This window comes from Oryctolagus cuniculus, chromosome 13, assembly GCF_964237555.1.
Source record: "Oryctolagus cuniculus chromosome 13, mOryCun1.1, whole genome shotgun sequence".
Lineage (NCBI taxonomy): Eukaryota > Metazoa > Chordata > Mammalia > Lagomorpha > Leporidae > Oryctolagus > Oryctolagus cuniculus.
The window spans coordinates 68,316,531-69,469,963 of NC_091444.1; the positions used below are offsets into that span (position 1 = coordinate 68,316,531).

A 1,153,433-nucleotide genomic window follows, 5' to 3' on the forward strand; every position below is an offset into this window, starting at 1 on the left:
CCTAGAAACCTTGAATTCAGTGTATGAATATTTTTGTTCTGCATAATGTCTTCAAATGAACATCTCTTCATTGTTCCTGTTTGTTACATGTTTTAGTCACTGGAAAGCCATCTCCTTAAAACTTTGATACCGTGTGTTTAAATTACAAAAGGATTAAACAACACTCTGGCCTCAGAGTCAGCCCTTAAGGCATTTGGATCTGGCTAAAAAGCCCATGAGAATTTCTCAGGCATGGAAAGCAAAGACACTGTGGCAAAAAATTACCTAAATTAAAGATCTCTGTGAGTGAGATCCCAGTGGAAAGAAGGGGCCATCAAAGGAGGTACCTTTCTCTGAAGGGAGGAGAGAACTTCCACTTTGATTATGGCCTCTTCTAATTCAGAGCAGAGTTGAAGTCAGGAGGCTTCCATAGCCTTGACAGCTCATGACAAGAGCCTCGGGTGATTACGGACGTCATAAATAAGAGTGTCAATTGTTAAATCAACAACAGATGTCACTGTGCACTTACTCCCCATGTAGGAACTATGTCCTTAATGTGTTGTACTATGCAAATTAACAGTAAAACTAGTATTCAAACAGTACTTTATACTTTGTGTATCTGTGTGGGTGCAGTCTGTTGAAATCTTTACTTAGTATATACTAAGTTGATCTTCTGTATATAAATATAATTAAAAATGAATCTTAATGAAGAATGGGATGGGAGAGGGAGTAGGAGATGGGATGGTTTGTGGGTGGGAGGGATTATGCTATAATCCAAAAGCTGTACTTTGGAAATTTATATTTATTAAACAAAAGTTTTCTTTAAAAAAAAAAAACAGAGAAATAATCTCTAAAAAGATAAATAAATTACGATAGGATTGTAGAGTGGTTGAGAGCATGGGCTGTCATGCCAAATTGTCAGAATTTATTCTGCCTCTGTCACCTACCAGCTGTGTGACCTCAGATAAATTATTTATTCCCAACAAAGTCCCAATTTGCCCATCTTAAATGAGGAAACTCACAGGCCGTCCTTCGCAGCTGTGTTGAGAGGATCAGTTGATAGAATGAAGAGCAGTTAGCACAGTGCCTGATGTTTAATAACTGCCCAGTCACTACCAGCTGCTAGTCCGTGGAGGATGCCCATTTTTGACGATCTCTAAGTGCATTTCAAACCTAGACTTACAAGCATACATAGATCTCCTGCCAAAAGTCAAGTCAGTAAGTCATATCATCCTGTCTGTTAACCAGTGCAAAGAAGTGAGCTTGTATTTCCTACAAAGCACGAACATACATAGAGCCCAGTTCTACTTGTATTCCAGGATCAAAGATAATACGTGTGCAAGGACCTTTTCGGCTGTTCAGAGATTTTTTAAAGGAAACACGGTGTTACTTCCTTTTCCTTGTTTCATCTAAATGCTAACAGGCAGGCCTCATAGCACTCCTGCTTCCCTCCTGCACTTTTACTACCACCCACCTTCTGACTCCATCGGGTTACAGAAACATCGCTGGAAGGAAGGGACACCCATCACCCTTAAAGATTTATGTATTTATTTGAAAGATTTACAGAGAGATTTTTCCATTCACTGCCTCACTTCCCAAATGGCTGCAAATATTGGAGCTCGTCCAGTTTGGAGCTGGTCCAGGAATTCCATCTGGCTCTCCCATTGGGTGGCAGGGGTCAAGTACTTGGGCTGTCTTCTGCTTCCTTCCCCGACACTTAGCAGGGAGCTGGATCAGAAGTGGAACAGCCCTGACTCAAACCAACACTCACATGGGATGCCAGCATTGCAGGTGGTGGTTCAACCTGCTGCTCCAAAACACTGGCCCCAGAAAAGGCTCTTTTCCCACTTAGTGCCATCATGACCAGACACTAAATTCTCCAACCCTCGCCCTCCTAGACTGGCACAATCAATAGGGAAGTGGACTCTTTGGAGACTTGCCCTCTATATTATAGAAAGAGTGAGGTGATAACAAAGTACCCAACACAGAATTACATGGCTGCCCCTGAATGGACGTATCTCAGAGCTGACATGCAGGGCCCATGAATGGTTCTGTTAGGAGATGCACGTTGGCTTCTGCACCCATAACCCTGGATGTAGAGAAACTACATCATGAAGACTTTGAGTTGTGGTGTTACATAGCCTGTATTCAAATTCCTATCCTGCTATGTCCTTTGTATGTGAATTTGGGCAAGTTATTTAGTCTCCTCTGCAAGTGGGGATGACAATATTGACCTCACTTAGGAGATGGGGTCACAGGTACTAAGGCATGTGCTTGGTGTCATATCTAGTCCGTATTAAAAACAAGATCTGGGGCTGGCTCTGTGGTGCAGCAGGTTAAAGCCCCAGCCTGCAGTGCCAGCATCCCATATGGGTGCCGGTTCGAGTCCCAGCTGCTCCTCTTCCTATCCAGCCCACTGCTATGGCCTGAGAATGCAGTAGAAGATGGCCAAAGTCCTTGGGCCCCTGCACCCACGTGAGAGACCTGGAGGGAACTCCTGACTCCTGGCTTCGGATCAGCTCAGCTCTGGCTGTTGCAGTCATTTGCGGAGTGAGCCAGTGGGTAGACCACTCATTCTCTGGCTTTGCCTCTCTCTAACTCTGTTTTTCAAATAAATAAAATAATTCTTTTAAAAAATTGGTCAATGTTTGCTGATTGGACTAGGTGATGTCTTTCAAAAACAATTAAAGTTTCCCTTCTGTAAGGGTTCCCCTGAGTACTTTACCCCCATTTTACTCTTAGCTTTAACTCAGTTGTCTCTTTATATGTGCAAGTTGTGTTTCTCCCCAGCTAGATTATGTGTTCTATAGCTTCATTCGTTCCCCTTTTAATAATCTCAACACTCCCCTAAAAGCCTAGGGTAGCATCTGAATCAGTTGGCGCTTTTTCTTTTTTCAGTGTAACAAACCAGCTTAAAACTTCCTGAGTTAAAATAACTATTTAGCTCATCATTTTATAGGCTGGCAATTTGGGCTTGACTTGATTGGACAGTTCTCTCTAGGTGACCTCAGCTGGGCTGACTTACGTGTCTCTGTTCTGCTGGAGAGCAAGCTGCGGAGGGCTGGTTTGCCACAGCCTCATTGCACAGATGGGGCCTCTTGCCATGCTGTCTGCTGACCCCAGAAGCTTGCCTGGACTCGTAACGTGCTGCTTGTAGATTCCAAGGACACCAAGACAGGGCAAGTTCTGAGGGGCAAGCACTCTTCAAGTCCCTGCTTCTGTCACATTTTTCTGTTGTCTTCATTCCCTGAGCAGGTCGCATGGCCAAGCCTAGTGCCAATGTGGGAAGGGGTTTCTGAAGGCAAGGATTAAGGTGATACGAGCAAATTAGAGGCCACTGCTACAGTAGTCTACCATAGCATCTTGTCTTAATCCATTTTGTGGTGTTCTCACTAACTACTTGAAGCTCAGTGCTTTGCGAATAAAAGAGGTGAAATTTGGCTGGTAGTTCTGGGGATCTAAGTGCATGGCACTGGTGCCCTGCTGAGACTCTCCCTGGCTGCACCATAACATGGCAGGAAAGTGGAAAGGGGAATGGTGGTGTGCAGAATGGCCCAATGTGTGTGGGTCTGGCTTTATCACAGCCCACTCTCATGAGAACTAACTCACTCTGTGCAGCCAGTATTACTCCCTGCCAAGAGCGGTGCCCTATGAGCTGATCATGTTCCATCAGGTCTCATTTCTTAAAGGTTCCGCAACCTCAGTACCAACGTGCTGGGGACCAAGCTCCGAGCACATGAACCCTTACGCGCTAACACCACGTCCAAACCATAGCACAACTTACAGTAGAGTTTTCACGACTGTTTACAGTTGAGCACTTTGAATTTGGCCTCCTTGTAAGCTGGGGAGCTGGCAAAAGCCACGGAATCTCCATGTCCTTCTGTGAGGCCAGAGTCAGTCATCCGTGTTCAGCAACGCCGACTCCGCGTGGGCAACTGGATGTGAAGCATCTGTGCCTGTTGTTGGCTCCACAGAGGAGAAGATAGAAGGCGTGTCCCTCTCCCCTCATGGATACATCCAGGAATCCATGTTCTAAAAATTCAGGGATACCATTCACTTAACTGTTTGTGGAAATGCATCCCTTAACTGTGCAGAACACAGCCCGTGCAACCATAATTGCCAGTGCTGAAGCCTTAAGCAGAGTGCCGCGTGGATGTGAAGAGTTCCCAGCCTTTCTGGGGAGCTGATTGACTGTTGAAGCAAGAGAGAAAAGAGAGAGTTTGCAAAGCCACAAATTCTTAGGTTTTAGGAGAGAACTGGTCTTGAGGACTCCTCTTCATTACCTAGAAACTTCGCAACTTGCACCAGAGATTCACAAGTTGGTTTCATTCCAGTTCTACCCTTCTCACCTGTTCACAAACCATACAACACCAATTAATACCACTGTAGTCGAGGAGAAGCAATGGGAAGGGAACTGGAGTTGAGCTAAGGCTGGAGAGGTCACAGGCCTGTTCTACAGGTTACCTCCTTTAATCCTCACACCGGAAGCTCTGAGGGATGCGTATGATTAGCCCAAGCTGTGCACTTCCCCTCGGCTGTATTAATGCAGCGCCTAGGTGAATAGCAGGCAACTTGTCTGTAACACTGTCCCCCGTATTCTGACCATATCGTGGCTGTCCACAGGGAACAGCAGTCGACGTCGTCACACCTGAGAATGTGCGCCTTGGTGAGTGACAAGGCCCTCCAGCACTGATCAGCAAGGCTATGGGGCATGTCACTGGCTGAATGCCAGCTCTCTTTGGGGAAAATCAGCTGTTTACTGGAGATAATAAAACAGGAAATATTTCAGCATTACGGTATATGAGTTTTGGCAGGGAAAGACTTGATGACTTAATGATGAGCTTGGAGGCTAATTTGAAAACAGTAGATATGTCCATTGGTACCTAAAATAGTAGGCTGAGCTATTAAAATGGAGTGCACAGAAAAGCCTAGAGACAGTATTATTTAAATTGGATAGGACACAGATGCTCTGTGCCAGGTTATTACTTTTATTTCTAGTTAGGATTACTGATGTGGTGCCAGGCTTGTTCAGCTCCATGCTCTGGCTGTGTGGATGGCACCTACCGAATGCCTTGCTGAACTGCTCTTTTGCCTTCAGAAAGGGACACAGGAGAAGCTGACATGATCAATAGCTCCATGGGATCTTGCATCTGAGTGCCCCATTTCCTAAACTGCCTCTGGAATCCTCCACTCTCAGTTACCTGGATTGAAGGAGAGAGCTTGGCCAATCTGCAGATAATTTGCTGTTGCAGCCAGCACCTCGGATGCACCTGGCTGGACGTGGTGCAGGGGGAGGGGGCAGAGGCAGGGGCAGGGGGTGTTAGGAAGAGGTAAGCGCCTTCTTGACCCTGGCTCCTCCTACAGTGTGGTCTATCAGAGGGAGGTGAACAGACAACTTCAGTGTGACAAGGTAAGTGGTTGGCTAGGGCCACACGTGGGGAGCTGTAGACAGGATGGCAGTGGAAACATAGATCATGCTTTCAGGCACCTTTCAGAGGTGCACAGGTGGAGGTGATACTGGCGGGCCCTGGCTTGCAGCTATTGGTCACATCCTTGGGAGCTGCCAGGGGCAGCTGGCATTTGCCTACCAGAAGCTAGAATTACCTGCAGGGTAGTCACCATACAGCCCGCTTGGACTGAGGCAGTCAGAAGAGGGGAGGGAGCCTGGGTGGTGAAGTGGGGAACTCTGTCCTGACCACACAGGGTAGGCATGCAATGTTGTGGATCATCTCACCTCAGTGCAACTGGACCTTGGGCGTAGGCTCAGCATTACCAGGGAAGAGCACCTGGCCCACACGGGGCACTGGGCAGGCATCCTGGGAGAGAGCACACAGGTGAGGTGAGCATTCCAGGAGAAACTGGGTTGTACAGCACCAAGAACTGGGTGGGACGTATGACTCCTGTGGATGTGGAGTGGGTCACAAGGGTGGGAGTATAGCCAGGCAGCTTTGAATCCCAAGGTAAGGAATTTGAGATATCTTGATTTGTGGATGGTGTGCTATGTGAGGCTTTGAAGTAGCCAATTACAATCTTTTTAACAAATATTTATTCATTCATTTGAAAGGCAGCATTAGGGAGATGGGAGATGAGAGAGAGAGAGAGAGAGAGATCTCTTCCATTCTCTGATTCTCTCCTCAAAACGCCACACCAGTCAGGGTTGGCCATCCTGAAGCCAGGAGCCAGGAGCTCCATCTGGGTCTCCCACAGAGGTGGCAGGGGATGAAGCACTAGGGTAATCGTGGACTGGTTTCCCAGGTCCATTAGCAGGAGCTGAATTGGAAGCAGAGCAGCTGGGACTGGGATGCTGGGGTCACAAGTAGTGGCTTAGCCCACTGCTCCTCCATGTTGTGCCTCCCGTGACAACTTTAATAGTAACCAATAATGCTGATGTGCAGTTCACCAAATAATTTAACAATCTACTTAATTCTGGAAGGAGCCTTAGAGTTAAGAATTACTATTCTCCATTTTACAAAGGAGAAATCAATGTGCCACTAAGTGAAACTCTCTATAGGTTCTGTAGCTAGTGCTTATGCTTATACAAGCAGAATGCTTATATCCATACACTTAGCCAGTTTCCTGTACTCCATCAGGTAGAAGAGGGCTTAGGCTGGAAACTTCTGCTTGCAATGTGAATGGGGAATTTAAAGGGGGCAAGACTGGTGGCTTTTGTCTGCTGAGCCTTGTGCTTGGCATACAGGAGATAATCATGAGGTGTTCCTCCAGGAAAGAAGTGATAGGGATGGGAGGCCAGTTTGGGGGCTGCTATATTAATTCATGTGAGTGAAGAAGTCCTGGATATGGGAATAAACTCAGGCCTTTGGATTTGATTTGAAAGATGTTAAAGAGGTCACATTTTCCACGTCCTGATGACTGAGTGGTTTAGGAGGGCTTTGGTCACAATCATATGTCAGTTGGGCCCACCCAGGGAGAACCACGTGACAGTTATTGGCTACCAAAGTCAGAAGTTCACCAGGAGATTGATGCTGCACATAGAGACTTGGAGATATCAGATACAGTGTGAAAACACAGTGAGTGGCTACAAAGAATATCTAAAGAAAAAGACCAGAAGGGTGGGAGGTGTGGCAGGAGGGTGGCTACTAGGAGGGAGGATATTTCTAGAGGGTGTGGAGGCCAACTGTGGCTACTAGAGAGAAGGTTTCCAATTTGCTGTGATCATAGTGTGCCAAAGTGCACACAGGCTGCTGGGCCCTCCTGGGAGCCCAGGTAGGTTCTTGGTAGCCACTTGGTACTGTAGGCAAAGCAAGTTTTTAGGAACTATGCATAACTGATTTTTTGGAATCCCTATGTGGGTAAATTGGATATATATACATATGCAGTTTCCATGAGCCTCACGGACAGATCTGATTTGCTCATTTAGGCGTGGTGTGACCACATCTAAGGTTTTCTGCAGTTGGAGAATCCTAAGATTTACATGGAACACAGGCTTTGGGGGAGGAGGCAGATCTGAGCGTCTGTCATACTGACTTAGTTACAGCTGAGTGGGGGCTGTAATTTACTCTTGGAAGGAGCCTCTCTAAAGAGCATCCCACGTTAGCTCCATTCTCGTCTTCACACTTGTGCTCTGTCAGAGATAAAGAGCAGGACTGAAAACCTGTAGTGTGCCTTGTGCAGAAGATTTGAGTTCAACTCTTGGTTGGCACTTCTGTTACAACCCTCCACAAATTGTTTAACCTCTCAATCTCAATTTCTTCACCTATAACATAAGTATTATAATGTTACCTAGTATTTCTATATAGAAAGCCCTAGGAGTGAATTCTGTGGTGAGTCTTCCCTACAGTCCAGGAACTTTGATTGTCCCTCATCAGCAGTGTCAGCTCTGTCTGAACAGGGTCTATCAGTGTCACTTGATGTTCTGCCCATTTGGATCACTGTAATACAATGCCACAGACTGACTTACAAACAACAGAGATGTATTCTCAAAGTTCTGGAGGCTGGAACAGGGTGTTTGCTTGACTGGGTTCTACTGAGAGCCCTCTTCTTGGCTGCCTATGACTTTTTGTTTTTGATAAGATTTTATTTATTTCAGAGGTAGAATTACAGACAGTGAGAAGGAGAGAGACAGGGAGAAAGGTCTTCTAGTCACTGGTTCACTCCCCAAATGGCTGCAATGGCTAGAGCTGGGTCAATCTGAAGTCAGGAGCCAAGAGCTTCTTCCGGTCTCCCACATGGGGCAAAGGGCTCAAGCACTTCAAAGAGGAGCAGCTGGGACTAGAACCAATGCCCATATGGAATGCCAGCCTAGATGACTTGTCTTGTATTATCACATGGCAGAAAGCAAGAGAGCTCACTGGAGTCCATTTTAAAAAGGACTCATTCAGGCCGGCGATGCGGCTCACTAGGCTAATCCTCTGCCTGCAGCGCTGGTACTCCGGGTTCTAGTCCCGGTTGGGGCGCCGGATTCTGTCCTGGTTGCTCCTCTTCCAGTCCAGCTCTCTGCTGTGGCCTGGGAAGGCAGTGGAGGATGGCCCAAGTGCTTGGGCCCTGCACCCACATGGGAGACCAGGAGAAGCACCTGGCTCCTGGCTTCGGATCGGCGCAGCACCAGTCATAGCAGCTATTTGGAGGGTGAACCAACGGAAGGAAGACCTTTCTCTCTGTCTTTCTCTCTCACTGTCTAACTCTGCCTGTCAAAAAATAAAAAAAATTTTAAAAAGACTCATTCATAAAGGATCCACCTTCATGGCATAATCCAGAACTCACTTCCTAATCTGAGTACCTGGAGGGTCAGATTCCAATGTATGGCTTTTGAGGATGTAATGTGCACCTGCAACTACACCTGGCCCACATTGAGCTCTCAATACACATTTTCCCATTGAAAGAATAAATGAAAGAAATGTAAGGCAGAGAGAGAGGTAGGTGCACGGCTAGGAAGTGGTGACCTGCATTTTGAGCCAAGGCTGAGTGAAATTTTAACAACTCCCAATAGCTATATAGAGTTGTAACTACACCTTTATTGGCTAGTTTCAGGGAATTTGAAAGGTCAAAACTATCCTGTTCAGTAATACTAAGGTGTATTTGCTTTTTTCATTCTCATTCTCCCACAAGTGTCTGGTGGAATTTTCCAGAGGTTATTTGATATACGATATCTCAACCAATTGAATGTTGACGCAAATGGGAGAATCCAGCTGTTTCCTGCTGGATACTTAGGCATTTTTGCAAAAATTTAAACCTATACTAAAATATTTTTGGATTGAAAAATATATCTATTTGGGCAATGTAAAGGTTTTGTTATTATGTTAACTTAGTAAGTAACTCTAAAATGTCTCACCTTTAATATCTGTGATGGAAAATCCTGAGATGAAATAGTATGGAAATGTGGCCTCACACCATAACTTTTAAATGAGGCATGTTTGTGATATCTATTGTCCAGGGTGTGGCAGGTATGTGAATGGCAGATAGCCTCTTCTTGGCTATGGTGGCGGAAAAAGAAGCAGCAGCAAATAGGAAATAGAAGGAAATAAAAGTTGCAGTCTTGCAACCAGGCTTCTGGCAAGTCTCAGCCTGGGTGAGACCCAACCAAGGCCAGTGGAGGAGGAACAAGCCATTGATGAAAGCAAGGCAGTCAGCAGGCATTGACTGGGACACTGTAGGTCCTTAACCATTTGCCTGCTATTTGGCATGGTGAGAGCAGAAGAATGACAAAAGAAAGAAGTCACAACTCCCTGACTGTACGAAGCTTGGTCAGGTTTCATTAGATCTTGGATTAAAAGGAGGAATGTCTTTGTTGTTCACATAGAGAGTATGTTGATATTCCGTTAACAACCAGTGTACTTTGATACTACAGAGCCCGGATGTAGGTAGGAGATGGGGAGCTGCTTTGTCAGTAGTGAAGAGTCATGGTGCCTTGTGCCAACTGGGAGTGGTACAGAAAGTGAAGATTAGGAATGTGCAACAGGTGATGTTGACATCTGTCAGAATTCAGACTGCACCAGTACTGGTGAGCGCCTGTGAGATCCAGATGACCTTGAACCCAGCCTACCGGTGGTAAATCCATCTACCCTTTGAGAATGAACATGCTATTTGAAAAGTAACTACAGCCTAAATCGCAGAGGGAAACAGTGCTAACAGCATGCTTGTGGTGAACCCCATTTGGAAACAATCCTTTTTGGAAACTGCATATTTCAAGTTCTAAGTCCCATTCTATTGCTCACTGCCCTAGTATATAGCAGTGGCACTGTAGAAAGGTTTCATTCATTCTTTGCAAGTGATTTCAGAAAGTTGGGTTTTGCGGGGCTGGCTCTGTGGTGTAAAGGGTGGAGCTGCCCCCTGCAGTGCCAGCATCCCATGTGGGCACCAGTTTGAGTCCTGGCTGCTCCACTTCTGATCCAGCTCTCTACTATGATCTGGGAAAGCAGTGGAGGATGACCCTAGTCCTTGGGCCCCTGCACTCATGTGGGAGACCCAGAGGAAGCTCCTGGTTCCTGGCTTTGGATCGGCACAGCTCTGGCCATTGCATCCAGTAGGGGAGTGAATCAGTGGATGGAAGACCTCTCTCTCTCTCTCTCTCTCTCTCTCTCTGCCTCTCCTCTGCGTAACTCTGAATTTTAAATAAATAAATAAATCCTAAAAAAAAAGTTGGGTTTTAAAACACCTGTTCTAAGCTGGAGATAGACATAGCAAGTTGGAACATGTTCATTTATTCAGCTTCTAATAACCTCTTGGTAAAGACTGCAATAAAGACAAATCCAATTAGGCTGGCCCAGAAGGGTGGCTCATCTCTCAGATGCAGTCATGCTGAGTAGCTCAGAGCACTTCTTGTTCTTGGAGTTGGGACTGGGGAGGCGAGGGAAGCTCTGCTAATAAACCAACCCTGTGATCCTAATGGGGGCAGCCAGGTTTCCTGTAGACATGCATTGCAACATTTTGGGGCCTCTGACTTTCGTTCCTCTTCTCACCCTCGGCTCTCATTTCCAGGTAGCCCAGAAGGTGGATCTCAAGCCAAGGCGCTAGTTTAGGCCCTTTTATTCAGAGCTCTCCGCCTGGTGTATACAGGGTTTTGGCACATAGGAGATTTGGTTGCACACAAACAGTAAGGTGTTGTAAGGACTCATTCAAGGGGAGCTTAAGTCAGTAAACAGAGGAGTTGATGAAATGGAAAAGGGACATTATCCATTCCTATGCGTTAAGAAGAAATTTGGCTCCTGAAGAAAATAATTGTCCTAACTCAGGGGCCCATTCCTATTTCTACAATAGACCAGGGCTCCCAAAAGACAGACCAGGTCTTTGTCACGCTTACATCCCTAAGTGTTGGTACACAGTAAGTTCTCATATGAGTGTTTTCTGAACTTCAGTGGGGCTTTAAAAAATATTGTATTTGGTGATAATTTCAAATTTACAGAATGGATGCTAAGAAAGATAATGGGAACTCTTGTGTACACACTGTTCAGCTTCACTAATGGTTAAGATTCGCTTCCTCGTGTGCCTCCCCCTTCTCATTCTCTAATCTTTTTCTGATTCACATGAGAATATGTTGCAATTATGATGTCTGTTTATTCTTAAATACTTCAGTGTATGTTTACTAAGATAAAAATAGTCTCTATAAAACTGTGCAGTTAACCATAAAAAAATTAACATTGATACAGTACTTTGTCCACTCTAACATTTGTATTCCAGTTGTCTCAATGATTCCAAAACATACTTTGTAAATTCTTTTTCTTGTATAGAAGCCAGAGTAGGGTCAGATACTGTACTTTTTGTTTTATCTCCTTACTCTAAGTCTAGAACATTTTCATAGCCTTTGTTTATCTTTTATGACATTGACATATTTTTTAAAAGATTTATTTATTTTTATTAGAAAGGCAGAGTAACCAAGAGAATGAGAAAGAGAGAGAGATCTTTGATTTATTGGTTTGCTACCCAGATGGTTGCAACAGCCAGAGCTGGGCCAGTCCTATTATATATAGGGGCCATATAATAATCCCGGGGCCAGCAATTATATGTAGGTCTCCCATGTGGATGGCAAGAACTCAAGTACTTGGACTCCATCCATTGCCTCCCAGGCACATTAGCAGGAAATTGGGTCAGAAGTATAGGGTAGCTAACACTTAAACTTGGCATTCTGATATGGGATGCTGTTGTCCCAAGTGGCAGCTTTACCTGCTGCACCCCATGGCTGACCCCAACATTGACATTTTTGATGAGTATAGTCACCAGTTCTTCTGTACTACAATAGGTAAACAGCCAGTCCTGTGTATCCATGGATTAGGGAATATGTCTTAGACCATTTATGCTGCTATAACAAAATACCTGAAAATAGGTAATTCATTAAGAATGGAATCCTTTCTCAGAGTTCTGGAGACTGCAAAATACAAAGTCATAGTGCTGGTATTTGACATCGGTGAGAGCCTTCTTACTGTATCCTCACATGGCAGAGGGTGAAAGGGGTTGGGATGAATACTGTGTCTTCTTGTGGCATAAGAGTGAAACAGAGTCAACCCACTCCCAGAAGTCCTCTTGTTTTTTTGTTGTTTGTTTGTTTTAAATAAGGGCCCTATTCCATTTGTGACAAGTTATATCCTAATCACCTTCTCCAAATGCCCCATCTGTAATACCTCCATAGTAGGAATTAAGTTTCAACATGAATTTGGAGGGAACACTGTGATTCAAACTAGAGCAAAAAGGTAGGTCTGGTACCACGGAGATTCCCTGGGAAGCCCTTGGTGCTTCCAAATAATTTATTACTGAAAATCAACATTGCAACAACCATAGCCTGACAGGGCTTACCTCAGTGGGACAAAGGGGTGGGTTACCCACCACAAAAGAAACCTGGAGGGAACCAATGCTGTGGCTTAACTGCTAAAGCCACTGCCTGCAGTGCTGGAATCCCATATGGATGCCAGTTCGAGTCCTGACTGCTCCTCTTTCAATCCAGCTCCGTGCTGATGTGCCTGGGAAAGTAACAGAGGATGGCCCAAGTACTTGGGCCCATGCACCCATGTGGGAGACCTGGAAGAAGCTCCTGGCTCCTGGCTTCAGATGGGCCCAACCCTGACGGTTATAGTCATTTGGGGAGTGAACCAGTGGATGGAAGATATCTCTCTCTGTCTATTTCTTTGTCTCTCTCTCTGTAACTCTACCTTTCCAAATAAATAAATAAATCTTTAAGGGAAAAAAAAGAAACCTGAAGCAACAGAATGCTTGTTAAGGAATCTACAGTAGATCTTGAATCTTCAGTGGTAGAGGAGAAAGTTGATTATAAATTAGCTTTGAGACCAGCTGTGGGAACGACACTGTAGTCTGTCCCACTAACACTCCCACTGCAAACCTTTTTCATTTTAAATTTCAGGTGGCCACCACCCTGAAGGAGATAATGGCCTTAATGTGCAGGATCGTATAGATTTCAGTTGGTGCCATACTTAGACCCCAGGCATTCCTATATACACCAAACGCTGCTTACTGTGGACAAGTGTGAAGCTCTGTCTGCAGACTTCTTTCTGGTCTGGGAGCACGCTCTGCCTGCTTTCAGAGCAAGCAGAGGTGCCGGGGATTTAATGTCCCTGGGAACTGTTGTTGAGTTCATCAGAGATGAAGAGCAGGCAGGGAAACAGCTTTCTGTTCGCTTCACCTTCAGTTGCCCTCAGTGGCAGTTGTCTTGTTTGTGGAGCTTTCTTCTCGCCCTTCTCTGTCTCACTTTCCTATTTTTGTATTTATTATTTCTTGAATTCTCTTCCCAAATATTCCTGTCTATTTCTGAGGACACAGAAACTGTGACACTTGGAGTTAATTTTAGATTCCAAAGTCCTTGTGAGCATCCAGGTAGGTCCTCCTAGTTGCTATTATTTAGGAATATCCTATGTAACTATAAAAGAAAAATAATAAAGCAAACTTCTTGGAGGTAATATTCATAATGAAGAATACACATAGGAAGTTATATAGCTCAAGAATTTTCATGTGGTGAACATGTATACCAAGGTAGAATTAACTAGCATGCTAGAAATGTTTGCATATGTTCGTCTTAAGTAGATACCATGAAATGATTTTCCATAACACTTGTACCAGTTGACATCCTCTTCAGTAGCAGGTATGGTTTTGACTTATTCCAAATCCTTGCTGATACTTGATTGTGATGTGTGTAATGGTAATCATGCTGAATCTTTTTTAAAATTTTGTTTAAACATTTATTTATTTATTTGAAAGGCACAGTTAGAGGAGAAACAGAGTGAGAGAGAGAGAGAGAGAGAGAGAGAGAGAGAGAGAGAGATATCCATCTCCCATCCACTGGTTCGTTCCCTAGATGGTTGTAATGGCTAGGGTTGGACCAGACCAAAGACTGGAGGAGCCAGGTCCAGGTCTCCCACGTGAGTGGCAGGGGCCCAAGCACTTGGCCCATCCTCTGCTGCCTTTCCCAGGCCCTTAGCAGAGGGCTGGATCAGAAGTGGAGCAGCTGGGACATGAACCAGTGTCCATATAGGATGCCAGCGTTGCTGGCAGCAGCTTTACCCACTACTCTGCAGTTCCAGCCCCTTCTCATTGAATATTTGATTTGCATTTCCCTGATGACCCATGATTAACTTTTTTAAAAACAAATTTATTTATTGTATTTGAAAGGCAGAGTTACAGAGAGGCAGAGAGAGGGGGGCAGGTGTTCTCTACACTGGTTCACTCCCCAGATAGTTGCAATGGCCAGAGCTGTGCAGATCCAAAGCCAGGAACCAGGAGCTTCTTCCAGGTCTCCCACACGGGTGCAGGGGCCAAAGGGCCTGGGCCATCTTCTACTGCTTTCCCAGGCCATAGCAGAGAGCTGGATCAGAAGTGGAGCAGCCGGGACTCAAACTGGTGCCCATATGGGATGCTGGCACTGTAGGCGGCAGCTTTACCTGCTACACCAGCACGCCAACCCCGTGATGAACATTTTTAATGTTTACTAATGATGGTTGGAAATCTTATTATATGAGGTGTTTATTTCATTCTTCTGCAATTTTATTTTAATTGTTATTTTTATAATTATGTTCTTACTGATTAATTGGAATTCTTGCTATACTGTAATGTGTCATTTGTCAGATTGCTGCAAATACCTTTTCCCACTCTGTGAATTGTCTTTTCATTCTCTTAATGGTAACTTCTGATGAAGAGAATTTTTAAATTTTAATATAGTGCAATTTGGCAAATATTCCTTTAAATTCAATTGTTTTGTGTCCTATGTAAGACAAAGTCATAAGGATTTTGTCATGTACTAAATAAGTAAAGCTTTTTCTGAATTTTTTCTTTTTTTTTTTTTTTTTTTTGACAGGCAGAGTGGACAGTGAGAGAGAGAGAGACAGAGAGAAAGGTCTTCCTTTGCCGTTGGTTCACCCTCCAATGGCCGCCGCGGCCGGCGCGCTGCGGCCGGCGCACCGCGCTGATCCGATGGCAAGAGCCAGGAGCCAGGTGCTTATCCTGGTCTCCCTTGGGGTGCAGGGCCCAAGCACCTGGGCCATCCTCCACTGCACTCCCTGGCCACAGCAGAGGGCTGGCCTGGAAGAGGGGCAACCGGGACAGAATCCGGCGCCCCGACCGGGACTAGAACCCGGTGTGTCGGCGCCGCTAGGCGGAGGATTAGCCTAGTGAGCCGCGGCGCCGGCCCCTGAATTTTTTCTATGCCATTGGTCAGTTAGCCAATGAAGTAGCCAATTCTTATGTCTATTCTGTTCCTATATTATATTGGTAACACATGTATCTGTTACCATAGCTTTTTACTAGGTCTTGAGATCTGGAGATGGAAGGAAGTTCTCTAGCTTTGTCTGTCTTTTCCAGAATTACCTTTCCTCCTCTTGATCCTAAATTTCCAAAAACATTTTATGAACAGCCAGTTTCTAAATCTAAAGAAAGCCTATGTGTTTTTGAGTTTTGCATTAAATCTATAGACTCATTAGAGGAAAAATTGATACATTCGTAATATCATGTCTTTCAGCCTATAAGGGTGGTATACACCTTGATTCACTTACTTTCTCTTGTTTTTTTTTTTTTCTCAAGAAAGTATTTTGAGTTTTCAAGGTAGAATTCCTGGGTACCCTGAAGCTCTGAGTTCTTTCTAAGGCATTAAAAGTGTCTGTTAGAAACTGGACACTGTGTGTGAAAGTTGGAATGTTAGGTTAATGTTAGCCAACTACACAGCTGTAACTACAGTAAGTCTCTGGAGTGAACTTGTGAGAAAGGATTGTGATGGGTTGAACTGGTGCTCCAGAAAGATATGTTGACATCCATACCTTGTTAACCTGGGTATGTGGCCCTTGTAGGTGACAAGTTGAAGAAATACTGGAGGAGAGGGGCTCCTGATCCAATGTGGTTTTGGCCTTGAGGAGACAGACATGCAGACAGGAAGAATGCCATATGACACTGGAGGCACAAAGGCTGGAGTTGGACTGCCCCAGGCCAAGACGTGTCAAGGCTTGCTGGCAGGGGAGCCCTCTCGAGCTCGGAGGGAGGCATGGGCTGCTTTTTCCTTGAGAGCTTCCAGAAGGAGCCAAACTGTGGACCCCTTGATATCACATTTCCAACGTCCTGAACCGTGAGAATGAAATTCTGTTGCTTTAAGCTGCCCAGTCTGTAGTTCTCCGTTGCAGAAACTAATACAAAAACCATCTGTATGCCCCGGAGCTCTTGAGCCTTTTCTCATCTCCCATTTCTTTTTTGGTCCTATGCTAATTTCCATGCAGCTCTGACAGAAGGCTTCCTTTCGTGACTCAGGAAAATGTCCTGAGGAAAAGTCTCAATTTCTTTGTTGAGTTGCTTGGGGAGATTTTTAAAGTACATACATTTTCATCTCCAAACTTTTGCACTTCCTAGGTATAGGGGCATATTTTTTATTGAGAAACTTTGGCAGGTATAAAAAAGTGCAGAAGTCTTTTCTGGATCAGTCTTCACCTGGCCATTTCATTTTTTTTTAAGATTTTATTTATTTCTTTAAGAGGCAGAGTTACAAGAGAAAGAGAGAGACAGAGAGAAAGATCTTCCATCCACTGGCTCACCCCCCAAATGGCCCCAGTGACTGGAGCTGGATTCAAAGCCAGGAGCCAGGAGCCTCTTCTGGGGCTATTATGAGGGTGCAGGAGCCCAATTGCTTGGGTCGTCTTCCACTGCTTTCCCAGGCCATAGCAGAGAGCTGGATTGGAAGAGGAGCAACCAGGACTAGAATCGGCACCCATATGAGATGCCAGCACTACAGGCAGAGGATTAGCCACAGTGCCGGCCCCATGGCCATTTCTTTACCTTTTACTTGTCGCTCCCCCTCTTCGTGGAGGAACGACACAGGACCCTGCGCTGTTCTTTCGTCTGCTCGGCCCTCCCCGGGTTTGCTGCTGGTTCTTCCCGGGTTGGCTACTATCCCTTCCACCTCCGTGGAAGGGCAGTTCCCCCTGGCCACATTCCCCACTTCCGCAGGGGAGCGGCACACCGCCGGCCGGTTCTCTCGGGGGCTGCACGGGTTCCCTTAGATGTTCCCCATAGATGTTCCTGGTGCATGCCGTCTCTCTCCTCCTTTATAGTCCTCCTCCGCCAATCCTAACTCGGCTGCCCACACGCCGAGTACGCTGCTCTCCAATCAGGAGCAAGTCCTACAATTTATTAGTTGAACTGGAGGCAGCTGTGCGGAAGCTGTTTACTTCTCTCCCAGCGCCATATTGTGGGAGAGCAGATGCATAGAATAAGTCTTAATTCGAGTAACTTAGTCTAGTCCGGATTGCTCCCCACAGATCCCCCTTTCTTTTTATTTTTTAGCGTTGATACGCGCCTGTCTTCGGTGTCCCGCGGCACACACTCTGCTCTACTTGCTAGAGTTGCCACAGGCTCTTACAAGTCCTATCAGGCAAACCGAATCCGGGTCCTCTCTTCGCCATGTTGTGAGGAGGTTTTTAGGCGCTGATGCGTGCCTGTGTTCGGTGCCCTGCAGCGCATGCTCTGCTCTGCTAGAACTGCGTGCAGGTGCTTACAAAACCTATCAGGCAAACCGAATCCAAGCCTTCTCATTGCCTTATTGTGGGGGAGACTTATTAGTGTTGGTTCGTGCCTATCTTCGGTGACCTGCAGCTCATACTCTGGTCGAGCTGCTTGCTGGCGCTTACCGCCTTAAATCAGGCAGACCGAATCCAAGCCTCCTAATTGTTGCATTGTGGGGAAGCTTTACTGATGTTAATTCGTGCCTGTCTTCGGTGACCTGCGGCGCATAAGCTGCTAGCCACCGCAGGTGCTCATCGTGCTCATCGCCTCACTTAATCAGGCAGACCGAATCCAAGCTCTCACATTGCAGTGCTGTAGGGAGGCCTTTCTATTTCTCTATTTCTCTATCTCCGGGCATTCCTATTTCTCCCATTTTACTTCTATCTTCCAGCATTCCTATTTCTCTCACTTTGCTTCTAAATTTCTATTTCTCTTATCCCCGCGGCTTCCCGGCACCTCGCCCCGCCGGCGGGTTCCCGGCTCTGCGCGGCTTCAGCCCGCGCGCCTCTCTCATCTGCGCAGCTCGGCTTTGCGCGGCTTGGCTTCGCGCGCTCCGCGGTCTCGCACTTAACCCTTTCGCGTCTGAACCACGGCCTCGCCAGCCCCGTTCCCTATCTATTCACGCCCCGTGCTCTCTCTGCACGCGGCGGCTTCCGCGAGTAACACAGCGTAGCTTACGTGTCCGCCACTAGCATTCAATCTAAGTTCCCCGGGCTAGCCTGGCGAATTCAACCCAGCGTACGTCTCCGCCCCACGGTTTGGCTTCCCGTCCTTTGCTCCCCGGGCTAATCAGATGGATCCCAACCAGGCTCACGTTTCAGCTTCTGGTTTCAACTTTTCGCCCCCTATTCCCGGGCTAACTTGAGAACCCCAAAGTGGCTTTCGTATCAGCCTCGGCCTGCACTCGCGGCTTCATTTTCCCTAACATTTTTCTCTACCCGGTATGTTTCCCCAAACTTTCCTCCAACGATATTCCTCCCTCATTTCTCCTGGCCTCTCCCCACAGTCCGCGTCCGAGTCTGTTTGTTCTAGCTTTCACTTTCGCTTTCGACCTTAGAGATTTCTCCCAGCTTCCCCCCGTAGTCCGTATCTGAGTCTATGCCTAGGCTTTCAACAGCTTCCTCCGGCACCTCTTTCGTCCGGCTTTTCCCTAGGCTGTTTGCTAGTCTCTCTCTCTGGTATTTTCCCAGTTCTTCCCGTTTCTTCCCTCTTAAGTTTGCTATCCGACCTAGGTTTCCTAATCCGAGTCATTTCTTCCCTCCTAAGTTTCCTATCCGCCCTAGGTTTCCTATCCGAGCTAGGTTTCCTATCCGAGCTAGGTTTCCTATCCGAGTCACGGCACCATTATGTCGCTCCCCCTCTTCGTGGAGGAACGACACTAAGCCCTGCCTAGGCTTCATATCCGAGTCACGGCACCATTATGTCGCTCCCCCTCTTCGTGGAGGAACGACACAGGACCCTGCGCTGTTCTTTCGTCTGCTCGGCCCTCCCCGGGTTTGCTGCTGGTTCTTCCCGGGTTGGCTACTATCCCTTCCACCTCCGTGGAAGGGCAGTTCCCCCTGGCCACATTCCCCACTTCCGCAGGGGAGCGGCACACCGCCGGCCGGTTCTCCCGGGGGCTGCACGGGTTCCCTTAGATGTTCCCCATAGATGTTCCTGGTGCATGCCGTCTCTCTCCTCCTTTATAGTCCTCCTCCGCCAATCCTAACTCGGCTGCCCACACGCCGAGTACGCTGCTCTCCAATCAGGAGCAAGTCCTACAATTTATTAGTTGAACTGGAGGCAGCTGTGCGGAAGCTGTTTACTTCTCTCCCAGCGCCATATTGTGGGAGAGCAGATGCATAGAATAAGTCTTAATTCGAGTAACTTAGTCTAGTCCGGATTGCTCCCCACATTTACTACAAACACAATTCTACTTTATGATGACATGTAAGAATTTTCCTCTTAATGCAATGTCTTCAAACATCCTGAAACCCTCATATACTCCTCTGTCCCTCTGTATTTCTCCCTGCCTCTCTCTCAGCAAAAAGGTTTATATGTACCAAGGAAGTTCAGAAAGTTCATAGAAAAATGCATGTTATGAAAAAATTATACATAGGTTTCCATCTCCTTGTGTGTCCAAATAAGCTTATCGTTTAATTTCATTCATCCTGGAACTCTTTGAAGTACCCTTGTTAGTACTAACAAGGGTGAGATTTAGTGAATAATGTATCGGTTACAGTATATCAGGGCTCAGTTGCAGGAAACAGATTTGTTCCACCTGTTTTAGAAGAAATAAATTTGCTATCACATGGGTTACAAAACATACTTGGGAGGGTTAGACCCTAGGCAAGCCCCCAGGTCACACAGCCTCTGCAGAGTAGGGGTGGGCACTGCTCTGTCACTGGATGAATTTGAAGCAGGAGGCTCCTGACTATGGAGCCATCCCACCTTTGCCGTGGTCTACACCAGCGAGATAGCTGCGCTGCACCCTACCATTCTCCTTGTAACTAGATCTGCGTTTGTGACTGGGTTGAACGCTCTGGACTGAATGAATCTGAATCGCACCTGGGAATGCGAATGCAGGAGAGTCTTGAGAAACTGTGTAGTTGTTGCCATTTGAGTCTCTGCAGTGGAGGAAGGCACGTGAAGAAGCCGTCATGGATGTGCAGTGAGCTGACTTGCAGCATTTGCCAAAGGTGGGAGGACATTTTGTCACTGCCTTGGCTTTTGTCAAGAACTGAAAACCTTCCAGGTGAATTCAGAGAGGGGTCCTACCGTCTCCAAACTCCTCCGTAGTTTCTTCTCTTGGCTTACAGTTAAGTTCTGCCTACCTTTCATTCCCTGACATCTGGAAGTGTCTTGGAGTTTGAGATTTAACTCTTTCAAGCATGCCTTTCTTGAGAGGGTTATCATCAGCATTCTGGTGATTCATAGTAGCTTTTTTCTAAACCGTAGAAAAACTACCAGATCGTTGAATGGTCTGTCTTCTTCTCTACGTGTTAGAAGCAGCAAACAATGCCTAACCCTCCACGCACCACATCCCTCCACTACAGCTTTTGTTCTCACGGTTCTATTCCGGGGACAAGCTGCAGCCCTGTCTCATGCTGGCAGCACCACATGGCATTCTGCCTCCAGTCTACCTCTGATCAGTTCTACATTTTCTCCCCTGAGTGCAGCTGACTGTCGGGTGTTTATGAAATAGGACCAACACCACATGCTGCTAATTGGCATCCTCACACACTCACACATACGTAATATGTGTGGTCTACATCCTCTTCCACTATGACAACTGGGCACAAACCTTCCACGACAGCCCTAGCACAGCCCTTGGAAAGGCCAGTGGAGTGAGGGTGGGTTCTGGCAATGGCCCATGTGATCTGGTGGGAAACACCAAACCCAGCACCCGTCTCCCTGTTTCTCTTTGTCGCTCCCCGTCTTCGTGGGGGAACGACACAGGACCCTGCGCTGTTCTTTCGTCTGCTCGGCCCTCCCCGGGTTTGCTGCTGGTTCTTCCCGGGTTGGCTACTATCCCTTCCACCTCCGTGGAAGGGCAGTTCCCCCTGGCCACATTCCCCACTTCCGCAGGGGAGCGGCACACCGCCGGCCGGCTCTTCTCGGGGGCTGCACAGGTGTTCCTTCAGCTAGATGTTCCCCTTAGATGTTCCTGGTGCATGCCGTCTCTCTCCTCCTTTATAGTCCTCCTCCGCCAATCCTAACTCGGCTGCCCACACGCCGAGTACGCTGCTCTCCTCCAATCAATAGCAAGTCCTACAGTTTATTAGTTGAACTGGAGGCAGCTGTGCGGAAGCTGTTTACTTCTCTCCCAGCGCCATATTGTGGGAGAGCAGATGCATAGAATAAGTCTTAATTCCAGTAACTCAGTCCAGTCCGGATGCTCCCCACAGATCCCCCTTTCTTTTTATTTTTTGGCGTTGATACGCGCCTGTCTTCGGTGTCCCGCGGCACACACTCTGCTCTACTTGCTAGAGTTGCCACAGGTTCTTACACGTCCTATCAGGCAAACCGAATCCGGGTCCTCTCTTCGCCATGTTGTAAGGAGGTTTTTAGGCGCTGATGCGTGCCTGTGTTCGGTGCCCTGCAGCGCATGCTCTGCTCTGCCTGCAGGGGCTTACAAGCCCTAACAATCAGGCAAACCGAATCCAAGCCTTCTCATTGCCGTATTGTGGGGGAGACTTATTAGTGTTGGTTCGTGCCTATCTTCGGTGACCTGCAGCTCATACTCTGGTCGAGCTGCTTGCTGGTGCTTACCGCCTTAATTAGGCAGACCGAATCCAAGCTTTCTAATTGCAGTATTGTGGGGAGGCCTTACTGATGTTAATTCGTGCCTGTCTTCGGTGACCTGCGGCGCGTAAGCTGCTAGCCGCCCAGGTGCTCATCGCCTCGCTCTTAATCAGGCAGACCGAATCCAAGCTCTCACATTGCAGTGCTGTAGGGAGGCCTTTCTATTTCTCTATTTCTCTATCTCCGGGCATTCCTATTTCTCCCATTTTACTTCTATCTTCCAGCATTCCTATTTCTCTTTTACTTCTAAACTTCTGTTTCTCTTATCCCTGCGGCTTCCCGGTGCCTCGCCCTGCCGGCAGCTTCACGGCTCCGCGTGGCTTCCCGGCGCCTCGCCCCGCCGGCGCCCGCCCCGCGGCGGCTTCACAGCTCTGCGCGGCTTCCCGGCGCCTCGCGCCGCCGGCGGGTTCCCGGCTCTGCGCGCACGCTCCGCGGTCTCCACGCACTTCGCGCCCGCACCACGGCCTCGCGCCAGCCCTGCGTTCTCTATCTATTCACGCCCCATGCTCTCTCTGCACGCGGCGGCTTCCGCGAATGTTTCCGCCACCACCGGCATTCAGTCCAAGTTCCCCGGACTAACCTGGCGAATTTCAACCTGGCGGCCCACGTCTCTGCCTCTGGTTCCAGATCTTCGCCTCTTGCTCCCCGGGGTGACTTGAAGAATTCCAAGGTGGCTTATATCTCCGCCTTGGCCTGCACTCGCGGCTTCATCCTCCCTAACGTTTTTCTCTACCCGGTATGTTTCCTTAAGTTTTCTTCCAACAATATTCTTCTCATTTCTCCTGGCTTCTCCCCACAGTCCGTATCCGAGTCCAAGCCTCCTCCAGGTTTCACTTTCGCTTTCAGTCTCCTAGCTTCCCCGCCATAGTCCGCATCCGAGTCTATGAAAGCTTTCACTTTCGCTTTCAATCCTAACTTCTTTCCCACAGTCCATATCCAAGTCTATGCCTAGGCTTTCAATAGCTTCTTCCGGCACCTTTCTTGTCCGGCTTTCCCCTAGGCTCTTCGCTAGTCTCTCTCTCCGGTATTTTCCTGCTTCTTCCCGTTTCTTCCCTCCTAGGTTTCCTATCCGAGTCACGGCACCACTGTGTCGCTCCCCGTCTTCGTGGGGGAACGACACAGGACCCTGCGCTGTTCTTTCGTCTGCTCGGCCCTCCCCGGGTTTGCTGCTGGTTCTTCCCGGGTTGGCTACTATCCCTTCCACCTCCGTGGAAGGGCAGTTCCCCCTGGCCACATTCCCCACTTCCGCAGGGGAGCGGCACACCGCCGGCCGGCTCTTCTCGGGGGCTGCACAGGTGTTCCTTCAGCTAGATGTTCCCCTTAGATGTTCCTGGTGCATGCCGTCTCTCTCCTCCTTTATAGTCCTCCTCCGCCAATCCTAACTCGGCTGCCCACACGCCGAGTACGCTGCTCTCCTCCAATCAATAGCAAGTCCTACAGTTTATTAGTTGAACTGGAGGCAGCTGTGCGGAAGCTGTTTACTTCTCTCCCAGCGCCATATTGTGGGAGAGCAGATGCATAGAATAAGTCCAGTAACTCAGTCCAGTCCGGATGCTCCCCACACTCTTCAAATGTAAAAACGGCAGGTGAGCTGAATTGACCCTGTTTTTGCATGGCTCTGGCAGGAGCTTAGGAGCGTGGAGGTTTTCATGGACCTTTGTGCTTTTCAGCTCTGGGTCCTCCTGAAGAGCAAAGTGCAGTGAGAAGTGCTCCCTGGCCTTCCTAAGCTCTTTGCCAGACTCACTGCTGCTGCAGTGCCTCAAGTCACATGTTATCCCAGAAAAAGGGGGACAAGCACATGTGTGAGACAACAGGGTCTGATTGGTTGAGTCCTGCTGGCCGTTGTTTTTCTGATTCTTCAACCTTTTTTTTTTTTTCTTTGCATATCAGTCAGAGTCTCTGAAGCAAATAGATGGAACATTCCAATGGGGTAATTGGATGGAGTTAATTAAACGGACTGGACTTATTTTTATTGTGGTGAAGAAGAATTTACTCATATCAACGGATCCTAGTTATAATGGATTTTTATAGTAGGGGAGAAAAACAGAATCCAGCTCCAAATCCAATAAGCGGAGATTTATAGTCAAGGATCAGGATGGGGGTCAGTGGATGGAAAATTGCTAAAATGAAACCTCAGTCCTAGGAGGATTCTTGCTAGACCAGGTCAATGGGGTTCTTTCTGAAGGCCAGGCTGAGTGATCAGACAACAAGGGTGGAAGATTAAGAATTTCATGAGATTTCAAGAGTGGGATTTTTGGTAAATTAACCCAGCAGGATTCTTGCTAACACTGGACTAAACAGGCAAAGGATGGAGCCCAAGTTTGGGGACCTTGAAGGCTTAGAGGAACGTAATTAAGAAAAGGTAATCTGTCATCCCTCTTCCTGTCCAGGCAAAGAACTGTTATTTCCTTTAGCAGTGTGAGTCTCTTTTCTTGTTTCTTTATTTCAAAGCTTTATATATTTGAAAGGCAAAAATACAAAGAAGGAGAGAACAAGAGAGAGATCTTCAATCCACTGGCTCACTCCCTAAATGTCTGCAACAGCCAGGACTGGGCCAGACTGAAGCCAGGAGTTTCATCCAGGTCCCCCATGTGGGTGCAGTGGTCCAAGTACTCAGACCATCTTCCACTGCTCTCCCTGGCGCATTAACAGGGAGCTGCATGGGGACAGAGGGCAGGCCCCTACCATGTGTGGCATGCACTACCCTTTTCTCTTCTTCCTGTGGTGAGGAATCTCTGCCATCTCCTTAGTGGAGCAGTTCCTTTTCTGCCAGACCTTAGAGCACCGTCTTTCTGCCTTAGGATCTCTCTCCCCTAGTAGCCCACCATTTTGAAGGCAGAATCTGTTAATGCCTTCCAAGGAAGAAAAGTCTTGATTTCTATGGCTCAGAAGCCTTATACTGCCTTCTTAAATGACAGGGCTTTGTCATAATGATGTTATGAGGAAGCTTCAGTGGAACAGAGTCAAACAAACCCAAAACATAGTAATTTCTTAGATTATCCTGTAACGTGAGTTTCTATATCTTTTTGTTAGAAGGGATCTAAAACTATACATAAGAATATCTGTGAGATGCGTCTGCCTGTCTGTCTCTGTATATACACAAAAATAACATTCATAGTGTATATATATATATATACATATATATATATAGTGTGTGTGTGTACATCATGAATGTAATTTATTACTAAGCTATAAGGAGATTTTTGTATGCTAATAAGTATTTGTCCATAATCGAATACATGTCATTGAATATTAAGAAATTTCTTAAGTGCTGGAAAAATGAATGAAATAACGTTTATAATAAACGGATACCTAGTGATTCACCAGCATCACTCTTTAATGATCTTGGTAAACGTAATTAAATGAGAATACTTCAGACCACTAGCTGCTGGGTTGCTCTGCCTTCCCTCCTTGTGCCTGGCTGTCGTCTACCACCTGGCTACACAGCACATCCAGTTCTTCCTGGAGGGGGCAGGGAATGCTCCCAGGACTTAGGGCGAGAAGATCCTTCCTCTGCTTTCTGTAAGCTGGCGGCCCAGGAACGCCAGTGTGTGATTCAGTTCAGGCCCTCAGGGTGGAGAACCAGGATCTGGAACGTCCAAGGGCAGGGGAAGATGGGTTTCCCAGCACAAACAGAGAGAGTATTCACCCTCCCTCTGCCTTTTGTCCTTTCTGGCCCTCAGCAGATTGAATGCTTCCACTCATGTTGTCTTCTGGAGACACCTTCACACAAACACCCATAAATAATGCTTTACCCGTCTATCTTGGGCCTCCCACATAAAAGTAACCATCCCACTGTGTTTACAAAATGAGGATGGGCTAGGAGCTGGTGAACACATGCCCTGACGTTCTACAGTTGCTTTCTCAGGAGGACCCTAGTGGAACCTCACTGGTGTTTTTGTGCCTGGAGTCCAGAAGCGGGGGCTCTCGGCAGGTACTCGGACTTGGTAAGTTGGGAGCTTGTTCCACTGAGTCCCTCCTGCTCTGAGCCCTGCTCCTTCTTTTAGGAGCATTTTTTTTTTAATTTTTTTTTTTTTTTGACAGGCAGAGTGGACAGTGAGAGAGAGAGACAGAGAGAAAGGTCTTCCTTTGCTGTTGGTTCACCCTCCAATGGCCGCCGCGGCCGGCGCTCTGCGGCCGGCGCACCACGCTGATCTGATGGCAGGAGCCAGGAGCCAAGTGCTTTTTCCTGGTCTCCCATGGGGTGCAGGGCCCAAGCACCTGGGCCATCCTCCACTGCACTCCCTGGCCACAGCAGAGAGCTGGCCTGGAAGAGGGGCAACCGGGACAGAATCCGGCGCCCCGACCAGGACTAGAACCCGGTGTGCCGGCGCCGCTAGGCGGAGGATTAGCCTAGTGAGCCGCGGCGCTGGCCCTTAGGAGTATTTTTGAATTCACTTTGGAAAGCCCCTCTTGCTGACCCTGCCTCTAGGTTTGTCTCCCCACTCTAAGATGTCACTGAACTGACCAGGTGAGACGGTTAAACAGCATTGCAGATAGCTTTCGTTCCAGTGCATCGTTCCAACCCCACTTACAGATAAGCTAGCTATTTTCTCCTTTCCTCCAGTATGTTTTTCCCTTAGAACTTTCCTGTCACAGCAGAAATCTGTCCCAGAAAGGTGGGGATGAGGGAGCAAATAAAAAGGAAAAAGTTCAATTACATTCCTTATAAGCTCATTGCTAGTTGTCCACCAGGGCACAGAAAACTTTCAAATCCTGGGCCTTGGGCCAGTGTTTCTTTCTTTATTTGGGTTAAGGAATCTGCATCCCAGTACTGGTGGTTGTAGCAGTGAAAATGATGCTGCCTAAATTTCTTTCTTTTTTTAAGTATATTTTAGGCCTTAATTTTTTTAAAGAATTATTTTATTTATTTCAAAGACAGAGTTACAGAGTGAGGTAGAGCCAGAGAGAGATCCTCCACTCTGATGGTTCATTCCCCAAATGACCACAACAGCCAGAGCTGCGCCGATCTGAAGCCAGGAGCCAGGAGCCTCCCCCGGGTCTCCCACGTGGGTGCAGGGGCCCAAGGACTTGGGCCATCTTCTACTGCTTTCCCAGGCCATAACAGAGAGCTGGCTTGGAAGAGGAGCAGCCGGGACTCGAACCGGCGCCTATGTGGGAAGCCAGAGCTGCAGGCTAGCCCACAGCTCTGGCCTCCATGCTGCCTGAATTTCTACATGACTGGCCAGGACTGATGATTGTGTGCAACCCCACTCCCATGCATAGATTCAGTTGGTCCTCTATTCCTTCAGGGTTAAAGTTCATGAAACCGGCCAGCGCCGCGGCTCACTAGGCTAACCCCCGCCTTGCGGCGCCAGCACACCGGGTTCTAGTCCCGGTCAGGGCACCGGATTCTGTCCCGGTTGTCCCTCTTCCAGGCCAGCTCTCTGCTGTGGCCCGGGAGTGCAGTGGAGGATGGCCCAAGTGCTTGGGCCCTGCACCCCAAGGGAGACCAGGATAAGCACCTGGCTCCTGCCTTTGGATCAGCGCGGTGCGCCGGCCGCGGCAGCCATTGGAGGGTGAACCAACGGCAAAGGAAGACCTTTCTCTCTGTCTCTCTCTCTCTCTCACTGTCCACTCTGCCTGTCAAAAAATTAAAAAAAAAAGTTAATGAAACCACTGTTGACTCTGCTGGCTGTCTTGAGGCCTGCCTCCCATTCAGGGCTCTACCAGGTGATTTGTCCTGGGCAGTGAGCCAGCGCTCCACCTGACTGGTGGGCAGTGAGGGCTTTCCTATTCTCTCCCATGGTATGGCTGTAATGTCCCTAGGAAGAAGCAATAGCTTGTTCCAGTGTGTAAATGAAGACGTCAGAGTGGACTTGGGAGACTTGATGATAGTGCCCCCTTTGCATTTCCTAAAAGGAGAGCCAGTGTTACTTATAAAATTAATTAGAAAATGTATGGAGATTTTATGAGTGGGTAATCAGGATGTAATGAGACCTTTTTGGTCACTGCTGGAAAAAATTAGAGGGCTGGGTAAATACAATATAAAGTCAATGTTTGCCTAAATCATATTCTATTTGTAATCCTCAATAGCTGTTATAAACTCAATTGACAAAACTTTGGCATACTAGTTAAAGCCTACAGCATTTGGGTATTTCCTCTCATTCTATGTGAACAAATAGTATATGGGGACATTAATATTTAACATGACAGTATTTTAAGATTTTCACAATAAATGCACAGAGGTGGCGAAGTTACCATCTAGTTATTGACATTTTGAGCTTTTGGTCTTACATTTGAGAGTCTCTGCATTTCTTTTCAGGATCTAATTAGGCTGCATTTATGTTTCCATTTGGGGAATATAATTGGGATAGGGAATGCAGAATTCACCTTTGGACATTCTGTAATTCTTTCTTTGGTCTTACGCTATCAGATATAGGGAGTGAAGATGTGTCCTTTGTTTTCCTGGTCTCTCCTCAGCTGACCTTTTTTCTTTCCCTGGTAAGGTCAGTGTTTCCCTAGGCCCTTGTTAAGCAGTCAAAAGAAGGAGTGAGGTGCTTGCCATCAGCAGCTGGTTTAACAATTTCTCACGTAGAAATGCAATATTTAAATTCCACGTGAATGCTAGACCTGCCATTGGCAGCCCTGGAAGAGATCATTGCTAAGAATGGGAATTACTGGATAAAACAACAAGTCACAAGCACGGAAATAAAGTGCTCTTGGCCATATTTCATGAGATGGTGTGATAGTATCCAGGAGAGGATAGAGAGAGGTACACTTTCTTTTTCCTCTTAGATTCACTTATATACTCTTCTTATTTCTGTACTACATGACTTAATTTTTGAAAAAACATTTTAGAATGGAAAAATTGCCTAAATTATATATAGTTCATTTTTAAACTAGTTTTAGTATTCATACGTATTTATTTCTTTTTGAGAACTTTAAGAAGCATATCATGTTTAGGCTCTTACAATACAGTGCTCATGTTTCTATCATCTTGCATTAGTGAAAATCATAAATATTTTAAAAACATTTTTAAGAAATAGCAAGCTAATGGTGGATTTGCTTGTGGTCTTATGAGAAGCTGGACCTTTGAAAACAAAGGCTGAGATGCATTCTCATATCCTCCGTGCACCCTCTTTTATATTAAAGCACATTGCTGCGGGATGCATGGTCTTCATGCTCCTGTGAGGGAGAAGTTAGAGGCACACCCTGCAAGATAAATGCACAGATTGTCACAATTGGGAGATTTGGTTGCCCAACTTTATAGCAATGCCAACTATAAAGCCCAATTTTTGTTTCCCTCCCTCCCCGCCCCAGCTCTTTGCTTGACCTGTCTGTGTTGACAGTAGTTGGCAATTGTAAATAAACAAACTAACTTCATGTTTGGGATCACTTGTGTTTGGCTTGTTGCCCTGATAAGGCCCAACTCCTACAGCTCCTGTAGGATAATGATGGATTTATCATCTATTGTTGAATGCAGGAAGTTCTCCTCCTGGGATATAAATATATCAAGAACTGTCCAATCTTTGTGGTTGCTATCTGGCTGGCTAACATTTGTTTTCTAGAGTGATCTCTGGTTTGACACAAATGGATAAAGTCTGTAGTTTTCTTTTTATAGAGACATGCATTGCTTAGAGTAGACATTGAGTACAAAAATCAAGATTTACAAAGGGAAATATCCAAGAGTTATATATTTACAAAGAAATTCTCAGGTTTCAAATAATATTTTGGTAGTATTTTTTTAAAGTAAGATCCATTTCTGGAGCCTGGCACTGTGGCTCAATGGGTTAAAGCACTAGCCTGTAGTGTCAGCATCCCATATGGGCACCAGTTTGAGTCCCAGCTGCTCTACTTCCAATCCAGCTCCCTGCTAATGTGCCAGGGAAAGTAGCAGAGGATGGCCCAAGTCCTTGGGACCCTGCCACATGCATGGGAGATCCAGAAAAGGCTCTTGGTTCCTGACTTTGCATCAGCGCAGCTCTGGCCATTGTGGCCATTTGGGGAGTGAACCAGTCGATGGAAGACCTCTCTCTCTGTCTCTGTTTCTATCTCTCTGTAATTCTTTCAAATAAATAAAATAAATCTTAAAAAAGGATTCATTTCTGTTCTTATTTACTATTTCATTTTATAAGTTAAAAAAACAGCTCTCTTGCTTGTTTGCATTTGCTGTCTTACTTTTTCTAATTTTATGAAGATAGATTGATTTCACAAATCTAAGCAACATAGACTATTACAATAGTAGTTCAACCCCAAAATTATTTTGAAACATTCAAAAACTTGGAAGAAAAGTATACCTGAATCTGTATTATTACTTAACTGTAACATACCTAATTCAGTATTCACATACATCTTGGGGGCCTTTATTCATCATCAATTATGAAAACAAAATCACAATAAGAATGAAAGAGCTTTGGCCAAGTTTCAGAAATGCTAACAATTCTTTTTTTAAAAAATTTGTTTTAGAACAGTTTAAAATTTACAGAACAATTGGAAAGATAATACAGAAAGCTCCTGTACAGATATCCTATATATCATGTCCCCTATAATATCTTACATCTTATGATATAGTTGTCACAATTAATTAACCAATAATCATGATTATTGAAACTCTATACTTCATTCAAATTTCCTTAGTTTTTCTCTCATGTCCTTTTTTCTATTCCAGGATTCCAGCCAAGATACCATGTTATAATTAATTTTGATTTTCTCTGAAATGCAGAGAGACAGATTGTCCATCCACTTATTTGCTCCCCAAATTGTGGCAATAGCTGGGACTGGACCAGGCCAAAGCTAGGAACCCAGAACTCAGTCCTGATCTCCCACACGAGTGGCAGAGACTTGAACAGTTGAGCCACTGTCTGCTGCCTCCAAGGTACATAAGAGCAGGAACATAGAATCAGAAGCAGAGCCAGGACTCAAACCTAGAGGCCCAAGGATATGGGATATGGATGTCCCACATGGTGTCTTAGCCACTGTGCCAAACACCCACCCCACATCATAGTACTTATTAGGCTTGGGATCCTCGTGGGTCTGACAGTTTCTCAGACTTTTGTTATGTTTGATGACTTTGGAAATTTTGAAGTGTACTGGTCAGGTGTTTTTGTAGACTGTGCCTCCATTGCGATATATCTAATATTTTCCTCATGTGTAGACTGAAGTTACAGGTTTGTGAAGGAAGCCCAGAGAGGTGGAGTATGGTTTTCATTATAATGTATCAAGGGTGCATACTCACACTACCAACCTGGCTTGACACTGTTGATGTTCATCGCCTGGCTGAGGTCCTGGTTATCAGGCATGAGATTTTTTTTTAAATAACAATTTTCCATTGCCCATTTTAAAGATAAGAAATAAATGTGCTACCTATCAGGAACACAACTTTTACAGGATTATAATCATACTGTTAATACTGCGTAGTAACAAATTGCATAAAGTTGAACCAAAGTTATCTACAACTAACAAAATGTTTGTTTTTTTAACCAGGTTAAAATTTCAGTCAGTCTTTTAGTACTGAAAATATAAAAGTTCCACAAAACTGTTTCTAAGTATTTGGAATCATATTAATGTTATAAACATCTAACTTTTTCCACTGAAAGACAAAGGCTAACATAATTCATGAAAATATTTGAACTTTTCCATGTTGTAATCACATGTACTATATATTAAAACCGTTAAGTTTGCCTTTTACTTCCTACCTGTATGCCTATTATTTGTGGGAAATAATGGGGAATAGGTAAACTTCCAGATGTTAGTGAAATACTCATGTAATCCAGGAGGTTAAAGGAAATTATAACTCATGGACTGTGCAATATTACCATGAAACATTGTTCACGAACAAGTAATTGTTAACCGGGACTCCCATCAGCTGATCCAGATGTAGTCATCAATCAGTGTTATACACACAAATAAAAATATGACACTCACAGGAGTCAATTTGAAATATGTCAGCAAAGCATTTTCTCTTCATCTTGCTTATTTTTCATGCTGACTAAATCATTAGAATTTCCTCTTTGCTCTCCAGAGTTTCAGCTGTTGGCTTGTGTCCACAAAAAGGCAATAAACCCAGTTAAACAATATATCCAGCATTTTTAGGGCTATCCCTGGAGATTCACTTTATTTAATAATTGAAGGAAGGTATTCTGTAATGAAATATATTAACCCTCTGTAGGATGACACAGTACGTATAATTACATCTGCCTGATGAAGTGTTTAATAAAATTCAGTCCCAATTTCTTATAGAACCCATGAAGAGTAGGAATATAGAAACTGTTCCTTAATATGATTAAAAGCGCATTCAGTATCATAGATAAAAACCATATTGACTTCAGATATTTCCAAGTGACTCACCCATGACCTGATAAAAAATGTAGGTGTGTTTTCCATTCAATATACTTATTTATTGAGCATCTGTTTTGTTTTGTTTTTTAATGCTGAGAACATAAAAATGAGAAAAACAGGGAGAAATTGTTGCTCTTTGAAATGTATATTTCAGTTTGGTCAAGTATGTGTGGGAGAAGATAGGAGATGAGAAATAAAGACATACAATGTCAGATGGTAAGAGTTGCAATGAAGATAAATGGAACAAGCAAGGAGCATAGAAAAGGAAGATGCAAATTTAAATAGGTGACCAGGAAATGCCTCACTGGGAATCAGGTAGCTGATCAAATACCTGGGTGAAGTGAATGAGTAAGCTGATCAATCACCAGGGAAAGATTTGCCAGGTAGAGGAAGAGGCAAGTGCAAATGCCCTGGGCAGACAAGGCAAGAATATGTTCATGGAAGAACAAGGAGTCTCTTGTGGGTGCATTAAGTGAGGGAGGGCCGAGTAGTGGGAGATGAAGTTAAGTAGGTGGAGGAGGCAGAACATAGGGCACTTTGCAAAGGACTGTAAGGACTTGATGGGGACTTGAGCAGAAGCGTGTTGGTACTCAAGTTCTCAAAGGTCACTCTGGCTGCTCTTTCACATTGTGATTAGGAGGCCATCACAGTAATCCACAGAAGTAAGAGTGGATGGGGTGATGGAGTGGGGATGGTGAGAAAGGGTGGGATTCTGGAGCTGTTTGGAAGGAAGAACTGGTAGGTTTCGCTGACAGATCAAATTTCTGGTGTAAGTTTTTTTTTGCCACAGGCCACAGCAATGATGGAAGACTTTCTCAATAACTATTTTACAGAAATTTCTGTTTTCTTGTCTATATAAGAAGTCGGGTATAAAAGGAAAGCTGTTAGGAGACTATATGATTATACAACTAGAAAGCTAAAGCTACTTATACAACGAGAAAGCCAAAGCTACTTAGAAAGCTAAAGCTACTTATACAACTAGAAAGCCAAAAAGCTACTGGAGGTAATAGGACAGTAAAGAAAAACTGCTGGTCAAGAGATAGAATAACACAAATCAGTACGATGCGCAAATACCTTTATTAACCAGTTAAAACATAATAACAGAAGGTTCCCAATTTATGATAGCTACAGAATTGAATTATGTGTTAATTAAACTTATGTAAGGATATAAGATATCCATCAAAAAATTCTAAAAGTAATAAAGAAAAATACTTGGGAAGATCAAATGCAAGTAGCAGTTATTTATGGTTTAATTTGTAGTTTTAATATAACTTCAGTTAAAATACCAATGTGCTGCTCATCACGGGGCAGCAGGTCCGACAGAGCTCCTCAGGGCCAGCCTGGGGAGCTCAGGGGCTGAGCGGGATGATGAGTGTCGGCGGCAAAGGAACCACACCAGAGCCGGGAGATCAGTCAATGACCAGGGTGCAGCCGGGTTCTCAACTTTATTGGGAGGGGGAAAAGCTTTTATAGACACAGAAAAGGGGCTGTCCAGAACACAAGGGAACCGAGCCAACCAGCTGCAAGGTCAGGCAGGACACAAGCCGGGCATACCCTCAAGGGCCTATCATAGCTGAGGACACATACTGTTCATGAGTATGGAAGTCTCCTGTCAGGCTAGGTACCTCCCCCGGGGGCCATCTTGGGTTGTTGGAAATGCTGAGTCACCGGAATGCGGAAGTGTGGCAAACTCAAAGGCTTTAGCGGCCTTGTTTCCTTTTCAATTGGAGCCCCCCACCCCACCCCGCACCAGTGTATCATGGAATTTTACGGAATTCTAAGTAGTTGATCCAACAGTGCAGACTAGAATATTAGAGGGCTAGCAAAGGAATATTTATCTTAAAATACAGACTTTTCAGAACAACAACACTGACCTAACAAGTTTAACAGGTTAGGAGGAGGAATATATACCATTGAAATAAAATAGAGCACACATTAATACTTTGAAGCATGTAGGAAAATGTATGGCAAATGAGCACAATAAAATTATAAAGAATAATTATTTTGTCGACTGGAATAACTATTTCAACATGGCAAAGACAAATGTACCACAAAGAGTTACAATAGAAACAGGTGAATCCGGTGCACATTTCACCTGGTGGTTAAGACGCTGGTTAAGAAGTCTGCATTCCACATCAGAGTATCTGTTTGATTTTCAGTTCCAGCTCTTGATTCCAGCTTCCCACTAACACAGGCCCTGGAAGCAGTGGTGATGCCTCAGGTGCTTGGGTCCTTGCCACCTGTGTGGTAGACGTGGATTGAGTTTTCAGCAGCTGGCTTTTGCCAGGCCTGGCTCTTGCAGGTATTTGGGTAGTAAGCCAGCAGATGGGAGTGAAGCTCGTTCACACTCTCCCTTTCCCTCCCTCTCAAATAAATAAATAAAAATTTAAAATAAAAAATCGTATGCAAGGGGACAGTTTATTTGTTTAACCAAATAGGGAAATTGATTTTAGGTTATTGAAGAAGTAATGATGACAGGTAAAGGTGTTTAAATAAAATTAAAATATCTGTACAATTAGGCCGGCACCGCGGCTCACTAGGCTAATCCTCCGCCTAGCGGCACCGGCACACCAGGTTCTAGTCCCGGTCAGGGCGCCGGATTCTGTCCCGGTTGCCCCTCTTCCAGGCCAGCTCTCTGCTGTGGCCCGGGAGTGCAGTGGAGGATGGCCCAGGTGCTTGGGCCCTGCACCCCATGGGAGACCAGGAAAAGCACCTGGCTCCTGGCTCCTGCCATCGGATCGGCGCGGTGCGCCGGCCGCAGCGCGCCGGCCGCGGCGGCCATTGGAGAGTGAACCAACGGCAAAGGAAGACCTTTCTCTCTGTCTCTCTCTCTCTCTCTCTCTCACTGTCCACTCTGCCTGTCAAAAAAAAAAAAAAAGAAAAGAAAAAAAAATCTGTACAATTAAAATTTAGATAATATAGTAGCAAATTATTTAAGTAACTCAAGAAATCTGCATTTCATTTGGGCAGTGATACTAAATTTTCTTTAGAGTTTCTTTTATTTTTCCAAATATATTCTGCTATGTATTTCTAAAATAATAGATATTTAATAAGCAAAAAATATAGAGCTTATAAAATCTCTGAAGATACTACCAAGTCTCTAATAGACACACATACATTTTTTTAAAAAACTTAGTATCATTTATAAAGAAAGAAATAGAAATTAAATTAGCTTTGAAATAAATTACGTATCTTTCAACAGAGCCCAAGCCTGGGGGAAATGTTGATGAATCTTAAAGGAAAGGTGCCTCAGGCAATGGAAATGGCATTAAAGACACGATTAATCAATCCTTCAATATTGATTAGTTGGGCATTATTTTAGGCAACATTAAAATGTATGTAGCTTTATTCTTGCAAACACATTGTGGGAAGGTTTTTGGCTGACAATAATTTTTGAAAAGATAAATCTTACCTGTCCAAATATATGATATAGTAGCATTACCTGTAAGAGTAATAACAAGAGCTGGAAACCAAATGAATGTTCACAATCAGAGAATGATGAAGTAACCTCTAGTTCAGTAATCTGATGCATGAATTCAATCCACTTTCACTTTTCATTTGAGGTGGGAAATTAGGAAAATATTTATCACACAAGTATTATAGGGGAAAAATAGTAAAATACAAGATTTTTACCTTGATGCAAATATAGGAAAACATTCTTCTATGAATAAAGGTGGACTGTTTCATTGAGAAAATTGGTTGGGTAGAAGTGAAGAATTTTGCAGTATAATTGTGTAAAATTTTGAAAGTGACCATTAAAAATTCAATAAACATCTAGGGAGTGTGCATTTAGCTCTGCAGTTAAGATCTTTGCATCTCCCAATGGAGTGCCTAGGTTCGATTTCTGGCTGTGGTTCTTGGCTTCAGGTTTCCACTAATGCAGGTCCAGTGAGGCAGCAGTGGTGGCTCAAAGAGTTGGGTTCCTGCCACCCATGTGGGAGATAAAGATTGCAATTCCTGGCTCCCAGCTTTGGCCTTGGCCCAACCTGGCCATTGTGGCATTTGAAGGTTATCTAGTGGATCGAGTGCTCTCTCTTTCTGTTTTTAAGTTTCAACCTCTCAAATAAATAATTAAAACATAGGGAAAATCTACATATATTAATGTATTAGTTGGAGATGTTCAACTGTTACAAGACATATTGGTTTTCCCATTTTCTGTGCTTTGACTTCCTTAAACAATACTGCTCATTTTATTTGGGCACAGGGATGGGCATAAGAATAAAGAATGTTTGACACCTTTACCCTGAGGGTCCTTGGAGCTGGGGAGTCACAGTGATGAGTGGGTCTGGGGAAGTTTACTGAGACCGTGTGCTAGTAGGAGGTATTTGAGCTGCAGGACCTTAGGTCTTGAGGGAGCTATCAAGCTGAGCTTGACCTATCAGTGATACTACCTGAAGGCAGGTTGTTGACTGTTAGGATAATGGTCAGCGCCTGGGGGTCAGGTGAAGAGAACTGGATTGGAAGAGGAAGCAGCCTGTTGGAAGAGGCAAGAGTTACATAGAGCTTCTGAACCACAGCCATATACCCAAGAGTGTATGGACAAGGTCGAAGTCTGATGGAACAGGGGTATCTGACAGACCCCAAAGGCAGAAAGCAGCTATGTGGATCCACCTGCACTACCAAGGATATGGCAGGTGAAGGATGCAAGTACCAGGTCCCTTGAAACAATATAGGACACCAGTGGACCCACTGGTCTCATTTTAGACTGACTGAGCTGAGAAGGGCTCATTCCGCTGGCAGCGGGCATCTGTCTGTTACCCTCATCTGAGTCTCTGCAGGGGCCAAGGTGAGGCTACCATGGACAGTTCTTCCTCAGCACAAGCAGATGCCTGGTGTTTGAGCCTGGGGCTGGACTACGGCCAGACTGGGTCAGGCTCTGGACTGTAGGATCTGAAACAGCAATAGGGATTGCCAGAGAATCTTGGCACAATCCAGGGCTTGAACAGTGAGGCTGTGTCTTCCTTAGCTTCCTCTGGGCCCCCAGGGCTCTGGGTGTGTAGGGCAGGTTCCAACCCCCAGCTCTACGATTCTATTAGGCAGCAGCTGTGAATGAGGGTTGGGCCACAAAGCAGGAGTCTGGCAAGTATGAACTGTCTGGGACCAGAGGCTACCAGGGCATTTAGTTACCATGGTGAGGGGAAAAGAGAGGGAGCAGAGGTATGTGGAACTAGTGATGAGATGGCGACCCTGATCTGAAGGTACCATAGAGTTCTTCCTTACCAGGGTAACGAATCTCTGTGTCTCTGTCTACATCTTCTCAGTTTTTCTCTAAGCTCTGCTTTGCTTTGTTTCGCTTATGTCCTTCTTCCCTAGGAAAAATAACCCCTCTGCTCAGGGTTCTGTTCCCCCTTGCCTCCTTCAGGACATACAGAACCTTTCTCTTCTCATCTGCTAGAGTCGTACAGTGTCTTAAGGTACAGTCAGGGTGCTCCTGCCTTCAGTGGTGACAGCAACAACATGAGTTTCCTTTGACTCCACTAGCTCCTGCAGCTCTCCTTTCTTGTTGAAGCAGTAAACTATTCCTAAGATCATTATTGTAATTATTAAAAATAATAACAAGTTAAAAATTTGAAATGAAAAATATCTCACTGAACCTGTTGTTCAAAAAGAACTAATTTTTGGAATTTTCACACTGTTCATATCCCTTAGAAAAACCCACTTCCTAGGATAGAATTGGTATCCAGTGATCTACATGTATTGAAAGTGCATGGTTTGGTAAGTTTTGGCTCACACCACAGTCAAGACAGGGAACATGCCCATTATCCCCAGATATGTCCCTTTGTAATTTCTCCTCCTTCATGTATGTGCTCTCCTTCTCCATTCTTCCCCAGACAATCACTGTTCTTCAGTTGTCACTATACATTAGTTTGAATTATCTAGAATTTTGTATAAATGGAGCCACATACTACATATTCATTTTTGGCTTCCTTCAGTCAGTTTAATTATTTTGAGAGTCATCCATATGGTCGTCTATATCATAATTCATTTTCATTTAAAAATTCCTAATTTTTCAAACTATTTTAAAATGACAATTTATTTTTCAATGTATATATAAAGCAGAGAGATGGGGGTGGGGGAGAATCTCTCCCATCTGCTGGCTCACTCCCAAATGCCAACAATAGCCACTGTTAGCCCAGGCCAACCCCTAGAGAAATCCAGATAGCAGGAACTCAAGGTACTTGGGCCAACACGTGCTGCTTGCCAGGGTGCACAGTAGCAGGAAGCTGGATCAGAAATGGAGGAACTGGGACCTAAACCAGGCACTCCAATATGCAAACCAGGATCCCAAGCAGCATCCTAAACACTTTACCAAATGCCCATTCCAAAACCCATCATTGTAAAGGTATATCTTAAATATAAAATTCATCCACTGTAAAGTAAAATTCAATTACTTATAGTAAATTTTCAGATCCTGCAACCATCACCACCATGCAGGTTAGCATACTCCTGCCATCTCCCAAAGACCGTTTGTGCCCTTTTGCTGTCTCCCTGTTCTCTCTTCTAGATTCAGGCAATCATTGTCTGTCTCCATTGGTATGCTTTAAAAAAAAAAAAAAAGTAAACAAGTTGATTAAGCAAGATGTATTTTTTTGTATTTAGTTTCATCACTTAGCATAATATTCCTGAGATTATCTATGTCATAACATCATGATATGAGTCCCTCATGCCTTTTAATTGCTAAGTAGAATTTCATTAAATGGATATACAATTTAATACATTCACCCTTTGATTGACATTGGCTATTGTTTCCATATTTTGACTATTGCAAATAAAACTTATATATGAATATTAAGTTTTCATTTCGCTTGGAATAGCTGGATTGTATAACATTGGTGTCTGTTTACCTTTTCAAGAAATTATGAGGAGGTAGGTAAAGATTCTTTCACTCAGTATAATTAGATTGAGATTCATCCATGGTTTTGGCTATGTTGTAATTCCCACCAGATCTCTACATGCTGCTTAAGGATTGATGGTATAGTCAGTTGTTTTTTTTTTTAAGTAGCTGTCTAATGGGTGTATTGCAGTATCCCATTATAATTTTAATTTTACCAATGATACAGATATTGAACACCTTTTTGTGTGCTAACTTGCTCTATATATTTGTATATTCTTTAATGAAGTGTTTAAGTCTTGTACATTTTTACTATTGAGTATTATCAAGAATTATTTATGTTCTAGCTATAATATTTATATATATACATATGTATGTATATATGTATTTGCTACTATTTTTGGATTGTGTTTTTATTCTTTTAGCAATATTTTCCAAAGAGAAGTTTAATTTTTATTCTTTTGTGGATCATGACATTTTAGACGTTTTTGCTTTATTCAGTCATAAAGATTCTCTCCTCTGTGTTTTCAACTTCAACTTCTAAAGTTTAATGTTTTACAGTTAGTCTATGCTATAGCTTGAGTACAGTTTTGTGTGTGTATATATATATATATATTTTTTTTTTTGGACAGGCAGAGTTAAACAGTGAGAGAGAGAGAGACAGAGAGAAAGGTCTTCCTTCCATTGGTTCACTCCCAAAATGGCCGCTAAGGCTGGCACACTGCAGCCAGCATGCTACGCCTATCCGAAGCCAGGAGCCAGGTGCTTCCTCCTGGTCTCCCATGTATGTATGTAGAACCCCAGATTCTACTCCCGGTTGGGGCACCGGGTTCTAGTCCCAGTTGCTCCTCTTCTAGTCCAGTTCTCTGCTGTGGCCCGGGAGGGCAGTGGAGGATGGCCCATGTGCTTGGGCCCTGCACCCTCATGGGAGACCAGGAAGAGGCACCCGGCTCCTGGCTTCGAATCGGCATAGCACCAGCCATAGCGGCCATTTGGGGCGTGAATCAATGGAAGGAAACCCTTTCTCTCTGTCTCTCTCTCTCTCACTGTCTATAACTCTCTCTCTGTCTCTCTCTCTCACTGTCTAACTCTGCCTGGCAAAAAAAAAAAAAAAGAAAGAAAAAGAAAAAAGAGATTAGGGTTAGTCTTCCAGTTGTGTTTTTCTTTTCCAAAGTTCTGTAGATTGTTCTATGTTTCCTTCATTTCCATATGAATTTAAAATCATATTGTTAATTTCTATGCTCTGCGAGGACGCCAAAGATGGCGGCGGTGGTGGCGTCTGCTCGCTGGCTGGGAGTCCGCAGCGGGCTCGGCCTACCACTGAGCGGTCGGCGGGTAGCGCTGTGTGAAAAGGCACCCGGTTGCAGACTTTACTCTGGAAGTGCAACTCTTTCAAAGATTGAAGAAACTGATACAACAGGGATTGAAGAAGTGGTCATTCCCAAAAAGAAAATTTGGTATAAAGTGGCTGTTCTTCAGGCGCTTGCATCCACGGTAAACAGGGACCCTACAGCTGTCCCTTATTCATTTCAAGATGATCCTTACCTCATACCAACATCCTCTTTGGAAGGACGTTCATTTTTATTGGCAAAGAAGTCTGGAGAAAGTGCAGCAAAATTTATTATTAATTCATATCCCAAGTATTTTCAGAAGGACATAGCTGAACCTCATATACCGTGTTTAATGCCTGAGTATTTTGAACCTCAAATTGAAGATGTAAGTGAAGCTGCTCTTAAGGAAAGAATCAAGCTCAGGAAAGTCAAAGCTTCTGTGGACATGTTTGACCAACTCTTACAAGCAGGAACCACTGTGTCTCTTGAAACAACTAATAGTCTTTTGGATTTATTATGTTATTATGGTGACCAAGAACCCTCAGTTGATTTTCATTTTCAACAAAGAGAACAGTCAGAAGAATTGGAAGAGACTACAAACAAAAATGCTGAGAAGCCTAGGAAGAAGTTTGGAGTTATTTGGAGAGTAAAAAACAATGCTGAGAGAATCTTTGCTCTAATGCCAGAGAAAAATGCACATTCCTACTGTACAATGATCCGAGGAATGGTGAAGTACCGAGCACATAAGCAGGCATTAAACTTGTACACAGAGTTATTAAACAACAGACTCCATGCTGATGTGTACACTTTCAATGCTTTGATCGAAGCAACAGCATTGGTGGCAAATGAAAAATTTGAGGACAAATGGAATAATATATTGGAGCTGCTGAAACAAATGGTTGCACAGAATGTGAAACCCAATCTGCAGACTTTCAACACCATTCTGAAATCTCTAACACCATTCTGAAATCTCTAACACCATTCTGAAATCTCTAACACCATTCTGAAATCTCTCCGAAGATTCTGTGCAGTTGGAAGAATGCTGGGCTTACAAACTTTACGTGAAATGAAAGCTATCGGAATCGAACCGTCACTTGCAAGATATCACCATGTTATTCAGCTGTTTTATCAACATGACTCCTCAAAAGAATCATCTTTCATCATCTATGACATAATGAATGAATTAACAGGAAAGAGATTTTCTCCAAAGGACCCGGATGATGATTTGTTTTTTCAGTCAGCCATGAGAGTTTGCTCATTGCTCAGAGATCTAGAACTTGCTTACAAAATACATGGCCTTTTGAACACTGGAGACAACCGGAAATTCCTTGGACCCGATTATCGGCGTAATTTCTATTATTCCAAGTTTTTCAGTTTGCTTTGTCTAATGGAACAAATCGATGTCACCTTGAAGTGGTACAAGGACCTGATACCTTCTGTTTTCTTTCCCAGCTCTCAGACATTGATAGATCTTCCCCAAGCATTGGATGTGGCCAATCGACTAGAAGTGATTCCTCAAATTTGGAAAGATAGTAAAGAATATGGTCACACTTTCCGCAAAGACCTGAGAGAAGAGATCTTGGAGCTCATGGCAAGAGATAAGCACCCACCAGAGCTTCAGGTGGCGTTTGCTGACTGTGCCGCGGATATCAAATCCACGTATGAAAGCCAGGATGCCAGACAGAATGCTCCCAATTGGCCAGCCAGTCCTCTCAACTGTATAGCTATTCTGTATTTAAGGGCTGGAAGAACTCAGGAAGCCTGGAACATGTTTGGAATTTTCAAGAAGCATAATAAGATCCCTAGAAATGACTTGCTGACTGAGTTCATGGACAGTGCAAAAGCCTCCAGCAGCCCCGCCCAGGCCACTGAGGTGGTGAAGCTGGCGTCTGCCTTCAGCTTACCTGTGTGTGAGGCCCTCACCCAGAGAGTAACGACTGAATTTACAATCACCCAGGAACAGAAGGAAGCCCTGGGCAACCTAACTGCACAGAGCAGTGACAGTGAGAGTGACAGCAATAGTGACAACAGTGAAGGCAAAGGACGGTAGGAGTCTGCCTGGCCACAGTGGTAACCAAGAGGGGAGGATACAGAGCTTGTGAACTTGATACGTGAAGTAAACTTGCAGCAGTCTGTCAGCTCTTCACGTGCCACTATAATTAAGCAGCAACACTACCACTTTCATTGTTACCAAGACACGAGGGGAGGTGCGTGGCTCATGGAGAAGCCCTGCACCCCTTTGGGGCTGGGAGTGGCTTCCATCAGCGTGCTGTTCCCTTTCTCTGGCTTCAGCCATGGTTGGCCTCATGTGCTGCATGTCCTTCCTTGCTGTTAGAGATGATGAACAGTTTCCATGAGACTGCCTTGTAGTAGTAGCCCAACTGGGGGAATATTTAGATGTGAGTGTTCATCTTGGGATCGAATGAACAGAATACTGGCATTTCACTTACAGAACTAAAGCTTCTAAATGAAGTCTGTAAATAAATACTGTAACTCAAAAAAAATAAAATAAAATCATATTGTTAATTTCTACAAAAAAAATCTGAATGGTTTATTGATTGGGATTCAATTACATCCATAGGTCAATTTGGTAAGTGCTGACATCTTAGTAATGTTTTTTCCAACACATTAGCCCATTCTGCTATTAGGTCTTTAATTTTTCTCAGCAATGCTTTATAGTTGTTGGTGTACAAATCCATCACATTTTTGTTCCATTTTTCCATATTTCATATTGTCTGATATTATAAATTACATACTTTAAATTTAATTTACATTTACTATTATATCGATAGAAAAAATAGTCAGTTTTTATGTATTGATATTATATCCTACAACTTGATTCACTAGATTTAATTAGTTTTTTTTTTTTTTTTTTTTGACAGGCAGAGTGGACAGTGAGAGAGAGAGAGACAGAGAGAAAGGTATTCTTTTTCCATTGATTCACCCCCCAATGGCCGCTGCAGCCGGCACACCACACTGATCCAAAGCTAGGAGCCAGGTGCTTCTCCTGGTCTCCCATGCGGGTGCAGGGCCCAAGCACTTGGGCCATCCTCCACTGCACTCCCAGGCCACAGCAGAGAGCTGGCCTGGAAGAGGAGTGACTGGGACAGGATCTGGCGCCCCGATGGGGTCTAGAACCTGTGATGCTGGCGCTGCAGGTGAGGATTAGCCTATTGAGCTGCAGTGCTGGCCGATTTCATTAGTTTTGTATGATTTTTCTATATGAAGGAATCATGTTGGCTGTGACGAAAAGCAGTTTTCCTTTTCCAATCTGAACGATTTTATTTCCTTTTCTGGCCATACTGCATTGTCTAGAATCTCTAGTATAATACTGAAAAGAGATACAGAGAGTGGACATCCTTGCCTGTTTCTGATTTAGGGGGAAGCATTCAGTCTTTCACATTAAGTGTGATGATAGTTCTACATTTTGTAGATGCTCTTGATTAGATTGAGGAATTTACCTTATATTTCTGGTTTGCTGAAAAAACTTTTTTATATTAAAGATTAAATGTTACATTTTGTTAAATGCTCTTTATGCATTCTTCAATGCTGGCCATGTCGTTTCTTTCTTTTTCAGTTTGTTAATATGGTGAATTACACTGTTTTCAGAATGATAAACTAACCGTGCAGTCTTAGGATAAGGCCTAATTGGTCACAATGCACTGACTTTTTAATATATAGTGAATTCTGTTTGCTGTCATTTTGTTTATGACTTTTACATTGTTCTTTAGGAAAAATGAGCCGTGGCTTTCTTCTCTTACATTGACTTTGATTTTGATATCAGGTTAATGGTGACTTTATAAGATTAGTTCTATTTCTTAAATATTTGATAGAAATTCACCAATGAACCTTTCTGGGCCTGCAGTTTTCTCTGTGGAAAATTCTACTTTCTTTGCCTTTTCTTTCTTTTACTTTGAAAAGCCTTTATTTGACTTTATGTTGTGAGGGATATTTCTGTAGGATGTATAACCCTATACTGATGGTTTTTCATTAAACTTATTAAAGGATGTTGCTCTCGCTGTGTTTTTGGTTGTGTGTTTGCGATTGTCATCCTTACCTTTGTTCCTCTACGTGGCATTTATCTTCAAATGATTGCTTTTGGACATTTTCTTGACCACTGATCTTGAGTAATTTGATTAAGATGTGTCTTGGTGTATGTTTCTTCATGCTTTTTATGCTTAGAGTTTATCCTGCATAGGGTGTAGGGAAATTTGAATATTGTTTCTTCAAACTTATTTTCTGTGTCTTCCTTTCTAAATGGATACAAATTATGTGTGTATTAGGCAGTTTGAAGTTGCCCCACAGTACATGAATACTCATTTTGTGTTGTTTTCAAAATATATTTATCTTTTCCATATTCCTGCTTGTCTCTCTGAACATATTGACTACAATTAGAATAACTGTCTTTTCTGTGCCCTCTCCCATCTGTGTGATTTCTGGGTAATTTTGATTGCTTTCTATTAATCATCATATTTTCTTACCTGGTAAGTTCTCCCATCTCCTGGTTTACTCCTTTAATGACCACAGTGGCCGAGGCGGGGCCAGACCAAATCCAGGAGCTAGGTACTCCATCTGAAGCTCCCACAGGGATGACAAGGACCCATCTCCTACTGCTTTCCCAGGAGCATTAGCAGGGAGCTGGATCAGAAGCAGAGCAGCCAGGACTCCAGCCAGCACTCATATGGGAGCCGGCAGTTTCAGGCTGCGGCTTGAACTGCTGTGCCGCAGTGCAAGGACCTTCCGAAGCCTGTGCTGCTGCGTTGTGAGCTGCGCAGTTCTGTCTGGAGGATGTGAACACTCCTGTGGCCCTGTGTGACCGCTGCTCTCCATTCCTTCTCATCCTTTCACGTGCTTCTTTTTCCAGCCTCAAGTGCTTTCCTCGCCTTCTTGTGGTGATCAGTACCTCCACTGGGTGCTCAAGGAGACCCTTTGAGGAAATCTGACGTTTCCTCTCCCTGCCTTTGTCCTCTGGAGTGCTCTGCCCTGTGCACTAAAGGGGTGGGGAATGTCCAGCCCGTGGGCCGTACTAAGCCCACAAAACCATTTAGTGTGGCCCTGCCAAGGCAAACACAGGCAGAACTCTAAATTCAATACATCGATAGCAGACTAATTTTCAAGTTGCTAATTTTGTATGGCCGGCAAATAATGTTATAAATAACCAGATGGCCCTTGGCAGAGAAAAGGTTTCTCATCCCTGCCAGCTCTGTCTTAGTGAGATCGCTTGATCTCAAGTTGAGAACAATTATAAAACCTGCCTCCATTGTTTATTATCTTTAAAAGATCAAATGTCTTTGGTTGCTTTGATACCCAGTGAAAAGCTTTGTCCTTATATTTTGTACGTTTTTTGCTTATTTCATTTAGGAGGGTGAATTTGGTCCCTGTTGTTACATTTTGGCTAGAAGTAGAAATTCCTTTATATCTCCTTAAAATACAAATATTTACATGGCTACAGTTAGAGAATATGTAGCATTTTATGGTCAAATGAACATTATATCTGAGAAATTTGCCATATTTCTGAATAGCTTTATGATTGCCATTTTTATTAGCTGTAAAATATTTCATTGTGTGTCAATTTGAGAGCAGTTTATACGTTAAAGAATGGCATGTGTCCCATATCTGCAAAACATAATTTAAGATGGCTTACTGACAGAAAGGCCTACTAAATAAGAGTTTCACAGTATGAATTAAAAGGAAAAACAAGATCGAAAAAGACGAAGGAAGTAGTAATGCCAACTATGATAATATCTGCTGTAATTGAAAGTGAAATGAGGCCTTGGGCATTCTGGCTGTCAGATGTGCCAACTGTGATTAGTTATATTTTCTCATTATCAGATTGAAAAGGAGACTAATAAGGAGCTAACAGTTATCTAATGCCTACTATGTGCTGCTTAACCAAAGGTACTATTTTCTTTGAGTTTGAACTCGCCCTCATGATACTTGCTTTGGATCAGAGAGCACAAGACAGAATAGCATTGAGGTTTCCAAGAGCATCTCGGGTTTCCAAGCACACAGAAGTTAAGAAGACAGTAACATCGGTCACATAGGCTACTGCAGGAGGGAGAGACATTCTCCTTATACTGAATTCCAAGAGAGTCTCCCACATGGGGTAATGGGGTAATTTCTACAGGTTGGGAATTAGTGATGTGATTTATGTCTTTTTTTTTTTTTTTTTTTTTTTTTTGACAGGCAGAGTGGACAGTGAGAGAGAGACAGAGAGAAAGGTCTTCCTTTGCCGTTGGTTCACCCTCCAATGGCCGCCGCGGCTGGCACACCGTGCTGATCCAGAGCTGGGAGCCGGGTGCTTCTCCTGGTCTTCCATGCGGGTGCAGGGCCCAAGCACTTGGGCCATCCTCCACTGCACTCCCAGGCCACAGCAGAGAGCTGGCCTGGAAGAGGAGCGACTGGGACAGGATCTGGCGCCCCGACCAGGACTAGAACCCGGTGTGCCGGCGCTGCAAGGCGGAGGATTAGCCTAGTGAGCCGCAGCGCTGGCCCTGTGATCTATGTCTTAATAGTTCATGCTAAATGCAAAAGAGTTTGGGGTTTAAAACTTTTCTTCTAATTGGCACCAAAAAATGGAGTGTTTTTTTAAGGGCGAGTTTTTGTAATGGCTTTTGATGGGTGTAAAATTGACCCACTATTCATTTGAGTAGCTTAGGGAAGAGCTACATTGAAACGGATTATTCGTGTAGCTTTCTTGGGATGTAGCTTTAGAAGGGTGGAACTTGGTTACTTAGAGGAAAGTTGCTGACCTCCACACCTTCTGCCTCCTATGATCTTAGTTGCTATTGGAGCTTTTCTCAGAACTTAGATGGCTCATACTCCGCTGCTATTGGGTGAGGCTGTGTTGGATGTGACTGAACTCTCCTTCCTCACAAACTGCTCAACAGTCCCTGGCTGTTTTTTTTTTTTTTTCTATGTCTGTGCCTCTGCTAAAGCAACCCCCTGGGCGTCTTTGTGATATGATCGTTGCCACTTGAATTCCAGAACTCTCTTCCTCCTCCTCTGTTCAACCTGTTACCTTTCCTCACAAGCTCCCGTGCTTACCCACTCCTCTGGGTGTTGTCACTGTCCCTTCCCCTTTGGACTTACGGTTTTAACTCCCAGTCAGTTCCCCGCTTAATGTTGTTGAGCATCTCTGAGCACTGCGGGAGTAACAAGGAAGAATGGTAGATTCCTAATTCTGACCGCAGGAGAATAATAGAGAACAACGAATAACTCATTTCTTAAAAGTTGTTCACACCAAGCAAACACGAATGCCCGAATAGAACAACCTGGCAGTGGTTCGTGGCGTGCATAACTTTTGATCTTGAAAGTTGTGGGAGCACCAGGTTCGGTTTTCTTTGGTTTCTCTTACTCCCAGCTATCGCCACTGTTCTTTCAGCTCCTCGTGCTCCTGACCAGCATGGCCTTGCCTGGTCCAGGCTCTGACATTCTGTCACATGCACTGAGTCCTGTCTGCCTGACTCAAAGGCCGTGTCTTCTCCTACTGTGCTTTCCACCAGTCCCCCAGGGGCTGCTGACACAGCCCTGAACTGCAAGGGAGTTAATGGTGTACTGAGTCAGGATGACCAGCTGGGCTGTTAGCTCCCTCTCCCTTCCTCTCCTTGGGGGGCTTTCCCAGGAAGTAGAGGTCCCATGGCCATCTGGAAGCCCTTTCTCACAACTGAGTAGTGGTATCACGCAGCCCAGGGGATACCTCCGGTAGTGGCTCTTGCCTTCTCACACCCTTCTTCTTGGTGCCCTGAGATTGCTCTTCCCAATACAGTCTTTATATGAGTCGGTTGCCATGGGCTCTGTTTTCAAAGGAATCTGAACTACAATTGGAGCAGGCCTGGGGTGAGGCTTTCCAAGCAAAAGAAATCACAAGCAGAGTATCAGAAGAGGAAGGCAGATTAGCTGAGGGCCAGCATTGAGCTTGACCCTAAATCTCCCTGGGTAGCTCTTTAACCTCAGCATGTCCTGGACTGCCCCATCCGCACCCCCGAAACACCTGAAGCTCTTCCGTCCTGTCTCCCTGTGGGGTATTCCCTCTTTACACCCCCATCCACCAGTCACAATAGCTGTGATATTAACTGTTTTCCTTGTACTTCCTATTTTCTAACACGTGGTCAATGTGTAATCAGAAAACAGAAGTCATCAAAAAGGTGTCTAGCCATTCCTTAGGTTCCTGAAACCAAGAGGAAACTCCTTCTCTGCCTGTCTTCTCTGTGCTGTCCAAACTCCCCCCCCCCTTTTTTTTTAGACAGGCAGAGTGGACAGTGAGAAAGAGAGACAGAGAGAAAGGGCTTCCTTTTCCATTGGTTCACCTCCCAATGGCCAGTATGGCTGGCGCACCGCACTGATCCGAAGCCAGGAGCCAGGTACTTCATGGGGTGCAGGGCCCAAGCACTTGGGCCATCCTCCACTGCATTCCCGGGCCATAGCAGAGAGCTGGACTGGAAGAGGAGCAACCGGGACAGAATCCGGCGCCCTAACCGAGACTAGAACCCGGGGTGCTGGTGCCACAGGCGGAGGATTAGCCTAGTGAGCTGCGGTGCTGGCCCCAAACTACCTGTTTTTAAGCCACCCAGCAGTGTTTGTCACATCTCATCCTGCACTATAAATGGTCCTTGTACTGTCATGCCTTGGTATCATTGGGGGATTGGTTCCAGGCCCCCTCATGGGTACCAAAATCTATGAATGCTCAAGTTCCTTATATAAAATGGTGTAGTATTTTTGCATAACCTCTGCATATCCTTCTGTGTACTTTAAATCATTCCTTGATTGCTTATAATACCTAATATGAATTAAATGTTAGTAAACAGTGGTTATACTATGTTATTTAAGGAATAATGACAAAAAGATCTGAACATGTTCAGTACAATGCAAAGTTTTCCAAATATTTAAAAACACTTTTATTTATTGGAAAGGCAGAGAGACAGAGACAGACAGAGGTATCTCCCATCTGCTGGCTCACTCCCCAAATGCCCACAATAGCTGGGTCTGGCCCAGGCCAATACTGGGAGCTGGGAATTCCCACACTGTGCTAGGAACCACATGGGTGGTAGGGACCCAACTACCTGAGCCTTGCATGCTGCCTCCCGGGGTGCGAATCAACAGGAAGCTGGAATTGGAAGCAGAATCAGGGCTCAAACCCAGGCACCCCAACACGCGATGCAGGTATCCCAAGCAGTGTCCTAACTGCTGCACCAAATGCCTGAGCCTTCCAAATGTTTTGTATCTGCGCTAGGTTCAATCTTCAAGTGCAGAACCCATAAATTTGGAGGGCTAAATAAATGTCTCATCATGTCTACTATGTGAACAGTTCCTCGAAGGGCCAGCATTGTGGCACAGCACGTTAAGCCTCTACTGAGACACTGGCAACCCATATGAGAGCACCAGTTCGAGTCCCAGCTTCTCTGCTTCCAATCCAGTTCCCTGCTACGGTGCCTAGGAAAGCAGTGGATGATGGCCCAAGGACGTGGGCCTCTGCCACCCATGTGGATAGAGCCCAGGCCTCTGCCTTCAGCCTGGCCCAGCCCCAGCTGTTGCAGCCACTTCAGAACTGAGCACACAGATGGAAGACCTCTCTCTCTTTCTCTGTCACTCTGCCCTTCAAATAAGCAAAATAAATCTTTTCAGGAAAAAAAATTTCCTTGAGGCCAGAGATACAATGTAGGTGTCTCACAAGCAGCAGCTGAAAATACTGAGAAATCTACCTGCAAGGATAAATTAGAATTAGCTTCCTTAAATCATTAGCATAGGTTGTTTAAATCATTATGTTTTGAATACCAATATTAGCATTATGTTTGAATATCATTATACATGACACCCAGGAGCGTGTCCAGAATCTTCTGACACTCCGTGTAAGGCTTTTGCTTGGAAAGCCTTGCCCCAGGTCTGCTCCCATTGTAGTCCTGATGTGCTCAGACCATGTTTCAGATCTCCAGGCGCCCGAGAGCAGAGGGCAGTTCCCTCAGAGGTCAACTGGCCTTGGGATGCAGTCAGGTAACATGGGAATAATGTTTAAGCTCACTGGGGCCACCAGAGGAGAGAGGGATCTTTTCATTCATTCAGTGAACATTATTTAGCATTTACTTAGTGCTGAGCTCAGTGATAATCAAATAAACCCTTTTTAAAAGTATATAGAGACAACAGCTACATTTGTGCATAGGAGCATTTAAAGGCTTTTAAATGTTTCCCCTCGGTCTTTCATACAGGAGGATGGTTTCAGTGTGCCTACTGCTCACACAGTCCAGTTAATTTCATGGAATTTTTGGAGTCATTAGGGGAAGTGGGCGAAGGAAGAAATCTGAAAAGGACATGGAAAGCCGTAACCGTAAGTGTTCGTAATGAGCATTTCTGGCTGACTATGTGGACTCTATATGAAGACACATCAGCTTAACAGTGCTCTTTTTAGATGCTTTAATTTCCTTAAATCTTCAACTCTGGGAAGCCTTTGAGCCACTTGTTATGTAACAAGACTGAGCAGGCTTTTCTTCCTCTCCCCTTGATATCTAGCACGAGAAATGCTGCATGCTATGATTTTCAAGGTTAATTCGCCGTTTTTGTCTTGAGCATTGTCCTGCCTCCAAATTAGGCTCCTATGCCTCCCTGAGCTAGGGAGGCTCCTTCAAAATTCCTAACAGGCAGCCCTGTGGAGAGATGGGAGAGGAGGGGAGGAAGGGAGGGAGGGCGGGAGAAAGGGAGAAAGGGAGGGAGGCAGAGGTAGAGGGTGTCTATGCTGCGTACATGTGGTACAGGCAGGGAGCTCAGAACGCTAACAGAACAGGCAGTGCGATTGCATGTTCCTTGTAAGTATGCTAGCCCTACGGGGACCCGAGCCTGCCAGCCTACTTGGAGAGAAGTAGACCTGGGGAGGGTAGAAGGGGTCAGTCTGACAGTGACTTCTTCCCTGGGTAGCATAAGGGCATCTGCTGGTCTCCAGTTGCTGCCTGGTGCTCTCCCACTCCCAGACATTTGATTTTGCAAAAGGGACACACCTATCTGCCGGCAAGAAGATACTGACCAGATTGCAAGCGGTAGGTTGTGACATTCTGCATGTTATGCAGCAGAATTGCTGAGAGATGCAGAGAGGGGGTTGGCTCGGGCTGCATGATTTATCTGCAGTAGGGAATGTTTTATTTTTATTGTTGGTAAAGGAAGAGCTGCTGCTTAGGCTAAGGTAGCAGTTAGCAATTCTGTGTTCTGTGCTTTTTCGTGTCTGTGTGATGTGGCTCCTATGTTTGTGCCGCCTAGCAAAGCAAGGGAGGGCTCACCTTTAAATAACCTGCAGCTTGCTATTTTTCTTCCCAAGCAGTTTCCACCCTGCCTTTCCAACCTCCCTGCCCCCCACCCCACGGGAAAGGTGGCCTGTCCTCACCTTGAGCCTCTTGCACCCTAAGTCTGGATCCCCCCGCTGCTTTGCCCTAGGTGTCTGTGGATGGTGTGTAGCCCCCCGGGGCCCAGGCAGACTGACTCAGCAGGAGTGTTTGTGCATGGGAATTGGAATTGGAGACCATGGCAGTGCAGCTGGTGCCGGACTCTGCTCTCAGCCTGCTGATGGTGAGTGTGCCGGGGAGGAGGTGGGGCCGGGCTGCTCCGCTCCAGTCTTCCAGCCCCCGCGGGCTGGCGCTGCCTCTGCTACTGCCGCAGTGGCTGCAGACATGTTAAACATTGCTCTGCTTGATCCTGCAGGCTCTTTTGCGATGATTTCTTGGGTCAGAGCATCAGCATGACTAAGCATTACAGGGGAAAGAAGCCATAAATTTGCCATTTTAGAAACTTGTTGCTGAATTCTATTTGGAGAGATGTGCTTGCAAACAGGTGCTAAGAGCCCCTGGAAATAGATCAGTAGGATGCCTCCCCCGGGCGCTCCACAGCCTCTCTCTCTGATCTCCTGAATCTAAGTAGAGGGAATTGCGTTTGTGTTTTTGTCTTCTCCTGGCAACTGAGGAATTTTTTTTTTTTTTTTTTTTGTCGCACCAGGGTGATTGGTAGGGTCTTTTCTAGGTGACCCCACAGAAGCAGCTAAGGAGGCTCACTGTGGCCCTTGTGACACTCGGAGTATTGAGTTAGAGAAGGCTCCTTCCCCTCCCACTGGCAGGACACGCACAGGCGCGGGTGTGCGTCTGAACTGCTGACCCACTTTAAGCTTCTCTGGGACTTCGCGTTACAAAGGCCCTGGCTTGCAGTGTATTGCAGCAAAGCATAGTGGCCCCTTCTTATTTTAACTTCATTGACCTTTATCACCTGATGCTGGGTTCAGGGCTGGCATTTGCTGTCCCCTCCCTCCTCCACCAGGCAGCCCACAGCCAGGGCAGTATTGTGGCCGGAAGTAGCCTGTGTGAGGTTTGGCGTGGGAGCGCTTGTAACATCCACATGGGAGGTTTTATGAAGAAAGCCTAAGTGCTTCTGCTGTGTCTATCGATCTGTGTTCCCTGACTGAGGAGGGGAAATGCAACCTGGCCGGGCTGATGAGTTCATTAAGGCAACTTGGAAGAGGCGCCAGTGTGGAGCCCGCCTCCCAGGTGGTGAGTGAGGCCAAGTTCAGAGGGACAGATATCTTGGTTCTTTGTTACCCAAAATGCCATTTGGTCCACAGGTTCATTTGAATTGCTTGGGCCTCTGCTAATTTCCCCAGTTCACAAGGGGAGAAGGATTAGAAGGAATGAAAGTAGTTTTCTGGACAAATTCCACTTTCCTACGCTCCCTCACGAATGTTCTTATCTGATGATACTTGATCTGCACTTGTGTACCTTTGGGCAAGGAAGTGGACGGTAAAAGCCCCGAGTGTTTGTGATGGTGGCTGGCACTGAAATGCAGTATCTGTAAGGACTGGGAGACACTGGGAAGCTGACGTCAGGGTTACATGCACAAAAATGCAGGCGTCTGCTCTCAGGTGCTTGCATGCACATTGCTATTATCTCTTATAGCTTAACAGAAGCAAGTCTTACATTATGGTAATGTGGAGGAAAAAATAGTTTTCTTGAAAAATAGTTTCGGGGAAAGTTAGGCCTGCTTGTCTCCCTTATGCTTAGGGATATGTCTGTTTTATTCCAAGGTCCTAAAGATAAATCCTTGGTAGCCATGCAGAATGCAGCTTAGCGTATGCTGCAGCTGTTTCTCCCCCCCCCCCCCATTTCTGGGGCACATAAGCTTTATGGGTGCTGTCTGGTAGCCTCTGTAGCTGGGACTTTACCTTCTTATGTAAGTAGCCTCTCTCTTGAGTTCTGTCTCTAGCTCTCCCCTCCTGCGCAGATTAAAGAATCTTAGTTTCCTCTCTCTCGGAAGCTGTGGGCCATGAGAGGAGAGCCCTGAAGCCCCATGCGTTATCGGAGTCAGTGCACATTTTCAAGTTCACGTTTGGTTCAGGAAAATTTGCTTCCATGGACCTGGCGCTTCTTTCCTTTTATAAGGGCAAACCCCAAAGTAATTGTTTCGCTGGCATGTTGTGTGATGAGTCTCAGAATTTACAATCAGTTCCAGGAGGAAAGAGAAGAGAAGAGGCCATTTGGCAGCGTTGCTTTGGCCACGAATTCAGGAAGGAAGCTGTAAAGATGGTAATTTATTAGCTCATCAGACAGCCAATCACTTTTCAGTATTTATCGAGTGCCTGCACACTGAGGAAAGTAGTGTGATGTAATAGCAACAGCCAAAGTTCATAAACCGTGTGCGGAGAGGCAGAGAGCAGATTGATCAAGTACAGTTCTGGTTTAGTGCTGTGGAGTCACTGGGCTGCAGGACAGCTGCAGAGGTCGTTTGGCCATGCCCCTTGCCTCTGGGTAAGAAGGCAGCCGAAAGTTATGTTCAGTTGAGATGCTAAATCATTCCGGCAGGAAGTGTTCATTTGGTTCTGGAAGCAACGGAATTCAGAAGGTTGGAGAGTCCTATGCTCCGTTCCCAGCTCTGCCCCTCCTTGTGTGATCTTGAATAGGTCACCTCTTCTCTCTGAGCCTTAGTTACACCATTTTCTAACTGAGAGGGTTATACTAATCTCTAGTAGCCCTTTTAGCTCTGCTGTGCACAAGGCCTCTAAGAGTGGTATCCTGAACAGAGCTCCTAGATGAACAGCTGAGATAATTTATTTAGCATCGTGTTCTTATTTGCATTGTAGCACATGAACAGTGTCGCTTTTACAATGGGAGAATGTGTTCCCACCACAAGACTTTAATGTCATAGCAAGTGTGTTGTCATATTACTTGAAATGGATCGTCATTAGGGTTTGTTCGCCCTCTGCCATCAGAAGTCCTACACCATGGGAGCTCAATTTATCTATTGGACAAAGATGGGTGACCTCTGGACAGTGACTAAGGGATCTTTCCCTTCTCTGCTGGGTTTTGGTCATCTGAGGAGGATCCAGGGCCATAACCATCTTGGGGTGGGAAGACATCACTGATTCTTTGAATGGAGAGTTAGCCATGGGGAATGATGGCCATCCATGCAAGACGGAGCCCTGAAAATGATCAAGGAAAGGTGGCACTCTGGGAAAAGACAGATGCTGCTGGTGCAGGTAGCCTCACAAACTACTGTAAAGCCCACTTTCCCCATCTTATCAGGATTCTCAGAAAGCAAAAGTAGCTACTGCTGTGTTCACCACACTGTTGGGAATCTTCACCTTGATATGACTGTTTGTAGAGCAGGAAGCTCTTGACTGTGTGTCAGTTATTGGATCTACTTGAGTTTGTGGAAAACTCCAAGGGCTGGCACATGCTAGAGCCAGGGATTTAACAGGCTCTCCTTTAAGGCTAATGTGGTGGTGCTTCACCTTTGGTTGGATGACAGTGGTGGTAGGCTATGGAGACCATTTTGGTTCTTCGCTTAGATTCTTTCAGAATCATTATCATAGATTGTGACAGTTCAGCTGTTTGGGACAGCAAAATTAAAATAGTTTGTAATATAACTTAGCTGACTAGGTAATAAATAATGCAAATTATGCTTTTCTGTTAAAAAGACTTTACAGATATTATCTGATTTAACCCTTTCTACAGTCCTATTTTTTAAGACAAAAACTCTGATCATCAAAATTGGTAAACCTATCACTTGTCACACGATGGAAGTTAATGGTACAAACTCTCAAAATCTAGGTCCTTTGAGTCCCAAGCCAGTTCTCTCTCTGATAACGTATCAAAGCTTAAGAATTTGATTGCTAGCACCTTCTAACACTTTGGATGGGCCCCAAGGGAGCCTCACCCCTGGGACATTCTGTGTTTTCCATGTTTGGATAGATAATCCTGTCTTCTTGTTTGTTATCTATTGTTTTCCATGTTGAAATATAAAATTAAAAAATGATATCACAAGTCTGGCTCAAGAAGTGTGGTGAGTTCCATCAAGAAGCAATACTTTTACATTCATAAAATATTTCCATGTCTCCAAGTTTCCGTTCTCTTGAATTTTGTTTTTAAGAAATTGTCAAGATTCATGCTTTACAAATGGAAAATTTTAGTGTGAAAAATCTCTGATTTACAGGTCAGAGAAATTAGTGATTGATTATTCACAATGAATGAAGGATGAGAATTAGATTATCTTGAAGGTTCTTTCCATTGCAAAAATTTAATTTTGTATTTTGGGGTTTCTTTTAAATAGACCAGCTCCCTGGTCTGTTTTGAATAGATTCTAATTGATATGAGCTGTTTTATAACTTTGTCTCATTTCATTGCATTTTAAATTCTTGGTCATATTCTTCATTTGGAGTATCTACCTGTACAAGAATTGCTGCCTAGTGGGAGAGGCATTTCTGACTAAGCAGGTTGGCTTCTGCATCTGGACGTTTGGGGAGGAAAATGATGGGTCAGTTGGCTGACTGAATCACATGGAGTGAGGCGGGCAGCTCCCAAAAAGGCAAAGCTAGCAAGGAGAGAACAGTAGATTTCCATTGCAATGATCTTTGCATCTTGTCAACCTTTATAGGACTCCTACAGAACTAGTCATGGAAGTAAAGCATCAGTGGATCCTAAATTATGGATTCAGTTCTCCTCAAAATAAACATAAATGTAGAAGCCCAATGCTAGGTTAAACAACTTGCACTATCTATAAAATGGGATGACAATGACCACAGCATAAGATTTGAGATAATTCATTGAGATATGCATATGAAATGTTTAGCACTAGTCTTGGCACAAAGCAAATGCGCAGAAAGTAGTAGTAATTTTTGCTTGCTTCATCTTTTAATGGTATGAAATAGCCATCTATCTGAACCCATCTCATTTGGACTCTTGGGTGAACCAAACTCAATCTAAAAAATGGTACCAGATAGACTCTTTCTGCATCCTATTGTCTGGACAAGTGACCACCTCTGGATGGCCAGCCAGTGATTTTAGAAAAACAGATGGTTCCAGGGTCATGTGAACCACTCCAGTCATGAGCAGATTTAAATTTGCATTCCTGTCTTGAATAACTAACAAAATTTTCTCATTCTCTAAAGGGAGATGACTAAAATATGGGCTGAAATATGTTCTCTCTGGCAAATGCACAGTGCCTCCCTTTCAGTCCTGCTACACATGATGAGGCAGCTATTAGTGCATCTCTGCTGAAAATTAATTGTGTGGCTGCTTTGCAAAGCTCAGTGGTGGTTTGGAGAGCATATGTTCCTGGTGCAGGTAGCAATTTCTCAGTGAATTCTGTGCCAGAATATGAAGTCTAATGGAACATATGGTATTTAGGCTGGTTGTAATCTAAGGTCCTGGAAGCATGCTCAACTAAGACCATGTGGAACCCATCAAATAAGGAGACTAAATTCCAGTGTCAAGGTAACATTGGCCTGCAACTCATGTTGCATTATAACGAATGCTCTTTATAACCTTGGATATTGAAATCTGAGTCTTAAGAACTAGTCCTGGAGATACAGTTTCCTAAGTTGTAGATCCAGTTCATTTCCCAAGCCATGTCATGCACACTCATGGTTTTAACTGTCATCTGTATACTAATGACTCTCAAATCATGTCTTTGGCTCAGGGCTTGCCGCCAAGCTCCTGATGACTGAAAATCCAAACACTTACTAGGTTTAGCCTCCTGCTTTTCCTATAGGTGTCTCCAATTCAGATCACCCCAGAGAAGACTTACTACTTTGTCCCTTGTGTATGTGCCTCACATTAGTTGGTGTCTACAGACCTAGGATTTACTTATGATTCCTTGTTCTTCCTCATCTACCTTGTCCAGTTAATTGCAAGCCATACTGGTTCTACTTATTCAGTTTCTTTCTAATGTGTATGTCTACCTAGTCCTCTCCCTCACATTAGTGCACCTAGAATCTCTCCTACCTAAGTTACCTGCAGAGCCTCTTACCTGGACTTCTCACTTTCAGTCTCTTTTCAATACTGTCTTTCCTCTGTGCCTTTTCCAGAGAGATATTTATAAAATAAAGGTCTAAGTACATAATATTCTCAAGTTACTAACCTCTGATTATATGTGGGAAAAGACTCACGATATGACCTCTGTCTATGCATCCAGCTTCTTGTCCCATTGTTCCCCCCTCCAATCTTTAAATTCATCTTCTAGCGGTGTTGAACTGTTTTCATTCCCCACAAATGCCACACTGACTCAATAGGCTCTGTCTAGTGTCTGGAATGTTTATCTCTTTCTTCTCCACCATCCCCCCCCCACTACGTTCATAGAAAGTGGAAGTAAATGATGTTTATTTTGGTGCAAAAGACATGCATATTGAACAGTTTTCAAAAAGTTTATGGAAATGCATGTTATAGAAAACTAAGCATGAACTTCATTTTTTGCACCAAAATAAGCTTATATTTTAACTATATATTTCCTAAAACCTTTTGAATTATTTTGGGATATATCTGTGTAATTTAATTTTACTTATTACCATATAACGTATGACATTTGGATCTATTTTTCTCTAATAGATTGTAAATGCTTCATGAGACAGCATTTGCCATCCACTCATTCAACACATTTATTAAGTACCTATTATCTTCTGAACACTGTTTTAATGTCATAGATTCAGTGGTAAACAAAAGAAACAAACCTTCTGCTATTGTCAATCTGCATTCTGGGAAAGGCAAAACTATAGACCTTGAAGATAAATTGGACTGTGAGGTAGTGATAAGTAACCTATAGTCAATTAAAAACAATGATTGCAGACAGAGCTTGGATGACAATTTTAAAGTAGGTGGTGGAAGAAGCCTTCTCTGAGGAGATGACCTTTAGCTGAAGAATGAATGACAAGGAGAACTCAATAGTGGAAAGTCATAAGCAGGGAATTCCAAATGAAACTCCTTCCTGGGATGAGTTTGGCAGATCCCAGCACCTTATAATCTACATAATACATTTTTAAAAATTCAGTCATTGAAAAAAAAATTCAGTCATTGATTGATCATTTCCTGACAGTTTTGTACCAGTCCAGGCTTTGAGAAGAACTTCAAATCTTACATCTCTTTAGAGAAAAAAGAACAGAAGACATTTAGGTAAAAACAGATAAAACATGGTCTGTCATGAAGGCTATGGAACTGTCAGTGGGTAGGAAGGAATCCAGATGAATAAGGAGTAAAGGTCAGGGACAAAGGAAATAGATCAAGAGATCCATTCAAGACAGAAGTAGTAGGAAAAAATGACATTGAGCCATTTTTGAAGAGCGCATACAGTTTGGGTTGGAGAAGAAAGAGTGTTTTCACAGCAGGAACAGAATCATCTGGGAAATGTAGGAGGAAGTGGTGATGAATTGCCAGTAGCCGGAATGGGGTGAGGACACAGAGGTAAGAGTGTGGAGGAAAGGATTGGTTGAAAGGAGATTAGGCTAACTGAAGGAAGGGATCTGTCCTGGAATTAGAAGGAATGCTCTTTCAGGCATGGAGAGCCAAGACACTGGCAAAAAATGTCCTACATGAGACCTCAGAGGAAAAAGTGGCCACCAAAGAAGGATGTACTTTACTCTGAAAGGAGGAGAGAACTTACATTTTGCTCATGACCTTGTCAAGCTAGTGGATCCAAAAGGCTTCCGTAGCTGAAGCAGCTCAAGTCAAGAGCCTTGGGTGATCACTGATGTCATATGTAAGAGTGCTATTTGTTAAATAAACAACAGGAGTCACTGTGCACTAACTTCTCATGTAGGACCTCTGTCCCAAAAGAGTTGTATCATGAGACTTGATAGTAAAACTTGTTCTCAAGAATCACTTCCTTTTAGTGTATTAAATGGAAGATATTATTATATCTCATAAGTTACAGTTCTGTCTAAGAGCTTGCAAAAGATGTATCCTCCTTGGCCGGCACCGCGGCTCACTAGGCTAATCCTCCGCCTGCAGCGCTGGCACCCCGGGTTCTAGTCCTAGTTCGGGCGCTGGATTCTGTCCTGGTTGCCCATCTTCCAGGCCAGCTCTCTGCTATGGCCCGGAAGTGCAGTGGAGGATGGCCCAAGTGCTTGGGTCCTGCACCCGTATGGGAGACCAGGAAAAGCACCTGGCTCCTGGCTTCGGATCAGCACGATGCGCCAGCCGCAGCATGCCAGCCGTGGCGGCCATTGGAGGGTGAACCAACGGTAAAGGAAGACCTTTCTCTCTGTCTCTCTGTCCACTCTGCCTGTCAAAAAAAAAAAAAAAAGTGTATCATCCTTGGGTTCGTCTTTAAAGACAACTAAGTTTCTAAAAGGAAAGAAGGGGGAGAAAGGAAGGGAAAAGAGGAAGGCAGGAAGAGGGTGAAATCACCTTCAAGAAGCAGTAACATGGATCAGCCCTTGTCTAGAACAGGTTTCTGAGTTTTGGGTTTTTTTTAAATTCCATTCTTTCTTTCATTTTTGTTTTTCTTTCTTGGACTTAACAGGAGAAGGAGGAGGAAGGGCCGGGGAGAGTGGGTGGGAGGGTGGGTACAGTAGGAAGAATTACTGTGTTCTTAATGTTGTGTTTATGAGATGCATACAAATAAAAAATTTTAAAAATAAAAGGACAACTTGAAAAAGGAATGCTCACTTATAAGTTGGGACTGGGTAAAGGAGGATGTTTTGAATTCGTTGTAATGACCTGGATTGGAAACTCTGTGTTGTTGAATGGGACAGATTTAATGAATGTGGGGCTTGGAAAGTTTGATCTACTGGCAAATTCAGGGTACGCTGGGGAAATTGGAGAGAGAAGACCAGTTTAGGATCAGTCACATAAATTTGGGTTGAAAGTAAAGAGGCACTGGGGGAGTAGCAGTGAGCTAAGAGAAAAGGAGATGGATTTAAGAAATATTCTCTTTTGAAAAATGTCTGTTGAGGTCCTTGGCCCATCTCTTAAGTGGGTTCTTTGTTTTGTTGTTGTGGAGTTTCTTGATTTCATCATAGATTCTGGTTATTAATCCTTTATCTGTAGCATAGTTTGCAAATATTTTTTCCCATTCTGTCAGTTGCCTCTTCACTCGCCTGACTGTTTCTTTTGCAGTACAGAAACTTCTCAATTTGATGCAATCCCAATAGTTAATTTTGGCTTTGACTGCCTGTGCCTCCTGGGTTTTTCCAGGAAGTCTTTGCCGGTGCCTATATCTTGCGGGGTTTCTCCAATGTTCTCTAATAATTTGATGGTGTCGTGTTGTACATTTAGGTCTTTAATCCATGCTGACTGGATTTTCTCAGCTGTGACATTGCCTGTGTATACAAAGGCCGTTGATTTTTGTGCATTGATTTTATATCCTGCTACTTTGCCAAACTCTTCTATGAGTTCCAATAGTCTCTTAGTAGAGTTCTTTAGATCCCCTAAATAAAGAATCATATCGTCTGCAAAGAGGGATAGTTTGAATTCTTCCTTCCAAATTTGTATCCCTTTAATTTCTTTTTCTTGCCTAATGGCTCTGGCTAAGACTTCCAGAACTATGTTGAATAGCAGTGGTGAGAGTGCGCATCCCTGTCTGGTACCAGATCTCAGTGGAAATGCTTCCAACTTTTCCCCATTCAATAGGATGCTGGCCATGGGTTTTTCATAAATTGCTTTGATTATATTGAGGAATGTTCCTTCTATACCCAATTTGCTTAGAGTTTTCCTCATGAAAGGGTGTTGTATTTTATCAAATGCTTTCTCTGCATCTATTGAGATAATCATATGGTTTTTCTTCTGCAATCTGTTAATGTGGTGTATCACATTGATTGATTTGCACACATTGAACCATCCCTGCATACCAGGGATAAATCCCACTTGGTCTGGGTGGATGATTTTCCCGATGTGTTGTTGTATTCTATTGGCGAGAATTTTTTTGAGGACTTTTGCGTCTATGTTCATCAGGGATATTGGTCTGTAATTTTCTTTCAATGCTGCATCTTTTTCCAGCTTAGGGATTAAGGTGATTCTGGCTTCATAGAAAGAATTTGAGAGGAAATCCAAATGGCCAACAGGCACATGAAAAAATGTTCAAGATCACTAGCAATCAGGGAAATGCAAATCAAAACCACAATGAAGTTTCACCTCACCTGGTGAGAATGGCTCACATTCAGAAATCTACCAACAACAGATGCTGGTGAGGATGTGGAAAAAGGGACACTAATCCACTGTTGGTGGGAATGTAAACTGGTAAAGCCACTATGGGAGTCAGTCTGGAGATTCCTCAGAAATCTGAATATAACCCTACCATTCAACCCAGCCATCCCACTCCTTGGAATTTACCCAAAGGAAATTAAATTAGCAAACAAAAAAGTGGTCTGCACCTTAATGTTTATTGCAGCTCAATTCACAATAGCTAAGACCTGGAATCAACCTAAATGCCCATCAACAGTAGACTGGATAAAAAAATTATGGGACATGTACTCTATAGAATACTATACAGCAGTCAAAAACAACGAAACCCAATCATTTGCAACAAGATGGAGGAATTTGGAAAACATCATGCTGAGTGAATTAAGCCAGTCCCAAAGGGACAAATATCATATGTTCTCCCTGATCAGTGACAACTAACCAAGCACCAAAAAGGAAAGCGGTTGAAGTGAAATGGACACTATGAGAAACGGTGACTTGATCAGCCCTTGCCCTGACTGTTGATGAACAACTCAATACTTTATCCCTCCTAGTATTCTTTTTGTTTGTTCTACTTAATACTATTGGTTGAATTATGTAATTAATACACAGTTATTCTTAAGTGTTGATACTTAACTGAAAAAAATGATCCCTGTTAAATATAAGAGTGGGAATAAGAGAGGGAAGAGATGTACAATTTGGGACATGCTCAAGCTGACTTGCCCCAAACGGTAGAATTAGAAACATACCAGGGGATTCCAATTCAATCCCATCAAAGTTGGCATGTACCAATGCTATCTCACTAGTCCAAGTGATCAATTTCTGTTCACAATTGATCATAATGATAGGACTAAGAGCCAAAGGGATCACATAAACAAGACTAGTGCCTGAAAATACTAACCGATAGAATAAAAAAGGGAGAGAATGATCCAACATGGGAAGCGGATTCACAGCAGACTCATAGAATGGCGGCTGTCCTAAACAGCACTCTGGCCTCAGAATCAGCCCTAAAGGCATTTGGATCCAGCGGAAAAGCCCATGAGAGTATTTCAGGCATGGAAAGCCAAGACACTCTGGCAAAAAAAAAAAAAAAAATGACCTAAATGAAAGATCTCCACAAGTGAGATCCCAGTGGAAAGAACAGGTCATCAAAGAAGGAGGTACCTTTCTCTGAAGGGAAGAGAGAACTTCCACTTTGACTATGACCTTGTCTAAATATGATCAGAGTCGGTGAACTCAAAAGGCTTCCATAGCCTTGTCAACTCATGACAATAGCCTCGGGTAATTACTGATGCCATAAACAAGAATGTCAATTTGTTAAGTCAACAACAGGAGTCACTGTGCACTTGCTCCTCATGTAGGATCTCTGTCCTTCATGTGTTGTTCAAAGTGAATTAATGCTATAACTAGTACTCAAACAGTATTTTTCACTTTGTGTTTCTATGTGGATGCAAACTGTTGAAAGCTTTACTTAATATATACTAAACTGATCTTCTGTATATAAAGAGAATTGAAAATGAATCTAGGCCAGCGCCACGGCTCACTAGGCTAATCCTCCACCATGCAGCGCCGGCACACCGGGTTCTAGTCCCTGTCGGGGCGCCGGATTCTGCCCCGGTTGCCTCTCTTCCAGGCCAGCTCTCTGCTGTGGCCAGGGAGTGCACTGGAGGATGGCCCAAGTCCTTGGGCCCTGCACCCATCCGCATGGAAGACCAGGAGAAGCACCTGGTTCCTGGCTTCGGATCAGCGCAGTGCGCTGGCCGCAGCGGCCACTGGAGGGTGAACCAACGGTAAAGGAAGACCTTTCTCTCTGTCTCTCTCTGTCTCTCACTGTCCACTCTGCCTGTCAAAAAATTAAAAAAGAAAAGAAAAGAAAATGAATCTTGATGTGAATGGAAGGGGAGAGGGAGTGGGAAAGGGGAGGGTTTTGGGTGGGAGGGAAGTTATGGGGGGGGAGCCATTGTAATCCATAAGCTGTACTTTGGAAATTTATATTCATTAAATAAAAGTTAAAAAAAAAGAAACATTCTGAAGGGAGAATCACGAGGACTGTAAGAATTCATGATAGAGGACCACACATAAGGAGGAGCCAGTGTGACTACAGAGTGCCAGCTGTTGCAGCTGCGGGGAGTATGACACATGAGCAACTTTGGGGCAGGAAATCCAATTTGAAGAATAGGTTGTGATTAACTTAGAACCACTGAATTGAAGGTGCTGGGGTAATAATGGCATTTGCCAACAAAGATGGTTGATGGGCAGTTGAGTTACAAGCTGAGCCAGGTCAGTGATTAGGTTTGTGTGGAGAGAGAGATCTAGTAGTGACACTAGCTTCACAGGAATCCTGAGGAAAGACTAGACTGGAAAGAACAGAGCGCCGAGTCTAAGGGGCATTCTAATAGCAGTGATTGGAAAGAGTTCGTCTTGCCGCATAGTACAGATCAGCATTTGTACCAGATCAATGGTGCCTTGACTTTGGAATTAATTTTCCCCACATTAAATGCACATTTTGGCCTAACTGAAGCAGTTTTGGAGCTTTTTTTTTTTTTTTGCTAGATCCAGGTTAAATGCAGTTCCATTACATGCCTGTGCTTTCTCACAGATTTCTGTAGAGTGTGACTGAGCTGGGAGCATTTATGTTCAAATACTGCTGAACACGGAGCAGCTACGTTTATGTCTGTAATCCAGTTGCTACTGCTGCAAAGCAAACTACCCTACCCATTGTAACTTCAACCATTTTGTTTTGCTCACTGATACTGTGGGTCAGGAGTTCCAACCAGGCACACAGTGGGGATGGCTCGTCTCTTCACCCTGGAGAGTCAACTGGGAAGCTTTGGTAGCTGGGATGACTGTACAGTGGGAGTGGGGAACCAATCGGAAGCTCACACATTGGGCAGTGGATGCTGCTGTCTGCTGCACCCCAGCTAGTGGACCGTAGCACTTACTGGGGCCTCTCCACATGACCTGGGCTTGTTTATGACATGGCTGCTTCAGTGTGTTTGCATTTATATAGTGGCCCAAGGTTCAAACCCACGTGTCTGAGCTGCATGGTCTTTCATGACCATGCCTCAGAAGTCACACAGACCTGCTTTTGCTGCCTTTTCCTGACTGCAAACTTGTAACTAAGGCAAAATTTCAAGAAGAGAGCGTGTAGACCACTTCATGGTGATGTGGGGTCAGTATGAGGGTTCTTCGAAAAATTCATGGCAAATGGAATTACAAAGTAATGCGTATTTTCTGTGCACTTTTTGAAGGTCCCTTGTATAGTTGAGGGCATGTTTAAAACCAGCACAGGGTGTGTGTTCTGTGCAGCTGGATTCCATGTTCCTTGAGGGATTTTACTTTTTAATTTACTCACAGCTTATCTATGGGACTTTATGCATTCCATTGATTGCATTCTTATTGACTAAATTACTGATCCATTGATATCTCAAGAGGTCAGTTTCTTTTCTTTTTTTTTTTTTTTTTTTTTTTTTTTTGCCTAGTGGCAAAGAATTGCCTTTTGAGTTTTCAGATTTTCATCCACATTGCAATCATCTGAAGAGTGATGTGTTTAATGCTATGTTGTGCCTACAGAGAACACCCAGAGTGTGTATAAATCATGAGGAATGACCTGATTTTCCTGCTTCGTGACCTCTACGGTGTTACTAATGATTGGGAGCTGATAAGGGAAAGGCACTACTTCCTTTACATGCTTGGCATTTGGACTAATAACTTGTTTTGTGTCTTTATTGCCCGTGTGTCAAAGTAAAAGAAAGAACATAGCTTGGTATTGAGACTGAAGTGCTTTATTGTTTGCCTTCCGAGGAGGGTGAGCTTAATTGAGCTGTAATGAACATGGTTGAGGTCATTTCCTGGGGATTAATGAGCAGGAGAATGTGTTCATGGCCTGAGGCTGACTCTGTGGTCATTAGCCTTGTTGGTCGTTAATATTGTCCAGGAGTGCTTTCTATGAGACCATTACAACGAGTGCCATGTGTTGCTACAACTGGGGAACATGAACATTACCTGTGTCAACAACCATTCGTTCTCTCTCCATTCTCCATGATTACTGAGGAAAGCAGCCTTTTTAATGCGTATCCCAAAGGCTTGAAGTACCAAGGATTGGGCAAGTTAGAAGCTAAGGGCCTTGGTGGTATACATTCTCTTGGGTGTTTTAACAAAATTGTTGGCAAAGAATGCTTTACAATTCAGACTCTGTATCTGGACGGGGCATATTGCTATTTGGGCTTTTTCAAAGTAGAAACTGTGACTATTTTCTGGACTGTTTTAGCCGCCCTCTTTTTCTCCTCAAGGAGTGTGTGCTGGCTTTATTCTTTTTCCATTGCTTTCTCTTGTATTTCTGTCTCTGTTACTCTCCCCTCCCTTCCCTTTCTAAGAACATTTGTGGAGGGTCTCAATCAGAGACCTTGTGGTGAGTACTGAGAACATGCAGAGAAGTGTGTGTGTGTGTGTGTGTGTATATAAATACCACGTGGTTCCTGCTCTCAAGAAGTTTTAGATTTTAATTGGAAAGGCCAACAACAAATGAACAAAACTACAACATAGTGAGATAAATGTTAAGGAAGAGAAATAGTCAAAGTGCTACAGAGCACAGGAGTATAGTTTAGGGCCCTCTGAGTTTCTGGTGAGCCACATGAGTTGTGGTGAGCTCAGGGCTGGATGTGGTGGGTGATGATAGTGGGCAGCTGCAGGTAGAGGGCATTGCACGTGTAAATGCAAGTGAGCGTTCCATGCCCCAGCAACTGTTTGATACTCTGGTATGGGGAAAGCAACAGGAAAGGGAGATGAGAGATCAAAATCCTAGTTGGAGGCAGACATAAAATGGTTTGTAAATACACAGTAAGGAATTGGAACTTTATCTTGAATTCTATAGTCACTTTAAGCAAGGAGTGGTGTGTTGAGAGTTGAACTGTAGAAGTATCTTCTGGAAGTAAGATGGAGAATGAGTTGGAAGAGCCTGAGGGGAGGGAATTGGGTAAGAAGATAATGAGGTTATACCGTTGAGCCATAAAGTAGACTTCAGCTGATGCCAGGCCAGTGAGCATGAAGGAAAGAGCACGGATGCATGATCTCCATGTGGGAGACACAAGTGCAAGAAAGAGGCTTTGTATTGACTTTGTATGGGTTTGCATTGATTCCTCCTAATAAGTGAAAGAAATACCTGCTCAAACTGACTTTAAAATAGGGAAATCCTTGGGCTGTTGCTGTGGCGCAGTAGGTTAAGCCCCCACCTGAGGCACCAGCATCCCATATGGGTGATGGTTTGAGTCCTGGCTGCTCCACTTCCAATCTAGCTCTCTGCTGATGGTCTGGGAAAGCAGTAGGAGATGGTCCAGGTACGTGGGCCCCTGCACAAGCTGAAACCCTCATGATCTAATCACCTCTTAAACCACCTCTTGGAACTGGCGCAATGGCAATGAAAAAATTTTAAAGATGTATATATTTCTTTGAAAGGCAGAGTTGGAAGGTGAGATAACCTCCATCCACTGGTTCGCTCCCCAGATGGCCTCAACAGCTAGAGCTGGGCTGGTCTGAAGCCAGGAACCTGGGGCTTTTGGGTCTCCCACGTGGGTGCAGGGGCCAAGCAGCTGGGCCATTTTCTGCTACTTTCCAGGCATATTAGCAGGGATCTGGATTGGAAGTGGGGTAGCTGGCACCCATACGGGATGCCAGCACCACAGGCAGTGTCTTAACCCTCATATGTGATACTGCTGGCCCTGGCAATGACATTAGTTTGGAGGGGAATACCATTCAAGCCACAGCATCTGGGCTACTCATGTGATCACTAGCCAGGAGGCATGGATTACCGTGATTAGCTTAGATGCATCAGTAACTACTGCTGAAGCCTGGAATGTGGTCACTTCCCATTGTCTGTCTCACATACAGGAGAAGGAGGAAGGTGGTGGTTGCCATACAGGCAACTAACAGTATGTACAACCGGAGCACAGAGGAGGATGCTCAGTCCAGCCAGGAGGATTGGAGGAAGAGGGAGATTAGTGTGTGGATTGTGAATTTTTTAAGAACAGGGATATGTCTCACCATAATTCTCTTTTGGTCCTTTATCTCCTACCAGTGTTTGGCACCTAGAAAGAACTCAGTAAGCATTTGTTAAGTAAAGGAATATAGGAGGAAGTGGTATCTTAACTTGAAGTAAAGGGAACATATCAGGCCTGGTTAAGGCTACAGAATCATACAGTTGCATGGTGTATTTGATTTATTTTTTTGTTTTGTTTTGTTTTCTGTTTTTTTTTTTTTTTTTTTTTTTTGACAGGCAGAGTGGACAGTGAGAGAGAGAGGCAGAAAGAAAGGTCTTCCTTTTGCCGTTGGTTCACCCTCAAATGGCCGCCACGGCCAGTGCACTGTGGCCAGCACACCATGCTGATCCAAAGCCAGGAGCCAGGTGCTTCTCTTGGTCTCCCATGGGGTGCGGGACCCAAGCACCTGGGCCATCCTCCACTGCACTCCCGGGCCACAGCAGAGAGCTGGCCTGGAAGAGGGGCAACCGGGACAGAATCCAGCGCCCCAACCGGGACTAGAACCCAGTGTGCTGGCGCCACAGGCAGAGGATTAGCCTAGTGAGCCGTGGCACCGGCCTGCATGGTGTATTTTAGAACAGTTAGGGACTTTAGAGTTATTGGATAAAAAAATCCAGTACAGGAAGTCAGAGGCTGAAACTCAAGAGATGATATTCTATTGAAGAGCTTCATCTCTTTCCTGTAAATGTGGGAAATATTTGAAAAGTTTTGAGCAAACTAATGAAGCAGTCATATTTGCATTTTGACTAGGTCACTGGCAGTGATGTATAGAAAACTCCTTCAGGAACACAGTTAACAAAGGATTAGATGGCCAGCGCTGTGGCTCAATAGGCTGATCCTCCGCCTGCAGCACCGGCACACTGGGTTCTAGTCCCGGTCGGGGCGCCGGATTCTGTCCCAGTTGCCCCTCTTCCAGGCCAGCTCTCTGCTGTGGCCAGGGAGTGCAGTGGAGGATGGCCCAAGTGCTTGGGCCCTGCACCCCATGGGAGACCAAGAGAAGCACCTGGCTCCTGCCATCGGATCAGCGCGGTGCGCCGGCCATAGCGTGCTGGCCACGGTGGCCATTGGAGGGTGAACCAACGGCAAAGGAAGACCTTTCTTTCTGTCTCTCTCTCTCACTGTCCACTCTGCCTGTCAAAAAATAAAATAAAAAAAATTTAAAAAAAAAGAAAGGATTAGGTGAAATCAGCAGTTGATTAGCTCTTGATTGTGTATGGAAGGTAGAGGGGCAGTTAGTGAGGACCTCAGATCGGTATTTTGGGTGAGAAAGTGGGTAAAGACACAAGAGGAGCAGCTTTCAGAGGACTAAATGCTGCCTGCATTTTGGATATGTTCATCTCAAGGGCCTGTGAGACACTGTAATGGAGCTGTTTCGCGGTGGTGAGGTATATGGGTGTAAAACTGGGGAAGATTTCATGTCTCAGGGTCATCAGTATTCAGAGGACAGCTAGAAAAACAAGAAAGGATGAAAAATGCCTGGGCGGTGTACAGCTGGAGGAGCCCTGACCGTGGATGAGGCATTGCAGGGGAGGTCAGGGCGGAGGTGCCCATAAAGAGGCAAAGAAACAGTAGTAGTAGAAGGAAATGTGCTAGGGTATACTGAGATTAAAAGAGAGTAGAGAGTGTCAACAAAAGACAAAAATGGGGTTGTCAGGACTGAAGTATAGCAGAGAGATTGAGGAAAATAAACTGAAAAATACTTGGATTTGCCAATCAGGATGGCGTTGTAAGCCTATGGTGAGATGCTTCATAGGTGTGATAAATTCAGGAGCAAGTGACAAGTGAATAAAGAGAGGCAAGGAGAAGGTGAATGAATAAACACGAAGAACAGGCAATCCTAAATTTTTTTTTTACTTTTTATTATTTGAGAGGCAAAGAGGCCCAGAGAGGAAAAGGAGAAAGGGGAGAAAGAAACCATGGGAGAGAAGGGGGGAGGAAAAAGCAGACAGACACCCAGAGCCGCCTACCCACAATGACTGGGGCAGAGCCAGGTCAAAATTGGCAATGGAGAACCCAGTCCGAATCCCCTTACACTGGTGGCAGGAACCCAACTACTTGAGCTATCACTGCTGCCTCCCAGAAGCGCTGGAATCAGGAGTCAGAGCCAGGTAGGTACTCAAACCCAGGTACCAGGATATGGGATGCATGCATCTTAACCACTGTCTTAACTGCTAGGTCTAATACCCACCCCAGGTAGACCTTCTGGGAGATAGGGGAGACCAGATGGCAGCTTCAGGAGTGTGAAGAAGCCAGGGAAGGATTTTGGAGATGGAAAAGTTGTGAGCATTGATATTGACTCAAGGAGAAAAACTCAAGAGAGAGTGAAAGAACGAAAAATGGAGCTGGGGAGAGTGTTGGAAATACTTGCTTCCCATCATGGGAAGGATGATGGCAGCAGCTCCAAGCATCATGCCCTTGGCAATTGTGTTCAAAAATAGAAAGAAGATAAAAAAGTAAAAAGAACTTTCCTGCAACATTTTATTGTTATCGAGGAGGAAAATATCTCCCCAAATCTCTGCAGAACATGTCCCCTCATTTTTCATTGTACCAAGCAGGGCCATGTTAGAGGTTGCTCCCACAGACCCCTGACACAACTCTTCTTCAGAATGTTTTCCCAAGTTAGAGAGGCTGGGGATCTAAAAAATGCATTTCTTAGCCTCCCTTGCAGTCAGAGTTCTGCCTGTGATCCAGCCTCCACCAAGCAACTTCACTAGTGCCAGACTTCCAGAGGTGAAGTGAAGTGAGCAAATTATAGCAGCTGCCTGTGGGGTTTCTCACAAATACAGTTGCAAAACTATTAGGTTGCTTCGGACCAACTCATGTGCAAATGCTAGTGTTGGGTCTCTAGTGTCAGGAGCAGTGACAAAAGTGACTTCTCTGCTGGAACAGTCCTGGGCTGTGGTTGGGCGTTTATTTAAGCTCTGTGACAAATGAGCTTGGTAGCCCATATGTTCTGATACCTGGTAATAAATCCCTTTCTGCTTGAACTAATTAAGGTGGATTTTGTTGTCCGGAACTAATAACCCTGAACAGTACATGAGGCCACTGTGGCTATAAAGAGGCTGGCAAGAGAGTGGCTGGCATATTAGGCTCTTCCAGCAGTGAAGAAGGTGCAGGGTCATAGCTTTAGTGCAGGCAACCATAGGGATCCTCTAGCCAAAAGTATGGGCATAAAGAGTTCTGTAAGTAGACCAGATTAGGCAAGTGATTTTATTTGGTGTTTGAGAATTTCAGGGGAACATCAAAGTGTTTAAAATAGAACCATCACTCTGAGGAAGTGGTCTACATAAAGAACTGTTAGTGTTTCATCCTTATTGTCACCATTGATACCTGCCTCTGAAATACCAGACCTCCTGTCCATTCTGAGAGATGACAGAAAATGATTGGAGTCTGAGTAACACAAAGAAACACAGTCTCTGCTTGATAAGTATTGTAATCTCATTATGATCGTGCAATTAGGCATCATGAAGACATTTTTGAAACTCATAGATATTTTGCCATTTCAATCTTGAATCTAAATCTTTGTAAATAATACTATGTTTGGAAAATTAAATTATTAGTTTGTAAAAACATTTTAACACAGTGAAAAACAAAATACAGAGGAGTTTTAGTGAAAAAGGGGCTGCATCCCTCCCCAGGCTCTTAATTCTTCTCTGTCTCATGTGGCCTGCGAGAAATTCTCCAAGCATATGCAACATCTTCTCCTGTGTGTCACCTCAACCTTTTTAATGGCTCCACAGAATTATGTTGTGTGAATGGTGCATAATTTATTTGATCAGTCCCTGCTTAACAGTTAGGTGAGTTTTAGTCTCTTGTAATTGTCCAGTGGACTTTTGTAAGTGTCCAGTCCCTTCTTAACAGTTAGGTGAGTTTTAGTCTCTTGTAGTTGCCAGTGACCTTTGATGTGTATATATCTCTGTGCAGATGGCTTGAGTAAGCTGAAGGACAAATTCTTCAGTAGAGAATGTTGGATCAAAGGTATATCATTTACAATTTTTATAGATATTGTCAAATTACTGTCTTCAAAAAGGCACCATGCAAATTTTCTTTTTAATTCTACTTTCAAAGCTCCAGGGGAAAAAAAAAAAAAACAATTTTCATCTGCTGGTAGGGAGTATAGGGACTATAGGCAAAGCAAGCTATTCTCCAAAGGGTGTTTAGAATCTTACTGTATAAACAATTACAGCATTAAATGTCTGCAAGATTCAAGTGGCAAATGAGCAGTGAATTACAATTACACATCTGCTGCATCTCAAAGGCAGATGGCCTTTTAATTTTATATCCCAAGAATTATATCTAAATTTCATTCCCTTCCTCAGATTGCTCCCTTCACTTTTTACTTTTGCTGAGAAAATAGATTATTACACTTTCCAAATACCAAATTAATTTTAACCTCAAGCACAAAGAAACTATCTTTCACATTTTACTAAGCAGATATCTTGGATTAAGGTTTAATCTACTAATACATATTGAGTCCTGATAATTGTTTAACACCAGGAAGTTCCATGGAAGAAAACTTTTAAGACATGGTCCCTACTTTCAATGCCCTTACAGTCTAGGTTGAGAAATTGACATAAAAAACTTAAGCGAAAAGAAATATCGAAGTGCTAAGCTGTTTAATTTAACTAATCATGCTTAGAAATGCAAAGAAGGAACAAACTGCCATGTGAGCTGTCAAGGACTTAGAGGAAGCAGATGGGTATTGGCTCGGTTTGGGGGGCCCAGAGGAAGAAGATGGAGCAGCCTTTAGGTGAGCACAGTGTGGCTGCATTGAGCAATTAGAACTGAATGAAGCATGTATTGGAGGATAAGTTGTGTTGTGAGGGTGGAGGGAGTGTGTGTGCGTGTGTGTGTGTGGTAACTAAGTTTGAATCGGTGCAGTAGGAAGATGTAAGGAAAAGTTAGCGTTAGTAGGAATCATCTAGGAAATCACATAGAATGGGTACGGCATGCTGGAAAGGGTGTTTGGGGAAAGGGAGATTTGTAGTATGTGTAGAGTCCTGGAGAGTCAAAATGCCTCATATTCTGGACTCTCACACTAAGCAGTTTGAATTGGAATTAGGATTTTCTTGGTCTCCCACATGCAAAATGTGATCTTTCTTAAGTCCCAAAACTCTGTGCAGTTATCTAACTCATTAAGCCTATAGAGATTGAAATATCAGTTTTCCAGGACCTGGGTGGGTGCTCAAGAAACATTTTTTTTTTTTCAGCTAAAGACTAGGGGATGATGATGCTGAGAGGAGCCGGAAGTTAAGAAGCTGGGTGGGGAGGCTTGTGGAGGACTCCAGGTCTAGAGCTTCAAAGGACTTTGTTTTTGGTCCACCAGTGGAGGGGAACGCTGCAGAAGAGTCAACAGTAATTTCCAAGCCAGAAGCCACATAAGTGACACATGAAGAATATGAGAGTAGAGTTTATGAATTATGTATTAATTGAGGATCCATTGTGATAAATCCTGTGTTAGGTGCTCAGCGGAGTTAAAGCTGACCAAGAGAGGTTCATTTAGAGAGATAGAATGCAGGCAAGCTGAGTGCATCAAGAAAGGAATGAAAAGACCAAATGAAAGATTTACTTATTTATTTGAAAGTCAGAGTTAAAAGAGAGAGAGAAGAGGCAGAGAGAGAGAGAAAGAGGTCTTCTATCTGCTGGTTCACTCCCCAATTGGCCGCAACAGCCAGAGCTGTGCTGATCCAAAGCCAGGAGCCAGGAGCTTCTTCTGGTTCTCCCATGTGGGTTCAGGGGCCCAACAGGTTGGGCCATCTTCTACTGCTTTCCCAGGCTGTAGCAGAGAGCTGGGTCGGAAGTGGAGCAGCCGGGTCTTGCTGGCGCCCATATGGGATGCTGGCACTTCAGGCCAGGGTGTTAACCCACTGCGCCACAGCGCTGGCCCCTGTAATTCTTTTTTTCTTTAAGTACTTCAGATAATTCTGTGGCAGGTGTCCTAGTACCAAATGTGAAGAAAGTCTGTGTCCTTAAATTTCTTTATCTGTAAACTCACTGTGGTTTGGATGGAGGCTTACAACAAAACTCACTTTTTTCCCCCTCCAAAGGAAGAATGGGTTAGAAAGAAAGGCAAGTGTCAGAGAGGAAATACTGCTGAATCCTTGAGTAACCCTTCACATACTTAAAAAGGTGTGTATTTACTGAAAGAATTTCCACAGTTCTTCCCAGTATTGGCTGCGGCCCTCAGACAGTATAACATAGGATGACTAACCAACGGGCTATTTAAGTCACATTTTTAATTTATGTGAAACCAATATAATTGGTTTCTTTGTTGCAACCTGATTTTGTCAGAACCCTGTGACTGACTGTGGGGTGGTGGTCTTTGGCCTGCTTCTACAGGGAAGACCCCAGGGTATTAGTATGCTGTCTGTTAAAATACAGTAACGATGACCATGAACACACTTTTCCCTCAATGCTTGGACCTTTATGAAAAATACACTTGTCATTAAACCCAAAAATATTCTTAAAAGAGGTCCAGTAACTACTTGGAGATGAAAGATGTGCAGGAGGAGAGAATTCTTTGAATTTAAAAAGGAGTGAGCTTTTTCATATGAAAGCAGGGCTGCATTCTCCCCTCAATCTGTTCCTGCATAATTTTAGTCTATTTTTCTAATTATGGTAACAGAACAAGAAAAATCCAGACCGCTGTTCACATTCTCACTACTTTCCTCAAGGAAAAACACACACACACACACACACACACAAACTGGTAGTCAGTGTCTGTGCCAGAGAAAATGAAACAAAGACTGCTGTAAATCCTCGTTGGCGAGTTATCTTTGGCGCATTTCTCTCCCTTTTCTTCCCCAAGTCAATTTAAAAGAGCGTCATTCAAGACTAATTAAAGAGATTTGGATGAGAAGCTTAAAAGTTTACAGTTGGTATCAGTTTGGCCATCAGTAGACTTGGGATGCTCTTCAAAAATGGCTGCATTGAACCGTAGCTGAGACATCAGAAATTAGACTTCCCCGAGCAAGTCCTCCTTTGTTTGAAAGACTGAGCTTCAGAGGCCAGAAGATCGTCCTTGCCCTTCAGCATTTGCGAGAGGTTGCCCATGTGGTGAAGAGAACCCACGGCTGATGCGCCTTGGATACTTTGCCACGCAGATTTTGCCCCTGACTTTGAGACCTGTGGAGAAGGGAAGGGGATGGGGAGCTCAGCAAACAAAAGATCTCACGTTCAGGACTGGTCAGAATGTTCTCTCTGAGCCTACTTCAAAAAGTTGGTGGAAAATGGAACTAAAATATAAAGTTTATTTTGGTACAAAACAGTTTGAAACAAGGGAGTTTGGCACTATGGTTAAGATGCCCCTTGGGATGCCTGCTTATTAAATTCTGTTGCCTGAGTTCAAGTCCTGGCTCCACTACTAATTCCAGCTTCTTGCTAATATACACCCTGGGAAATAATAGGTGGTGGATGACTCAAACATTTGGGTCCCTGACACCCATGTGTGAAAACTCCATTGAGTTTCTAGAACCTGGCTTTGGCCTGGCCCAGTCTCAGCTGCTGTGGGCATTTGGGGAGTGAACCAGCAGATAGAAGATCTCTCCTTGTCTGCCTATCTCTGTCTCACTGCCTTTCAGTAAATAACAAATAAAATTGAAAAAATTGTGAAATCTATACATATGTCACATCTTCAAAATGTTGATGGAAAATGCATATTACTGAAAAACTATGAGTGGCTTCAAGTTTTTGCACGCAAATAAGCTTATCTTTTAATTCTTTTTTTTTTTTCCCTAGTGTCACTCCCCCTCTTCGTGGAGGAACGACACTAAACCCTGCCTAGGTTTCCTATCCGAGTCACGGCACCATTATGTCGCTCCCCCTCTTCGTGGAGGAACGACACAGGACCCTGCGCTGTTCTTTCGTCTGCTCAGCCCTCCCCGGGTTTGCTGCTGGTTCTTCCCGGGTTGGCTACCGACCCTTCCACCTCCGTGGAAGGGCGGTTCCCCCTGCCACTTTCCCCACTTCCGCGGGGAGCAGCACACCGCCGGCCAGCTCTCTCGGGGGCTGCTCAGATGTTCCTCAGGTGTTCCTGGTGCATGTTGTCTCTCTCCTCCTTTATAGTCCTCTTCCACCAATCCCAACTCTGCTAGCCACACGCCGAGTACGCTGCTCTCCTCCAATCAGGAGCAGGTCCTATAGTTTATTGGTTGAACTGGAGGCAGCTGTGTAGAAGCTGTTTACTCCTCTCCTAGCGCCATATTGTGGGAGAGCAGATGCATAGAATAAGTCTTAATTCCAGTAACTTAGTCTAGTCCGAGTTGCTCCCCACACCCTAGGAACTCTCTGAAGTATCCTTATGTGAAGATGTTTTTTTTGTCATAAGAGAAATGTGGGTTCCAATATAAGTCCCCAGTATAACAACAGTGTAACATACATTAACAGGAAACCATGCAAAAACATTTACGTAGATACCTAATCTCGGCAATTTCCTGTGGCCTGCTGCCTTGATACACTTTGTAATTAGAGGTGTGAGGGGAGGCACAGAGATCTCCTTGAGGCACATGCATGTTGGAGGAAATATTGACAGTGGAATATGGAAAGTAGGTCAGGGAAAAGCCCAGACTCTCCTGACCATGTCTACAGACCTAAAATCTTTCACTTTATTTCACACCAACCAAGAGTCGGCACGTGCTAGTAACAAGTGTCAAAGGAAAGAAGCAACCCCCAAGACAAAGGTTGCAGGCAAGCTTGTTTATTTAGGAGGAAGCACTTACAGCGGAAGTGGGGAGGGGATGCAGGGAGAAAAAGAAGCCAGAAAGGCAGGAGTTAGCAAGCCAGTTTGTTCTGGGAGCCCCTGAGAGAGGCAGCCAGGTGCTCATCCAGCCTCTCCTCCTGAGCTGGGTGAGAGCTGCTTTAGGATGGATCATTTTACACTTTGGTTTTGCACTTGTCACATGCGCTGTGGGGAGAGGGGATTCTCAACACTGCTGGGAAGCAGAGCCTGCAAGCAGACGGTCATTAGCGTGATGGTGGAGCAGGTCTGGCGGGATACAGACAGATAGGCCTCACCGTGATATTCATGAGTCGGACAGTCACCGCGGTTGGCCAAACTCTGAAGCAGTGATAGAGCGATGGCGTATCTTCTTGAGTCAAGCCTGATGGTAAACTAAAGCCAATATTTGTGAAGGGCTTTGGCAAATAGCACACGAGAGTGTGCAGTGAAGTAGTAGATCGTAAGAAGCAGCCTGCATGTGCCAAGAATGAGCTTTTGCCATCTTTACCAAAGGGAGTGCTCTCACCGTCAATAAGCAGGAGGGAAATACAAGTCGGGGTTAAAATGACCTACCTTGTCATACCTGTTAGGATGGCTGTGATCAAAAGTCAGCACAGCAAGTTGCAAGTATTGTTGAGGATGTGGATAAATTGGAACATTGTGTGCTCTTTTGGTGGGAGTGTGGAATGGTACAGCTATTATGGCAAATAGTATGGTAGGTTAGTAAAAAAAAATTAAAAATAGAATTAGTATATGATCCAGAAATTCTGGGTATGTGCCTCAAAGAATTGAAAGCAGGGTCTTAAAGAGATGTTTTTACACTTGTAGTCACAGCAGCATTGTTCACAGTAGCCACAAGGTGGAAGTCACCTAAGTCCATTGACGGCTGAATGGATAAGCAAAATATGGAAAACAGAAAAGCATATACAATGGAATGTGATCCCGCTTGCAAAGGAAAGGAGTTTCTGATACGTGCTACAGTATGGACGACCCTTCAGGATGTTATATAGAAGACAAATATCATGTGATTCTATTTAAATGAGTGCTATAGTTTGACAGGATTTTGACATGAACTCATGCAGAACTTTAAATCTCAAAATCCTAAGTTAATGGCACAAAGAGGGTGGAAGCTTAATCCACTTTTGCTGTGAGGAGGGTGGGCCTGGAGCGAGGTCCTTGGGGCTTTGCCCACTGAAGGTAGTCCTAGTGAGAGGGTATAAAAGCCTGAATTGGTCTCAGCTACTCTGTCTGCTTTCTGTATCTCCATGTGATCCTTCCTCCACCTCTGCTCCACACTCCATCATTGCTGCTCTCATCGGAAGCTAACCCAATTGGTTGAACTTCCAAACTTATGAGGCCAAATAAACCCTCTTTCTTTCCTTCATAAGTATCTTTCTCGGGTATTTCATTGCAGTAATGTAAAAATAAAAAGAGGTGCTTACGTAATAAAAATCATAGGCAGATGCAGAGTGAATTATTGTTTCCAGGGTCTGGGATTTGTGGGAATGGGGTGGGGGGGACAGACACTGCTTTCTGCACACCTGTTTGCTGTACCTCTTTTTACTTATAAATCCTAGATCTCTTCGTTCCAGCCACAAATGCTTCTCGAATGTCATGCTGCCCTAGTGCTACAGAGATGAATTTACTGACTGCTCTTGTACACAGCCTTAGGTCCTCCCCAGGGTCCTGCCCATCCTGAGAAGGACGTGGTGGACTTCTGTTCTTTTCCTTCTTGTTCAGTAGGGCCTTGGATTGAGGCACATTTACCAGCCCAAAGACCTAGTCGCCAAGTTGCAATTACCAAGCACCCACTTCAGGCTTCACTCCCAGTGCTGCCCAGGCTGCCAGACTCCAAAGTCCACTGTGCACTGACCACTGGCAGCAGCACCTAGGAGCTTGTTAGAAATGCAGTCTTGAGTCCTGCGCTCACTGGCTGAATCAGCATCTGCATTTTACCCAGAATGCCTGGTGATTCCTGTGTGCTGCACCTGAGTGGACTGGAAAGCAGAGGCTTTCCACATTGGAATCAGAGTGGGTAAGGGGCTGGAGGAAGCTTTTTAAAAATTGCCAATAGTCTGCTTCTGATTGTGTTGCCTTGAGGTGGAACATGGGCACAGGCATTTCTGGAAATCTCTGCAGAGGATTCTGCTGTGTAGGCAAGGCCAGCATCTACCAGGGCAGGGTAAGCTTGGGCACTTTGGGTTGACTCTGTTTGAAGAATAGCTTGGCTGGCGCTGCGGCTCACTAGGCTAATCCTCCGCCTTGCGGCGCTGGCACACCGGGTTCTAGTCCCGGTTGGGGCGCCGGATTCTGTCACAGTTGCCCCTCTTCCAGGTCAGCTCTCTGCTGTGGCCAGGGAGTGCAGTGGAGGATGGCCCAAGTCCTTGGGCCCTGCACCCCATGGGAAACCAGGATAAGCACCTGGCTCCTGCCATCGGATCAGCATGGTGCGCTGGCCGCGGCGGCCATTGGAGGGTGAACCAATGGCAAAGGAAGACCTTTCTCTCTGTCTCTCTCTCTCACTGTCCACTCTGCCTGTCAAAAAAAACCAAACAAACAAACAACAACAACAACAACAACAAAACAAAAAACAGCTCATGCTTGGGGCATCCTTCTTTGGAATGTCTGGTTTCCTTGTCCTCTGCTCCAGGATCAAAGTCATTTTTCTGAAGGGTCCTGCTGTCAAGTGTTGCTTTCAGGGTCCCTCTCTGGAGCTGGAGCCTTGGAATAGATCTTACTCCTGAGCAAGTTCTATCTCTGTGGCAGTGTCCTGCAATGGTGATCACCTGACCACTAGCAGTCAGAATTCACACGTATTCTGCTCCTGCCTCCTGAGAACATATCCTAACATTAACCGCTTCTGGAAATAGGATTTAAACAGTTCTACCATATTGGAACACAAGACAGAATGACTCCGGCTTCTGGATTTGGCGGCTGGATACCTGATGGTGCTTTTGTCCTACCATTCTCCTTTCTCCTAATATTATATTTTGAGAAATAATTTTGTGTAAAACAGTGTGGAAAAATGTCCTTATATGCGACCTGATTTAGAGCCTCACAAAACCCATATAAAGTTGGCCTTGCTATTATCTATCTCCACGATGCCCTGGGGAAGCTAAAGTACATAGAAGTCACAGCTGGCCCATGGCAGAGCTGGAGTCTCAAGTCTGACTCTAGACCCATGCTCTCTTAACCATAATATTCTGTTTGGACAATGTTCCTTTAGTACAAAGTAAGAAGACCTCAGTCAGTGCATTATATGGAGACAGCAGCTTTTCCTGTGTTGCTCTTTTGTGAATTTGGCATGATTCTGTTACATATATGTTAAGCTTGCTTCTTAACATTCAAGATAGAGTTCTTAGCAGAGTTTCTTATGTGTGAAAATATGCACAGTGTTGCCCAGCAGGAAGCCCACTTGAGTTAGGAGCATCCAGACTTCAGGCATACACTTCCCACATGGCTGATACGTGGTGTCCACCCCTCCTGGAGGTTGTACAATGAATACAACGGGGCCCAAAGCTCCCATAGTAAATCCTGTTACTTGACTGTTTTGTGGTCGAAGCCCTCGGGCAGGCAAAGAGGCTTACCAAGCCTGACATTCTAGGGGCCCTACGATCAGCTTCCAGTGGCTAGGGGGAGAGGTGAAATCCCTCTTTCCTTCCATGTTAATTCTTCACTACACTCCTATTTAACATCCAGGCCTTACTTTCTCTGTCCTTTCTGTCCTGTTGCAGCAGATGGAGATGTCCCCAGTTTGACAGCATCATAAACACCACATTTCTTTTTTCCTTCATGGTATTTCCCACCTGTGTGTGCATCATGTTAATGTAGGTCTTCCCCATTGCATTAAATGTCCCAGGATGACAGGCACCAAATCTGCTTTGGTCACCACTGTGGGAAACACTTTTATCCCATGCTTGGCTTACAAAATTACCTTAAGAACAAGTAAATATGAAGCTGGCCTGGAGTCAAAGTATACTTGTGTATTGGCTGATCCTGTATGTGACCTTGGCTGAATGAATAAAGGATGGACGTTTATGTAATGTGTGGTGTCAGGCCTTGCGCACTTGGTACTCAGGTGAGCCTGACACACCTCCAAGCCTGCTGTCTCTTGGATAATTTATAGTTGACTCTCTTGGTTCAGCCGGTTGAATTCCAGGTGTGAAGGATACAGGGAAGACCACAAGCCTGGAGCGATGTGGCCAGGACCTTGAATTTAATATTTTGCAAAGGAAATGCATTGCACTTAAAAAGAGAAAATACAGAACTATTGGGCTTTTATACTTTCACTTACGGTGTCTGGACCAAGCTCCCCTTTAGATTCTGAGCAAATTTTTTTCCTTGAGAGATCATCCTTGAGCCTTCCCTTTCTTATGACTTCCTCTTGCTTCTTTGGTAGCAAGTGGAAAACCCACCTATTCAGAGATGAATTCAGTCTCCTGCATGTGCCCACCCCCAGCCGCCTCCTCCCTTGGTCTCAGCTTAGCCAACCTACATGTATTGAATTCTTCTAATCTTTCATGACAGATCAATCCTTCTAGGCCCTCAATTATTCATACGGTTCTCCTCTGAATTCCCTCCAGGCTGGGGGCTCCCTCCTGCATGTGCATGTATCTGATCTGAGGAAACTTTCTTAGTTCCCAGTAGGTGGACATTGGTGTTTGTGGCCAGGGGCTTTAAGAGGGCAGATGAGTTGATAGCTGTGGAGCTGGGAGAAGTTAAGGCAGCTGCGGGGGCGGGGCGGGGGGGGGTATGATGACTCTGTTTAAAGTCTGGCTCCCACACTCTGTAGCCTAACACTGGCCAAGTTACTCAGTTTCTTTAGTTACCTCACTTGCAAAATGGGGTAAACATACTTTCTTCTTTTTTAAAAAGATTTATTTATTTATTTGAAAGTCAGAATTACACAGAGAGAGGAGAGGCAGAGAAAGAGAGGTCTTCCATCCGATGGTTCACTCCCCAAATGACCACAACAGCCAGAGATGAGCCGATCCGAAGCCAGGAGCCAGGAGCCTCCCCTGGGTCTCCCACACGGGTGCAGGAGCCCAAGGACTTGGGCCATCTTCCGCTGCTTTCCCAGGCCATAGCAGAGAGCTGGATCAGAAGTGGAGCAACTGGGACTCGAACCGGTGACCATATGGGATGCTGGTGCTTCAGGCCAGGGCATTAGCCTGCTGTGCCACAGCGCCCGCCCCAAACATGCTTTCATTATAAGAGTTGTTATAAAGAGAAACATTCAGTTATAGCAGCAAGTTCTCCTTCTTTGGGAGCCTTTATTAGTATTAGACTCTTTCTGGATGTTCTTTAAATTGTTTTCCTTTCTTAAAAAGTCAGGAAGATATTTGTGTATATATATGAAAGAATATGCACATCACCCAGGCTGCCATTTTAGGAAATCATCCCTAAAGGTGATGGGGTAGTCCTTCCAAGGCACGTGACTGCTGAGTTATTGTAGGCTACTAGGGGGAAAGGCACCTATGGCTTGCTTTGCTAAATCCCATTACTTCTGCCTTCTTCCTTATTCCTACAGCTCCAGCTGTGTCCAGCGAGGCAGGGTAAACTGGGAGAGAGGCTTACCAGGTGTGAAAGCAGATCATGGCCACTGGAGTGACGGGGCAGAGGTGGACCATGTAGAAAGTATGGATGGCTCTTGGGTCTTAGAGTGAATAATCCAGGAAACTTATTTGCAGTGTGGACAACCATTGTCTTCACTGCCTGCCATGTCTCTTGATTTCACTGGAACCTATTCCAGGTGTCCTGTGTCCCCCTAACTTGACCCCACCCCCACTCCCAAGTTCTACGTGTTCTTAATAAGCATCTACTCTATGTAAAATGCTTTTGGGGAAGTACTGTGGGAAAATACAAAAAGCGTAGAAGACAGAGTAACATGTATGTGACTGTGCTTAAGTGCTGGGGTGAATTGTCCAAGGATGAGATTCATGGAGACTGGACTTCAGACATCAGTGATTGGTAACATTGTTTATACTGGGCTTTAGGGTATTGAAAGTTGAGGTCATAGCATTAGTTCTGCCATAAACTAGCACCTGATATTATCTGGGTGTTCTTATTGGTAAAGTGAGGGGGATAAATAAACTGGATCAGAAATTTGGATGGCCTAGGGGCCAAATCCAACCCAACACATGTTTTTGCAAATTAAATTTTCTTGGAGCACATCATGTCCACTCATGAATCCAGGATTGCTTTCACTTTATCAAGAAAGAGTTGAATAGTGCACTGCAACTTCATGTCTGACAAAGCTGTATGTATTTATTCTCTGGTGCTGTACAGGAAAAGTTTCCCAGTGTCTCTGCTACATCCTCACTCCTGAATTCAAATGCTTACATGAACCTGAAAAGTGATATACATCAGTGAAGCAGGACAGTTATAAGGAAAACCAGTGGATCCTCTTGGTCTCAGTTGGTCTTCTCAGTTTGGATAGAAGTAGGAATAGAAAGGGCCGTTCTCTACTGAAAGAAAAGCACCATGAACAATGCAGCTGGCCCTCAGTGTCTTTGTGGGAAGGCATCTGTGAGCAGATTTGCTTTGATACTAAGTGCTTGATCTCTCTTTTTCTCATCACATCTGGTTCATGTTTTTTTTTATTTTTATTTTTTTTTTTATTTTTTTGACAGGCAGAGTGGACAGTGAGAGAGAGAGACAGAGAGAAAGGTCTTCCTTTGCCGTTGGTTCACCCTCCAATGGCTGCCGCGGCCGGCGCGCTGCGGCCGGCGCACCGCGCTGATCCGATGGCAGGAGCCAGGAGCCAGGTGCTTTTCCTGGTCTCCCATGGGGTGCAGGGCCCAAGCACCTGGGCCATCCTCCACTGCACTCCCTGGCCACAGCAGAGGGCTGGCCTGGAAGAGGGGCAACCGGGACAGAATCCGGCGCCCCGACCGGGACTAGAACCCGGTGTGCCAGCGCCGCTAGGCAGAGGATTAGCCTAGTGAGCCGCGGCGCCGGCCGGTTCATGTTTTTTTTAAAAAAAGATTTATTTATTTATTTTATTTGAAAGGCAAATACAGAGAGATGGGGGAGAGAGAGAGAGGGCTTCTATCCGCTTGTTCACTCCCCAAATGGCTTCAACAGCCAGAACTGGGCCAAGCCAGAGCCAGGAGCCAGGAGCTGCTTCTGGGTCTGCCACTCGGGTGCAGGGGCCCAGCACTTGGGACATCCTCTGCTGCTTTCCCAGGCCGTAGCAGGGAGCTGGATCAGAAATGGAGCAATCAAAACTTGAACTGGCGTTGATATGGGATGTCAGCCCTGCAGGTGGAGGCTTACCCTTCTATACCACAGCACTGGCTTCACCTTTTTATGTTAATAAGGAAACAGAGGTACCAACTGCTTACATTGACATATCTGGGATCATTTGAGTAATACAGGCATTATAAGAAGATGGACTTAATGGTGATTTAAAGAAAACTGCGAAAGGTTTTCTTAGTCTCTTTTGTGTGACGATAACCGGAAACCTCTGGTGAGGTCAATTATAAGGAAAAGAAAACTGTTTCTTGCAGTTCTGCGGTCTGCAAATTCCCAGGTTGCAGGGCTACACTGAGTGTAGGCATTTGTGTTGACTCATAATGTAGTGGAGGGCACCACATGGGATGGGAAGTGTGCTAGCTTGGGTCTCGTCTTCTTAAAAGCCACCAATGTCATGGGGCCCCCTCCCTTGTGTCTAACCTAATCCTGATTATCTCCCCAGGGCCTTACCCCCAGATATCAGCCACATAGGCACTTGGGAGTTAAGTTTCCAACACAGAAATTTTGAAGGGACGCATTCAAACCATAGCAAAAAGCACAGAGATCAGAAAGGGGATGTCTAGAAAGCTAGAGCCATGAGCTTGACAGAAGCTAGGACAGGATGGCCTTTCCAGGGAGACAGCCAGGGGGCCGAGGGGCAGCAGGGAGGCCCTCCTGCTGGTCAAAGGGGTTTGCACGCCTCATCTTGGAGCAGCGGGCTGAGAACTGGCTGGTGCTGTTGAGCTCCAGGCTTGGGTTCTCATCTGCATGTTCCTGCTTGTGAGTAGCTTTGTTGGGTCAAGCCAAAATTTTATTGCTTTGGCTGAAGGCCTTTACAGGAAATACACTCATCCAGCAAAGTGTTTATGACTTGGCGTGCATCACACAGTGCCTCTTGGCTCCGTTTTCCTTCCGGTGGGTGTAGGCGGTGAGCTGTGACTGCAGTAGGTCCCCTGCCGGGCCAGGTGATTCATGTTTGCACTTCTCTTATAGCCAGGCAGACTCCTCTTGTTAAGTAATTAAAAAGGTGGAAATAGTAATAAACGTGTTCCTAAGAAAGTGCTGAGGCAGAGAGAGCTAGAACCTTCCACTGCTCTTCCCAGGTTACTGCCCTTGCTTATTTTGACCCAATATGAACTGTTGCATACCATTTTCAGAAATTGCTTTCCAAATAATACAGCTATTTTGAAGGCGTATTATATTGAGTTTATGTGCCTATTAGTATGCAAGGTTTTTGTTCTCATTAAGATGGAATTTTTATTCTTTACAATGTGAATTAAACAAAATATTTCTGTATTCTTGTCTGTTCTTCTCTCCCAAACTCCTTCTAAGAGACAGCCAGCATTCTCCAGCCCCTGCCATAGCCAGATGAGGTATGCAAATGCCTTCCACAGTGCCTGTCACTCTGGCTCCAGTGGATAAAGGTGAGCCCTTTGACAAAGGACTCTGTCCTGTTACAAAATATAAGCCAAGTATAGTAGATTCTCTTGGTCTAGAACTGGGAATCATACAACATGGAAACTGAACTGCAAAGTTCAAGAAGACATGGGGAAGAGTAATGAAAACGAGCCTCCTCTTTGCATCCAAAAAGAACAAAACAGTCAAATCAGCCTGTGTTCTTTCTTTTCTTTTTTTTTTTTTTTATTTGACAGATAGAGTTAGACAGTGAGAGAGACAGAGAGAAAGGTCTTCCTTACGTTGGTTCACTCCCCAAATGGCTGCTACAGCCAGCGCTGCGCTGATCCGAAGCCAGAAGCCAGGTGCGTCTTCCTGGTCTCCCATGCCGGTGCAGGGCCCACGCACTTGGGCCATCCTCCACTGCCTTCCCGGGCCACAGCAGAGAGCTGGACTGGAAGAGGAGCAATTGGGACTAGAACGGGCACCCATATGGGATGCCGGTGCCGAAGGCGGAGGATTAACCAAGCGAGCGTTGGTGCCGGCCCCTGAGCGATGGTGCCAGCCCCTGTGTTTTTTCTTCACTTGCAGGTTCTTTTAAAGATACATTTTATTTGAAAGATATTTTAAAGATACATTTTATTTGGAGAGAGAGAGAGAGAGAGATCTCCCATCTGCTGCTTCACTCCCCAAATGGCCGCAACAGCTGGGGCTGGCAGGGCTGAAGACGGGAGTCGGTAGCTTTTTCTGGGTCTCTCGTATTGGTGGCAGGGGCCTAAGTACTTCAGCCATCCTCAGCTGCTTTCCCAGGCACGTTAGCAGGAAGCCAGATCAAAAGTGGAGCATCAGGGACTCGATCTGGCACCCACATGGGATGTTGGTGTTGCAGGTGGTGGCTTAACCCACTGTGCTACGACATGAGCCTCTTGGTTTACAGTTTTGTCATCACTTCACTTTTTATCAAATCAGAGGGAATTGGACCTTCAGTAAAAGTTCAGCATCCCAGCAGCTCCTGGCCGCCGCACAGAGGGGCTGAGAAATCCTAGGACCGCTTTCCTCGTGCCACCCTAAGGGACTCACTCCCGCAGGTAATCAGGAAGGTTTTGTTTGTATGGGGAGCCCCCTCATTTCTTCCACTTCCACGTTAATGTGTCAAGGCCAGAGTTAATGGAAGCTGGGATGGCACCTTTAAAGAAATGGAAATTAATCTCATCACAGAAAATTCTTTGTGTCTGACTTAAGCTATTCATTTACAAAGAAGCAGGGATTCCTGGCTTGCCTGCTCCCTGTGTTGCCAGGGTAGATCAGAGACTAATGTGGGCCAGCAGAGGAGAATGCGCTGAGTGATTCAGAGGGCAGATGCTATGCAAATGAAAGACACAATAATAGCCATGCTTGGCGCACCTGAGCCCACCCTAACCTCTGGACGGCTGTCTTGGAAATTAGATGAGAGCTGATATTTAATAAAGCGTGTGTTTTTGAGAAGATCATGGTAGGGAATCTCACTGAGTGGATTTAGGCTTTAGTGACCTTTCTATGCCATTACAAATCGTGTCAGCAGGTTAACGCGATGCAGAACGTGCTCCGTGTTGTGGAGAAAAAACCTCTACATCTTCATTAGGCCCTTTGTTGTTGAGGCTACTAAAGGCGTTCATTTCACTGGCTCATCTATTTGAATCTGCCGGAGTTGGGGACCAGGTTCTGCTGTGCGTGACTGGAGTGTGATAATCATCCCTGTATCTAGGGTCAGTGAACTATGGGTTGCAATACCTTGCAGAGATATTGCACTGGCTGCAAAACCACGGGCCTGGCCTTATTATTTTGTCTGCCCCCAGCCATGTGGACAGAGAGGATGCTTAATGCATTTGTTTACTTGTCTTTATTTTATGACTCCACACTAGACTGTCTGGACACTCTGGCCCTCACTTTTAGCATTACTGATGGGTTCAAGCAGAACATGCCTGTTTCTTTTATTAAACGGGAGGAACTACATCATATACACAAAATGAGATATTAAACCTATGCGCAGTGTAAGAAGAAGAGAAATGTCAGTGTACTTATTAGATTGGTTAGAAGACAACGTTAGCAGCCTAAAGAATCCCCTGGTGCCCCTGCCTGACTGTACCTCCCTGGAGGTGGCAGCCAGTCTGTGTTCCATGTTAATCATTTCATTGCTTTTCTTGGTAACTGTACTCTGTTGCTATTTCCACAAAAATTATATTAAATATATTTAGTTTTGCCTATTTTTGAACTTTATGTAAATGGAATCATCCTCTATGTATTCCTCTCTTTCTTTAACTTATATTATCTTTGAGGTTTCTTCACATTGATGTAGCATTTAACTGTGAATATACAGCAAGGTATTCATTCATTCTACTGTTGGTGAACATCTGGGTTATGTCCAGATTTTTGGTAGTATGACAATGTGGTTTGTGGGCAGTCTGGAATTCTAATTCCAATAAATTGCAAATTTCTCCAGGATTTATATCAAAGAGTGGAATTGCTGGATCTTAGGAAAACACAACTTGAGTTAAGCCAAATGTTGCAGAAGAGACTGTAGTAATCTAATCTCTAACCAGCACTGAACAAGGATCACTTGATGATTTTTTTTTCTTTTTATCTGTATCTTCATCAGAACTTAGAAACTGCTGATAGAGTGTAACATGATTAATGTATGTGTGAAATGATTTTTGTTTTCTTTTTTCTTTTTTTTTTTTTTTTTTTTTTTTTTTTTTTGACAGGCAGAGTGGACAATGAGAGAGACAGAGAGAAAGGTCTTCCTTTTGCCATTGGTTCACCCTCCAATGGCCACCATGGCCGGTGCACCACGCTGATCCGAAGCCAGGAGCCAGGTGCTTCTCCTGGTCTCCCATGCAGGTGCAGGGCCCAAGCACTTGGGCCATCCTCCACTGCACTCCCGGGCCACAGCAGAGAGGTGGCCTGGAAGAGGGGCAACCAGGACAGAATCCGGCGCCCCAACCCAGACTAGAACCCGGTGTGCCGGCAGAGGATTAGCCTATTGAGCCACAGCGCCGGCCTCTTTCTTTTTTTAAAGATTGATTTATTTGTTTGAAAGTCAGAGCAATGGAGGGAGGGAAGGATGAGGGAGGAAGGAAGAGAGAGAGAGAGAGAAAGAGAGAGATCTTCTGTGCACTGATTCACTTCCTAATGGCTCCAATAGCCAGAGCTGGGCCAGGCCAAAGCCAGAAACCTGGAACTCCATCCAGGTCTCCCAAGCACTTGGGCCATTTTCTGTGCTGCTTTGCTAGGAACATTATCAGGGAGCTGGACTCAAAGTAGAACAGCCAGGGCTTGAACCAGAGCCCATGTGGGATGCTGGCATTTCTGGAGGTGACTTAACCCATGGCACCATAAAATTAGCCCCTATTTTTGTTATTTTCCAACTTATCATTGAAGCAGGACACTTTTGGTCCTTGGACATTTGCATTTTTCTGTTAGTTGTTTGTCTATAGTGACTTATCCTTTGTTGGTTAAAAATGTACTATTTCCTTTTAGGAGCTTAAATTTTCATTCTTAATATAATTATTTTTTGGTGAACAGAAATTCTTCGTTGTAATGTAGTCAAACTTATAAATTCTCTCTTTCGGGATTCTATATTGTGTGGTGTTCAGGGAATTCTACCTGAAGGCTGTTAGGAAGAATTCCTATTTATTCTAAAACTTTCTCTCACTGTCTTAACTACTGTAGCTTCATAAAAAATGTATCTGCCAAACAAGTTCTCTTCCCAGGTTGTTCTTCAGGAGCAACTTAGATTTTCTTGCACTTTATGTGTCCATCCATAGAGATTGTATACTTAATTCATCGGTTTTATAGAACATCCCTTTGGGGATTTTCAGTGGTATTGCATTGAATGTCTGGATCACTTTAAGGAAGATTAACATTTTTACTGTTCGAGTCTTCTTATCCATGAATTGTTGAGGTATCCATTTATTTAGGTGTCTGAGTCTTCTAGGTTTTTTCTCATTTTCTTCATAAAGCACCTATATGTACTAAGATTTATTCCTAAGAATAACTATTGCAGTGGTAGTTTTATCATATAACATGTAAAAATCTTTAATTGTTTAACCTTTTTAAGCTCATCTGTTACTTCATCCTTTGATTCTTTGGAGTTTTACATCAGTGGTAAATGATGACAGTTTTTTTTTTTAATTTTAATTCCTATATACATATGACAGTGCTACAAAAAGCTCATGGAAAATGTAAATGATGATACACAAATATGCATGCAGTCTCTACCAATTTCTTTTCTTTTTTTTTTTTTTTTTTTTTTGGCCAGGCAGAGTTAGACAGTGAGAGAGAAAGGCAGAGAGAGAGTTATAGCCAGTGAGAGACAGAGAGAGAGGTCTTCCTCCGTTGGTTCACTCCCCTAATGGCCACCACAGCCAGCACTGCACCGATCCAAAGCCAGGAGCCGGGTACTTCCTCCAGGTCTGCCATGCAGGTGCAGGGACCCTAGCCCTTGGGCCATCCTCCGCTGCCCTTCCTGGCCACAGCAGAGAGCTGGACTGGATGAGGAGCAACTGGGACTAGAACCCGGTGCCCCAACCGGGACTAGAGCCCGGGGTGCCGGCACCGCAGGCGGAGGATTAGCCAAGTGAGCCACGACACCGGCCCTCTGCCTATTTATTTCTAGCAATAGAATGCTTAGTGGTGATCAGAGTAGACATTCCGTCCTGGGGCTGGTGTTGTGGTGCAGTGGGGTCAAGCTACCACTTGTGATGCTGGATCCCATGTTGGAGTACCAGTGCAAGTCCTGGCTGCCCTGCTGCCCATCTAGCTCCCTGCTAATACACCCGGGAAGGCAGCAGTAGATGGCTCACGTTCTTGGGTCCTGCTACCCACATGGCAGACCTGGATGGAGTTGCAGGCTCTTGGCTTCAGCCTGGCCCAGCCCCAGCTGTTGTGGCCATTTTGGGAGTGAAACAGCGGATGGAGGCTCCCTTTCTGTCTCTGCCTTTCCTTCCCTCTGTCACTTTGCCTTTCAACTAAAAAAAATATGTCTTTAAAAAAAGAGAACATTCCATCCTACTGTCGAATTACTAAGCCTTTATGCATACAAATAAACATATCTTGATTTTTTTCATAAACTTTTTGAAGTACCCTCGTATATACATATTATCTTACTGTGCTCACTAGTATCTCCAACTGAAGTAGTGACAAGGGAAATTCTTAGATTGTTCCTGCTCTTACATATAGTGTTTTAACATTTCACCATTAGAAGTATTATTTTCTAAAGGTTTTTATAATGAGTATAGCTATCCTTTATTAAGCTGTTAGGAACATGGCATTCCTTTCTGTTCCTAATTTGCTAAGATTATTTTTTTTTATCATGAATAGATACTAATTTTGTTGAATTATTATTATTTTGCATGTACAGAGGTGATCAGATGTTATTTACCCTTTAAGCTGTTAATGATATGAATTATATTACTGTGTTAAGCCAGTTTTGCATTCCTGCCAGAAAACCAAGAAAACATAGACTACAGCCATTTTTATACATTACAGTGTAGTAGAAAGATCTGGACCCTTAATAGGAATATTGATATTTAAGTCTCCTTCCTGCTTACTCTTTTCATAATCAAAACCTTATGTTGTCAGGTCACCAGGTTTTAATTGAATAAACTCTGATTGTCATCTCATTTATACCCTCTTGTTTTTCTCTTTCCACATCTGTAAAAAATTTTGAAAGTCATTAAAATTTGAGGTGATATTACACATGCATGATGTTATATTGTTATTATTTGCATTATTCTGGGTATAGTTCCAGGGAAAAGCTCATATTCTTCATTCCTCTTACGTTGATACAAGTTGAAAATGTCAAGAAAAATCACCAATTTAGCTTGACTCTTCCCTGTGTCCATGGTGTCACTCTCAAGAAGGTAATGGTTGAGTGAAAAACATAGCAGTTTTGGTTTTCTCCCATATTTTTAAACTATACGTATGAAAGACAACATTTCAAAGATACAGGGAAAGACAGAGAAGGAGAGATCTTCCATCCTCTGGTTCACTCCCCAAATGGCTGCAGTGGCCAGGAATTGGGCCAAGCCGAAGCCAGGAGCCGGGAACTCCTTTCCTGGTCTTCCAGTTGGTAGCAGGGGCCCAAGCCCTGGTGCCATTTTCTGCTCTTTTCCCAGGTACATTAGCAGGCAGCTGGCTAGGAAGCAGAGCCACCTGGACTCAAACTGGCTCTCTGATAAGGGCTTCTGGTGTCACAGGCTGCAACTTCACCCACTAGGGACAGCGCTAACCCCTTCTCCTGTTTCTCTTCATTGGTATGGCTAATCAGGTGTGCCTAATCCCTACTAAATCCTGTGTTCCTACCCATTGAAATTAGTCCCAGCCAAAAATGACTGAGTGAAAAAGAAGTTCACTAATAATAATGAGTGCCTTTTGTTGAGTTCCTTTTGCCAGACATTGTTTATATGTTTTCATTATTTTGAACTGAAGACCCTGGGAGGGTAGGTACTGTTATTTCCATTTTGTAGATGAGTAGACTGGATTCAAAGGAGGTTGGGTGGCCTTTGCTGTGAATCTTTTTAACTTCATGGGATTCCATTATTCTCATTTGCTTTCGTGGCTTAGTTAATAGATCACTGCCAAGCCCAGTGTCATGAAACTCCCCTCTCTGTTTTCTTCTAGAAGTTTCACAGTCCCAGGACTCATTTAAAATCTTTAATTCAATTTGACTTGATGCTTCTGTCTGTGGTGTAAGCAAGGGTTCCAGTTTTGTCCTTTCGTATTTGCATACTCACTTTTCCCAAAACTAATTTTTGGAGACATTTTTCTTTCCCTTGTGTGTGTGTGTGTTTGTGTGTGTGTGTATATATATTTACAAGCAGAGTGGACAGTGAGAGAGAGAGAGAGAGAAAGGTCTTCCTTTGCCGTTGGTTCACCCTCCAGTGGCCGCCGCGGCCAGCACGCTGCAGCCGGTGCACCACGCTGATCCAAAGGCAGGAGCCAGGTGCTTCTCCTGGTCTCCCATGGGGTGCAGGGCCCAAGGACTTGGGCCATCCTCCACTGCACTCCCGGGCCACAGCAGAGAGCTGGCCTGGAAGAGGGGCAACCAGGACAGAATCCGGCACCCCGACCGGGACTAGAACCCGGTGTGCCAGCGCCGCTAGGCGGAGGATTAGCCTAGTGAGTTGCAGCGCCGGCCCATACTGTTTTAATTACTATAGTTTTGTAATACATTTTTAAAAAAGGATGAATGATGCGCAGTTTGTTTTTTTCTCAAGATCACTATTTCTATAAAAATTTCCAGTGGAGTTTTAAATATGCTACATCATATTGTAGACCACTTTAGATAGTATGAACATTTTAACAATATTAAATCTGTTGTGAATTGGGCTGCCCACCCATTTCTTTGTGTCTTTTTTTTTTTCAGTGATTTATAGTTTTCAGTGTACAAGTCTTCATTTCCTTGGTTAAGTTTATTCCCAACTACTTTATTCGTTTTTGATGCATTTATAAATGAGAATATTTCTTAATTTCCTTTCATGTTGTTTGTTGTTAGTATACAGAGATCCAGTTTTTTTTTTTTTTGTATGTTGATTTTGTATCTTCCAACTTTATTCATTTATTGTTGTGAGTTTTTGGTGAAGTGATAGTAATAGTAATAGTAATAAATAGTAATAATCATCCAGTTTGAAAAAGAACAAAGAACATGAATGGCCATTTCTCTAAACTGGGCATACAAATAAATGGCAAGCGGTTATATGAAAACATACTCAATATTACTAATTATTACCAAAGAGCAAATAAAAACCATAATGAAATAGCACTGCATACCTGCCAGGATGGTTATTCCTCCCCAGCCCTCGACAAAGGTAGCAAGTCTTGGTGATGATGTGGAGAGACTGGAACTCTGTACTTAAATGGTAGGAATATAAAATGGTACAGCCACTGGGGCTGGCACTGTGGTGCAACAGGTTGAAGCCCTGACCTGAAGCACTGGCATCCATATGGGCACCAGTTCTAGTCCCAGCTGCTCCACTTCTGATCCAGCTCTCTGCTATGGCCTGGGAAAGCAGTAGAAGATGGCCCAAGTCCGTGGGCCCCTGCACCCATGTGGGAGACCTGGAAGAAGCTCCTTGCTTCGGATCGGTGCAGCTCCGACCATTGCAGCCATCTGGGGAGTGACCAGCGGATGGAAGAATTCTCTCTATAACTCTGTCTTTCAAATAAATAAAATCAATCTTTTAAAAAAAAATAAAAATGGTACAGCCACTGTGAAAAAAATGTCTGGTGTTCAAAAAATCAAAAATAGAAATGCTCTGTGACCCAGCAGTACCACTTCTGTCCAAAAGAATTGAAATCAAGATCTTGAGCAAATGGATGCATCCCCTTGTTCTTTACAGCAGTATTCACCATGGTCAAGATACAGAAACTGCCTATATTTCCATGAAAAGATAAATTAATAAAGAAAAATATATATGCACTGGAATAGTATTCAGCCTTAAAAAGGGAAACAAATATTGCCATAATCTGAACAGGGAAACATTATGTTTTGTGACATAAGCCTTCCGTGGCACAGAAGGGCAGATACTGCTTGATTACATTTATATGAGAAATCTAAAATAGTCAAACTCATAGAAGCAGAGAGCAGAGTAGTAGTTGCCAGAGGCTTAAAGGATGATGGTATACTAAGAAGTCACTTTTCTTGGGTAGAAAGTTCCAGTTATGCAGGAATAAGTTCTTTTTTTTTTTTTTTTTTGACAGGCAGAGTGGACAGTGAGAGAGAGACAGAGACAGAGAGAAAGGTCTTCCTTTGCCGTTGGTTCACCCTCCAATGGCCGCCGCGGCCAGTGCGCTGTGGCCGGTGCAACGCACTGATCCGATGGCAGGAGCCAGGTGCTTATCCTGGTCTCCCATGGGGTGCAAGGCCCAAGCACTTGGGCCATCCTCCACTGCACTCCCGGGCCACAGCAGAGAGCTGGCCTGGAAGAGGGGCAACCGGGACAGAATCCGGCGCCCTGACCGGGACTAGAACCCTGTGTGCCGGCGCCGCAAGGCAGAGGATTAGCCTAGTGAGCCGCGGCGCCGGCCAGGAATAAGTTTTTAAGATCTGTTGTACAACCTTGTGCCTATAGCTAACAACAGCTCCATTGTTAACACTTCAGTATGTCCTGCACATAAAAATGTGTTGAGAAGATAGATCTCATGTTAAGTGCTTATGTTACCTATTTTGTGTTACTATAATGAAACACATGAGACAGGGCCGTTCTCCAAAAAGAGGTGTATTCTGCTCACAGGTTTGGAGGAAGAAAATGCAGACAGCATGGCAGACGATCTTGCAGGTCTTCTCCTCTCCTTGCCCCTCCCTAGCTGCATCTCCTCAAGGCAATTGGCAATGGAGAGAAAGAATGTGGGAGCAAGTATTCACATCACCACACCAGAAGCCAGAGGCTGGGTGGGGCCAGCAGGCTTGAGTAACAACCTTCTCTGAAGAGCCCTTAAGTGGTCCTATGAGCTCCACCTTAATCCTTTCTGAGGATGCTCCCACTGACTAAAGGCCTTCATGTCACACTGCCCTCCCCAACTACTTAATGATCCTAACACCACAACTCTGGGGACCAGTACTCCAACGTGTAAACCTCTGGAGGAACTAGCGACATCCAAATAATAGCAGTGTTCTTAGAATAAAATTGTTGAAAATCAATCTTTTTTTAAAAAACAGAGGTTGAATAACACTTAAAAATCTTAGAAGATGAAGCTATGCAAGACCATTATTCTTCCACACGGTGATGCTGCTTCCCTGTCTACTGGGGGTATTCTCAATATGTGAAGCGTGTCTTGCTTAGACTATGGAAATTCTACATTTTCAACACAAAACTGTCTATATTCCCTCTTGCATGCTGGATTGCAACCTAATTTAATCAAATCTATCTCCCCTCTTTCCAGGCAAACCACATTAGTGCATTCAGAGAAGATTAGAGGCTCACTAGAAGGCAAGATTTTTCATTTTGGGGAGCACTGGAGAATCCTGCTTCCCCACTGACAAGTTGGAGTGTGAGCTCTGTTCTGTATCCTCTTGTTCATTCTTCCTAGTTTAAACACTCTAGTCCATACTCATATTTCTTGGAAAAAGTAATGGTGAAGATGAAAAGGTGGATGAAGGGAGAATGGGTTGGCCATAAGTCTTCTCAGGTCAGTAGGTTTTCAGCTCCACTTCTTTACTCCACTGTAGAAAGTCATTTCATTTAGAGAATCCATCAGTTCCCCACGGTGTCCAGGAAGAATTCACGTAGGAGTTCATAAGGTACTTTGAGCCTCTTGGATAAGAGTTGTTTTTTTTTTATTTTTTAATAAATGTGAATTTACAAAGTGCAACTTTTGTATTGTTGTGGCTCCCCCCCCAAACCTCCCTCCCTCCTGCGGCCCTCCCCTCTCCCTCTCCCTCTCCCTCTCTCTCTCCCATCCTGCCCTTCATTGAGTTTCATTTTCTTTTCTTTTCTATTTTTTTTTTTTTTTGACAGGCAGAGTGGACAGTGAGAGAGAGAGAGACAGAGAGAAAGGTCTTCCTTTGCCGTTGGTTCACCTTCCAATGGCCGCCGCGGCCAGCGCGCTGCAGCCGGCGCACCGTGCTGATCCGAAGGCAGGAGCCAGGTGCTTCTCCTGGTCTCCCATGGGGTGCAGGGCCCAAGCACTTGGACCATCCTCCACTGCACTCCTGGGCCACAGCAGAGAGCTGGCCTGGAAGAGGGGCAACCGGGACAGAATCCGGTGCCCCGACTGGGACTAGAACCCAGTGAGCCGCGGCGCCGGCCGAGTTTCATTTTCAATTACCTTCATATACAGAAGATCAACTTAGTATACACTAAGCAAGGATTTCAACAGGCTGCGCTCACACAACCGCACAAGGTATAGGGTATTGTTCGACTAGTAGTGTTTTTAAGTTTCATAGTAAAACACATTAAGGACAGAGATCCTACATGGGGAGCATGTACCCAGTGACTCCCGTTGTTGATTTGGCACTCTTATTTATGACGTCAGCAATCACCCGAGACTCTTGCTATGAGCTGTCTAGGCTATGGAAGCCCCTTGAGTTCACCGACTCTGAACTTGTTTAGTCAAGGCCGTATCAGAGTGGAGGTTCCTTCCTCCCTTCAGAGAAAGGCGCCTCTCTCCTTGATGGCCTGTTCCTTCCGCTGGGGTCTTGTTCACCAGGGTCTTTTATTTAGGTTGTTTTTGCCACTGTGTCATGGCTTTCCATGCCTGTGAGACTTGGATAAGAGTTGTTTTGTCACTTCTGTGTTTTGTCACTTCTAATGTTAAAGAATTACTGTCTTAAACCAATTCTTTAAAACCTGGAATTTATCCCTCTTTCTGTTGACCAGATCTTTGCAAAAATGACTTCAAGAACGATCAGAGAGTCTTAAGGAGGTCAGACATAGAGCTTCGATGGGGTGGTGAGTGATTAGAAGTGGCCCTGGGGCAGTATTGCATAGAGGCTGTATTTCTTTACCCCTAAGAGGACAGATACTTTCATTGGGAACAGTCCTAATCATACGAGTTGGTGGTGGCTGCAATATGATTTGGTCTAAGAAAGGTTTTGGGTGGGATCTCCTGTGTGCCCCTGCCTCCCACCCTGTGTCTGACATCTCACTGCGTGGTTCCTAAAAGTATTCCTATAAGTGCTTTGTCATTTTCTTTTATAAAATATATATATCAGAGAAGTAATATGTTGAAGGTGTTACCAATTAATATATTGATCAATTTATTTAATTAATTTAAAAAAATTTCCAGCAATTACTAAGTGTCAAAATCAATGCTAAGTAGGGGATGTCAAAAGGACAGAAATAGAGCCTTCTCTCTTAAGGATCTTGTGAGCTGGTACAGTACAGTGAGGACACAGTACAGTACAGGCTGGTACAGTACAGTAAGGACACAGTACAGTACAGGCTGGTACAGTACAGTGAGGACACAGTACAGTACAGGCTGGTACAGTACAGTAAGGACACAGTACAGGCTGGTACAGTACAGTGAGGACACAGTACAGTACAGGCTGGTAGAGTGCAGTGAGGACACAGTACAGTACAGGCTGGTACAGTACAGTGAGGACACAGTACAGTACAGGCTGGTACAGTACAGTGAGGACACAGTACAGTACAGGCTGGTACAGTACAGTGAGGACACAGTACAGTACAGGCTGGTACAGTACAGTGAGGACACAGTACAGTACAGGCTGGTACAGTACAGTAAGGACACAGTACAGTGCAGGCTGGTACAGTACAGTGAGGACACAGTACAGTACAGGCTGGTACAGTACAGTGAGGACACAGTACAGTACAGGCTGGTAGAGTGCAGTGAGGGCACAGTACAGTACAGGCTGGTACAGTACAGTGAGGACACAGTACAGTACAGGCTGGTACAGTACAGTAAGGACACAGTACAGGCTGGTACAGTACAGTAAGGACACAGTACAGTACAGGCTGGTACAGTACAGTAAGCGCACACACACACACACCAAAGAGGAAAAGCAATATGGTCAGCCTACACATCAGCAGGTCCACATTTAATGACTACCTCTCAAGGAACAAAACAGCAGCAATAAGAAGTATTGGAGCACTGGTGGGTAAAGCTAGAAGACTGAAATTCACCTGCTTTGCAACTTTATTAAGTGATTGACCCAAACAGTACAGAATTCTGAGAGCAACATGAAATGCACTCTTTGTGAGAATGCAAATGTTCTGTAGTTGAACAGTTGTGGCCTCTGTCTTTCCAGTCTTGTGGTCACCTTAACCAGTGTGGGCTATCAGATTCCTGTTCTTCCTCCTCCTTTTTTCCCCCCAAAAGATAGATTTATTTATTTATTTATTTGTTTATTTATTTATTTATTTATTTGAAAGTCAGAGTTAAAGAGAGGGAGAGACAACGAGAGAAATCTTTGGTATCTGTTGGGTCACTCCTCAAGTGGCTGCAGTGGCCAGAGCTGAGCCAAACCGAAGCCAGGAGCTTCATCCAGGTCTCCCACATGGGTGGCAGGAGCCCAAACACTTGGACCATCTTTCACTACTTTTTCCAGTAAATTAGCAGGGAGCTGGATAGGAATTGGAGCAGCTGGGGCCTGAACTGGTGCCCATATGGGATGCTGGCACTGCACCACAGCACCGGCCCCTCCTGTTCTTCCTTGGCTTACCAGAGCAAACATTGCGCCTCCAACCAAATTGTTATTTTGAAGAGTGAATTTTAAGGCTTACTTTACATCAGGAAGATTAACAATTTTCCATGGTCACCTTGCTGGGGAAAGATTTTGGCCTCCAATGGACTCATTTGCAATAGTGCAAATGACTTCGGGCTTCTGAGAGTAGACAAGGAAAACACAGCTGGACAAAACAGCTGTTTGACTTCCAGGGTGTTTTTAGATACACAGGCTTACTGAGGAGTGAGTTTTGTTTTGCTTTTCTCTTCATTCAGTTCCTTTTCTCTGATAAAAATTTTGCTTTTCCTGGCACGTGTTTCTCAAGCCATTACTTAAGAAAGAACAGCGTGAATATGAATAATGCAATTTGATCAAAAACTTGTAAAAGCAAGAGACCAGAATACTGAGGCTCAATCAGCCTGGAGGTTTGGCGCTATTGCTGAGGAAGACACGAGGGTTTTTATCTTTCCCATGCTTTGATTTAAGAGACAATCTTAAAAAATAGTTGAGTGAGGGTAGACTCAACATTTGTAATATCCTTTCTCTTTTTGACTGAATTTCTCAAGGTTGAGAGGATGAGAAAAGAAATATGTACTGAGTATTTGCAATTCCTTTCTCAGCCAAATACGAGTCCATTTACTGAGTCCAAGAAGAACTAGAGCTTAAATGAGAATGCCAAGGCTTTGGAAATCAAAATATGTAAGGGCAATTTCTGATCTTAAATTAGCACCAGAAGACATGGACAGAGAATTTTAATGGCTCACATCATGTTGTATTGTACAACTATATTTCAGGAATTTAGATTCTTTCACGGGTATGCCATTTTGTGTTTTTTGCTAGATATGTAGGAAATTAGTATTTCCCAATCCTACTTGTGATGATCAAATTATCATCACCATCATTTGGTTACTTTATTGGGCCTTGAGGCAAATTTAAAATCTGATCAGCTGGCACTGATCCCTGATCTTGAACCATGAGATGAGTTGATTTATTATTAGCGAGAAAGTTGGTATTAGGAGGAAGGGAAGAACGAGGGAGTTAATAGTTACTAATGTTGACATTAATCAATGCTATTTACATGCTTAACATGTACATGTTATTTACATGTTACTTAATGTTATTTTCATGTTAACATGAGTTAACACAGAGCATACTCAGCGTTAGGTCCTAGGTGGGTACTTTCTATAACTGTCAACACCCTTTAGATGTATCATCATGCTCATGTTACTGCTGGTAACGCATGCTGACTCACTGGCTAGTGGTCTCACGGGTAGCAAGTGGTGGAACGAGAGGATGGAGCAGTATCATTTTGAAGCTGCCTTCTTTCACTACCCCACCTAAGACAGATGGGAGCAGCAGGCTTCCAGGGTTCTGCTTCTCAAGTGCCACCGTGGTGGGCGCTGTCCCATTGGTGAAGCTTTGTAACTTCATTCAAGATAAGGGCGAGCCCCGCTCTAAGCGTCCAGTGGTGCCCCGATGGAACCTTGCCATTCAGACTCATGTTTTCTCATGCCTAGACAAGTAAAGCTGGCATGTGCTGCTTACGACCCCAGCGCAACCCTGAACTGCAGAGAGGGCTTTGTGAACTAGAACTGCTGGGCTTAGAAGGAAGATGAATATGGAAAGAACAAGGTGAGCTGGGCGAGCCCAGCTGATGTATTCACTTTGGGGTTTTCTAGTATGCTGTCCTTGTCACTCCAGGTCTGACCCTCCTTCTTGTACTGTGATGTGGTATCGTGTGCTCTAATACAGAAAGTCTAATGAATGTAGATGGACTTTACGATATGTATTTATTGAACCTTACTTTACACTGCCACAGATATTTAGAGTATTAAGAATTCAAGGCCGGCACCGCGGCTCACTAGGCTAATCCTCCACCTAGCGGCGCTGGCACACAGGGTTCTAGTCCCGGCCAGGGCACCAGATTCTGTCATGGTTGCCCCTCTTCCAGGCCAGCTCTCTGCTGTGGCCCGAGAGTGCAGTGGAGGATGGCCCAAGTGCTTGGGCCCTGCACCCGCAGGGGAGACCAGGAGAAGCACCTGGCTCCTGGCCTTGCATCAGAATACGGTTATGAGTTAAGCACATCAGGATTTCTACGTAGAGATACAAGTGTGGTTGACAGTCAGAATTACTTGGTGCTATGTGGCCTTGTGGAGTACCTATGTTTCTACATGACTGTAATGTATCTTTAGTCCTTATTCCTGCTTCCCCCTCCTGGAGGACTCCTATTCATCCTTGAAGGCCCTGCTTAAATGTCTTTCCCTCTGGGGAACCTTGTGTCACACCCACAGAGGCAGGGAGCTGCCCTGCCCTCTATACTACTACAGAACCACCCTAGATGACAACTGAGCAGAAACCATATCTCAGGAAACATCTGACACTCAGATACAAACCGGGACCCAATATAAAAAAAAGTGCACAGTAACTATTTATTCAATGAAGGAACATTTGCAATGTGCTGATTTTGAATTCCTTTTTTTTTTTTTTAATTTTTCACAGGCAGAGTGGACACTGAGATAGAGACAGATAGAAAGGTCTTCCTTTGCCGTTGGTTCACCCTCCAATGGCCGCCGCGGCCGGTGCACCGCGCTGATCCGATGGTAGGAGCCAGGTGCTTCTCCTGGTCTCCCATGGGGTGCAGGGCCCAAGTACTTGGGCCATCCTCCACTGCACTCCCGGGCCACAGCAGAGAGCTGGCCTGGAAGAGGGGCAACCGGGACAGAATCCGGCGCCCCGACCGGGACTAGAACCCGGTGTGCCGGCGCCACAAGGCGGAGATTAGCCTAGTGAGCTGCGGCGCCGGACGCCTTCTGTCTTTTCAATACTCAATTTTTCAATCATTGCCAGTTTGAACTCTGCTGTTTTCACAGTTACAGTCTCTGGTGGAAGTCGTTCTGGTTTGTAACCATTTTAATACTAAAATCTCACTAAGTTAATGGTAGCTCCTGGTAGAAATGAAGATCTGAGGTTATGGTTGGAGGAGACGTTTGTGAATGACATTTAGTCGGTGCTGCTCTCTGTTGATGCTGCCATTTGATAAGCTGTAAAATTTGTGAGTTTGAACTTCAGCCTCATGCTTGGGTCTTGTGCGTGACTCTGATGTCCTTTGAAGACAAAGTCTTTAAGTGCCCAGTGGCAGTGTTATTTGGACCCTAGCTTTCTCACCCCTTTCTGGAGGGATGCACTTTGATTTATGTCAAACCCTAAGAGCCTGCTTTTTGCTGTTGCTGTTGTTGTAGCTAAGACTTAAGCAGTGTCTCCAGGCTCAGCAATTTAAGAAAGGGGAGGATGGAAAAATCTGCCCGTCTGGGTAATAGTGTGTATCAGGGAACAGCACACAGAAGGAAGGAGGTTGTTTATATTAATTTTTGTTTGGAGAACCATGATTTCCAAATCTTACACAATTAAATGACTACACAGTGAGCAAAACTTGTACCACCCAGGAGCAGGTGTTTAGCTCCGCAGTTAAGATGACCACACCCCACATCAGAGTGGCTGGGTTCAGTCCTGACTCCAGCTCTGACTCATTTCTCACGGATGTAGACCCCGAGAGACAGCAGTAATGGCTCAAGTAACTGAGTCCCTGCCGTTCAAATGGAAGACCTGGATTGAGTTTCCGGCTTCCAGCTTTGGCTTTGGGCTACATCCAGCCATTGTGGACATTTGGAAAGTGAACTAGCCAGTGAGATTGTTCTCTCGCACTGCACATGCTCTCCGTCTCCCTCCCTCCCTCCAGCTCTGTGCCTCTGAAATAAATAAAAACTTTAAAAATGTGTACAGCTGCATTTTTAGATATTTCCCCCTCAAACCTGTATCATTCCGGTTACAAAGCTCATCTATGACCTGCAGTCTGAGCTTGGGTCATTTCTTTATTTCTTCATACAGTTTATTTTGCTTTCTCTCCTGGAAGTTTCCCATGCCTTTTTGGATTGTGGTTGGCTCCAGTTAGCCTCGGAGGTGAGTAAAGAGAATCTTTTTGGCAGCTTGCGACAGGGCTGTATGAGAATGTATTAGTTTCCCATGTCTCCTACTTTTGTTTAATCTACTGAACTGTTGCTGCTTCCCCATGGCCAAAGCAGAGGTGATCACTCATTTCATGGAGACTGCTTTCCTGGAGACTGCATAGCCTTCTGGAAGAACAGGTGAATCACGGTTCCTAGTTTATCTTGTCTACATGCAGCAGAGTTGATCTAGTGGCTCTGAGCTTCTGGCTCTGGACTAGAGTCGAGATCAAACCACAGCGTCTGCAGAAAGAGCCATGTTCCAGCCTCCAGTTCATATCCTCACACACAGCTCCATTAAATTATTGATGAGCTTATTCCTACAGGCCCTGTATGGGTCTGCCTTTTCTGAATTTCAATCAAGTGAGATGGGATTGTGTTGGCTCAGACTGACGGTTGCATTGCATATGACTAGGAGTGGAATAGAATGAGAAGTTAACATTTCATGTGTATGAGACTTAGTTCTGGAAATGGTTGGTGGCAATGTCTGTACACCAGTTAAATGTATTTAATGTCACTAAACTGCACACTTAGATAGTTGAAATGGGGGCCACTGTTGTAGCACAACACCTTAATCTGCTGCTTGGGATACTGGCGTTCCATGTCGGAGCCTCAGTTCAAGTCCTGGCTGCTCCACTTGCAGTCCAGTTTCCTGTTAATGCACTTGGGATAGAAGCAGAAGATGGTGCAAGTGCTTAGGCCCCTGCCACCCACATAAGAGACTACAATGGAGTTCCAAGTTCCTGACTTTTGCCTGCTTGTTGTGGCTATTTGGGGAGTGAGCCAATGGATGAAACATCTCTTTCTCACTGTCTCTCCCTCTCTCTCTGTCTTTGTGCCTTTCAGATAAATAAATATGCTTTTTAAACTTGATTAAAATAGCAACTTTTACGTTACATATATTTTGCCAGGACTGTCATAATAAAGTAGCTTAGAGCCGGCACCACGGCTCAATAGGCTAATCCTCCACCTAGTGGCGCCAGCACACCGGGTTCTAGTCCCGGTCAGGGCGCAGGATTCTGTCCCGGTTGCCCCTCTTCCGGGCCAGCTCTCTGCTGTGGCCCGGGAGTGCAGTGGAGGATGGCCCAAGTGCTTGGGCCCTGCACCCCATGGGAGACCAAGAGAAGCACCTGGCTCCTGCCTTAGGATAGGCGTGGTGCGCCGGCCACAGCGCGCCGGCAGCAGCGGCCACTGGAGGGTGAACCAATGGCAAAAGGAAGACCTTTCTCTCTGTCTCTCTCTCTCACTATCCACTCTCCTGTCAAAAATAAATAAATAAATGAAGTACCTTAGACTGGATGGCGTAGACAGTAGAAACTCGTTTTCTCACATTTCTTGAGGCTAAAAATGCAATCTGTAAGTGTTGACAATGTTGTTTTCTTCCAAACTTTCCCTCATGGGTTGTAGATGACAATCTTCTCTCTGTACCTGTCTGTGTTCAAATTTCCTCTTCTTAAAATCAAATCAGGCAGGGGCTGGGGCTGTGGCGAAACAGGGAAAGCCACCGCCTGCAGTGCCAGCATCCCATATGGATGCTGGTTCAAGTCCAGGCTGCTCCACTTCCAATCCAGCTCTCTGCTATGGCCTAGTAAAGCAGTAGAAGGGGGCCCAAGTCCTTAGGCCCCTGCACGCCCACAGGAGACCTGGAAGAAGCTCCTGGCTCCTGGCTTCGGATCGGCACAGCTGCAGCCAGTTGGGGAGTGAACTAGCAGATGGAAGACCTCTCTCTCTGCACCTCTCCTTCTCTATTTAACTCTGACTTTAAAATAAATCAGTAAGTCTTTAAAAAATAAAATCAGGCAGATTGGATTCAAGCCATCTGTATCATTCTATTTGAATTTCTTCAGCCCTGTCTGTAAGTACAGTTATTCATAGGAATAAAGGGGCTAGGGCTAACACAGAGATTTTGCAGGAACACAGAATACTCCTAATGACAGCAGCAGCAAGAGTGGATTGGACTTGGTTATCATGAGAAGTCAGAAACTTCCAACTCTTAACTCAGTGAGTCTCAAATGAAGCATGAAAATTGCTTGTCAACTTTTCCAAAATGCACATACCCAGGGATTTTAGGGTCTTGATATGTGTTCTCTGGGAGCAAATCTGGCAGGACAGGAAGCTTGAGTGGACCTGGTCACTTTTATAGCTAACACTTGCATGAACAATCAGTAGATTCAGTTTGGAAATGATGATTGTGTTTAATTTTTTAAAATTGATTTGTATAAATGTAGATTATATTGTTTATACATACAGATTGTTCACATGGTGGCCTAGCTACTGCTAAATCTTTTATTTTATTTGAAAGTCAGAGTTACACACGGAGAGAAGGAGAAGCAGAGACAGAGAGAGAGGTCTTCCATCCACTGCTTTACTCCTCAGATGGCCGCAATGGCAGAAGCTGTGCCAAACTGAAGTCAGGAGCCAGGAGCCTCCTTCTCCAGGTGTCCCACGTGGGTTCAGGGGCCCAAGGACTTGAGCCATACTCCACCGCTCCCCCAGGCCATAGCAGAAAGCTGGATTGGAAGTAGAGCAGCAGGGACTTGAACCTGTGCCCATATGGAATGCCTGCACTGCAGGCAGCGGCTTTACCCACTATGCCACAGTGCCCACCCGGCTAAGTCTTTTAGATAAAAGTATTTTATAATGAGAATGGCCAAGGTCAGAGTGAAACAAAGACTGCACACCTAGAAGAAGCACCTACATGCTGTTTCGTCAAGTTGAGCGTACAGGGAGATGCTCCCCCCTTGCCCCATCTGCTCTGCAACATTGCTCCTCCATGTACTACCCTACCCCAGCCAACATCCAGAAGTCACAAACGAGCAGTTCTGTGCTACATGAGTCAAATTCTACTCCAGGTGGGTCAGGAGTCGCTCTTTACCACAGTGTCTCATCTCTTACCACCTCCTGCACTATGACGTAGTGAAACAAGCATGCAAGGGTATGCACAGCCCTGGGTTGGTCTACTCTCCTGCTAACAGTAATTAACAGAATGCTATTGCTCCGTCTTGTCTCTCTGGGCCTCAGTTTTCCTCCTCTGTAAAATGTAGGACATGCACTAGATGGCAATAGAGTGTAATGGTTTGCATCGTGGGCTTGAGCCAACATACGTGTAAGCTAGAAAAACAGGGATAGAGTCGAAAAAGACATCCAGGAGTACAGAGTACTGAGCTCTAGAGTACTGAGCTCTCAGCTGCTAAGTTCCTGTAAATGCAGCTTCCAGGAAGGGCTACTCCCTGTGCTGTTACTGAGTGACCTGGGAATGGGGACCCAATAGGGTAGAGCTCTGCCGGAGGCTCGGTAGGCGATTTAATTCCGCACTCACAGGGGCGCCCAGCTGATTGGGAAGTAGAACTTCAGTGAGCTTATGACAGGGATCAGTTAGCCTGTGAGAGTGACCGACCCTGTGCAGGAGGGCCCTGCCACGCGGAGCAGGCCGGGTGAGGTGCTGGGAGTGGAGCATGTATTAGAGTAGCTGGATGCCATTCAGAAAATGGAAAGCCATGGCCTGCTGTGTGTGTTCACCAAAACCACAGTGTTCAGAAGAGGCATCTCAGTCCACTGGGAGGATACGACCTCGGGAAGTCAGGAGATGCCTGAACTCCACCATCACGTGGCTCTGCTGGGCTTTCAAAGAACCTGGTCAGGACTGAGTGTCCTCCTTGGCAACTCGGTAGGATGGGGAGGGAGGCTAGAAGAGGGATGAGAGAGAGAGAGTAGAGAAACCCTGTAGGGAGAGCCTGCCTCCTGCCTTGCTGAGGTGCTTCCTTGCAGGCCCCAAAGCTAGCTTCTTTGTCTTAGTCCATCTGGGCTGCTAAAACAAAATTCCCCATGGGGTGGCTTAAACAACAAGCGTTCCTTTCCCATAGTTCTGGAGGCTGGAGAGTCCAAGATCAAGGCACTGGAAGATTTTGTGTGTGGTGAGGACCTGTTTCCTGGTTGAGAGGTAGCACTTTATGTAGTAGAAGGGACAAGGGAGCGAACTGCAGCCCGCTGCATTAGGGCACGGATCCCACCCATGAGGGCTCCTCCCTCATGACCTAATCACCTCACAAAGGGGAGGGCCTCCTAACACTACCACCTTGGGGCTTGGGATTCCAACACATGGATCTGGGGGGTTCACAGCTGTTCAGACCATAGCATCTTCCACCATTCTTGGTTCTCAGCTCCACGTTTGGATCTTTGTCCCTCACAGCCTCCCCCCTGACACCAGTGAGGGCTTCTCCCTGGAATCTCAAGTGCTTGGGGGAGCCAGGCGTAAAACCGTGAGGTGTGGAGAATGGAAGAGGACAGGCTCTGCTGGGCGTGTCAGGAAGGAAGGTCGGAGTGCAGCACAAAGAAGCGGAGCAAGACCCAGAACAGGGAGCCTTTGCTGGCTCTGCGGAGGGGACGATTCTCTCAGCTTCTCCTGCTGTCGTGGGGACCCATGCCATGGGAGCCAGCCTTTCTCACACGATTCCATTCAACTTCAGGCATCCCTGGGCCGGCAGAGGGCCAGCATGGAAAATTCTACCTCGAAATGGGGACACGGCGTTCCTGAAGTCCGGGGCCCTCTCGTTAAGAGATTCAGAAGCAGGCTCTCCTTCTGAATAGGTTTCCCGAGAGGCAGGAAGAAAGCAAAAGACAAGCAGCAGAGCCTGCGCCAAGTGGCTTTTGTGGCGGTTTTGGGAGCCTCTTAGAGGAAGTCTCCATGTTGAGTTGAAGCCGCAGCCGATTGGGAAGCTGCTCACACGTAGCTGCGTCTCAGCTTACTTGGCCAGCTCCCATAAGCTCCAGTGCCCTCAGATGGCCAGTGTCACAGGCAGCATTTGACAGTCCCGACAGGCCTGAGTGTAGAGCTGAACGGGTCCTTCCAGGTTAACCAGTAGAAAATTACTGTGTTCTGGTGGGGAAAAAATATCCCCCAGAGGTCACGTGATTTGGCCAGACACCGGCAAAGCCCAGAGTGGACCAGCGGCCCTCTGATCCCCTCTAAAGGCTTTAACACTTTACCATTATTCAGAGATAGGCGCATATAATGGCCCTTATTATCATCTACTGGCAGTCTGGTTGTACCTAAGAAAAGGCAAAAAAATAAAAACCAGCAACTTCAGAAATAGCATTTGGAATGTCAGTTGGTGTGATCTGCTTTGGGGGTCATCTTCCGGATCCTTCTCTCCTCCCTCTATTTGCACTGCCTGACATACTTGCGTGGACTCCAAGTAGTCAGGTGGCCCCCGGCCACTTAGTCGCTTAGGGAATTCTGAGGTTACTTCAGAAAGTTTGGGGAAAAGTTGAAATAAAAAGGTCCTGCTCGGGCAAGGCTGAGGTTGAGGATACCACTGTTTCTCTGTTTTGGTTAATCTGATTATGGCCTGATGGTAAGCCTTGGGAGGTCAGTGTCCCCTGGCAGCTCCCCTGACAGTCTCCCCTAAGCCTTGGATGGAGCAGAGAGCCTGGCACCCAGGAGGGCTCAGAACCTCCCTCAAGACACGGGCTGGAGCAGACTGGCACCTGCCAGAACTGGGGCTTAGAAGGGTTGAGCAGGGCTGGAAGCATCCTGCCAGAGACTGTTGAGAATAGGGCTGACCTGCTAGAGGGCTGCACCCAAGCCTGGCGGGAAAGATAGAAATGCAACTGGAAACTGAAATTTCAAGACCAAGACTGGAGGGCAGGGGTAAGAGCTGGTTCAGGGTTAGGAGAAGGGAGAGGACCTGGAAAAGGCACAGTCAGGTAACTCCCGGGGACAGGCTGGTGCACCCCTGGTCGGCTGACCCATGGGGTCTCCTGGTGCCAAATGATGTGGCGTTGGACTGAACAGGAAGCATTTTAAAACACATGCTGGCATAGGTGTATTAGTACATTTCTAAAATGCAGAAGAGGATCCTCCTCCTTGGTCACTCCTTTTCCTAATATCCTCCTTGTAGCTCCCCTGGTTGACACCAGCCTGTCCAGAATGCTGGTTCCTGGAGAAACTTTTCATGACAGCAGCCCTAACAGCTTCCCAAGTGACTGGCTGGGCTCTCTGGTCTCCCTTCTCTAAGCTTCAGGGTCTTCTGTGGAGCTCTTCTCTCCTCAGAGTGAACCACACACACCTCTCTCAGAGTGAAATGGCAGGGTGGCTAAGAGTGAGGGGCCAGGCACCAGACAGTCTGGTGCGAGACATGCTCTACTGCTGTGGGACCCGGGACAAGGGACCCTGCCCTTCTGTGCTCCCGTGTTCTTATTTGTAAAATGCATTTGTGTGTGTGACGTGTTTAGAGCTGATAACTCACAAAGGGGAGGGGCAGATGAGAGGTCCCCAAGTTCCGCCATCCCTCCAGGAGTTGCCAGTGTGTACCGTTGTCTGGACCTGCGCTGGCACCTGCTCCTCTGTTTGGTGATGCACAACCTGGCCTGCAGTGGCCTGTGTGATTCTCCCCTTGACTTTGTGCTTAGAGCAGGACACCAGCCCCTGGTTGGTTCAGGCCACCATGTAAGAGATGGTCCCTGTTTATGCACACTTACTTTGACTTTTTCTTCATTGCTCTCTGTTTATTTTCTCCATGGCATTCGACATTATCCATAATTTTCTTTTTGAAGTTCATTTCTTCCCCCCACTGTCATATTTTCACCAGACCCTAACCTTCAAAGGTCAGGGATTGTGTCTTCCTTGTTGTATAACAGATTCTAGCACCATGGCTGGCACCAGTAAGGGCGCAAAGTGCTTATTGACTGAATGAATATATTATAGCTTCTCCATGAGACAGCCAGCATCTTAATGCCCATCGGTCTTATCAAGGACCTGAATTTTCCACCTTACTGTTCCCAGAGGATGTGTAACCCTGTTGCACACAAGAACCCAGGAGCCTACCCTGACTACCCAGAACCCTGAGCTGCAGGTATAATGATAAGCTCCAATCAAAGCTCTTGCTGCATCTGTGTCAGGTGTCTCAGCCTTCAAGGGTCTATGAAAAGGTTAGAATTCACTTCTACCTTGGTCATGGTTATATTTTAATTTGAAAAGATGAGCAGAGAAGTGTGCTAATTTCATTCACTGAAAAAAATATATCACCAGCTTACATGAGTTTATACATTTCTTTTTTAAGAATTATTGATTTGTGGCCTGCGCCGAGGCTCACTTGGCTAATCCTCCACCTGCGGCGCTGGCACACCGAGTTCTAGTCCCGGTCGGGGCACCGGATTCTATCCTGGTTGCTCCTCTTCCAGTCCAGCTCTCTGCAGTGGCCCGGGAGTGCAGTGGAGGATGGCCCAAGTCCTTGGGCCCTGCACCCGCATGGGAGACCAGGAGGAGAAGCACCTGGCTCCTGGCTTCAGATCAGCACGGTGCGCCAGCTGCAGCAGCCACTGGGGGGGTGAACCAATGGAAAAAGGAAGACCTTTCTCTCTGTCTCTCTTTCTCACTGTCCACTCTGCCTGTCCAAAAAAAAAAAAAAAAAAAAAAAAGAATTATTGATTTGAAAGTCAGAATTACAGAGAGAGGGAGGGAAAGACAGAGAGAGGTCTTCCATCTACTGGTTCACTTCCTAGATGGCTACAATGGCCAGAGCTGGGCTGATCTGAAGCCAGGAGCTTCTTCCAGGTCTCCTGCATGAGTGCAGTGGCCCAAGCACTTGGGCCATCTTCCACTGCCTTCCCAGGCCATAACCAGAGTGGTGGATTGGAAGAGGAGCAGCCTGGACATGAACTGGTGCCCATGTGGGATGCTGGTGCTACAGGTGGAGACTTAGTCTATTATATCACAGCACTGATTCTGAATTTATACATTTCTATAGCTAATATTTCATTTATAAAAGTTGTCTTGTGGAATTTGGTAGGAAGGAACTGTTAGTGCTAAGAGGTCAAAGTCGAATATTTGAACACAGATCAATTTCTATCCAGGTCTTTAACCTGAAGAAATGGCCTTTCTTCTGGCAGTGACTAGATCACCACAACTCTCAGGTGCCAGAATTGGTCATTTCATTGATTGCTTCCATGAAAAAGATATATTAAACAAAGAAACAAAAAAAACCACCACCAAGGTGGCTTTAATGGAAATTACTTGTACTAGGTGACCTTAAGAGACTTGGGCTTAGAGAAAATGACCCTACCTTAAGAAGTGTTAGGATGGAGGGTGTCTTTGTTGGTTTATACACAGATCACATTCATTTCTCCTCTGTTTGCTCATCTTTCACAGTAAGAAACTCAAGAAAGTCAGTGAAAAGAATGAAGGTGATGGTGGCAAAGACCAATAGCCCTTGTCAAATGACCCATGTGTCCCCCTATACAACCTAGCCTCCTGTAAGCTCCAGTTATGAGCATGTAGCTATTTCTAGCCAATGGCTCTAGGGGGAAATGATGGGTCACTTTCTAGCTGATATAGTTAGGAGGTGGTGAGCACTTTCCACCTCCTTTCTCCCGACCACAACAACCTTGGCAATCACAATTTTCTGGTGGCATAGCTGCAGGATGGGGCAGGGTGACCTGAGCTGCACTGGGCTTTGCATGAGAAGAAAATAAAAGCTATATTAGTTTTTGAGATACTAGGATTTGTTGCTGCAACATAGGGTATCTTAACCTGATAACTGTAATCGCTTCTCTCTGATTTTCTTGTCAAGGTGATTGGATAAAGAAGCAAAAAAAAAAAAAAATTAGTTTACTAATTGTAAATGTACCAAGTAAGCTAATTACCATCAGAGTTACATTGATAAAACCATGACTCTCATGGGTTTGATCACTCTGCAGTTATCAAAAGCATTACAAGTTAATTTTACTTAGTCAACCACTTGCACTGTGTATTTTTTTAAACAATGCAGATCATACCACAAAACATCAAGAAAATGCCTTATAACCTTCTGAATTAGCCTTCAGTCTTTATAGCTATTGATCATTAATTAAGATATTTAATACAGTTATCCATAATTCAGTGTTGTAAGAGAATGTTGTTCTTAATGAAGAAGAAGGTAGGGGCCGGCGCTGTGGCACAGCGGGTTGATGCCCTGGCCTGGAGCACTGGCATTCCATATGGGCACCAGTTCAAGTCCCAGCTGCTCCACTTCTGATCCAGCTCTCTGCTATGGCCTGGGAAAGCAGTGGAAGATGGCCCAAGTCTTTGGGACCCTGCCCCCATGTGAGAGACCGCAAAGAAGCTCCTGGCTTTGGATTGGCATAGCTCTGGCCATTGCGGTCAACTGGGGAGTGAACCCGCGGATGGAAGATCTCTCTCTTTCTCTGCTTCTTCTCTCTTTGTGTAACTCTGACTTTCAAATAAATAAATAAATCTTTTTTTAAAAGTGAAAAAGAAGGTAATCTTAGAACATGCCTATACTCTCACAGTTGTCATAATGTCATGTGCCAGGAGGGTCTTTGGGAGTTTGCTATATAGATGATTAATAATACTACTACTAATAATAAATTCTTAGGGTTCATGTGCCGCAGGCAGAATTCCTTCTGCAGATAGGATCTGAGTCTCCAGCTGGCTCACTCCAGTGAGTGGGAGGAGTTTCCCATTAGTGTGGGTAAAGGATTTGGGAATCTTCAGATCAAGGATGATGTGGTATACAGCATAAAGATCTCCCCAAAATCTAAACTCTAGAATTTATGAATATGTCGCCTCACATGACAGAAAAGGCTGTTTTAGTCAGGGTTTTCTAGGGTTGCAGTACCAATGGGATATACATATACATAGAAGATGAGATTTGTTAGGGGAGTTGGCCAAGTCCCATGGTAGGCCATCTGCAAGGTGGAGAAGCAGGGAAGCCAGGATAACACATCTCAGCTGCAGTCCAAAGGCCTCAGAATCTGGGAAGCTAGAGGTGTAACTCTCAGTCCAAGCCCAGAGGCCCAAGAGCCGGAGAGGGGATGTGTGGTGGTCCAAGACCTAGATTTTGAATGCCAGAGACATGAGTTCTGATAGCCAAGGGCAGGAGGAGAAGGGTGGCCTGGCTCCAGAGGGGAGTGCAGGTTCACCCTTGCACCAGGTTTTTGTTCTCTCTGGTTCCCCAGCTGATTGGAAAGTGCCCACCCCCACTGAGAGCAGATCCTCGCATTCAGGCCGTACGGACCGCCAATCTCCTCTGAAAACACCCCACAAACCCTAGAACAGCCCAGTCAGTCTAATCAGATGCCATACCACTGGGGCTTTCCCGCTGAAGAGAGACCAGATCAGTACCTACTAAAGCATTGAAACTAATGCACTGACTGAAAGTAAATAATTTCCTTAAATATTAATTATTATCTCTTAATGAAGTCAAATTATCATCCAAAATAAATCCTCAACCAATATCCCACCAGTGGCATCCCAGAGCTATTGCAATATAACTTCACAATTCCACACGTAATCACCTAATACAGAGAGAAATAGAAATACAAGGGTATTTAAAAGAGATCATGGAAAATGTGTATGATGGAAGAAACTGAATGAGCTTCAGATTTTTTCACACCAAAATAAACTTATCTTTAATTCCAATTTTCTGCAAACTTTTCGAAGTTTTCTCTTGTATCTAAGGTTTCCCATTTCTGCCCCCTAATTAAATTAGCCAAGTCTCAGAAAGTTTTGTCAGTGGTATCCTCTCATTGGCTTTTATCTCAAAGGGACATGTATGATAAAAAACTATAACTCAATAATTACTTCATATATGGAACTATTTTTAAGCATTTTTATTTATGTATTTTATTTGAAAGGCAGAGAGAGAGAGAGCGAGAGAGAGAAAGCAAGCGAGCGTGCTAGCACTTGAATCCACTAATTCTCTCTAAATTCCCTCTTCAACCAGGCTGGGTCAGGTTGAAGCCTGGAACAGGAACTCAATCCATATGGCTTGGCAGGGACCCCAACTACATGAATCCTCACTGCTGTCTCCCAAGGTCTGCAGCAGCAGAAAGCTGGAATCAGGAATCAGGAGTGGAGCTGGAACTTGAACCCGACTTCAACCCCTCCACTCCAATATGGAGTACCCAGCATCCCAGCTGGCAGCTTTACCATGGTGTTGAACACCCATCCATGGGGCTATTTTTTAGTAATGCAATTGCCATTTGATACAGAGCATTTGAAGCAAATTTAGAAATTTAGAAAAAAGCACACAATATGTAGAAACTTTAGAAAATTAGCTTCAGCTCCCTGGATGGCTTGCCGTCTGGGAAATGCTGTCTTAATTGTATTGGCTATCAGCTTAGCTCAGGCAGAACATTGCCTCTGACTGTCTCATGTAGGCACATGAATTGCAAATGAAGACAGTAAGCTTTGAATTTCCATAGGGACAGCACGCCTATTTCATAGTGCATCAAATAATTCAGGCTTGAAGTAGCTTTCTCCAATATTAGTTAGCGTTTACTAGTTTGTTGGAACCCCTGACAGGTGGGTAGCCTGTGAAGCATTACAGCTATATATATGTAAAGATGAATGAAAAATTAGTTAATTGAGGAATTCTTAGAATATATTACATTTTCAGTGTTCGGGCCTCCTTGCAGAAAAAAATAAATAGATCTATGGATGAAACAATATGTATGAATGGTATGAATGGAATCTAAGGTATTTATTGATTAGACTGAACACACTTACAAAAGTAATGCCCAGTGATCTGTCAAGGTTATTGTTGTGGGCAGCACTAATGCCTACAACCTTGGGAGAAACTACCCTTCACTACATGGCATTATAACTGAAAAAATATTATTTGTTTTCTCAGTGTAAAGCTATACTATGAGTTGACAGTTTTATTTTAGACTTAAAGGAAAAAACAAGATACATACTTCACAAATTTTATGGAAAATAGAATTAAAAGGGAGAGAAGGGGAGGGTGGAAGGGAGAAAGGGAATATCATTATATTCTCAGAACTGTACCTCAGAACTGCACTGAACCTGCTAAAAACTAACAAAAAATTAGAAGATGTTTATTTGGGGGCAAAAAGTTTTTGAAATTCATGCATAGGTTTTTTTTTATAAAATGCACTTTCTATGAACTTTTTTTAAAGTTTTTTTTTTTTTAAATTTTGAAAGGCAGAGTACAGAGAGGGAGGGAGAAAAGGAATCTTCCATTCACTGATTCATTCCGCAAATGGCAGGAGCTTCTTCTGGGTCTCCCACGTGGCTACAGGAGCCCAAGTCCTTGGGCCATCTTTCGATGCTTTCCCAGGCACATTAGCAGGGAGACAGAACTGGAACAGCTAGGACTTGAACTGATGCCCATATGGGATGCTGGCACCATGGGTAGTGGCTTTACCTGCTATACCACATCGCTACCCCCTCCATGAACTTTTTGAAGACCTCTCTTATACAGTGCATACAGTATTTAAAATTTCCTTTTATTAGCTGAGAAGCAGATACACACACACACATTTAATTCATAACACCTTCCTGATCATACAGAATCCAGAATGCATTATCTCCTATAAAGTAGACCCATATAGTAATTAAGTATCCCGGCAAAGTCAGATAAGTCTATGTCACAATAATGGTGTTTGAGTCTCTCCTTGCCCCCCACCCCCAAGCTAAGTGGTATTCTTCAGGACACATAGCTGGTAAATAGAGCTGCCAGTTTTTAAATATAAAATCCAGAAACATACTCCTCTACTTATACTGATGCCTAGGAGATTGATAAGTGAGATAAATTTATAGTTTTAATAAAGGTTGATAACCTAAATGAGCTCCTAATTAGCTGAATTGAGGATATTGAAAGAAAATGAATAATGTAGTCAGGTCTCTGTATTTAAAAAATATATATTCTGGCCAAAGAGGTTACCATTAATTGGCTTAATCATCAGAGAAGGGCTTTGAAATTGACAGACCTGTTTCAGCTGTGGCATCTCCTCATTTGACATTAGACAGGTTGTTCACTGGGCCTCTGGTCTCCTCATCTTTAAAATGGGGCAGTAACATCTACTTCCCAGAGATGTTAAAAGATTAGGTGAGATGCCATATGAAGATCCACTTTTGAATTATATTTTTTCCTTGCTGCTTATTGTCCTCTTAAACCTCAAGATGTGTGTTCAGAAGAACACGGGGCATACACAGCCTTGTTTGTCTGAAACAGATGTGGGGTTTATAAAATAAGGCACAAAGAAGACAAATAACACATGTCCTTATCCATTTGTAGAAGCTATGGAAGTTGATCTTGTAAAAGTACAAAGTAAAATAGTGGTCATTAGAAACTGGAAAAGAGGCCTGGCGCTGAGGCACAGCAGGTTATCCTACGGCTTGCATGCCAGCATCCCATATCAGAGCGCCAGAGTGCCAGCTGCTCCACTTCCAATCCAGCTCCCTGCTAAGGTGCCTGGGAAAGCAGCAGAGAATGGCCCAAGTGCTTGGGCTCCTGCCACTTATGTGGGAGACCCAGATGAAGCTCCAGGGTCCTGGTTTCAGCCTGGCCCAACCACAGCTGTTGTGGCCATTTGGGGAGTGAACTGGCACTCTCCCTCCCTTTCTCTCTGTCACTCTGCATTTCAAATAAAATTTAAACAAAGAGAAATTGAGGTGGGGGTGGGTGGGGCGGGGGGGGGGGGGACCTCTGGGGTGGATCAAATGAGATTTGATAAAAGGTACCAAAACACAGCTAAAAGGAATTAGTTCTAGAGTTCTGTAGCACAATATTGTAACTATGCAAATGTACTTCAGAAAGTTCATGGATAAATAAAATTACAACTATGAGTTTATTTTGGTACAAAGACACATTTGAATGTACTTGCTTTTTTCATAAAATACGTTTTTCACCTGTAATGAGCTATGTTTTTTGCACCAAAAAGCTTTTCTTTGCAACAAAATATACTCAAACTTTTAATTCCATTTTTCCCATGAAGTTTTTTAAATGCTCTCATAGACTACAATATTTATTATATTTTTTCAAAATAATTGAAAGAGAAGAATGTGAAGGTTCCCAACACACAGACATGGTACATGCTGGAGAAGATGGATGTGCTGGTGACTTGGACTTGATCTCAAGTCACCTGGGTACATGTGTATGTACAGGTGATAATCATCACACTGGACCCATATGTACAAATACTGTTTGCCGACTACAAGTTTACAAATAATAATACATTGCCCCCCAAAAGAGCTTCAAAAAACCCCAAGGTCTTGACCTCATACTTTTTAAAGGTTCCCTTTTCTCCTCAGCTGAAGACTTTATTTGTTGAATTTGAGCCTATTATGTCGTCTTTGTATGCTTTTGTTCTCACTTAACTGTGTCTATCTGCCTGTCCCAGGAATGGAGTATTTCCAGTAAAAATGTTGTCAATACACAGACTAGCAACACTGAAGTGCTTCTTAGGAATTCCAAAGAAGAAATAGTTCTGTTCCTCATTATTTCCATGACACAGTGTGAGAATTCACTCTGTTTATGCTAGCTCAATGATATAAATTGTATATTGACTACAACGTAGATTTTTATACACATCTATTCACGCTCAAATTCCAAGTGTTCCCCAGAGAGTGATAAAAGGATATAATTCATAACAGTATAATTAACTTTTGACTGTATTTGCAGTTACATTTCTTGGAGTCTGTGCATGGTAAGAAAGAAAATACAGGCAGTTAAATGAATATGTGCTCTGAAATATGAAAATGTTTTTTCCTCCATTTTTATCTCTTATGAATGTATCCTATTTATCATTGATCTTGGGGGCATTGTTTTTCTGCATGTTTGTGACAAACAACTTACAAAGCTTCCCCACCCCACCCCCACAGAACTCACGCATACACAGAACACAACACACACTAGAATTTCCAAGTATCAAATAAAACAAAAATGAAATCATTTAATTCAGTAACTGAATGGCATTTTGTAGAAAATATTTATGAGTGTACTTCAAAACATTTGTGGAAAAGTGGAATTAAAGGGTAGTTTTATTTTGGGGTAAAAGAAATTCAAATCCATGCATTGTTTTTCCATAATATACATTTTCCATAAACTTTTGTGAAAACCCCTTGTTAAATAATCTTAGGATACCGTCCCAAACTTTATCTGATTTTGAGAAAAATGTGTGGTTCTCAGCTGGGGGCTATTTTGTACACCACACCCCAGGACATTTCTCAGTATCTAGAGAGATTTTGGGAGTTGTCACAGTTGGGAAGAGCTGCCAGATCTAGTTGATTGAGAACAGGGACGCTGATGAACATCCTACAGTGCACAGAACAGCCTCCCAAATGAAGAATTAATCAGTCCCAAATGTCGATAATGAGAAGGTGAAAAACCTGCTGAAAACCTGTGAGTGGTTCAGCTCACGTGTTCCAGTGGTCCCACCTTGATTATTCTGGATCTCTTAGGTTTATTTTCCTCACTTCCAGCACTTGAGACTTGTGGAGTGGGGAATGTTGAGCTGGTCTGCATACTTTGTATTTTCTCTCTTTTTTTTTTATTTTTTTATTTTTTGACAGGCAGAGTGGACAGTGAGAGAGAGAGAGAGAGAGAAAGGTCTTCCTTTTGCCGCTGGTTCACCCTCCAATGGCTGTCGCCGGGGTACCACACTGATCTGATGGCAGGAGCCAGGTACTTATCCTGGTCTCCCATGGGGTGCAGGGCCCAAGGACTTGGGCCATCCTCCACTGCACTCCCGGGCCACAGCAGAGAGCTGGCCTGGAAGAGGGGCAACCAGGACAGAATCCAGCGCCCCAACCGGGACTAGAACCCGGTGTGCCAGCACCGCAAGGCGGAGGATTAGCCTAGTGAGCCGCGGTGCCGGCCTCTCTTTTTTTTTAAGACTTATGTATTTATTTATTTGAAAGTCAGAGTCACACAGAGAGAGGAGAGGTAGAGAGAGGCAGAGAGAGAGGTCTTCCATCCGATGGTTCACTCCCCAATTGGCCGCAACAGCCGGAGCCGCCCCGACCCGAATGTCATAGCCTCCCCTCCACCTGTCCCTCCCCCAGACTTCTGCTGTTGTCCTGGTCCACACCTTGGTCACTCATTCTCAGTGATTATAGGTTATGGGACTGATTAGTCATCCAAGGCTGAGTAAGTACTCCTGTCGGCATAACAGGGACGTTCATAGCACACTTCACAAGCCTTGTTATCTTGGCTTTTGGGCAGGTAAACTTGTGCTACTTTGGCCAACATGAGAGGTGTGGGGTAGGGCAGCAGGCAGGCAGGATTTGCTAGGCAAGTGCCCCTCTCTCCTCCTGGCTGCACTGGCAACTAACAGTACACTCCCAACTTATCTGGAGGGACTGATTTGAGGATTTAATAGGCAGGTCTGAAATATCTCTACCCCAAAGCTATGTCAACACATTTAGAAATATCCCTCTATTTTCATGCTAATCATGTGTCACTCCATTTAAATCCTGGTGGGATTATCACAAATGGGTATATAAATGAACAGTTTTGCCATTCCGCTCTCAGAATGCACTACATTTTTTTAAAAAATCTGTATTTTTGTTCTTGCTGCCCTCTACACACTTGGGTTTATGGATCCTTGCTCCAAAATTTATGATTTACTTTTAGATTTTTTTTTTTCATTTGATAGGTAGAGTTATAGACAGTGAGAGATGGAGAGACAGAGAGAAAGGTCTTCCTTCCGTTGGTTCACTCCCTAAATGGCCGCTATGGCAGGAGCTGCACTGATCTGAAGCCAGGAGCCAAGTGCTTCCTGGTCTCCCATGCAGGTTCAGGGGCTTAAGCACTTGGGCCATCCTCCACTGCCCTCCCAGGTCACAGCAGAGAGCTGGACTGGAAGAGGAGCAACCAAGACTAGAACCTGGTGCCCATATGGGATGCCAGCGCCACAGGCAGAGGATTAAACAAGTGAGCCACGGCGCTGGCCCCTAGATTTTTTTTTAATAAAAGAAGTAATGGGTTTCTGAATATAGCTTAAATCCAAAAGTATCTGCCAAATCCATGTGGGAACTTTTGAGTTAAAAAACTAATTAAAACAAAAATATTATGATCCCAGAGTTACAGCCAAGGATAAAGCACCATGTACTCATTGTTAGAAGACATATCCTTAATCCATGAATGTTGAATGAGACTTTTCTAAAAAAGCCATGATAATATTGAAAATAAGCATTTTTATCATTAGGTTTCATTTAAAAAATTTAAAATCGTAGAGGTTTACATTTATTTGTGAGTCTTATTAACCAGGCATAGAAAGCATTTTATTGGATTATTTCATTTAATCCTCACCAACATCTCAAGAAACACAATTTAATCTGATTAGGAGGTGAAGAAATGAGGTGCCTGGAGATGGAAGTGTCTCTCCAGGGAATGCCTACCTCATGGAGCCAGGAGAGCACCAGACCTGTGTGTCTTCATCATGTGCTTGCATAGGCACTGTCACCCTGGATTAGGAAGGCAGAGCATCAGGAATGGCCATTTTGTTCCACAAAACACAGCTAGATGGGCGCCCCTCATTGCATCTCTTGTCTTCCTGAGATGTGCTTTCTACCTCTGCTACCCAGAGACTTGACACCTGTGCTTGTTACAGGGCAGTGTATCTACGCCTGTTGGTACTTTTCACCTAAGGATCACGAAATCAAACACTGAGTCCTTCCAGCCCTGGCTTCAGCCATCCCCAAATTAGGGAAAATATATAGTAATTGAGACCCACACCACCCTCAAGCTGTATCCTCTAAGCTGCTCGTGGCTGGCTGCCAGCTGAAGGGGGGCCCTGAGTTATCTGGTTCCTTAAGGTGTGCGCTTGAGCTTACTCTACAATATGGCACTGCTTGTTTTATTAGAAAATTAACATCTGAGATCAGTTACCAAGTAACTTTTTAAAAAAAGATTTATCTGTTCACTTGAAAGAGTGTCAGACAGGGAGGATGGGAGGATGGGGGGGGGGGGTGAGAGAGAGATCTTCCATCCTCTGCTTCATTCTCCAGATGGCTACAACAGCCAGCGCTGGGCCAGACTGAAGCTGGGAGCCAGGATCTCCATCAAGGTCTCCCTCACGAGTGGCAGGGGCCTAAGCACTTGGAGCATCAGCAGAAAGCTGGACCAGAAGCAAAAAAGTTGCATTTATGAAATGTGTGAAGTTTGTATTCCTTAAATAAAAGGGTTCTGGGAAAAAAAGAAATCAAGCCAGCACTTCATGGGGGCTGACGGCATCACAAGCAGCAGCTTAACTGCACCGATCCCCTTACCAGATGACTTAACCTTTACCTCCCACATCTTTGACAGCGCCAGCACCTTAGGAACTTACAGAATGGCTTTGGCTTTCTTGCCGTCTTGGAACAATGCTCTACTTGGATGCCAAGGTGAGAAACACCTGCTTGTTCCAGAAGTTAGTGTTCGTGGCTATGGAAAAAGTTTGGCGCCGTTCATGGACAAAGGGCTCCTTTCTCTCTCAAGACCTAGATGTTGTTGGTTAATTGACTGGTTCTTTTCTTATGTCAAGAAAATCTAGAGGAAGCAAAAGTTGGAGTGAGGGAGCACATGAACCAATAAGTATTTTGTTTAAATATTCTGTAAAATTCCTTATATTCAGGTTAAATAATATTCCAAAAAATTAAAGGGGCTTCCACGTTATTTTTTTTTACCCTGTTAGTAGTGTGTTCAGTGCTTGGTATAATGTTTGAAATATGAGAAGTATTTGGTAAATATCTGCTTATTGAATTAAATCATTGTTTTTAGATATGGATGGTCATCAGCTAGAGTCATTAAACAGTATCTCTCTTTTTAGTAATGACTGCATCAAAGAGGAATTATTCAGTAATTATGTGGCACGATGATCCAGCCCATCTAGTCTCTCCACTCTTCAGTGACAGGAGAGACAGAAACGAAGCAGCTCAGAGACTCGTGCCCTGCCTTGCAGAACGAGCAGGGCTGCGACATGCCCAGGGATTCCCAGAAGTCGCTTCATCTCTGATCCATCTCCGAACTGGGCATAATAGTAATTACCGACTTCACAGGAGGGCAAGTAGATTAATGAGCTAATCTAGTAAAGTGCTTGGCAGGTGGAAAGTTCCTGAGTGATGCCGTGATTGCGTTCATTAGTTTCCGTCGACACTCTGGGAGTGAATCTTAGCAAGGAGACGTGTAATTAATGCATCCTCTCTCTCTGCTTGGTGCAGTACCTGCTTGTGGGAGAAGAGTCTGCTACTGCTTTGACCGTTTGCTTCTCTTTGATTCCCACTGACTGCAGATTCCCCCCAACTCCAGTCTTTCCCACATGCCTTCTCCGTGTTACCTTCACTGACAAATGAGCTGGCTGCCGGAATGTCTTAATTAGTTTTGCCATTGGCTTACCAAAACTAGGCACAGTTTGTAAAGAAAATGAATCACCTCATAGCTCTCCTGGTGCCTCCAGGAGCCTCCTTGAATACTGTCCCCACTCTGCCAGTGCCCTAACTCCACAATACCAAGGAGCTTAAGGGACCCAGATATCCCATTCTTGACCATGCCACCACTATTCCAGTTCCAGCAGCATTGTCCTGGGGCAGTGGGCAGTTATAGAACAGATTCAGGACACTGACGGTTAGGGACAAGGATGACTCTCTGGTGATGGGTAAAGGTGATTTATAATGAGCAGCCTCGATATTTTAAGGCTCCAAAGCATGCAGAATGTGTGTGCTTCTTATTTTTTTTTTAAGTTGGTGTAACAAAGGAAGGCTATGGAAATTGAGGGCAATTCTTAGCAGCGAGCGTGGCTGGCAGCTTTGCAAGTGATTTCTGTGGCCTGCCCTCTTCCCTCTCCTGCACTGGCTGAAGTCAAGGCCATATGCCCTGTTTCTGTCAAGGGACCAAGCAGGAGCTTCACTCAGGGCTGGCAGGGAGGGGACCAAGCTGGGCCACTGATCTGTCGTGCCAGCTCTTAAAAGCTGGCATTAGTTTCCTGCGTTCTCCAATCAAGTCATTCCAAAGCTTTATCGCTGCTATCCAAAACTAGCGCATAGGTCCCCTCGACAGGTCGCTTGTCCTGAAAGAACATTTCTGAGGGACGATGGGAAAGGCTCCGGGCCAGGGGAGCACTGTGCTGGTTTATTTACCCATCTCGCCTGCTCTGACAGACAGAATGAGAGCAGCAGGGACTGGACTTGCAGTTAGCTGCTTTGATGGCTTGCCCTCCAGTTTTCCTGATGAATCGGAGCACTGTTCAGTGGGCTGACTGGTTTAATTTACTTGTAAAGGAAAGTGTTCTTGAAGACGGGTGTGCTGCTCGCCACAACGCTTAGCACCCGAGGCCCGGACGACCACACGTGGCTGTGATGCTCTGTGTTTCTCCCCATCACTGGAGCTGTATCGTCTGTCTCACAAGCTCTCCAAGAAAGAGAGGAGGTTCGTTATGAATTCCTTCTGCTCCTCACCGCGCAGGATCCTTTGTGTATCTTTAAATCATGAGCTCTGGCAAGGATCTGAGCCTGGAGGAGGTGAAGGCAAAGCTGAGCTCAAGCCTTGGTGCCTGTCTGTGCTGCAAGAACCACATGTACTCACATTCTGGAGCTTTCTAGACAGGCGGCATCAACAAAAGAGGTTATGAATATCCTTACTAACATACGCCTCTAAGAATGAACAAGAGTTTATAGAGTAGCAAGGACTAAAGTTTGAAACCGCCGCAGATTGAAATAGGACATCTGTGTATAGTTTGTGTTTTTGCCACTTGAAGATGGGGTTACCCCAAAAATTTTCATGCTTGTGAATCAAAGATTGGTCTTGAAATTTTGGAATTGTGTAAGAGGGAGAGGAAGTATGCTGAGGAAAGAGAAAAAGAAATAGAAAGATATAGAGGTGGGAGGGAACTGGAGAGAGAGAAAGAGGGAGAGGGAGGGAACTGGAGAGAGAGAAAGAGGGAGAGGGAGGGAAATGGAGAGAGATGCTGAGGAAGGAATACAGATATCTCCGTCCCAGCAGCACCTGGTTGGTTAATAACCCACCTTGAGAAAAAGGGCTGGGGTAGAGCATCTCTGTTACTGTGCTTTGGAAGCAAAAGGGCACCACAGAACCCAGAGTGTATTAAAAGATCTTTATAGACCCTCCATTAGTGTTGAAAAGCAAGTTCCGGGCCAGCGCTGTGGCTCACTTGGTTAATCCTCCACCTGTGGCGCCGGCATCCCATATGGGCACCGGGTTCTAGTCCCGGTTGCTCCTCTTCCAGTCCAGCTCTCTGCTGTGGCCCGGGAAGGCAGTGGAGGATGGCCCAAGTCCTTGGGCCCTGCACCCACATGGGAAACCAGGAAGAAGCATCTGGCTCCTGGCTTTGGATGGGCGCAGCATGCCGGCAGTAGCGGCCATTTGGAGAGTGAACCAACGGAGGAAGACCTTTCTCTCTGTCTCTCTCTCACACTGTCTAACTCTATCTGTCAAAAGAAAGAAAGAGAGAAAGAGAGAAAGAAAGAGAGAAAAGAAAAAAAAAAAGCATACAAAGGCGACATCTGCTGTGGCCCGGTAGGGCAGTGGAGGATGGCCCAAGTGCTTGGGCACCTGCACCCTCATGGGGGACCAGGAAGAAGCACCTGGCTCCTGGCTTCGGATCAGCGCAGTGCCAGCTGTAGCGACCATTTAGGGAGTGAACCAACGAAAGCAAGACCTTTCTTTCTGTCTCTCTCTCCCTCACTGTCTATGGCTTTACCTGTAAAATTAAAAAGAAAAGAGAGGAAGAGAGGAAGAGAGGAAGAAAAGAAAAGAAAAGAAAAGAAAAGAAAAGAAAAGAAAAGAAAAGAAAAGAAAAGAAAAGCAAAGCAAAGCAAAGCAACTTCCTCCTGGCTGTCCCGTTTAGGTTTTAGATAAAGAGGCTAAGGTCCAGAGAAGTTAAGTGGCTGTCAAGACCATACAAGTGACCCTCAACAGAGCTGGAATGAGAATCCAGGTCTTCTACAAGCTAATGCTTGCTGCACATGGTACCTGCTCGCCCCCTCCCGGGGGCCAGAGATCACTAGTTTGGAATGAGACAGGGCAGTATTCCAAAGGCATCCTCCCTGGAAAGGCAGATTTTTGGGAAAGACAGCTCTTGGAAAACTGCTACTCTGACAGCTCTGCCCGTCATGGAAGCGGCAGCTGTGGTTTGCGCCCTTGGAAGGGAAGAAGCTGCCATTCAGACTGGTGGGGTGGAGATCATTTTGCAGTCCAGGACCACCTGGATGGGGAGATAAGAAGGGCACAGTCTGATACAATCAGTTTTGTGGGAAAATTCACTCTTGGCAGACACCCTAGCACCGTCTAATCACTTTCCGGACCAGTGATAGGACAAAGTAATCCCTGAACAAGGATTTGTTCTGAAGGAACCGGGAATTGGGCGTGTTAGACCAGCACTGGCTGGGGCCTTCGGGGATGTCTGTTTTCTTTGAGCCCCCAGGCACTTTGGTTTCTTTTTATTTTCCTTCTTCCTCTAAAACAGGCCTTAACTGGTGGACAGACATACTTAAAGAGAAATACTACCACCCCACCCCACCCCCAAGATAAAGGATTCCATGGTATCATGGTTAAAGACATGGACTTGAAGCCAGGATACGTAGTTTGAATCCTTGCTTTCATTCTATGTGGAACCCATATTTAAGCTTTAAACTTGTTTACCTCTGTTTTCTTATCTGTAAAACATGGGCTGTAATAGTATCTACCTCGCTGTAATGTTCATAAAGATTAAGTAATTTTCCATTCATATAACATTACAATCAGTAACTTTTGACATAGCATTAGAATTGTAGATGTATTTGCTTAATTTTTTTTTAAATGAAGAACTCCAAGCCAAGTAGAAATATAGAGATGTTGCTAGAAGTCAAGTATAGTGAAAAGATCTCATATGTGTGACATGCTCTCAGTGTGACCTGTGTGTTGGAACGTGGTACAACATGTGCTATATGTCCCTGCTGCCTAAAATAAATTCATCCCTGGCCAGCGCCGCGGCTCACTAGGCTAATCCTCCGCCTTGTGGCGCCGGCACACCAGGTTCTAGTCCCGGTCGGGGCACCAGATTCTGTCCCAGTTGCCCCTCTTCCAGGCCAGCTCTCTACTGTGGCCAGGGAGGGCAGTGGAGGATGGCCCAAGTGCTTGGGCCCTGCACCCGCATGGGAGACCAGGAGAAGCACCTGGCTCCTGCCATCGGATCAGCGTGGTGCGCCGGCTGCAGCGCGCCGACCGCGGCGGCCATTGGAGGGTGAACCAACGGCAAAAGGAAGACCTTTCTCTCTGTCTCTCTCTCTCTCTCTCACTGTCCACTCTGCCTGTAAAAAAAAAAAAAAAAAAAAAAAAAAAAAAAAAAAAAAAAGTAAATTCATCCCTTTACAGCTTTGAATGGATGACCTCAAAAACAGGGACTTAGGAGCTTGTGAATTAGAAGGCTAAGGTCATGTCTCTTTGATACTCACATTGTGAATGGATAAACTCCCACCAGCTTGGTTGCTAGAATCAACTCCATTCCTAATTATTCCTAGGAGTCCCCCAAAGGGTCCCTCACATGTTCTCACAAACCAGTTACCCCTCATTGCTCCCACATGCCCATGGCTGCTGATGACAAAACTACTTGGAGGGGCCGGCACTGTGGCATAGTGGATAAAGCCACCGTCTGCAGTGCCGGCATCCTGTATGGGCGCTGGTTCAAGACCCGGCTGCTCCACTTCCCATCCAGCTCTCTGCTATGGCCTGGGAAAGCAGTAGAAGATGGCCCAAGTCCTTGGGCCCCTGAACCCACGTGGAAGACCCGGAACAAGCTCCTGGCTCCCAGCTTTGGATCAGTGCAGCTCCGGCCATTGCGGCCAACTTGGGAGTGAACCAGTAGATGGAAGACCTCTCTTTCTCTCTCTCTTTGCTTCTCATTCTCACTCTGTAATTCTTTCAAATAAATAAAAAAATCTTAAAACACACACACGCACACACACACACAACTACTTTGAGCAGCCTGAGCCCTGTTCCTTCCCTTCATGGGAAGGTCAACATTGTTATCAAAGGTGAAGCTAAAATCATTCAGGTCATATACCTAAAATTAGGCCTGGTATGCAGTAAGTGCTCCATAAATGTACATTATTACAAATACTAAAATTATCTATGGATGCTTCCCAACAGTGATGATTAATTTTATCTGTCAGCTTGCCTGGGTCACAGGATGCCCATTTTTCATCAAGCATTATTCTGGGTGTGTCTGTGAGGGTGTTTTTGGATAAGTGACATTTAAGTCAATAAACTGAGTGAAAGAGATTGCCCTCCCTAATGTGGGTGGCCTACCAGAATGAAGTGACTCTGAAACACGGGCTCTTCCTGGTCTCGAGCCTGCTGACCTTTGGACTAGAAACTACACAACCAGTCCTCCTGGGTGTTTAGCTGGCCACCTGCACATCCTGGGGCTTGTCAGCCTCCACAATGGTGTGAGCCACTTTCTTTCTTTCTTTCTTTCTTTCTTTCTTTCTTTCTTTCTTTCTTTCTTTCTTTCTTTCTTTCTTTCTTTTTTAATTTTTTTATTTAGTAAATATACATTTCCAAAGTACAGTTTATGGATTACAATGGCTCTCCCCCCCCATAACTTCTCTCCCACTTGCACCCCTCCCATCTCCCGCTCCCTCTCCCTTTCCATTCACATCAAGATTCATTTTCAATTATCTTTATATACAGAAGATCGATTTAGTATATATTAAGTAAAGATTTCATCAGTTTGCACCCACACAGAAGCACAAAGTGTAAAATACTGTTTGAGTACTAGTTATAGCATTAATTCACATTGTACAACACATTAAGGACAGAGATCCCACATGAGAAGTAAGTACACAGTGACTCCTGTTGTTGACTTAACAATTTGACACTCTTGTTTATGGCATCAGTAATCTCCCTAGGCTCTAGTCATGAGTTGCCAAGGCTATGGAAGCCTTTTGAGTTCACCGACTTCGATCTTATTCCGACAGGGTCATAGTCAAAGTGGAAGTTCTCTCCTCCCTTCAGAGAAAGGTACCTCCTTCTTTGATGGCCCCATTCTTTCCACTGGGATCTCACTCGCAGAGATCTTCCATTTAGGTCTTATTTTTTTTTCTTCCAGGGTGTCTTGGCTTTCCACGCCTAAAATACTCTCATGGCATCGATGAGCCACTTTCTTACAACACACCCACCCACACACATACCCACATACACCCACACACGTGTGTGTGTGCTGGAAGACCCTGATATAACAAACTTGCACTTCTCGGGCACTACACCATGGTTAGCTTTTCTGCAGAAAAGGAGTGGATGCTTCCTACTCAGAACCCATGTATTTCATGGGTGCTACTGTGCCTAGGATTTCATAATTTCCATTAAATAGTTGCTCCAGTTTGTGGCTCAGACCCTCCTCCCTTATCCCACTCTACCCCTTGTTTCTTTCCTACCTTGCCCAACATTACCAGAATTCCTTCTTCACTTCCCAGTTCCAATATGAATCTTTCCCTGTACTCTGAGGTTGCTGCACACATTTACAGGGATGCGTTGAGGCAGAGAAGTTGGTTGCTCAGCTCACCAGCCAAACTATCCTTACAGAGGGGCTGGTATCAAGAAGGAAGCACAATTCAACAGTGATCCAAGTGGTGGAGCTCTTAACCCCCGGACCCAGATCTCTGCCCATTGCCCCATAGGTTTCACTCCGTTCAATCAGTCACGCTGTCATAGTGCTTCCTGGATAATCACTCTGCTGCACATCTCAGATGTAATTGCAACTGAAAATACCGTCTTCACTGTTTTCTATCTGTCCTTGCACTTAGTGGTTTCTGCTGATACCCAAATAGACAGGAGCAGTCTGGTTGGCTACACTGAAATGTGGCCCACAAGAGCTGATGTCCTGGTGCAGCAGGTTAAGATGCCTCTTGATCCCACATGAGATCATGTGGCAGTGCTGGTTTGAGTCCCAGCTGCTCTGCTTCTGATCTAGCTCCTTGCTACTATACCTGGAAAAGCAGCAGAAGATGGCCTGAGAACTCGGCTCCTTGCCAACCACGCAGGAGAGAGACAGAGATGGAGTTCCTGGCTCCTAGTTTCAGCTTGTTCCAGAACTGGCTGTTGCTGACATTTGGAGAGTGAAGCAGCAGATGGAAGAGACCTCTCTCTCTCCCTCTCTCTCTCCCTCTCTTCTGTCCCTCTCTCCCTCTCTTGCTTTGTGTTTCAAATAAATAATAAGTCTTTAAAAATATAGCCCACAGAATTCTTCATACTTTGTTTATTTACTCAGTCCCCAAATATATATTTAATCCCTTGATTGTAAGACATCCATAGTCAAGCATATGGGCAAATGCAGGGATGATGATATTTGCGAGTGTCTACCAGTAGATGTTTTTGTTTTTGTTTTTTGATGACCTCTTGAATTCCCTGCAGCCTCTGCCACCAAGACTCCATCATGAGGTACACTGCCCTAAGGAAGGAAAGATGGAGAATTTTCTGGAACAGAAAGATTGTGGGTCGCTTTGTAGCTTAAAGTCCCTCTGTTCCACGTGTGAATTGACCATATCCCATCTTGTATTTGAAGTCTCCCTGGCTGGTCAGGCACAAAGTTTATCGAGACGACTTCTACACACTGATTTTACCACTGGGAAAGCTGAGACCCACAGAGGTGAGTGACAGACCCAGGAGAGGTAGTGGTGGAGCCAGAACGGACCCCAGGGTTCTTCTCAGAACCCAACATTTTATACTCTCTGTCTTTGTTTCTCAGAGAAGTATCCAGATTTTCCCTCATATTTCCATTTTATTAATGTAGTTTTATGGTCAAGGAAGTGGCTTGCCTTAACAAAATTCATGTTTTGTTATTATCATGTGTTTCTTTTAAGAATACAAGGTAAAGTGCAGTGGAGGATGGCCCAAGTCCTTGGGCCCTGCACCCCATGGGAGATCAGGAGAAGCACCTGGCTCCTGCCATCGGATCAGCGCGGTGCGCCGGCCACAGCGGCCATTGGAGGGTGAACCAATGGCAAAGGAAGACCTTTCTCTCTGTCTCTCTCTCTCACTGTCCACTCTGCCTGTCAAAAAAAAAGAATACAAGGTTAAGGGGCTAGCACTGTGGCACAGTGGGTTAAAGTGCTGTCTGCGATGCTGGCTTCCCTTATCAGAGTACAAGTTCAAGTTTCTGCTGATTTACTTCCAGTACAGCTCCCTGCTAATGGGAAGACAGCAGAAGAGGGCCCACATTCTTGGGCCCCTGCATCCATGTGGGAGACCCAGGTGGAATTCCTGACTCCTAGCTTTGGTCTGGCCCAACCCTGGCTGTTACGGCCATTTGAATAGTAAACCAGTGTGTGGAAGATCTCTTTGTCTCTCTGCCTCTCCCTCTCTGTGCCACTCTGCTTTATAAATAAACAGATAAATATTTTCTTCAACAACGAAAGGTGGAGCCTGTTAGCATAACTGAAATTTCATCTGTCCTGCCACTTACTGGGAGGTAGCCAGGGGAGACCAGAATGTGCCTGGAATAGTGACCATTCTGGCTTGTGAAGGACTCGATACTGTCCTGGAAGTGCCAAGCCGTGAAAGAAAGCGCTTTGCTGGTACTTGAGGAGTACTTAGGACAGCTGATAAGCCTCTGTTTGGATCAGTGCATGAGCTCAGACCCGTGCTGTTGCCGCTGTTCTGCCAGTTAACCCATGGACACAGTCGCCGTTTGGTGGCAGTATTTGCAGACTGGACAATCTTGCTCTTCTAGATGGTTTAGCTAAATCTTCTTTATTAGTCTGTCAGGGATAAATAGGCTGTGTGTAAAGCTCTGATAACTCTCAAAGGAGATGAGAAATTACATGGCATGGATAGGAGAGAGAGCGAGGGCAGTGAATGGAAGCTTGGTCATAATGCCCTGGAATCTGTCACTTCCCCTTCTACGCATCAAGTGGTAATCGTCCCCTTATGCCTGGGTTAGCTGCCAGCAAAGGGAGAGGGGTGGGATTTTTGGCCACTTATGGGTCCGATCTCTGACAACAGGCATCCTCAGAGATTTTGTATTTCTTGAGAAGTTAGTTTTTTGTTTTTTTGTTTTTTTGTTTTTTTTTGTTTGTTTGTTTTTTGTTTTGACAGGCAGAGTTAGACAGTGAGAGAGAGACAGCGAGAAAGGTCTTCCTCCATTGGTTCACTCCCCTAATGGCCTCTATGGCCGGCCCGCTGCGCCGATCTGAAGCCAGGAGCCAGGTGCTTCCTCCTGGTCTCCCATGCGGGTGCGGGGCCCAAGCACTTGGGCCATCCTCCACTGCCCTCCTGGGCCACAGCAGAGAGCTGGACTGGAAGAAGAGCAACCAGGACAGAATCTGGCACCCCAACCGGAACTAGAACCCGGGGTGCCGGCGCCACAGGCTTTGAAGACATGAGGGCCCTGCCCCGAGTCTGAGTGGTGTGAGGCAGAAGTGGAGGCGTGGGTGAGAGAATGGGCTGGGACCGTGTAGCTGGGTGCTGCTCACAGGACACTGTGGTGTCCATCATATGCGCCATGGAGAAGAGGATTCCCTAATAGCAGGGAGCCCTCCCATTTCCCAGTGGGTAGGGGGGAGATCTGGCTGCCACAGCCTACTCTTTATGAAAAATCAGGATAATTCAGGTGTTTTCCAGTTAGAGAATATGGCTGATATTTAAACTGTAAATATCAGAATCTTTTTTTTTTTTTTATTTTTGATAGGCAGAGTGGACAGTGAGAGAGAGAGACAGAGAGAGAAAGGTCTTCCTTTGCCGTTGGTTCACCCTCCAATGGCCGCCGCTGCAGCCGGCGCACCGCGCTGATCCGATGGCAGGAGCCAGGATCCAGGTGCTTTTCCTGGTCTCCCATGGGGTGCAGGGCCCAAGCACCTGGGCCATCCTCCACTGCACTCCCTGGCCATAGCAGAGAGCTGGCCTGGAAGAGGGGCAACCGGGACAGAATCCGGTGCCCCGACCGGGACTAGAACCCGGTGTGCCGGCGCCGCAAGGTGGAGGATTAGCCTATTGAGCCACGGCGCCGGCCTATATCAGAATCTTATAAAGGGGAAAATTAAATGACTCCTTATCGTAGTACTGAGTTGTGAAAATTTTGATGATATTGGCAAATGGTTCCTGTGAAGTGTTTTGAACTATATTACTATTTCAGGACCATGAATGCCAATCCCACTGCATCGGTAGGAGCATTAATTATTAAAGAAGAAAAATGCCATTTTCATAAATGAGAACTGGCAAAAAATCATTGGTTTCAATTATGTTATTAATATAATTATTGAAAGTTTATTTTCAGTTGCAAACAGTTTAAACTTTTGACTATTTTTTGAGATGTACTCTTGTTGATGTATAAGGCCATTTTATATGTTTGGTACAATAACAGTTTTATGTCATTGTTAGCAAAAAAACATTTCCTCTTATAGTTTGCCTTTTACTTTCTTTATGATTCTATCCTTTTTTTAAAAGATTTATTTATTTGCAAGTCAGAGTTACACAGAGAGAGGAGAGGCAGAGAGAGAGATATATATATCTCCCATCTGATGGTTCTCCCACTCAGGTGCAGAAGCCCAAGGACTCAGGCCATCTTCTACTGCTTTCCCAGGCCATAGCAGGGAGCTGGATCAGAAGTGGAGCAGCTGGGTCTCGTACCAGTGCCCATATGGGATGCCGCCACTTCAGGGCAGGGCATTAACCCGCTGCCTCACAGTACTGGCTGGATTCTATTCTTTTTCTAACTTTATGTATTTGAGATGCAGGAAGAGATAATGAGAGAGAAAGAGAGAGACCCTTCCTCTGGTTCACTCCCAGAAGTTCACAGATGACTGGGGCTGGGTGAGGGCCAGAGCCAGGAGACAGGAACAGTATCCAAGTCACCCACAGCAGTGGTAGCAACCTAATTAGTTGAACTGGCACTGCTGCCTCCCAGGGTCTGCATCTGTGGGAAACTGAAGTCAGGAGCCAGAGCTGAGAATTGAACGGAGGTACTCTGCTGAGGGGTGCAGGCTTCTAGGTGAAGCACTCACCCCCATTCTTTGTGTTTTACAAGCCTACTGAGGAACAATGAAAATATACACTGAACACATTAAAAGTGTATAACTTGTACATATAACCATAAAACCATCACCATAATCAGAATGATGAACATACCCATTCCTTTTGCCACCTTGCTCATCTGCTGTTCACACCCCTCCCCTTCCCAGTGACCCCTGAGCTGTGTCCCTGAGCATTCGTTTGCAATACCTAGACATTTTAATAAATGGATTCCTGTATTGTGTAGCACTTTAGGACTTCTTTCACTCGCCATGAAAATTATTTCATATATCAGTATCCAGTTTCCTTTCATTGCTGAGTGGCATTTCATTGTAGGATTGTGCTATAATTTATCTGTTCACCTATTGATGGAAATTTGGTTGTTTCATGCTCTTTAATATTTCAAAAAAAGCACCTATGACCGTTTAAATTCACATCTTTTTCAAAATGTATGCTTTTATTGCTCTTAAGTAAATACCGAGGTGTGGAGTGATTGAGTCCTTTAGCGGATATAGGGATAACTTTCTAAGAAAATGCCAAACTGTATTCTAAAGTGATTTTACTGTTTTATGTTCACGTCAGCAGTGTATGAGGGTTGCAATTCCTCCACATCATCACCAACACTTGGTGTTGGTATGGTCAGTTTTTCACATCTTAGCAAGTAAAAATGTGTATGTAGCAGTATGTCATAGTGACTTTAATTTGCTTTTTTTCTAGCAATTAATGATATTGAGCCTCTTTTCATGTATTTTTTTGGCATTCTGATATGTTCTTTGGTGAAATTTCTGTTAAAATAATTTGCCCTTTTTCAGTTTGGACCATTTATAGTGTTATTGAGAGTTCTGTATGTATTTTAGATAAAGTCCCTTTGATATATATATATATATATATATATATATATATATGTTGTACAAATATTTTTGAGGTATGTGGGTTGCCTTTCATTATATGATTTTATTTATTTATTTATTTATTTATTTATTTATTTTGACAGGCAGAGTGGACAGTGAGAGAGAGAGAGACAGAAAGGTCTTTCTTCTGTTGGTTCACCCCTCAACTGGCCACTATGGCCGGCACGCTACGCTGATCCAAAGCCAGGAGCCAGGTGCTTCCTCCTTGTCTCCCATCGTGTGCGGGGCCCAAGGACCTGGGCCATCCTCCACTGCACTCCCTGGCCACAGCAGAGAGCTGGACTTGAAGAGGGGCAACCGGGACAGAATCCAGTGCCCCAACCGGGACTAGAACCCGGGGTGCCAGCACCACAGGCGGAGGATTAGCCTAGTGAGCCGCAGCGCCAGCCTCCTTATATGATTTTTGAAGAGCACAAATTTTAAATTTTGGTGAAGTCAGACTTATTGATTTCTTTTTATATTGTCTCTGCTCTTTGTGTCCTGTTTTAGAGATCTTGTCCAAGCCCAAAAGAATCCATATAGGATATGTATACTTTTATGCCTTCTTTTGCTCATCATAAAAAGATCACTAAGATTTTCATCTGTTTTATTGTAAAGGTGTCAGAATGTGGTCCATTTTAATTTCTGTATGTAGTATCAAGTAAGGGTAAAGTTTTATTTAGTTTTCCATATGGTTATCTAAGATGTATATGTGTTGAAAAATTTCATTTCCCCATTTCCTAGGGCTGTTGTGCCAAATTACCACAAACTGGGTGACTTGTCAGGAGAGAAACTGATCTTGCTACACGTCTAGAAGCTACAGATCTGAGGTTGAATTTTGGCAGGGCTAGGTCTTCTTGGAAGGCTCCAAGGATGGCGCCTTCCTTCTTTCCGGCTTCTGGTGGTTCTCCCCAAACTTTACAGTCTTTGGCTTGCGGCTGCATCACTTCAGTTTCTGCTTCCATCTTCACATGTTATACTTTCCTCAGTGTGTGTGTGTGTGTGTGTGTGTGTGTGTGTGTGTGTCTGTTTTCTCTTACGTGGACAACAGACATTGAATTAGGGTGCATACTAATACATTATGTTTTCCTTTTAACTAGTTATAACTGCCAGCTCTGTATTTTCAAATAAGGTCAGTTTCCAAGGGTCCAGGTAGACAGGACATTAGGGGAGATACTATTCAATCTAGTAGAAATTACTTGGGCGCCTTTGCTGAAATTTAATTGTCCTTATATGTAACTTATACTCTGTGATTTGATTTGTTGTTTTTTTTTTTTTTTTTTTTTTTTTGACAGGCAGAGTGGACAGTGAGAGAGAGACAGAGAGAAAGGTCTTCCTTTGCCGTTGGTTCACCCTCCAATGGCCGCCGCTGCAGCCGGCGCACCGCGCTGATCCGATGGCAGGAGCCAGGATCCAGGTGCTTTTCCTGGTCTCCCATGGGGTGCAGGGCCCAAGCACCTGGGCCATCCTCCACTGCACTCCCTGGCCATAGCAGAGAGCTGGCCTGGAAGAGGGGCAACCGGGACAGAATCCGGCGCCCCGACCGGGACTAGAACCCGGTGTGCCAGCGCCGCAAAGTGGAGGATTAGCCTATTGAACCACGGCGCCGGCTCTGATTTGTTGTTTTTATGCTCCAAATTCCTTGCTCATGCTAAGATCACATTAAATATTAACTGCTCTTATTCTAATTTATTAATTTTTATAAATATAAATTTTGGAGCATAGTATATGGTTACACTGTAAGTTTCCTGCTACCTGCAAAAAAATAAACAAAAAACCCACTTGTTTTTCTTTCCCCAGTACCTAGAATTTATTTTACATTTTAAATTTCTCTAAGGATATATGCATGTTTATAATTATACATAAATGCCTCTATACTATCATATATACTTTCTTAAAATAACCATTTTCTTTTTATAGAATAATTAATCCCTTACCCATAATAGAGTAAGTTCTTTAAAAAACACTTTGAGTTTATTTTATTTGAAAAGCAGAGTGACAGAGAGATGTTCCATGTCTTTGCTTATTCCTCAAATGCTCATAACCATCACGACTGGGCCAGACCAAAGCTAGGAGCCTGGAACACAGTTCAGCTATACCATGTGGGCGACAGGGACTCGGGTACTTAGGACATCATTTGCTGCCTCTTAGAGAGTGCATTACCAGGAAGCTGCATCATCTGAGTAGCTGGGACTTGAACCTAGGAACTCTGAGACAAGATGCAGTTATCCCAGATGGCAGCTTAACTATTGTGGCAAATGCCTGCCCCTGATACAACCTTATATATGTGTATTAGGGCCAAATTAATGGCCATTTTATTCTATTACTCTTGTTGAGATTTGTAATACACTCTTAGATTCATCATAACTTGATAGTTGGCATTAGTGGTAATTGAGAAAAATCTCCCATTACATTCATTTTTTCCTGCTTATCTTCAAGATGAACTCTAAAATAAGTAGATGAAATAATTAGATTACCTTGTAATTTATAGTGCAGTAGTACCAGTGCATGAACTGGGGGGAGAGATGTCATTTTTAAAATTTTAGTTATGCCGTAGAGAAATCTGTACATGCTTTCTCTGATGTAAGTCTTTTGTCTTTCATTGAAGCTTTATAGTTTTCCTCGTATGGGTTTCTGTTATACATTTTCTATTAGTAATGCATTCCTAAATATTTTCCACTCCTATTAGAAATGAAATCTTTGTTTTTCAATTACATTTTTAAAAATCAGATGGACGGCCGGCGCCGTGGCTCAATAGGCTAATCCTCCACCTTGCGGCGCCGGCACACCGGGTTCTAGTCCCGGTTGGGGCGCCGGATTCTGTCCCGGTTGCCCCTCTTCCAGGCCAGCTCTCTGCTATGGCCAGGGAGTGCAGTGGAGGATGGCCCAGGTGCTTGGGCCCTGCACCCCATGGGAGACCAGGAAAAGCACCTGGATCCTGGCTCCTGCCATCGGATCAGCGCGGTGCGCCGGCTGCAGCGGCGGCCATTGGAGGGTGAATCAACGGCAAAGGAAGACCTTTCTCTCTCTGTCTCTCTCTCTCACTGTCCACTCTGCCTATCAAAAAAAAAAAAATCAGATGGAAACCTACATGTTGGTGATATATGCTGTGGTTTAGATGTAGTCTGAGTGTCCCCCACGACTTCTTGTGTTGAAGTTTAGTCCCCATGGGGAGATACTAAAAGGGTGGAAACTGGTAAAGGGCTTTAGGGTTGGAATCTTTTGGAAGTGAATAGGATTAGCCAAGGTCATTAGAGTGGAGCCCCCGACTTAATCCCAGTGAGTTTATGAGAAAACGAGAGAGAGAACAGACAGACCCAGATGTGAGTCTTGTGATGCCCTGTGCCACCTCCACCTCTGCAGCCAAGCATCAGATGAGACCCCGAGACTAGGCACCTCCAGAACAGTGAGCAAAAATATAGCTCTTTTCCATATAGACATAGCATGTCTCAGTGTTTTAGGATAGTAACACAAAAGTAACATAGTGTTTTTTCTTGAGCCATTGACTGTCACTGAAGCCAACAGAGGAGACTCCTATCGGGTGAGTGATGGAAGATTATTGAAGAAATGCATTGTCTGAGCAAGGGACTAACTGCAAGCTCGGAGTGTCTAGAAATGGACGATCTCTCCCTAACCCATTATGCATGCAGGAGAGAATTACTGCCCCACCAAAGACACATGACTCATACTGTTTACCCTGCTTCCCTGCTCTGTACCCCAGCCTACCCTTGGTTCTGGAGGGACCAAACATGAAACAGTGTGTAGAGAGATAAGGAAAAGAACAAGATCCAACAAGAGTGAAATAGACCATGTTCTCTCTCTCTTTGATGTCTGCCCTCCCTCGCACTCCACAGCAGGTCTGGGAAATCGAAGTGGGGAATCCATGCTCAGGAAAGGGAATTCATTCCTATTGGAGCTGGACTTTTGGTTGCCTCTTAATGAGGTTCTTCTCCTTCTGGGACTGGTAAAGCTATAGCATCTGTCCAGGGCTGGGGAAGACAGATTGGACAGAGTGTATTTAAATTATACTATTTTTTCAAGGTTAATTTCACATTCTTGGATTCTGTCGATTCAGTCCACCTGCTCTACTAATAGCATCCGCAGGAGAATCTATATAAAAAGATTGTGATGGTGGAAATCTTGGTGAAACTGCTGATAAAATATTGGGGAAAAGCCATTTTTTGTAAGTTGTTAGGAGAGATGCTCACTATTTATCTTGAACGTTTCCTGCTGTCATGTTCAGCAGGAATGATTAATAATGATGCCAGCCTGGTGTCTCAGTCCTAAGTGGTACTAACCTTGACCGGAGCATAGACAAAAACAAAGAACTGTTCTAACCTGAGTAAAATTTCTACCCTAATGAACAGAACCGTATGTATGTCTTCTGGAAGGACTATATCTACTTGGTCAACTCATGTTGTCAAAAGAATCTATTGACTCAGAGCTATTTCTCTTAGGTTTAAATGTAATTATGGATAGTAAAGAATTATAATTTCTTGAATAAAGTGAGAATCCACGTTGATATTAACAGGATGAATGAATAAATAAAAGGTAAGAAAAAAGTTTTCCTTCTAGTAGAAAGTCAATTAACAAATGTAGAGTGAATGATGGGAATTATAAAAACACCATTTTTGAACCGATGGGGCCAGCGCTGTGGCGCAATGGGTTAACACCCTGGCCTGAAATGCCGGCATCCCATATGGGCACCAGTTCTAGTCCCAGCTGCTCCTTTTCCAATCCAGCTCTTTGCTATGGCCTGGGAAAGCAGTAGAAGATGGCCCCAAGTTCTTGGGTCCCTGTACCCACGTGGGAGACCCGTAAAAAGCTCCTAGCCCCTGGCTTCTGTCTTTGGATCGGCGCAGCTCCGGCTGTTGCGGCCATCTGGGGAGTGAACCAGCGGATTGAAGACCTCTCTCTCTGTCTCTACCTCTCTCTGTAACTCTGTCTTTCAAATAAATAAAATAAATATTTTAAAAAATACCATTTTTTAACCAGATGACAATAATTGATTTTAATCTTTGTGGATCAGAGTTTCAGAAATAGAAGGATGATCTCAAAGTGCATCCTCACAAACTACCTTTTATTGCAAAGGGTAAAAAGTGACATTACAGGAGAGATGCATGGCACATGCCACTTCAACCAATGATCGAGTTAGCACTACCAGAAATGGCACTGATTAATTCCTGGTGGTGCCTGGTCCGGGACACTGCAGATAACTCAGCATCCCTGCTGTGGCATTACCAAACCTGACGAACTGTTGGACAAGCTACGTTGGAGGAATATTCTTGAAAGTAACTGACCTGGACCCTTCAAAAGTATATTTACATATAAAAGACAAACCCACAAATCAAAAACTGTTTAGAGAGACTAAAGAGACACGACAACCGAATGTTGTTGGATATTCTTTGGCTAGAAAGGACATGATTAGGACAACTGACAGAGATCCCAATAAAATCCATAGATTAGGTGATAATTTCACTTCAGGGTTTATCTCCATGATGACTTCCTGAGGCACCACAAAAACATCTGTAATTTTTAGAAAGACACACTGGAATGTTCATGGATGCATTTTTTTCTTTAAATCAATATGAAAATAAAATAAAGATTTTTTTTTTAAAAAAAAAAGGCCAAAGCAAATGTGATATGTTGACATTCGAGGAATCTAAGATATGGACTTTGGTGATTATTTTTCTATTCTTGAAACTTTTCTATAAATCTGAATGTTTTTCTAATAAAATTTAGGAAATAATAATACTAAATATGTAGAGTCTCCTGTTCTATGACCATTTTTTTTAAAAAAAAAGAATTATTTATTATCTGAAAGGCAGAGTGACACAAAGGGAGAGAGAGCGAGAGCCAGAGATATAGCGCTTCCATCTGCTGCTTCACTCCCTGGAAGGCTATAATGGTCAGGGGTAGGCCAGGCCTAAATCAGGGGCCTGGAACTCAATCTGGGTCTCCCACATGAGTCGCAAGAGGCCCAAGTCCTTGAGCTATTTTTCTACTGCCTCCCCAGGCATATTAGCAGGGAACTGGATTGCAAGTGGAGCAGCCAGGGCTCCGATGTGGGATGCCAGCATTGCAAGAGGCAGCTTAATCTGTTGTGCCGCAATGTCAGCCCCTCCATTAGGTTTTAGTAGTCATTATAATAAGCACATGTAGAACATTTATTCTTTACTGGGTTCTGTTTTAAGTTATTGTTACACACATACATGCTCACACAAACACACTTGTGTGTGCACACATACACATAGTCTTTAGGATTATATAACAGGATTTTAAAAAACATTTTTATAAGCAGTTTATCAGGATATAGCCTCATCACAAGTAAAGGTGCATCTAAACTTAGAATGGCTTAATTTAAGATTTTTCAAGTTTATGAAGAGTTTATTGGGGAAATAAATGCATTTTTAATTAATAACTGCATTATAAGTAGAAGAAGATTTTTACTCTCTTGATTTTTTTTTAACTTTTATTTAATGAATATAAATTTCCAAAGTACGACTTATGGATTACAATGGCTTCCCCCCCATACCGTCCCTCCCACCCACAACCCTCCCCTTTCCCACTCCCTCTCCCCTTCCATTCTCATCAAGATTCATTTTCGATTATCTTAATATACAGAAGATCAGTTTAGTATACATTAAGTATGGATTTCAACAGTTTGCTCCCACACAGAAACATAAAGTGAAAAATAATAGATGATTTTCTTTAAATGATGATGAAATCAGATCAGACCTATTGTCATGTTTAATCCCAGTGAGAGTCAAGTTGGGAATTGATAATTTCTTTCTTTCTTTTTTTTTTTTTTACAGAAGATCAGTTTAGTATGCATTAAGTGAAGATTTCAACAGTTTGCACCCCCATAGAAACACAAAGTGAAATATATTGTTTGAGTACTCGTTATAGCATTAAATCTCAATGCACAGCACATTGAGGACAGAGATCCTACATGAGGAGTAAGTGCACAGTGACTCCTGTTGTTGACTTTACCAATTGACACTCCTGTTTATGGCATCAGTAATCTCCCTATGCTCCAGTCATGAGTTTCCAAGGCTATGGAAGCCCTCTGAGTTCTCTGACTCTTATCTTGTTTCAGGCATGGAAAGCCAAGACACTCTGGCAAAAGATCTCTGTGAGTGAGATCCCAGTGGAAAGAACAGGTCTTCAAAGAAGGAGGTACCTTTCTCTGAAGGGAGGAGAGAACCTCCACTTTGACTACTCTCTTGATCTTCATCCTGTAAACTATCTGCTACATCATTCCCATTTTCAGACCAGAAAATGGAGGGACATAAAGGTTAGGTAATTTGCCTTTAGTTTCATGCTAGGCAGCGCTGCAGCTGGGATGTGGGCTCCCAGGAGTCCAGATCCAGAGTGCGTGTAAGGACGGAGTGAGTCAAGGAGGCTTCTTATTTCAAAACTCTTTAGTACTATTTGCCACCTCTTAGTGAATATTTTATTTGGGGTCTATATGAGTTACCTGTTTCTGAATAACATTAGCCCCAAAGCATAGTGCCAAAAATAGACATGGGTGTCTCACACACTTCTAGATCAGAATTTGGACGTAGCTCAGCCAGACGCCCTTGGTTCGGGATCTCCTGTAAGGTTGCATTGAAGCAGTTGGCTGGGGATGTGGTCTCATTTGAAGGCTCGATGGAGGGATAGATGGATAGTCACTCCCATGCTCACCCACGTGATCCTTGGTAGCCCTAGCTCTCTCACTCGTGGGTCTCCCATAGATCTGCCTCATGATGTAGCTGCTGGCTTCTCCCATGTTAGCCAAGCAAGAGAGAGAGAACACACCCAAGACGGAAGCCGAAATCCTTAAAATGGCACCCCAGATGTGACAACCTATCAGTTCTGTTGCAGTCTGTTTATTAGAAACAAATCAAGAAGACCACCATATCCTGAAGGAGTGGGGGGGGGAGTACACTCAAAAGTGAATACCAGGAAGCAGGGACCGCAGGAGCTCATTTGGAGAATGCCTGCTATAGTTGAAGCACTAGCTGGGTACATATTTTTATCTGTATTTGCTGAGCTCTGTGATCTCTTGAACGTGGTGTGTTTTTGAGTGCAGCTAAGCACCCTGTGAGTGGCTGTGGGATGCTTCCTTTCTAAGAGGCAGCTTTGTCTTTTTCTGGCAATGAATACACACTGGCCTGCTAGTACTTTATTCAACCCAAGGTCTTAGCCCTCTAGGTGCTGGACACTTCTCCCAGCGACCAGCAAGTAACCGGCTGTGACTGCCGGTCTCCTCCTGTGAGTGCCCATTCTCTTGCTGCTCATTGTCTTCATGTCTTTATCAACGTAGCTCTGCTGGCCCCTTGGACTTCCTGAGGGGAGGAAATGTGTCGTTTTTTGCTAAATCTGTTACTTCCCACCCCAGCACCAGCCTGAAGCCAGGAACTGGGTTAAAGAGAACTAGCTAATTCTCTGGGAGAGTTTGCTTGATTTTTGGCCCCGGCAGAGGATCTGACATATGGCTGAGTGGCTTACACACCTTGTTGGTTCTATAAGACAAGCTATTATAGCTGGACAGTTGTAACAGAGACCTAACGGACTGTGAATTTGGTAACTTCCCAGAATTACAACCTTAATCTTTTCTGTTAATTGGAAAATCCTTTTGCGAGCAACACCTTTGTAAAATAAAATAAAATAAAATAAAAGTAGAGTAAGATACAACTTAAAAATAAGATACCATTTCCATTACATATTTCTCCTACCATCCTATACTTCCCCTTTCCTTGCTCCTAAATTCTCACTGTTGGATTTATTTCTTTGGAATAGGCATAGTTTCTTTGAGGGAGTGGAGATACAGAAAAAATAAAAATAAGAGAATAATAATTTAATTCCATCACCTGGAGATCAAATTCATGTTATTGTGTTTCCCTGTAGTCTTTTTGATATTATAACTTCCATTAAAAATAAAATGGAATTGGAAGCCTATTGCACAGTCTCTGATTTTTTGCTCTTACTGTTTCATGAATGTTAAGCATAAATGCTTACTTAGTATTCCATTGTGTGTGTGTGTGGCTTAGTTTGATATATCTCCCCTTGTGGGCGCTGAGTTTGTTTCTGAGTTTTTGCCCTGAAAAATAGTGCTATCATGAATATTGTTTTGTTTTGTACGTCTCTAATGATTTCTTCAGAGAAATTCTTGTAAAAGAAGTGCATGGATCAGGGGCTTTGCTGTGAGGCGGAGAGCAGAAGGAACATTCTGAGGGCTGGCAGCAAGAGTGGGCCGGAGGTGAGGCCACACTGGGAGGGTGTGGGCAGTTCTGGGGCCTTGTACCGGGGGCGAGAATAGGACAGTCCAGCCTTGAGTCAGAGCTGCGTTTCTCTCGAACACTAGCTCTTTGATTTTAGGAATGTTCCTCCACTCTGAACCTCCGTTTCATCTGCAGAATGGGGTTAACCATCTCATGTAAGTTAGAGTTCTAAGGGATTCTACCAAAATCATCCCTTAGAAAGCAATGCATTTAGAAGCCTTACCAAGGTGTCTCAGTTTTGGGGGTGCTCTCTCACTTACTTTAACTTGGAAAACGTGGAGTTGTTTAGAGGAAACACATTCGCCTAAAAAGGGCCTCAACCAGTGCTTTTTTGGGGTTCTTACTGAGGTTTCCCAGTAGAATCAGCAAATAGAAAGGAGGAGCCGAATTGAACACAGATCTAACAATTATTCCTAGGAGTATATCTTCATGAATGCAATGATTGCATGCCATTGTAAACACACCTACTGAAGATTCCTTTAAAAGGCACTAAATGATTATATTGTAGAGCTTATACATATATCCCTGTAGCTCATAAACATATCTGTAGCTTCAATAAATAAAATGGCAGGCAGGGGTTGCATTGTGGCTTTGAGGCATTGCAGGTTAGGGCACCACTTGCATGCTGGCACCCCAATGCCAGAGTGCTGGTGGAGTCCTGGCTGCTCTGCTTCTGATCCAGCTCCCTGCTAATGCACCTGGGAGGGCACTGGAAGATGACCCAAGTACTTGGGCCTTTACACCCACGTGGGAGAGCTGGATGGAGTTCCAGGCTCCTAACTTTGCCCTGGCCCAGCCCCAGCCATTGTAGCCATTTGGGCATTGAATCAGTGGATGGTCTCTGTCTCTGTCTGTCTCTTTGTCTCTCTGCCTCTCTCTCTCCCTCCTTCTCTCTATCGCCCTGCATCCCAACTAAGTAAAATAACTGCCCAGTGTTTCATTAATGCCTGTTCATTCATGGCTTGGGAGTGAATTTCCAGTGACTGTGTGCTGTGTCTCAAACAACTGAGATGGAAGTGAAGATGATTTATCCTAGAACAAAATGAATGACTCAAACAATGTTTTAGAGATAATGAACATATTGATGAGTAAAATTATATAATGATAGGAGAGACTGGAAAAGAGCAATATTTTTACATTAATGTAAAAATAAGTAGTATGTGGTTTTAACTATGCATGTGCAACCAAATTAGTAAATTAAATGTTCTCATTTGTATTCTTAAGCAGTTAGATAGTCAAATAGATTTTTAAAAGTGTTTTGAGGAGAATCTTCTCATTGGGTAAGATGGATCTCCTTATATCTGGGCAGGTGATTAGTTGTCTAACTCATAACATTCGTGGGAACTAAAATGTGGTGTTTATAAGTGTGCCTAGCACACAGCAAGTGCTCAATTAATGCTAACTGATGTTACATGGGGAGTCAGACAGCAGTTGGACCCGGGTTGGGGTCCGCAGGGAGGTTTTAGAGCAGAGAACTCTTGCTCAGGACTGGCAGTGTAGTGTTTGGCCATGTACGGTGATCTGTTCCACTCTCCCCTCCACCAGCTTTTTTAACTCATGAAAATGCTGTTTTGTGAGAAGGTCCAGTAGAGCTCTCTGATCTTTACACAATGCTTGGAAGCATTTAAAAAATTACAACTAAGATGTTTTTTCCCCTCGCAAACACTATAAGCAGGGGGTGGAAGCTGGGCCACAGTCCAAGGCGGAGACTTGCAACCTTCGGAGTGGGCCCCTTGCCCTGTAAGACTTTTGCTCTCCCAGCTGTCTTGATTTGAACTTTCCTAAATAGCGCTGATTTCCCATTTTGAAAGGAAGAGAATAAATGTGTTTTCTGTGCCGGCTTCCCCTCCCAGGTCGTGACATAGGGACCTTTCAGGGCACACTCTAGAAAATGGCCTGTGGAATGGTGACGTGAGGGGAGGGGAAGGGTGCCTAGCTGCATGTCAACCTCCCTGCTTTAGCAGAAAAAAGAAAGGGCAGGAATCGCAATGTGCCAGGTGCTAGGAGCTGCATTTTCAATGCAGCATCCTTCTGGGTGCCGTGTAAATAGTGATGTCTGGGGCCCGAGGTCACAATACAGTTCTTGAGCTGTAGAGCTTAGAGCAGGGACCACTCAGGATGTACCAAGCGTCTCTCAGAAGCTCCCTCTAGCAATGCAGGTTAGATGCAGTGACTTCTCCCAGGATAGAGGCGTGGCCATCCCTGTACCCCTCTTGGCTGTGGGATACCCGACCCTCCACGCGGCCAGCACATTACGTATGTGGGGTCCAGTGGGGATTGGCCAGGTTGGACTGGGCAGGATGCTTATTGGTGCTCAGCCCACATTGGTGCACACGCCACAGGAGCTTGCATGCCCCACCCATGCACACAGTGATGTGGAGCACTATCTGTCTGTCTAAGGAGAAAGTGTTTCTAGGACTGCGTATAATTCCGAAAGGCTGTTCAGTCTCTTGAACTGTGTTTGTGCTACTCCAACACAGCTTTCCTGCTCTCTCTCCAGGTTACAACCGGCCGACCACAGCCTCTTCCCTTTCCTGTCTCAGGACCTGAGCGTCCCTCCCTCCCTGCCTTCACCTTCCCCCCTGACCACTGGAAGCACAGTCTCTCTCTAAGTTTTCAGTCCCTCACTGTCTCTACATTTTGTCCCTTCTCTATTTTTCTCGAGGAGGGTCCTTAGCTCCCTCTCCTGCTGTCTGGCCCCATCACTTCCTCTGGGAATGGTGTTACATACTTTGGCCCCAGTGGGCTTGGTATTTTGCCAAATACCTTCGTTACTTACAGCTCATTGTGTCAGTGGGGAGAAGGCTCTATGTGTCACACAAGGTGGGAGTGTGTGGGTGTGTGTATGTGTGTGTGGGTGTATAGTTTATGTCTTTTCCTATGGGTGTGTGTATGTGTGTACAGATACATAGTTTATGCCTTATTTGTTTCTTTTTATATTTTTTCCTTTTTTTTTTTTTTTTTTTTTGACAGGCAGAGTGGACAGTGAGAGAGAGAGAGAGACAGAGAGAAAGGTCTTCTTTTTGCCATTGGTTCACCCTCCAATGGCCACCGCGGCCGGCGCATCACCCTGATCCGAAGCCAGGAGCCAGGTGCTTCTCCTGGTCTCCCATGCGGGTGCAGGGCCCAAGCACTTGGGCCATCCTCCACTGCACTCCCTGGCCCCAGCAGAGAGCTGGCCTGGAAGAGGGGCAACCGGGACAGAATCCAGCGCCCTGACCGGGACTAGAACCCGGTGTGCCAGCACCGCAGGTGGAGGATTAGCCTATTGAGCCGTGGCACCGGCCTTATTTATTTCTAAACCAGAACTACTTAGGCTGTCATTCTGAACCAGCATTTGAAAACTATTCTCCTGATGCCCCTATAATGTTAGATTTTTTTGTTAGTTGTGATATATAAAAAAAAAAAACTTCTTCTGGATACATTGATTTTGCCTCCATCTCTCTGTAACATTCCCAGACTGAAAACCTAGCCCTGAAATCAGACTTAAGAAATCTTCAGTGATTCAGCAGGCAAGCAAGCAAGCGCTGGCCAGGAGTTCCTCTAGCAGATCACTGCTGAACCGAGGCCACCTCCGTCCTCGGGGAGTGTGGAACCCCTTGCAGTCCATAAGGACTCCTTTGCCTCAGTTTGCAAGAATACCATAGCAAAGGCAGAGGACAGAGGGAGGCTCACCTTGGCTAGTGTGCTGTGGTGTCCTACTTCCAGCCACGTGGCGAAGGTGGCCGAGTTGGCTGGTCCAAGTCTCTGAGGAAGGGTTTCAGAGTTTCTCTGGCTGTTGGCAACCAGGAGTTTGTATTAGTTTGCGCAGGCTGCCGTCACAAGGACCATGGACTAGGAAGCTTAGACAATAGAAATGTGTTTTACCATGGTTTTGGAGACCAAAAGTCTAAGATCAGAATGTCCACAGGGCTGGTTCCTTCTGAGACCCCTCTCCTTAACGTGTAGATACCCGTGTTGTCCGTCACGTGTTCTCTCTTTGTCTGTGTCCAAATTGCCTCTTTGCATAAGGACATCAGTCATGATGGATTAGGGACCCCCCCCCCCCCCCGCCATGACCTCACTGAACTTAATCACCCATTGAAAGCCCTGTCTCCAAATACAATCACATCTGAGGAACTTGGAGTTAGGGCTTCAACGTAGGGATTGGTTGGAGGAGATTCAGATCACAGCAGGGCTCGGGCAGCTTCTGGAAAGCACTTCCCTCTCTTCTGATGCCGTAAATGCAGACTAGCGGTTCCTCTCTAACTTACGTCCAGGGTGGTTTACACGTAGGAGCTAATTTCTTCCGCACATGGCTATCTTGGGGGAGGTGCTGCATCCTCATTTAACTTGAGAAGAAACCAGAGGTCAGCCAGCTAGCTGCCTGTGCCTCAGAGCTGGCGCTTGCTCAGTGACCTCAGGGACCCGCCTCCGGATCCCACACCCTTCTGCGCTGGTCTGCCTGAGTGTGAGAGCATCGCCTCCTCCTCCAGCTCTCATCCGGACCCTGAGTGAGGGTAAGGCGCGTGCTCTCGCTGCCCCTCAGGACGCATGCGCGGTTGCTGGCCGTGTCGTGTCTGTGGGCAGGCCTGTGATGAGAACGAGCATTACTGCTAGCAGGACTCCCCACTTTACCACTTGGATATTGGGAGACTGGGACTGTTGTACAAGATTCTGCATTGAAAAAAAAAAGAAAGAAAGAAAAAAAGGCCGGCGCCGCGGCTCACTAGGCTAATCCTCCACCTGCGGCGCTGGCACACCGGGTTCCAGTCCCTGTCGGGGCGCCGGAGTCTGTCCCGGTTGCTCCTCTTCTAGTCCAGCTCTCTGCTGTGGCCCGGGAGTGCAGTGGAGGATGGCCCAAGTGCTTGGGCCCTGCACCCACATGGGAGACCAGAAGGAGGCACCTGGCTCGTGGCTTCGAATTGGTGCAGCGCGCCAGCCGTAGGGGCCATTTCGGGGTGAACCAACGGAAGGAAGACCTTTTTCTCTCTCTGTCTCTCTCTCTCACTGTCTAACTCTGCCTGTTAGACAAACAAACAAACAAGCCAAAAAAAAAAGCAAAAAACCACATTCTGCATTGAGGGGTACCAGGTTTCAGAAGGTCTCTGCTCAACAAAGAGGATTGGTTTTCCAGATGGATGTGCCTATCCCAGGGCTCACAAAATGAGGCAGAGAAACAATCTTTTGTTTTTTTTAGGGAGAAAGAATACCACAGCTCTTTAGAGATGACCGAAAATGACACATGGGGCAGAATTTGGCCCATATTGGAGGACCTGGGCTTGATAACCAACTCTGACTCCTGACTCCAAGCCCTGAGAGGAAGCAGGTGATGGATCTGGTAACAGCTCTTGCCACCCCCGTGGGATACCTGGATTGAGTTCCCAGCTCCCAATTTCATCTTCAACCACAGCCCAACCATTGTGGGCATTTAAGGAATGAACCAGTGAGTGGGAACTCATTCTCCGTGTGTGTCTCTCTCTGCCTCTCAAATAAATGAATTTTTGAACGATGGTTCCTCTTATGGGATACTGGAGTTGTAGGTGGTTGCTTGACTCACTGTGCCACAACGCTGACCCCCATCCTAGTGTTTTTAACTGCAAATATGAGGTCAGCATGTGGCATGCCAGCCAACGCTGCCTCCTGCAGTGCCAGCATTCCACATGGGTGCTGGTTTGAGACCCAGCTGCTCCACCTCTGATCCAGCCCCCTGCTAATGCACCTGGGAAAGCAGCAGAGGGTGGCTCCATTGCTTGGGCCCCTGCAGCCATGTGGGAGATCTGGGAAAGCTCCAGGCTCCTGGCTTTGACCAGGCCCAGCTCTGGCAGTTGCGGCCATTTAGGGAGTGAGTCATGAGATGAAAAACCTCTCTCTTTCTGTCTCACTCTCGCTCTCTCTGTAGCTCTGCCTTTCAAATAAATAAATAAGTAGATAAATATTGACAACTGCACACATTTCCGTCTCATAAAGTGTGTACCCCCGACTCCTCACTCTGCTAGAAGAGCCCCGTCTTGAGCGCTGTGAATCACCAGAGATCGCCAGAGGATCTTGCACCAGCAATGAAATACTTCAGCTTGGGGCTGATGCCAGTCTTTTCTGCTTACTGCTCGTTGGTCACATCTAGTCCCTGGGCTCCGCCGGACCACAAGGAAGCAGGAAATGCAGATAGCCCAGCAGCTGCAAGGTGGAAGTCGAGTGTTACTGGTGAACAGCAGTGAGGACCTGACCAAGGACAGTGTAAGTGGTCAGCAAATGGTAACAAGATCATTGGAACTCTCTGTGCCTTTCCTTAAAAAGCACTTGTCTTCTGTCCCATTTGTTCTCTTTCAAACAAGACTGAATTAATACTAATTAAGTGAACCAATTGATTTAGTCACATACTCTCTCGGCCCTTCACCCTTGGGGAAAATTATCTGCAAATATCCCAAAGCCAATTGTTATTCTCGGAGCTCTGCAGCGGCGCTGTTAGACTGATCAATGAGGAGAGGGCGTTTGACCACAGGTTGAAAAGAAGACTTTATGCACGTGTGTCGTGTCTCAGGCGGAGAATGAAATTGAGAGACGGCCTCTTTGCTGTAGGACATACAGCTGAGGGCCACACTGCCTGTTCAGCGCTGACCTGAGTATAATTAGATGGTAGTTTCAATGCTGACCTCTGCCTTTTGTTTTTATTTATACTATATATACAGATAAAATTATCATTTTAAACATTTGAAGTGTGCTCAGTTTAGTGATATTAAATACATTCACATTTTTGCAACCATTGCCACCTTCAATCTCCAGAACTTCATTTTCCAAAACTGAAACTCTGCACCCATGAAAATAATAATAATAGGGCCGGCACTGCGGCTCAATAGGCTAATCCTCCCCCTTGCGGCGCCGGCACACCAGGTTCCAGTCCCTGTCAGGGCGCCGGATTCTGTCCCGGTTGCCCCTCTTCCAGGCCAGCTCTCTGCTGTGGCCTGGGAGTGCAGTGGAGGATGGCCCAAGTACTTGGGCCCTGCACCCCATGGGAGACCAGGAGAAGTACCTGGCTCCTGCCATCCGGCGGCCATTGGAGGGTGAACCAATGGCAAAAGGAAGACCTTTCTCTTTCTCTCTCTCACTGTCCACTCTGCCTGTCAAAAAAAAAATAATAATAATAATGATAATTCTTTGTTTCCCCTTCCTGAGTCCCTGCAACCAGATCCTACAGCCTCTCTCTAGTTTTGACCAGTCTAGGGACCTTGTATATGTGGCATTGCTCAGAATTTCCTTCCTTTATAAGGCTGGTTAATACCTCGTAGGTAAATACCTCGTTTTGTTTATTCATCCATCAGCGGGTACATGGGTTGCTTCCATGTTTTAGCTACTAAGGACAGTGCTGTTGGAGGCATGGGAGTCTCAGAACAGCTGTTCGGGATCTTGCTTTCACTTCTTTGGGTTGTATGGCCGGAAGTGGGATGGCTAGATCGTGTTTGTGGGTTTTCGAGGACTCGCCACACTGTTCCGCAGCACTGCACCGTGCTGCCCTCAGCAGCAGCCTCCCTTCCTGACCTCCCGTGAAGAGCCCGAGAGGATTCGTTGCTTTGCTTCCCATTATTTGTACAAAGGACGGGGTCCCTCTTGCAGCCCATGTGTCATGGCTTAATTTGGCATTTATTGCCTCCTTATCCTTGTTTTACTTTGTAATTTTGTTCAGAGGTCGTGTGCTAGAGGCATAGGTGATACTTTAAATCCTTACAAAGACCATGTGAATGCCAAAGTTATCCTTTGTGGACCCTTATTGGACTTTTGTCATTTTTTATTACTGTTAATATACTACCTATACCTGTGGGCTATCCATCACGGGATTTCTCCAGCCTCCTTAGCAACGACGTGTAAGAAATGTCTGCGGAATCGAATATAGAAATGCAGGCCCTCAGAGATTTGTGAGAATCAGATTAGCTCAAGGAATGCTCGTGACTTTAGTTAGTATCTGACTTGCAGGTACTCTAAATCTACCTGATGCCACACTACTATATTGGAAAAGAACACTTGGGGATGAGTGTAACCCTTGGAAGTTCTCCTTCCCCTCCATACCCTTCTTATGACTCCTGGTGGTAATAAATATTCTATCAGTGGAATCTAACTTCATTTTCTCAGCATCATCTATCCACTTGGACTTTTGAAATGATGACTTTTACTGTATTTCTTAGGTCCCAAGGCTAAAAGAGTTTTAATTTTTTCTAAGATTGTGTGCTTAGCCTACAACAGCAGGCACAGGTAGCCTTGAGCACTGGGTGTGGAGATAACAGCAACAAGTTATCCTTTAATCTGATACCCACAGTGCAGTGAGGCTGGTCTCCATCTGCACTGTCTGAGCAGACAGTGGTCCCAACCTACCTGTGTGCTTAGCACTCCAAGCATGTCAGCCTGATGGCAGTCCAGGCTTAGGAAAACAGAAGATAGCCAAAGAATTGCCTTGCTCTTCCTAAGGCTCCCTGGAAATCACAGCATGTGTGGCCTTGGGGTCTTCAGAAAGGCACTCTTCCCTGCTTCCAGGCAGAGAGGTACATGCAAACAGCTTGAAGTTCTTTTGTTCTTATTTTGTTTTTGTAATTCCTGCACCCGGCAATACTTCTGTTTAATTCTCAGCTGGATTTTTTTATATTTGGAAATGATTTTTTATTTGAGAGACAGAGTGAGACCTATAGAAAGGGAAAAAGGGAGAGAATGAGCTCTCGTGCCCTGGTTTAGTCTCTAAATACCAGCCTGTGGACGGGCCAGAGCTAGGAGCTGGGAACGCAGTCCAGGTCTCCCACGTGGACAGCAGGCACCCAACTACTGGAGCCATCACCACTACCTCCTGGGTTCTGCATTAGCAGGAAGCTGGAGTCAGGAGCCCATAGTGGCTGTGGACACAGGCACTCTGATGTGGGATGTGGCAGCTAGGCTAAATGCCCACCCCCAGTAGGCTTTTTTAGATGGAGAAATAGATCCTCTCCAGTAATTGTAGTAGGGGATTAGAATCTTTGTGAAGCTCTGTGTTGGCTAATAAAATAATTTTAATATAAATTACATCAACTCAGAAGGCAAGTATCTCAACTCAGGGGGTCCTTCAAGCCATTGTACTTCCACCTTCCAAAATAGAAGGGGATCTTTTTAAACCATGGATTAAAAATAAACTCATCATTGAAATATCTTACACGAAATAGAAATCTTGATTATTGGTGGGTAATCAGGCTTGCATGATTATGAGGTTGTCCTAAAAATGCTGACAAGGGCACAGAAGTTCTAGTCGCTGTTCCAAATAACAGGCTCAGGTAGTTCCAACTGAGTTCCTAGTGAGCTGTTTACGTGAAGAGCTCAGACCAAAACCGATCTTACTTGGCATACATGCTGTTTTATCTGAATAGGGACTGAACGGCCATTTTATAAATATGGTGACATGAAATTAAATTTCACATTAGCTGGGCTGTTTCATCACAAGCTCTTTCTATAGGCTATTTTATTACACACCTTGAAAGCACTGCATTTTGGTAGAAGATATTCCACTCTCATTAAACCAGCAAAATCCTATGTAGGCTGAATTAATAGTCAACAGAAAGGAGGTAACTGCTTCCTCATTTGCAAAATGCTGAGCCATTAAGAGGATCAATCAGTAGGGGGTGGTGTAAGCCAGGAACACAGGTTTTCAGCAATTCTGTTGATGCATCTGAATGCTAAATTGTCCAGGATTTTTTTTTTCCAAGTGCATTAAAGAGAATAGTATCCCAGCGGGGGGCTTAATAAAGGATCTTCTCCTCCTGTTTTTACTTTTTATTTTTGTACCAGACTTCATAGTTTGGAAACCATTTTGAAGTCAATGTCGTGAATATTAAGTAGGCAAGGGAATGAGGCCAAGCTGTTAGACCTCAAAATAAAAATCCGATACTAACCCTTTCCACTTCCTGTGTGGAGCCGGTGATAGCTTCAGGATGGTAATTTTGATCTTGTTAAATGAACATACTTGGTAATAATGAAGAAACTTTATGCAGGTGCAAGGGAGGTTATGACTGGTGTGGATTTGTGAGGGGGCTCTGCTCTCTAGGGCATAAACTTGAACCTCCATCAGGAGGCTGAAGATGTCCTGTTGCCACTGAATTTAACTAAACATGCTAGTGTTGCCCGTAACAACAGTTGCTAGGCGACCTGTGCTGGCGTGTGGAGGGGTAGGGCTCACTGCAGATCATGGCACTATGTATCATCATACACCAACCATCTTGTTTAGGGAGAGGCCTGATGCACACGTGCAGTGTGCCCACATGATAGAAGTGTGCTACACACACCTGGAAAGAAAAGCATCCGGGGAAGGCCTGAGAAATCACACACGGTTGTCATGCAGGGGCCCCTGGGACTTAGGAGAGAAACTTCCAGCACAGAGTTTCAGTGGCACGGCGGCATTAGGTTTACTGTGTGGCCGTACCGCCTTTTTGGGGGAAGGCTTAGAGAGGAAGGGAATGGAGGGAGCGTGGACGAGAAATAACGACGAGGCCATTGCTATGTCAGCATTGGGACTGCGATTCTGACAGCAGTCACCGCCGTCTCAGAGCTGTCTGCACACAGCCCACGTAAGCACACGTTTAGGCCATTGTCTGAATCAACACACGATTGATTTACAGATCACCGCCTGTCACTAGGATGTCATTCCCATGTGCAGTCTCTTCCTGCTGGCTCCAGGATACCATTGCTGTGACGTGATTCACTTTCTCAGGAGCAGAGGACCGTACAGAAAACGTCAGCGCCGCTCACTGAGCAGATTGGCTGGTGGGAATCAGAGCCGACGTGGGTGTTTGCAGAAAATCACACCACTCTGAAATAGGCATGTGCTCCAGGCAGCCTCTTTTCTTTGTTTTTTTTTTTTTTTTTTCCTTCTTTTTTCCCCTTGCTTCCTCCTCTTCCCTGTGCCACTTGGCCAATTGGTACAGTCTCACAGGTGGCCTAGGATCCCTGGGACTTCAGGAGTTAGACTGTTGATCTATAGCAACTGGCCAGACCCCACCCTGCCATTGCCAGACTCAAGAGAACGATTCTCAACAAGACTTATTTTTCTAACCAATGAAGAAGCCAGTTTTACTTAGAGCGAACTAAGGAGGTTCATGAATTTATTAACCCCGCTGAGTGTTATACGACTCAAGGAGCATTCTTGTTCCAGGGACTTCAATGCTTCAGTTACCCAGCACTATCACCACAAAAGAAAAGAAAAAGACAGCACCTCCAGGATAGTTTTCTATGAATGTGCCAGATAATTAAAACGACAGTAGCTCCAGGGTGAAATGCCATGCCTACCTTTGTGTTCTCAGTATTAGAATTTCATTTATAGGGGGCAGGCATTGTGGCGCAGCAGATCAAGCGCCACCTGCGACACTGACAGGGGCATCCCAGGTGAGCACTGCTTTGAGTCCTGCCTGCTCCACTTCTAATCCAGATCCCTGCAAATATGCCTGGGAAGGCAGTGGAGGATGGTATAAGTTCTTGGGCCCCTAACACCCACTTGGGAGACCCAGATGAAGTTCCAGGCTCCTGGCTTCCAGCTCACCCAGCTCCAGTTGTAGCAGCTATTTGGAAAGTGAACCAGAAGAGGGAGTAACTGTCTGTCTCTCTCTCTCTCTCTCTCAATGTGTGTGTGTGTGTCTCCCTGTAACTCTTTCAAGTGAATTTTGAAGAAAACTGTTGTGTTGATAGCATACTTACAGATCACAAAGGAGTGAAAAATAGAAATAAATTGATGAAAAAAATAGTGTATCTTGATAAGAAAAGAAGGGATCATAAATAGGCATTTAAAATGTTCTTTGAAGAAGTGATAGGACATTTTTCTTAAGGAAGATGTGAAGTGGGTATGATTCAGTTTCTTGATGGAATAGCTCTCACTGGTTAAGACTTGGGCTCTAGGAATGGCCTGGACTGTGTGTTGTTGCCACCCCTGGTTGCTGAGCCGCTTTATGCAAATGACTTAATCTCGATAAGCATCCGTTTCTCCTGTAAATGTGGGAATGTAATTATATCTACGTTGCAGGAGGATTGGAAGGATCAGAGATACCCAGACTACAAGGCACCTAGTATAGTGCCTGGCGCATGGTAAGCTGGCAACAGGTGTTAGAGAAGTGTCGTGTCATCGATGCCTTCTTGTTGCTGCTGGATTGCTGGGAAAGAGGTTCTTGGGCAGGGTGCCAGGAGGGAGCAGTCAGTGGACTTGAGTGTGGGGAGTGGGGCTTGCTGCCCGTGCCTGCCCAGAGGCAGGTTGGAAGGGTCCTGTCAGTGTGGCAGACGTACGGTTTGTCCTTGGAATGATGAGTGGAGTAGGGAGGGAATGCTACCACCAGCCGCTGAGAACCCAAGGCTACGTGTGCCCTGCTGCTAAGAAGCTGTCAGAAGGAAGACTTAGCAACCTTCTCAGAGTATGCAGTGCTTGGGGGCCCAGCGTGAATAATCTATTCTCAGGGGGACCCTAAGTGGCCCACATAATGAATAGCAAATAGCATTTGCCTAACGCTTGGTAGTTTCCCACATTATTCTGTTGGGTCCTAGCAATAGCTGCACACCATCAGTAGGACTGGCATTCCTCCTCTCTCTCCCCACCCCCCTTTCACACCTTCCCTCCCTTTTCCTCTCCCTCCCATCTCTTCCCCTCTTTTGAAAAATTTCTATCTATTTGAAAGGTGCCAACAGACACAGAAAAGAAGCACTCACCTACCAGTTCACTCCCCACGTGCCGCAACAGGCAGTGCAGGGCCAGGCTGAAGCCTGGAGGCCAAAACTCAATCTGGGGCTCCCATTTGGGTGGCAGGGACCCAAGTACCTGAGCCATCACCTGGTGCCTTGCAGCGTGTATATTAGCTGGAAGCAGGAATTGGGAATGGAGCTGGTACTCAAACCCAGGCACTCAGATGTGAGGGGCAGTGTCCCAGGTGACGGCTCAATCGCCATTCCACACACCCACCCCTTCGCGTTCTCTTTTTGAAAAGAAGACAGCTGATGCTCAGAATATGTGACTAGCCCATGATAGAATGGTGCAAGCTAAGAAGTAGAAGAAACAAGAGCCTGCACTTGTCCTCTGACCCCAGAATGCACAGTAGTCATGGCTCCGCATGACAGTGCCAGTTGTGCCCAGGCCGTGTCTCCTTGTCACGCTTGGCTCTGGTACAGCTGTGAGCAGTGGCAGCCCACGTGTGGCCTGAAGCTCACCACAGCTGCCCCATGCCTTCCTTTCTGTTTTCAGCCTCTAGGGCTTCCTTAGGAGCTTCTCCGACCCAGTGGAAGAAAGTTAGCATTATTGTGGCAGCCCTCAACCCAGGGCAATGGCAGGCAAGGGATAAATGGGCAGCTTCTGCTTCAAAGGGACAGTTTCAGGTTCTGTTCTACAAGGCTCCTTGGAGGGCCCCAGGAGCAGCCAGCTTGGTAATGGCCCTTTGTGGCTCTCTTCATCCCCCCCTGCCCCCCACCTGCCCTCTCGCTGCCAGTGCTTGAGCTTTCTGTTCAGATAAGCTACCCACACTCTGCACTCAGGGGAACCCAACTAAGATGGTTTTGTAAACCTGGAACAAGCAAACTCTGAACAGAACTTCTGTAGTCAAAAAGGACAAGAGCTGGGGCTGGCACTGTGGCGTAGCGGGTAGAGCCGCCACCTGCAATGCCGGCATCCCAAATGGGCTCCAGTTCGAGTCCTAGCTGTTCCACTTCCCATCCAGCTCTCTGCTATGGCCTGGGAAAGCAGTAGAAGATGGCCCAAGTCCTTGGGCCCCTGTACACATGGGAGACCTGGAAGAAGCTCCTGGCTTCTGATCGGTGCAGCTCCGGCCATTGTAGCCATCTGGGGAATGAACCAGCAGATAGAAGACCTCTCTCTCTCTCTCTGTCTCTCTCTCTCTCTCTCTCTCCAGCTCTGCCTTTCAAATAAATAAAATAAAATCTTAAAAGGACAAGAGCTAATTAGTACTCAGCTCATTTTGTAGCTTTTATAAAAGTAGGGCTAATAAACGTGTTCCATTGGCATCTGAAATTCAGCAGTGTGAAAGGAAGGCTTGTCTTTTTGCAGCAGGTCAATCAATGGCTGTGCCTTCTGTGGAGCCAAGGGCTCTGGTGTTCTTACGGAGGTGCCGTCCCTGCACTGCAGTCCTGCCTGAGCACTGCATGGCGTGGGCACAGCCCAGAGCCCCTTTCTGGTCCCATGAAGTCCGTTTCTTTGGCTGCATTTGCACGGAAATGGAAAGGGAAGTCCTTTTCTCTCTGCCCTGGGAACTCTCCCGCGGAGTTTTGTATGGAGAGTTAGCGAGTGCTGTGGCTGGATCAGGCTGAGCCCAGCTCCGCGTCATTATCTGGTAAAACGGAGGCTAGAGCGAGAACTCCTTGGCTTACATTCACACGCTTGCCCTGGCCACTGTGCGGACATAGAGAAGTGTGCTCTCTGGGCCTTAGATCCTCATTTGCAGAAGAGGAGTTGTGATACTAAAACTCTATACCCTACTGGGGCGCGGTGGTAGGTGGGAACATAGATGAAAGTGCTTGGGAAACCAGATGAAATGAACACAGTATTGGTTTAATTGAGAAGTTAAGGGTAGGCTTTGGAAAAAGAGCAGGAGGAACGAAGGTAACAAGACTGCAGCTGAGTAAATTCTGTGCACTAAGAAAGCTGCTGCCTGTGCCTCCGCACTCACATCTCCACTCCACCTGTAGTCCCCTCCTTGCCTAGCTCACTCTTCTCTTCCTTCGGATCTCAGCTTACAGACCACCTCCAGGACGCCTGCCCTGACCACCCTCCTCTAAGTCTGTGGCAGTCATCTCTATTGTAAGGCCGCCGCAACACACACCAAGTACTGGCATTAGAGGAAAGGTTTATTGTCTGGTGGAGGAAACCCAACAGGCCGGGGGAGAGGGTAAGGGAGTAAGAGAGAGGAGGAGAGCATAAGTGAAAGAGAGAGAGAGAGAGAGAGAGAGAGAGAGAGAGAGAGAGAGAGAGATTGAGAGAGATGGAGACGCAAGTTCAGGAACAGGTCCTGGTAAACTTTTGCTGGGGGGAGGGCAGGGAAATAGGAGCAGTGAATCCCATTAGGGTGGGGGTGGAGCTGACACTGGTGGTTGGGCCATGTGGCCACCTGACTTCCAGCAATGGCGGCAGGGGCTAGAGCCCAAGATAGTGTCAGGGCATAGATCACACCTTAGATAAGACTGGGCCATTTTGGCTGGCGCCGAGGCTCAATAGGCTAATCCTTCTCCTGCGGCCCCAGCACACCGAGTTCTAGTCCCGGTCGGGGTGCCAGATTCTGTCCCAGTTGCTCCTCTTCCAGTCCATCTCTCTGCTGTGGCCCTGGAAGGCAGTGGAGGATGGCCCAAGTGCTTGGGCCCTGCACCTGCATGGGAGACCGGGAGAAGCACCTGGCTCCTGGCTTCGGATCAGCGCAGCACGCCAGCTGAAGCAGCCATTGTGGGGTGAACCAACGGCAAAAGCAAGACCTTTCTCTCTGTCTCTCTCTCTCTCACTGTCCACTCTGCCTGTTTAAAAAAAAAAAAAAAAAGACTGCGTAATTTTACTCCCCTCTTTTGTTTTATTATTATTATTATTATTTTTTGACAGGCAAAGTGGACAGTGAGAGAGAGAGAGACAGAGAAAGGTCTTCCTTTGCCGTTGGTTCACCCTCCTATGGCCACCACAGCCAGTGCGCTGCGGCCGGCACAACCGCGCTGATCTGATGGCAGGAGCCAGGTGCTTTTCCTGGTCTCCCATGGGGTGCAGGGCCCAAGCACCTGGGCCATCCTCCACTGCACTCCCTGGCCACAGCAGAGAGCTGGCCTGGAAGAGGGGCAACCGGGACAGAATCCGGCGCCCTGACCGGGACTAAAACCCGATGTGCCGGTGCTGCAAGGGGGAGGATTAGCCTAGTGAGCCGCGGCGCCGGCCCCTCTTTTGTTTTTTATAAAGCAAAAGTTGTATGGGATTACATCAGCCCCAAAAGTCCAGGAGGGGTGGAGGGGTGATGATCTGTCTTTAGAGCTACTTCCCGCTGACATGGGGCGATGTCTCAAGCTGCTGTCTCCTGGGTGGGGAGCCGAGTATATCCCTGTAGCAGCATTTGGTTGACTGCCTGGTTGGTGAAGGCCTTGGTTCGTTCCGTTCTCACCTCCTGTAAACACTTACACAGACACTGTAGTATAAAAGACAGGGTGAGAATAGCAACCAGTGATCCTAAGAGTGGTATTTCTCTGTAGAGAAATTCTGACAAAATTAAGTGGGGGAGAAGACCTCAATACACAGGTCTGGAGTACAGCCATTGATGTAAAAGTAGAGGAATGAGGCCCCAAGTGGGCTAGACAGCGTATAGAACAAAGGACAAAGTCATTATTGGAGGATCTAAGAAAGGTGCTGGCTAAAACACAACTCATTGAGAGGCCAATAGAAAGTGACAGAAGGGCCTGATAATAATATGGTGGGCTTCAAGGCCTTGCCAGTTCTGAGGCCCAGACCCGTCTGTCTCTTCCCATGGGGTACATCCTAAGGGAGGTGTGAACCTCTTGGGGAAGGCACCCTGTTGACTTCCATTGCCTAGCGGGCCTGGGAGGAGAGCTGGCTGCCTGACTTGTCCTTCCTGCCGCAGTGAGCTAGACTTGCCTTTGCTTTATATGCATTCTCTACAGGAAAGGAAGACAATGCCCCAGCCCCTATCAGTGTCTGGCTGTGCTTAGCCCACAGTGGAACTTCCAGACTAGCTGATGAATGACTGACATGGGTATGGAAGTGGCTACATTCCTTAAATCGCTCTGTAGTTGAAAATTTTGAAACTTATTCTGAGATTTCTTAACCTTATATAGTTTGCAAAGTGCCAGGAGGCACAAGACACTGGGTAGAGTGTCTTTCTGGCAGTGGAGCACACTGGTTATGTATGCATGCTACAGAGTTCAAGTTCAGAGGAGGAGTCCCAGCTTATCCTGGAGGCTAGGGGAGCCCAAAGTACTGCACTCCTGGAGATTTGAACTTTTGTGTAAGCTCTGCCTACTAAAACCATGTCAATATACAGAACAAATGCATTAATAGAGTCTCACATCAATATACTATATCAGAAACTTTAAAAATTAGGGGCTGTTGTGTTTTGGCAGGGCAAGCTGCCAGTATTCCATATGGGTACCGAATCGTGTCCACTTCTGATCCAGCTCACCTTGCAAAAGTGGTGGAAGACAGATTAGTACTTGGGCCCCTACCACCAATGTAGGAAACATGGATGACACTCCTGGATTCGACCTGGCCCAGCCCCACCATTGCAGCCATCTCGGGAGTGAACCAGCAGATAGAAGATCTGTTTCTCTCTCTCTCTATCTCTCTCTCTCGATGATTTATTTATTTACTTGAAAGAATTACACACAGAGAGAAGGAGAGGCAGAGAAAGAGAGTCTTCCATCCACTGGTTCACTCCCCAACTGGAGCTGTGCCCATCCGAAGCCAGGAGCTTCTTCCTGGTCTCCCACGCGGGTGCAGGGGCCCAAGGACTTGGGCCATCTTCCACTGCTTTCCCAGGCCATAGCAGAGAGCTGGGTCAGAAGTGGAGGAGCTGGGACTCGAACTGGCACCCATATGGGTTGCCTGGCAATGAAGGTGGCTGCTTTACCCTTTACGCCACAGCGCCAGCTCCCTCTCTCTGACCTTCAAATAAATAAATCTTAAATTTTTTTTTTTAATTCTGGGTCTGGTGACGTGGTACAGCAGATAAAGCTGCCAACTGTGATGCCAGCATTCCATATCAGAGCCCCGATTTGAGTCAGAGCTACTCCACTTTCGAATCCAGCTTCTTGTCAATATGCCTGGGAAAGCAGCAAATGATGGCTGAAGTGCTTGGGCCCCTGCCACCCATGTGGGAGACCTGGCTGGGGTTCTAGGCTGCTGGCTTCAGCCTGGTTCAACCCTTGCCTTTGTGGCCATTTGGTGAATGAACCAGCAGAAGAAGATATTTCTCTCCCTCTGTCTCTCTGCCTTTCAGATAAATTTTTAAAAAATTAAGTTCTCACTCCATTGAATTTTACTTATTTGGAGAAATACTTATCTTTATTAATAGCTGAAATAACAATAAACATAACAAAGAAGGAGATGAGATCTTGAGAAATTTCTGTGTTTATATAATATACATCTTTCTAAATAACTTGACGTTCAAGTGCAGAAATTTTATTACTCTGTGGTTACTGTCTAAATTTATGCCTCCGATTTTCTTTCAAGAAAATCCCACTCAGTGAAGTTGTAGTCCAGTCACCAGTCTGTGCCGTGATTTCACACCCAAGGCTGTCCTCTGGAGCTTTCGCACTTGTAGCTCATCTTAGCTGTGACAAGTGTGAGAAATCTATGGCTAATAATGCAATGATAGCTATTGGTCTTTGCCACCAAATTAAGTGACAACGAATGTGGAGGAGTGAGGCAATTCTTTAATGCAGTTGATGTCAAATTACCAGCAATGTTATCAAGAAAGCTTGTGAGAACTCCAGGTCCTAAAAGAGGCACAGCCCACCTAAGCAAAATTACCTTAAAAACAACAAGAAAAATAGGAAACTCCCTTATGGGAGGGCTCCAGGTAGGTAGAGTGTTTTGTTACTATTTGGGATTTGTAATTCCTGTGGCCATTCTTCAGTTTCCTTAACAAGACCAAGAGCAGGTTTAGAAGAATGAAGGAGCGTGTCAGTTGGTTTAAGCTGAGCATTAGACATGCAGGCGGCGACAGTGCAGACTGTTGGATGTACGTGTTTGGCGATGAGGAGAGAGGTCTAGGATGGAAGGTAAACCCAGGCAACACCCACATGCCTGTGCCTATCAGCGCCATGGGCTGAGGGATCTCAGTGAGGCCCTGCCGTGTTCAGCCGGAAACCAGGTGCCCCTGATGCAGGCCACTCTGCCAGGTGTGCTAAGGAGGAGAGACCCCGTTGGGAATATGGGGCTCCGCTTCACTGTGGCAGGGGTGTCTGGCCCAGGGCCAGCAGGTGCAGCACATAAGGCCGACACGCTAGCCAGCATCACGACTGTCTGCTAAGTTCCCCTGGGCCCAGCAGAGGTGGTGCTCCCTCCCTCTTCCCCTGCACCTGCTCCAGGACACGGGCGTCTCTGAAGCACTCCAGAAAATGTTGTGGGAAATCCACTCAGTCTCAGCCAAACTGGGACTCATGGTCACTTTAACTGGAAGGAAACCCAGAAAGTGACCTCTGCCATCCTCTAAGTAATTCTTGGGTACGTACATCCCTGGCCAGGACGTAAGCCGCAGACGCCACAGTCTGCTCCTTACTCCTCAAGAGTCTGAAACTCCTCCGTGGCCTCTCTATTCAATAGCAGATTGGCTCAGCATTGGGAAGTCTGCTGAGGCAGTCTGTCCCTCTTTCCTGTGCCCAGGGCTGTCCTGTCTCTTCCTTCCCTTCCCCTCCCGTCTTCTCGTCTTCTCCCTCCTCCACTCCACTCACTCCTCTCCCTCTCTCTCCTCTCTGCTCTCTCTTGACTCAATGGCATCTCTCTACTATGGCTTAACTATGCCAGAAACCTTGGCTAAGGGCCCCTAGTCCCTTCTGTCTTCTTTGCTGCCCAGTTGTGCCTTTCTGTAGCACTTGCCACCTTTCTGCGTCTTCAGAGTGTGTGACTTGTACTTCTAAGTCCAGCCGAGAAAACAAGCAAGCCAGCAGGTGTTGCCCCTTTTCTTACCACTGCTCTCTTTGGTGAAGGCATTTTTCATGTTGGAATAACAATAGGAAATCATTATTGACCTGTTTGCATTCCTTCTCTGGGCACTTCAGGACAGTATCTCTAAATGTCACAGCAACTCCTAAAACAGAGATTTTGTTTATCAGTGCTTAACAGATGTGTAGCCCAGGATCCAAAACACAAAGTTATTTGACCAAGGTCACACAGGATGAAGGGGTGTTTTTCTGAAAACCTTGGTTGTCCTTTTGCTTAAATATCACCCGTTCTGGGTGTTTGCCGGTGGGCTGCTTGTTCATATATTTGTTGTCAGACCGTCCTCTGCATCCTTTGCTGATTTAAGGGCCTCTCCCACCCAGTATGTCAGGCAGGGTCCCACTGCCCAGCACAGAATCTGAACAGGGGGGCCGGCGCTGTGGCTCACTTGGTTAATCCTCCACCTTGTGGTGCCAGCACCCCATGTGGGCACCGGGTTCTAGTCCTGGTTGCTCCTCTTCCAGTCCAGCTCTCTGCTGTGGCCGGGGAGGGCAGTGGAGGATGGCCCAAGTGCTTGGGCACCTGCACCCACATGGGAGACCAGGAGGAAGCACCTGGCTCCTGGCTTCGGTCGGCGCAGCGCTGGCCCTAGCAGCCATTTGGGGGGTGAACCAACGGAAGGAAGGCTTTTCTTTCTGTCTCACTGTCTATAACTCTACCTGTAAAATTAAAAAAATTAAAAAAAAAAAAAGAATCTGAACAGGGCCGATGTCCCCTTTCTTGCCACTGGCAGCTGGGCTTAGGTTTGTGGTTCAGAACCAGCCAGTTGGATGTTGAATGACCCTGTCTTGTTTTCAGCATCTCCTGAAGCAGGCAGTGCACCGCCACAGGAAGCTTAGAGATTAGTAGGAGTGGCCCAGCATCAGCATCCTGTGACTGGGAGCTTCACCTGCCCCCTCAGCCACCTGTGTTCGCAGATTTTGTTCACCCTCAGGCCCTGGTTCTTTGTTCTTCCCTCTCAGTTCATGACGTCCCCCAGATACTTCTATTCGGCCTGAATCAACCAGAGCTGCTCTCTTGGATTACGACCAGGAACTCTTCATCTGTGCTGCTAAGAACTCCAGCCAGCCGTCTACTGATGGGCCACTCTGTAGGGCTAAAGGTCTAGAAAGAGGGAGGGGCTGAGAACGTAGTGAGACTGAGGAAGAGGGGTTTGACTTGGTTCTTCCTTACCATCGAACTGGTGGCAAATACAGCAAGAAGAGCATCCCTGTGAGAAAGTCCTCCATAATAGGAAGGGCTCAGAGACTCCACGGAGGAGACCCAGGCCGGCAGCTCAGTGGGGATCTTTGTGTTTCACCTCCTCCCTGGCCCTGCCCCAGCTTTGCTGTGGGGTTTGCTGTGACTTGGGTATTTTTCCCCTCCAGCCTAGGCTGTGGCATCTTTATATGGCAAAGGTTGGGTGCTGCAGCTGATTCTTAGAAGAATCACGGGTGAGGAGAGTCCACCGTGGGGAGGAAGGATCTGTGCTGATTCTGTGTAGTTCCTAGAACGTCACAACAGCTCAGTCCCAATTATTCCCTTCGTGCGCCAGATGGCAAAACTAGTAAATATTCTCAAGGACAGAGATGCTCTGCTCTGCTCTGGGATTCTCTGTTCATTGCTGGGAATGGCGCGATAGCACAGCTTCCTTGGGTCAGCTGGGGAAATACTGAGTTTGTGGCAGTGGCTGTTCATGTAATACACACGTTAACAGGTAAAAAACAAGTATCCAGTAACAGCAACACCCCATCAGAGCAACAGATGAGCAATGGTTACCATTGACCTGGAAGATGTCTTACAGTATAATATAGGAATAAACATAAAGTGTAGCATTTCTAGCAATGCAGAGATGGGTGTCTGTGGATATATGGGGTGCTGTCAAAGGCACATTAGGTTACACATAAGAATCCCCATTGACACAGCGCAGACCCAGAAAACATGTTGGGCAAGCACAAGCAACTGTAGGTGGGATAGTCACTGAACTTACAGCCAGCTACTCCTTCCGCTTCTGCATGTATTATGTGGTAGTCAGAAAGAGAGGTATCAGGAGCTACAGATGTACAGTTGATAAAGATAAATGCTTTAAAGTCGGAGCTTGAAGCAATTTTAGTACAGTGGCACTAAAAATTCTCTGTAATCCTTGGATCCTGCATGCAACACAGAAATGGCTGACGTAACATTGAGCCACAGGGGCTGTTAGCAAATGTGGGACCAGGAAGGCTTGGTATCTGAGCATGATCTTGAAAGGAGAAGATCTGAGTACCCGACGTACAGACATTTCCCCGGCTGCTCCTGGCTAACGATGTCAGCCATCTTAATAAGGAAGAATTTGTGTTCAATATTGAGCTCACCCTGGAGTACCAAGTTCTGTTTCTAGATCAAGGCCAGAGCTCTTCTGATCGTGGCCCACATTACAACCTCACCTTCCATAGCCATCCATGCAAGACCTGCTTTGGCATTGCAGGTGCCTGGAGAACACCAATCCTAGCCCACAGTGGCTCCATGGGGGGGCAGTAAGTCTGAGCCCCACCCCACCCCCACCAACACCCCTGTGTAAGGTTGGTTGGTTGCTGCCTGTGAGGAATTCTCTCCAGTGTAATTTCACATCAACCCTGAGATCCCCCTGAGGGGTCCTATACTGGAGTAGTGGAAGAGGGAGGAGGAGGGGAAGTGGCTGATAAGAACATTATACAAGCACAAGGGTGCAAGAGAGCCAACACTTCATATTTTGATCAGTGGGATGGACTGAGAATTAGCAGGCATTTCACTGGGGACTGTCACAAACCAATCCAGAAACAAGGTTGCATGGTTGATGGGTGCCCTGCTGTACTTTCCCCTGATTCCCTGAAGTCCTGGTGAATAGGAAGTCAGTACACTGGATACTTACCTTCAGAGATGTGATACCAAGGGTTCAGACAAGAAAGATGCGTTTCGTTTATCTGCTTGTCCGCTGTTAAGCCCAGTGAGAGCGTGCAGTGTTCTGTGTTAGTCTCGGGAGGGAATGCGCTTGTTTTCTATGCCATTAGCTTGGGAGTTCCTCTCTAGCTTTTTATCTAAGCACAGCAGCAAAAAAAAGAAGTTTGAATTTTCAGCAGTGGCAGGATGGTGCCTGCTTAGTCTTTTCTCTGCATCACATTGATTCATTATTGTGGATTCACTTTTTAAAACATCTACCTGTCCAGCCCTTTAAACGCCGAATTAAAACCTCAAGCAGATTTGGACTGTGACTTCAGCTCTCCGGCAGCAAGTCAATCAGCCACACAGCTGTGCAGCCTAATTGCAGCTGCTGCGGCTTCTTCCTGCCTCCCAGCTGTGCCGAGCGCATCCTTTTGGAGGGAGGCAAAGCCAGTTGCTGTTCTTCTCACCTCTTCCAGCCCACCTGCTTTTACTGTATTCTAGTCTCTTCTTATCCTCGGGAATTTGCAAAGCTCTTACATCCCATACTGACCAGGACCCTGGATGATTAAGTTTTGTGTAAGGGGATTCCTTGAGATCAGATGTCTATGAGGATTCATGAAGGCAGAAGAACTAATAACATCAACAGCAGCCATTTAATGGCTGATTACTCTGTCCCGGGTACCACTGCATCTTTACCTCTGGTTCACAATAATCCTGGAGAGGAGATGGTTTCCCATTTTACAGATACGGAAATGGAGTCTCGGAGGGTGTAAGAAAATGCCGGAGAGTCATGCACCTTGGTTGCGATACAGACCTGTTTGATCATAAAATGTATATTTTTTCTATGATACTCTATTTGTAAAACTAAAAACATTGTCTGGCTTTAGGAGAATCAGTGATAGCCCTTTTGTGAGGCAATGACAACAGCCACAACAAATCCAAAGAACAGGGGCCAGCGCTGTGGCTCACTTGGTTAATCCTCCGCCTGCAGTGGCAGCATCCTGTATGGGTGTCGGCTTCTAGTCCCGATTGCTCCTCTTCCAGTCCAGCTCTCTGCTGTGGCCCGGGAAGGCAGTAGAGGATGCCAAGTGCTTGGGCCCTGCACCCGCATGGGAGACCAGGAGGAAGCACCTGGCTCCTGGCTTTGGATCAGCGCAGTGCCGGCAGTGCCGGCCATTTGGGGAGTGAACCAACGCAAGGAAGACCTTTCTCTCTGTCTCTCTCTCTCACTAACTCTGTCAAATAAAAAATTCAAATAATAGTCATAACAAGAAATATTTACTGAGCACTTAGCAGCAGCCAGAACCTTTGCATATTATCCCCACAATCCTTACAACAGTTTGGTGACTTAGAGACTATTTTTATTCCTATTTTATTAGCAAAAGGACAGAGACCTGGAAAAGCTAAAGAAATCTGCCCAGGACACACCACTAGTAGTTGACAGAGATGAACTTTAGACCCAGACCTGCTGTGTGCACACCCCAAGTTCTTAACCATTCCTCAGTGGTGACAACAACCCACCAGAAAAGTGCCCCTCTGCTAGATGATTTTGTCACATGATTCCCCGGGGAAGATGGGCCCGTGTTTCGACCTTGGGAAACAAGCAAGTGCAGGAAGCTGTAGATTGTAAGGAAGAGGTGCACACCTCTGCTGCTGTTTGGTGCACACGTGTGCACGCGATGCTGTCATCAGGAGGCTGAGCAGGCAACTGTGTTTATGAGAAGCTCCCTGAGCTACTGAGATTTGAAACCTCTCCCACAATTAGATCAGCTGCCTCTGTACACAGCGATGGAATGAACCAAATTGAATTTTCCACCAATTCACAAAGGGCATGAACTCAACTTTTATAGTTCATAGGACAATTCAAGTTTTGATTCGGTGCTGAATGACCCCATGTAGAGAGGACAGGCTAGCTAGATCGAGTAAGCTCTCAGTTTTATTTCAGTGTGGTAGATGTGGGGAGTCAGTTTTAGTCTTATGATTTGATAGAATTTGTTCTTGGTAAATTGCTTACTTTTTGAAATAAAAATGTGTGTGAGATATATTAGAGAAGCTGTGTGTAATTGGCCTTAAAACAACATAATATTCAAGAAAATTTTAAGATTTGTTTTTATTTATTTGAAAGGCAGAGAGAGAGAGAGAGGAAGAGACAGAGAAAATTATTTTCCATTCAGTGGTTCATTCCCCAGTGGCTGCAAGAGCTGGGGCTGGGCCAGGCCAAAGCCAAGAGCCTTGAACTCTATGGCACTTGGGCCATTCTCCACTGTTTTCCCAGACACATTAGCAGGGCACCAGTTTGGAAGTAGAGAAGCCCACTTAAATCAGTGTTCCAATATGGAACGCCAGTGTTTCAGGCACTCACTAAATCCACTGCACCACAATGTCAGCCCCCAATTTCTTTTTATAAGTGTATTATTCTTTTATCTGTTGCTATAACAAAATCCCCATAGACTGGGTAATTCAAAAAATAAGTTCTTGGCTCATAGTTCCAGGGGCCAGGAAGTCTAAGAGCATGGGGCCAGCATCTGTTCAGCATCTGGCAGGTGCATTCTTGCTGCATCGCACACAGCAGAGGACATCACACGGTGAGACCGAGCAAGCGTGCTGGCTCTCAGGTCTCTAAGTCTTCTAAGGTGCTAATGCTGTTAGGACGCCCCACCCTCATGATCTCATCTAATCCTAATTATCTCCCAAAGGCCTCAAGTACAAATACAATTAATGTGAATTTGGGGATTAAGTTTGCAATAAGAGTACATATGTTTCTCTGGCTGGGGCGTGTGTTGTGGCACAGCAGAGTAAGCTACTGCCTGTGATGTTGGCATTCTGTAGGGCCATCAGTTCACATCCCAGTTGCTCCACTTCTTTTTTTTTTTTTTTTAAGATTTTATTTATTTATTTGAGAGGTAGAGTTACAGACAGTGAGAGGGAGAGACACAGAGAGAGGTCTTCCTTCTGTTGGTTCACTCCCCAAAGGGCCACAATGGCCGGAGCTGTGCAGATCCGAAGCCAGGAGCCAGGCGCTTCTTCCTGGTCTCCCATGTGGGTACAGGGGCCTAAGGACTTGGGCAATCCTCCACTGCTCTCCCAGGCCATAGCAGAGAGCTGGATGGGAAGTGGAGCAACCAGGTCTAGAACCAGCGCCCAGTTGGGATGCTGGTGCTGCAGGCAGAGGATTAACCTTCTGCGCCATGGTGCCAGCCCCAGAATGCTCCACTTCTGATCCAGCTCCCTGCTGATATGCCTGGGAAGGCAGCAGAGGATGGCTGTGGTGCTTGGGCCCCTGCCACCATGTGGGAGATATGGATGAAGTTCTAAGCTCCTGGCTTCCAGCTGGCCTAGCCCTGGCCATTGTGGTCATTTGGGGAGTGAACCAGTGGATGCAAGATCTCTCTCTCCTCTCTCTTTCTGTCTCTTTCTCTCTCGCTGTAACTCTGCCTTTCAAGTGAATAAATCAATCTTTAAAAAAAAAAACTGTCTGGCTACCATATTTCCATACCTGATTTTAGTTGTAAGGGCTGGGCCACTGGGGAAGTGGGATATTTTGGGTAGCACAGGTTTAAATGATAGTATAGACATGTGTGTGTCCGTGTAACTCATAGACATGCGTGTGTCCGTGTAACTCAGATACTCATCCCTGCAACCAACTTGGCTTTAAGTAATGGATTTAAATCCTGTGTTGTTGTTCATGTAGTGAGTTTTCATTTAATTTTAAAATTTGAACTTCCTTAGTCATCAGATAAGAAAGTAATCATATCCTAGGAATGAATCCTGGTGTTCTTCCCCTCCCATCATTCAAAAGTCCACTGTTAGTATCATAAAAATATTCCTCCCAACACTGGAGCTGGTGGAAGAGGACAAAGGCAAGGGAAATGCACGTGAATAGATAATTCCAGCAGTGCTTATACTAGACTGCAGAGTGTATTTTCATGCTTCTATTATACCAGCTGATGTTCTGGGAATACTCAGCACTTCAAAGTAAGATAACAAAGCAGCTTTGAGCCATCTGATTTAGGAAAAATTCACCTGCATCTCATTCTGGCTTTCTGCTTTTGAGCAGTGAAGGCTTGATAAGAATTTTCTTAATGTAAGAAATTAATTGAGTGTGTTTTTCAATTACTAAAAAAAGAACCAGTAGAAATTGATGATTTATATTAATCCAGAATTTAATCTGCTTTACCTCAGTTACTCCAGAATCATGAATTCCCTGTTGGGTTGATCATATGTTGAGTCAATTCATCATTTGTTGCTTGCTTTATGTCAAAAAGTTGGCATCTTATAAACCTTAGCTACTATTACTGTCTTGTTTATAAACTCATCTTCTCAAATATATTTTATTTTGGACCTTCTACTTCTGAACATCTAGCAAAATACCCATTGTCACCTATAAATTAAACATTTGTAACTTGGCTTATGAATAGATAACCATGTAATTAATCCCCTGAACCAGAGCACATGTGAATGTCAGCAGGTGTATTATTAATAATTGTACTCAGACCATAGGCTTAAACTGGATGGTCCTAATCAAATGGGACATTCACTGACCTTGTATGAATATATTGTCATTGTATATTAAGAATATATAAGTAAGGATTTGAATTCCTAGTCCATGAGTTTTGCAACAACAACAACAAAAAAGAAAATAATGATAAAAGTCTTCCAATGTTCCTGGCAACTCAGAATCTAAATTGATATGATTAAAATTTTACTTGATCAAAATTTCTGGTCAGAAAGCTTTGTTGGAAACATAATTATGGGGCTAGCCAAGTGGTGCGGTGGTTAAACTGTGGCTTGGGACTCTGGCATCCCATATCTGAGTGTTGGTTGGAGTCCAGCTGCTCTGCTTCCAATTCAGCTTGTTGCTAATGTGCCTGGGAAGGCAGTGAATGATGCCCCAAGTACTTGGGCCCCTGCTGTCTGTGGGAGACCCAGATGGAATTACTGATTCCTGATTTCAGCCTGGCATAGACCTGGCTTTTGTGGCCATCTGGGGAGTGAAACAGTAAATGAAGATCTCTCTCCCTGTCACTCTTTCAAATAAATAAATAAAACTTTTTAAGAAAAATAATTATGAAGTTACTACTTTCAACAATGCCTACTACAAGCCAGGAACCTGTACTAGGCGCTAGGGATCCAGTTGTACAGCTAATTGCCACTGTGTAATTCATCACGAAGTTTCTAATCCAGAGCAAAGTGCAGATGAATAGATGGATCATTTCAGTATTCTGTGATGCGTAGAAGATGGCATGATAAAATGGAAATAATACTTCATGTAGCCTTGGTGAAAAGTGACACCAAACATGAGAACTTAAGATGGGTAGCATTAAAGGGTGAAGAGACAAGGCAGGAAGTTCCAAGGTGAGGTAAGGCCAGGTTCAAGGGCTGGGTGCAGGAGAACATTTGGTACCTTCAGGAGCCTGGAAGCAGGTCAGTCTTGCTGGAATGTGAAGCTCTTGGCGGGCAGTGGTTAGGCAATGAGACTCAGTAGGTGGGCACTACACCTAGAAAGGCCTTACAAATGGATAAGGAATTTTGACTTTATACTAAGGGCAATGAAAGTACTTTAAAGGCAATGTAAATGCTTTAGCAAACAGACATCTCAGTCTAGGTGTGAAGAGTACATTGGGGTCTTGGGATGAGGGGGACAGGAAAAGAATAAAGTAAACCAGTAGACAAGCCAGGAAGAAATGGTGGAAGCCTCGAAGAGGGTCATGGCAGTAATTGAGAGATACTTGGCAGTTGGAGTCAACAGGCTTGATGGATTTGGCCTAGCAGCCGACGGAGCCGGGCATTCAGGATGATACTGTGGGTTGAATTGTGTTCCTCAAAATTCGCATGTGGCCGTCCTCACCCCTAGTGTCCTTAGAACAAGGGGAAATCCGGATGCAGACATGGACAGGAGAAAGATGTGAATTCACAGGGTGAAGATGGTCATGCACCAGAGAAACAGACCTGGGACGTACCCTCTCCTTACGTCTCTCAGGGGGAGCAAACCCTGCAGATACTTTCATCTTGGACTTCTGCCTGCCGCAACTTCTGTTGTATAAGTCTGTGGAGCAGAAGCCCATGGGGTGGGTGATGCTAATGCAACTTTAAACATGTTGGTTTCAAGGCACCTGTCATCACATGTTAGGGCCAGTTGCCCATTGGCTAATCGAGACTTGGGAGAGAGAGAGCTGGAGGTGCAGTTAGTGGTTCCGCAGTGCCACCATGGGAGTGGACCTCAGGGAGAACGTGCAGGTGAGAAGGAAACTGAGACAGCCTTAATATCGCTTTGTACTGCTCATTTTCTTCACCTAACAAATACCTGGTGTGTTACAATATTTATGTATTGTAATTAGTAAGAAAGGGGTATATCACGAGACTGGGATATCAACAGAAAGACTGGAGAGGCCAGCCTGAGATAGTCCCAGAACACTCTCAGAGATTCGGACTCACACAAAGCCTACAAGACACAGTATTTGGAACCCAACGCTAAGTTATTCATCTGTAACGAGAAATGGAACTGGCAGGTGGAACAGATACACGTGTCTGTCTACCGGCTTCTTCTATCGCTTACCGAGAGGCTACAGAGAGAAACAATCATCAGAAGCTTATTTGGTGCACATGGAATCAGAACAAGGGCGCTCATTCAATGACTGGAATCTGTAATGAGATCAGGCGCCAACAGCCTGATGCAGTGCTCCCCGCCCGTGATTGGGAGGTGATTACCAAGCCCGCTGTGCACCCATCCATCCCCGCCAGCTTTCAGCTGACTGCCCTCTGTCCTGGGCGGTGCCCGGGAGGCGTTGCCACCTTTCATTTCGGTGACTTTCCTTTCATTCTGCCTCCTTAGATGACCCGTTCCCTTTAAATGAAGGCATGGCTTGTCTGGGGAATATTAATATCTTCGATCAGATTAAAGACTTGTGTTGCTGCCCTAGGACCATTTCACTTTCTTTGAAATAATTGTCCGTCTCTCTCTGCTCTCATCCATCATGTGGTGATTTTAAAGTTCCCTTTCCCTCAATTCCACATTCTTGGCCACGGTGTTGCAGCTGGGGATTGAGGATGAGAGCTCCGGCTTATTTAAAATTCTCCAAATGGATATAAACTTAGTATTTTCAAGGCCGTGATTTTAACAGTTATTTTAGGCTAAATTTTTTTAAAGATTTATTTTTTTTATTTGAAAGAGTTACAGAGAGAGGCAGAGAGAGAGAGAGAGGTCTTCTATCCACTGGTTCACTCCCCAGGTGGTCACAACAGTCGGAGCTGTGCCTATCCAAAACCAGGAGCCAGGAGCTTCTTCTGGGTCTCCCATGTGGGTGCAGGGGCCCAAGGACTTGGGCCGTCTTCTACTGCTTTTCCAGGCCATAGCAGAGGGCCAGATTGGAAGTGGCGCAGCCAGGACTTGAACTGGAGCCCATATGGGATGCTGGCACTTCAGGCCAGGGCGTTAACCCATTGCACCATAGCACCAGCCCCTAGCCTAAATTTTTTTAAAAAAGATTTATTTATTTGAAAAAGCTAGAGAGAGATGGAGAAACACCTTTCATCTACTGGTTCACTCCCTGAATGGTCTCAACAGCCAGAGCTGGTCTAAATTGAAGCCAGGTGCTTCTTCCAGGTCTTCCTCATGGGTGCAGGGGCCCAATGACTTGGACCATCCTCGGCTGCTTTCCCAGGCATGCTAGCAGGGAGCTGGATCAGGATTGGAGCAGCTGGGACTTGAACCAGCACCCCTGTGGGATGCCACAGCGCCAGCCCCAGGCTGAATGTTTTTTACAGTGGTTTTCTAAAGGTGTTAATTAGTAAAACATTATTAACTTAATCCTATGTGCTTTATATTTACTCTTTCTTACTTCCTGCTGATTCTAATAAGAATGCTGGGTTTCTTTACTGTTCGGTGACTCTCCTACTGGCAGGACACTTTCAATTGTAGCACCCTTTAGAATTCATAGGATGAGGAATGATGCCGGGAAAGGCAATGTGCATTTATTGAAAATTTTCCATTCCATTCATTTGGAACTTCTTGAATATGTTCCCTTTATGTTGAGTGGGTGAATAGTGGTTCCCTTTGGGGTCAGTTCTTCATCAGCTCCAAGTTGAAGCACCCAAAAAAATTTGGCAAAAACTTAAGGCTTCTGGCCTCAGAACCTCAGGCCAGTGGAAATAAATGAATCAAATGTCTCCTCTCCACAGTCTATCATCAAAATTCATATGCTCTGAGGAGATAAACAGAAGTAAGTCTTAAGCTTCCACTCTTATCTCATAGCTTCAGGATTGGGTTGTGGGTGGGCCCCTGAATGGTTGAATCTTAAGTTGGAATTTTATCCACATAGGCTGGCTGGCTGGCTTGCAAGATGCTCATACATTGGAGGTCTTTGCAGGGGGGAAAAAAAAGAAAAGTGTTTCAAAATTTAATCAAGATACAAACAATTTTCACAGTCAGTAGTGCTTCCCTGGCAAACATATTAATTGGTGGTTGAATCAGCTAGAACTGAAAGTCTGTCTTCCTGGTCAGGGTAGGGGTGGAGTGAGGAGGAAAATGCAGAATGAAGCACAGTGCAGCTGCGCTGACTTAGGACCCCAGCTGATGGGGAGATGGGCACACCTGCAAGTGTCTTGAGAAAGCCCCAAAGGCAGCGCAGGAGTAGGGGGGTGTGGGGAAACCCGTCTGCACGGTGTAGCTGGATCTGCATGGCAGCAGCGCCTTTGGGAACAGGGACCCTGAAACTTGAGACATTTTCAGCTATAGGGCTGCTCCTGTGCGGCTGGGGTTTTGCACACTTTTGGGGGGAGGGGGTTGGGATTTGGGAGAGAGGAGTTAGTTCTTCCCCTCAGCCTGAGCAGAGCGGCTGTGTCCTGTGAGATGGACCAGACCTTCTTCTCTGAGCAGCAGGCAGGTGAGGGGCCCCCGTGGGACTAAGCTAGCTTGTCCCAGGGAATCATTTTTTGAGGAAACACAGGACACAGCTCTCTGCTGCAGATTATTAATTTTCGAGAGGGATCCCCTAAAATCTTCCCAACTAGCCCCTTAGTGGGAGGGAGTTAATGGAGAGTCCATGCCATGTTGAAAAGCAAAGTTCTGCCACAAGGAGGTAGGGGTTTGCCAAGATGTCTCCTTCTGGTCTCAGCCACCTCTGCCCCATATAGTGCATTGGTCTTTCCTAAGCCAAGACTCCCACAGAAAATGCACGAAAGCCAGTAGGCATTGTCCTTGCTTGCCTTCTGGAGAACAGCTTCCAAGAGGTGAGGATGGCTTGGGCCCCCAGACCTGGCCTGCAAGGGGAGAAAGGAGGCAGCCTGTCCTGGGCCCCCATGGTGGGGAAGCAGGATGGAGGGAAGCTCCTATCGGGAGAGGGCACCAGGCTGAACTTGCCGAACAGCTCCATCCTGCTGTGCCCGCTCCATCCTGAGATGGGACCGTAGAGGTCTTCACCCCAGGGCACAGGAGCATCGCTAGACCAGTGGCTCCTGCTAGTTGATACCAGAGCCCAGTGCAGTCACAAACAGCCCCAAGTGGCTGGCGAAGTCAGGAAGCAAACAGTCAGGTGCTTTTCCTGTAGTCATCTCCTGAACTCACGGACTTCAGTTCCATGGTCTAATGCAGCAGGGGGTTTGAAGGGTGTCCGTAGCACAAGTTGAAGAGGAGGGTCATATATAATGAGATAGGTTGATGCTATGAATATATAAGAAGTAGCTTCTGAGTATCTTTTCCTACTCTCAATTTAGTATATCCGCTGTTCCAGATGGCTTAGTTTCTGTGTCTCGCTCTTTCTTCCTGTCTCTCCCTTCCTCCCTCCCTGTAATCAAATCAGTTCTCATGTCTTCTGCCCTCCAAAGATGATTCTGATCCTTCTGCCCCTGGATAGCCATCATTTACTTTTCTTTTTAGGTATTCCCAGTGGTGGGCACAAGCTCAGGTACATAGTTTGCATGCCAGGAAGCACCTCTGCATCCAAAGCTACGTTCACATTGAATAATGAGACCTTTTGCTAAGTGAGGCTTACTGAGGTTTGTTGATAATTATTCTGCACTACCGATAAAGAACCCAAACACACAGGAGTTTCAAATGATTTCACAGCTGATTTGTATGCACAAAGAATAATTAGCATCATGTAATTTTCCTTGCCAAATTGAGTCTCATTTGAATATTGAAAGATATGTCATTTTAAAATAATTCCACACTTCACTGATGAACTAAAATTGAGACATGGAACCCATGTGGCACGTATGTGTTAGTGGGCAAGCAGGCAGTCATTCTCTTTGATGAAGGCAGGGACAGCAAAACCTGCAAGAAGTCATTACCTACCTTTCAGACAAGTTCATGATCACTTTTATACCTGTTATCTAGAAAAATCAACCCAGGCACCAGGACTCACTCAATACCTGACTGCTGTCCCTCCAATAACACAGATTCAAAAACAAAATTATTGACATGAAAACTTCACAGATTAAAAAATAATAATAATATAGGTATAGTCAGAGTTTTCCTTTACCTTAATAGTAATGATGTTAGGGTTGTAGCAAGCCAGTTTGGTTTTGAAGGAAAATTGTTGAGATTCCTGTGTCCAGATCACAGATCAGCCCATCGGGGTTGGCCCTGGGATTAAGAGCCAGTCCCCGGCCTCTGCCCCACAGGATGCTTCCTTCAAGGCCCCCCTGATTAGACAAAGCACAGTCAGCAGGAAACACTGGCTTGGGAGATGTCTTCGTTACTGTGTTTCTGTTTCTTTTTGCAACATGGTTTGAGAGATAGTCATCTGGCTTCTGCCTCACCCTGGCCTGCCTCTCACTTTTCTGTTTTCCTGACTGCATTTCTTACTCTCCACATCATTACATCATCAGCGACTCCATGGCTAAAGTGCCTCATAGTAACAGCCCAGTGACCTACCACTTCTGAATCCCATAGGGTGATGTGAGATTTTGTGTGCAAAAGAAATTTATAAACTGTAAAATCTTCGACAGTTACAAGGGATTTTGATACTAATGGTAGGAACGGGACTTGTAATTATGAGTGAGATTAATCCAAAAAACTGATCCTTCAGCAGTTTTGAGTTCTAATCTGGGGCAGTTAATGAGCAGTTAAGCAACTATGCCTACTAGGTGACAAGAAATTAGTCCAACTAGTCAATTAAAATCTCTGCTGGTGTGAATGGGCATGTGGAGTTGAAGGAAATCAGTGTGTGGTCTCCGTGAAAATGTTCAACCCTACCAGTATTTCACACCATTTTCAACAAACTGAATCAGCATGGAATTGGGAAATGTTTGGATGTACATTGCAAAAGAAAAGAGAGAGAGAGAAATGATCATTCATTATCTTGGAGGAGTCCCTGCTACCCTATACAGCACTTGTGAAGACTTGTAAAAGGTGATCATTCCTCTGGGTGGGAAGAGCCCTGTTCCAGGGGAGAGGGCCTGGATTGCAGACCATGGCTGGACTTCGGCCTCAGTGTCGCTCCGACAATATCCCTTGTGCACGCCACCACCCAACCAACTGCTTGGTGGTTGGTCCAGTGTGGAAACCATGGGATCCTCTCTGTGGGTCAGTATGTGGGACTCTTTCATTTAACATCTTTCTCTTTCTGTTCTTTTTAAAAAGATTCAATCGTTTATTTGACAAGCAGAGTTACAGAGAAGGAGAGACGTAGAGGGAGGGAAGGAGGAAGGGAGGGGGTTCTTCTATGTGCTTTCATCAGTCCGCACATGGCCTCAAGAACCAGGGTTGCACCAGGGAGAAGTAAGGTGCCTAAAACTCCATCCAGGTCTCCCACATGGCTGATAGGGACTGAAGCCCTTAGGCCACTGTTTGCTGCTTTCCCAGGCCCATTAGCAGGGAGTGGGATCAGAAGTGGAGCAGCTGGGACTTGAACTGGTGGCCATATGGGATGCTGGCATGACAGGCCACAGCTTACCTTGCTGTACCATAACACTGGCCTCTACCACACTAAGGAGAAGGACTTGATGGTAAATAGGTGGGTAGTTTAAGACAGACTTTTTTGCTTCCTCTTTTGAAGAGTGCCATTATCTTCTGCCAGAATCCAAAGAGGCTTAAGACAGAAGTCAACAGTCTCTTCTACTTTTGAGCAAACCAAGCTACTGTACCTGCTTGGAATTTCAAGGGTGATTGCTGGTAGCTTACTCCAAAATAGTGATGAAACCAAAAAGCAGCCCAAAAATGGGGTGGATAAGACTTACTCAGCAAATCTCAGAGCACTGGAGGGGGAACCGCATTTGGCGTGAAGCTTGAGGATTTTAAGACACCCAGTTACAGAGTCCACCAGCAGCGGTGGGGGGTGGCCTCGGTGTCACCGTGAGAAAGCGACGTAGCGCTTCTTGGCCCAGTATGGCTGCAGTCAGGTCACGGGGTATGAAGAAGAGAAAACAGTGCCGAACTTCGGGATGCAGGCAGCTAAGCCAGGAAGCCGGGATTGCTGCAGCTGAGACACCCATGACCATGTTCTTAAAAAGTGCGGAACGGTCCATTGCACAGTAGGCTGTTCCAGTTCTTTGGTAAACCTTGGTAAACTTACTGATTGGCTGCTGACTCACATGGTTGTGCCTTTTTTTTTTTTTTTTTTTTTTTTTTGATAGGCAGAGTTAGACAGTGAGAGAGAGAGAGACAGAGAGAAAGGTCTTCCTTCCATTGGTTCACCCCCCCAAATAGCCACTACATCCGGTGCGCTGAGCCGATCGGAAGCCAGGAGCCAGGTGCCTCCTCCTGGTCTCCCTTGTGGGTGCAGGGCCCAAGCACTTGGGCCATCCTCCACTGCACTCCCTGGCCACAGCAGAGAGCTGGACTGGAAGAGGAGCAACTGGGACAGAATCTGGCGCCCGACCAGGACTAGAACCTGGGGTGCCGGCACCGCAGGGGGAGGATTAGCCTAGTGAGCCGTGGCGCTGGCCTGTGCTGTTCTTTAAAGCTTTTCAAGTAGAAGCTTTGGGAAAAGCTTTCCACATGACTGGGAGAAGGAGCTGCACATTTTTCTGTAGTATTCTGCAGGGAATTGTGTGATTATTCTCAATTTTATTAAATTTGGGTTTTTTTTTCCACCTCAGTTACTTAATGTTTTTTTTCTCTCAAAGAGGGAAAGACTGAAAAGTGTAAAATTTCTTCTGCTACTTTTAGTTTATTAAGTTAAAAAAATTACAGTAAAAAAAAAGAAAGTCATTCTTTAATGCTTTGGCAAAGATTAGGCATTCTGTAGTCCTCATAATTATATTCTGGTGTTAAATTAACTTTTTAACAATCCCTTGGAATTCAAGTGGCAGACGGTAAAGAAACCAAATTGCACACCTTATTTCATTTTTTATGAGTAAGAAATATTGGGTCCTTTCAAACCCGAGTGGTACATATTGATGGCTTTCATTATTTTAGGACCTGGCTTGTTTTTCACTTAAGCATACACATGGAATTTAAAATAACTTTTGAGGCCCCGGAGTGTATTTGTTTTCCATGGCTTTTCCATTAATGTCAACACCATGGCTTCCAGAGTGGAAGGCGTCTACCTTTCCCTACTTAACTGACTGCCATCACGCCATTGCAACAGTCCGACCGCTGACATTTTAAAATTTCACATTTTATCTTAAATGTGATCTGATTAATTGACCCAGTTCAGCGTGCTTGCAGTTATTCAGCCTCAATAATAAATTGCAAAAAATTGGGTTAATACAGGGGTGTTTTTCTTTGTTGGTACACACATGCCTGTTAGCTTTATTGGTATAATTCATTTTTATAGATGATGATGTTGAAGTGTAAATTAGGAAACCATTACTTAGGTAGCTCTTTGTTTCCACTGAGGCACAACATGAAGCACATTGAGAAATTACAGTTGGTTTCCTTCTTTCCTGTTTTTCTCAGGATGCTCCCATTTTTGTTCAGTTTATGTGTTACCATGATGGTAGACAGCTAGACACATGGAAAACATGTCAAATACAAGGTTCTCTGTGGACAGTGGACCCTGGGTATCAAAAATTCAACAAGTATTGAGGATCTGCAGTTCCTGCCTTTAAAAAAGCACAATCTATAGAAAAAAAGTTACAACTAGAGTTATGTGGAAATAATAATGCTAGTCATGATAATATATATTAAATTCTAAGGTATGCATGGATTGAGTCCAGATGAGACAAGTTACAGAATTTTAGAGCTCACAGGACATTTAGACTCACCTAGTTCTATCCTGTTATTGTCCATAGAGAAGACTGAGGTTCAGAGAAGTTAAGTGCTTTGTCTACGCCTCTGCGTAGCAGAGTTGAGACCTGACCCTGTGGCTGACCTACTGGATCCTAGTGCTTCAAGCTCTGTGGCTGCGCAGACCTGGAATTTGCATTAGGCTTTGAGGGTCTGCATCCAGGGCTTCCGCATAGAGTTGTGCAGGTTGGGCACCGCACAGCTCCAGGAGGTGCCATTCCCCTGACTGGATGACTTTCTTTCCTGGGCAGGAAGACACCAACTGAAGGTAGGCTTTCTGTGGACAGAGCACGTGAGATGCTGATGTGTTGCAGCGCCGTAACTCTTTCCTGGGGGTGGTTTTCTGTAGATAGATCACCTTAGCTCAGGGCAACCCTAGGGTGATCTAGTCATTATGAGGACTATCACTTTAAGAATCCTGGGTGTTGCCAAAAGTTTGACAAAGTCTTGAATACCACTTGCTCCACTGCTTACTGCTCTCTGTGTTGTGTTAGACAAGCCCCTAACCCTTCCTGAGATAAGATTAGCACCTACCTCACAGGGTTCTTGTGAAAATTAAATGGGATCACGCTTGTAGATAGCCGGTCTAGAGCACATGTGAAATAGTGTTCACTATTATAACCATGGGATTTTGATCTATCCTAGATGTGTGATCCCAACCACTGGTTTGTCTGACCAATTCCTCTGAGGCTATTGTAGAGAAAGAAGACATAGTGAACATGTACCTGGACCACAAGGAGAAGTCCAAGAAAAAAAAGATCATATATTTTATATACATATATATCCTAAAAGTGTATGAGGATGTCTTAAAACCAGAGGAAGAGATAGGAGAATGACTCTTGGGGACTTTTGTGATGGGTACTTGGTGGCCATAAGGCACTAAGCAGTCCATTCCAGGGGCATCAGACAGCTACAGTTTTCAGACTGTGATTAACCTCTACAATCAACTCACCACGTTGTGCACTCAAGTACCAGTCACAGAACTGCCAGGCGTCCTCTCCTGGCTTCCTCTCTAGTTTCAAGAAGTCTTCATATCCCTTAAGGATATATACCTTGTCCCTGGTATTCAGTGTCTAAAGAAACAGAGCTGAGCCTGTGGCTGGCATCACACGGACTAAATGGTTTTCAGTATCAGGGGTGTAGATCCATTTTTCCATTAAGGGGAAATAAGATCGCTGGATGCTAGGAGCTCAGCCAACATCTGATCCTGCCTGTCCTGTTCTTCTCTGATAAGGGGTATGTGGTGGGGGAGGGGAGGGTGGAGGTCAGGCAGATGAAGCTGGAAGGACAAGGAGAGCTGTCCTGTCTTTCACTAGAAGCGAAAGGTCTGCAGGAGCAAAGGGTAATGAGGTGCGGTCTCTTCCAATTAACATGCTCCCCTCCCCATGCTGCCTGAGAGCCTGGAGTCCCGGCGTGAAGGCTGCCGAGCAGCCCCCTAGTTAGTGAAGATCTCACTGGGAGGTGGGGAGATGGGGCCGAGAACAGGGCTCCGCCCCCTTTCTCCTTCTGGCAGAGGACAGCCAATTTGGAGCAATCCTAGGGCACTTTTTCTTTGGCCAAACAAAGACCGATCGTTTTGAAGCATCTAGGGGGATGTCTGTTCATACCCCAGGCATCATTTTGGGGCTTGATGTGGCTTCATTATGCCACACAGGTTTCCACTAAAGAGAGATGAGAAAAACCCCACAGCCCATTTTGCTGTTCTATGGCAACCTTGCATTAGAATGGGGCTGTTAAGTCTTTCACATTTTAATCTCTCTCTAGGCAGCCCCTGTATAACTTCCATTAGGAAATTGGGTTATAATGTGTTCTAATGGACGACAGTTTTTCAAGTCACATAACTGGACTCCTTCTTGGAAGTCTGAACTGTTCGATCCCAGCCTCAAACGGATCAACACTGATAGGATCCAGCCAGGCCAGGAGTACACACTTAATTGTCATTCGCTGTCTGGGAGAGTGGCGAAAGCTTCAGGGAGACCCAAGACAAGTAAAAGACAATCCTTGCCCCCCCCCCCCAACTTATCTTGCGAGGAGAGAAGAGGAGGTGATTGAAGACAAATAGTAACCTTCTCTTTACAAACAACATGCATAATTGGGTTGAACCTTGGTTTCTTTGTCCATGTGGGTTTATAACAATCTCCGCCTCACAGGGTTGTGGAAGTACAGATGTAAGCTACCTGAAAATATTAGCCATAAATCGTCACCCTCTAAAGAAAAAGTTTATGCAAGAATGTCAGAGGATTGTAACCCAGGATGGCCTCCCAGGAGGTGGGGCAGGGGAAAGCTTTTAAAGACAAAAGAGAAGCATGCATGTCAATTGGTTTGAAGGCGAGGGAGCCTCGGTTCTAGGAGCTTTGGAACTGACATCAGCTCTTTGGGAGCCAGCATTAAGCAAGTGCTCCGTTCTGGAGGCAGCCGGCCCTGCGGGATTCGCAAGCTGCAGAATGAGGAAACTGCCCTGTGTTCTGTGGTGGTGAGTGCCCCTGCTCCATGGCCTTCTCTAGCGTGAGAGGTGAGTGACTAAAGATTCCATTCCCTTTTCCCTACTAAAACACAAACAGCCGTGGTGTACGATCCAACATGAGTGCTAACGTGCTGTTGGAGACATAGAAATTTCTTAGGATTGAGGACCCTGGCTCAGCCTTCTGGGGATCCTTAGCACCTAGCACAGAGCCTGGGTGCTCAGTGAATGGCAGAAGCACAAGCAGAGGTAAGGAGGCGGATACCCTAGGGCATGTTGAAGAACCTAATTCCAGGGAGCCTCTCCTTAGGGGCTGTGCTCGTTGGCTAGGGCGGTGCTGCTGGTTGAGGATGTGTGGCGGGGTAGATGACTCAGGGCATCTTCCTCTTAGGCTATGCTTAGCCCACGATGTGTTTGTGGGGACACGGTCACACTGTAAGCCGAGGGGCCTGCATGTTCATTTGCTCCCGTGTGCATTCGTTTCAGTCTTCATGAAGAATTGGGTGAAGTCCTACTGTAGAAATGTTAGCACAGAAAGTACAAATGGTGGCCGGTGGCATGGAGACAGCAAGACGGAGCCTCTGATTGGCTTTGCACTCGTGGCCTTGTCAGGTAGTGACGGAGGGGTCTCAGATCATCTACTCTTGGAAGAGGAAAAACAAGAACCAATGGTTTGACATTTCATAGGGTGTTTTTCTCTGCCAAAGAGATTTATCCGCAGCCCCGAGTTACTTATTTTTATCTTCTTTTTTTCCCTCCTTTATGAAGATTTAGATTTTTTTAACATTAAGGGACCAAGGGACATATGGTGGTTGTCCCTATTTCTAGAGGCAGCGACTGAAGCACAGAAGTATTGACTTAAACAGTCAGCGCCAACCCTCTAGCTGGCCCTGACTCTTGGTGTGTTTCTGAGTGGGGATCCAGCCACCAGCACAGGCCCGGCCCCAGCTCAACTCTGAAGCTGCTGGTGCACACCCAGGGCCCCACGGGGGTGGGGGGGGCACGGGGGTGGGGGGTGGGGGATGCCCAGAGCAGCAGCTCTTTTCTGTCCACCCAGGAGATATTTCAGTATTTTTTTTTTGACAGGCAGAGTGGACAGTGAGAGAGACAGAGAGAGACAGAGAGAGAAAGGTCTTCCTTTTGCCGTTGGTTCACCCTCCAGTGGCTGCTGCGGCCGGCGCGCCACGCTGATCCGATGGCAGGAGCCAGGTGCTTCTCCTGGTCTCCCATGGGGTGCAGGGCCCAAGCACTTGGGCCATCCTCCACTGCACTCCCGGGCCACAGCAGAGAGCTGGCCTGGAAGAGGGGCAACCGGGACAGAATCCGGCGCCCCGACTGGGACTAGAACCCGGTGTGCTGGCACCACAAGGCAAAGGATTAGCCTAGAGAGCTGCGGCGCTGGCCGATATTTCAGTATTTTGCCAACTGTTCCACACTGTCCTCCCGTCCTAGCTCTACGGCCCCCTCCCCCACTCCAGGCGTCAGTTTACCTCCTTGTAAAGGGAAAGCTCTGGATTTGGGGATGACTGGAGGGTGGCTCAGCCTTGCCACTCCCAGCCTGTGGGGAGAGTGACTAGGAACACAGAAGGGCAGATCGGGGAGAGGCCACGGAGTAAGCAACCATGAAGAGCTTAGGAGAGGCACCCTCCTGCCTCCCCTGAGGTAGGAGTAAGCGCGCTGAGCTCTAAGCTGTAGGGTTCTTAGGGCTAACTAGAGAAACCATTCCTCCCCGCAGCATTCATGAGGTGGATGAATTGGCCCTGTGTGCGTGTGAATCGGGAATTCTCTATTTAGGTGACGGTATCCCTCCCTGAAGACCTGGGGAGAGCTGACAGCGGTGGGCAGCCTAAAGACAATGAGAACCTAAACCCTGGTCCATGACTGGTTTCTAAGCAGTAATTTCATGTTATTCTATTAAGGTATTATACTGCTTTCTTCTGATTATGAAAGCAATGTGTGCTCATTGTATAACACTGAAAATTCAGACGGTAAAAGGTGGGAAATTTAAAAAGAAGTAAATCAGTGTCACTGGTACGCGCACTGCCTGCTGGTGAGTTGTGTGTTACTCATTGTTACTGTCTCCCTCTGTGTGTGTGTAGGTGTGCGTGTGCACGTGTGTGCTATGACATTTGATATTACCTGACATTTATGGCTCTCCTGCCCCTGTTAAGCATTGTACTGTACCATTTATAGGTTTTATATCATTGGGTCCATAAAGAAAACCTTGAGGGGGAAAGGGTAGTGTGATTAACAGCTTTTTACAGTGGAAAAGACTGGAGCCTGACTTGAGGTCAGATGTTATATACAGGTTCATATTGTACTGTTGACACAACATAATAACATGGGTTTCTTTCATAATATTATTGGTTCCTTGAAAATATGAACATTAATGGTTGTGTAAAATGCCAAAATATAAATATATTATTTATCTAACCATGTAAATAATACTGTGATGAACATCTTGTGTATGAATCTTCCCAGGCCAACTCCCTAGAAGTAGAGGTCTTAGGTCAAAGATTTGCAATAATTTTAAAATCATTGATTGACAGGATGAAATGGCTTTCTAGAGATGTTGTGGTGCTTTGCTTTCCTATCAGTGGGGCATGAGTATTTTATGCAGTTTTTAAAAAGTATGTTCTTCTGGGGCCATTTCTGTGGCATAGTGGGTAAAGACGCCACCTGCTGGGCCAGCGTCCCATGTGGGCGCTGATTTGAGTCCCGGCTGCTCCCATTCCAATCCAGCTCTCTGCTATGGCCTGGGAAGGCAGTAGAAGATGGCCCAAGTTCCTGGGCCCCTGTACCTGCATAGGAGACCTGGAAGAAGCTCCTGGCTTCGGATTGGCATAGCTCTGGCTGCTATAATCTGGGGAGTGAATCTTTGGATGGAAGACCTTTCTCTCTGCCTCTACCTCTCTGTAACTCTGCCTTTCAGATACATAAATAAATCTTAAAAAAAAGTACATTCTCCTTTTAAAGATTGCGTTTTCAAATAGCTGTTTAATATGAAATGCTTGGATGTGGAAATAAATGACAGTGAAAAGAAAAGAGGACTACAGGGGCAACAGAGCAGAAAGTGGATAAACATATATTAAAATTCAAAACACAGGCCTCTAGTGGGCAGGAGACAGCTGCAGCCTTTTTTTTTTTTTTTTCCTATAACCTGTAGGTGGTAGATTCTTCTTTTAATTACTTTTTTTTTCCACAGTTTAAAGTTCTGGCTGACAGTTTGTTGCTGGGATGGAAGAAGAAATGTGAACTTTTGTGTCAGGAAGGTTATGAGAACCTTGTGGTTCTGTGGGTGTCTGTTGTTGAGCTTTGAACTAACCTAACAGCCAATCAGTCACTGGGCTTGCATTAGCAGAGGCTGGACTTGTAGCACAGTAGGTGGAGAGGCAGGTCAGTCACTGACAAGAAGGCCGGCCCCTGGGAAAATCCGCGGACAGCCAGCTTTTCCATCTGAATCCACTCCCTCCAGCATACACTGTCAATCGCAGGAGAAAGCAAAGTCTTAGGAAATGACACATTCAGGGTTATTCATTGTTATTGAATAAGCTTGCAGCTGATTCCAGCAGCTCAGTCAAGACCAGACCAGACGGAGTCCCCTCCTGTCCAACTGGGAACCAAGCAGGAGGTTTGGCTGTAGAAAGAGTCTCAGCTCATGTTTTTTTTTTTTTTTTTTTTACAGGCAGAGTGGACAGTGAGAGAGAGAGAGACAGAGAGAAAGGTCTTCCTTTTGCCGTTCGTTTACCCTCCAATGGCTGTCACGGACAGCGGGCAGTTGCCGGCGCACCACGCTGATCCGATGGCAGGAGCCAGGTGCTTCTCCTGGTCTCCCATGGGGTGCAGGGCCCAAGCACTTGGGCCATCCTCCACTGCACTCCCTGGCCACAGCAGAGAGCTGGCCTGGAAGAGGGGCAACCAGGACAGAATCCGGCGCCCCGACCGGGACTAGAACCCGGTGTGCCGGGGCCGCAAGGCGGAGGATTAGCCTAGTGAGCCATGGCGCCGGCCAGCTCATTTATTCTTATGTCTATTTATGGGCATTGTCTTTGCTACATTAAGGGCTAGAAATGTGAAGCCACCTTCAAGACAGGAGCTGGTGCCTGTGCCGAAGCAGGAGGCATCTACACATCACGTCCAGCAAGCCCAGGCTGCCGAGTAGGTGGCTGGGGTAACCTAGTGCAGCATCCACGCAATCCCACTCTTCCATGAAGAGAAGGGGATCTTGGGAGGCTGCCTTAAGGATCGGGCAGAGAATTCTCCTTTTGTATCATCATGCTGATCCCTCCATAAACTTATCGAAGTCCACTTTTGACAACAAATTTGCACAGGTGGAAGCTGAGTTCTGTAATCCTTTCTTGGCCTGGAGAACTTTCGGTAGTGATGGATGTGTTGTACATCAGTACTGGCCAGTACAGTAGCCATCAGCCACATGTCGTGGGTAAAATGTGACTGGTGCAACTGAGCCATTGAATTTTTAATTTTACTTTATTCAGATTAATTTTAAGTATTTAAATAGTCCCTTGCAGCTCTTGGCTGCCGCATTGGGATAGCACAAAAAACGAAAAGCTTTTTTTTTCTTTCATTTCAGTGACTAACATTGCTAAAAGCCCAAATGTAAGCTTTTGATTTATACAGACTCTAAGAAGTAAAGCATTGCTGTTTATTCAAAAAGGAAGCATGAGCAAGCAGAACTTTGGGAAAGCTGGGGTTGAGGCAGACGCGCGGAACTCAAGGTGGGGATGACAGCAAAGTGTGTGTTTGAAATGCAGCCGAAGCGTGTGCTGTCCTCTGGGCTCCGATGGGGAGCTGATTCCTCTCTTCCTGGGCCACAGCGGCTATTTTGGTGGCTCAATGCCTTCGTGTTCAATAGGCTTGATTTTGCACACAGCTGGGGGATCTCGGGGATGAAAACTCTATGCTCAGTCTTCTCAGTTTCTCCCCGCTCGTTCCAGCTGCACAGATATGAGCATGATGCCTTCCTCTCTCTCTGGGTGCTGATCAAGTATGACAGTTTCTATCATGCGCCCACAGAGAGAAATAAATAAATTGCAGCTTTATAATAAATTGCAGCTTTATGAAGAAAAAAAGAGGACTCGGCCAGAGGCATCTAGTGGCCTCAAATGCTGTTTGTCTTCCTTATTACGTGGCGATGGGGGTCCTTGTCTATTCATTTTACAATCATCGCCAAAGGTACTAACCCTGACTCTGGCAACGCATCTTGATGAAAGATTTTTTTTTAAAGAAACCATTTATTTATTTGAAAGGAAGCATCACAGAGAGAGGAGGAGAGAGAGAATGAGAGAGAAAGCACTAGGACTAGGACAGACCAACGCCTGGGACTTGGAACACCATCCAGTCGCCCAAGTGGGTATCAGGGGCCCAAGGACTTGGGCCGTCTTCTGCTGCTTTCCCAGGTGTATTAACAGGGAGCTGGATCAGAAGTAATCAGCAGCCAGTAATCAAACTGGCACTCATGGAATGCCAGCATCTCAGGCAGCAGCTTAACCTGCTGTGCCACAACAGTGGCCCCAGTGTAAGATATTTTAGTTTGTTTTAAATTTCTACTCCTATGTGAGACTTACTTGTCCAATTAATTTTTAAAAGGTTTATTTGAATGGTAGAGTGATCGAGAAAGACAGAGGGAAGAGATCTTCCATCTGCAGGTTCATTCCTCAGATGGCCACAAGGGCTGGACCTGGGCCACCTAAGCCAGGAGCCTAGAACTCCACCCAGGTCTCCCACATGGGTGCAGACTTGGACCAACTTCCGCCACTTTCCTTGGCACATTAGCAGGGAGCTGGATGAGAAGCAGTACTCTGATGTGGGGTGAGAGGGTCACAAGCAGCAGTTTAAGCAACTGTACCACAATGCCAGGATCCCCAATTAATAATTCTTTATGGACAGATGCAGTAATATCTTTAAGTGAATCTTTTCAGTAAATTTTCAAAGCAACAAATACCTAATTAAGTAGGAAAATTGACCAGTGTTCCTAACACCCGCTAAAGAAGTAAGAACTGAAGAACTATAGAAAGTTGAGGAAGGGGCCGGCACCATGGCTCTCTTGGTTAATCCTCCGCCTGCGGTGCCTGCATCTCATATGTGTGCCGGGTTCTAGTCCCGGTTGCTCCTCTTCCAGTCCCGCTCTCTGCTGTGGCCCGGGAGGGCAGTGGAGGATGGCCCAGGTCCTTGGGCCCCGCACCTGCATGGGAGACGAGGAGGAAGCACCTGGCTCCTGGCTTTGGATCAGCACAGCGCCAGCCATGGTGGCCATTGGAGGGGTGAAGCAAGGGAAGGAAGACCTTTCTCCCTGTTTCTCTTTCTCACTGTCTATATCTCTGTCAAATAAAAAAAAGAAAGCTGAAGAAGTCTTCCATCCATTTCTGCGATTTCAGTGTAGGCCCTTCCAGTGTCACTGAGAAATGTGGGCACTGAGATCACAATACCTTACACAAATCTGAGTAGCTCCTGATCAAGAGGAAGAAAGGTTTGGCAGCTCTAAAAACCACATCAGCCTGGCTCTAATGTATCTAGCAGCTCTAAAAACTTGAGACACAAACAGAAGGAATACTTGCCAAGGAGGGGACATTTTAGGTTTTTATTTGCTTTTAATTTAATTTTATTTGAGGCTACAAGGAGACACACGGTGGGGGGGTGGTTGTGGATGCATCTGCTGGTTTGTTTTCCAAATGCCTGCAGTGGCCTGAGGCTGGACCAAACCATAGCCTCGTTGGCTATGACCCAATTACTTGAGTAATCACCACTGGTTTCCTGGGTCTGCATTAGCAGGAAAACTGGAATCAGAAGCCAAAGGCGGGTACCAAACCCAGGCTTTTTGTTGTGGGGCTCCCGTGTCTTAATTGCGTTCCTAACCACTAGACCAAATGCTTGCCAAAAGGGAGCATTTTTAAAATAGAGGGAGCCTCTCACCTAGTGACAAGTCAGGAAAGGGAATTCCCATCTGGATAATTCTACTCCCAAATGAATGCAGAAATGGGGGAAAAGGAAAATTGCACTGGTTTCTCAGGATGGTGGAACAGGGCCAAGTGATAAGATGACAAAGTGACCTCCCTGGAAGTGTCTACTGTTTCAAAAGCCCGGTGATGAGAAGTCTAGGAAGATGAGAATGCATTTAGCTGAGTTACTATCGGTTCTTTCTTAGAGAACATCAAAAGCCACTTGACATTGTTATTGCTATGAACATCACTGCCTGCTTTGTAGTTTCTGGATATTTTCTAGAATCTAGGATTATGTGGAGTCAGGGTTTAAGGGATGCTTCCTGTCTTGTTTGTGATACTGCAGAAACATTTTACAATAACTGAAAGAAAGTGGTCTTGGTAATATAGTTGGGCTCACCTTAGGAAAGCCTTTTGTTACCAAATATTGAGTTGGAAAATGAAACATTAATGATGTCAGTTGTCAATTTCTTCTACATTTTGTCAGCCATTCAATGAGATAATCATTTTATTATTTTTTAAGTGTGTACCTACTGCAAGAATATTTTACATTACATTAAGAAATGGAAGAAACTATGGCCAGATAGAAGTAAGAGAGGCACCCAGTTAATGTTTAGTGTAGCATATTTTTCTGCATGCCATGGAAGTTTTGGACATCAACCTGACTCTAAAATATCTAGCAGCCTCTGTAGAGAAAACATCTAGTCCTAAGATACATGGTGACCATAAAGTTGGAAGTAGCCAGGTGCTTGGCATGAGGACAGCTATCCCATTCTGATGCTTTAGAGAGCCTAGCCTGTGTCTCGTACGTGAGAGGACATCACCAACTACTGCTTCCTCCCCAACACTGGGCCTGGGCACAGACAGGAAGGCTTGTGCTTGGGTGGACGGTCCTGCCTACCCTGTGTTGCAACATACAGTTGACTTGGTGTGCCAGAGTCCAGTGGCTCCACGTGGATTTTGAAATCATGGCAGTCCTCAGGAAATGGCTAATACGGTAGCAGTACATTGCCATAAAGCAGAGTGCCTCTGGTCTGGAGGGATTCACGGCTCTGGGTCATAGCCCACGGGTCTGCTTGGCTTCCCAGAGCAAGGAGTATTGAGGAGTGGGTTTAGCAGCAACTGAAGGCCAGAACAGAAGTTTCCTCAGTTCCATGCAGGAGTCCTCTCCTACCACACTCCATCTTTTGCTGCACATTATAAAAAATAAATTAGAAGGAAGCCGAAACTAACGAGATGGATGGAAGAAGGCCTGTGGTCTTAGAAGAGGCCTGTGTTACCTTCCCCAAAGCTAACCCTAAAGCTGTATTCAGAAGTTCCTTGCATTCTCTCAGAAGAAAATGCACTTTTCAGGCATCTGTGTGTGTCTCAGTCAGGGTCCAGGAAGGCAGTGGAACCCATGCTCATTATTTTCAACAGGGAGCATTTGATATAAAGAATTGTTAACAAGGGGATTGATTCAGAAGGTGCAGGGAGAACACCAGGGAATCCAAGAGCAGCTTCTGCAGGAAGCAGCTGCCCTTGCAGGGCTGGGAGGATGGAGGGAAGAGGCCAGAGCTGTGAAGGTGAGAAACTTGGAGGAAGAGCCCCAGCGAGCTGACGCTCAGGCCTCTGAGCACTGCTGGTCTGGTGGGCTGTCTCGTGCTGAGGAAATAGGTTTGTGGGGTGGGGTCCTGAGCTCTGAGCAGGGGTTTCTGCCCACCAGAGCTGGTGTCCGAGGGCGAGCAATGAAGCTGGCCCTGCCTGTGCTGGAAGAACTACAGACTAGAGTCAGCTGTTCTTCCTGTTGCAGGAGCGAAATACCCCTGGTGGGTGGGAGAGCCAGGCGGGGTCAGTGGAGATGGAGACAAGAACAGGAGGCAGACGGGAAGAAAGCAGCCATGCAGCTTTGCAAACCTCTCTCCAGTGCCCCCTGTTGGCAGTGTCTAAAAGAGAATCTAGAGCCAAGATTGTAGTATAAGAAGGGCCTCGAAGGTTGAATTGGAAACTCAGAAAGTGGGCTTACTTACTGGCATGGTGAATCATTCAGATTTTACTGGTGGTTCTGTAGAGGAGACTGACTTTTTACATTGCAAAAGTAGCATTCTGTGATTCCCCTCGCACTCCAAATTGCTGTATTAAACAGCTCTTCCTTAGTGCCTTTGCACCAGATCCCTTTCTACAGCTCTCTTCCCTTTTTAAAATGAAGCCAATTACATGCTCCCAGCACCCTGGCAGGAAAATGATCCGTGTCATCTTAGCTGGTAGAGGAAAACTATAAAATATACGTTTATGGCCAAACTAGCATTTTTTTCTTCACATCAGTGTAAAAAGAGAATAGAAGGTTAAGATTAAAAAAAAAAAAACATTGTAATGAGATAAAAGGAAATTATAAAGGATTAGAATAGAGAACTGTTCAAAGTACTATACATAGATGGGGAGGGGAGAATTGGGAGCAGCAACTGTAAAATTCAAGGATCCCGGGAACTAACAAAGTCCCCAGTAACGTAGGTGTCGTCCCTAGAGTCTGTCTTCCCTGGCATGCCTCTCCTGGTCACCAAGAGCCTTGCTCATTGTCTCTGCCATTTGTCAAAAACATGAAACGGCCTAGGGCCATTCAATAGGCCTTGCTTCACCTTGCCTGACCAAGAGCCCAGTGCGCTGCATAACAGTAATCACACGGCGGTTTCCTCGACTTCCCGGACCTCCCTGGCCTGTCCATCCAAGTGAGGCCATGCTACCATCAGTGCCCACATCTCTCTCTTCAAGACTTTTTAACCTGTGCTCACGCAAGCAATTCAGTCCTTACAGAGCTCTGTTCCTTTGTTACCCCCGAGAAGCCCGAGGACACGATCGCATGTGTGTCCACACGGTAGTGGAATCTGTTTCACGGGTATCTGCTGCTTTCAGCTGCGTCGCCGTGTCGGCTCTTGGGCTCTGGGAGAGGAGACTGAGAAGCCTGGGCATCCAGCAGGCACATTCCTAGGAGTTGTGCTTTGCTGGAAGGAGGGTGAGCCTCGGAAAGCACCAGATCGGTGGGGTCTGGCCTACAGCTGCCAACTCAGCAAAGACCCAGAGGAGAAACATCTGAGCCAGTGTGATGTGTGGTGGGAATGGATAAGAAAGACTTTTCCGTCGTTTTAGAGTGCTTTGGGGATATTTGCTGCTCAGGGGTTGCGTGGATGATATGCTCATTTTCTAGGGATTTAATAAGCTGTGGACAAACTCTTGGGCATTAGCATGAAGTTGCCATTTTGTGCACTGAAGTTTAGTTATGTGTGCATATAGTACAACTTCCAGGCAATATGATATAAAATAGGAATAATAACAATGTGGATTTGCTCTGGTAGTTAAGATTTGCCCTGGTAGTATGGACACCTGCATACCATATTAGAGTACCTGGGTTTGAGTCCTGACTCTGCTCCCAGTTATAGCCTCCTGCTTACGGGAACCCTGGGAGGCAGCAGGTGATGGGTCAACTACTGGGATTCCACACATGTGGGAGATCCAGACTGAGTTACCAGCTCCTGGGTGAGCCTGATCCTTCCCTAACTCTTCATGCCTGGCTATTGTGGGCATCTGGGGAGTGAACAGGCAAATAGACATGCCTTCTCTCTCTCTCTCTCTCTCTCTCTCTCTCCCTCTCACCCTTCAACTCCCTTTCAAATATATAATCTAAATAAAAAAATTTTTTAAATATCAATATAGTAAGCTTGTTATAACCAGGATGAATATGTGTCCTGTTTTCCCTGGATAATTTTGTTTTATTTTATATGAGTGCATAATGTCCCCTTTACCTTAAGAGTTCTCATGTGGTCACTCAGCCATAGCACATTGAGTTCCTAACTTGTCAGCTGTGAGGATGTTAAACTGAGTAACGCCCAGACCCGACAGCTTCTGGAGTGGGCTGCTGGTCTGGACTTACTGTGTCACCGCCTGGTGGCAGCTTTCTGAATAGACAAATATCCATAGGGTCGATTCTGGGTCTCTGCCTGGCAAGCACTTTGAGTACTGTGGTCGTAATTCTGGGATTCTCCCAGTTTGTTGGTTTCCAATTCATGGGGATTGGATTGGGACACTACTGAGATCTCACAGAGCCATCAAAGACAGGATTGCCTGCTTTCTCCCACCTGGCTTTGGCCATCCTTCCCATCATTCTCTCCTAATATCAGACTTTGGCCCCACTCATGTAGGGGAGTACGGCTGCATGCAGGAAACTCTATTGGAACTCAGGTTAGCATCAGTAACCACAATTACAGTTAACATTTTCTGAGAGATTTCTTTAAGCTAGCAATTTTTATTGAGAAAGGTATTTCTGATCAGACCCCAAATAACTACAGAGTACACTGTAGACTCTATTGTGATGTGCTTGCTACAATCACACAGAGGTCAATGTCCATCCGTATCTAAGAGTTACAGAGGAAATAATATGTTGGTTCAGATTTTTTTTCTTTAAAAAAAGAATGAGACCTTCAAGAGTGAGTATTTGGCCTAGCAATTAAAATGCCTTTGTCCCTTATTGGAATGCCTGAATGTGATGCCCTGCTCTGGCTCCTGACTCTGGTTTCCCGCTAATGTGGACCCTAGGAGGCAACAGTGATGGCTCAGTAACTGGGTTTCTGCCACTCACGTGGGAAACTTGGATTGAGTTCCCAAGTCCTTGTTTCAGCCCCCAGCCCAGCCCAGCCCATTTCCTAGCCATTGCAGGCACTGGAGGATTGATCTAGCAGCAGGAACACTCACTGGCTGGTGCTCGCTCACTCCCCACCCCCCAACAAACGGAAAAAAAATGTTTAAAATAAATAAGTAAAACCTTCAGATTTTTCATTTAAATTGAATTTTAATCTTTTATTTGAATCATTTATGTTCTTCATGTTCCCCCAAAGTTATTTGATAACAAGTGCATTTTCATGTCTCACAACCTATCAAGAGCTCTTGCTGCTTGGTCTGTTAGATCCATGGATGAAGACCAGCCTGGCCAGAAACTCTGGCATCAGTCTCCTTGGAGAGTGGTTGAAATAGCTCAAGGTTGAGTTGCTCTTACTCAGCCTCAGGTATTCCTGTATTAATGGGATTCCTAGTCATACTTCCATGGCTAGGCATTTGCCAGGGTGTGTGTGTGTGTGTGTGTGTGAAAGAGAGAAAGAGAGAATGAATGTGAAAGTACTTCAAAATGTTCATGGGAATTGATACCAAAAATCAAGCTTACTTTGATGCAAATTGTTGAATCCATGCAGTTTTTTCATAACACGTTTTCCACGGACTTTTTGAAGACCCCTCCTGTGTGTGTGTGTATGTGTGTGTATGTGCACGCTCACCCATTCACACACACACACACACATGCATACTTAAGGTAGTGCTGAAGAGTTTTAGCACAGAACTGAGAGTTTGTGTTGCTGTTCCAGGCCATCTTTTTTTATTTATTTATTTTTTTTTAATTTTTTTGACAGGCAGAGTGGACAGTGAGAGAGAGAGACAGAGAGAAAGGTCTTCCTTTGCCGTTGGTTCACCCTCCAATGGCCGCCGCGGCCGGTGCGCTGCGACCGGCGCACCACGCTGATCCGATGGCAGGAGCCAGGAGCCAGGTGCTTTTCCTGGTCTCCCATGGGGTGCAGGGCCCAAGCACCTGGGCCATCCTCCACTGCACTCCCTGGCCACAGCAGAGGGCTGGCCTGGAAGAGGGGCAACCGGGACAGAATCCGGCACCCCGACCGGGACTAGAACCCGGTGTGCCGGCGCCGCTAGGCGGAGGATTAGCCTAGTGAGCCGCGGCGCCGGCCATCCAGGCCATCTTAACTGACTTGTCTTTCCAGGGAAAGTCTTTGTTGGTGCTCTGTCTCTACTGATTTTTCACCATAAGAAGATACAGTTCTCAGTTAAGACAGATGCTCAACAACTTGGATCCCAATAAACTCATTATGAATTGAAAATATTTTAAGTTGAAGGTACATTTAATACACCCCTCCCCACCTGAACATCGTAGCTTAACCTAGCCTATCTTAAATGTCCTCAGAGCACTTATATTAGCCTACAGGTAGGCAAGATCATCCAACACAAAACCTGTTTTATCATAAAATAGTGAGCAACTCATGTAGTTTATTGAATCCTGTACTGAAAGTAAAAAACAGAATGGTTATGTGTGTGTGTGTGTGTGTGTGCTTTTGCAACCATGGATCATAGAGTCAAAAAAAAAAAATCCCAAGTGGAAGCATCGTAAGTTAGGGACCATGTAGTAAGCTGAGTAAAAAATTTCAGAGCATCGCAAAGTAGGAAAGACTGGATTGGATTCTTAATTTGCCAGTGTGTGCTTGAGGCCTATGGCAGTGCGTGCAACAGCCATGTTCTGTATAGCCTTTGGTGGGGCTCTCTGCATGCAGGAAGCTAATCTGAGCAGTCACTACTATCAATTTTTTTTAAAGATTTATTTTATTTATTTGAAAGAGCTACAGAGAGAGGTAGAGACAGAGAGAAAGGTCTTCCATCCCCTGGTTCACTCCCCAAATGGCCGCAATGGCCAGAGCTGCACCAGTCCGAAGCCAGGAACCAGGAGCTCTTAAGTGGGTGCAGGGGCCCAAGGACTTGAGCCATCTTCTACTGCTTCCCCAGGCCACAGCAGAGAGCTAGGTTGGAAGAGGAGCAGCCGGGACTAGAACCGGCGCCCATATGGGATGCCGGCGCTTCAGGCCAGGGCTTTTCCCCACTGCCCACAGTGCAAGCCCCACTACTATTAATTTTATAATGGTTCAGATGCTCAGAAAAGCAGCAGCCTCCATCCTGGTCTTTTCAACAGCAAATATTACCTCTTTGGTGCTGACAGTCATGGAAGGGATTGATTGGTCCCTGCTTGACTCCTGGTGCAAACAGAGAACACCTAGAGTCTCACCGCATGAAGAGTTAGTCTCCGTGTTCAAAACTGAGCAAGCTTGTTTGTTATCCAAAGAGAGAATGCAATAAATGTGGGAACCTTGGGGAAATGAATTTTACAGGTAGTTTTCAGCCTCTAACTGCAACCCAAGTCTCTTTCCTATTTCCTGAATGCAGCTACTTTTTTATTCAAGGAAACACAAGAGAGACATTTATTTTTGTCAGCAAGATTTACTATCTTGCGCAGATATGATTCCCTCTCAGGCTTGTTTTTATTTTAAAAATTTACTGAAATCCTGAGCCAGATTTGATTTCTGGCTCTTGCTCTATTTCTAATACTGGATTAGAACAGGTAATATGCTTAACCCCTCTGGACTTGTTTCCATTCAAACAAAAATAAGAATTAGGACATCTAGCCTACATCAGAATGAACACTAAGGGAATAGGGTAGATTATTTTTGATTCTATAGAAGGAAGAAATAGCATATGCTACTAATAATTCTCATTGTTCTGTTTAAACCTGTCTTAAGAATAAGAATCACTATTTAACTTTTAAGGAATAAAGGAAAAATACAAATGTGCAGAAAAGCCGATTATTTAGTTCTTTGATCAACCGAGTAAAGTAGGGCCATTTCTTCTCCAAAACCTGGGTGTCATTCATAGTTTTCAGCTAACAGGATCTGAAAAATCAAGTATTTTTCAAAGGATATTTGAAATATAAATAGTATATATTTTTTAAAGATTTATTTATTTATTTGAAAGAGTTACACAAAGAGAGAAGAGGCAAAAAGAGAGAGAGAGAGAGAGAGAGAGAGAGAGAGGGGTCTTCCATCCGATGGTTCACTCCCCAGATAGCCGCAATAGCCAGAGCTGCGCTGATCCGAAGCCAGGAGCCAGCAGCTTTTTCTAGGTCTCCCATGTAAGTTCAGGGACCCAAGGACTTGGACCATCTTCTGCTTCCCCAAGCCATAGCAGAGAGCTGGATTGGAAGTGGAGCAGCCAGGACTTGAACCGGTGCCCATATGGGATGCCGGCGCTTCAGGCTGGGGCGTTAACTCGCTGCGCCACAGTGCCGGCCCCAATAGTATATTTTTAAATTAAAAAGAGTTCTTAAATTTTAATTTAAGGAGATAAGAGAAAATTATAGGCCGGCGCCGTGGCTCACTTGGCTAATTCTCCGCCTGCGGCACCGGCACACCAGGTTCTAGTCCCGGTAGGGGTGCCGGATTCTGTCCCAGTTGCCCCTCTTCCAGTCCAGCTCTCTGCTGTGGCCCAGGAGTGCAGTGGAGGATAGCCCAAGTGCCTGGGCCCTGCACCCGCCTGGGAGACGAGGAGGAAGCACCCGGCTCCTGGCTTCGGATCGGCGCAGCGCCGGCCATAGTGGCCATTGGTGGGGTGAACCAGTGGAAGGAAGACCTTTCTCTCTCTCTCTCTCTCTCTCTCACTGTCTAACTCTGGCAAAAAATTTAAAAAAGAGGAAATTATAAAATACAAGGTTTCAGTACAAAATTAAAATTGAAATCACAGAGGATCCCACTTAAGTATTTTGTTATGATTACTCTGTTTTTTGGTGCATGCAGATACACACACACACACACACACACACACACACACGGATGTTTGTGTATAACTATAACAGCATCTTTATTACTTCACATAATATAAATATAGTTTTGGTGACTTCTCCATGTCATACTCTGTGACCATTTTCTCAGGTAAAATATCATCAGAATATGATTGGATGTACATTGACATAATTCAGTTTCCTTTAAGAATGCGGACACTTGAGTTTGCACTATTAAATTAATTCTGTAACGCTTGCCTTGTACACAAGCTTCAGGCTGTCTTAGATGATTCCCATAGAGTATTTCCCAAGCGTAGGAGGGAAGGCCGTCCTCTGAGCTCTTGCTTTCCCGCGTGTCCATCAACTCTTGGTTGCTCCTCTTGCCAGTTCGTGCCCTCTGCCTATGTGTGCGTGTCCATCGAGGACGGCAGCTGGCCTCTCCTGTCCAGAGGCATGCACAGCCGGCTTTCTCCCCTAGTCGCCTCACAAAGGATAGGGCAGGGAGGAAGGAGCTTTTCGAAGCGAAGGAAGAAAGGTTTACTGGGCTCTCCGTATTTTCCAGCTTAAATCTAGATGTTGGTACTGCAGTTTGTCGCCCCTCAACAAGTTCAGCGTAGTTTGCATGTGATCCGGCAATTCTGCAGTTAGGTGTATACACTTCAGGTTGAATACAGGTACTTAAATAGACATACATATGCGTGGTCACAGCAGCAGTATTCACAATAGCCAAATGGTGGTGACAGCCCTTACGTCTCTCAGTCGATGAATGATAAAAATAGATGGGATGTACATAGAATAGATATTATTCAGACATTAAAAGGAATGAAGTACTGATGCATGAATGAACTTGAAGACGTGCTGAGTGAAAGAAGCAAACAACAAAAGGTCACGTACCACAGGATTCCATCCACATGAAATGCCAAAGCAGATGGATCCGTAGAGACGGAATGCAAATTGTGGTTGCTGGGGGCTAAGAGGAGCGGGGAGCAGGGAGCCACTGTTTAGTGGGTGTGGGATTTCCTTTGGGATGATGGACATGACTTGGTATTAAATTAGAGGTGGTAGTTGCACAATGTTTTGAATGTACTAAATACCACTGAATTCTTCACTTTAAAATGGTTAATTTTGTATTCTATGAATTCACTTCAGATTTTTTTTAAAAAAGGAAAAATCCAGACATTTATGTGAAACTCAAATTCACAGAAAGAGAGCTGAAGTGGTACAGGTGTTACGGTGCAGTGGTTAAGCTGCAGTCTGGGTTTCCACATTCCATATTGGCATGCCTGGATTCTAGTCCTAGCTACTCTACTTCCAATTCACCTTCCTGCTAATGTGCCAGGTTGGCAGCAGCTAATGGCTCAAGTACTTGGGTCCCTGCCACCCACATGTGAAACCAGGACGGAGTTCCTGTCTTCTGGCATTGGAATAGCTTAAATGGGGCTATGGTAGCTATTTGGGGAGTAAACCAGCAGACAGAAGATTCTCTCTCTCTCTCTCTCTCTCTCTCTCTGTCACTCACTCACTCACTCACTCACTCACTCTGTAACTCTACCTCAAATAAACAAACAGGGACCAGTGTTGTATTGCAAAAGTTAAGTTACTAACTTTGTCTCTAACATCCCATATGAATGTCAAGTTCTGGCTGCTCTTTCAGACCTAACTCCCTGCTAATGTGCTTCAGAAAGTAGCAGAGATGGCTCAAGTGCTTGGGCCCCTGCGACCCACACGGGAGACCCGGATAGGGTTCCAGGTTCCTGACTTCAGTCGGCCCAGACCTGACTGTTGCAGGCATCTGGGGAGTGAACCAGCATGTGGAAGATCTCTTTCTCTCACTCTCATTCTTGCTCTCGCTGTCACTCTCAGTCTTGGTCTCCCTTTCAGATAAAAATTAAGAAGCCTTTTAATAAAGAGAGCTGCGGTAAAGCATGCAACTTGTACCTAAGTGAGCGCAATAGATTTGGGCAGCTGGAGGGTGTGAAGAAGCTGCACAGGGGTCCCTGAATAAAGGCAGGCAAGGGGCAGAAACAGTTCCTCTGTGAATAATGAAGGGCTGGCTTGTATCCTGGGTTAGTTCTGTCCCCAGGAAAGTACAGAATGAATCTTCAGTGCTCACCTCACCCTGCCCCCACACACCCATGCCCACCCACCTCTGCGGACAAGAGAGAGCAGTAGGCAGCCCAGGTATCAGCTGGCAGCCCTGGCAGCAGGTGGGTTTACAGGATATTATACAAGGGCATGGCAGGAAGCTCCCTTGGGTCTTCATTTGCAAGACGGTACCTTCCTCAGTGTATACAGCTAATTATATATGGCTAGCTCATAAAATTCGATTTCTTGGGTCAGATATTTGGCATAGCTGACAAGATGCCCCTAGGGATGCCCACATCCCGTATGTCTGGGTTCAACCTCCAACTCCACTCCCCGTTCCTGCTCCCCGTCAGTGTGCATGATGGGTGGCAGCAGGCGATGGCTCAAGTAGTTAGGTCCCTTTCACCCATGTAGGAGAGCTGAATGGGGTTCCAGCATCCTGGCTTTGACTTGGACCAGCCCTGGCTGTTGCAGGCATTTGGGGAAATGGATTAGTGTTTGGAAGCAAGTGTGTGTGTGTGTGTGTGTGTGTGTGTGTGTGTGTGTTAAATCCTAATCTGTGAGGAATTACAGAAAGAATGAGAATGCCCCTAGTGTGTGTGTATTAACCTAGATATGGGAAATATTTCATGGAAGCACAGGACAGGAGCAGGAGATTGGTATTCCGGTTAAATGAAGGAACCAAGAAGTCTTGAAAAGGAGTGACACATCTCCCTCTGCCTCAGCAACCCAAGAAGTCTACCAGTGTCTTAGTAACAGGAGTCTGGACTTGATATTAGAATTTCATAGCAGTATTTTCTAAGCATACCTGCTTGTCCTAAAGATCTAGAAGAGCATGCATACTGTAACTATGGTAGCACACACACACACACACACACGTATGTCTATACAAGGGGACTTCAAAAAGTTAATGGAAAAGGTTTATTATGATAAAACTGCATGAATTTTCAAAATTGGCCTCAAAATAGGCTTCTCTCTCAATTTCATTTTTCCAAGAACTTGTAAAGTATCCATATATATATGTAGTAATAATTATAGTTATTTTTCGTTTCTTGCTAATGTGCTTATGCTTAACATTACTGACAAGCAGTATCTACTTTGTTCCATGGTGTTGCTTTTTCCTATGAATCTTTTCCTTTCTAAAAGCTCAGGCTTGAAAAGCCCCTTTAATGATTGTTGAAGAGGCAGATTAGAAACAGAGAAATCCAAGTGACAATTTTGGAAAAGCGACGCCCCTGTGCAGTGGAGCCTGGGGACCATTATAGCTGTGAGTGCATCTGCTGTTTCTCTTGCCGATCCTTAGACATCATCTGTTCTGTCTTTCACTGTTCTGTCTCCGCCACCAGAATTTCCACATTCTGCTTATTTTGGAAAATCCAGCCCACGGCACCCAGCCTGATGGGGTCTTCCCCGGTGATCCCCCCTCTCACCGGCCTCTGCGTTGTCTGCACACCCACAGCAGTGCCGGCTTCACTAGCCCCTCTTGCAGCAGGCCCTAGGCCAGAGCTTAGTATTCATGAACCATGTCTGGGCTCTTTTCTACCTGACTAACCTGGACGTTCCTTGAAGACTGATCTGAGTGTTGCTCCGCATTCACTCCTGTGGTGTTCCGCTCACTCCACAAGTTTCCATTGCACACTCAGTGTGTGATAAGACACTGTGAGGATTAGAGAGCAAAGCAGTGTGACGTTTCTGTTTTGTGGGAGGCTTGTCTCTGGTTGGTAAGACAAGGTCTGCTGACCTGAGACAAGTACAAACGTGAGCCGAGACTCAGCCATGCCTCCACAGCGCAGCTCACAACGGGAGGCTCACTGCTTGGTGCATTAGTTTTGGGTACAAATTGTTGAAATTTGTACTTAGTATAGAGTTTATATACAGAAGACCTTCTGTATATAAAGATAATTAAAAGTGAATCTTAATGAAGAATGGGATGGGAGAGGGAGAGGGAGCTAGGACAGGGGTGGGAGGTGGGAGGGTGGGTATGGGGGAAAGAACCACTATATTCCTAAAGCTATACCTATGACATTTCTATTCATTAAATAAAAGCTTTCTAAAAAAATAAACAAAAAAAGAGGCAACCTATCAGGAAAAAAGAAAGGTAAAATACTGTTCATTGGCTTACCAATAGTCAAAATGTCTTATGTATCACCCATGGGAGGAATATGTTCTTCCCCTAACCCTGATTACCAGGAATCTTATTCAAACAAAAAACAAAATTAGCCATGGTTGTCCCACAGTGGAATTTCTGCAAACAGTATTCAACTTGACCTAGATATTGACAAGGATAACAATGTAGTCCTTGATGTTAGAGTCAGCAAATACAGGCTGTTATTCTTTTCTTTCTTTTTGTGGTATTATTGTCTCTGCAAATATATTTAGTTCACATTGCTATGTACACAGCACTGACAACTACAGCCTATCACAGTGATCATAAATGTAATGGTGAAAACATAAATTCTCCTTTGGTGACCCTGGAAGAAAGATGCGATTCAAAAATGCTTGCAGCATCTTTCAAGGCATTCACTATATTTTTAAATGCAGTAACCAAGAGGGGAAGGAGAGCTGTTACTTCCGAGACACTCACAGAGGAGAAGTCACACCTCGGTAATGCCATAACTGGTGTACTCGAGCTTGTTGTCTGATACTGCGGACAGGACAAGAAGGCTCTTGTTTAGAGAGATTTAGAGAGGAAAAGAAAACAAATAAGCCCAGGAGATCTGGAAGCACTATTAAAGAGAGGATGCCTCTTAAATTCACCAAGAGATCTGAAGAGGCTGATGGTGGGTGGAAACAAAGCAAGTACAGGGCTGGTGTTCAACACAGCTGTGAAGTCACCCCTTGGGAGGGCCACATCCCATATCAGGGTGCCTAGTGTGAGTTCAGACTTCTCCACCTCTCAGCCAGCTTCCTGCTACTGTGCAACCTGGGTTCCTTCCATCCATGTGGGAGACCCCAGTGGAGTTCCAGACTTTGCGCCCCTGGCTTCAATACGGCACCACTCACAGTTGTTGCAGGCTTTGGGGGAGTCAACTAGCTATGGAAGATACCTCTCTCTGCCTTTCAAATACATTGAAAATAATTTTTTTTAAAAAATCAGGTGGTGTAAACTTATCACCCAACAGTATACAAACTTAGCAGGTTTCTTTCAGCAAAGCTTTGTTATGTGAATTTTATTTTCTATGCTTTTATAGTTTCCCTTTTTTTTTCCTTATATGTTATCTAGTTATAAGAGTTGTTATTTTTAATGAACTTATCAGGCTCCTTTAACATCTGTAAAATAAGATAAACAGCATATTTGTGACACACTCATGTTCAGAATGGTGGTATATGTAGAGCTAAACAGAATCCTATTAGCAGTTCCTTTTTTTTTTTTTTTTGACAGGCAGAGTGGACAGTGAGAGAGAGAGACAGAGAGAAAGGCCTTCCTTTGCTGTTGGTTCACCCTCCAATGGCCGCCGCGGCCGGCGCGCTGTGGCCGGCGCACCGCGCTGATCCGATGGCAGGAGCCAGGAGCCAGGAGCCAGGTGCTTTTCCTGGTCTCCCATGGAGTGCAGGGCCCAAGCACCTGGGCCATCCTCCACTGCACTCCCTGGCCACAGCAGAGAGCTGGCCTGGAAGAGGGGCAACCGGGACAGAATCCGGCACCCCGACCTGGACTAGAACCCGGTGTGCTGGCGCCGCTAGGCGGAGGATTAGCCTAGTGAGCCGCGGCGCCGGCCCTTATTAGCAGTTCTTACTATGTTGAAGTGGCAAGTGGCACACCTATTTTTGCAGATCCAAAAGCGTGATTTTGTACAAAGCCTGGAAAAGTCAGTAAACTGAAGCACATTGGATAATAAGGGAATGGTAACTTCAGAGATAATGAACCACTGGGGAAGCAGCCATGCACCTTTGATAGAAGCTCAGAACTGGTGATTATTAGCAACTAAGGCTAAAGTGCCATCAGTTAAGAGCAATGGAGTCTAAGACCTGGATGAACTTTTAACTTGGATGTGAAAGGGCAGCCTGATGGAAGTGGAGTTAGGTAGCTAGTGAGAACATAATCTGAACTGTAAAGAGAAAGTGGGAAATAAGCATTGAAACGTCATCCAGGAAATAACGAGACTATAGAAAGAATTTGAATCACTCCTAAGGAGTTGGAGCATTTATGAGCAGAAAAAAGAACCAGCCAGTTGAGCTGAGAAATCCCATCTAACTATGAAAGCAGGGAATGTATTCTGTAGCTGGAAATATTCATCAATGTGTTAAATGTCACACATTCTAAAAATATGACATAGATCTCAGCAGCCCTATAGTTAAGGACTGATGATTGGGATTTTGCTTTCATGATGCCACAGCCATTCGGATGGTTCTTAAGTTTCCATAGCAACAGCGCGACACTACTTTTTGTTCTTCTGTGTAGTCACAAGATGCCTGATGCACAGCATGGGAAGCATAGAGAAGCAGTGTCTCCCAATTAGTGACACAGAGACCAGGGGGCACCATGGAGCACTTTTCCTAGGATTGGACCTGGGCCTTATAAACTAGAGGTGGCCCTTGATGAGCTTTGTCCTGGGAGCTGGTGCTCCTGTTGGATATTAACCTTTGTCTTGATTAGCCACTGCCCTCCACCATATTGTTTTATGAAGTGTATATTCATTTAGATAAAACATCCCCAAGCAGCAGTTCCCTTCTAGGGAGGTGCATTTGTCTTACAAGTCGGCACCACTGGGGCCAGCATTGTGGCACAGCAGTTCAAGTTGTTGTCTGTGACACTGGCATCCCATAAGAGCACCAGTTGAGTCCCAGTTGTTCCACTTCCAAGCCAGCCCCCTGCTAATGTGCCTGGAAAGGCAGCAGAGGATGGCCCAAGTGCTTGAGCCGCTTGGCACCCATGTGGGAGACCTGGATGGAGTTCTAGCCCAGTTCTGGCCAGTGCAGCCATCTGGGGAGTGAACTAGCAGATGTAAGTTCTCTCCCTGTGTCTCTCTCTGAAATTCTGCCTTTCAAATAAGTAAATAAATCTTTTTTAAAGAAATAAGTTGCCACCAATAAAAGAGTGGTGATCATTAACTGTGAAGAGTCTGCCATTTTCAGTTGAGGATGAGCGGCAGACTAATCTGCCATTGTGGATCACGTTGTTGTGTGATAAACATGAAATAACTCACTAATGATATCTGTTCCTCAGGCTGTCTATGAAATGAGAGTGATAACTAAAGCCTTTTCTTACAGGGTAATGTCTATAAAACATTCAGTTATGTTTTGTCAAGTTTATTTTGGAAGGTATGGAGAAAACCCATTTGCCTTTGGTTTATGTTTGGAGATACCAAAATCTTGACCTTGAGTGAGGGAGAACACCATGAAGCCTACAGACATGAATAAGAAAGGAATCTCCTGAGCTCTCATTAAAGGTACAAGTGAAGGACATTTCCTTACTGAGGTAGACTCTAGCTTCCAACACTTTCAGCGTCATTTTCATTCATTTGTGCCAGGCTGAGTTAAGATCCATGTAAGCTTATCTTGACCTTGGCTGTTTTTCAGTGGGACTCAGATGTCTGTGGGCCCTTGTCTGAGTCAGTTCACTCATTTTCTCTTTATATGCGATGACCTTTATTTAACAGAAAAATGTTACCTTGTATATAGAAGGCAGTCAATAAATATTCTTTTCTCTTCCTCTTCTTGGCACTTTCTTCACATAAAATTCTTATATTTCTAGTGTTTTTCTATGGGGGTTTAAAAGGTGAGCTGATGATGTACGCATGTATGAAACTCCAGATAACATTTCAGCAGTGTTCCAGCATCACCAAGTTATTAAGCTCTTCTTATCTTCGGGAGACCATATATAGAGATGGAAGTACTAAGAGTTATGACACCTCATGCTAGAGGGTTAAAATACAGTTGAAGTTAACAGAAGTTAACCTAAACTAAATGTCAAATAGGTAGTATAGATAAACAAATGAGCTGGGTAGCTCTAGGAAATGTTCCTGGAAGAAGGAGGGGTTGCTGTGGTCTTTGAAGAGTATCTGTTGAGTGTCTAGCAAGTGAAGGACATTGGTCATTCCATTGTAACAGCATAGTTCTTTCATTTACAATGAACATGCAGAGCAGATGGTGTGATGGAGGAGAAACAACATCAGAATAGGAGAGCTGAGGACTACTGTCACCTTATTATATTCTTAGGGAAGTCACCGAAGTCACTAGGACTCAGTTTATTTTGCTGAAAAGCAAGTGGTTGGACTAGGATGATAGATAATTTGACACTAATCTCTTGTTTTTTTGTCATTAGGTTTATAACACCTTCAAGAAGGAGCATCATTGAATCTTTAGAAAGGAAGCTGTTTCTTATTGTAAATAAGGCTATCGTTTAAGAGTTTAACTTGCGTCCAATCAAAGGCCACAGTCTCCTTTGCTGGATTCCCTGGCCAAAAATCCTGGGACTCAGTGGGGCAGTTGTATTCCCAAAGGCTAAATAACCCTCTCCTTTCATGAGGATGTATTAGTGTAGGTAAGAAGGAAGAAGTGGCTATTCTTGTGGGTCACACCTGGGTGAGGCTGAACAAAAGAGTCACAGGGTCCCCAGACCCTGAACCCACAGTAGACTTGGCCTTGGACAACTGACTTCTGAAGCTGCTCTTTCCATAACTCTTTGCAGATTGATTCTGCTCTGACTGCATTCTTGCCCACTGCATTCTTTGGATCTCTTGCTAAGTCAATCTCTGCCCTACTGCTGTTAGCATTCTGTTCCCACCCTTTGTGGAACCTGGCCACTGTGTCCTCTGCTGGGTCCTACCCAGCTAAGCCCCTCTTCTTCAAGACTAATCTGGATTCTGCTTCCCTGTTGTTTAGGTGGGTATCAGCCTTTTCTACTATTGGCACCATTACTTCCCTTTAGAATTGCTGAGACATGCCACTCCCTGATGCTGCTGCTTGTGTTGTGTTGTTGCTGGAGATACTACACAAGGCTCCCAGCAACCGCTCTTTGTTACCCAGGCTTCAGCTCTGCTCACGTACTACTACCTCTTTTGTGCAGAGCCTCACTGATAGACACTGTAATATCAAGGCCATGGCTGCTGCAGTGAACTGCATCTGTACAACTAATGGCTCTCCCTAGACTTTCTTACCCATGAGGTACATTCTGCACTTGTGTTTTTGGTTTTACTACCAAAATGTCTCTGCATTTTCAGAATCTAAATCTGAATTCTATGGACTTAGACAAATTATCCAGAGGTCAACTTGAAAGCTGTGTAAAGGGAGGACTTGTCAGGCTCTTGAGGCCTGCCTCTATCACAGGACTCTTATCTTCAGTGCCCCTTTCACTTGGAGGGGTTCCTTCTTCCCCAAGAACACTCCGTAGATGCTGGAGTCAGTCACATATCTCCCTCCCGTAGATGTCTAGGACTAAATGAAAAAGAAGTATCCATTTCTGAACTCTTCTTGGTTCTCTTGGAAGCAACAGCCTTGTGTAAATGGGCCTTCAAAACCTCTTTTTTTTTTTTTTAAGTCAATTCATATTTTTTTAAGAATTATTTATTTAAGAGGTAGAGTTACAGACAGAGAAGGGGGAGTTCACTTCCCAGTTGGCCTCAATGGCCAGAGCTGAGCAAATCCGAAGCTAGGAGCCAGGAGCTTCCTCCAGGTCTACCAAGCAGGTGCGGGGGCCCCCAAGCACTTGGGCCATCTTCCACTGTTTTCCCAGGCCATCCACAGGGATATGGATCAGAAGTAGAGTAGCTGGGAATAGAACTGGCACCCATATGGGATGCTAGAGCAGCAAGCAGAGGGCTTAACCTCCTAAGCCACAGTGCGTTTAAGACCTCAGACCTTTTTAAAAGAGGCACGCAGTTTAGACCTCACAATAGCTTTGGGCTACACCTTGTTATAACACATAATAGGAAAAACCAGGATGAAAGGTTATTGCTGAGCTATTTGCTAGAGAAAAACTTGTCCAGGCACAGGTGCTGGCGAAGGATGATCTATCTATGGAATGGCCTTGGGTGGGCTGCACAGAGAAGGGAGCAAAATCTGGGCCCAGGGACCAAGATTCAAAGCATTCCTTTCTCCTGGGCATTGTTTGCTTTCACTCCAAGCTCTCTGCTCAAGTAACTGTCTAAACATATTCAGACACGAAAGGGAAACACCCTGAATTGCTTTAGTGGTCATGTTTGTTTATGCTTCATTGTACCCGCATGGTTGCATCTTGGCAATCGTGGTATAAGAATGTGGTAAGGAAATCCAGCATTTAATTTCCTTAAAAAAAAAAGAAAGAAATTGAGCCTTTATTTCCCTAACTTCTCTCCTTTCATTTCTGATCCAGGGCCCGTGTGCCACACATCTGGATTCTTGAAAGGAAGTTTCAGGAGATTTGTTTCGCTCAGAGGTGAAAGAGAAATCCCACTTTGCCCAGGCTGGGCATTGCATCCACCATGGGCACAGTGCCTTGTAAGAATACCTCAATTTCAGATTAACCTTAACTTGGCAAAAATACCTTTCCAACATTTGAGAAGCAGTAATTTTCCTGTTTTTGAAATATAGAGCAAAATAGGGCCAGTGTTTTAGTGTAGCGGGTTAAGCTGCTGCCTGCAGTGCCGGCATCCCCTAAAGGTGCTGGTTTGAGTCCTGGCTGCTTCACTTTTGATCCCACTCCCTGCTAATGTGCCTGGGTAAGCAACAGAGGATGGCCTAAGTGCTTGGGCCCCTACACCCTTGTGGGAGACCCAAAAGAAGCTCCAGGCTCCTGGCTTTGGCCTGGCCCAGCCCCAGCCATTGCACCATCTGGGGAGTAAACCAGCAAATGGAAGGCCTCTTTCTCTGTCTCTCCCTTTCTCTGTGTAACTCTGCCTTTCAAACAAACGAAAAAAATTATATATATATGTATATATATATATATATAGAGAGAGAGAGAGAGAGAAATAGACTTATTACAGAAGCAGGGTAAATAACTGACATCATTCAACAAGCTAGATACAGAAAATGGGTCCAGGTATAGAGCTTGGTTGTGTGGTTTTAGGAGGTTAACCCCTTTTCTCAAACCATAACTGGGTAAAACATACTTGAAAACCCTAGCAAAGTTTTAAAAAATAAAGCTGTTTTTCTGCAGCTCTGTTTCACATCTCATAATTTCTCTCAGTTCTTATGATTAATTGCCATTACACTTAAAGTCAATATTATTCACAGAGTTTAGTTTCCCTGGTTCAAGCTGAAGTTGAATCAGAAAAACCATATCTTACTGAGGCAGAAATATTTTTCATGTGTCATCTACATGCCAACTGACTCTATGACCTAAGGCATTAATGTCTCCTTTTCTGTTTATAAAGGAAAAAAAAAAAGATGAAAGTTTTCACTTTTAAGGAACATACTTGAATACCAAGATTAAGATAATAGTTTGCAAAACAGAGTCCATTTCCAGGTTTTGGGATAAAACATGTCCATCAATATCTGTCATTAATTTCATTATTTTTGACACAGTAAGAAATTGAACGCACCAATTATTTTTCTTTGTGCCTCAGGTTAGAACTGGCCAAGGAAATTTAAGATACGGGATTGATTTTTAAAACTCCTCAGAGCTATGGAAATTATGCACATTGAAGTATATTTATTATTTGAAAGGTCACATTCTAAACATAATTAGGTGATCCTACTCCTGTTAATTAAAGGGACCATCTAGCATTACACAGATATGACCAGTTCCAACTTAAAAAATTAACTTAGATGAGTGTGCTCTCATGACATAAAAGAATTGCCTGCATATTTTTAAGTAAATTAATTCTGAGCTTCCCAAGAGCCCACTAAAGGTGTAGAGTGAACTATGCCTGTGTATTACTCCATTCACGCGTACATATGGATGTTTTTAAATGGAGTAAGGTATAAAGTTTTACACTGAGAAAAATAGAGTCTGAGACCACGTAACCTGGAGATCACTTACCAATCCCAGGCTTCTTTCTTTTGTCCTCCAGTATCCAAATATTTTCTTACCCTGTACTTCCTCTGTACATGTTGTTCTCCCTGCCTGAAACCCTCTCTCAGGTCCAGCATTCCTCTACCCCTATCCTACCATGAGAGCTCTGTACCTGAGCAGAGTCCACCCCTCTCTGTGGCCGTGAACCGCGAGAGCAGTTCCCTCTAAGGAGCCTTCTGATTGAGTGACTGTCAGCTGCAGCCCTAGGAGCTCTTCATGGCAGCCTCAGGCAGAGTCTCTGGCTGGGCCTGATGCACAGTAGGTTAGCAACATGAAAGTGTGACTTGCTGCAGTCCCACAATATCCAGTAACAAGTCTGATGACCTCAGAGGTTGGTGAGATGCTTGTAGGGTGGAACAAGGGAGTCTCAGAGTCCAAGATGGGCCCTCTGGAGAAAATAAATGTTGTCCTAATTGTGCAGCTTGAAGGTGCAAGAAGTCTCAGAAACTGAAACCATGTAGATTGCCATCTCCATTGATCACTATCATTTTCATCTCCTCTCTATGCAAGTTTCGAAAAATAATTATGGGGCAATTTGGTAATGGTGTTGAGTTTACTTTTTACATGTAAAAAAAGTCTGAATGAGCTAAGAGAACATTTTAAAGTAATTTGTCTTAGACTTGATAATTCATAAACATTTTGGGAGAAATATCATTAAAAAATGTTTCCGTGTTAGTCATTTTATAATGCATATGTATATTGAAATATCATGTTTCATGCCCCAAATATATACAAGTGTACCTTTTTTTTTAACAGGCAGAGTTAGTGAGAGAGAGACAGAGAGAAAGGTCTTCCTTTTCCGTTGGTTCACCCCCCAAATGGCCATTGCAGCCAGTGCACTGCGCTGATCCGAAGCCAGGATCCAGGTGCTTCCTCCTAGTCTCCCTTGTGGGTGCAGGGCCCAAGGACCTGGATGAACCTCCACTGCACTCTCAGACCACAGCAGAGAGCTGGACTGGAAGAGGAGCAACCAGGACAGAATCCAGCGCCCCAACCGGGACTAGAACCCGGGTTGCTGGCGCCGCAGGGGGAGGATTAGCCTAGTGAGCTGCAGCGCCGGCCATAAGTGTACTTTTAAAAATTCATGGGAAAATGGCATTAAAAGATCTGTTTAATTTGGTGCAAAAAATTTCAAAACTGTGTATATGAGGGATATTCAAAAAGTTCATGGAAAATGTGTGAATAAAAATCAGGCATTGATATAAAAAAAATTTGTATCAAAATTCACCTATCTTTAGATTGCTTTTTTCCATGGATTTTTCAAAGTACCCTCCTTCAATTTTTATTTGTTAAATAATAAAATGTTTTCCTACTTAATTTCCTTCGGTACAATTCCTGGTTTGGATACTTGGAAATGACTACCCCAGCCGAGGCAGGAGGCCTCAAAGACGCTGCCTGCACCTCTCGTGCCAGCTTCGCAGGGAGGCGAGAGCAGGCAACCTGAACGGAGCACCTGGCTGCTTCCCTCTCTCTGGGCACTCCCTCTACCCACGCCATCCTGGCGTTTGCTCTCTGCGCTCTCAGGCATCTATCTGAGCAAGCACTGGAGCAGTGATGTGGGGCAGCAGCAGCTGCTAGTTTTCTCCCTCATGACAAAATCACGTAAACCAAAATCCTGAAAGAAAGAAGCCCTTCTCTTCAAAACACTGTGAAAACACTGTCACTCCGTTCTTTGTTTGTTTTCAGAAAGCACAGGGGTAGGTAGAGATGCATTTTCACCTGAAGTTTTCCTGATAATGAAAAAAAGGCAGTTTTATTGTTCCCACTGTGTGGCAGTTTTTCAGAAAGACAGGAACTGCTGAAGGAAGGAGTCTCCCAGGGCTATGTTCCAATTAACTTCTGTACGGATTGTTGATGACTGTATGCAGTCACTGTTCTTTAGAAAATGGGCCAGAGGATCTAAAAGATCATAAAGACAAGTTGACTGATCAACCAAGACGTTGCCTCAGTCTGCCACAATTTTAGAGGCTTGTGAATAAAATACTAAGTCCTACACTTGACACTCAGAACCACAGAGGTGCTACTGTGTGTGTCTTGGAGCTCAGACTTGGATCTGGAAGTCGGGAAAATAGTTAACCACAGAGCATGGCACCTGCACACTGAGTATTAGAGCAATGGTTGAAGAGGAAGAACTTGAAATTTGGAGGACTTCCAGATCTGACTACCATTTAGGAACTCTGTGTTGTTGGATCGGTTATTGCATCCATTAGCGTGACAATCACAGGACTTAGCGCCACCTAGTAGACATTGAGAAGTTTCCAGTCTTGTAGATCGAGGCTGGGGTCCGCTGATCGTGGCTGATCTTGCTCTTGCTCCTCTGTGACCCCCTTGCTTCCCCATCAGTCACTGTTGAGTGTTCCCCTACCTTCAGCCGACTAACCGAGGGAATATCTTGCCCATGGCCATTTTCAGGCTTCTGTTTGCAATGCATATGTTTGTATTTCATTGGCTGAAACAACTCACATGGCCATATCCAGAGACACTGGGAGGGTAGCAAGACTGTGTGGGAAATCGCAAGGGTAGCAAAGGCATGAGTGACTGGGACCAAATGATGTCCTTACCAGTATACTTCATTCTCTCAAGCTCAAGTCATTTTTTAAGTGAAAATGATAATACACAATTAAAAATTTAATGAGATGGCACTTAAAGGTACCTCACCCAAGCCCTGGAACAAAAGTGATGCTCATCAAATGTTACCTTCTCTCTATTCACCTCTCCAACCTTGTAAAATTGAAAATGGTACCTACTACACCTAATGATATTATTGTATGGGCTTTTTTTTTTTTTTGTAAAGTGACACATGTGAACTTCTTGAAAGAATGCCAATTGCTTTATAATTTTATTGCAATAACTTCCAATTATCCTTGTGTAGATACCAATAAGTTCACATGGATATTAAATCACAATCTTCATTTTCAGCACTGCAGTTTAGCATGTAGTAACTGGAGATGCTCTTTGTGGTAGGTTCTGGTATTTAATCATAAGACAAAGCAAATATGTGTTGCTTGGGAGGAGGGTCAGGGCCAGAGAGGTTATGGGGGCTGGAGATGTGTAGTGTGAGTTAAGGAACTCTCAGTGTTCCCCAAGATATCTGTGACTGATCCAGGGGGAAGGTCTTCTCTACCCTTTATCACCCTAAAGCCCAAGCCATAATGAGGATGTTTTCGAATAAGAAGAGTGACTGGCAGGCACAGAGGATAAAACCTAAACGGTCATCAGATAGCAATCCTCTTACTGTAATAACTCGAACACTGTTTCTGAATCAGGATAATACAATCCTCAGATAATGAACTTCTTGTGCCTCTAGCAGTGATCCCTAGAGACCCCAAGAGGCTTAAAGAAATTAACCTTGAAAATGGCCCGGGGAGGTGGGAAACCTGAACCTCTGACCATGGTGTACCTAACGGCCTTTGGGACATTTACATGTATTCCTGGTCTAGAGAAGTTTATTGTGAAGTTATCATGTCTTTACCTTTTTTTAAACATCAAAAATTGGAAAGAAGAATGGCTGCAAGAACAGGGCATTTGCAAAGAGAGGATCCTGGCTGCTGGAACATTCCCTCCGTGGGTCAGCAGCCCCCCACCTCATGTGCAAATTCCTGTAGCGAGGTTTCAGCTCAGACTCCCTCTCACGGTCTCACGAACTTAATTGACATTTTACTGGTTTCTACGCATTTGGTATTCATTGTCTTTTTCTTCTAAGGCTTAGTTCATCTCAGACTGGAAGCCCTGCCCTTACAGAACCTAAAGGAATCCTTCCAGAACATGAGGTTGCAAACAGAGCGTGTCCCCAACTCAGTGAAATCTGGGATGGAAAATGTGAATTGTTCCCACTTCTGAATATTTTGGCCACATTGTTCATTGTCAAGAGTGTCAGGATGCCTACAGATAGGTTGGTTATGCTTTGCTGTCATCACACGTCTCTTTCCCCTGCTTAGAGCATTTCCTGACCCCACCACCACTCCTACCCGTCCTTCAGCCCCCTCACTTCCTCTGAAAAACCTGACTTTATGTATGCACACATGAACCGTGATCATGGATGTTTAAGTGGCTTGGAAATGGTAGGTAATAGGTCGCCCATGGTCTTCTATTTTATAAACAACTATTTATCATTGATAAATACAAAACTTTTTGCTTGATAAATGCTTCACACAGTACTTAGTTTAAGATGGATAGTTAATGAATATATATGTATATTATTTTTAAGCAAAATGTTAATGCTAAGCGAAATAGGAAAGCATGGTATGTCAATAAAAAGCAGGACATACTACAAGATACAAAGTGGGTAGCATTCAAAAATAAATCACGCAAAGCATTCATGCGGGTTAAAAATTGTTTCTCACATATAGATACTGAAAGTTAATATAACAGCCTAAAAGAATACTGTTCCAAGTGCTTATTTTGAAGCCCCCAACTAATAAAGGAAAGAAACTTCCATGTACTTCTTCAACCCCTTATATATCTTAAGTTGGTGGGAGATTATTTTTAATCAGATAAAATGAACTGGAAATAGTGCATTTATAGCGGCCTCATTGATGGAAATGTAGGTCAGTCATATGAGGAGATTTTTTAACCAAATCTTTTGCAAAGTAGCAATAAGAATAGTACCTCCCTTTTAGGGTTGCCAAGGAGATTGTATGAACTAATATGTGGCACAAATAAAATGTTGAATAGCATCATCGTCTTCATCGTTATCATCAGCATCATCTCAAGAACTAAGGAATAGGTTGGGGATCCTGTTGAGACCCAGGGATCTGATTTAGTCAGAGACCTCTAAGATGACTATGAAAACATGTTGAACACCCCCAGAGTCCAGGGTGCTGGAGGGCAAACAATCAGAAAAGTCACCTTTTTCTTCAGTGGTGTAATTATACAAGGTATTAAATTCTTCCCTAAAATCCCATTTTCTGTTTTAGAAAGACTGTTCTGGACTTTGGCAAAAAACCAATGAGCCTTAAACATATAATCAATCTGATTTTCTTTTAAGCTTGACTTACTCCCCTACTCTGTTCTGCCCACTGTAAAGGAACTCTTTGGAAGATTTAGGGACAGAAAGACTACCAGGAGGCAGGGCGCTGTTGTGTCAAAGAGAAAAACAGGTCAAGAAGTAGACATGACTAGAAATTCTGGTGAGAAGGTTCTGGGATTGGAAAGGGAATGAATGCTTCCAAACAGGGCTGTCAAAAGTCAGAAAGCAGGGCCAGCGCCGTGGCTCACTTGATTAGTCCTCCGCCTGTGGTGCCAGCATGCCATATGTGTGCCGGGTTCTAGTCCCTGCTCCTCTTCCAGTCCAGCTCTCTGCTGTGGCCTGGGAGTGCAGTGGAGGATGGCCCAAGTGCTTGGGCCCTGCACACGCATGGGAGACCGGGAAGAAGCACCTGGCTCCTGGCTTCGGATCGGCGCAGCGCCGGCAGTAGCGGCCATTTGGGGAGTGAACAATAGAAGGAAGACCTTTCTCTCTGTCTCTCACTGTCTAACTCTGCCTGTCAAATAAATAAATAATAAATAAAAAAAGAAAGCAAGCAAATCATGTGTGTAGCTTGTTCTGGCTGCTGGGGAATTGAACAGGAAGAGGGCTAAATATTGGATGTAGTGGAATGACTGATGTCTGCAGCAAGCAGGTGGGAAACCAGTTCTGACATTCCAGGGCCAGAGCCTGGCGAAGGTGTGTGGCATCTCTGTCTTGAATCAATAAGAGTGATTTCCTTCCCAAATAAAGCCTTCCATGGGGATGAGGAAGGGTTTGGGGAAGAGGAGAGGGAATAGGATTCAAGTTGGTGGTGAAGAAAGGAAACTCTTAGACAAATTTTTAGTGTCTTCAGAGAAAGTGATAATGAATATCCAGGTAGAAAGAGAGTCACAGAGATAGTAGAGCTAGGGTGGAAATGGGAATCACCCGAGGGTTGGTTTCTACAGAGAAACCCAGTAACATGGGCAGGGGTTAATATAAATAATGACATGGCAGTTGGAAGACTGTGATGGGCTGGTTGAGTTTTTGTCCACCTCACCACAGGGTCATGGGAGCAAGGGCTTTGTCTACCTACACTGTTCTCCACTTATCATCAGAAACTAGAAAATGTACCTGGTTGTGCCTTAAATTTGTTTGTTGAATGAATGAATGTACAAACAAACGATTACAGAACCCTAGACAATAGATGCTGAATAAGTAAAAGTCATATTTAAGATAATATCAAAGGAAATAAGGTCCAGAGGCCCCCAAAATGGAAAGAATGTTTCAGGTACGGACAGGGTGTTGTGTGTAGGAAGTTGGTGCTACTGAGGTTTGCCAAGGTGTTAAGGCTCTGATCAAAGGGTCTAAGTAACTGGTTAAGTGGGAATGAGGGTGCAGCCACGCACCTAAGGTAAAGTAGAGCAAGGTTATAAGGATAGACAACTGGAGGTTAGTCAAGGAGGTGAATGGGTGGGTGATAGAGTTGGTGTCATTTCTGAAGTTCTTTAGAACACAGTTATATGAACTGGGGGGGAGGGGAGTGAATTAATCACGGGTTAAAATCATCCATTAGTGGTTGTGTTTGGAAGACAGCATGTGGATCACCCCCCCTTGGAGATGTATTAGGCATCAGACACAAGAGCCACAGAGAGCAAGAAGGGAAAGTCACATTTCAAGGATATCAGCTTTGAATATCATTGAGGGGCTCACATACGGGAGGGGGCGGTGTGTGTATGTCCCATGAACAACATGGATGTGTCCTCTTGCCCTTGCCTCTTGCGGAGATGTTCAGGCTCCTGTTAAGGAGTCACCGATGGAAACAGAGATGTTAAAAGACTTCCACTTAAAGAATTCCTCAGGCATAAGGAAATTTGAGAAACATTTCATCTTTGCAACTTCACTATTCCCTGACCCAGGTCATTGCCATTTTTCTTTCATTGTCAACTTTTTCCAAGTGACCAGCAATGCTGAATGAAACAGTCAATCATGATTTATTTGGAGTCCTGGACAACACACACACACACTTATTATTTAATGCTCAGCTGTTCAGGAATGGAGTCCATAAATCTGTGTTTGAAACTTTCCAGAAGAAGAGGCTATGCTTATATGCTTCTAACCGTTTGGTCAAGCTACAGAAATTTCATTTAACTCTACAGATGTTATAGCCACACGGGGCTAAATAAATGGATATTTAGAAACACTCAAGGGGTAGATTTTTTCCCCAGCTTTCTACACACAAACCAGAAAACCAGCTGAGTGGAGATAGTAATTTGGATCCATTCCTGTGAGGGTCCCATTTCTTAAAAGAAGAAAGAATGAATGGGTGGATGGATGGATGGATGGATACAGAGATACCAGCTCTAGAGAGAATGAGCTGCAGAGCTGAAGCTGGGAGGTGGCAGGATGCTCAGGCCCCCTCCTCTCCTGTCCCGGGTGATCTGTCCTGTGGGTTGCTTCAGAGCACTTTTCTTGCCTCAAATGCGTTACCTAAGACAGGGATCATTTGTCAAATGAGCGCGGCATGCCGAGAGCTGTAGACAGATTGTGGAAAGACAGAGGGAGGAGAAAGAGGGAGGAGATAGAGCGCGGGAGAGGAGAAAGAGAGAGGGGGAAGAGGGCGAGGAGCAGGCACAGCGCTTTTCAGGCACTGGGGATTCAAGTTAGATCGGGTGGCGGTTCAGCGATTCCGCGGCGCCACCCGGGAGAAGGGAGCCAGCTCCCGACATGGCTCTTTTCATGTGGGATGCTTAAGGAGGGCTCGCAGAGAGAGTAACTTGCGGAAGAGAGCAAGTGGAGTGAGGATTCCACCAAAATGGAAGGGCTCCTGTCTCCGATGAGGACGAAGGTAAGGAGAGTGCATCTCGCTTTCTTTTGATTCTGCCTGGAGGCACCGGAGGAGAAGGCTCTATGAATGGGAGGCTGGCTGAGCTTTTGTTTTATTTCAGAACTAGGCTGGCGACTGCAACTGGATCTCTCAAAGAATAGGCTTGCCTGCGAGGCAGAGGGGAGAGAGCCATCTGTCAGTGTGGACAATGGGAATCTTAGTAAATGAGTTCGCCCCTCCGTTGACTTGACAGCCATATTTTAGCAGGATTTCCAGCACTCTTGCTCTGGGGCCGTGCGACCCTCGGAGCTGTTCGTTCGCAGGAAGTACCGATTTCTCAGGCTGCACTGCTGTTCAGTGGGACGGGTAACACGTTTAAGGCAAAGAGCATGCCCAGCTTCCTCTTGAATGCGCTCTTTCCTCCTCCTCTTCTTCAGAGTCAGGGGATCCTCTCCGAGGAAAGTAGGTTAATGCATTCTGGAAACTGGTGTGTTCCCTGGGAACTAGCAGACCCGCAGGAAAGATCGCAGAGCACTGCTCTGATCTTGAACTTGGTCCCGTAACGCTTAGAAATGCTCTTGGGGAACTGCTGGGTCTCCCCAGGACTCTGAGCACTTGTTCCTCTTGGCTGCAGTTTGCTTTTTCACTTGAGAAAGGGATGCTTTAAGATGGGGTTTTCCATTAAAAGCTCAGCTGGTGAGGGGGGCTATTCGATCTCTGCTGTATCCATATAGAACTAAAATGAATGGGTCAGACGTTTTAAATAATGCTAGAAATGATTACTTTTTCTTAATCATAAATTAAGAAAGATTTTCAGAGGTCAAATAGTTCTGTAAAGCCACAGCAGAGTTAAAGCCAATAGACTAAGGCTTTGATTGACCTCATCTCTTTGATGCTGCGTTTGAGTGTTTCAGGCACAAATAGACTCTTTGGTCATTGAACAGTTTTTTTTCCCTGCTAGTTAATGAGCATGATCAGGATGTGTTCAGAGAATGTTACAGGTAGGCTCCTATGTGTGAATATGCCCCATCCTTCGGAGGAAGTCCCTATCTTTCTGCCATGTTCACCAGTCATCAGATAGTCATGGCAAGGACAGCCTCAAGTGGGAATTTGTTGCAAGGGTTCTGAGTCCAGCCTCTCAGCTGGCTGGCTGAGGGACCTCCTCAGAGACTCTCTTGGTGACCTGTTTGTTCTCGCCTAATGTTTAGGTGAACTTGCGCTGCCTCCAGGCAAGGCACTTCAATCCCCGGTGCTGTGGAGACAGCATGTACTGTTTCATTTTGCCCCTGTGACAGTCAAGAAAATGGCAAATGCTACCAGCTTCTTGGTCCCCTTTATCGACAGGATGAGATTTGACTGCTTTAGGGAATGGACTTAGAAACTGTTCATTTGGTCAGGTTTTGAGATTACTTCCTCAAACAAATCATCCCGGTATTGCATGCTCTCCGGCACCTACCCTTTAGATCTGTGGATCTAAGCTCGGAACCTTAAGCAAGTGCAATGCTCAGTACTACACTTTGAGGGAGTTCCCTATGCTAATGCATGAGGACCCAGGCCCTGTGGAAATCGCACTGTGAGCCGATTAAAATGGCAAGCTGTGACAGCGGGGGAGAATGCGTGTCAGTGGGTCAGACTGCTCGCATGTTACGTTTACTAGCTGAATTCACATCGTGGCCTGTTTCTCGTCTGTCGTGTCCTCTAAGGAACAGTGAACCCGCAAGTAGTTTGGGTCTTCCCAAAGTTCTAACGTGAAATCTCTACCGAGCCAACTGACTCTCCGAGCTCTTCCAGTTTCAGGTTTCAAGGGATCTGTAGGTGTGTGTTTTAAATTGCTGCGTCTCGAATCCTTCTTTAATCTCTTTATGTCTGATGCCAAAGTTGATATTTCCATGTTGAAAATTCAAATCACATTGGAGTTTAGTAACCTACAGTATCATCATGACGCCAGGAACAAGACCCGGCTGTGTAAGAAGAGAATCAGGTAGAGGAGACTCGACTTCAGTTCCTAAATTGCTGTCTCCTGTGTTGTTCCAGTTACCCAGTGATTTCTTAAAAAACATTATCAAAAGACTTCTATCAGTGACAATGTGTTGCCTTTCTTAAACTTTGATCATATTATGCCTCGTTAAGTCTATTCTGGAATATGGACCCCCTGTGGTGAGGATTTAGCTTGAAGTTCCTGATCCCCTGGCATCGTGATGGGTCAGACAAAGGAAGCCTCCTTGAGCTAAAATTTGGTGTGTTATGGTTATTTAGTAACTTAGTGACAGTTTAAAGAAAGTGTTGAGGTAAATTGGACATCATGCAGTAATTTCATTATGCCATGTAATAGACTTAACCAGTCTAAATCATGGGTGCTTAATGCATTTTTATCTTGGGATTTGCATAATTGGCACATAAATATGCATACGATTAACTGGAAGTGGCAAAAATGGGGTGGGCAGAATGTTCCTGCAGGAGGAAATGAAGGCAGTTGCAGAGAGCACACCTGAACACACGCTGTCTCCCGGGTGGGTGGCCGCCCGTGACATACCTGGAAGGAAGCAGGCAGGGCAGCAGCTGGCCTCCCTTCACCGCTGTCAGTGCTTTGTCAGTGATGCACGGCCTTCGTGGACTTCGCTTGTGGCCAGATTCACTTGGGCACACTGCTTATTCTTCCTGTTTTATGTAATGCAGACTCGAAAGAGTCCCCCAGCTGATGGATGCACTTCTGGTTGGCCTCCTGACAGGCCGTGACATGCAGGCCTGGGGATTCTAACCATAAGAAATGATGTTTGCAGAGGTGGGTTTGCAGAGGTGGGGGGAGGGGGAGAGGGGGTAAGAGGAAGTGATGGAGTCGTTTCTGCTATGAGGGTAAAGGAAGTCATTTTACAATTAATCATCTTTGTGTACTCTTTAAAGTATATATCCTTTCTTTTTTTTTATTTATTTATTTTTTTATTTTTTTTATTTTTTGACAGGCAGAGTGGACAGTGAGAGAGAGACAGAGAGAAAGGTCTTCCTTTGCCGTTGGTTCACCCTCCAATGGCCGCCGCGGCCTGCGCGCTGCGGCCGGCGCACCGCGCTGATCCGATGGCAGGAGCCAGGAGCCAGGTGCTTTTCCTGGTCTCCCATGGGGTGCAGGGCCCAAGCACCTGGGCCATCCTCCACTGCACTCCCTGGCCACAGCAGAGGGCTGGCCTGGAAGAGGGGCAACCGGGACAGAATCCGGCGCCCCGACCGGGACTAGAACCCGGTGTGCCGGCGCCGCTAGGCGGAGGATTAGCCTAGTGAGCCGCGGCGCCGGCCTATCCTTTCTTTAATTTGATTCTTAATCCTCCAAGTTTAGTAATTCTCCTTAATCCTATGCACACTCTATTCATATGAATGAGGTTGGCCAAAGATTCCTTTCCTGTTCAGCTTCTTGGGACTTCTATTAAGCAACACCTGCTGCAGAGTTTGCAGTGAGCCCCTGAGTCAGGCCATGTGCAACTGGGCCAACTCTTTACTTTTTGTGGCTATGAGAGGTGTGTTCTAAAGAAACCGCCGCCTGGAAAGATGGTGGGGAAGAGGGGAGGGGGAAGGGAGGAGGGGGAAGGGAGGGGAGATGCATTGATTGGAGATCCATCTTTTATATCCCCACAGGATTGCAACTAGGTTTTACCAAATGTTGGCCAACAAATAGATCCCGTTGAAATTAACTTCTCTCAAAAGGATAGAGTATCAACTTTTTAAAAGTTTAATGGCTATTTTGTGTGCTAATTAGGGTTGTTAGACTCCTCCAGTACTGTAGCCTTTTGTGTCTGCCTTCAGCGACCTAACTCCCCAGGGATGGTGCATTTTTGTATGTCTGAACCCGTCTTCTATCTGCCACAAAGACAGTGCGTCATTTACTGCACTCAAGTACTTTTTCAAAGGAATGGCTTCTGATTTGTGGCATAAAGTAATGTCTTAAAGGATCGGGGTCATTTTATAAATGGGGTACTTAAAGGGAAATGGAAGCTGAGCTTGTAAAGAATGAGCCTTTGAAATTAGCACAAGAATTGCGTCCTGCGAGCCGCTGGTGTTGTACCCAGAGATCACTGCACGCGTAGCCAGAGTTATTTCGAGAGTCGTCCTTTTAGTGCCACTCTGCAATTTTGGAAATGTGTTAGATACAGATGTGAGATGTCAGAATTCTAAAATGACAGCAAATATGGACATTATGGAAGCAAAAATGTGCAAAGGCTCTGTGGCTCCTTAGATCCGTTATCTGTATGAAGCCCTAGAAGTCACTTAGAATTGTGCTGCATCTGCTTGAAACTTTACCAGGATTCCATGGACAATAATGCCTGAAATGTTCCATTGCGTTCCATGTACTTGACACGTGGATTAGGATAAAATATTGGAACCTCTCATTTAAAGAATTCTGTGAACCAGAAATCACCAAGGGCTAAGGAGTGGTTTATCCTGAGGAAGGAAAACTGAGGGGCGCTTGACAGTGACTTGCAAATACACTGACTATCACTAAACCCAAGATTATGCACAAGCTAATGACAGCTTGCATTTTATCTTAATGGAGACTTCAATAAGAGGAGACTAGCTGGAGCTGAAAAATGACAGATTAAAATCAAGGAGCTGTTTCTTGGTAGCAAAATGTTTTCCTAGGAAAAAGTGAGACAGTCTGTGACCTAGCAGCCTCCGAGACAGGTAAGGTGTCATCAATCCTACCCGAGAAGGTATGTTCCTACCAGAGACGCCAGGAGGAGCTGATGCAAACATCCCATGTTTTTATGGTGCTGTAAAAAACTTTTACCATAAAGTCAATAAAACCAGAAATAGGTTTGTGAGTGAAGCACACATCAAGAATGCCTTACAGAGGGCTACTGTAACTGCATTTATTGAACTGCTCAATTCGATTGGGTGCAAGCAACTTTATTTTATTTTTTTACAGAACAGTTCCTTTTGGGGCATGTGTAAATTGTGGGAAGGAAGCTGTGTGGCTATAGGACAATGTATTTGATTAATGTCAAGGAGATGTGCAACCACAGCTTATCGCAGACCACCTGGGTTCAAATTCTGGCTCTGTCACTGACGAGGGTGTGAATTTGCTGAGCTTCAGTATCTCACATAGGAAACATCTTAGGTCATTGTGAGAAGTAAATAATAATTGATGCCTGTAAGGTCTCGGTGATATGGGGAAACGAGGCAGGGAGTAAGATAGAAGGTGAGCTGGAACTTTTGTCTGCCCTGCGCTGTAACTGTATCACTTTGTCAGCTTCAGATGCCTACCTCCTGGGATGCACCTGCGTCTCATCTGGGACCAGGAAGGAGACACCATCATGGCAGCATAGAAGTCCAGTTCCACATAGAGGCATCCTAAAAACCCCAGAAAGCTTCTGGGTTGTTAAGACCCCACCCTGTTTGTTTTATTCAATTAAGGCACCACCCCCCACCTCATAAAAAGACTGATAGTGGGGATGGGGCCCGTTTTTGCCCCTGACCATGCTTGGGGAATCCCTCTCTGGCCTTCACTCCCTTTCCTTCCTTATAGGCAACTCTGTGGACCACTCGAGATGGGCCACGTGGGGTGGCCTATGCTCATGGGTCAATATGTGTTTGCTCTTTCACTCTTCAGCAGATCCTGCCCTCACTTCTGCTTTACACACGGATGCCTCCACTTGAATCCTTGTCTCCATTCAGATACCTAGGCCCGTATTATTGGCACACCATAATAAATGTTGACTATTACTAGCATGGATGTATGAACAGATACATGTGGAAATGCGAATCTCACAATCAATGTTGGGACCAAAGTGCCCTCACTGTGAATACGAATAGGAAATAGCAGGTGATGCATCTTCTGGGTGATGCTGTAGCTGAAACCCAGAAGGAAACTTCCTGCTGCCTGCAAGATGCAGGCAGGCTGGGTCCTCTCCTGTCACCTGCCAAGGTGCAGCCTGAAGAGCTGCGAATGAAACCAATGACTTTGTAGAGTAAATCAGCTCTCACTATGATAAGTGAAAGTTATGATTGGTGAATTTTTTAGAAAGCATGTAGATTCACCATAAGTTGTTCTATGGAGAACATACTTTACGTGTTATGAAATTGGATATGTATTATCTCATGAAATCTTCACTCTAGTAGTTACAACCTAGAAATCCGCAAACTATGGTCAACACCACACCTCCAGCCCAGAGCCGGTTGTTAATCATTTAGCAGCACACCACTGCCTGTGACCCTCCAGAGAAAACCCAGGTGCCTCACTAGACCTCAAGGCTCTTCACAACCTGGCCCCCACCAAATTACTCTGCCTCGTGTCTCTTCCTTCTCCTCCCTGACAGTCGACACTGACTATTTAGGCTTCCATCTAGCCTGTGGATCAGCCGAGACTGTGTCTACACGTGCAGAATGTCAAGCCCCTCTTCCAGAAGTCTTGATTCACGATCTGGGGAGGAGGGGAGACCCTGCGTTCTGTCAGAAGGCTGGTGCTCTCTGATGTGGGTGATCCCTTTACCACATGTTGAAGAGACATGGGGCTACCCTTGTTCTAGCCACAGGGAACCTTGCTGCTCCCTGAGCGTGCTGTGCTTTCTCACCTCCGGATTCAAGGGTGTGCTGTGGTCCCTCACTGAGTCATTGTCTTCCCCAGCCAGCCCTGTCTGTCTACCTCACTGATGACTTCAAGTTGAAGGTGGAAATCTTTGAAGTCCCACGACCAGTGGGTGCCCTTTGAATGCCCTGTTTACCTGTTCCATATACTCTGAGTAATAACATATTTGCTTGGTGACCTCTGCAGTGGGCTGTGAGCCTCTTGAAAGCAGACTTTGCTGGATCTCATTCACCCTTTTAGGCTATGGACATGGCATGGGTCAGGGAAGCCGTAAGCCCTTGCTGCGTGTTTATTGACCATATGCATCAATACAGCACCTGTAGGTAAGGGCTCATGGCGGAGCTGATGAGTGCTGGACACTTAGCCAGCGTCGTGATGGTTAGAGCCAGTGTAAAGCTATCTCCGGAACACAGGACAGGCAGGTTCCACAGTGTGAGACCACTAAGGCAGAATTTTCACAGAGGAGTCAGTAGGGTTGTCCTTGTTTTCCTTTTTCCATCTTGCCCTTTGGAATTGTTAATAATAACACTTTCCGAGAGTTTTAATAGGTGCCAGGGTTACAAGAGTCCCTGGTGGGCCGGCGCTGCGGCTCAATAGACTAATCCTCAGCCTGCGGCGCCGGCACCCCAGGTTCTAGTCCCGGTCAGGGCGCCGGATTCTGTCCTGGTCGCTCCTCTTCCTGTCCAGCTCTCTGCTATGGCCCGGGAGTGCAGTAGAGGATGGCCCAAGTGCTTGGGCCCTGCACCCGCATGGGAGAGCAGGAGGAAGCACCTGGCTCCTGGCTTCAGATCAGCGCAGCGCCCTGGCCACAGTGGCCATTGGGGGGTGAACCAACAGTAAAGGAAGACCTTTCTCCCTGTCTCTCTCTCTCACTGTCCACTCTGCCTGTCAAAAAAAAAAAAAAAAAAAAAAAGAAAGAAACTGACAAAAAAAAAAAAAAAAAGAGGGTCCCTGGTGGAAAAGCTGTAAGTGAAGACTAGCCTTGACTTTAGTCTGGGTTCATTGTTACCCCTGACTTGTATGAATGCACATCAGGACATGTGTGAAAACATGCAATCAAAAGTTTGAAATCCATGCATAGTTTTTTTTTTATTATTAATTTATTTGACAGGTAGAGTTACAGAGAGAGAGAGAGAGAGAGTGAGAGAGAGGTCTTCCTTCCATTGGTTCACTCTCCAAATGGCCGCTACGGCCAGAGGTACTCCAAATGGCCATGCAGGTGCAGGGCCCAAGCACTTGGGCCACAGCAGAGAGCTGGACTGGAAGAGGAGCAACCTGGACTAGAACCTGGCGCCCATATGGGATGCTGGCGCCACAGGTGGAGGATTAACCTAGTGCACCACCATGCTGGCCCCATGCATAGTTTTTTTTAATGATACATGTTCTCCATGAATTTTTTGAATTACCCTTATACTTGGAACTTTAAACTCCAAAATGTCTTAAGGATTTTACTTTTCTCAAAAAAAATTTTGACTATTTTCTGCTTAAAACAAGGCAGTGCTTACCCTAAGCAAGTGGGAGAAAAATGCCAGCTTTATTTTCTTTGACTTTTACCAATATATACCAATAAGGAAAACAAGCTGGCTGAAATGCATAAGAGAAATTAATTTCCTGACTTATTAGAAAACAATATTAATCAATACTTTGGAGCAACTGGGTATTCATATTAATATATTAGCTTGGCAGATAATTATTATAATATAGGTCTAATATAGCAGTATTTAATATATGGTAATATGATTTAGTATATATTAATGTATTGATACATTTTATTTATACAAAATTAACATTTATCTTATATGGTATAGTAACAAAGGGCTATAAATAATAAAATATTAATTTAATGTTGATAAAATATTAATATTTAAAATATTTTAATAGTTATAACTATTGATTGTATTTATTGAACATTTACTAAAAGGACTATTTAATTTTTTGCACCTGTCATCCTCATAAGAATTTTAGAAGGCAGATATTTTAAACCTCGTTTTATGGATACCAAGGTGCGAAGTTTCTTAGATCTATGGAAATGACAAACGCAGCAGTCAGGGATTTGAAGCCAAAGTTCTCCAGCTCTATCTTCTTTCCAATACTGTTCACTTCCTGTGCACCACTTAGGACTGAAAAATAAGGAGTGAAATAAGCTCAGTTCTCCATCAGCTTGCTTCAAATGGGAGTAACGGGAGGGGAAGGTATATAGTGTTAATATGATGTATCATTGACCTGCTCATGTATTTTAACCACATGCATCCTGAAACAGCTTGATACCTAAGCAAACTTGAAGTAAACTGCAGAGACTGATTTCAGGATTCCCTGAGGTGTAGACCCTGGGGCTCATGGCCTGCTGCATACAAGGAGAGCACAGGGACTAGGCCCAGGCCCAGGCCCAGAGACACCTTGCTCAGTCTCAGACATGCCAACCAGAGTGTATGTGATTCAAGAGCGCAGCGTTTGCTGCTTGAAGACCAAGCCTGGGCAAATCCAGGCTGCAACGCTTGCTTCTTGCCCCAGGAGGGAGACAGAAGAGCCAGCAACAGCCCACAAATGCCAGCCTGGTAGTTGTTTAGCTTCCATAGTTGCTTTACAGCCTTTTCTATCACATGCCAATAACATTGGCCCAGAAAATTTATTATAAAGTTTCTGGAGAAGTCTTCTGGAGGCTCCCATCGAATGAGAAAACACACGAGGCCATTGGCCTCATCAGAGGAGATCCCAGGGCCCAGGTACACTCCCAGGGGCTGGTAGAAGAATGAGCTGCACTTAAGAGGGAGAAACTCAACTGGGGCAAAGAAGGAGGTAGGAGGCCCCAAGCCGTTGACCTCACCTGTAGAATGAAACTGGACTATGAGTGCAGCAGGTAACATGGATGGATCTGAAAAAGGAGGGAGGGTGGGGTGAGGACTTCTGGGGATGTCTAATGTATCAAAAATTTGGGAAGTTGAATTATTTGTAATAATTCTGCTCAGACCTGCTTACTCCAAGCAGGGGAGTAGCAGCGAAACTGCTGAAAAGGAAAAAGTAATCTGGCAGTTCTTCTATCTCACTTACTTATTCATCCAACAAGGATTTATTGAGTGCTCATAGCTAGTGTCAGGCAGCAGATTTATTTCCTTCTGTCAGAATTATACAAACAAAGGGAACGTGTTAACAGAGAGGCCACACACAAGACAAAGCAACTGAATCACTTTCTCTGGAAAGCAAAGTGGAACACAAACTCTGGAAGTTAAAAGCAGAAGATAGGTTTTCCAAAGCTCCCGTTACTTTCCACTATTCATGAGGATTTCAGTGCAAGTGGATGATAGCAATGGGGTAAATTAACTCTGCATTGCTATTCAAGGGGAATTAGGGTAATAGTAATAACTCAGTGGCTTCAAAGGAGTAAAAATGCCTTCAGGAGAATCCCATTAAGCTCAGAAGGTCTCCTTTATCTCACACAAAGAGCATGAACTTGGCCATATGTTATTCAAGGGAAAACTTAAACTTAGTCGGTTCACCTGAGACTTCAAAGTTGCACACTCTATTTAACACTAGGGAAGCCAGTTTAGAGTGAAACTTCACCAAGATTAAAGTGCTTATTTTAAAACATTAGCTTTGGGGACAGAATAACCCCTATTGCCTACGGGGAATTTATGTTATTCTTTGGTCTCCATAGGTTTTTGACTGGATGTTCATAGGTAGTCTGTGTGTGTTTAGCTGTCATTTACTTTCAAAAATTAACGCTTATGAAAGTGATACTGATAGTGTATAAGGTAAGACTTGAGTAGGGTTGGCATGTTACCTCAAAGGCTCTTAAACAACTGTAGCTTACAGGTTGAGTACGTCATGGATAGTTCTTGGGTAGGTTCTTGGGCAGTCTTTCCTGGATAGATTGGAAAGACAATAAGATTTACTCTGAGGTGAACGTATTTCTACCTAGTGCACTGGTTCCTGTAGCAACTAACCAAAAAAAATGCAAACAGACATGCCATGAAGTAAAAGAAGATCTTTGAGTGGCATTAAAAAAAGAAGATCTTTGAGTGGCATCAAAAAAAAAAAAAAAAAGAAAGAAAGAAAAAAAGAAAAAGAAAAGAAAAATCACTGAAGACTAATATTAAATTGGGTGACAGGAAAGTGTGGTAATCGACCAAGTTACCCCATTCATCCTATTAAGTTCTGTGCTTCACTCGTCCCCTTCAGTCTGATCCCATGTCCTTCCTTAACACGTGGGAGTCTTAGGCTGATTCATTCTTTGTGAATAACTGTCAGCTTTCACTGTAGAGGTCAAGCCCTCTGGGCTTTCATCCCACCAAATGTGCTTGCACCAGAGGTCCCAGGCTGGGCCAAAATCCCAATTACAACATTGCACTGGGGAACAACTACATTGTCAAAATAAGCCATTCGGGCAGCACTTGTAATTTACCTGTATTAGAGAAATACCAGCTTGATGGCCTCTGCAGTCAGACCAATAAATCAGTTAGAGCTGTTGTGACTAGTTTGGTGGCCACCAACCCCATGTGACTACTGAGCACTTGAAATATAGCCGGTCTGAATCGAGATCTGCCACAAGCAGAAAATGCACACTTGGTTTTGAAGCTTACCATATCAGTACTCTATCAAATATATCATTCATAATTATATTGATTACATAGTGAAATGTGAATATGTTGACTAAGTTTGGCTAAACAAAATATGCTTTGAGAGTTAATTTTACCTGTATCTTACTTTACTTTTTTTATGTGGCTATTGGGAAGTTTAAAATTATAAATAAATGTGCCTTGTATTGTAGCTTGAATTATATGTTTCCATTGTGCAGCCCTAAGCTAGAGAACATTTACTTTCTGATGCTTCATGGTTATATACTGAAGTGGTTTGTTTTTTTTTTTTTTTTTTTTTTTCTCAGCAACCTCTTTATGTCCAAGAGACAGTTTTCACCTAATAAAGTATAACCTCCTCATTTGCTTCCTCCAGCCAGCTCTTGCTTTGTCTCATTGAATGGCAGCCTGCTCCATCCAGGAACGCACAAAGACCTGTGTCTCACATACTCCTCATCCCCTTACTCTTCATAACCACTCAGTTGCCAGATACTGCTGTTTTCTCTTCAGTGTCCGTATATCTCTCCCTTTTTCTTCATCCAAATGGTTGTGGTTTGGAAAAAGTAACTGTCTTTATTTGTTTGAGAACAGAGAGACAGAAACACAGAAAGAGACAGATTTCCCGTTCACTGTTTCATTCTCCAAATGCCTGCAACAAGCAGGGCTGGGCAATGGAAATCTGGAAGCCAGGAGCCAGGAACAGGCTAGTTCTCCCATGTGCTAGCAGGGACCCAACTACTTGAGCCATTACCTGTTGCTCCCAGGGTCTCCATTAGCAGGAAGCTGGATTTAGTAATGGAGCCAGGATTTAAAATCAGGCCCTCTGATATTGGGATGTGGGTATTCCAAGTGGCATCTTAACTGTTATGCCTAACACCTCTTTCCAGTGGCTGTCTTCCACTGAATTCTCACCAGTCTTCTGGTTGGAATTCTTGTCTCCAAGGCTCGCTCTCTCTAATCTTTTGCCAGTTTTTTTTTTTTTTTTTTCTTAAAATTTTTTTCTAGCTGAGGTTGACATTGTGGAGCAGTGGGTTGAACTTCCACAACCCATGTAAGTGCTGGTTTGAGTCTTGGCTGCTCCGCTTCTGGTCCAGCTTCCTGCTGATGCACTTGGAAGGCAGAAGATGATGACTTGGGCCCCTGACACCCATGTTTGAGCCCCAGATGGAGTTGCTGGCCCCTGGCTTTGGCTTGGTCCAATCTCTTATGACCATTTGGGGAGTGAGCCAGCAGATAGATGATCTCCCTTTCTCTCTTTCTGCCACTCTGCTTTTCAAATTTATAAAAAAAATTTTTTGACAGGCAGAGTGGACAGTGAGAGAGAGACAGAGAGAAAGGTCTTCCTTTGCCGTTGGTTCACCCTCCAATGGCCGCCGTGGCTGGCGCACCGCGCTGATCCAATGGCAGGAGCCAGGTACTTATCCTGGTCTCCCATGGGGTGCAGGGCCGAAGGACCTGGGCCATCCTCCACTGCACTCCCTGGCCACAGCAGAGAGCTGGCCTGGAAGAGGGACAGCCGGGACAGAATCCAGCGCCCCGACCGGGACTAGAACCCGGTGTGCCGGCGCCACAAGGCGGAGGATTAGCCCGTTGAGCCGCGGCACCAGCCTAAAAAAAAAATTTAAAAAGAAGAAAAAAGAAAATACCTATACACGTTCTTGTAAAGTTTGTTTTCCTTTACTAGCTAATGTTTTCAAGAAAACAATCTTACTAGAATAATAATAGAAGGATAGTGATAAAGAAGCTTCTTTGATGGAGAAACCTAATGAAATCATCCAGCAAAGATTGCTCTTAGGTTTACAAACTGTGTTCCAAGAACATTTAGGTACCTTCAAAAGCATCAAGGTTTCTATTGAAATGTTTTTGCAGTTGCATTAAGTTTTATGTAAAATTATTTATTTTTAAATGCTTATTTTAAAATTTACTTTCATCTACTTGAAAGAGAGAAAAAGAGACAGACACATACACAGAGACACGGGGGTGGGGTGGATCTTGCATCTGCTTGTTCATTCCCCAAGTACCCGCAATATCTAGCACTGGGCCAGCTGGAAGTCAGGAGCCTGGAACTCCAGCTGTATCTCCCACGTAAGCGGCAGGGCCCCAAGCACTTGAGCCATCCTTTGCTGCTTCCCAAGATGCATTAGGAAGAGGGTGAATTGGATGCAGGATGTCCAGGACTTGAGCTGGCACTCCAGTGTGATGTGGGCATTGCAGATTGCAGCTCAACCCATTGTACCACATGCCCACCCCTGATTTTACTTATTGTGATTTACTTCATGTATGCAAAAGCACATAGGGTGTATACCAACATAGATATCATCACCCTGCTTAAGAAATACAGTATTGCGGGTGGAGTAGAAGCCCCTATGTACTTTCCTTTATTACATGTCTCCTCCCTTCCCACTGCCAACTGCTCTCCTGAATTATTGCCCCTTACCGTTATTGATCTTTTATTGCAAATCTTAATAGTGAAAATAAATAACAAGTACCATGAAATAGTATCTAAGAGCATATATGCTAAGCCTATGAGTCTTTTGCAACTTGTTCATTTCACTTGAAGGTGAATGTGTGAGAGTTGCCAGTGTTGATGTGTCTAGTTGAAGTTCATTCGTTTTCCCTGCTGAGCAGATTGCTTGAGTACATCATTGTGTGAATATACCACAAATCAGATACCTGTTGTCTTCCATCTACTGCTTTACTCCCCAAATGCTTGCAACAGCCAGGGCTGGGCCAGGCTAAAACCAGGAACCTGGGACTCAGCTTAAGGCTCCCTAGTGGGTGGTAGGGACCTCACTACCTGGCCCATCATCTCCTGCCTCAAAGGGTGCACATTAGCAGGAAGCTGGATGGGAGGCGGAGTAGCCAGGATTCAAACCAGGTACTCCAATATGAGATGCAGGCATCCCAAGTGACTACTTTATCTGTACACCAGGGCTTACCCTTACCTCTGTTTTTACTGACTATTGCCAACAATCCTGTTACAGCCATTCTTATCTACATCACCTTGAGCTCATGGACAAGCACTCTCCATTGTTGACTGAAAGCGTTAGCCTGTATTACTTAAGATTTTGTAGAAGTTTGGTCAGAAACGAAATCGATAGAATTGACTCCTCATGTAGCACTTGAAAGATCTCACAGAATAGGAGTGAGAAAGGGGGTCATGCCGAAAGCGGAACCTTGATTTCAACTGAAAAATGTAAGCTCCAGGTTAAATCACCATTAATTTGGATATTACTGATGCCATACTTTGAAATGTAATTTAAACTTTTGTTTGGCTTTATACTTGTAAGAACTCGAAGCATAAAGGTTTTTTATGTATATTATATATATATTTACTTATATATACTTACATATATACTTATATATATATAAGAAAAATATGTCATCAGTATTAGGGGTCTGAGAGTAGGCTGTTCTTAAAAGGTATCCATACAAGAGTACTTCAAAAAGGTCATGGAAAGGGGGAACTAAAAGATACATTTATTTTGGTGACAAAAATTTGAAATCTATGCACAGCTTTTAACATAATACGCCCTTTTTCATGAACTTGTAAAGACCCCTCAATATGCATGGATCTCAAGGATTTTTTATACCAAAATAAGCTCACCTTTTACTTCCATCTTCCGTGAATTTGTTTTCAACCCCCTTGTGGGTTCCTGAAGCGAAATCAAACCTTGCTGCAGACAGATTGGCTGGAGCGTGGAAGTAGGCTCTCCACAGTCTCAGTGGTATGAGAAAGGGACACAGACAGACTGGCCATGATCACGTGATTGCACAGGGCAGTTCACCCATCTTCAGCTTCAAGTCCTTGGCCAGAGACCCTCTGTCGTCATGCCCCAGCAGCTCCTTCAAAACTGATAGAGGATTTCAAAATCCATATCCTAGAGGTTAAAGTCAAGAAATAGAACCTCACCGTTCGGCCTCTCTGAACAACCTCTCTAAATAACTTTCCTGTCCCATATTTCAAACACAAGCCATTTAAGACAGTGAATCAGTTACCCCAAGGTTTGGAAGAGCTTAGAGGCCAGACAGGGGATGTTGAAGTGACGACAGGAAGTTACGGTCTCCGTTAGGGTTGCAGGGTCACAGCCAGGCTGTGAGGCCACCAGAACATAGAAGCCAAAGCCATTGGACAGGAATTGGAATTACAGCAGGGAGTGTTCGGCAGGAACTAAGCCTGAGAGGAGGTGCAATGCTGTTGGACGCAAAGAGAAAAGGCTCTCCCGTCTCCTGCTCGCCAACGTTCTGTCAGCACTTGCAGTGAACAAGGAAGCCAGTTGGCATGAGAGCTTGGGAAATCCACTTCCCTGTGATGAAGAGAAGGAGGGGCGAGGAACAGGCACAGCAAGACAGATCCTCCCCAAGTCTGTTTTCTTGTCTGTTACCTTCTCTCAGAAAGCTCACACTGCGCATGGCCACTTATGGAGGACTCCACATCCCACACACTGGTACGGCCCCACACTATGGCAGGAAAGGTAAACTGGATTCCCTGTCTCGTGCCCATTCTGATTGTTTGCTGCGGCTGGTGGGAGCCCTGAGAGTTCCTCTGACTCCATCTGAGCATGTGTAGTTAGGCAAGAATGACAGGTTGTTAACCATGTCGCCATGAGTGCAGATGGGAGTATCCACACTCATCTGAAGGGAGCTCAAAACTTGATGGACAAATGGGATTAAGAGATAACATGCAATTGCCATGAATATATTGAAGGTCCTTTGTGTTTGGTATACATCATCCATGTCTTCTGGCTTCAGAAGAAAAATTCAAGTGGCAGCATAAAAGTCTACTTCTTTTTTTAAAAAAAAACAGTTTCTTTTTTAAAAAAAAGGTTTATTTTATTTATTTGAAAGACAAAGTTACAGAGAGAGAGAGAGATGAAGAGAGAGGTCTTCCATCTGCTGGTTCACTCTCCAGATGGCTGCAATGGCCGGAGCTACACCAGTTTGAAGCCAGGAACTTCCTCTGGGTCTCCCATGTGGGTGCAGGGGCCCAAGGACTTGGGCCATCTTCTACTGCTTTCCCAGGCCATAGCAGAGTGCTGGATCAGAAGTGGAGCAGCCAGGACTAGAACCGGTGCTCATATGTGGTGCCAGCACTGCAGGCAAAGGCTTTAACCCACTGCGCCATAGCACTGCCCCCCCCCCCCAAAGTCTACTTCTGTATACAGCAGGTACATATCTTCATCTGTCCAGTAATTCACATATGCAAGAATGTCCATTTCCTTGTCATGTAAAAGTGAATTACTTTGAATCCAAGTCCTCATGCCTCTGGATGGGTAGGGATTCCAGTTTTGCCACTCTTCGCACATGAGGGTACTTAAAAATGTTTGTGGGAAATGGAATTAAAGAAATATTTAAGGGGCCGATGTTGTGCCACTGCAGGCTAAGCTACCACTTTTGATGCTGAAATCCCATGTTGGAGAACCACTTTGATTTCCTCCCATTCAGGTTCTACTTCCAATCCAGCTTCCTGCTAACATGCCTGGACAGATGCCCCAGGTACTTGGGTCCCTACCGCCCATGTGGGAAACCAGGATGGAGTTTCTGACTCTGGGCTTCAGTTTGGCCCAGACCTTGCAGTTGCAGTGATCTGGGGAGTGACCCAGGGGATGGATGACCTCTGTTTCTCTATTTGTCTCTCCCTCATTCTCTGTAACTCTACCTTTCCAATAAATAAATAAATAAATATTTATAAGATACATTTATTTAGAAACCAAAAAACTGAAATCCGTGCATAATTTTTCATAATATGCATTTCCCATGAGGTTTTTGAAGACTCCTTATATGCATGGATTTCAATTTTTTGGCACCAAAATAAACTTATCTTTTAATTCCATTTTCCACAAACTCTTTGAAGTATGCTCATATGGTGCATGGAAAATGGAAAAAGCACTGCGCACTGCAGTTCATCCAGGTCGCTGATGATGGCTTGTTGTCAAGCACTCAGGATGCCAGTCAGGTAGCTCTCCACCTCTCTGCTTTGTGTAGGGGCCCAATCATCATTGCAAGGCCCAGGCCCCTAGTGCTTACGATCCAGCATTCCCAAGAGCACTGTGCTGCCATCTTCCCTTGATTCTTTCCTCTTTTCTTGGCATCAGCCAGAGAAGAGGTTACAGGTTGCTGCTGCTGGTGGACACCACCTTCCCCAGCTGTCTTCTCTCCGCTCTGAGATGCAGGGGCTCCACAAAGGCATGTCAGGAGGACATTAGTGCCCCAGTGTTTCTTTGGTCAATGCACTGTTTATTTAAATTTTTAAAATTTTATTTTTTCAGAGGCAAAAATTGCATGATCTCATTTTTAAATGGGATTTTTAAAAATTTGAACTCAACAGAAGCAGAGAGTAGAATGATGGTTCCTGGAAACAGGGAGATGTTGGCCAAGCCAGTATTTTAACTTCAATATAACTAAGTTCCTATCTTTAGATGTTTCCAGTGGAAGTGTGAGAATATATTCTGGATTGGCTGCATATGGAGTTATCTTCCTACAAACTCCAGGGTATTGAGAGACAAAGTAAAGGCATTGTCCCCAAGAATGAACCTTGTTCTCCCCTATCCCCCGACCCCCAGGAAACCGGGCAACTTCTGAGCCTGGTTTTTGGAAACTAGGAGCTTGAGTAGGAAGTGAGCAATTTGTGATTTAGGCTACAGTAGAAACTTTCCCTAGTGCAGGGGCAGAGGGGACTGATAGTTTTTGTTTGTTTGTTTTTTTGTTTTTGGTAAAACAGGGAAAAGAAAAAGATAGGGAGAAAAGAAATTAATTCAACATCTCCAAAAATTAACCTACAGCATTTTCAGTGAACAATGCCTGGGAATGGGAAGGAGGTAGGCTGCTGTCCCTGCTGAAGATTCTAATCTTTCAACAAGATGTTCACTTGCCTACGATTTACAGACACTGTTCCAGGCTCAGGAGGTGCCAGAAGATAGCAGCCACCACAGCCTCCTCCCAGAGTTTGGGATCAGGAAGGCAGGGAATTTAATACTCTCAGTTTTAGCCTTGAGGCAGTGTGTACAGTTCCCAGGTGTGTGATGAATCCAATACCCCCGATGGTGGGTGTGATTCTAAACTTGGATTTTCTAGAAAAAGCTCATAGTCTGCAAATTACATGCTCTTCCCATGAATGAGATTGAATTTGGTAACTTGCCTTTGTGGAGTAATTGCTAAAAGTGCTGATGTATCTTCACCTTGTTTCATTAGCTAATATTCATTGGGAAGGGAGGGGGAGCAACAGGGAGATGTGTGGTTCAGGGTCCCTGGCTGAGCGTGTTTCCTAGGAAACCACCTGTGATGGAGTAAGGCAGGCTCTCTGCGGTGTGGAGGAGGGAGAAATAGGAAAGCGAGTGTGCACAGGGAGAGGAAAAAATGAATCACTGGCTGACTCCCTAGGTCTTTAATTAATAAAGAAAATATTCCAAGTGAAACCTGGTGGAGCTGTTGTTGAGGTAAGGGTAGGGTGGGACAATGCAACCAGGTACATGGGCTAGACAGGAGTACAGTGTGGGACAGCCCCATTAATATACCAAAAATCAAGCACTGTCCATAATAATGACCTTATCTCTACTTCCGCTCTGTTGTAGTAGAAATGAAACTCCCAATCTCATTTTCCCAGAAGGAGGCTGATAGTACATACGTGGAGTCACAGGTCACAGGCTTCGGTTCATTTTACCAACAGAGGCCCTACATTAAGTGTGCGTGGTTCTATTGGAGCTCTTTGAACTCTTTGCTTCAGGGGTCAACAGTGTATACTTAGAGCCCAGAAGAAGAGAGCTGGCTGAGATGGGGGAAGAAGTGCACTCAAGTAGCTGTTTCTGTACATTTATGGTCATCATAGCTCCTCTTTCCCTCTTATTGAGGGTAGCATTTAGTTGATGAACTAGAGGAGCCCAAAACTGTGTGCTTAGGGTGTTGGGGCCCAATATATTCAGACTCCATATGATATCTTCATCAAGGGTGGACCTTATGCATGGCCATAGTTCCATAGGCCATAGCAGCTGGCAACATCATAGCCATCTTAGTTTGTGTAAGTTCATGCTATGGTGTTCCTATGGCGACAAGATCACCTGATGATGCTTTGCTCTGAATGTGTCCCTGTCGTTATGTGTGACTGTGTTTACAAGGCATTTTCATCAAACCAATAAATATGTCTACATCTCCAATATGGCTAATATTAAAACAGATATTTCTTGCCTTACTGTGGGGTTTCATCTTGGTATGCTCATCACAGTTGAAAACTCATTGAGTCTACCTAACTTACCAGCCATCATAGCTAAGCAGTGTGGCGTACAGTGGAATATGAGTTGCTTCCCCCTGTGATAACACCAGCTTGGGGAAAGATTAAAATTTAAAACTAGGGCCATGGTTTCTACTACATGTGTATTGCTTTTTGTGTTGTTGTAAAAAATTTTTTTCAAGCAAGTCATCATAAAGTTGAGTATCTAGTTGCCCAAAATATTGCTGTAATTTCTTTTTCAATTGAAATATTTACATGAAAAGAGTGATCTCTGGGAGCCATGGTCCCTGAAAGTGTGCACTTGAACCGTAAACAGATACAACTCAGCAAATTTAAAGAACTTGGAGTTTGCCTTGCACCTGATGTTTATGAGTTGCTGGAATCATCCTTATCGATGTTTTGTGGTTTCTATGCTTTGATGGCTTAGTTTATTTTCAGTGATGTGTATATAATTACATATTATAGCTCATTTGTAATTGCAAGTACGCAGGCATTCATATGTCTGGGTATCTAAGCAGGAAGTAAAATCTTAGTATAAACCTCTAATAACCTACAAATTATACTGACAGTATAAAGTCTTGCTTCAAATCTCAATGTTAAGTGTCTCTGTATGCATAGGTCCTCACAAAACAGGAGTGAAGAAAATGATGTTCATTGTTTTCTTAAACAAAAAAAATTTTCTCCTGATCCTTGATTGTTAAAGTTTTCTCTTGATTGATTCTTGGTCTCTTGGAGAGGGTCTTCTGTGTTCATGCATTGTTTGCAAAGGTGTGTTCTTGACTGAGAACATAACGGGCTTATTTTAGTCAACAGTGTTGAAAGATGAAATAGTAGTTTCTGTAAAAGAGATGAGAAGACTACAACAGTCGTGACATAGGCTCCCCAGAGCTCATGAACCTGGAAACTGAAGAAAGATAATTAGAGCACTTTGTTTCCTTTCAACATCTGACTACATTTCACAGATTGGAGAATGGAACAGGGCATGGGTGCACATCAAATGCTGCTTGGTGGGGCTGAGCTTTTTCCAGCATCTTCCATCTTCCATGTGATGTTGTAGCAATGGCATAATACATATTTGCATAGGGTGTTCCTCTTCAGGAAATAAGAGCCAAGTTTATTGTCTTGCTTCAAGTAGAGATAAAATAATATTAACTGATTTGATTATCCTCAAACATCTTTAGATAGTAATGATTTAGCTCATTCACTCCTTTATAGGCAAGGAAACAGAGGCACAGAAATATTGAGTAACTGTCCCAAGATCACATAGTGAGTGGAAGAGACAGGATTTGAATGAAGGCAGTGTGGATTCAAAGTCCACACGCTGGGTGACACTCTGGAATATCTGGCCTGGAGTACCATCCAAAGCTACTGCACCACCATACATGAACATAATGAACACCCCTGAGAACTGGCCCTGGACAGGCAGACTGCCTGCCTGACCCGTGGTCTCTCACCTCATTTGGCGCACAAGCTATTCTTTGGCAGCAGATTGATATAAAGTGAGGAAAATTTGTGTGCATTCCAAAAGATACTTTGTCCTAGGGCTGTGGAAACTGCAAAATCAGGCCATCTCAGTGAAACTCCCCATCTGGCATTGGTTCATTGATTTTTCATTTATACCGGGAATCCAGAAAGGAGTTGGTGAAACTTATAATACAGACATGTATACCTAGGTTTATTAAAACAAAAATAGAAAATTATAAATGCAAAAAGGAAGTAAAGCAAGTAGATGATTATGTTGACTGTAATTAAGCATGACATTTGGTCGTATTGCTCTGTCATTTGCCTGAACTGATTATGTACAGAACTACACTGTCAACGGATTCACGTGCCTAGCAAGAGCCACGTACCCTGGATTAGACGAAGCCGTGGGTGTCCCTGTCCCCCAGGAGCTGACATCTAGCCTTTGGGAATCTGACACATGGGAGCCCATAGCTGAGAACTCAGTGCATGTTGGGTCATTAGCATGGTAAGGAATGGTTGTGAAAAGTGAGAAATCAGGCAGTGCTGACAGAGCTCATCCCTGGGCTGTCAGGATTCTGAGAGGTATCAGTTATCTCATCCGCTGTTGCTAGCAGCCAAGATAGCGGTCAACACCTGCAGGGTGAGTAGAGAGCTGATCGGAATCCGAGAGCGTGTTTTGCTATGTATTGCATTATATTGTGTTGCATATCGTATTCTATTGTAATGTTACTAGACTCACAGGTATTAGGAGGAAGTAGACTCCAAATAGTCCCAACTATTTTCCACACTACGTCTATAACGTTCCCACCACACAATCCAGCTGCTACATTCAGTGCAGTAGAGGAATGATGACAAATTTTATAGCCAATGTTTATTGAATACTTACCCTGAGCCATCTTTTAGGCAAATCCAATGCATCGACTCACTTCATCCTTGTCATAGCTCTGTGAGGTAGATCCTGTTAATATCTCCCTTACAGAGATGAGGAATTCAAGGCACAGAGATGTGAAGTCATTGGCTCAAGGTCATGTAATGAGCAGATGGCCAACTTCTTAACCATTAAGCTTTTGAGATGATTCTTTGATTTCTAGATTGTACTGCTAGGAAAATGTTCTAAGTTTCATCTGAAATCTGCCTTCAAATGCCTGAGAGCCACTGATTGTATTTTATTCCCATCTCAGGACTCTTCCTCCAAATGAAAATGCTCTCAATCCTATGTCAGAAACCTGATTCTTGCTTCAGAAGACTGTGAACAACCCCCAACTTGGGGGTGGGGTCAGTTTCAAACTCAGTGAGTATAGTCAAAGATAAAGATTGCCTGTCTTCTGGGTCTGGGCAGTGCAAGTTCAAATCCCAGTCCTGCTTTGTGTTGCTGGACGTGGCACTTAACTTCTCTATGTCTCTGTTTCCTCGTAAGTAATAGGATATGTACTTTTGTCATTTTGTCAGATATTGTTACTAAATTCTAATAGTATTGCCAAATAGTCATGTCACAATGTTTAATTCATTAGTGTATATAAAACAAAGGCTGGAACAATGCAGGTAGGTGTGGTGTTACTGCTGACCATTCCCCTAGCCCAGAACCTTCCTCTGGTTGTATGGCCATGGGTCATTGTCCATGACCCTCTAAAAGAGCAGACCTGAGAAATGGATCTGAGACCCTGAATCTCCCTATGGCCTAAGTCTAGAACTCATTTTTTAAAATCTATGAGTATTGATTAATTGTGTATATTACCTCAATCTACAGAAGTGAATGATGAGTTTGATCTGGGAGAGGTTATTTTTCAATTACATATATAAAGTGAACAAATTTCATGGATTTAATATATACAGGTTTAAGAGTATAGTATTACTTCCCACCCTCCCTCTTCCTTCCTTTCTTAATTTTTTTTTTTTATTTTTTACATTGACATACTTCCACTTCATAAATCACAGGCTTATCCCTCCACCAAATAAAAAACAGTGACTCTTCTAAAGTTACTCAGTAAATCATCAGTAGATTTGGAATTAGAATTTTTGTCTCTTGTGACTTTCTTACTTACCAATTCTGTTTGCTTTTGGATGCTAGGCCAGACTGAAGCCTCGAGCCAGGTGCTTCTTCCAGGTTTCCCACGTGGATGCAGGGGTCCAAGACCTTGGACCATCTTCTGTTGCTTTCCCAGGCGCATTAGCAAGGAATCTGAAGTGGAGTAGCCGGGACTCAGAACTGCTGCCCATATGGGATGCCAGTGTTGCAGGTGGCAGCTTTACTGGCTGTGCCACTATGTACTCCCCCCACCCCCAGCTCCCTGCTTTCAGTTCTGTGGAGTACATTTCCTGAAGTGGAGTTACTCAGTCATATGGAAGATATATTTTTATTTTTTTAAGGTTTATATTATTTATTTGAAAGGTAGTTAGAGAGAGAGGGGAGCGTGGTGGGGGGTGTCTTCCATTTGCTGGCTCCCATCCCAAATGGCTGCAAATGACCCAGGCTAGGCCAGGCCAAAGCCAGGAGCCAGGAGCCAGGAGCCAGGGGCTAGGAGCCAGGAGCTTCTTCTGGGTCTCCCACATAGGTGCAGTGGTCCATCGTGCACTGCTTTCCCAGACACATTAGCATGGAGCAGCCATGATGCAAACCAGCTACCATATCGGATGCTGGCATCGCAGTAGGTAGCTTTGCCCACTATACCACAACACCAGACCCTATTTTTAATTTTTAATTTTTTGAGGAAATTCCATTTGCTCCATTTGCTTTCCAGAACAGCTACACTATTTTACATTCCTACTGACAGTGCACAAGGGTTCCAGTTTCTCCGCATCTTGTTCACCCTTGTTGTTTTTAGTTTTCTTTTTTTTTGCTTTTAAACATAGCCATCCTAATGATTCTAAGTGGAACCTGCTTATGGTTTTGATTTTCGTTTCCCTGATGATTAGTGATCCTGAGCTTCTTTTTATATGTTTATATATTTATTATTGGTCATGTGTGTATCCTCCTTAATGAAATGCCTGTTCTCATCCTTTTCCCACTTCTTAATTGGCCTCCATTTTTGTTGTATAAACATTACCTAGGCAGCCAGGTTTTGTGAGAAGACCCAAATTCAGATATTCTAGGAAGTTTGGATTACCTGTTAAATTACCATCTGGTCTCAGTACCTGTCTTCAGCCATCTGGGCTCAGTTTCTCTCACCTGTAAAAGAGGGCACTGGATTATATAATCTCCCAAAGTCTCTTCCAGATGGTAGCACCCTAGATGATGGCAATGACTCAGACGCTGGCTTTTGTATGCTTATTATATGCAAACTCCTCAAATCAGTGGCCTGCAGCTGGGTTTCCAATTAAGGTTGCATAGCTCAGTGCTTCTGTTTCTCTTAATTCTCTTAGGGTGTTTGATGGATTTTTGACAGTATTTATATTCTGAGGAGCAGTCACCGTGAGATTACAGCTTGTGAGCGGTCAGCATTTTACTGGGTTAGATTTTCTGCTTAAATTGCTTGACACTTTCCCTTAATAGCAGAACAGTACACTTTGCTTAGAAAACCTGTGCTCCACAGTTTTAAATTGTCACCAGCCCATGTATATAAATGATGCCCACATCCTGAGGAACCATTATTTTATGAACATGAGAAATAAAGTGTACTTAAGGGGTTAAAGATGAGAAAGCTGAAATTTGGGGGGGAAAATCTTTCTAGTTTGTAGCACCTTTGTTTAAAACAAAAATTTTTTTTTAATTTACTTTATTTGAAAGGTAGAGTTAGAGAGATTTTTTTATAGAAGCTTTTATTTAATAAATATAAATGTCATAGGTACAGCTTTTGAATTATAGCAATTATTCCCCCCCACCCACCTTCCCAAACCCAAACCGTCCCACCACCTACTCTCATTCTTCATTAAGATTCATTTTAAATTATCTTTATATGCAGAAGATTAACTCTATACTAAGTAAAGATTTCAAGAGATTGCACCCACACAAAGTATAAAGTACTGTTTGAAGACTAGTTTTACCGTTAATTCTCATAGTACAACTCATTAAGGACAGAGATCATCCTTGGGGAGCAAGTGCACAGTGACTCCTGTTGTTGATTTTTATGATGACAGTGATCACCTGAGCTGCCAAGGCTATGGAAGCCTCTTGAGCCCACAAACTCTGACATTATTTAGACAGGGCCATAATCAAAGTGGAAGTTCTCTCCTCCCTTCAAAGAAAGGTACCTCCTTCTTTGATGGCCCCTTGAGAGAGATCTTCTATCTGCTGGTTCACTCCCCCACATAGCTGCAACAACTGGGTCTGGGCTCGGCTGAATCCAGGAGTTTGTTCCAGGTCTCCCACACGGGTTCAGGGGCCCAAAGACTTTCTGCTGCTTTCCCAGGTGTATTAGCAGGGAACTGGATCAGAAGTGGAGCCACTTGGACTTGAACTGGCACCCACATGGGATGCAGGTGCTGCAGGACGGGGCTTTAACCCACTACACCACAGTGCCAGCCCCTAAAACAAAATGTTTTCCATTCTTGTAATGTCATAATATAACAGAGCTTTTGTTAAATATTATTGCTTCTAATAAAAACTGGCCCTGCAAACCTTACTTTTTTAACAGAGTTCCTTTGTGATGATATAGGCTGTTGGAACAAATATACATAGTGTGATGCTTAAAGAGAAAGGACATTTCAGTCAACCCGCTGTGCCAGATATCAGAGGACCCTAACATGGAAGAGTAATGTGGGTGAAGCATACACATCCTTAACCGTAAACCAGAAAGACCATGTGGTGAGAAGTATTGCAGAGAATCAGCAGGAGCAGCTGTGATGAGCTAGTGTGGCGGCAGGAAGTGGTTAATGTCGCCTGTGAGTGGAGATGAAGCGGGGAGGGGGCTGGACCCTAATAAAGGAGGCTTCTAGGAGAAGTCACCTCCGACCTCGCTGGGTGCAGGGTTGGGGTGGAGGTGTGGGCAGAAGCACTGAAGCTCAGCTTGTCAGAAGGCGGTACTGGGAGTGAGTGCATCCTATGACCAGCAGGGCATGGTGGGAGATCTGCCTGATAGATGGCCACGGGGCAGATGGGGAGGATTGTGTGCCCTGCCCCCCGAGCCTTGTGTTCTTACTTGAGAAATGGTGACAAAATTGCCTACCCCGCAGTTGTTGCGAGACATGGATGCCACACCTACAGTGGCTGGTGCAGTGTCGGCACGCCCTAGCTGCTCCCAGTAAGCATGCGTACTTTCCTGTGTGTCTTCCATGGAGGCTTCCAAAGGTTCTTTCTGCTCATTGCCAGGTACAGGCTCCTGACTGCCATGGTCTCTTAAGGACAAAGAACTTGCCCAGTCTCCTCCCATCTTCCTGTTGAAATCCCTGCGTGTGTCCTCTACACATGGTCTCCCAGGCCAGCCCCTCCAGACAGGTGCCCCTGTGGAGCAGGCCAGCTTTGCCTTTCTGCCTGCGGCCAAGTCTCTCTGTCCTTGGGCGGTCACCTGCCGTTTTGTCTGATCCAGGCCCCCAAGGAGACCATCCCCCAAACCAGAACTCAGTGCCCTTGGCCCCCACTTTGTCTGGGAGGGGCAGTCACAACTGCCCAGAGAAATTCAGACCCTATTATATAAAAACTCAGAAACTGTTAAGGCAGGGTGAAGTAGTGAGCCTTCCCTTCCCATATGCATAAGTGTTTGAGTTATGAACATGTAGAGGGAAGATGAATCCATAGAAAGCAGAGTCCAAGGAGAAAACACTCTGGAAAACCAGCATTTCGGGAAACCAGTAATAGTGCTGAGTAAGAGATGTGAAGAAGGAGGTTTGAGGAGAAGGTATTGGTACCTTAAGCATAAAGGAAATGTAGTATTTAATATCTCAGCCCATCAAAGTCCTCCCACATGATAGGAGGGAATATAACAGCCGTCTCAGCAGGTTGTAGTCTTCAATAATACATACAAAACACTCAGGACAGTCCTGGACGTAGGGCAGAGAATTAAATCCTTGCTTAAAATATATTCTCCTCTTGCTGTCCTGGAGCCTTGCATTTATGTACCATTTAAAACGTACAGACACATCGTTTAAAATGAATATTATGGAGGCTAATGCATTTTTTGAAGTCTGTCTTTCAGTCATAGTGTTTCTACGTTATTTAGCAGTACGTGAACATAACACCAGAGGTGAAGAAAGAAAAATAGAATACATGTGGAAAATTCACAGACTTTAATATTTGAGAGGGTTCCCAAAGGAAAAGTTAACAGTAACACCAGGAAGCCAAGGGTAGCACCATATCTTCTGAAAAACATGTTTTTGATACTTTTTTGAACTTGTTTGGTCAGTAGAGTTAAAAACGTTCCTTAGTACATTACTTCAGTAACATGTGGTATGATCCTTTTAAGACACAGAATGAGGAGTGAGCATTTGGCCTAGCAGTTAAGATGCCTGCATCACACATCAGCATTTCCGGCTTCAAGTTCCGGCTCTGATTCCCAACTCCAGGTTCCTACAAATGCATATTCTGAGAGGCAGTGGTGATGGCTCAAGTAGGTCTATTCTTGCCACCCACATGGAAGGCCTGGGTTGAATTCCTGGCTCCCAGCTTCAGTCTTGGCTTAGCCCCAGTTGTTGCAGGAATTTGGGATATAAAACAGTAGATAGGAGCTTTCTCTCTCTCTGTCTCTGTCTCTCTCTCTCTCTGATCCCTCCTCCTCCCCCACTCTCAGATAAATAGCTAAAAGGTTTTTTTTAATGGACTGATGTAATTGACTCATACAGATATCATGAAATTAGTTATACTCTTAAGATGCTATTCAATCAATAGTCATTGTATCTCTGATTTCCTACCGTTGTTAACAGTTGTTTGACTGCCACATTCCAAACAACCATTGATTTTTTTTAACCATGCCCATTTTTTCTTTATTTTGCTATGTGAGTGTAGTAACAATAAAAGGGATGATTATAAAAATGTTAGCAAAACAATAGGGCACAGATACTATTAAGATGGGCACTGTTCTTAGCATTGGAGCAAAGTTTTGGAGATTCCTAGCTATGCAGGATCATTTGGAAGTTCAGCGGTCCCAGAGAAAGGGCTTGGGTAGCTTGTTCAAGCACTGGGGTCAAGGACATTCATGAGACTCAAGAACAGTGTCTGTCTATGAACCAATAGGGAGGTGTTTCAGTATTTTAGCAACATGTCTGCAGTGGTGTTACTAGCTGGATATCTCAGATGCTAGTAGATAGGTTAAAATTATCCAGCCTCAAATTTTCTGTTGTTAATTGTCTCAGTGGAATCAAGGAGATTAAAGAGCTGGTTGAATGAATTTAGTTGGCTAAAGGACTTTTGCCATCCTCCTCTGCACTCCCAGGCCACAGCAGAGAGCTGGACTGGAAGAGGAGCAACTGGGACAGATTCCGGTGCCCCAACTGGGACTAGAACCTGGTGTGCCAGCGCCGCAAGGCAGAGGATTAGCCTATTGAGCCACGGCACTGGCCACCTATGGGATTCTGAGGGTGGTCTTTGTATCTGACGACTGGCTTCCTACTGTGAGGAAAATATACATGCTTGCTTCCTGACAGATTGAGTGCAGGGCAGCCCTGTTCAAAGAATTCTGGGATGCCCAGCCCCAAAATGCTTCCCAAAGAAAAAGCACTCGGGGCTTAACAGTCCCATCTCATGAGAATAAAAGAGAACATGAGAATAAAAAGGGAAAGGAAAGAGGCAAGAATGAAAATATATTCAGTTAGGATGAAAATTAATGGAGAATGGAGAACAAATGTCCTTGTGTAGTCAGAGGTGGAAAAAAATATATGTGCAACTGATGACTAATGAAAAGAGAGATGATGAAGGGGAGGAACAAGAGAAAGATTGACACGCAGGAAGCTGGAGATGGGCAGGGGAAGCCACACCTTGGAGGTGTTTCTGTTCGGTGAGAACAGCTTTCTCTGGGCTACGTAGCATGAATTTTTATCCTGCCTCTCTACTGATCTCTTCTCAACTTCAATCATTTCATTCACATTAGGCAAACAATTTCTTGATGTTGAAATCAGTATGTGCTGATAGCTCTTGAGCTGCAAGGCGAAATCCAAAGGGTGGGAGTCTCAGTGGGAAATCAAAAAAAGAGAGGAAGACGCCAGACCAACTCAAAGCTTCTGTTCAGTTGAACGCAACACCGTTTTGTCTGTCTTCATGACTTCAGAACACGCACGTTCCCTGGCAGAATTCTGTACCTAGCTCCCGTAGCTCTGTAAGCTTGCCAGTAGATGGCAAATCTTGTTTTGGAGTGAGAATGCATCCTTCCATGGGGGATGGGGGACTTATTCCCACAAAAGGTGATGATTTTTAATGAATACAGGTCCAAGTTATATTCATTCCATTGCACTTGAAGGGAAACAACAAATGAGGGCTCCCTGGGGAAGTGACCTTCTGAACACGTGTCCATGTGTGCTAGCTTACCAGAGATAAGAATAACAAGACCCACGGCTGCAGCTAATGGCCTGGCTCTTGTTGAGTCCGGGTAATCAGCATGTGTCAATAATTGAAGGGGAGCGGTAAATGATATTAATCACGAGGCAGTTCCCTGGCAATGAGGTGGACAAAATACGTGCATCCACATAGTGTTCACTGCTGTGCGGCTTTGCCTCACTACCAGTGCCTGAATTTCTCTTGCTGTGTTAAATCCTAATGCTGATTACGAACACTGTACATCTACTGGTGCCTAGGGACTCTAACAACAACAGGATGATAGGAAAACCTTCAACAGCCTGGCGAGGTGGGGCAGTGTGAGGTCCGGGGCCAGCCTTTATGATGAACGGCAGTCAGTGCTTGGGAGGAACCAGCGTGTGTTCAACATAAGTCGAGCACTTATTATTCATCTCTTAGTCCCATACCTCTGAGAACCTGAGAGAGTGAATCAGAAAGCTGAATTATTGGACCTGGTGTTGTGGCACAGTGGTTAAGCCACAGCTTGTGACAAGCAGCATCCCGTAGGTGAGTACCTGTTCAAGTCCTGGCTGCTCTGCTTCCAATCCACCTTCCTGCCTTATGCACCCGAGAAAGCAGCAGAAGATGGCCACGTACTTGGATAGCTGCCACCCATGTGGGAGATAGAAATGGAGTTCCAGGCTCCTGGCTTCGACCTGGGCCAACCCCAGCCATCGTGGCCATTTGGAAAGTGAACCAGCAGATGGAAAATGTCTTTCTGTTTCTCCTTCTCTCTGTCACTCTGCCTTTCAAATAACAAAAGTAAATCTTAAAAAAGAAAGCTGGATTGTCTGTTCAATACCAGATGCTTTTTTTTATTATTTAAAAAAAATATTCTCCCATGAAAATATTATGGAAAGAGAATGGTGGATTACCTGTTTAGCCTCTAGTCCTAAAAAGTACCAATCCTTCAAAATCTGTTAGATTTTTCCTTCTATAAAATTGAAAAAAAGGCATTGTATTCTGAGCCGTCATATGAAAATCTATGATCCTGTTTTTGTTTTTAATTTATTTGACAGATAGACAGTAAGGGAGAGAGAGAGAGAAAGGTCTTCCTTCCATTGGTTCACCCCCCAAATGGCCGCTATGGCCAGCACTGCGCCGATCCGAAGCCAGGAGCCAGGTGCTTCTTCCTGGTCTCCCATGTGGGTACAGGGGCCCAAGCACTTGGGCCATCCTCTACTGCCTTCCTGGGAAACAGCAGAGAGCTGGACTGGAAGAGGAGCAACTGGGACTAGAATCTGGTGCCCATATGGGATGCCGGTGCCACAGGCAGAGGATTAACCTAGTGAGCCACGGCGCCGGCCCCGTTCCTGTGTTTTTAACCCAAGTTGAGTCTCATCCTTTGTAATGCTTCTATTTCTCTTTGTCCCCCTTGTTAACAGCCAGAGAGTGGTGCTTTCCACACTTTCCCTCACTCCCTAAATCACCACGTCTACCACATCTACCTCATTTATTGTGCTTTCTCCATGTTGTCCATCCATTTATCCTTTCCAACTCTCCTTCCAAAAGATACATCTTCTATTTATGTATTTATGTATTTATTTATTTGAAAGGCAGAGCCACAGAGAGGCAGAGGCCGAGAGAGAGAGGTCCTCCATCTCCTGGTTCACTTCCCAGATGGCCTCAATGGCTGGAGCTATGCCGATCCAAAGCCAGGAGCCAGGAGCTTCTTCTGGGTCTCCCATGCGGGTTCAGGGGCCCAAGTACTTGGGCCATCCTCCACTGCTTTCCCAGGGCATAGCAGAGAGCTGGATTGGATGTTCAAAGACTCGGACTCGAACCGGCACCCATAAGAGATTCTGGCACTGCAGGTGGCGCCCTTACCCACTATGCTACAGCCCCGACCCCTGTTAAATACCTTAAAAAATATTCTGTGCAACAGAATAGAAATAAATACAAAGGGGAAATGGTCAAACAGAGCCCAAGATAAAGCTAGTTCACAAGAATAGCTACCAAATCTCTTGTAGAACTCACTTTTAATTCCAGAGTTGGACTGAGAGGTAGGCCCTTTGTCCTCTAAATGGTGGGTTTTTATTCAGAGTACACAGACCCACCAGATAAGGGCCTAGAGAAATCTTGCTTTAATGCCACCTCCCATTCTCCAGGACATAGTAGAGAAGAAAGGAGCCTGTCCTAAATAAAGAGGGGAGGACAGGTTTATACCATGTGGGATGTAGCACTCGGGGAAGTGTAGAGAACAGGGAGGGGTTCCCCAAGTGAGCAAGGTCAGTTCTTCCAGGCCAGAGAAGGACCAGAACATCTATAGCCACTGATGGACGTGTTGAGGTCCTGCTGATGGTGGCTCTATGCAGCCGTGGTCCTCGGGCCCTCCCTATATGGACCAGCTGGAGATGGTCCTTTGACTGGTTCAGATGCCCAACAACCTAAACATGGAGCTGCCCCAGCATGAGGGACCCATGAGTGCTTTAATATATGGCCCAACTCCATGCTCAGCTTTACAATCTCAGACATTGGATTGGTGCCTAAAATTGTTATCGACTCAATTTGCAGATGCCCTCTTTTTATGTTAATCTAACTGAGTTTAAGGAAGGTTTATTTACTTAGAGGCCCCAGGCCCAAGACTGCAGTGTCAGTGTCTCAAGGACTCCTTGCAAGACACCCGTTTCCCACTGATTCGCCCTCCGCCGCCCCTGTTGTCTGCTAAATGGAAATTACGTTTGTCAACAATGCACTTCCTTCCACTGCCACATTTTTGCTTATTTTCTCTCCATCTTATCCCAATCTTACAAAGGAGGGCATGAGTATAAAAAATAACTAGTTCTTCATAAAACAGAGTCCGATTTTTTTTACCTTTAGAATGCTTATTGTTCAATAAAAGATTATTGACTTTACTTAATACCATGATAAGAAGGCCAGAGGTGTGTATCAGATTAAACTAGCACCTGTGACGCTGACATTCCATATCAAGGCACTGGTTTGTGTCCTGGCTGCTCCACTTCTGGTCCAGTTCCCTTCTAATGCACCTGGGAAAGCAACAGATTATGGCCCAAGTACTTGGGCTGTTGCCACCCACATGGAGACCTGGATGAAGCTCCTTGCTCAGCCCTGGCTGTTGGAGCCATTTGGGGAGTGAACCAGTGGATGAAAAGTCGATTTCTCTCTCTCTCTTACTATCACTCTGTCTTTCAAATAGACAAATAAATCTTTTTTAAAAAGATAGGACTCCTATTGAATACGTCTCGGTGACCATGCGTGAGGCAGGGTAAAACTAGTCTCCCTTCATCCATTGTATGACTCAAAGAGGGCAGGGCTGGAGTAGGTAGTGACATGTCATTCTTGGGGCTTGCATGAGTAAGCCTGCATCTGGCCCTGTAATGGCCGTGGAAACTCCCCAGACAGCAGCTCCCCTGCTTGCCTGCAAGTGCAAGTAAAATCCCCAACATCGAATGATGGAGTTTAGAAGGGTAATGGGAGCAGTGGGTATCTTAGTCTATTAACTGTTGCCAGAACAGAATATCTCAGACTGGGTAATTTTAAAGGCAGCAGGTTCATTTTGGTTGTCTGTTCTGGGAAGTCCAAGGGCATGACATTAGCGTCTTCTTGACTTCTGCTGTAGGCCTTGTGTTGCTTCAACTCATAGAGGATTTGGAAGGAGAAGAAGGCAGGTGCATAAGAGACAAAAGGGGCTAAACTCTTGCAATAGCTAACCCATTTCTAGCAGAAAGGTATTAATCCACCCATGAGAGCATACACGTACCACTAGGCCCCACCTCTCAACACTACTTACAGGGGACCAAGCCTTAGCATGAGTTTTGGTGGGAGAAAACCACATTCAAACCAACACAGTTGAAAATACTCAAAACCTGCCATCTCCCCTTCTTCCTCCCTCCCTGATGAGAGCCTCACCAGTTTCCCAGCTGCTCACAGGAGGCTCAAAGCGAATTAGATCCAGCAGGGTTGGCGGCAGCCTGTGCAGAGTCAGTGATATGCAGAGGGGAGCACTGCCTGCCGTCTGCTCCTCTGGAGCCCTTGGTGGCCTCCGCAGCACGACTGCTTAGCTCCCCCTTCGGTGGACAAGTTGGGAAGGAAAGTTCAGCTCGTGGGGAGCTCCTGCCTCATTGTGTGTCTGAGTGTTATGCCCCTTTGGTCTAGTATAAGTTGGAAATTGCATGTATAACGGTATATCAAAGGGTAACCACAAACAAAATAGGGGTCTTCCATTGGGGTTATGGGGGTAGGGTGTATGGGACAGGAGTGAAGAGGTTATTGTAGTGCTTAAAAGGCTATAGGTGAGTGATTCAGCAGCCCAGCCAGGACAGCTCCTTGCAAACACTGCAGGAAAAGAAGGGGTGGTGTCTAGGGTCTGTGAAAGGCAGAAAATGGCACCAACCACCTGGTGGTACAGTATCCTGTCTACCTATGTCTCCTGAACCAGAATTTTTTTTTACAATTTATTTACTTATTTGAAAGGCAGTTATATATAGAGAGAAAAGTCTTCCATCCACTGGTTCACTCTCCAAATAACCACAACATTGAGGGCTGTGCCAGGCTGAAGCCAGGAGCCAGGAACTCTATCCGGGTCTTCCCCATGCACCCAGGGGCCCAAAGACTTGGGCCGTCTTCCTCTGCCTTCCCAGATGCAGTGGCAGGGAGCCAGATCCGACGTGGGGCAGCTGGGATTCACACTGGTGCTCACACGGGATGCTGGTGCCACAGCTGATGGCTTAACCAGGCCCCTGAGCCAGACTTTCTCAACGTGCTTCTGTCCATGCCCAGCTGTCTCATCATAGGCTCACCAGTGGGTCAGAAGCTTCGGGAGGGAGCCCAGACACACGTAGTAGACACTGCAGTCCTTGTGGAGCTGAACCGAAGCTCTTACCTCAGAGATGCTGTTTGGGGCCCATGTCTTTTCCAGACGTCTCCAAACCAGTCACATTTGGCTGGAGTTCAAGGCCAAGTGTTCAACCAAGGTGACCCAGGGAGACACAAAAGAGAGAAGATGGCAGAGTGTTTGTGCCAGGTAGTGAAAGCAGCCACAGATCGCCATCCTTCTGCTGCTGTCCCACTCCCGTCAGCTCCGGAGATCCGCCCCCCAGCCATGGAGACCTCCCTCCCTTCCCCAGGCTGTGGATGTGTCATAATTCGAGGCCAGACACAAACGCTGCAATTTCTTGTTTCCTTTGTTCCAGCAAGAGTGTAATTTGGGGACTCGCGAGGCTTAATTCCATAGTACAAGTGCTGCAGTTAGGACCTTATGGTGTACTGGAGCCAATTATAGGAGAAGGTGGACGTGTTGCATGAGAAGTTAACATCTCCCACTGCTGCGAGCCTCCTGAAGAAACAGCCTGCGTTGCCCCTTCCGGTGCCAGGCACACAAGCCAATGTATCCAAAGTTCCTGCCACAGTGCATTAAACTCTCACTGAAACTTGAGCTCTGACTTGGACAAGTTCAATCTCACATTGCCGGCACTGCGGCTCACTAGGCTAATCCTCCGCCTTGCGGCGCCGGCACACCGGGTTCTAGTCCCGGTCAGGGCACTGGATTCTGTCCCGGTTGCCCCTCTTCCAGGCCAGCTCTCTGCTGTGGTCAGGGAGTGCAGTGGAGGATGGCCCAGGTGCTTGGGCCCTGCACCCCATGGGAGACCAGGAAAAGCACCTGGCTCCTGCCTTCAGATCAGTGTGGTACCCCGGCGACGGCCATTGGAGGGTGAACCAGCGGCAAAAGGAAGACCTTTCTCTCTGTCTCTCTCTCTCACTGTCCACTCTGCCTGTCAAAAAAAAAAAAAAAAAAAAAAAAAAAAAAAAGGAGGCTGATCTTCTGAGCTAGGAAGTGGCACACACCACCGAGTCTCTCTCCACAACCCCGGGCCTTCCATCCTTGCACCCAGAACTTTCTCCGTTCCCTGTCTGATCTGCCTCCGCAACCCAGTGCTATGGGATGTGAGGCAGATAGACTGGAGTTAAAGGAGGGCTGAGCCCCGCCCCTTCCCAGAGTTGGTGTCAAATCTGACAGCAGTGATGATGACCGAATTGTTGATGGTGCTGATGGTGGTACTTGCTGTATTTTACATTCAACAAAGTATTACCACATCCGTTTTCTCATTAGAAACTAGCAAACTGTCTGCAGTGACGTGGGCCCCTGAGTGGAGAGGCAGAAAGCTTTCCATCTCAGATTTTCTCAGCTGTGACAAACAGAGCCACGTACAAACACGTTTATTTTACCTACCAACATGAGCATCAGATTTGAGCCTCCAGGACTCGTGGGATACGATGGCTATGCAAACTGAGCTTGCCCTCAAAGTAGGTTGGGAATTCATACGTACTTCTACGCATATGTAGCAAGAAAGCAAGTAACAGTGACAAGAAAAGTGGCCCAAGGTGTACAGATGGCTTAGGGGTAACTGAGAAGGCTTTGTGATGATGGGATTTGAGCTGGTTTTCGGAGGATAGGTTAGATTTCAATAGAAGATGGACCAAAAATATTCTAGGAACAGAAAACATGACCCTTTGAAAGGAATAAAGAGTGGCCTGACTAGGATATAGCGGAAGACACACGGAGAGGGTTCTGAGTGAAGACTGAAAAGGTGGTCAGTCCAGTAGTGAAGAGCCTTGGAGGCAGAGGCGGGTCCTGTCATCGCTTTGATTTTTCAGCTGGGAAAACCAAGGCACCAGGAAGCCAAGGTCCAATAGGCAGGCAGTGAATCTGGGCAGACTGGCCTCTTCCCTGGGGACCCTGAAACCCTTCTCCATCCTCCGCTCCCCCAAGGGTGGCAGAGTCCCCCAGCAGCCTCACAGGGTGGCGGGCTCAGCGGCAGTTATTTTTCTTTTGGGTATGAGTTAGATATTCCATCTGAAATGAAAGCAGGGAATTTACAACCTCATTCAACAAGAAGTGCACAGGTTGGGTGCGGGGCCAGGGCAGAAGTGCAGAGCCAGGGCTGGTAAATTCAGCCATCCAGAGCTAAGGTCAGGAACCAGGGCTTGCTTTGCCCCTCTCCTGTCCAGCATCTTCATGGGGCAGCTTCCACCTCTGCCTGCATGCTCGCCCTTTGCCCTGTGACCATCCTCCCTGAATCTCTCATGGGGCCAAGTCCACTCCCAAGGATGTGGTCGCACAGGGCGGGCTCCCCGTGCCTGCAGCACAGCTGCACTTTCCTTAGGACGTGACCTTGGATGAATTCACACTCCCCTTTGGACTCCATTCTCTAGGAGGGAAGGAGCTCCATCTGTTTTTGCTCACTATTGCATCTCTAGTGCCTGCTTCTCCAATATGTATTCGCTGAGTGAATGAGTAAAAGAGAGCTCTGCACAGGGCCCATCAGCATAAGAACTACCACAAATATGGAATAACACCAAGTTGCTAATTGTGACTTATTCTCCTCGGATGCCTTTACTCTGGGGCAAATTACTGCACTCCCTTCTTTCTCCTCTCTATGAGACCCGCATGTTGTTTTTTGGTTAGCCTACAATCCTCCGTTCCAGGAGACACTGATTACTCTACCTCCCTGGCATTTCTATGGCAGCCGGCGCTGTTAGCCCAGGAGTGACCGATGATCCACGCTGGCCCCAGCAGACTAAGGGGAGCGCTTATTCTCTGCAGATGGGGGAGGCCGCCGGGAGACAAACAGGACTGCTGTGGCCGGAGCTGCTGCTGGAGGCCATCCTGTGGTCAAGGTCTCCTCCACACAGAGGGAGGGCGGAAGGAATGGAGAGCGGCTCAGTAGGCGAAGAGCACAGGGCTTTGTGATGTTTGGGTATGTGAGGGACGAGTGAGAAGGTGTCAGGAAAATCTCTGAGTTTCCTGGTTCAGACCTCTGTGTGGAGGGATGGAGGTTCCCATCATTGCTCTCTAGAACATACTGAAAAAATGAGAGTCATCCAGACGAGCCCTTCTCGCGATATTCCACACTCAGGTCCTCGAACTAGAGTGAGTCTGAGTTCCCTCTGCATGTTTGCTTCCATGAAACTGCTGGAGCCTCTGGCTGTCCTACTTATCACAGTTCTGCTTGTAGCAGACATGTTTACGCATGTTTGTTCTTCCTCTTGTCTGGTCTGCAAGCTCTGCGATAGTGGGAGGTGTGTGTGTGTGTGTGTGTGAGGGAGAGAGGGGTGGGAGAGAAGGATTGCATTCACTCTGGCCGTTGATTTTGTCCATGGTAACTGCTGGATCAATATTTGCTGGCTCTTCATTGGGCCATAGCATCGTGAGGGTCAGCTGGCCACACTTCGATGGCCAAGTTGCATTCTTTTTTTTTTTTTTTTTTTTTTTGACAGGCAGAGTTAGACAGTGAGAGAGAGACAGAGACAGAGAGAAAGGTCTTCCTTCCATTTGTTCACCCCCCAAATGGCTGCTACGGCCAGTGCGCTGTGCTGATCCAAAGCCAGGAGCCAGGTGCTTCCTGCTGGTCTCCCGTGTGGGTGCAGGGCCCAAGCACTTTGGGCCATCCTCCACTGCACTCCCGGGCCACAGCAGAGAGCTGGACTGAAAGATGAGCAACGGGGACAGAATCTGGTGCCCCAACTGGGACTAGAACCCGGAGTGCCAGCACCACAGGCAGAGGATTAGCCAAGTGAGCCGCGGCGCTGGCCGCCAAGTTGCATTCTAACCCTGGCACAGACGAAACTTGCACCTCATCAGCTCCTCTCACTCTGTCTGACTCTGCTTTTTATTTTAGTACTTGCTTATGTAAAGAGTTCATCCAGCAAGCTTCTTAGAAATGAGGTTGGGCCGGGTCCTAGGGTGGATGCGCTATTCAGGAAGGTGGGGGACATGCTCCCCCTTTCCTTGTTAATAGGTTTGCAATTATTTCGGCAGATCTAAATATGTCAGAGGCAGTGGAGAAGCAGCCGGGGGACGTTCCTGGTGATTGTTTAATATTGTTATCACATTGGCTTACAAGAAAGGAGCGAAACCCGCCATCCATCAAAGAAGGGAATATTCCTAGACTGCGACGGCGGTGCCTGATCTGGAATGTCATGGCAACCGTCTCCCAACCCCAGCTTGATTACCTCTGCCGCGTTCCTGGTCATAGCTGAGTTGCTTCATTAACTTTACTTTCTGCCACCTCATTTGTGAAGAGGAAACTGGAAAGCAGCCCCCTCCGCAAGGCTTTGTGTCTCTCTCTCTGAAACACTGATGTTATCAGAGACAGCACTGTGTCCTCTGGCTGCATCCCTCCTCACGTGCAGTCGCTGATCGTATTCAGAGGCTCGCATACTGTGGCCCGCTGAGGCGATGGCAGGGAACTCCACGCCATCTGGCTCTGTCTTCTTACAGGGGAGAAAATGAGACCAGGAAAGGCCAGGGCCTTGTGGTGAATGGAATGCTATGAGATGATCAGGCTTCCCTGGGCTCTAACTCTGGATGTATCTCTCATTTCTAATTAAGCCACTTAACACCCTCTGAGTCTCAGTTTGCTCGTCTGTGAAATGGGCATAATAGCAGCTACCTGGTAGGCTACTGTGAGAATTCTGGCTCAGGCAGTGATCTTGGTGCCTGGCAGGGAGCAGGTGTTCAGTCCCTGGGGGCTGTAATTATTAGATGGCTACCAACGCAAAAGGAGTCTGATGGGAAGCCGGCACCCAAATGTGTGTCCCCTGACTCTGATCCCATTCAGCACACTGCTCTGGCTGAGTAAAGTGGCCCAGGAGTCTCTCAGACGAGGGCATTGGTAGCAAACAGTTTCATTTATTTTGTACCCGAAGTCTGATGAACACGGTACAGGTTGCAGGGGGGTAGGAGCGTGAGCTGGGTGGGCTCTTGGTGAAGTGTGTTCCCTAAAGCCAGGTCTCCCTAGCATTTTATAGAACCCACCGCATCCCCTAGAGGGACATTGGGGGAGCAAGTGGGTTGTACTGTGAGTTGCTCATAAAATGGCCAGTCTAGAAGACTCGGGGTATTGCTCAAATGAAGACGTTTGCACGACGTACGTACGAGCAAGCCTGAGTGACCACTGGCCACACCAGGCAAGATAGCGTGCTACGTAAAAGTAAGTGATGCATGTTTGAACTTGAACTTCAGCTCCAAAACAGCTCAGTGGCCTCTATCCAGAGGGCTAGAGTTAATCCACATCAGGATTCTGGAGGACTCTGAAAGGTAGATGGGATTTCTAGTATACAAAAAAACTTTTATTAAAATAAAATCAGTGGTTTTTTTAATGACATTTATTTATTTGAAAGGCAGATTTACAGAGATAGAGAGGGAAAGACACACAGTGAGAGATCTTCCATCTGCTGGTTCACTCCTCAAATGGCTGCAATGGGCAAAGCTGGGCTGGTCCAAAGCCAAGAGCTGGAAGCCTCTTCTGGGTCTCCCACGTGGGTGCAGGCGACCAAGTACTTGAGCCATATTCTGCTGCTTTCCCAGGCACATTAGCAAGGAGCTGGATCGGAAGTGGAGCAGCCGGGATTCAAACTGGCACCCATATGGAAAGCTGGTACTGCAGGTGGCAGCTTTACCCACTACACCACAGTGCAGGCCCCTCCAGGAAAACTTTTCCACTGAAGAAGGGCTCAACCGAGTAGCCCTAGTGACTTGCCGAGGAGCCTTAGCCTTCTGGAAAAACCCAGTTTTCCTATATGAGCAGAGGACTGAGCGTTCTCTGGCTTGGGTTTGGGCTTCGCTTTCACAAAGCTGCGCCTTCCAGCTGGTCAGTGAGAAACCCAAGGATACTGGTGCATAGGACAACAGGGGCCGATCTAGAACAATGGGGCGAGCGTGTGCTTGCAGGGGCCCTGCACACAGGGCTGGCCTGAACCCATTGCTCACAGCAGATTCGGGAGCTGGAGCAAGGTAGCTTCAGCTGATAGCTGCCTCAGCAGCTTCCCAGGGTCTTGTATCCTCGGTGACTTTTTCAGGCAGGCCAAGAACATGTGGAAGTCTGCCGGAAGTGAGACCCCTGATTGCTGACTGTAGCAGCGGCTACCTTTGGAGTCGTGTGATACGACCTGTGCATTTTCTCATTCAGTTCCTACAACATCCTAATGAAGTGAGGGCTGTGGTTCCCATTGAACAGAGACCCTGAAGCTGAGAGAGGTTAAGCAGTTTGCGCTGGGACAGATCTGTTAGGGAACGCGCTAGGTTAGAACCCAAGTCTCTGTTCCACTAACATCCCCGTGCACACATTCCAACCGTGACAGCTCATCCTGGAGAGAAGCACGCGGAGCTGGGCGCCTACTTCTCACACTCTAACAAAACCTCACAGCAGCCTGCTAAGGTGGCCAGCACACTAGCATCATCTCCACGTCGTGGATGGGGAAACCAAGGCACCTGGAGGTTAAGTTGTCCGAGTGTAGGTAGTTGTGTGTGGCAAGGTTGAAGTTCAAAGCCGGGATGGCTCCCAGGTGCATGCTTTTAGCCTGAAGCCAGTGGTTCTCCGCATGTGGCTCCTGGCACCTTAGACTCATTAGAAAAGCATGTTTCTGGGCTCTGTGGCAGACTGAAACTCAAGTGCAGGGGAGGAGCGAGTGGCCGCGCTCCGTGCCTCTGAGGCCTTCTACAGTGAGCACGCCTGTAGGTGCTGTCTCTCCAGCTAACGGTAAGAGTAGCTGGTAGCCTGTTCTTTACCTCTTACTCCTCAAAGTGCAGTCTTTGAATAAGCCACATGGACATCACCTGGGGGCTTGTTAGGAATGCAGAATCGCAGGCCCAACCCCCGAATCTGTGTTCAGCAAGATCCCCAAGGGCTCAGTGGGGGAGTGGGGGTGGGCGTGCATCAAAGGCTGAGACATGGATGAAGGCTGTGGGAAAGTGAGGTCGCTTCAAGGATAGGCGCCCTTAGATTCCACCGCTCGCGGGGGAGAGCGACGTCGCTCCCCGAAAGGCAGCGCCTCGCCTCCTGCCACCCATGGGGCCACAAGCCTAAGGATGCACTGTGTGCTACTGTCACAAGGAAACCCATCCGTCTCCAACTCCACAAAACCAACACTATTTCTCACTCTTGTAAAATCAGAGTGGAGAGGGCTCTGCCCCCCACCAAACAGTGACCCCCAATACCTCCCTTCATGCTCAAGAGCCACCTCTAACCCAATGGGAGGGGAGAATGTGCTCAGGGAGCAGCCAACACCCCCTGCCTACACTCCCTGGAAATGGCTAGCTCTCAGTTGCTCACTTATTCAGTCAATTAATAAATTACTGAATAATACGACTTGTTAATCCACACGTTCAGTTATTCATTCAACAAATACCGATTCATTGTTGATGTACAGAAGAATTTGAATATTTTTAGAATTTATTTATTCAAGAGACTGAACTCCTGTCTGTTGGTTCATTCCCCACATGCCTGCAGAGGCCAGAGCTAGACCTAAGGCCGGAGCCTTTAGCCAGAAACTCCATCCACAGATCTCCCATGTGGCAGTAGGGCCTGGACTTTGTGAGCCATCACCTGTTGCTTCCCAGGTACTGCATGCACAGGAAGCTGGAATAAGGAACCAGGAGTCAAACCCGAGTACTCTGATGTCAGATGGGGCATTTTAACCGTGAGAGCAAAGACCCACTCCCCAGAGGAACTTGAAACAAGGAACACAGCCTCTAGAGGGAAGCACAGAGTGGTTACCAATAAGCAAGAACACTCTGGGAACACTGGAGAGAGTGTTGGCATCAGGGAGGGCTTCCTGGAGGAGGTGACGCTTAACTGGATTCAGGTAAAGGAACAGAGTAGGGCCAGAGCAATGTGTGAAGATGCACAGCTTCAGAAAATCAGCCATGTGTAGGTAGGGGAGGGAGTCAGCTTGGGAAACTGAGAGGCAGGCAGGTGGAATGGTGGTGTCAGGAAAGGGTGTGGAACGTAAAGGAATAACATTCAAAGGCGACTGCTTTGCCTGTTTCCTGGGAGATGGAGGGCAGTGGACCTGTGGGCTGCCCCCCTGGGCAGGAAAAGATGCAAACAGTTTTGTCCACACCCTTGCGTGTTGCCCTCGTTGGCCAGGAGAAACCTCAGTGATCTTGTGCTTCGTCAGTTCAGTGCCCTTTGTAAATCTGCAGGACCGAAAGTGCAGGCTCCCTTACGCCCACCACATTTCACAGCCTTGGACCGGATGGCACCTGCCTTGCCCTGGCGAACTCAGTGCTCAGCTGTTGAAGATACACATTCCAAATGCTCCTTGCTCTGGGCTCACCCTCGGCTTTCCAAATGGCTGGGAGAAAGCCACACCACCAAGCCATCACCCCTCAGCTCTGTCCTTGGGAGACTCTGTGCTCTGTGACCAGGATGCAAACTGCGGTCCTTAATTAGGTAGAGAGTAACTGTCCCAGCAGAGCAGGCAGCAGCAGCCCAGGCACTGGCTCCTCCTCTCATGTGTGGGCTGTGGGCCCCTGACAGGTGAACATCCAGGAAGGGGGGAGGCTATGTCTGTTTGGGAATCTCCCGCCATCCCACCTCCCCCTCCTTGGGCTCTGAAAGCTGCACCCTTGCAAACGCATAGGCGAAGAGAAGTCAGGTGCTCTGCTTCCCCGCTGAGCTGGGATGCTGCCTCCTGCCAGCGAGCTCAGGTTCTTGCACTGCAGGTGCAGTTATGAGGCTTTGACAGAATCGTCTCCCCCCTCTGGCCCCACCTCTCTCTCCTAATGGTGCTGCTGCCATGCAACCTGGTTCCCAGAAGTCTGTGGCCCGGGTGTCAGCAGGCATGAGGCTGTGTTGTCTGTCTCCCCTCTGAACTGGGACTCATGGGCTTGCCCTGGCTGTTAGCAGGTGACTTCTGTGTTGTTTAGCTCTGCTCACGGCCACCTGAACTACCCCAACAAAAGACAACCCTGGCAGCTGGAGTTCTCCCCTCCCTCTAGAACATCGCTGATTGGCAAGGCAGGAAACAGACTTGTTACGAGAGAGCTCACTTGGGAAGCCACCGAATTGCCCTTGGGGCCAGAGAGTCACTGGGATTCAGGGTTACGTGGCCAGAAAGATGCCCCAAATGCCATCAGTGATGGGCACACCTGTGCCTCCTCACCTGCCCCAGAGCTGCTACCCTGGATGCCCCACATGCGCTGTGGGTTGTCCACCACTGCTGGCTGGAAGCCACATGCTTCTGCACCTGCTGCAGCTGCCGCCAAGATGCCCCCTAGCCCTCAGTACTCCTCCACCTGGCTCTGGCTCCAGGTCCGCAGCAGATGCATCTGGCTGGGGGGATCCAGGTCTGGTGCCCCCACCACCACCAGCAGGAGTTGGAGGAGGTGATGAGTAGCAAAGCTGATCCACTCACATGGTGTGGTGTAGCTCTGCCTCCCCAAGACCCTCAGAGTGGTTATGTCCCCAGCAGGTGGTGGGTTAGTGGCTGCCCTACTTCTGTTTTCTGCCTCTGTGGGGTGAAATACTTTGTAAATTCACTGGATGGCTTGGAACTTTCTTTAAAAGAAGTAGACAAAGCTCTAAGATCCAAGTAATAGCCACAGTCCTTTCTTTTGCAGCTTCTCCTAAATTTCCATTTCTGTCTGTCTGCCACCTCCATAGCAGCCGTGGTTTCAGCTTTGATACTCTAAGCATCTGGGGGGAGAAAGGGCCTGGGAGTTCTGAGTCGATCTGGCCAGTGATTGACGTTCTTTAAGTTCTTTTAGTTAAGTTTCTATCTTTAGCCTTCCTACATCTTCAGTTTTCCATCTGTAGTATCTTCAGCTCTGGCCATTTCAATGACGTTCAGAACCAAGAATCTCTTGGATGCTTGTCAAAATTCAGATTCCTGGGCCTTAGCTCCAGAGACTGTGGTTTGGTAAGTGTCGAGGTTTGCGGTTTCGTCATTTGACAGTTTCACAGTCCCTGCACATATCAGCAGGTGGCAGGTGCTTCGCTTGCACCTGCTTGGATACTTAGCGCATCTCTGCCTCCCACTAAGCTCTAGCCAAATCACACGTCGAGAGCCAAGGAAAGAGAGCCTGGCCACCCTAGGCTTCCAGGGACTGTAACTGCTCCCATCAGTCACGGGCTTGTCTCCTGCGGGTAAATCAAGACCTCCTGCATGTCAGTAGATACCTGTGGTGCTCTTGTTGAGCTAGGAACCAATTCTTCCAGCCGTGCTACTCTCTCTTTCCACCCTCTGTTCTTCCTGTCTTGCTTCTAATTAACATCCACCTTTTCCTGGCAATGTTGGCATCCAAAGGAGCCTCCTTTTCCTGGTCCCATTTAGGTGGAAAGGTAGCGCTCCTTCCCTGATGCCTTAAGGGCCCTGAGCTACTAAATTCTGAGTCTTGGTGACCCAGAGTCGCCGTGGCCCCTGTGGCGTGAGAGAACCTCCTCCCACCCTTTAAGAAAGGGGGCTCCTGCTTGCTCAGGAATGGGAGGCAGTGGCTCCAGTGACAATGAGTCAACAGACTGCTAAGCGTGCACAGTTTCACACAAAGGTTTGTCCTCATAGCTAGGGCCACCTCACTAGCTTTTTAAGCATCTGTCCCTCATTCAGCAGATACTGTTTGTGTACCTCTTGGATGCTAGACCCCATTCAGGCCCTGCCTTTTGATGAACCACACACCCTCTTCTAAGTCCACGGAAAGGAGTCCGTGTGCGTCTGTGTCCTCCAAGAAGGAGACAGCAAGACGGGTTTCCCAGGCAAGGATTCGGTTAGGGGAAATGCCTGCATGGAAGGAAGCAGCGCAGAGCTGTTGAAAGGTGGCAGAGCTCTCAGAAAGCAGTGAGATTGACCTTGAATGAACGGATCTGACCTTGAATGAATAGAGGAGAGAAGGTTGGGTGGGAGCATCCTAAACTGCCGTGCCCAAAGCGGCTGTCGGATGAGGCCAGTGTGTCTCAGGAGTGGGCTCCCCAAGGTGTCCGTCCGGCGCCGGGGCCACTCTTCAGTGCAAGCAGAGTGATGGATTTCAGCGCCTCTGCTGCCCGAGGTCCGGCAGGGGCATCTCCCTGGTTCCCGCAGACCCATGCTTAAACCAAAACCAGCTGGAGAAAGAGAACGCAAGTGCGTTTTGACACGAAGGGCGATCCTGCAGAACAAGACACTGCGTCACGTCCAGCTTCCTGGGATGGCAGAGGCTTGCTTGCCCAATGGCCATTTCTTCTCTTACAAAAGCAAAGGGTAACGTAAGGCAGGTGCTGAAACATTAGGCCAGGTGCTGGTGTGCGTTCACGGCGTTATTTGTGTGGGCGCCGTGGACTGGGTAGATATTTTTAGGAGAGGGTACTTGTTGCCTGTCTGTTAGTAATGGTGCTGTCACTGGGGGCTGTCCGTGGTGAGCAAGCTGAGGTCCAGGCTCCACCCTGACTCCTTTGAGCCTCAGGTTCCTGTGAGCAGAAGCCCTCCTTCGTCCCTTGTGACATCTCTGATGCCAGGGCTTCCCCCGACAAGCAAGCTCTGGACTAATTCTCAGTATCTGCTTTCAGCTGCAGGAGAAAACACAAAGAGACCTAAGAGTTGATGAAGTCTCTTAAGCCTGCCCATTGCAAGGGATCCAGTTTGTTCTTAACAGAGGAATGAACATGCAAAAAACCACCCACCAGCACCTTCTCTGCCTGAATCCGAGGTGGAAAGCAAGCTGTCGTGGCGGTTCTTGGGTTTGCCTAGCAGATGCTACCCACATTTGGGGAGTGAGACAGGTCCCTGTTTTACTGTCAGCTCTGGTTCCTAATAGCACAGGGCGATGAGGCAGGGTATGAAATGTTCATAACCACCCCCTCAACTGACATGCATGAAAGCTAGCCCGAGGAGGGAAGCAGCGAAGGCACACCAGATCTGGAGTGTTGCGGGATATCAGTGCTGTTTTCCAGATGCTTTGAAATCGACGCACGTGGATGGCGTTTTACAAACTATTTCTTGAGCCACTCATTCAGAACTATTGACTGAGTGCCTATTATGGGCAATCCTTTTTTTTTTTTTTTTTCTCAAGAAAACAGAACTGTGGAGGATGCTATACACAAGAGGTGTGATATGGAGGAGACAAATGGAGTTTTCCATTTGATGTCCATGAGTAAGGAGAAGAGAGAGGACGCTTCCGAAAGCTCGTGGGAAATGGAATTAAAAGATAAATTTGCTGTAAAAACATGGTGAAATCCATGCAGACAGTGGTCTTCAAAAAAGGCTGTGGAAAATACATATTATGAAAAACGATGTGTGGAAACAATGACTTAGTTTGCGACAAGAAGACTGTGAGGCTAACCACAGAATAGTTAAACTAGGTAAAAGAGTCCTTAGTTATCATTTTTCCGGCGTAGTCTGTGATTTCCTGAGTGCCATGAGATAAACTCCGAATGGCCTGACTGCAAGTGGGTTGGAACCCTTACAGTAGTAATCATCGAGAATTAGCCAGCTGCCCCTAGACTGGCACTGTGCAGTGCAATAGCCACCAGGACGTGTGGCTGTTGTACACGAATCAGCAACGTGGCTACTAGGAACAGAATAGTGTGCTGCTTATCTAACATTCTTGCTTTTGAAAACAGGCTGTTCCAGGCTTGTTCAGGTAGAAGCTCTCATATCATGCTTAGGACACAGCACACTTTCTGGAATATACTGGGCAGGCTAGATGGATGGGTGAGTGGGCGAGCTTAGCACACATCCTAGCTATTAGCAGTGGGCAGGCAATCACTTACACACCACTCGGTACTTGCCGTCACTCTACTGTTCATCCCCTGCAACACTGCAGAGCCTTCTGCCCAGTCCCCTCGGAACTTGCCCTATGGCGTCCGATGTGCGGACGGCCAGCATGGATCCTGTGCCCAATGCCTCAGCAGGTGCTAATCCTGGAGGCTTAGCCAGGGGTTTTGTAGGCTGAGACGCCTACCAACAGATCCTAAAACACTCTGAAAGGAGCTTAACTCTACATACTCACATTTCCTTCCCTGCTTTTCACCTCTCAAATTGCCAAAAAAAAAAAAAAAAAAAATCAGTTGCCCCACCAGAGGTATTTGGCCACGATTCTCGCTTTTATGGGACACCCGAGGATTAACAGAGTGGTTCTAAGGCCACCATTTTCACGTTAAATCACCCTTCCCGTGGCACTGTCCTGGTAGGGTGGTGCAGTGGTGGTCATCTCTCTCGGCTCCTCTTGGGTCTATCTTGAACTTCAAGCTGTGAGTGGATCAGAGCTGAAGTCACAGGGCTTAATAGAACTACATCTGAAAGTTAGAATAAGTCTGTTCCAAGGGAGGACTTGTGTGGTCACCCTAAAGTGATGGCCCTGGATCGTGGGGCTCTGGAGCACGGGTTTGAGCCATTCCTGGAACCTGTACTGATTGCTGCTCCCTGCTTGCAGTCTGATACTACTAATGGCAGTGAGTTCTGAAGAAGGAGGTGAAACTGTGTCTGTGCGGTATTTGGAGAGTTACTGGCAGTTGAGCTGATGTTAAGATGGTATTTGTCGGCCGGCGCCGCGGCTCACTAGGCTAATCCTCCGCCTAGCGGCGCCGGCACACCGGGTTCTAGTCCCGGTCGGGGCGCCGGATTCTGTCCCGGTTGCCCCTCTTCCAGGCCAGCCCTCTGCTGTGGCCAGGGAGTGCAGTGGAGGATGGCCCAGGTGCTTGGGCCCTGCACCCCATGGGAGACCAGGAAAAGCACCTGGCTCCTGGCTCCTGCCATCGGATCAGTGCGGTGCGCCGGCCGCAGCGCGCCGGCCGCGGCGGCCATTGGAGGGTGAACCAACGGCAAAGGAAGACCTTTCTCTCTGTCTCTCTCTCTCACTGTCCACTCTGCCTGTCAAAAAAAAAAAAAAAAAAAAAAAAAAAAGATGGTATTTGTCCAGGGCCGGCGCTGTGGCACGTTGGGTTAAAGCCCCGCCTGCAGTGCTGGCATCCCATATGGGTGCCAGTTTGAGTCCTGGCTGCTCCTCTTCCAATCCAGCTCCCTGCTATGGCTTGGGGAAGCAGTAAGACAGACTGCAGAAAAGAACAAAATGGAATTGGGAACTCAACTACCTAAGTCTGGGGGATGCTTGCCCAAGCCCTCATCCCTGAACCTGTACTGGGACATATAGTGGGCAATGGGCAGGCATGCCCTTCCCAGGAGGCTTGAGGAACAGACAGAACTTCCCAAAGAGGCCGTCCTCATATGAGTGTTCATTTCAGCCTTGGAAAGCACCATTCACTGGGACTAGCGCCCAGCCCAGTGCACTGGAGGGTAGTCTCCCAAAGTAGCTCCTAGCATCCTTGGCATCAGGGGTTGAGCTGGGGGTGGTATGGGATGCAGAGCAACAGAGCTGGGGCTCCCGTACACCACAGGCTGGTGGGTGTGAGCCCCAGGTTATTCTGCTGGGAATAAGGGAGTGCCCTGCAATAAAAAGAACCTGTTGAAAAGCAGTAATGTCATAGCCATATAGAAATAGAGATTTCCAGTTAAGGCTTTCCTAATAGTCTTTGACTTGGGTAACTTGAAGAAACAGGCAACAGGTATTTTCTGGAAAAAGTTTTTACTGCAAATGCACCTTACTAAAGGAATGTTTTATACAATGAATATGAGAAATGAAAGGAAAATCTATACACTGGACAGGATTCTTGGAGGTGCTTTCCCCTTAAGTATGCAGAGTGTAAGTCTGCCACCGTTAAAACGGACTCGAGGGGGACCAGCGTTGTGGTGCAGTGGCTTAAGCTGAGGCTTGGGACGCCTGCATCCCACATTGGACTGCCGGCTTGAGTCCTGGCTGCTCTTCCGCCCAGTCCAGCCCAGCTTCCTGCTAATGCACTTGGGAAGGCAGCAGGGCTTGGGCTCCTGCCACCCAAATGGAAGAGCTGGATGGAGTTCTGTGTTCCTGATTCCAGCCCTGGCTGTTGCAGCCATCTGAGGCTTGAACCATTGGTTGGAAGATAGATCTCTTCCTCTCTCCCTCTCCTTCTCCCTCCCTGCCTCCCTCCCTCCCTCGCTCCCTCCCTCCTGTCCTGTTCAAATCTCTTCTTTAAAGGGGGGATGTGAGGAATCTGCATTACATGTGAGAGCTCCTGACTCCCCAGCTCCCCTTCTCAGGTCATTCAGAGCTGCCCTCTTGGGGAATATTTCACGATTAGCAGCCACTTACTCAGAGCTGCTACTTAATAACCTATTTGTCTCCATAATTGTAATAATTGCATTTATTGAGTGAAGAGGAAGATGGAAGCACAAAATGGGATGTCCTTTTGAATTTGGTAAGAAATAAAGTTGAATCACTTCCTTACTATCAGCTGAACTTAGCGTGAGGATGGCCGAGGGCCCGGTAGAGCTGCTGTTACTCTTAAGGACAACTCCATTCCTTTGAAATCGACTGGGAGCAAATGCAGACGCCGTCACGTCTTAGACCATGGCAAACTGCTCTTTCCTCTTTCACCTTCTTCTCAGCATTAACCCATCGCACGTACCTGCCAGATTAATTCTCCTAAGATGCCATATTAATCAGATTACTCCTGCTCACCGGTCTTCATAGGACCTAATTACGTAGAGGATGAAGAAGAGACACTGATTCCACTGCTCCAGGCCACCCTGCCAGACTGTGTTCCCATGGCTGACCATCGTGTTGGCGTCCTGCTACACCTGTGTCCTTCCCTCCCACCACCGCGTCTGTTTGTCATTTCTCAGATAAGTTGCAAATCTTCCCGACACCAGGAACTTGCTCACATTATTCCCTGCAGCAAAAACCTCTGATGGTTCTCTTTGCAGGTTCTATCTTCCTTCCTTCCTTTCCTCTGCTAATTACGGAGCACCCACAGGGGGTGAGGGGTCAAGGGGGAATCCTATTCACTCCTCCAGCGCCCTGCAGGAAGGTGCCCCTCTCCAGAGCACACACCACTTAATGTTTTCTCATCAGCTTCTCAGTTACAGAATCCTGCAACAACCTCTCATGCCATTCATTTTTGTGAAAACCATATTTACTTCTTAGTAGGATTTCAGGTTTCTCAGGGCCTTTTTTTTTTTTTTTTTTTTTAACTTTCCTGGTACACAAGAGAGTGCTTTGCCTGTGATAAGCTTGCCCGCAGAAAAGCATTTCCGGTATGGAAAGAACATTTCTTCTTTGGATAATTAACGAATGGACTGTTTTATTAAATTTATTAAATTTTAGCGATGGTACACTCTGACCTCTCCCAGCAACCGTGCTATTTCAAGCCTAGCTTTCCCTCTGCGGAGAACAGGGCTGTGTGAGGTAGAGAGAGCAGTCCCTGAGCTTCGACAGCTGGGCATTGTAGAACTATCCAATGGCAACAGAAGAAGACTGAACCCAAGGGCTTGGAATGTGATCTCATCTTTCTCAGAGAATCCATGACATGAGGCTGAATAAATAAGAGTTAAAATATTTCCTGTGCACCAGAGGACATTGTGCTAAGTAAAAGGAGCCGGTCACAAAAAGACAAATACCATATGATTCCCCTCCTCTGAGTTTCCTTCAATAGTCAAATAGAGATGGCTGTTGCCAGGGGCCGAAGAAAGGAGGACGGGGAGTTATTTAACGGTTATAGAATTTCAGCTTTGCCACATGGAAAAGTTCTCGAAACTAGTTGTACAGCAACATGGATGTACTTAGTGTGACCAAACTGAACACTTAAAAATAGTGAAGATTGGGAAAAGTCATGCTCTATGTATTTTACCCCAGTCTTTTTATATTTAAAACAATTTTCAAAGAAAAATTATGACCATATTCTGAGAAGTATGGTTGACAATTAAAATGAATTCAATAATGGCAAAAAATAACTGCTTATGCTGTGATTTTTACTATAGCACAGGGACTCACATATGTTTAAAAATAAGTGAGATGTTCACTCGCATACAGTTCAGGCTGCTAGATGATCCTTCTGTGGGATCGTCTTCAATCTTTCCCTTTTTCCACATCCACTCAGTTGTCCAGAATGTTTATTTCTGCGTTGACATCTTGAGTCAACGTTACACTACATAAAATCCCTCATGTTTGCTGTTTTCAAAGACAAAAATGTCCTCAGAGTCCATTCCCATGTTTGATCATAGACAAGAAATACATTTTTCTTTCAAGTGATTTTTTTCACATTATTTTTATGAACTGGTTTTTCTCTATTTGATTTTCTAACCTAAGCACAAGTTCCTGGTGGCCTTTTCATAAACAGTTTCTTACAGTGACTCAGGAATAAAACACTTAGGAATAGAGGAGAGACCAATTATAAGAAGCGAAATAGTGAAAATTTTCAGGCAGTTCTCATACTTTACACCAGTTGTTGATGACTTTTTTTTTTTTCTGACAGAGTTAGACAGTGACAGAGAGAGACAGAGAGAGAGTTATAGACAGTGAGAGAGAGACAGAGAGAAAAGTCTTCCCTCTGTTGGTTCACTACCCCAATGGCCAGCGCACGGGCGCACCGCACTGATCTGAAGCCAGGAGCCAGGTGCTTCCTCCTGGTCTTCCATGGGGTGCAGGGCCCAAGCACCTGGGCCATCCTCCACTGCCTTCCCGGGCCACAGCAGAGAGCTGGCCTGGAAGAGGAGCAACCGGGACAAGTACCTGGCACCCCAACCGGGACTAGAACCTGGGGTACCAGCGCCACAGGTGGAGAATTAGCCTAGTGAGCCACTGCTCCGGCCATTGTTAATGACTTTTGCTCTAACTTTTCTGGCATCTTAGAACCAAATGTAAACACCTTAGATTGTATGTTTTGCTTCCCAGCAATACTTTCAAATTACATGAAGACTGTAATTAGGAAACCCTCTACTTTTACCTCCTTTAGAAGAATAAGCGTACCTTCTCTGTTCACCTCGCCTTTCAGCACCAGCTTTCCACCCTGCTGCTGTTTCTTCTGGTTCCTTGAAGAACTTTCACTTTCTTTGTAACACTCATCACATAAGCACCTGGCTCCTGCCTTTGGATTAGCGTGGTGCGCCAGACGCAGCAAGCCGGCCACTGCGGCCGTTGGAGGGTGAACCAATGGCAAAGGAAGACCTTTCTCTCTGTCTCTCTCTCTCACTGTCCACTCTGCCTGTCAAAAAACAAAACAAAAAAAAATGATAATAGTAACACTCATCACAGAGAATCAGCCCAGACCTTAGCTCTACTGGGGAGCGGACGGTGGGGAATTAGTGAATGATGCCTTCTCAGCCTCTGCACGCCACAGCTTCTCACCCATGGCTTTGCCAGAGACGTGGGTCTGAGGTTTGTGCTAAGATGTTTTCATTCCGTCCACACCTCCTTAGTCCATATTTGTTGCTGAATCCAGCAAGTGTGTGTGAATGCTGCTGTTCTGGAAGCTGAGGGACTTGAAATTTCTCAGCGTATTCAAACCTTGCAGAGCCTTCTAGCTACAATGGAGGCAGCAAACTCCTACAGGAATCCAAATAAAGAGCGATACATGACAAGATGAGCAGTAAGGTGCTAAATTGGATATAATCATGAAAGTGCCCAAATAGCAAACCGTATCAAAAAATCTGAAAGATGTGAAAAATTACGTGGGTTGCAAAGATCGGAGGCATGGTTGCAGCTTGGGACTTTGGGACTGCAGGAGTGTGTAGAAATTTTGCTCCTGCCTCTTCCGGTTTGCTCAGTGGACTTGGTTTCTATAGAGCAGTTTTCTTCTGTCAGTTGTTTTTCAATTTGTCCCTGTTCTTCACGTAGCATTCTGTTTAATTTCTTCAGCAAATTTGAGGGGGCATACTTAGAATTCTTCAGTTCCCCAGCTCGTCAGTTATCTGTGGAGACCCACTTGTGAGTCTGTTCCTTCTCTAAGCCCTGTCACACAAGCATCTCTCCAATCCTCCTTTTTGCTAAGCAGGACTGTCTCATTTGGTTACGTTCTTGATGAAGACAAGTATAGTGTCTGTTGCGACAGATTCTCATGAGAATAAATAGCGAAGCTCTACATGGGTGTTCACGAAGGCGACATTCCGGCTTAGACATGTTTTCCATCGTTTGACCCAGATATGCCAAAGGGTTTGAGCTTCAGAGAGCGCAGCTCCCTTTGAGTGTACAATTCCCAAAAAGAAGGGACTTCCCGAGCCCTCAGATGCCATCTGTATTCAGAGTAACCCAAGAACTGAGTAGCCAGCCGGGACGCACTTCCATACCGCAAACTACAACCCACCAATGAGAGCTAGATAATAATACAGCACTGCAGATGTGTTTGAAAGCGCTCTTACCTGAAAATAAAGCTGAAAGCTAGGAGAGATGTCAGCCTCACTCCTAATGAGCGAGATGATAGGAAAGCTGCACTGAAATATCATGTTTTAACTAGCAGAGGGACAAAAATCCAAAAGTTTGGCAATGAACCCTATGGGTGAGACTGTGAAGAATCAGGCACTTCCAAATATTGCTGATGGGAATGCAGAAGGGTACGGCCCCATTGGAGAGAGATTTGACAACATTCATAGCAAAATAACATACGCATTTATTCTCTGGCCCACCTCTAGAGATCTGTCCCTAACATAGTTGGGCAAAAATACAAAAACGCATATCTCTAAGGCTACTCATTGCATCATTATTTATAATAGAAAGAAAGACAAATCAACTTGAACTAACCCAAATGTTTATTGATACATGTCTGTGTAAATAAACTGTGATCTAACCACATGAAGGAAGGTTTTGTAGCTCTGTTAAGCAATGGATAACTTCCTTTTAAGTGATTACAGAGTGATTTCCAGTATATGTTGAAATATGAAAAAGTGAAATGAGAATGTGTACTATTTTCCAGGGAAAGAAAGATTGCGTATATACACATGTGTTTTTATATTTTAAAAATTAAGCAATTTAATTTATTCACCAATTACACACAGAATGGAAACTTATAGGAAAAATTGGAATAAGATAATTGAGACAGTGATAGAATCTATGGCTCTTAACTATACCTTGTTCTATAAATTTAGACTTATACATACAATACCTAATTATTAAAAATGAATTTTAAATAATCAACCCCTAAATACTCAAAAATAAAATAAAATCAACCTCAATGTGTATGTAATTGATTGCCTAGACAGAGGAAATATTTAAGGTATGTTTTATTTTTAACGATTTATTTATTTACTTATTTGAAAGGCAAAGTTATAGAGAGGCAGAGGCAGAGAGAGAGTGGGGCCTTCTATCTGCTGGTTCACTCCGCTAATGGCCATGCAGCCAGAGCTGGGCCGATCTGAAGCCAGGAGCCAGGAGACTCTTCTGGGTCTCCTACATGGGTGCAGGGGCCTAAGGACTTGGGCCATCTCCCACTGCTTTCCCAAGCCACAGCAGAGAGTGGGACCGGAAGTGGAGCAGCCGAGATTCGAACCGGCACCCATATGGGATGCTGGCTTTACCCGCTACTCCACAGCACTGGCCCCGAAGGCATCTTTTAATTCACAGTAGCCTCATTATACAACCCTAAGTACAAAGTTACTTTAAAAAAAAAAAAGGTCTAATGTTATTATCAGTCACTGGTGTTGACAGTGGTGATTTTATTATTCCGAAGCTATTGTGTGAATTGTGTGGTTATACCAAATGAGTAATGGTGTTGGTTCAGGTTTTTGGCAATGCAAATGTTGATGAGATTAAGTGAAGCTATCTAGTTTTCACAGTGAATTAGAAATTCAAATTTATGACATATCAATTGTTAATCAACAACAGGAGTCACTGTGCATTTACTCCCCAAGTAGGTTCTCTATGCTTTATGTGTTGTGCTATGTGAATTAATGCTATAACTAGTACTCAAACAGTACTTTACACTTTGTGTTTCTGTGTGGGTGCAAACTGTTGAAATCTTTTCTTAGTATATACTAAGTTGATCTTCTGTGTATAAAGATAATTGAAAATGAATCTTGATGACGAATGGGTTGGGAGAGGTAGTGGGAGATGGCATGGTTGCGGGTGGGAGGGAGGTTATGAGGGGAAAAGCCGCTATAATCCAAAAGTTGTACTTCGGAAATTTAAATTTATTAAATAAAAGTTAAAAAAAATTTATGACTTATTTTGAACTTAAATGAAAATAAAAATATCCCAGTTATGCCCCTTGCAAAATTTTAGAAACATGTACTCCTGCAGTAATCAGTGTTTCTCCTTCCCACTTTGCAGTATCTAAATACCACATCCCACTAAAAGGAAGCCAACTCATTAATGATGGTCACTCCAGGAAGCGAGGAAGCTACGAGGACTGAAGGTGTCAGGCAGGTTTAGGAGCCCAGTACATGTTTTGCTTCCATTGCCAGACAATTAGATAACCAATTAGGATCATAACTATAATGGATGGATTGAAACACGTCAGATCCATTCAGATCTGTGAATTAATAATGATACTTTAGGTAAACTCATTGGTTTCCTTTGGAGGGTACTGCAGAACAATTTCAGAAGTGAGTGAATCAAGGGGGGATTTCCCATTATAGATGCATTCCAACTAATAAGCGATGAAGGAATGATACAAGAGGAATGACAACATTTACAACCCCTAAAGAATTAACAGGCAAAGATCATCAATAGGTGATCTTAATTATCATTACCATCCTTATTATTATTCTTTATAAACCACAAGAAGATAAGAAACCAGACATAACTCTGGGTGGAAGCAGACATCACTACTGATGAAGTAGACTTGTCAAATATACAGGAAACTTGGGGCACCGAGGACCTTGTTAAGTAGCGCCACAGGGAGCCATTCATTAAATCCAAGCTGCAGGAAACTGTGAAGGCAGATGATCCAGGGTGTTCAATAAGATTTGGCATTTGCAAGGAAAAGAAAGGGAGCTGGGGGACTCTCTAGACTGAAAAAGAGACACAAAAGCCAATGGCCGTTTATGGACCTTATTCAAATTCTGCTTTCCGCAAACATACTTTAAAACACATATACGGCCGGCCGCGCTGTGGCTCACTAGCATAATCCTCCGCCTGCGGCGCTGGCACACTGGGTTCTAGTCACGCTCAGGGCGCCGGATTCTGTCCCGGCTGCTCCTCTTCCAGGCCAGCTCTCTGCTGTGGCCAGGGAGTGCAGTGGAGGATGGCCCAGGTCCTTGGGCCCTGTACTCGCATGGGAGACCAGGAGAAGCACCTGGCTCCTGCCATCGGATCAGCGCGGTGCGCCGGCCGCAGCAGCCATTGGAGGGTGAACCAACAGCAAAGGAAGACCTTCCTCTCTGTCTCTCTCTCTCGCTGTCCACTCTGCCTGTCAAAACAAAAACAAAAACAAAAAAACCCCCCCATATATACATAGTTGAAAAAGTGTAAGTACTACTTGATAAGAACTGAGACATTATTATTTAATGCCAGAATGCCATTATGGTTTTCTTTAAATCTGTATCTTTCACAGGTACAAGCCATAATGTTACACTTGATAATCTATTAATTTATATAATATTCCACCAAAAGTATTTAGAGCAGTTCTGTTACAATAATTTTATATAGAGACAGTATGGAAATGCTTAACCAACAAACTTTATTTTGTTGCTTAAACTTACTGTGTTCAAGCTTCTGAACAACAATAAATTTCTTGAGTGTCAGGAGGCCCAAAGACAAGTGACCGTGAAAACGCGTTTATCGCTTTGTATGATCCATTCCTTATGGGCCAGGGGCAGTAGCAGAGCGCAGCGTGGTTACATGGAGACTGGAGCTGGGGTTGTGAGGATATCCATCGTGTGAAGTTCTGGAATGGTGGGAGAGGGACCCGTTCTCAGAAGTCCTGCTTGAGTGGGAAAGAGTTTGGTGTAACAGAAACTACAGATCCCTTAAATACTGCCCAGAGCCTTTGAAGCTGTCTTGGCACACAGATCTCAGCTCTGCTCCGACGCATGCTCAACTGAGAACGCTTTAAAGACTGCCGGTATAGGGGCTGGCGCTGTGGCGTAGCGGGTAAAGCTGTCTCCTGCAGTGCTGGCATCGCATGTGGGTGACAATTCGTGACCCAGCTGCTCCACTTCCAATCCAGCTCTCTGCAAAGCAGTAGAAGATGACCCAAGTGCATGAGCACCTGCACCCGTGTGGGAGGCCCAGAGGAAGCTCCTGGCTCCTGGCTTCAGATTCAGTGCAGCTCTGGTCATTGTGGCCAGTTGGGGAGTGAACCAGTGGATGGAAGACCTCTCTCTCTCTCTCTCTCTGCTTCTCCTTCTCTCTCTGTGTAACTCTTTCAAACAAATAAATAAATCCTTTTTTTAAACTTTTATTTGGTAAATATAAATTTTCAAAGTATAGTTTATGGATTACAATGGCTTTTTCCCCCATAACCTCCCTCCCACCTGCAACCCTCCCATCTCCCACTCCCTCTCCCTCTCCCATTCCATTCACATCAAGATTCATTTTCAATTATCTTTATATACAGAAGATAAGTTTAGTATATATTAAGTAAAGATTTCATCAGTTTGCACCCACACAAAAACACAAAGTGTAAAATACTGTTTCAGTACTAGTTATAGCATTAATTCACATTGAAAAACACATTAAGGACAGAAATCCTACATGAGGAGTAAGTGCACAGTGACTCCTGTTGTTGACTTAACAATTTGACACTCTTGTTTATGGCGTCAGTAATCTCCCTAGGCTCTAGTCATGAGTTGCCAAGGCTATGGAAGCCTTGTGAGTTCACCAACTCCGATCTTCTTTAGACAAGGTCATAGTCAAAGTGGAAGTTCTCTCCTCCCTTCAGAGAAAGGTACCTCCTTCTTTGATGGCCCGTTCTTTCTACTGGGATCTCACTCACAGAGATCTTTCATTTAGGTCCCTTTGACTCTTAGACCTATCAGTGTTGTCAATTGTGAACAGAAATCGATCACTTGGACTAGTGAGATGGCATTGGTACATGCCACCTTGATGGGATTGAATTGGAATCCCCTGGCACGATTCTAACTCTACCATTTGGGGCAAGTCAGCTTGAGCATGTCCCAAATTGTACCTCTCCTCCCTCTCTTATTCCCACTCTTATATTTAACAGGGATCACTTTTCAGTTAAATTTAAACACCTAAGAATAATTGTGTGTTAATCACAGAGTTCAACCAACAGTATTAAGTAGAACAAAAAAATACTAAAAGGGATAAAGTATTAAGTTGCTCATCAACAGTCAGGACAAGGGCTGATCAAGTCAGTATTTCTCATAGTGTCCATTTCACTTCAACAGGTTTCCTCTCTGGTGCTCGTTAGGGTGTCTTTTGAAAGACAGCCCTTTTGACTATGAGGCTTACATTCGGCTGCACATAATAGAAAAACTAAGGTTTATTGGAGTTACTAATTGTGGCCTAAACAAGATAGACATTTGTCTTCTGTGAAAAAGCAGTCCTGGGACGGACAATTTAGGGCTGTCATGGAGGCTCTTTTGTCACCACAGCCTCTGGTGTTTGACTTCTCTGCCATCCTCCGTGTATCTCCTCCTGGCCCCAAGTAGCTACTGGAGTCCCCGGTATCACATCCGTGTTCCAGGCTGCAGTGAAGAGTAGGGGAGAGAGCGCTGCACCCCTCCTGTTTCCGGGGCCTTTCAGTTAACATCCCCCGTGTGTGTGAGGTGCATTTGCACTGTGTTTTCGAGAACGGCACGCTGTGGATCTGATTCCTATACATGCAGAAGAGGATGAAGAGTATGGGGGCTGACACTGTCGTTCCGTGTCACTTCCGCAGTGGTACCTGCTGTGGCGGAGACCCTTGTATAAAGGTGAAAGCAGGCATGAGTGACGCCCAACCGAATAACAAGTAAATCTTTTCGTTGTCTTTGACTTTTTTTTTTAGATGCTTCCGATCTTTCCTAGGCTGGGTTTTGAATTCCCGAAAAGAAAGCTTCGGGAAGTGGCTGTGACAAGTTGTCCTGCATGAGGCCTCCTGCGCACATAATCACCATACTGGATGTAATTGGGAGCTAATTTCATATTTCCTGCGTATCATATTGGAAAATTGAGCTGTCAGATTTATTTAAGGGCTACATGCCAATAGGAGACACCCAAGCCCTGCTCTTTTCAATACGTTTCAGGATTTCCTTTCTTCTCCCTAGCTCCAAGCCTCCATAATGCTATAGCAGAAGCCAAATACCTCAAATTGAGCAAGCTGTGGAAGTTCAGATATTTTCTGTGTATGAAATTTAGGAATTTACAGGGAACAATCACGCTGAGGGAAGGCTTCTCAGAGGTATTCTTTCATGTAAAAATTGGCTGACTACCCAAAGCTTTTACACTGTGAATTGTAATAGAGGCCAATGTCTCCTGCATTAGGGGAGTGTCAATTGGGTCTTGATCGTCCGTGGTCAGGGTGCCCCGACATACCTGTGTAATCAAAAGCTTGGTTAATAAGAAATGAGCAGGGCATTATTCAGTCTGTCTCTGGAGAGAGATTAAGCTACATGCTATGAATGCATATTCCGGGACAGTTACTGCCGGTGTGGGAACGCGAGGGCCTGTCACTTAAGAAAGCACCTTGCAATCTGTGAACGACTCCAATGGTGTTCTTTTCCCATGGCTTTGTCAGAGCTCCTTTGCAGCTCCTGTTTGCTCTAAAGGCGCTTAACTCGGAAGGAATTTGCCTCTTCTATTCTCTCAAAGCATGTCGGCCTGTGAGTTTGACTTAAATCCGATAAAAGCAGCTAGATGCTCTCACTTAGGTTCTAGGGAGAGCTCAGCTTGATGGTCATCAACATATGAAGGAACATTGCTTGACATCAGGTGAGATGACCTTGACAGAAAGTACCAGAAGGAAGCGGAAGGGAGGAGGAAGAGGCTGTACCTCTGTGATTTGTTCTGTGAAGAGTTTGTAGGCTTTGTTCCTCAGGAGGGAGTGCTGTACTGTGTTGTCTTGGGCTGTGTTGTGTTAGAGGGCAGTGGTCCTTGAAGGCAGAAGTTCACAAGTTTAGGGGTGGTGACCATTCACACGGCACCACATAGGAGTATAATGCTCATGGGTTTCCTCTTCATCTCCTTTCTGTACCATTTTTTTGTCTTTTAGCTGATACCTTTTCTCCCTTGGTTCCCAGTGCCATCTCCCCCGCTTCTCTCCACCTATCTCAGAAGTTCTGTGAAAACTGATTCCTACCTACGCTGTAATAAATGGGTGCGAGTGGAATTTCAGTCACTGGTGAGCATCTGCGGAAGGATCTTTGGAGGAGCAGGCCACATAGACCTGATGTACCCGCTCATATAACAAATCCTGCAGCAAGAAACTCTTTAGAAAAAGTCTGGAAAGCATAGTTAACTCCTGCAGATTAGTTTGCCTGGTTTCCTTGTCCCAAGAAAGATGGCTATAAGATGTTCTAGAAGATCCTACAGTCTTCTTGAGACATGGTGCACTCGTGCGTCTCATAACAGTGGCGATGTGTCCTGAGAAATGCACAGTTAGCACTTACCCGAACCTAGGCGATGTGGCTCAGTCACTCCACGTGGCTTCTGAATGACATCGAGAGACAAGGTAAACATGAGAGCTCTGTGGCTGCTGAGTGTCTTACAGTCACCCTCTGTTTTTGTAAGTAGGACTGCATTTTAAAATAACAATTAAAGCTTTAGCATTGTAACTACGTAAACCATGGCGTAATTGTCCGCTACCATTATCGAGTATTGTACATAATTGTACGTCTTGCACGTAATTGTATGTGCCACACTTTCCTACAGCTGGCAGCACAGTAGGTTTGTGTACACCAGCATCACCACAAACACGTGCGGAATGCATTGCACCATGCAATGCCGACCGTGTCTCTAGGCAATAGGAATGTTTCAGCTTGATTACAATTTTATGGAATCACAGTCCATTACCATTGTTGACCAGAAATTCCTAATGAGGTGCGTGACTCTTTGGACCAAAGCATTAGGAAATCACTGGTGAGAAGGGAGCTAGCTAGTACCTCGCCCAGAGGTTTTCAGACTTTTTTTTGTTGTTATAAATGAAATATTTTAAAATATAAATAACTGGGAGATTTTTTTTGAAGAGATTATTTATTTGAAAGCAGAGTTACAGAGAGAGGGAGAGACAGATCTTCCATCCACTGCTTTGTTCCCCAAATGATCACAACGGCCATGACTGGGCCAGGTCAAAGCCAGGAGCCAGGAACACCATCTAGGTTTCCCATGTGAGTGGCAGGAGCCTAAGCACTTGGACCACCTCTTCTGCTTTTCCAGGCACATGAGCAGGGAACTGGATGGGAAGCGGACCAGCCAGGACTCAATCCAGCCCTCTAGTGTGGGAGCTGGCATTGGAAGTAGTGGCTTAACCTATTGTGCTATGATGCCAGCCCCTATGTGGGGGATTCTTAAAATGTACAATACATAACAGATAAAGCAGACTGTGTGAATAGAAAGGCAGGGTGGGCAGGTGGTGTGGAGGACCTTGGAATGTCAGAAGTTCTTGTGGGAATGCCTGAAATTGGGAGGCTAGAATCTAAATACACATCTCCATCCCGCCCATAAACCTGGGCCATGTGAGGGTGCCAGACTTGCCCAAAGTGACACAGCCAGGAAGGACGGAGGGAAAATTGGATCTAACACTTCAAACTTCTTGTTCAGAGTTTTCCCACTTAAGCGAACAAATGATCCATTTTTCCTTAAACGTTTATTTTCTCTGATCATTGGAAAACCTAGGAAATGTGAGGAAGTGTGGCATGGGTGGGTTGGTACTGAAATCTCCCGAAAATCCCATCAAGTAGGAAAAAAATCACATGCTTCGTTTCTAGCATGAAATAATCTTGAACAGACTTGATTTTTCTCAGACTGCCTTGATTGTGTGGTTGCTCCCTGAGACTCAGGGGGTATTTAAAATCACACATCCTGGAGTCTAGATTGCACATAGAAAGGCTGCTCTCTGTCATTTAGTCATGATTTTAGGAGGAGGAAATGCAGAGAGCTAAAGTCTCTTGGAAATAGCATTTCCAAGAACCCACCCCACTCCCACCCCACCCCCACCCTTGCAGACAGGAAGAGAATAATTTGAAAATATTCATGACAGGGAGTCTATCTGCACTCTCCCCTATAGCCAAATGTTTCTAATGAATTTTTTTTAAGTTCCAGCCTCGATGTTTCTTCATATAAAATGGCAACAGAAAATGAAAAACATTTCTTTCACCACATGTTTCCATTCCAAACTGTTACCTGATTCCAAATTCATACGTTCAGCTGAGTCAAAGAAGGGCAGAAATGCAGCTAACTTAAATGCTAGGGAGACTGGCACAGTGGCTGGCTCTGCTGAGCTGACTGTAAAACAAGAAGTATGTGAACCCCCAAAGTCAGGCACCCTGGGAATGATAACCAGAGATCTGTGATCTATTCAAGAGTTTGCACAGATGACAGGGACAGGGAATTCAGGGGGAGGTCAAAAGATTGAAGTGGAAGGAAAAGGCGCGTACTTAGAACCCAGGCCCTAAAGCTAAATTTAGACCATGGTCCTAATCAAGCTCTGTTACTTCGAAGTTAATATTTATTTAATTAGAAAGACAGAGAGACAGCAGAGAGAGAGAGAGAGAGAGATAGAGAGAATGAATATCTTTGTCCAGAACAGCCAGGAGTGGCCCAGGCTGGAGCCAGCAGCTAGGAACTCAATCTGTGTCTCCCACATAAATACATAGGTGACTGAGGTGCAAATGACTAGAGCCATCACCTGCTGCCTCCCAGGTAGTACATTAGCAGGAAGTCAGAATCAGTAGCTGAGCCAGGACTGATACCCCCACACACTCGATATGGGATGGGAGCATTCCAAGCAGCATCTCCTAGGCCGGACGCTTGCCACACTTAGAAATTACTCATTCTTGGATCAGCGCTATGGCACAGCAGGTTAAAGTCCCAGTCTGTGTCGCCGGCATCCCATTTGGGCGCTGGTTCTAGTCCTGGTTGCTCCTCTTCCCATCCAGCTCTCTGCTATGGCCTGGGAAGGCAGTGGAAGATGGCCCAAGTCCTTGGGCCCCTGCACCCATGTGGGAGACCTGGAAGATGCTTTGGGCTTTTGGCTTCAGATTGGCATAGCTCCAGCCATCTGGGGAATCAACGGATGGAAGACCTCTCTCTCTCTGTATCTCCCTCTCTCTCTCTGCCTCTCTGTAACTCTATCTTTCAAACAAATAAATAAATATTTGTTTAAAAAAGAAATTATAAATACTAAGCATTAACATCTCCACCTGTAAAAGGGGGGACAGTAGAAATCATAGCACCGTTTTAGGATTTAATAAGTAAATACACATAAATCATGTAAAGCTGGATTTAACACATAGTGTTTGATGAGTAGTATTTTGATCATAATTACATTCTTTGTGCTTTCTAATTTTTCCTTCTTCTACCTTTCATCTTTTTTCCTGGCTGTGCCCTGTATATTTAGACCATAATAACTGCTTTAGTGGATACATCTGAAAGAGGCAATTAGGTTACATAAGCACTAGGACTAAGAGGAAAGTTGAACCATAAGTATGGGTTTGGAGATTAAGCCCAAAATCAGGCAAGAACTTTACATTAGGGGAATCTGAGGCTCAGCTGAGATATATCCAAGTCTCCATGCCTGAGTGTGGCTGAAACACAGATCTAAGAAAAGGGCAGAATTCCTTAAGGTGAATAAAAAGTTTCTCTTTCCTAAATACCATGTGCCCGGAGCTATGCTAAGTGAATGCATCTGGGGTTTCTGTGGATGCTCTCAACAGTGCATGTAGTCAGATGAACAAAACTAGTTGCATAACTAGTCCAAGGTTCCCCTAGTCCAGGCCTACTTGACAGCAAAGCTCATGTTTGCACCCACTGCACAATGTGGCCTGAGCAAGGCAAAACAAGGGAGGGCTGCGGTGTGAACTGGGGTCTCGGACCTTTTGAATCTGTGGGGAGCAACCTGGACTGGACTGAGTTACTGGAATTAAGACTTATTCTATGCATCTGCTCTCCTCTGTGGGGAGCAGCTCGGACTAGACTGTTACTGGAATTAAGACTTATTCTATGCATCTGCTCTCCTACAATATGGCGCTGGGAGAGGAGAAAACAGCTTCTACCCAGCTGCCTCCAGTTCAACCAATAAACTGTAGGACTTGCTCCTGATTGGAGAGCAGCGTACTCGGCGTGTGGGCAGCCGAGTTAGGATTGGCGGAGGAGGACTGTAAAGGAGGAGAGAGACGACATGCACCAGGAACATCTACGAGGAACATCTATGAGGAACATCTAAGGGGAACATCTAGCTGGAGGAACACCTGTGCAGCCCCCGAGAGAGCCGGCCGGCCGGCGGTGTGCCGCTCCCCTGCGGAAGTGGGGAATGTGGCCAGGGGGAACTGCCCTTCCACGGAGGTGGAAGGGATAGTAGCCAACCCGGGAAGAACCAGCAGCAAACCCGGGGAGGGCCGAGCAGACGAAAGAACAGCGCAGGGTCCTGTGTCGTTCCTCCATGAAGAGGGGGAGCGACATAATGGTGCCGTGACTCGGATATGAAGCCTAGGCAGGGCTTAGTGTTGCTCCTCCACGAAGAGGGGGAGCGACATAATGGTGCCGTGACTCGGATTAGGAAACCTAGCTCGGATAGGAAACCTAGGACGGATAGGAAACCTAGGAGGGAAGAAGCAGGAAAATACCGGAGAGAGAGACTAGCAAAGAGCCTAGGTGCCGGAAGAAGCTATTGAAAGCCTAGGCAGAGACTCGGATATGGACTGTGGGAAAGAAGTTAGGATTGAAAGCGAAAGTGAAAGCTTTCATAGACTCGGATGCGGACTATGGCGGGGAAGCTAGGAGATTGAAAGCGAAAGTGAAACCTGGAGGAGGCTTGGACTCGGATACGGACTGTGGGGAGTAGCCAGGAGAAATGAGAGGAATATTGTTGGAAGAAAACTTAAGGAAACATACCTTGTAGAGAAAAATGTTAGGGAGGATGAAGCCGCGAGTGCAGGCCGAGGTGGAGACATAAGCCACCTTGGAATTCTTCAAGTCACCCCGGGGAGCAAGAGGCGAAGATCTGGAACCAGAGGCAGAGACGTGGGCCACCAGGATTCGCCAGGTTAGTCCGGGGAACTTGGACTGAATGCCGGTGGTGGCAGAAACATTCGCGGAAGCCGCCGCGTGCAGAGAGAGCACGGGGCGTGAATAGATAGGGAACACGGGGCTGGCGCGCGAGGCCGTGGTGCGGGCGCGAAGTGCGTGGAGACCGCGGAGCGTGCGCGCAGAGCCGGGAACCCGCCGGCGGGGCGAGGCGCCGGGAAGCCGCGGGGATAAGAGAAACAGAAGTTTAGAAGTAAAGTGAGAGAAATAGGAATGCTGGAAGATAGAAGTGGAATGGGAGAAATAGGAATGCCCGGAGATAGAGAAATAGAGAAGTAAGGCCTCCCCACAGCATGGCAATGAGAGAGCTTGGATTCGGTCTGCCTGATTTAAGGTGGTAAGCACCAGCAAGCAGCTCGACCAAAGCATGAGCTGCAGGTCACCGAAGATAGGCACAAACCAACACTAATAAGTCTCCCCCACAATACGGCAATGAGAAGGCTTGGATTCGGTTTGCCTGATAGGTTTTGTAAGCACCTGCAGGCAGTTCTAGCAGAGCAGAGCATGCGCTGCAGGGCACCGAACACAGGCACGCATCAGCGCCTAAAAACCTCCTCACAACATGGCGAAGAGAGGACCCGGATTCGGTTTGCCTGATAGGACTTGTAAGAGCCTGTGGCAACTCTAGCAAGTAAAGCAGAGTGTGTGCCACGGGGCACCGAAGACAGGCGCGTATCAACGCCAAAAATAAAAAGAAAGGGGGATCTGTGGGGAGCAACCTGGACTGGACTGAGTTACTGGAATTAAGACTTATTCTATGCATCTGCTCTCCTCTGTGGGGAGCAGCTCGGACTAGACTGTTACTGGAATTAAGACTTATTCTATGCATCTGCTCTCCTACAATATGGCGCTGGGAGAGGAGAAAACAGCTTCTACCCAGCTGCCTCCAGTTCAACCAATAAACTGTAGGACTTGCTCCTGATTGGAGAGCAGCGTACTCGGCGTGTGGGCAGCCGAGTTAGGATTGGCGGAGGAGGACTATAAAGGAGGAGAGAGACGACATGCACCAGGAACATCTACGAGGAACATCTATGAGGAACATCTAAGGGGAACATCTAGCTGGAGGAACACCTGTGCAGCCCCCGAGAGAGCCGGCCGGCCGGCGGTGTGCCGCTCCCCTGCGGAAGTGGGGAATGTGGCCAGGGGGAACTGCCCTTCCACGGAGGTGGAAGGGATAGTAGCCAACCCGGGAAGAACCAGCAGCAAACCCGGGGAGGGCCGAGCAGACGAAAGAACAGCGCAGGGTCCTGTGTCGTTCCTCCATGAAGAGGGGGAGCGACATAATGGTGCCGTGACTCGGATATGAAGCCTAGGCAGGGCTTAGTGTTGCTCCTCCACGAAGAGGGGGAGCGACAGAATCCTAGTCAGAGATGTCCAAATGGGTGCTAGGAGGGCAACAGGATACCAGGTTCCTGGAGCCTCATCCTGTTCAGAAATGTTTATGTTAGCAGTCGAGTGGAAGGAGCCATTGAGAATTTGGAGATATTTGAGAGAGCAGAGTTGGGTTTTAAGTCTAATTCTGTAGTGGCAATTTACGGGGATGGATTTGTTGGAACACGAAGGTTTCAGGGTCACCTTTTGAAGGCTATCGCAGCAATCTAATGAGAGAAAATGGGAATAGAAAGGAAATTATATACACAACAAACCCCCTAAGATGGTAATACACCCATAACGATAACCAAAAACACTCAATCTACATTCCGAAATTTCAATCTTAGTTCCGACATAGATTAGCAGTTTGACCTTGAACATTCCACTCCCTCCTTTGTAAGAGAGAAAACGGTCCAGCGCCGCGGCTCACTAGGCTAATCCTCCACCTTGCGGCGCCGGCACACCGAGTTCTAGTCCCGGTCGGGGCGCCGGTTCTGTCCCAGTTGCCGCTCTTCCAGGCCAGCTCTCGGCTATGGCCCGGGAGTGCAGTGGAGGATGGCCCAAGTGCTTGGGCCCTGCACCCACACGGGAGACCAGGAGAAGCACCTGGCTCCTGGCTCCTGCCATCGGATCAGTGCGGTGCGCCGGCCGCGGCAGCCATTGGAGGGTGAACCAACGGAAAAGGAAGACCTTTCTCTCTGTCTCCGTCTCTCTCTCACTGTGCATTCTGCCTATAAAAAAAAAAAAAAGAGAGAGAGAGATAATGATGGTATCTTAAACAGTACTGTGAAAATTAAAAGATAGTTCATTGGATGGGCGTTTAGCCTAGTGGTTAAGATGCTACACACCCTATTGGAGCTCTTGGGTTTACCTGCTACCATGCACCCTGGGAGGCAGCAGGTGACAGCTCAAGTCGTTGGGTCCATGATGCCCATGTTGGAGACCCTTATTGACTTCCTGGCTTCCATCTTCATTCCCCTGACTCTGGCCAGCTGTTGTGGGCACTGGGAAGTGAACCAACAATGGGAGCCCTTGCTCACTGTCTCTCTAACAAATTGATTAATTAAAAGAAAAACATGAATCACTTAAAAGTGTTTATGATATTTCCCTAGCACATAGCTAGTGCTTAGCAAATACTGCTTTATTATTATCATAATAATTGATTTTATTTTTGTTCTATTTTATTTTGAATAGTGGAGAAAGAGGGAGAAAAGAGAGAGAGATCTTTGGTGAATCCACTGATTCACAAATGCCTGCAATAGCTTGGGCTGAGCTGCGCTGAAGCCAGGAGCCCAAACTCAGTCCATGTCTTCCACAAGGGTGGCAGGGACCCCGGGACTTGAGCCATCACCTGCTGTCTACCGGGGTGTACATTAGCAAGAAGCTGGATCAGAAGTGCATCCAGGACTTGAACCCAGATGCTCTGGTAAGAGATGTATGTGTCCCAAGCAGCGTCCTAACCACTGCACCAAATGCTCACTCCATCATAATTAATAATATTCCTACTGTTTTAGTCCTTCTCGTCAACTGGAGGACAAAGTCTTCAGAGAACCATAATTAACTCAGATCCTGGTCGCTCTCTCTGTATAGTGGAATTTGGAGATCAGAGAGTCTCTGTACACATTTGCTGCCAGGGAAAGGAACTCAGCTAATCCATTAATCCGTTCAGGTTGCTATAACAAAATACCTTAGACTGGGTAACTTCAAACAACGGAATTTATCGCTCACAGTTGTGGAGGCTGGGAAGTGCAAGCTGAAGCCAGCAGCAGATTCGGTGTCTGGTGAGGGCCCATTCCCCGTGAGTGGTATCTTCTCTGTGCTGGAGGATAAAGGAGCTGCCTCAGGACTCAGGCAAAGGTGCTAATCCCATTCTGCAGGGCCAATCCGGTCCTGATCACCTCCCACAGGCCCCACCTCTTAATATCGATAAATGGGGGATTGGATCTCAACCTAGGAACTTTGCAGATACTGACACCATAGCAGAAAGCTTGCTGCTTTTTCCCTCAAGAATAGAAGGGTGAGGGTGTGGGTGTTATGGTGCAGCAGCTAAAGTTGCCACTTTGGGACACCTACATCCCATATCAAGTCCCACCTCTGCTTCCAAGCCAGCTTCTTGTTATTGTTCATCCTGGGACGCAGTATATGATGACTCAAGTATTTGAGTCCCTGCCACCCATGTGGAAAACCTAGATGGAGTTCCTGATGCCTGGCTTTGACCTAGCGCAGCCTTGACTATTGTGTGTACTGGGGAGTGAACCAGTGGATGGGAGATCAATCTGTCTCTCCCTCTCTCTTCCTCTCTCTGACTCTTTCAAATCAATAAAAGTAAATAAATAAACTTAAAAAGAACAGGGTGGCTAGGGTTATTTTTAAAGCCTGTTTAAATCAGATACATGTGATCCATATTCAGAGCATCCCCTTATGTCTACTTGTTCTTTCTGTCTCACTGATTCCTGGCAAGCAGGCGCTCTGGTCATTTCCCATTTGATGTACTTTGGGCTTTCCCTGGGATAGGACCACCAGTGTCTGAAAGAGACTCTGCATGAGTTAGACTTTGGAAAGCATGTTAGCTTTCCTGAAGTCTGTGTCACAAATGTACACATGTGGGCTTTGCTCCTTGGCTTCATCTTGAATAAGGATTTGATCCCATGAAAGGGTTAGAAGCCTTGAGTGGCACCACCCCACAGGCTACAAAGTGCTAAGTTTGGGAGTGCACAGAGAAGTGCAAGTGTAAAATCATTCAGCTTCAACAAGAGTGATCCCCCACAATGTGCCTAGTCTCTTGTGCATTGCTCTGGTGATAGCTCGTGCCTCTGTGGGTGGTTCAGGCATCCCAGTGCAATTGACAGCTGTAAATTACAATACAAATGGCCCCAATCAGTGAGTGGCCAAGTGCCAAATGATATCATTGTTTTGTGCAATGGGGCAAATCTGTTCCAAGTGTGATGGTGGTGACTACTAGGAGGCCCTTGATCCGTTCCATGCAGAATCTTTTAAAACCAGAACTAGTTCCAGGGGAAAAAAACATTAGGTAATGGTCTCCTGAGTGAAAAAAATAAACCTTGGCGTTTCATTTGGGTCTCCTTTAGTTATTAAAGTCATTGTGTTCTTTGCTTGTCTTGGTTTCGGAGGCAGATAGCCTTACCATACCCTTAGTCATCACAACCATTAAAATCCACGTTTCAGTAATGACTCAGTGGCATGAGCCCTTGGTGTTCACACACATGTAGACACACACATGAATGTGCACTTGGGCATATGTCCATTCTTGTGAATAGACAAACAGATACACATGCATACACATGTTAGCATGCACACACACACACACACACACACACACACTTTCCTGATGATCTTCAGTATTTCCCATCAGGGGCTACGCAGGTATTCCTCCTCCAACCTGTGCAATGCACTTCTCTAGCACATGCGCAGATACCGGGCAGCACGGAGCCACCAATGACCATTCTGGCAAACTTCATACCCCCCATGGAGAGGCAAGGTGGATTCTGCAGCAGGTTCGATTGTTCCAGTAGAGCCAGACTGAACCACATAGGGCTCTCTGAGCCAGCATCCGTGCCCACAGCTTGTGCAGTTGTGTGTGTGTGAGTGACAGAGGAACAGCAACCTTCCAGGCTGGGTGGCCCCGAGCATAGATAGGCCTGCTCTCCATTTGGGGGATTGCAGTCTTTTGTTCACAAGGAGGCCAGACTGGCTCAAGACACAATTGGGGAAGAGATGGCTGCACATAGCTTTACTTCCATTCTAATCCCCCCCACTTTCTGCATCGCAGGGATGGACCTCCCTCCCCAGGGAGCCTCATTAACATGGTTTAGATGCCTCACAGCTGTACTGGAACTTCTTCCACGTGGGCTTCATCATTTGTTACACCATCCTCTGTACCAAGCCCTCCACATCTGCATGGGCTGGGCAGTGCACCACATTGTGTGGAGTCAGCTCAGGAGGAACAGAAGGGAAAAGACTTGAATTCCACTGAACCAGAAGCCATGTGTTGCCTGAAACGCTCACCTGTAACTGCTCCTTCCAGAAGCCCGCACTGGACAGTGGCTTTTACGTGTTTGGGTTGAGTTCCGTTATGTTCACCACGACTCCTGCAATACGAACCTCCGCTCTCTTGCTCCATTATAATTTCACAGTGCAAGTCACTGGCTAAAGCCATTGTCTTTTAAAAGGCAATTCCTTTCCCGCTGTAGATTCTTTCCCAAATAAATTCACTAGGTGGCAGTGACTAGTGAGGAAAAGAGGGCTGCTTTTAAAAGGAAATTCAGAGACAAGTGGAGTTACACGTTCGAAGATATCTAATCGTGAATTTTAAATAGCCTTCCAGGAATGTTCTTAGACTCACGCTGCTCATGAAAGACAAACTGCAGGTTTAAGGGGGACATCTAGTCTTTATTAAATGATGAAATGCCAAGATTTGTTATCACATCTCCACCTAACGCACTGCTGATGGTTTCTGATCTGCCTGGAGTCTTGGTGTAGTTGAAATCAAAGACATTTATTTATTGCCCATAAACTCATTTCCTGCATGTATAGAACAGCCGGTTCTATACATGCAGCCAGCAGTTGTGTTGTGTATGCATGGGGGGGAGTGGGCATGAGTGGCATGTGTTTACTTTAAAAGGCAGTGGAGCCTTATGACTATAGCAAGGAGCTAAGGGCCACTGTTGCTTGGTTAATTTCTCCTTAGAGACATCATCTCCCTTTCTCAACCAAGAGGGGCCTTCATTTTGTCTTATGAAGTTCAATGTTACAAGTTTTCCCAGCAGATGAAACCTAGAATCTTATATTTTGGGAAAACTAGGAAACTTCCAACTTTCTGAAGGGCATACAAATCTTAGTATGTATACTTTCAATTAATTTATTTGTAGGCTGCCTGTTTTATTTTTTAAAGATTTATTTATTTTTTTGAAAGGCAGAGTTACAGAGAGGCAGAGACAGAAAGAGAGATATCATCCATCCACTGGTTTACTCGCCAGACCCAACGGCTGGAGCTGGACCCATCCAAAGCCAGGAGCTTCCTCCAGGTTTCCCACGTGGTTGCAGGGGCCTAAGCACTTTGGCCATCTTCTTACTGCTTTCCCAGGCCATAACTGAGAGCTGGAGCAGAAGTGGAGTGGCCGGGTCTCGAACCAGCATCCTTACGGAATGCCATCCTTGCAGGCAGCAGATTTACCCACTAGGCCACAGCACCAGCCCCAGCTGTCTGGTTTTTAACCTGAACATCCTTCGTTGGGAGGGGAAGAGAACAGTTGTTAATCAACTGCAAATGTGGTTTCCGGAAACTCCGGAGCCTGGCCAGTGGCCTCAGAGGCCGGCCTGACCGGGACAGGGAACCTTGGGCTTCATTCCCTTCCCTCCTGCTCTCCAGCTTTAACCCCCACCCCCACCCTCCACGCTGCCTCTGGCCCTGAGACCTCACCAGAAATTTGCCCAGAGCTCTATTTCCAGCCAACTGTTCTTGCACACAGGCCATCCTTGCATCGATCATGTGGCTCCGCCCTGACCTGCCTTAGTCTCCAGTTCTCATAACTGAAGTTCTCACCATTGCTGGCTCTTCCCTTACGCGCAGGTCTCTACGATTTCCTAGCCCTCAGTCCTATCTGGGCAACCCGTGGAGCCTGCCTTGCCATGTACCCCACAAAGTCCTACTTTTGTATGCCAGACTGGTCCCAGGACCCCATTCTCCAGGGACAGTCCCCCCCTTCCCCCCCCCGCCATGCCAACCACATACTTCTGGAGGGCTGGCTCTTGCTAATCGCCTAGTCCCTGTTCGTATCCTCCACTCAGCTCTTTGGACACCTCATAATTCCACAACCCCAGCTTTGACGTATGTGTGCACTCAACAAACATTCGTCTAGGATATACCGTGTGCTAGACTGTGAGCTGGGTGCTGGAAATGTAGCGGAAGTGAGACACAGTCCTCACCGTCAGACATTAGAGCCCACGCGCACATCCATGTTCCCTCAGGCCGGCAGTAGAGTCTGTTCCATCCCCCCCTCCCCTGGGCTGGAAGCTCTCAGTGAGCCCAGTCCTAATGCAGCCAGCCAGGCAGTGCCTGGCTGTGTCTGAGAACATCAGAATGTGCAGCTCAGTTGTCAGGGACTCTCAATAGCTGTCACCAGGCAGGTTGGTGCTGCCTTTATTTAACAGGAGAAGGGATCTTGCATCATCGTCTTCAGGATCTAAGGTCATCTCTCCCAGCAGTGGGCCAACGTGCGGGCAGACATGGGGTCCCTGCCTGGCATGAGGTGTGAGACGCTCCAGCTCTGCCCAGCTATTAACGAGTCAGAAGCAGAAGGTGACCCTGCCTTAGTCTCAGTGACGTAGGTCTTGAGCTCTTGAGACAAGTTGGAGGAGAACACAATCTCTCCCTTGCAAAGAAGATAAAATAACCCAAGGCCAAGTATCTATAGGAAGTGGACAGTTGTATTTTCCAGGACAACCATGTGGGGGCTACTGTGTTAATTATCTGGAAAGTGTACAGCATGGGTTGTTTGGAACATCGACGATTCCAATTGTGAACTTAAATATACACATAATAAATCTTATGGATACATTAGCTGGAAAGCAAATAAATAAATGCCAGGCTCCTTGCTTCCCACCGAAGGCAGGCATGGAGAAATATCCCAAAAGGAAGATTAAGTTTTTGGAAACCCAGTTCAGGAGAGATACTTCGCAGAAAACAATATGGCAGTGTACATGGTGCAGTTGTTATGATCATATTTTGAGGTTTTTTTTTTTAAAGATTGATTTTTTTTTCTATTTGAAAGGCTGAGCAGCATAGAGAGGGAAAAACAGTGAGAAAGAGTTTTTCCTTCTACTGGCTCACTCCCCAAATGGCACAGTGGCCAGGTTGCGCCAGGCCAGAGCCGGGAGCCTGGAACTCCATCTGGGTCTTCCACTTGAGTGACAGGGGCCCAAGTACCTGGGCCATCATCCACTGCTTTCCCAGGCCATCAGCAGTGGAGCTGGATCTGAAGTAGAGCAGTTCCTCTGATATGAGATACCAGCAATGCAGGCAGGGGCTTAACCTGCTATGCCACAGCGCTGGCCCCGTGGAAAGTTTTTTTAATGCTGTATGGGAGGTACTTCTATTATACACATGTGCATGCTCTCACACACATACACACACACACACCATATTTTTTACTACTTTTAGAAGATAAAGCATCTCAAGAAATAAAATAAACTCTGCAGATGGGAGGAGCATCCTTTTTAAGAAGACTTGAGAATCTAAATGTCTTTTGTTAAAATCCATTCGTGCCTCCCAGTTGAAGCAGGTTTGGTGTCACTTGGTATTTTGACGGTCTGAGCTGTCACAGCCCCAGGAGAGTGACTTCAGTGTGAGTTAGGGTGTCTAATTTGGGTTCTTGTCTATCATGAAACCTGAAGCTCAGGAGATTACACCGATGATGAAAAGATGTAGTGCAAAGTACTGGGCCCATACTGTGTAGTATGTAATCTAAGTGGTTCATAAAGTGACAGAAACATGAAAAATCACTGGTAGGACCCAGGCCTGATTGCAGTGTTGGCTATGCACCCTCACCCACTGGGCAATTGGGGAAGGCTTTAGCACAGAGTAGCTGGGGTGGGCAATAAACCCTGCTTCTCACCCCAGTCCCACTCTCCTTGACCCTGTTCTACGTTTCCTGCCCGGGTCCCTGCAAAGCCCCATTGTGGCTGGCAGCAGAATCAGGCCTCACTCTGCCATGGTGCTGTGTGCAAGGCCTGCCTTATCTCTCAAAAATTCACTAATTAACTCCTACTCGCCTTGCTGTTTCTGTTTCTATTTCTGATCCCTGTCTCTCAAATGTATGTGGCACAGTGCTATGGGAGGTAGGATTTTGCATTCTGTGAGTACCCCTACTATTCCCTCCTGTGTGGTGGGAGAGGGACCCTCAGGGAGCTCAGGCAGGAGTAAGAATCCCCCCGAGACTGGGCGATACCTGAAGATTCTTCCCCCAAAGGGCTTTCCTTTGCAGTTATTTCCAGACCTTGCTATAAATATTCTCCCAGCAGCCATCTGGCCCACGGTGGAGCCTTTTGTATTTCATGCCTACTGTTCACATAGCACCACCACAGCCCTGCCATCCCCTCCAGGGCCACTGCAACTGCTCCACCATTCCCGGAGAACGGCACCCCTCTCTGCCAGGACAGAGCGAGATTTATGTGGTTTTCATGAAAAATATGTGCAATATACACTGAGCAATCAGGAACTCGTAGGCCTGTGAGGATTAATCTGTGGGCTTATGAGGAGGCTGGAGGAAACAAAACAAGGTCTGGCAACTACCTGAACATCTGGTCTCTGAGCCCTGCTCTGTGGAGCCGAGCCAGTCCCACCCCATAAATCCACAGCGTTGCTGATGGCATCTCTCAGGAGGCCAGAGAGGCATTTTCCCACAAGTGAACATTTTCCATTCAGACCAGAGCCTTGCTTTTTGAATGCCTGGAACGGTGAACTTCTTTGGATCCAGAATACATAAGGTGTTTCGAGGCCAGGACCCTAATGAGATAATCACCGCAAATGCCGCCACCGAAACCAGCGTGTTTGAAAACTTATTGAAGACATCGAACAGAGCTGGCCCTGTTCCCAGCCTGCAGGGGTGGAGGCTGGCGGGGAGAGGGCTTTGTTTTCCTGGAGCAGGTGACAGTGCAGAGTTGGCTCAGCCCATCCTCCCTGGGAACCTGGCTGATAAGTGACTTTGCATTGAGTGCAGGGCTGGCTGGCGGGGCCTGATGGGGAAACAATAAATAATGGGCAGGAAGCCGGCCAACTGCAGTCCCACTGTACACACTTCCCTCCCCAGGGGAGAGGGCCAGCACCAGGAGCCGATGGGAAAGTAGGTGGTGTCAGACACAGGCTAGGATCCACTGGGGAAGCAAAGGGACTTGCAGCGCTGGGGACATTCCAAGAAAGAGGCCTTGAGGTGGTGGTGACCAGAGCTTGGCCGAGCAGTACCCCTGGCTTCCCGCTCAATGAGGACTCACTTGCAGGCCCTTTTTCCTAACACCTTGTGACCAACCTGGCCCCTGCCCTTGCCGTTGCCCTTGCCCTTGCCAAGCATGTCAGCCTTGGGCTCCTTATTAGAGTGGCTTTCAGTAGTGACAAGAGCCCAGCCACCTGCCACATTTCTCCTTCCGGCCTGCTCCTCCCTGCACTGGGCCTGTCCCTTGGACAGTGCCTTACCTCTGCCCCTCGTGTGGGAAACCAGGTGTCTTAGTGCTTCCAGAAGCAGACCCTGAACCAAGGATTTGAGGGGAAGTGAAACTGCTTCCAGGAAAACTATAAGGGAGTAGGGTAAGCAGGATTGATGTGGGAAGAAGCCAAGTAGTGGTAAGAGTGTAGGCCCAGTTCTTGCTTCTCCCTGATGCCATGAGAGGTCTGGGGTGTACACTGCGGCTCAGAGTCTGTTCCCTCTTCAGAAAAGTGATCCTGGCCTCTCTACGCTCTCAGTAGTCAAATCGTGCAAGAGTGGGGAGGTGGACTTAAACTCTGTTGCACTTCTGGCTTCCTCTCTTTGAACAAAACAACCAACCCTACAAGCCCACTGACATCCTCTGAGGAAGGCAGCAGCAGGTGGAGCTGTTAGCAGCAAAACCCATAAACAGATGGGCTTGCTGACCCTTGACAATCACTGGATCACTGTGGCGCATGGCAGGAAGCTGCAGGGAGGCAGGAGTCTGCATTGTGGGGTGGGAAGGTGCATGGGAGGGATCTAGAAGTGTGTGCAGTATGCACATTTCATGGCATTGGCCTGACGATTGTGTGAGTGGAGACCTACACACTAGCCATCTAGAATGATCCACATAGTATATTTTCAGTAGGTGTTTCCAGTTTTGCCCAGTGCGGGCCATGTCCGTTATCTCCCCCACCTCTTAGCCAGCATGTTGGGGGGAGTACCATCCCCCATTCTTTGTTTTCAGACATTCTGGCTTCAGTGGCCGCTTCCAACGAGATTCCCTCACTGCTAGGCTCACTCCTCCGTTGGGTGAATCTGTGGGACAGATGACACAATGACAGCAATGGGGAATTGGCCGCTGACAGCATGAGCTTCTCAAAGGATTGCAACAGGCTGGAAAAGTGGAATGAGCACGAGCAGGGGGCGATAGCCAACCCTGGGTGTGCGGTCAGCTGTGTGGAGCAGGCATGGCGGCTTTTGCTAACAGTAACCACCATGTGAGTCACCACACAGTGGAAATCTTCAAAATGATAATGGCGACTTGGGCTCTGTTCTTGGACCTATCGTGTTTTGAGCACTGGGAGCAGAAAGTCCTGTCCAACTGGAAGCACACCCAGCCCCCTCTGGAGTCTGAGGAGCAGCTGCTGTCACCGCCCTCGGGAGCAGGGACAATGCGGAATATCGTATTTGCAGGAAAAACCTGACAGCAATTGAGAAGGGCTCACGGGACTTCCGGCAAGAAAGGTCTTGGCAATCATGACTGTCTTCAGATATGTTTGCATGAAAAATAAGGTGAGAAGCTAAGAGGATGCCCTGCTGGGAGGAAATTGCATGGAAGTTCTTGAACTGTCATATCATAAAAACGGCCCAGAGATCACTGGATTCCTGGAGCCTGGCAAGACAGGGTCTTGCTCACTGCCCAGTGTTCACTGCACATACTGACGAGCAGTAGCGGGAACTCCCACATGCACTTGAGACTCCCTCCTTTCTGCAGCTTCTAAGAACCATGGTGGGCCGGCGCCGCAGCTCACTAGGCTAATCCTCTGCCTGTGGCGCCAGCACACCGGGTTCTAGTGCCGGTCGGGGCGCCAGATTCTGTCCCGGTTGCTTCTCTTCCAGTCCAGGTCTCTGCTGTGCCCTGGGAGTGCAGTGGAGGATGGCCCAAGTGTTTGGGCCCTGCACCGGCGTGGGAGACCAGGAGGAAGCAATTGGCTCCTGGCTTCGGATCGGCACAGCACGCTGGCCACAGTGCCCTGGCCGTAGCGGTCATTTGGGGTTGAACCAACGGAAAAAGGCAGACCTTTCTCTCTGTCTGTCTCTCTCACTATCTAAATCTGCGTGTCAAAAACAAAACAAAACAAAACAACAAAACAAAAAAAAAAACCATGGTGATTGTCAGGGGTCAGCGAGGGGGGAGAGATAAATAGATGATTGGTCATCAGACAGAGGCAGATGGCAGATTGATAGATGGGTGATAGGCTGACGGACGGACAGACATCTGGATGCATACGGGATGTAGGGTCCAGTGGAAATAGATACATAAAAGCCTCTATAACTAGTCTCAGCTATAGCCTGGATTGAGTGTAGGACTATTCACGACGCACTTTGCAGAGCCGACAGATGCGAGCCCTGAGCTCAGAGATGTGTGAGCCCATGAGCGGAGTCTTCCGGAACGCTCCGGCTGTGTTTGGTTGGCAGTTTTTGATTCTCTTGTTTCAGTTTTCTCTGCCAGCTCTCACAGTGGCTCTGTTCTCCTTTCCTTTCCTTACAGATAAGGATATTCATGCGAGAAACAGTCCAATGCACTAGCACCTAGACTGCTAAGCAGCCCCTGACAGCTTCCGCTCCCTCTCCAATTTCAAGGTGACTTTATAACCATGCAGGAAGCCATTTCCCCTCTTGTCAGTGACAGTCTCCAGCTATCATTTGCTGTTTAGTAACCAGGAGAAGCCACTGCAAAAGAGCCTTCACATCGAATTCTCTGAGACTCATTTCTGTTTCCTTCTGTTGCTTTAATAAGGTGATGTGTGTAGCACCGTGGTTTAGATAAATTATTGATGGTGAGTTTCTTTGAAATCTGTGCCCCAGACGGGCTGCTTAAATCCTGGCCATCCTTTAAGATCGGCCTTATAGCACCCTCGGAAACAGACTTTCTCATGCCATGCCTATTTCTCACAGAGGTAAACTGAGGTAGCAGTGTCAGATCCGAGGTTTGTTCGCTGCAGCCCTTCAATTCAGGAAGCTTGTTTTCCACTCTGGACTCCACTGGGAGCCCTGACGCTGATGAAGTCATGCCACCTTTCAGAGTCTAAGTGCTTTAGCCCCACACACAGAATTGCTGAGAATATGAGATGAACATTGAGGAAACCCTGAGAAACACAGCAGTGATCACAGTAGCTAACGTGGGGTTAGTGCTTATGTGCCAGGTAGCATGGGAAGTACTTGACCTGTATAATCTCATTTGTATCCTTTGGAGTTAGCAATAACATATCCTATAATTCAGAGCCACACATCCTCCCACCCCCCGCCCGCTAGGATAGCCAACGTGTGTCCCAGTTTGCCATGAGTTTTCCCAGCATTTACACTGAAATTCCCAAATTCTGGGAATTCTCCTTCAATTCCAAGATGATCGCAGTGATTGGTCATTCTCTCTCTCTCTCTCTCTCTCTCTCTCTCTCTCACACACACACACACACACACACACACCCCACTAGCATAAGACACCACGTAATCTCAGAATTTAGTGGCTAAGGAGTGCCTCTAACCCACCCAATAAATCAGATAGTTGAGCTCAAGAGCAGTGAAATCACTGGTCCAATTTCCACTGGTCAGTGGCAGAAGCAGAGTTGTGGAGCTCCTGGACTCAGACTACCAACCAAAAATAAGTCCACTCGGTGATGATCACCCGATCACACACCATTCTAAGCAAATATGCGCTGTATGAGTAAATTCACACAGGGAATTGATGCCTAAGAGCTTTTCTTTTTAAAAGTTTTATTAATATAAAGAGAACAGATTGAATGCACTTTGTATCTAAGAAGATAACCTTACTTCACTCCTTCCCTCCCTCAATCCCCTCTCCTGCATTTCTTATTTTCTTTCCTTTAATTTTTGCTATAGTATACTTTAAATTTACTTGATAATCACAGGCTTAATGTACCACTAACTATAATGTTCAACAAGTGAAAATTAGAAAGACTATTGTTCACAGAAATATAGACAAGGGATGTAAACAATAATCAAATTATAAGATGTCAGTTTCATTCGTATATATTTTTTGTGTTCTGTAGTAACTACCACATGTCAGAGAAGACACGTGTTATTTGTATTTTGGAACTTGTTTATTTCACTAAGCATAATGTTCTCCAGCTGTATCCATTTTGTTTCCAAAGGCAGGATTTAATTCTTTTTTATGGCTATGTGGTATTCCATCGTGTATATATGCCATATGTTCTTTATTTAGTCATTGGTTGATAGACATCTGGTTTGATTCCATGTCTTAGCTATTGTGAATTTAGCTGCTATAAACAAGGAAGTACAAATATCTCTTTCCTATGCTAATTTCATTTCTTTTGGGGCCATTCCCATGAATGCAATGGCTGGGTCATATGGTAGATCTATTTGCAGATTTCTGAGGAATCTCTGTACTGTCTTTTATAATGGTTGTACTAGTCTGCATTCCCACCAATGGTGTAGCAGGGTGGCTTTTCTCCACATCCTCACTAACATTTATTATTTTTTTATTTTTGGGCAATAGCCATTTTAACTTGGGTGTGGTGAACCTCACTGTGGTTTTTATTCTTTTTATTCTCATTTCTGTGATTGCTAATGATCCTCAATGTTTCCTTGTGTGTCAGTTGACCATTTGTATTTCATCCTTTGTAAAATTCCTGTTTCTCAGTTTTGTTGTGTTGAGTTTCTTGAGTTCCTTACACTGTCTGGTTATTAGCACTTTATCAGATGCATAGTTTGCAAATATTTTCTCCTATTCCTCAGTTGCCTCTTTGTTGAGTGTTTCCTTTGTTACGCAGAAACTTCTTAGCTTGCTCTAATCCCATTTGTCTGTTTTTGCTTTTATTGCCTGTGCTGCTGTAGTCTTACCCAAGAAGTCTTTGCCTATTCCATTGTCTTGCAGATTTCCCCCTAATGTTGCCCTCTAGTAGTCTGATGGCATCAGGTAATAGATTTAGATCCTTGCTCCATTGTGAGTTGAGCTTTGTGTAAGGCTAAAGCAGAGGGTTCTATTTAATGCAGGAGCATGCAGAGATCCCGTTTCCCCAACACCATTTGCTGAGGAGACCTTCCTTTCTCCGGGGAGTGATTTTAACTTGATTGTCAAAGATTAGGTGGTTGTAGATGTGTGGATTGATTTTGAGAGTTTCTGTTTCTTTGCAAATATACTAACAGCCTGGTTAAGGAGGGCCACAGAATGACCCTGAAAGACTGGTAAAGACACTCAGTCAGCACTGGAAATAGTCAGTTCCCTTTGAGCTAAAGTTAAGGAGAGTTCATGATATAATACTTTTTAACCAAACTCGATCATTCAAAATTCTTTTAGTGGCAAATACGCCCATTTTCCAGTTGTAAGGAGGGAGCTACAAATCAGCTTTTAACAATAAACCATAAAAATAAGGATTTTTCCTAACATTTGGTGAGAATACATAAAAATTCATTCAAATCTTTTTTTTAATCAACACAAGTGGTGTTCCTATCAGCGAATCTGACTCACTGTTAGAAGCTGAGTTATCAAAATTGATCACAGGTACAGTCTACAAAGGCAGAGAAATGGGCTGGTGCATTTGAAAGATTTATTTTGTTACTAGAATAAAAACTATAATGGACTTTCTGTTTATCCTTTAGATAGATAATTAAACTTAGCACCTCCTGCCCCCAGTTTGCCTGATTATTTTTATTTCTTTGAAGATAAACAGAAAAACACACTTCTTTCATTTCTTTTATCCTTATGTTAAATGTGTACGTTTGCTAGAAAAATGCATGTCCAGTATGAAAGTGTATGTCTTTACATACGATGAAGGGTTGTGAAAAGATGTAGCTACAAAATGCTAGTTTCCAATTATTGAATTATTGAATTATTAAAATTGAAGGCACAGGGTTTTGCAAAAAGGCAAAAATCAGATGCAGTGCTAATCAAAATGCAAGAGCCAGTGCATGCCTGCTGGCAGTCCAAAAAAAGTGCAGATTCCCAAGGCTGTGAAATGAATTGATAATTGCTCCTGCTGCAGTGAACAGTTAATGCAAATCCCTCCAAGTTCATGAATCACATTTGGGACTAGGCAGATGGTCCATCCCCCAAACAGTGACTCCACCAATTTCCCAAGGAGGTTTTCACAGGACACTGAGCACAAATGAAGGGATGGGAAGATAACTCTAGTTCACTGTCTGTTCCTGGGGCTGGTGTACATGGTGTGCCTGGTGTGTGAGGCGGTCACTTTGCCCAGCACACCCATGGGCATCGAGTTCTTCCCTCTGTGTCTAGAATGCAATGATAATTATAGAACGTGCATCTATGGTTGGTTGAGAGGTTTTTATAACTATGACATGGACAGGTTAAGGGTTCAAAACAATTCATTCAAATGACCTCTAGAGTATTTTTCCAAGTGTGGCCAGTAGTCCAATGGCACCAGAATTACTTGAGGTACTTGTGGCAAAGATTGCAGTTGTTGTTTCAGCAGATTGAGATCTTAGTATCTATCTTGATCAACAATTATGTATCAGCACATATTATATATGAAAGACTCTGCTAGGTGCTGGGGATATACTAATGAACATTCTTAGAAAGTTAATTTGTTAGGATCCTTGTCATACCTTTTCAAGGTACTACAGATAATTTACAATCAAACCCACCCCTTTTAATCGACCACATTTCATGGTCATTGGAAAGTCTGAAAATGCCGTGGGAGAGATGATTTGTAGGTTCAGCATATGGGTTGCAGAGCCACTCACATTTTCATAGTCCCTGTGACTGTCAGCTACTCAGATTCTGTGGGGTTTCAGGTGCCTTTGTTATCTAGCTGCAGCTCTAGGGCCTCAACTCCATCTCACTATAGCTCGGGTGGAAGGGACATGGCGCAACTGTCGGTCCTGTTCATACCTCCCATTCGAAGGGGTTGCATAGCATGGGGAAAGAGAAAAGCAGTTCCCAGGATCCCCATTGTCAACTCCCCACCTTCTATGTCTGCAGGGCTACTAGCTATTATTAAGAAAGCAAGGTTAGGTTCTACATGAAGCTCCTTGTGTTCATTGTCAGTAGACATTGCACGTACAAGCCTGGAGTGTTAATCAAAATACCTAAGGTTGCATCTGTATTTTGAGCAATTGGCAGAATAGCCATTGAGCAGTGTGGTTTGAATCAAGATAGATATAACTTCAAAAAATTTTGTGTTGAGTCGTCTAGGGCAGTGTAAGACTGTGGGACTTGGAGCCAAGGGCCCAGCACCAGACGTGTGAATTTGCATAGGAAGCAGTCACCTGTCTTCTTGGGGCCTGAGGGTGGGAGCTTGCCCTCTAAGAAGGCTATGGGGATCAAAACCAATCAAGAACGTCTACTGCTTGGTACTTTTACAATAAAATACATTCAGAACATCATACACAGCTCTTTGTCTTCAGCATCAGCATCTTCATTATACTCTTACATTTTCTTGTACGAGTGAACTTGCTACTGCAACTCATGTATTTCACAACTTCCATGTGGTAGGAGTGCCTTCCTGGCTGTGCCTCGGTTCCACCAGTTCTACCACTGCCCGGAAGCTGCCGCTTCGCAGGATCCCAGTTGGTGGCTTTCCTGATTGTGCTGCCGTCTGACCTATGCATCCATCCATCTGGGTGCTAGACTCCCGGTGCCTGTAGGCAGATAAACCCAGGGAGGGACACACTGGCCTTAACCCAGTTGCCTAATATATTCAGTAAACAAATGCCTCATGGTCTTGTTTTGTTTTACTCTTAGTCCTTTTGCCCACATTGCACACATAGACAGAAAGAAGCCAATATCAGAAATGCACTTCCGCATGACTAAAAATTGACCAACATTGTTTTATAAGTCATGGAGAGTTTATTAAAAACTGATTTGGTAGCTGAAAAGGACTCTGGGAGAAGCCCATAAACTTCACGGCATTTATTCATTTATGGGCCATTATTGCTATATGAGTAATCTTTCTATAAAAGCCAAGAGGATGCTGTGATTTAGTTAGGACGATGCTCAGTGTCTCCACAACAGTGTTGACAACCGCCCTTCCACGTCTTGGCCAGGCATAGGCCCTTGGGCAGCCCTCCCACTGAAACCCAGAGTGCTTTTCTTTTTGCAAAGCCTCTCTCTGACCTGCCACATTTGTCTCGTTGAGATCTGTCCCTCCCTGTGGTGATAGAAGCCTGACAAATGGAATGGAAGGCAGGCCAATGGGGTTTCATGATTCCCAGCTGGGCATTGACCACCCAGATTCTTCTCCCAATTCAGACTTTAAACTCAAGCTGCACATCCCCTCCTCTCATGTCTCAGCTCCCTCCTCTGGAAATTGGGGGCGCTGGATCAGTGGCTGTGAATGTCCGTTGTGTAAGTGTCCCTCACCCAAGGCCCAGAGGGCTGTCTGATTCACCTAACTGTTGGCACACACTCCCCAACCCAGGAAGGGCTCAATCATCTTGGCTGGGGCACCAGTGTGACCTGAGCAAAGAGCCAGATGCCAACAAATAAACACTCGCTGCTTGTCCCAATTGCTGCTCCCCAGGAATTGGATGAAGTGCACCATCGTAGGCTGAATTAAGTCCTTCCTAGACTAATCCCTGGCTAAGAAGCCAGCTCTGATGGCTGCAGGCTGCAAAAAGAATATGGAAGAAAGACGAGGGGATGCTAGAACAGTACTGACGTCTTCAGTTGACTCATAATAAAGAACAAAGAATGGGAAAGGAGCAGGGAGTAGATTGTTGGGAAATGCCTTGTGATAGACACTCCAGGGGCGGGGTGGGAGAGCTGAGCCAAGGGTGTCTGGTACCCAAGGATACCCAGAATCCAATCAACACAACCTGTTCATTCCTGGCCACGGAACATGTGTTGCCCAGAAGCCCTGCATATTGCAAGCCTTTCATTACATACCTTTACTGTGGTGGTCATCTGAAAATTGGCATTGGTTTCAAAAAAATGGAATCAGTGGGGGCCAGCAGCGTGGTGCAGTGACACCAGCATCCCGTATAGAAATGCCAGTTCAAGTCATGTCCACGTCTAATGCAGTTTCATTCTCATGTGCCTAGGAGGGCAGTAGAAGGTGACCCAGTTGCCTGAGCCCCTGTCACCCACCTGGGGGACCTGAATGGAGTTCAGCCTGGTCCAGACCTGGCTGTTGCAGCTTAAGAATCAACATTTTTTCTCTGCAGGCATCTTTCTTTAACTGCTTTATGGAGTCTGTAGACTGTGAACTAATTCTGGGCAATTTCCTCTCCTTACTTGCAGCACTTGTTGGATTACAAGTGTCGTTAGTATTTAGAGTAAACCTTCGAAGAGTGAGTTCCTTAAAGTGGAGACCTGAAGGCTTTTCTCCTGCACGGTCTCCCTTCTCCAGTTGCCATGTGGTCCAGCGTGGCTGCCCAGTGTCATCTTTTCTCTCCCTCCCTTCCTTCCTTCCTCCTTCCTTTCGTCTCTCCCTCCACTTCCTCCCTTCCTTCCTTGTCTTATCCCCTAGGACACTTTTTAAAAGATGATTTATTTGAATGAGTTACAGAGAAAGAGAGGAAGAGACAGAGAAAGAGGGAGAGAGAAAGTGATCTCCCATCTGCTGGATCACTCCCTAAATGGCTACAACAGCTGGGTTTGGGCCAGGCTGAAGCCAGGAGCCCAGAAATTCCATCAGGGACTCATACATGGATGACAGGGCCCACACTTGGACCATCCTCTGCTGGCTTCCCAGACACATTAGCAGGAAGGTTGATTGGAGAACGAGCCCTGGTACTTGAACTGGGCTCTTAGGGGATGCCAGCCTTGGCTGCTTCACAACAATGCTGACCCCCAATGTCATCTTCTTATCCCCTGCTGCCCTGTGAGTCTCCCCAGCACACGCAGCTCCATGCCGGTTTTGTGTAACCGTATATTTAGTCAGCTCATTCCAGAACATTTTCTGGAATCTGTAGGGACCCAGAACATTGTTCAGAAGGAGGAGCTAGTTCCACCACCAAATGTGCGTGCAGATCAAATCAGTGCTGTGCTGAATGAGACACTTGCTCTTCTGCGTGTTCATTAGACACGAACTCTGAAAGCATTAATCCCCATGAGTGTTCTGCCAGGACACAAAAACCCTGCTGCTCTGCACAGCAGTCTGTAGCAATCGCCATGGCAGGGATGTCATTTTGACTGTTTATTTCGATTGCTGTTGCTTTTATCATCTGTGTGTATCCAACCTTTCATCTGTGAAATAGCTGATAATTCATCTTGTTGAAAACTGAGGTCTTGAGCATTTGCACCGCTCGAATCGAAAGCCCATCCAGGTCAAAGGAGCTGACACAACCTTGAGGGTCTTCTTCCCCTCACTGCTTCCTGATTCACTCTGGCAGAGATTCCATTCTATAACCTGCACTCATATAACTCACCTTGACCCCCCTCGTACACACCGCCTATGGACTTGGTCGGCATCATGGTCCTTCCCAGCCAAATTTTAAAAGGAACTCTTGATGACCACATTTATGGGGGGCAGTTTCCAATCTCCCAAAATTTAACTTAATAGGATTTCAGCTTGAATGCTGGGTGATGCCAATAGGATCCCCACAGTGATGAAAAAGGCCTCTGATCTGCTGCTCACCCCATCTCCTCATCCTACAGCGGTTCCTGGGCGAGACAAGATACCACCAACCACAGCAGCCATCATTCCTGAGATCTTTCCCCTCATACCAGCCTCATAATAGCTGATCTCAGCCTTAGTTATCTTTGGCTTTGGATGGTATTTTTACAGTCCTGTGTGTCTCGTTTCAACCTCGCGACCACAGAAACCATCAACAGAGTTGATGAGGAAATTAGGTTGATCAAACAGGAACTTCAGGACTTAAAACATTTCTTATAGACCACCCGATGGTTCTAGCTCTTCCCATACATAACATCTCTTTTCATACCTAAGATGTTTCTTGTAGGTCTCCTCACAGCCCTGCCCTCAGCTCCATCAACAAACCATCATCCAGCTCACCCTCAATCCCACCCTCTTTCTAGCCTACTAAAGGGACTGCAGGACTATGCCAATCAGCCTTAGCCCCAGACAGGGCATTTGAATAAAAGACACTGCTTGGCACCAATGTCTGACCCAAGAACTGGGGGTACCCTTGGTTGCCTGGGCAGCTGGTAAGGGTTCAGGTTACAGAATGTCCTCATAGAGCAAGTCTTATTCATGTTTCTTTTTCTCTGATGCTGTCTTAGTTTTTTTTTTTTTTAATCCCTTTTGGACTTTCTCTCTTTTCCTTTATGTAAATTATAAGCATATGGATGTATTTTTCTAGTAATCACTATCCCTCGATATGCTTCACCAAGGCTTTCACTGAGGAAACAAACTTTGTAAGTGTGAGGTGCAGGGTTGCGGAAATATGGAAAAGCTATTTTCCAAAAGCGTGTTTTGTTACATTTGTGTCGTAGATATCTCCGTCTCACCTCATTTTCCCTTAAAGCTAAATGTATAACAAACTGAGACAAACTGATGTGGCATCTCAGTGGGGGAGTAAGTACAGACAAAAGCTTAATAGTGTGATTTCCTCTCTTCTAAAAAAAAATCCTCCACTCACTTTCCCAAAATAACTGATAAATGATCCTTTGTGGTGATAGCTGCGCTGCTTCAACTCCGTCTAGTGCTTGCTTTACATCTTGCTGGGAATTAGGAAGTGCACTGCAGTCCAGACAGCCACTCTGCCCGTCCACACAGTGAGATAACACCACGGAGGCTTTTTGAGAAGCTCTGGGCTTCAGAAAGACAAGGTGACTCCAACTCATGGAGTTCTAATCTTGGGATATCCTCGATTTTTACAAATTAGAAGAGTGAGAGGCACAGGGGACATGAATCCTACTTTGGCCCAAATTGCACAACCACAGTTATTGTGTTTGGCTTATTCTTCCTGCTGTCCCCTTCACTTGGCATGTTGAAGACATCATTCCAGAGAAGCAAAAAATTCTGACTTCCTAAGACCTCATTAGAGCCTGAACTCAGCCCGGCACCTCCACGACCCTAAGCTGCCTTGTGTCTTCTTATCCACTTGGCCATCAGACTCTCATTGTTCAGCTGATCTTAGTTAGATACCCAGAAGAAAGCAGTCTTACTAAACATTCATTTTAAAGAATGAATGGCCCATTGACTTGAACCTTCCCAAGAGGGTTTGTGTGTTGAGGAGGAAGTTGTTAGCATGAATCCATGTCTCATGGATGGAATTTCAGGTATTAACATCAACATCTATTGAAAGCATATTAAATGTTACAGTCCTTTATACTTTATGGCAAAGTCACAAAGTAAGAGAAGCAACCTTGCAATACAGAAGTCTTTCCTAATAACCTCTTTCTGTCATTTTCCCTCTTGCCCCTAAAAACTAGCTCCTTCCTACTTCATCCACAGGCCCACACTTACCCAATGTTCTCATTAGGGCTTATTCTACATTTAATGCTTGGGGAAGATGTCCACTAAGTGAATGTTTTTCTACACATGTGTCTCATCCTCTCTGCTCTGTCTCCACCCTGACTCTAGCCACCATGAGCTCGCAAGTCCTAGTCCACCGCTTCCTAGGAACCAGGGTTAGGAGCTGCAATAATTTGGGTATAAGCTTCTTTGTCCCATCCCTTCTTCACTGCTTCCTTTCCTCAAAATGTTTTTAAATTCAGAGTCGGTCTTTCCTTTGTCCCCAGATTCTTCCTTTATGTAAGTATTTTCAAGTGATGGAAAATTAATGTTAGTTACAAAGCTGTTTCCATTTTCAGTTTTTAAATGGGATTCATCCTAATCCTCAGTGTTCTTATTTGTTCTGATAACACAGGCAGGGGATATGAAAGGTGTATTTACATTTCAGCTGAAAAAGCAGGATTTACACAGTGGTCAGAGTTAATACGGGGTCGTCTACACTCAACACACTTGCTCCCCAGCAGATCCAAGATGTCAGCCTGATTTAACTTTGATCGCTTGGAGAACTGATTTCCTTTCTGAACGTGTCATGCAGTTTCAGAGGGACCTGTGTCAGACTCAAATTTACGTCTGCTCTTGACCTGCTTCCAAGAAACGGAGGTCCCAAAGCCCTCATGCAGAGAATGGCCGCAGGGGGCAGCTAAAAGTCAGAGCAAGAAAGTGAGGAGGGTACACGTATCCAGGGACCCATGATTTTTTTTTCTAGGTAAGGGATGTTTGCCTTTGTACATCATTGACCTCATTGTAAGCCTTCTCCCAGAGAATAATTACTGAAGATTTATGGTCATGGGTCGCAAGAATTCTTAACATTCCCTTTGATTGGAAACATCAATCTTGTCCTTAAACTCTTTGAATCTTTCCAAAGTAAAGGAAGTTTCCTTGGGCAGTGTCTCAACCCCGTGTATCTGAAACCCAGTTATCCCCACGTCCGAGCATTCAGAATCAGTATCAACTGCCCTATGTTTGCAGATGCCATGTCTGATTTGCTCAGCGTGGGCCCCCTAATGCCTAGGACAGAGAGAACAGTCAGCATTCAGTAAATACTTGGTGAATAAGCAAAGGAAGCATGACGTAACAGAGTCGCGCTACAACATGGGACCGTCTGGAGGAGCGCCAGAACCCTATCGGAGTGCTCCGAAACCCAAAAACAGGCCACGATCAGGTCCCTTTTCCGTGAGCAAGTGCTCTCGGCTATTTAGGAAATGAACTATTGGATGGAAGGTGTCATCTGTTTCTCCCCCTCTCTCTGTCCCTCTCTCTCTCTGCAACTATGCCTTTCAAAGAAATACATCTTTAAAAAACAAAAAGAAAACCTGTAACTCAGACATTCTCAGTTTCTTACACCACGGAAATAGAGATTTTGAACCCAACTTTAAAATTGGCCGAAGGAAAGCAGTGGGGCAGGGGAGGGGATGCTAACAGCATTAACCCTGTCATAATCCTAGTCAACTTACACACCCCCAAATTGGAAACTAAAGTGCAGGCTGTAAAGTTGAGTGCATTTAGTTTCTTGGAAAATGCCTTGGAATTGTTCTTACTTTTCACATGCCCTCGTGGACCAGTGAAAAATCTTCATGGGTCCCTAGACCACTGTTTGGCAACTGATGTCCCCTAGGCTCTGGGGGCCCTATGAATGCTGGTGAAATTTATGAACCCTCTCTCTAAAAGATAAGCACACATTCTTCGGCAGAGTTCCAGGAAGTTTGTCTCTCAGACAACCACCTGTGACATTGGTATAGACAGGTCATTTGAATCAACATACTTTGGCCATCTTAGTTTTTGTTTTTATTTCCATGTATATAAAGGCATTGCAGTTCAATAACATAGTCTATCTCTGCATGAATTAGTGGGCAGACCAAGGAAGAAAATTCACATGACCTAAATTCAACATTGACTTAGCCATGCTGCTTCATGCCCTGAGAATATAAGATTTAGGGCAAATGACATCTCACAGACAGTACAAAACATCCATTTTCTCCCTACCCTGAAGGCAGGAGTGAAGACTGGGGGTGGGGGTGGAGTATTGGAAGCAGTGCCACTAGGGAGAGAGAACAAAAGCCATGCACTTGGACATGAGAGAATATAAAACTCCCACATATCATTCAAAACATTTTTAAGAGAGAGAGAGGGAGAAAGAACTGACTAAAGAAGACAGCTTCCTTTCTTCATCTCACTTAGCCTGGAGGGGGAAAAACACTGGAAAGTACTGCAATTAACCCTAATACGATTAATGTCCTAATATGTCAATATCTTTGGTTTAGCTACTACATAAAAAGTAGTCTAAGACAATATATGTGTGAGAATTTTGAACTCACATGTATGTGAGTGGTATTGAATGCAAAGGATTATTGTTTCTGTACAGTTTGATTAATTTCAGCGAGAAGGGGAGAAAGAGTTTCCTCCATATCCCATAACCGTTGTCAGATCCCAAGACTAAAATCTCTGAATACAGCTACTTAGCACAGTCCAAAGTAAAGTTTAAATCCAAATGTGATGAATGAAATACAGAAATAGTAGCATGTAAATTTACTAAGCTTCAAGTATTCAAAGCTTTATTGAATGGAAATTTTTTACCACACTTGGATGGTAATATACTCAAATCAGGAGCTGGCATTGTGGTGCAGCTGCTTAAGTCTTTGCATGCTGTGCTGGCATCTCATATCTTAGCACCAGTTCTAGTTCTGGCTGCTCCACTTCTGATCCAGCTCTCTGCTAATGCACCTGGAAAGGTAGTAGAAAATGGCCCAAGTACTTGGGCCCCTGAAACCCACGTGGGAGACACGGAGTTCCATGCTCCTGGCTTAGGCCTGGACCAGCCCTGGCCATAGGGGCCATTTAGAGAGTGAGCCAATATATAGAAGGTCAATCTCTCTCTCGTTTACTCTCTCCCTCTCCCTTGCTCCCTCCCTCCCTCCAATGTCAATCTGCCTTCATAAATAGATCATTCTTTTAAAAAAATACACAAATCACTGGAAGCCAAATAAAATAGGGATCTGATAAATATCATGAGTTCTTGAGCATAACCAGTTCATTCTCTCAAACATTCCCCTCAGATGTATGGGGTAATCACATCTCAGGAAGCCATCATTGAAATGGCACACAGTGTTCCCTGTTGATACCAACTGAGCCTCTGCTTCTTTGCCAGGACCTAGACCTGGAAAAAATGGACTTTCTATACAGTTCGTGAGTGTTGTTAAGGTGTTAATGACTGTCCCTTCAGCCATATTGATACTCCAAAAGATGATCCTAGAAAGCACCTTATATAATGTTAAAATGATCTAATAGTGGAGTCACTGAGGCGTACATCTGTTCATACATCCTTATGATAGTTAACATTTTCCCTATTGTTAATGTAGCTTCTCTTTTTCAATCATTCAGAAGCTGAAAGATATTTGCTTAAGTCTTATAACAATAGAATTTTGTTTCTCTGAATTCCTCTATATTTGTAATAGTTTTGTCCTTGCATATTTTTACGCTAGGTTATTTGTTACATAGTTTCCTAACATTTTGCCTTAGTTGATTCTGTATCCTTTTCCAATGTATTTTGACCTTCTTTGTCCTTCATGAACCTTTAAGTTGTCATGAATTCAGTGTACAGCACACAGATGAGGGCTATAGGTCTGAATCTTTCAGATGTTACATGATCTCTATTGCTTGTTCTTTTTTATGCATTTTCTATAGTCCTCTCTCTACTTGCCATACATATACATACCTTTCATCTTTGCTACTCCCTCTCTGTATGTAAGCTCAAAGCATTAGTTTGTTTATTCAACAAATACCAAGTGCTTACCTAAGCCACAATCAGCTTGGCCCTTGATCTTAAGGCACTGAGCCAATGAAACAGACATGAACACACATACATACCCTGTGCACACAACCAGGTGCCCTGAATCACCATTGTTATAAGAGGCTTTGGCTCAGTCTCAGGGCAAAGCACATAGCTTCCCACCAATTCGTAATGCAGTCAATACCCTACCAGGGTGGATCCCCTTCTTCTTGGTTGCCCAGGTTTCTGCAACACCAAATCAGTGAAGTATTTCAGAGTGTTTGACTCTGCTTCTGTGCAGCTACCAGCCTCTGCATGTTACATTTCACATCCACGAGGCATATTTGTACCTCCCATGAGGCACTGTTCTTCCCATCTCAATTCCTAACCAACACACACACACACACACATACACACGCACACACATGTGCACACACAGATTACTTCACACTTCCTTTTCTATTTTTTTCTGGTAGTTTATAGCAGTATAATGACATTAGCATGGCTAATTGTGTTCTAGGATTCTGGTTACCTCTAAATCATTGTAAGTAGAAAATAGTGGTAAGACCTCCTTTCCTGGTTTATTCAGACCCTGGATGAGTGAGCCAGGGCTCACACACAGGAGGGACAGATGTGTTCCTGTCTTTGTTCATGGATGTAGAATTTCTTTGCTTCATAACATCAGGCATGATTAGATCACTGCTTATTTAACTTTAGTCCCTGATGGTAGAAATTTCTCCCAGATTCTTTTCCTTGATATTGTAGCTTTAGGGGCTTCGGTAAATTCTTTACAATATCCGTGTCTTAGGTATTTCATGGGGAATTGGAAGGAGCTAAAAATAAGGCCAGGACTCAGACACCTACCTCAAAGGAGAACTAGGTATGACATTTAACTGCAACCCACAGGGCTACCTTTCTCCATCAGGCTCAGCCCATTCCTGGTGAAATAAGACATCAGTGATGGACATGAATGAATACCCCATGAATCCCCTGCATGCAGGTAGCCTTCCCTACCATTCAAACTAGATAATAGGCATGACAACACTTAACAACGGTGTGGCAGTCCCTACATGTGTGGTGCCATTGTCATGGTAGACTGTTACCACTGCAGCTGTGGACTCCAGTTTTTCCTCTGCTGCTGTTTCCGTGAAGGATCCATCTCTGCATTGTCAAAAATAAGCTGATTGCTGAAGCCCAGCAGGAGGATTATGGGAACAGGAACTATTAAAAAGTGCCTTTAAAAGTTCCTGTAGAGGTAGGCATTTGCCGTAGTGGTTAAGATGTCATTTACCCAGGTTCATGTCCCAACTCCACTCCTGATTCCTGCTTCCTGCTAATGCATACTCTGGGAGGTAGCAGGTGATGCTCCAGTACTTGGGTCCCTGTTACCCACAGAGCATTCCTGGCTCCTAGATTCAGCCTGCTCCAACCCTAGCTCTTGCAGGCATTTGGGAGAGCTTGCGCTCTCTCTCTCTCTCTCTCTCTCTCTGTGTCTCTCTCTCTTTCTCTTTCTCTGCCTCACAAATAAATAAAGTAACAATTCATGCATAACATATCATAAACTCTCAAGAAAAAGTGTTTAGTACCTTCCAAAAGTCTTTGCTACAGGTAGTCATGGCAGTGCAGATTAGAGGAATTCGGTGGAAATTTTCACAGGGCCTTGTTTTACAAGGAGAAATATTTTAAGACTCTGGAAGTGGCCATAGCAGCATGTAATTTAAAAGCACTGTAGAAGCAAAAGTGGAACTGTGAACATATGCATTCTTTCAGAGAGGCCGTAGTTAGGGAAAACACCAGTGTAAAAATAACCTATTTTTAGGACCTCAGTATCTCAGCTCCATGAATGCTTCTGAGTCATATTTTACAAGAGCAACACACTTGGCTACTGTGGGGCTGCAGCCTCCATCCAGCTGCAGAGAGGAGGGGTGGGATTAAGTGGAGTTCTGTTGGTGAGCACTGCCCAGCAAAATTGCTAGTGAGCTTCTGATTGCAAAATCTTTACCCTTGATATTGACTTAAGTAGCAGGAAGAACATACCTTGGTTTTCCAAATCCCTGGTTGATAGAATGCTGCTCTTAAGCTTTTGAACCGTTCAGCTGGGCTCAAAAGTCTCAGCGAAGCTGTAAAATTTCTATTTTCAGATTCTTAATTTTTAGTGTGCTCAAAACTCCTGGGGCGATTTTTTAATGGCACATATATAACAAGTAGACTTACTTCTTATGTTTTGACTGCAGTGCCTTTTTCACTGAGGCTGATAGGAAATCCTAAGGACTTTAGAATGCCCTGGCAGGAGAATGCATACCAGATGGGAGTTAGTTAAATCCACATACAAGATTGTGAGGTTTAAAATGGTGATCCCCAGTCTATCCTTGTTTGATTGGCTAATAGCCAGATAGTTATTAAGAGAAAACCACGTGCCCAACGTTCAGTTGAACACTGAAATAAAGAAATGACAAAGAATGTGTCTTTAAGGCTATGCAATTAAAGCATTTGAGATACCATAGGTAGATGTGTGTTTCCAACGAGGAAAGGAGCAGAGTGGAAATAGCTTTGGCTTTCATCATGCTTGCAGACTATTTAGTCTGGGGCATAGTCTTTGAACCCATCTCGGAGCTTCAATCTCTGTATCTGTGAAATATCCAGAGACAACGAAACCAACTTCATAGTGTTATTGAGAGAATGATAGAATAATAACAAAATAAGTGCAAATGGCATAGCAAATGTCTGGCTCATTTTGATGAGGCAAATCAGGGAGGAATTTAGAAGAAGTCTCCGCATCGTGCCTGTGTCCTAAAGAGTCCGCGGTTGACTCTCATCAGTGTCTGGGACTTAGTCAACTGGGAACAGGACCCATGCTCCTCATGGCACCCAGGAGACTGAACTGGGCACGAATATTCTGTTGATTTTGAAATGGAAATAAAGCAGATGTATTCCTTAGAATGGAAATACTCAAGTCTGAGAATTACCACTCCCCTAGGTGTAAAGTTCTTAAAATCATATCTGTCCCATATTAGTTGCTTCAGAAATCACAACGAAGAAAAAAGTTGTATAATTGAAGAGTTTCCATGAGAAGCACTTTCAAAGAAACTGGAGACACGCAGTGCCAGTGTGATCGTCATATTGTGTGTCTCCATAGAGAAGTCTGTTGGCAATTCTAACTGGATCAGTGTAATGCAATAGAGGATGCTGCAACTCACCCATCTTCTCCCTTTGTTCCCATTTCCTTGCTAGGTGGCCACCACTTGGGTAACACCAACCAACTTCTGGGTCCGGAGATGCAGGCCAGGGCAGCCTCATTCTCACAAGCAGTCAGTTTCTATCTAACAGTGGGGATGTGGCCAGTGAGATAGGCAGCAAGTCTACCAGAAGAGAGCCACAGCGTGGAATGGCCTCTCTTCGTGCTCTGCTCAGTGTCTGGGTTGGATTGGATACCTAGACCTCTTATTACCAACCCGATGTTGAAACCAGTGCCAAAGATGGCGGAGTGGAGACGTGAAAAGGACCGCGTCTCTGAGAAATCAGTGGCACCTGAGTCAGGCATACCTGAAGTCCACTTCAAGGCAGGACTTAACAGTTATGAGATGATTTCCTCACTCCTTAAAATTGAAGTTCTGTAACTTTCAACTAAAGGCATCCAAACAGAAACAAATGGCCCATACGAGAGGAACTCTTGCCAGTGAGACCAAAAATACTTGAAGCTCCCTGGCTACAATGTCTTATTTTTACCCCAGTCTTTTTTTACTATTATTATTATTTTTAATTTATTTGAAAGACAGAGTCACAGAGAGAGGTAAAGACAGAGAGAGAGGGGCCTTCCATCTGCTGGTACACTCCCAAGATGGCTGTAACAGCCAGAGCTGTACCCGCCAGAGCTGTACCCATCCAAAGCCAGGAGCCAGGAGCTTCTTCTGGGTCTCCCACATGGGTGTAGGGGTCCAAAGACTTGGGCCATCTTCTACTGCTTTCCCAGGCCCCAGCAGAGAGAGCTGTATCAGAAATGGAGCAACCGGGACTAGAACTGGCACCCATATGGGATGGTGGCGCTTCAGGCCAGTGCTTTAACCTGCTGCACCACAGTGCCAGCCACACCCCTACCTTACTAACAACTTTGCCGTTGGTGTACAAACACTTGAAGCCCAATGACTAAGACTCCTTTCCCATTAACACTGGCCAGTACAGGCTTCGTCTATGTTTGTCTCTGGGAGTCTCCTTTGCATGTCATCCATAGGTAATCAACCCCACCCCAACTCTCAATTTGGTGAATTTAATTCTATGAGTCTTTGATCAAATGCACATAAATTTACATGAGTGAAATCCTACCTATATATTACTCTTTTGTAGTCCACATTTTCCGCATGAATAACATGTCTTGAATGACATTTTTGGGAGGTCTGGGAATATTGTTCTGCAATATTTTATTGGATCTGTAAAAGTGAACCGTGTGTTTAATCAGATTCTCCTTGAAAGACATTTAAGTCATTTGCAAGTTTTTCAGCTATAAATAGGGTATTGTATGTTGACTTGTCTGAATACTTCCTTGAGATAAAGCTCTGGAAATTATATTTTGGGTTCAAAACTTATGTACATTTTAGTTGTAATTCATTTTGTCAGGGTTCTTTGAATTACAAAGAGCAGGCAATCCAAGGAATTGATTTATTGTATAAAAAATTTGAAAATTGAGGCTTTCCAGGGTTAAGTCAGAAAGTCAGTAATGTCACCAAATAAGGTCTTTTTCCGTCTTACTCATCTGGTGTCTTCAGTGTATTGGCTTGGTCCTCGTCAACACACAATGGCACCACAGTTCCAGGCATCATGTGATAACACCAGTGTGGAAAAGTAGGGCTGTTTCCTCCTGTGTATCTCTTTTTACCAAAGGGACAATACTTGCATTTCCCAGAAGCTCCCAGAAAATTCCCCCTTGTGTCACGTAGCCAGGATGGGCCAGACACCAGAGTGAAATCAGTGACCTCTTAGCTGGACAAATCTCTGAAATAGGGAGGATATTGACAAGCTAGTCTCCGAAAGACTGTCCCCATTTGTATTTTCATCACTGGCTCCTGTTTTTCTACCCTGTGTCAATTTAATAATGTATAAAAATGATCCATGATACATGGATCTTTGTTTATTGAATACTTTTTCAAATATTCATTGTCTGTTTGGCTCTTATAAAAATGCTTGATTGTATCTTTGTCATTTGTTTAATTTCTTTTTCCTTATTGCTATGTAACAGCTCCAATATATTTGAAAAAATATATCTTGTGTATTAGGATCATAAATGTTGCTAGTTTTTACACTAGTTGGCCAATCTATTAACATTATTTATTGATGGATTTTACCTATGGAATTTTAAATTTCTACATAGTCAAGCTTATTAATTTTTCCTATGTGATTTTTTGGCTTTGCTCTCTGGTTTTGATGGCTATGGGAACCCAAATAATAAGAAAACCTTTACCTATGTGTTCTTCTTATAGTTCTTGTAAAGTAGCTAGCTGTTTGTCCCAGAAAACATGAATCAAATAACCCATCTTTTCCCCTCGTTTCTTGGAGAATGCCATCTCCATTGCATACAAAGTGCTCCTATTTGGAAATGATTTGTGTACGCCAACTGAAAAAGTGAGACATTCAACAAACAGTATTGAAAGTATCTTGCTTGAAGTTGAGATAGCAACAGAGATGAATTAGATATAGTGCTTATCTTCAATCATTTGTAAGGCTTGGTTAAAGAAGGCAGGTTCTGGGCTAAGAGTGACCAGCTGGATTCCTAAGGAGCCTGCTGTGAAAGCCATGACCTTGGATGTGACCTGAAGCGAGTGACTTAGCTACTCTGTGCTTCAGTTTTCTCTTATGCAAAATGGGTTCATGATAATAGTGCCTATCTGATAGAGTCAATGTAGTAGCTACGTAAGTGAATTCACGTGAAACACCTAGAATCTGGCCCAAAGGAGGGGTCCAGTCAATGCTAACTGTTGCTTTAACTTGGAGGGAGGGCATCAGAGGGGTTAAAGGTACTGACGCCATGACCAGACCACAGGAGTTGGAATCCTACTCCCAACATGTATTAGCTGAGTAACCTTGCGTTAACTGCTTAACCTCACCACATCCCAATTCCCTTATCTATAAAATGTGCATAGAAAAAAATAGGGTCTACTCCATAGAATTTTTGTGATTATTAAATAAACTGGTACTTACATAAATAGCTATTTCTGTTATCCAAGGGATATCATCACCCTGAGTCTATACAGTTACCAAATCCTGACCATATACTAGAGGAAGACAGGCTGTGATGTTGAGGTATTCCTGGGAAACTCCGTTTACTGAATCACCCAATGAATAGACAGAGGAATGATACTTTAGTCTGCTCATGAGGGCTGTCCATGGACTAAGCGGCTGAAGCAACAGACAGAAATTTACTGTTCATGGTTCTGGAGATTGGGATGTTGAAGGTCAAGTTTCCTGCTGACATGGTTCCTGGTAAGGGCTTGGTGTTTCCTGGCTTGTGAATCTGTGTCCTCACACAGCCTTTCCTCAGTGCATGAAAGGGCAGAGAGAGGGAGAGAGAACAAGACCCCATAGCCTATCAGGGCCCCAGCCTTATGTTCTCATTTACACTTTCTTAACTTCCTTAAAGATCCCATCTCCAAATACAGCCACACTGGGCGTCAAGGCTTCAATATATGAATTTTTCAGAGAACAGTTCAGCATCCAAGAAAGTCTGTGTCTAGCTTCTGCGTTAGTCTTTGTTTGTAGGGTAACAGCCCTGAGACTGCTGAAGCAGTCTGGTCTGCAGTGGCTGTGTGAGTTCATCTTCATGCAGACACTGGACTGCACAGTGACATTCACAGGACAGAATGCAATTTGGACCAGGCTGGCTCTGTCGTTCAGTCCTATGATTTAAAATAAGCTCTTTGCTTTTATTGGGTAAATGAGAGAGCTTGCATTTTATATTTTGTTTTCTCCTCAATTATATCCATATCCATCATAATTACTGTTATTAGTTCCCTGGCCAAACCAAACACCATTTCTCTCCCCTGATCCTCCCTACCTGCTGAACCAAGGGTAGACATTATGCATGATTGTGGTAGCCAGAAACTGCACGTATGGCCTCTGCATGCTGGACACTGTGTTTGGACCGTGGTGTAGCTGGTCGGTGTATGTAATTATGCACGGCCTATCTTTTCTCCACAGTCCCTGCAAACACAGGACTGCTGGCACACGTTCCTTCACCAGCGGGCTTCGTCTGCTCTCAGACACTGCCATGTTGGGATGTCCACCAGTTTCCTCCCAGCCAGTCCCCTTTGGGCATATGAGGAGTAGGGAAAGAACCACGAGAATCCAGTGTGTGCTGCCCTCGACTCACTCAACAGCCAGTTTCTGTATTTTTCCTTTTTTATAAAATGTAGTCCTTTGTCCCCCCAATTTTTACTACACCTAGAAAATCAAAGTCCTGGATATGAACAGTAACACAGTTTTAAAAATCTCTCTCTCTCTTTTTTTTTTTTTTTTTTTGGACAGGCAGAGTTAGACAGAGAGAGAGACAGAGGGAAAGGTTTTCCTTTTTCCATTGGGTCACACCCCCCCCCCCCCAAGTGGCCAGGAGCCAGGTGCTTCTCCTGGTCTCCCATGCGGGTGCAGGGCCCAAGGACCTGGACCATCCTCAGCTGCCTTCCCGGGCCACAGCAGAGAGCTGGCCTGGAAGAGGGGCAACCGGGACAGAATCCGGTGCCCCAACAGGGACTAGAACCCAGGGTGCTGGTGCTGCAGGCAGAGGATTAGCCTAGTGAGTCGTGGCGCCGGCCAGAAATCTCTTTTTAAAAGCAGCTTTACTGAGATACAATTCAGATATTATATACTCCACCCATGTAACATGTGCAATCCAGTGGTTTCCCCAGTATCATCCAGAGTTGTGCAATCCTCAGTCATAAAACATTTTCATTACAGTAAAAAAATAAAGAAGAATTTGCATAACCATTAGTAGTCCTTCTCTATTTTCACCCAGCCAAGGCTGTAGACAATCACTTGTTTACTTTCTCTCCATATGGTCTTTGCCTATTCTGGCCACATATTGAATTGGGAATTATAGAGAAATCAAAAGCTACCTTCAACATTTCTTCTTCCTCAGACTCTCCCATCCTCTGCCAGTAGGTTGTAGAGCTAGGATAGGCGATGTGCCTAGAAGATAAATGGGAAGAAGATTCTATTAAAAAAAAGGCTTTGAAAGTAAAAGGATGCCTCTCCAACTCCATATAACAGCAATTTGTCTTTGAAAAAAGTAAGAGGTATGTGAGCTCAAATTCAGATTGACCCTACATCAATGAATTTCTTGTGAGGATGAATTCAGTATGAAAATAGCCCAAATTCCCTCTCTGTCTCATTTCTACAGGCTTGGGAAAAGGAAAAGGAGTGAAAACTGGCACATGGGGAGTTGGAATGTTTGCTCAGAGGAGCTTGCCTCACTCTCCCTCTCCTCCTGCCAGAATGCCTGGGCTTTTCCATCTTTTCTCTGCAGTTCTCTCATGGCAGGAACCAGAAAACACGTTCATCTATCCCGGGGTCAGTGCCAGGCCCAGGTGAGGGTTAATGGGTAGTTTCATTTGTGCCTATCTAGGTATTATTTCCTTAACAAAGCTATTTTATTTCTGAGAAAGTTTATTATTGTTATTATTTTAAATCTGCACAATACCCCAGACAGGCCAACTGATTTTGGTTCCCAGAGAAACTGACACATTAGAATAAAAATTAGAAATACAGGGACCAGCTTTGGGGTACAGCAGTTTTTAAGCCACCACCATCAACACCAGCATCGCGTATCAGTATGCTGATTTCAGTCCTGGCTGCTCCATTTCCAATCCAGCTCCCTGTTAATGCACCTGGGAAAGCAGTAGAAGATGGCCCAAGTACTTGGGCCCCTGCCCTCCGTGTAGGAGACCTAGATGGAGTCCCAGCCTCCTGGCTTCAGCCTGGCCCAGCCCTGGCTGTTGTGGCTACTTGGGGAGTGAGCTAGAGAATAGAAGTTTCATGCATTCATTCTTTCTCTCTCTGCCTTTCAAATACAGAAATAAATCTTTTTTTGAAAACAGTATAAATCCAGGTGATAAGAAGGGACCCTTTGGTTTCAAAATTGGTTGCAGGATGCACTGTCTTTTTTCTGCCTCCATTGAAGACCTCTTTCCCTTGAAAGGCAATGAGTTGACCCAGTCATGCAAAATGGCTGTAGAGCTTGGTGTTTATTATCTTCTTATATTTGTCAGCATGACACATTCTCATAAACCCAGCTCTAGGGTGAAGACAGTGTATGAAGATATTATATTCAGAACGTGCCAGGGGGAGGGGGAGGCTCTTTTTTATTGCTTTCACTTCATTAAGAGTGGTGCGGATTCAATGGGATTTGACAAGTCAGGTGGCTTTGTGTTCTCTTCTTATGTTGTCACAACCAGGGGGGAAATAATTGAAAATCTAGAAACTACATTGACAACAATACATTCTGTAACTTCCACTGACTCAGAATCAAAATGCGCTAATTGCAAAACTCCTTGAGGCCTCATCCCCTAAGACTGACTGAAGGAGACTCTTGCATTCTTTATTGTCTGCTGTGGCTTAATTATGGCAAAGCCAAATGAGATACAGAATGTGTCAATCCCCTGACTAAAGCTTCAAGGTTTTATGTCAAACAGCCTGCCAGACCTAGCAAGGCGAAATAGAGGCATAGAAACCTCACTTGCTACTTGGGGAGATGCCAGGAACAATGGTTTTTTTTTTCCCCCAGACTACCCACAGGCAGCACCTTTTTTCATTGTTTTGTCAGTTTATGAGGTACACACAGCAAGATCTCTCTCAAAGTCTTCCCTCTGGAAACAAAGCAGTGGCAAAGAGCTTAGCAGAACCTTTGAAATGCCTGATGATTTGCACGTGAATGAACCTTGCCAGATGGAGGGGCGGTCTCCCGTGGGCTGTGGGTTTGGATAGGACAGAAGAAGAGTGAGCAGCAGGTTTGAAAGCCAATGGTAAGTAAATGATGTCACTCAGCCAAGAGGACTACAAGGGAGTAGTGACTTGGCTAGAGGCTGCTACTGGAGAAATATTGGGGGGGGGGGGAATCCTTATTGTTTCTCATCTTTCAATGTAAAAAGGGAAATGAAGTTGGCATTTTAAAATAGAAAAGAACAAATATCTGTAAAATGAAGGTAGGCATTATTGATACTTTTTGAATCCTTTAGTACTTGTTTCAGAAGCTTCGTGAGAAAACAGACAAGACTGGAGATCGTGCAGTGCCTGCTGGGGGTGTGCAGTTCACCACTTTAGGCCTTGCGTGTGTGCATGCGTGTGCACATGTGCATGTGCACACATGTGTGTCCCTGAAACAGCACAGGCAGGAGGTTGTGGGGAGTCAGGAGGAAGCCAGTGTAAGCCCTGCTCCTGTTACTGAGGATCTGACCGCGGCTGTGGGCACACAGATCCTGCAGCCATGAACAGGAGGGTGGCCTCTGCAAAGGCAGAGCCACCAATGCATTGTCATGCAGGGTTGCTGGACTGAATGCCCTTGCTGCAGACCGTCCAGATACCAGGTGGGACGCTGGAAGTGCAGTAGATTCTAGGAAGGACCCACACTTCTAGAACAGTTTTCATTTCTCTGTGTGCTGTTGTTCAGTCTCCAGTAGCGCCTGAGAAAAAGTCTCAGCAGGGTGGGCATTTGGCCAAGTAATGTTCCCATCTCATATCAGAGTGCATGGTTCAAGTCCCGGCTTGACTCCCAATGCCAGCTACCCACTAATGTGCACCACAGAAAGCACAGGCCATGGCTTGCGTCAATGACATCGGAGGGACCTGGGTGGAGTTCCTGACTCCTGTTCAGCCCGGTCCAGCCTCAGCCATTGTGCGCATTTAGGGAGTGAACCAATAGATAAGTGCATGCTCTCCCTCTCTCGCTCACTATTCCTCTCTTTCTCTGCCTGTTCTTCTCAACTAACTAAATAAAACCTTTTGAAGATAATGTTTATATATTTTAAAGATTTATTTATTTATTTGAAAGGCAGTGTTACAGAGAAAGAAGGAGAGAGATGGATCTTTCATCTGCCAGTTCACTCCCTAAATGGCTTCAATGATCGGTGCTGGGTCAGGCCAAAGCCAGAAGCCAGGAGCTTTCTCTGGGTTGGCAGAGGCTTAGGTACTTGGGCCATCATCTGCTGCTTTCCCAGGCACATTGGTAGGTAACCAGATTGGAAGTGGAGCATCTGGGACTTGAACCAGTGCCCATATGGGATATTGGTGCTGCAGGAGGCAGCATAACACACTGTCATGGCACTGGACCCAAGATAAAATATATTATAAAAAGAATTTCATCCTGGTCTCCGCTGGGCTTGAGAAATTAGGGCGAGGCTATGTCTGCGGGAAGTAAGGAGAATTTTCTATGTTGAATCTAGAGCTGTGCTGGAACAGGCAATCTCCCCAAGGTCACCAAGCATGAGGAGAGATGGCCAAGCCATAGCAGTGAGATAACAAGGTCAGAGCCAAAGAGACTGAACAGTTTATTCCTGAGCACGCTGAAGATAGGAAGTGCTGAGAAATCACAGGGGTCTTTTTTTGATGGAGGTGGACAGATGCCATAACCGTCTAGCTACAAAATGTAGGCATGACCTTGCTTAGGGTTCCAAGATACGTGACTCCTAGGCCATCAAAGTAACCAATAAATAAGTAAAGGCTAGTACTCAAGAAAATAGAAAGAGCTACCTGAGTTGGGAAAAGACAGTGAACCAAGGGATTGTGGGAAAGGTAAACTTGAGGGCAAGCCCTGGGGAAATCAGGGACATGACAGAGAGAGCATCCCAGCCTCCAGCTGGGGGCCATGGACAGTCAGCCTTTGCTGACAACAGAGCCCTCGGATGTGCACGATTTTCACGCTGTCCAAGGTGCTTCCTGCCACCCTGGACTCTTGACCTTCTAGTCGTCTGGAAGCAGAATGCCCCGTGGTGACCGGCACCTCCTTTGGCACAGTCAGCCAGCCTTGCTCAGCCATCAAGGATCTGTGGCCCTGGGCGTCTGCAGATATTCCACTGTGTGGAGTGTCATAGCTGTGTGACCTCCTTTCCAGCTAGTAGTAGCAGGAAAGAGGAAAAAACAGTCACCAAGTAGTATTTAAGGGGTCCTGGCCCCTCCATCGATCCAGAACCCCTGCAAGATCCTTCTCCACGTCCCTGGGAATGCTTGGGAAGAAGGCTAGGGTGTGTGTGTTGGTTTCCTGCAGCTGCCCACACAAACTGCCACAGACAGAAGTTTACTCATAATTCTGGGGGGAGGGGCAGAAGTGCAAAATTAAGGTATCAGCATGGGTGGTTTATTCTGGCTTCCCCAAGGGGACCGTTGTTGCACGCCTCGGTCCTAGTTCTGGTGGCTGCCAGCAATCCTGGCTTGTAGATGCATGCTGTGCTTTCACTGTATCCCTCAAAAGTTCACGTGTTGGAAACTTTGTCCCTAAATGCAAATGCTGGTAGCACCTGTAACTGGTGCATTTGGGAGGGAAATAGGATTAGATGAGATCATGAAGGTAGCCCCCCGCCCCGTGATGGCATGAATGGCTTCATAAAAGGAGAAGAGAGTCAAGCTTGCACGCTGGCTCTGACTTCCACAGTGATGCCCTCTGCTGTGTTGTGACACAGGAGGAAGGCCCTCACCAGATGCCAACCACGTACTGGCACCGTGCTCTTGGGTTTCCCAACCTCCAGAACCATGAGCCAAATTAACTTCTATTCTTTTTTTTTTTTTTTAGGATGTATTTATTTGTTTGAAAGACAGAGTTGCAGAGAGGCATGGGCAGAGAGAGTGAGGTCTTCCATCTGCTGGTTCACTTCCCAAATGCCTACAAAGGACAGAGCTGGGCTGGTCCGAAGCCAGGAGCCAGGAGCTTCTTCCAGGTCTCCCACGTGGGTGCAGGGGCCCAAGTTCTTGGGCCATCTTCTACTGCTTTCCCAGGCCATAGACATGAGTTGTAGGTGGGAGGAGTAACAAGATTCACTCCATCTATTGTGAAAGTGGTTTTCTAGGCGACTCTCCAGCATTGCTCTGCTCAAGGTCCTCTCATATAGAGATGCTTAGTGTTTAGGCCACTGATTCTCCCCTGAAGCTGTGATACACACACACACACACACACACACACACACGTGCATGTGACAGAGTCTGCCCCTGCTGCACCCAGGCTGCCAATTCTGCCCATTGTCAACCATGGAGGGTGGAGGAACCTGCTCCTTACTGCACTGTTTCATTCCTGGGTCCCCTTCCTGGGATCTGAGTGGGAGGCCTTGGGAGCGAGAGCAGAGAACGAGGTGACCAACAGACCTGCCGAGCTCGCAGTCCACCCTCCTGCCTCCTTGGTTTGCTCTTGCAGAACTTGTTCTCTCCCGCTGGAGAAAGACTTTCAGGACACCTGGCAGGGCCATGCCACGCATTGTTCTAAACATGCTCAGAGTGGACTATGTTATAGGATGACCCTCTGAGATAGGGGCTGGGCTGACACAGCTCCTGGGCAGGTACCCACCACCTGCTAGCATGACTACAGAGATAGGGCTGGGCTTGTGGCACTCAGTAAGGAGAAGCTGCTCCAAGGAGGAAAAAAAAAAAGTTTCCATTTAAAAAGAACGATCCAATGGACTCTAGAAACAAGGTATTTTGGTCAGACTCCAAATATTGTGCTGCCCACTGGAGGTCCAATGGTTGAACTCAATGCTGACCCTAATTACCTGGAGTTGGTGTCACACTCACCAATCAAAGGCTCAATTCCCAAGACTGTCCTCAAATCCAGATCCCAGCTGTAAGTCCAAGCCTTCCGTAGTTCTTTTAAATAATACTTGAATATTTTCATTTGCCTGAGAGGCAGAGAGAGAGAGAGAAATACCTTCCATCTGATCATTCACTCCCTACATGCCTGCAACATCCAGTACTTTCCTAGGCCAAAAACAGGGGCTGGGAACTCCATCTGTGTCTCCCACACAGGTGCCAGGACCACAGGCACTTGGGGTATCATCCGTTGTCTCCCAGGATGCATCAGCATGAAGCTACTTTGGCAGCAGATAGGACTCAGACTGGCACTCTGACATGAGGGGGTGCTTGGGCCCCTTGAGCAAGTGGCTTAATCTACTGTGCCACATGCCTGCCTCAACCCTCCCTTCCTTCTGACCACCCAGCTGTAGCTCGGGGGTTCCCTAAACTTATTCCTCAATTGACATGATTTGCTAGAACAACTCACATGCCGGACGCTCGCCAGCGAGAGTCCAGCACAGTAAAGACACGATCGCTGCTTACTCGGTTCTCATGGAACTTTATTCATCCAGATGTAAGGCGAAAGAAAAGCAGCCAAGCCCCCTCGCTCCCTGCACAATACTATCCCCATTATATACCCAAGGTTCCCCTAGCAGGACGCTCCCAGCCAATGGCAAGTCTGTTCACACGCAGTCCATGCAGGCACAGTCCAATCAAGTCGAAGGGCACATAGTGCCTCAGGACGAAAGTTCATCTTGCTCCATCGGGGTTGTTTGTGTCTTCAGGACATCCTGTGGTTAGCACTTCCTTGACTTGTTTTGCTCGGCAGCCAGCACTTCCTTAACTTGTTTTGCACAAGTTGTTACAACAGGCCATGCAAACAGCAAAGTGAGGAAGTTCCCACAGGTGGCCAGCCTGCGGTTCCCCACATCTCCCCCTTTTTTCTTTATTAGTAGTATGGCATGGAGTCGTGCCTGTCTTAGGTTCCCGGAGACGCGTCACCTGCTTACCCGTCATTGAGACATTGGGGAGCGTGCCCCATGCTCTGTCTTAGGTTGCTAGGTACGCTCTCACCCGTCATTGACTACCGCTCCATCATGCTGAGCCATACTTCCTTATGAGGGTCGGAGTGATACATTGCGAGCATGTCCTGACGTACAACCAAGTTGCTGCCTTGCTGGCGCTGAACAACGGCTGCAATAGCCCTGCTAATCACAATGAACCCTAAAAGTAACAGCACAAAGAAACCTCCTATGGCTGCCCATTCTTTAATGGTTGACCATGTGCCAGAGATCCATCTTCCTATTACAGAAAAGGTTGACCAAACTTCTATCTGGGCTTGGGTAGGGCTCTAAGCAGGCCCCAATACACTCCATAATCCTGGCCCCTAACAATATTGCTAAATATCACAAAGCAAAATACTCTAAACAGCATTATTGGTTCTATCATTAATAGTCGCAAATATCAGCAATGCATAACCAATTATCACTCCAAAAATACCACCAATACAAACTAAAAGCAAGACTATTAAAAGCACAAGTAGCAGTCTCTTCATAATTTTCACTCGCTCTCTGTTAGAAGTTGGCCTTGGGCCGCATTCACTGGTTCCTCCCGTTGGTAGTCCTCTGTTTCCGGATGATCCAAGGCATTGTCCTCCAGTGGTTATGTGGGCTCCTGCTTGTCGTGGCCTTTTGCGAGAAGCCGGATCCTCCTTTCTGGTGTCCAAATAGGTTGCGTGGCTCCCTGTGGAAAGAAACAAACACCGCCCCCCCGCCCTTCTCAATAAAGGGAAGGGCCCTTTCCATTTGTTATCTTGTAATTCCTTCCACATAATCCATTGCGCTGGCCGCGGTGGCCATTGGAGGGTGAACCAACAGCAAAGGAAGACCTTTCTCTCTGTCTCTCTCTCACTGTCCACTCTGCCTGTCAAAAAAAAAAAAAAAAAAACTTCATTAGGGCACCTTGCCTGTTGGTGTTCATCATTGAATGCTCCTTCCCCACTGAGCATGTCCTCATTCCAGGGAGCTCGGCCGTTTCTAACATTCTCCGCTGCTTGCTTTCTGGCCAGTTCTCTATAGGCTGCCAGCCAGAGCAGAAAGTCTCCTCCACCGAGCACGGCCTTAGCTATATTTTTCCAGTCCTCTGGGACCAACTCCTGAGTCCCTATATTGTCCAGAACTGCTTTTGTGAAATTTGCATGTGGCCCGTACAATTGTACAGCCTGCTGCAGCTCCTTTAAGAGCTTATGATCCACAGGGGTCCATCCCCGATTACCCTGACCATCCAAAATGGCAGGAAAGACTTGTCCTACCTGATGATATTCCTCCCAATTCTGGGGGGCGCCACGTGTTCCCCTCGCAGCTGTCCTCTCATTATAGCAGGACCTCTGTGTATAGGCCCATCCTCGAGTAAGGAATCGTGCTCACCAGCCATAGATTTACTCGATGTGAGAGGTCGCCAGGCTGATGCATTTTCTATTGATAAGTTAGCAAATCTGCACTGGCAACCGGGCTTATCTTGATAGTGCAAGGGTCCCAAGCCCGGATACGGAGGTGCGGATGGAAGGGGCTCGGTATCCCCCGCCCTCACATCTCCTTCCTCACTAGAAGCCTCTTCGTTCTCCTCACAACGGTTTCCGCTTATGGACTCCGTTTGGACCTCTTCTAGCCTTTCAGACCCCTCATCCAGGAGGCGCGCTATCTGTTCCGAGTCTGCTCGCAGTGCCTGATCCTTGACAGGCGTCCCTGCCATTTTTAATAAGCGGCTCAGCAGCAGACACAGTTCCGTCATGGACAGAGTGTTACCCATTACTGCTAAAGACAACTTCCGCCTTGAATCCGGCGTTCATTCACAACTCCCGCCCTGTTACCAGGGTTCCTTCACAACTCCCGCCCTGTTACCAGCATTCATGCATAACTCCCGCCTATTACCGGCGTTCATTCACTACTCCTGCCTATTACCGGCGTTAATTCACAACTCCCGCCCTGTTAGCGGCGTTCTAGTCCCCGCCTATTAGGGGTCTCTTATTGCCTGCTTTGGCGGCTATATATTTTCTTTTTTCCGTCTTCACCGACGGTATCGCGGTATAGTCCTGGGCTTTATTCTACCCACCTAGATTCCCATGTATGCACGCTTTTAGTTCTCTTACCTTCTTCCAGCGACCGCTCCCGAGTGGCGGCACCACACTTGAGGACGCTCGCCAGCGAGAGTCCAGCGTAGTAAAGACACGATCGCTGCTTACTCGGTTCTCACGGAACTTTATTCATCCAGATGCAAGGCGAAAGAAAAGCAGCCAAGCCCCCTCGCTCCCTGCACAATACTATCCCCATTATATACCCAAGGTTCCCCTAGCAGGACGCTCCCAGCCAATGGCAAGTCTGTTCACATGCAGTCCATGCAGGCACAGTCCAATCAAGTCGAAGGGCACATAGTGCCTCAGGACGAAAGTTCATCTTGCTCCATCGGGGTTGTTTGTGTGTCTTCAGGACATCCTGTGGTTAGCACTTCCTTGACTTGTTTTGCTCGGCAGCCAGCACTTCCTTAACTTGTTTTGCACAAGTTGTTACAACAGGCCATGCAAACAGCAAAGTGAGGAAGTTCCCACAGGTGGCCAGCATGCGGTTCCCCACACTCACAGAACTGAAGAAAACACTTAAAACTGGGGGATATGCACAGGGCCAGGTACAGGGGAGGGGCACAGAGCTTCTGTCCCCTCCTTGGGTGCACCAGCTTCTCAGCCCCTGCACCTGTTCGCCAGTCCAGAAGTGCACCATGGCCTGTGGAGTCACCCCCAGGTTTGGTAGAAGGTTCGTGATTGACTGAATGATTGGTGAGTGATGTCTAACTCAATCTCTGGCCTCTCTCTACTCAGAGGAGGGGAGTGTGGCCAGAAGTCCTAGCCCCTCATCCCGGCTTGTTCTTTTGGGTGATGAGCCCCCAGCGTGAAGCTGCCTTGCCCCCCTCCTGTTTTCTTGGGCTGATTTCATTAGCAAATAAATGAAAGGCCATTTCAAAGGTTTAAGCACCTGTGTGCCTGGAACTAGACACAAAACCAAATACTTGCTGTGTATTAGAGCACAGCAATAATTTGTATTTTCTTTCATTCTTGACTGCTCTTTATCGATTTTGCTGATTTTTACCATTACTAGAACATTATTTAACCTCTCTAATCCCCTCAGTTCCACTATCTTCAACATGGGGTAATCCAGTACCTACCACACAGAACCCTTGAGGGAAATGAGTCAATTCATGCCACGTTCTCAGAGCAGCAGAAACCAGGAGCATGGGAACAGGTGCAGTACCGGAGGGCAGCCAATGCTTAATATGCTTTTGCTTCATACCAGACACTGCCCTGAGTTGTGCACATGTATTCATTCAGGTAATCTTCATAACAACTCTGAAACTAATCCTGTTAGTCCCATTCTACAGATGATTAAAGCGAGGCACAGAGAAGTTAAAGAACTGGCAAACACCAAGCAATTCATAAATGATGGAGCCATAGCCGACACTCAGCATGGACTCTTGGGAGAAGTTGGTCAGCCCAGCAGTTGAGGCACCTCCTTCCCACATCAGAGTGCCTGGGTTCTGTTCTGGGCTCCAATTCTTGACTCCAGCTTCCCACCAGTGCAGAACCTGGGAGGTGGTGGTAGCGATGGCTCAAGTGATGGGGTTCCTGCTGCCCAGGTGGGAGATCTGCATTGAGTGCCTGGTTCCTGGTTTCACCCTCAGCCCTGCCCCCACCGTCATAGGCATCCGGGTAGTGAACCAGCAGATGAGCGCTCTGTGTTTTTCTCTGTTTCTTTGTCTCTCTTGACCTCTCTGTATTTCAGATAAATAAAAATCAGATTGATGTTGTTGCCTTCCCATTGACAGGGTCAGTGAATACTTGTTGATGGGTCGCATGGAGGGGTGATAAGAAGAGAAAGTCATATCATAAAAGCAGACAAGCGGCGCTGTGGCTCCCTAGGCTAATCCTCTGCCTGTGGCGCTGGCATCCTGGGTTCTAGTCCCGGTTGGGGCACCAGGTACTAGTCCCGGTTGCTCCTCTTGCAGTCCAGCTCTCTGTTGTGGTCAAGGAGGGCAATGGAGGATGGCCCAAGTGCTTAGTCCCTGCACTCGCATGGGAGACCAGGAGGAAGCACCTGGCTCCGGGCTTCAGATTGGCGCAGCGCCGGCCATGGCGGCCATTAGGGGATTGAGCCAACGGAAGGAAGACCTTTCTCTCTGTATTTCTCTCACTTTCTATAACTCTACCTGTCAAATAAAAAAAAATAAATAAAAGCAGAGATTATCCTCATTCTGAATCAAATCCTTTAGGTAAAAAAAGATAAAGCCCATATTCCCTTAAGGAAACTTGAGAGAAAATAGCTTGACTTCAGGCTCCGTTTCGTCAGACATGGAAACACACTTTTGTCTGGTGCACCAACAACCACACAGGGCAGATTCCAGTTTCATGTTGGAGTCCATCTTTCACGGCAATGCTGGCCAGCACACTGCTCCTGTTTCCTGCACTCAAGGTGTTTTGAAGACCCCATCTACTGAGAAACTACACCTCACCGTTAATTACTTACTTCTGCTAACAGCCACAGCCTGGCTTCCCAAATTCCCCTTGCACACTTGTAATTTTAATTGCTTTAATTGCTCTGTTTACTGTCGTTAAACTTCGTTAGTTGGAAGAGGTACGAGAAAGACTCAAGCACCTCCTCCTTTATCTTGGATCTTGCTGATGAACAAAACAGAAATCATGCCTGTTACTTGTTGAGTGGTTTTGTGCTAGGCTGTGTGCCGAACACGTCATGCTTTGCTATTCTCTGGTCAGCCCTGATCTGCGGTGTGGGTTCTGTTGTCCCATTTTGTGTGTAGGAAGCTGAGCCCTCACTTTACTAGTCTGCCCCAGATACCACAGTGAGGAAGCAACAGTGCCACAATTCTGACCGTGCTCTGTGTAATTCCAAAAGCTCTTTCTATTCCATGTCACTACCTTGCCCCTCATGGTTATAAAAAGTTGGAAGAGTATTATTCTCCCAAACTTCCTGTACATGGAAATTCCTCAAAACAAAAAAGATACATTTAAGGGGCAAGCATTTAGCCTAGCAGGGAAGGCCCCGGGTAATATGCTGGCTTTGATTCATAATGCCTGAGTTTGATCCCCATCTCCTGCTTTTGAATCTAGCTTTGTGCTAATGTGGACCCAGGGAGACAAGAGATGATAGCTTAAGTAGTTGGGCTCCTGCCACTTATTGGGAGACCTGGATTGACTTCTTGGCTTCTGGCTTTGGCCCTTGGCTGATTTATAGGCATTTGGAGAGAACCTATGAATGGAAGATCTTTCTCTCTCTCTCTCTCTCTCTCTCTCTCTCAAATAAATAAATAAATAAATAAACAAATAAAAATTTGAGGAAGAAACATTTCCAAAAGGGAAATTTTCACCCTCAAGTTACTTTTCACCCTAAAGTTTCACTTTTGATGTTACCATCACTTTTGCTTTCTGGACAATTAATGATTAATACAGTGGGGTTTTTCTTTGGGGTTTTCAAAACACATCAGAGAGAGAAATTTACAGAACTGTTTGAATTACCTCCCCCCATCAACTGATAATCAGCTGGTGACTGTGTATTATAGATTGAGTTAAAGACTATGTCCAGTTTCCATGCATCCCCCATTACCCTCTGACATCTAAATGCTTGAAAATGAATGAAAATTCTACTCCAGTATGAAAGCCTGTGGATTCTAGTTCTTCTTTCCTACTTACCTTCCCTTCTGCTTAATTTTCCTGTTTGCTTTGCTGTTGCTGCTGTTTAAATGATGTTGCCTTTTGGATATCGTGGTCCCTGTTGATGAGGTGCTAAGAGTTATGGGCTCTCTAACCAGATCCACGCACAGAAGTTCATTACCCACATTGTGTTCATGGTCTTTGGGGCTTCCCAGTCCCCTGAAGCTGAAAGTCTCAAGGTTAGAATCTCTGTAAACAATGTCAGCAGTGAATCCACTTTTAAAAGGAGGCACCCAAAACAATCACTTGGTCAAGCTGAGGCCGAAACGCTATGATGGGACTTTAGGTAGAAGGCTCTCTTCTTCCTCTCCCAGTTATTTGCATAAGTAGCACCAAGCTAGTCACTTCAGAGTTGAATTCTAGAAGCTCCAAATCAACAACTAGAGGCAACCTGTGTCTCTGTCCTGAGCAGATAGGGAGATCTAGCTGGGGCCCTCTTCCAGTATGGTTTGCAGTGTTCAGAGCTGCGACCTTCCTCCTCTTTCTACCTCCAAACTCATGCCTCCAACACTCTAGAAATCTGTGCAAAGGCTAATTCCTCTAGAGTTCCTTACAAGTAAACATTCCCATCTGCAGACAAGAGGCGAGAACAGAGAACGTGTATGGAATACATATTGGGAGTTAGACATACGAAGAACTTCTTGCCATGCCCTGGAGCCCGGACCACAGCGACCGTGTTGTTGTCTGGGGAACTCACTGTGCGATGCTGCTCTCCTACACCTGGAGCACGTCGGAATCTATGGCCAGTCTTCACATCAGAGCTACTAATGAGCTGTTCTTTATGTATTTTCTACTGAACAAGGATATCAAGTAAAGCTAAAGTTTAAGGGATAGAGAAGTTTAAAAAAAAAAAAGCAGTTTTCTCTGGTGGTTTCCACAGCAAACAGCTTATTCTTTATTCAGTGAGTGAATTTCATAGAACTGCTCTTTTGACACAAGAGCCATCAAAACTCCACTCAGATCAGGATGTCACTGGTCACCCCTGCACGTCTGAGAGCAGTGCTGGGGATGGAAGCCCAACTTCTGAGAAATGAGGAGGAAAAGAGGGACAAGGCTGTAACTCCACAACTTACAGACTCTTCCCTTTGTCTTGTCCAGGTAGTCTCCACTGAGCAGCCTTGATAAACATGGCTTGCATAACAGCAATTACAGTTTGGTGGGAATTTTATATTCTCATATTTAATCAATCTGAATTCTCCCCATCATAGCAGCCACAAAACCATCCCCTTAACCAATCTTCAGGGTGCTCCCGGCAAAGCTAAATCTTTGTTGCATCAAAGGAGAGCCAGGAGCACCAGTATGAAGAGCAAAGGTTTGGTCATCACCTTGGCCAAACAGAAATGATTTCTTCTGTTAAGGAACCAGAAACGCTGGAACCAAAGGAAGATCACCTTAGAAAAAATAGAGTTGAAAATGACTTCCACCTTTCAGTAATATACATTGAAATAATTGTGCCTCTGATTTTCTTAAAATTTCATCAGATTAGACCCTTCGGGCTTTGTTAGTCCTGAAATTACTTTAATAAAAGTATGAAACAGCTTTACATGTTAACTATATGTCTTATAATATTATAAAACATTTCTTTAGCATAATATAGCAGAGAAAAGTAGTGTCCCCTCTCATTTTCTTAACAGGCTTTCACTTCAGGGTTCAATAAATAGAAGAGCCTCCACATGCTAATCACTACAGCCATACACATCCTCCCGTGTACAGTAAGTCAGCTTCAGTTCAGCTATGTGGCTCACACCTACTGTAATGTAAGTGCTGTGCAAATAGTTGTTAGAATCTATCGTGTAAGTAATTGTGACAAGGAGAAATGTCTGCATGTGTTCCCTACAGGCTCAATCATCACTGGCCTACCTACATTCTCTTTGCGTCCTTGGTTGAACGCACAGATGTGAAACTTGAGGCTAGGGAAGGCCAACTGTATATGGATTTTTGTTATGAAGACGGCACAGGTTGCTTTTCTTATTCTGTACTAGGTGTCGCTCCCTCATCTCGCGGAGGAACGACATTAAACCCTGCGCTGTTCTTTTGTCTGCTCGGCCCTTCCCGGGTTTGCTGCTGGTCCTTCCTGGGTTGGCTGCCGACCCCTCAACCTCCGTGGAGGGGTGGCACCCTCTGCCACTTTCCCCGCTTCCGTGGAGGAGCAGCACACCGCCGGCCGGCTCTCTCGGGGGCCGCACAGGTGTTCCTTCAGATGTTCCTGGTGCATGTTGTCTCTCTCCTCCTTTATAGTCCTCTTCCACCAATCCCAACTCTGCTACCCACACGCCGAGTACGCTGCTCTCCTCCAATCAGGAGCAGGATCAGCTCCTGCAGCTTATCACTCAAGTTGGCGAGAGGCAGCTGTGTAGAAGTTTACTCCTCCCCAGTGCCATATTGTGGGAGAGCAGATGCATAGAATAAGTCTTAATTCCAGTAACTTAGTCTAGTCCGAGTTGCTCCCCACACTAGGGAGGAGTCAGTGCTTGTTTTGTTGCTGAGTAAATTTCTCATTGACGTACAACCTGTAGTCAGGACAGAGCACAAGTCACACCGTGTCACTTCCTGTGTCAAGAAACAGCATTTCCAGCAGCCTGCAAGTTCCCTGGCTTGCTCCCCAGCCAGCGTCTGGCTTCCTCCACAGACAGCTACAGCCCCTGTTCTGACTTACACGCGCATAATTTAGTTTCCTCTGCGTGTGAGCTTTGTGTAAATGTAACTGCACAATGCCTACCTTTATGCATCTAGTCCCTTTCACTCAAAAATATAAGATTGATCCATGCTGTTGAGCACAACAGTGGTCCATTCATTTCCATTGCTATAGGAGGCTACTTCAATAAGTGCATGGAATGTGGAATGAAAAGATAAGTTCAGTTTAGTGCAAAAAATTTTGAAATCTTTGCTTTTAAAGGGTCTTCAGGGGGTCAAGGAAAATGTGTCTTACGAAAAACACGGCATGAGTTTTGAAATTGTGATGCGCCAAAAGAAGCACCTTCCATTTTCATTGTCCGTGAGCTTTTTGAAGGCCCCTTGTATTTGATCCTGTTTTGCGTTATCCAGTATGAATCTACCGCATATGTATGTGTCCCGCCTCTGATGAGTGTACCCGTTGTTTGCGTCTTGGGCGCTATTATGAGTGGCGCTGCTGTGAAGATCAACGGTCACATCCTTTGATGCTCAAACAGATTCACTTCTCGTGAGTGTATGCCTAAACATAGAACTTATTGGTAAATAGTTCCTCATTGTCACTTTTCTTTAACAAGTAGGAAGATCATAATGTGTTTCCTGTTTGGTGCGGAAAACTAATTTGTAAGCAGGCAGAAGGATAATGGTGAAAATGTTCCTGGCAGAAAATTCATCTGTGCACTCAGATGTGGGGATACTGCAAGCACTACAACAAAAAAGGCTTTCGAAGACCATCCTAAGAAAGGCTTTTTGAAAACAGTTAGAAGGAACCAAGCGAAGCCTCCCTAACAGCAGCTCTGACGGGTCTGAAGGGCAGAATGAGCTCGGTTGTGCTTGGAGAAAGCAGAAGTATTCTCCATTTGTTCTGATTGCCCAATTTCAGCAGGCGACGCACAAAACAAAAAAGAAGACATGAGCAGAACTCCGTCTGCTCCACGACTTGTTCAAAGTAATGCAAGTTGCTGCTTTAAAAGCTTCGTTATGAAAAACTAAGTCATTTCACTTCCTCACAAGGGAGTCATATAATTCCTTTAATTAAGAGCAACTAGAATAGTTATTCCACTCTGAAGGCTTGGCGTGTGCTAACTTTGCAGCCCCGGGAAATACATTTCTCTAGGCCTGTGGGTAATAGTCATCTTGCCTGCCTTCTCATTGCCTCTCTATTTCCTTCCCAGCCTTTTCCCCTCGACACCTCATTAAGCAGAACAGCTCTGCGGGAATGGTGACACCACAGGATCCCTGTAGGACTAAGCTCCTGTCTCGTCCGACCCGATCCCTGTGGAGAATAATCTTGCAGACTGGGCAGATGATGCACCTCAGTTGGTTGTGGCTGAGGAGGAGCCCCCAGTTCTTCTGCTGGGGAGTAAAATAAGAAAGAGTTCTCTACCTGGAGTTGTGAAGTCTGGATTCTGGTCGCTGGCTCCATGCGTGGCCTTTAACGAAGAAGTCAAATGAGGCCAAGGTCCCTGAGGCCTGTTCCCTAATCTCCAAAATGCGGTTATAGTCTCAACTGAATGTTACACTCCTCCCAAATTCAAGTATTGCATAATTCTGTGTTTTTCGCTCCAATATTAACTTCAACTGAATTCCTTTAGTGCCATTATTGAATGTCTCCATTACACAATGGAGATGCTATTGAGATTATCTTGTAAATGAATACCAAACATTATTCAGTAACCACCCCCCAGCTCCCTGCCACACACCCCTTTTCACCAGCTTTGCTGCCCCACAAGAACTCTCTGTCTTGTTCAACAGAAGAATGATTTTCCCTCAGTGACAGGGAGCAGGCGATTGTTCATGAAAACTAGAATGTTGTACACAAGCCCAGTGTCATGGTTGTATCAGTGACTGGAAGCCGGAGTGTTGGGTGCCTTTGGAGGTTCTGCCATCTGACTGGTTGTGTGACTCTGAACAAGTGACTTAACCTCTCTGCTTCTGAATTTTCCCATGTGGAAAAAAGAGGACAGTAGAAAGGATAACCACTATATGGTCCTTTCTTATTGTTTTAATTATTTTATTGAATTTTATCAAAGAACAGAGAGAAAAAGAGATTGAGAGACAGATTTCTCATCTTCTGGTTCACGCCCCAAATGCCCCCAACATCCAAGCCAAAGCTGAGGGCCAGGAACTGAAGCCAGGTCTCCCACTTGAGCAGCAGGGACCCAGCTACTGGAGGCATCACCCGCTGTTACCTGGGGTGCACATATTGGCAGGAAGCTGGAATCAGGAGCAGAACCAGCACTCACACTCCCAGACCTTCTGATAGGGGATGTGGGTGTCTCAAACGCCTGCCCCGGATAAGCTCCTATCTCTAAGGCATTTAGGACTGTACCTGACACAGAGTAAAGATTAGTTGAGATGGTAGGTCTTGTGAGAAAGCAGTAAGTTCTGACTGAGAAGTTGGAAAGCAAATTCTTAAATGCAGAAGATCTGCTTCTGGCGTAACATATGCAATGCCCTATTGTGAACAAAAGGAATCTTACTGAGTAACAATACAAGTTGTTCAGTAATGACCAGGCGAAGTACCAGTCACATTCTGTAACGCAGCCTTCTGACAATGTATGACCTTCAGCATGTCCAGCCACAGGATTAAGATCTTACAGCACATGAAAAAATTGCTACCATCTCAGCATAAACCCGGTAGAAATCCACAAGCTCAGGAAATAGTGTGTTTAATTATGGCAGACTGACTAAATGCGTTTGTTGGATGCTCTTCTGCAATTTTTTTTTAGCTTGATGGGGAAATTAATGATGTCTACACTGTCCCTTTCAAAAATGCTCAAGAATTGATGTTCTGAAAGTTGATATTATTATGGCTTGGTCTAGACGTGGCCAGTGACCTACACAGATTTGCAACAGAACAAGGTAGGTGCCAATCATAAATTTAGTGAGACATTGTGGTCAGCTTGAATGATCCAAGTTGGAGTCCTGGCTCCACCAAGTCACAGGGGACTCTGCAGCCTTGCCCAGAGTTCTTTTATCTCTCACGTACTTCAGCACACAATGAAAATTCGGAGGGCCTTTATTGCCTACACCACTGATCATTCATGAGATCCGTTTCTGAGCGTGGTGGAGTTGAGCTTTTGTAGCTGACAACTGTTATCAATTTTATACACTCCACATCTGATGCAGTGTCATAGTCCAGAGTCTTTCAAGATTCAACCCTTTCATGGCTTGGCTATCTTTTTGCAAGACCAAAGGAAGGGTTTACTAAAGCGGATGTTTGGCTGAATGACCCTTCATTCTTGCTCAGTGTGGTTTTGATTTTCATTCACCTAACAGGTGTCCTTTGGTTGCATCACACACAAATGCATAAGGGACCCATTAATAAAGATTCTCCTAAATTGCCTGTAAATATAGACTTCAGTGGGTAGATGGTTCTAACATCTTTCTGTTAATCGTTAGCTTATGCCCATTATTGGAATGTTTATGGGACACAGCTGGGGCCATGTGAATGAATGAAACCTTGATTTAAAAAAAAGAGAGTTCAGGAGCAGATGTTAGCCTAGTGGTTCAGATGCCCACATCCTATATCAGAATGCGTGTGCTTAATGCGTGGTTCCTAACTCCAGCTTCCTGCCCGTGCAGACCCTGAAATGCAGTTGTGATGGCTCAAATGATTGGGTTCCGTGCACCCATATGGAATTCCTGGGTTGAGTTCCTCATTTCAGCCCTGGGCCCAGGGCCATTTTAAAGTGAGCCAGTGGATGGGAGTGCTGTCTCTCTCTCAGATTTTTTTTAAAAGAATAGTTCCTGGCACACAGGAGGTACACAGTAATTTTAAAAATTAAAAAGAGAATTCACTTTAGGGAAATATTGAGAGCAAGGATTTTGGCTTATGAAAGGTTATTCAATTAAAAGTCAATGTGAAATGCCATTTTCGCCTATCACAATTGCTCAAGGTTCAGTAGTTTTGCTGTTGCTCTGTATGGCCAACTTCATGATGTAGGGAGGGAGTCAGGCACTCTGTACCATGGGCCTATAACTCAGTACAGCCTCCATGGAGAGCAGAATTGACAGTATCTAATTGTTTTTGAATGTCCATGGCCTTTGAATCAACACTTCTAGAAGTCTGCCTTTGACACATATACAAAGTTAACGTTTGTTTTGTGTTGTATTATTTGCAATACCTATCAGTTAGAGACCAGTTTAATGAAATACTCCAGACAATGAAGGAGAATTTACAGATGTAAACACAGTATGTTATCATTTGTGTATGTGTACACAAATAATCATGAAGAATAATATTTTATGTCTGAATCTGATGAGACCATCTCAAGAAACATGTCAGGGTGGTTGCCTCTAGTGAGAACTGGGTGCTTTGGCTATTGTACAGCAGTTGAAGAGAGAGAAGGTTTTTATCTACTATGCATATTAATTTTGAAATTTGTATCATCTGTGAATATTTCCTTTTCTAGAAATATCAGCAAAAAGTTCCTGAAAAAGATAGTCTCAGTCTTGAGGGTCAGGAATGGGTTGCTGCCTCTGAAGCATTTACTTACAGAAAAAAATCAGTGGATTCTGTTATGGTTGGAAGTCCAGAGCAGCACCCAGACAGTCCCAGTGGATACCAGAAAGCAGAGCAGACCTGCAAGCAGCTTGAGTTGATGGAGAAGTGGGAGAAGCATCCCTACACTCTGCGGCTGCTCGCTCTGGCTGCAGCCCCTGAAAACCAGGGCGTGGTGTGGCCTTCATCTCTCCTTTTCTGCCTTCCTCCCCTTCCCTGCTGGGGCTCTGCACTGACATGGGAAGAGAAGTAAAGCACATGATGCAAAGGCGTTGTTTCTGCCCGTATGTTTATTTATTTCTTTATTTTATTTGAGACAGCGAGGAAGAGAGAGAGAGAAAGCAAGAGACAGACAGGCAGGCAGGCAGGCAGACACTGTCTCCCACCACTGGCTCACTCCCCAAACGCCTGTAAAACCATGTCTCCAGCAGGCTGAAACCAGGAGCCAGGAACTCCATTCAGGGCCCCCGTGTAGGTGGATATCACCTGCTGTCTCCCCAGGTGCACAGTAGCACAAAGCTGGAACCAACATCAGAGCCAGGACTCAAAATCCGATATAGGTTGTGGGTATCCCTAGCAGGGTCTTAATAGCTGTGACAAACACCCACCACTATTTCTGCCAATCATTACTCTACATTTAGGCACAGTTAGGGCTATATTTTAAAATGGAGATAAACACAGATGGTACAGCTGAATTGAAGCTGAGAACTCTTTCAATCTCTAGTCCCAGACCCAGTCTCTGATACTCAGTGCAGGAAAGTCCTCTATAGTGTGAAGCCCAAAAGAAAAATAGAGACAGCAATGGGAATTTTTTATGAAGCTAAATTTACTTCATTTACAGAGAATCTTTTCTATATTGGTTATGTGTTGAAATGTCTTTTTTTTAAAAAATCAAATCATGGTGATGACAGATGGTAGTTCACTTTTCATGTTATTCGTTTTGAATGCCCAAACAGAGGACAGCCTTACAGGTTGGTCCTCCCAATGTGTAATTTTTTTTTCGATCCTCACTGTCCGTGATGCCCAAAGTCTGGAAGCCCTCCTCTAGGCTAGGCCGAGATAGATGCACCTGCATTGAGACACAACCTCCTGTCATGAAACTATCCCTCTGATCGTAGCTTGTGCAGAAATGTCAGCGAGACCGTGAGGAAATGTCTCTTCTAGGGATGGCCTGCGTGAAGAGGTGTGCGCCTGGTGTCTGACACAGTGCTGCCACTGTGAGGTACATGCAGGTCCTATCAGGTCCTCTGTCTGAGTGAGCACTCAAGCTAAGCCTGACCAGGGATCTGTATACTGAATGAGGATCTGGGGTTCATAATTGATTAGGGTTCTGAGGTATGGGTAGAGATGCACTCACGCCAAGTCCAGGATCTGGTCCTCCTTCCCTATCAGAGTAATTCTTAGGAAAATACTGCCCTTGTCTTTGGGGAGCTTCATTTTTCTCAGTGATGGCATCCTAGTCATCTTATTGGGAGCCAAAGGTCCAAGGCATCCTCCCATTGGCCTTCGGCAGCCAGCTGTACCCAGATCACTTTTCCAAGTTCTGTAGATGGGGTGAGGAGAACTAGGGCACTGCTGATTTGAGGGTTGTGCAGGGTTCGGGAGCCTTTCCCGCTGCCTTCTGTGACCTCTGCACTGCATGAGCTCTGCTTAGGTGCTGCCAGCTGCCACAGCTGCCCAGTACAGCGTCCCTGTAGCCTCTGGATTAGGCCAGCCCGGACACAACCAGTTCAACAAATGCATTGTGCTGAGCGCCTGGGACAAGTCAGCCTGCACAGTGTCATGGGCTCCCAGCCTGGCCTTACTGGTAATGGTCACACCCTCCTGAATTGATCTTGTGCTCATTTGGGAGTTCTTGGCAAAGTCCTGAAAGTGAAAAGAATGTGCGTGTCTCAGTCAGCAACACTGCACTCCGGCTCCTGCTCAGACACACACAGACACACAGAGAAACACACAGACACACACATATCTTTTCCTTCTGTCTAGGATGTCCTCTTCCCTTATCACTAGTTCAGCTCAGGGAGGCTGATCTCGCCTGAATGTCTGAGGTGACAGCTGATGGTAGGTGGAGCACACCAGTGATGTCTGCGAGTTGGTGATGAACAGAACAAGTGGATCCTACACTGACCCCATGCTAGCAGGGAGAGGTTATTGTTCCAGCAGCTGCCCTTCCCTGGCACCTGGCAAAGTGGCTCACAGCAGTAGTGATGTTGGATTGTGGGCCTGCACGGTGGCACCTGCCGTGGGGCACCGCTTACTGACGCGTGGAGGAATGCAACTATTGTGAAATCAAGAGGTGATATCTCTTCCTTCTAGCTAAGAGTTCGTTGGAAGGTATTCACGCTTCAGGAAGAGGACTTCACTAATGGCAGTCATTCGGTGGTGTCTGAGCCCCTGCTAGAACAGGCCGGGACAGGCAGCCTTTTTCAGATCTGGCCTTAAGAAGGATCAAGCAGGCTCCCGTTTCCCGGTGATTTCCGCTGCAGTTGTATTACATGCATTTGTGCATTGCAAGAAATGTTATTTCATGGCAGAAGATGTTCCTTTTGTTTTTTTGTTTACATGGCAGATTGTGTTGGTATTTTAAAGTAATATGTGTAAGCGAGTTACATTTATGTCTGAGTTTCATTTGAGGACAGTAAGGGACATTTAAAAATATCAATTAGACAAAGGGTTAAGAATCACTGATCATTCTACGCACCACGGTAAAGGCTCTGGGGAGAGAAAACCCAGTCTCAGTCAGAGCTACTTTAAATGGATGGCTCTCCCTAGAGTGTGCTTTTATTAGCGCAGACATACTCCCTTCGGCAATGACCTTCCCTCCCTGGCAGGTGCCCACTGTGGAGAACATGTAACATAGTAGCCATCGCACACCCTCTAGGCCTGCAGCTTCTCTCAGAGTCCCATTAACTGCTTTACCTAGAGCTATTGTGTTCGTTCTCAAAACAACACAGAATCTTTAAATCCTTCCTGTCTTTTACAGGTGGGAAGGGGTCATCACATAAGTCAAAAAGATTCAGGAGAGCTTGGCAAGGGCCTGTGTTTCCATGACGCACATTTGAACCCTGGGAAGCAAAATGACTTAGACAGGGTGTGCCATGGGGCTGAGAGCATCTTTTCTTGGCACACTCCACAGATGTCCTGGTGGTGGTGACCCTGGAATCCCTACACATTCTCCAAGTGGTGAAGCGCGTGACACGTGGCCAGAGACCAGGAAAAGATCAGACAAGTCCCTGTGCGTCTCTGTCCAGCATGAGCCCAGGGCACCACTATGTGTGCCTGACACCTACTTCACTGCCTTTTAGTACTGGAAGTCTTGAAATCCATCCTTGTGAGAGGACGGGGCTGCGCTGGGGCTGGGGGACGGATGTAGGGGAGTGGAGCCTTTGTACTTGTCACAGAGACTGTCACTGCGGAAGACGCGCTGTGCACAGGGAGGACAAGGTTGGCTGTGTCATCCAGCTGACACAAGCATGGTGGGAATGAGGGCAGGCACAGAGATTACCCCGCCTGAGCGCAGTCCAGTGCCAGCCTGCCGGGGCCCTATAGGAACAAAGCTTTAAATTAATGTGTCTGTTCTCCAAGAGGCAGCCGGAACAGACAGGCTAGCCTTTATAACTACTCCCAGACAGGCAGCTGTCCCCAGAGCCATCAGAGGGTCTGTTTTACTTAAACAAGCGTAGTATGTCCCACATCCTCTTTCTTTCTAGTTTTAAAGCAAGGTACAAGCTTGATAGACAAGTACATCAATGGGACGTTTGATATCAGTAACTTATACACATATACATTGTGGAGGAGTATTTTCCCATCTTTATTGGGATATAATTGAGAAAGAAAAATAAAATGTGAATAAAGAAAATATGCTAAACAATAAATAAATAAAAATGAAAAAAATATAGGCATAGTGGAACAGTCACCACCATCGTGCAAATTAATATATCCATCACTTTGCATAGTTACCATTTTCTCTTTTTCTGATGAAGACACTTAAGATCTATCCTCTTAGCAAGTTTCAAGTATATGAGGGTGCTTCAGAAAGTTCATGGGAAATGAAATTAAAATACCAGTTTGGTGCAAAAAATTTGAAATCCACACGTTGTCTTGTCGTGATGTACATTTTCCATGAACTTTGTGCAGACACTTCGTACACTGCAGCATTGTTGGCTGTGTTCACAATGCTGTACATTAGGTCTCTGGCCACGATTCCTCTTGTGAAACTGAAACTTTGTGTGCCTTGACCATCATCTCCCCATTTCTCCCCACGGCTCCTCTCAACCCCTGGCACCCACCATTCCACTCCCTGATGCACTGGTTTAGGTTACATATGTGAGATCAAGCAGTATTTATTTTTTAGTGTCTGACTTGTCTCACTTAGGACAGTAACCTCCGTGTTTGGAGAAAGGACAGTCTTTTCACACATGGTGTCAGGAAAACTGGATTTCCACATTGCAGCATGAAATTGGACTCTTAGACCATGTATAAAAATCAACTCAAGATGGATTAAAGATAATCATAGAAGGTTTTTATTTTTGCATTATAAACTGACCATATGGGACATAACTTATTGACCAAAATAAAACTAATGGTTTTGTTTTTTAAATATCTCCAGTAACTGCTTAATAATTGTATAAAATTGCTACTTCGATTCTCCAGTGCAGGCACTAACATGGTAAGTAGGTCTACTTATTGGCCAGTTTTGATCAATTCTCTGGTGGTCTGATCCACTGCCTTGTACCTGAGCTTCAAAGAAATGGCCATACTGAGTAGAAAATCACACTCTCTCGGGTGGACAGGAAGATGTTTCTAGAAACACATTGTTGTGTATTCAATTGCCTACCGCCTTGGGCGTGTACACCGCTGCCTTTAATAGAGATTGGTTGACATGAATTGAACTCTGCTCTTGTTGATCCAGATGACTGTGGGGAGCAACTTGGACTAGACTAAGTTACTGGAATTAAGACTTACTCTATGCATCTGCTCTCCCACAATATGGCGCTGGGAGAGGAGTAAAAGCAACTTTTACACAGCTGCCTCCAGTTCAACCAGTAACCTGCAGGAGCTGATCCCGCTCCTGATTGGAGGAGAGCAGTGTACTCGGCGTGTGGGTAGCAGAGTTGGGATTGGTGGAAGAGGACTATAAAGGAGGAGAGAGACAACATGCACCAGGAACATCTAAGGGGAACACCTGAGGAACATCTGAGCAGCCCCCGAGAGAGCCGGCCGGCGGTGTGCTGCTCCCCCGCGGAAGTGGGGAAAGTGGCAGGGGGAACCGCCCTTCCACGGAGGTGGAGGGACAGCAGCCAACCTGGGAAGAACCAGCAGCAAACCCAGGAAGGGCCGAGCAGACAAAAGAACAGTGCAGGGTCCTGTGTCGTTCCTCCACGAAGAGGGGGAGCGACAGATGACCTCGGCTCTGTAGGGTACTCACGCATCTGAAGTGGATGATTTGTTCTTAGGGATGCAGAATGATACAATACTTTCTCAAAGAATGGTTTATCCATCACTTCCCTAGGAAGAACGGCTAAGGGGAGGCCAGCTTCATTTCTGTACAGTAAATCCAGGCTATCTCCACCGTCCAGAAACTTATGTTTTACTTGAATCTTGCCAGAATGTTCAGCCTGCTGGAGATCGTTCACAGATGTAGGAGAAAGCGATTGTCACCTGAGATTACTACAGAAAGACATTTAAATTTTCTCTAAACTTAAAAATCTACCTTTAAATGTTATTATTTAAGAGTGCATAACAAGTCTGGTGTGTGCCTACCATATCAAGCATGTTCCTGATGAATTCTTCTCATCTGGCAAGCCCCAACGTGGTGGTTTGCGTAAGGTAACCATCAAGCTTTGACAAAGTACATTTTTCCAACTGAGTTTTATACTGTCAAAGTGAAATCTGTGGGTGATATTGGGATCCAGAGCTGCTAGTATTGAGCCCAATGCTGCCACCTAGTCAAACCCAGTAATCTCTGGGCTCAGTCCCCAGCATCAATCACTGCCACTTAGTGCTGCAAATCCTATCCCGGTGCAGTTGAGGGAGAGGGGGCTCTTGTACCTCACTTATTCTTCCTTATTGCCTTTCAAATAGGGTAGGAGTAATATCTGCCATCTTTATCAATGAACTCTCCCTTATCCTCCAAGTTGTAGATTGGCTCCCAGCAAGAAAGCACTTGCTATGTCCGCATGCCCCAAGAAAAGAGAGGATAAAATGTATTAAGGAAGGAACCATGTCTTACTGTTCTTAGTAGGCACCAGCACCTATCCTAGGGTCTGGCTGCACTCCTAAACGAGATATGAATCAACTAACACAGAAGTGTTAATTAGACATAGCTACTAAGAAAACTGCTGCCCATGCCATTTGTTCATTACGATATTCTCATATCTAAGGAAGGCACTGGTACCATAACAGTGTCCCTCTCTTAATACCCACATGGTCCTATTTTCTGTTTGCGATGCAGCTACTACCTGTGGCTCATAATCGTTCCCTAACAGTGAAATTCGTGTGTCTTCTGCGTGGCATCCACAGCCTACTGCCAATTCCCTGTTCCCTTTGTAGGCTCCCTCACCGATTTCTCTCCTCTGAAAACTGTTGAAACGATTTTCTTCATAAGAGCAGTATGTTCTCCATGCCTTCCCCTCAGATCCCTCGCTCTAGAGCGCTAACCCTTTACATGACCAAGTTGTATGTATCTTCTTGTCCCTGAAGTTGGCTGCTTATATTCTCTTAAAGACTTATTGATTTTAATTTTGCTTGGAATGCAAAGAGAGAAAGAGAGAGAGAGAGAGATCTCTCATTCTCTGGTTCATTATCTAAGTGCCCATAATGGCTGGCTTGAATCAGGCTGAAAAAGGGAGCCAGGGACTCAATTGGGTTCTCCCCCATGGGTGGTAAAATCCAGCCAGCCGCTTGAACCTGCTGCCTCCTAGTGTGTGCATTAGCAGAAAACTTGATTTTGAACACTCCCCTGAGCTTGTTGGAAAACTAGAAAGCCATTGCATTCGTTTGTATGCGTTTATACATACACAGCCCCCCAAGAGTCTCCTGGTAACACAGCCCATGGTGCCTGAGAGAGAGAAGATGCCTGGCTCTCTGAGGGTCTTCAAGCAGCTGCAGTTTTGACATAAGATGGCAACTCAGTGGCTAGAAGTTATGTTGTGTTGAATCTTTGTTGCTGTGGTTATTGAATCCATTTCAGACCTGGCAAACACATGAGCAGATAGGAAGGTCGGTGGATGACTTTCCCTATCAGGGAAATAAATTTTCTGTACCTTCTCCATGATTGAAGTCATTTATCACAGTTCTCCCAGCTCCCTCCCTCATGCACTTCACTAACAAAAGACACCTGTGTGACGCCCACTCCCATTCTTCCTTAGCCGCCTAAGAGCCAAATGCAGACAGTAACTTGAAGAACATTTATGGACAATTTAGGACTGGCAGTCAAGCTAAACTAGTTTGGCAAACCCCAAACCTGTGTTTTAAATAATATGATGCTTTGTGTCGCTGTTTTTTTTAATTGTCGTTTATTTTACAGTAGCTTGTTTAGATGTTAAGATGCTGGATTTATAACCATCTGAATATCCTTTGAGCACATGGTAGATACTGAGTTCTGGGGCACTCTGCCATGAAGGGGAGAGGGAGTTACACAGCAGCAACATTTTCTGTTTCTCAAACTCACGTGGGCTTCCTTCTTCAGCATCAGAGTTCACTCGGGCATCAGTGCTCATACACTGTGGGGGGAGCAAGAGTTTGCTTGTGGTGAACAGCTTGGAAGTTACGCAGGAACTAAGAGGCTAGAACTCAGGACTTGCTGAGCCGACGGTGGTTTTGCAGCAATGGCTATCCGTGCCTCTACTACCAAGTGTTCCCTGATGGGATTTCTCAGGCCTGAAAAACTGTTCCAAGCAGTTGTGTTTCTTAAGATGAATGATTCCAGCTTTCTAAAGGAAGGCGATTCTGACAGATGTGAAAATGTGAGGGAGTCTTAGGACATTAAGCAAAGTGAAAATAAGCCAGTACCAAAGGATAAACACTGTAGTTCCACTCATATATGGAACTAGAGTGATGAGATTCGTAGACACAGAAGTCCAAGGATTGGGGCTGGTCTTGTGGCACAGAGGGTTAAGTCACTTGCAACGCTGGGATCCCTTAGGAGTACTAGTTGGAGTCTCAGCTGCTCCGCTCTCCATCTAGCTCTCTGCTAGTGCACCTGGGAAAGCAGTGGAAGATGACCCAAGTACTTGGTTTCCTGCCACCCATGGGAAAGATCCAGATGGGAGTTTCAGGCTCCTGGCTTCATCCCCAACCTGTCCCAGCCATTGCTGCCATCGAGAAGTGAGCCAGCAGGTGGAAGATCTCTTTCCATCTCTCCCTCTCTCATTCTCACTCTGTTAACTTTGCCTTTCAAATAAATAAATAAATCTTTAAAAAGAGCAAGAAAAGGAAGTAGAATAGTGGTTTCCCAGAGATCAGGGAGGGGAAGTAGAAGGTTACTGTTTAATGGGGACATTCAGTTCCAGGAACGGCAAAGAGCTCTGGAAATGGGTGGTGGTGATGGTTATACAACAGTGTGCATGTGTTTTACACGACCGAACTGTAACCTTAAAATAGCTGGGGTAGCACATTTTTTGTTATGTGTGACTTCTACCACAATTTTACATGAAAAATTAAAAAAAGCAAACTCGGCAATCAGAGAAGGAGAAATGGCATTTGCAGGACTTCATGGATAGACTTTTACTGGCAGAAGCATGAGGTGTTGACACCAGAGGTTGGCTTTTTTCCAGGATGTTTAGCTACTCTCGCAGAGGAGCGGGCGAGGGTGGAGGAGCCCATGAGGGAATTGATAATACTCTGAGGAAAACCCGAGTACCCGCACGACTTTCCTCCCCTTGTTTTCCACAAGGCTCTGTGCTTTTCTGTCATCGCGTACCCAGCAAGGTCTGATGGGATTTTTACAAAGACCCATTGATGGCGTGTCTGTGTGAATTGCCCTAGCATTGGTCACAGCCAACTTCTGCGGGACCCACTGCCCCCGTTCGACAATACGCTCCAGTGTGTTTAGCCATTTGTGAAAGGTCAGAAATGAACTGAGGAGCGGGCTCGAGTCACAAACATGTGGCCCTATAAATATCGGAGTCAGACGGTTCCCTCCACTTGTCCCACTCCTGTTGGCAGGCCCTGGCACTGTCTTCCCTCTCACGCGCCGTGGAGGTTGCCTGCACTTGGCCAGCCCCTGCGACTGCGAGCTGATCCAGAGGAGGCAGCGCCTGGATCTCCCACCTGCTGACCTCACTTTGCGCCCAGTGTGATCCCATATGGCACAGTGAGAGAGGTTGCTTTTGTGTGTGCGTGCATCGTTTGTTGATTCTTTTGAGTTTCTGGCTTGCGAGCTCCAGCCGTCCAGTCTGTGATGTTCTGGTTTGTTTTAAAGGTTTCCACTTCCCATTAGTGGCAGCTCTGTGTTGGGACTAAATTTGGCGCCAACGGCGTTTGCTGAGCTAAGGAGTTTGAACTGGGGTGGGGGGGGGCCTCCGCAGGGCCTGAGCACACTGGAACCTTCATCATGACTTTAGCTGCCAAACTGGATGACTTCGAGGCGACGCTGGAACACCTGCTCATGGACGTGTTTGTAAGTAAAGGCGAGACGCGCCCCTGCCACCCCGGAAGTCTCAGTCTGAGGTCTGAACTGCAACTGTCCCAATCCCGCACGCTGTCACTGTTGCTTACTCAGGTGCCTTGTGGGGGGTGGAGAGGGGGGAGAAAGCCCTGCTACGCCTGTGAGACCTGGAATGATCCGTACAGACTGAGAAGCAGAGATGCAGGCCTCTGTTCAAGGAGCTTGCAGAAGTCTGAAGGAATGGGGTGAAGGAATAGGAAAGGGCCAAGTGGCTACAGCAGGCATTCTCTGGGAGAACCGGTCTGTTTGTGCGATCATTCCAGGAAAATAGGTGGGTGGGGGAAGTGGTACCCAGACCCCGAGTCTTTCAAGTAGAGAATGCGGAGTATAAGCTGCAGTCGTGAACTTCACCTTGGTCGGAGGCCCAGTGCCTGGCTCCGTCCCATTTTCATGGGTGCCCCGTTACCAAGAGTTGTCAGCAATCGATTTTCTGGGACAAGGCTGTTAGAGCGATGTGTCTCTTTCCTTTAGAGAGCTGACAAGGACACGTCTGTGCCTGTGTCAGTCTGAGCCCTGCCAGCTTGGAAAACCCCAAACCACCCTCTTCTCGGGGTCCCCTGTCCGAGGCAGCTCTGTTCGTCTCGTGTCGCTGAGTGGGGGCTTAGGGAGCTATAGACTGTGAGACACACAGGTGGCGAGGCAGCTGTAAGGCGTGCCCGTTCCAAGAACAACTCGGCTGCTGCCCGCGGGAAGGCGGCTGTGTCAGGTTTTGAGGCCCAGCCAGTGTGCATCTCAGCTCTGGCCAGGGCTGCACGGGGCCGGCGGCTTCTCCACTATACAGCACCAAGTCCCCTTCAGGAACTTTTCACAGCACGGGATGTTTTGGCAGCTGTGAGCGTCTGGAGGCTTTTTTTTTTTTTTCTCTTATTCATTTATAATTTGTCTTTGCATTAAGGCAATGTGGTGCTGGCAGGATTCCCAGAGGGATCCACCCCTTCCAGGACTGGGCGTGGGCATCGGAGTGATGTGAATTCATTCTGACCTTTGCTTTGGGAGGCCGTGCCTGGAGGAAGAGTGTTTCAGGAGCGGAGCGTGTCCTTCTGGATTTCCAGGGCTGGGTGCTTCACGGGCACGGGCATCACTTCATCAGACTGAGCAGAGGATGGGGACGTTCGGCCTGACTGCCGAGGACAGCAGGAGGTGGGGGGGGAGGGGTGGCAGGAGGATGGTCTGTGGCATGATGAATGGTTGGTGTGAGTTGGCTTATCTCAGAGTAAAAAATTCATCAGGACTTATTTTACTAAAATGCCACAAAGTCAGTAACGTGTTCCCCTTCTCTCCTTAGCTGGCCCCAGCCCAATGCTATCCCCCGAGTCCTTCCCAAACCTTGGACATGTTTCAAAGCCCATGACACTCCCCCTTGGAAAGCCATGCTATCCCACACTCCGTTCTGTTCGTAGCCACAGTTTGGGTCTTTTTTACTTCCGCTAAAGCCAACCTTTTTGTTTTATTTTGTTTTGTTTTGTTTTGTTTTAAGATTTTATTTATTTATTCAAAAGTCAGGGAGTTACACAGAGGGAAGAGAGGCAGAGAGAGAGGTGTTCTATTCGATGGTCCACTGCCAGAGCCGTGCCGATCCGAAGCCAGGATCCAGGAGCTTCTTCCTAGTCTCCCACGCATGTGCAGGGGCCCAAGCACTTGGGCCATGCTCCACTGCTTTCCCAGGCCACAGCAGAGAGCTGGATTTCAAGAGCAACAGCGGGGACCTCTGTGACCATATGGGATTCTTGCACCGCAGGGCAGGGCATTAAATTGCTGGGCCACAACGCCAACTCCGAAGCTAACTTTCTAATTCTCCTATAGCCAGCGTTTGTCCCTCAGTTCATCCACCGATTATCACTACTTCAGCACAATCTCCCCACACTGTGTTTTCTTTTGAATTCTTATTGATATAGTACGTGCCTGCCTTCCGTACCAATATCTCTTGCCCATTCTCCCCCCACCCCCGCCGCCCCCATCGATCTCCCACATCCTCCTTAGCATTTATGTGCCCCGAGCCAAACCAATCTAAGCAACCAGCCATTGATTGCACAAGGCTTGGGAAGCCAAGTTCTATTGTAACCTTCCCGCCTACCAGTTCCCACTGGGAGTTGTCCACTGCAGCCCAACTGGCCGACGCCAGTCCCAGACAGCATGCCCGTTCTCACTGTGTGTCTTATGCCTGTGATCCCACATTTTCTGGACTTGCTCGAAGTTCACACTGCTTCAAGGTGCAGTGAAATTTCCCCTCCTGGGTAACGTTTCTGCTGTTCTGTCACAGTAACGCCTCGGGCCCAGCAATTCCTGAGCTCTGCCTCTCTGGTCGTTATCCTGGCTCCCTATCTTGTCTCCTCAAAGAGATTCTGAGTAACAGAAAAGCAAGAATGCTTTTCTGGACTATGTGGCCCCTCAAATATTGTACAAATTGACCTCAGTAGGTATATATCAGTCACTTGCTTTGTGATGAATATTTTCTGTTTTCATTAGAAAATTTGATTTTTGTTGGAGGCCATAAGACGCATAAGAAAGAATTCCCAAGGTTGCATATGTTTCTCACCAGGTTATAGTCTGGCCCCCTACACAGTCATGACAGAGGCCACCATGGTAACAAATACTGAGGAAGTCACTGCATGTGATACAAAGAATAGAGACTCTTTTTCTGTTGCAAATTTGTTGTAAGAAATACATGGGGCACAGAAGAATTCATGTGTATGCTCATGTACAAAAAAAAAAAAAAAAAGAAAAGAAAGAAAACCCTGTGTATCCCACACCCAGATTAAAACTGGACCATCACTGAGTGCTGCAGGAGTCCCCGTGTATGGCTTCCAAGTTAAAAATCTCTCTCTGCAGTGGCCAGCCCCGCGGCTCACTAGGCTAATCCCCCGCCTGCGGCACTGGCACCCCGGGTTCTAGTCCCAGTTGGGGCACCGGATTCTGTCCCAGTCGCTCCTCTTCCAATCCAGCTCTCTGCTCTGGCCTGGGAGTGCAGTGGAGGATGGCCCAAGTGCTTGGGCCCTGCACCTGCACGGAGACAAGGAGAAGCACCTGCTCCTTGCTTCAGATTGCCCTAGCGCACCGGCCATAGCGGCCATTTGGGGGGTGAACCAAAGGAAAAGGAAGACCTTTCTCTCTCTCTCTCTGTCTCTCTCACTGTCTAACTCTGCCTGTCCAAATAAAAAAATAAATTCTCTCTCTTCAGAAGGAACCCTCTGAGCTTCTGCCCAAACTGTTTCCTTGCTCTTCTGTATGGATTTCCCACTGGTGTCCCTAGCCCTAAGGAAAACTGAGGCTGTGAGCCTTCAAGTCACATGGAGAGGATCTGACTCCCAGCCCGGGACAGGCGTCTCATCTTTCTCAGCTTCAGTGCCCTCATCACTAAAGTGCAGCTTATTCTGCTCCAGCTTGCAGGACTTTCGTAGTGGCTGAAGAAGTGACACTGAGCAGGTGCATAGGGCTATGTCTGATGTCTTGATGGCGCTCCGGCATCTGTTTTTAAGCCCCTTACTGCAAAAAGTCAGGTTTCTCTCCTCTGCCCCAAAGCTCCCTCTCACTGTGGCCATCTCAGCTCCCCCTAAATTATTGAGAATGTTGGCTCTTCCTAACTACAGCCTGCACTCCCTGCCTGAGCCACATCCACCTGCAGCTGTTTCTGCAGCAGGAGACGCCCTGTCCTGAAGGCTGCAGCTGACAGGGGATGGAACTCTGGGGACTCCAGTGGCTTCCTTGGTTGAGCTTCTGAGCCAGGTCACCTTGGGCTGTCTTTCCAGAGCCACTTCCCAGAAAGAGCCGTGGAGAGTGTTCTGACATCGCGCAGGGTTTGAGGGAATGGAAACCTGAATGAGAGCAAGAAGGGGCTTGAATCTGTAGACCAGTGCATCTTCTCGGCCAGCCCTGCTCGCAGCTACAGGCTTTCTCGTGTGAGCCTAATTGTCTAGAAAGAATATTTGCATCAGAGTCTCATTAGCCGTGGCTTTCCTCTGTAGCTCTATAGCTCATAGCAGGCTCGTTAGGATGTCCTCCCACTATCTCCAGAACAGCTGTTTCCATATTGACACTTCCTTTCCAGGATTACAAAGGGCCACTGGGGGGCTTTGTGGGAATGAGAGGGCTCTGCAAGATGAGATAAAAGGGACCTATCAGACCTGGTGTTCCATAATTAGTTGTCACCACTCTGGGGCTCCACTAGCTGTTCTGCTACTGCTGCTGGTTCATCAGAGGAAATCACACACGTGTCTGTGTACAGATGCATGCACATGTGAACACACACGTGATTCTGAGCCCAAGTCAGGAGCATGATCGGTGAGAACAACCCAGCTTAGCTGAATGTCTCTGTAGGACTAGCTCCGGAGTTGTAGGCATTGCCCTTACTCATGTGTTTATCTTATTTCCTTTTTTCTGCTATCCGCATCTTGTTTCAGAAAACTGACGTTCAGCTCTCCAGGGTCCAGCTGGAGGCTTTGTATTCCGTGTGTTTCCATAACATCCTTAGGTGGAGAGCCCTGCGGTGTACACTGAAGGGAAAGAACTCGGAGGACGTCAGGCAGGTTGGCTGGGAAGCATTCCTTGCCAGATTAGATAACTGATATCTAGATTCCTGTCAATTCCTTCACAAAGAGGCTGGTGCTGCAGCTCTCCACTCCTTGGCCTGGCTGCTGCTAACAGCGTTCCGTGTGTACCCATCTGGAGGCCATCAAGTACCTTTTAATTACCGCCTTATCTGGCTTCAACAGTTCTCCTTCTATTTATAACAATGCTTATTTTTTATCAAAATAATATATCTGCACACCCAACATTTGAAAGTTGAGGCATTCTAGAGGCCATTAAAGAGAACCTCTGACTCCAGTCTTTTCCTCCCAGCCTCTGAAACCCTCCATGTATATCTCACTCAGTTTTTGCTTCTGGCGATTAACTTCCGGTTTCTTAATAATATGTTTATATTGTGATTTCTTAATGACTCGACATTCGACATTTTGTGCTACCAACTTGAAAGATGAGGTTTTTACTCTTCTGCTCTACATCCTCCCAAGCATACTCATCTCTCTTCCATTCTGTCTTCTCAGGATACTGACATTGTAGTTCAAATCAAAATTTGGCTTAAGGCTCACAACCAAAATATTGTTTACAGCTGAGAAGTATTGTGTATTGTAATCGCATATCCTGGATTATAGAAATGTTACAATTTTTCCTGGATTTAATCATCGTCTCAGAGATTGCTTCATGTTCTTTGTGCTTGTCAGTTGTTTTTCTCTAATATCTTTAATATAGTTATATAACTCCTCCCAGTTTGATAGCTCTCATGGCTTTACATTGGCTCTCCATTCTACCATTCCTCCATTATCAATCAAGTTCTGCAAACTCTGGTTAGATGGTGTCACCTCCTTCATCCTGTTTTTAGTTGGCTCCATTTACAGAGTAAAGTTGACCATACATTGTCCTATACTATGCAAGTCACGATCTGTCTCGATGTCTTTTCTTGTCACCTTTGTTCTCACACGTGGGACTCTGCTGTCTCATGTATTTTTCAGCACAGTCTATTATATCCGTCCATCCAAATTCAGATGAGTAAGGAATGACAGGAGCTTCACGAGTAAGGAGTGACAGGATTCTATGCCCATCCTCTTTTATCTCTAAGCATTTATCTGTTGAGAGTATTTTGTCCATTCTTTCTATGAACTTGTACTGGGGTACATTTTGGCACTTGGATTTACAGAATTTGAGTATCCTGTTGGGCACACTCACGATAAACCACATTCCCGTGTTGTGAGACTTCAAGGCACCAGTTGATCTTGTAGATGGAAGATGGTGTCCTCTGTCACGTTGGAAAAATATAGACGATATGTTTTATCCCAGAGTCCCTGGGCGAATGGACAGTCAGCCTTGGGAGTCATATATTCCTCTGCACAGGACAGAAAGCAATCCGATGGCCCCAGAGGAAACCATCATCCTTTGTATCTCCAGAGGGCTCACTGAAACGAGAAGAACAATTTTCCCGTTAAAGAAAATAGCATGTTAAATTTCTCCTCTAGGCAAATGGAAGCATGGAAATTAGAAGCAGATTTATAAGTTGATCATTTGCCACCCAATGCTTATCTGAGACACCTGAAATTTGAGAAGAGTTAAGCCCAGTGAAAATCAAACACCAGCATCCATTGGTTTGCTTGGTGGTAGACTATATATATTCAGCTAATTCTGGGTAGTCAATACCATAGATAAGGACATTATTTGTTTTGCCATTCCAGGTGCAATTACACAGTTTACTGTGTGCAAAGTGCACTTCATAAACACGGCAAATCAATGCTAGTTATCAAAATCCATCCACAACTGACACCACATGAAAAAGGGCTTTGCAAAATGATCTTGAAAGCCAATCTACACAGCCAACTCCACGCAGGTCAGCTTATTACTTGCTTCATCACACGGGCATCCCAGCAATCTTATTGATTCCTGTGGCCCTGGACATGCCATCACTCCTAATAGCATGTGTGATAAGCCATTACCACCATGCAGAATAGTCATTAGCCCAGACTGCAGCCATTGATTGCCTGAGTTGGCCCCAGGCTGGTAGGGCAAGTAGAGTTCTGATGGGGGCACATGCTCTCCAGGACAGATGTGAAGAACCTTTGTGTGTAGGGATCAAATCCATCTGCTGCTTGAGAGCAAGGTCTCTGTCTACTCCGTCGATCCACGGGTGAGTCACTGAACAGCCCTGCCAGCATGCTGATGAGCCTTGTGTTCGATGTCCATGAAGCGAGCTGTGCTAGAACAGAGTATTGACTTCATACAGATCATTAGTAGTTTCTATTTGACATTTCTTCTGACTTGACCATCGCCATAAGATTGAATGAGATTCTCAATTAGTCCATGAAGTTTCCGTGCCATGTGTGTTGTGTTCTCCTTGCCCTAGGAGAATGTGAGGTCTTCTAGTTTCCCTTTAGATAGCATGCTCGTTTTTGAGTTGATAGGGCAAATTCTCTATTCTAGTTACTCCAATGATATATACTAAACAGGGGTCTTTCAAGGGTGAAAGAAGAAATCTCTTTACCTTAAAATATGTGGCTAAGCCCAGTGCCCTTTAAGGAATTCAGATGGATGAAACCTGGACATTATAGCCGAACAGACTTGGAGAAGCAGATAGCTAGATGGTGGTAACCAAGGCAACAAGAAAAACCATGCAGAATTGACAGTGGAAGCACATGGGTATGTGTGTGTGTGCACCATTAACAAAGAACTTTCACAAGGTCTTATTCCATTTCTTCCTGTTAGGTAAGTGTTCAGTGACTTTGCAGTAGAGACTCAGGATGAAGGCCAGTGGCCGTTCACTGCATCAGACAGCTGCAGGGAGAGGAGCTGAGTCTGGGGGCCAAGAGAAAACTTCCTGTAAGTGAAAGTCCCCTTGTAGCAACACCTGATGCAGAGTCATGATGTGGGAGAGGACAGTGGCTGGCAGACTCCGGACCCCTCCACATGTGATCCGGGACAAGGTCTTCATTTCTCTATGCCTTTGTCACTTCAATACATTTCAAAACCTTTAGAGTAGTGCTTGTGGTAGAATGTACCACGTAAGAGGGATGCCTTGTCCTGTTGGACATTGAGTAAAGCAGTGGTTGAATGAATAGTGTGGTAATAAAGTGAAATAGTAACATGTCTTTAGGTAAGGCCAAGGCCAGTGTCATAGAGCCTGATACAGAATACAGGAAGAGCACAGGTAAGATCATCTCAGAAGCCATAGTTGACTCATTTAGCTTAGACCTCTGCACTTCCCAGTGAGGATGACCGGGAGGCAGCCCACACAATTCCACCTGAAGTTCTCTTCTCTTCCTTTCCTGGCTTCTCATGGAGAAGAAGTAGTAAATGAATTCTGACGAAAGGAAGCAAAGGAGGGAGGGAGGGAATGAGAAAGAAGGGGGAAAGGAGGACGTATCTGCCCTCCGTAGCTAGCTAGCTACAAGATTGCCTACAGCATCTTCCAACACCCTGGGAGGATGAAACATCTGCCCCATGTGGTGTCAGCACAGAAGTGCAAGAGAAACCCTAACTACCCCACATGTGAGCCGGAGGTCATCCAGCAGACCCTGGGCACGGGGTGGCTGGTGACAGGAGTGGTGCTTGATGTCTTCTTCCTGTTCTTAGGGATATTGAGTTTCAAGTTTGGTCTAAATTTTGACCACTCTTTAAACAAAAAAAACTTACCGATGTAGGCAGCATGTCTGTTTTTATAACCCTAGTCACAGCTTCCTCTGTGACATGATGTGAATTACCTGGGGTGGCTGAGTTAGGAGAGAATGGTGGCTTTGCTTCTAACTCTAGGAATGTTTCAAATGTGTGTGTGTGTGTGTGTGTGTTCATTTCCCTCCATTTTATCTACTTATCTTCCTGGCTATTTCATGTGACAATTATGAAAAACTCCAGATTGCATTCCAATCTACAGCATCTCCCAGCCCCGGGCTCAGGGTTGGTGTGGGGATATCGCTGCTCTGGGAAAGGTGGATATGTGAACTCCTCCTCCATGTCCCTCCCTAGCAGGTCCCCAGCAGGTCTTCCTTTACCCTTGCTCATAGAGCCGCCTCCAACTCACCCAGCATTGAAATGGGTGGGTAGAGAGATCAGAGCAGGAGGCCTTACTTGCATGGTGATATCATGGGCTAACACTGGTGCTCCCCAGGACAATGGTTAAACCCAACCCCTGGCCCATGGGGAGCCTTGTGGGCTGCCTGAAGAGGCTGCCCTCCTCCCAATGGCTAGAGTTTCTGCTGTGATTCCCTGAACCAGCGATGTCTGTCTTCCAACAGGTAGTTTAAGGTCCCTCTGTTTGTCTTGGGCCCCATACTCCCAGCCTTTCCACCTGCTCCTTCCTTACCCTTCCATACTGCGTGCTCAGCTGACAGACCAACTCTCTCAGGCAGCCGTTATCTGACTCAAGACTAGACCTGCAGCTCTCTCCCCATGTGCTTTTCTTTCTGTCCCTTGGATCCACCAGCCTCTTCAGCCAGCCACTTCCCCTTGGGGGCAGCATTGTGACAGCAGGCTAAGCCACCGCCTGCAGTGCTGGCATTCCATTTGAGCACCAGTTTGAGTCCTGGCTGCTCCACTTCCAATCCAGCTCCCTGCTAATGTTGCTTGGAACATGGCCCAAGTATTTGGACCCCTGACACTCAACATGGGATTGCCGAGTCAAGTTCCAGGTTCCTGGCTTTGGCCTGGCCCAGCTCAGGCTGTTGTGGCCATTTGGAGAGTGAACCAGCAGATTAAAAAAATCTCTGTCTCTCCCTCTCTCTGCATAACTCTGCCTCTCAAATAAATGAATCTTTTATTTTATTTTATTTTATTTTTTGACAGGCAGAGTGGACAGTAAAAGAGAGACAGAGAGAAAGGTCTTCCTTTTGCTGTTTGTTCACAGTCCAATGGCCGGTGTGGCCGGCCCGCTGCGGCCGGCGCATCACGCTGATCTGAGGCCAGGAGCCAGGTGCTTCTCCTGGTCTCCCACGTGGGTGCAGGGCCCAAGCACTTGGGCCATCCTCCACTGCCCTCCCGGGCTACAGCAGAGAGCTGGCCTGGAAGAGGGGCAACCGGGACAGAATCCAGTGCCCCGACTGGGACTAGAACCCAGTGTGCCAGCACTGCAGGAGGAGGGTTTTAGCCTATTAAGCCACGGCGCCAGCCAAAATAAATAAATCTTTAAACTAAAATCTCACTGCATCATCCGCAGTGGAATCCTCAAAGCCCCTCTCATTAGGCAGGAGGTGGGCCAGCAACGATCTCTTTTTTTTTGTTTTGTTTTTTGTTTTTTTGACAGGCAGATTGGACAGTGAGAGAGACAGAGAGAAAGGTCCTCCTTTGCCGTTGGTTCACCCTCCAATGGCCGCCGCAGCCGGCGCGTTGCAGCCAGCACACCGCGCTGATCCGATGGCAGGAGCTAGGTGCTTCTCCTGGTCTCCCATGGGGTGCAGGGCCCAAGTACTTGGGCCATCCTCCACTGCACTCCCTGGCCACAGCAGAGAGCTGGCCTGGAAGAGGGGCAACAGCCTGCCAGATGTTAGGAGAAACAGTGGTTAGAGCTGGAAGTTAGGAAAAACATTCTTACTGGCAGCATTGTGTCGCTTTTGTTTTTTTAATGCATGTGATATTTCAATTTTCACGATTGAGAAAAAAGGTGGAAAGAAGCTAAAGGACAATCCCGTTTTTTCTGGGGGATGCTAGCTTTCTTTCCAGAAGTGCACATCAGTTCACTTTCCTGACCCTTCATCAGTTCCCTGTCCCCTGCTCCCTCTGGCTCATGTGGCCTCAACCTGCCCTCTGCTCTGAGAGCCCCAGTATGTGCTGGTTCACCTCCCAGCTTGGAAACCTCTCTGTCTTAAGACCTGTTCTTTCAGGACCATTGGGCCAAATGATCAAAATGAAGCAATGCTTCCAAGTGGACTTGCACGGAGCCAACAGATTAGCTTCCCCAGTGGGAACTTTGGACCCTGGGCAACCAGCTGGATAAACATTTTAAACTTGTGCTTTAGGGTTACTCTGAGCAGGGTTTGCAGTGAGTGGTCCTCATTTCTGTGACCCGGCCCAGGATTCCGTCAACAAATCTCTGACTCTTCACGTAGCTTGTAGCATGCACCAGCAGTGTCATTGGTGTGAGCACACCCACGGAGGCTCTTCCGTCTCCTGCTTCTTCCCACTAACACTAGTGTTATCAAATGCATCCTCTCTCCCCTATCCCAAACACCTTCTCATGCCCTGCTATGTGCAACCAAGAATATCCTCCTGATGAGCTGCATGCTGCTTTGGCATTGTCAAGACTACTGACTTTCCTGAAATACAGCTCAGATGATTGCTATGTGTCGTTCTAGAGTTGTAATGTAAACACTTTCACTGAGACTGGAAGAGAATGTTCAAAATAAACAAATAACTCCACCAACCTACGTGCGCTGCCCCAGGAGGCATCAAGATCTTTTGGGACTGTAGAACCGAGGTGTGCCTTCTGCATTGCTGTCTCTGCACAGTTCAATGACACCCATCCTCGTAGTGTCTTCCTTTTTTGTCCAGCAGCTGCTAGGCTGTTCCCTGATGTATGGGACACTCCATTACCACGTCCTGGAGAAGCCCTTCTCTCTCTCATAATGTGCTCCTTCTTGCTGTCTGTTCTCTTGCAGCTACCCCAGAAATCATCATTTAGAGTCTTTGGGTGCAATGTGCCTGTCTCTCAGTACTGGTACTGGGTCTGCTTGCACTCAGACCTCTTCCTCAGCCTTTCCATGTCCTGTCTATGTGGCTGTTTCCCAAACTTACATCAACTGGCTCAAAAAGGCTGATGGGAGATTTGGAGACAGTAGGAAGGAGATGCCAAACACTGTTATTCCTCCTCCTCCTCTTCCTTCTCCTTCTCTTCCCCTTTGGCTTGGGTGATGCTTCAGTAGCGGCTCCCCTGTGAGGGCATCTTCTGGGGTCCCAGCCTCTACAAGGTGACCCTGGCGCCAGGCTCTGATAATGCGGCTCCTCCCTGGGCCCTCGGCCAGGCTCAAGCTGCCCTCCTCAGCCCTTTTGGGCTTCTTAGCTCTTCTGACACCTGCGCTCAGCTCCAAGAATCATCAGAACAGCACCTCCAAAGACGCTAGACCTGCTAGATCTCCTGTATTGAAATCCCTCAGAGAGTTTCCTATCTCCCTGTGGTCCTGGTGTGGACCTGTCTCCTTTATGAATTTCCAAAGTGTTGGGATCTGACAGAGTCCTGTGATGGGTGAGAGTGGAGTGGACAAAATCAAATGCACTCCCCTTGGTTTTCATCTTAGCTCTGACATTTCCAGCTGTGTTGTCCTGGTTAGCCTCTGTGTCAAATGGGCATAGTGAAATTCATCACCTTCGCTACAGTGGCCTTTGGTGACCTCCCAGAACACAGCCTGGCACCTGCGTCCCCCCGCTACTTTCCGTCCCCTGTCTTCTCCTGAAGTGGACGTATCTGCTAAGGTGGGACTGCCTACCCCCCACACCCGGGAAGCATGTTTGTTATCCTACCAATGGAAATAAATACTCGAAAGAAATACTTTAGACTCAGTGACTAATTTTAAATATGTAGATCTTAACCTCCTACACTCTCACACCCACAGCAAGGCAATCAGAACGGTATCTTTGGACAAGTTGAACTTTGAGAGTCTTCAAGCCACTTGGAGGAGGCGGTCGCCTTGTCCACAGGGCAGCGTAAGGGCTCCATTAGCTTGGTGGAGGCTCCGGTGCTGATGTGAAAAACGATCCCTTTCCCCCGACCCCAGGGGAAGGGGCTGGAATGCGTGGGGCTCAGATGTGTGGGAGTTAGTGTGGCCTGGGGTTCTTTTGTTTCCATTAACATTCTCTTCTGTATGTATTTTAGCCTTAATCAAATGCATGTGTTTGTGTTTTATTTGCACTTAGTTCATCAAAGTGTCCCCTATGATCTGAACTGTGCCATGAAGCCTTGAGTTCTTCAGTAAAACACTCATTAATACCTCTGGGAAACAGGAAGTTGCACTGAGTCAAATATAAATAAATCTGGCTCTCAGGGGCTCTGCCCCAGCCTGAGTCAGAGAAGAGACAGTGGCGTCTCAGCTCGTCTGAACCGTCTTCCCCTCTCAATCCGGGCTGGAGGGACAAAATCCCATCCCTCTGAACTGCTAGATGTCGTGAAAATGTTTCTGTCCTTTGTTCAAGACATGATCCAAAGTCAAGTGCACTTTTATAAAGCAAAGAGAGTTTCTTGATTATTGAGGTGGCTGAATAACTAAGGTCCTTCCTGATTTCTTTGCACAACCCTCTCCCAAGGACTGTGCAACCAGGCAGTACATGCCGGGAGCAGGAGAGAGGGAGAAAGGTGGAAACCCGAACCGCCTCAGTCAGGACGCGCTGCGAGGGGCGATTCACAGATTTCCGTCTTCGCCTGCTCCCCCCTTGCCGCTCACCCTCTCGCTGACTCTCCAGCTGCACATATGGAACCAATTATGAACAAAGCCCGATTGTTGTATATTTGGAATTTCCCACATCAACTTGATGCTTTTCTTTAACTGCCTCTTAATGTGTGTCTGCGTGGGATGGCGGTGCCGGTGCACCCCCCACCTCCGAGGTTCTCCTCCCCCTGAGTGTCGTTTCCCGGGTTCATTTTCCAGCGCTGTGAAACTCCACTTCTTCCCCTCGGCCCCCACCCCCACTTCCTAGTAGATATGTTTGAATAAACAGAACTTTTCTTTTCCATCGTTTTCAATAAACTAAGCACTGGCCTACGGAGAATAAATAAAAGCTGTTTTCCCAAAACATGTGAGGAATATCAGGCAAAGACCAGAAAGCGCTGGATTGCTACAGAGCAAACGTCCATCCCTCATAAACCCCAGAGCGAAGAGAGGCAGCATACGCAGAGAGATGTGTTAAAGAGAAGGAAATGGACACGCTTCCAATCCTGGAAGTTGTTGTCTTGTTTTTCCTTGCTGTTATTTTCTCTTCTATGAAAATGAGCTGACATGGGATGGAGGGGTGGCAGAGTAGAGGTGGGAGTGGTGGATGAACAATGTATCAGTTACAGAAGATTGCAGGGAAGTAAAATTTTTGATGGTTGGTCCCATCTGTCTGCAAAGGCTGTCTGATCTGGGCCGACACCGTGATTAGAAAATGAATGGCAAATGTGATGGATGATCCGAGCCGCGGCAGCCCTTTCAGAGCCTTGTAAAATCCAGCGTAACTTCTTCATGTTTACTGGCACACATAAAAATAAATGTTCTTGAACACAAACATTTAAATGAGGAGGTGCCACATGCAAATCTGTTATATTTGATGGGATTCATCTGAGCCGTGTGATTCAGCTTTTCCTTCTCTCTAGCACACTTTCTCTTGGTGGACTACACTCACATAATTAATGAGACACAGACATTTATTTTCTGCGAGTTAGGAGGAAGGAGGGGAAAGGAGATACGCGTGGTCGACAACACGGATTTATGACTGCAAAGGGGGATTCCCTAAGTCCCTTATGTGTGTGTGTGTCGCTCATCTCCAAATATTTTTGCTGTGTGCAGGAGAGGGTGAAGTCAGAATGTAGGATTTCACATTAATCTCCGCTCCAGATGGTGGTAGTCCAAACAGTCTTTTTAAGGTGAGCATGTGACGTACTGTACAGCCCAGGGGCTCGGGAGTCACGTGATGGAATGACTAGTACGGCTGATAGGGCTCTGCTTCGACAACTGACCTGGTTAGCATCTGCAGCCACGAGAGAAGCAAAGTTGACATTTCTGGATCACTCTCCCCAGGAGCGTCACTGGCCCGCTTTGGGGACATTGCTGTCTCGCCGAGCCCGCGCCCAGGGACAGCCAGAAGGAAGCCAAAGATGCTGCTTCATGCACAGTGAAGTTGCAAGACTTGGACTCTCGCTTTCTGTCCGTCCCCCCACCTCCTCACAAACTGCATCTTGACTCATATGGTCAAAAGAAAAACGCTTTCTGTTATTTGATATTTGAGAAACTTCGAGGAGACCATAACTTAGTTTGAGGAAGCCTCCATCTCTCCCTTTGATTCGAGCGTGCACACACACATTCTCTCTCTCTCTCTCTCTCTCTCTTGCTCTCTCTCTCTCTCTCACACACACACACGCACAGCACGCTGCACCATGGTGGTTCAGGCTGCAGTGGCTCCGAATAGATCCCAGAGACTTTTACTGAAAATACCTTATGGATCCCTGAGAAGGCGCAGCGTGGAGAGGGTAAGCTACGTGGCGGGCTGTTCGTCTTTCACCGAGCAGTCGCTGCAGATAAAGGGAGACGTTTGTTTGCGTTGTCCACAGCAGTACTTCTGTTCCCAGCATTTTCCTGAACAACTCCAGTTGCCGGGGCTGTCAGATCCCATGTCAGCTGTCATTTATTTTTCTTAACAGATAATGATGAGAAATTGAGACAGAAAATTTCGTCTGCTCTGGATGCTGGGCAGGAGAGCGGTGGGGAGCGTTCTTAGAAGAAATACGACGGTGTGTATGTGTGTAGGGGGGTTAGAGTGAGGATGACCCGCTGGAATGGGTAGGAAAGATAAGGGTGCTTGCTGGGGAAGTCAAAGCTGTAAAACTTGCTACCTTCTCTGTTTATTGACACATCCCCATGTGTGCAGCGGGGCTGCTGATTTCTTCTGCTGGGTGACAGTGTCTGAAAAAGAGGTGACAAGGACACCCAGGAGCTTCAAAGTGTTGATAGATTAAATCATGCAGCCGGTGGATTAAAAGCCCCTCTGGTTGTGTGTGTGTGTGTGTGTGTGTGTGTGTTTCCTTTCAAATACATTGCTGTCATCTGGCGTGGGATTGTTTGTTTTTAATACTATGGATTTTTGCTCAAAATTGCTCCGTTAATTTCCCGAAAGCGTGCTTACTCTATGATAGCCCCTGGTGGAACATAGCCTGTGCAGTAATAGTAAGGATTTGCCCTTCCCTGGAGTGGCAGACGTGGTTGGGGGGATGAGAATCGCTACTGCAGAGCTGTGTGGCATCAGCATGTTAGGCTCAACATGTGGGAGCGGCGCCTGCAGCACCCAGGATGGGCTGATTCTAAGCGGCTTAGAGACCCCCCAGCTTCTCTCTGACTCATGGCAGGCCCCTCTGTGAGCCATCAGTGTCCACATAGCCATCTTCATTAAGGTGTAGCCCCAGACCTAATAATAAAGCAGACAGCATCACCAAAAATACTCTTGATTATTAAGCAACATGCCCCCGTCTTGGAAAGGAGCACAGGGTTTAAGTCAAGTGATTTTTTTTTTCTGGTCTGTAGACTTACTACTCGGTGACTTTCTTGTTTCAAAAAAAAAAAAAAAAAAAAAAAACCTGTTTAAGCGTTTAAAAGTATGAGAGGCTGTCTAGATATCCCACCAGTGCTGACTTCCTGACTTGCTCAGTTACATTTTTTTTTCCTATCTTTTGAATGAATGAAAAAAAAACTTCACTTCCTGTTCTGGCTGTGTGTGAGTCTTTATTTGGACACGTATTTCTTATGCTAAATACCAGCGTCATCAACTAATATGCATTGAATGTTTGCTTAGTGCTGTCTTTGATACCATTAGGTTTGGCGCGAAGGACTACCCATTATGGTAAAACTTAGAGATTGGTCAAGTACATAGTGAATGCGCTTGTAGGGTCTAGTGAGAGCTCACGGGTCTGTGTGGTAACAAAGTTTATGTAGTATGTTGTGTTATCAAGATATCTATTCACATGAACTGACAGCCCTAGGGTGGTTCAACAGGTCAGTATTGAGGCGATGCTTATCCCGCAGAGAGATGCAGAAAAAAATGTATAGTCCCCTGCTAGCTCCTGTTTATACCATTAGAATCTCCAGGTGGGTGTTCAATAAATCATGTATGTTTACTTAAGTCCAGATGTGTGCAGTTACAAGACTCTTATTCATCCTTTACCAATTTAAGAAAAAATGACAATATGGGAAAATAGCGTTCCGTATAGCTCATGTCTGCTATTGTGTGTGTCTTTCATATTCATAGGGCTTTCAAAAAGTTTGTGAAAAATGGCCTTAGGAGAAAATAATGCCCATTTTCTGTGGTCTTTTTTAAGTGCCCTCATCCATTATGGCCCTTTTGCTTCCCTTCTGCACTCCCCACTGCTACGTGGGCTTTGGGGCCTAGGAGTCTGAAAGTCTCGGGGCCTCTTGGTGCACATCTTTGGAGCACTGGGCTTCCTTATTAAAGTGCCGCCTCGCCTTCTTCCGCAATGAGGGCGAAACGAACTGGCATGTCTGAGGGCCCATCCATGTCAGTCCAGGGTGGTTCTGGGACAGCTCTGAGAGTCAGTCCTATATTTATAGGAGAGGATGGCAAGCAATGTGAGAGGCAGCAGCTGCCTTTAAAGCAGACCCGAGAACCAGCCCTCTTTCCTTGGGCATCCCTGAATTAAACGCAACAACAGGTTTGTCAGCTATGTGAGCAGATATTGGAGTGAGCTTCTGTTGTCTCACAATACCTAAAAATGGGAAGGTCACATGTTTCTAGAACACGTGTACATCAGTGCTAATGAGACAAAGCATGGGGCTATTACCTTTGTGTTTCTACGAATACGGAGGTGAAGGCACAGAGAGCTTTAATTTGCTCAGAGACATAGAGTCAATGACCTGGATCCAGAGACCTGGTGTCTTGTGACCCTGCTGTTAGATCGTGTTTTATGACCTGTGCTGTCTAGTGGAGGTATGACGTGGCAGCCTGGTCCCAAAGAAAAGGTTATCACCAACTGGTCACCAGGACTTAGCACGAAAGGACAAATCAGTCTGCAATGCTGGTATTACGGATAATAACCTGATTTCTAGGGCACTGATGTTATGTCCCCTTAGGAGTCCAGGGTTCACCAACTGCTTCTGTTTTCCCACAGCCGAGAAGTTGAGTGGAAAGAAAGAACTGTGACGTTTTAGACATCTATCAAACTTGATTAAGGAAGCATTCTCTCAGCCTGGGAGCCCAGGCTTAGCTCTTAGAGTATTTTTAACTTTTTATTCATTGATTCATTCATTTAGAGGCAGAGAGAGACACAGAGAGAGATCGTCTATCCATTCATGCACTCCCCAAATGCCTTCAACAACTGGGGTTGGGCCAGGTCAAAGCCAGGAGCCCAGACTTCAATCCAGGTCTCCCATGTGGGTAGCAGAAACCCACCCTCTTGAGCCATCACCTGCTGCCTCCCAGGGTGCCAGTTAGCAGAAAGCTGGAACGCAGGAGCCGAAGTGCAGCTGGATCCCAGGTAGTGCGTTAACCACCAGGGCAAATGTCTGCTCACGTGTTCCTATTTTTGCCGTGAGCTCATCACTGTGCTAGGCAGGGTAGGAAAAAAAAAACAAACAGGAAAGAAACATGAAAATGCCATGCTTGGTGTGTTGGGCGAAATTAGGCATACAGAGTTAACATAAACGAAGCAATTAGAGGGCAGTATAACATGTGCTAGAACCGAGCTAAAAAATAAATATAAATACAATGTAGGTGCAACAGGAAGCACAAGGTGCGTGGAAGGGGCGGGGCTTGGAGTCTTGCTGTCTGAAGAACGGACAGCTTCGCTGCTAATGTCTAGACCTGGGAGAGTGATTCAGGCCTTCTCAGCTGCACTTTGTTCATCTGCCCACCCCTGGAGGCTGCTTGGTAAAGAGTAGTAAGAACACATGGAAGATCCTAACCTCACACCTGTGCCTGGCCAGAGACGAGGGGATGATGACCCTAATCCTGTTTTCTGATGCTTCCATCCCGTGTGGGCTGCTTGCACTCTTACTCACTGATGGCACTTTGTACACTGAGACACACCTCTCTCTCCTCTGGAGAGGGCTTTGAGCACATTCAACTGATAAAGCCAGGACCAGCAGTAGCTCCGGGTGGTGACTTCCCTCGCACTCCCAGTGTCGCCTAAGTAAGGTGGCAAGCGCAGTGTTTCAAGTTCATTGCCTACAAAGGCTAAGTAACTCAACTTACTCAAGCCTGGATACATTCGTGTGGTCCTTCCTGCTAAAATCATCCAATTCCTGAGGTAAAATAAAGATGACCTTCATGGGAAGTGCTAATACATGTAAGGACAGTGCATATATTTGAATTGGAGGAAGAGAAAATTCAGGACGTTTCTGCTTGGGAGCTTGACTTGGAGTGGGGAATGCTTGTATTCAAGTACTGTAACTCCACAACATGACAAAATGGTTTTATGTTGGAAGTTACCCTTGTAGATCCAACGTGGGCTTTTCTTTTATGTGACACACCGTGTTGTATTGGTTTGTGTTCATGTATTGGGGTGAAATCTACCAGGCCAAAGTCTGAATGCTGTGCTCCAGAAAGTGAGAGGTGCGTGTTTCTCACACCATGAGCTGCCATCCCACGAGGACTCTGAGCCATTCGGGTAGGGTAGGCACCCACTAGGGGGCTGTACCTGTTGTCACTCAGCTCTAGGATCTTCTTCTGAGCAGGTGCACAGCTTCCTGCCTTTATCAAGGATACTTGTCTCCCCATCGACTTGTCCCCTCTAACTCCTGGATGCACAGCCCTTAGGAAGAAGTACACTTCTCTGTTCTCTTGACTGTCTCCACACCGCGAACCCAGTTATGTTCTGCAAGGAATTTGTCATCTCCACCTGCAACCATGCTCCTCCCCCAACACCCCCAAAGAACTCAGCTGCCAAAGCAGTGCCCTGGCATCTTCAGGTGGCTCCCTTCCCATGGTTTCCATCACGCAGGCATCCCCCTGCGCCCTCACTTCCATCTCTGCAATGTTCATCCCAGTCTGCTGCTCCTCCATATTCTCGGGTTCAGGCCACCGTCTTCTTTCGCCTGTGTATTGTCTGCCAATTTGGTTGCCCTGCAGTCTGTGCTCCGTGCCCCAGTCACCATAGGAATGAACTTGTTGCTTGTTTGCTTAAAACCCTTAGATGGTTCCCTGCCTGAGGATAGGTACAAATGCCCAAATGTAATCCCAGGGCACTTCTTACACAGGACTGTGCTAACACCTCCAGCTGCATCTCTTCCACACTCTGTCCTCGATATGCCATCCTCCTGCTCTATCCTCGATATGCCATACCCCACCTCCACAGTGCCTTCTCTGTCCTCAGGGCCTTTGCATGTACTGTGGCCTGCCAAGCACACACACTGCCTCCTCCCTTCCTGAACTTCCCACTCACATCCTTCAGCCTAAAGGTAATGTTCCATGGGAAGACAGCCCCTCTCCTCCCAAGTCAGAATAAGTGATCCTCTCACTGGCTCCCATAGCACTCTGTATTGCCCTACCGTTAGCAGAAGTCACCCCACATCTAAGCCACCATCTGAATCCTTGTGTTTCCATCACGTAACCCTCCATATGATACGTTCCTTGGGGACCGAGACATGTTCTCGGTCCCCGGTTCATAACAGGAGTGCAGTAAATATTTGCTGGATGAGAGGATGAATGCAATCTGGAAATTCTATCATAAACTTCCTCAGTGAGACAATTGGGAAGAGGTTCAGCGTTGAGACATAAACAGGAACAGATTTAGTTCCCATGCTAACTTACCACAAACTCCATCATTGCTGGTGAAAAATATGTTCCCTCTTACATGTTAATGTAACTACAAAATGAATGCTCTCCTCTTATTTATTCTGAATTCTAAGACCATGCCACTTTAAGTGTGAATAACCAACCAGACTCAAATTATATGTCTCTTCACAAAGCAGCGTAAATTTGACGGTTTTATTGGAGCGGAGTCGGGAAATAGAATACGAAAGCATTCTCTTTTACTACAATTATTCGAATATTTTTAGGTGAAAAGATTCTTTTTTTGTCTTGGAAAGACTTAAATGGTGTGATATTTCTGGCGCGGTATTTTTAACACAGCATAAATTAAACCTCTTTGCACCCCCATCATTCATTATTGGATGTGTTATTCCAGGTTGACGAATTGCCCGTCTATTATTTTGCAAACCATTACATTATCACAGCTGCTAAGCTGCATAACTTAAGGATTCAGAATACAACAGGGTCTCTGTAGTCAAGTTGTGTGGTGCTTACGTTCTGAATGTGCTCATGCAGGGAAGTGTGAGGCATTTCCAGAAACATATCCAGAGACGGCTTTGAGTGGATATTTATTACCATTGAACGCAGACAGCCAAGAGCTGTTCAGACAGATCACATATTATTATCCAGCTTGTTCATCCCGTGTAAGGGTTTGTTCGTTCTATAAATATCCACCTCTCTGCAGAAGAACCTGGAGTCTAATTCTCTGGTTCACAGAACGTCTTGAAAGCCGTTTTCCCCAGGTTGATTAGTCCCATGCAATGTTAAGCAAACCAAACAAAGTGAACCAATATTAATTTTAATTCTCACAGCAGGTTGCATCACATTAAACCAATGCTTTCTCATCTTGGTCAGAATGAGATTGCATATTGGCTCAATGTTGGAGATGACAGGCTGTCCCTACTGGTACCCTTCCAGGATTTTCATTCTTCAAGCTGGTGTGGGAAGGAGGATTGAATAGCTCCATCCAACTGGTCAGGGAGTCCCTGGAACTTCAATGTCATATGCAAAATGGCAGCTCTCAGGCTAAGCATGAACTTAGGTCATGGTTCCCCACTTTGGACTACTCATCCCAAGTCCTGACTCCTTCTTGGGACACCCCACTATGTCTTAAGTTAAATGCCATGACATGGGACAGGCGTGTAACCTAGCAGTTAAGATGCCTGAATCCCATGTCAGAGTACCTGGTTTGGTTCCCAGATCCAGCTCCTGACTCCAGCTCCCTGTTAATGCAGACCATGAGAGACAGCTCAAATAATTGGGCTTGTGCTACCCATGTGGAAAACCTGGATAGAGTTCCTGGCTCCTGGTTTCAGCCCTAAGCCTAACTACAACCATTGCAGTCATTTGGAGAGTAAGGCAAAAGATAGTAATGATTTCTCTCTCTCTGAAGTTAAAAAAAATAAAAATTTATACAAATTTCTGGACTTGTCATGAAGTGGTGCCTTTAACCCTTGGCTTCACCTTGGAAATGCCTGAGAAGACACCCCCAGAGCAGTGTCTATCAGAATCTGCAGGGTTGGGATCCAGGGGTCAGCATTTAAGCCCTAGGTGATTGGTGTACCACCACCGTTGCCAACAACAGCTGCAAGGTAATATATATATGCTTGCCAAGACAGGGCTTGTGAACAAGGTGCGAAATGAAGAAAATTAGCTAATTCCTGTGCTTCCTGGTGCCTTCACATCGAAAGAAAAAAGAAAGGGGTTGACTTGGCTGCATTTTTTGATCTGCAGGGTCATTTTTTTTAAGATTTACTTATTAACGGGGCCAGTACTTGGCATAGCAGGTTGTACTGCTGCCTGTGGTGCCGGCATCTCATGTGGGTGCTGCTCTGAGTCCTGGCTACTCCACTTCCAGTGCAGCTGCCTGCTAATGTCTTTAGAAAACATAGGAGCTGATGACCTAAGTACTTGGGCCCTTGTCAGCTACGTGGGAGAGTGGGAAGGAGTCCCAGGCTCCTAGCTTTAGTGTACCCCAGGTCTGGCCAGTGAGGCCACATGGGGAGTAAACCAACAGATAAAGATCTCTCTCTGTCTCTCTCTCTTTCTGCCTGTCAAATAAATCAGTAAATCTGTTTAAGATTTATTTTATTTAACTTATGCATTTTATTTATCTAATGTGCTGTGTTATGGAATACTTGTATCACAGGCTGCAGGTTAACCCACTATGCCACAAATACCAGCCTGTAAGAGGGTTGTTTTTCATGGGAGGAAACAATAACCATTTAAGCTCCTTGAAAGTTGGATCCTGGGACATTGTATGCAATGCCCAGTAGATCGAGGCCACTCCATGGATCGTGACAGAGTCATTAGCATCATGCAAGCTACTTCCAGATAATTTAAGCTCAACAGCACCCAATTCAGCTACTTCTCCATACTTCTTTTCTCTGTAGTGTAGACAGCATGGGTATATTTCAGTCCACCATATTGTTTGCAAAATCAATCATGTGTTCTCAGAACACTTTCTATAAGAGTTTTGCTCTGTCATAGTGAATAATATCCACCTCTGTGATGTAAGAGCTCCTTTGAGCACACAGTTGAAAGCAGCCCGTTCTTACGTGTGTCGATTCATCTGTGAACCTTCGAGAACAATACTATGTATGTGAAACAATACAGATTACAGACCTTCATTCTGTAATCTGGGAGTGGATAAACCACATCTGTGGCTTTTTTATTTTTATTCTTTTTGTGGCTTCACTTACTGGTCACTCAATAGGTAACTTCTTCAAAGGATATGGTCAGTGTTTCTGCTAAGCCCCAAGGTCTTAAACAGCATCTGGCATCTAGATAGGATAAATAAATGTTCTTTGAATTAATGTTAAATAGATGAGTAAGAAGAATGCCTTCATGGCCATAAACTCAAATGTTTACTGACACAGAATTGGCAGAATTACAGAGAGGCAGAGGCACACAGCGGCAGACAGCGAGGTCTTCCATCCTCTCTTTCATTCCCCAGATGGCCACAACAGCCAGAGCTGGAGCTTCTTCAGGGTCTCCCACATGGGTGCAGGGACCCAAAGACTTGGACCATCCTCTGCTGCTTCCCCAGGCACATCAGCAGGGAGCTGGATGGGAAGTGGAGCAGCCAGAACTCGAACCCGCGCCCACATGGGTTGCTGGTACTGCAAGCATCGGTTTTACCCACTGTGCCACAGTGTTGGCCCCATCCTGCCTTTCTAATGCAGATGGATATTGTTCTCATTGTGGGTCTTAACGAAGTGACTTCCTTTACTAGGTTTTCTTATTAGTGAACTTGATGGTGTAAAACTTCTTAAAATCCTGCTGTGTGTGTAACACCTTTGAGTGTGCAGGCACTGTTTCTCCTTCCCCATCAGAACCCATGTGTGGAGAGCTGAAGACAGTCTGTAATATGCTCTGATCTTTTTCCTTTATCGCTTTCTTGACTTTTCTCAAAAATGCAGAGGTCATAATTCCCCATGGATAGAGTCCACCCAAGTGGCCCCTGAAACCTTTCTGTTGGAATATTAATTATGAAAGCCAATAATACTTGAAGGATATTGATCATTGCTGGAAAATATGTCCTTGTCCAACCAAAAAAAATCAATGTCAGAACACAAATATGCCTGAGATTGTAGTTCCTATGATCCAAAGCCTTATTTATTAACTCCAAAGTTTTTTTTTTCAAGATTTTATTTATTTGAGAGAGAGAATTAAAAGAGAGAGGGAGAGACAGAAAGAGAGCAGTCAGGACTTGAACCAATACCAAATGGGATGTCCGCACCACAAGTGGAGGCTTTGCTCACTAAGCCACAACACCAGCTTCTAACTCCACAGACTTTTAATTTAGTACCTACTACATGCCCAACAGTGTTTAAGGCACAAGCCATACAGCAAAGAGTGTACTTCCATGACTAGATCATGGCTTAAGTTCTAATAAGGTCTCTAAAGAAAAACAAAGTAAAGTATGAGGGGTGGAGTGTGCTGTGTTTTTATATGAGGTGGCTCTCTGTTAAGATGACATGCGGGGGGGTGGGCAGAGCCGTGGTGTACTAGCTTAATCCTCCATCTGCGATGCCGCCATCCCATATGGGCTCCGGTTCTAGTCCTGGCTTCTCGTCTTCCAATCCAGCTGTGGCCTGGGAAAGCAGTAGAAGATGGCCCAAGTCCTTGGGCCCCTGCATGGGAAACCAGGAAGAAGCACCTGGCTCCTGGCTTCGGATCGGTGAACCAATGGAAGGAAGACCTTTCTCTCTGACTCTCTCTCCCTGTCTATACCTCTCAAATAAATAAATAAAATCTTAAAAAAAAAAGATGACATTGGAGGAGAAACATGAAGGGAGCGAGCCAGGCAGCCAGGTGGGGATGGAACAGGGCAGGCAGAGGAGACCGCCAGTACAAAGGTACAATGCAGTGCAGGAGTGGACTTGATGTACTCATGTGGGGAACAGCAGGCAGATGCTGGTGCAGTATGAAGAGTGGAGGAAGAGGCCTTGAGAAGGATGGGGAAGTTTTAGAAGCTCAGGTGACAAGGGTCATGTAAGGGCCTTTAGGGGTTGTGTTCTGATACAGACAGACAAGGATCAGTGGGTTTGAGGCTGAGGAATGACGTTAGCTGATGCCCATAGCTACTGTGTCAAAGAGCAAATAAGGGAGAAAGCAGGATGACTCATTAGCTCATGAGTGGAAGTATCTTGATGAGGAATGAGGGTGGTTTAGGCGCAATGACACCTTGGACGTGGTGCGAATGGAGGAAGGGAATGGATTGTGGATCTATCTAGAAGGAACAGCCAACAGGATTTGCTGATGGACTGGATGTAGAGTGAGAGAATAAAGGAATCAAGAATGGTGTTGGGGTCTGGCACTGTAGCGTAGTAGGCTAAGCCTCTGCCTGTGGTGCAGGCATCCCATATGCGCGTAGGTTCAAATCCCGGCTGCTCCTCTTCCAATCCAGCTCTGTACTATGGCCTGGGAGAGCAGTGGAACAGGCCCAAGTGCTTCCAGGAGGAAGATCTGGAAGAAGCTTTCTGGCTCCTGGCATTGGATCCACCCAGCTCCGGCCTTTGCAGCCATTTGGGGAGTGAACCAGTGGATGGAATACCTTTCTCTCTCTCTCTCTCTCTCTCTCTCTCTCTCTCTCTCTCTCTCTCTGTGACTCTATTGCTCAAACAAATAAATTTTTTAAAAAAAGGCATGAACACTGAGAACTTGGCAGCCACTGCAGGAAGATTCCATTGATGATGACTGCCTGGGACATTATGAGGTCTATTTCAGATGCATTAAACTTGAAATAACAAGTAAAAATGCAAAGATGATGCTTAGTAGGACGTGAAACTCTTCAATTTTGTCTTTAGGTGCAAGTTCTGGACAGGATGGGTGTTTGCAGGGGTGTGTGGAGCTGGCTTGTACAGGATTCTGTGCTTCTCTGTCCATCTCTACATTCAGTGATGGTGCATGGGTGACTGGAAATGGGTGATAGAGGGAGAATTTCCACCATGGCAATTGACAACTATACAAAAAAGTCATGGCTTTTTCCCCTGAAGAGAGTTGATAGCTGAACATTTGCCAGTACACCCCTGGAGGATGGTTCAGAGCCACGGGTCTAGATGACGGTTCCTAGGGAATATATGCAGATGGACACAAGCACGTGTCGGAGGACTGGACCCTGGGCCGCTCCCAAGCTCAGAGGTCAGTTCCAGGAGGAACCAGCAAAGGAGACTAACATGGAGCAACCAGGGAAGTGGAAAGAGGGTGGAAGAGAAGTGGAAAGAGGGTCAGGAGGCAACTGACAGTCGACAGGCATCAGGTTCAACTGGCTGTTTCTAGAAACAGAGATGCAGGGGCTCCTCCCCAGCTGTGCTTAGTCTGATTCTCAGGGTCACACAGCAAAGGCGAAAACTCAGAATGCAGCTTTGCAGGAAAATCAGCACCTGTAGGGTCCCGGAAAAAGACCCAGCTTGGGAATGGGGAAATAATGCAGTGAGGAAAGGAGAGAAGCTCTCAGCACAGGTTTTACTCACTCTAAGTTCGGTCATAGAGCAACCGGAGACCCTGATGGGGACTAAGGCTATGCCAGCCAAGGCCTGGAGAGAACCTTCCTCCCCATATCACCATAGAAACATGATCCCCATTGTAAAACCTGCTAGAACCACTCTCAGAAAATAGGAGTTTCAGTGGTGCCTTAGGGCTGGTCAGAACCTCTCTCAGCCCCCACCCCCAAATCTGAGCAAGTACGATAATGAAAGGCAGATTTCAATATTCAGTATCTTACTTCAGTCATCTGTGTCAAAAACCAGCACTCCACCCCTACGTCTTAGCTTTCTACGACCTGTCTGAAGCCAACCCTCTTTTGTTTGGTCTTGCTTTTGAAAAATGACTTGATGTAATCACGTATCAGGGCTTCATAATCCAGCTTAGTCCCAGAGTATATTTAGAATGTCTAATTTGGGCTTGAGCCAGCCAGCAAATGTTCAAAATGAGCAAGTCCTAATTTATATTCTGCATTTGGGGATTTAGACTTATTCTGTAGAGGCAAGTGGATTTGAATTGAACTGGAAGAAATCACGTCTTTGGTATTGGCTGTGTTTCGTTGGGTCTTCACAGAGGTCTTGTAAAAGGAAATCCTACTCTTATCTGCCAGTCGTGCTGAGGGAGAGTCAGGGCCAGCACCTGTCCTCTGCACAGATTCCTTCTATAACAGGTTTTCTATTTAGGGGTCACCCAGCGATAGTGTGCGTGGTTCTCCTTCCCCCAGCCCCTTCCTTTTTCTTTCTGGGTAATAAGGTACCTCTAGTATATCAAACTTGGATCAGTGAAGGAAACGTTTTGAATGCCGACAGTGTTGAGCGTTCCTGTTTTGTCTCTGTGCCCGGGTGTTGATGAGCGCAGTCATTGCTGCTCCAAGAGCGCTCTTTGTCTGCAGCTGCAGTAGCAACCTTAGCTTTGCATGGCCACATCCAGCCACGTAGGCCGTAATGCAGTTGCCAGGTTCTGGAATCCTTTTAGTTAGGATGTAAGCCCAGTGTGCTGTGGGGTGCAGGTTTGTTGTCCCCTCAAAATTCAAGTCTTGACATCCTAACTTCCAAGGTGATGGTACTAGGAGGTCGAACGCTTTGGAGGTGATTGGGCCATGAGGGCAGAGCCCACCTGAATGGGTCCCAGAGAGTTAACAAGCCCCTTCCCCCGTGTCAGCACACAGCAAGAAGATGCCAAAAACGATCCCCACCAGGCACTGAATTTGCCTTGGTCTTAAACTTCCTGGCCTTCCAAATTGGGAGCAATAAATTCTACTGTTTGTCAGTTACCAAGCACAGGGCTTTTCATTACAGCATCTGGGACAAACCATGAGCAGAGAGGAGAGGATAGGAGAAGGATCCCTATCACCCTTCTAGGCCCCAGGCTTCGGGTTTCCAAGTAGCAGAGAATTCAGGGAGAGGAGCCACTTCCAAAGGCTCCTCTGGAAACGTACAAGGGCACTGATTGATTTGAAACCAGCACAGCGTGATCGCTAGGCTAACGCCAGTGTGCTGGGTGGCTTCGTCTCCTGAGGACAGGCTCGCAAGCCGTGTGCCATCCATTCAGAGCTACTTCTCAGGAGGTGGGGAACTATACGCAGAGCCTCTGGCATTTGGCTCCACCACAGACTCCCTTTGGTGAGCATGCTAGTTGTCCTTTCTTGCTGACAGAATCCCTGGACATGTATTCTTTGTTCTCTTCTGGACAAAATTGGACCAGCATGCCCAGTAGCATACAAAACTTCTTGAAGACTCTGTGATTCCCCTCTTTGTTCGCTGTAGTTGTCCTGTAGGATGGAGCACCATATGGACATCATAAACTCAGATGCCTACTATAGCAAAGGAGGTAAAAAGGGGGTAGAAAAATCGTACCAGAGAACTTGCGCCTTAGCCAAATCAACTTCGGCCCAGCTTTGCTACTTGTAGCCGGTGGTCCTAGACCTTCTAATTTCTCAGAAGAAAATATTTTTAAAGAAAAATATATGTATGTATGTGTGTACGAAAGGCCACAAGATATGAAATATATTTTGTATAGCAGCTAATCCAGCATTAAAGAAAAAGATTGATACCAAAGCATGTTGACAGCCTTCATTTTTTCTTTTCTTTTAAAGAGTTATGTACTTGAAAGAGAGAGAAAGACAGAGAGAGAGAGGGAGAGAGAAAGAGAGAAAGATAAATGGAAGTCTTCCATGTTCTGGTTCACTCCCCAGATGGCTGCAATGGCCAGGGCTGTGTCATACTGAAGCCAGGAACCAGGAGCTTCATCTGGGTCTCCCACCAGGGTGCCCAGGCCCAAACATTTAGGCCGTCCTCCACTGCTTTTCCCAGGCCATTAGAAGGGAGCTGGATCAGAAGTGGAGCAGCCAGGACTTGAACTGGCACCCACACGGGATGCCAGCATCACAAGCAGCAGTTTAACCTGCTGCGCCACAGTGCTAGCCCTGACAGCTTTCATTTTTATCCTCTACAAAAAAAAAAAAATGACCACTGACCCCCCCCAATATGTTTGTATTCTTTTTCCCTAGTCTTGAATGTCATCAGTACGAGTCCTCTCTATACAAAAAAATAAAATAAAATAAATCTTGAAATAGTCTTTGTCCCGGCAGCTGGCATCCGAATGCTACTGACTGACTGCCAAATCAGAATGTTATTTTTACAAAATGCTTTTGACAGGTCAAATACAAATTTGAGAATGCATTTGAATAAATTGAATCCATGTGCCCTGGCTGTAGGCAGCAGGGAGAGCATTGTCTTTGGTGAACGCATGGGTGTTTCACCCAGCAAGAGGAACAGAAGTTAAGAAGGAAGAAAACTTGTGGTCCACTTGTCCACTGATAGCAAGGCTTGTCCTTAGCTGTGACATTTTGCTTTTGGCAAGCGTTCCCTCATTTAGAGTGGATCCTATCAAACAATGTCATCCAGTAAAACACTCACTCCACCCCCTGGAGGTATGCTGTGATGCTAACTCAGATTTCCAGACCAGCAGTGTGTGGGCCTACTCAAAAGCAGAGGTTTGCATAAGAGCCAAACTGAGGGTCTTTTGTGATCAAGATGGTGGACTGCTAACAACTGAATGAAAACCTTTGAGCGCTAAGTCATTTCTTTCATCCTAGAAGGAGAAGAAATCTGGGGTCTCAGCCAAGTCCTTGAGCGAGAACTTAAATGGATCCACAGCTCCTTTTCTGATTAAAACTTTGGCTATACCCATAGGAGCTCTTTGTCCTATCATGATGTCAAAGTGGAATGAGACTGCAACCTGGTGGGAACACAAGTCCAGCTTCTCCAATGTCTCCTTTTTGCTCCCACTTGTCGTTTCCACAGATTTCTATGTTTCATTTAAATCTCAGAATTGTCTCACTTCTGCCTTTTTTCAAATAAGAACCACGGTGAATTGACTCCTGTCTAGAACTTAGCTAGACACTTCTTTGGGACACCTGATGCCCAAGAGAAGGAAACCAGTGGACATATTGGCTGCTCCTTTCTTAGGTCCTTTACATTATATCTTCATTATGGCAAATAATCAATCACCAATGTGCATGAAGTGTACGTTATCAATTTCCCGCTCCAATTATGTTATGGAGGTAAACTCTACATCTTTATCTAAGGCCTGATGTTTCGTGTCCTTTTTTTTTTTTAAATATATGCAGCAACCCATTCCAGGTCTGGTGGGGGCCAGCCTTGTGACTTGGGATGCAGAACATCAAGGTGGGTGGGCAGCTCTTAATGAACATAAATCCTGGCCAAGGCACAGGAGTGTGCTGATGGCAGTGGTCCCTAAAGCCGGCCCCACAGACAGGCTAATGGGTGATGAATCTGAAAGTCTTAGATGCAGCTGGGGAGACTGAGACTGAAGTGAACAGAGGGAGAAGCTAGCAACTGGCTGAAAGCAGAGGTAAGAGGGAAGCTTTGGAGGAGCCGCGTGGACCCCTGGCACAGCTGTAGTCGTAGCTGCACGCACCCTGGACTGCTAATAGGGAGAGGAGTGGTTAAGGTGCCATCTTGCTTGACAAGCCAGCAGAATAAACACCTGTAAAAATGCTTCTGCTACCTTTTCAAAATGACTGTTGAAATACTGTTTTTCATGTTACTCAGTGCCTCTAATGTAAATTCTACCCTGTTGATCTTAAGTATGCGATTCCACGTGCTTACCTTTTTTTGCTTTTATTGCCTGAAAACTTAAGGCTAAATTGGGGGTCCAACTTTGGTAACTTGCTCATTCCAGATGCCTTTTCACATTTGTCTCATGCTTTTATTTTTAAAGATTTATTTTATTTGAACTTCAGAGTTACACAGAGAGTGGAGAGGCAGAGAGAGAGAGAGAGAGAGAGAGAGAGAGAGAGAGAGAGAGAGGTTTTCTATCCACTGGTTCACTCCCCAATTGGCCACAACAGCTAGAGCTGTGCCGATCTGAAGCCAGGAGTCAGGAGTTTCTTCTGGGTCTCCCACGCAGGTGCAGGGGCCCAAGGACTTGGGCCATCTTCCACTGCTTTGCCAGGCCATAGCAGAGAGCCGGATTAGAAGTGGAGCAGCCAGGACTAGAACTAGTGCCCACATGGGATGACAGCGCTTCAGGCCAGGGCGTTAATCAGCTGCACCACAACACCGGCCCCCTGTCTCATGCTTTTAACTCATGGTTTTCTTCCTATTTTATATTATCCTTAACATCCTGGCTTACCTTTCTCTTCCACATATATAGATATACTCATGTGCATATATGTTGTACCTCTGCTCATCAAGATGGAATTCTAGACATTTCTCTTGTTTGTGTTGGTTTCTGTAAGGTAAACCAACACACTGGTACAGGGTCTACTGAGAGTAAAACAATAAAATCGAACAAACTTTGCTACTTCCCGTCTCTTGGCAGAACTAATTGTCCCAACAGGTGTTACAAAAATGCTTTAAGGTAAGCTGAGACATGGGAACACAGCGCTCTGAACAAGACAGCTCTTTTTCCCAGAAGAGAATGAATTCATTCGGCATGTTAGGCCCTGCCAGTAAAAAGCTGCTCCATTGTGTACTGGGTGCGCTCAGGGACTTAGCCAGCCACTGGATACGGGAGTTGAAGCGGTTCTCTCGGGAAGCCCAGAGAATCCACAGGAGATAGGGGGCTGCTGTTGAGGGCAGTAGGCAGGCGCGTTTTCATTCTGTACCTCCATGTCTGACGTGCACCTGCCATCCAAGCTGCAGCTGTGCCGAGGACTGCTATTGCGCAGAGTCAGGACGCACTGGCACGAGGGCTGGGAGAGGCGTTTTCTGTTTGCCTGTTCCCACCAGGCTGCTGGAACCCCTCCTTTGTGTCCGTTTCAGGCTACACTCTCTTTTCTTTCCCGTTCGAAATGTTGCTGTCAGTGTACTCCACTGAACGCTATCAGATGCACAAATAACAATAGCTTCCTGGGAAAGATTTGCTGCTGTAGGCTATGGGCCCGTGCCAGGAAGAGAAAGAGAGCCAAGAACGCCGTTTCAGGAAAGCCGCAGCATTCACATCGCGGTTTCGGGATCGCTGTTCGGTTCCATTAGGGATTCTGGCTTAGGCTCCACCTCAGAACCTGGCCCGCATTATCTCCTCTGGCGGAACTTTGAGTCCCACACGCCCACAGATGTGGCTTGCGTTCTTGTTGAATTTTTAAGACCCGTCCATTACTGGAACATAGTGTGGGATGTTGGTTGTCTGTAAAGAGACAAGAACAGAAGGTGAGCACCCAAGAGGCTTCTGATGGTGGGGAGCTGGGGGCAGGGGTATCTGGTTTACTCAGAAAGGAAGTGGGGAGAAAACAAACCCACATTTCCCAGTGCTGATTCTGGCACTTGACAGTTTCTGGGAATTTCTCCCCTTGTGATACCAGGCATTGCCATCGCCGTCCTTGAACTTGTGCGCCTTGCCTGGTGGCTGGGGCCCATGTCGCACAGCCAAGTGTCCAGGAATCAAAACCTGGCTCCTTCAAGACCCAGCTGCCAGGCCAAGATGCTCTGGCAGGGGCAGGTGTCCTGAGTAGGCGTTGCTTCCCTCCAGGAGAGGATTAACTGGGTCAGTCAGGATCAAGGACCAAGCATCAGGTTCCCAGTTTTCCTCCCTCCTCTCCAGCACGCCCTTGGGAAGGCGGGGCCGGAAGTGCATGCTGTAGAGAGCCCTGCTAGGCCAGGACCTCTGGAAGCAGAGGAAAGCACCTCCCTCCATGGCCTTTCGGGCACCACTTCCTCTTCTCCCCCAGCTCTCTCCGTCCTGTCCTGAGGTTCCCGCCAGATGGTTTCGCTCTCCATGAAAACGATCAGGAGCATGCAGGCACAAAGGACGTTTCTTAGAGAAGACCTTACTACCTCAGTGGATAAAAATGAGCTCTCACCACATGCACAGCAGTGTGCCTCCTTCCCTGTGCTGGGCCCCGTGTCCTCACGTTACAGGAGAGGAAAAAGAAAACAGAGGGACAGAGCCATTTGCTCACCGTGACTCAGCCTGGCAATGCCAGATCCTGGATTTCAACCCAGGCTGTCTCAGTCCAGAGAACTCTCTAGAAAGAATCTGGTTGTCACCTCAATTGGAGGAGACCCTTAGAGCCCAAGCTACTGGGAGGAACACTTTTTAGAGAGGATCTGTAAGTAGGGTTTGGCAGCTTCAGCGGATGAAGACCCAGGAGGCCCTGTTACGTTTGATTGTGAGATAAACCATGAATAATTCCTTAGTGTAGGCATACCTGAAATTCAGGTGTAACTGGGTGTCCCATATTTTATCTGACACCTAACTGTAGGACCACTTCCTTCGTCCTGTCTTACTCTCTTCTTCCTTTCATAGTAAGTGCACTGTTCCCCTGGTTTCTTCGATTTCTCCTCCATGCCTGATACCCACCCCAGGTTCCTTGACTATCTTGCTATGGAAATTGACAAGAGCCCAATGTGTAACCCAGATAGGGTTTACTGGAGGGCTTAGGCTTGAACCCGCAGAGACAACGTTGTGGGGAGGATTTCCACCCACTGACTCTCCAGTGGGTTTTTCGCAAGTTGGGGAAGTACGGCTGTGACTGTGCCCCTTGGGTCTCTGGCTTGTTCCCCTCAGCGTATGGCATTTGGGTTTACACCAGCCTGGTATTCTGTGAAGGCATTTTGCTTCTTTTGGCACAATGACACGCTCAATGTGGCGGGCTTGCTCACTACCGCCTCTCCAGGAATGTCATATGTTGGTCTCAATGAGCTGTTCTGGGCATGCGTACAGGTTGGGGAAGCCACTAACAGGGCCCCAAAGAGTGTATTGCGGTTAGGGTCTGGACCCTCCTTGCTCCTGACTGGTTTAGAGGTGGAGTTGGATACACAGGTGAGGAGATGGGGACATGTTGGAGTGGGAGGACCTTGATTTAGTGAGCCCTATTCCTATCCTGTCTCATGGAACTTCCGATGCCGACTTTGCTACATATTCTTGCTTTCAGGTCAGCTGTGAATAAGCATGTCTTATTGCTTGAACAACCATCACGTGCCAGAGCTGGTTAGTTCAGAAAATTCAAGATGGTAGCTTCTGTCCTCGGGGCCTGTATGTGCCGGGTGCTTGTGAGCAGGTTCTGGGGGTCCCTGGCACCCCATAGAAGCAGAAACAACTGCTGCAAAGAAGGGCTGGGGTGGCAGGTGGCACTAGGGGCTGGGAAGACTTAGTCACCTCTCCCCTGTCTCATCTAGAGGAGTTCTGTGTTTGAGACTTTTCTTAGATTTCCACCAGTGATTTCATTCATTAAAAGACTTTGACAACTAGAATAAAAGTACTTATTGGAAATCACCCTTCTAGGCTGTTTAACGGATTTAAGAATCACTTGGGAGTCCTATCAGATACAGATTCTGACTGTGTGTCTGATGAGTTTCTGGCATCTGCTGAGGGTGTCATCCATAGAGGTCACTTTGAAGTCAAGGCTTCAAAGGATCCTCTCTGATGTGTGTGGACGTAGGTTGCTTTTCTTTCTCTTCTTTGATTCATAGGTAGATAGGCAAATGGTAGATACCTCTGGTAAATCTACATCTATATGTCATCTTCACCATGACTGTTTCATGGAAAGATTTAGGCAGCATTAGTAGTGACAATGTGACCAGTGCAATGAGGAACGTAATGTCCTTAGTGCAGGGAGTCATGGGAAACCAAGGAAGGTACTAGCACATTGAGATGATGCCGGAAAAGCATTCCTTACCTGGGTAGTTGAAATACAATCCATGGGGTGGGAGTTCAGTGCAGTGAGTTAAGTCACAGCTTGGGACACCAGCATCCCATATCAGAGTGCATGGTTCAAGTCCTGGCCACTCCAAATGCAGCTTCCTGCTACTGTGCACCCTGGGCAGCAGCAAATGATGGCTCAAGTACTTGGGTCTCTGAAACTCATACCAGATCCAGGCTTCTGGCTCTTGCCTGACACAGCCCTGATTGTGCAGGCATTGGAGGAGTGAACCAGCAGATGGAAGCTCTATCTGAGTTTAAAATAAAAATGAAAAGAATTAAATATTTTTAAAGGAAAATACAGAAGCTGGCATTGATGTAGTGAGTTAAGCCCCCACCTGTGATGCTGGCATCCTTTATGTGCACCATGTCCTGGCCACTCCTCTTCCTTTCCAGCTCCCTGCTAATGTGCCTTGGAAAGCAGCAGAAGACGGCACAAGTGCTTAGGGTCCTTCCACCCACGTAAGAGACCTGGGTGAAGCTCTGGGCTTCAGCCTGGTCTAGCCCTTGCTGTTGAGGCCATTTGGGGATTAAATCAGCAGGTGGGAGATGTGTGTGTGTGTCCCTTTTCTCTGTATAACTCTGTCTTTCAAATAAATAAATAACTTCTAAAAAATTAAAAATAAATAACAAATACAATACTCTGAAATGTTCCCCACCCCAGTGTTCTCCCAAGGTCAGAACCACTATGAGAATTTTCCGTTTGCCAGATTTCAAATTCCTGCAGACCCAAACAGTCCTGGGCCTTGAGAACTCTGTAACCCACACATAACTCAACCGTAGGCTCTCTGGGTTGGGCATAAGCCTAAGGAAGTCCTCTACATGGGTTAAAAGCACCTCATGGCCTCTGTTTCGTATGAATATTTAACTAAGTGGACCCTTGCCTGCTGTCTGATCAGATAGATTTTACAACTTCTATTTCAAGTGTCCTTGTTTCTATTAGGTTGAGTGCTCCTTTCTTAAAAAAAGAAAGAAGAACTAAATGTTTATTTCTTTGGCCACAGATGATGTTGATGCTCCTGCCTTGGAGTGATTTTGTTTCTTTCTTTTTTTTTTTCCTTCTTCCTTTACAGCTGTGGCCTAGTTAATTGTAGGTGGGAAGCAAACTGAAATCATCCGACTTTCTGCTTTGCTTGGAAATCTTGCCCTGTTACATGGTGGGGGAGAGGGGTGTACTACTTAATAACAGGAAGTCAGGTCCCAGGATCAGCCCCATTGGTGTTCTTTGTGCATTGAAATAAAGAAGAGCGAGCATGTGGTCTGCAGTTTTCTCATGATGAGGGAAGAGGGGAAAGAGAGGGATGTGTGAATGACCCGGGGATGAGTCACTCATTTCTAAAACCGGAGTCCAAATGCTCTTTGTTGGCTGTGGATTGTAACCCCTGTGTGTTCTGGCCTCCCATTCACAGAGACAAAGGGGTGAGTGATTCAGGTCTCGGACTGCTTCACTGCTGACAGTGGGAACTAGTGTACTAAAATATCCCATCCCCATGTCACTAGTTTAGCTTAGACATAAACGCATGCTACTAATAATACCCAGGCTACTCAAGTAAATAAAGATCCTCACGATGGGAAGATGTTTTCTATTCCTTTGAACAAAATATTTCTCCTAGATGCTTAATTGGTTTTATGGAGGAAAGGCAAGGAAAAGTTGGGTGGTAGGGGCTGAAGAGCTGGTTTTCCATTCTGCATATGGAACAGGCAGCATTTCCTATGCCTTCCTGGGCTAGCTGCTCTGCTCCTGCCTCTACCTGGAGACACTGGCAGATGCTTTAAAGCCAGGCCACTGAATGATGCTGTAAACAGCAGATATGGTTGCTGGCACAGTCCACTTCTGCTTCGCTCAATCTCCTTGAATCGAGGAATACAGGGATGTTATGGGCCTGGTTTTATGGCTTTCAAAGTGTGGTTCCTGGGCCAGCACATTGTCCTCACCTGGGAATTTGTTAGAAATGCAAATTCTTGGGCCCTACACTAGATCTGCTAAATCTACAGGGGTGTGTGCATTTTTCTTTATTCAAGATTTATTGATTTATTTGACAGAATGACAGAGAGGGTGAGGGGGACTAAGATATCCTCTGCTGCTGGTTCATTCTGCAGATAGCCACAATAGCCAGGATTGGGCCCCGCTGAAGCCAGGAGCAAGGAACTCCATCAGGGTCTCCATGTGGGTGGCAGAGGCCTTGGGTCATTGTCTGCTGCTTTCCCAGGCACATAAGCAGGAAACTGGATCAGAAGCAGAGCAGCCGGGACTTCCGATGCTGTGATATGAGATGCCAGCCCCAACAGAGGGGGCTTTGATGCACCCTCTAGGTGATTCCGATAAAGTGTCAGAACCACTGGCCTAGCTTCTCAGGCAACAGCACAAGTTAAAGGAGTTTTCCTGTGGAATGTAGAGACCTCATCATCAGGGTTCTGTGGCTGTGCTGCTTCTCCATGGCTGTATATTCCAAACCCTGCATGTTTCTTAAAAATGAAAAAACCAAGGTCCTCTCTGAGGCCAATAAGCCAGTATCCCTATGAGTGAGGCCCAAGTCAAAAGCTCCCAGCAGAAACCAGTTAAAAGAGGGTTGCTAATGTGGCAGCTCTTGGCTGTGCCAGGGACCCTCATACCCCCTGGTTGTAGCCATTTCATCCAAATTCAGGCGAAATCCATGGGCTTGTGCCCTAGGCTAGGAACAGCCGTCTGCTTTCCCCTGGAGGAACCCCTGCTAGGGTTGCAGGTTGATGCCCCACCTCCCACTCGCTGACCAGGCTTCCAGCCGAGGGACCTTCTTCAAATCATAAACACTCCTATTCCCTCTCAGTATTCCAACCCCAGCATATACTTGACATCCCAGGTTCTGATGCAACACCAGAGCTGATGCCAACACCCGGAAGCCCGCCTAGGTTGAGGGTAATTTATAAAGAGCAGAACCTGAATCAGCTTGTAGTCACTGACCTTACGCCAGTGCTTCTTCCCTTCCTCCTGGCCCAGGATGCAGGAACCTGTTGTCCCCTACCAGCAAGGCTGCATGAGTCAGCATGAGTTGGCAGTCAGCCTTGTGTCCAGGAACAGGAATACCTGAGGGCAAGGCAGGGAGCCCTGACGCCAGACACATGAGCGGGATTTGAGAGCAGGGCTCCAGGTTCAGCCTGGGAATGAGAATGCAAATGAAGCACATGTCATAAAGGTCAAGGTGAACTGGCCTGACCCTTAGTGTCAAAGGAGCATGATCTACCTCAGATTCATCGATCCTGGCTTCTAAAGCTAAGCAACGTCTAGAGGTCACTGGCTCTGGGCTTATTGGAAAAACCCCCACCCTGCCCCGGAAGTAGACCAAGCATGGCACAGGGTAGAAGCAGTGGGTGAGAAAGATTAGTCTCCAACATTGAATCATGACGGCACTCAGCGGTTCCGCTTCTGGCTAGATCTCCAAAAGAGTCAGAGGCAGGTACTTGAAGAGGTATCTGTACACTCATGTTCATGACACCATTATTTGCAGTAGGCAAAAGATAGCAACAGGCCAGGCCCGTCCCTGGATAAATGGATCCAAAACAGTAACCTGTCCTGCATAGTGGTGTATCATTCATTCCTAAAAAGGAAGCAAGCTCTGATTCACGCTACATGAATTAGCCCAGAGTACATTATGTGAAGAGAAATATGTTAGTCGTGAGAGACTGTGTGAGTCCCACCTCCATGAGATGCATAAATTGGTCAGACTCACTGAGACAGAAAGTGTGATAGGGGACGGAGCCATGGTGTAGCGGGTAAAGTCGCCATTGCAGTGCCGACATCCTGTGTGGGTGCCGGTTCAAGTCCCAGCAGCTCCACTTCCAATCCCTCTCTCTGCTATGGCCAGGGAAAGCAGTAGAGGATGGCCCAAGTCCTTGGAGCCTTGCACTCACGTGGGAGACCGTAAGAAACTCCTGGCTCCTGGCTTTGGATCGGCACAGCTCTGTCCATTGCAGCCTTTTGAGGAGTGAACCAGTAGATAGAGGACGTCTCTCTCTCTCTCTCTCTCTCTCTCTCTCTCTCTCTCTCTCTCTGCCTCTCTGTAACTCTGCCTTTCATATTGATAAATAAATCTTTTGTTTTAAAAAAAAAAGAATTAGCCGGCGCCGCGGCTCACTAGGCTAATCCTCCGCCTAGCGGCGCCGGCACACCGGGTTCTAGTCCCGGTCGGGGCGCCGGATTCTGTCCCGGTTGCCCCTCTTCCAGGCCAGCCCTCTGCTGTGGCCAGGGAGTGCAATGGAGGATGGCCCAGGTGCTTGGGCCCTGCACCCCATGGGAGACCAGGAAAAGCACCTGGCTCCTGGCTCCTGCCATCGGATCAGCGCGGTGCGCCGGCCGCAGCGCGCCGGCGGCGGCGGCCATTGGAGGGTGAACCAACGGCAAAGGAAGACCTTTCTCTCTGTCTCTCTCTCTCACTGTCCACTCTGGCTGTCGAAAAAAAAAAAAAAAAAAAGAATTATAGAGGCACCAGGGCATGGAGAGAAGGGGGTGTGGATAGGGAGTTACTGCTTTATGGATCAGAGGTAGAGTTTTACACGCTAAAAACGTTCTGGAGATGGATAGTGGTGATGGTTGTGCAACAGTGGGAATATGCTTTATGCCACTGAACCACATCCTTAAAAACACGATAATAATTTGTATGTTTTATTTTACCATGATTTAAAAAAAAAAAGGAGAGATCCGTATCTGGAACTGAGAGGTTTGAAGGGTGGGAAACCCAGAAAAGCTCCCACATATCACCCATGAAACAGGAGGGGCTATGAACCTGGGAAACTGGGAGAAGTTCATGGCTGGGGTTTGGCTGTGAGCACAGTTCAGTTTCCCAAGGACGCTGCCAGTTTGGCTGCTGTGTTATTATTTTTTTAATTATCATTTCTGTGGCCGTTGCTGTGGCGCAGTGGGTTAATGCCCTGGCCTGAAGCACTGGCATCCTCTATGGGCGCCAGTTTGAGTCCCAGCTGCTCCTCTGCTGATCCAGCTCTCTGCTATGGCCTGGGAAAGCAATGGAAGATGGCCCAAGTCCTTGGGCCCCTGCACCCACATGGGAGACCTAGAAGAAGCTCCTGGCTCCTGGCTTCAGATCGGCACAGCTCTGGCCGTTGTGGCCAATCGGGGCGTGAACTGTCGGATGGAAGACCTCTCTCTCTCTGCCTCTCCTCTCTCTGTGTGTAATTCTGACTTTAAATAAATAAATAAATCTTTAAAAAATTTATCATTTCTTTTCATTTTATTTGAAAGGCAGAGAGAAACCTTCCATCTACTGGTTCACTCCTCAAAACACCTGCAACAAATCCAGGAGCCCAGAACTCCCTCCAGGTCTTCCACGTGAGAGGCAGGGACCCGAGCATTTGAATCATCACTTGCTGCCTGCCGAAGTACACATGAACAAGAAGCTGGATAAGAAGCAGAGCCAGGACTCAAACCTGGCACTCTCATTAATGGGATGCAAGTGTCCCAAGTGGCATCGTCACCACTGTGCCACACGCCTGCCTTTGCTTTGGTTTTAGCACTTTGAAATACACCCTGAGTTTTGGTGAAGGACCATTTCCCTGTGGTTAAACTCAATGGAAGCAGTCTCAGTGTTGTCCATCACCAGGGGCTGCTTAACAAGAACCCTGGGCCCAGCTGAGGGACAATGAGGCCACTGTTTCCGTTTTTTTTTTTTTTTTTTTTTTTTGATAGAAGGCACTTAGCTCTTAAGCATCTGTACTTCTCCAAATCCTAAATCAACGCTTTTGTTTCTGCGTCAAAGGGGTAATAACCAATACCCTGCTCCAGTGGCCTTGCTCTCTAGTGGAAGTCTACCTGAGTTTATACCACACAGAGACTTGGAGAAAGGGAAGAGGGCATTCATTCCATTACATTTTTTATGATGAATCAAACAATAAAGTCTAAGCAAGTTTTTCTTATAGATTTTTCAGGTAGTTCATGGCCTGGGAGAACGTAATACGTTTTTTTTCCTCTGGATGGTGCACAGGCATTCTGTTTCTTTCCATCCCTTAATTACCAGGCCCTCTCTGTGCTCCAGGGTCAAGGTTGCCTCCCCTCAGGGGACGGTGGACTTTGCTGTATTCCACATGAGGAAAAGGACGCCTTGCAAATTCAGGGACTCGCTGGGCTTTGGGTTAAGTAAATACTTCACCTAAGGGGGCACATGGCCTCTGTCGGAAATTGTCAGGACACAGAAGAGATGCAAATAGAGGAGATTATCCATGATTACACACTTACCTGCTTCTACCTGAAGGTCCCTGGTGCATGCTGGGAGCTCGACTGTTGCTGTAACAAGAAGGATTTGTAAGCCCAGGTACAGGCAGATGGAGCATGATCTGACCCCCTTTGCTCTCCCTTCAGTGTTGTAACCACCCTGCCTGGCCTTTTCTTCCACCTGTCGGTCTGTTTGGCTTAGGTGTCCTGGTCCACCTGCACTCTGCACTCTGAACTCATTATTCGTAGATCCTCTAGCTACTTTGAACTCACTGATTCACCTTGACCTTTAAGTTCTGGGTGATTTTGGACGTCGCTGCCACTGTCCTGATTTCCACCATTTACCTAGACTTCCAACCCCAGGGTAGTTGTTGTGTTTTGTTTTTAAGCTTGCAATTTCAGAATACTTGTGAATCTACAAAACATGTTCTTGATTTTTCAAGCCCTGTACGAAATCCCAATCCACACCTACCATCCTCAGTCAGCCAAAATTCAGAACAGACTGCACCACCTATCATGAAACTAATCTAAATGGTCCCAAAAAGCACCACTCGGATACATTGTTTTTTAATCTCTGAGAGATCTTAATGAGAAAGTACAGCTTGAATTTTTCAGTGGTCGTCTAGGCAACCCACTAGATTAACAAGCTAATCCTGAAACAGGCCTGATTTTTCAGATATCAAAACATTCCCTTATTGACTCACTTTGAATTTGTAATACAAAAAAAAATCTGATTCATTGACTAATTCAATCCCCACTGGCCAAACTAGTATAGATCATTTTCTGTGGCTTATTGTTTTGTTTATTTGGGATTTTTCTGTCTTTGCTGTTATAGATGCTGCTTCATGAGAAGACTTTTGTAAAAATAATAAACTAAATATTTTAACTTTAATCTACCACATGGAAGTTCTTCCACAGTATACCTGAGTTCTCTGTGGCCAAAACAGAAAATGGTTCAGACTAAAACACAAGATTTTTTTTTTTTTTTTGTCACAGACCAAATCCCCTAGACTTCTAACAGCCAAGAGCTTGCTGGAGCCCCCACCTCTCGACTCAAGGATTCTGTGTTTCCAGTAACACTGGGAGGGTCACTGTCTCACATGGCCAGGCACCATTTACACCTCTGCCTGCCTGTCCCCTTGAGAAAAACATCCTAGGAAAACATGGCCTACACAATGTTCCCCAGATGAGCAGCTCTCCAAAGTTGCCTCTGACCCATGCTGGCAAGGCCATTCTAGTGCCATTCATCAGACCTCTAGCCTTGTCTTTGCCACCCTCGGTGGTGTCTCCTTCCCTAGTAGGAAGGTAGGGCTCACCCTCTTGTGCCTGCTCCCTGAGATGTCAAAAGGAGAAGAGCACCAGTTCTGCCTGCCAGAGAGTTTAGGCCACACAGGGAAGCTCTTCACGTAGGCCTGGTCACCGAGGAGCAGCAAGGAAGGCTTTTGTAGAAAATACACATTTTCATTCACTTGGTCAGAAGTCGTTACAAGGTCAAGAAGACACTAGGGGCAAAAAAGAAAAACGTAAGATGGTTAAATTAGAGGAGTTTGAGAGAAGAAAGGGACATTACTGTAAATGAGTAGCACATTAAAATAATGAAACCTTCAGCAAGCACTTGGCCTAGTAGTTAAGATGCCTGCAATCCATGTGGAAGTGGTCAAGTTCAAGTCCCAGCTCTGCTGCTGACTCCAGCTTCCTGCTCATGTATGCTCTGGGAGGCCTCAATGATGGCTCAGATAGTTGGATCCTTGCCACTCATGTGGGAGACCTGGATGGAGTTCGTGGCTCCCAGCTGCCACCTGGCCCATTCCGAGCTGTTGTAAGCATTTGGGAGCTTCTACCAGTGAGCAGATGGGAGCTAGCTAGCTCTCTCCCTCCCCTCCCCCTTCTTGCCCCCTCTCTCTGTGTCTCTCTCTGAGTCTTAAATAAGCAAACACTTTTTAAAAAGCCACAAAACCCTTTAATATCTTATGAGCAATACAATACTCATTGGGTCAAGGATACTTAAGGAATCAGCTTTAGGTAAAAATTAAGTGTTCCTATCCCTGTTTACCTCTTCTATGAGGATAACTCAAAAAAGTTCATGGGAGAATGGAACAAAAGGATAATGCCTATCTTCCATAAACTTTTTGAACATCCCCCCATAAATTCTACTTATCCCCCATTTTACATCAGAAAGAAAAGAGAGCTTTCTCCTCATGGGGCTGGCCTCAATTCTCTTCACAGCTTCTGAACACTGATTTTCTAACCCCTTCTCAATTTCTATTTGGGAGGAACATGTTAATTATGTCTTTTTAAAATTTTTTATGAATATGAAGAGAACAGATTTCATGTGTTTCACAGATAGACTTCTAAGACAATACCATACGCTGCAACTGGTTATCACGTGGGCTCATGCAGCCATGAACCACATACTGTGGGCTGAAAGGGGGTTGAGGCAAGGGTCAGCATACCAGTGCAGCTCAGAGCACAGGGGCAGGTGTTTGGTGCCGTGGTTGAGATACTGCTTGGGATACCACAGCGTGTGGCAGCATGCCGGGTTCCTGTCTCAGCTCCACTTCCAGTCCTAGCTTCCTGCTCATCCTTATCCTGGGAAGCAGCAGGTGCTGGCTCAAGTGCTTGGGTCCCTACCACCCAGATGCAGTTCTGGGGTCCTGGCTTTGGCCTGAATCACTGGAGAGATGATCTTTCTGTTTCTGTCTCTATCTGCTTTTCAAATAAATAAAAATATATAAATTCCAAATACTTTTTTTTTTAAAAAAGTGTAGTGGGTGTTCTAGAAGAGGGTAGACCTGCCTGGGGCATTAAGCAACTCTCCAGCAAGCCTCTTGGCAGCGCGCTCAACTTCTGTGAAAGCAAGGAGCTCTGGAGTAGCCTGCTCTTCTCTCTGGAGACTCAAGCAAGCAGCCCCTAACACCTCGCTGTACAGCTTTCCTCTCAACAGGCCTGTGGCTCTGCTGAATGTTTGTAACCCCTAAACAAAACAAAGTCTGCGTTTTTTATTCACCTAAGGCTGTGATCCCATAAGCACATGCTTGCAAAATATATACTCAGAATTCACCCTGGCCACTGAGTTCCATGGAAACCAAATAACGGGAGATTAAGAGAGGCTGAGGGCATTTAATTTCTGGGTCAGGGCCTGGACTGATTTAATTCAAGCGGCTCTGATTTTATTTCTACCGGGGACTGGCATGTATATGAGAGCTTACTTTCCCAACTGGGGGTAATTGCTAGATGACATCACTTTTATGGCCATAGGCTCGCTTGTGTAATGGTTTGTAGAGCTTGAGGGGAATATTTCTAAATATAGTTCTTGGCTTGCTGCTCAAAAGTGCTTGAGCCAGAGGGCAGCTCCTGCCTCTCTTGTACTTTCCCAGGGACCCAAAATATTTTTATATATAGAGCCAGGGATTTTTTAAAAAAATTATTATTCTACCCCTAAAATGAACATAGCACATTCTCTAGCATTTATATAAATGGGTCTTTTGGGTTCCTGGGTTGAGAATGATGGCGCAATGATGACTCTTTGTCAGAGCTGGGACATTTTCCAGACCCAAATATGGGATTAAATGTGTTAGTGAGCAGTCCTGAAATGCCTCCGGATTTCAGAAGATTGTTTGGGTTCAGGGTTTGCACATCGCCCACTCACTTAGCCATACAAGTGCTATTTCTAAATATCCTTTTTCCAAAGCACTGGAGCTGGGATTATAAAGTGACAAATGGTAACTTCCCAAAATGTCTGGGCTCTGGCTCCTGGTGGTGTGCATGATGGCATCTGGGGCGGACGGGGTTGTTGGAGGGGGAGCTGCTGAGTATGGAGGAGACCTTGCTGGGCTCGTGGATACCCCAGCCTCTGCTTGCCCAGGGCCTGTCTCCGGCAGAATGCCAGGGGGCTAAGTCAGGAGGGACAGCTTAAAGCAGCCCTTTCTCCTTTCTGCCCCAAAGGCCTAGTCTCCTCGAAGGCCATGCGGTGGAATTCAGTCCAGAAGCCAAGAGTGCTACCACTCCACACTCACTAGCATGACTACAATCCAAAGACAATGAGAATATCAACAAGTAAGATGCATCCAAAAGAATTGCTTAAAAAATGCTAGTCCTTGGGCCCCTGCACCCACATGTGAGACCCAGAAGAAGCTCCTGGCTCCTGGAGTGTAGCTCCAGCTGTTGCGGCCCTTTGGGGAGTGAACTAGTAGATGGAAAATCTTTCTCTCTGTCTCTCCCTCTCACTGTCTGTAACTCTACCTCTCAAATAAATAAATAAATAATCAGCCGAAGGAGCTGCCTTTGCCAGTGTAGAGAGTAGGAGTTCTCTACCCAGCCTGACGACTGGCATCTGCCCATGTAGGTGGCAGGAGCTCATCTCTGAATGGGTAAGATGGGTTATGCTAGATTGCATTTCTGATCACGTCTCTTTGGTTGCTATAAATATATTTCTCCATGTGTGCTATTTCCTGTGTACTTATGTATTTTGCAAATTTTGTTCACAATTATGCTGTACATCACTTTTAGAGTTTTTCCGAGTCTGTTTCAAGGCAGTCATTATGTCTTAAAACATCCCCCAGAGTCAGGCAGAGGCATTTATTACTTTTTTAAAAAATTCCTCTGTCCTTACCAGAAGCAGTGAAGGAGGGTTTGGGAGCAGTGACAATACAGAGGCGCCAAGATAGGAAAGATGATTAATTAGCAGGACCAACATGGGTGCTGTTGGAGAGAGGGCTGGGGCGGGGCGGCACGGGGTCCCGGCAGCCCTCCCACTGCCTCTTCTCTCTGTCCCTGGATAGGATTTCCTGGCATCAGCAAGGCCGCCTCCTTGCGATGTTCCCAGGACATCCAGCATGCAAATGCTCCACCCTGAACCCAGTGCAGCCAACCCACTCAACACTGACTCCTTTTACTCCCGAATTACCAAGAATTCTCATGCATGGGAGGGTGATGGCTTGGGTGTTCCTAATTGTCTTCCTAGCATCTAAAATGGTGTTATTCACCCCTCTGGAAGCTGCTCTGCCTGATCCGTGATTCTCCTTAAGTTTTTAAGTGGCAAACCACCCTGTAGGAAACCTGTGGTTTCTGTTATTTTTCATGGAAAGTTTTTTAAAGGGCTTAGGAGTCCATAAGAGAAATCCAAGTCATTTGTTTGTTTGATGAGCCCTAGTGTCATGCTCTGGCCCCATCACGGTGTTCATGTGGCCAGCAGATCCCTCTGCCCCTGTGCACTGTGACTTCCTCCTGTGCAAACTGAAGATGAGTATGCACACACACAGCAGACACACACACACACACACACACAGAAGCACACACTCAGTGAGACTTGCTACACAAACACATAGGCGTGCACAGACATGTACACCCTCAGACACACACCCCTCTATATGTAATGGCCCTGGGGATTCTAAACCCCTTTGCAAAGCTCAGGGCAACCTGATCATGAGTAGCCATGTCACATGTGAGCAAAACCTCTCCAATGCAGTATGGGAAGCTGCCCTTGAAACTCAGTGACTTAAAGATGAGGGCGGAATCGGGGATGGGACTGAAGGCACTGGAGCCAGTGAAACCAGGCAACGTCCTCACCAGAAGTGAGGCACAATGAGTGTCCTGCAGCCCATGCGTCCACGAGCCCCGCTCCTGTTACCAGCTCAGACTGCAGCCTCCAGCACGAGCCTCCGTGGAGGACCAGTGCACTGTGCGTCAGGCTTGCTGCTGTCAGATGTTTATGTTCACTCTTGTTTCTTACAAAGCTTATTGTGGCCCCTTTATACTTGAAAAGTTCCCAGACCATAAGCTGAGAGTATATATTTAAGTTGAAAAGAATTCGTTTAAGTCACATTATTTAATCGTCGAATAAAACAGTGTCTTTATAACTGCCCCTATCTAGTCCATAATTACATGCTTTGGATAAGGGCCTGGTTCACATCCAAATTCCCCAGGAGATGAAGAGTGTCAGCTCAGGGCACACACACACAAGCGAACTGTGATATAACTTGCATTTATTTTTTCTTGAAAATACCAAGGCAGTTAGCTAATAGTCATGACACCATCATTCTCTGCATACTATTTGGTTTTCTTTTCTTTTCCTCTCTCCCCTCCACACCTCCCTTCATCCTTTTCTGCTTTCCTTCCCTCCTTCACCTTATAAATAAAAAAAGTCTCTGTTTACAGGGTGTTTGTAGAAAGAATTCCTTAGTATCCCTTGACTTATTTCATGGGCATGTAAATAGTGATGTACAGAAATAAAATCATGCATAGTGTTTTATTCAAAAGCCAAAAAAAGAATATAGATGAAAATTCTCTGTTTGTGTTGAACTGACCAATACGTGAATACAAGGAGGCATAGCGAAAGGAGACAAAGAGGTGATTTAGAGAAACACGAATTTTGAAATGACCTCCAGCGTCATGCTACTCATGGTAGATAACATCCTTGAGTTACCAAATCATGATAAGTGTTGTTAAAGATTCCATGTACTATCCATGAGTCTGTTACCTCTTTAACCCTCACACAACCCTGGTGAGGCAGATATTCTTTCCATCTGACACATAAACAAATCAGAGTGGTTAATTCATTTGTCCAAGTTCAGGTAAAGAGTGGTAGGGCCAAGTTCAAGTTCAGGCTTGCCTGCCTCCAGGATGCTCTAGTGGGTTACAGTCTGCTACATACCTGGTGATATTTAAAGTTGGAGTTAAAGAGAAGCAGAGGAGGGGAGGGAGCGGAGGAAGGGAAGGGAGGGAGGTAAGAAGATCAAATATGCAGAAGGCACACATGTCCCAGTGACTACCCTAGTTTTACAGAACCATGCAGTCAAAATGATACTGAGGTTAAACACACACCTGCTCTTTTTTTTTTTTTTTTTTTTTTGACAGAGTGGACAGTGAGAGAGAGAGACGGAGAGAAAGGTCTTCCTTTGCTGTTGGTTCACACTCCAATGGCCGCCACGGCTGGCACGCTGCAGCCGGCGCACCACGCTGATCCGATGGCAGGAGCCAGGTACTTCTCCTGGTCTCCCATGCAGGTGCAGGGCCCAAGCACTTGGGCCATCCTCCAATGCACTCCCGGGCCACAGCAGAGAGCTGGCCTGGAAGAGGGGCAACCGGGACAGAATCCGGCGCCCTGACCGGGACTAGAACCCGGTGTACCAGCGCCGCTAGGCAGAGGATTAGCCTAGTGAGCCGCGGCGCCGGCCCACACCTACAGGTGGTACTGTGACTGCATTCTCTCCCGCCCCTCACCTCCCCTTCCAGCTTTGGAAGCTCACCTTTGGGCATCAGACCTCTTGAGTTTGGAGGTGGATTCCCTTCTGAAACAGTTAAAAACAATCAGCAATTAGTTGTAACATATTTAACTCCGTGTCCTTCCTTGGCTTCAGTTCTATCTGTGGCTTATCCGCTAGAAGAGCAAGCGCTTTTGTAGAAAATCCTCCACCATGAGAAAAACTGGGACTGGCTGGTTGCCTTCACCCCCTCTCGCCACTCTCCTCCACCCTCTTCCATGTGGATATTACGTCCTTCAGATCAGTTTCCTTAGATCCGTTTTCATCCTAGCCTAAACTTAGAGTGTTTCCAAAGAAAATGCCTGTGATTTTCCGCACTGCCCACAGAAATAGCCATGCCTCCAGCGTTGCTATGAAGTTGGGCTCTTTGCTTGGCCAGGCAGAATCTGCTGGGTCCTCCCAGATTTAAAGAGTTAAGAGAATTGATGGAATGTCTTGGAATGTTGGCAGGGGAGGCTGCAGCCCTCTTCCTTTTGCGTTCTCACCCTGGACAGCTGGAATCCGGCACCATGAGAACTCAGTGGTGTCTCCGGAAGGGCGATCTTTAACACTCTGTTCTCACCTGCCAGCTTCCGTGTGTGTTGCAGTGCACCTAGAGGCCCGGATGTGCAACTCCGCACACTGAGGTTGATCTTGACCTTGTCCCTGGTGAGTCCCCCAAGACGGGGAGGAAGGACTTTTATTTAGGAGCCTGCTGCTAATCCTTGAGGGCAAACTCTCTCAAGATCCGGGAGGGTAGCAGCGAGGGAAGGTAGGGGGAGAGGAGAGCAAAGAGGAAGCTGAGTTATTTTGGCTGCATTTTTTTTTTTCTTGCCTGATTACATCGCAGTGACCTTGCAACTTTGTGTTACTAAAAGAACACAGCCCTCTCTGTGGGACCTGGGACCAGAGGGGCAAAGGCAGAGCTTTCAGTTGGCATGGCTGCGGGGCTGCTTGGCTCTGAGGATCTGCCCATGTAGCTGGGACCCGACTGGCCGGGCGCTGAGGACTGGCCGAAGATGCTGAGACCATGGTGCATCTGCAGGGCTGTCTACCAGGTGGGACCCAGATCTCCTGTTCTGTTTCCTTGCACTGTGAGAAAGCGGCGTGGAGCAGTAGGGGAAGGAATGGATCTATGATCATCCGTGCATAGGACTCAGGGGAGCAGGCTGATGTGAACTGAGTGTCACCTCCTTGGGGTGAGGTACTGTGGGAGGTGCTCTGAAAGTGTGACCTCCATGAGATTTCAGAACACTTCTATATCTGGTGTGTGTGTGTCCCCGCTGGGGAGATGGAGAAGGATGTAAGTTGTTCAGCATTGCTTAATGAGTGAATGGCAGTGCTCTGTGGCTTAAACATTAGTTTCTCTGGCTCCAAAGACAAAGGATGCTCTTTTCACCAGCTCATGTTCCTCTCACAAGGGGTGATGCTTTCTCAAAGCATGTGGGTGCCTGTGTGTTGGGGTAGTGACAAGCTGGTAAGGGACATGTGGCATGTGGGACAGCAGGCAAGGCGGATGAGCACCAGCAACAATATCCAGGCTTGCCCTCTTTCCAACCCCTGTCTTTCAGTGGATTTTATTGCAGCATATGCAATCAGATGCTTGCGCATAGCTTATGCCCATATCTGCAGGAGGGTGGCACTTGGGGTATCAGTTGGCCGGGGAGCATTTCAGAAAGAGGAGACGAAAGCATCTGCTCTTTTAGCCATGGGTCTGGATGGGTGGCATTGTGCCACATCTCTGCCCAGCCTGAGAGGAGCCAGACTGCTTAGGGTAGGGGTCGGGAGGGAGGCAGAGCATCACGTGCTTCTTCGAGGGGGCGGATCACCAATTTCCCCGAAGCGGCTGGGTTTTCGTAACACAGTTTATTTCATTAAGTCAACTTGAATGGTCTGACCCTCTGTCTCTTTGATCACTGGTTCACCACACAGTTTGCAACCACGCAGGCACAGCTGGCTTTTGTATTTTGAAGCATCACTTGGCAGTGTATAAAGCCTTAATGAACCATAATGGCTAAACTACTCAGGACCGCATGGCTCTCCCTTCCCCCAGCCCCTCCCAGTGGAATGTCTGGACTGAAAGGATAGTTCCTTGGACAGTGTGCTCAAGATGCTGGCACAATGCTCCCCGCCCCCACCACCATCACAATCCCTGCCACCCTTCTTCGTCTGCCTACGGGCAGACATGATGTCTGGAGATGATATTTTCCCAGAATTCTTGGGCTTGATGAGCATGCACCTACCGTTTTACTATAAATAGCAGCATTAACTATAACAGATCTTGTATAAGGGGAACTTCAGGGAAATCTTCCCAACTTTGACAACCATCTGAAAAATTTACATGTTTCCAATGACAGGTTTTGAATCTGAAAGCATTCTGGGGCAGTAGGGAGTATGTCCCAGCTGGAGAATTCTCACAGTGATGTGGATGATTTGTTCATTTGAAGCTGTTTTGGACATCTCAGTTTGGAGTCAGATGTCCCCTAGCATGGAATTTTGGGGTAATTGTTTAATCAAGTTCATTCATTCAGGTTGCGCGTTTGGCCTGGCGGTAAGACACTGCTTAGGACCCGCACGTCCCAAATCGGAGTGCCTGGACTTGATTCCAGGCTCTGCCTCTGAGCTTCCTGCTAGTGCAGCCTCTGGAAGGCAGTGGGGATGGCTCCTAGTACGTTGCTGCCAACCCACGGGAGTCCTGGATTGCGTTTCTGGTCTCAGCTTTGCCCCCTCCCATCTGGCCCAGGGCCACAGTGGGCATCTGGGGAGCACACCAGTGTTCAAGGGAATGCGTGTGCTCTCTCTCCTCCTCTGTGCCTCTCAGATGATAATAAAGATAATTCTGGCTTTCCAGTTATTGCTGTGACTAATGAGAGTTTGGGAGCCCTGGTTCCTTGCTTCCCCTTCCTACTTTCTTTTGATCTCCCTGTTTGTCTTCTCTCACATCTCATCAAATCATATAAAAACCGGGCTTCTCAGTAAGCAGGGTGGGCTAGCCCCACCTCTGGGGACTCAGGACTTCCATTACTGATAAAAGATAGCGAGGAAAACACCAGCCCTGGAAGGGAATTTATTCTGCTGAACCCCAATGCAGTTCAGTTCATTTCAGAAGACACCAGCCCAGCAGTAGTTCTCTGCCTGGCCTCATTGGGGACAGATGCGACACAAGCTCATCACTTCTCGTGCTTGGCCACGGTCAGTGTCTGGCCGAGGCGGGCAGGTCAGCCATGGGGCAGATTCCTCTAGCCCATCAGCCTTGCCTGCAGCAGGGAGATCATCCCACAGACCGCTCTGGAAAGCAGTTTCTGAGGGGAAAGCCAGCACAGTAAGTCTATGCTGGACCGGTTCACCAACCTGGGAGGTGAGGTTAGCACCAAAGCCCAGTTAGCCAACTGCAGAGCCAAGCTGATGGGGCTGGAAGGAGGAAGAGAAACCAAAAGCAAAGAACAGCTGCCAGGGACCAAGGGGTGGTCAGCACGGGTTCCAGACAAGACTTCTTAACTCCTGGCAGCTTGTGACTGCTCTCAGTCCTCGTGTCTCCTGGCAAGCAGAGGGCACGAGGGGACCTTTAAAACAAGATGAGAGTACTTCAGATACATTCATGGGAAATGGAATTAAAAAGCAAGATTATTTGGTTGCAAAAGTATGCTGAAATCCACATGCAGGATGAGTCTTGAAAAAGTTCATGGAGATTGTGTGTTATGAAAAAACTACATTGATTTCAGTTTTTTGCAGCAGGGCTGGTGCTGTAGCACAGCGGGTTAAAGCCCTGGCCTGCAGCACTGGAATCCCATATGGCTGCCGGTTCAAGTCCTGGCTGCTCCTCTTCTGATCCAGCTCCCTGCTCATGTGCCTGGGAAAGCAGTGGAGGACGGCCCAAGTCCTTGTGCCACTGCACCCATGTGGGAGACCTGAAAGAGACTTCTGGCTGCTGTCTTCGGATAGGCTCAGCTCCAGCCATTGTGGCCCTTTGGGGAGTATACCAGCGGATGGAAGACCTCTTTCTATCTCTACCTCTCTTGGTAACTTTGTCTTTGAAATAAATAAAAGAAATGTTTAAACAAATTTTTTTGCACAAAAAAGAACTTTTATTTATTTTAATTCCATTTTCCAAGAACTTTTGGATGTACACTCCATACTGGCCTGTCTTCAGTGCCTCATGGCATTACCCAGAAGAGTCAAAGACAAAAATAATTGCATCGCAACAAATAGAGACTCTGAGCGAAGTGCATAAAGTAACTAACTTTACTTGGGAAAAGTTCCCCTCCCCCCAAAAAAAATTTCAGTTGTCTTAGCATTGGCTTTCTCCCTCACAAAAACAGAGTGATAGTTTCACAGCCTTGCAAGAACTCAGCTAGGGAGTTGCAAATAAGAAAGAATATATAAACATGAAATGTTGTTTCTTAATGGACGGTGCTCCCATCGCTTGTGCCCTTTTTGGCTACCATCAAGTGTAATGTACTGTGCTCCTTTTATATTTAACCTAAGGGGAAAAAACTTATTGAGAGTACATCATGCATTGCTTTTTTTAAAAAATATTTATTTATTTCTTCAAAAGGCAGAGTTACAGAGAGGCAGATGTACACACACTGAAAGAGAGAGGTGTCTTCCATCTGCTGGTTCACTCCCCAAATGACTGCAACAGCTGGAGCTGCGCTGATCCAAACCTAAGAGCTTCATTCAAGGCTTCCACACAGGTGCAGAAGCCTAAGCACTTGGGCCATCATCCACTGCCTTCTGAGAGCATTATCAGTGAGCTGGATAGAAAGTGGAGCAGCCAAGACTCAAACCGGCGCCCATATGGGATGCCAGCACTGCGGGTAGCGGCTTTACCTGCTACACCACAGCATCAGCCTTGTCTTATGTATTGTTAATACGGTGATTAATGACCATTTTATGTATTTTATTTAAGCTGGACTTTCAGGGTACAGTGTCTCCTTAGGTAAAGCAATAACTATCTATCACTGGATGAATTTCAGATTCACCTGAGAAGGGTTACCTGCTATGCCACAGTGCCAGCCCCAATTTAATTTTTTTAAAAGAGAAAAATATTTGAAAAGGGGGGTGACAGAAGAAGGATTTATTTATTTATTTATTTGCAGTGAGAGAGAGAGAAGGAGACATACATCTTCCTTTGGCTGTTTCATTCACCAAATGCCCATAACAGCCAGGCCTAGGCCATCAAGAAACCAGGAGCCAGGAACTCTATCCAGATCTCCCACATAGGTGGCAGCAATCCAAATAATGGGCCATCATCTTCTGCCTCCCCGGGTACTCATTAGCAGGGAAGTGTGTATCTGAGACTTGAACCCGAGACTCTAACATGAGATTCAATCATGGCAAGTGATGGCTTAACCCACTGTGCCACAGTGCCTGCCCTGTGGGAAGCTTTTAAGAACAACCATGCCCAGCCATGGCTCCCAGAGATTCTGATTTTATTGACCTGGGGATGGGTGTTGGTATTTTTAAAAGCTTTCTGGATGGTTCTGATGTGCAGTCCAGCTACAGAGTGACTGAGCTGAGTGGGCCTCCTTATACTATCAAGTAGTAAGTGGGTGTTTAAAAAAGCCCTAACAGGCAGTGTCAGAATCACTGTGCCGGGGGTTGGCAGGAGAGGGGATGAGTATCTTATATATGCATAGTATGTATGCATGTAAATCATGTCCTAAGCCTTACCCTGGACTTAAAGAATAAGAATGTCTGGCACCAGCACTGTGGCAAGTGGGTTAAGCCACTGCTTATGACACCATCTCATATGAGAGCAGCAGATGGAGTTCCACCTACTCTGCTTCCAATCCAGCTGACTGTTAATGCACCTGGCAAAGCAACAGAGCATGGCCCTGGTGGAATTCCAGGATCCTGGCTTTGGTCTGGCCCAGAACTGGCTGTTTGGAGAGTGAACCAGCAGATGGAAGATTTTCTCTCTTTCTCTCTCTCTCTCTCTCTCTCTGCCTTTCAAACAAATAAATAAACAAATATTTTTTTTAAAAAGAAGAATGTATAAGGGCAGGGACTGGCAATCTGTGTTCTTAACATGTGACTCCTATTATTAATAGGAACTGCTTATAGATGCCATCCCCAACTTACGATGCACAGCCTTAAGATTTTAAAACTCGCAATAGTGCAAAAGTGATATGCATTTAGTAGAACTTCAGAGGTTGAATTTGGCTCTTGCCCCGGGCTGCCCACCTGCAGTCCCATCCTGACACACGAGACAGCAGCAGCTGCAAGCAGAGGCCCCTGTCGGCTCCCTGATCACGGGCAGACCATGGAAGGCAGCGCGCTGTACTGTGCTGCTCAGCTAGGAGGTGTGGCGGGTCAGTCGCATTCAGTGCGTTTTCCACTTAGCAATGGTTTTATTAGAGGGTAGCCTCATCCCAAGTCAGGGAACATCCACAGTGCAAAAAACAGAGGATGATGTGCCTCCTAAAAACTGAGGGTCATAGGCAGTGACCTTGACAAGGTGACCAGAGGGACTCATTCATGCCCTTCCAGTTCAGCTCATGGCTCGGCACATCGGAAACACTCATGAAATGTTGCCCGCTTTCGTTAGCACAAGGATGCACCTAGACCATTAGATTTAAGATAGTCTCTCTCTCTCTGCTGCCCTTCTTTCTCTGTACCTCCAACTTTCAAATAAAGAAATTAAAAAAATCATTTAACATTATACAAACTTCAGTGTGAAAGGAAAATCACGGGTTCTCAATATAAGACAGCTACATGGCAGAGGTCTTCAAAAAGTTCATGAAGAATGCCTGTTATGAAAAAAACACACCTGGATTTCATAAAAACTTTTGCACCAGAATTATTGCTTATTTCCATTTTTCTTTTCTTTCTTTCTTTCTTTTTTTTTTTTTTTTTTTTTTTTTTTTTTTTTTTTTGACAGGCAGAGTTAGAGAGAGAGAGACAGAGAGCCAGGAGCCGGGTGTTTCTTCCTGGTCGCCTATGCAGGTGCACTTGGGCCATCCTCCACTGCCTTCCCAGGCCGCAGCAGAGAGCTAGACTGGAAGAGGATCAACCGGGACAGAATCCGGCGCCCAAACTGGGACTAGAACCTGGGGTGCCGGGGCCGCAGGTGGAGGATTAGCCTAGTGAGCTGCGGCACCGGCCTTCTCTTTCCTTAAAAAAAAAAAAAAAAAAAAATCTGTCCTTTTATTACTGGCAGTTTACAAAGATTTCTTTCAGATTCACAACGTGTCATTAGAAATATGGTGCAAATTTTTAGAATTATCATAGAATTTGGGAAGACTCCTCTTAGGTTCCTTTTATATGTGATCTACAGCAGAATATACTGTTTAGGATAGAACAACAGATGTGTGCCTTGTGAATGCAGGAGTTGTGGGGAAATCCAATTATAGTCCATTTAATTATGTGGTGTTTTTATAATTATTATTAGATACACTCCTTACAGGGAAAAACTCCTACGTTTGGGGATTAGGAAAACTGAATTCTCATCTTAACAGTTTTCCCTGTCTGAAGACTGGAAGATCTCTTTGAAGGCTCTCGATGGCCCTCAGCGTTTTTACCCTTACTTCCCTTCCACTGGCCGCATTCCTCCATAGCCAGGTCATCGTGATAATAGTTCTGTAAGAGAAGGGCTCTGGTTCTTCCTGGTCGGCACTTAGGAGTAGGGGCTGTTGCTGGAAGCCGCCGCTCCACCAGCACAGCCCACCTAAGGGACAGAAATTCCTGTCGACCTTCCAAACTGACTTCCCCTAAGCTGAATTCCAGAAAACGCCTGCGACCATCCCGGTGCTCCCTGACCAAGAAGAGAAGTTGAACAGGCAGAGGGCCAGAGTGCACAGGGACGTGAGTCATCCTGATGACAACTGGAATAGCTCACGTTTGCAAGAATGACCATGTGGATGTCTTACCAGGAATCCTTATTGGAGACTTGAAAGCAGTGTCATTAGCTTCGTGGGGAATGGCTCTCTGTGCCCATTCCCAGTTTCTCCTCCCCAAGGGTGTGCAATCCAAACTTTCAGAAGAGTGAAAGAAAGAAATTACTTCTGGTCTCAAAGATGTAGAACACATATGTGTGGCACATGTCAGGACATTTTAGATTATTACTTATGAAAGCTGGATATCATTAGTTGGGGATTTTTTTTTCTTATTACTGCTGTTCTTTTTGGAAATTTTTTTGTCTATTTTTAGACACATCACCCTTCCTAAGACCTGTGAACTTTGTTTCCAGTGTTTTATTTTGCTAATGCCGGCTGGCAATGCACCAAAAAGGCAACATAGCTCTGCTCTTTCTGGTTTTAGGAGGTCACAAGGCACACCCCCACCTTCCTCCAAGAAGTAGGGTTGGATACACTTGGATGTAACGTGGTCTTAAGGCCAACTGTGGTCCATCCTTCTGCACTGATTCTAGAAGGAACTAGAGACCAGTGGCTTAGAGGCCACCCAAGTGCTAGGAATTTGGGAACTCTCTGTTGCTGCTGTTAATGTGTACAGCAATGCTAACCTAAGGCTCTAACGCTGGCCCTGTGTGTACCGGAGGGCCAGGCCTGCAGTGACCTAGAAAAACCACATATCCCACACGCTGTAAGATCTCCCACACGTGGGATCGCTTCTCAGCCTCAGATGGGCTTTTTACTCTCAGAGAACAGCTTGTGGATTTTCTGCGTAATAGGAAGTATGCTTCTAAACGTGGGATTCTTTTGAAGCTGCAACTTTATCGACTGTTTGCATGTGTACCTTGGATGTCAGTAGCCATTTCTCCTAATGGCTAGCGGCTCTTCTAAAGGGAGGCTGGGTTGTCAGTGATTCATTTGTATCTTCTGAAACAGCTGAAACAACCGTTCTGGGCCCGATGGGTTATGCCACGATTCAAGCAAATGCTTCCACATGTGCCAAGTGGGGCTTTGATTCTCAATTTGCTATTTTTGCTGTTTCCCTTTCATCATTTCGTTACGGCAATGTATGTTTTCAAAGGGCGATGTCCTTTGTTTTATTTAATGCCTCCATGTGGTGTGGGCTCAGCTTTTCTCCCATGATCTACAACATGTGTTGTGATTGGTGGGGGTGGGGGGAGGCATGCACCAAGGAGTGAGTTTATTAGCTGTCTTTGTCAAGTCTGCACATTTGTTTGTTTTAGCACTTTCTGCCACTCATTAAGGCTGTTGGTGCCTGTCAGTAGAGGATGGTGCGTTTCTGTTTCCACCAGTGTGCTTGAACTTCACACACCCCATCTTTGGCAGTGATGTTTTCTTGTGTTGACACGGAGTCCCTTCTATGCAATGGGACCAAAAGCAAAACTCTCATTCTCAAGGTTTTAAATTGTTCCTCCTTGACGTGGAGAGTATCTTGTTCCAAATAACAGAATGGCTTGGTTTTTACTTTGTTCATAAAATATTTTTGAGTCTGACAAGATGTTTTCCACTTCCTTGGAAGCATTTCCTTTGTTCCAGTGAGAGTACTTTGACAGTTTAAAAGTAGCCACCAGTGAGCAAATCAGTCACCATTCACGTTGGGGCTGTCCCTCCCCGCATAAGCTGATCTTCTGCCAAAAACAAGTACTGCGGAGATCAACTCAGGTCGCGCTTTTAATCCAGATCCAACTACCTTCCAACAGTGAGGGCTTCCAGAGTTCTATTTACAGGAAACCCAGGAATAATAATCCCATTGGAAGAGAAGTATCCAGGATTTTTGTTTTGTTTTCAGATTTATTTGAAAGGCAGAGTTACAGAGAAAGAGGGAGAGACCAAGAGAAAGAAATCTTCCATCCACTGGTTCACTCCCCAAACGCCACAACTGCCAGTGCTGGACCAAGCTGAAGTCAGGAACCTAGAACTTCATCCGGGTCTCCCGAATGAGTGGCAGGGGCCCAGGTACTTGAACCATCTTGTGCTGCTTTCCCAGGCACATTAGCAAGGAGCTTGATTGGAAGAGGAGCAGCTGGGAATGGAACGAGCACTGGTGTTGGGGGTATCCAGGTGGCAACTTAATGCACTGTGTCACAATGCTGGCCCTGTAGAATATCTAGCCACTGTTTGACTTCTCTCTCACACGTGTACAATGACCAGGGCTGGGTTAGGCCAAACTTGGGAGCCAGGAACTCAACCCTGACCTCTCGTGTGGGTGGCAGGGACCAGTTACCTGAGCCATCACCTGCTGCCTCTCAGGGTCTATGTTAGGAGGAATCTGGAATTGAGAGAGTTTCCAACACCTGAACTCAGGCCCTCTGGCGTGGGATGCAAGGACTTGAACTGATGTCTTAATTACTAAGCCAAATGCCTGCCCCAGAGTAACCAATTTTTACCTTAAATTATGTCTTGAGGAGAGGGGTGGAGCTAATGGAGAAACTATTGTTTCTGCTATTTCCTTGAAAACAACAAGATTATTTTACCAAGTAGAGAGTCTGTTTTCTTAGCATCCTTGAAATGTTCTGCATTTTATAAACATGTATGTTTTCAAAATTTCATCATCTGAGAGACACATTTTCACGTGTTCTAACTTCAAGAGAACTATGCAGATCTTTCAGTAATTTACAGAATTTTTTTTTTTTTTTGACAGGCAGAGTGGACAGTGAGAGAGAGAGACAGAGAGAAAGGTCTTCCTTTTGCCGTTGGTTCACCCTCCAATGGCCGCCGCGGCTGGCGCGCTGCGGCCGGCGCACCGCGCTGATCCGATGGCAGGAGCCAGGAGCCAGGTGCTTTTCCTGGTCTCCCATGGGGTGCAGGGCCCAAGCACCTGGGCCATCCTCCACTGCACTCCCTGGCCACAGCAGAGGGCTGGCCTGGAAGAGGGGCAACCGGGACAGAATCCGGTGCCCTGACCGGGACTAGAACCCGGTGTGCCAGCGCCGCTAGGCGGAGGATTAGCCTAGTGAGCCGCGGCGCCGGCCAATTTACAGAATATTTTTAATGCATCCTTTTGGTTTTGATTCCTGACAGCCCCGAGATGTGTGTGCTACCATCTTCACATTCTAAACAAGGGCATTGTGTTCGGCTCGGAGAACAGAGTGGCTGGTCTCCTCTGAGCCCTCCTCAGTGGCTCCCTGCTAGACATTCGTCCTAAGGGGATGACCGGCTCTGGACAGGAGTTTACTTGCAGTCGTTTCTTTCAGCAAAGTCCTTTGTGTCGCTCCCCCTCTTCGTGGAGGAACGACACAGGACCCTGCGCTGTTCTTTCGTCCGCTCGGCCCTCCCCGGGTTTGCTGCTGGTTCTTCCCGGGTTGGCTACTATCCCTTCCACCTCCGTGGAAGGGCAGTTCCCCCTGGCCGCATTCCCCACTTCCGCAGGGGAGCGGCACACCGCCGGCCGGCTCTCTCGGGGGCTGCACGGGTTCCCTTAGATGTTCCCCATAGATGTTCCTGGTGCATGCCGTCTCTCTCCTCCTTTATAGTCCCCCTCCGCCAATCCCAACTCGGCTGAGTACGCTGCTCTCCAATCAGGAGCAAGTCCTACAGTTAATTGGTTGAACTGGAGGCAGCTGTGCGGAAGCTGTTTACTTCTCTCCCAGCGCCATATTGTGGGAGAGCAGATGCATAGAATAAGTCTTAATTTCAGTAACTTAGTCCAGTCCGGCTGCTCCCCACAGATCCCCCTTTCTTTTTATTTTTGGCGTTGATACGCGCCTGTCTTCGGTGTCCCGCGGTACACACTCTGCTCTACTTGCTAGAGTTGCCACAGGCTCTTACAAGTCCTATCAGGCAAACCGAATCCGGGTCCTCTCTTCGCCATGTTGTGAGGAGGTTTTTAGGCGCTGATGCGTGCCTGTGTTCGGTGCCCTGCAGCGCATGCTCTGCTCTGCCTGCAGGGGACTTACAAGACCTATCAGGCAAACCGAATCCAAGCCTTCTCATTGCCCCACTGTGGGGGAGACTCACTAGTGTTGGTTCGTGCCTATCTTCGGCGACCTGCAGCTCACACTCTGGTCGAGCTTTGCTGGCGCTTACCGCCTTAAATCAGGCAGACCGAATCCAAGCCTCCTAATTGTTGCATTGTGGGGAAGCTTTACTGATGTTAATTCGTGCCTGTCTTCGGTGACCTGCGGCTAGCCGCCCAGGTGCTCATCGCCTCACTAATCGGGCAGACCGAATCCAAGCCTTCTAATTGGCATGTTGAGGGGAGGCCTTATTTCTCTCTATTTCTCTATCTCCGGGCATTCCTATTTCTCCCATTTTACTTCTATCTTCCAGCATTCCTATTTCTCTCACTTTACTTCTAAAACTTCTGTTTCTCTTATCCCCGCAGCTTCCCGGCACCTCGCCCCGCCGGCGGGTTCCCGGCTCTGCGCCGCTTCAGCCCGCGCGCCTCTCTCATCTGCGCAGCTTCCCGGCTTTGCGCGGCTCGGCTTCGCGCGCTCCGCGGTCTCCACGCTTAACCCTTTCGCGTCTGAACCACGGCCTACGCCAGCGTTCCCTATCTATTCACGCCCCGTGCTCTCTCTGCACGCAGCGGCTTCCGCGAGTAACACAGCGTAGCTCACGTGTCCGCCACTAGGATTCAATCTAAGTTCCCCGGGCTAGCCTGGCGAATTCAACCCAGCGTACGTCTCCGCCCCACGATTTGGCTTCCCGTCCTTTGCTCCCCGGGCTAATCAGACGGATCCCAATCTGGCTTACGTCTCAGCTTCTGGTTTCAACTTTTCGCCCCCTATTCCCGGGCTAACCTGAGAACCCCAAAGTGGCTTTCGTTTCCGCCTTGGCCTGCCCCCCGCGGCTTCAATTTCCCTAACAGTTTTCTCTACCCGGTATGTTTCCCCAAGCTTTCCTCCAACGATATTCCTCCCTCATTTCTCCTGGCCTCTCCCCACAGTCCGCGTCCGAATCTGTTTGTTCTAGCTTTCACTTTCGCTTTCGACCTTAGAGATTTCTCCCAGCTTCCCCCCGTAGTCCGTATCCGAGTCTATGCCTAGGCTTTCAATAGCTTCTTCCGGCACCCTTTTCGTCCGGCTTTTCCCTAGGCTGTTTGCTAGTCTCTCTCTCCGGTAATTTCCCTAGGCTGTTTGCTAGTTTCTCTCTCCGATATTTTCCCAGTTCTTCCCGTTTCTTCCCTCCTAAGTTTGCTATCCGTCCTAGGTTTCCTATCCGAGCTAGGTTTCCTATCCGAGTCACGGCACCATTATGTCGCTCCCCGTCTTCATGGGGGAACGACACTAAACCCTGCCTAGGCTTCATATCCGAGTCACGGCACCATTATGTCGCTCCCCCTCTTCGTGGAGGAACGACACAGGACCCTGCGCTGTTCTTTCGTCCGCTCGGCCCTCCCCGGGTTTGCTGCTGGTTCTTCCCGGGTTGGCTACTATCCCTTCCACCTCCGTGGAAGGGCAGTTCCCCCTGGCCGCATTCCCCACTTCCGCAGGGGAGCGGCACACCGCCGGCCGGCTCTCTCGGGGGCTGCACGGGTTCCCTTAGATGTTCCCCATAGATGTTCCTGGTGCATGCCGTCTCTCTCCTCCTTTATAGTCCCCCTCCGCCAATCCCAACTCGGCTGAGTACGCTGCTCTCCAATCAGGAGCAAGTCCTACAGTTAATTGGTTGAACTGGAGGCAGCTGTGCGGAAGCTGTTTACTTCTCTCCCAGCGCCATATTGTGGGAGAGCAGATGCATAGAATAAGTCTTAATTTCAGTAACTTAGTCCAGTCCGGCTGCTCCCCACACTTTGGAAGAAGAAAGCTAGCAGCAGATAGAGAGTCAAGCATCTTAAATCGTATTCCTAACTTTGCAGTGGAGCTATTATGGCATATCTAGCTCCCTCTGCCTCAGCTTCTCACTAAATGAAGATTTTGTTTCCTTCTTCCTTCCTTCCTTCCTTCCTTCCTTCCTTCCTTCCTTCCTCCCTCCCTCCCTTCCTTCCTTCCTTCCTGTGTTTGTTCCTTCATCTAACAAGTAATCCATGAACACCCACCAAGTGCCCAGTCATGCTAGTTTCTAGAGCTGGGATGGTGAATGAAAACCAATCAGATTGCACAGTCTTACCAAGGCTGCATTCTAGTGCCGGACCTCTGATAGCACTCATTCCCTCAGCAGCATTAGTGTAATAATCGCACAAATTCCCGTGCGAATAAAATTGGAGATGAGTATTCTGAGGACAAGGTGGCCAGTGACCTAGAGGAGAACAGCAGGGGAGCCTGCCTTTTCTAAAACGTCAAGAAAGCCTTCCTAGGAGATAGTATTTGAGCAGAGATTTTTTTTTTAAGATAAGTGAGAGTTAACTGGGCAGAGGGCTTGGGAGGCAGATGGGCAGGAATAATATATGCCAACCCAAAGTTGTTACGGCAGACGGAAGGACAAGGGCACCGAATTCATTAAGTCTACCATCCTGTGGCCTTATTTAATAAATATAATGTATTTTAAATCATTTGTGGTAATGTTGTCCATGCGTCTTAACTCCTGGGCACTCTAGTAACCATTGTCCCAACCCACCAGTGCACATTTCTGGTGCCAGCTGGCCTGTTTTGGAAGCCCCGGCACCCAGCGTCAGATGGAAATTTTCCTCATTCTCAAGAGTATGAGCTCATCGTGGCACCAGATGGGTTTCCGATGAATGATCATTGTGCAATCTGATTATTTTCATGTCACGCTAATTCCCTTTGAAAGATGGAAACGGGAGATGTGGTCTCTCTGTCATCCTTATAAGTTGGAAGAGTATTTCCTCTTATGGCCACATAGCCTAGAGCCTGAGAGAAGCTGCCGTTTAGGACCAGGTAACAATTTCGACCTCAGGGCCCACTAGCGATGACTTTTCAGCTCAGTCCATTATTTATTTATTGATTGATTGATTGATTTATGACAGGCAGAGTGGACAGTGAGAGAGAGAGAGAGAGAGAGAGAGAAAGGTCTTCCTTTTCCGTTGGTTCACCCCCAATGGCCGCTGCGGCCAGCGCACCGTGCTGACCCAAAGCCAGGAGCCGGGTGTTTCTCCTCATCTCCCATGCAGGGGCAGGGCCCAAGCACTTGGGCATCCTCCACTGACTTCCCGGGGCCACAGCAGAGAGCTGGACTGGAAGAGGAGCAACCGGGGCAGAATCCGTTGCCCCAACCGGGACTAGAACCCGGGGTGCTAGTGCCCGTAGGCAGAGGATTAGCCTAGTGAGCCGCGGTGCCGGCCCAGCTCAGTCCATTTTAACACAGAATACATCAATCAAAGTAACTTTAGCTTCTGCAGCAGATAGCTTGGAATTCTCAATGACTTACCATCATAGACATGCTTGGGTTGGTAGATAGCCTTCCATGAGTGTAATATATTAAGGTTAGCCGTTGCAAAACACACCAGAACACCGGAGTAAGGGAAAGGGTTTATTGGGGAACACACAACAGACCGCGGAGCGAAGGGAAAGAGAGAGAAAGAGAGTATAAGAAAGAAACAGAGAGGAGAGGAGCTAGCAAGGAGAGAAGAGGAAAGCAGAGAGCAGGAGAGGCGAGCTAAGAGAGAAAAACCGAGAGAGCACGTGTTCAGCAATAGGCCCTTTTAATACTTTGCCTGAGGGCGGGCAGGGAAGCAGGAGCAGCAGATCCCATTAGGATGGGGGTGGAGCCTGGCTCAGGTAGCTGGGCCATGCGGCCACCTGGCTAGAACTGCGCCAGTTTCCTGACAATGAGAGCAATCCTTCTCATCTTGTAACTCTGCTCTCCTCCAGGGTCTGTGCCTTCCTCCTGTAGCCAGCAAGGGGGTACAGAGGATGGCACAGTCACAGTGAGAAATTGTTAGGGGTTGGACTTCCAGTTCAGTAAATGAAACTTATCCTTTCCACCCACATACCTCTGGCCAGGGCCTGGTCCCATGACCACACCCAACTTCTGGAAAGGCTGGGAAGTGCAGGTGAGCAAGCAGTTGGTTACACTGTGCCAGACAGGCTGCCTTAGCATGTGTCCTGGAGCCACTGAATTGTATATATCGTAGTCTCTCTTTATCCATGGGGGGTATACCCCCAAGACCCCCAGAGGATGCCACAAATCAGGAAGAGTACTGATTCCTGTCTATGTTATGCTCTTTCCTTTATAAGGAAACTAATATAAAGGTTGTGGGGCAGGTGTTTAACCGTGTAGTTAAAATGCTCCATATGGGAGTGCCTAGGTTCGACACGCATCTCTTCAGCTCCTGACGATAGCATCCTGCTACTGTGGGCCCGGGAAGCAGCAATGATGGCTCACCTGGTTAGGCTGCTGCCACTCATGTGGGAGACCTGGACTGGGTGCCGGGCTCCTGGCTTTGGCTCAGCCTAGTCTCAGCCATCGTGGGCATTTGGAGCATAAATCAGCTCTCTCTCTCTCTTTTTCTTTCTCTCTCTCTGCCTCTCAAATAAAAAAAAATTAAAAAATTATTCTATTAAACTTTCACCTTAACATTTCACGGCTTCTCTTCAGCATGTCTGAATGGCCACCATCCCTCCACTTGTACTTTGTGGCCATTGTTAAGCTAAGGAGGGTTCCTTGGACACAAGCATAGCAGTACGGTGACAGGGGCTAACAGGCAGGTGGTATATACAGTACAGCTACGCTGGCCAGAGGGATGTTTCCTGTCCAGGGTGGGCTGCAGCATGAGCGAGAGATCTCATCATGCTGCCCAGAACAACACTGAAGTTAGAAATGTGTGCGTTCATTTCTGAAATTTCCAATTTAGTATTTTCAGAGCACGGTTAGCTGCAGGTAACTGAAGCTCTGTAGAGTGAAAGTGCAGTCAAGACTAACCTATGTCCCGACACCAGGGCCAGTCCCCTGAGTCTGCTGAGCTGGACCGGATAACCTGCAGTTCCCCCTCTCTGACAGCTGCCGAGTTCTCTGAGAAAGAGCTGGGGTGCAGACTGCCAGCACCACCCCGGTTAGGCGCTCTACTCCAGGCAGGGCCGTGGAAGAGCAAGAGGTACCTGCTCTTACTGAATGTTTGGACCACAGAGGAGGTGGGCGCGGCCTTGTTTTAAGGACTGCTTTATTTAGCTTGCCTCCAGGGCTTCTGACACCTGGGGTACATGCTTAAAAATATTAGCTCAGCTGCTGTGACACAAGTTGGCAGGTGTCTAACACACCCTCTTCTAGAAGGTCCCTGCAGGACAGTGAGCATATCACCTGTTGATATCAGGTCTTCGGAAAAAACAAATCGTAGCTTGTGATTGAACAGACTCTCTGTTTCCCACTGATGGGGGCTCTTGTACCCAGAGGGAGTGTCACACTAGCAAGTGCTAATTCCTGAGAGTACCAACCAAGACTTCTCTAAATTCCATGGAAGCCACTTCATAGAATGGAAATACTTTGAGTGCTGGTGGTGCATGGGGTTAACTTAGCCTGGGCTAATGTCTCTTGTAGCAAGGCTGCGTCTCAGCCATCCAAAGAAACTACTGATGCAGACTGGTTATCACTAAAAAGAAATTTAACACACACACACACACACACACACACACACACATAGGTGCTCTTTAGTTAGTTCTGTTGCAATGTTTTGCCTCTATATTAATTCTCCCAGTGAACCTAGAAGGTAGCTACTGGGGCTCGTTACCTCATTTTACAGGTTAAAAAAATAGAGCTTTGGTCACATATCCCAAGGACAGGCAGCTGGTAAGAGACCATTAGAGGCCAGACTGGAGCCCACTTTGACTGTTGTGTCTGTGAATTGTAGGAAACACTGATTCCTTCCCCGATGGCGGGCTTCGCACTCCTTCTCCCCATCCTGAGCCCTCACAGCCAGTTGAGCAAAGACTGTCTGTGCTGCGGTCACAGTCAGCAGGACGCTGGTGTTTTGGGTAATCCTTTGTCTTCTTCTCAAACTACCTCTCTGTGCTTTCTTTGTAGTGTTTGCAATTGAAGGATAAACCCAGATCTTTTCCCCATCTGCAGAAATGTTATGAAATAGCCAACTGCTGCCTGCAAGCCTTCGTTCTGCTGCTTTGGTCTAAATTAGAGGCTCTTGATGACAATAGCTGGCATTTATTTAATACTCAATGTATGCATTCTTCAAATCTCTATATTTAGTCCTCGAGGCAATCAAATGAGGAAGGCGCCTGACTATCCAGCTTACCCAACTAGGAATCAGGTCACAAGGATCTTTAAATCATTGGCCTAGGGTCACACAGCTAGTGAGCCCTGGAGCCAAGATTCAAACCCAGTCAGCTTGACTTCACAGAGTTCAGAGTCTGAAGCATTACGAAATGCGGTCCGGTAGCAGTAAAGTGCTAACTACGAATCTGCTGGCATGGAACCTCAGCCGCTTCTCCTTCCTTCTTCAGCTTGGGCTGCCCACTGGCCATTTCCACAGCTGGCTTCCACGTAACTTCTCATGTTCCTGCCTCCTTGCCTTGTCACTTGAATCCATCATCAAGTACTCCCTGATCGATTCAGGGTGGTACAGTGGGATGAAGCTCTCAGTTCAGGCACTTCTGAGTTGTGTGATGGTTGTGTTACTTAACTTCAGTTTATTCCTCTATAAAATGAGGATAACAGGATCTCAAAAATTCTGTTGTAAGGAATGAGCTGTTGCATGAAAAGTTCTTAGCGTCTTTCTGATAAACAGCGTTCCAGGTAAGGTTGCTGTCATTAAACTTACCGTTTCACATTTACTCAACCAATGTTTATGGAGTTACTTGCCAGCCACGTGTTCATGATGAGAAAGACTCACAAAAGGATGGGATAGGGGATGGCGCTGTGGTGTAGCAGGTAAAGCTGCCACCTACAGTGCCGGCATCCCATGTGGGCACAGGTTCAAGCCCCGGTGGCTCCACTTCCATTCTAGCTCTCTGCTATGGCCTGGGAAAGCAGTAGGAGATGGCCCAAGTCCTTGGGCCTCTGTACCCACCTGGAAGAGCTGGAAGAAGCTCCTGGCTCCTGGCTTTGGATCTGCACAGCTCTGTCCATTGCAGCCATTTGGGGAGTGAACCAGCAGATGGAGGACCTCTCTCTCTCTCTCTCTCTGCCTCTGCCTCTCTGTAACTCTGCCCTTCAAATAAATAAATCTTAAAAAAAAAAAAAAAAAGAATGGGATATGGTATGTTTTAGAATAACCCTCAAAGTAGCTGAGTAAGTTGGGTAACCAGGAAAGAGAGAACTAGTAATGCATGTTTGTAGTTCATAGAGGCCAAATGAGAAGTTAAGACAGTAAACACTGTTGGATCTCAGAGGAAGAAGGAACCAGTGCTCAGAGCAGGATTCAGGAAGGAAGCTAAAGGACAGGATTTATATAGGCTGTGGGGGAGGGGGTGTTTCTACGTAGAAAACACTGTAGGCCGGCGCCGCGGCTCAATAGGCTAATCCTCCTCCTGCGGCGCCAGCACACCGGGTTCTAGTCCTGGTCTGGGGGCCGGATTCTGTCCCGGTTGCCCCTCTTCCAGGCCAGCTCTCTGGTGTGGCCAGGGAGTGCAGTGGAGGATGGCCCAAGTACTTGGGCCCTGCACCCCATGGGAGACCAGGAGAAGCACCTGGATCCTGCCTTCGGATCAGCATGGTGCACGGGCCACAGCAGCCATTGGGGGGTGAACCAACAGAAAAGGAAGACCTTTCTTTCTCTTTCTCTCACTGTCCACTCTGCATGTCAGAAGAAAGAAAGAAAGAAAGAAAGAAAGAAAGAAAGAAAGAAAGAAAGAAAGAAAGAAGGAAGGAAGGAAGGAAGGAAGGAAGGAAGGAAGGAAGGAAGGAAGGAAGGAAGGAAGGAAAGAAAGGAGAAAAGAAAACACTGTAGGCCAAGGGAAAGGTACAGAGACAAAAAAATGCATTGATGGTTACTATGTGTGTCCACTTTCTAAGTGGCTTACAGTGGAGATTTGAGAACCAAAGAGACCAAGGACATAAAAACCATGAATGGAATGGGGGCTCCAAAGGCAAAAGAAGGCTACTGATTTGCTTGACCCTGCAAATTAGTATTCCAGGCGTAAATGACATGAGAAGTCCCCATTCCTGGCCGGAGTCTAAGCCCCAAGACATTCCTTTCCCCAACGGAAGACTTTCACTGTTTCCTTCTTCTCTGCTCTGTGCTTTGGATAAAGCAGTAAACAAAGAGGGTTAGATTTGAAAACATCAACAGCGGGGCAGCCTGGCCTCTCAGAGGTATCTGCCTGTTTGTTTAAACTTTCAGCTTCTCGACAGATCTTGCCTCCCCACACACATCTGGCCGGAGTCCGAGGCATCGGCTGGAGAGCGGGCTGATCCGGTTATTAATAAACTGTTTGGGTTATCCTCTGGTTCAGAGCCTGCTGACTCCTTTCACGGCTTGCTAAGCCAGTGATTTAGCAGGAATGTTCAAGACGAGCAGACATTCAGTTCTCAGGCCTTGAGGAAGTACCCAGGGTGAGGGCTGCAAGAGGATCAGCGCTGAATGTGGAACGCGCTGTGAATCTCACTGGTCAAAAATGTTCAAAATCTCTGCTTTCCCCCTTTCAGGCCAACATTTGGGAATAGCCTATGTGGTTGTTTTTTTCCTCCCCAAATCTAACCTCATGTTGTTCTACAAAATGTGTTTCTTAAAAAAAAAAAAATTATTATTTATTTGAAGGGCAGAGTTACAGAGAGAGAGGGAGGGAGAGAGAGAGAGAGAGTCCATCTTCTAAGTGCTGCTTCTAAGTGCCATAAGCCCAGAACTCCATCCAGCTCTCCCACATGGGTGTTAGGGGCCCAAACACTTGGGCCATCTTTGGCTGCATTGCCAGATGCATTAGCAGGGAGCTGGATCAGAAGCGGAGCAGCTGGCACTCATAGGAGACTGGCGGTGGCTTAACTCACTGTGCCACAACGCTGGCCCCTGCCCTACAAAATCTGAATGCGGTTAGAAAATTCAAGTCATCTTGTTTGAATCTTAAACTTCCAGGGGGCAATCTGCTGTGCCACAGCCACACACGCACCATTACTTCCTTGCTCCTCAGCTGGTAGTTTCAGGTTAGCATCCAGGCATACCGGAGAAGCGCTCTGGCGACCTACGTGAGCCCCTGCAGGTCCAGGTCCCATCTCCACCGTTTGCCTGCTACGTGTGTGTGGCAAGCTGCGTGGCTGTTCTGGGCCTCAGTTTTGTCTTCTGTAAGCTGGAGCCAACGTCGATTGCACAGAGGCTTGTTTTGAGGCTGAGACATCCTGTGAGAAGCGTTCAGCACGTCAGCGAGCACCCACCAGCTGATCACCCACTGGTAGCAGTTTAATTATGACTCCTTTATTCAAATACTTGTGGGAATCGCAGCAGCTTGGAGAGGATTTTGAAAGGGCTTAAACTAAAAATCACTTGTGTATTGTTCATATGCATTACCAATTTTAAACCAAGAAAGGGAGAGCCTGGAGAAACCTATACCTGCTCTTTGTTTTTTGTTTTTGTTTTTGTTTTGTTTTTTTTTTTTTTTTTTTGGACAGGCAGAGTTAGAGAGAGACAGAGAGAAAGGTCTTCGTTTTTCCTGTTGCTTCACCCCCCAAATGGCTGCTACAGCCGGTGCACTGCGCCAATCCGAAGCCAGGAGCCAGGTGCTTCCTCCTGGTCTCCCATGTGGGTGCAGGGCCTAAGCACTTGGGCCATTCTCCACTGCCTTCCTGGGCCACAGCAGAGAGCTGGACTGGAAGAGGAGCAACCGGGACAGAATCTGGCGCCCCTACCAGGACTAGAATCCGGGTGGTGGCGCCGTAGTTGGAGGATTAGCCTAGTGAGCCGAGGCGCCGGCCTACACCTGCTCTTTGTACATACTGCTCTCTGTAATCATAAGGTCCCCCTCATCCTGGTGTGGACAACCAGCCCACTGCCACCTCCCTCACACTGTGCTTTTCTGGGAGGCTGGGCGTCTTCACATATGGAACTCAGTTTCTTTGAAGGGCCTTTAATATGCTAGAAATGTTAAGAACAAAGTAGACCTCAGTGGGATGCTGGCTCCATGTTGGCAAATAAACCTGCCATCAGGTGCCACCTCTGCTCTTTATAAAGTGCTTTGAATTAAGGAGGGAGCTGCAGCCCCAGGCTCCAAGCATTGGCTCCTTGGCCTGTGCAGAAGCGCTGCAGGCTAACATTACAGCAGAACCGGGATGCCTTCCTCACCCCTGCGGTAATGTCAGCCTCACCTCCTTCTTTGTGCATTCACACTTCAGCACCTTGGGTTAGGAGAACGAAGGCTCACTCATCAAATGGCATTTAAGAGCAGAATTATTAAAATTAGGTTAGAAGCCTGCCTCACCTTTCACAATTGAATATGATGGATGCTCTGTGAAGATCTTGTGACATTTGAGAAATGCGGCCTGTCCAGTTAAGAAAATTGTGTGCACAGCTAAAAGAATTGAAGTCAGTGTCCTTCATTCTAAGAAAATTCTAAGTGATTTTAGAAGACCATGTACTGATTGTGTGTAGCCTGTACACAGTTGACACAGGAGTCAGGTTGGTGTGAGGACCCTGCATTGAACATGGGCACTCTGCTGGGGCTTAGGATAGGGCTTGACCATGAGCCTGCAGGTCTGTGATGAACTCCAGGTGCCGTCTTGGAGGAATTCTGCCAGGGACCCCAACGGCAAAGGAAGACCTTTCTCTCTGTCTCTCTCTCTCACTGTCCACTCTGCCTGTCAAAAAAAATAATAAAAAAAAAGTTCATGGAAAAATAGAATTGAAAGATAAGTCTGTATTGGGGTGGAAAAATTTGAAATCTATGCATAGCTTTTTTTTTTCATAATACACATTTTTCCCCATATATATGATTTCAAAATTTTTTGCACCAAAATAAACTTATGTTTTAAGTCCATGTCCTACACACTCTTTGAAGTGTCCTTGGGAGGGAAAGGAATTGTCATGGAACTGGACTCCCCGAGTATTTCTCTTACAAGGACCTCGTGAGGCACTGCTTGCTGCCAACAACCCAGTCATACAAATGAAGTTTACAGAGTTTGGAGCTGGTGCTATGGTATAGCAAATGAAGCTGCTGCTTGGGACACTGGCTATCTCGCCTGAGAGCTGGCTCAAGTGCAGGCTACTCTGTTTCCGACCCAGCTTTCTGTTGATGCACCTGGATGGCTGTAGATGATGGTCCAAGCACTCGGGACACCCAGATGGAATTTCTGACTCCTGACTTCGGCCTGGCCCAGCCCCAGCTGTTGTGGGCATCTAGGGAGTGAACCAGTGGATGAGAGATCTGTCTGTTTCCCCTCCCCTTTCTGTCTCTCCCTCTCTCACTGTCACTCTGCCTTTTCATTAAATGACACTTCTAAAAAGTAGTACATTTTACATAATTTGAAACCATTCCAGAGTAGGATGTGACAGAACCAGAGGTAAAATATGGCAGATACTTCTGGAATTCATGCTGTGTGCCACTATCCTATAATACAGCGTTGTTTAGGGGTCATGGAATTACAAGTATGTTTTAACTTCCTTTCACTTTTCTGTTTTCCTGGTTTTTTTTTAATGATTTATTTATTTTTTTGAAAGTCAGAGTTACAGAGAGAGGAGAGGCAGAGAGAGAGGTCTTCCATCCGATGGTTCACTCCCCAAATGGCTGTAACAGCCAAATTTGCGCCGATCCGAAGCCAGGAGCCAGGTCCTTCCTCCGGGTCTCTCACAAGGGTGCAGGGGCCCAAGGACTTGGGCCATCTTGTACTGCCTTCCCAGGCCATAGCAGACAGCTGGATCAGAAGTGGAGCAGCCGGGACTCGAACTGGCACCCACATGGGATGCCGGCGCTTCAGGGCAGGGCGTTAACCCACTGCGTCACAACACCAGCCCCATGTTTTCCTTTTTTTAAACAATAAATGTGCATTACTTGAAAAATCAGAAAACAAGGAGCATTAAAATGGGGGAAAAAGTACGTGTTATAAAAAAAAAAAGTCACCCTGCTTCACCTTGGAGATGCTAAGTTAAACCAGATTTACCTGACTGTGGAAGAAGACACATCCTGATTCCAGATAAACGTCTTAAAGAACATCTTAGGAAAAGAACTGCACAATTTAAGAGAGCAAGGAGAACAGATGTTCACACCGAGCCCTCCTCTGCACAATTTTAGGTCACAAAAGCTGATCAGCCCGGACATGTTTTCTGTGGGTTGTGATGCCCTCCCCTGCCCAAACACACACACGCACACACACACACACACACACACTGGCTGGACGAATCCCTTTTGTACTCTGCAGCCCTTCCTCCTCACCTCCTCCAGGGCTTTCTCTATCAACTCTCCCCCACTCCTTTCCTTTTCTAGGCCCTTCACTCTCTGGTTCTCCTCTCAGTGTGCGTTCAAGCTTAGATCTAACTCTGCCCATAAGAAAGTACATTCTCTCAAGCCCGCAAAAATCCCAGAATTGCACACCTACGCTCTCCTTCCTTCCCTATGAAACGGCAGGTGGAACTCACTGTTCCTGGGGCTCCACATGCTCACCACCCACTCCTTAAGCTCTTGCAAGCCTGGCTTTTGCCCCCCTCTGCCCCTGCTTCCCTCAAAGATCACCAGTGAGCGCTCGACTGTCCCACCCCTTGCCTTTTGCCCATCTGCTCCAGGACTTGGGCAGCTTTGACCGCCTTTGTTCATGGAAGTGCTCACTCTCCTCGGGTTTAGCTCCCCTGGCTGTCCCTTTCCTCCTCCTCCTCCTCCTGGTCCTTTTCCTCCCCTCATCCTCCTCTCTCAAGCCCTCCCCATTTCATTGCTGATTTCATGTACTCCTCATTCTGCCTAGATGAACAAACCCAAAGATCAATCCTCAATCTTGGCTCCTCCTCTCTATACACTCCCTTCAGATCTCAGCATTTCTAATCCATTTTTTATTTATTGGACAGAGCTCACATCCAGTGGCTCGCTCTCAAGGTGCCTGCAATGACTGGGAATGGGCCGGACCGAAACCAGAGGCCCAGACTCAATCCAGGTCTCCCACATGGGTGGCAGAGACCCAGTCACTTGAGCCATCACTGCTGCCCCTCAGGGTCTGCATTAGCAGGAAGCTGGAGGCAGGAGCCAGAACCAGGCGCTGGACTCCGTCCCTCCCACCGTGGGACACTGACATCTTAACTCGTGTCTTGATGAGCAGGTTAAACGCCCACCCTTGTATTTTGCTGCATATCATGATGTTGTTCTCGACATAGTTGGTCCGCAACGCCCAGATGTAAGGAAAGCTCCTCTTCTCTTGGGTGAGAGGGATGATTAGCAGACAGGCAACAGGCTAAGGTCATCAGAAGGGGCTTCCTGATACAGTGGCGTCTGAGCTGAAACCAGATGCTGAAAGCAGAACTCTGCAGAAAGAGCCGAGGACAGAAAGAAGGTCCTGAGGCAGGTCCTTATGGGGAAAAACAGTGTGGCTAACACATACTGAGCAAGAGGAGTGGTTAGAAAGGCAGAACTCCTGCAGGAAGTGTTAAATTCCCATATGGCTTGGTGCCGCATTATCCTACGTGACCTGTGATGTCTCGTCACGGTATCACCTACATCTTGTCTTCTATCTCCCTACTCTGCCGTAGGTACAAGTGAAAACAATTGGATTTTCCTTGTTTTCCTGTCCCTTAGAGCACTAAATCAGCAAAGCATTTAGTTTAATTTTCATCAAGTTGATGAGAGAAGACAGAAAAAAAATCTGTGAAGATTGAGACTTTCCCAGGTTAAAACCAATCTGTGAGTCATCGGTCAAGTGGATGCCAGCAGTGACATCAGGCTGAAACATTTGTACAATGTGGTCGCAGTGATGAGGTTACGAGAGCAAGTGGCCCTTTCTGCTTGGCCTCCACTTGCCTGGGAAGTTAGCATCCTCCAAAGCCACTCATCGGGACGGGACTTTAGGGTGTGTGCATGTTTTCCATCTCTGCAGGACCAGCTGTGGGTGGAGAATTCCTGACATGGGCTAAGGTCGGCTGGGCTGAACCCACAAGCCTCTTTCCTGGGAGAAACAGTCAGTGTCATGCAAAGTTGGTAACGGCGCTAATTAAAGAAACATTTTCAGAAAAAGCTGTGATCCGTCATCAGAAGTGTTGACTCTCGATGACATGGAAAATGACTATCATCTTATTTCATGCATTCCAAAGAGGAAAATACACAGATGTGAATGTCTGCTCTCCATACCCATCGCTTCTGAAACAAGATGCTGAGAAATCTCCGTGTGTAGGGGGCAGCTTAGACTCCGAAACCCTCGGTACCCTATCATCTTCATAGCACTTATTAACCATGTCGCCCTGGGTGTCACGTACGCACCCTGGGCCGCAGCATTCTTATCTGTGACATAGAAATGTATAAAATCCATCCACTAGTTGGTGAGAAGATGAGAAGTTTGCGAAAGTCATAAAGGATCTGATCAAATTTAAGCGTGTTTGAGGCTTTTGAAAACCCTTGGCAGTCTCCATCCTGGTCTTCGTTATGTGGAGCTGCAAGGACCACATATTCCTCCAGTTCCTTTTGATGAATTCTGGCCCTAGCCCTGAGCGCCTAGGACCCATGTAGTACTTCCTAAATTGGGAGGGGTGAGGACACACAGAAAACTCAACTTGAAGGCATGCAGTAATTCCCATGTGAACTAGACCGCTGTGTAAGCCAGCAAAGCTGTAGTTCCAAAGTCAAGTTTCAGAACATTCAAGCAGAAAATCTCTCATTTACTCTCTTACTTTTTTTTTTTTTTTTTAAAGCCCTCAGCCATAACAACAGCTCTTCCCAGAAATCCCCCAATGCCGGGGTCAACAACTCTTTTTTACTCTGGGCATCAATAGCAGACCTGCCTTTTCTGAGTTCATTAATTTTGAAAGCAAAAGGCCTTCAAAAGTGGTTACACGATAATTAAAGACCACTCAATGGTGTGTTTTAAATTGTATTCTGCAATAAAAGATTTAATTAGTACTGAAAATGAACAAGTTCCGGTTCCCGAGCTCCAGCACACAGCCATCCTTTAGGGAAGCTCAAACAAGTACTGCAAATGTCGTAATGATGTTTGAACGCTCGCATAAATGATTTGCATTTTAAATCTGAAAAAAAAAAAGCTCCCTTCCCATGGGTTCATCAGCTCTCTCAGCGCCTTCTGTACCCCTTCCCGCACCTGCCATTGGTTCAGAGTTCCTTTTGCCTGTCCGGTGCCTTTGAGCTGCCTGCTCCCTGCTCCTCACCTCCCCCCACGCTCATCCTACTGTCTTCATCTTCTGTGGATTTTACAAACGCTGAACAAATCATTTGCAAAGATAATCAACACCTCTACAGGCTTTTGCTTGCTTATTTCCAGCTCAGACATTTTAGCAGCAGAACCCTTTTTTATGGGGAATCATATGGCAGAACTCCCAACATGTAAGGCGGATTTCACTTTTTTTAAAATCTGAGAGGCGGAGAGACAGCTCGCATCTGCTGGTTCATTCCCCACATGCGGGGGCTTGTTCAGGGTCAAAGCTGGGAACTGGAAACGCAGTCCAGGTCTCCCACATGGCTGGCAGGGAATCAATTCCTGGAGCGATCTTTGCTCCTTCCCAGGGTGGGCATTAGCAGGAAGCTGGAACAAGAGCCCAAGCTGGTTGTTGAACCCCTAGCATTCCAGCTGTAGGACATGCGTGTCCTAATCCACCCCCAAAAATGACTTTTTAACACTGTTAGTGACAAAATTGATCTATGCTCAACCTCTTCAGTGGAAGCTATACTTGATTATATAGTAACAAGAAAACCTTGGAACCTCTGATAAGTTGGTGTTGTCTTTCAATGTGAATGGACATGCACAGGCTGACTATCTAAGAAGACTAGTGAGGAGTTACTTTTGCTGATTCTTTTTAACATGGAGCATAATGAAGCAATGAGGACCGAGAAAATGTTGAATGGCTCCAAAGTAATGGCAGAAGGAACTCTGGTCCAACTTGTACACCAAGCCCTGTAAGAAGAAACTGAGATTAAACACCTGTGGCTTCCAGTGTCCTATGGGGTGTATTTGAGTGAAATGAAGAACATAGTATGTGCTGTAGTTTTTAAATGCTCTTTGTATGCATGTGTCCTTTTTCGGAGGGATTACTCAAGACCCTCCCCAGCCCATTCCAGCCTCCTTGGATTAAAATCCAGCTCAATAATGTATTGACTGTAAGACCATGGGCACCTGTGAGACCTCGACGTCTTGGTTTCTTCATCTGTTTAGTTGGAGATGATGACAACATAGTGAAGATTAAATGCATAGAACGATGAGCATAGAAAGTACTATTACTTCCAAATTCATCTTTTTCTATTACCACGTAATTAATCTGCGCTTTAGTCACATTCTCCTTTTATTGCTCCCTGAATCCCTGGAAAACTGTGGTCTCTGCTCTTCTTCCTGCAATTTCATAGCCTAGAATTCCAGGGGCTAAGGGAATCCTTCCATTCAGATGGCTCAATTCCTACGCAGTCTGTAAGAAGTACCTTCTCGGAAGGCTTCTGAGATAGCCCATAGTAATCTGTTTTTCTCTGAAGTCCAACAGCCAGGTGCTTGCCTTGACCTCTGTACCAAACGCCCACCCAGTCACATGTGTTCCTGAAGCTCTTAAGCATCCCCATACAAGCACACCTCTTGTTTGTGTGATGTGTGGCTTCCTCCTCTATGTGCCTTAAGTTCTATGAGGTTGGACTTTGTATCTGCTGTTTACTGCTCTATCTCCAGCTTAGAATGCAGAGCCAAGTGCAGGGCAAATATACAAAAAGAGAATGATGGAGATAGGCAGACAGATGGAGGGACTGAACAACACACTGCTCATGAGGCACTTACCTGCCTTTTCCGTTCTTTCCATGTCACCATTACAGGCAGTCCATGCTGATTGGGTTTTTGTTTGTTCCTTCATTTATTTATTTATTTATTTATTTTGACAGGCAGAGTTAGACAGTGAGAGAGAGAAACAGAGAGAAAGGTCTTCCTTGCATTGGTTCACCCCCAAAACGGTCGCTTCGGCCGGCATGCTGCGCCCATGCGAAGGCAGGGGCCAGATGCTTCTTCCTGGTCTCTCATGCGGGTGCAGGGCCCAAGCACTTGGGCCATCCTCCACTGCCCTCCCAGGCCACAGCAGAGAGCTGGACTGGAAGAGGAGCAACCGGGACAGAGTCCGGTGCCCCAACTGGGACTAGAACCCGAGGTGGTGGCGCCGCAGGTGCAGGACCAGCCAAGTGAGCCGTGGCACCGGCCTTGTTCATTTATTTTCAAAGCAGACAGAGCTCTCACATACTGGTTCACTTCCCAAATGCCCATAGCAGCCCTCGCTGGGCTGGGCTGAAGCTGGCAGCTGGGAATACAATTCAGGTTCCCTATGTGGGTAGCAGAGACCCCACTAACTGAGCCTCCTGCTGCTGCCTCCTCAGGTCTCCATAGGCAGGAATCAGGAGCCAGGGCCAGGACACAAACCCAGGCACTCTGATACAGGCTGTGGGCATTTTAACTGCTAGGCCAAAATGCTTTTTCTTTAGGCTGATTTTTAACTGGTTGATCTCTTTATTTCTGGGCAAGGAGAAGTAAATAGGTAAATAAACACGTAGAGATCAGATAGGAGAACTGATATCTCTTTCATGGTAACTCCACCACATCTTAACTTCCTGTCTCTGGCCTCCACCTCAACCCATCATTAAGGTTCCGTGAGTTTAGACAGGGCCTGCCTTGCACCCCAGAAAGCATTCATGTGTGCCTCTGGCTTCCCTGGCTGTCCCAAAGTGTGCTGGGTCGGGGCAGAGTTATGAGCAAAAAGGTCCCTTCCTTTACCCTGCTGGACTTCAACTCCGAGTTTCAGGGCCCAGAATTACTTCCCTTGGAGTAATCTTTTTTTTTTTTTTTTATCTTCCTGAGCCACCTGGTGGGGATCTCCTTGAGAGAGGAGAAGGCAAGTCCTAGGGGACATGTACATAATGCTTGGGCTCTGATTTATGGCTTTGTTTTCAGCCAGATGAAGGTGAAACTGGGGCCTCTGACCCTGGCCTGGTCTGGCTCCTTGCTCCAAGTCCGGAGCAATGAACAAGGAAATGAAGGGCCCGCTGCTCGGGCTCCCTGGGTAAAGAGAAAGCAACAACCGGGAAATAATGCATTGCTCCCTCTCTGTGTTCACATGGGGAGGTGGCAAGATTTCCTGGAGTAACCCTGGCTTTATCACAGAGCGAGCCTTAGGAATTGGCTGTGTCGCATACAGATGTAAGGTCCACCAGCCCCACCTCTATAACCCACTGTTGGAAAGCAGGAAACCAGTTCAAACTGGCAGATTTGCAGACAGCGGTGCCCAGGAGACATCTCAGGCTTTACGACTACATATTTAAGCATTTATGAGACTTGAACTGTGTTCCATTAAAATGAAAAGGGGGGGGTGTGCAAGGGAACAATCCGGAGACTTGCAGCGAGAGTAATTAGCCCCAAATGTCTCATAAAGGGTTGATAGCATTCTGGTTCTAAGCTCTTTTCCCAGGTCTGTTGGAGGAGAGAAAGAGAAGAAAGGAACCTATTAAAAATTCACCATGGCTTTAAAAAAAAAACAGTCCCATGACCCAACCAAGCAGCTGGACCCATGTTTAGGAGGAGACTAACCACACAGACCTTATCCCAAGGTAACAGGTCACCGTTTTACTGCCTGGTTTCATCATACCCAGCAAAGACATTTCTTTCTTTTATCCCCCCATCCATTTACTGGATCCTTCCCTGCTGAGACTAGTGTTACCATTAGCCTGGTTGGCTGCGTGTCTTCCCAGACTCCCTGCAGGAATGGGTCTCTTTCCTGTGACTCCCACTGCACCGCCATGGCTGCTGGAGAACCAGAGGGATGACCACTGGAATAGCTGAGTGCCCAAGTCGCGCCAGTGCTAATCCCTGCCCGGGGTTAACATGACTGCACTTGAACATGCTGATGTCCCTGCAGTAAGGACCACCCCACGGGCTTCTCAGCAGGCTGGGTCTGGCACAGACTCGGGTGTTCTGTGTTCTTCAGTGGAAGGAAGAATAAGAAGCCCATTTCTGTCTTTAGCTGTGTCTGTGTGTGCTTATAGAGAAGGCACGTTGTCAGCATGGATTTCTTAAGCACTCTTGTTTTACCAAAGGGGCTTCCAGAACAGTTGTCAGCAACTAGGAGAGACATAACTACGGATGGATAGCAGAGGAGTTTTCTACCTCATGCCGTCGTAAGCACCTGGAACCTCAGACTGAAGCAGGTGTGTGTGTGTGTGTGTGTGTGTGCATGCGTGCTTACAGAAGGTCTCTAGGAAGCAATAGAGAGCCCTGGTGTGCTTGAACAGTGGTCCTGGGCAGATGAGCTCTTGTGGCTTGTCCAGCTCCTTCATTCTGTTGTCTGCAGGTGCAGAAAGCATTGAATGGTTTGGTTGGTTGTTGGTTGTTTTTTTTGTTTAAGATTTGTTTATTTTACTTGAAAGCCAGAGTAACAGAGAGAGGGGGATATCTTCCATCTGCTGGTTCACTCCTCACATGGCCACATCGGCTGGAGCTGGGCTGGTCTGAAGCCAGGAGTTCGGAGCTTCATCTAGGTATCACTCAAAGGTGCAGGGGCCTAAGCACTTGGGCCAACTTCCACTGCTTTTCCAGGTGCATTAGCAGGGAGCTGTATTGGAAGTGGAGCCACCGGGACTCAAACCATACCCATATGGCAATGCCAGCACTGCAGGAGGAGGCTTGACCCTGTGCTGCAGCGCGGGCCCCTTGAATGTTCTTACTGATGACCCCCAGTGTTTGTGGTCTCTGCTCTTTCACAGTCACAGTGAGTGTGTCTTTCTTCCTGTCCAGCAGGGCCACTGTACTTCAGGCCACTTGGAGTCAGGCCCACCCCACCAGCATACTTCCATGTTGGATATTTTTAAAGGCATCATTGATATTTGGCTTATCTAGTATTTAAAAGGAGTGAAAATAATCTGCTTTTACAGTGACCCATCCTCACACCTGCCTTTGGTTTGAGTATTTTTCATCAAATTACCTCTCTTTTAATCAAGAATTATGGATCCTAGTCCCGTACATCTTACCCCATGAGGAAGCACAGTCCTTCATGAAAACAATAGAAATATGCAACATGAAACCTAGAACCCATAGTTTATAATTCATAATGCCCCCCCACCTTTCTACAAGGGTTTATGATACAAGCCACAATCTTATTTCCCTAAAGGAAAATAAAAACAAATCAAGACACATCGCTACCCTCTTTAGCTCTTCGTTGGCTATCTGGGGAAGGAGGCTCTCTGGTTTTGTGCAAAACTCAAGATCTTTATGAAATTGGTGCAATACAAGCCACCCACACCTTTTCTAGTATCTTGGTCAGAAAAATATATGTCCCACACATCCCCTCGACTCTTCTAACCCAGGCTGGCTGTCAGATGTCCTCACCCCTGCCCTGATGAAGCCCTCCCCGGCTGTGACCTTCACCTTAGGCCTGCCTTTCAGACCCTAGCCTCCCTTTCTTCATAGAGTTCAATCAGCCGCAGGGGGTGGGCCCTTTCTGCTCCTCCGGGAAGAGCCCAGGGGCCTGGCTTTGTGGGGACAGCATTGGCAAAGTCCAGATAGCTGGGATGAAAGGGAGTGCTTGTTAGTGCCTTTAATGAGCCTGCTCCAGTTTCATTTGCGGCTGAATCAGAAACTTTGTGAATCATTTGCCCTGTCACAGAGCAGTTCCCAGAGCCGGGAACCAACACCAGAAAGGACAGGGCGCCTGCATCACAGAGAGGCCACCAAGGACACTGAATGCCACTCAGAGCAGCAGTCATAGTGTGGCTGGGACCCCGGGCACCTGTCTCTGCTTCTGCAGGCTCCCGGAGCGTTGGGGCATGCTTTTTGGAGTTCACCCAGACAAGGAGCCCAGCATGCATGCGGACAGGGGCACTCCTGCCCTGCCCCTTCCCGTGATCCCTCTGTTCTGCCCTGTCTTTGGTGCAGGGGTCACCGGGGGACCTGGCACAGGGTGAAGTGTCTTACAGGGTCACGCCCCGACCTGGCAGCTGGACTTCAAGGCTCTGTGTTCACCATGTGCTGCTCCCTTTGTGTGGGTGCCTCCTGCAGATAGGGCAGTCCCACGCCAGCGTGAGACTGAGCGCATTGACACAGCAGGAGAGAGGGAGGTCTCACTGCATCCCACTGCATCCAACGAGATTCAGCCTCCCTCCCTCGAAGGGCAGGTGCAAATCCTAACTCACTCTGACCTGACAACCTCATTCTTCAGGTAGCAGGAACGCTCCGCTAGTTAGCTTTGAGATTCTTCCCTTGCCCTTTGGTTTTGCTTTGATACATTCCTATTTCCTTAGGATGCCATTATTTTTGTTTTAAACAAAACGAGGCTAGGTGCTTATTTTTGCACACACACTTTGGATTGCACTAAACTGTGCTCTTTCGAGTCCTGTGGTTCTTGGGTACTGGAGTTTCAACTCCTTGATCTCCTTCGCCATGCTTCTTGTAAGTTCATCGAGAGCTTCTCATCCCACTCCCTCCCTCTATAGGCAGTGGCACCAAGGACTAGAGAACGAATCCCAGCTGTGCCATCCTTGGCATCCCTAGCCACCGTGACTTGAGATTTAGTAGAGGGTTGGATTAGAAAACCATCAAGATGCTTCTGAGCTGTAACAAGGATCTGGATAAGGCAGCAGGTCAGGCTGTTTGGAGGGACCAAATGGTTAAGGCCCATCACGACTCTTGTCCTCAGACCAACTCTTCCACTCACAGCATTCTCATCCCCCACTGCCATGGTCACCCTCCAGTCCTAAATTCATCCAGGTGAGAAAGCAGCAGGTGAGAAAGTGAATATGAGGGGCTGTGGTGTAGCTTGGTAAAGCCAAACCTGCAGTGTTGGCATCCCATATAGGTGCTGGTTCAAGTACCGGCTGCTCCACTTCCAATCCAGCTCTCTGCTATGGCCTGGGAAAGCAGTGGAAGATGGCCCAAGTCCTTGGGCCCCTGCACCCACGTGAGTGACCTGGAAGAAGTTCCTGGCTCCTGGCTTTGGCCTGGCCCAGCCTGTGTTGTTGCGGCCATTTGGGGAATGAACAAGTGGATGAAGTGTTCACTTCATTATCTCTCTCTGCCTTTGCCTCTGCCTCTGTGTAACTCTTCCTTTCAAATAAATAAATGAATCTTTTTTAAAAAAGGTGAAGAAGCAGAGGAAAAGCCATTCCTATTCCAGTCTCAGTGCAATAGATAGGTTTTATGCAGAAAGCTTCTTTTAACACAAGGACATAAATTTTCCAGAAACAGAATAAGAAATGATGACACATGGCATCAAATTTTAAACTTCTGCCTCTTCATATTTGTATTTGTTTGAAAGGCAGCGAGACAGTGAGAAAAAGAGAGAGAAAGTTCCCATTGACTCTTTACTCCCCAAATTCCCAAAATGACCAGGGTTGGACCCTGCAGCTGGAGCCAAAGCCACGAACCTCATCAGGTCTTTCATGTGGGTGGCAGGGACCCGGTTACTGGAGCCGTCACCAGCTGCCTCCCAGGAGCTGCACTACAGGAAGCCAGCATCAGGAGCCAGAGATGGGCATGCAATGCGGGCTCTCCAGTATGGGACAGGGGTGTTTAACTGCTAGGACAAATATGCACCCAACTCCTGTCTCTTGAAAAGAAAATCAACACGGCACTAAATAATATCCGCTAATGCACGTGGACTATTAGAAAAGGTGGTGTATTCTTCTAATTGACACGTAAGCATTGTTCATGTTTTGGAGGTAGAGGGTAGTGTTTTGGTACATGTATGCAGTGTTCAGTCATCAAGTCAAGCTGTTTGGCATCTCCATCACTGCCAACATTGATTGTTTCTTTGTTTTGGAAACATTCACAATCCCCTATTTTGAAATATACAACAAATTGTTAACTGTGTAGTCATCTTACTGTGCTATGCTGTAGAATACTAGAAATTACTCTAAAAATAACTGTATTTTTGTACCCGTTAACCAACCAACCATTCTCTATCATTTCCTTCCCAACCTCTGCTCTCTACTTTCAGGAGAGGAACTTTGTAAGCTTCCACATGTGAGTGAGAACATGTGGGGTTTGTCTTTCTGTGCCTGATTTACTTAATGTACTCCAGGTCCATCCATGTTACTGCAGATGACAGGATTCCGTTCCATGTTGTGAATGAATAACATTCCATTGTGTAGATACACCACATTTTCTTTATCCATTCATCTATGGATGGACACCTAGGTCAATCCCATGTTTTGGATATAGGGAATCCTGCTGCAGTAAACACAGAAGTTCAGGTACTCCTCTCTTTTTTTGTCATCTTGAATTCTTTTCCTTTGGCTATAGACTTCATAGTTCTATGTTTAGTTTCTCGAGGACTCTTCATACTGTTTCGCCAGAAGACTGTTTAATTTACATTGCCACCAACAGTGGTTGGTTCACCCTCCAATGGCCGCTGCGGCCGGCGCACCGCGCTGATCCGATGGCAGGAGCCAGGTACTTCTGGTCTCCCATGGGATGCAGGGCCCAAGCACTTGGGCCATCCTCCACTGCACTCCCAGGCCACAGCAGAGAGCTGGCCTGGAAGAGGGGCAACCGGGACAGAATCCGGCACCCCGACTGGGACTAGAACTCGGTGTGCCGGCGCCACAAGGCGGAGGATTAGCCTAGTGAGCTGCAGCGCTGGCCTTTGTGTTTTGTTTTGTTTTGTCATCTTGATGATAGCCATTCTAATGGAGTGAGATGATATCTCATTTTGGTTTTGCTTTGCATTTTTCTGTTGATTAGTGATATTGAACATTTTTTTCATGTACTTGTTGGTCATTTGAATGTCTACTTTTGAAAAATGTTGATTCATATCTTTTGTCCATTTTTAGATTGTATTCTTTACTATCTTGTTTTTGAGTTGTTTGAGTTCCTTATACATTCTGGCTATTAATCTCTTGTCAGATTAATAGCTTGAAAATACTTTCTCCAATTTTTTAGGTTGTCCCTTCACTCTCTGTCCTGTTTCCTTTTCTATATAGCTTTTTAGTTTGACTCAGTCCCATTTGGGAAAGACTGTATATTCCTGTCCCTTCTCACCACAGTGTATAGCATTGACTGTCAGCCTTGAAGAAGGAGGCAACCCATAACCTTGGCCTCAGTTGATGCTTCTCTGAATAAAGCATTGTCAGACCAGAAGGGAATCAAGGACTTGGCACAGACTCCTTCAGTCTCACTAAGCTCATATGGGCCACAGTCAGGTTTCTTACTTTCTAATTCGTACAACTGGTTGGCTCCTGGTGGACAGAACTAAAAGCATCGCAATGCTTTCATATATTTATTTCAATCAAAGAGTTGCCCTGTTTGCTTGGCCAAATAATCAGAAGCGAATACCTCGGTAAGCTTTACAAGTGTTTATCTCTTTATAGTTTACAAAGTCCTTCGACTGTCTATCAGGGTCTTGAGCTCAAGTCAGAGGATGAGATGGGAAAGATCTGTTTTGCTGGCAGCATGGGAAATCTGACTTAACATAGGCTATCGACTGACTTCCCCTGTGGCCATCCCGTTGAAAAGACATGTGACCCATGTAGAAGTTGTCAGCGAGGAGAGTCACTGTGCAATGCCATTGATTATGCCTGTTGTTCTTGGCTCCACAAATTCCAGGGTTTTGTTCCATTCTATATTTAGTCATGCCTGCTATTAAATTAGGAATACTTTTATATCACTGACCTTTGCCATTTTAGACATTTTTCTGGAAGGAAAAAAATACATTCAAGCTCTCACATTAACGTTGGGAAAGTACAACCCTCAAAAATGTGGCCGTTTCTAAAGTCAGAGCCAGGGACTAAGCAGCCAGAAGTTTGTATTACAAATGACTCCCATTCATTGTGCCAAGGAAGCATGTCAGGGCTTGACAGTTGAGCTGGCCAAGCTAAAATGTTTCCTGAAAAATTAGAATTCCTAAATAATGCCTTATAGCTTTCACCTTGTGCAAAGTAGAGGCAAATGGGATTGGTAATCTCACGATAAAATAAGAAGTAGATCCAAAATAAAATTAAAATCATGTGGTGAACAATTTTCCAAAGCTTCAATGATCTGCATGTTGGTTTCTCTTCCTGATCTCGCCCTCCATTGAAGAAGTCCTCGAGACCGTGCACAATTTGAGCTGTATGATTGGTACTGGAGTTGAATTCCCTATAGCAATTTCAGTGGTCTTACCTCCCCAGCTAGCTGCCACTTCCTCCTAACCCAGAATTTCTCAATCCTAGCACTACCGAGATCAGAATTTCTCAATCCTAGCACTGTTGACACTTGGGGCCAGATAAAAGTTCTGTGCTGTGGGGGCTATCTTGTGCACTATAGGAATTTTTTTTAAAGATTTATTTATTTATTTATTTGAAAGTCAGAGTTACAGAGAGAGGAGAGGCAGAGAGAGAGGTCTTCCATCTGCTGGCCCACTCCCAAATTGGCTGCAATGCTGGAGCTGTGCCGATCTGAAGCCAGGAGCCAGGAGCTTCTTCCGGGTCTCCCACATGGGTGCAGGGGCCCAAGGACTGGGCCATCTGCTACTGCTTTCCTAGGCCACAGCAGAGCACGGGATTGGAAGTGGAGCAGCCGGGACAGCACCCATTTGTGATGCTGACGTCACAGGCAGAGGCTTTACCTACCATGCCCCAGCGCTGGCCCTTTTTTTTCCTGCTTTAATCAAAGAACTAGGCATGGGGGAAGAGCAGACTATGTTTAAATGAGAACAGTGAGGAATAAAATGGAGAGATCAGTGGATCACTGATAACATAATATAATCGTTACAATTAAGAGATTTGCCTACTGATAGATGTTTCAGAACACACGTGGTTCTGCCTGTTCTTCCATCCCTTTCATTGGAAATGGACTTACAGATTGAAGAGCCTTTTAATTTTTAATGTTAAGTTCCCTTTTTTTTTCGTTTCAATTGTATTAATCTTCATCATAAATTTTAATTTAGGAACACCGATACTCAAAAGGCCTCCGGGTCTGCACTCACGAAAGATCATGAATATCACAATTGCAGTTCCCCAGAAAGCTCGGGGAGCAGGAGTCTGAAGATGTGCTACTCAATTCGAGGCAGGTTCAGACCTAAAAGATAGCCTCTGTGTCTGTGACCACTCCCAAGGGAACGAGAGCCTACACATAAGTCTTCCCACCGGGCGGGAGGCGTTTAGTGTTGATTTTTACAGCGTAAAGGAGTTCCCGGCTACCTGAGCATAGACCTGAAGTGGTTTCCCACTTCCTTTGTCTGCTGTTTTCTCTCATCCTTTTCTGCCTGGCTGAGCACGTTCTCCAGGGGGCCAGCTACTTCAGGTCTTGTGGGCAGCCCCTCTGTCCTCAGAAAACTAGCTGCTCACAGCCCATCGGGGGTGTGCACCACGGTCGAGCGTTTCCTCGTCTTCCCTCTGTCGTGAGACGCTTGGCCGAACGTACTGAGCACCCAATGCTATCTCAGAGCCCAGGGGGTAACCCACCAGAGAGTGTGCACAAGTGTCACCGCCCCCTGTACCCCCAGCCCAGGAACTCTGTCCAGCTCCCTTTGCCATCAGGCATCTTCCAGTCCTGCCAGGGACCTAAGACTCCACCACGCAGCCCCCTAGAAGCGCCTCTGTAGCTTGGCTAGCCTGAAGCAGGGGCCTCCACGCATGTGTTAGGTGGGTCCGCTGCAGCCCAAGGAAATACCACGAACACTCATTTAAGGGAGAAACCTTAGGTAGAGGGAGCCTGCCACTGAAGTGACAGAAGCATAACAAATGAAGAAAGGTGTCTTTATTTGGGGGGGGGGGGGGGGGGTTTCCATGGATGTGAAACAGAGAATCGTAGATCTTCGAGACACAGAACGACCCAAGCATCCTTGACGTCTTGCCTCCTTCACCATGAAGAGTGTCGTAGTTTGTTTGGGCTGTTCTAACAGGATCACGGACCCAGTGGCTTATAATCAGGATCACAGACCCAGTGACGTGAACTCAAGAGGTGGACAGGCTTGGTTAGTCTACTTAGCAGGTGCATGATGTTAGGGAATCGCCATCTTCCTGTGTCTCTGTTTATTCTCTGTGTGAAGTAGACAGCAGCTTCTAGAAGCTTCCCCGGGCTGTGATGAGAGAATGTAGGGTGACGGGAAGTTGGAAGAGCAGGAAGTGGCTTGCCTTTCTGTAGGCTGCCAAGTCCATGGTCAGGACAGCAGCAGATTCGGCGTCTGGTTCTTAGGCGCTGTCTTTACGTTGGGCCCTCACGTGATAGAAAGGACAGGAGAGCTCTGTGGGGTCACCTTGATGAAGACATTAACCCTCCTTTGGGACCTAATCCCCTCTCAAGGCTCCGCCTCCCGAGGCCATCATCCTAGGGTTCCAACTTTCGGATTTGTGGGGGTCAGACATTCCGTCTATAGCATACAGCCATCCTTCCCAGTCCACTCCAGTAAGCGACTGGACCAAGGAACCCGGGTTGGTGGCAGGCTGAGTCCCCAGACTGTAGCTCCAGACCATTCTTGCCACTCCACCAGCCCATAGGGACCTAGACTGATGAATACTGTCCTGTGTGGAGCAAGGAGTGCAAGCCGAAATTCTCTACCTCCCCTAAGAGGTAGATCCTTCCAGGAAGGCCACCTGTCTTACAGTTATTTGTGTACCAGCACCTTCAGGGGAGGGATGATACCCACTTTCTTACGTCTCATTCACTGTGTATCTTCTTCAGTAGAACTGAGTCTCCTTAGACAAAGCAGAAGCCAAAGAAATACTTCTTGTGCAAACACACTTCCCATTATTTACACAAACCCACCACGGGAACTGAAAAGGGGCAGAGGAGAGGGTTACAGCCTTGCACCTGCTGTGACGTGAACTCAAGAGGTGGACAGGCTTGGTTAGTCTACTTAGCAGGTACATGTTGTTAGGGAATCACCATCTTCCTGTGTCTCTGTTTATTCTCTGTGTGAAGTAGACAGCAGCTTCTAGAAGCTTCCCCGGGCTGTGATGAGAGAATGTAGGGTGACGGGGAAGTCGGAAGAGCAGGATATGGCCCTGGCGTGCGGCATGTGCTCAGCGAGAGGGCTTCCCCACGGCTCTCCTCTGCTTCAGGATCCTGCATCACTGGGAGATGGAGATCAGACATGACAAATGTGTCTTTACCCATTCTCTGGAAAGTCTGGCGCTCCTGATACCACAGTACCGTTACCCAAGACATGCCCCACACACCATGCTGGGGTTTTCTTGGAAACCATCCATCATTTGGTATTGTTTCTCCCCTAGGGGTTGCAGCTCTGGTTTTGAAGTCACAAAGTTCTGTGGCCCGTTTCTGTCTTCATCCAGATTCCTAAGTTCAAGTCTAATTGCCAAGAGAGTGGTGTTAAGTGACGAGGTCTTAAGTATACGGCCCTCGAGAGTGAGACGGAGGCCCAGGAAGCTAGCTGGCCCCTTCTGCCACGTGAAGACACTGTAAGGAGGTGCCCTCCAGGTTGGGGACAGAGCCCTCGCCAGGCACACACAGTCTGACAGCGCCTTGATCTCCTACCTCATAGCTTTCAGCACCATACTCAATGCATTTCCCTTGTTGGTTTCTTGTCCAGTCTGACTTGGCTAAAAGACAAGGCTCTCTTCAGGACCCGATTCAGAACTTCTCCAGTAGTAATCAGCATGTGTTCCATGTCTGGTTAATGTGGAACAAAACCGAACTGCAGCCTGGCATTCTAGTCTAATGCTTCCTATGTAAAAATGTTCTCTGCAAGAGATTGACAGCAAAGGGACAAAGCATTTTATTGCAGCAAGTGTGGAGGGACGAAGCTTGGATCTCAGGAAGCTTCCATCTTGAGCAGTCCAGATTTAAGTGAGATTTCTATGCAATGTGTGTTTCCCTGCATCCCTTGGTCCACGACTGTTAAAGGATATGCGGCATCTCCAATTTTTTTTTATATGTTTAATTGGAAGGCAAGGACACTTTTAGGTTCTGTTTTTCTTGCCATAAATTTAAGCCCCTCTCTCCAGGAGTTCAGTGAATACAGTGGATCTTGCTATTTCTTAAGGAAAAGATTTCAGACTTTTCTCCAAATTCTGACATTCATATTCTAAGAAGAATAGTTCTCTCTGCTCTGCTGGCTGGCTCATTGAGAAGCTGGATTATCTACAGCTTCCTGGAGTATGGCCCTTGTTCCAGCAGTCCTGTGACTTAGATATGCTAAACAAGATCCCAGAAACTCAGTCTTCATGTGCGTTCTCAAGGCGTCCTCTCCACATTTCTCGCTAGCCTGAGTGTTGTCAGAGCCCGCGTATTTTCGGCAAGGTTCTTCTCTATTTTTCCCAGAGTGTGAAAATTTAATTAACCCCACACACAGGTGCTTGCCAAGTCTCATAGTGCGTTTTTTGATCATGTCTTTTAGATCTTCATTCAAAACGATGCTAATATTTCTTTGCAGCCTGAGTTGATTCTGGCTGTTGCTATTTTTTGCTTGGCAGTTCCAGAGCTGCCAGTGAGGCTTCCTTTCCCCCCCACAGCTGTGCTGTGCTGTTTCTCTATTGTGCCCCGAGTCCAGCTTCCCTAACGGTGCACACATATATGATTTTCCTCCCAGTGTGTGTTCCCTGTCTTCCCTTGCCTGGGCAGCTTGTCTGTAGCCCAAGTCCCCGGGGATGCATGATGCTTTCTGTCTGCCCCAGAGGCCACCAATGGAAGAGATACAGCAGGGAGGAAACATACATTGGCTGTGATTAATTAAAAAACAAACAGAAACAACAAAACTTCTCCTCCTATTGAGAACCTGGAATTTTTTTAAAAAAATTTATTTACTTATTTGAAAGGCAGAATTGCAGAGAGGCAGAGAGAGAGAGAGCAGAGACAGAAGGAGGTTTTCCATCCACTGGCTCACTCCCCAGATGGCTGCAATGGTGGGAGCTGTACCGATCCGAAACCAGGAGCCAGGGGCTTCTTCCAGGTCTCCCACGCGACTACAGGGACCCAAACACTTGAACTATTTTCCACTGCTTTCTGAGACCCATAGCAGAGAGCTGGATCAGAAGTGGAGCAGCCAGGACTTGAACCAGCACTCACATGGGATGCTGGTACTGAAGGAGGTGGCTTTACTTGCTATGCCACAGCGGCAGCCCCTGGAAGTTTTTTCATGTAGGAAAATCTGACTTTAAAAACATCTGGCTCTCCAGTTAACATATTTTGTTTTGGTGACTGCCAGTGAGATAGTGACTTCTGTCATGTACATAATTTTGAAACCCTTCACTTCTAAAAATGTAATCAGAAATATGTTTGATTTAAGCAGCGAGCGTTTGATGCAGTAGTTAAGAGGCTTCTTGACATCACATGTTGGAATGCCTGCTTCGAGCCCCAGCTCCGCATCTATTCTAGCTTCAAGCTTGTCTGCACCCTGGGAAGGCAGCAGTACTTGGGCCCCTGCCGCCACTTGGGAGACTCAAACTGAGTTCTGGGCTCCTGCCTTTGGCTGGGACCAGCCCGGGCTTGTGGGCACTTAGAGTGAACAGCAGATGGGATGATTTTTCTTTGTCTCTCTGTTTCTTTCTCTCTCTTGCCTCTCAAATAAATTTAAATTTTAAATATATCTTTAATTGAATATAAAGTCAAGTTCTCTTTTGAGCACTCGTACACCTGTGCGTTAGGATGCATTCTCCTTATCATTTTATGTGTGCTGCTTTTAATTTCCTGAGTAGATTGTACATTACTTGAGAGCAGTCCATTCTAAAAATATGTGGAGGTCTTACTATGTGGAAGTCTCTAAGGAGAAGGTGAGTTGAGGGTGTCGGCCAGTGGTTCAGGAAGTACAATTTTAAGTCACTTTCAGAGGAAGTGGAAAGGGACCAGCTCGTGGCTCCAGACTTTTCCTCATGGAGCCTGGTGTGATGGCTTCAGGGTTAACCTTGAACCTTAAGCACCTGTGATTTGCCTAGAAGAGGTTCATAAGTAATGAACATTCTGGACACCACATCAACGAGAGACAGAAAACCATGGAAGGCTGGCGCTGCGGCTCAGTACGCTAATCCTCCGCTTTGCGGCGCCTGCACACCAGGTTCTAGTCCTGGTCAGGGCGCCGGATTCTGTCCCGGTTGCCCCTCTTCCAGGCCAGCTCTCTGCTGTGGCCAGGGAGTGCAGTGGAGGATGGCCCAAGTGCTTGGGCCCTGCACCCCATGGGAGACCAGGATAAGTACCTGGCTCCTGCCATCAGATCAGTGCGGTGCGCTGGCCGCAGCATGCCGGCCGCGGCGGCCATTGGAGGGTGAACCAAAGGCAAAGGAAGACCTTTCTCTCTGTTTCTCTCTCTCACTGTCCACTCTGCCTGTCAGAAAAAAAAAAAAAAAAAAAAGAGAGAGAGAGAGAAAGAAAACCATGGAAGTGTTTATTCAAAGAAAAAAGACAGTGAGGACATGATAAATTCCGAATTAGTTGAAGTTCAGGTGTTCATTCAACTTCTTGGAGCACCTTCTGTGGGCCACTTGCTGTGCTGCCTGGCAGGGAAGCCAAGGGCGAGCAAGGGGACCAGGTGACTGCTTTGGCAAACCTGAGAGTCAGCCAGGGAATGAGGACTAATAGGGTTTTCTGGGGCACAGAAGGATTTGGGTTAGGAACTGTTTCTCCACAGCTCTGTGGATATCTAAAGCGGCCATTTGCTGTGTTGTTTCTGAGTTCTGCCTCCTTATGTTCCTGTTTCTTTGTTGTTTTTTTTAACTCCCTCAAGAACTATCAGTTATACCCCGGTGTGAGTTGTGCAGGGATCTGAGTTAGGATGGGAGATTTAGAAACCCAGGGAGAAGCACCTGGCCCACACTTGGGGACCGACGCGATGCAGTTTCAATTCCGAGACGTAAAGGATGCAGAGGTACTCAGCAGTGACTGTGGGTACTCAGAAGTGATCAGGACCACAGGTGTGAGGGTGGGAAGGCTGGGGGAGGATGGATTTCATCAGTCCTGGGCTCCAGCTCTCACTGGCTGAAGTCATTCAGCCCAGAAGCATGTCGGGGGTGGGGGTATAAAAAGGCCAGGAGCTGGGAGCCTGTTGACCTGGATTGCAGTCCTGCTTTATCTCAACTTAGTTCTGAGACTTTGGGCAACTCACAGAGTCTCTCCTTCTGCTGGTGTCATGTCGGTCATCTCAGCTGTCTCAAACCTGCTCTCTCCCCTCACCCTTAGAACGTCTGCATCACAACATGCCTGCAGCTAAAAGTTCTGGAAGTTTCCCAGAGACCAGTATCATTTAGAATAAGAGCTGCTGCCCTGGGATTCTCCTACAGTTACAGGCCCACTAACCTTTTCATTCTTACAAACTTTTATGTTCCTGTTCAAGTGTTTCCACCCCACCCCACAATAACATTTTCCCCTAGAGCAGAAATCCCGTTGTCTGCCTCGTCCCCCGAGTCCCTGTGGGAATGTCTGGCAGTGGTGCTCCTGTGGGGCATTGGATTCTACAGTAGAGTAGAAACAATTGTCTTGTACGCCATACAGGAGCGCCACGTCCCCTGGCCACGTTGGCAAGCCTCCCCGGGCACCAGTAGGCCTATGGTCTTGACAGCCTCCTTTGTCATTCCTTGGAAGGCACACACAGAACAAGCAACCTCTGTGGCTTATCCAGTGTAGACCAGCATAATCTCAGAGAAGCAGATAGTAGCAGGAACCTACTCTTGTCAGTCGTCACCTCTTTATTAGGGTTCTGAGCCAGAACCACAGAAGCCACCAGATTCAGTGGCCTGTGTTGCATTAAACTTGAGTGTCGTCACAGAGGTCAAGTCTAATTCAGCCCTGACCTAGCCTGTTGGAACTCTGAGCTGCAGGCACTCCACCTAATTCTGTGCACCAGGAAGGCCATCGCTGCCTTCTTACTAAGTCTGAAATACTGCAGTGTCATCATATATTTCCTCTTCCTGGAAATTCGAAGTATTTTTCTTGGAAAAAAGAGCTAATCCTCACTATATGTCCTAGCACTTAATAATCAGCTAATTATAGCTCTTACTTATTGGATGTTTATTATCTACCAGGCTCTGTTCTGTGTGATTTTCATGGAATATCTCATTGAATCCTCACAACAGCCTTATGAGAGAGCAGCACCCGAGGCAGAGAGAGCTGAGCTTAATTTGCCTCATCCTGGAGCTCGTGAGTAGCACAGCCAAGACTCCAACTCACAGAGCCTGACCCCGGAGTCCGTCTCTTTACCAGTATTGATGAGAATTTAAATACTGAGGGTTACACAAATTTGGCCAAATTCACATGTGGAAATAGCTCAGAGCCATTATAAGCAACTGGGCCTCCCACGTTCGGGAGTGCTGTTCCCTTTCCAAGCCCTTTTTATTCAGATGGCAAAACAGGGAAAATCCCAGATATTAAGAAGAACCCAGTTGTTCTGGGTTCGTTAAGAGGTAATGTCAGTTCTCATCCCCCCCCCCTTTTTTTTAGATTTATTTATTTAGAAGGCAGAGTTGGGGGGAGAGAGAGCCAGAAAGAGAGAGATCTTCTATCTGCTGGTTTACTCCCCAAATAGCCACAATGACCAGGGCCAGCCCAGGCCAAAGCCAGGAGCCTGGAGCTTCACGCAGATCTCCCAAGTGGGTGCAGGGGCCCCAGCACTTGGGCCCTCCTCCACTACCTTTCCAAGCACGTTAGAAGGGAGCTGGATAAGAAGAGGGGCAGCTGGGATATGAGCCAGCGCCCATGTGGGCTTCTGGCATTGCAGGTGACATCTTTACCAGCCATGTCATGATGCTGGCCCTCAGTTTTCATCTTTTTATTTTTACTCTAGAAGTGAAAATACTGCTCCTTCCCCAACCGTAAAGGTGCTTTGCTCCTGTGAACAGATGGCCCAAGCCACGGGCAGGTTGATTCCCAGGAGGCTGCTTCTGCATAGTGCAGGGGTCTCCTGGTGACCCCTCTACCTGCAGTCCAAGACAGCCTGCAACAAGAACTCAGCCTGCAAAACATCCAGGAAGTCAACCAGACTGTCTGCTAATCATTCCAAATGGAAAGAGAAAGTACTGGACAAATTGTGAAACATGGGGCTGTCACCTGACTATTTGATTACGGAAAATTTACATTTTGTATGTCAAGTGGTAACAATTTAAAAATAAAAAATTGCTGCAGGCTGCCACGCCACAAATTATTTGTAGCCTGCTGTGCAGCCAAATAGTCCTACAAATAATAAGGAAATAAAACGTGAGGATAACAAGCAGCTTGGCACAGGAAGAAAAGGATCCCAAGCATGTCCAGTTACTTTCAGACCAATTTTAATATGCCACCGCATACTCAGTCATGTTTGGAGCAAAGTGGAAGCCCTACTGAATTAAAAATCCCATGTGACATTTTTCCAAGAAGGCCTTCTGCTTCTCATTATTGGGTTGCACAACTCTGAACAGGCAGGCAGGGAGAGAAAAAGGGAAGCTGGAGTGAGTCTCCCAGACTTGTGCCCGCCTGCTTTCTGCACTGGCCGAGCGGTCCCGTAGACCCTTGGACCTGGTACTGAGAGCAGCTGACAGTACACAATTGCCAACAGCTTGCTGTCTCCTGTTTACCAACACCTCTACCCTGTGCCGAGCCGCCACTAGGCAGCCTTGGCACTGTGTGAAGTGACAGAACAGGCCATTAAAGAAAAAATATATAATCTGCATTTATCACGAAATGTAAAAAGAAATGAAATAGAGTTACTAAAATAAAACAGCCAACTGCCAGTCTCCTAGAAAGGGCCTTTCTTTTCCCTTCCACGGGTTTTATTTTTATAATGTACATGTAGGTCATTGCCAGGATATAAATGCCAGTTAAAATACGTGTGCAAGTAATTTGATTTTCATCGAGCTTAGGAATATTTTTAAGTAGAAGAGAAAAATAAATCCAATTGTGAAATCAGCTGAAGGTAATTATAAGCATTCTTTTTCTTCCGGGTGAACTTCTACTTTTTACAATAGATCACTGAGCCATTATTTTAAATCCTGTTTATAATTCAGTTGAATTCCAGAAATGGCCTCTAAGAATGATACTAGGAAAAAAAGTCAGTTCCATTTCTTTTGACCTCTAGCTTCACTTACATGTTCCAGAAAACACAGATTTCTTGAACTTCCAACACTTGCCAATTACGAAAGGTCAAACTGTGTTCACTTTCCATATGTTGAGAAATGACAGCCTTCTCTTCCCAGGCCTCTACATGTTTGTGCAATTCATATTACCTTTACATTCACAGTCATGTTGGCTTCATTTTTCAAAGCGGACAGCACTATGGAAATAACTGGACTCTTTCCTGATCCTCTCCTCATTTGAGGCTATTTCTTGACTCTTTAAATTATCTTGTCGCTCGTTAGAGAACTTGTACCCCGAGGAAAGAAAGAAGCCATCTGAACTCAATTGAAATTCAAATTTCTTACTTCTTGAGTGGCATGAAAAAAAAATCAGAAACCAACATATGATTCGGTATGCCATAAAACATAAATGGTCCTGCAGAAATTCATAGGCAGACATGAATCGAGGGTAAGTCTAGGTTCTAGAAAACATTTCTATTTAAAATCAGTGTGAGTAGATGGCGTTGTGTGTTACGGAAGAAGACAGCGACACTGGGCTGCATTCCAAACCTCAATCTTAAATGGATGTGGAAGCACGTGGGCATGCTGTCTTCTTCGGAAAGGTGGGGGGACTGAACACATAGAACCGAGGTGACGACTCCAGAAGTGGCCCTGCAGTGGCTCTTTATCTCTCTGCTTTATGACTTTCTAGGGCTCGGTGGTGCCTCTGGGTGGCTTTCCTTCCTTCATTCTGTGTGTCCTGGTACTTTCTGACCTAAAGAAGTTTCTTTTTTTGTTCATGTAGGGAAACTAAGTAGAAGAAGGTGTCTAAAAATACATGAGACTACGTCCCCTCTTGCTGCTGGTGAGAACTCTATTTCAGCAGCGCTTGGTGGACCACAAAGGCACTGTTGGGCATTATGCTGTACCTGAAGGAGATGGCGTTAGGAAGCCTGCAAATAGATACCCGGGCTTCTGATTCTCGACTTCTAAATTGCAGACTGATCTTTGGCACTGCCACTGTGTTGCTTTTTGTTGTGGATGGATATTATCTTGCTGTTGATCAATAACCATGACAAAAGGGGACAACCTATGAGATAACTGTCACCTTCCCTTCCCCAGATTCTCAAGGATCTAGACAGAATTACTCATGACAGCAAAATCTCAAGGATCTGGGCCTGTCTGGCTGCAAATGCCCCCCAACAATGGGGTTTCCTCTGTGCCGCCACCTCCCTCTCCCCGACCTGGGACCAGTATCCTTTGTCTGTCAGCGCAGGTGGACAAGCATTTCCCAGTGCACAGCTTGGCTTTCTCCTTGGTTCATATCACTTCTAGTTAATACTCAGTATGTAAAAGCAGAAACAGGTCTAAACTGGGTTGGATCTCTTCCCCCTTCACGGTGGTTTTCCAATCTCTGAAGCCAAGACCACACACAATGAACAGACACCTAACAGGAGAAGGGAACAGTTGATTTCCTGGAGCAGCAGATTTCTACCACACATCGTTTTTAATCCCTGAAGGAAGTTTACTGATTGATAAAGTGAAATGACATAAGGCAAAGGGAACCGTCATACAAAAACAAAATGCTTGCCCTCCCAAAGGAGCGTTTTTATTGGGTGTTATAGTGTGACACTGAAAGCGGGCTTTAAATGAAGGGAGAGAATCTCAAAGAGCATTGGCATTCTCTCTCTCTTGTACAAATGAGTTTTCCTGGGAAAACAGTCTGAATAATGAAGAGTGGAAAGTGGAAGCGAATACAATAGGTTGAATTCCTGAGCTTGAATCTTTGTACACTAACAAAAACCTACAAGTACTTTTGGCAGATGGTGAAGATCGTGATTAGAAGGAGTTCTTCATGTGAAGTCTGTGTTTCTCTACCTCTTTTGGCTTGGAGGTTAAGTTCAAGTCCCATCCTGGTGCAGTGGTTGCTACTAAATCCTGACCAGTGATGGGATGAACCTTGATATCCATGTCATCTCAGAGCCTGGCCAACTGTGCCAGCAGGCAGAAATGAATGGCGAGATGCCCCTGTTGTGTTCCCTAGTAAGTCTCCCTTCCAAAAAATGTCCTCTGAGCACTCATTCTATGCCGCTCATTCCATGAAATATGCATATGCCCACTCTCATGGAAGTTCCATTTTGAAAGGATCCCAGGGTGGACAGAAAATAAACAACACCAATCTGTGCTATGTCAGCGGATGGACAGTGCCAGGGAGAAGACGGAAATGATCTCGGATGATTGAATGTGATGATAAGGACAGGGATGTCGTTAAGACTGGGTGGTCAGGCAAGACTTGATCGAGAGATGCTATCGGGAGGAAGAGTTCCAGGCAGAGGTGTAGTAAGTGCAGTGGCCTGGAGGTGGGACCGTGACTGATATAAAGGGAGGGAGAGAAAAGAAGGCGGTCATTTGGGGAGTGAACCAGCAGATGGAGGCTATCTCTCTCTCTCTCTTTCTGCCTTTCACATAAATAATCATTTAATAAAATCAGTTATATAATAAAATAAATTATTATGGGCTTATGATTTACTCAGGTTTGAGCCATTTCCTGATGGGAACAAAAGCATCATGTGGTATACATGATACTGTACCAACATAACGTGGTTTGGATGTGTGTGTGTGTGTGTGTGTGTTGTGTGTGTATCGGTACACAAGTAGAAACATTATTTTCTGTCTCATCATTGCAAGGGCTGCCAGCAGAGAGCCTGGGTCTGAAGTGGTGATACCAGTATTTTGGGAGTAGCCAATGTCACAGTCAGCAGCACTTATATGTAGGCTGGGTGCTTTGTGTTCTTGGCATTGCAAATCGCCCTTGGATTTGGTTAACATCTGACGAAGCTGCTTATTTGCATGTGCACTCTGGATGCTTCTAAGATAAAGGGAAGGCCTTCATTAGATATGATCCCCAAGCACACATGCATGAATGCTTCTATAATTCAAGGAGGAAAGAGTTGGTGGATAAGATGACCCATGGAAAGCATCACTGGATATAAGCCTTCCACTCTAGGGCCTCCCACCATGCTGTTCCCTGTGTGTTCAAGGTGTGTGTACCTTGTTATTTCCTTTATGATTGCCTTAGGTTATCGTTATGAATTGAGTGCATCTTCCCATTCTATTTTCTCACTTCTTACAAGCATAATTTAAGCAAAGAATGAAGTACTCACAGTTGGTTATAATACTGAATGGCAAATCAACCCTGCTGTTTGAATGCAGCCTATTTATTGCTGACAATTACTGTACTCTGAAGAAGTCATAAATAGACACACATGGCAGAAATAGTCAACATTTCTGTCACATGTCTCATTGTAATGATTCAGTTCTACTGTGTCCTAGAGAACGAGAGAGAAAATTAGAAAGCACTGAACTTGCTGGTTTCTAAATAATTTTAAACTGGTATCTACGATGCTAATATTATCTAGCAGTTGAGTTTTTCTAGGCAGAAGTCATGTGACTTTGTCATCTCAAAACAAGAAGGGGACCTCCTAGTCAGGATTCAAGAAGATGAGTGTTTTTATGTTTTGAGCAGAGTTCACTTATATTATAGATAGAAAACAACCTTCTCCAGTCCCACGAAGTAATCAACCATCTGTCTACTTCTTGTACTCATTTCTCTGTGACCTTAAACGAGTAGTCATTTAATATCTCAGGGTTTTCCTTTTTTCTACAAAATAAGAGTTTTGGACCATACTTATTTTCTGGCTCTATAGAATTCTCCCTTGTTATAAATACATGTTTTGACCTTGGTCCATGACTGTTGCCAGTCTGTTTATTTTTGAAGTACCTTTTTTTTATCCTTCACTGTGTATCAGCAGTATCAGGGATAGACAGATGAACTGTCACTGTCAACTTGGGCTTCTATAGACACAGCATAGCCCGGGTGACCTAGACTTTTGTGTCTCATCTTTCTGGAGCCCAGAAGTTTGACATCATGGTGCAGCAGACTCCGTTCCTGATGAGGACCTTCCTTCCAGCTTGTAGATAGCACTAAGACATCTATGAAATGGGGATGTTACAAAGATCAATATAGATAATGTGCTTGATGCAGTGCCTGCCAAACAATGCAAATTTAATAAATATTAGCCCCTACTCAGCTACGGGAGCACTTGTGCACAATCCATCATGGTGTAAGTGTTACAGAATGGTTGAAAATAGAAAAGTCAGGCCCAGGATTATAGCACAGTGCATTAAGCCACCACCTGTGATGCCAGTATGCCATATGAGAGCCAGTTTGAGTCCCGGCTGTTCTACTAATGATCCAGCTCCCTGCTAATGCACCTGGGAAAGCAGCAGGAAGATGGCCCAAGAACTTCAGCCCCTGCCACCCGGATGGGAGAGCCAGATGAAGCTCTTGGCTTCTAGATTCAGCCTGGCTCAACCCTGGCTATTCTTTGGGGAGTGAACCAGCAGATGGAAGATTCTCTCCCTCTGTCCCTGTAACTCTGCCCTTCAGATATATAAATCTTTAAAGAAAAAAACATAAAAGTCAAAGAAAAAATGAATATAAAAATCGACCTTGAGGCCCAAATGAATTGTGAAAAAATGACATAATGGTGAATGATCTTGTAGGCCAAGCACAGAGCACTGGTCTAAGGAAGAGTTGCTCCCACAGGAGTGCCCAGTATTGGGTGTCTGCGAGGTTCTCTACAGACGCAAGTGGTTTTCCACTATACACCTACAGAACTAAAGTTCAAGTTCTGTGGATTTTGAACCCAAGCATTTACATGTAACCAAAGGATATATTGTGTTGCAGTTTCTTACCTCCTAGAAAGAATGTCTATAATCACAGTAAAAGTCTGGTTTCTGGATGGAAGAGTTTATTGTATACATTCTGAGGACCAGAAAGGACTGGATAGGGCAGGCAGGAGGTCAAGGAGGCATTGAAGGTGTTTAGTTAAAGAACTTCAGCTAACGAGACCAAAACGTTGTGATAGGAAGGGTAGCATGCAGGCAGTAGCTCCAAAGTTTTGCTTCCACCAAAAATGCCCACATGTTAGAGAAATGTTAAAGTATCTCACTCCCCCCACCCTCCAATCTAACCGGTTTATTTCGTAAAGATTTTGGTCTGACTTCATGATTGCTTCAGGCTTGGTAGATTTCCTCAAATACTGAAAGCTCTATATGAGTTAATGATAATAACAATACAAACCCCACTCCTAGGGGCAAATGTTTAACCTAGCATATAAAGATACCAGTTAAGATATCCACTTCCCCTATTGGAGTAGGCAGATTCAATTCCAGGCTCCAGTGCCTGACTCCAGCTTCCTGCTGGTGTAGACGCTGGGAGATAGCAGCTGAATTCTACTAGTGGCCTTTCTGCCACCTTGTGGAGAGAGCTCCATTACATTCCTGACTCCCAGCTTCAGCTTTGACCCTTGCAGGCATCTGGGGACTGAAGCAGGAGATGGAAGTTCTCTCACCCTCCCGCTCTCTCCTAAATGAATAAATAAATATTCTTTAAATCCTGCTTTCCCTTAGGAGAGAGAGGAGAGATTTGCAACTGTAGAAGGATCATTTCTGGAGTTCAACTTGGCTTCCTTGATGGCCCCTGTTGTTACGTAAGCCAGATCAGGTGCATGTCCTGGGGCGTAGTTTCAGGTCACATTTTTAAAACATTTCTTAGGATGTTGAAACAGATATTCTTCCACTTAATTATTACTTTTCCCATTTTATCGGAGATCCATATCTGCATTTATGAGGTCTTCAAGAAATTTATGGAAATACTTACATGAAATTAAGTAGGCACGGATTTCAATTTTTTTCACCAAAATACTTTTCTTTGAATCCATGGAAGTCCTCTCATCTGCTTATCATTGTGAGGCTTCCTCTACTCTGTAAGTCCAGTGAGCATTATTCTTTGAGGTACAAACCTAATTCCGAAGGTTCTAATATTTTTTTAAGGTTTTTTTTTTCTCTCTCTCTCGGACCCTTCCTTTCAAATTGCTCACTCTGCTACTACCCAGAAATAAAGTGGGGGCATTAATTGGACTATAACAGGCCTTTGGTTACTTATTAACTCATTAGTACAATGATGAATGAACAGTTTCCTAAGTAAGGACAAGTCACCGACAACTGGCTCATCTAAAATTCATCACCCTGGAACACTGGAACAGGGGTATTCTTTGTAAACTTTTGTGCCAAGAGCCTCTTTGTTCTGTGGAGCAACCCTACTCATTAATGCTATGTTTAAGGAATTGCAATGCGACTGGAAAGAAGTATGGAAGAAACTCAACAATACAATTACCTTCCCCTCAGCATCCAACTAATATTTTTGGAAATTAAGAGAAAGTTGTGAACTCTCTATGGAAGCCCCCCAAAGCATAAAGGTTTATAAATGTTCCGTAAAGATACCACAGAGAATGATCTGGGATTTAACAGGGAATTAGGGGAACGCGTGCCATTTACATGTGGATTTGAAATATTTTTTATTATTTTTTGAAAGTTTTGCTTTTTTACAATAATCTTAACTGACCTTCATGACAGAGAAGGCAAAAGACCAGCGCTTTGTACACAGCGGATGCTTGCTAAGACCCTGTAAGCAAACAGGAGAACAAGCCACTCTCGAATCTTGCTTCCAAAGCTCATGCTCCTAAAACTCTAACGATTTTGTGACTAGTTATTCACAATATTGGATCTGAGGACCATGACTGGGATAATTTAGACCAGAAACTCCACTTGTCAACTGTCCAACAGGGAACAAAACTAGGTCTTCCAGGAAATCGTAGTCTCAGGGGAATAGTCAGTGGATGAGCAAATGAAATATAGTATGGTAGGAAATCTTTTTTTTTTTTTAAAAAAAAAAAGAGGAGGAGGAAGAGAAGAGCAGGAAGCCAGGGATGTAAAGGAGAAAGTGCTGGGGACAATTCTAGTTGGGGTTTCTTTTTTGTCCTGAATATTTATTTTATTTATTCAAAAGTCAGAGTTACAGAGATAGAGGGAAAGAGAGAAAGATCTCCCATCTGCTGATGGCTGCAAATGCCAGGGCTGGGCCAGGCTGAAGCCAGGAACTTCTTCCAGGTCTTCCATGTGGGTGGCAGGGGCCTAAGTACTTGGACCATCTTCCACTGCTTTCCCAGGCGCATTGGCAGTGAGTTGGATTGGAACTAGAGCAGCCGAGACTCGAACCGGCACCCATATGGGATGCTTGCTTGCACGTGGAAGCTTTACGTGCTAAAAACAAACAAAAACACACATCAATTGCATTCTTTAGGGCATCTCCTTATTTGTAGAGTGCTTTCTGGTTTTCACTACACTGCGCGTGTCACCTCCTTTGCCCTGCAAAACTGAAGTTGCAAACGTAATTAAACAGCCCTGCCAAGACGTATGCCTAGTGAGCACGGGTGCCCAGCTGTGACGTGGGTGTCCTGTCTCCTCTGCCTGGCCAGGCAAGGAGAGTCCTTCCCACTGGGGAGTGAGTAAGCCCTCATTGCGTTGTGTCTGGTTGGGAGTTGCTCCTACATGGAGTTGGGTATCTACAGCTGCCGTTTTCTGTGTTTTCTCCCTGGGGAGAAGAAAAACACAGTGCATGTTTTTATTAAATAACCTCTGTGGTGAGTATTAAGACACAACAAGTGAGGGAACCTGGGGAAAACTGAGGCCTGCCCATCTGTCCCGTCCTTGGCAGTCTCAGTCCCCACGTGTGCCACTGCATGGGTTCTCTTTTGGGCCTTTGTGTGGCTTGGTATTCATTATGCTAAAGCCACTTCTTCGTGATGGGAGTCTTTATCTGGGAGCACAACTCACTTGTGACTTGGAAAATTTTTTTTGTTTAAAGATTTATTTATTTATTTGAAAGGTGGCATTACAGAGAGGCAGAATGCAGAGAGAGAGAGAGAAAGGTCTTCCATCCACTGGTTTATACCCCAGATGGCTTCAATGGACTGAGCTGGGACAATCCACAGCCAGGAGCCTGGAGCTTCTTCCATGTCTCCCACATAGGTGCAGGGGCCACCTTTTACTGATTTCTCAGGCCACAGCAGAAAGCTGGGTCAGAAGTAGAGTAGCCGGCACCCATATGCAGGTGGCGCCTTTACCCTCTATGCCACTATGTACTGAGAGCCCAGACTCAAGTGGGTCCATGAAGACAATTCTTTTCCTTCTTAACGTGATCCAGGTGCCAAGTCAAAAAGCAGATTTGTCAACTACAAAACGGTCACTTTAAATGGTCACTGAACCAAAGGCACGTAAGATTATTGACTGATTTTTGAAAATGAGTGGGATATTTGTCTTCACCCCCAACAAACAAGCAAGCAGACCAAGAAAAAATAAAAGCCCCAAATAATCAAATATTTATTGAATTGTTTTAGTAAGGCGCAGATCCAAAACTAGCATGCTCAGTATGATACACCAGAGAAAGACATAGATGGTAGAAGCATAGAAAGTTGGCCTTTGCCGCGGCTCACTAGGCTAATCCTCCGCCTAGCGGCGCCGGCACCCCGGGTTCTAGTCCTGGTCGGGGTGCCGGATTCTGTCCCGGTTGCCCCTCTTCCAGGCCAGCTCTCTGCTGTGGCCAGGGAGTGCAGTGGAGGATGGCCCAGGTGCTTGGGCCCTGCACCCCATGGGAGACCAGGAAAAGCACCTGGCTCCTGGCTCCTGCCATCGGATCAGCGCGGTGAGCCGGCCGCAGCGCGCTGGCCGCGGCGGCCATTGGAGGGTGAACCAACGGCAAAGGAAGACCTTTCTCTCTGTCTCTCTCTCTCACTGTCCACTCTGCCTGTCAAATTTAAAAAAAAAAAAAGGATGCATCAGAATTGAATTCCTTTGCTAAGGCTAAATCATATTCTGCATAGAAAGAGATCTGTGATCCAGCTCTGCTACTCATTGAGCAAGCTTGGCCTCAAGTTACCCTTCTGCTGAATGAGCATAACACCTGCTATGAAGTCATTGGGGAATTACGTTAAATATAGATGTTTAATTAGTAGCTCCTATTAGGTAGCCTGTATATGACACTATGACCAGACCAGTGAGTGGTCATTACACAGCTGTTGGGCTTTCACTCTAGGGTAATAAAGAAAGGCCTTGACCTTGGATAGGGTCTCCAAAATCCAGAGAGGGAATGGACATGGCTGGGCCCCAAGAGCAGATGGACCCAAATGAAGATTGAGGTTCAGGAACCTCAGAAAGTGAGAATTATTCACAGAGACCCAAAGAAGGGGCTAGAGAGCAAAGCGAAAATCAGCAGTCCACAGTGGGGACCAGGTAGCCTGGAGTGGGCGGCTCAGAGACAGCCGAGAAGCCTCCCTGAGGTGTGGCCACTGGCATGGTGAGAGGAGATGGAAGCATCTAAAGGACTTCACATCCCAAACTGTGGTTGGGGCCAGGCCCAGCGAGGCAGCCGTGCAGGAGTGCAGAGCTGAATGCGCGGAGGGCTGGTTTGCACCTCGAAGAGATTTTGCATTTGGAATTGACCTGCAGTCAGCGCCATTCCGTTTAACAGTTACTTCTCGAAGTCTGCGCCTCCAGCAGTGGTTAAATTCCGACAATGTTGTGTTTGTTCTCCGAATACAAATTACCAGTCTTGGGAAACCACAGTGCCGGAGCCAGCCACCCAACTGGAGCTCTTTGTTTTCGGTGCCTGCTCCCTGTGACTCTAAGAGCTAGAAGGGACTTCGCAGGTCAGGAGTCCACCACCCACCCAGAGCAGGGATCCCCCCCAGCCTCCACCCCGTAGAAGGATCCCCGGCGCCTGTGTGGGAACACTCCCAATGACAGGAGGCCCACTCACTCTGCCTCACAGGAAGCCACCCCTTCAGTGTTAGCTCTGAGCTGCACAAAGCCCTCCTTGCAGTCGCTATAAAATCCACCCTCTTATAAGCCCCCGCCCCACTCTCCAACCCAACTCTTGCTAACTGGCTCCTATCTCTCCGAGTATCTAGTGCTATCCTTTTGAGGACTGTGTGTGACCATTCTCTCCAGTAAGGGAAGTTGGCCCTGACTGCTTGCTCATCCTAACTGCTCTAGCCTTGACAAAGTCAGGTGTACAAGCATCTACCTTACAGTGTAATCTGGATATGTTCTGAAGACGTTGGCCTGTTGAAGTGCTGTGAGAACATGGTGATGTGTTAGATTGTAATATTGCGTTAGCTTTGGACTCCACCACATCTCACTCTAGGCTCCAGTTCAACTTGCTGTTAATAAAATTCAGCGTGAGTAGAAGAGTAGATAGTCTGCAAAAATACTAGCTGCTTTGCTCATCCTTCATATGTGCAGTTGGTTTGATAAAGTTTCCATTTTGCATTATTTAAATCCATTGCTCTCTATTCCCTAAGCTTTTTGAATCCTGATTTTGAGTACCCTTTTAAGATTTTTGTCATCTTAAAAATTTACTTCCATGAATTCAGCCAAGGGATTGATAAAAATACATAAGCAACTACCTGTCCCTGTGGGATACAACCAGAGACCACTAAAGCTCTTAGGAAGTAGCAACTGCTGTTAATAATGTTAAATGTCACAAATTATTGATATTTCTAATCAATAGCATTAATGTCTCATGCTTTTGGCAATATTATTTGCAGTATTCATTTCCTTTCCCCTGTTTAGATGTATGGGTCCTGCACAAATAATATCAATGAAATCATACATTGTGTGGTCTTTCATGAGCAGCTTCTTTCCTTTATCAAAATATGTTCATGATTCATCCATGTTGTGCATGTATCAGTACCTCACTCCTTTTCCTGGCTGAATAATATTCTACTGTGTGAATAGATTACATTTTGTTTGTCGGTTCTTTGGTAGATGAATGTTTAGGTTGCTGCACTTCTACCTATTCTAAATGCTATTTCCATGCAAATTCTGGAACAAATTTTTGTGTGGATATATGTTTTCCCTTCTCTTGGCTTCATAGCTTGGGGTGGGTCGTATGGTCACTCTATGTTTAGCGTTTTGTGGAACTGCAAGACTGTTTTCCAAAGTAGCGCTAACATCTTAGATTCCTACTGGCAATGTACAAGGGTTCTGCTTTCTCCCGTCCTCAGCCTACTTCTATTTTGCTGCACTTTTTTGTTTATCTTCTATGTCTCACAAATTTTGTATTCTTTTCCATAATGTAAATGGATCATTTAGTGAATTTAAATTATTTACCATCAGAGAGAATAAAGGAAAAACAAAAATGGGAAGTGTTTGGATCATGCCTATTCATTTTGGAAGACCCAAGTGTCATGAAAGAAAACAGAAGGAACCTAGAACTGTCAGAGTCAGTGCTCAGAAAGCTTCTCTCCTGTGTTTGGTGCCCCAGTGGTTCGAGGACATAGACTCCCATAAACATGCAGGTACAAAATGCAGCACTCCTTGCTATACCCACCAAGCCAGCATAATCGCCACAGAGATTCTTTGGGATGCTACCATACAACAGTGCATTTTTTGACTTGGCAAGTGGATGTCAGAGGAAAAAAATGCATCTTCTTGTTCATGGTGAGCAGACCTGTGATCCACTAGTCAATCTCTTCTAAATTTGGGGAATCTCAGACTATTCAAGTGAAGTTAGATGACTGAGCGTGGTTTTCTTCATTTTCAGTCCCAACACTGTTGGTTTCATAACTAAGTGAATTTAGAGCTTTGAAAAGCTGATTGTTCCCCATCAACACTCCACATTCCTATGTAGAACTTTATTTTGATGGAAGTGATCTTACCACATGCATGAAGAAGCCTTCGTGGCTTGGTTTTGCGCTGGTTACCTGTGAAAGTTCAGCTACGGATAAAACTTTGCAAAGCACTCTTCATAAGTGAAGGTTGCTTATTTGGGTTTTTGAAGGCTGTTAGTAGGTTTTTTGTTTGTTTTAATTTGCTTTCCAGGAGGAAAACTAGCAAGTCATTTCTGAATTTGACAACCTCAACTAGCGCTTTCTTGTGGCTGAGAGAAAAGGATATGCCCAGAATATTATTTTTTAAAAGGTCAAATTTAAAAGGCACTTTTCATTTTCTTACATAACTGCTTAAAAAGACAAGTTTCCCAGTCTCTGGAGTCTCACCATGAAAATCCCAGAATTTTAAAAGTTTGGCTTCTTGGTGAATGACGCAGGGGTTGCTGGTGCATGCACAGGGTGAAATGGTTTGATACAGCTGTGTATCTGTCATAGACGGGTGCCCGGCTGTGTAGAGAATTGTTTATTACTTTGAGTTAATATAATCTTTGAGAAATATTTGCATATTTTGTTGAAAAAAACATTACCAGTTATTTTTCCATATTGATTTGTGATGAATATATAGACATTTCATTGCATAAATATAGCAAAGAAAAGAAAGTGAAGAAAGTTATTGATGTGCTCTCTGAAGGGTGAAGAATCAAGTTAATTGGTATCCCACTTAATTTTTGTAACAAATCATTGCTTAATGTAGAGGATTAAAGTAATCAGCATTTATTTAGCTCGTGATTACACATTGCAGTGATTTAGACTGGGCTCAGCAAGAAAGTTCTTCCTGTCTCCCTCATGCATCTGCAGGGAGCTGAATGTCAAATGGCAGCTGGACGTGTCCCAAAGAGATCAAACAGAAGCATGAAAGAACTTTGCAGACCTAAGATTTGAACCAGAATAGTATCATTTCTGCATTTTGTGGGTCAGAGTCAGTTAGAGAGTAGTCATTAGAAAGGTGAGTAGACCTCAGTGCGGAACATCAGTTCACAGTCACACGACAAGGGGCGTAGGTACATGGAAGCATAAGCTATTGTAGCCAGTTTTGCAATATACAGCAACCTATTTCATGACTACTCAAGAATGTATGAAGAATGCATTAAAATGTGTTATTGTATTCTTTAATGGCATATATATATCTTTCTATATAATCTATCTATATCTCCCTTTAAGTTCATCTTTTGTACCTAAGAGAGTGACTGTATCTATAAGACTTTATCAGATTTTTTCCTTTAACATGATTTCATACTTCTGACAGTTCTCAAGCTGACCTTAAAGAACATGCCACACGATTTGTATGTTTTCATTTTACTACTCTTAGTCAAGACTTCTGCCTGTTTAGTTTAAAAATAAATAAATAAATAGGGCTATTTTTCCTCAAAATTTGTATAATGGACCTTTTAAAATGTCACTGCACTAAGCATGAATTTGTATAATTTTTGTTTGTTTTCTTACACAACAGACACATGACTTAGGATTGTTTGCACATCTATAATAATTATTTAGTTTTTGTTTCTTAAAAGTTTATTTTTATCTTTTTTACAATTACATACTTTCAGTTTAGTTTATAAACACAAGCTTAGCCCTCCACTAAATCAAGAATTCAACAAGTAGCAAGTAGAAAAAACATTGTTCCTCAAAAGTATAGACAAGGGCTGTCACAATAGTTGAATCTCAGAATGTCAATTTCATTCATATATATTATATACAAAAATGTAATAATTATTTTAGATATTCATTAATTACTCATTAAAATTTAATGTAAGTACTCAAGAACATCTGCCATCTTTTGGATGAGCAATTACTGTTTATTATGAATTTACTAGTTTAACTCTACTGAGAGTTATGTTTTCAACTGTTGCTTTAAAAACCAAACTTACTGTATTTTCAAATGTAAAGAAAGATGCTGTGGGTGTGGAGAAATGGAGAGCTTTATAAATTGTTGATGGGAATGGAAACTGGTTAAAGTCACTTTGAACAAGTTAGTGAAATCCATATGCTGCAAAAATCAGTTCCATTTCCAAATGTTTGTTCTGGAGAAACTCGTACACAGTACAAAGGAGTCTGTACAAACGGTCACTGCATTCTGGCATTCATTTATGCAGTCACTCCTTCATTGTTGAGCCCATTCTGTGTCTCTGGTACTATTCTGGGTATTATAAGTGTAGCAGGGGACTAACCAAGCAAGAATCCTGACTTCAAAGAGCTTACATTCTAGAGTTGCAATATAGAAAATAAGTAAAACCTATTGCAGGCAAATTGTCAATGAGTGCTATGAAGAAAAGTAGACAAGGGGGGTATTGGATACCAACAAAAGCTGTCAAATTCTATGTCTTTAGTTAATACAGATAATGCAAACAAGAATGCTAATAGCATATATTTAATAAAAAAAAAACATGTTCTGTGCTAAAAACTCTCTTTATACGCCTTACACAATGTCATCCTCATAGCAATCCTATGAGTAGGAAACTTATGGAAGCTTAGAACTTGCTGGTCTTAGGCTGCGCAACTAGGGAGTAGCAGCTTCTGGTTCAGATCTGTCCCTCTCGTACCATGTCCTGCACTCCTACCCTCTTCCTGTCTTCTGTGTCTTAAGGCAGGAAAGTGGATTACAACACCAGGTTCAGTCTGCTATGCAGACAGATAAGAGACTGTGCCGGAAGTGTCACATGGACTTATTCAGAGCCCACAGGGAGGAGGGGCCGGATCAGAGAAGTGACTGCAATAGTCCCTAGGATCATGTTGAAAGCCAAAAGAATACATGGGCAACTCTACCTGTACTAAAAGCATAGAACAAGAATAACACCAGGGCTGCAAACTGGGGGCAGCCGTGTCTCAGCCTGTGCTCGGTTGTAACATTCGGCCTGGATGATGCAGAATACCAGCAGGCGTCTGTAGGGTTCTGCTTGGGTATGGATGAGGCCGATGCCGATGCTGATGCTGATGCTGATTCTTATGCGCATTTGGGGTGGGCATTAGCCAAGTGTTATGTAGCTGAACTTGATATTCCATGCTTTCTGCTTCCCACTCCTTCCTCAGGGCTCCGCCTTCACTCCACCAGTTGACACCCCCTAGAATCTTCTCACTGTGAACCCTTTGTTGACTGGTGTCTCCATTGGCTCAACACCAAGCTTCAGTGGAAAGAATACATTTTGGAAATCTTGGAGAGAGGCTTCAAATATTCCTCTTTCTAGGTGCAGACTTTGGCAAGTTACCTAGTGTTTCCGAACCTTGATTTCTGGATCTATCCAAAGGAAATGGATAGTAATTACTGTGCAGTGTTGCTGCAAAGATTATTGATAATGCACATAATGTGCCTGGCACTGTCGATGAATAATAGATATTCTCATTATCGCCATCGTCATTATCGGCTGATGACTGTGTAGGTTATAGCCATCTGCAAGGGAATTTTCTTTGTAAAGAGCACAGGAGAATTTCTTGGAAGATTTCACAGGTGATTTCCATTCACTTCACTGTGCAAGTATATTTCCTCTTTTTAATTTCTGTTTTGAAAAAAAAGACCGGTAAATACTTTCCCAAAACCATGCCAGAAGTTTAAAAAAAAAAAAAAGAAAGCATAAATGAAGGACGAACCTTAGCCCTCTGAAAGCAAATATGAAAACAACGTAGAGTTTATTTATTTATGTTTGACAGACAGAGTTAGACAGTGAAAGAGAGAGAGAGAGAAAGGTCTTCTTTCCATTGGTTCACCCCCCAAATGGCTGGCGCGCTGCGCCGATCCGAATCCAGGAGCCAGGTACTTCCCCTGGTCTCCCATGCGGGTGCAGGCACCCAAGCACTTGGGCCATCCTCCACTGCACTCCTGGGCCACAGCAGAGAGCTGGCCTGGAAGAGGGGCAACCGGGACAGAATCTGGCGCCCTAACCGGGACTAGAACCCGGAGTACCGGTGCTGCAGGCAGAGGACTAGCCCAGTGAGCCGCGGCACAGGCCAGCGTAGAGTTTACTAAGGAGAGACGGAAGGATGTCCATTTCAAGATCAAGATTACTTATGCGTGTTTTATTATTAAGAGGTTCTATTAGGCTCTCTTACATGTTGTCTGGACTCTTCAGGACATTCTGCAGGTTTTGTTGATAACAGCGATCTGTCGTGTTGGCCCTGCAGACTTGAGACTGGGCCAGTTCATTTGTGAGCAGATTCCCGTGGGCTGGAGCTTAACCTGTCTTTATTAAAACAAGTATTGCCAGTGCTGTTTTCTACCACCACAGACTCTTCCTCTGGTTTTGATTAGGTGGATGGATTGCATTATAAAAATATTTTGGGTAATGAGCACAATGCTTGGTCAAAAGAAAGTGATAAATCAAAAAGTTAAATGCACAATGTGTGGATTAGCGCTTTCCGAGGGCCTGGAATACAGTGAAACTCTTAAAACAAAAGCAAAGCATTGCTGTGGTTCCTGCCCATGAGGAATTCCCAACAGGGAGCAGAATACACACAATGCAAAGATGGTTAGGACAAAGCGCTAAGGGTGAGGATGTGCCCGGCTACCTCCCGAACAGACAGACGAGGGCAATGAATGCAATTAGGCATATTAGCATCGTTGGAACTTGCTAGGAATGCAAATTATTACATCCTGACCCAGACCGAGGAATTAGAAACTTGGGTTGGGTCTGGGTCTGGGGGTCAGATCTAGGATTCTGCTTCAACTAGGTTTTCACAAGACTCTCATGTTGGCTGGGGTCTGAAAACCACTGCCTAAGAGCTGGGACCTTAGTTTCTCTCTCCCTCTCTCCTTCTCTCCCTCTCTCCCTCTCTCCCTCTCCCTCCCCCACACCACTTCCTCTCCCCCTCCCGCCCCCCTGCTATTTGGCTAAAATGATCATGGTATTTTTCTAGGTTTAAAGGCTCTCCGATCTATGTTTTATTTTCCACTCAGGTATCATTTTGAGTTCTAATCTTGTGTATCCAATCCCCATCTCAACAAATAGCTCCTCCAGTCTTCCTGTCTTTAAGTCAGGATCCGAGACGCTTGATCATCGGAAGGTAATTGGGGTAGTTCTGAATTTTATTGGGTGGCCTCACAAGCCATCATATGGTGACAGCTTCCAGCTCCATCTCCATTCTAAGACACAGCCTCCCCTTCTCTCCCTGGGGCCCGGGAGCAATGTTCTCTTAAACCCTGGGGCTCTTCTGGCTCTCACTCACCCTTTCATTATGCTCTTACTGCTTGCTTGAGATATCTCCTGCAGTAAACCTTCACAGTATTAGAAGTAATAACGGGCAAAGGACTATTTGCTGAAAATCTTTTCTATGCCATTTCACAAATACTTCTGCCTTAACGGCCTTCTGTAAGGAAGCAGTGGGCCAGTAAGTTAAAAAAAAAAAAAAAACAAAAAACAAAAAAAAAAACACTCTTGTGTCCCAGCTGACAGGCACTGTGTTAGGAACTACAAGTCCCAGCTGACAGGCACGGTGTTAGCAACTACAAGGGATGCAGTGTCTCCACATATTTGCCTGTTGAAAGGCAACATACGAGGCACTTTGAAAATTTTATGGTGAGTTTGTATTTAAAGTTAGTTTTTGGTGCAAAATGTAAAATTCATTTATGAGGAGTCTTTAGAAAGATAATGAAAAATGCATAGTAAGAAAAAAACTGTATGAATTTCACATTTTTGGCAACAGAGTAAAGTTATCTTTTAAAACAAAAAAAAGGGACGGCACCGCGGCTCAATAGGCTAATCCTCCGCCTGCGGCGCCAGCACCCCAGGGTTCTAGTCCCGGTTGGGGCGCCGGATTCTGTCCCGGTTGCTCCTCTTCCAGTCCAGCTCTCTGCTGTGGCCTGGGAAGGCAGTAGAAAATGGCCCAAGTGCTTGGGCCCTGCCCCGGCATGGGAGACCAGGAAGAAGCACCTAGCTCTTGGCTTTGGATCGGTGCAGCGCCGGCCATCGTGGCCATTTGGGGGGGTGAACCAATGGAAAGAAGATCTTTCTCTCTCTCACTGTCTAACTGCCTGTTCAAAAGAAAAAAAAAGATTTTTTTTTATTTGAAAGACAGAGTTACAGAGAGAGGTAGAGACAGAGAGAGAGGTCTTCCATCCGGTGGTTCACTCCCCAGATGGCCACAAATGTCAGAGCTGTGCCGATCTGAAGCCAGGAGAGAGGAGCTTCCTCCAGATCTCCCACGTGGGTACAGAGGCCCAAGGACTTGGGCCATCTTCCACTACCCTTCCACGCCATAGCAGAGAGCCGGATCGGAAGAGGAGCAGCCAGGACTAGAACCAGCGCCCATATGGGATGCCGGTGCCTCATGCCAGGGCTTTAACCCGCTGGGCCACAGAGCCGGCTCCAGTAAAGTTACCTTTTAATTTCACTTTTCACAGCCTTTTTGAAGTACCTTAAGGAGGGATGAGACTACCAATTGTGGGGTCAGAGTGCCCAAGTATGATAGTTGGCTGTTACCTGATTCTTTTCAAAGATTTATTTATTTTTATTTGAAAGGCAGAGTTAGAGCAAGAGAAAGAGAGACAGGTGGGAGGGAGGAAGAGAGAGAGAGAGATCTTCCATCCACTGGTTCACTCCCCAAATGGCCACAACAGCTGGGGCTGGTCCAGGCTGAAGCCAGGAGCATGGAGCTTGATCTGGGTCTCCCAGTCGATGACAGGGGCCCAAGCACTTGGGAAATCTTTGCTGCTTTCCCGGGTGTAATAGCAGGCAGGAGGATTGGAAGTGCAGCAGCCAGAGCCAGCACTCATATGGTTGCTGGCATCACAGGTGGTCAGTTAACCCATTGTGCCCCTGTTACCTGCTTCTTAACTGTGGGACCTGAGATGTGTTGTCAAACTTCTGTACACGTGGTTAATAATGGTGCCTGTCTGTGTGGGCATTTGGCCTATTGGATAAACCACTGGTTGTGACATCTACATCCCACATCACAGTGCCTGGGTTCAATTCCCAGCTCTGGCCCATGACTCCAGCTCCCTGCTAATGCAGGCAAAGTGGGGCAGCATTGGTGGCTCTGGTAATTGTTTCTGCCACCTATGCAGGGGACCTGGATTGTGTTTCCAGATCTTGGCTTAAGGCTGGCCCAACCATGGCCTTTGGGGAGTGATCCAGTGGATGGAGTCTCTCTCTACCTCTCTCTCTGTCTTGCAAATTAATTAATTAATTTTAAAACTAGTTCCTATCTCTATTTGTAGAGCTTTTGAGATGATTGAATGAGTTAGTATATATGAAACACATAACTCAGTACCTGGCACTTGATAAATGACAACTAAGCACTTAGCTATTCTTATTACTATGTATTCTTGAGTGTGGTCCTGATGTTATCCAATCTTTTATTGCAAGACTCACTGTTACGCAGCTGTTACCAAGGTCTCCAAGTTACATTAATTAGCTGGTGGTATTTTGATTGGTCTGGTCTGTTTCAGAAAGGCTTGCCCTAGGTTTTTGTCATCAGGGGTTGAGGCAGACTAAACCATGATACACAAACGGGAGAAAATGACAAGCAACTGTCAAGTGTAATATGACCCTGGAAAGATGAGTTATTTCTTAAAATGGCATTGCTGTTTGAAAACTAACAAAATGGAATGCAGCCATGAGATGATTTGTTCACATACCCCAGGGATTATCATTTTAAGTATTTGACCTCAAGCCACAAGAGGAGAAGGAATTCCTTATTTTTGAGTGAGGTTGTTCAGAATTGGCCTTGAACTGACCTGGGAGTAAGAAGAAAAAAGGACTGGGTATAAAAATATAATAAGGTTCACTTGAAACCAGCCAAATACTTTAACCTCCCCCAAAGGAGTCTTTCTTGATCCTTGAAACTGGCTGAAATATGAAAGGGAAAGGTGTCATTGTTATTCTCTTGACAGAAGGAAGATGGAACATAGGGCTGTATCTGTTAGTGTGGTGCAGGCAGGTTAGGATTCATTGCAACAACACAACTCACTGTAAACTCCCAAGGGCCACCCAACAGCAACTGTGATTCAGTCCCTGTTCAGTGGTGTTTGGAGGGCAAATATGTGGCCGCATTGGCTGGGATCACTAGTGTATTTCTTGTGCATAGCGCACGATGCTCAGACATGGAAAGGTCCCAGACTCTCAGAAAAGGATGACTCTGGGTCCAGATCTGATCAGCAGTCACCTCTAGTCCAGGCTGCCTATCATTCTAAACTCCAGGTTCCTTGTCTATAGGAGAAGGATCCATTCCATAGGAATCTCATCATGATTAAGCTAGTGTTTGGAAAGGTCTTAGCGCTATCCCTGGTACAGAGTACATGTCCATCATACTATTACTGTTCATTATTAGAAGCTATTAATAATTACTACTGCATGGTTTCAGAAACACTTAATATGTGTTGAATCCGTAGTGTCCTTATGAGGCCGCAGAGAGGTACGATTACCAGACCCATTTTACACATGAGAAGACTGGCCAGCACCCAGGACTCATTCAGGGAATTCAGGGCCGAGAAATCTTACTGGCTCACGGCCTGGATTATGCTGGAAATCCCGCCCCCCCCCTCCCCCCGCTTTACTGTTAGTCTCCAGAGAGGCAGATACACAAAGACTTAATGGGAGTCACCTTTCTCCACCAAAAATGGGATTCTAGCTAGGATCTGAACGGAGCCGTCATCTCCTAATTGTCCCATATACTGTCCCTAAGTTGTTAGGAAAACTGTCACTTCAGACCCCAGAGTTAAAAAAAAAAAAAAAAAAAAAAAAAAAAACTGGTGGTTTTTGTAGAAGTTACAGGCATAAATTTTTTAGACCTCCACAACCTTGGGCATTAAGAAAAAGACACATTCACTTATTTCTCTAAACCCCATTAAATCTGACCACAACCTCACTCATCAAGATGGCAGCTCACACCATGCTGCCCCACGGTTCTCTTGTCAGCAGTCCAACAGAGTCATCACTAAGATGCTCAGTGTCCAGAAGTTGGGGCCCATTTTAGGGCCAAAGACTTCATCTCTCCTGGTGGAACCCCAGAATCCTTTGCAGTGCCTAAGACACGCCTCTTAGAATTTCATAGCCCTTTCCATTGCCCACAAGCTGTCCCATCAGATGACCCGTGCCCTCCTGAGGCACCTGTTGGGCGTAGGGTATAGGTATGCTTTGCCCATCGTTTCCAAATGCCAATCCTCTCCTCCTTCTGGAGGTGCCACTGCTGCTCTCTGTCCCTTCCTACCTCCCCCACATCCAAAATTCAGAGCACCTCTTCTCTCTTGGAGAGTTCAGCTCTTGACAAAACAAAGCTTCTTAACTCAGGCTAGGAGAGGCCAAAGAGAGCCCCTAGGATTCACGTCTCAAAATCCTGCTTGTTCTTTGGAGAGACTACAAAGGCAAAGCGTTTCTCCTTCTCTCTGACTCTGCTCCAGTAAAGAAAGCAAACCACAATGGTGAGTGTCCCTAAGCCATCTAGCCTTGTTTCTGTTTCCAGCAAGACTCTTCAAAAAGTGGGGAACTCGGGCGACGAAAGGAAACACTCTATAGTCTCAGTGACGGTGACGTTAGGGCTGGTCATTGAGCCAACACTTTGCAAAAACTCCTTAGACTCTTTTTACCTTTGCGGAGACTTGCCTGAGTTGTTGCTGGTGGAATCAGCTGCTCTCTGGGGAACAGACCCTTACAGAATTTGACTAGCAAAGCTTTTCATCTGTCATCGCCAAAGATAACCACGGTGAAACAGAAAATACTCATCTTTCATTAACTTCCAGATACCTTGTGTGCATTCTATTTCATTCATTAAGTTTTATCATAGGCCGGCGCCGCGGCTCACTAGGCTAAATCCTTTACCTGCGGCGCCAGCACCCCGGCTTCTAGTCCCGATTGGGGTGCCAGATTCTGTCCCAGTCGCTCCTCTTCCAGTCCAGCTCTCTGCGGTGGCCTGGGAAGGCAGTGGAGGATGGCCCAAGTGCTTGGGCCCTGCACCCACGTGGGAGACCAGGAGGAAGCACCTGGCTCCTGGCTTCGGATCGCTGCAGTGCACCGGCCGTAGCGGCCATTTGGGGGGTGAACCAATGGAAGGAGGACCTTCCTCTCTGTCTCTCTCTCTCTCACTGTCTAACTCTGCCTGTCAAAAAAAAATTTATAGCCTATTTCTCTCAGTACTTCAAAAAAAGTTTTATTTTTATCTGAGAGGCAGAAACAGGCAGAGAGAGTGAGAAAGAGAGAGAGCTCCTATCACTTGGTTTACTCCCCAGATGCCCTCCATGGCCATGGTTGGGCCTGACCAGGAACCAAGAAGGCAATCTAGGTCTTGTATGTGGCCGACAGGAACCCAATAACTTGAGCTATCACTGCTGTCTCCCAGGGCCTGCATTAGCAGGAAGCTGGAATCAAGAGTCAGAGTTGGGAACTGAATCCAGTTCTCTAATATAGGACACAAACATTCTAACCAGCAATTTAACTGCTGCCCCATTACCTCAAATTCTTTTTTAATGCTTACTTATTTATTTTTATTTATTTGATATATATATATAGAGAGAGAGAGAGAGAGAAAGAGAGAGAGAGAGAGATCTTCTATCTATTGGTTCATTCACCAAATATCCCTAACAGCTAGGGCTGAGCCAGGTCAAATCCAGGAGCCTAGAATACCACCTGCATCTCCCACATGGGTAGCAAGGGCTCAAGTACTTGGGCCATCATCTGTTGCTTCCTAGGATGTGCATTGGCAGGAAGCCAGTTGGGAAGTAGAGTAGCTGGGACTCCAACCAGGTGCTCTGATACAGAATTCAAGCATCCCAGGTAGTAGTGAAACCCACTGCATAACATTCACACCTCATATTCTCTACTAAAGTTTTATTTCCCTTATTTCTTACCCACTCCCCCCATTCATTGCCCAACCACAAAATGCTTAGGGGTTAAAGATCCCTTATGCCAACTACTAGTCCAGGCCAGGGATCCCATGAGAGAGAAAGACACTGGGGTTATGCTTATGTCATCAGGTCCAAGGGCTTTGTGTGTATGAATTCATGTAGTCCTCATAATGACCCTACACAATAGGCAGTATTATTCACCCCATTTCCTGGACGAGCAAACTGAGGCACCAAGGTTAAGCAGCTTGCCTAAGGTTGCACAGCTAATTTAGTCTCTAATCACAGGACTTTGACTACCAATCATGGTTAAGCATGTAGAAAAATTTAACATTTTCTCTTTTCCTTGTAAGTTTCAAGAATTTCAATCTATGAAATAAACTGGCAATAGACAGATGAACATGGAAGAAATACCAGTTTTATGAACACAAGAACCACGCACATGCAGCACTAGACTCATACGAGGGCCAGACACCTGCAGCTTACCTAGAAAGAAATGCAGGGCCCTGGACGGAGATGGGGACAGGTGATGGGAGGGCATGGAAGGTGAGAGCAAGGGCTGCCTGGTTCCTCATGGGGACAGTCTCAGCCTCCCCTCACAGAGGGGTGTCTGGTCACCTGGGAGTCCTGCCCCGGACAGGTGTGGTCACGAAGTTCTTTCTCCCCAAGCTTTCCTAGGCTGGGGGGGGGGGGGGGCGTTCTGCTGGCATCTGCTGCTTCCCCCACTCAGGCCGAGGGCTCCAGATTTCCCATTCAAAAAGGGTGCTCTTCAGCCCGAGTGCAGTTGCTTTGAGTATCCATGTCGAACTATGCCAAAGAATTAAAGACATCCATTCTGCAGAGCTATATTCCAGGCTCCCTGCGGCTTCTCTCCCTCTGCTGGCCAGGGAAGGTTTTCCTAGGAAGCAGCGTTTGAGCAAAAACTTCAAAGATGATGAGGAGCTTCTGAGTCTGGGTGACCTTCCCAGCAGGAAACGGAAGCCTGGAGAGGGCAAGAGGCAGTTCAAGGGCAAAAAGCAGGCCTGTGTGACAAAGCACAGCGAGGGACGGAAGATGTGTCAGGAGCTATGGGAAGCCATTGGCAGACTTTTTTTTGGGGGGGGGGGGGGACAGGCAGAGTGGACAGTGAGCAGTGAGAGACAAAGAGAAAGGTCTTCTTTACTTCTGGTTCACCCTCCAGTGGCTGCTGCGGCCAGCGCTCCGCGCTGATCCGATGGCAGGAGCCAGGTGCCTCTCCTGGTCTCCCATGGGGTTCAGGACCCAAACACTTGGGCCATCCTCCACTGCACTCCCTGGCCACAGCAGAGAGCTGGCCTGGAAGAGGGGCAACCGGGACAGAATCCGGCGCCCCGACCAGGACTAAAACCTGGTGTGCCGGCGCCGTAGGATTAGCCTAGTGAGCCACGGCACCGGCCCAGACTTTTTTTTTTTTTTTTTTAAGATTTATTTATTTGAAATGCAGAGTTACACACAGAGAGAAGGAGAGGCAGAGAGAGAGAGAGAGGTCTTCCATCTGCTGGTTCACTCCCCAGTTGGCAGCAATGGCCAGAGCTGCACCAATCTGAAGCCAGGAGCCAGGAGCTTCTTCTGGGTCTCCCATGCAGGTGCAAGGGCCTAAGGACTCAGGCCATCTTCTGCTGCTTTCCCAGGCCATAGCAGAGAGCTAGATCAGAAATGGAGCAGCTGGGACTCGAACTGGTTCCCATATGGGATGCCGGCACTGCAGGCAGCACCTTTACCCGCTGTGCCACAGCGCCAGCCCCAGACTTTTAAAAATTGTATTTATTTTATTCATTAGAGAGAGAGAGAGAGAGAGAGAGAGAGATCCCATTTACTGCTTCACTCCCTAAATGCCCAAATTCTTTAACTGATGCACCAAAGCATTCCCCCGCCGGCAGTCTCTAAGCAGAGCCCTGAGGTGACCTGAGTCATTACTGAAATCCTAGCTGCTGAGTGACAAGGGGGGGTGAGTGAGCTCTGGAGTCCACAGAGACCTGGAAGAGGGCGGGATAGCTGGAAGGTAGGGCCTGGCGCAGACCCTGACGGGGGTAAGGTGCCAAAAGATGTGGTTGGATGTATCCACAGGAGCTTGTCATCAGGGCCACCTGAGCAGTGTGGACTTGAGTTCTAAGATCCAAGGAAGCCCCAACAGGTTTTAAGCAGAGACGGTACAAGAGCAGACTGGGGCTTTATTTATGTATATTTTTAAAGAATTATGGAGACGGAGAGAGAGAGAGAGAGAGAGAGAGAGAGAGAGAGAGATATCTTATGATTCACTCCCCAAATGGCTGCAGTGGCCAGGGCTGGGCCAGGCCGAAGCCAGGAGCCTAGAACTCCATCCTGTCTCCCATGTGGGTGGCAGGGGCCCAGCATGCAAGGCCATCTACCCCTGTTTTCCCACAGACCTGTGTCTCAGCAGAATCCCTTCAGGTGGTGGAGAGAGCCCCTTGGCAAGGCTGCAGGAGACACCTCAGCGAAGGTGATGGGCCTGGAGGGGGCGGGGCCACAGGTTACCAGCTCAACACCAGGCACTATTGAAAGACATTCCACAAGGCCCAGCTCTCTCAAGGAACTTTCAAGGGTGGTGTTTGTGCAGAGAGGCGTGGTAATCAACTGAGTGTGAGGAAAGAGGGAAGGAGGGAGAGAAAGACCTCTCCAATCCTCATTTCTGGCCGGGGATGGGACAAGTTCAATGTAGGACATAGCGAGAGCACCAGTGGCCGAGGTGGACAAGCAGCAGCAGGTGACAGTAAATACAATCCAACAGCTTCTCGAAGATGGCAATTAAATTTTTTTAAAAGATTTATTTATTTGAAAAGGAGAGAGTAAGAGATAGAGAGCGAGAGCGAGAGACAGAGAGAGAGAGAGAGGAGTTTCCATCCATTAGTTCACTCCCCAAGTGGCCAAAATGTGTAGGGGTGATCCAGGTGGAAGCCAGGAGCCTGGAACTTCATCTGGGTCTCCCAAATGGGTAGCATCTTCTGCTGCTTTCCCAGGCACATCAGCAGGGAGCTGGATCAGAAGTGGAGCAGCCGGGACTGGAAACCATGCTCACAGGGGATGCTGGCGTCCCCGGCAGCAGCCTAACCGTCCTTGCCCCAGGAGCTAAATCCTGGAGAGAAATGCTGTGGTCTGAACATTGCCTCATTGTGCCCTGTGTGATGCAGCTCTGAAAGCAACCACAACCGGAAACAGCCCACTTCCGCTTCCCCTCTGAGGGTCTCAGAGCACCTGGAGATTGGCTTCAGCTGCCTTGTTAAAGAATTGGGCTATTATGTTAGAACAATCCTCAGGGACTGCCACAGAACAAAAACATTCCATGCAAATCCAACTTCCCATCCCTGAGATGCAAGTTCACTTCCCACTAGTAAGTGTCATGCCATGCCAGCACCATATAAAATAGGTTACCTTTTTTTTTTTTTTTTTGGAAGAGTTACTCATTAATTTATTGGAAAGGCAGAGCAATAGAGAAGGAGGGAGGGAGGACGGAGAGATCTTCCATTCCTTGGTTCACTCTGCACTCCCCAAATAGCTGCAGCAGCTGGGAGGCAGATTCCACTCTGGTTCCTAGGTGGGTGGCAGAGGTCCAAGCACTTGCGCCACCATCTGCTGCCTTCCCAGGTGCCTTGGCAGGAAGCTGCATGGGAAATGGGAAACAGAGTGGCAGAGATTGCCTGCACACCTGTAATGGGATGCCTGCTTAGCAAGTAGCTCTACTTGCTGTGCCCCAGAATAAGGAAGTCTTAATGCTGGTGCTGAATTTTTTTGTCCTGTATAGGGCATTTTCCTGGTGTTGATTATGAGGCCTCTAGGACTGTCAAAAAATTCTACCAGTGATCTTTAGAAAAGAATACACCTCCTCTGTCTGGAAAGAGTTAATTTTCAGTCGGTTGGGAGATAGGATATGAGAGATTTTTATTACCAAGTTTCCAAATCTCCTTGCCTGCTCGTGCCCTGGAAATGCTAGTGCCTGGTCTGTCAGGGTCCACTCCATCCTCGAGGGAGTGGATGTATGCACGTGGGAATTCAGTGCGTTCTGTTGGTTTTAACCCTGCAACGAGTTTTTTTTTTTTTTTTTTTTTTTTGCTAAGCGCGCGCTATGCGTGCACCTCCCATTATTTTAACAATCGTGTTTTGACAATTCATGGGGAAAAAAAAATGTCTGGAGCAAATTGAGCTCCTCTAGCAATAAACATTTAGACATACAATGTGAACCGTGCCATTGTTCCTGGTGGGGAGCTCCCGAGTTTGTTTCTTTCCTGGAAAGAGAGCATGTCAGTGCATCTTCCTCCCCCAGGTCTCTGGAAATGGAAGTCTCCCTTCCCCAGTAATTGTTGCGAAGCCTTGACAATAGTCTTGCAGCAACTTCCATTCCAAAGAGTTGAGGGGAGATTAAATTCAGGACAATTGGGGTAGATCCAGGGGAAAGAGCTGCGCTTCCAGCTGCTCGCGGGGACTCACAGGGTAGGAGACGGCCTCCGCGGGGCTTGCGGGGCGCGGAGTGGGTGGTGCGGCCTCGGTTTCGGGATGGGCGCCTACCGCATCTCGGCACACGCGCAGCCTCTCAGCCGGCCGGTCAGCAGCTCCAAGGGGAGCCAACTTTGCCTCTCCCGCGGGTGCAGCAGAGAGGAGCTGGGACGTGGAGCCAGCGCGGCGCGACTTGGGGCCGCCCCAGCTTGCAAGGGAGCAGAGGCAGAGCCGGGCGCGGGGGCGCTCATTGTTGTCCCGGGATCGGTTGGCGCTCAGAGGCCCCGTGGCGGGCGCGGGCGGCGGCGGCGGCGGCGGCGGCGGCGGCGGCGCGCGCGCGATCCCTTTCTCGAGCACGCCCTAGCGGCCCGCCGGAGCCTGGACTCGGGGCGCGCGGCGGGCAGCATGCGGCGGGCTGGGCGCCGCGGGCCTCAGGTCCCCGCGCGGGCTAGGGGCGGGCTGGCGGCGGTGCGCCCTGGCGCGCGGCCAGGCTCGGCGTGAGCGGCGCGAGCGAGCGATGGGCTGACGCGCAGGACCCGCGGCGGGGGCGGGGGCGGCGGCGGCGGCGGCGGCGGCAGCGGCAGCGGGGGCGGGGGCGCGCCAGCACCGGCGGGGCGGCTGCGGGCGCCGCGGAGGAGGAGGAGGCGGTGGAGGAGGAGGAGGAGGAGGCGGCGCCGTGCCGAGGCCGCCTGGTAGGCCAAGGGCCTGCGCCCAGGGCGAATGGGACAGCCTTTTCGGTGGACCAGCGGCTTGCAACCTGAAGTTCCTGGGCTCCCTTGCAAGCGCAGAAAATAAAAGGTAATGTGTCTTTGTTTCCCGGTGGCGATGGCAGGGAGGCAATTGTTTATACCGTACTTCTATTTCCATTTTTTCTTGCGGGCTGGGAGAAAGGGACACGCCACTTCTTCCTGCCGAGGGCCCAGAGAGCCTTTTATTTAGCGTTTGTTACATTTTAAAAATGCAGAGCCCACGTGGGGCACTCCCTCTGGCTACCCTTCCCCCTACATTCATGCGCACACACTTTCGATCTTACAACCATCTCAGGGTAGAGAGGGAGGATGGAAGGGGTATTGCTGTAGGCAGAGCTGGGTGGAATTAAGAAAAATAATAAAAGCATATTCTGACAATGACAGGGGAGTCCTGTCCTTGGGGTGCTGGAGAGAGAGAAGGAGCACTTCAGACTAGGTGGCGGCAGGCCGGCTGCTGGTCGCATGCTGCCCGCCACTAAAATGAGCCCCTCTCTTGTGTTCCAAATGGCTGCAGCAAGTTTGATGCAGAGAAGCCGGGGAGCTGGGAGGGAGGGGAGGAGAACAGGAGGAAACCCCCTTTAGTACGTGCTCATTTAAAAATAGCCAAACCCAGTGCTTCCATGTTGTAGGCAGCTGCTCCCCATGCCGGTGCCGGTGGAAATCAGAAAAGATGACCTAGTCCTGTACTTGCAGAGCTGTGTGGGAGCTGCCGGGGTCCCCAGCAACTCCCTTCCTTTCTCCACTACCTTGTCAGCAGAGTAGTTGCTTGGAGGATTCAGGCATATTCTGCAAAATTTCCAAGGGGTGGCTGTTCTAATAATAGCTCAGGCAGTGGCTTCTTAATCCATACACATCCTCATTCTGAATGATGCAGCCGTGCCAGTCCCCCCGCCCCACCCCCAGGAAGCAGCTAGCTGAGAAATGAGATTCCCAGGGGCCTGGAAAAGACTCCCTGACACGATGGTGAATGGACGAGGCTCTGGCACCCCTCTGAATGGAACATCCCAGCAGAGGCGCTGCTGCTGTTTCTGGCTTTGCCTGTGCATCCTCACAGAGTCGCAGGAGAGGGATGCTCAGGAAAGCTCCCAGGGCGTATATCTAAATCGGAGCTGGTCCAGAACACAACCTGTTCAGTTTTCGATGGACCATTCAGCTGCTCGTAGCCCCTTCCCCCCTCAGCAGCCTGAAGTCTTGTGCTTTTTCTAAAGCATGGCTGATGTGTGGGAAAGCACCCAGCAGAGAGCCCCCCACCCCCGACACGCTGGTGACTTGGTCTGGGGCAGCCAGCACTCACTCTGGGGAAAGTCCCCCAGGGGTTGGACGCATCATCTGTCTCTTGGACCTGGCGGAACTCAGCTCTGTGAGCGTTCCTGGAATGTGCAACAAGGTGCTTTTTGGGGAAGGGAGAAGATTTCACTTCATTGTTTTGTTTCTGGTCTTTGAACTCTGTCAAGCTCATTCTTGGCATTTGGCCACATATATATGGAAGTGTGGCGGGGACGGGTCCAGAAGACCTGCCTCTCGGATCAGCAGAAATCTGGTTTTGTTTCTTGTCTCTTGCACCTTGAAGTGTTAGATGAACCGACTTGTATACAGTCTTCTGTTGGCCGAGGCATCCGTTCTGCTGCCATTGGAGCCTGCATTTGTTTAAAACCCAGCAGGAATGAGGGGTCCTGCAGCAATTAGATTAGCATCCATGTGGTCCTGGGAGGTTAAAGAGCTACAATTACTTTAATTGGAGGCAATATTTGGACACGCTTTGAAATCAGCCCTGTATTGTCCAGCCAGTGAACAGACTGTTGCCTGCAGATAACTTGGAAAGAAGTAATGCCTGATGCCCAAAGTTGTGTGGATAGGAGCAGCATTTTAGGAGAAATGTAAACCTTTTGATTAAAAAGTAACACTTTGAAGTAGCAGTGAGATTTAAAAGATCGCTGGAGCTGCTCTTGCTATCTTCTTTTTGGAGTTTGTCGTGAACTAATTTTTATTAATAAGACTTGTTATTTGTGGCTCGGGGCCTCTTTGTACTTGGTAGATATTGCCACGTCCCCAGATAGCGTGGCAGGTGGCTGGTTAGTGTCATTAGCATTATCTTGTTGTTGGGGAAATCGAGACCCCTGGAGGTGGAGCGAGTCGCTGATGTCATAATCCGCGAGAGCAGCATTCCAGATGTGTCCTGCGCTCGATTTGGTTGTCACGGCAGAGTTACAGCCTGAGGTCAGGGGAGAAAACAAGAAATGAGTCCTTGCTTGGGTCTGGAACTTGGAGAAAAGCTCTCTAGAATAGTGGCCATCTAAGGATTGTCCGGCAATGGGCTCCTAAGGCAGCCTTGGTGCGTGGACGAACAGGGCGTGAGTGGTTTGTGATGGGAAAGTGAGCGATGCGGTGGAAGGTTCAGGAAAGCCCACGAGGAGGGGATGTGCTGGGCTACTTTGGTCTCCTAAGTGTGGGTGGGGGTGAGATCCACTTCGAAGACTTACTGACTTGCCTGCACTTGTGCTGACTTTGTGGGTGCAAGTGTGTACGTACGTGTGTGTGTGTGTGTGTGTGTGTGTAGAATACTTAGAGCTCTATTCACATGAGGCCTTATCCCTTGAAAGTATATACTTACCCGTTATTGCATTGGGCATCACACCACACTGAATGAGTGAAAATAGGATGGAAAGGTTTCACGGTAAAGCTTGGTTCTTAGATATTTTTGCATAAATACATTCTTTAAGAAACATAGGAACAGTGTAACTTCTGAATTCCTAAATATTTCAAAATGAGAAGTAGGCATGCTACCAGTTAACCAATTCATAGAGTTATTTGAAACCATACCTTGCATAGTATCAGAGCGTCAGAGTCTGGGTTCACAGCCAATTTTAATTCACAACATTTTTTTTTATATCACCTGATGCATCAATAAATTTTGACACAGAAATTATCTCAAGGTTTATTTGTTATGCAAAATTCCAGCATCTCTATTAGAAGCGATTTCTCTGGACCTACTGGGAGGACAGTACAGTACTGATCAATCTACATCCTAAAAACTGTATTCCTCCACAACTTGGTGCAGAAGAGGAGTCTCCTGACCTTAGCAAGATCGGCAGGTAGCTTGGGACCACAGTGGTTATCCACGTACTTCCCCGCTTCTGATTCTTTGCTGTCTGCTGCTCTCTGAACATGTATTGCAAAAAAAAAAGTTAGGCATCGCCGTGAGAAAAGAGTGAAAAGGAATGATTCTATCAGTTGCATAGTTCTGTGAACTTTTTCCACAGTAAGCAAAATCACAGAGTCTTAGACAGTCTGCGGAAGGTGGCTCCAAAAAATCCGACTAGTGGCCAAGAGGTAGATGCGAGAGTGTTTTACCTTGTGGTGTTCATCCTAGCTGCAGTCCGGCTCCTGTGCATGGCGCTCTTTTCCATTTTGGTTTTTCTCAGAACATTTCATCTCAGGAGCTGGAACATTAGCTCTCGGAATCTGGGCTACAGAGTCACTATTGCATACAAAGTCCAGATGGTTCTACCGCTCTCTTCTGCACCAAGTTTTCCAAATCAGCATCAATGCAGCTTATCGAAAACTCTCTCCACAGCGGTTTCCTTTCACATCCCCAAATCCATCAGCTGCCACCCTTCCCTCTGCCCCGTTGGGTCAGCGTGGCGTCTCTTGATAAGGAATCGTTGAGACATCCCCTGACAGTGGGGGCAGCCAGCTCTACTGGTACTCGTGGATTGTACTAAAAACTCTATCATGTGCCTCTCATCTTTTACAGAAGATGATCAGAGCTGTCGCTACCATTTAATAAATTGCACACATGCTTCCTTTGGGTGACAGTGTGTGTATGTGTGTGTTTTGGTTGTTAATTGTGTCTGCGTGGGGTGGGTATTTTCCTTCCAAAGAGAAATAGTCTTCTCTTTGAAAATGGAAATTATAGCTATGAATAAAGACCATGATTTCTGGAAAGTACTGGAGGATTATGAGGGGTCTGATTCCGTTCAGTGGCCTCTGCTACCACCAAGCCATCAAGGAGAAATGAGCTGGTGGCCTCAGTTTGAACTGAATGGATGAGGAACTCCCCAGCAGATGCAGGAGCATGGTTAACTCTATTACAGAGTCGTTGTATAGGGCTTGTAAGTCTAGCTGGTTAGGAAACATGCTCTCTATTGTTTTTAGTGTTTCTAGGGTCTGTTGTTTTAACAATGAAATGCTCCAGCCATTCCATGTTGCAACACGAGAAGAAGCTTGCCATTTGTCTATGGTCAAGGTCATTGGTACATACATACCCTTTGCCCCTAACTGACCACATTCACATGTTCTTTGCTGATTCTTTCTTATTTGCAATATATGTGCCAATCCATGGCCACCACACACTTTGTGTTCTCCTAATACTTGCTACATTTATCCCAGAGCTCATGATGAGTTAAGCCTTGAGGCTTGAGCCAATCACTGAGTGGATTTAGTACACCACACTTCAGCCTTGAGCTTGAATTTAGGCTTCATTAGACACCTGAAAAACCCAGTGGTCTATTGTGAAATGTAGCTTGCTGGGTCTTCTTGGGTCTCACCTTCTCCTAGTGTGCACTGCCCTGTGGCCCTTCTCTCAGCCTAGCAGTACGCAACCTGCCATCAGGCCAGGAGTCTTGATACAGACCCTTTGAACAATAGTTTTTACTTAATATTAGCCAGAATCTGTCCCTCCAGACTTGAGGTTGTCACCCCACAATCTCCATCAGAAGTAGCCTGTTCTTTGGGGATGCAGTCGTCTGTGCAGGCCTCTCGCCTTTCTTTGTCCTTGATGCATGAGGAATGCATGAAAAAAATGGCATGTAATGGGGAATTAGATTGATAATGCATGACAGCGAATGGAAATAATAATCGGAGAGTTGCCAGGCTGTGCCATTCATAACCATAAAATGCACAATTACGCTCTCACCACATGCCTGTGCAGAAGTATAGAGATGTCACAAACTCAGACTTAGGAACCCAAATAGCGTGGGGCCATCTGGAGCCGGGCGACCCACCTACACACAGCCGCACAGGATGCTGCTGGCTTTGCCCATTTGCCTGCTCCTGCTGCCTTCCCCCAGTAAACATCCCATATTTATGTCTGTGTTGCTCAGGGAGAGAGCAGAAAAGAAGGGCGGGTGGTGAGGACGTGAAGCAGACAGAGTTGAGCACAATGGGGCGCAGTGTTCTGTCTTCTCAATCCTCTTTTATTGGGCTGCTGGAGTGTTTTGTAACAGGGGAACTGCAGAGTGACCAGTAGCACAGATGTAGCCTGCAGGTCTTGGCAGGCGGGACGAGACATGTGCAGAAAGGCGACAGTAGCGAGGGCTGTCAGGAGCCAGGGCCTTCGCACTGGCAGGGGGCGCTGCGCGGCGCGGCCGGTGTTCAGTCTACTAACCATGTGCGGATGTGATTTGGGGATTGTCATTCCAAGCAAAAAATGTAGACAAATGATGTTTTAAAAGTACAAGGGAGTACGCAGATCACTTTTATGGATGTGGAAGAGCTCGCAGGCATCGAGGGACCTTGCCAGGGTCCTAGGCACCAAGGCCAGCGCCCCTGCCTGCTGATGTGCATTTCCGTGATGCAATCAGTCGGGCAAACGGAGAGGAGCTTGCGGTATCCTTTTGCAGTGGGTTTGATCAGCCAACCAGCTCTGCCACTTTCTAGCTATGAGGCCTTGGGTAAATGCTGAATCTGTCTGAGCCTCAGTGGGTCTTATTTATGGATGAAAAGCTACAGTCAGAGGGGCAAGTGAGACAATAAAACTCAAAAAGTATGGGAGAGTTTTTTAGAACAAGAAATTTTGTCTTCGTATTCTCTCCACCCCCCAGATTACGTCACAGGGGACTCAGCGCTGCTCACTTTAGGAGGGATTTAGAACACATTGGAGCGTGAGAAGACAAGGGGCTGTGGAAGTGGAGATACTAAGGAAATAAATGACACAAATTCACTTACAACACTGAAGTGAGTGTTAGAGTAAGTTGCATAAGGGAAGCAAATGTTCACTGTGAAATTTCATAGATGTGCCCTGGCCTTCCAGAAAGGGCTTTGCAGGTAAAGGCGCGACCCTAGAAGGCGGAGATACAGTCACTGTGTAATATTCTGTGGTTTCCTTTAATTCATTACTATGAATTAGGATAAGGTTTCCCATTCCAGTTTATTTACTGTGTTTCTCCCAAGTGATAAATGCAGTGAGCTAATAGCAGAAATTGGCTTGGAACCTGAAAATACTGGATGCTTGTTGGAGTTTTTCCCACTGTTCCAACCACTCTTTAAAAAAAGGGGGGAGGGGTTCATTTTCTTGTAATTTGAGAAATCAACATACCAATTTACATAATATTCATCAAAAATTATTTAAACATTAATAGCCTTCCAGGTGTCCAATAAATCAGAATGAGAGATGATCGGGCCTCTGGAGACAATTAAACAGACACACAGGCTGCAGAATAAAAGCACTGAACAAATGCACAAACAGGGAAGTATTTATAGAACACCCTATCTGCATCCAAGACCAGGATATATTTTAGGTGAACCCCGAGGGACAGCTATGGCAGCTTTGGCCTAGACAGGGTGGAGTGTGTCTGTCATTTCATAGAGAAATTACAAACTAGTATTTGTTTGTGGTTTCTTCCCTTTTTTTTATTGTGGAAAATATGGTTTTTGTAGTTCACAACAATTTAGCTTGCCGGCCTTCGTGTTCCCGAGGTAGAGATTTGATGCTATTTCAATACAGAGATCTACAGCTTCCAACTTGGTAAGAGATCCAGATCCTCAGAAAATAATATCCCAAATCCCAAATCCCAGATCACAAACCACAGTTCTTTGTTGTTGCCTGGGCGGCGAGAGTCTCCCTTTCTTCTTGCCAGTGGAAGTGACCATACCCTAGAGAACTGACAAAGCTCAACTGGAAGATTCTGTCAGCTGCAAGTTGGCAACCATGGCTTTTTGTTTGATGTCGGACATAGGAAAAAATCAATGTGTGCGCGTCCTGCTCCTTGTTGGCAGGGGTCGGGTGGACGGGTGGAAGGTGCTGCAGCTTGTGGGGTGGCTCCAAGGGCAGCATGATGCCCTTCTCACTGAGCAAGGTTGTCTACCCAGACTGGCTTTGAATGTCTGGTTCTTGATGTGGCTGCAGTTTTCCCCTAAATACCATTCCCCAAAGGAACCTCCCTGGAGAGTGCTGAAGTTGACCCATGCTTTGCTGTGGCCCCTTTGTTAGGGCTGGGCCCACCTGTGGTTTTCTGATTACTCCTCTGCCCGCTGGGATTCAGAATCATTGTCCTGTGATGAGTGATTCACCCTGACTCTGCCTCCTGCTTCCTCTCCGTGACATTACCAGGAGTCCACTGGTCTGCGGCCAGCCTTTTAAATGAATTTTCTCCAGTGCCTTGGTCACACTTGTTCTTGGCAGATTCTTTCAGGATGAGATGCTCACTGCTGTCATCATAGTCCAGGGCTTCCTCTCTCTTTCCTAAATTATAAAGTCAGCATAGTTATCTCTTTGTCACCTCCCCCCCACCCCCCTCACCCTGCCTCTCCACCACCACTGTCTGTCTCCCTTCTCACCTTCATCCCACGGTCCTCAGCATGGAATAGAAGACCTATCATGATCTAGCAGCTTCTCCCATACTTCTGTTGTCCTTCACACACACACACACACACACACGCGCACAACCTTGCCTCTTCTCTAGCACATTTTTTAAAAATTTATTTAAGTTTTAAAAGCTTCATGTATTTCATGTACACATGATACTTCCCACCCTGCCCTCCCTCCCACCCATGCTCCAACCCTTCTTCCACTTCCCTCTCCCATTCCCGCTGTTAATTTTTACAAAGATCTACTTTCAGTCTACTTGATGATTGTAAAGTTAACCCTGCACCAAGTAAAAGAGTTCAACAAATGGTGTGAAGAAAAAAAACACTGTTCCTCAATGGAAGAGACAACAGCTACGAACAGTCATTGACTCTCAAAATGTCCATTTCATTCCAATACATTACATTTTAGGTACTCTATTAGTTACCTCAGATCAGGGAAAACCTATGGTGTCTATCTTTTTGGGACTGGCTTATTTCACTAAATATAATGGTTTCCAGCTGCATCCATTTTGTTGCAAAAGACAGGATTTTATTTTTTTAACAGCTAAGTAATATTTCATAATGTATATATGCCATAATTTCTTTATCCAGTAAACCATTTATAGACATCTGAGTTGATTATATATCTTAGCTATTGTGAATTGTTCTGCAGTAAATGCAGGGATACAGATAACTCTTTCATGTGCTGATTTCTTTTGGTTTGGGGAAGTTCCCAAGAGTGGGATGGCTGGGTCATGTGGTAGGTCTGTATCCAGGTTCTAGAACATTTGACCTCATCTGAACTCCCCCTCTGCAGTCGCCGCTCCCCTTTACTTAGAGATGCACCCTGCTTGGGACACTCTTCTGCTTTTCTACTTGGAACCCTAGTGTCTTCCCAGAGGAGTGAGTCTCCCTCCTTTATTGTATCCCCAACATCCTCCCTACACATGGCCCAACATGAACTCAGCAACTGCAGTGAGCCATGTCTGTGTGTCGCCCACCATCTAAAGGAAGCTCTTAGATCCTTGTTTCTGCAGCACAGAACATCATGCCTGGCTTTGGCAGGTGCTTCAAAATATCACTGAGCCATTAAGTGTCACCTAGTAGGGCCTCCCATCCTTTTATTTCCTGGCATATCCCTGAAGTTTATGTTTTGCTGGCTTGAGCCTGGTGTCCTTACCTGTCTGGCAGCTCTTCACCCTCTTCCCTCTGTGTGTTTCTGTGTCACAGGATAAGAAAATCAGGCCAGTGTGATCCAGCTGTCTTCTGTTAATTAGAAGGCTTAGGGTTGGCATTGTGGCATAGTGGGTGAAGCCACCGTCTGTGATGCCAGCATCCCATATAGGTTCTGGTTCAAGTCCCAGACTGCTGCACTTCTGATCTAGCTCGCTGCTAATGCATCTGGGAAAGCAGTGGAGGATAGCTATAACACTTGGGCCTCCGCACCCATGCGAGAGATCTAGATGGAGTTGCAACCTGGCCCAGCCCTGGCTATTGCGGCCATGTGGGGAGTGAACCAGTGCTTGAAAGATCTCTGTCTCTCCTTCTCTCCCTGTAACTTTGCCTTTCAAATAAATAAATCAATGTGGGTGGGGTTTTTTTTTTTTTTGGAGGGGATGGGGTTTTTTTTGTTTGTTTGTTTTATTTTTTAATTAGGAATGCTTAGCCTCCAAAGTCCTAACTGGCAAAACAGCAGAAAGAATCTGAGCATCACAAAGTCCATGCCTCTGACATTGTAGGACTGTGTCAGTGATAAAAACCGGCCAGAATCCTTGCTCTCAGGGAGCTTGAATTCTGAAGGAAGAGACAGACATTAGCACCACCAGGAAGGGAACCACATGGGCTGCCAGAAGGTGCTAACGTGTGACCAGGTGGCTGTTTATCTCGGGCCTTGGAGCAGATTGTACAAAAGCTGATAGTTGAGCAGAGATGGGGAGGCTGTGCGCAGGGGAGCCCTGGTGAGGTCATTCCAGGCTGAGGGAGGAGCCCATCAGAGGCCCTGAGCCAGAAGTGTAACAAGTCAGGGGAAGCCTTGAGTGAAAGGAGAGCCGTGGTGGGCGTTGCTCAGGCCTTAAACGCATTTGAGCTGGAGGACAGTACAGGGCTGGGGAGCCCCTGGTCCCACTGAGGCTGTGCTTGGAGCGGTTGGGTGCTCTAGGGCTGGGCTGCAAGGTGGCAGAGGTGGAAGCAGGCGTGCAGTGGGGTGACTGCTGCAGGAATCTGGGCAAGTGATGGAAGTGATGATGGTGAAAGTGTTCAGATTCTGCATATTTTGAGGAAATGTGTATTTATTTATTTATTTATTTGACAGAGATGGGAGTGGGGAGAGAGATCCCATTGACAGGGGCTTAGCCAGGGCCAAACTGGAGCTTCATGCAGGAGTTGAAAATTCATTCTGGTGGCAGAAACCCAACTACTTAGATCCTCTCTACTGCCTCCTAGGTTCTGCCTTAGCAGGAATCTGGAGACAGGAGTCGCACCCAGGCAGTGTGGTATGTGGCACAGGCATCTCAGCAAATCCCTTAACCATTCGGCCAAACATCCTGCCAGGTTCTAGATTCCTGGAAGATAGAACCAGCAAGTCTTTCTGGAGGTTGGGTGTGGGATGTAAGCTAAAGACTGGAGTCCATAATTTGAGAGCTAAAGAACAGAGCGTGCAGATGGCAAGATGGAGTTCTCATTGCCTGGAACAGAGTGGGGGGAGCAGAAGCTGCACCAGGACCACTTAGACCTGGTGATGTCCAGAGGGCCTTTCCCCCTGCAGCTCCGTCCCAGTTCAGGTAATGGGGTAGCAGGCTGGAGATACAGAAGTGGGACTCACCGTGTCTTGGGATTTGAAGCACAAGACAGTAAGCTTCACAGCTCAGTCCTGAATAGGACATCTGGGAAAAATATGCACCAGGCTCCCAATAAAATGAACGTAATGTTTTAAAAAAATGAAGTAATTGCTCAAAATGTGAAGAACTCATACACAAATTGAACCCTCCATTTGGGCTTCCCGGCAGCCTCTTTGTGATATGTCACAGGGATATCTCTGACTCCAATTGGAAAGTTTCGTTTATTTCTTTTTATTTATTTATTTAAAAGGCAGAGTGATGGAGACAGAGATCTTCTACCTGCTGGCTGACTGCTATTTTAAACAGAGTTATTGATGCATCATTGACATCCAGTAAACTGTATAGGGGCTGACGCTGTGCCATAACACTTTAGGCCTCTGCCTGTGGTACAGGCATCCCATGTGGGTGCCAATTTGAGTCCCGCCTGCTCCTCTTCCAATCCAACTCTCTGCTGATGGCCTGGGAAAGCAGCAGAGGGTGGCCCAAGTGCTTGGACCCCTGCACCCACATGGGAGACCCGGAAGAAGCTCCTGGCTTCAGATTGGCCCAGCTCCAACATTTGCAGACATCTGGATCGTGAACCAATAGATGGAAGGCCTCTCTCTCTGTCTCTCCCTCTCTCTCTGTCACTCTGTGGGATAAGTCGTGATATAGCAGGGTCCTTCAAGAGGGTTGTGGACAATGGAATTAAAACATAAGTTGATTTGGGTGCAAAAAAAAAAAAAAGGTTGACATCCAAGCATAGTCATCATAATATGCATTTTCCATGAACTTTTTGAAGAACTGTCCTCATGGTCAGGATGTGGCACCCCATACTTTTTGTCTGTCAGATTTACTTAGACTGTTTTGCATTTTAAGTGCAGTGCTAGACAAAGTATGAAGCACGAGTGTAATTGCCAGCCCTGCCTCGTGTCTTTGCGCCCATTTAAAATTCTGGCTTTGCTTATAGCTTTATCTAATCACAGACTCATTTCCAGGTGTTCCCCAAAGGGTATGCAGAAAACACTGTGAGGTTTGGTTACCACTGGTTTGCAGCCACGTGGCGAGCTGTTTGCCACTGGCCTTATTGGTTTCAATCAGGAAGGAGCAAAGATCAGAAGCCCTGCCATGGTTTAATGAGCTCTGATCCAGGCAAAAAAACATACCCCTGGTCTCTTCTTTCATGGCAACAGCCTCAACTGTAGGATCACTTTCAGCCTTTTTCCCTCTGTGTGGTCAACACAGTAATTACCTCCTGCAGGAGGCTTTGAGAAATTGTTCTTCAGTGTCCAATTAGAATTTTTGATTTGACTGACAGGTACAACACAACATCCTGATTTCTGTGACTGCTCACTAATGGATATTTTTAGAGCTCCTACTTGCCAAGGCTGTTGCCTTTGAAGACGCTGCCTTCTTCTCCTGATTTCCCATGACAGCGTTCCCACCTTGAGGCTTCTAGCCGCTGCAGTAGAAAGGAGCTGGAAACCTTTTGGGTTTTGGAGTCCTCTCCCGCCCACTGTGTGCTTTCTCTGTTTCCCTGCTCTTTCTCGCTTGATTTCCCAGCCCCCGTTGTTAAATGGCCATTGGGTAGGAGAGGGAGCAGCCCTGCATCCCATCTTCTCCTGGGAGCTGCTGCACCACCATCAGCCGCTCCAGGGGCAGGTCTGGGGTGGTTCACCGGGCCACCAGCCAGTGTGAAACCTCCCTCAAGATGAATGGAGGCAGAGTGCTGCCAGCGCAGCCCGTTCAAGAGCAGGGAGTCCCTCCCAATGACATGCTAGCAGAATCCTTTCCAAAAAGCTCCGTTATGTAAACACCAGGGCGGCAGCCTCCAGCCCAGATGGACTACCCCATACAGATGTCAGGGTCATTGTCAAAACTCCCCTTAGTGTGAGCACTGCAGCTTCCTGAGCTCTCTATGGCGTTCCTGTTGAGGTAGGGAGGCCAGGGGGTGAGCTGGGAGCCTGGGACCACCCCACAGCACTGGTGGTCCCCTTGTTCCTTGGATGCTCTGCTGTGGTGCTTCTGGGAGGCCGGTCAGCGAGGAGTCGCCATGAGGGCTGCCATTGGAGTGCTTCCTGCTACATGTGGCCTCCACCCCATCCAGACCCAGGCATTGTGGTCAGGAGTTGGCTACTTCACATCCAGGGGAGCTTCTGCCAAGCAGGTGACCTGGTGGGGCTCCCAATTCCTTAGGTGCCTGTTCTGCCTCCAAAGTCCCAAAGGTAGAATTTGAAAAAGCTTACAGATTACAGAATGGGGGGGAAGCCATTGTAATCCATAAGCTGTACTTTGGAAATTTATATTCATTAAATAAAAGTTAAAAAAAAAAAAAGCTTACAGATGGCCTTGAAATACTATTTTATAGCCCTTTACATCCCCAGGGGGGCAATGGGGGCTATGATCTTGCTAATAGACAAAGAGGCTTGTTTGAGGGCAAATTCATTCCAAACCCTCTGACCAGTGTGGTAAGATGCCTTCCCCATTGCCAATGGCAGACTGATACTGATTCTCCATGAGCTATACTCATGTAGGTGCATAAAGCACAAAGAAGACTGGTGTTCTTCAGACTGGGTTTTGGTCTGTGTTTCTACAGAGTAGGCAAATTACCACGTATCTCACTGAATAGGAGTTAAAGTGTAGAGTACTCGCATTACATGCAATGATAAATAAGAATATATGTGATTTAAATATGTAAACATTAATTCATGTAAAAGTATTTATTGAGTGCCTGTTATGGCAGTGACATCATTTTATCTCATTCACATGCATATTAACATGTTCATGTTGATGAAATCGTTACAACCCTGATAACTGATTGCATAAGATCCATTGTTGTAGATAGCGCAATGTCTCCTCCTGTTGATCAAAGCACAGGCAGAGATGTTTTCAAAATTAACATTGAAATGACAGATTGGATTAGATGTTGAAGCAAAGTAGACAAATGCAGGTTACCAAGAAAATGTCATCGAGGTTCTTGGTTATGGAATATATGAATACCAAACTGGCAGCATTAACATTTCTAAGTGTCCCACACGATGTTACATTTTACATAGAGGACATTCATTTGCACATTTGTGCAAGGAAAATTGGTAGTTACGTAGGTAAGTAGAAAAATGTGTTTGTGCTTATCAGTCTGTAGGACAATTTTTTAAAGCCTTTGGAAGCAGTAAGTGAAGGTTGTGAATATTCATTTCATCAAACTGCTTTTAATATTGTGTAATAAGAAGCACTACAAGTAAATACGTTGGCTGTTAGGATAGATGTATTTTCTTGGAATCCCTGTTTAGAGTCCTGCACACGTGTCCCAGCTTGTTGGGGCGGGAGGGCAGGGATTCTGGAATACACCCGTCCTGCCTTCCTTCTGAGCTCAGTCATCCTCTTCACCTTACCCCTGGCCCTTGGTCTTCTGGCCCCTTCCTCATCACTTGCAGTGACACCGAGGCAACCCGTTTCATTCTGAACACTGATGCCCACTTAACAGTCCTTCCTTCTGTTGAATTCCAGTGTGTCTTCTGGAACCTCTGCTCACGGATTCCGTTTTCTGCCCACCAAAGTCAAGTGCCTCTCTTTGCCCATTATTTGCAACAGACGAGCAAGGGCTCTCTCTGTGTGTTCAACAGCAGCCTCCCTGGGCACTCATGCAAGTGTTTGGGATGGCTGATAGGTGATATGCCACAGCCTTTGACATTTGGGCCTCGTAGGCAGTTTTCCAGGTCAGTTCTAGGAAGTCCTGCTTTCTCCAGGTTTTGGTGTGTAAAATATGGTACCCAATATTGAACACAGATTTCTAGAAACAGTTTGATTGTAGTACGAGACTCCTAGGATGCCTGGTGATTCCTTCATCTGAATGCTGTGCTTCTGGCCTGGGAACTACAGGATAGATAGAAAGCTGGAAACAGCGTGATCCCAATTTTTAATTCTGGAGGTGCCAACCCAGCCTCTTTGTCATCAGTAGATACTTTTTTTGTAGTAGGTTTATTCTGTAATTTCTGCCTTATTGCCAGACAGCATAAAGATATTAGTAAATATAGTTTTTTTTTTCAAAGAAATTTTTTATTTAATGAGTACAAGTTTCGTAGTACAACTTTTGGAATATAATGTTTCTTCCCACCATACCCACTCCCACCCCACCTCCTCCTCCCTCTCCCATTCCCAGTCCCATTCTCCATTAAGATTTATTTTCAATTAACTTTATGCACAGAAGGCCAATTCTGTACTAAGTAAAGATTTCAACAATTTGCACACACACACACACAAAATAAAAAAATTGAGAACAAATTTTATGGTTAATTCTCATGGTACAACTCATTGAGGACAGAGGTTCTGAATGGGGAGTATGTGCACAGTGACTCCTGTTGTTAATTTAACAGTTAACACTCTTTTGTATGATGTCACTGATCACTTGAGACTCTTGGCATGAGCTGCCAAAGCTATGGAAGCCTTTTGCATCCACAATCTTTGTTAGTATTTAGACAAGGCCATAAGCAAAGTGGAAGTTATCTCCTCCCTTCAGAGAAAACTACATCCTTCTTTGATGGCCACTTCTTTCCAATGGGGTTTCACAGAAATTTTTCATGTAGGACTTTTCTTTTTTTTTTCTTTTCTATTCTTTTCTTTTTGTGGCTTTCCATGCCTGAAATGCTCTCATGGGCTTTTAAGCCAGACCAGAATGCTTTAAGGGCTGATTCTGAGGTCAGGATGCTATTTAGAGTGATTGTTATTCTATGAGTCTGCTGTGTGGACTGCTTCTTGTGTTGGAACATTCTCTTCTTTTTAATTCTATTGTTATTACCAGACACTAGATCTTATTTATATGATCCCTTTAACATTTAATCCTATCTATATGATCAATTTAACACTTAATATTATCACTTTAACACCTAAGATGGGGTTATTATCACCCAGCTTAATGGAATTTGGAGTCCCAAGGTGAATTTTTATCTGTACCCTTAGAAGTTAGTCTGTGGAAAGTATGCAGAACTACACAGCTTTACAGTTAGAAACTTCTTCCTCTCTCTCTTATTCCCACTCTTTTTTTTTACTGAGATCTATTTTTTTTTTTTTTTGACAGGCAGAGTGGACAGTGAGAAAGAGAGACAGAGAGAAAGGTCTTCCTTTGCCATTGGTTCGCCATCCAATGGCCGCCGCGGCCAGTGCGCTGTGGCCGGCGCACCGCGCTGATCTGATGGCAGGAGCCAGGTACTTCTCCTGGTCTCCCATGGGGTGCAGGGCCCAAGGACGTGGGCCGTCCTCCACTGCACTCCCTGGCCACAGCAGAGAGCTGGCCTGGAAGAGGGGCAACCGGGACAGAATCCGGCGCCCCAACTGGAACTAGAACCCTAGTGAGCCGCAGCGCCGGCTTACTGAGATCTATTTTTAATTGACTTTATATACCTATGATTAATTCTGTGTTAACTAAAGAGTTCAGACAATGGTATTAAGAAGAAAAAAACAGGGCCGGCACCATGGCTCACTTGGTTAATCCTCCATCTATGGCGCTGGCATCCCATGTGGGTGTCAGGTTCTAGTCCCGGTTGCTCCTCTTCCAGTCCAGCTCCCTGCTGTGGCCCTGGAGGGGAGTGGAGGATGGCCCAAGTTCTTGGGTCCCTGCACGCACATGGGAGACCAGGATAAAGCAACCGGCTTCTGGCTTCGGATTGGTTCTTCGCCAGCCATAGCAGCCATTTAGGGAGTGAAACAAATAAGGAAGACTTTTTTCTCTGTTTCTCTCCCCACTTTCTAACTCTATCTGGAATATATGTTCGCCCTGATCTGTGATAACTAACTGAGCACATAAAAGGAAACCTGTAGAAGTGAAATTGACACTTTAAGAAGCAATGACTTGAACGGCCCTTGTCTTGACTGCCATTGAACAGGTGTTTGTTTTTTCTTCTTCCTTTTTTTTTAGTTTGACAGGTAAAGTTATTGACAGTTATTGCCTGTGCCTCTAATGTCTTTTCCAGGAACTCTTTGCCTGTGCCAATGTCTTGCAAGGTTTCCCCAATTCATTCTAACAATTTTATGGTACTAGGTCGTAGCTCCTTTGTCAAAGATAAGTTGGTTGTAGATGCTTGGATTGATTTCTGGTATTTCCATTCTGTTCCATTGGTCTATCCATCTGTTTTTGTACAAATATCAGGCTGTTTTGATTATAACTACCTTGTAGTATATCTTAAAGTCTGGTATTGTGATGCCTCCAGCTTTCTTTTTGTTGTGTAAGATATCTTTAGCTATTCAAGTTGTCCTGTGTTTTCATGTAAATTTCAGCATCATTTTTTCTAGATCTGAGAAGAATGTCTTTGGAATTTTGATTGGTATTACACTGAATCTGTAAATTGCTTTTGGGGATATTGATTCTTCCAATCCATGAACATGGAAATTTTTTCGATTTTATTGTATCTTCTATTTCTTTCTTTAATGTTTTGTAATTCTCATTGTAGAGATCTTTGACATCCTTGATTAAACTTATTCCAACGTTTGATTTTTTTTTTTTTGTAGCTATTGTGTATGGGATTGATCTTAGAAGTTCTTTCTCAGCCATAGCATTGTCTATGTATTCAAAGGCTGTTGTTTTTTGTGTACTGATTTTATATCCTGTTTCTTTACCAAACTCTTCTATGAGTTCAAATAGTCTCTTGGTGGACTCTTTTGATTCTCCTTTATATAGAATTATGTCATCTGTAAATAGGGATAGTTTGACTTCCTCTTTCCTGATTTGAATCCCTTTGATTTCTTTTTCTTGCCTAACGGCTCTGGTTAAAAGTTCCAAAACTATACTGAAGAGCAGTGTTGAGAGTGGGCATCCTTGTCTGTTTCCAGACCTCAGTGGGAATACTTCCAACTTTTCCCCATTCGATAAGATGCTGGCCGTGGTTTGGTCATAAATTGCCTTGATTGGGTTGAGGAATGTTCCTTCTATACCCAGTTTTCACCATGAAAGGGTGTTGTATTTTATCAAATGCTTTCTCCGCATCTATGAAGATAATCATATGGTTTTTGTTCTTCATTTTGTTAATGTTATGTATCACACTGATTGATTTGTGAATGTTGTACCATCCCTGCATACCAGGGATAAATCCCACTTGTTCTGGGTGAATGAGCTTTCTGATGTGTTGTTGGATTTAATTGGTCAGAATTTTGTTGAAGATTTTTACGTCTATGTTCATCAGAGAAATTGGTCTGTAGTTCTCTTTCTCTGTTGTTGCATCTTTTCCACATTTAGGAATTAAGGTAAGCTCATAGAAAGAATTTTGGAGTATTCCCTCCCTTTCAGTTGTTTTGAATAACATGAGAAGAGTTTAAAGGTCTGATACAATTCAGTAGTGAAGCCATCTGGTCTTGGGCTTTTCTTTGTGAGAGGTTCTTTATTACTGATTCAACTTCTGTCTTGGTTATTGGTCTGTTTAGGTTTTCTGTGTCTTCCTGGCTCAATATAGGTAGGTTGTATGTGTCCAGGAATCTATCCATTTCTTCTGGGTTTCCCAGTTTGTTGGCATACAGCTCTTGGTAGTAGTTTCTAATGTATCTCTTTTAAAGTTTTATTTTATTTATTTGAAAGAGTTACAGAGAGTGGTAGAGAGAGAGAGAGAAGTCTCCCATCTGCTGGTTCACTCCCCAGATGGCCGCAATAGCCGGAGTTGCGCCAATCCAAAGCCAGGAGCCTCTTCCGGGTCTCCCACATTGGTGCAGGTGCCTAAGGACTTGGGCCATCTTGTACTGCTATCCCAGGCCATAGCAGAGAGCTGGATTGGAAGAGGAGCAGCCAGGACAAGAATTGGCACCCATATGGGATGCCAGCGCTTCAGGCCAGGGCGTTAACCTGCTGTGCCACAGCACCAGGTTTATTATATTAATGTGGTATCTTCTTAATTTCCTTTTTCGTCTCTAATTTTATTGATTTTGGTCTTCTCACTCCTTTTTTTGGTTAGTTGGGCCAATGGTGTGCCAATTTTGTTTATTATGGGGCCAGCTCTGTGACGTAGCAGGAAAAGCATCCCATATGGGTGCCGGTTTGAGTCCCGGTTGCTCCACTTCCCATCCAGCTCTATGCTGTCACCTGTGAAAGCAGTGGAGGATGCACCAAGTCTTTGTTCCGCTGCACCCATGTGGGAGACTTGGAAGAAGCTCCTGGCTCCTGGCTTCAGATTGGTGCAGCTCCAGCTGTTGCGGCCAGTTGGGGAGTGAACCAGTGGATGGAAGATATCTCTCCCTCCCTCCCTCCCTCCCTCCCACTGTGTAACTCTGACTTTCAAATAAATAAATAAATCTTTAAAAAATTTTTATTTATTTTTTCAGAAAACCAGCTTTTCATTTTGCTGATATTTGTGTTTTTTGTTTCAGTATTTTTGGTTTCTTCTCTAATTTTAATTATTTATTTTCTTCTACTGGTTTTGAGTTTGTTTTGCTCTTGTTTTTCTAGCTCCTTGAGGTGCATTGTTCATTTATTTGGTGCTTTTCCAATTTCTTGATGTAGGCACCAGTTGCTATAAACCTTCCCTTAACACTTCCCATGAGTTTTGATGTGTTGTACTGTAATCTTCATTTGTTTCTAGAAATTTTTTTATTTCTCTTTTTATTTCTTCTTTGACCCACTGGTCATTCAAGAGCATGTTGTTCAGTCTCCATGTGTTTATATATGTTATATATGTTCTAGAGATTCCTGAGTTGCTGGTTTTCCAGCTCCATTGTATTGCAGCCTGAGAAGATGCATGGTATGATTTTGATTTTTTTGAGTTTTCTGAGTCTTGCTTTATGACCTAGCATGTGGTCAATTCTAGAGAAAAACGTGTATTCTGTGGCTGTAGGGTGGAAGGCTTTGTAGATATCTGCTAGGTCTTTTTGGTATATAGTGTCCATTAGCTCTGTTGTTTCCTTGTTGATTTTCTGTCTGGTTGATCTGTCCATTGCTGAAAGTGGGATTTGAAGTCACACATTGCTATTGTATTTGATTCTATATCTCCCTTTAAATCCTTTAACATTTATTTTAAACAGCTAGGTGCCCTGTTAATTAAGTGCATATACATTTATAATAGTCATATCTTCCTGTTGAATTGATCCCTTAATCATTATGTGTTAGCAGGAGAAAACCTCTTTGCAGAGTCCCCTCAGTTCTGCCTCACGCTGAAATTGACTTGGAAACAGTGTTCAGTGACGATGGACTGTAGCTTAAGTGACGTGGCCGTCCTCACACAGTGCATCTTTCTTGTTTGCTGTCATAAACGTGGTTCTGCTGCTGTCCTTCTCACCACTCCTCTGCCTCCACACTCCCTCATTCAGCTTATTGTGTGGTGGATGTTTCTAGAACACACCATGTTCTGTCCCATTCCAGGCCTTCTTACATCACATTATCTATCTATATACCAGATGTCCTGATTGGCAGGTGTTAACCTATCCAGCAGATGTGAGTTAGGGTCCCCCCCCCATCTCATAGCATCTTACATCCCCTTATTTCATTAATTACTTGTGATTGCCTGTTAACTTGAGTGTTTCCTCTAGGGTCAGAGATGCCCCTTAAGTAAGGGCACAAAGTCATACTCAGCATTATAGATCTAAGATTCCCAGCACATAATAAATATACCAAAAGAATTTGACGCAACATGCACCATAATGAACATCATTGTCTTATTAACTGTATTTCTTTGAAAGGTAAGGAGAGAGAGCCAGGCAGACAGACAGACAGATAGAACTCCCTTTCATTGGTTCATTCCTTAAATGGATACTACAGTTGGGGCTGGGCCAGGCCAAAACTGGGAGCTAGGAGCTCAGTCTGGGTTTCCTACGTAGGTGGCAGGGACCTAACCATTTAAGTCATCACCAGTTGCTTTCTAGTGTGCACATTAGCAGGAAGTTGGAAGTAGGAGTGCAAGTGGGACTTGAACCCAAGCACTCCCGTATGGGATGGGGATGTCCCAACAGTACCTTAACCACCAGGTCAGGTGCCCACCCCCCAAGTTACATCAGATGGCATCGTGCCCAGAAAATTTTCCCTTATACCTCATTCATTGCTTATATGCTTAGTAAGGCCTAATGCATAATTGCCTATCTATTTTTAGTATTGAACTTATAAACCACCTGGGATTTAGTTTGGACAAAGAAGTGTAAATCATTTATATTCTAGTTGCCAGTGCTTCAACTTCCCTTCTTGGCTCTGGAGATTGAAACAAAACAGGAACTGAGGCGCTCAGTGGTGGTCTGTTAACAAAAGTCCACTGCTGCAGACAGTGAACCCAGGCCTTTCTTTGCTCTTTTGGCTTTGACCAATTTTTAAAAGGCTATTTAATTGTCCTTAGACTTTTCCTTGGTTTAAACGTCAGCTTCCATTTTCTAGCTTTGTCTCTGTAAGTTTGCGGTGTGCTTAGACTGTTTTCCAAGGCTTAGAAGCCATTGGTCCTGCACACATGTCACAGTTTCTGCTGGAAGGGAGTTCTCCGCAGGTACTTCATATTCTGTGCATGTCTTAATCTTCACTTTCTTATTTAATTGCACTTTTATTGTGCTGTCAAGTCTTACTTTTAAAGTCTCCATCCCATACAAACCATGTTCTTTTAATCCTTTGGGGTTCAACTTGTCTCTCTTTTTAATCTTATCTTTTTCTGGACTTTTTTTTAAAGACATTTGTTTATTTTGGTTGAAAGGCAGAGTTTCAGAGAGGAGAGGAGGGGAGAGACAGAGAGAGAGAGAGAGATCTTCTATACGCTGCCTGGGGCTGGGCCAGGCTGAAGCCAGGAACCTGGAGCTTTATCCAGGTCTCCCACATAAAATGGCAGGGGCCCAAGCACTTGTGCTATCCTCTGCTGCTTTCCCAGGCAGTTAGCAGGGAACTTGATCAGAAGTGGGATAGCTGGGACTTAACTGGTGACCTTTACCTGCTACAACACAGCCCCAGCTCCTTTTCTCTAAAGTCTGTCTTTTGGCCTGTGTCATGACACAGCAGGTTAAGCCACTGCCTGTGATCCTGGTGTTGCATATGGGTAATGATTCTAGCCCTGGCTGCTCTACTTCCAGTCAGCTCCCTGCTATTGTGCCTGGGAAGGCAGCAGAAGATGGCCCAAGGGCTTGGGCCCCTGCCAGCCATGTGGGAGACCCAGATGGAGTCTCTGGCTCCCAGTTTTGGCCTGGCCCAGTCCTGGCTATTGGCAGCCACTTGGGAAGTGAACCAGCAGATGGAAGCTGTCCTTATTTGTCTGTGTCTCTACCTCTCTGTGTAACTCTGCCTTTTAAATGAATTGGTCAATCTGGTTTTTTTTAAGATTTATTTATCTTATTTGAAAGGCAGAGTTACCGGGGTTGGAGGGTCTTCCATCTGCTGGTTCACTCCCTAGATGGCCACAGTGGCTGGAGTAGGTGCAGGGCTCCAAGGACTTGGGCCATCTTCTACTGCCTTCTCAGGCCATAGCAGAGAGCTGGATTAGAAGTGGAGTAGCCGGGACTAGAACCAGTGCACATATGGGATGCTGGCACTGCAGGTGGCGGCTTTCCCCACTACGCCACAGCGCCAGCCCCCCCCCCCCCCATCTATCTTAAAAGCTGTCTTCCTTGAGTCTACAATCCCGTGTAACTACTCATTAGTCTTCTTTTCCACCTTAAAAATCGTAACCACTGGAGAAGTGTGGGTGGGGGGAAGACATTTGCTTTTTCCCTTTGGAAGGAGCCTCTTCATCACTGAAGATGGTAAGCAAACACGACAGAAACCTCCGTCCCGAAGATGCTGAAGTGAAAGCACCATGGGCAGGTGTTCTTCTCACTTCACGGAGAACGGTGGCGTTACCATGAGGGTCCAGCCCCTTGCTGCTCCCTTGCGTGCTGTGTTAACTGGGCATTGGTGCCTTGCCCAGACGCTCTTGCAGGATGTCTGTGTGGACAGACGGGAGTGCTGTGAATAGGAATTATGTGCACGTGGCTAAGAATAGTACTTGAATGTCGCTGCTCCTTTCTTGGGCCTGCTCCGCTACTCCTTATGTTGGCTCTCTGTGAATGTTTTCCTGTTAGTTCAGGGGCATGGTAGGAGGTGTGCCGGCGAGGGTTGGGGTGGGGGTGGGGGAGAACTGGGCCTCCAGGGCACCCAGTCTGAGTGAAAGGCCTGCTCCACAAACAGTTGGGGCCCAGGAGCTCTGCTCTGTGAGGGTCTGCCTCCTGCTGCACCATCCCTGGGGACAGCCACGCAAAGGCCATCTGCATGGGGCCAGCCTCCTCACCCACTGTAGCACAGCAGCAGAAAACCTGGGAGGAGCAGATAGAAACATGCCACCTCCCCCTGTGGGAGCTGTGGCACAGGGAGGTGCAGATGGGTCCAGACCTGGCCCCACCCTGTGGAGGTGGCTGGGCGGGCTACGCAGTGTTCGGGATTCTGCACTCTTGGTGTACACTAACTTCCGGGTTCCTCACAGCGGCTGAAACAGCAGGTACTGTGATCCTCACCACTGGTGGATGAGCTGATGACGTCACTCGTAGAGGGTAGCACTCAACCAGCAAGAGAAGGCCCTGCCTCGGGTGGGTGATTGACACAGAAGTTAAGATACCACTTGGGTCCCTGCATCCCATAGCAGAGTGCTTAGTTTGGCTCCTCACTCCTCTGCTTCTTGTTTTCTTTTCTTTTTTTTTTTTTTTAAAGATTTGTATATTCATTTGAAAGACTGAGTGACAGAGAGGGAGGGAGGGAAAGCTAGAGAGATACCTTCCATTCACTGGTTCGCTTCCCAAATGGCCACAAGAGCCCAGAACTCCATCCAGTCTCCCACATGGGTGCCAGGGGCTCAGATGCTTGGGCTGACATCCATTGACTTCCAAGGCACATTTGCAGGGGGCTGGATCGGAAACAGAGTTGCCAGAACTTGAATTGGCACTCCCGATATGGGATGTCAGTGTCACAGGTGGCGTCTTGACCGGCTGTGTCAAAACACCGGCCCCCCCAGCTCCTCCACTTCTGATCCAGCTTCCGGCTCAGGCACACCCCAGGAGGCATCAAGTATTGGCTCAAGTCCTTGTGTTTCTGCCAAACCCAGAATGAGTTCCAGGCTCCAGGATTTGGCCTGGCCCAGCCCTGGCTATTGCAAGCATTTGAGAAGTGAACCAATGAATAGAGGCGTTCTCTCTGTTTATCGCTCACGCTCTCTCTCTCTTTCTCTGCCTTTCAAATCAAGTGACAATAGATAAATAAAAGTATATTTAACAAGGGCTTGTCTCTTGGCCACCATGCATCCCAGCAGCATGACCCAAGGAAGGACCACAAAGAAGGTACAGCTCATGGCTTGGGGAGACAGGAGTGAGCCGTGTCCCTGCACCTGCTGAGTGTGTGGGATCAAAGAGGATCTTACAGTTGTAGGCTCACCTGCCTTCAACCCCATGCTTCACCCCAAGCTGGGCCTAAATGCCTCAGGTGAGGTGGAAGGCAGAGGAAACCTGGCAGAATGAGTATCTCTTCAGTCTTGTGTGAAAAGTTAGACCCACTGCATGGGCTGTGTTAGGGTTTCCAGCAGGCGTGCCAGGGGGAGACGGCAGACTCTTACCCTGGGGTAATTCCCGGATAAAAATCAAGTTCATGGGTCAGCAAAACAGAGCCTGAGGGATGCACAGAAGCTCATGTGCTTCTTTCCCTCAAGCTAGTGACTGCCTCTCACCTGTCTCCCAGAAGGCAGCTGAGTGTGCCACGTGGAGCAGACACCTGGGGAGGATCCCCTGACTGCAAGAGAGAAGACCAGGTGTTTCCAGGCAAAGGAACCATGGGGGCCAGGCCCTCAGGCAGGGCAAGGGGTGGCCCTCAGAGGAACAGAATTTATTTACTTATTAAACATTTATTTTACTTATTTGAAAGGCAGTGGTGACAGATACACACACACACACACACACACACACATACACACACACACACACACATATATATATATATATATATATATATATATATTCTATCCACTGACTCACTTCCCAAATGTTCACATAAACTGGCACTGGGTCAGGTGGAAGCCAAGAGGCAGGAATTCTGTCCAGATCGCTCACATGGGTGGCAGGGGTCCAAGCTCTTTAGGCCATCATTTGCTGCCTTCCCAGATGCATTAGCAGGGAGCTGGATCAGAAGTGGAGCAGCCGGGACTCGAATCAGCACTAGGATATGGGATGCTGGCATCACAAGTGGTGGCTTAACCCTCTGCACCACGACACTGGCCTTGGGAACAGAGTTTAAAAGTCAAGGATGGCTGGGACTTGGGACTGAGAAGACCTGAGGGAAGGAGAGCATTTGAAAAACTGAGTCTTGTGGTGTGTTATTTATCTGAAAGGCAGAATCACGGAGGGGGACACACACACACACACACACACACACCATATATCTACTAGTTCACTCCCCAGATGCCCAAAACAGTTGGATCTGGACCAGGCTGATGCCAGGAGTCAGAAAATCCATCTGAGTCTCTCACATGGGCGGCAGGAACCCAAGTACGTCGGCCATCATCTGCTACCTCCCAGGTTGCAGTAGCAGAAAGCTGGATCTGAGTGGAGATGGGACTTGATCCCAGTCTCTCCGACTGCGGCCCAGGCAGCAGTTTAATCTGCTGCACCACAACACCCGTCCCCGAAAGAGGAGGCCTTAGGCCACACCTGGCTTCTCCTCCTAGGCCTTGACTCCAGATCTGCTCAGGATCTGCTCTGCACCCCTCCACCTTCTGGTTCCCAGCCGTCTCGGCTCAGGCTGCACAGCTTTCCCTCTCAGATCTGAATTCCCGGCTACCCTTTCCTTAGAAGGGATAGGATCTGTTCCCTGCCCTACCCCTCTCCAAATAATAATACTGATAGCATGAGAGCAGCACTTTGGAGTGGGGTCAAGTCTGTGCCTTCAGAGACTCCCTCTGCTGCAGTTGCACCATCAGAGCCATGTGGGTTCCCAGGCCTGGGTAGAGAGCAGACACCTGCTGCTGTGCTGTGAATTATAAGCCATAATAAGTTTGTGTATCTAGGTGAAATACTGGGTTAAAATCCTGATAACGGAGTGAGTGTTTATCATAGTGGTTATCCTAGCCAGGTAAGATGTCTGCATTCTGTTATCAGAGTGCCTGAGTTCAAGCCCCAGCTCTGGCTGCTGACACCAGCTCCCTGCTAATGCGCACCCTAGGAGGCAACAGACGATGACTCAGATACTTGGGCCCCTGCAACCCGTGTGGGAGACCCAAATGCAGGTCCTGGCTCCTGGTTTTGGCTTGGCCCAGCCCCAGCTGTTGCAGGCATTTGGAGAGTGAGCTAGTGAATGAAGGATACCTCTTTCTCTCTCTCTCTCTCCCTGCCTCCAAAAAAAGAAAATATTGCAATATTGTACTCTTAAGTAGACATAAAGAAAATCCCATTTGTAGAAGACACTCTAGCAGCAGCAGAACTTAAGCTTACCATTCATGAGGTGTCTAGCTAGTTAGGCTGGCCTGCAAACAACGCTGCTACCTGCCAGGAGCCTGGAGGCCTTCCCTGCTCCTGCCCACTGTTCACTCCTGGCCTTGCTGCCCTGTGCTCCCCAAGTTGGGGGCTGAAGTATATAGTGTGACTTCTGGGCACGTGCTTTCGCATCTCCTGATGTCCTTTTCCTCCTAGGTAGCCAGTGCTGGTTGCCAGACACACTAGGGTATTGTGCACTGGGTGAACACGTTCCCGCTGAACTTTATCTGAGATGCAACCTAGTCACTGTCCACGCCTTAAGCTTGGCATTATGCTGCGAGGTTTTGTCAGAAGGTGGAACGCAGTTGATCGTAGGAGACCCAGAATGCAGCTTGCTGGCGTGCTCGTCTCTGACCTGCCTGGTCCATTCCCCATCATCTCACCTTGGGTCCTGAGAGTGATCGTAAGTTTCTATGACACCAGGGCCGTGGAGAGGACTACACTGATGGTGCAGGAGAGCTTGTGGCAGGAATGCATGGAGACCTCTGGGTCCTCACAGCCGCAGCGTCGGGTGGCTCAGACTGCCCCCCAAGACAATCCTGCCCTGTCCCCGGGCCTTGAGCAGCCCACGACACCACCAAATCCTCTTTCTGCATTATGAGAGAAAACCCAGCTTCCTGTTGCTGCAAGTGGAGAGACACCCAAGCAACAGCAGCAGCGTCTCTAGAATGTGCTTTCCCACGATCCCCAAGTGCAGTGCGGGCCCCAGTGAGAACCTTGTCCAGTGCAAACCTGCAGAAGGCCAATGTGTGGCTGTTTGAGCTTCTGTAATTGCATTGCATTGTCATGGTGATTTATTTCTAATAGATCCACTCCTTTAAGAACATTGTGTGGGTTTTATCCACTACAGCTGTATTCAGCAGCCAAGTGGCTCAAGGGCACACCTTTGCGTGTTCAGGAGAGTCATAAAAGTGCAGGGAGCTGCCGGAGGTTAGAGAGCCTGGTATAGAGCTCTTGTGTCTCTTTGTCTCCCATTATCATCCCCCTTTAACATGATAGCACTCAGAAACAAACAAAAGAAGTAAGCTTGAGAGAAATGAGAATTCAGAGGGGCAATGTGATGGTGCAGTGGGGTAAGCCCCTGCCTGTGATGTCAGCATCCCCAGTAAAATGCTGCTGGAGCCCGGGCTGCTCCACTTCAGATCCAGCTCCTGCTAATGCACCTGGGAAAGCAGCAGAGGATGGCCCAAGTGCTTGGGCCTTGCCATGCATGTGGGAGACTCAGATGGAGTTCCAGGCTCCTGGCTTTGCCTTGGCCCAGCCCTTGTCATTTCATCCAAGGTCGGGGGTGGTGGTGGCAGGAATTGTCATGAAAATGGACAATATGCCTTTAATCATGGAAGACTGAGCAGGCCGCCATGGTGCACACTGCTGTGAATCTCGATTTCCATGGTACAGGTTGGGTGTGGGCCGTAGGTGAGTATTTTTAACTGGAGCCCCTTCTGTCTGAGTGTTCGCTGTCAGGTTGGGTTTGCTGATGGGTGTGAATGTGTTGCATTCATTCCTCTCCTGGGTGCGACTTGCTTTGTGATTACTGAAATCTTGCTGTCTTGCTTCTTTGTGTGGCTTCCGTTGGTTCTTGTGCCTTCATTTCATTTTCCTGCAGAGGAAGCAGAGGTGGAAAGAGAAGGGGACACTTTGGATGTAACCCAGAGAGCAGGCGCTCCCACAGTGACTTGAGCCAGGAAGCTGTAGTCATGGCCTTGGAATTTCCTTCTGAGCCACGGAATGTCCTGGGTCAAAGGGCAGAGTGTGAGGTGCTGCTGTAATGCATCTGGCATCCTTGGGCTGTCCCTTGGGTCAAGGAAGCTCGTGCAGGCAGGACGTGCTGGGCGATGGAAGATGGCGGTCTTTGCGATGCTGCTTTGAATTCTGCAGGTTCTGTTTGATGATAAAGTTTTCAAGGACAGCGTTGCGGGTTGCTTGGAGAATAGTGGTTGTTTTCCTCAATAAAGGGTATCTTGGAACTGTTAAGTCCTGACTTTGGGGAATGCTGGTGTTATTATTTCTTATTTTATCATCTGTTTTAAGTGTATCGTCATTAAAATGAACATGGATCACAGCTTGGTAACTCATTTTGCACAGAGGCATCAACACACAGGCACTGGATGACCAAATTAGAAAAATGCCATCTGCAGGCCCATGAACCTTACCCTAAACAGCTCTCCCCCAGTCCCTAATAAGTGTTCCTGATGGAATTTTGGTAGAAATTAGCCTTAGGAAACAGAAGAAATGTACTAGGACATGCGTTGATTGACTGCTATTTGTTTTTTCTTTCTCAAACCACTCTTGTTTTTTTCTGAGTTCAGAATCTCACCCTGCAGTCATTTGTACAACCTCATTACATTTCTATAGAAATGTTATGCACAGTGGACTTGTGGAGCAGGTACTTATAGACTGTGGCACATAAGTTATTTGGCATGGAGCGAGGGAAGGGGGAAGGAGGATATCCAAAAAGTGGCTAAAAGGAAGAGACAAAGAGAAAAAGAAACTACATTTATCTAGGCAAAGGTGATTAGAAATACATGGAAATGGGATGGGCATGGTTTTGTAGTTGAAGAGCAAATTTTTTTTTTTTTTGACAGGCAGAGTGGACAGTGAGAGAGAGAGACAGAGAGAAAGGTCTTCCTTTGCCGTTGGTTCACCCTCCAATGGCCACCGTGGCTGGCACTGTGGCCGGCACACCACGCTGATCCGAAGCCAGGAGCCAGGTGCTTCTCCTGGTCTCCCATGGGGTACAGGGCCCAAACACTTGGGCCATCCTCCACTGCACTCCTGGGCCACAGCAGAGAGCTGGCCTGGAAGAGGGGCAGCCGGCGCAGAATCCGGCGCCCCGACTGGGACTAGAACCCGGTGTGCCGGTGCCGCAAGGCGGAGGATTAGCCTAGTGTGCCGCGGCGCCAGCCATAAATCTTTTTTTTTTTTTTTTTAAGACTTACTTATTTGAGAGGCAGAGTTAGAGAGGTGTTTTTTTTGTTTTTTTTTTGTTTGTTTGTTTGTTTGTTTGTTTTTAGATTTATTTATTTATGGGGCCGGTGCTGTGGTGCAGTGGGTTAACCCCCTGGCCTGAAGCGCCGGCATCCCATATGGGCACTGGTTCAAGACCCGGCTGCTCCTCTTCTGATCCAGCTCTCTACTATGGCCTGGGAAAGCAGTAGAAGATGGCCCAAGTCCTTGGGCCCCTGCACCCGAATGGGAAACCCGGAAGAAGCTCCTGGCTCCTGGCTTCGGATTGGTGCAGCTCCAGCCGTTGCAGTCAATTTGGGGAGTGAACCATCTAATGGAAGACCTCTCCCTCTCTCTCTGCCTCTCTTCTCTCAGTGTAACTCTGACTTTCAAATAAAAATGAATCTGTAGAAAAAAAGATTGATTTATTTGAAAGACAGTTACAGAGAGGTAGAAGCGGGGAGAGAGAGAAGGAGAGAGAGAGAGAGGTCTTTCATCTGCTGGTTCACTCCCCATATGACTGCAATGGCTGGAGTTGAGTTGATTCAAAGCCAGGAGCCAGGAGCTTCTTCTGGGTCTTCAGGGGCCCAAGCACTAAGGTCAATTCTAACCACCTTTCCAGGGCATAATCAGAGAGCTGGATTGGAAGTGGAACAGCCGGATCACAAACTGATGCCCATATGTGATGCTGGCACCGTAGGCAGAGGCTTTGCCCTGCTTTGCCTGCTTTGCCCCAGCACTGGCCCCTTTGCAAATGTTCTTAACAGAGCACGTTTGTGGCTTTCTGACTCGTCTTTAAGACATGCCAGACCTTGAATCCCATCAGCTGCCATCTGGGTAGAGCAGCAGAACGGCTCAGGGCTGCCCTCCTTAGACGGTTCCAGTCTAGACCTCAGTCAGAAAAACACATCCACACCCTGACCTTGGTATCCTGTGCCTCTCTGTACAAAAGAAACTCAAAATCACCACTTGAAAGATTGGCATTGCTGGTTCAGTGGTTATTTTGCAGGAAGGCTATGCTCAAAGGGGGCGTTCCCTTGCCTCATTGAATTTTAGCCCCGCCCCCTTCCCATCATGAATACATTAGGCTGTTGTAGATGGATACTGTCAAGTGTAGATCTCTCTCTCTCTCTCTGTCTCTCTCTCCTCTCTCTCCTTCCTCTCCTTCCCTCCCTCCCCCCTTCTCTCTTAAGATTTATTTTATTTGAAAGTCAGAGTTACACAGAAGGAAAAGGAGAGGCAGAGAGAGGTCTTCCACCTGCTGGTTCACTCCATAGTTGAATGCAACAGCTGGAGCTGTGCCAATCTGAAGCCAGGAGCCAGGAGCTTCTTCCAGATCTCCCACGTGGATGCAGGGCCCAAGAACTTGGGCCATCTTCTACTGCTTTCCCAGTCCATAGCAGAGAGCTGGACTGGAAGTGGAGCAGCCAGGACTCTAACTGGAGCCCATGTGTGATGCCGGCACTGCAGGCAGCGGCTTTACCCACTACACCACAGTGCTGGCCCCTGTAGATCTCTCTAAATCCTCCTCTCCAGGCTCAGAATCACTCGTGGTCACAGGCGTCTTCCCATTAATTCTGCCTGCAGAGAGAGCACGTGTCAGCCACTCAATCTCGAGTATCCTGGCCTATGTGACAACTCTAATTCTCCGTTATAAATTAATACATTGGATTTTAGATCTTAAAATGTAGGCAATCTAAGAGAATTTTCTGCGAAAACTCTCAGACTCCATTTCCTGTGGCCGAGTTCGTACAGTGGCGTTCATCTTCCCAGATGAAATTCTTGATGACTTTTTTTTAAGCTGGGAAAGGGAAGAAACAGCGGGCTGAGTAATATTTGGATGGAGTAGGGTGGGGAGGAACCACCTGTAAGCCTGACAGCCTAGCTCATCAACTGGTTTTATTTTTGCCTCCTAATCCGATGTGTAGGACGGTTTCATTGGCTACTTTGTAATGCACATATCACTTCATATCCTGCTTTGCTCGCTTAAGCTAGCGTCATCAACATTTCTTGGTGTTTATGCACAGTCTTCATAATTCAGAGACCATCTTAACAGAAAAGCTGGATTTATTGGGGTGGACACCTCACATTTTTTTAAAGATTTATTTATTTATTTATTTGAAAGGTAGAATTACAGAGAGAGACAGAGAAAGAGATCTTCCATCTGCTGGTTCACTCTCCAAATGGGGACAACAGCCGAGACTGGGCCAGGCTGGAGCCAGAAGCCTGGAGTTCCATATGAGTCTCCCACATGGGTACAGGGACCGAAAGACTTGGGCCATCTTCTGTTGCTTTCCCAGGCACATTATCAGGGAGCTGGATAGGAAGTAGAGCAGCCAGGACTTGAACCAGTGCCCATATGGGCTACTGGTGTCTCTGGCCATGGCCCAACCTGCTGCACCACTGACCACGCCTCTCACTTTCAAAATGACTACCGGACTGTCCGTATGTCCTTTACGTCTCTGTGCACTTGGCAGACCTGTGTGCTTGGTGCAGGGTTGTACTGTAGCAAGACGGTTTATGGTTGGGGTAGTAGCCAGCTGACATCTCTGAGAAGCCTTGTTCTTGAAGGGATTTCCTTTGAGGGTGATGCCAGGGCTCCTCTTCTGACCTAGCAGCTGAAAATGAAATAAAAAAAAAAAAAAAAAAGGAAAGCAGTATTATTTTACAATGGTTAGTATTCAAGGAGAAATTTCAGAGTTCCTGGCAAGCCCGACAAAGCTACAGATGTCTGATCCTTCCCTGTGCACACGCAGAGTAGTGAACCTTCTCTGAACCGACCGTGGGCACGGGAAACTCAGATTGTGGGTACGGAATAGCAAACAGGTGCCCCTTTTGAAAAGCAAAGAGCAGCCGGGCTGTCAAAAGACAGCTGTGCCTTCAAACGTGTGTTGATGTGAAGGTGAATTTCTGTTTAGATGCAGTTCCCTGTGCCAGGCTTTTTGCAAGGACACTTGGCTTTCTGTGAGGGAGGCCCTTAGATATGGAGCATGCTTACAGATGTCCTGGGAATTAGTGGTGAGGCTTTGTTGAGGAGAGGGTGAACTTGAAAGACCTTGGCCAGATAGTGAAAGCTCCTTCCTCAAATCGCTGAGCTGATAAGGTGAGATTATTTCATGCAGTGAGAATTTTATTTTTCATGGGTAGCTGACAACCTCCGGATGACTTTTAAGTAATGCTACAGATTTTATACGCTTTCAAATGTTTTGAGAAAATGATATACTCTTTGTTTTTTTTTATTTCTGTGATTAAAACTTTGATACACTAATGTCTTTCAGATCGCAATTTGTTTTCATAAAATTTATTGGAATGTGAGTGGGTAACTCAGAGGTGTGTTGGTACCTATAACCACCTATAACCTTTCACAGTATAATGAAACTGAAAACTTTTGTGTTTCAAAGGTGCACAGGAAAAGCATCTTTCCTTCTTGAAACTTGCTCTGTCCCCAGACTCTTGCGAATTTTCTCAAACCTATGATAAACATTTTTAGAAGAATGTCAACCTAATATGCTGGATGGGCGCACCACTTTTCTCTCCCAGAACTTCCACTCCATTTTTCTTTCTTTCCTTTTGATGAGAACTAAATTGCTGCTGCTTGTTTTTTGTTTTTGTTTTGTTTTGTTTTGACCGGTAGAGTTATAGACAGTGAGAGAGAGAGGCAGAGAGAAAGGTCTTCCTTCTGTTGGTTCACCCCCCAAATGGCCGCTTCCTGGGCCACAGCAGAGAGCTGGACTGGAATAGGGGCAGCCGGGATTAGAACCCTGTGCCGCAGGTGGAGGATTAACCAAGTGAGTCATGGCTGGCCCCCATTGCTGCTGCTTGTAAAATTCCATCCAGACCTTTTTTTTTTTTTTTTTTTTTTGACAGGCAGAGTTAGACAGTGAGAGAGAAAGAGAGAAAGGTCTTCCTTCCGTTGGTTCACCCGCCAAATGACTGCTACGGCTGGAGCTACGCTGATCCGAAGCCAGGAGCCAGGTGCTTCCTCCTGGTCTCCCATGTGGGTGCAGGGCCCATGGACTTGGGCCATCCTCCACTGCACTCCTGGGCCACAGCAGAGAGCTGGACTGGATGAGGAGCAACCGGGACAGAATCCGGCGTCCCAATAGGGACTAGAATCTGGGGTGCTGGCACCGCAGGCAGAGGATTAGCCTAGTGAGCCATGGTGCTGGCCCATCCAGTGCTTTTTAAGGATCTTTTTAAGGAGCCTATGAGTAGGGTTTTGGCTTAGGTGGCTGTGCTGAGATTGGTTCAAGATGCTGCCTGGAGTTGCCGCTGTCGTGGGCCTGTGCTTGGTGATTTGTGCACATATTCACCTGTTTGCTAATGAGGGTGAGGACAGAAGGGTTGCACATTCTCATTATCAGTGGAGCTTGATGGAAAAGAGATAGGCACATTTCTGGAGTTCACCCTTACTGTGTGTCAGAGAGATTGGAGAACAGTATCAAGAAAGCATTTTCCTGATGGATGAAACATAACTCTACCCCTCTAGATGGTTATGTAATATGTTGTGTGTTTTGTAGTGCTTGATAAAAATGAAGTGGAAAAGTTGCAAAGATAAAGTTTTTCCCAAAGTACCTGTGCAATTGCTGTTAACTAGTCTATGAAAATTAACATTTTGTTCTCTTTTTTTTTTCTTTTTTGATGAAGGAATCCTTCACACAGGGAGAGTGTATGTGGCAGCAGATTCCAGTGTAATTTAAACTTGTAGTGGCTTTCAGGGAATTTAGAGCAATGACTTAAATGAAGCTGATGGATTTTTGCAATTCAGTGGTACTGCCAGCATGCCTGCTAGGTGCAGGGTAGATTCTACTAGGACTTGAGTGGATTTTTCTGAAGTTGAGAGTGAGGTGAGGAAAGATGGCACATCTGTCCATCTAACCTCTGTAACTGGGTGCTTTGGCTTCTGTGTGCAAAATGGCAAGGCGTTGGGCTGAAGTTTCCCGGCCACGTGCCGCCTGTTTTAAGCTCTTTGCTAGAGTGGTTGGGAGTAGGGGAAGCATTTCTTGATGGCTTTTTTCAGAGCTGGAGACTGCTGAGTCATTTTTAATGCACAATCAAGGGACATTTGAGATTAGACCTATCCCAGCAGGACATCCAAGCTGTTTAGATTTAGATTCCAAAAACTGGGGAAATCGGACTGGATGGGAGAATGATGGGATGGCTTCCTTTGAGCAAGCAATAAGGGGGTTTTTGTACAGGAGCCCATGCTACTTTGGACATACTGATGAAGTGCTGAGTAGGAGAGGGGGCTGGCTTTTTTTTTCACCTTTGAGAAGGACTGTGACGGCCGAGCCACATGACAGGGCAGGGTCCGTTTTTGCGCCTCCTTTGTTTTGGTCTTTGTAAAGTGGGTGGGGAGAACCAGGGACCCATGGTGTAGGCTGTTGAGTCCACTGGAAGACAGGGCAGGAAGGAAACCCATGGGTTTTCTGGTGCTCATTCCGGCCAGGTGGAAGCCACCTAGTACACTTGGAGGAATTTTGGGCACCCATCCAAGGAATTTTGAGCCATCCAAGAAGGCTCCATCCTTGCTCCTTCTTGGCCGCCAGTTCCCGGGAGAAGTTTACCCCGAGGGATGGGCCTGGTGGGGTCATCCCTCTAACCCTTTGTCCAGCGCTCGCTTCTCAGTGACCGCCATTTCTCTTCCCTCTTAGATGACGGAGGGCCGTCGATGTCAAGTACATCTTCTCGATGACAGGAAACTGGAACTCCTGGTGCAGGTAAATCCCTTTGGGTCACTTTTCTAAGTCTCTGCCGGGCTTGTTGTAGTTCAGACTTTGGAGTTGGCTGGAGATAGAGGGAGAATGTACACGGTTTTTAACTGTCTGTACAATCCCTGAGAGAGTGACTGGACCACACCGGGGTGTTTTGTGTGTGCGCTATTTTTGTTCATTCTGTTTCTGTGTGCAGTGGGCCTAAGGCATTCAAGGCCAGATGTATATCTAACCTATTGTTAAAAATCGACAGAAAAGGAAATTCCACAACTTCCATTGCTATTCTTTCTGCTTGGAAGGAGTTAACTGTAATACAACCTAAATGCCTTGCTTTGAGCGACTAAAACTGATGTAGTCACCTTTGATCGGAGGGAATAAAAACAGCTCATTCTTTCCAGTTGAGCTTTCACAGTTGTGAAGAAAGAGAAGCAACCTCTGTGCTCTGCTTCCCCTCTAAGTCCTAAGGCCCCCCACCCCACCCTGTTACCCATGCCATGGGTGCACATTGCGTCATAGTTGAGAAAGAGACACAGGAAATCAAGTCGTTTATCCTCTACGAACACATCCAAATCAGAATAGTCAGAGAGGTAATTAGGATCATAGACCCTTATTCAGGCTGCCCTTGAAAAGATCTTTTTACCTTGTACCCTAAAGAATAATAAAGTTTGCAAAAGTCAGTTTAAAAAGCCCACCATCCCACATGTGTTCTTCAACTCTGGCTTTTGTAAGTACACTGGATGTCTGTCAGATCCTCGAGGTGTTGTGTCTCACTCCTCATCCTGCTTTGCCAGGAAGACAGTAAGAAGTTCATCAGTGGGTTGAGATAATGCCTATAAATCCATTCATGGTGAAGGTGACACATTTTAATGAGGAGATTCACAAACTGATACTCATCTCATGTTGCCTTGTGCATGCTACTTGGGTATGAAAATGTTCAAATTGCTTATTTTAAATACTCCTTCCTTAAAAAAAGATTTATTTATTTGGAGGGCAAAGTTACAGAGAGAGAGAGGGAGAGACACAGAGAGATCTTCCATCCTCTGGTTTACTCCCCACGTGTCAACAATGGCTAGGCCTGAGCCAGACCAGAGCCCGAAGTTTCATCCGGGTCTCCCACGCAGGTGTAGGGGCCATCCTCCACTGCTTTTCCCAGGCCATTAACAGAGAGCTGGATCACAAGTGGAGCAGCCGGTACTCGAACCAGTGCCCTTTTGAGATGCTGGCATTGCAGGCCGCAATGCCCACTACCCCACAATGCTGGCCTCAAGAGTTCATACACTTTGTGGGGTTCAGATTTTAAAAGCATTACAAATGCAATATAAGAAACAGAGAAAATAAGGGAAGGCATTTGGCACAGTTGCCGCTTGGGACACCCGCGTCCCACACGTGCGTGCCTGGTTCACACCCTGGCTACTCTGCATCTGATCTAACTTGCTGCTAATATGCATCCTGGGAGGACGCAGATGATGGCTCAAGTAACCCGGGTCCCCGCTACCCACGTGGAATACCTGGATGGAGTTCCAGGCTCCTGGCTTCAGCCTGGCAAAGCCTGGCTGATTTGGGGAGTGAACTGCAGATGGAAGATCTCTATCTATCAGTCTGTCTGCCTCTCGAATAAAATGAAAATAAATAAATTAATTAAAAATATATATATTGGAATTTGATAACAGAGAAAAAGAGAAAGAAATAGAGAAAATAGGAGGGGACTCAGTCCCAGCACTCTAACTCAGCTACTGCTCTCGTTGTGGTGGATTTCTTTCCAGCATTTCTCATGTTTCTATCTCTTGTATGGTTGTAATCATAGTGCCTGGGTAATTCTATGTATTTTATTTTTCTGCTTAACGTTGCCTTTTACAGGCATTTGCCAAGGTACTCAGCGTTGTTAATAGTCACATAAATTCCAGTAATGGATATACTATTTTCATTTAATCGTTCATCCATCTGAGCACATTTAAATTTTGTTTTGTTTTGTTTTTCTACTATCACCAGTAAATGCTGTGATTAATGTATCCCTGTGTGTAGAGTTCCCCCACCTTTTAGATTATGTCCTTGTTAGGCGCGATTCCCTGTGTTACAGGCTTGTGAAATTCAGCCCTGGGCTGCGGATTGGAAGCAGTGGCGTAATGAAAGGAAAAGCATGGCTGAGCAAGGTCTTCTCTGTAGCAGAATCGCTCACCAACGTTGCAAGTTTCACTTGTGAATGGTCAGCGTGAGGGGTTTATAGTGAATGGTCTAGGATGTTTTCTGTGTTTTTCTCAAATCAAAGCTTAAAAGCTTGGAAAGAAGCCACCTTCTCACATGACAGTAACTGTAAACTGGCCAGCATGCCTTGGGAAACTATGAATGGGAGCAGCTACAAGGGACTTGAGTTGCAGAAAATATGTTTACTGACTGATGTGCACAGCCGCTGATGAGAATAGTCATCCTGAACCCTATAGAAATCAAGGAAATGCAGAGTTAGGGCAAATGAGCAAAGTTCCTGCTCTCTTTCCAGCCCTCTATGGAACATGCTGGAACCATTGCCATCTTCCTAGAGTGCTCTCCCTCCCAGACTCCACCCCCTGAACCTGCCTAGTGTGTAATAGTGGGGGAACAAACTCCCCCACCCCCACAAAAGCGGTCTATGGCTCTGCTGTCTATTTCTCTGGGTCCTGGCTGTCACCGTTGAAACACAGCCAGGTGCACCTTATTGTCAGTGGTTATTTACTTAGCCTCATTTCCCGGAAACCCCAACAATTTGAGGGCTGAGTCTGCCTCTTGGTCACTGTGTGACCCCAGTGCCTGGTACATAATGTCACTGATAAACACTTATTGAAAGAAAGAATAGGTGAACCCTAAGACACGTTGTTGTTATTTCCCTAAGGACTTCTTACCATTGAACCCATTGTGGCAGGGAATTTAGTTCAGCATGAAACATGCAGGTGGCCCTTATGTATCCATGGGTTCTGTACCCTTGGGTTCAACCCACTATGAACTGAAATTATTCAGGAAAAAATTAGGTTTGTACTGAACGTGTACAGACTTTTATTCTTGTCATTATTCCCTAAACAATGCAGTTTTACAACTCTTTACATCACACTAGTTATAAGCAATCTAGAGATGATGTAAAGTATCTAAGAAGATGTTCCTAGATTAGAACATTATACGAGGCCGGCGCCGTGGCTCAATAGGCTAATTCTCCGCCTTGCGGCGCCGGCATACCGGGTTCTAGTCCCGGTTGGGGCGCCGGATTCTGTCCCGGTTGCTCCTCTTCCACTCCAGCTCTCTGCTGTGGCCAGGGAGTGCAGTGGAGCATGGCCCAAGTGCTTGGGCCCTGCACCCGCATGGGAGATCAAGAGAAGCACCTGGCTCCTGCCATTGGATCAGCGCGGTGCGCCGGCCACGCCGGCCATTGGAGGGTGAACCAACGGCAAAAGGAAGACCTTTCTCTCTGTATTTCTCTCTCATTGTCTACTCTGCCTGTCAAAAATAAAAATAAAATAAAATAAAAAGAACATTATTCGAAGGACTTGCACATCCCCTTGGTGTTGGTGGTGGTCCTAGAACCAGTCTCCTGAGGACACCAAGGGTCCTATCTGTGTAGTCATGGTTTGCTTACTGGGTGGGATGAAAAGTTTTGGCATTGTGCAAAGTAAGCGTGTATTTCCACAAACCAAGACAGCTATGATGTCATTGAGTGACATAACCTTACGGGACCATTGTTGTTATATGAAGCTTATCATTGACCAAAACATCATTACACATCACACAACCATATATAAAAGGGGAGATTTTTAAAATGCATTGCAGAGTGGGCTTCAGCAAAATTTGGAGAAACCAGGTTAAAGCTAATGGGGGGGAAAGCCAATTAAACATATGAGTCTACCAATTTCTGTTGTCCTAGTTTATATCCTTTGGACAGAGTCCTTTTTTTTTTTTTTTTTTTTTTTTTTTTGGGACAGGCAGAGTGGACAGTGAGAGAGAGAGACAGAGAGAAAGGTCTTCCTTTTGCCTTGGTTCACCCTCCAATGGCCGCCGCGGTGCTTTTCCTGGTCTCCCATGGGGTGCAGGGCCCAAGCACTTGGGCCATCCTCCACTGCACTCCCTGGCCACAGCAGAGAGCTGGCCTGGAAGAGGGGCAACCGGGACAGAATCCAGCGCCCCGACCAGGACTAGAACCTGGTGTGCCGGCGCCGCTAGGCGGAGGATTAGCCTAGTGAGTCACGGCGCCGGCCACCAGGTGCTTCTTTCTGGTCTCCCATACAGGTGCAGGCGCCCAAGCACTTGGGTTCTTAATAGCATAAAACATTTTGAACCTGGACCGTTCTTGTTGATAGTTTGCATTCACAGCGTGATAGCCTTCAGATTCATTTGTATTTCCTCACCAAAGTAGATTAATTGCTGCAGGTGTTGTTAAGGATGAATTCAGAGTATTTGTAGTGAGGCTTAGACCAAGCCGTGGCTGTCTCTGATCTTTCAACTGGGAGTTGGATAGGGAGGGATCAAAAAGGCACCTACATTTACCTGTAAAGGTTTGTAGGATGACAGGCAGGTTTAGAGAAAGTGTTAGTCTTACATGGAGAAGCAGATGGCGTAACACAGGGTGACCAACGGAAAGATACTAGGAAGAAAGAAGTAGCAGAGGTGGGAGTTAGTTTTTAGCCACTATTACAGGAGACTCCTTTAAGGCTACCATTCAGTTCTTCGGAAGCAGGATGCTGGGACCCAAGCAAAAATGCAAATAATTTTGTGTGGTGGAAACCCAGCCACTCTGAGCATAACGTTTCTCTTCTCTGGGTTGTAAAGAAACATGGCCACAAGCCTAACTTGAATGACAGAGTAACAGAGAGAAAGAGAAGAGAGACATAGACAGAGGTGGATAGAGAGCTTAGATCCACTGGTTCACTCCTCACATGACTGCAACGGCTGGAGCCAATCCGAAGCCAGGAGCCAGGAGCTTCATCTGGGTCTCCCACACAGGTGCAGGGGCTCAAGCACTTGGGCCATCTTCCAGAGCTTTCCCAGGCCACAGCAGAGAGCTGGGTTGGAAGTTGAGCAGCTGGGGCTCGAACCGGCACCCATATGGGATGCTGGTGCTGCAGGCAGAGGCTTTACCTGTATACCACAGTGCCAATCACTAATGCTTAGTCTTTTTTTTTATTATTATTATTATTTAACAGGCAGAGTTAGACAGCGAGAGAGAGAGACAGAAAGGTCTTCCTTCCGTTGGTTCACCCCCCCAAATGGCTGCCACGGCCTGCGCGCTGCGCTGATCTGAAGCCAGGCGCCTCTTCCTGGTCTCCCATGTGGGTGCAGGGCCCAAGGACTTGGGCCATTCTCCACTGCACTCCGGGGCCACAGCAGAGAGCTGGCCTGGAAGAGGGGCAACCGGGACTAGAACCCGGCACCAATATGAGATGCCAGCACCACTGGTGGAGGATTAACCAAGTGAGCCACGGCGCCGGCCCAGTAATGCTTAGTCTTTAAAGTCCTTTGAGATGACTGAGTGAAATCTGTGCTTCCAAATGCCTAATTTCCCTGAGTAAATTGTGCGTTACCCTTACGGAGGCGAGCAAAAGGTCAAGAGTGACATACCAGGAATTAATCCTAAATCTACAGGCAATTTCCTGACTCACATCTTTGCCACGTGGCTCCTTAAGTCCTGCAGTTCTACAAAGCAGCAGCTGGAAGGATGGTGTGAGCATTCAGAATGCAACAGCTCGTGCCTTCTACCTTGGTCGTGGGAACATCCCAGGTTGCACACCCAGATCACCAGTCCAGCCTGCAGATGGTGTCTGTAAAAGCTCTGTCCTCTCAATTGTTTCCACCAATCAGAAACTTACTCAGAATCATTCATCAAAACGAGAGAGGGCCCCGTAGCCTGCATCTCGGGGTCAGCCTCTTTTCCTAGCCAGATGAGAGGATGCCCAGGCATGTTTTGTGCTCAGCCAAACTTCAAGTCTTATTTGCCTTTCATTGCTCCTTTAAGATTATTTTCTCCAATTTGATAGTGATCTGTGTGCAGTTTGGGAAGGGCATTTTAAAAGCAAAGAGGAGAGAATGTTTGCTTTAGCCATAGTGACAGTAAGACTTGAAGAAGAATTTCCAGACACAGAGAGTCGGTAGATGGAGTTCCTCGCAGTTGTTAGGAAGGTTCTGGACTCTTTATCCAGGATTTCTTAAAAATAGAGTAGTTTTTCACTGGAATGGAATGGCTGAGGTGTGGTCCTTCCTTTAATGGTTTCTCTTGAGGCTTTTGGTACTGTACAGTATCCTGTCTTGCAGGAAGACGGGCCAGAATGAGAAAAACAGACATGACCCTCCACTCCCAGGAGCATGTCATTTGAGTGTTACTTCAGATGAGTAGCTGTGTGCTCCATCCGTGGAACTGCTACACCTTGGTGCTAGAACTGTACAGAGCAGTGCCCTCTGCATCCCCGGTTCTGCCCAGGGACCCTGGCTGCTTGCTGTGTGTAGAAAGCTGTCCCACCACGTGAGGCTACGTTCTCGCTTCCAAGTTGTCCCGGGGTTATGTTGTCTCTCCCCTCTGACCCAGTGTCTCGGTGGCCATGGGCAGGGCACTTACAACCACCTACTTCTGGTAAAATAGAGGAACGGAGTGTCCCGTGATTCTGGGAAACTTAGCAAACCTAACTATTCAGTGTTTTCTAAGAGAATTAAAGATAACAGGATTATTGCCACAAATGGTAGGGTGTTCCCCATCTCGAGAAACCAGTAGGTTGGAAGTGCCAGCAAAGGCGAAGGCTCCACAGTGCGGGCCAGTAACCACGTGGGGTTATTGAGTGCTTGAAGTGTGTCCAGGGCAAATGGAGACGAGCCGTGAGCACGAAATACACACCAGATTGGAAAGACTACGCATGAAAGTAAGCAGAGTTCTTACCGTGACTTTTGTATTGATCTCGCTGTGCTGAACTGATCATGTTTTGGATATTTTAGGCTAAAGAAATGGTATAGTTAAAATTAATCTCACCTGTTTCTTTTTAAATATGGCTACTAAGAAAGTGGCATTTTATATTGGGCTGACCTCTGAGGTGTAGGCACATGAACACACATACAGGTTTACACATTGCATTTGAGAGGCAGAGAGAGAGCACGTGGTTCACTTTGCAGATCCCACAGTGGCTGGGGGGTGGGCAGGGTTAGAACTGGGAGCCAGGAACTCAATCCAGGTTTCCCATATGAATGACAGGGACCTGATTCCTTGCACCATCACCTGCTGCTCCCCAAGGTTTGCATTAGCAGGCAGATGGAGTCAGGAGACAAAGCCAGGAATCAAACCCAGATACTCTGATGTGGGATACAAGCATTTTAATTCCTAGGCCAAACACCCACTCCTCGTATTCTCTTTTTGTTGAGCAGCTGCCTTGAAAGGATAGAGAAAATCTTAAAAATGAAGAAAAAAAAATTATGTACCTGATAAAATTATTTAGGGTTACTCAGATGCCTGGATACTACTGGGTGTCCTACACAATAGTGGCTACATTGTACCGTTCTTTTTAGACATTCTGTGGAGCATGTCTTATTCAACCCTTATAGTAGCTGTGTAAGGTAGGTGCTGTCCCAGATGAGCAAGCAGAAATTTTGAAAGGTTCACTACTAACTGCTCGCAGTCACGTCACTGGTTAGGTAGTGCCCACGTATCCCTGGAGCCGAGAGCTTCTGGACACCTGTGCGCTCCTCACTCCATCACCACCAGGCCGTGCAGTAAACACCTGAGACGTGGCAGCGTCCCCCTGTGAGTCTGTCCCCGAGCCACCAGCAGCCTGAATGAGGGAAAGGCAAGACTTTGAACCTTATCTCAGGTCCACAACTGAAGCTGGGTTTACCCAAATCATTTTGCTCCTTTGAACTCAGCTCTTAATCTATCTGGAAACGATTTGAGCACGTGAGCTAAAAGGATGAAGGGTTTTCACATCATGTGTAAGCCTGAGGCTCTCAGGTGTGGAAGAAACCCATATGGCAGTAGGTGAAATCACCATCGCCTTCGCATCACACGTCTCTGACAGTGGTGCGGTGATAGTCTGTCTCCACGGCCACCTGAGCTGATACAGACTCTAGGTAAAGCAACATTGAGGGCAAGGCAAACAGTCTGGCGGAGGATGGGATAGGAAAATAAAATAAAATAAAATAAAAATAAATGCTGTAAGTGGCTTCTTTGAAATTTCAGAGCTGTAGTGCTACTGCCTAGAATAAGTGACTACACTGGGGCTCTCGCCATGTGAGCACACACCCACAGACACACCCAGCTTCTCTGCCCCCACCCCCAGGGCTTCTGGGGTTCATCATCTTTGGTAAAAATGCAAAGGGCAGTTTTCTGCCAAATACGCCAAGAATTCCCCCAGGGCATTATTTGCCCAGAAAAAAAAAAATGGATTGTGCATCTTCTCGCCAGGCGCCGTCGGCAGGTGGCTCCTGATTTGCTTGCCGGGGCCCCTGCCGAAGCGTCATCCATGTCTGCCATCTGCTCCTGTCTGGGCTGCATTCACCAGGAGTTCCTGCCTCCGCCAAGCCCTTCGAAGCTACGTAGGGAAGCTGGGGGCACACAGAGGCATTTGTCATCACACACCGTCTGCCCCAGGACCTCCGAAGCTACCAGGCCACCTCATGAAACCACAGCCAAAGGGGAGCCGGGCAGCATCACATTGGGCTGACCCCCAGCCTGAACATGATTGCCATCAGCATTCACGACGCTGCTGTGCAGAGCTGGGCACACCACCAAATGGGCAAAACAGATGTCTTTCCAGACCCGGGGGGGGGGGGGTGTGGGGGGGGCGCTGAGGATAGCATTTTCAAGGCACACGGTGAAACGCATAAATGTTCAGATATAGGGGAGAGATGGGTAATAGTCACTCTGTATGTCATCCAAAGTCCGTTTACCAAAGGAGAGTCCGTAGAAGTATACCCTTGGCGGAACAAGCCGCTCAGTGGTCTCCCCCGTGGGGAGCAGGAGTGCCCCTCTCCCTCGCCCTTCTGCAGCCAAGGTCTTCATGGGAAGGTTGGTGAGCTCTCTTCCTGTGCTGTTTGAGAACAAAGGCAAATCCCAGTTCCCCCTGAGAGGATGGGGGAGAAGAGCGTCAGGATGCTGCAGACTGATGCAGATGTCTAGGGATTCCCCTGCCCCCCCCACCCTCCACCCCCTCCATCCCCGCCCAACACACCCACAGCTCCAGGGCCAGACAGCTCAGCCAGGCGCAGGTGAAGGAGAGGAGGCGTCTTTACATCCTCAGCTCCCGAGCAGATCGAGCAGATCGGTCCAGGCTGCTGGTTGCCTGGCAACAGCTTTCTCTGCCCCTCTCCCATCTCCCCCTCCTGCACCCCATTTCTGTGCCCCATTTCCTCCTTGATGTTAGTCTTAACCATCTTAAAGTGCCTTCATTGGAACCATTTGAAATTGTGACTGTTTGGCTGACTTTGACCTGTTAAACGGACAGTTCCATGTCCTCACACCAAGAGCGATGGGGGAGAGAAGAAAGGAGAGGGGAGAAGGCACCATTCGCACCCTCCCAGGGCTGGGTCAGGCTGCGGACAGTTGCTGTCTGTGTTTTGGTGTTGGCTTTTGTTGTACCGCTGAGTTATCCTGTGATCCCTCTACAAAATCATTTTCTACATATTCTCTAGGGTAGCCCTGTAAGAGTGTGTGCAGGCGAGAGCCTCAGGAGATGGCTATTAGGCTGTGTGCTTCCAGCTTCTGTCTTTTTGCCAAAGGGGGAGGTGAAAACGAACTCAGCACACAACACAGCTCAGCAAAACCTGAATAATGGTGGTACACACGTGTCAGGGCTGGCATTGGGGCACAGCGGGTGAGGCCACTGCCTATAGTGCCAGCATCCCATATGGGGACCGGTTCAAGTCCCAGCCGCTCTACTTCCCATCCAGCTCCCTGCTTAATGTACCTGGGAAGGAAGTGGAAGATGGCCTAAGTGCTTGGGCCCCTGCCACTCACATGGGAAACCCAGATACAGTCCCTGGTTTCCCAGGTGGTAGAAACCTGGGCATTAACACATCTGAGGTTGGCATCGCTTTTTATTCCTGTCTCCCAGACCAGTTTTTGGCAAGCTACTCAGTTCAGAGACGTGCTTATCTGGTAAATGCCGCTTATCTGCCCCTGGGCTGTGCAGACCTAACCCTCCCTCCATTTGGGCTGAGAGTTCACTCTAGAGGTGAGAAGGGATTATTGAGGCCACAGGACTTCTCACAGTTTGAAGGGCGGCTCCCCTTTTCCATGGGGCTGCACACCTGTGGCCTCTCCTCCACATTGTCAAGGAGCACAGGTGCTGGAGGGGGGACTCAGAGGGTCCGCGGAACTCACAGCTGCTGAGTGTCTTCTGCCTGGCACACCTTCCCCTAGGCTCTTCCGTTTCTCTTCTCCCGTTCCCTCACATGGCCAGCACACAGCTAATGGCTTAGCTGCCTGAGCAATGTGGAAGGATTCCGTATCTTGCCAAAGCCCCAGGCCCACACCTCCAGTTGCGTACAGGGTCTTTGTAACTGGCCACCTGGGTGGCACCTCCAGCCTCACACACCTGGCTCAAGCATGATGCCCCCCCCCCCCCAGCTAATTGGGGTTACTTTGTCTTGTACCTGCTTTGAAAGTGACCCCAATGAATCTGCAAATCAGCCAGGCTTTAGAAGTCCCTTCCTCTTTTCTTTTCTTAAAAAAACTTGTTTATTATTTATTTGAAAGGCAGAGTGACAGAGCTGGGGGGGAGGGGGAGGGGGAGGGAGAGAGAAAGAAAGGTCTTCCATCTATCTGCTAGCTCACTCCCCAAAAGCCCACCATACTCAGGGCTAGGTCAGTCTGAAACTAGAAGCTGAGACTTCCATCTGGGTCTGCCATGTGGGTGGCAGGAACTGAAGTACTTGAGCCATCGTCTGCTGCCTTTTAGGTACATTTGCAGGAAGCTGAATCAGAAGCATGGTGTAGCCAGGACTTGAACCAGGCCCTCTGTATGGGATGTGGGCATCCCAAGCAATGACTTAACCTCCAGTGCCATAGCACCTGCCACCTGCTCTCCTTTATAACTTATTCCTTAGCACTGTTTCCATCCTTGCATCTTAGCAGTGTTTTGCCCTCATAAGGAAATGAGCTTCCTTCTCCACTGCCATAGATACCCAAGTGTAGATGCTAACCACTCTGGACTCAAGGTTCTCCACAGCCTCCTGGTCTCCCACATGGGTGGCAGGGGCCCAAGTACTTGGGCCATCCTCTCCTGCCTTCCCATGCACATTAGCAGGAAGCTGGGTCAGAAGTGGAGCAGCCAGGATTCAAGCTGGCACTGTGAAATGGGATGCTGGCCTTAGAAGTGGTAGCCTAATCCACTGCACGCAGCCCATTGCTAGCCCCTTGCTAGAGATTCGAGTTACAAGTTCATGTGCTGGCCCGTGGCCACGTATTTTTGTTCAAGACATTGTTCTAAGTGTCTAATATGTGCTCAGGCATCTCTTCAGCCCGGTAACTCCCTGAGGTAGGACACTACTACTGCTCCCATGTTTCAGATGAGCAAATTGAGGCACTGAGAAGGTAAGGAACTTACTCAGAGTTTCACAGCTACAAAGTGGTAGAGACCAAGTTCAAAAGCAGGACGCCTAACTCCAAAGTTAGAGTTGGTTCCAGCATGCTGAGAGCCCACAGGCTCTGGGGACAGATGGCTTGGCTTCAAGTCCACCCGCAGTGTTTAGCAGCTCCATGACCTTGGCCAATTGCACAGCCTCTTTAAGCTTCAATTCTTCACCTCTATACAGGGACTGAGAGCTGTCTCCAGTCTTCCTGCTGTCATTGACACTGCGTCTGCCTCACAGATTTATGATTGGTATTAAATGAATTACAACATGACAAGTGCTCAGAAGGCTCCCTGGCACATAGTAGGCATCTCTTAGCTTGAAATCAGAGGCCAGGCTAGACCACTCAGTAGTCATGGTAACCCAAGCAAGTCATTTGCCTTTGCTCCCTTGTATGTGAAATGGGCATGTTAACTACCTTGGTTTTGGGGGAAGGCGTTTAAGAGACTGAAATGCTACATAATTTATGGCGCCATTATTCGTAGTAATTTGGTCTTCGTATGATTCCGTGCAAGGAAAAATGGAGTATTGATAGAGTCCAGAGTAACTCTATTCAAAATGTCTTAACTGCCTAACCTCCCAAGCTCCTCAACACAGCATCCCCATCTTTTCGGTCACAGTCATTGTCACTGCCCAGCCTTCCAGTGTCATGCAACTCAGATGGCAAGGTCACAGGGTGACAGTCAGGATATATATGTACTTATGCAGAGTCCAGAGAACCATCAAGACAAGTGGATTGGGCATTGTGCTGCAATTCTGTCAGAGCATGCCAATAATCACTCATCACTCTTAGGCATAAAATAGAAAAAAAAATGATGGCTGCATCCTAGTGTCTTACAAATGACTTTATCCTTACATTAAAATGATACCAAAGCACAATTAGATATGACTGGATCACGTTAGCTGTGATCTGTGGGGAGGTAAAAACTGAAGGCATATGCTTTCCCTTATGAGCAAGGCTGGGATTGGACTTCCTTGCCCATTGCTCAGAGATTCAAGTTACAAGTTCATGTGCTCATTGGCATTTCTCAGTAGAGGCTGTATCCTTCACAGAGGTTGCAGTGCACTAACCCAGTTTTTAAATATTTTTTTTTGCTTTTTAATCAGTTATTTTTTATAGTTTGAGTGGAGGGGAAGGGAGGGAGGATGGAGACACAGAGAGAGAGAGAGAAAGCAATCTTCCATATCCTGGGTCACTCTCCAAATGCTTGCAACAAACAGAGCTGGGCCAAGCTAAAGCCAGGAACCAAGTACTCAGTCTGGGGCTGTTTGGTGAGGGGCAGAGGACTAAATACTTGAGCCATCACCTGCTGCCACTCAGAGTGCGCATTAACAGGAAACTGGAGTCGGAGCAGAGCCAGGACTGAACTCAGGCACTCTGATATGGGATGCTGGGATCCCAAGCAACATTTTTTTGAAGATTTATTTATTTATTTATTTATTTATTTATTTATGGGGCTGGCGCTGTGGCATAGCAGGTAAAACTGCTGCCTGCAGTGCTGGCATCCGTGTGGGCGTTGGTTCTAGTCTCAGCTGCTCCACTTTTGATCCAGCTCTCTGCTATGGCCTGGGAAAGCAGTGGAGGGTGGCCCAAGTCCTTGGGGCCCCTGCACCCACGTAGGAGACCTGGAGGAAGCTCCTGGCTTCAGATCTGCGCAGCTCCGGCCATTGCGGCCATCTGGGGAGTGAACCAGCAGATGGAAGCTCTCTCTCTCTATATATATATATATATATGTGTGTGTGTGTGTGTGTGTGTGTGTGTGTATCTGTAACTTTGCCTTTCAAATAAATAAATATATCTATATAAAAAAGATTTATTTATTTATTTATTTGAAAGGCAGAGATACAGAAAGTACAGGACAGAGAGAGAGAGAGAGAGCGCAAGATATTCCATTTGCTGGTTTACTCCAAATGGCCTCAATGACCAGGGCTGGTCAAGGTTCAATCCAGGAGCCAGGAACAACTTCTTGGTCTTCCATGTGTGTGCCAGGGCCCAAGTTCTTGGGCCATCTTCTGCGGCTTTCCCAGATGCATTAGCAGTATGTTGGATTGGAAGTGGAGCAGCCCAGACTCGAACTGGCGCCCATACGGGATGCCGGCACCGCAGGCAGAGGCTTAACCCACCACAGCACTGGCTGCCCAGGCAACATTTAACCAGTAACACCACAAGCTCACCTCTGCTAGCCCAGCTCTGCAGTGCGCAGTGAGCTGCACATTTGAATGTATTCAAACAAAACTCTGTCTGACTGTGCCGGTCTGAGAGACATGTGCCTGACACAGCCGCCAGCATCAGAGCAACTCTGGACAGTTCCCTGGAGAACTGCATTTCCCAGGAAGTGACTAACTGCCATTGCAGACGGATCAAGGCATTTTTTTTCTTTTAGGGAAGAAGGTTTTAAAATTTCATGTGGACTCCTTTGAGGGTGGTAATAGATCAGTACAGTGATTCATAAATTTTATATTGTTGATAGATCTCAAGATATATGACTACAATAAAGTGGGCCATATGTTGGTAGGACAGTATAAAAATCTTTTATTAGCATTCCTGTACTTTGGCCTTTCTTACTCTTACGAGAATAATAGCATTGGTGATTTACAAAACAACAAAAAGAGTATCAGTAGACTCATATCTGTATATTTCCTGTAAAGGTATTTTAGAATTCTAATAACTCTCAATACTGCATTTCATTTTGTCACATATGAGAAACAGAGTCAGAGAAGTGTGAGTAAATTTTTATATGTAAAATTTATATGTAAACTAGCGAATATTGTGATATTGAAATGCCTTCAGTATTAAGTCTATCAAACATCCACACACTCCATGCAGACACACACACACACATACACATACACACTCACATGCACACTAACGTGTACACAGAAGTACATCCGCACACGCATATAACACACACATAGATGCATGCACACACATTCACATACAATGCATCAATCCAGAGCAGAGCTGCCTCATAACCCAGAATTCAACAGTGGGATTCTCACCAAATTGTACTCATGAGCAATAAACAAATACTCGTGTTTGCATATGGCCTCACTTTGTTCGTGCACAGTGAAGTCACATGCAGTTCATTCCATGTGAGTTCTGCAGGCTCCTGGACTGTGTCCTTCGCAGCAGGAATGGTAGACGGGTCAGGCCATCCTCACAACAATGTGTAGCAGGAAAGGGAGTTTCCCTACTCTTTTTATTGTGGAGGAAAAACTTCCCAGAGGTCCCTCCCTATTCCTCAAAACCTCCTCCACCCTAGCCTGGAGGAAGTTCATATTCCCCTTTCTGAACCAGTCCCTGAAGGGAGGTTGGGGGAGGGGTGAGGGGTGAGGGGATGGGTGGGTGGAGGGGGGGGAGGGGAAGAGAGCTGATGCCATGGTTGGACCCAGTGGTTCTCAGAACGTTCTCGAAGTGCCAAACAGCATAGGCAGCACCTGGAAACATGTTAGACATGCACCTTCTGGTTGCTGGTGTTGTGGCACAGCGGGTTGGTTGGTGCCTGTGATATGGGCTTCCCATGTGAGAGCCAGCTGGAGTCCTGGCTGCTCCACTGCCAATCCAGTTCTCTGCTAATGGGCCTGGGAAGGCAGCAGAAGATGGGCCAAGTGCTTGGGGCCCTGCTACCCACATTGTAGTCATTGGAGTGGGGGTGAACCAGCGATGGAAGATGTCTGTCTCTCGCTCTTTCTCTCTCTGTTGCTCTGCATTTCAAATAAATAAAATTAATCTTTTCTAAAAAAAGAAAATAAATGCAGCTTCTGAGCCACCATCTGTACCACCCCCAACAGATGGAGCAGCCTGAGAGCAGTGCCTAGTGATAGAGCCAGAGGGTGGTCCAGGGCCGCTGCCCCGGGCACTCGCGTGCCAGCCACCTCATGGTGAATTAAGACTAAGAACTGCGTGCACGCTATGCGCCTCTCCCTCAGTGGCTCCCACATAAAAGCAGTTGATGCAGCAGTTACAGACCTAGAAAATTTAAAAATAAACGGAAAGTGGAGCTGGAGTGCTTTCTTTTTTTTTTTTTTTTTCCAAGTTCAGGATATGAGCAAGCACTATTGTCTACTTTAGGCTTCATTTATATAATAGAAAACACATTAAAAGGGATATACCATCAGTGTGAAGGACAGTCTTTCAAATAGGATACATTTAGCTTTATTTAAAGTTTACATTATTTTCCTGTTTTGCCATTGCCCCCAGAACTGAAGAGCCACAGACGCAGGAAAAGCTCACACTTAGACAAAGTCATGTCCAAGTTTGAATTCTGGCTCGCTTTCCCCATGCGCCTGGTGGGTGGCCTCGGGAAATATGACTGCCTTGTGTGACTGTGATGAGAGTTAGTAATAAGAAAACCAGGCACCTAGTTTCTCCCTGGGACATGCTGGCCCCTAAGTGGTGGCTGCCATCATCAAAAGCCTGACTGTGTGCTGTTGGGTGAAGTGACAGAGCGAATAAATGAGTAGTTAAAAATGTTCTGGGCCGGCGCCGCGGCTCACTAGGCTAATCCTCCGCCTAGCGGCGCCGGCACACCGGGTTCTAGTCCCGGTTGGGGCGCCGGATTCTGTCCCGGTTGCCCCTCTTCCAGGCCAGCTCTCTGCTGTGGCCAAGGAGTGCAGTGGAGGATAGCCCAGGTGCTTGGGCCCTGCACCCCATGGGAGACCAGGAGAAGCACCTGGCTCCTGGCTCCTGCCATCGGATCAGCGCGGTGCGCTGGCCGCAGCGCGCCAGCCGCGGCGGCCATTGGAGGGTGAACCAATGGCAAAGGAAGACCTTTCTCTCTGTCTCTCTCTCTCACTGTCCACTCTGCCTGTCAAAAAAAAAAAAAAAAAAAGTTCTGATTTGGTCTGCTTATGACCTTTGTCCTCATTTGTGACAAAAGAGACAACTGAACTCTGTATCAGTGACTCCAACTACTGGGTTAGATGATGCTCAGTCAACAGGATAAGGAACAGGAATGGGTCACAGGCTCACCAGCTCACCAAATTATTTTTTTAGGTAATGATTAGAATCCCCAAAATTCAGTCAATCATTGGGTTCTTTGGCCACCAGATACCTTTCCTTTCAAGTGTGTAACTCCATAATAGCCTAACTGGGACTGTCAAAGCCTCTGACTGTGAAAGAATGAGGAAATGCAATGTGACAGGCAGACTGTATGCACAGGAAAAAAGCTAGCTGGGACCGACCACCTGGATTAGGGCAGACTCCTCAAGTTGAAGAGCATAGCCCTGGGGCCGGCGCCGTGGCATAGCGGGTAAAGCTGCTTTGTGCACTGCCACCATCCCATATGGGCACCGGTTCAAGTCCCAGCTGCTCCACTTCCGATCCAACTCTTTGGTGTAGCCTGGGAAAGCAGTAGAAGATGGCCCAAGTGCTTGGGCTCCTGCACCTGCATGGGAGACCCAGAAGAAGCTCCTGGCTTCTGGCTTTGGATCAACTCAGCTCCGGCCGTTGCACCATCTGGGGAATGAACCCCCTGTCCCCCGCGCCTCTGCCTCCCTGTAACTGCCTTTCAAATAAATAAATACATCTTTTAAAAAAAGAACACTGTCCCCAACAAGAAAATGTGCACTCACTTTGGGATGTCCGCTGAAAAGTGAGGGGGTCCTCTGCTGAACAGCTGCTTTCAAATTTCGGGGTTCCCAAGAGCTCCTCATATTCAGTAAGTGTTCACTAAAATGGCTCGCAGGACTGAGGAAAATGCCACACTTAGGGTGACACTGTGATTATAAAGCAAGACCAGAGTTAACACCTGAAGTCTTTAGGGCTCCCCAAGCATGACCTTTGACCTCCGACCCCTTGGTAACCCTTACTGTATTAGTCAGCTTGGGCTGCCATAACAAAACATCACAGGCTGGGAAAGGTGGCTTAAATGCAGAAACTGTTTCTCAGTTTTAGAGGCTAGAAGCCCGAGAACAAGGTGTTGGCTCGCAGACGGTTCCTTCTGCGTGGTGCCCCACACAGCCCTGGCTCTGGGTGTACATCCCTGGTGTCTCCACCTCTGATCCAGACCCCACGGCTGCACCCTGATGCGCTCAGTGAATCCTGATCGCCTCCCAACTACAGCTGCATCCTGAGATGTGTTGGGCTTTAGGACTTCAGTTTTCATTTATTTATTTATTTTTTATTTTTATTTTTTTTATAGGCAGAGTGGACAGTGAGAGAGAGACAGAGAGAAAGGTCTTCCTTTGCCGTTGGTTCACCCTCCAATGGCCGCCGTGGCCAGCGTTCTGCAGCCGGCGCACCGTGCTGATCCGATGGCAGGAGCCAGGTACTTATCCTGGTCTCCCATGGGGTGCAGGGCCCAAGCACTTGGACCATCCTCCACTGCACTCCTGGGCCACAGCAGAGAGCTGGCCTGGAAGAGGGGCAACTGGGACAGAATCCGCTGCCCCTACCGGGACTAGAACCTGGTGTGCCCGTGCCGCAAGGCGGAGGATTAGCCTAGTGAGCCACGGCGCCGGCTTCATTTATTTTTAAAGATTTATTTATTTATTTGAAAGAGTTACACAGAGAGAGAAGGAGAGGCAGAGAGAGAGAGAGAGGTCTTCCATCTGCTGGTTCACTCCTCAGTTGGACACAATGGCCAGAGCTGTGCTGATCTGAAGCCAGGAGCCAGGAGCTTCTTCCAGGTCTCCCACGTGGGTGCATGGACCCAAGGACCTGGGCCATCTTCTGCTGCTTTCCCAGACCATAGCAGAGAGCTGGATTAGAAGTGGAGCAGCCGGGACTTGAACCAGTGCCCATATGGAATGCTGGTGCTGCAGGCAGTGTCTTTACCCACTATACCACTACACCGACCCTTTCAGTTTCTTTTGAGGGGACACAATTCAACCTCATAACAGTAACCTTGAACAAGTGACCTCTTTAAACCTCAAGATTAATGTCTTCTTCCTTTTTTTTTTTTTTTTAACAAAGGAAAGGGAAAGCAAAGAGTACATAATCCGTGCTTGGAAGGGCAGTTGTAAGGCACAAAAGCAGCAGTGTGTGGAGCTGCCTCCCACGGAGCATCCTGGGGCGGCACCGGGAGCCAGACGCCGTCATTTTTCTAGGGAGAGGCTGGCTGTTGCGCTGCCAGGGCCGAGCCCCCCGGCTCTTGCAGGGGTAGCCCCGTCTGCAGACTGCAGACGCAGTGTTTCACCAGAGGGAAGTCAGGCCTGGCGGGGTCAGCATCCGCTGGCCCAGACCTGAGTCATCACTCTGGTGTGAGGTGTCTGCTCCTTCCGAGTCACAACCATGGGAGACGTGGCTGATGGCTCGGCAGGCACCCTGCCCTCTGGAAGCAGCAGGCCGCTCGCAGGGAGCTGTGTGGCATGGGGTGTGGCATAGGAGCCTTGAGCCGGTGTCTTCGACATGGCCAGGTAGCAATCTGGAAAGAACACATGCATCTTACTGAGTTTCTCTCTCTCTCTCTTTTTATCTAAGATGTATTTATTATCTTTCATCCACTGGTTCACTCCGCACATGGCTACAATCTTCAGGGCTGGGCCAGGCCAAAGTCAGGAGCTTCCTCCTGGTTCCCCAGGTGGGTGTAGGGGCCCAAACAGTTGAGCTATCTTGACAGCGTTTCCCAGGCCATGAGCAGAGAGCTGGATCAGAAGTGGAGCAGCAGGGACTCGAACCAGCATCCATTTGGGATGCCGGCATGGCAGGCGGTGGCTTTATCCACCATTCCACAACGCTGGCCCATTACTAAGTTCTTAGTGTTCTGTAAGCTTAAAAGAGAAAGGAAAGAAAGATGCTAATGGTACCCAAAGTCTGGTGACCTGTGGCCTCACCTCCCGGGAGTTCCTGGGAGTGGCTTTGGTGGGCATTTTCCAACAGGAGTCCTGTCAGCTGGGATGAACAGTGAGGAGATGGTCATTCAAGAAGTATTTCCTCATGAGTAGAATTTCCTTAGTCTTGTGTCCAACTGATGACTAAATAAATGGTAACTTCCCCTGAATGCCTTTAGCAATGGTAATTCCTCCAGCCAAGCCCTGAAGCGATGTTCATTCATCATTGTGTGCTGCTAATCATCCCCAGATGGCTGTAACTCAATGTCATGGTTATGGTCTGTATTGAAGACTGAGTAATCAAGGACAACAGGCACTGCCTGGCTCCCACAGCAGTGGAAGGTCTACAGAATAGAATCCCAGTATCGGCTGACCTGGGGAAAGCAACCTTGAAGTCAGACAGCGCAGCGAACTTATGACAGAGATAAGTTGACCCAAGTGGACCATACATGGTGCCTGGTCATTCAGAGAGCTTCCCATGATGCTTTTAGAAAGGGGATGATTTGAGATGGCATGTCATGCCCTGTTCCATTTTTTAGGATTTATTTATTTGAGAGGGAAAGGGAGAGATCTTCCATCCATGTCTCAAATGGCCACAACAGCAGGCTGAGCCAGGCTTAAGCTAGGAGCCGGGAACTCCATCCTGTTCTTCTGTTTGGGTGGCAGGGGGTTAAGTATCTGGGCCATCTTCTGCTCCTTTTCCAGTGAGCAGGGAGCTGGGTCAGAAGCAGAGTAGCCAGGACTCAAACTGGCATTTCAGTGTGGGATGTTAATGTCATAAGCGGCAGTTCAACCCCACTGCACCCCAGTGCAAACCCCGCACCCTGTTCTTGATGGAAAGGATGGTTTCCAGATGAACAAAACCCCTTTTCTTCCTCTGTCACCCTGAAAGGTGTTCCCCGGGCCGGTTCTCGTGGAGGCCACCAGACTCCTGACTGTTTGGATGTTGTAGGAACATGAAAATGGAAGAAGAGAGTGAGCAGGTGGAGAGCAGATACTTGGGGAACTTCAGAACATTCACAGGAAAATGGAAGTAGGAGGTCACGTTTCTTCTGGTGCAAAAAAATTTGACATCCGTGATACGTACTCCATGAACATACTGTGCAGTTTCTAAAAAGTTTGCACCAAAATGAAGTTACTTATTAAAATGAGAACAGAGAGACAAGGAGAGCGAGCTCACCCACCTACTGGTTCTTTCCCCAGATGTCTGCAGTAGCTGAGGCCCGGCCCAGCTGCAGCTGAAGACCAGGAACTCAATCCAGGTCCCCCAGTTGGGTAGCAGGAACCCAACTACTTGAGCCATCACTGCTGCCTCCCTGGGTCTGCAGGACGATGGAGTCAGGACCCAGAGCTGGGAATCAAACTTAGCACCCCAATATGGCACCTTAACCAATAGGCCAAACACCCTTCCCTCAGTGTATCTTTTATGCCATTTTTTCCCACCAGCATGTTGAAGTGCTCCCTCAGCAGACCTCGACAGTTTTGCATAACTGGAGATGTGTGCATTGAGGAGGCACTTTGCCCAAGAGCGATGAGCCTGGGACTGGATGTAAAGCTAGCTGGGAGGCACGGCAGGACTACGCTCGTGGCTTCCTGTGGAAGGCGAGGTGGTACTATCAGAGTCAGGGCCCTGGGGGGACTCTCCTGGTGCCACAGAGGGAGGAGGGGGGCTCTGATGATGTCGCTCACGCCCGTTCGCACTGAATGTTATATAAAGGACGGTGGCTGAAAGCGTGACTGACTTCCTTACCGATCCTGTGTTTTGTTTTTTTGTTTTGTTTTTTGACAGGCAGAGTTAGACAGTGAGAGAGAGTTAGAGTGAGAGAGAGAGAGAGAGACAGAGAGAAAGGTCTTCCTTCTGTTGGTTCACCCCCCCAAATGGCCACTATGGTCGGTGCACTGCACCAATCCGAAGCCAGGAGCCAGGTGCTTCCTCCTGGTCTCCCATGCGGGTGCAGGGCCCAAGCACCTGGGCCATCCTCCACTGCACTCCCTGGCCACAGCAGAGAGCTGGCCTGGAAGAGGGCAACCGGGACAGAATCCGGCGCCCCAACCAGGACTAGAACCCGGGGTGCCGGCGCTGCAAGGCGGAGGATTAGCCAAGTGAGCCGTGGCCCTTACAGATCCTTTGTAACTGCCGTGCATTCCTTGTGATCCACGGAATGCTGTCCACGGTTTCATGAAACAAGGTCTGGAATCTTGGCTGCAATCCTTGGCTTCTGGGTGCTTTTCTCGGGAGAAGCAGTGACTCAGAGCCCAGTCCACGCGTCAGAACCCTTGAACCTGGCCGGTCTCCGCCAAATAGGCTTTGCAAGAAGCTTCTTCCTAGCTCAGTGACCATATTAAGAGCAGGAGAGAGGAAGCAGGTGCTAAATTTGTGTGGTCCTTTCTCAGGGAATCTCCCCCAAGGAAACCATTCCCTGAACCACCAGTGTTTCCAGCAATGTGCCAGAGAGGATTCTGTGTCTTGGAAGTTTGGGGACTGCCTTGCAGTATGTTCTCATCTGAGATATGGGTGTATTTGCACGTGAGAAACCCCTGAGGACCTCTGTGATGTCGACCCCTGGTTCGCCAGTCTTCCTGGGCCTCCCCGAACATGAACACTCCTGCCTCTTCTGGCCGTGAACTCCTTTTGGGGTGTACAGGTTCTCAAGGTCCCCAGAACTGGCACCCTGTGAAATTGCACCCTGGAAAACTCCCTGTGTGGCTCTGTCAATGCACAGGTGCCGGCTCAGCCCCTCCGGAGGCTAACAGGGTGGCTCTGACAAGCCCCTTCATCTTTCTGTGTCTGCTTTCCCCACGACAAAAAAAAAAAAAAAAAAAAAAAAAAAAAAAAAAAAAAAAAGATTTCCAAGCCACTCCTTTTTCCTTCCCAAAGAAAAGTTAGCAAGATAAGGAAATGGCGTAAAAATGCATTGAGCAACGGTGCTACAAAAACCTCTAATGAATATCATAGGAGTTCCTTGCAAGACATGCCGATGCCCATTCCTTAAAGAAAAACTAAAATCTGGGATTCTCTGCTGAGCTATGTAGTGCCAAGTCCATAGTTGTCACTCATGCTCCATCATGAGGATTACATGATACAACATGTAAAGTATGTAACATCAAATTGTAAATATTTACTTGCCAAGCATTCTACTAAATAGCCTTGTGTGCTTTTGCTGATTGTTTATGATTGTTCACGATGGTCTACTGTGCAGGAATCCGAGGCACAAAGAGTTCAGCAGCTGCGGTTCCCACAGCTCTGCAAGTGACAGAACTGGGCTCCAACCCAATTCTGTCCAGTATCGGAGCCCTGCTCTTACCCATTCCGTTCGCTGCCTTGCTGAATGAACGCAAGTTGAAACGGGGGGAAAAAATAAAAAAAAAAAGTCTGCATTTCCTTCTAGTGCCTCCTAATGACCCCTGTCTCGGGTCCCCCTTCGGCAGCCTGACCCTGCGCTCTCAGATAGACAATACCGCAGTGGCACGTGCTCTGTGCATGTTGCCATCGCAGGAAATGATCTGATTGTCTGGGAGTCTGTTTGCCAAAGTGGGACTAAGGGGGAAAAAGAAAAACAACGGAACAGAGAATTTCAGAGGTGAGAGTGAGGTCGTTTATCATCAAGAGGGGGAAATGCTAACCCTGTTGGCTTAAAAAGCCATTTGGCTCTCTTTCCCACTTGTTTAAATCACCCACTTTTGGCACCTTCCTGGAAGTGTGTCCTGTATGTTCACCAGGGCTGTCTCATGTCCCTGCTCACCTCCTCCTGAGGGCCTCCATGCTCCTCCCCTTGATCTGCTTTTAGTCCTGAAGAACTGTGGTCTGGATCAGAAATTTCAGCCACATCAGTGTAGTCCTCCCGGTGCTCCGGGGAAATGCAATCAGTCTGTTGTTCAGAAGTCTTTCTGAATGTCAGCTTTCAAATTCTGCCACCCTGGGACTGTTGGGACATTAATACGGGAGGAACTAAAAGGAGCCTCAGTAGGCAAGGATTCGATTATTCGATTGCTCCCTGGTTTTCTTCCCCCTGGAGAAGCCAGCAAGGGGGCTGAGCTCACCCTGCGAGCAGGCAGGGATGTATCTTAGGGAGGATCTGACTGCCGGTTTCTGAAGAGAACTGTCTGCCTGGACACTTGACCTTTTCCGAGCCAGATTGCACGTTCTCAGGCGGAAGCCCTCGCCTCTTGTCTTGTGTCCACTGTGGGCTGCGCCACTGTGTGTGACGGAGCACCTGTCTCAAAGCCTCGAGAACTGAGGGCTGAAACAGGAACCCCTCATTGCAGATACGTGTTACTGCTTGAATTCTTACCACAGCCAGGCACCATCTCTTTTGTCTAAAAAAGCAGCAGGTATGTTTTAGCAGTTGGATTGAGACGTGATTCACACACATTGAACTGCATCTGGCGAAAGTGTCCAAGTTGATCACGTTGACACACACACATGCACCCGTGAAACCAGCAAGTTATCTCTGACGGGTTCTGTACCCGCAGCCAACAAGGGTGTCTCTCCTGAGCCCACCCAGACCCCCTGCCGTTCAGTTTCCCTTTGTGTCCCACGGAGAGCTCCGCCAGCACTTTGTCACTGAGTGTTCCGAGCATCTCGGGGACCGTGGGAGAAAGGTGGAGGGGCTCCTGGAAGGAAAGGCAGGTGTTTCTGTTGGCGTCTTTGCTTCTCATGCCTTCGCCCCAGATGCTAAGCCCGGGTCCTGCGGGTTATCAGCATAGCCCAGGTCAGGCTCTGAGCACACTCAGCCCAGTGGGAGTTTCACTTCTTCTCAGGCCCCTCATGAGACAGGAAGACTAGACAGGAAGAAGCCTAACGACAGGGCTTTTCCACAGGAACCAGACCTAAAAATCAGGCTGAAGCTGGGCACTGGCAGTGAGGGCCCGTGAGGGCCCATGTGGGGTGGGCTCCTCCTGAACACAGGAGCCTGGCCCACTGGCCTTCCCAGGGCGCCCCGCAAGGCTCCCACCTGTCCTCTTGTTCTCTTGGGATCTGGAAGACACTTCACCAATGGCCTTGTGCTCCTGGGAGACTCCTGGTTGGCATCTCAGGTGCATGGACAGGAAACCAATAGAAGCCCACGTTAGCCAGGTCCAGTTCTTTCTCGGATGTTACATTAGAAAAGTTCCATTTCAAGTACTTCCACCCTTTGATGCCTGTGGCTGCCATCCAGAGGCAAGTATTTGAAATCCAAGTGCAAAATGCAATGCTTCCAGGCGACCGGGAGCAGATGCCTTTCTCCAGGGTTGGGCTGCAGCTGACCGACTGTCCATGTAGCTTTGTGTGTGTTTGATAGCTTTACCAGCCAACTGGAGCCGTAGGATTGTCACCCATTGCAGTTTCCAAGTCGCCTGGCACCCTCCCTGGTAGGCATGTGGTGTGATTCTGAGGTTGCCTGTTTCTGTGGCTCGCCCAGCTCAGGGACATGGCGGTGATATATTCAGACCGAGATGGGTAAAGGCAAGTTCAGAGTCAGACCTCTTGCACAGCCCTGTGTCAGTTAAGACGGCACAGAGAGACAGGTAGCGTCTGATATTCATAAAAAGCACGCCATGGTGCTCCGAGTGACGCGTACATGACACTGGACCCCCCCACCCCGCCCAGTTTAGGCTAGCAGGAAGTGAGCCGTGCTTCAGATCACTAGGATTTCCTTTCGGAAGAGCTCTTTAAAGAAAGATTAAAGAAATAAAAGCTGTATTTCTAAGAATCAGCCTTTTCAGAACCCATTGTAGAATCCTTTATTCCCAAGATAGTGGTGATCTATAAATAAGATACTCCTGGGTAAGATTCTCAGTGAATTAGGGTGTTTTGTGATAACTGGGCTTTTTTTTTTATTTCCTGAGTATCTTTGTTTCTTAGATTCTTAATGCTTGTATTTATGAGACATTGGAAACTGCCCACAGCCACATCAGCTACTGTTTTATACCCCACTAGCTCTGGTCAGCCACTCAAATGGCCCACAGCCTGTGTGCAGTCATGCCATTCCTGATTACCATTGTTCCTCATTCCTACCCCTATCTGAGTAAGCACTCCTGTGGTCTCCTGTTTTCAGCACTGGTTAGTCAATGATGGGTAAGATCCCCTTGGGGACAACCTAAGACAGGTACAGCCGCTTACGGAGACCACATGGAAACGGGGTCAACAATGGTATGGCCAAGAATCATGCCTCCCGTTGCTCAGAAATAAACGAAAAGGGGGAAATGCAGTGGAATGAGAAGGCCATGTCAAGATGGCCACTGGCAAGCGAGCATCAGTCATTCAGGAATGGCTTTGGAGACCACATGGCAACGGAGCCTGACTGACAACAGGCTGTGATTGGATGGCTTCGGAAACCACATGACAACAGAACCTGCCTGGCAACAGGCTATGATTGGTTAGGGCACAGACCGCCCCTTGACCGGATTGGCTGCCTTGGCTATATAAGCTGCTGTACCAACTGAAATAAACGAGTCTGCGGGCTGCTTGCCTCTGGCTTGCTTTCACCCGACTCCTGGGGTCTGTGTGGTGACTCCACGCCTCTTGCCCCCACCACACTCCTCCTCCCAGAAATGAGTCCACCGCAATAATGCTTGTATTCATGAGACACTGGAATGAAGGAGCAGGCAGTAGAAATGGGATTGGGGCGGGTATGGTGGTACAGTAGGTTGAGTTGCTGCATTGGAATCCCACATTCTAATACTAGAGTGTCTGGTTCCAGTCCTGTTGACTCTGTGCTGTCCAGACTCCCCCCTACTAATGTGCCTGGAAGAAGTAAGTGATGGCCCAAGCACTTCATCACTGCCACCCATGTGGGAGACCCAGTTGGAATTCCTGGCTCCTGGCTTTGGCCTGGCCCACTCAGCCCTGGTTGTTGCAGGCATCTGGGGACTTAACCAGCAGATGGAAGATCTGTATCTTCTGTATCACCTGTCTGTCTGTATTTCTGTCTATCTATTTCTGACTCTGTCACCCTGCCTTTCAAGTCTATGGAAATAAATTAAACATTTTTCAAGGAATTGGCTCAATGATGTAATTCTGAATTAATGTGTGGAAAGAGGTCTTACCCCATCTCCCCTATTAGGCCACACCTGCTCAGTCTTGAAAGTACCACTGATTTAACTTTCTTAAAAAAAAAAATACTTAGTACCTTGTTGAATGGGTGTAGAGTTTCAGTTTTGCAAAAGAAGAGTTCTGGAGATGGATGATCTGTATATGTGAATGTACTCAGCACCACTGAATTAAACACTAAAAAGGCTAACGCAAGGCAGACACTGCCTGGATGCCTGCACAGAGTGTTTCGGTTCGAGTCCCAACTGCATTTCTGATTCCAGGTTTTTGCTAATGCAGACCCTGGGAGGCAGCAGTGATGGCCTAGGTAGTTGGGTCCCTGCTGCACATATTGAGACCCAAATTGAATTCCTGGTTCATGGCTTGGGGCTGTGCTGTTGCCGGTATTTGGGATCTGAACCAGCAGATGAGGGAGACCTTTCTGTCTCTCTTTCCCTCCCTTTCCCTCTCTCTGCCTCTCCCTCTTTTCCTTTTTCAAATAAATAAAATAAACCAATGAGATGGATCTGTAAAAGGTTAAGATGGCAAATTTTAGATGATACGTGTTTTACAAAAAGCTTCCGAATGTGCCTGAGACCGTGGAACTTTATGGGAAGTGTTGGCAGCCAGACCCTCCTTGGTGAGGGATCCTTTGTGCCTCTAAATTCTCTCCACGTAGAATTTCACGCCATAGCCTCTTGTGAGGGAAACACTTGAAGATGTGCTAAGCTCCACCTGTAAATAGGCTCTCAGTAGCGCAAAGTGGGACTTCCAGCGTGACTTTGCCGAGTGGTCCCGGAACCACTTCATTCTCAAGAAGAGAGGGGAGGGTTGCTCAGAGAGTCTGAGCCCCCCCCCCCGCCCCCCCGTTCACACCTTCTTCCTTCTAAACCTGCCTGCTGAGAGAGTACACAGACTTAGCCTCCTGCCCTGAGAATGCTCCCTGGAGACAGCCAGGCACCCAGGGTGAAATCCAGGTGTGGACCCCACCCCCACTCCTGCAGCTGAACCAACTTCAAGGGAAAAGAGAGGCCAGGAATAGCTCCCAGGCTGGGAGTCCTTGGAGCCACAGGTTGGAAGCTGCCCATCTTCTGCCTTCTCCCACCCACACTCTTTCCCCAGAGAGCATAGAAGATTCTGGCAAGTCCTGCTGAGCCTGGTGCCCTGTGGCTTTCTAAAATGTTCTGCCTGTGACTAAAAGGAAATTCAGACTGCAGCCATGGGATACCACCCAGCCTACTGGACACCAAACAGAATGCAAAGGCATGAGATACCCCAAAGGGCGTGATGTTAGGACTGCTGTTTGAACTGGAAGCAGGCATTTTTTTTTTTTTTTTTTGACAGGCAGAGTGGACAGTGAGAGAGAGAGAGACAGAGAGAAAGGTCTTCCTTTGCTGTTGGTTCACCCTCCAATGGCCGCCGCGGCCTGCACACTGCGCTGATGCAAAGGCAGGAGCCAGGTGCTTCTCCTGGTCTCCCATGGGGTGCAGGGCCCAAGCACTTGGGCCATCCTCCACTGCACTCCCTGGCCACAGCAGAGAGCTGGCCTGGAAGAGGGGCAACCGGGACAGAATCCGGTGTGCCGGCGCCGCAAGGTGGAGGATTAGCCTGTTGAGCCGTGGCGCCGGCCGGAAGCAGGCATATTTTCAACACTTCCCACTGACATGAAGTGGTGTCACATTCTGGTTAGGACAGGGCACAGAGGCCAGCACTGTGGCACAGCAGAGTAAGCCATCGCTTGTAATGCTGGCATCCCATATTGGAGTGCTGGTTCAAGCCCCAGCTGCTCCACTTCTGATCTAGCTCTCTGTTAATGCAACTGACAAGGCAGCAGAAGATAGTCCAAGTACTTGGTCCCCTGCCACCCACATGGAAAACCTGGATGGCGTTCCTGGCTCCTGGCTTTGGCTGTCCCTAGCTAGTTAGACCATTTGAGGAGTGAAACAAGGGATGAAAGATCTCTCTGTTGGCGGCTCTCCATCCTCTCTATTTTTCTGCCTCTCAAGTAAACAAATGTAAATCATGAGGTGGGGGGTGGGGGGAGCGGTGTTGAACCCTGCGTGTGGTCTGTCTGGGTTTCTATTCAGACTGTGCCCATGCTAGCTCTGTGACCTTACGGAGTCTCTTTTTGCTTCAATGCCTCCACCTCTCCAGGCATAAAGTGGAAGGCATTTGTGTGTTGCGTCCGTTGCTTCTAACTGTAGTGATCCCATCTGATTGTGCCCCGTAAGCCAGATGGCTGCCTATGCCAACCTTGAGAGAGGGCTCAGAGATCTGCTCTCTTCCCCTGGAAGACATGCCTTGCTACGTGCAGCCCTTCAACCAACCAACTTCTATTGTCATGGCTCGCCCTGCGTCTGTCACAGCCCTCACACACCGTATGGAACTGGATGGGCTTTTGTGGATTTTGGTATTGTTTCTTCCCCCACCAGGAGCATTCAGAGCAAGGAACTAGGGCCCTCTGGCCTGGGTTTTAAACCCAGCCCTTCCGTGTACTAGCTGAATGACCTTAGGTGGGAATAATAAAAAAACTAAGACTTGCCTCCCCAAACTATTGAGATCAAGTGCACTGATGTGTGGATCCCCGGATGCTTGTCAAGTCCTCAGTAGATGCCGGCATTGTTCTCTATCTTGGGGCTTCCAATTCTCACAGCACTCCATGACACGTGTACCGTAATTTTATTGACAGTTGCATTTATGTTGCTGGAGGCCACACAGCTGGTAAGCAGCTCCAGAATCGGACCCACTGGCCTGGACAGGGCAAATTAGGCTAATTGTGTGACTGCTGTCCCAGAGCTCCATGACGTTGGGAGCTGTGGCCTGCCATGATGTATCCATGGCACATGGTGGGTGTTCCGTAGATAGTGGACTGAGTACATGGAGACCAGATGCATATGTGAAGGCACTTGGCAGCTGGAAGGTGTCGACATTCCGTTAACATCACACATAAACGTTTCCCTACAACACAGGGATTCTTAGTTGAGAACAGACTCCCAGCCCTGGCTGCACATTGAAATTGGCAGGTTCCCAGACGCACCCAGTGCCAGTGGCCCCGGGGGTCTCTGGCCTGGGAACTTGCCAGTTGCTCAGAATGTGCCGCCCAGGCTGAACATCGCTGATCTGACGCAACATCCCGGCGACATCTGCCCTCACCTCCTGCTTCCCCTTCTACAACCTCTGGCTCTGAACAAAGCCCAGGGGTCCTGGAGAAAAGAATCTTTACAGTGCAGTGGACAATCCTTGACCTTCCTGCTGTGGACTGGCCAGGAGGGCCTAGGGGAAAGGACAGCTCGGGCTGTATTTTGTCCGAGATGCTGAAAGAGCTGTCAAAAGGGTGCAGAAAAAGCAACGTTTGGGTTCACCCTGCTCTGATCTGGGCAGGTGAATCGGTTTTCCTGGTCTGACTTGTCATCACTACATTCTAATGTAGTCCAGGGCAGGGCTTGGCGCTTGCTGTTTGCCCTTTTCTCTTCCACTCTTTAACTGAGGAAGTCAAAGTCTGCAAGGTGACGTGCCAAGAGATTTTTTTTCTCTGATTTGGCTGAAAAAAACTACTGCGTCCTTAGACGGCCTCAACTCTGATGGAGGGAGGAGTCTGTGCTGTAGGATAAACACGGAAGACTCGGGATGTTCCCAGGCAGTGGCAGCTGGGGGGCTGTGCCACGCACAGAAGGAAGCGTGGGATGAGAATCTTGATAAGAGTGTGGAGTGAAAGTGCAGAAGGAAGACACGGAAGGAATTAGCAAGCGTTAGGTAATCATCATGTCTCGAGAACTGAATGACATTGTACACATACTGTCTTACTTAATCTCGGCACAGCGTCCAGGAGGGTTGCTGGTGTGAGGTCCAGATGAGACGCCTAAGCGCCGAGAAATTAAGCTCCTTGGCCAAGATCCCATAGTCGTTCAGGAAGCTGTCATTCCCGCCCAGGTCTCTGACTAGGAAGCCTTCCTGTTTCCTGACAGTAATCCTGGATCCTTGAGGCTGCAACTGGATGTCCAGGTCCCCAGGTCACAGGGTCACCCAGAGAAACTCGGCAAAGTCGCAGTTGGTTTAAAAAGCCTGCCAGGACTGGGGAAGTGAGCAGCTTACCTTTCCCTTTGTCCAACTATGAGGTGGCAGATGGGGTGATCTAAAAAAAGTTACAGTGTTGAGCAGTATGCATCCACATGCATACACAAACACTGCATGACCTTGAACCTGAAAGGTCAGGGTCCAGCTTCTTTTATCTGTCAGCATCCAGCTTTGCTTTCCCTGGTCATCAGAGGAAGGCTCCCCATAAGGTGTTAGATGGCAGCGTGGGCATTGCATCCATTTGAAGCCCCCTGCCCATCCTGCCAGAGAGTAGCCCTAAGTTAAATGGAGCCATTGAGAGTGGACTGTGGACCCCAGCGTTTCTCTCCCAGCTGTAGCACTCTGAGGTCAGTGGAGACAGGAAAAGAACTTTGCCCTCAGACCTTGGCCCGGGGCTGTTTCAGAGTCTGCACCGAGTCTGCACCGCGGCTGTTGAGGAGCTCTGGGGAGCAAGATGTTTTCCCATTATCTTCACCGTCTCCTCCTGCCATCCTGAATCCTTGCTGTCTTCAGAAGGGGTCCATCAGAGAGGCTCTGACAGGCAGCAGCACAGACAACAAAACCTGCTTTGTGCCTGGACGTGGGCCTGCTGTGACCCTGCCTACTCAGACGCGGGGGAGGGGGCCAGGGAGCAACAGCGCCCCACCCAGCAGACGCTTGGGTCACGAGGTCATAGCCAGCGGTGGCTCCCCCGTCTTCGGATGGATGCGCTTTGGCTCCAGAAGGGAAAGCCAAGGCCCCAGGAGAGAGAGAGGGAGGGCCAGCTGGGCGAGCACACAATCACATCCCAGATGAGGTCATTGCCAGGCTCCAGGGGAAGGGGTCAGAGGGTCCACACATTGCCTGTGAAACATCGCACTGCCATCTTCAAGTTCAGTGTTTCAGGGGACCCCGATTTCCTCCAGTGAAACTCTTCTGACAAGAAGAGCCAGCCGGGTAACTGGGATGCACATCCCCCCCATCCCCACTGACTCGGGTCTCACCCCACCCACCACCCCCGCCACATTCTCAGCTCCGCTCTCGTGGCATGGTGGGGGCTGATAGGATCATACATAGAAGAGTAAGTTCTGGACCCGTATCTGGAAGAGTCCTGGTTCCCAAGTGGAGACCTCCAGCAGCTGGTGGTGCCTCTGACACCTGCTGATAAAGAGGTGGTCTCTCACTTGGGGAAGCGCTTGAATTCAGTGGGAGTTGGGACCAGCAGATCAGGTGAGCTCATCCCAGGCTCCTGTCAAGAGTGACAAGGGTTTTGATGTGGGAACACCATTTGGGGCCAGGATGCGGGCTTCTTGAGCTACAGTCCTGTGTCCACCGTTCCTCACAGTCCTTTACCAATGCAGTTGCTTAACAGTGGACCAAGCTCCATGGAAACAAAGACGTTGCCATGCTGACCTCAGGAGGTTGTCATCCTTGAGAGGAAATGAACTTGGGCAATGTCGGGGGCAGAGTGCTCCAGGCCAGGCCTCCCGTAGCTCTGAGTTCCCCGCGGAGCTACAGGATCCGCTGGGGTCAGCACTAGAGATGAGCACGTGCAGCCAAGGCTGCTGCGTCTGTAGCAGGGGCTACCCACCGGGCTCTTGAATGAAAAGTATTTTGGGGAGCAGAGACAGCAGGAGGAACGGTAAGACCAAGGGAGCAGCTATGGAGCACTAGCACCCAGCGTTAGAGAGTAGAGTGCCCGGAAGCAGGCGGCAGCAGTGGGACCCCTGCTCACTCCCGCTGATGGGTGGGACCCACCTCCCATTCCCTAGGGTGTGCTTGGAGACCTGCCACAGAGGAAACACAGGTCAGGGCCGTTCCTGGCTCCCTGGCAGATGGCACCAGCACCTCCAGTCCGTGTCTCAGATCCAAAGGTGCTTGGCCCAGTTTGTTAGCTTTTGCTTTCTGGAACATGACTTCGTGTGCATTCCTTGCTTTCACCGTATCAGCCTGCAGGGGGCTATTTTGCTTTGCATGAATTGGGCCTGACTCCATATTTCTGACATGATTTGGCTTTCAAGAATCAAGACAGAAAGTCAGTGCCAGGCTGCCTAACAGTAGCCAACATGAACATGTGTTAAAAACTTATTAAAGGACCAGTGTTGTAGCATAGAGGAGGCTTGCAGCCTGAGGCTCAGGTGGGCGCAGGTTCAGGTTCCGGCTGCTCCACTTCTGATCCACCTCCCTGTTAATGTGCCTGGGAAAGCATCGGAGAATGGTCCAAGTGCTTGGGCCCCTGCACCCACGTGGGAGACTCAGAAAAAGCTCCTGGCTTCTAACTTTGGTCTGGCCCAGCTCTGGCTGCGACAGCCATATTAGGGAGTGAAACAGTGGGTGGAAGAATGGAATTCCTGGCTCCTGGCTTTGCCCTGGCCTGGCTGTGGTTGTTGGAGGCATTTGGGTAGTCAACCAAAGGAGAGAAAAAAACCTCTGTCTGTCTTTCTCTCTATCGTTCTGCCTTTCAAACAAATCTTGTATTTATTTGACAGGCAGAGATACAAGCAGAGAAAGCTCCCAGCCTCTGGTTCACTCTCTCTATAAATGCTCACTATAGCCAGTCCTACTGGGAGCCGGGAACCTGGTCCACATGGGTCGCAGGAACCCAGCCAGTCAAGTGATCACCACTGCCTCCCTGTGTTTGCATTAGTGGGAAGCTGGAGTCAGGAACTGGAGGAAGACATCAAACCCAAGCACTCTGATAAGAAACACAGTTATTTTAACCGATGTCTTAACTACTAGGCAAAACACCCACCCTCCCATAACTGTTTTTTTTTTAACTTTTATTTAATGAATATAAATTTCCAAAGTACAGCTTATAGATTACAATGGCTTCCCCCCCATACCATAACTGTTTTTTAATATAGAGATTTATTTATTTATTTGAAAATCAGAGTTACAGTGAGAGAGAGGGAGAGAGATGCCTTCCATCCACTGGCTCACTCCCCAGATGGCTACAACAGCTGGGGCTGGCCTAGGCCAAAGCCAGGAGCTAGGAGCTACATCTGGGTCTCCCACAATGGGTACAGTGGCCCGAAGTACTTGGGCCATCTTCTGCTGTTTTCCCAGGCATATCAATAGGGACCTAGACTGAAACTGGAGCAACCAGGACCCGAATAGGCACCCAAATATATGGATGTCAGCATTGCAGGCAGCATCTTTACTCGCTACACTGCAATGGAGCCCCCAGTCATATAACACTAATTACAGTACATTGTTCTACTGTTATATATACAGTGGATTGTTTATGCTTACATTTATTGTTGCTAATCTCTTACCGTGCCTAATTAATAAACTTCATCATAGGTCTGTGTGCAGAGGAGGAAACACAGTGTATACAGGCTCTGGGACAGCCTTTGGCATCCACTAGGGGGCTTGGAATGGACCCCCTGCAGATGGAGGGGGGACTGTGTGGCTGACCTCACCTCCTGACCCCTTTCTGTGGACTGATTCTTGCTCTTTATCCCTTTGTTTAAAACTATTTAAAATTCTGTAAGCTTCCTTGAAACCTTTCAGAAGAAGGGGGATGTAGGTAAATAGTAAGATACTATTTTTGATCAGAGAGTGAGGGTTTTGCAAGCACAGGTTTTCTCTGGACCCAGCAGTGGGTCTGTTTGCATCCCCTTCATTAGCATATCAGAAGGGAGGGAGCTGCTGTCCGGGAATTTTTCAGCCAAAAGTTGATCTTAGCCTCCTAGGAAGCCAGCACCTGGGGCAGCTGTTCAGTCCTCTCCTACCCCTGTGTGCCTTTTCCTCTGTATTGAAAATGACAGCAGCAGCAGAGCAAAATGTAGCCGGCTAGCAGGTTCCTGCCAGCAGCACGCAGGAGCGGTCCACAGCGGGCATCCACAGAGAAGGCACCGCGGGTGCATCCGAATGAAAACGCTGACAAACACTGAAAACCCACAGCTGCCTTTTCTGCCAGGCAGTGAAAGGAGTTTTAACCCTAAGGAGGCACTGGGCAGGGGTGCAGATGGGAGAAGGTGAATTTGTCTAGTGGACAGAGTGGGGCTTTCTGCGCAGGCGCTGGCCGTAAGGAGGTGGACTGTTTAGGGCCAGGCTGCTTAGGTCAGCCTAAGGCCAAGGGAAGCCGCTGGCTTTCTGTTCTCTTTCCAGCCCAAGAATGGTTTGTCCATGGTACTTGAGAGGAAGGATGATCGCTCCAAAGAAGATTTAGATTCTGATCAGAAAACGAGGCCTTTGTCAGAGCCATGAGGGGATAAGTGGTTTTTGTTATGGGGATTCAGTTACTGATCAAAGGAGAAAAGTGGATCTTTCTTTTAATAAGCACCTATTGGTTTTTTTTTTAACTTTTATTTAATGAATATAAATTTCCAAAGTACAGCTTATGGATTACAATGGCTTCCCCCCCATAACTTCCCTCCCACCCGCAACCGTCCCCTTTCTCTCTCCTTCTCCCCTTCCATTCACATCAAGATTCATTTTCATTTCTCTTATATACAGAAGATCAGTTCAGTATATATTAAGTAAAGATTTCAACAGTTTGCACCCACATAGAAACACAAAGTGAAAAATACTGTTTGAGTACTAGTTATAGCATTAAATCACAATGTACAGCACATTAAGGGCCAAGATCCTACATGAGGAGTAAGTGCACAGTGACTCCTGTTGTTGACTTAACAATTTGACACTCTTGTTTATGGCATCAGTAATCACCCTAGGCTCCAGTCATGAGTTGCCAAGGCTATGGAAGCCTTTTGAGTTCACCAACTCTTATATTTAGACAAGGTCATAGTCAAAGTGGAAGTTCTCTCCTCCCTTGAGAGAAAGGTACCTCCTTCTTTGAGATTCCATTGGGATCTCACTCGTGGAGATCTTTCATTTAGGTCCGGTCCCCCCCCCCCCCCCCCCCCCCCCCCGCAGTGTCTTGGCTTTCCATGCCTGAAATACTCTCATGGGCTTTCTGGCTTTGGACCCGAGTGCCCTAAGGGCTGATTCTGAGGCCAGAGTAATAAGCACCTATTGTGTGCTGAGTACTTTGTAAACAATGATGGATTCCTGGCAACAGGTGGATACTATGGCCCCAGCTTTTCAAAGTGAAGGCCAAAGGTGAGCAGTTCATACATCAGAAAGAACTGGGAGGGGCCAGCGCTGTGGTGCAGTGAGTTAAACCCTTGATCTGCATCCCATATGGGCATTGGTTTGAATCCCAGCTGCTCCTCTTCCAATCCAGCTCTCTGCTGTGGCCTGGGATAGCAGTAGAAGATGGCCCAAGTCCTTGGGCTCCTGCACCCTTGTGGGAGACCTGGAAGAAGAAGCTCCTGGCTCCTGGCTTGGAATCAATGCAGCTTTGGCCATTTTGACCATCTGAAGATTGAACCAGCAGATGGAAGACCTTTCTCTCTCTCCCTGCTGTTTCTGTAACTCTGACTTTCAAATAAATAAATAACTCTTCAAAAAGAAAAAGAAAGAACTGGGATTCCAAGCCCTGGATTCTGATTGCAAACCCACCACCCACATCTCATGAACAGGGCAGCGACATTTTCAAAGAGATCCTGGTGCTCTATTGTATTTTAACCCCTCAAGACCTGTGACCCTAGGCACCAATGTGGTAGTAAGTAAGCCGCCTTATTAGAAGCTAGCCATATCCAAGGCAAAGGACAGCAGTTGGCCTGGGAGTCACTTGTTCAGGCCATTACACTAGGAAAGTAGCAAGCAACCAGTTTCTAAAAATGACCCTACCTTTACTCTTCTACTCTGCCCTGTTGCTATGCAGTCCTTTTGTTTATAAAATCCTAGGAGTTCCCAGCTACTGCTGACTACAAAATTGACAATCCAGGTCACCAAACCTCACCCAAAGCAGCACCAGACAGCTTATTTCAGAACTCCTGTTGTGCTAAGGTGACTCCGTTGTCTGCTCTGACAGCCATCCAGTTTCAGTCGGTCCTGGTCCCACGGGGCCCATCTCAGTGATCCTCGGTCTGCAGTGTGCTATTTGACCCTGGAGAACGAACTTCACCCCTGGGGAATGTGTGAGTGGTTTACATCTGGATTAGTATTGTATTACCCCCTGCAGGACTAGATAGAGCCATAACAGAGTATCCAGAACCAGCCTCCTTTTGAAGAAAATCAAAACAAATGGGGGTCGGCACTGCGGCTCAATAGGCTAATCCTCCGCCTAGTGGCGCCGGCACACCGGGTTCTAGTCCCAGTTGGGGCACCAGATTCTGTCCCAGTTGCCCCTCTTCCAGGCCAGCTCTCTGCTGTGGCCAGGGAGTGCAGTGGAGGATGGCCCAAGTGCTTGGGCCCTGCACCTGCCTGGGAGACCAGGAGAAGCACCTGGCTCCTGCCTTCGGATCAGCACGGTGCGCCGGCCACAGAGCGCCGGCCGTGGCGGCCATTGAAGGGTGAACCAACAGTAAAGGAAGACCTTTCTCTCTGTCTCTCTTTCACTGTCCACTCTGCCTGTCAAAAAAAAAAAAAAAAAAACACAAATGGAAGGAGCCAGCGTTGTGATGTAGTGGGTAAACCCACTGCCTGCCATGCCTGCATTCCATATGGGCACAAGTTTGAGTCCCAGCTGCTGTGCTTCCAACCTGGCTCCCTGCCAGTGCATCCAGGAAGGGAGCGGAGGACAGCCCAACTACTTGGTCCCTGTCACCCATGTGGGAGATCTGGTTGGAGTTCCTGGCTCCTCGCTTCGGTCTGGTCTAGCCCCAGGCATTCAGAAGTGAGCCAGTGGTTGGAGGCTGTCTCTGTCTTTCTCTGCAGCTCTACCTTTCAACAAATAAATAAATAAATAAATTCAATATTTGAAAGAGTTACACCGAGAGAGAAGGAGAGGCACAGAGAGAGGTCTTCCGTCCGTTGATTCACTCCCCAGTTGGCCATAATGGCTGGGGCTGTGCCAATCCAAAGCCAGGAGCCAGGAGCTTCTTCTAGGTCTTCCACACAAGTGCAGGGGCCCAAAGGTTTGGGCCATCTTCCAATGCTTTCCCAGGCCACAGCAGAGAGCTGGATTGGAAGTGGAGCTGCCGGGACTCAAACCGGCGCCCGTATGGGATGCTGGCACTGCAGGCGGCGGCTTTACCCACTACGCCACAGCTCCAGCCCCTAAAATAAATCTTAAAAAAAAGGGGGGGGGGAGCAGTTGGCAAGATGGCTGTGGAAGGTGAAGCTTAGAAAGACAAGAAGATGGAGCTTAACTTAGTATCCCCATAGTTGCTAGAAACGTCTCAGAATTTGGACCAGAGACCTGAGAGCCCTACCTGGCAGAGGCGAGTTGTGCACTGCCTTCCTCTCTGTTTTCCCCTCACCAAAACAGTTATTGCTTCATTAATGCAGGGAGGCTGCGTTCACAGTCCTAGTGACATTGCCTTGAGCAGGCTGCAGTCTGGGGGTTTACTGTGTTAATCAGGAGACCTCCCTAATGAACACCTGCCCACCGCCCAGAGTCCCCTGGGGTGATCCTGAATAAAGCAGGCTCCCCCAGCTGGCTAGAAGAGCCGGTTGCAATAATTATGTACGCCTGTCAGAGCCTTCCCAATGGGCAGCGTTCAAATGCGTGGAGGAGAAAGCCTCCCTGCTACACTGGTAGCAGCCCCAAGTTTCAGAACGCTGAGACCAGGCTGTGTCTTAGAAAAACACGGAAAAAAAGGACATGCATGGGGGAGGAAGAGGCCAAAGGAATATGAGTATAAAGAGGAAAGGGGAAGGAGAACAGCTGGGAAACAAAGCTGGCTGTGCCCAGGGAGTCCCCATCCCATGGTTCAATGGTGGAGTCTTGAGAGAGAGGAGTGGGGAAGGGATGGGGGATGGTTAGAGAGGCGGGAGGTGGTTGGGGGAGGAGGAGATAATACAGTGATGTAGGGTTGGGGATAGGGCCGTGGCACGTCCTTGCAACATAGCCTTGCAACATGTATTTCCCAGGCCTCTCACAGGGCCTGGAGGTGGAGGATCTGCTGAAACTCGGTGGCTCTTGCATCAGCCAAGTATGGGACATCTGGTCCCACCTCGCTCTGTCGCACCACAACTGCTACCTTGCAGTTCTGTGCCAGGCTCGGCCTCTCCCTCCTGCTGGAATAAGGATTAAACACTCCACCCTCAGCCCATTTTGCCAACAAGAAGCCTTCATTAAGGGGCAGGTGTTTGGCCGAGTGGTTAAGATGCCAACTAAAACACCTGCAACCCTGATTGGAGGGCCTGGGTTCGAGTCCCTGCTCCACTCTGCATTCCAGTTTCCTGCCAGTGCACCCTGGAAGGCAGCAGGCTCAGTGAGGAAGCAGGAAGGCTTCCGAGTCAAGAGACCTGGACTGGAATCACGGCTTCCTGATCTGTTAGGGGATCACCACCAAGGGTCTTCATTCCTCAGAGCGTCAACATCCGGTTGGGTTCCTGTCACCCATGTGCGAGAGCCAGATTGAGTTCTCAGCTCCTGGCTTTGACTTGACCCAGCCCTGGCCATTGCAAGTGTGGACCCGCTCTCTCTTTCTCTGTCTCTCTCTCTCTCTGTCTCTCAAAATAATTAATTTAATTAAATAAGAAAAGGAGAAACCTTTAAGAGGCACCTGCTATGTGTCAGGGACTACGTCGGGATGTAGAGCTACAACCACTAATAAAACGTGATCCACACCCACTGGGAACTTCCTCTCTGACAAAATCCTTGAGAAGAAAGCATCGCCCGTGCCCTGAGTGTTCCGACCTCAGAAGAGCCTGTCCGTGCCAGATCTGGACCCCGGTGTTTAATACAAAGCCTTGTCCAGGAGCTCTGCTGGACCCCATATGACTCTAGTCCATAACAATTGCTTCTGCACTTGAAAATTGCCACGAAAGCCGATTGGAAATATCACCAAGACAAAATAGTGTGCTAAGTGTGTGAGGTAGTGGATATGTTAATTAGCTTGATCTGGTGAGTCCACTGCGTGTACATGTCTCAGAACAGCACGTACTTGATAGATAGATAACGCTTTTTGTTAGTGAGAAAATGTTTTCAAAATATATAAATAAAATAAAGGGCTAAGCTTTGGAGTTAGCTCTAACTCAAGCCCTGATGGGCTCTGTGCCCTTTGCGGGAGTGCGTTCCTGGTCACACTGCAGTGGCCCTGAGTTCTGATCCTACAGAAGCGCACCCATCCAACCATTCCATTTCTGACTGTCAGTGCAGTGTTCGGTAAATAACGGGAGATCTCCCATGCTCATAGTGTACAGGAGGCTTTGGCCAGCTGTCGGCTGATGTAAGTGCTGTGAGCATGTCTATGGCAGACGAGGCTAAGCTGTGATGATTGGCAGGCTACCTGTATTCAGTGCACTTCAGCCTGCAATATCTCTAACAAAGCCCCACCCAAAGTCAAGGAGTGTGCATTTACCATTGCGAAGCCCCAGTTCCTCATGTACAAATCACAGCTGGGCTGTTTTGAATATGACCTGGGATGATACAAGTCAAGCTTGCAGCCCAGGATTGGGGTTGGGCGGGGGAGCAGGGCAGGTGCACAGAGACAGAGACTCTCGCCTAGTTTGCCTCAGGGACGGCCTTTGTCCTGCCTAGGCCCATTTTCTTTTATGTCCTTTTGTTTTTATTTTTATTTTTTTTCTTTCCAGCTTCAGGGCTTTGTGACCTGCCCAGCCTCTTCTGGACATGGAATAATAAGAGGGCAAAGGGCTTCTGTCCAGCACCTGGGTCCTGGCTCATCGGAAGCTGGTGGCTAAGGTGGCTCCCTGGTCCTGGGCCAGGCTTCTGGGCCTTAGATTTGGCCCCTGTACCTAAGTGGGTCAGGGAGATAGTCTGACCCCTGGTGTTTTCCAGGTGGCCCAACCTCACCGGTGTGGCAGGTGCATCTGGCTGGTTAGTTCCCTCCTCTGTCAAATGGAAGTGATCTTGGAGGGGGGTCTGCTTCCTAGTGCACTCAGGCAGGCAGCAAAGGCGGGGACAGTCGCTTTCCTCACTGCAAGGTCACTGTGCGTGCTGGGCCCCCCATGTCTGCAGCCAGTGTGGGCTGTGACCTACAGCTGTGTTCACTCCAAGCTGTAGGCGACAGGTTCACCTCCTGTCCACTGACAGACCAGTCTGGCCTTGAAAGGGGCCTCTGGGATGGAGAAGTGCTCTCTCAAGCAGGACCTGTGTGCTGCCAGGTAGACAGACAGACAGACGAGGACAGACGGAGTTCTCTGGTCCTCCCTAGCCAGGAGCAGGGGCCCCATTGTTCTCCAGCTCAGCCTGCTTAAAGGGAGCAGCCTCTCCTTTTGTCCCCAGCCGCAGCTGTGCCGGGAGAGGACAGGAAGGAAATCAGCCTCCCCAGCTAATCAGTGCAGAGCCCAGAGGGTACCAGGGCCCGGAGACCTGGGAGACCTGCTGTCCTCCCGCACAGCAGTGACCTCATACCTCCCCTTCCACCACCGCCCCCCTCCCCCAGGAGGAAGCAGCCAATGAGCACTCGCCTAGCTCCTTGCGGAGCCCCCAGGGGGAGGGGGAGGGACACAACAGCAGGCAGGACTTCAAAGGGGCAGCAGCCTGCACTGGCATCATTTATTCAAAGCTGCCTTCTCACCACAAATGGCACCCCCCACCCCACCCCCACCCCCAGCCAGGCTCCCCACATCCCTTTAGGTTTTCTGGAAAGTTAACCCTAGCCCCTCCTACTCGGAAAGCTGGGGGAGCCTGGCCACGTTTTCTGCATGCTCCCAGGACCCGATGCTTCCTGCTGTCTTCAAAGCTGCAGCTACCCTCAAAAGACGGGGATCACCCAGCCCTTGGGAGCCAGGGTCCCTGGCAAAGCTGCTGGGCACCGAGCGGTGGCTGTCTCCGTGCCATCAGCAGGCATGGCCCGGTCCGTCTCCTAGCAGCCCCGTGGTCACTGTCTGGAACAGCCTTGGAGGAGAGGGAGAGCTGACCGGCCGGTCTTCAGACTTAGCTGTGTTTCCTCCCAGAGCAGAGAAGGGAGCTGTTGGATGGCTCTTGTTTGATATTTGCTTTTATTGTTTTTAATGCAATTAACTGGGAAGAGGCAATGCCTTTGATTTAGAGTCTGTGAGATGCCCCGGGAGAGCACCGGGTGGGGGGGGGGGGACTGAGTCCCCTGCGGAGTGCCCCAGGGTCAGCTCCTGGGCACAGGCTCTTGTGCCTTCCCCCCAGGGGAACCCGCTCCTCTCAGTGCCAGCAGGTGTTAAGTCTCCTCCTCCACCAGGGACTGTACCCCGGGCACTTTGGGGAGCAGGCATGCCATCTCTGGGTTTCCCTCAGAGGCTGTGCGGGAGTCCTCTTGGCTGTCACAACAAACTCGGTGGCTGAAACAGCAGAAACGTGGAGTCCCGGGGCTGGCTCGGGGGGACAGTCGGCTGCTCGCTCATCTGGCGTCTGGTGGCTGCCGGCTGTCCCTGGACGGTGTCTTCCTTGTGCAGCCTCTGCCTCTGCCTTCACCTTCTGCTCTCCTGTGTCTCTGTCTCAAACGTCTGCTCACCTCCTCTTTTCAAAAATATTGCATTTATTTGGTTTTTGAGATAACAGTGTAAGTTTACATTATAGTCAGTGGTTTATTGGCTCCACTAAATAAAGAGTTCAATTTAAAAAAAAAAAAAGTAAAAAGAACAAAGTCCAGCAGGCAAGTAGGCATGTGCTATACACAATAATCAAATGAAAAGATGTTCAACTTCACTCATTAACGTACATTTTTAAAATAGTCACAAACTCAGCAGAATTATAGTCGTATATAATTCCTATCCATTTGCTGGACAAGGAGTTAAAACACTGTTTGGCAAAACACTGTATTTGCAGCAAAACTGATAGTCACAGGCATTTCTTTTCTTTTTTTTTTTAATTTTAGCTCCCACGTTGAAGGGGGAACATGCAGTATTTGTCTTTCTGTGTCTGGTTTATTTCAGTCAACGTGATGTCCTCCACTTCAACCATGTGCTGCAAATGGTAGAATTTCATTCCTTTTTATAGCTGAATAATATTCCGTTGTGTTTATATACCACATTTTAAAAAAGATATATTCATTTATTTGAAAGGCAGAGAGAGAGAGAGAGAATCTTCCATCTGCAGGTTTACTACCCAAATGGCTGCTATGGCCAGGGCTGAGCCAGACCAAAGCCAAGTGCCTGGAACTTCATCCACGTCTCCGATGTGGGTGGCAGGGGCTTGAGCACTTGGGCCATCTCCCATTGCTCTCCCAAGTGTAGTTGTAGGGAGCTGGATCTGAAGCAGAGCAGCTAGGACTCGAACTGGTGCTGGATGGGATGCCAGCATTGCGGGCAACCCCTCAACCTGCAGGCAACATTTTCTTCTTTTTTAAAGATTTATTTATTTGAAACTCAGAGTTACACAGAGAGAGGAAAGGCAGAGAGAGAGAGAGAGAGAGGTCTTCCAATCCACCAATCTGAAACCAGGAGCCAGGAGCTTCTTCCAGGTCTCCCACGTGGGTGCAGGGACCCAAGGACTTGGGCCATCTTCTACTGCTTTCCCAGGCCATTGCAGAGAGCTGGATCAGAAGTGGTCAACATTTTCTTTATCCATTCATTTGATGAAGGGCATCTTGGTTGATGATGTATTTCGACTATTGTGAACAGTGCTGCTTGTGTTTTTTTTTGTTTGTTTGTTTTGTTTTGTTTTGTTTTGTTTTGTTTTTGGACAGGCAGAGTGGACAGTGAGAGAGACAAAGGTCTTCCTTTACTGTTGGTTCACCCTTCAATGGCTGCTGCGGCTGGCACGCTGCAGCTGGCGCACCACGCTGATCTGAAGCCAGGAGCCAGGTGCTTCTCCTGTTCTCCCATGTGGGTGCAGAGCCCAAGGACTTGGGCCATCCTACTCTGTACTCCCGGGCCACAGCAGAGAGCTGGCCTGGAAGAGGGGCAACCGGGACAGAATCCGGTGCCCCGACCGGGACTAGAACCTGGTGTGCCGGCGCCGCAAGGCGGAGGATTAGCCTATTGAGCCGCGGTGCCAGCCAGTGCTGCTTTTTTATAAGGAGATGTGTGATACATTTTAGGTCCCTTGGACAACTTAGGGTATTTTCCTCCTCTTAAGAACCTTGATCACAGCTCTGATAATCTAAGCTGAAATCCACACATTCCAGGTAGTGGCATGTAGAAACCTTTTTTGGGGGCCACCATTCAGCCCATTTCAGGGTACACAGATGTCACACAAAGCTCACCACTACATGAGATCTCACCTCAAGGGAGAATATGGTGCTTGTGGTAAATGCTGTAGGAACTCAGAGAAGGCAGAGAGCATCGGTAGGTGAGGTGGTCAGGGAGGGCTTCATGGAGGAAGAGAGCTTTGGGCAGAATAACATTTAAATAGGAAGGGGGAGGAGAGAGGATGGGTCCACAGCAGGTGTTTTCTTTAGTTCAACAAAAAGATATTGAGCGGAAATTATTTTTTTCCTAGGGAATTGGGCCAAGATGACGTCGGATGGGTAAACGGGGTAGCTTCAAAGAGTGAATACTTGTCAGGTGTGGTTCGAACCTGTACCATTTAGAAGGTTTGGGGTTTTTTGTTGTAGTTGTTGGTAATGATATGTGAGTGAGGTGATGGAGAACTGAGATAGCAATGGACACGTACAACGCTCACCACATGCCAGGCGCTGTTGTAATTACGTCAGGTAGATATCGCTCATTCATTGAATTCTCGCAGCAGCCCTGTGACGTGGGCAGAGTCACTATCCCCATTCTGCATCTGAGAAAACGGGGGCGCAAAAGCTCCCCCAGTTGTCAAGGGTGGTGTAAGACAGTTGGAGTGTGGTGACTGATGAGATTTAAGCGATCGGGGCGAGATGAGTCGGTTGTAGAGGTTTTTTGTAACAAGCGAATAAGACCTCTGGGGAGGCTGGGCAGTCTGAGGGAAGGGGGAAATTAAATTTAGTAACACAAAGGATGGTATTTTAGGATTTCCATTTCTTCAACTCTAGCGCACTGTTTGACAGCTGACAGCTGAGGCCCCGAGGGTTTATATGATTTGCCCAAGACCATCTGTGTGGGATAAGCACGCATCACCTTTAAAGTCGTGGTCTACGGGTGGGTATGTGGCTTAGTGGTTAAGTTGCCCACGTTCTACATCAGAGAACCTTGGTTCAAGTCCCTACTCTGGCTCCTGACCCCAGCTTCTGTGAATGCAGACTCAGGAGGCAATGATGATGGCTCAAGTAATTGAGTCCTTAACCCCCGCCCCCACAGGAGCCCCCCACTGGATTGAATTTCCGGATCCTGGCTTTGGCCCCCACCCAGCCTCAACCATTGTGAACATGTAGGGGAGTGAACAAGCTGATGGGAGCCCACGGTCTCTCTGATTTCCAAATTTTAAAAAAATGTATAAAGACAGTTGTGTTATGTAAATGAAAGCAAATATATTCTGTGAAAAATTGCTAAGTTCCTGGGGTCAGCATTGTGGCACAGTGGGTCAGGCCACTGCCTGTGATGCCGACATTCCATGTGGGGCCCATTCAGGTCGCAGCTGCTCCACGTGCGGTCCAGCTCCTTGCTAATGTGCCTGGGAAGGCAACAGAAGATGAACCAAGTGCTTGGGCCCCTCGCACCCATGGGAAGAGCCAGGTGGAGTTCTTGGCTGCTGGTTTTGACCTGGCCCAGCCCCAACCCCGGCCATTTCTATCATTTGCTGAGTGAACCAGCAGATGGAGGATCTCTGTCTCACGCTGTCTGTCTCTCCCTCTCTCCCTGTAACTCGACCTTTCAAATAAATAAATAAGTCTTTAAAAGACCTTGGAGCAGTGCCACCTGATTCCTGGAAGGATTTGTCTTGTGGCCAGAGACAGCCCTGCCCACGTGCTCTGTGCTATTCCATTCATCACAGTCAGTAGAAGACAGGCCAAGCAGTGGCCGGGGCCTGATACAGAACCAGCTTCCCACTGGACTGGTCTAGGGTCCTTAGGAATTCAGATCTGGGTAGTGGAGCAACTAAGACACAGAGCTGCTCTCCCTTCCTCCTTAGAGCACATGGCTGCAGCCCAGGTCTCTAAGCTCCTTTCTCCTTGGAAAGGCCATCTTGTCAGCACCGGGAGTGGCTCCACCAAGCAGTGCATTCTTCAGGGAGATTGCATTTGCCAGATGTAAAGAGAAATGCATGCTTAGAAGGCCATGCAAAGAGAATCTGAGACAGAAAAGAGAGAGAGAGAGAGAAGCGACTGCATGAACAGCGTTAATGACTGGCTTGAGGGGATTGTCTAAGTGCAGTGCCCTCGTAGGGCCAGGATGGCCCAGGACCCAGAAGAGGCTGTTTCTAACCCAAGACGCACAGGACTTGCCTCGTTCACGTCTCCATGTAGGCTCCTGCCCCGTTCCTGGCCTTTAGGACTTGATGAGGCTACAGGCTGCCTTTCTGGCCCCGCTCCCAGTCCGATCCCTGCAAAGCTGCACAGATGTGTACGGCACAAGTAATAGGCAAATTGTAATCAGCAGAATTCGCCTGTAAACATCCCTTTAAAGTACATAATAGCAGAAAGCTTTCTGCTTACCCAGCGACTTTCCTCTAAAGGAGCTGAAGAGACTTTGGGAACGGTGTAGCTCATTAATCACCACCACGTCAAGGTGGGATGTTGTCTCAGATCAGAAGGCGCGATGCTGATGCCTAAACCGCAGCCATTCCGCGACCCACAGCTCCAGCTCCTGAGGCCCTCAGGGTGGGCGGGCGGTGCTGTGGTGACTCCCCTGGACGTTCAGCGGCTTCGGCAAGGTTCGCTGCGTGGCCCCTGGTGCTGGGTGGAAGCTCTCGCCCCACGGATGGGCAGCCCTCAGTGGGGTTTTTGAACAATGTGTGGCTTTTAAAGGCCGTTAAGATCCAGGACTAGCGCCCTGAACGCTTCTGGGATCTGGTACCTTCCTCCTCGGCTGCTTTTATTTCTCCATTTGTAAATTGTTCGAGTGATCCCTGTGGGCTTTTCTTTTCTTGAGAGTCGGCGCCTGTGATCTATATTAACTGCTGTATGCAGCTGAATTTTTAAGCAACAGGTTCACGTCCAAATAGGTGCAGTCCTTGAAAAAGAGTTCACTTGAGAGGAGAATGTTTATTTTCCTGTTACTGCTACCACTCAGAGCCTTTTAGGTGCCCTTAATTAGAAATTCCTGGGGGCCGGCGCTGTGGCATAGCAGGTAAAGCTGCCGCCTGCGGATCCAGCATCCCATATGGGCGCCGGTTCTAGTCCTGGCTGCTCCTCTTGCAGTCCAGCTCTCTGCTATGGCCTGGGAAAGCAGTAGAAGATGGTCCAAGCCCTTGGGCTTCTGCACCCGCGTGGGAGACCTGGAATAAACTCCTGGCTCCTGGCTTTGGATTGGCCCAGCTCCAGCTGTTGTAGCCATTTTGGGGAGTGAAGCAGCAGATGGAAGATCTCTCTGCTTCTTCCTCTGCCTGACCTTCTCTCTGTCTCTCCCTCTCTCTCTCTTTGTAACTCTGCCTCAAAAATAAATAAATAAATCTTTGGAATTTCTCCTGCTTCTTATTCTTTATTCTGGACAGGGTGTGGTGACGGGCTAATTCAGAGGGCCACATTACCACAGAGGAACCCAAAGCCAGTCTTACACAGCTCTCCAGGCGGCATCTGTTACTCTGCAGAATTCTTCAGTATGTGCAGCCAGGCTCACAATCCTGATTTTTTTTCACCATTAACCAAATCCAACATACTGACGGATAACTGTGTCAAACAAGTGTGCTGGTTTCAGTTGGGTAGTGATCTTCATCTAGTCAGTGCCTTCTCATGTGATCTTTTTTTAAACAGATTTATTTATTTAATTGAAAGGCAGAGTGACACAGTGAGACAAAGAGACAGGTAGATCAGTCTCTTTTTTTTTTTTTTTTAAAGATTTTATTTGTTTACTTGAAAGTCAGAGTTACAGAGAGACAAAGGCAGAGAGAGAGAGAGAGAGAGAGAGAAAGAGAAATAGAAAGAAGAGAAAGAGAGGTCTTCCATCTGCTGGTTCACTCCCAGAGGGCCGCAACAGCCAGAGCTACGCCGATCTGAAGCCAAGAGCCAGGAGCTTCTTCCGGGTCTCGCACAGGGATGCAAGGGCCCAAGGACTTGAACCATCTTGTACTGCTTTCCCCAGCCACAGCAGAGAGCTGGATTGGAAGTGGAACAGCCGGGACTCGAACCAGCGCCCATATGGGATGCTGGTGCTGTAGGCAGTGGCTTCATCTGATACACCACAGCCCTGGTCCCAGACAGTCTTCCATCTATTGGTCTACTTCCCAAGTAGCCACAACAGCCAGGAACTCCAACTTATCTCCCGGATAGGTGGCACGTGCCCTAGCATGTGGGCCATATTTCGTTGCCTTCCCACACTCATTAGCAGGAAGCTGGATCAGAAATGGAGCAGCTGGGACTGGAACTGGCACTCCAGTATGGGATGCTGGTGCTGTAAGCTGCGGCTTACCCTGCTGCTGAGTCATATTGGTCCCAGTGGCCACATGATCCTTGACCTCTTACCCAGGAAACAGAATGAATAGAGGGGGGATCGCAGAGAGGGCTCAACACAGGTGAGTTTCGAAGCCAACCAGACCTATTTTTCCCTATTTTCCTGTTTTTAAACTGGAGTAAATTACACATACCATAAAATTTAACATTTTAGTGTACAATTCAGTGGTATTAACTACATTTATCATTACGTACCAGTCACTATCAATTCCAAAACTTTTCATCATCCCACACAGAATTCTGCCACTGTCAGCCGTGATTTCCCATCCTCTCCTTCCCCCAGTGCCACCTCTGCCCTCCCGTCTATGAATTTGCCTAGTCTGGGTACTTCTTTTAAGTGGGATCATACAATATTTGTCTATCTGTGTCTGGTTTCTCTCACTTAACATAATGTCTTCAGGTGTTCATCCATGTTGTCGCATGTGTCAGAATTTTATCCCTTTTAAAAAAAAGAAATCTCTCCCCTTGTGTAAGGTTGAAGGATAGTCCATGTGTGTATCCAGAACACATTTTGAATCCTACTTGGCTGTGCATCTGAAGACAGCTCGCCTGATACCGCAGGTCTCAGAGTCTTCTTCAGCGGGAGAATGATAATCTGTATTGTACATGGTAATGGGGTAACTGAGAAAGGCCTCAGTGAGTTCTTAAAAGATATGGAATTAGGGGGCAGGCACTGTGGTGTAGCAGGTAGAGCCGCTGCCTGCAGGGCCAGCATGCCATAGAGGTGCTGGATCAGGTCCCGGCTGCTCCACTTCCTGTCCAGCTCTCTGCTGTGGCCTGGGAAAGCAGTGGAAGATGGCCCAAGTCCTTGGGCCCCTGCACTCATGTGGGAAGACCTGGAGAATGCTCCTGGCTCCTGGCTTTGGATCAGCTTAGCTCCGGCCGATGGAGCCAACTGGGGAGTGAACCAGTGGATGGAAGACCTCTCTCTCTCTCTCTCTCTCTCTCTCTCCCCCCTTCTCTTGCTGTGTAACTCTGACTTTCAAATTAAATAAATAAATCTTAAAAAAAAAAAAAGGTATGGAATTAGAAGGAGAGAGAAATACACTGTGATCAGCTGGCGTAGCCCCGTGCCTGGAAACTTCGGCCTTGTAAGGCTTTAACTGAGTAGCGGGGGTCCAAATACTCAATGCCTCTTGGCTGAGATCACAGTTGCTTCCCTCCCTACCGGCCCCCTCCCATGGACCACCTTCCATTCACTCCCCCTCTCCTTCTTTCTAATTGTGAATCACATGTACCAGCCCTGGAGGCATTCTTTCTCTTCCTGGGTGAATTCATATGTCTCTGATCAAGTTCACTGAGATACTGGCTTTAAAGTTTAACTCTCAGAGAGCAGGCGCCTTCTTTCTGTCATTTCCACGTTTAGGCCATATCTTTTGCTCTAATCTCTAAGACCCCACAGTACTTACCGTCCATACCTCATTCTGTAAAACCAAATCAACCCAGATCGTCACTCCTCTCTCCTCATTCAGCAGACTCTGGTTCAAGTGACGTTTGACGTTGGGGAAAAAAAAAAGGCAGATCTATTCTGAGGACAAGCCTTGTCACTAAGGGAGGATGCTTTTATGAATCGGACACCAGCTTCAAGGGCAACCCGAATGTTCCAGTAAATAGCGAGCATCTGAGGAATACCGTGCGACCCTTGGAGAGGATGGCATTCATTTGCAAGGAAACATTGTAGTGCATTGCCATTTTCCCAGCAGCCACAGCACCTCGTAGTCCCTACTGGAAGGGTAAAGGCTTTGTGACTGGGCAGCCAGATCCCTCGTGGGAATGGAGGTGGCATGGGCAGCACAGCGGGCAGCAGCCAGTCGTGAACATGGCATTGCCTTCAAGAGCTCCCACCCTGCCTTCTGCTTCGTAACCCATCAGTGATGTGACATGTGCCATGCACAGGTCACCCCACTGTGTTCCCCCCGGGGTAGCACATCTCCTGTGCATGAAGGAAGGAGCTGACATAAAACCTTGAATTCCCTGTTTGTTACACCTTTTTTTTTTCTTTTTGCTTTGTGAACATACAATGTGAATGGAGTGACAGAATGTGAGATGGTGTTGAGGTATCAGGATGGAGCCTCCTGTTGATTTCTGTCTCTTGGGAGGAAGTCCCAGCCCAGGTTCACGACCCACTCATTAGCGAGAATGGTTTTCACCGGTGAGCCGAGGGTCACCGAGGCCACGCCCATGTGCCCAGGAGCAAAGGGGAAGCCTCTGCTTTGACGTTTTAACCAGTACCCCAGTTCATACTTTGTGGCCCTGAAAAATGGGAAAGGTCCTGATTGGCAGGTGCTGTGTCTTGCCCATTTTTGGAGCCCCTGCAGCATTTACTTGGTTGCCTGCACATAGCAGACCCTCCCTAAGTAACTAATGTTGAATTATAGGTCTGCTCAGGCTGCCATGGCAAAATACCATAGCCTGAGCGATTGAGACAACACACGTTTATTTATTTTCTCATGGTTCCAGAGGCTGGATGTCCGAGATCAGGGTGCCAGTGGGCTCAGGTGGGGGTTCTCTTCCTGGCTTGTGGCGAGATACCTCACCGTGCCCTCATGTGGCGCAGAAAGAAGAAACACCCTCAAATGTGTCTTCTTAAAAGGCACTAATACCATCCCGGGGACCCCAGCCTTATGACTGCATGTAGCCCTAATTGTTTCCCAAAGCCTCATTTCCAAAATACCATGAAGGGTTAGGGCTTCCTCTTACACGAATTCTCATGAATTTTGGGAAGCCATAATTCAGTCCCCAACAGCACCCAAAAAGTGAAATCAGACTGTTAGATCTTTAGCCACTCTCCCAACAGAGAAATGCAGAACTGACAGGATAGGAGTACACTTAGGAAAGTGGAATATAATGTGCATGAACGTACATACGCACACATGTGCACGTACACACGTGCACACACATGCACACACATGTTCACACACACATATTTTCTCTTCTGGAACTTTTGTTTTTGCTTTGAGCTTGGAGACGTCTGATGAGCGTGCTTGACCCTGAGCGGTGATGGTAGAGAAGAGGCAGTGTGTTTTCATGTGCTTGACCTGGAGGCTGATTTAGAAATAGCCGCTCCCTGTTAGCTCTGCATCCCTAAGCAAAGCACCTTTCCCCTTCCTGCTCTCGGAACCTGGTGTTCTGTGGTCATTTCAACAGTGATACAGCGAGTTGGGTAACGTCCAGACGGTACTCACGAACAGCTTGTGATGCTTTTCTTCCCCGAGTCCTAGTGTACATATTTAGATTGTCAGGGATTTGCAAGGAAGAGTGTACAAGAAAACATAATTAGACAAAGACTGTTCTTTTAAAAGGCAAAAGGAGGGGCTGGTGTTGTGGCACAGTGGGTTAAGCCGCCACCTCCCACACTGGCATCCCATGTGGCCGCTAGGTCATATCCTGGCCTCCACTTCCCATCCAGCTCGCTGCTAATGGGCCTGGGAAGGCAGTGGAGGATGGCCCAAGTGTTTGGGTCCCTATCACCCATGCGGGAGACCAGGATGGAGTTCTTGGCACCTGGTTTCAGCTTGGCCAGCCCTGGCTGTTGTGGTCATCTGGGGAGTGAATCAGCAGATGAGAAGTTCTGCCCCTCCCTCCATCAGTCACTCTGACAGTCAAATAAATAAATAAATAAATATTTTTTAAAAGGCAAGAGAAGGGTGAATTTTTAATTTATTCAACTTAAGCATTATTCCAGGCCATTTGACCTTAATTTGAATATTTCTTGAAGGAAGATACTTTTATTGTTTATATTTAAAAATGATAGGGGTAGTATTTGGGATAGTGGTTAAGACTACACCCCTATATCAGAGTGCCTGGGTGTGAATCCCAGCTCTGCTCCTGATTCCAGCTTCTTGCTAATGCACACACTGGGAGGCAGCAGGTGATGGCTAAAGTACGTAGGTCACTGCTGTCCACATGGGAGATCTAGATTGAGCTCCTGGCTCCTGACTTCAGCCTGGCCCAGCACTGGCTGTTGCCAAAATTTGGATAGTGAATCGGTAGAGCAAAATCAATCTTTGTCTCTGCCTTTCAAATAAAGTAAGTAAGTAACTAGATTTTAAAAAATAACATTATAGGAACATAGAGTGGTTGGGGACAGATGGCCAGGATTCAAATCCCAGTCTCAGCACTTACTGAGTCCCTGGGGACTTCCTTCCTCCTTGTACGGATTAATAGCAGGACCCTTCATAGCGTTGTGAAGAGGATTCGAGACTGCTATTTGTAAGTTGCTCAGAGCAGTGCCTGCCACTATATGGATGCTTCTTGACTTCCAATAGGGTTCCGTCCTGAGAAAGTTAGAAAATGTCACAAATGGCAAATGCATTTCCTCCACACCACACACTGAACATTGTATCTGTGCATAGTCTGCCTTCGCTTTGTTCCCTGAACACTCATATTAGCCTACAGCGGGGCAAAATCATCTCACCCAAAGCCCATTTTACAAGGCGGAATTGAATCTCTCGTGTTACGTATTGACTGCTGTCCTGAACATGATGAGCCAGGACAGGCGCTGTCGTATGCTTTTGCACCATTGTGAAGTTGAGAAATCATAAGTTTGGGATCATCTGTGTAACAGACTTTGTTAAATAGATGACGCTTTTTCAAAAAGTTAAGTAGGTGACGCTTTTTCAAAAAGTCAGTTCAGCAAAAAGTAGAGGGATGGGGAAGCCCTGGATTTGACAGCCCTGCCAGAGAGCAAGTACCGATTGTCGATAGAAGAAAACTGCTAGGAAGCAGGGCAGAAAGAAGGTTCATCTGTCAGTGATCCTTCCCTTGGCTCTTTGTTCAGCCGTGTTCTGATCACCTACTTCTTGGGGTTTAATAAAAATCGTTTGCGTTGATACACTTGCGCTCTGAGACAGTCCGTCCGTTGGAAAACTTGTAGGAACCTGAGACTGCATGTTTAGGACAAGTCATGTCTCACCACCTACCTCTTTTCCATTGTCTTCTTCCCCCAGCCCAAGCTTTTGGCCAAGGAGCTTCTTGACCTCGTGGCGTCTCACTTCAATCTGAAGGAAAAGGAATACTTTGGAATAGCATTCACCGACGAGACGTAAGTGATACCTTGGGCCCCCGGACCCTGAAGGGAAAGTGCAGGACCTGGACTTGGGCTGTCTCAGCTGCCAGCAGTGAACTCAGCTGCAGGCTACTTGGGTCCTGTGTCCTGGGGTCAGGCCAAGTTCATTATCTGAATTTCAATGGCCTTGTGATCATGCCTGGAACAGCCAAAGGATATAATTAAGGATGATGCTAATATTATGAAATTATAAGGTGAACTGGTTCTTATAATCAAGGTTTCTATGGGTTTGTTTTCTATTAACATTAAGTGAAAACTTCTGGAAATTCAACATCTCTTCCCCAGTGTTGGAATAACAATAACAGGAAGTGAATTTGATGATAAAATTCAAAAATGAGAAGTGTCTGGGCAGTTTTCATTGTCTGAGCTGAAACTGTGTAAAAAGTGAAACTCATCTGATGAAAAGCGTATTTGCTTTTAGCCGTCTTTCAGTTTGCCTCCATAGAGGTCTGGTTTTGCAGTGCATGGAAGGAAAATAGTAAAATGTCAGTGTTTTTCTTAGTAGACTGTTAACAAAGCAGGGTAGCAGAAACCCACACAGTCGCCCTCAGTATCTGCCACGCGTTGGCTCCTGGACCCCGCAGTCCCCCGTCTGAGGATGTCTGACTCCCCTCATATAAAGGGCACGGTATTTGCATGCGACTCCCACTCATCCTCATCCTCTCTCCGTTACTTAAAATACCTCAGACAGTGATAACGCCGTGCAAATAGTAACAGCGGACCATTTAGCGATAACGACAAGAGAGAACTGGCTATACGTGCTCAGTACCGAGGCCGTTTTCTCTGAATGTTGTGGATCCGAGGTTGGTCGAATCCTTGAATGCAGAACCCTAGTGTAGGAAGAGCAGACTGTATACGCATGCGCCCTCCCTGCCCCCTTCCCACCACTGAAACCAGAGTCTGGAGAACCACCGAGGGGAGTCCCTAAGGGTGTAATCGTTCAGGGTCAGGCTTGTGGCTGGGGAACCCACGCCTGCAGAATCAGGGGGCGCCGTCGCCACGCGATGGCTCTGAAGCAGGAGCAAACCAGCATCTGTGCTGGTCATAGACGCACTCAGCCTGGGGAGCCCCAAATGGACACGGTGGTTGTTTGATTTATTACCCAAATGAAGGCACTGTGAATAAAAGGGGATGTAATTAGGGCTGTCGTGGGCCGACTGGAACATATGGTCACCCTATAAATTAGTGACATCTCAGGCAGCAGTGTGCTCAGGAGCAAGCGGTGGGAACAAAGCCACATCTTCCTCAAGAAAAGCTGCGTGAGGCAGGCAGGTGTTGTGGCATAGCGGGTAAAGTGACCATCTGTGACCCTGGCATCCCATATGGGTGCTGGTTCGTGTCCTGGCTGCTCCCCGTCCGATCCAGCTTCCTGCTAAAGGCCTGGGAAAAGCAGTGGATGATGGCCCAGGCTTTTGGAACCCTGCCACCCACGTGGGAGACCTGGAGGAAGCTCCTGGCTCCTGGCTTGGCCTGGCCCAGCTCTGGCCATCGCATCCATTTGGGAGGGAGTGAACTAGCAGACATCTCTCTGTCTCTCTCTATAACCCTGACTTTCAAGTAAATAAATAGATCTTAAAAAAGAAGAAGAAAAGAAAAGAAGAAAGCCAAGAAGAGCAAGGCCAGCCCTGGTCCTGGGGCCTGCAGGGACCTGAACAGGAAGAAGAAGGTTGGGCAGGCAGGCAGGGTCTGGTTGCCCCGGCCCAGAGGAACTGCTTGCCTGCAGGTGGCGCTGAGTAAGCACAGCTGTGAGGGCATGGGGGAAATGAGCCAGTGCCGTAGTTAAAAACAAAACAAAACAAAACAAAAACCACAAAACTTTTACACAAATACACATCTAGAGCGATCTCTTCCAAGAAGGCAATTTTTTCTACCCTTTATCTAGAGAATTACCCGTAAGCCCCTTAAACTGTTCGTCACTGTTTTTTCACTAATTAGAAGGAAACCATACGTTCCAGTTCATCATATCCCCATTGTTCACATTTCCCAAAGAAATTTACTTGACGACAAGATCCCGCCGACTCCAGATGAGTCCCAGTTAGACTTCCTTTTTGAATCAGTGAGAATCAAAGAATGAACATGTCATCCTGAGCCAAAGAGGAAGAAGCCTGGCTGCTGAATGTTGCGTAGACAGCTGCTGCAGCAGGGCCCAGGGGAGCGGGCCGCGGGGTAGAAGGTCACACTGCTCCCAGAGGAATGAAGCGCACCGGAAGTCACACAGCACCCGAGGGAGAAGCGCCCGACGGCGTCCAAGCTCATACGGCTCAGCCTCAGATGCTGCACCTGTGCTCTCCTGGTTCTCTGCCGACCTGGAAAGTGTGTGTGTGTGTGTGTGTGTGTCCCCTCCAGCAGAGGAGCTGACAGCTCCGAGGCTCTGAGCGCCGGTGAGGGAGAAGACACGAGCCATGCTCCCCGCGTGTCTAGAGGACGTACAGTCACTTCCCATCACCTTCCCTGGAGTCTGGGTGCATGGGCTTCTCCAGCAACGGCAGGAGCAGCAGGCAGCCGGCAGGGGAGCAGTGGAGAAGGGCTGGGCTGGCCAGCGGTTCCTGAGAAGGAGTTGACAGATGTGCCTGATGCCCCAGGGGAAGAGGGCAAGTGTCCAGGCCCAGAGGAACTCATAACCGACACCTCCAGGGGACGCAGATAAGGAGAACAGAATCACAGGAGGCAGAGGGAGGCCAGGACCCAGAGGCAGTGGTCTGGACCAGGGACTTCTATGTTGGGAAGCAAAGTGTTAGCAGTAGAGTATGTACCCCAGCCCTCCCGCTCTGTGCCCCAGGACACCGACACAAAATAACACCAATCACTGTGTTTTCAAATTGTGTGTGTGTGTGACTTATGTACAAGCTATTTTAAAAAAAAAAAAAAAGCAGTGGAAGCTTCTCCCTGTGTATAGCCTGTGGTATGCCGCACGTGCGTGCCTTTTTCCTAAATCAAACACCCAGGAAAAGCTTGTACACCATAAAAGAGCATACACATTCAAAAGTGTCTTAGCAGCCCCAGCATGCCAGGTAGCAGAATTTCTAAGAGTGAAATACATGACTCTTGGATCAGAGTCTGCGCCATTCTTTCAGTATGAACTGCCATAGATAGGCTATGGCATTAAGATGGGACCTGAGAAAAGATTCATAAAATAGAGTGTGGACAGGTGGACAGGAAATTGTAACTTTCTCTCCCCCATGTAACTCCTTCTCTCCTGCCCAGTTTGTGTGCGTAAATAGAGTGTCTGGATTCAGAAGCAAAGATTTATGCCCAAGAATGTTGCAGCATTAATATTAGTGCTGCCTTCTCTTTTTTTTTAACTTTTATTTTAGAAAATTAGAGGAGAATTGCAAAGATAGTAGAGTTCCTGTTTACCCCCTACTCAGCTTCCCCAAATGTCAGCACCTTACAAGCCACATCACATCGGTCAAAATTATGAAATTGACATTGGTGCTATATTTTTAACTAAACCATGAACTTTATTCAGATTTCTCCAATTTTTCCGTGAATGTCTTTTCCCAGCCCAGGACTTGATTGCGTGCATTCCATCTCCTTTTATTTTTACTACCTCTGTTGTAACAAAAAGATAAAGGTGATCATTTGTCATTGATTGGAGTCATGGTGAGACATGTAGACGACGACAGTTTGACAGCCATAAACAATTCTGAAGCAAACTGAGAGCTTGTTGTAAATTTGAATTTAGGCCGGCGCTGCGGCTCACTAGGCTAATCCTCCACCTTACGGTGCTGGCACACCAGGTTCTAGTCCCGGTCGGGGCACCGGATTCTGTCCCGGTTGCCCCTCTTCCAGGCCAGCTCTCTGCTGTGGCCAGGGAGTGCAGTGGAGGATGGCCCAGGTGCTTGGGCCCTGCACCCCATGGGAGACCAGGAGAAGCACCTGGCTCCTGGCTTCGGATCAGCGCGGTGCGCCGGCCGCAGCACACTGGCCGCAGCGGCCATTGGAGGGTGAACCAACGGCAAAGGAAGACCTTTCTCTCTGTCTCTCTCTCTCACTGTCCACTCTGCCTGTCAAAAAAAAAAAAAAAAAAAAAAAAGTAAATTTGAATTTAACGTAGGTGTTTATGTCTGGCTAGAGTCATGGTCCTCACCCTAGGCTCCATGTAGGAATCAGCTTGGACACTATAAAATACCAGTGCCTGGGGCTGACACCCAGGAATTCGGATCGCATTGATGTGGGTGAGCACTGGTTTTTTCAGAGTTCCAGTTTATTGTAACATGCAGTCAAGTTTCAAAAGCCCCTTTGTAGAAAGAGGAAGGGTCGGAGGAGCTATCCTCTGCTCCCTCCCTGTGGATCTCAGGAAGGAAGTAGATTCTGCTTCCGCTTTGGGTCCTGGGGCATGTACAGTATCACAGTGGCTACTGGAGTTGAGGACCAAAGTTCAGATTTAATGGTCCTGGGTGTAAAAGAGTAACTGAGATTTTATCTTTTTTTAAAGATTTATTTTATTTACTTGGAAGACAGAAAGAGAGAGAGAGAGGGACTAGAGAGAAAAAGACAACATGTGTATGTACAGAGAGAGAGAGAGATATCAAGAACTTGTATTAGTTGGTTCACTCCCCAAATGGCTGCAATGGAAGGGGCTGGGCCAAGCTGAAGCCAGGAGCCAGGAGCTCTAATCCAGATCTCCCACGTGGGTGCAGGGGCCCAAGCACTTGGGCCACATTTCGCTGCTTTCTCAGGAGCATTGACGGGGGGCTGGATCAGAAGTGGAGCAGCCTGGACTCAAACCAGTGCTCTGATATTGGATGCCGGCATCGCAAGCAGCATCTTAACCTGCTGTGTCACGACGCAAGGCATTGTAATTGAGGTTTTCTTTTACAAAAGATTGTCATCCATTGTTGAGAGCGTTATTTTTACATTTCATTTTGAAATATTTCCATTGTTGTTCTAGCACCCTTGTTTTAAAATTGTTGATTGGGAGGAACACAACAGAGCATCAACAGAAATTGTCAAACACACCCCAAGTTGAAGTAATGATTGCCATAATTTCTTTAAGTCTCAAGTTGAGAGCCTTGTCATATTTTTTAAGAGTTATTCATCCACTGCTATGAGTACTGATGTTTAAAAAAAAAAAAAAAACTTGAACAAGTATTTAGAAAATTGAGGGAGGGAGAAGAAACATGGTTAGTCATTATTGCATAGTTTAGACAGTAGGTACAGTTAGAATGTTTTTTTCACATACCAATTAAGAAAATGAATAGTTCTTAACCTCTTATTTAATCAACATCCCTTTGAAATTTGTTACATTCCTTCTCCTCCACAAAGTTTACATACAACATTTTGGGCTAGATTTTAGAAGTTCACAGACACGCTGAAGCCAGGATCCTGGTTTAAGAACCTATAGGGTCACCAATTAAGGACTCTATTTTTATTATTTATTTATTTTTTGTTAGCATCCTATGTCTCAATTAAATGAATCACTTGATTGGAATTAGTTGGGGAATCTGATTTGCCAGAATAATTAACGTCTAAAATAGCCTGACTTGTGGAGAATGCAACTGTAGATGTGGTGCCAGGAACACTGGACAAGGGAGCGCGCTCGGCTCGCTGGGGTCCCCATGTCCTCGCGTCTGCTGGAACAGAAGTTGCCTGGCACGGGACCGAGGCATCTGAAAACCATCTCCCTGAGGAGCGTGCCCGACCGCAGGCTTATCTGTGATTTGAAAATAAGCAGAGTAGGAAGGCAGCTTTCCCATTGTGGCTCCGTGAAAGCCATTTCTTTAGAAGTACTTCAGGGTTAGGCAGCTGGAGAGGGTGGGCGGAGCCCCGGCCCCGGCCCTGGGCGCCTCTTGGCACAGTCTGCAGGTTGAATCCGGGCTGACAAGACAAAAAGGATTTTTGGGTGGTGGTTCTTAAATGAAATAGCAAAAAGCTCCTTGGGAGCGTGTGTTGTGAGGAACCACAGGTGACGGATGCTACGAGTATAAACGGATTAACTACTTCAATCCTTACAGTCAGATTGGAAGCTGAGGGCAGGGTGTGGATCCCAGCCAGAAGTGAATTGAAGCTTGTGCCACGAAAGGTTTGTCCTCAGGGGACAGGCAGGCCTGCCAGGACCCCCACTCAGGTTGGGTCCCGGGGGCTGCTTCTTCCTGCCCCCCACCCTGGCCATCCTTGCTCATGTTCCACCCCCTCAGCTCTCACCTGTTGTAGCTGGGTTGGACCAGATGGTGAGAAAAGGCATGGCCACCCCCCTCCCAAAGGGGCTGCGCTGGCTGAGGCTGGGGTCTGGGCCTGGCCTGGCACCCATCACTCGGCCCAACATCAGGAAGCCAGGGGGCGGAGCTGAGACCCTTTTCAGCCGTGTCTTCGGGGTCCCTTTGCCGTCTTCAGCGGGATGGCTGGCTCTGGGGGGCCGGGAGGTGGTCCAAGGTCCCGCCCTCCACTGTGCACAGGCAGGCATCTGGGTAGAGGGTTGGCGTGTACCTCCTCCTAACGCAGGAGAGTGACAGGTTTATTTTTATGAATGTGGGTAGGGGAAGGGCCGAGCGCTCCCTCTTGTGAGTTATTTTCAAAATGAATGCTACCTTACTCTGTAATCGTGACAGCTTGGAAAACTGTTCATTACTGGAAATCTGCCAGCCATCACCACCCCCAGTTCTGCTTGTACCCCTCCTCCCAGCCTTGCACCTGTGCTTGTCTGGGGGTGGGGCAGCTGGCTCTGACCTTTGGAGGACACACCCTCCGCTTCTCTTCACCGTGACAAACCACCGCATTCTGCTGTTTCAATTTAAAAATAAAAGGAAACTTATATTGAAGAAAAAAAAATACTCCGGGTTTCCATTCATTAACTCCTTTTTTTAATTTTTTTATTTTATTTAATGAACATAAATTTCCAAAGTACAGCTTATGGATTACAATAGCTCCCCCCCCCCATAACTTCCCTCCCACCCACAACACTCCCCTCTCCCACTCCTTCTCCTCTTCCATTCACATCAAGATTAATTTTCAATTATCTTTATATACAAAAGATCAATTTAGCATCTATTAAGTAAAGATTTCAACAGTTTGCACCCACACAGAAACACGAAGTGTAAAATACTATTTGATTACTAGTTATAGCATTAAACACCTAGGAGTAATTGTGTATTAATTACAGAGTTCAACCAATAGTTTTAAGTAGAACATAAAGAATACTAAAAGGGTAAAGTATTAAGTTCTTTTTTTCTTTTTTTTTTTTTTGTTTGTTATATAGTTATTTTTTTATTTAATAAATGTGAATTTACAAAGTGCAACTTTTGTATTGTTGTGGCTCCCCCCCCAACCTCCCTCCCTCCCGAGGCCCTCCCCTCTCCCACTCCCTCTCCCATCCTGCCCTTCATCAAGTTTCATTTTCAATTACCTTCATATACTGAAGATCAACTAAGTATATACTAAGCAAGGATTTCAACAGGCTGCACTCACACAACCGCACAAGGTATAGGGTATTGTTCGACTAGCAGTGTTGTTTTTAGGTTTCATAGTAAAACACATTAAGGACAGAGATCCTACATGGGGAGCATGTACCCAGTGACTCCCGTTGTTGATTTACCAATTGGCACTCTTATTTATGACGTCAGCAATCACCCGAGACTCTTGCTATGAGCTGTCTAGGCTATGGAAGCCCCTTGAGTTCACCAACTCTGAACTTGTTTAGTCAAGGCCATATCACAGTGGCGGTTCCTTCCTCCCTTCAGAGAAAGGCACCTCTCTCCTTGATGGCCTGTTCCTTCTGCTGGGGTCTTGTTCACCAGGATCTTTCATTTAGATTGTTTTTTTGCCACCGTGTCATGGCTTTCCATGCCTGTGAGACTCTCATGGACCTTTTAGCCAGATCTGAATGTCCCAAGGGTTGATTCTGAGGCAGGAGTGCTGCCATTCTATGAGTCTGCTGTGTGTCCTTTTCCCCCACAGGATCATTCTTTCCCTTTTAATTTTATCCTTCATTATTTGCTTACACTGGTCTTATTTGTGAAATCTCATCGACACATACCCCATCTTTTTGACTGGTAGTGTATTTATACTTATCACTTTACCAAGTGTGCTGGCATTGGTACCTGCCTCCTTGGTAAGACTGAGTTGAAATCCCCTGGCACATTTCTAGTTCCACTATTGGAGGTAAGTCCAAGTGAGCATGTGCCAACCTATATATCTCCTCCCTCTCTCATTCCCACTCCTATGTTTAACAGAGATCACTTTTCTGTTAATTTTAAACGCCTAAGAATGATTATGCATTGATTACAGAGTTCAACCAGTGGTCTTACATTCGTTAACTCCTATGCGGTAGGGCAGAGAAACGGCCATGGCTGCTGCCTCTGTGCCTGGGCTGTAAGAAGCTGCTTCTGGGAACTTGGCGTTCAGTGTTCAGTCCCTTCTATTTAGTGACCAGAGAAGGGCTGGCGCACAGTTCTTAGAGGGTAAATGAAATAAAGAAATAAGATATATAGAATAAAAAGAGTGGCTCCATCCAAGGAGGTGGGGCCCTACCCTTTCTCCTCATTTTTTCACATCCTAATGCAGAGAATGAGGAGAGCTCTGATCCTGCACCAGGAGAGCAAAGGGACGCTCACGGAATACGGAGGCTGTTCAGGGCAAGCACTGTGTCTCTACCAGCTGAATACGGTACTACGGGACACATTGTGACGCTGCTGGCCCATTCTGTGACAAATAATTAGCATGCACTGAGAACCGCTGGAAATACAGAAATAACTGGCATTGGAACCTTTGTTGAGCTTATGTTTGTAGTTTAGCAGGTAATTAATAAGATGCAATGTAGGAGGTACTGGGAAAGAAAACTTGGAACAGCCTCAAGAGAACATAATGGAATAAGCGATTCCCCCATAAATATAAAAATGAAAGCCAGAAATTCCACTGGACCAGATAGCCCAGGATTTAGGAATATGGTCTCCGCAGTACGCATCCTACTTTCGTCTCTCTCCCTCTCCCTCTTCTTCCCTCCCTCTCTCCTTCCCTCCCTCCCTCCCTCTCCCCCCCCAACCTCATTTTCTCTTTCATTTGAGGATTTCTGGCTACATCAGTGTCCCTGCACGGCCCTTCATGGGCATACATACGATGGAGCCAAGGACACTGTACGGCTGCACAGTCTTCTGTTTAAAGAGTGTCCCACCTTCAACCCGTGACATCTGCAAAAATTTCAGCCTCTTGCTTGCTTGGCTTTGCATAGAAATTCATTCCATATGAAATAACCTGACAGTAAAAGCATGAAAGGCACTGGATTCATTTTCCCCGGAGTGGGAGAAGTGATCGGAGCAGGCCGACTTAGCACACACCTCCACCCTCCAGTAACTCCATCAAACAAAGCTCTCCCTGAGGCCATCTCTATTGAAAGTGCCAACACTTGAACCAAAAATCTATTTGTATTATATGTAGTAGCTACAAGCAATGTGTTAAATGAATGCATCCAATTTCTATTCCCCGGAAGCCATTGCATATTTATTATTGACCCAATAGTTTGACCTACTGCAGCCATAAACCAAATGAGCGTTATCTTGGTCTGCTTTAAAGATAGCTATCAGTCAGGCAATAACAAAAATACTCTGAGAGTCTGCTGCGTGGCTGTCTTTGTTCAGCTTTGTTATTGGCAAAGGTACTAATGTACATTTTCTAATGAGAAATCAATAAGAATCATGAAAACCAAGCTATCAGGCCTCTCTTGGTTAACCTGTGGGAGAAATGCTCCTTTGCTCTTCATCTCATCCCAACTCAGATTCAGAGAAGGGAGTTGAGGGAGGCCCTAATGTTAGCACCGGGAGGTATTAGATGGGACAGCAAAGGCCCCGCCGCAGTGAGCAGTCCTCCACTTGGTTGGGTGCCGGCATTGCGATGGCAAATCAAATACAATGAGCAGGAAACAACTCCAACTGCAATCAAACCTGGTGGCCCCAGAGCTATGGTGTTCGCTTTACTCTTTCATCCACCTCTTCGCTTCACAGTGGGCACTTACTGTGCGAGGCCTTCCCTTTGTCCCTTGCTAAGCAGCCTCCAGTGGAGAGACTTCCATAGCTGGTAAAATGGAGGGAGCTGACTTCCTTCCCCTCAGGGGCCCATGGATTCCACGTGCCCGGAAGTCCACTCCTCCTGGTGAGTGTGTGCGTTGTACCATCTCTCACAGAATCGAGTTGTAAAGTTCAGGCTGGGGCAGATATCGTGGCTCAGTGAGCTGGGCCCCCACTTGGAAGATGCTGACATCCCATATCAGAGTGCTGATTTGAGTCCTGGCAGCTCTGCTTCTGATCCAGCTTCCTGCTAATGCACCTGAGAAAAGCAGCAGAAGATGGTCCAAGGGCTTGGGCCCCTGGACCCTCATGGGAGATCCGGAAGAAGCCCCTGGCTCCTGGCTTCAGCCTGGTCCAGACCTGGCTGTGTGGCCACTGGAGAAGTGAACTCTCCCTCCTCCTCTCTCCCTGCTTCTCCCACTCTGTCTCTCTCTCTCTCTCTCTCTCGCTCTCCCTGTCCCTCTCCCTGTCCCTGTCCCTGTCCCTCTCCCTCTCCCTCTCCCTCTCTTCCTTTCAAATCAATCAGTCTTTTAAAGAGAGACAAGTTCAGGCAGGGGAAGAGGAGAAAGGAAAGTCATTTACTTTCAGAAGCCAACTATTCCATTTAGGGTGATGGAAATCGCCACCTGTTCTCTTCACTTCCTGGCCACTTTTCTGAGTTTCCTTCCTAGTCATTTAACTGTTTGATAAAAGCTCAACTAATAAATGGCCCGGAACAAAGGCATTTTCCGTTAAATAAGCCCATTGCTCAGAAGTCCTTCTTCCAGGAGGTTTGATGAGGGGATGAAACTACTGAGGGAACCTACACATCTGTTTGTCATCTGTGAGCATGGAGAAAGAAGGATGCACAGCTTGTAAACCGCGTGACACCTGTGGCTCTTCCCACAGCGTCCCTGCCTCTTGGGGATTCCCCACCGTGTGAATGACAGCCCCAGGACCCACTTCTAATCCCTGCAATCTGTGTGGTCAGTGACATTGTGCCATTGGAGTGGGGAGAGGATCTCTCAAGGCCATCCTGACCTGGCGGCCATATGTGGACAATTATGTCTTCCGTGTCCTTTTGTCTTGACCAGAGAAAAGCACTGTGCTTTTGAACCAGTCTAGCCTGTGGGTCTTTTGTGAGAAATATGAAAAGATTGTTTCCACCAGACCCTTTTTCAGGAAACACTGCAGAGTAAAAGTTGGACATTTAAATCCACGCCATCAGAGGGGTCACTCTCTCAGAAATCCATCACTGAGAAAACTCTGTGTGAGCACCTAATATTGGCTAGTTTCTGGGGGTGACTTTTTACAAATGTTGAAAACTTACAGCATAGTTGGAGAGATGGATTATAGTGTTTACAATGACTAATTATGCAAGATTATGCTAAATGCCTCATGAATGACACGAATCAGAAGTTCTGGAAAAGTCTAAAAGAAACTCCAGTCTTAGGCAATCAAGGAAGCCTTTGCTACCCGGAAGACTTGAACTCAGCCTTGAACAATGGCTGAGCATCAGTTAAAGAGGCTGGAGAGGGGGTGAATTCCAGCCGGGTGGAGCTGGGTGAGCAGAATCATGGTGGGATGCATATGGCATTCTCACAGGAAGCTGAGCACAAAGAGAGCACCCCACGAGTTTGGGCGCATTTTGAGAGGTAGGAAGGGCGTGGCTGGAGCCTTTCACCTCTGGAATCAGATCTGACGATTGCCCCACACACACACACCCTCCTGTTGAGCAGAATGCACACTTGGACATTATGAGGAGCTCCTGTGAGACTTTTCAGATGTGCTCAGTCTGCTGGGGGAAAATGCATGCGTAGGGAGAAGCAAGTTCTGTAGTCTGCAGGAAGTGCAACCATGGAGATATTCCCAGGATGGGAGCTGGAAGAGCCAGAGCAGGAGCCCCAGCCTGGCCTGGTGTGTGGCATCTAGAAGTTTCCTGGAGCAGACGTTTGTGAGTTGAGTCTTAAAGGTTGGACTTGGACCAGGCGTTTGGCCTAGCGGTTAAATTGCCCACGTTCCACTTTGGAGGGCCTTGATTCACATCCTGGTTCTTACCCTGATTCCAGCCTCCTGTCAGGGCAGAGCCTGGGATGGTCCTTAGGTCCATGCCACTCATGTGGGAGACCTGGATCGAGGTCCTAGGTTCTGATTTCAGCCCTGGGCTCAGCCTGGCTGTTGCAGGTATCTGGGGGAGTGAACCAGTGAATGGGAGCTCTCTCTGTCTCTCTGCTACTGAAATAAATTAGAACAAAAAGGTTGGGGCCAGGCTTCGCTGGGCACAGAATGAGAGGGAGGGCATTCTTGGCAGATGGAATGACATGAGGTAAGACACAGCAGTTTGCAACAGCATACCCTGTGGGAGCATTGTCAGCTTTTCAGAGACGGCCAGAGAGCACATGAGTACCCAGGGGCCTGGTTCCTGATCTTGTGTTCTGTCAGATGGGTATTTGTCCCCTTGCTGAAACAGCTGGTCCAGCCCAGTTGTTTTCCTTAGAATCTGATCTCCCTTACTTTCCACCCTTCTGTATTCAGAGTAAGGTCCTAAGAAGTGGTTCTGGTAACTGTGTATCGCGGTTCATGGTAATTGTGTATCGCAGTTCATGGTAACTGTGTCCAGCCAAGATTCTTAGAAGGAGAAAAAAAAAAAAGAGGCCAGAGATCCTCAGGTGGCCATGATTGTGAGGCAAATGTCATTCCCAGAGCTAGAGGCACGGGCTTCACTGGAAGGAGGCTTCACTGGAAGGAGTTTTGTGGGTTTTTTTTTTTTTGGGGGGGGGGTCTTTTTGTTTTGTCTTGTTTCTGTGTTTGCTCAAGTTGGGAGTTTAAATGAAGCCTCAAACAGGGGATGGAATCCCGCAAAGTGTTCTCTCTCCTTCCTTTATCCGAGGCAAGCTTGTGCTTGGAGTACAAGCGCTGTTCCACACAGTGATACAGCTGGGGTTGTTGCTCATCACCCACGGACACGTGCCAGGCTGTTGCTTGTGCATAGACGTTGTTGACGCTGGAGTGATGCCGCTTCGGTCACCCGAGGAAGTGGAGTGCAGTCAGCTGGGGCTGTTGTTAAGTGAACTTGATAGAACCGTGCCCTACAGGACGATGCACTGAGACTAGGTCACGGCAAGAGGGGAGAGGAGAAGAGTGGAGGCCTCTGCTGGTGCTTGTTCGGGGGCTCGCCTCGCTCTTCACAGACCAGTCTGCAATGGAGTCTCCAAGGCGCTCTCCAGCCTCGGCCCCTTCTGATCACGTGACACTAAGATGCCAGGTCTCTTCTCAGCTCAGGGCCTCTGTGCAGTCTGGTCCTGGGTAGTTGTTCCCTCTTCTTTTTGCTGAGTTAGCACCTGCTCTGTCTTCATGTCTCACTAGATCAGCCCCAGCTCGTAGACTGCGAGGAGTGATGTTCTCCTAACTCAGGGTCCCGGTGTGAGTAACATCGAGTAGTACTCACTGCGTAACCACTGTGGCCATCTTTGTGGAGTGTCTGTCTTCTTACGAGAAGGTGAGCTCCGGGGCAATAGGATGGCGTCTGTTTTGCGCACTGCTGCACCTCTGATGAGCATTCATTAGGGAAGTTGTCCAGTTACCATGGATGGAAGGAAGGGAGATTGAAGACAACAGTGTGGAAGTGACTCCACTTGTGTGTCAGCATGCATCTCTGTGCCTCACTGCTAAAGGGAGCTCTAATGAGCCGTGGTTGATGGTTATCCATCTTGTAAGTTTAAACGTATGCCTGCACCCCTGAAACCGTCACCACAATCAAGGTGGCAAATATACCCATCACCCCCAAAATGGTTCTCCCGGTACCCCTCACCCACCCTGAAGTCTGCCTTCTCTCACTGTAGTTTGCGTGTGTTCTGTGGCGTTCTACCCCAGTGGATTCACACAGTATGGACTCACTGGCATCTTTGGTACACCGTGATGACCTTGAGATCCACCCGTGTTACTGTGGGTATCACTAGGCGGTCTCTTTACTGCTGCGTGGTATTCCACTGTGTAAATATATCTGACTTGTCTATCTATTCCTCTGTTGGTAAATACTTGGGGGAGGGTTTCAAGTTTGGGGTTCTTACAGTGTCTATGAAGAATCTGTTCATGTGCAGTATCTGTGGACTGGTTGTTAAGTCTCTATGAACTTTGTGTGAGAGTTTTCGCCTGGACATATGCTTTCATTTTATTCTTAAGTAGAAGGGTTGGGTTTGTGTGGCAGGTGTGAATTTAGTTTTGTAAGAAACTATGTTCAGTTCCTTAACCCCACCCCCATGAGGATTGCTGACTTGTTTCTTAAGTGCGTAAAAGGCGAGCAGGAGTGTGATGGGAACTTGGAGAGTTACAATGATGAGGTCACATCAATGCAGTCTAGGAAACAGCAGGGCTGGAGGCGGGGGTCCGGATTCTCCTGCTCGGTGTACGTCACGCAGTGCCTCCACTGACGTGTCTTCCCCGGGTGATTCTAGGCCTTCTGCAGGTACTGAAGAGCTCGTCGTGAGGCAGCAGGTCCACTCTCTGAAAAACGTCTTTCTTTATTTTTGTGAGAGACAGAGGCACAGACAAGAGGCATCCAGCTAGGCAGGAAGGCAGCTCCCATCTGCTGGTTCACTCTTTACCTGCCCTCAGCAGCTGGGGCTGGGCGGGGGCCTGGAACCAATCCAGGTCTCCCATATGAGTGGCAGGGATCAGTTACTGAAACCATCACCTGTGGCTTCCTGGGGTCTGCATTGTCCAGAAGTTGGGGCCAGGAATGGGACCCAGGTGCTTGATGAGGGAGGGACCATGCATCTTACCTGCTCAGCTAAACGCCCATTCCTAAGGTGTATGTTTACCTGTTGTGAACATGTTCTTCCCTGCCTGTACCCTCACCCTCCAGAACCCCCTGCAAAAACCCCAAACCCTCATCAGTTTGTCTCTGTTTTTCTCAGGGGACACTTGAACTGGCTCCAACTAGATCGGAGGGTGTTGGAACATGATTTCCCTAAGAAGTCCGGACCCGTGGTGTTGTACTTCTGTGTCAGGTAGGTACGCCTGGGAGCCACACTCTGACGTCTTCATTGTTTCTTTTTCTTCTTTGCCAGAAGAGCCTAGGATGCTAGAATGGTTCAAAGGAAAGGGAGAGCAGGGTGGTCTCAGTTCATTGCCAGTTCTGAGGGTCTTTGCTTGGCTCCCTTGCCAGTGGCTGGAAACCCAGGAGTGTGTAAGGCATGCCAGTATGGGTGCATGGGCACACGTGTTTGCATTCTCGGTTGGAGTGAAGACAAAAGCTTTTGTTAAAGGCGTTTATGTATCACCAGCTAACCTGAGCCTCTTACAGGACATGCCCTGGGATTCTTTCCTGGTGACAGTCTGCAGTGCCACGACAAAGCTCTGTGTCTTCTTTCCTTCTCTCTCAAATGCCACTTGAGACTCTTGCCTGTTGTACCCCCATAGTGGCATAGTTGAAACCCAACGGCAAACCACAGGTCAGCACATTTCCTGGCAAGGGGGGGGATACAGTATAATCAAGTGTCAGAAGCAACAGGCAATTTCCTGTTGATCCATCTCTTGTAAGGAACTTTGTGTTGGCGAGGAGAACTGTATTTGTCACGTGGGGTTTCCAGTAGTTAACGTTAAGCCACAGTCTTTGGAAGACAGCAGGACTCAACGCACCTGTTTGCAACAGGAGATGGGAAGCCAACGCAGAGACAAGTCAGGGGTGGAGGAGCAGAGTGCGAGTTGGTAGCAAAGTCAGAATCTGAGCCCCGAGATTCAGCACCGAGTTGAGTGGAGCCCCAGGTCCTTTCCATCCAGAGGCTTGATTTTGACAGCATAATCGCAGAGGTGCGAAGTTTCTTCAAACCAGCCATGACCCTTCCACTCACTGCGTTGACTCTGTTCTTCAACGATTTGCGGTTCGCCTCTTCCGAAAGATCAGGCTCAGGAATGCAATTTGAGGCACGCCCATCCTGAGGGGCACAGAAGGCTGCACAGGAGCCTGACATAAGAACTGGAGAGTCCATTCAGCAGGCCGGAGTGTATGTCTTCACCTCAGCGGGTGGAGCAAATTTCAACTTGCGTTTAATGCTTTTTATATTTGTTTAAGAGCTGTGAACATATCAGAGCTAATCTTAGCAATTTCCATTACTGATGGGAATGATTTCAATGCCATGTTCTCCTTAATGGTGCCTGCAGTGTCTCAGATTAATGGAGAAGCAATCATAGAAAGCACAGAATAGCAGTTTCGCTGGGAGGGGCAGGTGGCATCAGGCAGGACTCGAGTTGGACTGAGGCAGATCATTAACCTGTAATGGTGGAAGGATGAGTATGCCCACCGCAAGTCAGCCCCCCGACACCTCTTCAGTTTTTTTTTGGTTTTTTTGTTTTTTTTTTTGCCGACAATAACTTACGAAATACTGGCCTTGGTTGCATATTGGGTGTTTTTTTGCATGTATCTTAGTTGCGTATTGAGTGTATTTTTTTTTATGTTAACATCCAAGTTAGTTGTGGTTTGGGGGCATCAGATCTTTGTACGAGAGCTCAAGGTGCCTTACAGCAGTGGTTGAAGTGTTGTACCTGAGCATATACAGGTGGTGTCTCAGCGCTTCCTGCTGTCCTCTGGGTATTAAACCAGGGACCTCCCAGGAACGCTGCAGAGGTTTAACAGGTGCCAGTAATAGAACTGGAAAATGGAGCTGCAGACTCAAATATTTTGAAAATTGTTTGAGAAGCAGAGAGACAGACAGGGAGCTCCCATTCACTGGTTCGCTCCCCAAACACCTGCAATAGCCAGGACCGGGCCGGGCTACAGGTGGGAGCTGAGAACTCAGCGCAGACTGTTCACATAGGTGCCAGGAGCCCAATTACAGGAGCCATCACCACTGCCTCCGAGGGTCTGCATTAAGAGGAAGTTGGGAGCCCAGCACTGTGGAGTAGCTGGTTAAGCTACTGTGTGCAGTGCTGGCATCCCATATGGGCTCCCGTTCAAGTCCTGGCTGCTCCACTTCCCATCCAGCTCCCTGCTAATGTGCTTGGGAAAGCTGTGGAGGAAGGCCCAAATGCTTGGTCCCCTGCACCTATGTGGGAGACCCGGATGAAGCTCCTGGCTTCCACCTGCCCCAGCTCTGGCCCCATTGTGGATAGAGGACTCTCTCTCTCTCTCTCTCTCTCTCTCTCTCTCCCTCTCTCTCTCTGTCTCTCTCTCCCCCTTTCAAATGAATAAATAAATCTTTAGGAAAAAAAAAAAAGGAAGCTGGAATCAGGAGTTGGGAGCCAGGACTGAAACCCAGGAACTCTGAAAAGGGACGCAGGCGTCCCAACCAGCATCTTATCCACTTGGCGGAACACCTGTCCCTTGATGACTCAGATGTCACACACACTTCTGCTCCCTCGCCAGAATGACCCTCTGTCCTTAGCCATCCATTTTCTAATGACCACAGCAGCAACCTCGTAGAACGTTTATGAGAAAAAAAAAAATCTCTGACTCCATGGTTGGGCACAGTTGCTGTCTCCTGTTTCTTTATACATGCCGCCCAGCAGAATACAATGCTGCGCTCTCCAACTCCCATGAAAACTGATGCTTCGAGAAGGTGTCAGGTTTCTAAGTCCAGTTGTGCCCTGCATACCCGCATCTGGGTACTTCAAGTTCAGTATGTCCCAAGCCAAATCCATTATCCTCCCTTTGCTCCCCAGATGGCCTGTGTTCCCATCATATCTGTGGCAGCCTTTCTCGCTCAGCCACATAGGCTGTAAATCTTACACCCTTTCTCCTCTGTCCTTGTCCTCACATTTTCATACACATTCATTCCTTGCTGCTGCTGCTGCCAAAATGCACCTTGCCCTCTCTTTATTACCTGAGCTCAGCCACTCCTGTGCTGCCAGTTGAAGCATTGCGGCAGCTCCCAGCGTGGGCATCACCTTGGGACCAGCCCCCGGGGATGCCAACACCCTCGCTGTCCCTGGTTCCCACTTCTCAGTGGGCCGAGCAGCGACACAGGGGGCAGATTGTCCCCCCTGATGTCCTGCCTAGGAAGAATTCTCCATTTATAACTTGGTGCCTTTGTAGAGAAGCCCGCCGGCTGTTTTCTCCAAAGGAGTGGTAAGATAAATTAGCTTCATCAAAAGACCCAGACTGCGGAGTGTGCTGGAAGGCACAGAAGCACTTCTGTCCAGCTGCGTGCCCATCCCCCCGCCCCTCCCCGTGAAGGCTCACTGGCCCTTCTGAGCCCCAGCACTGCCCTAAGCAGCCCCAGCGAGTTTTCACGGTACTCACATCTTGGTATCCAGCTCCCAAGACCCCCTGTCGTATGGAGCACTCTTCCTTTAGTTCAGATGTCTGTGTGTGAAGTCCACAGAACACAGGTGTGGCCAAGTCAACAAAAGCACCTGCAAGATAAATGCATCCAGCCCAGCTTTAGGGCTTCTGGCTTTAGGACACTGATGCTACGTCCCCTGTGTTTGGGCTGCCATCCCAGGACAGGCACTTGTTCACCGTTGATGTATTCTTTGGCTGTAATGCAAACCGACAGTATCAGTGAGAGTGTGGGCTGCCAAATCACCTCCTTTCAACAGATTAGGAAAAACAAGGTGCACGCATGTTATACTGTGTGAATTTTGTTTATTTATTTTTGAATATTTTCTTATTTGAAAGGCAGAGGCAGAGAGACAGGGAGAGAGAGAGAGAGATCTTCCATCCACTGGTTCACTCCAAAAATAGCTGCAACAGCTGTGGCTGGGCCAGGCTAAAGGCAGGAGCCAGGAACTCCATCCGGGTTTCCCACATGGGTGGGCAGGGCCCTAAGCTATGGCCATGATCTGCTGCCTTCCCAAGTGTGTTAGCCATATCCGCACTCCGATAGGGGGCATTGGCATTGCAGTTGGCAGCTTAACCCACTGCACCACAACGCTGGCCCTAGGTAATATGAATTTTACGCTCACCGAGTTATGGCCCATCCTCTCGTCCAGAGCAAGTCTCTCTAAGCAGCCTGGGGCTGCAGGGCATTTTCCAGATGGCAGGATTGGGGGGGGGGGGTATGCTCAGAACTGGCCTCCCTGGACCAGTTATGTAGCCTCGGAGATACCTGGCCCCTCTAACTCCTCATCAGCCAGAGCACCTGTGATGAACAGCACTAGATTCCGGGTCCTAATAATTACCCATAAAGAGAAATGGAGGAAGGGATTTCTGTAATTAAACAAGTGCACGTCCCTCTTTTCCATGGGGGAGGCGTCCCAAGATCCGCAGGGGCTCCTGACACATTGCAGATAGTACCGAATACTGTGCTCACGTATTCCGCGTTTTTCCTTTACATAGCTACCTGTGATAAAGCTTAATTTCCAATTTAGGTATGGGAAGAGATTAACAATAACTAATCATAACAGAGGACAGTGATGAAAATGTGCCGTCTAGAAGCTGCAGGAATGTACTTGCTGCCTTTGGGAAGAGTCAAGGCAAATATTCTTAATTCTGGGCCGTGGGTGGGAGAGCAGTATATTAAGGATGACGGTTAATCTTCGCTGCATGCCTTAAAGCAGGCTTTATTAGCTACAGGTATTGGGAAGGCCCACGAGGCTCGGCTCAATTCTGCCCCAGCCTGGCGCTGAGGTGAGATCTCTGTTCACTTGGGTCTGGCTGCAACCCCCGTGCCCCTCCCCCTGCACCACACAGCATCCATCTCCCAAGAGACAAGTGACGCCGTCCTCACTGCTCATCAGGGTCTCCCCTGACCCCCGCACAGGCAGGGTCTGAGTCCCTGACGCTGGCCCGCCCTGCTTTCCGTGCAGCGTCCATCTGCACAGGCAGGGCTCCAGGACAGCCGCACGCCAGCACTGGGCAGCAGGGGGCGCTGTAGCGAGCCGCCACAGGCTCCTGGGGCCTCACAGCCCCTGTCCAGCAGCTCTGGTAGAGCGCCCCGTGCAGTCCCTGCAGCTCCCTTCCGGCCATTGAATCCAGACCGCATGCTTACCAGCTGCACCCCAACACGATACTGCGCATGGTTTTGTGTAGAAAACCAAAGTCAGCACATGTAAGCTCCATCAGCTTCCTCCCGCCTTACCCACAGACTTCATCTTGTCCGCGCCCATGTTGGGCATCCTTGCGCGTCTGCTGCTTGCACATGCGTCTCAGGGAAGGAGTGACCCTGGTCCCCGCCTCCACCACCAACCCATCCAGCCCCTTGCAGCACCTCAGAGAGCTCACGGCCCCAGCCTCTTCCCCTGTCTGCTTCTAAGGACTACCCTTTGCACCCCATTTTGCTCAAGGAGACAGCTCTGCACTTGCTGTCTCCCTTGTTCCCCAAATTCTGGTCCCCTCACACCTTGTGGCCATTGCCAGTCTCCGTCCCCAGAGCCCACAGGCATCACTCTTGGGCTCTCTCCTCTGCTGTGGTGGCCATGGCTCTGGGCTCCCTGGAATGGGCTCCCCATGTCCCAGTTCTCTGTACTCTGCTGGGGTCCATCTGCTCACTGGCCCCTCTGGCTGGGGGGGGTGGTCACTGCTGGTGCACCCGCTCTGCTCACCCTCCCAACGCTGGTGTCCATAAGGTCTCGTCCTGCCTCCCCTCGCTCCCTGCTGCCTCCCAGCATGCACTTAACCATGGTCTGCGGCTGCCAGTTCCATCTCTGACCGGGAAGGGGACTCCTCTGACCGCTCTCTCCATCTCCTGGCCCTTTGCCACTACCAGGCACAAACGTGTGCACAAATGCAGCCAGAGTCGAAGGACGGCTTCATCTCTCTGCCCCCAGCACAGCCCTAACTAAGCTCTGCGACAGGTGCCACTACCCAGGGAGCTCCCCCGGACCAGAACCCTGGGAGCCAGCCTTGCCTTTGCCTGAAGTCTCCCACCTGCTCTCTCCCTCCTGCCAGCCACTCTGGCCTCCTCCCGTCTCCCCTAAATATCAATGCTGAGCATCTTTCTAGAATTCTCCTCCGCTCCTTGCTCATGTTTTTTTTTTTTTTCTTTTTCCTGGCACTCTGTTATCCTCAGGAAGAGAAGGGCCACCCTGAGCTTGCATGGTGTGACCTGACTGCTTAGCCTGGCCAGCCTCACCGTTCCCCATTCCCCCAGTGTCACCGACATATGCCCTTCAGCTCCTCACCATTGTTTAGTGCTGTAAGGCGTGTGAGAAGGCAGTCTGAGAACAGTAACCGCTCCCATTGTTCACCAGGCAAGCCTAAGAAATGGATGCAGGAAAATACAAACAAAATATTCCTGCACACCCCCAGGAACTCTGCAGATCTTTTATAGGCATGAATTTGTGCCTAGACTGATTCCTGGCTGTCTGGACTGTTCTGTCTTCCTTGTTGGCTTTTTTTTTTTTTTTTTTTTTTTTTTTTTTTTTAAGATTTATTTGAAAGAATTAGAGAGAGAGGTAGAGACAAAGAGAGAGGTCTTCCATCCAAAGGTTCACTCCCTAGATGGCCGCAATGGCCGGAGCTGTGCCTATCCGAAGCTAGGAGCTTCTTCTGGGTATCCCACATGGGTGCCGGGCTCCAAGGACTTGGGCCATCTTCTGCTGCTATCCCAGGCCATAGCAGAGAGCTGAATCGGAAGAGGAGCAGCCTGGACTCGAACCAGTGCCCATATGGGATGCCGGCGCCTCAGGCCAGGGCGTTAACCTGCTGCGCCTCCTTGTTGGCTTTTTAGTGCTCCGAGTGTTCCTAGAGCTCTGGTCATCTCCACTGTTTGCAGGCAACTAAACAGAGATTAGATTTGTCTGTTCAGCCTGAAGTTTCGCAGACAATAAGCTGAAGTGAACAATAGGAGAGAAAAGACAGAGAGGTGGTGGCAGGAAGCTTCAGCGAGGAAGAGAGGACCCCATTGTCCCCGTCCCCCCAGCCAGGACTCCCTGACTGTGGCCCTGTGGCCCTGTGCGGGCTGCACCGGCTCCGAGACCTGGCCCCAGAAACTCACAGCTTCCGCTCTCGTTATTATCGCCTCTCTTGGCTACCGAAAGTCAGCTTTCCAAACGTGCTGTTTTGTGTTCGTTAGAAAATGAAATCACTGGTCCATTTAATTAACACTTGCTGTAAATATTCAGTGCTTCCCAAGTGCCAAGGGGGGCGGGTGTGAGTGGGAAGAGGAGCAGTGGTGGGGGCGGGGCTGGCAGAGCAGACCTGAGTGATGTCATCCCGGCCGGGCGGAGTTCAAGCTGTCGCCTTCAGCCAGGGGGCCGAGGGTCCCCAGGGTGCCAGAGCCTGCGGAGCGTGTGACCCTCCGCTCAAGCACGAGACGGGAACGCAGAGCGCAGGCTCACTCCTCCTCTGGCCTGCCTCACGAACCGTCTCAGGCGAGGGTCACCTGTGCGTGGCGTTGCCCATGGAGCACAGGAACCCTCTCTGCTGGGTTTGCCCTTGGTCTAGGGGATGTAGGGAACGTCCAGCCTGTGGACCGTCAGGTGCCCACAAAAATCACCTGGTCTCGCCCTACCATGGCAGCTGCAGCCGGGACTCGAAATCCAAGAAATCCATAGCAGCATTAATGTTTCAGCTGATCATTTTGTGTGGCCCACGAATGATGTTACAAATAGCCAAGTGACCCATGGCAAAAACGAAAAAGGTAGTCCACTGTTCTTTCAACTCAAAAAGAAGCTCTAAGATTCAGTCTTGCTCAGTGAACTGAAAATCCTGAAACAAGTTCTGTTTTTTTTTATTTTATTTTATTTTTATTTTTATTTTTTGACAGGCAGAGTGGACAGTGAGAGAGAGAGACAGAGAGAAAGGTCTTCCTTTACCGTTGGTTCACCCTCCAATGGCCGCCGTGGCCAGCGTGCTGCGGCCGGCGCACCACGCTGATCCGATGGCAGCAGCCAGGTACTTCTCCTGGTCTCCCATGGGGTGCAGGGCCCAAGTACTTGGGCCATCCTCCACTGCACTCCCTGGCCACAGCAGAGAGCTGGCCTGGAAGAGGGGCAACCGGGACAGAATCCGGCACCCTGACTGGGACTAGAACCCGGTGTGCCGGCGCCGCAAGGCGGAGGATTAGCCTAGTGAGCTGCGGTGCCGGCTTTTTTTTTTTTTTTTTTTTTTTAAGATTTGTTTATTTGAAAGGCAGAGTTAGAGAGAAGGGATACACAGAAAGAGATCTTCCATCTGTTGGTTTAACCCAAAATGGCCACAGTGGCCAAGGCTGGGCCAGGCTGAAGCCAGGAGCCAGGAGCTTAATCCGGATCTCCCATGAAGGCACAGGGGCCCAAGTACTTGCACCGTCTTCCACTGCTTTTCCAGGTGCAATAGCAGGGAGCTGGATCAAAAGTGGAGTGGCCAGACCCTTAACCAGCATCCATATGGGATGCCAGTGTCACAGGCAGCAGCTTCCTGCTATGCCACAGTGCTGACCCCAAAAATCCTGTCTTAAAATATAACTTTGATTTAAAATTAGTCAGGTGTGGCGTGGCCAACAGACCAGAAGGCTACTGTTGAAGATATTTTCCTACTTAGTTCCCAGCAGGAGGGGACACCCACACCATGTTGGTCAGGGGACCGAGGGCAGGAGGGGAAGTGTAGGCCAGAGGTTGCATTGTGGCCCCTGCTCCCTAGGACAGGCTAGGCAGGGTTAAGCAAGCATGCTGTTAGGTGGTTTGAATGGTTTCAGCAGCCTCAGTGGTATATAGGAGCTGTCCTTTATTTTCTGGTGCATGTTTGTGGGTGATTAGGGCCCAGACGTAGTGCCCTTGGTTGTGGGAGCCAATAGAGGTGTTGGGGGATATGGGCATGTCTAAGTCACACTCACTGATGACCTAAAAAACTGGCCCGCTCTGGGAGGAGCAGAGCATCCAGGGTCAGCAAGGGCCCAGACATCAAAGCACCGTGAAGCCTTGGTTAAAACAGAGCAGAACTAGAACTGTCCATGCACACTCTCTGAATCCAAGACCAGATTCACCCTGAGACCAGGAATTTTCTTTGTGAATGGAGCCTTTCCCACACTGGTGATTAAGGAAATGCAACGTCGCCACCTACTGGCGAGGAGGAGTAGGACCCTTATCTTATGAACATTCCAAGCAAGAACTGACTTTTTTAAAAAGAAAATCTCTTAATTGAATCCGAATCATCCGCAGTCGTCATTTCCCCGGAGTCTCTTCCCTGGGGATGGGGGTGGCACAGGGCTGTTTCTCTGCAGATGCGTGTGCCTTGGCAGTTCCTTGGCACGGATGGCAAGTTGGAGATGAGTTAAATATCCAAGGTTACAGAGCCATTCCAGGGCAGGACGGGCAACCTTGGGAACGCACAGGGTTTTTTGCTGGCTGTTGTCTTGGTGATAACAGGAAGCCGCTTGCCAGTTTGTGTCAGCAGCACACATGCTTTCCTCATCTCGGGTCGTGTTTGTTGCTTCCTCTGCCGACTCCACCTCCTTGGAGTCACACACAGCCACCTGGGCAGGAACAGGGGCTTCCTGTCAGCTTTCATTTATGAGACAGCAAACGAAAGTGTTGTTTTCTTTTTAGAGATTCGTTTATTTGTTTGAAAGGCAGAGTTACAGAGAGGGAGAGGCAGAGAGAGAGGGAGAGAGAGAATGAGAGAAACTTCCATCCACTGGTTCCCTCCCCAAATGGCTGCAATGGCTGGAGCTGCGCCAATCCGAAGCCAGGAGCCAGGAGCCAGGAGCTCCACGTGGGTGCAGGGGCCCAAGGACTTGGGCCATCTTCTACTGCTTTCCCAGGCCATAGCAGAGAGCTGGATCAGAAGTAGAGAAGCCGGGACTAGAACTGGTGCCCATATGGGATGCTGGCACTGCAGCGGGGAGGGGCACCCATGTCTAAACTCCTCAGTTCTAAGATAGATGTTGATGTTTTGCAAATTCGGCGATGTCAGCCCCTGCAAATTGAAACTCGACATTATTATCCTGGTGCTAAGGCCTCTGTCCACCTCAGGGGCCTCGGCTGCTGTCCGGGGTGCGATACCAGGGAGGCAGCGCTGTTGTCACGGCTCTCCACATTAACAGTGAGAGGAAGGAGCAGGCGGGGGATTCCCAGCTAGAACTGATGACATCTGAGAAGCCACTTTTTATTGGTCTCCCTCCCACGTCGCCCTTCTCACTGTTCAAAAAGAACTCTGGGGGCTGACACTGTGGCACAGCAGGTTCAGCCACCACCTGTGACACCAGCATCCCATGTGAGTGCCAGTGTGGGTCCCGGCTGCTCCACTTCTGACCCAGCTCCCTGCTAATGCACCTGGGGCCCCTGCCATCCATGTGGGAGACAAGGATGGAGTTCCTGGCTCCTGCCTTCAGCATGGGCCAGCCTGGGCCATCGCTGCCATTTGGGGGAGTTGTTCAGTGGATGGAAAATCTGTTTCTGTATCTCTCTCTCTTTCTCTCTGTCACTCGCCTTTCAAATAAATAGATAAATAAGTGATCCAGGTGGAATAGGAAGGAGAAAAGTCAAAAATTAGAGTCCATCGCAGATATTAAATTCATGTTTCTGCCAAGCAGAATACAAATATTTTGAATACAAATATTAAAAAATACAAATACAAATACAAAAATATTTGTATTCAAAAATATGTTTGAGATACAAAAGTGAGCAAGATTTGGTCTTAACTCTCTAGGAGTTGGCAGCCTGAGAACAAGGAAATCTGAGTAAGCAGGAGGTTCCTGGACCGTGGCCCAGGGCAGGGAGAGGAGCTGTCCCCTGGAGAAGGGGAGCAGATTTCCCTGCGTGGAGCTCCCGGGCCGGCCAGAAGGACCCACCTAGAATATGGAGGGGTCTTCACCGGAGTAGCTTGAACAAGACCTGGAGGCAAGATGCGTCCAGGATGGGCACAGCTACAGGTTGCCAAGGGATTGTCGGGTGACACGAAATTCCAAGATATGGGGCCTTAATGTTCATATCCAGGGTTATTACCTGGGGTCCATCGGCCCCCTCCTCATTACCTTGGGAAGTCATGAGAACAGTGCTGCCCCTCTGTACCCAACACCAGGGTCACCACAGAGGGCCCTGAGGTTGACAGCCACTCTGGTCCCTTCATAATGGACTTGGAGCCTAAATCTGCAGGGTGTGAAATGGCATCTATTTAAAGCACCACCACATGTCTTTATCCCATTGTCTTTACCCCTCCCTGCCCTCTCTGTTCCTTCCTCCCATTATTCCCTCTCTCCCACTGTTATTTATTCGATTATTCTGGCTACCTGTCACCAAAGGCCCCTCATAAAGGATCTAGATGGAGGTGTTTTAAAATGAAATCAGATTTAAATGGCTTTGCTTCTACATTTTGGTTTCCATTATTAGCCGGCTGAAAGTTGTACAACATTATAGTCCCTCTGAAACCTTGCACACCCTAGATGGAGACCCCTGTGGCCTGAGACACCTGTTCCAAAAGCAGGGTCTGGATGCTCTGGGGATGTGGTGGGCGTGGCTAACAGCCAGCCAATCAAGTCACTCCTAGGCTCAGCAAAGTAGGAGGACCATTCTGTCATGTCTGGAAATATTGCAGACCCTGATGTGATGATAATCGTACTGCTGTTATCTGTTGATTGAGACAGTGAATAACTGAATCATTCCAGATCCACTAGCAAACCGAAATGACTCCAGTATATTAATGACACCTGAAAATTGATAGAAGACGCTAATCATTTCGGCTGTAGATAAGAGGTTGCAAACTGGTGGGCTGTGGGCTTAACCTAGCCTGCAGATCTATTCCATTTATCTCCTTCCATGATGGCTGCTTCTTTTGGCCAACAAATTGTTGTTTGGATCCGTTTGTGGTATTTCAGAATGAGTAGGTGGAGGGCCATCGACCAAGTCATGGGAAGCTGCAGCCCAGCGCGAGGGTATCCCAGAGCTGGTCTTTGGCTCCCCCCACCCTGCCCGCCATGGGTTCCAGCCATGTCAGATTGTAAGGATGTTCTAGAAGGTGATAGTACTTGTTTCTTCTCATTTCGCCTTCTACGCTCTCTTGATCTACCCAGTTTCCAAGAGCCAAGCACCCCGCGTCCCCCTGGCCCAGCCTAAGGGTGTCACAGCCACCCACTGAGTCTGCTTCCCCTCCAGCTGAGTTTCAGCCATCTCCATCTACGCTCAACATGCCAGCCCCCACCCCCATCAGTGCAGCCCACCCTGAGACAGCACATTACCTGACTAAGGCATTCAGTAATCTCCCAAGTCCATGTGTAAAGGAACATCTAGCATAAGCTTACATAGTACCAGCGTGTTTGATCTTGACAACATCTGTGAGCTCCACGTGGGTAGACATCCATTGTGAAGAACACTTAGCACAGCACTCTGCATGTGCGCAGAACGAATCCTGCCTCGCCACCTTCAGGAAGACAGGCAGTAGTCATTTCAAAGAGAAATGGGACCTTCCTCCCCTTACTGATGAAGCAGAGGAAACAATCTAGAAAAAAAATCCAGCTGGACAAAGATTACTTCCAAAAAGCCATATGATGGAAACAAATAACACTGTTGAAAATTGGCAAGGAGGTAGGGGAAAAGAAAGTGTAGATGGTCTGGTTGGAGTCGGCTCCAGCAGGTGGAAGGCAGGCCTGGTTCTTCGGCTACTAGGAGGGCTGTCGGGCGTGGCATCCTAACCGGCTATACACGTACGGGAAAACAGCGTGCCTTCCAACAGGAACCACGGGAAGAGCATCCATGGCATGTTTTTCTTTCCTTCATTTAGGATTGGGAGCTCTGTGCCTCATCCCAAGCTGTGTAGCACTAGAGGGTCTCTGTGTAGCTTGCAGGACCTGCTGACCCTGTGGTTCACGTTCTGTTTTTCTTTTTCCAGGTTCTACATAGAGAGCATTTCCTACCTGAAGGACAATGCCACCATTGAGCTCTTCTTTCTGAACGCCAAGTCCTGTATCTACAAGGTAAGAGCCTCGTCCTGCCCCGGTTGACCCTGGAATCTGGAACTCTCATCTGAAGCTGGGAGAGAACCAGACCACGGGCCACAGGGTGATGCTGTTGATTAGAAGTAATTTGTACATTGGTGACTGTGGGCAAGTGGAAACTTCTGGAAACAGAGGGCAGCGGCTCTGTGACGTAGCTTCTTTCCATCCCTTCTGTCTGTTTCTGCTTCCGGGGGAGATGCCTTTTAACCTTATTACAGGTATGGCCGGTGTACTGGTCAACTTAGGCATGGGAAATGTGAGTGACCTCCTTAGAACCAGAAAAGGTATTGACTGTTTTTATATGACTTACCAGCATCAGCCCTAAAGAAGAATTCTAGTAGTAATTTAAGTATGACAGTTTCCTTTCATGGTAAAATACCCAGAAATTTGCCGTCAGAGTCACTTGTAGGTCTGCAGCTCAGTGGCATTCGGCACATTTCACATTGTTACACGACCACCACCACAGTCCATCTCCAGAACTATTTTTGCTTTGCAAATCTGAAATCTTACACCCATCAAGCAATAACTCCCCATCCCCCTGTCCCTTCATTCCTTAGCAGCCGCCATTCCACTTTCTGTCTCTTCGCATTTATTCCAAGTCCCTTGGATAAGTGGAATCATAAGATACTTGTCATTTGTGTCTGGTTCACTTAGCATTGTGTCCCCAAGGTAGCGTGTATCTGAATGCCTTTCTTCTTTACAGTCAAATAGTACTCCATCATGTGTCTACAGACATCTTCTTTAACCCCTTCTCTGTTTCCACCTTTTGGTTATTGTGGCTAATGCTGCTATGTACAGGGATACACGGAGGCCCTGCTTTCAGTTGCGTTTGGTAGGTACCCAAGAAGGAAATGGCTGGCTCATGTGGGAATCCTGCCTTTCCTTTTTTGAGGAGCCTCATGCTGTCTTCCATGGCGGCTGCACCGTTTTATGTTCCCACTAACAGTGCACAAGCATCCCAGTTCCACATCCTCACCAACACTTACTCTTGTTCTGTTGTTGTTTTTCTTTTTTAAATAATAACCACCCTAATGGATGTGACGTAGCACCTGATTGTGGTTTTGACTTGTATTTCCCTGACTGATAGGGATTCCAGGGACCCCCTAGAAAGGAAAGGAAAGACCTGGGGAAGAAGAAGCAGGTGACATAACCCTCCAGGAGCCCTGAGGGAGGGGGATACGGGAGAAACATATACCCTGTAATCTTCAGATGCTGTTGCTTCTGCTGCACTCACCTGGTTTGAGCTCTCTGCATACTTCTGTGCAAAACAGGATACTTCAGTGTCCGTCCTCTGATTGGTTCACATAGGACATCTCATTAGCATATACTTCCCCCAATCAGGGAGAACTTCCTGCCTTAGAAACAGATAAAAATCCAAGCCAGGAAGTCTTGAGATGCAGCTGCAGGGGTAGGCCTCCAAGCTCTGCTCACTACTTCCTTGTCCGTGTGCCTCATTCTTCATGGTCACGAGACAAAGAACCTGCAGAGAAGGGAAGCAGAAACCCAGAAGCGGCGGCACACCTCAGCGGATCTGGCAGAGAAGAGGGCTGCTGCACAGAGAGCTGCTACGTGAGAGCTGTGCCATTCCTGAAGGCCGCATCTCTCCTGGACAAGACGCAGACCCGAGAGACTGGAGCCGCGTGCTCCTGCCCTACCCCTCTAACACTGACCCCGGACCTCCTGCACCACGATGACTCTTCCCGATGTTAATCATCTTCTCATGTGCTCATTGGCCATGTGTGCATCTTCTCTGGAAAAGCGCCTACTTGGAAGACAGTCCTTAACTGATTTGGTCAGTTGCTTGCACAGCATCCAACTCCCCTTGTGTGCCTGTAGTGTTTCCTTTCATTGGCTAACCCCCACCTATCATTCTGCTGCACACACACCTCTCTTGAGGGAGAGGGGCTTGCAAAACCTCGCCTGACTGAGAGCCACTACTGGGGGAACACGTTTATAGGAAACCCCCACTCCACTGGCCAACCCCAGTGCGCGCGTTGTCTTAATCCATTTTCTGCTGCTCTAATGAAGTACCTATGGCTGTTAAGAGGTTTACTTGGCTCATGGTTCTGGAATGTTTGCAGCGTGACACCAGTACTGCTTAGCTCTGGCCAGGGCCTTGTGACAGATGACATCAGAGTGGCAGGAGTGCGTGTGAGAAGGAGGAGGGGTGTGTGCAGACAAGACTGGGTGCAGGAGGTGGCGTGGCTTCAAAGCAACCTGCTGTCATGAGAACAAGTTCAATCATCCCTTCAAGGCCAGCACCCATCCATTCACAAGCAAATAGCTCCTAGGACCTAATCACCATCCCCACAGGTCCCTCCCCCTCAGCACCCCTGCCCTGGGGCCAAGCTTCCAGGACAGGAGACACTGAGGGCCAAATCACGTCTAAACCATAACGCACGTTGTGTCTCAGGGACACAGCCTTCAGCATAGATCTGCCCATTTGCAGGAACAGAGCAGGACAGGTGAAATCCTGCAGTGGGCTTAGGGCTAGTGCTTTGTGTGAATCTTCAAGCACCTTTTGAAATGAATGCTGCCTTGTATCCCTGTTTTCCCAGTGAGGAAGATGAGGCTAGGCGAGATTCACCCAGAGTCACCTGTCTAGTGAATGGTGGCGTCAGTCTGGATTGGAGCAAGTGGCCTGACTCCAGATTGCTGGGCTCAGCTGCAGGGAGGTGTGCGGTGCCCTAGAGAGCGGCCTCTCCTTAGAGTGGAGATTGCCCCCGCAGCACAGAGAACTAAAGCCTAGTACACCTGTTGGTAAAGTGGCCAGTGGGTGGACCCCACAGAGTCTAAGGAGGTCTTTCAGCCTCTATTTTCATTTATAACAAAACATTAAGAAACCTGGGGATCATGACAACCTGCCACACTTAAACACACACAGATGGGAGAGAGAGAGAGAGAGAGAGAGAGAGAGAGAGAGAACAAGCTGAAATGTTCTATGAGCCACCACCTTCCCTTCTGGAAGTACTTGAGCAGGTTCATTGCACAGAGTTTCTCCAAGTGCAAGAATTCAGAATGATGGGTGGCCTGGCAGTGGGCATATTCCCTGTGAGCTGTGCAAAGCCTCACCTGGTGGCAATTTCTGAGCCAGGATATAAACCGGGCTCCGACCCAGAGCACCCTCACGACAGTATTTCTTACTTTTGCCAAATGAAGGAAAAAAAATCACTAAATGCAGTTCCAGATACTTGAAAATTCCTTTCTCACCAAAAGCCCTCATTTTCTCTCTGTTGAGTGGGAATAATAGAAGCAGCCTTAATACCTCACAAATTGTAAGAGGATCTATGGGTTGTGGTTTCTCACGGATGTGAAAGTGCTTCCAAAAAGTTCATTGGAGGGTGAACCAATGGCAAAGGAAGACCTTTCTCTCTGTCTCTCTCTGTCCACTCTGCCTGTCAAAAAAAAAAAAAAAGTTCAGACATGTAAAGTGAGCACTGTCCACCAGGTGGCAGACTCGGGCAGCAAAGTGAATGCTTGGCAGTCCTTGAACCTGTGAAATCATTCTCAAGTCACATAAGAGTTGCCCCGCCCCCAGGGAACTTATACAGACAGGGGATTAAGGGAGAGGGAACGGTGTCTCCCTAAGATTGTTAATGCTGACCTGGAGCAGGACTTCATGGACGCTGAGTGCTCTTGAGATTCCTGGAAAAGAAGAAAGCAGGATAAATCCACAGAACCAAGTATTACAGACTTACCATGTCGGAGGTGAGGGTGCAGTTGGAGCAGACAGCATCCGCTGCCTGCTGACCCGGGTGGAGAAAGTCCTTCCAGAACTCCAGCTCTCTGCACTCAGGCTTGGTCATCAGAACCATGAAAAATGATCCAAGGATGCTCTCTGACATTTGTGTAGGAGCCTCAGGGATCGAAACTAATATTTGCATTTGCGTAGCTTGACATTTAGTGTTTACTGAATGTCCTTCCTCGGTATTATCTTTTGGAGCCGTCAACCTCCAAGTGAAGCAGAACAGGAATCATGAGCTTTCCAGAGGAGAAAGCTGGTGTTCAGAGAGGGCAGGTGGCTTAACTCAGGAAAGACAGGACCGGCAGAGGTTGAAGAGCCGGGGGTAACCTGTTTCACACGGCCATAAATACTAAATACGTAAAGAGGGTGGGAGGCCGTGTAGGGAGGCTGTGCAGGAGTGATCAGGAGTCTGACTTCTGCTGTTGGACACACTCAGGGGCCCTTCCCAGCTCTGCCCCTGGGTAAGTGCAGCACGCGTGGAGTCCTCCACTGTCTCCAAGATCCATCTTCCTTTTGGATTAGACAGAGGTATCACAGGACCCTGAGATGACTCAGCAAGACGCGCACGTTGTGTTATTAGCAACTTGGATTCAGACCCAGTTGTTTCCCTTGGCTGTAGCTTTCTTTCTGCCACCCACACTGCCACCACCTTGGCAAGCCCAGTGGGCAGGGCCAGCCCTGATGCCAGTCATGGCAGGGAAACCAGGGCTTTGCTTACCCAGCCTGAGCCTCCTCCCGGTCTCCCCAGGGAGTGATCCCCCGCAGTGCATAGAATCTTGGGTGTCCAGGTGCTATAAGCTGCATGCCTATTCCTGCTTCTTTCCCATTTCATTCACCTTAAAAAGTACTGATATTCACCGTAATCAGTGTAAGGTATGGTGCATAAAAGTCACGTGATTCCAGGAGACCCCACCACCTGCCACCCAAGATGTGCCACTTTGAACCATGGCAGCTGTTTCTTCTAGTATTTGTCTTGTATTTTTCTAAATGATTGACACAAGGCAATAACTCCGTGGTTTATCCATTTTAGATTTATTGAGTTCCTGTAACCATAGGCAAGGATTAGGGAGTCCCGTAAAACCACCCACACTTTCCCATTCCCTGTGTCCTCCAGTATGATGGTAGCACAGTCATCAGTAGGACGTTGTTATGACTAATTCTAGTGATATCCTACGGTTGTGTTTCCTTTCTCAGACAGCCAGTGTTCTGCCTGAAGGGGGTAAGCGCGTAGCTTTTATTTGCTTAGTGTCTGTGTACCCTTCACTTTCTTTCTAAAAGCTCCCAAATGCATAGGAATCAAGTGTACTAGATAATTCATCAGCCAGGGCCCCTCTCCCTGGTTTTTTTCCGGTTGCCTCTGCCCCCGCCACTGCTGCTGTTTCTCCCAGGACCTCCCTCTTAGAGCCCTCCCTCATCCCTGCTGTCACCCTGGAGGCTCTACCCCAAGATGTCCCTTCCCCAGCTGGGTCTTTCCTGGCCCCAGCTCTCTGTGGGGCCCTTGGTCCTCTGCATCCGGGGTCTGCCTGGTTTGTTTGTTTTACACCATTGTTTTGCTGGAGAACATCCTCCCAGACACCCAGAGAAAGCCCCTGGGGGGAGTGCAGTGGTTGGGTTCTTGCATGTCTGAAAGTCTTCATCCTGCCCTCATATCCAACCAGAATGGAGGTTTCTCTCAGAACGTCAGAGGCGTTGTGGACAAGCCCACCATCCTGGCCACTGTAGGTACCAGCCCCTCCCACTGCACTGGGATCCATCAGGGTCTCCTCTCTCTCACCTGTCCGTCTGGAGCTGCAGAACAGGGTGCCTATGCTGGGTCTCACTAAGTCATCATGCCGAGTATTCCACAGGTGCTTTTGCTAGAGACTTGTATCCTCTTTCAGCCTGGAAGAGTCTTTGTGTTCTCTCTGATGTTGTCTACCCTGTTCTCCCTGCCCTCTCTTTCTGGAGCCCCTCTGATTCTGGGCATGGCCTCCTGCTGCTTTCTGTTTTTAAGATTTTTTATATTTATTTGAAAGGCAGAGTTGGAGAGAGAGAGAGAGAATCATCCATCCACTGGTTCGCCCCCTATATGGCCTCACTTGGTGGGGCTGGGGCTGGGACTGGGCCAGACGGAAGCCAGGAGCCAGGAGCTTCTTCTGGATCTCCCAAGTGGGTGCAGGGGCCCAAGGTGCATTAGCTGGGAGCTGGATCGGAAGTGGAGCAGCCAGGAATCAAACCAGTGTCCACAAGGGATGCTGACGCTGCAGACGGTGGCTTAACCCACTGCCCCAGCACCACAGCTCCGGCCCCTCCTGCTGCTTTCATACTTTGTCTCCACAGTTTTCTATCTCTGCCTATGTATTCTGATTTCTGGAAGATTTTGTCAGTATTATCTTTAATCTCTTCTATGGAGTTTTTCATCTTTGCTGTCATGTTTGAAAATTTCTTACCTTTCTCTTTCTTTCTCTCCCTGTCCACTCTGCCTATCAAAAAAAAAAAAAAAAAAAAAAAAAAAGGCCGGCACCACGGCTCAATAGGCTAATCCTCTGCCTGCGGCGCCGGCACCCCAGGTTCTAGTCCTGGTCAGGGCGCCGGATTCTGTCCTGGTTGCCCCTCTTCCAGGCCAGCTCTCTGCTATGGCCCGGGAGTGCAGTGGAGGATGGCCCAAGTGCTTGGGCCCTGCACTCTATGGGAGACCAGGAGAAGCACCTGGCTCCTGGCTTTGGATCAGCGCAGTGTGCCAGCTGCAGCGCGCTGGCCACAGCAGCCATTGGAAGGTGAATCAATGGAAAAGGAAGACCTTTCTCTCTGTCTCTCTCTCTCACTGTCCACTCTGCCTGTCAAAAAAAATTTCTTATTTATCTAGTGTTACCTAATGATAGCATTGATAATACTAATTATCACACACAGTCTCTCTGTTTCTTTCCTGTCTTTCTTTTTCCTATGTGTCTTGATCCCCATCTTCACTGGAGGCCTTACACAGTGTGTGTTAATCCTGATCTGTCCATTCATCTTTCAGAGTGAAGTACTTGCAGGGCGGGCGTATGGCACACCGTTAAGGTGCCTCTTCAGTCTGCGGCATCCATCTAAGTGCCTGGCTTGAATGTTGCCTCTGCTTCCAATCCAGCTTCTTACTAATGCAAACCCTGGGAAGGCAGCAGATGATGATGGCTCAAGTCCTTGGATCCTTGCCACCCACGAGGGAGAACTGGATGGTGCAGCCCAGGCTCAGCTGTTGCAGGCATTTAGGATGAACCAGAGTTGGAATATCTCTCTTTCCACTCTCTCTCTCGGCCTTTCAAATAAATTGAAAATAAGTAATAAGTATTTTTTCAAGGGTGAGGTATTTAAAAGCGACCTGGGTGCTCCAAGGTCCAGATCTGAGTGTCCTGCTGGTGGCGTCCCCAGAGTGGCTGGGAACTCCTAGTCTTGGTGGCTGAGGTCTCTCTCTGCAGCTCTCCACTGTCGCCAGAGAAGACCCTTGCAGTTCTGGTCAGGGTGGGGAACAGACTTCCTGTTAATTCCCGTTTCCTTCATCTTCTCCATCGAGCAGACTGCTTGGTGTCTTCAGCATTAGCAAAGCAAGGAAAGGTGCTGTGATGCTCTCTTGTTTCTCCTTCCCTTGTATCCCTCTAGTTTTTAACAGAAAGACTGAGAAGACGTAGTCACCATCCATCCAAGCCGCAGAAAATTAAAATGTGCTTGTGAGCCATCGGGGCTCTGATTGTCCACCCAAGTGGAGCAGGAAGAAGTGGAAGGGTGTCACTGAGCACCCACGTGGCCCAATAGCATTGCTGTCACCAGGGTGACAGGTGGACAGTGCAAAGGAAGCTTACGACCAAGGCGGCTGCTGTGGGAAGGGCCCCTGGGGAGCCTGTCTGGGGTGTTGCGAGTCCCTTGGGGGGAGACCCGTGAGGACGCAGACCTCTCCTCCCAGGCTCGTTCTGCCAGGTCTCCTCTGTCTTCAGATGTGGCTCCTGTTGTCAAGGGAAGCGGCCCATCATCGGCCCCCATAGGAGGCAGCGGGCTTGTTGTGGGAGACGGGAGCGATTGGGTGCGTGCGGATGCTGCAGGCTGCTCTGAGCTCTGCACTGACAGAATGGAACCTCTGACAGAAGCTGGTCTTCGTACTCATTCCCCAGAGCCTTGCAAGCAGCTGGATTCCAAAATGATAACATCTGTTTAATTGTTTGCAAGGATTCCCCCAGTGATCGACCCTAAAGTTATCTGGGAAATAAAGAAATCTTAGCTCCATCCCCCAGTCTTCCTTACATACAAGAGAGATTTTTGAAAAACTTGGTGCTGATGTTGAAAACCTTCTATTTCCATTTACTTCCAGGGAGGAGCAATTTGATACTGCCTTGATTTGGGTTCCCTGATGTGAGTGGCTGGACAGAGTAAGCAGATGTGCACTTAGGAGTCTCATGTTGTAACTGCTGAATCTTGCCCTGGCCTGAAATAATTGATCACTTGCTCTTTAAATCTGTTCATGGCATTGAAATTACACTTCACCTTTAGACTTGTCTTGTGCATCAGTGAAAGCAAAGGTCACGGGACCCATGGCTGCCATCTGAAGACGGCTTCTTGGGGCTGGGGAAGAAGCTGGCATTGTCATTCTTCCAAGTGGATTTTACAGTCGCCTTCCCTAAGCCGTCACTGTACTAGGTGCATGCCCAGTGCTCAGCAAACAGTGTTTGAGTGTTTGCTTTCCAATTCCAGGAAGCCAGGATTTGCATATTTCCTGGCAATCACCAAGGTTAGGGGGACACGCACGCATGCCCTGAGAGCAGATCATGATAGAAAAGAAAAAGCCCCAAATTCCTGCTTCATGTGTGCTGATGGGGACGGGGTGGGGAAGGGTGGGGAGGTCTTGCTGAGCCTCATTTTCCAAGCTGTCTGCATTGGCCTGGGAACTTCACCAGTAGGTTGAGATGATTATCCTTGGGCCACTGTGCCATTAGGTGTAAATGTAGTCACTCCTGTGGATATTCACATCCGTGGTCTTTATCGAAGCTCTTCCAAGGGCTTCGTAAGTGAGGAGATGAAGTCACCTCATCTGTAGGTGGGGGAAACAAAGCCGAGAGCGCAGTCCCACGGCAGGCACTGCGGAGCCAACGTAAACATCAGCTTCTGCCTCCCAGAGCGAGCCCCATCGCTCGGTGTGGTGGGCCCGGGACTCGTGCTTGTAACCTGCGGGAGGACAGAGAGGGATCTACCTTTCAGCTTTCCAGGAACAGCCACACTGACCCATCGTCTTGGCTGTGCTAAGAGGTCTAAAACAGAGATCCTATGGGGGCCGTCATAGAGGCTGCGTGCAGTGGACGATATGAGAAACCCTGATCCTCAGAACGAGTCGCAGCTCAGCGAGAGTGGTGGGAGACAGACATGAAGTGACTTGACTGCTGAAAACCTGGCAGGGGACTAAGAAAGAGGAGGAGTTGTGCAAGATCCTGTCAGTCTTACCCTGCACCGCAGCCCCTGGTTGCCCAGGGCAGCTTCGTGTCATTTGGATGGGTTGTGCAATGAGGCATGACAGCTCACACAGCCGCCAGAGGACAGGCAGCGAGCTGGACTGAGTGTGGGCACCGTGACCTACTTTGATGGCATGCGCTGGCTTAGGGTTCTCCGGAGAGACAGAACCAACAGGATATAGATCCACAGAAGGAGGTTCATCACCAGGGGTCATTGGCCCACGTGATCATGGGGGCTGCTACACTCTCTGGGGAATAAACCAGAGGATTCTCTCTCTCTCTCTCTCGTTCTCTCTATGTGTAAAACTTTGCCTTTCAAATAAATAAAAATGTAAAGCTAAAAAAATAAATTAAAAAAAAAAGAACAGTAGCAAACAATTGGTGAAGATTCCTTTGGAAGACCCTTGGGTCAGTCCTGCCTGAAAGTGTTTCTGAGTGGACTGGGCAGAAGTTGTCCTCACTGGAGTCTTCTGAGCCTACTGTGTGTCCATAAATCAGCCATCTTACACTGCAACTCCTGACCGGGCAGGAACGTTTTCCATTAAGAGTGTAACGACCACCACCAGGGCTCTCAGAGCCAAGAGGCCCTGCAGCTCTCGGGCTGTTGGAGAACATCTGGGAGGTCTCATGGGCTGTTGGTTCGGAACACCAGGGGTCCCCAGATGGAAATCGTTCTAAGGATATCGTTAACCACTGTGCAGCCCATCAGGGACCTTGAGCCTCTTCCTTTCCCTGCATCGTCACCTGGGGTGGAAAAATGCTGAGCGCATGCTCAGAGCATGCACACACACACACACACACACACACACCTGCAGATGGCCACCTTGTGTGCCCTTGCCATTTGTCAAAGATCAAAGGAAGCAGCACACATGGTTCCCGAATAAGGAAAACAGATGCCCACAGTGCGCAGTAGCCAAGATTTCCCATTCTCTTCCCCTGGCCAGCAGGTCTCAGGACAGAATGATGACCCGTCCAGCAGAGGCCTAGGCCAGATGTAGCTCAGCAGACACCCCTGTTGCAGCCCAGCCTCACCTGGGTCTGAGAGCGCTGGGGGCTCCGGTGCAGGGCTACGGGCTGCCGGAGCACAGAGGACCGGTCCCGCCAGCTTCTGCAGCTTATAGCTACCCATCCGTCTTTTGTGAAGAGTCTCCTGCTCCCTCTCCTCCTTCCCGACTTTGTCCTCGGTCAAGGGGAAAGCCCAGAGCCCCAGGATGGTCTGGGATGTGTTTACATGCACTCCGGAGGCTCTCGCTCAGTTCATTGTCTCTGCTTGAGCAAAAACACGTGAGAGAAGCTGCCAGAGAAGTCAGATGAGAAAAAAGATAGATGCATTTTCCCTGTTGGGTGGCAGCACCTCCTGACAAGAGGATCCCTGGAAATATCTCCCAACCCTCGGCGGGGAGCTCGGTGTCCAGGTTGTGAAGTGCAATGGGAAATCTGTGGAGTGGGCACAAAGTTGAGAGCCGTATTCTGTCACAGTGAAATCTCAGATCACCTAAGAGGGCGAGGGTCAAAGGAAGAAGCAGTAGACGAGCAAGAGGCATCAGGACTTGGGCAAAGCAGTGATGATGCAGCTCTCTTTTAAATCAGAATTTGCAGGTGTGAAGTGTGTGCAGTGCCTGGAACGCCACGTTCATTCATCCTTGGCCCTCCTCCTGGCCACGTTTTGCCTCTGGCTGGTTTTGATGCCTTCCCTGGGAGATGGTCATGGTCAAGGAAGGTGGAAACTCCCCCCAGGTAAAAGTGCTGGCCCCTACGTACCCCGGGGACAGCTACGGGGGGAGAGAAGGTGCGTGAAACAGGTTAGACATTGAACGGTGCATTGATGGCAGCTTTGCTGTGGCTAGTCCTGCATTACAGTTAATATTCACCACCAGTCCCTCAAACATGTAATGGACTGTGTAAACTAAAAGACCTTCCTCCTTGGGCTCTGCCCCTGCAACCCCACCCCCCAACAAGTAGGGCATTTTCTTTTACCAGATGAATCAAGTAGTCAGTCAAGACCTGTGTTCCCGCCTAACCGAAAGCTACTTTCTGCTGGTTGGGTTTGAGTTGCACAGTAGATAAGCTTCTTGGGGGATGTTAACCATTAGCCATCATTGGCTGCGTGCTTCCCTGTAGGGGTAAATGTTTGACAGGAGAGCACACAGTTCCGATAACACTAGGGGGGACCCCAGGAATGCATCCAGGAAGCCCAGCACTGGGAATGAGATTGACGTGGGGAGAGCAGAAAAGATCCATTGTGGAAACCCTGGTGCTCGAGAGTTTCTGTTAAATCAGTTGCGCACTGTTAAATGATTTACATTCCGATGGGACCTGGTAATCCCAGGTCTGCAATTCCAGACATTCTTCCGCATCCCAGCAGTGACAGTCTGTATCAATTACCGCAGCCAGGGAGCTCTCTCGGCTGGTCACACACAAAGAATGGCTGTCCCCCGTTCTCCCACGTGCTCCTGTTACATCTCTTAGCCCGCACTTCTCAGGTGGCTGGTCTGGGAAGCATAATTATCCGCCTTGGAAATCCTCAGGCCCCAAGGAGCCTAAATGATAGCCCTCCTCCAAGATATACTTGGAGGCTTGCTTCTGTACAGGGGCCAACTATGGACAGTCCCCGAACTTGATGAATTCGAATGTGGTTTGTAACTCCGTTGGAAAGCTTTTCCTCCTTTAGCTGACTTGGATTATGTAGAGCTATTGCTCTTGAGCCTATCTATGTTGGCCGAAGCTGAGACACACAATGGATGAGAGATTGGGGGGCTGTTTCCAGCCCACAACTGCTGTGAAGGCCCTTGATGCTGGGCAAGTCCCTTAGTGTTTTTGGATTTCCCTTCTCGAGAAAAGCAGAGGGCTAGGATAGCTGCTTTCTAAATCTCTCCTGGCTCTTTCTATCATGCAGTCACTCACTATACGATGCAAAGATATTAAGGAAAGAAAAATATGGGAGTGATTGAAAAGGCTCACAAAAAAGTAAAATAAAGGAAAGTGTATGTTGGTGCAAAAATTTCTAAAATCTAGAGCTGATGGGGTGGCTTGGGGGCTTCAGCCACCGCCACCTGCAACACTGGCATCCCATGAGTGCTGGTTTGAGTCCTGGCTGCTCCACTCTGCTAATGCGCCTGGGCAGCAGATATGGCCCAAGCTCTCGAGCCCCTGCCACCTTGGGAGACCCAGATGAAGTTCCTGGCTCCTGGCTGCAACCTGGCCCAGCTCTGGCTGTTGGGGCTATTTGAGGAGTGAACCAGCAGGTGGAAGATCTGTCTCTCCCCCTCTCCTTTCCCCCCTCCCTCTCCCTCTCCCTCCCCCACTCTGTAACTCTGCCTTTCAAATAAATAAGCTTTAGAAACAAATTCTGAAGTCCATGCATAGTTTTTTTGTAGCATGCATTATTTTCATGAACTTTTCAAAGACCCCTTGTGTGTGTGTATTTTAAAAATTCTTAGACCAACATAAATTTACCTTTAATTGTGCTTTTCCGTGAATTTTTTGAACTGTTCTTGTAGAGACAGACATTTGTACTTAAGTGCAACAACAGAACAGCCTACCGTCAATTAATGTATTAGTATTGCCTGCTGCTTCCTGGATTCCCTTTGTCACTTAACGTGTGAGTGATGTAGATACAATGCTGTACACGTGTAAGTCTATTAAGAGGATAAATGCCAAGCTCTAGTGATAAGATTAAGAAGTCTGTCAGGTTTGTGGACATCTGGGAACTGGCCCACCCCTTAATTTCTCATCCAGATTTGAAGATGAGGCCTTGAAGATGGCCGTGTAGGTCTAGCACCACCGGCCCCTTCTGGCTAAGAGCTATAAAAAACGCTGTCAGTAAGCGTGTGAGACCAGGGGATTCCGAGCAGCAGCTGCAGGGACTGCGGGTGTCTGGGGTCTCCAGGAAGTCGAGAGGAGTCGTCGATCAGGAACAAGCTGACCGTTCCTTGCTGGTTTTCCCTTCCAGGAGCTTATTGACGTCGACAGTGAAGTGGTGTTTGAATTAGCTTCCTATATCTTACAGGTAAGTGGCTCCCTCCTCTGTAACCCAAGGCCATACACAGAAGGAAGAAGAATCGAGACTTTCCGTGCATGGCCCATAGCCTTCTCTGTCTTTGATCAGCTGAACAATTTCTAGCCACAGGTTGGGAAGAGCTGCCGGGATCAGCGAAAGCATGGCAGTAAATAGGGGCTTCTCATTTTACAGAATTCTGGGACCACCCAGCTCTGTAAAGGCAGGTTGTATGTCTGAACTGAGCCTGGGAGAAAGGCCCTGTTTCCTCTCTTGGAGCCAAGAGAATAGCTAGAATTGATCATCAAAGGGTCACCTTCGTGACCCCCTAGAAAGAAAAAGAAAAGGATGTTAGCAAAAAAAAAAAAAATTTACAGAGTATTAGCTATACGAATGGCAAGGTGAGTTGAAGTGATGTCATTAATATATCCCTGCAACAAATTTAGGGAACAAAACTGCTGTGTTCACAGCATTATGCGAGAGTCACTGAAGTTTCTGTGGCCCCGGGCTCCGGAATCCTTGGTATAATTGGGAAATAGCCCATAATACCAAACACAGCAACAAGTGACACAAGAAATAGAGGTTTCTTCCAGACACTTGTTTGGAATCTGAATTTTTAACCTGGAACAAGTTAGACCAGAGCCTAGAGGTGGAATCTTGCATCTTGTCATTGTGGAATCTCTTTCTTCGTCTATGACTTTCAGAAGTTTAACTTCAGATGTGATGTGTGTGGAGCAGGTGCACCAGCTCCCCTTTATTTATATTCCTGTGGCAAATGGGGGGACAGCAGGTTAGCGGTCTGAAGGTAAACTTAGCTCATTGCCTGGGGAAGTGGCCCTGACCATAGAATTACTTTAAAATTGGTAACTCTGGATTAGTGTGTTTCACTCATGTTGAATTTTTTTCTCTTCTAGGAGGCAAAGGGAGATTTTTCCAGGTGAGTTTGCACAACAATTTTTTTTTTTTAAACATATATTCTGTTGCTCCTCTTCTGAAAGAAACTGTTCAACTTGTGCTTGGTAGAAACACAGTCTACTCAAATATTTATTAGGGGCTCTCAAAAATAGTCAACTGATGCAGACACAGTGTCTTAGCAAAGGGGAGATTCTGCACTAACTGCAAAGCCGTGAGGTCTGTAAGATGCTGAGATCAGAGGCCGGTGTCCCCCACGGCCATTGTCCTGAGGTTTGCTGGGTTGGTCACCTGCTTCCTTGGAGCCTGAATTACTGCCACAGGGCGAATGTGGCTGCAGACAGCCTGACAGTTTAGTCCCTGACCCCCAGAAGACAAAAATGCCACAGCCCAGAGGTAGTTTCGTTCATGAAAATTAAAAAAAAAAAAAAAAAACTTCTTTTTTCCTTCTTTCTCAGGACGCAGAGGAAACATAAAACACACTTACCTAGTGGGAACCTGATAACGGCTTTAACAGCCCTACAGAACCGCAGACTTGACACTTGTCATTCATTGCAGGATGCACTGCCTGTTGACCAGCAAGGCTGAGACGCCCAGCTGTCTCTCCTGGTCATCACCTCAGCCTTCCCGAGTGGCCATCGCCAGGAGACCTGTGCTCCAAGGCAGACACTATTCTATGTCAGACTCCTCTGAGAAAAATCTAGAATGGCACATTCTTAACATTCAAGGCTTGTAGGCGAAAAGAGAGTAGGCAGAGGGTCCAGGCGTACAATTCTGAACCATCAAGAGGCAGTTGATAAATTGGTATGAAGATGAAACCATCATACTCTGCTCCACCAAGGAACGTGTGTGTGTGTGTGTGTGTATGTGTGTGTGTTGACCAGTGCTCTGGGGGATTGCACCTGTAAGTGCAGTCCAGACTACCTTAGTTGATGACCTTCCTGCCTTTGCCTGTTTTTGTCAAGTGTAGACACTGCTCTCTAAAGTCTTAAGACCACCTTCTCTCTCTGCTCTCCCTGTGCCTTGTGAGATTTTCCAGCAAAGCCTGGAGCAGAGGCTCCTGGTCAGGTATCTCAGCAAAAGCAAACATTGTTTCACAGTCTGAGACCGAGGTTGACAAACTCCTTGTGTAAGGACCCGATGGTCTGTGTGTTGGCTCTTGCAGGCCACGTGGTCTGGGTCACAGTTACTCAGCTCTTCTTAAGTGCCGAAGCAGCCACACATGACAGGTACATGAATGAGTGTATTCGTGTTCCAGTAAAACTCGATGGATGTGGAACTTTGAGTTTTTTATAAATATCTCAAAATATTCTTCCTTTGATTCCCACCTCCCCCCCCCCGACACACACACACACACACACACACACACACACGATTTTAAAAAGTAAAAGCCATTCTTAATTCACGGGCAATACAAAAACAAGCAGAGGACTGGATGTGACCAGTGGGTTTGTCCCTGATCTAAAAGTCAGCTCAGTTTGCACATATTTGCCTAAGGAAACCTCTGGGTCCCCTTTGTTTGGGCTTCCCAGGCATTTTGTACAAAGCAGAGGGAGTCGCATTTCTGAGTAGGTAATGAATGACCAGAAGGAGCCTTAGCTGGAGACCTTGAACTTTCTAGGTGGCCAGCACCCGCTTACCAAATTCCTCCACTGAGCTGTTTTCAGGCCGGAGAAACTTTTACTTTGTTACTTCCTTTTATTATAACTTACTTTGTCATGACCGTAATTTGGGGTTGGAGTTTGGGGTTTTGATAAGCACAAGTCTGTATCTCCTTAAAAAGATTTCTAGTGTCCCTTGAAAAATGGTTTAAAACCCACAAATCCAGCAGATTCCAGTGTCTCATCTACTCACTCTGAAGATGCTTTCTTCTCCCTTTGCCTTCCACTGGCTCCAAACTCCACTGTAAATGTTATTTATTTTTGCGGGTGCCCTGACAGGATGGAATGTGCACTGGGGCTGGCGTGATCTGGCCCCACAGATCCTGGGAACGCGGGGCCACAGGCATTGCCAGGGAGGAGGAAGTGCAGGCCTGGCCCTGCAGCAGTTCCTGGCCCTGTAATGAGCTTGAGGAATGCCAGCCTGTTGGCTGGATTGAAGATAGAAAGGATCCTGGTTGGGCTTCATTTGAGCGCTGCCTAGCAGGTTGTTTGCAAGAGCAGCTGTTGGGGAGGGGAAGGTCACACGGAAGGTGGGGGTGGTGTGTTCCATGGGGATCCCTGATAAACCCCCTGTTTGCTGCAGCTGGCCTGTGGTTAGTAAAACTCTCTTCGGCGGTCCAGAGAAAGTCACCTGGAGTTCTGGGGTAACGGAAGTAATTCTCAGTCTTCTGTGGGTGCGCGTCTCTTCCCACCAAGCACAGAAGTTGATCGCATTTGGTTTGGTGGTTGCACGTCAGGCGTGCTAGAAGTCCCATTCTCCCAATTTAGAGTTGTAGGAAGCTGTCCTAGCAGCATGAACAGTTAGTATGTGACTGTACAGCCTTAGTTGTATTTAACTGAATGGCTTTGACTTATCAACATGCCTTGCACATGTAATAAAAATGACATCAATAAAATAAGAGATCAGTGTAGGACACAGAGAGCCCTGGGACAGCTGCTTCTGGAGGGCTCCAGAAATCTGTACCTCCACATAGATCCCCAAATTCCACTACCAAATTAAGGTAAAATAGGTAACAGAAGTATTGCTTCTATGGCCTGACAATGTTTCATTCATTGCAACATGTGTATGTATAAAATCACAGCCTAGGGACTAATTCTGTCCCAGTTGCTCCTCTTCCAGTCCAGCTCTCTGCTGTGCCTAGGGTCTAGTTCTAAGATATTTTAAGATCTAGGGCCTCAAATTACCCTTTTCAAAAAAAATATTTATTTTGAAAGGCAGAGTAATGGAGAGACAGAGAGAAAGGAGACAGAGAGAACGAGAGAGATCTTCCTCTGTTTGACTTCTGAAATGGCTACAGTGGCCAGGACTGGTCCAGGCTGAAGCCAGGAGTCCAGAACACCATCTGGGTCTCCCCTGTGGGTAGCAGGGGTCCAAGTACTTGGTCCATCTTCTGCTGCTTTCCCAGGTGGGTTAGCAGGGAGCTGATTCAGAGACACGGCTTCTGGGGCTTGACATCAGTACTCCAATATGTGGGGTGCCAGCATTGCAGAAGGGACACCTTAACCCATGGCACCACAATGCCATCCCCCAAATAACCTTTTTTTTTTTTTTTGACAGGCAGAGTTAGACAGTGAGAGAGAGAGACTGAGAGAAAGGTCTTCCTTCCGCTGGTTCACCCCCCAAATGGCTGGTACGGCCGGCATGCTGCGCTAGTCTGAAGCCAGGAGCCAGGTACCTCCTCCCGGTCTCCCAAGCAGGTGCAGGAGCCCAAGCACTTGGGCCATCCTCCACTGCCCTCCTGGGCCACAGCGGAGAGCTGGACTGGAAGAGGGGCAACTGGGACTAGAACCCGGCGCCCCTATGGGATGTCGGCGCTGCAGGCGGAGGATTAACCAAGTGAACCATGGCGCCGGCCCCAACCTTTTGAATTAATGATCACACACAGAAAGCAAAGTAACTTTTTCATAGCCTGAGGGGCCCTAAATCCGTAACTTGCTAAAAAGGCTGTTTTGCCCAGGAAGCTATTACCCTGTATGTTTACGTTTCAGTGACTATAGGGATATTACATTTATGTGGAACGAATATAAAAAATCTACCAATTATCTGAGCAAGCTTCTTGAAGCACAAGAGAAAAGGGGTTGTTATTTTCAAAAGAGAGAAGTCGGAGTGCTGATGGAAAGAGCTGTAAGGGCACCCCAGGGTCGCCACTTCTCTTTCTCGTGAAACCCACAGGCGCTTGCTTGCTTTTCTGGGGTTCTCTTTCTGCTCAGCAGATCCCTAAAGGAGTATTCTTACACAACTCCTTTTCCTGTTCATGGACATGCTCACTTCCTTGTTTTAGCAAACTCTACGGTGCAGTGTTGGGTTTAGCATCACTGCAAGCAGATGCCTGAGCTATAGATAGATGTGTTATAGTGTCTGCGATAGGACACTGGTGCCACACATGGCTGTATTCTGCCGTACGGGAGACAAGATTTATCGGACGTCACTAAAGGTTTAGGAAACAGCCTTTTCTAAAAGTAATATTTTTGCCCCTTGATACTATTTTCCTGTGTGCAGCATCGTTGTCTCATTTCACTTCCCTGGTGTGAAACAGCTCGTGTCTGTCAACAGTCAGGAAGTGAGTCGAGTTGGCATTTGTGGAACAGCAGAATAGCTACCGCTGGTCACGGGGCACCCCAGGGGTGTGTACACTGGCACGAGGCAGAGGGGGCCAACACTGTGCAGAGACAGAAAGTCCTCCTTTGACCATCACTGGGGGCCACAAGTCAAGCAGCAGACACCACGTATGATCCAATAGACTTTATGTAACCTGAACGCTGGCGTGCTTTGAATGCCAAACACTCATTTTTCTGTTTTTTTGTTTGTTTGTTTGTTTGTTTGTTTGTTTTTTACATCGTTTAAAAAGCCTTGACGCTGCGGCTCAATAGGTTAATCCTCCACCTTGCGGCGCCGGCACACTGGGTTCTAGTCCCAGTCGGGGCGCCGGATTCTGTCCTGGTTGCCCCTCTTCCAGGCCAGCTCTCAGCTATGGCCCGGGAGTGCAGTGGAGGATGGCTCAAGTCCTTGGGCCCTGCACCCGTATAGGAGACCAGGAGAAGCACCTGGCTCCTGGCTTTGGATCAGTGCGGTGCACCGGCTGCAGCGCGCTGGCCGTGGTGGCCATTGGAGGGTGAACCAATGGAAAAGGAAGACCTTTCTCTCTGTCTCTCTCTCTCACTGTCCACTCTGCCTGTCCAAAAAAAAAAAAAAAAAAAAAGCCTTGAGTTACTGTAGAAAATGAATATTTTCTTCCTTTAAAAGATTTGAATCAACTGACAGGCCATCCACCATTTTTCTAGTTATATGCTGATTTATTTTAATAAAATATTTAGCGCTACACTGTACTAAGCTGTGTGTTCCATATGAGACCTTGCTTTTCTTTGTTTCTGTTTTTGTTCTCTTGTAAGATCTTACCAGGAAACCCTGCGACCCATCTCCTTACCTTGCTTTTCACCTTCTGTCAGCCCTTCTGATCTTTCTCAACATGGGCCTCATTGTGTTTTTTTTTTCCTTGCAACTCATTTTGCAAAACTGGTAAAGTCATTTAAAAGTGCTTGATGCTAAACAGTGCAAATCGCAAATGCCAGAGTCACACTATCTTTGATAGAAAGAGTCATCCATCCCTTAACAGGGACTGGTAAAAAACATCCGTTATGTCGAATTTTTTTTTTTTTTTTTTTTTTGGTTAACAAGATTTATTGAAACCAGATCAGCGAGGCTCTGTTAGCTGGAGCCATCTGCTGGACCGGATGTACGGATGCTAATCACTAAAACAGGATTCTCCCAGGGTGCAGTTTCCTGGGACCAGCAAGCAGACAGCACCTGAAAGAGGCAGGCGGTGGAGACATTCTGCGGGAAGACCTGTGCGCCAATTGCACCCACCTGGTAGACTCTGCTCAGTGCCCGTGACGGGCGACAGGGGTGATGGAAGGCTCGCCATTCCAAATAAACACAGCCGGGAGGGGAGAAGTGAGGATTTGATTGAAAGCTTTGGGGCCAGTGTGTGCGACATCTGTACAAAATTAAGTGCTAGTCCAAATGAGAGACTGTCGGCTTCTCAGGGTTTCGTGGTTGGTAAGAAATCTTGTTTCCCTGAGGTATCAATCTACAAGTTTCTAATTCCATTTCTTTTTTTTTTTTTTTATCCGCTTTTAGGAATAGAGCAATGAATGGCTCAATCAATAGAAAAAAAAATACCTCTCCTCCATTAACCAGAGAAATTGATTTTCACCCTCATTTTCACTGGCGAGTTGGAATATTTCTTTATGCTGAGAAATTCCCATTAATTTCCACAGCGCACATGTTCTTAGGTCTCTGGGGGAGTTGTGAGAGCAAAAGACGTAAATATTTCATCTCCCATAAACCATGGGACTGTATGACCACTAGTCTCGAGAGAGAAAAAAGTTTGTGACCAAAAAAAAAAAAAAATGCCCTCTTGTTTTTCTTCCCGTTGTTAGAAATGTATTCTGCATTTTGCATGTGAATTAACTTGGCTTACTGGTATCACAATTCCAGGTTTGTTAAGTTAGTGGGTTTTTTTTGTTTGTTTGTTTTGGTCAGGCCAGTGGATGCCTTTTAAGCCCTCGTAGGTTAAAGGAAGAATTTTAGAAAATCAGCAAGAAAGGCAAAGAGCTGATTTCCTTCTAGAAGACTTTTTTTTTTCCAGTAAATTAAACACTTGTATCAAATGCTGTCTTTACAAAGATGACAAAGTTGTATTTTCTTGCCTGGTTAGCAGACAGCACTAGAAGATGATGAGTGTAAACTTCACAACTCCTGGTCTACAGATGTCTTTACTTTGCACTTACATAAATAGTTTTATTACTCCAATTCTAAGTAAGCTCAGTTTTAAATCATTATTACACTATTTGATCATTTCGGGTATTATTTTCCTACAATTTTTTAATTGGCCACTTGAAAGAAAACAGCTGTCACTGATCCTGTGTTGAGAGGTTTGCTGAGTTTTTTAGACAGTGAAAAAATAGAACACAGCTTCTATCAAACACCGCCTTTCAGCTTAAACTTGGGAAATTTTCCCGTTGTAAACTTCTTAGAAAAAAAGTTATTTGTGACATTTTAAACACACCTGTTGGCCCAAACAAAGAGGTTTTGCAGGAAGATTTGAAGCCAGTATAATTCTTATATATTAATTCAGTAAAAAAGAAAAAACAAGTAGAAGGATGTGTGGAGTTTTCCCATGATTTTAAAATAGTTTTGAGGACCATGACTAATTTGGGGGCAGCTGTAATGTTTCATGCCAGCGAGAGCTTTTGAAAGAAAGAGAATCTGAACACTCAAAGCAAAACATTCAAGTGGCAAAGTTAGAAATCATTGCCGAAAGCTTTGTTTGTACACAACAGTCCATTTGAACTTGCAAGTGTGTGATTCACATTTTCAAAGCATCAAGAAAGCATCTGGATGGGGATTTTTGCAAGATGATATTCTCCAAATCCTATAGGAATTTTTAGGTATAAAGAAGGAAATTGTGTATTATGACAGCTTCCTTCTTTTGTTAAGCATTTATTTAATACCAAGTTCTGGGACTTGAAGTTAACTGTGAATACCCATGAGTATGGCTGTGCCTCAGGTTTTCTGGGTTGGGATTTCCATTCTAAAGGGTGGTAATATAGAAAATTAATCAGTTGTTTCTTCTTGGGCTGTTCAAGTAAAACTGTTTGCCTGAAATTACACACTTGTGAACCATTTTTTTTTTCAAAGCTTATTTTCCATTTTTTTCAAAGCTTGTTTTGAGTTTTACCTGCTTACAGCTAAGTTAGGAAATTCGCAGAACTTCCCTCCCATACTAGGAAACCAGCCTCACTCATCAAGAAAGAAATCTTTAGTTCCATCACCTAACAATTAGCGACAGGAATACAGGCACGTGATTCCTAAACGTATTTATAGTTTTGCCCCTCAGTTCAGCTGAGAAGTTGGACATATTTATGACATATTTGTCCATGATACATGTCCAAAATCCAGAATCCCGTGCTGGGAAAAAAAAATCTCCAGGGGTCTGCAGGTGCTTCTCATGTTCTGCAAATGGCCGAATGCAGCGGCGGCAGAAGGTCAAGTGCGATGGCAGGAGGCGTTTCACAGGCAGAGGGGATGTGTTCCCATGATGCAAACCCCTTGCATCTTGACCGGGGCCATCAGCTTCACCAAGCCTTCCCTGTGTACCTGGAGAACAAGTATGTGATAGGGAGGAGATAGACAAGGGTTCCCATTTTCTTTGTTGTAACTGGAGCTTCACGAAAGAATTAGGAGAGGGAGAGGAGGGGAGAAAGAAAGGGAAAAGATACTGTTTCCTGATGGTTTTTAAAGATCAGCAAGAATGAAAAATCTGTAACTTCTGTTCTTCATCTGCCTCGGAGTTGCCTGGGTTCGTTGTATGACTGAATAAAGGAACACAGTCCACGGTGCAGACTTCAGGATTCCAGTGTTTCCAGGTCTGAAGACAGGTGACTCAGTGCTGGTACCAAGTGTTCCCTTCCAGCCTGGGCAGGGTCTGGGCAACATCTGGAATCAAACCCATCAGCACTACTGCACCGGAACATGAATGTTCACACGCGTGAGACAGAGAGGGGTCAGACGTCACCTCCAGTAAAAGCCTAGGTTTGCTGCTAAATGTTTTATGAAAAGTGTGTTACTTTGGCCTTTGTAGACCTTAGAATTGCATATTAGGGATTTTAGTGATGAGCTACCTCTCTGGGAACTTGACCTTCATGAGATGCTAATAAAATACGGAGGAGTCATCCGGATGCCAGCTTATTATTACCACTCCCGAGTGTTCAGTTATTCCCATATGTTCCAATTGCATAGCTCTGTGGGTGTACTGCTCTGTTGTTGTTGTTCCAGAGCGGGTCACAGCCCCTGGTTTCAAGAAGTCTCCCTCACTAAGCCTATGAGGAGACTCCAGAACCTTCAGAGAAGGTCTGCAGGTTGCGCTCCAGATTCCGCAAACCTTTGCATTTGCCCCATTCGTATGCCTTTGAGGGTTCCCCTACATATTACAGATGTCTCGTTGACCCCAAAGGAATTTCCTGGAAAAGTTACTTCCTAGTTTTATAAAGGAAAGTGAAACACATTGCAGATTTTGACCCACTTGCCTTCAAGTTAAATTTTTATTTCTTTACTTTGTGATAACTTGGTTAAGATTGGTGTTGTTGTTCATTGTGGAGAATCCTTTGTTTGATGTATTGCTATGAATCTTCATTTGTCCCCAGTAGACTGTTCTTCTCATGTCTTATGAGCAGGACAGGCAATAGAAGACAGGGACATCACCTCAAAACCTCCCCTAAATCAAAAATCCACACAGCACTGACATGGTAACTTTTTTTTGAGTGGGGGGAAGAAGAGGGCAACATTCATAGCTACTTAGACGTTTTGAATAAAATTGGAGTACTATTAAAAATAAGACTTGACCTTTATTCTCAGCTTAGTAGCTGGCTCTCCAAGAGACCTTTATTTATTTATTTTTTAAACATGGACTAAGACAATAGAGTAAACTGTTTTAAAGTGTTCTGTAAGTTGGCATCTATCAGGTGCGCTGAACTCTGGGGAGAGCATCAGGTTGGGAGACCTTGAGAAAGGAAACTCAGGACCTCTGGGACATTAGTTAGGCCTCAGCCTTGCACGTCTTTGGGGGTAGAATGACAGCGTCTCCCCTTAGGGCAGCTTTGTGATTGCAGCTACAGAGCCTGGCAGGGCTGGACACCTCTAAGTTACCACAGATGTTTACAAACATCAGAAAGGCAAATAGAACATTGCTACGTGCTGGCCCTTTGGGAAGGATTAAGAGCCATAGATCCCTTCCAGAAACTAATGGCTTTGGATGGGCTTCACGCCTTGGTGAGTTCTAGTTGTGTTTTCCTGTGTAGCCTTGCCCAGGAGGAGAACTAGACAACCCAGCAAGGGAGTCAGACCTGGGGCTGTCATCAGGGGCACTTGTTTGCCAACAAACACGTGTTGGGTGGGTAAAACCATCCCTTCCTGGAGCGCCTTCCTTCCCCAAATAGACTTCAGATGTGATGAATGGGAGTAGCTCAAGTTTCAGCTCCATAGAGGAGCTGCTAATTGCCTTTCGCATAGTTTCAGCCAATGAAAGTCTGTCTGAAAAAAGCACCTTTGGGTCCTTAAGACATCGCTCTAGGTGCCCTTGAACCTGTGAATCAGCTCCCTGTTCTCAGGTAACTGAACAGGGAGAAGAGACCCAAAAATTCAGCACCGTGGGCTCTCAGGCATTTGGTGAACTGAGTGTTTGCCTGAGCTATGTCTTGAGCGCATTGGGACTAAAAATCCCCAATCGTACTCGGGAATTGGATCTTCCTAAACACGAGGAGCCCACCTGTTTGAAAACCTCCAGTGGCTCTCCTGTTGCCTCCTGGATCAGCGGGAACCCTGTTAGCCTGACATCAGTGGTGCTCATAACTCTGTGCCTCCCCCTCCTTTTCCTTCGGTGTTACCCTTGCATACCGTGCAGCCCTGTTGGTCTCTCAGTTCTCCTTATGTGGCCCCCGTGGCTTGGCTTTCTTCCACTGCGGAGGGGGGCAATGTCCCTGGCCTTTTCTTCATTCAGGGTCCCCTCAAGAACCTGTTCTTGTACCCGAGTTCCCAGAGCCCTTTTCTTTCCTCTGAGCCTTAGAATTTGTGGTTTGGACTGACATGATCAAACACTGCCCACAAGGTCAAGTACTTTTCCTGCCCCCTAGGCCAACTCTGAACACCTTTTGCAGAAGGGCTAGGTCTCCTCATTGTTTCATATCCCTTACAGCACTTTGTGTAGGAGCAGATGTTCCATACCTTCATCTTATTGATTATTAACTAGCAAACCTTCACCTTATACCTTAGGTTCAGGTAGTGCAAGTACCCAGATGTAGTCTTTCAAACGGTTGTTAAGTTGCATCTCCTCCTGGTTGGTTGTTGGAAGCCAGAGTTCACAAATAGCACTGTCGTCATCGATCAGTGCATTGAAAGAAGCCCTTTCTGGCTTCAGTGATAATGTCACCAAACATCCATGCCTTTCTTTGTCACCACATATGTGCCATGAGATGGAGCTCCCCATTGGCACTTGGTATCCAGCGTGGGGCTGCTGATTGTTGGTGGTAGCAGTGTTTTTCTGCCGAGGACACACACAACCATTCGTCTTCCAGATAGCAGCGTGGGCGTTAGGGTGTTCGCCATCCAAATGCTTCAGGAGCTCCCATTGGTGTCTACAGTGTTTCTTCCTTCCTTCGTACTTATTTATTTGCTGAACTCCTGCGCCATTGCTGCTACGGCTCAGCAACCTGCTGGCCACTGTTTGCCTTGCTTTGTGTGCGCAACACAGAAACTGCTACAGTGGTGCAGGGTGGAAGCGCTGGGCCAGATGCAGGTCTCCCTGTGATGAGCTTTTGCAACCCCAGTTGGGGCACCTGGGGCTCCTTGGTGGAGCAGACTAGGAAAGCAGTCTCTCAACACCAGAACCCTCCCAGAGTGGGTGCTGCTGTTGGCGTAGGAGGTCGTGAGTGGGTGCAGATACCACAGCCAGCCCGGCTCAGGTGAGATGTTGTGTCTGCTGAGTGGCTAGAGAGCAGTTGAGTGGCTGGAGGGGTTACACTGGGGGCGATCACCCCAGAGCATGTGGGGCTACAGGAAAAAAAAAAACATTTCTGCTTCCAGGACCAGATGGCCTGAAACCTCCCAGCTGCCCCAGTAAATCCACTTCACACTTTCAAAGCACTTTCTGGGCCTTGTCACAAGCAAAAGTTGTTTATTTAATTGCACTGAAGCCGACAGTTTCCAGCGGGTGGCCCTTCCAGGCCAAAAAAAAACAAAAAAACAAAAAAACAAAAAACAAAACAAAACAAAACAAAAAAAAAAAAACAAAAAACTAGCACCGTCCATGAGGGGAAGCAGGCGGCTCTTGCGGAGAAAGCAGTGACGTCACCCGTCTTGGGAGTCCCCCAGGGGACCCTTCTCCTGCCTGATCCCTGTGGAGGGGGCTACTCAAGGGCCTGCAGTCCACCCCCTCACTGAGGGCAGGGCTTGGAGGCACCCTGGCCATCTGTGAGCCTGTGCAGGGGGTCAGGACTGGGAGAGGACGCTGGCTGAGTCATAGGTTCTTTCTTTTCTATATTAAGTAAATAAATAAAAAGAAAGTGCCCCCCCATCCGCTTCCTCCCACGGCTTTCCATTAAAAGAGACCAGATGCGGGGTCTCCCAGACAGGCGGCCGAGTCAGGTCCTTTCTAACCGTGGGCTTCGTCTCTCGGAGGCTGAGTGTGTTTCTTGGCTCTCTCTCTGCAGCAATGAAGTCGTACGGAATGACTTGAAGAAGCTTCCAGCCCTTCCCACCCAAGCACTGAAGGAGCACCCTTCCCTGGCCTACTGGTAAGACCCCATGGGCTGCATGGGGCCCAGACAGCTGCTATGTGGCTGCCTGGGCACAAGGTTGTACCCTGACTTGGGACTGTTTGCTGGATTTATTTAAATGACATGTTGGGTGTGGGACCACTCCTTTTCCTTTTGTTCTTTCAAACCCTCTCAGGTTTCACTTGGGATGGTTTTACCTCCTTTCATGTGCTGATCAAGTTTCATTTTGGAACCCCTGTCATTGGGTGACAGGCCCTGAGGGGTTCCAAGGCATGGGAGAACTGCAGGGTTTCAGCTTTGCTGATCCTTTCCTTTGCCCTCAGTGGGTGCCATCTCCTGATGTAGCTGTCATTATGCCACAGTTCATGTGTCCGGGCCCTAAATAACCGATTTGGAAAGGATTCCGGCATTTGGAGGGTTCCCAGATTGCGGTTTGTGCCACAAGTGAGCAGGGCTGCATTCCTGGGGAGAGATGAAATCTTGCTGGGCTCATAAGCCTGGACCACTGCCCTCTGTCAGGGACAGCCTCGCTTCCCGGATGCTCCTTCCGGACTCCGAAACGGACCCCAGTGTAAGAACAGCCCAAAGCAGGAAATGCAGAGCGAATCTCTGCTGAGAAATATGACGCGCGACTCCCCCAGGTACTCCTGTGCACGCCACCTTTCGTCTCATCTGGACGCTTTCCTGGACAGTGCACTGGTTGTGTGGTCACTCAGGTAGCTTGAAGCAAGTGCTTTGGCTCAGATGGCAGGTGTCTTGCTGCAGAAGCCGTTAGCAGGGCTAGACTCCGCTTCACAAATCATTCCTCTCTGAGAGACCACAGCCCCCCAGGGAAGCTGGACCTGCGTCCCCAGGCTGTGAGCTGGCGTCGTTAGGTTCAGCTCTCTGAGCTGCTGTGTTGCTGCTCTTTCTCTGGTAGCATAGATGCGGACAGGTAATGCCTTCCTGTCGTCGTAGTCTGACCTCTAAGAGCAAAATCCGTCCAACCTGCAGCGATTTTCGCCCACATCAGCTTCTGAGCGTCCATTCTTGGCTGTCTGCACTCAAGAACACCAACAGCTCATCTGCCCATTTCCTTGCTCGTGCAACCCTGGTACTCCTCCTCCTCACCGAGTCCCTAAGCTCCCTGGGCCTTACCTTCTGTATCCCCCAGCTGTTCCTATTCGGGATAGCACTGGTGATGGAGGAAGGGATGGAATAAGGTACCAGGAGACCAGCGTTCCTATTTGGAGGGCTGCAGTCGCTGTTCTAGATTGTCATACCAGTGTGTTGTCTGGAGTCAGAGATGCCTTTGGCCTAATCCATCCCTCGGCCATCTCAGCATTCATTCAGTCTTCAACATTGGGCACCCTGTACACATTTCACTTAGGAATTCCTCTCTCTCTCCTCTCTGTCTGCTATTTTCTATGACTGTCCCCACCATCTGTTCTGTGCTCACATATTTTTTAAAAGATTTATTTATTTTATTTGAAAGTCAGAGTTACACAGAGAGAGAAGGAGAGAGGTCTTCCACCTGCTGGTTCACTCCTCAGTTGGCCGCAACAGCCGGAGCTGCACCGATCTGAAGCCAGGAGCCAGGAGCCAGGAGCTTCTTCTGGGACTCCCATGCGGCTGCAGGGGCCCGGGGACTTGCGCCATGTTCCACTGCTTTTCCAGGCCATAGCAGAGAGCTGGATTGGAAGTGGAGCAGCCGGAATTAGATCATCATCAACAGCAAATGGGTAGCATGGATCATCCTGATGATGCATTGCTTAAAGAGTGAGAGAGCCAGAGAGCGTAAGCCTTTTCATGTCATTGCATCATGGTTGTGACTGGCTGTAGTATTTTAATCTATAAAGACCTACAGGGCCGGTGCTGTGGCACAGTGGGCGGAGCCACCGCCTGCAGTGCTGGCATCCCATGTGGGTGCTGGTTCAAGTTCTGGCTGCTCCACTTCTGATCCAGTTCTCTGCTATGGCCTGGGAAAGCAACAGAAGACAGCCCAGGGCCGGCGCTTTGGCGTAGCGAGTAAAGCCGCCATCTGCAGTGCCGGCATCCCATGTGGGTGCCAGTTCAAGACCCGGCTGCTCCACTTTCAATTCAGCTCTTTGCTATGGCCTGGGAAGGCAGTGGAAGATGGCCCAAGTCCTTGGGCCCTTGCACCTGTGTGGGAGACCCAGAGGAAGCTCCTGGCTCCTGGTTTTGGATTGGCACAGCTCTGGCTGTCGTGGCCAATTGGGGGGTGAGCCAGCGGATGGAAGACCTCTCTCTCTATCTCTCTGCCTCTCTTTCTCTCTCTGTGAAAAAAAAAAAAAAAAAAAAAAAAAAGGAAGAAAAGGAAAGAAAAAAAGACAGCCGAAGTTCTTGGGCCCCTGCACCCACGTGGGAGACCCGGAGGAAGCTCCTAGCTCCTGGCTTCGGATTGGTGCAGCTCCAGCCATGTGGCCAATTGGGGAGTGAACCAGCAGATGAAAGACCTCTCTCTCTCTCTCTCTCTCTCTCTCTGCCTCTCCTTCTCTCTCTGTGTAACTCTTTCAAATAAATAAATAAATCTTAAAAAATAAATTATAAAAAAGACCTAACAAGAGAAATAAATGCTATTCATGCTCCATATAGACAGAGCAGAGTGATAGAGCTAGAGCTCGTAGGCTGGGCTTCTTTGGGTTTTCCTCTTGATCTCAGCATCACCAGTCACCTCCTGACCCCGCACCTGGTGGAAGACGCCATTTTGCCTCCTTCATCCCAAGCTGAGTCAAGTTTCTCGCAGTATCATGTTGCCCTCATCATTCCTGGGCTAACGATACATTTTCACCATGTTTTATGGCTCTCCTGCTACCCCTTGGCATTCATGGATGTAATAGGCAACCCCTAGGCCAAAGCCATGGGGGGATGGGGGAAGGCCTGTCCACACTTCAAGGAAGGCGGTATAGCCCAGTTTCTGAACTGTGGGCTGCCTCCATTTCTCCACCTGTAAAATGGGGTCAACCACACCAGCAACTTCAGAGTGTGATTAAGGCAGAAATGTGCCCAGGCTGCCCTCTGCTCTGCCCTGGGATGGTTTGGCTGGCCACTGCCACCATGGAGCCAGCTGATCTCTGGTTGCTTGAGGACTTGGATTTTGCCATCTGATTCTGGTAGCTGGTTGTGCTTACTTCCCCACAGGGACTTCTCAATCTCTCTCCGGTTTATATTAACCAGGCCCGGATTCCAGCACTTTCCATCCCCAGCCCCTGACTACTCACTCAGAATAGGTAGGCTCTGAGCTCTCAGTGAGGTCACCGCCTGCCCTCCCCTGCCGGGGCCAGCACTCGGGGGACAGGGAGAGTGAGGAGGGAGACAGAGGGAATCTAACCATTGTGTCACTCAGGAGCCCCTCCCCACCACCACGGATCCATTTCTTTCTCGTTGTTTCTGTAAGCAGCTGGCCCCGAGCCTGACCTCTCACCTTCTTCCCCAGATGAGCAGGGCCAGATGAGGAGGACGCAGGCCCTCTGTGGGGAAAACAGACTCTGGTGTTTTTTCTTTAGTCGATCTCTAGCTAACGGGATTCCGCTCCGGCTGAGTTTGGAAATGTCACGTTAGGCAGTGGCCCTTGACTGCCTAGAGCTCCTGTGAGGCCGCTCAGCCTCAGAAGCGTCTTGTTATTCAGCCGTGGACTTGGGGACTCTGCTAACAGAATCCTTCTCCTCTGATTCTAGCGAAGACAGAGTCATCGAGCACTACAAGAAGCTGAACGGGCAGACGAGAGGCCAAGCAATTGTCAAGTAAGTGGCCCTCCCGGCCCTCCCGAGGACTGCCTGTCCCTGTGCAGGCATAGCACATGCCAAGACGGTTCTGTTCCATCCAGAAAACCGTTGTCTCGGGGACATGGGGGGATCTTTCACTTTGATTGTCAAGTTAACTAATCACTCCGAGAACCCCACCACCCACACCAAAGGCCACGTGCACGATGCTGATTCTGCTGAATAACCAGCCTGTGTGTGTGTGTGTGTGTCTGTCTGTCTGTCTGTCTTCTGTTGTCTCCTCAGCTACATGAGCATCGTGGAGTCTCTGCCAACCTACGGGGTGCACTATTACGCAGTGAAGGTAAGTCCCTCGTCCTGGGGCGAGTCACCAGCCCTGCACTAAGCAGACAAAGGAAGACGGCTCATGCTTGTTTCCAGCAGTCTTACTGAGAGTTTGGCTTGGTTGCAGTTGAGGGGAAGTGGTAGGACTTGGTCAGGAAGATTGTGTGCTGGAGGGGATTGGGCAGTGGGTTTTACTCCACTTATATTATATTATTATATTATATTATATTATATTATATATTACCTCCTAAGAGGTAATATAAGTATTCTGCAATACACATATGGGTACTTCAAGCAGTTTGTGGAAAAATTGAATTAAAAGACCCATTTATTTTGGGGGCAAAAATATTTGGGAACCCATGCATAGTTTTTTTTTTTTTTTCCATAATACACGTTTTCCATGAACTTTTTGAACAACCCTGCATGTATGCATAGATTTCAAAAACTCCATTGTGATAGCAAGTCCAGTGTGACACTGACCCCATTCTAAAGTATCTCTAATGTTTTATGTAATGTCTCGGGCTAGGATCTTGCCTTTGGTTTCTTTTTTTTTTTTAATTCATTTTTTAAATTTGTACATCTTTGTGGGATGTAGTGCAATACTTAAACCAGTCTTCACCAGTCGTACCCAGCAGTCAGCCTTTTCATGTCCTTATCTTTCCTTTGTGTGTGGAGCCCGCCAGCTCCTGCCTTCCAGTTGTCTATACAGGCTGCAATACACCCTTGTGAACTGTATCACCCCACTGTGCTCCGGAACACTCACACCTGTTAACTTCTCCAGACTGCACTTTGCTACCATTACAGGATCTTGCCTTGGAAGATAAGGTGTCGCCGGTGAACACAGGAGAAGGAGAAGTTCCCTTTCTTCTCCTTGAACTAAGTTATTGCCCAAAGTCTAATCAAAAAGAGCGGAGAATCTAAACTTAAGATACTTCCATCAGTCAACATGAAGTTTTCTTGCCCCTCTGCTTATGTCTGTGTCCATGTTTCCACCCAACTATATTTTTAATTCCTTTAGACGAAAGTGTGCACTGTGGGGCAGGCATTTTAGTGCAGTGGGTTAAGCCTCAGCTTGGTATGCCCACACCCCGTATAGGAGCGCTGGTCCCAGGCCTGGCTGCTCCACTTCCAGTCCAACTCCCTGCTGATGCACTTGGAAGGCAACATCTACTTTTTTGTTTGTTTGTTTTTTGGTTTTGGTGGGAGGGTCTGTTACCCACATGGGAGACCTGTATTGTGTCCCAGGCTTTGGCCTGGCCCAGCCCCAGCTTACTTTGAAATAGCTCATATCCCACAAATATCTGAAAACCCTCATGCTGGTTTTGACTTCCCAGAACACCCACGGTGGGGGTGTATCAGGTTATTGACATGAGTGGTAATGAGGATGAAGCTAGGGAAAGGTTGCCAGATGGGGTCTCCACAAGGTCCCAGCATCTGGGAGCTGTAATTCACCACCCTGACAGCAAGTCTGTGTTAAAGGCATAGACAGAGGGCTTGGTGTTTCTGACTCAGTCCCAAGGATGGTGCAGCCTCTCTTGTGCTGTCTTGTCCAAGAGCACAGACCTAAAGTCCTGGTGAGAAGGAGACCTGAGTGACCGCCTTCCTGCCCTGCTGCCCTTGGCTCCTTGGGCTGGGAGGGTCCTGAGTCAAGTTGGGCTGTGTCTGCTTGGACTTTTTTGTCTTTAAATTGAGAAGGAGGCACCTTGCATAGCCTCCAGGGTTCCCCCTGGCTGACAGCCGATGACAGTTTTCATCAGTGGTTCAATTTATTAGAACGTTCACCATCTCAGATTGTCCTGTGTGGTGAGTGAGTAGGAGGCCAGCCTGGAAAACCTGAAGTCTTGTAAGAAGAACAAAACCAATCCGGGCATTCGCTCCTTATTTATAAAGGCACAGGGCACCGTGGCCGAGCCGCTGGTTAGGATCAGAGCCGAGCCCCGAGCAGGGCACAGTCTTTGTGTGCCACCAAGCACCATTGGATGATGGGCACATCTGTGAAGGTACAAAGCAGATGGCTGGGGCCAACACTGTAGCCCATTTGTTTCAGCTGCCACCCGCGATGCTGGCATCCTGTACTGGAGTGCCAGTTCCCAGCTGCTCCGTTTCCAATCCAGCTCCCTGCCAATGGGCCTGCAAAAGCAGCAGAAGATGGCCCAAGTGTTTGTGCTCCTGCCACGCAGGTGGGAGACACAGGTGGAGTTCCTGCTCCTAACTTCAGCCTGGCCCAGCCCTGGTCATGGCAGCCGTGCGGGGAGTGATCCAGTAGATGGAGGATCTTTCTCTGTCTCTCTTTCTCTCTCTCGGTCACTCTTTCAAATCAGTTATTAACAAGACAGGTGGGCTCCGTGCCCTCCATGGAAGCTTTGTGTGCCCATGTCTTCAGCTAAGCTGGGACATCTCTGTAGCCCCCTGTTTACCCTCTCTCCTTTTGCTATCCTAGGACAAGCAGGGGATACCATGGTGGCTGGGACTGAGCTACAAAGGAATCTTCCAGTATGACTACCACGACAAAGTGAAGCCAAGGAAGGTAAGGGCGGTCTCCTTTGTGGAGTTATTGGCTCCTGGGCCAAGAGAGAGAGAGGGAAGCAGGCATAGAAATGAGTAACAATGCCAGCCAGTGTGCGCGGCCCTGGGGCATGCTGGGTCCCTGCTCATTTTAGTGTATACAAATTACTCCACAGTAATCCCTTCTGAGTTCCCTCCCTGGATAAATATTTTTCCCCCCTGTCTCTAAGGAAACCTCAGCTGTTAGAATTAGTTAAGGTAAGATGCCTGGTTCCATTCTTCCCGGAGCTGATGGGAAATGGCTTCCGGGGACTGGCTCCTTGGAGGGGGGCTGTGGGCCTTTGGGGGAGCGAGGTGCCTATTCCTTGCATCCTGAGGCCAATCTGAGGTCTTGGAGAGGTGGAGGGAGGTGGGCAAAGGGAGGTAAAAAATAAAGAATGAGAGGAGTTCCTGGAAATCCAGCCAATATGGAAGTAGCAGTTTCAGGCAACACCAAACAGGATGTTAGAGGGGGCAGAGGGCTGGAATTTTCTATTTACGCACACCGTTCAGACCAAAACAAGCTGAAAACTTATACTGGAAGAGAAAAATACGTTGGAGGGGAGCGGTGTCACTCCAGTTCTTTGCAGAGCTGAACCAGGGAGGTGACGTGCAGGACAACCCTTGAAAGATGTATTAAAAATCTACCAAAAGCCACACTTGGCAAAGCATAGTGGTCTGTTGCGTCTTTCCAGCTCACTTTCCAAGCTGCTTCATCCACAAGTAGGGTTGAAACCCACACTGCCCATCTAAGCTTATCCCAGTCTATCTGCTCTTCGCCAACCTCTTCCATAAAGTGTTAATGGCCAGCGGCCCTGCATTAGGGAGAATTTTCAGTGCACTGATCAGGAAATCGGTGAAGTTCCAAGAAACAATCTTGAGGCAAAGTCGAAGGCAGTACCTGGTTGTTGATGGGGAGGGAGGCCGGGCTGTGTTTCGTGGCCTCTCCTGGGCTTCTCGCTTCCAGTCACCTGCTGCGAGAAATGAGCCGGACCCGCCGTTCTTTCTCCCGTCTTCCTTGGCCTCGGTCGTCGGTCTGGGCCACTTCCTAGCTTTATCTACTTGTTTCTCTCAGGCCCTTTCCCACACGTCCTTTCCAAGTTTCTGTGCCTTTTCTTCCCAAGTTCTTTCTTCGCTGCCACCTTTTTTGTATCTCGACTCTCCCCTCTTTTCACCCCGCCCAGCTTGTTTTTTCTGCTTGCAAAAGCCAACAGTGCACCCAGAGCCTTTGAAAGAATCCCAGTTTTTGCAAAATACTCGCCTTCAGCTCTCTTGCCAACATGGGGGGAGGATCAAGGCCAGGCTGGATCATTGGGATCTACAGCGGAGCTCATTAAAATCCAGCGATTGAAATCTCTCTCTCCCTCTCTCTCTAAGCTTTTTGAAAAAAACGTGCTAACCAGTATTTACTTGTTCCGTTTGAGGTCTGACTGTGTTAAGCTGCCTTCATTTTCTCTAATCAGGGTTCTAAAGAAGATTGAAAAGGTGATGAGATGCCACTTGATACATGTAAAACACAACCCATGACACATAGCAAAGGCTGGATAAATTGCAGTTGTTCTTGCAAGACTTGAAAAAAAAAAGGCTTCAAGATAAGGAAAAGTAAGAAGCCAAAGGTGGGAATAATCAGCCATCGAGTAAGAGAATTTAGAGTAATTGGTGGAGCTTTTTCAGTCTGTGAATTAAAGATGTTAAAAATCAAAATATTTTTTCCCAGGGCATAAGCACTAACTGCAATGGAGCTATTATTTAAAATAACATATGCTTATTGGCCTTTGAGGCAGAGATTGGAATTTGCAAACCTGTTAGTAATTGAAGGACAGGCAAACCCTTAGAGCCTTCATTCATTCATTCATTCATTCAATTAAAAAGTGGTTATTCCATGCCTGCTAGGTGCCACGCGTGCCTCTGGGCATGGCGATAAGACACACATCACATCCTCCAGACCCGCCCAGGATGTCAGAGAGTGTGTGTGGTCACTGAGGCAGTTGCTAAGTGCTGTTATGGGGCCTTGTGAGGGCTGGTGCTAAATCAAAGGAGAGTGTTATCAACCGGGCATAGGGGAGGAGTCTGCAGAGGAAGAGTGAGTGGAGTCTTAGGTTTGCAAATAGGCGTGAACGAGGTCGGAGGCCCACAGGAGAGAGACCGGCACGCATGAAAGCACAGTGGTGGGGCGGCGCGTGTACGGGGAAGCACACAGCACCACTTAGGGCTGGAACCCAGGGTGAGAGCAGAGCAGTTGGAGAAGGGACTGTGTGGCCCGGAGCTAGTGGCACCCAGGGGAGACCGGAAGCTTGCTGAGAGAGTTGTCACCCTCTGTAGGCAGTGGGCGCCGCAGGCTGGCTGGGGCAGAGGAGTATCAGATTGGCATTGTTAGAGAAGCAGCCCTCTGGCATCTGTGTGGAGAGTGGATGGGGGGTGGGGGTACACAGGACAAGACTTGGAAACCGGGGCATTATTACAGTGGTGTCGGCAGCCTGGCGGGTTGGCTGTTGGTGACAGGACTGGAGAGGACACGCGTGATGGATCAGCTGTGTGGGGGAGGAGGGAGGCAGGAGGGAAAGAGGAGGCACCCAGTCTTCTCCCTCAGCCGGGGTGTGGGATCTGAGAGAAGGGGAAGTCGGGACGGGCCCGCTGAGTGCACTGCAGGGCACATAGGGTGGGAGGGTTGATGGGGCGTCCAGGTAGCTGCGGCAAGTAGGCAGCTGGGGATTGGGTCGGAGCTCGAGGTTACGAATTTCCAAAGAGTCGTGGAACCGGAGACAGAACAGGAAAGGGCAAAGCAGAGTCAGGGGACACCCCAGAAAAGGCACCGTTATGTGAGTGCAAATTTCAGTTCCCTGTGTGACCATCACTGGGAGACGCAGGGGCAGGCTCCAAGTGGCTTTGCCCCTAAAATTTACACAACAGGGGTGTGAGGGGTGGGTGGGAAGGGCTCTCTTTAAGAAATGCATGTGCGGCCAGCACCGTGGCTCACTAGGCTAATCCTCCTCCTGCAGCGCTGGCACCCCAGGTTCTAGTCCCAGTCGGGGCGCCAGGTTCTGTCCCGGTTGCTCCTCTTCCAGTCCAGCTCTCTGCTGTGGCCTGGGAGTGCAGTGGAGGATGGCCCAGGTCCTTGGGCCCTGCACCCGCATGGGAGACCAGGATAAGTACCTGGCTCCTGGCTTTGGATCGGCGCAGTGCCCCGGCTGCAACGCACTGGCCACACCAGCCATAGCGGCCACTTGGGGGGTGAACCAACGGAAAAAGGAAGACCTTTCTGTCTGTCTGTCTCTCTCTCACTGTCTAACTCTTCCTGTCCAAAAAAAAAAAAAAAAAAAAAAAAAAGAAAGAAAGAAAGAAAGAAATGCATGTGTACCCTGAATGTAAAATAAAGCCCAAGCCGTTGTAAGCCACGACTGGCAGGAAAGCCACAGCCATATTAGCTGCAAAGGGACACTCATTTCTGCTGAGACGCGGCCTGGACTTGAAGGCAGCACCAAAGACTTAGCTGAAACAGAGTCCTGAGACTCCCAGCTACACAGGAGCGTGCCTGCTCCCTCCCATACCCAACGTGGCCACTCTGATGAGACTGCTGTATTTGTCGCGTGAGAGTTTGTGGGCATCTGACCAGAGCACAGCCTGGCTGCACTGCCCCAAGTCTAACAAGGTGCATACACGTGGGGATGCATGGCAACACAGATTCGTGGGCAGGGTGCCCAGGGTCCGTCTTCAGTGCCTCTGGGTCAGTGGTTCTTTACCTCTGCCATGCATCAGAAATGTACAGGGACCGGCATGACTGGATGCCCCAGCCTCCTCCAGCTTGCTCACCCTGGGTTTGACGTAGCCACTGAGCAGGTGTAGAGCTTGTCAGTGGTTCGAGCGTGCAGCTAGAGGCCCATCCACAGCCATCTGTGGTTCCTTTGCAATTTCAGACTCACCATAGTCTGCTGGGCTCAGCAGGTGTGGCTAGCAGGGCACACCCGGAGCTGGGGAGTTGCCAAGCACAGAATTGGAGGCTGGAAGGGGTGCCCTCCAGGTGGCGCCACTCCCTCCTGGCACCGGGGCCAGCTGCCCACCCGCCTTGAGCCTCCAGGGATAATCGGGAAATAGCGGCACCCAGTTCTGTGCACCTGGAGGCCTGTGTGGCATGTGCAGCCTCGCAGCAGGCAGCGGCGCTCCCTGACTCTGACCCAGTTTTGGCGGCTCTATCGCACGGCGCCACAGTGATCAGAGCCAAGGCTCAAGTAGAGGCAGTGGCAGGGCTGAGACTCCTCCCTTCCCTGTGAGGAGCCCAGAAGTCTCCTCTCGTAGGCACAGCTCTAAAAGCAGCAGCGACCCAGTATTAGCACAACCTGGGAGCTCAAGTGGCACCTGAGAGAGTCCACGCAAGCGTTCCCACGGGGCCCACCAAGGGTGGGTAGCTGATGGCTGTCCAGAAACGGACAGCACAGTTTCCAGTTGGGATGCAGTTGTCCATTCTAGTCTCAAAGTCTCCCCTAAGTCGCCTCAGTTTCCCTCTGAAGCCTGGTGGCTCTGGGGGACATGGAGTAAAACTCAGGGTACCTCACAGGTGGAGCAGAGGGCAGAGACGTGCCCCCAGTGTCTGCTCCCTCAGCCTTCTAAACCAGCAGGCCCTGAAGCACAGCCTTGAAGCTGCTGAGATTTGTGTTTTTAAAAGAGCGGCTTTTTTTTTGTTTTGCCCTTGGAACACATATGTTGGAAATAGCTAGACATGTGGGGACAGCCCACAGCCTGACTTTTGGCTTTTGTGTGTGTTCTGAAGAGTTCAGAGATGCTAAACTTCTGAAGGTCAACTCCAATCCTATTTTGGTACAACATGTGCAGAATAGCCCTCAAAATGCCCTAGAAAAAAATAGGACTTTTAAAAAATTGAAATCTGTAATATACGCACATTCTCCCGGAACACTGATCCTTGCTTGCATATGGGAGTTCTTTGAAAAAGATAAGGAGAATGGGTATTGAACCCACTAGTTAAGAGACCTCATCACACGGCAAGGTACTTGGGTTCGATGCCCAGCCCTGACTCCTGACTCTAGCTTCCTGCCAAATCAAAACATGGGAGGCAGCGGTGGTGGCCTCAAGTGAGTGGGTTCCTGCCACCCATGTGAGACCTGGAATGAGTTCCTCTCTCCTGGCTTTGGCCCTGGCTGTTGTGGGCATCTGGGACGTGAACCAGCAGTGGATGGGAATATCTCCCTTCCTCTTAAATAAATAAAGTGAAAAATAAATGAGATCAGGCAGAAGCCCAAATAGAATCTGCGAATTTTGTCAAATCTCCTATATATCTGCCCACAAACTCTTCAGTCGATCCTTCTACTCCCATCCTTCTCCCAGCGATGACTTTCCTTTTTCTTTTCTTATTGTTTTTATTTATTTATTTGAGAGAGAGAGAGAGTTACAGACAGTGAGAGGGAGAGACAGAAAGGTCTTCCATCCGCTGATTTCACTCCCCAAATGGGTGCAATGCCTGAGCTGCGCCGATCTGAAGCCAGGAGCCAGGTGCTTCTTCCTAGTCTCCCACATGGCTGCAGGGGCCCAAGGACTTGGGCCATCTTCTACTGCTTTCCCAGACCATGGCAGAGAGCTGGATTGGAGGAGGAGCAGCCGGGACTAGAACCGGTGCCCGTATGGGATGCCGGCACTGCAGGTGGAGGATTAACCTACTACGCCGCAGCGCTGGCCTGACTCCTCTTTCTTTGTCTCTACACAGCTATGCTCACGTTCACACTCAAGCACAGTGTAGGAACTTCACTGTCGTGTAGCTCTCTCCTCCTATTTCTAATGGTGACAGTTTGGGAGTGTTTGTGGGCAGCTGTAAATGTAGTAGCATAGCACAAGAGCCAATAAAACATACACATCTGTCTGCAGCTGCGTGGATTATTTCAGCCTAGTTCCCTAATGCCACTTCAGCATGTGCACCGTTGTGCATGTGGCAATGAGCGCTGCTCAAGTGAGAGGCTCTGGGTTTCACAAGTTAGGTCCTGCTGGCTTCGGGGACCATCAGACCGTGGCAGATTGGCATTTGGCGCTTGCAGCAGATCTCCAGCTTCGTCTTAGTTTGTGTTTATGGTCAAGTAAAGAGAGCTGGGCCATCACAGCAAAGAAAGAAAAAGGGGCCGTCAACAGTGACACGCCTCTGATTGGCTGCACCATGGGATTCAGGCTGTAGTGCTGATAACAAACCTTTCTCCTCTTTGATTTAATGAAAATTAAATGATACATACTTTTTTTTTTTTTTTTTTTGATAGGCAGAATGGACAGTGAGAGAGAGAGACAGAGAGAAAGGTCTTCCTTTTGCCGTTGGTTCACCCTCCAATGGCTGCCGCAGCGCAGGGCATTGTGCTGATTCGAAGCCAGGAGCCAGGTGCTTCTCCTGGTCTCCCATGCGGGTGCAGGGCCCAAGCACTTGGGCCATCCTCCACTGCACACCCTGGCCACAGCAGAGAGCTGGCCTGGAAGAGGGGCAACCGGGACAGAATCCGGCGCCCCGACCGGGACTAGAACCCGGTGTGCCGGCGCCACAAGGCGGAGGATTAGCCTAGTGAGCTGCAGCGCCAGCTAAATGATACATACTGAAAAGGCATTGTAACCTCTCAAAGTACAGGGTCCCATGGAGTGGAGCTACTACGTAAGGCTAGACAACACCTGTCTCAGCCCCAGCTCCTCTTTCGAGGACTCATTCTCTCGCGATTTTTCCATCAGAGCCCATGGAAGTGCAGAATCTCTCAGCTCTGAGACAGCCTGCCTCTGCCTTGGTGCACGAGAGAATTAGGGCAAGATCTCTGCTGCAGGCCGTATCCGAGGCTGTAAGCATCAGAGAACAAGTGGGACGAAGAGTATGACTCAGAACCCTCCCTGGAAGGAATGGTCGGTCTGCGTGAATCATCACTTATAGATGCAGCCCACTCACCAGCCCGCATTTAATGAAATCTCTCCAGTGGGGAAGGATGGCAACGCCAGTCGTCATTACATATTCAGCAGACGGCATTTACTTATTTATTTGGTGTGCAATTAGGGGGGCTTTTATGTGCACTTAGAAGCACAATTAGAAGCTCTGGGGGTCCCCTCTGAGACATTAGGAGAAGGAACCTGTGTAATGGGCCTGTCTCCTGTCTCCAAGCAGCCAGTGTGGCTTCCTAGGATTCCTAAGAGTGTTCTGGAAGCAGGGGCATTGGCTCTGGGAGTTGATGCATTACTGTCCCCTCCCCAGATTGGTAAAGATTTTTGAACTGTGTGTGAGATGATGCAACAGGAAGAGAAAATAATATTTACAGGAAATATTCCATTAACTATGAGCTGACTCCCGGCGGCATCACCGGCTGAATTATTCAGCATGATAAGAACTCTGTTAAGTGCATCGCTGACTTACTTTTCAGCTTCTGTTTGGATGCACTTAGTCATTTTCTGGTTGCTGAGCCCGGGAACTTGGATGGCCCGGGATGGGTGCCTCCATCATTCTGGCATCTTTATTCGTTTTGGAAATCACACCCTATGCAGTCCTGGGAGAAAAACTCCACTTCATGCAGTCAGCGTTCATAGCAAATTTTTGCAGCTTTCCCTCCTTTCACAGCGTAGGATCAAAGGGCCTCCCGCTTTCTCTTCTTATCAGTTCTTCAGATCTCTGTTCAGGGCTGAGTGGATCTGGAAGGGTTCAGTGCCTGCAGGTGACAGGTCCTGGCCTCAAAGCTAAGGAGCCGGCTTGCTGGAGGGATAGTGGGGGTGGAGGGCGCAGGGAGTTATTGGAGCCTGCTATTTAAAAACAACACTCCTAGAAAGAAAGGATCAAAAAGCAACCATATTCCAAGAAAACTGAAGTCCCATTCAGAAAGCGTCTGCCCGAGACCTCCCGCCAGTATCTGATCTGGCTGACTTGGCTGCATTGAGAAGAGGAATCCCACTGTCTCCTCCCGTGCGAGAATAGTGATGCTCTGAACACACGGCGCCTTTGACATTCAAACGTCTGAGCTGGAAATCCTCTCCCGTGAAACAGCCCCCACCATGGGCGTCAGGGGGGAGAGTCAGGCTACCGTGTGAGTCTCTGGAGGAACTGACAAGTTTGCCTCTGGCCGTGACACAGAGGCCGCATCCCCAAGTCCTGAAGCCAGGACACCAGCGTTTCTGTGCCGCCCCCCTTCACCGCCGATCCCTGGCTGGCAAGTCACTGCGTTTCTTCACCAAGACCAGGTTCTCCTCCCGACAACTGAGAGTAAGCATCCTGCCTCCCCCCCCCCCCCCAAAAAAAAAGGTGATCACAGCAGAAGGAAGTGCTTTTGAAAGCAAAGAGAGGGGCTGGCACTGTGGCTCACTTGGTTAGTCCTCCGCCTGCGGCACCGGCATCCCATATGGGCGCCGGGTTCTAGTCCCAGTTGCCTCTCTTCCAGGCCAGCTCTCTGCTGTGGCCCAGGAAGGCAGTGGAGGATGGCCCAAGTGCTTGGGCCCTGCACCCGCATGGGAGACCAGGAGAAGCACCTGGCTCCTGGCTTCGCACTGGCGTAGTTCCAGCCGTAGAGCCCATTTGGAGGGTGAACCAACAGCAAAGGAAGACCTTTCTCTCTGTCTCTCTCTCTCTCACTGTCTAACTCTATCTGTCAAATAAAAAAATAAAAATAAAAAAATAATTAAAAAAAAGAAAACAAATAGATAAAACTAGAAAGTACTTAGCAGACTTAAGGCATCACCAGTTACAGGCAATGCTTGAAAGCACCTTTTATTTTCCTACACATCCAAGAGTTGCTCACTTGTACAGTAAGTGTTGCTCTGGTGCTCCAGTGCCGGGCCTAGCTGTTGATTTTGCAGGCGCTGTAGTGAGCAGGAGAGATGAGGTTCCTGCCCTCTCCAGTGTGGGAGGCAGGCAAAGGATAGATGACCTCTCAGTCTGTGTCCATGTGGTGCCAGGGTCCCAGTTTCTGTGAAGACAACAGATCAGTGGGTAGGAGTAAGGGGCTGCAGGGGTCCGTTAGGAGTAGGCTCTCCGAGCAGAGGGTGTTGAGCGCCGACTTCTGAGAGGAGTATTGCTCGTCACCGTCCCTGGGAAGCAAGGTCTGAAATGCATTGGGACATGCAGGGTTTGCTGGGACTGCCCTGGGATTAAGGGGCAGAGGAGGCCAGGCAGATAGAGGAGCAAAGCAAAGCTACAAGGCAGTCCCAGCAGGGTGTCACTCCACCTGGGACGAAGCTCTGAAGCTGGAATGAATGACCCTGCAAGCCATTGCCTCCAGCCTTATCCCTAAACGTCAACCATGATTAGATCCAGAAGACACTCCCCCTCTCCACCCCCCCCCCCAACCAACAAAGGGGTCGTCACCTAGGGCAGGGTGGCCCTGGTGCAGCTGAGAGGGGAAGAGAAAGAGAGATTCTGGCCAATCCAGCAGTGTCCTTTGCAGCGCTGGGTTCTCCCAGGTGTGGCCCTTGGACCAGCAGTGCTGCGAAGGTGTTAGAAACACACACCCAGAGTCCCCACCTGATTCTCACAGGCTCAGACCTCTGCAAATGAGACCACAAGTCCAGCTCCACAAGCCCACGCTCTTATTAAAGCCTGGGGACCACTGAGGCACTTGTCAGGAACATTCTACTTAGTTCATACTTAGTTTTTCCCGTTGCTGTGAAGATATTTTAGTATGTGTTCAAATCAGATTCCTTTCTAGTGCAGTTATCCCTTTAAAAAAAAAAGAAATAAAAGAAGAAGGTGTCTTGTAGGCCAGTAAGCTCCATATCCATTCAAAGGCTCAAAGTAAATCTTGGCCAGAGAAGAATTTAGGGACTATTAACTCACTTTTGTACAATATATTTAAAAAAAAAAAAAAAAAAAGCCGTGATAACATGTAACCTGTCATCCGCACCTCTCTCTTTCCACCTGTGAAATGGAGACACTGGATAGAGGTAGTCTGACTTTCTCCCTCTTGAGTACATTTGCTTCTTGAAGAGTTTCTTGCTCCGTGAGATAAAAGCCCCCATTGCCCTTGACATAGCAAATGCGGCTACAGTCTCTTCTCTGCTTTATGTGAGAGGCAAGATAGCCTGGAAGAGCAAACAACACGTCTTTGTTGAAAGGATTGATGTTTGGTCCTGGTCGCTGGATCTGGGAACCCAGAGGCCCTTGGTTCCCAGGGAGGCCACTCTGAGTCCCGTCCTGAGTCGGCCAAGCCTCCAGGGGCGCCAGCCTGGGTTTTGCTGTGTTCCTGCTGAAGCCGGTTCTGGGATGCACTCGTGCCTCCGAGTGAGGCCGATGCATCTTTGAGAACGCAGAAGCGTCTCCCTAGCCCTGTGGGTGCATCTTAGAAGCTGTCACGAGAGAGCAACTTCTCTGCGGAGCTGCCGGAGGGAAGAAATCAAATTATCCCTTTAGGAGGGTCAGGTCTATATTCCAACCAGGGCAGCATTCTTTTTTTTTTTTTTAAGTTTATTTATTTATTTGAAAGTCAGAGAGAAACTTGCACACACAGAGACAGAGAGAGAGGTCTTCCATCTGCTGCTTCACTCCCCAGTTGGCTGCAACTGCCGGAGCTGCGCCAGTCCGAAGCCAGGAGCCAGGAGCTTCTTCTGGGTCTCTCACATGGGTTCAGGAGCCCAAGGACCTGGGCCATCTTCCACTGCTTTCCCAGGCCACAGCAGAGAGCTGGATTGGAAGTGGAGCAGCCGGGACTCGAACCACCCATGCCTGTGTGGGATGGGTGCTGTGTGGGATGGGTGCTGCAGATGGCAGCTTTACCCGCTAGGCCACAGCACCAGCCCCCCAGGGCAGCATTCTTGGCAGGGTCCTCAAGCACCGAAGATCCCCTGCTCAACCCCCCAGAGGTCCTTCCCCAGGCTGGACGTGCCTGCCTTTGCCTCTGCCTCAGCCTTTATCACCCACTCTGTCGTTCCGGATAATGGCACCTGACCTGGCCCATGAATCAAGACACCGTCTGCCTCCAGCTCTGCAGGCCGTCACACACACACACACACACACACACACACACACCTGGGCCTCAGTCTACTTGCCCGGGAATCTTGAAGTTGAGGGAATCTCGATGGCAGAAACAAGAAGAGGAACGCATCAGGAGCCCGTTCATTTTAAAGCCGAAGGGGAGTAATGTATGAAAAAAAAGATTAGAGGCCAGCGCTGCGGCTCACTAGGCTAATCCTCCACCTGCGGCGCCGGCACGCAGGTTCTAGTCCCGGTTGGGGCGCCGGTTCTGTCCTGGTTGCTCCTTTTCCAGTCCAGCTCTCTGCTGTGGCCCGGGAGTGCAGTGGAAGATGGCCCAAGTGCTTGGGCCCTGCACCCGCATGGGAGACCAGGAGAAGCACCTGGCTCCTGGCTTTGGATCAGTGCAGCGCCAGCCATAGCGGCCATTTGGGAAGTGAACCAACGGAAGGAAGACCTTTCTCTCTGTCTCTCTCTCTCACTAACTCTGCCTGTCAAAAAAAAAAAAAAAAAAAACAAAGATTAGAAAGCAACATTTTCCCCCAAAGGAATGGAAGGGGGAAATGCCAGTTTCTTGTAACACCACATCTGCCTTTGTGACCCAGTTGAGCTGGCGCCCAGGAGAAATCTGATTAAATGACCCAAAATAGTTTTTCTCCCACAGCCAGTGTGTCTTCTGTGATTTATGGTCTCCGAGGCGTCATCTGCTTCCCACACCCCCAGACTTGCTGCCCTCCCCACCCCTGAATAGGCGCAGGCCCAGACGCAGGCCCCTGCACTAGGCCAGGCCATCTGTAGTCACAGCCCCTGTGACTGTGTGGGGAAGAGGGATCAGGCAGTGCACTTTGTATGTAGAACGTGCAAACAGACGCCAGGCGGGCAGTGGCAGCACAGAAGCCCCCTGGAGACTGACGAGCTTCTAAATAACTGCAGACACAGATTCCCACTACTCAGAGAGCCCCGCTGACCTTGGACGCAATTGGAAGACGCAAATCAAAACCAAATGCTGCCTTTGGATCCCGAACCACTGCAGAAGAGCATCCAAGAGCCTCTTCACTCCAGAAGGAACCGTGAACCAGTAGTGACTTACAAGAAGGCTGGGCTTTCTGGCTTAGACACTGAAGAGTTTGCTAGAATAACAAGAACATTGGCCCCCTGGGACTCCAGGGCAGGGCGCTTTGATCTCACCCCGTTCCTTTCCTTGTGCTCTTCCCTCATCCCTCAATCAGAACACAGGCAGCCCTGTGACTTTGCTCTTCCCTGCCAGCTGATACACAGCCCCACAGTCACTGTAAGTAGCCACATAAGCTTTCAGTCCGTAATGATGCTCAAAGCTCCACACTTGATATGGAGTGAGCAGTCAGCCTAGCGGTTAAGTGGTCCAGAAGACTCCCTGACATGGGTCCCCGGCCTGGGTGGCAGGGGTCCAAACACTTGGTTAGCCTAGTGGTTAAGATGCCTGCATCAGAGAACCTGGGCTCAATTCCCTACTCCAGCTCTTGGCTCCAGCTTCCTGCTACTGCAGACCCTGGGAAGCAGCAGTGATGGCTCAAGCAGCTGGGACCCTGTCACCCATGTGGGAGACCTGGCTTGAGTTCCTGGTCCTGGTTCTAGCCCTAGTCCAGCCCCAGCCTTGGAAAGCATTTGAGGAGTGAACTGGCAGATGGGAGCTTTATCAGTCTCTCTCTCTCCCTCTCTCTCTCTCTTTCTCTCTTTCTCTCTCTGTGTCTTTGTCACTGTCTCAAATAAAAACTTAAAAAATAAGATTCACATAAAGTTTATTGTCTATAGCTATTTTCTGTGTACAGGTCAGTGGTATAAGTGCATTCAAGTCCTCAGAATTCTTTTTATCTTACACAGCTGCAACTCTGCCCATCCAATACTAACTGTCCATTCCCCTCCTCACCCCCCTCCCCGACCATTGGCAACCACTATCCTACTTAATATTCTATGACTACTCCAGATACCTGGGACTTTGAGATGCAAACCAAGAGACTTTTGAAAGCAAAAGAGGCCCTGGTTGGTACTGACGCCATGAGGCAAACACAGGTGCGTGGTGGCCTCTTTGCCCAGCTCTGGGCCCTTTGCTTCAGCTCTCTCCTACTGGCTGATCTGCTACAACTCTCTTTAGTGATGCCACTGATCTTAAAGTCTCAGCCATGAATTCCATCACAGGGCATAATTCACCACAAACCTGTGTGAGATCTATGACTAGGGAGACTCCTCAGAGTCCTGGTAGGTGGAAGAGCAGCCCACAGTTATTTTCTGCATTCTTTCTCCCCAGCGTATCCAACAGGCAGTTAGCCTAGTGCTTAAAATGCCCATGGCTGGGGCTGGCGCCATGGCTCTTGGTTAATCCTCCGCCCATGGCGCCGGCATCCCATATGGGCGCCAAGTTCTAATCCTGGTTGATCCTCTTCTGGTCCAGCTCTCTGCTGTGGCCTGTAGGGCAGTGAAGGATGGCCCAGGTGCTTGGGCCCTGCACCCGCATGGAAGACCAGGAGGAAGCACCTGGCTCCTGGCTTCGGATCGGCGTAGCGCTGGCTGTACTGGCCATTTGGGGAGTGAACCAACGGAAGGAAGACCTTTCTCTCTGTCTCTTTCTCTCACTGTCTATAACTCTACCTGTCAAATAAAAAAAAAATTTTTTTATAAAAAAGATGCCCATGGCCTGCATCAGAGGTGTTGGATACAACTCCTGGCTCCAGCTCCTAACTCAACCCCCTGCAAATGGAGACCTCACATTCTGTCTTTCCAGCTTTTCCAACAGGTGTTTCTGGTGGCCACATGGGGTTTTTGCAAGTCTTCTCAATTCTGTAACCATTCTGGAAGGCAGAGTTCTATGTGTAGTCTGTGGGGTCCCTGTACCCCCTGGGAGTGTGCTCAGCCTCCTGGTCAAGGAGCTCCCCATTCCAGCCTTTTAATGAAGAGCGGGCAGGGGGCTGAAGAGCCAGAGAGGCCCCAGGCACTCACTCCCCAGGCACTCACATTTGCCTGGCAACCAAACCCCAGCCCTCCCTTCAGTAAGCACCAGAAGTCACAGCTGAGTGAATTTCCTTGCACTGCATGAGTGTACTTTCAAGTACGTAATTGAGTTTATGTTAGAGGTTTGAAAACCCATAAAAAACTGGTCCCTGGCCAGACTTCTCAGCAGCCGAGCCTGTGAAAAGTTCTTGGTCACAGATTAGCAGAGGCAAGCAGCACCCTAGGGTGCCCTGATGCGGACAGGCAGGGAGAGTGAGCACTCAACAGGAGAAGCTCCTACAGCCAACGTGAGACAAGGACCCTGGGAGGAGACCCGCCTGACGTAGGTGGGGTTGCTATTGCAGGAAAAGAGGCAGCCTTTAGTACTAAGGGACTTTTTGTCCTGGACTGCTAGTTCTCTTTAAGCACTTGTTTTGTTGAGTTTGAACTGAAGACCATCTTGTCATCATGATTAATCCGGAGCAAGATTTAGCAGTCAGAAACGGCAGAAGGGGGTGAGTGTTTGATGGAGCAGTTAAAACTCTGCTTGGGGGACTGGCTCTGTGGTGTAGTGGGTTAAAGCCCTGGCCTGAAGTGCCAGCATCCCATATGGGTGCCGGTTCTAGTCCCAGCTGCCCCACTTATGATCCAGCTCTCTGCTATGGCCTGGGATAGCAGAAGATGGCCCAAGTGCTTGGGCCCCTGCACCCACGAGGGAGACCAGGAAGAAGCTCCTGGCTCCTGGTTTCGGATCTGTGCAACTCCGGCTGTTGTGGCCATCTGGGGAGTGAACCAGCGGATGGAAGACCTCTTTCTCTGTCTCTACCTCTCACTGTAACTCTGTCTTTCAAATAAATAAGAAATCTTAAAAAAATTAAATCTTTAAAAAAAATAACTCCACTTGGAACATCCGCATTCCCACATTGGAGTACCTGGGTGCAAGTCCTGGCTCCGCTCCTGATTCCAGCTTCCTGCTAATGTGTTCCTTGAGAGGCAGCAGGTGATGGTTCAAATACCTGGGTCCCTGCCACCCACCCTGGTGGGAAATCAGGATGGAATACTGGGGCTCCTGACTTTAGTCTGGCCCGCCCTGGCTGCTGCAGACGTTTGGGGAGTGAACCAGGAGGTGGAAGATCTCTCAGAGTCTGTCTCTGTGTCTATCAAATGAAAAAGGAAAATAAGTTCAAAAACAACAGCAGACGGACACAAGGGAGCTCCTTGGTCACTCCCCATTTCTCCCCAAGCCCTTGGCACCCACTCATCTGCTTTGTATTTCTATAGATTTGTCATTTCATACAAATGGCCATTGTTTCTGGTTTCTTTCACTTAGAATAACAGTTTCAAGGTCACCCATGTTGTACCGTGTGTCGGTACTCCATTTCCTTTATGACTGAATAATACCCCATCTCCCTTATGTTTACTTTAGCATTCTCTGTACTAACAGAAGACACACACACACACACACACACACACACACTGCTCTAGACCTTCGTACCTGCTATAGTCCCTCATTCAACTTCACAGCTCTGCCCCTGTCTGGTTTCTTGCTTTCTTCTCTTCCTTCCTTGATTTGCTTATTTGAGTTACAGAGAGATCTTCCATTTGCTGGTTCACTTCCCTGATGGCTGCATTAGCCAGGCCTGGGCTAGACCAAAGATAAGACATTTCATCTAGGTCTCTCCAAGGGTGTCGGGGCTCAAACACTTGGGCCATCTTCTGCTGGTCTTCTGGGGCCATTAGCACGGAGCTAATCAGAAGTGGAGCAGCCAGGCTTCGAACTGGTGCTCATATGGGATGCTGGCGTTGCGGGCAGCAGCTTTACCTGCTACGCCACAGCGCCAGCCCCTTTGCCCCTGGTTTCTGACATGGACTCAGCTGTCACTTCAGTGAGTCCTTCCATGGCCACCTTACTGACAGTGAGAACCCTTGTCCTATCCTCTTAGCATTCTGTGCTTGTCCCTGGGAACCACCATCCTCTGACTTACTGTACCCCGTAGCTTTCGCTTTCCTTTCCCACCTGTTTGCCTACCCCTCCTCTCATGGAAGTGCACAGAGCAGTTCCGTTCAGCACTGTGTCCTCAGTGCCTGCCGTGGGGCCAGGACTCAATCAGCAGGTGTTGCGTGATTAAAGGAGCCGGAGCAGAAAGTCGGCTAGCTGGCCGTGACCACCGCTGGCTGTGAGGACAGCTCCACAGTGTGTGTATTGTGGCCTCCTAGATTTGAGTGTGAACAGTTAGAGTCCTATCAGGAAAGCTTTGCAAGCGCTCCACAGAGGAAGCAAGACATTTGTAAGGGAGAGGGGGGAAGGAAGGAGGCACTGTAGCTTCTGACAGCTTAGTTTTGATGATGAAAAAAAAAAAAAAAAAAGAAAGGCATAAAAAAATTGCTTGCATCTGGGCTCCCCCTTGATTTTTATCTCTTTGCCTGTTGGTCTGAAAGGAAGCCGAGAGCTAATCTAATAGAGGCGAGAGCTCGAGATCAAATTGCCCGCGCCTGGCAGAGCGCTGAACAATGCTGGTTCATCTGGGCTCCTTGTCTTTCTCAGAAGCAGGAAGCGTGAGATTGGGCAACCCTTCTTGCTGAATCCTAGTAACCCTCTCTTTGTCTTGGGAGATTTTAGTGGCTCGCTTCCGCTGAACCGTGCACTGCTGAGGGAGCTCTGTGAGATTTCTTTTTCCTTAATAAGCGTGATTCAGAGGGGGAAACCCAGGCTCGGCTGACCTTCCTGAAAATGTCAGTCTGCTTAACAGCAGACCCCAGCAGAGCTACAACATGGGTTGCACCCAGCCGTACCCACCACCTTGGGGCTCAGTATCAGCACCTGCAGGTGGGGCCAGAAAAACTCTTGGGCACTGATCTAGCCTGTTCCTGATAGGTGATCCTCAACAAAGAGGCCCAGGCAGCAGAATGAGGCGGTTGCTAGGGCAAAAGGGCTTGTGCAGATTCACTCCAGGTCGGGATTGAGACTCCGGTTTGAGACCGTGAATTCATGGGATTGTGGACTTTCCCGGTGCACTTGGGAGTAGCTCTCAGTTCAGCTAGAGCTGCCAGAAGGAGGAGGATGGTGGTGTCTTGGGTGTGGCTTCACCCTTCTGGGGCTGGCCCCCCCCGGCCACTTCCCTGTTGCCATATCCCTGGCACTTGAGAAGTGCACTGTTATCAAGACGTCTGGGTTCAGCCACCAGAGGCTCCACACGAACTTGAGCAGACAGATGAACTCCCACCATGTGTCGTCTGTGATCTCGCAAAGTGACCTCATCTCTCTGACTCTGAGCTGCCGTAATGCATCCCTTGTAAGGCTCTTCATTCATTCATTCATTCATTCATTCTTTCAATCAGTATGCCCCCCCTAGGCATTGCGCTAGGGGCCAGGAAAATACTGTACATTCCAGGTGCAGAAGACACTGGACTAGAAAAGACAGTTAATCTGCAGGGTTTGGCAGAGGGGTGCACATGACCCCCGGGGAGAACTGGCCTACAGGAAGCTGGGGTGCTGGGGAGGGTAGGCTCCTGAGCGGAAAAGCCTGTTTCCTCCTCTGTTCTCACCCTTCCTCCTCCCGCAAACCCACAGTCTCCAAGATTCTGCTCACCGAGGAATCTCTCTGGTGGAACAGGGGCCAGAAATCAGAGCTCCAGAAAGGACCGGCCTTCCTGGAAAGAGGGAGATTGTAGACTTGCAGTCTGCACCTCTAGAAAACACCTCCTTGTCTCTCCTCTTTCCAGGAAGGACTTGCTCCGGCAAGAGGGTCCCTAGAGGGAGACATTACAGCCACCCAGGGCCCCAGCTGCCGAGAAGTTGGCTCAGACCCCGACCCCTGCATACCTCAGGTCAAGTTGGGAGGTCAAAGCCTTCAGCAGGAAGTGGGGCAGGCCCACCACCCCCCGCCCTGCTGGCTGCACTCACCATTGCAGAGCAACCAGCAAGACCACAAGGGTTGCCCCAGCTGCAGCAGCCAGCCACAAATCCCTGGCATGCTTCCCCACTCACCACCCAACTCCCTGGCTCGCTCTCCAACCAGGAGAGCCTGGAGCTCACCCCTGAATCTTGAAGAAGTCAGTGCACCTCCCTCCCAGGACCCACCGAAACCACCATTGGCCAGGCCTTACCCCTCCGCAGCAGGGTGGGCCAGTTCTGGAAGCACAGGCTGGGGCGTGGGGTTAATGTGCAAACAAGCTGCCGTTAAATAATGATTCCTAAAGAGCCCCGGCTGGTTTACCTTATGACACTAAGCTGGGACATTGTCCGCTTCTCTTTTTCAAAGGCTTCAAGAAGCAAGGTTTTCATTACGAGTGCTTACCTGTATTTCTCTCTCCCATCCCATCTCTGCCTTCCGTGGAGTCAGGTGACTGCTGCAGAGGCAAGCAGAGTGTTCCTTGGATGCCACACCTCTGCACAGAGCTCCCTGGCAGGAGAGCACTGATGATCCCTGCCCCTCGCCAAATAGAAAAGTAGAGGTACCCCCTGCAAAGTCTACCCTCCAAAGCAATATGAAAAGAGACAGACCTTTGCAAAGCAGATGAAGTGGGCCGCCAAGTCTCCCCAGATGTGCCAGACAGGAGAGTGTTTCAGAGTGTTCGTGGAAAGTGAAAGAGTGAAAGTAAGGGGTCACTGTGTGACACAGCGAGTTAAGCTGCTGCCCATGACACCAGCATCCCATATCAGAGCAGTGGTTTAAGTCAGCTGCTCCGCTTTCCAATCCAGCTCCCTGCTAATGCGCCTGGGAAAGCAGCAGCGGCTGGGCCCCTGCCACCCATGTGGGAGACCCAGATGAAGTTCCTGGCTCCTGGTTGGAACTTGGCCCAGCCCTGGCCACTGTGGTCATTTGGGGAGTGAATGAACAGATGGAAGAGCTTTGTCTCTCCCTCTGTTTGTCACTCTGCCTTTCAAATAAATGAAAGAGATCTTTAAAAAAAAAAAAAAAAGTAAGGGCCAGCACCACGGCTCAACAGGCTAATCCTCCGCCTTGCAGCGCCGGCACACCGGCTTCTAGTCCTGGTCGGGGCGCCGGATTCTGTCCCGGTTGCCCCTCTTCCAGGCCAGCTCTCTGCTATGGCCCGGGAGTGCAGTGGAGGATGGCCCAAGTGCTTGGGCCCTGCACCTGCATGGGAGACCAGGAGAAGCACCTGGCTCCTGGCTTCGGATCAGCGCGATGCCCTGGGCTGTGGCGGCCATTGGAGGGTGAACCAACGGCAAAGGAAGACCTTTCTCTCTGTCTGTCTCTCTCTCTCACTGTACACTCTGCCTGTCAAAAAAAAAAAAAAAAAAAAAGTAAACATTTTATTTTGGTGCAAAAATGTTGAGAACAACACATAGTTTTTTCATAGTACACATTTTCCATGAACTTTTTGAAGACCCCCTCATATGTCTCAGACTAATTAATTCACCCCACTTTGAACCTCCCGCAGAGGCAACTCATGGCCTTCGAAAGGGAAAGACTGGAGATCTGAGGGGTTAGGCCGGACATCACTGGGTTGCAGTGCTCTGGACCCAGATAATCGGAACCCCTGGGCAGCCCCACCACTGGAGCTCTGCCCCTTATCCATCCCCCAGAGGCACACTCTGCGGCAGAGAGAAATCGCATCAGGAGACATAGGACAAGAGAGGAAAAGCTCTCCCAGCTTCTCTCTAAAGTGTTTACGTTTCCCAAAGCTTAATAATGAGGTCTTTCATCAAGAAAAAAAAAAAGTATGCACAAGGAAATAATATAGATAGAGTCCCTCTCGGGAGAGAAATCAGAGGATCTCCAGTCTAATAATGGGGGATATGAAATGGCCCTGCTGCTCCGTAGGCCTGGTAAGGGCGTGTTAACCTCTTTCTTTCTTTCCTTCATGCAGTGACTCTCAGGCTGGGGAAAGCAAAAAGGATTCTGATGGGTTAAAAAGAGGCCTTCCATTAAAGGGTCAAGTCCGGGTGCTCTGGGCATCTGTCACTGGATTAACCAAATCAATTTGGAGCTCGTGTTGTCAGACAGTGAGGAGGAGGCAACTGGCCAGAGGAACATCTTGATTCCATTAGGTCTGGCTGCAGAGAAAAATCAGCCATTGTTTTCTTTGCTGAGTATGTGGCCATCTTTGCAGAGGAAGAGGGCCTGGGAGCCCTCCTCCAAAGCAGCTAGTGGAGGATGGCCTCGTTCAGGAGCCTAACCGCCTGTGGTCGTCGTGGTTTGCAGGTTTTGGAGGGCCTGATTGTGGGTCCCGTGCTAGAGCATTCTGCGTGATGCTGAGTCGTGTTATAATGAGCTACTTTCTTCTCGGGGTGAGATTTAGAGGTCCTAGTGGGAAACTAGTCCAATGGGGACACTGGTCCAAATTGCAATGGACTGGGGCATTGTCTGTGTGACACTAGGGATGCGTGGGCCTGAAGACAACACGGCAGACTCCAACAGATGTGGAATGAACGAGACCCCCGAGTGAGGCTCAGGCTTGCATTATAACAAGTCCAGGGTTACAGAGAACATTTGTTAATGTCTGGGCATCACATTGGTCATCTCTCAAAGAAAATTACACAGACCTGTATTTAGAGCCGATGTGTCTTTAATGTTTTTAGAACTTCTTTTTTTTAATAGTAAAAATAATCCTGGCATGTAACTGATGAAAGGGGGTAGATACAATAACAGCTAGTATTTACTGAGTGCTAACTGTGCACCAGGCATCATTAAGTGCTTGATTAAGTCAGCCCTCAATGAGAAAAGCATCTTTATTAATATTAGTTCAGAGATGAAACAGCTAAGATACAAATGAAATGGCAAAAGTGGCACATAAGCATAGCTTTGAAAACCATGCTTGTAACCGGTACTGTTCTATACGGTCTTCCCTAAGCAGGGAATGCTTAAAACCAGCTACTTTATGTTTAAATTCCAAAGAGCAGCGGTGTGACACTGTCTGGATTTACGGCACTGACCCTCGACCCATGTTTAGAAGGCCGGAAACCCCAGGCACCCACCCACCCCCTCGTCTCAGAGATGAAGGGCACAGAGGGCCTTACAAAGTCAGGGCCCGACCACAGCCCTCTCGATTTCCACGCCAGGGTGCTTGCTCCCAGAAATGATGACCCGAAGGATCGGGCGAAAACGATGCTCGTGAGTGTTGAGTATCTGAGACAGACTGTCTTAGTAAGGGAGCACAGCCTCTCTGCAGAGTGTTCCAGGCCTGGGAGGAAGCCAGAGATGGTTCTAAGCTCCACTGTGGCCCTGATGGCTGCAGCCTGCATGCAGGATGCCTTGGGTAAATCCTGTCTGCCCAACTAGATTGTAAGCTCTTTACAAGTGTGGTCATCCCTTGGTGTCCACAGGGGCTTGGTTCCAGATAACGGAATACACACATGCTCAAGTCACTTCTGTAAATTGGTCCCATATTTGTGCATCACTTACATGGTCCTTTAAGTCGCCTCTAGATCACTTACCATGCCTGATGCAAAGTAAGTGCTGGGTAGTTACACCAGGGGCCGGCGCTGTGGTGCAGCGGGTTAAAGCCCTAGCCTTAAGCACCAGCATCCTATATGGGTGCCGGTTCTAGTCCTGGCTGCTCCTCTTCCAATCCAGCTCTCTGCAGTGGTCTGGGAAAGCAGTAGAAGATGGCCCAAGCCCTTGGGCCCTTGCACCCATGTGGGAGACCCAGAAGCAGCACCTGGCTCCTGGCTTAGGATCGGCACAGCTCTGGCCATTGTGGCCATCTGGGGAGTGAAACAGCAGATGGAAGACCTCTCTCTCTCTTTGCCTCTCTCTCTATTTATTCAAATAAATATTTATTCAAATAAATAAAATAAATCTTCAAAAATAGTTACACCAAAGTTTTTACAGAGTGATGTCGAGCAAAAGTGTGTGCAATTTTGGTACAGATGCACTTTTATTTTTGATATTTCCAATCTGCCACTGGCAGAACCAGTGGAGGCAGGACCCAGGGCCCTGGAGGGCTGACTGTGTAAACAGGTGTTTGGCATCCATCCTTCCCCTTGCCTGTTAGCATGGGCGGGTACAGAGTGGACAGCCGCTGCATGGATGGTTGGGATGAGATGGGATTAGCTATTGCCCAAACTCCTGGAACTTTGCTTCTATCTTCTTTATGAATGAAGTAAATATATTGATTGCCTGTGAACCTGATATTTTAAAGACCTCCCTCTGACCTGTGGTTCCAAGCCACTAAAAACATGTACCTGTTTCTGTGGAACTGGCTGTACCGCAACAGCAGAACCTTGCCAAAATGCAGCTGGCAAATCACCTGAGAGCATGGGCCTGGGTGTTCTTCCGCACCCTCGCATCTGGATCTCCAGCCGCTGTGGTTCAGCAGCTCTTTCATTTGTCCTGCAGGCAAATGAAACTCAGTTCTGTTTTGTAAGATTTATTTATTTACTTATTTGAAAGGAAGAGTTACAGAGAGAGAGGGAGAGAAAATCTTCTATCTACTGGTTCACTCCCCAAATGGCCGCAAGGCTGGGGCTGGGCCAGGCCAAAGCCAGGAGCCAGGAGCTTCTTCCAGGTCTCCCACATGGGTGCAGGGGCCCAAGGACTTGGGCCATCTTCCACTGCTTTCCCAGGCCAAAGCAGAGAGCTGGATTGAAAGTGGAACAGCCGGGATACAAACCAATGCCCATAGAGGATGGCCACTGTCACAGGCAGCAAGCAGCTTAACCCACTCTGCCACAGTGCGGCTCTGTTCGCCAAGGGTTTAAATACACACCTACAGGTCCATAAGTGGCAGTCTGCCTCTGGAACGTGAACAGAGCAGAAATGCAATAGGAAAGGGGATGTTTGTGTTGCATGTTTCATTCTGTGCTGGGAGATTATTCCTGCCTGAGTGTCTGATTCTCATTAGAGAACCCTCTGCCTGTCTTGGGAAAGTGGACAGCATCGTTTAGGCTGCCAGGAGCCTGATCGTTGGAAGAAGTGACCGTTCACTTGCCCAGAAACTTGAAACAGCTTTGTTCTCCTTCAGTGTCAGAGCTCCATGGTGTGTTAGAAAAAGACCAGGATGCAAGTCGTAAGACGTGGGTCCCGACATCAATTACTTAATTTAGCTTCTGCCAGTCCCTTAACCTCTTGCCACTGGGGTTGCTTTATCTGGGAAAAGGAGGAGGTAGACCAGATGGCTGCAGCGATTCTGTATAATGGCCCCTCTGGAAGAAGCAGGAAGTTACTCATAGGGAGGTCATTAAGAGGCTGGGTGACTCAGCCTCGGGGACAGGAGGAAGACAAGGCTCCCTAAAGTCCTAGTCAAGAATCAGAGCCACAGGATGGAACCTCCTCCCAGGCCTTTATTTCTGCATCATCCCGAGAGCTTGCCCACCGCGCCACATGCTAGCCGAGCACGCAATAAATGCTGACGAGGGAGGAAGTCCAGTGGAGCCAAGGACCCTTCCCCTGGCCCTGCCTGCAGCCCTACACAGGATGTGGGAATGCAGCACACCCACTAATAGGAACCAGTCTGACGGAGGCCCCTGCTCATTAAGGATTTATAGTGTACCCTGTCGCACTCAGGGCATGGAGGCGGTGTTTATTAGCCGCCCGGTTTGCTCTCCTTGGGTAAACGATTCCCATCTCTTGTTTTGTACATGAAGTCTCTGAGGCCCAGGATGGGGAAGGGGAGGACCTGTGATTGCCTTGGCCGTAGCACCCAGTCAAGGTCAAGAAACCAAGAAGCCGCATCTGGGACCAGAGAGGGTTCCAGTGATGGCGACAGACACCGGCTCCATGAAACCACTTCCTGGTGGCGTCTCTGAGCTTCTCTTTTCTGCGCATGCCCCGATCATTCAGGCTGTTCTCTATCATGATCATTGTTTTTTTAGTGCTTGGTCGAAAGCTCCTGAAGACGGAGGCATTGCTGTGTGCAAAAAAACGGAGGAAGCCAGGCAGAATAAAAGACAGTAATCGTTATTGTTGACAGGAGAAGAGGCAAGCAGAGACATCTTGGAAGATGAAAATTACTTGGTTTTATACTGCCTACTTACAGTTACGTTGTTGCCCATTTGCAAGAAACCATTCCACTTGTAAAGTTAACCACCCATTAGTGAGTAAGAGCTGTTCCCATTAATTGGTGGACTCAAGGGGAAAGCAGCATAGTTAGAGGTTGGAGTAATGGCCCAGGTGTCCTTGACTTCTATTTCTGGTTTCTTCACTAAGTGGCTGGGTGGCCTTAGGCAGTTTTCCCTCATTTCCCTCGGCTTCCTTTTCCCCTAGAAAAAAAATGTCCTGCTCACCCTTCTTGGAGTATGCTGAAAGATCATAGACAATATTTGCAGATATTTGCAGAACTTTTGAAAGATGCCTGCAAGAAGTGCGTCTGAGGGGTCTTTATTTCACAGGCATTAATTAATGAACCTTTGATTATTGATAGAATACATATTCCAGCTTTTAATTAGCTCCTTGGGTGGAGCTGGCCATGGAGTCATGTAATAGCCTATGGGAACCAGCCCAGTGCTAGCGATGAACATGAGTGACTGCTGTGTCTTTCTGTGGTGGCAGGGTTGCACTGGCCACCACCAGCCACCACCGCAGCCAGCGAGGCTCCCTGGAATTGGCACAGAGGCTGCCCCAAAACCTGCACAGTCAGAGCACCCCCCCCAGACCCTGTCTACCAAGCTCAAGTGTCTCTCATTCACTTGCTTGTTGCTTTTGCCCTGCCAGCCCTGCGACGAGCAGGCAGAGCCCCCTAAGCTATGGGGCACAGGGCCATTTGGGCAGGAACGCCCCCAGGCCCCCTGTGAAGAACACAACACCTTTAGGACAAGTGGCTACTGGCCGTGGTGGCCCGCAGCACTGCTGCCGTCTCTGTCCAGGCTGCCTTATGACTCCTGCTCCCCAGGGTGTCCAGCTCTGCAGCTCCTCTTCTCTGTGAGCCTGAGAAGGAAGGGACCAGGCCGGTGCTTCACATGTGCACCTCCTCTTGGGTTCCTGGGACCCTTCTTACATCTCAGTACAACAATGCCATTTGCCCTGAAAAACCCTTTGCGTGCCTTCCTCTCACCCTCAGTCTCCCATCCCAGTATTTCATTTGCAAAACAACAAAAATCATGCTGCTTAACACAGACATCAAGTGGCATCCTGTATTCTGTGCCCTGGAGTCAGGAGCCCAGGTTCACTGCCACGGGCAGGCCCAGTGGCGGTGGCTGGAGCAGCTTGCAGCACACGGTTCTGTTGGGGGCCTCTGGCAGATGCCAGGTCGTGCACACCAAGCAGCAATGTGAAGGCTCGGCGTGTGTTTTAAATTGCAAGGAGTGGGGGAAGGAGGAGTTGCCAGGGAACCAAGTTCTGCTCTGGGGTTCTCCATCGGGTTGGGGGGGGTGCTTCAAATGCAAGGCACAGCTGGGCTTTCTTGGAGCAGGCGCACACCAGGTGTGGTTTCCTTTCCTCCTCGTGGTGGGCTGGAGAGGCCACTGCTTTGGCATTGGCCCTGGAGGTTGCATTCCTACCCCACCCCCCACCCCCGCACCCCCCGCAGCGTATCGCGGAGCCCAGGCCACAGCCCACCAGAACCCAAGGCCACAACCAGTACCATGATTTTCCAGGCCCCCTAATCAAAACATAGCCAAAATTTTCAGTGTTTAATCAAGACCGGGCCCTTTTGAGCAAAGGGCTCTCAGATCATACGCTCAGAAAACCAGGGCTCTCTAAGCGGCCACTGTGCCTGGATGCAGAGTTAAGACCCAGGCCCCTTCAGGGTCCAGCCACCTAACCATGCATATCCCATTCCTCCAGGGGTTAGGAGGATAAATTCATCTACATGGAGAGAATACAGTGCAGCTGAACATTAGCAGCTGGACAACCTGGAGGAAAGTGTCGGGGGAGGGGGCAGAGAGAGACAGACAAAGACAGACAGAGAGAGAGAGGGTTGGGAGAGTCATTCTTTATCCTTAAAGATTTCCAGCACACAAATAATCTAATTTAATTTTTTTAAAAGCCCCAAAGACAGGGCTTGATTTAGGAAATTTAATAAAAGAAATATTCCAGTTGCTCTGAAGCTTATTCTCTTACTAGCCAGGATTTGGGAGAAGTAAGAACACTTGGGGATCATGGTGAGATCCAAGTCTGGTGGGGGCTTGGTTTGTGCCAGCCCTGTGCTAACGATCTGCTGCTGCAGTCATGGAGCCATGGAGCCATGATGGCCATTCTACGGGTGGGAAAACTGAGGCGAAAGGAAATGCTGTCCCTTTTGCCTGAAGTCCAGCAACTTGGAAGCAGTGAAGCCTGGGGTGAGACAGATGCAGGCAGACCCCAGAGCCTTCATGCCTGGCCACATCACTGTGTGTACTGCTTCCGGGTTTTAAGGGCAGTGTCACTGCACCTGTTAGGGTGTTTGTGTGCCCGTGACAGAATTCAAGTGAGAAATCTATAACTGTGTAACAGCTGGGGGTGGGGGGTGCAGAGAGGACCTTGGGGATGATATGATGGAGAGGCTGATGGGAGCGTGAAACTCACAGGCAGCACGCAGTCAGTGATAGGAGGTAGAGCTGTCCGAACCAGCCCAAAGCTTTGGGCCCATTGCTTTTCTTGAACTGCCCTCCACCCATCTAGATTTGACCCTTAAATAAAAATAAAAGTACAGTTCCCTTGCATTTTAAGCTGCAGACAAAAGAGGTGGTGCTGCAACAAGAGATACTAGGTATCCTTTCCCTGTAACTCACACAAGCAAAGTCGTTGAAAAGTTCCAGAGAAGAGATTGCGAGGATAACAGAATGCAGCCGCTCTGGAATCTGTTTTTTATTCCTGCCTCATGTGATGGCTGGGGTGGCGAGGCCGGTGGGCAAGCAGTGCCCCTCAGCAGCGTCCTGGGCTTGGGAAAATGAGTTTGGTCGGATGCAAGGAAATGGCCCTCGTGCCTTTAAGGTGGGGGAAGAAACAGGAGCACTTGGGATCAGAATGAGACCCTCAAAAGCAGATGCCTTGACTCAGGGGTTCCCACCGGGAGGAACTCAGCCGGGGTTCCCAGGAGGAGAGACAAGAGCAAGGAGTCTGCTCTGCCGTCTTCAGCATTACGTAAACTCACATTCTCCGTATATACGGAGGGGGCGTGATGGCCGCAACACCAAGACAGATGTGTGGGCTCGTGACGGGGACCTCCTGCGTCCTGTTCCAGAGAGTTAAGCAACTGGCGTTTTCCTGCCGTGAAAGACCCCTGCTCCTAGAGGAGCAGCCTCTACTCGCTTCCCGGCACCATGCTCAGCTTCTGAGTTAACTGGGGCTCGCGCTCCCGGAGAGCTCTCGCCTTTGTGTGTGTGCTGCAGAAGGAAGAATGGGCTTGCCAGGCTCACACTGTGATCCCGAGCTGCCTAACCCCGTCTCTGACTCTCCCTCTCCCATCCCAGCAGCCTCCGCCCTTGGCGCTTACATGAGTGGGCAGGAAGTGGAGTCCCGATGGGAGGCTGGGATTTGAACGCCTTCCCGTTTCAGCACTAGAAGGGAGGAAGCTCCGTTCAGCACTCCAGGCAGATGGCTACTGCTTCCTTCTGAGAGTGCTTTCCTCTGGGCTCCTGCCCCTCCCTCCTTCCCTCCCTCCCTTTCCCCTCGGCTCCCTTCCCCCCTCCCCGCCCCCCTCTCCTGGGAGGGAGAAGTCTGCAGAACCGGGCAACTGTCTTGGAGCATTCAACAAAGGCAAAGCAAAAGGGGGACAACTTGAAAAGAACTTGTTTTGTTCTCCGTTAAAGAGACCTGCAGGAAAACCCACACCCACATTGCTGGCTGTGGACTGGAGAGCCGCTGTTGCTGCTGGGGTGTGTGTGTGTGTGTGCGTGTGTGTGTGTGTGTGTGTCCACCGCCGCCCGGGCTGCTGTGTATCTCAAGCAAGAGGCGGAGGCGGAGGAGGAGGAGGAGGAGGAGGAGGCGCCAACAACTGGACTGTCTGCCTTGATAAGGAAACTGCCAGCTGTCGAAAGTTAACCAGCCAAGCAGGGACTGCGGCAGCCCGTGAACCAGCCGCTCCCGCCCTTAAACCACGCTGTTTTCTGTCCAGATCTTCCAATGGAGGCAGTTGGAAAACCTGTATTTCCGAGAGAAGAAGTTTTCTGTGGAAGTTCATGACCCACGCAGGTAAGCTTTCGATGTGCTTTGCCCGTGGGGAGCGCTGGCCGGAGGAGAACTGGGGCTTATTTGTAGCTGTCATAGTTTGTGTTCCATTCGGGGCAAGGGGGAGAGAGAGGACAGTGAATCGGGGAGGACGGAGCCCAGATCCGACAGGAAGGCTCCACTTTGTGCTGCTTCTGCCGATAAACGCAGTGGGTCCCCATGCGTGCGTGAATGTGAGCGTGCGTGTGTGTGTGTGTGTGTGTGTGTGTTCAGGAAGGCTGAGTGGCACGTCTGAGCCAACACTAGACTGAACGGGGAAGTGGCCTGCACACCTGTGGGGAAAGTTGGAAGGATTCCTTGTCCGAACTCCTAAGAGTGCTTCGGGCAGGACAGCGAGCCCCGAGAGGAATCTGTCACCGAAGCAGTTGTGCCCAGGTGTTGCATTCCCGGAGCTGTGATTTGAGGATGTGAGTGTTGTGGGTGGATGAGAAAGCAGCACAGTCCTTCTCCCCACCACCCAGCATGGAAGCCCGAGAGTCCAAAGTCAGATGCCAGACAATAGGGCCCCAGACTGGAATGAGGTCTGGGCAGCTCCTGCCCTCCACTCTCCCTCTCTTTGTCTGCCGGCCCACGACTGGTGGAAGAACTCCCCTAAAACCAGCCCTGACACCTAACAATCAGTCACTTTCTGATGCTCCAAAGACAGACTGACAAAAGACAGCCCTGAAAAGCTAGCAAAAGGATCCTGACTCCGTGTGGGGAAGCAAAGTGCGTTTGGGTGGTGTTGACACCTGGCCCTGGGCTTAGAGGGAGGAGCTGGCACCGAGTCCCCCTCACACATGGACCCTGAGCAGACAGAGCCAGCCGCCTGGCCTGCCCAGGAGCTCTGGATGTCCCCTGGTGCCCTGCAGCCCGTGATATACCCAGTGGGACTCCAGGCTGCTGCCATGCCGCGTAATCTGCAGGGGCAGCCTCTGTGGGGCGGCTTATCCCAGCCCCACAGCTACGCCGGCACTTGCAAGCAGAGGACCTGTCAGAGCCCTGTGGCCCTGCCGCGCTGGGTGATGCTGATTGCGTGAAGCAAGACAGCTCGTCCCGTGCTTCCTGGGGCCCTCAGATCCATCTGCATGGGCCAGGAGGGGAAAGACAGACTGAGGGGAAGACTCCAGCCAAGCGGGAACTCACTCTGTTTTTTCCCGGCCAGCTGGGTCACACCAGACTCTCAGGCACGGGAGAGGAGGGGGGAGACTTCAGGGTGGAGAGGTTGAAATGCATTTTGTCACGGTGGGTCGGGTGGAAGAAAAGGAAGAATGGGCCAGGGGTTTGAGCCCCAGGGATGGACAGGCTCACCATGCTCATGCTGGCCTGGGAATTCTGCTAACTCAGCTGCATCTTGGACAAATCCTTTCACTGTATGTGTGTGTGTGTGTGTGTGCATGCACACGCATGTGTCTGTATGTGTCATCCATCCAGTGGTGTGATACTAAGTCCCCTTTCCTTTTCCGAAGCCCAGAGGGTAGGAAAGGGTGCAAACTTTACGGACTGCTATTAAGAGTCATCTGCAGCCTAGTAAAGAACAGTGCTCAACTTCACATTTGGGGAGGAGCCACCGTGTGCCAGGCCCCGTGGGGAACAGGAGGCTGGCAGAGGCAGAGGCCTGGGCAGCGAGAGAAGGAACTGCTTGCTGCACGTGGCATCTCCTACACACTGGCGCACGTGTTCTCTCTAGTGCTCACTGCGACTCCAAGACACCAGTGGAGATTTATTCTTGAGAAGCCAAGGCACGAAGGATGAATCTGCCACAGGCTATAGATTGCTAGGGCCTGGTAGAGGCAGGATTTGAACTCACAAAGTCTGGCTCCAAAGCCCCCGTGCTTGACCACTGCACTCTCCCCAATGGGTACCGGGTGTCAAATGGGCCCAGGCATGGACGGTGAATGCACTTGCTATTAGCCGAAAGGCCAAGAAGCGATGGACGGTGAATGAGGCAGTGGCCAGGGGTCAGTGTGGGTGAGGAGCCGCTGCTTGTGAAGGAGACGTCTGAGCTGAACCCCACAGGGGATGAGAACGGGAGCCCTGAGAGGGGCTGTAGTGTCAGGTGGGTGTTTCCTTGGCCCTGAGGCACAGGTGGGTGGGAGAGTGTCTGGTGTGCAGAGAAGAGGGAAATGGGGGAGCAACCCCCCCAGAGTCCCGTGCCATCCCAGGGTGAGGGGAGAGGCCCAGGGAGGAACCCAGGTGGACCTCAGCTTGCAAGACACTTCTTCCCCACACCCAAGGAAGGGAGCATTGTCTCGGGTGACACCGTGGCGGAGCCAAGGCTGCAGTGACTCAGTGAGCTCTCTTTCCACAGTCCCATGGTGCTTTGCACGTTGAGTCTGTCATCCTCTTGCCTGTGGCTTTGCTTCCTTGGAGCAGGGAAGCCTTTATCTGATTGACCTCACAATGGGATGGTGTTCGGAGCCCAGGCCCTTCCCCAGGCCGGGAATGGCGTCAGCCATGGTGGCCAAGTGACTCAGGTGTCATGGGTAGCAGCCATCCAAGGGGAGAGGGTGCTTCCTGGGCTGGTCAGCACATGCGCGGTCCGCAACGTGCAGTGGGATTTGTCCTGCACAGCCTCCCTGCACATCTGCCTTTGCCTCTGCAGTTCCTAGGCTTGGCAAATGGTGCACGTCTAAAGTTTGGGCAGCAGAGAGGGGTCCGTGGGGTGGGCTGGGGTGGGCCTGGGTGGGGGACAAGCTGCGAGGGAGCCCAGAACACCTCTGAGGGTGTGTGGTGTGGGTGCTCGTCTGGAGCTCCCCAGCCCTCCCGCACACAGCTCACCTTGGCAGCAGCAGCCCTGGCCCTGCCCGGCTTGAACTGCCTTGACTGAAAGCCACTCCACGTCCCTTGTCCTCTCTGCTTCAGCTTTCCTGGGGGAAGAAAGGAGTTTTGTTCCCTCCCAGCCCGGCAATTGCTTTGGAAACCAAACCGGAGCTCAGAGCGAGGCTTCTTTGTGCAGCGACCCAGGCCCCCGGGGCCCCTCCTCCATCCCTGCCGCCTCCTTGGCAGTGATCTCATGCCCTGCTCGCAGCTTCCCCTGAACTGCTGTTTACTCCGGGGGGAGGGGAGACCCCGCCAGCGGTCAGCATCCTGAGCCGACCTCTGGGCTGGAATTTCTCCTGCAGAGTGGAGAAGACCTGTTCAGTCTTTAACCCCCCAAAATAAGATGACAGGAGCAGCTTTCAACGTCCTGTGAGAGAGATTTGCCATGAAAAAGAAAATGCTACTTTTCAGGAGTCCTGGTTTTCCAAGATTTCTTCCAAATTAGATTTCTTGATCTTAGAAACACACGTTTCTTCTGATCTATGAATCAAGCACCCTAAACCCCGCCCAACTTCCCATCACCTCCTCTCTCTTTCTCTCTCTCTCTCTCTCTCTCTCTCTCTCTCTCACACACACACACACACACACACACACACACACACGGACAGATGGATGCCCAAGGGTGTACAAGCCAACACACGTTCTCAGATTCATTTACTCTCAGATTTAATCTGCCCGTTCCACAAAATATACTCCAGTGGGAAAGTGAGTATATAACCCTTCCCCCAACCAGACTCCACTAATGAGACGAATTACCCTGAGACTGGTGTGCCCCATGTTCATGTGCCTCATGTAGCTTTATAAAGGTGTGGCCCAGGCCTGGGATCTGCAGGTGCCCCTGCCTCTGTGTGTGCTGAAATTGATGACCAGATCTGCCCCGGCACCTGCAGTGCGAGTGCTGTGGGAAGTCCTGTGGTACAGAGAAAAGAACTCACCTGCCCTGAGTGTGTGAGCGTGTGACTGCTTGTATCAGTGTGGCAGCTCAGCTGTCACCTTCGTGGGCCCGTGGGACGCAGGGGGTCCTCGGTGAAAGCTGTGTGTTAGCACCAGCGTGGTGGAACCTCACGATTCTCGCTTTCCCAGGGCCTCGGTGACCAGGAGGACGTTCGGGCACAGTGGCATTGCAGTGCACACATGGTATGCGTGTCCAGCATTGATCAAGTCCATCTGGGCTATGGCCATTAGCCAGCACCAGTTCTACCTGGACAGAAAGCAGAGTAAGGTGAGTGACCAGACCTTCCTCTGAGCCTTGGGCTGACTCTCGGGGCGCTCACTGGAGGATCAGAATTGGATGGAGGAGGGAGGCACCCCGTGTTCAGGCCGCCTGAGACATGCATGGGTCCAGGCTTGCCTTTTAGTGCTCCGAGGAGGAGAGGTGAAGGCAGGTTTTCTAAGAGGGTGCATTCTTCAAGAGAGTGCGTGCCATGCAGCCCGGTCCCAGAGCTCCGGCCGAGCCACGGTTAGCGCCACACAACCCACTTCCCACAACCAGGTGTGGCCTTTTGTCAGAATTCCGAACGTGCTTTGGAATCTCCGGAGACCCTCCTGGGAGCAAGCCGCCAAGCCCTTTTTGGTGTTTAAACAGTGGCATATTGTTTTCTTTTTGAAAGAAGAAGAAGGAGGGGAAAAAAAAAAGCAACCACCCTCAAGGAACAGACACCATCTAACTGTTGAGAGTAATTGCTGTGAAAACCCTCCAGGCTTTTCCAACTGCCAACTCCGTTTTTAAATATGCAAAACTGGAAAAGTGAAAGAAAAAAAAAAACACACAGCAACCCTGCTTCCCTAAGGGAGACCTGGAGCCTGGGGCCTGGGTAAACAGTCATCCTCCTGCGTGTTCACGTGGGTGGGAGGATGACGTGTGCGCCGTTCACACGGGGCTTCTGTCAACACTCTGCCCCCTCTTCCTCCAGCTTCCGCCCCTGCCACCCGCAACCCCCCCAAGCCACTCCCCTTCATTGCCCCACAGGAGAAAGTGCTGTCAAGATGGGCCCTGCACTTCTCTCGGGATCCCTCTGGCTTGTGGTGGTGGAATCCAGAGCCAGACAGGCCCCCTAGTCCTGAGCAGGTGTGCCCCCCCAACCCATGGGAGGCTTCTCTGGAGGCGGCAGCCGGCTGGGCCCTGCACCTATGGGGCCTGCGGTTTCCTGGATTGGTGCCCTCCTGAGATTCTTTTGCCTTTCTTTTCCTGTTCTGTGAGTCACTCATTCTCCACAGGAGAGAAGTTGGGAGGTAGAGAGGGGGAAAGAAGAGAGAGGTAGTAAGAAAAGAGGACAGGAAGAAGGGCCACCATCCCCCCACTTGTATATCGGTCTTAAGTCAGGGCCTGTCTCTCTGTGGCAGGCTCTTTCCCCTTTGTAACACGTCTGCTTCTCGACCCAGTCCTCCTGACCCACTAGATGGTCATTTTCTGGGGGGTGAATGAGTGCAGGGCGGGCGTCATGTGAGTCGTCCACTGCTCTCCTCTGATGATGGCCCAGGAAACCTAAAGGCCGCTGAGCTCCAAAGGAAGAGGGCCAAAGCTGTTTTGACTTGTGCTGTCTGTTGAGACAGGGAGTGGGGGGTGGGGGTGGGGGTCAGCATTTCGCTGTCCAGTGGCAAGAGTTGTGTTTCAGCGCCTCTGAATGTAGATTTCGTCCTCTGTGTCGGCCCGGGGTGGGTAGTGAGGGGTAGAGTCTCCTGAGCCCACTGCCACTTCTTCTGGAGAGCAGACCCACACGCACCCTGGTGCTGCAACGTGGAGAGGGAAAAACAAAGTGTGTCAGCCAGAGGATGATCAATGTGAGCTGTCAGCCCCTCCCCCCACCCCGTGCTGCAGGTTTGCACGGAGGGTCTCTCTCTCTTTTTTTGTTTTTTAAAGATTTATTTGAAATACAGAGTTACAGAGAGGTAGAGACCAAGAGAGAGACAGAGACATCTTTTATCCTCTGGTTCACCCCCCCACATGGCCACCAACTGCTGGAGACGAGCCGATCCAAAGCCAGGAGTCAGGACCTTCTTCCAGGTCTCCCATATAGGTGCAGGCCATTCTCCAGATGCATTAGTAGGAAGCTGGGTCATAAGTAGAGCAGCCAGGACTTGAACCGGTGCCCACATGGGATGCTGGCGCTACAGGTAGGGGCTTTAACCCACTGGCCATAGCACCAGCCCCATGGAGGGTCTCTTAAGTGTCTGGGGATGCCTGTCCTCAGGGCTCTGCAGCCCCACTCCCCGAGAAGCCTGATTGAACAGGTTCACAGGTGGGCCCCTCGAAGCCAAGAGCAAATCACACAAGAAGTAGTCGGAGGTTAATGAGCATTAACAAGAAGCATTGTCTCGGGGCAAACCCAAAGGCCCCACCAGATTAGCACAGTCAGCTGTCACTCACAGTTACCCTGGGAGATGGATGAACATGTCCACACTCTAAGCAGGGAGAGAACTTCACCCAGTAAGTCTTGCATGCCCACAGGTGTGCTAGGGCCCTTGTGCTTCCAAGAGGAACCTACTCCTAACCTCCAGAGACAGATGAAGAATGAGTTTCCCCGATTGGAAGTTGGGGAGCTCTGCTTTCTAGCTCAGTGCCCCCAGACGAGCCTTTTTATCACTCATGCTTTGCTTTCCCCACTTGGCCTACCTGGTTCCTTGGCCAAATGACTGGTGGATGTATTTGTGCTTTTTTTTTTTTTTTTTTTTGACAGGCAGAGTGGACAGTGAGAGAGAGAGACAGAGAGAAAGGTCTTCCTTTTTGCCGTTGGTTCACCCTCCAATGGCCACTGCGGCCAGCGCACTGCCGCCAGCGCACCGCGCTGATCCGAAGCCAGGAGCCAGGTGCTTATCCTGGTCTCCCATGCGGGTACAGGGCCCAAGGACCTGGGCCATCCTCCACTGCACTCCCTGGCCACAGCAGAGAGCTGGCCTGGAAGAAGGGCAACCGGGACAGAATCCGGCGCCCCAACCGGGACTAGAACCCGGTGTGCCGGCGCCGCAAGGCAGAGGATTAGCCTAGTGAGCCGCGGCGCTGGCCTATTTGTGCTTTTATCAACATCATTATTGATCTGACATGCTGTCCCCTGCCCAAGACTTGCGTGAAGCTTGAGTTCTCTAAGAGGCCCTCGAATCAAGGTGGAGATGATGAGGTTCCCGGGGAGGACTTACATCACAACACCTGCTGAAGGCTGGTCTTCACAGAGTGGTGATGAGGATCCTCCCCTCCGGGCAGCTGAGTGAGTGACGGCCGACAGGCCTGGGGCAAGAACCTCAGAATATTTCTGGACAATTGGTGTAGGCTGGCGTCCTGGCCTGGTTTCACACTCTGCAGAAACAGGCCGTGCCAACCATTCCTTTCTCCGGAGTGTGTCGGCAAAGTCCAGGCCTCCCAAGCGATGTTTATCAACCCCGGAGAGACAAGTGCGGTCTAGTGGTTTGAGTCAGCAAGGGGAGCAGCCAAGAGGTCTCATGTTCGTCTCTGACACTCGGCGATTTTCTTCTTGCAGAGGCATTGTGTAAATCATTTAAGAAAATGCCTCTGTCACATGCATACTACACACACACACACACACACACACACACACACACTTTCTCTCTCGCCTGCTCTCCCCCTCCCACCATCAGCTCCCCACCATGTACACCTCAGCACCGCTCTCCAGCCACAGGTGGAGTAGAGGAAGCTGTGCAAGTTGGCGTCTTGAGGCTCGGTGCAGAACGAGAAGCTGCACCAGCCCTAATTCCCATCAACCGAAAGATCACAATTGCTGTCAGCTGGGTCCCAGCTTCCTGCGTCGCCTGGAGCCAGGGGATGCCGTGGCCTTCCAGGGAAAACATTTGAAAGCGCACATTATTTAGAGTACACATTGACACTTTCCCTCTGAACTCACGGTGGGGACTTCTGGAGTTGGCCCCGATCCAAACAGTGTTCCTTCTTCTGAATCTGTTTGTTTGTTTCCCCCAATCTGATCTGCTTGCTATTCACTCCGCCTGGAGTGAGAGCAGAGAGCGCCGTAGGGACAACGCAGCCTTCCTCACAGTGTTATCAGTAATAAAGCCCGGTGGCATTTATAGGGCACACAAAGGCTGTGCACAAGTTTGGAGACTCTTTTGGGTTGGCCCCAAAGTCTTAACTTTGTGAGAACAGAGCCCCTGCCCCACCCCCACTCCCCCACTCCCCTCCGCTCCCACCGCCCAAGCCTGTCAGCTCCTTGTGATGTCTCCACTGCAGACAGAAATCTGATCGCTGCCTAAAGCTGCTAAGGACCTAGGCTCCCTAAGAAAGGATATCTGGTGTTCCCTTTCCCATGTTTTCCTTCCCGACCTTGGAGGGGGGGGCTGATGTGTGGCAGGAGCTGGGGGTGGGGCGGAGGACAGGCCTTGCGTGTGATGAATGAGGTCTCTCAAGGATCAGGTGGAGCCATCAATCTACCCCTGTTTAGTAAATTACTGCCAGGCCCAACTTCTATCCTGTTCCTGTTGCAAATATATTATCTAATTTAGACTTTATCACAGCGGTGCGGCGCGGGCGTGCTGCTCCTCATCCTGCAGACAGGAATCTGAGGGTGAGGGAGGTCGAGCAGGGAGGTGCAGCCGTGGTTCATCAGGAAGAGCCAGGTTGCCCTCTGCCTTCAGAGCCGGGTAGGTGTCCGCGGGCCCGCCTGGGTTAATGCCCTGTCACTGTGGCTGTGCCGACCGCTTTGTGGGAGTGCGTGGCTCCCAGTTAAGTAGTGCAGAAAGAGCAGAATGGCTCATCTGTGTGCGCATGCTCCGAGGGTCACCGCTCAGTCGGCCGGTGCTATTGAGACCAAGGGTGGAAATGCAAGAAAAGGCCCTTCCTGTTTTCTGCCGCAAGCCAAAATCCTTCCCTGGGCCTGGCTGCTGGCATTGTGTCCCAGTCTGAAAGGTCGACCTGATTCTGAGCACAAGGCAGAGAGCTGAGGTTAGAAAGGAGACGTGGGGCTGCCGCCATGGTGTAGCCAGTAAAGCTGCCGCCTGCTGTGCTGGCATCCCGTGTGGACGCCAGTTTGAGACCTGGCTACTCCACTTCAGATCCAGCTCTCTGCTATGGTCTGGGAAAGCAGCAGAAGATGGCCCAAGTCCTTGGGCCCCTGCACCCGTGTGGGAGACCTGGAAGAGGCTCCTGGCTTCTGGCTTCGGATTGGCGCAGCTCTGGCCATTGCAGCCACTTGGGGAATGAACCAGCGGATGGAAGACCCCAACCACTCTCTCCCTCTCCCTGCCTCCCTCCCTCTCTCTCTTTTCTGCTTCTCTGTAGATCTGCCTTTTAAATAAGTAAATTAAATCATTAAAAAAAAAAAAAAACGAGATCAGATTACTTTACAAAACAAAGAAGACATAAGCAGAAGACCAATGGGGGGGGGGAGGAGGAGGAGGAGGAGGGGGTAGAGGAAGACGATTCACTCCAGGTGAACAAAACAAGTCGGACGTCTCAGCGTCTCCCCTGGCCCGTGGAACTTCCATCTTGCTATAAGCGGCCGGAAGCCCTGGTCACTTGCCAGCACGGACAACGCGGAGGCCGGAGGAAGGGCTAACAAAGCCTGGGCGTTCAGACAACCACTGCTGGCAGCTCAGGGCACCTGGACTGGCACCTGGGTGTCGAAGCGACCCTGTGAGTCAGGAAGGGCAGGTCAGTGGTGTTCCCCCGACCTGAGCCCACGCTGCCCCGATGCCCGCTGTCTCTCTGGTGTGGTCTGACACAGGCCAGGCGTGAACTGCACATTGTGCCCAACTGGAACGTTGGCCTCCACCTGCGTGTGCGCTGCGGCCAGTGCCCCGAGGGACGGCCACACGAGCAAAGGTATGGGTGAGGGGAGGGTCCTTTGGAAAGTTCACAACTGGAAAGTGGAATTAAAATGAGCTTATTTGTGTGTGAAAACCGTTTTTAAAAAGTCCACACGTACTTTCTTCATAGTACACACTTTTCATGAACTTTGTGAAGACCAGGGGTGAAGATTTCAAAAATTTTGGCACCAAAACCAATTTGCCTTTGAATGCCATTTTCCATGAACTTTTTGAAGTCTGCTTTGTAGTAGCCTTCTGAGTTGTTTCCAGGGAGCAAGTAGCATAATAAAAAAATTGATTTCCTGAAGAGAGAGGAAAAAAAAATGCCAAACAATACATGCAGGAAACACAAACATTCTCAGTTACCAAAGGCAGTAACTAAAGCAGATGGCGTTACTAAAAACAATTACTTTCAGGCTTGTAAGACAGACTCCTTTGCTAATTAGTCTCACCTGCTATGTGACCAGTTGCCGTCTGGAGACGCCAGCGAGTGCATCTTCCACGAGTCGAGTCAGAATACAAGCAGAGCAGTGCGTGGGCCCTGTCCTGGTGGAGCCCCGAAGCAGCCACTGCACGAGCCCCTGTCCTTGCACGCCGGGGTCACCCGGGCACCATCACTTCATGCCTCCGGGCTTTCCACAGCCGCGTGGTTCAGCGTTTGGAGAGGTTTTGAATCACTCCTGAATGTGTTGGGACTTTGTGAATTTGTGTCACGTATCTTCTAAGCCTGAACATTCAGGGGCTGGCATTGTGGCATAGTGGGTGAAGCTGCTGCCTGTGACACAGGTGACATCCCACAGGGGTGCTGGTTCGCGTCCCAGCTGCTCCACTTCCAATCCAGCTCCCTGCTAATGTGCTTGGGAAAGCAGCGGAGGATGGCCCCAGCGCTTGGGTCCTTGACCCCACATGGGAGAACCCGGATGAAGTTCCTGGCCTGACCCAGCCCTGGTCATTGGAGCCGTTTGGGGAGTGAACCAGTGGATGAAAGATCTCTCTGTCTCGCCCTCCCTTTCCCTCTGTGTAACTCTGCCTTTCAGCTAAATAAGTAAATCAATAAAATTGTTAAAAACCTAAGAATTGTTTCTTCTCCTTGTTTAAGCACAGATTAATTATAATCACGGATGTTTGAGAGCTGAGTGCCAGGCAGGAAAGAAGAGAGAGGACAGAACTGAGAAGGGCGCCCTTCCCACGTCACAGTCCTCGGACCCCAACGCACCTCTGAGTGGTGGGCGGCCTCTGCCCCGCATGGGCACTGTCACTCAGTGACAGCGGGCAACTTCCCCAGCGTTACTCAGGACTCCAGGCCTGAGCTCCTCAGGGCGGCACAGCAGCGGGGACAGAGTCCCAGGTTTGGGAGGCCCTGCGTGACGTCAGCTGGGCGCCGCCTCTGCTCCGGCAGAGTTTTGGTAATAGGTAACTGGGCCAAGGAACCCAAACACAAAAACACCGCAGATCAGGGCCATCAGCCTGGTCCAGGCGCAGGGGACTGATTACCCTTCACCCCCATAACCTGCTTGTCTTCCCCTTTCAGTCCAAAATCCATGCGGCGCGAAGCCTGAGTGAAATCGCCATTGACCTGACCGAGACCGGGACACTGAAGACCTCGAAGCTGGCCAACATGGGGAGCAAAGGGAAGATCATCAGCGGGAGCAGCGGGAGCCTGCTGTCCTCAGGTAGGCGACCCCGACCGTGGGGAGGGCGTGGCATGGGGGCTGCGGGGCGGGGCCTGAGCACCAGCACCTGGCTCCAGGTTCCACTAGGAGATTGAAGAGCCCAGTGGGGGAGCTGAATAGCCTATCCCTGAGTATCAAAACGAACCTGTGGATCCAAACTCTGTGAGTCCCAGCTGAGCCTTTCGGAATGCCCAGGGCCCATTGTCAGGAGTGCTGGCTCGTGGGGTTCCCGCGTGTGTGGGGGACGAAGGATTCGGCACTCAGGAAGGGCAGAAGTCCAGAGTCATGGTGCTGAGAGACACAGCTTCCTGTTCCTAGGTGGACTTCTTCATGTCTTCCTTTGTTAAAAATTTTAATTATTTGAAAGGCAGGATGACAGAGTGAGAGATCTTCCATGCTCTGGTTCTCTCCCCAAATGGTCACAACAGCCAGTGCTGGGCCAAGCCAAAGTCAGGAGCCAAGAACTCCATCTGGGTCTCCCAGGTGGGTGCAGGGGCCTAAGCACTTGGGCCATCCTGTGCCGCTTGCTGTTTCCCAGGTGCATTAGCAGGGAGCTGGATCAGAAGTGGAGCAGCTGGGACTTGAACCAGGGCTCTGATATGGAGCTTAACCCATAGCACCACAATGCCAGCCCCCTGGTGGACTTCTTAGATGACTGTTGCTCACATAGGAAGAGAGACTCTCGCTGTCACGGGTGGGGTGGAAGGGCTAAGCATCTTTGGCACCAAGAGTCAGAGGTCTGGTTCTGCTGACTGTTCATGTGAGCCTTGCACAGGTGGTCCTGTCCTTGGATGTTGGGAGGGACAGATGCTCTGAGACTTCAGATCCGCCTGACTTCCAGCATGGGGCTGCCATTCACTGAAATCACAGGGAGAAGAGCAGGTTTGAGGAGGGCAGGGAGAGAGGAAGGAGGAAGTGTTAGAGAAATATAACCAAGGACGGCTGTTCCCCCCCACCCCCACCTCCACCCCATTGGTAAGAGCTTGATTGACATCGGGAGCTGGGTCACCTTGTATCTGTACCAGAAAAATAAAGCAGGGTGCCTTTACCCTCCCTCACCGTGCAGGGTGGTTTATGGAACTAAATACACAGTCTGCAGACAACAGCAAATCAAAAAGGAACAGCCAGGAGAGAAAGAGTTTGCTAAAAATTGTCTTGTTAATTTGTGGGCCGTCATGGCCCAGTCACAGCCAGCAAAAGGATCAAAACAAGGCCCAGGGTGAGGAAGTGCATCCTTCCTGGGCTGAGAGCAGGGCTCGTGGAGGGGAAGTGCGGACCCGCTCCGTGCTGCGGCCCTGGTGGTGTGCTCACGTGCTCAGTGTTTATGTAAAGTCCGCGGACACACTGTATCACAAATCGTTTTCCTTGTTAAACAGAACCATCAAAGTTACATAAGCTTCGGGCCCCATAAAACCCGAGTCTGCCTCTCCCTGCCAGGTCACTGCAGAGTTCTTTGTAAACTCCCTGCCTTGGGTTCTTCAGAAATGGTTCATCCAGTCAGCGGGTCCAAAGATCATTCTTTCTGGGGCTTAGAAGTTTGCAGTGAAGACGGTAGAGAATGTTGACTTCTGGGATCACAGACAATGCCATTCAGAGCCCCCAACCCCCCTGCCTGGGATTCCAGCCACACCCTGGCTCCTGCAGAATGGCCAAGGGCAGAGCCAGAGCAGACCCCTTGTCTGTCTTTTGCACAAAACAATAGTATTTTCTAACCCTGGCTAAAACCAGATAAGAGCCTGGACCTGCCCCCCGCCTTCCTCCTGTATGGAGTCGCAGGGCGTCCAGTCCGGGGCCTGACAGGCTTCAGGCCAGTGGTTCGCAGTCTTGGGCACGCTTGCTGGGCTTCCGCTGCCGCCACAAGGTTCTGCAAATGTAGGGGGAGCCTGGGAATCTGCATCTCTTCCAAGTCCCCTGGGATGCTGCTGCTGCTGCTCCAGAGACTCTGTTTTGAGAGCCATTCTTTCTTTAAAAAAAAAAAAAAAAAGTATTTTGAAAGGCAGAGTTACAGAGAGAGGGGTGGAGACACAAGAAAGATCTTCTATCTATTAGTCCATTCCCCAAATGGCCACAATGGCCAAGGCTGGACCAGGGTGAAGCCAAGAGCCAGGAACTCCATGAGGGTCTCCCACATGAGTAGCCAGGGCCCAAGCACTTGGGCCATCTTTTGTTGTTTTTCCAAGGTCATTAGCAGGGGGCTGGATTTGTAGCTGGAACACCCTACCTATATGGGATGCCGGTGTCACAGGTGGCGGCTTTACCCGCTATGCCAGCCCTAGGAGCTACTCTTACTAAGGAAGAGAGAGAAGCTTGAGCTGAGTGTGGCTCAGGATCACAGAGCGCGGAGCCCCTTGCTCTAAGCCTGCATCCTCGTCCACGTGCATGGGCTCCTTATCTCCGGCAGCGCCTCGGGCACAGGGCAGTGACCTCCCACACTTACAGATGGGTTGTGCACAGGAGCCCCAAACCTCCTGAGATGAGCAGGTGTCATGTGCCCACCAGAAATGGAATCCGAGCATCCTGGCGACTAGGAAGCAAGAAGTCTCTGTTACCGCTATTGGTACCCAACGTAGAGGGATGGGAGATAAATCGCAAGACGGTCTTCCCGCCGAATCCACCCCTCGCCTTTCTTCCAGGATATTAAAGTGATTTTTGGGTGCTTAATAATCCAGCGCTGGGGCCCGCGGCTCAGATGATGAGGGGTTGAGAGATGGGCTGAGGCCTCTCACAGAGTGGCTCTGGCTGTCGGCGCTGATGCCTCAGCTGCTCTGCGAGCGTGCAGCCGTGGAAGAGGAAACCGAGGGTGAGAGAGCCTGACAGGTAAACCCTGGGGCCTCTTCCCAGCCCGTCACTGCATCCTCTAATGCCAAGGTCGCCGCTCCCCAGGGATGCCCTGACCCCACACTCCATGCCTCAGGACAGTGGAGGGGCAGGCGGCAGCCTGGAAGCATGCCATCAGTGAGCCAGGGAATCCCCAGGATTGGGTGGTTGGTCTTGCCCCCATGCCCGTGGGGCTGCTGATGCTGCCTGCCCCTTCATCCCTCCTTGTACTGGGGAGGAAGCCTTTGCCTGAGGAAATCCAACAGCAGACACTTCTAGAAGGGACTGAATTCGCATCCCCTATGGTGGGAAGTGTAGCCCTTGGGCTGAGAATCGAGGTGGCTGGCTGGCTCCCCACCCCTCTCCTGTCCTGGCTGCCTGTGGCCTGTAATGTGCTCTCATGGGGGACAGGTGCACCTGCTAGCTCCTTCAGGACAGCCCGGATCTTATACACTGTCTAATTACACTCGCCAGACCTCACAAGGGTTCTTCAGAAAAACTCATGGAAAAAAACATATTGGGAAAACACTAGGCATGGGTTTCTAATTTTTTGTGCCAAAGGAAACTTATCTTTCAATCCCATGATTCCATGAGCTCTTTGAAGTACCCTCATGTAGTCTGATTTTCATCATGTTTAACCCAGTGCTCAATTTGGTAAATGGTTTTCACTCCTTATTGGATGATGTCTAATAAATGTTCCTTAAAAGCATCTGGAGACTGGTGTTGTGTGGCAGCAGGTTAAACTGTCGCCTGCTAAGCCAGCATCCCATATAGGTACCAGTTTGAGTCCTAAGTGCTCTGCTGTCAATCCACTGCCTACTAACGTGCCTGGGAAAGCAGCAGAGATCGGCCCAAGTGCTTGGGCCCCTGCACCCATGTCAAAGACCCAAATGGAGTTCGGGGCTCTCAGCTGTGGCCTAGCCCAGCCATGGCAGGTGTGGCCATATGAGGAATGACCCTGCTGATGGAAGATCTCAGCCTCTGCCTCCCCAGCTCCTGTCACTACTCTCTGCCTTACAAATAAATTAAAAAAAAAAATTAAAAAAATTTTTTAAGTAGGTACTATTTGAAAATCCACGTTTCTAACCCAAGCCCAGTACCTAACACTTAGAAAGTACTCAATACAGTTATTGATGTCAACTTTTTTTTTTTTTTTTTAAGAGAAGTTTTATTGAGAGAGAAAGTGAGACAGGCAGGGAGTGCTCCCATTCTCTGGTTCACTCCCCTAAATGCCCACAGAGGCTGGGGCTGGACCAGGACCCAAACCACGAACTGGGAAGTTGAGCTAGATCTCCCACCAGGGTGGCAGGAATCCAATCAGTTGGACCATTTCCGCTGCCTCCCAGGGTCTGCATTAGGAAGCTGGAGTCAGGAGTCAGAGCCAGGCACCCCAGCTGGGGACTCGGGCATGCAATCACTGGACCAAACACCCACCCCTGGAATTGTGCAGAGTACGCTAAGGCTCCTGCATGTGCTGCATTGTCGGATCCTCTGCATTCCCAGAGCACGTTTTCTCCTGGGCCTGCCTTCCTGCTCGCGTGCGGCTGCCTCCAGCATTTTCCCCATGTTGTGTCCTTTTAATGTCAGGCCTCTGACATTTCCCTTTCTTTAGTCCTTCTCCCTAGACCCAGATCATGGTGGCACTGAGCCATGTACCACCACCATAATATTTCTATGGCATAAACATTTTTTCCTTTTCCCAGTACATTTTTTTAAAATTTATTTATTTTTTGACAAGCAGAGTTAGACAGTGAGAGAAAGAGAAACAGAGAGAAAGGTCTTCCTTCCGTTGGTTCACCCCCCAAATGGCCGCTATGGCCAGCCCGCTGCGCCGATCTGAAGCCAGGAGCCAGGTGCCAGGTGCTTCTTCCTGGTCTCCCATGCGGGTGCAGGGCCCAAGCACTTGCGTTCCTGGGCCACAGCAGAGAGCTGGACTGGAAGAGGAGCAACTGGGACAGAATCTGGCGCCCCGACCGGGACTAGAACCTGGGGTGCCGGTGCTGCAGGCGGAGGATTAGCCAAGTGAGCCACGGTGCTGGCCCCCAATGCATTTTAGAAGTTACAGTTCCCCTCCACAAAGGGTTTGCATACTGTTTGTTGTTATAAAACAGAGATATTTCCATGCTATTAGTAACTTTGAAGACGACTTTTCTATTTTTTATAAATTGTTTACAAAAGAGAGGGGGATAGATAGGGAGATCTGCTATCCATGAGTTCACTCTCCAGATGGCTGCAGTGACCAGCACTGGTCCAGGCAGAAGCCAGGAGCTTCATCCAGGTCTCCCATATGGGTAGTAGGGGCCCAAACACTTGGGCCATCTTCTGCTGCTTTCCCAGGCACATTAGCAGGGAACTGGATTGGAAGTGGAGCAGCCAGGACAGGAACCAGTGCTCATATGAGATGCTGGCATTGCAGGTGGAGGTTTTACCTGCTATGTCACAGCACCAGCTCTGACTCCCATTAAAGCGCACATCATTACCTTTCTTTTATTTTTTTAAAGATTTATTTAAAAAAAAATTATTTGAAAAACAGCTACAGAGAGGCAGAGACAGAGACAGACAGATCTTCCATCCATTGGTTCACTCCCCAGATGGGTGCAATGGCCAGAGCTGTGCCCATCCAAAGCCAGGAGCCAGGAGCCTCTTCCAGGTCTCCCACATGGGTGCAGGGGCCCAAAGACTTGGGCCATCTTCTGCTTTCCCAGGCCACAGCAGAGAGCTAGATCAGAAGTGGAGCATCTGGGCCTCGAACTGGCGCCCATATGAGATGCTGGCATTGCAGGCCATGGCTTTACCTGCTATGCTACAGCACCAGCCCCACATTATTACCTTTAAAATCACTTGAAGTCCAGTCAGTTCTTGGTATCTGGAGCCACAGATGCCAAAGAATGAAGAAATAGTGATAGCTGTGACAGAAGTCGGAGGTCCACAGCTACTAAGGCCCTAAGGTGCAGGCTGCCATGTCACAAGTAGAGAGACTTGCTCCACAAGTAGAGAGACTGCTCTCCATTGCTTTGGTTCCCAGGTGCTTCTGCTGACCACATCTCAGAAAGTTCAGGGTTAAGATGTTTTTAGAGGTTCTTTTTTTTTTTTTCAATAGAATGAATCCTATTTGTGGGAACTAAAAAGAAGGGAGTTATTCCTCCTTTCCTTTCCTTCCGTTTCTTGAAATTGCTTGCAAGCTGGAAGGGGAGGAAAAATGGAACAGAACAAAAACCAAGAACTTGGGGCCAGCGCTGTGGTGTACCAGGTAAAGCCGCCACCTGCAGTGCCAGCATCCCACATGAGCACTGGTTCTAGACCCAGCTGCTCCACCTCCAGTCCAGCTCTCTGCTATGGCCTGGGAAAGCAGTGGAGGATGGCCCACTGCACCCATGTGGGAGATCTGGAGGAAGCTCCTGGCTTCAGATGGGCACAGCTCTGGCCATTGCAACCATTTGGAGAGCGAACCAGTGAGTGGAAGACTTCTCTGTCTCTGCCTCTGACTCTCTCTCTCTCTGTAACTCTGCCTTTCAAATAAGTAACTCTTTAAAAACAAAAAATAACAACTGCAGTTGCTAGTATAGCCAATGGCACATGGCCTTTTCATGGTGTTGGAAGTGAGCATGTCTAAGATTAATTCTGAGCATTGTCTGGGGGACTCGCTGTCACAGAACGATTCTGACTGCAGGGGGAGTGCAGTGGCAGGGGGAGACTGGATTTTGCTCTCAGGATGTTTGAGACAATAGCACAGCCGGGCCTAGGAAAGTCCCAGCATGCTGCAGGGCCAGGGGGCTCTACACATCCACCACCCAAACCAGACAGTGTCCTGGTGCATCCTTTCTGAAACGGAACCGGGAGAGCACTGTTGGCCTCCTGAATGGAAACACGGGGGCCTGAGCTACCCACTCCCTACAAAACAAGCTGGCATCTCGTGTTTAGACATCGGACTTTGTCTCACTAAGGAAGTGGCAACTTAGTCATCTTCAGTGTGATCAACAGGATTGTGGAGAAAAGGGTGATGGGAGTTCTGGTTTCAGACAATAAAAATAAAACAAAACGTGCAGTGTGCTGTCACAGGCCGGCTCCGACCCCTTCCGGTCTGGGAGAAAACATGTTTTCAGCACGGGCCCCAGCCCTGCCGGCTCAGGGCACAGTCATTACTCAAGTGCTCACACATTCTCATTCTCTGGATGCGGGCGCTTCCTCTCATTGTTGGGAGGTTTATTAATAACCAGTGGAACAATGAGGATGCCAGCCCTCTGACATCTCTCCACGCAGAGCCCTGCGCTAGTGGGCGGCTGCCAGGTTTATGGTTAGAGGTATATTCCACTCGAAACTGCCTGCCTTACTCTGGGACGAATCTTTTTTTTTTCCTTTTTGTCTTCACCCCATCTTGTTGGCCCCCTACTCTGTGTCCTGGTCTCTCTCTGGCCTTTTAAAGTTCTTGATGATCAGCCGCCTGCTGCCTCTCCTTTTACAAAAGTCTGCCTGTGAGCAGGATTCCAGGGGCCTTCATTTTGGTCTTGACCTCTGCTCTGCCCGTGGCACGGCCCACCAGGCACTGCCAGAGCTAGGTTCTGCCAAGGGTTGTTTGTGCTGGACTGCATAGTGAGGGCTGTGGAACCTTGCTCTGTGGGATGGATGTTTCTGGGCTTGCTTGAGCAGGACTGACTTGAGTCAAAATTAAGAAGGAGGCAGAATGGTTACTCTTTTCCACTCCTTAAAAAAAAAAAAAAAAAAAAAAAAAAAAAGAACAGCCTCATAAAGCCTTTAAGTCATTTCTGTAGTGATATTTATGCCCTCGAGTGTTGCTAGTAAAGATATACCGGGTTACTAAAGAGAACCAGCGTGGAATGGCAACATGTCACATTAAAGGGACATCTTTCCAATGATGGCAGCTTAGACAGAAATCTCCTGATCACCTCTCAGAGGCATTGCTCCCATGCAGACCAGCTCTCTGAGTTCCCCTTTGCTGGGAGCATAGAACAAGGATCCTTGAAGTTCACAATTCATCTCCAAAAGCTGCACATTGCAATGCGAGTAACAGTCCCAGAGCCAGGAGGGCCAGTTCCCTCACTGCCTAGTCTAAGACGTGGGAGGAGTTTGCATCACTAACAGTAGTTTCAGTGAGGTGTTTTACAAGATGCTGCTAATTTCTTAAGTGGACTGTGCAGTTTCCTCTGTCTCCCCCTCCCCCTCTTTAATTACATTTGTATACTCTTCAGCCTTTGGTGAGCTGGCCACTGAGCCGTGGGATCCTAGCCAGGGAGGAAAACTCGCCCAGAGCCTGTGGACCATCATCAGAAGGTGCTCGCTTCTCAGAGCTTCGATTGCAATTTTGTTTCTCAAACGCCTGAGCCTGGTGAAACGTTTTCCAAGCATGTATTTTTCATGTTCAAAGTCACATTGAGTTCCCTGAGACTGTCCCCCAGAAATGAGACACTGATCCTGCCATCTGCAACGTGGCGTGGTCTCCCAGGACATCTTTGATGGAAGGAATTCCTCCTGGAGGATTTGTCCGGGAAATAAATATCTCTGTGGCGTACAGAAGAGCTCAGACCTTTTCCTCCTATTTATTCCTGGGGTGTCTGCCAAAACTCTTCCTTGAGGCTTTTACAGATCTGCCGGGAATAGGGCCTTTTTCATTGTCTCAGTTATTTATTTCCCCCCTGAAACAGCCAAAGCAGACACATTGTCACTCCCTGCCCTGAAAGTGATTGCTTTCGAGTTTTCCCCTCCTTGCAGAGAGGAGAGCGCCCCCTCTGCCTTCAGGCATCAGTGTTCCCCTGCATCAAAACCAGAGGAGCCTGTGTTCCTGACCTTGTCCTCGGCAGGATGCACACTCACATCCGGTGCCCAGTCGCCTGGGATCTCGGCAAGGATTGGGAGCAAGTTCGCCCTGGCTGCTGAGTGAGGAGATCCGGCCAGAGGAGGGCTGCTTGTGTTCCTGCACGTCCGGCCCCTCCACAGCCAGCTGCGCATGGGTGTGAGGCATGGAGTTCCCCAGATAGGAAATGGGAAGCGAGCCAGGCTGGAGGCGGGTCTCCCATAGCGCCCATGACGTCTGGTTGTTCAGAGATTTCCAAACATCCCCTGACAATGACTGCCTTGGAGCAGATCACTCGAGGTCCCTCCGGCCCTGTCTGGACAGGAATCATCGTCTTTATAGTCAGCTCTTTTTCTCCTCCCCATTGGCCAGATAATTTGTGACCTGTTTCCATAAAAATACTTTTTTTTGGGTTCAGACGGAAATATGATCATGAACTAGCCAAAAGAAAAAAAGATGGTATTTTCAATCCAGTTTCATTCAAATCGATATTTACTGGGCAGTAAGAGGGAGAGAGCTTTTTCTAGAGGACTGATCTGATGCTGTTTTCCCGGCCATGAGACAGAGGGAGGTGTAACCTCCTGAGAGAGAAAACCAACTGGAAGTGATGGTCAGCAATCCAGGTTAATTGCCCAGCAGGCTCTGGGATCTGGGCGCTGCCTTCCATTGCTGCTTCTCCCAGTCTTGGGGCTTTGCTCTTCCTCCTCCTCCTCCTGGTGGGTCGCTGTCTAAGAACCAGAAGCCCAGCATTGGACCTGTCTCCCCACACGGCTTGGCACCAGAAGGTGCTCCAGGGGCTCCTGTTGTTTTGCTGGCAGATCTGAAGAGCCCTTTGGCTCTAAGCTCCTCCCTCTGTCTACAGGTGGATCCAGACAGGACTGTAGGGGCAGAGCCCATGTATGGAAGGCAGGTGGCATCGGGTGCTGTGTGGGGTTACTGTGGCAACCGTGCAGCTCCCAGGACCAGACAGTTTCCATTCAAGGGATGAAACAGACCAAACTGAGTCAAGCTGGAATCCCAGCTGTGCCTCCTGGCACCCCCGTGACCTCCTCCAGGAAAAGGGGGATACTGTTTCATGAGGATTAAGTGAAGGGGAGCATATAAAAAGCTCCTGCTTAGGAGTTGTATTACAGTCCTTTCCCCTGTCCTCCTGAGCACCCTCGGAGTTGCTGGGGCCACAGTGGTACGCCTGCCTGGTCACTCTCTTTTCACATTTTGAGGCTCTCTGGAATTAGGGGGCCAACTCCTAGGGAAGGCTAGCAGTAGCAACACTTTTTAATAAAAGCAATGAATATTCCTGTAGCGCTTAAAACGTTCTGAACTCTCAGGCACCTTCCACGATTGTCTCTTTGAATTCTCTAAAGTTTTGAGGATGTCCTGTTTGCATTCCTGTTCAGTAGGTTATGGGACTTCGCCAGGGCCCTGCCACTAGTAAGTGGCAGAGCTAGTTACCCCCCAGGCCTGCTACCTCACTGTCAACTTCTGCCTTGGGAGGTGACGGCACCACTTTGTGTTTTCCAAAGAATAGACTACTCCTTCCTTGAAACTTGGGTGTTACTGGAAACTGTACCCAAGCCAGAAAGTACCCATGCATTCTGTGCATCCTTCAAAGACATTCGATTCACCTTTGGGTTTCCCTGGCCTGCTGCACTGAATCCTTATGCTCAGACAGCCCTTCTTCCAGTAGCACTGGACACTGGTTTTCCAATCTGCACATTTTGGTATCTCGCTCTTGTAGGTACAGAAAAGGGGTTCCAGCCATCTTCGTGCTTTGTTAATCCCACACAGCTCAGATGAAACTCTGGTTCAGCAGGCATGCTTACACACTTACACTTGCTTTGGTCTGTTGATAAGAGGAAGAGGTTAACACTCCAGGCACCTGGCCTTCGAGCCCTCGGGAGCCTGTGGCAGTAACTGGAGTGAGAACAGACGTGGCAGAGTGCTCGTCTTCCCTAGGGGGCAGGATGGTGGAGGAAAGAGAGAACAGATTGTTCTCTGTATACGATCTCTCTTGCAAAAATTGCAAATGGGACTGCTAGCAGCCAGAAGCAACTACCTGAGTGCATGTATTAAGTAGCAGACTCTTCAAATGAGGGAATCTTAGAGATTCGTCAATTAGTTGCTTTACAGAGGGGGCGTGGCGTGATGGCTCTGTGAGGTGAGGAACCCATGGCCTTACACCACCTGCTAGCAGATTCGTGATAGAAATCCAGATGGCTTCTGCTCCGGGATTGCCCCCACTGACACCACGACTGCATTCTCTTAATTTATTAAACAGAAGTACTTTATGGTTTTTTTAAAAAATTATTTGTTTGAAAGGCAGAGTTACAGAGAGGCGGTGGGGGGCGAGGGGAGGTATTCCATACACTGGTTCACTCCCCCAGATAACTGCAGTGGAGGGAGCTGCACCGATCCGAAGCCAGGAGCTTCTTCTGGGTCTCCCACGGGGGTGCAGGGGCCCAAGGACTTGGACCATCTTCTTCTGCTTTCCCAGGCCATAGCAGAGAGCTGGATCGGAAGTGGAGCAGCCGGGACTCCAAGTGGCGCCCATATGGGATGCTGGCACTGCAGGTGGAGGCTTTACCTGCTATGCCACAGTGCTGGCCACAGAAGTACTTTATTTTTACAAAATATGGGAGACATCCACTGGTTCACTCCCCAAAATGCTGCAATGGCTCATCTTGGTCCAGGCGGAAGCCAGGAATCTGAATTCCATCCAGGTCTCCCAAGTGGGTGGCAGTGCTCAAGCACTTCGGCCATCAGTCACTGCTTTCCCAGGTCCATTAGCAGAGAGCTGGATTGGAAGTGGAGCAGCTGGGACTTGTACCAGCAATCTGATACAGGATGCCAGCATTGTAGGCAGGGGCTGAACCCACGGTTCCACAACACCTGCCCCTATTTTTTTTTTTTTGGACAGGCAGAGTTAGTGAGAGAGAGAGACAGAGAGAAAGGTCTTCCTTCTGTTGGTTCACCCTCAAGTGGCTGCTACAGCCAGTGCACTGCGCTGATCTGAAGCCAGGAGCCAGGTGCTTCTCCTGGTCTCCCATGCAGGTGGAGGATTAACCAAGTGAGCCGCGGCACCGGCGCCCCTATTCTTTTTGTTTCCAAGGAGCTAAACTCACAGCCTTGGAGAGGTCTTGGCATCTGCAAAGGCTTGTACGTTTTCTCTGTTTTTGTAAATTTTACTTCAGTTATACAAGTTTCATATATTTCATATATACAGATTTAGGAACAAAGTGGGGCTTCCCCTCCCTCCCGTCCACATTCCAACCCTAACCCTGCCTCGGCCCTACCCCTACCCCACACTGGATTCCTATGGAAATGGGTAAATCATAAAAGCCCAGAGCCTCCATCCCATTCCCCAAGTCCAGGTGCCAAGCTGAAACTACTTCTGTGTCTAGAACCGTTTTTGCACACGCTCTTGAACTGTTAGTTTGTGGGACTGCCACTGACCTGAGCCCTGAGGCTCGTCCCTGACTCGTTTTCTTCCTGGAGTCATTCTGTCCCCGGAGGGGATGAAGGCCACCAGCCTGCTGAATCTTGGCCTCCTGCCTCTCTTGTGACTTCTTTCCTTTTAGAGCCCAGCATCTCATTCATGGGCTGCCCAGAGACCATTCGTGGGGCAGGTGGCAGGGCAGGGCAGGCTCCTTCCGTGACCTTAAACGCCTCTCTGTGGGATGTGTCTCCTGGGCACACGGCCGCCTCTCCCAGTGGTGGCCGTGTCTGCGAGTCACAGGTGACGATCCATGAGCTCTGATCGCACAAACTCCAGCGTGGAGAAGCCGTGGCAACTCAAAGGTGGATTACCTTTGAAGAAAACTAGGTTGTGGGATCCTCTTTTTGAAATGCAACCTGCATACCAGAAGCAAGTTCCTGTGGAAGTGCTCTGGTTTGAGGGATATGGAGTAGAAACTAGCAGAGGCCCCTGAATCTCCTGGGCCCCTTTCACACCTTCCAACTGTGACAGCCCTGGGGGATTGTCTGCAAACCCACGGCCTGCAGAAGCACAGCAAAAATATTGCCTAAACCTGGGTTGCTGCTTTCTAAAGGTGAGTTTCAGAGCCTGAGTCTACACTGAATCGCAGAGTCAAGTTCTTTCATTTGACCTTGAGTGTCAGTGCAGAGGTGGTTCCATTCATTTGTTTCTCAGCCTTGTGTGTGTGTACATGTATATTCATCCTAAATCTACCCTAGGTTTAGAGGTTACCTGTTCCAGGCAAGGTGCTGAGTCCTCCGTAGGCGTTTAGTCTCTATAGTGAATTCAGAAGAACAAGTCACTTGCCCGAGGTCACATGCCTAGTGAATAGCTGAGACTTTATCAAACCCAGATCTTCTGAGTGTCAAGTTAGCAATAAAATGGAATTCTGCACGTCTAGTGCAGGCAGGGTCAGACACTTTGCAGCCTTTTTAACTTAGTACTCAGGAATCCCGTATCTCCCGAAGCCATTTCCAGGCTAAGGTGTAAGGCGGAGCCAGCCCGTGTTACTGGTGCCAATTTGGGAGGACTCGAGCATCTAGCACGCCAGGATTCTCTGGCCTGTCTTATGTGGGTTTGGTATTTAGACTAATTATTATAAATAATAATAATTTAGGCAGCATTAATGAGCCCTGTAACTCAAGGCCAAATCGTAACTAATCCCATAACTGGAAACCCAATCATCCAAAAATTGCGTGCTTTACCTCCCAGAGTTGAATGCAGTTGTGATTTTTGCCATTCCTGAATGTGGTTAATTCTTAGATTTCGCTTAAGAAATCATCATTTCCTATTGTGAGGTTAGGCAGGGGTGAAAGGGAAAACAATGAATTTTTCACTTGAGCAAGAAATCCTTTAATCTTCTTGGACCCAAGTTTCCCCAGCACTGTTTTTTAAACCCAAAGTCTGACTTCCTCCCAGTATTATTTTACATTCTTATTAATTCTTGAGACGATGCAACAGAGAGAGCCTCTTTAAATTTTCCTGTCTTTACATGTGAGTGGTGGCTGTTCCCGAGAGAACCAGATTAAGATTCAAGATGATTTAGCCACATTGCCTTGGATGCATACAGACTGGAGATAGTTCAGTGCTGATAAGCGCAGGATAATTGACTTATGGAAGTATAAAACCCGAAACATTTCCAAAGGGCGCCTGCAGTGATACGGAGCAGTGTGTTGCCTGAGTGTGATACCACATACCATATGTGTGGGAACCAGGAGGTCATGGAGTCTTGGTGAGGATCAAGCTTGCTTTTGAGTTTGCTGTTTGGAAACCTGCAACTGTAGCACATCAAACTCTAGGAAAAGAGCTGCAAACATGATTCAAAGCTGAGAAAGGAGGCTCTACGAAGAAACTTCTTAGAGGTGCGAGGCTTTTTATTACCAAGGAGAGACTCAACTTAATTAGAGCATCCAAGTCTATAACTGACAATGTTTATGTGTGCTCACTCTAGCTAATATTTGTTAGTTACTGTGGAGGCATGAATATGGTTATATCCCTACAGTGATAGACAAATGGGGTGGAGAAGAAAAAACAAAGTCCAAGTCACAGCCAATATGTACGTAGACATTGAGAGTTCTTGGTGATTAGAGTTCGCAGAGCCTAGATGAATGGTAATTGAAGGAGTGTGAGTTTCCTAGTCAGAACCTTTAAATCAAAGAGTAGAAGAGTACAAGTGTATTTATGGGGATAACTTGAGGATGGCAGGACCTGTGTGTTGCAAAGGCACGACAGTTCTTTCTAGCTTCATGATTCTGAGCTGCCATTTGTTATCAGTGGAGGAAAAGGAACTGTTGATTCTGGGAATTTCAACTGGCTTATTCCCAAAACCTGCTGGGATTGTTATTGGGATTGCATTGATTCTGTTGTTCAATCGATAGAATTGACATTTTCAGAATATCCTACTTCTAAGCCACAACCACAATATATTTCTCTCTGTTATTGTGTCTTTAATTTTTCTGAGCAGAGTCTGAGAATTTTCACTGGGGAGATCCCACTGGAACTAGATTACCCTGTCTAGGCGTTTGAGGTTGTTTGAGGCTGTTCGTTATGTGGTCTGAGCCTCTTAAGTACATACCCAGTGACACTTGGGAGGAGAGGAGAAGTAACAAGTCACCTGTTCCTTTTCCAGGAAGCCACTGTACTTTCTCTAACCCATCAAGGTAGAAAAGGCGTTAATAGCTTCACTGTAGGAAACGGATTTCAGAATCCAAACATTAGGGCCCGACAGTTCTTCTTCTGGTCTAACCCGAATTCCTCCAGTTGGCATTTCAGCTTGTGTTTCTTTTGTTTGGTTCAGTTTGCCTTCTTCTGAGGTTTCACATCTTGCAGTTCACTGTTTGGGTCATGCAGATGTTTTATCCAGGAAAGAATGTCATTTTATTGGGAGAGAAGTTGCTCATGATACAATGTTAAGTTAAAAATGCAATAAAATTTCATTTTCTTTTTAAAATATATTTGCTGGAGGGGGGGGAGAAAAATAAGAAAAAAATGCATTACAGTGGTTATCTCTGGGGGACTAGTTTATGGACTATTTTTATTCCTGTCTATATTCTCAAATTTTTTTTATAATAGACATGAAACTGAGCAAAAAAAAAAAGCTTTTTTTAATGGACAAAAGAAAATTTAGAATACATGTTAAAATTCCTGGCGTGAACTCTCCTTACCCTGTTTGCTGTGTGAAATCTATTAAAATTAAATCTTAAGATATGTCACATACCCATTTGGTATGTGACATATCATAAGATCATCAAGGAAGATAAACTCCTTTTTCCACAGTGTGTCCTTCCTTCCGCCTAGCTGTAAATTCCATGCTGTGCTGGAATGCGGAGCTCTGAGCACCTGTTTTATTTCACACTCCCCTCCACTCCAGGGGTAAATCCCATATCCACGGTGTGGGCTCCAGTGAAATTCATTAGTGGTCCAGATGTGTGTCGCCCTCCCGGCTGGCCTAGTAACCCCTCTGTTTATTAACAGGTTCTCAGGAATCAGATAGCTCTCAGTCGGCCAAGAAAGACATGCTGGCTGCCTTGAAGTCCAGGCAGGAGGCCCTGGAGGAGACGCTGCGCCAGAGGTTGGAGGAACTCAAGAAGCTGTGTCTCCGCGAGGCCGTAAGCAGCTCAGTCTGTGTTGTCTGGGATGGCGTCCATCTTCCGCCGTTGACAGGGGCGGGGGTGGGATGAACAGCGAGCCTCCCGGGATATTTGCAAATGGCCAAGCTCTCCAGCATGCTTTGGCAGACAGAGAATTGGTGGGCGCTAGTGGGATACCAGCACCGGTGAAAGCTGGTGCTGACAAAACGCTAGCTAAGAAGGCCCCCGCCGGAGGCCACATGGCCAGGCCTAGTGACAGTCCCTGGTGCACCACAGCTGACGACACGTTTCCTCCCATGAGGGCCCCTCACTGCCGTGACTGGCTTGCCGCTGGCCTCCCAGATGGTGCCATGGGCTTCCTCTGAGGGTGCTGCAGGCTACTGCAGATGTACCTTTGGGTGGCATGCTGGGAAACAGACACCGCGGGATTTCACTAGAGATGAGCCCTGCGACCTGGTGTTGTTTACCGCTTTGACTTTTTTTTTTTTTTAAATGAAATCCCAGCCTAGTGATATTTAAGATTTTATGAAAGCCGTGCTTCCTTGAGCCTGTGTGCGTGCTAGTGTCAGTTTTCACCGGGCGGCAGAGGCTGCTGCCCACTCTCTCTGGATGCAAACGCCCCATTGCCGCGGTCTTCGGTCTGTCCCTCCGTTCTTTGTTAACAACGTTCGGAGATTTGGTCTTTGTGACACATCACTGTGCGTGAGTGTGCACACACCCGTGTGTCATGTAATCAATAGAGGAAAAGGAACTCCCCCAATAACATGACAAAGAGCTCTGTTGGCCAACAGCTCCGAATAGGAGGTTTATAGCGTCCCAGATGAAGTCACAGGGACGTGTTCCCCTCCCCCCCAAATAATTCTGCCTTGCAGTGAGGGAGAAGGAACCAAGGGGCTGCTGGAGTGAGATCATGTTACATTTCAGCTCGGCTTAATTAGGGTCTGGATTGATTTAAACCGGAGCCCGCTCAAAGTACAGATGCATTGCACATCTTAGGGAAGCTGTTGTCCTAGCTGGGGAACGCACCCTGTGATGCTGCGAATGTTAGCAGTGTTTTCATAAAGAACAGACTGGGAGGACTGAAAACCTATGGGGTTGGGTGGCTGCCTTTCACAATTTGTAAAGCCTTGTTTTGTTTTTAATAAAGAAGACGTCCCTAAACGCAGCAGGGACGCAACATGTCAGGGCAAGGTTAGCGTGAGTTATAGAGTCCCACTGTCTCTCTCAAAAACAAAGCAAGCAGCAAACAAAGCTCCCGCTTTTTCTGATGTTGACACTGGAAAACATGGCTGGAGCGGAAGGAAGACCCCACCAAGGAAGTCGGCTGCGTTGCTCCTGTGCGTGTCCCCTCACCTGGGGGGAGGGGGGGGGCGGGGCTGGGACATAGCTGCTCCCTCCGTGAGCAGCACTGTGGGTCCCTGGGGAGCAGGGCCGTCAGAATGAGGCGAAGTGGGGCCTTTGGCAGAAGAGAAGGAGGAGCCCCAGCATGGCACTAAATTACTTGTTTGCCACGTGGCTCCAGGTATGGAACAAATCAGATTAAATACCTGCAGAATCAAGACCTCGGCTCAAACACCTCTGAGCAGATGGTGAAAAATCAGTAGCCTCATTTTAAAAATATATTCTAAAACCACAGATGCTTTAGAGTTAGAAATCCGTGGCAGCTTGAACAACTCTTCCTGATTTTTTATGAGTTTCAAGATTAAAAAAAAAAAAAAAAAACAGTTCCAACAGTGTGGAAGCCTTCGTAGGTTCTGTTATTTACAGACTTTCAGGAAAGGTGGTTAAAAAGGGAGCTGAAGACTAAGCACAGAAGTATTTCGGGGACATTTGAACCATGCTGTAAAGAGACAGAAAGAGGGGTAGAAAACAGGACGGAACGCGGCAGGGTGTTCGAGACTCACAGAGCGGGCCATTGTGCTCTGAGTGCTTACATTTGGGAACAGAAGGTCCCGGCTATCTGAAGCCCAGAAGAGTGGGCGCGCTAAACCCTGATGCACTGGGCTCCCGGTGGTGTGGGCAGGGCCAGAAGGACCCCTCCCATGAGCCGGGTTTTCCCGCCAATTAGACTCAGGGCTGCCCACAACAAAAGCTTTTTGTGTGGATGCTGGCTGTTCCCAGGAGACTTCTGAGTTCTTACGGGGCAGCACTGTGAGTCTTTGTGCAGCCTGTGCGCTGACTGGGGGCTGGCAAACCAGAGCCCGGCTAGGCGCGGCTGTGCCCACGTGGCCGTTGGAGGCACACGGCCACTGCCCAGCCTCTTCTGCTCCTTGGAAGGGCCTTGTCACCGACCCCCGGCTTCTACTGTGCTGACTCGGATTTGCTCTTTACTCAGCCTAAGTCTGTCTAATCCTGTCCATCCTCAGCCCAGGGTCATTGTCAACTGAATTCTCTTCCTCCACACAAGCAAGTACATTTCCAACCTTGTCAACCGTGTGGATTATAATCTTTCGTTCAGTTTGTACTGAAAATGTTAGCTGTATGCAGTTTAGTATCTAGCTTGTTCCTTGAGTCTCACTAGAGTGGAATAATTATTACTCATATTCAGGAAGGAGAGAGAGGAAAATAGAGCTACTACCTGCTGGTTCACTCCCCAAATGCCCACACTGGCCCACAGCAGCTGCAGCTGGGTGTTGCCAGCAGCTGGGAACCCAATCCAGGTCTCCCACACAGGTGGCGGGGACCCAAGCCATCACTAGTGTCTCTTGGGATCTGCACAAACGGGAAGCAGGAATCTGTAGTGGAGCTGCAGCTGTAGTCCAAGCACTCCAATCTGTGGGCATCCCAAGGGGCCATCTAACCACTGGGTCAAATGCCCACATTCCATATCCCCCCCCCCCTTTTAAGAGTATTTATTTAAAAGTTAAAGCAGGAGAGAAAGAGAGCTATCATCTTGTGGTTTACTCCCCAAATGGCTATATGACCATAACAGCCAGAGCTGGGCTGATCCCAAGCCAGGAGCTTCTTCTGGGTCTCCTGTGTGGGTACAGAGGGCTAAGGCACTTGGGCTGTCCTCCACTGCTTTCCCAGGTCATAGCAGGGAACTGGATCAGAAGTGGAGCAGCTGAGGCTCGAACCAGGGCCCACATGGGATGCCAGCACCACAGGCCGCAGCTTTACCCAGTACTCCACAGAGCCAGCCCCTCCCATATTCAGTTTTAAAATTTTTTAACAATACACTTTTCTAGGATTTGTCATCTAGATAACACACCTCTTAAAAAAAAAAACCTCATTGGAAGGAATAAATGCAGTGGGAAGAGCACAGGGTTTAGGAAAGAAAGAAGTTGGTTTCGCTTTCCTCTGACTGCACTCAGGAAACACTAGATTCGCCAGGAAATGAAATGTGAATGTTAAGATGGAAGCCAGTGGCGGTTTTATAGACCCGACAGAAACTGATTTCAGAAAACACTTTTTAAAGGACATCAATTCAGGGAGGAAAGGACCATGCTCATTCACTTTTAGAGAAATGAATTTTTTATGAATGTGCTGATGTCTCTTACCTGTGCATTGACTTTGTGCAGGAAAGCGTGAGTATGAGAGTGTGTGCGTGTGCACACGTGCCCCCTGGAAGGAAGACATGTCCGTGCTCTGCTCTGACTTACGATTACTCTGAATGCTGTTCACATGTGCAGGAGCTCACGGGGAAACTGCCTGTTGAATACCCACTGGATCCTGGCGAGGAACCACCCATTGTTCGGCGAAGAATAGGGACCGCCTTCAAGCTGGATGAACAGAAAATCCTGCCCAAGGGAGAGGTACGGCCTTCCTTCCGAGACTGGATTTTTCTCACTTTCTTCTTCCTTTTCCCATCTATTGGGGCTTTCAGGTTTTCCATACCAATTTCTTCATTTCTACTCAATGCCTTTATCTGTCTTTCCTTGACTCTTTCTCATGTGAACTGGTTTGCCGGCCTGTGGTTTCCCTTGGTACGATTGGTTAGCCTGCATTAATAGGCATTCAGATTGTTTGTTGAAGTTGTTTGTCTAACACTGTGGGCCTAGCACAAATGGCTAAGTTCCTGGAGAACATTCCAGCAGCACTCATGACTACTTGTCTTTCTAAAGGCCCTTAGCACTTAGTTACTTGGAGCCACACCTAATGTGTGATGTTTGGTTGGTTGAGGAAGGAAAGCTTGGGCCATGACAGCAGGTGGGGAGATGCCACTGGCTGGAGAAAGATGGGTCGGGCCCGCGCCATCAAGGTGGGAACCTCACCATGGCTGCTAAAATCAGTGCACAAACATGAGCAAAATGGATGGTCTGTCCTACCCTTGCTCGTCTGTGCAGAGCAGAGCCGCGTTTGCCCTCCTGCGATCCAGCCGTGGTGGGAGCTGCACCTGGAGAGATCGGATTTGAAGGAAAGCGAAAAAACAAAACTTGAGAACTTGAGCTTCTGGTTGAGTACTAAGTATCCAGCCTCAGATGGAGAGAAATGAAAGGACAGGCATACACAGGCTTCAGAGCTGTGTCCAAGAGGTGCCTTCTCAAATGCATTCTGGATTGGATTACTAATATTACCATGCTGTGGAACACAAGGCTTTAAAAGGTTAGGGCCCAAAGCCAGCAGAAAAGGAAATACTGCGTGGTTTTAGTTGTCTAAGAAAGTGATCAGGAGTCACTGACAGTCTCCTGTTGGTGCCAGCTTTTGGGGCTGGGGTGAGGGTGAATTCAGAGAGGCCCCAGGTGTCCTGGGGCTGCTGGAAGTGTTGAGGAATCTCCTGGGATCCACAGTCCCCGGTCTCCGGGACACTGGGGGACATACCAGAGTGCTTCACCCAAAATGAAAACCCCACTAGGAGTCTTGCTCTGCTACGAAGTGAAGTTCATGATTCTTATTTCTTGGGATTGTCGCTAGGGTTAAATGAGCTAGTGTATAAAATGGTGTCACTCAGCTCGGGACTTGGCACCTGCCTGGTGCTCAGCAAACATTAGTTCCCTGAAGGTGAGTGAACTCTCGGAGGTCCTGGGTGGGAACTGCGGGTGAGGAAGGCTGGGGGTTAGGAAACCATCTTGTCCGTCGAGTATCTTCCAAACCCAGCTGATCATCAGACCTGCCCACAGAACTTGAATTTGCCTTGTTGCTGGGCAGATGCCTGGCACAGAAACTGGATAAAGGATTCCTACTGTTAGTAAGCGCCCTCTCCCCCACACCCCGCTGGCCTTCCCACAGTCCCATTTTGCACACTCCTCCGTAAAGGGTATCTTCAGTGCCTGTAGAATTCCACGTGCATCCACGACCCCCCCCCCCCCCCGCATGTTACATTCTCCCAGTTAGTAAAAGAAATGGCACAGCGGGTGGAACTTTGCAGAGCGCCTCCGGGAAGGAAGAGATGGACTCAGGCCTATTGGTGCTGCTGCTGTTTTCCCTGGAGATGCCCGTTGCTTCCCTGTGCATGCCGTAGCAAGCCATATGCACAGGCAGGGCTTTCAGCCTGCTCCTTGCTTTACTTGGAGTATCCAGAATTTGTCTGGGTTCCCCCACAAGACTCAGGGTCAGTGTCTTTAGCCAGGGCTATCGTGTCAGCCCGGAAACAGCTGCTCCGTGGGGCCCATAGTCACAGAGCAGTCTTTGTCCCCGGGTGACTCTGCTGGTTCAAGGCCCTGGGTGGGAGCCCGTTTCCATATTCTTCGCTCTCTTGAGAGAGAAAACGCAGCCCACATGTGAAGGATTTGGAAGGAGCTTATCTCCTGAAGAGTTCCTTTTAACCATCACCTTGTCCTCTCACCCCAGCTTCCTGACTTCCTTTAGACTTAAAGTGCTCAGAAGTCAATGAAATCTGGCAAAGAAATGTTGTCCTTCATGGAGGCATTGAGCCTGGCGCCTGGTGCCCAGAGGCAAGGAGACTCTCATGGGCCATAAAAGGGAGCCATCAGCCGATTCCAGCAAACCTGGGGATCGGCTTCTGCTTGGTTAGATCACCTTCCGTCATCAAGTCAGTGTGACTGGGGATTGCCAAGGGCAAGGGGCCTGGTCTCTGCTGGCCAAGCTTGCTCAGATTCGCTGTTGTGAGTTCATTAGGTGTGGGCGAGGCAGAGCTCCTACCTCTCCTCCCGCTCCCCAGCGATGCTAGCTGTTTGAAAGCTTACCCTTGAAAGGTGCTGCTGGTTAGAGCTGACTTTGACCAGAGGGGCTTCACTGGGGAAGAGAAGAAAAAAAAAATGGACTGGGGGGATTTCTGTGTTCACCTCCAAACTGTCCCAGACACAGCCATGAGCCACCCTTTCCCCATCCCTCAGCAGCCGGTGCACCCCCATGTGCTGCCAAGGACACGGGCTGGTGGCAGACTGCTTCCCGGGCCACCATCCTCTTGGGTCCACCAGGCGTTTTGTGCCAGCTGCAGGTTAATGTCTCCCAGGCCCAGGACTCTGAGGGGAATCCCATCAACCACCTGGCCCAAGGGAGGGGCTTACGCAGGGAAGCGGGCCAGAGGAGATCCTGAAGCACATCCAAGTAGCTGGGGGAACCAGTTCTGCCACCACACTCATCCCTGGCTCACAGAGGGCCCAGTCACAGCTGGGCCAGGGCTTCCATGACAGGCAGGTGTGAGGGCAGCCAGAGCTACAGAAAGAACTTCCCAAAGACACACGGATGAGTGGGGGTGCATCCCCAGAAGAAGGCACGCATGGGGTTGGGGAGGTGCCCATGTGTGAGCAAACCCATGGGGAAGAAGGAGCGAAAGGCTGCCCCAGTAATAGTGCCCAGAATGCAAGAGAAATGGTCACTTGGTGGGCTTTGAACTTTGTCCTCTGTGAAGCTCGCTGGAGACAGCAGGAAGGAAGCCAGGTGATGGCAGGGCCAGCGGCATGGCGACCCTGCTTTGGAATGAGAGTGTCGGAGTGCGAACCAACACTCATCTCCAGAAAGTAATGGGAGCCCAGGGTCTTGAAAGCAGGTATGCCCAAGGCCTCAGCTGCTGGAGAGTTTAGGATTGAAGCCACCCTCCAGTCGGGCAGGGCTGGGATTGGGCACTGGGACTGCTGGCTTCCTAGCTGGAGTAGGGCTCCTGCTAGGGCAGGGGTCGGGGGTAAGGGGGATGGGGTCTCCTGCTCAGCACCCCCAGGAAATGTACAGCCATGCCTTTGTCACCCACAGGAAGCCGAGCTGGAACGCCTGGAAAGAGAGTTTGCCATTCAGTCCCAGATTACGGAGGCTGCCCGCCGCCTGGCCAGTGACCCCAACGTCAGCAAGAAACTGAAGAAACAAAGGAAGACCTCGTACTTGAATGCACTGAAGAAGCTGCAGGAGATCGAAAACGCCATCAACGAGAACCGCATCAAGTCGGGGAAGAAACCCACACAGAGGGCTTCGCTCATCATAGACGGTCAGTGCCCACCCCTCTCCCATACCTAGGCATCAGGGAAGCAGATGTCGTGTCTGTCTCCGCACAACCCAAGGAAGGAATGATACTGGGGGAAGAAGTGGTACAGAGGGAGCCATCATTGCCACTGCTGACTGCCTCCCCGGGAGAACCTGCAGCCATGGGCTCATCCTCCTCTCAGCCTGTGCCATGAGCTGACTGACTGCACAGGCTGGGCGCAGCCCAGCCCAGCCCAGAGCTAGCCCAGGCTCTGCCATCCCTCTCCAAGTCTGGAAGGCAAGCTGGTGGCGGGAAGACACATAGCAGGGCCTCCTGCAGGCTACCACCCCCTGCCACTCCTCTGTCCCCGACGTTTACTGTGTTTGCAGGGGCCTCCTATCCCAGGAACTGTAGCTTAGGAGGAATGGGCTGCCCAGCTCTGATTGTTTAGGGCCCCGAGCTTCAGGCAGGGGTTGGGAGTTTGAGTGTTTGTGTTTGGTTTGGTAAAACACTAGAGGGAAACATCAAAAAATCCACCAACAAGCATCAAGTCTCACACTGTTAGAATTCTTTTTATTGAAGTCAGCATGTGCTTGAAAATAGATGCCAAGTATTCTTTCACAGTACACGCTGCACATTTAAGGTGCTTTTGCTCTAGGAAGGCAGAAAGTAGAGGGAGGTGACCAGGAGCTGGGGGTTGGGGGCAGAGTTCCAGTGTGGGAACATGGCAGTGATCCCCACGCAGAAGCTGGGTGGTGGCGATGGTAAGTGCTCACTGCCACTGAACTGTACACTGAAACATGGTGACAGTAGAAAATCTGATGTCACATGTTTTACCACAGGTAGCTACAAGCTAAAAATATAGGCAGACTAAGGAAGCGGTGATGTGCTGGAGACTGCACAATGCCAAAGTCAGGGCCTTCTGTCTCCTCACTGTTCACAGCCCATCAAGTAATAGGAACAAATTCCTAGTTGAATAAGAGAGAGAGACACCATTTTTAAAAAATCCCTTTTCTTGAGGAAACGTGAAATACCAGTGTTTGCTTGTCACACCCTGTTGTCCTTGGTCAAGACCACTTAACTCCTCCCCTCCCAATTTCCCAGCTGAGCTGCAGCCAGCCAGCCCTTCTCTGTCCTGTGCCTCGGCTGAGACCTCCTTCTGTGCTCTGGGAAGCATAGGAGGGTTCACAGCTCAGGAGGAATGCAGAGCAGGGCCAACAGAGCCAAGAAGGGGACCACGTGGGTGACTGTGTCTCCTGTTTGCCAAGGGGAGCTTCTTTGCCTAAGTGAGGGCTGTTGTGTTAGGACTGCTGACAGAATCTGTCTGAAATCATTATCTGTACCAAATCATTCTGCCGAGGCTCAGGAATAAGCAATCAGCCCTCCATATCCACAGGTTTTACATCCATGGATTCAATCAATGTTGGATGGAAAATATTCAGAAAAAAAAAAAAGCTGTATCTGTACCCACATGTACAGATTTTTTTTTGTATGTACAGTTTTTCAACAACATAGTAGAACAACTATTGACATAGCAGTGATGTTGTATCAGGTATTAGTTACCTACAGGTGCTTTAAAATACACAGGGGATTGCAAAGGTTATATGCAAATACAATGCCAATATATTTAAGGGACTTGATCACCGTTGGATCTGAGTATTCCCCACACACAAGGCATGACTCAGCACCTTCTCTCTTTTGCTGCCTCTTGGCAACAAGGGTTCACTTGAATTAGGAGCAGTTAAGGTGGTTCTTAACTCCTCAGCATGGTATTTTATTTCAAGAGGTAAAAACACAAAAACGGGACGATTTCTGGACCTTTGCTAGCTTTACCAGGAAAGCAGAGCTGCTGGTTGAAGAGGGAGGATTGCTTTCCTGTCTCTCTCTTGGGCGTGTCCTCCTCATTAACTGAATGGCACCTATAAAAATAAGCTTCAGAGAGAGAGTCCGTACTTAGCATACTTGTTTACTCTACTAGTGACTTAAGAAGTTTATTAGTTCCCTGCGCTGGTTTTTGCATTTTGGAAGAAGTAGCAGCCAACTTCCTTTGGTTGGGTCAGTGCACGCCCCGAATTTGTGCTGGGACAATGGCATGGCTTAGCAACCTTGGTATTGGATATTCAGCTGTTCAGCATTCCAGTCTCCTGTGAATGGGCCCAAATACACAAAGTCTGGGGCCCTGTGTAATGTCAGGGTGGGGCGGTGAGCTAATGACCCTCCACACAGACTCTGAAAAGAAATGCCCAACAGCATTCTTATTGTATGCCAAGAGTACTTCTTGATGAGAAAGAGAAGGGTCTGCGGATGGGAGACTTTGCAGACAAGCCGTTGTTTAAGGAGCACGCTAAAGTCACTGACTTGTTCCTTGCCTTCCCAGATGGAAACATTGCCAGTGAAGACAGCTCTCTTTCCGATGCCCTTGTTCTGGAGGACGGTAAGTTAGCCCTTTCCTGGCTGAAAACTTGGAGCCCAGATTAAACCGAGATGAATCTGTGTGGTGTCTGGGGATAGCTGTGTGTAAAAGTAAAGAGCCAAGTGAAGGTGGCAGCTGGAGTCCCTGCAAACGCTCTGTTTCTCGACATGCACCTGTTTGGGTGGGAGTGGGAGCCACAGAAACTCTTTACTGGCATCTCAGTGTCTCCCTCGGCCCAGAAGTAAGATTTAAGGTAGTAAGTCAGTAAATGGTACTTTACTTTTTTAGTAGCCAAAACCCATTTTTAACTAAACACTATGTGTATTTTCCTCTTGAAAGTACTCATAGCGTCTGGATGAGACAGTAGTAAAAATGAAAGGCAAGATGTCCCTTTAAATGCCTCCTCAGAGGCCAGCTCCAGGGCACAGCTGGGTAAGACACGGCCTGCAACACCAGCATCCCCTACGAGTGCCCATCTGAGTCCTGGCAGCTTCCAATCCAACTCCCTGCTAATGCCCCTGGAAAAGCCACAGAGACAGAGGATGACCTCGTACTTGGGCTCATGTCACCCACATGGGAGACCTCAATGGAGTTCCAGGCTCCGGGCTTCAGTCTGGCCCAGTCGCAGCCATTGTGGCATTTGGGGAGTAAACCAGCAGATGAAAGATCTCTTTCTCTGTCTCTGAATCTTTAAAACAAATAAACACTGGTTCAGGACTTGAAAATTGCCTTTATATCCCATTGAACTCTTTTTAAAAGAAAGAATTATTATTTGAAAAGCAGAGAGACTGTCCATCCCCCGGTTCACTCCCCAGGACTGCTCCAGACCCAAACCAGGAGCCCAGAACTCCATCCAGATCTCCCACATGGGTGGGAGGGTCTCTAGCACGTGGGCCGTCATCCACTGCTTTCCAGGCACATTAGCAGGGAGCTGATGACAGCAGAGCTGATACAGGATGCCAGCATTGCAGGCAGCAGCTTAACGACCATGCCACAATGCCAGCCCCTCCCATCAAAATCTTAAAATGTGGCAGTTACCAGGATATCTCCTTGAGCAATTCGTAGAAAAACAACTGATCCCTCAGCCCACACCCCAGCTCACCACCATCACAGCCATCCACAGAGGGGAAACAGGAGCTCCAAACCCAGAACCATCGTGGAGAAGATTCCCGTGGATGGTAAACCCAAACACTCGGTGATGAGAGCATTAGTTATATGGAAATATGCTAAGTGGCAGTTAATTTTTTTCCCCCTGTAGAGAAACCTCAGGCAAGCAGTGATAAGTGGCTAGGCAGATGGAAAACATAAAAGGCCTACCCGAGTCGTAGTAATAATGGTAATTGCAGTAATAATAATAATGATCGCTCTTGATGTGGGGAAAGTCTGGCGCTGCCCCTAGAAATCAGATGGTAATAGTTTGATGGCTGCTTTGTTTCATGGGTGGGGAGTTTGGGGGCTCAGAGATCCCAGCGCTGTTCTTGGCCTCTGTGCACCCCAGTCTGTCTAGGAGATAGAATGAGAACAATTTAGTGAGAGGCTTTTGTAATAGCGGAGTTGTCAGGACAAGTGCCAATTCGGAGACTTCGACCTCATTCGTGATTAGTTTCTTGCCCATGTTCCAGAACCCTGGACCTGAGGGGCGGTAAGGCCTCCTCTTTGTAACGCACAGTCCCTCTGCAGGCTTTCTCCTGCTGCTTCCTTTCCAGACCTGAGCAGGAGAGGGAAGGGAAGCAGAGCAGCCGTCCAGGCATCAAGGCTGGGACTGTGGCAGGGTCAAGCGGAAGCTTGGAGGGGTGTCTGTGGTTGGTTTTTGTGCCCCCCTCCCCCTCCCCTGGCTTCTCCTCTGTGGTGCCCAGTGAATTGTTTCTCTCCCGTCTCCCCTCCCCTCTGATTTTGTGGGGGGAGGGGGAAGGAGGGGATCCTGGGATCAGTCCCTCAAAGGAACCAAGGGATGACTATGTTTAATCTGTGTAGTCCATCTCCTTCCCAAAGATTCTAAGGCAGTTCTAGACAGAGTATGTGAGGACTGCTTAAAGACAATACTGATGACATGGAATGAGCAGAGTTGCTCCCCAGATCCACTGGAAGGTGACGGTGCTAGACAGATGACATGCTCACTCACTCTTCCTCCAACAGCTGTTTACAGAGCACTCGCTCTGTGTCAGCTTCTCAGACAAAACCCTCATGAAGCTGAGACTCCTGCAAAGCAATGCAGATCCTTACTGTCTGCTGACAGGAAACGTGACAACCTCATCACCAGTAAACCTGTTTGTGGGTGGTATCTGATAAAAAATGGAGACTCCACTCCATTCGTGTCTAATTAAAACTGATATAAGGTATCTTCGAAGCATTCAAAATAAACCCCTATTTCCATGCATGTTTTAAGTCCCCTAGATGTCTCTTGGAAGTTTGGGTTCATTGCTGTGGTCTGGGCTAACTTGTCCCAACTTGAGATTGGCAGCTGGAGAAGGATCAAGGGGCTGTCCATGACATGGGTGTGACTCCGCCTGTGTGGCCCCAGTGCTAACATGGGAATGGGGATGGGCTGGGGGTCCTATGGAAAGGACCACCTGTGCTCAGTTCTTGTCTCTCTGTCTTTTTGCAGATGATTCTCAGGTTACCAGCACAATATCCCCTTTACAGTCCCCTCACAAGGGACTGCCTCCTCGGCCACCATCGCACAATAGACCCCCGCCTCCCCAGTCCCTGGAGGGACTCAGGCAAATGCACTATCACCGTAACGACTATGACAAGTCACCCATAAAGCCTAAGATGTGGAGTGAGTCCTCTTTGGACGAGCCTTACGAGAAGGTCAAGAAACGCTCCTCCCACAACCATTCCAGGTGAGCTGGGAACTGAAGCCCGAATAGCATCCACAAATCCAAACCAACCTCCATCCTCCTTTCCTGGGGTTGCCTTTCCACAGTGCTGTGCTCGCAGCGCCCTCTGCTGCCGACGATGTCAAGGTGCAGATTTGTCATTCAAAGGGCAGTTGGGGTTTTGGCTCACAGTCATGGTGTTGGCAGATGGCTCTAAGGTTGTTAAATTCCACAGGAATTAATTAGGAAATCTCAGGCAGCGCCACTCCGAAATGACAAGTGAGAATGAAGCCGTAGAAATCCCACAGTGGCTCAGAACCCCAAGCTACCATTCAGCAGAGGGCTGAAGCCCAACAGCTACAACCTGAACCGTGCATTACCAGCTCGTTACATGGCTAACGGAGACACGGGCTGGGGAAGGCATTTTGGTGCACTTCTCCGCCATGACACCCTGTAAAACTTCCAAGGTGCACTGACAGCAGGTCTGAGTCTTTGGTAACAAAAGCTGTGTGAGCAGAGGCTTCACACAACAGCCACACCGTGCCTGTCACAGAAGGCTGACAGGGGTCTCCACTCCACAGTGTTGGGGTGGGAGGAGTCGGGGGCAAGGACCCCCACCCACTGCTGGGGAAAAGCCTGAGAACCAGAATAGCGATCTGAGGAAGGGGGGGAAGAGTGGGAGTCCCGGGCAAGACCCTGTCCCAGCCAGTCAGCCCCTAGGGGGAAGGTGCTGTTCTGTCTGGTGGTGACCAGCACGGCTCCCTTGGGTCTGCAGCAGCCACAAGCGCTTCCCCAGCACAGGGAGCTGTGCCGAAGCAGGAGGAGGAAGCAGCTCCTTGCAGAACAGCCCGATCCGCAGCCTCCCTCCCTGGAACTCCCAGTCCAGCATGCCGTCCACACCAGACCTGCGGGTCCGGAGCCCCCACTACGTCCATTCCACAAGGTGAGTCCACTGCAGGGCTTTTGGGCCACCTCCATCCCTGGACCACATCTTCCTTTGTTCGATTAGGCATGGCTGCTCCCACACTGGCCCAAATAACAGGTGAGCTGACAGACCAAAACCCAGAAGGCAGGTTCTCTTGAATGAAGCGGACTAAAAACCTGAGCTGGCAGCAGTAAGCCTACTTCAGTGACGGGACCACAGAGCCCACTTTCAGGTCCAGGGGCACTTGGTATCAGCCAGGGATTTCTCAGGCTCCTAGCTACCATGACAGGAGCTTTCATGACTGAAGTGGAGGCAGGAAAGGTGAGCCTGGTTAGCAGGGGAAGAGTGGAAAATAGAAGCACCTTGTACTGCTAGAGTGATCATGACCTGATAGTCCTTTTATAACTTTCCACTGAGGCCCAAATTTAGACTGGACTTCCTTCAGGGCCCCCCCAGGGTGCACGTTCAAAGACAGTGAAAGACACAAAATGAATATAGAGCCATTTTCCAAAAGAAAGCAAAACCAGGCCATAGAGGGCCATATGCTGGGGGCTTCCAGTTGCACCCCCCGAGTGACAGCCACCATGTTTTCACCTGTGGTCCCAGCGCGGGGTGGCGTCCTCTGCTGGCTGATGCTGCTGGTGGTATGGGGTCAGATTGGCAGAATGGGTTACAGACAAAGCAATAGTGAGAAGTTAGTGCACCATTCATTTGCAAGGGTTTCACTTTCCACTAATCTTGCATTTTAGAGTCTTCACAGGAAATGGAGAGCTATTTGTGTGGGTTACACGCTTGTATTTGGTTCAGCCATATGAAGGGTCACTATTGTGACCTACAAGCACAGCCATTTTGTAGTGTTTAATGCTATACTAAAATGGTGTTTTTTTTCTGGTTCTCTGTGTATCTATAGAATAATTTTCCATCCTAAAAAGAGCTCTGGATATTGGCATACATTTGTCAGCTTTAGTCCCACTTCCCATTAGGAGACAAAGCAGAGGGTCCAGGCAGCACTCCAGGAACCTGCAGTTCCTGGGAGTACCTGGACCTGAGCCTGCCTGTTGAAATCCAGCCACGGGAGAGCGTCCAGTGGCGTCCCTGGGTTCCCCCATTCCCCCAGCATCCCCAGATCCACGCGGGCCGCGTTTCCCCGCAGGTCGGTGGATATCAGCCCCACGCGACTGCACAGCCTCGCCCTGCACTTTAGGCACCGAAGCTCCAGCTTAGAGTCCCAGGGCAAGCTCCTGGGCTCGGAGAACGACACAGGGAGCCCTGACTTCTACACCCCGCGGACTCGTAGCAGCAATGGCTCGGATCCCATGGACGACTGCTCATCGTGCACCAGCCACTCGAGCTCAGAGCACTACTACCCGGCGCAGATGAACGCCAACTACTCGACGCTGGCCGAGGACTCACCATCCAAGGCACGGCAGCGGCAGCGGCAGCGGCGACGCGTGGCAGGTGCCCTGGGCGCCGCGGCCTCCGGCAGCCTCCCCAACCTGGCGGCGCGGGGCGGTGCCAGTGGGGCAGGTGGTGCTGGCGGCGTCTACCTGCACAGCCAGAGCCAGCCCAGCTCGCAGTACCGCATCAAGGAGTACCCGCTGTACATTGAGGGCAGCGCCACGCCAGTGGTAGTGCGCAGTCTGGAGAGTGACCAGGAGGGCCACTACAGTGTCAAGGCCCAGTTCAAGACCTCCAACTCGTACACGGCCGGCGGCCTCTTCAAGGAGAGCTGGCGCGGTGGCGACGAGGGAGACGCGGGCCGCCTGACGCCGTCTCGCTCCCAGATCCTGCGGACTCCGTCGCTGGGCCGCGAGGGTGCCCACGACAAGGGCGCGGGCCGCTCAGCGGTGTCAGACGAGCTGCGCCAGTGGTACCAGCGCTGCAGCGCCTCGCACAAGGAGCACAGCCGCCTGTCACACACCAGCTCCACCTCCTCCGACAGTGGCTCACAGTACAGCACCTCGTCCCAGAGCACCTTCGTGGCGCACAGCAGGGTCACCAGGATGCCTCAGATGTGCAAGGCCACGTCAGGTGAGAGGCGTGCTGGGAGACTGGGTTGGGAATTCAGGGGAACTGGCACAGTTTCCGCAGCTTCCTGCCCTGCTATTCTAACGCTGGTCCTGCCCAGTAAGCCCACACCTGACTCTCCAAGAGGGCTGCTTAGTACAGCCCCAGACTGTCCCTCCCACCACCTCTGTGTAATAGCACAGCAATCTAAGCCAGCTATGGGAAGTTGTGTCTCCGGAGGTGTTTGCCCAGCCAAAGGGATGACAGCCTGGGCGAGAGGGAGAAGCTACTATGTTATAGGCCCGATGTAAACCTCTGCAGAGCCCCCAGATTTAGCTGGCAGCTCCCCAGGTAGGGCCTCTGTCTAAGGAATGAGGTGCTCTGCGTTTAACTGGATGCTTTCACTGGTGAAACCATCCTTTCAGTGATGTTAGGACATGGCCACAAAGTTAACTTGTGTATGATGTTACATCTGAAATTTCCATAATCAAAGTAAATTTCCCTAATACTCCTTTTTTTTTAAAGCTTGATTTGATGGGACCAGTGTTGCGGCACAGTGGGTAAAACCGCTGCCTGCAGTGCCGGCATCCCATATGTGCGCTAGTTCAAGTCCCGGCTGCTCCACTTCCGATCCAGCTCTCTCCTATGGCCTGGGAAAGCAGAAGATGGCCCAAGTACTTGGGTCCCTGCACCCGCATGGGAGACCCAGAAGAAGCTCCTGGCTTCGGATCAGCACAGCTCCAGCCGTTGTGGCCAGCTGGGGAGTGAACCAGTGATAAAGACCTCTCTCTGCCCTCCTTCTGTGTGTAACTCTGACTTTCAAATAAATAAATACATCTTTAAGGAAAAAAAAAAAAAGATTGACTTGAATGGCAGAGTTACAGAGAAAGGAGAGACAGACATCCTCCATCCACTGGTTCACCCCCTAGATGGCCACAATGGCCAGGGCTGGGCCTCTCCAGAGCCAGGAGCTTAATCCAGGTCTCCTACATGGATACAGCAGCACACATACCTGGGCCATCCTCTGCTGCTTTAACAGGTGCATTACCAGGGAGCTGGCTCAAAAGTGGAGTAGCCAGGACTCAAACCAATGCCCATATGGGATGCCAACACCATCATGCCAACAGTACTGGATCAAGTAAAAAACAGAGGCAACCATCCTTTCTGTTAAGTGGCTACATTCTCTTCTCTCTCCCCTAAGAAACAGTCACAGCGATGATGAGCGCTGGCTGAGCAGTCATCCTGGCCATCTGCAGGCTCAGCACTAGAGTACTGACAGTCATTCAGACACCCCCAACTCAGAGAGAGGGGGACTGCAGAGAGAAGAGTTGCTGTTGCCTGCTGGCTACAGGAAAGGGAATGGAGGGTGGAGCAGGGATGCTGACATTCTAGGAATAAAAGGAAAGCCAGAATCAAGTGGGAGAAACTGCAAATTGGGAATTTTACCTGTTTTCAGTACAAGGGTTATTTAAGTCAAAGCAAGGACCAAGGGAATGGGAGTGATCCGAAAGACGGGGAAGGGGGAATTATTTGGGAAACAGAGTGTTAGAGCAGAGAGGAAGACCCGACTACCCAGGTGCAGCAGGTTCCTGCATTCTGCCCCCACATCCCCACTGACTTAATAGGACACATTGGCTAAATGACAAGCTCCAGAAACTAGAATAAAAATGATTCAGGCTGTCATGAGTGCACCAGGTTCTAGAACCTTCTATGTGTTTCTTCATTTGTAAAGTCCAGGGAAATTGGCCATGACTTTGCAGGAGGATTTTGAGAATGAACACCTTGTGTATCCCATTTTGTAAAGAGTGTGATCATCTGTGACCTCATGGAAAGAACCAGCAGCTTGTAAATACAAATTCATGGGAATGTTTATTCTATCGAAATTGTAGCATTTAGCTAGTAGGTTTGCTTTAAAGAAATTAGGACAATTTCTTGGAACATATTTCAGAGCCAGAATTTTAAATGGCTGTTATGTTTACTGATGAAACATTCCACTCCCAAAAGAAAAGAAAGGATGGATTTAAGTAGGAATTAATCCCTACTAAAATTTTCCCAACTGGACTTTCGTGCTGCCTACATCAATGAACTCTTCTTCATGGTCAGATCTGGATGAGCTGTCAAAGCCCTGCCCAACTTCAGGGTTTAAGACAGTAGCAAATATTATGCCAGAAATAGCAAAGCATCAATTTCTGACTGGGGACACACCTGAAAATGTCCTGAGGTCTAGCTACCAGCATGAGCTCCACCCAGGTCTCAAAGGATCATAGCATCTGCAGGTTCTTGGCTGCTGTGCAAGTCATACCTGTGGCCACTTCCTGTGGCAAAGTGGACACCTAGAATCCTGGGTGCATCATTTGAGAAAGAGAAAATAATTTGTGGGATGTAGGGGTGGGGGTGCAGAGAACCTGCCATGGGGTTATATCCTGCATGCCTGGAAATGGTGACTCCTGGCCACTGTGTGTTCATGTAGGCCAAGGAGTTGGAAACTTCTTTGCTGTGTCTGACTTTTGTCTTCTCCTTGCCTGTCCCATGCCACCTACCTACAGCTGCCTTACCTCAAAGCCAGAGAAGCTCAACACCATCGAGTGAAATTGGAGCCACCCCCCCAAGCAGTCCTCACCACATCCTGACTTGGCAGACTGGGTGAGTTCTCCCTGAAATCCTTGAACCAGTTCTTCTTCCAGATTGGTTGTCTCAGCTAGCAAGTGTCCTAAATAGTAAGATCCTACTGATAGGAGCATATGTCAACACAGGGATGATGAGGGCTCATTACTGGGCAACTTCCTCCGTTCAAGAGGCCTCACCAACTGCTCTCACCTGCCTCCCTGCTCCTTTCCTGCATCAGCCCTTTGTAGGGGCAAGTTCTGTGTGGTCCCTGGAACGTGGGAAGGTGGACACAGGCAGGGGAATTGTGTTTTTTTTGGTCGGAATTCCAGACAGCATTAAATGTTGGATTCAGGCTGACTCATAATGCCAGGCAAGAATGTCAGAGGACAGAAGGAGTCTTTAGAAAAATGCTTCTGTCCTGGCCACACACTTGTTCTTCATTAACAAAGGGGACCAGGTACTTGGAGACCTTTAAGCAGAAGCTGCCCACAGGCAAATAAACAAAACCAAAAGTCAGCTCATTTGATAGCTTTAATGTAGGTGTACTCTCAAGGCCAGTTAGGGTATCCTGAACTACTGAAGGTCTGGCAGACTCAAGGGACCTTCTTCACTCCGCAACACCTGCCTCTTCTGTTACTCCTAAGCGGATGTTATATCCTGTCAACACCTCTTGGCTAAAGACCCAGCAAACCCCCCCCCCCCCCCCCCTTATCCAGCTTAATCCACAGCTTCTGGTTTGCTGGAGATGTCTGGAACAGTGTGACAGCTGTCTGTGAGGTGAATAATAAGAAAACCAGTTTCTGAACTGGCTCCCCTGTGAGCATTGAGGCTTCCACACTTGGCCGATGCTGCACGCGCCTGCAAGCTAGGACATCTGCAGTCTTAGCAGTTTTAGTGGAAACCAGAGAAAGTCTGCTGTGTGCTCAAAGGCTGGAGCTGTTTTTAACATGAACATGCTCAGTCAATCCTCACTGCAACCCTGCAAGGGAAATACTGTAATCTGTAAGTGTTAAGGAAGCTCTGGAAGTAAAGAGCCTTTCTCCAGGTCACACAGCTGGAAGGAGCTGGGATTTCAGCCCTGCTCTCTGGGATCCTAAACCCTGCTAGTGGTTTTCAAAGTGTGGTCTCCAGGCCAGCAGCTGAGCCTCACCTGGGATCCTGTCAGAAATGCATTCTTGGGCTCATCTGGGGCCTACTGAAAGTGGGACCCAGCAGGCTGGGTTTGTTTTTTTAGCAAGGCCTCCAGCTGAATCTGATGCACTCAAGGTGGACAGTTCCTGAACTTTCCATGCACTGCTTCTTATTCTTAACTACTACAGTGTCCTCATGTCCACTCGGTCCTTATAACAAACCATTAACAATGCTCACTGGCATATCATCCACATCCAGGCAGCCTCTGCAAGGCCCAGGGTCCAAACACCTCACTCAGATTAACTCAGCTCCTGTGTATCCATGCCTGTGATGGTTTAAACCATCTCATCCAAATAAGAAAGTTCAGATATCAAGTTACCCCTCTGGATCCTCCAGGTTTTCTGGATCTGCCCATTCTCTCCCGATCCATACACGGCTGTATATTTGACTGACAACAGGCTCTGAAATTTGTAAGCACCCCTCACATGATAGCACACTTAGGCTGGTCTTGAAACCTATTTCACCACAGAGAGCTACTGAGGATGCAAGACAAACAGATTTTGGTCCTTGAAGTAGACTATTTTGCCAGATTGAGTTGCACTGTCATTCACAATGACCATTCTCTATGATGTGATGTGGAAACGAGACAGTGGACAAAAGTGCCAGAGCCTGCCTTTCCAAAGCTAAATCGGTCTTTTGACTGTTACGGGAACTGAAAGTTCTGCATGACTTTATTTGTCACTAACGCTTGGGTATGTAATCGGTGGGTATTACTAAGCTACTGAGCACGTCTGTGTCAGTTCCTCTCTTTAACTTGACCTCTCTTCTCTTCCTCCTTCTGCTTTCCTTTGTTCAGAGAAGCAACAGCAAACTCACCCATCATGGATGGGTCTGGGTCTCCAACTCACCAAAGTACTGATGAATAGAGGTATCGTAAGGGAATGTTGTGTCCTTCTGCCATGAGTGTGTGATCCCAGATGTGCTGCCTTTGTCCATGTCCTAGTTCCTATAAGGAAACATCCAAGTGGAACGTACTAGATACATGGGGAACTCTACTTCTGTATGCGTGTTTTTCCATCAGACATTACATATTCCCAATGCTACTTCCCAGAAAACACTCCCAAAGCAGGTATTACACCGCCCACAAGGTCTACATATGCAACAAATAACTGCAGAAGCATTTTACAGGTTTAGTAATCAGTGTCCCTGAAAACAGCATTACTACAACATGAGTTTCAAAGCATTAAGGACAGGCTGAGTTGATGTAGCACCAGCAATTTCATCTCAGCATTCTTGAGTGACAGCAGTGTACTGTACTAGGTTTATAGGCTCTGCTTTTCAAAATTTAACCCCATAGACTGGCATCATCCTCATCCTCATCCTCATCACATGAGTGCTCATTAGGACACTGGACTGCTGAGCACCACCCTGGCCTATGGAACCCAGATCAGCATTAACAAGTCCCTGGGACAGTCATATGCATATTGCCATTTGTGAACTGCTGTTACACTGCTTATGAAACAGTAACGCTTACTCTGGTTCCTAGTCCTAGGGACGTAACAATCTTGAGACACAAGACACTGAAATTCAGTAGTTCTAGAAGCTATTGCTTGAGATAGCAGTTCCAGAAGTTCAAGTTTAAATGAACAATTTGAAACTCAGGAGATGGACAAGGGAGGTAAGAAACTGCTATGTTTATGCAACAAAATGCTATAAGACTTAGGATGCTGAGAAGGGTCACCTTTTTCAAAGGCCTGCCACAGAACAAGGGGATCAGACAGGTGGAGGCCATTCCAAGGACAAAAACTTAGATGCAGAAACAGAGCAGGGGGTACAGCATGACAGCAAAGAGTCTCACTTTATTATATATAAAGAGCTGAACTTCAAGGTTAGGACAAGACCGTGAACAATTCAGGAGATGAGGAGCAATGTATCCTGCAGGCTCCCTGAGTTGGCAGAGAGAATAGAAAAGCAGGGCTTAGCCTCTGAAAGACACAGAGACACCTTGTCCTCGGCTGCCAGAGAAAGGGAGAAATTCGGAGGTGGAACAAAGGCATGGGAGCCACAATGCTCAAGTTGGAAGACTTCGCTGTTTCTCCCCTCCTTATAGTCATCTGCTGAGTGTGCTGGAAGGTGGAGGTGGGATGCGAACTTGAGAATTTTGAAATAGATCTGAAAGAGCTGTTGTGAGAATGTGGTCAGGTAAGCTTCTAATGAATTAAGAACAACCTAGCGGCGGCAGCAGCACATGCCTAGGCTGGGTCAGATGGGCTGATTCCAGAGGGCCTCAGCTCCCAGCTTGGGGCCGCCTATAGCACTGCTGAACAACCCACACTGGTTTTGTAACTCGTATTTCTCAATTAGTAGTAAGAAGATGGGAAGATATAAAGCATTGCTCAACATGTAGTAAGATAGAAAAATAAAGCTCTTGTTGAAATGTATATTTAGCAAATCAACTTATAAAATTTATAAAAAATAATTCCATTAAAATTCCACCCCCTAAGATCTTAATGTTGCACATGCCCCTTTCCTAGATCAGTTATAAGCCACAAGTTCCACTAGATATACATGACGAAGGCTCGTGAATTTGCTACCTGCCTGGGATGAAAGGGCCCTGGCTTAACCAACACCTCCCTCAGGACATGTGCTTCTGCCAGTCTGAGTATAATCCTGGGAAGGGGCCTTCTCACAGTGAAAAGCCCCACAGGCAGCTGCCAATGACAGCCTCAGCAGCCACCACTCCTATGACCCACAGTGGCCAAGACTACCCAGGTCTGAGCTATTTCCTGGGTCACAGCTTAGGACACACCCCAAGGTCTTCATTGTTTTTCAACTCATGTTACAGAAAATTACTTCAACTTGCTAGGGTGACTTTCCAGGGCCCACACCACTCACAGCTTGGTGAAGAATTTTGCATTTCTTGACTGTTAATACAGAGTCTCACTGGTACTCAATGAGAAGCAGGGGCTTAGCTGAGCCAGGAGAACAAGTGTCTTCCTCATGAGGTGAGAAGATGCCAATACTAAGTATCATTTCTAGCTCTGAACACCACATGTTAGCTATTTCAGCCATGATGGGGCTTCACTGAGAGTAGCCTGCATAAAAGAGCCAGAGGCTAGAAGATCCTATCTTTTCCTTCAGCTGCATTTTGTCATTGTGTTCTTTTTTATTCCTTTAGTCCTATGTTTCAATCTGAAAAGAATGTCCATTTCACACTAGTAGCAGTCAGCTCTCTCTGGGATGCTACTGGTCCCACGCTACTCAGAGAAGGGAATAGGGAGGGCCCGTGGTTTCCACACTGTGCCCTCTTGGGGGCCACACAGAGACAAATCACCAGACAAGTGGCAGATCCCCCACCCAGCTTCACCACCACCACCACTCACATCTTGGTTTGCCTGTTTTATGCAATTTTTAAATGGTATAAAGAACACAGAACATGGTCATATCTCAACGCCCTCTCATAGTTGGGATCCCCACCCCCACCGCCCATGAACCACAGGAGAGTAGCATGGTCCACTCAAGAGTTAAGCTTTGTCTGCATACACAGACTACACCACGGCAAGAACTCCTAACCCAATCCCAGTGCCTTAGCCAATCACAACTTCTTGGAACTCAGCAGCCTCTCTCTGAGCTTTTTTGATGAGAGGGTAGAGGCCATTTAGTTTTTCCAGAGAAGATTATACTGTGACAAACGTGATTTCTATTTGTGATAGTTTTTCAAGTTTTAAAGACATTTATTTATTTGAAAGGAGAGGGAGAGAGAACTTCCATCTACTAGTTCACTTCCCCACATGGCCACAACAGCCTGAACTGGGCCAAGAACTCCATCTGAGTCTCCCACATAGGTAGCAGGGACCCAAGTACTTGGGCTGTCTTTCGCTGCCTCTCATATTCATTAGTAGGAAGCTAGACTGTAAACACAAGAGTGCCTGGGCTCAAACAGGGGATGTGGGCGTCCCAAGCAGAGGCTTAATTCACTGCATCACAGAGCCCACTTCCCTCACCTCTTTTTAACTAGCAATTTCGAGCAGACACTATTTAGGACCCAATATACAAAAGATTCAGACATATTTTATGATGAGGTCTTCACATGAGAAATGTGTATTATCAAAAATCTAAGCAAGGGCCGGCGCCGCGGCTCACTAGGCTAATCCTCCGCCTTGCGGCGCCGGCACACCGGGTTCTAGTCCCAGTCGGGGCGCCAGTTCTGTCCCGGTTGCCCCTCTTCCAGGCCAGCTCTCTTCTGTGGCCAGGGAGTGCAGTGGAGGATGGCCCAAGTGCTTGGGCCCTGCACCCCATGGGAGACCAGGAGAAGCACCTGGCTCCTGCCATTGGATCAGCACAGTGCGCCGGCCGCAGCGTGCTGGCCGTGGCGGCCATTGGAAGGTGAACCAACGGCAAAGGAAGACCTTTCTGTCTGTCTCTCTCACTGTCCACTCTGCCTGTCAAAAAAAAAAAAAAAATCTAAGCAAGGATTTCAAACAGTTTAGCACCAAAATAAATATTTAACTCCATTTCCCCACAAACCTTTTTAAGATTTATTTATTTTAAAGAGTGACAGAGACAGGAAGAGTCCGAGGTCTTCCTTCTGCTGATTCATTCTCCCAAAGGCCACAACGGCCAGGGCTGGACAAAGCTGAAGCCAGGAATAAGGAACTCCATCCTGGTCTTAGCAGGGGCCCAACACTGGAGCTATCATTCACTCACTCCCAAGTGCATTAGCAGGGGGCTGGATCGGAAGCGGAGCAGTGAGGACTCAACTTAGTGGTCTGATATGGGATGCTGGCGTTGCAGGTGGTGGCTTAAACTGCTGTGTCCCAGGCTTCCCACAAACTTTGGAAAGTACCTTTTTTATAATATTAGACTATTTAAAGTAGTATTTTCAAAGTTCTGTGGATGTTGGACAAGTTCTGGGGGAAATAATGCAAGCCTTCAGTTTATGTTCATGGCCATTGAACCACTTCTTCCATCCCCAGGGTGTCTCACAGAAATACTTGGAGAAACAGTGGCTGAGGCCGTTCCTTACAGCCTATGACGCCCCTAAGGAAATTTGTTTCAGAGAGTTCCAGATCACATTTTTATGCAAGAAACAAAATTTCCATCAGGAGTTTAAGAAACTGTTCAAATGTGCCAGTACAACTTAATTGAATATGAAAAAAGAAATCAGTTTAATAAGCAAACAGGGGCATGGACTGGCTGATATAACTGGGAAGCTGAAAGCAAAGCTGGGGCCTGGGCTTGTTGGGCTTGCTGGTTCTTTCCATCTGTAGCACCGCTTCCCATTAACTCCATTCACAGGTGGAAACTGACAGCCTTGTCGCGTCAAGGCTGATTGTTCTGGGTGTGGGCATTGTAGTGCAGTGGCTTTTAACGCCTGCATCTGGTACCAGAATGCCAGTTCAAGTACTGGCTGCTCCACTTCTGATCCAGCTCCTGTGAGGGTAGTGGAGGATGGCCTAAGTGCTTGGGCCACTCTTGCTGGGAGACCGGGATGCATTCCAGGCTCCTGGCTTTGGCCTGTTACAGCCATTTGGGGAGTGATCTCTCGTTCTCGCTCTCCTTCTTCTTTTTTTGTTGTTCTGCCTTTCAAATAAATATATAAATATTTTTAAAAATCTTTTTAAAATTTTTAAAAGCAGCATATCCTTGCTGCGGCACATGGCCATTGATGAACCAGTGGCTGTGGTTGGAGGACACTAACTGGCCCAGGTGGTGCCTGTGTCTGCCCCGGGTGGGAGAGTGGTGCTACGGTGGAGACTACCCCCAAGACCACACAGAGTTAGGCAGGGATTGTCCCTCAAGCAATACCATATGTTCCCTGGAGTGCCCATACACCTTTCCTCTTAGAAGTGTCTCACCCAGGGCCAGCTTTGTAGTACAGGGGGTTAGGCTGCTGCTTACCACACTGGTATCCCACATGAGTGCCATTTCGAGTCCCCACTGCTCCAGTTCCAATCCAGCTCCCTGCTGATACAACTGGAAAAGCATCCCTGCCTCCCACAAAGGAGACCTGGTAAAGTTCTGGCTCCTGGCTTTGGTCTGGCCCAACCCTAGCTGTTGTGGCCATTTAGAGAATGAACCAGCAGATGGAAGATTTCTGTTTGTCCCTGTCGCTTTGCCTTTCAAATAAATAAATTAAAAAAAATTACTTCTACCCAACCTAAACAGTAATGCCTAACTAAAATACTTTTTAGAAAAGTCTTTTCTCCTATATATTTTCCTGTGTATTTTTAAATGCACACTTTTCAATAAACACAAAACTATACATGTTATTTAGAACAAACAGCATTGATTTAAAAATCTGTGAATACTCAATTCAAAAGATCAATACCCTTTCGCTGTGGGGAAACCTCTAATTTCAAATATTCTCCCAGTGAGCTCCAAGGCCATCTCCGGCTGGGCTGCCGCTGAGCGTCGCCTGGGGAAGCGCTCAAAGCCCAGCACTCAAGCAACCCCCAGACCACTTGCAAGGCCCAGTCACTAGGACTGTTGAGTCCCTGGGTGCTTCCAGGATGCAGCCAAGCCTGAGAAACCTGCCCTTGAAGCATCAGCTTGCACCTTCCTCCTTCACAGATGAAGTTCCAGAAAATTCCCTATATGGTTTTCTTCTCGACTATGAGAACCTGCAGAGTGGCAGGCCTGTGCCTTCTGTCTGGGGCAGACTGTCAGTCACTCCAGGGCTCTGTGTGCATGAACACGCCCTGTAAATGGCGCTCTCCACTGACCGTCCCCTCTCTCTTCTTGGACTTCCCACAGGAGCTACAACGACAGCTGTTTCCTGGATTCCTCCCTCTATCCAGAACTAGCTGACGTCCAGTGGTACGGGCAGGAAAAAGCCAAGCCCGGGACCCTCGTGTGAGCCAGCCCGGCCAGATCTGACCACCTCGACGCCATTTGGAGTCACCTCACTGCCTCTCATTTGCCTTACCCAGACGCACTGTCACCTGCACCAGCTTCGGCCCTCAGCACTTTTTCTTTCCCGTCTCCACATCCCTTTCACCCTTCAAAACCTGACTGAGGAGACATTCTGGAAGGTTCCGGTCCCACTGTGTGTCCCCTGGCTCTCTTGGCCACGGAGAGCCAGACAGCAATCCTCAATGGCACCTCAGTGGCTTCCCCATGCCATGACAGTCCCCAGGCCAGGAACTGTCAGGGAAGCCAGCCAGCTGGCATCAAATTCCTGCGGACAAGTGGCACTGATAGAGAACAGGACAAGGGCCTCAAGTACTGGGTGATCCAAAAGGACGATGAAGCTGTGTCCAGGCTGCCCAGAGACAGCCTGCCAAGCACTTCACGCAGAGGACGCCGCGTGGGGATGTTTGAACTACATCTGAAATACCCCTTCATGAGACAGCTTGGGGGAATGGCTGTAGGGGAGATTGAAACAGGAAGCGTAATGTTTAGACAAGCATCAGAGGACCACAATAAGTTCTGTGCTGCCAAAGATGAAACAAATTACAAAAATATAAGAGGAGCCAAGAAGACATTCTGCAGTGAAATTTCTTTTAAATTCTAAACTGCAACTATACCCCACAAGTCAAAGTCACAAGTTTGTAAACTGCATCCTGTCTTTCTCTCCCCCCCCATCTCTGGTCCACGTCCCACTCGGTAGACAGGCTGGAAGGGACCCCAGCGCGCAGGGCAAAAACGAGGGAGTCTTGGCTGGCATTGCTGCCCCAGAGTCTGCAGCAGTCTGGACAGGAAGGAAGCCTGGCCCGCAGGGAGTAGCAGAGGGTGCTGGTCGCCCTGGTCCGTACAGGGGACTCAGCCCTTAGCCCCAGCCCCAAAGCTGCTTTCCTTTTGGGATTTGTAGTAAACATAAGGTGGTAATTGCCAAAAGTGGTTCTCATTAAATCAACCAGTAAATGTGTATCCTGTGTTTTTGCACAACGCGTTTCATTTTCTTTTTTTATGGGAAGCCAAGGGAAAAGCACATTGCCATCCATTTGAGTGTTAACTGTTGTGGCTCATTTTATATTTGTTAGCACTTGTGTGACAAAGAGCTCAGATACCTGTCACTTACTCAAAGGACCTAACTATGCCCTTAGGCAGGGAGATTTTACTCATGTGTCTACCAGCTGGCAGGCAGAGCAGGGTTGAAAAACGTATCAGCTCCCGAAGGGCCCAGCTACCTATAAGACGACCGTTCCCTTGCTGCACCACGTTGGTCCTCAAATACCCAAAGAGGAAGAAAAGAAGGCGGAAAAGTACCATGTGGGAGCTGCTTGTTTACATGTGTTTTGAGCTACGCTTAATACACACCTGGAAAGCCATCAATCTTCAAAGGCCTCAAAAAACATTTTTCTAATAACTAACCAGTGCACAATCGTAGTTGGGTTATTCAAGATGGCACAAGAAGGTCTCTGCAGAGGTGGTGTGCTGTGCTTGTTGGCACAAGTCAGGGGGGTGGGAGGGGCTTTTTTTCTTCCTTGTGATGATTTCCTGTTGGAAAGGCATTTCACAGCCAGGGACAGGAGCCAGGGTGGGGGTCGTTTTGTGGGAAAACAGAACTGAAGTTAGCTTCAGCATAAAAAGGAAAAAAAAAAAACTTTTTTTTTCATGTCTGTGTAATCCAAGAATAACAATAGACTCTACCAGACCAGGAGAATAAGAATGGACACTCAAATGCAATCCCTAACCCTAGTGCTCCGTCTGCTGGGGCCTGGAAAGCTTGTAAGGAGAGTCAAGCTGGAGACCCAGGCTGGGCTGGCATCAGGCCGGCCACAGCTGCTGCCACCATGGCTCTGGGGACCAGTCAGGGCCAGCATCTGCAGATCCTGTGCAAGGATGGGCTGGGACTCTAGCTTGCAGAAGGCATGAACAGTCTCAGAACACTTTGGTTCTGTTACTAAATAAATGAGTCTAGGGCATGATTAGGAGGTCTTTTTGTTGCTCTTATTTTGATGGCCAGAACTACAAACAGCAGGGTTTGTAAAACTTCCTTTCCTGATCCAGAAACATGGCACAATTGGGCCATTTTCCATTCTCCTAAAAGATAAATGATTAGACTGAACTATGTGCAAACGGGAACTAGAGATGGCGGTGAGGTTGCATGGTACAGGTTTTACAACACACAGTAGTCTGAAGTCAATGGGATCAAGCTTACAAGGAATGCGAGTTACAAGGAATACGAGGCAGACATTCTAAGAACTTAGTTTTAGATTTGGAGAGGCAGAGAAGTATGGAATGGAAGCAGGAATTACAGTTCCAGCAAACATCATGATAGTCTGGTAGTAAAGACAGAGATTAAGTAAAACAGGTTTTACTGTTTAGCTGTGTTCAGTTAATACAAAATGTACATAAAGTGTTGGTCCTTGGAGACTGACATGATCAATGATCAGTGTGGTGAGAAATGATGTAGTTATTGTATACAAGCACTTGAAAACTCTTTATATAGCCCTATTTCTTTAAAACAGAATACCATGAACTATAAAGCTCCTGGTCTGATATGAAGCCCCTATTGGATTCCTTGGATACGTGTCAGAAGCGGCCTGTGTAAACCAGGAGACTGGTGAACACCCGTACATCAGACCATGTTGTGAGCCAGGTTGACTTTTTTATTTTATTATATTCAGGTGAGTGTGGAAACTGTTACAATTCCAGTTTGTTTTCATTCAGTATTAGTTTAGTTCTAACTATAACAAATCCCATCCAGGTGCTATCAGATGACCAATTACTGCTTAGTTAACTAGGTGTAAAATTTTACATATACATTAATGTCATTAGTTTACTACAAGTTGTGTAAAATGGACTCTAGTTTAATAATGGGGGAAAAAGGTTTAGGTTGCTCCTGAAACTGACTGTAGAGCATGTAAAATGACTTTATGGGTTCTGTTCAACTGTAATCAAAAGATGGATGTTGTAGACAAAGTTGCAGAATTAAAAAAAAATCTGCTTTTAATTTATTCTTTTTGTATTGAGAATTTGTATAGTACCTTTACATTTTGCAAAACAGTGTTGTCAACACTTATTAAAGCATTTTCAAAATGAAAAGATCCCAGTTGCCTCTTAGAGATTTTGTTTGTTTCTAAGTGATAATTGCATAAGCATTCTACAGAAAGCTGTAATTCAGGTGCCTATGTCCTTACGAGGCTCAATTTTTTCTTTTAACATCAGTTTATGGATGCATTCCTACTGGCCTGCTACAGACAATCTCGGTTTATGGAAGAGAGACTAATTCTCTCTTACTCCAGTTTCCTTTTGTTAATTATACAAGATAATCTAGTCTAATTAGGAGTGGGGAACGTCCAGCCCATGGGCTGTATAAGGCCCGTGAAATTATTTGGTCTGGCCCTGCCAAGGCAACTGCAGGTGGGACTCAAAATTAAGTGCGTCTACAGAAGGCTAATCTTTAAGTTGATAATTTGATATGGCCTGCAAGTGATGTTACAAATACCCAGCCTTGGTCTAAATGATGTACTCCTACTATAAAAAAGGATTTGAGATGAGAGGTGAGTCAGTGTAGGGACACTATTTCTGTATTTGTGTCCCTGTTGCTCACAAATGGTTACTCAGGTGTAGTAAGTGCCAGCAGTGTGTGTCCCCACAGAAAAGCCCATGGCAGAAGGAACATGTGGAGAATCTGTGCTTGGGGGATCCCGCTTGGCCTCTGTCTCCATGCCATTCCCAGCTTCACAAAGGCTGCAGAAGAGCCCTTGGGGGCCCCTGCAGCTACCGCTCTTCACCTTGTGCTCACACGGCAGCTTAGACACTGCCACCTGCCCTCTGACTCACACCTCACCAAAGCAGCAGCCTCCAGGGCTTGAATGTACCATCTGGCTGACTCTGCTAGAGACTTCGCTGCAGTTGAATCCCTGATCCCTGACCCCTAACCCAGCAGGCATCTCTACAGCAGCAAAAATGGGAGGTCTGGCCTCCTAGAGCAGCCTTCATGGAAAGCCCTCCTAGGATCGAAGTGTTGGCCACCACAGCAGGCTGACCCTGTCCAAAAGGAAAGCAATCTGCCAACAGCCTGAATCGTGTCTGAAAGGGAGCCCGTTAAGATAGCATTTTCTACTTCCTAAGCCCTAGAAACTTCCCAAGGGAGAGCCTGAGGCCCCTTTCCTATAGAGAAGCAACCAGGATGTCTCAAAATAATTCACACTTCATAAACAGGAAAGGACCTCATATATGTCTTCCATATGCAAATATATCACAGCTCAGGAAGTAAAGATAATCTCATTAACTCAGGCTATCAGGAAAGCGGCTGGCACACAGGAAGAAGGGACAGTGTCATTTCTTTCCTACGCCATCCTACGTTTCACCCCTCCCCTTTTCTTACATAGTGCCTACAAGGTAATTCCAACCAGTTCTTATTTTAGAGAACATAAATACCCCAATCCCAACAGGAAACATTAGAAATAGAAAGTCTTTACTTTTCCCCAGAATACCAGTGCAAAAAAGCGCTTGTGAAAACTGAGAAGGGTGTGAAGGAACCACTGATGAGGGCCAGCAGGCAGACAGTGGGCCAGAGCCCAAGCCATTTCATTGCACCATCAGCAGGAAGTCCAGGTTCTCAAAGGCTTACATGCTCAGAGATGAGACAGGCAGGCACACAACCACAAATAAGGGGAAGGGAGATTACAGCATTCAACAGATGCAAAGATTAAAACAATTCCCCAGAATAATGGGCCAACAAGTATGCAGACAGGCAACTACTCGCTGACAGCTCACAAGGAGTTAACTGGTCAGAGACGGAGGGAAAATGTGAAAGAGTCCTGCAAGCTACAATCTCTATGGCTTGCACAAAGCCATGTCCCAGAATAGTCAATATCCACTCAGGCAAGAACTGAAGGGCTTGTATCGCCATTCAGGAGAACACACAGTATGCAGATTTCCCTGCTTCCCTGCTCTGCTACTAGCAGCAGCCTCAGGTCGCTCAGCCTTTGCCACTCTGTGTACTTCCTCACTGCAGAGTGCTCAGGAAGCCCAGACTCCTAAAAAGCTGGAAAAGGATAGAAGATGGCTTAATAGTGAAAAAAAAAGTGCTAATCTTGACCACAGGAAGACAAAAGAACAAAGGCGGAGGAAATGGACTCCCAGGGGGAGAGTTGGAGAGAAATCTGCATTGGAAATTCTCCAGAAAGAAGAGAGACAGCATAGACAGCACAAACATGAAGCAGTGAGCAGGGACACCACCAGTCACTCCCCCAGGGTGGGGCTGGAGATGTCATCTTCTTAGAGCGAGCTGAGAGGAGTCTATAACAGCCCATGTCACTGCTGGTACTGCCTGAGGGAGAACTCGGCAGACCACACTGACTTTGAGTCCAGCTTGGGACGCTTGTAGGGGGCAGGGTTGCCCACCTAACACGTGAGGGGCGAGCACATTGCTTCCGATGCCCCCCAACAAGTGCTCCCAGTGATTAGCAGAGAAGCAGCACCATCTTGACGCAAGTCCAGGCTGTTGCGGCTCGTGCATGACTAGGGGAATAAATCAGAGGGATAAATCCGTGGTCCCCACTGTGGCCTGGAGGGTTGGGCAGGGTGCCCACTTAAGCCTGTGAGGTGCTCCTCGCCCCTCACTCTATCATGGGCATCCAGACTCAAGCTGTCAAGGCAGAACATTGCCGGGCAGCAGGCTCTGGGAACCTTGGCTGTCTCCATGGACGATGCAGGCTTCACAGGGCTAAGAGCAGATCCCTTGCTCACTATGACTATGGGAATTCCTTGACTGCAGGATATGGTGTAGGGTGCGGCTGGATCTCTGAGCAATCACTATATCTGGCTTCAGAGGCTCAGAGTTCCCTGAACGCCTGGAGTGGGTCACTGCAGAGGGTTCTGTGCTCACAAAGGAGGACCACGGAGATCCTTTGTGTGGTTCATGTGCCTGCATGGGTGGGGTATGTAACCACCATGGGCTTGCCCTGGGCATTGATCACCTTGGCAGAGAGGACGTGAGACAGTAGTCACAACAGTCAATGGGCTCCTACCCATCCTCCCTCTGACAATAAAATCTACCACGCCCATCTTGGGTATCACCTAGACTCCTGCCCCACCCTTGACCACTGACCCAAGCTCCCTGACCCACCCAGCACATGCCTCTGAATAGCCACTGAAGGAACAGACACTCCACTAAGCCACAGACACATATTCCAAAGATAAAAGTCATCAAAGGAGAAAGCCAACAATTATTTCCACAGACACCTAAAAGTAAATGTAGAAATATGAGAGCCAAGAACAAGAGAGACAAAACAACTCCCCCAAAGGAACACAACATCAGAAATGTGAAGACGGGGTGGGGGAGCATGGTATTTTGGCATAGTGGGATAAACTGCCACCTACGGGACCAGCATCCCAAATGGGTGCCCATTCAAGTTCTAGCTGCTCCACTTCCAATTCAGCTTCCTGCTAATGTGCCTGGTAAAGCATCAGAGTGGCCCAAGTGCCTGAGCCCCTGTACCCACGTGGGAGACCTCAAAGAAACTCCTTGCCTATGGCTTTAGCCTGGCCCAGCCCCGGTGTTGTGACCACTGGGGGAATGTAACAGTTTATGAGAAGACCTCTCCTCCCTTGTCTCTGTCTCTCTAACTCTTTCAGGTTGATTTAATCTTTTCTTTTTTTAGATTTTTATTTATTTATTTGACAGGTAGAATTACAGACAGTGAGAGAGACAGAGAAAAAGGTCTTCCTTCTGTTATTTCACTCCCCAATGGCTGCAACGGTCGGAGCTGCGCCAATCCAAAGCCAGGAGTGAGGAGCTTCTTCCTGGTCTCCCATGTGGGTGCAGGGGCCCAAGCACTTGGGCCATCTTCTACTGCTTTCCCAGGCCATAGCAGAGAGCTGGATTGGAAAGGGTGCAACCAGGACTAGAACTGACGCCAATATGGGATGCCAGCGCCGCAGGTGGAGGATTAACCTAGTGTGCTACAGTGCCGGCCCCAATATCATCTTTTTTTTTTTTTTTTTTTTTTTTTTTAAAGATTGATTTATTTAGTTGAAAGGCAGAAGTAGAGGCGGAGGCAGAGAAAGAGAGATCTTCCATCTGCTGGTTCATTTCCCAAATGGCCACAACAGCTGGAGCTGGGCTGGTCCAAAGCCAGGTCCTAGGATCTTCTTCCTGGTCTCCCAAACAGGTGCAGGGGCCCAAGCTCTTGGGCCATTCCTACTGCTTTCCCAGGTTATTACATAAAGTTGGATTGGAAGTGGAGCAGCAGGTTTTGAATTGGCCTCCATATGGGATGCTGGCTCTTCAGGCAGCAGCTTTATCCACTATGCCACAGGACCAGCCCCATAGTTAAATCTTTAAACAAAATAGGGCTGGCGCTGTGGTGTAGTAGGCTAAGCCTCTACCTGTGGTGCCAGCATCCCATTTGTGCGCTGCTTTGTGTCCTCACTGCTCCACTTCCAATCCAGCTCCTTTCTAATGGCTTGGGAAAGCAGTAGAGGATGGCCCAAGTGCTTGGCCCCTGCACCTATGTAGGAGACCCAGAAAAGCTCTTGGATCCTGGCTTGGATCGGCCCAGCTCCAGCCATTGCGGCCATTTGGGGAGTGAACCAGCAGATGAAAGACCTCTCTCTGTCTCTCTCTCTGTAACTGTGACTCTCAAATAAATAAATAAAATCTTTTAAAAAAGAAAATAGAATGTAAAGATGAAGAGATTGATGAAATGCCTGAGAAGGAATTCAAAAGAATGATTCTAAGATTACTCAAAAACAGTAAGAGGCAAATTCACGAGTTACAGAATTCCATGCACAACATGGATGAAAAATTTTGCCAGGATATAATAAAGATACCGAAGAGAAATCGACCTGAAATATTAAAAATGAAAATTTCAGTATGTCAAATAAAAAATACAGTGGGAAGTCTTAACAACATACTTGGTGAAGCAGAACAAAGAATATCCAAGCTAGAATACAAATGTTTGGAAATATCTGTGAGACCAAAAAGAAAAAGAAAAAATTAGAAAAACTTAAAACAGTGATTGATATTTATGAGATACTCTCAAATGACCTAGCATACATGTCTTAGGAGTTTCTGAAGATGTGGAAGAGAGGATGGATGAAAAAGACTATGCAGATATATAATAAAAGTTCTCTCATTTGGAGAAAGGGAAATTGAAGTACAGGAGGCACAGAGAACTCCTAATAGACATGACAAGATCTTCACCATGTCACATTTTAGTCAAACTTTCAACAGTGAAACATAAACAAAAGATTCTAAAATGTACACAAAATGCCAGACTACCTTCAGAGGATCCTCAATTAGACTGACAGTTAATTTCTCATCAGAAACCCTACAGGCTAGGAGAGAATAGAGAGACATAGTCTAAGTTTTAAAAGAAAAAAAAAAAAACTGTCAACCTAAAATACTGCACCCTGCAAAGCTCTCATTTATAAGTAAATGTGAAATAAAGACCTTCCAAAACAAACAAGAATTGAATCTGTCAACACTCATCCAGCCTTACAAATAATACTTAAGGATATGCTACACACAGGGAAAGATAGTCATCATTATGAAAGAATGTGAAGGCAGAAAAATCTCCTGGTAAAAGTACTAAGGATATTAAACGCAAATAATAGGAATTTCTATATGAAAATGGCAGGATCTAGTCGCTACTTTTCAATAATAACCTTGAGTGTAAATGGCCTAAATTTTCCAAATAACAGATACTGACTGAATGGGTTAAACAAGACCCACCTATTTGCCACCTGTAAGAAACACACCTCACCAACAAAGCTACACACAGACTAAAAGTGAGAAGATGGAAAAAGATATTCCATGCTAATGAAAATCAAATAGCACATGGGGGGGCCAGTATTGCAGTGTAGCAGGTAAAGCCACCACTTACAACACCAGCATTCCATATGGGCATGAGCTGCTCCACTTCCGATCCAGCTGCCTGCTAATGCACCTGGGAAAGCAGTGGAAGAAGTGCTTGGGCCCCTGCAGCTGTGTGGCAGACCAGGAAGCAGCCCCTGGCTCCTAGCTTTGGCCTACCCTAGCCATTATAGTCATTTGGGGAGTGAACCAGTAGATGGAAGATACCTCTGTCTCTCATTCTGTCTGTAACTCTGCCTCTCAAATAAATATATCTTTAAAAAAGTAAATAAATGGGCAAAGGATTTGAACAGGCATATTTCAAAAGAAGAAATTCAAACAGCCAACAGACACATGAAAAAATGCTCAGGATCACTAGCCATCCAGGAAATGCAAATCAAAACTACAATGAGGTTTCACATCACCCCAGTTAGAATGGCTCTCATATGGAAATAAAAAAATATTAAATGTTGACAAGAATGTGAGGAAAAAGGCTCCCTAATTCATTGTTGGTGATAATGCAAACTAGTATAGCCATTGTGAAGATAATATGGAGATTCTTCAGAAAGCTTAACACAGATCTACTGTATGACCCAGCCATCCCACTCCTGGGAATTTACCCAAATGAAATGAAATCAGTATATGAAAGGGTTACTTGTAGCCCCATGTTTATTGCAGCTCAATTCACAACAGCTAAGATATAGAATCAATCCAGATACCCATCAACTTATGATCAGATAAAGAAAATGTGGTATATATACACTATGGAATATTACTCAGTCGTAAAAAAGAATGAAATTCTGTCTTTGACAACAAAATGGTTGCAACTGGAAACCATTATACTTAGTGAAATAAGCCAGTCCCAAAAAGACAAATACCATATTTTTTCCCCTGATCTGTGGTAACTAAAAGAGTACAAAAAAATGAGAATTGATTACTATTTAGAGCCTTTGCCTATACTCTTGGTTTTTCTACTTTAAAAAATTATAAATATTTTACATTAAGCTTTTTACAAAATAAATAGCAAAAAATGTTTTCATTAACAATAACAAAATAGTATGGAGAGTTCATTGTTAGGACCCATAGATTTATAACTACATCAAAATGTTCAGTTTGTTTTTTTAACAGAAGCCCATTTTATTCCAGCAAGCTAGCAGTGTCCTTCTATTTTTCTTTCAATCATCCATTTTCTCTGAAACCCATCCCAATCATGCCTTTACTCCCTCTACTCTACCAAACCCACTCCTGTCAAGGTCAAGAATGACTTTCCACAGTGCCAAATCCAACAGTCAACTCTATTCTCATCTTATGCGACTTACCAGCAATACTGGACACCATGGATCCCCCTTGCTTCGTTGAAACGCTTTCTTCTTCTCTTCCTGCTTTCCCTCCTGCCACAGTCCAGGGCTCTCCTTGGTAGTTGCTCTTCATCTTCCGGATTTCTTCACTTGGGCATGTTGAAGGCTCAGTCTTTGGACTCCCTTTCTTTATTACTGACAATTCCTCTTCTTGTAGCTCCCATCAGGTCTCATGGTTCTATATGCTGTTTGTACGCTGATGGCACCTACACCCTGCCTCCTCTCTAAAACTTGTACGTCCCACTGCCTGCTCCCCGTCAGCTCTGGGATGCAGACTGACACCTAGAACTGCACTCCTGGCCTTCCTCTCCAGACTGGCTGCACTCCCAGCCTTCCTCTGCTCAGTGAAGGCAACTCCAGCTTCCAGTGTGTGGGCCTCAAGTCTTGGGGTCATCCACCTGTGAATGCTCTATTTCTCTCACACTTCATGTCTGTAGCAAATAAGACAGATGCAAATTCCCTACCCCTCTGTGATTGATGTTAGAGTAGAGGGGAAAAAAAAGTAAATTGTTGAATGTATCAAAAAGATAGTGGAAAACCACCTTTTCCTCTTAGCTAGGTAAGAAAAGATGCTGCCAAGTTTGGAGGTAGAAACAAACCCCACGATCACCTCCATACTCAACCTGGTGTGAGAAACAGTAGGCGAGGCCACCATCCCGGGGAGATGGCAGAGAGGCAGCAGTGCAGGGTCAGGATAGAGCATAGTCACAAAGCATTAGCATGAGGGTCCAGGTGATATTGGGCTCTTGGTTGTGGGTTCCCTCTAGTGGCACTCATTAACCAGGAAATGAGTGTTGGAGTGTCCCACCTTGGGTTCTGCTGTGGGCAGAAGGCCAACAGCGTAGGACAACACAAAGTACTGGTGAGTGACTGACTAAAACGGTGATAATGAGGTCTAGATTGACTAGAAGGAAAAGGGAAGATGAAAAGCTGAAAAAGTAGGAGGACATGGTAGTGATGGGACAAAGTGTCATGAGGAAAACAGCAGAGCAGGAATTAAGTAGTGGGGGAAGGGAGGATAGGACTTCATGACCAGAGAATGCGTCAGACAATAGTTTCCCATAATCTTAGTTATCCCCATGGAGGGAGAATCACACAATCCAGGGAGCAATCTGTAAAGTTGTTGAGTACTAGTGGCAAACCCATCTGAGCTTGGGATATTTTTGGAGAGGACCTGGGTTCATGCCACCTGCTTAGAAGCTGATAGTCTGGTTTCCTCTTGTATAAGGAGACCTAGATCATATCAATTACTTTACCAGACAGGATTGTAAGTAAACGTCAACCAGATAGTGAAGAGGAGAAAAGGCAAAAGGGGGACAACCAGGTACCATAGAGATGTTAACTTCAGGAAGCAGCTGCTGTCCTTATGTCTGGGAAACCAAGGCAAGAGCCTGGGATGATTAACATTCACAAACTGGAAGGACATGTCCCCAGCTAGAATCAGACCTCCAAGGAATGGATGCAGTTCAGCTGGTGCTGGCAACTCAGGAACCTGGAGGCATGTGCAGAGCCAAGGGCTCAAATTTCTGAAGCAATTTGGTGCTGTGATTTCTGAGTGGCTAGATGATTGGGAACACTGCAAAGGAAACCAAGTATCCCTTTAGCAATGAATGGTCACTGCTCAGCTGGAAACATGCTGCTCTGCCACTGTTATTAGGAACAGGAAGCAAACAGAACGAACACATCCCTCTCTCCCTCTTCTAGTTTCTACTTTCCTGTGTCTGCTACTGTTGGTAATGCCAAAAAGAAAAAAGAAAAAAAAAATCAGGCCATTAAAGGGAAGTGGTTTGTAGAGCTCATGGCAGCAAAGTACAGGAGGTGTTTGGAGCTGAAACAAAACAACTTCACAACCAGCACATCCACTGCCCAGGAATCTGGCCCTCACCCTCTGTATCATGGTTTGTCAACACACTGGAAGGTCTGGGCAAGCGCATCGTGGTGCTCTGAAGTCATGTCTTTCTCCAGTGTAATCAAATCTGACTCTGCCACATCCTCCTAAATATAAACAGATATGACAGCATTCACTTGAATTGGTTCTGTGGATATTGGTACAGGATGACTGAGTTACAGAGAAGCCCCCAGTCAAACTGATGTTACAGGCAGTTCAGGGATGGGCAGGTCCTGGAACAGATGTCAAAAGGATTTCTATGCCTTCGCCTGTGGTGCTGGCATCCCATTTCGGCATCAGTTCAAGTCCCAACTGTTCCACTTCTGTTCCAGCTCTCTGCTAATAGGCTGGTAAAGCAGTGGAAGATGGCCCAAGTGCTTGGGCCCCTGCACCCATGTGGGAAACCCAGACGGAAGAAGCTCCAGGGTTCAGAGTGGCCCAGATCTGATCATTTGGGGAGTTAACACCAGCAGCTGGAAGACCTGTCTCTCCTTCTGACATCAATAACCTCAGCACCCAATTTATTAGACAGAAGCATCTAGCTCATATTCCTCTCTTGTCTCCCTCTATCTACCTCTGTCTAGAGGTTACTCTACCTCTCAAAGAAGTAAGTCTTTTAAAAACTAATAAACATGATTCTGGGTGTGTGTTTGGATGAGGTTAACATCTGAACCAGGAGACTCAGTAAAACAGTGGGCCTTATCCAGTCAATGGAAGGCCTGAACAGAACAAGAAAGTGGAGATTTGTGCTCTCTACCTGACTGCCTCAGCTGGGGTACTGGTTTTTTCCTGCCTTTGGACTGGAATTCACACCATCAGTTCCACTGGTTTTCCAACCTTTGAGCTTAGACAGGGACTTTCATCACTGGCTGTCTTGGTCCTCAGACCTTCAGATTCAGGCTGGAACTACAGTCTCCAGAATGCAGATAGCATAGCATGGGACTCCTCAGCCTCCATGATTTCATGAACAAATTCCTTATGAATAAACAAACACACACCCATGTAGAGACCCATGCAAATGGTTCTTCAAAAAATTTATGGAAAATGCGTATTATGCATATTATGAAAACACTGTGCAAGGATTTCAAAAAATTTTGCACCAACATAAGTTCATCTGTTAATTCCATTTTCCAAAAGCTTTTTAAAGCACCCTAGTATATGCATATGCACACACAACTGCAGGCCAAGCATCATGACCAAACCACAGAGAAATGGCAAAATACTTGTGTCAGCCAAGTGTGTCTCTTTCTCTTAGAAAAGCAATAGTTCTTCTGGGATTCTCACACTGCAGACTTCTATACACATCTCATTGATAGAAGCATGGCACAGGTCCAACCCTGACTACAAAGGGTCCTCTTGAGCAAGCAGTTTTACCTGTGAACACTGCAGCTATGAATGTATCACGATTCTGTTATAAAAGATGAAAACAGGGAAAAACAACAAGTACTATCTGCCCTACGGGTATATGGCATATAAACCTGCACACCAAAAGAAAAAGAAAAATAGCCATGTTTTAAAATGAAACAATCTTACAAAACTAAAGTTTAAAAGAAGTGCAAAAACCAATTTCTTTTTCTCTCAAATCCTAGACTCTAAGGTATGCTATTATGATGACTTCATTTAACAAACAAAACAAAGAATTATGCTGTCTTAAGCTTGACACTGATTTCTGTTGGGCAAAGATAACTGAAAAGGTTATGTCAATATCTGAACTAGTCATAAGATTATTTCTCTATTCCATAAAAGTAACCTACCACAGAGATCAACCACAGAACAGGACACATGTAATACATACATCTGGCAGAATATATAAATGGATTGAGCATTCTGTTGCACTTAACACGCTGCCTGGGATCCTGCATTCAATACCAGAATAATTGGGTTCAAGTCCTGTCCCCACTCCCGATTTCAGCTGCCTGCTATGCACAACCTGGGAAGCAGCAGGTGATAATGGCTGAAAGTAGTTGGGTCCCTGCCAGCAACGTGGAAGACCCCATACTGAGTTTCCAGCTCCCAGCTTCAGCCTGGCCCAGCCCTGGCTGTTGTGGGCATTTGGAGGGGGCTAATAATAAATAACTATAAAGCAGTAAGAAAAAGACCAACAACTTAATAGGAAAAAATGAACAAAACCTCTTGAATGAGGAACTTACAAAATATAATATCTAAGTTTCAATTATACATATAAAAAAGGTGCTCAACTTGATTAATCATCGAGGAAATTCAAATTAAAGATACAACGTGCTACCATTCTAACACATTAGAAAGGCTAAAATGAAAATAATAGAGTGCTTATCAAGTCATGTCAGGATATCGGGTAACTGGACTGCTCAGATCTTGCTTTTAGAAGTGCAAACTGGTACAAGGCTTCTGGAAAACTCTTCAACAGGATCTTCTACAGCTGGTAAGTTTCACGCCTTGGTATATGCCCTACAGAAACTTATATTCATGAAGAAAGGGATACAATGTTCATGCAAAAACTGGAAAACCACTCACATGTCCATAAACAACAGAAAGGATAAGCTGTGACTATAGCAGTGAGGATGAATGAACCACAACTACACACGACAAGGATGAATATTAGAAATCCTACATAAAGCCAAAGAAAGCACATATAAAAGAATTCAAGAATACTGTTGATTCATTTACAGATTTTAACAGGGCAAACTAATCTATGTGGGGAAAGACTATGGATAAGAAACATGTATCTTTTCCTGGAGAAAATGCTCTAAAAACATAGTGATGATTACTGTGCAACTTTTAGAATATACTAAAAACCACTGTACACTTTATATGGTTGAAATTGATGCTACATAAATGATACATCAATAAATGTTTTTTATAATTAAGATGTGAGAAATCAGAACCATGGCTGTGACTAGAAGAGGACCAGAAGAGATTTCTGGGGTGTTAGTACTGTTATCCTTTCTCACATAAGGGATACTGACCTTGGGAGTTGCTCACCTTGTGAAATATTTATCATGTATTATTATTATATTATTTTTTTTTGACAAGCAGAGTTAGACAGTGACAGAGAGACAGAGAGAAGGTCTTCCTTTTCCGTTGGTTCACACCCCCACAGCTGCCACAGCCGGCGCACTGCGCCAATCCGAAGCCAGGAGCCAGGTGCTTCCTCCTAGTCTCCCTGCATGGGAGACTAGGGCCCAATCACTTGGGCCATCCTCCACTGCCTTCCCGGGCTACAGCAGAGAGCTGGCCTGGAAGAGGGGCAACCGGGACAGAATCTGGCACCCCAACCAGGACTAGAACTCGGGGTGCCGGCGCCACAGGCAGAGGATTAGCCTAGTGAGCCACAGCACCAGCCTATCATGTAGTACTCTTAAGATTTTCTGTATATATGTTAGATTTCAATAAAATGTTCATATAAAAAAAATGTAAGCTGGAGTGAGCATTGGGCACAGTAGTTAAAATCCTCCTTGGGATGCCCACACCCCCGCTGGAGTGCCTGGATTCCAGTCCCGGCTTCTTGTTAATGCACACTCTGGGAGGTAGCAGATGATGGTTCAAGTACTTGGGCCCCTGCCATCCATGCCCAGCCCTGGTTCTTATAGGCATTTGGGGAGTGAACCAGCAGATTGGAGATCTCTCTTTCTTTCAAATAAATAAAAATAAATACATTGCTAAAAAGAAAAGGTTATCTAGGACTACACATGTCTTGGAAACTAATTTTCAAAGGACTGAACAAACCACCTTCCTCTCAACAGATTCCTGATGTAAAATACTGATCTTGTTTGCACCTATCATTTCCTTAACTCTATTTCAATGGGCCTCCCGTTAAAAAAAAGATTACTTTTTTATTTGAAAAGCACAGAGAGAACATCAAAGAGTGAAATCTATCCAATGGCAGCAATGGCTGGAGCTGGGTCGATTCGAAGCCAGGAGCTTCTTCTGGCTCTCCCACATGGGTGCAGGGCCCACACACTTGGGCCATCTTCTGCTGTTTTCTTAGGTTCATTAGCAGGGAGCTGGGTCAGAAGTACAGCAGCTGGGACTGGAACTGGTGCCCACATGGGATCCTGGCACCACAGGTAGTGGCTTTACCTGCTATGCCACAGCACCGGCCCTCCCATTTATTTTTTAATCTTGTGTAATTTGCTTTGCCCAACAATTTATAGTAAGCCTAAGGTAGTCACCTATCCATGCTGCCGCTTTCCTTACAGAAGGTTTACATGTTGCTTGTCTTCGTTTTTTACAGACAGACCTACCTTCTCATTTTAGACTTAAGAATTACTGCTTTGGAAGCATTTAGCATATGAAGTACTTAAGGCTTTACAATTTGCTAAATCTGAGTGTAATCTCTTTAATAAACAAAAGAGGGAGAATCTTTCTGCCCTGAATTCACCAAACATTCCTTAACTGCACTGATAATACCATTAAGAGAAATAAAAAATATTTATTTGAAACACATGATAACAAAGAGTTTGGGAGACAGAGAACTCTCATCTGCTGGTTCAATCCCCAAATGCCCACAACAGGCCAAAGCCAGGAGTCAGGAACTCCATCTCCATCTCTCATGTGGGTGGCAAGAACCTAAGCACACGGGCCATCATCCGTTGCCCCCGAAAACATTAGCAGGAAGCTGGATTGCCAGTTGAGGCAGAATGGATCCCAGGCACTCCGATATGGAATATAGGAATCCAAGCAGCCTTCCATTCCCTGCTGTTGGGCCTGTCCCCTGATAATTTCTTTTAATTAAGTTTTCAAACTGCTGGTCACATGCATTAATCACTTGTAAACCAATAAAGGATCATAGCCAGCAATTTTTTAAAGACTTTAATTTTTATGTATTTATTTGAGAGGCAGGAGGACAAAGATAGATCTCACAACCACTTGTTCATTTCTCAGTACCCACCAATGGCCAGGGCCAAAGCCATGAGCCAGCAACTCAAAACAGGACTCCTTGAATGGCAGAACACAATTACTTGAGCCATCACCACACCTCCCAGCACCTACATTAGTTGGAAGAAGAGTCAGAAGCTGGAGCCAGGAATTGAATCCAGGCACTCCAATGTAATCCATGGTGTCTTAACCACTAAGCCAAAAGCCTGCACCCTGCATATTTTCTAAAGAAACACAACAGAAAATTCAGGCATGCTTCACATATTGTCTGGAAAGTGCTTTCATTTCAATTATATATATGTGTATATCATACTGTATCTCCATGCAGTTTGTTTTCTGTGATCTTCAGAAGTCAGTGTAAACTCCTGTACTTCACAGGACAATGGAAACTCTAAGCCAGTCGCAGATTGCAACACTCCTGAGTCATGATTCCTAAGTCTTAAGGAAGAGCAATTGGATGGGTGTTGGGTGCTGTAGTTAAGATGCCACTTGCGAAACCTGCATCCCACAAGAAAGTACCTGGTTCAAGTCCCGGCTTCTCCAATTCTGATCCAACTTCCTCCTTATGTGCACCCCGTAAGGCAACAGGTGATAGCTCCCTTAGGTCTCTGACAACCATGTGGGAGACTCAGATTGAGTTTCAGGCTCCCAGCTTTGGGTTATCCCAATTCTACCTGTTGTCAGCATTTGGGGAGTGAACCAGTAAGTGGAAGGAAGGAAAGAGACAGAGAGACAGAGAGAGAGAGAAGAAAAACAAATAAAGAAGAAAGGAAAGAAAAAAACAAAGGAAGAAGAAAAAAAGGAAGGAAGGAAGGAGGGTTGGTGGGAAGAATGAAGAGAAGAAAGAACAGAACAGAACAGAAAAAAAGAAAAGGGAGGCAAAGAGGGAGGGAAGATGAAAAGGAGGGAAAAAAGAAAGAGAAGTCTGAGGGCCCAACAGCAACAGATTTGGGCAAGTTGTAAACAGAGTTCAGAAAGGCAAGGAGGGCAGGCTATGGAAATGATTTCAGTAGATCCGACACCAACAACTCTATACAAACAAAGAGCAGCATGCAACTTCTTAGCAGGTGTGTTTTATGCTTGAATACTGTGAGAAAAAGTTGAGAAGGCTGTTATTTCAAAACTGATGCTTAAGTACAGGGAAGATATTAAACAAAAGGAAGTGGCCTACTTTAAACAGAGTAACCATAATCAGCAACACAAGGATAAGCTTAAGCCCAGCTAAAGTACTCCAGAGTTTATAATGGGGAAAAAAATAATCAAAGCTTTTGTAATAAACTGTTTTGGTAAATGCAAGAAGTATGGTTCCAGAATCTTGAATGGGATTGGTTCACAGCTGCTGCTGCTAGCTACCGAACACTCCCCTAGTTATTCCATATCACCAAAACTTATTTTAAAATTTCCAAAGACTTTAAAGTACTGTTAACCACTCAAGTACTAGTGTGAGGTTGTAATTCAGCCAACAGAGCTGCAGTCTGTTGAAAACCAGTTGCCGTAACAGCATTCCCATAGCAACCCTCTCAGGACAGCCGCTGGCTCTCGCACTCCGGCCAGCTGGAAACTCTTAACATCAATATGCTGTGAGAAAGTGCTTCCAGCTCCACTCTATGTGATCCCATACATTTCTAGGGGATCAAGTTATTCTTTCAGCAGCTGCATGGGAGTATACTTGGGGAGGGAGTGGACTCTACAAGACATTCAGACAAAGGAAACAGTCACACCTCGACCTAACACTTCCATTCATGGAAACTGTTCCAGTTAGTGCTACTAGCCTGCTATGTTAAGAAGCAGAAGAGGGGAGTATGGTGCGGCTGAAAAGGAGCCAGTGATATGAATTCCAGAATTCAAATCTATTGAAGATTCTGAAAACACTTTTTCTTGATCTCTTCCAAGCTGTTTATGACCAGAATAAATTGCAGAAAAAGACAATTGCATTTCTAAATTATTTACTGAGATCAAACCCTAGTGGGCTCGAAAGTGCCAAAGTCAGCCAGGGAGCCACTAGCAGGAAGAGATCCACATTAAGAAACCATACTACTATCAATCCTGTTTCGCAGTCCTCTGAATTCTCACCGAGCATTCAGAGTCACAGCAAATCACCCAGCCGTGCCAGAGATAGCTGCCTATCTCGGGCCTCTCCCTTCTTCCTAGAAGATCTGGACTCTCTGCTGTCATTCCTCAGGTGTCAGTCACCTTGGGCCTCAGCCTTGTTTTCCCAATTTTCCCCAAAGACTGAAACCACAGCCCAGATTGCCAAAGTCTCTGTGTTGCAATGCTGAAAAATGTTGTTTTAAAGTTGCAATGACACTCCTAGGAAATGCAGTAGAGATAGTCCCCAACTTGGTGAGATTTTTTTTTTTTTACTTTATGATGGTACAAAAGCAATAATCATAACCTCAATTTGAATTCAGATCTTTTCCTGTACTAGCAATGTAACGATCCTCTCCTGTGATGTTGGACAGTAGCGGCAAACACAACTGAGTCACTCCACAGCCATGAGGGGAAATGACCAATCCCACACTCCACAGTATTCAACAGACGGATGAGCTATTCAACACTTTATTGAAAAACAGGCCTTGTTTTTAAATGATTCTGCCCAACTGTGGGCAAGTGTAAGTGTTCTGAGCAAGGTTGGGGCAAGCTATTTTGATAGGTCAGGTGTACTAAATGCGTTTCTGACAAACTATTTTCAAGTTTCCACACATTTACTGGGATGTGCCTCCATTAAGTCAAGGAGCATACGTATTAACCTGTGAGGGAAAACCAATGTTTTACTAAATTTGAATCCAAAAAAACCCGCAACTCTTGAGGATAGGAATATGGGGAGTAGGGAGGAGAGGGAGGAACATACTTACTTCAGGACTGTGACTGATTTTAAGGTATGTCTTTACTGAGTGAGAAACACCTAGAAACAAACACATAGTGTCTACTAAACAACTTTCACCATTTGGAAAATGCAAATCACTATTTTTCTTTAATTTGAGAGACGGAGACACATCTCCCATCTGCTGGCTCACTCCTAAAATGCCTGAAACAATTCACCTGGGCCAGGCTGAAGTTAAGAGCCAGGAACTCAGTCCAGATCTCCCATGTGAGGGGCAGGGAGCCAACTACTTAAGCCATTACCTACTTCCTCCCACAGTGCACATTAGCAGGAAGCAGGAATTGGGAGTGGAGCCACGACTCAAGCCGAGGCACTCTGGTACAGGATGTGGGTTTCCTAAGTGGTGTTTTAACCCCTGTACCAAATGCCCACCCCTGCAGATCTTTTCATTATGGGGAAGTGGAACACTTTTCTATGAGGGATCCACATCTCTAGACTTGTCTCCCTACACCTGCACCCAAAATAGGTGACAGTCACAGTCCTGAAGACTATGTTACTTTTTTCTTTCAATCCATCTCTAACCACTGATCAACTCCAGGAAGTACCGATGTCACACATTATAGTTTCTTCTTTATGTGGAATATTAACAGCAAAAGGGAAGACAACATGAAAATTCACTGACTACCAAACTGTGACCTGATTCTGACTGGAAAAAAAAAACCTAACTTGCAGAGTACTCATTCAGCAATCCTTATAAACTACTTTCTTGCAACAAGACTGCCAAGTCAAAACTGTTAATACAGCCTATGAAAGTCTCCTGTTTATGCAAGTAAGCCCCCCTAAGTGCTAACTTATAACTTAATTCTAAGAAAAGGTTTCCAAAGTTAAGTCTGTCTGGAGGGTGAGGAAGCCTGAGTCATGATGGCAGGCTCAGTCACCCCCAGGCAAATAACCTGCAAAAATGATCCTGTGTACCCACAGTCATGGGCTGCAAGTGGCCAAACTGGCTTTCAATCTTTGTCAAAAAGGGCCAGAGTAAGTTCCTTCCCAGAAGCCACTAGCTCCCAACATGTCCCTCTACCCTTCTAAACTCATACATAACCAAAAGCAGCCATCAAGCCCAGACACAGTAAGCACTTAATCAGTGTCCCTATTATTGTTGTAGCTGCTAAGTCCATCAACATCATCATCATCATCATCATCATCATCATCATGTGACTGAACTGTCCCAATGATAGGTTCTTGAGAGGCACTTCGGCTACACTAATAACAACACGAGTACAACAACTAATATTTACAAAGATCTTACCACTTGCCAGGCAGTGTGCGAAGAATATTTTACTTAGACACAACAATAACACTTTGGGGTATGCAATATTCTTTTCTGAGAAATATATTTCTTAATGCTTATTTATTTAAAGAGTAGCATAACAGACACAGAGATGAGAGAGAGGGAGAAGAAAAGAGAACGAGAGAGATCTTGTCTACTGGCTCACTCCCCAAACAACCCATGACAGTCAGGGCTAGGCCAAGCCAAAGCCAGAAACCCAGAATTCCATCCAGGTCTCCCACATGGATGGCAGGGACTCAAGTACTTGAGCCTTCCTCTGCTGCCTCCCAGAATGCGCATTAGCAGAAAGCAGGATTGGCAAAGGAGTATCCAGGACTAGAATCAGCAACTCTGATATGAGATATGAATGTTCCAAATGATGGCTTATCCTGCTGGGCCACAATGTTCACCCCACTATTATGATAACTGTAAAATAAGGGAGCTGAGACTCAGGAAGACTGTATCACTTGCCCAGTCACATAGTTAACAGGTGTGCAGCTGAATCTGAAGTAGGAAATTTCTGACACGGGGGACCCCATGCTTCCCACTATATGATACAAGAATTCCAGCCAGTAAGTAACATCCTGTCTACCCAAGTTACTATATTAATGGAGTCCTCTCATCTCTAAGGTGTACTGACTAGTCACAATGATCTATATACTGCACTTAAATCCTCACTTTGTGGCTGACCAGAGCCAGAATATGTTGCTTCACGCAGTGGGTCAGAAACAGAACCTTCTTCCTGTTTCACGGGCATAACCAGAACAAAGCTGCTGCAGGTCTACCAGCATCACCCCATTTTCCATTTTCCTACTCGGAATCCTTATGCACTGGGATTATTTTGTTTCGAACTTATGTGGGTGTTACATATACCATCTTTGTTTTTCAAACTTCTACTTCCTGTCAATTCCATCCTGAGAGATGACAGATGCTAAAATTTATACTCCTTAAGAGATAAAAACTTTGAAATGCAAGAAAAATAACACCTGAATGAACAGCAATAACACATTCAAATTCTATTGCAAGACTGTAAAAGTTCAGAAAGATTTAAAGACTATAAAGTTTCATTTCGTGGTTCCAAATTGTTGAAATATATAAAAATATCTTCTATAAATGTTAGACAAAAGACAATGTGCAAATTATCATATTTTACAGAAACAAGTCCATCCTTAAACATTTCTATTTTTAATCATCTAACTGCAACTATCAATTTTACTGGGAAAAGGTCATTTATAACTCCATACCATTATTGTTTACACATTTAAATTTTGGGGGAAAAGTGCAAGACACAGAAATTAGCTTGCAGTCAGATGTGACAGGAAAGCCAACACAGTTCTTAAAACCAGTCAAGAATTGTATCAGACAGAAACCAGAGACCGGAAACTCGGGTTTTCTTCTTCCTTCATTCCTGGCAGTAATTCCAGAAGGCTGTACCCTGCAGCCCTTCAGTTTCTCATTGTTATTTACATACTGTACACAAATCTCATAGTGCATTGTACTCTACACATTTTGAAGGATCTGTAGGAAAGTGTTTCTGGCAAATGGTCATTAACCTCTTCAACCCCTAAGAAAATAAAGAAAATACAAGTTGGTTATGACATGGTTGAACTATTCCTAATTGCCATTCCTTGATCACTCCATTTTGCCAATGTCTTTATTATAATGCAACAGTCCCTAGCAATTCCACTCAAACGTTTACCTAGAGAAATGTTGATTTGCGTGCACAAGAGAACATTCATCACAACATTATTCATAATAACCAAACAAAAAAACAAACTGGAAATAGAATGTATCAGTAAGCTTTAGCATACTCACAAAGAATACTTTACAGCATAAAAATGAATTAACTACAGCTACATTTAACAACATAGCCTTTTCCAATTAAGTTCCAATAGAAAATTAAGCTCTAACTGCCCACTATAAGATATCCACACAAGTGCTGAGGTGAATTCTCTCCTATGCATCTACAAGCTAGGGTGTTACTTACGTATCTTCTTTGCAAGAACTGAGAAAACAGCCATTCAAATAATTCTGTGTTCTGAGGTCTAGATGAGGATCTCTGGTTGAAAAAGGCTGATATACATGAATCTTAGAAACAATGTTGGGGGGGATGGCAAAGCCATGGCGTAGTGGGTAAAGCTGCCACGTGAAGTACTGGCATTAAATAAGGGCACTGGTTAAAGTCCTGGCTGCTCCACTTCCAATCCAGCTCCTTGCTAATATGCCTGGGAAAGCAGCAGACAAAATGGCCCAGGTGCTTGGGCCCCTGCACCCATGTGGGAGACCCGGATAACACTCCTGGTTCAGATTAGCCCCACACTGATTGTTGCAGCCATTTGGGGTGTGAATCAACAGATGGAAGCTCTCTCTCTCTCGCTCGCTCTCTCTGTAACTCTGCCTTTCAAAAAAAATTTAAATATTAAAAAATTTAAAAAAATTTGAAGTGTCCAAATTTCAGCCCAATATTTCTTGCTTTACCCTTAAAAAAATATGGGGTTGGAGGGAGGGCCCACACAGTGGTGCAGCAGATTAAGCCACCACCTGCAACACTGACATCCCATATAGGCAATGGTTTGAGTTCTAGCTGCTCCATTTCTGATCCAGCTCCCTGATAATGCACCTGGGAAAGCAACAAAGATGGCCCAAGTCCCTGGAACCTTGTGCCCATGCAACCACATGGGAGACCCAGATGGAGTTCCAGGCTTCCACTGCAGCCAGTTGGGGAGTGAATGAGCAGGTGGAAGCACACTCGCACTCTCGCGTGCTCTTTCTCTCCTTGCAATACAGCCTTTCAAATAAATAAATCTTTAAAAAAAAAAAAAAAAAAAGGTGGAATGTAAAAAGTGGTCAATGACTGCATATACCAGAATACCATTTTAATAAAATTCAAAAACAAGAGAAATGCATTGCTTAGAAATGCACACATAATATGGTAGAATTACTTATGAACAAGCAAGGAAATCACAAATAATTTCAGGTTAATGGAAGATACAGACCAAGTGGTTTTCAGAAAGTTCTGGTTATTAAACTGAGAATAAGGCTTTTGAGTATTAATCATTTTACTTCATAACTTACATCTTATTTTTTAGATTTTTATTTTATTTTATTTATTTCAGAGAGAGAGAGTTACAGACAGTGAGAGGGAGAGACAGAAAGAAAGGTCTTCCTTCCACTGGTTCACTCCCCAAAGGGCCGCGATGGCCGGAGCTGTGCGGAATCGAAGCCAGGAGCTTCTTCCGGTCTCCCACATGGGTGCAGAGGCCCAAGCACTTGAGCCATCTTCTACTGCTTTCCCAGATATAGCAGAGAGCTGGATAGGAAGAGGAGCAGCCGGGACTAGAACTGGCATCCATATCGGATGCCAGCAACACAAGCAGAGGATTAACCTACTGCACCACAGCGCCAGCCCCCATAACTTATATTTCATGCGTTCTTTTGTATACACTAAATATAATACACTTTCATTTAATAGCATTAGGAGTACAATATCCCAAACCAATTTTCCAATCAATCCTGCAGAATTCAGTGGAAACAATTATTGCTCTGTCTTTATTTTACCGTGGGCAGCTGTTTTCATGGCTTTTGGTTCTTTTTCAATAACTATAACACAGACAGCTAATTCCTATTGATTTCAAGATGTGTTCTCTATCTTGTCTGCAAACTGGCCAGTTCTTCTCCACTGTATAACTTTATAGTGGTTTCTAAAAAACTAATGATAAGAACTATCACTGCTTTAAAAAAAGAAAAGATTTATTTATTTATTTATTTATTTGAAAGTCAGAGTTACAGAGAGGCAGTGGCAGGAGACAGAGAGAAAGGTCTTCAGTCAGCTGGTTCAATCCCCAATTGGTCACAACAGCTGAAGCTGCAGTGATCTGAAGCTAGGAGCTTCTCCCAGGTCTCCCACATGGGTGCAGGGGCCCAAGGACTTGGGCCATCTTCCACTGCTTTCCCAGGCCAAAGCAGAGAGCTGGATTCGATGTGGAGCAGCTGGGACTCGAACCGGCACCCATATGGGATGCCAACACTGGGGATGGCAGCTTTACCCACACTACACCACAGTTCTGGCCCCTATCACTGTTTTTTTTTTTTTTTTTTAATTATTTATTTACTTGAAAGGCAGAGTTACAGAAAGGAGGAAAGAGAGATGTTCCATTCACTGGTTCATTCCTCAAATGGCTGCAACAGCTGGGACTGGGCCAGGCTGAAACCAGGAACCAGGAGCTGCTTCTGGGTTCTACCACGTAGGTGGCAGGGGCTCAGGGCCTTAGACCATCTTCTGCTGCTTTCTTAGGCACATTAGCATGGAGCTGGACCAGAAGTAGAGTGGCCCAGACTTGAACCTGGCAGACTGGGCTAAACCTACATTTGTGGTGCTAGCATCCATATGGGCACCAGTTTTAGTCCCAGCTGCTCCTCTTCTGATCTAGCTCTCTGCTATGGGCTGGGAAAGCAGTGGAAGATGGCCCAAGTGCTTGGGCCTCTGTGCCCACGTGGGAGACCCAGAAGAGGTTCCTGGTTCCTAGCTTCAGATTGGCCAATTTCTGGCTATTGAGGCCATTTAGGGAGTTAACCAGTAGATGAAAAACCTTTCTTTCTGTCTTTCCCTCTCTCGGTAACTCTACCTCTCAAATAAATGAAAATACAATCTTTAAACTGCATTGTCTCTTTCCACTCATCACACAGTCATCTTTTAAATTCCTTAGCTGGCATTTATTTTTGTTATTATTCTTCACCTTCTCATCTACTACTCAGTAAACATGCCCTGTAAGTCATTATCCAAAAACATACCACTATAGATCCCTCCAGAACAATTATGGATGAGTTTGTAACCAGCATTGAATGCTATTAACTGTTTGGTCTATCAGCCTACAAAGTATTTTGTTTATAAGGACAGACTCTGTCAAATATCTGACTGACATCTACATATGTATAGCATATTGATTAGCTATTAAAAACAACAGAACGCTAGTACTTAATTTTAAGGAGCCCTTACTTACTTTTGGCACAAAACACTTTAAGGTTTCTCACCATGGGCTCACAAAAAGTAAAAGCCAGGCAGTTCCATCACAGTAACAAGGACAATGAAATTCTAGTTTCATAGGCCAATGCTGGGCTGACCCATTTTCAGCCTAGAAAAATATTAGCTATTGTAATACATAAAATTGTAAGTATATATGGTGCCCGGTAATTCACTAGTGTTCAGCCAAAATTAACTTTCGTGACTCAAGATGCTTCATTAAAATGTCATCTGCTCTTCAAACAAGACAAAATTTCACAACCCAGTGGGAAGAGCAGAGTACCTGGTTATCACTTACAACTCAGTAACAGAGGAGAATGGTAGGAAATCTGAGGAGGAAGAATATAAAATGGCCTCAAAATGTATGCTGAGGTAATAGGTACAGAAAAATTATCTAGCAGTAAGAATTCTTACCCTGTCATTACCTAAGTATTCAAGCAACTCCGGCTCAATTAAATTGCCAGAAAGAACAAAAAAAAAAGCCCTACAAGACCTGTATGGTCTCATAGTAAAGAGACAACAAAGGTAATTTACTCCTAAGAACTGAGCTCTAATCTAGCAGTCAACGTAAGTGAAACATGACCTTGAAATCTATTCCTTAGAGCCCTTTGTGGATTCAAAGATTCTCCATGTTATACCATTCAAGAATTAGTAGTGTGGAACAACGTGATCTTCCAGTTGATTTCTAAGACTGACAGTCTCTGCAGGTAACACAAGGAAAGCATATAATTTGCTTTACTCCTCATTTTTTATTTAATTCCCTGTGCTATTCAGATCTTTGCTCCATGACAAAGACCATTCCTTCATATAGTACAGCTTCTCCTGCTATGAATTCTAATCATGTGCATACACAGTTGTGACCTGTCACCATGGAAATATATTCATATATAATTAATTTGGAACCTTAAGTTTCCTGGAGGAATAGGTGAAAAAAAAGAGGTGAAGATAAGAAAGAGAACACCCTGAGGAAATATGTGCAACTTGTTTTTGGCAGCAGTACAATATAGTCAGAACTGTTATGGGCAAATACAAAGGGGCTTTAAAAAGTTCATGGAAAACCCACATTATCTTTCAGTTCCACACTTCCATGAACATTCTGAAGCCCCTCAAAGAAGGCAAACTGATGGTGAGGCTGCTGAAGGTAACTCTCCCTACACTGTGAAGCACTGGAATCTTGGGTGTCTGTTATTTATAAAAAGACATCTGTGGGCCGGCGCCGCGGCTCACTAGGCTAATCCTCTGCCTTGCAGCGCCGGCACACTGGGTTCAAGTCCCGGTCAGGGCGCCGGATTCTGTCCCGGTTGCCCCTCTTCCAGGCCAGCTCTCTGCTGTGGCCAGGGAGTGCAGTGGAGGATGGCCCAAGTCCTTGGGTCCTGCATTCCATGGGAGACCAGGAGAAGTACTTGGCTCCTGCCATCGGATCAGCACACCGGCCATGGCGGCCATTGGAGGGTGAACCAACGGTAAAAGGAAGACCTTTCTCTCTGTCTCTCTCTCTCACTGTCCACTCTGCCTGTTAAAAAAAAAAAAAAAAAGACATCTGTGATGCTTATTTTACACTCACTGAGTAGACTGTATGATTTAAAATGCATACCAGTATACTGTGGCTGGAACCTCAGCTGTCAGAAGGTTGGAAACTGGAAAAGTACAATCACAAATAGTTGCTAGAACATTACAATCAGCGTTTGCAATAAAGATCGATAATTCATAGCACAGATGTTTAAGGGTGCATAATCTGAAGACAGTGCAAAGTTATGTTCCAAATGTAGGCAAATCTCAATTTACACCCCTTAGGAATTCTGTTTCAAATTGCTTGTATATGCTTTGAATTGCCTAGCTCAGCTTATTACAAACAGCTTAAAAGCTAGTATTTTTAACTGACATTTTACTTTCACAAAAGCAATACATTTACTTAACAAATACTTATTCAGTGTCTACTATGTCAAGTACTGCTCCAGACTCCTAGAATACAGCGCGGAACAAACCAGAAAAATAAATCCTCACTAAAAACAGAAGACAAACAATAAACAAAATTATTTTGTAAAACACAAAATATTTGTGGAGAAAATAAAGGGCGGCGTGCAGACTGACTGGAAGGACTCATGCTCTGACTCCATTAACCAGAAAGCCACTGGAGGGCCCTGAGCAAGCCTGCAACATGATCTGATCCTATCTGAACCGAATCAGGCAAGGTGCCCTGCTGATAAAGACAGAAGCCCTGGGACCAGAGGAAGACACCACAAGAATCCAGATTAGAGAGCTGGTGGTTGAGCCAGCAGGCAGCAGTGGAGGTAATGAGAAGGGCATAAGGTTCCAGATCCACTTTAAACACAGAACCATCAAGGTTTTCCAAAAGAAAAGATATGGGCTCTGGACTGTGAAAGAAAGAGAAAAGTCAAAGATAATCCTGGATTTTGTTTGTGTGTTAAGAAAAACAATCACACAGTTCTTATCTCACATAATAGCAGCCTCTTCCCACTCCTCTTCCTAAAATACCTTTTTTCCATCCACCCAGAACCACAATTCTTAGTGAAATCAGTATACAGGGTTTACCTCACAACGGCTACCAAAAATTGTTCAAAGCGGAGCTACAGAGTATACTGTGACCTCTCCTTTCATAGATTTCTCCCAACCTTTTATTTTTTTGCTTTTCTAATTCAACCTTTAACAATGAAAGTACTCTCAATATGACCAAACACATCAAGTAACACAGGTTTTTTTCCCCTTCCTGGAGTCCTTTGTCTTCTTAATCTGCACCACTTGAATTCTAGACATACCTGTACTACCACATTACAATGCACCCTTTCACCCTCAACCTGGAAACTCCTTCTGCCTTGCTCTGTACTGTGCCTTCTTTCCCCAATCCTTTCTGTCTGCTTCCCTCAGTAGGCAGAAGACATCTTCTGCTGAGGTGGATTCGTTCTGAGAGGAGGAGTGTGGTGGGGGCAAGAGGCGCAGAGTCACCACACAGACCCCAGGAGTCTGGTGAAAGCAGGCCAGAGGCAAGCAGCCTGCAGACTCATTTATTTCAGTTAGTACAGCAGCTTATATAGCCAAGGCAGTCAATCTGGTCAAGGGGCAGTCTATGCCCTAACCAATCACAGCCTGTTGTCAGGCAGTTCCCAAAGCCATGCAATCACAGCCTGTTGCCAGGCAGGCTCCGTTGCCAGCAGCCATCTTGGCATGATCTTCTCATTCCATATTTTCCCCTTTTCATTTATTTTTGAGCAACAAGGGAGGCATGATTCTTGGCCATACCATTGTTGACCCCGTTTCCATGTGGTCTCCGTATGCGGCTATGCCTGTCTTAGGTTGTCCCCCAGGGGATCTTACCCGTCGTTGACTAACCAACACTCAAATCAGGAGACCACAGGAGTGCCTGCTCAGATGGGGGTAGGAATGAGGAACAATGGTAATCAGGAATGGCATGACTGCACACAGGCTGTGGGCCATTTGAGTGGCTGACCAGAGCTAAGTGGGGTATAAAGCAGTAGCGGATGTGGCTATGAGCAGTTCCTCAGGGTAGGATGATAGGACAGGTGCGTCCACTAACAAGGTGGACTCTCAGTCTTGTTCAGCTGGTTCTGGTTGGCTGTCAGTTGCAGGCTTGATGTTTCTGGCTGGTACCCAAACGGGCTGTCTTGCATCCTCTGGAAAGACACAAGCATATCCTTGGCCCTAGGTTAACAGAAGCCTTTTTACAGGCGTTGGAATCCAGGGCCTGAATTTTGCATCTACTTCATCATTAACGGCAAACATGCGGGTAGGAAGGTGTCTAGCAGCTGTGATGTTGAGGTGGATTCATTCTGAGGAGGAGCGTGGTGGGGGCAAGAGGCAAGGAGTCACCACACAGAACCCGGGAGTTGAGTGAAAGCAGGCCAGAGGTGAGCAGCCTGCAGACTTGTTTATTTCAGTTGGTACAGCAGCTTATATAGCCAAGGCAGCCAATCCAGTCAAGGGGCGGTCTATGCCCTAACCATTCACAGCCTGTTGCCAGGCAGGCTCCATTGTCATGTGATTTCCGAAGCCATGCAATCACAACCTGTTGCCAGGCAGGCTCCATTGCCAGTGGCCATCTTGGCATGGCCTTCTCATTCTACCACTATCTTTAAGTAGAAGAAGAGAAATTTAGCACATTTAAAGATGACCCAGGTTCAAACCCACCACTTAACTAGCTGTGGGACCCTGGAAACTTATTTCTTGCAGCCTCAGTTTACCCGCCTGTAAAACAGAGAAATACTAGGGGCCAGCATTGTGGCTAAGCCTCTGCCTGTGGCACTAGCATCCCATATGGGTGCTGGTTTTAGTCCCAGCTGCTCCCCTTCCAATCCAGCTATCTGCTGTGGCCTCAGAAAGCAGCAGAAGATGGCCCAAGTCTTTGGGCCCCTGCCCCCTGTGTGGGAGACTCAGAAGAAGCTCCTGGCTCATAGCTTCAGATTGGTGCAGCTCCCCTCACTGCAGCCATTCTGGGGAGTGAACCAACGGATGGAAGACCTCTCCCTCTCTCTGTCTCCCTGTAACTCTTTCAAATAAATAAAATACATTTTTTTTAAAAATGCTGCAATATTTACTTTTTAAGGACTCATTTTTGATACTGACCATTTTTGGTAATTTAGTGTTCTTCTTTCAATCTTTTCTCTTGGATCAGATTCACAGAGAAGAACTCTTGAACTTCCTCACTGCGGGCAGGAGTGGTAGAAGTAAAATCCTAGCTGCTGGCATCAGAAAAAATCCAGGCGAGAACAGGTATAGAGATGTCCTTTGTCAACATACAGGACTCCTCTTAACTCTCCAGTTTTCACAATGGTGTCTCACCTTTCCTAAGTGGGACAAATCCCTCAGAAAGCAAATCCATTTTCTGTAGAGAAGAAGGGCAAGGACCCCACCCCCCAAACCTCTGCTTGTACCTTGTAGGGTACAAGAAGCAACCTGTAGACTATTTATCCTAATTCTAATTTACTGCCTGTTTTTAGCCCCTCCTAGAGATGAACCTTTTAGAAGTCTCTAACATGGGGGCAAATGCTGTGCACAGTAGACTAAGCCTCTGCCTTTGGTGAAGTCATCCCACAAGAGCACAGGTTCAAGTCCCAGCAGTTCCTCTTCCAATCCAGGTCTCTGCTCATGGGCTGTGAAAGCAGCAGAAAATGGCCCAAGTGCTTTGGCCCCTGTACCCATGTGGGAGACCTGGAAGAAGCTTCTGACTCCTGGCTTCAGATCAGCCCAGCTTGACCCACTGAAGCCATTTGGGGAGTGAACCAGTGGATGGAAGACCTTTCTCTCTTTCTCTGTCTCTGCCTATGTCTGTAACTTTACCTGTCAAATAAATACATAAAATCTTAAAAAAAAAAAAAGAAAAAGAAAAAAGTGCCTAACATACCCCATGTCCTAATCCTTTCCAGATTCTACAGTGGAAACTGAATGGCTCTTTAATGACTGCCTCCCACACTATATTTAGCTATACTTATTTTTTTTGAAAAATGAATCTATAAAAATGTTTTGCAATTAAAAGTCTAATTGATAAACTGTACACTTAAAAGTGGTTAGATACATTTTTATCTTATGTGTGTGCCAACACAATTTTTAAGTCTAACTGGTGGCAATATAGAATAATCTAGATATGGTATAAAAACATCAAATACAGACATACTTTGGTGTAAGTATGTGGTACAGGATCTATATCCTGGATTATTAGAGTTGATTATATCCTGATGAATCACTAAACCATTAAAACAGTCTGCATCTACTAAAAAGACTGTTAGCATTTTTTATTATTGCAGAAAACTAAAAAGCATATTAAAATCAAACCAAGGCCAGAGCCATGGCTCAATAGGCTAATCCTCTGCCTGTGGCGCCGGCACCCTGGGTTCTAGTCCCGGTTGGGGCACCAGATTCTGTTCCGGTTGCCCCTCTTCCAGTCCAGCTCTCTGCTGTGGCCCAGGAGTGCAGTGGAGGATGGCCCAAGTCCTTGGGCCCTGCACCCACATGGGAGACCAGGAGAAGCACAGAGCACCGTTCTGCAGCGCGCCAGCTGCAGCGGCCACAGGGGGGTGAACCAACGGAAAAAAGGAAGACCTTTCTCCCTGTATCTCTTGCTCACTGTCCACTCTGTCAAAAAAAAAAAAAAAATCTTTACGTGCCTTATTTTTTCTTTTCAATCAGTTAATAGGAGAAAGTTTTTTTGTTAATAAGTAAATAATCAACCTGCATCTACTAAAGATATTGTTAGCATTTTTTATTATTGCAGAAAACAAAGAAGCTTGTTAAAACCAAACCAAGCCACAATCAAAATTCTTTACCTGTCTCATTTTTTTCTTTTCAATCATTAGTTAATAGGAGAAAGTTATGTCTTGTTTATAAGCAAATTTTTTGTTGTAGTATAAACAAGACATTTTATTAAGCCAATTACTTCCATACCGTCACCAATCTACACAATAAGGTAAAGCCTCACAAATGAAGGTACACATTCATTTAGAGGGATACCTTAAGTGCAAACAGTAAAGGAGAAGTTGAATGCATTTTCTATCTGGTTATTTAAAGTTCCTTCATGAACTGCTAAAGTTTAACTAAAGGAACTAATTAATATGTGATACTTAAAACATAATCCCAGGGGTAAACATTGTGGCAGTGGATGAAGCTAACCTTGGGACACACACACCCCACAACTAAGAGCTAGTTCAAGTCCCTGCTAATGTGCACCCTGAAAGGCAGCAGGTGATGGCTTAAGTACCTGGGCCCCTGCCACCCACAAGAGAGACTCAATTGGGGCTCCAGACTCCAGGATTCAGTCTGGCCTAGCCTTAACTGTTGTAGGCATTTAGGGAGTAAACCAGCATAAGGAAACTCTCTTTTCTCTATCTCTCTGTCTCTCTCACTCTGGCTTTCAAGTAGATGAAAATAAACAAACACAAAAAACAAACTAATGTTAACTTCACACTAAAGGGATGTTCAAATGACCTGAAATATGATTCCAATAATATGTAATTTAATGCTTAAATGTTAATTTCTGTAATATCAACTAATACGCATAGTCATGTACAAAAGGCCAGTATTTCAAATACTGTCTGTAAGAATTCTTTTCACATAAGCATATCATTAAAGCTGAATATTTTTAAAGATTTATTTTATTTATTTGAAAGGCAGAGTTACAGAAAAGCAGAGGCAGAGAGAGAGAGAAAAACGTCTTCCATCCGCTGGATCACTCCCCAGATAGCTGCAATGGCTAGAGATGCGCAGATCTGAAGCCAGGAGCCAGGAGCTTTTTCCAGGTCTCCCACATGGGTGCAGGGGCTGTGGGCATCTTCTACTGCTTTCCCAGGCCATAGCAGAGAGCTCAGGAAGTGGAGCAACTGGGACACGAACTGGGGCCCATATGGAATGCCAGCACTGCAGACCAGGGCTTTAACCCACTGTACCACAGCACCAGCCCCAAAGCTGAATTTATCTTTTTAAGTCATTCTAGTTCAGTCACTTGGAATGATGGCAGATACAGCAAATCCACAGTGCTTTGACTGAAAAGCCACACAGCAGGTATTAAATGTATAAAAATTTTCAGTATCTGGAAGACTCACTAAAAAACTAAAATAAACTGATAGCTTGAAACTACCAAGAAATGAAACTGCCTGCATGGTTTATGCTAAGAAACAGCTGTTCTCATTCTTTTTTTTATTTAATCTGGATGTTTGTTTTCTATAGGAAAACAAATATTCAGTTCAAAGGTTCATCATTTCAAAGAAAGTAACAAATTACATTTATAAATAATAATTCCACTTTGAAAATAGCATTCACCTAGATAGCTAAGATGGGTAAAAATTTATGCCAAAAAAAAAAGCCAAGGAAAGATTTCACTTATTTGACTATCAGGCTTTCACAGTAAATGGTTGTCTGTCTTTCTTCCCCAAGTATGTGGTTGAGAAATATAAGATGTAATACCATAAAATAAAACATTTATCTTCTGTCAACTGAGCTGCCAGCTACGAGGAAGCATGTTATAGTTTTGATCAGCATTCCCCAAAATGTTTCAGTAGCATACTGTGTTCTGTGATATCAAAGGAATTATTATATAAAAGATAGGGGCCAGTGCTGTGGCGCAGCAGGTTAACGCCCTGGCATCCCATATGGGTGCCGGTTCGAATCTCATCTGCTCCACTTCAGATCTGGCTCTCTGCGATGGCCTGGGAAAGTAGTAGAAGATGGCCCCCAAGTCCCTGGGCCCCTGCAACCATGTTGGAAACCTGGAAGAAGCTCCTGGCTCCAGATCAGCACGGCTCAAGCCATTGCAGCCAATTGGGAAGTGAACCATCGGATGGAAGACCTCTCTCTCTGTCTCTCCTCTCTCTGTGTAACTCTTTCAAATAAATAAATAAATCTTAAAAAAAAAAAAAAAAAGATAACTCTAGTGGTATTTTTCTCTAAAAATGGACAGTTTCAATATGCTGGGAAGTATTAAATGAGTAGTGGTTGTTATCATACAACAACTTGCCTTTAGGAAACAGTTCACCATAGCCCAAGCTGTAGTACGAAGCCAGCTAACCCACACATGTGTGACATGTAATTTGAGCACTGATGCAGGGGCCAGCCAGTACTGTGGCATAGTGGGTTAAGCCGCCACCTGTGATGCCAGCATCCCATATGTGCACATGTTTGATTCTTGGCTGCTCCACTTCCTATCCATATTCCTGCTAATGTGCCTGGGAAAACAACAGATGATGGTCCAAGTCCCTAGGCCCCTGACACCCACATGGGAGACCAGGAAGAAGCTCCTAGCTCCTGGCTGTTGCATCCACCTAGGGAGTGAACCTGAGGATAGAAGCTCTCTTTGCATCTCCTCCTAACTCTTTAAAAAATAAAACAAAACAAAACAAAAAAACCCTGAGCACTGATGTATAAATGCAAGGTATGTATTTATCAAGAGCCATGATTTTGTGAATGCAACATGCAGATCATGTTACTAACACTTATTACAGTTATGAATGTTTCCATTATACCAATTCTGACAATACATAAGAAGGTACTTCAGAAAGTCCCTGGGATAAGCGAATTATAGAATATTTATCATGATGTAAAACATTTTGAAATGCGTATTTTTTCATAATATGCATTGTCCATAAACTCTACCTCATGTGCATGGATTTCAAAAAGTTTTTTGTACCAAAATAAATTTATCATTTAATTCCAATTTCCACAAACTTTTTGAAGTATCCTCATGTAATAAATTTACAAATGTTCCATTGACAAATATATTCGGCAAGTGCTAGTATAGACAAAATATGCCAAACTTGAAATATGAATTGAAATATTCTAGGCTGGTGCCACGGCTCAATAGGCTAATCCTCTGCCTGCAGCGCTGGCACACCGGGTTCTAGTCCCGGTTGGGGCGCCGGATTCTGTCCTGGTTGCCCCTCTTACAGGCCAGCTCTCTGCTGTGGCCAGGAGTGCAGTGGAGGATGGCCCAGGTGCTTGGGCCCTGCACCCACATGGGAGACCAGGGGAAGCACCTGGCTCCTGGCTTTGGATCAGCGTGGTGCGCTTGCCACAGCAGCCATTGGAGGGTGAACCAATGGCAAAGGAAGACCTTTCTCTCTCTCACTGTCCACTCTGCCTGTCAAAAAAAAAAAAAAAAAAAAAAAACTACATAAAATGTTAGAATCTTATCTTTTCTAAGGAACTGACAAACTCAAGGTTACTCAAAACAACTGTCAAAGAATATTATAGGATATTATGGTTTTTTAATAGTGAAACTTTAGAAACATTTTATAGAATGAATATTTTCCTTCATCTTCGAACCCCCAAAGGAGTCTGCGCAACACAGTACAAGATGCCAGAAGGAAACAAAGGGCACACTCAAGCTGGATCATCTGCCAGTGGCAGAGTTCCAAAGACTGCACAAAGGAACAGGCAGGACTTGGGACCAACAGAAGGTAGGACAGTGCCCTAAAGCCGGCAATCCTGAGAAGCTACGGGCAGCCCAAGTTCTACAGAGGCTGAGGAGGAGGAAGCAGTCCCCACAGGAACTCCACAAGGAAGGCGTTACGGAAATAATTATTAAACCTGCTCTTACCCTAACATGAGACACCTTCCAGTCCCTCTCACTGCCTGCTCCAGTCAGAAGCCCAAGGGCAAGGGAGCCTGTTCATTTCGGTCAGTAAAGTCAAGTTCCAGGTGTGGAATGAGGTGAGGGAGTCTGTCAGGGGCTCTGGAGGGACCAACAGCCATTTCATGTGCTTGTCACCTTGCCTTCTGTCTCTCTACCTTCCTTCTCTGGCAAGTAAAGAATGCCTAAGATGTGACTTCTAGAGATGCCTGGAAATGACTAAATTAGAAAGTCTCTAAATAACCAAGAACATCCTACAATCTGCATAAAAAAAAAAAAAAAGCTTTACCAAAATAAAATCTGGGCCAAAGGTTACATCTGTATTTGGCAGAATAAACAAAGTCCTTGAAATTACTACAACCAACTTAAATCTAAACCTAGACTTGAAGCACCAGCTAACAAGTTATACAAACTTTGCTTTGATCTGCAGGCTGAGACTCCTTCCCTGTGGCGAACTTGATTTCTGTGAAAAAGAGAACACTTCAAACAACTTGTGCAATTTAAATCCTATGGAGGTTTGCATAAAACCAAAATTTGTAATCACGTCCCAAGGGAACAAGCCCCTTGAATTGTTTTCTGGCAAACATATTTCTCACCAGTGTTTCTAAGTTAAAAAAAAAAATCCACACATTGCAAGTTAAGTTTCTATTTAATACATTAAATCCAAGAACAGGCAAAACAAGCAATAGTGTGTGTCAGATCAGTGATTACTTCTGAAGGGAGGAGGAGACACAGGCTAGGAACAGGCATGAAAGAACCTGCTGGGTACTGCTGGAAACGTTCTAGATCTAGATCTTTCTGCATAGCTGGACAGACAGTATACACCTCGAGGATCACTGGGCTGTGCAATTATTGTCAGTACAATACATGCACACTATTGAAGTGCCTTATACCTCAATGTAAAAAGAAAAAATTACTCTATTAAATGACTTTCACAATGACCACCTCAGCAAATGGCTTAACACAGAAAAGGTCTGGGTTTAAGCAATTCCCAGAGGTCAGCACACCACTGTCCGCAGGCTATTTCCCTCTTGGTTATAAATAGGGCTTCACTGGAACACAGCCCAGCTACTTCCAGACTGCCGCCGCATGGCTGAGTGGCTGCCACAGGGACCACATGAACTCCAAACCCTAAGACACTCTGACCTATTAGAAAAAACTCTGCCAACATCTCACCTAAACTCTAATGTACCTAGCTGCTCCTTTTCAATGACAATTCAAAACAACTTGACCTAAGTAGCAAAAACAACAGGAGGAAGATTCCTAAGACAATTTAGTAAATTACTCAGATAACTAGAATCAAGAATTTCACAACACTCTTTATATAGGGGTGTCAGCATTCTTTTGCCTGAGTTGCACTGTGGGTTTATTTTAAGACGCTATCACAAACTGGCTGAGAGGACAATGAAATACTTCTTCCATTTGTGCCTACACAAGAAATAGGCTGGGAGTTTCTTAAGAATCCATTCTCTGTTATTTCTTACTGTTGTGCATGCTGAGTTGCAGCCTTAGGATTAAGCACTGGCCTCTAGGGAAAATGGTGGCAAATAATCAGAGAAATCTAAGGGCCAGAAGGGCCAAAATGGGCAATATTTAACTCGATGTTTACCCACATCAAGTTGCAGGGATCCCCTCATCTTCCAAGGCAGCCCAACTCAAATCTTGGAGCCACTGCTATGTTACAAAGCTTCTCCATATCACTTTGATAACTTCTTATGAGATTCGATTCAATTTCTTTTTTTTTTTTTTATTTTTGATAGGCAGAGTGGACAGAGAGAGAGACAGAGAGAGAAAGGTCTTCCTTTGCCGTTGGTTCACCCTCCAATGGCCGCCGCTGCAGCCGGCGCACCGCGCTGATCCGATGGCAGGAGCCAGGATCCAGGTGCTTTTTCCTGGTCTCCCATGGGGTGCAGGGCCCAAGCACCTGGGCCATCCTCCACTGCACTCCCTGGCCATAGCAGAGGGCTGGCCTGGAAGAGAGGCAACCGGGACAGAATCCGGCGCCCCGACCGGGACTAGAACCCGGTGTGCCGGCGCCGCAAGGTGGAGGATTAGCCTATTGAGCCACGGCGCCGGCTTCGATTCAATTTCTAAAGATGAAGTAAAAACAAACAAACAAACAAACAAACAAAAAAAACCTTTTTACACTAAGAGTCAGCCTGCCCATACCTTGAGTGGATGTTTCATCCTCTTCAACTAGAAGGCTCTGCCATTACCTATGGAGCTCTTGAGATTCTCACCAAAAGTCTCCTTCCTTGGGGGCCAGAGCTGTGGCATAGTAGACTAAGCCTCTGCCTGTGGTACAAGCATCTCAAATGGGCACCAGTTCATGTCCCGGCTGCTGCTCTTCCCAACCAGCTCTCTGATAATGGCCTGGGAAAGTGGTGGGCCTCTGCACCCACATGGAAGGCTCATTAGAAGCTCATGGCTTCGGATCAGCCCAGCTCTGGTTGTTGCGCCCATTTGAAGGGTGAATCAGTGGATGGAAGACCTTTCTCTCTTTCTCTAACTTTGCCTCTCAATTAAAAAAAAAAAGTCTCCTATCTCAAGTGACAGAATATTCATTCCTTCAGCAAACACTCACTGAACACTCACCTTTAGCCAGATACTGTTCTAGATTCTAGAGGTACAAGAGCAAAGTATGTTCTTATCCTGTGGAAACTACACTAAATTATTCTTAGTAATGTACCACAAATTATCATTATCATTATTGATGGGCAGACCATACTACCAATTTGGATGTTAAACTTAGCCCACTAATTTCTCCAATTATTTTTCATAATGAGATTTATTTATTTATCTAAAAGAGCTTGAGAAAGAGAGAAGCAAGATCTTCTTGGTTCACTCCCCAGATGGCCTCAATGACCAGGGCTGGACCAGGCCAAAGTCAGGAGCTTTTTCCTGGTCTCTCACATGAGTGTAAGGCCCCAGGCACATGCGTCATCTGCTGCTTTCCCCAGGCCATTAGCAGGGAGTTGGATCATGCAGTGGAGCAGCTGGGTCCCAAACCAGCGCCCATATGGGATGCTGGCACTGCAGTTGGCACCTTAACCTGCTGTGTCACAGTGCCACCCCCCCTAATTATTTCTTATACTCACTGATAAATGGATCCAAATTTTCTTTGGTCATCCTTGCTAAATACCATACTTCCACAATCTGCCCTCCTAACTTGGAAGAACTTCTGGAAAGTCAATTTCTTTTCCACCTTAACATACATCCTCTCTAACCCTTCCAGTTTCTTGTTATCTGAATCTGATAAACTTATCTCTGTGGAGTTATCCAAGTCAGTCAGGAAGATGTTGAATGAGGTGGTACTGAGGTCACTAAGAACGCTGTGACATAAGTGACCAGTGTTGACCCAGAAAGATATGGATCCATTGCTCAACGTTCCAAGGCTCCCTCCCTCAATGAGCTATGAGTCCTGAATTAGTTCTATGTCAAGTATCTTCCTAAATTTCAGATACAGAATCGTCACTAATCTTCCCCTAATCACTGTGTGGAAGGAGAATTTTTGAAAATGAGAATAGAGGAGTTTAAAAGGAAGGGCAATGGAGGGAGATCAGAACATTATACAGCTTCCAAAATAAACCAGAAATCTTCTTAAATAAAGGCTAGGTATACTTTAAGAAAGAAAATTAGTCCATGGGAAGGTAGAAATCATGCTATTGCTTACAAAAATAAATACTGTCTTTAAGACAGTTTGTCTAGCTGTATGAACTTTTATACATTACAGTTTTGCCCATGGTAGAGATGAACACACTCAGTAAAGGTAATACTTGGAAACTGTACTCAATTATTAAAGCCAAACAATTTTCTTTTCAACCCAAAGTTTTTGCCTCTTACATAACACTGGCAGTTATTAAGAAGTGAAAATGTGCTTGAATTTCTCTAGTATATTTGGACTTTATAAAGCACAAAGTTCACATTGGGGAGTAGTTTGAAATCATAATTTAAAATGCTAATATATGTGAATAAGGAATAAAGTATGACACACAAATTAACATTCAGCCCTTGGAACTGAAATACAAACAAAAAGACAATTCATGAATATGATAATGACTGTTCTCTGGCACATAATCTCAAAGTACTTTATGCATTTTAAGTGAACTTTTAATTTTAAGCCAACTTCCAGAGTATCATCTTTAAGTTTTAGAATTCTTATCCAGCGGAAGTAATTATGCAGACACATTCTGGAATTTCTAACAACTTGGCAAAAGCTACATTTTAGCCTAACAACAATGCAAAGAAGTTTATGTGAGGCATGTATCGTTAATGATATAAACACTCTAGATCTATTTATATAACTTGAGAAGTGTTGTTATATGCTACTTAAAAACAATTTTAGGTATCAAGGCGAGTATTTATTCTCCATGCCTTTTTAGTTTAGTAGATAGCAGATCTAGATTGAAAGTGAAAAGTGAGATTTATTGTAAACTATTCTAGATTTGTTGCTCTTTACTAAACTCCCAAATTACCTGGAAAAAAAAAGTCTTTAAAAAAAGAAAAAAAAGGCCAGCTACAACATTTTATTTCAGTGCTAAGTTAATGAAGCATATGGTGCACATGAAAGCCAAGAGGCTTTTACTTCATTCAGTGAAGGTTTCTTACATACAAGTACTTACCAGGAGTAAACATCTACCCTACTGTGCTATGCTCCATCTACTACACAGTGCTCCCCCTTATCCACAGTCTTGCCATCTGCAGTTCCACTTAGTAGTCAACCAGCATTATCCAGACCCAGTGATCCTCCTCCTGGCACAGTCAGGTCAGGCTAGTAGCCTAATCACAATGCTGATGTCATTCACTTCACCTCATCACACAGATATTCTATCATTTTCACCATCACAAGGAGAAGGTTTCCATACAGTGTAAGAAGATATTTTAGAAATGAATCTTAATGAAGAATGGGATGGGAGAGGGAGGAGGAGGTGGGATGGGAATGGGGGTATGGGGATGGAAGGGTGGGTATAGGGGTAAGAACCACTATACTCCTAAAGTTGTACTAATGAAATTTGTATCCATTAAATAAAAGCTTTAAAAAAAAAAAAGATTTTAGAGAGCCCACATTCATATAACTTTTATGACAGAATACTGTTATAATTGTATTGGTAATTCCTTATCATGCCCAGCTTATCATAGGAAAGTATGCAAAGGAGAAAATATAGCAAATATAGGATTCAGTTTTCCCAGATTCAGGTATCCACTGGGGTTTTCAGAACATATCCCCCACAAATAAGGGAGGACAACTAAATCATTTTTTTGTTCTTTAGACTTACGCTTTTGAGAAATGGAGAAGGTTAACCTTCAGGGCAATTTCTGTCATTCCAAACTGCTTACCTGAATATACTTCCGCTGAGTTTCATCATTTAAAACATGTGCAACATGCTTGGAAAAAATCTTTTCCCTGCCAGTTCTAGCATGGATCCCAACCATAGTGACACCAATAGGCCAAGGTGCATTCCCAATGGCCATCTGGAGATAAGCATCATTTGCCTGAAAGGAAAGTTTGAGAGATCAGAAAGGTTAAAAAAATATTCTGTTGGTTCAAGTTTTTTTTTTCACTTCAAGTATTTCACAGCCTTTATGACATAATTTTCATCCACCTCTGGGGCACACTCAGAGTACTACCATTCCTGTTACTCAATAAAAGATTAAAATGTGGAATGACTGACTGCCCTGCCCAGGAACACAACCGTCCATGGAAACACAGAAACCAAAGCTACGGCTGTGAGTAGAAAGACAAACATTCCTTTGCAGCCTTTGTGCCCTGGGAATTAATACACTGCAAACCTGGAATTAGCAGGCAGGTAACTTGATGCACTGACAGAAACTTGAGCTGGGGTCTCCTACAGATTCAGCCTTCTCCACAGGTGGTCAGACAGAGGCTAACTCATTTTTCATCGTCCAACCTGAAACGATACCCACTCTCTGCACAGCACTACAGATCTGGAAGCAGTGGGGGCGCCTATGCTGGATGACCACATAGGGTCTGTAACAGATGTGTAAACAGAGATGAATCGCTGGCCCTCAAGTCAAATAGCTAAACGATGAGATCGCCTCCCTTTGGTCCTCCCGGAGCCTCCTACCTGCCAAGAATTTTAATACAAAAGCTACAAAAAGTGAAGAAAGAAACCAATGAAGACAAATGGCTCCTTTCTCTAAATCAAGTCTGGTTAGAGGAGACAAACAGCGAGTAAATCATAAAAGATTCTGAAGGTTTCAGAAATACTTATATAGCTAGGCCTCAAGGAGATTTTAATCTTAGAAATTAAACACTCAGGGCCGGCACTGTGGTGCAACGGGTTAAAGCCCTGGCCTGAAACACCGGCATCACATATAGGTGCCGGTTCTAGTCCCGGCTGCTCCTCTTCCTATCCAGCTCTCTGCTATGGCCTGAGATAGCAGTGGAAGATGGCTCCAAGTCCTTGGGCCCCTGCACCCGCATGGGAGACCTGGAAGAAGCTCCTGGCTCCTGGCTTCGGATTGGCGCAGCTTAAGCTGTTGCAGCCATCTGGGGATTGAACCAGCGGATGGAAGACCTCTCTGTCTCTCCCCCTCTCTCTGTAACTCTTTCAAATAAATAAAATAAATCTTTAAAAAAAAAGAAATTAAACACATATGTGACAGAGTTGATTAAAAAAAAATACAGGGGCCAGAGCTGTGGCGTAACATGTAAAGCTGCTGCCTATGGTGCCAGCATACCATATGGGCACCGGTTTGAGTCCCGGCTGCTCCACTTCCAATCCAGCTCTCAGCTATGGCCTTGGAAAGCAGCGGAAGACGGCTCAAGTACTTGGGCCCCTGCACCCACTAACCCCTGTGAGAGATCCAGAAGAAGCTCCTGGCTCCTGATTTTGGATTGGCTGAGCTCTGGCCGTTATGGCCATTTGGGGATTGAACCAGCAGATGGAAGACTCTCTCTGCCTCTGCCTCTCTATAACTCTTTCAAGTAAATAATAAATCTTTAAAAGAAAAAATCCAAGGGCTGGCATTTGGTGTAGCAGTTAAGTCACTACTTCAGACACGGTACCCCATATTGGAGTGACTAGGTTTGAGTCTCAGCTCTATTTCTGACTCCAGATTCCTGCTAATGTGCACCTTGAGAGGTAGTAGATGAGTGCTCAAGCAAGTACTTTGGTTCCTGCAACCCTCCTTGGGAGACACCCAGATGCAGTTCCTCACTCTTCTTGCTCCAGCCTGGCCCTGTAATGGCAGTTACAGGAATCCAGGAAATGAACCAGCTGTTAAAAGATCTCTATTTTATTTCATTTTATTTATTTACTTTTTTATTTGACAGGTAGAGTTACAGACAGTGAGAGAGAGACAGAGACAGAGACAGAGACAGAGAGAAAGGTCTTCCTTCTGCTGGTTCACTCCCCAAATGGTCACTACAGCCGGCGCTGCGCCGATCCGAAGCCAGGAGCCAGGTGCTTCTTCCTGGTCTCCCATGCGGGTGCAGGGCCCAAGCACTTGGGCCATCCTCCACTGCCACAGCAGAGAGCTGGACTGGAAGAGGAGCAACTGGGACTAGAACCCAGCACCCATATGGGATGCCAGAGCCACAGGCAGAGGATTAACCAAGTGAGCCTCGGCACCGGCCCTGAAGATATCTCTCTCTCACTCCCATTGCCTTTTAAATAAAATGAAAATAAATGTAGTTTTTTAGCCGGCGCTGCGGCTCACTAGGCTAATCCTCCGCCTTGCGGCGCCGGCACACTAGGTTCTAGTCCCGGTCGGGGCACCGGATTCTGTCCCGGTTGCCCCTCTTCCAGGCCAGCTCTCTGTGTGGCCAGGGAGTGCAGTGGAGGATGGCCCAAGTCCTTGGGCCCTGCATTCCATGGGAGACCAGGAGAAGCACCTGGCTCCTGCCTTCGGATCGGCACAGTGCGCCGGCCACAGTGCGCCAGCCGCGGTGGCCACTGGAGGGTGAACCAACGGCAAAGGAAGACCTTTCTCTCTCTCTCTCACTGTCTACTCTGCCTGTAAAAAAAAAAAAAAAGTAGTTTTTAAAAAATCCAGTAGAGTTGTACCTCAATATCTCTGGGCAACTGGCTACAGGTACCCCAAAGGATATCAAAATCTGTGAACACTCAAATCACTTACATAAAATGGTATAGTATTTGCATATATAATCTATGCACAATCCTCCCATATATTATAAATCATTTCTAGATTAGTTACAATACCTAACACAACATAAATGCTATGCTGGTAGCTGTCCTAGTACATTGTTGAGGAAATGATGACAAGCAAAAAATATCCCTACATGATCAGTACAGGTCCCAATTCTTCTTTTCTCCAGTTTGAATCCATGGCTGACTGAGTGCACAGATGCAGAACCCACAGACACAGAAGGCCAACCGCACTGCAAATGGGCTACCTGGATGATAATTTCTTACCTAAAGATAAATCTGAACTTGCTCTGCTCAACAGATTTTATAAAATTTAATTTTAAAAGAGCACATGCATATTTTTTATCAGATTCTCAAGTGTGTAAATTTTAACACTGAGCCTCAACAGACATCAGTATTTACTTTCCTCCAAATTCCAAAAACAACTAAAGTTTCTTGGTTTCTGTAGTTTATCGATGGAAAAAAAAAAAAAAAAAAAAAAAAAAAAAAAAAAAAAAGAAAGGAAAACCTTTCACCTAGTTCTAATAGTATATGATCATAAGAAAAATAATATGGAACAAATAGCCACTCTAGCTACCAGTTAATATGAATTCTTTCTGCATTGACAGTGCCCTTAACCAATCATTCCAATGCAATCATCCTTATAAAGACTCATGCAACAGAGAGAAACTAAGAATGAAATTTGTAACCACAAAACAATGATATCTGAGAAAACTAACAGGCTCTTACAAGGCAGAGCAGTCTTCCCCTGCAAGGGGTCTGCTATTGTTGCAGTACTGAAATGACAGTGATGCTTCTGAGGCCTTACTTGGACTATTTTCCCAAACAAACAATGGTACAGAGTGGTTAAATGCCATAGTATCATCAGTGTAACAGTTCCATGATATTATGGCAGGCCTGGGAAACTAACTTATGCAATACTGTTTCCATGGGAAAATTTGTTCCAAATCATGATCAACCATTTACAAACTTAGATTCAAACCAATTCACAAAATGAACCTGGCCCATACTCAGCTCATGCAGTCCAGCATCTTTAGAATTACTTCAAAAATGACTAAGCAAATGTTGTGGTCTTAAAAATTATAATAAACAGAAAAATAAAACCTGGCTGCTGTTGTTTTACTAAATGTTTACTACGTAGAAACCCCCTATCCCAAATTAATATATTATGCACACAACCTAGATTGGATCATAATTTCAGCATAGAGCATAGTGATGTACCTTCACATATTCTCTCTGCAACATGAATTTAATAATATCTGTTATTGATTCTTTAATATCAGCAGGAAGATTCTGGAAAAGAAAGAGATGCATAAATAATTCTGTAATCTACTAAGTATAGTACAAAACAGACTGCATTTATTCTACATCTATGAATTTTTTAAAAGTCGGTTAATGAATCTGAGACACCTCACCCTTTTACGCAGCTTTCTGAAAAGTGGTCTGAGATAGGACTCGGTCTGTTTTTGAGTAGCACTGTTCAATTTACCCTGTACACTGCGTTTCACATAATCTTCTCTGGCATTCAATTCTTTAGCCCAAACTCCAAGAAGAAACTGTTGAAAGAATAAGTAAATTTAGACTACAATGCCACCCAGTGGTTCAGTAAATTTAAAAGCTCTCTAACACAAAAAAGTAGCCTTCTTTCATCCTTAAAGAAAATGTCTTGATTGGCTAAAGTATCATCAAATAATATATTTAACTAATGAACTATTTCTGCTTATTTTGTCATATTTTGAAACAGTGCCTTGGGAAAGTTACAAACTTACTCCTAGCTCAAGATAATCCATTTTCTCAAAAAAAAAAAAAAAAAAAAAAAAAAAAAAAAAAATCAAATCTCACTGTTAACTATTTGATTGAAACAGTTTTTACTTGTATCTCTTACATACTCATAAAATTCAACCAATCTAGATTTATCATCAATAACAGCACACACTGTGACATTTAATCAGTATTCCAAGTATGTTATAGTATTTGAATTTTTCTACTTTTTCAGTAGAGACCACAATTCAATTAAAAATTCTCACCAAGGCACAAGACTAAAAGGGAAGAACAAAAAGGGAAAACAATAAAACAAAGTACAATCTCTTAAAAACTACCCTAGTGTTCATAGGTACAACCTCATACAAAGCACTCTTTCCAGAGGGAGATAACAGTGAAAGCTGAGGAGGACTTACTCCTCTTCTACATAAGGAAAGGCCATGCTTCTAACAGGAAAGCTCGTATTTGTTCACATGTTGTATCAAGTTCCATGCCACAGCCTCTGCACCTTTTCCAAATATGATGACTATTATGCTGTATTTAAATTTTAAGGAAAAGGAGGGCCAGCACTATGGCTTAGTGGGCTGGGCTTCCACCTGCAGTGCCAGTTCTATATGGGCATCGGTTCAAGTCCCAGCTGCTCCACTTCAAATCCAGCTCCCTGCTGATGGCCTGGGAAAGCAGTGGAAGATGTCCCAAATGCTTGAACCCCTAAACCTTTTTTAAAATATATATATATATAAAAGATTTATTTTATTTATTTGAAAGAGTTACTAAGAGAGGTAGAGACAGAGAGAGAGGTCTTCCATCTGCTGGTTCACTCCCCAGATGGCCGCAATGGCTGGAGCTGAGCCGATCCGAAGTCAGGAGCTTCTTCCAAGTCTCCCACATGGGTGCAGGGGCCCAAACACTTGGGCCATTTTCCACTGCTATCCCAGGCCATAGCAGAGAGCTGGACTGGAAGTGGAGCAGCCAGAATTAGAACCAGCACCCATATAGGATGCTGGTGCTTCAGGCCAGGGCTTTAACCCACTGAGCCACAGCGCCGGCCCCTGGACCACTAAACATACCTGGGAGATCCAGAAGCTCCTGGCTCCTGATCGGCCCAGGTCTGGCCATTGTAGCCATTTGGGGAGTGAACCAGCAGAGGGAAGACCGACCAACTGACCGACCTTCCTTCCTTCCCTCCTTCCTTCCTTCCTTCCTTCCTCTCTCTCTCTCTCTCTCCCTCCCTCCCTCCCTCCCTCTCTGTCTGTAACCCTCTCAGACAAATAAATAAAATCTTTAAAAAAAATTGTAAGGAAAAGAAAATGTATTTTCTGCATTTCAATCTCCTGTTCTAGACAAAAACAAATTTGTGAATCAACTTTAAAACTGAATCTGGGATTTGCCCACACTCTATTTAGATCACTAAAGAGAGAAATGTCGAGAAGAGACTCGGAATCAGCAAAACAGGCAACAGTTCGTAGAACTAAAGTCTATGGAAAAGTAAGCACACATTGTCATTCAACAGTCACTACATCCAAGTACACAGCAGTATCATGAACACAGTGCAGGTGCAAGAAACGCTTCCTCTGTAAACACTGCGGTGTAGGAGATCGTCAGTATCCAAACTGTCCTTCCCTGCCCCCGCCTCAGATACACACCTTCAGGAATTTGGTGATGATATCCATGTCCTTATGATCATCGCCTTTCCCTAAAGACTCCCCTAGTGCCTGAAGAAAAACAAACAGTGATGCTCTCCATTAGTACAGAACAAGAACATCTGGGTTCTAATGGCTTTGTTACACATATTGCATGATGTTTCCAGGTACATGTGGGGGAAAAAAAAACCACTGATTTGCCATTTAAACTTATGAATCCAAAGACAGAGTAGGTAAGGAGTGACTATTAATAGCTACAAGATATCCCTGGGGGAGAACAAAATGTTCTAAAATTAGGTTGTGATGATGCCTACACCATTTTGTGAAAATTCTAAAAATTACTGAATTATATACTTTAAAAGGGTAAATCAAATAGTATGCTAATATATCAAAAAAAGCTGCTTAAGAAAAAAGACAACTGGTAGCCAATGACAATTCTTTCAGTAAAATTTAAGGATCATCAATAGGTGTCAGGAGAGGAAAAGGATTAAAATGACCAGAACCGTGGTGCAGCAGGTTAGGTCACCATCTGCAAAGTTCTGGCATCCCATATAGGTGCCAGTTTACCTTCTGCTGCTCCACTTCCAATCTAGCTCCCTGTTAATACAGCTGGGAAAGCAATGGCCCTTGTATCCATGTAGGAGACCCAGATGAAGCTCCTGGCTCCTGACATAGGCCTGGCCTAATCCTGGCCATTGTGGCCATTTGGGGAGTGAACCAGCAGATGGAAGATTGATCTCTCTCTCTCTCTCTCTCTGTAATTCTTACTTGCAAATAAAATAATAATAAAAAAATTCCATGGTTGATTTAAGAAAAAGAAAATAAGAGTTATTAAAAACTGTAAATGAAGCTATAGCTTTTTCCCATGTGCTAGATGCGTTCATGATACCACATTACTTTTTTAGTTAAGATCAAATCAATCATCCCACATTCAACATAAGGACAAACATTAGAAAACAAGATATTGCCATGTGTTGGTAGAGATGCAAGGGTATCTTCCCACAGTGCTGGAGTGGGTATAGACTGAGTCATTTCAGAGAGCTACTTGGCAGTACATAGATAAGCTAAACATAGATAAATTCCACAACTCTGCCTGCTTAATCAACAGTGGTTACATACAAAATGCTACATCACAAAGCTGAGTTAACAGGGAGCTAGGACAATCTAGCTGCCCATCATTACAGGATAATAAAAAGTAAAACGCAGCTAATGACCTATGTATGGAATATTATATAGCAATTAAAAAGAAACAATTAAATGTACATAAAGCATCCAAGATGAATCTTAAAAAAATAGTACTATGAGGAAAAAAGGTAAATAAAAAGTAAAGAATTTCACAGTGCATTATTTACATAAGTCAAAAATACATGCATGGGGACAGTGCAGTGGCACAGCAGGCAAAGCTGCCGTCTGCAGTACTGGCATCCCATATGAGTGCCAGTTCCAGTCCCGGCTGCTCCACTTCCAATCTAGCTCTATGCTATGGCCTGGAAAGGCAGTGGAAGATGGCCCAAGTGCTCGGACCCCTGCACTTGTGTGGGAGACCTGGAAGAAGCTTCTGGCACCTGACTTAGGATCGGCTCAGCTCCGGCCACTGTGGCCATCTGGGGAGTAAACCAGCAGATGAAAGACCTCTCTTTCTCTCTCTCTCTCTGCCTCTCTGTAACTCTGCCTTTCAAATAAATAAATAAATAAATAAATCTTTAAAAAAATACATGCACATCAAAAAACTGTAGGCTTGTTGAGAATGCCACCAAATAAAATGGTCATCAAACATATTAGCATGAAGAAACACAGGAAGAGGCCGGCGCCGCGGCTCACTAGGCTAATCCTCCGCCTTGCGGCGCCAGCACACCAGGTTCTAGTCCCGGTCGAGGCGCCAGATTCTGTCCCGGTTGCCCCTCTTCCAGGCCAGCTCTCTGCTGTGGCCAGGGAGTGCAGTGGAGGATGGCCCAAGTCCTTGGGCCCTGCACCCCATGGGAGACCAGGAGAAGCACCTGGCTCCTGCCTTCAGATCAGCGCAGTGCGCCGGCCATGGCGGCCATTGGAGGGTGAACCAACGGCAAAGGAAGACCTTTCTCTCTGTCTTTCTCTCTCTCACTGTCCACTCTGCCTGTTAAAAAAAAAAAAAAAAAAAAAAAAAAGAAACACAGGAAGAAGAAAACATTAGTAGAGAATGAGAGAGGGTAATAAATAAATACAAGTATGAAATAACAGAAGGGCCTTTGCACTGCCCACAGAGAATGGTCTGCCCTGCAGGGAAAACTCATAAATGCAGCCATCTGCTCCAGATGAAAAAGGAGTGAGGAATGTCCGAGTTGGGTACATGGAATACCTCTAACTCTTCAATTGTAGTGTTTTCTTCATGAACTTTCAAGTCATTCTGTGTGTCTTCCTCTCCAGGTTCCTGACCACCCACAATTTCATTGAGGTACTGCTGATCAATCTTATCTAAAGCTGCTTTCAGATCATTCCTCAAGCCCTAAGAAAGGTGAAAAAGGAAGTACACATATTATGAAATATGAGGTCTCACCTTTGACTTTTCACTAATAAGTACAATTCATTTTTTTTCTTCACAGGGAATTAAGAACTTAACAAAACCAGGGATTCAAGTAAGATACTGATTCATTATACTCTAATACTATCATCAACATCACTGTCCAAAGCTAATTTTTTTTTAACTTTTAATTAATGAACATAAATTTCCAAAGTACAGCTTATGGATTACAATGGCTTCCCCCTCCAAAACTTCCCTCCCACCCGCAACCCTGCCCTTTCCCTCTTCCTCTCCCCTTCCACTCACATCAAGATTCATTTTCAATTCTCTTTATATACAGAAGATCAGTTTAGCATATATTAAGTAAAGATTTCAACAGTTTGCACCCACATAGAAACACAAAGTGAAAAATACTGTTTGAGTATTAAATAGCATTAAATCACAATGTATAGCACATTAAGGACAGAGATCCTACATGAGGAGTAAGTGCACAGTGACTCCTGTTGTTGACTTAACAAATTGACACTCTTGTTTATGGCATCAGTAATCACCCTAGGCTCTTGTCATGAGTTGCCAAGGCTATGGAAGCCTTTTGAGTTCACCGACTCTTATCATATTTAGACAAGGTCGTAGTCAAAGTGGAAGTTCTCTCCTCCCTTCAGAGAAAGGTACCTCCTTCTTTGATGACCTGTTCTTTCCACTGGGATCTCACTTGCCGAGATCTTTTATTTAGGTCTTTTTTTTTTTTTTCACCAGAGTGTCTTGGCTTTACATGCCTGAAATACTCTCATGGGCTTTTCAGCCATATCCTCGTGCCTTAAGGCTCGATTCTGAGGCCAGAGTGCAAAGCTAATTTTTGTCTACATGTTTAAATTAAAAGAATCCATATACAATGGCCAGAAAAACATGACATGACAAAGCCAACAAATTTTAAGAATTTGCATAAATGTTGTAGCTTTTTTTTAAGTTTTCATTTTTTAAAAAATATATATTTATTTGAGAGGCAGAGAAACAGACAGCAAGCTCTCATCAGCTGGTTCCCTCCCCTAATACTAGCAACAACCCCATATTGGGCCAGGGTAGGCTAGGGGCTGATACTAGAACTGGGAACTCAAACCATGTCTCACCTGTGGGTGGCAGGAACCCAATCACTTGAACCACCATCACTGCCTCTCAGAGTCTGCAATAGAAGCAAGCTAGAGCCAGCACTGTGGCGTAGTGAGTAAAGCTGCTGCCTATAGTGCTGGCATCCCATATAGGCACCAGTTCGAGTCCCAGCTGCCCCACATCTGATCCAGCTCTCTGCTACGGCCTGGGAAAGCAGTGGAAGATGGCCCAAGTCCTTGGGCCCCTGCACCTGTGTGGGAGACCCAGAAGAACCTCCTGGCTCCTGCGGCCAATTGGGGAGTGAACCAGCAGATGTAAGACACCTCTCTCTCTCTCCCTCCTCCCCCGCCCCCGCCTCTCCTTCTGTGTGTAATTCTGACTTTCAAATAAATACATAAATCTTTAAGAAAAAAAAAAAAGAAGCAAGCTAGAGTCTGAAGCATGAGCCAAGTATCAAACCCAGGTACTCCTGTGTGGGATACACATGTCTTAACTGCCAGGCTAAATACCCACAAGATGCTGAGTAAGTAGGTCTCCATTAGAGTTCCCAACCCATTCCCCCAACTACCTTAAAATGGTTAACCTCATTTTAATTACTCTGAACTCCCCAAGGCTGATATCTCATCTACATTCCAGGGGTCCCAACTATGTAGTAAAAACAAACAACTTTCACATATTAATGTACATCCATTTTGACCATAAAAAAAAAAAAGGAAGACTCAGTTTCCTAAACATGAATGGAAATCAGTTCTAAGGTTTACGAGCTACAGAAACATGGCTGTGAAAGGAGTACAGTGCAGTGGCTGACAAGAAAGGCTACCTAGGCTCAAATCCTTGCCACTTACTAGCTCTTAAACAGATTACTGATTTAAGCCCTGTATACTGCAACTGCTAACCTGTAAAATGGGAACAATACCACTGTCATGAGAATTATTTTTTAATTTTACATTTCAGTTACTATGTGCTAAGACTTTTCCAAAAGTCTTATAAATATCAGGTAATTTAAATGAATAAATGCATTGTACATTTTGAATACCTGCTCAAGTATAGTAAGCATTCAACTTTGTAAACTCTTATTAGAAGCATCTGGCCCTCTAATAAAAATACAGTCCTTTAACAAACACAGAACAGAAACTGTCAACTCGAAACAATTTTAACTTGCCAAACATTGTCTGAGTACCTGCTATATATAAAGTATAATGTCAGGTGTTCCCAAAGGTTATCTCACTTATTTCTCACAACATCCCAGTGAGCCAGATAATACTGCCTTTATCATCCAAATGATAATTCCACAGCCCAGTGCTGTGGCTAGTAGGCTAAATCTCTGCCTGCCGCGCCAGCATCCCATATGGGCGCTGGTTCGAGTCCCAGCTGCTCCTCTTCCAATTCAGCTCTCAGTTATTGCCTGAGAAAGTAGCAGAAGATGGCCCAAGTGCTTGGGTCCCAGCACCCATGTGATAGAGACAAAGAAGAAGCTCCAGGCTCCCGGCTTTAGAGCTCAGCTCCAGCTGTTGCAGCCACTTGGGGACTGAACCAGTAAATATAAGACCTTTTTCTTTTTCTCTCTGTAACTCCACCTCTCAAATAAATAAATAAATCTATTTTAAAAAACTATTAAAAAACAACAATGACAACCAAAAATGAGTATTCCAAGGCTCAAGATTAAAACATTTGCCAATGGTCACAGGATATAAATTCATATTATATTCCAGGAATAGAAGACAGATCTTTTGTTTCTGTGCTCCAACCTCAAAACCTCTGTGTGCAAACCAAACAGTCCTTGCTTACAAGGAAGAAATAAATATGCATATAACTCCAATATCAGTGAAATACAGTAATCGCACAAACAAGAATTTATTATAGGAACATGAAGAAGGAGGCCACTGATTCTGACTTCAATTTCATTGAAGGCACATAAGACAAACACAGCGTGCATAGGAAAAATGTTCATCATTGACTCTGAGTCTGAAAGCATTCAGGCAACTGTTACCACTGTGGGGCCGGAAGGAAATGCAGAGAAGTGAAGCAGAAAAGTGGTTTAGCATCAACTAATGACAGCAGTGGTAAGTCCAACCTAGAAAACAGAGCACATGGAAAGAAGAGCAGTGCCTGGCCAAATGCTCCAACAGAGATGCCAGGCATAGAAGGCACAGAAGGGACCATCTTAGAAGACCAGTCCAGAGGGGTTTTCAATCACTGCCTTCTACTAACTGCAATCACATTAAAGACCCCAAGCAAGAAACTGTCCAGTTTAGCTCAATCGAACCACATAACTGTGAGAGATCATAATAAACTGTCTGAAGTTACCAGATTTCAGAGCAATTTATTATAGTCACAGATAAGCAAAAAACATTTTACAATGATTATTTTATATTACTAAGTTTTGAGTGGCCTATTACAGGCCATAGATAATCACATCTGTTTCTCAATAACTGATAAAGTAGGTAAAAAGTTAAGGCCAGAGAAGATCTGAACATTGCTGTAATCAATATTTACAGATTTGCAAAATCAAAGAAAAACTCTTTTCCAGAGCCGTTGGATAGGTCATATGCTCACCAGGTAAAACAAGATCAGAGGCTTTAGTATTAACAATGAAGATCATTAAGTTTCTACAAGAAAACAAAATATCTCTTTGGGACTTTGGGAAAAGATCGGTAGAACAAAACACAAAAAGAACTGTAAAAGGAAAAAGTAATAAATTGGACTTCATCAAAATTTTTAACTTCTGCTGAGCGAAATATTCCAATAGGAAAACAAATAAAGCCACAGAATAGGAGATATAGTCAACAAAACATACCAGTATATCTAAGAACTTAAATCCAGTATATAAAGAACTCCTAAATTCATTAAAAGAAAAACTATCTAGTTAAAAAATAAAACAGACATTGTACAACCAAAGTCTATGAAAAGGTATATATAAAAATGCTCCTCCTCTTTAGCCATAAGAAAAGTGTAAAAAAACTGACAATGAGCTATCACAAGACATACAAGAGAATGGGTGAAATTAAAATAGCTAATACAAAATGCTGGAGTTTTTCAAGATGGCAGCATAGGGAGGGAGCTTACTGATCTAGTCTAGGGGAAGATAGTTTTAAAAAAGTGGACAGAGGGGCTGGCACTGTGGCACAGAAGGTTAATCCTCTGCCTGTGGTGCCAGCATCTCACATGGGCGCCGGTCTGAGTCCCGGCTGCTCCTCTTCCATCCATCTCTCTGCTGTGGCCTGGGAAAGCATTGGAAGATGGCCCAAGTCCTTGGGCCCCTGCACCTAATATGGGAGAGCAAGAAGAAGCTCCTAGCTCCTGGCTTCATTGAGGCCATTTGGAGAGTGAACCAATGGACGGAAGACCTTTCTCTCTGAACCTCTCACTGTCTTTAGCTCTCTCTCTCAAATAGATAGATAAAATCTTTAAAAAAAAAAAAAAAAGTGGACAGAGTGCAGTCTCAGGGAACGGTCAGGGAGAAAACGGCAGAGAAATCTCCATACAAACTGGGGTACACTGTAGACCTACATGGAGGGTGTGGACATGCATAGCTCAGGACCCCAGCAGCCGAGAGCCTCAGCACCAGCTTTGGAGTGAGGTGAGAGCAGACTGCAGCAACCCAAGCCACTGGCAATAAAGCTGTGGGAAGAGCCTGGTATGGGCCGAGCTTCGAGCCCTATGAGGGGACAGTGTACTTGCCAACCTAGAGGGAAAGGGGGCGGGGCACGTTTCTCTCTCCCCAAACACCTGGCACTGGCGACCTATAACTAGCTGAGAGAGGGTGGGTGCCATTTTGGACATACATAACAACTGTGCTAGCTCATGTCTGTGTGCCCAACAACCAGCCAAGAGGAGACACCTGAGTGGCTGGGAGAATTGACAGGGGGCTTGGGTGCTCATAACTGTGGGAGCCTTGTGTGCTGGGACTGTGAAAACATTGAGTCTGCGTGGGAGGGCATAGGGTGTGGCTGGGACTTTGGGCGATCACTGTGGGCGGTTCCACATGCTCAGGGCTCCCTGATTCACTGGTGAGGGTCATTGCTGCAGGATCTGTGTTCACAGGAAGGACTGCACAGACCCTTTGTGTTGTTCTTGTGGGAGCACAGATGAAAACTGTAGCCACTGGGGCTAACAACCAGGCATTGGTCTCCTTTGAGGAGAGGAGATGGGTATGAGAATATGCCAAGAGAGCAGAACAAACCACCCCCTAATTAAAAAAATTTTTTTTTCACCACAAATACCTAATAAAAAACACAGCAATTCAAGAAACAAGGAAGAAAACATGACACCCCAAAAGAACACATTTCAATATTAAAATGTGAGGATGAAGAGACTGACGAAATACCAGAATCAGAATTCAAAGAATTGATCGTACTTACTTAGAAGTAATCAGATACAAATTCATGAAATAAAGACATCCATACATGACATGAATGAAAGTTTCCCATGAAGTTAAGATTTTAAAGAGAAATCAAAATGAAATATTGTAAATGAAGAATTCAATAGAACAAATTTAGAAAAAAAAGGTGGAAAGCCTTAAGAACAGCCTTGATGAGGCTGAAGAAAAAATATCTGAGAAGACAAATCTCTGGAAATTTTATAGTCAGATGAAAAAAAAAGAAATGAGAAAACTAGAAAACCATTTTGGAGATTTATGGGATACTATCAAACACCAGAACATAGGGTTCTTGGGAGTTCCTGAAGGTGTGGAAAGAGAGAATGGATTAGAAGGCCTTTATAGAGAAATAACTACAGAAATGTTCCCTAATTTGGAGAAAAACAAGGGACGTCCAAGTACAGGAAGCACATAGACATGACCAGAAAAGATCTTTACCACAACACACTGTTAGTCACAATCTCCACAGTAAAACATAAAGAAAAGACTCTAAAATGTGCACAAGAGAAACACCAGATTACATTAAGGATCTCCAATTAGCACCCCAGCGGACTTCTCATCAGAAACCCTACAGGCTAGGGACCGGCGCCGTGGCTCACTTGGTTGATCCTCTGCCTGTGGCACTGACATCCCATATGGGCATCAGGTTCTAGTCTCAGTTGCTCCTCTTCCAGTCCAGCTCTCTGCTGTGGCCTGGGAAGGCAGTGGAGGATGGCCCAGTGGCTTGGGCCCCTGCACCCACATGGGAAACCAGGAGGAAGCACCTGGCTCCTGGCTTTGGATCGGCATAGCTCTGGCCATAGTAGCCATTTGGGGCGTGAACCAATGGAAAGGGAGACCTTTCTCTCTGTCTCTCTCTCTAACTCTGTCAAATAAAAAAAAAAAAAAAAAAGAAAGAAAAAGAAAGAAAAGAAAAAACCCCTACAGGCTAGGAGAGAATGGCAAGCTACATTTCAAGTCATAAGAGAAAAAAACTGTCAACCCAGAATACTGTACCCAGCAAAGCTCTCATTTATGAATGAAGGTAAACTAAAGACCTTTCATAACAAACAGAAATTCAAAGAATCTGTCACCACTCATCCAGCCTTATAAAGGATGTTTAAGGATACGCTACACACAGACAGACACATAGAAAGATGGTAATCACTATAAAAGAAGGTGAAGGCAGAAAATCTCCCAATAAAAACACAAAGGAAATCCAAAGTAAACAATAGGAATATTTATGGAAAAATGGTAGGGAAAAGTCATTACTTAGCAATAGTCACCTTGAATGTAAATGGCCTCAACTCTCCAGTTAAGACTAGCTGAATGGATTGGAAAAAAAAAATCTATTTGCTGTCTACAAGAAACATGTTTCAGCAACAAATAAACATGCAGGCTGAAAGTAAAAGGATGGAAAAAGATACTCCATGCAAACAGAAACCAAAAAAGAGCTGGTGTAGCCATCCTAATATCAGGACCAAATACACTTTAACACAAAAACTGTTAAAAGAGACAAAGAAGGGCACTATGTAATGATTAAGGGATCATTTCAACAGGAAGATGTAACTATTATAAATGTATATGCACCTAATTACAGGGCACCTGGCTATTTAAAAGAAATGTTAAGGGATCTAAAGAGAAAAAAAAATTCAAAAACAATAGTAATCAGGGACTTCAATAACCCAATTTCAGGAATGGACAAATCAACCACAGAGAAAATCAGCAAGGTAAAAACACAGAGTTAATCAACACTACAGGCCAAACAGACCTAACATATTTACAGAATTTTTCATCCTACAGATACAGAATGCACATTCTTTTCACCAAAGCATTGAATTTGCTCTAGGATAGACCCCATACAAGGCCATAAAGCAAGTCTCAGCAAATTCAAAAGAATCAAAATCATACCTTGCATCTTCTCTGACCACAACAGAATAAAGCTAGAACTCAACAACTCAAGAAACTCTAGAACATATGTAAATACATGGAGACTGAACAACATGCTCCTGAATGAACAGTGGGTCACTGAAGAAATTACAAGAGAAATAAAAAAATTTGGGGAAGCAAATGAGGAAGACAATACAACATATCAAAACTTATGGGGCGGGCCGGCGCCGCGGCTCAATAGGCTAATCCTCCACCTAGCGGCACCAGCACACCGGGTTCTAGTCCCGGTCGGGGCGCCAGATTCTGTCCCGGTTGCCCCTCTTCCAGGCCAGCTCTCTGCTGTGGCCAGGGAGTGCAGTGGAGGATGGCCCAAGTGCTTGGGCCCTGCACCCGCATGGGAGACCAGGAGAAGCACCTGGCTCCTGGCTCCTGCCTTCGGATCAGCGCTGTGCACCAGCCGCAGCGCGCCCGCTGCAGCGGCCATTGGAGGGTGAACCAATGGCAAAGGAAGACCTTTCTCTCTGTCTCTCTCTCTCTCTGTCCACTCTGCCTGTCGGGAAAAAAAAAAAAAAAAACCGTATGGGGCAAGCACTGTGGCACAGTGAGTTAATCCTCTGCCTGCGGCACTGGCATCCCATATGGGTACTGGTTCAGCATATAAAAGAGTTATCTGTACTCTCATGTTTATTACAGCTCAATTCACAATAGCTAAGATATGGAATCAACCCAAATGCCCATCAACTGAAGACTAGATAAAGAAATTATGGGATATGTACACCATGGAATACTACAAAGACGTAAAACAAAAAAATGAAATCCTATCATTTGCAACAAAATGGACAAAACTGGAAAACATCACACTTAGTGAAATAATCCAGTCTCAAAAGAACAAACACAGTATATTCTCCCTGATTTGTGGTAACAGAGCACCTAAAAGGTAATCTACGGAAGTCAAATTAACACTTTGACATGCAATGACTCAGAAAAGCCCTTGTCTCAACTGTTGAGGAACAGGTTTTTTTGTTTCATATTATTTGTGGAACTGTTTACTTAGTATAAAGTCAAATCATATGTGTATGCAGTTAATTGACAACAGATCTTAGCAAAAAATAAGAATGGGAATAGGAGAGGGAGGAGGAAGAGTTGTGGGAGTATGGGTGGGAAGGCAGGTATGATAGGAAGAATCACAATATTCCTAAAGTTGTATTTATGAAAAAAAAATAGTCATACATTCAAAAAAAAAGAAAAAAGAATGATACTTAGAAATATTCGTCACTTCTTCTAATGTAAAGTACATGTCTACATTTGTTATTCAGCAATTCCATTTCTAAGTATTTACCCAAAAAAAGTAACATTGGTTGATGAAAAAAGATTTCAGTAACAACGTTCATAGCAATTTTACTCATAGTAGACCAAAGATGAAAAAAAAAATAGTACACAATTGCGTATCACTAGGCAATGACAAGCAAACCGGTGATATCTACCATGGATGAATCTAGAAAGTGTTATGTTGAGCCCAGAAGCCAGATATGTGTTCTGAGTCTACGCACATGAAATACTGAAACAAACAAAATTAACCTCTGCGGATAGTCCATAAAGCTGGTTGTCCAGGAGTGGAGGGGGAAGCATGTGGGAATTGGTTGAGAAGAGGAATGAAAATGTTCTGTGTCTAATGGGTGGTGGTTATATGTTTGTATGTATCTGTCAAAATGTATGCTTAAAATATAACTTTCTAAGATCACAGAAAATGTACCTTCAGCAGCAGAAATAGGCCAACTGTATATTTCCATTTTTGTTTGTAATAATTAGGCAAGCTCCATACTATTCTAGTTTGTGTGGTAGTGGAATTTTTCTAGCTTGATCTGAATTTTACCTTGTTAACTTCAGGTGTGAGGATCTCTATTTTCCTTAAACGCTGAAAAGCATCATAATCAGTTTCTCCAAAAAGTCTAATTGGTTCTCCTCTTTCTCGCAATCTTCTGATAACCTATAAAGAGAAACAAATGCCAAGTAAATTATTTAGCTTTTGGATGATGAAAAAACTAAACACTTCATAACAATCTGAATATTTCACCTTAAAATAAAATCTGGACTTAATAAAGATAATTTATTTATCCAAACACATGTTTCTGAGTGAAATATAAAACCTCTCCAATATTTTAATCAATTAAATTATACTAAAGAAAGATATCTATGAATAAAAGAGAATAATCCAGTCCTTTGGTTAAAATCCTATTTCAACTCAAATGTCACTGCTATAAATTTTATTAACAAATAGCTCCCAGAAAATGGTTGGATCTATAAATCTACAATTCAAATCTAAACCAAGCCCTATACAAATCATCCTTTTTAAGACACGCACGCGCGCACACACACACACACACACACTCCCTCTCTCTCTCTTTTTTTGGGTAAGAATCTAAGGAAAGGAATACACTTTTGCTTCTCATAAAATAACAGAAGACATGGGGCTGGTGCTGTGGCGCAGCCGATTAAAGCCCTGGACTGAAGCACCAGCATCTCATAAGGGCGCCAATTTGAGACCTGGTTACTCCACTTCTGATCCAACTCTCTGCTATGGCCTGGGAAAGCAGTGGAAGATGGCCCCTGCACCCATGTGGAAGACCAGGAAGAAGTTCCTGGCTCCTGGCTTCAGATCAGCGCAGCATTTTTTGCAGGGCTTTATGAGTGGCGACAAATTCTTTCAATTTCTGTTTGCTATGAAAGGTCTTTATTTCACCTTCATTCACAAATGAGAGCTTTGCAGGATATAATATTCTGGGCTGGCAGTTTTTTTCTCTTAGTACTTGGGCTATATCTTGCCATTCCCTCCTAGCCTGTAGGGTTTCTGATGAGAAGTCTGCTGTGAGTCTTAATTGGAGATCCTCTGACAGTACTCTGACGTTTCTCTCTTGCACATTTTAGAATCTTTTCTTTATGTTTCACCGTGGTGAGTTTGATTACAACGTGTTGTGGTGAGGATCTCTTTTGGTCATGTTTATTAGGGGTTCTATGAGCTTCTCGTACTAGTACTAGGATGTCTCTGTCCTCCTCCAAACCCGGGAAGTTCTCTGCTAGTATTTCACTAAAAAGGCTTCTAATCCTTTCTCTCACTCCATGCCTTCAGGAACTCCTAGAACTCGAATGTTGGATTTTTTAATAGTATCCTGTAGATTACCAACAATATTTTTTAGATTTCTAATTTCTTCTTCTTTTCTTTGGTTTGACTGTACACTTTCCTGTGCTCTGTCTTTTAAGTCCGATATTCTCTCTTCTGCTTCACTGACTCTGTTTTTAAGGCTCTCTAATGCGTTTGTCATTTGATCTATTGAATTCTTCATTTCATTTTGATTTCTCTTCACGATCACAATTTCATGTTCTACTAGTTTCTGCATTTCATTTTGAGAATCTTCATTTTTTAAAAGAAAAGTTTAGGAAGATATCCTCTAAAAAAGCAATACAACACTACCAAGAAAAGAAGCAGAGATTAATTTAGAACCTCATAAAGAAAACTAGCTAACTGCAAAGTCTTTGTTAGGACAGGAAGTCACCTGAAACCAGACATAACAGCATCTAACTTACTGGAAAGAAATGGAAACAAACACAAGCACCTTGGAGATTTATTTTTTTCCTGAAACATTCGCATTTAAACTTACCTCTTGCCTAGAAAGAGTCATCGGTAATTTTTCCTCTGCCAGCTCAAGTTCTAATACTGGATTTGACGAAGTTAATGGTTTCTGGTCCTCCTCCTTTGGCTGTATCTGTATTAGTAGCCAAAAGAAATGAAATTCAGCTATTATAATACAGTTGATATTTGTCATTCTATTATCTTAGCTATTCATGAAAACTAAACATGTTTTAAATACTAAAGGTTTTCTAGCGTTCCTCTGAGTAAAGAGCGCATAGTAGGTTTACATGCTGATGGCACATCCATTTCAGGGACATCACAGGTAGAAAGCATGCACGAAGGACACAGCATTCTCACTATAAAAGAGTAACTGTAACAGTATACAACATCAAAACTTATTCGCACTATCATTTGCATTCACTTTCTCCCCAGATTCTAAAGAATTATACTTTTTTCTTAAAAACAATCAAGCTGGGGCAGGAGTTGTGCTATAATGAGATGTCACAGTGCCAGTTTCAATCCTCGATTCTGATCCAGCTCCCTGCTCTTGCGCCCGAGAGAGGGCAAATGATCGTTTAAATACTTGAGCTTCTGCCACCCACATGGAGGAAACCAGATAGAGTTGCTGGCTCATGACTTTGGCCTCAGCCGGCAGGGGCTGTTAAGGCCATTTGGAGAGTGATTCAGCAGATGGAAGATATCTCTCTGTCTCTGTCATTCTGCTTTCCATATAAATCAATAAATAAATCTTTAAAAACAAATAAAAAATCAATTTGTTTCTCCCCTTAGAAAAAATCATCTTAAAAGGTTATCTGATTATTGGATGGCTTTAAAAGGAAGACTTCTAAAGAACAGCTTTCTTCTTTGTAGTAGAAATCTGTGAAGCTTCAAGCATAGCTTCCTATTCTGCTTTTTGAAAGCTATTATTCCAAACACACAGAAGTCACTGTTGGACACACAGAAAATTCTCAATGCTATACACAACTGACCCACAAACTGAGTTGAATTTTGGAAAAAAAAATTATAATAATGGGGGCCAGTGCTGTGGTATAGTAGGCTAAGCCTCCCCCTGCAGTGGCAGTATCCCATTTGGGCTCCAGTTCATGTCCTGGCTGCTCCTGTTCTGATCTAGCTCTCTGCTAGTGGTCTGGGAAAGCAGTGGAAGATGGCCCAAGTGCTTAGTCCCTGACACCCAAGTGGGAGACTCAGAAGAAGCTCCTGGCTCCTGGCTTTGGATAGGCTCAACTCCCACCATTGTGGCCATTTGGGTAGCGAACTAGTGCACTGAAGACCTTTCTCTCTCTCTCTACCTCTACCTCTCAAATAAATAAATTCTAAAAAAAGAGAAGAAAATGAAAAACAAAACTTCTCCATACATGCCACACAAGGGACAATGGACATTCATACTCCTATGAATATGCAGGGAAAAAAATCTCTTCATGTATTTTCTCAAATCTGCTATCTATGTCACAGTTCAGCCAAACTGACTTTAGTGATTTATAAGTCCCATTTTGTGGTCTATAAAGAAACAAACAGGGGCTGGTGCTGTGGTACAGCAGGTTAGGCCACCATCTATAGTGCCAGCGTCCCATATGGGCACTGGTTTGAGTCCCAGTTGCTACACTTCTGATTCAACACCCCACTAATGCAACTGGGGAGGCAGCTGTAGATGGCCCAAGTATCTGGGTCCCTAACCCACATGGAAGACCTGGAAGAAGCTCCTAACTCCTGGCACTGGCCTGGCCCAACCCCATTTGGGGAGTGGACCAGCAGATGGAACATCTCTCTGTCTCTCCCTCTCTTTTTAACTCTTTCAAATAAATAAATAAATCTTAAAAAAAAAAAAAAAAAAAGAAAAGAAGCAGTTTTCCCATCTCAGCACAAGACAAACCTAAAGCCAAAAGTAGGAATAAAATCAAAAGAACATTAAAAAAAAAATTAAGAAACTCACATCCAATTAAGAACAATTATATGGTGAAAATTATATAAGTACTGATCTATAGTTTATGGCTAAAGATTATATTTATCATAACTAAAGGATACTGAAAATAAACTAAACTTTTTATTATATTATCACAGGCAAATCAGCATCAAACCTTAAAAATGGTACCTAATTTCTATAAAGGGGTAATGTATACTACAGTGTCGTTACTACTGAGAAGGAAATATTAGGGGCCAGCGCCGTGGCTCACTAGGTTAATCTTCCGCTTGCAGCGCAGGCATCCCATATGGGTGCCGGGTTCTAGTCCCGGTTGCTCCTCTTCCAGTCTAGCTCTCTGCTGTGGCCTGGGAGGGCAGTGGAGGATGGCCCAAGTGCTTGGGCCCTGTACCCACATAGGAGACCAGGAAGAAGCACCTGGCTCCTGGCTTCAGATCAGCATAGCTCTGGCCGTAGCAGCCATTTGGGGGGTGAACCAACGGAAGGAAGACCTTTCTCTCTATCTCCTTCTCTCACTAACTCTGTCAAATAAAAATAAATAAATAAATAAAAAAATAAGAAGGAAATATTAAAACACATTTGTAATGTAAATCCTGTGGCCAGCATTATGGCATAGAGGGTAAAGCCACTGCCTGTGACACCATCATCCCATGTGGGTGCTAGTTTGAGTTCTGGCTGCTCCACTTCTAATCCAGCTCCCAGCTAATGTGCCTGGGAAAGCAGCAAAAGTTGGCCAGAGTTCCTCTGTCACCCATGTGGGAGATCTAGAAGGACTTCATGGCTCCTGGTTGCAGCCTGACGCAGCCTAGACTACTGTGGTCATTTGGGGAATGAACCAGTGGGTGAGGATCAATTTTCTCTATATATATCACTCTGCCTTTCAAATAAATTTTTTTAAAGACGGATGGATGGATGGATGGATGGATGGACGGACGGACGGGTGGACGGAAGGAAAAGAAGGGAAGGAAGGAAGGAAGGAAGGGAGGAAGGGAGGGAGGGAGGGAGGGAGGTAGGAAGGCAGGCGGGGAGGGGAGGGGAGGGGAGGGGAGGATGGAAAACCTGTGCTTCCTTTTTAAGCAGAGACAGTTATTTCCACAAAAACTTAGTCCTAACAGCGGTTAGAGTGGCTCTGTAGAAAAGATCTAAGAGTCAGCTGAACTCAGAGTTACAAGCAATATCTTTACTTTTTCTGCTTCAGTGCCTTCCTCTACATAAGCAAAACAGCACTTCCGTTATCACTGAAACACAACGCAAAACTGCCACCAGACTTAACTATTCTCCCACCTTATCAAAAAGTTTAAAAGGATCTAGGAATGCAATGTTAGCAGACTAAACCTATTGTAAAGTGATTATTATTCCATATCAAAACTGAATTAAACAATGCTGGGCAAGCAAAAAACAAAACAAAACAAAAAACAACCAAAAAAAAGATAACCCTTCCTTCTGAATATGGTTATTTACATAAAACATGCTAATTTCCTAAACCAGAGTATAAAAAATCAGTATCTTAACAGAAAATTATCAAAATTCAAACAGACTTTCTCCTTTTAAAAACCTATCCAGAACTTAATGTTTTTCTATAATACTCACCCTCCCCAACACTAAAAAATAAAACCGAATGCATATACATACCAGTTGCATTCCTCATGCTTCCTTCTAGAAATGCTATACCACATAAATTAACTTCCAGAACTTTCCCCCATTACATGCACAAGAGTATTACTATGCTTTGGTGTTTCACAAGTGAAAGGTTGATTTCAAATTTATGATTTGACAAAAGTATTTCAAACGAACCTCTCAACTTTGAGTTAAAAATTATTCTTTTAAAATCATTTAACTTCACTTCATAACCTTTAACCCCCTCCCAATAAAAAAACCTATTCTTATCAACTATGTAATTTCAAAGATATTTTCAGTCCTGCTTCCAAAAGACAAACTCTTTTTTTCTAAAAAATATTTCAAAATTTAATTTCTATCACTAGACTCAAAAGAGTGTTTAAAATATGATACCTTTTTACAACAAAAGTACCTAAACTATATATGGCCCTATGTTTCAGGCAGAGGTACTTAGGCCCCATAAAGAATTATCAACAATGCAAACATAAAACTTAATGGCTTAAATATTCAGGAAAAAGCAGAGGAAATACTACTACTAATAACTGTCATTGAATAAATAAGATGCTTTGAACTCTTCCAAAATAGACTTTTATTGGGAGGGGAGGAAGTGGGAGTGGTAATGAAAATAAGACAATATATCAGGTCTAGGACTTAATTTTAAAAAAATTCAAGCTTTCATCTCAAGCCATTTCATGCTGTCCACAAAAAGCCAAACCATTCCAAGCCAAAAGTCATGCATATATTTTTCCTGAATTCAAGGTTAAAAAATAAAAAGCAAAAACAAAACTCATACCTCTCCAGATGGCTTCTCATTTACAGGCTAATGTATAACATTGATAAATTGAACAGAGATCAATAATTTTGTCAATTCACAATAGCTATATAAATTTAAACTCAGAAATACACAACATAACACAAAAGTAAGGCTTCATACCTTGTAGCCACATCTTTCAAAATATGCTTCCTCCTCTTTTTTGGCAAGTTCACTACGCTTGAAATATTTTTTATTTTCCTATTAAAGAAAAAATTTAAGTTAATAATACGTCTTTATCAAAAGTTCATGCCCAACAGTCAACAAGTACCTTAAGAAACCTTTTGAAAACTTAAATGATTTTAAGAATTTGATAATTTTTGTTGTTGTTCCAGAGATGATTACATTGATTCTCCAAACACACCACTCCCCTGCACTGTGCATCTGGTGCTAATGTGGGAGAAATACTAAAATATTTTTCCTATGGTATCATCTTAATAGACTTGTCCAAAGGCAAAGAAACCTAGAGTATCTTTCAAATATTGGTGGTGTTTTAATTTCCTGATATTTGAATTCAAAGATAATTCCTACAAGTGGATTCATTATCAACCACAGAAAACAATCCTTTATTTTCTCCTAACAGAATTAATCAAACAGAAACTATAGCACACAGACCCAACACCTGAAATCCCATCAAGATACTTCCAAGAGTGTATCAAATTATTTTTTGTCATTTGGAATCTTAATATATCAAACAATTCTTAAAATAAGGTAGACACAAAATAGATTGTTTTATTTAAAAGATAGCTTAAAGTTAAACCTACTGTGGTTAAAAAGATGTTAGTTCTTTCTACAAGACATAAACAATTATCCTCACTGTGAAATCTGCAGCCTAATTTAGAAGTTGTTACTATCTGCATCTCCATCTCCTGTATATTATTCCATGGATGACTGCTCAAATACTACTCTACTTTACTAATAGTAATTATAACAGAACTTCAATATCTCCACGTATGTATTTAGCACATCAGGGTTTCAAAGCTCATTCCTCAGACAATGATTGTCAATAAATGCTAAAACCTTTAAGAGAAGGGTTTGATGGTGGAAATGCAAAGATAAGGCTGTCAACACTTGCACACACTGATGAATGTCCTAAGGTGCTTTTAGAGGTTCTACAAGGTCAAATTTAGTTAGTAATAATAATGTTACACAATCTTTTTTCATTGTGCCCATATTTGCACTGATAGCACAAAAGCAATGGTGAGAAAAACTAAAATCTGCACATAAAGACAATGGCATTGGCCAGCGCCGCGGCTCAGTAGGCTAATCCTCCACCTGCGGCGCCAGCACCCTGGGTCCTAGTCCCGGTTGGGGCGCCAGTACTGTCCCGGTTGCTCTTCTTCCAGGCCAGCTCTCTGCCATGGCCCGGGAGTGCACTGGAGGATGGCTCAGGTCCTTGGGCCCTGCACCCGCATGGGAGACCAGGAGGAAGCACCTGGCTCCTGGCTTCGGATCAGCGCAGCCCGCCGGCCGCAACACACCGGCCAGCCGTAGCGGCCACTTGGGGGTGAACCAACGGAAAAAGGAAGACCTTTCTCTCTGTCTCTAACTCTGTCAAAAAAAAAAAAAAAAAAAAAAAAGACAATGACATCAAACTGCACCAGCAGTCACCACATTCTTCACCACCATGCACTTGCAGGAAAGTAAAAAGGCTCCATAATGTCCCTGACAAAGGAAACAGTTCTACATCTCAACCCCGTGAGTACAGGCCTTTTAATATTCAGTAGGATCAAGCTAAAATGAAAATGTGTAAAGCACTTCTGCTACATACTAAAGTACGACTGTTTTCTCAAAGAGAAGCACTGCGCAGTTGCTTGATTAGACTTCGCAGCTGGTAGACATTTTTTCCAAACTGAATAAAGTGATCCCGTTTCTTACAGGAAAACAGTATGATAGAATTCCAGCTTTCAAGTAAAAGCTGAAATGGTAAGAAAACTTTAATACTCTGAGCTTAAACCTCCTCCCAATAGTTCATGTCTATTCAGATGAAATCAGTGATGATATTAATTAACACTTGTGAACTTCTGATATTATCTAATGAAAAGATGTTAACATTTAGAAGATCTGTATGAGTCAGCACACCATTATATTACAAAGTCAAGATGTCACAAATCATACATAGGTAAAAAGATCTACTCAAAGAGCAAAACAGATCAATTGGTTATAGGGTATAAGTAATGCTTTGAGATGGACCAAAACCAAACTCTAACTTACCACATGTCCAGTTTTGGTGCAGTGGCAAAGAATAATATTCACAATTATCCAAAAAGTTTATTAAAAATATTTCCTTTTCCAACTACTTATGTGTGTGACAATATATTTTCTTCATATACTTAAAGAACACATATCAACAGATTAAATGGAGAAAGAGAAGAATTCAATTATTTTCTAATTTGCTAGAGACTAAAGAGATTTATAAAAATGTAAAGCAATGTTTTTCTCACTAAATTTATTTTGTTGTGAAAAACAAATATTTTTATGAAAATATCTGTTAACATCTAATAGGTTTATTATTATATTACCACATGGAACATCAACATTTTCCCATTTTTAATTTCTAATATGGTAATAATAAATACATAGTACACAAAAATAAAGTTCTTTGGGGCTATCAATATTTAAGAATGTAGGAGTAGGTTAAGTCACCACTTCAGACAACCACATCCCACATGAGAGTGCTGGTTGGAGTTCCTCTGCTTCAGACCCAGCTCCCTGCTAATGCACCCAGCAATGCAGCAGATGACAATCCAAGTACTTGGCTCCCTGTCACCCACATAGGAGACCCACAAGGAGTTCCAGGTTCCTGGCTTTGGCCTGACAAACCCTGGCTGTTGCAAATATTTGGGGAGTGAACCAATGGATGGAAGATTGGTCTCTACTCTCTGTCTTCAACATGAAAACAAATAAACAAACAAAAATTTAAGAATGTAAAAGGGTCTTGAGAACTCCAAGTTTGAGAATCACTGATGCTTAAGAATCAGCTCACTGGCTTTTTCTCCACACTTACAGCATATGCTAATACCTGAGAAATACTAGAGAAAACCAGCTGGGCCTCAATGCAGCCCATTATTTCTGGCATAGTTATTCATTCCATTTTCTCTCCAATTGTTTACACTGACTATTACACATTCTCCATTTTCTTTTTTCAAAGATTTACTTACTTATTTAAAAAGCAGAGAGAAAGGGAGAGACACAGAGGGATCTTCCACCTGATGGTTTACTTTGTAAATGACCGCAACAGCCAGGACTTGGCCGAGCTGAAGCCAAGAGTCAGGAGCTTCTTCCCACTCTCCCACACAGGTGCAGGGGCCCAAGCACTTGGGCCACCTTCCACTACTTTCCCAAGCACATTAGCAGGGAGTTGGACTGGAAGTGGAGCAGGTAGAAGTCAAATGGGCACTCATGAGGGATGTTGGCATCCTAACTAATGACTTAACCCATGGTGCCACAATGCTAGCCTCTCACATTCCCCACTTTCTCAAATCTTTTACCCCTTCATATCACTCATTTTCAACAAATGACTACACTCCCCCTACTTTAAAGAGAGAGAAATCAGATGCAACCTCTTCCAAATTCCCCCAACATGGATCCTGACCTGGATATGCACCCAATCCTTTCTCCACCTGGCAAGGGAACAGGAACGTTAACACCTGTGTAAGGCCGGTTCCTCCAACTGTATTCCAGACCTCACTTCCTCCTGACTTTCTGACAGACTTCTCATCAATTCTGTTTTTTCTTCTGCATCTTTACCTGTTCCCTGGTCTTCAAGAACACTGCTTACATCTGCTGAAGACTCACCAACCTTGAAGAAAACTTCTGTGTCCTACTCTGGGTATCATTTACAGCAGAATTACACTAAAATGGTTTCCCTACCTCATCTCCAATTCCTGACCTCTGTTTGTAGCCCTTGACATCTGGGTATCCATTCTCACTGTTCACTGAGGAATTCTCTTTAGTCAGAAATAATGCTCAAGGTGCAAATCCAAAGGAACGTCTCAGCCTGATCTCACTTTTCAATTTAACCGCTAATTTGCTCCTTCTCCAAACACTTTCTTCTGATTGTCAAACAAGTTCTGTTTCTTACTTACCCTTAAGCAAAACTTACAGGAGGTCACCGGTCTAGACTAAGCTCCTGCCTTAGGCCTAACAGACCAAATAAATACAAAGTCACTCAGGCTTAAGTTCCAATTCAAAAAGGCGAGACTAAGTTGTTTATCTGACCTTCCAAGAAACCAAGAGAGAGAGAAGAAAGCCAAATCCCTAAACAGATCAGTTCCAGCTGGCATGGTAGGGAAGTTTCTCCTGCTTCAATCTTTACAAAAAAGCAACCTGAAGTTAAACAGTAGCTTTTTATAAACTGTTGTTTCCTTGTTCCCACCTTACAAAAACCACTGTGTCCTGCTACTGCCCAGTAAGAAATCTCATTCTATTTTTTTTTTTAAAAGAATGGAGGCTGCACCATGCAAACAAAAAACAATTAGATCTAAAACTAAATCTGTTCTAATTTTGTCTTTTGACTCTGGTTTGTTAGATTTTCTAGCTCTTGTACTTTTTAACCATTTATTTCACATAAATTTCTCAAATTAGAAAATAATGCATTATCTTCCCTAATCATTTCTTCCAATGTATTCCATATCAGTTACAATCATTACTTTCTTTAGTGTTTCCATTTCAAAATTTTATGCATTTCTATCAAAGGATAATTTTTAAAACTACATCTGTGATGCTACTATTTCCATTTTTTAAGATTTATTTATTAATTTGAAAGGCAGAGTTACAGAGAGGCAGAGGCAGAGAGAGAGATCTTCCATCCACTGGTTCACTCCCCAGATGGCCACAATGGCTGGAGCTGCACCAATCCGAAGCCAGGACCAAGGAACTTCCTCCAGGTCTCCCACACGGGTGCTTTCCCAGGCAATAGCAGAGCTGAATCAAAAGTGGAGCAGCCGGGACTTAAACCAGTACCCTTATGGGATGCCAGCACTGCAGGCAGCAGCTTAACCCATTATGCCACAATGCTATTCCCCAATTTTTTTTAATTAACTTGTTTTTTCAAAAGTAATTCTTCATTAAAATTTTTTTTAAAAGTTCCCTGTTTCATTTCAAATATCATGATTGTATCCTTCATACCTGGAAACAAAAGAGCAATTCATAAAAAAAGCAACTAAAGTAGTGATTTCCAATTATAAAATATTATTTTATAAAGTACATTGAAAATATACTATGAAACATGAAGTACTATGGATACCTTTATGGCAGAGTTAAAACTGTAAAATTTTCAAACTTAAGCTTTGGCGATATACACTGTATACCTTTCAAAGGTAACTCAGCCAGAGTAGAAAACTTGCCCTAAATTAAAGAGTTATGTAGCAATGGAGCCACATTTAGACATTAGGGCTCATCTACTCATTTTACAAATTTAGTATCCTGGGCCCGGTGCCGTGGCGCAGTCGGTTAATCCTCTGGCACTATATGGGTGCCAGTTCTAGTCCCGACTGCTCCTCTTTTAATCCAGCTCTCTGCCGTGGCCTGGGAAAGCAGTAGAAGATGGCCCAAGTCCTTAGGCCCCTGCACCCACGTGGGAGACCAGGAAGAAGCACCTGGCTCCTGGCTTCAGATAGGTGCAATTCCAGCCGTTGCGGCCATTTGGGGAGTGAACCAACGAGGGAAGACCTTTCTCTCTGTCTCTCCCTCTCACTGACTCTAACTCTACCTCTAAAACAGATAAATAAAATCTTAAAAAAAAAAATTAGTTTCCTTCCTAATTACATTCAAAACTTTCCAACTCTAAGTTGTTAAATTAACTACACAATGCACACAATACAGTCCTATAAAAACAGAAACAGAAGTCTAGAAGTGGCAGGTACATAGTCTAAGGCACCATAGGAACTGATGGCTAAATTACTTTGGATTCTTCTCTACAGCACCCCCACTAACAGTGCATCTTTCATTTGGACAGCCCGGAAAACAAACTGAAAAAAAGTATCCATAAAAAGCATTTCTGGGCAGGGGCCGGCACTGTGGCACAGTGGGCTAAATCTCCACCTGTGGTGCCGGCATTCCATATGGGCACCGGTTTGTGGGTTTGTGTCCTGACTGTTCCTCTTCTGACCCAGCTGTCTGCTGTGGCCTGAGGAAGCAGAAGATGGCCCAAGTCCTGCACCCATGTTAGAGACCCGGAGGATGCTCCTGGCTCCTGGCTCTGGATCAGCTCAGCTCTGGCCGTTGCGGCCATTTGGGGAGTGAACCAGTGGATGGAAGACCTCTCTGTCTCTCCCTGTCTGTAACTCTGCCTCTCAAATAAATAAAATCTTTTTTTTTATTTTTACTATTTATTTATTTATTTGAGAGGCAAAGTTACACAGAGAGAGGAGAGGCAGAGAGAGGGAGGGAGGTTCCATCTGCTGGTTCACTCCCCAATTGGCTGCAACAGCCTGAGCTGCGCCGATCCAAAGCCAGGAGCTTCTTCCAGGTCTTCCACAGAGTTGCAGGGGCCCACGGACTTGGGTAATCTTCCACTGCTTTCCCAGGCCACAGCAGAGAGCTGGATCAGAAGTGGAGCAGCCAGGTCTTGAACCGGCACCCATATGGGATGCCAGCGTTTCAGGCCAGGGCGTTAACCCGCTGTGCCACAGCACCGGCCCCAATAAATAAAATCTTAAAAAAAAAAAAAAGCTTTTCTTTTTGTTTTTTCAAAGATATACCTAATTCCCACATGCTGTTTTACAAATGTTATTCTTGGACTCTGACCAAGTTGTGGTTTCTGAATAATAAAACTAAAATTCATAGATATAAAGTGTGCCTAGCACATCACCTGAAATGTCTGCCTATGCTATGCTAATAAAGGAAACTCAACTATCAGAAACAACATATTACCAACATATAACTACTTACGATTGTCACATTGTTCTTTTTTTTTTTAAAGATTTATTTATTTTTACTTGAAAGTCAGAGTTACATAGAAAAAGGAGAGGCAGAGAGAGAGAGAGAGAGAGAGAGAGAGGTCTTCCATCAGATGGTTCATTCCCTAATTGGCCGCAACGGCTGGAGCTGTGCTGATCCGAAGCCAGGAACCAGGAACTTCCTCCGGGTCTCCCACGTGGGTGCAGGGGCCGCAGGACTTGGGCCATCCTCTACTGCTTTCCCAGGCGACAGCAGAGAGCTAGACAGGAAGTGGAGTAGCCGTGTCTCGAACCGGCGCCCATATGGGATGCCAGCACCTCAGGCCAGGGCTTTAACCCGCTGCACCACAGCGCCGGCCCCTCACATTGCTCTTTTTTAAGATTTATTTGAAAGACAGAGTGCTGGGGAGTGGCGGAGGCTATCGCAAAATCTATCTGCTGGCTCAGTCCCCAAATGACCACAACAGCGCAGGCTAGTCCAGACCAAAGCCAAGAGTCCACAGCTTCATTAGCATCTCCCACGTGGGTGGCAGGGACCCAAGCACTTGAGCCATCCCTCTGCTGCCTTTCCAGGCACATTACAGGGAGTTGGATCGGAACTGGAGCATCAGGGACTTGAACCAGCACTCTGATAGGGGATGTTGGTATTGCAAGTGGCAGTTCAGCTCACTGTGCCACAATGCCAGCACTAACATTTAATTAGAATCACTATTCTTTCAATCATGTTAAGGTTTTTAGTGTTTATGCAAATAGAATACACACATCAAGAGTTCTGCAAAAAAAAAAAAAAAAAAAAAAGACACTGAGAGCTAACAAGTACAGAGACTGGATAGGCCAAGCCAAACAGCATGTGTGAAACTGCAAGCTGTGGGGAGGGTCAATATCTTGATCAAGAATGAAAATCAAGGGGCAGGCGCTGTGGCGCAGCAGGTTAACACCCTGGCCTGAAGTGCTGGCATCCCATATGGGCACCGGTTCAAGACCCGGCTGCTCCACTTCTGATCCAGCTCTCTGCTATGGCCTGGGAAAGCAGAACAAGATGGCCCAAGCCCTTGGGCCCTTGCACCTGTGTGGGAGACCTGGAAGCAGCTCCTGGCTCCTGGCTTCGGATCGGCACAGCTCCGGCCATTGCAGCCAACTGGGGAGTGAACCATTGGATGGAAGACCTCTCTCTCTGCCTCTCCTCTGTGTAACTCTGACTTTCAAAGAAATAAATTTTAAAAATCTTTACAAAAAAAAATGAAAATCAGTCTTCAACAGTCTGACATCATAGACCAGATGAAAGGCACACAAACATACAAATTTAAACAGACAGAACACCAACATAATAATCATAAAATGTCAATGAATCCTGTTAGCCTCATATTTTTGTTATGTCAGTGAACCTTTAAAAAATTAGGTAAATACAAAGCAGACCAGACAGGAAATAGTCTGAACCATTTCATTTATATAAAATCCTAAAAAATGAAACCTAACCTAAGGTAACCAAAAGCAAAAGCAGTGGCTGCGGACAGGGTGGGAGTGGGAGGCAGGGCATGGTAAAAAGGAGGGATTACAAAGAACCAGAAGGGGGTGCTGGTGTGGTGGCCTAGCAGGTTAAGGCCCCTCCTATGACATCAACATCTGGTATCAGCAGATTCGAGTTCCAGCTCCACTTTAGATCCAGCTCCCTGCTAATGCACCTGGGAAAGCAGCGGAAGAAGGCCTAAGTGCTTTGTGAGCCTTTGCCACCCATGTGGGTCACCCAGATGGAGTGCCAAGCTCCTAGCTTCAGTCCCAGCTGTTGCCACCATTTGGGGAATGAAGCAGCAGATGAAAGATCTCTGTTTACCCCTTCTCTTTCTGTAACTCTGTTTTGCAAAAAAAAAAAAAAAAAAAAAAAAAAAAACTTTAAAAACAGAAAGGCAGAAGGAAACCTCTGGACAAGATGGGTCTTTTTACTCTAACTGCACTGTAAGTTGGACAACTGCATACATAGGTAACCAAACTGTACACTTTAAATATGTGCAGTTTTCTGTATGTAAACTTTTTTCAAAGAAATAAAATTCCTTCGGAAAGAATAATTTGAAAAATGCTGGGACAAGATGACAGAGGAGGAGAGGAAGAGAAAGAGGCGGAGAAGAAATCATAAAAAGCAGCAGTGAAATGGAGCCTCTGATACAAGCTGTACCTCTCCGTCAGCTTCCCCATAGCGATCACAAGTCAACTGCACACTCAAGACTGACTAAGTGAAGGCAGGGGTGTATGGGTCAGGCTGACCCTGCAGGACTCAGGATTACAAGACCCCAAATTCAATTATCACCTCCGTGGTGAACATCCTACCACCAGACTCTATTTTAAGACATTTTACAGGAACTTCAAGCCCTGATAAAACAATGTAATAACCAATCTACCCACAGAACTCAACAGAGGCCACTCTGGCATCACAACATTCCCAGAACATACTGGCCTCCTTGCTCATCAGGCTCAGTAAGGCCATGAGCACGGTGGACACATCAGGGATCCAGGCACAAGCTCATCATGCCCTGCTCAACCCACACTTTACTCCCTAAGATTCAACCTCCTTTTCCCCGAGTCATCATCCTCTCCCCCGAACCCCTGAAGGAGTCCAGGAATTAAGTAACGGCTGCCTGGCTTTTCACTTGGGGCAATTCAAATCAACTCTTTCTTCCATCACCCTGGTGTCAGAAATTGGCCTCCTGCATGTCAGCTAAACAGACTCAGTTTTGGGGGTATTCTATAACAGAAGTACTAGTGAGGCTAATATCATGTACATTACCTTAGAATCAATAATGCTACAATAACCAAAACAATGTGACACTGGCATAAGTATCAACAAATACATCACTGAAACTGAACAGAATTCCCAGAATGGATTCACGCTAAAACCATTAATTTTTTTTTTTAAACAAGGTTGCCAAAACTATCCACAGGTATAGGACAAATATTTTCAACACATGGTCTTGAATAACTGGATATCCTTATAGAACTATACAACCCTTACCTCACATCATAAAAAAACCTGACCCAATAATTTTTTAAAATTCAGTTTTTTACAAAAGATAAAACCATAAAGCTTTTTGAAGACTACATAAGAGACTATCTTTGCAATTTATTCTTTAGAAAGCAGATGGATCATATGGTAGTTATATGTTTAAGTTTTAAGAGACTACCAAAGCATTTTCCTAATCATTTTACAATTTCATATTCCCACACAAGATACAGAAAAATAATAAGCAGGGCAGGTGTTTGGTGCAGTGGTTAAGACGCTGATTGAGATGTCCACAGCCCATCTCGGAGGGCCACCAGGCCCTATTTCCTCCACCTCTGATCCAGCCTCCTGCTAATGTGAACTCTGGGAAGCAGCAGATGATGTCTCAAGTACTTGGATCCTCGTTACCCACAGTGGAGACCCAGAGAGAGTTCTGGGCTCTAGGCTTTGGCTTGGCTAAGACCTAATAACTGTAGGCTTTTGGGAAAAGAACCAGCAGACTGAAGGTCTCTGTTGTCTCTTTCTACCTTTTAAATAAAATCAAAATATTCTAAAATGTTTTAAATACTATAATAACCATTTAAAAACTCAAATTGAGCTTTATCAAAATTAAAAGCTTTGTTAATGAGAAAACACTATCAAGAAAATAATCAGAAAACCGCAAGTCTGGGAGAAAATAATCACAAAACATCTAACAAGAGATTGATAAGACTATATAAAGAACTACTTCAGCTTAATAGGAAAAAAAGCCACAAACCCAATTTAAAAACATGCAAGCAATTTTAATACTTCAAAAAAGCTATACAAATGGCAAAAATATGAAAATTACTTTAAATGATTAATTATCAGGAAGATGGAAATTAAAATCACAATGAGGCCGGTGCCGCGGCTCACTAGGCTAATCCTCCGCCTAGCGGCGCCGGCACACCGGGTTCTAGTCCCGGTCGGGGCGCCGGATTCTGTCCCGGTTGCCCCTCTTCCAGGCCAGCCCTCTGCTGTGGCCCGAGTGTGCAGTGGAGGATGGCCCAGGTGCTTGGGCCCTGCACCCCATGGGAGACCAGGAAAAGCACCTGGCTCCTGGCTCCTGCCATCGGATCAGCGCGGTGCGCCGGTCGCATCGCGCTGGCCGCGGCGGCCATTGGAGGGTGAACCAACGGCAAAGGAAGACCTTTCTCTCTGTCTCTCTCTCTCTCACTGTCCACTCTGCCTGTCAAAAAAAAAAAAATCACAATGAGATACCACTACAAATCCACCAGAACTGCTGAAACTCAAAGACTGACAACACAAATCACTGGCAAGGACATAGAGCAATCTACTTCTCTTACATTGCTGGTGGGTCTGTAACAGGATAAAGCCACTTCAGAAACAGGTTTGGTGGCATTTTACAAAACTAAATATACACGTATTCTGTGACCTAGCAATTCTACTCATAGGCCTTTTCCTGAGAAAAATGAAAACACTCGTCATGGAAGGCTCACAGCAGCATCATTCATAATAGCCAAATCCTGGAAACAGCCCAGGTACTCAGCACTAAGAGAACTAATTAAGCAAGTATACTCACACAACTGAGCAATTAAAGGACCAAACACATGACACGTGCAAAATGAGTAAACCTCAAATGTTAATTTGATCAAACGAAGCTAGACATAAAGAGTACACACATGATCCTATTTATGTGAAGTTCTAGAGCAGGCAAAATGAGGGTGGAAAGAAATCAACACTGGCTGCTCCTGGTGGTGGAAGGAGCAGGGACTGACTTCAAAGTCAGGTCAATGTACTCTTCACACAGACTAGGTCACACACAGAGGATGCATTTGTCAAAATTCACTGCATGGTACGCTTAAGATTGTACATTCTGGGTCTATATTATGGCCACCACTTGAGCCACTGGCATCCTATATTGGAGCACCGGTTACAATACTGCTGCTCTGCTTCCAATCCAACTCCCTGCCAATGCACCTGGGAAAGCAGCAGCAGATGACCCAACTGCCTGGGCCCCCGCCACTCTTGTGGGAAACCAGGATGGAGTTCCTGGCTCCTGGTTTTGTCCCTGGACATTGCAGCCATTTGCAGAGTAAACTAGCAGATGAAAGATCTCTCCCTATCTTGCTCACTCTCTCTCCATCACTCTGCCTTCCATACAAATAAATAAATCTATTTGTAAAAATATGTGTGCATTCTTTTTATGTAAATGTCTGCGAATAGACAAAAAGTACTACAAACAGTAAGCTCTGGTTAACAATATGCATGTCAAACTGTTTAGGGGTAAAGCATACTGGAATCTGCAGCTTGATCTGAAATACACACAGATCAGTAAATCGTCTTCATTAACCTATCTGCATCTGATAAACACCGGTTTAGGTGATTCTGCTGCCTCATTTCGAGTGGTATACCAGCTCTCTGTGGAAAGTCTGATAGCTGAAGTATTGTAGTTAACACTTAGCTTTTAAATGCCTCCTAATAACTTGTGGAAAAGTAGTGATAACCTACCCTAAAATATTCTGCCTGGGACAACTATTCTGATGGAAATGTACTGTCTGCATTGCTTGCTGGATTGAGGATTGGAGGGAATGGTGAATAATGGAAAGTTATGTAATAAAACAAATACAGCAAAATGATCACTGCAGAGGCTAGGTGGCATACGGATGTTCTGTGTAAAGAGGTTCTCTAGAGCTGGAACACAGCACAAAGGGGTAATGGCACAGAGATCTGGCATTCCCCCACACAGAACTGACTAGTTCTTAACCTGCTTTGAGTCAAAGATCACTGTAATAACATAATGGGGGGGGGATCATACACACTCATGTGCTAAATTTTATATATAATTTCAAGGAGCTGATAGATTCCCTGAAGTCTACTCAAACGCTTCATTTAAATAGCCAATACAAACAGTAATAGAAATGACAAAGGTGAATATAAGGTTAAAGAAGAGAATATTCAGTGTGAAGGGAAAAGAGCTAATCCTGAACTTTTAAGAAAAGCCAACATCTTTTTTTATTATTATTAAGATTTTTATTTATGTATTTGAGAGGCAGAGTTACAGACAGAGAAAGGGAGAGACAAAGAAAGAGGTCTTCCACCCACTACTTCACTCCCCAAAAGGTCAAAAACAGCAAGAGCTGGGCCAACCTGAAGCCAGGAGATTCTTTCAGGTCTCCCATATAGGTACAGGTACCCAAGCACTTGGACCATCTTCCACTGTTTTCCAGACCATAGCAGAGAGCTGGATCAGAAGAGGAGCAGCCAGGACTCAACTGGCGCCCATATGGGATGCTGGCACTGCAGGCAAAGGCTTAGCCTACTACCCCATAGTGCCGGCCCTAAAAAGCCACCATCTTAAAGATCAAAAAAAGAAAAGGAAGCAGCATCATGAAAAGAAGATCAAGAATAAGCAGCCTTAGAAAAAAAAGGAAAACTAGGAAGCGGTGACGTAAAAGATGCCCAGGGAGGAGGCCAGTGCTGTGGCATAGCAAATAAAGCCTTGTGCAGCACTGGAATCCCATATGTGCACTGGACTGAATCCTGACTGAAGTCTTTGGGCCCCTGCACCCATGTGAGAAACCTGGAAGAAGCTCCTGGCTTCAGCCTGGCCCAGTCCCAGCTGTTGTGGCCATTTGGGGAGTGAACCAGCAGATGTAATATTTCTCTCTCTCTCTCTCTCTCTCAATATATCTCCCTCCACCCCACAACCACCTTTCAAGTAAATAAATAAATCTTTTTAAAAAAAAAAGCATATTTAAAAAAAATGCCAAGAGCATAGTAAAAAAGGAGACTCTCTCAGTGCCAAATACTGTGAGATGAGTAATCAAAGAAGTCTCTAGTGTGTACCTGGTCAGAGCACAGTCAATAGAATGACAGAGGCAAAAGTCAGAAGGTAACAGGTAAAGAAGTGAATGGGGATTAGAATTTATCTTAAGAAGCTGTCTATAAGGAAAATATATATACATACATACATACATACATACATGGGGGAGATATTTGTATGTTAAGTGCTGATAGGGATAAGCCAGCAGACAGACAAAAATCACAGGAAGAAATGAATAACTGATATTAGGGTTCTTAATGATGTTAAAAAATAAAAATTAAAGATAAATTTGGCATCCGACATGTAGGTGGAAGGTTTGACCCAAAATAAAATCACTACTTGCAACCATTTTGCCAGGAAAAGTTGAAGAATTTCTTGTCTATTGGCTCCTATTTTCTCTGTAAAATTCCTTAACATGTTTCTTTAAAAAAGGATCAAGTATTACTCTTTATTTTAATCCACTGTGACACAGTGTAGTATCTTGCATATGAGAAATATTCAATATATAACTGGGTGGGAGCAGAGTTCAAATTTCATACAAAAATACAAAGATCATCTTCATAGCTGTAACTAGGAAAACTTAGTTCTCCCAGTGAGTGCCTGGAGCAGCCCAGTTTTCCACATAAGTGAGGCTTTACATTAACAAAGACCCCCAACTCTGGATCTCCAAAGCACTGGTATTCCAGCATGCAGATGTTACATTAACTTCAGAGTAAGACAGGTAACAGGAGGTTATTTTCACAACTTCTCCAGTGTGATAAAGGGGTACTCACAAGCCATGCAGTTACTATTTAGCTACCACTAATTAGCATTAAACAGCTAGGACATCAGCCGAAATGACCAAGGATGAAGTGATCTTCTGGAAGATCCTAGCTACAGACAAGGTGATGAAAACAATTTGAGCCCAAAAATGAAACAAAATAGACCTAAACAATAAAACATGATAAAATCACAGTTATGGTAATGAGGGACCAGCGCTGTGGGGCAGTAGGGTAAAGCCCAGTCTGTGGCACCAGCATCCCATGTGGGCGCTGGTTCAAGTCCCAACTGCTCCACTTGCAGTTCAGCTCCCTGCTAATGGCTTGGGAAAACAGCAGAAGATGGCCCAAGTTCTTGGTCCTCTATATTCATGTAGGAGACCTGGAAGAAGCTCCTGGCTTTGGATTGACTCAGCTCTGGCTGTTTTGGTCATTCAGGCAGTAAATCAACAGATGGAAGACCCATCTCTCTCTGTCTCTACCTTTCTTTATAATTCTTTCAAATAAATAAAATAAATCGTAAACTCAATTCCTTAAAAAAATTAGTTCATGAAACTTCATTCATATGTATATATATATGATCAAAATATAAAAATTTATTTCTTATTATGAATGAGGCAACGAAAAAAGTTTACAAGTTACTGCATCATAGCTGAAGCAAAATAAACTATAAAGCAGCTGATGGTGTATAAAATTACACAGCTGCAAATCAAAGACTGTCTTCCCATGCATACAATATGAAGAGATGTCTAATTATAATCCGTTCTCTTGTATTATGTAAGACCACTCACCCATAATTGGATCTGAGACTTGAGATCTGTCTTGTCTGGCCACAGGAGTACTAGAAAAATCATGCAATCCTGTAAGCCTCAATTTCATTATTCATGAAAATAGCATAATACTTTTTGCTTTCTCTACTAATTAGAGAAGTGAGGCTCAAATGAGATCGAATATAGTGCTTTGAGAAATACAAACCACATATATCAATATAATGTTCAAAGTGCTTTCTTACATCAGCCCTATGAATATTAGTTCTGTGTTCCTAAGGTGAATATAAATAAACATTCTATCTTAGTGTTTAACAGAGTAGGCTTCGAAGCAGAACAGACCAACATCCAAATCTGGATCTAGGAGCCAGCACCATGGCACAGCAGGTCAAGCCGCTGCCTGTAATGCCGGCATGCTATAGGACCATTGTTTTGATATCTTGCTACTTTGCTTTTGTCCAGCTCCCTGCTAATGCACCTGGGAAAGAAACAGAAGATGGTCCAGGACTTGGGCCCCAGCCATCCACACGGGAGACCCAGATGGACTTTCATCACCTGGCTTCAGTCTGGCCCAGCCCTGGCCACTGCGGTCGTTTGGGGAGAAAATCAGTGAATAGTAGATCATTCTCTACCTCTCCATCTCATTTTTTTTTTTTAAAGATTTATTTATTTATTTGAAAGGCAAAGCTGCAGAGAGAGAGGTCTTCCATCTGCTGGTTCACTCCCCAGATGGCCACAACAGCCGGAGCTGAGCCAATCCAAAGCCAGGAGCCAGGAGCTTCTTCCAGGTCTCCCACGTGGGTACAGGGGCTTGCCAAGGACTTGGGCCCTCTTCTACTGCTTTCCCAGGCCAGAGCAGAGAGCTGGATCAGAAGAAGAGCAGCCAGGACTAGAGTATGGGATGCCAGCGCTGCAGGCCAGGCTTTAACCCGCTGTACTACAGTGTCGCCCCCTTCCTCCCCACAATTCTGCCTTTCAAATAAATATGTAAAAAAAAAAAAAAATCTGGTCTCTACCACTTGTTAGCTGTGTGATCTTACAAACCACGTAAAATCTCTTCACTTTAATCTCCTCATCTATAGATGGAAATAAAGTACCATGAAGGGATTGCCAGACAAATTAAGAGGTATCACATAGAAAGCACACTGCATAATGCCTTGCTTACTAACAGGAACTATGAATTTCAGTATTTTAATTTCTATTTCAAGTATGCCGTTTGTTGTTCTGATCTGCTCTGTAATAGGCAAATCACTCTTCTGGCCAAGATTATCTAAGTAACTAAATCAATTACCAAAATTTAAAAATAAAAGGCATTCCAGGAAGCGTTTATATATGGTAACAAACTGAAAATAACTATGTGGAACGGGCATCTGGCACAGTGGTTAAGTTGCTATTTGGAATGCCTGCATCCCGTGTCGAAGTGTCTGGTTCAAGCCCCAGCTATTCAGCTTCCGGGTAACGTGTTCCCTGCGAGGCAGAGGTGATGGCTCATGAACTTGAGCCCCTGGCACCCAAGTGAGACCCAGACTGAGTTCTGGTTTCAACCTGGCCCAACCTTGCCTGTTGTGGACATTGGGAGGTGAAACAGTGGATGAAAAATCTCTTTCTCTCTGCCTTTCAAATAAGAAAATTAAAATAATCACAAAATATCAAAGCTTTTAAAAAGTGATAATTTTTACAGACTGTTCCATTTCCATGACAAAGAAGCTGATTACACAAATACGTACTTGTAAACTCCAGAAGTGTGTAAGTGGTGATTCAACTTTTTCTTTTTTCAAGCACTTAGATTTCAACATCCTGGCCCTTCCCAACATCAAGTAAGCATTCCAACACCTAAATTAGTTTTTAAAATACTCCCAAACCACTCATCAAAAGAAAAGGTCCCTGTAGTGGCTAGGAAATCATGAATCTATAGATATAGACAAGCTTCTCCCTCCTCATCTGCTAAATATCACTCTATTTCATTAGCTCCTCCTTTCTAATTGTTTTTAAAGTTTCAATGATTAGGAATCTGCCATCCTACCAAGCTACTGGTAACTGTAATAGCTTACTTACACTATACCATATATATCAACCATACACTGCTCCCAAACTTCTAAGTCACATTCTCAAACTGCGGTTTGCAGATCTGTATGAATCCTGAAGACCTGCAGAGAGGACCCGTGAAGTCAAAACTTTTTCCAAAAAAATTGTTGATTTATGTTGTGGGTGGCAAGGACTGAACTCCGAACTAACTGAACCATCACCCCTTCTTTGCAGGGTGTGCCATCAGTGAGAAGCCGGAATCAGGAGCAGAGCCAGGACTCAAATCCAGACACTCCAACATGGGGGGGAGGGCTCAAGCAGCACCTTAACCACTGTGCCAGACCCTTGCCCTCAGAACTATTTCAAATATGAAGACATAATTGACCTGTTCACTCTGCTGACACCTGCACTATGGGAGAAAGCAACAGTACATCTGCTGAGTCTTAGCAACAAAGACAATGACAAGACACTGTCACTGCCAGTTTCACTTAACAATTTTCTTGAAGTAGTAAAAGTATTTTGACCACATCGTTTTAACACCCTGGGTAAAGAAACAGGAATTGCGCATAAAGCACTCCTCATTTTTACCAAGTACCACGGTTTTCTGGAGAAGCAGCAGTTGTGCAATTGAGTTGTAACACAAATTGGCTGCTTTTTTCAGGACGCATCACTTTTACGTGAAAAAATACCCTGCAAACTAACTTGGGTAATCAAGAAAAACTTCACCAAACTGAGCCAAGTGAGCCTATTACTTCAGAAAAACTGACAGCATTAGTTGTCTGTGATAAAATTCCAGCTTCAAGTCAACCTTAAAAATGTGGGAGAACATAGGGAGCAGCATTTAACCTAGCAGCTAAGATGCCCATGTCCCAGACTGCAACGGCTGGGGTTCAGCTCCAGCTGCAGCCAGACCCCCAGCAGTGCTGAACCTCAGCTGGGCTCCGGCCCCACCTGGGGAGGCCCTGATGGGAGCTCCTGGCTCTTGGCTTCACAATGGCCCAGGCATTTGAGGATGGGATATGCGTGCCTCTCAAACAAATAAAAACTCATTTTTAAAATGCAGAGAACTTGGGCCAACCATCCTCATTTTGATGGTGTCCCGGTGCTTAAAGACATTTCTCACGAGATCGATGAATATAAAAATGTGACCTTTTTGAGAATATCGAAGGAAAAATGACAACTGCATATGTCTCTGCACATCTCAGAGAACCAAGCCGTCAGTGAATGTACACATATTTTTGTACACATATTTTTAAAGTTTCTCAGCTTTAACTTTCAATACGGTAAATATCATCACATATAATAAGCAACAACCTCTTTGGTAACCTTAATAACTTCTTAAGATTGTAAAGGAGTCTTGAGACGAAGAGCTATGACAATCAATGGTCTAATATAAAGGAAACCAACTTTTCAAAGTTCCTAGTTTATGCAATTCTTTTTCCTCTTTTTCAGTACCTCCTTCCAAGAGCCTTAGCCTTTTCATTCCTTAGGAGCTGACCTGTAGAAGCTGTGTGTGTTGGGCAAGAGGGGAGGAAGCAGACTAGAATGAAATGATGGGGTTTGACTAAAAGGAAAGAAACTTGGAAATCCTATCTAACCTTCATCTGTGTTCTGGCTGGACTCAAGTTCTGAGTCAGACGTCTCAGTGAACTACAGAAAAAACTGGGACGCGTCCGAGGAACGGACAGCTGGCAGCAAGTACAGGGGGCGGTGAGGTGAACGGCGAGGGGAACAGGGTAGTCGGAGGAGAGGGAAATGCCAGAAACACGGGTTCTCCTGTAATCCCCACGCTCTCACGCCCGAGACTCCCGAGGGACGTACCAGCGGAGCGCCCACAGAGCTCCCCGCCCCCCGATAGTGGCAGGGCTCTCGCTAAACCCCACCCTTACCCCGAATCCCTTCAGTATCATCCTCCTCGCCCCTCCTCCCCTCCCCTCTTCTCTCGCTCTCATACACGGGCGCACACCCACACCCCTCTTCGCTCCCCAACCCCCGCGACCCCACGGATCCTCACCACCAACAGGTTCCTGTCCTCCACCAGCTGCCGCTTCCGAAGAATCTCTGATTTCAGAACGTCCATCTCGATGCCTCGGCTGAAGTCCGAGCTACCCTCTCCCGTTCCGGACCTCACTTCACTCGGCCAGCCGCGGAGAATCCAACGCAGACACCAACACCGAGCCCAAGCACGGGAAGACAACAACTGACGTAGGTCACTTCCGGCGGAAGCTGAGGTCAACAAGAGGAGGGGAAAGAGGGCGCTCGGGGCGCCCATTAGCAAAGCGGCTGCTGATGCGCGCCCCCTGGCTGCGCCCTCCAGAAGCGCGCCTGTAGTATCACCTGCAAAAGAAGTAGAAATGAATGGGAACGAAAACCCACGAATCATGTTGAGGTCCTTGTGCGGCATTTTTAATCCTTATTGTCCCTGCTGATTTAGGTCCAAAAGTCTCCTCGTAGAACGTCTATATTATATTCAGTAGGGTAGGATCGTACTCCTGTACTAGACGAAGGAACTCCGAGTTCCCGGAGTTGTTAAGGTCTTGAACAGTAAGAAAAACCTGAATAACGTTGGCTCCCAGGTGTAGAGGAAAAAGGCGCTGCTCATTTCCAGCCTGTTAAACTTCCCCTAGACTTACGCAACTGCATTCATAAAGGCATTTCCAGAGTCATTCTCTCCTCCCTTACTTACACATTGCTTATACTAGACTGGAGATAATTAAACATCTACCTCAGGCTGAGATCAACTTTTTGATCATGTGTTCAGCAGTCAAGATTGTCAATGACATGATTGGAGACTGAACCAGAAATTTATATATGTATTTATTTCCTTGTCTAACCCAAGAAGTAAAATTTTACTGGGGAGAAGAATTATGTCAGATTTTTTTTTAATCCCTAAAGATTGCTTATTTTTGGCTCCGTGCCATGAAATCACTTTTTTTAAAAAAAATTTTATTAAGTCATTCTTGAGCTGTATGTGAAATGTTAGGGTTGTTTTTTTTTTCTTTCACTCAATGAGGAAAGAAATTTCATTCCTTTAGTCAGATGGTAATGGAGTAAACTGATTTATCAAAAAAGAAAAAGAAAAGAAAGAAGGAAGGAAGGAAGGAAGGAAGGAAGGAAGGAAGGAAGGAAGGAAGGAAGAAAGAAAGAGAAAGCGAGCGAGCATTGTTCATGTGGCTTCAGGAAGTTTTGCAGCGTGTGTGTGGGTTAAATTTCATCTAAAAGATATCTGACTAAAGCCAAGTGAGTTCACTGTCTTACCTGGTATGCTTTGCTGACTTTATAGCTTTTGAGAGTATAAGATACTTCAAAAACCAGCGGGCAGAGGGTGATGGGGTGCCTTGACCTAAACATGGTAATATTCTTGTATGGATATCTGTTTCCTAGATCGTTTATAATTCAATAAGCTAATAACTTTATTAGCATTCTCCTGATATAGAGATTAGAAATCATAACACAGAAGCCAGATGACAGGAACAGTAATAGAAGTTTACGGAGGACACAGGTGAGATGATGGGAGACTGTGCCAGCTCCTCTTAAATGGAAGACATCCGCGGATTCTGAGGTTTAGGTAGCTATGTCTGTTAAATGCTGATGAAGGCCCAAGATCAAAGAGTCACAGAGATGAATAACTGAACAAGCAAATACTTGAGGAGCCCTTGCAATGTGAGAAAGAGGACGACCACCAGAATTTGGAATAATGTGGGACCACTGAAACCCATGTATCAGGACGGGCATTTAGCCTGTGTTCCATATAGAAGTCCCTGGGTTCCACACGGGGCTTAGTCTCCAGACTCCAACTTCCTGCTAGTGCAGATCCTGGAAGGCAGTGGTAAGAGTTCAGATAGGGGCTGGCACTGTGGCACAGTAGGTTAATCCTCCCCCTGCAGTGCCGGCATCCCATATGGGTGCCAGTTCTAGTCCTGGCTGCTCCTCTTCCAATCCAGCTCTCTGCTATGGCCTGGGAAAGCAGTAGAAGATGGCCAAAGTCCTTGGGCCCCTGCACCCGCGTGGGAGACCAGGAAGAAGCTCCTGGCTCCTGGCTTCGGATCAGCACAGCTCTGGCCATTGAAGCCATCTGGGGGAGTAAACCAGTGGAGAGAAGACCTCTCTCTCTGTCTCTACCTCTCTCTGTAACTTTGTCTTTAAAAATAAATAAATTTAATTTTAAAAAATCCTAAAAAAGTTAGATTTTGTTATGTATCTATGATTTGAAAGTGTATATGGGGCTATAATAAAGTATTCACAGAAATTAAAAATCTGTCATCTTGTAAAAGATGTTTGTTGTTTGTGCTTGGCTTACAAAAAGTTCATAGAAAATGTGGATGATATTTTCCCCTCAACCTCCTTGACATACTATTGAATTTAACTCAATACGATGTCCTCTATTCCAACTATGTTGCTACAAATGACAAGATTTCACTGAATAATATTCCATTTTGTTTATATGCCTCATATTGTGTCTTAGATTTATTTATTTGAAAGGCGGAGTTACGGAGAGAGAGATCTTCCATCTGCCGGTTCACTCCCCTCATGGAGTGAACCTGCAGGTGAAGGCTCAAGTGGGGTCCCTGCCCTCACATGCAAGCCATTCTTGAGTTCCCAGCCCCTGGCTTCGGTCCAGCCCAGCCCCAGCCACTGGGACTGAACCAGTGGCTGAGAGAGTGTGTGCACTCTGTCTTTCAAATAAAGTCAAATATATACATAAGTAATTTTAAAGAAATCCATTGGTCTGTCCTGAATGTTGAGTGAACTTTTTATCACACATTAATCATTGGGAAAATCTTAGTTCACTGATCTGTGCAGATTTTCCAAATATGGACCTTTTATGACACAGTATTTTTTTTGGACAGGCAGAGTTAGACAGTGAGAGAGAGAGACAGAGAGAAAGGTCTTTCTTCCGTTGGTTCACCCCCAAAATGGCTGCCATGGCCGGTGCGCTGCACCGATCCGAAGCCAGGAGCCAGGTGCTTCCTCCTGGTCTCCCATGGGGTGCAGGGCCCAAGCACCTGGGCCATCCTCCACTGCACTCCCTGGCCACAGCAGAGAGCTGGCCTGGAAGAGGGGCAACCAGGACAGAATCTGGCGCCCCGACCGGGACTAGAACCCGGGGTGCCGTTGCCGCAGGCAGAGGATTAGCCTAGTGAGCCGCGGCGCCGGCATGACACAGTATTTTAAAGATCACATGTATTAATAGCACATCCTCCATCTCATCAGAAAAGCCTTTTGGCAATTGAGAAAACACCACCCTCACAGTGAAAGATAGCTTTCCAGAGTGTTATTTTTTACTGAAAGCTCACGTTTTATCTAGCAACAAAAATCGCCTGAAGTGACAAGCTCACTTTGTTTATTTGTAGGAAAACGTCTGCGAAATGCACAAGTCTGAATAACCACGGCTGTCCGTGGGCTCTTCTTTCAAGTGAGAGTAGCAGTCCATAAAATGGTGCCAGAGCTCAGCTTACTGCAAACAGCCTCAACCCAGATCCTGGGGCCAACCATTGTACTTTCGTTGCAGCAGCAGAGCTTCATCAGAGAATATTCACAAGATGCCTATTTGAGTGCTAAGATTCAACACAACTTGGGGCCGGCATCATAGCATAGCAGGTTAGACTGCTGCCTATGATGCCGACATCCCATACGGGTGCCGGTTAGCGTTCCAGCTGCTCCACTTCCCAACCAGCTCCCTGTTGATGGCCTGGGAAAGGCAGTGGAGGATGGCCCAAGTGTTTGGGCCCCTGCCACCCATGTGGGAGACCCGGATGAAGCTTCTGATTCCTGGCGTCTGCCTGGCTCAGCCCTAGCCATCGCAGCCTTTTGGGGAGTGAATGAACAGATGAAAGATCTCTCTCTGTCTCTCCCTCTCTCTCACTCTAACTCTTTCAAATAAAGAAATAAATCTTTTTTTTTAAAAAAAACCCACAAGATTTAATATAATTAATAATTTTTACTGCTTTATTTAAAATACTTTAAAATGAAACTGGCGTGTTTTTCCTAGTGAACACACAGCAGTGAAGAATGGTGCAGCTTGGTGCCAATGGTTGGGTTCGTGCTAATGCATCAGCAAACTTACTACTACCTTTGTGCCATCCACGCAAATGTCGATACAGTGCCCAGGGCAAGGAATGGCCAAGTGCTACTATAAAAATAACTTTGACTTAACTAATCTCTAAAGGGATCACACTTTTACAGCTACTGATCTAAAAACTATTCTAGACTACAAAAAATTGTGAAAACCTTTCTGATGCATTTTTGTCAAACCAATGTGAACTTGACACTGAAACCTGATACAGGGCCAAGAAAAAATTATATATTCTGATGGCATTTATGAATATAGATTTAAATTTAAAAGCTATACCTAAAATCTTAGCAAACAGGATTTAGCAGTGTGTAAAAAAACAAAACACTAAGACTGAGCAGGGTCTATTCCAAGGAAATCTATCCAAACAATGGATTATATCAAAAAATTAAAAGAGAAAAAATAGGGGCTGGTATTGTCATGTAACAGGTTAAGTTGCTGCCTGTGACACCAGCATCCCATATGAGCGCCAGTTCTAGTCCTGGCTGCTCTATTTCTGATCCAGCTCTCTGCTAAATGTGTCTGGGAATGCAGCGGATGGCCCAAGTAGACCCGAATGGAATTCCTGGCTCCTGGCGTAGGCCTAGTCCAGCCCCAGCTGTTGTGGTCATTGGGGGAGTGAGCCACCAGACAGATCTCATTCTCTCTGTCCCTCTGTCTTTCAAATAAATAAAATAAATCTTATTTATTTATTTATTTTGCCAGGCAGAGTTAGACAGTGAGAGAGAGAGACAGAGAGAGAGTTACAGACCGAGACAGAGAGAAAGGTCTTCCTTCCGTTGGTTCACTCCCCTAATGGCCCCTACGGCCAGCACTGCACCGATTTGAAGCCAGGAGCGGGTACTTCCTCCCAGTTTACCATGTGGGTGCAGGGCCCAAGCACTTGGGCCATCCTCTGCTGCCCTCCCGGGCCACAGCAGAAAGCTTGAATGGGAGAGGACCAACTGGGGTGCTGGCACCGCAGGAGGTGGATTAGCCCAGTGAGCCATGGTGCTGGCCTAAAATAAATCTTTAAAAATAAATAAAAAAGAAAAATTAATTATATATTTTTAAGTTCTAGAAATCATTTAATACAATTTGGTGGTCATTAATGGAAACTGTCAGCTAAATAAAGAGGGAAATTATTTTAATATGAGAAAGATAAATTATCAATATTCAACCATGGATCTCATTCCAAACAGTGAAATACTAAAAGTTAGGTAGAGATTGTAACTGTGTCCATAATAATTCAACTTTCTTTTGGGTAGTATATGAAATAAATAAGAAAAATGTAAATATCAATATTGGAAAAGCAGAGATAAAATTATTACATTAAGTTGATGGTTAGATCATTTTCTATAAAATCCTACACCACTGATTGTTTTTTAAGATTTATTTATGGGAGCCAGGGCTGTGGCGTAGCAGGTAAAGCCACAGCCTGCAGTGCCAGCATCTTATATGAGTGCCGGTTCAAATCCCAGCTGTTCCACTTCCGATCCAGCTTTCTGCTATGGTCTGGGAAAGCAGTAGAAGATGGCCCAAGTCCTTGGGTCCCTGCACCTGCGTGAGAGACCTGGAGGAGGCTCCTGGCTCCTGGCTTCGGGATCGGCTCAGCTCTGGCCATTGTGGCCATATGGGGAGGGAGCCAGAGGATGGAAGACCTCTCTCTATCTCTACCTCTCCCTGTAACTCTGTCTTTCAAATAAATAAAATAGATCTTTAAAGAGCTATAAATAAATCTGGAAGAGTTATAGAGTAGGAGAGAGACAAAGAGAGATTTTTCATCTGCTGGTTTACTCTCCAAATGGCTGCAACAGCTGGAGCTGGGCCAATCCAAAGCCAGGAGCCAGGAGCTTCCTCTGGGTCTCCCACACAAGTGCAAGGGCCCAAGCGCTTGGGCCATCTTCCACTTTGCTTTCCCTGGCACATTAGCAGGGATCTGGATCAGAAGTGGAGCAGCAGGGATACAAACCAAGGCCAATATGGGATGCCAGCATTACAGGAGGTGGGTTTATCAGTTATGCCACAACAATGGCCCTGCCATTGATTTTGACTGTTGTTTCTATTGTTGTTACAGATTTATTTATTTATTTGAAAGGCAGAGTTAGAGAGAGAGAGAGAGAGAGAGAGAGAGAGAGACAGGAGAGAGACAGAGAATTTCCCATCCATTGGTTCACTCTCCAAATGGTGGTAATAACCAGGACTTGGCTCATCTGAAGCCAGAGACTGGAGCTTCTTCCAGGTCTCCCATATGGGTGCAGGACCCAAGGACTTATGCCGTCCTCCACTTCTTTCCCAGGTACATTAGAGGGAGCTGGATCAGAAGTGGAGCCGCAAGAACTGGAATGGGCGCCCATATGGGATGCCAGCGCTGCAGGCCATGGCTTAACCCACTGCACCACCATGCTGGCTCCCCACCATTGATTTTTTACATTTAGAATTAAGTAAATGTGATGACATAACTTTGAGGGGACTTCAAAAGTTTTTTGAAAATGCAATGAAAGGATAAGTTTATTTTGGTGCAAAAAAAGTTTTAAAATCCATGAGTATAAGGAATATTCCAAGAGTTCATGGGGAAAAATGTTTCTTATGAAAAAATTAGGCATGGATTTCAAAATTTTTTTCACCAAAATAAACTTTGAAATCCATTTCCCATGAATTTTTTGAGGTACCCTCAATGCACTCATGTGTAAAATGAATGTTTTTTCTGCATCTATGACCATAATGTGAAGTTGGAAATAGCAGAATATTTCATTTAACTACAAAATCTGGAGGCAGGTATTTGGCACTGCAGTCAAGACACCTGCCTTCCATATCAGAATGTTCAGATTCAAGTCTCAGGTCTGCTTCAGATTCCAGCTTCCTCCAAACGCATACCCTGGGAGGCAGGAGATGATGGCTCAAGTACTTGGGCCCCTGCCACCCACATGTGAGACCTGGCTGGAGTTCCAGGCCCCTGGCTTTGGCCTGGCTCAGCTGTGGCTATTGCTGTCATTTGGAGAGAGAACCAGTGAATGGAAGATCTGTCTCTGTAATTTTGCCTTTCAAATAAATAAGTAAATCTTTTAAAAGTAATTTAGTTCTTCAGACAGAAGAATTATGTAAAATGAAAAAGAATGAAGAGTGTCAAACTCATAAACACATGGATAAATATAAGTATATAAATATAAATGATTCTTTCAAATAGTTTAATCTTTTTTTTTTTTTTTTTTTTTGACAGGCAGAGTGGACAGTGAGAGAGAGAGACAGAGAGAAAGGTCTTCCTTTTGCCGTTGGTTCACCCTCCAATGGCCGCGGCAGGAGCCAGGAGCCAGGATCCAGGTGCTTTTCCTGGTCTCCCATGGGGTGCAGGGCCCAAGCACCTGGGCCATCCTCCACTGCACTCTCTGGCCACAGCAGAGAGCTGGCCTGGAAGAGGGGCAACCGGGACAGAATCCGGCGCCCCGACCGTGACTAGAACATGGTATGCCGGCGCCGCTAGGCGGAGGATTAGCCTAGTGAGCCGCGGCGCCAGCCCTTTAATCTGTTTAAAAGTCAGGTAATAGACTGAAGTAATAACTGCCTTAAATATAAGTTGGCTAAACAGTAAAACTGCAAGGTAGAGATATAAGACTGCATTTTAGGGGCCGGCGCCATGGCTCACTTGGTTAATCCTCTGCCTGTGGCGCTGGCATCCCATATGAGCACCAGGTTCTAGTTCTGGTTGCTCCTCTTCCAGTCCAGCTCTCTGCTGTGGCCCTGGAGGGCAGTGGAGGATGGCCCAAGTGCTTGGGCCCCTGCACCCACATGGGAGACAAGGAGGAAGCACCTGGCTCCTGGCTTCCGATTGGCACAGCGCCGGCCATAGCAGCCATTTGGAGGGTGAACCAATGGAAGGAAGACCTTTCTCTCTGTCTCTCTCTCTCTCACTGTCTATAACTCTACCTGTCAAATAAAAATAAAATTAAAAAAAAAGACTTCATTTTTAAACCAAACCCAACCGTGAGCTGTCTACAAGAATTCTATTTTAGGGGCCAGTGCTGTGGCCTAGGGGTAAAGCAGCACTGGTATCCCATATGGGTGCCACCTCAAGTCCTGGCTGCTCCACTTCCAATCCAACTCCTTGCTAATGGGCCTGAAAAAGCACTGGAAGATGGCCCAAGTCCTTGGGCCCCTGAACCCATGTCGGAGAGCTGGGTGAAGCTCCTGGCTCCCGGCTTCAGCCTGGCCCAGTACTGACCATTGCGACCATTTCGAGACTGAACCAATTTATGAAAGAGCCCTGCCCCCGACCCTGCACCTCTGCCTCTCTGTCTCTGAAACTCTTCCAAATAAATAAATCCTTAAAAAAAATGCTACCTTAAACATAAACAGATAAGTTAAAAGTTAAGAGATGGGAAAGGACACATCCTTGTGGAAATTGATAAAAGGAAATTGGGAGTGGCCATATGACTTTCAGAAGAAGTAAACATTAGAGCATTATTAGGGAGAAGGAGAGACATTTCATAATGATAAGGATGTCAATACCCCAAGAAGTAACGATCCTAAATGTGTATATACCTAAAAACAAATAATCAAAATACCTACTGCAAATATTGTTACAACTCAAAGAAGTAAACAAGTCTGCCATTATAGATGATTTCTACACATCACTTTCAGGGACTGAAACATTAAGTAGAGAGAAAACCAGTCATGTTATGTAAGTAAGTGTAAATAAGTTATATAAGGTTATGCTGTGTACTAACATGACCCCAGTGAAATTTATGGAACACTGTACCTAAAACATCAGAATACATACTGGGTTTTTTTTAAAATGCTTATTTATTTATTTGAGAGGCAGAGGCAGAGAAAGAGCAAGGTCTTCCATGCGCTGGTTCACAGCCCAAATAGCCACAACAGCAGGAGCTGGGCCAATCCGAAGCCAGAGCCAGAACCTGGAGTTTCTTCTGGGTCTCCCATGCTGGTGCAGGGGCCCAAGAACTTGGGCCATCTTCCACTGCTTTCCCAGGCCATAGCAGAGAGCTGGATCAGAAGTGGAGCAGCCAGGACAAATAACCAGCACCCATATGGCTACCAGCACTGCAGGCAGCGGCTTTACCTACTATGCCACAGCACCAGCCTCAGAATATATACAGTTTTAAAGTCTATTTGGGGCCGGTGCTGCGGCTCACTAGGCTAATCCTCCGCCTTGCGGCGCCGGCACACTGGGTTCTAGTCCCGATTGCTCCTCTTCCAGGCCAGCTCTCTGCTGTGGCCAGGGAGTGCAGTGGAGGATGGCCCAAGTACTTGGGCCCTGCACTCCATGGGAGATCAGGAGAAGCACCTGGCTCCTGCCATCGGATCAGCGCGGTGCGCCGGCCGCAGCGTGCCGGCCGCGGCGGCCATTGGAGGGTGAACAAACAGCAAAGGAAGACCTTTCTCTCTGTCTCTCTCTCTCACTGTCCACTCTGCCTGTCAAAAAAATAAATAAATAAAAATAAAGTCTATTTGGAATATACACCAAGACAGAGCCTATGCTGTGACATTAAACAAGTCTCGGTAAGTTTAAAGGATTTAAAACCATGCAATGTATATTTTCTGACAACCATGGAATTAAACTAGAGATCAACAGTAGAAAAATACCTAGAAAATCCTCAAATGTTGGAAATTAAACCATAGAATTCTAAAAAATCCATAGGATCAAAAAAAGAAATAGCAAGGGAAATTAAAAAGCATTTTGAATTGAACGAAAATGGAATGAAAGCACAACATATACTAATTTGTGTGATGAAAACTAAAATCTCCAGGTCCTGAGAGTTTCACTGCAGAATTTACCGAATATTTAGAGAAGTATTAAAAACCAATTTTTGGGGTTGGTGCTGTGGCCTAGTAGGTTAAGCCTTCGCCTACGGCACCAGCATCACATATGGGTGCTGGTTTGTGTCCCGGCTGCTCCTCTTCCAATCCAGCTCTCTGCTAATGGCCTGGGAAGGCAGTGGAAGATGGCCCAAGTGCTTGGGCTCCTACACCCATGCTGGAGATCCGGAAGAAGCTCCTGGCTCCTGGCTTTGGATTGGACCAGCTCTGGCTTTTGCAGCCATTTGGGGAGTGAACCAATGGATGGAAGATATTTCTATCTGTCTGTCTGTCTGTCTGTCTCTCTCTCTCTCTGTAGCTCTGCCTCTGATATAAATAAATAAAAATCATTTTTAAAAGAAAGAATTTTTTGCATTTTCTTCTAGAAAACAGAAGGACATTTCCTAACTCACTTTATGAAGCCAATATACCCCTGCCACTAAAACTGAACAGAGTACAGAAAAAGACAGATAAGGACCAGTTATCCCTTAATAACTTAGACACAAAATTACTCTACAAAATATTAGCAAATTGAATTAAACAATATATAAAAAGAATTACACACTATGATAAGGTGTGATTATTCCAGATATGCAAGAGTGGTTCATCCTTAAAAATCAATCAATGTAATCCACTATTATCAACAGGCTCAAGAAGAAAAATGTGACCATATTACTTGATATGAAAAACATTTTTGACAAAAATTCAACACCCCATTCATGATACAAACTGACAGTAAACTAGAAAAGAATACTTATTTAAAAACAAACAAACAAAAAACCTACAGGCTGGCACTGTAGAGTAGCAAGTAAAGCTACTACCTGCAGTGCCAGCAACCCATAAAGATGCCGGTTGGAGGCCCAGCTGCTCCACTTCCAACCCAGCTCTCTGCTATGGCCTGGGAAAGCAGTAGAAGATAGCTCAAGTCCTTGGGCCCCTAAACCTATATGGGAGATCTGGAAGAAGCTCCTGGCTCCTGGCTTTGGATCGGCTCAGCTCCGGCCATTGTGGCCATTTGAGGAGTAAACCAGCCGATGGAAGACCTCTCTCTCTCTCACTGTCTCTCTTTCCTTTTCTCTCTCTCTCTCTCCCTCCCTCCCTCCCTCCCTCCCCCTGCCTCTTGTAACTCTGCCTTTCAAATAAAATAAATAAATCTTAAAAAAAAAAACCCTACAGCTAATGTAATATGTAATGGGGGAAAGACAGAAGGTCCCACATTAGTTTGTGGAAACTTACATAGATCAACCAATGAATGGATAAACAAGTTGTGATAAAATTCATAAAGGAATAATGGCCAAGACATGCAACATGTCTCAAAACATTATGGTAGGTGAAACTATTTCAGACACAAAACAGTATATGCTGCATGATTTCACTGAGATGAAGTTCTAGACACATTATAACTATAGGGATAGAAACCAGATTAGAGATTGAGATTGCAGGGAGCTTGGGCTTGGGCTGGGAACTGCCTACAAACAGGCATGAAAGAACTTTTAGGGGAAGCACAGGGAGATGAAAATATTGCTATCTCATGAAGTGGCAAAAAAGACACTTCAAGACCCTCTAAACTGCATGCCCTCTGATAGTCAATACTCCTCCTTTTGTATCTACTCCTTAGCACCCTCTTCCATTCCATCCTCCTATGTTAACCACCAGACCCAGAATGCAAATACTTCCCCAGGGGAGGACAGTGCTGTTTGTGATGACGGCTGCTACAATTTATGGCACCCAAAGCAGATTTTAAAACATTGCAAGTTAGCAATAGTCATGGCCAGGGGAAGGCATAGCCTCCATACATTAGGAATCTCAAGACGAACTTTTATGCCATTTTTCACCTTTTTTATCTTTTTTATTTATTTTTTATTTAGTAAATATAAATTTTCAAAGTATCATTAATGGATTACAATGGCTTCCCCCCCATAATTTCCCTCCCACTCACATCCCTCCCATCTCCCACTCCCTCTCCCATTCCATTCACATCAAGATTCATTTTCAATTATCTTTATATACAGAAGATCAATTCAGTATATATTAAGTAAAGATTTCATCAGTTTGCACCCACACAGAAACACAAAGTGTAAAATACTTTTTCAGTACTAGTTACAGCATTGCTTCACATTGGAAAACACACTAAGGACAGATCCCACATGAGAAGTAAGTACACAGTGACTCCTGTTGTTGACTTAACAATTTGACACTCTTGTTTATGGCGTCAGTAATCTCCCTAGGCTCTAGTCATGAGTTGCCAAGGCTATGGAAGCCTTTTGAGTTCGCCGACTTCGATCTTATACTGACAGGGTCATAGTCAAAGTGGAAGTTCTCTCCTCCCTTCAGAGAAAGGTACCTCCTTCTTTGATGGCCCCGTTCTTTCCACTGGGATCTCACTCGCAGAGATCTTCCATTTAGGTCTTCTTTTTTTTTTCAGGGTGTCTTGGCTTTCCATGCCTAAAATACTCTCATGGGCTCTTCAGCCATATCCTAATGCCTTAAGGGCTGATTCTGAGGCCAGAGTGTTATTTAGGACATCTGCCATTCTATGAGTCTACTGTGTATCCCGCTTCCCATGATGGATTGTTCTCTCCCTTTTTGATTCTATCAGCTAGTATTAGCAGACACTAGACTTGTTTGTGTGATCCCTTTGACTCTTAGACCTATCAGTGTGATCAGTTGTGAACTGAGTTTGATCACTTGGACTAGTGAGATGGCATTGGTACATGCCACCTTGATGGGATTGCATTGGGATCCCCTGGCATGATTCTAACTCCACCATTTGGGGCAAGTCAGATTGAGCATGTCCCAAACTGTACATCTCCTCCCTCTCTTATTCCCACTCTTATATTTAACAGGGATCACTTTTCAGTTAAAATTTAAACACCTAAGCATAACTGTGTGTTAATCAGAGTTCAACCAATAGTACTAGAACAAAATAAAGAGAAAATACTAAAATGGATAAAGTATTACATTGTACATCAACAGTCAGGACAAGAGCTGATCAAGTCACTGTTTCTCATAGTGTCCATTTCACTTCAACAGGCTTCCCCTTTGGTGTTCAGTTAGTTGTCGCTGATCAGGGAGAACATATGATATTTGTCCCTTTGGGACTGGCTTAATTCACTCAGCATAATGTTTTCCAGATTCCTCCATCTTGTTGCAAATGACCGGATTTCACTGTTTTTGACTGCTGTATAGTATTCTATAGAGTACGTGTCCCATAATTTCTTTATCCAGTCTACTGTTGATGGGCATTTGGGTTGGTTCCGGGTCTTAGCTATTGTGAATTGAGCTGCAATAAACATTAGGGTGCAGACAGCTTTTTTGTTTGCCAATTTCATTTCCTTTGGGTAAATTCCAAGGAGTGGGACGGCTGGGTTGAATGGTAGGGTTATATTCAGGTTTCTGAGGAATCTCCAGACTGACTTCCATAGTGGCTTAACCAATTTGCATTCCCACCAACAGTGGGTTAGTGTCCCTTTTTCCCCACATCCTCTCCAGCATCTATTGTTGGTAGATTTCTGAATGTGAGCCATTCTAACCGGGGTGAGGTGAAACCTCACTGTGGTTTTGATTTGCGTTTCCCTGATTGCTAGTGATCTTGAACATTTTTTCATGTGCCTGTTGGCCATTTGGACTTCCTCTTTTGAAAAATGTCTGTTGAGGTCCTTGGCCCATCTTTTAAGTGGGTTGTTTGTTTTGATGTTGTGGAGTTTCTTGATCTCTTCGTAGATTCTGGTTATCAACCCTTTATCTGTTGCATAGTTTGCGAATATTTTTTTCCATTCTGTTGGTTGCCTCTTCACTTTCCTGACTGTTTCTTTTGAAGTACAGAAACTTCTCAATTTGATGCAATCCCAATAGTTAATTTGGCTTTGACTACCTGTGCTTCTGGGGTCTTTTCCAAGAAGTCTTTGCCTGTGCCTATATCTTGCAGGGTTTCTCTGATGTTCTCTAGTAATTTGATGGTGTTGGGTCGTAGATTTAGATCTTTAATCCATGTTGAGTGGATTTTTGTGTAAAGTGTAAGGTAGGGGTCTTGCTTCATGGTTCTGCATGTGGAAATCCAGTTTTCCCAGCACCACTTATTGAATAGACTGTCCTTACTCCAGGGATTGGTTTTGGATCCTTGATCAAATATAAGTTGGCTGTAGATGTTTGGATTGATTTCTGGTGTTTCTTTTTGTTGTTGTTGGTGGTGGTGGTTTTTTTTTGTTTGTTTGTTTGTTTGTTTGTTTTTTGGAGAGAGACAGAGAGAAAGGTCTTCATTTTGCCGTTGGTTCACCCTCCAATGGCCGTCGTGGCTGGCGCACCGCGTTGATCCGATGGCAGGAGCCAGGTCTCCCATGGGGTGCAGGGCCCAAGCACTTGGGCCATCTTCCACTGCACTCCCTGGCCACAGCAGAGAGCTGGCCTGGAAGAGGGGCAACCGGGACAGAATCCGGCACCCTGACCAGGACTAGAACCCGGTGTGCTGGCACCGCAAGGCGGAGGATTAGCCTAGTGAGCTGCGGCGCCGGCTGATTTCTGGTGTTTCTGTTCTGTACCATTGGTCTATCCATCTGTTTCTGTACCAGTACCATGCTGTTTTGATAATAACTGCCCTGTAGTATGTCCTGAAATCTGGTATTGTGATGCCTCCGGCTCTGTTTTTGTTGTACAAGATTGCTTTAGCTATTCAAGGTTTCCTGTGTCTCCATATGAATTTCAGCATCATTTTTTTCAAGGTCTGAGAACAATGTTTTTGGTATTTTGATTGGTTTTTTCATCTTTTTTCCCCCCACATTTTAACTCCTCTGAAACATGGCTGCATCTTTCAGTTGATGACATTATGTGATTGTAATTGAGTATGCTTATTTTTCTTTTTTCAGTGGTGAACTTTAAAATTAATTTTTTAAATTAATTATTTTTGGTGATCAAGGGAACCAAAATTCTCACCTGTCAAATGAAAAGGCTTTGGTTTTCTTTAATTGAATTTAATTTATTTGAAAGGCAGAGAGATGGACAGAGAGAGCTGGATCTGAGCCAGGCTGAAGCCAGGGGTCCAGAACACAATCAAAGACTCCCAAATGGCTGACAGTGCCTCCCAGGGTGCACATTGGCAGGAAGCTGGAATGGGAAACAGATCTGGGACTTGAATCCAGACGTTTGCGAGGGACATCAGTGTCCCAAGCAGCGTCTTAACCATCACAGCAAATGTCTACCCTTGGTGAGCTTTTTAGTGGTGTACTTTTTATATAGGAGACCAATGAATTCAGAATCTCCTAACTGATGTCTTCCCTGGAGTCTGTAATCTGTACAGTGGCTGAACAGAGACTGCTCAGGATTCTGCATTGCTTTGTAAGAGCAGAGCAGCAGAGATAAGAGTCTAGGCAGGCTCTAGATACCTGGAGCCCAAGCCCTGGCCCAGAATCTCCATGTCCTATTTGAAACTAACAACCCTGGGGGCCGGTGCTGTGGCATAGCGGGTAAAGCCAGCACCTGCAGTGCTGGCATCACATATGTGCACCTGTTCTAGTCCCAGCTGCTGCACTTCTGTTCCAGCTCTCTACTATGGCCTGGGAAAGCAGTGGAAGATGGCCCCTGCACCCATGTGGGAGACCCAGAAGAAGTTCCTGGCTCCTGGCTCCTGGCTTTGGATCGGCGCAGCTCTGGCCATTGTAGCCATTTGGGGAGTGAACCAGTGGATGGAAGACCCCCCTCCCCTCCTCTACCTCTGTAACTCTAGGAAAGAAAGAAAAGACGGAAGGAAGAGAGGGAAGCAGGGAGAAAGAAAAGGAAAGAAAGAAAGAAAGATTAATTCACAGCCCTGTATCCACCTGTCCTTATCTGTAGTTAAAGCTGAGGAAGTCCACTGGAATGTGGTGCCAGTAACCTTTAGAATAGGAAGTCACAAATAGAAACACCTAGAAGAGATAGTGGAAGGGTAAGATAACAAGAGCAGTTCCCATCACCAGCAGAGAAGACATTGATGGGCTTGGGCTTGGCTGGCTCTGGAAGAGCGTGGCTGGCTAATTAGGTAACTTGCCACAGCACTATTAGGAAGTTAGGAACTTGCTACTGTGCTTTCAGTGGGACTGGACCTCAGCACAATTGTTATTTTATCTTTCCGTGCTTCCATTTCTTCATCTGTAAAATGGAGAATAATAGCAATAATACCCACGAAACAGAATTAGTGTGTTGATTTTAAAAAGATACTACTTATAAAGGACTAAAGGGCAAATGTAAGTACTCAACCATTTTATACATCACTATGGCCATCTCCATAAATGTTTTATGATTCATCCCTCCACTCCTTCATTCTTTCAACATACATTGTGTAGGAGCACAGAAGTTCGCTGCATTTTTAAATATTTATTTATTATTTCAAAGTCAGAGTTACAGAGAGACAGAGGCAAAGAGAGTCTTCCATCCGCTGGTTCACTCTCCAGAAGGCCGCAGCAGCTGGAGTTGCGCTGATCCAAAGCCAGGAGCCAGGAGCTTCTTCCAGGTCTTCCATGTCTGTGCAGGGGCCCAAGGACTCAGGCCATCTTCCACTGCTTTCTCAGGCCACAGCAGAGAGCTGGATCGGAAGTGGAGCAGCTGGGACTCGAACAGGTATCATATGGGATGCTGGCACTGCAGGCGGTGGCTTTACCCGCGACGCCACAGCGCCAGCCCCTAGCTGCATTTTTGTTACTGTTTGCATGTCTTCTTTTATCTCTTTAGCAATGACCAATGCCAAGTTCCAGTTCCCTTAGTTTGTACTTACCTCCCTCTATGTATTTTATTTCTGTTCTATCACCCTGCCAGTCAAGCAATTAGTTGAAAACAGAGTCATAGTTTTCAGTTCTAGCATGCCATCAGTGATTTAGAAAAACACACAAGTCAGAAAAAAGAGATGTAGAAAGAGGCTTTGTTGCCTAAGGAGGCATTAAGATATTAGGCCAGGGATTTGCAAAATACAATACTTAATTGGCAGACATTATGAGAGAAACAAATGAAATAAAGTGTGCAGAAATACCTAAAGTGTTATTGTAAATAGACTCTAAATCATAGTAAGGTTTATCAAAATATCAAAAATAAGGGGCCGATGTTGTGGTGTAGTAGATTAAGCTTCTGCCTATGGCACCGGCATGCCATATGGGTGCTGGTTCATGTCCCAGCTGCCTTTCTTCTGATCATCTCTCTACTTATGGCCTGAGAAAGCAGTAGAAAATGCCCCATTCACCCACGTGGGAGACCCAGAAGAAGCTCCTGGCTCCTGGCTTTGGGTCAGCCCAGCACTGGTCATTGTGGCCATCTGGGAAGTGAACCAGCAGATGGAAGACCTTTCTCTCTGTCTCCCAATCTATAACTCTACCTCCCAAATGAATAAATAAATTAAAAAATACTGAAATGTAGCCTATTCATAGAAAAAATAAATGATTTGATTGCTAAAGATTTTTAGTAATTAAATATATTTATGAAGTGACTTCCTAGTGAAGAACCCTCAAATTTCAGCCTCAGAATTCTTGAGTTAAGGGACAAAAATCATATATTACCCTGAGTTTATATGTCAATTTTATTTGCATTGCTGAGAGTAAATTATCCAAAATTTACTAATGGGCTCTAGTGTTAGATATAGAATCTGCAGCTCCTACTTCCCACACTTGCATTTCTCCCCTTGGATTCTAAGCCCCTTAAACTTGCCAGGTGGAAAACATATGTATAGACCAGAGGTTCTCCATCCTGGCTGCTCACTATCTCCATCTGGAAGCATTTACAAAATACTAATGCCAGGCCTCACGCCCAAACAATTACATCAGAATCTCTGAACGTGAAAACTGGACATCAATAGTTCTAAAAGGAGCCCAGTGGTTCTAGGTGCATCCCATGTTGAGAATCACTAGCATAGAATTGAAAGTCATCCATGCAATTTAAAAATCACAAATGCACAACAACACACTTTTTTTAAAGACATATTTTACTTACTTTAAAGTCAGAATTATACAGAGAAGTTATACAGTTATACAGAGAAGGAGAGGCAGAGAGAGACAGAGAGAGTCTTCCATCCAATGGTTCACTCCCCAGTTGGCCGCAATGGCCAGAGCTGTGCCAATCCGAAGCCAGGAACCAGGAACTTCTTCCCAGTCTCCCATGTGGGTGCAGGGGTCCAAGCACTTGGGCCATCTTCCATTCCTTTCCCAGGCTAGAGCAGAGAGCTGGATCGGAAGTGGAGCAGCCAGGACTCAAACCGGTGCTCATATGGGATGCCAGCACCGCAGGTGGAGGCCTAACCCACTATGCCGCAGTGCCAGCCCCATTACAACACACTTTTTAATGCCAGCTTCTCTCATGAAGTGGTTCGGTTGAGCACTGCATACAAGGCATAGCTCTAGGTGTTGGATGTCATGGTGTCCCTTTTGTGCATCCCCACTCCCTTTATCTGTACGTTGCATCTTGTGGTTGATAATATGCCTTATTTTAGAGTTATTTTTGTACATATTCGAGTCATCTTTTAGAATATGCCTTTCTCAGATCTCTGTGAGTGAGATCCCAGTGGAAAGAACAGGTCTTCAAAGAAGGAGGTACCTTTCTCTGAAGGGAGGAGAGAACCTCCACTTTGACTATGACCTTGTCTAAACAAGATAAGAGTCGGAGAACTCAAGGGGCTTCCATAGCCTTGGAAACTCATGACTGGAGCATGGGGAGATTACTGATGCCATAAACAAGAGTGTCAATTTGTAAAGTCAACAACAGGAGTCACTGTGCACTTACTCCTCATGTAGGATCTCTGTCCTTAGCGTGCTGTACATTGAGACTTAATGCTATAACGAGTACTCAAACAGTATATTTCACTTTGTGTTTCTATGGGGGTGCAAACTGTTGAAAGCTTTACTTAATGTATACTAAACTGATCTTCTGTAAAAAAAAAAAAAAAAGAAATTATCAATTCCCAACTTGACTCTCACTGGGATTAAACATGACAATAGGTCTGATCTGATTTTATCATCATTTAAAAAATCATCTATTATTTTTCACTTTATGTTTCTGTGTGGGAGCAAACTGTTGAAATCTTTACTTAATGTATGCTAAACTGATCTTCTGTATATAAAGAGAATCGAAAATGAATCTTGACGTGAATGGAAGAGGAGAGGGAGTGGGAAAGGGGAGGGTTGTGGGTGGGAGGGACGTTATGGGGGGGAAGCCATTGTAATCCATAAATCGTACTTTGGAAAATTATATTCATTAAATAAAAGTTAAAAAAAAAAAAAGAATATGCCTTTCTCAAGGCAAGAACTGTCACAGCACCATCTATTGGCAGTGGTTTGCTAACTGTTTTAGTTGCCTACCTTATAATTTTCCTCTGGACTAGCCCTGTATTCTGTCTTTCCCTTTGTTCTTGCAGCACATGTCTCCTCTGAATTTTTTTAAAAGAGGTATTTATTTATTTGAAAGGCAGAGTTGCAGACACAGAGAAATAGAGAGAGATACAGAGACAGAGACAGAGACAGAGAGACAGAGAGAGAGAGACACACACAGAGAGAGGTCTTCCATCCACTGGTTCACTCCCCAAATGACCACAACTGCTGGGCCTGGGTCAGGCCAAAGCCAGGAGCCAGGAGCTTCATCTGGGTCTCTCATGTGGGTACAGGAACCCAAGCACTTGGGCCATCTTCTGCTGCTTCCCCAGGCACATTAGCAGGGTGTTGTATTAGAAGTGGAGCAGCCAGGACTCAAACTGGCACCCATATGGGATGCCAGCCAGTTTAACCTGCTGTACCACCGTGCCGGCCCCTCTCCTCTGAATATTACACCCATTTTCTTGTCCTCTTTTTCAGCTTTTACCTCTACATACTTTATTTTGTTCTTCAAAGAACTCCATGTGCCACTCATTTTTTTTTCCTTTCAGGCGTTTCATTCCTCACATACTCCCTGAGTGACTTTACGATTCTTCCTCTCCCTCCATGGTTCTTCCCTGACTTTTCACACCTGTCCACTTTCTCCTACTTCTTTGCTGCTTCCATCCCTTTACTTAACCTGCTTTCATTCTAAAAATCCCCATAGAGGGAATTAGCCCTCCTCAAAGGTCTCTATCGCCCGGAGTGGGGAGCCAGAGTGCTGGGAAGCATGATTTCTGGCAAGTGTTGCTGGAGTAATCAAGTGAGAACCAGGCCGGTTTGGGGAAGAAGACCTGACTGTCCCAGAGAGACAGATGGGCCACTGTCAAAAGACCAAGTTGAAGAGGGAAGACAAGAAGAACAGCCAGCAAGTTCATGGATGCAGCCAGGAAGAGACAGGTTAGAGGGAGGGACAGATCGGGAGAAAACACAGGTAACAAAATGCAGACAGCAGAGTCTATGAACGAGATAGTTAAATGACTGTTTCATTTACAGCTTCCTAGTTTTATCAGCGCTCCCCACCTCTTTTATCTGTACCCTCTCTGTCCTCAAGCACCCATACTGAAGTGCTTCCTGATTCTGCTTTCTATAGACCTTTCTCCCGAGTGTCACCAGCTGGGGACTTTCTAGGGTATGAGATGAAAATTGTTATGACGCCATAGTTCTTATGATAGATGGTGGGCTGATATTTTAGTTTCTTCTCTGTGGTTCCTATTAACAAAGGCAGGGTAAGGATCTCTGTCAGCAGGAAGTAATACCAGGTATTGTTGGTGCTGGTCTAGACTAGACAGAAGTACTGACTCAGAGAGAGGGTGCAAGCAGAGGTAAGCTAAGGGGAAAGCTGCTGCAAGAGAAACCAGAATTCCATGGCCAAAGGACTCAAAGCATCAGGCATGAGATCCGAGGGAGCAGTACACAGCCTTAGGATGTTGAGTCAGTAGGGACCACGAGTCAGTAGGACCAGAAATGTTTTGAAGCAGAATGTAGTCATAAAATACGTATTTGGCATTTCAGGCTGCGTGCAAAGTATCAGAGCTGGAGTTCATTCACACTGAGCCTTCGACTTGTGTGCTAGTGGAGCCTCACTATTTTAAAGATGCAGCATCAGGCAGTTTCTCCCAGTAGGTGTCTCCTTTCAGGTAGGACAGGTCCAGTTTTCCATCTGGGTTTTCTTTATGGAAGATGAAAGAGAGCTCCAAGGTGCGTCCGAGCATTCCCTGAGCATTCTCCAGCCTGTGCACCTCCAGTCGGATGAGAGTCGGAACTGGTGCTGGAGGTTTAGGGCAGCAGTGACTGCTCATTGTTTATTTGGAGCCACATAGTAGTTTTCTGGGCGAGTCTTCACACAGTGATAGACGCCAGGTGCAGAAATTTGGGGTGGAATAACATACAGGAACTGAATACAGGAGGCAATGAGAGCAAGGAACTTTGAGTTATGAAGGATCTTAGACTATCTAGCAAGGACAGGTGCAAAACTGTGGCGGGAGGAGAACTGAGAGACCTCCCATCTGAAGTCTTGCCAGTTGGTACTTATTCACAACGCTCTTGTATTATATTGTGCCCTGTCCCATGGTGCTCCAGGGAGTCCAGGAGTTCCTGAGCGGCCTGAGCTCCTACAGGAATCTGATCAGCAACTGGGCTGGTGAAGCTTCTGGATGCCACCAGGGAGAGACAGTGATAAAGCCATAATCACCACAAAAGAGAGTAGTCAGGGGGAAATGAGTTCAGAGAGCTGCCGCATATAAATTCCGTGGTTATTTCTGGACCACCCACTTAGCTCTTCATCTTTGCCATCTTTAAGCCACACAACAATTGTCACTCTTTCAGCCTCATTTGAAAACTGTTGTGCCTTTACCTCAATGAATTCCATAGCTCTGTAAGAATATGTGGGTGCTGGGTGACAATGACTTCCAGCCCATCCCATGAGAGCCAGTAATTCAAACAGCATTTCAGAGCAGGTTGAGTGGTAAGACATAGGGTCTTGCCTTCCCTGCATGGGGCATACAGGATCCACTCAGAGGCCACTGCCCTTCTCCCTCAACAGCAGTTTGGTGAGGTCAAGAGATAGCAAAACAGCTCTATCAATAGTTTCTCCCTGGTCTTGTTATAACCACCGTAGGATCCTTTTTTTTTTAACTTTTATTTAATGAATATAAATTTCCAAAGTACAGCTTATGGATTACAATGGCTTCCCCCCCATAACATCCCTCCCACCCGCAACCCTCCCCTTTCCCACTCCCTCTCCTTTTCCATTCACAACAAGATTCATTTTCGATTCTCTTTATATGCAGAAGATCAGTTTAGCATACATTAAGTAAAGATTTCCAAGGTAAATGACACCAGCCCTGGGCCAATGGAGACATGGCATAGTTAAGTAAATTGCCCACAGTCACACAGCTATGAGCAGAGGGCCCAGAATTTGAACCCGGGTTGTCTTATCTTAAAGTCCAGGATCTTATCAGCTGAGTTAATACCGCCTCAAAGGGAGCTGTGAGGAACAGCACCAAGGGACACAAAAGCCATGTCAGCCAGTCAATGGTTAGGGCCTACTGACTGCCAACATTAGTTCAAATCAGCCAACAGGGAAGGAGAAAGTGAATACAAATTACAGGTACCAGTGATCTAGAAGGGGACTAGAACCCAGCTATGCTGGACAGAAACATAAATCCAACACATACTTTTTCAGTAAGTAGGTCTCCTCTGAAATCCCTGGGAAAAGGCTTTGTGCGTTTATTGTGTTGTTTGCCTTTTTTTTTTTTTTTTAAGAAGTGAAAGCTTTTCTTTCTTCCTTCTTTTCTTTCTTTCCCCCCTTACTCTGGCTCCCTTCCTCCCTTTCTCCCTTCATCCCTCCCTCACTCCATTATTTTTTTTTTAATTTATTGATTGATTTGAAAGGCAGAAATACAGAGAGAAAGGCGGGGGGGGGGAGAGAGAGAGAGAGAGAGAGAGAGAGAGAGAGATCTTCCATCTCCTGGTTCACTCTCCAAATGGCCACAATGGCTGTGGTTGGGTCAAGCTGAAGCCAGGAGCTTCTTCTGGGTCTCCCAAGTGGATACAGCAGCCCAAGTATTTGGGCCATCTTCAATTGTTTTCCCAGGTGTATTAGCAGGGAGCTGGATCAGAAGTAGAGCAGCTGGGACTCAAACTGGTGCCATATGGGATGCCGGCACTATAGGCAGAGGCTTAATCTACACCACAGCACCCACCCATTTTTATTTTTATTTTTTGACAAGGGCCAAACTTGCTTTTGGTGATTAGGTGACAACTTTCTCAAAATGGCTCATTCCAGGACCTAGGATGTATCAGGGCACTAAAAAAATTTATCAAAGTGGATCATTTACATCAGAGTTAAAATATGTCTAAATAGGAATTTGGAACTATAAAATATAAAGCTAATATAAACTTAAAGATATCTGAAAAATAGAGAAAATAAAATCACATAGAATTCTAACTATATCACAAAATCATGGTTACCATTTGATAGAACTTATATGCATATTTTTATGCACGTATTTATAGAAAGCAAAAATGGATTCTTTTTTTTGTAAAGATTTATTTTATTTATTTGAAAGACAGAGTTACAGAGAGAGGTAGAGACAGAGAGAGAGGTCTTCCCATTCGCTGGTTCACTTCTCAGATGCCTGCAATGGCCAGAAGCTGCGCCGATCCGAAGCCAGGAGCCAGGAGCTTTCTCTGGGTCTCCTACATGGGTGCAGGGGCTCAAGGACTTGGGCCATATTCTACTGCTAGCCCAGGCCATAGCAGAGAGCTAGACTGAAAATGGAGCAGCCAGGACTAGAACCAGCGCCCATATGGGATGCCAGCGCCTCAGGCCAGGACTCCAACTCGCTGTGCCACAGCACTGGCCCCAAAAAACTGATTATTTAAAAAATATTGATTTATGTGAAAGTCAGAGTTACAGAGAAGGAGAGATTGAGGCAGAGAGAACAAGAGATAGATCATTCACCTGCTGGTTCACTCCCCAAATAGCCACAACAACCAGGGCTGGGCCAAGCTGAAGCCAGGAGCCAGGAGCTTCATCCATGTCTCCCATGTGAGTGCAAAGGCCCAAGAACTTGGGCCATTTTCCACTGCTTTCCCAGGCACATCAGCAGGGAGCTGGATCAGAAGCAGAATAGGCAGAACGTGAACCAGCGCCCATATGGGATGCCAGCACTGTAGGTGGCAGCTTTACCTGCTACACCACAGTGCTGGCCTCTGTATCTCGATTTTTAAAAAATAAATTTACCTTTTAATTCCATTTTCAATGAACTTTTAAAAACGTTACTTATGTACGGGGGCCTGTGTTGTGATGTAGTGGGTAAAGCTGTAGCATCCTCTAAGGGCACCAGTTCATGTCCCAGCAGCTTCACTTCCTATCCAGCTCCCTGCCAATGGCCTGGAAAAAGCATGAGAAGATAGCCCAAGTACTTTGGCCCCTGCCACCTATACAGGAGACCTGGATGAAGCTCCTGACTCTTTACTTCAGCCTGGCCCAGCCCCAGCTGTTGTGGCCATCCAGGGAGTGAAACTCAAATAGAAGATCTCTCTCTCTCTCTCTCTCTCTCTCTCCCTCCCTCCCTCCTCCCTCCCTCCCCCTCTCCCTCCCTCTGACCTTCTGCCTTTTAAATAAAATTTTTTATTGTTGTAACCACTGTGCCACAATGCCCACCCCAGTATTTTGTTTTTTTAACTTAAATATTATATCATATATGCTTTCTCATTTTGATTCATAGTCTTCATGGTGGTTTATTTAGTTATCTATATAATATTTCATTAAGTGGACTATAACCAGAATTTATTGAATTTACTATACTGTTGGATATTTAGGTCATTAAAAGTTTTTGCTATTATAAATTATTCTGCAATGAACATCTTCAACTAAATAGCATTTCATTTGCATAAAGTACTTTAGGTTCATTATTTCTTATGTTCATTACCACCTTAGGCTAGGTCTTAAGCACCCCATACTTCAACCAATGGTTAACATGCTAGCCTGTTTCTGATCTACCATGCATAACACTAGATTATTCATCCTAAAATGCCATTTTCATCATGTCACTTTCTTTAAAAAAAGATTTACTGGCCGGCCCCGCGGCTCTCTAGGCTAATCCTCTGCCTTGCGGCGCCGGCACACAGGGTTCTAGACCGGTCGGGGCGCCGGATTCTGTCCCAGTTGCTCCTCCTTCAGGCCAGCTCTCTGCTGTGGCCAGGGAGTGCAGTGGAGGATGGCCCAAGTCCTTGGGCACTGCACCCCATGGGAGACCAGGAGAAGTACCTGGCTCCTGCCATCCAATCAGGTCGGTGCGCCGGCTGCAGCGCTCTGGCCGCGGCGGCCATTGGCGGGTGAACCAACGGCAAAGGAAGACCTTTCTCTCTGTCTCTCTCTCACTGTCCACTCTGCCTGTCAAAAAATAAAAATTTAAAAAATTTGAAAAAGATTTACTTATTTATTTGAAAGGCAGAGTTACAGAGAGAAAGCAACACACACAGACACACACACACACGCGCATACATAGAGAACTCCATTTAGGTCTCCCACGTGGGTGGCAGGGATCCAAGGACTTGGACCATCTTCCATTGATTCCCCAGATGCATTAGCAGGGAGCTGGATCAGAAGTGGAGCAGCTGGGACTTGAACCTGGAGTCATATGGGATGCCAGCATGGCAGGCAGTGGCTTAACCTGCTTTGCCACAATGCTGGCCCCTAACACATCACTTTCTTATTAAAGAAATCTGCTTTGCTTATCTGTCCATCTCCCATGAGTATTATTTGACTCTATCACAACTTTTCCAGACCAAAATGTGAAGTGCACTGGGCCCATAGGACTAATCTTCGGGAAAAAAGAATAAACTGCATCCAGTGGAACTAGATTTAGGCTACACTGATCCAGACACAATGTTGAGTCCCAAGGTGCATGTCACAGTACCCATTGCAACAAGAAAAAACTTGGGTCCATGTCAAGTTGGATCCACCCAGAAGATGCCATGCAGGAAGTGAGGGCACAGCTTCAATTCTCACTGAGTGGTGGTAACACACTCAGTGAAGCAGAGCCAGAATAAGAATCCAAGAGTAGTTTATCCAGGTTGAAACAGACTTGGAAGGGGAGCAAGCAATATCAGATACCACAGGGCACAGAAGCCAATGCAATCACAGCCCCGCTAAATAGGCCTCAGTCTGTGCCATGGTGCTGGAACGCCGAGATCACTAGACAGCGAAAGAAGGACCTGGGGGAAGCCCAGCTGTATGAATGAGGCCTTTGTGGTGAGCAGTAGGGAAGGCAGCAGGTTAGAAGCGGCAGACAGACTTTTAGGAAGTCAGGCTTTGAGGGAATCGCTCCACTAAATGTCTGGTTTAGAGCAGTAGGTTAGATCTGGTACTGGGGAACCTGGGTTCTTAAGCTACTACCGAGGATTAAGAAAATTGACAACAGGGAGACTGGGAAGACAGCCTGCTGACGTGGGTGTCTATTACCTGCAGCTGACAGGCACTGACATCCAGAAAGATCCTCCAATTAAAAACAAGTAAAGACAAACAGGGGGCTGGCACTGTGGTGCAGCAGGTTAAGCTGCTGCCTGTGATGCCAGCATCCCATGTGAGTGCTGGTTCAAATCTTGGCTGCTCCACTTCTGATTCAGCTCCCTGCTAATGTGCCTGGGAAAACAGTGGAAAAATCATATACTTTAAAATAAAATTTCAAAAAAGAAAAAAAGACATACAACTATGTATGCATGTATGTCAAATGCATATACAGAGTACCTGAACCTAGAGAACAATTCCATTTTTAGCATTGTTCTCTTTTAGCTTGGAGGCATTATCACTGGTAAAAGATATATAAAGGGGCTACAGTTATAGCAGAATAGGTTAAGTCAACACTCAAGATGCCAGAATCCCATATCAGAATGCTGGTTCAAGTCCTTGCCACTTCACTTCTGATCCAGCTTCCTGCTAATGCACCTAGGAAAATACCAGAAGATGGCCCAAGTACTTGGGCCCCTGCCACCCATGTGGGAAGCCCAGATAGTGTTCCTGGCTCCTGGCTTCGGCCTGGTCCAGACCTGGCTGTTGCAGTATTTAGGGAGTGAACAAGTGAATGGGAATTCTCTTTCTCTTCCTCTGTTGCTCTGCCTTTCAAATAAACAAATAAATAAATCTTTTAAAATATATAAAGCCCTATCAAAGTCACATAAACAACACCATAATGTAAATTTTCAACTTCTCTATAAATTGAGAATTGCATCAAAGCTGACTTGACAGGAAGGTGGCGAGACAGATTCAGAGCTGGTCGTAGTCAATGAGTCATCATGTTAGATTCAGGGTTCTCCAGAGAAATATGTATGTCGGGTATGTGTACAGATGAGGGCACTTCAAAAAGTTCTTGAAAAATGGAATTAACAGTAAATTTATTTTGTGCCCCCTACCCCCCAAAAAATGAAAATCCAAGCATAGTTTCTTCATCCCATATGGGTGCCACTTTGAGTCCTGGCTGCTCCACTTTCAATCCAGCTCCCTGCTAATGCACCTAGGAAAGCAACAGAGGATGGCCCAAGTGGTTGGGCCCCTGTACCCTTGTGGGAGCCCTGGAAGAAGCTCTGGGCTCCTGGCTTCAGCTTGGCATAGCCCTGTGCTGTTGCAGCCATTTGGGGAGTGAACCAGCAAATGGAAGATTTCTCTCTCTCTCTCTCTCTCTCTCTCTCTCTGTGTGTGTGTGTGTGTGTGTGTAATTCTGACCTACAAATAAATAACTTTTTTAAAAAATTATTTCCCATGAACCTTCTGAAGATCGCTCATGCATGTGTGTGTGAGTGTGTGTGTGTGTGTAGAGAAAGAGTGGGGGGGAGAAAGATGTTAAGGAATTGGCTCATGTAGTTGTGGGGACCGACAAGTCTGAACTGTACTCTCTTGACACTGATTCCTTTGCAAACACTCTTAGGTTTGGTTTGGGATATTCTTCTTAGCTAATCATTATTCAGCTATTTCTTTTTCCAGAAATGTTGCGGATACCCATTGCCTCCATTGACACAAATCATAAAGCAAGTCAGAAGATCACTGGAAATTCTGCAACCCAGAAAATCTCAGAAAACGAAAATATTTTGGGTAATTCATTTGCTGTCAAAACCTGAATTGAGCTCCCTGTGTGTGTATTTATAATCTCAGTTGATCTCACTTTGTATGAATATTCATTTTTTGCAGAAATACTAATAGATTCCATTACAGACCCCACTGATGACATTATAATATATCTGTGGCCCCGAACCAGAAGTAATTATCACAGTATTTCTCATCCTACGTATTCTTCTAAAAGTTTTACTTCTCACGAAGGAGGCTAGGTCTCTTTCCTCTTGCCTTTGAAACTGGAGTGATTTTATGACTGCCTTGATGAATTACAGCTAGACATGACAGTACTTGACTTCCAAGATTACCATAAGAATTTGTGTAGCATCTGCCTGTTTTCCCTTCTCTCTCAAACGACTTGTCCTCGGAACCCAGCCACCATGGTGAGGAAGCCCGGGCCCTGTGGTGAGGCCTCCCGGAGGCCTGCTACTCCAGTTAAGGTCTCACTCAACCGCTGGGCATGTGAGACCATGAGCCTTCAGGTACCCCTTGCCCTTGGCATGTGAGCACCACACCCGGTGGCAGAGTGGAACAAGTATAAGCTGATTCCAAGCTCTGCCACAAATACAGATTTACGAGGGGGAAAAAATTCAAGGCTGTTGTTGTTTTAAGCCACTTTCTTTTGGAGGTAATTGTTGTGAAGCCAAAGCTATTAGAATGCCATATGACATTCCCTCAGATATTGAAAATTCTGAATTCTGAACCTATCAAAGGTTTTCAGGAAGGTTTGTATTCCTGTATAATTGTGTTTATATATCTATGTTTCAATGGGATTAGAAGTTCTTTGAGGACAAAAACTAAAACCTTTTTATCTTGTTACACTCAGAACTAATGTCTAAGATTTGGGAGGTCCTCAAGGTATGTTTGTTGAATTAATGTTGAGTGAATGGGAGAATAAACAAATACATAAACACAGCTCCAAACAAGTAACTATTTTGAAATAGTTGTTTAGAGGGAAAACCTTTTTATTAAATAAGATAATTTATTTGAAAGGCAGAGTGACGGCAAGAAAGCGAGAGAGAGGAAGAGAGATCTTCTATCTGCTATGTTCCTCCCCAGATGCCTGTGACAGCCAGGGTGGGGCCAGGCCAAAGCTGGGAGCCAGGAGTTTCATCTAGGTCTTCTACGCCAGCAGCCAGACTCAAGTGCTTGAACCATCATCTGCTGCCTCCCAGGCACGTGAGCAGGAGCTGCCTCAGGCAAGGAGTAGCCTGGACTTGAACCAAGCACACCACTATGGGATGCTGTGCAACTATACACGTGCCAGGAAACTCTACTTTTATTCAACTCAATCTATTTCCCTAAAATATTTTACACTTCTTACCTTTATACTTATTTTTTCATTTATGAGCTATAAAAATGCTTCATTATCTTGTTTTCATAAAAAATTGTCTACTATGATTATATACTTTATCCATTGAACTATATTCCAAATTATCCTTGGCTGTTTCCAAAAATCAAATGTATCTGTAAGGATGAATATTTTCTATTATTGAGGATAATTTCAAAAATCTGATGTAACTCCAAAAGTAATTCCAAAATAGGAGCTCCAATTGTTTTTTGAACTTTGCAATGCAATGATGCATAGATGCAAAGATTTAAGTGTTCATGGTGACATCTTTGGAAGAAAGAACCCATTAATTTGGAGTGTAAGTTCTACTTTGCATTGAGAAATATGTTTATTTATCTCACAGCCATTCATCATGTCATGTATTTGTTTAATACATGAAAGGAAAGGGAGAAAAGTAGGTAAAGAGAAAAATCCATAATGTCATAAAGGCATGAATAGATAATGCCAATTTATCTTTTAATGTTCCTGTTGAGAATAACTATTTTAGCCTTTCCCAGGGAATGTTATAATGATGGAATAAATGAGGCACTAGTTTTGCAGTTTCACTGCCCAGCATTTGTTTGATCAGAATTTAATGGATCCTTACTGCCCTACTTTTCTTCTTGCCTCCTTCTACGTCAACTACATAAAGCTGGGTTGTACGTAGGAGTTATCTCAGCATAATTCATATTCAGAAGAAACATCAATGTGGTTGCCAATATGTCATTGAAATAAATATAAGTATTAGCCACAGCCTCTCAACAAATGTCAAGAGGGGAGTGAATCTTCCAACACCCAGCAAAACTTTTTTAAAAGCTTCTTTTTCCTTCCTCTTCTTAAATGTCTTAGAGCCCAACAGGCATACAGCCTCCAAATCCCCTTCTTTCTCTTTCTGTTCCTCTACAATCCCTCTCTATCTATCTCTTTCCACACACACACACCTCGCCATGTCCCTCCTTCTGCCATACTTGTCATATCCTCTAAAGAGGTTCTTTTCCCATGGGAGACTATCTTGCTGCCGTGATCAACTATGCTGGCCTTGGCTTCATTAATTCCCTCCCTCTTCCATCAGCTTGGTCCAGTACAATCCTGGGCCCAGGAACACAGTGCAGGTGACAGTGGAATTCTTTCAAGGCCAGGAGGGGGAGAAGCTGTGAATCTATCTACCTACCTATCTCTCTCTCTCCACCTATCTATCCCAACATCTTACAGGCAGAATTATATTTCGCTAAATAATGGTAGTTGGATGGGCAACCTCATTTATCATCTATACTGTTAGGGTATCACAGAGTACACTGTGACCTGGGTATAGACCCCAGGTGAACAGCTCAGGGACCACACATTCACTGATACATACTGCTGCAGCCCTGGCTAGGTCTGGACAAACTGGTATTGATTTAAATGGCTGGGCAGTTAGTCTGATGAGGAGCTATCTTATCCCTGTGGTAACCTCATTCCTAGTGTTCCCTTCCTTATACCTGATATCTCAGAACTACTTTTCTAGGCTTGCAAATAGGTTTATGACGTCAGGAATCACCAAGGACCTGGCCACCAGAGTTGAGTATCCTTCCTCGGACCCTCAGCCCCCACCCCACCACTGGACTCTGAGCCCTGGGGAAAGTTCCGGGAATTGGAGGCTAGGAAGCACAGAGCAGACACACTCATTTATTATTGGGTTGCCAAATAAAATATAGGATATTTAGTAAAATCTGAATTTCACATAAAAATGAGTAATCTCTCAGTGTAACTATGTCCAAAATTTTTCATGGGACGTATTTAAAAAAATTCAACCTTTATGTAACATTCAGTTTTAACTGGGTGTTCCTGATTCCTTCACCCCTTAAATCTGGAGCCTTGATTTATGACAATCAGTGAAAGGAAAATCAACCAGGAATGAATACCGGGTCATAAAAGAAGGGAATTCTTACGCTCACTTATGCCCCTTGAGTTGCCTATCAAAACATGTACCTAAAACATTAGGATACCCCCCCCCCAAAAAAAAAAGGCGTAGAAACAGCCAGGTCAGACAAAGGCAGCAGGGAGCATGAAGATGCTTAAGTAGCTGAAAATGTTTTATTGGTGTGCTATGGACAGACCAAGTCAGCTTGTCTTTAGAAGTACATGAGGTTGCAGCCATGTGAAAATTTACTTGTCAGCATGACTTGTACAGATGAGCTCAAAGTCTCCTCTCTGTTCCCAGAAAGGGAGTTGGGAATTTCAAAGCAAAGCCCTTGTAAGAATGCTTAAAATCAGAAGGAAATCTGTACTGCCAAACTGAGAAAACACTGGTCACACATACTACATTGAAATGCAACTACACTGACTGGGACAATTCTTTTTAAAGATTTATTACTTCATTTATTTATTTTAGAGGTAGAGTTACAGACAGTGAGAGGGAGAGACAGAGAGAAAAGTCTTCCGTCCATTGGTTCACTCTCCAGATGGCTGCAATGGCCGGAACTGCACTGATCTGAAGCCAGGAACCTGGAGCTTCTTCCTGGTCTCCCATGTGGCTGTAGGGGCCCAGGGACCTGAGCCATCTTCACTGCTTTCCCAGGCCATAGCAGAAAGCTGGATCGGAAGTGGAGCAGCTGGGACTAGAACTGGCACCCATATGGGGTACCAGCACTGCAGGCAGAGCATTAACCTACTGTGCCATGGCGCCAGCCCTTGACTGGGACAAGGAGGGATAGGAGGAGGCCTCACAGCAATGCTCAGAGGGCTTGATTGTTTTTTTCTTGAAAAATAATCAGACAGATTGAAAAGGGAACATGGGAAGTCAGAAATATAGTCTAATCTGGCTATATTTTAAAAGCTAATACACAATATGTATTTTATTTGTTAGGTAATCATAAATGGTAGAAATGAAGCTAGTAAAAATTATTGGAGGTATATATCCATATACATGATTACTAATAAATTCTGAAACCAGAAAAAATTACCTAAGTTTAATGACAGATATCCAATTTATTTGTTTTTCTTTGCTGTTTTTAAAAACTAAATTACTCCATAAGATATCAATCTCCTTGAAGTTCTTTTTTTAAAAAAAGATTTATTTATTTATTTGAAGGGCAGAGCAACAGATAAAGACGGAGACAGAGGTAGAGAGAGGGAACTCTTCCATTTACTGGTGCATTCCTCAAAAGGCCAAGGCTAGGCCAGGCTGAAGCCAGTTCTCCCACATGGGTGGCAGGGGCCCAAGTAATTGACCCATCCTCCACTGCTTTCCCAGGCACATTAGCTGGGAGCTGGATCAGAAGCAGAGCAGCCAGGACTCAAACAGGCACCCATATGGGATGCCAATGTTGGCAACTTAACCTGCTACACCACAACACCAACCCCACAATCCCATCCGAGTACAGATCCAACTATAAACAACTCTGCAGATGAAATGAGAAACTCTGGTCACCCAGGTGAGGCTGGACCAAGGCCTGTTGGGTAATGAGGTAGTTCCATAGTCATGATGGGTGCTGAGTGGCTATGGGCTTCCCATGCCCACACCATTCGTTGTTGCCTGAGTAGTATGGGGCCGCCTGGGGGAGTCTGGGTCAGTGATGAGATACACTATGAGTGAAAGGGGTCTTCCCGAAGACAGAGCCAGGGAGCTGGGACAGGTGTTACGAATGCGTACGAGAGGTGGAGCAGGTTGAACCTTCAGAGTCAGGCTCAGGCAGGAGCAGGTAAGAAGGCACCCTGCTTACAGCTTCCGCAGATGGTTTTGCATCTTCAACTCTGCTGGGAAGGAATGCTATTTGACTAAAGGTGACTTCAGAGTAAAAAGTCTGTTCAACGTTGCAGAGGGAAACCAACTCACCAGACCCTTCAAGCTCTCCTGCTTAGCCTCTCTCCCACCCCAACCACTGACCTAAGTGCCATTCCCACTGGCTTTTAGTATTTTAGAAGTAATGGCCCATGTAAAACACAGCAGCTCTTTCTCGTTTTCATAGAGTGCTGAACGGTACATTCGCTGAAGGCAGGACCAGTCTGCCAGCTATCTGTATTTCCCACAGAGCCTTAAACCACTGCACATAGGTAGCAACTTCAGTGATTAATGAATGCACTTTCCAAATTGCAGGCATTTAAGAAATACAAATTGGGAATGGACGTTGTGATACAATGGGTTAAACTGCTACTTGGGATACTCGCACCCCGTATCAGAGTGTTAATTTGACTCTGCTTCTGAACCAGATCCATTCTTTTTTAAAAAAAGACTTATTTATTTGAAAGGCAGAGTTACAGAGAGAGAGAGGGGCAGAGGCAGAGAGAGAGAGAGAGAGAGAGAGAGGGAGAGAGAGAGAGATGTCTCCCATCCGCTGGTTAACTCCTCAGATGTCCGTAACAGCCGGAGCTGTGTGCCATCTGAAGCCAGGAGCCAGGAGCTTCTTCCTGGTCTCCCACACAGGTGCAGGGGCCCAAGGACCCGAGCCATCTTCTACTGCTTTCCCAGGCCATAGCAGAAAGCTGGATGGGAAGTGGAGCAGCTGGGAATCGAAATGGCGCCCATGTGGGATGCTGGCACTGCAGATGTGGGCCCCCGAGCTAGCTCCATTCTGATGTACCTGGTACACGGTGGGTGATGGCCTAAGAACTTGGACCCTTGTCACTCATGTGGGAGACCCAATGGAGTTCTTGGCTCCTGGCTTTGACCTGGCCTAGGCTTGCCTGCTGCAAGCATTTGGGGAGTGAACCAGTGGGTAGATTCTCTCTCTCTCTCTCCCCCACCTTCTCTCAGATCTCGCTCTCTTTCTGTTACACTGCCTTTCAAATACATCTTTTAAAAAATTAAAACACTAATTAGTATTTTATCATTAGTTTAAAAAATAAAACCAAATCATGTACAGAACACCTTGCCTTGACAGTTTCCACACAGATTTCTTTAGAACAAGACTGAAAGACAAAGTCAGGGACGTCTACAATAGACTTCAGTCTCCTGAGTTATCAGTTTGGCACCCGTCACCTACATTAAATCAGCCATAAGGAAATGAATGAAAGTTCTGTCAGCATGTTACACACATCAGGGAGAAGGACTAAATGAAATCATATTGACAAAATGTGTTTCTCTTTTCTATAGAACTGTTCATTTGATCTTTATCCCAAACCTTCCTTGACATGATTAACCAAAGACTGAAAACTGAAGATATGAGACACATAAAGGGCTATTTGATTATCTACTCCAATTTCGGGGCCACCTGGACAATTACGCATCCCCCTACAGAAATGTTTTCTAGAACTCTGTCTAATCCACTTCCAATTGGCTCCCTCTAAATGTTTTAAAGCCTTTTTTCTGAGGAGCTTCTTCCAGAGAGATACATCTTAAACACCTGACAGTTTTTCTAAAACTTTCATTTCAATTTTGCCCCATTACTCCTACTTAGACCCTTTTCCTGTCACCATTCTGCAGACGGTTTTTGTATTCCTTTTCAGGCATAATTTAACCATGCTTCACACATTAACTTGAGTAGACAGTATATGGTATAAATTACAGAAAACAGCGATGTGTGAAGACATTCTGTGGTGAATAAATTAAAGCATTAATTTCAGACATATCAAACTAACACTTTTTAAATTTGTGGTTCCTATAATTTTCAGACCTGTTTCTAAAGTCTTTGGAATGGGGGAACTAAATGGAAAGGATTCATTTCAAACTTTCACCTTTATTTCATAGGTTGGAGAGCAGCCATTCCCATGAATATTTAAAACAGGAAACATTTTTAAAAACAGAGTCATACATGGAGGCCCATCTCAGATTCAAAGAGATGTTGGCATTCAGACATGGAGGTGGGAAAGATTGACTTTAGTAACTCAGATATAATGGCTACTAAGAGAGAACAAAGACCACTGACAATTAGGACAGGACTTATCTCCCACTGAGTATGTATGCTAATTGATACAATGAATCAACTGAAGCACCAAACATTTATAATTGGAAGGGACAAGTTTAAAAAATTATTTATTTGAAAGCAGAGTGACAAAAAGAGGGAGACATACAAGAGAGAGAGAGAGAGAGAGAGAGAGAGAGAGAGAGAGAGGTATTTCCTATCCATTATCCATTGGTTCATTCCCTAAATGGCCACAACAGCCAGGGCTGGGTCAGGCTGAAGCCAGGAGCCTGGGACTCCATTCGGGTTTCTCACTTGGGTGGCAGGTGTCCAAGCACTTGAGCCGTCTTCCACTGCCTTCCCAGATGCACTAGCAGGAAGTTGGCTAGGAACTGGAGCAGCCAGGACTTGAACAGGTGTTCCTAGGAGTTGCTGGCATTGTAAGCAAATGCGCCACAATGCTTTAAGATTTTTTAAAAAGAGAACTTCATTCAAAGTATACCAGAATCTTTATGTGCAAAAGGAAAACTTGCCCAGCATAGGCTTTACTGGGATCCTAGGATTTCTGATCTCCACAACTGATACAGAATTGGATTGCATATTGTACATGGAACTGGCACCCAAACACACACACACACGCATGCACACACACACATTTTCAAATAGGGCATGCAGAAAAAAGGCTATCTTTGTTTCAATTTCATTTCCTCCACAGTATTTATCATTGACCCTATATTTTTTATTTATTTATTGCTCATCACCCCAGACCCCTCCACCCAGAATTTAAGTTCTACAAGGATAGAAATTTTGTTTTATTCTGTCTTGTTCACTTTAAAATTTTTTAAGTTATTCATTTGTTTGAAAGGCAGACATACACATACACACACACACACAGAGAGAGAGAGAGAGAGAGAGAGAGAGAGAGAGATCTTCCGTCCACTGGTTTACTTCTCAAATGCTCACTCACAACAGCCAGGACTGGGCCAGGTCAAGCCAGGAATTTGGAACTCCACCTGGGTCTCCCACGTGGGTGGCAGGGTCATGACTACTGCAGCCTTCATCTATTGGTACTCAGAATGCACATCAGCAGAAAACTGGGATTAGAAGCAGAGCTGGGACTTGAACCCAGGCACTCTGATACGGGATACAGGTATTTCAAGCTGTGTTTAACTGCTGTGCCAGATGCTCACCCTGTGTCTTGTTCACTTCTGCGTCCCTAGGGCTTGCAACACTAACTCACAGAAGGCAGTCCATAAATACTGTTTAAAGAAACAAATTCATTTCTTTGCCACTGATTTCTCAATTTAAGGAATCAAACAGAAATGTAACATGCAATTTCTCAATTAAAGGGTTAGGCAAAAAAGATCGGTATATTTTATTTTAAATTCCTACTGGTAGACTTTGAGATTCTATTAATCCTTAAAGTACAAACTAGGAAACATCTCAAATCTGACAATCTTCAAAGATTTTCTTTTTTTATTTGAAAGGCAAAGTGAAAGAGGGAAATGCCTTCCATGTTCTGGTTCACTCTCCAGTTGGCCACAATGGCCAGGGGCTGTGCCAGACTGAAGCCAGGAGCCTGGAATGCCATCTGGGTCTCCTACACTTAGCCGACAGGGACCCAAGCACTTGGGCCATCTTCTGCTTTCCCAAGCACATGAGCAGGGAGCTGGATTGGAAGTGGAGCAGCTAGGACTTGAAACGGTACCTATATGGGATGCCAACATTGCAGGCAGCGGTTTAACCCACAGTGCGACAACGCTGGCCTCCTGAGGATTTTCTTAGAGACAGGAAAGATGAGGGTCCATGAGGGCTCAGGCAATGTCTCCCTTGTCTTTTTATAGCTCATAGTGTGGGTTTGGCCTAAGGAAGAGCTGCCAGAATATGCTAGCCACTGGGCTAAGCACTTCTATGCATTGAATCATATACTCTTCACTATACTCTATGTGGGAGATACAGCTATCATCCCACTTCCAGATGAAGGAAGTGAGGCATAAGAATAATTGCCGGGGCCAGCATTGTGGCATAGTAGGCTAAACCTACGCCTGCAGTGCTGGCATCCCAAGTAGATGCTGGTTTGTGTCCTGGCTGCCCCACTTCCAATCCAGTTCCCTGCTAATGTGCTTGGGAAAGCAGTGGAAGATGGCCCAAGCCCTTGGACCCCTGTAGCTACATGGCAGACCTGGAGGAAGCTCCTGGCTCCCAATTGGCCCAGCTCCAGCCATTGCAGTCATTTGGGGATGAACCAGCAGATGGAAGACCTATCTCTCTGTAACTCTGCCTCCCAAATAAATAAATCTGAAAGAGAAAGAGAAAAAGAAAGAGAAAGAGAAAAAGAGAGGAAGAGAGAGAGAGAGAGAGAGGAAGAAAAATTGCCAGCGCCTTGTCTCTCAGCTCCAAACCCACCCTTCTTTGCCCTGCTTTGTGATCCAGGAGCTGGCTGAATGTTACGCTTTGTCAACAGAGGGCACCAGAGGGACGCAGCAGAGCCTCAGGAAGACCCTTGCTGTACAGGTTCTGGTCCTGGATTGTGACTATTCAGGCACTGGGGTCCAGTGACCAGCTTGGAAGAGTTCTAGCTGCATGCTCAGGCCACTCTAGCTGTCATGGAACACCTCCAAAACTAGCTAGAGGGGTTTTTACAGAATCCTCAAAACTGGGCCTGCTAACCTGACGTGCAGAAGGCCCATCACTGACATTGGGGTGGTGGAAGAAAGCAGGTGCTTACCGCAAAGCACAGAGCAAGAGTCTAGAGTGCCTGGCAAAGAAACTCCTTGAGGGCCAGCGCTGTGGCATAGTGGGTAAGGCTGCTGCCTGCAGTGCTGGCATCCCATATGGGCGCCAGTTCAAGTCCTGGCTACTCCACTTCCCATGTAGCTCTCTGCTATGGCCTGGGAAAGCAGTAGAAGATGGCCCAAGTGTTCAGACTCCTGCACCCACATGGGAGACCTGGAAGAAACTCCTGACTTCTATTTGGCACAGCTCCAGCCACTGCGGCGAACTGAGGAGTGAACCAGCAGATGGAAAACCTCTCTCTCTCTCTCTGCCTCTCCTTCTCTCTGTGTATCTCTAATTTTCAAATAAATAAATAAGTCTTAAAAAATATTCCTTGAGATGAGACTAAACATCAAGGTATCTATAGGGAAAATAAATGACCTCACGGATCTAGTGAATAGAACTTGCAGGGCAGGTGATTTGGGACCGTACAGGGCCAGCTACACTATTCCCTTAGTTCAGTAAGGGAGTTAATTTTAGTAAGTGGTTGATTTGCAATCAATAAAGCAGGGCAAGGAAACTTTAAGCTAGAGGGGAGAGGTTGGGAGACTGTGGGATGCTTAGAGCTGACGGTATCTAATATCAGCATCAAAGGCACTGCATAGGGGTTCCACTTCCTGTCCTTACAGGGAGCTGCTTCTGCAGACCAGGTCGGGCCTTCGCCCTCCCTCAAGTCTTTTGCCACTAGCAGTCAGCTTCTTCCTGGGATAGTCATACTTTCCTGTCAAGAGAGCTGAAATTCCAGCCTTAGGATGGTGGAAGGGGCTGTGCTCCTGCTCCTGGGTTCCCTTATTGTCCATCCTTACTCATCCAAGAAGCAGGAGTTGTTTTAGTGCACCTGTGACTTCTCAATCCCTTAGACACTTTAACCCCCTTTAGTAGCTAACCACCTTCTATGAGTTAATAATTCTTTACATTAAGTTTTCCCTGGACACAGTCCTGGTAGGTTACTATATTTTATCTCACACCGAATTGCCCAAGATTATCTCTAAAGCAATAAAGCTCATTTTCAAACCCAGGAAGTCAGATACCAAATTTACACTCCAAACGACTCTGCTGCTCTATCCCTAATGTTAGGATAAAATTCAGGTTAATATTCCTCACAATCTAAATACTTACAATCTATAGACTTCTAGGGCTTCAGGAAATATTTACTTATCCAGTATTTTCATTCAATAGCAAAAATGAGAATTGTGATACACAATTTCATCTTCTCTCCCTCTCTCTCTCTCTTTTTTTTTTTTTTTTTTTTTTGACAGGCAGAGTGGACAGTGAGAGTCATCTTCTCAAATATAGCGCAGAATACTCTACCACCCTAAAGTTTCAACTTTCAAGGTACTTTCACATGTCAGATTTTACTTGCAAACAATTTTGTAGAATTGATAAAGTATTTGTTTCTATTCTTAAGGATAAAGGAACTCAGACTGACAGGTACTAAATTTGCACAAGGAGTTGTGCTCAAGTCTCCTAAATCCTAGAGAGAACTGTGTCTACAATCTCACTGTCTTGGCTTGAGCTTCTGTTGTTCCAGAGTCAATCTGGTCAGGAATATGAAAATGGACCCCTAAGAATCTCCACATTCTAAGCCTTAAGAGTGTTGCCTGATTTGAAAAAAAAAGGGTCTTAGTAGTTGTTACTTTAAAAAAATTTATTTTATTGACTTGAGAGGCAGAAAGAGAGAGAGAGAGAAAGAGAGAGAGAGAGAGAGAGAGAGAGAGAGAGAGAGAATACTCCCATCTACTGGTTGACTCCCCAAACAACTGACCAGGCTGATGCTGGGCATCAGGAACTCAATCCCTGTCTCCCATGGGTTACTGGAGCCACCTGCCTCCCAGGGCCCACCTTAGCAGAAAGCTGCAGTAGGAAGTGGAGCTGAGCATTGAACCCAGGCACACTCGTATGGGACGCAGGCCTCTTAACCACTAGGCTACATTTTTGCCCTGGCAGTTATGATTCAATGAAGGTTCTTTTGATGGGGAGATTAACCAGATTGGCCCTAAATTCCACCCCAAGAATCCTTTTAAAAGGGGAGCAGAGAAACACTTGCACTCACAGAAGAGGCTGGTATGGAGACAAAAGCTGAGATCAGAGTGATGCAGCCACAATCCAGGGAATGTCAGCAGCTTCTAGACACCTGAAGGGGTAAGGAATGAGTTTTCCTACGGGGCCTGTGGATGGAGCTTGGCCTTGATTTTGGCCCAATGATGATTTCTGACATCTTATTCCTGGGATGTTGAAAGAACACATTTGGGGCTGGTGCTGTGGCACAGCTGGTTAAGCCCTGGTCTGCAGTGCCAGCATACCATATGGGTGCTAGTTCAAGACCTGGCTGCTCCACTTCCAATCCAGCTCTCTGCTATGGCCTGGGAAAGCAGCAGAGGATAGCCCAAGTCCTTGGGCCCCTGCACCAACGTGGGAGACCTGGAACAAGCTCCTGGCTCCTGGCTGTGGATTGGCCAATCAGGGAATGAACCAGCAGATGGAAGACCTCTCTCTCCCCCTCCCCCACCACCTCTCCTTTCTCTGTGTAACTCTGACTTTAAAAAAATAAATAAAAATAAAAAAATAGAAAGAACACATTTGTTGTTTTAAGTCACTGGGATTGTAGTAGTTTGTTACAGCAGTCTCAGAAGACAAATACCAATTCGAATTCAAGTTTAAATGCAATTTATGTGGACAAAAAATAATTTCTTAACATGAAATAAAAATATTTATAAACTTCGTTTCATTAAAATTAAGACTATCAAGAATGAAAACACAAGCTACAAATTGGGAGAAGGTATTTGAGGGACAGATTCTCTCCAAAGGACTTATAACCAGATTATAGAAAGAATTCCTTCAAATTAAAAAAAAAAAAAAAGACCAGAAATCAAAATTTTTAAAAAGGGCAAGACTTGAATAGGCCCATCACAAAAGATTTCCTCATGTTGATATAAAAATGTGCTTATTGAAACCAGCGTGTGGCTTAACAGGTAAAGCTGCCATCCGCAATGCTGGCATCCCATGTAGGTGCCACTTCAAGTCCCAATGCTCCACTTCCAATCTAGCTCCTTACTAATGGCCTAGAAAAAGCAACAGAAGATGGCCCTAGTGTTTGGGCCCCTATCACCCATGTGAGAAACCCGAACGGGACTCCTGTCTTCTGGCTTCAGCCTGGCCCAGCCCTGGCTGTTGCGGCCATCTGGGGAATGAACCAGTGGATGGAAGATTTCTCTGTCTCTCCCTCTCTCTTGTTAACTCTTTTAAATAAATAAGAAAATATTTTTAAAAAACCGTTTATTGTCATTGGTAATTGGAGAATGTTAATTAAATCTCAGTGAAACAAGTAAATACCATGACCCCCCTTCCTCAAATGGCTAAAGTGGGAAGGATTCATAATACTAAGTATTTTTGAATATATAGAATAACTAGAATCCACTGCTAGTGAGGGTGTAAACTGGTGTAACTACTTAGGAAAATTTTGACAGTAATTTACCAAATCAAAATGTGTGTGTGTATATATATATATATATACTCTAATTCAGCAGTTTTGTTCATGGGTAAATTCACAAGATACAAGGGTACATACATAAGATAAAGACATGAACAAAAATGTTCAAGAATATCCATCAGTAGTAACATGGATAAACAGTTGTATAAATATTCATATAAGAAAATAATATACAGCAAAGGAAAGTAATGAACCACTTCTATAGCCAACATGAAAGAATTTTGCCAAATTAATATTACGCAAAAGAAGCCAGTCACAAAATAGAATACAATGTCTGATTCCATAAATCTGAAGTTTAAGAGTAGGTTAACTCAAGCTATGGTTATAGAGGTTAGGGAGTTATCACCAGAAGGGACCTCTGGATAGCAACTAGTGTTCTGGAAAAGTTCTGTATCTTTTTTTTTTTTTTTTTTTTTTTTGACAGGCAGAGTGGACAGTGAGAGAGAGAGACAGAGAGAAAGGTCTTCCTTTGCCGTTGGTTCACCCTCCAATGGCCGCCGCAGCCGGCGCGCTGCGGCCGGCGCACCACGCTGATCCGATGGCAGGAGCCAGGTGCGTCTCCTGGTCTCCCATGGGGTGCAGGGCCCAAGCACCTGGGCCATCCTCCACTGCACTCCCTGGCCACAGCAGAGAGCTGGCCTGGAAGAGGGGCAACAGGGACAGAATCCGGCGCCCTGACCGGGACTAGAACCCGGTGTGCCGGCGCCGCTAGGCAGAGGATTAGCCTAGTGAGCCGCGGCGCCGGCCCCAAAGTTCTGTATCTTTACATGTGCATTACATGGATATATGATACCTGTGGAACTAACTGAGGTGCTTGCTTAAGGTTTGTTCTTTATATTAGATCTGAACAAAAAAGAAAAAGAACAGAAATGGATTTATTTTACAGTAACGAGAGAAAGCAAGGTTAATGCATTTTTTTTTTTTTTTTGGACAGGCAGAGTGGACAGTGAGAGAGAGAGAAAGACAGAGAGAAAGGTCTTCCTTTGCCATTGGTTCACCCTCCAAAGGCCGCTGTGGCTGGCATGCTGTGGCTGGCGCACCATGCTGATCCGAAGCCAGGAGCCAGGTGCTTCTCCTGGTCTCCCATGCGGGTGCAGGGCCCAAGGACTTGGGCCATCCTCCACTGCCTTCCCAGGCCACAGCAGAGAGCTGGACGGGAAGAGGAGCGACCAGGACAGAATCCGGCGCCCCAACCAGGACTAGAACCTGGGGTGCAGGCGCCGCAAGGCAAAGGATTAGCCTAGTGAGCCTCGGCGCCAGCAGGTTAATGCATTTTAAGAGTTACTGTAGGGGCCAGCGCTATGGCTTAGCAGGTAAAGCCACCACCTGCAGTGCCAATATCCCATATGGGCACTGCTTCAACTCTCGGCTACTCTACTTGCGATCCAGATCTCTGCTATGGCCTGGGAAAGCAGTGGAAGATGGCTCCAGTGCTTGGGCCCCTGCACCCGCATGAGACCCAGAAGAAGCTCCTGGCTCCTGGCTTTAGATCAGCACAGCTCCGGCAGTTGTGGCCATCTGGGGAGTGAACCAGCAGATGGAAGACCTCTCTCTCTTTGCCTCTGCCTCTCGGTATCTATGCCTTTCAAATAAATAAATAATTTTTTGAAGAAAAAAAAAAAGAGTCACTGTACCATTTCAGTTTCACTAAAAAGTGATCTGGTAAAAATAGGTGTTTCTCAGCTGTAAAACTGGAATACTAACATTTAGTAACCTCACAGAGCAATTCAGAAAATCAGATCATGTATAATAACTGCTAAGGTCCTACAAGAGAAGCACCATAGAGATATGAGGTAATAGTATTTGTAGAGTATTCTCAACTCTCATTTTCACTTATGTAATCTCTTGTAAATACGACCTCTTTTTTTGTAGGTTATCATTACTAAAACCAGTGGAGTAAATGAGTATGGAAACTCACATTAGATCAGCAACAAATTGAGAAATAGGAGCCAGAGTAGGGGACTGCTTATACTTCCCATAATTCTTCTGATAGTTGACTGTCATAGAATTGCAATGTTAATATTTATGCTTATTAAATATTCCTAAATAATACTCAGAATCTATTGTTAGGATTTTCAATTCCAGAGAATCCAATCAAAGATGTATAAAAAGCCTCAGGACAACAGTACCATTTTTATCTCTTTGTTTTTGAGGGTTATCAATAAAACAGTTCAACAATAATCAAGTTGTAGTCATCTCTATATACATATATATGTAACTCCCCAAATCTGAGCTTTCCAACATGGTGCCACCAATTACATGTGGCTGTTGAGTACTTGAAATTTGGCTGAACTGTTTTGTGAAAAAAAAAAAAAAAAGTTTTAAAATTTTGTACACAATTTATTACATGTTGTAATGACATTTTAATGTATAAGCTATAATTATATATATATATATCCTATCTAATGCTAAATAAAATTAATTTGGTCTGTTTATTTTTACTTCTTTTAAAGTTGTTGATAGTTTTAAAGTACATATATGGTTGGGGCCAGTGTTGTGCTATAGCGGGTAAAGCCTCTGCCTTCGATGCCTAAATCCTGAATGAGCTCCTGTTTGGTCCCAGCTGCAACACTTCTGATCCAGCCTCCCGCTAATGTGCCTGGGAAAGCAGCAGAGGATGGCCTAAGTACTTTGGCCCCTGCTACCCATGTGGGAGACCAGGATGGAGTTCCTGGCTCCTAGCTTCGGCCTGGCCCAGCCCTGGCTGTTGTGGCCACTGGGGGAGTGAACCAGAAGACAGATGATATTCTCCCTCTCTCTCTCTCTCTCTCCCTCTCTCTCTCTCTGTCACTCTGCCTTTCAAATAAGTAAAATAAATATATTAAATATATTGGTTTGTAAGTTATATTTCTAATGGACACCGGAGTGCTGAATAAAAAGATGGAGATTTTTACAATACAATTACAGAGAGGGTATTGGGATTAGAGTTAAGCTTACTTAATACGTTTTGGACAAATTACCGGACTTTGTCAAAGGTTAGAACCTATCTTTAATCTTTATAATCAATTTGGTTCTTTTTTAAAAAGTATTTATTTATTTGAGAAGTAGAGTCACAGACAGTGAGAGGGAGAAACAGAGAGAGGGGTCTTCCTTCCATTGGTTCACTCCCCAAATGGCTGTTAATGACTGGAGCTGCGCCGATCCGAAGCCAGGAGCCAGTTGCCTCCTCCTAGTCTCCCATGAGGGTGCAGGGGCCCAAGCACTTGGGCCATCCTCCACTGTTTTCCCAGGCCACAGCAGAGAGCTGGATTGGAAGAGGAGCAGCCGGGACTAGATCCGGCACCCATATGGGATGCTGGCACCACAGGTGGAGGATTAACCTACTGCGCCATGGCGCCAGCCCCAATCAATTTGGTTCTATAATGGTCATACAAGATATTTGGCCTCTACGATTTCATGAAATACTTGCTCAGTTTCCTCTGAGTTGTAGTAACAGGCGGGGCTGTGAAGTATTGAGGCAGAGTAATGACCTCAGCAGAACTCCCACAGAACATTCCCAGACACCCCAAGGCAAAACTCTATTATATAGAGTTTTTGAATAAAATACTGCTATAGACTAAATTGTATTCCCTCAAAATTCATATGTTGAAGGCCTAATCTCCAGAATGACTGTATTTGGAGATGACCATTTTAGGAGGTCATTAGGGTTAAAAGAGGTCACAAGGGTGGGTCCCTAACCCAACACGATGGGTGGTTTTATGAGGCAGAGGGAAATCTCTGTCTTCCCACTAAGTGAGGACACAGAGAGAAGGTGGCAGTCTACAAGTTAGGTAATGAGCCCTCACCAGAAACTGACTCTACCGGACCTTCATCTGGGACTTCCAGTCTCTGGGTCAGTGAGAAATAAGTTTCTGCTCTTTAAACCATCCCATCAATGGTATTTTGGTTAAGGCAGACTAACACTACCACTTAAAACAATCTCATTTTACATTAAATGTTATAATTAATATTACTTAATACTAATCATGGATACACACATACATTATATATATATATTTTGTTAGACGAAGGGATGGTGACTTGCAGAAAGTGGAAAGTAGGTAAATATTTGTTGATTTTTTATAAAAGTTAATAGGGGGGCCGGTACTGTGGCATAGTGAGTAAAGCTGCCGCCTCAGTGCCGGTATCCCATATAGGTGCTGGTTCAAATCCCGGCTGCTCCACTTCCCATCCAGCTCTCTGCTACAGCCTGGAAAAGCAGTGGAAGGTGGCCCAAGTCCTTGGGCTCTTGCTCCAGCGTGGGAGATGCAGAAGATGCTCCTGGCTCCAGGCTTCAGATCGGTTCAGCTCCAGCCATTGTGGCCAGCTGGGGAGTGAACCAGCGATGGAAGACCTCTCTCGCTGCCTCTCCTTCTCCCTCTGTATAACTCTTTCAAATAAATAAATAAATCTTTGTAAAAATAATAAATAAAAATAAAAATGTTAATAGGATAGGCCTGGCCCATGTCCTCTGTAGATCACAGATCATCTCTGGAGAGCCAGGTAAAAAAGGTCCAGGGAAAAATATTATTCTTAAAGCATTTTCACTTCAAAATATCTTATTCTCAACCATCACATATTTTCGTAAGGAAATGGAATTCATATTCCTACTTGAAGTGAAAAATGTTAAGTTGTTAATATCTTCCCTAGGGATTTGCTTCTTGGGATGACAAGTTCAATGATTTCATCATAGTTTAAGCATAATATCATCTCATTTTATGCTCCAAGATATGAACAATCTTCAGCGTTTCTCAGTATAGTACTCAGCCTTATGACTTTTGGAATAACAGTTTAAAAGGCATGACAAAAAGGAAAAACTCTCTCTCTCTCTCTCTGAGGAACAAAATAGTGTGCTTTCTTTTAAAGCATCCAAAACATTTTTGGGGTTTTATGCCCGATTTTAAAGAGAGGGGGGGAGAGGAAGAGAACCAATCTGGGTAGTTTCTTTCATCACTGTTGTTACTTTGATCCCTTCTACCATCTCTTAGAGCTCCAGAGGGTCCAAGAACTCCAAGAAGACGACACCAAATTTTGCTTGCCTCATACATTTTTACTGGGACAAGGGCCCTGAGCTTTGCACATACTCCCAAAGGAGACAGCTACCATGAAAGTTAACAACCTCCAGTGGAAGGTTTCTCATCCTTGATCCAAGGTTCTTGGCCTCATCTCTGGGCCAGGCCAGCTCTGATCAGCCTCCCCACACCCTCCCAGAATGTGCACCCATCCCTGCCCCCACTCCTGAGTTTGTTGGTTCCCCTGGTTTTCCGTTTTGTTTCCTGCCCTATGTTTTTGTGAGTCGTCTCTGGCTTCCCACTTGCTTGACAGCCATCTGTATGTCCCTGTTAGCTGGTGGCTCTCTCCTCACTCGGTGGGGGCTCACTGTGGAACTCACCGCATTTATCAACCCACCTTTCCCCCCCATTCCTATCTTCGTTTTTGGGGCCACCTGAAGTTGCCACAGTGCTGGATGGGCAGCCCATCTCTCTACCCTCCTGCGGGGATGACCCATCCAAGAACACGTTCCTGTTCTGCCATTCCCAGGTGGAACCAAGTCCCTTCCCATTCGTGCCCTAAAGGTATTGTGAGAAGGAAATGGTGCCGTAGCTAGCTCTTGGCTCTCCAAGGAGGAATAACAGCTTTCTGGTTTTGTCCTTTATTCTAGCATGAACACGTCAAGTGGCAGCGGCCCCTGCACCTGCGTTGACCCTGGTTTCCCTGAGCCTTCAGAGCCATGGAGCATCCCTCATCCTCTCCCACACTCTCCAAAACCCACATTCCAAGTGCTTTCCTGGAGTATAACTCGGGCTCCTCCGTCAGTCTCTCAGATCGGGATAAAGAATTGAAGCTCACTCTTTTTTATACTCTTCTCACCAATAAATTCTAAATCCTCTTTAAGTTTTCTCGTAGAGCAATGATGGGTTAGTCCGACCCCCCCCCCAAAAAAAAAAAAAAAAAAAACTTGCGTAAAATCAGTGAATCTTGCCCACGCACTGATGTTTCGGATCTGGGCTGGCCAAGGAGGGTCCACGACCCCTAGGATTATTTATAACAAGAGGCTCACTCCCAGGGAGCAGCCAAGGGTGACCGGAAAGGGGGTTCTGAGAGCTGAGGCCCCGGCAGCAGCCCCGGCGTCCCCGGGGGCAGGCCGGCCGGGCCCGGGCCAGGGCGCTGCGCCGCGGCCTCCGCGCCTCCTCGGGGCGCCGCGCGGCCAGGCCGGTGGCGGCGGCGGCAGCGGCGGCGGCCCCCAGGGATGGCGGCGGCCGGGCTCCGCCAGCAGGTGGCCCCGGGGTCCCGGCGGCACCGCCCCCTCCGCCGGTGCCCCTCCTCCCGCGGGGGCGGTCAGCGCCCCGGCCGGCTCCGCACCCGCCGCCGCCGCCGCCGCCTCCCTCCCCTCGGCCCGCCCGCGTCCCCGGGGCCGCCGCCGCCGCCGCCGCGTCCGCAAGCTGAGCCCAGGCGGGCCGCGACGAGCGCCCAGGGCGCCGGCAGCTCCGAGCCCTCGCCGCCGCCGCCGCCGCCGCCGCGCCCTCCCCGCCGCCGCCGCCGCCCGGCCCGCTCCCCACGGAAAGTTGCGCTGCGGCGAGCGGCGGCTTGGAAACAGCGAGCCGGCATGAGAGAGGGTCGGGGGGGCGCCTAGGGCACCGGGAGGCGGCGCCGCGCGGGGGCAACTTCTCCCCGGAGCCCACGCCGCCGGCCCCGCGCCTGCAGCCCCTGAGCGGGCTCGCGGTGGTTCCTGCCGTCCCTCGGCCTCCCCCTCCCACCCCACCCCCCCTCCGATTCGAGACGCGGACCTTGGTCCCGGCGGCTCCGCGGCGGTGACACGAGCCCGCGCCGCCGCCGCCGCCGCCGCCGCCGATCCGCCGCCTCAGCCTCCGCCGGCCGCAGTCGCCGCCGCCGCCGCCGCCGCCGCCTTCCCCGCACCATGGAGTTCTCTGAGAGGAAAAGAAGCAGGAAATCCCAGAGCTTCAAACTGGTGAGCCGAGGTAAGCGGTCGGCCAGGGCGGCGGGAGGAAGGACCGGGCGCCGCGCGCTCGGCCCCGCGCCCCCGGCCGCCCGCGGGGGGTCCACGCCGGGGGGCGCGCCCCTCCCGGAGCCCCGGTTCCCTCCCGAGCCGGGCGGCCCCGGGCCCGCGGCCGCACACCCGCACACGCCGGGCGCCGGGGAAAGTTGTGCCGGGGGAGGCAGGATGTTATTGAACGTAAACAAGTCGGAGGGCACGTCAGGAAATTAGCAAACAATGACTCCTGGGGGCCCGAGCCCTCTTTTGGGGTGTCCTCGGCGCTGGGCCGGGGTAGTGGAGGGTTGCCTGGCCCATCAGGCCGAGAGTGGACGGTCGGACCCATGGTTTGTTGTTTTTGTTTTTGCATTTTCGCCCAAAGGGAACGGGGAAAGATGACCGTTGTTCTTGTAAGCTCGGTGGAGGTCCAAGCCCGAAGCAGAATCATTGCCACCCAGTATCTTTCCTAGCTAGCTGGTTTGGCGTGGAAAGGTGTTTCAGACAAGATCACACAGCAGTCAGCCAAGTATCATTGAAAACAACAGCAAAACAAAACCAGCTAGTTCCCGACCATTTAACAGGTGTACAGTACACTCTTGGGGCGTTTATTTCCATCGAGGGAGGGGGAGCTTGGATACAGCCTTGTGCACCGTTCAGTTACTTGTTAGAGTCTGTATCTTCCTGGCTGGACTTTTAAAAAATTGATCAGAACCAAAGATAAGAGCAGTCGTGACAATATGCCTGTCAGAAGCTATTGTGGCACCTTAAATTCTAGGCAGGTGCCTTTTTTTCCTTGTAATGCCATGGGTCCTGATATTTACCGAGTTTAGACCCACCCTGTTTAAATATCTTTGAATCAACTTGAGGTCAAAGCCAAACCACAGAGCCAGTCCACTTTTCCTCTGTTGTATCTAGCATTGGCATCAGAGGCCAGAGCAACACGATTGTTCCAGCAACCTGCAGAAGTCACATGTAAACCGCTGAAAATTAGAAGGCAATTGCAAGTAATTGAGTTTTTCAGACAAAGCTGCTGTGATGTGGATTCAGTAAAGCCCACTTTTGATTAGTCTGGAAAAACAGTTTAATTATAGACATTTTGAGGATCTACCCATAGCTGTTTCCCCTAATTTAGTTTGGATACTGTTTAATGAAAGAGGCCTGAAATAGTTTACGAATTGAAAATATTTGGCCCTCCCCCTCTTTCCTTTGTAATTTTTTTTTTGGTCCACAGCAGTGTTGATTACTCAGTTATTTGTACTTTAAAACTCTCCCTGTGTAACTGCGCTGTTGGTGCTATCTGATTCATTCAGGAATGCAGGCTGCTTTTATGGATGACCTCAGGGAACTTACTACTTTATCTTACAAGTGAGAGTAGTTTTGTCCACGTTGTCCTGTGAGATCCAAGGCCAGAAAAACGGAAGAGCTGTTAACCAGGAGCCTCTATTTTCATATCCAGGCGTCCTCCTTGAGAAATGAGAAGGTTGCCAAAGCGAAGAAGCCTCCGTAGAGAAGCTTTTAAAACAGTGTTTTGTAAACTTTGGCTAACACAGCAAGTTTTTCCTTCTCCTTTTCTTTTTCTTCCTTTCTTTTTTTTTTTTTTTTATATGAGTTTGATTCTTCTCTGTCCTCTGCAGGTGCATTTTTAGAAAATAAACCATTGCCTATTAAATAAAGTGCAGTGGCTGAATAACAAAATTCACTTGAGTGAAAGATGAAAATCTTGCTTTCTCATCCAAATTACACTGAATTTAAAATAACAAATCAGTGTTTCACGTGTGCTTGTCTGTATGCTGCTTAAAGGCTGAGACTTTCTGGGTAACCTGTGAGTGCTAGGTCACTCCGAGGCATACCGCTGTCAGGTTCACGAGAGCGGGTTACGTGGAGATAAATTTGGAGTCTCACCCCAGCCCATCATTTGGCATGATTTTTCTTTTCCCTGTAAACGTACTTCCTATCTCAAAGAAATGAAACCTAATAATTGATATCTGTGGGCAAAATTCACCATGAAAAAAAAAAAAGTGATGAAGCAAAGCTGTTTTCTAAAGTCAGACTGATACTTCAAGACTGTATGCATCAGAGTATAGGCAAAGTTTTAGGGGTTACTATTAACTACAAATTCTATGAATAACTGAATTCTCAAAAATGTGTATAGGTTACACATACTGTATAGAATGAAATTCTAGTCTTTAGTGCTTGATCTTACCTTGAGGTCATTAGAATTCTAATTTTTCCTCATTTTCTCATACCAGATTATCACCATGAGGTTTATAAAGTCTCAGAATTCAGCAGCGATGTTAACGGGGAGGCCAAAGAGACGCAACCCATTTTTTTAGGTAGGTTCCTATGTCAATTAATTTCTCAGCAAAACGGTGTGGCCATTTGCAATTAGGAAAAGAAGAAGGAAAAAAAAAAAGATTGTGCAAGAACGGGAAATGTCTGCCATTGCTTAATGTATGACATTCTTTCCAAGACCTTTTATTTTACAGATTGCCAATAGATCCCTTATTAACATTGCTAAAAGTTGTAATTTCAGACATAAATGTTTATTAGTGTCTACACACAGTGCTAATTATCACTCACTCACAGAGCCAGATGCTGACTGTGCAGTTTTGTCGCTCTGTGCTCACCCCATTTACATTGCATATTCGCTGGCATGCTTCACTGGCAATAGTTTGTGTAATTGGGGTATTACATCTTTGACATCTGGATAACAGAAATTCAATTTCCAGGAAGCTGCTATTTGTTTGGTTTTGCTTCTGCCTTGGGTGGGATAGAGGATTAATGTGCTGTCTTATTATAATGTCCCTTCACCTCTGTGGCCTGGTTGCTAATCCTGCCATGACAAAATTAAATTAAATCTACGGTCAAAAAGCGTAAGGAAAATAAAAGTGTGATTGCCTAACCACCTCTTGATAGCGCTAGTTAGCGTGGCGCAGCTCCTTGTCTTCCTGCCTTTGTGTCCCCCTCACACCAGCATTTTTGATCAAGGGAATAGCCCCACGTTTCTCTTGCCATCCTCGTTCCTAGCTCCCCTCAGGAACGAGCAGTGCACAAGTGGCATCTCCCAGACCCCTCAACAAGTGTAGCTGTGCCATGGACGTGTAGGTAGCCAAAACGCTGCCACTCTTTCCAGGTGGAGTCTCAGTACAAACATTTTAGCACAGAGGACTTCAGATGTGCGGTTTGTTATTTGCAGACCATGAACCAAAAAGGAAACCATTTAGGATTTTGCCTCTAAGAATAAAGCACCTGTAAAATCAGAGTAGAGGGTTAATGGTGGCATTTGGCTTCAACCTTGCCCACGCTGCACGCCACAGCACCAGGCAGTAGGCTGAGAGCCAGGTGCTGCACAACAGGAGTGTGCAACATGAGAGAAAGGGCCAAGGTTGCCCCATCACTGGGCGTCCAGGTAGCAGGATTGCTGCTTAGACCCTGTGCATCGTCCTCCAGAGAAAAACATGGCGAGTGCTGGAGGATATGCCATGCTCTCAGCAGCATCTGTTGTGCTTCGAAGGAGGAGCAGGGCGGGTTGCAGAGGACTAGGAAGAAGTTCAGTAGATAGTCCACGAGATACAATAGCAGGGAAGTTTCAGCACTGCTCACGAAAACATCGGTGAGAGCACGTGGGTCTTCCCACTGCTGGGGGAGAACATTACTGAGGCCAGCGCCGCTTCCCAGCACCTGTTTACTGTGAAGAGCACCAAAATCCAAAAAGTTAATAATCAAGTGAAAAGCTGTGACCCAGAAAGAGAACAGTCTTGGATCCTACTCTTTTTAGTTCCCTGAACTTGGTCAGTTGGAATTCTGTATTTAAGTACCACTTGATTTAAGCCATTCGAAATAAAGAATCTGCCTTCTAGTAGAAAATTTACATTTATCACACACATGGAACATCGTGTCCTTGATTTAGTTCTGCCAAGTGGCTCCCTTTTCCCTTTTTGCCTTGTGGAAAGTAGTACAGATGCTGTAGAACAAGTGAGTTGTGAGGATGAAAGGAGACTTAAGACCAGGAGGGCGGGAGTACTCAGCGGTCAGTAAGATGTAAACTCTTGAAGGTAGCAAACACTGCTGCTTTCCTATTCCTTCAGCCAAGTAGAGGGAGATACAAGAATACCAACTAAAGGTGGGATAGGCTTTCAAAGTGCTTGGTTAAGTAAGCCTCCAGCTTCAAGAGACAGAAAATTGAATCGCTGGAAGGTGTGCTGTGGGTTATTTCTCAATCTTTGGCTCATTCTGGATGAAGTCTGATATGGTCCCCAAAGAACGCTTTTTCTTTTGTGATCCACCAGGTCGATTTAAGAAAAATAGTGAGAATAATTTTTGACAGCATCTGAAAATAAGAATTTTGTTGTTACCAATGTTACAGTTTATAGTTAACTCTTCTCAAAACATAGATTTAAATCATGTTTATTTTGTAAATTGCTAAAGCCTATTCATAATTTTACTTACTGTGGTGTAGAATCCTCTGAGAAGCTCTCTCTTTTTTTTTTTTAATATTTATTTGAGGTAGAGTTACAGACAGAGGGAGAGGCAGAAAGGTCTTCCATCTGCTGTTTCACTCCCCAAATGGCTACAACAGCCGGGGCTAAGCCAGTCTGAAGCCAGGAGCTTCTTCTGGGTGTCCCATACAGGTGCATGGCCCAAGTGCCTGGGCCGTCTTCCACTGCTTTTCCAGGCCATAGCAGAGAGCTGGATCAGAACAGGAGTGTCCAGGACACGGACTGGCGCCTATATGGGATGCTGGTGCCGCAGGCAGCAGCTTAGCCTCCTGAGCCACAGTGCTGGCTCCTCTGAGAAGCTCTTTGAATACCTTAACTGTCTCTTCTCTAATGAAGTAGTGCTACACATGCCCCCCAGTATGTTACATAGGCTTTTTTGCCTTCAGATGTGTTATCTTTGATACCATCCACATCTATAAGATTAAAGTTAATGTCCCATGGGGAAGAGAGTGCTCTATAATTTGGCACAAGTTCCCATATTGGATCTGTTTTTCTGGTGTTTGTAGGCTGTTAACTAACATAGCAGGTGAGCGTGGTAGTGTAGGTCAGTGGTACAAATGGCTTGCTGAGTGCTTTGAGTGTTACTTTAAACTTGACCATAAGATCAGAAAAAGTTACTTTTCCCTGTTGACACTGACTCTCAAGCTGGCCGTGATGGGACTGCAGTGAAGAATTGACTTATTTGGAGAAAAATAATTCACTTTCATCAGTTCAAGCATTTTGGGAAAAAAGTCTTTGAACGCAGCACTTTTCTGGAATGGGAGTTGGTTTTGGGGTAGCCACAGGAGCAGACAGGACAGGGTGCTTGCTCTAGGGATTAAAACACAGTTGGGGGGTAGGAATAGGACAACTTCCAGAAATGAGGAGCAGTGTTTAATAACCATGACATCTGCGACTGATTGAGCACTTGGCTTGTGCAAGTATCGCATTTGCTCTGCAAAACAAACCTGAAACAGTCATTATTATCCCCATTTTGTAGATTAGGCTTAGCGATGTTAAGGTAACCTGCCAAAGGCATCCTCAATAGGAAGTGCATTGGCAGGTTGCCTGTGCAGGTCTGAGGAGCTTTAAAAACTCTCTGTGTGAACAGTAATTAAATGACAAACGTGAGCTCTTACACTAAGGAGCAGAAGGAGAATTTGGATGGGTAGGATGGAGACCTCAAAAGACCAGACTTGAACTGTGAAAAAGATTTGAACAGGCAGAGGGAAGTTGAAGAAGATTCTGGGTGGGAAGGGTGATGTGAGCTAAGATTAGATTTTTTGTTTTTTGACAGGCAGAGTGGACAGTGAGAGAGAGAGACAGAGAAAAAGGTCTTCCTTTGCTGTTGGTTCACCCTCCAATGGCCGCCGTGGCCAGCGCACCGCACTGATCCGATGGCAGGAGCCAGGTACTTCTCCTGGTCTCCCATGGGGTGCAGGGCCCAAGGACTTGGGCCATCCTCCACTGCACTCCCTGACCACAGCAGAGAGCTGGCCTGGAAGAGGGGCAACCGGGACAGAATCCGGTGCCCCGACCGGGACTAGAACCCGGTGTGCCGGCGCCGCAAGGCGGAGGATTAGCCTAGTGAGCCACGGCGCCAGCTAAGATTAGATTTTAAGTAAATGTTGTGCTATATAGTGTATAGCTTTTACATCTGTTATCTCCTAGAATTTTTACAGTATGCCTGTGAGAACAGGGCAGATATTATCATTCCCATAATAATGGGAACTGAAACTCAGAGTTAAGCGACTGGCTCATGAATAGCGGAACCGGGAGTAAACAGGTTCCCTGTGCCAAGACCTTTCCCCTCTACCATGTGAAGCTAGGAAATTTCAAGGAGATCTTACCTGGTAGCAGAACACTATTAAGAAATGTTTTCTCAGTGTTTTGCTTTTCTCTGTGTCTCAAATAAACACATAATTTTTTTTAAAAAGGAACGGGCATTTGGCTCAGCAGTTAAGTCACCACTTGAGATGTCTGCACCCCATAAAGGAGCACTTGATTCCTCTCTGCTGTGGCCCGGGAGGGCAGTGGAGGATGGCCCAGGTCCTTGGGCCCTGCACTCGCATGGGAGACCCGGAGAAGCACCTGGCTCCGGGCTTCGGATCAGTGCGGTGCACTGGCTACAGCGCGCTGGCCGTAGTGGCCACTGTGGGGTGAACCAGTGGTAAAGGAAGACCTTTCTCTCTGTCTCTCTCTCTCTCACTGTCCACTCTGCCTGTCAAAAAAAGGGGGGGGGTACCTGGTTCGAGACTGGCATGGCTTCCCTTTCTGGCTTTCTGCTGGTGTGGGCTGCAAGGCAGCAGGTGATGGCTCAAGTACTTGAGTCCTTTCCATTCATGTGGGAGACCCGGATGGAGTTCTGGGCTCCTGGTTTTGGCCTGGCCCAGCCCTGGTTGTTGTGGGCAGTTGGGGAGTGAAATAGCAAGTGAAAGATCCATGTCTCTCTCTGTCTCTGAAATAAATAAGAAAGTACCAATTTAAAAGGTATTATGAGACTTTTTTCTTTTCTTTTTAAAGACTTTATTTATTTCTTGAAAGAGTTACAGAGAGGCAGAGAAAGAGAGACACAGAGAGAAAGTCTTCCATCCACTGGTTCACTCCCCAAATGCCTGCAACTGCCGGAGCTTAGCCAATCCAAAGCCAGGAGCCTGGTGCTTCTTCCAGGTCTCCCACACAGGTGCAGGGGCCCAAGGACTTGGGCCATCTTCCACTGCTTTCCCAGACCATACCAGAGAGCTGGATTGGAAGTACAGGAGCTGGAACACGAACTGGCACTCATATGGGATGCTGGCACTACAGGCAGCAGCTTTACTTGCTATGCCACAACGCCAGCCCCGAGACTTTTTTCATAGTGATAATACAAAACACTGAATAATGCCTCTTTTTACACATTGGATTTGGGTTTTATTATTATAGTATACAATTTTGAAGCATGTTTATTTTTAAGGAGTTCAAGTCTCATTCATTTATTCTTCCAACAAATATTTATTGAGCTCCAGTTACATCCATGCCAAACCCTGATCTGGTTGTTCTCTTTAATATACAGCTCAGTTATACAAAGGGGGCCTCTTTGCCCAGGCTCAAGTGGCCCTAGGTCCCCCGTGGTTGCTGCTTGCTTGTCCTTGAAGGCCAAGGAGCTGGATCTCTCCTCCCAAGAGGAAGGAAGTCCTGTTGTTTTATCACCCCAGTGGCAGGAGTTCCAAGAGTGGGAAGCAGCCTCCAATAAAACGAAGGGCCAAGGAGGCCAAGAGAGGGCAAAAGGAAGAACTGCTACAGTTTCATCATTTGGAGATGAGAGTTTTCACCTCTCCTCCTCCTGAAAGCTGTACCCTTAGCTTCATGGCTCTCTGCGTACTTCTCCTTTTTCCTGTCCATTCTCCCCTTTTTTAGTGGTGTGGTGTAGGGGGCAGAGAAAACTAGGAGTGGCTGCTAGGGTTAGGAATGTGGCCAGTAATAGGTGTCATTTAGCAAGAGGTTGCTGTGTTTCAGGGAGTATGCTGAGAACTTTGTACATGTTGTCCCTTTAATGACCCCAAGAAAGGTATTGCTATTCCCACTTTGTCTGAAGAATTTGGGGAGTTTACAGAGTTATTCTGTGGCAGAGCCAGGATGCAAGCCAGAGTCTGTCTCCAAAACCATGCCCATAACCACATGACACGCTTTGTTCAAATGCACTCCCATGGGGAACTCCCGATATGTACAGCGGACAGAAGGGGAGTAGAGCTACTTGAAGAAAGGTTAAGAGGACCTCTACACATTCTACATTCTTCTGTGGGCCTCTGCAGAATGTTAGGGTGCCTGCAGTCACTGTTTAAAAACCCCTCATCTAGAAGCCTTCTGAAGTTTCACACAGCATCAAAAATGTGTCTGATTGTAAGTCCAACAAATGGCTTCAGAAAAAGCAGCAGGCAGAATCAAAGTCGAATTTCCTCCCAAGGAGACTTCAACACCGTGGCCTCTTTAAACATATGCATACAAATAACTGTGTTTCAGTGCCTGTGGAGGCAAACTTAGTTGTTGTTAGATAGTCCTTGTTGTGGGGCTGGCGCTGTGGCACAGGGAGTTAAAGCCCCTAGCCTCGAGTGCCGGCATCCCATATGGGTGCCCGTTCTAGTCCTGGCTGCTCCACTTCTTATCTATCTGGGGAGTGAACCAGCAGAAGGAAGACCTTTCTCTCTGTCTCTGCCTCTCTCTCTAATTCTTTCAAGTAAATAAAAATCGTTAAAAAAAGGTATTTGTGGTTAGGCCTAAGTAATTCATCTGTCCTTTGGTTGCTATTACAGCTGCACAGCCAGCTAGTGCTTTTCAGATGGGAAACTGACACAGTAAGGAGTAGCCTCTTGACATCTGGTTCTGACAGCTTGACTCGTGAGGGCTGCTTCAGATGCTTGCCTCACCTCCCCCACCCCCCATCTTCGTAGATAACTCCTCATCCTCTGCCCTGCACAGAGACTTTACTGCCTTCTTGAGGATTCTGGAATCAAGTATAAATCTCTAAACTGAGCATTGGTAGCCATAGCCCGACACTGTCTGTGTCTCCCTGTTCCCAGCTTCCTTTCCACCAAAGTAGTACTTCCAGAGAGGAAAGGAGGCAGGTCAGCTGGGATGGGAATGCTGGGCCCAAGCTTTGACCTGGTCAAACTGTAGCTTTTTCTGTGTACCAGTCTCTAGCCTCCTGCCATGTCTTATTCCATTTTCAGACTCCTTCTATTAAAATCCTAACTGTCCTATCAGTTTTTAAAGCTAAGTTCGAATATCAGCTAGGTGAGTAAGCCATTTCAGTTTATAGCACAGCCTAGAGAAGTCAGAAACCCTTGATTTGAATCTCAGATTCATAGGCAATAGCACCTAGGTCAAACTCTTGAGATTTTTTTTTAATCTTCTCTAATAGAGTAATTATGTTGATCATCAGTTCTCCTGTAGCACGTAGGATATCCTGTATGATAAAACACGTTTTTAAACTTGAAAACACTTTATCCTTATTTTTATTAGCCCCATGCCCCTTCTTCTTCCAAGTTAGAAGTTATCTTTTCTTCTGAGCACTTTAGTACTAAATAATGATATCACATTTTTCTGGCACTTACCATGTTTACGTTTTTTAAAGATTTTTATTTATTTATTTGAGAAGCAGAGTTACTGAGAGAGACAGAGACAGAGAGAGAGATTTTTCATCCCCTGGTTCACTCTCCAAATGGCTGTAATGGCTGACACAGCGCCAATCCAAAGTCAGGAGCTTCTTCTGGGTCTCCCGTGCTGGTGTAGGGACCCAAGCAGTTAGGCCGTCCCCTACTGCTTTTGCAGGCCATGAGCAGAGAGATGGATCAGAAGAGGAGCAGCTGGGACACGAACCTACACTCACATGGGATGCTGGCACCACAGACAGAGGCCTAGCCTGCTATGCCACCATGTTTACTTATTTTTGTACCCAGTTCCCTTGTGCTCCAAGTTGCCTGCAAATCCTTCTTCCTCTCTTAATAATGGCCATGCTGAATTGTGGCTGTTGATTTACAGCATCTTTCCTAATGGAAACGTCAGATCCTAGAGGGCAATTGTGGCCTGGATTTTTCTCTGGATTCTTGAGAGCACCTAGTACAGTGCTGTGTTCATAATGGCATTCAACTTATGAATACCCAACTGTTTGTTGTTTAAACCTGTGACTTCATTGGACATTGTTGTATAGGACCCTGGAAATTGATCTTTTTTAAAAAAGATTCATTTGGGGGGCTGGTATTTGTAAGGCAGAATGACAGAGAGAGAGACAGAGGCAAAAAGATTCCATCTGCTAGTTCACTCCTCAAATGGTTGTGACTGTTGAGGTTGGGCCAGGCCAAAGACAGGAGCCTGGAACTCCTTCCGGAATGTGAGTTGCAGAGGCCCAAGTATGCGTGCCATCTTCCACTGCTTTCCCTGCTGCATTAGTGTGGAGTAACCTGAACTCCAGCTGGTGCTCGTATAGGACACTGGCATTGCAAGTGTAGTCTTAATCTGCTGCATCACAACGCTGGCCCCTGAAGATTGATCTTAAAATACACTGTGGTGAGATTGTAGAGAAGTTTTGTGAGTCACTGAAGTATACCTCATTGAACTTGAAGAAGCTTTTGTAGTGTACTAAATTAGAAGTTTGAGATTTCTGATGTCGATTTATGAGACACAATTTGAAACCTTTTTTTAAATATTAATTTATTTGAAAGGCAGATTATAGATTGAGAGAGAGAGAGAGAGAGAGAGATATCTTCTATCTGCTGGTTTACTCCTCAAATAGCTGTAATAACTGGGGCTGAAGCCAGGAGCCAGGAGCTTCTCCTGGGTCTCCCACGTGGGTGCAGGAGCACAGGCATTTGGGCCATCTTTCTGCTTTCCCAGGCCATTAGCAAGGAGCTGGATCCAAAGTGGAACAGCTGGGACTTGAATTGACATCCATTTGGGATGCCAGCACCGTAGATCATGGCTTAACCCTAACCCAGTGTGCCACAGCACTGGCCCTGAAATGTTTTGTTTTAAAAATGTAGAAAAGGATTAAAAGAGAGAGAGAGAGAGAGAGAGAGAGAGAGAGAGAGAGAGAGAGAGAAACTGCTTATGAAGGTCAGTGGCATGTTGCAGACCACACTTGAAAATCCAGGTGTGCCTCGCGTGCTCTGTATCCTGGGTGTACTGGTACAGCCTTGCAGAAGTGCTTGACGTGGCACTGACCTGTCTGTGGACAGAGGCTGACATTATCCCATTCTGAGATTCCAAAGGAAACAAATTTTTCTGTCTGAATTTTAAAAAGTAAAGCTATGAATTAATCAACACCAACAGCAAACCTTAGTGACTACCATGTTTCTGAGGGAACAGGGACCCTGTTCTGCCCTGGGTGCCCAGTGATGGGTGAGTAGGGCTGAGATCCAGCCTGCAGCCTGCTCACCAACAGCCTTGAGGAAAAGTTGCCTCTCTCTGTTCCTTAGTAAGGCTTGGTGTATGGTTCAGCAACAGCTCTGTAAGTGACAAGTGGTATATGAGGGATAGTCAGATAGCTCAAGGAAAGTGTGTATTAAGAAGAAATTGCTTGGGCTTCAAAAATGTTTTACACTGAAATAAACTTTTAATTTCAATTTTCCATGAACTTTCTGAAATATCCTGGTATTGTGATATTTTTGTTTTCCTATACTGATCATAACTTAATCATTAAAAAAAAATCTGGGGTGGCATTTGGCTCAATGGCTTAAGTCACTTCTTGAGACCCCTGCATCCCACATCTGAGCACCTGATTCCAGGCTGTTTCACATCTGTCCAGCTTACTGCTAAGGTACACCCTGGGTGTCAGCAGGTGATGACTTAAGCACTTGGTTCCCTGCCACTCCTGAGGGAGACCAAGATAGAGTTCTGGGCTTCTGGCTTTGTCCTGGCCCAGGCCTGGCTGTTGCAAGCATGTGGGGAATGAACCAGCAGGTGGAAAATTCCTCTTGGTCTCTCTGCCTTTCAAATAAAAGTAAATAAATGAATAAAAATTTTAAAATCTCCATGAAGATTAGAATCTAAGGAGACATATTGACAATTTAACCTTTCTGGTTCCCATGGGAATATGATTTTGCTTATGGAAGAAAATAATATAGCTGTCTATAAGATAAAGGTTTTTGAACTGAGTGTTTTGCATCTCAAGGTTAAAAATAGACCTAGGACATTGACACAGGAAGTCTGTTATTCTTATAAAGAGCAGATTATTGGAGAGAAAAGGATCTGGAAAGGAATGCATCAGCAGGTGCAGGGGAGCTAGACATAGGAGAAGAAGCCTGAACCCGCAGTGGTTTATCCATGGGGGGCCTTTAGATTCCTGAAGCCTGTGCAAACTTGGATTGCTCCTCTGCCTGAAATTCTTCATTGTCTGATGTTTCAAATAGGACCCCATTTTAACATATTTTGTCACTATAATACCTGAGAAGAGCTACTTGGGAAGGAAGGATGGTTTATTTCAGCTTACTGCTCTTACAGTCCTCAGTCCAAGATTGGGTGGCCCCATTGGTGCAGGCATTTGATGAGGCTGGAGCATAGTGAAGGAATGATCACATGGAGAGCCAGGGAGCAGATGGAGAAGCTGGGCTCAACCCAAGCTGGTGTAACCTTCCCTCTCGGGAGATTCATCTACTGAGCTGATACTCCCGTGACCTAAAGACCTCCTACTGAGCCCACTTCTTAGACTCCGTAATTGTATCAGGTCTCTACCTTTTATTCATTGGCTGTTAACATTAATCCATTAACCATTTTTTAAACTTTTATTTAATAAATATAAATTTCCAAAGTACAGCTTATGGATTACAATGGCTTTTCCTCCCCATAACTTCCCTCCCACCCGCAACCCTCCCATTTCCCACTCCCTCTCCCATTCCATTCACATCAAGATTCATTTTCAATTATCTTTATATACAGAAGATCTATTTAGTATATATTAAGTAAAGATTTCAACAGTTTGCATCCACACAGAAACACAAAATATAAAGTACTGGTTGAGTACTAGTTATAGCATTAATTCACATTGTACAACACATTAAGGACAGAGGTCCTACATGGGGAGCAAGCGCACAGTGACTCCTGTTGTTGACTTAACAAATTGACACTCTTGTTTATGGCGTCAGTAATCACCCTAGGCTCTTGTCTTGAGCTGCCAAGGCTATAGAAGCCTTTTGAGTTCACCAACTCCGATCTTATTTAGACAAGGTCATAGTCAAAGTGGAAGTTCTCTCCTCCCTTCAGAGAAAGATACCTTCTTCTTTGATGGCCCCGTTCTTTCTACTGGGATCTCACTCACAGAGATCTTTCGTTTAGGTTTGTTTGTCTTTTTTTTTTTTTGCCAGAGTGTCTTGGCTTTCCATGCCTAAAATACTCTCATGGGCTCTTCAGCCAGATCTGAATGCCTTAAGGGCTGATTCTGAGGCCAGAGTGCTGTTTAGGACATCCGCCATTCTATGAGTCTGCTGTGTATCCCGCTTCCCATGTTGGATCATTCTCTCCCTTGTTTGTTTGTTTGTTTGTTTGTTTTTTGGGACAGGCAGAGTGGACAGTGAGAGAGAGAGACAGAGAGAAAGGTATTCCTTTTTCCATTGGTTCGCCCTCCAGTGGCCACTACAGCCAGCACGCTGCAGCCAGCGCACTGTGCTGATCCAAAGCCAGGAGCCAGGTGCTTCTCCTGGTCTCCCATGCGGGTGCAGGACCCAAGGACTTGGGCCATCCTCCACTGCCTTCCCGGGCCACAGCAGAGAGCTGGGCAGGAAGAGGAGCGACCGGGACAGAATCCGGTGCCCTGACCGGGACTAGAACCCGGTGTGCTGGCACCACAGGCCCAGGATTAGCCTATTGAGCCGTGGCACCAGCCTGTTCTCTCCCTTTTTAATTCTGTCAGTTAGAATTAGCAGACACAAGTCTTGTTTATGTAATCTCTTTGACTCTTAGACCTATCATTATGATCAAGTGTGAACTGAAATTGATCACTTTGACTAGTGAGATGGCATACCACCTTGATGGGAATGTGTTGGAATCCCCTGGTACATTTCTAACTCCACCATTTGGTGCAAGTCAGATTGAGCATGTCCCAAATTGTACATCTCTTCCTTCTCTTATTCCCACTCTTATATTTAACAGGGATCACTTTTCAGTTAAATTTAAACACCTAAGAATAATTGTGTATTAATTACAGAGTTCAACCAATAGTATTAAGTAGAACAAAAAAATACTAAAAGGGATAAAGTATTAAATTGTATTAAGTTGTTCATCAACATTCAAGACAATTAATATAAGACTTTGGGGACCAAGACCTCAACACATGCACACTTCGGGGATGCCCAGTTATCTAAGCCATGACCAAACTTTAGCGTGAACTGCCACCTGTCTCTCCTTCCAGCATATTCTTGCCGTTTCCCTTCTTACCCCCTGTGCTCAGCCATGGCAGACCACTTTTCATTCTTAGAATGGCCCTGCTTGCTCACATTTTAGGCCAGTGACTCTGAGCTCAGTGACTCTGTCCTTACTACTCTTCTGCTTGGAGTTGCACACTTGCCCCCATCCCCACCCCAACCCCCACTCTCCCTCTTGGCCGGGTTCTCTCTCACCCCTTAAGATTCCAAGTTGATGAGCTGCTTTCAGGTAATCGTCACGGACTCCCGCCCCGCCTTGCCTTCCACAGCATGCTGTATCTCTGTTAAAGCAAAAGTCTCACTAGTATGCTTAGTTCTCTCTCTCACTGGATTGTAAACTCCCTAAAGGTCATTTCTGTGTCTCCACAGCTCAGCACTGTGCCAGTCTCATAACAAACATCAGTAAAGGCCTGATGCATGACTGACAGAGGAGTCTAGTTTTAAACTTCATATAAAGTGGTAAAATCAACCAGTTTGAAACTTTATTATTTAGCCGTTTTACCTCTTAAGTTCCCACCCTGGCTTGGTTGGTGAAAATCTGTATGTCCTTCGTAGTCGCTAACTGGGCCTCATACATCAGGAATACAGTGTGTCAACACTTGCGGTGTTTTCAGTTTTGTTAGTCAAGAAGGAGCCTTGCTCTTTTTTTTTTTTTTTTTAAGGATTTATTTATTTATTTGAAAGTCAGAGTTACACAGAGAGAGGAGAGGCAGAGAGAGATAGGTTTTCCATCCAATGGTTCCCTCTCCAATTGGCCACAGCTGCACCAGTCCGAAGCCAGGAGCCAGGTATCCCACGTGGGTGCAGGAGCCCAAGGACTTGGTCCATCTTCTAGTGCTTTCCCAGGTAATAGCAGAGAGCTGGATCATAAGTGGAGCGGCCAGGACTCGAACCGGCACCCATATGGGATGCCAGCACTGCAGGCAGCGGCTTTATCCGATTTGCCACAGTGGCGGCCCCACCTCACTCCTTTTAAAGTCTAACTCTGAAATGGGATGTACTACTGTGCCACCTCTGTATACACCAGCCTGCCCTGCCCCTGCCCTCAGGCCTCGCAGACTCAACACTGCACAGTGTGAAGATGGGCCTGGAGTGCTGCAATGCTGTGGCCCTGGCATATGCTCTGCTGTTCCTCTGCCTGGAGTGACCCCTACTACCCTTGCCTGTTTGGTCCTCCTTTATTTAGCCTTCCATTCCCAGTTTGAATTCCTTTAGGGCAAGACTTTGGGTTTTAAATGTTTATTGTATTTCTAGTGTACAATACTTGTTACAGACTCTTAATAACAATTTTTAAATAAATGAGTGAGTACTGTGTTAAAATGTAATTTGCTGCCAATTACCAGCCAATATGAGCAGGATGGTTCATTAAACTGAGACAGTTTTTTGTGCAGGCCTGTCCCATGCAGTCCAGGAGGGCTTCATCACACCCACCCTGGAAATGTTGGCAGCTTAAATGGCAGTAGTGCCCCATTGAGGCATGGTGACCATCAGAAACACCACCTGCATACGTGAACCATAACTGTGTGTGGTATGGGATCGCTCATCTTGTGGGCAATTTAGCTTTCAGCAGAAACACTACAGTTGTATTGCCGAATGATGAGGACATATTCTGGGAAATGTGTAGTTAGGCTGTTTTATCATCATCTGAACGTCTTAGAGTTCTTAGGCTAACTAAGATGGCTGTCATGTCATAGACGGTAAAATCTTCCTGAACCGCCATTGCGCGTGAGGGCCCTCGTTGACTGAAATGTCCTTACACAGTGCATGAACCTGTTCTGCTGCCATCAACCAGCACCTTTCTGTTGCCCATTGTCTGAATGATGCCAATATGAGGGGGGAACAAAAGAGAGGCTGTGGTGAACCGCTTCAGCCAGCCACATGATCGTGACTGCAAGGGAGAGGTCAAAGGACACATTCCATTCCTGGTCAGGTTACGGTGCCTTCTTTCTATACAAAAGGTGGCTTATTACATGCACATTGGTAATATATTTGTAAATCATTATAAAAGTTTACACACATTTTCTTTCAGTGTTCCAGATAATCAGCATCCTTGTAAATAAGAATGCATAAAATTGTTTTCTTAAAATTGCATTTTTTCAAAGATGTACAAATATACTGTGTTATTTGAATTCCAAGGGTTTTACAATGTTTTATACTTGGAAATCAAATTTTACATCTGAAAGGTTAATGGAGAAAACTAATTATGCTATCTGGTAACCAAATGTGTGATGAGACATTTGTCTCTGTAATTAACAGCAAGGAACTTTTATAGTTTCATAAAATTGAATGCTACATAGAATATTCTGTGAGCATTTGTTTGGATGAGGTGTCCAAAACAGAGATGTTTATGGATGATATAAAGTTGAACTGAAATGTAATGCAGGTGTCTGTGCATCTCACAGCATTTCTCATTGTTGAAATGGAAGCCAGAAGATTAATAACTTTACTTTGTCATGATAAAATAAGTAATGTGTTCTTGGAACAGTGGTGCGGTACATAAGTTACTCAGTAATTCCAAGAATTTATTCTGTTCCAGGAATAATATCCTTAACAATTTATTTTTACAGAAAAAGTTGATGCAACATAATAGACTATGAAGTTGCTTGTATGGTTAATGGAATTATATCTCAAATATGACTTTACACCCACATATAAAATGTAAAGAACCCCACAAAAGTGCAAGGTTAAGGTATAGCTTAAAAGTAAAAAGTCAGGAGATGCAGAAGTTAAGGTTCTTCAGTTGATATTAACTCATTCTCATTGCACATACATAATTTTTTCGATTGCTAGCAAGACTTTAATGAATGCCTTAATATGTGCTGCATGAAATACGGTTGAGGAGTTGCTGCAGGAATGTTAGCTTGAGCGTTTCTCCAGAAGCTCGGTGTTCTTCTTGTGAATGCTACTCTGGAGGAGAGCCTGCTGCTGGAGCTCTGTGGTGCTGTGTGGCCCAGATCCAAACTGGCTTCCCTCTTCGGTCACTCTGGGCAAGCAGCTTAATCTCCTCATTTGTCAAGCAGGGGAAACTACGCTCCCTGTTGTTGTCTTTGATGAACTGGGGAGAAGATAAAGATGAGATTTTCTCCCTTGGAGGAAGCTTTCCTAAGAAGACATGAGAGACTATAGGCACCAAATGGCCTTTGCTTGCCAACCCCCACTCCCCCAAACTCCGTCCCCCCATAGAAAAAGAATTTTCTTTTTACAGATGCCACAGATTTTGGTGTACTTCTTACACGTCAGTATTATTGGTTTGCTTTTCAGTTTAACTATCTTCGCATTTTGTCTGGTACTAGAATTTATTTTTCTATTCATTTTGTGGATATTTCTTGAGGAGTCACTAGTGCCAGGCTAGGAGATTTTAAAACCCACTAGGTTGTGATAAGGCAAATCAAAGATTCTTTGGAGAACATAGAATAGCAAGGCCTCACCAGGCCTGGGAGATTGAGAAATATGACCCTGGAGAAAAAGACATTTCGGCAGAAGTTCCAAGTATGGGGGTAGGGCTAAGGATGCAGAAGGGGTGGCATGTAGAGAACAGGGCCCGGAGTGTTTCTGAACAACCACCAGGCCTTCGATTCTGTCTAAAGCAGAGGGCCCTCTGGCTGCACAGGACAGTCGCTAATTAGATTCAGATTGAATTGTTCTGAAGGAAGGCCTGGCATTGTTTTTTTTTTTTTTTTTTTTTTTTAATTTCCCAGGTGATTCTATTGTGCATCCAAATCTGAGAACCACCCTTTTAGAATAAGGGGGAAATGTGGCAGGAGCAGAGACTGGAGAAATAGGCAAGGAGGCCAGATGTGGGGGAAGGCCTGTGAGCAGTGCTGGGGAGCCTGGGCCCTAAACTGAGGTCATTGGCATTCCACAGAGGTACATGATAGAATTGGATTTGCATTTTTGAAAGATCATTCTAGCTTCAGGGTAGAATATAGATTGGAGGGGAGTGATACTGAAGGCTTTGGCAGTAGCCCCATCCAGTGATAATGGAAATGGGGTGGTGGCATAGAGAAGTGCAAGGATTCTAAAGTAATTTAGAAGTTATAAAAAGCAGGAGTTAGTGATTAATTGGCTGTAGGAGGGAGGGGAAGAGGGTTAACTCTCAGGTATCTGGTTTGGAGGGAAGAGTTGGTGATGCCTTTTACAAAGGCTCACAGATAGTTGTGATAAAATACACTTTTGAGACTTAATTTTGAGGTTGCTTTTGGGATACCCAAGCAAAGGTATCTGGCAGACAATTGACTATACGGCATCTGAGCTGGAGTCCTCATATAGAGATAGGCGCTGGAGCCAGTGGAGAGGATCAGTAGATCCAGAAAGAGTGTGGAGGGCAAGAAGATGCAAGGCAGCGTCCTGAAAAACCCGGACATCGAAGGCAGTGTTCTGCATGTGACCTGTAAGTGGGTCACAATGTCAGTTTAGTGGACTGTCACTAAAATATTAACTGCGAAGTTAACAATGTTTTCTACAACAACAACAATAATGAAGAGTAGAAGTTGTCCATGCATGTGTGTTCTGGGTCATCATGAAGCATGCATTTCTTGCTGTGAACCATGGTCAGAAGTTCAAAGTCAGTGATTTAAGCCACCATTGCCTTAGCCCAAGAGATTTCCTTCTAGTCTCACTCAAGGCCTCCCTTTTACAGATGTTCTTGGGCCCAAAGTTATCCAAGCTCCTTGAGATTCTTGGACAGAAGAGGCATTGGAAATGTTCATTTTTCATCATCATTAATCTTATTTACACTGAAGATGACACTGCAATAGCATCTATATATTTATTTAACTTGCAGTACTTAAAAAATTTAAATCACCAAAGAAATGTAACACAGCCAGCACTTAATCATGTTCACACTTAACTGATCCATGATGAAGATATGTAAATTAGCATCTGAGAAGGAGGAGAGATTTGCACTTACATATTAGGCTTTGTTAGGAGTTTCCTGTGCAGTAGAGCTGAGGACCAACATTTCAGATTGCATTGAAGAGGGTGTCTCTTTCCAAGCAGTAGATGATGAATAGTTTGTCTCTGATTGAGCCAGGGCAAGATTTTGGTTATACAATATTACCGTGTCTTCGTTGACAGTCTTGTGATGGTTTTCCTATGTATGTCGTCAGCCTTTGAAGACATTGCTGTACGTTCCATAGAATCACAAACTCAAATTCACATTCTGCTTTCCTAGGTTTGAATCTTTGGGGTTTTGTGGAACTGACAGGACTCACATGAACTAAGTTTCCAGTTTAAAAGGAAATATCTGACCGTCATTGTTCTTAGTCTGAAGCAGAATACATAAAGCTAGTTGGGGCCAGGGATTCCATTGCCTCCACCACATCTGCTTGCACAGCTGGGTGTTTCAGGTGCTCGCTAGTTCAGACAGCACCGTGTCGTGTCCTGAGGATGCCCTGGACACCATCCTGCTTGACTGTGTCGTCAGTGGAGTCCTTTGTTCTGTTCAGCTAGTTGAGCATTTAGTAGGGTAGTGAAGTGCATGGCCTAGGAGCCTCATGCTCCTCATTCACGTCTGTACCCTCACAGAATTCTGTTTTCTGATAAAAATGTACACATAAATATTCCAACCTCTTCACTCATTCTCGGGGTTAAATGTAGTCAGAGTGCCTGCCAGAAGACCTGGTTCCTTGTAAGTGCTCCATAAATGATGGCTTTACCACTCTTTTGCCTAAATATACCTAGATTTCTTCTACAACTACCTGGCTTGCAATGAGTTTTAAGAGAAAATTATCTTAGATAAATATTCTAGGTGTTGGTGAAATACTCCTGTACCACACTGTACCCTCCTTTCCTGGCTGTCTGTTGCTGGTATCTCTAGTCACTTGATATTCATTCTTGCCTGACTTTATCAGCATGTTTTTATATCCAAATCTTCCACTATCAGTTGCTTTATACCCAGCTTTAGAATAACGCAGGAAAAAGATTGTAAAGGATTCTTCTAGAGTATTTTTTCTTTAGAAAAATACTATTGTTTTGAAATCATCTTGAAGTTAACATTTTAAAAGTTTATAACAAAGTGCAAAGTAGAATATAAAAGATCCCATCCCAGTTGCCCCCTGCAGTGTTAATAATGAAGTGTGTACAAAATAGGTATGTACAGGTAAGTGTATTACCCAAAAAAGAAGTGGGTGTTTTGCCTAGTGGTTAAAACGCCCATGTCCCCTTACCAGGGTGCCTGAGTTTGATTCCCGGCCCTGCCTCCTGCTTTAGCTTCCTGCTGACACAAACCTTAGGAGGCAATAGTGGTAGCTCAAATAATTGGGTTCTGACCACCCCTGTGGGAAACTTAGAGTTCCCAACTCCTGACTTTGACCCCACCACCCCAACTCTGCTCCAGCCTTTGTGTGCATTCAGAGCGTAAGCTATCAGAGTGGAGCAAGTGTTCTCTGTCTGTCTCTACCTCTTTCTTGTCTCTCCGCATCTCAAACAAATAATTTTCTAAAAATTACAGTAAAAAGGGCTTGGCACTGTGGTGTAGGGGATCAGGCCACTGCTTGGTGACACCAACATCCCCGTATCTGAATGCCAGTTAGCGTCTCGGCTGATATTCTTCCAATCCAGCTTCCTACTAACGCACCTGGGAAAGCACAACAGTCAGGGCTGGGCCAGGGAGTTGTGGGGAGTGAACCAGTGGGTAGAAGATCTCTCTGTTTCTCCCTCTCTGATGCTGTGCCTTTCAAATAAACAAATAAATAAAAATTTTAAAAGCCTATAAATAAATAAAAAGAAAATGGAATTACACTATATAATATGTTGTACCTTTTTTCACTTTACCGAATCTCCATTATTTCACTGATACTGGGTGCCCAGGCACCAGGAAGACTTAGGCCACAGTTATCCAGTACTGAATAAGATCATCACGATGTCAGCTTTCATGGAGCTTACAGTCTGTTTCACACATACTTCCAAATGAGGATAAAAGGATGATTTCATTTTTTACATGTATGTAACAATATATCCTAATTTTATTGCACTGATACACTGTAATTCATTTATTTGGTGCTCTGTTGATAACTGGTTGTTCCCCATGTTTCCCTAGTAAAATGATGGCTGCAGTAAATATCCTCACGTAAATATATCATGACTATTTTGGAGAATATTTCTTTTCTTTCTTTCTTTATTTTTTTTTTTTTTTTGACAGGCAGAGTGGACAGTGAGAGAGAGAGAGACAGAGACAGAGAGAAAGGTCTTCCTTTTGCCGTTGGTTCACTCTCCAGTGGCTGCCGTGGCCAGCGTGCTGCAGCCGGCGCATCGCGCTGATCCAAAGCCAGGAGCCAGGTACTTCTCCTGGTCTCCCATGGGGTGCAGGGCCCAAGGACTTGGGCCATCCTCCACTGCACTCCCAGGCCACAGCAGAGAGCCGGACTGGAAGGGGGCAACCGGGACAGAATCCAGTGCCCCGACTGGGACTAGAACCCGGTGTGCCAGTGCCACAGGCGGAGGATTAGCCTATTGAGCCGTGGCGCCGGCCTCTTTTTTGTTGTTTTTAAAGGTTGATTGATGAGGGAGAGAGACAGAGATAGAGACAGAGACAGAGACACAGAGAGACATCTTCCATTCACTGGCTCACTTCCCAGATGCCCACAGCAACCAGAACTCCTTCGGGGTCTCCCATGTGGGTGGCAGTTACTCAAGTTCTGAGCCATCATCTGGTGCTTTCCAGGCTACACATTAGCAAGAATCTAGATCAGAAGTGGAGTAGCCAGAACTCAGATGGAATGTGGGCATCCTGAGCAGCAACTTAACCCACCGCATCACAATACTTTCCCTTTGGGGCTATTTCTGTAGGATAAATTCCTGTGGGTTGAATTGCCAAATTCTGCTCCAAAAAGATTTTGCCAAAGTATGTCCTACAACAGTATATGAGAGGGGGCCGGTGCAGTGATGTAGCAGGCTAAGCCCCTGCCTGCTGTGCAGGCATCCCATATGGTGCTGCTTCGTATCCCGGCTACTCTTTCGATCTAGCTCTCTGCTGTGGCCTGGGAAAGCAATAGAAGATGGCCCAAATACTTGGGTCCCTGCATCCATATGGGAGACCGGAAGAATCTCCTGGCTCATGGCTTTGGATCAGCTCAGCTCTGGCCGCTGTGGCCATTTGGGTAGTGAACCAGTGTATGGAAGACCATTCTCTCTGTCTCTTCTTCTGTCTGTAACTCTACCTCTCAAATAAATAAATAAATTATTTTTTTTTTATTTTTTACAGGCAGAGTGGACAGTGAGAGAGAGAGAGACAGAGAGAAAGGTCTTCCTTTGCCATTGGTTCACCCTCCAATGGCCGCCGTGGCCGGTGCGCTGCGGCCGGCGCACCGCGCTGATCCGAAGGCAGGAGCCAGGTGCCTATCCTGGTCTCCCATGCGGGTGCAGGACCCAAGCACTTGGGCCATCCTCCACTGCACTCCTGGGCCACAGCAGAGGATTAGCCTATTGAGCCGCGGCGCTGGCAGATAAATTATTTTTTTTAAAAATATTTATATGAGAGGTAGAGAGAGAGAGAGAGAGAGAGAGAGAGAGAGAAAGGGAGAGCAGTCTTCCATCCTCTGGTTCCACAATGGCCAGAGCTACACTGATCCAAAGCCAGGAGACGTGGGGCCAGCGCTGTGGTGTAGTGGGTAAAACCACTGCTTGCAGTCCCAGCATCCCATATGGGTGCTAGTTCATGTCCTGGCTGCTCCATTTCTGATCCAGCTCTCTCCTATGGCCTGGGAAAGCAGGGGAAGATGGCCCAAGTCCTTGGACCCCTGCACCTGTGTGGGAGACCTGGAAGAGGCTCCTTGCTCCTGGCTTCAGATCAGCACAAGTCTGGCCATTGTGGCCAACTGGGGAGTGAACCAGCAGATGGAAGACCTCTTTCTCTCTGCCTCTCCTCTCTCTGTGTAACTCCGACTTTCAAATAAATAAATAAATCTTAAAAAAAAAAAAAAAAAAAAAAGGCTAGGAGCTTCTTCCAGTTTTCCTACAAGGGTGCAGAGTCCCAAGGACTTGGGCCGTCTTTCACTGCTTTCCCAGGCCATAGCAGAGAGCTGGATCGGAAGTGGAACAGCTGGGACTTGAACCAGCACCCATATGGGATGCTGGCACTGAAGGCAGCAGCTTTACCCACTATGCCACAGCGCTGGCCTCAATAAATTCTTTAAAGGAAAAAAAATTATGTGAGTGTGTCTGTGACCCTAAACCTTCACCAAAAATGGGCTTTATGAATCTAGTCTTTGCCAAGTTAAAGGACAAAAAAGTTAATGTTGGTTTTCATTACATTAATAAATAGGAAGATAGCATACTGGATATATTTATTGACCATTTATTTGCCTTATGAATTACTTGTTCGTATTCTTTGCCCATTCTCCCATTATCAGTATTTGTCTCTTTCCTTATTGATTTATAAGATCTCTTCCATTTATTTGAGATTTTCGCTCTCTATTTGATCATTCCTGAGCATTACTGAAAGTGGCAGTTTCAGAGCTAGTTACTGTATGATGGATGGAATTACTCAGGGGAGACTGAGCAGCTGTGCTGTATCATAACGTAGGACTTGGTTTTCCATGGTATGAGAACATTTCGGGGAGAGTTAGTAGATAAACTCTTATTTAGTTGGGGCGTTCTAATTGTATTGTTATCGTTCCCTTACAAAAAAATCTTTGTTGATTTCCTGTCACTTTCGGGAAAGTCAAAGCAACAGAGTCCTTTTGACTTTTTGGTTTTTACTTTCCCCGTTCATCACCTTGACTCCAGCTAAAGTAGCGTATTTGCTTACCACTGTCCATTTTTCTCGGCCCGCAGGCTTTGGTCAGTGCTGTTCCCTCTTCACCTATCCAAAGCTTCCATGGAAACACTAGCCACTTTTCTTGACTACTTCAAATCTTTCCCTCTTTGTGAAGCTGGCCGTAATCCTCCCATTTGAAAATGACCTCTTCCTCTTCTTAATTCCTGAAATACTTGCCACACAACTTCTGAGGCATTCATGATAAATTACCTTGGTTGTTCGGTCCTGGACACTATAAATGTATTCCTGGGAAGTGTAGCTGAAACCCTGAGTTAGTAGCGCCAGTTCTGGCCTCTGAGTGGCCCTGCCCACCCCTCCACAAGTCCGTGCTTTCAGCTGGCAAATGTATGGCTAGGTACCCAGTGTTGTTCAGGAGTGATGGAAGCTGTACATCTTGGTAGTAGGTAATTGTTTAAAATTAAACACAAAAAGAATGTATATTTGCATTTGTTTTCTTATTTTAATAAAGGATGCTTTTTTTTTAAAGATTTATTTATTTTACTTGAAAGTCAGAGTTACACAGAGAGAGAAGGAGAGACAGAGAGAGAGGGAGAGGGAGAGAGAGAGGGGTCTTCCATCCGCTGGTTCACTCCCCAAATGGCCGCAATGGCTGGAGCTGCACCAGTCTGAAGCCAGGAGCTTCTTCCCAGTCTCCCACATGAGTGCAGGGGCTCAAGGACTTGGGCCATCCTCCACTGCTTTCCCAGGCCACAGCAGAGAGCTGGATCTGAAGTGGAGCAGCCGGGTCTCAAACTGATGCCCATATGGGATGCCGGCACTGCAGGTGGCGGTCTTACTTGCTATGCCACAGTGCCGGCCCCTGCATTTGTTTTCAAAGATAAACATAAGGACATCAGAGAAACCCCTATCACAATTAGAACTGTCGACACTGATGCAGAATAGCACACTCTTTCAAACTTTAATGATAAATTTCCCAGGACAGGTTGACAATCACCTGCCAGCGGACAGGCTACTCCAGACGTTACAAACCTTAGAAACAGGCTATCCAAAACATGCTTTCCCAGCTAATCAACCTATACCCATGACACCGTGTGCATTTACAGATGCCAACAAGTCACTGTTTGGAATAGTGATCAAATCCTCAACAGAAAAAGATAAGATCCATTTAGAACCCCATAAGGGATCAGCACAGTTGGGAGAAATAAGGGCAATAATCAAGGTTCTACTCCTTAGCCAGGATGGGCCAGTAAATATATTTCGGACAGCAAATACTCAGTACAGGTAGCAAAGACGATCCCTTTTGTAGTCTTTAACCTGACCGATAAGCCAATTGACCAGATGTTCACAACACTTAAAGAGCTAACACTTAAAGAATAGAAAACACTCATGGTATATCTCACACTGGGTTACCTGGCTTTATTTTCCAACGCAACAAAAAGGTTGATCGTCTTTTCTCCTGCAACACGGCTTCCATCAGACACCTAGAACAAGCCCGTATTCTACACCAAAAATTTCATATGTCAGCAAGCAACATAAAATTGCTTCTCCCAGAGCTAACAGCCAATACAAACACCTAGTGTGCTCTTGCAAGAATTGTGCACCCCTCGCCCCATTAGGCCCACTGCAACAAGCAGGAGTGAACCCGCGAGGCCTTGCTCCTAATAAGCTCTGGCAAGTGGACGTCACCCACATTAACTCCTTTGGTAAACTTAAGTTTGCCCATGTGGTGGTACATACTTATTCAAAGGCTGTATTTGCAATAGCCCAATCTGGAGAAAAGGCTAGTAATGCGATAAAGGCGGTTAAATCAGCCATGCTGGTCCTTGGTGTCCCCTGGACCATAAAGACTGATAAAGGGCCAGCGTATACATCACAGGAATTTAATTCCTTCCTGAAATCCTGGAACATAGTCTGCCACAGGTATCCCATACAACCCACTTGGACAGGCAATCATTGAAAGAACTCATAGGACAATTAAAGATCTCTTACAAAGACGGAAAAACAATCATATATCCCCAGACCTACAGCTTGCTTTGACTGAGGTCCTTTTCACTATCAATTTTATTACTTTTGATTCCCAAGGGATCAACCCAGCTTATAAACACTGGGGATCCTTTCCATCCCAGCCCCCAGCCCCTATGGTTAGGTGGAAAGACCCCCTGACAGGAGAATGGAAGGGACCACACCCTCTGCTAACCAAGGGTCGAGGATATGTTTGTGTCTTTCCAGAGAATGCGGAACAGCCCATTTGGGTACCAACCAGCAACATCAAGCCTGCAACTGACAGCCAACCAGAACCAGCTAAACAAGACTGAGAGTCTGCCTTGTTAGCAGATGCACCTGCCCTATCATCCTGCCCCGAGAAACTGCACATAGCCACATACATTACTGTTTTATACCCCACTAGCTCTGGTCAGCCACTCAAATGGCCCACAGCCTGTGTGTGGTCACACCATTCCTGATAACCATTGTTCCTCATTCCTACCCCCATCTGAGCAAACACTCTTGTGGTCTCTTGTTTTGAGCACTGGTTAGTCAATAACGGGTAAGATCCCCTGGGGGACAACCTAAGACAGGCACAGCTGCTTAGGGAGACCATGTGGAAATGGGGTCAACAATGGTATGGCCAAGAATCATGCCTCCCGTTGCTCAAAAATAAACGAAAAGGGGGAAATGTGGTGGAATGAGAAGGCCATGCCAAGATGGCCACTGGCAAGCGAGCATCAGTCATTCAGGAATGGCTTTGGAAACCACATAGCAACAGAGCCTGACTGACAACAGGCTGTGGTTGGATGGCTTCGGAAACCACATGACAACGGAGCCTGCCTGGCAACAAGCTGTGCTTGGTTAGGGCATAGACCGCCCCTTGACCAGATTGGCTGCCTTGGCTATATAAGCTGCTGTAGCAACTGAAATAAATGAGTCGGCTGGCTGTTCGCCTCTGGCCTGCTTTCACCCGACTCCCAGCATCTGTGTGGTGACTCTGCCCCTCTTGCCTCCACTATGTTCCTCCTCTCAGAATGAATCCACCGCAACAACCTTGCACACAAACTTCTCATAGATATGTGTTCCCTTTTGCCTTTCAGTGTTCTTTGTGGGAAAACTTTGAGCTGGGTGTGATAGCCCATTTTGAACAATTCTTCTTTGCTTCATCTCCTGGTATTCCTCTTCTGCTTTTGGCCCTAAGAACCTATTGCAGCCCTTTCTGCCTTGTAGGTCTGTTTTCCAGGTAGGGAAATGACATCATCTTTAGTACTTGTTCTGGCTTCATATCCCTCAGTCCTGATTAAAAAGAGCTCCAGCCCCCTGCCCTGCTAGTAGTCGACCCGCACTAACAAAGCCTGCCTGTTTGTTAGAAGTGAGGCATGGCATCCTTAGAGTTTTTGTGCATTCATTCTGTCCCCCATGCTATACTGTATGCTCCTAAAGGGAGTATATTTCTTAGAAATATATTTTATTTTTGGTACACACAGTGTCTCATATTTAGTAGTAGTACCATAAATATTTATCAAATGGATGAATGAATCCAAACTATCTAAATAGATTCAAAAGGAACTTAGTTGTCCCTTAAATGTAAATGCCCTGTGTATATTAGATGGCTGTTATTTTTTCACCTTTAATTTTATTTTTTTTAAGATTTTTATTTATTTATTTGACAGGTAAAGTTACAGACAGTGAGAGAGAGAGACAGAGAGAAAGGTCTTCCTTCTGTTGGTTCACTCCCCAAATGGCCACTACGGCCAGAGCTACACCGATCCGAAGCCAGGAGCCAGATGCCTCCTCCCAGTTTCCCATATGGATGCAGGGGCCCAAGCACTTGGGCCACCCTCCACTGCCCTCCCAGGCCACAGCAGAGAGAGCTGGACCAGAAGAGGAGCAACCAAGACTAGAACCCAGCGCCCATGTGGGACGCCAGCACCACAGGCTGAGGATTAACCTAGTGCGCCACGGTACAGGCCCCTTCACCTATAATTTTCAATCTAACAGAGTCCTCAACACATTCATGGCTAGGTACTCCCTATCAGAGCGTTTGATTCAGCCAGTTAGGTGATTGCATAGCTGCCATTTTGCCTCTTTCCTTTTCAGTGGCATTCAGACTGTGTTGTGTGGGAGGAGCCTCGGAGTTCTTGAGTGTACTCCAGGGGCTGTATCAGGCATCTGGGTTCTGGCACAGCCTCTTCAACAGAGTTTTGCTCTTTCTTTATTGGGGTTCCACTTAAGCCTGCATTTGAAAATAGGCTTCACTTGGAAAACCAGTGCTGTGTTACAAAGACGCCTCCTTTTCAGACCATTTTTTGGCTGAGTTAGAATCCTTGTCTTAGGTGTCCCTTATAAACATGGCGGTTGTCCCATGGGCTGCTCGTTGGGACCTTGATAACATCTGCTTGTTAGTGTGGGTCTGGTGTGAGGGTGCAAACCTCAGGTCCTCTCAGATCTACTCCAGATTCCTTTTGTTTTAACTCATGCCCTGAGATGTGTGCTTAGAGAGTGAGAGCAGAGGTGTGAAGGGCTCTGTCTCCTTTCTCCTGCCTTTTCTTTGGCTGCTGTCATTTGACAGGATGTAGTTCAGTCTTTCCTGTAACGTGGATTCGTGTCAACCTCTGTGAGTTTTGAGAGGAAATACTCTGGGCCATATAGTGTAATCCTGGTCCTCTTATTACTTCCTACTGCAAAATTCAACTTTTTGCCTATTCATTTTAACATGCCATTACCTGAAAATTGCAAAGAGCTTTCGAACATTTTTTTTTAATTTTATTTATTTATTTTTTTGACAGGCAGAGTGGACAGTGAGAGAGAGAGAGAGAGACAGAAAGGTCTTCCTTTGCCGTTGGTTCACCCTCCAATGGCCGGTGCAGCTGGCGCACCACGCTGATCCGATGGCAGGAGCCAGGTACTTATCCTGGTCTCCCATGGGGTGCAGGGCCCAAGCACTTGGGCCATCCTCCACTGCACTCCCTGGCCACAGCAGAGAGCTGGCCTGGAAGAGGAGCAACCGGGGACAGAATCCGGCGCCCCCACCGGGACTAGAACCTGGTGTGCCGGCGCCCCAAGGCGGAGGATTAGCCTAGTGAGCCACGGCGCCGGCCTCGAACATTTTTTAAAAAGTACATTTAGTGTTGTGCACCCATCACCACTACCCAGGTCCAGAGCAGACGCGTTCATCATCCAAACAGAGACGTGTTCTGACTGCACCTCTGATGTAGATGCTTATGCGCTCTATTTATAGCATTTACCGACTGGAAGGACCAACTCTTTAAGGTCGTCTGTTGCCTGCCCTCTGGCCTGGAAGCTGTATTTTCAATCTGGTGTTTCCTTGTTGATAGAGAACAATATCCTACTCATAATACCTTGTAGTATATTTGAAGGTAGTTAAGTCACTCAGTGGCCATTTATTTCTTTATGAAGCAACCCAAACTCCTTTATCCTTTCCTTCTTCCTTTAATCTTTTTTTTTTAACTGACACATAAAAATTGTATATATTTATGGGGTACCATTTGGTGTTTCCGTGTATACATTGTGTTATGTCCAAATCAGGGTAAGCATATTTATCTTCTAAAACATGTATCATTTCTTCATGGTGAAAACATTCAAAAATCTCTTTTTATTGACTTTTCCAATATCTGCTCAAGTTTTTCAACTGCCTCTTTGAAACAGGATAAATGTGGGCACGGTAGTATAGTAGTTTAGTAAAAGTCTGACCAATACTAAGTATAGTGGAACGTTTGCATCAGCCCATTGTGCTAAGGTGGGGCACCAAGCATGGCACCCCCGGTGATGGATTTGATACAGGGTCAAAAGAGTAGAGTTGATTCTGACCACGGTGATTGCTATTTGCCTCAAGGATCAGGAGTTCAAGAGGGATAGGTTTGACTGACTTCACCAGATTGGAAACAAATGAAGTCATATCTCTTTTATTATTTATATGAATGCTTTGAACTCTCCATGTGTGAGCATAATAGGAAATCTAGTATCTCCCTATAAGATGTCCTCCATTCCTGAACTTTTACTGAACCTTAGAGGGGCCGGGCTACTCAGGAAAGGACTGGAGTTCTGCTTATGTCCACATCACGTGCCCTACAGCTGCACTTCTGAATGCCCACTTATCTAAACTTTCTTCATCGAAACAGCCTTATTACGTTTCCACTACTCTCCAACCTTCTTTTTCTTTTTTTTCTTTTGTGTTTGTTTATTTATTACTTGAAAGGCAGAGTGACAGAGGGAGGAAAGGAGGGGAGAGGGAGGAAAGGAGGGAAGAGGCCGGCGCCGCGGCTCACTAGGCTAATCCTCCGCCTAGCGGCGCCGGCACACCGGGTTCTAGTCCCGGTCGGGGCGCCGGATTCTGTCCCGGTTGCCCCTCTTCCAGGCCAGCCCTCTGCTGTGGCCAGGGAGTGCAGTGGAGGATGGCCCAGGTGCTTGGGCCCTGCACCCCATGGGAGACCAGGAAAAGCACCTGGCTCCTGGCTCCTGCCATCGGATCAGCGCGGTGCGCCGGCCGCAGCGCGCCGGCCGCGGCGGCCATTGGAGGGTGAACCAACGGCAATGGAAGACCTTTCTCTCTGTCTCTCTCTCTCTCTCACTGTCCACTCTGCCTGTCAAAAAAATAAAAAAAATAAAAAAAATAAAAAAAAAAAAAAAAAAAAAAAAAAAAAGAAAGGAGGGAAGAAGGAGGAGACAAAAACAGAGAGAAAGATCTTTCATCTGCTGGTTCACTCCCCAAATACCACTAGTGCTGGGACAGACAAAGCCAGGAGTCCAGACGCCAACTGGGTCTCCCTAATGGGTGGCAGAGGCCCAAGCACTTGAGCCATTGTCTGCTGCCTCACAAGTTGTATTAGCAGGGTGCCGGCTCAGAAGCAGAGGTACCGGGACTCGAACTGGCCCTCTGATAAGGATGTGAACATCATAAGCAGCGGCTTAGCCCTCTGTTAACCTCTGTGCCGCAATGCTTACCCTTGCAACCTTCTTTTTGTAATTCTCTTTACTGGTGTTAGGATCTACTCAGTCACCTGAGCTAGAAACTTCAGAGTTAACCTGTCCTTGATTTTTTTCTTGTCACCACCCTCGCCTCGTCCCCACAACCAGTTAATCACCAAGACTATTTGCGTAAACTCCTTCAATGACTCTCTCACTATGTTCTCGCTCCATTTCCATCCCCAGAATCCAAGTGAGGGCTATCATTGCCATGTAGCCTTCAGCAATAACATTCGAATTGGGTTTCTTGCCACACTACTTTCACTGTAATTTTTCCAGAATCATTTTTCTAAAGCACATGTCTGTTTATTTGCTATCCTCGTATTAAAAGCAATAACGAATTTAAAATGATCCAATGTCTCCACTGTAAAATTCTTCTTTCTTTTTTTAAATATTTATTTATTTATTTGAAAGGCAGGGTAACAGAGAGAGACATCTTTCATGTACTGGTTCACTCCCCCAAATGGCTGCAACCGCCAGAGCTGGGCCAGTCCTAAGCCAGGAGCCAGGTCTCCCATGTGGGTGGCACTTAGGCCATCCTCATCCTCTGCTGCTTTCCCAGGTGCATTAGCAGGGAGCTATATTGGGAGTGGAGCAACCAGAACTGGAACTGGAGCCCATATGGGATGCCAGTGTCACAGATGGCAGCCCTACCCACTATGCCACAACGCCGGCCCCCAAATTATTCTTCTTTAACTTGGCATGTAAGGCCCTTAATGGGGTGATGGTTTCACTACACGTTCCAGCCCCTTTGCCTGCCTGTCTAATAGAAACTTCAGAGTACCAGCACACAGCACTGCTGCTCAGGACAAAGGATAAAAGGTGGTACAGGTCTGTGAGCTTCTTCTGAGGCTCCAGGAATGACCTTTTGAGGAGCCAGGATGCCAGGTCCATTGTCCCAGTTCACGGAAATGAAAAAATGAGTAACTTTTATGCCATGGGCAGCAGGGGAAGCAGGACCCTCAGAAAAGAGTTTGGTTTCAGTCCAGTAAAGGAAGCAGAAAGTGTCATCTGCAAATAATAGGCCACTTTGCTAACTTAATGTACTAGTCTGTTAGAATGCAGTACCTGAGGCAGGTTACTTCATAGAGAAGGTATTTCTTTTTGGCTCACAGTTCGGAGGTGCAAGGCCTAGGCACATCATCTGGTGATGGCCTTTTCACTGACTGAGTCCCTCTGCAGTGCAGAACATCACACGGCAAGAGACCGGGGATGTGCGTATCTGTTGAGGTCTGATCTCTCTCCCTCTCATTTTCTTTTTTCTCTCAGAGATGGCAGAGTAACAGGGCTGGGGGAATAGAACAACAGGTTGAGGAAGGGAGGGAGGGAGAGAGAGCTGGTTCATTCCCTGAATGGCTGCAACAGCCAGGACTGGGCCAAACCAATGTCAGGAGCCGGGAACTCCATCTGGGTCTCTCATATGGATGGGTGGGGTCCAAACACTTAGGCCATCCTCTGATGTTTTCCCAGGCTTATTAGCTGGGAAATAGGTGTATGAGCTGGATTGGGAGCAGAGTAGCTAGGAGGCCAACTGGCATTCTGATGTGGGGTGCTGGGTTTCAAGCAGTGGCTTAGCCTGCAGTACCAGAGCAGGCAGTACTCTCCCTCTTCTTATAAAGCCACCAGGGTTCAGGCATCCTGTGGGTTCTATCTGAATGGCCTTATAATCACGTTCCAGAGGTCCCACCTCAAAACACCATAGTTGGAGTAAGTTTCCACCCTCTCCATACCTCACGGTGGACATTACATTTCAACACGGGAAGCTCTGTAAACACTCAGACTACACCCAGAGCACAGCACTGGAGTTCTGAGGCACATAGTTGACAGAGAGGGGAGATGATAGGGTGGGACCATTTTTCAGAGCAACAGATCAACATAAAGGGATTTGGATAAAGGATGGTAAGGAGGGGGAGAGTTTCTTTCTGTTTGTAATGAATGATCTTTGTATTTCTGGGGCCTTAGGAGGAACTTAATAAATGTTTATTGAGTAATTTATTTCTGGTTACTTTTTTATGCTTTCATATTATTATATTTTTGTTGACTTAGTGTTGTATTTTTCTACTGGGCTTCATTTGGTTTTTGTTAAGCCATTTCTTTTCAGTTACTTAAGAATGGCTTATGGTGGGGCCAGTGTTATGGTGCAGTGGATTAAGCCACTGCCTGTGACACTGGCATGCTCTATGAGTACTGGTTCAAGTCCCGGCTACTCCACTTCTGATCCAACTTTTGCTGTTGTCCTGGGAAAGCAGCAGAAGATGCCCCCGCAGCAGATGATGAGCCCCTGCTGTCCCTGTGGAAGACCTGGATGGAGTTCCAGGCTCCTGGGTTTGGCCTCACCCAGCTCTGTTGCAGGAATGAACCATTTGGGGAGTGAATCCAGGGGTGGACGATCTCGCTCTCCCTGTCTCTCCCTCTTTCTGTAACTCTGCCTTTTAAATAAATAAAATAAATCTTTTTTTTTTAAATAGAGACTTTTGGTATGCCTGCTATGTATACATCAGTATCAGTTCATTTGTAGGTCAAAGATGTGACTGTTCTTCATGCATCTTTATGAAATGGCACACACATGCAGGACATAGTATTCTCTCATATACTTTCCACCATTTTTATTTACAGCCACTCAGAATGTTTGGCTGTTGTCTTTTTCTTTCTTTCATCATTCCAGGATGTGAATAATCTGTGTAGAACGTCTTTCTCCCATGGCTGAGTTAAAGGAGCTCCTGTACGGTGATTTCTGTGTTGCCCTCGTACTTATCATCATCATGCAAGACTGTATGTCGTTTAAGTTCTTTATGTAAAGGAAAATGGTTAGTAAAGTCTTAAATTTTAGTGAAGGGGAGCATTTAGCCTGTAATCTTTCTATATGTTGTTCAAGGCGTATTGTCACTTAACTCTCAAAAAGAGTATGGTTTACCAGTAAGTTAGGCAAATGGCATAGTTCCATTGTAGTAATATTTATTTTTGTTTGTTTTTCCTAAAAAAGAAAAAAATCAGCCTCTTGGAGTTGAGTGTAAGTAAAGACAGAGATAAGTTTGGAAAGAAACCAGGAAAAGTGGGGTGGTGCCGGGGCGCAGTAGGTTAATCCTCCGCCTGCAGCACCAGAATCCTATATGGGTGCCTGATCTAGATCTGACGCTCCTCTTCCAATCCAGTTCTCTGCTGTGGCCTGGGAAAGAAGTGGGAGATGACCCAGGTGCTTCCAGGTCTCCGCATGGGAAAACGGGAACAGGCACCAGCTTCCTGGCTTTGGATCAGCGCAGCTCCAGCCGTTGCGGCCATTTGGGGAGTGAACCAGTGGAGGGAAGTCCTTTCTCTCTGTCTCTCTCTCTCACTGTCTGTAACTATACCTCTCAAATAAATAAATAAATAAATAAAATCTTAAAAAAAGAAACCAGGAAAAGTGTATAGGTTTCCTTACAGAATCATGTTTCTTTCAATGGCTCTTTGCTCCTACAGTTTCCTTTTCCTGATAATCTATGCAGGTGGAAGACAGTGACTAATTAGAACATTGCTGATGGAAGTCAACCAGTGCCTTCAATCTCAATCTCATATACTTTCCACCATTTTTTAAAATCAAAGAACTTTGGCTACACGGTGACAGGATAAGTCACTTTGTCTGAGGACAGCTGTCTTTTAGCAGTATCAGGTGCTCAGTGTCTCGATTTCTGAGAAAAACTTGAACCCTCCTGGATTACTTCTATGTACCCCTCAGTTATGTGTGCACAGTGTGGTCTGATTCAAACCTTCACTTTGTAATTCAGGAAACTGAAGTCAGAGTATCAAGGGACTTGTCCAATGGTCAATAGCAAGTTCGCATAGTAGGAAGCAAGTGCGGGCCTAGTGACACAGCCCAGCCTTTCTCCTGGACCACACTAATATCTGTTGTCTGAGCTTCTGGGGCCCAGCCTGATGATCTACTTTCAGCACTCACTGTCCCTAGTTCATGTAGGTTGAGTCAGCTTTTTTCTTGTCCCTACTTTTCAGTTTCTAGGTCTGTTCTACCCTCTGGCCTATCTGCCTCAGATGTACAAGGAAACCTCTTTTCCACTTTGTGCCCGAGACTCCTGCACCCAGGTCGAACCTTCAGGGCTGCTGGCCTCAGCTGCTTCCTTCTTCTTTGGGTAAAGGAAGTACAATTGTACATTTGAGTTAACCGCAGAGACCCATTCCTGAATGTTCCATTACCCCCTGGGGAAGCCTAGTCTGTCCTCTCTGGGAGACAGGCTTTCCCCAACCAACCCCTTTTAACCTTTCCCACAGTTTCTCAACTTTCCTCTCGGAAGAAACTTATTTTCTGTCCTTTAAAATGTGCCTGAAGTCAGTCCAATTTGCTTCTGGCTTTCTGCTGTCTCCCTTACCAGAGCCACTGCTTCTTCCTTGGTTCCCCACCCCACCACCACTCCCTCCTCTGTCTCCAGTCTACATTGGGTTGGTTTGTTTTGCATCTGAACATCATAGGAGCAGCCCGTCACCATAGTCTCCCTTTGTACCTGATACCTATTTTTCTTGTCTCCACCTGTAGCTTAGGATTCTGGTTATCAGTATAAAAATGTTGTGATATAAAACTCCAGTTGTATTTTGTCTTGTAATTTTCCTGGGCATAAGTTCTATAACACTGGAAATGAGTTTATGACAGAGCAGATTTGCCCTTAATAGGTTCCAGAATGCTTGTGACTTTTTTTTCCCTAATGATAGCATTTTATCATAAACTTCTATCTATGGAGCAGAGGTAGCACCTTGGATGAGAAGCACATCCCTTTTCTTGGGATGTGTCAGGGTTAGCGTGGAAAAGTGAGTTGGCACTGTCTCGACCCAGAATGAGCGTGCCTGCGCCTGCATGGCATGGCTAGTGGCAGCTCTTTCTGGAATCCTGATAGAGAGGAAAGAGCCAGCAGCCTGTGCCAACAGAGACCAGTCTGTGCACAGCCTTTGGTGCACATGGCTGACTGTGAGGGCTGACTAGAAACCACTCAGGAAGGGTGATTCCTCTTTCCCAAATGGTGTTGCTAACTGAGCCAGGAAAATATCTGGGCAGATGCTGAGATGAACACCGTATTTGCCTGTAGGTTTACCTTTCAGAATAAAGATTCTGAATTCCCCTGGGAACTCCTCCAAGCATACCTGTTCCACAGCCGTCTTGAGGAAGTTGTAAATTTTCCTGACTTTGCATTATTTAAATCATGCTTGGCCATTCGTTCTCATGAAATCTGGAATATGATTTATTGTTTCTGTATTACAGTTTTCACTGATTTGAGGTAGAAATAGTTCTATTACAAATTACATAAGCTTATTTCAACACACAGCAGTATTGTCAATTTGGAAACCTGTATTGCTTATGTGTTCGTGTGTATTCAATATTAAGACAGAAATAATGTTTTAACTGTTTTTGAAAACTAAAGATATTTATGTCAAAATTTCAAAATTTTCTTGTATTCAGTAATGTTACCCATATGTTAGTATGCTAATATCTAACTAGGCAACCCAAAATACCTTGGTTATTGTGCAATTGCCCGTTCTTTGGAGAAAACTGGCTAACATGATGCTACATGCATTAAAGCATCATTATTTTAAATGTTCTATTTTTGCAGAAGCTATGTTTTTCCTAATAGATTTTTTTCTTTTGGCCTTTTCTTTTCCTTACAGTGTAAATTTCAAGCATTTAGTAGTCATTGCATAAGTGTATGTACATACCCTGGCATAAGACTTTCATTTTAATATTTGGGTTAGTAAAAAAAAATCCACTTATCTTTGTGAAGCTACTGGATGATGTATAGTTTAAGAAGAGAATATGTGTGAAATAGCTCCTAATAGATACTGGATTCCTCTCTTGTTAGTAATACAAAATATTTTATATCCATACAATTGTGTAGCTAATGTTAATATTTATTTATTAAGTCCCTCACCCCTGGCTAGTATAGAGATATCTTAGTTTAAAAAAAAAATCTGAAGGGAAAAGAATCTTAAGAAAGAGGTCAGTGTAAGAGCTCTGGAGATGGGTTGTGTGACTTTACTGAGATGTGTGCTTGAAAATGGTCAGAGTGGTAAATTTTATGTTGGTCTTTTTTTTTTTTTACCATAATTTTAAAAAGAAGTCAGTGTAGGTGAGGTGGAGTACAGAGAGACAAGTTGGTGCTACACGAGAAGCAGCCATGGATTGGTCTGGGTGGTCAAGGTGGTGGATTGGGTCTGGGAGAAAGGCAAAGCAAGGTGAAGTGTACCTGGACTCCTATAACCAGTTACCTGCAGTGGGCAGGGTCCCCATGGACATCACGAGGCTGGGGCGATGCGAGTTGGAGCACCAGACAAAGCCCTCCTCGCTTGCCATGCTGATACTTTAGGTACTTCTCTCTGTCTCTTGTTGCCCTTTCCAATGCCGATGTCTGCCAACAGTGTGTCACCCTGGAGGCCGTCCTCTTTTCAGAGTGCTGCTACCTGGCTCCTGGCTTCGGATCTGCGCAGCGCGCCTGCTGCAACACACCTGCTGTAGTGGCCACTTGGGGGGTGAACCAACAGAAAAAGGAAGACCTTTCTCTCTGTCTCTCTCTCTCACCGTCTAACTCTGCCTGTCAAAAAAAAAAAAAAAAAAAGAGAGAAGAGTTCTGCTAATGTCTCCTTCAGCCCATTCTGAAAAAGCCTTGCATCCTAGTAGATACCACACATTCTTCCCTGTATTTGTGCCTGCTGGCTGTGGCTAACGGTCAAGCCGAGTGGAACTGTGTGAGCTGCCTGACTGACCTGGATTTCCATTACAAGTGGGTGGCTGTAGCAGATCAAAGCAGGTTGCCGTCCTCCAGGTCCAGCCTTGGTCCTTCGCCTCAGCCTCTTTTCTTAGGACATTCTTCACTCAAAAAACGCTTCCACGTTCCTCCCTGATGACACCCACTCAGGAAAATGAGATGCACCAGGAATATGATCAGTTTCTTCAAACCATAGGTTTTCCTACCTTTAATTTTATGAGTAACTTAAGTTTATGGTAACAGTAGTCTTTCCCATTTCCAGCGAAGGATTTTTGTTTGTTTTTTTTTATGGTTGGTTGGTTTATTTTTGGTGGCGGGCTCTTTTTTCTTTTGTTAATTTACAGTGCTAACTTTGACCTTGTTTCCATTAGGAGATGAAAGCATGGAAATTAAAAAACAAATTACAGGAATGAGAAGATTACTGAATGACAGTACTGGAAGGATATACCAGCGTGTTGGCAAAGAAGGAGAAAAATTAAAAGAAGAGCCCCAGGACTTGGACTTAGTGTGGCCTCAGCGTTTGAACTCCTCTGCGGAGGCCCCACAAAGCCTCCACCCTTCTTCACGCGGTGCATGGAATGAGCTACCACCCCAAAGCGGGCAGTTCTCAGGGCAGTATGGCACTCGTTCTAGAACCTTCCAGAGTCAGCCCCACACTGCTATGAGCTCCAATGGTATGGCTGTCATCACACATGCAGAAAGCACTCATGGGGGTCTGCCTTGACTTGTTTTATTTCTTAATATTCAGCTTGTTCTTTGATTTTGATTCATTAAGCCCTCCCTTAACTATCTGCTTTCATTGGGTTATTAAAGGTAGAGAACAGGTAAAGGAAAAAGTTGAAGTGTTTAAAAAAATTCAACCCAAAACTGAGAATCAAGAAAGGGGGGCTTCTATGTTAGATCTGAAGGTTTCCCTGGCTTTAAGAAGGTAAAGATAGATAGACATCGTCAGAAGAGACTGGACATTGGGGTAGAAAGAGCTCCCATTTGTCACTTTGAGAAACTTTGTTGTCCTGTGGTCCAACATTAACATAGCCTCTTGCTTACTCCCTCACTTCTCTTCATTATCAGAAGACTCCTATTGAAGGGGAGAACCATAACCTAGCAACCTGTACCAGTTTCAGCATTGAACCAAATGATCCATGTTTAATAACTTGCTTCATTAGTAAAAACTTTCCGGCATCAGTATTGTAATACAGCAGGTTAAGCCAACACTTACACTGCCGGCATCCCATATGGGAACTCTGGGGTTGAGTTCCAGCCGCTCCACTTCCAACCTAGCTTCCTGCTAATGCTCCTGGGAGTGCAGCAGAAATACTTGGGTCCCTGCCCACCTGTAGGGGAGACAGGATGGAGTTCCTTACTCCTGGCTTCAACCTGGCCCAGACTGCTATTACAGTCATTTGGGGAGTAAACTAGCAGATGAAAGATCTTCCTTTGTCTCTCCCTCTCTCTGTAGCTCTGCCTTTCAAATAAATAAATAGATTTTCAAAAATTAAAATTTCCCTAATTAAAAATGGCATTTTTTTAGAGTTTACAGGAAAAAATTGATGTTTTTTGGTTATATTAATTTTCCACCCACTAACACTGGAAAACTTGAGTATGATGTTATTTGTTCAGTGAATTATATATAGATGTGCATATTTGTCATTTTCATAAAAAGAATAAGGAAAAAAGAAGAAGGCATTTTCAATTTCCAAGAGGTTAAGGATTTTATTTTCATTTTTATTTCATGATATACTTCAAGAACAAGAGAACTATTTTTACTTTTTTTTTCAAAAACACAATTTTGCATTAAGCAGTTCAGAGGCATGAAGAGCCATCCTGAAACGCTGAGGAGACAGCCAGGGGCCCCTAGGAAGGAGGGGTGGCTCCCCTTCCTCTACATATTACAGAAGCCAGTATCCAGGTTAGAGGGAGAGGGCTCTTTAAAGACTCCTCCATGAAAGAAAAGGCATTTCTCTTTAAAATTAGAAAATGATTCATAGCAAACTGAGAAGAGTTGGTTTTGTCCTCTAAAAATGATGAAGATAGTACTTAGAATAGTGATTACGAATCTTCCACAAGGCCTTCCTCACTCTGCTGCCGTCAGAGAGACAATAACCAAAATAAAAAACCCTTCAGTATGTATGAAGTCAGTCAACCCCATGCCAGAAAGTTCGAGAAAACAATGTTCTGCTTCCCAGTACACAACAAGGATGGTGCATTGACTTTGGGGGAAATGTTATTCATGTTAATGAAAATCCCAAACATCAATTCCCTGCATCGATTTGAAAATAGATCTTTTTGTGTTTATTGATTGCATGTATTCAGTAGAAACACATTGTATATAACCACGACGATTTTGGCATTTCGTTGGAATTATTTGTAATTTTAAAGTGGTATCATCTCAGTTTGCTACAATTTTGAATGTAAATCATTGTGCTTCTCCAAACATTAAGTTATCTTTATATAATTTATGATTTTGCTGTGGTAAACTTTTCTATAGTGTCTGAAAATAATGTATATTATAGAATTTCAATCACATTTAATACATAATAAAACATACGATTGGATCAAAACCTCAGAGCTTCCTCTGCCTCTCTGAGAAAGCACAGGTGGTAGCACTGTGCACTGATGACAGAGGAAACCCCAGTCTGAGAGCCATCTTCCACATAGCTGTGTTCTCCCATGGACTACAACCTAGTGTTTGTTTATACAGAAGAGAAACAGAATAACAGTTTTATTAAGAAAAATATATCCAATTTAAACAAGGAGAAAGAGACTGTGGTATAGGAAACGTAAGAAATAGGCACGGACAAGGGATGTAGGAGGATCTCCTTGATGAAGTTAGGGACAAGAAAGCCAACCCACCAACACGCCCTAACTCATCAGCTGGCGTGTGTACCCTCCCCTGTTCTGCTCCCCCCAGAGATCATTCTCAGAGTTTTCATGCATTCACAGCTCTTCATTTCAGAAATAACATGCTTAATGTTGAAATGATTTTTCAGTAATTAGACTCATTTAATATAAACTCTGATAACATAACACAGCTACCAGTGTTTTTGTCAGGCTTCTCTCATAGCTAGTTTTTGTACGAACCAGCGTGAAATGTGCTCATAGTGGGTTTTTGGGATATTGTTAGCCGAGATGCACAGGTCTGACAATAGAAAGCCCTGCTGAGGCTGCACATCGTGTGCATGTGTTCATGTGGGCTTTTCCACCATGACACAGCATGCACCTTACCATGTAGAAGCCTGCATAATTAGATACAGGCAGACCCCAAGATGTAGGTATGAAAATTAGTGGGTATGTTTCTTTTTAGCATACTACTATCAAGATCTCTTCTCTTTCTCTTCATATCTATATATAATATACTATATATATATGTATTTTTTTGGTTTGTGAGGAGTATGTCATTCTTCTCTTTCGTGCTTAGGAGAACTTCCAGTGGTGAATTCATCAGGTGGCCCGAACTGCTGTACTTGTAACTGCCAGTCAACGTTGCAGGCCATTCTCCAAGAACTCAAGACCATGAGGAAACTGATGCAGATTCAAGCAGGTACACAGATCAGGCTTCAGAATGAGCCCTTTGATTTTTTTTTTAGTGTGTATCTGACATCTTTAGTTGGGATGTTCATTGTACTTTTATCATAGTGTTCAATCCACCTTGCTGTCTTGCTGTGCCTTCTCGAGCATCCATTTCCTTGGCTTTTTCTGCAATCTTTTTTTTTTTTTTTTATTGCTAGAAATACTTCTCATAAGTTTTGTGTATTTTCTCCATATATTTCACCCCATGATATCCTTGTACTTCACAGATTTGTCTTTTAATTAAATTTTGGAGCAGTTCTGTGTGATGGAGCCACTTAGGAGGCATGGGCTGAATACGGCTTAGGACATAAGCACATAGAAATGTTCACCATCAGGCTCCACTTGTGGCTTTTCTCTCCCACATCCAGGATGCAGAAGCTCAGAAACACTCCATATTCTGTCTCTCTGTTTGTATGATTCCTCTTGTGGTTCTCAGTGCTGTTAGGCAAATGGAAGACAGAAGAGCAGTGAATTTGTAGTTTGGGATGGTGTGACAAAACGAGGTAGGTTTGCTGCCCAGTGTGCACAAAATCCAACCTACAGCGTTGGTCTTTAAGAAAAAGACTTTATGTACATGGCCAGCCAGCATGTAGATGGGGTGAAACCCAAATCTGTCTCCGCAGTCGTAGGTGTCAGGAGAGAGAAGCTGGGATGTGGACACAAGGACAGGGCGCTTTCTGATTGGCAGGACCATGAATGGATCAGTGGGAGGGAGAGTTCAGGCAGTAGCCTTGGTAGTCTTCTGACCCCTGGTATCCTAAAGCTGTCTGGCTCTTGTGTTCAAGGTCACTCGCCAATTTCGGGTTCTGAGGGAGGTGTGCAGCTGTGGTTCCTGGTATCATGTGTAGGTCATAGTCCTCCATTTTGCACATGTGCAGCTTAGGTGGTCAGTCTGTATCTGGTTGAAACTGAATTAGGCCAGTTTGGAGGTGAGGCCTGTAAAAACAACTTTAAATGGTGACTTAGAATCCTGTCTTGTATGGCTGGCCGCCATTGTTGAAGGATGGAGCAGGGAGGTTTTCTTGGAAGGAATGGGGAAACACAGAGGTGTCCAAAGGAGACCCCACTTACTCCGATGTCCAGTTTCTCCTGTTCTGGCTGACTTGTGAGCCTCCAGGTTCACATCTATAAATGGAGTAGTGATATCTAAATCACTAGGTTGTTCTCAAAATCGGAAAGAGATAGTAAATGGAAATGAACTTTATAAACACGATGCAAGCATCAGCTATTTCATTAGTGTGGTTTTAAAGCTGATGGAACATTTCGTGAAGTCTGGAAGTCTAAGTCTTCAATGAAGCTGCTATTTTCTCATCTCCACTGTTGGGGAATGAAAGTGTTGCAGGGATCAGGACCCCCTGCTACACTTAGTCCATGTTCTGGTCTTCCCACGTGTAGGAACACAACCGGCAGATGTAGATAGAGGTGAGCAGGAAAGTAGGATTTATTGAAAGGCAAAGGGTTAGTACACACTCTAACGTAAGTGTAGGCACCCTCATGAAGGAGAATTACCCCCACGTGAGCTGGGGTCATTCTTTTATAAGCTTAGGGGTGGTGCTTGGGGGCAGGGCAGGGCCTCTTTGAATATTCAAAGGACATGGGGTTTGGGGTGAGGCTGCAGCACACGTGGTGGTCTGTAGGAAGGCACCATGGCTCCTGGGGCGTGAGGGAACCTGCAAGATGGGCAGTGGGTGGGTGAGCCTTCAGCCATGCTGAGCCTGCATGGAGGGAGAGGGGATTTGGACAGTGTGTGGGGCTTGGGTGCTGGCAGTCCACAGCTCCTTGCAGCCCACTAGCTTCCTGCCTACAGAAATCAAAGGGGTCAGAATTTTTTTGGGGGCACAGGTACAAGCAACAATAGGTCATTCTTTTAAGCTTTCCTTCTGATCAGAGGGAACTACTACTTGGTTTTGGGAAGCAGCAGGAAATGGACAGTGCAGCTGTGTCATGACTGGCAGTCCTACCCTTTCAGCGTAATGGCATTCAGGAAGGTCATCCTTCAGACACTGTTCTCGGTGCCATTTAGTGAATTCTAGTAAAATCTTCATATTCGATGATGTGGATTTGATATGAAAAGCTCGGTGCTTAGACATATCAGTCACCCAAGATCTCATTAAAGTAAGGTGAGCTAAAGGCTTTCTGGAAAGCAACACCTTTTTAAGCATTGAACTTGGTTTTATCCCAAGGCAAAAATAAGCGTTTTGCTCAATTCAGTAAGCATTTGACTCACCTTGTTCCACCACTGTAATCTGTGTTCTATTAACCTGGCAAAGGTTAACATCTCCTAAAGAAGCAGCTCAGAAAGAAAGGTTACTTTATTACACACAGATTCTTTTCTCAGAGGAAGAATTTGTTAGCACTTAAGAAAATATGCATATGAAATTATAATGATTTATTTTGTTACTTAAGCTCCTTACTACTGAAATGGCAGACTACAAATTGCAACCATTTAAATCCTTGACTGAAGCCTTTTTAGAATCTATTAAGTAAATGCCATTTTGTCACCATGTTTTCTCTTCTGAACCTTTGCAGATTAAGGAGGTAAATGATTCCAAAGCTATGGATAGCATAAAGGATGAACAGAATAAATTACTCTCCTTTAATTTTCTTCAACTTAAAAATGAGTGTTGTGTGGGTAGATCTACTTAAGATTTATTATCTATAAGACTTAAATTTAAATTACTTTAGAAAATTTTCACCTTTATTTTAGGGAGAAGACCAGGGGAAAGATCAAGTGGTAGGATCTGAATGCTGGAGACAAGCTATGCCTAGGTTTGCAGAAGGAGCAGAAAAACTCAGATCGTCTCGATGTTCATTAAAACCAGATTCTCTTTTAATTTGGAATAGGGAAGCTTCGAGAGGCTTGCAGTCTAGATCATTGCTTCGGTATCTGAATCACTGCTTTAGTGTCCGTTTGACATAGGGGACTTACTCCTAGCCTGGACTGAAAATGCGGATAGAACAGAGAGAAATTTTCTACTTAGTACAGAACACCCCCAAAACTGGTGGGAGGAGTTGTTGTAGGACCCCCAAAACTGGATGCGCTTGACATGCAAAAGGCCAATCACTGACATCAGGGTAGTGGGAGAAAGGAGATGTTAATTGCAAAGCACAGAACAAGGAGCCAGGCAGCTGTTGTTGAATCCCTGGGCTCCTCAAGGAGCTAAGAGTACAGGTTCTTATAGAAGAGGGTGAGGTTGGGGCCAACAGCTGCATGTTCAGTTCACTGGTTGTTCAGGGGTACTTGAGGCCTTCCTATAATTGTCAGCGATATTGTGTCCTTCAGGGAATGTTTTGGGTGATAAAGAGGGCTTCAGTTAGTCTAGGGGCTGCATGCACGTGGTAGTTACCTTTTGCTCGGGGTCCAGAGTTCCTGGAAAAGAAACCCCTCGAGACAGGATGTTTCTGTGGGAGAAACAAATGATTTCAGAAGTCCACTGATTAGAACTGTGCAGGACCAGTGATTAGGGACCTTGTAGGGCCAGCTGCACCACTCCCTCAATGTAATGCAGTAATTTTAGCAGGTGGTTCATTTGGGATCGTAAAGGTAGGGGAAGGAACTTCCAGCTAAGGGAATGAGCCTGGGAGACTGCTGGGTGATATCTAGTAACTATCTGTGTTCAAGGCATTGTAGAGCTGCTCCAGTTCAAACTGGCTGCACATTAGACTCCCTGAGGAGCTTTAAAACAATGCTGATGTATGGGCCCCTGGAAATTTTGATTCACTTAGTCTAGGGCAGAGCTGATGCAACAAAGATTTTTTTTTTTTTTAAACTCCAGAGGATTCTAATATATAGCTAACCAAGGTCAGGAATCAGTGAGCTTGACTACCGTAACAATGGTTAAAAAACTTCTCTGTGCTCTCGTGTGCTGCAAGTAGTTTGTTTCTAATTCTTACAAATTGCCTTTCAGTCTGGTGATGAAAATAGCAGGATCAAAGTATAAACATGCTTTCAGACTGATAAGAAATGACTGCGGGTACACATTTGACATCGTGGTTGGGACAGTGCCTGGGACGCCCATATCCCGTATCAGAGTGCCTGAGTTAGAGTTCCAGCTCTGCTCCAATTCCAGCTTCCTGCTAATGCTTGCCCTAGGAGGCAGCCAGTGATGTCTCCAGTGGCTGGGTCCCTGCTCCTCATGTGAGACACCCAGATGAAGTTCCAGCTCTGTCTATTGTAGATGTTGGGGAATGAGTCAGCAAATGGGAGGTTGCTCTCTGCATCTATCTATCTATCTCAGATAAATAAAAACCTTTAGTTCTCATTTAGCTTATATGTTATAGTTTTTTGTTAAAAACCAGATATATCCTGTGTTGATATTTGGTTAAACATATGAATACATGAAGACTTAAATAAGAATAATAAGAGTGTTACATGTTTACCAAGTGCAAGTATGTATTCACTTTTGAGTTCTTAGTCCTTGGGCTTTGCCTTTCATCTTTGGACATCAGACTATTTCTAGAGTTTTCTAATATGCTGGAGTTGTACGGGATTATAGTATTCCTGTTTTGCAGCTGCATAATACAGAGATCTGGAGAAGCAGCCTGATCTGAAGTCATGTAACATGGAGCTCTCAAAATAGCTGGTGTGTGCAGAGTGTTTGGAGAAGAAAGAGTTACTGGGTCAGGTTAAGCGGCTAAGTTTTTGCACGTGCTTACTGCTCCCTATTGTAGAATCATTTCGAACTGTCTCTTTAGATCAGCTTTTACCAGATGATCATCACAGCTTCATCTTTGTCAGTATTGGCACCTGTAGATTCTTAGAAACCGATCAGTTTAACTCCAAATGAAACAGATGGAGTGTTCCTGAAATGTGCTTAGCAGAAAGCACTGGTACCTGTACCTGAATTTGAGTTCGGAGCTCTCTTTTATCTTAAAATGTCATATGATTTACAAGTCATGCTCAAACGTTTTCTCTTGGCTCGTAACTCTTTGCTTCCATTGAGCCGGGTCGTGGCAGTACGTTGTAGTGATTCACAGTGTTTGGAGCAGGTTTTTTTCCTGGGTGTTCTGCTGCTTCTAGGACTTTAAGGTGCTCCAGAGCCTGCATTTGGTAACCTTTAGATGGAATGTGAGATTTATTTTGGCGTGCTTCATCCTTGAGGGAGCCTCGCTTCAGTTTTGTTTGTACATTGCATAGACAGACCAGGGATAAGTTTCCTAAGTTAGACACAAGTGCCTGTACCGTATTTTTGTTTATTGTTCACAGTTGGAACACAAAACAGACAACAACCCCCAATTTCCCTTATATGCTCCCAGCGAACTGGTGTCTCCCGCAAGAGAACTAAAAAGAAAAAAGTGCCCCCCAAGACTGTTGAACCTCTCACTGTGAAACAGAAGCCCAGCGTGTTAGAAATTGAGAAGACGATGACAGCAGTGGCCTCTGAGCAGGCGGGGCTCCAAGCCACTGAGCACACCTCCACCGGGGAGAACCGGGTCCTGGGATTCGGCATTGTTCTCGAATCGCCTGCCTCAGATGTAAGTTGATAACCTTCTGGCTGCTGACTCGAACGTGATGTAACCGCCAGGTATTTTAGTATTAATACATTCTCCCCTGGACTAGTTCTCTCAAGACAACTAGAGAAACTTGCAGAATACATGTGGAAGAGAGGAAACGAAAACTCACAATTTCCTTGTCTGGAATTGTCTTTTCTGAATATTTTATGCTGTATTTATTTAAGCATGTTTCCATTCTTTATCTTTGGAAGAAGAAGGGTGAGGGCATAAATCATCTGCTCGCTAATTTCTTTAACATTTTTAATTTCTAAGTGGCAGTTTTCAATTTCCTCAATGTGGAGAACTAAAAGCACATAATTAAATCCTTAGTAGATGGACATAAATGAACAGAACCATACAGATAAGGTCATACCTTTCTGGAAACACAAACTAATAATAAAAAAGGAGCAGTAGTACTAATTCTATTTTATAGATGCAAGCTACACTGCTAATTAGGTGGCAGTGCCATGCCATTTCCTTCGTGTAATGATAGGTTAACGCTCTGCAAAGGTTCTGCTATTTTAATATCATAGTCAGAGTGTTGTTGCAGTCCAGGATGTTGGATTACACTTGAGATAACCATCTGACTTGCCATTTTGTCTTCATAGGACCATAAATGAATTTCTTTCATTACATGCTACATTTGCAACTGCATACTCCATTGACAGTATCTTTATCTAAGTGCATTTATGTTTCAACCCCAGCTTGTTGGGAGAGTTCTTAAAATAAACAAGAAAGAGTGATCTATTATTATCAGATTGCATAGGATGAGAATCCTGCTGAGAACTCCCACAGCCTATATAGGATTAGAGTTGGGCCCTACCTTTTAGATTCAAATTAAGAAACAAATTGCTATTAAAAAAAAAAAAAGTCCTGTTTTAAATTTAGGAAGACAGCTTGCTAGCATATATCCACATTAGAACCTTAGTAAAGGGTGGTGACAAAAGTAATCATCTTGTGACCTTTTCAGACTGGAAAATCGTTTTAACTTTTATCCAAACATTGGTATTAAAGAAGTTTTTTTTTTTTTTTTTAAATCTATGAACACATTTACAACTGTTTGGATGTTTTTCAAGACTAAAATGTTAATTTAAGAAAATCATTACTGTTCTACCCTAGACCAGGCAGCTCACGTGAATATGTCACAATGTTATTGCAGCTAAGGCTCCGGTCAAACCTCGGGTGGACCATGCATTTGGAAAAAGATGGAGTATTCTGCAACACAGAATACATTCCTTCAGTCCTGAGCAGTTTTCATGATGCTTTTTTTTTTTTCCCCCTTAAATTTTCTAAGCCTTCTTTTCTGACGGGCATTGTTCTTTCAGGACAGTAATTTGAGATACATTAATCATTTCCCAAATGGGGTGCCCTGATGCTAGTAACCAGTCTTTCTCCTTTTCTTTTTTATTTTCAAGCTCAAACCATACTTCAGAGATAAATCGAAAAAGAGTTGAAAAAAAATCTTATATGTGTGTGTGTATGTCTGTGTGTGTTTGAAATAGAATACAATTTTTGTTAGCTTTATCAATATTAGTATTTTGTTTGTATATTATTTTTAAAATGTTTACTTAAGATTATTTTTGCTAACAGGAGTTAGTAAGTTTGATAAAGCACATTCAGAATTGTCTATGTAGACTCAGTAAGGTGCTGCTTGTCTTTGATTAAAGAAAGCATGCTTCTAAGACATTGCAAAACCCTCTATGCGAATATTGTCTTCATCTTGCTGTTGGACCATCTGAGTCCTCTCTTTGATAGAAACCGTACCTGCACCTAGAGAGCATGGCAGGGAGTGGGAGCACTGGAAGAGGAAGTACTGTCTGCGGGAAGTCTCACGAGCAATTGTCCCTGGCTGGGGAGTGGGCAAGAGTGACTCCTTCAAGCGGAGGGACCTGCAGTGCTCCAGTGTCCAAATTTAGGGGCCCTCTCAGTCTTTTATTATTTCTTAGCCACAGGCCTTTTAAAATTTGGTGCAAGTTCAGAGGAGAAAACAGAAAATAGATAATAATCTAATAGGAATTATTCTTTAAAACAGGTTGAAGAAAATATCAGTGGTTTGGAGTTGGGTGTTCGAAGATGGGTCTTGGTAGTAGTAGGATTGGGCAAGTGGTCCAGTATTGCCGGGCCAGCAGTCTGGTCAACCTCGGTGAAAGTCAGGCCGGAGAGGAACAACCTCATATTTATGCAGAAGCGATCAGCCTTCCCCTTGGGGGCGCCAGGCAGCCATGAAAAGTCTCGAGCAGAGGATTGATGACCCCTGATTTTGGAGTATAACTGGGACAGCATCATGGATGGTGAATGGATGGACAGAGGAGATAGCAGGGACAAAGAGAACTGAAGGAAGGTGAGGCCACCTAAGAGTGGTGAGCTTGGAGAGGAGGAGAGATGCGAGCTGGTCAGGAGTGACTTGGTGACTGAATAAAAAGCAAATCCAGTCTCCCTTCCTCCCTCCTTCCTTTTCTCTCCCCCTCTCTCCTCGCCCTCTCTTTTTCTCTCTCCTTCCAACCCCACCCCCCCCTTTTTTTTTTAAAGATTTATTTTATTTATTTGAAAGAGTTACAGAGAGAGGTAGAGACAGAGAGGTCTTCCATCCGCTGGTTTACTCCCTAGATGGACGCAACTGCCAGAGCTGCGCCGATCCGAAGCCAGGAGCCAGGAGCTTCTTCCAGGTTTCCCATTTGGGTGCAGGAGCCCAAGGACTTGGGCCATCTTCCACTGCTTTCCCATGTGCATTAGCAGGGAGCTGGATCAGAAGTGGAGCAACCAGGACTTGAACCCATGCCCATATGCTTTAACCCACTGCACCACAGCCCTGGTCCCCCTCCCTTTCTTTTAATAAGAGGCTGACAGATAGAGCTCCCATACAATAGTTCATTCCCCAAATATCCATGATGGCTGCTACTGGGCTGGGGCTGGAGCCAGGAACCATAAGTACAACCCAGATCTCTCTAAACACAGTCCAGGGTGGCAGAGACCCCATTACTCAAGTCACTGCTGCCTTGCTGGGTCTGCATTGGCAGAAGCTGGAGCCAGAGCCTGCTGGCTGATGTGGAACGTGGGTGTCTTACTCCCACAAGCCCAGATTTCTGTCTTGGACAGCTGTCTTGGTTCCTAGCTGGTACTAGGGACAGGGAGAAAAAGAGCAGAAGCACACTCGGTTCTGTTCAGGAAGTAAAGTGAGTTTAATATCCTCAGAATGTTCCTTAGACACGGGCGCACAGGAGAAATATCAGCGCTGGGCGCCGTGGAAAACTGACACACAAAGCCCATGCTTCAATCCTTTCTTAAATATGAAACATTCACAACATGGGGCAAGCATTTGGCCCAGCAGTTAAGACTCCTCTTGGGGTGCCTGCATCCCATATCAGAGTACTTGGGTTCAACTCGGGCTCTGCTTCCAGTTCTAGTACGCTGGGAGACAGCTGGTGACAAGGTCTTGGGCCCCTGCCACTCACATGGGAGTCTCAGGTTGAGTTCTGAGCCCTTGGCTTTGGTCTAGCTCAGTCCTAGCTATGACAGGCATCTCTCTTGTGTCTCTGTGCTTTTCAAATTAAAACAAAAATCAATTTAAAAATTTTTAAAACCAACAGGTGAAATTAATTTGTAATTTAATTATAATAAGTAAGTTAATTATAAAAATTCACAATTTTTAGACTGTGATTTGTAGCATCACACAAATGCAAATGTGTATATTCATGGCCAGAAACAAACCTAATAACCTATATGGGATCATTAGAGGTAGATCACTGAATTCTGACTAAATGATCCCATTTAATCCTTACTCCTTGAGATAGCCGTACAGTCCTTACTTTGTAGGGCGTCTGCACAAGTTCACACAGGCAGAAAATGGGCAGCTCGTTCTCCAAACCAGGGCTCTCGTCTGGCCTTGTCAGCTGCGTGAGACTTCTGGAGACCTGTCCTAGCGCAACTCTTACACATGACGAACACTCAGTAATTGTTTGTAAGATGATTTTATATGAAAGACAACCTGAAGGCAAGACTACGGTTATTATTCTGTTCACTTGGAAGTTTCTTGACGAGAAGTTAACGCTTGGTTAAGGGAGCAGGCTCTGAGGCCAGGCTGTTGGGGTTGGATCTCAGCTGTGTGCCCCTAAACAAGTGAGCCTACCCTCTCCTCACTGCTCTCTTTCTGTAGAATAGGGATTTAAAAAAGAAGAAAAGAATAGGGATAATAACGACAGCTCCTCCCTAAGAGGTGGCCCTTCAGAAGAAGTAAATGAAGGCATCTATGGGACATTGGAACATTGCCTGGCACATTTTAAGCACTCAAATACTTTTTTTTTTTTTTTTTTTGACAGGCAGAGTGGACAGTGAGAGAGAGAGACAGAGAGAAAGGTCTTCCTTTGCCGTTGGTTCACCCTCCAATGGCCGCCGCGGCCGGCACGCTGCGGCCGGCGCACTGCGCTGATCCGATGGCAGGAGCCAGGTGCCAGGTGCTTTTCCTGGTCTCCCATGGGGTGCAGGGCCCAAGCACCTGGGCCATCCTCCACTGCACTCCCTGGCCACAGCAGAGAGCTGGCCTGGAAGAGGGGCAACCGGGACAGAATCCGGCGCCCCGACCGGGACTAGAACCTGGTGTGCCGGCGCTGCAAGGCGGAGGATTAGCCTAGTGAGCCGCGGTGCCGGCCAGCACTCAAATACTTTTTAACCTTAGCAGTCCCGCTTAAGTACCTTTATAGAACAAATGTAAATATTTTTAAATAAATTATACCTATATGTATGAGTGAACAAACACAGCCAAATAATAAATGTTTTTTAAAAGGGAGTGGCCAGAAGTGATTCTCTTTTGGGGCAGGATTATTTGACACTTTCAAAATTAGCACCTTAAGGCCGGCGCCGTGGCTCAATAGGCTAATCCTCCACCTTGCGGCGCCGGCACACCGGGTTCTAGTCCCGGTCAGGGCGCCGGATTCTGTCCCGGTTGCCCCTCTTCCAGGCCAGCTCTCTGCTATGGCCAGGGAGTGCAGTGGAGGATGGCCCAGGTGCTTGGGCCCTGCACCCCATGGGAGACCAGGAAAAAGCACCTGGCACCTGGCTCCTGCCATCGGATCAGCGCGGTGCGCCGGCTGCAGCGGCGGCCATTGGAGGGTGAACCAACGGCAAAGGAAGACCTTTCTCTCTCTGTCTCTCTCTCTCACTGTCCACTCTGCCTGTCAAAAAAAAAAAAAAAAAAATTAGCACCTTAAATAAAATTCAATTCAAGCCAAGATTACACAGAGAAGCAAAACCAAACTTTAGGCTTAAAGTCAGTGTTGAGTTCTTTCTTCATGAGTTCATAACCCAGCACTCTATTATGTTAGTGCTGAGATTTGACAGTTGTTAATTTTGTAAACTCACTGTCTTTTCGAGGTAGATATATTGACTTGAGTTTTTGAGGGCGGATATATATGGCCTAAGTTTGGCTGGTTTTTTGGTTTTGGTGAAACACTTAGACCAGTTTTTAAAAGTAATTTTATAGTAACTTTTAAGAGTAGAAAACATTCTGGGGGCCAGTGCTGTGGCGTAGTAGATAAAGCCACTGCCTGCAGTGCAGGCATCCCATATGGGCACCGGTTCGAGTCCTGGCTGCTCCACTTCCGATCCAACTCTCTGCTATGGCCTAGGAAAGCAGCAGAGGATGGCCCCAGTCCTTGGACCCCTGCACCCATGTGGGAGACCCAGAGGAAGCTCCTGGCTCCTGGCTTCGGATCAGTGCAGCTCTAGCTGATGCAGCCCACTGGGAAGTGAACCAGTGGATGGAAGACCTCTCTCTCTCTCTCTCTGCCTCTCCTCTCTCTGTGTAGCTCTGACTTTCAAATAATTAAATCTTAAAAAAAATAGAAAACATTCTTCTGTTTGTTGTAATTACTATGAATATTCTCTAGTAATCCTAGATTAAACAAATATAAAGCTTATCAAGCAGGTAAGTTTGTGGCTATTCATAAACAAGCTAATTTTATTTTATTCATTTATTTATTTGAAAAGCAGAGCGACAAAGAGAGAAAGATCTTCTATCTGCTGGTTCACTCTCCGCATGTCCACAACGGCTGGGGCTGGGCCAGGTCATAGTCAGGAGCAAGGAACACCATGTAGGTCTCCCGCAGGGGTGGCAGGGGCCCTCACTTGTGGGGTCATATGCTCCCTCCCAGGTTGCGTATTGGCAGGAAGCTGGATAAGAAGCAGAGGCAGGACTGTATCTCAGACAGTCTGATACAGGATGTGGGCCACAGTGCCTATCTGTGCTAATCTTATTAATGTTTATGTTATCTCATTCTTCTTAAATAATTTAAAATGCATCAATGTTTTCAACAGAAATAGCTTCTGAATTCAGAACATTATATTGCACGATCTTAGCCCTAACACATAAGGTGACCTCTGAGGAACTAGTAAATCAGGCAAGCAATTTTTCATTTATCCATTGACATATCAAAATAGAGACAGTATATAAGTGAGAGTTTAAATGCTAGTACAGGTTGCTTGTGTTCAAATCCTTACCCATTGCAGATTAGCTGGATAATCATAAGTTACTTATCCTCTCAGCTTTAGTTTTTGCTTTTGCTAGCTAAGGGTGATAATGGTACCTACTTCATACAAGTTGAATTAAATTAAAAAATCCACATAACGTGCTAGCCTAGAACCTGGAATATAGTAAAGTAGCAAGTGAATGTTAATTATGGCGTTGTTTTCCAAGATAGACTGAAATGAATGAAATAGTCCTTGTCCTTCAAGGGACACATGGAGAAAAATTCACAAGCAGTAATTAGAGTATTACAGGACAGAAGGGCTGTGACAGGCAGTCCGAAGGTCACCAGGGGCCCAGAAGAGCAGAACCTTCATGCCTGGAAGGTAAAGAAGGACAGGCTGTCAGCGTGGACATCGGAGAGGGGCAATTTCAGCACAGTTAGGAGGGAAGAAACGAGATATAACCGGCTGAAATCTTAGGCATGGTCATTTGGCTCAAATATCTTTAGCATAAATCAAGCCCTAGACTTCAGAGTCATTAATTTAGTGGTGGAGAAAGGAAAAAACTAAACATCTCCAAAAGACTTTGCAATGTTTCATTATGCAAGTGCATGAAGAAACTTTCAAGGGACCAAGTTGTATTGTCTTTTCTAAAATTAAATTCTTAGCTCTGCTAAAATTTTGTCAAATTAAAAAATCTGCAAAAAATTGGCACCTTCATGACTTCTTATAATTCTTATCCTGTTCAACATTAAATATATACTGTTATATAGGTTGCATATACAAGGATGCTCCAAAAGTTTGTGGCAGTGAAATTAAAAGATAAGTTTGTGTTGGTGCAAAAATTTTTGAAACCCATGTATATGAGGAGTCTCCAGAAAGTACATGGAAAACATGTATTATGAAAAAATTACACATACTACAAGAGTTGAGCCAGCTGGACCAACTAGAGCAGGCTGCCTGTTACATGTGTTCTTGTGGTCACCTGTTCATTGGCCGTGTTCCTGGCATAGCATTTCATAAACGGTGATAGTAATTCTTGATAAATCTTCCCTGAGCAAACTTGAGTTACAAGAAACGATTTTAGTTTTTCTCAAACAGAAGCTCACATTTATAAGCAGTTGTGGGTGTTTTGTGGATTTTGAACTTTCTTTTCATAAGCTGGAGCACATTTTCCTAGAAATTACTATACTACTAAACAAATACGAGGTGAGAATAAAGGAGGATCATAGCACACAGGAATGTTATGAACAGAAAGGCTAAATTCACATTCTTTAAACATTCTTAGAAATCCTGTCAGGTTCTTCAGTCCAAATCAGTTAGTCTTATTCAGCAGGATCTGGCCTCTTCCTCCACAGTTTTCTTTAAGATTTGGGTCTGAGTCCCACCTGAGACTTGACTAGGCAGGCAGCCTCACCTCTCTGCTCCCCATCACCCTGTGATGTCATGCGGACAGCCTTGGGCAGGTGCCTCTAAATGTGAGTATTGTAAGCACACAGAATTTGCAAACTATTACTTACTAACTTGCAGCTGAAAACCTGGGGCAAATGCCCAATGTGAACAGTCATATGCTGCTGTCCTATTCTTTTAGCTGATAACCTTGTGTGGCTTTTCGTTAAGTCGTACTATAATTTGTTATTTATAGTAGTACCTTATATAAAATAGACCACATCAGACATAGTGCCTCCGTGTTTAATTTGTGTGATCTCCTTAAAATTATTTTTGTTTCCTTACACTATACAGGGGAATCACAAGATACCCTCACAGACTTGCAGGGAGTGGCAATCTTTTCATTCGTCTGGTTAGGGAATCCCCCTACCCAGACTAGATCCTAACCCCAACTACTTCTAAGCAAAGGGAGACCACACTTGAAATGCATAGAAACAAAATAGTCAAATGTCCACAAGCTTGGATCCAGAATCATGATTTTACGCAGTTTTTGCCTGCAGAAATTCACCAGGATGAGATGTGAAGCCGCTGGATAAGGGGAATTAAGCATTTGATACCTTGTGCTGAGTGGCTGGGGTACTACAATAGCAAGACATACATGGAAATCCAAATTTATGGTGGGATTCAGACTTCTAAGGCATAAAATGATGACTTTTAAGTGCTGTAAATTGTGCCCCGTACTTTGGATGTCATCCTTTAAAGATGGTATTACTTCACTAATCAATAAAATCTATAGATTAGTGTTTTAGTCATCTATCTTGGCTTGAGTATCAAATAGTGAATCTATGAAGGGAATTCTAGCTTTTTAATATGATACTCATCTGGAATGGTGTTGTTTTCCATCCTAGCTCTCATTACTAAGTAGAGAGAGCCCATTAAAACTAGGACCAGTAAACAAAAAGAGATTGCGAGATGAGGATTAGAAGGGATAGTCTGGCTGGCTAATCAAGTCTCAGACAGGCTCAGGATCGAAACCTAAAAGGGAACAATTAAAGGAAGGGTTTTAACCTATATCAAGTGTATGTGCAGAGTTGTCACATGGCAGTAATCCACTGTGATTATGTTGATAAAATGTAGGAAATGAAGAGGTTTCCTGTTGAAAAGTTGAGGTTGATTAACATCATCTTTTCTCTCTTTCAGAAAATAAAGCTTTGCCCTCTTGTTTTGTAAGGAAGTGCTGCTTCCTGGCACCTGATAGGCTGCTCTTGCACGCAATCCCTCCTAGCTAAGAAACGTGACGGGGAGGGGTCTGAAGAGCAGGAGCAGGCAGCACTCAGCCACGTTTGCCCTTGCCGCCCTGCCGAATCACAGTGCCATCACAGCTGATCAGACGGCTTCCATCTGTGTATGATGCTTCCACCCGCGTGAGTGCGAGTTCCTGGGTCTGGAAAGAACAGGTCAAAACAATTGTATTTGGCCATATAAAGCAGAGGCAGCATCGGCATTGGATGGTGCTGCAGAGATCAGAGTACTCTGACGCCAGAGGAGGTCTCTTAGCCCCCACACCAGAACCTCCAGACAGTGTTTTAGGAGTTTCAGCAGAAGTTAGGAACAGCAACTGTCTCCTAATTCTTAGCTGCAAGGCCCTGTTAAAATGCTCTCCTGGGGTAGATGTTTAACTTAGCATTTAGGATGCCAGTGTGGCATACTTAAAAACCAGGATTTGGTACCTGGCTCTGGCCCCTAATTCAAGCTTGCTGCTAATGCAGACCTTAGGAGGCAGTGAGCGATGACTCAAGTAGTTGGGTTCTTGCCATGCACAAGGGAGGCCTTGATTGAGTTCTGGTTCTTGGCTTCAGCCTGACCCAGTCCTAGCCATTGTAGGTATTTGAGGAGTGGATACTAGTTAGTGCATGGGAACTGTGTCTCTTTGCCTCTCAAATAAATTAATCTTTAAAAATTTAAGTTCTGTACCCTCCTCTTCTGAGCCGCTTGGGTCTGCTTCCCCTGGGCCCCAGCAGCCGAATCCAAGTACCATCACAAGCTACACATGCTCTGTACCTCTCTTAGAGTGTCCATGATTTCCCACTTTGTATGATGCATATTTATGTACTAAGTCATCTGTGGAGCCAGCCTGTAAACTCCTCCCCCAGGAGGGGTCCATGTTCTCTGATAACTCCTCCTGGAGTTGGCACATGAACTGTTGTCAGAAGCAAACATTGGTGTATGGAGCCACAGCATGATGGACATGCAAACCCACTTTCAGTATTTAGGGATCGCTGAATCAGTGCTAGTACTTCTGAGTGAATTCTTACATACTATTTTGTTTATTCTGAAAAATATCTGTTGGACACCAACTGGATACTTGCCACTCCAGATATGAAAGAGTGCTCATTCCCAGGAGAAACACAAACCTAAATTTAGATGCAGTGTGAAAAGTGCCATTAATGTAGTTCATAGAAAATACTCTGAGTTGATGAAGAAGAAAGTAGCCAGTCCTGCCAGGTGACACATTTGGGTCATTGTTTCTCAAGTGAGGAGTCAAGTCTCATAGACAAGAGAAAGGGAAAGTTCTGGGAGTCTCGGAGGTCAAGTGACAGAGTTTTCAGTTCCGGTTCAGAGTGGTATCAGACTCAAGCTAAAAGTTGTATGAATGGGACGCATCAGGGTGCTTCCCTGTGTTTGCTCTCTTGCAAGTGGAGAGCCTCTCTGTCACCCTTCACCCTCACATACCTGTGAGTAGCTGCTTCTACAAAGTGCATTGGGACTTTTAAAAAATGGGTTTCAAATGATATAGGAGCACTTAGCAAAAATCTGAGGTCAGTTCGTTTAGAATAAAAGTTGTAAATGCAGCCATAGGATGCACAAAATGAAATCTGTTTATTGATAAAACTTCATCACAGATTATAATGGTAAAATGCTCTCCTGATATTTCTACGTTGTATCACTGAACAAATATTTAATGAATGCCTGGTATGTACCAACCTTGTTGTAGGAATGAGGTATTCAGCCTCCATCTCCCATCACCCTCTTCTACAGACATAACCAGCAAGTACAAGAGGCAAAAGTCAGAGGAAAAATCTAACAGCTTATAGTGATATTTACAAAGTATTCAGAAGCCAAACATTGAATGGCAAAGTAAAGCAGAGAAGTGATAGGACTTTCTTGATAATCCAGCCAAAAATTCCATTTGGGGGATGGGCATTTGGTGGAGCAGTTGGGAAGCCCATGTCCCATATCAGGTTTTGAGTCCTGGCTCTGCTCCCAATTCAGGCTTCCTGCTGGTACACACCCTGAGGGGCAGCAGTGATGTCTCAGGTGGCTGAGTCCCTGCTACCCAAGTGGGAGACTGGATTGGGTTACCTGTCAGCTCCTGGCTTTCGCCTGGCCTAGTCATTCAAACAAATTCCATTTTGGAGGTATAGAGCCCAAACACCTAACCATCATCCTAATAATTTAGATTATGCCCTGAGTACTCTTTACTTTGACCTTAGTGTAGTAGGTATTTTGAAAAGTAGTAGACAAGGCCGGCGCCGCGGCTCACTAGGCTAATCCTCCGCCTTGCAGCGCCGGCACACCGGGTTCTAGTCCCGGTCAGGGCGCCGGATTCTGTCCCGGTTGCCTCTCTTCCAGGCCAGCTCTCTGCTGTGGCCTGGGAGTGCAGTGGAGGATGGCCCAGGTGCTTGGGCCCTGCACCCCATGGGAGACCAGGAGAAGCACCTGGCTCCTGCCATCGGATCAGCAAGGTGTGCCAGCCGCAGGGGCCATTGGAGGGTGAACCAATGGCAAAGGAAGACCTTTCTCTCTGTCTCTCTCACTGTCCACTCTGCCTGTCAAAAAAAAAAAAAAAAAAAAAAGAAGAAAAGAAAAGTAGTAGACAAATGGTTTGTGGGTGGGAGGGTGGTTATGGGGAGAAGAACCACTATAATCCAAAAGTTGTACTTTCGAAATTTATATATATTAAATAAAAGTTCTATATAAAAAATAGTAGACAAACAAAAATAGTAATTCCTGCTCTCCAGTAGAGAAAGTAATCCTGAATCCTCACATTTCTAATGTGATTTAGAAAATCTAAAGTAGGGTCAGGTTTGCAAAGTGGCAAATGAGAGATATAAGAAAGAACTTTGGTAGTTTGCACAGCTTACATAAGTGAGATGTTCTTCTAACTTCTTTTCTGATAAAAGTTTACCAATTGTATTTCTTCATATTACGGTCCTTATCTTAAAGTTGTCATCACCAACTATAAATGACTTAATAGTTTAGACTGTGACTTATGAACTTGTAACTATTTAATAAGAATTTATTGAGTAGCTACTGTGTGCCAGACCCTAGAAGACAAAGTCTGAGTTCCAGGCATCAGGAAGGCTGCTATCTAATAAATAATTACAATGCAGTCCAGTAGACACCACCATATCCATGTGTCAGATGAGCAGTGGTATCAGTGACTAGCTACCTCCATGGGTAGGAAGGAGTTAAGAATGACATCGGAGAGGAAGCAAGGTGAGCTAGGATGCAAGATGAAATGAGTCTTAAACTCACCTTTGGCATGCTGATGGAGAGTGCTTGGTTAGCATCTGAGCCTGGACCATTGTATAGTAAGAGTCCAAGTTGAGAGGCACCAGGTAGGTCTTCTGCTCCCACATCCGCATCAGAAAATCCCTGACAGGGAAGCACCGTGGCCAGCACATGGGTTTCCCAAAGGTGCTCTGGGACACAGGTTCAGATTGTCCTCCCAGAAGGCTGGGTGGATTTAAACAGCCCGAGGAACATGCTCATCATTCTTACGTATTTTGAGTATTAGTTTCCCGAAGTTTTCATTGAGGAAAAAAAGAGTTCCACAGCTAAAAACCTCTGGCAGAGTAGTGAAGAGTAGGGGATCTGTGAAGGGTAGGCCTGTGTATGCGTCTTTAGGTGAAAGAAGTTATATTGCTTAACGTATGAGAAAGTGATCTGTGAACTGCCATGCTCTGAGCACGTCTGCGTTATTTCGCAGCCACTTTTGTTGTATCTTAGGCCTTCGTTCCTTTGTTTACACAATGAAGGTGTTTCAGGGTCTCCAGTCCTCGTTAGCTCCAGATTTATATGATTTAGTGATTATCCAACCTTCTCTTTACTGTTTCTAAGAATAGGAATGTGTTTTCTGTGTACACTTCTATTGCTTTCAACAAGACCAAATATTGGAATTAGAGTATCTTGTTTTGTGCATTTTAACTACTCATTGTTTTTATTAATTGCAAATACTGGCACACAAAGCCAAGACTGTACCATTTGCAGGATATGGACATTTCAGCAGCTAATGATGTTTTTTGTTGCACAGATGCCCAGAGTCAAATGCTTCAAATCTTGCTTTTAATGAAATATTTATGTTCTTTTGGTAGCCAGAAGTGCAACTTGCTGAAGGCTTTGATGTGTTTATGCCTAAATCTCAGCTGGACTCTATATTGTCAAACTACACTCGCTCAGGAAGCCTTCTGTTTAGAAAACTGGTGTGTGCATTTTTTGATGACAAGACTTTGGCTAACTCCTTACCCAATGGGAAGAGGAAAAGAGGACTCAATGACAACCGGAAAGGACTAGACCAAAATATTGTGGGTGCAATAAAAGGTTGGTCTGCATCATTTCATTTTATGGATTCTTTGTTGAGCTTTGCCTTCATTCCATAAAGATGCAGCTGAAATTGTAATGAACTGACTAGAGACTAACTTAATCTGCCACTGGGAGCTTAGCATTGGCATGGCTTTGTGTGTGAGCTTTGTCACTCACATGGCTCACATGGGTTGAGCTTTGTTACTCCTCACCCCAAATCTCGAATTTGCTATTTCAAGGTGATGGTAACTTGTTAAAATAATGATTTAAGAGCCAGTTTGGTCCGCTGCAGAACCAAAAGTTTTTCTTATTCAATCTTTAAAATAATGGTATTTTGTTTCTAGTAACTTCTAAGAGCTTCATCAAAATAGAATTTAAACTTAGATTTTTAGTTGTAATTAAGAATAAAGGTATGATGCTTTAAAAAATAAAAAAGGAAGACAGATCTCTCCAAAGTTCAGAAGTCGTTTTGCCAGGTCATTGCTTCTATAGGCATTTTAAATCCAGATGAGCCCACTGTAAAGTCAAACCCCATGCCTCCCTACATACATACCCCTAGCCTGCTCTGTTCCTTTTTGTCTTGTGATGTGGAGTCATGGGAGCTGTAGGGAGAGACCGCCATGGGTCCCTCCCCCTCAGCTCCTTGGAACATGTGTCTGTATCCCTCTGCATTAGGGTCACCATACAGGTGCATGTCTGAATGTGTTGTCATTTCTCTCCAGTTCCACATGATAGACCTAGTTCTTAACTTTCAAAATGTCCTCATTCAGGCATCTGATAGACATAACTTTAGGAAATAGAAGTATTTAAATGTTACCATCAAAAAGAACATAAATGAGGTCTCAAATCTAAACACAACTACCATGAAAATGTAATTTTGAATCAGGCCTTAATTAAAACTAGAATGACTGATAAGGATGTTCTTCACTGGTTCAGTTCTACATTGTTTGGCTTGCAGAGTGGGCCTTCCTTGCCTCCTGCTCCTCCCCATTGTCTTGGAAAATGAGTAAATGAATTTAATAGTACTTAACTGATACTTGGAAATAAATCTACAATTAACTTTACAAAATAATACAATTTTTAAGAGGACTTAGCAAGTACCAGACACCTTCTTGTTTGTGACCAGAAGTACACAAGCCCTTCATTACTAGGAAATTTCTTATGCTACATCAGAATTTTTTTCACTTAAAGCGACTGTCAAGTTGCATGCAATTTTAAAAAATAAAAAAAGCTGCAGAGAGATCACAATCTGTGCCATTTCTGAAAAGAATGATCCAGCATGAAGTGACACTGAAAACAGTATTACAGGGGCAGTTGTTTGGTGTAGTCATTAAGTGACCTCTGGAGATATCTGCATTCATATTGAAGTGTCTGGTTGAGTCCCATCTGCTTTGCCTCCCTCCCAGTTTCCTGCCAGTGCACACCTTAAGGCAGTAGATAATGGTTCAGATACTTGGGCCCCTGCCACCTATGTGGGAAACCTGGATTGAGTTAGGGCTCCTGGCTTCTGCCTAGTCTAGCCTGGCTGTTCCAGGCATTTGGGGAGCAAACCAGCAGCAGATGGGAAGATCTCTCTTCATCTGTCTCTGTCTCTTTATTTTGCAAAAAGGTGAAAATAAAATAAAATACAAGATTTGAAATCTGGCCTATGATGCAACTAGGACTTGTTGAAGTTAAGAAAGGTCCTGTTGTGATTAATCTGTGCTTTCAAAACAGGAAGGTCAAGGCTGCTGATGCGTTCCTGAAATATGACTGGGAATTATTTTAATTGTTTTTCAGGACAGTATATTAACATTAAGATAGACCCAGTAGGAGTGTTACCCTAATGATAGGTTATAATAAAATAGATTATTACAAGTAGACAGAAAGAAATTTATTCTACCATTTTCAGTCTAGACTGGACAACATAGAAGAGTTTGAAAAAGAATCTTGCAAACAGAAATAGGAAATATTGCAAATGTAGTCCTACTCTTTAGCTAAAAATAAAAATATCAAGGATGCCTCTATTTTTAATACAGACTAAAGCAGATCATTCAAACAAAGAACTTAAAATTTTCATTTGCTTTTAAAATTATTTAATCTGTTATTAAGAGGCTGGTGCTGAGCGTAGAAGGTTAAGTTGAGCCTTGACCTGCAGTGCCGGCATCCCATATGGGTGCTGGTTCAAATCCCAGCTGCTCTATTTCCTTATATGGGAAAAGCAGTGGAGGATGGCCCAGGTGCTTAGGCTCCTGCACCCCCCCCCCCTTCAGGAGACCTGGAAGAGCTCCTGGCTCCTGTCTTGCCTGGCCCAACCCCAACCATTGCAGCCATTTGGGGAATGAACCAGTGGATAAAGATTCTCTCTCTCTTTCTCCCGCTCTGCCTCCCCCTCCCCCTCTCCCTTTTCTCCTCTTCCCCTCCCCTTTTTCCCCTCCCCTCCCCCTCCCACCTTTCCTCCCTCCCTTTCCTTCTCTCTCTGTCCCTCCCTCTCTCCCTCTGCCTTTCAAATAAATAAATAAATCCTTAAAAAAGAAAAGATTATATTAGAACAACACAATAACTTTAAAATAGCAACCAGTACCCTAAATCAACATATACTTTATTCATTTGCTCCCTTGCAGTATTTATTCTTGGACATTTATTGTAAATATGGCTTTTCCCCTTGATTACAAAATTAATAATGTGCTTATAAAAATATAAATCAGGCCGGCGCCGCGGCTCACTAGGCTAATCCTCCGCCTAGCGGCGCCGGCACACCGGGTTCTAGTCCCGGTCAGGGCGCCGGATTCTGTCCCGGTTGTCCCTCTTCCAGGCCAGCTCTCTGCTGTGGCCAGGGAGTGCAGTGGAGGATGGCCCAGGTGCTTGGGCCCTGCACCCCATGGGAGACCAGGAAAAGCACCTGGCTCCTGGCTCCTGCCATCGGATCAGCATGGTGCGCCGGCCGCAGCGCGCCGGCCGCGGCGGCCATTGGAGGGTGAACCAACGGCAAAGGAAGACCTTTCTCTCTGTCTCTCTCTCTCACTGTCCACTCTGCCTGTCAAAAAAAAAAAAAAATTATTAAAAGCGCAGAAAATTAGCGTCCATACTGTCACACTTCAGAAGTAACCATTTACCTTCCTACAAAGTATGAATAGCATATAGGGTTTGTCTTTCTCTAAGAACATTCTGTCCATACTGGCCAGACAGCATGTTTACCTGATTTATTCTGATCATTTCTTACAGGCTCCTTGAGGACACATTTTGTATTACCTGTTGTACTTGAAGAAGTTCAGGAAATGCTGTCCCCAAATATGCTGTGTCTGTATGCTGACTGCTTCAGACAGAGCAGGCTGGCAATAATAGCTTTCTTTAAACTGCCCCTCTGCTAAGAATGGATCCTCCAAAATGAACTCAGTTATCAGGAACCCCTCCCTGCGAGTCACATGTTTGACCAGGGAAGATGAACTCAGCTTCCCAGGCTGGGAGACTGGGGCTCAACACCCAGACAGATTTTGTCACAAACTATTGCCCTTTCTTCTGAGGGCCCGTTTACATTTCTCCCAAATCATTAACCCCCGCTAGGCTACCTGCATCCTCCCTCTCCTTTCTCCTGTTCAGAGAGAATACAAGCTGCTAGATCGCGTTTTTTCTTCCCCGTGATGCCCCGGAGCACATAATGAACTTGTGTAGCTTTTATCCTGTCAGTCTGCTATCGGTTCATTTAATGGACTCAGTTATTGAAATCAAAAAGAATTGAAGGAAACTCTTCCCTTCCCTACACACTTCACTGAGAGCTTTGTACAGAATAGGGATTCCATGAGTATGTGTTGGGGGACTGATCAGGTTTTTATTAGCCTTAACAGGTTGACATAATGTGGGACTGTCCTCCTGTCTTCTCATAACTGATTTGGAATGATTGACATTGAAACATTTTTATAAATTTCTACCACTTAATAAAATGCCAGTGAATATTAAAAAAATAGAAACCAAAATTGAGTGTAAGTTTGAATACAACACGCTGAATTCCATAATACATGTTTCCTCTACCATATTTCCCTAGCTAAATATTTATGAACTCACTTATAGTGATTTTTTTGGAAGTGAGATATTAGTTGGAAGTCTTATGGAATAGGCATCCAGTTTTTATTTTTGTTGTTTTGCTATTGGTAAGGATAAAAAGAGAAATTGATTTCTCTAACTGAAGTTTTTTGAATCCAAGTAATCTGAGAAGAAATGAAATGGTTTCTTTCTGTATAACAGTGCCATGTTATTATTGCTGATTACCACATATGCATGAACTTCAGAATGTTCATGAGAAAATGGAACTAAAGAAATGTTTGCTTGGGGTCAAAAAATTTTTGAAATTCCTGGATAGGTGTTTTATAATACACATTTTCTGTGAACTTCTTGAAGACCTCTTGTACTTGGAAAAGATTTTGTAAATATTAAGTATTCAGTCTTCCTACCCATCAGTAACCTATTTGAAAAGTCCCATCACCTAGGAATATATCAGGACTGGTTAATTTGATAAAATCTCAAGTAAAAATAACAATTGAGATTCAATTTTGTTTCAAACAAAGGAGACTAGTTTGGTTAAAACAATACAATAATGATAATAAAGCTGAATGAAAATCTATAAAATGCTTATTAATGGGAACAGAAATGGATTGAAAAGAAGTTCATTGTGGAGATTAGCAAACCTTTTTGTAGTGATAATTAGTATTCCCCATGAACAGTATCTTGAAAATAAATATAATGCTGTTTATAAAGATAATTTCAATGTAATCTCATCTGTTTTATGGTGACTGATACCTAGTAGTAATTCATTAAAAATGCATTGGTAAGTGCGAGCCAAGGTGTTGCTGATAAAGGGATCTTTAAACACCTGAGCACCTGGGGTTTTACTCTTGGAAGCAGCAACTTATGTCTTAGGAAGAGGAGACTTAAGTTTTAGAACTGAGGGTAAACTTAGTGTCTAGGAATCAGAATCTATTTAGTAGCCAGAACGCAGAGTGGAGGTTAGTACCTACGTATGCTCCCCTTATATCATGCTGTACCTGCTGAGGCTGCAAATTGGTCTGCTGTCTAATTTTTGCTGTGATATACTCAGACCATGTAGTTTGACTTGGATTATCCAGTTGTGATAAAATCATTGAATCTCTGAGTGCTCTCTAGAAAATCTGGTTTCAATAAGGTGATTTTTAGAATCGCAGCTATGATTTTTAATTCAGCTTCATAGTGGTTAGTTGAGAAACTTTTATTACTACTGAACTATTGTGGACCAGTCTTGAATCTTTTTGCATTCAAAGGAAATAACATGTGCATGTCAACTGAAAAAACTGGCTGGCAGTTTTTCATTTACTCCATGCAGTGGGAACTGCTACGCTCTTTGGAAGTCAGTGCAGATGGTGTACGTAAGTAGCCACAGGGTTCAGCATTTGTCTGGGAGGGAACACTCTTGGTTGATGGTACTCCAGAAAGTTAGGTATGCTTCTTACAGGGTTAGAATACCTGACTACAGTTGCTGTCACCCTTTCCTAGGCTGTACAGAAATGATCCACAAAACCACTGTCTTACTCCAGGGACTCTAGAGACTTGTCAGGTTCACATTTATCATGTTACAGTACCTCTGTTTTCTGTTGTTACTGTTGTCATCTTCATTTTCTTAAGATTTAGTCCAGAAAAGGGAATAGCTGTTTTCTATGTAATGTCACATGGCTTTGCACTAATATGGTTGGAGGTGGAATTTGCATCAAATTTTAAAAATTTATTTCTTGATATCAGTTTGTGCTCAGAACCCCTTATTGGAACAAGGCTGACACATCAGCTTAGATTTGAATGCCCCTGCGATGTTGCTGATATCATTTCCATTCACAGGCGAGGACACCGAGGCCGTGAGAACTCAGGTAAAGAACTGAGACAGCTGTTGAGTGGAGGGTTCCAGAGTCAGCCTCGGGCCGCAGTGACCCCAGAGCCATTTTCTGTCAGACTTTTTTCCTTCTGAAAGGAATATTTAGGAAGAAAGAAAGTGTTCCACCTGTGAATTTCTCTCTTAAAATTTAGCATTTTCTGTTCTTTATAAATTCCACTAGAAAGGTGACCATCCTGATAACTTAAGAGACCGCTCAGTTGTTTATTCAAAACATAGCCCGAGTGAAATTCTAGTTCAAGTGCAGCAATACCTCAGTTTACTTACCATCTTCAAGGGCAGGTCTTTCCTTGAAGCTAATTCTCGAGAATCTATCCCATCGTGCTGGGGAGGAAAACAGAAATTTGATCACTTCCCTAGGGTAAAGAAACTTCAGAGACTCTTCCTGTACATGGAGCTGTGAGCAAAGAGCTTGGGAACAAACACTGTATAGCTTATCTTCCAAAGCTTTATGCAAATTAAATTCTCATTTAAATGTTTGGCAATTGGAACTAATTGATGAATGCTTTACTTCAAGAATACTTTTTGAAGATGAAAAATCATGTTAATTTATCCATTCGTCTTTTACATATCAGATGTGCATAAAACAGGATCTATTACATATTAACAGCTATGTACTTACATCAGGAACAGAGCTTGTCTCTCGGCTGTGTTCGTAACCATCACCTTATTGCTATTTGTACTATCCCACTTGTGTAGAGGCCCAGTGACAGATAGGGCACGCTGATTCTCAGCTGTTCTGTATGTATATCCCTGCATTTTCAGCTCCCTCTGTAGTGGTTCTCATGTTTTAGTGTGCAACAGAATTGTCTGGAATGTCGGTTCACGATTCAGATATATCTGGGTCTCAGTCTTGGATGTTGATTCAGATAAGTATAAGGTAGTCCCAGAAATCTGAGTCTGGAATGCGCAATCACAGGTGATTCTGATGTAGGTTGTTTTCAGAGCCCCCTGAAGAAGGAGGCTATCCTAGCTCCTGATTCTAACAGTCGTGGTGTAGGTCAACAGCATACGAAGCCCACTTGTGAAACTAATCATCTTCAACTCTGCCTTAAGAGGAGCCAGTTTTCTAGAGGCTTCTCTGCATCTCTCCTGGAACAAATGAGAAGCCAGCATCGTCTCAGCAGTCCTCTCGGGGGTTTTAATGTATTTATGTGTGGGGTGTTACACGAGGACCGTGGTTTTGGACATGCCTGCAGTGCCTCACCAGGACATGACTGACTAAATTTCTGCCTACTTCACCAAGGTGGAAGAAAGCTATTTCAGCACATCTCTTAACTTATGGACCCCTCAACAGATACTGTATAGTTTTCCATATGGCCTTATCATAGCAGTCTTGAAGAACATGTTGTCCCTGTTCTTGGCAAGCTCTTAACCAAAGTCTCCTTTGTTGCATATTTGAAACCTTGTTCAACCAGCAGTGTGATCCAGGTGACAGGATCTTTTACTCCTTTCCAGATCCTGGATGAGTCATGAGAACAGCAGAACCTTTGCATTATTTCCATTGACCTTATAACCATCAGCAGACATGAAATGTCTGCTATCAACCAATACAAGCATTTATTGCCCACCCACTCTGAGCCTGGCACATAAGTCATAGCCCCTGATCTAAGGAATGTGCAATTCACTGGAGGTACAGACATGTCAACAGTGATCTGTAACATAGACCCACACCCTAAGATAAAACAAAATAAATGTCAGATACCCATGACCCAACTTGGGGAAGAAGCATAGAGGATGTGAATGTCACTAGGGGGAGGCCTTACCTAATAGCAGACTGCTGAACTAGGCCTTGAATCATGAGATGTGTACCAAGTACAAGGAGAATGGAAAAGGCTACCTACAGAATATGTTTAGTGAAACATAAATTCAATAAAGCATTGGATGATAGGCTCTTGCCTTCAGACTCTTTAAAGCCTGGTAGATCTTGAATCCTCAGCACCTTGTTTATCTTAAAGTGTTCAAACTTTATGAATACAGTGCACTGAAATGAACCCAAATAGAGTTTACCCCTCAAAGATTTTCAACCAGAGCTGTGCATTTTAAAGTTCCTTCTTAAAAGTTCCTATGTGCCATCCCAGACCTAAGAAACTAGGATCTTCAAAGTTAGGGCCTTAGTGAGTTTAATGTCTATCCCTGCTTCATCACTGGTCCTCCATAAGCTCAAAAATGTCATCTTCCTCAAAGCTACAGGTCCACCTGTTTGCTATAAAAGGAGCAAAACAGAGAAATTGTTAGGAAAACAGTTGTGACGTTTATTGATCTTTCTCCTGCCTTCCACTTAATGGATAGGAACCAGTAGTGGATTAACTTGCAAGGATTCAGCTCTAACTCTCGGTTGCAAAACCAGCCTTTTAATATCACTGTTGTCAAAGTTGACAAAAACAGCCTCCTCTCAAAAGAGAGAAGTTCCTGTAGCATAAACAGGACCACCACAGCATGACTGTGTATTGGACACCGTTAGGGGCACCACTGTGGATTATGGTGACAGTTTCCAGCAGATGAAAGTAGAGAGTAGCTTGAGGAAGAACACCTCGCTGGTCTGCACAGTGGTTCCCTGTGGGCCAGCTGTGGCCCTGAAAATAGAAAGCATGTTTTCTGCATAGCCCACCTCCTTTTTATTTAACCCCCTGGATTGTTTGGCTGATCTAAGATGCTTATCAGCATCCTAAGGTAATGCCACATCCTCGTATTTTCTCTTCTTAATAGTGAAGCAGAAGGTGTAACAAGTCTGGAATCGGTCAAATTACATTCCTTGTCGCTTTTCTCCAGAAAAGCTGGTACCAGTAATCTGGCAAATGTTTCGGTTCAGTTCTGTAAATGGGTATTGACTGTCTCAAGCAAGATATGCATCAAAAATCCGAGAGGCTTAGGAGCTGGTATTTTCTAGAATTTCTGCATGAAGAGTGCACATGCAAATCATCGTGAAATGCGATAGAAACTCTCAAAGTTAGTAGACAAAGGAAATAAAAGGAAAAGTTTATTTTTGAAATCCTTGCATAGCTTTTTTCATAGTACACTTTTCCAGGAACTTTTTGAAGACCACTGCATGCAGGGATTTCCAAATTTTTTGCACTGCAATGAACTTCAGTTCCATTTTTCCCTGAACTTTTTGAAGTACCTGTGTATTTGTCAGCAATGTGTATTGATGGTAGACCCACAGACAAAAGGTGATGTAAGATTCTAATAAGAAAACCCCTTAAAAATCTATAGACTTCCATTAAATTGAAGTGGACATTGTCATTGATTTTGGCTGCTTATAAGACATCTTTGTGTAAAAGTAAGCATGACTGCCTGTATCTTCTTAAAAGCACTCCTAGAAGAGAAAGATGCTACCTTTTGGAAATGGCCAGGTCTGCCCACTTAGCACTCCCCACAGTCAAGTCTTCTGTTAGAGTGACTGAGTTTCCAGGTTGAGTTTTTTGTACCCTTCTCTGGGTTAGATTTTGACACCTCTCTGTAGTCAGCTCTTAGTATTTCTCGGAAATGTTTTTATATTCAGCATCCTTTCATCAACCCTGCCTCTTTGATCACAGAGTAAATCCAGTGTTTGTGAAGGATCTCCCCGCACGTCTTTACCACATGTACGGTTTTGAGTCAGCCTAGCCAGATAAACTAACTGGAGGCAAATCCCAATGCGAAATCGAAACAGAAACCAGGAGCAAATGAGCTAGCTACCTTAGAGTGGGGAACTAACCCACGCCAGGTACTGCAAATTGTCTCAGGACTGAGGCCCTGGGCCGGCCTCGTCAGAGGGGGCGTGCCTTACCCCAGGGCATTCACCGTGAAGGGGGCCCAGGCCTTCTAATGCTAGCACCCTCTTGTGACCAGATGATTTCTTAGCAGAGGCATCAACATTGTCCTACTATCCCAAAGCTCCAAATCCTCTTGAATACCTTTTCCGTGTGTGACTGATCCCACCTGATTTTCCAATCCTATAAGATTTTTTTTGTCCTTTCTCTTTCATTCATTGCTCTTCAGCTTCTCCAATACCATCCTAGTCCAACTGAGCATCACCTTGTTCTTGAAGTTGTTAAAAAAAAACCAGAACTTGAAATGTCCTCCTTGTCCCTCCTGTTTAGTTCATACCATAAATAACAGCCAAGGATCACTTGTACAGTGAAATTTCATGTCATAATTTTTTGAATTCTTTGCCCATTAAGTCAAGTTCAGACTTTTCCAGATTCTCTGTAATTTGATTTCTCTCTCCTTGCAGCCACATCGCCCAGTGGTTCCCGCCAGGTGGGCAGCCCAACTCTGATTCTCAGGTGTCACACACTCATTTTTGGAGTTCGGGTTCTGTTTCTCTCGAGGGTTACAATACTCCCCCCACACACCCCGCTTTTCTTTTTCTAGACAAATTCATTCTTCCTAGCCAGATCCAGTCTTGCCTCATCACCATGAGACTCTCCAGATGCCCTAACCACACTGACCCCTTTCTATAAGTTCTGTGGGACCACTACGTTTATATGCTTTTGTGCTAAATCTTAACCCTTCCCTTTATTACTGTTGGTTTATGTGGACGATGACTGTGTCACTGATTATTCTAACTGGGACACCTGTGAGAGGAAAAAATGGTGCTGTTGATAATTTCCTTGGGAAAACAGGTGTTTTAAACATGAGCTGTCCCAGGCAAATCAGGATTTGTGGTCATCTTGTTTCTATTTGTCTTCCCAACAAGACTGTATGCTCCTGTGGGAGATCATATTTTGTGCTTGATTTGTGTATTTCTTGGCATGAGAAACAGTGCCACTTAATAACTGTTGTTCAGTAAATACAGAAGGGGAAGAGGGAAGGAAGAAATCAGACGGTCAAATTTTATCACCCCTGAAAAAGACTGTTCCTTAAAAATCAAAACAAAACTCTGCCACATTGCAGGGAGGGAGGCCAGGAATACTAATTCCATGACAAGTTGGAAATTCAAGAAGGCAGAATATATGTGGAGATGAGAAGAAACAACAGCAGCAGACACACTGAATGACGTATACCAAATGATTTATACCATCAAAGGTGGTACAGATCTCGTCTATCAAATATATCAAGGTGATCCCAGTATAAAACCAAATTAGTGTTCAGAAAGGGCTTTGAGCGCATGGAATACCGTTAAATATCAGAGAACAAGCACTACAATGTGTAGTATATGTATATGTATATACAATATATATGTATATGTATATACAATGTATAGTTTGTCATACTTGATTCATACCAGAGAGTAATCATCTTCAAAAGGTAAAGTATAATTCAGTATGAGATTTGGGCTTAAATAAATCTGATAGTAGAATCCATAGTCAGGACAAATGTGCTGTTTCTTACTCTTATTATCGCAAGATTTTTTGATAAGTCAATATATTTATCCATCCATGTGGGTTTTTTTTTTTTTTTAGCATTCATCATTAAAGCAATGTGGTGCCTCCTAGAGAAAGTATCGAATTAGTCTGAGAATTTCATTGCCAGCCTCAATAGGTGACCCCAAATCTTCCTGAAACTGATCTCAATTAGAAAAGAGCTACCACCGTGTGAAAAAGCAGGAAACAAAACCCTGCCGTTGAGGCACCAGCCCTGTCCTGATGTCCCAACATTCTCACCTCGCTTCTGTGGTGCGACAGCCGCAGGGAGTGATGGCTGGCGGGTGTTAGTGTATTGATCTGACCCTGGGATCGAGAGCCCCACCTCACCACCACCACCGTTGCCTTCCCAGCCCATCGTCCTCTGTCCTTTGAACTGTGGGTGGGACTGCTGTCTGAACCTCCTGAGTACATCATAGCTTGTTCTGGTCCTGGAGTTCACCTACTGGCTCAGTAGTGAACTGGATTCCTCATGGAGTGACTGAAAGTTTATATTCTGAGTAAAACTAGCTTTAAAAACAGAGGAAAACACATGACTTCCCCCTCAGTAGCATTCTGGGGAGCAGAGGGGTGTGCAAAGGAGGGCATTGGCATGCACACACTTTCATGCCTAACTCTGAGCTGATGAGTCTCAGTCTTTACATTTTGTTTTGTTTGATCTATACAGTAAATGAATTTTGCCAGATATTTCCAGGATGCCTTCCAAGTAGAATTTCTACGAGTCCTAAGATTCTGAAACATTTTTTCTTTGTTTAGGGAAAAAGTGGGTCTCAGGGGAAGGATCAATAAACACACTGTTACATCAAAGTCTGTTATTACCCAGATCTTCATATTTGGCAGGTTTAATTTATTCTCTTGAAATATACCAAACACATTAAACAAAGCTGTGTTGTAGCACAGCTCACCAAAGAAAAGTGTAAATCATATTTTTCAACAGTCGTTATTATAAAAGAGCTCTGCACCAGTCTTTCTTAAATCACTATAAGTTAAAATTAACATTGCTTAATTTGAAAACCACTATAGGCACTTCATGTAGGACATTATGTTTGCTACAGTGTCTTGGCTTTCTATGCCTGAAATGCTCTCATGGGCTTTTTAGCCAGATCTGAATGCCCTAAGGGCTGATTCTGAGGCCAGAGTGTTGTTTAGGACGTTTGTCATTCTATGAGTGCTGTGTGGCCTGCTTCTCGTGTTGGATCATTCTTTCCTTTTTAATTCTATCAATTATTATTAGCAGACACTTTGTCTTATTTATGTTATCCCTTTGCCCAGTCCTCTTTTAAAGATAGCTTTTGTTGCTAATCCCAAGTGTGTGTGTGTGTGTGTGTGTGTGTGTGTGTGTGTGTAAGGAGTATAACTGAGATGCAGTCAGTATTGATACTTACAGGGCATTGACCTATGACAGAGACCCTGATTTGTTGGTAGATGATTGAAGAGTGACTATCGTCCCTGTTTTCAGTGATCCTCAGGGTAAAAAGTAGAAATCACGAAGTTCCTCTTCCTCTTGAATGTGGTGAAGACTTTCGTCGAGGTTCCTTTCCTCTGCCTTACCCCTGAGCTTTCAAACAGATGTTACTTCCTATCCCATCTCTCTCTCTCTTTTTTTTTTTTTTTTGAAGAACCAGAAGGTTCTGCCTTCCATTCCTATTTCTTCTTCCACTGCACCCCCACCCTCAGTGTATCCTGCAGATGGTGCATGTCTTCCCCATTCATGTTTTCTAGATACGTGCGTATCTGTAAATCATATCCCCTGTTGTTGTGTGCACTTAGGAGTATACACACAGCATCATACTGCTTTGCAACTTCGCTTGCTTTTGCCTTTTTTTGAAATTTATCTGTCTCAGTAGATTAGAAACTAGTTTCTTCCTTTCCACTGCTGATCGCTACTTGATAAAGCCCTTTTCTTTCTCCGTTCTTCAGAGACAGTGAGGTGGTTCTCTTTCCCTGTTCCCCCATGGCAGCAGTCATCTTCGTGGGTCCTGGGTCCTGGTGCTTGCCTCAGTTTCTCTGGGCCACACACTGGGTAGTGGAAAGGCTGGGTGGCAGCCAACAGCACCTGCAGCTTTGCTTGGCCGTGCCACATGGCGCTCTGATGTGGTTTGCACATGCAAACCCAATTTCCCGTGTGCCCTTATGCTCGCCAACATCTTGTGTAATCAGCCTTTAATTGTCGCCAGTGGGACCACTCCCAAGGGCACCTCAGTGGCTCTTCAGTGTTGCAACCCCTGGAAGTCCATGAGATTGAGGGTCGTACCGTACTCACCACTGTGTAGTGATTTTTCCTCTGAATTTCCATCCTCTTCCTGCTTTTCCATTAGGTCATTATTTTCTTATTAACTTACTGGAGTTCTATCTGTCAGTTAGCAGTTCTGTCTGTCAGTGGCAGATAACACCTCTTTTTTTCCCCATTGATGAAGACCTTGCAGATTATTTTTTTCATTTGACAGCTAGAGTTACAGTGAGAGGAGAGACAGAGAGAAAGGTCTTCCACCCACTGGTATGCTCTCAAAACAGCGGCAATGGCTGGAGTTGGGCCAATCTGAAGCCAGGAGCCAGGAGCTTCCTCCAGGTACAGGAGGTACAGGAGAGGAGCCCAAGCACTTGGGCCATCTTCCACTGCTTTCCCAGGCCATAGCAGAGAGCTGGATTGGAAGAGGAGCAGCCAGGACTAGAACCGGCACCCATGCAGATGTTTTAATCCTAGCAAGATTGAGACTTGACAGATTTCCTTTTTTAATGCAGTTTGCTTTTGTGAGCCCATTTAAAAAAAAAATCTCCCTACCCTGATGATCGAATGGTATTCTCTTACTTTTTTCTCAACAAAATTTAAGTTGTAGTCTACTTATTTATGTTCTGTTTACTCCAGCTGAAATTCAGTTTTGCCTAAAATGTGAGAGAGAGATGCAGTTTCATGATTTCCCTCTTTTTAACGTCATCCTTTCTTGTGCTGCTTTGTGAGCTTTTGTTTGGCAGCCTTCCTGCCCTGCTTGCACCCAGTCTCGTGTCCACTCCCAAGCCAGTGCCACACAGCTGTCCTGACATGGGCATGATGACAACTCTAAGGATCTTCTAGGCCCTGCCCTCCTTTCTGCTCCTCCCCGTTTGTCTCTCCATTCCAGTTCTTGCCTCGGTTTTCTTGTTCCCTCAAGTATGCATTCAGTAGTATTTTAGATGAGGGAGGGTCTATCTATTCTTTCAGTTTTGTTCTGAAAATCTCTTTATTCCACCATCACCCCCATTGAATGATGTTGGCACTTAGTTCAGTAATTTAAACTAGAATGAGGAGGAGTTTTTCAGTGCTGTGGAAGATACTCCGGTATCTTCTGGATCCAGCTGTCTTGCAGATGGCCTGTCTTTTGACTCTGGTTGCTTTCACCATCTCTTTGCCTTGGGCGTCCTCCAGTTTCTTTTTACACGTCTTGTAACCTGCTGAGGTGTGGTGCTTATTGGAACCCAGTATTCATGACTCAAAAATTCTGGAATTTTTCGCCTACTATCTTTAAATTTTGCCTTTCCTTCGTTCTTTCAGTTTTCTTCCTCAGAAACATCAACTGGTGTTTATTGGACCTTTCAATTCATTTTGCAAATCTCTTAATGTATTTTGTTTTCTATTTCTTCATCTCTCGATGTCACAATCTGTGTGATTCTTGAGATGTGTGTATCTTACTGTTCTGTTCAGTGATATTAATTTATTAGCCCGTCTTTTGAATTTTTAATTTTTGGTTAGTGTATTTTTTTAATTTCTCTTAAGCTCTGTCTGTTTTTGAAATGGGCTTTGATATTTTCTTGTTGAGTCCCTTCCTAGTCATTTCATACATGCTTATCCTGCCGTTGCATGGCCTGTAGTCAGTGGGGGTCTAATCCTGCTTTTCTTGGGCCTGCTGGCTGTTGGTTATGGTGAATTGCTTCCTCAAGTGTTTCATTATCTTTAACTATGTGGTAAGCCTGATTTTGTTTTGTTTCTCATTTTGTGTTTGTTTTCTTTTCTCTGGGAGTCTGCTGTGTCCCAGGTCACAGGAGCACCCCTTCAGAATCCTGCTTTTCCTTTTGTCTGGAGGTATCAGCAGCAATGTGTATGCTCTCATGCAGGTGATGCAGCGCCAAACTTGAGCACCTCTGCACATTCTACACCAAGCATCTGGAATCTTCTAAGGCAGCTCCCCCACCCACCCTGAAAAGTAGACAGAACTTGCTTGTGGCCTCCCCAGGCTGATGGGCAGATCATTACTCCCATTACAGCTTCCTGCAGAGGCTTCAGTCCCATCTTCCCAACACCTCATTTCCTGTTCTCTTATTGGTAAACCTGAGTTTCGTGTTTCTTGAGACTGCTAGGTGCACCCTCCCCCTGGCCAGGACAGCTGCAGAGTATGCCATTGGTCTGCACATGCTCTTCCTGGTGCCTGTAACCGTCTCCACCTTCTTTTCCCTGTCCTTAGCTTCCCTTTTTTCTTAGGTTTTGGCTTAGCCATCACTTATCTAATAGCTTTCGCCGCTGTCTGCCCCACTAAGACAGAGGTGCCCCTCCCCTGTGTGTCTTGCATTAACTTCTGCAGTAGCAGTTGTACTTTGTACTGCTCCAGACCTTCCGTTTGCCTTTATCTTCCACTTCACTGCAAGCTGGCTGAGGACAAGGGGCCTTGTTTTCACTAGCACCTAGCATAATCCTGGCACATTATGGATGCTGGATAAGTACTCCTGAGTGAAAGCATGTTATGTTTTTAATACAGGCACAGTGGGGTTCAGGTTCTAAGTATAAAGCACTCCTCAGCTTGTGTATAGAATGAGAAGACATCATCCACTGTGATTGCTCTTAATAAGAACCATCGAAAACAGATGAGAGAAGCTGTATGCTGAAATAATCACATCTCAAAAGATCCTTTGTGTGTCTCATGATGTGCTTCTGAGGTCTTTGGGTGCACAGGAACCAGCAATAGGAAAGCAGAGAGACTTGTCCATCCCCGCCCAGTGTGCTGAGGTTGGAAGACGTTAGAGTGGGTGATCATATGTAACCCAAGGTGCGTTGAGAATCAAGTCTACTCCAACCTTCAAGAAGGCTCTTGGGTTTCAAGAGGCAGGGTTTCATTCAAGTTCCTTTAGGGAAAAGATGCCTCCGAAGGCTGTGAGTGGAAGTGGTCAGGAATGGAGGCTGCCCCAAGGCTTGCCCAATGCTCTGTGTCCCTGTCCCATGACTACCTTCTCTGTCCCTCTGGAACTCTGCCTCTCTGTCTATGCCTCCTCTCCTTACCAGCTGGCTTCCTCCACTTCTCTTCCTGTTTCTTCACAGTTGGGGTTGGCATGCCGTGTGTCATGGCTACTCCCATCGTGGCACCAGCTTTGCTCTCATTGCCTGCTATTCTAAGGGGAAGGATGGGGGAGGGCCCACACCTTCCTTTTGTGCAGACTGTGGCATAGAGAACAATGGTACAGCATAATCCTGCCCACTTTGGCAGTAGGATGGGCAGTTTCCCACAGACATCCTGAAATTTGGCCAGTTCCCACTCCACAGCCTTGGGTCTAATTCTGTGTCCACCAGTCAACCTCTGTTTGTTTAGTTTTCCTTTTGTAGCACCCTGATCCCAAGAAGTGAAAGTATTGGGTTGTGACATCAAATACTGAAGATAGAGGAAGAATCCCCACCACCACCATTACACATTGATTCTCATTTAGTTGATTTATCAACCTCTCATCCAAGTATAGGTGTTGTGTGTAGATTAAGACTTAGACCTTCCCCCCACTCACCAAGTGAGCTGCTAAAGGTCAGCTGTCCTTAGGCCAGGAACAGTTGCACCAAGGTTTGGAGAACCTTACGGCTGTGCCTGAACAACCAGCCCTCAGTCCAGCTCCTTCCTTGATTGCCAGAGGACCTTGATTGCCACAGTGACTGTTTCCAGATGGTTATTAGAGCAGATATGGAGCCTACAGTTTATGCATTTCCGTTTTCTCCACCAAACTGAGGAATGATGCATCAAATAACATCAAAGAAATTACATAACCAACTATAGTAAAGCCACAGAAAATGTGGGCTGGCGTCATCAAAGCTCAGAGGTCAAGATGAAGGTCAAGGTGAAGTGTTCTGAAGCACAGCAATGTGTTGTTGGAACTAGAAGAGGAGTTCAGAGGTTCCCAACACAAAGAAATGTAAATGTTTAAGGAGCTGGAAATGCTAACCACCCTGACTTGATCATGACACATTATAAATATGTACCCAGTTACCACACTGTACCCCACAGATACGTGCAATTATGTGCCAGTTAAAAAAGATCAAAATGAAAATGCCCATGCATGCATCCTACCAATAGACCAGTTTGCATTTGCAGCTTCCCACTGTGCGCTCCCAGCTTCCCTTGGCGCTGGGCTGGGGCTCAGCCCTACCTCTGCTTTCTCTCTGCCTAGTCCTCCTCCATGCTTCTGTTGGGGTGGTTGAGAGTAACCCTGCACTGTCAACTACAGCACGGAAGCCATTACTTCCTATTACTTTGCTTGTAGTCAGAATGCAACCACTGTTCTTTTATAATGCCTGTGTACTCTTCCACAACTTTTTTTTTTTTTTTTTTTTTTTTTTTTTTTTTTTTTTGGACAGGCAGAGTTAGACAGTGAGAGAGACAGAGAGAAAGGTCTTCCTTCCATTGGTTCACCCCCCAAATGGCCGCTACACGGCGCATTGCAGCCGGTGCGCTGCGCTGATCCGAAGCCAGGAGACAGGTGCTTCTCCTGGTCTCCCATGCGGGTGCAGGGCCCAAGCGCTTGGACCATCCTCCAATGCCCTCCCGGGCCACAGCAGAGAGCTGGACTGGAAGAGGAGCAACTGGGACAGAATCTGGCGCCCCAACTAGGACTAGAACCCAGGGTGCTGGTGCCGCAGGCGAAGGATTAGCCTAGTGAGCCGCGGCGCCGGCCTCTTCCACAACTTTAAAAAGTAAATAATTTATGTGGAAAATAATTCTCGATAGCTTGGGCCAATTCTTTAACCTGTCCATACTTTGATTTTTGTCGTCTGTAATATAGGATCACAGTACCTACTCTGTGAGTGATTACAAAGATTACGTTAGACACGTATGAGCTGCATGGCCCATGTCTGAATAATAGCTTTGAGAGAGTAAAAGGGGAGCGAAGAGAATGTGTGAAGGGTGCTGGTTGTGTTCTTCTTACTCAGGGGTGAGGCAGAAGCTGCTCTCCAGGGACCTGTGTCCTTTTACATGTCCCTGGCCACAACCAGTCCCCAGTTAGGTGGTTCTGTTTGTCACCTGAGACCCTACTGAAGAGCTCTTGTCCCTCCTAGCCACCCATAGACTCCAGGAGTTGGGTAAATCTCGTAAGGACCCAACCTTCATTTCTGCTTGATGTAAACTTTTTTTTTTTAAGAACAGATTTATTTATTTATTTGAAAGGCAGCATTAGAGAGAGACAGAGAGAAAGCTTCCATCACTGGTTCACTCCCCAAATGCCTGCAACAGCCAGGGTTGGGCCAGGCCAAAGCCAGGAGCCAGAAGCTGCATCCAGGTCTCAGACATGGTTGCAAGCGGCCAAGTGCTTGGGCCATTTTCTGCTGCTTTCTCGGGTGCATTAGCAGGGAGCTGGAGCAGCTGGGACTAGAACTGGTGCCTGTGTGGGATGCCAGCACCACAGGCTGCGGTTTAACCCGTTCAGCCCTAACACCAAGCCCCATGTTTGATATAAAGTTTATCGATTTGTCCGTAAGTCCTTACAGCAGAGTCACCGAACCCAGAGGTGGGCTCTTGCTGCGGGCCAGTTTGCAGAGGATTTCATTCAGGAAATGAAGGTGCTTACAGTGTCTGTGCAACACAGTGACTTCCTTTAAAAGTTCATTCCATATTCTGCTTTTCCCAGCCCAGAGAGTCAGAAAAATCCAGATGGAAATTCCCCTAGGAATCACTGCGTGAATGGATTGCCGTCTGGGGAACATGGCCAATCCACTCTGCTCTCAGGGTGGCGCAGTCAGCATGTCCGACATGCCGCCCAGCACGCTGCTCGCTCATTGATGATGATATTAAAAGCCGCATTCCTAGGGAAGGATGTGTGTGCTCAGCCACCACCGGCTTATTCATTATTTATATACAATTAAAGGGCACGGTTCAAATGAATGCAGGCATCTGGGGAAAGTCATTATTCATGTACGGATCAAATCGAGCATTTGTCATTTCCCTGGGGACTTAGCACACTTCTCCGTGCCTTGGGATCTGAAATTATATTAAGCAGAGTAGATGTTTTAACTCTTATTTAGCTTAGTTGTTAGCTAAATGGAGTAAACTTACTCAGATTATTTGGACTCGCTTAAAATTAGCCCTCACTTCTCCTTAAAATATTAGAATAGGAAAGGGGGGAAATGTCTTTTTAGGACGTATTGTATTCTAAGAATGTATGCAAATTATTCTATGATTCTTAATGACCCACTATTAACATAGTAGGAAGCCCAATGCATTAATGCAATACCTCTTTTCACATCATTACTCCTAATGGAACTGTTACTAGGATAATAGCTTGACCTTTAGCTAGAAATTCAGATAGCAAAAATATATTCTGCTTACTCCGTACCCTCTATTCACAGAGCTGTTGACTGTTTTCACATCAATGCATTGACAATCTTTTGGCCTTGTTCTAAGGCCTCATCTGCCGTTGTAATGGTGAGAACAGGATTTCATCTTCAGTAGGTAAAGTCTAGTTAAGTCTCCTTTGAGTTTCTATATAACCCGTGAGCTAGAATGTCACCATCGTGCCTGGTGGAAATATTCACCTGTGTGGGCATTTTTCAAAAAGTTTCTAGATACGGCCTCAAGAGGCCGCGGAGGCAGAGCCAGGAGACAGCTATTTCTCTCGCTGCTCTCCATGGAAACCCGATCAAGTTTTAACTCGCAGGAGAAAACATTAACCAGAAACTGTTGTCTTTTTAGGGAGTGATGGAATACCTGTGCTCAGGGTTAGATGAGAAAGGTCTGATCTGAAACCCCGTAGGGAGTGGAGAAGACAGTCCGCACCTTCCCGCTGGCCCTCCCAGACCTGCCTGTTGACCCACATGGGAGTCGTTTTGATGTTGGCTCAATCCCAGTCTACTTTGTCCATCTGGGACCACTACTTTTCTAATGTGTCATCATGTCAACTCACACACCTCACAGTCTGAGAGGGGTTGCTATGGAAATTAATTATATAAATACTGTTACACGTGGGAAGAGGTTTACCTGCTAAGACAGTGCATCCAGTCATTTTTGGGGGTACAGGTTTTCGTACAAGGCAACAGGATGCTATGCACAAATATTTTTTTCCTATTTATTAAAACAGAACTTCAGGAACCTTTTGGCAATTCTCTAATTAGCAACTGTTATTGTGGGCACTTGAATGTACTTAAACCTTGTATCTTTAAATATAGCCAATTAAGATTTCCTACTAACTCAGATAAGGCCATCCTCCCCCAGTTAGTCTAAATTTGTGAACCGTTCTCTTGGCTTCCAGTAGGAAGAAAACTGTAAGATATGTCTGTGTATTCATCAGATATTTTTGTTCTGTTTCGGTTCCGTGCAAGGCACTATTATAGGTGCCTTGACGGAGACAGAAGTGAGGACCCTGCAGTTCCTTAGAGCCTAGGGATGTACGAGCAGGCTGCCTAGCAGGGATCTCGTCTCCCCGTGTCTGTCCCAGGTGCATGCTGCGTGTCCTGCTGTGCCCCACCTGTCACACAGCAGGCCGCCGGGTTGATATTTCAGCAGCCCCACACACGGCTGCTCCGCTGCTGCTGTTTGATACTGCAGGGTCTCACCGGGGGCACTTCTTGCTGTCTCCTGCCCTGCTCTGTGAGCCCTGCTTCCCAGCCATTGACACTGACATTGCCTGATCACTGGAGCTATCTCCAAGTCCACGAGCCACCTCCTGGCTCCACTGCCCAGATCTGTGGGAGTCAAAAGGAAGAGGGTGGGGTCAGGCGCCGTGGCGCACTAGGTTAATCCTCCGCCTGTGGCACCGGCATCCCATATGGGCACCGGTTCTAGTCCCGTTGCTCCTCTTCCAGTCCAGCTCTCTGCTGTGGCCTGGGAAAGCAGTAGAAGATGACGCAAGTGCTTGGGCCCCTGCACCCGCATGGGAGACCTGGAAGACGCTCCTGGCTCCTGGCTTCGGATTGGCGCAGCTCCGGCCATAGCAGCCATTTGGGGATTGAACCAACAGAAGGAAGACCTTTCTCTGTCTCTCCCTCTCACTGTAACTCTGCCTGTCAAATAAATAAATAAAATCTTAAAAAAAAAAAAAAAAGGAAAAGAGTGGAGAGGTGAAGTAATTCATTCCAGGGGATATCTTCACCATTCATCTTCAAGTGCTTTCTATCCCTATTCTCCCACCAAACAAAATGCTGACCCTAGACCAGCCCTGCCATGCCAGTGTCCTAAGTCGGAGCTGCAGGGGACCGAGGGGAGGAACCCACCTGTGCAGAGCTTTGTAACCACAGACCTGTCTCTGCTGCTTGGAAGCCTTCTGCTGCCCTGCCCATTCTTCTCAGAGACAATTCTAAACATTCCCACGCTCTCAGCCTCCCCGAGCCCCTCACCGCTGAGCTCCCAGAGGACACAGGCGTGACCGCACCAGTCTAGAGCCACTGTGAACTCCCCTCCAGCCTCCCTGGCCCTTTCCCTCCTCAGTTCAAGGGCAGCCCTGATAGTCAGTTCTTGCCAACAGTGACTTTCAGTGTTCTGTGTCCCCAGTTTTGTTTACATCAAATGGTATTTTTTAAATATTGTTTTGGTTACTTAGTAGATATAAAGCATATTGCACAGTTCTTTGATTTGCTCATTAATTGAACATTTTACCTGGTGTCTTCTGGTGTATACACTTAGTTCATTTATCCAGTAATTTTTGAGGTTACTCTTTGATTTAAAAGAGCTCTTATATATTGACCATTTTTCAGTGCTATTTAGTGCGACTAGCTTTTCTCATTCTAATGAAATGTTTATTTTTCATTCAGTAGAAAATTTCTCTTTTTCTGTAGTTGACTCTGTCAATATTTTCCTTTGTCATTTCTTTTTAAAAGCAGCCTTTGGAAACATTAGACTTTCCCATATTTTAAATACTGCGAAGGCAGCGTGATGTGATGAGACAGTGACCTTGCAGAAAGCAAGCTGAAGAGGCGAGCTGGAAGGTGCCCGGGGATGGAGCGTGAGGCAGGAATGTCCGCTCCATGCCTTGTGTGCCGTCGCCCACTGCACAGCTTTCCCAGCAGAGTTCTCCTGGCTCCCCCTTGTCCTGTCGCAGGGTTCCGCAGAGACACTTTTGTGCGTGTAGTGCAGCTCGTTCCGCAGAGCTAGTACAGGTTGCAAGGGATTGGTTGACTTGCGTTGGAGTTGTAACTTGCATTATGATATTACATTATTATTTATTTTAAGAACTGATTGAGCTAGTAGGAGCCACACCATGAGAACATGCAGCATCTCGTGTAGTTCTGCACTCCGTGTTGAGAGGACAACAAAAAAAGTGATGTCTTTTAATGTATTTGCTGAACTCTGTCATGAGGCCAGGAGACGGCAGGAAGCATTTTTTTTTTCTCTGTTTGTACAACACATGGATGTAGACCAAGGAGAAAGAGCAGTGTTTATATGAACTGCTTACTGTCTCTAATTTCTAGCCAGTTTTGTTTTAAAACACAATATAAGGGTCTTCAAAAAGTTCATGGAAACTATGTACTATGAAACACCTACATGTAGATTTCGATTTTTTCACCAAAATAAGCTTTTCTTTGAAATCCATTGTTCCATAAACTCTTGGCGGACCCCTCGCACAGTGTGTGTAGCCAGGAGCCAGCCAGTCTCCATCTTTGCCAAAGGACTGAGATGGATGTTGCTGAAGCTGCGCACTGCGGGACTGACGTCATTCAGAAAAAGACTTGTCTTCCCCCTTCTTGAAATGTGTTCCTGTTTCAGATTCGCCTATTTTATTTGTTAAAATGCTTAACTAGATTCCATGTTTTCTTTCAGTCTTCACAGAAAAGTACTGTACTGCTAACCATGTGGATAAACTTCCTGGCCCAAGAGACTGGGTACAGATTCTGCAGGATCAAATTAAACTGGCCAGAAGAAGATTAAAAAGAGGCTCAGGTACGGACAAGCTGCAGGGAAATCACTGCGCAAGCACTCTGCTGAGTTGTTAGACTTTGTCAAGCGTAGTCCTTGGCTCCAGGTGGTCTCAGCGTCCTCTTTCCTTATAGGAGAAGCTCCACAAGGGCACCTGTGCAAAAACATTCTGAAAAATCCATTTAGAGTTTTTCATAATACACACTTTCCATACCTGTTGGGAAGCTCCTTTGCACCTTTCTATATAATATGCTGTGGTTTGCTATCTTAAAGTCTTATTCAGATGGATTTTGAAACTCACCTTAAGATTGGTCAAAATGATCTTAGTCCATTTGCTCTAAATTGTATAAACAAGAAAGTCTGCTAATCTCATTTGTGTTCTCATGTGTCTTACGGATGAAAATGAGTCTTCTGTGGTTTGCTTCTATCTGCCTATTGATTTTTGTTTGTTTGGATCTGCATGATTTTATGAAGGTACCAGTGTGTTAAGATAAAAAAAAATAACAATGATCATCCTACCAGGAACACCATATCAAATAGAAAGGAGCTTTAGATCAAATAAGTGTGTGTGTGTGTAGGTTGTGGAGATGGAAACAGTGTGTCTGAGACACACTGACATTGCCATGTTCAATGCAGCATTATCCACAATAGCCAAGGCATGGAAACAACACAGGTGTTCACCTACAGATGAGTGGTAGAGAAAATGCGGCACGTATACACAATGGCATAGTGTTCAACCTTTCAAGAGAAGGAAATCTGTCATGTACCACAACCTGGATGAATCTGAAGGGCATTATGCCAAGGGAAATAAGCCAGGCACAGAAAGACAATTACTGCACAATCTCATTTATAATATAAGGGATCTATAAAATAGACTCTGAAACAGAGGGTAGATGTGGTAGATGTGTGGCATAGCGGGCCACTACCACCTAGACGCTGGCATTCCAAATCAGAGTTCCTGGGCTCATGTCGTGTCTCTGCCTTCCAGGCCAGCTTCCGTATGTGTGCCTGGGAGGCAGCAGGTGATGGCTCCAGTACTTAGGTCCCTGCCGCCCAAATGAGACCCAGATTGGGGTCCAGGCCCTTGGCTTTGGAAAAGCTGAAGTTCAGGCTGCCCCAGCCCTGGCTGTTACGGGCAGTTGAGGAGTGAACCAGTAGATAGGAGTCTCTCTGTCTCTCTCTGCCTCTGTCCATTCCTGTCTCTTCCTTATAAATAATAAGTAAATTTAAACTTTTAAATTAGAGCAATGAGGAGTATGTGAAAATATGTTAATCAATCTGCTTTAGCCATTCTAAAGTATATGCATATTTCAGAACATTGTGTTACACAGCATACATATATGCAACGGTTATGTGTTAATTAAGTAAATAAATGGAAACAAATTCAGGTCAGACATCAAACACCTGACCTGAGCCTCTGGCTGGCGTGTGAGATGGCTTGGGGACGCACGGCAGGTGATGGTATACATTTGCCTAGTGTGGAGGTGTGAGAACAGTGCTACACTGAGTGTGACTGTCCCTGTGACAGCACACCATACACTGGGCCACTCAGTAGGAGCAGAAATGTATCTGGAGGCTGGGAAGTGCAAGAGTGAGAGGCCACGTTGGGTGAGGGCCTTCTTGCTACACCATCCTATGGTAGAAGGGCAGAGAGCATGAGACGGGGGGGACTGTTCTTGCCCTTTTATAACAGCCCCACTCCTGCAATAACACATTAATTCATTCATGAGGGCCCTGCCCTTGTTAGACCCCACTTGCCAACAACTACAGCACTGGGAAGTCAGTTTCCAACAGATGCCTTTTGGAGCCCTCATTCAAACCACAGCAGTCTCTAACAGATCTTTTTTTTTTTTTTTTTTAAAGATTACATATTTGAAAGATAGAATTACAGAGAGAGATCTTCCATCCACTGGTTCATTCTCCCAATGGCTGTAACAGCCTTGGCTGGGCCAGGCTCATGCCAGGAACCTAGAACTCTTCTATCCAGTTCTCCCACATGGCTGGCAGGGGCCCAAGCACTCCATTTTCCCAGGCACATCAGCAGGGAGCTGGATGGGAAGTGGAGTAGCCAGGACTGAAATCAGCACCAATATAGGATGCTGGCATCGCAGGAAGCAGCTTAAACTGATACACCACAATGCTGGCCCCTAACAGATCCTTTTCATGTGAAACTGTGACACCTCCCCAGTCTAGCTGTGCCCTCCTCTCCAGTCTTCTCTCCTACCCTAGGCCCCAGACTCCGCCAGCCACTCCAGGCCTCTCTGTTCCTGAACTAGGCTGGTCTCCCACGTGCTGAGGCATTATCTCTGTCTGGAAACGCCACCTCTACCTTTCATAAGCATCTGAAAGGTTCTGTTTTCCTAGAGCTTTCCCAGGTGGCCTGCACGCTTTAAACCTTCTGTTTCCTCCAGAGACTGCCTCTGAGTCGTGCCCGTGTCCCAAGTGACTGGCACTTTCAAGAAATATGTGTAGAGGGAGGGTGTTTGGCCCATTACCTTGCAGTCCCCACATCCTGTATTGAGTGCCTGGTCCAGTCCCAGCCCCACTCCGCATTCCAGCTTGCTGCTGATGTACACCCTGGGAGGCAGCAGTAAGGGATCAAGGAGTTAAATCTCCACCACCCATGTGGGAGCAGATGGCGTTCCCACCTCCTAGCCTCAGCCCGGCAGGCCCCAGGCATTGCAGGCATTTGGGGCGTGGACCAGTGGGTAAGAGCTCCCTTTGTATCTTTGTCTGTCTCTCAAATAAATTAATTAAATGTTAAGAAAAGAAACATTTGTTGAATGAGCCAGTGAATCAATTAGTAATTATAGAAAGGAAGAGACTGTTGTCCATGACAACAAGGCTGTATTGTTAGCCTGGTCAAGGTCATGTGTAGCCCTCAAGAGTATTTGATCACGTAATCCCACGTGAACCCGCGGGGTGGCTAGGGCTCCTGAGGGTGCCTTGTGATCACTCCAGTGTCCCCCCACTGCCTCCTCCTTGCAGGCTTCTCGCATTTCCTTCTCTGCCCCATCTCCTGGTTGTGTTACACCCTTCCCCACCCCTTCTCTTCTCCAGTCTTCTCCCACCCCTGAGATTCAGAGCTTCCTGAGCTGGGGGACCTCACTCGGGATGGATTAACAGACATTCTGCCGGCATAGCCCTCACACCTCCCGATTCAGCCTCAAGTTACATCACCAAGCCCCAGGCCCCTTCCTATAAGGGGTTGAGTTGGGAGTGGATGACAGATGTCATTTTTATAGTTGTATGACAGGTGTCACCAAAGACATTTGCCCAGTAAGTTCACCCAACAGGGAATCCCTGCCTGGTCTGTGCTGAGTATATTAGAACCTGTTTACCTACTGATTTCTCCAGTGCAGACCCTCTGCCCGGACCATGACAGCACTAAATATAATAGATTTGAGAGATCTAAAGTTCGTCATAATGGAGAGACCTCAGCTTACTATCAGCACACCCAAAGGAAAGGCAAAGGGCCACCGTACCCAAGAAGCAGCCGCCCAGCTACCTGTCATTCTCCCACGTTCTCATCCTAGCTGTGCCACCAACGTGGACCTGGCCCAAAACAGGCCAGCAGATTTCTGAGCACACACCTGGTCCCATCCTGCCTCACAGGCTGCGAGGGTTGCAGGAAAACATGAGACATCCTTGGAGCTCCTTGGGAGTTTGCAGGAACAGAACTATATAAACGCAGAGTGTTGGTTTACTAATTTAAATGCTCCAGAGACAGGAAGAAGAGGGCTATGTGTTCTAGAACGTGTGCCCGTCTCTGAGGAGAGGGACTAAAAGTCCCCAGGCGACTTACCGGGTTAAGGTTTCAGAGAACCCTCTGAAGAAGGTAGGAGTCCCAAGCTATAGGGAGATAGCAGCAGTCTGGCTGGCAGTGGAGCCCAGGCCTCAAATAGGAAGCTTGGCTTCAGTCTTCTTCTAATGCCTTCTCCATGCTTGGGTATTTTATGGGTAAACGCCTTTCTCCTTCTCCTGTCAGGTGCTGAGGCTGTCTTGTAGGTTCTCGTCTGTCTTCCTTCCCCCTCCCCACCCACAGCACACACACACACAGCAGGATGTATGAACCTCCACCATCCCTCTTCTTCCTGCCAACAGCAGACTGGCCAGCGAGCACATTTCTTTTTTTTTTTTTTTTTTTAAGATTTGTTATTTATTTACTTGAGAGGCAGAGCTACAGACAGAAAGAGGGAGAGACAGAGACAGAGAGAGGTCTTCTATTGGCTGTTTCACTCCCCAAATGGTTGTAACAGCCAGAGCTGAGCCCATCCAAAGCCAGGAGCTAGGAGCTTCTTCTGGCTCCCACGCAGGTGCAGGCGCCCAAGCATTTAGGCCATCTTCTGTTGTTTTCTTGGGCCATAGGCAGAGCTGGATAGAAAGAGGAGCAGCTGGGACACGACAATGGGCACCCGTATGGGATGCTGGCACCACAGGCAGAGGCTTAGCCTACTACGCCACAGTGCTGGCCCTGGTGAGCACATTTCTTAACCATCTTGGCATTTCTGTTAATCATGCACATCACCAATGCTCATTCTCCCCCCATTTGCCTGGTTCTCCAGAATGGCCCCCAAGCCCTGCCTTTCTTGGAGGCCTCCTCGCCCAGGAGAGTGTCCACTCCTGTACTACAGGCATCAGGATACTGGACTTAGCACATTTTAACTTCAGACCATCAGCTTCCAAGAACCTGCCGGATACTCGTGGTTGGCGCCTTGGCACTTCTCTCCCATGTGTGTAGTAGCGTCTGTTAGCACCTGAGAAGAGAAGGCCAAACCTTGCTCTTCCCAGGCATACAGACCAAAACAAGCCAAGTGCACCAGCAAAGACCTGCCAAGGACAGAGTGTCTCCTGATTTTGTCAAGTCACTTCCTTCTCCTTGAGTAGCGCAAAAGCAGGACCCAGCAAACTGAAACCAGGGCCACTGGCATGTCCCATGGGACACTGATGGAAACTAAGAGTCCTGGACCCATAATACTCCTTGCCCTCTCACTTTCTGTCTTGATTAGTTCTGGTCTAAATGATAATGCCAACAGCGTTTCATGGATACGCCACAACTTCAACCTTGTCTCATCTATGACTCAGTTCCTGGAATTAGATCTATACGCTGACTGTGAGTGGGCAAACTAATTAGCTCCCAGGTCAAGGAAGTCCACAGGGCCTCGAGGAAGAAGGAGTGCCCAGCATGGATCTGAGAGGTCGTTAGCCGAGTCCAGATAGAAACTCACCGGGAGCGTTCATCACGTGTAGCCATTTTTTCCTATAACTAGAATGATTCTTATCCTGTGTGGATTTTTATTGTTTTCATTTGATTATTTCCTGGAGCTGAAATCACAATTTATTATTTGTGTTAGATCTGAGCGTAAAGCTGTCACTGCTATTAAATTTTTATTGGACTTGCTCAATCTTTTCTGAATTTTACAACTTGATTATCACCACAGAAGAAAGATTGTGAGCTTGTTGTTACAGACAAATGTTATAATTAAATTTAAATAACAGTGATGTCCTTCATCTCTGACACTTCACTCCTATTCATGCAGGCAGCTTATGCTGATTTATATTTAATGATGTGTGTGTGTGTGTATCTTTGGCTGTATATGTTTTGTTCTTACTAATGCATATAATAGTATAAGCCTATTTTTAAAAAGGATAGCTGAATTAAAGAGGGAACATTAACTTATCCCTCAAACTGATTTTTGAAAAAGAATTACACATGTAAAGTAGAGAAATTTAATAAAGTATAAAATGAATTAAAACGTCAAGATTTTTAAAAATGAGCAAATAATTATCCTTGTGATGTATGCACTATTAATAGCAAAAAGATTAGGAGTGCAGACTTTTTTTTTAAAGACTTATTTATTTACTTGAAAGTACAGAAAGGGGGAGAGAGAGAGGGTTTCCATCCACTGGTTCACTCCCCAAATGGCTGCAATGGCCAGAGCTGAGCCAACCTGGAGCCAAGAGCCAGGAGCTTCTTCCAGGTCTCCCACATGGGTGTAGGGGCCCAAGGACTTGGTCCATCTTCTACTGCTTTCCCAGGCCATAGCAGAGAGCTGGATTGGAAGTGGAGCAGCTGGGACTTGAACCGGCACCCATATGGGATGCCAGCACTGCAAGCAGTGGCTTTACCTGCGCTGGCCCCAGGAGTGCAAACTTTTAAAGCGACTCACATCCCTGGCACTCCCCCTTCCTAGCTCTGTAAGTGTGGGTGTTTCGCAATCTCTTCATCTCTCAGTTTCCTCATTTGGTAAAATAAGCATAAAATAAAACAGACCTACCTTGTGGGGATTTCCAAAGTTGAAATGACACGTTGCTTGCCAAGTACTCAGAAAATGGTAAGCATCTAACAGTGGCAGCTTTCATTGGTGGTGTCAAGTTTCATTATGATTATTATTGTGGAAGAATGTTTAAAATTCCAGGCTATGAGAGAAGTTCCATGTAGAGCATTCCGACAGTTTGAATATGACTTGGCCCCCAAGGTCATGTAGGACTTTCAAGCCCAGAGTCCTAAGATGCTGGCGATGCGAGAGTGGAAACTTAATCAATTACAGTGTCTAGGGGGTGGGAGCGTGCTCTTGGATGGCAGTTACAAAGGCCTGGGCTTTGCTTCCTGGCTCACTCTGTGATCCTCCCTCTGCTTGCATTCCATTCACCTGCCGCCCTCACCAGAGGCCAGGCCAGTGAGGCTGCCCAGACTTGGAGAACCTTCGAAGCTGTGAGCTAAATAAACCTTTTTTCTCTCTTTCTCTCTCTTTTTTTAAAGATTTATTTATTTATTTGAAAGGCAGAGAGAGAGAGAGAGAATCTTCTATCCAATGCTTCACTCCCCAGATGGCTGCAATGGCCAGAGCTGTGCCCATCGGAAGCCAGGAGCCAGGAGCTTCTTCTTGGTCTTGCACACGGGTGCAGGGGCCCAAGGACTTGGGCCATCTTCTACTGCTTTCCCAGGCCATAGCAGAGAGCTGGATCAGAAGTAGAGCAGCTGGGACTTGAACCGGCACCCATATGGGATGCTGGCACTGCAGACAGCTGCTTTACCTGCTGGGCCACAGCGCCAGCCCCCACCTTTTCTCTTTACAGTTCCCTCAGCTATGCTGTTATAGTAATGAAAAGCTAATACAATCATCTACCTGTTCAAATTCACTCAAACCAATTAGAAGAAAATGTTTTCTAAATATAAAATTAACATTACTTGTAAAACATGTACTATAATTTAAAACTGCAAAGAATAAAATTTAAAATACCTAAAGCTTTTCCTCCACAGTGAAACAATTACACAATTCAGTTTTTTTATTGTTTAAGGTATATCAACTTCATGCATTTCATATATACAAATTTAGGAACAGAGTGATTCTTCCCACCCTACCCCCCTCCTCCCTGCCCATACTCCCACCCTTCATCTTCCTCCCCCTCCTGTTCCCACTCTTGATTTTTACAAAGACCTATTTTCAGTTAACTTTATACTCATAAGATTAACCCTACACTAAGTAAAGAGTTCAACAAATGTTATGAAGAAAAAAAAAAACACAGTCACAAAATTCTATCATGCGGTTTATTATTTGACATGAACATGTTTCCTAGTATGTATTCATCTACAACCTCATTTTTAGCAGTTTCTACTCTTGTTCCCCCAAAACTGGTTTAGAATATCCCATGTCTTCCCTTCATGGTGACTCTGACTGGTCTACAGAGAATAGGTCTTTCAGTAGGGCCAGTGTGTATCCGCCTGAAGACAAGACCTTAGAGGACAAAGCATCTGGGGAAAGGTTTGACCATTTCTGGCCACATGGAAGCCCTCTTCCAAGCAACAACAACTAAAGGGACAGTATTCGCTTGCTTTCCGGTGGTTCTCACGTTCCTGTGTAGGATCAACAGAGAACTTCCAAAGGGGACCCTGGCCCTGGGACGTAGCAGGTGCCATCAGTTATCTCCGTGGCTGTGATGCAGTGTTTCTCCCTGTCCCCCGCAGGTTAGGGGGGACTCACAGGCACGCCATTTATCAGGAGACTTAAACGTCCTCTTTTGTTAGCATTTAGCCTAAGATTTTTGGTGACTCCTAAGGAGATTGAAATGTATATCAGAAAGGAGCAAAAGTTTGCATTTTGAAAGCAGAAATGAAGAACCTGAGGGCAGGCCTCGTGGCACAGACTCCCACATCCCACACTGGAGTGCCAGTTCACACTTCCAGTCAGCTTCGTGCTAATGCATGCTGAGAGGCAGTGGATGAGGGCCCAAGTACTTGCCACCTACATGGGAGACCCAGATGGAGTTCTGGGCTCCTGGCTTCTGCCTGGCAGAACCCTGGCCATTGTAACCATTTCAGGATTGAACCACTGCATGGAAGAGCAAGATGCTTGCTCAAATGAAATGGTTTTAAAATATATATGAAAAAAGAAAAGAAACATGCATTTCCTCTTTATGCCCACATTAGATTGGCAGCTGTAGGATCGGGATTTTCAGTCTTCTTAGGGTTTCCCACAGCTGTGTGTCAGGAGTGGTTGTGGGAATGACACATGGAATTCACTGACCTGCACACCTTCAATGACTACATCCAACAGTCCACCTCGGAGGCAGTCGGATGTTTAAGTCTACGTAAACAAGGAAAAACGAACTGAAATCCTTACTGACAGAATAAGGATTCTGATGTTAAAAAATGAATTTTAATACAGGGAAATTGATTTTATATCACTGTCATCATCAAAAGTATTTAAATGATGATACTAAAATCTGGAATGTGAACCAGCTGAAGCTGAAGAGAGAGCGAGACACTGTTGTGTATCCTGGAGTCTTTAAATTGTATTACTGTATTCAGTAAAATGAATGTGCTCCCTGAAACTAATGAGATTTGTGTTTTCTGCTTGTAACCAGCAGAGGTGGCTGACGGTGATGAAAGGCTGGACAGCATTTCTCTACCACCAACAGGTAAAACACATTTACATTTTCATCACCCGCTGCCAAATGCAGCCACAACAATATTTGCATTGAAAATGCTTGTAACATTAGACACGCAGATGCTTGAGCACACTGCTGCTGTAACAGACCCAGGCCTCCTCAGCAGAGCTTCCCAAGCCCTGTGTTCAGAGGGTTGTTTTTTTTTTTTTTAACATGTAATATAAGAAGCATGGAATGTTGTATTTTTCTTACATTCTGCTTCCTAGTCTTAAAAATCTCAGAAGAACAGATCCTAAGAGCTTCGTATTACAACATGTTGATTCCTTAAGCCTTTAAACATTAAAAATTATTTTAACACGAAGTGAAATTTCACTTTAGAATGAGAATCGTGCATTTCGTGTGATGACATGCATGCTTTTTCTGTCTTCTCCCACTTCTTCCAAAAGGCCTCCAACAGGCGATCGGTTCTTTCTATGCTGGATACCCAGTGACTCTTGAGTTTTAATTGAGTGATTAAATAAAGCAGTCCATCCAGCGTGAGTGACACATTCCCGGGACTGTTAACCAGAGCAGCCAAATACAAGCTTACATTGGTGCCTTTGCTACACAATTGTGTTAAACTACAGACAGAATTCTGATTTGACATTATTCAGCTCTCACGTAGTAACTCTGGCCCCGGCCTCCTGCCCGTGTGTTGGTCATTTCTGAGAGCAGGAGGAACAGGTGTCTGATCAATGAGCCGTGTGTCAAACAATTTATTCCCTCACTTGGCCTCAGGAATCCTTATTGACTGCCCTTAAAAGAATACCTGACGACTGCCGACAAAATCCAGGCACCCTAAAAAGCCTTCCAACTGAAAAAAACCAACTTGGTGTTTTTTCCTCTAGATTTAGGGTGGTATTTTTTAAATTAAATTCGGCAATTATTAGTAGAGTAACTAGTGTGAGTAGGTCATGCGTTTATTGACAGTACACATCCCAAGATGGCAATGAAAGCAGAGTCCATATGCTGGTGGACGTCAGAGCACCAAGCAACTCTGCCATGTAGATAATGCATTGCTTTCTCGGCCCCACAGTAGCTAAGCAGCAGATCAATGGGCAAATAAATGAAACAAACCACATAGTGCAAAAAGGACCTGCTTGTATCTAGTTCTCAGCCATATATGACCACTACTTAAAAGGGATTTCTCTCCTTGTTTGGCTCTTTCCACATTTGTGAATTAAGAGAATGGAAACATGAGGTCTCTGTTGTTCCTTCCCAATCTGTCAGCCTCTGAATATCAGGACAACGCATTTCCGCCTGATTCTTTTCAGCCCTGGCGTGGAACAGTGGGCTTTCCTAGTTGTGTTTCCTCCCCAGGGTGTCCCTGCTGTTCCTAGCTGCCTCCTGAGCATCCTCCCTTCCTGTCCTTTCTTCTGTCTTACCATGGGGCTCTTTGAAATAATACTTCCACATGTTCCTGTGTGAAGAGGGAAGCAGAGGTGCTTCGGCTGAGAAAAACTGAGCCCAGGGGATGCTGGGACAGCCTCCCGCAACTGAAAAGAGTTGCAAGGACTCTGAGAATGAGAAGGAACTTGAGAGATCCTGTCGTCCAGTCCCTTCTTTTTATCCAGTCCTTTTATTTTACAGGAAAAAAGCCTGAGGTCCAGAAACATTAAATGACTTTCCCAAGGTCTCACAGGCGGCTGATGGCCTGGCCGGAACCCAGGCCCCTCGACTCCCAGCCATTACACCGTAGAGCTTTCTTACACCTAAGCCAAAGCCAGCTTCTCTCTGCATGTTCCCTAGAGAGCCTAAGAGATGACGGATGTGCTAATCCCTTTAGGATTCCATTTCAAGGTCTCACAGTCGCCACAGTGTGCTCCATCAGTCCATCTGCAACTACCAGCAGCTGGACTTCGTTTCCTTGAGTTTCTGTCTCAAATTTTTCCCAGAACTGTGAGGTAATAATAATAATAATAATAATAATAATAAAATGGTAGATTGCACCTGCAGGGTTTTTCAGTAGGTTATTGATAGATATTTGATACAGGTTACTAAGGAGTATGATAAAAAAAAATTTCTCATTTAGAAAAGGGAAGGAAGTCACAGATTGGTGCTCCAATTTTGCAGTATTAAAATTAAATAATCTTGATAGTCTAGCATGTGTCTTGATTGCCTCTGTAAAACTAAAATCCCCACCTCGGTCGACTGCTTTGAACGCAGTGTTGCTGCTAAGACCCTGCCCTTCCGCGTGCCCAAGACCATGCCGGTGGGGGGATGCACCTCTCTAGCAGTGTGGGCCAAAGACGACAGTCGGTCCTTCAGAAGTTCCAACAATGCCTTCATTACCTTCCCAAGGCCTTTACTGTTCCTTCCAGGTCTTGTGTTGGGGAGGGGTGAGGGAATGGTGTCAAGTGCTTCTGTGAGCTAGAAGTGGCCAGGGCAGGGTTCCATCAGGCAGTCCAGTGACCTTGGTTTCAGCTCACTACATTTGCCTCCCATTTGTCTATTTTTAACAAAAATGGGCAAAAATATGACTGGGAAGGAACATGTTTACATTGCGTATGGTTCCTCAACCTTGTTCCATGGACCTTTTTTGAACAACTAGCAGGAGTCGGCGCGGTGTTAGGGTCTGCTGTTCAGATGCCTGCCCGCAGGTGTGACAGGCAGCAGCAGGTGCACGGATGCTGTGTGCAGGTGTAGAGAGAGGACCTGGACAATGAAGAACGCCACCAAGAATGTGGGAACAATTTGCGTTTTTAAAAAAAAGTATGGAGAAATTTAAAATTGAAACAGTGTTTTCTAAAATTTAAAATGTGGCTTCTGAATTTGAAGTAGGGTGATGTGCATTTTGGCTTAGCCATTTTTGTCATAACTGGCATTCTTTTTTATTTTTTTTTTTTTTTTATTTTTTTTTTTTTTTTTATTTTTTTGACAGGCAGAGTGGACAGTGAGAGAGAGACAGAGAGAGAAAGGTCTTCCTTTGCCGCTGGTTCACCCTCCAATGGCCGCCGCTGCAGCCGGCGCACCGCGCTGATCCTGGCAGGAGCCAGGAGCCAGGTGCTTTTCCTGGTCTCCCATGGGGTGCAGGGCCCAAGCACCTGGGCCATCCTCCACTGCACTCCCTGGCCATAGCAGAGAGCTGGCCTGGAAGAGGGGCAACCGGGACAGAATCCGGCGCCCCAACCGGGACTAGAACCCGGTGTGCCGGCGCCGCAAGGTGGAGGATTAGCCTATTGAGCCACGGCGCCGGCTATAACTGGCATTCTTTTACATACTTACCCTTGTAAAAATGAGTAAAGGTATAAAAAAGAGGCACTAAACTAATTTTACCACCCAGAGACAACTATTACTGAGGGTTTTTTTTTCACCAGACTTTTCTATATTTCTGTTGTTTCTTTATACGATGAAGGTCAAATACATACGATTTTGTTTCCTGAGACTTTGGGTTTTTACCCAGCAAGCATTTTTCCATCTTACTACAAATCTTCATCCACATTACTAGTTGTGTGATATTCTGTCTTGCAGGTAACTCATATGAAAGTACTTCAGAAAGTTCATGGAAAATGGAATTAGAAGGTAAGTTTATTTTAGTGCAAAAAATTCTTGAAATCCATGCGTAGTTTTTTCATAATGTGCATTTTCCGTGACCTTTACTAAGACCCCTCGTATGCATGAATTTCAAAAATTTTTGCACCAATATACACTTATCTTTGAATTCAGTTTTTTCCACAGATATTTTTGAAGTACCCTTGTATTTTATGTAGCCATTTTCTAGCACTGGCCACTGCGTGAGCACATTCTAATAACATATTCCTGGACTTACCTATCAAAAAAAAAATAATAACCGTTGCAAATTTCCCATTCCTGAACTATTCGTTTATCACAGCCAAAGCATTGGCTACAAATTTAGTGACATTAACACCTGCCTAAAAAGGTCCGCCCTTGCCCAGGACACCTGGCTGCGGCCGTGGTGTCGGAGTGGGTGTGACGCTGCTGAGGGAAGTGGCTCTCCCCTTCACCTTCTTGTCTCTGTTGTAGGTAATGTATTTGACACCAGGAGAGAAAACTCGGAGGACACAGATCCAGGTTTCATTGGCTAGACTCTCATTTAGCACATGTCACTTCCTCTGTTTGAATTTCCTCAGAGATCCACGTAGCATTTCAGGTTCTGCAAAGTGTGGGCGTTCTGTGACCGTCCGAATAGTTCCTGTCATGTCCGAGTACCTTCATAGACTTTTCCTTTGCACCTGTGATAATCAAGCCTCCAGCCTGGCATAAGGTTTCTATAAATCCTTTTTAGGGCTGATTTGCTCCCCTGTAGAAACCCAGCATTTGGTCCAGTTTGAGTCCATTGTCTATTATGAAAAAGCCCTCCTCTTTTCCCTATTTTTATCCAGTGTGAATACAGAGTTTTGAAGCATATTTATTTAATGTAAATTGCTTAGATGCAATATAAAGGAGAATGGCTCTTTCTGAAATTAATTAGACCATCAGCTTCCAAGAAGGAGGAGTTGTTTTGGGAGACAGGAAAGCTCTGACCCATTAGAGGAAATCATTTAGGATGTCAGCACACCCCAGAATAAGCATTCATAATTGAGTAAGTGCGAATGGTACATGAATTCCTAGGAAACAAAAACCTTTCACAGAACTTGTGTCAACACAGTGACAAAATAACTCACTAGAAGAGAAATTCAGAGTAGTCATTATCTACATGGTACCTAAAGACTGTTTGAGCAGATAATCTTAATCAAGTGGCTCAGGGCTTTGGCATTGTGTGGTGACCAGCCACAAATTATGTACTCAACATGTAGTTCATTTGCTCTCTAGTATACCCGCCCTCCACTTTATATAAAGCCAACCTGTGAAAATCTGGATTTATTTTAAAGAGCTATCTTACCATAGGGGTATTTTGTTTTTTAGAAATATTTGCTTCCAGATTTCTTTCTCTAATAAAATGGTGAATTTAAAATACCACTTTTATTTAGAAACACTGCGTTTATACCTCATTTACTGTATAAAGCAAATTGCCTTGAATCTCTGGCACTTAACCTAAAGGTCAAAAATCAGCAAGAGTGAAGTTGGGACTATAGACCCACCAAACGCCAGGGTTAGAAACTGCTGTGCTGGCCGTTAGCCCTTCTCCCCCAGACTTGCTTGCTCACGGGAACTGCACAGGCTGTTGAATCCCACCCCGTGCTCTGCTGTGGAGGAGCCTGAGGAGGGTGAGAGCATGTGGCAGCCCAGGGCCGGGGAACTGGATTTTCTTAGCACCTGTCTGTGGTCCTTGCATCACATTACACTGAAACACTACACCTGGGGCCAGGGGTCTGGGGAGTGACCTGGGCTAACTCACTCTCCCACTGAAGACCCGCCAGTGAACACAAGATGATACGAGTCATGCCTGTCTTATGCCAAATGGCTGATCTTAACTGTAGCTTTGTGCAGTCCATCCACCTACTAGACAGTTCCATCTCATACCTGTGCATCTCTTAACTTCCCTCTGGATGCTGCAAGGAAGGTTCAGAGAAGCTCTGCCCGACCTGTCTTTGGGCATGCCTCCCTTTCCCCTTGTGTCAACCAGTGCTCTGAAGGAGGTCTGCACACCAGGGCTCTTGTTTTGCTGCAGCGTATGTCTTTAAAAATTGTTCTCTCCCTCCCAGAATGGAATACTTCTCCAGGGAATAGAAAGGATGAACGAGTGACCTTTCACTCTGATAACTCCGATGAACATGTGGCTAGTCGAGGCAGAAGCACTGACCTGTGGCTGTGGGTGGGTGAATACGTACCATGAGCCTGCCAGGGCACGTCCTTCCAAGACGGGAGACAGCCGAGAGCTCCCAGTGCTTGGGGAAGGGTGGGAATCCATCACCTCACAAATATGTGCAGTGGATTTACCAATTGGAAACACATATCAAAACTGTAACAGTAAAATCATATTTTGTAAATTAAAATTGTATTTGTGTTTACTTACTGTGACTACTGTTCAGACTTTATTCAGAAATCCTTTTTATAGGCTTTCGTAGCAAAAAAAATTCCATGTCTATGGGTAATGTCTCAATCTTCTGTATATATGTTTTATTAATATGTAAATATTTAGATTTTTTAAAATTACTATGTTCTTTAAAAAAAAAGATCTCAGCGCAAGGCTAGCTGTGAAAATGGTGTATAACATTGTGTTGTGATATCAACTCCCGAGATGCTCTTTATGTCCGTTCTGGAAGAGTACAATAAATTACTTTAATTGAATGCATGTGAGTCTTGCCTGTGTGCCTGTCTTCCTGTGTTTATGAAGAGAAGTCAATGCTGTTCATTAATTAAAAGGCATTTATTAATACTCTGCTGATCGCCCACAGAAGTTCTATCTCCTTATCAAGTTAATTTTTAAAAAATAAAACACCCTGCACCCTGGATTGCTACCAGAATGAGTGTCTTCCAACACTGGCAGCTCCCAGACCCCGCCTGGCAGTTCAATCAATTACGAGGGCACCTCCCACAGAAACACTTGAGCGTTAAGCACTGAGGTGCTTGGAGCCTAATTTTAAATGAATTAGGTAGCTTTATAATCTTCGCCTAAAAAGGTTAAGCCCTGCTTCTATGGAAACAACACATCAGAAGAACAAATCAATCTTCTCTGATGCAGAGCCACTGCTGAGACGTAATTGCTTTCGTCTGTGAACAGTGGAGGGCGCTGCTCCTCCCTGGGTACCCCACCCTCCCACCTTCCAAAGGTGTGCCCGGCCCCGGCGCTTTGAGCAGGTGATGCCCTCGGGCCTGGCATCTGGCGCTCTGGGGTCTTTACCTCCTGGTCTACACAAGGTCTTAAACTTCACGTCAGATGAGCTTGATGAAAAAACTGCATGGGTTTCAGAAATGTTTCTGCACCAGAATGAACATCTTTTGGTTCCATTTCCCAGGACTCCTTGAAGTACCCTCCTGTTTCTGAGTCCTCATTATGGAGGACCCTGAGCTACGAGCGCTGTGTAAGAAAACTGCCGAACAGGGGGTGGGGCTGGGTGGGGGGGAGACCAGCAGGGCCACTTGCTTGTAAACAAAACAAAAAACCTAAACTACAGCCAACCAGAGTGCATCATGCACCCACACCTCTCTGAAGCTGAGCCTGGCTCCCACCTTCCCTTCCTGCCACACCTCCAGCTTCATGGGGCTCCTTATGTCTGTGAAATTGCCTGCAAGGGGCTCACAGTGTGTTCTTGGTCCAAGGCCCCCAGACTGCCCTGGCCTCCACATGCTGGCACGGGTAGGTGCTTCAAAGGTGCTTGTCTCCCAGCTGCACCAGGGTTCAGCTCCACCACTTACCAAACGCCAACTGCATCAGACGTGGCGAGGGGGCAGGGTCTGCTGGCATGAACTTGGGGTACAGAGTTCGGGAGGGCAGTGGCAGGCCCTCCTTCACCCCTAGTGGTTAGGACAGCATCAGCAGGCGTTGAAGCATTTGAGTGAGAGGTCTTTCAGATTCGTTTGTACGTTGACCGCTCTGGCTGAAGGATGGGACATTGACTGCAGAGAGGTAGGCCTAAAGCAAGGAACAGCTGGGGATGAAGAGAACATGGGCAGCTGGGAGTCGTGGCACAGTGGGTTAAACTGATGCTTAACAATGCCAGTATCCCATAGAAGTGCCTGTTTGAGTTCCTGCTACTCCACTTCAGATCCAGCTTCCTGCTGATGCACCTGGGAAAGCAGCAGCAGGTGGCCCAAGAACACGGGAGACCCCGATGGAGTTTCAAGCTCCTGGCTTCAGCACGGCCCAGTCCCAGCTGTTGAGCTGTTTTGGGGAGTGAACCAGCTGATGGAAGATAATGTCCTTTCTAACTCTGCCTTTAAATAAATACATAAATCTTTTTAAAAGAGCTAGAGAGAACACAGCAGGACACAAATCCACAAACCCAAGCACGAGAAAGAATGAGAGGGACTGGGTGAACAATTAGCAGGGGCTGGAGTAGAGCAGACGTCAAAGCTGACACCAAGGTTTCTGGCCCCGGAGCCAGGGGTTGTCATTTGCACTCACTAAGCCAGCAGAGCACTGGGAGAGGAGGACAGGAGAGTTCAGGTTTGGCTATTGTTCCATTCGTTCCTTCCATGAGTATTACTGTGTGTTCAGCACTCTACTGGGGGTGGGGCCGGGCACAGCTGTAAGCAAAACAGTCCCTGTGCTTGCAACGACACGACTATGTGTGGGACAGAGGGCAGAGTGCTGGGTGTGGGCGAGGGGACATCAGCACTCACCGCTGTTTTGTGTTCCTGAACAGCTCCACCAGACAGAACAAGACTTAGACTTTGGAAGCAGCATTCCTTCCTTGTAATTCAGCTCTGTCAAAGAGGTGTGTGACGGTGCCCACACACAGGCGCCAGAATCCATCACGCCGTAGTCTGTTCCTTCCTTCCCCTCACCTTCCACCCTCTGGAGCACTCTTGCTTATTTATGTGTTTGTTCCTTACCCATTTTCCCACTGGAATCTAAGCCTTGTGATGTCAGGGATCTTATCTGGGAAGCCGTGAAGATTTCAGGCGCTGGTGACAACTCTTCCAAGAGCCTCCCATCAAGAACAGCCTGGCCAAAGACGTGGCGACGAGTCGGCAGTCACGTGCAGCCTCACCCACCCCATCACAGTGGACTGCGGCCGTCCAGTGTCCAGTGCCACCAGTGTCAGAAGGTAATGTCCCTTCTCCCACCAGCCAAACACCGTTCCTTTAGCACAGAAGCCAGGAGAGGTGAGGCAGGCTGTGTAGACACCAAGACCGAGGGCCTGGCTGGGCAGTCATGGGGAGGGGTCAGGAGCCTTGTGCTTTGCTCTCCTTCCATATCCTGTAGTCTTACGTCATGTCAGCTTCCTTTTCCCCTTGTCACTCACTGCCCTTCATAAATGGGGGAAATCGTGACAGTCGGTGGACCACAAAGAGGTCTTAGTATCAGCATTCCCTGGAAACAGTAACGCAGCCATAGCCGGCTGTCTCTGTGCTTCGCCCTGGTGGCACTGGCTCCCCCGGCTCGGTGCTGTGCCGATTCCTGGACACTGGAAGCTGCATGCACTGCGATACATCAGGATAGTTACACACAGCTTAGGGAAATGAACAAACCAGCAGACGGAGAAGCAACTTCTGATTGCAAGGGAAGCAATGACGGTGGCGGGTGGGGAAGAAGAGGTGGTCAAAGTTGACCAAACTAGTGTGAATTCAAACAGCTTAAATATAGGAGAAAAGCCTCCCACCCCCCGTGCCCCGGCGGTGGGGGGGGGGGGGGGAGGATGCTTTAAAAAGTGTGAGAGTGCCTTACGGCCCTTTCTCTGTCCACAACTGAACATACTATAAAACGGCAGAGATGGAAGCCGTGGGGATGGTACGTAAATGGACAGATCAGTAAAATGGAATGGAAAATTAAGAGGTGCTCCCTTCAGCAGCACGTACATTAAAACTGAAGTGACGCAGAGATGATGAAGGCACAGTGCAAGGGGGACACGTGAATTTGCAGAACTATGGTGACCAATGTCGTGTACACTTGAAACAATAGTATACAGTATTGTATATGTAAATTATTGTATACATAATTTGTATACAATTATGTATACAAATATATATCAAATCATCCTAATTTCATAAAGTTTTTATTGTCAAAAAGTAAGGAAAAGCCTTACTTGTATAAATATATATGAGAAGTGGTGTACCAATGTTAAGTTGCTTTAAAAAGAGGTCTAAAAAAATAAAGTGATTCAGGGGCCAGTGCTGTGGCATAGTGGGTGAAGCCATCCCCTGCGGTGCTGGCATCCCATATGGGTGCCAGTTCAAATCCTGGCTGCTCCACTTTCCTTCCAGCTCTCTGTTATTGCCTGGGAAGGCAGTGGAAGTCCTTGGGCCTCTGCACCTGCGTGGGAAACCGGGAAGAAGCACCTGGCTCCTGGCTTTGGATTGGCACAGCTCTGGCCGTTGCGGCCATTTGGGGAGTGAACCAGTGGACGGAAGACCTTTCTGTCTCTCCCTCTCACTGTCTGTAACTCTACCTCTCAAATAAATGAATAAAATCTTAAAAAAAAAAAAAAAACACGTATGTCCCATGTTAGACTCTCTGGGTTCAGTTCCCACCTCCTGACTCCAGGTCCCTGCTAATGCAGAGCCTGGGAGGCAGCACTGATGGCTCAGATCACAAGGTTTCTGACATGCATTGAGTTCCAGCTCCCTGCTTCAGTACTCCCACCCAGAGCCCTAGGTGGTTATGGGCATTTGGGGAGTGAATCAGTAGATGGGAGCTCTCTTTGTCTGTACCTCTCTGCTTCTCAGAGAGAGAGAGAGAGAGAGAGAGAGAGAGAGAGAGAGCACAGAGTTACCAAACAACCCAGCAATTTCATTCCTAAATATATACCCAAGAAACTTGAAGAAACATCCACCCAATTATGTGTACCTAAATGTTCATAGCAAAACATGCAAGACAGCTACAAAATGCCTATCCACTGATGAATGGATAAATAAAACGTGGCCTGTCCTTGCAGTGAACATCTCCTCCTCTACTAACAGACATGGCAGTGGTACAGTATTTCTGCGGGCAGCTGAGCACCACAAATCAAAATCATTTAAAACTTTCCAGAGCTTTTGACAGCTATTCTACCTAAAGGAATTTATCTTAAAGAAACAAAGATTACCCAGTCCTGGGCCAGGCTGAACCCAGGAGCCCAGAATTCACATGGGTGATAGGGACCCGGGTACTTCAGCCATCCTCTACTGCTTTTCCAGGTGCATGAGCAGGAAGTAGAGCAGCTAGGACTCAAACTGGCACCATGACACTAGATACTGGCACTCCAAGCAGCAGCTTAGCTGGCTGCACATCTCCTACCCTCTAAAGCCATCTGCTGATTCTATTTATCTGCAGACATTTTGGAGCATCCTTGTGCAGAGTAACACATTAGTTGTTTTGTTGTTATTGTTAGAAGGACCAGCCCCAGTGCCCTTCCTGGAGCAGAGGCTAGTGTGGGTATTGATAAGGCTGTTATCTTGCAATTCCGGGGTCTTGTGACAGCCCTGGCTGCCTCTTGATAAGGGAAGCAGAGGATTTGAGGGGATGAACAGTGCACTTTCTAGCCCCTTGTTCCTTTCCCCCTGCTCCAAATCAGGACTCACACTCTGGATAGGGGGAAAGAGAAGAAGGTGATGTCCTGGGAGACACCTGTAGAATCTTTCCTCCTGTGTCTTCACGCCGAGCTCCCTTCTTGCTCTGCTCTCTTTGCTTCCTGGCTCACTTGTTCATTCCTCCATTGCTAGGACATGGAATTCACGGATGGGATCAGCCCTGGAGAAGCTCCTAAACTCCTGGCCCTTAGGGAAAATGGGCTCAGGCTCCACACAGCCTTCCCTCAGTGACTGTGCAGCTCTGGCTAGGAAAGGGGGTGGGAGGTGGCCCCTCCCATCTTTCCCTGGGGTTAGGGGCTCTTGGGGAGGCCCTAGGCAGATTGGGGAGCCCCAGCAAGGCTGGTGACTGACACCATGTCTCACTGGTCTCATTTGCCCATTTGGCTGGCTCATGGAGTCACCCCTCATGGAATCAATGAAGAGTCCAGTTTTCTGTATATTCAGGAAAACTTTGCAGCGATGTTGTTTAGATCACATAAAGTCAGCAAGTGAGTGAAAGAAGTGCTGTGTAACTAGCTGACGTCCTCAACTGTAAGAGAGCTCCGAGTGCTGTGCTGCCCTCGGTCGCTCTGGGCGCCTGTTTGGAGTTCAGGTGCCTTGAGTTGAGTTACTTGTGGCCCTCTTGGCTTCTATCATGTCCCTCCCTTCTCAGATGCCCATTCGCATTCCTTACTCCTTTGCTCACTCAGGGAACCCACCCCACTATGCTTTTTTGTTTTGTTTTAAAAGATTTTATTTATTTATTTCAGAGGCAGAGCTACAGAGAGAAGGAGAGACTGAGAGAGAGGTCCTCCATCCACTGGTTCACTCCCCAAATGGCCAGGACGGCCAGAGCTGGGCCGATCCGAAGCCAGGAGCCAGTAGCTTCCTCTAGGTCTCCCACCTGGATACAGGTGGCCTTGGGCCATCTTCTACTGCTTTCCCAGGCCATAGCAGAGAGCTGGATCAGAAGTGAAGCAGCCTGGACCTGAACTGGAGCCCATAAGAAATTATGGCATCGCAGGCAGAGGCTTAGCCCACTACACCATAGCGCTGGCCCCTCCAAGATGTCCTCCAAATGTGATTGTCTTTATAAAACACGCAAGGGATGGGCGTTGCGGGATACCAGCTACTCTTGATTCCAGTCCAGCTTTCTGTTAAGCATCCTGGGAGACAGCAGATGACTGCTTGGGTCCTTGGGTCCCTGCCACCTATGTGGGAGACCTGGATGGCATTCTGGGCTCCTGGCTCTGGCCTGGCTCAGCTCTTCCTGTTGCAGACATTTGGAGAGTGAACCAGCTAATAGAAGATCTGTGTGTGTGTGTCTTTCTTTTTCACTCCACCTTTCAAGTAGATCAACATGAATAGATAAGGATTAAAAAAAATAGGGTGCTGGCACTGTGGCGTAGCAGGTAAAGCTGCTACCTGCAGTACCGGCATCCTATATGCACACTGGTTCTAGTCCCGGCTGCTCCTCTTCTGATCCAGCTCTCTGCTATGGCCTGGGAAAGCAGAAGATGTTCTAAGTCCTTGGGCCCCTGCACACACATGGGAGACCTGGAAGAAGCTCCTGGCTCCTGGCTTTGGATCAGCCCAGCTCCCTTTGTGGAGTTAACCAGTGAATGGAGGATCTCTCTCTCTCTCTCTCTCTCTCTCTCTGCAACTCTTTTCAAATAAATAAATAAATAAATCATTCAAATAAATAAATGAATCTTTAAAAAAAATTACCCAAAAACTAAGCCACAGGGTATTCATCTCAAAATAGTTCAACAGTAAATAAAATGAAAGTAATTTGCCTAAGAACACTTTAAATTGTTTCGCTAAAGTGGAATCCTATGCAGCCATTTTAAGTGATGTCCGCATACACGTGTGCGTACGTCAACTCTCACATTTGAGTGACTCCTGCTCCTGCATCAGTTAGCTGACTCTGATTACAATAGGATCCTTTTTAAAAATTTTATTCATTCATTTATGTGAAAGACAGCGTGACAGGGGCTTACGGCCACAAAGACAGACAGACAGAGAGAGACAGACACAGTGAGAGACAGGAAGAGAGGTCTTCCATCCACTGGTTCACTCCCCAAATGGCCCCCAATGGGCGGGGCTGGGCCAAGCTGAAGCCAGGAGCCCAGAATTCCATCCAGGTCTTCCAGGTGGGTGTCAGGGGCCCAAGCACTTGAGACACCTTCTGCTGCTTTCCCAGGCATGTTAGCAGGGAGCTGGATTAGAAGCAGAGCAGCCAGGACTCAAACTGGCCCTCCAGTATGGGATGCTGCTGTCCCAAGCAGCAACCTAACGCTCTGCATCACACCTTGGGCCCTTAAAAAATACACACACACACACACACACAAATTTATAGGAAACAGCCTAAGAAGACATACATCAAATTGTTCATAATAGTTACCTCTGGATGGTGAGATTTATACTTTCTTCCCAGTATTTACCTCAATTGTTTCCTGTTTTGAACATGCCATTCTTACAATGAGAAAGGAAGTTATTTCTTAAAATTTTAATCATGTAGAACATTTGATGGCATGGAGAAATGTTCATGATATATGAATATCTACTGCTGAATAGCATTTCAGCCTGTTTATAATTTTTACTTCAAAAACATTTTTAAAGATTTATTTTATTTATTTGAAAAAGTTACAGAGAGAGGTAGAGACAGAGAGAGAGGTCTTCCATCCACTGCTTCACTCCCCAGATGGCCTCAATGGCCAGAGCTGAGCCGATCCGAAGCCAGGAGCCAGGAGCCAGGAGCTTCTTCCAGGTCTCCCATGTGAGTGCAGGGGCCCAAGGACTCGGGCCATCTTCTACCACTTTCCCAAGCCATAGCAGAGAGCTGGATGGGAAGAGGAGCAGCTGGGACTAGAACCGGCGTCCATATGGGATGTCGGTGCTTCAGGCCAGGGCTTTAACCTGCTGCACCACAGTACTGGCCCCTCAAAAACATATTTTTATAAAGTTAATTGTAACTACAAATGCAGACAAATTGCACCATATCTTAAAAGTAGATAGCAACAACCATCTACAGCTTAGCAAAGTTATAATGTGTTAATTAAACATCAGCCTAATAACATTTCTCATAACAAACATTTATATACAGGCACAGAAAAAAAGAATAGAAGGAAGCTGCTAACAGTGATTATCTCTGATTTTTAAAAGATGGGGCCGGAATTGTGGTATTGTGGGTTAAGCTGCTGCTTGCAATGCTGCCATCCTGTATGGGTACTAGTTCGAGTCCCAGATGCTCCACTTCTGATCCAGCTCCCTGCTAATGAAAAGCAGCGAAAGATGGGCCAAGTCCTTAGGCCCCTGCACCCATGTGGGAGACCCAGAAGAAGCTCTTGGCTTCTGGCTTCATCCTGGCCCAGCCCTGGCCATTGAAGCCATCTGGGGAGTGAACCAGGGGATGGAAGCTCTTGCACGTTCACTCTTTTTTTTTTTTTTTTTTTCTGACGGGCAGAGTGGACAGTGAGAGAGAGAGACGAGAAAGGTCTTCCTTTGCCGTTGGTTCACTCTGCAATGGCCACCGTGGCCGGCGCACTGCGGCCGGCGCACCACGCTGATCTGATGGCAGGAGCCAGGTGCTTCTCCTGGTCTCCCATGGGGTGCAGGGCCCAAGCACTTGGGCCATCCTCCACTGCACTCCCTGGCCGCAGCAGAGAGCTGGCCTGGAAGAGGGGCAACCAGGACAGAATCCGGCGCCCCGACTGGGACTAGAACCTGGTGTGCCGGCGCCACAAGGCGGAGGATTAGCCTAGTGAGCCGCGGCGCTGGCCTCGTTCGCTCTTTCTCTTTCTCTCCCCCACCCCACAACTCTTTCAAATAAATAAATAAATTTTCAAAAAAATTATATGTGTCTAAAGTTTTTTACAATGAAAACATCATTTTCTAAAAAGCAGAGGAAAACAGTGAAGGGAGAAGGCTCAGTGGTCTAAGTCTCCATGTACATGTAGCAGTCGCTGTAGGATGCTGATAGGAAAACTTGGAATGCGGTGAGATACTTCTGTGGTACAGGCTCTCAAGTAGCACATGAGCTCCAGTGAGAAATTCATCTTCCACATCTTTGTTGCTCCAATAATATGCACATCGAACCTATTTATAGGGCCCTGGTGCCTAATGCTTTACTTTGAAGTTGGTGGTGGGGGTAGGGGGTGGGGGAGTCAGTCTGCAGCGTAACAGGAAAAGGATCTTCTCTCTGTGGCTTGAACAGAAACTTGAGACAGCCCTCCTAAAAAATGTAGGAGTTGCAAGATGAGAAGACCCCCTTCGAGGGGCAAGTGCTCTTGAGACATGAGTTCAAGAAACAAAGCCATCAGGGACTCTGGGGTCTGGAGAAAAAGACTTCCCTGAAAAAATACACCAGGGACTGGTCGTGACACACGGGTCAGGCCCTGAGCATCCGTTCTCTCGTGTGTTCCCTAGCTGTGCAATGCCACACTGGTCTACCAGATGAAGGGCTTCAGCAAAACAGAGCCATGCCTTTCAAGCCCGCAGGTGCAGGCTGGCTGCTGTGGCCAGGACACACGGGGCCTGCCAGACTTAACTCAGGTAATCCTCAAAACCACCCCAGGAAGCAGGTGCTTCTCCTAGTCCCACTTAGCAGGTTAAAAAAATAAAAAGTGAGACAACTTCCAGCTCACATAACTAGGGAGTCGTCTGTAGCTGAGATGTGAACCCAGTGAGTATGACTCCGGATCCTCCGTCCTTTCTATCTGTTTTGCCTCTCCAGTCACCTTACGGTGGGAAGAATCCTCCAGAACAACCCGATGAGGGCCTGAATGATCTGCCTCGTGGTGCTCTTCATGCTCCAGTTGGCACATGCCCACTGAGTCCAAGTGATAGCCCGTATTTGTTATGAGTTTGTCTTTCTTTCTCTTAGTTCACTGCCAGCAATTCAGTTCATCTCCATTAAGAGCCCGGAGGTATTATTATCATCAACTCTGCCCAAAGTCACACACAATGGAAGCAGGACCAAGGCCCAGGCATTCCGATCTAGAGCTAGCGCCATAGGATGCACTTGTCTTATGCCAGGCCTTCTAAGTGTGTTCCTTGAATCATCCCACATGAAATATCCCCCCCAACACACTACCAGGAAGCGCCTGGGGAGGAGCCCGCCCGTGTCTTCCATCTGACACTTACTAATACGTTTCCAAGGGAACATAGCAGAGTGACTGGAAAAGGGAGCTTGTGATCAGAACAAGTGGAGTTTAAATATCGCCGCTGCCATTCATTCAGCTTTGAAACCTTTTCTTCCCTTTTACTTCCTCCCCCTCTCCATCGTCTACCCAACAACCCCAAGATTAAAGGGAGGCTGTGAGGGAGGTCAGGCGATCCTCAGAATGACAAGGCCCTCTGGTGGGAAGACAGTGAGGCCATGAAACAGTGGTCCTCCAAGCGGGATCCCCTGGTCCAGCAGCGGCATTGCCTGGAAACGTGTCAGCAAACTCTCCAGCCCCTCCCAGATCTGCCAACCCAGACGCTGTGGGAGTGGGGCCCTGTGTGCTGCAACAAGCCCCACGGGGATCCTGGTGCACACTCACGCTTAGAAACCAAAGCTCTAGAAGAGCCGGGGGTTGTGGCAGAGTCCTAGCATGAGAGCTGTGAGCAGATTACAAGTAACCTGTGAATAATCCCACGACGTGGGAATTCTCCCCCTTAAAGAATTACAGCACATTTCGTTTTCCCCGTGAGAGCCTCACTGCCTATTCCATTCTGATTGGTGGTATTACAGAAGCAGGTGCCAATGCAAAGGCCCCCATGTACTCATGGAGGTGAGTCAGGTGCAGGAGCTCCAACAGTGGCTGCGGATGTTGGAAAGAGTGTGGTGCTCACCTCCCTCTTTCACAGCTGCTGGGATTGAGGCCTGTAGGGGGCAGGCAAGAGTTAGAGGCTGAGACTCTCCGAGCTGTGCAGACACCCTGCACTGAGCTCCCGGGGTCCCTGGACTTTTCAAGGAAGTCTGTGACCCAGGAAGCACCTGCCGCTCCTTCAGGAAGCGTGAGTCTCTGCTCTTAGAGAGAAAATGATGAACGACTCCATTGTCTGAATGATTAACAACGCCATTGTTTGCCTCGCCCTGCACAGAGATAGCATCACAGTGTGGGAACGTCTTGTGCTCCCTTGATTAACCAGGCCTGTGACTGTGACCAGGTAGCCTTCTTTGATTTCGAATGTGATTAACAGCCACACACAGATGGGGCTTGTTTACACTTAGTGCACAAACCCACCTTGTAAGAAAAAAACATGTAAAACCTATCGCCAGACAGAAGCTTGCAATGCACCAGATGCAAACTGCTTCCGGGTTGCCACTCTCACTTTGACTTGCTGATCAGACCAAACTTCGACTCTCCATCCAGACTCTGATCACTTCTGTCGACGCCTCCAGAACTCTGTCATTCTTCCGGCGAAATGCTCATCCTGCCGGCACCAAATGCCCCCCACCGCACACCCAACATGCTTGTCCAGGAGTCATGGAAGCAGCTCAGCTGGCCTTGACTGTGGTTCTGTCCTCCACAATGACCCCGAGACCCACAGCTATGATGCCCAGGCAGTTCAGATAGCACTAGCTAGAGAAAAGAAAAAAAAAACAAGAAACACAAGTCCCAGAAGATACCAATTAAACTGACAACTGCTTACCATGCTCCTATAGAATAGAGGGCCATGCCTCAGGAAAGGGGGCACTAGAAACAGCTAACAAGGGCACTGGGGGCTGGGGTAAGTGGGGAGACAAGACACAGGCCCACAAACACCAGAGAGGGACTCTGGACACCAGGGGACCACGAGGCACCTCCCTGTGTTTTCACAAAAGGATGCATCAGACAATCAACAGAATGTGGAGTTCATAGGCTGGAGAAGCTATTGGAAGATTTCGTGGAGCAAGGGGGCATTTGAGCTGAGTCTTGAAATTCAAGTGAAAGGAACCTGCGTGGACAGGAGGATGGACAGTGTCCATCCCAGCAAAGTGGCCAGAGAGACAGGGCAGGCACATGGGCATCTTAGAAGTTTGCTCTCTCAGCGAGCAGAATGTTGGGTGAACGCCTAGGTATACAGATACACAAAGGTACAGGGAGAGGTGAAGCTTGGAGGCCCGTGGTGGAAGAGCTACACAACTGCTGTAAGGAATTCTGAGACTCATTGCATATGCTAGGGTTTCCCAAGGTGTGTTTTCCAGAACATTCTCTTTTAGGATTTTTAACAGATGCTATGGAACTAAAGAGGTTGACAGTCTCTTATAGCTCAGAAACTCCAGTCTGGACACTTCACAGGGGTCTGACCTGCAGAGCCCCTTGAATTGTGAATCTCTTGGGGTTTGGGGGGTAATGTTATACACAGCATTTGCCAAATTTATTTGACTGCAGAACCCTTTTCCAAGAGCAGTGCTCTGGGTAACGTGCTTGACTAGGAATGTCCAGGAGCAGGCATCTGGCACAGGGCTTAGGTGCTGCGCATGGAGCCCACAGCCCATACAAGTGCTCAGGATCGAGTCCCAGCTCTGCTTCCCAATCCAGCTTCCTGCGAATGTGCACCCTGGGAGGCAGCAGGTGATGGCTCAAGTACTTGGGTCCCTGCCACCCATGTGGGAGACCTGGATGGAGTTCCTGGCTTCTGGATTCAGCCTGACCCAGCCCTAGCTGTTTCAGGCATTTGGGAAGTGAACCCAATGGATAAAAGATTGTTTCTCTCTCTGCATTTCAAATAAAAATTCTTGCTGATGAACTATATATACGAAAAAGAACTTTCTAACAGGTGGGGGTGTTCCTGTTGTGATCCATACCATAGCCTGTTAAAATACAGCCCCAAGGATCTCAGCACACAGCTCCTAAAGCAGAATTCCTGCCCCCAGGGAGTCCGTGTGTAATCACATGTGGGAACTGCTGGTTTCCCTCCTAGGGATGACTTCTGTGTGTCAATGGTGATGGGAAGGGAGAGGGAGAGTAGGAAGGGGAAGTAACACCAGGCAAGAAGGACAGGATTCCATAGGGAGGGAGAGGGGGATGTGGACAAACTGAGGCAGACATCCTTGCATAGCAGGACTGAGAGAGAGGAATGAGCAGGGGCAGTACGAGGCTAGAAGGAAAATCTCATTGTATAGTAGATACAGCATACACTCATGTATTGGGCTGGTGGCCTACAGCTGAATTCCAGAACACTAACTGGGCCTTCCTCCCAGTGAGGAGGAAAACTGTTATCACCTCCTTTTTTCTGAGCTAAGGAAACCAAGACTGGGTGCAGTGGACAGGTGTTGCTTTCTTCCAGCTGCTCCACATCCAACTTCTCTTTCCGTCCTTGGAGCTATTGACAAGACAGCATTCTACCTCCCTTCTCCCAGCAGCAAGGCCAGGAAGCCAGGGCCAGCAGACTTGCTCAGGGCAGGTCGGCCGTGCTGTGCTGTGGCTGCCACTGAGCAGCCTGATTTTCTGCCCCTTTCCAAATCTGGCTTGTGAGCTTCCCTATGTACCCTGATGCAGGCATTTTTGTCTTAAGTTAGCCAGAGTAGGTTTCCATGGCTCCCAAGGATGCTGACTTGAATCAGAAAAGGCTCAGCGTGGCCATGAACTCTCAGGATTCAGAATTCAATGCATCTTCCCCACGCCAGGCTGCAGCACTGAAGGGGATGGTGAGTTTGATGGGAGTTTTGCAATGATGTCAGTGATGATGGACAGCCAAATGGGAGCTTCTGGTAGGCATTCTAAGATGCAGGACTAACATTTGGGGTAGGGTTCAAGGAAGCAATTTGGATTTAGGAATCAATTCTATTAAAATAGTAGGTGTTCTCAAAGTATCACGTAACACAGGACGAGTTGTGATGCAATTCATTTGGAAAGTCCTCCTCCCAGTGGAGAGCGTTGAGAAGGGAGGGAACACAGCAGAGATGTTGGAGAAGAAGGTGATATGGAGGGAGGCAATTTCTTAACCCAGAAAGGAAAAGAAATAGCAATATCTAAAAAAGCTTTCACTAACAGCAAGGACTGCACAATGCCATCCTTCTTTTCAAAAATGTATATATTATCATAAGAGTTGCGAATAAACTACATCAAAACATTTGCAGTTCTTATCTGGAGACTGGAGCTGCAATTCTTTTTTTTTTTTTTTACAGGCAGAGTGGACAGTGAGACAGAGAGAGACAGAGAGAAAGGTCTTCCTTTACCGTTGGCTTACCCTCCAGTGGCCGCCACGGCCGGCACACTGCGGCTGGCGCATCGTGCTGATCCGAAGGCAGGAGCCAGGTGCTTCTCCTGGTCTCCCATGGGGTGCAGGGCCCAAGCACTTGGGCCATCCTCCACTGCACTCCCAGGTCTCAGCAGAGAGCTGGCCTGGAAGAGCGACAACCGGGACAGAATCCGGTGCCCTGACCAGGACTAGAACCCGGTGTGCCAGCGCAACATGTGGAGGATTAGCCTATTGAGCCTCGGTGCCGGCCGAGTTGCAATTCTGAAATGTTTATTTTTTTTTCCATTTACTTGAAAGTCAGAGTGATAGGAAGAGAAAGAGACAGAGATAGAAAAGGAGAAAGAGATGGATCTTCCATCTGCTGATTCACTCTCCAAATGGCTGCAAGAGCCCAGGGCTGGGCCAGGCTGAAACCAGGAGCCCAGAGTTCCATCTGAGTCTTCCAGATGGGTGGCAGGAACTGAAACACTTAATTCATTATCCACTGACTGCCAGGCACATTAGCAGGAAGCTGGATTAGAAGCAGAAGTGGCTCAATCTCGGGCACTCTGATATGAAACGCAGGTATGCCAAGCAGTGGCTTAACCCCCTACATCACATGCCTGCCCTGGGACTGTTACATGCTTATTGCAAGAAAGAATCCCCGACTCTGTTGCTGAGCAGGACACTGAGCCTTCCCAGAAACCATAGAGGAAAAACTGCAGAGTGGTTAAAATGCAGACTCTGGAGCCAGCACCCTGAATTTTTTCCCTTATTAGCTGTCATCTGTGAAATGGGAGTAAACATTAACTGCTGTAAAAGGTTGTTGTGAGGTTCAGAAGTAACATGGCAGCCCTCCCCACTATGTGACCCTTAACCATCGTCATTCAACAAACAGCAGCATGACTGTTATTCTCAGACAAGGCACAGCGAGGGAGGCGTGATGTGATTTCATCCTCTTGGGCACTCCTGCTTCTGCCAGTAGCAAACTGCCCTCCCCCTTGGCTGTACATCTGTCTCACAGACATTGAATAAAATGCAGCTCAGTTGCTTATTGAGAGAATGCAAGTGGTAACCTCCTGTGGTGCTACCCAAGAGCCTGAGTCAGAAGGGAAAATACAAGTTCGTGGGCTGGCGTAGTAGGTTGAGCATCCTCCTGCAGTGCCAGCATCCCATATGGGCTCCAGTTCAAATCCTGGCTGCTCCACTTCCAATCCAGCTCTCTGGTATGGGCAGGTAAAACAGTGGAAGATGGCCTGAGTCCTTGGGCCACTGCACCCATGTGGGAGACCTGGAAGAAGCTCCTGGCTCCTGGCTTCAGACAGGTCCAGCTCCAGCCATTGCAACCACTTGGGGAGTGAACCAGTTGAAAGAAGACCTCTCTGTGTCTCTCTTCTCTCTTCTCTCTTCTCTCTTCTCTCTTCTCTCTTCTCTCTTCTCTCTTCTCTCTTCTCTCTTCTCTCTTCTCTCTTCTCTCTTCTCTCTCTCTCTCTCTCTCTCTCTCTCTCTCTCTTCCCCCAACCCCTGTAACTCTGCCTTTCAAGTAAAATAAATCTTTAGGAAAAACAAAAAAGGCGCTGGCTGTAACAGATGACCACAGGCTGGGTGGTTAAACAACAAACCATTCTCACAGTTCTAGGTTCTGGGAAGCCCAAGAGCAGGGTGCCAGCACCATCGGGTTCTGGTAAGGGCTCTCTCTCTGGTTTGCTCTCAGCCATCGCAAGCTGAACCCTCACAACATGGTGAGCATAGACAGAGGAAGCAAGCTCATGCCTGTCTCTTTGTATAAAGGCACAAATCCCAACAGGACGGCCCCACCCTGTGACCTAACCACCAAAGACCTCACTTCATCAAACCATCCCCCTCAGGGCAAAGACGTCAACATGTGAATTTCGGGGGAGATACAAACATGTGGTACCCTATAGTCATAAACTTACTGGATTCCTTATTTTCAATGGTCATTGGTCCAACTTCAGCTTTCCCTGTTAACAGTGTGACACAATGACATGGAAAAAGGAACAGTCATGACTTTAATTGTTACTATTGGATTTGGAAGGAATTGTGCACTGGTAATTCAACTCAGATGGATCTGTTGATTTGGAATTCATAGGACAGCAAGGTGAATAACAGAACTACACAGAGAGACAGCAAAAACTAAGCCACTGCATGGTCTTCCCATCCTGCCCCACTGACCACCTCTTCCCTCCTGCTAATTCAATGTCAGGGGTGTGGGGTGAAGACTCTGGAGAACACCTGCTACTCAGACTCACTCCTTGTTTTTCAACAAACTTAATTCTTCTCCCCTGATGACATATACACAGGCCAAGATTCTCTGTTAACAACAATGACATAAAAGTTGACATGTATTGGATTCTTAACCCTGGGAGGGCTGCCCTGCTCAATGTTTACAGAAAACCCTGAGTTCAGAACCGATGCTAGAGATAAAGGGAACAAGGATCAGAGATGAGTAACTTGATGAGCGTGCATAACACTGGCCCCAGGCCGCAAGTCTGAGCCACCCACAGTGACGCTGAATGCCAGAGCCCTGCGTTCTGTCGCACACTGTCGCTCCCCGTCTTCGTGGAGGAACGACACAGGACCCTGCGCTGTTCTTTTGTCTGCTCGGCCCTCCCCGGGTTTGCTGCTGGTTCTTCCCGGGTTGGCTACCAACCCTTCCACCTCCGTGGAAGGGCAGTTCCCCCTGCCACATTCCCCACTTCCGCAGGGGAGCGGCACACCGCTGGCCGGCTCTCTCGGGGGCTGCACAGGTGTTCCTTCAGATAGATGTTCCCCTTAGATGTTCCTGGCGTATGTTGTCTCTCTCCTCCTTTATAGTCCTCCTCCGCCAATCCCAACTCTGCTGCCCACACGCCGAGTACGCTGCTCTCCTCCAATCAGGAGCAGGATCAGCTCCTGGAGGTCAGCACTCAAGTTGGCAAGAGGCAGCTGCGTAGAAGCTATTTTCTCCTCTCCCAGCGCCATATTGTGGGAGAGCAGATGCATAGAATAAGTCTTAATTCCAGTAACTCAGTCCAGTCCGGGTTGCTCCCCACACACACCTGAAGAACAGTTTCAATAATGCCCCTCCAGGTGTCATCTACGTATTTTCCCACTGTGGGGAAAAAAATCTTCCTCAAGATGATTTTCCACAAATAAGTCAGGTACAATTTATCATACACTGAATGCCAACAAATTCTAAGGATGCAAAACCTATAGCATACGTATAAATAATTTGTCTCAGCAGTGTAAATAGTGATTCGATTTTTTAAAAAATAAATAACCTGTCTCTCTCGAGTTGTTTTAATACTTCTCTCCTGGATCTTTTTATTGGCTCACTGGTGCCAATAGGAGCCGGTTCTAGAGCTGATCAGCCCTGAGAAAGACTCAAATGAATCTGAAGTCAGGTGCACGTTCAATTTTGTTTCAAATTAATGCTGTTTTTTTTTTTCCCCAAAGCAGGCCTTGTCTCCCAAAGAAAGCATGTGTCTTTTGTGTTCCAAAACACGTCCACTTCTGAGATTTCAAAGGATGCTAGAACCAATTCTGTTTGTCACTGGCCAATTTCTGCTCCCGTCAAAGACTGGCGGAGGAAGTGGTACATGAGTAAGATCTGAATAAAGCTTATTATTAGATCGCAAAGAGAATCGATAGCCTCTAACGTAGTTTCCCCTGCTTCACATCAATACAGCCATGTTGTTACGAAGGCCTCGCCGCTGTGTCTTCTCTTGTTGATTTGAGAGCGTGTTGTTTGTCGAGGATGTGCTGCTGGCGCATCTATCCTAAGACTAATTGGTTTGGTTTAGTAATGCATCATTGCTCCAACCATAACTCAAGGCCCAGAACACCGAGGGAGATTAATACACGTCACTTTTATTATCTGTGCTTTATAAATAAATTTTAGCCTGGAAGAGTTACATGACACACCCAAAGCCCCACATTCAGCACCACCTGGAAGGCTTAGCGCAGTTCTAGGCACTAAGATTGGGAGAGCCGGGGCACCACAGGCTCACCCCTTATTTTACTGCTGATGAATCTGAGGCCAGGTGAGTTAGGGGTTATCATTGGGATGAACTGTACTTCCAGGACTCCCCAAAATTCCTATGGATTTTTTTCAAAGACTTGTTTTTATTTATTTGGAAGGCAGGATTATACAGAGAGAGGGAGACAGACACACACACACACACAAAGAGAAAGAGACAGATCTTTGATCTGTTGGTTCATACCCCACATGGCTATAATAGGCAGGTGTGGGCAAGGCTGAAGCCAAGAGTCAGGAGCTCCATCCTGACCTCCCACATGGGTGACAGCAGCCCAAGCACTTAGGTCATCTTCCACTGCCTTCCCAGGTGTATTGGCAGGGACCTATATCAGAAGTGGAGCAGGCAGGACTCAAACCATTGCTCTGGTATGGAATGCAGGGATCACAAGCATGGGCAAAACCTACTATGCCACACTGCCAGGCCCCAGAACCTGTAGGTTTAAACCCTAATACATCAGAATGTGACTGTATTTGCAGATAGGGGCTTTGCAGAGATAACCAAGTGAAAATGAGGTGGATCCGAATCCTAATCCTGAAGACTGGTGTCCTTACTGGAAGAGGAACATATTTAAAATAGCCAGAACTCTGGGTGAAGAGGGACTGTGGAGACCTAGGGAGAAGGTGGCCATCCACACACCAAGGAGAAAGCCCGGAGCAGATCTCTCCCTTAGCCTCTGGAGCAACCTTGAACTTGCAGCCTCCAGAACTGTAAGAAAATACACATCTATAGTTTGAAGCCTGCCAGCAGGTGGCCTTTGTTACCGCAGTCTGAGCTGCCACCTCACCTCCCCAGGGCTCCAGGACATTGAGCACCAGGCCCAGGCTCCTGCCATGGGCACGAGGTGCTGGGCTCCAGAAGCACTCACCCCACCAAGGCTGTCTCAGATGCCAGCCCAGAGCTTCCTATCCCAGCAAATCCTAGTGGAAGATGTGACCTCTGAGCCTTCCCAGACACCTAGAGATGTCACCCTCCCATCCTTCTCCCAACAACACTCCTTCTAGGGGAGGTTCCTCTTTGGGCATCATCGCGCCCCTGCAGAATTGCGAGGTACCCAGCAGACCCTCTGCGCTCACTTCTGGTGACCTTGCTGAAGGCAGCCACGTGGCTGGTGTGCAGTGCCAGTGCAATCTGCCCTGAACCCTGCCTGCTCGCCAGCACCTTCGCTGGTGTCTTTCATGGAGAACAGAGTCATGAGCTATAGTGCTCAGCATTTCCCAGGCACTCTGTCACCGCTCTGAGTAGAAGGTGTTATCATCTCTGTTCTGTAGATGGAGAAGCAGAGGCATGGACAATGAAGCACTTGGTCACGGCGCTGCAGCCGACAAGCAGGGGAGGTAGACTTCCTGGGAAACTTTCACCCTGTTGAGACAGACTGTACCCATTCCCCACCCTCTTCCTGCTGGCAGTGCTGGCTGTGGGCTCTCCTACCTTCTGAGATAAAAAGCCCAGCGGACAGACTTCGCTAGGGGAGTGCTCTTGACAGTTGTCTCTGGAGACTTCAGGGTATCAAGGCCAAGGGGAAAGCCTTTCCCGGAGAGACAAAGCACTTTCACAGGTCTGCATGCAGGGCAGGTTTGCCAAGGTTGCTTACTGCTCCTCAATGAGACCAGCACAGAAAGCAAGACAGCCTTCAGGAGTTCCCGTGCACCTGTAACCGAGCAACGCCTGTCAGGAGAGTCTAATAATAAAAACAGAAAGGAGCTTGTATTTCATATGTCCTTTTTCTTGTACAAAAAAAAAAGTCCACTTTTTCCCTTACACATCAGGCTGCCCTGAATATTAAAAAAGAAAAAAAAAGGGGGGGGTAGCAGGCATTTGGCACAGTGGTTAAGACACTGCTTGTAATGCCTGAGTCCCACACTGGAGGGCCTTGGTGAAGTCTCAGCTCTGCTTCTGAGTCCAGCTTCCTGCCAGTGCACACCCTGAGACCCAGCTCACTCAAGCACCTGCCTCCCTACCACTTTTTTTTTTTAAGATTTACTTATTTATTTGAAAGCTAGAATTACAGAGAGGCAGAGGCAGAGAGAGAGCGATCTTCCATCTGCTGGTTCACTCCCCAGATGGCTGCGATGACCAAAGCTGCACCGATCCAAAGCCAGAAGCCAGGACCTTCTCCTAGGTCTCCTGCTTGGGTGCAGGGGCCCAAACGCTTGGGCCATCTTCTACTGCTTTCCCAGACCTTAGCAGAGAGCTGGATCGGAAGTGGAGCAGCCAGGACTCAAACAGGCACCCGTATGGGATGCCGCAATGCAGGCAACAGCTTTATCCACTACGCCACAGCAGTGGCCTCCCCTACCACTCTTGTAGGAGACTCAGATCAAGTTTCTAGACTCCTGGCTTTAGCCTAGACCAGCTCTAGTGGAGGCTTTTGGGTAGTAAACCAGTGAATGGGAGATCTTTGTCTCTATCTTTCAAATAAATAAATTTAATTAAGAGAAACAACGATTATGCTGACCCTGTGGGTCCTTTGAGAAGTGCTGTTCAGCAAAGCCTCAGTCACTGACAGAGGGGATGCTGACAGAGGGAGAGGCCCAGAGCTCAGGACGCACAGGGACCCCTTATAGCCAGCAGAAAGGGTATAGGACAGCCCTGTGCCAGAAACTCAGATGAGGGGTTGGCATTGTGGCGCAGCAGGCTAAGCTACCGTCTGCAGTGCCAGCATCCCACATGGGCGCCAGTTTGAGTGCCGGCTGTCTGTCTGCATGTGTACCTCAGGGAAAGATCATGGGAGATGAACATGTGACCCTGTGACTGACAACGCACACAGCCACCCATGTCTGACGCCTATGCTGCCAGGAGCCATCTCCTCCCACAGCTCCTTATCAGAATCAGCTTGGGTTCCTGGGATGTGACAAGACAAAGCCGTCTCCCAGGATGCAAAGCTGCCCACCCCAGGTTCTGAGTCTGAACACATCCCAGGGCCACACAGAGCCCATTCGCTCCTGTGGGCAGACCGGAGCCTTGCCCTCATGCTTGCTCGTGCCAGGTCACCCCCACAGGTTTTTATCTCAGGAAGAAAGGGCAAGGCTCACCATGCTTTCCTGCCCCAGCCCTGGGTTCACCCAAAGCTAGCATCCCCCCCCATTTTTCTTTTAAGATATATTTAGTTATTTGAAAGGCAGAGCAACAGAGAGAGGGGGAAGACACAGAGAGAGTGAGAGAGAAAGATCTTCCATCTACTGTTTCACTCCCCAAATGGCTACAACAGTCAGAGCTGGGCCAGGTCAAAGCCAAGAGCCTGGAACTCCATCTAGATTTCCCACATGAGTGCAGGGACCCAAGATCTTGGGCTATCCACCACTGCTTTCCCAGGTGCATTAGCAGGGAGCTGGATTGGAAGCAGATCAGCCGGGACTCGAACCAGTACTCTGATATGGAATACAAGTGGCACCTCTATCCCACTTTGCCACAATGCCAACTCAGAGGATTCCATAAGGTAGACAGTGAGAGAGAGACAGAGTGAAAGGTCTTCCTTCTGCTGGTTCACTCCCCAAATGGCCGCTACGGCCGGCGCACTGCGCTGATCCGAAGCCAGGAGCCAGGTGCTTATCCTGGTCTCCCATGGGGTGCAGGGCCCAAGCACTTGGGCCATCCTCCACTGCACTCCCGGGCCACAGCAGAGAGCTGGACTGGAAGAGGAGCAACCGAGACAGAACTGGTGCCCTGACCGGGACTAGAACCCGGAGTGCTGGCGCAGCAGGCAAAGGATTAGCCTAGTGAGCTGTGGCGCAGGCCAAGATTTTTTTTTTTTTCTTACAGATTTACTTATTCATTTGAAAGTCAGACCCACTGAGAGGCAGAGGCAGAGGCAGAGGCAGAGGGAGAGAGTGGTCATTCATTCCCCAAATGGCCACAACCAGACACGCAGCCCATAGCAACTGAGTGGACCCCTGCCTCCCCAGTGTCACTACAGTCCACGTGGAGGGAAGGCTAAGCGACATAATGAGCTTTATGCACATACGTTCGCTCCCTCCCAGGAGGGAGGGAGGCAGGTAGTAGCCTCCTTTCTATATAGAAAGTGAAACTCACTTGGATGCCTGGGCACAGGCGGAATGTCAAGGTGTGTCAATGAGTCTTACAAAGAAACAAGCTCAAACTGATCACAGGAAGTTCAGGGTCAAGGCAACACCCCGGAGAGGCAGAGACAGATTAAAGCCTGGTCCTCATGAGGCCCAGGCCTCTCTCCTGCACTTGGATCTCGGTCCCCGACCCTGCCAGCCTGCCCCCACTCCCTCCTGTGTGGCCCCCGCTCATAGCCCTGCCCCAGGCAGTTAGGAAACAGAGGGAGTAGCACGTTAGCAGTACCCAGCATGGAAGAAGGGTCCCGGCCAGCAGAGTCAATTCTCCACCAGGAGCTGCAGCAGGCCTCCCAGCACCTGCAGTACACGTTACAGGCAGGGCTATCGGCTCCCAGGGGTCGGTCTGCCCGCCGGGAGGTGTATGAGGGTACCGGTTTTGTTTTGGGTTGGGTTCCGGTTGGTTGGCACAGTGACCTGGAGGGGAGGCACTCGGGTCAGTTTGTGATGTTAAAAATCCTGCACTGAAGTGGAGGATGGCCCAGGTGCTTGGGCCCTGCACCCCATGGGAGACCAGGAGAAGCACCTGGCTCCTGCCATTGGATCAGCGCGGTGCGCTGGCCGCAGCATGCTGGCCACGGCGGCCATTGGAGGGTGAACCAACGGCAAAGGAAGACCTTTCTCTCTATCTCTCTCTCTCACTGTCCACTCTGCCTGTCAAAAAAAAAAAAAAAATCCTGCACTGACTAAGCCAGTTGGTCCTGCAGAAAAAAGACAACAGGGCCCCAGTTGCCAGTGGGGAAGCACTGAGCCCTACCCACTGGCTCTTCCTATTGTCTTCTTTCCTTTTCCTGTGTTACCTTGACCTTGGCCCAAAGGACACACAAGTCTGTGCTTCCGGGGCCCAGTGCCTGCTTCCAGCTGCTGGAGAAGCCAGGCATTCAGAACTGCTCACAAGTTTAAATCTTAACCGAAATTGATCAGCCTCTCGGGAGGCAGCGCCGCATTGGCCCTGAGCTTCAGCATGTGACCAACTTCAGCTTATTTCTTTTCAAGACCAACTGACACACAGCAGCATCCCATCTTCTTCTCAAACCCCAGGCCGCCTTTCCCAACCAGGAGCAAAATCAGAAAATGTGCACTTTCAAAGACAGCCTGGGAAATAAAAGCGCCTGATCGAAATCAGGGGAGTGTATTCTTATCTCCGTGTGTTTGGCATCATACAAACGGCCAGCCCAAGCCCCATTACGCAGGAAAGATATCATCCCAGGCAAAGGAGCCGTGGGAGGGGTAGAGGAAGAGGGGCCTTCTAAGGCTCTCAAGATAAAGGGGCTGGGCTGGAGCAGATCCCACCCACTGCAAGAAAGAGGAAAAGGGAAGAAAAGCAAAAGGACTCTTGAAGTTAAAGGAAAGCCAACGTCAAGAGAACTGTTTGAGCATCTAGACTCCTGTTCATCCAGACATTCAAGGGTCACCCTGAAGCAGCTGGAACTGGTTTACAAAACCGGTGTGGCGGGTCCTTTCTCCTGGCAAATCTTCCTTGCCAGGCTGATCAGCTAGCCTGGAAATACCCTCCTGGGAGCTCTCCTGCACCATGCTGGTGAGTCATTGCACTAATCTGGCACTGGCCTTGAAAAGGGTTGTGCTGGAAGACCCAAGTCACCCTGTGGTTCCCAAACCTTGGGGGCTGTTTCTGCAGCGGCTGACCTGGGTTGCACCAGGACAGACAGACAGACACACACACACACACATGAAACAAAAACAAGGGGAAGCACCTTAGGAGCAAGCTATTGCACCTGGGAAAGCAGCAGACGATGATGGTCCAAGTGCTTGGGCCCCTGCCACACACATGGGAGACCCAGGTGGAGTTCTAGGCTCCTGGCTTCAGCCTGACCCAGTCCTAGCTGGTGTGGCCATTTGGGGAGTGAACCAGTGAATGGAACCTCGCTCTCTTTCTCTTTCACCCTGCCTTTCAAATACATAAATATAAAGAGAGACTCCAAGTTCAATCAATTCATGGAGGAAGTCTCCGCATTTCCTGTGCAGAGGAATAAAGACTAAAAGTTTGGTTATTGGAGGGGCTGGCGCCGTGGCTCACTTGGCTAATCCTCTGCCTGTGGCACCAGCATCTCATATGGGCATTGGGTTCTAGTCCCGGTTGCCCCTCTTCCAGTCCAGCTCTCTGCTGTGGCCCGGGAGGGCAGTGGAGGATGGACCAGGTGCTTGGGCCCCTGCACCCTCATAAGAGACCAGGAAGAAGCACCTGGCTCTTGGCTTCAGATCAGCGCAGAGCCGGCCATGGTGGCCATTAGGGGAGTGAACCAACGGAATGAAGACCTTTCTCTCTGTCTCTCTCTCTCTCACTGTTTGTAACTCTACCTGTCAAATAAATTTTAAAAAAAATTTTAAAAAAAGTTTGGTTACTGGGATCTGCAAACTCTACTAACAGGAGAAAAAAATGCATCTGATGTTCCTATTTTCACTTGCATGAGGACCCCCCACAGAAAAGAAGACCCCAAAGAAATGGTCAGATTCAGCAGCTTAGCTATCATTTTAACATAGAGCAGCACCTTGTAAAGTGACTAGGCAAAGGAAAGGGGTAGGTTTGGGCTTGCAGGGGGTGGTAAATTGTGGAAAGATGCCTAAGAAGCGTATGGCAGAAAAGGGCTGTTCATCAAGATTTGTTAGGCCAACTCATCAGTTCTGCGGTAAGAGTCATCACCAGCGGTCCCCAGTTGCTGTTGGGGCCGGTGCTGTGGCACAGCGGGTTAAAGACTTGGCCTGCAGGGTCTGCATCCCATATGGGCGCCAGTTCGAGTCCCAGCTGCCTCTCTTCTGATCCAGCTCTCGGCTATAGTGTGGGAAAGCAGTAGAAGATGGCCCAAATCCTTGGGCCCCTGCACTCCCATGGGAGACCCAGAAGAAGATCCTGGCTCCTGGCTTCAGATCAGCTCAGCTCTGGCCACTGTAGTCATTTGGGGAGTAAACCAGTGGATGGAAGACCTCTCTCTTTCCCTCTGGCTCTACCTCTCTCTGTAACTCTTTCAACTAAATAAAATAAATCTTTTTTAAAAGAAAAAGAAGGTGTTGCTCTCCTCATCCTGGTGTGGGAGAAAGGAAACAGCTTTACAAACAGAAGTTGATATCACCTTTACGAAAGATTTATGCCACGTTTTCAGGAAGAAAGAGGGACGGAGAACTTTTGTGTCTGCTTTTTCTTTCTTTCTTTTTTTTTAATTTTTTGACAGGCAGAGTGGACAGTGAGAGAGAGAGACAGAGAGAAAGGTCTTCCTTTACCGTTGGTTCATCCTCCAATGGCCGTCGCGGCTGGTGCGCTGTGGCCGGCACACCGCGCTGATCCGATGGCAGGAGCCAGGTACTTATCCTGGTCTCCCATGGGGTGCAGGGCCCAAGCACTTGGGCCATCCTCCACTGCACTCCCGGGCCACAGCAGAGAGCTGGCCTGGAAGAGCGGCAACCGGGACAGAATCCGGCGCCCTGACCGGGACTAGAACCCGGTGTGCCGGCGCCGCAAGGTGGAGGATTAACCTAGTGAGCCACGGCGCCGGCTGCTTTTTCTTAATTGCCTTCAGCTCAGAACAACTCTTGTTCCAAAGTAACACATTTTGGAATGGCATATTCTGGACCCCGTACCCTAGCAGCAGGAATATAGCATCAGGGTAAAAGGGGAGGTGAGCTCCCTCAAGTAAGGGCCATGTCTTTCCCGGTCATCACTGAACCAGGGCCCAAGGGTGCCCAGCACGTGGTAGGCATTCAGTAAATATTTGTTGAATGAGTGAACAAATCAGTGACCAGATGGACAGATCCTGGGTGAAATAGGAGTGTGCGAGGGAAAACTGTAGCACATTGAATGCTGTTCCTATGAAATATCAAGACAACCTGTAGGTTAGGCGAAGCTCGTGGTGGTAAGAAGATCAGAACAATGGGGGTCTTGATGACGTCAGAGCCAGTGGGTAAGTTCAGGATATTTACACTGCTCAGGGCTCCAGGATAAAGGGGGGTGGGGCAATGAAGACTGGACAGGTCTTGGTTTCATAGTTCAGGATCATGGATGCAGCTAGGTGAGCTGTCATTGATGCTACCTATTGAAAAGCTAAGAGTTTTAAGCAGGCCTGGGGCAACATTCCTAAAACAAATAATGAAGTTACCTGTAACCTTTACCTTCTGGAGAAAGCTTTTCCTGCCATAGGAAAATCAGCGGGTAAAAACAGTGGGAGACTAAAGTCACGTTAGTGAAGATGTGTGTGACGGCATACAAGCCGACAGAACGCAGCTACGTGGCCTTAAACCATTTCCCCTCCCACGGTATGGTGTATGCAGACACAGGGAACCATGTCTGTCCATGGGAGGACAGGATAACCTCAGGAGCTCCAGGGTAGATGTGGGGGTAACTTCTGGTTCTATGGGGCTGACATACACTCACCCAGACGAGGGACAGGAGATTCAGGCATGCCGTGCACTTCCGTGTCGTCCGACAATAGCCCTAAGGGGCAAGGCCAGCTCCACAATCTCACAGGCACCAGTAAGTCATGAAACTATGAGGTCTCTTGTCTTAAAACCAAGAATTCCAAATGGCTTGGCAGTTCTTCAAAGAGCTGGACACTGCATTACCCTATGACGCAGCAACTGCACTCCTAGGTATGGAACCCAAAACAGTGGAAACAGGACTCAGACACACACGCACACAGGAAGGGTCATAGCAGCTGAAAGGCAGACGCACCCCGAGTGCCTACCAGCAGATGAATGGTTAAACAAAATGTGTTTTAGTCATGCAATGGAGTGTTATTCAGCCATAAAAATGAGAGATGTTTCAAAACATGCTACAGCAGGGACAGACCTTATGAAAAACCATTTGCGAAGGGAAATAAGTCAATCACAAAAGGACAAGTATAGCCGGCGCCACGGCTCACTAGGCTAATCCTCCACCTTGCGGCGCCGGCACACCGGGTTCTAGTCCCGGTCAGGGCGCCGGATTCTGTCCCGGTTGCCCCTCTTTCAGGCCAGCTCTCTGCTGTGGCCCGGGAGTGCAGTGGAGGATGGCCCAAGTGCTTGGGCCCTGCACCCCATGGGAGACCAGGATAAGCACCTGGCTCCTGCCATCAGATCAGCGTGGTGTGCCGGCTACAGCGCGCTGGCCGCAGCGCACCGGCCGCGGTGGCCATTGGAGGGTGAACCAACAGCAAAGGAAGACCTTTCTCTCTGTCTCTCTCTCTCACTGTCCACTCTGCCTGTCAAAAAAAAAAAAAAAAAAAAAGTGGTTAAGGGCGGGGCCAGCACTGGGGCACGGTGGGACAAGCCCCGGCCTGCAGTGCCAGCATCCCATATGGGCGCCGCTTGGAGTGTCGGCTACTCCACTTCCAATCCAGCTCTCTGCTACTGCCTGGGAAAGCAGTGGAAGATGGCCCAAGTCCTTGGGCCCCTGCACCCATGTGGGAGACCCCAAAGAAGCTCCTAGCTCCTGGCTTCAGATCAGCTCAGCTCTGGCTGTTGCGGTTATTTGGAGAGTGAACCATCGGATGGAAGACTTTTCTCTCTGCCTCTACCTCTCTCTCTTAACTGTTTCAAATAAACAAAATAAATCTTTTTTTAAGTGGTTAAAGGGTGGGCATTTGGCCCAAAGAACCTCATGGAAATCAATTTGCCGGTTGCCTTTGCTACGTGTGCCTTAGATGATGATCAGACCTGGATCTGGACCTATGAACAGCAAGAGTGCCCTTCTTGTGGCCCAAACAAACACCCTGTGCCTTCAAGCTGGGTTTCGAGAGCTCAGAAGGTGCCACTCTCTTGCAGCAAAATGCACCTGCCCACTGGGAGTTTTAGGTTCTTCTGCCTCTGGGCAGCCACACAACAGGAGGGTAGCGACTCTGCTTGCTGGCTGGGAACAGATCCCAACAACACATCCCACAGTCAATCACGAGAATGTTTATGGCTGTCACTCTGCCTACCACTGCAGGACTCTCTGGTTGCTCCTAAAGCTTCTTTCACCGTTTCCAGGGCATCTCTTCAGGATATCCCATGGAGATCTGTCCCCTACCAACCAGGTGGGCATGTGTTGCCTGACTCTGAATCTGGTTCTCTACTAGGATAGGTGCTGCCCCAACCTCTGAAGGCCTGAAAGACCCAGGAAGGTGTCTTGGCCCAGCTCCGTCTCCTGCTCCCGTGTCTGTGATCACGCAGAATACCAGGATGGGCCTCCTGTATCACCACCACCATCCTCACATGGGGCACTGTGTAGGTCTCAAGCGCCCCTAAGTTCCCCAAGGACAGACTGGGAGGACGAGGCTAGGCCTTGCTGTGCTTAGAGCTGTACTTTGGGGTTGGTGCAAGGCCAAGGTTCTGCTCCAGTTGTTCACACAACAAACCCAGAGGAAGCCTGAGTGCTGCAGACTTCAACTGGGTCTGCAGTTCTCAGCATGCATTGCAAGTGCTGGGCCTCTCCTCTCCCGCACGGAGACTTACAGCTTCATGGATATGGTGTGGGAGGCCGGAACTTAAAACTGTGCCATGGTCCAACTAAGGGTTTTAGACCCAAGCCACTGATTTTTCAAGTTTGCGTTGAGCAGATCTGGTTTTCCTAGTGCCTTTGCATCACAAGACACTACCTTTGGAACATGTGTGGAAACAAGGCCCCCTGTACATGGGCTCCTCTGTCACCACTCTGCTTTCCCATTCTCCCCCACCCCGTTCCCAAGAGTCTTCCTTTGAAAAAAAATGTACCTTCAACAAGAGCTAGCACTACCTGAACATGTCCTCGTGTCAGGTATGGTCACGTGATCCTGCTTAATCCTCACAACAGCCTGATGAGAGAGACAATACCATTGCTGGCCTACTTTACAAATGGGGGAGCATAGCCAGGGTACTCAAGTAGCATCCCCCACACTGCAGAGCTTGCTTGTGGTGGCACTGGGAATCTTATTTATCCACACGCCAGCAGCATCCAGAATGAGACCTTGATCCTCCTACACCCCAGCTTTAAGTCACAGGAATCATCAGGCAGGTTTCAAATATGGTCACGTAAGCCCAACAAGAACAGCAGCAAATAGCCAACCAGCCACTAGGGACCTGGAGCTGTACCTATTCTCTTTCATTTGACCAAGCTCTGTGTCCCCTTTCTACAGATGATAGGCCTGAGGCTAAGAGAGTATAACCAACGTCCCTGATACTATGAGGAGCCATTGACAACCTGGGCTCTGGAGCCCAGCCAGCTGAGTCCCAACCCGACTCCCCTCCTTAAAGCTCTGTGAACTTGGACAAGTTACTTAACATCTCTATGACTTCATTTCCCCACTGTACAACACAACAGAAATGCTAGTACTTCTCTCACGGGATCACTACAAGGATTCAATGACTTGCTACATGTCAGGTGCTTGGGACTGTCCCTACTACAAAAAGCTCAATCAAGGCAAGTTGTTGTTATATTATTAGTCCATGGTCTTTTTTCCCCACTAGACTCCTGGGACTTCCACTTGTCCCAGTCCTGGTTATTACAGGCATCTGGAGCGTGAATTGGTGGATGGAAACCTCTGTCTGTCTCTGTCTCTCTGACTTTCAAATAAGTAATAACAAACAAATTTAAACATTTTAAAGAGATTACCTCATCCAGCAAAGGCCTGGAGAGACACTGCCAGTTGGGCAGACCCAAGGGAGCAAAGAGAAAATGACGACCCACGAGGGTGGGAAGAAGATGGTAGAACCTGAGGAATGAGCTGCTCCCGAGAGAACCTCACCTCGCCTGTCCACAAGGTCACAGTTACACTCCTCCGAAAGTTCCCAGAGCTCAGACAGTTCATCAAAGTGTTTGCCAACCCTGCTGTCAGAAAGGACTGTCAGGGAGTGGGTGCTGTGGCACAAAGGGTTAAGGCACCGCTTCGGATGCCTGCATCCCATATCAGAACGCAGTTCCTCGCTGCTCCACTTCACAGCCAGCTTCCAAGTCGTGTGCCTGGGAAGGCAATAGATGATGGTCCAAGTAGTTGGGTCCCTGCCATGCACATGGAACACATGAAAGGAGTTCAGGCTCCTGAATTTAGCTTGGCTTAGCCCTGGCTGTTGTAGCCACCTAGGGAGTGAACCAGAGGACAGATCTGTGTGTGTGTGTGTGTGTGTGTGTATCTCCCTGTCACTCTCCCTGTCACTCTTCCTGTCAAATAATAAATAGATCTTTCAAAATAAATCAAGTGGGGCTGGCGCCGTGGCTCACTTGGCTAATTCTTTGCCTGCAGCGTCGGAATCCCATGTGGGCGCCGGGTTCTAGTCCTGGTTGCTCCTCTTCCAGTCCAACTCCCTGCTGTGGCTCTGGAGGGGAGTGGAGGATGGCCCAAGTGATTGGGCGCCTGCACTTGCGTGGGAGACCGGGAGGAAGCACCTGGCTCCTGGCTTCGGATTGGTGCAGTGCTGGCCGTAGTGGCCATTTTGGGGGTGAACCAATGGAAGGAAGACCTTTCTCTCTGTCTGTCTCTTTCTCTCTCATTGTCTAAATGTACCTGTCAAATAAAAAAAAATTAAAAAAAAATAAATCAAGCAAGGACTGTTGGGTACAGGAAGTTTATTGCATAGAGCACAGGTCCACTCCTCCCCCTGAAACATGCCCAAGAAGAAAAGGCACCATGGGCAGTGAGGTCCATCAGAAAGCGAAAATCAAGTGAGCTACGTTTAGCATCCCATCTATGTAAACGGCCACTAGCAGGCCAAAATGTCTATGGACTGCTTCTTACAGCCTTCACACTGTCACATTACCACTGTGTGACCTGGGACACTCAGAGGGTATTACATGCTGTTCTGGCCATAAAGTTAAACCTTGGGATTGTAATCTCAGCTTGACTTACAGGTAGCACAAAGGCTGGCAAAGCTACAGAGCTGTTCCTACAACATCAGGTGATAAGCAGCTTTCAAGGTCCAGCATTTAACTCCGTGGAGTATGTGCCCAGCCTCCTGCGGTTCCTAACCTCTGGGCAACACAACGTCCCCATTTTCACTCGCCATCCTTCCACCAGCTTTGTAACTTAATTCTCTGTAGTAAATCCCCCCTGTCTGAAATGCCTAAACTGATTTCTGCTTTTTCCAATCCAACATTTACTGACAATCCTTTCTTCAACTGTTTTTCCCTTTATACATTTGTACAAATACCTGTTTTCGTGTCAGGGTCCCTGTCCTTTTATCCCTCACTTTCTGTTTTTAATTGTCTGTCTATAATTATTTCTTCCCACAACCCCTCAACACTGTCAAGTATACTGTAATGGTTTCTTTTAATGGTGCTACTCTGCTTTATATTAAACTCTAGCAACGAGCAGGTATAGTCCCTCCTTCTTCTGGGGACAGTTACCTCTGGGCATCACTGAACATTTTGTTCCACTGGGTCATAAAAAATAAGGCCAGCCACAGCAGGACTCTGCCCCTGTTGATAGGAACTATGCATAACTAATGAACAGGAAAATTGGTATCAAAACAGCCTGATCAGTCTCACCATGTTTCTAATAATGTCCCAAACTCCCAATCTTGATTTCCCCATGCCTCTTCTTCCCTTCCTAAATGAAAACTCCGAATCCTCACCAGCCCACTACGATTTTTAAGAATATATTTTCTGTTCCATTCCTCCTAGTTGTAGAGTTTAGAAGAGAATTAGCCCAGAATTGTAGTTAAAACGCACACATTTTAAATCCTCCTTGGCTTGGTCTCCAGTTGTAGACACTGAGATGGCACAGATATCTAGTAACCTGGGAGATTTAAGAGCAGACTTTCATCTTGTAGTACTGCTGATACCACATGGGACAAAGAGCAGACAGTCATTTTAACTATGAGGTAAAGAACGCTCAAAAGAGTTCCCTATTTGTCCAAAGACGCATAGATGATAAGATACAGAGCTGCATCTGAACCCAGGTCTGCCTGATGCCACAGCCCCTGCTGAAAACTGAAGTCAGCCAAATAAGTAAATAAATAAATAAACACACCCATTTTTAAACTTTTATTTAATGAATATAAATTTCCAAAGTACAGCTTATGGATTATAATGGCCCCCCCCCATAACTTCCCTCCCACCTGCAACCCTCCCCTCTCTCACTCCCTCTCTCCTTCCATTCACATCAAGATTCATTTTCAATTCTCTTTATATACAGAAGATCAATTTAACATATATTAAGTAAATATTTCAACAGTTTGCACCCACACAGAAACACAAAGTGTAAAATACTGTTTGAGTACTAGTTGTAGCATTAAATCACAATATACAGCACATTTAGGACAGAGATCCTACATGGGGAGCAAGTGCACAGTGACTCCTGTTGTTGACTTAACACATTGACACTCTTGTTTATGGCGTCAGTAATCACCCTAGGCTCTTGTCATGAGTTGAAACACACCCATTTTAAATTCCAGGAAAAAAAAATTGCTGCTCTGTCAGCCTGAGGTGCTTCTTGGGTGAACATTTCATTCAGGTATTTCTCAGTGACTCTAGATCCAAGTCCATTTCCAAGTCCATTGCTCCTGAATTGCACAGTCAGGTGGAAGATAGTGCAGTGAACAAGGAGAGAAGTGTATCATGGTCCACAGGGCCATAGAGGTAGGAGAGACTGGGAGCAGAGAGGTGATTAGTTTAACCTTTATACACCAATGTTTCACCTGTATCCTCTTCTAATTTTGAAAGCATCCAATACAAACAAATGAAGCACTTACGACAAAGTCAATACCACAAGTATGCATTCATTGACTAACATGTTATTTTCTTCTTCCTGTGCCTCCCAAAAACACCATATTTTCCCAGGCTCTGTTGACCTGACACTGGGCCAATGTAAATGGGTTCTCACCAGGGGGATATGGGCAGAAGTGATGTACTCCACTTCCAGTCACGGCCATAGCATCTACTATGTCATCATCATACTCTCTCCTCCTCTGCTCGTCGCATGAGGCCACGTCAGGAAGGTGACAGTGTCACAAGATGGGTGGGGCCTAGGACCCGAGTCAGTTGTTAGAGGAGAGCCATGTGACCCACATCTAACAATGGCCCAGGGCATGAAGCCACTGAGAATGAAGGACTTTGTTGCTGCTGCATGGCCTTACCAGTCCTAAGAGGGGGCTCTTGGGTCCCCAGGATTCTCAATGTCCCACACAAGTCCTCAGAGAGCCTTCTGGGGACTTCACACATGGGAATGGTCTTTCAGCATTTTTGCCAACTCAATTTTTTTCAGAGTCCAAGTTTGCATGAAGATGTATGAGTGTTTCTGAGTATAATTCCTCTCTCGCTTTCTACCTCTGAATTTTCTTCTCATTCTCACTTTGCTGTGGCGTACTTGTTGCAAAGGGAAATAAATCATGGACTTTATCAGAAAGCACATAGCACACACGCCTTGAATTCTCATTGAAACAAGACTTCAATAAGGAAGAAATTTTATTACAATTTTATTCCCCCTCAGGGACCATTGTGAATTTTACTATCCTAATATTTACTTATTATTATAGTAAAACCTTGGATAAACCATCAGGGACTGAGTTGTTCTAGACAAGTGTTTCACAAAACTGGAATTTATACATGGAGGCATTAAATGCTGTTGACTTTCAAATGCTTTGAAAAAATATTAAATTTCAAATATGAAATATCATAAATGAAGTGCAGACACATTTTACCTTTTCTTGGTGATTCAGGTTTAATCTACGTTCCCTGACTGTGCCACACAGCCTGCAGGGCTCATGGTGTCGCCACTGCCTCGAAATGTCCTTTTCCCCCTTTTCCTAGTTAAATCATTCTCCTCCTTTGGATGTCAACTCGAAGACCAATTCCCTCGGGCACTGTATAACTTTACTAAGATCCACCCAACTGTTGACTTAAAACAGGTGAATCTCATGGCATATAAATTATAACTCAATAAAAGCTGCTGAAAACAAAACACAGCACCAAGGCCATGAAGCGTTAACTCCCCTTCCCTGTGTTAAATGCAGGATGCACATCATGACTTCCTTCCAAAGACTAGGATGGGGGGAGGGGAAGTAGCTTCCCAGTGAAGAAACCTCAAAACCTCTACCTGGGCCAGGTGATTGGGGCAGCAAGCACAGTGGGAAACCTCGCTGAAGACAGGAGCCCTTGATCGGCTGTGATAAAAGGATATCTTTACTTGTGTGGTCTTCCTCCAAAACAACCCATAACCCCAATCTATTAATGAGGAAAAAAATCCAATAGAGGGGCTGGCGCTGTGGCATAGTAGGCTAAGCCTCCGTCCGAGGAGCACAGCATGGGAAAGCTAAGTGTGGAATTGGTACAGAGGGCAGAAACCTGACGTTGCCAAAACCAAAAGGCAATGCCAACATCCACAGCGGTGAACTGTGCTGACAGCGTGCACGCTGGATGTGTTGTGGTGAAAACGGTACTTCACCTCTGCAGTCTTCCTCCCCAAAGCCATAGCCTCGGTCGAATCCCTAGGAAAATACAGACACATTCCAGGAGAACATATCCTACAGAATACCCAATCAATACTTCACAAAACTGGCAAGGTCCTCAAAAACAAGCGAAGTGTGAGAAGCCGTCACGGCCAGGAGCAGGCTAAGGTGGTGAAGACCACGTGTAATGTGGCATCCAGGATAGAACCTGGAACAGAAAAATGCCATTTGATGCCGCCTAAGGAAATTTGAATAAATTCTGGGTTTTTGTTAACAATAAGGTATCAATAGTGGTTCATTAATTCTTTTTTTTTTTTTTTTTTTTGACAGGCAAAGTTAGACAGAGAGAGAGAGAGAAAGAGAGAGAGAGGTCTTCCTTCCATTGGTTCACCCCACAAATGGCCACTCATGGCTGGCGCACTGCGCCAAACTGCGCCGATCTGAAGCCAGGAGCCAGGTGCTTCTCCTGGTCTCCCATGCAAGTGCAGGGCCCAAGCACTTGGGTCATCCTCCACTGCACTCCCGGGCCACAGCAGAGAGCTGGACTGGAAGAGGAGCAACTGGGACAGAATCCGGTGCTCCAACCAGGACTAGAGTGGTTCATTAATTCTAAAACTTGAACCATACTCATGTCAGATGTGCATAACAGGGGAAACTGGATGAGATGGATGGGAACTCTCTGTATTAGCTACATGATTACTCTATAAATGTATAACACTTCCAAAAAAGAAAGTTTGTTAAATTCACATGAAGTTTCCCCAGATCTTCAATCCAGATCAAGTCCCTCTGCTGTGTGTTTATACAGAAATCTAGATAGGTGACCATTGCAGCCATCTGGGGAGTAAACCAGAAGATGGGAGATTCTCTCTTTCTCTCTCTCTCTCTCTCCCCTTCCCTCTATAACTCTTCCTTTTAAATAAATAAATCTTTTTTTTTAAAAATTCCCTGGGGCCGGCGCCGTGGCTCACTTGGTTAATCCTCCACCTGTGGCACCAGCATCCCATATGGGCACTGGGTTCTAGTCCCAGTTGCTCTTCTTCCAGTCCAGCTCTCTGATGTGGCCCGGGAGTGCAGTGGAGGATGGCCCAAGTGCTTGGGCCCTGCACCCTCATGGGAGACCAGGAAGAAGCACCTGGCTCCTGGCTTCGGATCGGCGCAGCACCGGCCATAGCAGCCATTTGTGGAGTGAACCAATGGAAGGAAGACCCGTCTCTTTGTCTCTCTCTCACTGTCTATAACTCTACCTGTACAAAAAAAAAATCTCTAAGAGCCAGGCATCACTGACCCATCCAAAGGTCAAGAGCACCACTACCCAACCAGGAACTTGGACATGAGCTCAGCTCCCACCCCTCAGCACCAACTTCACAGGTCCTATAAGGACCTTCACCCCTAACTCCTTGGGAAGCTTGGGAAAGAAGCAATGGCTGCCCTGCTCCTTGTTCTGCACTTTGCAATAAAGACCTCCTTTCTTCCACCACCCTGCTGTGCATTGGGTGAGCAGACCCAGGTTTGGGGGTTCAATGGCAACACCTCCAATTAGATTTGGGAGGGGTGTTGTTCTGCAACAGTGGGAGGGGGCAGTGCCACTGGCATCTGATGCTTAGAGGTCAGGGATGCCACTCAACATCCTGTGACACGGAGGACAGCCCACCGTGCCAAGGGTGCCAACCAGTGTGCACTGCATTCTAGAGCCAGTGAGCAGTAGGCGTGGGCTACTTCAGCTTAGGAAGGGTCACAGCCTGTGTGGGACAGGGGAAAGACGGGACAAGTGGGAGTGAAGGAGACCGAGGGTGGTCTCTATGGAAGAGAGAGACAGTGTTGGCCGGATGTGGGTACGGGTGGTGGAGATGAAGTCGAGAGCTGCGATGCAGTCCAGAGGGAGTGCTCATGGGCCCTGCTGATGGAGAGAGGGTGTTGACCGTAGAAATGAGTCTGGTTGCAGAACTGAAGTTAGGGTTTGAGCAGCAAGTCAACGCCAGGGCTTAACCCAGGAAGCAGTCTGACTCGGTTGCTGGGCAAGCTTCTGTTTGATGATGGGTTTTGTATTTTTCCTTACAGGGTGGATGCAGCACAAGCTAGATCTATGTGTGGTTGTCAATCAAAGAAGGCTACCTGGTCACAGGCACAGGCTTGGTTATTAAGGGCGTACATTCCCACACTGCGATGCTATCTCTATGCAGCAAACAATGGCACTGTTAATCACTCAGACAATGGGGTCATTCATCACTTTCCCTTAAGCACAGAGCTCATGCCTCCTGAAGGTGCAGCAGGTGTTTCCTGGGTCACAGAGTTTGTTGCAAAGAGCTGCTCAATCCAACGAGGTGGTGTCTTTACCGCGTGAATAGTCTCCATGCTGGCTTAAACCCCTGAGGTTGCCAGTTCACTCCCAAGTCCATGAGGGAAAGACTGGAGGAGTAGGCCAGCGCCGCGCCTCACTAGGCTAATCCTCCGCCTATGGCGCTGGCACCCCAGGTTCTAGTCCCGGTCGGGGCGCCGGGTTGTAGTCCCAGTTGCTCCTCTTCCAGTCCAGCTCTCTGCTGTGGCCCGGGAAGGCAGTGGAGGATGGCCCAAGTGCTTGGGCCCTGCACCCGCATGGGAGACCAGGCTCCTGGCTTCGGATTGGCACAGCGCCAGCCATAGAGGCCATTAGGGGAGTGAACTAAGGGAAGGAAGACCTTTCTCTCTCTCTCTCTCTCTCTCTCTCTCTGTCTATAACTCTCTCTGTGTCTCTCTCTCTCACTGTCTAACTCCTCCTGGCAAAAAAAAAAAAAAAAAAAAAAAATTATAAAATTCCTTAGTGTACAGAAGCAAAAATTTGCTGAGCTAAATGTTCATCAGAAGGAAAGATCTCCACACACACAAGCAGATTGTGCCTTTAGATTTTCTTGTATATCATGTTAAGACAAAACTGCATTTGTTAGTAGTCTGAAAACCAGATTAAACCAGAATGAGATCTGGAAAAAAAAAAAAAAAAGACTGGAGGAGTGAAAGAAGGCAGGCCAGCCTCAGAGACCTGTGGCCAGTTCAGCAGCCCCAGCCAGGGCTGGAAGGGACCTCAGCAGAAGGTTCTCAGGCACCCTGGATCTAGGTCCTGAACATGTCCTGGTACAGAGGTTGTCATTCCTTTGGGGTGGCCTGTCCACTGTGGCTTGAGCTCCCTGTTCCTGGCTAGGGTCACAAAAACCACGTCCCTGGACCTGCTTGAGGTCTCCAGTTAGTGCCACCTACCAAAACAGGATTAGTAGGGGTGGGGGAATAGGTTAGTTTGGGGCCTGTCCGGTAAATCCCTAGCTGATAAATGAGGAAATCATATGCATGTCTCTGTCTTGCGTAGGAGGTGTACAATTTTGGGTATGAAGCTGGTACTGGGGGCCGGCATTATGGCACAGCGGGTTAAACCACTGCCTGCGATGTTATCATCCCATACAGGCGCTGGTTCAAGTCTGGGCTGCTCTACTTCCGATCCAGCCCCCTGTTAATGTGCCTTGGAAAGCAGTAGAAGATGGCCTAAGCACTTGAGCCCCTGCTACCCTGACCATCCACTATATTCAGATCATGCTTTTCAGGGCCTGGGGCTGCAGAGGGACAAGGAGTTAGGGGAAACTAACTCTGGAACCACAAACCTGCATGTTTCCTGCTGTATGCGAGCAAACGGGCCAGGGTTTTTTCCCTTGGCACTAGAAGTTAGACAACCTGCACAGCCAGGGAAGCAGCGCCCCCTCCAGGACAGGTGGACCTGGACCTGGTTTGCGGCTGTCAGCAGTGTCTACCGTGCTGTGTTGGGGATGCTTTGTTATCAATCACCCGGCTCAGACGTCAGCGAGCCTGCAGCAGGACTGCAGGTCAGACAAATGCGGAGGCTGAAGGGGCGGGCGTTGCACGTTCCCGCTTTGGAAGCCAAGTCTGAGCTGCCTGGCAGAGGAAAAGGGGCACCCCGGCCGCTCGGATTCAGGTTAGAGATGTGAATTCTCTAGATCCTTCCAGAAATGCCTCCTACACTGTCAGGAATCCATGGCCAGCTCTGTGATGGACAGGCTGAGGACACACACAAATTTTTAAAAAAGAACAGGCCAGGGCCAGAAGATACTAAATGCCTTCCTCCCTCTGGGGCCTGTCCTGTTAAGGAGAGGGTGTGGCCTAAGATTTATGACAGCAGGCTGCTGGCTGCAGATTCCGGGGATCTAAACGACTCCAGCAGACCCAGGGAGGCCAGGCAGGGCCAGGCTGTACCTGGAGGCAGCTGGGCTTCCTAAGCCTTTCTCCTGTCCTGTGTGGACCCTGCCCTTCCTTCAGCCCCAGGTGGGAATTCATCTTCCCTATTAATTTCCAGTCCCGCTGAGGTGTGTTCACCTCGCAGCCTCCAACCTCCATTGCAGGCATTGGGTAACGCCCACAGGCCTGAATGCAAGTCCCTGGAGTCCTACATTAAGGCAATGGGACCGGGGTGCCCTTCTCGGGAGCACGAGTCACTTGAAGTTCCAGTTTAAAAACAACTAGTGTCTCCTTCCTTTAGGATTCCTAAACACTGACCTTGAACCCTGTGCTCCCCACCCCCAGCTGACCTCACACACTCTGCTTCCTGACCTTAAATGCCCCACGGCCAGCACTGTCTCCAGGTATGCGGGATCCTCTGAAACAGACCACGATGCTTTATTCAAATGAAGATGTTTATTTTAGTTTCATCTACTTGCAAGGCAGAGCAATTGAGACAGAAAGAAGACAGAAAGATCTTCCACCTGCTAGTTCACTCTCCAAATGCCCACAACAGCCATGGTTGGGCTAGGCTAGTGCTAGGAGCCTGGAACTCCATCTAGGTCTCCCGCAGGGGTGGCAGGGCCCCCAAGCACTTGAGCCATGAGCTGCTGCCTCTTGGGCACATTAGCAGGGAGCTGCATCAAACCGGCACTCCGATAGGAGGTGCAGGCGTCCCACGTGGCAGCTCACCATGCTGTGCCGCGACGCGCTCCTCCCCCACAAATACTTTTTAATTTCCCGGTTCTGGAAGTTGTAAGTCCAGGTCCATGAAGGATCGGCTCCTTCTGAGGCTTCTGCAGGACTCCAAGGCCTGGATCTGCTCGCCCATGGCACAGCCAGGCAATTGCTGACACCAGGGTCGGGGAAAGAAGCAACTTTTGCTTTGCAAAGTGCACGGCAAGGAGTATGGGCACGAATCACTTCATTCCAGGCTCCTTGAGGGACCTAAGGTAAGGAATTCTATAGATTGGAGAAGTGCATGAGCAGCTCCTGTGCAGGTTCCTCATTGGTCAGCCATGCTTCCGGCACTCCTTCAAATGGTCAGGGGTGGGATGGCCATTGTGTTCTTCTGATATTTTTGATGATGGCCAGGTGGGCTCTGGCCAGTCTGGGGGCTATGCACATGTGGTTGTTATCTTATGTGTCCAGAGTCTGGGGGTCCTGTTAAAAATAAAACAAACAGGGGCACTGATTAAGACCCTACTTGTGATGCTCTCATCCCATAGGAGGTGACTGAATTTGAGTCTTGATTCCATTTCCAATTCCAGCTTCCTGCTAATGTGCACCCTGGGAGGCAGCAGCCGAGGGCTGCAGTATGTGAGTATATGAGTTCCAGATTGAGTTCCAGGCTCTTGGCTTTGGCCTGGCCCAGCCCCAGCTGTTGAGGACATTTTGGGGAGTGAACCAATGGATGGAAGATTTGTATCTCTGCCTCTGTTTTTCTTCCTTTCAAATAAACTTAAACACACACACACACACACACACACACAACTTCAAGACAGCCTGACATCGAGCTGGTATATAGAGAGGCCATCTCCCTGCTCCATTTCCCTGTGTGTGTGTCTGTGTCCTAATGCCCAGTTCTTTTATTTTTATTTTTATTTTATTTTTTTGACAGGCAGAGTGGACAGTGAGAGAGAGACAGAGAGAAAGGTCTTCCTTTACCGTTGGTTCACCCTCCAATGGCCGCCGCAGCCGGCACAGCGCGCTGATCCGATGGCAGGAGCCAGGTACTTCTCCTGGTCTCCCAAGGGGTGCAGGGCCCAAGCACTTGGGCCATCCTCCACTGCACTCCCTGGCCACAGCAGAGAGCTGGCCTGGAAGAGGGGCAACTGGGACAGAATCCGGCGCCCCGACCAGGACTAGAACCTGGTGTGCCAGCGCCGCAAGGCGGAGGATTAGCCTAGTGAGCTGCGGCTCCTAATGCCCAGTTCTTACACAGACACCAATCATATTGCATTAGGGTTCACCCTAACAACCTCATTTTAACTTCATCACCTGTTTAAAGACCCTATCTCCAAACATAATATATTAGATCTGAGTTACTGAGAATTAGGACTTCAACTTAAGAACTAAAACTAATAAACTTTTAAAGACTTATTTGTGGGGCCGGCACTGTGGTGTAGTAGGCTAAGCCACTGCCTGCAGTGCCAGCATCCTATATGGGCACTGGTTCATGTCCTGGCTGCTCCTCTTCCAATCTAGCTCTCTGCTATGGCTTGGGAAAGCAGCATATAGCCTAAGCACTTGGGCCCTTGTACCCATGTAGGAGAACCAGATGAAGGTCCAGGCTCCTGGCTTCGGATGGGCCCAGCTCTGGACATTATGGCCATTTGGGGAGTGAACCAGCAGATGGAAGATCTCTGTCTTTCTGTCTCTGTCTTTCTCTAACTCTGCCTCTCAAATAAATCAGTAAAATCTGTTAAAAAAAAAAAAAAAGACCTATTTGCTAGGGAGAAAGGGAGAGCTCTCATCTGATAGTTCACTCTTCAAATGCTTCAACAGCCAGGACTGGGCCAAGGAGAAAGCTGGAGCTAGGTATGCCATTCAGGTCTCCCACATGGGTGCCAGGAGCCCAGCCACTTGAGCCATCACCTCTGCATCCTAGGAACCTGCAACAGAAGCCAGGGCCAGGAGTTGAACCCAGGCACTCAGATATGGGACGTAGGTGTCTTAACCACTGGGCTAAATGCCTGCTCCAACATATGACTTTTTTTTAAAGATTTATTGATTTATTTATTTGAAAGGCAGAGCTACAGAGAGGCAGAGGCAAAGAGAGAGAGAGAAGGAGAGAGAGGTCTTCCATTCTCTGGTTCACTTCCCAGATGGTCATAACAGCTGGAGCTGTGCTGATCTGAAGCCAGGAGCCAGGAGCTTCTCACAGGTCTCCCATATGGGTGCAGGGGCCCAAACAGTTGGGCCGTCTTCTACTGCCTTCCCAGGCCACAGCAGAGCTGGATTGGAAGGATAACAGCCAGGACTTGGGATGCCAGCACTGCAGGAGAAGGCTTTACCCACTCTGCCTCAGCACCAGCCCTCCAAGGTAAGAATTTTGAGCAAGGACACAACTGAGCTAATAATAGTGTATAAATGACTGAGGAATTCCTGCCTAATAAAGCCTTAGCATAAATCCAATCAAAATTATTTGCTTAACTTATTGGCAACAGCTAAATGTTTAGCAAGGGAAGCAGAGAAACTGGATTATCATCTTTACATAAAATTCTCACTACTTTTACATAAAATTTCAAAAAGCAACTCCCTACAGTGACTTAAATCTCATCACTTGTTAGCTATGGTTTTCTCCCAAATTTCTAAAAGTACTTCAACTCTATAATTGATCCCCAAAGGAATCCCAGACATGTTATCATCATCTGTTGCAAATGCAACACACCAAGCAATAGAATGAAGATTCTAAGGTTGTTGTTGAATTATACCATTGATCATTCAACCAAGAAGAAATCATTAATGATTGTATTTGGTTCATTTTGACTTTCTTATAATCCATCACTATTTTACCTTGTTGGTAACATCATAGAAAATCAGAATCTTATTTTTCTCTCTTGTATTTTATCATACTCCTTTCCTAATATCATTAAAATTATTCCTCTCCATGTAGAATGACTGAATACTACTTGTGCCATTTCATGCTGTAACCTATCAACCACTTTCCAATGGTTGGACATTTGGGTTGCTTGCAGTTTTTGACAATTACAAACAATACTGACAGACATTATGGATGATATGGATGGATTCCTATTACTTTGTCCAACGCATACACATTTGTCCTGAAGGCTTTTGAAACACAGGAAAGTACCTTTCTTTTCAAGTTCTGTGACTTTGTGGGTGAGGAAACAACATGTCAGGCTCTCCCCTGATGCTAACCCAACATTTGGTGCTGTGTTCTTTCCCGGGGTGCTCTCATGGCCTGCCCCCCTTCCCACCCAAAGCATCATGCTTAGCTTCAATAATTACAGGGGGCTGTGACAGGCATTGGGATGAGAAGGGCAATCCAGCTGCTATTAATGCAGAAAGGGTGCATGTGTACATTCATGAATACTCTGGAGAATACAAAGGTTTTCGGAGACATAATCTCATTAATCTTTGTAGGTGTGTTGTTTTCCCTTCTGATTCAGACCCAATGCCTAGAAATCTTAGGCACTGGTTTATATTTACATGTATGCTATGTTCCTATTTTCTTGATATTCCCTAAAATGGCTTTCACATGTGGGATTTGATTTCATGCAGATGACAAAATCCTTTGTTCATTTCTTATTTTTAAGACCCACAGAAAGAAAAGAGGAAGGACAGTTAGTCTCACTGTAAGAAAGAACAGAGAAGTTGAGTAACAGCTCATGGTGTCCCTGGCAGAGTGAAAAAGGGGAGTCAGGACAAAGCCTCAGGGAAACACAGATAGGGTTCTCTCTTTCAATGTTTCCTGCTTTCACCTTTTTGCTTAAGTAGATTCACGGTTTCTGAACTTATAGACATTTTTTGTTTGTTTGTTTGAAAAGTAGAGCAAGACAGAGACAGAGATCTTCCATCTGCTGATTCACTCCCTGAATGACCATACAGCCAGCTGAAGTCTGGGGACCAGAACTCAGTCCAAGTCTCCCATGTGGGTGGCAGGGACTCACCTGCTGTCCCCCAGAGTGCACATTAGCAGCAAGCTGGGTCAGAAGCAGAGCTGGGACTGGAACCCAGGCATTCTGATATGGGATGCTGGTGTCCCAAGCGGGACACTAAGTACAGTGCATTCTGTAGGCATTCGTTTATGTGGATTGTGCTAGACAAAATAATGATTCCCTCAAACACGTTCCTGTCCCATCCCCAAAACTGTTGACTATGTGATCCTACACGGCAAAAGAATCAGGGGAAAGTGTGATCCGGTTAAAGCTTTTTCGATGGGGAGATTATCCTGGATTGATGGGGGTAATTACAGTGGTCCTCTTAATAGGAAGGGAGGCAGAACTATCACAACAGAGAAGACAGCCCACAGAATGTGGAAATAACATTCACATATCGTATATTTGTTAAAGGTCTATTATATAAACCACACAGCTCAAGAATAGCAACAATAATAAGAGTTCAAAATGGTTAAAGGGAGAGCAGACGTTGAGTGGTTCAGACACCTGCATACCACAGTGGAGTACCCAAGTTTGACTTCCAGTTCTGGCTCCTGACTCCAGCCTCCTGCTCATGCAGACCCTGGATGGCAGCAGTGATGGTTCAAGTAACTCGTTCCTGCCCATCACATGGGAGACTTGGACTGCATTCCTGGCTCCAGGCTCCTGGCTCCATTGCAGGCATTTGGGGAATGAACCAGCAAATCAGAGTAGGCACTCTCTTTCTGCCTTCAAATAAATAAATGAATTAAAATTTTTAGAAAATGAGCAAAGGATTGGAATAAGCACTTCTCTAAAGACAAACAAATGCAAATCAAATTTGTGAGATGTCATTTTACACCTACTAGGATGGCTGTAACTTAAAATATGAAAAATAGGGACCAGCACTGTGGCAAAGCAGATTAATAAACCACTTTCAAATCAGCAAGTGGAAGAGCTCTTCTCAGGTATTTTAAAGTAACAAAAAGCTGACTAATGCACTACATGAAATAACCATACACAAGAGCACAGACACTGTATGTTCCCACTTTCTTGAGCTATCTAGAATAGGCAAGTTCATGGACACAGAAAGTATAATAGAGGTTCCCGGGGCCGAAGAGAGGAAGGAAAGGGAATTTATTGTTGGATGGGCACAGAGTTTCTGTCGAGGGTGATAAAAGGGTTTTGGAAATTGACAGAAGTGGTTGTTACACATAAATGTCATAAATGTCCTTCATGCTATCAAACTGTACACTTCAAAAATGGTTAAATAATAAATCTTTTTTCTTTGACAAGTAGAGTTATAGACAGTGAGAGAGACAGAGAGAAAGGTCTTCCTTCCGTTGGTTCACTCCCCAAATGGCCGCTACAATCAGCACGCTGCGCCAATCCTAAGCCAGAAGCCAGGTGCTTCTCCTGGTCTCCCATGGGGTGCAGGGCCCAAGCACTTGGGCCATCCTCCACTGCACTCCCGGGCCACAGCAGAGAGCTGGACTGGAAGAGGAGCAACCGGGACTAGAACCCAGCGCCCATATGGGATGCTGGCGCTGCAGGCGGAGGATTAACCAAGTGAGCCACGGTACCGGCCCCTAAATGACAAACCTTACACACATATTTATAGAAGTGAGAAAAAAGATAAGCACGAGAGACGAAGTCAGAAAAGGAGATGGAAGGATGGAGCCATGATGGGGTAGAACACCTCAAAGGTGGAAGAGAGAGGCCACAAATTAAAGGACGCAGGCCAACTCCAGTAGCTGAAAAAGGCAAGAAAGCATTCTCCCCCGCAGCCTCCAGGAGGAATTTAGCCTTCCTGGTGCCTTGATTTCTGCCCTTAAAGACTCCTTTCAGCCTTGTGACCTCCAGAACTACAAATAAATGTAATAAACTGGGGGGAGGGAGTTTATGGTAATTTATTACAGTAGGAATAGCAAACTGCTATGCATGTATATGGATTTAAACATGCTTTGGCACCAAAATAAATACATCTTTTAACTGTATTCTCCATGAACTTTTTGAAGCATGCTCTTACACACACAGAAGTCTTGGTGTTTTATTGCAGGTCACCAACCATGATGCACGAATTCACTTTTTAGATGGCCCATGTGACTTGTAAGGTGCCACAGCAATCAGCCCTGCAGTTTGGAGGCAGGTGCCAATGGCTGGTGGGGAGAGCCCTGCTGTGCTCTGAACGTTCATGTATTTGAACCTTAACTCCCAATGCGATGGCATTGAGAGATGGCAAGGACTTTAAGAGGTAGTCAGGTCATTAAGAGGCAGTAATGACCTTCTCGTGGGACTGGGTTAATTCTCCTAGGGATGTGTGAATTCTTGCTCCTTTGTAACTGGATTCCTTCCTGCAGGGCTAGCTGTTAGGAAGCAGTGCTGCCCCACCTGTTTTGACTCTTCTGCACTTCTGGACTTACAGCCTCTGCAACCTTGAGCGCAATAAACTTCTTTCCCTTAGAAATTGCATGGCTTTGGGTATTCCGGCACAACAGCAAACGGACCAAGATGGACCCACTGTCCATTGGACCGGTATGTAACCAGGCTGGGATTTGCTGAATGATTTGGACTATCAAACAGTGCTGCCCTTTTTATGAAAAGTAAGCTGTGGAATGAATTCAATCAATGATATCTATCCCAAAGAAAAATATTTCTCTCTACAAAAACAACCTAGAAAATGCATGCATGTCTGAATTGTACAATGCATGAAAATTACACCTGTGGTGTCCAAGTGGGACTGTGTGTAGGGGCCACACTCATGCGTTCACTGTCTTCCAGGCCTTGCCCCTTCCCTAACCTCCCACAGCACCTGGCCCCACCTCTTACCACACTGCACTGCTCCTGGCAGTGCTGGAGCCAGGTTTAAACTTGGCATTCACAACAGAGTTTATATTCTCATCTTCAGATGGAATGAAAGGCTTTCTGTTTGATCATCCGTGAGATGGGGAGATCACCTCCTCCAGGGGTCTCCTTAAAGATGGATAAAAACTAGGATGTTCTAAGGATGTCAGCATCCTATGAAGCGGCACCTAGAGATAGAACAGCATTCACTCAAAGAACCTGTAGAACTTTAATATCTGGCCCCAGTATCTCTCTCCGACATCTCTCCTAACACCAAGATCTTTATTTCTAGGCATATCCATGTGATGTTTCCCTAGAAACACACTACCCTACACCCAGATGGAGTTTCTGGCTCCTAGCATCAGCCTGGCCAAGACAAGAATAAACTATTGCAGCCATCTGGGGAGTGAACCAGCAGATGGCAGAATGCTCTCTGTTTCTCTCTCTCTCTCTTTCTCTCGCTCTCGCTCTGCCTTTCAAATAAATAAATCTTTTTTTTTTAATAAGTATTTGTTAAATAACAAATAAACATCTCATCTTCCAGTATCTCATCTTCCAGTATTTTTTCTTTCTAAAAAATACACAAACAGGGGCCGACATGTGGCATAGTGGGTAAAGCTGCCACTTGCAAGAAAGGCATCCCATTTAGGTGCCAGTTTGAATCCTGGCTGCTCCATTTCCCATCCAGCTCCCTGCTGACGCACCTGGGAAAGCAGCAGAGGATGGCCCAAGTGCTTGAGCCCCTGAACCCAAGTGGGAGACCCAGAAAAAGCTCCTGGCTCCTGGCTTTGGATCGGCCCAGATCCAACTCTTGCAGCCATTTGGGGACTGAACCAGCAGATGGAAGATCTCTCTCTCTCTCTCTCTCTCTGTCTCTCCCTCTCTCTGTAATTCTGCCTTTCAAATGAATAAATTTTTAAAAGATTTATTTTTTTAACTTTTATCTAATGAATATAAATTTCCAAAGTACAACTTATGGATTACAATGGCTTACCCCCCATACCGTCCCTCCCACCCACAACCCTCCCCTTTCCCACTCCCTCTCCCCTTCCATTCACATCAAGATTCATTTTCGATTCTCTTAATATACAGAAGATCAGCTTAGTATACATTAAGTAAGATTTCAACAGTTTGCTCCCACACAGAAACATAAAGTGAAAAACAATAGATGATTTTTTAAATGATGATGAAATCAGATCAGACCTATTGTCATGTTTAATCCCAGTGAGAGTCAAGTTGGGAATTGATAATTTCTTTCTTTTTTTTTTTTTTTTTTTTTTTTTACAGAAGATCAGTTTAGTATACATTAAGTAAAGATTTCAACAGTTTGCACCCCCATAGAAACACAAAGTGAAATATACTGTTTGAGTACTCGTTATAGCATTAAATCTCAATGTACAGCACATTAAGGACAGAGATCCTACATGAGGAGTAAGTGCACAGTGACTCCTGTTGCTGACTTTACCAATTGACACTCCTGTCTATGGCATCAGTAATCTCCCTATGCACCAGTCATGAGTTTCCAAGGCTATGGAAGCCCTCTGAGTTCTCTGACTCTTATCTTGTTTAGACAAGGTCATAGTCAAAGTGGAGGTTCTCTCCTCCCTTCAGAGAAAGGTACCTCCTTCTTTGAAGACCTGTTCTTTCCACTGGGATCTCACTAAAAGATTTATTTTTAAAAAATCACGAGACAAATACCTTTAAAAATATTTGTTTATTAATTTGAAACACAGTTACAGAAAGAGAGAGACAGAGACAGACAGAAGTAGATTCCATGCACTGGTTCACTCCCCTAATGGTTGCAATATCCAGGGCTGGGCCAACCCTAAACCAAGCGCTTGGAGCTCCTGCTGGGTCTCACATGTAGGTTGCAGAGGCCCAAGTAGTTAAGCCAATTTCTTCTGCTTTCCCAGCCATATTAGCAGGGAGCTGGGTCAGAAGCAGAGCAGATGGGACTCACGGGCGTTCATAGCGGTGCCGGCACTGCAGGCAGCAGCTTAACCTGCTGCACCACAATGCCAGCTCCATGTCAACGCTTTACTAACTCTGCCAGTCCTGTCATCTTTTTTATCTTCTCAGGAACGAAGAGCTTCCTTCTCCAGCCTCCGCCTTCCCTGCGCTTGTGCTCTTAGCAGCACCCCCTCGACTACCATGAGGATCCGCTTTATCCGCTGTCTTCTCGCTGCTGAACCATCAGAGTTTCCAGACTGTTAATTCCCTCCTCTCTTCTCTCCCCATCCTTAACCTACCCAAATCCTCAGCACACAAAGGCCCTCCTTCCCAGTCATGCCACCGCCTCTCTCTTCCTATCAGTCTGATGGAGACATTGTACACCTGTTGGCTCTGTCCCCCACACATACACACTTAGGATCAAGTTTAACTTATAAATTAGGCATGGCACAAGGTTAACTATAAATATTAGCAAAATAGAACAATTTAACAAAATGCTATAATTCGCTCCCCGAATGCCTGCAATTGCCCAACTGGGGCTGAAGCCGAGAGTCGAGAACTCACTTTAGGTCTCACGATTGGGTAACAGGAACTCACTCAACCCCAGGATGCACATTAGCAGGAAGCTAGAATCAAGAGCAGAGTGAGGACTTGAACCCAGGCACTTGGATGCAGGCATCCCAGTCAGCGGTTTAACCACCAGGCCAAATGCCCGCCCGTGTAATGTACCTGAATCTCACTCCCTCAGCACATTGTGTTGTTATCAACCAATTCTGGAATTAATCCCCCACCCCTGCCACCCCAGAGCAACACATTTCTCCTCAGTACTGTCCAACAAGGTCATTATGGATTTCCAGTGAAGGTAAAATCTAAGGGTATCCTTCAGAACATAAATGAGCAAAGCAGATTTAGGCCTGATTTTATTTTTTATTTATTTATTTTTAAAGATTTATTTTATTTATTTGAAAGACAGAGTTACAGAGAGAGGGAGGACAGAGAGAGAGGTCCTCCTTCCATCTGCTGACTCACTCCCCAGATGGCCTCAACGGCCGGAGCTGCGCCAGTCCGAAGCCAGGAGCCAGATGCTTCTTCCAAGTCTCCCACGTGGGTGCAGGGTCCAAGCACTTGGGCCATCTTCTACTGCTTTTCCAGGCTATAGCAGGGAGTTGGATAGGAAGTGGAGCAGCCGGGACTTGAACTGGCGCCTATGTGGGATGCTGGCACTGCAGGCGGTGGTTTTACCTGCCAGGCAACAGTGCCGGCTCTGAAACTGGAACTTCCCTGATGACTTATAAAGCAGGGACTGGGTCAAGTGCCAGCAACTCCATCCTGGTCTCCCACATGGCTGCCAGGGCCTAAGACTTGGGCCATCTTTCACTGCCTTTCCCAGGCATGTTAGCAGGTGGAAGTGGAGCAGCCAGGATTCAAACCTGGGCACCTGGGGTTCTGGCATCACAGATGAGGCTCATCTGCTGTGCCACACCCCAGCCCCTGCTTTTCTCTTGAAGAGTTGCCCATTTTTCATCCCTTGGCCGCCCAAACTGTCTTCTTGCAAGCGACTCTGCTTCCATTACTGAGGTCCCACCTGTTCCCCATTGAAGGCAGCAGGGAAGGTTACCGCAGCCCAGGAAGCACTCAGGAACTTCTCACTGACCGGTGTCACTTCTCTTTTCCAGAACCACTCAGGGGGCAGCAGTATCCTGCCCTCATGGGACGAGGATCCTGGAGCCCTGGCCCTCTTGCCATGTGGAAGATGCTGGGAGCTCCTACTTCACTGACCATTACTCACAGGAGCTTTGCCTGTGACCTCAGCCTCCCAAACAACCCCATCATGCACTCACCGCCTTTCTTCTACTGTTGAAGATACTGCAGTGCAGAGAAGCGGAGTCATTCTCCCACCCTCACAGAGCGAGGGTGTGGCAGGGCCAGGACTCAATGCCAGAGTCTGTGACTCAATATGTGCACCCTTCCCTAGACAACCAAGCAGCTTCGTATTTTGCCCTGGGGTTAGAAGATTTAAATTTATTTCATGTGTTAACCTTACACACATTTTAAAAAATAAAAATCAATCACTGTCTTCCATCTGCTGGTTCGCTCCCCAATTGGCCGGAGCTGTGCCGATCCGAAGCCAGGAGCTTCTTCTGGGTCTCCCACATGGGTACAGGGGCCCAAGGACTTGGGCCATCTTCTACTGCTTTCCCAGGCCATAGCAGAGAGCTGGATCGGAAGAGGAGCAGCCGGGACTAGAACTGGCGCCCATATGGGATGCCAGTTCTTCAGGCCAGAGCGTTAACCAGCTGCACTACAGCAACGGCCCCCTCAATTCTTTTCTCAATTAACCAAAAAATGTACAAGATCATTCAATAGGTACAAAGCCATATGCTCCTGTCCCATTCTCTAGGTTACCTACCCACAGGCTACCACTGTCACAGTTTCTTGTAGCTCATGGACTCTCGATGGCATTTGTCTATTCAAACATGAAAGGTCCTTGTGACGAGTTTACTTTCCCCTGTGACTTTAAGCTACTTACAAGGAAATTCCCACGTTCGGTTGAACAAACACCAAGTCCCTAGTCTACCTGCAGTCTCTACTTGAACCGCACTTTCTCCTGGAGATCTTGCCCGCCCCTGCCAAGCCTGACCAACCTTTCATGCTCCTGGACCACTGACCCCATCATCCGTCATGCCTGTCAAACAGGGTGGCAAGCACTTCTCTGCACCGTAACTCAAGGCCAAGAGCCGGCACAGTGCCTGGAAACACTGGCTGAATGAATGAAACGTAGTACAGCCATGCATCATTGTGGCCAATGACAAACCACAGATACGGTGGTGACTGTAAGGTTGCAGCACCTAATGACACTGCAGCTGTCGTAGTTTGCAGAAGTACATGCTATGAGGGTCACACGACGACAAAATTGCCTGATGCCACATTACCCGGGAAGTGTCCCGCCATTCAACGATGCGCCACTGCATTCAAAACCATGCGCTAAATCCTAGGAATGCATCAGCAGCTAAAGTAAGGTGTCTGCCTCACCTTCCTGGCATCTTCATATAGTCTCCCAGAAACAAAAACAAAGAAAACGGGGAGAAAGGAAGAGAATCCCTTCTATTAATTCTATTCTTCATCGCTGTTCACTCGGTGATGCAATCGGGAGTCCTCATTTGCATATCTGTTCTTCCTCCTCTGAGGACTGAGAGTTCAGTCTCTGTTTACAGCCCAAGGCTCCTCGTTCATCTGTGTCTGCCAAACGGTCAAAGGCCGAGGGCTGTACTTGGCCTTGTCATTTGTTCCTTTTCCAGATACCGAATTGACTCTCTAAGTACAACAACCGGGAAGCCTGGCAGGAAACTGGCTGGTGAGGGCGCACCATCTGTTTTTCAAACTTCATTCAGAAAGTTACACGCAGTTTACAAATACAAGTCTCAAAATATCCTCAGAGGCAGCTGTGTTGCTGCTTGGAGGAGTCGGAGGTAAAAAGACGCAGCACTCCGCTGAATGTCAGCTGGGCCTTTTCCCAGCCTGGGGCCGCGCTCGGCGCTGCTGCTGGAGGTGGGGCCCTCTGGGAGCGGTGCTGAGTGAACAGAGCTACAGCCCAGCCTCGCGCCTCCCGAGGGCTCAGAGCCGCAGACGCCGCTCTCCGTGGCCAGCACAGAAGACCTGAGGCAGCCGACTTCTCCAGAGAAAAGGGAGATTTCACTCACTGTTTGGGAGGCTCAAAGTCCAAACGAGGTGGCCCAGGCTCTGGCTCTGGCAGGAGACCCGTGGCATATGGCAGAGCTCATAAACAGGAAAGGTCATATGACAAGACCCTGTCTCCCGAGGATTGGGCCCAACCTAGGGCTCTCAGGACCGTTACCTTCTGAGGGCACGACCCCATGACCTCGGGACCTCCCCTGACCCTTTGACCTTGCCCCCCATTAGGCCCCATCTCATAAAGGTTCTGCCATTTCCCACCAGCGCCAACCTGGGGTGCTGTCCTCTAACACATGGGCCTTTGGGCTATTCCACATCCCAACTAATGTCCACACTAAACCACAGAGAGGGGCCGCCTCCTGCAGTCGTGTACCTGCGTGGGAAACCCGGAAGAAGCTGCTGGCTCCTGGCTTCAGATCGGCCCAGCTCCTGCCGGTGCGGCCATCTGGGGAATGAACCAGTGAAAGATCTCTGTCTCACACATACTCTCTCTCTCTCTCTCCTTTTCCCCCCTCTCCCCCCTCTCCCTTCCTCTCCTTCCTTCTCCCCCCTCCCCCGTCCCTCCCTTTCCCCTCTCTCCTTCCCTCTCTCTCCCTCTCTCTGCCTTTCTGTAACTGTCTCTCAAATAAATAAATCGTAAAAAAGCTGTGTAGTCATTCCTATGCTATAACATCTTTCATACTTATTCTTTTTTCAATTTATTATTTTCTTTTTTCAATTATTTATTTATTTATTTGAAAGTCAGAGTTACACAGAACAATTTTATTTTCATTTTATTTGAAAGGCAGACCAAAAGAGAGAGAGAGAGAGAGAGACGTATCCAATTAATCCCCTGGTAGAATTCACTGTCACTGATTCAGCTGATTTCACTCCCCACATGCCTGCAACAGCTGAGGCCGGGCCTGGCTAAAGCCAGGAGCCAGGAACTGCATCTGAGTCTCCAGGTGGATGGTAGGAACCTAAGTCCCTACGCCAGCATCTGCTGTCTCCCAGGTGCGTCTGCAGAAAGCTGGATTGAAGCGGAGGCAGGACTCAATCCCAGGCACTCAGATATGGGATACAGGCATCCTGAGCAGCAGACCTGCTGCAGCTTAGTCTGCCCTCAAAAAAAAAAAAAAAAAGCACAGTAAATTCTACTCAGCCACTAAGTCAAACTGAACAAGAAACATTCTTTTAAAAGATGTGTTTACTTATTTGAAAGGCAGAGTGACAACGAGTAGGGGTAGAGAGAGGAGAGGGTAGGAGGGAGAGGGGGAGAGAGAGAAATTTTCCACCCACTGGTTCACTCCCCAAGCCATTCCTGCGATAGCCAGGGCTGGGCCAGGCCAAAGCCAGGATCCTGGAACTCCATCCGGGTGTCCCATTTGGATGGTAGCAGCCATTGCTTGCTCTCTCCCAGGCACATTAGCAGGGAGCTGGATTGGAAGTGGAGCAGCCAGGACTCGGGATGCTGATGTCACAGGTGGTGGCGTCACCTGCTGGCCCCAGAGAAACACTGTTCTGTCTTCTCAGCTTTCAAGCCTTTATCTCAGCCTTTGAACTCTAAATACCCTGTCCTGTCTACATAAAGAAGAAATTCTCAAAACTGACGAGTAAACTAAAAACTGTATCTTGAAAATTCTTCGCATGGATTTTTAATCAGCATTTTGACTCCCTCTCCAAAGGGCCCTCCACGCTCCAGACTTGCACTGGGGGCTGTCTTGTCTTTCCTTCCTGCATTTTATGCATTTTATTCTCCACAGGTTTTCTTTCCCTTTGTGCTTTCATGTCCATCATTTAGGTAGTGTTCCCTCTGTGTGCCTAGCCGTCATTATTTTCCTGCTCCATGAAGTAATTTAGTTCTCTGATTGGCCTTGCTCACACCAACTTCTCATTGCCTCCACTTTTTCACTATCTTCCCCAGCCTCGGCTACGCCCCACTACCTGTCTGTTCACCCAGCTCCTTGGCGCACCTGAGACGGCTTCACCTAAAAGGTTAATCTTTCCACCTCTCTTTTCCCGTCAACCTGTGTAACGCCGATCAGGATCCAAGGCACTCTCTCTCCCAGGGCGTAAACGTGGAGCCTGCTCGGGAACAGAGCGCTCTGGATTCCAGTCTGGCCTTGTAGAGGAGTTTCTTAGGTTGACCAGATGCTTCATGGGAAAAAGCCAGCCAGGGTGGGCAGGCCCCAGGCTCCTGGCCTGCACCTGGTGGAAGAGCTGAACCCTGGCTTCATGCCCCGCGCCCGCCCCCGAGCCGATCCCTGGTCCTCCTGTCACTTCCGCTTTTCTCTGGTTCACGGAACCCTTGAATGATAATCCTGTTTTATTTTCCTGAACTTCTGAACTCCTCCTTCGTCTCTTGCCCCCATCATTGGCAATCAGCCCTGGATTCCTTTGTCTACCCTTGGCCTGGCTAAGACTTTAACCCATGGAGAAGCAGGGTGATCAGTTTTCATGGATTCTCAGGTTTTTTTTCTCACTTGGGATCCACATTTACGTACCACACAGTGTTTTTCTCTCACTACTTTCTTTTATTCTATTTATTAGAAGATTTATTTGGGGCTGGCATTGTTAGCACACCTGGTTAATCTGCCATCTGTGATGTCAACATGCCATATAGGCACGGGTTCGAATCCTGGCTGCTCTACTTCCGGTCCAGCTCCCTACTAATGCAGCCATTTGGGGAGTGAACCAGTAGCACTAGTGCTCTCTCTTTTTTTTTCTGAATGTATACTAGGTTTACTTATTCATTTGAAAGGCACAGAGAGCCAGTACTAGGGCCATCTTCCATTGCTTTCCCAGGTGCATGAGCAGGGAGCTGGATCGGAAGTGGAGCATCTGGGATTTGAATTGGCACTTTGAAATGAGATGCTGGCATCTCATGCAGTGGCTTAACCCACTGCGCCACAGCTGGTCCCTCTCCCTCCTTTTAGCTGGGCACTTTCCTCTGTCCCCATGCACAACACTATGTACTTTTTTCCTGTGCTGTGGTCTGCCCTCTGTGAGCCCCCCTCGGTGGGGTCCCGTCCACCTCTCCCCGTGCTACTCCATCCTGAGCTAACTGAATGGCCTCGCATTGCCACAAGCGACTCAGCCACCACCCTCACCAGCTCCAGGAAGGGGCCTGGTCAGCTCCAGGAGTCCCAGGGTCAAGTGCTTGGTAAAAGCGAGCTTGCAGGCTCTGAGTGCCCCAACTTGACCTCGTATCCTGGTCAGCCTGCTTGCTCTTCAGAGTGGAAGGCTTTTCCACCACATCCCTACCCTGTCAGCCATGGAGTCTCCTGTCTACACCTCAGTTCAGCTGGGTGTTTAACCTGGCATTGCAACGCCTTGGTAGCCACACTCTTTCCACATTATTTTACTTCTCATTTACAAAGTAAAGGTGTTTGCCTCTTGACCTCCTTGGTGTAGAACAATTGCGGAATTAAATCAGAGGCTCCCGTTTTTAGCCCCACTTTTATTTTTTAAGATGCATCATGACAGCCGGCGCCATGGCTCCATAGGCTAATCCTCTGCCTTGCGGCGCCGAAACACCAGGTTCTAGTCCCGGTCAGGGCGCCGGATTCTGTCCCGGTTGCCCCTCTTCCAGGTCAGCTCTCTTCTGTGGCCCAGGAGTGCAGTGGAGGATGGCCTAAGTCCTTGGGCCCTGCACCCCATGGGAGACCAGGAGAAGCACCTGGCTCCTGGCTCCTGGCTTCAGACCAGCGCGATGCACCGGCCACGGCGGCCATTGGAGGGTGAACCAACGGCAAAAGGAAGACCTTTCTCTCTGTCTCTCTCTCTCTCTCACTGTCCACTCTGCCTGTCAAAAAAAAAAAAAAAAAAAAGATGCATCATGAACTCTGCCTCTCTCAAGGCTTCATAAACATACTTTTTCTAGGAACCTAAATTTCACAACATGTTCTTCGGAATCGCGGGCAGGAGACTTCGTAATCTAAATTCTTCTCACAAAATGCCTGCCTTGGAATATTTTTCAGATGACAAATTACCCTTTCCACATTGGGAGTGCTCAGTTCTCTTCAAACCAGCCCACAGCCTGGGTGAGTTCCTGTTCCTTTGGTAAGTTTTGTTTTCCTTCAGGAAGAGAGAGGAAACCAACAATCCTACCACTTTGTACCTCTCACCCTTCTCCGTCACCATGACTTTTACTCTCTGCTCCCAGTACCCGCTGCCTTTCTGTGCTCAGTCTGTGCCTAGAGAGGACTCAAAGGAAGAAGAAAAGTGTCCACTGCTAACTCCTGTTAGCATGTTAGTCAGCCAGTCAGCCAACAATATTCACTCAGCAATCCTCATGGCAGTTATCACAAATGTCACCGTGGGAAGCTCCTACAGAGCCAAGGCACGGATCAATGAGTTTTCAGGGAGCACCCTTGCTTCAAAGGCAAACGCAGGGCCATCTCTGGGTCGTTCGCCCACAGTATACAGCACGCATGGTGTTAGGAGAGAAAACCTTTACCTCTACCCTCTCAAGTTGCATACCTGGGTGCCTGCAAATAAAACTAACAAAAGGCAGATAATCGAAAAGACACACATGTTTTACTAATTTTCTACATGCAGAGGAATTCATAGAAACAAAGTGAAACTCGCCTAGGATATATAAAGAACTAACAGGCGAGAAAGCTTATTTTATTTTCACAAGGTCTGTTTATGCAGACTCATCTTGGTGCCAGCTCTGCATCTCCAGTGCTAAGAGTTGCTCTCCTCTTCCTGGTATGTTAGAGGGAGATGCTTTCACAAAGAGAAATTTGTGCTCTGCTTTTAGGCAGATGAGGGGAGAACACAGACTGTCCCTGCATCCGGTGATTCTCAGTTGCTTTCAGCCCAACATAACTTTTATGCCAAAAAAAAAAAATAGCATTTTTTGGGTGTAGCTTGGCCTGATCATCCTTTAAGGAACCATGAAAGATTTACCACTTTCTATTTTTTAAAAAAATATTTATTTATTTGAAAGACTGAGTTACAGACTGAGAGGGAAAGAAAAAGAGAATCTTCCATCTGCTGGTTCACTCCCCAGGGCTGGGCCAGGCTGAGGCCAGGATCCTGGAACTCCATTTGGGTCTCCCACATAGGTCAGTGGCCCAGGCACTTGGTCCATCTTCCGCTGCTCTCCCTGGCTTATTAGCAGGGAGCTGGATCAGAAGTAGAGCAAGTGCTAGATATGGGATGCAGGCGTCACGGTGTCACAGGCAGCAGCTTCACCCAGGGCGCCGCAGCGCCGGCCCCTTACACTTTCTCAAGGCTCCTTTCTTGGGTAGGGCTCTTCCACTCTCCTTCCCATTTGTCTGCTGAATGCACTGTGGCTCTGGGAGGTCCCTCCTTGTCCTTCAGCAGCCTGACCGTCAGAAGTTACCCTGTGCAGCTAGCTCTAGAACCTTCTACTCCTCCTCCCAACTCACTCCCGCCAAGTCACCAGCAGAGCTCTGCTTTTACACCTATGGGCTCCTTCCCTGCAGAGCAGGGACCTCCTAGTGTCCGCTCCAGGACTTCTCCCTGTAAGGAAGAATGACACACACAGAAACAGGACAGGTGTGTGGCAGGTGAGCTGAGACACACGCATCCCATCTTAGAGAGCCTGGGTTCAGTGCCTGATTCTAGCCTCCTGCGAGGCAACAGATGAAAGCTTAACTGGTTGGGTCCCTGCCACCCATGTAGGAGATCTAGACTGGGTTTCGGGTTTCTGGTTCCTGGCTGTGGCCTTGCCCAGCCCCAGCCGCTGAAGGCACTGTGAATGAAACTGCGGATCCGAGTGCTCTCTCCCTCTCGCTCTTCCTCTCAAGCAAATCGATAGAAATGAAATCGACAGAAGCAAGGCGAGGCCTAAAGGAATCATGACCCTGGTGGCCAGTGGCTAGAACCCATACCCTCTGCTCTGCAGGTCCTCATGTCCTGAGGCTCAACCCCAGGCTGTTTTGGGGACCTCCTCCTGTTTTAGGTCTCAGTGTTCTACAGCGTCTAAGCCACAGTCCCACCGTCATTGCCCCAGGGAGAGCTCAGCTGAGACTCCTGCTGACTCCAGTACACCTAAGATTTTCCCCCTGGACCAGCATTGTGCTACAGCAGGTTAAGCACCCGCCTGCAACACTGGCATCCCAAATGGGCACGAGTTCCTGTCCCAGCTGCTCCACTTCTAATCCAGCCCCCTGCTCATGCACCTGGGAAAAGCAGCAGAAGATGACCCATATGCTTGGGCCCCTGCTACCCACATGGCAGATCCAGATCCAGATAGAGTTCCAGGCTTCTGGCTTTGGCCTGGCCCAGCCCTGGTTGTTGCAACCATTTGGGGAGTGAATTAATGGATGGAAGATCTCCCTTTCTTTTTCTGCTTAACTCTGCCTTTCCAATAAATAAAGTAAGTATTTTTCCCCAAATACTCCAATAGGGAGAAAATTCGGGTACTTCTGGGCAGAAGTGAACTGAGGACCTGCAGAGTCCCAGGTGTGTAGAGTTAGAATAGCCCTAGGGCAGGAATTTCCCTCCCCCCACCCCACCCCCACACACACTGGGGCAGGCTGCAGGGTGGGAGATGCTGTTATGATGGTGGCAGAAGGCTGATTATGGTCCACAGAGCTGGCTTAGGGTGTGCCTCAAACACCAACCGCGTTCTCTCAAAGGCTCTCCTCATCTCTGTTTTCTTTTGCCAACAATCCTTCACAGTACCCAGATTTCACAACGTTATTTGAATGGAATTACACTGGAACAGCTTATGTTACATGATTAATTAGAGTCAGCTTGACTAGAGTGACTAAGAGGTCAATCCTGTTGGTGTAACCTTCTGCCCTTGTCAGGAAGTGGTTACATAATGCACCTGAGGCCTGGTACAGACTGTTGGCCTTTTCATTTCCAGCTTGGGAGCAATTTACTTAAACTTTGCTTTAAAACTATTAGGAAGGAGGGGTTGGGATTGTGGCGTACCGGGTTAAGCTGCTGTCTGCAATGTCAGCATCCCAGATGGGCTCTGGTTCTGTCCCAGCTGCTCCATTTCCAATCCAGCTCCCTGCTAATGGCCTGGGAAAAGTGACAGAGGATGGCCAAAGTGTTTGCTTCTAACTCCTGACTTCTGCCTGGCCTGGCTGCAGTGATAGCTCAAGTAACTGGGTTCTTACCACCCACATGGGAGACCTAGATTGCTTTCCTGGCTCCAGGCTTCAGCCCTAGCCATTGCAAGCATTTGAGGGATGAGCCAGCAGATGAGCACCGTCTCTCTGCATCTGTCTCTCAAACAAGCAAAATTTTAAAGAATTAGAAGGATAACACTGAGAGTATTATTCAACTATAAAAGGCACATGGTGGGGCCAGCGCTGTGGCATAGTGAGCAGAGACTCGGAAGAAGCTCCTGGCCCCTCCTGGCTTTGGATTGGCTCAGCTCCAGCTGTTTTGGCCATTTGGGGAGTGAGCCAGCAGATGGAAGACCTTTCTCTTTCTCTCTCCCTCTCTGTCTGTAGGTCTCTCTCTCAAATAAATAATAAAAATCTTTAAAAAAAAAAAAAAAGGCACATAGGACTGATGTATGCTACAACACAGATGAACTTGAAAACACTGTACGAAGCGAAAGAAGCCAGATACAAAGTCACATATTGCTGATGTCACATACATGACATGTGTCAAATAGGTGAATCCTTGTGACTCAGCACAGATGGTGGCTGCCAGGGGCTGCGGGAGGGAGGATGGAGAGTGACTGCTCACGGTGGGGGGATTCCCTTTTGGATGATGACAATATTTTGGAATTAGAAACGAGGTTACACAACACTGAGAAAGTACCACTGAATCATACACTTTCAAATAGTTAATTTTTCTGTTGTCTGAATTTTATTTTGATTAAAGTAGAGAGAGAGGAAGAGAGACAGAGGAAGCAAGAACACACCCCAGGTCTGCGGAGTCCCATTTGGCCTGCATGGTGGACACCCCATCAGTCCCTGTATCACAGACCAGACAGCACACAGCTTGGCCTAGGTCACTGAATCGGCCAGAATCCTGGCTTACACTCCTCCCCCCACACTGTGTTAACCAATGAAAAACTGCCATGCTCCTTGAGTTCATGTCTTCAATAGAACATAATGAGTGCCTACCACATGCCACACACTACAACCTATTTCATTTCAGGTCACGGCCATGCTTACACAGCCCCTGTTTCCTGGGTACTGAATATAATTATCATATCAATCCTTTGAAACAATTCATTCTAATTTTTTAAACAATTTATTTTATTTATTTGAAAAGCAGAGTGATGGGGAGTGGGGAGTAGAGAGAGACAGAGAGACAGAGAGACAGAGAGACAGAGAGAGAGAGAGAGAGAGAAAGGAATCTTCCATCTGCTGGTTCACTCCCCAAATGCCTGAAATAGTCAGCCAATGCTGGGTGGGCCAGGCCAGACCAAAACCAGGAGCCTAGAACTCCAGTTGGGTCTCCCACATAGGTGGCAGGGGCCTAAGCACTTGGGCTATCTTCCACTGCTTTTCCAGGTGCATTAACAGAGAATTGGATCCAAAGTGGAGTAGCTGGGACTCGAACTGGTGCTCATATGGGATGCCGGCATCGCAGGCTTATTAACCAGCTATACCACAATGCCGGCCCCCTAATTTTGGTCTTAAGTTTTTTTATTTGATTTTTAATAGGCCCAGTGGCTTGTGATCTGAAATTGTTGTCCAATGCCCTGAAGAGTTTTTTGTTATTGTTTTTGTTTTGACTTTAGCCAAAAGACAAGATTAAAAGGATGTTTGACAAATGTGCAAAGTTTCTGCGAATCCCAAAAGGCTAAATGAAGTGTCTCTGAGCTCAGAGAGGGTCAGCAGCTGCAGTGCAGCTCAAGGCCACACACACACGTGTTCACCAAGGACCCACAGTGTTCAAGGCCTGCTGTCCGACAGGAGGGCAGGGAGGCCACGGTGAACCCAGACATCTGCCACTCTTGGGAAGGGTGTGGGTGTAGGAAAGGACAAAGCAGAGGATCCTGAGCCCAGAGTTGCGATGTAGCAGGTAAAGCCGCCACCTGCAGCACCGGCATCTCATGTGAGTGCTAGTTCGAGTCCCAGCTGCTCCACTTCCAATCCAACCCTCTGTTAATTTGCCTGGGTAAAGCAGCAGAAGATGGCCCAAGTGGCTGGGCCCCGTCTACCCATGTGGGAGACCTGGAAGAAGCTCCTTGCTCCTGGCTTTGGCCTGGCTCAGCCCTGGCCATTGTGGCCATCTGGGAAGTAAACCAACAGATGGAAGATCTCTCTCTCTCTCTGTCTCTCCCCTCTCTCTCTCTCTAACTCTGATTTTCAAACAAAGAAATCTTAAACATAAAAAAGCAGAAGATCCTAAGCATCACAGAGGGTCTAGTCTTCAGTACCTCTCCCTAGGGAGCCTCATTTGAGATGTGGGGAGGAGGAGGAGGAAACTGGGGAGATGGTGACTGGAGGGTTCCGGCACAGGGAGCAACATACACACATGTGGGGTGGGGGAAACTGCTGGGGAGCACTCTCCAGTCTGCGCTGCGCAGATTTGGAACGAGGGTGACTCTCCTGATGCGAGAGGCGGTGCTTCCACTGTTTATTTCAGTTCTGGTCTGCAGCCCACTTCCCATCCACTCAACACTGAGGTGCTTGTCTGAGCGAACCTGTGGCCTGGTGCCTTCTGCCACTAAATTTAAGCAGGGTCCCTGCCCCTCAAAACCCCTGCATACTTGAGTTTTATGCTTCTTAGGTAATCCTTACATTATTTTTGTTCTTTTAAAAGTTTACTTATTTTTACAAAAATTATTTTTGCAAAAGCCAAAGACTGTTATTCTATGATGAAAGTTCAAGACTTTTTTTAAAAGATTTATTTATTTATTGAAAGTCAGAGTTACACAGAGAGAAGGAGAGGCAGAGAGAGAGAGAGAGAGAGAGAGAGAGAGGTCTTCCATCTGCTGGTTCACTCCCCAAATGGCTTCTTCCAGGTCTCCCATGCTGGTGCAGGGGCCCAAGGACTTGGACCATCTTCCACTGCTTTCCTAGGCCATAGCAGAGAGCTGGATCAGAAGTGGAGCAGCCGAGACTAAAACCAGAGCCCATATGAGATGCCAGGACTGCAGGCGGCGGCTTTACCTGCTACACCACAGTGCCAGCACCAGGTTTAAAACTTAAGTACCCATTGGGGCCAGTGTGGTGGTACAGTGGGTTAAGCCACTGCTTACAACAACCACATCCCCTACTGGGGAGCCAGTTTGAATCACGGCTACTTTGCTTCTAATCCAGCTTCCTTCCAATGAATCCTAGGAGGCAGTAAATGATGGTTCAAGTGCTTTGGGCACCCACATGGGAGACCCACATGGAATTCTGGGTTCCTCGTTTTGGCCAATCCTATTCCTGGCTGTTGAGGACATTTAGGAAATGAACCAGTGGATGGAAGATTTCTGTTTCTCTCTCCTCTCCTCTCCTCTCCTCTCCTCTCCTCTCCTCTCCTCTCCTCACTTCTCTTGGTTACTCTGCCTTTCAAGTAGATAAAAATAAATAAAAAGTAAACATAAAAAATCAAAGTACACTTGAGAAAGATGACATAACTTAAAATAACCCTAGGGGCCGGTGCTGTGGCTCAGTGGGTTAAAGCCCTGGCCTGAAGTACTGGTATCCCATATGGGTGCCGGTTCTAGTCCTGGCTGCTCCTCTTCCAATCCAGTTCTCTGCTGTGGCCTGGGAAAACAGTAGAAGATGGCTCAAATCCTTGGGCCTCTGCACCCACATGGGAGACCCGAAAGAAGCTCCTGGCTCCTGGCTTCGGATTGGTGCAGCTCCGGCCGTTGTGGAGCTTTGTCTTTCAAATAAATAAAATAAATCTTAAAAAAAAAACCCTATATACATCAATCCAATAAAACCAAGTAAATAGGACTTTACCAAAATTTAGAATTTTTTGCTTCCAGAGATACTAAGCAGAAAGCGAAAAGATGATTCACAGACTGGGGGAAAAGGATTTGCAAGTCTGATAAGGGTCTAAAAGGTAGATAATCCAGTTAGACAGGAGGTAGGGCATCTGAATAGACATTTATTCAAAGAAGATATACAAACACCTGAAAAGGTGCTCAACATCATTACCAACTTGGGAAATGCAAATCAGAGCCACAGTGCAATACCACTAGATGCTCAGTCAGAACCAAAAAGACAGATAATAGCAAATGTTGGGGAGGACATGGAGAAATTAGAATCCTTCTACATTGTTGGTGGGAATATAAAACAGCATAGCCATGCTGGGAAATAGTATGACAGTGCCTAAAATTTAACATAGCATTAGCATATGACCCAGAAAGTCTACTCCTGGGTAGACACCCAAGAGAAATGAAAGCCATGTCCACACCAAAAGCTGTACATGAATGTTCACAGCAGCTTTAGTCAAAACAGCCCAAAAATGGGAACAACACAAACACTCAGCAGCTGGATGGAGAGATCAGCAAAACAAGAAGAGCTCTCTCTCTATAGAGAGATAGATAGGTAGGAAGACAGATTATAGATAGCTAGATATTGATAGATTTGGTAGGTAGACATAAAGATAGATACATCCTATAGATAGATAATAGGTAGATATAGATACATGATATAAATATAGATAATAAGTAGATAGGTATAGATATGATACAGATAGATTAATAAGATGATAGAGATCCACACATTGGAATATTACTCAGCCACAAAACAGAATGAAGTGCTGATTCACGCCACAACAACGGACAAACCCTGCAAAGCGAGAGGAGCCGGTCACAGAAGGTCACACGTTGCAATGCCTTTCCTAGGAAGCATGGAACATAGGCAAATTCCCTGAGCCTGAGAGTAGCACAGAGGTTGCCTGGGGCTGAGGGTGAGCGGCTGGGAGAGTGACTGTTCACGCACACAGAGTTCCTTTTTGGAACAACAAAAATGTCCTGGAATTAGAGAATGGGATGGTAGCACAACCTTGTGAGTATACTAAAACCACTGAATAGTGCATTTGTAAAGGGTAAATTTTATATGTGCCTTCTATCTAAAAAAGAATCCTCAGGAATAAATGACCTGGAATAGCCACTTTTCTGTTCAAACATTTGCACACAGTAACGGGAAAGAGAGCAGGGCTGACACAGCAGGAGGTCACAGCAATCGGACAGCCGTCCACTTACTCTGCACTGCCCTGCTTGAGAAGGCGAGCATCAGGGAGCATCCCCAGGAGGGCTCCCAGCTGGGAGCAGGTGTCTTTGAACCTGGCTGGGATAATTACACACCTTCGTTTCACAGCGAAGAAAAGAGTTAGCCACTCGATCACCTCAGAGGGGACCTGATTTTTGGATTGCTAATGGACTTGGATCCAGAGAAATTCTTGAGAGCGAAACGCCAGCAGGCTGTGGCAGGCGGGGAGTTCTCCTGGAAGAACTCATCTGGATCATGTCATGCCATCCTCCCTCCTACCCACCCAGTGCAGACCCACAGTCAGCTCCGCGTACAGAAAGGCCTTTGACGATGACCATGGCTCAGGGTACAATTATGCAGCGCTGATAAAGCACCACCGTGATGAACAGGTAGAATCAGGGAGGCATCCGGGAGGGACTCTTTCAGGGTAGATTGGGTAGGAACGCATACTTCAGGTTTGTTAAATGGCAGCCACAATCCCAGCAGCTCTGCTTCCTGTGTCTGGGGGAGGAAAGCTGGCCCAAAGCCGAGTCAGGACAAGAGGTGCAGAGAAGGCCTGCACGCAGACAACGTGGGAAGTTTGCAAACGGGGGTGAGATGGGAAGTAAAGTAGTCTCTGGATACAGAGTTTGAGAAGCAGTTGCTGCTAAGATCCATCGTTTATAGATTCCTTCAAAAAATGGCTAACACTCCACAGCCTCATGCTGTAGACACCCAGAGGTGACCACTGGACTAGAACTCAGAGCAAGAAAGAGACACAAGACTAGGAGCTGACACTGGCACAGCATCGCTTCTGATCCAGCGCCCTGCTAATGCACCTGGGAAAGCAGCAGATGGTGATGGTTCAAGTGCTTGGGCCCCTGCTGCCCATGAGGGAGAACCAGATGGAGATCCTGGCTCCTGGCACTCGCCTGGCCCAGCACTCGCCATTGTAGGCTTTTGAGAGTGAACCCGTGAACCCGTGAATACAATCTCTCTCTCTCTCTGTCTCTCTCTCTCTTTCTCTGTGTGTGTGTGTGTGCGCACGCACGCGTGTGTGTATTTCACTCTGCCTCTTGATAAAGAAGTAAAAAAAAAACCTTTAAAGGAAATACTGAAATTGGTCACTTTTAGTGGGTTTTATCTTGTATAACAGAGACCATCTTAATCCTAACTTATTGCCATTTAAATCTTTCTGCAGAAGCTCCTCTCTAACAGCCATTAAATTCACCCAACTGTGCCTTTTACTCCTTCCCATATTTTCCTGTAACTTCCTGGTGACTTTTCAGGTTCTATTTGGAGCCCCTTCCGTGACAGGTTCTCAGAGTCTGTGCTCTCCAACATAGTAGCCATCAGCCCCATGTGGCCACTGGAGATACGGCTCCAGTCTGAGATGCACCCTGGGTGTAACATAGGAGGATACTTCAAAACATTCATGGAAAATGAAATTAAAAGATAATGTAGGGGATGGCACTGTGGTTTAGTAGGTAAAGCCACTGCCTGGGATGCTGGCATCTCATATGGGCACCGGTTTGAACCCCTGCACCCAAGTGGGAAACCCAGAAGAAGCTCCTGGCTCCTGGCTTCAGCCTGGTACAGCCCTGACCATTGCGGCCATTTGGGGAGTGAACCAGTGGATGGATGATCTCTCTCTCTCTGTCTCTTCCTCTGTCTCTGTAACCCTGCCTTTAAAATAAATATTTTTTTAAAAAAGAAAAGATAATGCACATTTTCCACAAACATCTTGAGGTCCCTTCATAGGTACCATATTTCAAAGACTTAGTGAGACATTTAGAATAATTAAAAAATATTTTGGTTACATGCTGAAACATACTTTGAGTATATGGGGTTAAATCAAAATTTATTTCATTGATTCCTTTTTACTTTTCTAACATGGCTACTAAAAACTTAAAAGTGCAGCTATGACTATATTGTGCTTCTATTTGATAAAGCCATTTTGAACCCTCCGTACCTTAAAAGTGCATGAGAAATCTCTGAGAGGAGACTGTAGCAGGCAGGATTTTCAAACAAATATACCCACAGAACCACTTTGCATATAACCTCTTGCGCTAGTTATCTATTTAACTTACTTATGTCCATTAACTCTCTCGGTGTACATGGAGTCCCCTTTAGGGAATGGTCTCAGTGCTGCCGGAAGTTTGTTTACCCAGGAACTTCATTTATGGATGCAAAGCAGTTGAGGCCATGCAAGGATGTGGCTCATTCTTCTAACAGTTTCAATGCGGTCAAGATTCGCAGGAGCATCTTTCGTAGAGATGCTCAACGTGCAGTGGCTTTAGCAAAACCAAAGTGAAAGTTCATTTGATCATTTCACCATATCACATAGCTTCATAGAATTTGAGACGGAAGGTGTCTAATCCAATACCCCAAGTCTTATTTTTTAAACTATTGATTAATTAATTTGAGAGGCAGAAAGACAAGAGGGAAAGTGCTCCCATCTGCTGGTTCACTTCCAGGCATGACTGAGCCAGAAGCCAGAAGCCAAGAGCCAAAAACTCACTGCAGGTCTCCCACATGCGTGGCAGGAACCCAGTGACATGAGCCACTGCTGCTGCCTCCCAGGGACTGCACTAGCAAGGAGCTGGAGTCAGGACCTAGAGCCAGGTATTGAATCTACGCACTCTGATGTGAGATACAAACATCTTCACCACTAGGCTCGATGTCAACCTCCTACCCCTAAGTCACACTTGAAAAAAAAACTACATATATACACACACATATATATATAGTTATTTACTTTATTTATTTGAAAGGCAGAGTGACAGAGAGAGGAGAGGCAGAGAGAAAGAGATCCTCCATCCATGGGTTCACTCTTCAAATACTATGATGGCCCTGGGCTGAGCCAGGCCAAAGCCAGGAGCCTGGAACTCCAGCCGGGTCTCCCACATGGGTGGCAGGGGCCCAAGGTCTTGGGCTGTCTTTTGCTGCTTTCCCAGTTGCATAAGCAGGGAGCTGTATTGGAAGCAGAGCAGCTGGGACTCAAACCGGCACTCTGATGTGGGATGCCGGCATCACAGGAGACAGTTTAACCTGCTGTGCCATAATACTGCCCCTAAGTCATCCTTTTGACAAAGCACCTCTCATTCACTGACAATATGCCAACATTTGCCTGGTGCAGGCAGGGAATATCGCTATCTGCTATAGCAATATCTGGACTATTATGTCTGAGCGTTTGCAAGTCTGCACCTCCCAGAGAGAGTACAACATAGAGAAGCATATACCGGCTCCTCCCCGATGCTGCGCATCCTCAGAGAGGCGGTCCCAGGGCAGGGAGCATGACCATGGGTTCAGCTCTGGTTCTGCAGTGATGCCTGGCACCCCGCAGTCCTGAATGGAAGATGCTGGCTATCTGCTAATGCCTACCTTTTGCAGGGTACTGGTGAGTAGCTCCTCCTAGCCTGGGTCTTACCTCTGCCTCCAGCAATGAGGATTCTGATTCAGAGCGTTAGGATATGCTGCCTCCTACTGGCAAGAGTGAGACACTGCACAAAATCCCCAGGAAGAATGTAATTCAGGGTTTCTCAATTTAGGCTCTTTTTAAGGTGGGCAGGGGAAGACTCTTTTATATGTAGCTTCAGTTCCCAAACTGAAAAGCCATTACAAGTCATGCAAATGACAAACGGCAGAGAGCAACCAGGCCTTAAATGCTAAGAGGTGCTTTCAATGGAGATCCTGCAAGGAACAGGCGTTACCTTTGTTCTCAGGGTTGTGCCCCTTGGGTAGTCCTTGCAATAAATCTTGTAGTCACAATGAGCACCTCTCTACTCAGCTGTCTATACTGCCCTCCACCGGCCTCTATGAAACTACTCATTTCTCTTATTTGCCCTACACAGGTTTCTATCTTTTCCCACCTAAATTACAAGAGGATGTCTGGGGTCGGTGCTGTGGCGTAGTGGGTAAAGCCACCACCTGCGGTGCCAGCATCCCCTATGGGCGCCGGTTCAAGTCCCGGCTGCTCCACTTCCAACCCAGCTCTCTGCTAATGGCCTACGAAAGTAGTGGAAGATGGCTCAAGTCCTTGAGCTCCTGCACCCTCGTGGGAGACTCTGGCTCCTGGCTTCAGATTGGCCCAGCTCCAGCCGCTGCGGCCATCTGGGGAGTGAACCACCAGAGGATGGAAGATTCTCTCTCTTTCTTTCTCTCTGCCTCTCTGTAACTCTGCCTTTCAAATAAATATTTTTTTAAAAAAAAGAAGATGTGTACATTAGCATTCTGCCCTTGGACAGTTTCTGTTTATGAAATCATACCACTTCCAAAACTTCCAGTGTCCCCTTCTCTGAACACCCTTCCTTGCTGTATCCCCCACCTCCCCCCAGGAAGAACCAGCCCCTCTCTGCTCTGGGCAGCCACACACAACCTGTTCTGAACTCCGAGACAGCCATGGTGGCCCTGTTTGTGGCTGTCTGCTCCACTCCCTAGGGCCGCAACATGTTGAGGACAGAAGACCGTGTCTTACACACTGTGCAATAATACACTGGTTTATAGCCCTTGAACGTGAGAATCTGCTCAGTGTTGCTGGAAGAATCGTCTCGACTAAGATGCTAGAATAAGAAGTTTACAGCTTAATAAGACACATCCTTAAAGCATCGGGGTCCAGGGTAGCATGTGACAGCTAACTCGCAGCTTCCAGAAGCTGATAAAGCCCAGTAGTGGCTTCTGGCTAGGGGAGGAGGCAGTGGTGTTTGAGGCTAATCTGAAATGACAAGCTGTACAGCATGTGTGCAGGGCGTGGGTGTTGTCATGTAGAGAAACTATTCCAGCGAGAAGAAAGAACACTGGAATATAATAATAAAACACAATGGGAGCCTCTGAGACAGGACAGTGCAGTCCCCATGAGCAAGGAGAAGTGCTGTTTTCCAAAGCCTCCGGCAATTTCAGGAGAGAGATCAGTTAGGAGCCTACAGCAAGTTGCTCAGGCAAATTAGGAAGTAAGTGACGGTAGAACCAGTGGAGAAGGATGAAAGGTGGATGTATCTGAGCAACATTCAGAATAGCAGAATCAGGGGCTGGCCGCTGTGGCAAAGTGGATTAAGCCAACTGACAACACCAGCATGCCCTTAGAGGGCCGTCTGAGTGCCAGCTGCTCTGTTCCAATCCAGCTTCCTGCTCACGCACTTGGGAAAACAGTGGAAGACGGCCCAAGTACCTAGGGCTCTGCCATTCACATGGGAGACCCAGATGGAGCTCCAGGTTCCTAGCCTTGACTGGCCCAACCCTGGCCATTGTGGACATTTGGGACGTGAAACAGCAGATGGAAGATCACCACTCTGTTTCTCTCTCTCTCTCTCTTTAACTCTACCTTTCAAATAAGTAAATAACTCTTAAAAGAAAAAAGCAAAGCTGAATCAATAGGAAGGCAGGCTGAGCGGAGAAAATCACCGCACACAAATTGCCAGGGGGCACTCCTAGAACCCCCGGTTGAGAAGGATTGTAGTGCTTATTCAGTACCACCACCCACCTGTCACTGGTAGCCCCTTGCCAAGCATCAAAATGGAGACAATCCCCCACTCTGTTAAGAAAGCTAAGTGCAGGGCTGGCACTGTGGCATAGAGGGTTAAGCCACTGCCTGGGCACCAGCATCCCATATAGACACCAGTTTGAGTCCTGGCTGTTCCACTTCTGAACCAGTTCCCTGCTAATGCACCTGGGAAAAGCATCAGAAGATAAGCCAAGTGTTTGGGCCCCTGCCACCCATGTGGGAGATGCAGACGGAGTTCCAGGCTCCAGGTTTTGGCTTGGCCCAGCCCACTGTGGCCATTTGAGGAGTGAATACTGGATGGAAGACCTCTCTCTCTCTCTCTCTCTCTCTCTCTCTCTCTGTCTTTCAGGTAACCAAATAAGTGAAAGAAAAGAAGAGAGGAAGGAAGAACAAGCTATCAAGGGCAAGAGAGGATTGATTGTGCTCAGAGAAACTCCAGCCAAGGAAGTCAAACCTGAATGACACCAAGAACCAGAAATGGTGCCTGTGTTCCACTTCTGGGTACCTTGAGGCAGTCAAAATAAAGCCCATTTTTGCCTCTCCCATTATTGATTCACTATCCTCCTCTTACCTCCCGTCTGTGCAGTTTTGAGTCCGAATGCTAAGGCGTAACTTCTGGGCTATGGTCAGCATAAGGCCCAGCACACTACAGACCGAGGGGCAGTGCCGTCAGACAGTAACATTTGCATAGGAGGAGCTCATTCTTCATTTCCCAAGTGCCCTCTGACCCCCAGCAGGAATGAAGGAAGATGGCATATCTAGGCCAAAGGGTAAAGTCTGCCGTGGATTAAACATTGCAAACAACAAGTGTGACTAACTAGCTGCCCCTGTGCTTCAAGAACAGAGAGTTCTAGTTGTAATTTAGATCTGGAGCCAATTTTTATTAAATTGCTTCTTAGGGGGCTGGCACCGTGGCTCACTTGGTTAATCCTCTGCTGTGGCGCCAGCATCCCATGTGGGCGCCGGGTTCTAGTCCAGGTTGCTCCTCTTCCAGTCCAGCTCTCTGCTGTAGCCCAGGAAGGCAGTGGAGGATGGTCCAAGTGCTTGGGCCCCTGCACCCACATGGGAGACCGGGAGGAAGCACCTGGCTCCTGGCTTCGGATTGGCACAGCACCGGCCGTAGTGGCCATTTGGGGAGTGAACCAATGGCAGGAAGACCTTTCTCTCTGTCTCTCTTTCTCTCTCATTGTCTATGGTTCTACCTGTCAAATAAAATAAAATAAAATAATAAATAAATAAATTGCCTCTTAGAACAGGAAATTGTCATCCTGACACCTGTATACATACATTTGAGGGTGCTTCATCCAATCCAAGAAAAATGGAGTGAAAAAATAAGGTTAGGGGAAGCTTTGGGTGCAGCAGTAAAGTCTCTGCTTGTAACACCTGCATCCTGTATAAGTGCCTGGTTCAAGTCCCTGCTCTTCCACTTCCAATCTAGCTTCTGGCTAATGCACATCCTGGGAGGCAGGAGATGATGGCTCAAGTACTTGGGTCCCTGCCACTCACGTGGGAGACCAATATGAAGTTCCTGGCTCCTGGCTTTGGTCTGGCCCAGCCCCAGCTGTTGCAGGCATTTGGAAAGAGAATGAGTGGATGGCAGACTTCTATCTCTCTGCCTTTTGAATAAGATGAAATTAATTCATTAGTTAGCAAATGCTTAAAAATGTTTATTTTGATGCAAAAAAAGTTTTTTTTAAATATTTAATTTATTTACTTGACAGGTACAGTTACAGAAGGAGGTACCTATCTCTGAAGGGAGGAGAGAACTTCCACTTTGACCATGGCCTTGTCTAAATATGATCAGAGTCGGTGAACTCAGGGGGCTTCCATAGCCTTGGCAGCTCATGACAAGAGCCTAGGGTGATTACTGACGCCATAAACAAGAGTGTCAATTTGTTAAGTCAACAACAGAAATCACTGTGCACTTACTCCTCATGTAGGATCTCTGTCCTTAGTGTGCTGTACATTGAGAGTTAATGCTATAACTAGTACTCAAACAGTATTTTTCACTTTATGTTTCTGTGTGGGAGCAAACTGTTGAAATCTTTACTTAATATATGCTAAACTGATCTTCTGTATATAAAGAGAATCGAAAATGAATCATGATGTGAATGGAAGGGGAGAGGGAGTGGGAAAGGGGAGGGTTGCGGGTGGGAGGGACGTTATGGGGGGGAAGCCATTGTAATCCATAAGCTGTACTTTGGAAATTTATATTCATTAAATAAAAGTTAAAAAAAAGAAAAAATAAGAAAAAATTAGAAAAACTGGGGGCTGGCACTGTGGCAAAGTGGGTAAATCCTCTGCCTACAGTGCTGGCATCCCATATGAGTTTAGGTTTGAGTCCCAGCTGTTCCACTTCTGATCCAGCTCTCTGCTATGGCCTGGGAAAGCAGTAGAAGATGGTCCAAGTCCTTGGGCACCTGCACCCACCTGGGAGACCTGGAAGAAGCTCCTGGCTCCTGGATTCAGATCAGCCCAGCTCTAGCCATTGTGACCATATGGGGAGTGAACTAGCGGATAGAAGACCTCTCTCTCTTTCTGCCTCTGTTTCTCTGTAACTATGCCTTTTAAATAAATAAATTTTAAAAATAGAAAAAAAAAAAGAAAAAGGGAGAGACTAGAAAGGTCTTCCATCTAATGGTTCACTCCACAAATGGTTGCAAACAGCCAGAGCTGGGCTGATCTGAAGCAATGACCCAGGAGCTTCTTCTGGGTCTCCCATGTCAGTGCAGGAGCTCAAGCTCTTAGGCCATCTTCTACTGCTTTCCCAGGCCATTAGCAGGGAGCTGGATCAGAAGAGGAGCAGCCAAGACTCGAACCAGAACCCATATGGGATGCCAGCACTGCAGGCAGAGGCTTAACCTACTTGCCAAAGCAACTGGTCCAGGTGTAAAAATAAGTTTGAAATCCATGCATGTGAGGAATCTTAAAAATGAAAGATGTGGATTTTGAAAAAAACTACACATGGATTTCAAATTTGTTTGCACCAAAATAAACATTTTTTTAAACAGGTAGGAAGAACTCATCTTGCATTCTTTTCCCAAATGCCCTCTGACCACAGGAGATAATTATGGAAGATGGAGTATCTTGAGCTAAGGGTAAAGTCTGCCATGGATTAAACATTGGAAACAGAGAACTTGACTAACCAGCTGAATCTTTGCTTGAAGAATTGTGGGTCAGAGTAACAGAGAGAAAGTCAGAAAGACAGACAGAAAGATCTTCCATCTACTGGTTCATTCCCCAAATGACTGCAAGAGCCAGGGCTGGGCCAGGTGAAAGCCAGGAGCCAAGAACTCCATCCTGGTCTCCAATGTGGGTGGCAGAGGCCCAAACACTTGCACCATCTTCCACTGCTTTCCCAGGTACATTAGCAGGGACCTGGGTTCGAAATGCCAATTTTTAATTCCATTTTTCCATGAACTGCGAGAGGTCTCCTCTCAAATGCCTTCTCCACCTGACTTCTCTGCATCTCTAGCTTCCTCACTTCTCCCCGTGCCCTTCCTCCACCAAACACTCAGGGGAAGGTTGGCTTCCAACAACTGCCATGCACCTTGACAGGACCACCTGCTGACAGCCCTGAGTGCTAGAGGAAGGAGAGCTGGGTGGTGCTGTGACATAGCTCTTAAGCAGCACCAGCTTCCCATATGTGTGCTGGTTTGAGTCCCGGCTGTTCCACTTCTGATTCAGCTCCCTGCTGATGCACCTACAGCAGCAGCAGATGGCCCAAGTCCCTGGGCCCCTGCATCCACTTGGGAGATTGGGGAAAAAGCTCCTGGCTCCTGACTTTGTATTAGCCAATTCCAATTAATACAGAAAATGTAAAGGAATACATTCTTCCTTTATTATACTGCAGAAGGCCTGGAGGACAGGAAGTTGGCAATGGCATTGGTTGGTTGGGATGGGAAGTTGGACTGGAAGAAACCACTTTGCTTTCAAACAAGAGGGGATAGGAGGTTTGCATGAAGGTGTTGGGTAGTAATCAGGAGGGGAGGGATCCCAAGGTCTTGGGATTTTGGGGACACAGTCTATATGGTTTTTGAAATGATGGGTAAGACTTTTAATGAGTAGAGGTAGGAGGAATAGGGTGTGAAAATGCAATGGAAAAAAAAACCTCCCTCCACAATGCTATCTTTCATATATCAAAAAAAGAGAAAAGGAAACATAATAATCTGTAGCTTTTGACACTCTCTGGGTACAAACAATGACATTGTCATTTATAGCACTGAGTGAATCCTTTTGTGAATTTAAGGGAAAAAAAAGAAAGTGGCATTCACTGGGGCCAACAATGCGCTGCAGCAGGTTAAGCCATGGCTTACAGTGCTGCCATCCCACAGCAGGGTGCCAGTCTGAGTCTCAGCTGCTCTGCTTCTCAGCAGTTCCCTGCTGATGCACCTGGGAAGGCAACAGAAGAAGGCCCAAGTGCATGGGCCCCTGTTACCCACCTGGGAGACCTGGGCAGAGTTCCCGGCTCCTGGCTTTGGCCTGGCCAAGCTCTGGGCATTGTGCCCTTTGGGGAGTAAACCAGCAGACAGAAGCGTTCTCTCTCCCCCACACCGTCTATGTCTCTCTCTGTCACTCTTTCAAATAAATAAATATTTTAAAAGAAGATTTATTCTATTTATTTGAAAGGCAGAGGGAAAGAGGGAGGGAGAGGGAAAGAGAAAGAGCGATCACTGAGGGTGTCCTTCACGGAGAAACCATTAATTCACTCCTTCCAAAACCACACACAGAACTGTCAAGGCCAGGCAGTGTCATGGCACGGCAGGATTAGCCAAAGCCTGCAAAGCCGGTATCCCATATGAGCACCATTTTGAGTCCCGGCTGCTCTGTTTCCAATCCAGCTCCCTGCTAATGTGCCTGGGAAAGCAGCGGAAGATGGTCAAGTGCTTGGGTCCTACCACCCACATGGGGAGACCTGGATGGAATTCCTGGTTCCTGGATTTGGTCCCATTACAGCCACCTGGGTAGAGAACCTGAGATTGAAGATCTCTTTCTGTCTCTATCTCCCCCTCTCTCTATAATGCTGCTTTTTTAAGAAATAAGTAAAACTTTAAAAAAAGTCAAGACCAGGATATGAATTTCCTGTGGCCTTTCTTCCTTAAAAAAAAAAAAAAAGCTAGTTTTACTGAGATTACAAAAGGTCCCAGTTGAAAATCTATGATGATTATTGAAATTATTGTAGCATTAATGAATTCACAGAATAGTAATATACCTCCTATATATCAGATTTCTCCCTAAAATCAGAATTTGTTCCCTCATAGCACTTGCTAATGTATTACTCAGTCTGGGAGTCACTGACCCTTCTGAGGAGCTGGTGGAAGCTAGGAATTCACTCCCCAGAGATGCACAAGTGCACACAACTTCACAGAATATTCTGGAAAGTTCACAGATTCCCCTCCTCACCTGCAAAACACAGAGCAAAACTTGAGGTCTGCATTTAGCCCTCCATAATCCAGCAATTCTTTCACAGCTCAGGACTCTGACATGCTCACAGGGTCCCAGTCCTGAGCCTCATGCCCGAAATCCAGCAAGGCTGCAGGATCAAGGCTTACTGTCACCTTCACTTTTTAGGCAACAGTGACGAGAAGTGATAGTTAGAAGGAGAGAGAAAAGGTATTTATGTTGTTTAAGGAAAAATCTTAATTGGTCTTTCGGTTATTCTCATTCTTGCTTGGATTTGGATCACTTGAAAATTTCATATTCTGTAAAAACAGGACCAGTTTCTCTTCCATAGATGTGGATCTGACATAACAGCCCTTGGGAGAGTTAAAGTGACCTAGAGAGATGTGTGGTTATAATAACCTTGGGCAGAGGGCTAAGGAAAAACAGAGAGGGACCCTAAAAACTCAAGAGGAAGCCTAGACTTTGCCCCAAGGTCTCATTCTTTTCCAAAATCAGCCTCCCAGGAAAAAGGCTTCCTTGGAGGAGGGCATAGACCATGAATGGTTGCAGGCATGAGCTCTACCTTGGGATATACAGAGGGGCTTCAAAAGGCCTAGGAAAAATAGAATTAAAATATAAATTTATTTTAGTGCAAAAATTTTTGAAATCCATGTATATGAGGGTCTTTAAAAATTCATGAGAATGGGCTAGTGCTGTGGCATAGTGGGTAAAGCAAACGCTTGTAGTGTCAGCATCCCCTATGGGTGCCGGTTTGAGTCCCAGCTGTTCCACTTCTGATTCAGTTCCCTGCTAATAAGCCTGGGGAGGTAGTAGAGGAAGGTCCAAATGCTTGGGCCCCTGCCATCCCCATGGGAGACCCAGATGAAGCTCCTGGCTCCTGGCTTCGGATCAGCCCAGCTCTGGCCATTGCAGCCATTTAGGGAGTGAACCAGTAGATAGAGGACCTTCTCTCTATCTTTGCCTCTTTCTCTCTGTGTAACTCTGCCTTTCAAATAAATAAATAAAATCTTTAAAAGAAATTCATGGGAAATATTAATGGATTTTTTATGATTCATTAATTTATTTTGAGAAGCAGAGTGACAGACACAGAAACAGAGAAAAAGATCTTTCTTCTTCTAGTTTACTCCCAAGACAGTTACAACAGCCAGGGCTGGGTGAGAAGCCCAGAACTCTATCTGGGTCTTCCATGTGGGTGGCAGGAGCCCAAGCACTTGGGCCATCTTCTTCTGCCTTCCCAGGCACATTAGCAGGAATCTGGATCTGAAGCAGAGCAGCCAGGACTGGAAGCAGAGCTCCATATGGGATGCCAATATTGCAGGTGGCAACACACTGCTGTCACAACACCAGTTCCAAAACTGCATGGATTTAAAAAATGTTTTATATTAAAATAAACTTATTTTTCTTTAAATTGATTTTTAGTTTTTTAGAATAGATTCAATAAGATAAAATTCAAACAGATAAAATTCTGAAAATAAAATGATACTCCCTTCCTCGCTCCTAAATTTGTTGTTTAACTCCATTTTCCCACACACTGATGCATCCTCCTAGTCCAGGCCATGTTGCCCTCCCTGCCTGACCCACCCAGGCTCCACCTTGCCTTCCCAGTCTCCCACGCCTTCATTGGCCTGGAGTGTGCCACCTCTGAACCTCCTGGTTCTGGATCCGAATTTCAGCCTACCCTGAGATGCCTTCCTTTGGTAAGTTTCTGCCACTTGCCCCCGGCCCTAAGCCCTGCTAGCAGACCGCTCTAGGGTCACAAAGCTGGGTGTACAGGAGGTGACAGTGGTGGTGTGGTGAGAACCAACCTCAAGGCCAGCAACCATGTTAGTCCAAGACCCAGCTGTTGGCAATGCCAGCGCTTTCTACCGTTTTAAGATGCTCTTTGTCTCCTTTGTTCAAAGTGTCACGTTCCTGCCATTCTTACCATATTCCAAACCCTGCAAGGCACAGAGGGACAAAGATAACAATGTAGTGTCTATACGCATGCTCACAGATTGATGAATGGATGTAGAAGACAGAGATTAGATGTGTTTCAGACAAACCCAGGATGCAAGAACAGGTCACCAAAGCTAGAAGGCGCCATGAGACTGAAGAAAGAGGCAGACAAGTCTAGGATCCAGAATGTGATGTACAGGAGACTGAAGTGTGTGTTGGGCTGCTCCAACACAGAGCCTTCCTACCCCAGCAGGAGGAAAAGGATTTTATAGACAAAGGTAGCCTCTGGCCAACCAGAATATACATGGATTTTCTCAAAAAAAAAAAAAAATTAATATCCTAGGCAACAGATAGTATGGCAAACTGTCTTAACTTTGTCTCACAGCATTTGGGATGACTACCAGGGTCACCCAGAGACAAAATGGTGGTTATGATCAAGATGGCTGCACTCATGTCAAGCTGGAGCTGTACAAGGTCTGTGGAACATGACTAAGATTCAGCAAGGTAACTCCATGATGAGGAATGGACAAGGTGCAGAGTGGTGCACAGAGGAGAAGGTATAAGTTTCCTATCACTGCTATAACAAACACAGATTTAGTGGCTTAAAAAAACATACATTGGGGCCGGCGCCGCGGCTCACTAGGCTAATCCTCCACCTTGCGGCGCCGGCACACCGGGTTCTAGTCCCGGTCGGGGCGCCGGATTCTGTTCCGGTTGCCCCTCTTCCAGGCCAGCCCTCTGCTGTGGCCAGGGAGTGCAGTGGAGGATGGCCCAGGTGCTTGGGCCCTGCACCCCATGGGAGACCAGGAAAAGCACCTGGCTCCTGGCTCCTGCCATCGGATCAGCGCGGTGCGCCAGCCGCAGCGCGCCGGCCGCGGCGGCCATTGGAGGGTGAACCAACGGCAAAAAGGAAGACCTTTCTCCCTGTCTCTCTCTCTCACTGTCCACTCTGCCTGTCAAAAAAAAAAAATAAATAAATAAAAAAAAAAAAAAAAACATACATTGGGACAGGCATTGTGGTGTACTGCCACAACTCATACTGGAGTGCTGGTTCAAGTCCAGCTATTCCAACCACACTTCCAATCCAGTTTCTTGCTAATGCACCTGGCAGGCAGCAGATCATGGCCCTGGTTCTTGGGTTTCTGCCACCTATGTGGGAGACCCAGATGGAATTCCTTGCTCCTAGCTGGGACCTGGGCCAGCCCCTACAGTTGGGAGCATTTGGGGAATAAACCAGCAGATGGGAAGTCTTTCTCTCTCTGTCACTCTGAATTTAAATAAATAAATCTGGAGGGAGATACTGTGGCATATCGGGTCAAGGTATCGACTGTAGCACTGGCATCCCATATGGGCACTGGTTCGAGTCCTGGCTGCTCCACTTCTGATCCAGCTCCCTGCTAATGCACTTGGGAAAAGCAGCAAAAGATAGCCCAAGTACTTCGCCCTGGCACCCACATGGAAGACCCAGAAGAAACTCCTGGATCCTGGCTTTGGCCTGGCCAAGCCTCAGCCATTGTGGCTATTTGGGGAACAAGTAGATGGAAGACCTCTCTCTGTCTGTCTGCCTGTCTCTCTCTCTCTGTAACTCACATAAATAAAATCAATCTTTAAAAATAAACCTGCAAACACACGCACATACACACACACTTGTCATTTTGCATTTCTGAAGGTCAGAAGTCCAAAATGGCTTGAAGAACTGTGTTTCTTCAGGAGGTTCTGGGGAGAATTGCTATAGATTCTCCTGCCTCCTCTTTTCCCTTATAAGGACCTCGCACAGACACTGAGCTTGCCTGGATGCCAGCAGGTGGTCTCCCCAACCTTCATTTAATCCCAAGTGCAGCTCCCTTTGTTCATAGGTTGTTGGGTTTTTGTTTGTTTTTTATTTTTTGACAGGCAGAGTGGACAGTGAGAGAGAGAGAGAGACAGAGAGAAAGGTCTTCCATTGCCATTGGTTCACCCTCCAGTGGCCGGCGCGGCCAGTGCACTGCGGCCGGTGCACCGCGCTGATCCGATGGCAGGAGCCAGGTGCTTCTCCTGGTCTCCCATGGGGTGCAGGGCCCAAGCACTTGGGCCATCCTCCACTGCACTCCCTGGCCTCAGCAGAGAGCTGGCCTGGAATAGGGGCAACCGGGACAGAATCCGGCGCCCCGACCGGGACTAGAACCCGGTGTGCCGGTGCCGCAAGGCGGAGGATTAGCCTAGTGAGCTGCGGTGCCAGCTTCCCTTTGTTCATGTAAACTAACATTCCTATGTTCTGGGGATAAGGATGACGCTATCATTTGGGGACCTTCATTCTGCCTACGGAAGACGAGGTGCTCATTCTCCCGAGAGGAACCAGAGAATTCTGCAGAGAAAAGAATCTTGGAGGCAAATCTCATGGGCTTAGTGATCACTCTCATTCACTAGGAGAGAAGCAGCACAAGCGAAGGGCTGGCTGGAACGTTGAGAGGAGAAGGGGAAGTGAGCCACAGTGAGCTGGGAGGACTGGAAGCGGCTCCACACAGCAGGGCAGCTGAAGACCAGGAAGAGGGTGACTCTCAGAGACTGGACTAGAGAAGAAAAGAAGTGGCCTGAGCATGACGGGCAGTGTGGGTTTGGGTTTGGTTTTCTACCACATTAAGGAGTCCGAAATTTATCCTATAGCTATTGTTTACTTGACCAATGCTATTATTTTAGCCTGTTCTATTTTTTTTTTTTTTTTTGACAGGCAGAGTGGACAGTGAGAGAGAGAGACAGAGAGAAAGGTCTTCCTTTGCCATTGGTTCACCCTCCAATGGCCGCCGCGGCCGGCGCGCTGCGGCCGGCGCACCGCGCTGATCCGATGGCAGGAGCCAGGAGCCAGGTGCTTTTCCTGGTCTCCCATGGGGTGCAGGGCCCAAGCACCTGGGCCATCCTCCACTGCACTCCCTGGCCACAGCAGAGGGCTGGCCTGGAAGAGGGGCAACCGGGACAGAATCCGGCGCCCCGACCGGGACTAGAACCTGGTGTGCCGGCGCCGCTAGGCGGAGGATTAGCCTAGTGAGCCGCGGCGCCGGCTGCCTGTTCTATTTTTTTTTAAACCGATACACTTTTTTAAAATCTGAAAAGCAGAAAGAGAGAGAGAGAGAGAGATATCTCCCATCTACTGGTTCACTCCCCAAATGCCTGTAACAGCCAGGTCTGGGCCAGACAGAAGCCAGGAGTCAGGAACTTAATCCAGGTCTCCTATGTGGGTGGCAGGAATCCAACTCCTGCTGCCTCCCAGGCACATTAGCAGATAGCTGGAACTGGGAGCAGAGTCAGAACTCCAATCCAGGCATTCCAGTGTGGGATATGGTCATCCCAAGGGGCATCTCAACTGCTATATCCAACACCCAACCCTAAGATGACTTATTTTTGTCCTAAACAATGTCTGGACAATGACAGGTTTCACAACGGGCATTAAAATGAATACTTGACTCTAAAAACAAAATGTCTTCCATGCACCACCTAAACTCAATTGTGCAGGCTTGTGAATGAGGTCCTGACTTTGAGGAACAAAGCTACAGACAATGGAAGCCACATCAAGATTTCTAAACTAGAAAAGAACAGGATCAGATCTGCCATCGACAAGTTATCATTACCGCCAGAGTGAGTCCTGTGGCCTGGTGAGAACCAGTAAGACTCACAACAAAAGGATCATCAATTAGGGATCCATCTGCAAGAGGAGAGGTAAGAGATGAGGAAACAAACAAAGACAGGGACAGCGCAGACAGAGAGGAGGATCCGAATGTGAAACATATGGAGGAAGTGGAATTGACTGACAACAGGGACAGAGTGGAGAGAGAGAAGAGTTGGGGACAATGGCCAGGGTGCTAGCATGTGCAACAGTAGATAACTGTCCATGGGACAATAGAGTACATAGAGAGGGAGCAGACTGAGGGAGGGAGAGCTGGAAGGAAAAATGATGATTTTGGTCTAGAACACTTGGAAGTATTTGTGTGACATTCATGTCAGTACAGCTGTCCCTCAGTATCTGAGAGAGATGAAGCCTAGGACCCCTCAAGGATACTAAATCCACAGAAGCTCAAGTCACTAATGTAAAATGACATAATATTTGCATATAAGCTACGCAATTCTCCCACAGACCTTCAGTCATATCTAGATTATTTGTCATGCCTAGTGTAATGTGAATAGGTATTGTATTGTTTGGGGAAGAATGACAAGAGGCAAAGTTTGCACATGTTCAGTACAGATGTAATTTTTTCCCAAATATTTTCCATGTGCAATTGGTTGAAGCCAAAGAGGTAGAACTCACAGGAATGGAGTGAGAACTGTACTTGAGTGCACGTGTCTGGGGCTCTGGGGACTGGGAGCCCTGTAGAGCAGCAGCGTTCTAAGAAAGAGATTGTGAGCCACAGGCATTGTCTTAAATGCCCAGTAGGGACTGGAGCTATGGTGTAGCTGATAAAGCTGATAAAGCAGCCTCCTGCAGTGCCAGCATCCCACATGGGTGCTGGTTCAAGTCCCAGCTGCTCCACTTCTGATCCAGCTCTCTGCCTGGGAAAGCAGAAGATGGCCCACTGTACTGGACAGCACCATGCCAGAAGTCACAGGCAGCACGAGAAGTAGACAAACGCTGAGTGGAAGGTGAAAGACAGACCTGGTGGCTGTTGGTGTTTGCAGGTGTGTGAACGGGAGTGATGGGCAGTGGAAGAGGAGGCACCAAAAAGAGACTCAGAAGTGGCTAAAGAGCTGAGAAGAAGGCAAGAGCCAAAATCGAGCTCACAGAATTTTAAGAAGGACCTGAAGGATGAATGGCCTCAAAGGCTGGGGGAAGAGAGGGTGGCCTTAGGCCCAGAGAATCGGGCTCGGACTTAGCCCAAGTTCAAATCCTGGCTTCCCCACCTGCAGCTGGGCACTGCTGTAGAGCTGGCTACACTGCTGACACCTGGTCCACCTCTGATTTTACCCAAAGCTGTGGGGGACAGTTCCCAGACTGCTGATGGGACTGCCCACCTGATGCTTCAGAGCCAATCTCAGACCCTGAGGTGGAGTCTCCTCCAGGCCAGTGGCAGGATGGACAGGGGAAACTCTTGATCAGCAAGGGGTGGGAGTCAGCCCCTCATCTGCCCATAGCTCTGTCTTAAGGGAGTGGATCGTTGGTTTTTTTTTTTTTTTTTTTTTTTTAAATCACTGCTGTCACCAATCACTACAAACTTCTGGCTTGAAGTGTCCGAAAGTTTTGTGGATCAGAAGAGTGACATGGATTTCACAGGGCTAAGATTAATGTATTAGCAGGATGCAGTCCTTTCTGGAGACACCAGAGGAAAATCAGTTTCCTTGCCTTTTCCATATCTAGAAGGCGCCTATTTTTCTTGGCACATAGCCCTGTCTCCATTCTGAGCTGGCAATGTCGGGCTGACTCCTTTTCCTGCTGCCATCTCTCTGGTTCTTTCTCTCTCTCCTATTTCTCCCTTCCACTTTTGAAGAGGCTTGTAGTTATCTTGGGGTACCCAGATAATCATACTATTTTATTTTATTTATTTGAGAGGCAGACTCACAGAAACAGAGGGAGGGAGAACACATGTGTCCCCATTTCTTCTTCTTTTTTTAAAAGATTCATTTATTTTATTTGAAAGGCAGAGTTACAGAGGGAGAAAGAGAGATCTTCCATCTGCTGGTTTACTCCCCAAAAGGCCACAATGAACAAGGCAAGACCATACAGAAGCCAGGAGCCTCATCTGGATCTTCCGCGTGGGTGCAAGGGTCCAAGCACTTGGACTATCTTCCGCTGCTTTCCCAGGTGCATTAGCAGGGAGCTGGATCAGCAGTGGAGCAGCTGGGACTCAAACTGGCGCTCATACGGGATGCCAGTATCACAGGCGGCGACTTAAAGCACTATACCACAGTGCCGGCCCATCCGTTTGTTCGTTTACTCCCCAGTTTCCAGAACAGCGAGGGCTGAGTAGAGGCAGAAGGCAGAGGCCTGAAATGCAGTCCGTGTCACCCACATGGGCAGTAACTTGAGCTATCACCCATGGCCTCCCAGGATGTGCAAGAAATTGGAATTAGGAGCCAGAGGCAGGCACTGTTACATGGGATTTGGGCAACTTAACCAGTCTTAACTGCTAGGTCAAATGCCCACCCCTGCCCTATTTTATTTACTTTTTATTCTCATTATACTTGAAAGGGAGTGGGGGGGGGGGAGAAAGACAAATAATGATGGAGACAGATAGATAGATGGACTAGTCTTTCACCCACTGATTCCTCCCCCAGATGCCTGCAACAGCCAGGGTTGGTCTGGGACCAAAGCCAGGAACCTGGAACTCAATCTGAGTCTCTCAAGTGGGTGGTTGGGACACAACTAGTTGAGCCGGTACCTGTTGCCCCCTAAGGTACTCATTAGCAGGAAGCTGGAATCAGGAACAGAGCCAGCGCTTGAACCCAGGCATTCCAATATGAGATGCGGGTATCCTAAATGGCACTTTAACCACTGTGCCAAATGCCAGCCCACCCACACCACAACCCTATTTTAAACACAACTGATCAACAGGTTGAATTCCATCTACAACCTACATTTTTCCTATTGTAACATGAGACAGTCACTGGTTCCAGTGTTTGGGATACAGACATCCTGGGGTGAGGAAGCTGGGACCCACGCAGGGGCCAACGTGGGACAAAGGGCAGCTCTCATGAGACACGGAGTCTGGTGGCCAGAGGCATGGAGTGGCCAGGGTGGGAGAGTTACAGGGTTTACTCAGAAGATAGCCTTTTCCTCCTCCTTAAGGAGAGACTGCCTTTGATGGCCGCGACGTGTGGAACAGCCTTTAGGGAGAAGAGATAGCAATACGCTCAAGGGGTTTGGAGCTGCATAGAAAATCCAGTTGGTACTGGAGCTTAGACATCCACAAGGGCCGTCTCAGGTTCTGAGTTCTCCCTGGTTCACGGAAGGGAGGGAGAACAGGATGAGCAGCAGGACCTAAGGCTGGACATCTGGAGGTGGACGTGGCCAAAGGCGACAGGGGGAAGGGGAGCAGGAGATGAGGCTGCAGAACTAGGCATGGCATTCAGGTGGGAGGAAAGGGATCACTTTGGAAGTGGGTGGCCTTTACAAAGTTCAAGTGCAGGTGTCAGCAAGAAAGGAGAAGATGTAGGATAGGAGACACGGCGTGGGCATGGAGGATTTCCAGGGCTGCGAACGTTCACAGTACAGCCACGAGAAAGGGCAGCTGACGTGCAGCGAAGGAAAGGTCGTTAGATCAGAGTGTCCGCTGCTTACCAGGTGTCAGTCACAACAATGCGTGTCCCCATCCCATGCCAAGAGGCCAGGGGCCGCCTGCGAATGGCCATGACTCCAACAGCATAAGGAAGCAATGGATGATGGGAGAGCTGGACAGCTTGAGCGCTGGACGAGAAAGGCAGGCAGACAGGAAACTCATATCAGCAAGACTGCTTTGGGACTAGCCAAACGCGAGGCACGGGGAACAGGCAGCCACTCGAGCCTCTGGGTTTCAGACGACGCAGAATTCTTAGGGCAGTGTTCCTCGAATCATCAGAACCACCCAGGGAGCCCACGTAAACAGATTCCCCACCACACGTACCTCGGACCTGCTGGATTCATTTCCAGTGGCCACTGTGGAAAAGTACCACCAACTGGCTGGCTTAAAACGACAGACGCATATCCCCTCCCAGCGCTGGATGCTGGAAGTTCAAGATCAAGGCATCAGTGGTGCTGCACTGCATTGAAGTCTCCAAGAAACAACCCTTCCCTGCCTCTTCTCAGCTTCTGTTTGCTGGTGGTCTTTGGTGGGCCCTGGCACCCGGCAGCCGCAGTGCTGCCGTCTCCATCTTGGTTTTCACATGGCTGTCTTCCCAGTGTCTGTCTCCGAACCTCTCTTTCGTACACAGACACCAGCTACTTCATTTTAATTTCCTTATATCCACAAAGACCCGGTGTTAGCTTTTTGTTATCACAACTAGCACACCCGAGGAAGGTTTATTTTGACCCATGGTTTTGGGGGTTTGCAGTCCAAGATCAGGTGGCTCTATGGTCTGGCCTCTGCGGAGGGCAGTGGATGTGGAGGGAGGGTGACACGGTGGCGAGCCAGGAAGCAGAGACAGGGACCATGCTCATCCGTGTGGTCTCCCCTCCTGAAGCCATCCTGACTCAAGCACAAGGTTCTCCCTGTCTCCCAGTACAATCCAATCACTTCCCAAAGGCCCCAGCTTCCGACACAACTGGATCAAGTTGGATCCTTAATCCAGTAATATAAAATTCTGGGGATCAGGCCCTTAACACATGAACCTTTGGGGGACACTCACACTACTGCCCAAACCATAAAGGGTCCCATTTCCAAATGAGGCCACATACACAGGACAGATGCTAAGATTTCCACACAGGTTTTGGGGGGTGGGCAGACACAAGTTATACGTGCTAGAGGTAACCTTTCAAGGGTGGCTGATCTTTTCAATAGGTCTCAAGCAGCAATGGAACCCAGGAGAACCCTAACTCAGATTGAGCCATCAGAACCTGAGAACCAGGGCAGGTGGCTCCCTGGAGTGGGGAGGATGCAGGCTGCCAGGTGACAGAGAGGAAACAGAGAGGCAAGCAGTACCTGTGGGAGGGGCTTGTGTGACAAAGGGATGAAGGGTCTGCTGGATGACCTGAGCCCAAGAGTGTATATGCTGGCTCCAGATCTGTCAACGCATCTGTGGGTTGGTCAACACGGTCTCCACCTGGGTGGTTTTGGAGGTCCAGCCAGGGCAACTGGGCAAGGAGGAGCTCCATCGAAGGGTCTCTGGGCGCCCCAGCCTTTTGATTTCATTCTGCAGAGCTTTGTCCAAGCTCTCCTCTACTTTTTCCCTGCAGCCTCTCTTCTTCGGGCTATCTCAATTCCCTTTTGCAACAACTCTCTGGCAAGCCAGGAACTGAACCTTTCCAAACACAAACTCAGCCCCTAAACGTGTTTCACTTTCCAGTAATTCTGGCATCGTCAGTGGCAGCTCTGTCCACTCAGTCCTCCCAAACTAGAAGTCTTGGAGCCAGGAAGGAATCTTTTTCTGCTGCTTCCTCTCCTTTGCAAAGCCCAGCAAATCCTCTGCTGCACTCCCCCTGCTTTCAGTAGGACTCCTCTTAATTACGAATGGGTCCCTGTAGAAGTCAGAGCATCTTCCAATATTGTCACCAGCAAAGCAAGCAACTTACAAAAAAAAAAAAAAAAAAAATCTGGAGGCAGCATTGGCCTCTACTGCTTCCCCTTCCCCGCCCATCAAAATCTTTTTTTTTCTATTATTAAATATTTTTTTGGGGGGGGGGGGAGCGCTTAAGCTCTTCCTCCCTCCCTAACTCACATGGTCCAAAAGGCAAAATCAATTTCTGAAAGAGAAGATCGAAGGCCTGGCTCCTCTTTCCCTGACGTCCTGCAGTGTGGCTTGTCAACCGCAGGGCCACGCTGGTCTTAACGCATTGCAAGCTGATTGCGGGAGGGGGGGTGGTGAGGAGAAAGGACACAAAGGCAGGAGGCGCCTGGCATCAAGGTGGCATCCCTTTGCACCCGCATCTTGTTTCAAATCCAGGGTGGGAACTGGCAAATAGAAATTTTTTTTGAGAATAGGGCATCCGCAGAGCCTTCAAACCTGATGCGCCCCCATAATGCCTGGCTGGGTTACCCTTTTATGTAAAAGGTCCCTATGTCCATCCCCAAAGAATTTGGAAAATGCCAGCACATTCCAGAAAAGTTTGTCGATGTTCCTCCACACCAATCAGTTGCCTGAAACATGCCGTCTGAAGGCATTTTTTGCGTTAGTTCCCTCAACAACTCAGGAGAAAGACGACACCCCGAGAAGTTCTCCCCGGCCCCAGCCTTGGTCAATTCAAGCACGCACGGCCCGGGGGCTGCCATGTTTACTCGGACACGTGAGGGACAAACAATGTAACGGGGAAAGCTGTGGATTTTTCTCGAGACTTCCTACCAAGCCCAGGCAACGTTCGAGGAACTCCGCGCGACATTCGCGTATTTCACGAAGGCGCCAAGGAACCCGCGGGCCACGCGGAACAATGGGAGGGCGAGGGCGTGGGAGTCCGCGTGGACCGAGCGTCCAGGGCTTTCTGGTTCGCCTCCTAGGCTCCGGACTGCAGGCCGTGCCCACAGGCATTGTCTCCCCGCGCGCTCCGACCGCGGCGCTCGCGGAGCAGGTACCGCGCATCCCGCGGCCGCAGCCCCGCCAGGTTGCGTGCGGGGGGCGGAAAAAACCTTCCCGGCGCTTCCGGCGGGTCGGGAAAAAGTCGGTGGCCCGGGCGCCAAAGGCTGCTGCCAGGGCCACTCGCAACTTTTGAAATCAATCCTTCTTTTTGCATCATGCAGCGGATGCCACCGCTCCTCGGGCTTGCAACCCCCCACCCCTCCCCCGAGACCAATCATTGCCGCGCTCCGGCCTGCACAGCGCCCCCGCCCCCGCCCCCTTCCCGGGCCGCACGCAGCCACCGAGCCGCTCCGGCCGCGGCCCGCCGCCTCTTAAAGGGAGGTAGCCGGCCTTAAAGGACCCTCGCGCGCCCCGCGGGCGGCAGCGCGGCGGCCCGCTCTCCCGCAGGGCCGCGCCGAGCCAGGCCGAGCCCCCGCGGCGCCCAGGCGCGGGCCCGGCCTCCCGCCGCCGCCGCGGCCGCCGGGAGCGGCATTTTTATTCAGGCGACGCTTAAGGGAGCCCGGCCGCGCCCGGTGCATTGTGGGAGCGGCCGCGGCCCGTTTTCGGGAGGAGGCGGAGGGCGCAAAGCGAGCCGGTAAGCGGCGGGCCTGGCGAGGGGGGGCGAGGCACCAGGCTTAAAGGGGAATATCGGTCCGCAGGCCCGCGGCGGCCGTTGCAAATCCCCCTCCGGGCCGCCCGGGACCGCCGGGGAGCCGCGCACCGCCGGCCCTTGCAGCCCTGCCTGGAGAGGGGGCAGAGCCACGGCTTGGTGGGGCCGCTTTAAAACAGAAGCACCGCCCGCGCCGCCGCCGCCGCTGCGGCTGCCGCCGCCGCCGCGGCCGCGCGGGGCCGGGGAAGGAGGGAGGGAGGGAGAGAGGGCGGGGAGGAGTGGAGGGGGAGGGCGGCGGCGGCCACGCAGGGGTTAATTTTTTCGCCCGCCGACATTTTTGTGTGGCGGCGGCGGCGGAGGCCTGCGCGCGCGCGCGCGGCGGGAGAACCCTCCCGGTGCCCCGGGAGCGGCGCGCGCGGCGCCTCCGGGTCCTCCCCGCCCCCACCTCCCCCTCCCCGTCCCGCGCGCCCCCCAGGTCCCCGCGGCGGCGGCGGCGGGACCGAGGCGCCCCGGCGGGTGGGCCGCGCGCGCTTCCCGCGCGTCTTGGCCGCCGCCGCCGCCGCCGCCGCGGGGTGGCCCGAGCGGGCACGGCATGGCCCGTCCCGTGGCGCCGCGCTGCCTCCGCCCGGCGGCCAGCCCGCGGCGCGGCACAAAGAGCGCGGCCCGGGCCCGCTGTGCCTTTAAAGGCGGCAGCCTGAGACTTAAGGTGTCCCCGAGTGCTGTCCTCCCCGTCGGGGCCCCCCGGCGAAGCGGGCTTCATGGAGCGGGCCGGGCCCCTGAGCCCACCCTGCCGCGCACTTCCGGGGCTCGGGGGCTTGGGGGTAGGTAGGTATGGGGCTGGGGCTGCCCGCTGCCGGCTGGGCTCGGCCGCCGCCCGGCGCGCGCTGGCTTAGGAGATGGGAGAGGTGCCCCGGACGGAAAGGGTTAAACCCAGCTTTAAATATTCATGTCATTGTTTTAAAGGTGTAAACAGGCGGCTTCCAGGTTCTTGGGGACCGGCTGTTGTGATGCTGATGTACCCGCTTGCAGGAATCCCAGTTTCCCATGGCACCCCCTCCCCCTCCCGCTTCCCTCCCAAAATGTCAGGATTTATTATTATTAATTTTAAGGTGAAGTCTTGGGTGATGTGTGTTTCTCGTGCTGTTTGGAATTTCTAGACTTCTTGAGCGCCTTCAGGATGATGTAAGGTGTTTAAAAACTTGTTTTTTTCTCTCCGTCTTCAAAGTCTGGGAAAATAGAAATTTAAAGCGAAGTTAGTCCTTAGGCTCCTCCTCACCTTTGGAGGGAAGGAGAAGGATTGGAAGTAGGAAAATCTCCTGTGAGTTGTTTTTTTTTTTTTTTTCCTGGTAGGGGTGAGTGAGTGGCGGTGGATGGAGTCTGCTGGGTTTTGTTCCAGGGCTTTCCAAAGTGCTGTTAGGACTGTCAGATGGCTTCAGAATGCCCGTGTCTCCTGGGCAGATTGGTTTCTTGGAGTGGTGGTTGGAGGGTTTGCTCTTGGTACAGTTGTCGGTGTCCCACTGAAGTTGTTGCTCATCCGAAGCGTGTTTTGGTAAGGACAGTTTGGATCACTGCCCACACTAGGGCTTTGTGAGATTTGTTGTAAATGAGCGATGTGTTTCCCAGGGGATGGGAAACTCTATAAATGGGAATTATGTTCTTAATCATAAACTTTATAGGGGAAATTGACACTCAAACTTGCATGTCTGTAATTCTATGCCCAATAAAGTTAGCAATCTAGAGATCTGGGAGCACATATGCGGTTTTGTTTTTTTTGTTTTTGTTTTTGTTTTTGTTTTTGCTTTAGCCCCAAAGGCTTCCAACTTAGCAGGGCTTGTTTCAGATACTAACATGGTACCTAATGCCATAAACACTAGTAATTTAGTATGGTTTCTTTATTGTTTGTGTTCTTGCACTGAAGTGATGGTGAGCAGTGGCTTATTTTGTCAGTGATGTGTGTACTAGTTGGGCGGGATGTTTGCTTTCTAGGAAATAGCCCTGCCTTATAACTCAGAGAAGTCTCCCAGTGCTCTCTTAAACTTGAACGTGACTTTGTTAAACAGCCATTCTGTTCAAGTTGTGTGCTTTGGGGAGGCCTTACTGGTTCTGGATTGTACTGTATACTTGTCGTTTGGAAGGGACAGTATGCTTTTCTAGAGAATTAGGATTTAGCATTGTGAGGAATTTCATCAAGTGCATTTGCATGAATGTCCTTTTTCTGCCAAGTGCTTTTTGGGCTTTTTCTCTCTCTCTGCGAGAGAGCAAAAGATAGCAAAGGTTTTTCATGGAAAGGTGCATCAGCCAGGGTACTTTCTAAACCACGTGCTTGCAGGTTGACAGATGAAGTGATCTTATAACTTACATGAAGTTCGGGGTGGCGTCGTCGCGTGAGCCTGCAGGCACACACTTCCCAGTTTGGAGGCGGTCTTCCCTGCTGGCCCTGGTGGCCACAGTTACAAGCACTGTGCAGATGTCAGGTCTTTGCCCATAATTGTCCATGATGCTGGAGTCCCGTTCAGATGTGATTTCTCTGGCTTGCGCATCTCGGTGGTGAGCGGGGTATTGTGGTCCCACATGTTTCCCCTCTTTGTCCTGAGTCCCGATGATTTCATTTCTTGTCCTTGGCATCCATTCACTTGATTCAAGGCACACATGCTGGTCTGAGTTCTTTTAACATTGTCTTTGTGTTTTGGTGATACCTAGGTGGATCTGTAAGAAAGAACCCAGCCCACCAGGAGAGAGGGAGGGGAGGGGTTGAACTGTGAGGAGTGTGGGCCCAAGAACCATGTCTACGCGGGAGTCCTTTAACCCGGAAAGTTATGAGTTGGACAAGAGCTTCCGGCTAACGAGATTCACGGAACTGAAGGGCACAGGCTGCAAAGTGCCCCAAGATGTCCTTCAGAAGTTGCTGGAGTCCTTACAAGAGAACCACTTCCAAGAAGATGAGCAGTTTCTGGGAGCTGTGATGCCAAGACTTGGTACGTAAACCGTTGTGTCTTTGATAAAGTGCAGTCCGGTGCAGGAGTCAGAAACCAGACTTCTCCTGTGTTGCTTCCCCCCCCCCCCTTTTTTTTTCTGTCATAAGAATGCAAAGAGCAATGCAGTGGTAACTGGATTATGTCCTTATAACTTATTTGAAAGAAGTACTTGAAGAGCATCCAGGTCTTACCTAACTTTTAAAGCTGTGAGGTATGCAGCTGAGACAATTATGTTACAGTAAAAACATTATTTAAGCTTAAATCGAATTTTCTGGTTCGCTGAGGACTAGACTGAAACTCCTGCCTCTCCCTGAAATAATCCCTGCAGTTATTCTCTTGGAAAGCGATGCTTTCACATCTTGGGCGATACTTGGGTCAGGGAGGAGTAGTGCGGGCATGACTTGAAGAGCTGGGCTTGGGGCCTGCATGCAGGGCTGTTCTTTATAGAAAGGGAGAGGACTGGGTGACTGTTCCTGTCCCCAGCACGGAGCTGAGGGCAGAGTTTTTTCTTTACTGACTTCCTGATGTCATTAGTAGTAACTCTTTTCCCAAAGACAGAGCTCGGGGATTGAAGTCGGGCTCTTGGCCCACTGTTTATTAGTGTTATTGTGTAGTGCATTAAGTGCATGGGGCAAGCGTACTGTCACTTCGCCCTAGTGGAGCGTGTCCTGGGGAGTTGGGTCTTCTGTAGCTGCCGGGTGACTGGATCAGCTTTCTTACCATCAGGTTTTCATTTCATTTATTTTTGCCTTTTTTGTTGGAAAGCCCAGGTTACTTCTTTCTTCCTCCGTATGTAAAACAGATAAAAAGCAGAGCTTCTGTCTTCCAGATGAGGTCTAGGCTGTGGAGAAATACCACATGAAGGAGGGAGTTGGCTTCTGTGGCGGCTTCCTTGTCAGGAAATGAGCATATGCAGGTGCTCCTTGGTATCCTTGAGGCACAAATGCATACACGCACACACACACACACACACACACATACACCCCGGCCCGGGATACACACATACACACCCCGGCCTGGGATACACACACACACACACACACACACACACCCCGGCCTTCAGTACACACACACACACACATACACCCCGGCCCAGGATACACACACACACATATACCCCGGCCCGGGAGGTACACATACACACCCTGGCCCGGGATACATACACACACACATATACACCCCGGCCCGGGATACACACACACACACACACACACACACCCCGGCCTTCAATACACACACACACACACACACTCCGGCCCGGGATACACACACACACACACACACACATACACATACACCCCAGCCCGGGATACACACACACACATACACACCCTGGCCTGGGATACACACACATACACACCCTGGCCCGGGATACACACACACCCCGGCCCAGGATACACACATACACACACACACACACACACACCCCGGCCCAGGATACACACACACCACACACACACACACCCCGGCCCAGGATACACACATACCACACACATACACCCCGGCCTGGGATGTACACATACACACATACACACCCTGGCCTGGGATACACACACACACACCACACACACACACCCTGGCCCAGGATGCACACATACATGCACTGGCCTGGGGTGCACGCACGCATGCACACACATACACACACACACACATATACACGCCTGGCCTGGGATACCAGAATCTGAGGATGCCCAAATTCCCTATGAAAATAGCATAGTGTATTTGCATATAACCTACATATGTCTTCCTGTACGCTTAAAATCATCCCTAGATTACTTAAAATACCTAATGCTATGTAAGTAGGTGTTATACTGCTTTGCTTAGGGACTACTGAGAAGGAGAAAAATCTGTGCGTGTTTGGTACAGGCATAGCTTTTCTTCTGAATATGCCTGATGCTCCATTGTTTGAATCCTCAGATGAGAAACCTGAAGATGCAGAGGGTTGACTGTATGAAGGAAGCTCTTGGGTAACTCAAGGAGAAGGAGCTACTAATGGTCAAAAACCCATAACTTAAACCTGCTAAAGCAATGGTTCCTGTTTAGAACACCCCCTGTCGGTCTTGGGGAGCACTTGGGCCTGTTGCACACTCCTAAGCATCTTGAAGGGGTTTAGAAGTCAGGGTTTCCAGTGGCCTGGAGGCTCAAGAACGTACCCATTGCAGATGTGGTTGAACATGACCTGGAGCCACATCTTCAGCTTCCTCTGTGACTTGCCACCTACTTTGACCTTAGCTCCTCTCAGTGGCAAAGGGGACAGCCATGTGATAGCAAGAAAGGAGGTAGGGAGAAGCAGATAGAACACTAAACCCTTGAATAGTCCGGCCTCATCAGCTCTGGAGAAGTGAATCAAACCGATTTTCCCAGAACAATGAACAGTGCACATCGCCCCCCATTTGGCATTCCTGGCATTCCCAAGGCAGACAAACCCCAGGTGACAAGCAAAGCAAAGCATTGGGATGCAGAAGTGGTTATCTTGACCACTAAAACTTTGCCTTGGAAGCAGATTTGGATGCACACCCTGCCACTGTCACTTAATAGTCAAAAAGGTTAACTTTGTGCTGATTTTTTAGCCCTCCTGAGCCACGGTTTCCTAATCTGGGAAACAGGGTAGTAGGAGCCAGCTTGCATGGTGGCACAGGCATTCCATATCAGGGCTCTGCTTCTGACCCAGCTCCCTGCTAATGTACCTGAAAAAGCAGCAGAGGATGGCCCAAGTATTTGACACCTACCCATGTGGGAGACATGGGTGGAGTTCTGGGCTTGTGGCTTCAGTCTGTCCCAGCCCTGGCTGTTGTGGCTATCTGGCAAGTGAACCAAGGGATGGAAGATCTCACTCGCTCCCTCCCTCCCTCCCTCCCTCCCTCCCTCCCTCCTTCCTTCCCTCCTTCCCTCTTTCTCATTCTGCCTTTCCAATTAATTAATATTTTAATATTTTTTTAAAACCAGCATAATAGTACTTAGTATTTGGAATTGGTCTGACTACCAGAAATGTTTTATGTATGTGGACCATGTATATCTGTACCAACATATGTAATACATATATACCAGGGGTCTTCAAAAACTTCATGGAAAGCACATTACAAAAAACTGCATGGATTTAAAAAATTTTTTGTATCAAAATAAGCTATCTTTAAATTCCATTTTTCCCATGAACTTTTTGACATACCTTCCTGTGTGTGTGTGTGTGTGTGTGTGTATGCACACATGTATGAATGTTTATCTACTTTAAATCTTTTTTGGGTTCTAAGATGGAGTTAATTGAAGGGTGAGCCCATCTTTTGAAGTACACATGCTTGCTAGATGTATCCCAACTAAAGAAATGGTGGTATGTCTTAGAAACTGGTACAACTGTTGATTGGTACTTAAGAGCTTTCAAATATTGATGGCTGATGATGATGGTGATAAACTGTCTTGGGCTGTTTTTCTTTATTGATTTTATTTGAGAGACAGAGAGACTGACCTTCCATTTGCAGGTTCAATCCCTAAATTTAAGTCTGGGAGCCAGGAAGGAAATCCAGGTCTCCCATGTGGGTGCCAGGGACCCAACCACTTAAGCCATCACCTGCTGCCTCCCTGGGACTGCATCAGCAGAAAGTTGGAATCCGGTGTGGACCTGGGACTTGAGCCTGGGCTCCCTGATAATGTGATACAGGCTTCCTAAGCAGTGCCTTAACCACTGTGCCAAATGTGTACCCCAGGTTATTTTTTCTGGTTGGAGGGTTTAATTTCCTGTTGCCTACTGATAAATTAAACTGTTTGATGTGTATTTAAGACTTGCCCCACCTGTGGGATCTTCTTTCCTGCTTGCCTTCTATCTGGACTGTCCCTCTTTCTTTATTTTGAGACTCTGATGTTCAAGGCCCGTGGTCCATCTCAGGCTCAACCTCTCTCTCTTCCTTCCTTGAAACTTGAGTTTATTTCTAAACCAGTCACTATAACCAGTGCTGTCCAAAAAAATATGATGCAAGGCATGTGTAATGTTATATATTCTGGAAATCACATTTAAAATAAAAGAATCAGATGAAGTTAATCCTAATATAGTTTATTTAACCCAATATACAAAATTTTTTTTAGTACTTACAAGGGCACTTTTAAAAGTCTGAAAAAATGGACTTATTTATTTTGGTGCAAAAATTTTTGAAATCTATGCAAATAGTTTTTTCATAATATACATTTTCCATGAATTTTTTGAAGTTCCTTTTTGTAAGACATTATGAAATGTTGGCTTTTTTGGTACTAAGTATTCAAACCTGGTGTCTGTTTTATACTTACAGCACGTCTCAACTTGGAATAGCCACATTTCAAGAACTCAGTAACCCTCTGTGGCTAGTGGCTACCATGTTGGGTGACACCAGCCCCTCCCTCTAGTAGGTGGTGGTGTCACAGTTGTAAAGGAGAAAATGTGGAGAATAGCGGCTTTTCAGCCCAGGAAAATGCTTGAGACTCACCAATTATTTTGATGTAAGAACTTGCCAGGTATAGAAATAAAGTGTTTTACAAATCAAATATTTGATTCAAATTTAAGAAACATTTAGGGCCAACATTCAGCATCTGTGTGGGGTTTTTTTTGTTGTTCTGTTTTAAGGTAGTCCTATAGTTTAAATTGAAACTTGAAATAAAATGATACCAAAGTGAATAGTCATCTGCCCAGCGTAGCCAGCTGGAGTTGTCAAGTGGGAGACTCGGTGGGAGTTACATGTGGTTCTTGCCTGCTTTCATTTAGGAGCTGCAGAGCACTGCAGGTGGAACTTGTGGATGCGAGCAGCTGGCCTTTGAACTGAATTACTGCTCAGGTTCTTGTCTGACACAAATGAACACTGATCACTACCAAAGACTTCTGAGACTTGCTACTCTGAGATCAGATTCTCTGTTGCCAGCTGGATCTCTTGACAGTTTTGGATTTGCCATCTAGTTTAATTGAAACAAAAATGAAAACAAAAAACCACAAACTCGTCTTCACAGTCTATAGTGTTATTAAGCTTGGTTTTGTCTCTGCCTCAGTGGTAATGGACTAACACCCGGGCGGAGAAGAGGCGGAGAAGTGGCCTGTTGCCACCTTGGTGTGAGATGTTTGGTTCCTGGCAGTTTTGCTTGTGCAAAATACATAAGGTCGTTCTAGTGCGATTCCGACATGACTTATTCTTGTTTGATTTGGAATTCTAAATTTACAGGGTAGAATCCTCTTGTTCTTTTTGTACTTTCTCCTGCCTTTACTATTGCACAACCAAGTGGAAATACTTTGTTAAAGGGTGGAAGGGTGTCCTTGGGAGAGGCCATGGGGAGAGTTCTATCAGGCTTACGTGGTAGGAGCACCTTTGCAAATTTGTCTGCATTGCAGGTGATCTTTAAACAAATGTGGCCCACAGTAACTGCACTTATGACTTCAAAACTGATTTTATAAAAAAGAAACCCTAATTAGTCCATTGGTTGTCCATACCATCTAAATGCTCAAGCAGTTTTTAATAAATTGAAATGATTTTTGAGGCATGTTGAGAGCAATTTTCTTTTTAATAGACAGAAGGTAAGCTTCAGGCCAGTCCTTGTTCATACTATAAGTCAGTAAAGGTGGCATTTGTAAGCTTTTTACTAGGAAAATAATGTGGAGTTTTAAGATTTCCTCTTTAAAAATGCTTTTGAGAACCTATAAAACAATTAGATTACACAGATACCAGAGTGTTTATAAACGAAGGGTCTTCAGAAGGTCATGGAAAATGCATATTAAAGAAAAGCTGTACATTTCAAAACGTATACTAAAATGTACTTTTAATTTTTTTTAAAGATTTATTTGAAAGGCAGAGTTTTATATATATATAGAGAGAGAGGGAGAGAGGGAGTGAGAGATACAGAGAGATCTTCCATTTGCTGGTTCACTCCCCGAATGGCTGCAATAGCCCATGTTGGGCCAGGCCGAAGCCAGGAGCCAGGAGCTTCTCCCGGGTCACCCACATGGGTGCAGCAGCCCAAGGACTTGGGCCATCTTCCACGGCTTTCCCAGGCTTTAAACAGGGAGCTGGATCAGAAGTGAGGCAGCCGGATCTTGAACCTGTGCTCATACAGGATGCTGGTGTTGCAGGAGGTGGCTTAACCCCTAGTGCCACAATGCTGGCCCCTTAATTTAATTCCATTTTTAATAAACTGGGGTCCCTTGTTCATGCTTGATTGGAAATGATGAAATCTTGTTCTGGCTTTGCCCTTAATCAGCTTAATTTTTGATATGATAACATTTTCTATATGTAAAATATTTTTTTCTTTTTTTTAAAGATTTATTTATTTATTTGAAAGAGTTACACAGAGAGAAGAGAGGCAGAGAGAGAGACAGAGGTCCTCCATCCGATGGTTCACTCCTCAGATGACCGCAACAGCCGGAGCTGTGCCGATCTGAAGCCAGGAGCCAGGAGCTTCTCCCGGGTCTCCCACATGGGTGCAGGGGCCCAAGGACTTGGGCCATCTTCCCCTGCCTTCCCAGGCCACAGCAGAGAGCTGGACAGGAAGTGGAGCAGCTGGGTTTTGAACTGGCACTCATATGGGATGCCGGCACCTCAGGCCAGGGCGTTAACCCATTGCGCCACAGCGCCGGCCCCTATGTAAAATATTTTACAGATTTTCTGGTGAGAAAATGCAATAGTATCTAAAGATACACTCAAAGCTTTTAACCACATTAAAGCCTGTATATACTGTTGTCATATTTAAAGGAATTCCCTATGGTGCCAAGTGATACAAAATGCAGTAAAATAATACAATAAAAGACAATACAGCATAAGATAAAATTTTTATTCAGGGTATCGTTAGGTTTAAAAATCATCATATTGGGGCAGATGTTTGGCCTAATAGTTAGAACACCCACATCCCATATCAGAGTATCCTGGTTTGAAACCTGGCTCCAGCTCCTGACCCAGGCTTCTTGTTGATGCAAACTGTGGGAGGCAGCAGTAATGGCTCAGGTGGATGGGTTCCTGCCACCCGTGGGGGAGACCTTGATTGCATTGTTGATTCTTGCTTTGGCCTGGCCCAGTTCTGGCCTTTGCAGGCGTTTGGAGGTGGAGGCGCAGTGAGGGGAGGGGGGTGCATGAGCCAGTGGATGGGAATTCACTCTGTTTCTCTGCCTCTTAAATAAATTAATAAAACTTTTGTTAAGTTTGTAATAGTAAGGAGTATTTTCTATTGAAGTGACTCTTGATGACTAACATTTTAATTCCTGTTTTCTATCCTAAGCTAGTTATGTTTCACATTTATTTCAGTTATACTTCTTGATAGGAAACACATGGCTTCATTGGCAGTGTGCAGTTTCCATAAGTGTCTTGCACAGAGCTCTTCCTGTTCACAGCACTGCCAGTGTAAGGGAAAATGGCTCTCCTGGTCTGTTTCTGGATGCTGACGACTTGCGTCTTCACAGGCATTGGAATGGATACTTGTGTCATTCCTTTGAGGCATGGTGGGCTCTCCTTGGTTCAGACCACGGATTACATTTACCCTATCGTAGACGACCCTTACATGATGGTAAGTTTGACCTGATTGTTTTTTGTAACTGGAACTCTTAACTCGTTTGGTATTCTATTGTGGCTGGGCTTGTACCTGCGTCTCTGGGTTTTTTCGCATTATGCTACCCCAGCCCTGCCCTGATTCCTACAGCGGCAGCAGTTTGGCCTGTTCCCTGCTCATACTTGGCGCTGTGCGTGATGCAAGATAGAGGGGGGGCAGATCTTTCTTCTGCCCTCGTCCCTGAGTGTGTATGTGTGTGTGTCAGAACACCTGTTGGTTTAGTGGAGTGTCTCTTGACTGACTTTTTTATTGTTTCCTTCCTTCTTTCCTGTATCTTTCTTTCTTTGAAATTACTAAATTCATGCCAGAGATAGTGCTGCGCTGGGTAATAGGAGTGACCCTAAATGATGCCTCCCCAAAATAAAGCAGCTGAGCATCTGTCTCATTGCCGTTAAGTTTCTTGAACATGAATTTGGATATTGCACTTCCTTCTGCCCATCTACTCATACACCTGCTCACCTCTGTGTTGTATGCTGCTGCGTGAGATGTATTTGGCTACTGAATTAAAGTTCCTAGCTACTGATTGTGCTATGCTTTAGATACATTTCCTGATTTTTCATTGCATGGTTGTAGCTAGGAACCCTTTAATGTGCCCAACCTTTAACCCTACCTCTATACCAGCTAAGAGGGGTCAGTGAAGGCATTGAGAGTGTCCTTTTTGTTGTAAAATACCAGATGTCCTTCCTGTGTGGCAAGGACCCTGGGCTCAAGCTGCACACCTGAGAGCTTTGGGCATGAGGTGGCTAAATGGGGGGAGGTTCTACTCTGCTGCTGGTGACAGATAAACAGGTTATTACAAGCCTGGATGCCCTCTGTATGTCTGTCTGTTCTCTAGCTGTGCTCCCGGAGACCGGACAGGTAAGTCACCCTGCAGCTGTCCCATCAGACCAGGCGGCATGGGTGGCTAGAACCAAAAGAACAAAATTCATTCTTCTTTTCTAGCATCTCTTACAAGCATTTGTGAGAAAAAGCAGCCAGAACTGGACCGGGCGGTAAACGGCTGCCGTCCTGCGCTGCATTCCCACTTGCACACCGCCTGTTGGCCTTGGAGATGGGGCCTGGTGATGCTGAAAGTGGGGCCACAGGAAGCTACTGAGCTGTACTGCCAGTCTGCCAGGACCCTAGCAGTTGGACAACCACTGCTAATGATAATACTGCTTTGGACTTTGATTCTCCTTACTTTTCAGACAAAATGATGTTAGACAATGGCAACTTACATATAAAAAATTTCCCATGGCAATAAAAAATGTTTATTGTCACAATTCTGTTGAATACTATTTTAAAGTTCTTAATAAAATGATACAGTTTATTGGGAAATACTTCTCTTCTTCTTTAGAAAACAGTCTAACTTCAGCCCTGGATTTTTTTTTTTTTTTTTTTTAATTTCTTCTGCTGCTGCTACTTTTTTTGTTGTTTGTTTTACTCTCAAGCAAGTTAATTTTCCTGTGTGTCTCTTACAGCCTCGAAAAAAGGCTACAAAACGTAAAGTATGTGTTTATAGACCAGATCCTCTGCAAGCAGTAGAGTCAACATTTTGTAGGCTCCGTGTAGCCTCAGCGGCTGGTCCCAGTTCCTGTAGGACAGCTGTTTGCAGATTTGCTCTGTCGCTTCCTTCCAGACCCTCCGTCCTCCCCATGCCTCTCTGCTGGGTGCTCTCTCCTCGCAGCTGCCTCCCCTGAACAAGTTTAGACCTCCTCATCCTCAGCATGGGGAAGCATGGAAACGTGTTGGGTGCTGCATAAGAAAGCAGAGGTGGTGACGGGAGTGCCGGAGGGCATGCGTGGTGGCCCTGGGGTGGAGCGGCAGTAACTGGCCAACACATGGCCCATCCCGCTACCCCAGCGGTCCTTGGCAGCTGCCCTGTGGGCTTAGACTGAACATCCCCAGTTGTCCTTTCTCACCTTTCCCCTCTCTTCCCAGGGCAGGATAGCATGTGCCAACGTCCTCAGTGACCTCTATGCCATGGGGGTCACAGAGTGTGACAACATGCTGATGCTCCTCGCAGTCAGCAATAAAATGACTGACAGGGTAAGTAGCAGGGCCCTCGGCCGCTCACTGGCTGGTGTTGGCGTGGGCACGTCCCTCGACTTGGGTACACTTGGTTTCCCATCTGGAGAGCGAGGAGCTCAGGCCATGTGGCTTCCAGTACTCCTGGTGGCTCGCCACTGTTTGATAATTACCAAAAAATTCAAATGAGAGTCTGGCCAATTCATCTTGTCATTCTTGCCACCAGCTCCTTTTACAGCTCTTAGGTAGACTGAGACCAAGACATTTATCTGTGCCTGTGTTAATAAAACTTAGGCCATGGTAAGAGTGCCTTAGTGCCAGTCTGTGAATTGGGCCTACCTTACAGACCCAGAACATAGGGCCCCGGAGGGCCAGGTACCCTTAGTGTCGCTGGCTGGGCTGTCACTGATGTAGACAGTCATGAGGACTGGGGCTGTCACATGTGTTCATGTGCTCACACTTCTGTGTCATCAACTGGCGGTGTCTGTGTCCCTGCTACCCTGCTCTACCTGTTCTTTGAATCAGAGCCCTGTTGCCATTTAGATTATTTTTGACAGGTGCTTAACTTTTGTCCAAAACATGCACAAGACAGTGACCTGCCTTGGAAAAATCTTAGTTTTCAGTGGGTTCCTTTCTGCCCTCGCCATGTGTGTTTTGATCCGTGGTTGTACGCGGTGGTCTCAGCGAGGGCTTGGCAGGTGTACGTTACCATCATAGCCCTCTGCCAGTCTGCACAGTCCTTGGTGAGCTGTAAGCCCACTCCAAGGCTGAGTGCCATGTGCACAGTAAGCTAGTCTTGGGGTTCAGAAGGACCATTAGGGCTGACTTTTAATGGTCATCGGACTTAAGGCCAGTCCGTCCTTGTGGACAGCTCACAGGATTTTCCTCTTTTCTGTTGTCTGGGTTTCATTTATGTTGTAACCTAGAACATCTTCCAGCTTTTGATAAACTGTGTAAAATATGGAGTATTCCCTAGCTTTTGTTTCATACACCCCGCCACCCTGTCTACAAACTTTCAGGACTTCCTTTAGGATTTTATAATTTTTTTATGACTAAAGTGTGGAACTGTATTTTCTGGGTTTTGAATAAAATTATTTGACTTTTCATTTATGTCCTTTTAAACCTTAGGAAAGGGATAAAGTGATGCCCCTAATTATACAGGGTTTCAAAGATGCAGCAGAGGAAGCAGGAACGTCAGTAACAGGTGGCCAAACAGTGTTAAACCCCTGGATCGTTTTGGGAGGAGTCGCTACAACTGTCTGCCAGCCCAATGAATTTATCATGTGAGTTGATTTTTGTTCCACGCTACCTGGCTGTTTCCCTCCCTTCTCCTCTCCCCCATCACCACACAGCGCACCGGTTTGTAGTGTCTGTTTTAGTAACCTTGGTGTATCTGCAGAGTTAGACGACCCCCACCAGCGTGGGTTTTAGAGCGTTTTCATCACCCCTGTGGGAAGCCCATCCCCTGAGCTGTCACTCCCCTACTCTTTCACTACCAGCCTGGCTTTGTGTTTAGTCTAATGTGTATACTTGTTTGAAATTCCATTTTATTGTTAAAAATGTTCGGTTTATTTGCCATGTCCATTTTTATGGGGTGCAGTGCAGTATTTCAGCATGGAAACATGGCATAAACCACTCAAGCCAGGCAGCCTGCCTTTCCATCTCCTTATCTCTATGTCTGGAGCCCACCGTCTCCTCTCTTCCGAGACATTACTGTGAATTACAGGCACCCCCTTGTGCCATGAAACAAGCTTCTGTTTGAACACTAGAACTTACCTCTGTCTCCTGCCCCACCTTCCCATCTTGTAGTTAAACTATTTTTTTTTCTTTTTTACTCCTCCACATGAGAGAGAACAAATGTTTTGTTGGTCTTTTGTGTCTGGCTTATTTCACTTAACATAATGATATCCAATTCCATCCGCTTTGCTGTGAAATGTCAGGATTTCGTTCTTTTTTGTGGTTGAATAATATTCCACTGTGTGCACACCACATTTTTTTATTCATTCCTTCATTGAAGGACATCCACATTGTTCCCATACGTTGGCTCATGTGAATAGGGCTGCAGTGAACACGGGAAGGCAGGTGTCTCTGTGGTATGCTGACTTTACTTCCTTTGGGTATACTCGCAGAAGTGGTATAGCTGGACTTTGGTAGCTTTATAGTTTTTAGAGGAACATTCATATTGTTTTCCATTAAAGTTGAGTTAATTTTCATTCCCATCAATAGTATGGAAGATGCTCTTTCTCCAATCCTTGCCAGCGAGCCTTTGGTATTTTTCTCTTTCATAATAGCTATTCTAACAGGGTGAGGTGATATCTCCTAGTGGTTTTGATCTGCATTTCCTTCGTGGCTAGTGATATTGAGCACTTTTTAATGTATTTTTTGGCCATTTGTTTTTCTTTTGAGAAATTCAGGTCCTTTACACATTTCTGAACTGGATTGCCTTTTTGCTGAGCTTTTGAGATTCTCAGTGTTTTGGATATTAACCCTTTGTCTGATGCATACTTTGCAAACATTTTCTCCTCTTCCGTAAGTCGTCTTCACTCTGTTTGCTGTGCAGAAGCTCCTTAATTTGATATAATCCCATTTGTCTTTGTTTCTGTTGCCTGTGCTTTTGTGATCTGATCCAGAAATGCATTCCCTAGCCAGGACTTGAAGTGTTTCCCCTGTTTATTTCTGGTAGAGTTGTAGTTTCAGGTCTTACATTTAAATCTTTGTTCCATTAGCCTAGCATTTTTAAGGCTCGTCCTTTTTGTGGAACATGTCAATTCTGTTCTTAAAAATTAATGAGATTTGGGGCCGGCACCATGGCTCACTTGGTTAATCCTCCGCCTGTGGCGCCGGCATCCCATATGGGTGCCGGTTCTAGTCTCAGCTGTTCCTCTTCCAGTCCAGCTCTCTGCTGTGGCCCAGGAGGGCAACGGAGGATGGCCCAAGTGGTTGGGCCCCCTGCACCCGCATGGGAGACCAAGAGGAAGCACCTGGCTCCTGGCTTCGAATCGGCACAGCGCCAGCTGTAGCAATCATTTGGGGAGTGAACCAACGGAAGGAAGACCTTTCTCTCTCTCTGTCTCACTGTCTATAACTCTACCTGTCAAATAAAAAAAAATTATTGATATTTTTTCTTGTTGAAATATAATTGACATAAAATTTCACCTAACATTTAATTCATTGTTTTTACTATTGGCCAGTCTGTGCCTATTTCACCACTATCAAATTTGAGAACGTGCACCCCCAAAAGAAGCCTTGGCTTCATTAATGGTCACTCTGCTCCCCTCCTCCTCCCCTGCCCATCCTCTGGCAACCACTGATCTTTTTGTCTCCAGGCATGTCTCTGTTCTGGGCATTTGTATCAGTGGAATCACGTGAGGTGTTACATTTTGTGTCTGGCCTCTTTCACTCAGGTAGCATGGTGTTCTCAGGCCTGAAAAGGAGTTTAGTGTGTTTCATCCATGTTGTAGCACTGATCTTCCTGCTTCCTCTTTTTCTGGCTCAGCACTCTGTTGTAGGAATGTGGACCTCAGAGTTGTTCCCGCCTATGATGGACGCTGCTGCCATGAGCACTCAGAGGCGGGTTTCTTAGGCATGGACTCAAGTTCTACTTCTCTTAGGTGTGCTGCTAAGCTAAGGATTGCTGGGTCGCACGCAAACTCCGTTTAACCTTGGGAACAGTTTAACTGATTTCAGAAGTGGCTTTCCCATTTCACACTTCCAGCTGCAGTTCCCACTTCACCCCAGTGCCTGCTTTATTCCTTGTCTGATTCGAGCCATCCTGCTGGCTGTGAGGTGGGACCACATCGCAGCTGTGATTTGTATGTCCCTGATGGCCAGTCATGTTGGCCATTTTATTGGTGTGTGTTTGGCCATTACTTTATCTTCTTTGGAAAAATATGTTTCAACACAGATTGTTACTTTCTGTGTGTTTTAAGGGAAACCAGCTTATTTTATTTTTTGAAGGAAACAGGAATTCCCTTTATTTTGTTCTGAATAGGTATTTTTAGAGGTGCTGTATTCATGGTTCAAATTCAAGTGGTCTGAAGGGTTCCACAGGGCTAAGGCCGCACCTGGGCCACCAAGTTCCCTCGCCTGCTGTTTGCCAGGCTCATGTATTTTTAATCATTCTACTGTTGACTTTTAGGTTACTTCCATTTAGTCTGACGTTAAAATAGTACCCCAGTGAATGACCGTGCATACATGAATCTCTTGAGAAAGTTCCCCAAACAGGATCACTAGGTCAGAACGGTGTGTGTCTTCTCTTTTTGCTGGTTGTTTCCAGTCTATGTTCCACCCACAGTGAGTGAGCATGCTGCTTTCCCTGTGTCCCAGCCACTACGGTGTGTTAGCAGGTTTCTTGCTCTGAGCTGATTTGTAAGTTTAACATTATTTTTCACATATTCATATCTTTTTCTCATTCTTTAGTTGATCAAAACTCCTTTTAAGGCCAGTATCTGACAGCTTTCCTCTTAAGGATCTTGCATTTAATTTATGTCAAAATTTTATTTTCCTGATTTTTATTTTATTTTTTTTTGACAGGCAGAGTGGACAGTGAGAGAGAGAGACAGAGAGAAAGGTCTTCTTTTTGTCGTTGGTTCACCCTCCAATGGCCGCTGCGGCTGGCGCGCTGCGGCCGGTGCACCGCGCTGATCCGATGGCAGGAGCCAGGTACTTATCCTGGTTTCCCATGGGGTGCAGAGCCCAAGGACTTGGGCCATCCTCCACTGCACTCCCTGGCCACAGCAGAGAGCTGGCCTGGAAGAGGGGCAATCGGGACAGAATCTGGCGCCCCGACCGGGACTAGAAGCTGGTATGCCTGCGCTGCAAGGCGGAGGATTAGCCTAGTGAGCCGCGGCGCCGGCCCATGATATTTATTTTATGTCATTAGTTATTCAGTTTTTCACTTAGATCTACCTCTGTTACCATTCCAGCTCTCTGGTAGAAAAAGGACTTAGTGATAGCAAAAAATTGGAGAGAGAAAAGTGATTTTTAAAAGGTTTTTATTTATTTAATCAATACAAATTTCATATGTACATCTTTTAGGAATATAGTGGTTCTTCCCCCAATTCCCACCTTCCCACCCCCCACTCCCATCCCACTTCCTACTCCCTCTTCCATTCCATTCTTAACTAAGATTGGTTTTAATTCACTTTATATACAGAAGACCAACTCTATAATACGAAGTAGAGAGGAAAATGATTTTAAAGATGATTCAGGGCCAGCGTTGTGGCACAGCAGGTTAAACTGTCAGCAGTGACAGCTGGCATCCCATACATCCCATATCACAGCACTGATTTGAGTCCTGACTGCTCTGCTGCCCATCAGCTCCCTGCTACTGAGTTTGGGAAGGCAGCAGAAGATGGCCTAAAGTACTTAAACTGCTGCCATCCCTGGGAATCTGGGAGAGGGCTCCTGGCTCCTGGCTCCTGATTTTGGCTGACCCAAGATGTGGCTGTTGTAGCCATTTGGGGAGTTAAGCAGTGGATGGAAGATCTCTGTCTCTCCTCTATTATTCAGCCTTTCAAATAAAGGATTTTTTTTGTAAAGCTTCAGTGGATTTTTACCAACAGAGTATTTGTTTTCTTTGTAAAAGGTGAATGAGCCTATACACATGATTATCTTCTGCCAAATACTGTTGATAAACTTAAAAATAACCTACTGGTTTTATTAAACTTTACTACTTGTTGTGAATTCATAGGTTGCAAATAACCAGTGAAGTGCAAAACATACCAGCTTTAAGGTACCACTGAGTCAGAACTGAAAGATATTCATGGGACCAGTGCTGTGGCATAGTAGCTTAAGCCTCTGCCTGTGGGCTATATGGACACTGGTTTGTGTCTCGACTGCTCCTCTTCCAATCCAGCTCTTTCCTAATGGCATGCAGAAGCAGTAGAAGATGGCCCAAGTGCTTGGGTATCTGCACACCTGAGTGGGAGACCCAGAAGAAACTCCTGGCTTCAAATCAGTCTAACTCCAGCCATTGTGGCCATGTAGGGAGTGAACCAGTGGATAGAAGACTTTATCTGTCTTTCCCTCTCTCTGTCTGTAACTTTACCTCTCAAGTAAATAAATAAATAAATCTTTAAAAAAAATACATGGAGAGGGGCCAGCGCTGTAGCGCAGCAGGTTAATGCCCTGGCCGGAAGCACCGGCATCCCATATGGGCGCTGGATCTAGTCCTGGCTGCTCCTCTTCCAATCCAGCTCTCTGCTATGGCCTGGGAAAGCAGTAGAGGATGGCCTAAGTACTTGGGCCCCTGCATCCATGTGGGAGACCCAGAAGAAGCTCCTGGCTTTGGATCAGCGCAGCTCCGGCCGTTGTGGCTACCTGGGGAGTGAACCAGCGGATGGAAGACCTCTTTCTCTGTCTCTACCTCTCTCTGTAACTCTGCCTGTCAAATAAATAAAATAAATAAATCTTTAAAAAAAATGCATGAAGTTACAAATCCATAGCCTCAGTAACTTCATGCCTGTTGAGTCTTAGAAGAGCTCTTAAAAAAAAAAAAAAAAAGATATTCATGTGTTAAGATCTATTTTTGGAAATTAAGTGTCTTGTATGACATCTCAGAATTATATTTTTGAAAACTGAATGTGTAATATAAATATTACAGGTTGAAATAGGGAGCGAGGTGTTGGTTTTGGAGTATGGTTCTCAACTTAGATGAGCATTTAAAATACACTAGACATCTTTGAGGCTGTCTTGTCTTTGTAGGGCAGGCTTTTTTTTTTTTTTCCCCTATTTATTTATTTATTTATTTATTTCAGAGGTAGAGTTACAGATAGTGAGAGGGAGAGACAGAGAGAAAGGTCTTCTGTCTGTTGGTTCACTCTCCAAATGGGCGCAACGGCTGGAGCTGTGCCGATCCAAAGCTAGGGGCCAGGTGCTTCTTCCTGGTCTCCCATGTGGGTTCAGGGGCCTAAGCACTTGGGCCATCTTCTGCTTTCCCAGGCCTCAGCAGAGAGCTGGATTGGAAGTGGAGCAGGGGGGACTAGAACCGGCGCCCATATGGGATGCGGATGCTTCAGGCCAGGGCTTTAGCCTACTGCGCCACAGTGCCGGCCCCTCCTCCTTTCTCTTCCTTCTTTCTTTCCTTTCCTTCCTCCTTTCCTTTCCTTCCTTCTTTCTCCTCCCTCTCTCCCTCTCTCCTTCCCTCCCTTCTCTTAATTGAAAGGCAGAGTTACAGAGAGAGAGATCTTCTATCTACTGGTTCACTCCCCAAATGGCCACAACAGCCCAGTACTGGGCCAGGTTGAAACCAGGAGCCCGGAACTCCATCTGGGTCTCCCACATGGGTGGCGGGGTCCCAAACATTTAGGCCATCTTTCACTGCTTTCCCGGGTCATTAGCAGGGAACTGGATCAGAAGTGGAGAAGGGGCCCGCACTGTGGCGTACCAGGTAAAGCTGCCGCCTGTAGTGCCAGCATCTCATATGGATGTCAGTTCGAGGTCCAGCTGCTCCACTTCCGATCCAGCTCTCTGCTATGGCCTGGGAAAGCAGTAGAGGATGACCCAAGTCCTTGGGCCCCTACACCCGCGTGGGAGCTTTAAGAAGTGAAGCAGCTGGGACTCAAACTGACGTTCATCTGAGATTCGGCTCATATGGGATGTCATGGGCAGTGGCTTGACCTGCTGCACCAGGATGCTCTCCCTTGTTTCCCCCATTTTAATAATAATGAGTTTATCTCATTGGTTGGAATGACTAGAATATACCCTTTTCCTTTTTTCAGGCCAGATAATGCAGTACCAGGGGACGTGCTGGTGTTGACGAAACCCCTGGGGACACAAGTTGCTGTCGCCGTGCACCAGTGGCTGGATATTGTGAGTGAATCTTTGCTTGTGATGGGGGAGCCTGTGAAGTTTTTGGGATTGTGGTAATTTCTGTCAGAGGGTTTTGAAAATGAGGGTCTTTTGTTTTACTCCCAGGGAATTTACTATCAGTCAAGGCCTCTTTAAGATCCTCAGAATTGCCTATATTTTTATAAGTGTTTCCTGTTTTGAATCCTTGAAGTAGGTGCAGCCCAGACTGGGGCTTCCAAGATTTCCTCCCAGGATTTGAGATTTGGGCATTAGCTGCGTCTGCTTCTTTGATGCAGAGGCAGCTTCGTCTTTCACGTGTTAAACATCCCTAAAGTAATATGGAGGAGGATTTGTGGAAAGTGAGATGTTTAGGGTATAAATAAGGCCAGCATTATTGACAAGTAATTTTAGTTCTGGAGTTAGAAGGTTATTTTCTGTGGTACATTTGTCTTTTTAAACTGGTTAGTAACTCAACATTGAAATAAACATTAAAATAAATAAATTTCACGTGCAGAATAAATCTAGCCTAGGATATTTCTCCCGAGTCATTTTTTCCAGTGAGCTATAATCATACCGCAAAATTTTTTTTCATTGCTGTACAGTAACAAGTCAAATTAATAAGATTGTGATATGTTCTCACATATCTTGTGTTTAATTTCTGCAACTATCAACTGAAACTACCAGTAGTCCTGAGAAACTGTTGAAAAAGAGTAATAAATAATTTTTTGTTGTCTGTTGCCTGGGTATGTCTTAGCTCGATATGGCAGAGTAGAGAAATTCTCTGAAGCTGCCATCCACATTCTCCCTCCTGAGCCAGTGAAGCCAGAATAGTTGTTCCTTCCAGGAGAGCGACGGTGATGGCTGAGGGGCGGAGGGCTAAGATGAAGGCAGGCGTGAGTCGGGGCCGGGAAGCCAGCACCACGATGCTAGGTGTTTTGAAAGTTTTGTCCCTTCTGTGATGTTCTTTTGCGTCACCCAGGGCCGCCCTCCGTGCACGTGCAGTAGGAGCTGCTTTCATTTTGTCCATTGAGACAACTTAACTCCCAAATTCAGTGCACATGTAACACGGAAAATGAAAGCCGTCAGTTTAATGAAGGAGAACCAGGGAACCTCAAAGCTTGCTAATCACGAGGGAAAGAGGAGCGAGTTGCAGCTGGTGTCTCAGGCGACTTTGTTGCTGGCACCTCACAGTATTTAATTTTCTGTACACAGTAAGATCCATAAAACACCCAGCATAGATGACTCAGAGAAGCTGTTCTTTGTCAGAGTTTCAGAGATTCATCACATCTCCCCTTCTTGTCTTCCTCACCTCTGCTGGTATGTGTAGCCTGAAAAATGGAATAAAATTAAACTAGTGGTCACCCAAGAAGACGTGGAGCTGGCATACCAGGAGGCGATGATGAATATGGCCAGACTCAACAGAACAGGTATGAGTGGGGCCCTCGTGGGCCGCCATGGTGAACACTTGAGGCTTGTCTGCCATGTGTTTTCTCAGGTGCATACATACAGAGTACACTTTTCTCTTTAAACACGTAAAGAGAAAATCTTAGCTGCCAACCAGCCATGGGCCAGACTTGGCCAGTGACTGTAGACCTTCTGCACCTGGTCGCTGCTTGTGGTTCTGTGGCCCTCTGGCGGGAATCCAAACACATGGTGCATTCTCAGTCGAAATGGTCGTGTGTCATGTGAATTGTTGGAGAAAAGCTCGCCAAGGGAAGTGCTTGATGCAGCTCAGGGTCCTTACTGGCACTCAGGTGCACGTGGGACAGACAAGAAGGAAGCCCTTCTCGTGCGTCTCCTGAAGTCCTAACCTCTGGAGGCCAGAGCAACTGTTTGTGGAAAGCACTGGTGGGGCTGCTCCAGGTAAATGATTTGGAAGCAGACCAGCATTTAGGATGGAAATTGAGATGATTTCTCTTCTGGAAATCATAGTTTTCCTTCTTATTAACTGCATGCTCTACCAGGGGACTTGAAAAGGTTTGTGGAAACATGGAAGTAAAAGATAACGTACATTGTCCAAGAACAGGGTGTGGGGGGTATGGCATCCTTTGTAGGAACTTTGAAGAAATGTGAAGGAAGAGGAGGAGGAATAGGATGGAGAGTATCACTGTGCTCCTAAATCTGTACATATGAAATATGGGAAATTTGTTCACTTTACATAAATAAAAAAATTATTGAAAAACAACAATGAAATTTTAAAAAATCTTGTCCCTTCAAGAAAAGAAAACATTTCCTCAGTTGACTTCTTGAAATAATTCTGATTTTAAAGTTACTTTAGAAATGTAAAAGGTTTCTTTCAACATCTGCCTTTCCCCCTTACTAAAAACTTCTAATAGATACTGAATAGATACAAAGTCATCTTATCAAACAAGTGCAGTGGTTAAGGCATGACAGTGCAACACTGAGGGCCAACTGTTGTGTGTTATCAACAGGACCTGGAGTCAGAAGCTCAGAGATGCTGCCCACTCCCAATCCATCTCTTGCATCCTTGCTTATTGTTACCTGCTAAATTTTGTGTTTATTCTCTTTTACTTAAAAATATACTTAGTAGGCCGGTGCCGCGGCTCACTAGGCTAATCCTCCTCCTGCGGCGCCGGTACCCCGGGTTCTAGTCCCGGTTGGGGTGCTGGATTCTGTCCCGGTTGCCCCTCTTCCAGTCCAGCTCTTTGCTATGGCCCGGGAAGGTAGTGGAGGATGGCCCAGGTCCTTGGGCCCTGCACCCACATGGAGACCAGGAGGAAGTACCTGGCTCCTGGCTTCGGATCAGCACGGTGCACCGGCCGGAGTGACCATTTGGGAGGTGAACCAATGGAAGACCTTTCTCTCTGTCTCTCTCTCACTGTCTAATTCTGCCTGTCAAAAAAAAAAAAAAAAAAAAAAAGTGCTTAGCAGTGGTAAGACATTGAACCTAGCAGGGTGCCTGGGTTTGTTGCCAGACTCCATCTCCTAACTCCCGCTTCCTACAGACCCTGGGAGACAGCAGTTCATGACTCAAATCATTGGGTCCTTGCCAAGCATGTGGGAGACCTGGATTGAGTTCCTGTCTCTCAGCTTCTCCTGAGCCCAGTCCCAGCCATTGTAGACATTTGAGGAATGACCCAGCAGATCAGGTCTGCTTGCTCTCTGTGTATCAAAAAACCACACACACATATATACACACACACACACACACAAAATAGTGTATAGATTTGTGTCCTTAAATAGTAAATTAGTTCCGCATTTTTTATATTTCATCCACCATCTAATATTCCCTGTTGTGTGTAGCTATAGTTCACTCATTTTCACCACTGTATAATTTTTTACTGTATGACTGACATATGAACATTTGGGTTACTGCTGTGAATTCGCTTGGCCAGGCCTTATGATACACATGCAAAAGGTCAGCCTTTCTAAAGGTGGTGCCAGGTTGTTTTCCAAAGAGTTGTACAGCACAGTATACCATGGTGCACTGCATCTTAAGAACTTTTTAATGTGTCTTATCATCTCTCTTTTTTTTTTTTTTTTTTTTTTTTTTTTGCTATAAAAGAATTATATGGTAGGGCCAGCATTGTGGCAGAATGGGTTAAGCCACCACCCTCAGTACCGGCATCCCATTGGACATTGGTTCAAGATCTGGCTGCTCCACTTCCAGTCATTCTCACTGCTAATGTACCTGAGAAAGCAGTAGAAGATGGCCCAAGTCCCTGGGCTTCTGCGTTCATGTGGGAGACCTGGCGGAAGCTCCTGGCTCCTGGTTTTGGCCTGGCCCAAAACTAGTCCTGGCTGATGCCATCATTTGGAGAGTGAACCAGCAGATGGAAGATCTCTCTCCCTTTCCCTCTCTGTATAGGTCTTTCAAATAAGTAAATATTTAAAAAAACAATCTTTAAAAAAATATTATATACTGATCATAGAGAAGGTTTTAGAAATTGGGAGAGAAAGTTTTCCATAGTCCCACCTTCCAAAAATAATTTTTTTATTCAAAAGACAAAGATCATCTCCCATCCATTGGTTCACTCTCAGATACCCACAACAGCTGGGACTGGGCCAGACAAAGCTGGGTGCCTGGAACACATTGCTTGAGCCATCACCTGCTGCCTCCTAGGGTGTGCATTAGCAGGAAGCTGGAATTGGAAGTGGAGCTGGAACTCAGATGCAGGCACTGTGAAATGGGACTGCATGTGTCCCAAGCAGTGTCTTTTTTTTTTTTTTTTTGACAGGCAAAGTAGACAGAGAGAAAGGTCTTCCTTTTCCATTGATTCACCGCCCCCAATGGCCACTACGGCCGGTGCACCGTGCTGATCCGAAGCCAGGAGCCAGGTGCTTCTCCTGGTCTCCCATGCGGGTGCAGGGCCCAAGCACTTGGGCCATCCTCCACTGTACTCCCGGGCCAAGCAGAGAGCTGGACTAGAAGAGGAGCAGCTGAGACAGAGTCCGGCGCTCCAACTGGGACTAGAACCCGGTGTGCCAGCACTGCAGGTGGAGGATTAGCCAATAGAGCCATGGCGCTGGCCCCAAGCAGTGTCTTAATTGCTGTGCTGAGTGCCTGCCCGAAATGTGCATTTGATTTAATGTTTTTATTACTCTTTCAAAACTCTTGCAGCTTCCTGCGAGTGCACATCCTGGGAGGGTGAAGTGGTTGGGCCCCTGCCACTCTCATGGGAAACCTGGTTTGGTTTGAATGCCTGGCCGTGGCCTAGCCCCAGCCCCAACCATTCTGGGAGTGAACCCGTAGGTGGTAGCTTGCTCTCTTTCTTTCTCTCTGAAATAAAAAAGGGAGGAGGGGGAAGGGTAGGGGAGAAAGACTAACAGACTCCTCATTGAAGTTTTACTGATGGCAAATTACCATGAGATGTTCCGCATTGTATGTCATCAGGGAAATGCAAATTAAAACAGCGAGATACTACTATGTTTAGAGTGACTAAAATCCAAAACACTGACAACACCAAATGCTGGCAAATAGGTGGAGCAATAGGAATTCCCAGTCTTGCTGGTGGGAGTACAGAATGCTTCGGCCACTTTGGAGAGCAGTTTCGCCTTAGAACACTAAGTATTACTGTTTGAGTCAGCAGTTGTACTCCCATAGGAGTTGCAAACTGTGTCCACATGAAAACCTGCTTATTCATAATTACCAAAACCTGGAAGCAACCAAGATGTCCTTTAGTCACGAATAGACAAGCCAGCAGTCACATGTGTGCTATGGAGTATTACTCAGTAGGAAAAAGAAAAGAATTATCTAGCCATGAAAGGGCAAGAGGGGAACTTAAATCCATGTTAGTAAGTGAAAGAAGCCAATCTGAAAAGGCCACTTGCAGTATGATTCCTACTGTGTGACAGTCTTGAAAAGACAACTATAGGGACAGTGAAAAGATCCAGGGAGTGGTGGAGGGATTTTGGGGCCAGTGAGATTATTCCGTATGATACTATGCTGTTAGATACATGTCATTGTAGATTGGCGAGTAGCCAGACACTGTCCAGTGACACTGACACACAAGTGAACCTTAGTGTAAAGGATGGGCTTGCACTGTAGTGTGCTAGTGGGAACTGCAGACACCACGCTGACGCCAGTTGTTGGCACGGGAAGCTAATGGCAACTCTGCTCTCTACCCACTTTCAACCGAAATGTGCTCCCCTAAAAATAAAGCTTTTTTATAGGCATTTATACAGATGTTGGTCCTCGAGTTGCAGGCCAGAGGTCTGCAAAATCAAGCCTATTCAGTATTTTATATGAAAAACTGAAAAGGAAACAAGCTTCTAGGCAATTCACCTTTAGGGAGAGTACCTTGAAAAAATTTTTTTTTTTTTTTTTAATTTGAGAAGTGGAGTTACAGACAGAGGGAGAGGCAGAAAGAAAGGTCTTCCATCTGCTGGTTCACTTCCCAAATGGCCACAATAGCTGGGGCGAGGCCTTTCCGAAGCCAGGAGCTTATTCCATGTCTCCCATGTGGGTGCAGGAGCCCAAGGACTTGGACCATCTTCCACTGCTTTCCAAGCCATAGAAGAGAGCTGGATTGGAAGTGGAGCAGCTGGGAAATGAACTGGGATGAGGCACTGCAGGTGGAGGCTTAGCCCACTACATCACAGCTCCGACCTGCCGGGCATTACAAAAGTCCCACTCTTGGATTTTAGGATGCTTTTGGCAGGTTTGCCTTCCACCAAGATGATAATTCCTGTTAGAGGTTTTTGGGTTTACTACAGTATCACTTCATCGCACTTTGATTGCAGCTGCTAATGGGTTCCAAGAGGTTCAGATTGTAGTAAGTCAGTTTGAGAGTTTTGCTGCGGTTTTTGGTTGACTTTATAATACTGCATTTTTGCTACTCATGTGGCATCTCCCTGAGGAAGGAAGAGTTTTCTGATCAGTAGCAGGATTCTGAGTTAAGGGCAGATGTGTTTTCTCAGTCACCTCTCTGCACACTCTCAGCTGCAGGACTGATGCACACGTTCAACGCACATGCGGCCACTGACATTACAGGCTTCGGGATCCTGGGCCACGCACAGAACCTAGCCAAGCAGCAGAGGAACGAGGTGTCGTTTGTGATCCACAACCTTCCTGTGCTGGCCAAGATGGCTGCTGTGAGCAAGGCCTGTGGAAACATGTTTGGCCTCATGCATGGGACCTGCCCGGAAACATCAGGTACAAGGGTGTGGGTCCAGTCTGTGCATGTGACCCCACTTTGAGGTCAGTCCCCTGTGGCCGTGGCAGCCTCCTGCTGTGTATGGGCTTCCAGGCCCAGCAGCCTGTGTGTGACTGAGCTGCTTCATTGGGACTGTCCTGTGTTCTTTTTGACATCAGAATCTGGTGATGGATGGGAGAGGGCGAATATTTGGAGGAATGATGGTCTGGACTAGAACTTAGGTATGTGGCAGCATATACTCTTTCATGAGTCTTAGATTTTAAAAAACGCCAGAGCACATTCGTGGTTAAGATGAGGGATCCTCTTGTTTGTATGGACTTCAGTGTAGCTCCCATTCCGGAGCCCTAACCACCTTTCTCCTATGTAGCTTTAATCGTTCACAGATTGATTGTTTTCGCCATTTTGAGGTTTTGTTGTAGAAGTGTTTATTTAATAAAGTGGAGCTGACTGAGAACTTGCTGAACCGCTGTTCAGGATAGACCAGGCATCTGAGTTGAACAGAAGGTGCAGGTTGCTGCAGGCCCAGTGAGGTGTTGGTCTGGGTGGAAGTGTCTGTAGACACACAGAGGTGGAGAAGCTGCTCTTGTAGTGTCACAACTAATGGTCCCTCTTTATTCCTTTGCCAGGAGGCCTCCTAATCTGTTTACCACGTGAGCAAGCAGCTCGGTTCTGTGCAGAGATAAAGTCCCCCAAATATGGTGAAGGTCACCAAGCATGGATTATTGGGATTGTAGAGAAGGGCAACCGTACCGCCAGGATCATAGACAAGCCCCGGATCATCGAAGTTGCGCCGCAAGTGGCCACTCAAAACGTGAACCCCACACCCGGTGCCACTTCTTAATTTAGACAGCAGTAGCTACTCGGTTTTGTTTTTAAATAGATCTATTTCCTTTCTCATCACTTCAATTAAAGACTATAAGCAACAACAAAAATCTCATTGTGTCTACACATCTGGTGACCTGAGGTCGATTTGTGAGTGGATACAATTAATAAAATAAAATCCATGGCCTTTTTTTCCTGTTACATTAACTGAAGATGCACCTACTCTTGAGGCAGCTTCTGAGTTGAGAATTATATTGTTATCCAATACTGTTGATTCATTTTGAATCTTTAGACACTTATCTCTCGCCGCATAGGCTCTTTCTAAAGGTGCTTTCACACAGCACAGACGTTACCAGTAGTGGTGTCAGGTAGCAGTTCTTGTCTTTTCATTTGATGTGTATTTATCATATAAGCCTGATCTTTTTTCAAGCATCTTGAATGGCGTCTGGAAAGATGGAATTGGTAAGTGAGAATGACGGCTTCTGAGCTGCAGGAGGGTTGCATGGTTCCTTTGAGTCTTATCATCCTAGAGCATGTCTTTGGCCCAGGACATTCTCCAATAGTGCATTCAGTTCCACAAGTCGAGTGCTTCACTCTGCATGGAAAGCACTTAGAAGACAAAAAAAGAAATTTTATTTCTTTTTTTTTTTGTAGCGTTCCTGATATTTACAGTAGCATCATTAACTGTTTTCTTTGTTGACAGCAAAAAAGGATACTTTTTGCAATGTAATTAGTTGTTCTATAGAGCAATGAGGAATTGCCTTCCCGAAGAGGGTTCGTGTATAATACTCATTTACAATTCAATATATAATTACGCAAATAATTTTTAAATAGAATCAGTAATAAAGACTGTTGTGTGGATGGTAGTGTTTAATACATTTTATATTTTGTATAGTGATTGCCAGTCTTTTGTTAAAATCAGCAGCTATTTAGCCTAATTCTTAGCATTATTTTGCCCTTGGCACCAGTCCTTTTTTTTGTGCACGCTTTTTGTGATCTGTGTTAAAAATCAACATTGCTAACATTACAGCTTGAACTTAAACTTGTTATTCAAATAAATATTTAATTTTTTTAATTGCTCTTGTATAATCAGATGCCCCTTTTACTATTATTTTAGAAGCATCGGGAGGGTTTTGCCTAAAGTACAATTTATGGGGGAAAACTAGATTTTAGTTTTATAAAACTTTTAAGTCTTTCACGGGACCTATATTTTCTTGAATTGAATTTTGTAGTTCTAGAAACAATAGGGTATCTAAATGGGTGTTGACTGTCTGGCTTAAAATCAGAGGCTTCCTTATATTTTCACCCAGTAAACAAGCAGGGGGGACTACTGTGGGGTGAACCGTGGGCGAAGCGTGGGGCACCGAGCCCCTGAGTGTCTGTCGGAGAAAGCGCCGCGTCTCTCCCAGGGCCTGAACACTTCCTGCTCCGGGCACCAGAGCTGCACTTGCACACCCATCCACTTGTTGCCCAAGGCTCCGTCACCGGGAAGGGGAGGCTCCCTGGAAGAGGTGTTACCTGGACGAGCCCTCCCGTGGGAACCGAGGCAGCCCCTCTGCACCAGCGCCTGGACTGCAGCCCTGTGTGGCGGCTGGTGTGTGAGAGGCTGCTGCAGAACTGAAGCTAACAGGATGTTTCACAGGCATTTATACAGACGTTGGTCCTTGAGCCGCAGGCCAGTGGTCTGCAAAATAAAGTGTGCTGGAAACCTCTGAGTAAGCAAGCGTCATGTTGAGCTTTCTTTGTTAATGGGTCGCTGAGTCTGAACTTCTTGAGTTACAGTGTTTGGGTGGAGGGCCTGTTGAGGGGGTGAGCTCAGTGGATTCTGCACTTGAGGGATGAAGATTTACATTTAGAGAGAGCACTGTTGGCTACTCAGCGGGCTGTGTGGCTCATGGGGCCCCAGGAGGAAGAACTGATCTTTAAGGTGGTCCTTCCCGGTGAGCCCAGATGCGCGGGTGTTAGAATGACCTGGGGTGTTTGTCCAAAGGCACACTCCTGGCTGCATCCCAGGCCAGAGAGCATTGCTGAGGGGGTTGGGACCACAGAGTCTCTGCCCACTTAAGTCAGAACCACCGATCTCAAGAGGAAATTTACAAAGGGAGGTAAGGAAGAGACAGTGCACTTGGCTTTCCCAAGACATTATTCAGGAATTCTTTTAGATCTTGACCATTCTGTTTGTAGTTCCCACATCTGAGCTGTGGCACTTTAAAACTTCACACTGAGGGGCCGGCGCTGTGGCGCAGCGGGTTAAAGCCCCAGCCTGCAGCGCCAACATCCGATGTGGGCACCAGTTCGAGTCCGGATTGCTCCACTCCTGTCCAGCTCTCTGCTATGGCCTGGGACAATAGAAGATGGCCCAAGTCCTTGGGCCCCTGCACCCATGTGGGAGGCCCAAAGAAGCTGCTGGCTCCTGGCTTCGGAAAGGCCCAGCTCCAGCGATTGTGGACATTTGGGGAATGAACCATCTGATGGAAGACCTCTCTCTATCTCTGCCTCTCCTCTCTGTGTAACTCTGACTTTCAAATAAATGTCTTTAAATTAAAAAAAAAATTCACACTGAAGTATGTTCATCTTGGTATGCTAATTTGTTTTCTGTAAAGTCTAGGAAACAGTTGCATCCAAAATCATAGAGTTAGAATGCACGGAATTGCACAGAATCAGTACATACAACCAGAGGAGGCTGGATCCTGTGGGGTCATGACTTGGGAAGGAATAGTAGAGCTTAGCCAGTTCTTTGCACAAGCTGTGTTGAGGCACTCAGTACAAGGCAAGTCAAAATATTGCTTAAGCAGTACTTACCTACACAGTACCTTGTCTTTTTGGCTCAGTATCTTGGATTAACTTAGTTTATTGTAGTCCTCCAAGTCGTGTGCCTTAGGGTGAATAAATGCCAGTGTTTTGCATTGTTCTGATGTGTCAGTCAACTGCTTTCAAGCTCAAGTGAGCACCTTTACAAGAGTTAGACCCAAGTCCCCCCTCTAACTGTGGAGACCGGAATAGCTACATCATTCTTTATTAAAGCAACACTTTTTATTTTTTAAATTAATTTATTATTTGAAAGTGTTACCGAGAAGGAGAGGGAGAGAAAGATCTTCCATCTACTGGTTCACTCTCCAGATGGCCACAATGGCCAGGGCTGGGCCTGGTTGAATCCAGGAGCTTCTGGATCTCCCACATAGTTGCAGGGGTCCAAGCACTTGGGCCATCTGCTTTCCCAGGCGCATCAGCAGGGAGCTGGATTGGAAGAGCAGCTGGAAATCGAACCACAGCCAATATGTGGTGTGGATGCCACAGGTTACACGATACACCACTGCGCCAGCCCTCTGTGAGGTTTGTTTAAGTATCTTGTATATGTGTGTGTCCTTGAGCTGCTTTCTGCAGCCACCCCACCCCTTCTCTCTAGCTTAGGAAATAGTTGCATAAAAACAATTTGAACAGTAATTTGTATTTTGACTCATTAAAAATCCACGTGAGGGGAGTGGGTGTTCGGTGCAGTGGTGAAGCCGCCACTGCAGACACCACATCCCATATTGGAGTCCCGGCTCCATTTCTCATCCAGCTCCTGCAGCCTGAGAAGGAAGCAAAGGATAGCTCAGGTACTTCCGTCCCAGGTGAAGTTCATGGTGCAGGACTTTGGCCTAGTCCTGGCTGTTAAACAGGCATTGTGGAGTGAAACAGTGGGTGGAAGGTCTCTCTTTCAAATAAAATGCAAATACTTTTTTAAAAGCAATCCACAGGAGGGAGCAGGTATTTGGCCTAATGGTGACAATGATAATGCCCATGTCCCATATCAAAGTGCCTGGGTTCAGCTCCCAGCTCCTGACTCCATCTTCCTGCTAATGCAGACCCTGGGAAGGTGGTGGTGGTGGCTCAAGTAATTAGGTTCCTGCCACCCATGTGGGAGGAGCCAAGCCCCTGGCTCCAGCCCCAGCCATTGCAGACTCAGGGAGTGAACAAGCAGATGGGAGTACTCTGCCTCACTGCCCCTCAAATAATTAAACAATAAAATGAACTCTGATTCTTTTTTTTTTGACAGGCAGAGTGGACAGTGAGAGAGAGAAAGGTCTTCCTTTTGCTGTTGGTTCACTCTCCAATGGCCGCTGCGGCTGGCGCACCGCGCTGATCCAATGGCAGGAGCCAGGTACTTATCCTGGTCTCCCATGGGGTGCAGGGCCCAAGCACCTGGGCCATCCTCCACTGCACTCCCTGGCCACAGCAGAGAGCTGGCCTGGAGGAGGGGCAACCGGGACTAGAACCCAGTGTGCCGGCACCGCAAGGCGGAGGATTAGCCTAGTGAGCCACGGCACCAGCCTGAACTCTGATTCAAGTACTGGCTGCTCTGTTTCCAATTCAACTCCCTGCCAGTGTGCCTGGGAAAGCAGCCTAAGATGGCCCAAGTGTTTGGGCCCCTGACCCAATGGGAGACTTGGATTGTAGTTCCTGTTTCATTGCAGCTATTTGAGAAGTGACCAGTGGATGGAGGATCTCTGTGTCACTCTACCTTTCAAATAAATAAATAAAAGTCTTTTAAAAAAAGAATCCTTATGAATTATGCAGGTACTAAACATGGCAGGAATCACAACAAAAATCCAAATTCTGTTGAGAACATGGGGAGTGTTAGATCCTCTCTGTTTAAATCTATCATTTGACGTGAGGATGGGAGTGGGTGGATTAGACAGGCCTTCCTTTAATGTGAATTAGCTGGTAAGAAAGGACGGTGCTGGGTGTCCAGATGTGTTCAAGCATCGCTGGCATCCAGGCTTGCTGTAGGTGGTGAGGGCAGGGGAGGCAGGGCTCGGAGCTGCTCTCTAGGCCCCCTGTGTGGTCCAGTTCCTGAAATGCTCATTGGTTGCATTTTGCCACATTCGTTCTCTCCATGTAGAACACATGTGCCTGGGCAGAGCCAGTTGTGGGAGTCAGGTGCAGACAGCAGGACCCTCTGGTAATCCGATTGTCTTGCACCCAGCCACATGTTTTCAAGGCAGTTTTTAAGGTTTTTGGGGAAGCATACCAGAGAGTTTCTGGAGTATAAGAGAATTCACACGAGCACAGCTAAGAAGCACTGGAGGGGGGCTGGAACCTACAAAAACCGCACATGCTGTAGATACTGCTGGGCAACTTGCTGCTGTTCACTCACATGCTGGACCTGACAGCCTGGCTGTTTAGTGAGAGAAAGGGCCCCATTCATTTCAGCCTGGTCACCCCGTTGTCTGGGCTGTAGGGTACTCCCGTCACTGAGATGCAGAGTGAACATGCTTCTGCCTGCTCCGTAAGATGTCTCAGTTCCCTCACCTGGCGTTTTGTTGAACACTAATCGTTGAGATGTTGAAAACCTGCAGCTTGTACTGCCTTGCCCCAGCTATCAGATCTGAGGATTATTAGATAGTAGCTCTCTCCTTAGCCCTCTGTGCCTTAAGCACCAAGTGTTCAAGGACTATTACTGTTTGCTTTCTAATCTGCAGTGTTTTAATGGAAATGTGAATTATTAAAAAAAAAATAAAAGCCAGAAGACTTGAGTAACAAAGCTATTGAGCTGTCACTAATTTTTTCTCACCACAGACAAGGAAATTCTCCAAAGTCCCCATCTCACCTGTTAAGAACAGGAAAGTGATGGAAATGCAAAAGAAACATCCATCCTTGAATCCCTAGAACCACTGCTTCTCAGAAGGTAAGGGGTGAGCAATGCGGGTGAGAACAGAGGCCTGCGTTCCTTTTCCATCACTGGGGTAGCCTGTTCCTACACAGTAGGGTGGCTTCAAACCACGCTAGTTGTTGTGTTACAGTTCTGTAGACTGTTCAACTAGGACCTGGGTGGAAGTCACGTAGGAGCAGGCATCCAAGGGGATAGCCTTGCCTTTCCCTTTCCAGCTTCCAGAGTGTGCCTGGGTTCCTTTCCTTTGGCCCCTTCCATCCTCAAAACCAACATTGTTAGCATCTCTGGCCCGCTTTCCATCAACATTATGGACTCTTGATGACATTGGGTCCACTCAGAGAATCCAGGTTCATCTCCCCGTATCAAGTCCTTACCCTTGTTTTCTGGGTACCAGGACACGGGCATATCTGGAGGGACCTAACACCCATGGGGAGCTCCAGCAAGGCAGAGATTTTTGCAGCTACGAAACAAAGCTCTTGGCTTAAACCCAGCACTGAAAATGTGCTTATGTAACCATTCCAAGTAGGGGCTAGCAGGCAGGAAGCTCTCTGTGCCACCAGCTGCCAAGCCTGTGTGCAGACCAATGGGCCACCAGGCAGGGTGTGCACAATCGACTTTCGCACGGTACAAGGATCACCTGGCAGTTGGTGACTGATACTTGAGAAGCATCACATGTTCTAAGGGTCTGCCTCTGCTGGTTTAGAGTGTCTCTGATGCACAGTCAGACTTCCAGAGTCTGTCTGCCTGTTTGTCTCTCTCTCTCTCTCCACACACACACCCTTTAACTTGATTCTTGGTTTCCAGAGGGCTGGGCACTCGCTGTAATATCTTGAATTCCATCAGGGGCCACCCATGCCTTGACTTCCCTTTCAGTAATGCCCTCAGAGGCCACAGGTGTAAGGTGGCAACATCACAAAATGAACCTGTGTATCCTTGAATCACTGCTTGAGCAAGAGGCACTGAGCAGTCAACTTTTATTGTGTTGGGCCATTAAGATTCCAAAGTTTGCCTGTTCTTACAACAGAGCTTAACCTGCTCTGACTAACAGAAATAAACAAGCCATTCACAAATAAACACCAGTGTAGAGAGGAAAAAATGTTTGTTCAGTCTCACTAAACAGACAAATGAAAACAACAGGAAATCTGTCTCTTTTTTGCAAAGATTTAAACGTGCCTAAGACTTAGGGTTTCCTTATTAATGTTCATCCATGAGAGCATGGTGGAGAGTAATCTGGAAATTAAAATACTTAACAGCCTCTGACTAGCAATTCTACATCAAAGTATTTATCCCAGGGGGCTGGCATTGTGGCACAGCCGGTTAAGCTGCTGCCTGGAATACCAGCAGCCCATATCAGAGCACTGATTTGAGTCCTGGCTGCTCTTCTTCCTATCCAGCTCTCAATAATGTGCCTGGGAAAGCAGTGGAAGATGGCCCAAACATTCGGCCCTCTACCTCCCACATGGGAGACCCAGATGGAGCTCCTGGCTTGGTCTAACCCAGCCCCAACTCTTGGGGCCATTTGAGGAGTGAACCAGTAGATGGAAGAGCTCTTATCTCTCCCTCTCTGTCGCTCTGCCTTTCCAATAAGTAAAATAAAACTTAAAAAAATCCACGTGAGGAAATAGTCATGTGAGCTTGCAACAGTAAAATGTCAGCATATTCAGTGTTGTTCTTTATAATTGAAGAAAGAGGGGTGGCCTGGGCTAACTGTAAGTTTCCAGGACAAAACACGATGAAGTAATCAGAAATGGTTGCCCACATGCCATTTCGGAGTGCCTGGGTTCAAGTCCCAGCGTTGCTACAAATTCTAGCTTCCTGCTCATGCTGGGAATAGCTCAAGTACGTGGGTCCCTGCCACCCACATGAGACCTGGATTGATATCCTGGCTCCCAGTGTAGACCTGGCCCAGGCCTAGCTGTTTCAGGGCCTTGGGGAGTAAGCAGACAGATCTCTGTCTTTTTCTATCTCTGCATTTCAAATAAATAAATACTTTTTAAAAATTAGGTCTTTATATGGCATTTAATAATAGAGAAATTGTCACAATATGTTTATAACTTGATAATTTTTAAAAATGTATGTGATATAAGTAGAAAAAAAGATTGGAAAGAATAGTATCAGTTATCCATAGGTGGTGAAATTAAGAATGGCTTTAGTTTTGGGGTTATTTTTTAAATTAACAAATTGTTAGGGAGCATACATGATTACCGTCAAACTGTTAAAAATAATGAAAAGTTAAACTATTTATAATTTTATATCCTGTGAAATTCAGTTTTTAGAGACTATTTGTTAATGGTAGAATGCTTATGCTATAATGTAAGATGAAGAATAATATTTGAAGAGGTCGGTGTTGTGGCATAGTGGGTTAAGCCACCACCTGTGATTCTGGCATCCCGTACGGGTGCTGGATCAAGTCCTGGCAGCTCCACTTCCAATCCAGCTCCCTGCTGATGGCCTGGGAAAGTAGCGGAGGATGGCCCAAGTGCTTGGGCCCCTGCCAAACATGTAGGAGACCTGGATGGAACTCCTGGTTCCTGGTGGCCTGGCCCAGCCCAGCTGTTGCAGACATTTGGCAAGCGAAGCAGCAGATGAAAGATCTCTCTCTCTCTCTCATCTCTGTGCCTTTGAAGTAAATAAAAATAAAATAAAATGAAAACCCTTTACAACGGTGATGTAAGTAAGTATGATTGTTACCAAGAAGAAAGTGCAGAGGAAGGAGCAAGGCAGCACGTTCATCCCCGGGGCTCCCAGGTCCCGGGGCCCTGGCTTTGTGGGCAGTCGGCAGTCGCGTGGCAGCCCCTGTGTCCTGCCACACAGTCTCTCTGATCCCAGGCTCCCTGCCCTTTGTTAGGCTCCAGTTAGACCCCTCTGAGTGGCCTTGACAGGCCCTTTTCCCCTGCCTGGCGGGTGAGCCCTTGGCTCTCACGGGTCATTGCTTGTGCCCCTCTCTCTCCCGGTGCTTTGTCACCAGCCCTGCAGACAGCTGGCACTCCACAGCTGCGTGAGGTTTCACCCGTTGCTTTATCTTCAGCCCCACGCTGGATGATTGATTTACCCCATCCTCTTGCTATGTCTCACTCCAAATAATTCTGTAAGTGATAATTTTATTCTTCCATCTTCTCCTGGATTTATGTGCATGCATATTCTTGGTTTCTATTTGATGCTGCATCACACATCATCTGAGTTCTTCGGGATTACTCTCATCATGGCTGCCATCAGAAACAGGCTGGAGAAAAATCAGTTTCTATCCCTCTGTATGCAAAAGATTGAGAGGAAATGTGTCCTCGAACCACCACGTACCGCTTAGTTGTGTTTGTGCTATTGGAAATGTCTTTATCCTGTTTTTTTAAAATTATTCTTACATGAGAACACCTCAATTTTTGTTGCAGAACTGAAATTGTAATTCAGATCTAAAGGAATGGCAGTAAACGGGAAGCATATGTGTTGTGTGTGCGAGTGTGTGAGTGTGCATGAGTGTGACTTTTCCCTTCTTAGTCCCTTCCTCCCCACCCCTTCTTCACCACCAAATACCACAAATCCACCATTCTCAACAGGATGGGGGTGGGGTGGGGAGCAGGGTCATGTCAAATCACCCAGAGAGATTTTTGTTGTGGTTGTGTTAGATTTAGCGCCTCCCAGTGGCCTAGCCCCGATGGTCCCAGCCTGAGTTTATCTCAGGACCCTGAAGGTGAATGGAAAAAAACAGACCATGTTTCCACACAAGGCCACACTCACCTTTTCCTGGGGACTAGGATGTGAACATATCTTCCAGCAAGGGAGACACCATCTTTTGGAGGTGTCAGGGATCCTATTTTGAGGGGGGGTGGTCGGTGCTGTGGCATAGTGGGTAAAGCTGCCGCCTGCAGTGCCGGCATCCCAAATGGGTGCTGGTTCAAGTCCTGGCTGCTCCACTTCCAATCCAGCTCTCTACTATGGCCTGGGAAAGCAGTAGAAGATGGCCCAAGTCTTTGGGCCTCTGCACCCACGTGGGAGGTGGGGAAGAAACTCCTGGCTCCTGGTTTCAGATCAGCACAGCTCTGGCCGTTGCAGCCAACTGGGGAGTGATGGAAGACCTCTCTTTCTCTCTCTGCCTCTGCCTCTGTGTAACTCTGCCTTTCAAATAAATAACTCTTTAAGAGAGAGAGAGAGAGAGAGGGAGGAAGGAAGGAAGGAAGGAAGAAGAAATCCTAGAGGCAATATGATGTAGACCATTGGTGACACTGGAGTTCAGCATCCCGCTCGCTCGCTTTGCCTCTCAAATTTAAATAAATAATTAAATAAACACTTTTTTTATTTGACAGAATTAGACAATGAAAGAGAAACAGACAGAAAGGTCTTTCTTCCTTGGTTCACCGCCCAAATGGCCACTATGGCTGCAGCTACGCCAATCTGAAGCCAGGAGCCAGGTGCTTCCTCCTGTTCTCAAACGTGGGTGCAGGGGCCCAAGCACTTGGGCCACCCTCCACTGCCCTCCTGGGCCACAGCAGAGAGCTAGACTGGAAGAGGAGCAACTGGGACTAGAACCTGGTGCCCATATGGGATGCCAGCGCCACAGGTGGATGTCACTCCCCCTCTTCGTGGAGGAACGACACAGGACCCTGCGCTGTTCTTTTGTCTGCTCGGCCCTTCCTGGGTTTGCTGCTGGTTCTTCCCGGGTTGGCTGCCGTCCCTCCATCTCCGTGGAGGGGCGGCCCCCCCTGCCACTTTCCCCACTTCCGCGGGGGAGCGGCACACCGCCGGCCGGCTCTCTCGGGGGCTGCTCAGGTGTTCCTTCAGATAGATGTTCCTTGTGCATGTTGTCTCTCTCCTCCTTTATAGTCCTCTTCCACCAATCCCAACTCTGCTACCCACACGCCGAGTATGCTGCTCTCCTCCAATCAGGAGCAGGATCAGCTCCTGCAGGTCATCACTCAAGTTGGCGAGAGGCAGCTGCGTAGAGGCTGTTTACTCCTCTCCCAGCGCCATATTGTGGGAGAGCAGATGCATAGAATAAGTCTTAATTCTAGTAACTTAGTCTAGTCCGAGTTGCTCCCCACAGGTGGACTATTAACCAAGTGAGCAACGGTGCTGGCCCCCAATTATTTATTGTTTAAAAATGGTTTATTTATTTTATGTGAAAGTCAGAGTTACACAGAGAGAGAAAGAGAAAAAAAAAAGAGAAGAGAAGAGAAGAGAGAGAGAGAGAGAGAGAGAGGTCTTCCATCCACTGGTTCACTCCCCAAGTGGCTGCAATGGCCAGAGCTGGGCCGATCTGAAACCAGGAGCCAGGAGCTTCTTTTGGGTCTCCCACGTGGGTACAGGGGCCCAATGACTTGGCCATCTTCTACTGCTTTCTCAGGCCATAGCAGAGAGCTAGATTGGAAGTGGAGCAGCCAGGTCTCGAATTGGTTCCCATATGGGATGCCGGCACCACAGGCAGCGGCTTTACCTGCTACCCACAGCACCGGCCCCAGATAAACACTTCAAAATGCAACACAGTTCCTGAAGATGCTTACTCAGGAAATGTCCAAGTAGTCCAAATTGCTGCTTAAAAATGCAAATAACATCAATCAAATGACCCCTTTATTTAAAAAATTGTTTTAATTCCCCATGGGTTCGTAAATGAACAAATTTGTTTAAAAATTTTTTTCAGAAATGTCTTTGAGAGGAACAGAGAAGGAGAGTGTTCCCATTGGATGTTTCACTCCCCCAAATTCCCACAACGGCATGGGTTGGGCTGGCCCAAGCCAGAAACTCAATCCAAGACTGCCGCAGTCCAGATACCCAGTGTGGAGGGCAGGGACCCAACCACTGGGGCCGTCGCCGCCTCTCAGGAAGCTGGAGACAGGAACTGACACTGGGAATTGAACCTAGGCACGCCCATGTGGTATGCAGGCTTCTGAACTCCTAGACTCAACACCTGCCTCCAACAGAAATAAATAAATAAATAAATAAATAAATAAATAATAAGGTAGGTAGGAAGGAAAAGAACATCCCTTGAACTTTTTTTTTTTTTTTTGACAGACAGAGTGGACAGTGAGAGAGAGAGAGACAGAGAGAAAGGTCTTCCTTTGCCGTTGGTTCACCCTCCAGTGGCCGCTGCACACACCGCGCTGATCCGATGGCAGGAGCCAGGTGCTTTTCCTGGTCTCCCATGGGGTGCAGGGCCCAAGCACTTGGGCCATTCTCCACTGCATTCCCTGGCCACAGCAGAGAGCTGGCCTGGAAGAGGGGCAACCAGGACAGAATCCAGAGCCCCGACCAGGACTAGAACCCAGTGTGCCGGGGCCGCTAGGCGGAGGATTAGCCTAGTGAGCCGCGGCGCCGGCTGTCCCTTGAACTTTAAACAGATAAAGGACGATTGTAGACGTTCAAGGATTTTCTTCTTCTTGTGGTAACAATCATACATTGAAACATATTCTTAAAAAAATGTTTTAACAGAGCCGAGGCGGGGATCTTCACACCTGCTCAACGAGGGTATTTGAGAGCAGCATAACCAGTGCAGGTCTAAGTAGGTGGGAAAGCAGTCACTGCCAGGCCCAGTGCGGGCCAGGTCTGAGCTCCAAGTAGGTGACAGGTGAGCCGCATTCATATTTTTTTTTCTCCTCTTAGCAGTTCCTACCGCTCACCAGGCGAGGGCGGTAGGGAGACACCAGTTGGTCGCTCCCCATCTGGTAGTTGCTCCTCCAAGGCTCAGCCTCTGAAGTGGGGCTCAAAAGCCAGGTGCGCCTTCGCGATCCCAGCCGGCCAGCTGAAGGATCAGGATCTTGCATGGGGTGACCAGGGCGGCGGCGGAGGTTAACAGGGAGTAGGACAAGGAGCAGGCCCGAGGTCCTTCTAATACCTCGGGGACTCTGGGGGAGGAGGGGTCACAGGCCAAAGGGCTCAGGCGTGTGACTTGCACGGGTGAACCTTTGACTTTGCGTGCGCTCTGCAGTTAGTGGAAGGAGAGCCACGTGGGGTTAAACGGATTGGGTCCCTTCTCCGCTCAGCCACGGGTCACTGGAGGGCCTCCGTCCAGTCCCTGACCCCCAAGCCTGGGTGCTGCCAGGAGGGCCCCCCTCCTCCCCCCCGGGTCGCTGGGAGGACGTCCCCGCAGCCCGGTGGCCCGGCCAGCCCACGCCGGGGCGGCGCTGCCAGGGATCCCTAGTGCCGCGCGAGTCCACGCCCCGGTCTTGGGCGGGGCCGCCCCGCCTCCAGTGCTGCCTGCAGAGTTAAGTCCAGGCCTTGAGGTCTCCGCGTTGCCGCCATGGATCAGCTGCGCGCTGGCGCCCGCCTGAGGATCCTGCTGGGACACCTCGGCCACCCCTCGGCCGCGGCCATTGTATCCTTGCGCCTGCGCGCGCCACTCAGGGCCCGGGCCCGGGGCGATGGCCTGTGTGCGCTCGTCCCAGCTAGGGTCACTTTTCCCCCAGGGAGAGCCGGGCAGCGGGGAGGAGGCCGTGTCCCGAGACGCGGGTGGCCCCGGCGGGCCTCGCTGGCCGCTGTGGCTCCGCTCCATGATCCGTGCGCCCTTAGGGCCTCGGTTTCTTGCTCTGGGGTCTGGGCAGCTGATCCGGAAGAGGACTTTGCCATTTTCTCTGAGGCTGCTCAGAGCCCTGGACACAAATGCGAAGCGCGGTGTGAGCTGGCAGGCAGGTGTTAGGGACGCTCTCTGGAGGGGGCTCCAGCGCTCGGCGGGGCGCTGCCCTGCGCCTGCCTGTCCCGGTGGAGCCAGCGCTGCTTTCATTCCTTCCTGGGGGTGTGTGGGGGGTGCGCTCTGGGACCCCCCGCGGGACTTTGACACCGTGCCCTGCAAAGGGACTTGGTACCTTGAACCTGCCTCCTCATTGCGGCTTCAGAAGCCACGCCCAGGACTGGGTGCGCTGCTGATGTTGGGTGGCTGTGGATCCGGATACTTGTCTCTGGACGAGGCCCGAGGCCAGGTGCCTGTTCGGGTTAAGGGTTCTCATCCAGAGCATGCGCAGGTCCTTCCAAAGTTCGTGGGAAATGGAATTAAAAGATAAGCTTATTTTGGATCAAAGATAGTTTGAAATCGTGCATGCTGGTCCTTTTGGTAACCCACTAGAAAAACGCCTGGGATTTTTCTTTGAGTGAGTGACCTGCTTCACTGCTCTTCCTCTGCATTTAGAATCTTGAGCTGCCCTGAAGTTGATTACAGCTGTTTCTTTTTATTTTATTTTATTTTATTTTAATTTAATTTAATTTTATTTTATTTTTGACAGGCAGAGTGGACAGTGAGAGAGAGAGACAGAGAGAAAGGTCTTCCTTTTGCCGTTGGTTCACCCTCCAATGGCTGCTGTGGCCGGCGTACCGCGCTGATCCAATGGCAGGAGCCAGGTGCTTCTCCTGGTCTCCCATGGGGTGCAGGGCCCAAGCACCTGGGCCATCCTCCACTGCACTCCCTGGCCACAGCAGAGAGCTGGCCTGGAAGAGGGGCAACCGGAACAGAATCCGGCGCCCCGACCGGGACTAGAACCTGGTGTGCCAGGGCCGAAAAGCGGAGGATTAGCCTAGTGAGCTGCGGCGCCGGCCTACAGCTGTTTCTTTTGCCTCGGCGATTGCTCTCCCTGCTGAGTTCCCGAGCAGCAGTGTATCAGAAATTCGGCAAATTTAAGGTTCTGTCCACAAAATAGGGGGCTGGAGGAGATGTTGCAGTCTCACTTGACAGGCTAGGAGAGAGTAAAAACCTTAACGAAGCTCCTTTAACTAAAGCAGAGATGGCCAAAGTGTGGTCCCTGGGCCAGAAGCCCCAGCATCACCAGGGACCTGTTAGAAATGCAGATATTCTAGGGCTCAACTCAAACCTAAGGAATCAGAGTGTGGGGGTGGGGCCCAAATTCTGATGCAAGCTGCAGATTGAGACCCGGTGCTAATACTGTGACTAGATCTACGTGGGACCAGAGCTGAGATTCCCCAGTCGATTCTCTAACCACTTTTTAAAATTTGATGATCCGATTGTGCTGGGTTTGGTGTTGTGGGATGGAGGGTAGAACCTGGTGTTTTCACTGGTGACTCCTGGAACAGTGCTCAGCAGTACAGCTCTCTGCAGTGTTGGAACCGTTCTGTCCATGCACTGTCCATTCTGGTCACTACCTGTCTCATTTGGCTATTGAGCATTTGAAATATGGCAGGGGAGGGATTTCTTTGCTCCAATAAACTCCAATTTAAATAGCCAGGTATGGCCAGTGGCTTGTGGGACAGCCCTGGCTTAGACTTCTGGTGAATGAGTGGTTTACTCTTGCGTGGGCCCCTGGGAACTCTGTGTTTCTCCCCAGTGGTTTTTCTTGTTTTCAATTCCTTGGCTAACACAGCAGAAGAAATAATTTATTGAACCCTTGTTATCCTTGGCCACAATGGAGAACAGAACTAGTCCAGAATGTCACAGGCCAAGGGCAAAGGCCATCAATGACGGTTTTGGTGTCAGCAAAGTGCGTCTCATAGGTGGTTCTGGCGATCCGTTGGTGATGAAGTTCCAGATCCTTCCAAGACAGGTTGTAGCTGGGAGCAGGCAGCCCAACAGCTTGTAGCGAAACTTGTCCCGGTGTCCCCAGGGTCCAGCACTTCTTACTTCTGCTCCTTTGGCCCCCATGGGCACACAGCCAGCAGCGTACTTGGATGTGTGGTTCATCTTTCTTCTTCTGCACTTCCGCCTGGCATTTGCTTCTTCCTCCACTTGCCTCTCATGGCGCTGAGGTTTCCAAGAGGACACGCTAAAGCCCAGAGCGCTCTCCCCAGTCTTAACTGTTTCTAAAGTGATGTTGATTTTGGAATTAGGAATAATCATTTGAAGTTTAAAACATAATGTGGTTTTTAAAAGGTTTATTTATTTATTTGAAAGGCAGAGTTACATAGGCAGAGAGAGAGAGAGAGGTCTTCCATCCACTGGTTCACTCCCCAGATGGCCGCAACAGCTGGAGTGCTCCAATCTGAAGCCAGGAGCCAGGAGCTTCTTTGCGGTCTCTCATGTAGGTGCAGGGGCCCAAGCACTGGACCTTTTTCTACTGCTTTCCCAGGCCATAGCAGAGAGCTGGATCAGAAGAGGAGCAGCTGGGACTCAAACCAGCACCCATATGGGATGCCGGCACTGCAGGTGGTGGCTTTACCCACTATGCCACAGCGCTGGCCCCTCAACTATTTTTTTAAAGGATTTATTTACTTGAAAAAGAGAGTAAGAGAGAGAGAGAGAGAGAAAGAGAGAGAGGCCTTTCATCTGCTGGTTCTCTTCCTAAATGGCCTCAATAGCTATGTCTCGGCTGGGCTGGGCTGGGCTGGGCTAAAGCCAGGAGTCAGGAACTCCATCTGGGTGTCCCATGGGGGTGCAGGGGCCCAAGCATTTGGGCTATCTTCTGCTGCCCTCCCAAGCTCATCAGCATGGAGCTGGACTGGAAGTGGAGCAGCCAGGACTCTTGACCAGGCACTGTGATACCGGATGCTGCTGTTGCATGCAGTGGCTTAACCCACTGCACCACAGCATGAGCCTGTTGTTCCTGAATTTATAGAGGAAACATTTGCACATCATTAAGCAGTGCTCCAGGAGCAACAGCCCAAAAGACACCACGATGCAGGAAGAGGGGAGGCTGAAGTCTGGCTGTGTTCACAACGTTTTACTGAGAGTTGTTGACCAAGACTTAGTATCCTGTGAGCCTCTGTGCCTCAGTGTAAACAGACTGACTCTGACTTGCCTCGCTCCTGGAGTATGGCATTGTCACCACATGCTATGAAGACATTATTGAAGAAATGACATGTGATGACAAGTGACAATCTGAAAAAAGCTCTTCAGACTACAGAACTAATGAGAAAAAACCAGCACGAGATACTACGTCACTGATGTGTAACCATGAAAGAGAGCTTACAAAAAGAATTTTCAGGGGCCGGCACCCTGGCACAGTGGGTTGAAGCGCCGAACTGCAGTGCCGGCATCCCATATGTGCACTGGTTCAAGTCCTGGCTGCTCCACTCCTGATCCAGCTCCCTGCTAGTGTGCCTGGGAAAGTAGCAGAAGACAGCCCAAATGGTCAGGCCCCTGCACCCATATGGGAGACCTAGAGGAAGCTCCCGGCTCCTGGCTTTGAATCAGCCCAGCTCCAGCTGTTACAGCCATTTGGGGAATGAACCAGTGCATGGAAGACTTTCTCTCTCTCTCTCTCTGTCTCTCTCTCTCTTTACACTCTCTCTAACTCCGTATTTCAAATAAATAAAAAATAAATCTTAAAGAATTTCTTCAAGATACCTAAATTTATACTCAGCTGTGTAGACCCTACTGCTGTTGGAGTTCTTGTTTATTTTACAGGTTTTTTTTTTTTTTTTTTAATAGTTTGGACTGAAGTCCCACTAAATTGAAAACCTTCTGTGAACGACACATGCCCCTCTCCCTCTGGAGTTGAACCTTGGAGATTCTTGGTTGTTTAGCAGTTTGGAGAAAGGAGTAGTTCTGTGGACTAAGCCCATGGCAGCTGCGGAGTGTGGGCCCCTGTAAGTGACCTTGGCCCCGTGCTGAGTCTCCCCCACCCAGGATTCCTGCTCTGTACAGCAGGAGTAATAACAGAGTGCTCCGTCTCCAGCCACCTCTAGGGTCCTTGTGAAGATGAAGTGAGGTGGTAGAGGCCAAAGCGCCTTAGCCGCGGTGTGCACCTGTCCGAGGAGGAGTGAAGTCAGAGCTCCCGCGTCTGTTCAGGAAGATGCCTTTCTCGTGAGAACTGAACTAGCACGGGGGGCTATTTCTCGGAATGGCTGGCTCCTCGGTTTTACCTTATTTGCCTTAATTCACGTCCTAGGTAGCCCACTCCACTTCAGGGACAGCTTCCCCTGCCAGTTTCCAGCCTCAGAAATTCCAGTAAGTAGATCCAACTGTGATTTTTTATTTTTTTAAAAAAAGATTTATTTTATTTGAAACAGTTACACATAGAGACAAGGAGAGGCACAGAGAGAGAGAGAGAGAGAGAGAGAGAGATCTTCCATCTGTTGGTTCACTCCCCAATTAGCCGCAACGGCAAGACTTGTGCCGATTCGAAGCCAGGAGCTTCTTCGGGTCTCCCAAGAGGGTTCTGGGGTCTAAGCACTTGGGCCATCTTCTACTAATTCCCCGGGCCATCAGCAGGCAGCTGGTTTGGAATTGGAGCTGCTGGTATTCGAACCGGTGCCTATATGGGATGCTGGTGTCACAGGCACATGCTTAACCTACTATACCACAGCACCAGTCCCCCAGAACTAGTTCTAATCAGTAAAGTTGGGGGAAATGTTTCGTGTGTTGACTTTAATTTTCTATATGTAAATTTCAGAAGGAAGGAACAGTATCAGAAACTGCATAACTAATAACCCAGGCATGATATACATTACATTTAAATTAGCTTGTAGTTATATTGACATATTAGCTAGCTAGCATCTCTGGTGTATCTTAAGTCACCTTTGATAGGGAAGGCTTTGACCTTCATAAATATTCTTCTTGTAATAAATATTATTAGCAATAATTCAAATTTTTAAATTGCTGGTTAAGATTTATACTTATTTATGGGATATGATATTGTAATTTGGTACATGTATGCAATGTAAAATGATCAAATAGGGGTAGTTTTACTACCTCCTCAGATACCATTTCTTCTGCTCTCCGTGGTTTCAAGCGCATAATTATTTGTTCTAGAGTCCAGTTACCCTGCTGTGTTACAGAGCAGAAGGGCTCATGTCAAGGAGTGGGTTATGTAGCTTGAGTCTGTGGACATGCTGTGTACTTACTTGGATGTTGTCACTTTGATTACTTCTACGAATGCACCAACTAGAAAATTAAAAGTGTATTGAATTGTTTCCCATCTGAAAAACCACATATATTCATTACACCAAAAATCTTATATACTCATCTATAATTCCATTACTGAAAGGCACTCACTCTTACAAATTATTTTGGATATATTTTTGCAGGTTTTAAACTTTTCTTCTAAGTTTTTATTGATGTATTTTCATTTTATCTGAAAGGGAGTGAGAGAGAGAGAGAAAGACAATGACAAAAAAAGAGAGAGCGAGCTACCACCCCCTGGTTCACTCTCCAAGGAACACAGTAGTTGAGACTAGACCGAGGCTGAAGCCAGGAGCCCAGAATTCCATCCAAGTCTCTGACGTGGGTGCAGGAATCCAAGCCGCTGAGCCATCATCTCTTGCCTCCCAGGATGCACATTAAGAGGAAGTTGGATCAGAGATGGAGTAGCCAAGACTCGAACCAGGCACTCAGGAATGGGATGTAGGTGTCTCAGGGGATGACTTACGCTGCTGCTCCAAACACCTGCCCCTGCAGTCTTTCCACAAGTAGTGTCTTGGCTTTACATCACGGTCCTCATATCGTATTAGAAGAAACATCATCCAAACTATCATATGCCCTTTATTTTTAATATTTATTTATTTGAAAGAGTTACACACAGAGAGGAGAGGCAGAGAGAGAGAGAGAGAGAGAGAGAGGGAGAGAGAGAGAGATAGAGGGAGAGAGAGGTCTTCTACCCACTGGTTCACTCCCCAGTTGGCCGCAATGGCCGCAGCTGTGCCAATCCAAAGCCAGGAGATTCCTCTGGATCTCCCACTTGGGTTGGGTGTGGGGGCCCAAGGACTTGGGCCATTTTCCACTGTTTTCCCAGTGCATAGCAGAGAGCTGGATCAGAGGTGGAGCAGCTGGGTCTCGAACTGGCATCCATATGGCATACTGGCATTACAGGCAGCAACTTAACCCTCTATGTCACAGCACTGGCCCCATGCCTTTTATTTTTAATGCTGGAGTCATAAACTATTGAGTGGATTTACGGGGGTGTTCAAAAAGTCTGTGGAAAATCTAGACTGTGAAAATACTATGCATAGATTTCAAAAAAATTCTTTGTACCTCAATAAACTTATATTTTAATTCTATTTCCCTCAAACTGTTTGAAGTACCCTCATAATGTCAGTCAATTTTTCTTCTATTACTGCAGTTTTTTGGGGTGTTAATTATAGTTCATGCTTTTTAGGTTGTTTTAGATTAGTTCCATACAGTTAGGAACAGAAATAACAGATTGGAGAGTAGAGTATGAATCTTTCTTAGGTTCTTGATACAGGTTGTTTCCTTATAATTATAAAGATATTATGGAAATCTTTTCTTCTTTAGGTATACTCTGGATAATAATGTTCTAAGCCTAGAACAGAGAAAATTTTATGAAGAAAACGGGTATCTGGTCATTAAGAATCTGGTGTCGCATGCTGACATTCAGCGCTTCAGGTACGGTAGCACTGTTTGTTCGTTATGAACTGTGTGTTCTGTGGCATGAGGACCCGAGTCAAGACCCGCCTCTTCCTGATCCGTGTTTGCAGTGATTCAGTTTGTTAGGAGTTGGGTATGAGCTCTGGGCTAGACTGAGGGCCGCGTCCTGGGCCATCTGCCTAGGTTTTTGCAACTCCGTGTCCCCTCCCTGTTGCATTTCATCTGTGCAATGGCCATCGGGACAGTGCCGCCATCCCAGTGGCTAAGACTAAGTACAGTGACAAGTAAGGAAAATGTAGCAAGTGGGGGCTGGCACGCGGTGAATGCGACTGGCGTGTGGCCATCATTTTTACCGTGTAACCAAAACCACAAAACTGTTTCCCTGCAGGTTTGCCAAGCTGAGCCACGTTTTCATTGTGGTGGGGTGATCCCTGCCTGGCAGTAAGGAGGCCGGCACGTCTGAGGTGGCCGTGTCCCCTCCCTGTCACCGGAACCATTCTGTTGTAGTGCAGGGAAACCCATCCTGGAGTCTGTAGGTTCCTCTGGAGGGCGGGGCTGGACAGGTGCTGGGAGCTTGCCTGCATGACACCGTATGCAAATTTATTTTCCTAGGAGTGAGTTTGAAAGAATCTGCAGAAAGGAGGTGAGACCAGCGGGCTTAATGGTGATGAAAGATGTGGCCATTGTGAAATCTGAGCAAAACCTGAGTGAGAAAGCAGTTACCAAGGTCCAGGACTTCCAGGAAGACGAGGAGCTCTTCAGATACTGCACCCTGCCCGAGGTCAGAGGCTCTGTGTGCTGGGCTTGTGTGTGGCATCACCGGGCTGTAAGCCTGCACCCCTGCCCCCAGATCTGCTGCTCCTGCCCCTTCCCGCATGTGGCTCTAAGCGCTGTAGTCTGCAGCGGGAGGTGCTTTGGGCCCCCAGTGGGTATTTGGCGGTTTTTGGTTGGCTCGCGGTGGCTTCTCCTGGGTGGGAGCCGGGGATGCCGCAGTAGCGGGGCTCAGCCATGCTACAGTGCCCAGAGCCAGAGCAGCCCCCTCCCCAGACAGAGAATGACCCCACCCGCAGCGCCAGGGATGGCAGCCTTGAGGAGCCGTGTGTCTGTTGAGAAGGAACAGAATTCTGGGTGAACGGGACACAGCCCTTCCAAGACAACGGGCGTGAAGTTCCTGAGGCTATGATTTGTAAACTCATGTATTTTTTTCTTTTCTGGTTTTTTTTTTTTTTTTTTTTTTTTTTTTTTTTTTTATAATATTTACTTGAGAGATAGAAGTTACAGAATGAGAGAGGGAGAGACAGAGGTCTTCCATCTGCCGGTTCCCTCCCCAAATAGCCGCAACAGCTGGAGCTGGGCGCATCCGAAGCTATGAGCTAGGAGCTTCTTCCGGGGCTCCCATGTGGGTGCAGGGGCCCAAGGACTTGGGCCATCTTCCACTGCTTTCCCAGGCCATAGCAGAGAGCTGGATTGGAAGTGGAGCCCCTGAGACTTGAACCGTCATCCATATCGGATGCTGATGCTGCAGGCGGCAGCTTTACCTGCTACGCCACGGCACTGGCCCCAGGATGCGTTTGTTTTAAAAATTAGATTTCTTTTTTTGAAAAAGAGTATTCTTTTTTTTTTTTTTTGACAGGCAGAGTTAGACAGTGAGAGATGGAGAGACAGAGAGAAAGGTCTTCCTTTCGTTGGTTCACCCCACAAATGGCTGGTGCAGCCGGAGTGCTACACCCATCTGAAGCCAGGAGCCAGGTTCTTCCTCCTGTTCTCCCATGTGGGTGCAGGGCCCAAGCACTTGGGCCATCCTCCACTGCCTTCCTGGGCCACAGCAGAGAGCTGGAATGGAAGAGGAGCAACCAGGACAGAATCCGGTGCCCCATCCGGGACTAGAACCCAACGTACAGGTGCCACAGGCAGAGGATTAGCCAAGTGAGCCCCAGCGCATTCCAAGAGTATTATTCTTTAAGAGTGAACCATATTTACAGAAAAGATCTAAGCAGGCCAGAGCCCCGGCTCAATAGGCTAATCTTCCGCCTGCGGCACTGGTACACCGGGTTCTAGTCCCGGTCAGGACGCTGGATTCTGTCCCGGTTGCTCCTCTTCCTGTCCAGCTCTCTGCTGTGGCCTGGGTGTGTGTAGTGGAGGATGGCCCAAATGCTTGGGCCCTACACCTGCATGGGAGACCAAGAGAAGCACCTGGCTCCTGGCTTTGGATCAGCGTGATTTGCAGTGTGCTGTCCACAGCGGCAATTGGAGGGTGAACCAACGGAAAAGAAAGACCTTTCTCTCTGCCTCTCTCTCTCTCTCTCTCACTGTCCACTCTGCCTGTCCAAAATAAATAAGTAAATAAATAAGAAAATTAAAAACAAATAAGAAAAGATCCAAGCAGTACACAAAAGGAGTGACCCCATCTCCCGGGACCTCGCTCCCTGTTGAGTATATATGTCGGGAATTCCCTCACTTGTACCCCTCCTGCCTGTGTCGGGGATCAGGAACCTCCTGGCTGTCACCTTGTGTTTTTCACTTACAGTGGGTGCCTGTCATCCTCCCATAGCCCTCTGCATGGAGCCACCTGGTAACTTTCAAACTGCAGTATACCAGGGTCTTAATTTCCGAGCCATTTGTTTGGACTGGCTTTGCAGGAGGCTTCCCAGGGAGTATGGGAATTATAACCAGGTGCTGTTAGAGAGCTTGGTTCCCAGAGGTGGGCTGTACAGGGATGCCACCTGTGCCGTCACGTCCAGGTCCCAGACAGAGGACCGAGGGGAAGCGGCCCCCTGGACTGTCGTGCAGTCCTGTGCTGGAGATGGAACTCGGCTGCGGGATGGTGGGTGACAACTTGTGGTTGGCGAAACGCTGCTGTGAATACCTTGGGTGAATATTGGCAGTTCCTGTAGCGCCCTCAGGGGGTACGAGTTACGTGAATGGTTACTTCTCTGTCCATGTGTTGGGAAGCATCACCAGCACATCAAACTCAACGATTTTCAGGAAGTTAGTACTCGGGATAAGATTTAGAAGGAAGCTGATGTAATTGAGGCAAGTGACTGGCTAAAGAACAGTATGGAGGACACAGGGATGGTGGGGATGGCTCTCAGCCGTGGGGGTTTATAAGCGCCAGCCCAAGTGAAGGTGCACAGTCCCAGGCTTGGTGTAGATGGAACCGTGAGGCCTGCCTCTCGAGCTGTTTGTACATTTCAAGTGTTTCAGGCTGTAACTGCCAACATTCCCGACCTAGCAGAGATCAGGCTGTGAGCAGGAGTGGGCCCTGACTCCTGATTTGGAATCAGACCCGCCCACGCTTGAATGCCGTCTTCTTCCCTGATCTGACTTCTGAGTCTTGGGTTTATCTATCTGTGCGGGACTTTCATCTTCAGGGCTTCTTTGGAAGACGGCGTGAATTTTCAGGCGTTGTGTAAGGCTTAGATGGCCCGATGTGTCGTGGGCATTTGGTTGGGAGTCTGTGCCTGGGTCCCTGTGTGGCTCAGCACCCCCACCCACAGGGTACGGGACTGATTCCCGGCTCCTTGTCAGGTGCAGCTCACCCTTGGCCGTGCCACACAATGCTCCCAGGTCATGATCGAGTCAGCATCTTGATTCTCACATGACTGCCAACTGCACAGGCTCAGGACCTGCTTTTCTTGTCCACTGCTGCACGCCTGCTTCCTGTGACGGGGCCTGCTTCCCGCCTATGTGAAGACGTGGAGGGGAGGGCACACTGGTTGTGCAGTGTCCTCTGAGCCGCTGCCCTGCTCTGACCTGGCTGCTCCTGACAGCAGCGAATCCTGCTGGGCTCTTCCTTTCTTCTCTTACTGTCTGAGATGCAGACTGATGGAGAAATCTCCCACTCATGGTTCCATTCCACAGATGCCCATAGGGTCCCGTGCTGGGCCTGCCAAAGGTGGGTGCTGGAACTCAATCCAGGTCTCCCACGTGGGTGGCAAGAACCCAAGGACTTGAGCCATCAGCTGCTCCCTCCCAGCGTGTGCACGAGCAGGGAGCTGGAATTGGGCACAGAGCTGGGACTCAAACCCAACTGCCGGGCCAGATGCTCCCCTTGGGCCTACTTAGGCAGGGTCGTTCTTGTGCAGGGTCTCCAAGAAGAAAAAGGAAACCGTTTCTCCCTGGGCACTGTCTGTGGCTTTGGGTGGCAGAAGGGCTGGTCCTGGCCTTCTAGGCTGATACCTTACAGAAACGCACCCCTTTCTTGTAAAAGAGAAACAGGTTATATTCCCAGCTACTCAGACAAGCCTGCCCAATTCAACGGGTTGTAGATGTAGAGTGGTTTCCAGTTTCTGGATTTTCCCCCATGCTTTGTTCTCAGTGTTGTGAAATACTGACTGTTACCATCTTGCCTGTCATAGAGTAGCTGGCCTTGGCGCCACTGGCCTGTACTTCTGATTGCCCATGAAGCTTTGTTCCTCCCCCTCCCCCTTATTTTTCTTAGATCTTGAAATACGTGGAGTGCTTCACCGGACCCAATATTATGGCCATGCACACAATGCTGATTAACAAACCTCCAGATGTTGGTAAAGGACTTTTCTTATTATTATTTTAGATTTATTTATTCATTTGAAAGGCAGAGTTACAGATACAGAGAGATCTTCCATCTGCTGGTTCACTCCCCAAATGACCTCTAATAGCCAGCGCTGGGCCAAGCTGAAGCCAGGATCCTGGAGCTCCCTCTGGGTCTCCCCTGATGGGTGGCAGGGCCCAAGCACTTGGGCCATCTTCTGCTGCCTTCCCAGGCACATCAGAATGGAGCTGGATTGGAAGTGGAGCAGCCAGGACTTGAACCAGCGCTCATAAAGGATGCCAGCATTGTAGGTGGTACTTAACCAGCGGTGCCACCACAATGGCTCCAGGACTCTTCTTATTAAGGAGAAGTAAGAAAAAATGTTTAATTAAAATATGTGAGGTTGATGTTCTGACCTTGGTGGTGCAGAACTTCCAGGCTTCTGGCTTCAGACTGGCTTTGTTCCCGCAGTTGTAGTGGCTGGTTCACTCCCCAAATGGCCACAATGACCAAAGCTGGGCCGATCCAAAGCCAGGAGCTTCTTCTGGGTCTCCTACGCAAGTGCAGGGGCCCAAGGACTTGGGCCACGGTAAACTGCTTTCTCAGCCCATTGCACAGAGCTGGATCGGAAGTGGAGCAGCCAGGACTGAAACCCCCACCCATATGGGATGTGGCACTGCTACTCCACAGTACTGGCCCCTTCGCATTTGATTTGACATCCAGTTGGTTGCTTCTCTCTCGAGGTTGATTTTTCTGTAGTGTTGTTTCATTTGCCTGGGGATAGGTCATTTTTCCGGTTTTCCAGGCAAAGGATAAGGAATTCTGAGACTTGGAAAAATGTCTTTTTAAGATATTACATTTGATTTGATTATTTATTTAAACTAAAAAAAAATTTGTCTGAGAAGAAAAGAGAGAGAGCGAGAGCCCTCTCAAGAAAGAGCCCATCTTCTGATTCACTCCCTGATACTTGCAATGCCTGGGGCTGGGCCAGGAACTCAATCCAGGTACCCACCTGGGTGCAGAAACTAAGGTACTTGAACCATCTTCACCCAGTGCCTTCCAGGGTGCAGAGTGGCAAGAAACTGGAGTTAGGAGCCAGGACTGAGTATCACACCCAGGCATCTGAATGGGGGTGCAGATGTCCTCACCAGCATCTTAACCACAGGGCCTCTTGTCTACCCTTGAACAGCTTTTAACAGCAGGTTCTCTTTCAGGCAAGAAGACGTCCCGTCATCCCTTGCACCAGGATCTGCACTATTTCCCCTTCCGGCCCAGCAATCTCATTGTTTGTGCTTGGACCGCGATGGAGCACATTGACCGGAACAATGGTTGTCTGGTGGTGCTCCCCGGCACCCACAAAGGCCCCCTGAAGCCGCACGACTACCCGCAGTGGGAGGTAGGTCTGTCTGGGAGCCGAATCTCCTTCCCGGTTTTAAATTTCACTCAGCATCCATAAAGAGCATACAGAGGAGAGGGCACTGCCTTTCTTAGCCAAGTGCTGTCCCGAGACTTACAAATGTGATCAGTGCCAGTTGCAGGATGTCAGACCAAACACCCAGTGTAGTTGTCCTTTGAACATGCATTTGAAAACCGGCCCAGGTGGGGAACTTGAGCAGGTGCTGTGGAGGGCCCGAGATGGCACGGCCTAATCGCAGAGGAAGACATAAGCACTTCAGTCCTGGATGTGGGTGATACGTGCCCCCCGAGTCTGCTCGCTGACCGTGGCTCTTAGAGCGGAGAAGAGGATGGGACCATGTGCTGCAACTGCAGAGGCCAGCAGGGCTCTGTGGAGGGCTGGGCGGGGGAGAATGGCCCAAGCAGAGAGGCCTGGGTTAAAGGGCAGAGAGACAGAAAGAGAGAGAGAGACAGAGCTCTTCCACCTGCAGGTTCACTCCCCAAATGATCACAACAGCCAGGGCTTGGCCAGGTGTCCCCAGTAGGTGGCAGGGACACACTGTACTTGTCACCTGCTGTGTCGCAGGATGTGCGTCAGCAAGAAGCTGGGTCCAGAAGCCTAGGAACCAGGACTCAAACCAGGCATTCTGATGTGGCATGTGGGTTTCCCAGTCATCATCTTTGCCCCAAACTGAGCATATTTTGAGTCTATAACATGATCACTTTGACACACACACACACACACCCCTGTGCAATCCCCACCACAATAGAGATAAACTCTCTTAATCACAGGTAAACACTGAGTTACTTTCTGGCTTTGTCATCTGTTCAGCTGTAGATGCTGGGGACTGTTAAGCTCCTTTAAGCCAACGAGTGGCGGCATCAGATCGGTCCTTGAGGAAGAATAGCTGACACTCTGGCCCAGGATGCACTGGAGCTGTGGGCGTCCAGAGCCAGAGGAACCAGAAGGAGATCATGAGCATTTGAGGCGTAATATGAGGAGGTCGGGAAGGCCTGAGAGATGGTTGGGCTGGAAGAGCACCTGCGGCAGGAAGTGGGGGTTGTAGGTCTTCAGAAATGAAGAACCTCTGAACGTTCGTCTCCGTTAGTTAGAATTCTTGCACGGATGATTAGTGTTACGTGAAAATATTTGAGTCTGATCCTGTTGGAAAAACCTGAAATTGTGAGATCATCCATGCAGTTCCGGTTTCGGTGAGAGTTAGTGCAAGTAAGCAGCAGGAGAGGCTCTGGATGCCTTAGGCCGGAGGGATGTCAGTAGGATTCCAGGGCCAGGCTGGGGCTGTGCCCCTCTGCGGGGCTCAGAGTGGTGGCAGCTGCAGGGCTGGGGGGTTTGACTCGCTGAGCCTGCGTCACGTTTCCACCTTTTGCCAGAAGAGAAGGGCACTGGGTCAAGGTTCACCACTCTGCAGCAGGGAAGTGGGCGCAGACAGAGGCATGGGATTTGGGATCCCTTGGGAAGCTGAATGGGTGCTCCTGACTCCCTGCCCCCCAGTGACCCATGTAAACTCCCACACTGTGAACTTTATTGTCTTTCTCGCTGTCTGTCTTTCCTCTCTCCCTTCCTTCCCTCCTCCCTCTCTTTCCCTCGCTGTCTCCCTCCCTCCCTCTGTCCCTTCCTTCCTTCTCTTTTTCTTTCAGAGACAAACACAGCGCATGCATGCACTCCCATCTACTGGTTCACGCTTCCCAGATACCCGCAGTGGCAGAGACCAAGGAGCTGGGAGCTAAGGCCAGGTCTCTCATGTGGGTTGCAGGAACCCAAGTAATTTTTTAAAATAGGAGCTTACAGCTTATTATTTTATTTATTTTTAAGATATTTTTATTTATTTGAAAGACAGAGTTACAGAGAGAGGTAGAGACTGAGAGAGAGAGGTCTTCCATCCACTGGTTGACTCCCTAGATGGCCGCAACGGCTAAAGCTGTGCAGATCCGAAGTCAGGAGCCAGGAGCTTTTTCTGGGTCTCTCATGTGGGTGCAGGGGCCCAAGGACTTGGGCCATCCTGCACTGAACTCCTGGACCACAGCAGAGAGCTGTTTGGAAGAGGAGCAGTCGGGACTAGAACTAGCGCCCATATGGGATGCTGGTTCTGGCGCTTCAGGCCAAGGCTTTAACCCACTGTGCCATAGCACCGGCCCCAGGAACCCAAGTACTTGACCCATCACCTGCTGCCTCCCAGGGTCTGCATTAGTAGGAAGCTGGAGGCGGGTATGGAACTCAGGCCCCTGATGTGGAGTGCAGGCATCTACACAGCTAAGCCAAACCACACCCTGAGGCTTGCAAGCTTTACATGCTTCTCACTTGTGTTTCTGCAATAAAGAAGCAACCCATTACCTAAAGCGATAACTTGCTTTGGAAACAGTTTTAAACAAACACCAAATGTATTCTTTTTGTTTTTTTCTTACTAAGGACGTGACATAAATGGTTTTGAGCAAAAAGTAAATAAAGCACAAATTGAGCATTTCCACCCTGCCCCTATTTCAGAAGGACTGGCTTCTCAGAGACGCGCCCCTGTAATGGAGAAGAATGTTCGCGAGCTCTGGGAGAGGACACTGCTGGCAAAGACTGTTACAGAGTCAGCTGGCAGGGTCAGGAGGAGGGCGGGAAGGGTGACCCCTGTACTGATCCAAAAGGCAAAGCCCGTCTGAGGCTTCCTGTTTGACTCAGTCATGAAATTTCAAAGATTTTAATACCAACACATGACTTCTCAAACCAGGCACCGAGAGGTTTTTGTGTATGGAAAAATTTGTCTTTCTTTCTGTTTTTTTTTTTTTTTAAAGATTCTTTTATTTATTTAGAAGGCAGAGATACACACACACACACACAGAGCATGTGAGAGAGCGAGAGGGAGCGAGAGGGAGCGAGAGAGCGCTTCCATCTGCTGGTTCCTTCCCCAAGGGCTGGGGTTGGGCCAAGCTAAAGCCGGGAGCTTCTTCCTGGTCTCCCACATTGGTGCAGGCACCCAGGTTCTTGGGCCAACGTCTGTTGCCTTCTCAGACACATTAGCAGGAAGCTGGATTGGAAGTGGAGCAGCCAGGACTCGAACTGGCGCCGATGTGGGATGCGAGCATTATAGGCAAAATCTTAACCCATGTACCACAGTGATGGCCCCTGAAAACTTTTCCAAGACTGATTCAGATGTCTCTTTCTCTTGGAAGAACAGAGAGCGCCCGTGCTCCCGTGGTGAGCCGTTGAACAAGTTTTTACTGATGCTGCTGCTTCCTCGTGTTTAGCTGTGTCTTCTCTTGTGTGTTGCAGGGAGGAGTTAACATAATGTACCACGGGATCCAGGACTACGAGAAGAACAACGCCCGCGTGCACCTTGTGATGGAGAAGGGGGACACAGTTTTCTTTCATCCTTTGCTCATCCATGGATCTGGGCAGAACAGAACCCAAGGCTTCCGGAAGGTATGCATTCACGTTGCTGCAGCTCTCAGAGCTGATGAGTTAGAAACAAAAATTTTAAGATATATGAAAATGTGAAGGATCTGTGAGTTTTAACTAAACTGGATATATATATATATATATATATATTCATCTTTTTTAATCCCTTGGCCTTAGAAGGTTTTAATTTCATTGCTTGCATTCAAAAGGGAATGAGGATCCTCACACACCCCGGATGGTTGACTTCTTGGTCTCACAGACTGATGGTCCCGTGGGTGCACATTCTCCCAGGATAACATGCTGTCCACACCCAATACTGGAGCTCCTTTGGGGCCCAGTGGGGCTTTCCAGTTCATCACGCTGCTCCCATCAATCCCTGAAGCCTCTCTGAGGCCAAAGGTCAGGGGTCACATTTCATGTTCCATCCATTCATTTTCTTCCCTGGGCTCAGTAGGGCCCAGATTAGGCTGAGGCAAGTTGAGGCAGCCTCCCCAGGGGCAAAATTTAAGGGGATGAGGCCAGTGCTGTGGTGTAGTAGACTAAGCCTCTGCTTGTGGTGCTGGCATCCATATGGCTGTTGGTTCGTGTCCCAGCTGTTCCTCTTCCAATCCAGAGTCTGCTATGGCTGGGAAAGCAGTGGAAGATAGCCCAAGTGCTTGGGTCCCTCCACCCACATGGGAGACCCGGATGAAGCTCCTGGCTTTGGCCCAGCTCTGGCCATTGTGGCCATTTGGGGAGTGAACCAGCGGATGGAGGACCTTTCACTCTCTCTGTCTCTGTACTTGACCTCTCAAAAAAAAAAAAAAAAACTTAAAAAAATTGAGAGGATTCCAAAAAAACCTCAGCAATCAAGGTCCCTTACATGTTTCCCAAGTCACAACGAACACAAACAACCCATCCTGTGCAACAATGCCAGAATCTTAAATAGAAGATGGGATTGGACTCTGCACTCGATCAGCCCTCCGAGCCACAGGAGTGAGGAGGTGCAGGGACAGTTATGCAAATGTCGCTGTGGGTTTTACTAGATGACTGTGCAGTGTTCCTCCAGGATGTTTTCAGTGGCCTTAATGCCCTGGAAAAATATTAATCATCATGACATAACAATGTGAATGCCGGCGCACACGTGTTTGCCTTGCCTGGGGCTCTGCTGTGGCTACATGGGGGCTCACCTAAGGAAATGGAGTTTGGCACTCCACTCTCTGGAAGCTCCATGTGTTGGGCAAAGTAGTAAGTCCTCCTGCAGGGTGCAGTCACCTTAAGATATCTGACCTGTGGCAAAGACAGTGAGTTTTAACGTTGCTTTGCCACTTAGGTCTGTGTATAAGTTTTTCTGGAACGGGAAGAACCACATAACTTAAGCCTTTGCCTTGAAGGAAACACGGCCTTGGCCTTGAAGTGTTCCCTCTGATTTGCGAGGAGGTGGGTGTCGCTCCCCCTCTTCGTGGAGGAACGACACAGGACCCTGCGCTGTTCTTTTGTCTGCTCGGCCCTCCCCGGGTTTGCTGCTGGTTCTTTCCGGGTTAGCTACCGACCCTTCCACCTCCGTGGAAGGGCGGTTCCCCCTGACACATTCCCCACTTCCGCGGGGGAGCGGCACACCGCCGGCCGGCTCTCTCAGGGGCTGCACAGGTGTTTCTCAGGTGGATGTTCCCCTTAGATGTTCCTGGTGCATGTTGTCTCTCTCCTCCTTTATAGTCCTCTTCCGCCAATCCCAACTCGGCTACCCACACGCCGAGTACGCTGCTCTCCTCCAATCAGGAGCAGGATCAGCTCCTGGAGGTCATCACTCAAGTTGGCAGGAGGCAGCTGCGTAGAAGCTGTTTTCTCCTCTCCCAGCGCCATATTGTGGGAGAGCAGATGCATAGAATAAGTCTTAATTCCAGTAACTCAGTCCAGTCCGGGTTGCTCCCCACAGATCCCCCTTTCTTTTTATTTTTTGGCATTGATACGCGCCTGTCTTCGGTGTCCCGTGGCACACACTCTACTCTGCTTGCTAGGGTTGCCCACAGGTGCTTACAAGCCCTATCAGGCAAACCGAATCCAAGCCCTCTCATTGCCTTCTTGTGCGGAGACTTATTGGTGTTGGTTCGTGCCTATCTTCGGTGACCTGCAGCTCCTACTCTGGTCGAGCTGCCTGCTGGTGCTTATCGCCTAATCAGGCAGACCGAATCCAAGCCTTCTCATTGTGGTATTGTGGGGAGACTTATTGATGTTAATTCGTGCCTGTCTTCGGTGACCTGCGGCGCATAAGCTGCTAGCCACCCGCAGGTGCTCACCACCTCCCTAATCAGGCAGACCAAATCCAAGCTCTCTCATTGCCATGTTGTGGGGAGGCCTTATTTTTCTCTATTTCTCTATCTCCGGGCATTCCTATCTCTCCCATTTTACTTCTATCTGCCAGCATTCCTATTTCTCTCATTTTACTTCTAAACTTCTGTTTCTCTTATCCCTGCGGCTTCCCGGCGCCCACCCCGAGGCTGCTTCTTGGCGGCTCGCCGGCTCTGAGCCGCTTCAGCCCGTGCTTCTCTCATCTGCGCGGCTTCCCGGCGCCCGCCCTGCGGCGGGCTCCCGGCTCTGTGCGGCTCGGCTTCGCGTGCACACTCCGCGGTCTCCACGCCCTTCGCGCCCGCACCACGGCCTCGCGGCAGCCCCACGTTCCCTATCTATTCACGCCCCGTGCTCTCTCTGCACGCGGCGGCTTCCGCGAATCACACAGCGTAGCTTACGTTTCCGCAACCGGCATTCAGTCCAAGTTCCCTGGACTAACCTGGCGAATTCCAACCTGGTGGCCCACGTCTCTGCCTCTGGTTCCAGATTTTCGCCTTTTGCTCCCCGGGCTGACTTGAAGAATTCCAAGCTGGCTTACGTCTCCGCCTCGGCCTGCACTCGCGGCTTCATCCTCCCTAACATTTTTCTCTACCCGGTATGTTTCCCTAAGTTTTCTTCCAACAATATTCCTCCCTCATTTCTCCTGGCCTCTCCCCACAGTCCGTATCCAAGTCTAAGTTTCTTATAGGTTTCACTTTCACTTTCAACCTGCAGTCCGTATCTGAGTCTAAGTTTCTTCTTGCTTTCACTTTAAATCCTAACTTCTTTCCCACAGTCCGTATCCGAGTCTATGCCTAGGCTTTCGAGAGCTTCTTCCGGCACCTTTTCTGTACGGCTTTTCCCTAGGCTCTTTGCTAGTCTCTCTCTCCGGTATTTTCCACTTCTTCCCGTTTCTTCCCTCCCAAGTTTCCTATCCGAGTCACGGCACCATTATGTCGCTCCCCCTCTTCGTGGAGGAATGACACTGAACCCTGCCTAGGCTTCATATCCGAGTCACGGCACCATTATGTCACTCCCCCTCTTCATGGAGGAACGACACAGGACCCTGCACTGTTCTTTTGTCTGCTCGGCCCTCCCCGGGTTTGCTGCTGGTTCTTCCCGGGTTGGCTACCGACCCTTCCACCTCCGTGGAAGGGCGGTTCCCCCTGCCACATTCCCCACTTCCGCGGGGGAGTGGCACACCGCCGGCCGGCTCTCTCGGGGGCTGCACAGGTGTTCGTCAGGTGGATGTTCCCCTTAGATGTTCCTGGTGCATGTTGTCTCTCTCCTCCTTTATAGTCCTCTTCCGCCAATCCCAACTCGGCTGCCCACATGCCGAGTACGCTGCTCTCCTCCAATCAGGAGCAGGATCAGCTCCTGGAGGTCATCACTCAAGTTGGCAGGAGGCAGCTGCGTAGAAGCTGTTTTCTCCTCTCCCAGCGCCATATTGTGGGAGAGCAGATGCATAGAATAAGTCTTAATTCCAGTAACTCAGTCCAGTCCGGGTTGTTCCCCACAGGTGGGCATGGGTTTTCTTTCCACGGTGTCTTCAGTTTTCATGCTTGCCGTCAGAATACTAACCCTCCCAAATTTGGCAGGGGGCCTAGCCTTGGAACTAAGAAGATGACGGGCTACTTGGGATACCTGGCTTTGTGGGGCTTAGGAAAATCCCATGGCAAAGTTCTCTCACCTAGGGGATTGTGTTTCCTGTCCCCTCCATACCTTTTCTTTTCTTAAAGATGTACTTTTTATTTGAAAGGCAGAGTAACAGAGAGAGAGAGAGAGAGAGAGAATCTTTGATGCACTGGTTCACTCCTCAAATGGCTGCAATAGCCAGACTGGGCCAGGCTGAAACCAGAATCCTGAAAGTCTGTGTGGGGCAAGGACCCAAGTGCTTTCCCAGGCACACTGCCAGGGAGCTGGATTGAAAGTGGAGCAGCCTCCCTTGAAGTTGAACTCTGATATGGGATACAGGTGTCTGCCACCCCCTCTTCCCCCATCTACACCTTTCATTTTATTTTTTTAAAAGTTTTTATTTATGATTTGAGAGGCAGAGTTATGGTGAGAGACAGAGAGAGAGAGGTCTTCCATCCACTGGTTCACTCCCCAATTGGCTGCAATGGCCAGAGCTGGGCTGATCTGAAGCCAGGAGCTAGGAGCTTCTTCCAAGTCTCTCACATGGGTGCAGGGGACCAAGTAATTAGGCCATCTTCTACTACCTTCCCAGGCCATAGCAAAGAGCTGGATCGGAAGAGGAGCAGCCAGGACATGAAAAGTGTCTATATGGGATGCCGGTGATGTAGGCAAAGGCTTAGTTCACTGTGCCACAGTACCAGTCCCCCATCTACACCTTTTAAAAAACAATGATTGGCTCAGCTGCCTCAGTTATCACACCTGGTTAAAAACAATTTGTAAATTTTCAGTTAGCCTTTAACTGGGGTCCTGGGAGAGGGATGGAGCTGAGCTACAGAGAGACTGATTTTGAGTCCCATGGAGCAGGCTTCCAGTGTAGAAGTCCAATCCTGAGTGAAATGATTGGCTGGGTAAGAGAAGGCCTCCCAGCCTGGTTGGTTGCTGGCAGCAATGGGATATGTTTCTCAGTTTCACCACTCTCCACAGGCCATTTCCTGCCATTATGCCAGTGCCGACTGCCACTACATTGATGTGGAGGGCACCAGCCAAGAAAACATTGCGAAGGAAGTTTCAGGAATGGTGGATAAATTCCAGGGCTATGAGGGCACCGTGGACTTCAAGGTACGCTTGTGAAAAATAAGGTACAGGTGTCAGGTGTGTTTTCAGATGCTTCACGGTTCTCCCACCCAGTTTAATTCTGGGAGGTGCAGAGTGCACTGCTGAGCCACACTGAGAGTGGCAGTGGCCTTTCCGGCTGCACCTGCTTCCCCCTGCAGGGGACCCGGGCACCTGCAGCTGCCGCTCTGTGTCTTGGGGAGGTCCCACAGTGCAAGGTCAGACCTGTTGCACACAGCACAGACAAGAACAAAAGTAGGAAGCAGATTTCGGTGAGATAAAATGAAGCACCAAATGCTACCTTCTGAAGGCAGAGCAGGGCAGGTCCAAGTTCAGGATGGCCATCACAGGCCTCCAGTATCACCACAGAATCGCAAATTTGGCCATTAGCGAAGCCAGTGAGGCTGCCAGAGAGCAATGCCCAAGCACATGTTCCTTTTGGTAAACTTGCCTCTGGGGTTTGAGGAGAGCCGCAGGTTGCATACAGCAGGGGTAAAGATCAGGAACATTCATTGAGTAGGGCCATGAAACAGTGCTGCATATGCTCTCTTAGTGGACACGCATCACGCGTACATCATCATTTTTAGCTAGTGGATATTCTGCTGAAGACCAGTAGACGTATTATCAGTCAAGGCAAATAACTAAACGTGGTGACCTTAGTTCCTGTAATATGCACATTTTAGCTGATCTTGATATGTAATTTGTAATAGATAATGACAAGTGCAATCGCAAATGCTTCCTAGGGAGACGGGCTATCACAGGGACTCTGGGCTGCTGAGTGGGCTGTAGGACACTGCCTGCCAAGGCAGCCACCAGCTGTTGCCAGTCACATTCTGAAGTAGCTTCCCAGTGTGAGAATCTTCTTCCTGCATTACCTGCAGGTGTGACCCCAGCTGACCAGGTCTTGGCTTGGCATTTTTCCCTCGAAATCTTGTCCCTTGCCTTTTGTTCAGTCCTTAAAATGCCTCACACAGACAACCTAATCTGTCCACTGGGACTTCTGTCTGACACCCTGAATTTTAACATAGGATAAACACAGATGCAGTCAGCTCTGCTTAATTGCAAGTTCTGCGTCTGTAGATCAATCATCCAAAGTATAAAAGAGAAGCAGAAACATTTGAAAAAATATTCCACTTGTCCCAAATATGTACAGACTTGTTCCTTATTAACGAGCAGACAGTCAAAGCTACCGGTGACCAGCAGACAAATTATCTGTGTCATTAGTCCCTGAATGATCCAGAACAACTGTTTACATAGCATAGTCATTGTACTAATACTATGAAGACTCTAAAGATGACTTGAAGTAGGCAGGAGGATGTGCACAGGTTAGATCAGGTTTTATACACTACTTGATACTCAGATGGGGGACTGGAGCAGCCTCAGATGTTGTATTCCCTGGGGGTCCTGGAACCAGTGCCCTGAAGATATGATGAGGTCCAGCTGCACATATGTTTGAATTCAGCAAGGCTGTGCTGAATAAATACCTCCTATATTTAATTGAGTTATTGAGCAGGTCATTGTTCCTCAGGCTTACTGGGAATGGCGGTACTAATTGTTGTGATCTGCTCTATAATTCTTTGTGAGGTATCAAAGCACGTTCACGTCCATTCTCCTGTTTTCTTCTCCCACACCGAAAGGAGCAGTCAGCACAGCTCCATGCTGTGTAGGAGAACATAAGAGTCAGGTGGTTGGTGCAAGTTCCCTTAGCAACATAAGAATTCAGAGGTCTAATTTAAAACCATCCTTTCCACCATACCTTGCTGTTTGCATGGAAATAAATAATAAACAAGGAGGTTCAAATTGTGTCATCAAAAAACAAAGGGAAAAAAAAGCAACAAAAATTAGTAACCCAAGACACTGGTTTTCCCTGTCAGGGTGTAATCAGGAGTAGAATGTTCTAGATGGCTCAAGCAGTCAGCATAAAGGGCGGCAGGGAAGTGCAGAGGAAACTCTTCAGGAACTGGCGATGTTACGAGACATTCCCTGCAGTTAGCAGGTGCACCACCTCAGCCAGGGCTGGCGATGTGGGCCCCCACTGACTTAGTGTGGTGGCACTATTTTAGATATTACATTAATTGTAGTCTCAGAACATGGTTTACTTACGAACCTGTCACTCCCCCTCTTCGTGGAGGAACGACACAGGACCCTGCGCTGTTCTTTTGTCTGCTCGGCCCTTCCCGGGTTGGCTGCCGTTCCTTCACCTCCGTGGAAGGGCGGGCCCCCCTGCCACTTTCCCCTCTTCCCCGGGGGAGAGGCACACCGCCGGCCGGCTGGCCGGCTCTCTCGGGGGCTGCTCAGATGTTCCTCACGTGTTCCCCTTACATGTTCCTTGTGCATGTTGTCTCTCTCCTCCTTTATAGTCCTCTTCCACCAATCCCAACTCTGCTACCCACACGCCGAGTACGCTGCTCTCCTGCAATCAGGAGCAGGATCAGCTCCTGCAGGTTATTGGTTGAACTGGAGGCAGCTGCGTAGAAGCTGTTTACTCCTCTCCCAGCGCCATATTGTGGGAGAGCAGATGCATAGAATAAGTCTTAATTCCAGTAACTTAGTCTAGTCCGAGTTGCTCCCCACACTAACCAGTGTAGCAATTATGGGGAATTTTCCCCCTATTTAACCCTATGTAGATGGTGAGTAGGCAAATAGAAGTGTTTCATAAACTCCTTCTGTTTGGCCTTATTTCCAGGATGTTTGGATGTTTCGAAGTCGACTTGTGAAGGGGGAACGAGTCAACCTTTGAAACCACCCTTCGCTAAAACTCTCCTACAGGAACGCAAACAAAAACAGGTGTCAGAAGAAAACCCTTCCCTTGTGATGGTGTCATCTGTGCTATCACTCGTTAACAAAATCACAAACCATGGCTCAGGTACTTGATTGCATACAGTTAATTCTGCAGTGCAATGAGGGTGTGGTGATGGAAGTAAAAACAGTAAAAGTCAAATAGTATTGTCTCAAGGAAAATCATCTGGGGTTACAACAAGATTAATAAAGATAGTTGACACATAATTTCAGTGTGTGAAGTCGGTTATTTTGTTTAGTTGCTGAAATGAATGCTTTGGATCTCAGGAGGAGCTGAGGTTTGTGTTTCTGTCCTGATAAACCCACAACCTCTGTAACTCTGGCTTTCAAATAAATAAGTACATTAAAAAATAAAAGAACAAAAAAAACTTCAATAGGAAAAGTAGATACCACAAGGTGTTTCTGTCCATGTGTATTTGTGAGTGAAAGCCAACCAATCAGGACGTCACATTTTATCCATGGTTTTGTCCATGAAGGAAAAGAACAGCTGAGGAAATGGGCACTGCTCATCGTCCGTGTGGATCCCAGGCGAGTGGAGGAGTGAGGAGGAGCTGTAAAGTGGATGGCACTGGTGCTTGGCAGAATGAGGGCTGCCTGGTGCCTCAGAGGCTGGGCTTGGCCTGGGCTGCTGTTCCTTTCAGCAGAGACTAATCTAGAAGTTAATGCTCAAACAAAGCACAAAACGAAACAAAAGGAAAGGCTTCCCTTGTATGAATTTCGGGACTCCCAGCTTAGGAAAACCAAAGGTCTTTGCTCACTGTCTATACTGCAAGCCTTCCTCGACTCACCTTTTATTCCTGTGTCCTTTTTTTTTTTAATTGTAAAATACCCCTAATGGAAACTCTTCCACATAAATCAGGTTTGTTTTTTCCATAACTTTTGTTTAAAAAAGACTCATTTTATTTATTTGAAAGGCAGAGTTACAGTGAGAGAAGGAGAGAGAGAATCTTCCATCTGCTGGTTCACTCCCCAGTGGCCATAATGGCTGGAGCTGGACCAGTCCAAAGCAAGGAGCTTTTCTGGGTCTCACATATGGGTACAGGGACCCAAACACTTGGGCCATCTTCTGCTGCTTTCCCAGGCACATTAGCAGGGAGCTGGATCAGAAGTGGAGTAGCAAGGACTCAAGTTGGTGCTCATATGGGACGCCGGTGCTGCAGGCAACAGCTTAGCATGTTATACCACAACACCAACCCAACATAAACTGTTTTTTTATTTAAGACTTACTTATTTGAGAGGCAGAGTTAGAGAGAGGTAGAGACAGAGAGAGAGAGAGAGAGAGAGGTCTTCCATCCACTGGTTCACTCCCCAAATGGCTGCAACGGCTGAAGCTGAGCCAATCCGAAGCCAGCAGCTTCTTCGGGGTCTCTCATGCAGGTGCTGGGGCCCAAGGACTTGGGCCATCCTCTGCTGCCCTCCCAGGCCATAGCAGAGAGCTGGATCAGAAGTGGAGCAGCAGAGACCCGAACTTGTGCCCATATAGGATGCTGGCACTGCATGCCAAGGCTTTAATCCACTGTACCACAGCGTCAGCACCCATATGCCATTTTTAAAAAAAGATTTATTTTATTTATTTGAAAGAGTTACAGAGAGAGGTAGAGACAGAGAGAGAGGTCTTCTGTCTGCTGGTTTCCTCCCCAGATGACTGCAACGTCCAGAGCTTCTCGATCTGAAGCCAGGAGCCAGGAGCTTCTTCTGGGTCTCCCATGCAGGTGCAGGGGCCCAAGGACTTGAGCCATCTTCTACTGGTATCCCAGGCCATAGCAGAGAGCTGGATCAGAAATGGAGCAGCCAGGACTAAAACCAGCGCCATATAGGATGTTGGCGCTTCAGGCCAGGGCGTTAACCCGCAGATCGTTTATTACAGTTGGAACCACATGTTATATAGCCAAGACCAGCCAATCTGGTCAAGGGGCGGTCTATGCCCCAACCAATCACAGCCTGTTGCCAGGCAGCTTCTAAAGCCAGGTGGGTTTCAAAGCCATTCCTGAGTAACTGACGCTCGCTTGCCAGTGGCCACCTTGGCATGGCCTTCTCATTCCACCACAGACTGTGACTTCACAATGACTCCAATGAATGCACCTGTTTGGGCTCAAGTTAGATTGAAGCCTGGAAGGTTAGAGAAACCTAATGAAGGAGTTGGTGAAGAGGCTGAGGAGACGTTAAAAAGCCGTTTTCCGTGCTCATGAGGGCCACGTTGATAAATCAGAAGAGATCTTGGCAGGCTCTAAGGAGGAACGCCTCGTACATGAAGCCCTGGGGCAGCTGTCCCGTGGACCTCCTTCCCTGAAGGTCGCCAGGCCTGCAGGCTGGATGCTTTGCAAGAGGAAGGGTTTCACACAACAGCGGAGGCCGTGCAACCCCAGGCCCACCAATTCCCAGCAAGCTGACCTCTCGGAGCCTGTTTCCTCATCTATAAAGTATCTACAATATGACTGCTCTGTAGGCTGTTTGTACGGGACTCACAGGATGATATAATGTGGCACGGGTGGGGTGGGGAGTGCTGCACATCCCAGATTCCTCTCAGTAATACAGAACACAATTCCTGCCGCTGCTAGTACTGTCAGTAAACAGCCTTCAAATGCCAGCCTCTTTGGGAATGGCCTCCACGGCAGAGCTGCCTCCACCAAGGTCATGCCCTTTCCCTGTGACTGACCAACGTGGAGGTAGAAAGCCTTGGCCAGGGGCTGGCATTGTGGCACAGCAGGTTAAGCCACTGCTTGCAAGGCTGGCATCCCATGTAAATGCTGGCTTGAGTCCTGGGTGCTCTATATCTGATGCAGCTTCCTAGTGAGGCGCCTATGAAGGCAGTGGAGGATGGCCCAAGGGCTTGGGCCCCTGTCACCCACACAGAAGATCCCTGTGGAGTTCCCGGCTCCTGGCTTCAGCCTGGCCCGACCCTAGCAGTGTGGTCAACTGGGGAGTGAACCAGCAGATGGAAGATTCTCATTCTCTCTCTCTCTCTCTCTCTCTGATTCTGCCTGTGAAATAAATAAGTCTTTAAAAAAAGTCATTAAAAAAAAGTCATGGGGACCAATATTGTGGCGTAGCAAGTAAAGCAGCCACCTGCATTACTGGCTTACCATATGGGTCATGGTTTGAGTCCTGAGTGCTGCATTTCCTATCTAGCTCCCTGCTAATGTCCCTGGGAAAGCAGTGGAAGATGGCCCATGTACTTGGACTCCAGCACCTATGTGGGAGACCCAGATGAAGCTCCTGGTACCTGGCTTTGGCCTTGCCCTGCCCTGGGTGTTGCAGCCATCTGAGAAATAAACCATAAGATGGAAGGCCTTTCTCTTTGTTAGGAGCCAGGAGCTTCTTTCAGGTCTTCACACTGGGGGTAGGGGCCCAGGTGTTATAGGAGTTTGGAGTTGGGCCTTTGTCTCACCACAAGGAAGAATCATGATGTGGACAGCAAATAGGGTGAGAAAAGTAAGTTTAAGCTGATTTTATTGAGAAGCAGACTTCCATTTTTCAGGAGGGGTCCTCCAGGGAGGGGTCCATCCAGGTCTGGGTATTAGGAACTTATATAGGAAGTGCACAGCAACCGATCAGTTCTTCTACACAGTTTGAATACACCATGGGTCTGCTTTGTTTTTTTCTATGTCTCTTGCATAGGGGTCATGGTTTCTGACTGGGACAGAATCCAGCACCCCGACCGGGACTAGAACCCGGGGTGCCAGTGCCGCAGGCGTAAGATTAGCCTAGTGAGTTGCAGCGCTGGCCTTTTCTTCTTCTTCTTCTTCTTCTTCTTCTTTTTTAGGACTTTTTGTATTCCTTTGATTTTCATGTAAATCACACAAATGTGTAGAAACTAAAATGAATTTTTAAATTGAAACAATGAACAGGGTGGCCAATGTTGTGGTGTAGCTGGTGAAGTGGCTACTTCTAGTAGCAGGTTCGAGTCCCTGATGCTCTGCTTCTGACCCAGCTTCTTGCTATCTACCTTGGATGGCAGCAGAAGACAGCCCAAGTACTTGGGCCCCTGTCATCCGTGTGGGAGACCCGGATGGAGCCCCAGCCTTCCAGTTTTGCCTGGCCCTGACCAGGCTGTTGAGGCCATCTGGAGAGTGAGCCAGTGTCTCTCCCTCTCTCCTCTCCATCACTCTGCCTTTCCAATAAATAAACAACTCTCCAGAGAAAAAGAAAAAGAGACAATAAACAGGAAGAAATTTAGAGCAACAGAGAATGGACCCAGGACAACGAAAGTCCTTTAAAAAAAGTGGGTAGAAAATGGAAATAAAACACATGTATTTGGGTGCCACAATTTGAAATCCATGTGCCCTGTTTTCATAACATGCATTTTCTATGAACCTTGTGAAGACCCTCTGGTACAAGCAGAACTTTCCATCGAGTCAGGTGCATACTTGGGCCCTGGGTCAGGAGCCTGCAAGCTTGTCCTGTCAAGACCCGGATGGTCAGTATTTTCCCCCATGCAGCCCAGGCCACATCTGCTGCATTGATTCCACTCTGCCGTTGGGGCAGGAAGGCTGCCAGAGACAACAGGACCTCAAGGAGCGTGGCTGGGACCCAACAAAACTCTATTTACAAAGAGGCCGTCTGCCAGGCCTGAGGCTGGGGCTCTGGTCTGCCTGCTCTGCTCTAGATGAACATACAACTTCAGCAAAGCAAACAGCCCTGCACCTTGGCAAGCAGCACCCCCACCTGAGGAGCGGTGCTTTGGGGGACCCGTTCCTCACTGCTCTTACAAATGGGCAGAAGGTTCTGCCAGCCTCTCCCTCTGTACACCCTCCTGGGTGTACAGAACGGCTCCTTTTGTTTTCTTGAAGTGGCCGGTTTTGAATTGAGTTGCGTGGAGTCACCTGTTAAGCCCCATCCTTTGCCAGTTCTGTGTCATTGCTGCCCAGAAGGGAACTGCTTGAAGGCACGAGGGGAGATGTGATCTCTTCATGGATTCTGGGTAAGCGTGTATGTCAGGAGCAGTCAGCTGTTTTGGTTGCAAACATCAGAAGCTGACCCAGACCCTGAGAACAGAAAATGGACTTTGTTGTTTGCAGATGTTCTGGGGCACAGGGATTTGCCCCAAATGAGGCTGGGAGCCAGGGGTGCAGAGCGGGCGGGCACAGTGCAAAGGGACAGGCTGGGTTATGACTCTTGTGATCTGTGAGATCTCTAATCCCCAGCCCTGTCCCTGAGGCCCCTGTGCTGGCTAGGGCCTCTGCTGGATGCTGGTTCACTCCCTAATGGCTGCAACAGCCGGGGCTGGGCCAGGCTGAAGCCAGGAGCCAGGAGCTTCCTTGGGGTCTCCCACATGGGTACAAGGGCTCAAGCACTTGGACCATCATCTGCTGCTTTCCCAGGTGCATTAGCAGGGAGCTGGATTGGAAGTGGTGCATGGGAAGTGGAGGTGGGACTTGAACTGGCGACCATATGGGATGCCAGCATTGTAGGCCAGGGCTCTAACCTGCTGTGCCTGCCCTTTTGTCTCCTTTCAAGGGATTAGAATCCTTTCTTTATATTTGTTTCTTTGTAAAAACTAAGAACTAAGAAACCTTTCCCCAAATCTCATACACCCCATAAGGTTCCTTCCTCCACACCATCAAGTTCATGCACCCCTTGTTAAATCAATGATTAGCAAGGGGACTTACTTAACTGAGTTGACTCATCAAGCCCTACCCCAGGGGCTGGAGATGGGTCGAGATGCACATGGTTGGCAGATACTTGGATGACATCTCAGCTCTGCTGCCAGAGAAGGGAGTGGCACGTGCCATTGCTGTGCTGAGCCCTGCTTGTGGGCTTTCGGTGGAGGGACAATGTGATCTGATTTGCATTGTGGACAGATGACTCCGGAAACAGTTTACAGGATGCTAAGGGGGAGAAAACGGGCACTCCCGACAGGGAAAGCAGCATGGGAGGGTTTGAAATGACAGCCTCAGCCATAGCAAATGCAGAATGCAGGAATGGACACAGTGGACCTTGTTGAAGACACAGAAGCAGCGGAGTTAGATGTGATGGTGAGAGGAAGAGAGGAGGCCAGGGTGACCCCAGAACATGAGGGGTACTCTCTCTTCTCTGCCGATTGACCCCACCAAACCTACTCTGAGGACCCCTGAAAGAAGGTGTTTCCAAGGCCATAAAGACCCCACTGAGAGTCAGTGCCCAGGTTCCCCAGATGTGCGGGATGCCTCCTGCCAGCAACTCATCTCCCTGGCCCTCCCCTGCGGGCTCTCAACCCCACTCTCCTAGAGCCTCCGGGGGGTTCCTTCTCAGTCTCCTTTGCTGGTTCTCTTCCTGTCCTTGATGTCTAACTCTGTGCACGCTTTGCCTTCTCAGACCTTCTCTCTTCTTCCTACGCCTTCCCGAGGTCAGAGAGGGAGGTGTCTGTGAAGTCTCTGCAGGTGCAGTGGCCCTGGTTTTGAGCACCAAGTTCTCGCTCAATCTCCATCCACTCTTTCCTGAAACTGTTCTGACATGTGCCCAGGGACGGAGGAGGTGTGGGCTTTCCAATCCTTTCCACTTTTTAACATAAGACAAGCAGCACAGTGTAAATCAAATCCTCATACCCAGTAGGTTATGTCTGGTAAAAAAAAAAAATAAAAGAGAGAGAGAGTAACAAGTGGCTTAACCTGCTGCATCACCACGGCTGCCCCATAACATACACTATATTGTTCAGCCTAAACAAGGAAGGAAACTCTGACACAGGCTCTGAGGTGGATGAACCTTGAGTTTATGCTTAGTGAAATACGCCAGACACAAAAGAACAAATACTATCTAATTCTACTTACATGAGGTGCCTAGAGTAGTCCAATTCCTAGACAGAACATGGAATGGTGGCTGCTGGTTCTTGGGAGGTGTAATGGCAAGCTATTGTTGATGGGTGCAGGGCTCAGTTTTACAAGCTGGAAAGAAAAAGAGCTCTGGGGATAGGTAGCAGTGGTGGTTGTGCAATGTGAGGAATGCATGCAATGCTGCTGAACTGTGCACTTACCGGTAGCTCAGACCAGAGTGGGAGTTTCGCCTCACTGCTAAAACACTGCATTCCATATCCGCCTCCAGCTTCCTGCCAATGCACTCCCTGGGAAGCAGCAGGTGTTGGCTGAAATGCTTGGGGCCTTGGCATCCACATGGTAGACCTGGATTGAATTCTAGGCTCTTGGCTTTGGCCTGGCCCATTTAGGAAGTGAACCAGAAGATGGAAGATCTCTGTCTCTCTCTCTCTTGGCCTTTCAAATAAGTAAAAATAGGGACTGGCGGATGCAGGTCCTGGCTCCCGGCCCAATCCTCGCTATTGCAGGCATTTGGGGAGTGAACCAGAAGGTGGAATATTTCTCTTTCCCCCTCACCCAATCTTTTGCAGATGAATAAATAAATCTTTAAAATAATTTAAAAAACATTGGAAGAAAAAGACAAACAGCTCTTCCTCCAAGCCCCCAATGTATGGACCTCATCAAGGTTCATTCCTCAAGGGAGTGAAAACCTCCAGGTGGATGTTCTTCCGATGACAAAGTCGGGTGACAACAGAGTAAGGAAGCAGCAGTGAGAAAACCTTCAAGCAACGGAGCTGACTGCAGCCCCGAGAGAAACTGACAGCAAGGCGCTGTGCCTGCCTATTTGTCTTTGAAGTTGGAGGTGACATGATTGTCTCAGTGGGTGTATTTGCAGGTTAATTGTATTTGCAGGTTGACCTGAAAAATAAAGTCAGATTTCTGATGATAGGAAGTCTTGTGGGCTGATTTGATTTTATAATAAAACCGAACCCACAATGTAGTTGGGTGACGAGTTTTCCTCTAGGCACCAGTGTTGTGGCGTAATGGGCAAAGCCACTGCTTGCAAGTGCCAGCATCCCATATGGGCACCAGTTAGAGACCAGGCTGCTCACAGGCTTCGGGATCCTGGGCCACACACAGAACCTAGCCAAGCAGCAGAGGAACGAGGTGTCATTTGTGATCCACAACCTTCCTGTGCTGGCCAAGATGGCTGCTGTGAGCAAGGCCTGTCAAACATGTTTGGCCTCATGCATGGGACCTGCCTGGAAACATCAGGACAAGGGTGTGGGCCCAGTCTGTGCATGTGACCCCACTTTGAGGTCAGTCTCCTGTGGCCGTGGCAGCCTCCTGCTGTGTATGGGCTTCCAGGCCCAGCAGCCTGTGTGTGACTGAGCTGCTTCATTGGGACTGTCCTGTGTTCTTTTTGACATCAGAATCTGGTGATGGGTGGGAGAGGGCGAATATTAGGAGGAATAATGGTCTGGACTAGAATTTAGGTGCGTGGTGGCATATACTCATGAAAGAGTCTTAAATTAAAAAAAAAAAACCGCCAGAATACATTCGTGGTTAAGATGAGGAATCCTCTTGTTTGTATGGACTTCAGTGTAGCTCCCTTACTCCTATGTAGCATTAATCATTCACAGATTGATTGTTTTCATCATTTTTCGTTTTTGTTGTAGAAGTGGTTTTTAATTAATAAAGTGGAGCTGACTGAGAACTTGCTGAACCGCTGTTCAGGACAGACCCGGCATCTGAGCTGAATGGAAGGCGCAGCTTGCTGCAGGCCCAGTGAGGCGCTGGTCTGGGTGGGAGTGTCTGTAGACACACAGAGGTGGAGAGCTGCTCTTGTAGTGTCACAGCTAATGGTCCCTCTTTATTCCTTTGCCAGGAGGCCTCCTAATCTGTTTACTACGTGAGCAAGCAGCTCGGTTCTGTGCAGAGATAAAGTCCCCCAAATATGGTGAAGGTCACCAAGCATGGATTATTGGGATTGTAGAGAAGGGCAACCGTACCACCAGGATCATAGACCAGGCCCGGATCATCGAAGTCGCACCGCAAGTGGCCACTCAAAATATGAACCCCACACCTGGTGCCACCTCTTAATTTAGACAGCAGTAGCTACTCGGTTTTGTTTTTAAAAAGATCTATTTCCTTTCTCATCACTTCAATTAAAGACTATAAGCAACAACAAAAATCTCATTGTGTCTACACATCTGGTGACCTGAGGTCGATTTGTGAGTGGGTACAATTAATAAAATAAAATCCATGGCCTTTTTTCCTGTTACATTAACTGAAGATGCACCTGCTCTTGAGGCGGTTTCTGAGTTGAGAATTATGTTGTTATCCAATACTGTTGATTCATTTTGAATCTTTAGACACTTATCTCTCGCCGCATAGGCTCTTTCTAAAGGTGCTTTCACACAGCACAGACGTTACCAGTAGTGGTGTCAGGTAGCGGTTCCTGTCTTTTCATTTGATGTGTATTTATCATATAAGCCTGATCTTTTTTCAAGCATCTTGAATGGCGTCTGGAAAGATGGAATTGGTAAGTGAGAATGACGGCTTCTGAGCTGCAGGAGGGTTGCATGGTTCCTTTGAGTCTTATCATCCTAGAGCATGTCTTTGGCCCAGGACATTCTCCAATAGTGCATTCAGTTCCACAAGTCGAGTGCTTCCCTCTGCATGGAAAGCACTTAGAAGACAAAAAAAGAAATTTTATTTCTTTTTTTTTTAGCCTTCTTGATATTTACAGTAGCATCATTAACTGTTTTCTTTGTTGACAGCCAAAAAAGGATACTTTTTGCTATGTAATTAGATGTTCTATAGTGCAACAAGGAATTGCCTTCCCGAAGGGAGTTCATGTATAATACTCATTTACAATTCAATATATAATTACGCAAATAATTCTTAAATAAAATCAGTAATAAGACTGTTGTGTGGATGGTAGTATTTAATACATTTTATATGGGGAGGGAGGCAAGATGGCGGAATCATGAGGGCGTGCACTGATAGTCCGGGAAAAGATAGTTTAATAAAAGTGGAGATACTGTAGTTTCAGGGAAAGGTTCAGGAAAAAAACTGCGGAGGAAACTCTTCTGGAATTAGGGGGCTTGGTGGACCTACCTGGAGGGCAAGGTGCCCACGGCTCGGGAGCCCAGGCGTGGAGTCTACGCACTAGCGCTGGAAAGGAAGATGTAACTATTATCAAGGTATATGCACCTAATTACAGGGCACCGGTTTATTGAAAACATATGCTAAGGGACTTACAGGGAGATGTAGTCTCCAATACAATAGCACTGGGGGACTTCAATACTCCACTCTCAGAAATAGACAGATCAAACGGACAGAAGATCAACAAGAAAACAGCAGATTTAATTGACACTATAGCCCAAATGGATCTAACAGATATCTACAGAACTTTCAATCCTACACTTAAAGAATTTACATTCGTCTCAGCAGTGCATGGAACCCACTCTAGGATTGACCACATACTAGGCCATAAAACAAGTCTCAACAAATTCAAAACATTAGAATCATGTGATGCAGCTTCTCAGACCACAGTGGAATGAAGTTGGAAATTAGCAACTCAGGAATCCCTAGAGTGTATGCAAACACACGGAGACTGAACCACAAGCTCCTGAATGAACACTGGGTCATAGAAGAAATCAAAAGAGAAATCAAAAACTTTCTGGAAGTAAATGAGGATAACAATACAACATATCAAAACTTATGGGATACGGCAAAAGCAGTGTTAAGAGGAAACTTTATAGCAATAGGTGCCTACATCAAGAAATTGGAAAGGCACCAAATAAATGAGCTTTCAGTGCATCTCAAGGATCTAGAACAACTGCAGCAAACCAGACCCAAATCTAGTAGGAGAAGAGAAATAATTAACATCAGAGAAGAAATCAACAGGATTGAACCTAAAAAAAAATTACAAAAAATCAGCCAAAAAGCTGATTTTTGAAAAAATAAACAAAATTGACACCCCTTGGCCCAACTGACTAAAAAAATAAAGAGAAAAGACCCCAAAAAAATAAAATCAGAGATGAAAAAGAGAAAGTGACAACAGACATCACAGAAATAAAATGAATCATCAGAAATTACTACAAGGACTTGTATGCCAGCAAACAGGGAAACCTATCAGAAATGGATAGATTCCTGGACACAGGCAACCTACCTAATTTGAACCATGGAGACATAGAAAACCTAAGCAGACCCATAACTGAGACAGAAATTGAAACAGCAATAAAGGCCCTCCCATCAAAGAAAAGCCCAGGACCAGATGGATTCACTGCTGAATTCTACCAGACATTTAAAGAAGAACTACACCATTTCTTCTCAAACTACTTAGAACAATCAAAAAAGAGGGAATCCTCCCAAATTCTTTCTATGAAGCCAGCATCACTTTAATCCCTAAGCCAAAAAAGATGCAACATTGAAAGAAAATTACAGACCAATATTCCTGATGAACATAGACACAAAAATTGTCAATAAAATTCTGGCCAATAGAATGCAACAACACATCAGAAAGATCGTCCACCCAGACCAAGTGGGATTTACCCCTGGTATGCAGGGATGGTTCAATATGTGCAAATCAATCAATGTGATACACCACATTGACAGACTGCAGAATAAAAACGATACGATTATCTCAATAGATGCAGAGAAAGAATTTGATAAAATACAACACCCTTGGCTGGCGCCGCGGCTCACTAGGCTAATCCTCTGTCTTGCAGTGCCAGCACACCGGGTTCTAGTCCCGGTCCGGGCTCCGGATTCTGTCCCGGTTGCCCCTCTTCCAGGACAGCTCTCTGCTGTGGCCAGGGAGTGCAGTGGAGGATGGCCCAAGTGCTTGGGCCCTGCACCCCATGGGAGACCAGGAGAAGTACCAGGCTCCTGCCATCGGATCAGCGTGGTGCGCCAGCCGCAGCATGCTGGCCGTGGTGGCCATTGGAGGGTGAACCAATGGCAAAGGAAGACCTTTCTCTCTGTCTCTCTCTCTCTCACTGTCCACTCTGCCTGTCAAAAAAAAAAATTAAAAAAAAAAATTAAAAAAAAATACAACACCCTTTCATGATGAAAACTCTAAGGAAATTGGGTATAAAAGGAACATTCCTCAATATAATCAAAGCAATTTATGAAAAACCCATGGCCAGCATCCTATTGAATGGGGAAAAGTTGGAAGCATTTCCACTGAGATCTGGTACCAGACAGGGATGCCCACTCTCACCACTGCTATTCAATACCATTCTGGAAGTTTTAGCTAGAGCCATTAGGGAAGAAAAAGAAACTAAAGGCATAGAAATTGGGAAGGAAGAAGTCAAACTATCCCTTTTTGCAGATGATAAGATTCTTTATGTAGGGGATCCAAAGAACTCTACTAAGAGACTATTGGAACTCATAGTAGAGTTTGGCAAAGTAGCAGGATATAAAATCAATGCACAAAAATCAATAGCCTTTGGATACACAGGCAATGCCACGGCTGAGGAAGAACTTCTAAGATCAATCCCATTCACAATAGCCACAAAAACAAACAAATACCTTGGAATAAACTTAACCAAGGACCTTAAAGATCTCTACGATGAGAATTACAAAATCTTAGGGAAAGCAATATAAGAAGATCCCAAAAAATGGAAAAATCTTCCATACTCATGGATTGGAAAAATCAACATCATCAAAATGTCCATTCTCCCAAAAGCAATTTATAGATTCAATGTGATACCAATCAAGACACCAAAGACATTCTTCCCAGATCTAGAAAAAAAAATGATGCTGAAATTCATATGGAAGCACAGAACTCGAATAGCTAAAGCAATCTTGTACCACAAAAACAAAGCTGGAGGCATCACAATACCAGATTTCAGGACATACTACAGGGCAGTTGTAATCAAAACAGCATGGTACTGGTACAGAAACAGATGGATAGACCAATGGAACAGAATAGAAACACCAGAAATCAACCCAAACATCTACAACCAACTTATATTTGATCAAGGATCTAAAACCAATTCCTGGAGCAAGGACAGTCTATTCAATAAATGGTGCTGGGAAAACTGGATTCCACGTGCAGAAGCATGAAGCAAGACCCCTACCTTACGCCTTACACAAAAATCCACTCAGCATGGATTAAAGCCCTAAATCTATGACCTGACACCATCAAATTATTAGAGAACATTGGAGAAACCTTGCAAGATATAGGCACCGGCAAAGACTTCTTGGAAAAGACTCCGGAAGCACAGGCAGTCAAAGCCAAAATTAACTATTGGGATTGCATCAAATTGAGAAGTTTCTGTACAGAAAAAAAGAAAAAAAAAACAGTCAGGAAAGTGAAGAGGCAACCGATAGAATGGGAAAAAATATTTGCAAACTATGCTAGAGATAAATGATTAACAACCAGAATCTACAAAGAGATCAAGAAAACTTCATAACAACAAAATAAAGAACCCACTTAAGAGATGGGTCAAGGACCTCAATAGACATTTTTCAAAAGAGGAAATACAAATGGCCAACAGGCACAGGAAAAAATGTTTGTGATCACTAGCAATCAGGGAAATGCAAATCAAAACCACAATGAGGTTTCACCTCACCCCGGTGAGAATGGCTCACATACAGAAATCTACCAACAACAGACTCTGGTGAGGATGTGGGGAAAAAGGGACACTAACCCACTGTTGGTGGGAATGCAAACTGGTCAAGCCACTATGGAAGTCAGTCTGGAGATTCCTTAGAAACCTGAATATAACCCTTCCATACAGCCCAGCCTTCCCACTGCTTGGAATTTGCCCAAAGGAAATTAAATGGGCAAACAAAAAAGCGGTCTGCACCTTAATGTTTATTGCAGCTCCATTCACAATAGCTACGACCTGGAATCAACCTAAATGCCCATCAACGGTAGACTGGATAAAGAAGTTATGGGACATGTACTCTATAGAATACTATCAGCAGTAAAAAACAATGAAATCCAGTCATTTGCAACAAAATGGAGGAATTTGGAAAACATCATGCTGAGTGAATTAAGCTAGTCCCAAAGAGACAAATATCATGTGTTCTCCCTGATCGGTGACAACTAACCGAGCACCAAAAAGGAAACCTGTTGAAGTGAAATGGACACTATAGAAACAATGACTTGATCAGCCCTTGTCCTGACTGTTGATGTACAACTTAATACTTTATTCCTTTTACTATTTTTTTGTTCTACTTAATACTATTGGTTGAACTCTGTAATTAACACATAATTATTCCTAGGTGTTTCAATTTAACTGAAAATTGATTTCTGTTAAATCTAAGAGTGTGAATAAGAGAGGGAGAAGATGTGCAATTTGGAACAAGCTCAAGCTGACTTGCCCCAGATGGTTAGTTAGAAACCTGCCTGGGGATTCCAATTCAATCCCATCAAGGTGGCATGTACCAACGCCATCTCACTAGTCCATGTGATCAATTTCAGTTCACAATTGATCATACTGATAGGTCTAAGGTCAAAGGGATCACATAAACAAGACTAGTGTCTGAAAATACTGATAGAATTAAAAAGGGAGAGAACGATCCAACATGGGAAGCAGGGTACACAGCAGACTCATAGAATGACAGATGTCCTAAACAGCACTCTGGCCTCAGAATCAGCCCTTAAGGCATTCGGAAAGGCTGAAGAGTCCATGAGAGTATTTTAGGCATGGAAAGCAAAGACACCCTGGGAAAAAAAAATAAACCTAAATGAAAGATCTCTATGAGTGAGATACCAGTGGAAAGAACAGGCCATCAAAGAAGGAGGTACCTTTCTCTGAAGGGAGGAGTGAACTTCCACTTTAACTATGACCTTGTCTAAATAAGATCGATGTCAGCAGACTCAAAAGGCTTCCATAGCCTTGGCAACTCATGACAAGAGCCTAGGGAGATTACTGACACCATAAACAAGAGTGTCAATCTGTTAAGTCAACAACAGGAGTCACTGTGCACTTACCCCTCATGTAGGATCTCTGTCCTTAATGTGTTGTTCAATGTGAACTAATACTATAACTAGTACTCAAACAGTATTTTATACTTTATGCTCTGTGTGGGTGCAAACTGTTGAAATTTCTACTTAATATATGCTAAATTGATCTCATGTGTATAAAGATAATTGAAAATGAATCTTGATGTGAATGGAATGGGAGAGGGATTGGGAGTTGGGAGGGTTGTGGATGGGAGGGAAGTTATGTGGGGGGAAAGCCATTGCAATTCATAAGCTGTACTTTGGAAATTTATATTTATTAAATAAAAGTGAAAAAATACATTATATATTTTGTATAATGATTGCAAGCCTTTTGTTAAAATCAGTAGCTATTTAGCCTAATTCTTAGCATTATTTTGCCCTTGGCACCAGTCCTTTTTTCGTGCATGCTTTTTGTGATCTGTGTTAAAAATCGGCATTGCTAACATTACAGCTTGAACTTAAACTTGTTATTCAAATAAACATTTAATTTTTTTAATTGCTCTTGTATTATCAGATGCCCCTTTTAGTATTATTTTAGAAGCATCGGGAGGGTTTTGCCTAAAGTACAATTTATCGGGGAAAACTAGATTTTAGTTTTATAAAACTTTAAGTCTTTCATGGGACCTATTTTTCTTGAATTGAATTTTGTAGTTCTAGAAACAATAGGCTATTTAACAGGTGTTGACTGTCTAGCTTAAAATCGGAGGCTTCCTTATATTTTCACCCAGTAAACAAGCAGGGGCGATTCCTGTGGGGTGAACCGTGGGTGAAGCGTGGGGCACTGAGCCCCTGAGTGTCTGTCGTCGGAGAAAGCGCCGCGTCTCTCCCAGGGCCTGAACACTTCCTGCTCATGGCACCAGAGCTGCACTTGCACACGTATCCACTTGCTGCCCAAGGCTCCATCACAGGGAAGGGGAGGCTCCCTGGAAGAGGCATTACCTGGCCGAGCCCTCCCATAGGAACCGAGGCAGCCCCTCTGCACCAGCGCCTGGACTGTAGCCGTGTGTGGCGGCTGGTGCGTGAGAGGCTGCTGCAGAACTGAAGTTAACAGGACGTTTCACAGGCATTTATACAGACATTGGTCCTCGAGCCGCAGGCCAGTGGTCTGCAAAATAAAGTGTGCTGGAAACCTCTGAGTAAGCAAGCGTCCTGTTGAGCTTTCTTTGTTAATGGGTCGCTGAGTCTGAACTACTTGGAGTTACAGTGTTTGGTGGAGGGCCCCACCCGCAACCCTCCCCTTTCCCGCTCCCTCTCCCCTTCCATTCACATCAAGATTGTTGTCTTAAAACCACTGTGTATGGCTTAGTTGTGTTTGTGCTATTGGAAATGTCTTTATCCTGGTTTTTCTTTTTAATTATTCTTACATGAGAATACCTCAATTTTTGTTGCAGAACTGAAATTGTAATTCAGATCTAAAGGAATGGCAGTAAACGGGAAGCATATGTGTTGTGTGTGCAAGTGTGTGAGTGTGCATGAGTGTGACTTTTCCCTCCTTAGTCCCTTCCTCCCCATCCCTTCTTCACCACCAAATACCACAGATCCACCATTCTCAACACGATGGGGGTGGGGTGGGGAGCAGGGGCATGTCAAATCACCCAGAGAGATTTTTGTTATGGTTGTGTTAGATTTAGTGCCTCCCAGTGGCCTAGCCCCAATGGTCCCAGCCTGAGTTTATCTCAGGACCCTGAATCTGAAAGGAAAAAAAACAGACCATGTTTCCACACAAGGCCACACTCACCTTTTCCTGGGGACTAGGATGTGAACATATCTTCCAGCAAGGGAGACACCATCTTTTGGAGGTGTCAGGGATCCTTTGTTGAGGGGGGTGTGGTCGGTGCTGTGGCATAGTGGGTAAATCTGCCACCTGCAGTGCCAGCATCCCAAATGGGCGCCGGTTCAAGTCCTGGCTGCTCCACTGCCAATCCAGCTCTCTGCTATGGCCTGGGAAAGCAGTAGAAGATGGCCCAAGTCTTTGGGCCTCTGTACTCAGGTGGGAGACGGGGAAGAAACTCCTGGCTCCTGGCTTCGGATCACCGCAGCTCTGGCCGTTGCAGCCAACTGGGGAGTGGCCCAGCGGATGGAAGACCTCTCTCTTTCTCTCTCTGTCTCTGCCTCTCTGGAAATCTGCCTTTCAAATAAATAACTCTTTAAGAAAGAAAGAGAGAGAGAGAGAAAGAAAGAAAAGAAATCCTAGAGGCAATATGATGTAGACCATTGGTGACGGGGTCTGGAGTTCAGCATCCAGCTCGCTTGCTTTGCCACTCAAATTTAAATAAATAATTATTAAACACTTCATTTTTAAAATTTGTTTGACAGATAGAGTTAGACAGTGAAAGAGAGACAGAAAGGTCTTCCTTCCTTGGTTGATCCCCTAAATGGCCGCTATGGCCGGAGGAACGCCGATCCGAAGCCAGCAGCCAGGTGCTTCCTCCTGGTCTCCCATGCGGGTGCAGAGCCCAAGCACTTGGGCCATCCTCCACTGCCCTCCCGGCCCATAGCAGACAGCTGGACTGGAAGAGGAGCAACCAGGACTAGAACCCGGGGCCCATATGGGATGCCAGTGTTGTAGGTGGAGGATTAACCAAGTAAGCCACGGTGCCGGCCCCCACTTCATTTATTTTTAATAAAGGTTTATTTATTTTATGTGAAAGTCAGAGTTGCACAGAGAGAGAAAGAGAGGCAGGGAGAGAGAGAGAGTCTTCCATCTGCTGGTTCACTCCCCAAGTGGCCGCAACGGCCAGAGCTGGGCCGATCTGAAGCCAGGATCCTACCAGGAGCTTCTTCCAAGTCTTCCACGTGGGTGCAGGGGCCCAAGGGCCTAGGCCATCTTCTACTGCTTTCCCAGGCCATACAGAGAGCTAGATTGGAAGTGGAGCAGCCAGGTCTCGAATTGGTTCCCATATGGGATGCCGGCACTGCAGAGAGCGGCTTTACCTGCTACCCACAGCACCGGCCCCAGATAAACACTACAGTTCCTGAAGATGCTTACTCAGGAAATGTCCAAGTAGTCCAAATTGCTGCTTAAGAATGCAAATAACATCAACCAAATGACCCCTTTATTTAAAAAATTGTTTTAATTCCCCATGGGTTCGTAAATGAACACATTTGTTTAAAAATTGTTTTTTCAGAAATGTCTTTGAGAGGAACAGAGAAGGAGAGTGTTCCCATTGGATGTTTCACTCCCCCAAATTCCCACAACGGCATGGGTTGCGCTGGCTCAAGTCAGAAACTCAATCCAAGACTGCCACGGTCCAGATATCCAGTGTGGAGGGCTGGGACCCAACCACTTGGGGCCGTCGCCGCCTCTCAGGAAGCTGGAGACAGGAGCTGACACTGGGAATTGAACCCAGGCACTCCCATGTGGAATGCAGGCATCTGAACTCCTAGGCTCAACACCTGCCTCCAACAGGAAGGAAGGAAGGAAGGAAGGAAGGAAGGAAGGAAGGAAGGAAGGAAGGGAAGGAAGGAGGGAAGGAAGGAAGGAAGAAAGGAAGGAAGGAAGGAAGGGAGGGAGGGAGGAAGGAAAAGAACATCCCTTGGAGTTTAAACAGATAAAGGACGATTGTAGACGTTCAAGGATTTTCTTCTTCTCCCGGTAACAATCATACATTGAAACATAATCTTAAAAAAATGTTTTAACAGAGCCGAGGCGGGGATCTTCACACACCTGCTCAACGAGGGCATTTGAGAGCAGCATAACCAGTGCAGGTCTAAGTAGGTGGGAAAGCAGTCACTGCCAGGCCCAGTTCGGGCCAGGTCTGAGCTCCAAGTAGGTGACAGGTGAGCCGCATTCATATTTTTAGTTTGGTTTTTTCTCTTCTTAGCAGTTCCTACTGCTCACCAGGCGAGGGCGGTAGGGAGACACCAGTTGGTTCGCTCCCCATCTGGTAGTTGCTCCTCCAAGGCTCAGCCTCTGAAGTAGGGCTCAAAAGCCAGGTGCGCCTCCGCGATCCCAGCCTGCCAGCTAAAGGATCAGGATCTTGCATGGGGTGACCGGGGCGGCGGCGGAGGTTAACAGGGAGTAGGGCAAGGAGCAGGCCCGAGGTCCTTCTGCTACCTCGGGGGCTCTGGGGGAGGAGGGGTCACAGGCCAAAGGTCTCAGGCATGTGACTTGCACGGGTGAACCTTTGACTTTGCGTGCGCTCTGCAGTTAGTGGAAGGAGAGCCACGTGGGGTTAAACGGATTGGGTCCCTTCTCCGCTCAGCCACGGGTCACTGGAGGGCCTCCGTCCAGTCCCTGGCCCCCAAGTCTGGGTGCTGCCGGGAGGACCCCCTCTCCCCCCTGGTCGCTGGGAGGACGTCCCCGCAGCCTGGTGGCCCGGCCAGCCCACACCAGGGCGCAGCTGCCAGGGATCCCTAGAGGCTCGCGCCTCCATGCCCAGGCCTTGGGCGGGGCCGTCCTGCCTCTGGTGCTGCCTGCAGTGTTAAGTCCGGGTCTTGGGGTCTCAGTGCTGCCATCACGGATCAGCTGCGCGCAGTCGCCCGCCTGAGGATCCTGCTGGGACACCTCGGCCACCCCTCGGCCACGGCCATCGTATCCTTGCGCCTGCGTGGGCCGCTCGGGCCCGGGCCCGGGGCGATGGCCTGGGTGCGCTCATCCCTGCTAGGGTCACTTTTCCCCCAGGGCGAGCCGGGAAGCGGGGAGGAGGCCGTGTCCCGGGACGCGGGTGGCCCCGGCGGGCCTCGCTGGCCTCTGTGGCTTTGCTCCATTGTCCGCGCGCCCTTAGGGGCTCGGTTTCTTGCTCTGGGGTCTGGGCAGCTGATTCCGAAGAGGACTTTGCCATTTTCTCTGAGGCCGCCCAGAGCCCTGCTCACAAATCCCAAAGCGGGGGGTGCTGCATCTTCCAGCCACCTCTAGGGTCCTTGTGAAGATGAAGTGAGGTGGTAGAGGCCAAAGCGCCTTAGCCGCGGTGTGCACCTGTCCGAGCAGGCGTGAAGTCAGAGCTCCCGCGTCTGTTCAGGAAGATGCCTTTCTCCTGAGAACTGAACTAGCACGGGGCGGGGGGGGGGGGGGGGGGGCTATTTCTCGGAACGGCTTGCTCCTCGGTTTTACCTTATTTGCCTTAATTCACGTCCTAGGTAGCCCACCCCACTTCAGGGACATCTTCCCCTGCCAGTTTCCAGCCTCAGAAATTCCAGTAAGTAGATCTAACTGTGATTTTTTTATTTTTTAAAAAGATTTATTTTATTTGAAAGAGGTACACAGAGAGAGAAGGAGACGCAGAGAGAGAGAGAGAGAGGTCTACCATCCGTTGGTTCAGTCCCCAATTGGCCGCAACAGCACGACCTGTGCCGATCCGAAGCCAGGAGCCAGGAGCCAGGAGCTTCTTCGGGTCTCCCAAGAGGGTTCTGGGGCCCAAGCACTTGGGCCATCTGCTACTACTTCCCCGGGCCATCAGCAGGCAGCTGGTTTGGAACTGGAACTGCTGGTATTCGAACCGGTGCCTATATGGGATGCTGGTGTCACAGGCAGATGCTTAACCTACTATATATACCACAGCACCAGTCCCCCAGAACCAGTTCTAATCAGTAAAGTTGGGAAAATATTTCACATGTTGACTTTAATTTTCTATATGTAAATTTCAGAAGGAAGGAACAGCATCAGAAACTACATAACTAATAACCCAGGCATGATATATATTACATTTAAATTAGCTTCTAGTTATATTGACATATTAGCTAGCTAGCATCTCTGGCATATCTTAAGTCACTTTTGATAGAGAAAGCTTTGACCTTCATAAATATTCTTCTTGTAATAAATATTATTAGCAATAATTCCAATTTTTAAATTGCTGGTTAAGATTTATACTTATTTATGGGATATGATATTGAATTTGATACATGTATGCAATATAAAATGATCAAATGGGGTAATTAGTTTTTCTACCTCTCAGATACCATTTCTTCTGCTCTACGTGGTTTCAAGTGCATAATTAATTGTTCTAGAGTTCAGGTACCCTGCTGTGTTACAGAGCAGAAGGGCTCACGTCAAGGAGTGGGTTATGTAGCTTGAGTCTGTGGACATGCTGTGTACTTACTTGGATGTTGTCACTTTGATTACTTCTACGAATGCACCAACCGGAAAATTAAAAGTGTATTGGATTGTTTCCCATCTGAAAAACCACATATATTCATTACACCAAAAATCTTATATACTCATCTATAATTCCATTGCTGAAAGGCACTCACTCTTACAAATTATTTTTGATATATTGTTGCAGGTTTTAAACTTTTCTTCTAAGTTTTTATTGATGTATTTTCATTTTATCTGAAAGGGAGAGAGAGAGAGAGAGAGAAAGACAATGGCAAAAAAAGAGAGAGTGAGCTACCACCCCCTGGTTCACTCTCCAGAGGAACACAGTAGTTGAGACTAGGCCGAGGCTGAAGCCAGGAGCCCAGAATTCCTTCCAAGTCTCTGACGTGGGTGCAGGAATCCAAGCCGCTGAGCCATCATCTCTTGCCTCCCAGGATGCACATTAAGAGGAAGTTGGATCAGAGATGGAGTAGCCAAGACTCGAACCAGGCACTCAGGAATGGGATGTAGGTGTCTCAGGGGATGACTTACGCTGCTGCTCCAAACACCTGCCCCTGCATCTTTCCACAAGTAGTGTCTTGGCTTTACATCACGGTCCTCATATCGTATTAGAAGAAACATCATCCAAACTATCATATGCCCTTTATTTTTAATATTTATTTATTTGAAAGAGTTACACACAGAGAGGAGAGGCAGAGAGAGAGAGAGAGAGAGAGAGGTCTTCTACCCACTGGTTCACTGTCCAGTTGGCCACAATGGCTGGGACTGTGCCAATCCAAAGCCAGGAGATTCCTCTGGATCTCCCACTTGGATTGGTTGTGGGGGCCCAAGGACTTGGACCATTTTCTGCTGCTTTCCCAGTGCATAGCAGAGAGCTGGATCAGAGGTGGAGCAGCTGGGTCTCAAACTGGCATCCATATGGGATACCAGCACTACAGGCAGTGGCTTAACCCACTATGCCACAGCACTGGCCCCATGCCTTTTATTTTTAATGCTGGAGTCATAAACTATTGAGTGGATATACTGGGGTGTTCAAAAAGTCTGTGGAAAATCTAGACTGTGAAAATACTCTGCATAGATTTCAAAAAAATTCTTTGTACCTCAATAAACTTGTATTTTTACTCTATTTGCCTCAAACTGTTTGAAGTACGCTCATAATGTCGGATAATTTTTCTTCTATTACTGCAGTTTTTTGGGGGGTTAATTACAGTCCTTGCTTTTTAGGTTGTTTTAGATTAGTTCCTTACAGTGAGGAGCAGAAATAACAGATTGGAGAGTAGAGTATGAATCTTTCTTAGGTTCTTGATACATGTTGTTTTCTTATAAGGATATTATGGAAATCTTTTCTTCTTTAGGTATACTCTGGATAATAATGTTCTAAGCCTAGAACAGAGAAAATTTTATGAAGAAAACGGGTATCTGGTCATTAAGAATCTGGTGTCGCATGCTGACATTCAGCGCTTCAGGTACGGTAGCACTGTTTGTTCGTTATGAACTGTGTGTTCTGTGGCATGAGGACCCGAGTCAAGACCCGCCTCTCCCTGATCCGTGTTTGCAGTGATTCACTTTGTTAGGAGCTGGGTATGAGCTCTGGGCTAGACTGAGGGCTGTGTCCTGGGGCCATCTGCCTAGGTTTCCGCGACTCCGTGTCCCCTCCCTGCTACATTTCATCTGTGCAATGGCCATCGGGACAGTGCTGCCATCCCAGTGGCTAAGACTAAGTACAGTGACAAGTAAGGAAAACGTAGCAAGTGGGGGCTGGCACGCGGTGAATGCGACTGGCGTGTGGCCATCATTTTTACCATGCAACCAAAAGCACAAAACTGTTTCCCTGCAGGTTTGCCAAGCTGAGCAATGTTTTCATTGTGGTAGGGTGATCCCTGCCTGGCAGTAAGGAGGCCGGCATGTCTGAGGTGGCCGTGTCCCCTCCCTGTCGCCAGGACTATTCTGTTGTAGTGCAGGGAAACCCATCCTGGAGTCTGTAGGTCCCTCTGGCAGGGCGGGGCCGGACAGGTGCTGGGAGCCCGGCTTCATGACACCGTATGCAAATTTATTTTCCTAGGAGTGAGTTTGAAAGAATCTGCAGAAAGGAGGTGAGACCAGCGGGCTTAATGGTGATGAAAGATGTGGCCATTGTGAAATCGGAGCATAACCTGAGTGAGAAATCAGTTACCAAGGTCCAGGACTTCCAGGAAGACGAGGAGCTCTTCAGATACTGCACCCTGCCCGAGGTCAGAGGCTCTGTGGGCTGGGCTTGTGTGTGGCATCGCCAGGCTGCGAGCCTGCACCCCTGCCCCCAGATCTGCTGCCCCTGCCGCTTCCCGCATGTGGCTCTAAGCGCTGTAGTCCGCAGCTGGAGGTGCTTTGGGCCCCCAGTGGGTATTTGGGGGGGTTTTGGTTGGCTTGTGGTGGCTCCTCTGGGTGGGAGCCGGGGATGCTGCAGTAGTGGGGCTCAGCCATGCTATAGTGCCCAGAGCCAGAGCAGCCCCCTCCCCAGACAGAGAATGACCGCACCCGCAGCGCCAGGGATGGCAGCCTTGAGGAGCCGTGTGTCTGTTGAGAAGGAACAGAATTCTGGGTGAACAGGACACAGCCCTTCCAAGACAACGGGCGTGAAGTTACTGGGGCCATGATACGTAAACTCATGTATTTTTTTTCTTTGGATTATTTACTTGAGAGATAGAAGTTACAGAATGAGAGAGGGAGAGACCGAGGTCTTCCATCTGCCGGTTCCCTCCCCAAATAGCCGCAACAGCTGGAGCTGGGCGCATCCGAAGCTATGAGCTAGGAGCTTCTTCCGGGGCTCCCATGTGGGTTCAGGGGCCCAAGGACTTGGGCCATCTTCCACTGCTTTCCCAGGCCATAGCAGAGAGCTGGATTGGAAGTGGAGGCCCTGAGACTTGAACCGGCGCCCATATCGGAATCTGATGCTGCAGGCGGCAGCTTTACCTGCTATGCCACAGCACTGGCCCCAGGATGCTTTGATTTAAAAATCAGATTTCTTTTTTTTTGAAAAAGAGTATTCTTTTTTTTTTTTTTTTTTTTGACAGGCAGAGTTAGACAGTGAGAGATGGAGAGACAGAGAGAAAGGTCTTCCTTTCGTTGGTTCACCCCACAAATGGCTGGTGCAGCCGGAGTGCTACACCCATCTGAAGCCAGGAGCCAGGTTCTTCCTCCTGGTCTCCCATGTGGGTGCAGGGCCCAAGCACTTGGGCCATCCTCCATTGCCTTCCTGGGCCACAGCAGAGAGCTAGACTGGAAGAGGAGCAACCAGGACAGAATCCGTCGCCCCAACTGGGACTAGAACCCAACGTACCGGAGCCACAGGCAGAGGATTAACCAAGTGAGCTGCGGCGCCATCCAAGAGTATTATTCTTTAAGCATGAACCATATTTACAAAAAAGATCTAAACAGGCCAGCCCCCCGGCTCAATAGGCTAATCTTCCACCTGCGGCACTGGCACACCGTGTTCTAGTCCCGGTCGGGGCGCCGGATTCTGTCCCGGTTGCTCCTCTTCCTGTCCAGCTCTCTGCTGTGGCCTGGGTGTGTGTAGTGGAGGATGGCCCAAGTGCTTGGGCCCTGCACCCGCATGGGAGACCAAGAGAAACACCTGGCTCCTGGCTTTGGATCAGCGTGGTGCGCCGGCCGAGCGTGCTGTCCACAGCGGCAATTGGAAGGTGAACCAACGGGAAAGAAAGACCTTTCTCTCTGCTTCTCTCTCACTGTCCACTCTGCCTGTCAAAATTAAATAAATAAATAAATAAATAAATAAATCAAATTAAAAACAAATAAGAAAAGGTCTAAGCAGTACACAAAGACATGAAGCAAAAAGGAGTGACCCCAGCTCCCCGGAACCTCGCTCCCTGTTGAGTGTATACGTCGGGAATTCTCTCACTTGTACACCTCCTGCCTGTGTCGGGGATCAGGAACCTCCTGGCTGTCACCTTGTGTTTTTCACTTACAGTGGGTGCCTGTCATCCTCCCATAGCCCTCTGCATGGAGCCACCTGGTAACTTTCAAACTGCAGTATGCCAGGGTCTTAGTTTCCGAGCCATTTGTTGGAATGGCTCAGCAGGAGGCTTCCCAGGGAGTATAGGAATTATAAGCAGGTGCTGTTAGAGAGCTTGGTTCCCAGAGGTGGGCTGTACAGGGATGCCACCTGTGCCGTCACATCCAGGTCCCAGACAGAGGACCGAGGGGAAGCGGCCCCCTGGACTGTCGTGCAGTCCTGTGCTGGAGATGGAACTCGGCTGCGGGATGGTGGGTGACAACTTGTGGTTGGCGAAACGCTGCTGTGAATACCTTGGGTGAATATTGGCAGTTCCTGTAGCGCCCTCAGGAGGTACGAGTTACGTGAATGGTTACTTCTCTGTCCATGTGTTGGGAAGCATCACCAGCACATCGAACTCAACGATTTTCAGGAAGTTAGTACTCGGGATAAGATTTAGAAGGAAGCTGATGTAATTGAGGCAAGTGACTGGCTAAAGAACACTACGGAGGACACAGGGATGGTGGGGATGGCTCTCAGCCGTGGGGGTTTATAAGCGCCAGCCCAAGTGAAGGTGCACAGTCCCAGGCTTGGTGTAGATGGAACCGTGAGGCCTGCCTCTCGAGCTGTTTGTACATTTCAAGTGTTTCAGGCTGTAACTGCCAACATTCCCGACCTAGCAGAGATCAGGCTGTGAGGAGGAGCGGGCCCTGCCTCCTGTTTTGGAATCAGACCCGGCCACGCTTGAATGCCGTCTTCTTCCCTGATCTGACTTCACCCTTGGCCGTGCACCCACAATGCTCCCAGGTCATGACTGAGTCAGTATCTTGATTCTCACGTGACCTCCAACTGCACAGGCACAGGACCTGCTTTTCTTGTCCACTGCTGCACGCCTGCTTCCTGTGACTGGGCCTGCTTCCTGCCTATGTGAAGACGTGGAGGGGAGGGCACACTGGTTGTGCAGTGTCCTCTGAGCCGCTGCCCTGCTCTGACCTGGACGCAGCTGACAGCAGCGAATCCTGCTGAGCTCTTCCTTTCTTCTCTTACTGTCTGAGAGGCAGACTGATGGAGAAATCTCCACTCACAATTCTACTCCACAGATGCCCATAAGTGTCCAGGGCTGGGCCTGCCAAAGGTGGGCGCTGGAACTCAATCCAGGTCTCCCACGTGGGTGGCAAGAACCCAGCGACTTGAGCCATCAGCTGCTCCCTCCCAGCGTGTGCACGAGCAGGGAGCTGGAATTGGGCACAGAGCTGGGACTCAAACCCAGCTGCCGGGCCAGATGCTCCCCTTGGGCCCACTTAGGCAGGGTCGTTCTTGTGCAGGGTCTCCAAGAAGAAAAAGGAAGCCGTTTCTCCCTGGGCACTGTCTGTGGCTTTGGGTGGCAGAAGGGCTGGTCCTGGCCTTCTAGGCTGATACCTTACAGAAACGCACCCCTTTCTTGTAGAAGAGAAACAGGTTATATTCCCAGCTACTCAGACAAGCCTGCCCAATTCAACGGGTTGTAGATTTAGAGTGGTTTCCAGTTTCTGGATTTTCCCCCATGCTTTGTTCGCAGTGTTGTGAAATACTGACTGTTACCATCTTGCCTGTCATAGAGTAGCTGGCCTTGGCGCCACTGGCCTGTACTTCTGATTGCCCATGAAACTTTGTTCCTCCCCCTCCCCCTTATTTTTCTTAGATCTTGAAATACGTGGAGTGCTTCACCGGACCCAGTATTATGGCCATGCACGCAATGCTGATTAACAAACCTCCAGATGTTGGTAAAGGACTCTTCTTATTTTTTTTATTTAATTTTATTTTTTTAAACTTTTATTTAATAAATATAAATTTCAAAAGTACAGTTTTGGATTATAGCGTTTTCCCCCCCGTAACATCCCTCCAACCCTCTTTCTTTTTTTTTTTTTATCTTTTATTTAATGAATATAAATTTCCAAAGTACAGCTTATGGATTACAATGGCTTCCCCCCCATAATGTCCCTCCCAACCACAACCCTCCCCTTTCCCACTCCCTCTCCCCTTCCATTCTCATCAAGATTCATTTTCGTTTCTCTTTATATACAGAATATCAGTTTAGCATACATTAAGTAAAGATTTCAACAGTTTGCTCCCACACAGAAACATAAAGTGAAAAATACTGTTTGAGTACTAGTTATAGCATCAAATCACAATGTACAGCATACTAAGGACAAAGATCCTACATGAGGAGTAAGTGCACAGTGACTCCTGTTGTTGACTTAACAAATTGACACTCTTGTTTATGGCATCAGTAATCACCCTGGGCTCTTGTCATGAGCTGCCAAGGCTATGGAAGCCCCCTGAGTTCACTGGTGGGTGGCAGGGGCCCAAGCACTTGGGCCATCTTCTGCTGCCTTCCCAGGTGCATCAGAAGGGAGCTGCGTTGGAAGTGCAGCATTCAGGACTCGAACCAGCGCTCATAAAGGATGCCAGCATTGTAGGTGGTACTTAACCAGCGGTGCCACCACAGTACTCCAGGACTCTTCTTATTAAGGAGAAGCAAGAAAAAATTGTTCAATTAACATATGTGAGGTTGATGTTCTGACCTTGGTGGTGCAGAACTTCCAGGCTTCTGGCTCAGACTGGCTTTGCTCCTGCAGTTGTAGTGGCTGGTTCACTCCCCAAATGGCCACAATGACCAAAGCTGGGCCGATCCAAAGCCAGGAGCTTCTTCTGGGTCTCCTACGCAAGTGCAGGGGCCCAAGGACTTGGGCCACAGTAAACTGCTTTCTCAGGCCATTGCACAGAGCTGGATCGGAAGTGGAGCAGCCAAGACTGAAACCCCCACCCATATGGGATGTGGCACTGCTACTCCACTTACTGGCCCCTTCGCATTTGATTTGACATCCAGTTGGTTGCTTCTCTCTCAAGGTTGATTTTTCTGTAGTTTTGTTTCATTTCCTGGGGATAGTTCATTTTTCTGGTTTTCTAGGCAAAGGATAAGGAATTCTGAGACTTGGACAAATGTCTTTTTAAGACATTAGATTTAATTTGATTATTTATTTAAAATTAAAAAAAATTTGTCTGAGAAGAAAAGAGAGAGAGCGAGAGCCCTCTCAAGAAAGAGCCCATCTTCTGATTCACTCCCTGATACTTGCAATGCCTGGGGCTGGGCCAGGAACTCAATCCAGGTACCCACCTGGGTGGCAGGAACTAAGGTACTTGAACCATCTTCACCCAGTGCCTTCCAGGGTGCAGAGTGGCAAGAAACTGGAGTTAGGAGCCAGGACTGAGTATCACACCCAGGCATCTGAATGGGGATGCAGATGTCCTCACCAGTGTCTTAACCACGGGGCCTCTTGTCTGCCCTTGAACGTCTATTAACAGCAGGTTCTCTTTCAGGCAAGAAGACGTCCCGTCATCCCTTGCACCAGGATCTGTACTATTTCCCCTTCCGGCCCAGCAATCTCATTGTTTGTGCGTGGACCGCGATGGAGCACATTGACCGGAACAACGGTTGTCTGGTGGTGCTTCCCGGCACCCACAAAGGCCCCCTGAAGCCGCACGACTACCCGCAGTGGGGGGTAGGTCTGTCTAGGAGCCGAATCTCCTTCCCGGTTTTAAATTTCACTCAGCATCCATAAAGAGCATACAGGGGAGAGGGCACTGCCTTTCTTAGCCAAGCGCTGTCCTGAGACTTAGAAGTGCGATCAGTTGGAGGATGTCAGACCAAACACCCAGTGTAGTTGTCCTTTGAACACGTGTTTGAAAACCGGCCCAGGTGGGGAACTTGAGCAGGTGCTGCGGAGGGCCCGAGATGGCACGGCCTAATCGCAGAGGAAGACGTAAGCACTTCAGTCCTGGATGTGGGTGATACGTGCCCCCCGAGTCTGCTCGCTGACCGTGGCTCTGAGAGCGGAGAAGAGGAAGGGATCGTGTGCTCCAACTGCAAAGGCCAGCAGGGCTCTTCGGAGGGCTGGTCGGGGGAGCATGGCCCAAGCAGAGAGGCCTGGTTTAAAGGGCAGAGAGACAGAAAGAGAGGGGAGGGGTGGGGGGGGAGAGGGTGCGAGAGAGAGGGAGAGAGAGAGAGAGCTCCTCCATCTGCAAATTCACTCCCCAAATGATCACAATAGCCAGGGCTTGGACAGGTGTCCCCAGTAGGTGGCAGGGACACACTGTACTTGTCACCTGCTGTGTCGCAGGATGTGCGTCAGCAAGAAGCTGGGTCCAGAAGCCTAGGAACCAGGACTCAAACCAGGCATTCTGATGTGGCATGTGGGTTTCCCAGTCATCATCTTTGCCCCAAACTGAGCATATTTTGAGTCTATAACATGATCACTTTGATACACACACACACACACACACACACGCACCCCTGTGCAATCCCCACCACAATCGAGATAAGCTCTCTTAATCACAGGTAAACACTGAGTTACTTTCTGGCTTTGTTCATCCGTGCAGCTGTAGATGCTGGGGACTGGTATGTTCCTTTAAGCCAATGAGTGGCGGCATCAGATCGGTCCTTGAGGAAGAATAGGCTGACGCTCTGACCCAGGATGCACTGGAGCTGTGGGCGTCCAGAGCCAGAGGAACCAGAAGGAGATCATGAGCATTTGAGGCGTAAGATGAGGAGGTCGGGAAGGCCTGAGAGATGGTTGGGCTGGAAGAGCACCTGCGGCAGGAAGTGGGGGTTGTAGGTCTTTAGAAGTGAAGAACCTCTGAACGTTCGTCTCCGTTAGTTAGAATTCTTGCACGGATGATTAGTGTTACGTGAAAATATTTGAGTCTGGATCCTGTTGGAAAAACTTGGAATTGTGAGATCATCATTGAAGTTCCGGTTTTGGTGAGAGTTAATGCAAGTAAGCAGCAGGAGAGGCTCTGGATGCCTTAGGCCGAGGGATGTCTGTAGGTCTCCAGGGCCAGGCTGGGGCTGTCCCCTCTGTGGGGCTCAGAGTGATGGCAGCTGCAGGGCTGGGGGTCTGACTCGCTGAGCCTGGGTCACGTTTCCACCTTTTGCCAGAAGAGAAGGGCACTGGGTCAAGGTTCACCACTCTGCAGCAGGGAAGTGGGCGCAGACAGAGGCATGGGATTTGGGATCCCTTGGGAAGCTGAATGGGTGCTCCTGCCTCCCTGCCCCCCAGTGACCCATGTAAACTCCCACACTGTGAACTTTATTGTCTTTCTCGCTGTCTGTCTTTCCTCTCTCCCTTCCTTCCCTCCTCCCTCTCTTTCCCTCGCTGTCTCCCTCCCTCCCTCTGTCCCTTCCTTCCTTCTCTTTTTCTTTCAGAGACAAACACAGCGCATGCATGCACTCCCATCTACTGGTTCACGCTCCCCAGAAACCCGCAGTGGCAGAGACCAAGGAGCTGGGAGCTCAGGCCAGGTCTCTCATGTGGGTGGCAGGAACCCAAGTAATTTTTTAAAATAGGAGCTTACAGCTTATTATTTTATTTATTTTTAAGATATTTTTATTTATTTGAAAGGCAGAGTTACAGAGAGAGGTAGAGACTGAGAGAGAGAGGTCTTCCATCCACTAGTTCACTCCCCAGATGGCCACAATGGCTAAAGCTGTGCAGATCCGAAGTCAGGAGCCAGGAGCTTTTTCTGGGTCTCCCATGTGGGTGCAGGGGCCCAAGGACTTGGGCCATCCTGCACTGAACTCCTGGAGCACAGCAGAGAGCTGTTCCGAAGAGGAGCAGTCGGGACTAGAACTAGCACTCATATGGGATGCTGGTTCTGGCTCTTCAGGCCAAGGCTTTAACCCACTGTGCCATAGCACCGGCCCCAGGAACCCAAGTACTTGCCCCATATTCTGCTGCCTCGCAGGGTCGGCATTAGTTGAAGCTGGAGGCGGGCATGGAACTCAGGCCCCTGATGTGGAGTGTAGGCATCTACACAGCTAAGCCAAACCACACCCTGAGGCTTGCAAGCTTTACATGCTTCTCACTTGTGTTTCTGCAATAAAGAAGCAACCCATTACCTAAAGCGATAACTTGCTTTGGAAACAGTTTTAAACAAACACCAAATGTATTCTTTTGGTTTTTTTCTTACTAAGGACGTGACATAAATGGTTTTGAGCAAAAAGTAAATAAAGTACAAATTGAGCATTTCCACCCTGCCCCTATTTCAGAAGGACTGGCTTCTCAGAGACGCGCCCCTGTAATGGAGAAGAATGTTCGCGAGCTCTGGGAGAGGACACTGCTGGCAAAGACTGTTACAGAGTCAGCTGGCAGGGTCAGGAGGAGGGCGGATAAGGGTGACCCCTGTACTGATCCAAAAAGCAAAGCCCATCTGTGGCTTCCTGTTTGACTCAGTCATGAAATTTCAAAGATTTTAATACCAACACATGACTTCTCAAACCAGGCACCGAGAGGCTTTTGTGTATGGAAAACTTTGTCTTTCTTTCTGTTTTTTTTTTTTTTTAAAGGTTCTTTTATTTATTTGAAAGGCAGAGATACACACACACACACACACACAGAGCGCGAGAGAGAGTGAGAGGGAGCGACAGGGAGTGAGAGGGAGTGAGAGAGCACTTCCATCTGCTGGTTCCCTCCCCAAGGGCTGGGGTTGGGCCAAGCTAAAGCCAGGAGCTTCTTCCTGGTCTCCCACATTGGTGCAGGCACCCAGGTTCTTGGGCCAACATCTGTTGCCTTCTCAGACACATTAGCAGGAAGCTGGATTGGAAGTGGAGCAGGCAGGACTCGAACTGGCGCCAATATGGGATGCGAGCATTATAGGCCAAAGCTTAACCCATGTACCACAGTGCTGGCCCCTGAAAACTTTTCCAAGACTGATTCAGATGTCTCTTTCTCTTGGAAGAACAGAGAGTGCCCGTGCTCCCGTGGTGAGCCGTTGAACAAGTTTTTACTGATGCTGCTGCTTCCTCGTGTTTAGCTGTGTCTTCTCTTGTGTGTCGCAGGGAGGAGTTAATTTAATGTACCACGGGATCCAGGACTACGAGAAGAACAACGCCCGCGTGCACCTTGTGATGGAGAAGGGGGACACAGTTTTCTTTCATCCTTTGCTCATCCATGGATCCGGGCGGAACAGAACCCAAGGCTTCCGGAAGGTATGCGTTCACGTTGCTGCAGCTCTCAGAGCTGATGAGTTAGAAACAAAAATTTTAAAATATATGAAAATGTGAAGGGTGTGCGAGTTTTAACTAAACTGGACTTTAGTCCAGTTTGTTTACCAGGAAATCAATTTCTGGGCCTTGTGCCTTTTTGGCTCTTATCAGTGAGAAGCCAGAGGACCTCAGGATCCTAATCATGTGGATATTACTACTGACACATGAACGTGCTCGGGATGGCTTCTTCTGGGGCAAAAATGTGGAATTTAGATGCTTGTGTAAAGGATAACCAGAGGGAACTTCATGTTAATATTACTGCTGGGAAAACAGTATTGATCCAATACACGTTGTATTGATTCTGAATTGATTGCCCTGAAGCCAGAACGAACAGCAGCCATATATATGTATCTATATATATTTATATCTATATAGATATAGAGATATATCTAGAGATATATATGTATCTTTTTTAATCCCTTGGCCTTAGAAGGTTTTAATTTCATTGCTTGCATTCAAAAGGGAATGAGGATCCTCACACACCCTGGATGGTTGACTTCTTGGTCTCACAGACTGACGGTCCCGTGGGTGCACATTCTCCCAGGATAACATGCTGTCCACACCCAATACTGGAGCTCCTTTGGGGCCCAGTGGGGCTTTCCAGTTCATCATGCTGTTCCCATCAATCCCTGAAGCCTCTCTGAGGCCAAAGGTCAGGGGTCACATTTCCTGTTCCATCCATTCATTTTCTTCCCTGGGCTCAGTAGGGCCCAGATTAGGCTGAGGCAAGTTGAGGCAGCCTTCCCAGGGGCAAAATTTAAGGGGATGAGGCCAGCGCTGTGGTGTAGTAGACTAAGCCTCTGCTTGTGGTGCTGGCATCCGATATGGCTGCTGGTTCGTGTCCCAGCTGCTCCTCTTCCAATCCAGAGTCTGCTATGGCTGGGAAAGCAGTGGAAGATGGCCCAAGTACTTGGGTCCCTCCACCCACATGGGAGACCCGGATGAAGCTCCTGGCTTTGTCCTGGCCCAGCTCTGGCCATTGTGGCCATTTGGGGAGTGAACCAGCAGATGGTGGATCTTTCTGTCTCTCTCTGTCTCTGTACTTGACCTCTCAAAAAAAAAAAAAAAAAAAAACTTAAAATTGAGAGGATTCCAATAAAACCTCAGCAATCAAGGTCCCTTACATTTTTCCCAAGTCACAATGAACACAAACAACCCATCCTGTGCAACAATGCCAGAATCTTAAATAGAAGATGGGATTGGACTCTGCACTCACACAGCCCTCCGAGCCACAGGAGTGAGGAGGTGCAGGGACAGTTATGCAAATGTCGCTGTGGGTTTTACTACCTGACTGTGCAGTGTTCCTCCAGGATGTTTTCAGTAGCCTTAATGCCCTGGAAAAATATTAATCATCATGACATAACAATGTGAATGCCAGCGCACACATGTTTGCCTTTGCCTGGGGCTCTGCTGTGGCTACACGGGGGCTCACCTAAGGAAATGGAGTTTGTCACTCCACTCTCTGGAAGCTCCATGTGTTGGGCAAAGTAGTAAGTCCTCCTGCAGGGTGCAGTCACCTTAAGATATCTGACCTGTGGCAAAGACAGTGAGTTTTAACATTGCTTTGCCAGAACGGGAAGAACCACATAACTTAAGCCTTTGCCTTGAAGGAAACAGCGGCCTTGGCCTTGAAGTGTTCCCTCTGATTTGCGAGGAGGTGGGCATGGGTTTTCTTTCCACGGTGTCTTTTGTTTTCATGCTTGCCATCAGAATACTAACCCTCCCAAATTTGGCAGGGGGCCTAGCCTTGGAACTAAGAAGATGACGGGCTACTTGGGATACCTGGCTTTGTGGGGCTTAGGAAAATCCCATGGCAAAGTTCTCTCACCTAGGGGATTGTGTTTCCTGTCCCCTCTATACCTTTTCTTTTCTTAAAGATGTATTTTTTATTTAAAAGGCAAAGTGACAGAGAAAGAGAGAGAGAGAGAGAGAGAGAGAGAGAGAGAAAGAGAGAGAGAGAGAATCTTTGATGCACTGGTTCACTCCTCAAATGGCTGCAATAGCCAGAGCTGGGCCAGGCTGAAACCAGAATCCTGGAAGTCTGTGTGGGGCAAGGACCCAGGTGCTTTCCCAAGAGAGGTCTTCCATCCACTGGTTCCCTCCCCAATTGGCTGCAATGGCCATAGCTGGGCTGATCTGAAGCCAGGAGCCAGGAGCTTCTTCCAAGTCCACACATGGGTGCAGGGGATCAAGTAATTAGGCCATCTTCTACTACCTTCCCAGGCCCTAGCAGAGAGCTGGATTGGAAGAGGAGGAGCCAGGACATGAACCAGTGCCCATATGGGACGCTGGTGATATAGGCAAAGGCTTAGTTCACTATGCCACAGCACCAGCCCCCCATCTACACCTTTTAAAAAACAATGATGGGCTCAGCTGCCTCAGTTATCACACCTGGTTAAAACCATTTGTAAATTTTCAGTTAGCCTTTAACTGGCGTCCTGGGAGAGGGATGGAGCTGAGCTACAGAGACACTGATTTTGTGTCCCATGGAGCAGGCTTCCAGTGTAGAATTGGCTGGGTAAGAGAAGGCCTCCCTGCCTGGTTGGTTGCTGGCAGCAATGGGATGTGTTTCTCAATTTCACCACTCTCTATAGGCCATTTCCTGCCATTACGCCAGTGCCGACTGCCACTACATTGATGTGGAGGGCACCATCCAAGAAAACATTGGGAAGGAAGCTTCACGAATGGCGGATAAATTCCAGGGCTATGAGGGCACCGTGGACTTGAAGGTACGCTTGTGAAAAATTAGGTACAGGTGTCAGGTGTGTCTTCAGATGCTTCATGGTTCTCCCACCCAGTTTAATTCTGGGAGGTGCAGAGTGCACCTTCTGAAGTAGCTTCCCAGCATGAGAATCTTCTTCCTTCATTACCTGCAGGTGTGACCCCAGCTGGCAGGTCTTGGCATTTTTCCCACGAAATCTTGTCCCTTGCCTTTTGTTCAGTCCTTAAAATGCCTCACACAGACAACCTAATCTGTCCACTGGGACTTCTGTCTGACACCCTGAATTTTAACACAGGATAAACACAGTATGCAGTCAGCTCTGCTTAATTGCAAGTTCTGCGTCTGTAGATCAATCATCCAAAGTATAAAAGACAAGAGGAAACATTTGAAAAAATATTCCACTTGTCCCAAATATGTACAGACTTGTTCCTTATTAACGAGCAGACAGTCAAAGCTACCGGTGACCAGCAGACAAATTATCTGTGTCATTAGTCCCTGAATGATCCAGAACAGCTGTTTACATAGCATAGTCATTGTACTAATATTATGAAGACTCTAAAGATGACTTGAAGTAGGCAGGAGGATGTGCACAGGTTAGATCAGGTTTAATACACTACTTGATACTCAGATGGGGGACTGGAGCAGCCTCAGATGTTGGTATTCCCTGGGGGTCCTGGAACCAGTGCCCTGAAGATATGATGAGGTCCAGCTGCACATATGTTTGAGGTTCAGCAAGGCTGTGCTGAATAAATGCCTCCTATATTTACTGAGAATGGCGGTGCTAATTGTTGTGATCTGCTCTATAATTCTTTGTGAGGTATCAAAGCACGTTCACGTCCATTCTCCTGTTTTTTTCTCCCACACTGAAAGGAGCAGTCAGCACAGCTCCATGCTGTGTAGGAGAACATAAGAGTCAGGTGGTTGGTGCAAGTTTCTTTAGCAACATAAGATTTCAGAGGTCTAATCCTAAAATCATCCTTTCCACCATACCTTTTGCCCAGAAATAAATAATAAACAAGGAGTTCTAAATTGTGTCATCAAAAAACAAAGGAAAAAAAGCAACAAACAAATTAGTAACCCAAGACACTGGTTTTCCCGGTTAGGATGTAATCAGGAGTAGAATGTTCTAGATGGCTCAAGCAGTTAGCATAAAGGGCGGCAGGGAAGTGCAGAGGAAACTCTTCAGGAACTGGCGATGTTACGAGACATTCCCTGCAGTTAGCAGGTGCACCACCTCAGCCAGGGCTGGCGATGTGGGGCCCCCACTGACTTAGTGTGGTGGCACTATTTTAGATATTAGATTAATTGGAGTCTCAGAACATGGTTTACTTACTAACCAGTGTAGCAATAACGGGGAAATTTTCCCCCTATTTAACCCTATGTAGATGGTGAATAGGCAAATAGAAGTGTTCCATAAATTCCTTCTGTTTGGCCTTATTTCCAGGATGTTTGGATATTTCGAAGTCGACTTGTGAAGGGGGAACGAGTCAACCTTTGAAACCACCCTTTGCTAAAACTCTCCTACAGGAACGCCAAACAAAACCAGGTGTCAGAAGAAAACCCTTCCCTTGTGATGGTGTCATCTGTGCTATCACTCGTTAACAAAATCACAAACCATGGCTCAGGTACTTGATTGCATACAGTGAATTCTGCAGTGCAATGAGGGTGTGGTGATGGAAGTAAAAACAGTAAAACTGAAATAGTATTGTCTCAAGGAAAATCATCTGGGGTTACAACAAGATTAATAAAGATAGTTGACATATAATTTCAGTGTGTGAAGTCGGTTATTTCGTTCAGTTGCTGAAATGAATGCTTTGGAACTCAGGAAGAGCTGAGGTTTGCATTTCTGTCCTGATAAACCCACAACCTACCAATTTCCTGTCGTGACAGATGCTTCTCCAATTAAGAACACCATATAACACATTGACCTTTTATTAAAGGCTTCAGGAGGACATAATAAAGACACAGTAAGGGTCTGATACAGGCCTTCTTGCACAACTTGCTCAACCCAACTGTCCTCCTTAAGAAACCCACCTGGTATTTCTGTTCTTTTAAAAATTAGTTTATTTGTTTGAGAGGCAGAGTTACAGAGAGAGAGGGGGAGAGACAGAGAGATCTTCTATGCACTGCTTACTCCCTACGTGGCCAAAGACAGGAGCCAGGAGCATCTTCTGGGTCTCCCATGTGAGTGAAGTGGCCCAAGGACTTGGGCTATCTTCCACTGCTTTCCCAAGCCATGAGCAGGGAGTTGGATTGGAAGTGGAGCAGCCAGGACTTGAACCAGCATCCACACGGGATGCCTGCACTGCAGGTGGTGGCTTAGCCTACTATTGCCACAGCGCCAGCTCCTATCTCTGATCTTTTCCTCTGTTCAGATGGTGTGTTCTATTGGGCAGGGCAGTCCAAAGCCTTGAGCATTTATGAATGAAACACCACTTCCTTCATTGTACAGAGAAAGTTTTAGGTACTTTTGCCTGGATTGGAAGTATCCATGGACTGGAGAGGATTTCACCACAGCACCATATTTCTGGACCAGTGGAGGGCAGCAAGGAAACACAGTCTTGATTTTTAAAATTGTAGTTAGGACTTTAGTGAGAAAAAATAACAAAGGGTCGCTTTCTTGCCATTCTGCTAAGCAGAAATGTCCCCAAATCTAGCATCACCTTTCTGGTCGGTTTCTTTGTAGGGACACCTTGTTTAGGACTTGTTCCATCTGGAAACCAGGGTTGCCAAGGGACTCCTGGGGAGGATCTGAGCAGACTGGATTGTGGAATGGCGCTAAAATGTAAAGAAGGAATGCCAGTGTGAATAGATAGCACTTAGGCAACACTGTTTTGTTCTGGACTAAACTTCCCAAGCTGGTTTCAAACGTCAGTGTTAAAAAAAGGGTGTGTGTGTGTGTGGCATTGTGGCATAGTGGGTGGAGCTTGTTTGAAAAGAGTGGATTTGGGGCCGGTGCTGTGGCAGAGTGGGTAAAGCCGCCGCCTTCAGTGCTGGCATCCCATATGGGTGCTGGTTGAAGTCCTGGCTGCTCCATTTCTGATCCAGCTCTCTGCTATGGCCTGGGAAAGCAGTAGAAGATGGCTCAAGTCCTTGGGCCCCTGTACCTGCATGGGAGACCCTGAAGAAGTTCCTGGCTCCTGGCTTGGATTGGCAGACTCTGGCTGTTGTGGCCATTTGGGGAATGAACCAGTATATGGAAGACTTTCTTTCTCTCTCTCTCTGCCTCTGTAACACTGGCTTTCAAATAAATAAGTACATTAAAAAATAAAGACAAAAAAAAAAAAACTTCTGTAGGAAAAGTAGATAGCACAAGATGTTTCTGTCCATGTGTATTTGTGAGTGAAAGCCAACCAATCAGGACGTCACATTTTATCCATGGTTTTGTCCATGAAGGAAAAGAACAGCTGAGTGAATGGGCACTGCTCATCGTCCATGTGGATCCCAGGCGAGTGGAGGAGTGAGGAGGAGCTGTAAAGGGGATGGCACTGGTGCTTGGCAGAATGAGGGCTGCCTGGTGCCTCAGAGGGTGACTTGGCCTGGGCTGCTGTTCCTTTCAGCAGAGACTAATCTAGAAGTTAATGCTCAAACAAAGCACAAAATGAAACAAAAGGAAAGGCTTCCCTTGTATGAATTTTGGGACTCCCAGCTTAGGAAAATCAAAGGTCTTTGCTCACTGTCTACAGTGCAAGCCTTCCTCGACTCACCTTTCATTCCTGTGTTCTTTTTTTTTTTTTTCAATTGTAAAATGCCCCTAATGGAAACTCTTCCACATAAATCAGGTTTGTTTTTTCCATAACTTTTGTTTAAAAAAGACTCATTTTATTTATTTGAAAGGCAGAGTTACAGTGAGAGAAGTAGAGAGAGAATCTTCCATCTGCTGGTTCACTCCCCAATGGCCATAATGGCTGGAGCTGGACCAGTCCAAAGCAAGGAGCTTTTCTGGGTCTCACATATGGGTACAGGGACCCAAACACTTGGGCCATCTTCTGCTGCTTTCCCAGGCACATTAGCAGGGAGCTGGATCAGAAGTGGAGTAGCAAGGACTCAAGTTTGTGCTCATATGGGATGCCGGTGCTGCAGGCAACAGCTTAGCATGTTATACCACAACACCAACCCAACATAAACTGTTTTTTTATTTAAGACTTACTTATTTTAGAGGCAGAGTTAGAGAGAGGTAGAGACAGAGAGAGAGAGAGAGAGGTCTTCCATCCACTGGTTCACTCCACAAATGGCTGCAACTGCTGAAGCTGAGCCAATCCGAAGCCAGCAGCTTCTTCGGGGTCTCTCATGCAGGTGCTGGGGCCCAAGGACTTGGGCCATCCTCTGCTGCCCTCCCAGGCCATAGCAGAGAGCTGGATCAGAAGTGGAGCAGCAGAGACCCGAACTGGTGCCCATAGAGGATGCTGGCACTGCACGCCAAGGCTTTAATCCACTGTACCACAGCGTCAGCACCCATATGCCATTTTTTAAAAAGATTGATTTTATTTATTTGAAAGAGTTACAGAGAGAGGTAGAGACAGAGAGAGAGGTCTTCTGTCTGCTGGTTTCCTCCCCAGATGACTGCAACGTCCAGAGCTTCTCGATCCGAAGCCAGGAGCCAGGAGCTTCTTCTGGGTCTCCCATGTGGGTGCAGGGGCCCAAGGACTTGGGCCATCTTCTACTGGTATCCCAGGCCATAGCAGAGAGCTGGATCAGAAATGGAGCAGCCAGGACTAAAACCAGCGCCATATAGGATGTTGGCGCTTCAGGCCAGGGCGTTAACCCGCAGACTCATTTATTACAGTTGGAACCACATGTTATATAGCCAAGACCAGCCAATCTGGTCAAGGGGTGGTCTATGCCCCAACCAATCACAGCCTGTTGCCAGGCAGTTTCCAAAGCCATCCAATCACAGCATGTTGCCAGGCAGCTTCTAAAGCCAGGTGGGTTTCAAAGCCATTCCTGAGTAACTGACGCTCGCTTGCCAGTGGCCACCTTGGCATGGCCTTCTCATTCCAACACAGACTGTGACTTCACAATGACTCCAATGAATGCACCTGTTTGGGCTCAAGTTAGATTGAAGCCTGGAAGGTTAGAGAAACCTAATGAAGGAGTTGGTGAAGAGGCTGAGGAGACGTTAAAAAGCCGTTTTCCGTGCTCATGAGGGCCACGTTGATAAATCAGGAGAGATCTTGGCAGGCTCTAAGGAGGAACGCCTCGTACATGAAGCCCTGGGGCAGCCGTCCCGTGGACCTCCTTCCCTGAAGGTCGCCAGGCCTGCAGGCTGGATGCTTTGCAAGAGGAAGTGTTTCACACAACAGCGGAGGCTGTGCGACCCCAGGCCCACCAATTCCCAGCAAGCTGACCTCTCGGAGCCTGTTTCCTCATCTATAAAGTATCTACAATACGACTGCTCTGTAGGCTGTTTGTACGGGACTCACAGGATGATATATTGTGGTGGGGGTGGGGTGGGGTGGGGAGTGCCGCACTGCCCAGATTCCTCTCAGTAATACAGAACACAATTCCTGCCGCTGCTAGGACTGTCAGTAAACAGCCTTCAAATGCCAGCCTCTTTGGGAATGGCCTCCACGGCAGAGCTGCCTCCACCAAGGTCATGCCCTTTCCCTGTGACTGACCAACGTGGAGGTAGAAAGCCTTGGCCAGGGGCTGGCATTGTGGCACAGCAGGTTAAGCCACTGCTTGCAAGGCTGGCATCCCATGTAAATGCTGGCTTGAGTCCTGGGTGCTCTATATCTGATGCAGCTTCCTAGTGAGGCGCCTATGAAGGCAGTGGAGGATGGCCCAAGGGCTTGGGCCCCTGTCACCCACACAGAAGATCCCTGTGGAGTTCCCGGCTCCTGGCTTCAGCCTGGCCCGACCCTAGCAGTGTGGTCAACTGGGGAGTGAACCAGCAGATGGAAGATTCTCATTCTCTCTCTCTCTCTCTCTCTCTCTGATTCTGCCTGTGAAATAAATAAGTCTTTAAAAAAAGTCATTAAAAAAAAGTCATGGGGACCAATATTGTGGCGTAGCAAGTAAAGCAGCCACCTGCATTACTGGCTTACCATATGGGTCATGGTTTGAGTCCTGAGTGCTGCATTTCCTATCTAGCTCCCTGCTAATGTCCCTGGGAAAGCAGTGGAAGATGGCCCATGTACTTGGACTCCAGCACCTATGTGGGAGACCCAGATGAAGCTCCTGGTACCTGGCTTTGGCCTTGCCCTGCCCTGGGTGTTGCAGCCATCTGAGAAATAAACCATAAGATGGAAGGCCTTTCTCTTTGTTAGGAGCCAGGAGCTTCTTTCAGGTCTTCACACTGGGGGTAGGGGCCCAGGTGTTATAGGAGTTTGGAGTTGGGCCTTTGTCTCACCACAAGGAAGAATCATGATGTGGACAGCAAATAGGGTGAGAAAAGTAAGTTTAAGCTGATTTTATTGAGAAGCAGACTTCCATTTTTCAGGAGGGGTCCTCCAGGGAGGGGTCCATCCAGGTCTGGGTATTAGGAACTTATATAGGAAGTGCACAGCAACCGATCAGTTCTTCTACACAGTTTGAATACACCATGGGTCTGCTTTGTTTTTTTCTATGTCTCTTGCATAGGGGTCATGGTTTCTGACTGGGACAGAATCCAGCACCCCGACCGGGACTAGAACCCGGGGTGCCAGTGCCGCAGGCGTAAGATTAGCCTAGTGAGTTGCAGCGCTGGCCTTTTCTTCTTCTTCTTCTTCTTCTTCTTCTTTTTTAGGACTTTTTGTATTCCTTTGATTTTCATGTAAATCACACAAATGTGTAGAAACTAAAATGAATTTTTAAATTGAAACAATGAACAGGGTGGCCAATGTTGTGGTGTAGCTGGTGAAGTGGCTACTTCTAGTAGCAGGTTCGAGTCCCTGATGCTCTGCTTCTGACCCAGCTTCTTGCTATCTACCTTGGATGGCAGCAGAAGACAGCCCAAGTACTTGGGCCCCTGTCATCCGTGTGGGAGACCCGGATGGAGCCCCAGCCTTCCAGTTTTGCCTGGCCCTGACCAGGCTGTTGAGGCCATCTGGAGAGTGAGCCAGTGTCTCTCCCTCTCTCCTCTCCATCACTCTGCCTTTCCAATAAATAAACAACTCTCCAGAGAAAAAGAAAAAGAGACAATAAACAGGAAGAAATTTAGAGCAACAGAGAATGGACCCAGGACAACGAAAGTCCTTTAAAAAAAGTGGGTAGAAAATGGAAATAAAACACATGTATTTGGGTGCCACAATTTGAAATCCATGTGCCCTGTTTTCATAACATGCATTTTCTATGAACCTTGTGAAGACCCTCTGGTACAAGCAGAACTTTCCATCGAGTCAGGTGCATACTTGGGCCCTGGGTCAGGAGCCTGCAAGCTTGTCCTGTCAAGACCCGGATGGTCAGTATTTTCCCCCATGCAGCCCAGGCCACATCTGCTGCATTGATTCCACTCTGCCGTTGGGGCAGGAAGGCTGCCAGAGACAACAGGACCTCAAGGAGCGTGGCTGGGACCCAACAAAACTCTATTTACAAAGAGGCCGTCTGCCAGGCCTGAGGCTGGGGCTCTGGTCTGCCTGCTCTGCTCTAGATGAACATACAACTTCAGCAAAGCAAACAGCCCTGCACCTTGGCAAGCAGCACCCCCACCTGAGGAGCGGTGCTTTGGGGGACCCGTTCCTCACTGCTCTTACAAATGGGCAGAAGGTTCTGCCAGCCTCTCCCTCTGTACACCCTCCTGGGTGTACAGAACGGCTCCTTTTGTTTTCTTGAAGTGGCCGGTTTTGAATTGAGTTGCGTGGAGTCACCTGTTAAGCCCCATCCTTTGCCAGTTCTGTGTCATTGCTGCCCAGAAGGGAACTGCTTGAAGGCACGAGGGGAGATGTGATCTCTTCATGGATTCTGGGTAAGCGTGTATGTCAGGAGCAGTCAGCTGTTTTGGTTGCAAACATCAGAAGCTGACCCAGACCCTGAGAACAGAAAATGGACTTTGTTGTTTGCAGATGTTCTGGGGCACAGGGATTTGCCCCAAATGAGGCTGGGAGCCAGGGGTGCAGAGCGGGCGGGCACAGTGCAAAGGGACAGGCTGGGTTATGACTCTTGTGATCTGTGAGATCTCTAATCCCCAGCCCTGTCCCTGAGGCCCCTGTGCTGGCTAGGGCCTCTGCTGGATGCTGGTTCACTCCCTAATGGCTGCAACAGCCGGGGCTGGGCCAGGCTGAAGCCAGGAGCCAGGAGCTTCCTTGGGGTCTCCCACATGGGTACAAGGGCTCAAGCACTTGGACCATCATCTGCTGCTTTCCCAGGTGCATTAGCAGGGAGCTGGATTGGAAGTGGTGCATGGGAAGTGGAGGTGGGACTTGAACTGGCGACCATATGGGATGCCAGCATTGTAGGCCAGGGCTCTAACCTGCTGTGCCTGCCCTTTTGTCTCCTTTCAAGGGATTAGAATCCTTTCTTTATATTTGTTTCTTTGTAAAAACTAAGAACTAAGAAACCTTTCCCCAAATCTCATACATACCCCACTGAGAATCAGTGCCCAGGTCCCCCAAATATGGTGAAGGTCACCAAGCATGGATTATTGGGATTGTAGAGAAGGGCAACCGTACCACCGGGATCATAGACCAGGCCCGGATCATTGAAGTCGCACCACAAGTGGCCACTCAAAATGTGAACCCCACACCTGGTGCCACCTCTTAATTTAGACAGCAGTAGCTACTCGGTTTTGTTTTTAAAAAGATCTATTTCCTTTCTCATCACTTCAATTAAAGACTATAAGCAACAACAAAAATCTCATTGTGTCTACACATCTGGTGACCTGAGGTCGATTTGTGAGTGGGTACAATTAATAAAATAAAATCCATGGCCTTTTTTCCTGTTACATTAACTGAAGATGCACCTGCTCTTGAGGCGGCTTCTGAGTTGAGAATTATATTGTTATCCAATACTGTTGATTCATTTTGAGTCTTTAGACACTTATCTCTCGCCGCATAGGCTCTTTCTAAAGGTGCTTTCACACAGCACAGACGTTACCAGTAGTGGTGTCAGGTAGCGGTTCGTGTCTTTTCATTTGATGTGTATTTATCATATAAGCCTGATCTTTTTTCAAGCATCTTGAATGGCGTCTGGAAAGATGGAATTGGTAAGTGAGAATGACGGCTTCTGAGCTGCAGGAGGGTTGCATGGTTCCTTTGAGTCTTATCATCCTAGAGCATGTCTTTGGCCCAGGACATTCTCCAATAGTGCATTCAGTTCCACAAGTCGAGTGCTTCCCTCTGCATGGAAAGCACTTAGAAGACAAAAAAAGAAATTTTATTTCTTTTTTTTTAGCCTTCTTGATATTTACAGTAGCATCATTAACTGTTTTCTTTGTTGACAGCCAAAAAAGGATACTTTTTGCTATGTAATTAGATGTTCTATAGTGCAACAAGGAATTGCCTTCCCGAAGGGAGTTCATGTATAATACTCATTTACAATTCAATATATAATTACGCAAATAATTCTTAAATAAAATCAGTAATAAGACTGTTGTGTGGATGGTAGTATTTAATACATTTTATATGGGGAGGGAGGCAAGATGGCGGAATCATGAGGGCGTGCACTGATAGTCCGGGAAAAGATAGTTTAATAAAAGTGGAGATACTGTAGTTTCAGGGAAAGGTTCAGGAAAAAAACTGCGGAGGAAACTCTTCTGGAATTAGGGGGCTTGGTGGACCTACCTGGAGGGCAAGGTGCCCACGGCTCGGGAGCCCAGGCGTGGAGTCTATGCACTAGCGCTGGAAAGGAAGATGTAACTATTATCAATGTATATGCACCTAATTACAGGGCACCGGTTCATTTAAAACATATGCTAAGGGACTTACAGGGAGATGTAGTCTCCAATACAATAGCACTGGGGGACTTCAATACTCCACTCTCAGAAATAGACAGATCAAACGGACAGAAGATCAACAAGAAAACAGCAGATTTAATCGACACTATAGCCCAAATGGATGTAACAGATATCTACAGAACTTTCAATCCTACACTTAAAGAATTTACATTCGTCTCAGCAGTGCATGGAACCCACTCTAGGATTGACCACATACTAGGCCATAAAACAAGTCTCAACAAATTCAAAACATTAGAATCATGTGATGCAGCTTCTCAGACCACAGTGGAATGAAGTTGGAAATTAGCAACTCAGGAATCCCTAGAGTGTATGCAAACACACGGAGACTGAACCACAAGCTCCTGAATGAACACTGGGTCACAGAAGAAATCAAAAGAGAAATCAAAACTTTCTGGAAGTAAATGAGGATAACAATACAACATATCAAAACTTATGGGATACGGCAAAAGCAGTGTTAAGAGGAAACTTTATAGCAATAGGTGCCTACATCAAGAAATTGGAAAGGCACCAAATAAATGAGCTTTCAGTGCATCTCAAGGATCTAGAACAATTGCAGCAAACCAGACCCAAATCTAGTAGGAGAAGAGAAATAATTAACATCAGAGAAGAAATCAACAGGATTGAATCTAAAAAAAAAATTACAAAAAATCAGCCAAAAAGCCGATTTTTGAAAAAATAAACAAAATTGACACCCCTTGGCCCAACTGACTAAAAAAAAAGAGAAAAGACCCAAAAAAAATAATCAGAGATAAAAAAGAGAAAGTGACAACAGACATCACAGAAATAAAATGAATCATCAGAAATTACTACAAGGACTTGTATGCCAGCAAACAGGGAAACCTATCAGAAATGGATAGATTCCTGGACACAGGCAACCTACCTAAATTGAACCATGAAGACATAGAAAACCTAAGCAGACCCATAACTGAGACAGAAATTGAAACAGCAATAAAGGCCCTCCCATCAAAGAAAAGCCCAGGACCAGATGGATTCACTGCTGAATTCTACCAGACATTTAAAGAAGAACTAACACCATTTCTTCTCAAACTACTTAGAACAATCCAAAAAGATGGAATCCTCCCAAATTCTTTCTATGAAGCCAGCATCACTTTAATCCCTAAGCTGAAAAAGATGCAACATTGAAAGAAAATTAGCCGGCGCCGTGGCTCAATAGGCTAATCCTCCACCTTGCGGCGCCGGCACACCGGGTTCTAGTCCCGGTTGGGGCGCCGGATTCTGTCCCGGTTGCCCCTCTTCCAGGCCAGCTCTCTGCTATGGCCAGGGAGTGCAGTGGAGGATGGCCCAGATGCTTGGGCCCTGCACCCCATGGGAGACCAGGAAAAGCACCTGGCTCCTGGCTCCTGCCATCGGATCAGCGCGGTGCGCTGGCTGCAGCGGCGGCCATTGGAGGGTGAACCAACGGCAAAGGAAGACCTTTCTCTCTCTGTCTCTCTCTCTCACTGTCCACTCTGCTTGTGAAAAAAAAAAAAAAAAAAAAAGAAAGAAAGAAAATTACAGACCAATATTCCTGATGAACATGGACACAAAAATCCTCAATAAAATTCTGGCCAATAGAATGCAACAACACATCAGAAAGATCATCCACCCAGACCAAGTGGGATTTACCCCTAGTATGCAGGGATGGTTCAATGTGTGCAAATCAATCAATGTGATACACCACATTGACAGACTGCAGAATAAAAACGATACGATTATCTCAATAGATGCAGAGAAAGAATTTGATAAAATACAACACCGTTGGCTGGCGCCGCGGCTCACTAGGCTAATCCTCTGTCTTGCAGTGCCAGCACACTGGGTTCTAGTCCCGGTCCATTCTCCGGATTCTGTCCCGGTTGCCCCTCTTCCAGGACAGCTCTCTGCTGTGGCCAGGGAGTGCAGTGGAGGATGGCCCAAGTGCTTGTGCCCTGCACCCCACGGGAGACCAGGAGAAGTACCAGGCTCCTGCCATCGGATCAGCGCGGTGCGCCAGCCGCAGCATGCTGGCCGCGGTGGCCATGGAGGGTGAACCAATGGCAAAGGAAGACCTTTCTCTCTGTCTCTCTCTCTCTCACTGTCCACTCTGCCTGTCAAAAAAAAATTAAAAAAATTATAAAAAAATACAACACCCTTTCATGATGAAAACTCTAAGCAAATTGGGTATAAAAGGAACATTCCTCAATATAATCAAAGCAATTTATGAAAAACCCATGGCCAGCATCCTATTGAATGGGGAAAAGTTGGAAGCATTTCCACTGAGATCTGGTACCAGACAGGGATGCCCACTCTCACCACTGCTATTCAATACCATTCTGGAAGTTTTAGCTAGAGCCATTAGGGAAGAAAAAGAAACTAAAGGCATAGAAATTGGGAAGGAAGAAGTCAAACTATCCCTTTTTGCAGATGATAAGATTCTTTACGTAGGGGATCCAAAGAACTCTACTAAGAGACTATTGGAACTCATAGTAGAGTTTGGCAAAGTAGCAGGATATAAAATCAATGCACAAAAATCAATAGCCTTTGGATACACAGGCAATGCCACGGCTGAGGAAGAACTTCTAAGATCAATCCCATTCACAATAGCCACAAAAACAAATACCTTGGAATAAACTTAACCAAGGACCTTAAAGATCTCTACGATGAGAATCACAAAATCTTAGGGAAAGCAATAGAAGAAGATCCCAAAAAATGGAAAAATCTTCCATGCTCATGGATTGGAAGAATCAACATCATCAAAATGTCCATTCTCCCAAAAGCAATTTATAGATTCAATGTGATACCAATCAAGACACCAAAGACATTCTTCCCAGATCTAGAAAAAATGATGCTGAAATTCATATGGAAGCACAGAACTCGAATAGCTAAAGCAATCTTGTACCACAAAAACAAAGCTGGAGGCATCACAATACCAGATTTCAGGACATACTACAGGGCAGTTGTAATCAAAACAGCATGGTACTGGTACAGAAACAGATGGATAGACCAATGGAACAGAATAGAAACACCAGAAATCAACCCAAACATCTACAACCAACTTATATTTGATCAAGGATCTAAAACCAATTCCTGGAGCAAGGACAGTCTAATCAATAAATGGTGCTGGGAAAACTGGATTTCCATGTGCAGAAGCATGAAGCAAGACCCCTACCTTACGCCTTACACAAAAATCCACTCAGCATGGATTAAAGCCCTAAATCTATGACCTGACACCATCAAATTATTAGAGAACATTGGAGAAACCTTGCAAGATATAGGCACCGGCAAAGACTTCTTGGAAAAGACTCCGGAAGCACAGGCAGTCAAAGCCAAAATTAACTATTGGGATTGCATCAAATTGAGAAGTTTCTGTACAGAAAAAAAAAGTCAGGAAAGTGAAGAGGCAACCGATAGAATGGGAAACAATATTTGCAAACTATGCTAGAGATAAATGATTAACAACCAGAATCTACAAAGAGATCAAGAAAACTCCACAACAACAAAATAAAGAACCCACTTAAGAGATGGGTCAAGGACCTCAATAGACATTTTTCAAAAGAGGAAATACAAATGGCCAACAGGCACAGGAAAAAATGTTTGGGGTCGCTAGCAATCAGGGAAATGCAAATCAAAACCACAGTGAGGTTCCACCTCACCCCGGTGAGAATGGCTCACATACAGAAATCTACCGACCTGGTGAGGATGTGGGGAAAAAGGGACACTAACCCACTGTTGGTGGGAATGCAAACTGGTCAAGCCACTATGGAAGTCAGTCTGGAGATTCCTTAGAAACCTGAATATAACCCTTCCATACAGCCCAGCCTTCCCACTGCTTGGAATTTGCCCAAAGGAAATTAAATGGGCAAACAAAAAAGCGGTCTGCACCTTAATGTTTATTGCAACTCCATTCACAATAGCTACGACCTGGAATCAACCTAAATGCCCATCAACGGTAGACTGGATAAAGAAGTTATGGGACATGTACTCTATAGAATACTATCAGCAGTAAAAAACAATGAAATCCAGTCATTTGCAACAAAATGGAGGAATCTGGAAAACATCATGCTGAGTGAATTAAGCTAGTCCCAAAGGGACAAATATCATGTGTTCTCCCTGATCGGTGACAACTAACCGAGCACCAAAAAGGAAACCTGTTGAAGTGAAATGGACACTATAGAAACAATGACTTGATCAGCCCTTGTCCTGACTGTTGATGTACAACTTAATACTTTATTCCTTTTACTATTTTTTTGTTCTACTTAATACTATTGGTTGAACTCTGTAATTAACACATAATTATTCCTAGGTGTTTCAATTTAACTGAAAATTGATTTCTGTTAAATCTAAGAGTGTGAATAAGAGAGGGAGAAGATGTGCAATTTGGAACAAGCTCAAGCTGACTTGCCCCAGATGGTTAGTTAGAAACCTGCCTGGGGATTCCAATTCAATCCCATCAAGGTGGCATGTACCAATGCCATCTCACTAGTCCATGTGATCAATTTCAGTTCACAATTGAGTGAGATCCCAGTGGAAAGAACGGGCCATCAAAGAAGGAGGTACCTTTCTTTGAAGGGAGGAGTGAACTTCCACTTTAACTATGACCTTGTCTAAATAAGATCGAAGTCGGCAGACTCAAAAGGCTTCCATAGCCTTGGCAACTCATGACAAGAGCCTAGGGAGATTACTGACACCATAAACAAGAGTGTCAATCTGTTAAGTCAACAACAGGAGTCACTGTGCACTTACCCCTCATGTAGGATCTCTGTCCTTAATGTGTTGTTCAATGTGAATTAATGCTATAACTAGTACTCAAACAGTATTTTATAGTTTATGCTTTGTGTGGGTGCAAACTGTTGAAATTTCTACTTACTATATGCTAAATTGATCTCATGTGTATAAAGATAATTGAAAATGAATCTTGATGTGAATGGAATGGGAGAGGGAGTGGGAGTTGGGAGGGTTGTGGGTGGGAGGGAAGTTATGTGGGGGGAAAGCCATTGCAATCCATAAGCTGTACTTTGGAAATTTATATTTATTAAATAAAAGTGAAAACATACATGATATATTTTGTATAATGATTGCAAGCCTTTTGTTAAAATCAGTAGCTATTTAGCCTAATTCTTAGCAGTATTTTGCCCTTGGCACCAGTCCTTTTTTTGTGCATGCTTTTTGTGATCTGTGTTAAAAATCGGCATTGCTAACATTACAGCTTGAACTTAAACTTGTTATTCAAATAAATATTTAATTTTTAATTGCTCTTGTATTATCAGATGCCCCTTTTAGTATTATTTTAGAAGCATCTGGAGGGTTTTGCCTAAAGTACAATTTATGGGGGAAAACTAGATTTTAGTTTTATAAAACTTTAAGTCTTTCACGGGACCTATATTTTCTTGAATTGAATTTTGTAGTTCTAGAAACAATAAGCTATTTAACAGGTGTTGACTGTCTGGCTAAAAAACGGAGGCTTCCTTATATTTTCACCCAGTAAACAAGCAGGGGCGATTCCTGTGGGGTGAACCGTGGGCGAAGCGTGGGGCACCGAGCCCCTGAGTGTCTGTCGTCGGAGAAAGCGCCGCGTCTCTCCCAGGGCCTGAACACTTCCTGCTCACAGCACCAAAGGTGCACTTGCACACCCATCCACTTTTTGCCCTAGGCTCCGTCACGGGGAAGGGGAGTCTCCCTGGAAGAGGCATTACCTGGCCGAGCCCTCCCGTGGGAACCGAGGCAGCCCCTCTGCACCAGCGCCTGGACTGTAGCCGTGTGTGGCGGCTGGTGCGTGAGAGGCTGCTGCAGAACTGAAGCTAACAGGACGTTTCACAGGCATTTATACAGACGTTGGTCCTCGAGCCGCAGGCCAGTGGTCTGCAAAATAAAGTGTGCTGGAAACCTCTGAGCAAGCAAGCGTCCTGTTGAGCTTTCTTTGTTAATGGGTCGCTGAGTCTGAACTACTTGGAGTTACAGTGTTTGGTGGAGGGCTCCACCCGCAACCCTCCCCTTTCCCGCTCCCTCTCCCCTTCCATTCACATCAAGATTGTTGTCTTCAAACCACCGCCTATGTCTTAGTTGTGTTTGTGCTATTGGAAATGTCTTTATCCTGGTTTTTTTTTTTAATTATTCTTACATGAGAACACCTCAATTTCTGGTGCAGAACTGAAATTGTAATTCAGATCTAAAGGAATGGCAGTAAACGGGAAGCATATGTGTTGTGTGTGCCAGTGTGTGAGTGTGCGTGAGTGTGACTTTTCCCTCCTTAGTCCCTTCCTCCCCACCCCTTCTTCACCACCAAATACCACAGATCCACCATTCTCAACAGGATGGGGGTGGGGTGGGGAGCAGGGTTATGGCAAATCACCCAGAGAGATTTTTGTTGTGGTTGTGTTAGATTTAGTGCCTCCCAGTGGCCTAGCCCCAATGGTCCCAGCCTGAGTTTATCTCAGGACCCGGAATCTGAAAGGAAAAAAAACAGAGCATGTTTCCACACAAGGCCACACTCACCTTTTCCTGGGGACTAGGATGTGAACATATCTTCCAGCAAGGGGGACACCATCTTTTGGAGGTGTCAGGGATCCTTTGTTGAGGGGGGGTGTGGTCGGTGCTGTGGCATAGTGGGTAAATCTGCCACCTGCAGTGCCGGCATCCCAAATGGGCGCCGGTTCAAGTCCTGGCTGCTCCACTGCCAATCCAGCTCTCTGCTATGGCCTGGGAAAGCAGTAGAAGATGGCCCAAGTCTTTGGGCCTCTGTACTCAGGTGGGAGACGGGGAAGAAACTCCTGGCTCCTGGCTTCGGATCACCGCAGCTCTGGCCATTGCAGCCAACTGGGGAGTGGCCCAGCGGATGGAAGACCTCTCTCTTTCTCTCTCTGTCTCTGCCTCTCTGGAAATCTGCCTTTCAAATAAATAACTCTTTAAGAAAGAAAGAGAGAGAGAGAGAAAGAAAGAAAAGAAATCCTAGAGGCAATATGATGTAGACCATTGGTGACGGGGTCTGGAGTTCAGCATCCGGCTCGCTTGCTTTGCCACTCAAATTTAAATAAATAATAATTAAACACTTCATTTTTAAAATTTGTTCGGCAGATAGAGTTAGACAGTGAAAGAGAGACAGAAAGTTCTTCCTTCCTTGGTTGACCCCCTAAATGGCTGCTATGGCCAGAGGAACGCCGATCCGAAGTCAGCAGCCAGGTGCTTCCTCCTGGTCTCCCATGCGGGTGCAGAGCCCAAGCACTTGGGCCATCCTCCACTGCCCTCCCGGCCCATAGCAGACAGCTGGACTGGAAGAGGAGCAACCAGGACTAGAACCCGGGGCCCATATGGGATGCCGGTGTTGCAGGTGGAGGATTAACCAAGTAAGCCACGGTGCCGGCCCCCACTTCATTTATTTTTAATAAAGGTTTATTTATTTTATGTGAAAGTCAGAGTTGCACAGAGAGAGAAAGAGAGGCAGGGAGAGAGAGAGATTCTTCCATCTGCTGGTTCACTCCCCAAGTGGCCGCAACGGCCAGAGCTGGGACGATCTGAAGCCAGGATCCTACCAGGAGCTTCTTCCAAGTCTTCCATGGGGGTGCAGGGGCCCAAGGGCCTAGGCCATCTTCTACTGCTTTCCCAGGCCATACAGAGAGCTAGATTGGAAGTGGAGCAGCCAGGTCTCGAATTGGTTCCCATATGGGATGCCGGCACTGCAGGCAGCGGCTTTACCTGCTACCCACAGCACCGGCCCCAGATAAACACTACAGTTCCTGAAGATGCTTACTCAGGAAATGTCCAAGTAGTCCAAATTGCTGCTTAAGAATGCAAATAACATCAACCAAATGACCCCTTTATTTAAAAAATTGTTTTAATTCCCCATGGGTTCGTAAATGAACACATTTGTTTAAAAATTGTTTTTTAAGAAATGTCTTTGAGAGGAACAGAGAAGGAGAGTGTTCCCATTGGATGTTTCACTCCCCCAAATTCCCACAACGGCATGGGTTGCGCTGGCTCAAGTCAGAAACTCAATCCAAGACTGCCACAGTCCAGATACCCAGTGTGGAGGGCAGGGACCCAACCACTGGGGCCATCGCCGCCTCTCAGGAAGCTGGAGACAGGAGCTGACGCTGGGAATTGAACCCAGGCACGCCCATGTGGTATGCAGGCATCTGACCTCCTAGGCTCAACACCTGCCTCCAACTGGAAGGAAGGAAGGAAGGAAGGAAGGAAGGAAGGAAGGAAGTAAAAGCACATCCCTTGGAGTTTAAACAGGTGAAGGACGATTGTAGACGTTCAACGATTTTCTTCTTCTCGCGGTAACAATCATACATTGAAACATAATCTTAAAAAATGTTTTAACAGAGCCGAGGTGGGGATCTTCACACACCTGCTCAACGAGGGCATTTGAGAGCAGCAGGACCAGTGCAGGTCTAAGTAGGTGGGAAAGCAGTCACTGCCAGGCCCAGTGCGGGCCAGGTCTGAGCTCCAAGTAGGTGACAGGTGAGCTGCATTCATATTTTTAGTTTGGTTTTTTCTCTTCTTAGCAGTTCCTACTGCTCACCAGGCGAGGGCGGTAGGGAGACACTAGTTGGTCGCTCCCCATCTGGTAGTTGCTCCTCCAAGGCTCAGCCTCTGAAGTGGGGCTCAAAGGCCAGGTGCGCCTCCGCGATCCCAGCCTGCCAGCTGAAGGATCAGGATCTTGCATGGGGTGACCGGGGCGGCGGCGGAGGTTAACAGGGAGTAAGGCAAGGAGCAGGCCTGAGGTCCTCTCCCCCCGGTCGCTGGGAGGACGTCCCCGCAGCCCGGTGGCCCGGCCAGCCCACGCCGGGGCGGCGAACCAGGGATCCCTAGTGCTGCGCGCGTCCACGCCCCGGTCTTGGGCGGGGCCGCCCCGCCTCCGGTGCTGCCTGCAGAGTTAAGTCCGAGGCCATGGGGTCTCCGCACCGCCGTCATGGATCAGCTGCGCGCTGGCGTCCGCCTGAGGATCGTGCTGGGACACCTCGGCCACCCCTTGGCCGCGGCCATCGTATCCTTGTGCCTGCGCGCGCTGCTCGGGCCCGGGCCCGGGGCGATGGCCTGCGTGCGCTTGTCCCCTCTAGGTCACTTTTCCCCCAGGGCGAGCCGGGCAGCGGGGAGGAGGCCGTGTCTCTGCTCCATCCTCCGTGCGCCCTTAGGGGCTCCGTTTCTTGCTTTGCGGTCTCGGGAGGTGATCCGGAGGAGGACTTTGCCATTTTCTCTGAGGCTGCCCAGAGCCCTGCTCACAAATGCCAAAGCGGGGGGTTCTTCATCTTCCGGCCACCTCCAGGGTCCTTGTGAAGATGAAGTGAGGTGGTAGAGGCCAAAGCGCCTTAGCCGCGGTGTGCACCTGTCCGAGCAGGAGTGAAGTCAGAGCTCCCGCGTCTGTTCAGGAAGATGCCTTTCTCGTGAGAACTGAACTAGCACGGGGGGCTATTTCTTGGAACGGCTTGCTCCTCGGTTTTACCTTATTTGCCTTAATTCACGTCCTAGGTAGCCCACCCCACTTCAGGGACATCTTCCCCTGCCAGTTTCCAGCCTCAGAAATTCCAGTAAGTAGATCTAACTGTGATTTTTTATTTTTTTTTTTAACGATTTATTTTATTTGAAAGAGGTACACAGAGAGAGAAGGAGACGCAGAGAGAGAGAGAGAGAGGTCTACCATCCGTTGGTTCAGTCCCCAATTGGCCGCAACAGCACGACCTGTGCCGATCCGAAGCCAGGACCTTCTTCGGGTCTCCCAAGAGGGTTCTGGGGCCAAGCACTTGGGCCATCTGCTACTACTTCCCCAGGCCATCAGCAGGCAGCTGGTTTGGAACTGGAGCTGCTGGTATTTGAACCGGTGCCTATATGGGATGCTGGTGTCACAGGCAGATGCTTAACCTACTATATATACCACAGCACCAGTCCCCCAGAACCAGTTCTAATCAGTAAAGTTGGGAAAATATTTCACATGTTGACTTTAATTTTCTATATGTAAATTTCAGAAGGAAGGAACAGCATCAGAAACTACATAACTAATAACCCAGGCATGATATATATTACATTTAAATTAGCTTCTAGTTATATTGACATATTAGCTAGCTAGCATCTCTGGTGTAACTTAAGTCACTTTTGATAGAGAAAGCTTTGACCTTCATAAATATTCTTCTTGTAATAAATATTATTAGCAATAATTCCAATTTTTAAATTGCTGGTTAAGATTTATACTTATTTATGGGATATGATGTTGTAATTTGATACATGTATGCAATATAAAATGATCAAATGGGTAATTAGTTTTTCTACAACTCAGATACCATTTCTTCTGCTCTACGTGGTATCAAGTGCATAATTAATTGTTCTAGAGTCCAGGTACCCTGCTGTGTTACAGAGCAGAAGGGCTCATGTCAAGGAGTGGGTTATGTAGCTTGAGTCTGTGGACATGCTGTGTACTTACTTGGATGTTGTCACTTTGATTACTTCTACGAATGCACCAACCAGAAAATTAAAAGTGTATTGGATTGTTTCCCATCTGAAAAACCACTTATATTCATTACACCAAAAATCTTATATACTCATCTATAATTCCATTACTGAAAGGCACTCACTCTTACAAATTATTTTGGATATATTTTTGCAGGTTTTAAACTTTTCTTCTAAGTTTTTATTGATGTATTTTCATTTTATCTGAAAGGGAGAGAGAGAGAGAGAGAGAGAAAGACAATGGAAAATAAGAGAGAGCGAGCTACCACCCCCTGGTTCACTCTCCAGAGGAACACAGTAGTTGAGACTAGGCCGAGGCTGAAGCCAGGAGCCCAGAATTCCTTCCAAGTCTCTGACGTGGGTGCAGGAATCCAAGCCGCTGAGCCATCATCTCTTGCCTCCCAGGATGCACATTAAGAGGAAGTTGGATCAGAGATGGAGTAGCCAAGACTCGAACCAGGCACTCAGGAATGGGATGTAGGTGTCTCAGGGGATGACTTACGCTGCTGCTCCAAACACCTGCCCCTGCATCTTCCCACAAGTAGTGTCTTGGCTTTACATCACGGTCCTCATATCGTATTAGAAGAAACATCATCCAAACTATCATATGCCCTTTATTTTTAATATTTGTTTATTTGAAAGAGTTACACACAGAGAGGAGAGGCAGAGAGAGAGAGAGAGAGAGAGAGAGAGAGAGAGGTCTTCTACCCACTGGTTCACTCTCCAGTTGGCCACAATGGCTGGAACTGTGCCAATCCAAAGCCAGGAGATTCCTCTGGATCTCCCACTTGAGTTGGTTGTGGGGGCCCAAGGACTTGGACCATTTTCTGCTGCTTTCCCAGTGCATAGCAGAGAGCTGGATCAGAGGTGGAGCAGCTGGGTCTCAAACTGGCATCCATATGGGATACCGGCACTACAGGCAGTGGCTTAACCCGCTATGCCACAGCACTGGCCCCATGCCTTTTATTTTTAATGCTGGAGTCATAAACTATTGAGTGGATATACCGGGGTGTTCAAAAAGTCTGTGGAAAATCTAGACTGTGAAAATACTCTGCTTAGATTTCAAAAAAATTCTTTGTACCTCAATAAACTTGTATTTTTACTCTATTTCCCTCAAACTGTTTGAAGTACGCTCATAAAGTCGGATAATTTTTCTTCTATTACTGCAGTTTTTTGGGGGGTTAATTACAGTCCTTGCTTTTTAGGTTGTTTTAGATTACTTCCTTACAGTGAGGAACAGAAATAACAGATTGGAGAGTAGAGTATGAATCTTTCTTAGGTTCTTGATACATGTTGTTTTCTTATAAGGATATTATGGAAATCTTTCCTTCTTTAGGTATACTCTGGATAATAATGTTCTAAGCCTAGAACAGAGAAAATTTTATGAAGAAAACGGGTATCTGGTCATTAAGAATCTGGTGTCGCATGCTGACATTCAGCGCTTCAGGTACGGTAGCACTGTTTGTTCGTTATGAACTGTGTGTTCTGTGGCATGAGGACCCGAGTCAAGACCCGCCTCTCCCTGATCCGTGTTTGCAGTGATTCACTTTGTTAGGAGCTGGGTATGAGCTCTGGGCTAGACTGAGGGCCGCGTCCTGGGCCATCTGCCTAGGTTTCCGCGACTCCGTGTCCCCTCCCTGCTACATTTCATCTGTGCAATGGCCATCGGGACAGTGCCGCCATCCCAGCGGCTAAGACTAAGTACAGTGACAAGTAAGGAAAACGTAGCAAGTGGGGGCTGGCACGCGGTGAACGCGACTGGCGTGTGGCCATCATTTTTACCGTGCAACCAAAAGCACAAAACTGTTTCCCTGCAGGTTTGCCAAGCTGAGCAATGTTTTCATTGTGGTAGGGTGATCCCTGCCTGGCAGTAAGGAGGCCGGCATGTCTGAGGTGGCCGTGTCCACTCCCTGTTGCCAGGACTATTCTGTTGTGCAGGGAAACCTGCTGCTGGAGTCTGTAGGTCCCTCTGGCAGGGCGGGGCCAGACAGGTGCTGGGAGCCCGGCTTCATGACACCGTATGCAAATTTATTTTCCTAGGAGTGAGTTTGAAAGAATCTGCAGAAAGGAGGTGAGACCACCGGGCTTAATGGTGATGAAAGATGTGGCCATTGTGAAATCAGAGCATAACCTGAGTGAGAAATCAGTTACCAAGGTCCAGGACTTCCAGGAAGACGAGGAGCTCTTCAGATACTGCACCCTGCCCGAGGTCAGAGGCTCTGTGTGCTGGGCTTGTGTGTGGCATCACCGGGCTGCGAGCCTGCACCCCTGCCCCCAGATCTGCTGCTCCTGCCCCTTCCCACATGTGGCTCTAAGCGCTGTAGTCTGCAGCTGGAGGTGCTTTGGGCCCCCAGTGGGTATTTGGCGGTTTTTGGTTGGCTCCCGTTGGCTTCTCCTGGGTGGGAGCCGGGGATGCCGCAGTAGCGGGGCTCAGCCATGCTACAGTGCCCAGAGCCAGAGCAGCCCCCTCCCCAGACAGAGAATGACCCCACCCGCAGCGCCAGGGATGGCAGCCTTGAGGAGCCGTGTGTCTGTTGAGAAGGAACAGAATTCTGGGTGAACGGGACACAGCCCTTCCAAGACAATGGGCATGAAGTTACTGGGGCCATGATACGTAAACTCATGTATTTTTTTTCTTTGGATTATTTACTTGAGAGATAGAAGTTACAGAATGAGAGAGGGAGAGACCGAGGTCTTCCATCTGCCGGTTCCCTCCCCAAATAGACGCAACAGCTGGAGCTGGGCGCATCCGAAGCTATGAGCTAGGAGCTTCTTCCGGGGCTCCCATGTAGGTTCAGGGGCCCAAGGACTTGGGCCATCTTCCACTGCTTTCCCAGGCTATAGCAGAGAGCTGGATTGGAAGTGGAGCCCCTGAGACTTGAACCGGCGCCCATATCGGAATCTGATGCTGCAGGCGGCAGCTTTACCTGCTATGCCACAGCACTGGCCCCAGGATGCTTTGATTTAAAAATCAGATTTCTTTTTTTTTGAAAAAGATAATTCTTTTTTTTTTTTTTTTGGACAGGCAGAGTTAGACAGTGAGAGATGGAGAGACAGAGAGAAAGGTCTTCCTTTCGTTGGTTCACCCCACAAATGGCTGCTGCAGCCGGAGTGCTACACCCATCTGAAGCCAGGAGCCAGGTTCTTCCTCCTGGTCTCCCATGTGGGTGCAGGGCCCAAGCACTTGGGCCATCCTCCATTGCCTTCCTGGGCCACAGCAGAGAGCTAGACTGAAAGAGGAGCAACCAGGACAGAATCCGTCGCCCCAACTGGGACTAGAACCCAACGTACCGGAGCCACAGGCAGAGGATTAACCAAGTGAGCTGCGGCGCCATCCAAGAGTATTATTCTTTAAGCATGAACCATATTTACAAAAAAGATCTAAACAGGCCAGCCCCCCGGCTCAATAGGCTAATCTTCCACCTGCGGCACTGGCACACAGTGTTCTAGTCCCGGTCGGGGCGCCGGATTCTGTCCCGGTTGCTCCTCTTCCTGTCCAGCTCTCTGCTGTGGCCTGGGTGTGTGTAGTGGAGGATGGCCCAAGTGCTTGGGCCCTGCACCCGCATGGGAGACCAAGAGAAACACCTGGCTCCTGGCTTTGGATCAGCGTGGTGCGCCAGCCGAGCGTGCTGTCCACAGCGGCAATTGCAAGGTGAACCAACGGAAAAGAAAGACCTTTCTCTCTGCTTCTCTCTCACTGTCCACTCTGCCTGTCAAAAATAAATAAATAAATAAATAAATAAATAAATAAATCAAATTAAAAACAAATAAGAAAAGGTCTAAGCAGTACACAAAGACATGAAGCAAAAAGGAGTGACCCCAGCTCCCCGGAACCTCGCTCCCTGTTGAGTGTATACGTCGGGAATTCTCTCACTTGTACACCTCCTGCCTGTGTCGGGGATCAGGAACCTCCTGGCTGTCACCTTGTGTTTTTCACTTACAGTGGGTGCCTGTCATCCTCCCATAGCCCTCTGCATGGAGCCACCTGGTAACTTTCAAACTGCAGTATGCCAGGGTCTTAGTTTCCCAGCCATTTGATGGAATGACTCAGCAGGAGGCTTCCCAGGGAGTATAGGAATTATAACCAGGTGCTGTTAGAGAGCTTGGTTCCCAGAGGTGGGCTGTACAGGGATGCCACCTGTGCCGTCACATCCAGGTCCCAGACAGAGGGCCGAGGGGAAGCGGCCCCCTGGACTGTCGTGCAGTCCTGTGCTGGAGATGGAACTCGGCTGCGGGATGGTGGGTGACAACTTGTGGTTGGCGAAACGCTGCTGTGAATACCTTGGGTGAATATTGGCAGTTCCTGTAGCGCCCTCAGGGGGTACGAGTTACGTGAATGGTTACTTCTCTGTCCATGTGTTGGGAAGCATCACCAGCACATCGAACTCAACGATTTTCAGAAAGTTAGTACTCGGGATAAGATTTAGAAGGAAGCTGATGTAATTGAGGCAAGTGACTGGCTAAAGAACAGTATGGAGGACACAGGGATGGTGGGGATGGCTCTCAGCCGTGGGGGTTTATAAGCGCCAGCCCAAGTGAAGGTGCACAGTCCCAGGCTTGGTGTAGATGGAACCGTGAGGCCTGCCTCTCGAGCTGTTTGTACATTTCAAGTGTTTCAGGCTGTAACTGCCAACATTCCCGACCTAGCAGAGATCAGGCTGTGAGGAGGAGCGGGCCCTGCCTCCTGTTTTGGAATCAGATCCGGCCACGCTTGAATGCCGTCTTCTTCCCTGATCTGACTTCACCCTTGGCCGTGCACCCACAATGCTCCCAGGTCATGATTGAGTCAGTATCTTGATTCTCACGGGACCTCCAACTGCACAGGCACAGGACCTGCTTTTCTTGTCCACTGCTGCACGCTTGCTTCCTGTGACTGGGCCTGCTTCCCGCCTATGTGAAGACGTGGAGGGGAGGGCACACTGGTTGTGCAGTGTCCTCTGAGCCGCTGCCCTGCTCTGACCTGGCTGCTCCTGACAGCAGCGAATCCTGCTGAGCTCTTCCTTTCTTCTCTTACTGTCTGAGAGGCAGACTGATGGAGAAATCTCCACTCACAATTCTACTCCACAGATGCCCATAAGTGTCCAGGGCTGGGCCTGCCAAAGGTGGGCGCTGGAACTCAATCCAGGTCTCCCACGTGGGTGGCAAGAACCCAGCGACTTGAGCCATCAGCTGCTCCCTCCCAGCGTGTGCACGAGCAGGGAGCTGGAATTGGGCACAGAGCTGGGACTCAAACCCAGCTGCCGGGCCAGATGCTCCCCTTGGGCCCACTTAGGCAGGGTCGTTCTTGTGCAGGGTCTCCAAGAAGAAAAAGGAAGCCGTTTCTCCCTGGGCACTGTCTGTGGCTTTGGGTGGCAGAAGGGCTGGTCCTGGCCTTCTAGGCTGATACCTTACAGAAACGCACCCCTTTCTTGTAGAAGAGAAACAGGTTATATTCCCAGCTACTCAGACAAGCCTGCCCAATTCAACAGGTTGTAGATTTAGAGTGGTTTCCAGTTTCTGGATTTTCTGCCATGCTTTGTTCGCAGTGTTGTGAAATACTGACTGTTACCATCTTGCCTGTCATAGAGGAGTTGGCCTTGGTGCCACTGGCCTGTACTTCTGATTGCCCATGAAACTTTGTTCCTCCCCCTCCCCCTTATTTTTCTTAGATCTTGAAATATGTGGAGTGCTTCACCGGACCCAATATTATGGCCATGCACGCAATGCTGATTAACAAACCTCCAGATGTTGGTAAAGGACTTTTCTTATTTTTTTTGATTTAATTTTATTTTTTTAAACTTTTATTTAATAAATATAAATTTCAAAAGTACAGTTTTGGATTATAGCGTTTTCCCCCCCGTAACCTCCCTCCAACCCTCTTTCTTTTTTTTTTTAACTTTTATTTAATGAATATAAATTTCCAAAGTACAGCTTATGGATTACAATGGCTTCCCCCTCATAACGTCCCTCCCAACCACAACCCTCCCCTTTCCCACTCCCTCTCCCCTTCCATTCTCATCAAGATTCATTTTCGTTTCTCTTTATATACAGAAGATCAGTTTAGCATACATTAAGTAAAGATTTCAACAGTTTGCTCCCACACAGAAACATAAAGTGAAAAATACTGTTTGAGTACTAGTTATAGCATTAAATCACAATGTACAGCATACTAAGGACAAAGATCCTACATGAGGAGTAAGTGCACAGTGACTCCTGTTGTTGACTTAACAAATTGACACTCTTGTTTATGGCATCAGTAATCACCCTGGGCTCTTGTCATGAGCTGCCAAGGCTATGGAAGCCCCCTGAGTTCACTGGTGGGTGGGATGGGTCCAAGCACTTGGGCCATCTTCTGCTGCCTTCCCAGGTGCATCAGAAGGGAGCTGCGTTGGATGTGCAGCATTCAGGACTCGAACCAGCGCTCATAAAGGATGCCAGCATTGTAGGTGGTACTTAACCAGCGGTGCCACCACAGTACTCCAGGACTCTTCTTATTAAGGAGAAGCAAGAAAAAATTGTTCAATTAACATATGTGAGGTTGATGTTCTGACCTTGGTGGTGCAGAACTTCCAGGCTTCTGGCTCAGACTGGCTTTGCTCCTGCAGTTGTAGTGGCTGGTTCACTCCCCAAATGGCCACAATGACCAAAGCTGGGCCGATCCAAAGCCAGGAGCTTCTTCTGGGTCTCCTACGCAAGTGCAGGGGCCCAAGGACTTGGGCCACAGTAAACTGCTTTCTCAGGCCATTGCACAGAGCTGGATCGGAAGTGGAGCAGCCAAGACTGAAACCCCCACCCATATGGGATGTGGCACTGCTACTCCACAGTACTGGCCCCTTCGCATTTGATTTGACATCCAGTTGGTTGCTTCTCTCTCAAGGTTGATTTTTCTGTAGTGTTGTTTCATTTCCTGGGGATAGTTCATTTTTCTGGTTTTCTAGGCAAAGGATAAGGAATTCTGAGACTTGGACAAATGTCTTTTTAAGACATTAGATTTAATTTGATTATTTATTTAAAATTAAAAAAAATTTGTCTGAGAAGAAAAGAGAGAGAGCGAGAGCCCTCTCAAGAAAGAGCCCATCTTCTGATTCACTCCCTGATACTTGCAATGCCTGGGGCTGGGCCAGGAACTCAATCCAGGTACCCACCTGGGTGGCAGGAACTAAGGTACTTGAACCATCTTCACCCAGTGCCTTCCAGGGTGCAGAGTGGCAAGAAACTGGAGTTAGGAGCCAGGACTGAGTATCACACCCAGGCATCTGAATGGGGATGCAGATGTCCTCACCAGTGTCTTAACCACGGGGCCTCTTGTCTGCCCTTGAACATCTATTAACAGCAGGTTCTCTTTCAGGCAAGAAGACGTCCCGTCATCCCTTGCACCAGGATCTGTACTATTTCCCCTTCCGGCCCAGCAATCTCATTGTTTGTGCTTGGACCGCGATGGAGCACATTGACCGGAACAACGGTTGTCTGGTGGTGCTCCCCGGCACCCACAAAGGCCCCCTGAAGCCGCACGACTACCCGCAGTGGGAGGTAGGTCTATCTGGGAGCCGAGTCTCCTTCCCGGTTTTAAATTTCACTCAGCATCCATAAAGAGCATATAGGGGAGAGGGCACTGCCTTTCTTAGCCAAGCGCTGTCCTGAGACTTAGAAGTGCGATCAGTTGGAGGATGTCAGACCAAACACCCAGTGTAGTTGTCCTTTGAACACGTGTTTGAAAACCGGCCCAGGTGGGGAACTTGAGCAGGTGCTGCGGAGGGCCCGAGATGGCACGGCCTAATCGCAGAGGAAGACGTAAGCACTTCAGCCCTGGATGTGGGTGATACGTGCCCCCCGAGTCTGCTCGCTGACCGTGGCTCTGAGAGCGGAGAAGAGGAAGGGATCGTGTGCTCCAACTGCAAAGGCCAGCAGGGCTCTTCGGAGGGCTGGTCGGGGGAGAATGGCCCAAGCAGAGAGGCCTGGTTTAAAGGGCAGAGAGACAGAAAGAGAGGGGAGGGGTGGGGGGGGGAGAGGGTGCGAGAGAGAGGGAGAGAGCTCCTCCATCTGCAAATTCACTCCCCAAATGATCACAACAGCCAGGGCTTGGACAGATGTCCCCAGTAGGTGGCAGGGACACACTGTACTTGTCACCTGCTGTGTCGCAGGATGTGCGTCAGCAAGAAGCTGGGTCCAGAAGCCTAGGAACCAGGACTCAAACCAGGCATTCTGATGTGGCATGTGGGTTTCCCAGTCATCATCTTTGCCCCAAACTGAGCATATTTTGAGTCTATAACATGATCACTTTGATACACACACACACACACACACACACGCACCCCTGTGCAATCCCCACCACAATCGAGATAAGCTCTCTTAATCACAGGTAAACACTGAGTTACTTTCTGGCTTTGTTCATCCGTGCAGCTGTAGATGCTGGGGACTGGTATGCTCCTTTTTTTTTTTTTTTTAACTTTTATTTAATGCATATAAATTTCCAAAGTACGACTTATGGATTACAGTGTCTTCCCCCCCATATCGTCCCTCCCACCCACAACCCTCCCCTTTCCCACTCCCTCTCCCCTTCCATTCACATCAAGATTCATTTTCGATTATCTTAATATACAGAAGATCAGCTTAGTATACATGAAGTATGGATTTCAACAGTTTGCTCCCACACAGAAACATAAAGTGAAAAATAATAGATGATTTTTTGAGTGGCGGCATCAGATCGGTCCTTGAGGAAGAATAGGCTGACACTCTGGCCCAGGATGCACTGGAGCTGTGGGCGTCCAGAGCCAGAGGAACCAGAAGGAGATCATGAGCATTTGAGGCGTAAGATGAGGAGGTCGGGAAGGCCTGAGAGATGGTTGGGCTGGAAGAGCACCTGCGGCAGGAAGTGGGGGTTGTAGGTCTTTAGAAGTGAAGAACCTCTGAACGGTCGTCTCCGTTAGTTAGAATTCTTGCACGGATGATTAGTGTTACGTGAAAATATTTGAGTCTGGATCCTGTTAGAAAAACTTGGAATTGTGAGATCATCCATGAAGTTCCGGTTTTGGTGAGAGTTAGTGCAAGTAAGCAGCAGGAGAGGCTCTGGATGCCTTAGGCCGAGGGATGTCTGTAGGACTCCAGGGCCAGGCTGGGGCTGTCCCCTCTGTGGGGCTCAGAGTGGTGGCAGCTGCAGGGCTGGGGGTCTGACTCACTGAGCCTGGGTCACGTTTCCACCTTTTGCCAGAAGAGAAGGGCACTGGGTCAAGGTTCACCACTCTGCAGCAGGGAAGTGGGCGCAGACAGAGGCATGGGATTTGGGATCCCTTGGGAAGCTGAATGGGTGCTCCTGCCTCCCTGCCCCCCAGTGACCCATGTAAACTCCCACACTGTGAACTTTATTGTCTTTCTCGCTGTCTGTCTTTCCTCTCTCCCTTCCTTCCCTCCTCCCTCTCTTTCCCTCGCTGTCTCCCTCCCTCCCTCTGTCCCTTCCTTCCTTCTCTTTTTCTTTCAGAGACAAACACAGCGCATGCATGCACTCCCATCTACTGGTTCACGCTCCCCAGAAACCCGCAGTGGCAGAGACCAAGGAGCTGGGAGCTCAGGCCAGGTCTCTCATGTGGGTGGCAGGAACCCAAGTAATTTTTTAAAATAGGAGCTTACAGCTTATTATTTTATTTATTTTTAAGATATTTTTATTTATTTGAAAGGCAGAGTTACAGAGAGAGGTAGAGACTGAGAGAGAGAGGTCTTCCATCCACTAGTTCACTCCCCAGATGGCCACAATGGCTAAAGCTGTGCAGATCCGAAGTCAGGAGCCAGGAGCTTTTTCTGGGTCTCCCATGTGGGTGCAGGGGCCCAAGGACTTGGGCCATCCTGCACTGAACTCCTGGAGCACAGCAGAGAGCTGTTCCGAAGAGGAGCAGTCAGGACTAGAACTAGCACTCATATGGGATGCTGGTTCTGGCTCTTCAGGCCAAGGCTTTAACCCACTGTGCCATAGCACCGGCCCCAGGAACCCAAGTACTTGCCCCATATTCTGCTGCCTCGCAGGGTCGGCATTAGTTGAAGCTGGAGGCGGGTATGGAACTCAGGCCCCTCATGTGGAGTGTAGGCATCTACACAGCTAAGCCAAACCACACCCTGAGGCTTGCAAGCTTTACATGCTTCTCACTTGTGTTTCTGCAATAAAGAAGCAACCCATTACCTAAAGCGATAACTTGCTTTGGAAACAGTTTTAAACAAACACCAAATGTATTCTTTTTGTTTTTTTCTTACTAAGGACGTGACATAAATGGTTTTGAGCAAAAAGTAAATAAAGTACAAATTGAGCATTTCCACCCTGCCCCTATTTCAGAAGGACTGGCCTCTCAGAGACGCGCCCCTGTAATGGAGAAGAATGTTCGCGAGCTCTGGGAGAGGACACTGCTGGCAAAGACTGTTACAGAGTCAGCTGGCAGGGTCAGGAGGAGGGCGGATAAGGGTGACCCCTGTACTGATCCGAAAAGCAAAGCCCGTCTGTGGCTTCCTGTTTGACTCAGTCATGAAATTTCAAAGATTTTAATACCAACACATGACTTCTCAAACCAGGCACCGAGAGGCTTTTGTGTATGGAAAACTTTGTCTTTCTTTCTGTTTTTTTTTTTTTTTTTTAAAGGTTCTTTTATTTATTTGAAAGGCAGAGATACATACATACACACACACACACACACACAGAGCGTGAGAGAGAGTGAGAGGGAGCGACAGGGAGTGAGAGGGAGTGAGAGAGCACTTCCATCTGCTGGTTCCCTCCAAGGGCTGGGGTTGGGCCAAGCTAAAGCCGGGAGCTTCTTCCTGGTCTCCCACATTGGTGCAGGCACCCAGGTTCTTGGGCCAACATCTGTTGCCTTCCCAGACACATTAGCAGCAAGCTGGATTGGAAGTGGAGCAGCCAGGACTCGAACTGGCGCCAATATGGGATGCGAGCATTATAGGCCAAAGCTTAACCCATGTACCACAGTGCTGGCCCCTGAGCACTTTACCAAGACTGATTCAGATGTCTCTTTCTCTTGGAAGAACAGAGAGCGCCCGTGCTCCCGTGGTGAGCCGTTGAACAAGTTTTTACTGATGCTGCTGCTTCCTCGTGTTTAGCTGTGTCTTCTCTTGTGTGTCGCAGGGAGGAGTTAATTTAATGTACCACGGGATCCAGGACTATGAGAAGAACAACGCCCGCGTGCACCTTGTGATGGAGAAGGGGGACACAGTTTTCTTTCATCCTTTGCTCATCCATGGATCTGGGCGGAACAGAACCCAAGGCTTCCGGAAGGTATGCGTTCACGTTGCTGCAGCTCTCAGAGCTGATGAGTTAGAAACAAAAATTTTAAGATATATGAAAATATGAAGGGTGTGCGAGTTTTAACTAAACTGGACTTTAGTCCAGTTTGTTTACCAGGAAATCAATTTCTGGGCCTTGTGCCTTTTTGGCTTTTATCAGTGAGAAGCCAGAGGACCTCAGGATCCTAATCATGTGGATATTACTACTGACACATGAACGTGCTCGGGATGGCTTCTTCTGGGGCAAAAATGTGGAATTTAGATGCTTGTGTAAATGATAACTGGAGGGAACTTCATGTTAATATTACTGCTGGGAAAGCAGTATTGATCCAATACACGTTGTATTGATTCTGAATTGATTGCCCTGAAGCCAGAATGAACTTCAGCCATACATATGTATCTATATATATTTATATCTATATAGATATAGAGATATATATAGAGATATATATGTATCTTTTTTAATCCCTTGGCCTTAGAAGGTTTTAATTTCATTGCTTGCATTCAAAAGGGAATGAGGATCCTCACACACCCCGGATGGTTGACTTCTTGGTCTCACAGACTGACGGTCCCGTGGGTGCACATTCTCCCAGGATAACATGCTGTCCACACCCAATACTGGAGCTCCTTTGGGGCCCAGTTGGGCTTTCCAGTTCATGATGCTGTTCCCATCAATCCCTGAAGCCTCTCTGAGGCCAAAGGTCAGGGGTCACATTTCATGTTCCATCCATTCATTTTCTTCCCTGGGCTCAGTAGGGCCCAGATTAGGCTGAGGCAAGTTGAGGCAGCCTCCCCAGGGGCAAAATTTAAGGGGATGAGGCCAGCGCTGTGGTGTAGTAGACTAAGCCTCTGCTTGTGGTGCTGGCATCCGATATGTCTGCTGGTTCGTGTCCCAGCTGCTCCTCTTCCAATCCAGAGTCTGCTATGGCTGGGAAAGCAGTGGAAGATGGCCCAAGTGCTTGGGTCCCTCCACCCACATGGGAGACCCGGATGAAGCTCCTGGCTTTGGCCTGGCCCAGCTCTGGCCATTGTGGCCATTTGGGGAGTGAACCAGCGGATGGAGGACCTTTCTGTCTCTCTCTGTCTCTGTACTTGACCTCTCAAAAAAAAAAAAAAAAAACTTAAAAAAATTGAGAGGATTCCAATAAAACCTCAGCAATCAAGGTCCCTTACATTTTTCCCAAGTCACAATGAACACAAACAACCCATCCTGTGCAACAATACCAGAATCTTAAATAGAAGATGGGATTGGACTCTGCACTCACTAGCCCTCCGAACCACAGGAGTGAGGAGGTGCAGGGACAGTTATGCAAATGTCGCTGTGGGTTTTACTAGATGACTGTGCAGTGTTCCTCCAGGATGTTTTCAGTAGCCTTAATGCCCTGGAAAAATATTAATCATCATGACATAACAATGTGAATGCCAGCGCACACATGTTTGCCTTTGCCTGGGGCTCTGCTGTGGCTACACGGGGGCTCACCTAAGGAAATGGAGTTTGTCACTCCACTCTCTGGAAGCTCCATGTGTTGGGCAAAGTAGTAAGTCCTCCTGCAGGGTGCAGTCACCTTAAGATATCTGACCTGTGGCAAAGACAGTGAGTTTTAACATTGCTTTGCCAGAACGGGAAGAACCACATAACTTAAGCCTTTGCCTTGAAGGAAACAGCGGCCTTGGCCTTGAAGTGTTCCCTCTGATTTGCGAGGAGGTGGGCATGGGTTTTCTTTCCACGGTGTCTTTTGTTTTCATGCTTGCCATCAGAATACTAACCCTCCCAAATTTGGCAGGGGGCCTAGCCTTGGAACTAAGAAGATGACGGGCTACTTGGGATACCTGGCTTTGTGGGGCTTAGGAAAATCCCATGGCAAAGTTCTCTCACCTAGGGGATTGTGTTTCCTGTCCCCTCTATACCTTTTCTTTTCTTAAAGATGTATTTTTTATTTAAAAGGCAAAGTGACAGAGAAAGAGAGAGAGAGAGAGAGAGAGAGAGAGAGAGAAAGAGAGAGAGAGAGAATCTTTGATGCACTGGTTCACTCCTCAAATGGCTGCAATAGCCAGAGCTGGGCCAGGCTGAAACCAGAATCCTGGAAGTCTGTGTGGGGCAAGGACCCAGGTGCTTTCCCAAGAGAGGTCTTCCATCCACTGGTTCCCTCCCCAATTGGCTGCAATGGCCATAGCTGGGCTGATCTGAAGCCAGGAGCCAGGAGCTTCTTCCAAGTCCACACATGGGTGCAGGGGATCAAGTAATTAGGCCATCTTCTACTACCTTCCCAGGCCCTAGCAGAGAGCTGGATTGGAAGAGGAGGAGCCAGGACATGAACCAGTGCCCATATGGGACGCTGGTGATATAGGCAAAGGCTTAGTTCACTATGCCACAGCACCAGCCCCCCATCTACACCTTTTAAAAAACAATGATGGGCTCAGCTGCCTCAGTTATCACACCTGGTTAAAACCATTTGTAAATTTTCAGTTAGCCTTTAACTGGCGTCCTGGGAGAGGGATGGAGCTGAGCTACAGAGACACTGATTTTGTGTCCCATGGAGCAGGCTTCCAGTGTAGAATTGGCTGGGTAAGAGAAGGCCTCCCTGCCTGGTTGGTTGCTGGCAGCAATGGGATGTGTTTCTCAATTTCACCACTCTCTATAGGCCATTTCCTGCCATTACGCCAGTGCCGACTGCCACTACATTGATGTGGAGGGCACCATCCAAGAAAACATTGGGAAGGAAGCTTCACGAATGGCGGATAAATTCCAGGGCTATGAGGGCACCGTGGACTTGAAGGTACGCTTGTGAAAAATTAGGTACAGGTGTCAGGTGTGTCTTCAGATGCTTCATGGTTCTCCCACCCAGTTTAATTCTGGGAGGTGCAGAGTGCACCTTCTGAAGTAGCTTCCCAGCATGAGAATCTTCTTCCTTCATTACCTGCAGGTGTGACCCCAGCTGGCAGGTCTTGGCATTTTTCCCACGAAATCTTGTCCCTTGCCTTTTGTTCAGTCCTTAAAATGCCTCACACAGACAACCTAATCTGTCCACTGGGACTTCTGTCTGACACCCTGAATTTTAACACAGGATAAACACAGTATGCAGTCAGCTCTGCTTAATTGCAAGTTCTGCGTCTGTAGATCAATCATCCAAAGTATAAAAGACAAGAGGAAACATTTGAAAAAATATTCCACTTGTCCCAAATATGTACAGACTTGTTCCTTATTAACGAGCAGACAGTCAAAGCTACCGGTGACCAGCAGACAAATTATCTGTGTCATTAGTCCCTGAATGATCCAGAACAGCTGTTTACATAGCATAGTCATTGTACTAATATTATGAAGACTCTAAAGATGACTTGAAGTAGGCAGGAGGATGTGCACAGGTTAGATCAGGTTTAATACACTACTTGATACTCAGATGGGGGACTGGAGCAGCCTCAGATGTTGGTATTCCCTGGGGGTCCTGGAACCAGTGCCCTGAAGATATGATGAGGTCCAGCTGCACATATGTTTGAGGTTCAGCAAGGCTGTGCTGAATAAATGCCTCCTATATTTACTGAGAATGGCGGTGCTAATTGTTGTGATCTGCTCTATAATTCTTTGTGAGGTATCAAAGCACGTTCACGTCCATTCTCCTGTTTTTTTCTCCCACACTGAAAGGAGCAGTCAGCACAGCTCCATGCTGTGTAGGAGAACATAAGAGTCAGGTGGTTGGTGCAAGTTTCTTTAGCAACATAAGATTTCAGAGGTCTAATCCTAAAATCATCCTTTCCACCATACCTTTTGCCCAGAAATAAATAATAAACAAGGAGTTCTAAATTGTGTCATCAAAAAACAAAGGAAAAAAAGCAACAAACAAATTAGTAACCCAAGACACTGGTTTTCCCGGTTAGGATGTAATCAGGAGTAGAATGTTCTAGATGGCTCAAGCAGTTAGCATAAAGGGCGGCAGGGAAGTGCAGAGGAAACTCTTCAGGAACTGGCGATGTTACGAGACATTCCCTGCAGTTAGCAGGTGCACCACCTCAGCCAGGGCTGGCGATGTGGGGCCCCCACTGACTTAGTGTGGTGGCACTATTTTAGATATTAGATTAATTGGAGTCTCAGAACATGGTTTACTTACTAACCAGTGTAGCAATAACGGGGAAATTTTCCCCCTATTTAACCCTATGTAGATGGTGAATAGGCAAATAGAAGTGTTCCATAAATTCCTTCTGTTTGGCCTTATTTCCAGGATGTTTGGATATTTCGAAGTCGACTTGTGAAGGGGGAACGAGTCAACCTTTGAAACCACCCTTTGCTAAAACTCTCCTACAGGAACGCCAAACAAAACCAGGTGTCAGAAGAAAACCCTTCCCTTGTGATGGTGTCATCTGTGCTATCACTCGTTAACAAAATCACAAACCATGGCTCAGGTACTTGATTGCATACAGTGAATTCTGCAGTGCAATGAGGGTGTGGTGATGGAAGTAAAAACAGTAAAACTGAAATAGTATTGTCTCAAGGAAAATCATCTGGGGTTACAACAAGATTAATAAAGATAGTTGACATATAATTTCAGTGTGTGAAGTCGGTTATTTCGTTCAGTTGCTGAAATGAATGCTTTGGAACTCAGGAAGAGCTGAGGTTTGCATTTCTGTCCTGATAAACCCACAACCTACCAATTTCCTGTCGTGACAGATGCTTCTCCAATTAAGAACACCATATAACACATTGACCTTTTATTAAAGGCTTCAGGAGGACATAATAAAGACACAGTAAGGGTCTGATACAGGCCTTCTTGCACAACTTGCTCAACCCAACTGTCCTCCTTAAGAAACCCACCTGGTATTTCTGTTCTTTTAAAAATTAGTTTATTTGTTTGAGAGGCAGAGTTACAGAGAGAGAGGGGGAGAGACAGAGAGATCTTCTATGCACTGCTTACTCCCTACGTGGCCAAAGACAGGAGCCAGGAGCATCTTCTGGGTCTCCCATGTGAGTGAAGTGGCCCAAGGACTTGGGCTATCTTCCACTGCTTTCCCAAGCCATGAGCAGGGAGTTGGATTGGAAGTGGAGCAGCCAGGACTTGAACCAGCATCCACACGGGATGCCTGCACTGCAGGTGGTGGCTTAGCCTACTATTGCCACAGCGCCAGCTCCTATCTCTGATCTTTTCCTCTGTTCAGATGGTGTGTTCTATTGGGCAGGGCAGTCCAAAGCCTTGAGCATTTATGAATGAAACACCACTTCCTTCATTGTACAGAGAAAGTTTTAGGTACTTTTGCCTGGATTGGAAGTATCCATGGACTGGAGAGGATTTCACCACAGCACCATATTTCTGGACCAGTGGAGGGCAGCAAGGAAACACAGTCTTGATTTTTAAAATTGTAGTTAGGACTTTAGTGAGAAAAAATAACAAAGGGTCGCTTTCTTGCCATTCTGCTAAGCAGAAATGTCCCCAAATCTAGCATCACCTTTCTGGTCGGTTTCTTTGTAGGGACACCTTGTTTAGGACTTGTTCCATCTGGAAACCAGGGTTGCCAAGGGACTCCTGGGGAGGATCTGAGCAGACTGGATTGTGGAATGGCGCTAAAATGTAAAGAAGGAATGCCAGTGTGAATAGATAGCACTTAGGCAACACTGTTTTGTTCTGGACTAAACTTCCCAAGCTGGTTTCAAACGTCAGTGTTAAAAAAAGGGTGTGTGTGTGTGTGGCATTGTGGCATAGTGGGTGGAGCTTGTTTGAAAAGAGTGGATTTGGGGCCGGTGCTGTGGCAGAGTGGGTAAAGCCGCCGCCTTCAGTGCTGGCATCCCATATGGGTGCTGGTTGAAGTCCTGGCTGCTCCATTTCTGATCCAGCTCTCTGCTATGGCCTGGGAAAGCAGTAGAAGATGGCTCAAGTCCTTGGGCCCCTGTACCTGCATGGGAGACCCTGAAGAAGTTCCTGGCTCCTGGCTTGGATTGGCAGACTCTGGCTGTTGTGGCCATTTGGGGAATGAACCAGTATATGGAAGACTTTCTTTCTCTCTCTCTCTGCCTCTGTAACACTGGCTTTCAAATAAATAAGTACATTAAAAAATAAAGACAAAAAAAAAAAAACTTCTGTAGGAAAAGTAGATAGCACAAGATGTTTCTGTCCATGTGTATTTGTGAGTGAAAGCCAACCAATCAGGACGTCACATTTTATCCATGGTTTTGTCCATGAAGGAAAAGAACAGCTGAGTGAATGGGCACTGCTCATCGTCCATGTGGATCCCAGGCGAGTGGAGGAGTGAGGAGGAGCTGTAAAGGGGATGGCACTGGTGCTTGGCAGAATGAGGGCTGCCTGGTGCCTCAGAGGGTGACTTGGCCTGGGCTGCTGTTCCTTTCAGCAGAGACTAATCTAGAAGTTAATGCTCAAACAAAGCACAAAATGAAACAAAAGGAAAGGCTTCCCTTGTATGAATTTTGGGACTCCCAGCTTAGGAAAATCAAAGGTCTTTGCTCACTGTCTACAGTGCAAGCCTTCCTCGACTCACCTTTCATTCCTGTGTTCTTTTTTTTTTTTTTCAATTGTAAAATGCCCCTAATGGAAACTCTTCCACATAAATCAGGTTTGTTTTTTCCATAACTTTTGTTTAAAAAAGACTCATTTTATTTATTTGAAAGGCAGAGTTACAGTGAGAGAAGTAGAGAGAGAATCTTCCATCTGCTGGTTCACTCCCCAATGGCCATAATGGCTGGAGCTGGACCAGTCCAAAGCAAGGAGCTTTTCTGGGTCTCACATATGGGTACAGGGACCCAAACACTTGGGCCATCTTCTGCTGCTTTCCCAGGCACATTAGCAGGGAGCTGGATCAGAAGTGGAGTAGCAAGGACTCAAGTTTGTGCTCATATGGGATGCCGGTGCTGCAGGCAACAGCTTAGCATGTTATACCACAACACCAACCCAACATAAACTGTTTTTTTATTTAAGACTTACTTATTTTAGAGGCAGAGTTAGAGAGAGGTAGAGACAGAGAGAGAGAGAGAGAGGTCTTCCATCCACTGGTTCACTCCACAAATGGCTGCAACTGCTGAAGCTGAGCCAATCCGAAGCCAGCAGCTTCTTCGGGGTCTCTCATGCAGGTGCTGGGGCCCAAGGACTTGGGCCATCCTCTGCTGCCCTCCCAGGCCATAGCAGAGAGCTGGATCAGAAGTGGAGCAGCAGAGACCCGAACTGGTGCCCATAGAGGATGCTGGCACTG

At 46.7% G+C, this 1,153,433-nt stretch overlaps 7 protein-coding genes, 4 long non-coding RNA genes and 2 pseudogenes across 49 annotated transcripts; 8 read left to right on the forward strand and 5 right to left on the reverse strand.

Moving 5' to 3' along the window:
• The first annotated feature begins 40,556 nt into the window (after positions 1 to 40,556).
• LOC100345961 (small ribosomal subunit protein mS39 pseudogene) lies at positions 40,557 to 43,149 on the forward strand (annotated as a pseudogene).
• An 8,270-nt stretch (positions 43,150 to 51,419) lies between these two features.
• FRMD4A (FERM domain containing 4A) lies at positions 51,420 to 699,257 on the forward strand. Of its 10 annotated transcripts, none has more exons than XM_051820846.2 (24): positions 51,420 to 51,437; positions 52,057 to 52,188; positions 501,858 to 501,923; positions 554,636 to 554,730; positions 569,648 to 569,740; positions 582,415 to 582,499; positions 595,668 to 595,724; positions 596,627 to 596,649; positions 608,552 to 608,635; positions 612,295 to 612,360; positions 612,625 to 612,682; positions 615,104 to 615,190; positions 643,019 to 643,095; positions 647,017 to 647,155; positions 654,233 to 654,374; positions 669,950 to 670,083; positions 673,698 to 673,820; positions 677,158 to 677,386; positions 679,740 to 679,796; positions 682,381 to 682,618; positions 683,370 to 683,537; positions 684,673 to 685,550; positions 688,073 to 688,169; positions 696,021 to 699,257. In XM_051820846.2, the coding sequence occupies exons 2-24, from the start codon at positions 52,144 to 52,146 to the stop codon at positions 696,121 to 696,123; spliced, it is 3,144 nt and encodes a 1,047-aa protein (XP_051676806.1). In that variant the 5' UTR covers positions 51,420 to 51,437; positions 52,057 to 52,143; the 3' UTR covers positions 696,124 to 699,257. The 10 variants fall into 10 exon arrangements, with proteins under 10 accessions (XP_051676806.1, XP_051676805.1, XP_051676808.1 ...); XM_051820845.2 differs by lacking the exon at positions 51,420 to 51,437 and adding an exon at positions 51,528 to 51,665; XM_008268105.4 differs by lacking the exons at positions 51,420 to 51,437; positions 52,057 to 52,188 and adding exons at positions 359,746 to 360,281; positions 690,121 to 690,192.
• Positions 322,526 to 325,286, reverse strand: LOC138845001 (uncharacterized). The gene is made up of 2 exons (XR_011381564.1): positions 325,131 to 325,286; positions 322,526 to 323,905 (listed from the first exon to the last, which is right to left on the reverse strand). It is a non-coding gene; the product is annotated as an uncharacterized lncRNA (long non-coding RNA).
• On the reverse strand, positions 375,775 to 393,549 carry LOC138845002 (uncharacterized). Its single transcript, XR_011381565.1, has 7 exons — positions 393,170 to 393,549; positions 387,239 to 387,424; positions 385,947 to 385,994; positions 383,612 to 383,675; positions 382,665 to 382,858; positions 379,701 to 379,974; positions 375,775 to 377,209 (listed from the first exon to the last, which is right to left on the reverse strand). It is a non-coding gene; the product is annotated as an uncharacterized lncRNA (long non-coding RNA).
• On the forward strand, positions 494,616 to 500,674 carry LOC108178138 (NADH dehydrogenase [ubiquinone] 1 alpha subcomplex subunit 1-like; annotated as a pseudogene).
• LOC138845000 (uncharacterized) lies at positions 677,916 to 679,873 on the reverse strand. The gene is made up of 2 exons (XR_011381563.1): positions 679,717 to 679,873; positions 677,916 to 678,330 (listed from the first exon to the last, which is right to left on the reverse strand). It is a non-coding gene; the product is annotated as an uncharacterized lncRNA (long non-coding RNA).
• Positions 699,258 to 705,672: 6,415 nt separating the features above from the next.
• Positions 705,673 to 829,186, reverse strand: PRPF18 (pre-mRNA processing factor 18). 9 transcript variants are annotated; one of them, XM_051820856.2, is made up of 13 exons: positions 829,037 to 829,179; positions 781,034 to 781,356; positions 761,894 to 761,971; positions 761,753 to 761,779; positions 757,432 to 757,536; positions 755,649 to 755,762; positions 746,260 to 746,406; positions 743,928 to 743,996; positions 741,936 to 742,076; positions 741,742 to 741,813; positions 737,726 to 737,881; positions 723,893 to 723,935; positions 718,325 to 718,842 (listed from the first exon to the last, which is right to left on the reverse strand). In XM_051820856.2, exons 1-12 carry the CDS (start codon positions 829,167 to 829,169, stop codon positions 723,921 to 723,923), a joined length of 1,380 nt encoding a protein of 459 aa, XP_051676816.1. In that variant the 5' UTR covers positions 829,170 to 829,179; the 3' UTR covers positions 718,325 to 718,842; positions 723,893 to 723,920. The 9 variants fall into 9 exon arrangements, with proteins under 9 accessions (XP_051676811.1, XP_051676810.1, XP_051676814.1 ...); XM_051820850.2 differs by lacking the exons at positions 718,325 to 718,842; positions 723,893 to 723,935 and adding an exon at positions 707,500 to 707,955 and having other exon boundaries at positions 829,037 to 829,186; XM_051820854.2 differs by lacking the exon at positions 723,893 to 723,935 and having other exon boundaries at positions 713,046 to 718,842; positions 829,037 to 829,177.
• Positions 829,078 to 927,960, forward strand: BEND7 (BEN domain containing 7). 9 transcript variants are annotated; one of them, XM_008268113.4, is made up of 10 exons: positions 829,093 to 829,228; positions 831,492 to 831,575; positions 867,409 to 867,711; positions 870,456 to 870,578; positions 875,814 to 876,082; positions 889,327 to 889,552; positions 912,742 to 912,861; positions 921,706 to 921,759; positions 925,240 to 925,290; positions 925,753 to 927,960. In XM_008268113.4, exons 1-10 carry the CDS (start codon positions 829,168 to 829,170, stop codon positions 925,812 to 925,814), a joined length of 1,353 nt encoding a protein of 450 aa, XP_008266335.2. In that variant the 5' UTR covers positions 829,093 to 829,167; the 3' UTR covers positions 925,815 to 927,960. The 9 variants fall into 9 exon arrangements, with proteins under 9 accessions (XP_051676818.2, XP_008266335.2, XP_008266336.2 ...); XM_008268114.4 differs by having other exon boundaries at positions 921,709 to 921,759; XM_008268116.4 differs by lacking the exon at positions 925,240 to 925,290 and having other exon boundaries at positions 921,709 to 921,759.
• An 83,951-nt stretch (positions 927,961 to 1,011,911) lies between these two features.
• On the reverse strand, positions 1,011,912 to 1,013,372 carry LOC108178169 (uncharacterized). The gene is made up of 3 exons (XR_011381566.1): positions 1,013,247 to 1,013,372; positions 1,012,233 to 1,012,332; positions 1,011,912 to 1,012,036 (listed from the first exon to the last, which is right to left on the reverse strand). It is a non-coding gene; the product is annotated as an uncharacterized lncRNA (long non-coding RNA).
• Positions 1,013,373 to 1,014,541: 1,169 nt separating this feature from the next.
• Positions 1,014,542 to 1,044,893, forward strand: SEPHS1 (selenophosphate synthetase 1). Of its 11 annotated transcripts, XM_070055670.1 has the most exons (10): positions 1,015,351 to 1,015,408; positions 1,018,124 to 1,018,398; positions 1,022,673 to 1,022,859; positions 1,025,637 to 1,025,895; positions 1,027,858 to 1,027,965; positions 1,029,073 to 1,029,227; positions 1,035,666 to 1,035,756; positions 1,037,063 to 1,037,162; positions 1,042,139 to 1,042,351; positions 1,042,979 to 1,044,893. In XM_070055670.1, the coding sequence occupies exons 4-10, from the start codon at positions 1,025,743 to 1,025,745 to the stop codon at positions 1,043,191 to 1,043,193; spliced, it is 1,035 nt and encodes a 344-aa protein (XP_069911771.1). In that variant the 5' UTR covers positions 1,015,351 to 1,015,408; positions 1,018,124 to 1,018,398; positions 1,022,673 to 1,022,859; positions 1,025,637 to 1,025,742; the 3' UTR covers positions 1,043,194 to 1,044,893. The 11 variants fall into 11 exon arrangements, with proteins under 11 accessions (XP_069911768.1, XP_069911766.1, XP_051677483.1 ...); XM_070055667.1 differs by lacking the exons at positions 1,015,351 to 1,015,408; positions 1,022,673 to 1,022,859 and adding an exon at positions 1,014,542 to 1,014,826 and having other exon boundaries at positions 1,025,792 to 1,025,895; positions 1,029,106 to 1,029,227; XM_070055665.1 differs by lacking the exons at positions 1,015,351 to 1,015,408; positions 1,022,673 to 1,022,859 and adding an exon at positions 1,014,546 to 1,014,826 and having other exon boundaries at positions 1,025,792 to 1,025,895.
• Positions 1,044,894 to 1,045,538: 645 nt separating this feature from the next.
• On the forward strand, positions 1,045,539 to 1,080,387 carry LOC138843056 (phytanoyl-CoA dioxygenase, peroxisomal-like). 4 transcript variants are annotated; one of them, XM_070055673.1, is made up of 10 exons: positions 1,055,451 to 1,055,529; positions 1,060,124 to 1,060,281; positions 1,060,371 to 1,060,642; positions 1,062,926 to 1,063,036; positions 1,063,631 to 1,063,799; positions 1,067,460 to 1,067,541; positions 1,068,743 to 1,068,924; positions 1,072,201 to 1,072,350; positions 1,077,253 to 1,077,387; positions 1,080,068 to 1,080,387. In XM_070055673.1, exons 5-10 carry the CDS (start codon positions 1,063,680 to 1,063,682, stop codon positions 1,080,119 to 1,080,121), a joined length of 723 nt encoding a protein of 240 aa, XP_069911774.1. In that variant the 5' UTR covers positions 1,055,451 to 1,055,529; positions 1,060,124 to 1,060,281; positions 1,060,371 to 1,060,642; positions 1,062,926 to 1,063,036; positions 1,063,631 to 1,063,679; the 3' UTR covers positions 1,080,122 to 1,080,387. The 4 variants fall into 4 exon arrangements, with proteins under 4 accessions (XP_069911776.1, XP_069911774.1, XP_051677485.2 ...); XM_051821525.2 differs by lacking the exon at positions 1,060,124 to 1,060,281 and having other exon boundaries at positions 1,055,451 to 1,056,130; positions 1,060,584 to 1,060,642; XM_070055674.1 differs by having other exon boundaries at positions 1,055,492 to 1,055,529; positions 1,060,124 to 1,060,642.
• A 19,578-nt stretch (positions 1,080,388 to 1,099,965) lies between these two features.
• On the forward strand, positions 1,099,966 to 1,116,473 carry LOC127485864 (phytanoyl-CoA dioxygenase, peroxisomal-like). The gene is made up of 8 exons (XM_070055676.1): positions 1,099,966 to 1,100,018; positions 1,102,270 to 1,102,380; positions 1,102,977 to 1,103,145; positions 1,106,584 to 1,106,665; positions 1,108,263 to 1,108,444; positions 1,111,780 to 1,111,929; positions 1,114,581 to 1,114,715; positions 1,116,153 to 1,116,473. Exons 3-8 carry the CDS (start codon positions 1,103,026 to 1,103,028, stop codon positions 1,116,204 to 1,116,206), a joined length of 723 nt encoding a protein of 240 aa, XP_069911777.1. The 5' UTR covers positions 1,099,966 to 1,100,018; positions 1,102,270 to 1,102,380; positions 1,102,977 to 1,103,025; the 3' UTR covers positions 1,116,207 to 1,116,473.
• Positions 1,116,474 to 1,133,384: 16,911 nt separating this feature from the next.
• Positions 1,133,385 to 1,150,783, forward strand: LOC100356864 (phytanoyl-CoA dioxygenase, peroxisomal). The gene is made up of 9 exons (XM_051829321.2): positions 1,133,385 to 1,133,541; positions 1,134,024 to 1,134,082; positions 1,136,332 to 1,136,442; positions 1,137,036 to 1,137,204; positions 1,140,644 to 1,140,725; positions 1,142,323 to 1,142,504; positions 1,146,091 to 1,146,240; positions 1,148,891 to 1,149,025; positions 1,150,463 to 1,150,783. Exons 1-9 carry the CDS (start codon positions 1,133,467 to 1,133,469, stop codon positions 1,150,514 to 1,150,516), a joined length of 1,017 nt encoding a protein of 338 aa, XP_051685281.1. The 5' UTR covers positions 1,133,385 to 1,133,466; the 3' UTR covers positions 1,150,517 to 1,150,783.
• Positions 1,150,784 to 1,153,433: the final 2,650 nt, after the last annotated feature.

What these genes read in the sequence shown, in the direction of transcription:
- FRMD4A (XM_008268103.4), top strand. Translation starts at nt 360,189, where the DNA reads ATGGTGGTTCAGGCTGCAGTGGCTCCGAATAGATCCCAGAGACTTTTA. An exon ending in GTGTTGTACTTCTGTGTCAG is followed by an intron (nt 569,741 to 582,414) that starts GTAGGTACGCCT and finishes TTCTTTTTCCAG; the next exon opens with GTTCTACATAGAGAGCATTT. An exon ending in ACAAAGTGAAGCCAAGGAAG is followed by an intron (nt 615,191 to 643,018) that starts GTAAGGGCGGTC and finishes TTTTCTGTCCAG; the next exon opens with ATCTTCCAATGGAGGCAGTT.
- BEND7 (XM_070055662.1), top strand. Translation starts at nt 829,168, where the DNA reads ATGGAGTTCTCTGAGAGGAAAAGAAGCAGGAAATCCCAGAGCTTCAAA. An exon ending in GACGCAACCCATTTTTTTAG is followed by an intron (nt 831,576 to 867,408) that starts GTAGGTTCCTAT and finishes TGTTTCCATTAG; the next exon opens with GAGATGAAAGCATGGAAATT. An exon ending in ACTGATGCAGATTCAAGCAG is followed by an intron (nt 870,579 to 875,813) that starts GTACACAGATCA and finishes TATTGTTCACAG; the next exon opens with TTGGAACACAAAACAGACAA.
- PRPF18 (XM_051820850.2), bottom strand. Translation starts at nt 829,169, where the DNA reads ATGGTGCGGGGAAGGCGGCGGCGGCGGCGGCGGCGGCGACTGCGGCCG. An exon ending in AGGACAGGAACCTGTTGGTG is followed by an intron (nt 761,972 to 781,033) that starts GTGAGGATCCGT and finishes TTTCTTTAATAG; the next exon opens with GAAAATAAAAAATATTTCAA. An exon ending in TCAGAAAGCTGCGTAAAAGG is followed by an intron (nt 741,814 to 741,935) that starts GTGAGGTGTCTC and finishes TTTCTTTTCCAG; the next exon opens with AATCTTCCTGCTGATATTAA.
- SEPHS1 (XM_070055665.1), top strand. Translation starts at nt 1,018,206, where the DNA reads ATGTCTACGCGGGAGTCCTTTAACCCGGAAAGTTATGAGTTGGACAAG. An exon ending in AGCTGTGATGCCAAGACTTG is followed by an intron (nt 1,018,399 to 1,025,791) that starts GTACGTAAACCG and finishes GCGTCTTCACAG; the next exon opens with GCATTGGAATGGATACTTGT. An exon ending in CAGCCCAATGAATTTATCAT is followed by an intron (nt 1,029,228 to 1,035,665) that starts GTGAGTTGATTT and finishes TCCTTTTTTCAG; the next exon opens with GCCAGATAATGCAGTACCAG.
- LOC138843056 (XM_051821525.2), top strand. Translation starts at nt 1,056,056, where the DNA reads ATGGATCAGCTGCGCGCTGGCGCCCGCCTGAGGATCCTGCTGGGACAC. An exon ending in ACCCCTCGGCCGCGGCCATT is followed by an intron (nt 1,056,131 to 1,060,583) that starts GTATCCTTGCGC and finishes TTCACGTCCTAG; the next exon opens with GTAGCCCACTCCACTTCAGG. An exon ending in GCTGACATTCAGCGCTTCAG is followed by an intron (nt 1,063,037 to 1,063,630) that starts GTACGGTAGCAC and finishes TTATTTTCCTAG; the next exon opens with GAGTGAGTTTGAAAGAATCT.
- LOC127485864 (XM_070055676.1), top strand. Translation starts at nt 1,103,026, where the DNA reads ATGGTGATGAAAGATGTGGCCATTGTGAAATCGGAGCATAACCTGAGT. An exon ending in TAACAAACCTCCAGATGTTG is followed by an intron (nt 1,106,666 to 1,108,262) that starts GTAAAGGACTCT and finishes GTTCTCTTTCAG; the next exon opens with GCAAGAAGACGTCCCGTCAT. An exon ending in GAACCCAAGGCTTCCGGAAG is followed by an intron (nt 1,111,930 to 1,114,580) that starts GTATGCGTTCAC and finishes CACTCTCTATAG; the next exon opens with GCCATTTCCTGCCATTACGC.
- LOC100356864 (XM_051829321.2), top strand. Translation starts at nt 1,133,467, where the DNA reads ATGGATCAGCTGCGCGCTGGCGTCCGCCTGAGGATCGTGCTGGGACAC. An exon ending in GCTGACATTCAGCGCTTCAG is followed by an intron (nt 1,136,443 to 1,137,035) that starts GTACGGTAGCAC and finishes TTATTTTCCTAG; the next exon opens with GAGTGAGTTTGAAAGAATCT. An exon ending in TAACAAACCTCCAGATGTTG is followed by an intron (nt 1,140,726 to 1,142,322) that starts GTAAAGGACTTT and finishes GTTCTCTTTCAG; the next exon opens with GCAAGAAGACGTCCCGTCAT.